Source organism: Podarcis melisellensis (assembly GCF_964234715.1).
Source record: "Podarcis melisellensis genome assembly, chromosome: 2".
NCBI classification, from domain to species: domain Eukaryota; kingdom Metazoa; phylum Chordata; class Lepidosauria; order Squamata; family Lacertidae; genus Podarcis; species Podarcis melisellensis.
In genome coordinates this window covers 46,973,229-47,975,889 of record NC_138529.1, presented here as the reverse complement: position 1 = coordinate 47,975,889, position 1,002,661 = coordinate 46,973,229, and the positions used below count along the sequence as shown (strand labels likewise).

Genomic DNA, 1,002,661 nt, shown 5'->3' with positions numbered 1-1,002,661 from the left:
CCTATACATGTCTACTCAGACATAGGCCCTACCGAGTTCAATGGATCTTGCTGCCAGGTAAGTCTTAAGTGTCAAAAGACTATAAGGCTTGTCTAAAGCAATAAACTGTTTGTCATGTCACTTTGATTGTTTATTTTTTATATATTTTTATATAGTTTATATTCCCTTTGAAATAGTGTTTCCATGTAATGGCTCTTAGAACAAGAAAATATTACAGCATTCTTTTTTAGCCTAAGGATTAGACACGTCTGTTAAAATAATAGGAGAGTGGTACCTTTCAAGAGGTTGTGCCAAGTCTTTGGAAAGGCTTTAACAAATCACAGTATTCTCTATGTTGCCCAGCCACAAACAGTGATAATTAATCCTCAGGTCTGCTTAAGAGTTGAATTGCCAACATTTTTGACTAAGACAATTTTTGATTTTAATTTTGGGTGGGGTACTCTCCTGAGGCGAAATATTTGGGGGTCTCACCTCAAGATTTTTTGTGGAAATCCAAACGTTTTGACAAAAGTAGCAAATTTCTCAGGGGCTCTTGGTAGGTTCCTAGATTGTCCCCAGATTTTACCTGAAATGAAACTGAAGGAAATTTGGATGTAAAACATCTGTGGAAAATTGTTTCCAGTGGCTGGAATACAAATAATTACTAAATAGTTCAACACAAATGAGGCTCAAGACCTGTGATTTTTGAACAGCTGCTCTTAATACCTGATGGCAATGGGGGGGGGGACCAACATGGAGGAGGTTTTGACATAGTACAGGAGTGTGCTGGGCATGTCCAGTCTCTTGGGGTTCTTCCAGATGGGTTTTTGTTGTAGAATAGGTGCTGCTCATGCACACAAGTCTTTCCATGGAAAATCCAGTAAATTTATTTGGAAGAAAAAAAACCAGTTGCCAATTATTCATTTGCGAGATCAAAGTGATCTGCTTGCAGTACTAAGCACCGCTGTCTGTAAGAACCCTTGGTTTTTGGATCCCAACTACAGCCTCTTAAGTTGGGCCCAGGGATTTTCCACTATCTGCATTTTCCGACACCCTTTTGTCCTTCAAACCAGAGAAGACTTGTGCTTATTTACACAAAATACTGATGGCCTCATTTCATCGTTTCGGTATGTGCAACCAGTATAATGTACTACTCCATTTTCCAGTCCTAGCAGGAAATAAATCCACTACTGGTCACAAATACATGACTTGTGGGCTCAGTTCATTCTGAAAGCTTCAGCAAACATGTTGTCTCTAACAACACATCTGAGGTAATGTTTATAAAAGTCCGGACTGTTCTGTTTCCTAGTTATTGGTGATATGAGTGTTATCAAAACACGCCATTACAGCTTTTCGTGCCCTTGACTTTCAGGAGATCAGATGAAGGTGATGTTGGAAAAGAAAAGTTAACTCAGTGTTTGGATACTAAGTCAACACATCTTTCATGAAGCTAAAAAGCTGTTTCTGGCTTTTATGGCCGATTGTATTAAAGTTTTGCACTGAAGAAAAAGGATGCTTTCACTCCCTTTCTGGTTTAGAACATAAAGAAGGAATCAGATACCAAAACCCATTAAAAACAGAGGTGAACTGCAAAAGATGCTGTGAAACCTTTTATCAGAGAAGCATTCCAAAAAGTTTAGTATGCTTCAAGTGAATACTCTGCAGATCTTAAAAATGGTGTAATTTTTAAAACACATTTCCCTACAGAATCCGTATGTTAGTCTCATATCACACTGTGTTCCTATGCTTTTATTAGGGTGCCAATTGTTTGTGTCCAAGACAGAGGTTTTCAACCTTTTTGAGTCCATGGCTTCCTTGACCAACTACGTTTTTTCTGAGGCTCCTCAGTGGGGAAATGCACTCCAAGCCTCAGAAGCCCAATTATGTCCCCACTTGCCTGCAGAGCCGGCAACCCCTCAACCCTCATGGAATGTTTTCTTTCTCCTCTCCTTGGGAGTCCTCTGGACAGCAGCTGCCCCCCCTCCTCCAAGGAAGGTGCCACAGGGGTGGGGAAGAGGATAACACCAGCCTTAGTGGCCCAGCAGAGACTGGCCAAAGGCAGTGGCGTAGCGTGGGTTGTCAGCACCCGGGGCAAGGAAAGTAATTTGCGCCCCCTAACCTGTGGATTTGCGCCCCCTAACCCGTGGATTTGCGCCTCCTAACCCCCAGATGTTGTGCCCGGTGCGGCCGCCCCCCCTGCACCCCCCACGCTACGCCACTGGCCAAGGGCTGGTGGACTGGCTGGTTGGGCTCCCTCACCCGCTTACTTACTCCAAGGCTGCCTCAGCTCCTGGCAACCAGCATCTCCTGGCCAACCCCAGAGGCACCATTCACCTGCCGAGCTTGTAGCCAGAGCTGCTGCAACAAACAGCTGTGCAAACCTTTGGGAAACAGAGACATGAAAGGGCATCAGAGGAGGAAGGGAAGGGAAGAGGGATAGATGCCAGTGTTGTCTGTGGCACCCCTGATCATCATTCAAGACTCTTCAGGGTGCCATGGCACACTGGTTGAAAACCTCTGGTCTAAGGTTTTAAATGCTGTGCTATATTGAGCAATATCTGTCTATTAAAATGTTTTGTTTTTGAATTGCATCCGTCATATTTCCAATTATATAGAAAACATTTTCCAGAATGCTTCTTTTATAAATGTTTCCATAGCACCTTCAGAGATACTTCTAGATTTTCTGGTTTTTATGGGTGCATATTTGTACATAAAGATGAAATAAATTAATAGGGAACAAACTTTTAACAATGAAAAATTCTATTATCTAAGTAGTTTACTGTTAAAATTTAAAAACAATTATTGAAAATGCAATATGAAGAAAAACACACTTCTTTCATGTTTATATATTATATAATCTTTCACCCTAACACATACAATCACATACTTAATCTCTCCCCCCCCCCGCCACACACACACACACAAGCACAGGCCATTTAAGGTGGCGCCTATCTCATTGAATATACACATACAAACCATTTGGCTTGGGGAAATGCTGATCTAGGCTGTCTATCCCAAATGAAAGTCCTCTATGTAAATAATGGATGTAGTCCTGTATAGCTGTTGTTGTTGTTGTTGTTGTTGTTGTTCAGTTGTTTAGTCGTGTCCCACTCTTTGTGACTCCATGGACCAGAGCACGCCAGGCACTCCTGTCTTCCACTGCCTCCCGCAGTTTGGTCAGACTCATGTTGGTAGCTTCAAGAACACTGTCCAACCATCTCATCCTCTGTCGTCCCCTTCTTCTTGTGCCCTCAATCTTTCCCAACATCAGGGTCTTTTCCAGGGAGTCTTCTTTTCTCATGAGGAGAGTTATAGTTATGTATGTTTAAACCCGGTAGCCTCAATAAGCCTAAATTCATCTAACTCAGGAGTAGCTGGGCCAAAATCTGGATTATGCCCTCCAAGTCACTGAAAGTGACCCATCCCCTTCCTGTCGATCACGGCACTGGGTTGAGGGTGGGTAATGTTTCTCTTCTCAGTCCAATACTGCAGTGGGAAGCAAAATCACTGCCTGCTGCTCAGAGAGCACTCTCTGGAGACCAGAAAAGCCATTTCCTTCTCCATCACAGCACTAGACCTGGTGCAGATGTTTAAACTTCTCCACCAGGTACAGTACTACAATGGAGAAATCTCCCCATCACAGCACTGGAATGAGAGGAGAAGTTTTAAACTTCTATAGCAAGCCCAATGCTGCAATATGGTTCAGTATGGTGTTTCTGTGTGTAAGAGAGTAAATATGTTGTATATGCTTGCATGTGTGGGAGGGAGTGCATGGGGAGGGGGAGGTATTGCATTTGTGGAAAGTGCAGTGTGCACATGTGAAAATGAGTGCTGAGTGGCATGTTTGGTCATGACCACCACTGGCACGTGACTCTCTCAAAGTCAATTTATCTAAACTGAAAAGCTCTCCAAGTTATAACCTTTCCTCATAGGGGAGTTGCTCCATCCCCTTCATAATTTTACTGTATCCTTTTGATGTGCAGCATTCAGAACTGGACACAGGATTCCAAGTGTGGTTGCATCCTAGATTTATATTATAGCATTATGATATCAGCCATTTTGTTTTCAGTCCCTTTCAATGATCCCTGGCATAGGCTTCATCTATTTTACACACTGAGGCGTCTAATGTTTGGTTATGCACATAAATCTTTTAAAGGACCCATTTAAAAAAAAAATGAAGGCCAATGAGAAAGACAGCCTGAACAGATTTGGAGATGAAGAAGAAACTTTCATGTGCTGCTGTATGTTGTTCAATAAGGAAAGCAGCCATTGGCACATAGACTACATGCAAATTCAGTGTGCAGGAAAGTACACGTAGGATCCAGTTTTATAAACAACCTTTTGTTTGGGAACAGCCTTGATTTTAAAGTCCACTAATCTTTAAGTTAAGCTCTTCTTCTTTCTCTTCATGGTTGACGTGTCAGTCATGCATTTCCCTAAGATAAATACATTACTTTAATCAGTATAGATTTTTATAGCCAACTTTACAGCCACTTCGGGGCATACCAAAAACACATAATTGTAAACTTTTACTTTTTAAATAACAGTTGACATATTTGTAGCTAGACATTGCATTCATGCAAAAAGGGTTAGAAGTGTGTTTTTTTACAGCCCATATTCACCCAATTAATTTGAGTTTAACAAAAACATATTATGGTTGCAATCCTAAATACACTTATTGAGTAGTAAGTCTTATTGAGGAGCAAGTCTCCAGATAGTGGGACTTGCTTTGAAGTAGAAATTAAGAGGCCTTTTTTGAATCCTGTGAGATTTATAATATAAGGACCTCTCTGAACTCTTCCCTACTCTGTCCTGCAGAGGTCAATCTTGTTCCTCTTTCTGTTTCTTCATGCTCATGATGCCACTGAGAAAATACAGTACTGTAGTTTGAAGAGAACCAAATTGTATCTCTCTTCTTATAAACTCAAGGGTGACATGGAAATTTACATACAGCAGTCTAGCCTCTGATTTAAGTAGTGATGAAGGGAAGGTCCCTTTGCTGCCTTCAGCCCTTAAGGTCATAGCCTTGGAGTGGTGGGTTCCAGCCTTGGAAGGGCTTGTCAGTTCATCTACTTTGCATCGGAGGGTGTTTATAGGGACATACACACACACTGAAGCTGGTGACCACCATTCATGCTTTATCACCTATGAGGCTAGACTAATGGAATGCTTGCTCAGTGAAGCTCCTCTAGAATATTCTTTGAAATCTTCAGCAGGTACCGAACCCAGCAGCTTACTGAGGGTGGCTGCTCATCCTCATTTTGCATTAGTAACATACATCTAAATCCTTATTATTACTTACAAGGTCCAAAATGTCCAACATAATGGACTAGCTTTGGTGGGAGCATAGAATTAAGTTGACGGGGGGGGGGGTGAGAGGGTTGGTTGTTTTTTTTTATAAAAAAAAACCTTTTTATTGTGGTCTGTTTTCGTCTTGTGAGATTTTATCAGAGGTGTGGGGCAAGCTGTAAATCTGATTAAAACAGTAAATATCCCCAACATTACATCACAGGACTTTGTCCTTCTTCAGAGAAACACAGACCCTATTTAGAGAGCATTCATGGGGACAATGTCAAAGCATCGAACCTAATGAGCCTGCCCCACTCTCCCACTCCAGTGAACATGCGGACAAGAGGCAATAGGACAATTCCGCTCCCCCATACATACATTGATACTGCCACACACATTGCCTGAAAGGGGCCATGTGTGGGCTGAATGGGGCTGCAGCATTTTCTACATTTGTTCTTAAGGAGATGTGAACAGTACAGAGTAAAGCAAAAAGCTGGGCCAGAGGCCATTTTAGGGTAGTGCAACTGGTTCACTCGCACTGGGTGCTGTGCTGCAGAGGGTGCCACTATAATGCTGTATAACAGAAATAAAGAGGTGGGAAAGTGTCTTTGCACAGGGCGCTGCTGAAATCTGAGAGCCCAAAGTCCACCAGTGTTTGGGCACAGTCATACTGCAGCACGTAAGATTCAAGTAGCATTTCTTGGTTTGGAATGTGTGCTCCTACCAGAGATGACAATGAGCAGCCCAACAATGGCTTTCAACATTTGTGTTGCTTCCGATTCAAATTCAGTTGCCAACTTCACAATTTCAAAGAAGTATTTTCCTTTTAACCAACTGCAAAGGAGCTGTGAAGCACATGTCATATTTGCTTCGAGTCATGGTTGATGATAGCATTGATAATTTTCAGGGACAAACGCCATATCAAATCAGAGAAATGGATAGAACAAAAACACATCAACAGGGACCTGTTTTGACTCAGATATGCCTGCCTTGCTTCAGAGCTCGGGGGAAAAGATTGTACAGCCCTAATGAGAACCTCTAACTGCACTTTGTGCATGTCACACCTTTGGGGAGCTGGCTTTTGAGTGTCTTTTTCTCAGTGTAGCATTTCAAAAATCAGATACTTTTAAAAAATGCACAACACTATGGACTTTATTTATTTATTTATTTATGAGATTTATGAATCCCCTTTATCCCCAAAGGAGCACAGGGTGATATACAACAAGCATGTAAACATCATAATACAAACCTTATTGTTACTAAATGTAATTCTTCAGTGGTCTCATAAAATATGTGACTATGATCCCTCCAGTGACATTCTCTGTCCTTTCCCAGCAATGCATTTACAGTAGAAGAATCTAACTGAAGGGCTTTGAAACTTTCCCTTGTTTAACATAAGCACCTTAAATAACCTGCCCTTCTTTGCATTTATTGCCTTCCCAGGCTTGCAGTCAAACCTCTATTTCATCCCACTTTGCTCACCATTCAGCCAAAGTAGACATATTTAATCCACATAGCACGTCTCCATAATTCCTCTGAGGCAGAATTCCTGGAATAAATATATACTGCCAGAATGAGCCAATGGGCACCCTCACTCCATATCTTACAATTGGTCATACAGTGGTACCTCAGGTTACATACGATGCAGGTTACATACGCTTCAGGTTAAAGACTCCGCTAACCCAGAAATAGTGCTTCAGGTTAAGAACTTTGCTTCAGGATGAGAACAGAAATCGGGCTCCGGCAGTGCGGCAGCAGCAGGAGGGTCCATTAGCTAAAGTGGTGCTTCAGGTTAAGAACAGTTTCAGGTTAAGTATGGACCTCCGGAACGAATTAAGTACTTAACCTGAGGTACCACTGTATCTTACAATTGGTCATTATGGGGCTGGATACTTATTGTGCTGTCAGGCTCATCACATGTTACAGAATTTGTTCACCAACCTCTAGAGGTCGGTGTAGCATTTTAGGAACAGGATACTTTTAAAAAAAATAAAAAATACAGACATCTGCATGGATCCATTACGGAAAGAAAATTTCAAAAACAGGAACATACTCCTTTGATTAAGAGCAATTAAAAACTATGAAGTAGCAGGCTGGATTTGATGGATGGGACAGGGAAGTGTCTTGTACTTGGGATCAATTAAAGATTCTCAGCAAGATGCAAATTTGAGTTTGCTAACAATGAATCTGGATGTTTGAGCTAGCTGTTCTTCAGATGAAATTTCTTCAGATGAAATTTTAACCAGGAGTGGGGATAGGTATCAACTCTTACCTTGTTACATGAAACGGGAAAGGTCTATATATAAGTTTACAAGCAAAGGCAAAGTTCTCCAACTCTCTCTTCAAGTTCTAGTGTTTCCTCTTCACTATCTTTTTTTTTAAATTCAGAGCAGCTGCTTGCAGCACTCAGGAAGTATTTTATTTCACAATTATATGCATTGAACCTAGTGAACTTACCAAGACCAATGACAATCCTTTCACTGACTTCAGGACTGGGAGCCACTTTACTAAATTACTTGACAGGAATAATTGCAAAAAGGCAAAATTATTTGCATTACACTAAGAGAAAAACTCATATCTGATATTTTCAGTTAATCCTGCCCCCACCCCCCACCCCATGGACAATTGTTGCCAAACCATAGCGCACAGATCGTTTAATTCTGCTGTATGTATACAATTTGAATTGTATAGAATTCTATTAGATTCAAATTTGTTTGTGATGATGTTATACATCTTAATAGTGTGTTCTTCTCACACTTTCCTGCTCATTTCCCCATTGTCTTCCTAACTGCAAAAACTCTGGTGTGTGTGTGTCTTAATTGATTTGTTGCACCAGAATGGCAGAGCATTTTAATCCACTTTAATGGTGCAAATCTAAATTTTCACAATATGCTTGAATCCCTCCTGCAAAAGCTGCCCGTCTGGAGTTAACCACAGTTAATTTTTCATTCTAACCCTGACAAGTGAAACTGAGCTGTCCAGTTGTGTGCTCCAGCCAAGGAAATTACACATTTCCCATCCAGCGCCCTACCTTCAGAAAACTTGCGTGCAAGATTTCATATAATAAACCTCTGAGTTATTCAAAACTGGTCTTAGATAGGTTATTCTGAATAGTTTCAGCTACCCCAAAAGCTCATATACTCCTATACCAACAGTGATAAATTCAATAAGAAAGTTAGTATTCACACTTATTTTCTCCGCTTCTTGCCTGCAGCATATTAGTTTTATCAGTACAGTACCTGTGTTCTATTTTATAGTGCTGTTCAGGTAGCACAGTTGTTTGTGTTCCTGGGAAAGTGATGTGTTCTTTATTGCTCTTGAAAGGCACAAATAATGTGTTTTGTGAAAGTTTGTTTCCGAAACACAAAGCGGTCTCCAGTATGTCTCAGAATCCTCACACTATTCTCCTCGATAAAAACTATTATACACTGTAAAAACAGCAATATCTTGCATCAGTAATTAAGGAGGGACAGTGGGTTGAGGGACCACACTTGGAACATTCACGTCTTAAAAAACTTATAATAAGCAATAGAAGCAGTGCTACAGAACAAGTGAAAACCCTCCCACACACATTGCCAAGGTGCTACCAACAGAAATTATTTCCTGTGCTAAATCTGGCAATAACCTAAGCATTTGGAAGGCAACAGGAATGATCCTGCTCAACCTTAATCTCTAATCCTAATGTCACAGAGTTCACAGTGGAAGAACAATAGACCTGATTCAACCATTTAGAAGAAGAATTATGCTGGTATTTAAATGGCTCCTCCAGGCATCAAATACAAACACACAGTCTTGGGTCTTGTACTTTTTCAGAACAAAGTTTTCCGTTTCTCCACCTGGACTCTTCATACTCAGTTGTTGAAAAACAAATCCATATAAAAATCTATCTCTACTTGCCATTGATGGCAATAGGGAATGTGCTGCTGGTCTTCAGATAACAGTAATACCTCTGTTTATAGAGGGGTTATTTTTTAATAGACCCCTCTGCCACTACTTATTGCCAACCTTTTCACTATTTCACAACTGTATATCAGGTAATAGAGAGCCAGCATGGACCAATGCAATGGTCTTCAACTGGTGGGTCAGAACCCACTAGTGAGTCACAGCCTGGTTCAAGATGGGTCGCAACAGGAGCACTACCACCATGCAATTAAATGTTAGAAGATTAAGAAATGGGTTCGCAAAGGCATGAGCAGGTTAAAACTGAGTGCTGGGTCTGAAAAGGTTGAAGATATCTGGTCCAGTGGATGGATTCAAATTCCTATTCAACTCCATCATGTTGACTGTTCCTTCAGCATTAAGTCATATCCATAAACATCTGCTCAGCATCTGTTCTTCATATGCAGTATGGGAATCATACTGACCTACCTCACTGGGTTGCTGTGGGAAGAAATAAGGGACAAAAATGGGACAGAGGAATTGCATGGAAGCTAAATAAATTCTTTTTATCACTCTTAACTGCAGAAAAGAATTGGAAATACATCTTGGAGGGATACCATGAGTTATCAACTGGCAATAGTTTGAAGAAAGGCAGAATCAGTTATTCTTCTAACAGTGCATCATTAACTAATATAATTCATGACTACATGGTGCAGTAGTGACTCTTTAAAAAGTCTAGACAATATATGAACAATAGATTTATCAATCAAATAGCATTAATAGCTGAAAAGCAAGCTTCCCTGGAGATAGCTATCACAACTGTGCTCTATGTGTGAGTTGCCTAGGAATATGGATCTGGCGGCTACTGTTGAAGATGGAGCCTGTGACTAGTTGGACCTTGTCTAATCAAGCAAAACAATTCTTACATTCATGTTGTGAAGAAGTACTTTGTTTTTTGTTTTTTTAAACAACGTTTAAATGCACTCTTACAAATGTTACATCTTATTGCCCCACTCTTTCATGGTGTTATGGGTCCCCTCCCATAACACTCCCCAGTCACATTTCAAGGAGCACATGGTGGGGCAAAGAGGGGGAGACCCCTTTGTGCAAACAGAAATCCTAGCACAGGACTTTTGCTTATGGAGAACATTAGGTGAATCCTGTCCTTTATTTCCACATATATCATGCTCACAGTGGCTTCCAGACACTCTTCCATCTGAGTACTGTATTTAGCATGAAGAATATATCAAGATGGATTGTACGCCCACAGACACTCTCTTGAGCTAGGCTGTGTTTTGATTGTAATAAGCTTTCTGCTGTTCTACTGATCCACACAAACAAACAATCATTTTTGCAATCACCTTTGGTAACAGTTGTTCTGTTTATTTGTGAAGCAGTCATGTATCCATTCAGCACTGTGCTGTGTTCTGTTTGTGTGTGTCTGTATAAACTGCAGCAAAACTCCAGCAGAACTGAATAGTGTAAGAATAATGATAAGAAAACATATGCTTGCCTCTAAAAACCATGCCTATTTCACATTTCACATTTTGTCAGACTCAGCCAAGAGGTTCAACACAGAAATGGGTTCTGAGTGGTATGAACCCAGCATAACATCCGGTTGGAAATGATAGAACATGGACTTAGAAAGGGGGCAGCAAAGGGGGCAGATGCTCACTGTTTCAACTCACCTGGGAGTTGGACTTCACAGTTCTCGGAGTTGAGAATATTTCAGCAGTGATGGAAGTGATGGAATTGGGAGATTAGCAAAACCAATTGGTACTTTAACTGTAATAAGTTCCAAAAGAAGGGTCACAAAGCATAATGATAGAGAGACTGCAATGAGGTAGAAGTGCCTTTACTCATGGAATGTAAAGATTTCTATCATTTTTCAAGTTAATAATTGAATGAACTCTTGTAAGAGTAAGATAACAAGTACTGTGTGGCTCAGCTGCCCATTTGAGTGTTGATGCCAATATCTCAGAGACAGTGTGTGTCCACTGTCATATATCTCCAGAAGTTGTTGGATGTTTCATAGACTTGTACCTGTTAGTTGGAAGCACTAACTGAACGAAACAAAGGAATTTAGAAGACAATGTCTTCAGCTATCTGAAGGCACAGAATTAGACACTTGTCTAAGGAGCTGCCTAAGCTACGTCACATAACTCAATTTATGAACCAGAACATTCCTGTTTCCAAGAACTGTTGCTTGGGTCTAGGTCTGTAGTATTTTTGTAAACAGGTTATAGGGGTGGAGTGGCAAGAAACAGAGATATTGACCATGTACTGCTGAATGCATTAACAAAATCATTTTCGTGTTTGGAAGTAAAATATATGTGAAGTGTTAAGGCTGGCTATTTTGGATATGAAGGGACGGGGCCAAAGCTCAGTGGTAGAGCACATGCTTTGCATGTAGAAGGCCCTGATTCAACCTCTGCCACCTCCAGGTTGGACTTGGAAAAACTCCTGCCTGAAGCCCTCAGGAGCCATTGCCAATTAGAAAGACAGGCCAGAACAAAGGGCAGGGAGCAGGTGGGCCAAATGACAGTGGGCCTATGATTTTGAGGGGGCCTACTTTGAGTTCCCCTGGGGGGGACCCTTTGGTAAAGATTATTGAAATGAGGCCTACATTTCCCATCAGGCCTGGGCCTATTTCCAGCTTTGCCTGTAGATGAACCAATGGTTTCACTTAAAGGTGACGGCAAAGGGACCCCTGACCGTTAGCTCTAGTTGCGGATGACCCTGGGGTTGCAGCGCTCATCTTGCTTTACTGCCCAAGGGAGTCAGCGTACAGCTTCTGGGTCATGTTGCCAGCATGACTAAGCAACTTCTGGTGAACCAGAACCAGAGCAGGTGAACCAGGGCTGGATTAATCACCAGGCCAAGTAAACTATAGCGTATGGCCACACCCAGTAGTGATGCTTGTGGTGAGGTGGAACTACTGGATGGGACTGGGGCAGTGTGGAGGCAGGAGTGAGGTCAGAGCTGTATGGAAGCAGCCAATCTGCCATTCCTCCAATGTACCCATGCAGCCCCGGACCCGCCATCACCCAGTGTGGCCCACAACCGAATAGTGGCCTTTAAAAGAAGTATTTTTCTGAGACATGTAATTAACTTGCTTAATACTTCTGATTACTTTAAAATTGCTTGCTATTCAAATATCATCACATATCAAGGGTGATGGTGGTAGTAGTCATCGTAATCGCAGATATGACAGATTTTTAAAACTCTGGTTGCTCTAGAAGAATGATTGCTATGTGCCATAAGTTGCTTGGAGGACTTTGGGTAAAAAGCGACTGACAAGTCAAATAAATACTAATACTAACATGCCCAGTATGAGGAGAGGATTGTCTCTGAATCTCTACATACATGTAAATGGAACATAGGAACAGTTGAAGCTGCCTGATACTGATTGAGACCATTGGCCTATTTAGCTTAGTATTGACTACTCTGACTGGCAGCACCTTCCCAGGGTTATCTAAAAGGGCTCTCTGCGAGCCCTAGCTAGAAATGCCAGGGACTTCTGATAACCTCTGCGTTCAAAGTTGATACTCTGCTGGAAGAAAACATAACCTGCTTTTTCAGATGTGTCAAGAATATGATTCAAGAAAACTATGTAAGGTACCATGTAAATTAAATTGACTCTGGTGAAGTAATATTTGATGATCCATGCACTAGTTTATGCCCAAATACTTGTATTCTAATATTAAGCTATGGATCTTGCAATGTACTTGTTCCATCTTTGTTTTTAAAATGAAATAAAATAATGTCTCCCAAATTGCCATGGGGATATGGCATACTATTTCATATCACAGCCCAAAGCTTTCTTCCTGACATAACTTCCTGACAAAATTATTTGATATGTGCAATCACTTTGAGAATGTGCATGGAGTTCAGTCCATTTGAGTGCATGTGAACACATATATAGTTTTTTCGGTCCTAATAGGTGTGTCGCTTTATTTTCACACATTGGAATTATATTACCTGTTGCTTTTTTCTTTTTGGTTTCATATTTCCAAAAGCACATGAAAGGGGGAATATAGATACAGGGATGTGTGTTTGTGTGTGTGTGGTGTGTGTGTGTGTGTGTGTAATATAACTTCATCATACAGAAATCATTAGATATATTTCTAAAGCATTTTGTCAAAATAGGATGTCCTGAATTTCATAGGGAAAGTATTGGTTTAGAATAGTTAAAAATCAAGGCACCCACCTTATAGGGTTTTTTATAGCATGTAAAAAAAAGATGTTGGTAATGGCTCTAATTTGGTTTAAATGAAAGAAGAAAAGAAAAGAAGTGGTACATTTAATCTATACCTTTAAACTGAAGATTTACCTTCAGGTTAGGCTCTTGCAGCTGGAAAGCAGGGAAATGGTCCAACCAATACATTGTTCCAAATATACCTGGCATCTTGTCTACTTTGATGACTTAAATGCTGTTTACCCTATAACCCTCACGCAGGTAGATTGCAGTATAGCTCTCCAGAGAAAGGGAGCTGTGGAATTTTTGCATTCTGCACAATGTTATGGGTTGGCAGCCGCTCCTTTGTGCTACACAGATAGACTCCATCCCTTGTGTTTATCCTATAAACAAGAAAGTGCTCCACACTGTTATCCTGAAAAAAATACTGAAACCTGAAGCAGACCAGTCCTGTTCAAACCATCCCAAGACATGCTGCCTACCACGCGTGTTTGTTTTTCATCGTAATTGTTAGTACAAGCTGGCAGCAGATGCTATATCTTCATGGATATCATTCAGCATGAAAGAAAAAGAAGACATTCCATTAATTCACACCCGAATGTTCTTCTTTTTGCTGTTTCCCCATCATATATAACTCTCAAACCAATGAATTTCAAAAAGTAATGAAATAATGGCAACACTTCTTGCAGCATTAAAAAATGTAAGTGGAGCTCTAGGTGCTTGTGCAATATGGAAATTTGTAATTGAGTTTAAACTATCTCACGAAATCCTTAGGGGCTCCTTATATCCTAAGAAATTTGAGGTATGGAATATTTTGCCATATTGAAGAAGGATTTGTCATTTGTCCTCTATTTAAATAGGAGAATGTCAAGCAATTGGTTGGTTTTTAATTGATTAAATTTAAATATGTTTCCATATCTCCCAAACCTCTTTTTGAGGTCTTGAAGGGAATGTAAGAGAATTTATACAAAACTAATTTAATAAGGAAAAGCTACAATGTGTTGTTAGATTGAAAGACCATAGGGGAAGGGAAGAAATCTATTTCATTTTCTAATAGAGTAAAACAGCAAAACCTGACCTCAGGGAAAACAACCACTACCGAGGGCCTTCTCGGTAGTGGCGCCTGCACTGTGGAACGCCCTCCCATCAGATGTCAAGGAAATAAGCAGCTATCCTACTTTTAAAAGACATCTGAAAGCAGCCCTGTTTAGGGAAGTTTTTAATGTTTAATGCTGTATTGTGTTTTTAATATTTGATTGGGAGCTGCCCAGAGTGGCTGGGGAAACCCAGCCAGATGGGCGGGGTATAAATAAGTTGTTATTTTTATTATTATGATTATTATTCGGTTCCACCAGCAGAAAAGCAGCATTAATAGCAGAGTAAATGTGATCCTCAGCTATGGAATGCAGCTAGGTTTATCTAGATTCAGTAACTTAAAGCCATATTTTGGATCAGGGCAGCCCACCACTGATTCCGAGCTATCAGAAGAGGAAGATGGCCCAAGTACGATGTCCAAGCACACCAGACTTGTGCTAGATGGAGCTGCTAAATGAAAAGACTGAGCAACTAGAGCAGCTGCCCTAAGAACTAGCAACAGAATGCCCCACGGCAATCAAACCATTGCAGAACAAAATCTCCAATGTAACCATGAGCTTGACAGATATCACTGAAACAGCCAACAGAATTCTGGACCTCATTATTAAGCAGAACAAGAAACTGTAAAACATCTATAAAACTTCACTGGAGAAGCAACTTGAACAGAAGTACCTAGAAAACTGATCCAACTTAGCCAATTCTTGAATTCTGGAGTTGGTAAAAAGACACAATATGATCACGTTTTTTGCTCAGTGCTTTGCAAAAAGCTTACCTGATTTATCAGCTACTTAAATTTGACAGTGTGCTCAAGACCCTGTCACCTAAACCTCTCAAGTGCTGCCATACCTCGTATTGAAGGTATGTCTTTCCCAGTCTCCAGCAAAAAAGGCCACCTGGAAAGGACTATGATAGTTTCCCTCAGTTTCATGTGAAGGGGAGTCTGTCATGATTCTTCCAGACCTGCGTCCAGAGATGATGCGATTAAGGTATAACATACAGAGATATTATTATGCTTTCCAGCTAAGGCAGCTGCTCTCCTTGATGCAAAATGAATAACATAAGTTTTCAAAGAGTTTTAACAGAGCCTCTGTATGAGAAAATGCCATTTACCCCAGCTGCACTGAGCTATCTTAAGTTAATATTTCCTTCCTCTGAGTCAGTCCAGAAATGCTGCCTCCAAAACCTTTTGTTTCCATACTTGAAATTATTAGTATAAAGAATTTTAAGTGTGATTGTTGCATGCTTCTCTCTCTCTTTTTCCCCATGAGCTGAAATGTGTTTGAGCAGCTCCCTACTTTAAATCAACCATGATAATTTTTCAAGCTTCTTACTCTAATGGTGTTTCTATTAGATCAGGGCTGGGCTGATATTGGAAAGTGTGAAGGGCCCACATGCTTCTTTGCCTCTCATGCTCCCCTCTCCCTGTTGCATATTGACTTCAATTGCACAAAACAGGTTTTCTCCAGCAAGCAAGGATTTGGCTCTGGCTGGTGTTAACACGACATTGCATGCATTATAATATATTATGTGTGATCGTCAGTTTGTCTTTTTGCTTCCTGTAACTGTGTATGCTTATTGTGTACTGAGTAAAAAAGTTTTTAACAGCTGCACCTGTTAGAACATTGGCATCTTTCCATGCAGTTCGCTCTTTCTCCACGATCGTTTTGTAGGCCCCAAACAAATTATCCATGGTTCACGTTCCAGCAGTGGAGGTGATGAAATATAAGGCTTTCAAAATTAATTTCTTTCATAATCTTTTGGACCTAAGAAAATTGTATTTTGTAAAGCAACCATTTGCCAAGTGTGAAATTATCCTAGCTTCATTTTTCACTTATATCAAATTGTCTTTCGCTTAGTGGCCTGACCCTTGTAAAGACATTTCTTTGTAGCACAAAATGCTGCTCACTGCTATGCTATTTGTTACAAATGAAACAGCTTCAAGTTGAGTACAGTAGTACCTCGGGTTATGTACTTAATTCGTTCCGGAAGTCCGTACTTAACCTGAAACTGTTCTTAACCTGAAGCACCACTTTAGCTAATGGGGCCTCCTGCTGCAGCTGCGCCACCACTGCACAATTTCTGTTCTCATCCTGAAGCAAAGTTCTTAACCTGAAGCAATATTTCTGGGTTAGCGGAGTCTGTAACCTGAAGCATATGTAACCTGAAGCGACTGTAACCCGAGGTACCACTGTATCTACAATATTTTACCACCCTGATACCCCCAGATACATGAAAACACTGAAGTCTAGGATCTTTTTGAAAGTTCGGTGTGGTTGCTTAGAACATTCTTTACATGTGGGGATTAACCTTCTGCCAGTATCTTTTCTTTTCTTGTGCTTTCCAGAAGCACTATCAAGGTGTAGCTACACTGATGAACCTGGTCTGGCTGTCCATGTACACCATTGTCACTCTAAGCATTTCTGTGCTGTTGCAGCAGGCCTTTCCATGACACCATAAATGGACCAAAGCTGTCTGCTTGTATAAGTTCATTGCTGCTATTAAATAATCAAATCAGGCATATAATTTCTCAGATTTGCAGACACTAAAGCAGTGAACACAAACCCTCCTGGAACATTCCTATGTAAGCTCCATTGAGGCAAAAGGCAGGTGCGTGTGTGCACCTTCATCTGTTGCAAAGCTTCTCTCTATGAGGCTTAACACGGGAGAAATTTCCAACAGGCTATGCTCCTTAACTTTGTGCATAATGACAATCTTCCAGACAACACCTGTAGCATAGTGGCCACAAGAAAGAGGTGGCAAACCCATATCTGGGCTACACCACTTCAGAATTCAGTTGCAGGCTTGTTCCGATGATTCAATTTTCCTCTTATAAATATTTCTTTACCATAGAAGACCAGTCCTATCCCTGGCATCCAGTTTATGTGCAGGCTTTTATTGTTCTGGTTATTTTTTGCAAAAGGGAGCAAGTTAGTAATCTCAAGTGGTAGAGCCCAGACACAGGTTTACCATCTCATTGAGAACAGATTGAGAACTGTAATGTATAGGAAGTCCCCAGATCATGCATTTGCCATGAACTAGTAACTTCCTTGATCATAGCTTAGGCAATAACATCCCTATAACATCCCTATCTGCAATATGAGAATTATATGGAACTAGTTATATGGAACAGAATTTCTGTAGAGAGTAACATAAATTAAGTTCTTTGAACACCATAAATCACTATATAAATGCTCACGAATGTTATTTATTAAATATTCAGGTGAGGTGTATGAGTTTTTGTGGTGTTTAAAGCACAATATAGATTAGTTATGCTAGGATGCCATACATTCAATAACAATATTTCCTTATTATATAAAGCTTTATTAAATGAGCGTGAAGGATTATAATGTCTATGAATATGAACCCCAGAATCATTGTGCAATATTTCCTATGAGTTTCTAAGCATTCGTTTAAAAGACAGGCTATTATTTTAAATAAACTGTGTGGCAAGACACAAATCTAGACATGCTTCCCTAACAGAATATCATCTTATTCACTAAACTCTAGTTCTGAGGAACTATTTATGATTCAGTTATCTGAAATGAGGTTGAAATGGAAAGTTGAATTTACATAGGTTTAGGGACAAAGGTAGCTGTCTCATACTTTTCTTTTTTCTTTTTATTGGGTTTTATAAATTAGAATAATGTTGTCACATACTGAGTGAGTCTATGGCTCTATCTAGCTCAGTATTGTCTACAGTCACTCTCTGGGGTTTCAAAAAAGAGAAATCCCCAGCCTTACTGGTCTGTTCAATGTGGAATTCTTTTACCTGTTTTATCCTTGTTAACATGTTTATAATTGTATGTTTTCTTGCTGTAACCCGCCTTAGGACAATGTGGTAAAGGCCATGTAAGATATCTTATAAATAAATAAAAGCATGGAGATATTGATTATTGAACCTGGAGCCTTAAAAATGCAAATCATGTGGTCTATCACTGAGTTATAGCCCCTCTCCACTGAGATGATATATGGTGTCAACTCTGAGAGGCTCACGTACCCTTTTGAGCTCGTGGTAGAAGAGATCTGAAAAATATAGACTAATAGGAAAACCATTGGCAACCTGTAAATGTACGAGAACAGATCCACCTTTTCAATAATCTCTGAAGTGTTCCTGTTTCAGCAAAGAACAGAACCCATTGTACTTAAATGCCAAAACCATACATTATATTGAAAGGCATCTGTCATGGAAGTGCAGCAACAAATGGCTTACTCTTCAACTAATGCAATCTTGAAGAGACAAGCAATGAGGTTTTGGTCTGTCATTTAGTGTTAACTGCAGATAAGAAACAACCTCTATGTTTTAAGAAACCTTTGTGCACTCAATATTTAGAGTTTCACCTGAAATACTTACTTAAGTTTCATAGTCTTATGAAAGTGAATCATTTTTATGGATCACTAACTAGTTAAATAACAGGAAGCAGAAGGAATAAATAAATCAGAAGTTTCAGAAGGGAGGGACATAAGAAATAGGATGCCTACAAGGGTCTACACTGGGACTAGTGCTTCTTAACTTGTTTATAAATTATCTGGAGTTAAGGTTGATCAGTGAAATGATCAAATTTGCTGATGCCACCAAATTATTCAAGTGGTAAAAACAAAAAAGTTCATGAAACGCTCCAAAAGGATCTCTCAGAAAAATGAGTGAATGGGCTATGAAATTGCAAACAGCTCAGTATAGGTAATGTGATATTCTTTGGGACAAAGAGAGAGAGAGAGTTAACTTCACATATACACTGATGGCCTGGTATCTAGGGTCATTCAATGAAAATGTCAAATCAGTGTGGATCAGGTAACCAGTCCATAGGAAATGACTTTGCCTGAAACAGACAAAGCTGTTGCCAGTCAAGAGTATACAATAATGAGCTAGGAGGACTTGTTATTTGTTGCCCCAGAAAGTGGGATGAGATCAGGTGTGGGGAACCTTTGGCTCTCCAGATTTTGCTGAACTACAACTCCCATCAGCCCTGGCAAGCATGGATAATGGCTAGGGATGATGGGATTCAGCAGCATCTGCAGGGTCACACCAGGACTAGATATAATATGCTAAAGTTGCAGGAAGGTAGATTTCAGTGGAGCTTCTTAGTGGTAAGAACAAAATCTGAGCAGCGGAATCAGTTACCCTGGTGTATTTTTCCTCATTTGAGGTCTTCAAGCATAGGCCATCTTCTGGAGCTCCAGATTTCCTGCCTCAAGGAAGGGGTTTGGACTAGATGGTCTACAAGGGCCCCTCCAACTCTTTGATTTTGTGACTTTGTAGATGAACCTTCACCTAAATGTTCCTCTGCTAAGCGCATGCAACTATTGCATATTTGTGTACTTATGGCTTTAAAGTGCTGAGTCAATCAATCTGCCTTTTATAATAAAATGAACAACCTGTAAAACACCTTGACAGTTTTTTACTGTATAGTGACATGGCTAAACAAACAGCAGACAAAGATCTTACAATTTCATTAAAATAATTTACATCTCACTCGACCAGAATGCTAAGGTGTGAATTGTCCTTTGCGGGGTTATTCATTCACAGTCCTGTCATTAATCATAAAGGATGCAGATCTCATGACTACCTCTATTATGTAAGGCTCTATCTCTTATCAATCACCCCCCCCCCCCAATTCCAGTTACTTTGCTCCACCTGTCTTTCCCTTTGTGTCTTTCTGATGCTAAACTTTTTTTGGCAATAGAAACTGAAGCTGTGTTTGAGGAAGGAAGGAGGAGCTGAGGCTACATCTAGTTTAATCCAGTGTTTCCATTTTCTAAAAAAAATAAAATCCCCCATGCTGCACAAGCAGTTGCATTGTTTAAAATGGGGGTGGAGAATCTCTGGCTCCCCAACCCCCATCAGCCCCAATCAGCATAGTCAGTGGCCAGAGATGTCGGCAGCTGTAGTCCAGCAACACCTGGATTTCCATAGGCTCTCCAACCTGGTTTAAAGAATGTTAAGGAATTTATTTTGAAATGTAGAGTCAGATTCTTTTATACTTGTTGAACATAAAAGCATTTTAAGTCACAGCTATGAAACCTGGGCAACCATTTAAAAAATTTGCAGGAAATGATTCTACATCATCGTTATATTTGAACTAGGTTTTCACTATTGTCATCCAAATAATAAGATATCAGCTTACTACATGACCTTCCAAACTCAGCTACTTCTGAGCCAGAATGGAACGGCCTCTTTCATGAAATCTTTGCTTCTATGGAAAAGGGCCCAACATTATTTTGATTAGTCACATGAACAGAGCAAAAATGTTCTTCACAGCGATCAATTGACTGATGCACAGTGTGAGTCCTACTCTCCTCTTCACAAAAGAGGAGGAGGAATTCCATTGGTCGTCATATGGCATATGCACCACTTTTAAAAAATGATGTGATCCATAACAAGCCCTGTGGTGAAATCTCAGTGCAACACAGGGAAGAAAGATCTCAATGCAGACCATGCTGTGGATCTTCTTCAATGTAGCAGTTACATTGAAGGAGGTGATGCTCCTCACACTGCAGAGAAGGGCTGAAATCACACCCTTGATCATGCTCTAGATTGTGCTCTGCACTGCCTCCTTAAATATTGCATGCATCAATCACTTTAAAGGAGATGATCTGCAGGACCGCACATACTGTGGCATTGAAGGTACCTGAAGTATGACAGAGCACATTCCCTCTAAGCTTCCCCTTTAAAGGTAAAGGGACCCCTGACTGTTAGGTCCAGTCGTGACCAACTCTGGGGTTACGGTGCTCATCTCGCTTTATTGGCCAAGGGAGCCAGCGTACAGCATGACTAAGCCGCTTCTGGAGAACCAGAGCAGCGCACGCAAACGCCGTTTACCTTCCCGCTGGAGCGGTACCTATTTATCTACTTGCACTTTGACTTGCTTTCGAACTGCTAGGTTGGCAGGAGCCAAGACCGAACAACGGGAACTCACCCCGTCGCAGGGATTCGAACCGCCAACCTTCTGATTGGCAAGTCCTAGGCTCTGTGGTTTAACCCACAGCGCCACCCGCGTCCTCAAGCTTCCCTTTTAAGAGGCATTTTATAATTTGCATGATACAATGGGCATCATATGAAAAGGGAAACATCATTTAGCCTAGAATTGTGCCCAAAACAAGAGGCAAGTGCCATCAGCTCTGTGCGTTTGCTGAATAACAACATGAAATGGGGTTATTCTGGGGAGTCTTTCATGTTACAGAGCCAGATTGTGCCATTAACCAAGCAACGAAACCACACTAAGGCTGTGAATGGCAGTATGTCTCTGAATACCAGCTCATATCTTATTTGTAGGCTTCCCATCTACCGGTACATCTGGTCAGTTACTGTAGAACAGAATGCTGGATTAATGGAACTTGAGTCTGGGCCTAACAAAATGGCCTTTTTCCTGGGGGCTGGCAGAATGATATGAAAAATATCAGAAATTTTCTCAGAAAAATGTCATCTGAGAAATTTCAGCTCAGTGTTAGTTTAGACCACATACAGTGGCAATTTATTATGGTCAGGAGGTTCTTTAAATGCTTTTCTTTCAGATAGAAAAGAAAAATGCGAGCCGAGGAGCAAAATGAATCAGTCTTGCTGTTCTGCTAATAACCATGTAGGTTAAAGAAATCTTTGACATAAAAAAACTATGCATTAAGTGCTTGTCTTCAAAAACAGAAGTTGTAATGCATGTGATTCCCCCCACCTCAAAACAGGAGGGTGGAAAAAGATTTCTAATATGCCAAAGCCTAGAGCAAACTGAATCATCTCCCCGGTGCTTTATGGCAATTCAATCTTTATGAAACACTCATCATCCAATTTCATGGCTTCTTCATTCCCAACAAAACGTCTCCTCTGAAACCAAAGGCTCAGCAGCCACCAAGTGCCGGGAAATCTGTGATGAGCTCACTAAACTGACTGTAACATTCACTCTATCTAATTAGGTTCTGCTGGCAATGCCCAATGTTCTTTTCTTTAAAAAGAGACATGGAAATAGATGAAGACAAGACTATGAAAAAACCTGCATTTGGTGGAACACCCCAGGACTCCCACAGTGGCAATTATTAATGGAAAAAGATTCGCCTTTGAAGAGAAGATTTGCTGAATGGCTCTGTGAAGAGCACTATCATTAAGGACAGACAAAAGGCCTTTAAATGACAGTCCCTGTCTACCACAATCAACCTTCCCTAATGACAACAGAATGTGAAATGGAGGACCATTCCCAAGTCAGGCTACCCTGTTTCCCCATTTCCTGTCGTTCTATCATTACAGTGCTGCTGTTTTGTTGTTCAGCTTGTGATTAAGTATTGGAGCAGGGAGGCAGGGAGAAAGAACATTTTGCTATGCTACCAAAGCTCAAAAGAAGATTTTAAATAGGTGGCTTAAAAAAACACCCACGCGTTTTAACAGTAGTTCAAATAGAAGCTCTTTGTCTAGAACATCAATGTGCTAGTGTGACTTCAATGGACTGTGCTGCAGAATAGTGTAGTGGAAGGGGAGGGCAATACTGGAATTTCTCAGAGCAGGAGCAAGATCACCTTCAAGAGCAGGAGGGAAAATTGATGGACCTTGCTTCCTCTGCCAAGTGAAGGCGATGATAATGAGACTTTCAGGCTTGTTTGCAACAGATTAGCATGGAGGAAGGGTAGGAAACCTCAGGTCTAGCAGCGGGGGCTGAGGAGTGGTTGAAGCGTAGCCCTCCAGTACTTCTTTCCAGCTACCAGGACTCTCTGTCCAAGCAGCCCCCTCACCAGTCCTGCTCTGCATGTTCCTCACATGTTTACACCTGATGAGTGTCTCCTTCAACTACAATAATGGCTTTTGCTTGCTTTATTGGGAGATAGAGGGATGTGCATGTAGAAACCTATGATTGGATGCAGCCCACTGTACATTTATTGTTGCACCCACTTTTGCCTCTAATCCCACCCATCACTGACATGTGAGTCTCCTCCTTCCAAATAAGGTTTCTCATGGGGGAGTGTGGACCTCAGACCCTGGCACAGAGGAAGATAAACGATGAGGAAAACCAACTGTGTCTGGATGCTTCTTTCACTTTCTGTAATGGGTTCCTACTTTGTGCTAGCGGCTTAAATTATAACAGTTCATTGCAATATTGTTTGCATCCCTGTTTAAAAGTTGAGGTTGCATTTCAGCTGGCTGGAGGTCTTTTGTAAAATCACATCATGCTTTACAAATGGAAACTCTGCAGTCAGAAGAAAGGACCGAGACAGTCAATGGAATTTACTCCCAAGTAATGCTGACCGTAATAAATTAGATGTGCCATACACTGCTGGTCTTTGTGTGCTATGTGTATGTGTATTATTACTATTTATTATTTATTTGATTTATATCCCCCTCCTCCTCCTGAAAATCAATAAAGTGGGAGACAGACACACCTCACTAGGGAGGGCATTCCACAAATGGGCAACTGCCACTGAAAAGGCCCTGCCATGGGTCACTGCCAGCTGGGCAGCCCCCAGTGTCAGCACTGTCAACAAGGCCTCACCTGCCAATCATAGGGCCAAAGATGGTTGATAGGGGAAGGCATTGTTTTAGGTACTTGGGTCCCAAGTCATTTAGGGCTTTATATTCTACTACTAACACCTTGAGCCCAGTAGCTCACCCTTAAGATGTTAAATTAGGCAAGGATAAAAATTACTGTTGTCACCTAGGAATCGACAAAGCTGTCAGTTTTGGTTTCTCTTTTTCCCCCCCAATCTTAAATTCAGTTCGCCACACTTTCACCTGTTTGTGATTATTTTTATGCATATATTTTATGCACACTTTATCTAGAATACCCATTTTGTACACATTTTTGTTTTTGGTTGGAGAACTGTGCCACAAAATCTGGATAGGTGTGGATCTCAACAGATAGGTGGGAAAATAGGTCTTTTCCCACCCAGAAGTGTGAATTAAGTAGGCTCACAATGAAATGTGAACCAAGCCAAATTCCTCCTCAGTCCTATTATTACTCTGTTCTTGGCTTATAAGTGTCTTGGTAGCCTTTCAGATGCCACAGAATTCCTTGCTGCGAACACTGTAGCTTGTCAGTGGGCCCAGTAGCTGCTGGCATCAAGATCAGTCTTTGATATGCAACTCCTAGCCTTCTTCAGACTAACAAGAATTTGCCTTTAGAATCCTCTGAAGATCAAAGCCTATGCACGAGGAGGGGCTTATGCCAGTGTTTTGATAGACTACATTATTATCAGTGCATTTGTTCATTAGCATCCTAATCACTGGGCTGAGCAAGTTTAGCATAGTAATCACTGGAGCATGCATCTTCTCTCTGGTTGTCTGCCCTGCACCAGCTGTTGTTGATTTCAAATCTGCCTTGAAGATTACCTGGGTGCATAGTGAAGTCGCTCAAGCATGCAATCATGCATGATCTCGCCCCTCCCTATGTAAATACCACATTATGCGTAAATCGGATGTCAGCTAATTCCGTTACAAATTCTATCCAAGGGCATAATGGCATCCATTTTGTGAGTAACTTAACTTTAAATCTCCATAATGCCTTAGGCAATATCATTACAATCACCCCCCCACACCCAACCTTTGAAGAAAACATGTTTATACTTGATATTAGAAATTTAAATTAGAGAGCTGTCATGATCATACAATATCGCATCCAGCTAGTCATTAAACATAGATCTTCCTTTTCTTTTTCTTTTTAGCCAAGTACTTGAACTTGCTAAGTTTTATTCATTTCACTAATAGTGAGCCTAAGGGGAATTCTGATGAAATTTCAGAATGACAAAGACATTACGTATAAAGCCTGATATTTGCTGTACATGCAATTAAGAAGAATTCATACACATGGCATGTAATTGTATAAAAGATTTGGGGTTGATTTAGTTGTAATGCAAAACTATGGTTTGGTTTTATGTGAATGAGCTCTCTGCTCAAATGATCCATCTTCCACTCTCCCTCAATCCTGACCTTGCATGTTCCAATTTCCTTCCTCACTTCCAGTTTAGCAGGGAACCCTAATTTAACCACAGTCCAGGACTGCAGACTATGGCTGATTTGCTGCCACTGCACTACTTCCTCTGACTTCTGGGAAGAACTGGAGGTGCATGTAGTGGGAAGAGCCAGAATGTCAGAAAAAGGATTGGGGAAGGAAAGAGTTTAAAGCAAAGAGGAAGATCAGCTCAGGATCTTAGAGGTTAGAGAGGAGAGGAGAGCAGAAAATAGGTATAAAGACGGTATAATAAAGCTACCTTCTCTGTTTCCATTCTGGCCCCAGGGAGCTGGCAGGGCAAGGGAGGTGGTGTTTGCTCTGCCCTAGATTCTCCCCACCCCTTGCCTCTAGTAAGATGGGTCTGTTAACTACAGACTTGAACCAAAACTCCATATAATTCAACCCCAGGAGAATCCCATTTGATCATTCCTCTACTGATAACCAAACACAATACAGACACCAGCATGCTACACACAGAGAACTGTTGCTCTGCGGAAAGGTAGCTGCAGAACTAGATGAGTAACAGAACTAATGATTTAAGCACCAAGCTGTCCCCCCACCCAGATAATGACCTTAAACATGTTCCCACAATAAATGCCAATCTTTTCTTCAGCTAATAAACCCTCTTACATTTTCATGGGTAAAACAGGGGTCATTTCTCCACCTACAGTTAGCTCAAGGGTGTAACTCTCATCGTGCGTGTTTTGAGCTAATTAAATGAAAACTGCTGATTCAGAAGGAGAGGAAGCCCAAGTTCAGGAAATTTGTTTCACATTGTTTTGATCACATTAGAGGGTAAAATTTGTTGTCAGGAAAGAGGTGCAACTATATTGTTGTTGCCATCCATCTGTCTCGAGAGATAATGGAGTTTGCCTCTGGGGATGACGTCAAACCACGGCATTAGCAGCACTCCTGGGCTGCCCAGATGACAAGAACCTCCTGCTTGGCCTCACTGATGTGGTCCAAAGAAAAGCAGAGCAATAGGTTTGGCACCAGTTTGGCTACAGGAGTTGCTGGAAGGAGGTGTACAAGATGCCATCCCACCATTTTAGGGACTCCATTCTGGATTTCTGTAGGGTTTACTCCTTAGCCTTTTCTTCTACCGAAGATATTCCATAAAGCAGTGGAGGTTTAGGATCAGAGTTTTCCTTCTCCTAGATGGGCTAACCTTCCCAGGTTGATAAGTCTCATCTGCCCCTCACTTCCCAGCATGTGCAGAAACTACCTTCTTGACTGTTGGACCCGCTATTGGTCTCATCTGCTCACTGAGGGTTTGAGACCTATCAGTTATCTTCACCTGGTTTAGGTGGCCAGTTGAAGCCATTCCCGATGTGTGGCTGCTGTCACATGCTGACAGCTTCTAGGAGCCACAGGTGAGAGCTGAGTGCAGGGTGGGGAACAAAGGTGGGTAAAATACCCCAGAAGGAACATGGTGTGTCCCCCACCAGAGATACTCCCCTCCCTTAACACCCTATACATTCCATACTATCTATACATTCTTAAATGCAGTAGCTTTTTAAAAAATGGGAATAAATTCCCAACTTATCTCGTAGATGCAATAAAAGATTTAGAATGCTGCCAAGATTTTCATCTGTAATTTTAGCAATAGGGTATTGAATAATGGAAGAGGCAACCAGGCACCAATGCCTAATCTAGGATATTCAGACTTATGGTAGAAGTCTTAAAAGTGTCCATTCAAAAGTGGTCACTGCTCTTTAAGAGAATCATGCTGGAGGAAACCTCCTGCCAGGAACAAATTAACATGGAAAGTTTGTCTCCTAGCCTATATGTCAGGCAAGCTGCTTTGCCTGCCAAAAGATATACACAATGGGATTTATTCGGGAGGGGTGGGATAAGAACTTGAAATCCAGCCCAAGCGTAAGCCCATGAAAAGAATTGTTTGTAGTCATTTATGTTTGACCGTTAAACTGGTTATACCTGTACTGCTGATACCATTCCTAAACTGGCACCAAAGCTTGTGGGTTTGGAAATGCTGCATTTCTAGCTGAAGCTATCTTTTGGTGTGTGTGTGTTTCTTTTCTTTTAATGATGCTGAGTTATTGCCATATTTAATTTATTGTCCTATGTTACGTCTCTTCACAAAGACTTGTAAAAGACTCACGGTAATTCTTAAGAACAGGATGTTGCAATCCATGCCTTACAGGGAACTGCATACCCCTGCAGGAAAATAAGCAGGGTACATTGCCACAATCTTCCAAGGTCCCATTCAGATGAATTTGACATGCACAGCAAGGTCAAATTGTGGCATTCATGATCTAGGGCTCTCAGATCCTAGAAGGAAAATGGATGCAGTATTTTTTAATAGACAATACTACTATTTAAAATACTAGAAGCAAAATATGGGATAAACCTGGTTTTCAAACTAATGACTCTGAAAATATCAGAATTTCAGGGCTCACCTTTTAAAATATTGAGAGCATAAGAGCATATTCTTTTGTCCCGATCACTTATTAGATTTTTACCCCAATCTTCTTCAGAGTCAACATGCTTAGGATGATCGTCACAAAATTCTGTGAGAGACAGCAACTGGATGTCATTCATCTGACAATGTGGGCTCCGGAACATAAAAGCTAATGTCACAAGAAACATTTTAGCCTTCAAGGTGACACCAGACTCTCTGCTATTTTTGTCACAATAGAGTTATATGGATACCACCTGAGTGCTGTGATGCTCCCATCCTGCTTGTGGGTTTCCCATAGGCATCTGGTTGGCAACTGTGGGAGCAGCATGCTGGACTAGGTGGGCCATTGGCCTGTTCCAGCAGGTTCTTATGTTCTTATTCTAGAATATATTTATTAACCATTTCCCTTACTTCATCACCATCAGGCAAGACTGTGGACTATGATCCTGGTCACTTTGTGAGCCACCCTAGCAAGCTATAAAGTAGAAGCCATTAAATAATTTCTACCATTCTTCCTTTGTTTCATGTGCTCCAACTTTTGTTAAGATGTAGCCAAGGACAGTTATGGATGAGCAAGCAATGACCACACTTTACCAACTGTCAATTAAAACCACCAGATATAACCCTCCAACTTTTACCAACTTCCCCCTCATTTGCAGGTTTTTGCATGTGTGTTTTTGGCCATTGTTTTATCAGATTCCTGAGAGTAAAGATTCCTAACCCAGTGGTGTTAATTCATTATGTCATAAACCCAGAAGTGGATAAATGGGAGAGATTAGGAATAGCCTGCCGATTTAACAGTATGAAGGTTGGCTGTGCTGTAAAATGAAAGTTCCCTCAGCTTCCAATGCAAGATGTTATGTTATCACCTCCGTAACACCGTAGGAAAGTTTAGGCACTAATTACCGTACAATGTTACACCTTCTCAACATGCTGAAGTCAGGAGAAGCCAAGAGAGTTTTACTGCCCTAAGTGCTACAGAAAAAGGAGATTGTATGACCACAATACGCGCTAAGGACACCACACCTTCCACTTCCTGATCTCCCAATCCCAGACTGACAGAAAAAGCCAGACACCCATAGTCTTTGCATGAGTTCTGGGTGAAAGTCAGATCCAGTGGAATGAAAATGTATTTTCCTGAATTTGTGTGATTTTACACAGGATTAAAAAAAACCAAAAATATTGTCAAATTTAAATGTACACTTGTAGGCTGTATGGTAGAAGTTCCAGATCCAGTGCTTGCCAGCTTTACAAAAAAAAAAAAATTGCATACATTTGGTGCCTAGTACATTTCTTTTGCAATTATTTTAAAGTTTGAACTTATTCTTATTGGACTATGAGGTCTCCTCTGACTCAAGGAAATGATGGGTCTAAACTAGCTGACTCTATGGGAACTGTTCATCCTCTTTGTGGCACTGGGGGATTAAATAAAAACTGCTTCCTCCCAGGCCTCTGAGCCCCACACTTCAGAGACATACACTCTTTGGCAGATGAATCAAATAACTTACTAGAGGGCACAAAGTGCCACTTCTGTAGCAAAAGGGAAGAAGCTGTGACTGTCTATCATGACTATTTTGCTTGCTGCATGGGAGGGGATGGAAGAACAGTAGATGCAGGAGCCAGGCACACTGCCAGTGTTTGCAGTAAACACTGGACAGAAGGTGGTCCTGCCTCAGGGAGTGGACTACAAGCAGCAACAGCAGCAGGAGAGGCAACAGGTGCTGCTTGCAAACAGAGCAGTAGGCGAGCCAGGGTCAAATGAGGAAGCAGGCAAGATACAGAGTTTCCTAGAGTATACTGCATCCACCTAGCTGCAATGAGTGGTAGCTGGTTGAACATGCACTCAACCCAGCGGTCTCACATTGCAATAACTAGACACCTGATCTTTCAAGAACTAAAGGCTGCAGTCCGAATCTTATACCATACACACTCAGGAGCACAGGGAACTCCCTTGTGCCTTATAGTAATTCAAGACATAATTAAGTGGTAGGTAAATACCTTGGGGAAAAACAATAGAATAAAATATCCAGCACTGACTGTCAGTCACTTTCTGGGGTTTAGGCAGGGGATATTTCCAGTCCTACCTGGGGATCCACGAATTGAAGCTTCACCTTTTCCGAGTGGAAAATTTATTCTCCACCACTGAGCCATAACCCTTCTCTGCTGGGTGAACATAGGATGTGTTTCTTTTTTCAGGTGTGTAAAATAAAATCAGACTGTTGTTCCGCATATGATACCATGTAAATTAATTTCATCCTGTTGAAGGGGTACTTGGTGACCCAGGCGCTGGTTTACATATGCTTAGGAACATAGGTAGCTGCCTCAGGCCTTTGATCCATCTAGTCAAGCACCACCTGCACTGACTGGCAGCAGTGCTCCAGGCTATCAGACATGGAACCTTCCCAGCCAGGTATTGAGATGCTGGGGTTTGAACCTGCTATTTCTAGTACACAAAACAAATAAATGCTCTGTTACTGAGCTACAGTATGTTCCTAACCTATTGAATATAATGACCTACTTCAGTGTAGAAATGTATAGCATTACACAGTAAATACAAGGTGGGGTTTTTTAAGGGCTAGATGGAATAAATAAGAAAGGGTCAGGGATAGAGTTGTGTGTGCAAGAAGAAAAAGTTAAGAGCAACTTAAAGCCATTTTTGTGAGTCCACAGCTATACCTCTCTAGGACCCCAAAACAATCCCTGGCTTCATTTCTGACATCAAGGTAATCCCACTGTGTTATACTTAATTGTTTGATGAACAACAAAAATGTATTCTCATACCTTTATTAGGCTAAGACAACATAGTGAACCTTTATGGTCAGAGGCAATCAATCTACATCTAAATCCAAAATGTTAGGAAAGAGCTTCATGCCCTGCTTGTGAGCTTCCCATCTGGATGGCCCAATCTAGAAACAGCATGGAAGTTACATGGACTCTCATTTGGATGCAAAATGGTTTTTCTTATATTCTTACCATAGAATCATATAAGGGACCCTGGGGACTATCTAGTCCAACCCCCTGCATGTAAGTGCGTTCCTTGTTACATGGTCATGTCAGAGATTCCAAATCCTTCCCTTTAAAAGACCTGGTACAAAATCTCACCTAGGGGTTAAGAAGGAGAAATAAGACTCATATGCTGATCTTGAGAACTTCATGTTCAGCAATCACATTGTGCCTGAATAATGTTGCAGAGATCTAGATATTCAGAGCTCCGTTTAGTTCAGTAACACATTTATGTACTTGTCCTTCTGAACAATGGTGCAATCATCCTTTAACACTGGAGATGGCTAGAAATGATTGCTTGTTTTACGGTCATTTTATTCTGTGGCATTTCCCCTACATTTTCCTTACCGAGTACATTACCAAATCTCTTGGAAGATGTATGCAACTGTGGAATTTGCCCTTTCAGAATCTTAAAAGAGTTAATAAATCAAAGTGAGGCTGAAATAGCTACTTTAATCTACTGCCCTATAGCTTGCACCCCAGGTGACCTCTGAAATTGAGTGGGATTTAAAACACAGTTTGTTATGAAATGCAGGGGGCAACTCTAAAATCATCAGCTGATGTCCCTTCATTGGCATCAATAGGACCAAAACAAGTTCTGTGTGGGGTCATTGTATTCTGATCCACATCAGGGTCCTGTCCCTACCTTCTTAACCTGCTATTGAAAAATGCAGTGATATTTTAAGTAGCATGTGTAGTTTGGCCCAGGGTCTCACCTTCAATTAATCCTATGCAAGTAAGACATGTGACCCCTGATGTTAGACACCCGAAAGCCATAAGCTCTCTAGTAAATGACTTGGTGCTCTGAATTTGAGTATAACAGTCAGAATAGGCTGGTAGCGTACATTTATTTTACTTGCAGAAAATGCTCAGGAATGAGTCAGTTTGTCCAGAGGGAATTTAATTAAAGGTGAACTCTCAAGAAACTGCTGCCTGTCCTTAAGCAATAATTGCTTTGTCAGATGATGACAGGAGTGAGACCTTAAGGTCAGTTTTCACTCTCCCAAAGTAGTCATTACATATGTTAACAGCTGCTGTTATGTTAAAGGCATCGTGGCCACACTGCACAAGGTGGTTATTAATGGTCTAATAAAGGCAGTGCTTAGTTACAGAATGAATCTGTGTTCTAATGCGAGGAAAGCAGGTTTTTCTGATACAGTAGCCATTATATCCGTCTGCCTGTTCTGCAGTGCTTATAGCTCAGACACACTGTGGCATTATTTTAACCTGTGCAAGCAAGGAGCACATTATGCCATCTATTGGAGCTGAAATAACAATTGAAAAAACCATCCAGTGCTATTGGACAAATGCGGTTGTTTACTTATAAACTATCAAGCCCTTTGTCACAGACTCTAGGGAGGTGTTCAAACAACCCACACGTGCACACTTTTATTCAATGTACGAGAGGGGAATGGCATGCCAGTACTTGCGCCAGCCATGCCCTTTACCAGCATGTCTTTGACAGTAGCGTGAAGGGCTCTAAATCTGTACAGATGCACTTTGGCCTCCTCCATCGGCATGGGGGCCCTGATTGTCTCTTCTCATGCAGAGAAGCCCTACATGGACCCACCTGTACATGTGAAAGACACCCCCCCCACACACACACACACACAAACACACTTCTGCTGCATTCCTGGCAGGAGGCATGGCTGGTAGGCATTTGCAGGCATGGTGAATGAGCAAAATCCCAATCTCCCAGTGTGATCCTGGGGAGTATCTTGCAGTTTCTCCTTTGAATACAGTGGTAACTCAGGTTAAGAACTTAATTCATTCTGGAGGTCTGTTCTTAACCTGAAACTGTTCTTAACCTGAAGCACCACTTTAGTTAATGGGGCCTCCTGCTGCCGCTGCATGATTTCTGTACTCACCCTGAAGCAAAGTTCTTAACCCGAGGTAATATTTCTGGGTTAGCGGAGTCTGTAACCTGAAGCGTATGTAACCCGAGGTACCACAGTACTGACATCTCATTGCAGTGATTATGCAGTTGACAAAGGCATGGCTCTAAACCTGAAAATAATTTCAGTATGCAAAGTTTGGCTACCAAAGATTAAATATGCAGTGAATCAATACTTTATCACACTTAACCCCGGGTGTTGAAAATTGTTACATTTGTTCTGAGAGTACAGACATAGGTAATATATGAGGAAAGTATTTGCAGATTAATTCTATCATCAGGTATGGGTTTCAGATGGTGGTGAGATCATACATTAAGTGTGTATGCAGGGTGTGTGTGTGTGTGTGTGTGTGTGTGTGAGAGAGAGAGAGAGAGAGAGAGAGAGAGAGAGAGAGAGAGAGAGAGAGAGATCCACCTCTACAAATACCCCCATAGTCATAACTTGTGAAGGACAGTCTGAAAGGCTGCTTTGAATCTTGCTGTATTAATTTTGAAACTACTAATTGAGTGAATACACCACCATAGTAGAAAATATTTTCTCATCTCAACATTTAAACAAAAGTCATAACTCTTAAGATGGGCAAGAACAGATGAAATGGATTCCTAAGCTCTCATATCCCTTAGAATTGATGACTGAATCTGCTAGACAAACTCAATCTGTATATCTGATTCAAGATATATAAAAAAGTATTTGGCACAGGTACGACACTTACACTCCACAACCTTTAAATTCTCATGCCCGCCTGAAGGGAAATGCCTTGGATGTATGCCCACTTTTAATTGCTAGTGAAAATGAATTGTTAAGCAATCACGAAATGATCAGCAGTTATCCAGCTGCAGTCTAAGGACATGTACACGTGACAACTTCCAGTAGTGGTTCTGAAAGATTTCAGAGAGCTGGTCACAAGGCTTTGGGGAAGTAAATTTATCAGTGTAGAAATCTGGAGTGAACCAGACCCAGCCAGGACAAGCCATATTGTGTGAAATTCCAGCTCTCCACTTTTATAGTAGCTCTAGCTGCCAGATGTTGTTGTTGTTCTTACTGTAGTACTGTAAAGATGACCACTAATATTCCCAGCTAAAAATGGAGGGGGCAGTTTATTTTCTAGCCCCCTCAGTTAGTGGCTGACTGAAAGAGCGACAAGGCCTTAATTTTATTTTATCCTATTTATTGTAGATTATTAGCTCTATAAAATAAGATTATCTTGTCTTTGTGGGCAGACAGGCATCCTATATATTAGTCATTCAATTTTATACTAGACCAAAGTTATTTATAATTCTCATGCCTTACACTAGGCCAGGGGTCAGCAACCTTTTTCAGCAGTGGGCTGGTCCACCGTCCTTCAGACCATGTGGTGGGCTGGACTATATTTTGAAAAATATAATGAATGAATTCCTATGCCCCACAAATAACCCAGAGATGCATTTTAAATAAAAAGACACATTCTGCTCATGTAAAAACATGTTGATTCCCAGACCATCCATGGGCCAGATTGAAAAGGCAATTGGGCCGGATCCGGCCCCAGGGCCTTAGGTTGCCTACCCCTGCACTAGGCAAAAAGATTTCATGGTAACAATTATGGCAGGAGAATGCGTGACTGCTTTGCTTAAAGGAGGATGCAACAATCTAATCTACACATCATTAGAAGTACATTGTGTCACAGGTCTTATATATTATGAATGAGTGATTTGGGGGGAATGATTTTTGGTTTGTTTGGTACAGAAAAACATTATTTCACATAACCCCCCCACCGCTAGTCTGAAGTGGTACAGGAACAGGTTTACCATTTCAGTGACAGCTCAGCAATAGTTTCAGTACAAGTCAGTATGATTTACCTCGTCAGGTCTGACTTGCTAAATGGGCAACCTGTACATTCTCTGTTACAGCAGGATAACCTCACCCCCTTTGGGGGGATTTGTCTTCCACTACAAATGAAATAGATACAGAATGTACAGGGAAGGGAGTGAGTCTTGCTTGACAGAATGATAAATAATGCAATCTCATTGCAAGTCACCACAACCCAGAACTTCCACACCCTCCATGGTTCTTTCTTGTCTTTCTTCAACTCTTAGGAGACTCAGCTAGAAAAGCAATCCTAATCATACTTACTTGGAAGTAAATGCCACTGAAACAAATGAGACTTATATTATGTGAAAATGTTTAAAGTCAGGATGAAAGTCATAAATGCACAGTTACCAATAAAATATACAATGTTCTTATGCTCCATTAAAAGTTGAAAGGACATTGTTAAAAGCCTTCTTGCTAACTGGTATCGCAACACCATGAAGTGTATGCATAGATCTGGAGGGCTGCTTCATTTCATCCTCTGCTCTCAGGATTTACAGTGGTAATATAAATTTAAATATATGTTTCACAATGATTGCTCATACCTGGCAGTAAAGCCATCATTGTCAGATTACCGCCGCAGATTTTTTTTACAAGCATATCTGATCATACCACTATTTTTAAAGGAAAAACTGAATTAAATTGACCCCCCCTCCCTTCTACTACTGGTCATGGAATATAACTAGTTTACATTGGTTATTTTAAAGACTGCACATAGAACAGAACAAATTGTAGAACACCCACAATAACAGACCCCACACTATTTCTAAGGTGACCAGAGATGAATATTCAAAGGACAGATGCTTGTGATAAAGGATAGATTTTTCAAAGGGGGATTTAAGCTAACAGAATTCAATTGTCCTTCTAGAGTATGACAATCAGGCATGTTTCCTAGATGGACTAGAGATACAGCTATACTTCATGTTTTAAATGTGTAATCTGTTTCAGAGTGATGATCTCCTTCAGAGGTCTCTGAAAATTATGGTTTTATTAAGGTGCTGAGAATACCATGTCACTGTCATAGGACAGCATATTTAATGGTTCCTTCTTACTTAAAATTGTTTGAAACTGATTTAAATATACAGTGTAAATTAATGCCCTTGGGGAGGGGAGTGCCTCTTCTGTTCTGTATTTCTTGTTTATAACCATCCTTCTCTCACACCAGTAAGAGCCACATGTAAAAAGCTTTGCTGGAAAGATAAAAGGAAATCATGAGGCAGGTAAAATAAGCAGAAATCTTGAGAGAGCAGCTATTTAAGCTATTGTATATCATAGTGTGTGGAGAAGATTTATGGAAAGGACAATGATGTGATGACTTCACTGCAAATTTGTTAGGTACAAAACAAACTATTCTGCCTGTATGTCAATTTGTGTGCAGAGTTGCAATAAACACTTGTGCTATGCCAGGGTGGGAATCCTCAGGTCCAGGGGACCAAATGTGACCTTCCAAACCACACTGTCCTTCCCTCAAACTCTCTCAAGGATCCATTCCTTCAAGCCACATCCTCTCTGCCCAGCATAGCATCCTCACCAACCCTGCTATGTGACCTCCTCAAGTGCTTTTGACCAGCTAGAATGTGTCCATGATCTGTGAGAATGCCTCTTGCTTGCCTGGGTGGAAGTGTGTGTGTGTGTGTGTGTGTGTGTGTGTGTGTGTGTGTGTGTGTGTAAACATAGCTGGAATGCACCTTACTCTACAAAGGGAAGAGTTGTGTCTATTGCCTTGCCCACTTTTCCAAATCACGAAATTAGTATTTGACCACATGAACTGTCTATGCAATTGCTCATAAAACACAAGTCTATTGGGGTTTTCTTTTACCGTAATTGCTTGTATCGCTATTCTGCTTAGCAAAGCCCTATGGGAACATCATTTGCTATACACACAAAATTAAGGAGGATAATCTCTAGACAACTCAAATCTGATAAAACAGACAAATATGGAGTTATTAATTAACCTCAAATGGCCACTCCAAATAAAGGCCCCAAGGGCTCCTCTTTTCAGAATAGACAAGACTGGGCTAGGTAAACAAATTGTATAAGTTAATATAAGTTAGTTTTCATGTATCATATGTCTCAGTTATGTTTAGATCCCAAGCCCTATTCCCCATTACTTCTCTGAATCCTGTCCAGTTTGTCAACATCTTCATTCAAACTGGTTCGTGCAAGACTGCACAGAGCTCTTTGGCTTGAGAAACTTGGGGGCATACTACATGTTGATAATGAACTCACTCTATATGTTGTTCATGAACTGTGGGCAATAATTCTCTACAAACACGTTTCTCTGACTCTATTCTCCCCTACTTGATTTATCCTATTCTTGTATAAACAAGAGAAACAACAGCTAGGATTACTTCACTTATAGCAATAGCACTTGCTCGGCAACAGCTGTTCAAACATTTGTTAAATCACTTCACAGCAAATAACATCACAGTGCCGCATGGCTGTTTCTCTCTTAATCTTAACCATAACACTATTATCATAACCCAGGGAACACATATGCTGCACACAAGCTGCAGGGAAGAATGTCTCACCTTTCCTGTGACACCACTATGGAGCTCCTCAAGGTGACTGGCATGCCTGAACCTCTTAAGTGAGCCTCATTTTCAGCCTGCTCCAGACCAAGGGGGACTGGGGGATATGAAATTTGGCTGATCTTCAAAACCAAGGAAGCCATATCTATGAAGCAATCCCAAAGCAATTACAAAGCAAACTGTTTTCCTTCACTCATGAGAATCATTGCTACTTCGTTCACTGGAAGGAGATTTGTCCTTGTGAGTGTACATCTGGAGACAATTGGGATGGCTTTACATGGAAAACAGTGATGTGTTAACTGTGATTCCATACTAAAGTAATTTCTGACTTCCATACTGGCATGACAAACCATTGTCTGTTTCTCAGTTAACATAGGTTTTACTTATTTGTGAAATTAACAGAAGGATGTTATCTAAACCACACCATTATAAACCAATTTTCATCAATGAATGATGGCAAGGAATCACATTGTGTGAATGTTATTTCTTTACCATTGTGGCAATAGAACTATAAAATAATGTTGTGAGCATAAATTATCACTTCATGCTAAGGCTCATTTGTTTTCTTGTCTATCCTTTCAAGCTTAGTAACTGAAATAGCCATAGCACCTTTTACAAGGCAGTTATCAGTGAGACTAATGTCTGGTAACTTGCATAGCTATTTATGGAGACTGAGACAAAGAAATGGAGCACTCATTGCAGATGCTTACATCTTTCTAGGTCTGTTTTGGTTGCCTATAAAACAAGGCATCGCTTTTCCCAGCCAGATGGGTGGGATAGAAATAATAAACCTGTTGTTGTTGTTGTTGTTGTTGTTGTTGTTCCATCAGTTCCAGAATTGAAGGCTAGAAGATCCTAACTATTGGATTAATCAACCAAAGTTGGCAAAGACTTGATCTGAATCAGACCTCCTACTGCATGGTAGGAACCTTTGCACCACAGGTAAACCTATTCTACAGATTAAACGTATAGGTAACACCTTTGGCAACAGCAATTAGTTCAGAAGCATGGCTTAGTGTCAAGCATGTGAAACTTCTATAAGTTCCCAAATTCAGTTCTTGGCATAGACTTCTTACCATTTCAGCGGTGGCAGCAGTTGCAGCCTGGCATAGTCATGGGAGAGCCAAGAGAGGAGCCAAAAAGCTTCCAGTGTTACTGGCTGGCATTGTCATTGGCCTCAGCCAGTCAAGGGGAATATCAAGGGGAGCCAGTGTGGTGTAGTGGTTAAGAGCGGTAGTTTTGTAATCTGGTGAACCAGGTTCGCGTCTCCGCTCCTCCACATGCAGCTGCTGGGTGACTTTGGGCTAGTCACACTTCTCTGAAGTCTCTCAGCCTCACTCACCTCACAGAGTGTTAGTTGTGGGGGAGGAAGGGAAAGGATAATGTTAGCTTCTTTGAGACTCCTTAGGGTAGTGATAAAGCGGGATATCAAATCCAAACTCTTCTTCTTCAAGACGTTTTTGTCAATCAAATTTGAACTGGCCAATTGTGGCTAAGCTAAGTGAGGCAGACCTGACTGAAGCCTGGCTTCACTCAGGTCCATCTCCAATGCATTTAAACCAGCTGCAGTTGCTTCCATCAGTGCAGTCAGCACAGACGTCGCAATCCCACACACCTCACATGATTTGGCCCTGCTCAGTGGTAAGTGGGCAGTGCATGTGTATGACCTTGCTGTGGAATTACTTGGTCACCGTATTTTAAGCCAGGGAAGAATTTGCCTGCAAGCAAATTGGGCTGGTTTGGAGGTTTTGCAAAAGTACTCCTTGTGTACCACATTATATGCAGCAGAAGATCCCATGAAAACTGAGATTCTAGAAGTACACCTGCATTCACAGGTCTCCTCTCCAAGCATACTGTCATCCTTATACATCACCAACGTGTATGTTCATGTCAGACAGCAAACCGCAATACTACATCAATGTCTTTAAAATGTAGTATGGCAGGCAACTCCAGGTGACATCTATGTCTGCTCAGGAAAGGTTGCTTTTCCTTTTTCCTTACAGACTAGCAGTGCTGAACAACCTCGGGCACATTCAAACATAGAATACGGTTATTTTGTTATTTATTAGTTTTAGCCTTCATCCAAGCAGACCCCAGGTGGTTTACACAACCCATAAAATACAACTCCTCATAAAGTACAACAATAAATTCTAAAACCAACATCAGAACATTATATACAGCAGGCGGCTTCAGCAACTCCACAGCATTCTAGTGTCCAAACATAGCTCCCATTATCAGCTCTGCCCAAAAGCTTGGGTGAATAAAAATGCTTGAAGCTGGCATCAAGAGATCTTCAATGAAAGGAAGGCTTAAAGGGAGGGAATTCCATAGGGTGCCATTGCAGAGAAGGGCCCCTTCTGTACTACCAAGGAACATACCTCACCTAGATAGAGGCAGCACTGAGTTCCGTTACTGCAGTAGCTGGAGAGGATGCAGCTGCAATCAGCTTTGTACATGCTAAAGGTAAAGGTATAGGGACCCCTGACCATTAGGTCCAGTCGTGACCGACTCTGGGGTTGTGGCGCTCATCTCGCTTTATTGGCCAAGGGAGCCGGCGTACAGCTTCCGGGTCATGTGGCCAGCATGACTAAGCCGCTTCTGGCGAACCAGAGCAGCGCACGGAAACGGTGTTTACCTTCCCGCCGGAGTGGTACCTATTTATCTACTTGCACTTTGACGTGCTTTTGAACTGCTAGGTTGGCAGGAGCAGGGACCGAACAACGGGAGCTCACCCCGTTGCAGGGATTCGATCCGCCGACCTTCTGATCGGCAAGCCCTAGGCTCTGTGGTTTAACCCACAGCGCCACCTGTGTCCAAAAAATGTTCCATATGATAGCTCAATTGGCAGAGCATAAGACTCTTAATCTCAAGGTCATGGGTTTGAGCCCCATTTTGGGCAAAAGATTCCTGCACTGCAGGGCGCTGGCATAGATGATCCTCATTCAAATTTATAAAAACCCTGCTATAAAAATCCTGTTTACCTCACAATTACTTAATATCAGAAATATATAAGAATGTGAGTTTAAAGCATTGAGGGAAACTGTGTAGTTTGAGAACATTACAAATCAAATCAAATCCACTGTTGGAAGAAATAAACCCTAGGAAATAAATACACTTAAGAAACATGCAAATTTCTTTGTCAGCCCAAAGGAGACACAAGACTCTCTGACTGCTGTATTTATTAGTTTTTATCTTGTATTTTAAGATGCCTATCTGAAAAAGGAACATTCTCTTTTGGCTTCTAGTTTGCATGGCTCTGGCAATCGTCATTCAAAACATATGCAAATATGAAGTAGGTTACTGTTAGGGTTTTTGAAGAAACATCATCTGAATACATTTACTCAAATGAATCTGTTAACAGTGAGTTTGAATTATATCTATATTTGAATTAGAAGAGAAAGGACACTCCTTGTTCTTTACCTTCAGGGCTAGGGTTCTTCAAGGATGATTTATGTATAATTGCAGCCTACATTTGAATCATTCTCCCAAGCTTAATTCACAGTCAAAAACAGGATAACGAAGTGCCAACACTTCTCAACCCAGAGTCTCAAAGTTGTTTCAACAAGAATCGCACAAAGAAAAACAATTAAACTTAATGTAAAGCTACCCATCGACCTGATTCCAATCAAAACCATAGTTTAGCTGCATGATGTGCACAAGTCTGGTGTCTCCTTTTTCTCTTGGGTAAGTGTAGGAGAAGCATAATTTCATAAAACTTCAAAAGCATCTCTCTTATATTTTCGAACCCCTCACATCTATGAAAGTCCATCTGTTAATACTGTAATATCAAAGACAGAAGCAGTTCCCGGTTGGTATAGTTTCCCTGCTTAGAGATAACAGGGACATATGGTTAAATGCGACTTCCGATCCACCTGCTCCCACCCCTACCATGGAAGAACAGAAGCAATGGTCTATGAAATACCCTGCAAAGTCTGCCCAGCCACGTACATTGGACAAACAAACAGACGAATAAATGCACGTATCGCAGAACACAAGAATGCCGTCAAAAAAGAAGAAAAAAACTTCCTCTCTTTTCCAACACATGAAAGAAACAGGACACGAAATTAATTTTGCAGATTCCAAATTGCTCTTTAACATGGAACATCACCACAAGAGAATAATCATGGAAGCCATCGAGATAGAGAAACACCCTCACAACATGAACAAGCGTGACGACACATCCCGCTTGCCAGACATCTGGAAATTAGCCCTCCCCACAAAAACTGACACCAGATCCAGAGGCACACAGAACGCCATCACCAATCAACCACACCAGACCCAAACCCAGACCCTCTCCACAGATAAATTACAGACACCATCCAGTAGCCAAACCATGGTGGCACCTCCGGATGCTGCACCCCCCTGCAATCCCTACACAGATCTGGCTGACACAGGCCACAAAACCACAGCTCGCCCCTATACACGAAGCCAAGCCAGAGCACAACTAAGTGCAGTACAGCCATCTTCTCAGAAAAACTCTTCACAAAGTTCAAGAGGTCAAGACACAAAGACTTTAGCAACTAATCCACACCTAATGACCCACCTAAGTGGTACTCAGGATATCACTCAAGAAATCACTCAAGATATCCCTCAAGTAATTAAGGAACAAAAGAAGAAAAGGCACACTAGCCTGGGAACTTCCTCTCTGCCCAGAACATTGGAGGCTATACACCACACCCCCTCAACAGTATTTATAGGAACTCAAACACTGAGATCCTGCTCTGTTCCAGTAACAAGAAGCCGAAAGCACCAGCCTGAAGATGACGAGTGAGACCTCGTCGAAACGTCGCCTAGACACCCCAACTTTTACACGGGAAGACACCCGAGGACACCAAAACCTGCATTCCTGTACCCGTGAAAATCTACGAAAGCAAATATATATATATATATATATATATATATATATATATATATATATATATATATCTGCAAGGCTCATGAATATAGATGTGTTGTTGTTGTTGTTGTTGTTGTTGTTTACTCCACATTTCTGCAAAAATACAAAAGATGTCCACATAAAATTGACACAGCCACAATTGACATGTTGCTTAAGAACTAATGCTAAATTTTACCAAAACAAGATTCACTGTGAATTTGGAGGTGCTTACTCAGCCCAAATATCTGGGGAATATTGAGGCAAACGAAAATAATCTTGAGGACTAGTGGCATTACGTGGGAGAGAGGTGCAGAACTGCAGTGCAGCCTATAACTTCCTTTCCACTGCTTTTCATTGTCGATGCCTCAGTATACTTATGCTGCTGCCTCCAGCTATATATTTTATGGTTATCCTCTGTCTAGCTGCAGGCATTTCCACTTCAGTCCCAAAGCCTCATTTTATAAGGTTAAAATTCCTTCTGCCAGAATCAAGTGCTTACCAGTAACTAAGGGTTTATTCACACTTAACTTTGCTCCGCTCTTTCTAGGCAGAGTCCACGATTTAAAGCTTCAGGTCTAAGTGGTCCCCCCCCCTCTTTTTTTTGCTCTGGAGCTTTCCCCATGGAAATCCTCTCTTTAAAGCTCAATCAGAGCAAATGTCAATCCAAAACCTGTGTCTAGAAAGAGTGGAGCAAAAAGTTGGTGTGGATAAGCCCTCGATCTTATTGCTTTCAATGAGACTTATTCATGGCTATTGGGATTGAGACTTTAAAAAGGACTTTTAAAAGGAGCGTGAAAGTCCAAGTCATTCAGATGGATTACATTGTATCTTAGCCTTTATTAATATCTACCAAATACTATTTTCAATAATATACATGGACATATACTGACTTTTCTCTGTCTCACACCGGGAAGGAAATGAAAAATAGTTCAGATAAAGGTGATTTTCATTTATCTTTAAAGCCCTAGTCTTAAACTGTATATCTTCCATGAGCACAGTGCCCACATGGAAAGGAATCTCCCCAAACTGCGCCTGAGGCAACACCCCCAGCCCTCCCCCGCTATATCTCTACATCCTCATAGGGCCTAACCATATGTGCAATGCATCATGGCAATGCATCTTCCCACATCCCCTACCTGCTTCTTGACCAAGCTGAGTGACATGACTGGAAGGGGATATGAGAACTACACCCGTCATGCAGCATATCCAGTCATGCAGGGAAGGAAGGCTCTGTTATGCCACATGGAGATTGCTCTGTTCATGACCTCTGCTCCCACGGTGGACTGGATTGAGCCTTTTGTAGTTAAAAATAGAGGCAGCTTCGCAAGAGCAATGCTAAATGGATTTGGACTGGAATCTAGGTATTTGCTTCATCTTTTTCTCCCCTCTGTTATTTTTGGAAGCACAAGCACTCTCAGCTGCCCAAACTGGAAGCTTTTATGCAACAGATGGACAGGTTGCCTGGGAAAAAGCCTTCCTTCATGGGTAAACACTCACCCTCCACAAATGTCACAGGGAGACAGCAGCAGCTTCAGGACATTTCATAACAATCATGCCAGTGTTTGTATCTTTGGCTATGGAGCCCTCAGAGACTGATGGAACCGGATGTGTTCCTGAATGCTCTGGGGGATTTTCCAATTGAGAAAGCTGGCGATCCTGTCGAAGCCCCAGACTCGCTATAGAATGGCGAAATGAAATGGGCAGTTGGCACGATAGCTTCCGAGCGCCCTGACTGGCACTTTGGAGCCCAGGTTGCTTTTTGGTTCTCTGAGGAGCTCTGGACTATGAAACAAGCCAGACAAAGACTGCAGCACAAGTGGCACAAGTCTGTCTCGCTCTGAGAACACATAATTGTGCTTACCATGTGGCAGTGGGGGCTGTGAAAAAGGCTCATTTTACAGCTCGCATTGCATCCTCTAGTAGCTGGCCAGCGGAGTTATCTCGGACACTCTGGAGATTACTGACCCCCAGTGTGGGGAAGGGACCTCTGAAGCCTTCAAAGACCTGCTGTGACCATCTGGCTACACACTTTGAGGATAAAGTTGCTCGACTTCACAGTGATCTTAGCTCTTCACTTGTTGCAGCTCCAGTTGAAGTACCAAGCATGCTTTCTGGGATCAATGTCACCTTATGCAATCAGCTGATGTGAACAGGATGCTGGAGGCAATGCATCTTGTGTCCCCTCTATGTGAGGCTTCCCTCGTGCTTTATCCATAAGCTGCAGTTTGTGCAGAATGTTGCGACAGGTTTGCTGACAGGAGTGAGGCCTTGTCAGCATACCACACTTGTGCTCAGAGATATTCACTGGTTGCCAGTTTGCTGCCAGTCCAAGTTCAAGGTGTTACTATTAGCATATAAAGCCCTTAACAACTTGGGACCATTTTACCTACAAGATTGCTTTGCCCCACATATGCCCACTCAGCCGCTTCAATCAGCAGAATTGGCACCACTACAGGTGCCAACATACCCACTCCACATTTTTAAGTAATTGATTGTTTTACATGGCAGCACCTGCACATTGGAACTCCCTGGCTATTGAGATCAAGCAGACTCTTCCACTGTACTCTTTTTTGCTCCTGCTAAAAACATTATTGTTTGGAAAAGCCTAGCCACATGCCTAAAAACCTGAGGCAATTTTGATCTTTTTTTTAAAAAAACAACTTTTGTATGTCTTATGGTTCTGATTTTTTCTCGATTTTAATCTTCCATCTTTTTGTAAACCGCATTGAGGTTTTGTTCTTGCAATCAAGCAGTGTATAAATTTTATGAAATAAATAGATACATTTAGAGGGGGGGCAGTACAGAGCCAGCGTGCTGTAGTGGTTAAGAGCAGTGGATTCGTAATCTGGGGAACCGGGTTCGCTTCTCCGCTCCTCCACATGCAGCTGCTGGGTGACCTTGGGCCAGTCACACTTCTTTGAAGTCTCTCAGCCTCACTCACTTCACAGAGTGTTTGTTGTGGGGGAGGAAGGGAAAGGAGAATGTTAGCCGCTTTGAGACTCCTTCGGGTAGTGATAAAGCGGGATATCAAATCCAAACTACTACCCTTCTTCTTCTTCTTCTTCTTCTTCTTCTTCTTCTTCTTCTTCTTCTTCTTCTCTCCAGCTTTGGCCAAATACACTTTCAAACCCTAATCGTTTTTTTAGTTCTGAACTGTATGTAAATGAATGAGAGTATGGACTCAGTAGAAATCTTGTTTTGCCAAGGTAAATTTTAAAAAGTGGAAGAGAAACCACTGTGGTAACAATGATGGTACCAGGTTGAATCCTTGCTGGCTTCAGGTAAGGCTGGAAAAGACGCCTCTCTGAAACCCTGGAAAGACATTGCCTGTCAATGTCAACAACAGTACTGAGCTAGACAGACCAACAATCTGACTTGGTATCAGGCAGTTCCTATGTTCCTATGTAAGTAATTAATTACACATGCCAACATTTGAAAAGCTGGGGAAGTCTTCACAGCTAAATTCCCAGAATGTTGTCTGGTAGAAAAACGGCACCACCTCCCCTACTTGCCTACTCCAGATCACCACTGAGCTCCTAGGAGGATAAATCCTTCTGACAGTCACAATGATACATTACAAAAATTAGTATTGTGATATATAAAAAAACAAAGGCAGCTATGTTGGTCCATAAGAAAATAAACAAACTCTGAAATCCAGTTGTGCAATAGTTTTATGAGGACTACGGAACATAACGTTCTGGTTTCCAACTTCTCCTGAACACTTTGCCAGCTAAGATTATGCACCAAGTAGGATGTGGGTGGGTGGGGTGATGTGATATTGGTTGGTCCTAATAAAGGTATTAGCAGGGGGCACAGTCTTTCTGGACCTAAATGCCTATATTTGCTTTTTATGTCTCCATTGTTCATTTATACAATGTTGTATACATTTTTATTGTTGTTGATCTTACAATTCTCAATCACTTCAAGGGAGGTGATAAATAAATGGAATTAAATGATACAATAAATAAATATGCCTTGGAGAATACTGCATCAGCCATTCACAGTAGAATCTTCAATCAAAGGGAAATGATTTATATACTGCCTGAAGAGAAAGACCTTGTATTCTGAGGCTTACATGCCCCTTGACCAGTACACAATTTGCCTTCAATTGACTCTTTCACCAAGTGCACCATTGAGAATTTATCCTCAACATTTTTAGTATAAAGGCAGGCATACCTCTCTTTGCAATACTTTTTTTTTTGCCAAGTGATAAAGATTTTGTCATATTAAAGAGTTTAAAATGTTCACAAAGATTATATTCTGATGTCACAAGAGCAGACCATGATGAATATGTTCTTTTTGATCAGGTGATTAAATAGGCAAACTGTATACTGTACTCATTTTTGGTTCCTTATTTAGTTTTTCTCTGTCACCTTTTTTATTACATTTATTATGACTAGGGGACTGAAAAGCTAGAAGTGGGCAGCCTGGGCCTCTCTGGACCCCTGAGTCTTCTTTAATATCCATCTTAAGACTGGGTCTAAATGCAAGCTTTGACACTTCAAGATCCTCCCTGTTTCTGCTTTTTAGTTTGGGTTTTCCCCTCTCCAACTCCTGCTTGGTGTAACATTTCATATGGTGAGAGTTCAGGAGAATTCAAAACTGTGTGCACCATTTTGTGACAGTTTGGTTGGTCCAAATAAAGGTATTGCCCAACCGTGCATTTTGAATATCTAGTTTTAATCTTAAGATTGGTACCATGATAGCTTCCTGTATACTTGCAAAAAGATAGGGAACCTGTGGCCCACCAGGTGCTGTTAGGTTCTAATTCCCAGCCTCTGCATTGCAGGGGGTTGGACAAGATGACCTTTGGGGGTCCCTTACAACAATTCTATGATTGTATGGTCAGCAGTCAGGGGAGATAGAAACTGAAGCCCAGAAACTTCTGGAAAGGCACATCCCTGACCTGAACCTATGCAGAGTTTTAAATGATTTTTTAAAAAATAAGTTGTCTTAGATAATGACACGGTATCGTTGCCAAATGAGCATGTACAGTAAATGCCTTCTCTGTTTCCAAGTGTGCTGTGTGTGAACTACATCTATGTTAGAGAGAGAGAAAGAGAACCACAATGAAATTTCCCAGAGATCACCCACCACTTGTATATTTTATATTAATTTAGGTTGTGCCACATTTGAGGGCAGAGCTCATTGCCATTTCTCATATCCATGAAGAGCCCAAGGGAGATGCAGATGAGGTGAGTTATGTAAGGAGCATATGCAGATGGGATGCCGCAAACAGTATCCTAATGATGATGAAATGGTAGCTCCCTGGAATGACCAAGGACACAAGAATAGGGTGAATAAGATTTATACCTTCTGCTTGGGAAAGGCTTTGTGCAAGATAAATAGAAAGAGCTGAAAGCCAGCAGAAGTTTAATTGTCTTGGCAGCAGGAGAAAGGTGCCAATATATGGCACACATTAGCATGAGAGATAAACCAGACGTGGTAATGCACTGAAAGAGTGTCATTCTGAATGGAGAATGATGGCCCAGTTGAACTCACCAATGGCAGTAGTTATGATGATGAAGAACGCTGATGTTAAAGAGATTGCAGGCATTCAATATTTGCAAACAAACAAACATACACAGAAGACGAAAGTCTGAAATGACTACATTCTAATATAATAAAAGTCCTTGAGGTCATATAAATATATGAAATAGCCTTATACTGAGTGAAATCATTGGCTCATTTAGGCCAGAACTGACTGCTCTGACCAGCAATGACTCCTCAAGGTTTCAAGCAGAGGCCTTTCCCAGTCTTGCTACAGGAGAAGTGTTTAACTGGAGTTTTTGGGACTGAAGCTGAGACCTTCAGTGTGGATGCAGTGCGTCTGTTCTGCTACTGTGTTACACATTTGACACCAGGTATAGAACAGGACTGGGAAACATCAAGCCTGGGAAACATCAAGCTAAATGTGGCAAGACATGAAGCCTGGGGGCTAAATGTGGCGAGAAACAGTGGTAAAGGGCACCTTCCAATCTCCTTGCGCTGTGCCAAAGGAGCAGAAGGGCTGGGGCTTGCAGTGCTCAACTATGATCGAGCATTATTGGCAAGCAGACTATTAAACATGCAATTAAGCCCTGCTTCATTAAGCTCTTTCTTATCAAACAGCAGTTGGCACAGATCAATACTGTGGTGAAGGAAAAGTGGGATTTAATGCACATCTTGCATCATTTTTGCTCTGAAAATTGCCCACAAAGATGCTGTTTCTAGTACCTACCACCTTTGGAAGCACATCCATTTTTGTGTGCGGGGAGGGGTGGTAATTTTTATTGGGAAAATTGTACCTGGAGGAAGGTTAACTCCCTGTCCCCTCTGCTGCTGTCCTGTTCCAGCTCCTACTCCCTGCAGCCTTCTTAAAAATGAGATTATGGCAGATTGTAATCATTTCTTCAAATAGTATGCTTAAAGTAACATGTAGTTTCTCAATAAAATCTTCTACTTAGGTGGTTGTCATGGCATAAATAGCAACCACAAAAGTAATACCTGGACACTGCTAACACACCATTTTACATACATATACATGCACTAGATTTAGCATTGCCGTGCTCAACAGTTAACAGATATTCCTTAAAAGCAACAATGGATTCCACACACACGCACACACCCTAGCATGAATCCATTTTTGTATCAATATTCTTAAGTAGCAGCCTTAGTCTAAGTAACATCAAGAGTTTGTTATGTCTGCATATAGTGGTTACGTGAAATAGTTAGCAGACTGGGAGAATTTCTGTGTTTAATAAACACAGAGCAGCATTGCTGAAGTCGGTAGCTTTCAAAGCATCTCACTCAACCATCTAGGCATAACACACATTTTCTACAAACACAGTTGTTTTACCAGTTGAACTACTTACTTGCAGAGTCTAAACGCTAGCCTGGTCACGTGGGGATGAAAAGGAAGTAATCAAAATTCACTGACAGAAATATAAATAATATGAGCCTCCTAACAATGTAGTAGCCAGAGGGCTCCCTAGGTAAGCCACCCAGGTACTATTAACATGAACTCACAGAGCAATTCTTAGTGGGGTTGAGGAGGAGTGAGTTGGTGGGTCGACCATTGCATTCCAAGCCCCGCTGTGGGGGCAGTACTGTAATTGGGCCATACACAAGAACGGCTAATACTTTGGGGGCAGGGTTTGGTTTTCTCCTTATTTGTTATACAAGCTCCAGTCTGGCATAGCTTAGGGACTCTAAGATGGGGTTTTTGATCTAGTAGATGTCCTTTTGGGGGCCTTCTGCCTCCCTGGGCATACCTGGAACCTCCACTGCAAAGGCCAGCAGAGAAACATCAACACACAATTCTAATCTCCCACCATCAACCTTGCGGGGAGGAATTTTGCTCTCATACCTCTGGTTTTGCCCCATGCAGGACTGTACCAGGACCGTATTCTTCCACTCTTGTGAGAACAGGAAAGCAACAAACCAAATGCAGTTCGCAATCATATGAATGCCTATGTATAGAAAACCTTGACTGAACACATCTTTTATTCTCTACCAGCATGCAGCCATTGAATAACAAAGCCCCATATCATTTGGTATGACAAGATTTTATCATGTGCCAAAACTGCATCACCATTGACACCTGCCTTATTTCTGGTAGGAGGCTAATCATATGAATGCCTATGCATAGAAAACCTTGACCGAACACATGGACGTGATGGAGTCTGCCTCCCCATCCTGACCCTTCCAGGCAGAAGGAAAAGGAAGACAGTATCGATTTACAACAGTGGTTTGCGGGAGATCACAGCTCAGAGGCAGATGAGGGAGAAAGTTGGGAAATAATGGGAGAGGAGGAGCAGACAGAGCCGGAGCAGAAGCTGGCTGACACGTTGTCACTAGAAAGCATTCCAGACCCACCATCTCCCAGACCCTGGCAAGCCTTAAAAGTAGGAGAGCAAAGAGCTCAAAGACAGAGGGCACTTAGTGGCACCTGTAGAGGAGATGATGATGAATAAGGAAGTGGGAGAGAAGGGGGGTGGAGATTCACTCAGGACAACACCATTATCCAAGAGGCTGGGTTCTATAGCTACTCTCTGTAAAGTATGAAATAAAAAAGGACTGTAATAAACTTTTCCTTGTCTTTATACTTTCCTGGGCAACCAGCCGGGAGCCTCTGACAGCAGCTTGACAGGTGGATACCACAGCAGAAAAGCCTTTTTTCCCTGGTCACCGTAAGAAGCAGAACCAGGAAGGCCTCAATAGATGACTTCAATGACTGAGCAGGTCTGAACAGGATAAGGTGTTCCCTCCTATAACCTGGTCTCACATTGTTTAGGACATTGTATGTCAAATCAAATCCTTAAACTTGGCCCTGTAGCAAATTGGCAGTCCGTGCAGTTCTTTTAATAGTGATGTTATATGCTGTGCCAGGAACTCCACTCAGTTGCTACTAACCTAGGACTGCATTCTGCACTTACTGCTTTCTGGACCAACCTTCTGGGCAGCCCCACATAAAGTGCATTATACTAAATGAGTAATGACTGTGGCAAGGTTATCATTGTCCAGGAAGGGACATTGCTAGCATACCAGCTAAGAGGGTAAAATACAGTCTTCCACATTAATAAAAATGACGCTAATCCCAATTAAATGGGAATATTGTAAGACTTAAGACTCAGCTATACAGCTGCAAATAAAATGTTTTAAGTGTGTTTTAAGTGCAATATACAGTGTGACACTAGATGGTGATGGTGAGCCTTATGGAAAATTTTATGTATTTTTAAAAACGCTTTTTTTAAAAAGCATTTTCAGAACCTTTTAAAATATGTGTGTAGATTCTACCTTGGTGTGTTAGCATTTAGTAATCACATTGTTAAGTATTTGTTTAGTATGTTAGCATTTGGTCATCATGTGATGATGAAATAAATAAATTAGATGAAATGGATGTTGTTTAGTCATGTCCGACTCTTCGTGACCCCATGGACCAGAGCACGCCAGGCAAATGAAATGAAATGGATAGACATAGATAAAAGACGATGATCCTGCATTAGAAAAAATAATGTCCTTTACATTGAAAGTTATGAACAAAAATGAATTGAGCATTCATTCAAACAAACTGAGCTAAAAGTAAACACATTTTGTTTAATGAAGAGATACGGTTATTTAAAATGAGTGAACTGTTATTTTAAGAGGCTGGATGAGTGTTGCAAAGGACTCTACCGTAGAGACCCCATTGGGTTGAATGTGTGAAGCTTTCATGCACTCCCATTAGCAATTACAAACATTTTATTTTCTCCAATGTGGGTAAATGTTCTTGTTCAAGATGATATAACTCTATACTTTAGTGGGTTCCCAGATGTTGTTGGACTACAACTCCCATAATCCCTAGCCAGCAGGGAGTTGCATTCCAACAATATCTGGGACGCAAGGTTAGGGAAGGCTGCTCTCAAAATCAGTGGGAGACAATGGTGGTACAGTGGTTAGAGTGTTGTACTATGGCCTGGAAGAACAGGATTCAATTCTCTACTTGGCCATGAAGCTTACTGGATGACCTTGGGCCAGTCACTACCTCTCAGCCTAACCTACTTCACAGGGTTGTTGTGTGGATTAAAGGAGGAGCAGGTGGGATATAAATGCAACATAAATAAATAAAGAATCCATAAAACACAGGGAGGACACCAAAATCAGTTTTTCAAGATTCAAAGGACAGGGCAAAGAGGTGCATTTTAAGCAACCAATGGAAGCTATAAAGAGATGGTGCCAGATATTCTCTGCATGCAGAGAGTTCCACATTCTTGAGGCCATCACTGAGAAGGCCATTTTGCAAGCCACCACTATCCCAGAACCCTTGAGAATGGTGCAGGACCTCCTTTGTTGATCCTAATCCCCAGGCAGGCCTATAGGAAAACAGGTGCTCTTTCAGACAATCAATCGTAACCACAAAATGTTTAGACTTTTCACCTCATGCTATGAAAAATGCTGGTCATGCATATGAATGTAGAATGTTTGCTATTCTCAAAATAATTCCATTATTATTAACGTAGTCCTTGCTTTTAGTTAGTTTGTTTATGTGTGGTTTTGACACCAGTAGGTGCAAGAAGGAAGCAATAATAACCGTTGGGAAAACACTACAAAATGCTGCAGGAAAGTTTTCACCTCACACACATGAGACTGTACGGCAGACCCAAATCAAGTTGACCAAACCCTCTTGCACGTTCTACCCCTCACTGTAGGATGTTCCCTTTTAAGATCGTTATCAGAGCATATTTGTATTTTTTTGTCAGGGAGAGAGGCTCCTCTTTGACCTTTTCAGGTTTTCTTTCATTTGTCTTGCATAACCCTCAAAGGCAACCTTGGGGAGGTTTCCTTTGGACTTGGCTTTTTCTTAAACATGAGTTTCAGTGAAATCCAACCCTCCCTTTTCTACAGCACAATTACTCACATAAAAAGCTATCAAAATGGCAGTGAACCTTTTGACCAGTGCCTAATTGTAACATTGAGAGCTGTACAGGATCTTGAGTGCCAAAAATCCAACCCTCAGACCTGGAAGATGTTAGCTTCTGGCCTCATTCCTCAAAATGTGTGTGGGATAATTTTAGTTATTAAGTAAAAAAATAGCTGCTCTGAACCCAGTTAGTTACTTTCTGCTTCACATGCCCTAGAGTAAGTTATGCTATTGAAAATACATTCTGGCACTGGTTCGTGGCTCAAACAAGCCAGCGACTGGAAAACCTTTTTTCAGCATGAAGACCACAATCTCCTGAAGAAAACTTTCTAGGGCCAAATATGCACTGGGTGTTGCCGCTCTTGATCGGCAGGAGCTATGAATTGAACACAAGACCTTCTGCATGCAATACATATGCTTTACCACTGATCTATGGCCCTTCCCCACTCATGGGGATGTTTCAAAGTGTTTCCAGTTGAACTCACTCCTTTGGTGAAATTTTAACAACACTTTGCAAATGCACATTTCACACTGAGGTTGCCTTTATGGGCAATGTTTGACCTTAGGTGCAAGTTTTGTCCCATCTCTTCTCCCATCTTTTGCATTTCTACAGTTTCATTTAAGGTCCAGGTCAAATCTCTGAAATAAAATGTTTATTCTGTTTGCTTGTTTAAATATTCATAAACTGCACTTTCATAAAACACAACAAAAAAAGATAATATTGCAGTACCATCAATAAATACTGTTGTTGTTGTTGTTGTTGTTGTTGTTGTCATTATTTCAAAAAGTATCATGTTCCAAAGGCCTGTTTTCAAAAGCTGTCTAAAAGAAGGGGTGACTCCTGCTGGACCTCTACTGGGGAACAGTTTCATAGGACAGGGCCTGCCATGCTAATAGCTTCTGGTAAAGGCTGACTGAAGCTCAGGAATGTGGGCTACCACCAGAAGTTCCCTGTCAGAAGATGTAAGCGATTGAGATGAAGCATAAGGAACCAGGCAATCCCTAAGGTACTTTGGGCCCAAGTTGCTTAGGACATTGAGAATTAACACAAGAAACTTGAACCTGGAAAATCAGTAACCAGTTCTGCTCTCTCAGCTGTGGCAGTGCCACATTAAACCCTCTCAAGTCCCCATGGCAGTCAAAATCTTGGGGCCACCCTTGCAAATCATATCCTAAGATGTTTTTGTAATTTTCTTATTAACCCTCATCCAGTGCACCAGGGTATTCAGGCACCAGGCCAGTGTTTGCACTGCCTCTCCTGACTCAGATGTACATACTGCTAAGACTTATGAAAAAGCACATTTTGTGTGTGTGTGTGTGTGTGTGTGTGTGTGTGTGTGAGAGAGAGAGAGAGAGAGAGAGAGAGAGAGAGAGAGAGAGAGAGAGAGAGAGAGAGAGAGAGAGAGAGAGAGAGAGAGAGAGAGAGAGACTGTGTCTGTCCCGTGTTTAGAAATCCAGGCCGTGTTTTCTTGGCAGTTCTAGTATGCTTGAATCTGAAGTAGTTCCAGCCCAGGTTTTATTTAAGATTCAACTTCTCCCAGCCAAACTCTTGCCCCACAAAAGCTAGAAGTGGTGGTAGGCCTTGGTTTGGATACAAGCCCAATACTATTGTAATAAAACCATATTTTGCAGTGCTCTGCATTTTCCTGGGTCCCTAAAGAAGATAATTGTCTTTTCCTGGATTGGAAAAAGGACTACATTTTTCTCTTAAAAGGTAAGGATGCAGCATAAGGACAGAGGACTGTGCTTCTGAAATGGAGAGCAATCAATCCCATATATCCAAGGGAAACACCTGGATTTAACTCTCCTAGTTTCAACCTCAAGATGTGGTGACTCACTCAGCACCATGTTACCACAACACAAACGCAGCTTAGGCAAGCTCATATTTTCTGCTTCCATTGTTCAGCCACCCATGTGTCTGTGCCAAGGCAACACCTTAGTCTCCTCAGTATCCTGCACCTTGGCCAGTTTTGCCTAGGCCTTCCTGAACCTGCAGATGGCCAGGACAAATTACCTTTGCCTGAGGTGACTGGTTTCTTCCTAAAACTAACCGCTTCTCCCTTCCTCCCTCTATGGCAATTGCCTGAAGGCTGGATTAGGCCACTTGTTTATATGTAAACAGATGGCACGCTCCACCTGTATGAGTGTTTGTTTTCAGTTTAGCTCACAGATAACAAGGCTGTAAATTTTATGGCTAAGTATTGCATGCACAGCGGCACACCATGTTTCACCTGATAGCTAGAGCCCAATTCAGACCTAATCTGAAATGCATGTCACTATTCGGGGCTTAAAATGGTGTCACCCACCCTAGCCCCTTGGCATATGGTGGCATAAAGGTCTGCAGACAACGTGTTGGTTGAACACACACCCTCTGGGGAACAGAGTATAGCTCTGGGTTCTGTCACTGAGGCATTCTGCTCTTCGGTGTAGATTTATTGCAGATTTATCTACACCGAAGATCTGCCTATTTCTTCCCTCTTGCCTCTTGGTAGTCTGCACTGTGGTTCACGGGTTATATACAGTCAGACCCACACTATACAAAGGTATGGTTCACACATAACAATAAGCTCTGGTTTAGCACTGTGTGTCTGAGGTAAGGGTCATGTCTCTGCTCTCCCTCACCCTCTCACAAGAATATAAGAGCCCCCTTGGTTCAGACCAAAGGTCTATCTTTATCTAAGTTGGTGGTCATCCCCACATCTTGCTATGGAGGTTTCAAAGGTCAAACTAACTAATGAGAACTTGTTATGAGCCAGGATTCATTGTCTGGTCACAACAACAGGCTGGCATTTGTGAAAGTTAAGCTAATCTGTGACAAAGTCCTCCTCCTGGCTGGGTGGGAGAAGGAGAGAGTGAGTCCACATGCAGGGGTCAGCAAACTTTTTCAGCAGGGGGTCGGTCCACTGTCCCTCAGACCTTGTGGGGGGGTCGGACTATATTTTTTTGTGGGGGGGGGGATGAACGAATTCCTATGCCCCACAAATAACCCAGAGATTCATTTTTAATAAAAGCATACATTCTATTCATGTAAAAACACGCTGATTCTCGAACTGTCCGTGAGCCAGATTTAGAAGGCGGTTGGGCCGGATCCAGCCCCCGGGCTTTAGTTTGCCTATCCATGTACAACAGATTTGCTCGCTTGCTTAAGTTCATGCAAGCAGCACTAAACCATGGGTTAGTGTTTGTACATATATACCCAGAGATAGGTGAAAAAGTGGGAAGGAAGCTCTTCAGTATGCAAAAAGTATTGCATGACATGAATGTTTGTGGTGTGGTGGTGAGAATGTAGAACTAGGACCCAGGTTCAAATCCCCATTTAGGCATAAAGTTTGCTTGCTTTCATAAAGCTTTCAGCCTAAGCTACTTGAGAGAGTTGCTGTGAGAACAAATGGTGGGGGGGACTGTGTATACCTTCCTAAGCACCTTGAAAGAAGAGTGGTATAAAATGAGATAGATTTCCTAAGACGTTTTAAGGAATGGTAATGATGAGTTAAAAACTAATCTCTTCAGGCTGTAAATTCACAATGAATTGGTTACAGTTGTGGCAGGTAGTTTTAAGAGAGGCAAGCCCATTTACCATTGATATATCAACTAGTCAAGTTCAGTTCCAGTAGTTGAAACAGAGCAGAGAAAAACACCTTCATTCCTGTGATACAACACATTCAGGTTACCCATCTCCTTGATCATTCCAACTCCATGCTCTTCCTCATTAGCTTCTCACAGTTCCACAAGCCTCTAAAAAGAATGAATGAAAGAAAGAGGCAGAATTACAACATACGACTGCCATTCTGCCAATGGAAGTTTGAGAAATGGCTCTCCTGCTTCATAGATATTTACAAAGTTTAATTACAATGTATATGACCTTTCAATATAGAGAAACTCAAATATACAAATATGTCATTCATAATGCCAGTTCTACATAAATGGAGTGCTCTGGTTTATAACACCAGACCTTCAGAAAAGTAGTTTTTGTAAACTTACTCGAACAAACCTGAATAAAAAAGACCCTTTATTTCATTGAAGCTCCCGTTCTCCACACAGTAAAGACTGTCAAAATGCTACACTAACACGGTATCAAACTACTGTAAGTGGCTTAAATGCCAAATCCATATTTAATACTCTCTAATAATATAAAGGATATATTATCAATAATTATAATATATAAGGAAATCTTTTATAACCTTTTATGAAGCCAAACTTTTATAAGCTTAGTCATGACAATGCCAAGTAATCCTGCTTTGTCATTTTTTAAAAATGCCACTCTCAAAAGTAAAAGTCATAAGGACTACACACCCTTTAGGTCTGCATGTTTAAAGTATACGTCTAAATTGGTGCTGACAGACAGGAGTGCATGATCCCATTTCCCCTTCTGTGCACATTCATTGTATGCCTAAGTAACATGTATACAGTCCTAATGGTGAATAAGAACATAGGAAGCTTCCTTATACTGAATCAGGCTGCTGGTCCATCTACTTCAGGTTTTTCTAATGTGACTGAGAGAAGCTGTTGAGGATTTCAGACAGGAGGGTCTCCCTGCCCTATCTGGAGATGTCAGGGATTGAATCTAAGAAACTTTGTGTTAAAAGCACTAGCTATAGCATTGAGCTAAAACTGTGTGCTGGTGGATTTTATTAGAATATATTACTGAAGTCCTATCAATGACGGCTGATCATGCACAGGCCTGTTATGCAATCTATCTTGCTTAAGGAGAATAAATTTCACCAGTGGGAAGACAGAGAACAGGGATCTCTCAGCTTTGACTTCTGTCAGGATTTTAATCAAATCTTATTCTCTCCTGCCTCCTCACTTCTCTCCCCACCCCATCCTACTTAATTCATGTGGTATTTGTGGAAAGCACAGTACAAGATAATTATACTGTAATAAACAATTCTAGGTTAAACATAAAGCATCAAAAAAAGTTAAATAAGCTCATTACAAACTCTTGGCAGCAAAAGACTACATAATAATCTAATTAGAGCAGTCACCACTAGCCACACACACAATCCTCTTGCATCCACAAAAAAGTGCTAATGAGCTTGCAAGGTTGCTACTGCACAGCGAGGAAGCAGATCCTAGTTCTAAAACTGATACCGTTTACCCAGTGAACTAGCCCTGAGCCTTTTGAGTAGCTAATTGATTGCTTATGGGTGTTTAAGTAGGGAGAATTCAGCAGAGAAAGAGTGTCATTCTATGGTTTGTGGAAACTACCATACAGAAATCTGTGAGGCTGCATTTCATCCAATATGCAAAATGCTGTTGAAATTATGCATCAGATCATATGACATAGCAATTTCCTATTTATAGGATTTTCTTATGAGCATTGACAAAGACGATAGTCACTTTGGAAGCACAGCAACAACCAAACTTTGTCCATGATAAAACTAGGGAATTGGCCAACTTTTGAGCAGCACAACACTGAGCAGGCCACAACATGATGGAGAACATGTGGTACTCCTTTAACATTCCTAACATTCCTACCATAAGCCTTACAGCATAGATAGAAAACAAGCCAGTGTTTGTTCCCTTTCCTTCCTGTTAGAGGCAAATGGAGTGAATTTGCCCTGAATTTGCATGGCATTTTGCATATTGAGAGCTTGGAATGTGGCAGCAAATGATAAGCTGTTTTAAGTTCAAAGAAAGGCATCAAACACCCTTGTTGGTATGTAAGATACTGTGCATCCAAATTACCCTGCAGTACCTCAGGAGGAGGCTTAATCCCATTGCTGTCTTATTTGTGACTATCCCAATGCATGACATTCTGTTAGGGAGAAGTCTCTCTCAAATGCTTTGAAGAGAAACAGGCAGACACCGTGTTGCTTCCCATTGGGTCTGGGATTCATTGTTAAGTATAGGGCTGCTGCTTCTGCATCAATACAGCAGAAATATTTATCCACTGAAACTAAGAAACAGGCAGTTCCAAAGGATATTTGTCCCTCAAGTACATAAGAAGAGCCCTGCCGGTTCAGACCAAAGGTCCATCTAGGGCAGCATCCTGTTTTCCCACAGAAACTAACCAGGTACCTCAAGAAAGGCTGCAATGAGAACCCAAGGGCACTAGCCTTCTCACTATAGTAACTGTAATTTAGTGCCCTGCTGCATCTGAACCATTTAGCCACCATGCCTAATGTCCAATGATAGATCTATCTTCCATGTATTTGTCTAATCCCCTTGCAGACCATCTAAGCAAGTGGCTTATCACCACATCTTGTAGCAGCGAGTTCCATAGTTTGTGAGGAATGGACTTCCTGAAAAGATGGTACCTGCATGGGGTCCTCAACTACAGAGCATAGTGATTTGATTGGGAATATAAGGGGTGAGGTGATATTTCAGGTATCCTAGTCCCAAGCTGTATAGGGCTTTATATACCAAAACTAGCCCCTTGAGCTAACGGGCAGTCAGTGCCATTCTTTAAACAGTTGGGTAAACAGTTACCCCAGTGAGAAGTCAAGCATCTTGCACCAGTTGCAGCTTCCAGACCAAGATCAAGGTTATTAAATGTTTCATGTTTGCCTCTGTGAACAGGAGAGAGCACTGGAGCCCTTACGGGTCCCAATATTCTCAGCAGATAAATGAGCATGTATTCTAGTAAATCCTTTGGAACAATATAGCAATATACAGCCTTTGCCATAATAATTACTGTATGCTTAAAATGAAAAGGTTCCAGATTTGTTTAGAAGCATATTAGCAGGCTACCAAGAAGGGCAGAGCTGTAAAAGCACACATCTGGGATGGGAAACCTGTGGCCCTCCAGTTGTTGCTGGACTCCATCTCCCATCAGCCGCAGCTAGCATGGCCAATGAGATGATGGGACTTGAGAGTCCAACAGGGAGATCCACAGCCCTGATTTAAGTCTTCAGGTATTGTATATCAACCTGAGCATTTCAAAACAATACACCAAACCTAATGAAAGCTGTCCAAGTCCTAAACTGTTGGCATGGAAATCACTTGTTCTGAATATTCCATGAGAGCTCATTTGAACATGTACCTTCTGTACATTTGCTTGACGTGACAGGTTCTTGCAGGGAGGAGGATAGTGTGCCAATTAGTTTGTGCACAGATTCAAGTGGAAAAGATTTCTTCGCCTGACAACCTTCCTTGACATAATGCTTCCTGGTGATCTTTCCTACTTGCTTAGAGACTTCCTCCTCCTCAGCCTAAAAAGAGAGGTGAAAGGGTACATAGACCTTGACTGCTCAACACCTGCCAATACCCAACACCTGTGTGTGTTGGATTAGTTGAAGCTGGAAGGTCATGACATACAAGTCAAACAAAAACTAGGGATTAGTTTAGAGGGTCAGTAACAAAGTAGTTCTGCATATGCTTTATAACCCTCTAAGAATGTGTTGACTAAGCACTATCTGAGGCTGCATTCACACAGCAGTTTATGTGGGCTGGAGTCCTATATTGCAGGGGGTTGGACTAGATGACCCTCAGGATCCCTCCCAGCTGTACAATTCTAAGACCGAGCAGAACTTGTTTTAAAAATGTAAATTAGAAGTGCTATCTAGAAAGTAAATCTAGAGATTTATACCTTATTCCATTAGCTACAATGCACCTTCACCTTACCCACCTTGGGTTACCCTTTACCATCTGTGAATACATATATCAAAACTCACTCATGCACAATTTGAGCATGTTATTATGATGGTATGTAAAAAAATGTTCGGGAATATTTGACTGAGGCAATATGAACTATTACCTAGATCATCTTTCTCAGAGGTGCTTCTGTGCCCCTGAGGGCAGAAGAACTGATGCCACCATATTCCTCTCCTTTCCAGAATCATAGTATTGTAGAGTTGGAAGGGACCCAGAGGGTCATCTAGTCCAACCCCCTGCAATGCAGGAATCGTAACTAAAGCACCCATGACAGATGGCTATCCAACCTCTGCTTAAAATCCTCCAATGAAGGGGAGCCCACAGCCTCCTGAGGGAGACCATTCCACTGCCGAACAGCTCTTTCTGTCAGAAAGTTCTTCCTGCTGTTTAGAGCAGTTGTTGTTGTTTAGTCGTTTAGTCAATAGTGATGGTTGATTTCATGGACCATTCGGGCACACATTATTTACCGTGCCCCTCATGGTAGGATTCATGGCAATACTTTTCACATTGCCTAGAAGGGCAGCAGGAAAAGGGCACTGCAGGTTGGTGAGCTCTCCAGAGCACTTGTTCATCTTCTAGGTTGTTCTCTTTTTTATGCTCCACTCCAGTACTCACATCCTTGCACAAGCAGATTGGCAGAGAAAACAAACTACTGCAGAAGACCATGGAACTCCATGCAGGCCCATTTCACCGCTCCCTGCCCTGGCTTTGGTAGTTCTGGACCACTGGTGGCTTTCCCACTAGGCTCTGAGCTGAGCATGTGCATGAGCATGATCAAGGCCAGCTCCAGCATATGGCTGGGTCAGTCATCCACCAGACCCCCTCCCCAAAACCAGCAAAGGCTTGCTGCCAATCTTAATTTCCACAAAGCACGCAGGAAAATCTGAGGCCACATGAGAGAGTTCTCAGCTGCCATTTCCTGTACACACCCTACATTAAAAGCACATCCCACTGTCTCCCCAGAGCTACAATTGCCAGCCTCCTTAACAAATTGCAGTTCCCAGGATTCTGTGAGGGGGGGAAATGTGCTTTAAATGTAGGTTGCATATGCAGCCTTAAAAGGGACCATTGGAGCTAACACTCAGCAGGATATCAGTCTACCAGGGACATGGGGGTAAAGTGATGCAGGATAGCCATTCTGTCCCCAGATCACTCCATACCCAAACCCAGGAGTCATGTAAGTGCTTTGATTTGGCAGATGGAAAATCTTAGGTGGAGATTTCAAGTGGGAAAAGCATTTAGTCTTAAGCAGTACGGCAGGGATTTTTTTTACTGCTTCTGTTGCATAAAACATTCACGTTTCCTTTCTGCATGCTTTCATTTTTCAGACATGTGGATTAATGCACGTTCACACTTTACGCTTTATGTAAATAGTTGACTAAAGTTATTGTTCCCCACCCACCCAAGCACTCTCAGGCAGGACTGTAATAAACCCCCAGCTTCTCAGAGTGTTCAAGGCAACTTACAGTAGACCAACTCATTTACATAATGGACAGGGTTTAGACTTTGCTCCCAGTGGCTGAGGGAGTGGAGGCTGTTTTTTGATCATTCCCCTTCCCTCTGTAGCCTCAAGCAACACTCTGCCATTGTTCCAGAGGGCTGGGGAACCTACTGGACCAGGGGTGGGAGCTTGTGCTGGGGGCTGCAGGGGGAAGGAGATTGCCAACAGTCTTGTCAGCCTCTCCTTTCTACTCCAGTGGGATCCCTCTGCTGGATCAAAAAGCTTTCTGTGGCTGGGAGGGAGTCTTTGTCTGCAGCAAGTTAAGTCAGTATTCCACCAGACAGGCAGTACTCAGCTAAATAAGTCAGCAAGCAGAATGGCTTCTGCTTGTGCACAAAGTGGAAGTTCCGCTTGTGCAAAGCGCTCCCAGGTGTCTGGGAGAAGACATCTGAAGGTAGCCCTGTTTAGGGAAGCTTTTAATGTTTGATGGACTACTGTATTTTAATATTTTGTTGGAAGCTGCCCAGAGTGGCTGGGGAAACCCAGCCAGATGGGTGGGGTATAAATAGTAAATTATTATTTATTATTATTATTATTACTACTACTACTATATTGCATAAAACACATATTTACTCATAAACAGACATGACAACATCCTTCGCCCAGAGACAGATTTTGAGCATGGTGCAGTCAAATCTTACTCCAGTGGAAGGCCATGCGGTTGGCTGTGTGCCATTGTAATCAGGACTAATTTAATTTAGCTGGATCATTATTATGTATTTCCCTCTTTCACTAGTTAGGCAATTTGTGTCACTCTTTTGTATGCAACTTAATACTGGCCTTTAAGTTTGGGAAGTGGTATGCGATAACTATAGCTGACCCATTTGACATTTGTGTCCTGCTTTGTAGGTGTTATTTTGTGATCAGGGCATGTAGCTCACTGATATTAAAGAGCCAGCAAGCAAATGTTGCCCTGTTTGGCCCTTTGAATGAGAATTTGTTGTGCTAGTTTCCCACCAGCCTGCAAGTTAAGTACAAGTTAAATCTCCAGATCTTGAGCTGTTGTCAGAAGAACATCACAATAATCCATTGTCATCTTATTTGTTTTGGCACTTACTGTCAACTTCAAGTACAATACGCACACAGTTTTTACAAACAAATATTTTATTAAAAAATACTTCTCTGCAACTGTAACCAAAATATGCAGAATAAAAATATCAAGCGACAGTGTTTTCTTTGTCGTCATAATACATAAAGGTCCCCTTAGCAACCTTGCCAGAGAGCATTTGTTAGGGCTGCAATCCTTTACCCACTTATCTCGGAGTAAAGCCCATTGAACTTAATGTGACTTACGTCTGAGTAGACATGTATAGGATTGCACTGCAAAACTGCCCCAAGTTTATGCTTTACAGTATTGTATAAGAAAGGTGTACATAAATTAACCTTCAGGTTAAAAAAAAGAAATAAAAGAATGCCCCATTTGTGTTAATACCGTGGACAGAGATTGTTTAAGAACTGTAAAATAAAAAGGCTTCTTTCCCCCCCTTGGAAAATGCAGTAGCAACCAACATGAAAGATTCTTAGGTTCTCATAAAATAGCAGTGTTGAAACTTGGCGAGTACATAGAAATTTTACCTTTCCACCCAAACACCATTCTAACAAAATTATCAGTGACAACTTCTATGTCAGGTTGGCTACCTGGACTAGCATGACTTCAAACTGAGTTTTAGATTTATTTATTTTTAAATACCAGTAATAGTAATGGGTTTTGAAACAGACCCAAACTATCAATTCCTGTTCCGAAATCTTTTTACCCTCACACCTGTAAACATAAAAGATTAAAGGCCAGGCTTTTAAATATGGATTTTATTAAGAAGGAACAGAGGTTTCTAGTACTTCCTACCCTTTGTTACACCCCCCCTTAAGTGTTGTTATATCATGTTTCACAGAACCATCAGAATGCATGTGCATATTTTGAAGAAAGTAGCAGATCTCATGGACATGATCTGGTCAATGTTAAGTTCTTTTAAATCCCATTGGTTTTAGCTGAGAAGCATCAACTCTCCAATTGAAAATCAATGAGATTAAAAATTACTTGCCAATGACCAAACCAGGCCTTGTTTTCAGTTAAGCACGAAAGCAGAATCAAGACCATTTCATGAAGCTTTAGTCATCCCCCCCCCCCCTTTGTATGGTGAGCAAAGAAGAGTCGCTTTTCCAAGGCAGTCTTAGGTGTAAAGTGATGATTCCATTCTGTTTTAATGTCAGAAAGTATTGAAGCAGTGATTACTATGGAGTTTAAAATGATATGCTGTCCTGTACAGATCCTAAGACAAGCGGAAGTCTGCTGTTGGTCATGGCTATACAGTGCAGCTTGAAGCCTCTGTGGCCTATGAATACCACTACCTGAAAACATTGGCCATGACAGAGATGCCTTTCTGGTGTATCTTAACATAAATTGAAAAAAGTGAGGGGGCTAACGTGAAGCACCTTTCCCGACAATATTTTCTCTCCCTGTATCCTTACACTTTCCCCTCTTTCCACAAGACCTCCCTCTGTTTACACCTCAGTTCCCTCTCTGGAATATAGAGTATTATTTGCAGCGAGGCTGTTGTAAAAGCTGCTGTTGAACTGGTTGAGAACTGAGCTGCCATAGCCAAGATGACCAGAGGACATGGAATTGGACCATGGCTCTCCGCTGCCATGGCTGGAGATGTTGGCAAGAGGGGTGTATGAGTTGAAGCCTACCATGTTCTGTCCCATTTTGTCACCAGCATCGGTGCCAAGTCCTAGGGCCACTGAGCGGCTGACTGAATTGGACCCATTCACATAAGCTGTCATGCTGGACAGGAAGTTGTTGAGGCAGGGAGTGGTGGAAGACGGTGGTGGAGATCTCTTTTCAGGGGAGCTCTCTGCTCCAGAAGATGAGTTCTCCAGCAGGTCTTGGTGCTCTGCTGCCGCCTTGGGGCTGCCAGTTAAGGCGCTGTCCTCCGATTTGTCAGAAGCAAGAGACGCTGTGCTGGCGCTGCAGTCAGACTTCTTCTTCCTCTTCCGCCGAAAGTTTCCATTGTCAAACATCTTCTCACAGTTCGGATCCAGAGTCCAGTAATTGCCCTTCCCTGTTAGAACAAGAGCAGCAGAATGTAAATATAAATCACAGCCAACAAAGAGATGGTTCTCAGGGCTTATTCTGGCTTGGATTCAGAAAAAGCAACACATTGGGAAACACCCTTTAAGAAAGACAGAGACTCTCTGCTTGTATTCAAATCTGTCCAGATCCTTATAGCCAGCCCCTGTCCAGGCTTTAGGTAAACTGAAGCTGAACTTTTACTTCAGTGCAACTTGGTATTTCAGTCCTAATAGCCCACTCCACTCCCTGCCCCCACCACCAAAAACACTTTACAAACCCTTCATTAACATCAGCAGATTTTACTGAGACAAGGCACTATTTGCCCTCAGGCAAGACAGCAAGCAGGCAGAGTGATTGTGTCCCCCAGTAACACCCAACAAGAAACCAGCCCTGAAAGTGAGTTCCTTAAAAAAACAGCTCAAGTGTTTTTATAATCAAGACAAAGGAACTAATGAATTCTAGGCCACCTATGAACCAGACACCCCCACCCCCCAAAAACAGCCCTGGTTGCTTGTGTGATCTTTAATCAACAAGGAAAGAATTTCACAGCATGGGAAAGATTATCACTTGCCAATGTCTTTGAATCAACCTACTATTAAAGTCATAGGATCAAGGGTTAATGAAGAAGTTGACAAACTTACTAAGGGTATTCAATTGCTGCTATGAATGGCAGTTTGGAAGGGAGGGAGCCTATAGAAAATAGGGATTGTAGAATCTTACAAAAAAAATTATTTTAGACACACCCTGGCACCCCAATAACTTTATTTCCCTGGTGGTAACCAAACAAACAGGTATTAGGGAGCAATTTAGGATTATCAAGTCTGGCGAAGGAGAGGACAAATAGCATAGCTACCATTCAAAGGTTCATAGGACTCTGCCTGTGCTTTGCTGGAAACTGGATCAGAATCACATTTAGCCTACTAGATACTTTGGGGAACTTATGGGTGATTGTCCTCTTAAGGGAGGCTGAGGGGTGAAATTATTATTAAAAAGTCTTCTTACCTGGGTCATCTTCATCCCGGGGCACCTTCTTGAAGCAGTCATTGAGAGACAAGTTGTGCCGTATGGAATTCTGCCAACCGGCTTTGCTTTTGTTGTAGAATGGGAAGTTGTCAGCGACATACTGGTAGATTTGACTGAGGGTCAGTCTCTTGTCCGGGGCTCCGTGGATGGCCATGGCAATGAGCGCAGAATAGGAATAAGGTGGTCTGACCAGCTTCATCAGCTCTTCTTGAGAAGGCATTGGGAGCCAGCCCATTTCATTCCCTGCCAAGCCGTGCATGTTAGGCAAGAGCTGCCTTTGCATCCCATAGGCTGGTGGGATGTATGGGCTGCCGTTGGTTCCCGGTAGGTAAGGTGGACTGTTAATGGAAGGTCCATTTAACCACAAGTAAGGGTTGGGTGTAGCATTGTAGTCCCCTGTTTCGAAGTTTGTAGGCCTCTGTGGACTAGGAATATTCTGTGGATGAAAGAAATTTTCATAGTAGATGTTCATTTCAGGAGGTTCCTGCCCAATGTTAGGAAATTGCGGGCTGCAGCGGTGTGGTGAATGTATCTGTGGATCAAATGAGCTCATAATCTAGCTCTGGCAGTTGACCAAGTTTCAACACACCTGTGTTACTCCTTTTCCTGAGACAGGTGCATCATCTGTGCTGGCTAGCTCTGGTACTTATACACCTGTAATGTTTAGGTTTCCCTTCCAAGGCTCAGCCTAGTGCATCCTGATAGGCTGGAGATCAGGGTGATATCCCTTTTTTGGAATGCTGACAGCCCAAGCCAGTAATAGATGTCGTATTAACCAAATTTGAAAGTTACAACTGTTTATCTTTTTAAATGAATGGAGGAATTTTCCACTAGTATGATTGACATGAAGAAACCTGAAAATCACTTGCATGTAAGTTGATGCAATGAGAGAGATAGTCTTCCTCAAATGCAAGTAGAACACAATAGGGAATGCAGAGACAAGCAAATGTGTATATTCTGTTGTTAATACTCTTAAACTACCAAAGAGATCTGCAATTTAGGAATATTTATGATTTCCCTGTTTAGGAATATCCATATTTTAAACTATGAGGGCTTCTGTCCTGCACACACACTATGGACTACGTAAGCAAATGCTCTTAGAATCACACTGTAAGCCTTTCACATTTCTTATGGAAACAGTGCATTTGGTAAGGAAAATGTATCTTGCTAACAGCACAATCCTGTGTTGCTCAACTAAGAAGCGATTCCCACTGGCTTCAGTGGGGTTTACTCCAAGGTAAGCCAGAGGTTAGAGACAGAAAATATTTTACCAGCGTGCTGCTAATGAGCTGTCTTTAGGCAGAAGGAAATAAAGGATTTTAAAAAATCCATTGCTAAATATCTTGGGAACCTAAGAATAGGCTTGCTACAGTTTTATCTCTCAGACAGGATTATTGTACCTTTAAAAGCTCTGTTAAACAGAAATTCAAGGGGTGAAGTTTTCCCTTTTATTTTGTCTTCTCTTGGGTTAGGCATAAGGGATTTGAGGATAGATTTGTGGGTAGTTTACAGTAGATAAGCTGTGTATCATACTACTTTAATGAATATATTTTTGGATAGCCAGTACTGGATTTTGTGTCTCGAAGGACTGTGGACTCTTTTCATTTCTGGTAGTCAAGACAAACTATTGGGCTTGGAATTCTTGACTCCTAAGAATATGTCTTTTGTACCTCACTCCTGGCAGATCTGAAGGTTATAGTAGAAAACAAAGTGGACTCTAAAAGCCTGAAGTCTGCCTACCCCCTGTTCTTCACATGCTGGGGAAAGCACTACCAGTTGAATTTCTGCTTGACATACAAGAACTACCTCACTCCCAGACAGAAGTAACAACCCTTTCACTTTAAAATTAAAATATGTTTGTAAGGAATTATAGAAGCTAGAGGTAAACAAATGGGGTAGCAGGGAGTTTGGAATGTAACTTGTCTAATTATTGGAAAGAAATTGTACATTGTTCTTTGTTATATTAAAAACCAACCAGAACATTGCGCTCTCTCTCTCTCTCTCTCTCTCTCTCTCTCTCTCTCTCTCTCTCTCTCTCTGTGTGTGTGTGTGTGTGTACTTATTTCTGCCTGTAAAATTTCATGCCTCTTTTTTGTGATTGTGGTAGAAATTGTTGCCTCAATGTTAAAACTGCATCATTATATTGCAAATAATTTACCACAATGCAAATCATTTATTTAGTATAACCAAGTCTCTTCTTTCCTGAATCCTGGGGAATTTACAGTCTTTGGAATATTGGTTTAAAATACTTCAATAAACCTTGATTTTTTAAAACAAATTGCCAAGTCATTAGCTTCTTCCATGTTTCTCTAGAAAAGTTTGTATGCAGGAACTACATGGGTGGGGCTATGATGCAGTTCCTTCCCACTTGAGGGTTGCCAAGCTTTAAGAAGGTGGGCAAAGTTTCCATCCCAATGCAGAAAATATATAAATTGTCCTAGAAATGCAACAATACAAGACAAACCAGAGGTGTGAAATGCCCATGAAAGAAGGAACCAGATAAGAACAAAACTCTTTCCAGCTAGACTTAATTCTTTCATTACCCATACACATATTTTAAAGCCATCTCATAATTTAATCCAGGAAATAATTCAAGTATCTTAAATGTTAAATGCCCTATGAGATCACAAAACAGCACAGGGTCCCCCACAAAGAAAACAGTCATTTCACAGAAAAGCACACCTGATGGACTAGAAAACATAGTTTGTACCAATGAACATTATTCTGAATTCAGTAGGTGCTTCTTGATTATGTATGTGGCTATACCTGCTGAGCTTCTCAGTGCTGTTCAGCTGTTGAAGGTGCAGGAATCTGTTAGGAAGGGAGGTGGCAACCTTGAGTGCAGATATTAATAAACTCGCCAGTGGGTATTTTTCTAATAGTCATTTTGGAAATGCCACATAAATATGAACGATGCTCTTCCCAGCTATCATCCTGAAAAGTCCTTGCTCTGCAACTTTCTTCCATAGCAATATACAGATCCAGAGGAATCACTTAGCACAGCTCTCTTGGCACTGCATATGTTTGGAATGCATGTGGTGAGTGCATGATTGAAATCTTCCCCATGGTCAAAGCCAGCATGAGGGAGAAGGCTGCATGAAAAGGGAGAGCTATTTCTTCATGTACATATTGATACAGGCGGAACATTCAGCCATGCAGCTCCTCACATCTGTTCAAAAGTGGTCCGGTCCAGTACTGTGTGAATCTTCTGATTAGGCAGATCAGCTAGTTGCTGAGGATTCTAGCACCTTTCAAAAGGTACTGAGCAAACCTCCAGTTAATCTGGCCATTTGCTTTATTTGCATTTACTATCGGGAATAATATGAATGCAATCCTTTCTGGGCTCAGTGTTTGCATAAAAACTGTTCAGGAGAATCAGATTCACAAGTTACTAATCTTTTCTGTCTATAACAAGAGAAGCCACTATGGTTGGAAGGAAGGGACTTTGCTGATTTGAAAATGCAGCTAGAAAACACCCGGAGAAGGTTGCTAGTTCACTTGAACTACAGACAGGTGAAAGCCTTTTAAAGGCTCTTTTTCATGTAAGTGAAAGTTCAGCCACAAGTAGGCTTTGATGATTAGCTTCTAAATGGGTTGCTCCCTGGGGCAGCGTGTCCTTATTTATACCTAAAATATACTGACATGGGTGTTTTCCATATGCAGACTTTGTAAAGAATCCACAGCTGGGGCAAAGGAAGAAAAGAATTGAACCCACCTCCAAGGTATTATTAAGCCTACTGTTCTAAAGTTTTAGATATCAAAGCAGAGTCCAAGTGGTTTGTGCTGTTGGCAATTTGTTCAATAATTTAAGGCTACAATGTACAAAGGCAAGTGGCGTGCGCTGCACCAGGGAGAACTTGGGTAGCAATCCTAGATGCATTTATCTGGGAGCAAGTCCCATTGAAGTTAATGGGGCTTACATTCAAGGAGGCGTATATAGGATTGTGATGTTGCAGAAAGATGCTAGGCCTCCTCTACTCCCCAAAATTAGAGGGAAGTCTGCATAGCAGATTTGTATTAAGCAAATAGTAAAGAAGTTGAGCTCATCATGGGCAGCTCAGTATGTGAGCTGTTCATGCTGTTTCAGCCAGACAAGGAGAAAAGAAAGCCTTTCAGAGCAAGCAGAAGCCTGCCTACACAAGCATTTCATTGTGTGTTGTAACTTGCAAATTTCATTGGACCTTATGAGAATTGGATGTATTGGTTTGGCTTCAGCATATTGATAATGCATCTTGATAGAATACCATTTATTTACAAAGCCTTTGCTTTGCTTTAACAAATGAATGGAACACCTGGATGGAAATCACTGCCCTCCTTCCATAGACAGTACCTTAAAATCAGCAGCAGCAGCAACAACAAATACCATCAGTTAATTTTGCTATCACTTTAATTCTCTATCTCTCTCTCTTTTTCCTAGTTTAACGTTTTCAGTCACCAGTAATAGCAATCCATTTATTTGTCTGATTGCATGCTGGCAATTGTAGACATAGTTCTAGGCCAAATGCTGTCTCCGGACGTATCCAAGGCTGCAACCCTATACTCCAGGGGTGGGGGACCCTTTTCAGCCTGATGGCCGCATTCTGCCACAAGCAAGCTTTGCGGGGCCCACATGCTAAAGGTGGGCAAAGCCAGAGGCGAAAAGTGGGTAGAGCAACAGGTGTGATTCTTTCCTTTGTACAGCAGGCTGCATTCCAGCAATGTAACAATTCAAAGATTTCTATACACACACAAACACACACACACACACACACACACACACACACACACCCTCCATTCAAGAAAGCAAGAGGCATTATCACAGTTCAAAGACACATTCCAGCCAGGCAAAAGCACCTGAGGTGGTTGCGGAACAGGGCCAGTGAAGGGCGTGCCCTGAGGAGAAAGAGTGTCAGCTGGGAAGAGTCCTAAGGGCTGAATAGAGAGGCTGCATTTGCCCCCTCTGTGTGGAGGTTCCTCACAGACCTTCTAAGCCTGGAATGAATCCCCATTGAACTTTTGAGTTGTGCAGACAGCTGGGCCCCTTCCAACTGCTGATTCAGTGGGACTTTCTTCTGAATAGATGTTCAGGAATGCTCTATGCTTCAACTTTCCTGCTTCTTAAGAGCTGTGTAGAAATATTTCACCCAAGTCAAATTTGCTAAGCTCTCCTACAGCATAAGGCTTTAACTGCCTACTCAGAATTAGGTCCCTCTGAGTTCAATTGGGCTTACACATAAGTAAGTGGGTGTAGGATAGCAGCCCTCATCTCTTTTGCAGCTTGACATTTAATTAAAACTTAGCTGTTTGCATTTAAGAAACACTAAAATATTCTCCAGAGAAGTAACCATCTGAAATTGTCTTGCAAGAAAGTGTATTTTGACATGTTGAACACTTCACAAATTTATTGTGCCATAAGCTTTTGTGGACTACTTAGTCAGATTCATACAGTACAACCTTTGTTGCAGGTATATGGTCAGTAGAGGGACTGTACACAGAAATGAGAGGGCAATAAAATGCAGAAAGTACAGAGAAAGTGACAATTATGTAGGTAACTGGTAATTCACAAAGGTAAAAGGTAAAGGACCCATGGATGGTTAAGTCCAGTCGAATTCAACTATGGGATGCGGTGCTCATCTCTGCTTTCAGGTCGAGGGAGCCAGTGTTTGTCTACAGTCATGTGGCCAGCATGACTAAACTGCTTCTGGTGCACGGAATATCATGATGAGTGCCAGAGCGCATGGAAATGCCGTTTACCCTCCTGCTGCAGCAATGCCTATTTGTGCTGCTATGCTTTTGTTGAACTGCAATGTTGGCAGGAGCTGGAACAAAACAACAGGAGCTCACTCTGCTGCACGGATTCGAATTACCGACCTTATGATTGGCAAGCCCAAGAGGCTCGGTGGTTTAGACCACAGCACCACCTGACAAAAACAAAATAATGTTGATAACACAGACATCCTGGCATTGATAACCAATTAACACACATAGGCTGCAATCCTAGCCCAACTTACCTGAGAGCATTCAGAGAGAGAGAGTTCTACTTCTGAGTAAACATGGTTTAGAGTGTGGCTGAAGAGTGAGTGATAATAATGATCATCACCCATGCTTTTCTACATTGCTTTTCCTTCTGCTTACCCACACACCAGCAACGTATATATGTTCCTGCATTTCAGGATACTTTATGCATCTGATGAAGTGGACTGCAGCCCACAAAAAGCTTAAGCTATAATAAATTTGTTAGTGTTTAATGTGCTATAAAGCTCTTTGTTGCTTTTACTCAAATATTTACTTCTAATGAAGTTATAAAATGATTTAAAACAAGGGTGAAAAACAAGGTACTGGTTTTATGTTTTGCCATAGTTTTCAAGTATTTATTCAACTGACTCAGTGTGTTTTGACTACTGTAGGTGAATAGCTCCCTCTTGTGAAAGCTGTTAGAAGCACACTGGAAAAAATATGGTTGGTCTATTCAGAGCTGCAAAACCTTGTGCAGGTAAGTACACAAGCCAAACGGCTGCTTCTCCTATTATATGTTTTAGAGTGTGGGAAGGCTCCCACCATGTTTCCACACATTTGCACAAGTACACCAATATCTGTTTCTAAATCAGCACTATATACAGCTTCAAACGCTTTCTTAAGTGATGCTGAAACAAAGCGCATCTCAGTACTGACGTTCAGTGCAAATGGAGTTAAAAGCCATTATGTGCATTCCAGCCAATGCAGGTTTTATTTTTAAATTACAGATATGGGGAATGTGAGAAGCAATTTCAGGATCACTTGTGAAAAGTCTACAGAATTGCTCCTAAAGCATTGCTGTTGATGATGAGTCCATTAGCAAGTAGATACATGTACTATTCATCCAGACAATTCCCTTGCAAGTAAAAAATGAAATATATGTAAGGTTGCTACATAATGTATGAAAATTGTAACAGCTTTTAAGGCTGAACCTGAAATTACATTTTGGAGAAAAGAACATACATACTCCTGTCTAAGGCTGTACGGAAACATAATGTCGGAAAAGTATCCTCTACGAAAGCTCATACCAGTAACTAACTTAGTTGGTCTCTAAGGTACTACTGGAAGGAATTTTTTTATTATTTTATATTTTATTTATGTTATTATATTTCATTTGTTCTTTTTTCAAAGCTCTTTAGCCAGAACAACTCTCAGAGTGGCTTATTTTAAAATATTTTAAAAACAGTCCCTGCCCTTAGGCTTACAACTTTAGGAAAGGAAAATCTGACGTGGAGGGGAAAGGGGAACAAGTGAACATGTTACAGGGTTCTTATTATGATCAGCTTGGGTGGAAATGGGCTGCTCACAGTTCATAAAATAGGCCTTGGCAACCCCTAAGGAATAGCCTAGTAACTCAGACTTCCCTGGAACAAGGACCACTTCAAAACAACAAACAAACAAATTTGTTGGTAAACTGCTTCTTGAGATTCCTGCATTGCAGGGGGTTTAGATGACCTTTGGGAGCCCTTCCAACTCCAGAAGTTCTATGATTCTGTGATTCAGTAGCATCTCATTTACTGAGGAACGCTTGGAAATACAAAAGGTCCCTCCCTTAAAAAAATTGGGGGGTTTTGTGTTACAAAGCAAAAAACTAAACAGGGAATGGTACATCTATTGTCTCCACTTTCAATTCATAGTCTTTTTCACAGTTCAATTATGTTTGGTGAGAGACATTTTTGTCATAGACACCTTGCAGTTTCTTAATGTGGGGGGGGGGGTGTCAGCATCACACGGGCATGTCCTTTGTGTATTTATTTATTTTTATTGATATTACGAGAGGTATGGGGTTCCCGAGCTTGGTTGGTTGTGTTTAGTTGATAGTGGTGTGGCTTATTTGTGTGAGGGAAGCGGGCTAAGTTGTTGGGTCAGGTTAGCCATATTGATTTGTATGCTGTTGGGGCGGATAGGTCATTGTCCTGTTGTGCTGAGTATGTAATAAAGGGGAACCACACTTGGGTGAAGGTGTCCTCCGTAGCTTTTCCCCATGCTAGTTTGAGTTTATTAGTTAGGTTTTCTAGTGTTGTGGTTTCCCATACATTTTGGTACCAGTGGTCTATGTTTACTCCTGATAGGTCCTTCCAGTGTCTAGTTATGATATTTCTAGCCGCATGAGAGTAAGTGACTTATGAATTCCTTGTAGTGTGCGTGTGTGTTGTTGTCCTGGAAGATATTTAATAGGGCGTGTTCTGGAGTTGCTTCTATTACCTGTTTTGTTATTTTGGAAATTTCCTGCAGCACTGATATCCAGAAGGATTGCCACCACATGTGGAGATATGTGCCTATTGTGGTGCAGCCTCTCCAGCATTTAGATGAAGTTCCTGGGTATATCTGCTAGCGTCTGTGGTGTTAGGTACCATTTGTATATATGTTTTAGGGTAACTTCTCGTCTTTTGGCTGAGATAGATTTGAATGGTGGTTTAGACCATAGTCTAGACCATTTGGTATGGTTTAATTCCTGCTCCCATTGGTTTTTAATTGTGTTAAAGGGGTCTGTAGTGTCTTGGAGTAGTATTTTATATATTGTAGAGACCACCCCTTTACTGTGTCCTTCTGTTGTTGGGAGGAGTTTCTCAAAGCTAGTCAGTGGCCTGCTAGCTGCTGTTTTTGTTGCTGGGTTGTTTAGTAAGGCTTGTAGTTGGTGGTGGGTTAGCCACCATTGGAGTGTCCCCTAGTTTATCTCGTGTTTCCTGTATTGTTATGGGCTTGTCATTTCTGCAAAAGTTGGTTGTGTATGCGTGTATCATGTGGGTTGGACCCAGAGTATCCTTTCTGTGCAAGGAAGGGCTCAATAACTGGAGGACACTCACAATATTTGTCTATTTCTCCTTCATCTCCAACACCATTCCAAAGTGTCACCAATCCTCCAGAACAGGTTTTGAAGGAGCTGCAGTGGGGAAGAGGAATTGGCAAAACTTGCTTCACCCTTCTTCTTCCAGCAGAACTCCACTCATGGGAATTCTGAATCCAAGCCTCTGCCTTTAATCTGATTGTTTAAAACCACCACTCCATGGGTTCACTATTCTTCAACATAGTAAATATAGCTCCCCAATCATGCAGGCCATTCTCTGAAAGGGTAAGGAAAATCTATTACTTTGCCTGGGCTAACAGATCTACATTACAGCTGCATTTAGACAGCACTTTATTCCATCTTGCCAACGTTTTCTTACTTGTTGGTATTCACATTTTATGTAATCTTTCAAATAATGTAAAAATCACTTCTGGAAATCAAGAGAGAAGCACTAGTATAAGTAAAACTAACACAATAAATGCAGCTATTGCTTGTTTGGTGTAACACAATAAATGCAGCCTTAGGTGCAATCAGATGACAGTTTTCACAACTTTCCCCTGTAAGTTCCATATTATACCATAACTTATCCAATGTAAAAGCCACTTCTGGAACTATAGTGGATTTTTGTGCAAATATAGTGCTCTTTTCCATTTCATAGAATGGAAAAGGACAGAAAAATCCAGAAAAAAATCTCTTTGCAAGTAATATGGAAAAGTGGCTTTTACGTTGTGTGAAAGCTCAAATATACTGTGGAAATTAACAGATAGGGAAATGGAACAAACTGCAATGTAAATGCAGCCTAGGTGATACAGTGCTTGCAGTGGACATATTTTCCTATCAGTCTTGTGGAGGGCAAAGCCATACCTTTTGGGTCACCTTAGAATTGACTTTAGAAAGTGAGGCCTTTCTTGTAACATCCTAGCCTACAGGCTAGGAAGGCTAGCAGGCCAGTAAGATGAAGAAAGGTTGCAATTCAGCTGCATCATGGAGAGTCTTTGGGTAATATTCAACAGGCTGCAGCTGGAGGTTTTTCCTCCATCTTTGTTCCCCCAGGCCTCAAAGGCATCCCTGTTTCTGTCTTTTCCATTCCCTGGAGAAGAATGCTGTAGGACGTTTATAAGCAAGTTCCTCGCCCTCTGCTGATACACTATTGCTTGTTTGGTGTATCAACTTGTATTCTGCTCCTTCAAAACAAAAACCTACGGTTTCTTGATCTTCAAAAGACACCTTGGAAAACAGGTTAACTTAGCATGCAGGGATGATGGGCAGGGACGAGTACACATGCTCGTCTCCCCTCCCCACTTTTACTGCTCTCCACAAGTCAGGATGATTTAAGGGGTGCTCACATGTTGCATCAGACGAGTGTACATTTTTTGTTCCTGTGTTTACAAGTAGCTGACCTGTGTACATGCAGTTATTCATATGTAGTGTTGAATGAGTGTGTAGTTTGTAACTGTGTAGACAGTACTTGAGCTGTACGAAGAAGTACACTTACACTTGCACAAGCACTTGTATCGTTTTTGCAGAGGCCGCTCGTACCTGTGTTTGGTGGAAGGTGTGAACCACCTTCCGAATCGGAGAGCCTACTCTATGGGCCTGTATATTCCCCAGCTCTTTGCAAAACCTCTGGTACAACCCATGTTACAATTCTTTAGGAAGTTGTCAGCTGGGTCACAGAAATGGAATTTATCAAGTTTTGATTAGAATGGAAGGGCAGTTTGATGCCTTAAGCTTATACAAATATAAAGTTTTATGAGGAGACTGGCGATAAAGCAGAGTTTATTGATATATCAATTTCATTTTTTGGAGTCCTGGATTTGCCTACCACCAGGAGTCTTTTACTTCCCAACTTTAGTGATTCTAACAAATTGGTCAATAATTGCTGGCTTGGTGTTACGTTTCATATTTCATTTGTAATTTTCATATATTGTGGTCACGGGCAAAGTTTACACTCTAATTAAGTCGACATAAAAATGTTTCACCTGAAAAACAGATTACATTTTATCATTTGTAACACAACAGCCCTACAAAAAGTAGTCCCTGTAAACATTTAATTCAGCACTGAGTTCTACTGATTTCAGTCGCATTTAGCTGCATCTAGCTGAAACTTTTGCTAGCTATCTCTTGTGAGTTTGCCCTGGCAGTGCTACTTTACTCTGCCATTTTCACCCATAGGAAGTGTGAGCCCAAGATTAAAAAAAGCAATACATTCACTGAACAAAGTCCAAACATTTGACAAAACTTCAAAGGATTTCTCAGGATGGTCTCTGTAATTGAGCATTTTCCGTGCATTAATCCATTGCTGTTTGGTGATAAAACGTCTATTAAATGTCATGGCTACATAATTTAGGATGGGTTTTTGAAAGAAAAAAATCATCCAGACTGACTGTTGGGCCAAACCTAGCTAGGAAACTGGTGCTCACAGGGCTCAAGGCACCGTGATCAGTAGAAAAGTCTGGAGGAGAGAGATTTGTTCATATTTTCCTCAACACAGGGGCTGGCTGATAGAACAACCACAATTTCCCAGGTTGAAGGAGGGCTGGCACACCACACAGTTACTATCTACACTTGTAGTCAAAATTGTGGAAACCTTTCAGAGAAAATGTATTTGTATGGTGTACAGTGGTACCTCGGGTTAAGTACTTAATTTGTTCCGGAGGTCCGTTCTTAACCTGAAACTGTTCTTAACCTGAAGCACCACTTTAGCTAATCAGGCCTCCTGCTGCTGCCACACCGCCGGAGCACAATTTCTGTTCTCATCCTGAAGCAAAGTTCTTAACCTGAAGAAATATTTCTGGGTTAGTGGAGTCTGTAACCTGAAACGTATGTAACCTGAAGCGTATGTAACCCGAGGTACCACTGTATTTGTAAGTGTAAGTGTATTTGTATAGTGGCATAGAACTTATCTGCTGCTGTTGCTGCCAATCCTGCTAATGGTGGTTCACGGAGGGCAGCAGCTGTAGAAACTCAGGCTCAGTGACCTGGGTCTGCCGTAAGAGACAACCAAGACAGTCTATAACATTATATTATAGCTTGTTCAGACACTTGAAAAGCTTGTATATTAAACAATTAAGCAATGAATAGGGCTTACCAAATTTGATTGATGGAAAAGGATTAACTTATTCATTCTCCACTTCATAGTGTTAGAATGATTCACCCTTGGTGTCAAAACTGTCTCTGTGTTATTTTCTGTAACAGACGGTGAGCATGAGATCATAATTCACATGCAAATGAGAAATGTGATGTTAGCAGCAAAGGCTGTAGAACTGTTTTTCTGTATTGATACTTAGTGGACACAAATACTTTAATATATTCCAGGATCATTGATTCCTAGTAAGTGTACGTACGCTGTATAAAAATAAGCATGATCATTATTATTATTAACAACTCATAGTTGAGTTTTTATATTGTTTTTAAGACCAGCATTAGAAGAGTTGGGTATGTCTGCACAAATAATTTTGATTTGCTTAGTTCCTCTGGCTCATATATAGCAGCACACACATATATTTGAGAATAGTCACCAGCAGATCAGCCAAGGAATTATTGTTTTTTAAATTGTTTTTATTAAAGGTTTTTTTGGTGTGTGTTTTTTTACAAAAGTACATACACCACCTCTGTTTTCAGATCATAAAGTCCTTTCTACAGATCAGTTATATTCAATGTGAGACATTAATGTTGTAGTCGGTATAAGGTTGGGGGAGAAGAGAGGTGGAGAGGGACAGCATGGGGAAGAGGAGGTAGTAAACTTTTGTGGGAATTCCTCTACCTCCTGCAAAAGCCCACATTTTGGGGAGAAGGGGACAGAAGCGTGCAGCCTGTGTGCTTCTCCCAGACCTTCTCCCTGCTTTTGCTGGAAGCCTGCAGAAGCCATGCACTCTTTAAAGGGGCTGAGCGGCTTCTGCTGGCTTTTCTAGGAGGTGGGGAAATTCCCCCACCTCCCACAAAACCGGCAGAAGCCGCGCGCTCTTTAAAAGGGCTGCACGTCTTCTCCTGGCTTTCCTTGGAGGTGGGGGGATGCCCTCACCTCTCGCAAAAGCCCGCAGAAGCTGCACACTCTTTAAAGGGTGCGTGGCTCCTGTGGGCTTTTCTACGAGGTGGGAGAAGGGACTGATGCGGCCAGTCAGTCCCTTCTCCCTCCTGTGGAAAAGCCCACAAGAGCGCACAGAGCTTGTCTGCGGCTCTTGGGGGCTTTTCCCGCCCGTCTCCCCCCTGCATTCGCTCCATAGGACGCACACATTTCCCTTGCTTTTTAGGAGGGAAAAAGTGCATCCTATGGTGCGAAAAATACAGTATTTTTGTAGATGTTTGTTAGGCGGTGTAAGTCTTTGGCTGCGTTTTTATTTAGACGTTTTGGGCTGCGTAATGCCAGGGGGGTTAGTGGGGATAGTTTTCCTACTTTTTCGTTCCATGCTATGAGCATGGACTGTGTGAACCTGTTTAGTGTGGGGATTTTCCTTTGTTTTGAAGGAATGTATGCTGTGACCCAGAGGAAGGGAGATGCAGGTATTTGGGGCTTATTCTTGGCTTTTTGTGTGAGAAAATAAACAAGTTTGGTTTTTTCCTGTCATTTATAGAGTTGGGTTGAGGCAATCCAAATTGGCAGGGCTTGGAATATGTAGGTTAATTTGGCCGGGGTATCATGGCTATTTTGTCTGAGAGGGTGAAGTTGGTGTTGTTCCATTTCCTCAGGTCTTTGTTATTTTCTCGCCACATGATGTTGTAGTTGTGGAGGTATAGTTTGTTAAGGTTTCTGGTTATTTGTACCCCATCGTATCTGAATTTGTTGCTGTAGAGTTTCATTTTTGTGATTCCTGTCTTTTATAGCAAAATATGAAAGGGAAATACCACAGTCAGAAATCTTCCAGCATTTCAGCGAGACAGTACATAATGAGGATGAAACAAGAGCCCAGGGTGGGGAATCTATGACCCTCCAGCTCCCAGTGGTGGCCTGACAGCATTGCAAATGTGTTGAATTCTTTGGTAGGGTGATTGCTGTGTTTGTGGGGCCTGGTGTTGTGATCATCAGGTCATCTGTGATCAGCCAATGAATTATGAGTGACAATGAGTACAGTGGTAGCTCGGGTTACATATGCTTCAGGTTACAGACTCCGCTAACCCAGAAATAGTACCTCGGGTTAAGAACTTTGCTTCAGGAGGAGAACAGAAATTGTGCTCCGGCGGCACGGCAGCAGCGGGAGGCCCCATTAGCTCAAGTGGTGCTTCAAGTTAAGAACAGTTTCAGGTTAAGAATGGCCCTCCAGAACGAATTAAGTTCTTAACCCGAGGTACCACTCCAAATGGCAAGTTGGAGTTCCTTTGCTCCAGTGAATTTACTCAAAGGAAGGCCACCAACCATCTACTTAAAATTAATCCATGGGCAGCATACTGGTTTGCCTTTTCTAGTGGTTGGCTTGTTACTTGCAATGCCAGTCAAAACAATATGAAGATCAATGCACATAATTAGTATTTCATCAATAAAATACAAACTTTCTCAGTTAACTTTTCTGGGGGGAAATGCTCATCAACACAGCCACTTGGGATGAATAGACTGTACCAGCTGTTTGGGATATGTCCCATAATATCTCTTGTGAAATCAATCTTTTTGATAAGATTTCAGAAACTTGGGAACAAATCTGACTTTCCTAGAAATGACCTAATTAGCTGATAGCATTCTGCCAGAGGCATATGGCTCAGTTGTTTTAGAAAGCTCTGTAGTTTCTTCCAAATTTCCTTCCCATTATATAATCATGGCATTATTATAGTTGCTGTAGGCTCTAAGCAGGAGACCTTTATCACTGACTGCTGCTGCTTCTGGTGCTGGTCAAATGCTCCAGGGAACAGTGATCGATCCTGAACTCTACCCCATCTCAGTTCCAATTGCAGCAAAATATAAATTACCAGGAGCAAGTGGGCTTTTAGACATTCATATTTTCCAGAACACACAAATCAAAGTTTACATTTTCCTGTTATAACAAGCAATTTAAAACTACCTTGAAGCCCCAAAACTGGGCACAGTTTATTAAATCAGTGCAGTTTTTACACAGTAGCCAGGATATACATAGGCAAATGAATATGTCGAAATTTCTGAGTAATCCCAAATCAAGATGATACATTTATTGACTTCTTTAAAATAAATGGGTATGTTATGCAATAATTGTACTAAAACCATGTAGCTGTACTTTTGTCTCGGAGCAATGAAACAAGCAAAAAGGTATAGCATAAGCATGTCGGAAAGGTGAGAAAATCAATTATATTGGCACAGTAGCAATACAGGAATTGTAGAGTTCTCTTGTCAGTAAGACGAGATGAATTATACAATATACTGAGGAATTTGGAGAAATTCCATGAAGGATGATTCAGAGCAAATGAGAGAACACATATAACATTTGATTACTAAATTGCAGGAAGTATATAGTCTATAGAAAGGGTGTAAGAGGTTCTTTCATACAGAAACTTTTTCTTGCGTGTTTGTGGAGTGTGTGTGAAATTAAAACACAAAAGAGCTATCATTCTTGGGGGTGCGGTGGTAATATATGGCAAGACAATTTCATGACAACAGTTCAAGGTTGTACTTTAATAAAAACAGAATTTCAGTCAACCTTTAAACTTCATTGGGAATTTTAAATAGGAATTACCAGTTCAATGAGCTAACAAACACCCGATTTACAAGATCAGTCTTTTAGGTATCCTATAAGCGCAGTGGAATACAGAAGCCAGCACATACACTTAATAAAAAGTGCAAATAAAATGCAAAGGACTGCATAAATCAGGTTAAGTGCATATTATCTGTCACATTATGTTCTGTGCACAGTGGCAGGTGGATGCTTGTTCTAGTGAGCCACCATGTTCCTAGAATGCTGAGTCTGGGAACTGGCCTAAAGATTACTAAAAATGCCTTGACTTTATAATCTTGTTAGAAATGGAAAAGCAAATATTTTTATTACTATGGTGCACTGATTAAAGCAGCAGATGTATAGATTGTACAAGTGAGTTATACGAGTTAGTAACGTTCTTTTATGCCAGCCTTCCTCTCCGGTTTGGAATCTTGTTTTCCCCACTTGCTGGGAAATCTGTTCTCTTTCAAACAAGGTATTTATTCACTGCTCTGGGAAGAAATCAGATTGTCGCTCACTGGTATGCCTCCCATCTTCAAGTTGTTTGGTCCTGTACTGGATACATAAAAAAGAAGGTTGCCTGTCAACGTTTTTCTTCTTTTAGTGATCTTGCTGTAAGCCAGGGGTGGCCAACGTGGCACTCTCCATATGGGTTCCAAGTCCCATCAGGCCCAGCTAGCATAGCCAGTGGTCAAGAATGGTGAGTCATAACTGAGCAACTTCTGGATGGCACCACATTGGCTGTAAGCACACCAAATAAGGCACTGTCCAACAGCTAACCCAGCAGTTTCTCTTATCACCTGGGCTCTCCGTCAGAATGGTCCAGTGCTTTCCTCCCACTTAAATCAGCCTGTAGTGCTTATATGAATGCATGCCATGAAGGACTACTAATCCACTCCAACTCCAAGCAGTGATGTTTATTTTTATGTTAAATATTTAACTTGCCTTTCTGTATAAAACCCCAAAGTGGCTTAGGTGGCATGGGATTCCTTAAAGAACTAGCTACTAAGGCTTGCTGGGTCCCACTGCAACACCCTCTTCTCTGCTACAACACTAGAGCAGGATGTGTGGTCACAGCCAAGATGATGGTGCTCCTACATTCTTGGACGTAGGCATATTCAATATGACAGCTGCAAGGCAGGTCTTCATTCGATTTTTTGCTTTTCATTGAGAGATTCCCTTTCAGGCTTGTCTCAAAGGAGATTAAACTCGCAAGATTCCACACTTGCATCTAAGCTCTTAGGAGTATCCTTTCTATATTCTCTGTCCTGTATTACTTGCAAGTGCAAACCTGATACTTAAAACCAGACTTTAAAGTGCAGGGAGATTTCAGAAAACAAACAGTGAATCAAATCTGAAGGTTGTTACTAAGGTTGCTGTCCCTTTGAAGGGGAAAACTTCCTTGTTCTAAGGAACTCTAATGAAGTCAAAATATAGGTTGGCTGACAGATGAATTAAAGCCTAGCTTTTGCTTGGCTCTTATTAGTGAAAGAAGTGGCTTTTAAAAATATGTTCCCTCTTGTCCCGCAAGCTGTTCACTTTTGATGTGATTTGATTTACTACTTCAAGGCTGCAATATTGTGCACACTTAGTTGGAACTATTCCTATTTGCTCAAAAGCAAATCATACTGAGTTTTAAACATGTACATGATCAAAATGCAAGTAAGATACTCCTGAACTCTACACTTGTGAGGTCAACATAAAAGCTAGATTACCTGTAAGAGCTTTTTTGTAAAGCATCTTTTAAAAACAGGAGTTAAGGAAAATCTTAGTGGCAGATACTATGTGTGAGCTGATGCTGGGAACACATGCAAGATAATAAAACCAGTGGCGGCTACTGCTGCTGCATTGGGGAACCTATAGCTCTCCAGGTGCTGTTGCACTACAACTCCCTTCATCCCTCACCATCAGTCATGGGCTGACAATACTGATTTACCTTACAGTATTGTAGCAAGAAGTACTGAAATATTCTATATGGCATCCTTTGAACACTTTAATGTTAGTGATCGTAGTCAGCTAAAACAAAACACAATTATAGTCTTTTATAGCAAATTATGAAAGGGAAATACCAGTCAGAAATCTTCCAGCATTTCAGCGAGACAGTACATTTAAAATGGCAGAATTTGCTGTCCTTTCATGCACCACAAGAAATACTAGCACCCTCTGCATTTCTAGGTTGCATATTTTGTTTTGCTATCGGAGTTTAGAAAATAATAACATCTCCAGTCAGGCTTTTGAAAAAACCCTGAAACTTATCAACTTTAAATAGATATTGGCTGTAAGCCAACACTTGCCTGGACTGTATGTTGCTTTGCAGGCAAGATGTGATTTCATTGAAAGAAAGTTTTGCCTAGAGTACATGAAATGCAGCATTGTTAACACCTTCTATACAAATGTGTATGGAAGCACCACAGTGTAATGGGTGTACCAAGCTGCCTACTATGATCTAAACAGAAATGTGCTCTGTAGTGCTGCTACTGTGTGGTTGAGTTGTTCCCCTCACATGGCTTTGGTTTTTGAAATCTTAACGAAGCATTAAATTTTTGCTGGGTTGGCAAATAAATCAGGCCAGGAGTACAAGTGAAGGTCAAATGAGACTTCTTGTGTTAACCTATTATCAAAATTGCTGTGCTGGAGCATGCTGTGCATACAGAATAGGTAAATATTAAAAATAATGCAATGAGCAGATAGATTTCCTCAGTACAGTGGTGCCCCGCAAGACGAACGCCTCGCAAGATGAAAAACCCGCTAGACGAAAGGGTTTTCCGTTTTGGAGGCGCTTCGCAAAACGAATTTCCCTATGGGCTTGCTTTGCAAGAAGAAAGCCCATAGGGAAATCTCCAGGGACCTCTTTTAAATGCTAGCGGTGGGGAGCAAAGCCTTCCCCCCCCCTCCGGCCTTCAGAAGAGGTCCAGGAAGGCCGGCAGGGGCCGAAAGGCTTTGCTCCCCACCGCCAGCATTTTAAAAGCAGTCCGGGATAGCAGGGAAGCGCTTCCCGCTATCCCGGATGGCTTTTGAAGGCAGGCGGGGGGGAGCAAAGACTTTTGCCCCCCACCCGCCTTCAGAAGAGACCTCTTCTGAAGGCCGGCGGGGGGCAAAAGTCTTTGCTCCCCCCTGCCTGCCTTCCCGGGAGAGCGGAGAAACGCAGCGCGTCTCTCAGCTGTCCCGGACGGCTTTTGAAGGCAGGCGGGGGGGGAGCAAAGACTTTTGCCCCCCGCCCGCCTTCAGAAGAGGTCCTGGACCTCTTCTGAAGGCGGCGGGGGGCAAAAGTCTTTGTCCCCCCTGCCTGCCTTCCCGGGGGCTTTTAAATCGCCCCGGGACAGCCCGCCAGCATTTTAAGATCCTCCGCTGTCCCGGGGGCTTTTAAAATGCTGGGGGACGGCAGCGAAGCCTTCGCTGCCGCCCGCCAGCATTTTAAGATCGCCCCGGGACAGCGGAGAAGTCTCCGCTCTCCCGGGAAGGCAGGCGGGGGGGGAAGCAAAGACTTTCGCCCCCCGCCGGCCTTCAGAAGAGGTCAGGGGACAGACTGTCCCCGGACCTGGTCTGAAGGCGGTTTCCATAGGAACGCATTAATTGATTTTCAATGCATTCCTATGGGAAACCGTGCTTCGCAAGACGAAAAACTCGCAAGATGAAAAGACTTGCGGAACGAATTAATTTCATCTTGCGAGGCACCACTGTAGGTCTTTTCGGGTTATGCGTCTTCAGTTCCTCACATTTTCAATGCAAGTTACAAGATCTGCTTTGAAAACTCAGGGAAAAGGTGGAGCACACCAGCAGCTAGAAGCTGATCAGACGCCACTATTCAGTTGAGCCCCAACTTGAAAATTTTCACTTACTATTGTTTTGAAGAGCTGGTTCACTTTCTTCTTTTTTAGAGTTTTCCTGTCCAGCTCCAAGATGGGAGGAGGGATGCTTGCCTGGCTCATCCTCTGTGGTGCATTTGGTTCCTCAAGTGATGGGCAGCACACGGACATAGTTACCCCTTAAAAACAAGGAAATACTGGTACATAATGAAGTAACAAGAGAGAGCCCAAATTAATTAATTCTCAAAAAATAATAACAAAATTCGGCATGCAGAAAATGTAACACCCTTTCCTCCCATGGTTGGACAATGGCAACAATTAAACAGCTTGACACAAACTATGAAAGCAAAAAGACTTTATGCCTCTTAGGGCTTCCATTCCAAGTGCAAGTACAAGGATCAGTATGACTGATAAATGTTGCTACTCAAGGATGTCTGCAGAAGCACCTATTCCAGAATAAATGACTACTCTTGTAGGATTCTCCCTAGTCCAGATCCAGTGCAATGGAAGACTTTGGCCTTCTCCCCATCTGTCAGGTAGCTCCCAAGATTCCAGCAAGATTAAGAATTTCACTCCTCCTCTAATATGCTTGTTTGGATGCTATGCATCTGGGAGTTTGCTGGGAATTGTCCACAAGAGCTTTAGTTAATCAAGTGAAGAGTAAGAACTGCTAATTGAGAAAAGAGCAAGGTAGAGAAGTGGGATACCGGCCTCCATTATTGCATTTATTAGGCGTGGGTTTTTGTCTTGCTAAATATATGTCCAAACACTCTTCCTTCTTTTCTGTGCTGCACAAAATACCTGTCCCGCCACTTCGCAAGTTCTTAACTGCAACAGCAATGAAATATTTATGTTCCTTTGATTTTGCTGTTACTCTTTATTACTCTGATGCTGGCACAAAAGTGAGTTTCTAAATGGCTCTGATGTCTGTGAGGACTATCTGAGCACATTGCTTGTGTTTGCGTCTGCGCACTCTATACACACAGTGATAGTTAAAGGACTCGAGTGATAGTAATCTTAACTGATTGTAACCGTTATAATGATTAGATAACATTGAATAAAATATTAGTTGATGCTTGGCCTGTATCAAAATGTCTGCTTTAGGCACTAAAACATTAATATAATACTTAATATTCAACACATTTTGAATTTGAAAAGATTGAAGTTCTTTTTTAAAACAACAGTGAACGGAAGTAGCTTATTTTATTTTAATTACTAGCAGCCCCAAAGTACAGAGTTCTCATTCTCTTATCCTAATTGCCTTACCTGGAATGGTTGGCATAGAACGGCTGGCAAAGCTCATTTGCTTGAGAACAGATGTTTTGTGAGGTACACCCAGATGTTCAGAAAGATTCGTGTCACTCATAAATGCATGTTTTCTTGACAGCTGTGCAGTAACACACAAATCATTCAGTACTCAGGAGGGGGAATTAACCAATTTTAACAGTTGCATATAGGGTAAAATTTTTCGTCCGAGTTTTACTTGTGCTGGCAAACATAATTTTTTTTCAATCATTTGAAGAGACTACTGCTTCCTCACAAGTGAAGCTGCCTCTGGCTAAGCCAGAAGAATGCAAAATGCTTCATTTAATAACTAAAGATCAGTAAAGCCAAGCAGTCATTTTATTGACTCAGGTATGATGCCTAAGACCATTAAAATCAATGGGAGTTTTTTCCTCTGTAATTCAGTAGAATATGAACTGTGCTCTAAAAATACAGTCCACTGGGAGGTTTTGTACAAGTTATCTTGAAGCTAATGAGACTTGCCCAAGGGCACAAAGGAGGTTATAGCATCCTTGAAATCTTACTTAGTCAAGCAAGGGGAGCCACTTCCATTTCTTTACTTATAGATACTGAATGCAGAGGAAAGATCACTCAAACACACTTCTATTTTCTTACAATGGCCTCATTTGCATGTCACAGTAAACATGCTTTCTCTATATGAACAAAACATACCCACTTCACTCTTTTCCACTGTTGCAAGGAGTGGGGAGGGAACCTACAACTCTTAATATAGCATTAGGTCTTAACCCGGGACTGTAGTTTGTTTCACTCCCAGCACACAGTTCCGTGCACAGAAGCCAAATAGACTGGATCTTTCTACAACACTGGTGAAGTATTGACCACCACACCTGGAGCAGTAGGCTGGTTTGGGGCGGATGGGGGGAGGAAGAGGTCATTTGGCAACAGAGGAGAATGGTTGGGGTCTAAAGGGGAACAGCCAGCAGCTATTTCGGCTGTCCCTGAGCTTCTGCCTAACTCTAATGGTTTTTACCCTGTCACAAAACTGAAATGAGGCAGAAGCTTTGATCTATAGGATATCACCAACAGAAAGCTAGAAAAATCCCACAGTCATAGTAATTAGACATACATGCTCAAGGACACTTGCTAAATTTCTGAAGGTTAAATAACTGATGTCATTTTCACTTCTCTACCGCATCTTTCTTTATTTGGCGAAGGTGTGACCAACACTCTAAATCTGTTCAACATCTGCTTGGCAGGCACAAATTAAGTTTTAGTCATTTATGCCATGATAGTCTTTAAAAACTGAATTTTACACTGATCTCAGCAAGCATATGAAACATATTTAGAATTATTGAATTTTGAAAGTTATGCATGTTTACATTTTATGTGATCACAAAAGGGAGTCAATTTACTCCTGGGGTGAACAGTAAATGAAGCTGATGACCATTTAATAGGGTCTTAAACAGATTATATTGGGATAGAACTTTATGTCCTTTGTAACAATTCTTCCAAAGGATTTATGATTCAAAGTGATTTTTAGTTAGCTTTGCTTCTGGATAGTAAACTAAATTAGATGAGGCTTCTTTACTGAACTGTTTTTGATTTTTGCTTTAATGACGTTGCTTTTTTAATACTCAAAAACATTTGGTTCTTAGGGGTGATGTTATAAAATTGTGCAATACAAGTCAGGCTGATGATAGATTAGTGTGATCAAAGTGCTCAAATGATAGATCGCACAAAAAGGTGCCAATGGTGTAGTCTGCAGCTTGGCACTGTTTATAGAGCACAGTTTGCAATGCCCTAACAATATTTAATTTCCTTAAGAAGACTCATAATGACCACCTATCCCTCTTGAAAGTATCCAGCAGCAATCAGGACCACAAAAGTGCATCCAACTCCTTTCTTCTGGATCACTGCTACAACCTCCCACCAAACAAGCCATCTGACTGTCACCAACAGTTTAAAAAAAAAGAATAATCTAGTTTAGGTCAGGGTATATTCCCAGCCTCCTTGACTGCTAAGCGTACTGTAACTATACAGGTTCACTTATACCAGATGTGAGGAACCTTTGGCCCTCCAGATGTTGCTGAATTACAACTCCCAACATCCTTGGCCTTGCCTGCTAGGGCTGATGCTAGGAGTTAGCGTTCAGCAACACCTGACATGTTCCATTAAGCAAATGTATCTTCCACCACTTACCAAGATGACTGTCACATATTGCAAGAAAACCACATCTTTTTCTTTCATGGACATTGATACTTTAAGGGACACATACTGTCCAGAAAACATATGTCTAATATGAAATTGACTACTCATCTATAACAACGTACACTTTTCATATCAAGAAGTTCAGGTGATGCTTTTTCATCTGCAAAGACCACACTGCTTCTCTTTGCTCTCTTCCTGCACTTTCTCAGCTTAACTTCAGGCAGGGGGCTTGCCAGGCGTACATTCTCATCTGACACTGACTTGGTAGCCTTGGGAGACAGGACTTCCAGTTCAAAGCTGAGGATAGAAATTGAGGCAAAGCACTTTTAATTATTATGCCCATAGCACTGCTCCTATATTGAAAGATGATTCTGTGCAGCATTGCAGGCCCATTGTGCATGACAGCTCGGGATTTCCTCAAGTGGGTATATGCATGAAGCTGATGGAGGAGAATAGAAGATGAGGGTCAGAGCAGGTTTATTGGGGAAAGTACCTTTATGTAGTCTTTTTTTGTAGTGGCACAAATGCAGCTGAAAGGAAATGGATGGAACAAGAAGTGACAACAAAGCAATAAACAGCAGGTGAGCTCAGAAGATTCTCGCAGAGGTAAGGTACTGGAAGTTGTGGTGAAGAGTTCAGGGCATGGCTAAAATAAGTTTGAATCTCATGCTAGGGCAGGCTTCCCCAAACTCGGTCCTTCAGCTGTTTTGGGACTACAACTCCCATCATCCCTAACTAACAGGACCAGTGGTCAGGGATGATGGGAATTGTAGTGGAGGGCCGAGTTTGGGGATGCCTGTGCTAGGGTGAGAGAGGGGAGCTTGGGACCAGAAACAAAACACTTGAAATGTCCGCTCTAAATACTTCTGGGGGTAAGAAAAACAAACTGCATATAAATAGGTAACAATGGTACAGCAATTTTTTGTTATGATTTGCAATTTATTTATATACTGATTGTATGCCCAAATGGCTTCTAAGCTGTTTACAACTATAAAACCAATCCATGGTTAAAATGCATGCAAAATTAAAATATCCTTAGTTAACATATCCAAGAAAACAATAAGAATAAGAGTTAAAAGAATATTTGAAATACAGTTAAAACAATAAAATCACTAGTATTTTTAAAATAATTCTAGGCTTTATTTCTTCACTGTCTATTGGTGATGTAGCAACTCCAGGCTAGTTCATTAGCTGAATGTATTAATTAACAGAACATCTTTGGCATCATCATAATTAGGGGACCTTCCTATGTTACTTTGGAGGACAATGGTGCCCAATTAGAAGTTACCACATCATCTTAAAATACATGGACAGATAATCCAGGAAGGCAACACTCATGTTTTAAAAACAGTGTGTTTTCAAGCTCTCATGTTTTCTCTGTGAATAAAGCACACATATTTTCATTTGCCTAATGCATATTTTTGTGGCTATGACTCCTGAAATCACTGTAGTAGCAAGTAGTGCTGGAATGAGAATTAGTAAGTCTTCAAAGGTTCACCAGCGATCTATGTAGTCAGATTGCCATTGCAAATTTCAAAAGTAGCTTTTAGTATTGAAATGGGTTTCCCTAAGAAATATAAAAGATTAAAAAACCTTTCTCAGCTGAGTCATCACATGCTGTATTTCCTCAAGATTCTTACTGTCTCGGCTAAGCCATTGCATGCTAGTTCAGAATTCAGTGGACAGAATCTTAACAGGGACCAGGCAGTCTAAACATATAAAAGCAACTCTGGTCTGGCTGCACTTGTTTCCACTGTGTTTCTGGGCCCAGTTCAAAGTACAGGTTTTGATCTATAATAATAATTTTGTTATTTGTACCCTGCCCATTTGACTGGGTTCCCCAAGCCACTCTGGGCATCTTCCAGCATAAAATACAAAAACATAATATGCAGATTTGGAACCGCAGTGCCTTTCAGAGAATTGTTCCATTCTCTCTTTACTCCTAAGCATTTGTTGGTTAATTTTGTCTCCTGCTCCTTGATTTTTGATTGTTTGCTAGCTTGTTGTTTTAGATCATCATCATTATGCTGATGTACTTGGGGAATGGTTGGGAGCTAGTATACGATTACTATTATGCTCTAGTGTAATTTTTAAAAATTCTCTGTAGTATTATTAAGTTGCTTTGATAACTTTGTTGTATAACGTGACATTGTAATAGGAAGATGAAGGAGAAGGAAGGAAGAGGAGAAGGAGAAAACTCCTGCCATATCTGCATGGAGCGGTCAGTATAAAACTCACCTTTCTGCAGTAGTCTTGCTTGGCGTAGCACAGTCTGAATTCATAGAGGACAGGGAAATAATAGACATCTGACGATACGATCGCAGCATAGATGTTGGCCGACCAACTCGCCTATCATCAAAATCCGGCTGAATAGGAAATATAAGGTAGTTAATCTTCCCTGGTGGAAAGGGAGATCGGTATTTACCATGAGGTAGAACAGATAAAACTCAAATACCTCAGCAAGGCATTTAACCCTTGATTTTGTTTTCCTTTGATTTAATCCCATTTGTAAAGTTTGCAAATTAAGTGGAAAATAAACAGTGTGTTGTTGGAAGATAATAGTGGAAAACATGTATTGAAGACATAAAGGTAGCTCAACTTGGAGCTCAGCAAGGTTCAGTGATGGCATATTAACCTAACACACCCTTTCCCTGCATCTTGTTCTTTTTTCTTACCTTGGTGTTTCTACTGTAACTGGTTTAGAGAGTTAATGTTTAGACTTCAGTTGTTCAAGGAGAAACTCTGTATACTGGCACTACACCCTATTTTTGAAAAATGAACCAGACAGCATGCAAGGGTCTCTATTTTTCTTTCTAACCAACCTTGAAAATGTAAAGCAGGCGGCTACAGTAAACTTGCAAGTTGCACTTGTTTCACTTACGCAATCGCAACCTTATACAGGTGGTGATGGAGATAAATTAATAAATGGAGAGCAGAAAAAACCCACCATTCCCTGCTCTCCATATATTTATTTTTCCTCCCAACTGCACACCCAGTGGGGTTTCCTCACTTACCAGGCATTGGGAAGGCAGCACAAGGGCTCTGACAGCATCCTGGAGTATTGCTCCACTTTCCCAAAGCCCAGTAAGCATGACGGTGCCTTCCTTACTGGCCTCCATGAAAGAAGTGCAAGGGCTCTGGGAGCATCCCAGAGGCAGGCAAGGAAGATGCAGTCATGCTCACTGGGGCCTGGGAAGCTGCTGGGTCCCTTCCACGACCTGTCCAGACCCCAATAAGCAGCCTTAAAGGGAGGGGGCAGTTCCAAGGGTTCCTGACTTTGGATGATTTTGCCTTTGTACTTAAAATAATTCCTGCTGGCTGAGGACTTTCTTCATTCGCCCACAGATCAGCCTGAGAAAGGCTGCCTACAGCAGCTCAGTATGTCCAGGAAAGATCAAGTCTCCGGGGTTAGTGCAATCCATGACTAACTGAGCTGTATTTTGAACTTAGATCACCCCCTTTATTTTCAGCTCACATTATCGAAGAAGCAGAAATTTCTTCAGTTACCTAGCATTAAGGCAGAGAAGCTATTCTCAATATGTATATGGTGTAAAAACCTGCCACCTCCCTGAGTTTAATACTTGAAAGTCAGGGCCTTAAAAAAAAAACCAAACAGATTTCAGAGATATTATGAAGCCTCTATGGAAATTGGTATGTAATCTCATACTTCAGGCTCCATTCTGACGCTGTCTCATTTCACTCAGAGAGCCACCTCCGGCAAGAGACTCAGGAAAGCCATTTAGAGCTCCCAAGTTTATTTTCAAATACGTTTTACATTTTATATGCAGTGGGAATTGCTTCTCATCTGGTGAACCCCAGGTTCAGAGAGAAGACACAATCACACAGCTACATTTTACAGGTAAAGAGAACACACCAGCCAGCCAAAGAGATGATAAAACCAGAAGGGGTCTGCTCTTTGAATTCATTGGCTTTTATATATATTGGAATATATATTAAATATTGGCATCCCCCAAGCATATTAATTTATGTGGAACGTATTCAAAAGTGATGAAATACTTCATTTTGCAACGTATACTTGAAGGAAATTACTTTTCATTTTTGCATTGATATGCATGCAAAATTTCAGCTCAAGTTGGAACCCAGAATAGGCTGGGAGATGTTCAAATCTAAAGGGAGTGAAGAAACCACACTAGTAGTTTGCTTTACATTTAAAACACTAGAGCCAGGCTGCTATCTTATCCGTGTGCTTTATGTCAGGTTGTGCATGTCAGACTCTGGGAACTTCCCCATGGTTTGCTAAAGCCCAGGTTAAATTAACTCATCTTGCAATGGGACCCAAATCAGCAATCGGGATCTATTTATACCAAGCTCCCAGTGAGAACAGCTCAGGCGAAATGCAAGCGTAGCCGGGAGAACCTGGATGCATTTTAGCTGACCTGAAAGTGACAAGGACTGTTCAACCAAGCTGACACTGGCTCTAGTCATTCATAATGCAAAAATATGCTTCAGTGCTGCCATGTGGACAATACTGAAAAAGCCTGAGCAATGTGTCAGGTTTGTGCACCCCCCCTCTCCTCCCCATTTATGGTTGGGAAGAAGACTTTAGCAGATTGTAATTTTGCTATTACTGAATCCCATCTTATTCTGGCTTTCAAACAGGCAACTATGGATTCTGAAGCTAGTTTATTAAGTTAATACAAGGGACGTTTACAAATTATGGCTATTGTGCTATATGCACACAAAGTAGACAAATAGCCATAATTTGCATTATTTGGGACTTAGGCCATGTAATTTCCCCCAAGGAATAAGCTTAAAAATTCACCACCTAGAAAGCCTTTCTTCAGTAAAACCAAATCAGACCATTACAACCTGCAAGGGCAGTGTGTTCCAGGCAGGAGCAGAAATTCTCTTCGATATACAACAACCCTCTCATTCCTAATGCTATCAAACATTTCATCTAATTATTCGGCCATTTAGTTGGCTGTGCTCCAAGAGCTGTGAGAAACACATAGTGGCTAATTCTATTGCACAGCCTTTTTATACAACCATTTTAGCCTCAGCTAATGCATTTATGTTTTATTATAGAGCTTGCTTCAGAAGCAGATTCAGCAAACAGCTGGAATCTTCCAAGAACCAGGACCCCTGGATATTCAGTTTGGATCAAAGCTCTAAGCTATTAAAAATTACAGACAGAGGAGAAGAAAGGAAGCAGGGGCTCTAGGTCTTGGCCGGCAAACTTTCATAAGGTTTTTAATTCAGCTCCCTAACTATGTGGAATAGCTTTCACATAAACAGAAGGTTCTTGGCTTTCCGCTAGGGGAAGCCTAGTGCCCCAGAAGTGGATCTGGCTGCTGGATGAAAGCTGTAGTGCCTTCATATCACAGGTTGCACCTTACAGTCCGATGGTCATTGATTCCTTCCCCGTCCCCCTTCAAGCAGCTAAAATAGAAGTAAAAATAGAGAAGTAAAAGCAGGGGATCTTACCAGTTCTCTGACACCATATTGTTTCTCCACTTTGACCTTTAAGTGCCTGAAACACTCCTCCATACGCTCATGGAAAGGACGAAGGCTATCTGAAACCCTCCTCTCATGGATCTTAATTCCAGCTCCAAGAAATGGAATCTGGGAAGGAACAGCAGAAAGAAGTTTAGCCACGTTATCTCCCTGATCTACAGAATGTGTAAAAAAAAAAAATGTCCTGCCACAATATAGCCAAGAATTGTAATATATTTGCCAACGGACTTTTCTTTACCTCCTTGGAAACATTTAACAGCAGTTTGGCATCTTATTGTAAACTGAAGACAATTCTAAATAATAAAAGGTAGGTGGTGCAGCAATACAACGGTGAGCACATTTACAAAGCTAAGTAGGATCCAGTATGGTTTCAAATTGGATGGGAGACCGTGTGTGGAGATTTTTGTATTGGAGTAGGTTGGACTAGATGACCCTTGGGGTCCTTTCCAACTCTGCAGTTCTATGATTCTGTGTGTTTCCTGAGGAAGATCACAGACAAGTAGAGGTTTAGATAGAGGGAGGCTTTATTACATTTCGTCTACTTTTAATACACATAATGAGAGCAAGGACTCAAAAACATAATGTGCCAGGGCACGCTTAATCAGTCCAGATTAGTAACTGGAAAAATACGCTGCAGCAGACCACCATTTCACTTTAACCTGTGCTGCTGCCTTCGTGTACTGGGTTAGTTGAATCCAGCCCTATGCAAACAATATTTAGACATCTAAATGAAGGAAAGACGCAATTCCTTATGCCTGAGATTAAAATTTTTCTTGCATACACTTACAGCACCCACAGAATAAACACTCTGGGTAACTATCACAGCAAACAGCATTGTTCTTGTTGATTTACAAAGGAAGGAAGAAGCTGACAATTATTGGTGCTTACCCGGGAACAGGCTGGCAGCAATAAACATTTAGCTCATGAAAAGGAAAGTTTGCCATCACGCTGCATCCCTCATGTAGTTTTGTTGCAACATTAAATAATTGACAAGAACATAAAAATGAAAGTGATATTTCCAGGAGATCTGATTGGTCTCGGTTTTCCTGTCCCCTCATGCTGTAGCTGCTAATAACAAGGGAACCAATGAGGGCTATTTCTCCCCAACCTCTGAGCAAAAGCTATGCTCTTTCTATGACATTGCCTAGCATCCCTCTCTAAAGTCCTGCAAGGTAGGTTTTAAATTCAATATTTCTCTTTTTCAAAATAACAAAGCATTTTGAGATAAAGGAGAAATATCAGATATTTAACTTTATGCATGGAGGGCCCTTTGATATATGAACACAACAACTGCTTGCATAGTCCTCTTCCTCTATAACCCCATGAAATCAGTGTGGAACCCACACATGCAAAATCATGCATATATGGCTTTCCTCAGAGTCCCATGTGCACTGGAAGTTTCTGAATTAGTTAATCTTTTTTATGACACAAAAACTTCTTTTCTGTGTTTGCCATTAGCAGCTGGCCTCTTCCCTTTATCTTTTATTTCAAGAATATAGGCAAAAGTGTAACATCAGCCATATTAGAATCTACTATGCCACCTTGCTGAATCAGAGCTATGCTATTGAAAAGTGAAGGATCACTTCAGAGGTCATTTTTAAAATCCTGCTAACTGACTCATAGGAGGTTTGGGATGATTTTAGCTTTTTACCTGCTCTTCTCTGCAATCTACTCAATTGTTTTTGACAAGGGTCAGTGTACCATTCCACATCCCATAAACAATTTTTAACTCCTCAAAATAAAAATTAGTCCATTTTGTATGTAGGACACAAAATGGCACTTTGCTTCTACAAAAGGAAAAGTACAAATGTAAAAAACAGACTGTTGTCAATCAGCCCAGGACATATTTCTGTTGGAAATCAGAATACAATGGTTCCTTGGTTTAAGAAGAGCTTAGTTTATGAACAAAACGTTTAAGTTTAAGAACGCTGCAAACCTGGAAGTAGGTGTTTTGGTTTGTGAACTTTGCCCTGGAAGCAGAACATGTTTCACTTCCTGTTGAGTGTGTTCCATTTGTAAATTGAGTCCCCCGCTGCTATGAGAAAGCACGCCTTGGTTTAAGAATGCTTTGGTTTAAGAATGGACTTCTGGAACAGATTAATTTCGTAAACCAAGGTACCACTGTAATTTTTAATGGTTCCCACTGAATACTTGCTATGGAAATAGTACAACTATTTACTGTTGCTGGTTCCTCAGCTATAGTCCATTTTCCTACCCTTGCAGGGTCAGTATGGGATTTACCGTATATTTCCTATCTTCTTGTAGGACGTTAACACTCCACTGAGTTTTCACAAAAGTGTATAATACGTTAAACAGGCAGTAGAATCTTCCATCAGTACCTTAACAAGACTGGCTGCAACAAAGGTTTACAGAATTGCTGCCAAGGCAGGCCATCATACTAGGCAGCTACGTGCACAGGCCATGGAAGCACACAACCACACAACTGGAGGTATTTTGGAAGTTTGAACTGCGCCCGACCGCTTGGCTAAACTGGCATATTGATATTAAATGGAAAGAGCATTTTATTTGTTCCATTATTTGTATGTGGTTATAATAAAAACTTCTGAAAGATCTCAAGCTTGGTGCACTTTGATCTCCTACCCACATCTACACCTAAGATTACAGCCTAGCACTTGATCTGTACACACATATTTTAAAACAATAGGATAGTTTCCTTTCCTGTATGTTATAAGGTAGGAGCAAGTTAATGGAACTTCATGGATCCTAAATCTAGATGTTTAACTCCTAAAATGCTTTGAAATTAGCCAGTAAAACCCAATCAGTCTTCGGATGAAAGTGGTCAGTTTTAACTATTTCCATTTCTCCTTGTTTTGTGAGAAATTTCACAGCAATAACATATACTTCAGACCATAGGGAAAGAAACTAAGTTCTATAGAAATCAATGGAACAAGTTAGCAATGACAAATGTAATTTCCATTGATTTCAATGAAATGTAAACAAGAGTAAGATCCTTTGAATTGGGTCCACTGGTTTTTCCACAATTCTATGACATTAGATCAGGAGTTAGCTTATTTTGGGCCAAGAAAGTTCAGAATATGTCAACTCAACTTCATGATGAGGCTGCTCTTTCATCCCAACCAACACTTTTAAAGAATTTTTTATTATTATATTAAAAGCCTTTATGAAAAGCTCCTTCTCAGTAATATTAGTTACATACTGCAGATCCAGTCACTTTTATTCCCTACTTTGTTACAAATATATATTCAGAGAAAACATGTGCATATTATAAAAGTAAAATCACATTATGCTGCTCCACTAGAAACAAGATCAATAAATGAAGAGGCAGGGAGGAAAGAAGAAAAAGCTTCAGAGAATTGTGCCCAGCATTGTATTACCTGCCAAGCAATCAAATCTTTAAGTCTGTTTAGCTTCTCTTGATCCTCAGGGTGGTCCCTGATGTACTCATCAGTGAAGAAAGCCTGCAAGCAGAAAACAGATCATTTTGTCTTTCTTCCTCACATTAGAACAAGCAATGATATCTCCAAGGTTGTGTTGTTGATATAATAAATCAAAGCATTATTTTAATTTTAAAAGCAACTATTCAAAACCTTACCTTCTCATATTTAGCAAACCCTCCCATGACGGCTGGATCAACAATTCCATTCAGAAGCATGGACAGAGGGTTAATTGGAAGGTTCTCATCACTTTGGTATTGATTAACCATGGCCAGAATCTTCTCATTGGTCATAGACATTGTTTCAATAGCATTTTCCAGGGGGCTAATGGTAGTCTTTGGGGAAATAAATCAAGAATATCATTTGTGTAATCTGAAATTGTACTACCTATCTAGTAAATTGATGTGCTTCAATAAATCTTGAGTGAATTCTGCATTCAAAATGCAGGGTCAACTCTGAAACATGTTTTAAAATACATCAGAATGGCCAATATCAAGAAGGAGGGAGGGAACCCAACCCTTGTTAAGTACTAAGAATGAATTTCCTGGTAACATAGTGTGTTGTTGTTGTTGTTTAGATTTATATAATGCCCTTCATCACAAGATCTCTGAGTGGTTCACAGGATAAAAATACAAGGTAAAAACACAAGGAAATAGTTAAAACAAAAACAACAAAGCAATAACCCCCCTCCCATAAACACATTTAAAAGGCTTTAGAATATTAATCAGCTATATAAAGCAAAAATACAAAATAAAAATTAACATATAACACTTAAGAACAATTTAAAATAACTCTCCCCCCCCCAATAAACAACACCCACCCAAGTTAAAATCCCATCCCCATTAATACCATATTTTTAGCACAAGGGGACTGGCCATGTCCTTTCCCCCCGCCCGAAAGGGACAACACCATTTGGTGTCTCCCCTTCGGCTTTCCATTGAAATAGTGCTGAGTGTATTTAATGTGTATTTTTGCGAGTTAAACTGCATTAACCCTAATCAGAATTCAAATACACACCTGTGACATAGCAATAACTTCAAACCAACGCAGGATTCCAGGGAGCTTGTAAGCAGTAACAAAGGATGTTCTCTCAATCCACATAGACTGTTAAAAGACACACAGAGGGAATAGGGAGTAGTGAAACCATAATGTTAAGACATTAAGGGTACTGGAACAAAAATGTAAATAATAGCAGGAAGCTGCTCCCCTCCTTGGCCCACATCAGCATTGTAACAGCAATAAAAATGCAAACATAAAGGAGGCATCTTTCTAAATCCAATTTTAAACTAGGCCACTGTTATGCAAGCTGTAAACATAAAGGGAGAGTCAAGCACCGAAAAAGAAACAGAGTAATGGAGTAAATAACATACTGGATTCTGAACCAAGATTATCTGGAGCAAAAGATTCATTGTATGTCATGACCAACAAATCATTTATTACTTTATCTGCCCTGGATATTACCAGTATACCCACCAGGAATAGTGGAAATATGTTCTCTTTGGCAGCAGCATTCTATGTAGTCAGGAGGAAATGCCTGTTTGTTTCCTTCTCAGGCCCAATTGTGATTAAATTGATCTCCCCAAATAGCAGGTGAGGCCCAAGGAACCAATCGTTTTAGTAGACCAGATTCACTTGGCTCTAATGGTGCTATTGAGGCACCCTACTCTTGTCCCATTTGTACGCTGATTCCAATATTTCTGCTGGTAACACAGCCCACAGTTCAGCCGGGGCCTTCGCCACACATCGCCTCTGCACAACTAATGCATGCAATCTTGGTCATTCTGAAAACATAACTGGGGAAAAAAAATACTTACAGCAAATTCATTTTCAGGGTCAACAGACCCTTTTCTGACTGGTCTTGAGTAGTGGAATCTTTGCACATGGTTACACTTGTAAAAGCTGAAAGAAAAGAAGTATTACCAAACTTTTCAACTGCATGTTTGCTTTACGTTCCATTGAATGTGCAATTAAAATAATTAAATGAAATTTTAATTTTTTTTTAGTTACAGCACAGTTAACTCACTGCAGGCAGCTCTGGTCCATATTGCAAAGGTAACATTGGAGTGAGAACTCAAAGGATGGCAGTTTTGGGGTGCAGGGAGGAGAGAAGACAGAAAAATGGGGTGGGAAGGGGACTTGCATTAACTAACACAGTGGTTTGGCACAAAGGGGAAAGTGAAATGATGACACATGTTAAAAGTATTATACGGAAACCAAAAAAATGCCAAGATTTTCTAAGGTCAAAAAACAAGTCTATCCAATGATTCTGAATGGCAATTTGCTGAAATCTCACTCTGCAGATGCTGCTGTTTCCTGTTGCCAATCTATCAATCCTCTCTCTGCCACCTTTTTTTATGGACAGACATAAAGCACTATGTTTTATGGTGAGCTGTAAATGACCTGGTGAAGCAGATGATATTTTCCTTGTTGATACATGTGATATTTCAACCACTTTGCAGACATAACAAGATCACCTCTTGTGACAATTCCACTTACAGTGCGGAAATCTAGACACTCAAAAGCATGAAGCCATAAAACAATTCTGGTTTGCAAAGGGTAGGCAAGCCTTGAAGGAAAAAAATCTTACTGAAAGTGATGCCAGAGCACCAGAATCCATGTTATTTAATGATGCTCCCTGCCCTATATAATCACAATTAAATCCAACTGCTTTAAGGATCAACAAGGAACAGTCATAGCTACATGAAAATGAACAAAATTGTTCTTGTTTCTTTAGAATATTGTCTTACCAAAATTAACTTTTTATTTTCTGTTCATTTCTGTTCTAAAAATCTCATATGTAATAATGCTACTCACAATTGGTTTCTGAGAACCTCCTTCTACGTGACAGCAAATGTATTAGCGTAGGGATGTTCCTATTTCCCCCCCAAATCGTTGTACTATCTATTTTTAATATTGTCCAAATGTTTCTCTCTCTCTTTGCGTGTGTGCGTGTGTTGTGCCTATTATGATTTTAGAATACTATAGTGACTGTAATATACATGCAAGTTAATGTAATGGTTGCTGTTTCCTACCATTGGACTTAAAGAACAATACATGCAGCTGTTTTCTATTTCTACTGGATATTTTACAGCTATTCTTTGACTCCTTGTTGTGTACCCACGTTTCCATTCAACCCTGTCATCAGCAAAACAAAGAGCAGGGGAGAAATGTAGGCTATGATATCTTTTCTACTTTGATTTTCCACAAAGGTTTTCAGAATTAAACATGGATAACTATTAATAAGAAGTGTATGCTTCTTATTAATTTGTTGCCATTCAGTCAGTCAGCCACATAGAAGACAAAAGTAGGGAAGGCGGACACAGTTAAGCACACATGAACCAAACTGAGTAGATAATTGATGCCCTCCGGCCCAGTACTATCTACTTTGACTGTCTTCATGGCAAATATATCTCCAGGGCTCTTTCCTAATACCTAAGATCGGGTTGAACTAGAGAATCTAAAATTTGAATCTGAGAACTCATGCTCCTTCACTGAGTGAGGAGCTCTGGACTGTAAGCTGGCAAACTTGTCTGTCCAGAAGATGTTGGATTGCATATATCATTTCATCATCATCATCATCATCATCATCCCTTTATTCCCAATGCGTTTCACTCTCTTAATCATGATGGCTGGAAAACTCACCTTCTTAAGCATGTTTCTGAAGTCAGGATAGTGATATCTGTTTCAGATCCAGCTGTCTTAGTTTAATTATAAAAGTCTATCTCTAGAAAATAAGGCAATCCTATATATGTCTGCTCAGAAGTAAGCCGCACCAAGATCAATGGTAAAAACAACCATCAAGTCATGTGGTGCCTTAAAGACTAACCAATTTATTATGGTATAATCTTTTTGTGGATTGCGGTCCACTTCATCAGCTACATGAAGTGTGTCCTTGAGTTCCAGTGGAAAACTCACAGGCCAGTTTCCCAGAATGGCACTAACAGTGTATAAGAGGAAGGCTTGGGGGAACTCCAGGGCTCACAAAAGTACAAATCTAAGGCAGGAGATAGGCTCAAAACTGCTCAAGGAGGACCAAGCAGGATCAGTGTGCATGGAATGCAGACTGACTTGGGGGAGGGCAGAAATGGAAAATCGGGGGCAAAGGCATGGCTGGCTGGCATCCTAAACAAGAGTACTCTACTGTGCAACATTTCGTTGCAGGTTCTGAACGTATAACTCCAAACAGTATGAGATGCTGAATTGCCAGAAACTTTGGCTAGAAGTGACACAGTGATACAGTCATTGTTTATGAGCTAAGACAGGAAAAGGTAATGGAGCATCAAGAGGAGTGAAAGACATTTAACTGGCAGCAGGAAGTGCACAAAAGCAACATCCATGCAGACCTAGTAGCAGAGGGGCTTGAAGAATGGGTAACCAGATGGACCATGTCTGTTCTAGACATCATCACCATCATCATCATTTATTATTTGTACCCCAACCATCTGGCTGGGTTTCTCCAGCCACTCTGGGCGGCTTCCAACAGAGATTAAATATACATTAAAACACCAGTCCTTAAAAACTTCTCAAAAGTTCAGATGTCTTCTAAACATCAGGTAGTTGTTTATCTCTTTGACATCTGATGGGAGGGCGTTCCACAGGGCGGGCGCCACTACCGAGAAAGCCCTCTGCCTGGTTCCCTGTAACCTCACTTCTCGCAGTGAAGGAACCGGCAGAAGGCCCTCATCGCTGGATCTTGGTGTCCATGTAGAACGATGGGGGTGAAGACGCTCCTTCAGGTATACTGGGCCGAAAATAGGAAGTCAAAGGGACAGACAGTAGATGTTTCTGAGCCCAGAGTGTGCAAAAGAGGAGAAAAAGACAAAGAGGCACCTGTGTAAGTCTAGAAGGTGACTCAAATGGGAGCAGAGAGCTATGATCACCATCAGAACTATTTTCATAGCTATGGAGAAGGAAGATGATGGAAGGGAAAGAAGGCATCATTGTACAGATGTTGTTGCCCATGAGGCGCATGGTCATTTGGGTGACTGCTATGATCTTAAACAGCAAACCGCCTTCTGCTCCCTCCATTCAAACTGTACCCAACAGTTTGACCAGAAATCAGAGGCGTACTTAGGCTCCCTTGTACCCTTGGCATGGAGCTGTATCTGTGTCCCCTTGTGCCTTGTGCCCTTGGCAATGAGATATATTGCCCCCCCTCAATTCCTTGTACCTTTGGCTAGGAGCTGTATTGGCACCTCTGAAGTCAGGAGAGACCCTGGACCAGAAACTCAAAAAGCTTGCTTTCCTCCTCTGCGATGGTCCATGCTAGTAATGGGATTTCTCCCCTGAGGTGCCCAGAATAGTCTGCGTGCCTTGCCAGGCCACCCAGAGCAGTGGAGGAGCTGCCCAGGGAATCTGGACAGGTGGGCGGGCTCCTAGCCACTCTGAGCCAGAGTGTAGTGGAGTGATTTTTGCACCCCTCTGGGCCTGCGCCTTTGGCAGGGGCCAACTCATTATTTTGAATAATGGATACATATCCACTTAAGAACTGGCAGGCCTTTAAAAAGAAGATTTTGTTGGTAATGGACTGAACTGCTTATGACCTGGTCTGGTAAAGATGACACTGTAAAACACACACACTCCTCTAATTACTTTTGTGTGGTTACCAATTTACTGGACCAGAGCTATTTACTGGACCACAGCTTGGCTTCCGAACAAATTGGCTCCCGAATGTCATAAACTCGGAAGTAAGTGTCCCGGTTTGCAAATGTTTTTGGGAAGCCGAACGTCCGTTTTGGCTGTCAGCATTGTCTCCGGGGCCAATCGGAAGCCGCACCTTGGTTTGCAAATGTTTTGGAAGTCTAATGGACTTCCAGAATGGATTGAGTTCAGGAACCAAGGAATTACTGTAATTATTTCTACCCAGCAAACAATAGGAAGGAGATCACAATGGATGAAGTCTTTAAGAAATGAATCTTAGACACTGATGAGGAAACAACAGAAAGATTTGACCATAACCTCAGTTACAAAATATAGTAATGAGGGGGGTCAAAGCCCTAATCAGGTGCTCTTGTTGAATATATGTTGAATAGCCCTGTGATGAGGAACCTTTTCCAGACAGCAGGTCAGATTCTGGCTTGCCCCACTTATGTGCCAGTCACCTAGCCTTTGTACGTGGAAACTTCACATATACAGCTATACATGGTAAAGAACCCCAAACCACTGAGGTTCTGGGTCATGAGGAAGCTGTACAGACAAAGGACCTATTTCTACAGACTGTTCTTTGAGCAAAGAAACTGGCATGCAAAGGCTTGGTGCATCCCTGCTACTCACTCCCATGTTGACCAGTAGGGACAAAGAACATCTGAATAAGGCTAAGCATTCAATATGACATGTCAAGTAAAAAAAGGAGAAAGAAATATTAGTAGGGAGAAGTGTGGCTTGAAAGATTAGGAGTTGCAGCTCCCCCAAAGCAGCCAATAAATTCTCCCAGGGTGCTAGGAGAAGGCATTAGGGTGGGCAGAGATGGGAAAGTGGGCAGGGATCCTACATCTTTAATAAGTGTGTAGAAGAGGACATTTTAGCAGGCACATTTTGCCTTTGCATCTGGCCACTCTTGAGCACATTCACTGATGTTGGCTTTATTGTTAGCTAATTTCCCTCCCAAGTTAGCACCGTGATATACTTGCCATCCTCCCATTACAGCACAAATGATCAGAAGAAACAAAAGCTCAAAAGGTTCCATCTAATAGATTATGGCTATTGCATTACATTTGAATTATCATTCTCTTCAATCAGCTGCTTTTGGCAGCATTAGCTAGATTGGTGGTTCAGTGTCAGGCTTCCCGCTTAATGACTAGGGTGGGGGTGGGGAAATAAACATAGCAGTGGCAACATGACAGATGGAAGGACAGATACAAAGACTTATGCAGTGCATCATTTCAAGGTGTCCCTTATTAGGGTAGCAATTTGTGCGTCTCATGGTAGAAGAGTCTTTAAATTAGCTAACAGATACAACTGGGAAGTGCCTTATGCTGCCAATTTTTAAAGTTACTTATATAAGGAGGATCTCTTTGGAGTTAACATTTGATGAACTAAACATGTTATTTATTGACTGGTATTTAAGTCTGTATGTGAAGCCAAAAAAACTGGTTCTCTATATGTTGTTGGGCTCCATGGCTGTGACAGGGTAGGGTTCAAACATTTGACCCAAGGGGGGAAAACCCGGTCCAGTAGTCCATATTGTAAGCAGAGAGCACTTGCTTACACACATCCTGTTCTGAGTCCACGGTATTTTGCATTTTAATCCTTTTAATCCTTCATGCAAGGGCTATAAAAAAATTAGAACAAAGTGCATTTTGTAGGTCTGTTGATACTCTCTGCTGAAATGGAAAAGAGAGTGCCTCAGACTTCTATATCCTGACCTGGGTCTGACTCTGAATCTGTTATGAGTCAGGGGAAGAGGCTGCTGGTTTTACACAGCTGCGTTACCTAGTGTGGTGGTTGTGGATCTGTACATAAGTATGTTTACTTCAAAGATCAAAAGAACTGTATATAGTAGATAGTAGTGTTTCGATTTGTCATGTGTCTGGAGACAATAAATACTTTGTTACTGTGAACTGTATGGGAGAGGAATCTGGAACAGGCTGTTCCATTGGGAGCAGGAAATCTCTGAAGACTCTGCTAGGGCTCTGCATACTCTGCTGATACATCATCCTGGGTGAGGTGTGGTGGACTACCAAATGACACCCACAAGTCACCAACACAGTTGTGTGCTGATAACAGGTCCTACCACTGGGATCCTGAATGGTATAAAGATTAAAGCTCCTCATGTTATGAAAGGCTACATTCCATCTGAAGTTTGGCTTGCCTTGTAGATTTCTAGCTGGTAGGGAAGCCAGACAGAAGATAACCCACTGACTGTGCCACTCTCAAGCATGTTTATACAATCTGTTTCAACAAATACATAAACTCACGTGATAATCTGATCGGGAACTGGCTTATTTTTGAACTGAGGGTGTTCTTCCAAAACTGGTTGAACTGTGAAGCATTGTACATCTAAGATCACACTGGTTAAGGACAAAAACATTACAGCATATTCTGCTAAGCTTTGTAAGCGGATATGAGTAGCTTGGAAACAAAAAACACGGAGTATTGGGGAGTTGACAGTAGTTGCCAAAGTAGACATTAATTAAAATTTAGGTTCAAAAATATTACATGACTTTCAATGTGTCTAAAATATATTGAGCCAACGTGTCCTTCTTAAAGCGATTTAACCAACACTTTCAACTTAGCTTGGTAGCTAATTGGCAGCCAGTGAGTTTCTTTCAGCAGTAGCATAACGTGGTGGTGGTGAGCAGTTCAGCCTGCCCTAGTGAGTAGTTCAGCCTCTGCATTTTGCACTAAATTCAGCCTGTGGGCCAACCTCAAGAAACAGTGGTCAGGCTATCCTGGGCTGTAGATGCCTTATTAGTTGAATCTGGTAAGGTCACTGGGGCCACTGGTGACAAAGATTGAATCAGAAGTCTTTCAAAGGGCATATGACCCCAACCCAAGCAGGTAATCAATTAATTATCAAGACTAGGTCCTCTGTTTTGCCAGGGTCAGACTCAATTTATTGGTCCTCATTCTAGTCCACCACTAAGTACAGGCACTGGTCCAGCTCTTGCATGGTCTCCCCTGAATCAGATGTTACAGAGAAAAAGAGGTGGCACTGAGCACTGAGGACAAGATGGCACCCTGTGGTATTGCACAGCAAAAGTAACAAGGGCCCCCAAATAATCACCCAGTGCTATTATTTGAAACTGAACTTGGAGATACAATCAAAAGCATTTTAAAACAGTGCTGTCAAAACATCTCTCACTGACTCAGTTCATGAAGATGATGACGACAACGATTTTATTTGTACCCTGTCCATCTGACTGGCTTGCCCCAGCCACTCTGAGCAGCTCAGTAGTATCAAAAACCACAGAGACACCAAATAAAAACATCAAGGTCACACTCTGCTTAACTGTCTCCTTATCCTTTTCTTAAATTTATCCATCAGGGAGACCAGGGTTCATAGGAGGATCTGAACCAGGACTGAAATGAGTCAAGATAATCAGTTTCATCCAAGGCTGCTTGCAAGTGTCCCACCATTCAGTCACTTTATGAATGACTAAAAAGGAAGCTTCCTACATCCCTACATCTTACATCTTTGAGCGGAAAGCGCTGCAGCATAATATAGAAATCAAACAAGGAACATTTGTTTGGTTACTAAAATTGTGTTTCAAAATTGCGCCCTACAGGTAGGAAATGTCTCTTTTTAAAAGGTGATCGTGTATGTGTGACAGCTTCCTTTCCCAGAATAGGAAGCCAGAAGAATGGAAAGGTGAAGGGTGAATGGAAAACAAAAAGAGCTTGGTTCTTAAGTGCTTTTAGCTTGAGTGTTGGGCCTGAGAAATGGAGACACATGATATTTTGACAAGCTGTTATAAAACATTCCTATAAAAGACAGGCTTAAGGCTTTTAAAGCTTTCTAAGCCCTCCTTACAGTATGAACATGGTCTTGACAAATCATGATCCAAAAATACCACCCTATTGAATAAACAGTGTCATGCTTAGAAATAAAATCACCACAACCTTTCACTTCAAAAGAACAAATACAAATAATGCATTCAGTGTTGCAAACGTGCTGAGAAAATAGCTAAAGCGAGTGTATTGTGTTTTAATTTTTGGAAGCCACCCAGAGTGGCTGGCGGAACTCAGTCAGATGGGCGGCATATAAATAAATTTTTATTATTATTATTATTATTATTATTATTATTATTATTATTATTATTATTAGAATTATTAGCATTATTACTAGCATTAAGAAAGCTCTGAATCAGGGTTGGGGAACTTGTGGCCCTCCAGCCTCCAGATGTTGGGCAAAGGTTAGGGATGATGGGATTTATAGTTCAACAACCTGTAGAGCAGGCTTCCTCAACCTCAGCCCTCCAGATGTTTTTGAGACTACAATTCCCATCACCCCTGATCACTGGTCCTGCTAGCTAGGGATCATGGATGTTGTAGGCCAAAAACATCTGGAGGGCCGAGGTTGAGGAAGCCTGCTGTAGAGGGTGCTAGGTTACCCATCCCTGCTCTAAATGACTGTTTTTCCTTCAATGGGAGGGTGATGCTTTGCTCTAACAGATAGGCATTTCTATGAGGCCATTCAGATACTGCCTGATGTGTCCCAGTGACGCTTTTGATTTTCCTCCCTGAGTGATAGTCTCGATGGCAGCTGTTTTATGGCACTTTTTGTTTTAAATGTTTTATATCTTATTTTACCAACCACTGTTGGAGTTAAGAGTGCCATTGTGGCAGAGGTTTAAAAATAAACAAAAAGGAATTACTGTGGTGCTAAAACTTGCATTGTCAGTATACAGCTTTGTACCTGAGGGTGATGGTGGTCCAATGAAGAAACAAACCGCTCTCTGACTTTGTGAATGATCCTTAAACACTCTATGGACTTAGGTGTGCCACTGTGGTCAAATTTTTATTATTTCTGTGACATATTCATAGAGCGGCATATACTGCTAACAAGAACTATGTGCAAAATTATTTTAAGTAGTTTCGTTGATGCATTTTGCAGTAGTGGACACAGTATTGACATGATGTACACCATTCTCTGTGTAAAGCCTGCCTGCACAAAGCACAACTGTGATATGACAGCTGTTCCATGTATGCCTTTAAACCATAACTGTTTATCATCCTGTCAACATCTCTTCCCTCTTAGGCTGGAGATGGACAGTAATTTTTCAGCATATTAAAGTTGTATGTGAAAGACATCATGGTTTGTGGCATCTATGTATGCTCACCTCTGGTAATTATTTTCAAATGAAGGTTCATAGTTCAGTAGCAGAGGTCCCCAGCATCTCCAGTTAAAGCTGGGGTTGAGCTCATTCAATCCTCTTGCTATTGGGCTCCAACTCCCATCAGCCCCAGCCAGCATGGCTAATGATGAGGGATGATAGGAGTTGGAGTCCAACAACTCGAGGGCCAGAAGTTACCCATCCTGGAGTTTAAAGATCAAGAATACCTTTGCCAATCACAGTTGATAGTGTTGAGTTAGATGGACCAACTGTCTAAGTCACCATAAGGCAACTTCGTTTTTCAGGGTTCTATAGTAGGTTTAACCAGGGACGCGGGTGGCGCTGTGGGTTAAACCACAGAGCCTAGGACTTGTTGATCAGAAGGTTGGTGGTTCAAATCCCCGCGATGGGCTGAGCTCCTGTTGCTTGGTCCCTGCTCATGCCAACCTAGCAGTTCGAAAGCATGTCATGTGCAAGTAGATAAATAGGTACCGCTCCAGTGGGAAGGTAAATGGTGTTTCTGTGTGCTGCTCTGGTTCGCCAGAAGCGGCTTAGTCATGCTGGCCACAGCATGTCTGCGGACAAACGCCGGCTCCCTCGGCCTATAGAGCAAGATGAGCGCTGCAACCCCAGAGTCAGTCACGACTGGACCTAATGGGTTCCCTTTACCTTTTTATAGTAGGTTTTAAAAGTGTATGTACACTGAGGAAAATAATAGTGTTATTATAGCACTTTCAACTCTTAAAAGTAATTTTTTGTCTTCAGCATTGAACCATGCAATCCGGTATAATATAAAGAAGTGAGAAATGAATGCATCCCACATTGTGTTTCATTAAGGATTCTGATATGCACTTAGCACTTAGCACAAATGGCAGATTTATCTTTATGGAGAAAGACCCTATTTCAGTTTTAGAATGTGCAATTTGCTTCCTCCTCTCTCCTATCCTCTCATGCAAATATATTTTCTCCTGCCTCCCTTCCCATAGTTTTAGATAAACACAAGTATCTGGAACTGTCTCTCAAGTGATGTTGGTTAACTCAAACATTTTCTAAAAAATAAATACATAATTAAAAAGAAAGGTGAAGATCACTGTGGCCAACTGGAAAAGAGCTGCTGAACCCAACAGATGCGTACTTACAAAAGCAGGGATGTTTTTTTACTGGCAGGTCGTAGCCTACAAGAGAGTACATTAAATACTTCAGAAAACCTAAAATAAATATAGCATTACACATTAAGTAGAGTAGTAAATTGTGCCAGTTACCGAGTGCTCATAGAGCCACAACCAAGCATAGCTTCTTGGAATATGTGAATGTCTATTTGTATACTCCATATATTTCCAATGTATATGTAAAACACTTTAGGAGTTTATCTTCAAAAAATATACCTAAAACACTGAGAATTTCGCTATTGCTTTCTCTAGACTTCCATCTAACACTAGGCACCTCTTTCCCCTTTATTAATAACTATAGATTATTAATAAGGATTATAAGGATACATTGGCCTGTGGAGTTTTTGATGTTCTCTCCAGGGGGTGCAGTAGTAGTCATTTTTTCAGCATTTGGAAAGTGGCTGATCAGCTGCGCTTGAAAATCTTCCCTCCGCTCATATTCTTTGCCACGATAGATGAACACTTTGTTCTGCAAGAAAAGCTTAGATGACTTTTGAGACTACAAACTTGTAGATAATATTGCTATGCATTAGAATATTACTTACTCTTTTCCTCTTAGCAATAGTGAATGCAGGCTGCATATGCAACACTGTCTTCTTAACATCAGCAATATTTCAAGGTCATCATTTGCAACACATTATATGTGAGGGCCAATTTAAAAAGGTGAATAATACTAATAAAATTTTATTTATATCCCGCCCTCCCAGCTGAAGCCGGGCTCAGAGTGGCTAACAACAATAGAACCTTGCCATTCTTTAAAGAAGCAAAAAGTCCATTTATTATGGACCACTGCTCCTTACTCACACAATTCTCCTGTAGGTTGATAGGCTGGGTAGGGACATCTAGTATTCTTCAGTGTATCTCAGGCTATGGCTGCGCTGCTAATCAGTTTTTGAAGGGTGAGGAAGCGGAAATTGACTTTGTGGATTAGCAGCATTTGAAAGTTTAAGCTATTAACAGCAACAGGAATCATAAAAACTGTAGTAAAGGCACTGCTGTTTTATGAGATTTCACCTATACAAATTACTAATATAAATGGAAGTGCACTAGATGTAATCGTCATTAGATTTCCTGTTTCATTCTCTGGGCTATTTGTATTGCTGTTATTATTGTTCATTAGGAAGAGTTCCAGCTATAAACCATTCCTTAATTATGATTGTCTTGTAAAAATCCAGAACATTCCCTTATCACCACTGTAAGCCTCTTCTAACCTTGAAAGCAGCAGAAAAAAGAACAGAATGCAATGAATCACATTTCTTTCTGAAAATGTGACACTCACTATTGTTACAAATGACACTTCAGATGGCTGCAAGAGAAATCCTGTGCATTGCAGAGTCAAATGAAGATAAATCTCTCCTGCAGTAAATAACTCCATTTTCACTGGCAGAATATTGGTGTTCCTTAGGGCTATGTACAAACAGTTATTAAAGATAAAGTACACAAAGCAGATGCATTTACCCTCAGAAAGGTGGGGAACCCTTGGCCGTAATATCCAACAGCAAAGTAGTCTGGTTTAGGCCTCAGAATTTTCATAATATTTTCATAGAACTTTGCTTGCTGCCTCTGAAAGTAAAGACACAGATAGGTTCCTTTAGCATCACAGTAAAAAGAAACTGGTTAACATCACTTTCATTAAGTAGGCAATTATGCTTTACATAGCTTCCTTGAGCATTTGTATACTAGTACATTTGCATATTACTATGAAAAGAAAAACAACTATTCACCCCACACAGCAAATTATTAAAAAAATTCTAGAAGAGATAAAAAATTGATGCCTGAATCTGAAGATTTAGAGGACATTTGACCAGAAAGAATTTCATGTGCCTTCCAGCTTGATGAAGATTTCCTGGCTACATCATAGCTACCCTCCTACAACTTACAGAATGTCATAACAGGCCCACTCCTCTCTCCAATCAACTTAAATAAGAAAAGAAAGCAAAGATCATTTTTATAAGTGTTCTTGATTTACTTTTATTAAGCAGCTTAATACAGATTGACAAACACCACCTAAGTAAGTTTACACATGCACTTTCACCACTCAGCAAATGCAAAACACACTTCAGGATTTGCATATATGGAACAGCAAGGAGGAATCAAATACCACAGACAGCACTTTTAGTTCACTTGACATCACATATTAAACTGCAAGTCTTTGAACATTGAGTAATTCAGCAGTATGTATGAATCAACACGATTAATGCTGGCCATCGGATCTACATAAAGGTTTTAAAAAGAAATACGAAATTACAAGTAACTGGATATTTTTGGAGAGTGGCATTCCTACCAGGTTCTGGCTGAGAAGTTCATAATCAAAAATTTCCATTTCATACTGTTCTGCCAGCTCTTTGCACAAGGATATTGCTTCTTCCCACATCTGCAAACAACAGGACATTCAGAAGCATAATCACAAGATCACAAAAATAAATAATGCTTACAGTCGTCACCAAGTATGGCGATCTTAGTGATGCTTCCAGGGAGTAATACTGGGTGACTGTGCTGTTTGTCCACAATGCTATTTCATATCTATATGAAACTGCTTGGAGTGATCTTTAGGAGATTTGGGCAAGGTGTCACCAGTATGATTCTGCCTAGCTTGATTTCTTTGTGAAATCTGAAATGAGAGTCCATGCATATTCTAAAATGGTGCCAGCATGAAGTCATGGGTTCAATTAGAGCTAATAAGGTTGGATGGTTTTCAGATACGTTGTTGTATATAAGATCATAATAGGGTTGCACTTTTTCTGAAGGAAGAGGTGCATAGTTAGGGGTGCTGCTCTCACAAGAGCCCCAGATGATCTCAGTGGCTTGGAGAACATGTTACCAACTTTAGCTGGTACACCAACTTTGGAATTCTGTGGGCAAGAATAGTCTTGTCATAGTGATTCATACATTGGTAAACTCACCGTTAGGCTACTATAATGCACTCAGTTCAGAAGCTGCAGCTCATGCAAAATACAGCTGTTGTGGTGCTTGGTGGGACATCCATCTTTCCACATATTACACCAGTGTTGAAAGATCTGCATGCTGCTCAGCTTTTTGTGGTACAATCATATTTTGTTTTCTTCTAGTCCTTACAAAATTCTATTGATTATTGAACTGCTTAGAGCTTTTTATTACATTAAGTGGAATATATTTTTATAAACAATATATATCTAAAACACCACTAATTAAGGATATGTGTAAAATGAAGTATTAGAGGCAAATGTATCTGAAACACAAAAGACTAATGTGCAAAAATAAAGGTGTAAAATTATTAAAAGAAAGGTGCATGAAGCATTAAAAGAAGAGCACAAGTAGGGCAGCTTTTATCTCTGAAGACCAGAAGAATGTCACGTCTGCTACCAGAGGCATTTGCTTTGAGCCAATATTTTTAAAGGCTTGTGTGTTACCTTTCCAAAAGTATTATATTTAAGTGCCATAAAGGGCACCTAAATCAATCTAGCCTACTTTATACCCATCTCTCTTTTAAGTTATGCATACCTGCTTGCTAAGATGCACAAAAATATAAAGCTAGAAATTCAGCACATAGCTCATTTATTTCTGATAGAAGATGTATGATTTTTGGGGCACTGTCAAGAGTATCAAACAACTACACACACCTTCTGATAAAAACAGGCTAATGTTAATCTTAACACGTGATATTTCATACATGCAAATCTCAAAATTTATTATTTTATTCTTGTGGGAAGACTTCCCTAGGTTCTTGCTGTATCAGTACAAACTTAATGCAGTAAACCAGGTCTACGCTAAATTAGATCAAGTCCACCTTTGTGCAAACATGCCCTTATATTAAAATCTTCTTTTTAAGACAAGGACACCAGATATTATCCAGATAACATCTACAAATCTCAACTTTTCCTCCACTGTATAATAGTGACCTGTTTATGTACACGCACTGGCCTTCTCCACATCTGTGCCACATTTCATGTTGCCATGACAAAAAGTAAATGTTCCGGAGAAGAAACTTTCACAATGCTATCACCAAATTTCAAGACCTTTTGAACTATTGCCACGGCTAAATGGAAGATGTCAGTTGCACAGGGTAGAATTTACTACAGACTAGTGCCTTCCTAGGAGATAAATACGCCTTCTGAAAGAAAGCCTTTAAGTTCTCCAGTGATTTCAATGCAAACATCTGCTCCTTACAGATAAAAACTGCTTTACTATTGACCTCAAAATATGATAGATCAAAGCCTAGATGGCTTTAGCAGTGTCACGTAGACCTTAACGTGTTGGCTTGATCTCAATATATAATCTATGTGTTGCCTCAATCATAGCAACACCTTGCTAATGGAAAGGTCACCTTGCTAATGGAAACTTGCATACACTTGTAAAAAAATAAATCTATGCACAAACACTATGTTTGTACCACTAGTAAGACTAAAAGCAATATACTTCATGATGTATGCAAAATGGAAAGAATGTTATATTAGCCCATCAGACTATTTAAAAAACAACTGGTGAGCTTTATATTGTGGAACAAACTTAAAACCATTGTCTAAAGCTCCTCAGCAGGAAATAATAATAATAATAATAATAATAATAATAATAATAATAATGGTACCTTTCCCTTGTCAAAGTATTCTATTATCATCTCATACAAGTGTTCTTTCAGGTGCCGATGAGTTTGTGAACTCTGAAATTCTGTTTGCATGACTTGGGGAGTGCACTGTTCATCAGACCACTGAGGAGGAGGAGGAGGAGGAGGAGAAGAGAAAAGAAAAGAAGAAGAAAATACATAATTGCCATCTGTCTATAATTTAGGAGCTGGAGTGATACAAACAAAGCAGTCTTGTTCTGACAAACCAGGTACAATACTGTAGTTGAGTACAAAATACATGCACTGAGCATGGACCCAGTCCTTGTCCAATCACTCACTGTGTGCATTTCAGTGTAAAACAACACCAGTGATATGCATGTTGATTCCGATGGGCAAATTTGCACATGTACATTTATATCTCGGTAGAAAAAGTGTTGTATCTCCTTTGGAGAACTTTTTTTAAAACTAATTTTTATTAAAGATTTTCTTTGGTTACAAAAGTATGTGCATTGTCTACTTTTGGGTCGTAGAGTCTTTTCTACAAATCAGTTATGTTCAATGTGAGACATTAATGCTGTATACCAGGGGTCAGCAGACTTTTCCAGCAGGGGGCTGGTCCACTGTCCCTCAGACCTTGTGGGGGGCCAGACTATATTTTGAAGAAAAAAATGAACAAATTTCTGTGCCCCACAAATAACCCAGAGATGCATTTTAAACAAAAGGACACATTCTATTCATGTTAAAAACACGCTGATTCACAGACTGCCAGATTTAGAAGGCAATTGGGCCAGATCCGACCCCCGGGCCTTAGTTTGCCTACCCATGCTGTATACAGTATAAGGCCGGGGGAAAGTGGAAGAGCGTGGGATTTAAATGGGCTTCAGTGCTCTCCCATTTCAAACTTGGTTAGGGGTGCTAATGGAAAAGGGCCAATGGTTTACAGTTGTCTTGATAGTCCCGTTTGTAGGCCCCATGAAATGTATCAAATGTTAGTCTCAGCCACAGTAGACCAACTGAAATTCATAACATTACTTACTTTCAGAAGCGAAGCATGCAGCAGAAGAGTATAGGCTGCCTCAGTGTAGTTCTCGCAGTCTAAATGAAGATCCCGAAGTTTATACAAGTACCTGTTAGTGGATGAAGCGAGTGAGGGAGACAGAACAAAAGAAAAGTTAATGAAGAGTTGGCAAGATGAGCAGGACTGCCACCATTCAAATCGAGGACGTATAATAATAAATTAATGTATTAAAACTGAGTTCAGACTAATAGAACTTTAAAAATGCTTAATGTCTGGCCGGATCAAATGTTATATTTCTGACTGCCTTCATTATGAAGCAAAGCTTGACAATGTGAAGGCACGAAAGCTAACATACAAATGAGAACATAATGAGAGCTTTGAAGACCACTCCCACTGACTTTTGCTGTATTACAAAAAAGAGAAATGAGGGAGCCTCACATCCTTAATTATTCTCCTTTCACCATTTTGCTTCTATCTATACAGGCTTAAAACCAGAGTTGGTGCTGATGCTTTCTTGTAGTCCATGAAAGGAGCTACATATATCTTCTGTCAGTTGCAGTTGACATTATCCAAATTCACAGAGACACAAAAGGCTTGCTAAATATCCATATCCTTATACTGTATTCATATAAGGGAAGAAGCAACATGCCCTGATAAGAAGATAGGCAAGTTTCATGAAGAAACTGATGTAACATGTTGAATTCAAAATTTTAAGAGGAGTGCATATTCAAAAGAAGGGTTATTTTTTGTGGGGCAGGGAGGAAACAGTTCTTGCATTGTATTTTTATTGTTCCAAGAGAAAGAAAATGAACATCAGAACTGAAAGCACAGGTAAACTGCATGCACTGCATATCTCCAAGTTCACATTGCAGGTACAATCCATCTTGACAAACTGCCTGTCCTAATATACTAGTTTGAAAGATGCTTGTTGGCCTGCTTTATAAAATCCTAAGTTTGCCTATGAGTTGAAAATAGGGAGCGAGGAAGGGAGAAATAACTTGCATGTTTCTAGCAGGGTTTAAAATGCTGACTGTTGCCTATGGATTTACAGATGCAATTTAATGGCTTTACAAATCTAATGTGCCTATTTATCATCATCACACACATACAATATACATCGTATAAAAAAGCTGTTTCTGCAAAGATATCTTTGACTTCCGATCTAATTCCAAATGTAGTGCTCCATGTGCAAGACACTACAGCAGCAGCACACCCCACAGAGCAGGTCTTTATTTACAGATTTTTGTCTAATGCAAAGCAATCAGGATTGATTCCATCTGCCAACTTGGAATGTGTCATCTACTTTGCTTCAAATTTCAGCTCCCGTTACATAACTTTTAGAGAGAGAAAGCCAGGCACCTGATTGGTTCACTCAAATGAAATACCAGGGTAAGGTGGGGAATTAAAGTTATATGTATGGCATGGCTTAGTTGCAGAAGGCTCAAGCAAGATTTATAGAGGACTGGATGAGCCTTAGACATTGCAAAGTCGAGGGGAATGGAGTGCTATCAGTTATGTACCACAATTCCATATAACTTCCTGTAGATTATGTGAGGAAAAGCAATAGTGGTATCTCCAATAACAACAAAACCAGCTCCAATAACAACAAAACGATCACCATACCTTATATACATCTCTTCACGGTTAATCTCCTTGTAGAAATTCTAGGGAAGGAAAATGAATGAAATCTGATCACCTTTGCACACAGAAATCATGGTTAGTTTCATTCAGGGAATCACTTTGCCTTTATGTCATATTTCATCACTAAAAGTTCAAGGCTTTAATTAGCACTAACATGAATATGCATTACTTATGCACTGCCTCTGACTGAAACCAGAATTCATACAATAATTGGTAATGTACTGTCCCAATCTAGGGCCATAACATATTTCCCCACAGCAGTTCTGCTGATTCTCAATGAAATGATATTTTGAAATCATTAGGGTGAAAATTTTGAGTTCATGACAGCACATTGATGAAAAGTTTTTGATTGAGAAAAGTAAGAATCAGGCCTTCTATCTGCCGAGTGATATATCATGAATTCTAATGTATATGTTCATGCTGGGGCTGACAGTTTTTCATAAGTAGCCAATGGGACAGGGTGGATAAGTTAGGCAGCTCAGAATGGCCAATACCCTTGTAGGTAGGGCAAATGTTGCCTTTCTCTGTAAGGTGTGGCTTAGTTACAGTGCTGAGCATTATGATTGCTCAGTTGGTTAGATTGTGGTGCTGAAAATGCCAAGGTTGCAGTTCGATCCCTGTATAGGGCAGCTGCATATTCCTGCATTGCAGGGGGCTGTACTAGATCCTCAGGGTCCCTTCCAACTCTACAATTCTATGATTTCTATGATCTAGAACAGGGGTCAGCAAACTTTTTTAGCAGGGGGCCAGTCCACTGTCCCTCAGACCTTGTGGTGGGCCAGACTATATTTTGGAAAAAAATAATGAACGAATTCCTATGCCCCACAAATAACCTAGAGATGTATTTTAAATAAAAGGACACATTCTACTCATGTAAAAACACACTGATTCCCAGACTGTCCACAGGCCAGATTTAGAAGGCGGTTGGGCCAAATCCAGCCCCCGGGCCTTAGTTTGCCTACCAATGATCTAGAACCATATGTTGTTTTCTATGAAGTATACAGCAGTAAGAGACAGTAGTAGTGTAGATAAGCTGTGAATCAGAAAGTACCTGGTTCATTCAAGTTTTACCTCAGGCATGAGTACACTAGGTATGATTCTACCCTCTAAACCTCAGTGTCCCATCAACAGGATAAGGGGAATTGTATCAACCTACCTTACTGGGCTACTGTAAGAATTACTGATCTAATATAGTACCCCAAAGGTACTATATAAATGTTGTTGTTGAGCATATTGGCTTGCTGCTCTCTTAGCAGCCCGATTTTATTTTTTTGGGAATGCATGGAGTGTTCTCTTAAGACTTTTTGGATAGAAGTTTCTACCTAACATTATACAATTTAGACTTGATAACTTATTTTTTTTCCCTTCCAGGTCTATGATAATATGAGGATACAGTATAGCTTCCATTTCCTTTCTATGTTTACTCCCTTCAGTCATTACTATGAGCCACCTTCAAAACAGATCAAGCATTTGCAGATTTTGTAGATTGCTCACAACTTCAAAACATTTCCCCACCATCCTAGTGTATGGATTTCTTGATTTACTATCTGAAGGACTACACACCAACAAATTCACAGTGCAGCTCATGCGGTTGTTCTTGCTTTCATCATTCATCACAGCACGGTAATCCAACAGCTTTTCCAAAAGGCCTTTGACTAGGCTTACAAACGTTTCAACTATCTTGGCAATCTTGGCATAACTTGAGGAACACTCGGTGAGACTGAAAATAAAGAAGACAGTATGAGAACCAGCTTGTTGGAGAAGACACACTGGTGGGTATTCCTCTTTGCAATAAGAAGGGAGGGGAGATGGGGAGAGAGGGGAGCAATGAATAAAATCATTTGACTGCAAATCTGAGATTATACCTCTATGAAATGATACTCTAGGCACTGTTGCCCAGAACCCCACTATTCTACACACAAGTGTACATTGCTACCAGAATGGGTTTTGCAGGTCTGCCATGTTTTTCCAAAGTAAAGCTTATGGCTGCTAGTTTAAGTTAAAAGCCCAGAAATAAAAGAAATCAAGCAGTTTAGGTTTACTCATCTGGGAAATGTGAGTTCACACCACCTCCGTAGTCCAACCTGATGGCTATTTCCCTACTTCTGGCATTTGGTTATATGCCCCCTTGCTACCCAATAAGCAAACCTTATTGATAATTCATTCTGATTTACTAGCACAAAGCTTAAGCAGAGGTTAGATTACATATGGTCTTTATTGATCATTCATTCTGATTTGTTTGAATGCCCTGCAACCATCTGGATTTTGCTTGCAGGTGTTTATACATCTTCCCATTAGTGATTTGTTCATTCCACACTTTCTCTATGCATTTCCCTGTCACTTTCCAAACTGCAAAAAGACCATTTCTTTTTTTAAGAACCGCTCATAGGTCCTTATAATATTAGTGGAAACAGTTGGTCTTGGCGAGTATTAACCGCTTCCAATTTTAATTTTAATTGTTTGAATTCATTGTGGGATGTATCTTGATTGATTGATCACTTGTATTATGCATATTGTCTTATTTATATGACGTTAGCCACCCTGAGCCCGGCTTTGGCTGGGGAGGGCGGGATACAAATAGAATAATTATTATTATTATTATTATTATTATTATTATTATTATTATTATTATTAGTGGATTTGTTGAACTAGCATGACAGAGCCACTTCAACTGCACAAAACCAACATTCCAGTATGCACTTAAATCCCTCCAGCAAGAGAGTGACACACTGTTTCTCAGGCATGGCAGAGCTGGTCAAGTACTGCCATGTTACCCAACTTGTGCACGTCTGTGATTATGTGCTAGAAATACTGTGTGAACTAGAAGTACATGCATACACTACAGTAAGCCCATGGTGGCAGCAGTCAGTTATGCCATGGTCATACAAATTGTTGTAATCCTCTGCGCATAAGTACTTCCAGTTCACAAAAGTACTTGCTGTCCTTGATCAGGTGTTCAGAAGGTCTACGGCAGTTGCAAATGAATTTAATATGATCATTTGGAGGAAATCTCATGGGGGTGTTTTGCCCATCCTGCCAGTCCTATCCTGCCTTTTCACTACCATTTCAGTGAGAAAATGCACTGGAAAGATAGGATAGCTGCTTCTGTAAAGCAAGGTAATTTTCAGTCTTGAGTCATTGAATGTGTGACACTACAGGGCTGCCTGAATGTATTTTCTTCTTGTCTTCTGGCTTTGCTTTAATGTGAGACAGGGGATTCATGGGCTCTGACAAAGTGAGAGGCTGGTGATGTTTCTTTTTGCACCATTATAGTCACATCCTGTTAAAGCATCCTGTCTTCCTAAATTCTGATCTAGCTTTTAAGTGACTGCAGCAGCAACTAACCGAGTCCATTAAGGATTTTAAATCTGATAAATTATGGAAATTATGAGGGACACTGCACTGGAAAATAATGACAAGAAGTTAGCAAATGCTCAGTTTCATTCTTCACCGTCTTAAAATGCAATTATCCTGCATGTCTTGAATTGTTGCTTTGCTGCAGTATATACAGTTCTTAATTTCCCTGGGCTTCATTAGTAAATTCATTTAAATGCAAAGCTGTGTTGTAATGCACTAGTATATTTTACATATGCAAATATATTTTGTAATTCATTGGCATTCTTTAGAAACTGCAATCTTGCATTTTCATTAGATATCATGGCATTATGTTTTAATAGGTATTTAATGTTACCTCCAAAGAATAATCTAACTTTCAACCTAATATTTGGGCTTTCCATAAGGAATGTGAGGAGTTACTCTGTACACTAAGAATTTATTTATGCTTCCGTTTCTAGTTCACTTGCACCTTGCTCTTCCATCAAAGGCCAAGGTGGGAAACCTGTGGTCTTTCAAATGTTGTTGGACTATAGTTCCCAACATCCTTCACCAGTGGCCATGCTGTCAGAGGCTTTAGAATTCCAAGACCACTCTAATGATACAGCTACAGATTCAAACTCGCTCCATTGTGACAGTGAAAAACAACCATGGTCAAATCCTAATTACCCTTTTGGCTCAATTTAAATTGATTTCTCCCTCGTAAGCATATTGAGCTTTCTTCTCCTCGAGAAAAGTTCCATAGAGGTGTAAACATATTTTTCCTTGCTCTCTGCAATCTAGCACACCAGGGACAGTGGACTATAGCAGCATATTTTCACTAAAACACTGTGTGCAGTGCTTTGCATTCCTATACAAAGGGCATATTTGACATGGAGGAACATTCCTCATACTATCCTCAGTCTGTGTTCTGAAGTGACCCAGTGCCACATTCTTATTTCCTAAGGTTATTTGATTGCAGTATTACTGTGTAGTGCAATCTATTATATTTAAAACAGCATTTGACTTAATTTCTATTGTTTCCATCTTCACTGGTATCTCAGTTGAATAACGTCTGACCTCCAGGACACAATTCATGGTATGGCATATTCTTCCCATATTGGTCTTAAATAGGTTTTGCAGGAGGGAGTTTTTGACATGGAAGTATTTTGAGAAATGCAATTCTCCACATTTTAACTTTGAGAGTTATGAGGAGGAATGTGTTCTGTATACATCAGACCATCTGAAACCATTACTTTAGGACAGAGTAGCTCTATTCTATGTTACCTGTCCTGCCTTCTGGAAAAGGGCAAAATACAAGCATCAGGCAGCAGGCAGCAGAATATGAGCCAAAGCAAATTAAATAAATAGATGTTCCAAATCATTGCTTTTACAAACAAACAAACAAACAAACAAACAAACAAACAACTTATTATCCACAGCATGTGAAGCCTTGACTTCAGGTGGCACAATGTTTCTGGGATACTCCAGAACAAAATAGGGGCCATGTCCCCAATTATTCACTCTGGCTATTCCCAATCTGGCAGAAATAATATAGATGGGAATCTATAACAAGGTGAATTTCATTAGATTCTGTCATCTCATGTAACAATTCAATTGAGCAGCACTGAGAAGTGTCAGGGTGAAATACTGCAATGCTTTCTGTGGCATTCTCCAGGAATCTCTATAATTTTGAAAGTGCAGATCATCATCATTTTATACTTTCCAAGCTGATCTATTTCCACAGACGTATTTAACCTCTTTCCTGAAATTTCTGCCTCCCAAAAGGACCACTGTTGGGGATGTTTGTCTTCTGATTATTGCGGTATTCTGCTTAAACTTATTTTTGACTTAAAAGACTTAATTTACCTGAAAGTTTGTATGTAGTTTGTAATAAATCAAATGTAAGTGCAGGGGAATGGTTCTGCCCTTCAGGAAAGAAGAGATTTGCACATTTCAACATGATTGTCCACACTTCTTCTGTGACTTCTATGCACAGACCTCTAGTTGCATATGTATTAATTCTTTTCTGATTATTAGGCTGCTCTTTCATAAGTTGATTCACAGTTCAACTGTCAAAGAGCATGTTCAGAGTTAAGCATGAAAATTAAGTATTATTTTGTAAAGCAGAAAGTTGTAGGCCACAGCAACAAAGAAGGCAAAGTCAAGAGATGATGCCATTCATCATATGTTGCTTCTGTGCTGAAACTGTGCCTTTGAGATCAACAGCTCCCTTAGATAATAAGAATATATCTTTACCTTGGGAAAAAGAGAAGTAATTATCCATTTCCTAGTATGGCCAGAATTATGGAGGGTGACAAGGTGAGTTAACAAAGCCACTACTATACTTTTGCTCTTATGCTTGTTCAGTTCCATTCTAGAAACAGAACCCATCCACACATGTTAAAAAAAGGAGGGAAGGATTGCATTTATTAAACAGGGTACTGTCCAATGACCAAGCCAATTTAATTTCTGTAATGCCTCCAAAAGTGTAAAAATGTTAGCCAGTGTTCCCCTATGTATCACTATTTACGTAGGGGATCAATCAGCATCTGGATGCAAAGTACCTTTGCAAAAACAAATTGTTTATATATTATGGACACTTCCTTACAACTGATTTGCATGCCAGTATGTCGGGTGGTGCTGTGGGTTAAACCACAGAGCCTAGGGCTTGCTGATCAGAAGGTCGGCGGTTCGAATCCCCGCGACGGGGTGAGCTCCCGTTGTTTGGTCCCAGCTCCTGCCCACCTAGCAGTTCGAAAGCACACCTGTGCAAGTAAATAAATAGGTACCATTCCAGCGGGAAGGTAAACAGTGTTTCCGTGTGCTGCTCTGGTTCGCCAGAAGCGGCTTAGTCATGCTGGCCACATGATCCGGAAGCTGTACACCGGCTCCCTCAGCCAATAAAGGGAGATGAGCACCGCAACCCCAGAGTCGGCCATGACTGGACCTAATGGTTAGGGGTCCCCTTTACCTTTACTTTTACCTTTTTATGTCAGCCACAGAAGTATGTGGGGTAAAGCCATGGATCCATTACTGCTGCTTGCCTGGCTGGTGTGGGGGCAGAGTGGTGGTAAGGTCAGGGCCATGTAGGTGCCCCAGTGAGACCAATCAGGTACTCCCACAGGTGCACCCACATGCCCTGACCTTGCTGTTGCACTGCCCCAGTCTTGTCCAGGTAAGCAGCAATGACACTGGAGTCAGGAAGGCTGCTCCACCCCAACATACATGCTGCCATCTGCAAGGCAAGTGTAGACTGTGCTAACCTCTATGGTGGTTGATGCTAGATTGAACATACTAGCTCTAACAACAACAAACCCAGTAGCTTAGCTCCAATACCACATCCTAACATGTTCCAATGTTATGATGTACTTTCTGTTTTGCTTCTGGGTCAGGTCTACCATCTCTGGAGAAGTTTGTGTTTTGAGGCACACTAAATTTGAATGGAAATGTTTTATGCCTGAAGCATTTTTCACTCCCTGCCTGTATATATATTTGCATGACAGAGCACAGGTGCCCTGGGGGCACAATTGAGTTACAGACCTATGTTTATTTAAGACACACGCACATACACACACACACCCCACATTTAAAAAAAGTCAATTTAAAGAGATTTTCCAAGGAATACCCTGAAGCTAAGCAGAGGTGGATCTCGTGGCCATATTCCAGGAGACCACTGGAAGCCCCATGTAAGAACAGGGGAGAAGTACAATAAATACATTACTATATGGATCATACTTAAAACAAATGTTCAACTTTAAAATATAACAACCTTAAAAATTGTGGGAGGCATTCATCATCGTGCTAAAGTGATTGTTCTGTCAGGGCAAGCATTTCAACTTACTGGATGGGAACAATCTCCATTCTCCTCCCACTGTGTGCTGTTCTGAAGGTTCTCTCACACAACATTCCCCCTGAACCAATTTTGAGATGCGTGTGGAAAGAAGAGTGGAAAGCCCATTTGTACAAATGGAAGTCCTTGTGCAGGGCTTCCACTGAGGGGGCTCATTGACTGAATCCTACCCCAAAACTAAGGATTTGCCCCTTCTTTGTACTTACATTGATTCAAACAAATGCAGATACTGCTCATCTCCACGGCCTCCTTCCACTTCATGGTCCAATTTTAAAATGATTTCGTTTTCAAACTGTTCAGGGAAGGAAAGTAAAACCTTTAACCACTGTACACATAAAGGAAAATATGTCACCCACACCAACCATTTAAATATTTAATAACATTGACGGCTATCAACAGCTTGGTGTTTATAGAAATTAAGACAACATTACAGACTGAAAACATAGTATTTTTTCCCCTATAAAGATGGCTGTCCCTATTAAAGTATTATTGAGAAGTCAGGTTTTGATATTATTGCTGGGAGTAAAGCAACAACACATGCAGTAAGTTTCCTGACCTGGGGAGGGGGGGGAGGCATAGACAGAAAGGCAACCTGTCTGTGCCACTCCCTGATTCCTTCCCTTTCAAGTATCTTTCCTTCCTTCCTGCTTCTTCTCCAAGTTAGTCAGTCCAAGCATGAGCTAGCATGTACTAGTGTTAAGTGCTGACTCCATCTGGGCCACATATAAAACCTAGACTTAGAATGGCTTTGTTTGCCATGAATAAACCTTACGTTTTATTTATCTTTTAAAGGAGCAGCCTTACCAGACTATTTTTTTCTGCACCACTGTGATATATTTGCTAAACTCCAACAATTATAAAACCTACTTGTTTAATGAGGGCGAAAAATACAGTCATTTACTATGAAGAAAAAAGTGGCTAATTCTGAGTTATTCTGAAAATAAAGAACTGAGACAAATTTTGTTTTTTTTTTAATATAATTTTTATTAAGTTTATAGTATACAAAATCCAACTTCCAAACACTTATTTCCATAAATCTAGTGGACTCCCCCATCTTCCGAACACTGCATTCTCTGTAAATTTAAAACCTCAGCAAATTGTTAACTTATTTTAAACATAATAATATATCTTCCATTTTATCGTGATATCTGGTCTCTAAACATTTCAGTCCAAATCCATTGTTTTAGTTTCAACACAATAAAATTATTTCATTACACCACTTCTGTCTTGTTGTTCCTTATTTTCCAATTCAAAAAATTAACCGATGCTGAAGCTGTAATTTCCTAAAAAGGAGCATTTTTTAACATTCATACAACTTATAATGCCTTTTCAAATAGTCCTTAAATTTTTCCCAAACTTCCTCCGTTTCTTCTTCTCCCGAGTCTCGGATTCTGCCAGTCATTTCAGCCAGTTCCATATAGTCCATCAGCTGCGTCTGCCATTCTTCCAATGTGGGTAAATTTTGTGTCTTCCAATGCTTTGCCATCAGGATCCTTGCTGCTGTAGTAGCGTACATAAAGAAAATTCTATCTTTCTTGGCCACCCTCTGGTCTACCATGCCCAGGAGGAAGGCCTCCGGTTTCTTGGGTAAGGTAAATCTAAGTACCTTTTTTAGTTCATTATGTATCATCTCCCAGAAGGCCTTCACCTTCGGGCAGGTCCACCAGATGTGTAAGAATGTCCCTTCCTCCTCTTTACATTTCCAACATTTGTTGTCAGACAGGTGATATATCTTTGCAAGCTTGACTGGGGTCATGTACCACCGGTATGTCATTTTCATAATATTTTCCTTCAGGGCACTACATGCCGTAAATTTCATTCCGGTGTTCCATAACCTTTCCCAGTCTTCAAACATAATGTTGTGCCCCAAATCCTGCGCCCACTTTATCATGGAGGATTTAACAATCTCATCCTGTGTATTCCATTTAAGCAACAAGTTATACATTCTCGAAATTAACTTAGATTTTGGCTCAAGCAGCTCTGTCTCTAATTTCGACTTTTCCTCCTGGAAACCCACTTTTTTGTCCGCTTTAAAAACTTCCTGAATTTGAGCATAATGTAACCAATCTCGCACCTTGTTTTTTAACTTTTCCATACTCTGCAACCTCCAATTATCTCCAATTTTTTCAATTATTTCCCAATATTTAGGCCAGTGGGCCTCCATATTGAGTCTTTTCCGTGCTTTGGCCTCCATCGGTGAGAGCCACCTCGGAGTTTTACTCTCCAATAAGTCTTTATATTTTGACCAGACCATAAAAATTGCCCTTCTGACAATATGGTTTTTGAATGATCTATGAACTTTAACCTTGTCATACCACAAATATGCATGCCACCCAAAAGCATTATCAAATCCTTCCAGGTCGAGGACATCGGTGTTCTCCAATAAAATCCAATCTTTCAACCAGCAGAGGGCTGCAGATTCATAATATAACCTCAAGTCCGGCAGGGCAAACCCCCCTCTTTCTTTCGCATCCGTTAGTATTTTAAACTTAATTCGGGGCTTTTTGCCCTGCCAGACAAATTTAGAAATATCCCTCTGCCATTTTCCAAAACATTCCACCTTGTCCACGATCTGGAGGGCCTGAAACAGAAATAGCATTTTCGGCAATACATTCATCTTTATAGCAGCTATTCTACCCAACAAGGAAAGTTTCAGTCTTGACCATGTTTCCAAGTCTCTTTTGATCTCTGACCAACATTTCTCATAATTGTCCTTAAACAAATTCAAATTTTTGGAGGTCAAGTGCACCCCTAAATACTTTACTTTTTTAACCACATTTAATTCCGTTTCTTTTCTGAACTCCTCTATTTCAATAGTTGTCAAATTTTTTGCTAGAACTTTAGTTTTTTGTTTATTCAGCTTAAATCCCGCCACCCGACCAAAGTCAGAAATTAATTCTAACGCTCTTTTAGTGCTAGAGGCTGGCTCCTGTAGTGTTAATACCAAGTCATCTGCAAATGCTTTCAGTTTATATTGTTTCTCTCCGACCACAATTCCCTGTGCCAACCGGTCATTTCTAATCTTGTTCAATAGCACCTCCAGGACTGAGATAAACAACAGAGGAGACAGAGGGCACCCCTGTCGTGTCCCTTTTTCAATTTTGAACTCCTCTGTCACCACGTTGTTCACTATCAATTTAGCTTTTTGTTCTGAATAAATTGCTTCTATTCCATTTTCAAACCCCCGCCCTACTCCCATCCTTTCCAAATTTTTCTTCATAAACATCCAAGAAATGTTGTCAAAGGCTTTCTCCGCATCAATAAAGATCAACACCGCTCTTGTATTTGAATTTGTCTGTAAAAATTCCAAAATGTCAATGATGTTTCTTGTGTTATCAAATAAATGCCTACCAGGGAGAAAGCCTGCTTGGTCCTTATGAATCACTTCATTTAATACTTTCTTAAACCTACTTGCCAAAATGTCTGCAAAGATTTTGTAATCCACATTTAGGAGTGAGATAGGACGGTAGTTTTTAAGTTGAGTTTTTTCAGTTTCTAATTTTGGTATCAACGTGATGAAAGCTTCTTTCCACGTTTCCGGTGCCTTCCTCCCCTCCATAATCTGGTTGCAAACTTCCAACAGTGGTTGTATCAAAGAGTCCTTCAATACCTTATAGTATTTGGAAGTGAGTCCATCTGGTCCTGGAGACTTGCCTAGTTGAAGATTCTGAATGGCGCATTCAATTTCTTGGAACATAATGTTACAATTCAGGGTTGCTCTCATTTCCTGAGGTATTCTTTGTAATCCATTAGTTATGAGAAATTGATCCGCCTCCGAATCTTTTTGTGGCCTTTGTGAATAAAGTTCTCTGAAATATCTCTGGAAGCACTTTCTAATTTCCTCAGGTTTCTGAACCATTCTCCCTTCAATCTCTAGATTTGTAACTGTATTAAGCTTTTGTCTCTTTTTCAACTGCCAAGCCAGCAGCTTCCCACACTTATTAGCTGATTCAAAGGATCTTTGTTTCATTTGTTTAATTTTCCATTCCACCTCTTGATTTATCAATTTCGAATATTGTGCCTGGAAAAACTTCACTTCTCTCAACACTTCCTTCGATTTAGGCCTGGATCTCAGTTTTTTCTCTCCTTCTCTTATTTTCTCCAAAATCTTCTCCTTCTTTTCATTCCAGAGCCTTTTTTTGATCGTGTTCTGCTGTATTAGAAACCCTCTCATAACTGCTTTACTTGCGTCCCAGATTGTTCTTTTTTCCACGGTTGTCTTTAAATTTATTTCAAAATAATCCTTTAAAACTTTTTGGGCCTTCTTAACAATCTCCTGATCTCTTAACAAAGCGTCATTCATTTTCCATCTGAAAGATCCGGTTGTGTTTAATCTCAGTTCCATTCTCAAAGCATTGTGGTCGGAGCAGGTTTTTGGGCAGATTTCCACTTTTCTAGTCTTAGGTGCCAGTCCTCTAGTTATCCATATTTGGTCGATTCGCGTCCATGTCATGTGGGCCTCAGAAAAGAAAGTTCCTTCTTTCCCTAGAGGGTTCTTGATCCTCCATATATCAGTCAAGTCCAAATTGTCAGTCATTTCGAAAAAAGTTTTTGGTAGTCTGCCGTCTTTCGTTATGTTAGCACTTTGCGACTTATCCATATTCACTGAGACGACTCCGTTCATATCTCCCAACATGATAATGTTGTTGTAATCCAAATAGTCCAGCATAGTCTCATGCAGCCTCTTGAAAAATTCCGATTTCCCTTCATTTGGGGCGTAGATTCCTAAAATTAAAAACTTTTCTCCTTGTGTCTGAATTTCAACCGCCAAAATTCTGCCCTGTTCATCTTTAAATACAAATTTTGGTGACAAGTTCTCCTTTGCATATATCACCACTCCTCTTTTCTTGACTTTGTCCGATGAAATAAATTCTTGGCCTAACCTTTTATTAATTAACACTTTTCTGTGGAGTCTTGTCACATGTGTTTCTTGCAAGCAGATAATGTCCAATTGTTCTTTTTTCAAAATATGAAATACTTTTCTCCTTTTTTCTGGAGAGTTCCCGCCATTTATGTTCCAACTAAGAAGCTGTAGAGACATCCTGGTCTAGTACTTGAGTATCACAGTTGGGTATCTATGTTATCCTCCGTTCCCGAAGGATGTGGTGCCGGTCCGCCTCCAGATGGTACGTGTCCTGGTGGTAATCCCGGTGGTGGAGGCCAGGAATCTGCGGCTCTCTTTTGGAGGTCCTCCTCGTTGTCGTGCAGGAACTTCTGCTGGTCCTCTAGTGTTTTAATTCTTACCTTCTTTCCTTTATAGGTGAATGATAAACCTTGAGGGAATTCCCACCTGTAAGGAATTGCGTTGTACCTTAACAGTTTGGCCAAGTCTGTATATGAGGCTCTAAGGTCCAACAGATATTTGGGAATGTCTCTATAAATTTCTGCTCTTTTGCCTTCAACTTCCAGAGATTTTTTAAAATGTTGGCCTAGTATCTTGTCTCTTTCCTCTCTTGTTCTCAAGCAAACCAAACAGTCTCTGGACTTGTCTTTCTTAGCCGATCTTCCCAATCTGAAGGCCGTCACAATTTTGAAGTCTTTGTCTTCCTCAACCCCCCAAAATTTAGAAAATAACTGCGTCAAAAATTCCTCTAGGTTGCCCTGCTCCAGTTCTGGGACGGCCCTCAGCCTAAGATTGCATTCCTTACTTTTCAGTTCCACCATTGACAGGTAGGCTTGCTGTTCTCCTACCTGTCTTTTCAGAGGTCTTACTTCCCCTTTGATCTCCTCAACCTTTTTGCACGCTTGCTCAGCTTTTTGATTGGCTTCCGCAGCTAATTTATAGTTCTCAGCCGTAGCTCCTTGCAATTTCTCAATAGCCTGGGTATGCTGGGAAACCTGATCTGATAACTTACTGATAGTAGATGTAGCTCTATCAATTTTAGATGACTGATCGTCCACCTTCTTATTCAAAAGTGCCAATTGTTCCAAGATTTGTTTCAAGACTGGATCAGTTCCTCCAGTTGCCATTTCTTCTGTAGCAAGCGTTTCAACTTCTCCCTCCTGTGCCGTCAGCACAGTTGGTACAGAGGATCTACGTTGATGTGTTAACGTTGTTTGAACAAGCTGCCCAGCTCTCTTATCTTTTTCTTTAGCTTCCTTAGCTTTGGCTGCTCTTGTTTTCCCTGGGCCGCTCATTCCCCAGCTGCCTCTGTTCAAGGTCAAATAGTCTTTCAATCCATGAGAAAGGCAAGTCCAGAATGTAAACAATTAAACCACAAAGAATCTCGATATAATACAGTTCCCAGGCCTCTATACCTCTGCAAATCCACCAGGGGGAGGTGTTTCATGAGAAGGAAAGTTTCTTTTCCGCCATCAAAGTTCCTATCAACTTTTATAATCCCCAAGTTCAAAAAGGAGGTTTCCAGATAGTTCTGTTTCAAAATAGTGCCACAAGGTGACAGAAAGGTTCCAGTATCAATATTAAAGCGATAATGTATCCATCCATGCAACAATTTATACTTCAGAAGAAGTTTCAGCAGCCTGACAGTTCTCCTTTGCAACACTGGCAGCCCGACAGCTCGGTTGTCCCCTTTAACTCCACGTCACTCCACAGTAGGGGGAAGGTTCCGTAGCAAAATAAACCAAATGGTTTAATCCTTCATTCCTTTTAATTTCTAAAAACACAGTCTATTGATGCCCCTTCGTACTATTTTCAAAGTCTCTTTTTAAGCGCTTCAGCCCACATCAAATTCTTTGCTTTGCTCTGATTAGCAGGGTCGGGAGACGGACTTCCTGTTACTCGCCTCCCGTTTTCAGCCGAATTAAATAAATTTAAGTCAATCTTTAGTACCCCTTACTCACGGGTAAATTGCAGCCAATTCCGATACTTTTCAAGAAGAAAGGTCGACGCTCATCAGCAGCAGCAGCGCGGCTTCACTTCCGCGAAAAGAGCGATGAACTCACAGCGCCGCTCCCCCTTTCACGTTCCGGAGCCTCTTACGAGGTCCCTTCCTCGCTTCTGGGGGGGCTTCTGGCACCCGCCGAGTCCCACGGCCGCAGGCTCGCTCTGCCTGCGGTTTATCTTAATGGGTCTCCGCTTTGCCGTAGCGGACGACCCTTTTTCGCGGAGCCCCTCTTCACTGGGTAAAGAGGACCGCCATTGCCGTTTTGTGCCGCCTCCGGAAGTCAGAACTGAGACAAATTTTGAAGGCAGTAAGACTGAATGATGTGTGGAGAAAAAGGTTTTGCCTTAGACTGCTGAAGCTCTAAATAGTAATATCCAGGTAAGTCTTATCTGAGAAAATTTGACTTTGGTGATGAGCCATTGCTTTTATAGTTTGGGTTCTTAAGGCCTGTAACTTTATTTTTAGGTCACTGATTCAGTGCTGGGTAATGGCTATTATACATATGCATTGAAGAATCCTATCTGAACAGAAATTGAATTGCTTCTGGGTTTTTTTTTACAGTGATAGTGTGTGCACATGCATGTGTACATGCACGTGTACCCACCCACTTTCTTTATAAGGTGATTTATAACCTCCAGCCTTGATTCCTCAGAGAACTTAGTTTTGACCAGTAGGCTTAAGCTTTCTGGAGGTGACAGAGTTGGAGACCAACAACCATCTGGGGACTCGTGGTTGAAAAACTGATTTACATGTCTAGTCTATCAATGTACAAACAGTTACCTTGCATTCTTGGTTACCTTTGAAACAAATGGTTAAAAAGGAAATGGAATGAACTGTTTACTGCTGGAGATTTGCCCTTTCTTGTCAGTGCCATTTGATGTGACAATGAACCCATACAAGCTGGTTGTGAAGCTATTTTGGTTCAGGCTTTACCCACCCCCCACCCCCGCCGCCGCCCCGGCTGCATGTGAAATCTCACCAGTGCTTGAATGTTCAAAGTTTGAGCATCAAAGATTGGCAAAGAATCATTTTATTTTATGTTTGGAAAATATGCAGATGATAAATACAAGTTGCATGGAATCACATTTCCCTCCCTCCAAGTAAAGTACTAAGGTCCAACTGGAAGGCAGAAACCCCACATGCACAGAGGTCTGTCCCCCACCTGATATCTGCCATGGACCCAGTATTACTTCACACTTAAAAAAAAAACAAAAACCCAAAACACCTAAGGGAACCTCGAGAACTTGGCGTGGTGACTTGTACATACACAAAATAGAAAGTGAGCAATTAAGCAGAATGGATAAATGATAATGTGAAAGATGTAAAACAAACATGGGCACAAGTATTTCTAAACAGTAATGGTTAGTCATGTTGCTTGGCTTTGAACTAATATTTTTGAAAAGGGACTAGCGCTTAAAAGGGGGAGGGGGACTCCAATAGACATCTTGGGCCAGATTCAGCTAGCTGGTCCCAATAGCAGAAGCCTGCACAAGGACTTTAGCTAGTGCAGTGGAGCTTTCCCTATCCCTCTCCTCCCCTCATGCTCCCCTCAAATTGGCTCAGGGTGGTGGAAGAAACCCTAGAACTGTGTGTGGAGAAGAGGGGATATCATTCTGTCAGACAAGCAGAAAAGTTCACAATGATGAAATGTTTGTGGCAGCTTGATGTTGAATTCTTCCAAAATGATAAAAGGGGCTGGAGCAACTCCCCTATGAGGAAAGGTTAAAACACTGGGAACATTTTTGTTCAAGAAAAAAGAGGGATGGGGGGAGGGGCAGGAGAAGATAGAGGTGCAGGAGAAAGTGGATAGAGAGAACACCCGGATGAAAATGAATATTGGGAGGTTCAGGGCAGATATAATGAAATACTTCTTCAAGAAGCAAATAGTTAAACTGTGGGATTCAATGTTGAAGGATGTAGCATGGCCACCAAATTGACTTTCAAGGGAGTTTAGAAAAATTCATTGAGGATAAAGCTACCAATGGCTACGAATCGTGATGGCTGTGTACTACCTAAAGTATCAGAGGTGGTATGTCTCTGAATAAATGTTGCTGGGGAGCACAAGTGTGGAGCATGCTGTTGTACCCAAATTCTGCTTAGAGGTTTTCCATGGGCATCCGGTTCACTATTGTGAGAAGAGGATGCTGGACTGGACCCATCATCTGTTCTTATGGCAGAGGCGGGGCCAGCATAATTAAAGATGATGAAGCTGCAGGCTTTGCACCTGCCATGTGCAGGCCCAGTCAGACCTGTTCTCTCTCTCTCACACACATCCCTGCCAGCTGTCACTGGACAGGTAAGCAGGCTGCTGGCTACTGAGGTCAGTGACTGTGTAGGAACAGCAGGCTGTCCCGTGGTGCTGAGCCTGACTGTAGCACCAGTGAACCCTCCCTGTTCTGATATACCATGTTTTGATGTGGGCCCTGATTCTATTAACACAGTACACATCCAGTACAATTAGTATTTATTGCTGAATGGCATCATTGTTTCCTTGGTAACCTTGGAGAAACACAGTCTAGGGACTGAACAAAACCCATTTAAGTAACAGTCAACAGCAGCATAAATAAAGGCATCCTTCATGCAGATCTCTTCACCAGTACAAATATAGAATATTTGTCTACTTCAGTACTCCAAATAACTAAATACATTGTACATTTTTGGAACAGAAATCACTTGCAAGGTTATTTAACAAGATGGCAATTTTTATAACCGCATACTCAAGAAAAGTCCCTGAGGAACCAGTAGCATAAAGGTTGTAACTCGGAAATATATTTGAAAAAGCCCCCCTAGAAATATTTTCACAAAACTAGAGAGCAATACGTTATAGAATCAAGGCTTTAGTCATGTAATCAGCACAAATGTCTTCTAAAGTTTTATGCTGACCAGCAGGCCCCTTTTTGGCAGGAATCTTCTTTTGCAGCTTGGCTTGAGTTCAAGCCAGGCTGCAAAACAAGAAAAGAAAGAATTGGCTGTGAGCTTCCTGTTCTTTCCTTTGAAGGTGGGTCAGCTGGTGTCATGGGTGATGGCAGGCGACTGACGGGTGGGTGGCACTGCCTGCCTGTCAAAGTGGCCCATGGGGGTGGGAGGAACTGAGGACCCCGCCTACAGACCCTGTTCTCCATCCCTGTTTTATGTTAATTTGGCAGTGTGCTAATTCATAACAAAAATGGTGAAGATGAGAGTTTGGCCTGTGGTATGCAACCTGCTGAAAAAGGCAAAACTCCAGTGGCCGAAGAGTGTAAGGCAAAGCTATGCATGCTTCTTTAGTTGTTAAAGGAAATAAATGCACCACCTATTCCTTGCCACTCATTGTTACTCTTATAGCTGCCTTTGGCACAGCTGGTATAGTATGGTTTGTTACCACACCAATACGTATGTTAGCAAAAGCATTTCCATCTTTTGCTATTTCATGAGTCAATATCTGTCCCAACATTTGGGACCTGAATTATACTTTAACTCATGTTATGTTTGTGCTGTTGTTTTAAACTGTTTTTATATAAATAATAAGGGTGCTTTTTTCTAAATGCTTTTAAATGCTAGCGTTTAAACTCTTTTTCATATTTGCAAGTATTTTATATGCATTTTATTATACTGTGATTTGCTGCCATGTGGGGAGAAATGTATAAAACAACAACAACAATGCTGCAAATAGATATTATGGCAAAGATGTCATCAACCCCAACATCAGTGCACCTCAGTCTCTCTATATTTTTAGTTTGATTGGATTATAATATCTATTATATACTAGCAGACACCCTACCCCACAGAGCTGTGTTTTACCCTTTTCTGCTTTAGAGACTTTGCCCCTGGTTACAACTGAACTGGCTCTTGGTCACTTTCCACTTAGTCTTAATGCTTGCACTAGCAGTATCTTTCCTTCATTTCCCATAATTCTCTTTGTCTTTCATTTTTGTATGCACAATTCTTACATCAGCCTCCTATGTTTCTTGTGACAGCAACTTTGGCCATACAGGACATCAGCAACTCTCATGCCTACTTCAGCCCATTAACACAAAGTTATCGTATTTGGACCACTGTAAACCACAAGTCAAACATTTAATACGTCTGGCTATTGCTTAAAGCTGCTTTACAAGTACATGCAAATTTCTGATATTCCTCTGTCCCTTTGTCCTCTCCCTTCATCTTTGTCCTATGCTACCTAGATTGTGCTGTAACTAGACAGGAAACATGTCACTTCTATGCTCCGCTCTGCTCTTCAGATATGCTCAGTGTGATTAATTATCCCACTGAGTCTTTCGTCAACACTGTCTACACTAGAAGACACATCTTTTTCTTTGACCTTCCTTTCTATGTGAGGCTAGCTGGATTTGATTACTGATGACTGAGCCTTCAAAATGCTGCTGCTTAAATGTCTCTGAAAACTAAAATTCAATTCAGACATATCTTGCACAACAATGGTAGACTGCAATGTCCTAATTTAACCATAGAGAGGGTGCTTGCTTTGCCATTTTCACTTCACAGGACACAAAAACAACCTTTTCCAAATCTGCTGGTCCAACAGTGGCCATATATCTATGCATCTCTTTCTCATCTTATTTGTAATTCTCCCTCTCATCTTTTTTGCTGGCTATAGAAAGACACAGTGCTCAGTGACAGCACCTACATGTCATAGTAAACCATAGTTAATAGTTTACTGAGAATAAGTGGATGCCTCCTGATCCACTTCTCCCCTACTGCAAGTAATAAAACATCATCCCTGGATTAGTATTACATCCAAGCCAAAGGTATTGATTTGTTTTGCTGAACCAAACCACAATTGGTAAACCAAAAACAAACCTGATGCACACTGGATCTAAGTGTGATGGAAGTGTTTAAACATACATTTGGTGTATTCTGAGACATTTGTCATCATGGCAGAGAATGTTTATTTAAACCCCTTAATCTATGTTCCATCACATTTAAAATGCTCATCTCCCTTTATCCATTAGGTCTAGACGACCCATCCCTTTTATCACCCCCTCAAAACACTTAATGTTTATGGTGCTCATAATATTCTAGGTGGCTCCTTATGTAGTTTCTCCCTGGTGCTACAAGCTTCTATTTGATCTATAAAGTCTCACATCCAAATACAAATCTAACCTCTACTTTTGGATTAAAATCCAAAATAGGCCAGGAGGAACTAAAAGTAGAAGGAAGGGGGTGGGGAAGGAAAGAAAATAGATACTAAAAAAAGAGCAAGCCTCCTCATTCATCTCTTATACATAACAGGTAACAGATATCCTTTCTCTCTCATTCACATGGGTATTAAGTCTAACTTTGATCAACACTAACCACCCACTCTCTTTGGCGATAACCATTTCATAGACACAGCTTTCCACCCAGTTGATTTGGTTTGCGTCCTCCTTCCCACATCCCCCATTTCTGCAGTTTCTTCCTTTATTTTATTTATTTATTTATTTAAATTAAATTATATGCCACCCTTCATTTGAAGATCACAGGGCAGTTTACAACATAAAAAGACAAATACATAACATAACAGCAAAAAAACAACAACAACCAGCTATACACCCCATTTCCTCTCTTTCCTTGACTCTGAGGCCCATGTCAGACAGTTCCCATGACATCTAAATAGCATTTTGATAATCTTGGTCTGTTGTTCCTTTGCTGGAGTGGCAGCTAAAGAGGAGGCAGCCAAAGGAAAATGCTTATCTACTGCCAGAGGGTACCAGCACATTGCCAGGCATTCAGGAAATAAAGGCCAAAGAAGATCTGTTCCTATAGACACAGTCCAGCCTGTGTCACCGAATCTTGGCAGCAGTCTGTCTGCCATTTGCAACGCATTCTGCTCATTTCCCCAGGCCCTGCGCTTCTTCTCTTTAGGTGAATATAGAAACAGTGCATGTGGATGATGGCTGTTAACTATGTTGTTCCACTCCTCATTCCCTGCACATTTGGTTTAAGAGGAAGCAGGGAGTCTCCAGTTCATCCAAGAGTGGTTACCAGATCTCTTCCTCACTGGCTTCTCTGTATTTTAGAAACACTATCTCTTCCACGGCTGAAGCTTGCCTTCTCTTATTGTTTGCTCTGATCCATATTTGGAGATTAATGCAGGCACAGAAAGTGGTACATTTAAATTGATGCGCTTTTGTTGCAACAGTGGGAAAACTGCAAGAACTAGGTGCACCACCTTATTGGAAAAATGTGAATTCTTTCTCCCGCAGAGAATGCAAGAAAATGAAATTAAACTGAGCACCCTCACAATACGAGGCTGTGAAGCACTGTACTGCAGAAAGGCATCCAAGACAGCAAGATGAAGATATCTACCTCCTACACACAGGGAGGAAAGTGGAATAGGGAGTTTAAGCCGCTCTCTAGATTATCAGTGAAAGCATACAGTACATCAAATGAACCACAGTAAGAGGTAGAAGTAATGTAGGAACATAGGAAGCTGCCTTGTACATAATCAGATTAAGGTTTTGGTAGTGTTGGTGCTGCCTGGCAGTAGCTGTCCAGGGTTATAGGCAGAGGATATTCCCAGCCCTATCTGGATTGAACCACTGAGCTACCACTGAGCTGTGGCTTGTCCCCTGAGCAACATAGAACTATCTCAACAGTACTGAGTTCTTAAAGGGGAGGGGGGGCATACACTGAAAACATCTGTTAAGAACATAAGAATCCTGTTGGATCGATCAATCAATCAATCAATTAATCAATCAATCTTTGTGGTCAAAGACCAGACAGATCCTGTTGGATCAGGCCAAAGTTCTGTCTAGCCCAGCCTCCTGTTCTCACAGTAGCCAAACAGAGGCATATGGGAAAATCACAAGCAGAACCTGAATGCAGAAGTGCTCTCCGTACCGATACAATAATGTAAGAACATAAGAAGTGGCTGCTAGATGAGGACAAAGGCCCATCTTGCTCAGCATCCTGTTCTCACAGTAGCCACTCAAATGCTCAGGGGAAGCCCCAAAGTACTCTCCCCATTTGTGATTCCAAGCAACTGGTATTCAGCCTCCAACAGTGGAGGGAAAACATATCCATCACAGCTAGGAGCTATTCATAGCTTTATCCTGCAGAAATTTATCTAACCTTGTTTCAAAACCATCTAATAGAGGGCATCACTACATCTTGTGAGAATGAATCCCACAGTTAACTATGTGCAGTGGGAAGAAGTGCTTTGGTGTTTCCTGTACTACCTTTTATATAATATATAAAATAATTCCGGAGTTAAATCACTATTCTCATTACTACTGTTGTTCAGCCTGAGATTAGGCAGCCAAAACGGCATTATCCATGCACAAGAGGGAGGCATTAGCAGGAACACCAAGGTTTGCAAGATGGGGACTGAAAAAGAGGAATGGCCATGGAGCACTGACTCTTTTTGGAGCTGGGGGCAGGAACCAGGTGGAAGGGAAGGCTGAAAGAATAATTGCATTTGGTAACCGAAAGTGTTGCTCATCTGTAATGGACTGTTAAAGTGTTATTAATTGTTCTCTGTCATTCAACATATATGTTGTTATGGTGTTAAGAAGCTGGTTTATTTTAATGTTTGGCAACTGAAAGTGTTGTTTGGCTGCAGTAGGTGTTAAATTGTATTCTCACCTCTATGCTATTATTGTCTTTAGATTGTTTTCTTTCTCTGCTAGTTTTGCATTTATTTTTAGTGAAATGCACAGGGTGTTGTTGTTGGGTTTTTTACCAGACTTTTCATACTGTCTGTTATGCTGGAGGAGGGCGCTGAACATCGATGCTGCAACATTTTATTGCAAGGGCTCACTTGTTGGATACAATTCTGTATCTGTCCTAAGACTGTCCTCATCCTGATAACCCAAGGCACCATGACAGATCAAAGCAGAGGGAACGCACACTGTCAGCAGCAGAATGATCATAATGAGTGGTTTCTTTGCCCACCTGGCAGAGATGCCTGTGTCACAGTGCCATATAATCTTGCCAGTTGGTTAAGATTTGCCTCAGGGATCCTCTGTGAGTGCTCACCATTAAGATCAGTTAGGTTGGCAAGCAGCAGAAACAGGGCCCCCAAAATATGGAACTCCCTAGCTATTGACTTCCATCTTGTCTTGTACAGCTGTTTAGGTGAAAACTGAAGACTTCCCTCTTCAATATTGTGTTCAGCATAATTAGTTTAGGCGTTACCGAGTAGCTTCTTAACGTATATCGTAGTCTTCCTAGTATGGCTATTATATCTTTTTGTTTGTGTGTCACCTTGTGGGAGCACAGCACAGCCCTCAGAAGCAACTAAAAGGAATACTTTAAATAAATCATGTTCTCCTTCCACCTAGCATGATGCCTGGGAACTGAGCCTGATCCATCAGGGTGGTAATGCTGGTAGCAATTCTGACACAGTCCTTGCCTTGCAGGATTAACTTTCCCTCTAACTTCCAAAAGGTTCAGCAGAAACAGGATGAGTTTGTGTGCTTGTACTGCCTCAAGGCTGACAGAAGTGATGGGAGCCAGGGGATTAAAGCTAAAGAGCGTAGGCTACTGGGGGAAGATGTGAACATTTTTCTTTCCTTGAGCCAAAAGTATCTATAAAAGGCTTTGAAAAACACAAGGGTAAGGCAAGTGCCTCTTATAGAACACCTTCTGGTTGCTTACTGTCTAAGAACATGCACCTTCCTTTTCAAGCAGACACCTGTATTATGCTTTCCAACATTATATTACAACCTTGAGAGGTGGATTTTCAAGAGACTACCTGTGTCTTTGAAAAGAACACGGGAATTAGAGCTCACAGGGAATACACAACCTATCAATGAATGCTCAAAGTCAGTACTATTTTTGCTGCCGTCTAATAACTACCAGGCAAGAAAAGTAATTTAAAAACCTGCTCACAGCTGGTTAAAATATGTGATGGAAATGTTGAGTGAAGGATTTAAACAGGGATCTGCAACATGAATACATGTTGCTTACCAGGATCAAAATAGTATTATGCTGAGGAATTAATCTTTGCTAAGCCAAAGACAAATCTTCTTTTTTAACAATAATCTTAACCCGATATTTATTTCAGTGATGTTTTCATTTATGCTGCATATTATCATTTCATCCCTACAAATAGTTTCGAATACAAACCATTTTATTTTGGGGGCAGATGTTTCATCAGCTCAGCACATAAAACCATTGGCTGCTCATTCAGAAAACAATTCTTCAAAATGGAATATTAGGACAAAATTCCATTTAACACTGTGTGTGGACCTTTGAGCTAGTAACTACAACTGTCTACGCCTTTGGATTTAATGGAAGGAATATTAGAACAGTATTTAACTATGCTTTACTCAGAGTAGACCCATTGAAATGAATGAACATGACTGAGTTAGGCATATTAATTTACTCTGGTCTACTGCTCTGAGTAAAACGTAGCTGAATACCACCCAGAATTGCTGGTGTGTGTGTTATTAAGTTCTCTCAGTATCTATTAAAATTGTATGTGAGCAAGAGAGAGAAAAAACACAAAAGGACTATTTTTTTTCATAAGGGATTGAATGGATAGGATTTTTCATTTTCAAAAAACATAATGAGAAGTAAAATATTTAACATCTCTAAAAGCGTGATTTACCTAAAAAATGCCCTCTAAAAGGTTGCTTCCTGGGACTTTATATTAAGGGGCATATTTTGGAAATGGAATAATAAAATTGTACAGTTATAGAGTTTGAAGGTGCTCTGAGGATCATCTAGTCCAGGGGTAGGCAACCTAAGGCCCCGGGGCTGGATCCAGCCCAATTGCCTTATCAATCCAGCCCACGGACGGCCCAGGAATCCGTGTGTTTTTACATGAGTAGAATGTGTCCTTTTATTTAAAATGCATCTCTGGGTTATTTGTGGGGCATGTCTTTGGGTATTGCAGCAGACTGTAGCACTGTCATGCAGTAAAACATTATCCAGCCTGCTGTGTCAAATGGCAGGCTACACAGTGCACCTTAGAAACTGATCTCCTTATGAGAGAGCACACCCAGTTTCTCGTTGCAAACAATGAAAGAAAGTGCTTCCCTGTGTGGGAATCTACCAACAAGGGCACGCTCCAACTTGACATTTCCCCCATTTCCCTTTTCTTTGTTCCTTTCGATTCTTGCACACAGGCTGGCAATGCTCATACTGCAAACAATGAAAGAGCAGCACGGAAAGAACCAGACAAGTGAAAGAAAAGAAATTAAATGGATTAATTATATAAGGCAGCGATGGGAACCTGTGACTCTCCAGATGTTTCTGGCCTACAACTGCCATTGTCCCTGACAGTTGCTTGTGCTGGTTGGGGCTGATGCGAGTCACACAGAATCACAGAATTGTAAACCAGAGGGGACCAGAGGGTCATCTAGTCCAACGCCCTGCAATGCAGGAATCCTGCCCACAGCTATCCCTGGGTGGGCTTGAATCGCCAGCCTTCCAGTTAACAGCCAGACACACTGACCCACTGCGCCACTTGAGAGTCCTGAATCTAACAAACTATAGAGGGCCACAGGTTCCTCTTCCTAGTCGGTCAATTTCATCCAGTACTGTGTGCCCTTGGATGGTTTCAAAAGAGGATTAGACAAATCCGTGGAGGATAAGGCTATCGGGGTTACTAACCCTGATGGCCATGTTCTACTTCCACTGTCAGAGGCAGGACACTTCTGAATACCAGTTGCTGGGAATCACAAGTGGAGAGAGTGCTGATGTGCTCAGGTCCTTGTGGACAGGCTTCCCACAGGCATCTGGTTAGCTGATGTGAGAACAGGATGCTGGAGTAGGTGGTGTGGCGATCACACAGGGTCCCCGGACGTTTCACCATCTATTGATCCCTGTGCCACCACTTTATTTCTCACTGCCACCACCCAGGCCCTACCTGGTAAAATACTGAGTCCAGTCAGGGTTAAATTGGAAGATAAACTTCTGTTTATTTATTGCAGTTTAACAAGTGTGTGGTTTCATAAACGGTCTCAGTCAATTACAATCATGGGGTGCCTATTCAGACCTATAACTTCCACTACCTGCTCTCACTCACTAAACCACCTCTCAGATATTTACTTGTCTTCCTAGCTCCTAACTGTTCCCGACTCAGCTTATTTCGCTACACTAACTCAACCTACCCACAGACTCTATCCCAATTCACTCCCACTCCAACCAACCACCCAACTCCCAACGAACTCCTCCCTTTGCCCCTCCCAGAGCCGGTTTTATAGTCCCTCTGGCTCCACCTCCCTGGGTTCTGATATGGTAACCTGTTTAACATTTCAACTCCAGCACTCTCATATGTTAACGTCACAGGTGGGCCAGTAGGCTGTTATATTCTCCAGGATCAACTCACCTGGAGCTCAGGCAGTTGTTTTTTCCAACCTTGATACACAATTTATTTTTATTTTTAATAAATGGAGACACCAGGGGTTGTCAACCACCCTATAAATGTCCAGTGTTGGTTTATGTGTATTTTAGTCTTAGGTTTATTTGTGTGATGATAATGCGATTTTATTATTGTATTTTACTGATGCTTTTAGTGATTGTTCTCAAAGGTTGTTAATAAACATTTTAAGCAAATAAATAAGTACCACTGGGGCACAGCTTTAACCACCCTTTGGTGCAGCTTTAACAATCGTATGTGTTTTATGTCCTTATTCTGTAACACCAAACTATCCACCTGAACCTTAGAAATCTATTTAGCAACTAAGCTGTGTGTCCACATTGCAACTATAATTTCCTAGACGCTTTAGATGTTATCCTTGTTAAGCTTATATTACCTTTTTTAGTCTGAGATACACATTTCAGGAGCATTATTATTATTATTATTTTGGTCCTACTACCTGCTTGTCTGCATTGATCCCCAAGAGAAACAGTTACAAGCCAAAAATAAGAAGCAGTAATTAAAAACGGAAATAGAGGGCTATTAAGTCAAGGGAAGAGCAGATGCAGAGAAGCAAAATGATTTTCAGTCCTGGACTCAGGCCAAAAGCTTTGTGCTGTGCTACCAACAACAATAATCCCACCTGCCAGATTGTTCCAGGCTCAACTGATATAATCATGATGCCTTAAATGCAGTGCACACATGTGTCCCCATCTACAAACCATGTTGAACTCTTCTTTCTTCTGGGAGAGTAAATACTGAGCACTTAATAACAACCTTTCCAAATGAAATCTAGCAATAGATAGAACCATCATTATTAATTTACCACAGCCTGCATCGCGACTGCTCTTTGAACCCTGAACTGTGATTCACTGCACTAACTGCAAGGCAAAACTGTTGAATGTCTTAAAAGCTAATGCATAAATAACAAATTTGGTTCATTTGTACCCTAAGCTGCCATGATCTTCCTCTAATAGTTCACCAAATACACAGACTTCTATCTTCTATCTATCTAAAGGTCAGGAGGAGAAATTAAAGTGTGGATCAATTAAATGACCCCTCCAGAGATCCAAAGACAGATATTTGGGAGAGAGACAGTGTTAAGGGGCCAGAAGACCATTAAAGAACTGTTGTATCTAAATACAGGTAGCCCAATATGTATGCATTTATTTAACTGTATTACTCTTTGTGAGCAATTTTCCACGCTTCGTTATAACTTTCCCAAGTAAATGTGCTAGAGACTTGTTTTTTAAAACAAAAGCTGAAAACTCACAGAAGGTGCATTCCCACACAACACACACACAACTCATTATTGACCACAGCACTTTCTTCCATGAAGTGTTCTAGTTCTAGATTAATTCATTCAACCACATACTTTGCTTCTCACTTTCATTTAGATATTTCATATCAATGTAATTCATTTCATCCCACATAACAAACTGCTCAGAGTATTTATATATATATATATATATATATATATATATATATACTTGGCATATTTGTGAGTCTGATTCTGTAAGGATGACTTCTTAGGTTACATGTTTCAGATGAATGATATGTTTATGACAGGAAAAGGCCACATTAAATCACTGATAAACTCAGCCTTCCATATCTTTGCCCTACAGTGCTACAGCTCTTTCCCTTCCTTCTATAGCACTCACCTTTCTATAGAAAAGTGTCAAGAATCGCAAGCACCTTTCTGGAGTATTTACATAATATTGCTGTTATTTAAGCATAATGGCAGTACTGACAAACACTATGTAAAGCTAACAATACCTTTCTGAATTCTCCAGTGTTTCTATATTCACACAACATCATATCAAAGAAGATTGGGATGGTGGCTTTCCGTAACTCAGCTTCAGGAATAAGGGTCATCTCTAAGATGGGTCCAACCATTCCAGGAATAAAACGGATTTTATTCTGCCCTGGATCAAAGTGTGAAAGAGAATATTAAAAATGGGGCACAATGCATGCAGACATTCTATTATTATTATTATTTAAAAAATTGTTAACCAGCCTTCATCATACATGAAATCTGTTCAAAAGAGAGATGTACAAAAGTGTGTATAAAAAGTGATTCACACACAATTTGCAATTTAAAACCAGCAAATGACAAAAGGACAAGGGAAACACAAATTAAAACCTCAAAAAACATTATAAATAAAAACAATCTAAAAGTATCATATATCTTAATGCTTCAGTTTTAAATAATTGTTTTGCATACATATATCATACACATTTAAGAAGTTGTTGGTTCAATTCGGAAAAATCCTTCCAATGAACTAAGAAATGTCCCATCATATAAGTTCTACGGGTCTTCTGCTTCTTGCCCCAAATGTAGTGGAATGGACAAGACTATTCCTTCTATGCTAAAAGTCCAGATTCAGTACTTTTACGACTATACAGACTAGTATCTAATGCCCCTCACCCACATCATAGTTTGATGAGTTCTGAATATCTTGTGCCTCAAGCTTTCCATAAGCTTCCCATTTCCTCTTCCAATTATTAAGAACCAATGTTGTGTAGTGGTTAAGAAGAACATGGATTATGACCTGTACTTCAGCTCAGCCATAAATTCATTTGCAAGCCACAACCCACTATGTTTAACCACCCCACTAAAGATGTATAATATTATTAGCCTTCTTTGCACAAATAGGCATTCATGAAATTCTTTGAGCACCCCATTAAAAGAATAACACCAAACTATTACAATGAATAGTATAATGAAGAACATTATAGAAACAATGCTATCATCATTATTGAGAGCAGAATTATTGATCATCATTATTGGTAGTCATGGAATTGGCACTAGTACAGGTGCCATATAATACCTGTTCTGCATTTGTAAGAACTCAACTGTTTAGTGTGGCAACATGTACACCTGGGAATTACCTGCCTACGGAGATCAAGCAGGCACCTTCACTGTACTCTTTTTGGTTCCTGCCCAGATTCACAGAAGACTGAGGTAATTTTAATCTGTTTTAGTATTTTAACTTTTGTATGTTTTAAAGCGTGTTTGTAAATGTTTCTGGCTTTATCTTTTTGCAAAACATTTTGAGGGATTTTTTTTCTTTTTACCGAACCAAGTAGTGTATACATTTTATGAAATAAATAAAATGCATTACTGCGGCAGTCTTACATACGGCTTAACTTTGCAAGACCACAAACTTGCACTGCTGCTATAGCAGATTTGCAATTTGAGATGGAAGCCGACTCTAGAAGCACTTCACAATATCCTAGGTAGTGGCCAAATGAATGTACTTGCACATGGAGTCAGTTTCAAACATCTCATTGCTGAGCGTGCTTGGAAAGGAAAATAATTGGAAACAATAGATTTCTTCACCCCTTCCCATCAAAACCCATCTATCAGACAACATTTTACAGGAGCCATTTGACATGTCCTCTTCTCTCCATCACAATGGACAAAACTTATCTGCCTTCATTCCTGGATGACTAATGTCAGCCATTAGAAAGCTCAGAATAGAAATAGTGTCCTGCTAACTCTATTATAGATTCGCTGTACAATGGCTTAAAAGCCATATGAAATAGAGAGTCATCGGAGTCTGCCTTAGGAGACATTTGCAATTATGACAGACAATAAAAAAATGAAGAAATGAGGTTGCAAATGTCATCTCTAACAGGAAAAAACAGCTTTTTAATATTCTTAAAATATGGCTTTTTGCAGGACAAAATCAAATGGAGAAAGACTCAAACCATTTGTTTGTTAGCTTTAATGCTCTTTTCCTAGAAATCCTTAATGATGCCTAATACTTCAGGGAAGGTAGATAAAAAAAACCCCAAACACGAACAGTTGTGGTCCGATTTAGGATTGATTTGTAGCAGTACCGCCTGACACAAGGCACCTTGAAAAACCACAAAAGAGCAGCAATCCATTCCCACATTGGAGCTCATTCCTCAAGGTCTCATTTCACAACCAGAGCTGCTCACACTTGTATAATAGGGACTAATGCAATTGCTTGGATGTATTAGACCTGCCCCGTATCCATTATTAAATCTTGGGGCATTTCCCCCTTTTTTTCCTTTTTACAACGTTCATACACCCAGTAACAAATGTTCTCCTGGCAGTTTACAGTACTAGTAAGTATTTCTTCTGCAGAACAAATAGCAATATTTAGGGGAGGCAACTTTGGTTGGGACAATGATACAAGGAGATATGGCACATGGTTTTTGTTTTCTAAAATAAAAATAAAAATAAATCCTCCCACAGCATAGAGATCCTGATCCCCCTTCTCTCCTCCAGCTGCTTTTAACCTTAAAACAAACACTGGTGAATACATTTTTTCCTAGAGCTAAGCATGCACATCATGTATTGAATATGAACTTTCCCCTCAATAATAATAAAGCTGTTTTCAAGATGTGCTTTAGTGGCTTTAAAAACATGTGTTGGAACAACAATCCTGATCTTTTTCATTTCCAGTCGATATTAAGCAGCTGTTTTTACAGTTTCCGTTGTTGTTTTTAATCTCAGCAGAAATAGTAATCTGTACCTAAAGCATCTTTTGTTTTAGTACCCTATTAAAAATCAGCTGAAATAAAGGAAGAGACCCATCTGGATGGAAAAATAGTAATAACTATGAGAAACAATAAAAATCCAAAATAATTTTCATTCTCTACATTACATTTTCAAACACACATCTATACCAAAGGAAAAACATTTGAACATTTGATTTCAGTAAGGCTTTTAACAAAGTCCCCCATGATATTATTGAGACAAAGCTAGTAAAATGTGGGTTGAATGAGCTAACTGTTAGGTGGATTTGTAGCTGGTTGACTGACAAAACCCAAAGAGCTCCTCGTCATCCTGGAAAAAAGTTGACAAGTGGGGTGCCGCTGGGTTCTGTCCTGGGCCCCTTGTTGTTCAACGTCTTTATAAATGACTTGCATAAAGGAATTGAGGAGAAGCTCATCAAATTTGCAGATGACACAAACCTGGGAGGGGTAGCCAATGCCGCAGAAGATAGAATCAGAATTAAAAATGGCCTTGACAGATTGGAGAACTGGGCGCAAGCTAACAAAATGAATATAGGATGGGGGACACCTGGCTTACTAGCAGTACATGTGAAAAGGATCTAGGGGTCTCAGTGGACCACAAGCTTAACATGAGTCAACAGTGTGATGAAGCCCCCCAAAAAGCTAATGCTATTCTAGGCTGCATCAACAGAAGCATAGTGTCCAGATCAAGGGAAGCAATAGTACCACTCTATTCTGCCTTAGTCAGACCACACCTGGAATACTGTGTCCAATTCTGGGCACCACAAGCTGGAATATGTGCAGAGGAGGGCAACCAAGATGATCAGTTTTCTTTTTTCTTGATGATAAATGAGAAGCTACAGTGCCAGCCTAGGTATTTGCAATCTGCAGACAAAAGATCGAAACATATGCCACTCTCCTTGGACAGGAGTTCTTTTCTTTAATGACAACCAGACATTGGAGTCCGGAATACAGTGTCCGCTCATGCAACTGACACCCCAAGTGGACGAGTTCAGTTTAATCTGCCTGAATATCAGCTTTCTGAAGCTGTCAAAGATACAAAACCTTCCAGGTTCCCCCAATGTGTTTCACTGCAAATGGAATTTCTTCTGTTACCCATCTTTGCAATACTTTCCCCCTTCTCTTTTCCTCTGCATATTCCAATCCCACGACACTCGGTACCTTCACACATTTAGAAGTTATTTTATGCCATACACACACCAGCAAACAAACAAACAAAACAAACATATAAATTGTAGGATGGAGCCACTTTAAAACACAAAAATAAACCAATGTAACAACTCATCTGATCTTATTAGAAATGTTCACTCAACACCTATTTGAGGAACATCTGTGCTCCTGACTGCACTTACTTACCAAGTTTGTACCACATGTCACGAATAGCAAACCCAATCAAGCGTCTCATGTCTCCATATCTGTAAGAGAAAACAGAATACACTTAGTCATCATCAAAGCTTTGTTGTGAAAATGAGAAGAAAATATAGCTTTCAAGAAGACTTACTTGCTGACAATCTTTATGCACTTTGCATGGGAGAATTGTTCCAGCTGCAAAGAATCCTGGGTGATAAAAGCCACAGCAAGATGGAAATAGTTGTTCCACAGCTGTAAATTAAGCAGAAGACAGACCCCTGAATAGTTGTAATGGGTTTCACCTAAAATGGGAGGTGATATTAAGCTGTGTGAAACCTAAATAATTTATGAAGGCAACCAGCCGAAGCAGTGCGAGGTTGGAATATTATGCAAAGTTGGAAGCTCTTATTACCTTGCAATTAGAATAAAGGCAAGAGTGTGATTTTTATACCCGTTGGCCTGCATTCCCTCAGTAGCATCAGGAGATTCATATGGGGTTCATTAGCTAATAACAATAAACCACAATTTACAGCAGGGCCTGTGAAATGCTGCATATCCCAAGTTAATCACAACCCCCCAGATCCAAACAACCAATGTAATTATAGTGTGTTATGGGGGCATATGTTAACCATAGCTTTGTGAAAACTCCCAGTGTTTCTGATGAACTAAATGTTATCAGAATAAAAGTAAAATACGACCAAGAATAATTTCTATTCACGTCAAACTTCTATTCATTCACATGCAGTGAAATCTTTCAAAAAGCTCAGAATTCTGAGGAATAAAAATGGGAGATGAAGATGAATAGATGGGAACTTTTGCCCACTATCTTTCATAAATAAAAAGCAGAAGGATATGTTTTCAAGGAGGTAATGGAAAAGAATTGACTGCAGAAGGGCCCCTAGTTTATTGTGTCAGTACAGAAATGCCAGTATACGTTGAGTCTTGCAGCAGTGGAAAAGCATTTATTCTTTCCCACAATTGTGGTGATTTTTGCATCCCACTGCAGCCCCCACCCCACCCCAATGCCTCATCTCAGGATGTTCCAAAGGGAGTGACTTGGGGCTGCAGTGAGGAGGAAGAGCCAGGGAAACTGAGCCAACTTCAGGGAAAAGCAGCAAGACAAAAGGTTGAAAACTCTTCATAAACCGTATGACGCATTACGCATAAACCAGAACTCTACTGAATCCATTAATTCATAGCTATGACATTGTCTTTCACTGTGGCATTGAGCAACTACCCTAAGTTCACGTTCAACCTGGTCTGCTAGCAACACCCCTATGCCAGCACACTTTTTTCACACATAATGCTGCAGTAATTACCGGAGGCGAAGGGATCACACTGTTTTTGTACTTTTCCAATCTCTAAAATTAGCATATTTACCTCCCTTGCAATAAATTTCATTTATATTCACATCACAGTTCAATCAGACCCTCAAACAGTATAATCTTTGCAAGTGTCACTCTTCCACCACGATTTATCAAACAAACTTGGAAAAGGAACGAAACATAAACCGAATGGTACTATCAAAAAGTAGGGTCACATAATTTACTACTATAATTTGATAGGAGGCAAACTGATGAAAAACTAATCAGGGTCAGCAACCGAAATATTTATTGAAGAGCGAAGTAGAACTGTTCTTTTTTCACACACTGAAAAATTGTTTCACATACACCTCCCAATCTACCAATTTTATTTTCATTGCTGCAGAGCCCAACTGATGCCTAAATTCATTTTTTTTTTGCTTTTTCAATTCTAGCAACTGCAGCCAGAAGGGGGTCAAAACACTTTTGGGGGAATATTTTGCTGCAACAGACGAACATGACTGCAGCTTCTGATACAGCTAGAGTTAACTGTGAGGCAACAAGGAGTGTCTGAGTGGCATCAGTGTTATCCTAATTGCTCCCTTTGTGTAAGTGTCAGAAACTGAACAGGCACAGAAAAGGAATTAGCTTCTATTTGCTCACAGAAACCCTGCCGCTGAGTCAGCAGATGGGCGCACTGAAGAAACAGTTCCCTGTTCTGCCCCTGCCATGTGACTAAGACAGCAAAATGCCCAGCTTCAGAAGTGTCACTTTGCTTTGACATTTCCACAAGCATTAAATTCACTTGAAAATAAACACTTGCTCACAACAGATACACTTAAAATGTCCACAAACTGAAAAGGAACAAAGAAAATATATTGTCACAGTCTCACTGAAGATAGTGGAATTCTATGTTCCTCTTGTAGACAAGGAAAAGAAGTATGGCTGATGAAATGGAATGGAATGAAAATACAAATAAATTCTGTCATACTTCGAGATTGCATTTCTTCTGTAAGCACTGCTGATGCAGTTTGGGCTATCGCTTTTCAAAAACCAATCCTTAGAGGGGCATGAGCAGTGGAGGCTGGCCCATTAGGGAAAGGGAGGTGATTTCCCACGAACCTACAACCCACTCCCCTTCTCTGTTTCTTACATTTATATTCAGTACATCACTTCACATTTAGAGACACTCAGGACTCATTTCTGCACATTGCCTGTGCTGGTCAACTATCTCTGTTCAGCACAGTCAATCACAATCATTCCTATGGTTCCACCCCAGTGTCTAGAGATTTAGAAAAGGGTTTTAAATAATAAATTCTAAAAGGAAGGGATTAGGGCTTAGAAGGGGCAGAGGACCAATATGAATCTCCATTTTGATTATATTTTCCACTTTTCCCAATGGAGTAAATACTAGCCAATCAGCAGTCCCTTGGTTAAAGTGATTGGGGGGGGGGGGGAGTCCACTCTGTGTGTGTGTATGTAAGCAAAAGGAGAGAGAAAACAATTGGAACTGTTTGTGTACACACAGAGAGAGAGAGAGGAACAGAAAGCAGCCACGTGCTTTTTGCATTCCAACTCCCATCAGCCCTAGCTAGCATAGCCAGTATTCTAGGATAATGGGAGTTGTAGTCCAACAACAACATCTGAAGGACCTCAGTTCCCCTCCACATCTCAGAGGTACCTACAGACAGGGAGAGATTCCTTATTTATATATTGACTTAAATTTATGCCTGTATTTAGCATACATCTCAAGCTGAAAGCATGACTAGTGAGTCTTTGGGGTTGGGGCAAGGAGTTAATCATTAAACGTTTCAGTGAGAATTAGGGAAAGTAGGCAGTTTTATTTATCCCACAATCTGAAGCAAAGTTCCCTTATTTGCACCTACTGGGCCAGAGCTTGGATCAGAACCTAGCTAAAGAGATTAGGCCACATTCCTATGGACCTTTCTAAAACAGCACTTGCTAGAAAAATGTCTATAGAAATGCCCTGAAAACAGTCTTATGTTATGATGGGATGTCTCATTCTTGATTAAGTCTGTAAGGGGAAAAGATGGCTCTCCCTTGTTATCTTAAGTGGCACCCCCTCCCCGATATAATGCTCCTGTGAAACTAACAGGGACATTGCATAAAAGAAAGATGGCTGCCATATGGACAGGTGTTGTGCACCTAGGATTTTGCAAAATGAGTCTGACAATTTTGAGAATATACTCATGTATATTGTCACCCTTATACTATTTTTAATGTAATGTACTACTGTTTTTAATGTAATCAGCTATAACCTGTGTGAATGACAGAAGAATGAGTTAGTATTTGGAAAGGTGGCTCCACAAGGTGTTAAAGAAGGGTGACATATTCCAGTGGTTGATGGCTATCTCAAATAAACAGGACTTTGCTTATAGCAAAACATCAGCTGAAAGGAAAGCAACATTCCTTGGAAGAGGAAATGGCATGTTCCAGGACAGCCGTGCCCTGTTGCCTAGAGGCACCTCAATAAGGCTAGATAGGAAAACTTTTGGGTCACATCACCAGAAATGCAAGAGAATGTTTGCAGTTAAAACTTCAGTCTACTTGTCACGTACCAAGAGACTCAGCCAAGTAACTTTGGTGTGGTGATAGAAACATTTAAACACCATTTTCAGCAATACCCAAAGGAACAATGAAAATCTTCCACCATTGCCCTGCTCCATCTATCCCTCAGTGCTACTAGACTGGTCAGCTTGTTAGACAAGGCAACTACTTTTGGTTATTAAACACCTGTAGAGCATTCGTGGATGTGCTGTACTACTGAAAGCACTTGAATAGATGCAATTAATAAATCATTTTTGAAGAGTAGCGCCGTTACCTTGGTCTCTGTGCTTTACCCCCCCTGATCCAGGTTTAGGGCTGGCCCACCCAGGTGGCAGGATCCACAGGGGCAGCAGATCTGGCCTGCAAGGAGTGCATTGCTCGCTGTTGCCACAGTGGTTGTAGCACACTCCTTGCAGGCCAGATCTGCCACCTCCTTGGCAGCTCACCACCCTGTAAAGCTGTCTCTACAGTGGCCTCTGGCCAAATAGGAAGCACTGATGGTCTCCTTCCACCATGAGGAAGGAAATGGTTAGGGACTGCACCTTAGGGTCTCCTGGGCTCTGCAGCCACCTGGGTCCCTTTCTCCCCTGCAATGACCTTTGTTTCCCTTTTCAGCAATTTGGTAAGGTTAATTAGGTTCTTCCCTTGTTCCCAATGAAGTGCTTCACTCACCCCTTCTTTCCTGGAAGGGGGAGGGGGTGCTATTTTGTGGTTGGCCTCAGGTGTCAAAATGCCTTGGTCCTGCCGTGCCTGAGTTTCATTCATGACACAGACATAGCACATCATAACATATTACTACTTCCAATGCATTTTAGACACATTTCCCAACAAACATGGCAACCACCATGCCCCAAGTAGCTTGGAGCGAAGAAAAAAGAAAGGAAGGAGCACTTGGACCACCTCAAGTATGGGGGCCACATGCCAATGGTGGATGGGGCCAGAAGCCAAAGTGGCAAAGCAACAAATGTGACTGTTTCCTTTGCAAAGCAAACTACATTCCAGCCAAAACTAGCAGGTGTACACACACTCAAAAGCACCTGGAGAGTGTGAAGCAAGGCCTGTGAGGTGTGTGACCTGCATGTGTGTGGTCAGAAGATAATTCCAAGGGTCAAACCGAGGGGCCTGGAGGGCTGCATTTGTCCCCCAAGTCTGAGGTTCCCTATCCTTGCCTTATATGTTTGGAGTGTTCATGATCATAACTTTCAACATATAAGTGTATCAGACTAAGAACATTACAGGAGTCAAAATATCAGTACCTGCTCACAGAGCAATCATTTCCCGCATTGACTTTTATCTTCCAGATATGCTGTGATAGAATATTGATAGAGAATATTTGCTACTGAAATAACTAAGTAATGGAAAAACATACGTTCAGTTCTTGGTTTTGTTAAAGGATAATATAAAATAAATAAGACAGGTACTTACTTGTTCTTCAAAATTCATGTTTTCCAAAAACTTCTGGTTCATAGTCTCAGAAAATTTGTTGATGGCTCTCAGAAACACCCTAAAGAAATAATTTAGTTGAAATTTACAATGGAATTTTATCATCTTAGCTAGTATTAAAGCACAACTAAAGTATGAATGATACACCCATAGAATACAAATTGCTTGCAACAGCATATAATTAATAGTATATTATACAGAGGGAAAGCATTTCTTAGAATTTCTGGTATGCAATATGTTCTAATTAGTACTTGCCACAGAAGAAAAGACCCTGTCTTTTTGGTCTGCTGCACAATTACAGTTTGTTCTTGTGAATACAGTATAATAGATTTTTCACATTCAGGTTGCTTCTTCAGACTTAGCTGTACACAATTAAAAGAGGGGAAGGGTTTCTAACTGATCAGCCAGGCAGAAATATTAACTTCTTTAATTATTTAGATTGACGTTTAGCTTATTAGAAATAGCCTCCTACATAATGCCCACTAATGTGAAATATGAAATTACCCTATTTATTTACCACTTTCTGACCAGCTATACATGATGTCATTTAAATCAACACAACCATTTTTTGGTGCAAAAAATTCATGTAACTACTGCTTTTAGTAATTAAACAGAAAGACAGATTAATATGTCTTTCCTGAAAAAAACACATGATGGCTTATTAATACAAAATATTTCAACACCCATTCCCTCTTATTAATAGAGAGACTATGGCTTCTGACACCTCCCCGTTTCTGAAAACAGACCCCCACTTAACACTGCTTAATATGTTACTCCTGGAACTTGGGTGAGGAGAATTGGGAGGGCTAGAATTTGTAGAAAGAAAACACTCGGAAGGGCTTGTTGCATGTACAAAATTGTTCTTTGGATCTCAGCAACACTTTAAGTAAAGAGAACACGATTTAATTCATTAACATTTGCAGACATTAGTCACTAAATTATCCTCTCTCTGGTGGTTTTTGTAAAATGTATACACATGCACACAGGGATAGCAACTGGTACACTTATTAGCACCCCATGACAAGCATTCCTTGTAATGCATGCTTTTTATTATGATAAAACTGATCAAATAACTGCACAATATTGTTTTGTGTTAATGCATGTGTATTGCCTTGATCGTTCTGCTGTGCTATACAAAGTTGTACCAAACCATTTAACAGTTGATAAGGTGGGCTTTACGTGAATTAATTCTGGGTTTCTAACTGCCATTTAGCAGCACAACAGAAACATCCTATGCTTATGCTTACTCATGGTTAAACAAACCAAAATATTAATTGCGGAAGAAACAACATAATGCCAAAAATGTGGGAAAGTGAGAGATAATCAAATATCTGGCTACAAGTGTGCACCATTTGAGTGTGCCTTGGCAATACTATCTGACTTACATTTAAGGAGATACAATAGAGGGGACAAACTTTTTGTACTTGCAGGAATGCCTACAACCTTTCCAAAGTAAAAAGAGAGTCTTGCAAGTTTCCACACACACTTCTTATGTGAGCTACTTAAGGTATTGTCACTAAGGCTTGTAATATAATGTATGAGCAAGGCCTGTTTTACTTCTGGATCTATCAGTGTTCTCTACTGCTTATAACATTTCCTTGTACAATTGCAGTCATACATATGGCTAGTTAGATGTTGCTGCTTCCCATGTGTAATGTAAACCACATTTCTTAGCCAGCTCAATCTCTTTTATAAGTGGGGAATAATTAAACTTGAAAATGTACATGTATACCTAGACCAGTTTGTTTAATGAACTTGTCTTTTCAGAGGTTTTCTGCTAGTTCAGCATCAGTCCAATCAAAATAGCAATAGGTTGACCCAAATATTCACCCACCAAATGTTCTATTAAAATATCTCTGCACCTCAGTAGAAGGGAAGGTATCTAAGATCTATTGGGGGGGGTGTAAAAATATTTCCCTACCCTAATACTTGTGCTATTTTGAGGGAGACATGGGACACCCCTCAGAGCTTAGATCTGGCCTAACTGAAATCCACCCTAATCATCACATATAGAACCTAAAAAGGCAACAGTTTGGATTCAGAGCATACAAGACCTACTGCTACAGATCATGTAAGTAACCAGTACTGTATGACAGGAAAAGGATTGGTGTGGACATTTTCTTGTTCCTCTGTATGCAAAATACAGTGAAGATGAGAAACCTTGAAAAGCACAGAGATAATTGCAAGAATGAAAAATGTCAAATTTGCTATGTGAACGACAGGCGCAGTTTGACAATAGTGTGACAATCTACCAATTCACAAAGAGAACTTGTTGCAAGATGGAATTGAACACAAGATATGACAACCCATTATGAATGTGAAAATTTTCAGAGGCACAGATGTTTGATGTATGAACTTTGGCAAGACTTGTCATGTAGCCATCAGAGTGATGAAGTGATTTAATTTGAATGGACTGTTTTCTGGTAGGGCAAAATGCTTCCTTGCAAAATTCCTAATGTTGTATCTTCTATGGCAAAGTGAATAGGCTCTCACTTCAATATTTCTTTTGAAAGAACTGCAGCAGGTTTTTTTAAAACTATTCTATTCTAACTGCACTCTAAATCCATTCTGTCCTGCCTCTCCAATAATTTGCTTCTTCCCATCTCATCTTCTAATGTTTTAGGACTGCTGTTGGTCTAATTTTATATTTTCCCTTCTACGAACCAGTAATTGTATTTGAATTTAGAGTATTCCTCGAGTGCCTAGTATTTTTTTAATTCACCTGCAGGAAAACTTAATGCAGATGTAAGTTTAGGCTGCAATCCAAAGAAACATATAGGTATTTCCTTTTCAAGCTTGAGGCATCAATGTTTCCAAACTCCTCTATAATCTATTCCAAGTTTTTCTTTTAAAGCAACGGGATTTGGGCAAAATATATTTTCAAAAAAGTAAAGCTCAAAACTTAATGAAAATCATACTAGATTTTTTGCTAGTATATAAGATTCTCATAGATAGGAAGATTTTGAAACAGGTACTTCAAGACAAATGATCCTCTACCTGAATCCCAAGAAGGAGCAGTCTCTTGAGGATACTGTACAAGATGCTCTCTCACGAATGCTTAAATTTGCATTCAGACTAGAGTTACAGTCTTTAGTCATACAATTAGAACTTTAAACCACCTGTCAAAACTTTGGCTGAGTACAGTAAATTTAATATATTTACTTTTGCAACAAAGAAAATGCTCCAATGAGAGCAGCAAGCGCTAAGATAAGGCAGAAGAGAAAGGAAGAATTAGGCTGATCCCTGCAATTCCTACATCAAGGCTCATTCATACATTTACATGAGGACATGGCATCGTGATGTATCATGATCAGGTTTGTTTTTGATGTATTAGCTAGTTACCTGGTTAATTCAACCCATACTCAGGCTTGAAGGAAACTGATACAGTTCATAATCCTAGCATAAGTTTGTTGCCTAGCAGTCTTGGTATCAGCTGAATTATTCATATGAGCAATACATTTATTTATTTAACCAAAGTTGATTAGGAAGTATACAAAGGTTGAAAAACGAACTGAAAAAATGTTGTGCACTTGTGTTCAGTTACTGATTCTGGATAAAAGCACAAAGTCTGAGAGTGCTATAGGGTCTGCACTAGCTCTCTTCAGCAATGGTCTTGCAAAAGGAGACCCTTTTTAGAGCCCAAAAGCAAGATATAAATATATTCTGCGCAGTAGATTTTTTAACCTCTTTCTTTGAACTGTTCACCCCCATGGCATATCACAAAACTGATTTGAAACTCCCCTCAATATCAAAAGCCATTTACCATGCTACATGGAGGAGCGTGCTGTTTCAAGAAATATAAGCCAAACCTCCCCTGGACTTGCAGAACTTCTTTCATGATTCTTTGGATCCTGGCCCAGATTTTCAGCATGTAACAAATCAAAGAACTCCCTATAGTACTCCTGGGCTTTACATACTACTTTATAAAAGGAGAACATAACTGATTATATATAAAGAGCAGATGACAAATGCTTTCTGTGAATTGTACTATTTGTCCTCCATTCCTCTCCCGAAATATGAAAGTGTATTACATATTTGTTTTCCTTCGGGCAAAGCATCCACTGTGATAAGAGCATAAAGGATTACAAGCCAATACAAATGCGTTTCACTTTCATCTTCCCTGAGCTTTGTTGAGATACAGCAAATGCAAGAGGATGCTGCCTTTACACTTGACTCTACTATTGAAAAAATATTGAAAGAGATAAAGAAAGCGCTGTGCTTGCAGTGCTAACTTTAATTTTTCACCTTGAGGCAGCAAGAGAGAGAGAGAGAGAGAGAGAGAGAGAGAGAGAGAGAGAGAGAGAGAGAGACTGGCCGCATGAGAGTGCATTGTGCATAGGGAGGCAATAAGCTTACTACCTCAAAGCAACTATTAGAATAGTACGAAACGGGTTTATAGTGAATCAGCAAATTCTCCCTCAAAGTCAGATGCATAATAGCTTTAACTATTGTCTTCCTGATGCTGCGTCTTTGAAAATGAAGGTCTCATTCAGAAATAAAATCAGAATATATATATATATAGAGAGAGAGAGAGAGAGAGAGAGAGAACGAACAGTCTTTGGGGTTTACAGATTACTTCTAAATAATCTAAGGACTGGGTGTGCAGCTCATATACATGACTGCATTGTGCAGATGGAAACCAAAACTTCAGTCACACATTGATATATTGCTTGAGTTAAAAGGGTTGCTTCATACTTCTCATTTTATTAGTTAGTGGTCATCTACATGCAGAAAGTATGATGTAAACAGACATGTGTAAAATGCATTGCAAGGCCTCTTTGGAATAACTGTAACTGAATGAGCTAGAAAAGTGTTTATTGAGTAGAAGCTCAAAAGAGGTCAAAGACTGAAGTTCCTCACTAATCTCATACTTGTAGAGCAGTTTATAGATGAAGTGAACATACTCTCTGGTGATAGTCTTGGTGACTCAGCTGGTCAGCTATGGCATTCATATCTCCCCTGAGATGTTCTGCTTGCTGTCTGTGATAATGCATGGCTTTCTATCCAGCTAAGGAGAGGTTCTGATTCTGCAGTGGATTATAAACAAGTCTCTCCTTGGCAAGTGATATAAACTTCCATTGTGATACTATGCACTCTGACAAGCACAATAGTTTTTCTCAGCTTGCGATGCAGAAGAATTTAGTGCCATGTTGCCTGCCCAGAGTCTAAGATACTTGATGCCTTGAATAATTGTCTATTATTATTATTATTATTAGTAGTAGTAGTGGTAATAACAACAACAATAATAGTAATAAATGTGTATACCTGTAAATCTCAGGGTGGTTCACAGCATAGAAGCTATCTGCCAAACCTTACTTCTCCTTGGTATTAAGAACCAGGCAGACACATGTTTATAGTAATTTGTATCCTGATTATTTCATATGAAAGATTAGTCAAGTTGTATAATTGTATCTGTTATGACCCCAAACCCTGGGACTTCATTGTACATGGTAGAATATTCTGATAAATATTAAACTCAGGTCACTTCTGTGAGGGAGTTCTATCTGTATTATATTTGGAGTCTCCCAGCCAGGAAACATAGCCCTGCTACCACCCTTAGATTCAGAGAATGTGTCCCCTATAGTGGCATACTGAACATGCTTGCATGTTATTTACTTGCATGCACAACCTGGCGCTCTATAAATATTGAACAGCAGGTACATCATTTGGGGGGCCATTTTACAGATCACTTAACATTAGCATGATCTAAGTGAGCAACTACAAATAGGTAAAGGTAAAGGGACCCCTGACCATTAGGTCCAGTCGTGGCTGACTCTGGGGTTGTGACGCTCATCTCGCTTTATTGGCCGAGGGAGCTGGCGTACAGCTTCCAGGTCATGTGGTCAGCATGACTAAGCTGCTTCTGGCGAACCAGAGCTGCACATGGAAACGCCGTTTACCTTCCCGTGGTACCTATTTATCTACTTGTACTTTGACGTGCTTTCGAACTGCTAGGTTGGCAGGAGCAGGGACCGAGCAATGGGAGCTCACAGTGATTCGAATATGTAGAGGTATAGTAACTCTTTGCCCCTGAAGGAAGCAGCACATCATATAATAATGATTTTGATACAGTGTCTCTGTTTCTTTGGGTTTTCATGAATTTATACAACACATTTTCATGATGAAATAAATCCAACTAACAATAAGTTTTTTAAGGTATGCATTTTGCTTCACACACACACACACACACACACACACTTAACCATTGTCAACAAAATTAGCCTTCTTGATAAATCAGGTTTATATTATGCTAAACAGCTTCCTTTTTCCAAAACAAATTTACCATCCTCATCATGGAAAGACTGTTCTACTATCAATTTTTATTTAACTTTTATGCCTACTTTTCTGCACAGTTTCAAGTATTTTATGAGTGATAAAACACCAACAAGATCTGCATTCTATGTGCCTGTTTTAAAAAACAGCAACAGAAGTTCTGTGAATGCACAACTAGGTTTAAAACCTTCTCCAGCTAAAAACAGGGTAAAATTAACTGGAGACTAAATGTAGCATGGTAGACAAAAATATAATGTAGTACGAACATTGCTACAACCATCAATTCCACAGAAAAGCATTGCCACTTATTAACTGCAAAAGTACTTTATCACATAACAGCTTTAAAGGTGGGCCCCAAAGATCCAACTAAAAGGAGCAGCCTATATGTAGGAGGTAAAACATTGGACACTTTGGAACAGATATTAATACCCTTGACTCTGCCAACTTCTGATGAGTGTTGTCACTGCCTCCAGGCTTAATTAGACGATAGCAGGAAAGACTTTGTAGATTTTGTTACCTGAGGCTTCATAAACTGTTTGCCCCTATGAAAGAAGTGCACATATGTTCCTGCACATAGATACTCCCCTCCCCCGCTAATCAGTTGTCACAATCATCTCCCATGCTGTGAGTACATGATATTTTCTGATGTTACATTTGGATCTGATCAGGCAAAGCTGTTTTAGCTCATTTGGTTGCATTTAGCTTAGGATTGCTGCCTCTTGGGAATTTCTCCCCCTGCAATATGGGTCTGACTGCTAAATATACAGAAATGGCTGATTAAGGGAGATGACTGATAAGTAAAGTGTTTTCCTCTCCCCTTGGAGCCCTCTTCTGCCATCTCACCCCAGGCTTGTATTTGCCTGGGTAAATAGGGAGCAAATAGGGGGAAAGACTGAGGAAAGTGACAGATTCCCTCTGCTCCAGTTCCCTTCTACTTGCCTCTTGCCCCATTCATGACTTGTGTGTTCACTTTTCTCTTCTTGTAAGAAAATCAGTCAGCCCAATCTTTGGATGAGCTAAGTGACAGCAGAGGAGCAAGAAGTGATGTGGGTAAGAAAACACTGCCCAAACAAATCCATTTCCTTTCCCATCCATGCCTTTCTTTCTCCACTGAGGGTAGACACAGCTTAAGAGAATAAGCTTTGCTGAAAAAAGACCACAGAGTCCAGAATTCTGTTTGTAACAGTGGTCAATCAGATGCTTCTGGGAACCTTACAAACAAGACATGAAGACAACAGCCTTCACTGTTGGTTGTGCCTAATGTCTGGTATATGGAGGTGTACCACCTCTTAACGTGTTTAGCTATCAGTTGATAGCCCTATTGTCTATAAGTTTATCTAACCAACGGGTTGCTGTCATGGTGCCTGTGGATGCCAACATGACCAAAAAGACCTTCTGCTGGTGTCCAAAGGGTCCCATCCTGCCTGCTGAAATTAGGCTTGAAAGCATTAATAAAATGTTTTTTTAAGCTTAACTTCATACCCTCTAACACTTTGAAGCCCCAAACCAGGACACCATCGTCCCATTGTTTTATTATATTTTTTGCAGCAGCCAATTTGATTGCTCTGATCTCATACCATGGTCCCCTTCCCCAAAAGCATTTTTTTTTCCTAACAGGAAATCACCCTGTGAAATCGTGAGATCATGGCAACCAAAATGGCCACCATGTTCTCATGACAAGAAACGGGATGTCCCAGTTTTTCCAGGACAATTGTGGGGTATGTAATCACAGTGGGAGCATTTTCAGTGGGGCTGCTGCATGGGAGGACAGAGTGGTACTGTGAGCAGTTTTCTGGTTTACAAACATGCCCACAGACCTAAAAAGGTTGGCAACCTGTGATTTATCCATTTGGAACATAAGGATAACCTTGCTGGATTGGGTGAATTGCTCATCTAGTCCACCATCCTGTCCTGTGAGAATCATGCAAGGTTATTTTGTAACTATTGTTTCAATGTTTTGTTTCATGTTACTTTATGGCTGAAAAGAGCAAGCTCAAAATATTTAAAATAAATGATTTTTATTTCATTTCATGCTGGTTCAGATTTTCAAGATACCAAACCATGGTTTGATTTTACATCTCAGCTGGGCCAAAGTGTGTTTAAACCTCTCCCTTGCGGGGGGGGGGGGCATGGAGGAAGGTAGTGGTGGATTTTATCAAACACTGACTGCCAACACTGCGCCATCTTGAAACACAAAATGCTGCTCTTAGTTACTGGCACTATCAGGCTGTAAATTCAAACTGTTCCCCATTCCCTACTCAATACACTGCATTTGTTTTTAGATTTGTGTGCGCTGCAGGAAACTCGTAACATAAACTGCTTACTATTGTCCATACAGCACAAAAATAAAAGCACAAAAACCACAGGGGACATATGGTGAAGCCATTATGCTTTTGCAAACAGCCACCGCTACCCACTGCATTAAAGGTTGTTATATACATTGGCATATAGTTTAGAAATGGAGTCTTTCAATTAAAGAAATGAAAAAGGAAACATTCTTGTTAGAACGATGCATCCTACAAAACATCTGCTACTTTTTGGGATACATATGTGCTGAGTTATTCTCCTTACAGGAAATATGTTAGAATGCAGCCTACACATACACATAGGTAACTTTGTTAGTCTGTTAGAAAATAATAATCTAGGACTCAGTCAAAAACATTTTTTAAAAGAATTGCCCAACACATTGTTGAAAATATTCTTTTTTAAAAGCTTCTCCAGGACAGTTGGATTTCTATCCTCCCCTGGAGATTAGTCTCCCCAGCTTTGCCATCCATGAATTCTGGGCACCACTGTGGACCATGTTTTAATACTGTTAGTCATATTGTAATGTTTTTGAAGGAAGCAGTAGACTTGGCCCCTGGTCCTTCCAGCTCTCCTTTCTTAGATCATTGCCCATTTCATCTATTAATATGTAGTAACCTCCTAACCCTCCCCCCCCCCGCTGCACAAAGCCATTAAGGCAAGTACCATATTAGGACCAACAAAACAATCACAAATAGTAAGCAAGTCTACAGAACTCTTCAGGATGGATTTATATATATATTAAAAATTGGGGGGGGGGGAGAGAGAGAGCAGGAAGGAAAAGAATAAACACTGGGCAAGTTGTTGAAGCCTCAAAGACTTGTATCTAATGTAGCTGTTCTGCTAGCACGGATTTCTGCTTATTTATTTAAATTTCTGCTTCTGCAACAGAACTTTCCCCATCTCTTCCATGCACACACGCCCCATATTCTCCATAGGCCTGGAAGACCCTTCAGAGCAGATTTTGAGGCTGTGCAGGAAGACGAAGGAATCCTGAAGGCAGTGTTGGAGACAACCCATAGTGTATAGTTTGCAAAAGTTTGAAGATGTAATGTGAAAAGTATCATAAAGACTAACAGTACAGTCATATACATGTTCACTCAGAATTCCATTTCATTGACTTTCCACTGAGCATAACCCCACACTCAACTACCTTGAACCTGGTGGGACTCATTTTTGAATATACATGTACAATGGTACCTCATGTTACATATGCTTCAGGTTACATACGCTTCAGGTTACAGACTCCGCTAACACAGAAATAGTGCTTCAGGTTAAGAACTTTGCTTCAGGATGAGAACAGAAATCATGCTCTGCAGCGGCAGCAGGAGGCCCCATTAGATAAAGTGGTGCTTCAGGTTAAGAACGGACCTCCGGAACAAATTAAGTACTTAACCCAAGGTACCACTGTATAAGATTACACCGTTAACTAGATTAGACAGATTTGGGGTTCTGCTTAGCACTGCAAGGACAAGAAACAATAACAACTATTCCACCATTTTTGAAAATATAAAACCTAACACTTAATCAGAGTTAATCTTCTTCCTTCCCCAGTAAGTACAAAACAAAATGCCATTTGATGTGGGGTAGTGTCACCTTTTGAGTGTGATAAGCTCAACTTGGGCCTCCATTTAAATGCACAGGGTAGATTACAGCTGCTGTCCTTGGGCTCACAGAGGGCCTTCTGATTCAACAGAAGCATCTGCTATTGTAAGGGGGAGGGGATTTTTTTTTTTTTTTGTCAGTTCACCTTCCCTCTGCAATTCCCAGTCCCCCATCCCCAAATCAGCTCCAAAGAGTCAGAAAGGGATGCTCCACAACAGTGCAGAAGGTAGCTTTGGGGGATTACAGAAAAAAGGGAAAAAATATAAAAATGGCCTCCCCTCCTCTTCTGCTATAGCAGAGATCTCCAGATCCAAAGTCCTTCTACATGCATAACTGTACCAGCTGGATTACACCCATAAGGACAGCAAAGATTCTGGTGTGGGGTTTTTTGTTTGTTTTTTGCTGCAAACCTTTAGCAATAAAGGACCTTAGGCATATTGCAATAGGGTGGCAATGCGGACAGAAAGTGTAATCTCACACATGAATTGCTAATGTCAGGAACTGATGCAATGTAAATATAAGGCAATCCCATAGGGGAATGATGCAAGCTGAAATCAATGTGTTGTCATTGCTCTGTAGAATTAAAAATACTGTTGTACTCATGAATAATGCAGATGCTGACATGTTCTTGCTGTGCAGAACAATTTAGATGTGAGAAGTCTTCAGATACAAAGGATTGTGAAAGTTGTGCTAGTATTAAAAAGCCATTATTTAGATTAACAACCTGTACAGTCAAATACTCCAAATGGTGACAAGCATCAAAGTGCAGGAGAAATTTCTACACAAAACTCCTCTTGTTACAGCCAAAACCTCTTCTTCTTTTTTTGCAGAATGAGACAAGTGGGTAATACTTGCTGCCTACAGAATTTCTCACGCAAAACTAATTGGGGATTGATTTGTAAACAGGAACATAGCCAATATGCATATAGTCCTGCTTGAATCCCTGATGATTAGACCAGCAGCTTTTTTGAACTTCAGAAGAGATGAATCAGGGATGGGGAATGTTTTCGGCCCAACAAGCAAGATACCTAACTGTCCCCACCCCTGCAGGCCAATATTGACAGGTGTGTTTATCTGCTAAAAATGGGCCATAAGTGGATCAGTTTGATAATTTCCTTGGGGGGGGGGGTACATTCCCCTACTAGCTATTGTTTATTGGGGAAATGAAGTTTGTAGTCTATTTATAAAGATCCTGGATTAGCTGTCAGTGTCAAGGTAAGCAGGGCAGAAGAAATAATCAATAGTGCATACAGGGGGAATCATTAATGACATATGAGGAAGCATCCTCCCCCAATCCCTGGGCATGTAAGCTGGCACATTATTACACCACAGCCAAGAACTTGCTAAAGTGAGCCTTGGGTAAATTATACCCTCGCTTATGTACCTGGGCCCTGATGTCCAGAATTTTCCATGATGTGCATGCCATTCTCCAAGGAAACCCCAAGCCTCCAGCTCAGAGATGGCTCGCAGAGGCAGAGACCACCTTGAGCCTCTTTTCCCCTAGGAAGGGTAGAGTAAACCTGCCCCCACCAAAGGCAGGAACAGGGTTTTCTGGTACCTGCTGTTATGTACTGAAGTTCTCACCCTGGGCCAGCAGGGGGATACTGTAGATAGTTATGCAAATAAGAGATCGAAAGTGACGTTTAGTGATTGGATAGTTTTAGAAAATTGTTACAGTTACATTGTACTGGAGCTCTATATAAGCAGGCTGACTGAACCCTTCAGTTCAGTTCTGTCCTGGCCTGTGAATAAACAAGAGCTGTTTGAAGAATTGCTGTGTCGTCTGATATGTTCACCCACAACTTAACACCTGCCCACAGTAAAGCAATGTTTTGCTTTTGGGGGAAATGCTGGATGTCTATTAGGTACATCTCTAACAGGGGGCATATGCATCTTGAATCTCTCTGATGAACAATGCCCGCTACAAGCTACAAACAACCGCAGGTACAAGCGAGCCATACAGCACTACAAGCAACAAATAAATTCTGATGGGGGAGATGCTTACTTGCTTTACTTTCAGAGCAATTTGCTACTGTGCTACCAGTGGGTTGCCTCATTTTCAAGGATCTGCTGACAATTCAGCAAGGAAAGGTGCTATCAAATCACCTGCAATTGTGCCCATTGTGGCAACTTGTGCTTGTGCCAAAACAGCAATCCTTCAGATATGTGTGGGGCCAGAGGCCACCTTGTTATGAGATGGTGACAATAGTTTCCCAGTAAAATAAAAAAGCTTGGTCCTATCTCAAATTAAGCAAGAACCAGTTTGAACTCCACTAGCACTGCCTAAAAAATGCAGAACACTTCCACTGAGAGGATACACACACACACACACACAGAGAGAGAGAGAGAGAGAGAGAGAGAGAGAGAGAGAGAGAGAGAGAGAGATTTAAAATATGAGCCTGTACTCTTGGGAAAATCAGGTTTGAGACTGATGACAGCAGTCACTCAGAATGAACTGCAAATGAAAAAGGGAAATAATTCTAAATTTTGCACTGAGACATGCATCTGGAGGAGATTCAGCCTGCAAGTGGATTTGAAACTCCAGGAAACTTGGGTGAGGACGGATTGACTCAGGGTGAGTCTGCTAGGTCTGATTAGTAGATGCTGGTTGCTAATTTAAAAAAGCACAGCCAATGACCAAACTGTCAAGTTAGTCTCTAATCTGCTATAACAAACTTACATAATTCCAACAGCGTGCTAAACTAATTTCCTCCTATGTGTTATGATTACAAGCACTTTTATATTTACATGCATACAGTTGATGCTTAATTAGTTATCTAAATGGTCAATTGTTTGTTTATTTGAAACTCCCTAACCACTTGACAACGCTGTCATAAAGATGGGTGCACAAACCATCACATCAGTATTTTATACCTAAGTATTAGGTACTGTGTGGATATTTTTGTACAAATGTCTTTCACAAGTACATAGCAGTGGTGTTTCTGTTCCAAATACTGGGGATGATTCAGAGTACTAAAATAAGAATCCATAACATTAACTTCCATCTCCCCACCACACCTGACAATAGCTCCACAACCCAGATCCTTCTGAGCTGAATCAGGTTAGGTGCCCTGATATTTTAGGTGGGTTTGGATCACATTGCTAGCAAAATCTTAGCCTTGTGTTATCTATTCATGCCTTGCTTTGTTTAAGACTTTCAAGATTATGTATGTCCAACATCACCGAGCAGCATGGAAATTCCAGGGCTCGGTTTTCTTTGGAAGGAGGGATCACTTAAAGTGTTTTGTGCTATTTGACTTCATTTGCAAATAGGCAAGATGAACATAAGTGGAGGGACAGCTGGACTCCTACAAACAGCAAATTTCATTGTATCACATCAGATCCCTAGAATAGACACATACCGACACAGATTTACTGTTTTCGGTGTTTGCTAAAAACATTTTTGTTTAGGTAAGCCTACTTAGATATATAAAGTGGACATGTATTTCAATATGTAATTTTATTTTATGACGTATATTTTAAACTGCTGATTTTAGTTATATTTTGAATTTTTTTAAGGTCAACTTATTTTTAACTTCTGAGTTTTTTCAATGATTATAATGTACATTTCATGTTTAAAATAAAGAGAGTTAGTGCTGTGTCAAACCCCACTGCCCACTTTAGCAAAAGTCTTTACATCCTATGAAGGAGGGATCATTTATTCTTTTTCAGATATGAGTAAAACTTCCATGAACATTTGGGACAGAGGTGTGAACAATGTGCCAGCACAGGATGAATTTCGTTTTTTGAAGGTGTTAGTAAAAAGAGAACTCAGTCATCTTCCACTTTTAGTATGGTAAGTGGACACCGCCCCCTCACCCTGCAAGATTTGCTAAAATTATTTCACTCTCACCTCAGCCTCTTTGAAGGCCACTTTAATCTGCTCACCCTCAACCTCCTAAACATGTGACCACCAAACAGAAAACAACCTGTAATGTGGCCTCGTGGATGACTGGCACCCCCACGCCCATTTCTTCCCCAGCCAGAGGTTCATTCAGTTCTGGTGGGCTGCCAGAGATTGCTGGCTGGCTACCTTTGGCCTAGTATACTGCAAGTCTTCCCTATGGCTTTTGATTACCTGTTCTGCACCATGCTCATGGCCATCCAGTCCAAGGGATAGACATTTTTTCCAATGAGATCTTTGAACATTATGAAGGTTTCCATCAAAAAGTCCTAGGAGGAGGAAAATGTCACTGTGGATTATACCGTTTACACTAAAACAATAACAAAGTTCTGAAAAACAGACAGTGATATCTTGCTCCCACATGCTCAAGTTATCATCAGTTGTCCCAAAGGCTCTAAAATGAGATACCTGTCTAGCAATAAAATGCAGCAATGAACAGACGTCTTAAAACAAAATCAGTGCTAGTATTCTGCTCTTAAGAGACAATTTTCATGATGCTAGTATAGAAGTATAAATACAAATGATTAAAACAGAGAATGTCACAGTCGAACATATTCCTCTCAATTTACACCAAGTTCATAAGCAACCAGTTGAAAATATGTAAACCTACGTCACCTCACAGTGGTCCATCCACATTATTTCCTATATTTCACCTAAAACATACAGACTGAGACCCTGAAGACATCGCATTTGTGTAAAGTAATATATACAGTGGTACCTCGGGTTACATACGCTTCAGGTTACATACTCTGCTAACCCAGAAACAGTGCTTCAGGTTAAGAACTTTGCTTCAGGATGCGAACAGAAATCATGCTCCGGTGGCGCGGCAGCAGCCGCCGGAGGCCCCATTAGCTAAAGTGGTGCTTCAGGTTAAGAACAGTTCCAGGTTAAGAACGGACCTCCAGAACGAATTAAGTACGTAACCCGAGGTACCACTGTACTTCATATCCATTACTGTTATAAGTTTTTTTAAAAAAGCCTGGACATCAATACATTTCTGATCTCCCACCCAAAGATTTAAAATACAGCAGAACCCAGCTGATATTTTAATGTTGAATCTAATTGGGATATAGATTCAAAGATATATGTCTAGCAGCAGCCATCTCTGTTTGATACTAGCATTCAGAGGCTATGGTCAAGGGAATGAGCAAGAACATGCAAACCTGAGTCAAGACAAGATGGCAGTAAAACTGGAAAGAAATGGCACTGCCAATGATTGATGAAGTCTTTGTAATCCTTTCTGATTAGAAAGTACTTTGCAACAACAACATGGGACTTTTTAAGATGCAGAATTGTTACAAGTGCTATCTTCAGACTGTGGCTAATATGAATGTCCTTCCCTGTCCTAGACAACCAGACTTCAATATATTTAACCATGATTCTATAACTGGATTACTGGAAAAGTCTCTACATGATGCTGCCCTTGAAGCTAACTTGGAAGCTTTGGCTGATACAGAGAACGCTGCTCTACAATTGCTAACACATACTGGGATGCTATTCTCAGTCAGGTGGTGTGAAGTGGTAATAGTTTCAGACTCTGAATCTATAAGAAGGGCTTGCTGGATCAGGCCAGAGGCTCATCTAGTCCAGGATCCTAACCTCACAGTGGCCAACCAGATGCCCATGGGAAATCTGCAAGCAGGACCTGAGCCCCAGAGCAATCTCCCCTCCTGCCGTTTCCAGCAGCTGGTATTCAGAAGCACTGCTGCATCTGACCACTGATAGCTTTATCCAAGTTGGTAGCCATCACTGCCTCTTGTGTGAGCGAATTCCATTGTATAATTATCCACTGTGTAAAGAAGTACTTCCAAGAAAGACTGGAAAACAGTGCCCATCCCAGTCTGGCTGTCTAGAAGGCTACAATAAGTTGATCATAATATGAGAGGTCCAGCAGGAAATATTTATTGATTAGTTATGTATTCTTACTTTTATAACCCACATTTCCTTTGTCATGGAACCCAAGGCAGTATACATGTGGTTCCTAGCAGTCACTAATCCAGAAGGCCAAGACTTGCTTCAGCAAAGTGTGCCTTCTTTGCCTATTTGTCCCAGCACCGATCATCCACTACGGTGACCAAGTCCCAAACAAAACCTGCAGTTGCATCAATGCTACATGTTCAAGCAGCTTGCCCAATAATAACAAAATGGAGGCTAGCCAGAAACTATCCAGTAAGATTGGGTGTCATGACAGCTTTTCAATAAAGACCTTATAGAACCCTTAATTTATGTTCCAATGCAATATGAACTCCCACTTCCTTTAAAATAAAACAAATTCCCCTTTAATTGCAAGTTGTTGTCTTGATTCTCCCCTTGATCTACTCAGTCATGTGATTTTATACTGCTAAAAAGATTGTTTTGGTTTTCCTTTCATAAGGAAATGAAGACTTTTCTGGCAGTAAGTGTGGTGACAGCTATTACTATTTTTTAATATATTTTTTACAAAAATGTTTCCTTTGATAGGAAACTGGTTGAGGTACAAGGTTAAAAGGTGCGAAGGGGGAAAACTCGCTTGCTGTCCTACCCACGATTACTTACCACTAGCTCTGAGCTTGTTCGAAAAGTTTCAATATATGAGGCATAATGTTGGTCATCCATTTGGTTCAAGATTGCTGTCATGCAAGCCACAAAATGACTCTACAAGGGAAAGAGAAAGAGATTAGCAATACTGATAAGCACATTTAGGTTGAGCCGCATGAAGAAGCAGAAGAATACATTTATATTATGTGGCGCCAAAATGTACTTAAAATGTTTAGGAAGTTAGACATATAAAATCATAGTTGATCATAAATCTGATGGCAGGCAAGGGAAGAAGTGCTTCTGATTATGCTGCATAAGTGGCAATTTACAAAGATCTCTGCCACTTGGAATGAGTTGTCTTCTTGAAAAACTGGCGGTGTTTGACTACAGACACATATCTATCAGCCAAAACCGATAAATTTAACATTGTCTTAAAATCCCTTAAATAGATTAAAATTATTGAGAATTTTGTAGAGCAATAATTATAGGAAGGGAAGACTATTTCCCCAGAGAAAAATCCCTATTTATGTAATTCCTTTAAATGCATTTTCTTTTTGAATTGTCAATTGGGTAACACGAACGCTAAGTTGGCAGGCAAAAAACCCAGGCAACACCAAAAAGAAAAGAAAGTAATTTTAAGTTTTGCTGTGCAGGAAACCTGGTGGAAAACCATTGATAGCCATTTTGGAAAATTAAGTCAGATGTAGTGGGGGCATGGGACTCTGATAGATTCTATGAATTTTCTGTATGTCAACTATTATGGAGGTATTTTCCAAATTCCCAAAGTATATAGCTTGTATTCCTGATACATCCTGTGTGACATGCTTATTACACTAATTATGCCTCATATGTGTGTTTTGGCTTTTTAAAAGAGTCCTTTGAACTACAGTCCTAAGCACATTTAACTTTCAGGTTAGCTGAACTGAAATCAAGACTTCTTACTTTTCTAATTAATGGGTTTAGAACTGTCCAAAGGCATTATTAATATGGTTGTGAGGAAGGTGCAGGGGAGGTTGTATTTCCTGAGAATGCTCAGGGGACTGAATCTATCTCAGCACCTACTTCTGTCCTATTATCACAGTACCATCGAGAGTGTCTTAACCTATAGTATATTATCGTGGTATGGGAGCAGCTCTGAAATGGATAAAAAAGCTTTACAGAGAATAATTAAAATTGCCCAGAATGTTATTGGGCTCCAACTACCAACTCTGGATGAGATCTTCACGTCTCGCAGCTTGAAGAAGTCACACAATATCCTGAGAGATCCCACCCATCCTGCTCACAACTTCTTTGAACTGTTGCCTTCGGGCAGAAGATATAGGACAATGAAAACACGAACCACACGCCTTCTGAATAGTTTCTATCCAAGAGCTCTGATTGCACTAAATAATGATCTCAGGGCCAGTTGCAAGAAATAGCAAGCAGGGAGTAGGAAGGAATGAGATAGGTTTTAGGTTATGTTATGCCTTTAATAGGTTATGTTATATTCTGGATTATGTTATGTTTTATAGATTATGTCTGAATAGGATGAGAGTGTTGGAGATACGTGCAAATGTGTATGTGAACCCGGTCTTTGGGTGTTTGATTTTCGTTGTTGTGTATACTGTGTATATACGGACAATGACAATAAATTTATCTTATCTTATTAGAAACTCCAGGTTTCTTCCAGCTACATGTGGCTATAGAGATGGAGGGGGAAATCAAATCAGTATGCATTTAAGGCCAAATTTATCTAATTTGCTCTTTCTGAAACGATATGTGAACCAAAATACAGCTATCCTTCAAAATTCACAATTATCTGAATTTTTCAATGCAGTTATCCAACCAATATTCAGAAAAGTGCATATATCATTACCATTGTATTAGGCGTAAGAGTGCAAAAGAACAAAGATATTCATGAAAATAGCTTACAAAAATGCACCATATTAGGGTAACTTGCCTGCAAAAGATGCATGTTACTCATAACGACATATAAAAATGTATTTCTGAGGAGAAAATTGCACTAAAATGCTGATGAATTTTAATGAGGATTTAAAATAAATAAATCACAAATTGCTGCAAAATGTTGGGAACTCAAATTAAGACTGGGAAAATGAGAAACTTGGAGAACTGAAGCTGACAGCGCCTTTCAGCCCTATATGGATACAAAATGCCTTGAAAGTTTCTTGCTGCAATAACTTTTTTAAAAGAAAAACAGCAGTTTGTTGATAATTCTGAATTGTTGCTAGGAAGCAATGCTTGCGCATGTGCGCACACACACAACCCAAAGTTGGACATGTCCATCAATCAGATCGGATTCATATCAAACTTATTAGATCAGTTTGTCCGTGCTTCCAATGATTGTTCAAGCTTCTTGGTCAGAAGTTCATTTCACATATACAGCTACCCTGAGAAATCTGATTTCACCCTGTGATTTGTTTATGGTGACAAATTCAGCAAGGTCACACATCACTGTAAACTATCTGCAGTTTGACATACTCAACCATTTTGTCTACCACTTAAAGCAAGGAAAGAAGCCTCTTTAACTTCAGGTTACAGCCACTAGAGGTCTTTTTTACTTTCATATGGTAGCTTCTGTTCAGTTGGTGCTGCTTTTTTTTATTTATTCCTACGTGAGCAGACCCAGTACACTTCTGGCATATAAACAGTGAAAATTACAAGATAAACGATTACTTATTCCTGCTTTTGGAGTAACATTTGTGCTACTCAGAGTTTTGGCTATCTGTAGGAGTCTAAAAGGAGATATTTCCAGCAGGTAATCACAGATCTTTCAGGTAAGGATTCGTGTGGCTTTTGTTACTGATCCTCTTCCTAATAGTAAATGCTTGTGTTTTGTTTTCTGTCTTCATGCTATGGTAGTTTACTTTTACGGGAGCAAATGTTCTGGAGAGCATGTGTATATGAAAAATGTCAGCTGCCTGCCCAGAACATCGTGCTAAAATTATAATTGCATCGAGACAAGCTTTGCTATCCAAATGTCCCGATTTTGATGGTGGAGGGTGGGGGATCAGAGCTAGTAGAAACCAGAAAGTAATCTATATGCAAGGATGCTGTGCAGTTTTGATCTCTTTAATAATATGTGAAATACATTCTGAATGTCTCTCTTCATTCCCAAATGATTTTCAGTAACCTCTTGTGGCGTAAGCAGCATCACTAATAGCCTTTAGGCAGAGGTACCTTGCAACTGAATCAAAATGATTTTAGAAATGTTAATCTAACTTTTAAAAATGCAGCTAGCTGTGGATTGTAGCATTATATGTTCACTGTAGCCCTGCATGTGTGCATAGACTTATCAACTGCAAACGGGAACAGTGTGAACTAACAGATGACATGCTTTGTTTTATGAAAACATTTCTGCTAACAGTGGGCTAAATTTATGGTTCTGCTACTTGAATCAGTCATCAATGGGTACTACAGATGGGACAGATTCTAGTAAGTTTGCTGCTGAAAAGTCTTACTTCATCATGCCATGCCTGTACAGTAACTTTATAATCAACCGACCCTCAATTTGTTTCCCTATTTGAGAGATTCTTAATATTACAATTAACCGTCACCCATTTAGTTCTGAAATCTACCCCTAATCATCTGAACAGTATCCAATCAAGGAACTGCATGAGCCCAGACTTCCAGGTAGAAAGGCTTGTTTCCAAGTTACCCAGAATCTCTGAAATATATTTTTCAGAGCATAAAAACTTGAGCATACTTCAGGACTGCACAATTCAAACAGCGAAACTAGGAAATAGATGTAAGCAAATCTACCCTGTGTAAGAACAACAGACTCAAGATTGGGCTCATTGGATGCTTTTGTACACTATAGTAAACTGCCCCCTCCCTTACCAGAGCACCCTTTTCTTTTTGTCATCAGTGCTTATAACTGAAGATAAAGGCACTTTGTGCAAACACAGCCAATAAGCAATTGTGATGTGCACCATGTTGTGTTTTTAGACAGAGAAATGAGACTGTTGATACCAATAAGCGTAATGAATAAATAACTAGGAGCCAAGGCAATGAAGTTGTTCAAGTGGAATCCTGACATGTCATTTCAGCTACACTCAGCCTTGTTAAAAATGTGTCTAATGATGAATCACTGCGCTGATATGCATGATTGAAACTAGGTCAAACATGTGTAAAAATAAGTGTAATCACAGCAAACACTTGACTGATGAGGGAGCACTTAACAGAATGTTAAGAGGAATAAGTCTGTTTGGAAGACACAATGCTATTTCCAATAGAAGCAATCAATAATGTGCATAAATTTCATGGCTGTGTGCACAGCAATGTCTCACCATCTGACTGTGACCATAAACTCTAAGCAAAACAACGTCCATTAAGGAAATTGGCTGACAATATTTGAAAAAATGAAATACAGACACTTTTTAGGCTGGTGAGGAAATAATGACAAGATGGGTGTTACTGAATTTATATCTATTAGCACAATAAAAAAAGATGAAACTAGATGTCAAAGGAAAATGAGATACTCTTCTAGTAAATGTTCAAAGTCCTCTGACAGCAAAGAAATTATGATAAAATGATTCATTAGACTCTGAAAAAATGTAATAAAGAACTGAGTGGCCTTAATGCATAATACTGTGAAGTGTCGGCTACAGAAATGTAATATTGTACTGTGTAGAATTTAAAATAAAATAAATAGAAGTGACAACTTATCCTTATCAGAAGGAGGAACATACCTTGGTAAACTATACAAATAGATGGCTAAATTAGTATATCATGATCCCTAAGAGTTTGATATGTAATTTTGATAGACTGGCAGGGGGGCAGGGAGGGAAAATACCACAGGGCTCCACAAAAAGAGATGGCAAACTTCAGCACCTAGCAACCAAAATCTCATCACACTTTACAACACCAGATGGTGACAGGTTGCCGTAGTAACTTCAAACAACATAGGAAAGCCACATAAATAAAAGAAAAGCTCTAAAAGAAGCAGGAGGAGTCAGGACACTGTGACTAATAAAGCTATTTGTCAACACTGCTCTAGCATGGCTAACCTTTGGTGCCCTTAGCAGACATTTGTGATCTTAGTAGTGTGTGGATGGCTTCCCAAACACCCTCAACACAAGACACCCTATTAGCAAAAGGGAGGTGTAAGTGTCCTACTTTCCCAACAGTGGAGTAGCTATGGCGGGGGAGGGTCTGAATAAGCAAAGCGGTAGCTGCAGAGATCAGTGAACCGCAAGTAGAACTGCCTGTGCTGACATAGGAAGTTTCATGTCTGGGATCCCCCGACCCTTGGGCATGTGTGTAGGAGATTGACTTGTGCAAAATAAGCAGAAAGTGCACGCTAGAACACATCACATATATAATATGAACCAGTAATCGTAAAAGCTTCTTTGTTGAGACAGCAGGAGGTCCACAGTCAGCAACTTTTGGCTTTTGCCGTTGTGCTTGATGAAAACTTCCATGCAGCCATTAATGTTATTTCTATAGTAAAATCAGCATACACAGTGCTTTATAGAGTAACAATCAAAAGACAGGTCCCTGATTCCATAATTTAGAATTTATCATGTATGCTCACTGCAGAACTATAAAAAGGCCACTAAGAATGTCAGGGGGTGGCACTGTTGGGTTAAACCACAGAGCCTAGCGCTTGCAGATCAGAAGGTTGGCAGTTTGAATCCCCTCAATGGGGTGAGCTCCCGTTGCTCGGTCCCTGCTCCTGCCAACCTAGCGGTTCAAAAGCACCTCGAAGTGCAAGTAGATAAATAGGTACTGCTCCAGCAGGAAGGTAAACCATGCACTGCTCTGGTTCGCCAGAAGCAGCTTAGTCATGCTGGCCACATGACCCGGAAGCTGTATGCCGGCTCCCTCGGCCAATAAAGCCAGATGAGTGCCGCAACCCCAGAGTTGGTCACGACTGGACTTAACTGTCAGGGGTCCCTTTACCTTTTAAGAATGTCAGAGGTTTAGAGTAAAAAATGAATAAGAGGAGGCAAGCACACTTTCCCCAACTGATCATATACTTATGCATAAAAGCTGATCTTTGTGTCTGCAGGAAAAATGTGAAATAAATCAGGAAAAGCAGTTTCGTTAATTAGACAGCATAGTTTTGAAATAAAAAAATAGGCTTTTTCCACAACTGCAGTGTAATCCTAAACACGTATATGAAGAAGTAGCCAGATAAGTGGGTATAGGACTGAAGACTAAGTTAGTTGTACTTAATCAATACAATTAAGTTAATCAGTTATTTTGACAGGAACTAACTACAGCTTATGGAATCTTGCTCCAATGCATTGAAAACAATATGATCTCTTCCTTCATGCCAAAGAAGCCAAGAACATTCGTATAATACAAATGTTGGCAATCCGCTATTGTACACTAATTTTGATTGTGTTCACTAAATGTAACTAGAATGTGGAAACTCAGCCATCTTCTTCATGTTTGTCACAGCTTACTGGCGTACATTCCACAATAATCAACTCCATCACCTTCAAGATCTATTCTTTCATGCGCGTATGCTTCATGTCTTATAGTTCACTAGAGCTGTCTTCTTGTCTTTCATAGGTGACTGGAGTGTAGGCCATGCTGCCCCATCTGCACATCTTACTGACAGCTTCATGTTTTAGATTGAAAAAAATGAGGTCTGCTGCCTTGGCCCACTATTTGCTTTACATTCTAGGGACATTAGGCTTAGCAGAGTTTAAGAGGATAGAAATCTACCTGCTGGACTTATTTATGGGGAAACCTAAGATATATAATTTTGAATGAACATGAGAAGGGAGTTGTAGCAGCTGGTGTTCTGCAGTTTAAAAAGGCTGCTATGGCTTATAAAATTAGGGTGCTTTTCTTCCATGCTGTATCACCCTAGTAACCAAAATATTAATGCAAGCAATTCCCCTAATGTTGTTACACTAATCTGAGCCCAAATCACTGTTAGGGGCATTTCCCTCAGTTTTTAATAATAAACTGTATTCCCCATGATCTTTGCATGTTTACTTCTGTCCCCATGTGCTTTCTCAGATGAAATTTTTTCAGTAAATAAATATGAGTGTAGCTATTCATTCAGCCATGTTCTTAGTTGCACTGTGCTACATGAAGCTGAATAGATAATTCGTCAGTGTAACACACAAATCGGAAGCATAACACTCAAAGTGGAGCACATCCAGCTTCCGAAAAAAGTTCGCAAACCAGAACACTTACTTACGGGTTTGCAGTGTTTGGGTTCCAATTGTTTGAATACCAAGGTGTTTGAGAACCAAGGTACCACTGTAGTGAAGTGTTTTCACATGGAGCCAGTCAGCTAGACTTGGATACGGTGATGTGTTGCTCTTAGAGTTAGCATATGTATCTATGGCATTAGTAGACATGCAAATAAACTTTTTTAAACATTATTATTTGATAGATCTGCAAAGGTACAGCTGCTGTTAAAAATGGGAAGCAGCAATTAGATAAAAAAAGGGGAACAAGTGGCCCTCCAGATTTTATTGGACTCTTAATTCCCTTCAACCCCAGCAGGCATGGCCAATGGTCAGGGATGGTAGAAGCTGTAGTCCAAGAAATCTAGAGTGCCACAGATTCTCCTACCTTGTATTGGATCCTCTAGTTCAGCGGCTCTCAACCTGTGGGTCCCCAGATGTTGTTGGACTACAATTCCAAGCATCCCTGAGCTCTGGCCTTGCTAGCTAGGGGTGATGGAAGTTGTAGTTCAACAACATCTGGGGACCCACAGGTTGATAAAGGCTGCTCTAGTTGGTCCTATCCAACAGAAGGTTGTCACCCGCAATACCAAATTTATTGCTGTGAGCCGCAAGAATCAAGAGGATCAAGGCAGGAAACTACTTTTGATTTGATAACTTGAAGGAGGCTTGGCAATTTCTTGGCTTCAGCATGACCTGCACCCTATTTAAACAATGATTATTTTAACTTGTGACACATTGTTTCAAGATAGCTAAGACTGACATAAATTCAACATGCGCTGAACTCAAGTTGTTACTGTAGGGGTTTTTTGTGGTTGTTGACTGCCATGAGGTGACTGGTGGAGAAATAGTACTGGCACAAGACCCCTTAGAACTCGTTTTCATTGCCAATTTGTGCTGCTGTTGCAAAACCTATGTAGGGGATGTGACAGCAAGGCAGGGCAGCACTTCTCATTTCACCACAAGCAGCAAAATGGGACATGTTGCCCCTGGTCCATCCTGAGTTCAGCAAGGGATGTCTGATAATTTTAATCTTTGTAAATTCCTGTACTAAACCTGACCGGCACTTCTAGGGGCAGGTCAAAAATTAGCTTTACATAACTGAGACACAGTCATGCAGCTAACATGACTGTATCAATGGATCTACCCAAGAATGACTTACTCAGATAGAATGCTTATTTTGAAAGACAATCGTCATCTAAATGCATATTAGAACACATATTTATAAAATTTATCACAAAATCAGTGCAGTATGAATTTAAGGTACAACAGTGCAGTATGAATTTAAGGTACAACAAAACAAGCTGTGTTTTCCACTATGCTATTAAAAATTACTAGTCACATGGAGGGTTTATAGAACTACTGGTACAAAGATGCACTGTTTTCCAGAAGTTAAATTAGTACTATTAAGTCATATGCTGCCCAATTCTATTCAAAAGCAAGTCCAGGGTTCCCCCCCCCCCGCATGAGGTGAGCCCAGGCAGCCGCCTCAGGTGGTAGAAGCTCCTGAGACAGCACCCCTGCCCATCCTGCCCCCTCTGCCCCCAGTAGAAAAGCGGTGCTGGAAGTGGTGGTGGTTTCTGGTGAGATCTCACTGAAATCTCATGCCTTCTGCAAGATCTTGCTGCTGCTGCAGCTTCGCACACACTGCCACGCAACCCAGGTAAGGGAGGGTGGGGGTGACATGGCGGTGGCAGCAACACTTTACAGTTTTGCCTCAGGGAGCGAAATGGGATACACTGCCCCTGAGGAAGTCACATCGATTTCAATGGATTTTACTCCCGACCACTTTTGCACAAAATTAAAGCCTGGCAGCACAATCTTAATCATGTCTACTTAGAAATAAGTCCTATTGAATTGAGTGGGGTTGCTTCTTAAACCTTCTAAAATATATATTTTTCTTGCTAGATGCTTGTTGTGTTTATAGTACAATGTGTAATTAATCCCATCATTCATTTATTTGAAGTTTTGCTTATGAATGGCTCTTTCTCTGCTGCAAATCTTCCTGTTTTTATTATAAACTTTCATGAGGCTCCACAAAGAATCTGCTAGGAGTCATAGGAGAAGTGACTGTTAATAATAGGAAATATAACTTGTGTTTCTAATTCTTGTGCTAAGTGTGAAATAACTTGCTTCTTGGCATACTGCAAAACTCTACCACAAACTAGATAAACGTTGCTAAAATGTAGTAACAAAATGAAACACAACATGAGCCTTTTTCAGGATCAAAAGTCACAAGAAATCCATAAATTTAAACTTCAATTTCCTGCGTTGTATCCACTCAAACTAGAAGTCATAACTTGTGCAAATGTAAAATCCAACTTGCCTTTTTATACACTTATTTTTGTGTTCACTTGCTATACTATCACTGTGAGTGTCAACAGGTGTAGTTCATTTAACAATGAGGCTGAGGGGAAAATTTGGAAGGGGAAATGAAAAAAAAGGTAATGGAAAGCAGAATGGCATACAAAAGCAGCATATATCCAAATGGAATTACTTTCTCCCGTAAGGATTCCTTGTCATTCAGAGAAATGTTCAGCCATGTGGTGTGCTTTTCTGCAACATTGCTAGAACTACTGCAGAGAAAACTGCTTAAGGTTGCAATCCTATAACCACTTACCTGAGAGAAAGCCCTGCTGAATTCAGTGGGACTTACTTCTGAATAGGGATGTACTATAATGCTACAAAACTATTCAAACTTACTTGGGAGTAAACTTTATTTACTTCAGTAGGGTTTACTTTTGAAAAAGCATGCATTTCTTATGATTGCCCACCTTCCACTTCAGATGTCAGCAATAATAATAATAATAATAATAATACCCCGCGCATCTGGCTGGGTTTCCCCAGCCACTCTGGGCGGCTCCCAACCGAATGTTAAAAACACAGCATTAAACATTAAAAACTTTAACTTATACTATAATATTATAGAATAGGCTTATTCAAACCGGCATATTGTGTTTTCACTTTTATGCTACTTTGGGTGTTTTTTAGCCAAATACCTTTTGCTTAATAGTCATGGCTGCACAATGAGTCTATTCTGCTTGTTGTTTATGGCTGAACAAATGCTGAACTGATTGATGCCTGGGAATGGAAACAAAGTGGATGAGGTCCAATAAAATAAATCTCAGTATTGATAAGATGGAGATACTTTTGGCGGTCCTTGAATCAACACTTCCAGAACACTCATACATGAACTTTGTGAATGCTTCTCTGATTCTGTGGAAAAAGCACTACTGAACTGTTCTAGAGACAGCGCTGAAGTGAGGTAAAAAGGTAAAGGGACCCCTGACCATTAGGTCCAGTCGTGACCGACTCTGGGGTTGCACACTCATCTCGCTCTATAGGCCGAGGGAACCGGCGTTTGTCCACAGACAGCTTCTGGGTCATGTGGCCAGCATGACTAAGACGCTTCTGGCAAACCAGAGCAGTGCACGGAAACGCCGTTTACCTTCCCGCCGGAACGGTACCTATTGATCTACTTGCACTTTGACATGCTTTCGAACTGCTAGGTTGGCAGGAGCAGGGACCGAACAACGGGAGCTCACCCCGTTGCGGGGATTTGAACCGCCGACCTTCTGATCGGCAAGTCCTAGGCTCTGTGGCTTAACCCACAGTGCCAAGTGAGGTAGAACCAAGTAAAAGAGGCAACCTACAACACAGCTGTGTGCTCTTTGGACAAAAGAGAGGCTGGTATCAAGGACATGGAGCTTGTTATCACTGCAAAGTGTGTGGTTCTTGTGAACTACAAGTGTGCACCCTCCGAGAAAATACTTGCTGCACTGAGAAAGGCAAGGACCAATGCCCAGAGGATTGCCAGACAATATGCCAATGGCTACTGCCTTAAGCTGTGTCAAAACATTCAACTTGCTGCTGATAGTGGCAATACTCACAAAATGTATGAAGAAAGCCTTCGGACCAACAGTCAGAAAAACTGCACTGCTGAAAAGCTTGTTTGGAGAGACCATCAGTGATTGCAGTAAGTATAAGCAATGGTCAATGCACTACCAAGAACTGTACTCATGGAAAAACATGGTCTTTGACACAGCAATTGACAGTATTCAGACTCTACCTGTCTCAGAAGAACTGGATGTTCCTCCCTCCCTTGACAAGCTAAAGAATGCCAGCAACTTTTAGGCATTTGGTAAACCCAAACATAGGACAAAATGCTAAAAGCCGGCTTCAACTCCTCCCTCATGATGCATCTCCATGGCCTTCTCTTGCAGTGCTGGGAAACAGGATCCGTGCCACAAGACATGTGCAACTCCAGCATTGTGACCCTTTACAAGAAATGCTGAGTACTGAGGAGAAAGCCTTCACCCATGTAGTTCTCAACACACTGTGACTCAGGATAAACCCTGTCAGCAAGTGAGACTTCCTGCTGACAGTGGCAATATTCGCAAAATGTACAAAGGCATGAATAAAGCCTTTGAACCAACGGTCAGAAAAACTGTTCCCCCTTGTCATGGTTTGACCACCACCTGGTAAAATTTGGACTAGCAGTGACTAGCAGTTTGGGTGCAAGGTGCCATTGGTACATTAGTGATAAAGGTAAAGGACCCCTGACAGTTAAGTCCAGTTGCGAACGACTCTGGGGTTGCGGCGCTCATCTCGCTTTACTGGCCGAGGGAGCCGACGTTTGTCCGCAGACAGTTTTTCCGGGTCATGTGGCCAGCATGACTAAGCCACTTCTGAAGAACCAGAGCAGTGCACGGAAACGCCATTTACCTTCCCACCAGAGCGGTACCTATTTATCTACTTGCACTTTGACGTGCTTTCGAACTGCTAGGTGGGCAGAAGCTGGGACCGAGAAATGGGAGCTCACCCTGTCACGGGGATTCGAAGCGCTGACCTTCCAATCGGTAAGCCCTAGGCTCTGTGGTTTAATCCACAGCGCCACCCGCATCCTAAGCTCTATTCCTTCATATCATCTGAATCTGGAGAGACCATGTGAATCCTGAACTGCTGCTTAGGTGCAGTGGTGGAATGCATGAGGGAGCTTGAATCCTGACAGGATGAAGACACTGTGGATGAATGGTTCCAATTTCGTGAATTGCCTGCCTTCGCCTGAAGGTATGCAATTTGGGAATGCTCCTGGATCCAGCTTTGTCGCTGGAGGCCCTGGTAGCCACAGTGACTAGAAGCACTTTTTAATAAGTGCAATCTTAGGAACTGGCACTGTTACAAGTGCCACATAATATTTGTTCCATACTTGGAAGAAATCATTTTTTTGTGTGTGGGTGCACTTACACTTTGGAACTCCCTGCCTATTGTCATCGGGCAGACTGCTTCATTGTACTCTTTTTGGCACCTGCCTATTGGTTTAGACAGCCTATCCAAACACACAGATGTTGATGCATTTTGATCTTTTTTAAGCTACTGTTGATTTTAACAATCTTTTGAATTTTCTCAATTCTCCCTTTACCCTTTTTATTTACATTTTTTAATGTTTTATTTTAAAGCACACAAAGATGGATTTAAATACGTTTCTTAATTAATAAAGAAATATAAATCAGCTTCAATGATAGCAACTAAAGATCCAAAGTAGTGAGTTCCTCTATGGAAGCCAGGAACTGTGCTCATAGGTAATGCCAGTGATGGAAGAATTATGGGAGGGGAATAAAGACAGAAAAGACTAATTTAGCATGCAAGGTTGTAGCTATTTCAAGATGCTTCTGACAAACTAGCATCAACACTTACACAATCATATGAGGGATCTATGACCGAGTTTGACCTTCAATTCTTAAAATAGTTTTTTTGTGTGTGCTGCAGACAGAGATGGAAGGAGCCAGAGGCTGGGAAGCTTTGAATCAAACCAGACAAACAACAGCAGGAGATTCAAGGGTGTACCTGGCTAGAAGGAAAGGGTTTAGCCTCATCATTAATGACTTCTTTTTCCTGACATACAAACAGTCCCTACAGATTTGTGCAATAGCTCCTAGATATCAGGATAAGGCAGAAGTTAGCAAGTGAAGGTATATATCACTTAGGCAATTTGTGCTAAGAAAATGTACATCTCTAGCCAAGGAGAAAAAATACACAATACTCTTAATGCATAGACTGGGTAACTGTGGCACACAAGCTGCAACACAAATGCCATTCCATTGACTTTGAAAATTGTAGTTCCCAATTAGATTTCATTAGTCAGCCAAGCAATTTGTGCAATGTGAGTGCTCATCAGTATATTTCTGTTCGCATCAGGGACAGCTCAAATATTGTATTATGTTTAAAGAATAGTACTTTCCCCTTAAAGTATGAGGCCTCTAATGATGTCAGGCAGCTAATAGTATGATTTTTTGATTTTTTTTTTAAATTTCAGGGATTTTCAAACTGGTACATAATACTCAGTAACACATTTTTTGCTCATGTTCTGTAGAACAACATTTATTGAATTGCTCTTTAGATATTAAGATGTGAACTGGGATGCAAAGTGGTTTTTATATCATTTCACTTCAATAAAGTACACACAACAGTATGGCTTCTAGCTCTGCCAGTTCCGGTTGCCAGAGGGCAATTATGGATTGCCACTGGTGGCCAGGAGATTAGCTAATTACAAGCCTATGATATCTTCCCGCATGCATAAATGTCTAAGTATATGGTAACAACCATATTATTGTTTATAAAACTTTAGCAGTGTTATTATCACTGAGACCAAACAGATTATTGCTTCTAGGGTACTTCAGTTGACATATAGTGAAATAGAAGAATCATATAATTTGACTGAAGAAAATAAATATTAGGCAAGCAAGGAAGAAACAATAATCTTTAAAGACAATAACGTATATTCTGGCATACAGTATGCATTACACAAATGAACTTGGCAGGGCAACCCTCTGCTTTTAATCTTTTGAAAAGAGCCTGGGCTTTGCAATAGCATTATGCAGGGATTTGAATTAAATTTATTGAGCAGAGTTTCTTTACAACTCTACTGTGATTTAGCAGGATGCCCTTCTCAAAAAGATTATCTTGCAGAATGTTTGACAGAAGGTACAATCAGCTTTTATCACTATCAGAAAGGTTTTCATTTCCCATATTACACTGCACAATGGGCACTCATTTTAGGAATTCTTAATATGCAATGTCAATGAACTCTATTGCTTCCATCATTCTTAGAGCCGGCTCGTGACAATTTGTACCCCAGAATCTGTTTCAATGCCATGGAGAATGCTGCAGTCCATCCAGAATTTCTGCTACAGCTGCCAAAGCTAGCATCCGCTGCAATATTGCAGAGGATGCTGGGATGCATTGCTCACATCACACAGCATATTGGGTTTCCTTGGCAACCTAACTCAGCACTATTTGTTTATTTGTTTATTTAGTCACTTTATCTTGCCCAGGGCAACCCAAAGTGACTTACAACCAGACAATAAACCCCACACAGATACATTAAAACCAAGAGGAAAAAGAAATACACTAAAAACATCCTACCAATTTCTTAAAAGGCACAGATAGTTGAAGCCAAAGTCCTGGGTTATAGAGGAAAGTTTTTGCCTGGTGCCTAAAGAAATGTAACAAAGGCACAAGGTGAGTCCTCTTGAGGAGAGCATTCCACAAATGGGGAGCCACTGCAGAAAAGGCCCTTTCTTTTGCTGAGACCCTCCAGACCTCTTGTGAAGAGGCACATGAAGAAGGGCTTCAAATGATGAGTGCAGGCTACAGGTCAGTTCATATGGGGAGAGGCAGTCCTTGAGGTACTGCAGTCCTGAACCATTTAAGGCTTTATAGGTCAAAACTAGCACTCTGAATTGGGCCCAGAAACTAATCGGCAGTCAGTGCAGTCAGGCCAGGATTTGTGTTATATGCTCAAACCGTTTCACCTAGTGAGCAGCCTGGCCACTGAATTCTGCACCAGCTAAAGATTCTGAACCATCTTCAGGGACATCCTCATGTATAACGCGTTGCAGTAATAGAACCAAGAGGTTACCAGAGCGTAGACGACAGAAGTTAGTTTGCTGTGGCTCACTCCAGGATAGCCTGATCTGGGCCAGAATATACTGCTCCTAGAAATACATCTTCCATATACTGTATTCAACAGGAGATTTGTAATCTGCAAGGTTGTATAAATCCATGTAGAAACTCATCTCAAAGAGCTTTGCCTGGGGTGCATTTTGTAGCAATTGAAGACCAATTCAAACAAGATGCAGAGTTACAAATAGTCTGTCATTGCATTTAAAGAATTATTAACAAATGCATATCTTATCTATTAGTGATCCATGGTCCAGAGGGAAACCATAACGGCAAACAAATGCTGTATGCATAGGAGCTACCCCGCATGTTAAGTCCCCTGTAAAGTTACCTGTAGCCTGCACTCCATGTGAAATCTAGCATATGCAACTGGTTTATGCAAATTAAGACAGATCAAATCATCACAGTACAAATACTTAAAACTAACATAAATATTAGTTTGTTCCAACTACATGATCCAGTTTACAGTTGGGTCTTTGGGTTTCAATGCCATGCAGGTTAACTAGCAGGATAAGGCTGCTTCTTCCACTGGATAAATGATACACTATTAATTGTCTATGCAGGGGCCAAGCCCTTGATGTGATCATGGATTTTAATTTCATTTTTAATGAATTTTCACTTGAACGATGTCCTTATCATCCTGGGTACAGCACAAGGTTATAGTATCACCTTTCCCAAGAGGATGACAGAATGCTTATCTTTGCTTTTTGTGATCTCTTTACTAGATTATTTCAACTCCTCTTCTGGATGGTAGCCAGGGGAGGCAACACATAGACTTCCATTTGATTCCTGAGTGCATCCTCTCCAGCCTTTTCACACAAAGTAAACTATAGACTCATAATTCACTAATTTTATATTGGCTTCCATTTAGTTATCTTATTGATTTTATAATCTTGTTGTATATGCTTAAGGTGCTATAAAGGATTTGGGACCCCTTATTTTATTAAAACTCTACCATCATTTGACCTTTGGTTAATCTTGTAATCAGAGGGTTAACTTTTAAAAAAAGGCTATAAGTAGTCACTGATTTTGGAATTCAGGCTCATCACACCACTTTTCATTACATATTAAAAATTAACCTAAGCAGATGCCCAAGATACCTGACCATTAAAATACTGGAACCATCCATTTATTTGCACAAAGATTCCCAGAAGCAGCGTGTCTAGTTATTCTCCGGGCAACTATAAAGACACAATTTTCAAGGCAGGAAGATATAAATTAGATGCTAGATCTGTCCCCCGCCCCCCATTTCCACAACCTTTATCTAACTCACCAGAACAGATAGAGTTCATTTTTTGTTCCTTTAGTGAAAGGGAAATGTAAAGAAACAGTGCACATCATGACCAAATGCTTTTAACATTTGGCAGTACAATACAGGGTGACATTTTATAACCACGGTTTGTTGTTAGCAAGACCAGAGCTACTGAATGGATGCAGCAGACATCCAAAAGCAACTTGGAAAACATAATGGGGCTTGGGTCGGATGGCCCACTGCAGCTTAACCAACTGCTATTTCCTTACAGCCAAAGCCAATAGAATTACAGAACTTTAGAGTTGGGAGGGAGACTCCAAAGGTCATCTAGTCCAACATCCTGCAATGCAGGAATCTCAACTAAAGTATCCATGACAGGTGGCTATCCAGCCTCTGCTTAAAAACATCCAATGAAGGAGAGCCCACAACCTCCCGAGGTAGTCTGTCCGCTGTGAAACAGCTCTTACTTTCAGAAACTTCTTCCTGATATTTAGTTGGAATCTCCTTTCTTGTAACTTGAAGCCATTGGTTTGGGCCCAATCCTTCGGAATATGAGTAAACAAGCTTGTTCAAGCTTCCATGTGACAGCACTTTAGCTATGGCAATCCTATCTCCTCTCAGCTTGTCAATATCCTTCTTAAATTGTGGCACCCAGAACTGGACACAGTACTCCAGTTTGGTCTGACCAAGTCAGACCAGAGCACAACATTAACTCCTTTGATTGGGGGACTGTACTTCTATTGATGCAGCCTAGAATAGCACTAGCTTTTTTTACTGATGCATCACGCTGTTGACTCATGTTAAGCTTGTGGTCCACTAAGACCCCTAGATCCTTTTCACGTGTACTACTGGCAAGGCAGGTGTCTCCCATCTTATATTTGTGCAGCTGCTTATTCCTGCCTAAGTGTAGAACCTGACATTTATCCCTATTGAAATAATGCTAGAACTGGATAGCTTAATATCCATTCTAGGACAGTAGCCACGTTTATGGCATATATCAATTTTAAGAATGGGAGGAAAACTTACATTTAAATGTAAGAATAAGCGAGACCCAAGGCTGCACCGATTCTCAAGCTCTTGCTCTGCAATCAGACCCAAGACCTTCCCCCTCATCTGCTTATCCAAAATCATTTTATACATATTTGCTATACGAAGCAATTAGCTTATTATAATTCCTCCATAACTTATTTTAAGTCATTTTATTGTAATGCAGTGCTCCAGTTACCATAATTCAGTTCCTTAGCAAAAAAAAAAAAACCCTTTCAGAGTCAGGATGGATATGAAAGCTGGGTATAATCACCATAGCAATGGCAAGCCCAGCATTCACGCAAAAGTAATTCCCTAAGGAAGAACAAATCATCAGGCGTTAGGCTGAATGGGCACATAAGACAGAATCTTGGATCTAGGCTCTTAAAACACTGTCTTCAAGGACAGAACGGCTGACAGGGATTTTCTTTCAGGCTTTTTGCTAGCCTAAGCCTCCTCCTTCATCAAATGTAAGCCAAACCTTTGTTATTATAGTCATGAATAGAGATGCTTGGTCAACAAAGTGCACCATATTGTTGTAGCTGATGACATTACTTTGCTGTCGACCAGTCCATCAAAAGCGGGGCAATAAAAGATCATCAGCATGAATTCAAGGTACATAACACCAGACAACATCTTGCCACTATACTCCTGTCCCTTAAACCAAGGCATCAAAATTATTTATTAATGTGTAAACCACTTAATATCAACCTAGGCTTCCAAGAGGTTTGCAAGTAAAAAAACAAATTATCCAAGTTTTAATTTGTTTTTTTTGACACAAAGCAGCACTTAGTCATTAGGACACGGGTGGCGCTGTGGGTTAAACCACAGAGCCTAGGACTTGCCGATCAGAAGGCCAGCGGTTTGAATCCCCGCGACGGGGTGAGCTCCTGTTGCTCGGTCCCTGCTCCTGCCGACCTAGCAGTTCGAAAGCACGTCAAAGGTGCAAGTAGATAAATAGGTACCGCTCCGGCAGGAAGGTAAACGGCGTTTCCGTACACTGCTCTGGTTCACCAGAAGCAGCTTAGTCATGCTGGCCACATGACCTGGAAGCTGTACGCTTGCTCCCTTGGCCAATAAAGCGAGATGAGCACCGCAACCCCAAAGTCGGCACGACTGGACCTAATGGTCAGGGGTCCTTTTACCTTTACATTTACCTTTAGCACTTAGTCATGTTTTCTACCACCAACATTCTGAAGGGATGTTATGGGGTTTTTTTAGCAGACAGTTCACCCTTGAACCCAACAAGATAGCACAGAAACATCCTAAGGGCACATCGAACTGTACAGCAGCAGAACATTAGGTTTTAAAAGTGGTCGACTATGGACACCTTATACAGTTTGCACATCATGGATCACAAATTGTGACGACAAATGGTTTTATCTTGTCTCCAGATGTTATCAGCACAAAGACAGGATGCAAGATAAAAGTAAAACTTTCTCTTTCCAGGGAGCATTCAAACTGCTATAGTGTAGTGCCTACAAAGAACCTTCATCAGCTTGAATGATCCCAGGCCTGTGGTCACACAGTCTTCAGATTTCCATGGAGTTCAGGGTCCAATCCTGATCAGCTTCAGTAAAAGGGAAACAGAGGTGTAGACAGGAACGCCATTTTAAAGGAGTTGTGTGAAAGAGGATGGATAGACAAAAAGGTCAGCCTCTAATATGGGATGATATTTGAGGTTCACTTAGTCTAGCACACAAGCAGGAATTTTGCTTATTTGTTTTGACTTAGAACTTTTGTTCATCATAACAAAGTTACTTGGGCAGGTAAAAAAAAGAGAATAAAAATCCAAGGCAAGATATAAAAACATTTTTAAAAACCATAAAACCTATAAAAATACAGTGAAACAGAATTTGCCACACCCTAAAAACACAGAGACCCCATTAACCTAAGTTATTTTAAAGGATTGGGTTAATAGAAAGGAGCCTCACTAGGAAAGCTATTCCACAACTAGGGTGCCACTACTGAAAAGGCCTTCACCCAAAAAGTATTAAGGAACCAGTACCTAGCATCCAGCTAAGCTAAATACATATCTGGAATAGGTGTAAAGTTGAAAAAGATTTCTTTCTTTCTTTCTTTCTTTCTTTCTTTCTTTCTTTCTTTCTTTCTTTCTTTCATCTATCTATCTATCTATCTATCTATCAGGCATTTCATTGTGCACTGGGCAACAAACCTGGTGCCCTTGTGTTGGCTTGATTTGGAGAATATTGAAGACAGGAACCTTCCTCTCCTTGCTAGATAAAAGGAAACACTCAACAGCAAACAATGGATTTTTAAGGGAAAGAGAGGTTTTGGCTTGTTAAAAACCAAGTGAATGCAATCTGCATAGTTTGAACTAAAGGATGCATCTGCGCAAGCCATACATTTTTCAGTTTTGAAAGCCCCAAGCTAAACAAAGATGCCATCTTCCCTTAAGTATCAAGTTAACCTAATACATTTTGAATTAAGATACAACATGATGCCGTTAATTTTCAGCTATGCTCTTCCCACAAAATAATCACTTCAGAAGATGAGCAAAATACTTCATATTGGTGCAATCTATCATCTATCTATCATCTATCATCTATCTATCTATCTATCTATCTATCTATCTATCATCTATCTATCTATCTATCTATCTATCTATCTATCTATCATCTATCTATCTATCTATCTATCTATCATCTATCTATCTATCTATCTATCTATCTATCTATCTATCTATCATCTATCTATATCATCTATCATCTATCTATCTATCTATCTATCATCTATCATCTATCTATCATCTATCGTCTATCTATCTGTCATCTATCTATCTATCTATCTATCTATCTATCTATCTATCTATCATCTATCTATCATCCATCTATCTATCATCTATCATCTATCTGTCTGTCTGTCTGTCTGTCTATCTATCTATCTATCTATCTATCTATCTATCTATCTATCTATCTATATCTATCTATCTATCTATCTATCTATCTATCTATCTATCATCTATCTATCTATATCTATCATCTATCTATATCTATCTGCATTTCCTTTTTACAAGTTGAGTCAGTACATGTTATGCATGTTTTCATACCGGGAAGTGAAGCATTCATGCAGAGCAACTGCGAAGATGCCAGAAAGTTATCTCTGCTGAGTTTGATGTGCCTTTTCATGCTGCTTTTCTCAGGGCTCCAAATTTCGAAAGCGTTTTGTAGTTGGTATCTTCCTTAGCACATCAAAATGAATATATAATGTTCATTGTTTCAATAGCCTTTGCCATGTGCAAAAATAATAATTACACATAGATTCTTACGAAAAGGAGAATTGAATTATTATAATACCAGCATATAGAGGCAAATATATTTCTGGGGCCAGGTATATTTCAGAGGCTGTGTGAGGGAGCAATTGCTACTGAGTAGGGAAGATTCAGTTCACTGATAATTAACCTTTGCTAACCTGCCTACCCACAAATTTTATTGGATCATATTCGAGCCAAATGTTACCTTGCATCTTTTAAAAAATTGTAAGTTCTGTCTATTTCATGACTACTGTACATCACATACTAACTTTAAAAGCTTTCCAAAGTGAATATGATAATGGCAATGTATGAATGTCCTCACAAGGCATGCTATTCACGGGGCAGGATTATCATCATGTTAAATTAAATCTAGAATGAGGCTTATCAGGGAGTGCGTCATTATGAAGCACATCCTCATCCAAAATGCCTAAGAGCCCTGAGCTGCAGGGCATTTCAAAGGCTATATATGAAAATTTAGAACACCAGCAGCTTGCTTGGCTAGCAAGAGCCACAGAAGCCTTTATGGTGAGGATAGAAAGGGATTAACAGGAGCAATGGATGCTGTGCTCATGCAGGTGAACTAGCTGTTTCTATGTTGTTCATGCATCTGATACAAGATCCACAAATTATAGGTCTGTCTAGTGCCTTGTGTTCTTCAAACCTGGTTTAGACTCTTATCTTCTCAAGGTTTATGTATTCTGAGGTTCTGAATCTTTTACCTTCTTCCAGTAACAAGCAGCATCTATACCCAGAGCTATCTACACCAGACAACTGTCCACAGCACCGTAACCGGCAACTGTTTTGAAGAACACAACTACTGTTCTCTCTTAGCTCTCAAATGGAGGATAAGTTTAGATTTCAAATGGTAGGCTTCATTCTATGATGAATATCCTTTCCTCTCCATCATCTTTCATGTTGCAGCACTGCAAAACAATTAAAAAGTGCCCAAAATACACAGAGACTTGTCATAGCTACTCGTTAAGTGGCATTCAAAGATTCTCCCATCAAATAGCACTGAGAGCTGCAGACCTTTGTGACAGACAACTGAAGATTTGTGAATTTCTCCACAGAATAATTATACTCAGTACAGCCACAATACTGCATCTATCAATATCTGCAATGGAAATGGGGCCAATGCTTATTAAAAACCTTTCTAAAACCCAGTGTCACTTTTCAAAATATTAAACACTGGAGAATAAATTTAGCATTCCTCTAACAAGCAGACAGTTTCCAAGAACAGATGGGAAGGCAGACTTCAGAGTCCAAAGACAGGTGATTCTGCAATTCAGTATTCAGTGAAGATTTTTAACGTTCAGTTAGCACATGAGCAGAAATAAGAACAAAATTATTTTTGGCACCATGTATTAATACATTTTATAAAACAAATGCAGGCATTGAAACAGCTGCATATTTTAAAACCCTCTACCTTGATACTGAAATTAATTAGTCTACATTAATCTTGCAGAGCTTATTAAATACATTAAGATACTTCAAGATACACAGGAAGCTATGCTTTTGGCAACCCCCTGCAACATTCCCTGCTAGATCTGAAGCAGGCAAACAGAAATGCTGAGCTTTTAAAAGTGTGCAAATGCATATCTGCAATTTAAAGTTTTCTCAACTTACCAGTGTTCATCACACTCAGTGCTGCCGTTTATACAAGCTTACGCTTAGCAGTGACCAATAGGGAACACAGTGTCCTAAAATTCTAATATTATGCACCTATCCTATAATCATAAATGACTTTGATTATATCAGAAGTAACAGAATTTTCAGCTCTTGTGAAATTAAAATGTGTGGAAGCTTTTGTGGCAGTAGAATACATGAAGGCTTAGCACCCTGACAAAAAGATTTATTATAGAAGTGACTTTTTTCAACTGTAGGCATTTCCTCAATAAATTTAATTTGGTTGACATCAAAAAAGAAATGTAAGTTCAATAAAATAAGAAAAAAGATTTCTCTCTCAGTTGCTTGCATACATAAAAGGAACTTATGTGAAACAATGGAAACCTATTATTTACATTCAGATCCTGTGTATCAATTAGCTGTTGCTGTAATATAAGATTTGAGAAAACGCCATGATTTGTAGTGGTGCAGAAAAAAAACTTTAGAAAGCCCCTAAGGGACGGGGGAAACTCATAAAACCCATAACAACAACAATAAACAGTCCAGCAAGGTCTGAGCATGCTCATTGGCTATGAAATGCTGACTATCTGATGAGAGGGGGAAATGGAATGTGAGAGTGGGAGTGAATGGAATGGCTGGCAACCTGAACAGGAGGGGAGCGTGCACACACACACACACACACACACACACACGATGGGGCATGACAGTCCAATGGAATAGCACAGAGTTTTCCAAACTGTGTGTTGCAACACATTAGTGTGTTGGCTGCAGTGTATAGGTGTGTCGCGTGAACGCTCCCCAGGCTCCTCCCATATTTTTACAATGGCTAATCATTAACTACAAAGCTAAAACTGGAAACTGATACAATGGAAATCAAAATCTAGCTAAATAAGTAGGACTGGAATCCAGAGCTAGATTTTACTTATGTAATTTGTTGAGTTGACTGATGGCTTTTCATTAAGTGGGGTTTTATTTATTTATGTTTAATTGTGTTTTGTTTCATGCCATATCTGTTTTACAGTATTATGCTCATCATGTCTGCTTTATTTTGTGATGGCCTATGGTAACAAGGACTAAAGTTGAACTGAACTATACTTTCTTATACAGCATGTCATTCTTTCTTATACAGCAACTGTATGAAAAAGCCTTGAGATGTAAACATATATTAGCAGCAAGTAATACAAATGTAATCACATTGTAATTTAATCTGAAAAAGAAGCAAGTGGTATACTACTCATATACAAACAGAAAAGCAGACTCTGGAAATTTATACTGCAATATATTAGAACGTCTCTAAAAATTAAAAACAGCAGTTCAAGATTATATTCAGCTGCTAGGCAACAATGCACTGATCTATAAAAGCAGTCAATCAATTAAAACTATGTCTGTGTATAGTTCAGGCTCAAACTACATGATATGTTTAGTGCTTAGTGTGTAGATATATCTCTCGTTTTTCTTTAAATAATTGCACAGAGCATTGTTACTGGGATCACAGCACGTGGGCAAGAAAGAGATAAATATGGAGTTTGTCCCTTTCTTCCCCTCCTGTGTCCTTCCCCAAGACATCTCCAACTCCGTTGCACCAATGGGAACTTTTCAAAGGAAACTTCCCAGGTGCAAGTTGTGGGGAAAGCTGGCGAAGTTTGTGACTGGCATTCAGCAGTAGTTGTACTCAAAGCAGACCCATCGAAGTTAGTGGGCATGACTAACTTATGTTCATTAAGCATCTACTCTGCATAGGACTTAACTGAATACCATCCCATGGCTGACGGGAAGAGATAAACCTTTCCTCCCTGCAGACAGCAATCCCCATGGCAATCGCCCCCTCTTGCTGTACGTAATGGAAGAAAGACAAGAAATGTAGCTGCATCCCACACATTAAGTGTAACATGTAGTTTGACCCTATAGCTACATCTGATAGAAATATAGATAATACAAGTGGGTATAATTTCAGGAGACATGAAGGATTCTGAAATGGAAGTATCCTTTTCAGTCATCTCCACCTACATCCCCATTACACCTGTAATTGTAGTTACATATTTGGGGACCATATATCTTATTCTAGTCACATAAATCAACTAGCTTAGAGGAAACACAACCATAATTCATTTGGTAGCTAATTCTCTGCAGCCAGAATGAGTGGGTCTTTCTCCCTACCTTATATATTTTTTTATCAAGAACTGCTTCCCTCACAGTATAAGTGCTTTTAAATACTTATCAACTGGGACAATATGCAACTAATACTGAACAATACAAGGAACATTCGAAAGTGGTTCTATGGATGAATGAACTGTCCCTTAAATGCCGCTCCTTTCCTCATATCTAACAAAGGCTCTGCTTCTACTCTTTCTGACAGCCCCAGCCATTGGGATTTTCTTTCATAGTTGGTTTTTCTAATAAAATAAAATAAAATGTCACATCGTAAGGCCCATTCTAAATCCATTAACCATTCAAACATGCCTGATCTAGTAAAGCTTTCAATTTCGCAAGAAGAGAGCAACATTTTCCTTCTATTCTCTGCCAATTGTATGACAAGTAGTTTAAGACATAGTTTTATGGAAATAGTTTGTTTTTTTAAAAAAATCTACTATGTATTGAAATGTCTTAAAGCAAATTCCTGCAGAAAATTGGTGTTATTACAATATGCAGCAAGCCATGCCTGTCTTTTGGCCATTTATTAGTTCTGTTTGGAATAACAGACAGGAACTTATAAAAGAAGACGGCAAACAATCTTCAGCTTTTTAGTTTTGCTGAGCAAATACCATCCCTAATTGCTGTTTATCTGGAGCACTTTTGAATTTTAATAAAAGCTGTGTGGAAATAACTGCCTTTTGATATTTTTAGAAAATTTGCGTGGTTTTTTGCCTTTAAAAAATCAGTACTATTTTCAGCATGATTTGACAGGCTTTCCAACCAAATTCATTAACTAGAAGTGATAGGTAAAATAAACAAGAAATGTAAAAGCATTTTACTTGTAGCTTGAATTCTAGGTACGATTTCTGCTTTGGGAGACTTAGGGTTGTATCCAGTGCTGTGTCAGTGAGGTTCCTTCAGGCACAAGAGGATTCCCATTTCCTTTGCTTGCAACCATTTTATGAATGGCTGCAAAAATTGTTTGAACCAGAAAATGTAATGACTGGAATTCACCTTCTGTTTGGGAGTAGTCAGTAAAATGTCTTGAACTGGAGGTCATTGATATATTGACAAACATAGTTCAGGAAAGGTATTAGAGGAAATATATATTCAAAGAAATGGAACTGTTTTGTGGGCTTTTGAAATAGGTTATATAGAAATGAAAGATTAGTGCACAAAATGTATAAACTAATTATCTCAAGTAGATGATATAACCACTTTTTTTACTGCTTTCCATTCATCCCATTCTTTCTTCTTCTGCCTGTGTAACGTGCAGCTGAAGAATATATTATCAGTGTTCCTTGTGATCCATATCCACATACTGTATCAGGGACTGCACATCAGTGAAACTATCTTTGAAACTGTGGCAATTGTCAAAGCCCAAATAATGCCAAAAAGTAACTGATACCCTATAATTAGCAACCTGATCCTCAAGAGGCAAAGAGACTAAGGAGTAGGATTAAAGATTAGACAGCAGGAAATGTTCATATCCTGGAACATTAAACACTTAGGAAGTTTGTGGCTCCATCCTTTATGCAAAATGCATAATTGCTTCCTGTGTACACTTATGTTTCCTGCCACAAATACGTAAAAGTGTGGATGATGCACGTGCAACTTTAAAACTTTGTATGTATGCATTTGGGGAGCTTGATTGGACCAAGGTTCTGAGATATGTTTAGATGGCTATCTAAAGGCACTCATATGTCATCCAGACGTTGTGCTTTTGCTTCAGAAAACACTGGGTTGCAAGCAGCAATCATCTGTGCTATGTAAAGCATGGAACTGCACTTTGATCTACTAACATAAATAAAACATAGTAAGCACACTTATATGCAGTCTTAGCATAATTTGTGCTTGTGCTTTTTTATGGCTCTTGAATCTCACCTGCAGGCATAGCTGTCAAGTGTCCCTTATTTGAAGGGACAGTCCCTTATTCCAGTGCCATGTCCCACGGCTGTCCCTTATTGATAGATGTCCCTTAAATGTCCCTTAAATGATGTCCCTTAAATTTCAAAGGAAGCAGCTCCTCTCCCTCCCTCCATGCCGGCCAGGGAGGAGGGAGGCTCCAACTGTGTTGCTTGGCTGTGTTGCTCACCGAATAAGAAGTCTAAGAACGACTGGGGGTGGAGCTTGCATGCCTTGTGTGTGGCTAGTTAATGCAAGCTGAGGAGATTTTTGAATGCTGGACGCCATTTTGTTGCACATGCTGCTGCAAACTTTGCAGTGCAAAGCCAGGCTGGGGAGCCATCTTAAGATGAGGCTGCATAGGCCTTGTGGTGCATGTGATTCATATTCTATTCAGTTGAACCTCTGGTTACAAAGTTGGTTGGACAGTGTTCTCGAAGCTACCAGCATGAGTTTGACCAGACTGCAGGAGGACAGGAAGACTGGAGTGCCTGGAACAGGTGAGGTTGCATTTCCCTTATTTTGGCTGCTGGTCCCTTATTTTCAAGGCTGCTGGTCCCTTATTTTCAAATCTGTAAGATGACAGCTATGCCTGCAGGTGAGGTCTATGAACTATGAGGTCCCATTTCTGATGTTGCAGCATCCGGGGAACAGAAAACAAACAATTTCTGTGTAATGTGTGAATTTGCCCTTTGGCAGAGACAAAGTACATTGATTGAATTTCTAGGCAGCCCAACAGTAGAAAGTCTTGGGGAAGCAAATCATCCTCTGTCTTTTATAGCAGCATGTGCATTTAGAGAGGTTCAAATACATCAGAATAGCATTACCATTTGTGTCTTCTCTGTAACCATGGAGATTTATGCTTAATTGAGATGCATGCTGCCCAAAGTTAGCCTTAAAGCGAATATTTATGTAAACTTACAAACAAGATGAAGCTGTACTAAAAAAACCCCACCACATTAGAAAAACTCACTGATGTCATAAACCATTGCAGTGACATCTCTCCCCATGATAGGTAGAATTTCCCAGTTACATTCCCCTAGAACTCAGTCTCAGTTTAGAATAATTTATTCTTCAAAAAAGCAAAGTACGTAGTGAACTGCAGAAGGACAGGTCAAATGTCTCTTTATTTCAGCTTCCCATGGTGGACAACCAGATTCCTATGGGAAGCCTGCAAACAGGACATGAGTGCAATAATGGTTTCCCACTTGTTATCTGTATGTCTCTGATACTGCAAACAGAATCCACGTTGTCATCCGTGTATTTGCCTAATCCCCTTTCAGCTAATTCCATGATTTGACCATGTGCTATGTGAAGAAGTGACATGGGGAAATGTAGTGAGGAGATCCTGGAAAAGAAGTATAGGTTGCTAGCTGGATGTTGAGAGCCTTTCAAGGAACAAGCCAGGTCTGAACAAGAGAAAAGGACTCCCCTTGAACCAGGATGGAGCCAGACCATTGGCACTCAAAACCAAAAAGACTGCAGAGCAGCTTTTAAACTGTTGGGGAGTGGGAGCTGAAGGATTTGAAAAGGGTCTGGGTCATAACAAATCTCCTCAGGATGACGGTGGAAAAATATAATATTTCAAATGGGGTAGAACTAGGTGCCGAATAGCAAATCAAAGAAGAAAAAATCCTGTAAACTAAAATGACAAAAATACGTGGAGAGAGATGTTCTATATATGAATGCTAGAAGCCTCTGAGCCAAAATGGGCAAGCTGGATGTTTGGCCTTAGATGACAGCATAGATATAGTGGGCATAACAGAAATCTGATGAAAGGGAAACATCTCCCCAAGGACGAAGAACAATAAATGTGCATTTTCTTTAGGGATACTTTATGCACATTAAAGTTCTGTATGTGTATACAAAGAAAAAGGATCATTAACCTTTCTGCTTTTGCTTGGCAAGAGAAAGCAAAGCTAGTGCACAAGTAAAAGCATTTCCAGAAGTGACTGTTAATGTTTAGTACAATCTGAATATGTGAATGTTGCTATTGCTTCAATGAACTCTCAAAATGAATGTGCATTTTGATCAGTGTGATTCCCCCCCCCCCAGTTGAACTGCAAATGCAGCAAATAAATGGGGGGAAAAGACATTTGTGATATAAGCAAAGTTACTGAGCTATAATTTACAGGCCAGAGTTCTCTCTGTTTTGGAATACAGGAGCTCTCTTAGAAATTATGCTAAAAATGGCATCTTAATTCCTTCAATGACTTAACTGTGCACCACTGATAAGTTTTTTAAAAATCTTGAAGGCATAATCCTGCAGATTTGCTTAGGACCCAAAAATCAGAGTTATTTGTTCTGGTCATACTTCCTTCATCAGTGATTTTTCTTTTTTTAAATGCAGCTAAAAAGAGAGAGAGGTTTTTTATTCCTGCTGTGCTTTCCCTTATCAGGCTTGGTTCAGTTTAGATAAAAGAGTATCAGGTTGAAAATCTGGCATGCTCCACTAAAGGAAATGAGGTTAAAAAATTTACTGAAGGGGCAGAGCTACTAAATAATGGTGCTTTTGTGACAATTCGCTCATTAAGACAAACACGTTGCTTAATTTCCAGGATCTAATTAAATTGGACAGCAACTAGCACTTTAATTCTTCACTGTATGAAAGTATGCTAATGTATGCTAGTCACAAAGTTATAAATGTGCAAGCTCAGAATGGGAGCTCATTTATGCACAATGGAGATGAATTTCAAAAGCCCCAGTGCAGAAAATTCCCATGGTTTTAATAGCAATTTGAAATTGTATATCACCTAAACTGCTGAATATGTAAAGGTGCTGAGAATATGTACATCAGTGCAGAATAGACCTTTGCATCCACTGCACATAGGAAAATGTTGTATTGTTCCTGGGTAGCTTAAGGTTGCTCAAGGCTGGGTGGCTTAAGGCTAACTACCTTTGAGGATGGCTTAATACTGGGAGGAGGCAAGAACAAGGCACAAGTCCTACTAGAGCAGGAGTCACCAGTGTGGTAGCCATGTGTGCACTAACAGAGGCCTTCCATGGTGCAAACAGGGTCCTTTCCTTCCAGCAACTTTCCTTCCCCACCCCCAGCAGAAATTAAGCTTGAAAGCAACATTACATTATAGCCCACAGAGAAGACTATGGGGTGTGCTTGGTCCACCTAGGTCAGTATTGTCTACATGACTGGCAGTGGCTGTCCTGGATTTCAGACTGGGGTCTCTCCTAGATCTACCTGTGTCCAGTTCTGGGCACCACCATTTAAGAAGGATATTGACAAGCTGGAATGTGTGAGGAGGAAGGTGACTGAGATGTTCAAGGGTCTGGAAACCAAGCCATATGAGGAACAGTTGAGGGAATTGGGTATATTTAGACTGGAAAAGAAAAGACATCCCTTTAAATATCTTCAAATATTTAAAGGGCTGTCACATGGAAGCTGGAACAAGCTTTTTCCCCTCCTGCTTTGGAGGGTAAGATCCAAACCAATGGATTCAAGCTACAAGAAGGAAGATTCTGACTAAATTTCAGGACGAACTTTACGACAGTAAGACCTGTTTGACAGTGGAACAGACTCCTTCGGAAAGTTGTGGACACTCCTTCATGGGAAGTTTTTAAGAAGAGTTTGGATGGCCATCTGTCATAGATGCTTTAGCTGAGATTTTTGTATTGTAAGGGGTTGGACTAGATGACCCTTGGACCCCTTTAAACTCTACAATTCTATGGTTCTACCTGGGGATGCCAGAAATTGAACTAGGAACCTACTACTGAGCTATGTCCCTTTCCATATGACACAGAATCATTTTGTTGTGAGAAATACCATAAAAATCACATGTATATCTTCTCATGCAACAGTCTCACATATGAGTACCTGCAGACAATCTCTGCTTTCCAGCTTATGTGACTGTAATTTGACTCTAGTGGAACCTCCTCATATAAATGTTAAACCCCATCTCATGCACTGTTATATTTCAAAGATACTTTCTTGGGAGTAACCCATTATATCAATTACATATGATGCCCTTCTTGGTGGTAGCATCCCATTCATGGAACTCCCTGTCCAATGAGGTTTGATTTGGCACTTCCTACTAGATTTCAGGGAACAGGGAGCAATCTGTTTTTTCTCAGAGAGCTTTTAAACTAAGCCAGTTTTTTAATTGGAAGGGTGGATTTTTTGTGGCTTTTGTTTGTATTTTAGTCATTGTTGTATTTTATTCCACTTATTATGCTCTCTTGATGTTATTGGTTGCTTCATTTCTTTTTTTCCCTGTTTTATTGTAAGACACCCAGAGAGGCTTTCTCTGAACTGATAAAATAGTACTTCTGAGAGCAGGAATTGTAGTCAGATTGTCACATGCTCTGAGCTGCTTGTGTGATCCATGTAACTAACTGCATGAAGTAAATTCCATGTTGGGATGTTGTCAGCCAATGCAATGGTCTGGTGCACCGCTGTGATTTAAGCGATGGTTTGTGTGTCATTCAAACCTGGGCTCAAAGGTTTGTCTCCCTTTTTAGACAAACCATGAGCTGTAATGTTAACCTAAACAATGGCTTGTCTCACAGCACTACAGCAGCAGAACTGGAAAAGGAGCCAAAAACTAAGAGCCTGCACTTGTGTATGTTTGCAGTAAACCATAATTCACCTTGGGGCTGGCTACCTTTAAACCAGCTTTGCGTTTTGACAAAGTAAATAGAAGGGGGGGGGATTCAAATTGCAGGCTGGTACGAGGAATTTAATATTAAGGAACTCCTTGGCACGGAGGCTTCTATGGAGGGGCATCTCTTTACATGTGCAATATTAACTGCACACAGGAGCCCACGCTACTGAAGCCCCCAAGGATAACTAAATCAGGGCAATATTTATAGTTCCAGTTGTATTTTCACAGAAAAGATAAATCTTGTTTGTAAAATATTGCAACACCAGCAGCACCTGTTCAGCAATCAAAAATGGCACCAGCATCTGTTCTTTCCCTTTTAAAAACATATATTTATGGATTCTTTTAGTACAAGTATCACAGGTATGCAAAAATGTAGTAATAGTCATAACATGCCAGGAGTAAAAAAGAAGAAAAAGAAAAAAGAAGCAGCAGCCCCAAATAAGGAACAACTCTTGCCTTCCCCCACTCCCTCCCCCAGACCACTTGGGGTACCTAGTTTGAGAAAATATAACATGTAACCACAGCTCACACTTTCTTAACTGTGAATGAATTTCTGTAAACTTGGAAGAGGGGTGGAAGAGAGTAATATACATGTTTTTGAGTTAGAAATTATAAATATTCCTCATGAATTATGCCATTTCCCTGACTTTTCAGGAGCTACATAAAATAAAGAATTGCATTGACACACAGTATGTATAAATAGTTCCCCTTTCCATGGGAAAGACAGAGAGATTGGATCAGGATAAAGAATAGCATAGATTGAAGAATCGATGGATACTGAAGACCTCCCTAGCGTTTATAAGAGCCATCGAGCACAGTGCGGAATGATTCATGATAGATTGTGGGAGAGAGAACAGAATAAGCAACTATATATGGGGTTAAATATGCATTTCTATGCATAGACTCTCTAGAAATGCAAGGATGTTGGGAATGGAACTTGAGCAGTGAAAATTAGTTCTCCAGTCAGGCCCCTGTAAACTGGAGACAAAGAAATAAGGAGGATCAGGGTTCTGCTTGCTCAGTAATTTGCACTTGCCAGTGCTTGCAAACTTTTACAGACATATTTCCAAATCTGGCAGTAGTTCTCATGATTGTGATGACTGGAAGAAGTGATGTCAGGTATGAGAAATGTCACAAGTCAAAGAGTTAGGCTCAGTTCAGACATCCTGTCAAACCATGGTTTGGTTAAACATGATCTGGAACGAAAAGCGAGATTTGAGCTTCCAAACTTACAGGCAAAGCATAAAACTGCTTGCCTACACATGACCTCTCGCTTGTAAATAATAATACAGTGGCTTAAATTCTAAGATAAGCTAAATCAAGGAAATACACCGAAGGAGATTTCTCATCCCCTCTTCTCCTCCCTGTTGCTACCTGCACCCCCACAAAGCCCCTATGAATGGTTATGGAGCTCTTCTGAACAATGTGGGATGTGACTTGGGGTTGGTGGGGAATTGGTAAATCCCCCCCAAAGTGGGCTTGGATCCCAAGACAAACCTATATGCAAACTGCGAGATCACAATATAATCTATCACACTGCCTCCATGCTTTGTAAAGTGGGCATAGTCCCTGGGCAGATCTCCCTCTGTCATACAGTTTATTATTAGCAAGGTCCCTGTGCCTTACAACATGGGTTAAACAAAGCCCTGCATAATTACATCTATGTTCTTTAGACCAGTGTTTCCCAACCTTGGGCCTCCAGTTGTTTTTGGACTACAATTCCCATCATCCCTTGCCACTGCTCTTGCTAGCCAGGGATGATGGGAGTTGTAGTTCAAAAACAGCTGGAGGCCCAAGGTTGGGAAACACTGCTTTAGACAATCGGGAGGTACCTCCGACTAAGTAAATATTTGGTTCCAGAATCTGATTGTAATGGGTGTACAAATTTACATTGTTGGCTCCCATACATGCATTAAAATCTCCTGCAATGATAAACACTGCAGTAGAATATGGGGATTCCAGGGATTCTGTATAATTATCTAGTTCTGTCCAGATAGTATTTATAGTAGTGGGGTTTTTTGGGGGGGACAAGGTGATTTGTAGACGTTAATCAGCATTGGACATACTTGCCAAACTATAAGCAAGACAGCCGTTGCAAACGGGTTACATGGAATCATGGCAGTTGTAGTTGTATTCAACTTTGTGGAGATGAAACATGCTAGACCCCCCAGTGGCCCTACTACCTTTCGTTGAGAGAGGAGCTGTCAATGAGTGAAATTTGTATCTGTAAAGCATTGTAGAAGCCATTGTGCCATGTTTCTTGTAGCAGAATAATATCAAAGTACTCAAAATAGTTCATCAGCTGTTTAATATTCTGCTTTGAACACCAACCTGCTATGTTCCATGACATGAGTTTTAGCCCCAATTCCTTTAAGGCTCTGTGCTTGTCACTTCCACTTTGTCCACTTTCTACCCAATTTCTTTTTTAAAAATTTCCATTCCTCTTATCCGTGGGAATTAGTAGGCTGACTTCCAGTAAGGCAGGGGTCCCCTATTTGGAAATACCTGTAGAACAACCTCACATGGTCTCAGTACCAGGTTGATGGAATGAGGATGCCTTCCTATTTCTTTAATTTTTGACAAGTTGTTCATAGGCATGAGTTTGGGCTTACTGTGCTTCTCCCTAGGTATTGTTAAGGAGGGAGAGGTGGAAGTACATTGCAACTTGTAATGTAAATTGTCAAGCTTTTTAGATATGTTTTTCAATTGTTCAAAAATATTTTGAACTGTCTGACCGGTCAGCAGGCAGCACTCCACTAGCAGTTCCACCTTTCTATCAATCAGCCTTTGTGCCACAATTAGGGGAGTATTAGCTTTATCCTTCTCGTTAAATCCAGGAGCGTGTCTCCTCTGCCGTTTCTGTGTGCAAAGAGTTAAAAGGATTTGCTTGGATCCTGAGATATGTTAGCTCAATTAAGTTCATGGAAGGAGCATTTCCTGTCCCCTCCTCTTCCTGACCAGCCTGCCCTATTTCACATTATTCAAAAATGCCCTTCTGACCATCCAGAGAGGCTTTTGGGGGGACACAGAGGGAAGGAGGAAATGGGAATCTTTCATTCTGTGAACTTTTCAAAGTTAACTTCTTAGGACCAAATATTAAATTATTTTCAGGTATTTAAGTAGCTCATAAAAAAGGTAGGAAAACAAACTATAGATGAAAAAAATGATGGGGGGGAATGGTGTAAATTCTTCATTGTCTTGGTCTCTACAAAGGCCAAGCTCAAACATATGGGTATGCATAAGTAGAACTGGTTCAGTGATTTCTTTCACATTTATCTCACCCACTCCCCGTTTTGTCCAATTCTGTCAATTGAAAGACACTTTGGGGGAACCCCCCCTCAAAAGCAGCATATACATTCCTAAATAAATTAAATAATTAGGGGGATCAAGTAAGACACTGCAACAGCCACATAAAAAGAATACTCAAAATGACTTCCTGAATAAGACTACAGTAGATTATTTTGATCAAAACTGCCCTTACCCCCTCCCTTTTTTTTTACCATAGCTTCTGGGGAAAGACTGGCTTCTTAAAATACAGAGAGAATTACTATGGGCAAAAATGCAAAGATTGTCCCAGAGTCTGAGAATAGCCATTCGTATGGGGTTTGCTTCTGGCAGCTTCCACTCTGACTCTCTGAAAATGCCTAGCTGATTAAATCACTGTGTTGTTTCAGTTTAATATTTTACTTTAAGGTGGCCAGAGGGGGCGGGGAGGCAACTCATTTTTCTAGTTCAAACTTTAATGCTAAAATTGTTTAGGTCTATTTTAAAAGAAAGATAAAGTGCTTGAACAAAGCCAATAATTTATAGCGGACACATGCTGGACAAGAATGACACTTTCGGGGATTGCTGCAGTGTTTAATAGTAAAATGTACTGCCTTGCATGTGACATCTGATAAATTCCAAACGAGGCCAGGGCTCGTGAAATTGATTTGAAAAAAAATTGCAAATGTTTTAAAGATAAAAGGAAGCATGCAAACCAAATCTAGAGCTATCATGGCTTGGGAGAGACACACATTATGGAATATTACTAAAATCACAAATAACTAACTGAAAAATGAATATGAACTGTGTTCTGCACAAATGAGAGACCACTGTTATTCAAAGAAATGTGTTGTGCTTGTGCATCAAGATGGAGGTTAGTAAAGCCAAAGAGCAAAAACAAGGCAGAACATCAATTCATAAGGCTGCCAGACAAAATGTCACACACTTCAAGGCAGATTCATTTCCATCCATGGAATCTTAACTCTGCCACTTAAAAGCTGCGTATAATTAAAATGCCAAAATGTAAAACAGTTGATAGTTTATTGTGTCGTGTGGGTGGATTCAGTATTCTGTCAGGGGATGGTTCAGGGTTAAAGCAAAAGATGAATTCATCAGAAATGAAATTGAACTGTATCTCAATATGAGGAAGCACAAGAGGAGAAATGGGTAGCTGTGCTTTAGAAAGACTGCAAAACAACTACTGGATTTCTATTACAGCTTTCAGGGCTCTTAAGGGATCACGGTAATGTAGCACATACATTCCAGGCTCTGTAGTATTTCTGGTGCATAAATTACTTAGTTCACTTTTTAAAACCAAACAATGCAGAGCTTGGAGTAACTTAAAAACAACAACAACAACTAGCTCAACGAGCTGCCAGAGAATGTGACATTTGTTTTTTCCTCTGTATTAGGAAAAGTTCACACAGCCACCAAGATATTTATGAAATAAACTCAGTGTGTGAGGGCTTCAGGGTGGTTATTTTTTGTCAAGGTTGAACTCAGTGAAACAACTTCAGAGAGTAATAACTATTGGGAATCCAAGTTTAGTATGTAAGTAAATAATTTTCTTAGTCATTTTATAACATCCATTCAATAACAATGTTTGATATAAATTCCACTTTAGCTAATAATGTGCTTGTTGGTTACAATTTATTTGTACATCAGATCTATAAGCTAACTCCTCTCCTCCATTTATGCAATAATTTGCATTTATGAATATTTAATTCTCCCAGGTTCCATTGCAAACACATGTAAGAGGAAATGTGGAAAACCAAGAATATTTCAAGCATGCTTTGGTAGTCATGGAACACTGTATGAATTGAAACCAGACACTGATATAGGGGGAATATTTTTTTTAAGTTCTAGTCTGAATATTGAGCTTTGTATGATTTGACCATTAAGCAGAATATTCTTTTGAATAGTTTGCATTTTGAAGAAAATTAAGGTGCATATTAGTGTGTTTGGCCTTCAGTGATTCTGTATTACCTGGACACAGCAGTTTGCTTGAGTAAGAGCAAACGTGTTCTGTTAATAAAAATGTGGATTTTTTTCTTGGAGTTCATCCTATTGCCAAAGCTATCCAGTAAGGAAAGTGGAAAGACTTGAAGCAACTTGTACAGCTGACCTCGTGTGATAATCCTCCATCTGTTTCTGAACATTCTATTAAATATTCACAAGAGCATAACTAATTACTAATTTTAGGTGCTTAAGTTCAGCAGCAGGTTCTCCTAAAGCAAGAGGCTTTTGAATCACTACAAACCAGAAACAAATTTAGCACCTTGGACAGTAGGACCCAACTCTTCACAATTTCCTTAGTCTGGGTCTACATGCCCTGTTCTCTGATCCTTTGTACCACCCTCACGGACTGGACTTGGCTATAATCTTCTACCTGAAGTACAACAGGATTAATGGCAGCCCCACTATCCTTCCACTTGGAACTATACCAACACTAGTGACAGTACCACATTGAATTCAATAGGACTTATTTCTGAATATGCATATTTAGTTTAGGGTAGCACCTGGCTATCCCACTGACACTAAAAGAATAGGGCTGGACAACCTTAGAAGTTTGGTTGTATTTTTGGATGTTTTGAGGGTAATGCAAGCAACTCTTTTACTTGCCTTGCTTATTAGAGCTAAAGCTTAACTTGATTAATCAAATGCTCTTTAAATCCCAGCAAATGAAAACAGCTAGTACAACCAATGATTTGTCTTGTGGTGAGCAATTATGTACAAACTCTTTATCTACTGGAGTTTAAATCTGCAGAAAGAATGCAATCCTAAATTGTTCTGGTTGGGATTATTTTTTTTAATGGAAAAGGAGATTTATTTTATTGAAGCGTAGAGTGAAATGTAGGTGTCAAGCAGAGGTTAAATAAATTTATTTGCATGCAGAGATCTTGTGGTTGGCCAGGGCCCAGAGAAAGATGATGAATAGAGAGGGGGCAAGGTCTTGGGTTCAAATAGGCCACAACTATTTGATTACAGATGCAAATAGGCTTTGGCATAGGTACTGGGTATGTATCATATCAGCCAACCAAAATGCAGGTTAATTAATGGTTGGGTCAGCCCTAGCTTGAGGGTTGTCCTATAATGCTCATCAATTCCAGGAGATCACACCATGACAACCATTTGGAGGGGAGCTATGGCCCATCAGCCCCCATCTGAGCTTCTAGACAGTAGCAAGCCCTCCCAGACCCCCATTTCTTGTTACAAAAGCGGGCAGGCTCCTAACCTCTGCCAAGACTAAGGATCCAACCCAGTGCCTTATCCATCAACAAGTTGTGACCATTGCTATGAGGTAGGTAAAAATTTCAGACGACCCCAACTTGCCTGAAGGAAAATTTCTGCCTGGCCCTGAATACAGCAAGGCCCATAGCAAGGCCTCACACAAGGCTCACCTTTGGACAGTAGCACAGACTACTGCATAGGGTGGGAAATCCAACTCTGACTGAGCTGGCTGGGGGTGGGCGTAGAGACACAGCCTGCCTAAATACCTGACAAGCGGACCTGAATAAAGACCTGAAGCTCAGATCCTCACCAAAGTCCACTGCGTAGGCTACACTTCCCTAGCCCATCTGAGATTGGCTCATTCAAACAGGCAGCCACCCAGCAGTTCGTGCAACTGGTGCAGGAGAAGGGTGTCCTCCAATGGTTGCACAGGGCAGGACCCAGGCTGGTTCACGGCTGAGCTAAGTGGCAGCCGCCTCCTGTCACCATTCAACAGTAAACAGTCCTTTCTTAAGAACTATGCAGAGAAACCAACAGAAAGAGCTTCAGTGGTATGCAAAACCACTTTCTTCTACTTCTAAAAGAAGTAATTCATAATCCATCTGTTTGTAGCAATTGTGACAGTAAGTACAGTTTATACAGCGAGAGGGAGATAGCTAATTCTATGTATCCTTTCAATTTCTGAGTAGTTATCTACAGGCCCAAGACAGCACACCCATTAGAATGCAATTGATCCTAAAGTCCAAACCTATGCTTTATTACAATGAATGTAGGGAACAAGCCAAATTATTCCCTCTAACATCTTTTTCATATTGAAATATGAAGTATGTGGATTTCACATCTGAGCAAGATATTTCTGACATTTCAAAGATGCATAACTTCCACAATTTGCTGGTGGCTTACTCATCCTTTGAAACCACAAGTTCTTAAAATGTATTATTATTAGAAAGAATCATAATGTCAGGTAAAGCACAGTGTAGGAAATAAGCAGGTGGTCCTGCTGAAGTAATTCTTTTTTAAAAAATCAATTCTGTCTTAAGAGTTGATGAGTGTGCACTTAAAAGAAGAACACAAAAGTGCTTCTTGGAACGCTGCTACTTTGTTTTAATTAGGATTCCAAGCAGCGCTATCAAATGTTATGCCTTAGAATTGCTTCCAAAAGGAAGTGCAGTTTAATTCCATCACTCTTTATTGCAGGCCTATATATGCAGGAAGATTAAAAAAAGAACCAGAAAGGAGTCAGTCCACCCTCTCTGGTACACTTTTGCCTTGGTCCTCCCCTTCCCCATATTAACGTAATGTTTCGTTTCCGCCTTCCCCCAGGAAGACAATATCTAGATGTTTTCCTTTTGCTTAAATTTCCTTAAATCAGTTTTTCCCCAACCTGGCATGCTCCAGATGTTCAGGTTCTGCCACTCCCATTGGCCCCGGCATGCCCATTGGCCAGGGCTGATGGGAGTTGTAGTCCAAAACATATGGAGGGTCTCCACTTGGGGAAGGTTGCCTTAGCTGTAAGAATGTTTAATATCTCCTGTTATTTTTTCCCGTGTAATTCCTGAAGATTTGTAATATGCTCACCTTTACAATGATATCTGTTGAGTCATTTTGATAGTTTCTTTCTAAATTATCCTATTTGTGGTTGTTATGCAGTGAGGATAATGCTTACAGTCATTTCCCAAAAGGTTGTTATGACTTTACCCAGGATGACGGCAATCTTTAAAAGGGCAAGGCAGCAAGATAGAGTATGTACCCTTCTTCCCTACCTGGGGTAGCAACAAAGATGCTAGTTTTGCTCTTCAGCAAATGGAAGAGGATGCTGGTCAAGGGCAGTGGTGCAATATAGTGCCCTAGAACAGAGGTGGGGATCCTCTGGCTCCAACTTATGACTCTCATCAGCCCAAAACAGCATGGTCAGGGATGATAGGAACTGCAGTCCAGGAACATCTGGAAGATCACAAAGCTAAAAGCTAATGCTATTCTAGGTTGCATCAACAGAAGTACGGTGTCCAGATCAAGGGAAGTAATAGTACCACTCTATTCTGCCTTGGTCAGACCACATTTGGAGTACTGTGTTTAGTTTGGACAGTAAGAGCTGTCCAACAGTGGAACAGACTCCCTTGGAATGTGGTGGACTCTCCTTCGTTGGTGGTTTTTAAGCAGAGGTTGGATGGTCAACTGTCATGGATGTTTTAGCTGAAAATTCCTACATTGCAGGGGGTTGAACTAGATGACCCTTGTAGTCCCTTCCAACTCTACAATTCTATGATTCTATGCACCATCTCTAAATGTAAATTTGGGTCTTATGTCCCCTGGGCAGCATTATAAAAACAAATTGAAGAAAAATAAATAAAATCTAATGCTTCATTGCCTGATATTGTGTTCAACTGTTTCACCTGAAAGGAGAAATTCAAACTTTAAATGCAACCAATTCACCCTTAAATGCCATGGCATAATGGATAATTATAGTCAGTTACTGTTCCCATTCTCATTCTGAATAACCTAATGATACAAGGAACAGAAGCAGGAGCAGTCATTCTTCCCTACAATGTATGTACTTGGGGAAGGATTTCATGTTAAAATGCTTTCCTGCTTCTTGGTGGTCTCATGGAGTTCACTGATGCTTTAAACAGAGCTGCTCTTTCAATCACTGAGCGTTTTTAAAAGTCAAACATGTCCCACTTGGACCTATCACTCCTATACGTGACCTGCCTGGCTCCACAATTCAAGGCACAATAGTATTGCAGTGAAACCTCATTTCACAGTTAAGTCTGAGATGTAGTTAATCTCTGGCTGTATTGACACAGTGACTTCACTTAAGTGACCCTTACTAAAGAAAATAAACTATAATGGGGAGAATTAGGCTACAATCCATAGAAGCTTACAACTCTAATGGAAGTTTTATCTCCCCCCGACCCCCGACTATAATCAGGCCTTTCACATATAATAAAAACCTGGGTTTTTTTAAAGCTTGGGGAGCTTTAGAATTAAACACAAGGCTAAGGACCTACTTTTACCAAGAAAAATGTTGGCAGTTCCATGGACTTTTCAAACCCTTTCACACAACCTTTCAAATTTTTGATAGATTGCAGTTCAGGTTTGCTGATGGGCTGGTTAGGAAAAATGCCTCATAGCACCCACCAATTCACACACACACACACACACACACACACACACAGCACACAGAGTCAATAATAGCTGCAGGGTAACAATATGCACTCACAGCTGCAGTCTGACTTAATTTAACACTAGCAAGCCACGTGGAATTGCCAAAGCTTTCTCCAAGTCAGCTAGGCTTTGAAAGTTATCACACTATAACATGCTTCTAACCTGAAGCCCTTATTAACATTTAGGGATTGGAAGGATTAATGTTTCTGAAAAAATGTTTCAAAACACAAGAGTGAAAGAACAGTAAATATATCATTTCAGCAGAAACAAGGAAATTGGCATCCCAGAAATGAAAACTTGTTTTGATCGTGGATACAAATCAGCAGATGTCGTGCTGGCATAGCGAATGTATGTTTAGATGCAATTGGAACTAGCACAGTGACTGATAAACTATCAAGCAATTGTTTTGACAATAACACAACAACACTACAGTAGCTCCTTTTTAAATTGTTCCAATGAGTCATGCAAATGCATCTCCAATAATATTAGGCAAGTCAATTCATTTACACCAGTGTCCTTACTAAGTAAGATATTACTATTTCATATTGGATGGCGTAGAACCAAGTATATTCTGATACTTCTGGTTATGGAAGTTCTAGGCATAATTACTGATCCTTTAAGTAAATTCTTTGCCATATAAACCAAGAGCTGACCCCAGCACAGGCCAAATAAGGTGGGCTATTGGGTGTCAATGAACAGTACAAACTTTATTTGTTCGGGCTATATTATTCTGTTCTGCAAAGGAAATACATAGTTTTCTCTTTTTAGTTCCTTGTGTCAGTAGATGGTGAACCATAGGTGTTGCCAGCTTTGGGTGACGTCTTATGGCCCATTGCGGAAGGTACCTGAATTGCATAAACTTGAAAGATGGACACCATATGAATCAGTTTCTGCATATTAAAATTAAGCGGAGAAAAATAAAACACTTGGCACTTTGGAGCTGAATGCCAGAGATTACTAAGTGGGTGCCTGCTGGTTTTTTACATGCAATTATTTAATGATTTATAAACAGCTTTCCAATAAATGCTTCCACAGTTGTGTAACAACAAAAGAACATATATAGTAAAAAAAAATGTGTACATAGTAATCTAAAAGTTTTACAGGTCATTCTAGTGCTGGATTGATGCTGTTTTAGATTTATGACCTGAATGTATGCCTACTTGCTTTCACATGTTCTATATTTGTAAACAGAGAATAGTCTACAGCAGGGGTTGCCAAAAGTTCTACCTGCAGAGCCTACTTGAGATATGTGAAAATAACTAAGGCCCACTAAACGACAGTGCAGGGACAGAGCCAGCCACAAAATGAAGGCAGGTGGAGGCAAAGCTTGGTATAATCAGCTGGGGATCACCAACATCACTTTCTACCAATATCTAGTCCATATTTGGAAATTTCTAAATTCTTTGCCACATTGTTTTCCTTGTAGCAGGGAGTTCCATAGCTTAGTTTTCCATATCTTGAGAACAGACAATTTGCTCCTGAAGTATTGTGACAGCCTCACCATTTTCGGCAGAACTGGCTGATCCAAAGACTCTAAGTGGAAGAGGCTATATCTATATTTCACCTTTCTCATCACTACATGCCTCTCAAAGTATTTTTTACCTGTCTCTTCTCATTGCTTCTTCCATTCTCCTTTCATACTCAACTTGCATCTCATTCCCACCTCCATCCCCCAAACTGCCAGATTCTTTTATTCTTCTTCTCTAGTCTTTTTACACTTACTTCTTCCTCTTATAAGAGCTTTCCTCTCTTATTCTCTTCATTTCTATTCCCAGTCTGTTTATTACAATTATTGTTAATAATAACATTTTATTTCACTTTCTAATTTCCATCAACAACTTCTCTAGATCTTTCCCCTCAGAGAAGGGAGACTTTCCTTCCTTTCCCATCCATGCAATTATCTTTCTCCTGGTCTCCTCTACTCAGTCTGCAAGAGGTGCTGACATTGATCTAATCAAAAGACTATGGCAAGGGTTGGGGGCAGGGCAGGCAAGTGAGTAGGCACTGCACTGTTTGTTGCACTGAGGCCCACCTGAAAATGGTCCAAAGCCCACAGGTGAGTCTTGGCCCACTGGATGAGAAACACTGGCCTATAGCACTTGTGATTAGTGAAGAAACTGGCCTATGGTTTACCTTAGAACGTCCTACATTGTTACTAGATGGATGGATTGAAAGATAGATGCCATATAGATAATGTTTAAGGAATTCTATATTTGAGAACTCTGATACAAACAGATCTGCACCTCCTAAACTAATGTGCAGATAAGAACTTAGTTGCACACCAGTTCTCATACTTCCCAGATTATTGGATGCAGTTCTCAGCTCAAAAAAAGGACACAATATATTAGAAATCCATATTTTCAGAGGAAAATCACAGTATGAGAGAAAAATACATTTAGAGTGTATATTTTAATGTGTGTTAAATGTACATTTTTATGCTGATCTTTTTAAATTGCAGATTAATGCAGAATCAGAACAGAACAGATTTATGAGTGAATACATTTGGAAATGACATGGAAATGAAATAAACTTGTTTCACTTATACCTAATTGATGGATAGACTGGGACAGTGTAGCAAATATTAGTGTGTGTCTGTATAACTTTGTTAAAACTTGCTTCAAGTTCTGTTTGTCATGTGTCAAACAAGGTTAATTTACGTTAAAAACATTACGGTTATTGAAGAGGGGTCTTAGAAAAGAGGTAAGAAGGAGACTGGTTATGTCAAGGGCTATGTGACGGTTGCTATGATACAAAGAGTGTTCTTCTGCCAACACCAGACAAAGCACTAGCAAGCTAGCATGTCACAGCAGAGACTGCCCCAGGCTCCCACATCATAAGGAGACCTCCTTCTCTGAAATACCACATTAAATTCCTTTGCAAGTTGATATTCAAACAAGAGGGAGGGATTGAAATCACTATTCTGATGCAAAAATGGTTTGATATAGGGGAAAGAACTGTGGATGAGAATATGAACAAGATAAGATTTGGGTCATCACCATAAGGGACGTATTTCTCAATTAAAAATTCAGCACATCTCTTCAGATGCCAGTCATCACCTCCTTGTGCAGCACTAGGGACTAGCCTTGACATTTTGAACCACTGGCTCTCTCATGAAGCAACACTTAAAACAAAGCTCAAATACCTTTGCAGCTTCATACCAGTGTAAGCCACACTTTAGTCACTTAAGAGCTAATTAAAGCCAAGAACTGATAGGTTGTATCCAACTGGTGTCCCTCTGCTGATGGAAGGCTCTCTGATCCAGTGGTACCTTCTTCTAGTGGAACATAGATAGAGAGAATATTCTGCAATTCCCCTCCCTCCTGAAGCCCATCATCCCAACCCTGCGTTTGAGGATCACCTTCACCATTGCCAAAGATTGCCTCAGTCTGCTGGAACAAAGAGTTCTTGGCTGGAGAAGCATCAATTGGATACAAGTCTGTAAGTATTCTTCTGATGAGGAGCCAAATGATAACAATATGGATGCTGTGGGCAGATGTTAACAGTTCTGCTTTGGGCAGCTCTTTAAGAACAGATAGCAGCATACAGGAATATTAGAATGAAGTTTAATATTACAAGACTGAACCCAGGACTTCCAGAGACCCACAGATATTGGCCTGGCCTAATGCCATCGAGCTGTTACCTGCTTGCAGTCCTGATCATCATAAGAACAGAGGAACACCCCAGCCAGCAGGTACATGGCTGCTTCATATCAAGGTTTCCACTTCCTTCTCCAATAATGTAGTAAAAATCATACTGTGTCCTGACATCACATTGTGCATTTCCTACCTGCACCATGCAATGTTGCAACACCAGGTGAGGAAGGCAAGGGATATACATATGATGCTATCAGGGCACAAGCTATGGAGAAGGAAGAGGAGAATGTGACATGGGGCTGCTATTTTCTGTGGCGGCCTCCTCTTTTTCATCACACTGTTTTGAGTTTGGTTGCAACTTTCAAGGGCAAGTGGGGCCTAACTGGGTCTTCCTTACCGTTGGATTAAAGCTATTGAGGCATTAGAAAAGTTTGAGATGCACAGTATACACAGCGTTTGTCAAATGAAAAGTGCCAGGTGCCTCACCTCTTCACAGGATCTGGCCTCCTCTACACTACCAATAGGATTCCTCCCATCCCCACAACTGTTCTAGTTTGGAACAGCAGCAAAAAGGTTATTATAGAACTGGAAGTATGTCTAGAGTTTCTCTATATGGTTCCCTGGGGTCAATGTTACTGATTCATCACTTACAAGAAGTTATATAACAAGTTTCAGAAAATATAACTCTTCAGTAAGTGGCAGAGCAAGGACTGTCCCCCACCTCAGTGAACAATATTTAAGCTTGAAAACTTTAACAAGTTATGAGGGGGTGGGCATAAGAAGATAGAATGAAAAATGCTACAGAATATATATCTTATTCCTTTTTAACTTCTAGGAGTTCCTCGGACATAAAGAAATTATAACTCAGCATCAACATTGCCCCTTTAAGGCAAGCAAAACTAAAGGCAGCATTAACATACTATTAAGCTTCAATTCTCAAGGCACAGTTGGCACTGCTAAAGCCCAAGCAAAATCAAAGGCGGCATGAAGGCACAGATCTCTGAGCGCAACACTTGAAACATTTTTAATATAGAAATGGAGAAACTTGGATGTCTCCACTCTGTGGGTCACTGTCAAGTGAGGAAATTGCAAAGTGAAAAGTCACCTTAGATGTCCATGAAACAAAGTATGCTCTAATAACACAATGAATCAATGTCCTTCACCTTTCACTCATGTGCAAACATATACTAGCTCACATAAAAGCTTCAAAAGTCGCAGGGGAAAAAAGATTTAGCCACTGTCTGGTATTTGAAAATATGCCTGAAAATATTTGTTGGGTTTGTTCTATGTAGGGAAGCTCATACTTCTAAAATAGTATTGATGATAGCCAATACTGACAACATCTAGTCCAGCCTTCTCTGTAAAAAAAAAAACTGGCCTTGAACCCAAATGATTTCAAGCAGGGAGTCAGCATGTGTTCCACTAGTCTGTTCTGTCCAAATAAACTAACAATAGGGATACCTACAAGGAATCTTCATAACAACAAGCCAGAAAGGAGCTTACCTAACCTGTTTAAAACTCTGATGCCATACTTGCCACTGATCTAAACAGCAAACAGTCTCTGTTGATGTATTCTTCCAGTAGACCACATTGACCCTGTTTTACTTTCACACATCCCTCATCTTGCCCCGCTTCCAATTTAACTAAAGTTTAGGCTGATACTCCCATGGCCCCAAAAAGCTGACCAACCATTCCCCTTTAGAGCCTAGACAATATCCTAAGTGGTGCCCGCAACCTGATGTTGAAATAACCACAGTTCTGTCAAATTCAACACATATGTTAAGTTGGAAGTTACCAATGAAGTCCATCACAAATCATGTTTGGCTCAAGGAGAAATGGTGTCAAACCTATATCTGTTTACAAGTGCTGTATATACAAAGAAGAAGAAGAAGAAGAGTTTGGATTTGATATCCTGCTTTATCGCTACCCGAAGGAGTCTCAAAGCGGATAACATTCTCCTTTCCCTTCCTCCCCCACAACAAACACTCTGTGAGGTGAGTGAGGCTGAGAGACTTCAGAGAAGTGTGACTAGCCCAAGGTCACCCAGCAGCTGCATGTGGAGGAGTGAAGACGCAAACCCAGTTCACCAGATTACAAGTCTACCACTCTTAACCCCTACACCACACTGGATCTCCAGTGGCTTGACATTACACAGAATCCAGCTACACCTAACTGTTTATCCATTTTAAATTGCTGGAAAGGATAAATATATGTTAAGCAATTTCAAACCTGTAAGAGAGTGGGGGGAAGAATGTGTTTTATTTGTTATATTCATAATAATGCTTTAAAGCTCTTGCAGCAAGCCAAGGAACAGCATGCTCTAAAACAGAGGATCTCATTTAAATATTTGACATAAGCAATTGTCTGGATGGCATACACATTTTTATGAGCAGCACTTTTTATAATGCTAGTGGCTGTAAATAATGGAAAGCCAATTAAAACGAATATCTTATCAAGGACAAATGCCATTAAACTACGAATAAAACGTTTATGCCAAGTCGTGAAAAATCTACCCTATTTAGTTAATGAATTGAACATGGGATAATTTAGATTGCCAAACTACAATTTTAGAAAGCTGATGGGGATGTAAACCTGTGGAGAACTGCACTTCTGTGTTAGTGTATTGATTTGACTAGCACTTATGTTAGCAGCCTCTTGAATTTTATTATGAAGAGGAATGGAAAAGTTCCTCTTTTTCTGCTTGTCTCCTTAAACTGACTTGTTTTATTTAATGTATGCTTCACATCCCATTTAAGATTAGTTTAACAGCACAATCCTATGCATATTTACTGAGAAGTAAGTTCCACTGAGTTGAACTGGACTTACTCCCAGGTAAGCATTTATAGGCTTGCAAACTAAGTCTGCACTCTATGGGCAAAGGGTTGAATAACTTCAGAGAATTCAGTGCCAAAGAATTATGGGCTTCCCCACACTACATATTTATTGAGCATTCGTTTACTTTCCAAACCACACAAGTTACACTCCTTTTTCAAAAAGTGGAATTGTTGCCATTGGAGTAGTATATAACTAATTTTCACAAGTTGGCCACTGTGAGAACAAAATGCTGGACTAGATGGACCATTGGCCTAATCCAGCATGCTCTTTTATGTTATGTTCTTACTCTTACTTTATTTTGATTGGTCAACTCAGAGTAAAATTTAGTTGAGCATCATTCATACTATCTAATTTAATTGCCTAAACCTAAAATTCTGGTTCCAAAATTATTCCCTTCCATGAAAAACCAACAATCTGGAGGCACCCCATGTCCTTCTTCTGCCAGATAAGTGTTTTAAGGAATAAAGTTGAGACAACTGTCCCCTTTTCTTGCAAAACAGATTTTTTTTAAAAAAACAAACCAAAAGTTTAAGCTATAACTAACTCACAAGTTACATTTGGTTTCAAATGTGACCAAACTTTTCCCATCACCTGAAGGAATTCTAACATTATCCAGGTGCAATAAAATGTGCTTTTAATGCCACTAGAGTATTATTACAGACACAGAACTGGCTGAAGAATCAAGAATCGGATGAAGAAACCAGCTTCTGGATTGACAGATTTGTTATTTAACAGGATCCATGATAGGTTACTAGTCTCAATGCAGGCACTCTCATATAATGATGACTGACTCTGGGTGAATTGCTACTGCCTTCAGCCCTGAGTGCCCAGGTGCCCCAACTGTGCATAGACACACTGTTCTTGGTGGAGGAACTGGCGGAGTGACTCTGCTCCTGTTTCACCATACGAATGTACTTGGAAACTTGGTAAGGAAATCTAACACAAAGTGTGCAATGAACAAATGATTAACGTTAAATGAATACGTATAAATGCCCAATGAGCAAATCAGAATGAATACAAAAGAAATGCTCAATGTTGTATAACTGCCCTGCAAACAAGTTGGAACAAATGCTCAATAAAGACTGGACATAATCTAATTTGTGCAAGCAAATCAGGATGAATGTTCAATAAGTAGGTCATGTGAGGGAGTCCATAATTTGGCTTTGAACTCTCTGAAGTTATTTAACTCCTTGACTATAGAGTGAAGATGAAGCCCATAATCCTATAAATGCTTACCAGGAAGGATGTCCCATTCAACTCAGTAAACGTGCATAGGATTGTGTTCTTAATCTAATAATCTTAAATGATATGTGAAGTTTATGTTAAACAGAGCAAATTCCAAGGATACAATGTTATGCAAACAACAAATGGAAACCTTTTTATCCCTCCTCATAAAAAGTAAAGAGGCTAACATAATAACTGCTGCTCAAATCAATACACTAACACAGAAGTGCAGTTCTCCACAGGTTTACATTCCCAACAGCTTTCTCAAAATGTAGCCTGGCTATCTAAATTATCTCATGCTCAATTCATTAACTAAATAGGATGGGTTTTTCAAAATTTGTCTGCTTTATTAGTAATTTTGTGGCATTTGCTCTTGAGACAATCATTTTAATTGACTCTCCATTATTTGCAGACACTGAATGTATTTATCAGATTTGTTTCCCCAATTTCTGATCTTAAGCAGCTCACATTATTCTGTAAATACAGCAAAATTAAATCCAAATAGATCCCTGAAGAGAGGGGAAGCAGGAGAACAGAACCAAAAAGCAGCAGCAGCAACAAAAACAAACACACACAGAGAGACACAAGAATATTTTCCCACACAGATAAAATTCAATTTCTATAACAAAGGCCAAAGGAACAGAAGCAGAAGCAGCTCTGTTCTGACTTGGGGCACACATGTGATGGTGTTTGCCTTCCCTTTCCTTCCTTGCTTGTCCCAAACAGGGCAGCTGTCATAGATGCTGTGTGGAGGGATTCAGGCATGGCCAAACTTGGCCCTCCAGCTGTTTTGGGGCTACAATTCCCATCATCCCTAGCTAACCAGGTCAGTGGGAATTGTAGTCCCAAAACAGCTGGAGGGCCAAGTTTGGCCATGCCTGGATCAGTCCCACCAGTAAATAAAGTCAAGGCATCAGATGGTCTTCACCTGCTTCCCTAATACGGTTTCCTTAACACAGGATAGCTGGTCTTTCAAGACCACTGTGGTTGTAGTGGCGGAACTCCTACTGTGATGCAGCAACTTTGTGCCAGTGGCTTGCACATAATTCATAGTAATTATATGCAACATGAAAATAACTACACATCATTCTAAAAATTATATTCTGCAGCCTATACTAACTATGCATAGACTATACAACCAACTCTAACCAAGCAATCCAGATCCCTAACCCGATGTGGTAGAAAAGGTTTAGATGAAATGGAGGCTTGCTGGTCCCTGCCAACAAAGGAGCCCTGCCTCTTGGGAGCACCCAGTGGGCCTGCCCAAATGGCAAGTGAGCAGAAGCTTCCACCAGTGCTATCTCCACTGGTAGCATCCTGTAGAATAGCTCCTGAAACAGAGCATTCAGATCTGACCTGGTCTGGAGCAGGATCTGCTGGATCCAGAACCAGATCTGTTGCCATCGTGCGACAGAAGCAGGCTGGATCCAGGCCTCTTCACTGCCCAAGCCCAGCAACTAGAGTAGCAAAGAGGCTTTCCCCCCCCCCGGCCCCCACCTTCCACCCTGACCAGTGTGAGTGGCAGAACTGTGGATGCAGCAATGGCGGCACTGCTCCATTAATACCTGCCACTGCCAGCCATGGGGTTTAGATTCTGCTCTAAGTGTATGTACTTGAGTTTTATGATTTCAGCAAAGACAATTACTTGGCCAAGAGAAAAATAGAGCAGAAAATATGTCATAAATGTTTTGTGAGGCAGCACTGTGAACAAGCATGTCTCTGTGCTGCACGATCAATCTGCTGATTCTTTTAAAAAGTTACAAGAGCAGGCCATAAATCAGAGGTACAATTTATTTGCAGCTTTATAGAGACATCCTGAGTCACAGAGTCTTAAATGACTTTGTCTTGACCTTGTGTGCATTTTGGTTTTAAGAAAAGATAAGAGTGTTACATTCCCAATTTTATATTAAACGGTAAAATAGGAATGCTCCTTTTTCTTTCTGTTGTTGTTATTACAGTGGTACATACGCTTCAGGTTACAAATGCTTCAGGTTACAGACTCCACTAACCCAGAAATATTACCTAGGGTTAAGAACTTTGCTTCAGGATGAGAACAGAAATCGTTCTCCGGCGGCGCAGCAGGAGGCCCCATTAGCTAATGTGGTGCTTCAGGTTAAGAACAGTTTCAGGTTCAGGACAGACCTCCAGAATGAATTAAGTTCTTAACCCGAGGTACCACTATACTTGGTTGCTTTCCTGAAAACCCAAGGATGTTTGGGTAATTTTGTTAAATGTCAGAAAAATAAGACAGCCAAATGAAAAATCTATCATCTATCATTATCTATCTATCTATCTATCTATCTATCTATCTATCTATCTATCTATCTATCTATCATCTATCATCTATCTAATATTCCACACACAGAAAGCTTCATGTCTATACATGGGCGTAGCCAGGATTTATTTGGGGGTGAGAGACTTTATGTTGCAGGGGCAGAACCGAGTTATCTGGTTCAGTTTGTTATGTATTTTTATTTATCTATTTGATTGGGGGGAACAGTTGCCCCTCCCTGCACCCACCTGGCTACGTCCATGGTATATGATCTGAACACAAACTTCAGACAAAAAACAAAAATACAGGGCCAAATCCATGCTTATTACTCTACCCCCATCTGTCCCTATTTTTTCTATTTTTCTTACATGGTAGAAGAACAATTGGTGTAAAAGTACAGCTGCTGACAGGGCACGTACCTGATAAATATTGCTTGTCTACCTTCAATGAATCAATAAGGTCAAGATGTGCCCAGCCAAGCAGAGGTTTTGCTGGTGGAATGATTTTGCTTTACTTTAAAAAGAGAGAAAAACCTTACTATAAAAAAACCTTACTATACATGAAATGAGTGATTATGACTTAGTCCTTCCCCATTTTTTTACAGTCATCTATATTCTCTCTCTCTTATTGAACTACAATTTAATATATTATTTGTATTTTGTATTAAAAAATATTCAATACCTTATCATAGTCTTATCCTTGTAGTGTACCTTGTACCTTGGAGGATTTGGTCCAGAAAGGTGGCTTATAAATATTTAAATGAATAATATAATATAATGGTCCTAAGTCCGAAAAGAGGTTTAAATAATCTTCTCCATAGTTCTTGGGTGTTTTGAGTTAATTGTGAGAGAAAAGGTATACTAAAAAAAAAAGAGGGAGGACTTGGAAACAGAACAAAAAGCTCATTTTCCTACTTAGAATGGTTAAATATATTGTACTGCACTTGTGGTTAGGAAGGCTCCTCGTGAATGGTGTGCATGTGTGTCAACCTGGGGTGTGGTGGAGAGGGAGGCAGGCAAAGAAAGTTTTGGTTGCACAAGTGAGAAATACACAGAAATTAGTAGCCAGAGAGATTTGTACCTACATGGTAAATGGGTAGTAGAGACATATGACAGACAAGAGACATGACAGAAGAGAATGAGTTTGGTGCTATTGAGAACATGCATCAGGAGACGTTAGAAGTCTGCATAGTGGTGGGGTGGGTGGAATATAAGTTCAACAATTCACTGATTTAATAGTGGGGGCTGAGAACTATATGTACCAGAATTTACCAGCTAAGGTAATAGCTACAGATCTCTTTTGTTGTTGTTGTTTAGTCATTTAGTCATGTCCGACTCTTCATGACCCCATGGACCCAGAGCACACCAGGCACTCCTGTCTTCCACTGCCTCCCGCAGATCTCTAATATGTATTATATTTCCTGAAGCAATATTGAAGGACTGTTACATAGGACAGGACCTATGGATTCTTAAAAATAGCCAAAAATCATCAAATAACCAACCCACTGAAAACAGGGCTAGATCTAGACACATCAAAGAAGCGTTTCAGGGAAAATGGGTAGAGAAAAACAAGGGTCCACAGCACCATCTAGTGACACAATTTTATTTCGCATATACAACACATATAAATACCAGTAGCTTTTTCTTTACCAATCTAGCTGAGTCCCAGGTGCGCCATAAAAAAAGATTTACTTAAATTAAAGGTGATGCTATTAACATTTGTTCCTGTAGGCCATCAAACTGCAATGAGTCCTTTCTGGCCTTCCTGAACTTACAATTTAGCACAAAAAGGGGCTGTAAACTCTGCTGCGGTTTCTTATGTTATGCAAGTTAATGCTGGCCATTAAAATCTGTCCTAGGATGACTTGCCTTAATAGTTTTGCTGTGGATTTCCTTCAAGAGTACTGTAAGAAAAATGTTTCATACATTGCTCCCTTGTACTTGTCACAAGATATTTAGAAATTTGCTCAGGCATTTTTATGATGCAATATGACCACTAAATTCTTAAGTACCTTTATACTGGGGGCAGGGAGAAGTTAAGCTTTTGCTCAAACAGCAACTTTTTATTATTATTTCACCTCTAAAATGCCTTTTATCTCCTGGGAAAACTTTGACACTCTGTGCTGTGTTAGCATTTTGCTGGCATAAATGTTTCAGTATTTACATCCCATAAACACACACACACACAAAAGAAAAGAAAAGAAAGAAAAAGCACATTGATCAGAGGTGGCCCTTTCTTCTCTCTCTTTTCGTAGTAGGCAGTCTCTAGCAACATTCAAACCAGTTTTTTTATTTAAAAAACCACCTTTATCAATCACCTAAACATTATTAGGAAGGCATGTACTGGGAGAACAAAGCAAATGGGAGAGAAATCGATATAGTTTTAATATTATGCAGAGTTGTCACTTTTTTTGGATGATACATTTAAATGAATTCCATATTTATGACTGCACTTGGGTAGATTTAATAACTTATCTGATATAACGCATCACAAATTGTGCTATAAAATAAAGAGCCAAGTGAGTAAATACTGCTAGGAAGACTCCCAGTGCTATTCTATCAGTGTTTACTCAAAAAAATGTCCCACTGTGTTCAATGAGGGTTCTTTCCAGGTAAGTGTCAGGTTGCAGCCTAAAGCTAATCATGAAGGAATTTCCAGAGGGAGGATGTTTTTCCCCCCTTGTTGTCATAGGATTTTTAAAGTTTGAGGATCCTATGATTTTGTGAACTAACATGCTAAAAATAGCTCTATTTGTTCTTTGCATGACTTTTTATCCAGTTCCGATTTTAAGGATTAAATTCAGAATTGAATTTGTCACCACACATAGATGAAACCAAATCAAAATCGGAAACACAATTAATTTCTCTCTGGGAAAGTTGTCATAAATAAAAAGATACTTCTGATTCATGTGCAAAGCCTTGAGTGGAAATAACATATGCAGGAAGATAATGGTGCGAGTAGGGGTGTGTTTTAAAAATGGAACTTCTACCCTATGCATAAATCAGGTAATAATAAAGTAAAATAGCATGGGCTTATAAATGAAATTCAAGTCTTAGGCACACATTTGATTCAATGCTTCGAAGGTGATCAGAACCAGGCCACTGGTTGCTGATAACAGATGGAAACAGGTGTGCTTTAGATGGTCAGCAGTCCACAGGGCAGCATTGTCATTTGATATCTTTCTCCCGAAGGCCTATCTGCACATGTATCTACCTACCTGTAGCCTGAGATCAACACCAGAAAGCTTGCTCAGATGCCCACCTGTTAAGACTATTAGGTATGTCACCACCTGTACTAGAGCCTTCTAAGTGGTGGCCCTGCAGTTGTGGAACTCTTTCTCTTTGGGAGTGTGACAGGCGTCACCCCTAGCAATGCTTTGAAGACCCATCTCTTATCAGTGGGTTTTGGTGAGTAATATATATTGGAGATTTTATGCTGTGGGCCCTTGAATTTTAATATTACTTTGCTGACTTATTCATTAGATTACTTAATTGATCCTTTTTTCTTATATTATTTTTTATACTGCAATAGCTGCTTTAAAAAATCCAATACACAGGAAGTCACTTTGTGGAGAAGATTTCTCAAAATCGTATTAAATATAAATAAATATTTGTTAAATAAATGTTCATAATTGATTGGGGAATTTTTTTATATTCCGTTTCTGTTGTTTGATCACATCAAAAAATTAGAGGATAAGACAGCAGAATAGTTTAAGAAAGCTACTTTGACTATTAATTGACAACTCTTTTTCTTTTTCCAGAAAAAAAATACTTCTATGTTTTTCTGCAAAGACAGGCATTCGGAGACCAAAAATATTTCTGGATCTCATCTTTATCACTCAGTTTGTCAGGCATCCTTAACCCCACAGTTCTGTGAATAAGATCAAGGAATATACTTAAATAATTTGCTTCCAGTTAATCCTGTTGGATGCGTTACTTTCATTTGGACACAACTCTCTGGCTTCTGTTCAGCTACTTAAGATTAGTTTCAAGAGTAACAGTGAGAAGATGGGACAACAACAAGAAAAACCCCTAAAGGAAAAGTCTCAGTTTATTATTAAAGGATATGTTCTTCCAGCAAAACTATGCATCAGGGAGGCAAATGCCCTAAACTGCTATTATGCTTGTTATTTATATTCTATGCAAAGACAAAATATCTGGGATCAGATATTTAAGTTGTAAGTTTACTATTTAAGTCATAAAATAATATTTTAATAGAAGTAAAAGAGTAATAAAGAAAAACCCTAACACCAGGAACTGCTAACGAAAATATACATGGCAAGTCAACATAAAATGAAGAGTTAGGTTTTCACCTAATAACAATAGAATCTGTGGCCTCAAGCCAAATGTTGCTCAAATGACCAAATGAAATGGGTCGCAAAGAAACACATTATCTGCCTACACTAAATTGCGACTCAATGGCTCAGCAAGGCATCAAAGTGCGCCCTGTGCTGCTGAAGCGGAACAGTCTGGATTCAGTGGATTTTAGGAGGCAGCCCCACCATCGCAGGAGCAAATCTCAACAAGTCCGATTCAAAGACGATGGAACAGACAACCCACCTGTGGCAGAATCGGAACTGGAGACAGGAGCTGCTCAAGACCCATGCGAACTGGGTAAAACACAAACGTCCCTAGTCAGTGGTTCCCCCTTTCTAACTCCCTCTCACAAAGGATTACAAAACATTGCCATACAGACTTCTCCCAGCCTCAGGAAGCACTTTCCGGTATTTAAAAAGAAAAAAATCACAACAAGTAAGTCCTTAACAGAAATGCCGAATGAATCTGAATATTCCATTCAAGTCAATGGCAATCTTTCTGAGCAGGACATAATCTCTTCCAGTCTCTCTTACCTAAGTATCACTCAGCATTTAGATGATGGACCAAGAACGGCCAATCGGCTGTTTCAGAAGGTGCCTAAAGCACAAAGCAATGGGCCTGTCCATTTGGTTTCGGATAAAATTACAATACTGGAAAAGGCAACTGTTTCTACCCAGGCCCCTGAATACACACACCTGGGTTCTGCACAAGACAATTTTTCCATTTATGGCCCGCACACACAAATGGAAATCAGCAGCCCAATTCATTCTTCTACAGCTGTCAGACAATCCAATGAGAACTGTTCAGTGCACATGGGCTCAGAGAAATCTCTCCCCTGCTTAAGTAGTAACTGCAATGAAACCAGTGCGGATCATAGTTCCTACGAAGAAAAAAACTATACTGAGCTACTCGCATTTAAGGATGACACTAGCACTAAGGAAACCATTCTGTCATCGCCTCAGCTACACCACAGTTCATTATGCTGCTCCCTCCAAGAACATCAGCAGCCAATTCAGCAGAAAACAGACTCTGACCATAAGACATTGACTAATGATATACAAACAACATCACTCACTAACAACAATGCATCACCGTCTGTTCCCTCATGTCAAACTGTAACAGAGAACGTTTCTACCAATACCGAAGTGCCACAGTATGACAACTGCTTAGAAGGCTTTCACATAAATGCCTATCTTCCAGGGGCTGAAATAAAACCACACAACAAAGAGATTAAAGAAATTAATCAAATTCACTTGGCGCACAGCGAGCTGTGTGCCCTGCAAGACAGGCTCCAGTCCGTTGAGGAATCTTTGCAGTCGAACCAGGAAAAGATTAAAGTCCTTTTGAATGTAATTCAAGATATGGAAAAGGCCAGAGCCCTCAATGAAGGGTACGGTGTGTTTTGGTATTTAACACTACTTTGTTTGTTAACACTATCATCTATATCTATCATCTATCTATATCTATCTATCTATCTATCTATCTATCTATCATCTATCTATCTATATATCTATCATCTATCTATCTATCATCATCTATCATCTATCTATCTATCTATCTATCATCTATCTATCTATCTATCATCTATCTATCTATCTATCTATCTATCTATCTATCTATCTATCTATCATCTATCTATCTATCTATCTATCTATCTATCTATCTATCTATCATCTATCATCTATCTATCATCTATCTATCATCTACTGTCCTCTGTTTCTCTCTGCTAACAACACTATCCCCTAAACCAAATCTTCCTCTTATTCATTCAGGGTTATATAACCATAAGGAAACTTGGGGAGGCCCAGTCCCCTTTCTGGATTTTCAGCTTGAACTTTAAAACCATTCCTAGTCCAGGCTTCCCAGTCCTTCAGATGTTGTTGGACTTCATCTCCCAACATCTGTAACTGCTGGCCATGCTGGCTGGGGCTGGTGGGAGTTGGAGCCCAAAACATCTGAAGGGCATCAGGTTGGGGAAGGCTGCTCTAACTCTTTTGCTTGTGATACATTTTTTAAAGCTGCTTAACTGTTTAAGCTGAAAGAAGCAAAACTGCATCTGCTTTCCAGTGTTCTAGCAAATTAGCACAAAGGCACTGTGATGACTTACAAGCACAAGTAACTTATTTTCAATTCTTATAAAAATCAAAAATATATTCGTGTGCAATACAAATAAAACAACCTTAAACAGAAGGGTCTGGTAACTTCTCTTTCAGTGTATCTGAAGAAGTGTGCATGCACACGAAAGCTCATACCAAGAACTAACTTAGTTGGTCTTTAAGGTGCTACTGGAAAGAAAAAAATTTTTTTGTTTTAACCTTAAACATATTAAACCACTGGAATATACCTTCTGGCTGTTCTGTATTGATCTCCTTACAGTGTATTTCAGGCATCCTCAGCTCAAAATGCCTGGCTACAGGCCTATTTCTATAATGTGCAGCAGTGAAAAAGCAGTGCCTAAAGCTATTTCTAGTACTGAGCTTGCCGTTTCCCATGTTATCATCCAAGACATACCACAATCCTTTTTTTATGAGTGGGGAACCAGTAGCCCTCCAGCCACTGCTGAACTACAACTCCAGTTGTTCCTACGATCATGATTGTCACTTATGGTGGCTGGAGACATGGTGGTGGGCTATGGGCCCTCAAATTTCAGCAGTGCCCTGTGCTGTGCTAAAATTTGGTGAACCCCCTCCCTCTCATGCTCCATTCTACAGGATAGTTTTCGTGCCCCCTGCAGGGCAGTGTCAAGTGTGGCTGCACCAGTTGCACTACCCTAAAGCCACCTCTGCTGGAGCATCAAACATCTGGAGGGCCACAGGTACCCGATCCATAGCTTAATTCCACAGAAGTGACTGAAATATCAACATAGTTCTCAACTCTATAACAAATCAAACTTTAGGTTTCTAGTGGCTCTTCTGAACTCGTTTTATCACTGTGACATTAAATTTGTAATGTTTGCAATTTTCAAAGAACTTTTATGGTGGCACAACTATCATTCAGTGCTGAAAAGAAGAGTAAAATTAGATCCTAAGAGAGAATTCATGGATTCATCTTGGGCTGAACACGCCCACACCCATAACTTAGTGCAAGCTGTCAGTGAGTAATGGGGCGATTTTGACCCATGGGAATGAAAATCCCACTAAAATGTTACATCCAGGCCATTTCACTGAAAATAGGCTTACGTTATTGCACTTGTCTCTAAATCATTCCTGATAGATGACTGCCGAGCCCAGCCTTGAAGGAAATTTCCAGGAATGGCAGCTTGGATATTTGCTCAAGCAGGTAGCAACTGAAGGAACAAATGCTGCAAATCATGTTATTTAAAATTAAAACATTCTGTAATAACATGGCTTTGTGGAAGACTTTAAAATAATTATTATCTCTGTTAAAAACAAAACAGGAGCAGTAAACCATGTGTGTGAAATAGAAAGATGGATAAATGCGGAAAGAGAAGGGGCCTTTCAGGAACACTAACTTTTAATTAATGCGCCCTGTTTTCTATAACATTTCCCACTCATGTATTTCCATCATTCAGTCTGATTATGGCTGCATGTAACTGCATGCAACAGGCATAGCCTCACTCATATGCTCATGATCACAAGGATAAATTTAAGTGTGAACCAGGCAAAAAACAAGCATCTTATTTGCCACTGATGTATACTCTTCAAGGAACAATAGACAATCCAAGTTGTATGTTGAGTATACCTGTATGAAGCATACCTTAATAGATGGTTACAATTCATACTTTACATTCTTAATTGAAACATCCCCTTTAAAAATGCAGTATATTAAGTGGCCCACAGATACAATGCATAGTAATTTTAACAGCACTTTCCCCCCAACCATTGCAATGCAAAGCCTTACCACCATGGGTTTTGGAATCCTTTTACCACTGGTGCACACCCACATTTCCCCCAATGAGATACATCTGGAATTTTGTGTAGCCTGCTTCCATGTAAGTAAGAGAAAGAGATAAGCTATTTTGAGCTCTTTTAAGGATTTACAGTGCAAGGATTTACAGTACAGTTTACTCAGAAGTAAATTCTACTGTAGTCAATGGGGCCAACTTCCCAATAAACTGGGAGTAAGACACATTAGATTCAATGAGACTCTCTTCTGAGTATAAACCTGTATGGGATTGTGTTGTAAGAAAGTGCTGTAGGATTCCAGTCTAATTCAATCAAGGTAAAATCAAATTCCTAATAATATTCCTTAATATTTAAAGCGTTACACGTGGTAGTGCCTGCAAAATAAGTGTTGTGACTGAGGAGATAAGAGTAGAATTGCTGGTTTTCTAAATAAATCATAGTACCTATTGTTTTTTGCAGGCGGAACTTCTACCGCACTGGCCAAGATCTCAACAACTGCAGCACTTGCCAGAACACGGCATGTATCATTTACAGGTAGGTAAAGGTAAAGGATGCCTGGACAGTTAAATCCAGTCAAAGGTGACGATGGGGTGCAGCGCTCTTCTTGCTTTTCAGGATGAGGGAGCCAGCATTTGTTTGCAGACAGCTTTCTGGGTCATTTGGGAATATGTTTCTAATTCTAAGAGATGCAGAACACATTGTTTAAAAATTAGCATGTTTTTGTAAAGTACAGCTGGTATAGCCAAATATTTATTTCAGCTATACGTCTAGGCAGCGTCTAGGTAGCCGCCGGGTGTCTGATGCGGGGGCGTGCCCATGGGGGCAGGGGGCGGCAGGCCTCTTCAGCGCTTGGAGCCTCTGCACTGCCTCCCCCTCAGCTGTAGGGGGGCTGAGGGAGAGACAGTAGGCAGACTAAGTCCCACGCTGCCGTTTCAGGCAGCGCGGAACCTGCAGGCACCTAAGCCACCACATCACTCCTAAAAAGTTTCATGAGCCCAATTGGTGTTTTTTTTAAAAAAACACCTCATTTGCCATCCTCCCCAGTAATGACACCCAAGATGGACAGCACCCCCCGCACCCCACTTCCTCCACCACTGCATTTAGGTCTGTTCAGAAATTACACCGAACACAGGCACAGTCTGTACAAGCCTGTGTGAAAGAGTGTTCGCTTGTTGATTTTTACAGCTCATTTACTGTGTACACAGTCTGTACAGTTGTTGAATATTATATGTGAATAAATATTTCAGTGTCCAGCCTAACTAATGTACATGTGGGTATAGATTGTACATTTGTTGAACATAACATGTGAACACGTTACAGATACAATTCTTCAGTTTCGCAAGTGTTCCATTGGCCTCTTCTTAAGACTCAGATAATGATTTAATATTCCATTCAGCAGATGAAGACAGGATGCTACTATTTCGTTGTCCTCAGTGTCAGGAAATGCACATGTGAATGCTGAATGCCCAGAAGATTTCCAAAGAGAATTTGCTACTTTTCAAGCCTTCTCTCTAACATGGGTTTTCCATGTGAAGTCAATTAATCTATAAATGTAGGACTTTGCTACCTCAATTAACCATGTCTGAGGCCCACTTGTACATTGTGCCTCATGTCAGTTCTTTGAGAACTCAAATGAGAAATTGCTGAAATATGTAATGTATTGTTAAAACAAGTTTCCATGCCAGAAGACTGGAAGCTGGCCAACATAATGCCAATATTAAGCAAAGCATCCAGGGGAGATCCAGGAAACTGCTTTATAATGCTTGTCTTGGTTAAATTAGTGGAAAGCCTTCCTGAGGCTAGAATAATTCAACATGATGAGGTTTTAAAGCCTAGCGGTGGGAACTGCTGTATTTTTTTATTGTAAAGCTTACCACTATAGAAATAATAAATGGCATGAGGAGATCCACATGGCTTCAGAAAACAGAAGCATTGCTTCCCCTTAATTGCAGTTGTCAACGCAAGCATTTAAACAGATGTTATCTACTAGGTGCTATATATTTGGATTTTATTTTTATTTTTTTAAACCTGCACAAAGAAATTTAGCAACCATGGGATAAAAGGACATCCTCTCCTAGATCATTACAGGTTATAAATTAAAAGAGAGGAAGCAAATATGCAAATACAGTGTCAGTTTTCTGGCTTGACACAGTTGGAAGGAGTGCTGGACTATGCGGAATTTTGGTGTCATCTAGCAAAAGCGCAGCTACACTATTGGTTTAATTTTATGTTTTCTGCTTTGCTTTGGTAATTATCCCCTGCTTCATTTTCAATATCTCCATACTCTAATTTGCATACATCTGTTTTGAATTTTATGAATAAAAAATAAATTAGCAAAGCATGCTTGTAAAGTCCCGTACAACACTGGCACCCAGCAGAGACAGGCAAGTGCACAGACGGCTCACCAAGTAAGATTCCAGTCACCAATATCCTCTTCTTTTAAAAAAATTACAATTTTACTAGAACAATTTTACAACAGCTTATTTCTAAACCAGCTTTCCTGATATACACATTTATGCATGAAAAGCAAGAGCCATCACTTAAACTGCAGAACTGAGTCACTCATTCACCTCAGTGTATCTGACGATGGAACTGCTTTAAGGTTTTTCCTACAATATATATAAATTTTATGAAATTAAAATATAAACTTTCCCTTTAGCAAAACGACTGATGTTACAGCCCCACAAAGCAGTTCTTGTGGCTGGCCTACACTAAGGTGAAATACATCAATGGAGAACAAAAACTGCTGTGATGCCAGCATGGTGGTTGTGCTGCAAAGTGAATCAGAAGCCAAGGTAGAGGCCCCTTGAAATCTAAGTTTCTCCAGAAGCCTCTAACCCCTGCTTATGGAAAAAAGCTACTTTATTGTAGTTTTTGCATAGTTAAATTTATCTCAATCATCTGATACTTAAATTACTTGCAGAAACAAGCTACCTGAACAAATAAATCACTGAAATCCAAAGAAGACCAAACATAAAAGCTTATCAATTTTTGAGAGACCAAACATATAAGCTTATCAATTTTTGAGAGAAAATGTTCTGCATTAGGAAACAGGATAGATCAATAATCTTGCATGTTCACATTCATTCTGAAGCCTCACATTATTTAATGTACACAATAAAGTCAACTGCTTGTCTGCCAGTTTATGGAAGAAGCGTAAGCACCAAAGTACTTTTGTGACATCTACCATGAAAGCTTTAGTTCCTGTCTCTTAATATAATATGAAGACTTAGTTTAACTTAGAACAACTTGTCCGGTTTATTATTCAGTGAATGTCAGGTTCAAAATTATAGGACCAGGTATCCTATAACCAAAGGAACTGTGTTGATTCTCTGAATTTTACCACATACAGGGCATCAAAATCATGGCAGATATATGCACATGTTGAGAGGCAGTATGCTTCTAAACACCGGTACAAACTGCTGGAGAGAACTATTTTCTTCATGTCCTGCTTGTGGGCTTCCCAAAGTTATCTAGGACATAGAACCATAAGGTTCCAACTACAACTACAACTCTCTTGAGTTTTGTTGCTTGCTTCAGATTCTAGGAGTTAAGTCTTAAGGTTCATCTCTTTTGACCAGCTCATGTGACTGCCAACTATCTGCTCCACTGTGCAAATTCTGCCAAAATTCAATAACCTTGATAACCCACACTTTTTCTGTCCTAGCCTTCCGTTCCCTGCTGTGCAGCCACTCCTCATCTGGTTAAATATCCCCTTGCCTGCAATTTCTATGATAGATAATGCCATATTTTTGTTGTTTTTATGTCTAATTTATGTATTTATTTCTAACTTATGCATATGCCACTGTTAAAAATAAATGCCTGCAACATTCATGTAACAACATTCTATACGGAACTCACTATTGCAATGGGAAAGTGATTATTTCACAATAGATGAAATATTGCTGTCTGAGTACTTGGAAAAGGCAGAGAATTGTGTCGCTCATTACTATAAAACGAACTGGTCATATCCCTGCCATACATCATGTGAAGCATCTACTTCTATCTGCAGTACTGGGGAGATGTGTTCCCCTTTGTAACAAGATGGGATATTTGGCTACTAATTGAACTCATGGACCTTTTCAGTCCCACTAACTCTACCTAACAGATCCATTTACTCCTTTCAACTGTGTTAGAATGGTGGGTTGGGAAAGAGGGAGGGATCTGGGTTTTATTTTATTTTAAATTTAAGTTGCATATTGTGCAGTGAGATCTTCAATTATGCTTAATTTTATATTTTTTATTACTGAAAGTTAGCCCAACATTTTCTTGGTTAATTTTATCTTCTAGTACCATACAAAAATATTCTAGGGCATAAACCAACTTTAATCAAAGTAGTTACTTCACATCTGAGACTCCCTGTGATTTTAATTATCTTCCCCACCTACCCATCCTGTTTATACTTAGAATTGCTGCTTCTTCTCATTAGGCTACAGGTCACCAAGACAGCTTGAGACCATTTAGGTCACTTTTAAATTATACATTGCCATTGAGGGAGGTTTACATGCTACCAAATAACTGTTATCACAATTTCATGTAACTAACCTTAACAGATGAAACTGCTAGCCTCAGTCTACAAACAGTAAGCAAAACATGGATCACTGCCTCTTATATGCTTTGGAAGCAAACATTCCAAAATCAGGGTCAAGCTGGGAGGTCCTTAAAGGCAGTGGTCCATAGTGGATGCTGACTAACTGAATGTGTGACTTTACCCTTAATCAATTTGCTTATTAAGTATACAATGAATAAACATATCTAATAGGAAATTTGAATAAGTACCCTGCAAGTTTGATTAGACACCTACAGTTAAGCCAAACTAGCTAAAGGAAATTATATACTGAGATTATTTGTTTATGGAAGGTGATGAACATGCTGTGAGTTTCCTTCTCCAACCTTATACTAAAGGTAAAGGGACCCCTGACCGTTAGGTCCAGTTGCAGACGACTCTGGGGTTGCGGCGCTCATCTCGCTTTATTGGCCAAGGGAGCCGGCGTACAGCTTCCGGGTCATGTGGCCAGCATGACTAAGCCACTTCTGGCGAACCAGAGCAGCACATGGAAACGCCGTTTGCACGTTGAGGTCCCAAAGAAAAACACAATTGACACTTAATTTTTGTTTAAGGTTTTTGGCATAATTTTGGCCATATCTTTAGTCAAATTACAGCAATGTGAGTGGTTGCTTAGGCATTGGTAGCACTAACTGACCCCGCCCGGGGACAGCTCTGACATTCACACCCCCCGCGAAGTCAGCAAGGGTAAGTTACCTGGGGAGAGAGACAGGACTGGGAACCATGCCTCACCTCTCCCCAGAATGCTCCCAGGGGCTTGCGTGGCCTTAGCCCCTTGCCAGGGGGTTTCGGACAAAAGCATGGGGAGCCCCTGGGTTCATTTAACAGAAAACCCTTGAAGCAGCAGCAGCATTTTGGAGGGGTAGGCACAGCCGAATCCATACCCCTCCACCAACCAATTCCAAGACCAATGCCTAACCGCAAACCTTACAAGTTGTGACGATTTGCTACGCAGTAGGCGAAAACCAAGTGGCACATACTAATCAGCCAAATGGACAAAATTCCTACCAGGTTCCCTGCCCCAAAGCAGACGACCCCATGACAGGCATAGCAAGGTCAAGCAAACAGCCTAAAATTAGGGAAGGGAGGGCGGGTGATCCAAAGTAAGCAGCGAAAAGAGGAAGTTCCTCGCTGCGAGCATTGTATTTAACAAATAGGGCTGTCAATCAACAAATGGCAACATCTGGATTCCCCCAGTAACAGCCCGCCCCTGCTTAAAGGATGGCCAAACCATTTGCCTAGTAACAGTGAGGTGTCTTGTCAGCCCTGCCCGCAACCTGTGCTCTCCATAAGGGAGAACACACTTTACCTTCCCGCCGGAGCGGTACCTATTTATCAACTTGCACTTTGATGTGCTTTCGAACTGCTAAGTTGGCAGGAGCAGGGACCGAGCAACGGGAGCTCACCCCATCGCGGGGATTCGAACTGCCGACCTTCTTAGGCACAAAAAAAACCATCCAGTACAAACAACAAAACTAGCTAGAGATGTGATATAGAATCCTTACATTTCGAGAGAAATCAGGGCATTTGTTCAAATCAGTTACTGAACTACATAGAGAAGGCTTCCTGCTTCAGACCTTCACTGTCTGTGACTTGGAGGTTGATAGTGACAGCAATGGAGTGGGGTGTGGGACGCTTAACATGCTCATCCCCTGCTCTTCCCACTCTCATGGATGTTTTACAGGCAAAACACCTGACTGGGGTGTCAGTGATCATTCCAGGTTCAATCCCAGGTAATTCCATTTAAATAAGTTCTCAGGTAGCAAGGCTGGAACAGATGCCCTGTCAGAGATTCTGAAAGGCTACTGCAAGTCTGAGTAGTCAGCACTGAACTAGTGGGCCAATGATCATAGGTCTTCTTAAAGGAATTAAACAATCTTCATTTAAGTCTTAAGAACTCTCAAGAGTTGTGCTTCATCTTCACAACTTTTCTTTATAAAATCAATAAAAAAAATTTTTTAAAGAGCTGTGCTTCAATACATATATTGTAGACTGCAGTGCTATGCACTCTTCACTGAGAGTAAGCAAAACAGAATGAGAATTAGTCTTGAGTAAACATGCACAGGAATGCACTGCAGCTTAAAAAAACAAGAAGCAAAACATTACAAAAATCTTATTACATATCCCTGCATTATTTAACTCCGATTGATACTAACATGCTTCATCCAGCTAAATTCTCTGTGTACCACTTTGAAATTACAAGGGTCAACGTTTCCATAGAAACAAAAAATGGAGTATAGTTTTCTCTTGAATCACATTAATGAGAGAGGAAAGAATATACCCTTAAGACTTGCAATTATGCTTACTATAAACATAAGGGAGAATTTGCCATCTAATTATCTCAGCTTCAGAGGGGTAGCAAGTATGAATTGTTAAGGATACTAAATGTAAGATCTGAAGGAAGCTAAAAAAAGTTGGCTTGGGCATATTTTTAATTAAGAAATTTTAATTTTTGTGTATTTTACAGTCAGCTGGGTTCAAACTACATTAACTGAATAAACATACTGATGGAAGAGGTCACTATTTAAGATGAAAGAAAATGCAAACAGAAAAGCAGATAGTGTGGTTTCTCTCCCCCCCCCCCCCCAGAGATTAAGAGTAAAATTTTAATTACCTCAAGGTGAAAAACTAGGGCAGTGTTTCCCAAATTTCTGAGAGCTAAGCCACATTTTTGTTCTGAAATGAATTGTGAGCTCACTTTTCTGTTGCACCACAAAAGTGAAATAGTGTAAGTAGTGAAATAGTAAAAAATGTTCACCTTCAAGATAATAACATAAAAAGAGTCCTGCTGCATCAGACCAAAGGTCAATTCAGCATCCTATTTCTCACTGTGGCCAATGAAAATGTCTATGAGAAACCCACAAGCAGGGCATGAGGTTCAATAGGCCCCTGCCACTTTTGTTTTCCCAACAACTGACATTCATGGTGCCAGTAGCTTGCCTCAGACAGAATGTCAACTCTTCAATTCAAAGTGAAGGAAAAAGGTCCTGTGAACCAAACATCATTTTATCTTGTACCATCTGAAGTGCCTACATCAGGCAGAATCATCAAGATTGCTTCTTCCACTATAGTTTTAGCAGTTCCAGGTTACAAATTTATTATACATTTGACAATTTGTACTCATTACATCCTTCTATCACATGAAAATGTGCTGTGGTGAGCTGCAGCTGGCCCTGATTTCCTGCAGGATTTATTTTATTTTATTTTTGAGGGGGTGGGATATTTGTGTTAAAATAAATGCATGTGTTTACTTCAGTGAATGCCATGGGTTCCTGTTAAAATAGAGCCAAATCTTAAATGGAAATCCTGTACTATGATGTTACTCTTCACAACTGCACTGCAGTGTTTAGTTTTCTTGCACAGTCCTGCAAAGTGCAACCTAGGCTGCAATCCTAACTCCACTTATCTGGGGGTAAGCCCCACTGAATTCAATAGGACTTACTTTCGAGTTGACATGGTAGATTGTCATGAATCTGTTCATGCCACATAATGAAGTTGCTTCTATTGATAGGTGCTGAGGGAGTAAAAATGATACAGGTGGAACAGGTGAACTGTAACTGTCATGCTGCACTATCACATTATCATATGCTAAATCTGATCAGGAAGGCTGCAATCATGAGTCTGCATAGCTTATCATCTGTGCCTAGTGGCATGGCCCATTTGTATTCTGGTTATAGACTGTTGCTCACATACAACCTGTGGCTAAATAGCAACTTGAAATCAGAGTACTGGTCTAGTGATTTCAACAAAAGATTCCTGCATTGCAGGGGGTTGGACTAGATGACCCTTGTGGTCCCTTCCAACTCTACTATTCTATGATTATAAGCAGTTAAGAAAGCAGAAAATGCAAAACAATACATTTTAACACTGTAAGAAACATTGCTTTGAATCATCTGCTAACTGGTCTGAAAGAGATCTGGGGCACTTAAATAACCTGTCTTATGCTGTGATATAAACCAGTTAGAAATGTTTTCTATGAGAGACAGGTAAGCAACAACACATGCCAGTCAGGAAGCAGGAAAACACTAAGATATTTTGCTTATGTGTATGCATATTTCCCAAAAGATAAGTGGATGGAGCATAATGTGTTTTGAAAATGTTGCCTCTTTAGGAGGGGTGCATTTTGTAAAACTTTTTCCTAAGATGATACTTACAGATGGTGTATGTAGCTTGTTCCCATCTGAAGAGCGAGCAACAGTGGAGACCTCTGTAATCTAAATAATCCTTATAAAAATCCTTTTTATCGTGTTATTACTACATTTAGAATTGAACTACTGGAATCAGAATTAAAAGCTTGTTCCTGAACCAAGTATGCTGGTGATCCCACACAACTTATCTCTTTCTGAAGATTACTCGTACCCTTAGCAAGTGATAAATACTTATTATTGATAGCCATCTGGTCAAACATTGATGATCTACCGGGCAATCTAGCACAAAGTTTCTGAATTTCAAATGCAAAGCAAGTATGGCATTTAATCGCTTTAACTTTTATCTGTGATCTCTTTTGAGCTGTTGCACTGGATGAGGGAACTGTTTGTGACACACTCTCACAGAGAGAAGATAGTAAAAATTCATTATTCCAAAAGGCTCTTGTAAACTATCAACATTTAATATCAATATTACATGGTCAAGAAAGCTACCATTAATGTGTGAACATGTATCATATTTATTATTCCATAGCAAAGTAACCCTTGTCAGCGAAAATGCTCATTAAAAGTCTACCTTTCCCACCATTTACCCCATTCTCTCCAATTCATCAGTAGCACACTTTAGGGGTGTCTAACTCACACCCAGGGTGCACCTATAATTTCCCACTAAAAATAAACTGATGGTGAAGGAGGCCTTTTTTAGATGTACCAAAATACCTCCAGACCCATTCTGCTCTAGATTCTGTTGCCTCATTAATACCCTGATCCACAGCAATCTCCATCATTTGGGTGACATGCAAGCAAGACGGTGAAAGCAGGCACAGGGGACTGCTCAAACGAGCTTCATGACAGAGCAATTTCAGAACCCTAGACAGCACCAAAGGTTCTTTAGACTGTACTCAACACTAATGTCTCATAACCAATGTAACTGATCTGTAGAAAAGACTGTACCAACTTGAAAAAAGATACAAGACATGTACTTTTGAAGTTCAATAAAATCTTTTATAAATAATAACAAACAAAAAACAAAAACAAGAGTTCAAGACCACAAACAGCACCTAAGGGCAGGAAAGAATAGAGTTGCCTCAGCCCTGGCTTGTTGCAGCTGCCAGAGTTCTGTAGTTTGGTCTGGAGAATCCAGACCCTACTAATTAAAGGGCCTTTGGTGCTGCCACTGGCTTCTTCCTAGAGGGTCTTTATCCTCAGAGGAGACAGTGATCGAATCGTCAAAGATCAAATGCTAAGGGATTTTGGGGCTACACACAGAATCTCATGTTAATGTGTTTACTCAGGATGAGATAGTTAATGGGTCCATATCAGCTCAGGAACACTAAGTCTGAGGGCTCCAGGGCCATAGCAGATAGAATATCCCCCCCCCCAAAAAAAACCCTGCTCATTTTTTATGAGGTAAGAATAATTAGAAAGACTTGGACTGTTCTACATCTAGCCAGATAGAAAATAACTGAACCACGACTCTCATCAGAACCTTTTTCTAGGAGGGTTGTCAAACAAATAAGATCAATTTTTTTCAGCTGATTGCATCTAAATATATTTGCATGTAAACAAAGGCTAACCAGAAGTGCCTTTTGAGATACTGAAAGAAATTCAAGATAACTTAATGAACAACTGCTGCCACATTATTAAAAGGAAAGTCATCTTTCTTATTTTCTGTTTCATTGCCTATTACAGCAAGACACCACAGTCAAATAGCCTTTAAAAAAATAAACAAATGGGTCTTTAAATCACAGCTCCACTGATTAAATTTGGCCTGACCAATTACAATTGGCCCTTTTCAATAAATCAGCTAACACTTTAATTGATTAATCTTCCAATTAAAATTTGCACCTCACATTTCTAGGTCTGCAGGTCATTTTAACTTAGTGCCTTGTAAGCAACACAAAGCAGTCACTGGGTGCGGGATAAATGAACAGTGGGAAGAAGAGCTAGAGACAAACCGAGACAAACTAGTGTTAGGATGTACAGGTGCTTTAGTAATAGCAACTCTTTTAAATTAGCAGAAATTGCATAATACCTTTTTATTCATGTGGGTGGCATATTCTAAGCTCTATTCTCATAGGAATATAGCAGCAGCCCTGCTGCATCTGATCAAATGTTCAACTAGTCCAGTTTAATATTCTACACAGGACCAACCAAATGCCTCTGGGAAGCTTCCAAGTAACTGGTACTTTCTGAAACCTCAAAACTGCACGGTCATTGTAGTAGCCATCATAGATTTATCCTCAATGATATTTTAAGTCATATTGTTGTATTGCATATTATGTGAAATCCCTAATCGAGAAATCAGTTGTATTTCTCTTCCTTAATATTACCGAGCAGAACCTCAGCATGATATGGTAAAAACAGAAAAACCCCTATCACTTCACTCAGGGATTTCTGATTTCCACCAATTTCTCCCCTCACCCCATCTGTGAGAGGGTTGTCCAGCCACAAGGGATGACTTCTTGGTAGGTGGGAAAGCCCAATTCCCAATGAAATTCTGACAATGGTTCTCTGGATACACACCATAATGTGATGGAAACACTAAGCATTTTCCCTTTTGTTGCTGAATGTTTCTATAAGCTAAACATTAGGCCTAAATCCAGAGTTCAACCACCTACAAGTTTACAAATTAAAATGGGTAGAAGATAATGGCAACACTCTGGAAAAGGTAATTGGATAACAAGCAGAAAGTCACTCTGTGGCATACTTATCAGCTGTAAGTCAGACCACTCGTCACAGACTGAGCCCTGCATATCTCAGATCTACCCATTAGTTGGGCTTCAGTGAAGCTTTTTTCTAGTTATTTGAGTATAGGACTGATGCCTTAAACAATTAATGAGGCAGCAGGTTTTTATTTTATTTTTAAAACATTTTCAGTATGTTTTCATTTGTTTGGAATACAGTGGTACCTTGGGTTAAGTACTTAATTCGTTCCGGAGGGCCATACTTAACCTGAAACTGTTCTTAACCTGAAGCACCACTTTAGCTAATGGAGCCTCCTGCTGCTGCCGCGCCGCCGGAGCACAATTTCTGCTCTCATCCTGAAGCAAAGTTCTTAACCTTCTCGGTAGTGGCGCCCTCCCTGTGGAACGCCCTCCCACCAGATGTCAAAGAGAACAACTACCAGACTTTTAGAAGGCATCTGAAGGCAGCCCTGTTTAGGGAAGCCTTTAATGTTTGATGGACTACTGTATTTTAATATTCTTTTGGAAGCCGCTCAGAGTGGCTGGGGAAGCCCAGCCAGATGGGCGGGGTATAAATAATAAATTATTATTATTATTATTAACCTGAAGCAATATTTCTGGGTTAGCGGAGTCTGTAACCTGAAGCGTATGTAACCTGAGGTACCACTGTATTGATAAACAACTGAACATTCCAACATACCATAGAAGTATATAACAGCAAAAATGCAACAAGTTGAAATGGATAAAGCAATTCTCAAAAGAGAAATCATATACAGCCCAAAGGTCACTTCATCCTTCTGGGAAAGCCTGTAAAATTTAAAAAAACAAAAACGTTTTAAGCATCCAGTTCACCGTTTACAATGTTGCAGCCTGTGTAACTTCAAAGGGCTGTGTTTTCCACAAAGTGCGTGCTAGGCAGGACCTAGTCTGGGCCACCACGTATGTGACAACACAAGGAAAGGTTCACACAGATTACCAAGGTGCAGGGATATAGGGGGAGGCTTCAGAAAGTTATTTAGGGGTTTACACACTAACAGTAAAAACTTAAAATTTAACCCAGTAACCCTATTGGCTGTTTTAGTACTTGCTACTTATAAAAACCACATACGGCAAGTCCCATCTTCAGAAAATAAATAAATCCCAACCCCTCCACCCTTTTTGTCATATAGAAGGCAAAGTCTTTTCTTAGGGTTAGGCATGCTACAACACAAATACACCCTTGCTAAATTCGCATGATTAATGAATGATCAGAAAGGGGCTGTAGCTTGATGACAAAGAACCTATTCTTAATGTAGAAGGCTCCATGTTCATTCCCTGACATTTCCAGGTAGAATTGGAAGAGACTGTTGTTACTCGGTTTAAGGCAGCTTCCTATGTTCGTATGACTAAATTTTAAATTAAATTGCTTTTATTGATTTGTTTATTATTACTAGTAATCTGAAATCATGCAATTGGAGGGAGGCCTTTTTTTAAAAGAAAGAAAGAAAAGAAAGACCTAATTTTTTTAAAAAACACACACACACACAAAGTGGTTAAATTTTGACATCCTGTTTGATTACAGTCTGAGCTATCTGGAAACATGTAAAGTATTTAAACATGTAAAGCATTTAAATAATGTACTGCTATCTTAAATACATTTAATTGATTTGTATTTTACCACAACACTCTGACCGCTCCCTTTCCAATTCAATAAAAATATTTTTATTAGATATTTTTACACCATTTAATATGAATGAATAAAGTATGTAGAAGAGAAATGGCAAGATATTTATTTTTACATCCTTCTCATAAGTTTTACTGCATAATTATTTGCCTACTTGAAACTGACAGCTTTGGCCATCTGTCAGATTAACTAAAGCAGTTTTAAGCACACACGAAAGCAATCAGAAAAGCAAAATCTTTGCCTCAATGCTATTGGAATGAAATATTTTAAAAGAAAATAACCTCCAACTGCAATAATTTGAACCGGAACTCTTTTTTAAGGTAATCTCTTCACATACAAATCAGATTTTACACAAACATACATAGATCCAGAACCTTCATTACAAATATGGGAAGAAATTTCTATTTCAAATCTACCATGCCAGGTCAATTAGCCCAATAATTCCATTTCTAGACTGACTGACCATATGAATTGCAGCGTTTCAAGCAAAGTGTCAAACGTAATTGTTTCTTGAAATGCATACTTGAAAACCCCCTAACATATTTCTCTCGCTGTTTTCATTATGTAGTGTAGAATATGACTTCAGACAACAGGAAGGCAGGTTTCACCAGGTTCTGAAAACACTGGATGAAGTAGAAGAATGCCCTCCTGTAGTGGCTCTACAAAGGCAACCATCTGATCATCCAGTCACTGAGAAACAGGAAATAAGAAGAAAGTCAAAGAAAAAGAAATGCTTCTGGTGGATTTGAAAGCCTTAAGAACTGGGTATGGGTATTGGCTGGTCCAGCTGTATGGACTTCAAATATGATCAACTCTTCCTTCACATACTCTGATTTGTTCCTTCACTCCCTGGTTTGTGGCAAATGCAGTGTGCCGTGATGCTCATTCAGACAAACCATGGTCTGGATGCAACATCTGAAGTGGGTCTAAATCACTAAGCTCTGAAGGAGGAAGTGGTGCTTGTAAGTCAAGGCTGTGTCTACTTTAATATACATAAAAAGCTCAGTCTCAAAAAAGACTGGAACAAGATAGTTAGAGATCCAGCTAAACTTGGTATTTCATATTAAAATTCTGAAATGAATGGAACATTGGTTTTCTTTCTGAATCTGACACTCTTAGCAATTCCGTCACATGAATATAACTTGGGCATGATGGAATCATTTGGGTCCCCCATTCCCTATTTTGGTTAGCTGGAATCAGAATTTCTGAAGCTGCCAGATTTTGGTTTTCAGTTTTGATAGCTTATTTTCCCTGACCAACTCCTTTATAGCAACTCTGTATTAATTGTACCAAAGTGCACCTAACATCCTTCACATTGTAGAAAGGTGTTCCTTCTAAATAAAGCCTGGCACTCAGCATAAATGCTGATGTAGGGAAATGTTGAGAACCAGATTTTTCCAGATCTTTCATACAATAAAATATTCAACTATAATTCAGGAAAACACCCTGTGACTGTAATATTCCATTTTAATCACAGCACACAAATAAAATATTTTTTTAAAGCTCTGCACTACTCAAAGTAACTTTGAACTAGGGGGAAATTACTTCTTCTGAAACAACAAATGATGGCTTGGATCCTAAAAATAAGTTAAGGAAGTTCAGAGAAAGAAAATTTGCTGTCTCCTCCTCCTCCTCTTCCCTGCACAGTTTCTTTGGATGTCTGGGGAACTCTCCTGAGCAATGGGGGATAGGCACAGGGGGCTGCTCAGAGAAAGGAGAAATGTCCAGAATTGGACATGCTCCCTTCCCCTGGAAAACCCTGAGCCCCCTACATAGTAGATCTGGAACCCCCTCTCTCTGGGAAGGCTTTTCAGGAGGTACAGTCATCTGCAGTAGGGGAGGCGGGAGTGAAGAACTTTTTGTCTATAATCTTCATTACACTGACTGATTGATAAAAGGATCCAGGCCAAAGCACTTCCTGTCCAAGGAACTTGTAGTTTAATCAAATAGATCAGACTTATCTTTGATAAGTCATGACGGCACAAAAGGTTAACTTAGGCAGAAATATTTATAACCTAGCCTATCTTAATGGGTTTAGGCACACATAACATTGCACAGTGTTGGGTTGTAAATCAGTTCCTGAAAACATAGCTGTGTGGAACAGTGATAGAAGAAAAGAAAAACACTAAGGCATGTCCTCCCTTTTCTCCCTGTGTGGTTGCTCCTAGGTGCACATTCCTGGAGGCTGCTGGCACTGGCATGGAGACTCTCCATGTGCTTGGTCCAATCCATGTGGTAAGTGCCAATGTTATAGCTCCTGTCACCAGAGGGAAACATTTTTCAGTGGCCTCTAAAAAGAGCCGGAGTTCCTTGAATGCTGGGAGTCAGGAAAGGAACAGATCACTGGATACCTCTCTGTGAACTGCAGGATAGCTTCACATTGTTGATAACAGATAACGCTGCACATGACCAGCTAAGAGCTGGCAGAGGAGGATTTTTCATTTCTGTGGCTACAGAAGTAAGTTTCTGTGATGCTAAGAGAGACAAATGAGACCCAAATCAAGTTTTCTAAGATGTGTTTCTTAGATCACACCAAGATTTTAAAGCTAAAATGTTACCTTCCACCATTTGGGATAAACAATTCCGGAAGAATATTGCACCATCATTTAGCATGCCTGTCAGATATAAACTGAGAGCTACATTTTAAAATGATAATGGACTTAAATGAATTACAAGCACCAAAATATATCAGTTATCTGCAGCCATGAGATCCATGTTACTGATGTGCCTTTAGTTTACCCACCCTTGTGTTGCAGCATCCTTTAAAGATGGACCACAGATGCCAAGTTCTGATGTTAACCTGAGCACGTTTTTCAACATTTCCACCACATCTCCCTTTATGGAAACACTGGAATGTGTTCTTCCATCCATCTATCCCACAGCATTACAGCAACATTCTGATATATGGACAACTATTTGCAGGAACTTCCAGGATCTGCAGCAACCTATGTTCAAGGTCACAGACTGAGCATCCACAGCTGACCAGTTCACATGTTATTAATGTGTGATACAGGTGTCCTGATCCAGCAGAGATAAGCAACATGCAGAAGAAAATTCCACATCTGCATTCAATCACAGGCCTGGTCTTATCATTTGTCAGACTGAGACAGATGAGTTTGAGTGTCATGAAATAGCAGGAAATGGTTTGCTTATTCACAATTAATTTATTATTAGTATATTTTTACTTCCAAGTACAGTGGCCAGTTCTTGGGGGGGGGGATATGGCTCAGTGCCAAAATAACATGACTGGTTTAGGCACTATGCACCTTGGGGAGAGGAGGCGGTGCCATTTATAGCAGTTCAAACCCAGCACCTACAGTTATCCATGGGGTTGTACATGCTGAATGAAGTCAATGTACACAGCCTGTTGCAAATGTTTGGTGTCATGGGCTCTGAAATTGTCACCTTTTTCTGGAAGGGAGAGGCTCAGAATTCAGGCTTTACCTTTCCCCTGATATATGCTGTGTGAGCAGGTATTTCAACCATCTGTTAACAGTACAGACAGCATCATCACACCTTGCTTATGAGTTTCCAAAGGCACCTTGCTGGTCAAGCTGAAAGCAGGATCATAGAAAAGATCGCTTTGGTCTGATCCACCAAGGCCCTTCTTTGGCTCTTGCTTTGAACATGTGTTATTTGGGCTTTAGGAGGAAATCTGCATCAGGAAAAGGATGGTGCTCACAAACACATACCCCACTTGTTATTTAGATTTTTGATGCAACATTACAAATAAGTAAAAATTATTGACAGTTCACACTATGCTCATATTTCAGCATTGAGAATTAGATTACATATATTTAAAAGTCTTTATTTTATTATTCCAGAAGGGTTTCCTTTGTATGTACCTGCAAACTAGGGATAGCTTTCAGTAACACTAACTGTATACAGAAAATACATGATGTGCTGCCATTTTTTAAAAAAAAAGTGAAATGAGGTACTTAAGTGAGAATGTTTGTAAAATACTGTATAGCACATATTACATATTCTTAAACTACTGTACTTGAAATTACTCTGCTTTACAGAGGAAAGTGAACTTTTGGAAGAAAAATTTAAGAATACCACAGTCAATCTTCTATGAACAGTATCTTAACTAAAGGTTTATGTACTCCTACAGTATAATAAATACCTATTCCTCCTACCCACAGTGACAACTCTTGGAAAATAATCAGGCTCCAATACAGATTACTTTCCTGATAAAATGTATTAATCAAATATACTATTTTGTATATTTCTAGATTCTTTTATTGGCATAATATCTTTTGCAATAAATGGACATATTTTTTCTGTCTCCGGATTCTAACTTGATAGCAGAGTTTATGGTGACTGAAGGTAAGGCACTCACTCAAAACCGGCAAAACTCTTCTTTTCCAAATGGTCTTTCACCCACTTATTTATCAATTTTCCAAGGTCAGTTTTACAAAATCTGGTCAGGATTCAGCTCCATGTTGAACATGACACACCTTTTTTTTTTTAGGTGTGCATCGGATGGGCTTTCATACATTTTCAAATGCAGTAAGCATCACAATATCATTGCCATTTGGCCACCTGCCTACAGATATATCTTATGTGTCATGCTTTTCTTCACAATCAGTTAAATAGCCATCTGGATGGAGCTGTTTTGATGGTGGATTGCTTTAATCATGTTTCCTACAAGTTTCTTGAGTATGTGAAGTAAAGCAAATAGACCTACCAGACTGGCTACTTTCTATGAAAAGAACTCTTTCACAACAAAGAAAAACATGCAAAAGAAAACACCAAGAGATTCAGTTACCACACAATATGCACTGTAATGAATTGAACAGAATGTTTTAAATAGAAATACAAAATATATTCCTAGTCTCACAGCTGATGTTATTAGTCAGCATTAGAAACTGAACTTCACCTCTTCCCCCCCCCATTTTTTTAAAAAAAACAAAGCACTTTACAACCTCCTCCCTCCCCGCCTACTGAACCTGTAAGGTATAACATGCAGGGCCCCAGCATGAGTAATGGTGCTGTAGAGTGCCTAGTCTAGGGATGGGGGCACCTCTGATCCTCCAAATGCTATTGGACTACAATTTCCATGATCCATGGCCTCCAGCTGGAACAGATGGTAGCTGATGTCCCACCACATTTGGAGGGCCACAGGTTTCCCATCAGTGGTTGAGTCACTGCCCAACAGAAAACCTCTTTCCAGCATTCACTCAACAGCTACCTAGTTCATTAACATTGTCCTTGCTGTATAAAATCATGCATTCTCATTTCTTAAAATCAGATTCATCATTTTCTCAAAAACACCAAAGCAACCTACCAAAGTTAATTAAATATATGAGTAAATATAAAGTAAGACAGACAGATAGACAGACAGACAGATACAATATCAAACATGTCAACAGTTCTGCCTTTCAAAGGCTTTCAATCATGCGGTTAAAGGGGCGTGTGAGTCACAAATCTGAGTCATCTTTTTTGCAATAAAATAAAAAGTTAAGCCACAAGAAGCAAGAAAAGAGACAAACTCACAAGAAAGTATACTATAGCTGACTCCTCATTTTAAGATATGCTTAAAGTGTCTGTTCCTGCAATTAATTTGTCTCTTACTCTACCAACTTCAAGTTTCAGAGAGTTATATTAGCAGATTCTTAACTTTGGTTACTTTATAAAATCTGATAAGCAGCAGGGGTATACTTTTCCCCCTAGATACTTTGCAAATTGCTGGGTATCTCATGGCATCTCAATGCATAAAATAAGAAGAATCCTACTGCTCAGCACAGCTTATCTGTCAGCATTTAAAGCACAATTACCATTAGAATAAAGCAACTAAAATTAACACAATAGGGTTCCTTATTAATTTCCTTGCTTATCAAATCCTGTGAGTTTCATTATAATTGTCTCCATATCAAAACAACTTATTTTTGAAAGAGTCGCACCACTTGCAGATTTCTTTTTTGAGGTTTTGCCCTTCCTAGGCAGCCCCACTCACTGCCTAGGGTACCCGATTCTGGATATGCCTGTCATCAGAAGGCTATCCGCTTCCCTTTCTCAGGCAGATGCACATCAGCAGTAACTGTTTAACAGAAAGCATATGCAAGAGAAATTATGGGCAGTTCAAACCAAACCAACCCGCCCGCTCAGACAGGAGTTCAGACAGGCCAGTGCTGCCCCACTCCTACCCCATATGTGTCCACCCTCTGGGCACTTGAGACAGAACACTACACACATTCCAACATAAGCACGTGCAGTGAGGGGGGAAAATATCTGATCCCCTGCTAACTTTGCCCGTTTGCCCTCTGATAAAGAAATGACCAGTACATAATTTTAATGGTAGGTTTATTGTAGCTGTGAGAGACAGAAAACAACAGGAAAACACCCAGAAACCCAGAAGACAAAAGTCAGAGATTGATGTACATTATAATGAGTGAAATAAGTATCTGATCCCCTATCAACCAGTCAGATGTCAGGCTACCTGGTATCTTCACTGTATGGAACGAGCTGAGATTAGAAGCGCCTGCTGTAAGGGAGAGGTCTTACCTGTAATCCCAGCTCATTACAGTACCTGTACAAAAGACACCTGTCAACAGAAGCAATCAATCCAGCAGATTCCAAAGTAGCCACCATGACCAAGACCAAAGACCTGTCCAAGGATGTCAACCAGCACAAGGCTGGACTGGGTACAAGACTATTGCCAAGCAGTTTGGTGAGAAGGTGACAACAGTTGGTGCAATAATTCACAAATGGAAGAAACACAAAATAACTGTCAACCTCCCTTGGCCTGGGGCTCCATGCAAGATCTCATCTCGTGGAGTTGCAATGATCATGAGAACGGTGATGGAGCAGCCCAGAACTACACGGGGGAACTTGTCAATGATCTCAGGGCAGCTGGGACCGTAGTCACCATGAAAACAGTTGGTAACACATTACGCCATGAAGGACTGAGATCTTGCAGAGCCCACAAGGTCCCCTTGCTCAAGACAGCACATGTACAGGCCTGTCTGCAGTTTGCCAATGCACATCTGAATGACCCAGAGGAGAACTGGGTGAAAGTGTTGTGGTCAGAAGAGACCAAAATCGAGCTCTTTGGCATCAACTCAACTCGCTGTGTTTGGAGGAGGAGGAATGCTGCCCACGACCCCAGGAATGCTCCTTGCCTGGGCACCATTTGCTCTAGGATGGGCCCTGCTCCTGGTTTCCTGTATATCATATGGGAATGACTAAACATAATTAAGTTTGCTAGATTATATTTAGGTGGAAAGCTTTCTGTGGCAGTGAATTAATGGATGCAGTTTTAACAATTATAAGGACCGTATTGTTGTTTAGCAGTCACCCAAAAAGTAAAGACAAATGACCATAAAATACTCCCCAAGCCAAATTTTCATTGTTGGTGCACACTGAAAGAGATCAACTGTACATATGTGTACTTGTACAAGGATGATAAGGATAAGAAATCTAGGAGTGTTGCTGAAAAGGTTGCCCAGTGCCACTTTGATTATGTATGACACCCTTCCTGGCACCAAGGAAGTGCCAAGTAACTTAAGAATGCAAATGAGAGGCAACAGGCCTAAGCCAGGAATATCTGACCTAGAAAAGCAGGCTGCCTGTGTGACACAGCCACTGCAGGAAGCAACCACACCACTGAACGCTATATATAAGCACCAGATATGAAGGCTGAAATACTTCTAGCCAGAAGCAGGTGAGTCCTGTAAGTGATCTATAAACAAGCCCCTGTAGTCCTTAGTCAGGGAGATGTAATAGCAGAAGCAATGGCTGCTTTGAATGGACTGCAGCAAACCAACATCACAGTCCTCCTGAGTCTTTCCTCTCCACGCTGGAGGCAATATCATCTACTTGTCTTAATTCCAGCTGTAACTATATCAGTTAAAATATGCTATTGTGGAACTGGAAAAACAGCTCTTTATTATTTATTACAATCATTTTAGTAAGTTGTAGCCCACTTTTTATATAAAACATAACCTCACAGCTGCTTACATCATAAAGATAATAATGCAAATCTATCCAATGTGAAATTATAAAGCCCTTCAGACAGGCATTTCTTTTTCCAACAACAAGAAGAAATGCATCAGTTTGTGAGGGCATAGGCACCAAATAAGTGGGGAAACTCATTTGCAGGCAATTCCAACAACCATGGGATTGTTTAAGTTGATGTAGCATAGCAGCTAAGAGATGGAACTGAGAATTGGCAAGTCCCCAGAGTTTCCTGTTCTCTGCATGAGCTCACTATGTGGTCCTAGGCAAGCCATTCCCTCAGACTCTTAGCATAAAAATACTCACCTGTCTTCCACTGTTGCTTTGGAGTATTTGAAAGTGCTCTAGAAGTATGATTATTAATATATGACAACCTTCCAAAGAAGTCCACAAAAATGACTCTACCACCAAGCATTTTTGCTTGCCAGGTCTGATAAAAGGCCTATGCACTAGAGAAGAAGCCAAACTATATCCCACTTAAACAAAGCTGGACCGCTGCCTATTCACCAGGAGAGTACTATGATTCTCCACAAATGACTAAGCAAATGGCAGCTTACATGCCTACTTTAGGACATGGTAGCCATTTGGTTCATTTCTCAGTGGTGTCTATTGTGTGGTTTGATACTATAAGTACTCCTTCCACATGACAGTCTAGATAAAACATCACTCTTTGACAGTCTGTTTTTTTATACAGTGAGCTTCACTTTTTTTCACTTCACAGCTGAGACAGCTTTCACAGCTAAAATTTATGAGGGCAGCACTGTACATCATTCTCTGAAGCAAGTTATTGTGGTTGGAATTTTTTTATGGGAAGAAGAATGACATGTTAAAGGCACCTTTGGTGTTGTACCACGTTGATTTGACCACTTTATATGCAGAAGCTTAAAAATTGAAAATATGTTTTTTAAAATTAATATACCAATATATGAAAACAAAGCTGAGTTTGGACAATCTCATTTTCACACAAAAAAAACATTCACAGATGATGTTAATAATATATGTTTTCTACTGCTTGAAATCTAACACACAATGAAAGGCAGGCATTAACTCGGTTGGAATCAAGCTGACATCATTATGATGCCACAAGACAAAAGCGATCGTCTGGTAGCCATGGACACAATAGATAACACAAAATAAACACATGGGGTCTGTAAGTGGCATTGTATTATGAACAAATCTGAACACAAGTAGCTTTTAAATGTGAAGAATAATGCACAGGAATCAACACTGTTTGTAGCACAGCTGTTTTGGAGTATTTACATTTGCAAACAAACTGGCAGCCAGATACCGTACTGTCATTTAAATTGCCAGGCCAATCGTTTTTTGACAGCCAACTATATCAAACGATGCTGCACGGGGGGGGGGGGGTCTAGCACAGTTATTTTGATTTTCTTGATACCTTTTTCTTGCAAAGTATCTTAAGCTCTGTTGAAAAGTACCCTGTTTTCAACAGTGTGGTTACTTCCTGTCTTTATAAAATGCTTAGCTATCAACATTTTATTCAAGTACCTTCTGATCTGCCAAATACATAATACTGTCAGGGTTGATTTCTTCTTTGCTACAGCTAAACTGTTAGCTGTAAAGGAACCAATAACAGATGAGGGTCAGGCAAGTCAGCACACCTTCCCAAGAGCCTCCTTATGAGGATAAAGAACACTCAACACTGGTTCTAAACCTCTCAATTATCTCTTACCTTCTGAAGTAGATGAGGTCACCCAAAAATTGGGAAAGCACTTATTGGTGGCAAAATATGCTCCTAGGGATTTTTGTTGTGGTTGTTCATTTGTCCAGGTGCAATTATTTGCCACACAATGTTTAGTATTCTTTTTATCCTGCTTTTCTTTTTCAAAAGAAGCACCTCAGGCAGTTAGCATTAAAAACTCCAACAGCATAAACAACAAATGAACTCAGGAAACCAGAGAAAGGACATCACCATCCCTTTCTCCACTTTTGCCAGCTGCACCAATGCTGGCCTTAGATGGGAGAAGCCAAGTGGCAGGTGGCCTGGGCAGGCCAATGGAAGGGGACTGGCTAGTTCCCTCTGCCTGCAGCAGGATGGTTGTGTACTGATAGGCTTTGCTCTGGGAGCTGCAGCCTTCAAACATGCCAGGGTGGCTGTTGCCTGCTGGTTCTACATCTTCCACTAATGGTGCTTGTGTGCCCAGAGCTCTAGCAGTGAAATGTATTTACAAAACCGATTACTCACAATTAAGGTGTCATCTCTTCCCATTCTAATGACAGCCCTGTTAATGGTGCGCAGCAGCTGGACCATTATTTCTTGTATGTGCTGATGAGTTGACTTCTGTAAAGCAAATGCAATTATTTTCACAATAATGAAGAATAATCTACATAGAAAATGCAAAGGCACACTTCATTCTGAGGCCTATGAGCATAGTACCTGTCAGAGAGCTAATCACCTAATAACTGCCACCTCAATTGGTAATGCAAATTGGCAGTGTAGCTGAACAGAATCCCTCCACCACAGCAAACCTCCAGATTTACCAATGTCGTAAGTATAATGGCTGCTTAGAATTAATTAAGCCATTTGGGGCTGTATACAACTGCTTAATGTATTTATTTGGGACTCTGGTTTCTATTCCATCAGTTCACAATCCCAGGGCTGGTTACAACAATAAAATCCACATAAAAACCATTCGAAACATCAAAAAAAAGTACAATATAAAAACATGGCATTGCAGCAGACAAGGCAACTGACCACTTTTCAGCTGAACACCCCAAGTGCCTTTTAAGTACATACTATAAAAATGCAATTCCTTCTTCTTATGTAGCAGTATTATTTCAGTATTATGTGATAAATCACTGGTTTATCCCCACCATCTGATAGCGATATCTGTAGAATGACTAAGAGTAGACTAACTTTTCCTTTTCCTCGGATATACTGCTGGGCTGAAAGTTTCCCTGTGCATTGCCTCAATTTTTTTCTAATGTCACCTTGGGTTTCAGTTACTGGCTGAACATGTGCCTTGCAGTGAATTGATTTTTTAAAAAAGGTTACAGTTCTGTCTTTCTCTAAGGGCAACAAAGTAGTTCAAAAATCACTGCATTTCTCATCACTGGATTCTTAAAGGTAACTCAAAGAGTGATCTTATGGCCACAAGCCAAGGCTGTACTAGTGTAATGTTGCTGTAATCCTACATACTCCAAGCAGGAAAGTAGATAATAGCATAATTGCAGCAGAAACCAGAAGCAAAATAGTGATACTGATAGATACTCCACATAGACCCCAGCAACTCCAGCGTCACCCACTCATCATCACGAAGCTCACTAAGAAAGCTCCATATCATCCACAGACAGACACAAGTGTTACTTATGTACTCTGCTTGTATTGATTAGCCATTGCTATTTGTTTAAAATTCTTCCTTTGTGTCCTTCCAATATGCCCGTTTGCCAAAATTCCCCTTTTTTGTGTCCATGGTTCTATAACCATTGGGGAGGATTCATTTAGTCTCATGATCCACATTTTGATGTGTTCCCTTTCCTGTGCTTACTCAGGGATCTGTGCTGGTTTCTGGTCAGAATCCTCTCCTCCAGTATATATGGAGGGGGAGCAGTTTGCATGTGGCTCTCCATTAACTCTAAAGGGAATACATTTTTCATATGCCACCTCTTTTGCAAGTATAATGTTGCAATGACATTGGGAGTTAGAGCAACTTGGGCATGAGCATAGGATTCCAATTATGCTGTGCTCCAAATTCCACTAATTTTCCCCATGGTTTTGGCAGTGTCCCCATAGGGTAAGGTTTATGCTGGCACAGTATACAGCCAATGCAATCCCATCACTATGCTGGCGTAGATCCACCATGCTGGCATAACATTTTGTTCTGTTAGTCAATGAGTACATAGTCTATCCTATCTCAGAATATGACAACACTAGTGTTTTATATATTCCCAGTTGTGTAACTATACATGTGTATTTTGTTCAGATTGTGCCTCATGATCAATATTTTGAAAATAATTTTAACATTTGCTTAACAGCTTAGGTACATCACCAGGAAAAAAAGGGGGGGTGATCTGACCTATCAAAGTTTCCATAGGGGAAATCACAGCTTCCTGGGATAACACTTGCTTATATTACTGTGCAAAGGCAAAATAGTTTCTCCCAAATTATTAGCATTTTAAAATTCTGCAAGTTCCCCAGTCCTACACTCCTCAGGTTACAACATGCATGCATGCTTGACAATATGAGGAGTGATCCACATGTTTCCAGATGTGGGACTGGCAGAAATGCCCATTGCTCAAATTTCCAAATATTTTCTTCTGCTATCATGCCCAAATTGGGACTCACAGATCTCAGTGTGAGTAAGATGTTAGTTTTCACATTGGGCATTACATCAGAGTACAAGTAATTTTGGGCTTCAAGAGTTGACTTCAAGTCTAGCGGAAGTGCACCTCTATGTTCAGGGACATTCCATCTATATCAAAGCCAAATAATATTTATAGTTTTTACATTTTTCCAACCTTTACAAAAGTTACAATATGACAAATATAAAACATTCTAGAGTGCAGGAGGAGGAACTAAAGGATGCAGAACTGAGGGGAAATATCAGTGACTGCATCATTGAACGTCTGATTCTCTTGCATTCATTGTATTCCTGTTTCGTCTTCCATCAATTGCTTCCTATTGCTCTGTTACAGATTGAATTCATACAGCCTGTGCTGGCTATATCCAGTTACCTTTCATTCTCATCTGGCTTGGAATTGCTTCAAATGTTCAAAATAAGAAGCTATATGAATTGTGTATTCTCTCTTATTTCACTTTTGAGGCAGCATTTGGAAAGAAATTCATACTCCTTTCTTGCTGCTTACTCGGGCATGTTACACTCGGAGCCAGTTTCAATAGGTGGTACCCTGCTAACTCAATCCATCAGTATAAGAATATCTGCTTGTGCAATGGAACTTTCTCCCCTTTCCTCCCCCATGTCCCTCAAACCTGTTCTAGAAGTTCTCCCAACCCACCAGAGCACATCTGGGGAGACTGCAGAGAGGAAAGGGAGGAGTTCCATTACGCAAGCAGAAATCAATGCATGGATTGAGCAAGTTAGTTGGGTACCACCAAATGGGACAACAAATGAGGGTCTTTTTACATTCAAATAAGTATAGGCTCTCCCCAACTGGATGCATTCGCTTTTTGCTGCAGTACAGCAGGGAGGTATGCTCCCAATATTTGGGGGAAAACATCAAAATTTGGTTTCATTTGACTTATTCTCCAATTTATTTCAAACCTATTTATGTATTTATCCCTGGCAAAGCCAATGAGGTGCCCTCTGGAGGTTAGTCTTACAATTCCAATCAGTCCCAACCAGCAAGGCCAATGGTCAGGGATGCTGGGAATTGTGGCCCAAAAAGCTTCTGAAGGGCACCAGGGCAGGCTACCCATGATTTATACTGCCCTTCTCTGCTTCACTTGTATCTGATGAAACGAATGCCCATGATGGTTTATGACAAGATTGGTTAATTGCTAACTCCTATAACAGCTTCTAACTTAATTTGCAGCAACACACCTACAGACACATCCATTAAACTCTCAGTGTTCATAAATCTTCCGTGCTGTCTTTAAGCACAGCCTTTACCAAAACAAAATATAGACTATTCCTTAAGCGCGACTCAGCAGCTTAAAATATTGAACAAATGCTTTGCCTGGTCTAATTAAGAATAAACATGGGATGCTACTGGCATTCCCACTTTTCTTGAAGTTGTTAAAACTTAGCAGATAACAGCCTTACTCTTGCACCTACTTTTATTTCCCTAGCCAGCCTACTAACCCTCATCCTCTTTCTTTGATCAGCAATTACTGTGCCAGATGCCACAGTGGGGTAGGGTTCTTTCCAAAAGCAGCATCTGGTTGCTTGGCAGATTTCCCAGTTCCTTCTGGCAGGTTTGGCATTTTCAGAGGGCCTGTCATACACTGCTGCTGTGATCTGACAGAGTTTTCCTAAGAGGCTATCTCATTCCTCTCTTCCCCTTCACTCCCTCTGCCTTGATAAATGTTACAAGTAAGTGTAGGTCCAAGTTCTCCTAAGAGTTCTCTAATTAGATACTTTACTCTCCCAAAAGAACACCTCATCGTAGATGTTGAATAATTAGCTTGAAGCGTACATTTTGTTAAAAGGGGCCCAGATTGAAGTTACTTATAGCCCTGCTTTTTAAACAATAATAATTATATAATAATACATAAATCAGGCTCAGCCTTTCAATTCTGGAAAGGAGAAAGAGATAAAATAGTGAAACACTACTCAGTACTTGATAAAACAGAAAATAGTATGGACTGAGCAGGCTCTTCTCCTTTCAGAGAGAAGTATAGAGGCAAACTAATTGAAAAACTACTTGCCATGTATGCAGAGTCTCAGAGACTATACTGTACTGGTATGTGTGTATTTAAAATTGGGGTCGCTAACTTGTGGTCCTCCAAATAATGCAGGTGTATAATCCCCAGGATGCTGGTTAGGACTGATGTAAACTGGAGTCGGGGAACATCTGGAGAGCTAGAGTTTACTCACCCTATTTTAACACATGATTAAATGGTATTCAAGTTCAGGAGAAGATTCACCTACTATCAGTGATATACTGTATCAGCTCTACTACATATTCAGAGCCCCCATGAGTAAGTGGTGTCCCATTAAGAAAGAGAAAAATTCATGGGCAATTTTGATGACATGTGAACAAAACTTCCACTAACATTCAAGTAAATGTTGCAGTCCATAATTAATCAGATCTCTGTTTGCATAGTAAACCCCAATAGAACCTTGTGTTGAGGTAACCGCGTCACTTTGCACTTTAGAAGATCTGTCAAATATTAATTTCCTTGCCTGGGGCCACTTGCCACTTGATTCCCTTTCCCAGAACTCTCTCTGTGTGTGTTCACCCATTTCAACACCCATTGTACCTGGTTTTCTCTGAGGAAGAGTTTAAATATCAAAGCACCTTCTGTTGTAGGGCTGGGGAGCCTTTGGCCCTCCAGATGTTGCTGAACGACAACTCCCATCAGCCCAAGCAAGCATGGCCAATGGCCAAGGATGGCGAGAGCTGTAGGTTCAGCAACATTTGGGGGTTCTGTTGGCTCAGTTCTGAGCAATAAGTGTTTGTCACTAACGATTCCATATGGCTGCTATCAAAGGGAGAAGGAAGACATTGAGGTCCCTTCCACTGTCCTAGCTGGGTGGGACCAATGGCCATTTGGACCCTCCCTCCAACAACTACCACAAGGATGGGGGATCTTGGTCAGCCTGTGCACTTCATGGGAAACTTTCAAGGACCACATGGCTATAGAGGTCAGCACCAGAACCAAATGTTGACACAGTAAAAGTGGGCAGAGTCAGAGTCCACTCTCTCTTTCTACCTCACACACACCTCACTTGTTGGCCCCTTTCCTGTTTTTTAAAAAAGCGTCTATTGGTGCCAACAGATGCTTTTCTGGGATTTTCCCTAATGTCAGTGATTTGGGGAGTGTGGGGGTAGAAGTGTCATACTACATGGGTAGGGAGGTACAGGTAGGAAAGGACGAGTTAAACTTCCTCTCCCCAGCTTTACATCCCTGAAAACCACCACCACAGCAATGAGGCTTTAAGAAATACCTCAGATTGGAATCAATGACATCTTTTAAAAGCTTATTTACTGCATAGGGCCAGGGAAACCATAGGCCACTTCTGGGTCCAAGGGCTATAGGTTCATTACCCCCTGATCTACAGCTATTCTGTCTGATCATTCTATGTAATGGCAGGAACCCATTTTGTATAATACTCATGAATATACAAAATTATTAATAAATTATTATTAATCAATATTATTATTTAAAATGCAAATGCACATTTGGCTTCAGTTTGCACTTCAAGTTATCAGGTTTGAAAAGGGAACTCAAGCATTTAGCAGTAGAAGAAATGCACAAGTTCACTTTTCAGATGTGACAAGCATGGTTCAAAAAGCAGGCACATCTGCTTTATTGTGGTAAAAATTTGCTTTTTGCTGTTTGTGCAATAATACACCCTGCATCTGCAGCCTGCCAGGCATTTACGGTCACTCTTGCACCTGAGATCCTAACATACAGTCAATTTAATTATAAAACAGTGTTTGGGATTTCATACATGCAATCTGTAACAGCAAGTAGCTCATCTTGGAGGAGACATCATCTTTTCAAAACAACTGAGGGCAACAGCTAAATATTACGGAGGGAGAGAAGAATAAGATTTTTTTCCATTTTTCTGCTTTAATATGGCCTTTTCACATTGAAAGCACAACTTTGTCAAACAGCTATACAGTAATAGATAAGGGACAAAACATGAAAGCTCATTATAATATCTATACTATGTTTACTCTATAATTATCTTAAACAACTATACTTTAAATGTCAAGGGGGCATTGCAACCACACACTTCACATACAGAGTTATCGTCTTGTTCCTATTGTAACAGTTTCATTTACAAACCTCAGTAATGAACCCAATCGCAGAAATTGCTGAAGGGTGGAGGGAATGTAACAAGCTCATGTAAAGTTAAATATTTGTATTGTTGTTCCCAAGGTGGGGCATCATTTGGCTTCACTGCAATGCCCTAAAGAGAAAGTTTTAGGCTACAATTCCATGCTCACTTACTTGGGAGTTAATGTCTTGGAACTCAGTGGGACATATGAGTAAACATCCATAGGATGAGGTTATTAACAATTTCTCTCTCTCCTTAGTAGTGGCAGTGAGCATCTACAGAGCGCCTCATCCATCATGTTCCTAAGCTGGATTTTAAACATTTGCCATATGCTTCCAATTTAGTTTAATTGCACTAACCTTCAGGTATGTTAAAACATGGGGAAAGGAAGACACTGCATTATGTTAACATTTAATTTTTGCATTTGAAACTAAATGTTTGGGAAAGTGAATGTTACTTTGCTAAAACTTCTTAGTCCTATAGAAGGTCCCCTTTCCTTCCATTCAGCACATTCTCCTTCTGTACTTCCTAATTATGTCTTCCACTGTCATCAAGTACAGGATCAGAAAGTTCAAGGATATGCCTCCTAAGTCAATTCAATAGGCCCTTAAGATCTTATGTGCTTCACTAAGATATTTATTTGTTTAAACTACTCATAGGCTAAATTTAAGGGTTACGCCCAGCCAAGGGGGCTTCCAGCAAAATATATGAAAGCCAAAATATTAACACTACAATAATCTACAATAATAAAACCACAATTATCAACAACAGAACAAGCCATGAAACTTAAAAACAAAACATCCAGCAAAATACCAAACACCAGTAAATAATTATAGCAAAAAAAAATTAAATTTGATTCTTGATCTCTAACTTAAAGCACTTCAGCAACAGTTAGCACGCGTGCGGATCTTCATGCCTGCCCCCTCCAATTTACTCTAGAGCAGCGGTTCTCAACCTGTGGATCCCCAGATGTTGGACTACAACTCCCATCATCCCTGAGCTCTGGCCTTGCTAGCTAGGGGTGATAGGAGTTGTAGTTCAACAACATCTGGGGACCCACAGGTTGAGAAAGGCTGCTCTAGAGGGTCTCCAGGCCTCTTGAAATTATTTGGCAGAGAGGCAGTGTGGGATGCAGGAGGGAGGACAGCACAGGGGAAATTCCATTGTGCAAGAAGGACCCCATAAGCAGAAGCCTCTTTTAAGCCAGTTGCTCCTGGAAGCCTGTGATGAACACCTTCCTCAGGTATGTATGCTGTCCAAACCTAAAGATTTCCTTCTAGTGACTAGACAGTGCACAGAGAGGAAGTCTCAATGCCCTGCTGAGAGATGCATTAACTTTACAACAATTCATCCAATGATCTTTCCATTTTTTAAAAGAAAGAATTTCGCTGCCAAGGAAAGTGAAAGGTAGACTGTCGAAGTGCATCCTAAGGAACAAATGATACCAATTTTCTAAGCCTGGCCATCTCTACAAACTACTTGTGAAATGGAAAGAATGCTTTAAAATCACAGAACTGAGAAAGAAAAAAGAACCTGCCACTAAGGCTATGACTATCATTCTTGAGCCCTGTATGATCTCAGCCAAACGGGGTCATCTAAGCCAAAGCTTTTTCTCCTTGAAAATTCAGGTCAAACAAAGTACATTCCTGATAGAATAATAACTATTCTATTAAACTTCTTGCATATTAGCATTGTCACAATGAAAACTGAAGAGGCTAGTACTTCTACAGTATCTCAGACTCTCCCTAGCAAGAAATACTGCCTAACTAAAATGGATAAAATAAAGGAAATTCAGCTATGCAGCCACCCTCCACATATTTCAAACAGCACAACTTAAGTGATTATTCAGTGTCACTTCAAGAACCAGTGATACAAATTATACTGAGGCCCCTGAGGTGGCCCAAAATTCATCCAGTTTCCACTTTAAGACATTCTAATTGGGAAGAAAGGGGAAGAAACTGGGATAATCTCAAAAGAAGTGGAAAATATATTTGTACCTAAAAACACAAATTAAGTGTATATTAGAAATGCAGTAGTGGCAGGCAGGGCGGCTTTTCTGATGACTGCCAGTAACAGAGGGGAGAGTGGCAAGGTAGCAGCAGTAGTGTATGGCATTGGGAAACCAAGTCAGCTTGTCAGGAAAACCTGCCATATTCACAAGAGAAATTTCAGAGTTCAGCACCCAGAGTAGTGTAAGAACTTTCATTACTAATATGATTTTTTAAAATGCAGATTAGTGAAGGTGCATTAATTAAATGATAACTAAGACAGACATTGGGAAATAGAATATAACTCAACTCCTTAAGTCAAATGCAGATTTCTGCTTGTGACCCTGCACAAAGATGACACATTTTTAAACATACCTTTTAGAACTCTCCCATTGTAGAAATTTGTTGTATACATGCACATGGATCACATATGCAAAATGTGGAAAGCAAGCTTGCACAGCAGCTAATATTAAATAAGCACATGTGATGATGGCAATATGGTTTATGAAACAAGAACCTGGCCACTGGCTTTCAATGCATACTAATATAACTCACCCTTAAAAAGTAACTGTTCCTTTAGTGTTGCAGAACAGTTTTGAATATTTATTAGAAGCAGAAAAGGCATAAAAATGACTTGTTCATTTATTCACTTGGATTTTTTCATACAGCACTATCAGTGATTCAGTGCAGACATAGCTATGGTATGGATATCAAAAACACCCTGTGGAGTTTCCTACCTCATTAACTTCCATTTAATGATGTTAAATAAATATATCCACACTGGCACTTACTAGGGCACCAAGATTCCTCAAACCCATGACTTAAAGTGGATTTGAAACCACAGTAGGCAACTATGTTCTTTTAGGTACCTGTAAACACTTTTTAAAAATTCCATAAGCCCATTTAGGGGTATTTAGTTATGTATACTTGTTTTTAATTTAGTTTTATAAATAATAAAAATTGGTATTTTTTAAAATGCTGATTTTAATCTTTGTATTACTGACAGTTATTTTAATTTATTTTATGTACAACAAACACACACAAACATGGTTTATGCGTTTTTATAAATAATGAAATAAATGGTTTGGGGCAACTTGGATGGCCTGAAACACAGTACAGTGGTACCTCAGGTTACATACGCTTCAGGTTACAGACTCCGCTAACCCAGAAATAGTACCTCAGGTTAAGAACTTTGTTTCAGGTTGAGAACAGAAATCATGCTCCGGCGGCACAGCAGCAGCAGGAGGCCCCATTAGCTAAAGTGGTGCTTCAGGTTAAAAACAGTTTCAGGTTAGGTACAGACCTCCGGAACGAATTAAGTACTTAACCCAAGGTACCACTGTATCAAGGAAAGAGTGAGCCAGCAACATATTCCCAAACTCCATGGTTCATGTGTCTCGTGTCAATGATACAATGTGTACAAAACGGCATGACTCCTTTGGCTTTAATAAAATAAAGCTGATTCAGGATTGATGATGTGTCAAGGCAAATGATCCTGAAAGCCAAGAGGGAAAAATTATATGTCTGTTTCCAGTGTCGTACTGAAAACTAAGAGAACTCTTTCAATCTGTCAGGGCCCTGTTATATTTAGAATTTAAATGAGAGTCATCAGCATCAATATTTTACAACTTAATCAGCACCATCTTACAACCTCCTGGAATCAGCCACATAATCATCCTAATCATCAATACTCACTGGATCTTGACAGCTGAGAACCTCCAGGATGCTGTTGAGTAATTCAACACAATACTTCTTCTCTTGGTTTTGTGCCTCTTCCCTTGGATCCAGTAATTCCTTCAGTTCTTTGGTAATGACAGGAAGCAGGATATCTCTACATTCTGAAAGTAATAATTTGCTATTTAGGATTATCACAGAAATTTTCATGTTTTTCTTCCCAGAAAGCATACAATGCAGCTCCCCCTCCCACAACTATGCTTAATTCCAGTCACTTCCCATGTAGAGCCTTCGGGCTTCTATCCCCTTTCATCTTACCAATGTAAACATGAAGAAAGCAAATTAGGATCTACAGAATGAATGTCTAAGTAACTAAAGGCAGTTCAGCAAAGAGTAATACCACATTCTACACTTCATGAAGATCTGGCTGGTGAATGAATCAATCAATCAATCATTCTGAATAGAGTACATGTTTATGGGTAATAAATGTCTTCCTGCAATGCCAACTTGCTATTATTATTATTATTATTATTATTAAACTTTTCTTGTTGTATTAATAAAAGAGAGAGAAAGTGAAAAGCTGACCAAGAGCTAGAAAGGCAGCAAAATATACATTGAACATGTGAAGCTTGCATACGTTTGACAGCAAATCAGAGCAAATAAATCCAAATGGCATGGAAAACTACGCAGAAGACCAATTTGGCAAAATATCATTATCTATGAAGCTGAGCTAAGTTCTGCCCACAACATTTACATTCAAGATTGTTCCTAGAACATCCATGGAAAAGCAAGAGTGCCTCTTACTCATGAATTGTGCATATGCACACTACTTCAGATATTTGGGGAAAGGAGAGAAAAATGTAACAGATACTCAGCATCTAAGCCAGAGATACAACTGTTCATGAAACATAAACAGGCATCATCAAAACTCAAGAATGGCGATCTGTAACCCTACTCTTCCTACCAAAATTTCACTTCCAACATCCCCCAAAAATGCCACCTTCAGCACCAGAAAGAAAACACACCTTTTCCCCAGCAGCTTATTTTATGGTAAAGAAGAAATATGACATATGAAGAATATAAAATAGTGTGAAAAGCTGGATGATGGTGGTGGAAGAAAAGAGAAGTATTTCCTCCAAAACCTTTTCACTGCTTAATAAAATTTCCAAAAGTTTTTACTATTCATGCCTTGCTTCTCACAGTAGCAAATCCCCCAATTAAAAATGGTTTTATGTTAGAATATTAACTGGCCAATTCTGACACAATCCCTAGTTATACCTGACATAGTATTGTTTAGTAGGGTTGTGCATCTGAATCCAAGTCCCAAGCTGGTGAGATGCCTCAGAAGTATTGGGCTTGACTGTCACAGGTGAAAGGGGATCTTTATGAGGTATCACAAGTCAAAGGAAGGACTCCTGAAGCATTGACAATAATGCAGACAAGCATTGGCTGAAAGGGGAGAAAATTATTTTACCCACATTTTCCAATCCCAGTGCTTTGGTGAAGGAAACAGCTTTTCAAGAACAAAACTTATGCCTCTGAGATCAAGGAAGGTGCGAAGGTGAGGAGTGGAAACAGGTCAAGATCTCCATTGCAACTGGCAGGTCAAGTTTGTATGAGAGGAAATTATTTTTTCTTGGAAAGTGAATCATTTGGTTCTTTCCACCCCGAAGCCAACTTTAAAGGTACCTGGCACAATCCCACTGAACCTGTTTGTTTGTGATTTAACAGGTTTCTTACCCAGTGGCACCACTTTTATGTTTGCAATTTTCAGAGCAATTGTCCACAAAACACTAAAGGAGATTAAGTGATTCCCACCCAAAACTGCCACAGCTGCTCTTGTATCACAGCAGCTTTGCTTCGGACATTTTGAAGGATTCATGGCCAGGAATAGGGTTACTTTCCCAGCAATTTCATCAAATTCTGCTTCAAAATAAAAATAAGATTTTCTCGGTTTCTAGCACAAAATCCCCTATACCTGTTTGTTTATAAATTTGGAAACCTTTATCCAGCCTAAGATTACATTCACTTCTGCCAGAAGGAATAAAGTGAGAGTCATTTCTTGAAAATTCTCAATAGGGAAGGAAGAGGAATGGAGCAGATCCTAAAACTAATTGCTGCCTTTGCGGGAAAACCTGCAACTACACTTCTGAAATTTGAGAGAACTTATGCACTCAGAAGGAGTAACAATGCCTTCACATTAATCAAATTTTGCCCCAAATTAACAAGTACTTAGTATGGGAGATACCATATTTTAGAGGTATACAGAAGGCTTTACTCATTTTGGAATGATGGTGGTGTCTGCAAATTTCATCCATTTCTATAAAAAGCAGGGGATTATAGCTGTGTCTACAGTGATTGGGGAAGAAGAATTAGACTGCCTATGTCTGACCACATCAGGTTGTTATGAAGCACCAAACTGAAGTCCAAAGTGAATCTTGTGGTTGATGCACACCTATTTACACACAACCATGCTCTTTCCTTATGAAAATATTTATTTACTCTCTTGCTTACTGTTTGAAATTGCTTTGTACTATTAGCTGTAATAACATCCAGTTTTCCCCAGCATACATTACTGAGGGAGGGAGAAGTCAGACTGAATGTCTGCAATCCCCCTGCCCCCGCAGCCCCTCAAAATCTGTTTTTGGGGGTTGAGGGGTACTTCCAAAATGGAATATTGGGGCAGTGGTGCATGGAGGTACAACAGAAGGGGATTTGGCAGAATTTGGGAGGAGGGATCTTGCCATTTATTTGGATCAAATGTGGAAGAGCTGATAAAGTTTGGGTAATGGTAATCCCTGGCCCAGATGGAGTGGTGGCTGTTTTTAAGCTTCTTAAAAGCAATCCTTTCTATTCGTTGTAAATCCCAGCCACTGTCATTAATAATTGAGGTATACTTAGCAAGCACAATTTAGTACATAACCTGAAGCCTTACTTTTTGCGCAAATTTTAATTTTAAATATACTTTAGCTTGACATCCCTGGTGTATAACTTCAGCTTGTTTGGGTGAATTGATATATCTATGGAATATATATATATATATTAAAAATACATCTTTTCAGAATTTATTATGAAGTTACACTCTTGTGGCTGCAAAATATATGAAAATAACATTTACAGTGCTTAGTCAGAACATCTCTGGGGAAGAATATATTTATGGCAGGGGTATGGTGCACTTGTTCTGTGACCCAATAAATAGAAGTTTTTTGGCAGCTGCCCAAGTCCTCAGCTCTTATCTTTTAAAGCTTGTAACTCTTTATTCAAGGGAGGTAAGATAAGATGAATTGGGTGCAATTACACAAACAGGGTATTAAAAGCTTGCATTATTATTGAACTTTAAAAGCTGAGTGAAGGCAAGGACTGAAACAGGAGGTACAAATTAATGCATACAGGGTATTTATAATACCTACACTCCAAGATGATGGGCAGCTGCATAGACAATACAATGAGTCAGGAAGACCTGACAATTAGGTCCTCTTGAGATGCACCCATAGCTGGGAGCTGTTTTTCCATGCATGGATCCCACGTTGCTTCATTCACATGGTCTTAATGAGGCAACCATTTAGGCGGGGCATCAAATAGGTCTTTCCCATGGTATATACTGTCCTGAAACCATGAGCGCATTTTGATACTTCTACAAGTGGTACCTCTGGTTAAAAACTTAATTCATTGCGGAGGTCCGTTCTTAACCTGAAACTGTTCTTAACCTGAGGTACCACTTTAGCTAATGGGGCCTCCCGCTGCCATGGCAGGATTTCTGTTCTCATCCTGAGGTAAAGTTCTTAACCCGAGGTACTACTTCCGGGTTAGTGCAGTCTGTAACCTGAAGCGTTTGTACCCCGAGGTACCACTGTATTACATTTGACTCTAATCAATTCTACCAAGACAGCATTTTTTCCTCACTCTTTCAGAGTGGAAAACAATAGCAGGAACCGTAATAGTTGAACTGATTTTTTCTCTCCTAACACATTCTATACACAAATAGTTTCAAGCATCCATTTTCATACTAGTATTAAAAGTTTCCTTTTAACAGTAAAACAAAGCAGTACCCACACATATAATAGAAAAAAATAATTTGTACTTGTCACTGTTTTTAATATATAATAATAACTTTGACTGTTCTGCCTAAGAGAAAATTGGGCTATGTGGTAAATGTCATAAAGTAGGAGAAAATATGCTAACTATGCAAGATGGGTTGCCTGTTATTTATGCAGCACTGTAGACCTAATTAATACACATTTTCCATTAATAATGTTCATGAATTAACTAATAGCCAACTTACCATGTTAATCTTTATTATTAAAATAATGTAATCATGATCGTTCTAGCCTTTAATTTAGCTATGCAGGCATTTTATTAGAGATAATAGAAATTTATATAGCTATTTATATTCATTCCACTTCAGATTTCTTTAACAATAGCAGACATAATTGAATCTTAATTCATCCCCTCCCCTACACACACACATATAATAACCAGTATTGTTTTCACCTATACTGGTGGTTAACTGTTTTGAATACTGTATATTATTGCTTGCATAATAAGATATGCAAAAATTCTCATCTATGCTATATATTGTACAGCCTCAATATCAGTTATTTAGGATTTAAGTTAGGAAGCATGCTTCTATGAAGAGCAGTCACAGTACACAAAGGACCTCCCAAAGAAAACCAATTTTGCTGTGCCCCTGAAACTGCTGGTGGCAAGGATAAAAATAGGTATACAAGGAGAATTTGCTGGATGCCAAGAGCCAGGTTTGGGGCAGGTACCTTTTGGTGAGAGAACCCCAGCAGAGATTTAAGATAAAAAAATATGCAGCAAAGTGTAAAAAAATAGGCTGTTAGACCTTTAAAATATGCCCTTGTGGGTTCCAAAATAGTCCCTTCCTCCTCTAGCATAGAAAAATACCACATGTTTAGTAAGTAAAAATGGTTTATTATTTACAAGCTCTCCAAAGGCAGATTCATGTGCTTTTCCATACAGCATTTAGAAAAAGATGCACAGACAGTATAACATGGCTAAGTTAGTGATGAAAGTTCCTAAAATTTTGGTATAGGAACTCAAGTGTGGATTGCGACAGCCATGCGGCCTGAGCTTGGAGTAACCAACTGAGACCCCTTTGCATGATGAGTTTCTCAGGTAGACTGGGCGGCAGAGCTGTTGAGGAGGGGGAGGTTTGACAGACCCTCACAAGGTGAGATGAGCCTGGCAGGACAGCTTTATGGTCTTAACCACTTCATGCATTAATTAGAGTTAAGCATGTTGGTTATATAAGGCTGGTTATCTGACAAACTCCTCACCAGTTGAAACAGTAGGGAGCGCATAATATATTTCCCCCAGAATTGAACTGCCAGGGATAGATTGAAAGCAAGCTTTTAAGTTTGCATGATGCCACTGCCATCCCCATCACTACAGCCACCTGAACTACTTTGAAATGAAATTTAAAACTTGGAGAGATCAACTCAAAAATCTCCCTCATAGCATCTGTTTTGACCCTAAGAAAGAAGCAGCGACAACTACTGCTTAGCTGCAGTTTGAGCTGGGAACATTTTTCTAGGCCAAAACAAAATTATGCAGCCCAAGAGGTTTCTCGATGGAGTAAATTTGATAAGCAAACAGCATCTAAGGCTATTGCGGCGTACACATCCCAAGTTGCCATGTGCTGCTAATGATGAATTCATTGTGATTTCCTATTTTTAAAAGTATAAATATTTGTACAATTCTGCAAAATTAATTTTAAGATGAAGAAATTTATAGACTTGCCTTTTATAAGGGGTACCATTTTCACAACAAATCTTTTGTACATTTGTATTCTTGCTGTACCTCGAGTGGCAGATTTTAAAACAGAAAAAGCTTGAAGCTTCCTCCACAGTACAGAAATGTTTACTGACAGAGGTTTTGTTAGTTTTTGTAGTTTATGATTGACTTAATTGTCACATCTGTAAACATTAGTTATGGAAAATACCAATAAGTAACACGTTTTAGCATAATTATTCACTGAGCAATTGAACTCGTTTGAAATTATTATCTTTAAAAACACCAAAAATACTTGCCCTTAACTGCATATTTTACATTCTGATTTAAAAACTGATGTACTTGGATTAAACACACAGGAGCCCTAGGCTAGATGTTATACAACCAAATGATTCAGCTCTTTGCTTACATCATATTTTCCTATAATACAAAAACTGGAGACCAAACTAATCACGAAGGCAGCAAATGCATGAATTGAAATTGGGCTGCCACCCAATCACTGTAAAGCACTATAATATAAAACAAAGAAGGGGTGGGTGGGAAGAGAGGGTTGAATCCTTACTCTTGCTCATGTTTGCCAACGCCCAATGAGAAGTTCCCTTATTGTTTCTTTCTTGTGAGTAACCCTCACCTGGATAACAACAGAAGACCTTCGACTGATGATCTTGAACACTGACCCCAGGCTCCCTTACTTGCTTTGCAGGGAGTTGGATAATTTGAATATCTGAAGCTCTCATTTTCACTTAAATATATTTATATCCAGAACTTTAACCTATAATTGGCTAAGCCAAAGGAGGACTTTGGGTACTGATTTGGTTGACATTCTATTTGAAAGTTGCATATCAGTATCAGTAATGTGATTCCTTTGTTGAGCATTGCTATGCTGCTATTTAGTACAACTCAACATGTTAAGAATATATGTTGAATATATGTTCAACCCCCACACCTATTTTCAAGGTAGAAGAAATCACAGAACAATGTGCTGAGATAAAGTGAGATAACTTCCCATGCATGCTGCGAGTTCCTGGAATGAGGGTCAGGATACAAATGTAATAGACAGGCTACAAGAAAATGTTCCAACATGGGAATTATTTCATATTAGTCCTTGGGCAGAAAATCCACCTAAGAACGTAAGAATCCTGCTGGACCGAGCAAGTCACACATGTAGTCCAGCATCCTGTTCTCACAGTGGGAAGCCTGAATCTGAGTGGGGCAGTACATTCCCCACTTGTGATTCCCAGCATTTCATATTCAGCGACACAGTGCGTACAACAGCAGAGGTAGTTTTACAGCAGAGGTCAAGTTGCTAAAATTTATTGTCTCCAGGAGTCCAGTATCAGCTTGCTATCTTCTGCTTCAGCTTTTCTACTTGAAATATTATCATTAAAAAACTCACCTATTTATAAGAAGTTCGGTAAACATTCAAATTGCAAGAATATTTGCCGCTTTGATATAAGATTTTCATGCCCCTGCTTAGTGCAGAAGATTTCAGCCATAGAAAATGCAATTTCACAAGAGCTTCCCTTTGTATGTGTGAGTAGTGCTGACTAATAAAACTCTCGCAGTTACATTTGCATAGATTTCTAAATGGAAGGTATGATTTCATGACTCTCATTTTGACAATATATGTGACATCATATGTGCATTTTAAAAAATGTTATCTTTAATCACTGGTATATGAGGTAAATTTTTGTTCCAAGTATTTTATTGTTTTTAAAAGGAAGTGTTTTAAAGGTATTAAAAGGAAAATGGAGGGGCTTATCAAAGAACTGTTTCTATAAGAGTTAAACTACACTGTGATGCTAAATGCAACTTTGAATTTAATTCACAGGTTTTATAAAACTGAGGTGGCATCATTGGAGGAGGTGATAATGATCAGGATTGTTGTAAAGCAGAGAAAGTGAAGCTGACTCTTTCATTTGCAGATGTAGTCCTGAGGAAAATCCCTTTCCTGCAACCAGAATTTGCATTGATAGAAAATTCCCCATTTGTGCCAATGGGGGATTTTCTCCCAATGTGATTACCAGCTTCAGAGGAGGGATTTACCTCACCTACTCTCAGCACCTAGCAGCATCATAACTAGATCCTAGAGGGACCTGTCAGGAGTGAACATGGACCTCTGGTACCAAACTGTATGGGAAACAGCCATACTAGAAAAGCTACCCAACAAACTGAAAGTAGAATGGGGGCAAACAAAAGAGGATGCCTTCCCTCTGGTGTAGCTTCCCTTTATTACATATACAGCCCAACAAGGCAAAAACATAATCCCTCCCACACCACCAACAAAAACAAATAAATAAAGAACCTATCCACATGATACTAGCACAAAACTCCACACATACACTATGCAAAAGGAGGAAAGAACACCATCCCCTTCTCCCCCCCCCAATCTCACAACGCCTATGATAGTAGTAAAGGTAAAGGTAAAGGGACCCGTGGTCCAGTCGTGGCCGACTCTGGGGTTGCGGCCTCATCTCGCTTTATTGGCCGAGGGAGCTGGCATACAGCTTCCGGGTCATGTGGCCAGCGTGACTAAGCCGCTTCTGGCAAACCAGAGCAGCACATGGAAACACCATTTACCTTCCCGCCGGAGCGGTACCTATTTATCTACTTGCACTTTGAGGTGCTTTCGAACTGCTAGTTTGGCAGGAGCAGGGACTGAGCAATAGGAGCTCACCCTGTCGCAGGGATTTGAACCGCCAACCTTCTGATCGGCAAGTCCTAGGCTCTGTGGTTTAACCCACAGCGCCACCCGCGTCCCTTATGATAGTAGTATCTCAAGCCAAATGTAACTGATCTGTACAAAAGACTATGAACTGAAAACAGAGACACTATATGTACCTTTGTTATCCATGAAAATCTTTCAATAAAAAACATTTTTTTAAAAAATGCAGAGGTAGAAGGGGTTAATTTCTACCTTCCTGCTTGCTGTGATCCGGATAATTATCAGCCCTCACCCTCAGTCGATGCTATTTATATTTTAAATGCCAAGACAGCAAATCTTGTGTGGCCCTAAGTGAAAGTAGTACAGAAGGCAATCTATATAGTTTTATCAATGGAAGTCATGCTTAGCCTCACCGAAGCTTTAAAATGCGGTGAGATTTAAATGAAGAAAGCAGAATGGAAGGAAAAGGCGAAATGTGAGGAAAAGGCTACACATCCTTCACCCTAAGCTGTTGCTCTTATCAAAACTCACATTTATCCAGACCTGTGTTAGATGCAGGCTTATTATTCTATAGCATGTCAGCGAAGGCCTAGCATTTTATAGAAATAAAACGTAATTGCTGGATGCAGTTGGAATCTTTGGTTTCTTCTTCTTTTGCACCTACCAGGTCACCTTCCTTTTGAGCCATTTTTGAGGCAATGTGTGCTGGTTCTGGTATTGCTTGGTCTCATGACTTGAATTATAAATGTTAAAATTAACAACACTTGCTTATTTTTTAATAGTTCCCCAACCACAATTTTAAGATGCAGAAATGATGAGCTTCATAAAATATTTGGCATATGGGAAAGCCCCGTGGTCTTCTAAAACGAGGTTCACTTGGCAAATCTCTCAAGGAGTTGCACAGTCATTTGGTACAAACTATCCATTAAGATAAAGAAGGCTATCCTGCAGAATTTGGGACCTGGCTTCCAAAAGATCAAAATACATTAATTTTAGTTATTTTATTCTGCAGTTCTTAAGTGTAAAGCATTATTATCCAAATGAAAAAACTTCCAATGCTCTTAGTGACTGAAATTCCTAAAAGACTTCACTGTGGGCACATGTGCTTTGCAATTGTGTTGCTTTTTAGCTATGAAGACCAAATACAGGGGAGAGAAAAAGGCACCTGTCCTCATCTTAATCATATTTAGACAAAATCAAAATTAATCCCAAACTACAATGTTATTCTCGCCTAACATTTCTCTGAAGTAATTAGCTTTCTCTTACGTACAAAGGCAGCAAAATATTGTTTTAACCTATTTATTTTGACTTCTGTGGATGTGTTGTTTGAAGTGGGAAACAGAGTCTGACAATCTGAAAGGAGTTTGTTCATTTATTTACTCTCATTAAATTTTGTAGGAGCTCTTGAGCCCATTGTGAAAGCCTCTAGGCACAATTAAAAATGGATTGCCTTTCTTACCAACAATGAAGAAAGGGACCTGACAGTTTTGCAAATAACTTCTCAACCAGAGTTAGAAACACTCTGAATAACACTTCTCTATTGCTACTAGACAAGGGATTTCCTTTTGGCAAGGACTTCTGCCTTCCGATTATCGAAGAGTCGGGGGAAAGCTACCAATATTTCCTTCCTCTAAAAATTATTTAAAGAGAGAGCTCTCAAGGGAGAGCTAGAAAATTGCAGGTCACTTGGTTTAACAACTGTCCTGTGTCATTTCAAATAATCATATAATTGTTGGAAGGGATGAGGGTCATCTAGTCCAGCCCACCAGAAAAAAAGAAATCTTTTGCCCAGCGTGGGACTTAGACCCCCCAACCCTGCTGACTGAGCTATTCCAGCAGGATGTGGAAAACACATTTAAAGCTAGATTTGTTATGCATGTAGAAGAATAAGCCTTTGTGAGAAAACATAGCTTCTGCAAAGGGAATTCTGCCTCACCCTGAAGAAAAATTACCTTATGTGGATTGGAGTTAGTTTGGTTAACATCATACACTTGGACCTCCAAAAAGCTTTTGCCAAAGTTTCTCACCAACAGTTCCCAAATAAATTTGGGGTAATAGAATGGATCCACATGGATGAGTACTGACCAACTGGCAACCTCATATTAAGCTATTAGAGAAGTTAAGGCTCCAAGGAAAGTAAAAAGAGTTTTCACAGTGTCCATTTGTGAAGATCTAAAGGTCTGTGGAATGTTTATAGAGACTTCTAGGCACTCTGCACATCATGGCTGCTGCCAGCCTGAGCCAGGAAAAGAGGTGCACAGGCACAGCGGCCCCATGCACCAGCACATCTCTTTCTCCAGCTCAGGCTAGCAGTGGCTCAGGCTGTCCTCTTTATCGCTCTTCAAGATAGGGCAATCCAAATTACAATGCGAACAAAAAATCTCATGAAAGGAAAAGCTAGTAAGTTGGTTTCTTTGCTTTTCCAGAAAACAAATAACTTGCACATTTTCAAGGTGCTGCTGCTTTTACCACTAGCATGCTGTGTTTATTGAATGGTCTGCTTCATAGTAAGGAGCTCCCTAGTTAGAGGAGGCATGTAACCATACTATTTTATACTCCCTTTTGAAGTAACATTAGTGATTCCAGTGAATGTAAAGTCTCCTGCAGCATTAGAACAAACAGTCTTGTGGCACCTTAAAGACCCACAAACTGATTGTGGCGTAAGCTTTTGTGGAATGGCACACTGGGCTTTGGTGCACGAAAGCTTAAGTCACAAAAACTTGAAGATGCCATAAAGGACTTGAAACTCATTTAAGCAGATGCACTGTGTATTATCTTTTACTCTGATACAAAGTGTTTCAGAACATAATATAATATTAGAAAATAAGGAAGGTTTCACACAGATTCCTGAAGAGTCACAGCTCCTGGGGGAAAATACCAAGAATGATTTGCCAGCCCTAAAGGATAGTTTAGTGTTGATGCTGGAAGTACAATCTGAAATGATCTGGGAAGAAAAAGTGACTAAGCCTCCTGCAGTAGTATCGGTGCTGGAAGCAACGGAACAATGTTGTGCTGGAGCTATGACGTTGGAGGAGGAGATGGAATTCATGGAAAGAGGACTCTGTGTACAACTTGGAATCATCTCAGAAGAAAAAGTGGCCGTGCCTCCTGCAATACTATTGTTTGGGCTGTGAATTAATGTCTACATAATTTGTTATGGATATTGTCTTATTATATAAACACAGCAAAGAAACTCGTGAGGAATAAAGAATAAGCACTGCATGTCTTTTTAAATCAGGAGGTAAAGTTGTGGTGTTTGATTGGAGGAAGATTAAGGTTGATTCTTACTTATGAACTTCATGGATAGGAAGGAAAAGGAATGAAACTGAGATGCCTGGATTTAACATCAGCTAGCAGAGGGAGGAATAACTGGACATTACTCTGGACTGAACACTGGATTATTATAAGGAACTCTTGCAGGCACAACTGACAGATAGTTGGAAGTCACTTTTACTTATCTCTTTCTCTTTTCTGTTATTATCTTTCTGTGTCTGCTTGGTTTTCTCTTTGTTCTCTTTCTTATTTCTTGTTTTGTTTCTTTTTTATTGTATGTTGAAAAGCTTTATTAAAATTTTATTATAAAAAAATAAAGGAAGGCAGTTTATGGTGAAAATGAATGGACAACAGCTGAATTATACTGGTGGTGGGTATGTTTTGCTGAGGTGTGTTTTGCACCAGCACAAATTATTAGGCATTGTTGCTCCTATATCTTGTAATGCATGCTTTATCCTGCAAATGGGTGCTTAAGACACTGTTACGATAATTAACTTATAAGCATCAGCAGAACTGAGGAAGAAGGAGATGATAAAGTACTTTTAGGCATACTCTGCAACATTTTTTGCAAACACCCGAAAGGCACAGAAACATCTGGAATTCAAAAAATCTCTCAAACACCTAATGCAAACTGTTAGCCACCAAATAATTGATGCCATAGCATATCACTAGCATTTCTCAAATGCTTTCAAGGATACAACAATTAAAGAATCAGTAAGCCCTTTGTTTTTAAATAGCAGAGCATATTGAAATGGCTCAGTGAACAATTCAATCATTAAGTTTGTGATGGATATGCAGCCTGTCTGCAGATGTCATGCAACGTCTGGATATTCCATGGTAGAAGGGAAGAAATCAGTGGTCTTGTTACATCTTGTTACATGTGGTACCACTGATGTGGTGGAATGCAGTCATGCAGTCCTAGAAGCAAAATTAAGGTTACTAGGTAGGAGGCTGAAAACCAAGACCTTCAATGTAGCTTTCTCTGAAATGCTACCTGATGAAAAAGCAGAGCCAGCTAGACAAGCACAGGTGGGGAGTCTTAATGGGCAGATGAGACAGTTGTGTCAGAAGGAGAAGTTTGAATATGTTAGGGCAACGTGATGGAACAAGCCAGGCCTGTATGAAAGGGATGGGCTCCACTTGAACCAGAATGGAACCAGATTGTTGGTGCTTAAACTCAAAATGGCAGAGCAGCTTTTAACCTGATCTTGAGGTAGAGTCTACAGGAGCTCAGAAGCATCTCAGTTCATGGTAAATCATACGTAAGGGATGAGGGTAAAAATGTCCACACGAAAGTGCAGAGGGGCCAAAGCAGTGCAGAAGAAAGAGCATGTGCCTAAGATATTTGGAGAGAGACCTAACCAACATGGGATAGCAGGGTTGTTGTTTTTTTAATCATTATTCCCAAGTCATTCTGAATTTACCTTGTTTTTTAAAGAGATTGCTGCATACTATATTCTTCATGGAGCGCACTTTATGATTCTGTAGAGATTTTGGTGGAATGCAAGTATAAAATTCATATAAGAGCTGGCTGCAAAAGATAGAAAAATGAAATCATTAGATTAGATTAATATGTTATATTTTAAAAAAGAATTTGATGAAACATATGGAGGTCTTCCAAACAGTTAAACTTGCTAGTGTTTGCCATAGATATTTTAACTGTCACAACAGAGCAACTGTTATTTTCCTGCTTATTTTATATCTGGTAATGAGAAGCCTATGTTTTTTAGACACATTGCTTATGTCAACTTAGGCTGTTTCTGAAATCAGATATAACTTCAGTTCCAGAATAAGAGTTTGCAGCAGCAATGCATCAAGTGTGAATTTACTTAACTAACCCAATAGCAGCATAGTCCTGCTAAAGGTATAGTGTCACCTAGATGACACTGAATTCTGAATGTTAGCTCACCTAAGTAACCTGACATCAAACACTGTTTCCACATCTTGGAGAACAGAAGGAATATACTTCAAGGCAGCCACCTGAATGAAAGAAATATAAAATACTTGATCATTTTGTTGCATGTTTCATAAACACCTGTAAACTAAAGGCCATCATACCTGGGAAAACCCACATTTTACCTCTAAATGAGAGCAAATGGCAATCCTTGGAAAACCTAATTGCTGCTTGCTTTGATTCAGCTGTAAAACACTGGTATTCCTGAGAAGAGTGCCAGGACCACCACCCCCTCCAAAAAAACACCACTGCTCAAACATGCAGTTTTAAAGCACAAACCTGTGCCTAGAAGTGCAACACAAAGGAAAGTCTGGATGAGCCTCAAGTATCATCACAACTTAAGGATACATGGGGGTAGCCTAATAAATGGGACCCTGAGGTCCTGGTAAGAAGCATTTAGATCAATGAAGAAAAACAAATGGAAATAAAATAATAAACTTATTTTCTCCTGACTCTCCACTACGAAAGAAGTACACACATTACACAACCAAGAACCAACCTGAAGTAAACCAACTGCATTTGCTTTCGCTCAGTAATACCTAGGCTTATTTTTTAGGATGGAAAAGGCATTATGGTAAGTTAGGTTTCTGGACACATTACCCATGGACATGGATGCTGCATATTTATGAGATGAGATACACACACACTATTCCCACCACAGTATTAATATTTTAGCTGATTCCATCACAACAAATTTGTGAATGTGAAAGATACATGATGATAATTATGGCAGATACATTCCGGTTTGTTAATAAGAAAGCAAGTCCCTGCGCTATCCTTACTCTCAGGGGAGCAGTAGACACATCGAGGCTCAAAAAGATGGCCCCAAAGAAATGGCAATAAAAGCTCAGTTCAATTTTTATTCAAGTCTTTATTACACAAAACTTCAAACAGAGAGGCATGTGCAAAGTGCTGCTTGTTGTTTCCACATGCTACCACACACAAACACACACGCAAATGGTATGTCACATGTCCTAAAGAACACCACACTTCTATGTTTCTCAAGGGCAAACCCATTAAGTATGGCACACTCTGGCAAAGACAATGTTGCTGTTAACAATGCCTGGTACAAAGCTTGCTATTCAGGTTCACCATACTCCAACAAACAGAGATAACAAAAGTGTCACTTCTAATTTATTTCACAGTTAACTCAACTGTCTTTTAAAAGCAACGTGCCAACTCATTCCATTCCTTTTGGGTAACAGTCACCACAAAATGCTACTTGCAACATATAGCTTTGCATGTACTGTACTATTGTGTACCGTTTTTGAGGGGGGAGGGTAAAAGGAAACAGAATTATTCATTTTATTACATTTTTATCTCATCCTTCTTTCAAGTTACTTAGGGCTGTGTGCATGGTGTATCCCAACCACCACTTTGTGACAATTTTAGGTCTGTACAGGCAATAATTCTGGGGGCAGACTGGAGCAAAGCCTGCTCCACTCTTCTCTGCTCCCAAATCCCACCCCCATGGACTGGCCTGATTGGCCAGAACTCAAAATTGAGACTGGTGGGAAACCCTACCCTCTTCCATGGCCAGCATAGGGATTTTCCAACTTCCAGCCACCCTGTCCAGCGTTGTTTTCAGGGGGGTCAGGAACAGTCGCAACAGGCTGCAACTGCAGCGCACCACAGGACTGGGTAAGCAGCCATTCTGGGAATAATCAAAGCATACTGGCAGTGGATAGCCCTGTGCCTGCTAACCAGTGGCGTAGCGTGGGTTGTCAGCACCCGGAGCAAGGCAAGTAATTTGCGCCCCCTAACCCGTGGATTTGTGCCCCCTAACCCGTGGATTTGCGCCCCCTAACCCTAACCCCCAGATGTTGCGCCCGGTGCGGCCGGCCCCCCCTGCTCTGTCCACAGATTCAGTACTGTGAAAAAAATACCGAATGAAGTTCACACAGATTAGACACATTCCCAGGGCTGGATTAACCGTGAGACAAAATAAGCAAGTGCTTAGGACATCAAGGGAACAGGAGCACCACAGAAATTTTTCATTGCCAGATTTTTAACATTAATGGTCACAAATTGCTCCACTGAGTGTTCATTTTCTCACTTGAAGTATGTTAAAAATCCCAACAGAACAATTATGCAACAAGGTGGGCTGGCTACCTTATTTCTACTAAGTATAGAAGTAGATGTGTTGCGTAAGATTAGTTTTGGGGATGTGATCAAAGACTTTGCAATTAGAAAAAGTAGGAGAATTTTTTTTAAAAGTATAAATAAAGTGGAAGTATACAAAAATAAACATTATTTTCCATCTTACTATAGGTTTTGAAAAAATTAAAAATATTTTATGGTTTATTAGTGTGGGGGGGGCACCAAAATCTTTTAAGTGCTTATGACGTCTACAGGTGTTAATGTGGCCCTGCATGTTCCTTTCTCCATGTGGTAATTATCCTCAGATCTCTCTTTCACACTAGGTTCATGTGACATCTCACATTCATGTGAGAAATTCAGCCAAGGATACCCAGGGAATCTTACGAATGAGAAGGAATTTGAATTTGGCTGACTAACCATTACGCTGTACTGGTTCTACTAAAAGGCCAAAACATTTCTATCTATCTATTTATTTATTTATTCTATTCCATAAAATTAATATACTGCTTGATTGTAAAAACAAACAAACCTGAAACTGATTTACCAAAACAATAAAATATATCAGTAAAATAATAAAATTATCAGTAAAAACAGCTATTTAAAATATCTCAAAAACAAATCAGCAATAAACTAAAAACAAATTCAAATCAACATTACACACATCTGAGTAGGCTTGTCTAAACAAACATGTTTTTGGCAGTCACCAAAAAGTACAGTGAAGGAGCCTGCCTGATATCAAGATGCAAGGAGTTCCAAAGTGTAGGTGCTGCCACATTAAAATACAGTGGTACCTCGGGTTACATACGCTTCAGATTACATACGCTTCAGGTTACAGACTCCGCTAACCGAGAAATAGTGCTTCAGGTTAAGAACTTTGCTTCAGGATGAGAACAGAAATCATGCTCCCGCGGCGCGGCAGCAGCAAGAGGCCCCATTAGCTAAAGTGGTGCTTCAGGTTAAGAATAGTTTCAGGTTAAGTACGGACCTCCGGAACGAATTAAGTACATAACCAGAGGTACCACTTTATAGATTTCTTATGAATAGCAAACAGCCGGGGGGGGGGGGAGTGACATATCTGAAGTTAACAGACATGTACATTGTCATCATGTGATCCTAAGCATTAGCTTGCTTAAAAGGAACGAAATGTTCACAGATATTCACTGGAGTTATTTAAACAAAAACATTTTTTTTTTATCATTTGTCTCTAGAAGTGAATAGCCCCTTAAATTGCAAGCAGGGAGACTTAAGAAACTTAAAAAGCAGGCCACCTAAATATGAATGTTCCTTCAGTAAAATCCCTTCCCACTCTCCTCAAACAAAAATTAATTTGAAAGGCATTTCTTGTAGCCTTACTTGATTCTCCAAGATTGATTGTTTTTAAAGTGCCTATTTGTAAGGCAGTTTCTTCAGAGCAAGATAATACAGAGATTTGGAGGTGGGGAAGAATAGTAAGAGGGTTATTTTTTAAAAAATCATTACATTTTCTGGTTTCTATAAGAAAAGTATTCCAAGCAAAGGTGGGGGGGGATACTTAGGAAGTTTGAGGGGGAGACTTCTTCACCCAAATTCTAGTGATGCAACTAAAAATATTCCTGCAGTTTCGCTCTGGATCGTAAGCTTAGTTTTATGATCAAAGTGCTCAGCTGCTCTCATTTATACTCAGTCCATGTACACACTGCCGTGGCATTTCCATTTTAGTGCCTATCTTTTCCAACATACTTGGCACCTTATCTTTCCCTGCTGCTGAAGTCTGACTTAAAACATGGCATTTCCTTTCCTTGTGGTTTCTGCTTCTCCCATGTTGCTACTGAAATATTCATTTGCTGACCATAATTTATGATATTTGGACATGTTTAGGGCGTTTCTGCCTCCTGGACAGCTACGTGTTTAAAATCATCTCTGTGTGAGCAATCAGTTATTTCCCTAGACTACAAAGCCCAAATGAAATCAGGTGCTTGAGGAAAACATATTTGCTTTGCTTAACAATCACACCACAAAGCAAAACCAACCAACCAAACAAACAAACAAACAAAACCCAACTTTTATTCTTCTGAGCAGAGGATTAAGAGGATAATTCTATATATATATATATATATATATATATATGTATGTCACATTTTCATATGGTGACCTTCAATTATTATCAACAACAATAGTCATTAGCTTCCTGGTTCATATTTTTTTAAAACAACAACAACAACTGTAAAATGCCATGCTTAGATTACTTTTAGCAGCCTAAAGTCCACAGAATGTAAGCTTCTTCATCCATATTTGGTCTCACTTTCCCAGTTTATCACCACCTATTCCAACCTGCAGATCTTTAACATTGAAACTAAATAGAGGGATTCAAAGTGCAATTGATTATTTTTTGCTCTAATACTCAGCTGTGCTACTTCACAGGAAGATTGATCTTCCAGACCTTAGTAGTGGGATTACATTAGCTATAAGATTTCACAGTGCTATCACAAATCTAAATAACACCCCAGCCTCAAAATAATAAATAAATTTGAATATATCTCCAAGAAAGGCTTCTGCAAACACCTAAATGGAATTCAGATCTTGTGCTAGCCTACTTGGCACCTTGATATTTATTAGTGCTATGTACAAATGCACAGGATTCAGATCAGTTGGGACACAAGACTCTTAATCTCAGGGTTATGGGTTTGAGCGCCCCACCCCTTTGGGCAAAAGATTCCTGCATTGCAGGGGGTTGGACTTGATGACCTTCGTGGTTCCTTCCAACTCTACGATTCCTTTTTGGTGCCTCAGAAAACAGCCTACCTAAGTCTAAGGCATATCATACGCTGCCTGATTAAGCTCAGGTTTCCTCTGAGTCTTCCTTATCCCTCCCCACCCCATTCGCTACAACACCAAGTTGTCAAAGGAAACTAGACAGCTACATTCACTTTCTAAAAGAATGAGGGGGGCAGAGGTAGTCATGTTGTTCGCGGGGAGGAATAATAAAGAACTTTCTGACAGTAAGAGCTGTCTGACAGTGGAACAGACCCCCATGAGAGGTGATTGACTCTCCTTGGATGGTCGTATGACGTGTGTGATCTAGTTGAGATTCCCGCATTGCAAGGGGTTGGACTAGACGACCCTCAGGATTTCTTCCAACTCTACAATTTTATTATTCAAATACTGACTCAATATTCAATATTTCAGTATTTATTTATTATTTAAAAAATCTATTTCTCAGCATTTTTCGTGTGGGCAAAGCTAGTCACATAGGCACAAATTCTGTCAGAAAGCCCTAAGCATTTGGCATGATTTCATATGGTTGCAGGAGTCCCCATGCAGTGCTACCCACATTGTTACTGTAACAGTGAAAGGGCACTCTGGGCAGACCAATAACAATGTATTCTACTTCTAAGCAGCTGTTTAGAATAGATTATTTGGTCCTAAAGAAATTTCAGTGTTAAAATAAGCATACAAACAACATGCACACACACACACAAGTTTCTGAGAACTCTTGAGAAATCCTATACTTCCATTAAAGGGAGGGAGGGGGAAAGAGAATGAACTCCCCAAAGCTGTCTATCTACATTTGTACTTCCACGTGCTCTAATCCAGGGCAAGACAGGTAAAGCAGGCAAACCTGTGGTATAAGGGCTGTTTTTTCTTGACTTCTCATCAGGTTGTTGATTGATTCAAAAAGCCTCCTCATTGCTTCTTCAAATTCTGTCACTTCTTTGCCTTCATACAGCCTGAGAGAAAACATATTCTCATTAAGAAGTGTAACTGCCTAACAAAACAAAAAATTGAAATCACTGGATTGTTATTATCAGACAGATACATCGGTATGTACCTAAAATGACTAACCTAATGTTATTGTTCCAATTCATGCACACAGCACATAAAAACATACTTATTTATTTCTCTACTCCCACCCCAAGTTAATAGCCTTTACAGAAAAAATACTTGAGGCTGTCTTTGGAAGACAACTCGGACATTGTAGTATGCATTGCAGTAATCCAGTCTGGAAGTTGCTAGAGCATGGAGTAACATGGTTGAGTCTGTTATTCTAAAGCACCAAAGCTGCAGCAAGCAAAGGCAGCACCGTCTGCTGCTTGTGGCTGGAAAGCCAAACAGGATGTTTGTGACTGTTGCCATGGGAACAAAGGGGCAGTCCATTCTGTACTGAGCACCGGATGTTAGCTCAGTGGGTTTGTCATATGACCTGTACAGGATGTACATGGGTGGAGTCGGAGTTTCTCTCTGTATGTTGAAGAGAGCAGACATGTTTACTGTATGACTGCTAAAAGACACAAATAAAGACATGTAGATACGTTTCTGACTGTGTCTGATTCCCCTCCCTGGGGATATGCAGGGAGGAGGAGAGGAGGAGAAGCAGTTGGTGTGTTTTCCTCACAGCCTGAGGAAAATCGCCGGAACGGACCTCGTGTTGTTTATCCTGCCGGGAGACGCCGGAGGGAGGTCTAAGGAATTCAGCCGGTGCCTGATCAGATAGGCACATACCGATGACCGGGTAGCAGAATTCCAACAGTGGTAGCAGAGGATGGTTCCTGTTTTCATCGCCCTCTGCATCAAGAAGTGGCTTCCATGGATGCCTGACCTGAGAAAGCTGATTCTCTGCAGCCAGAAGCTGACCAGAGCAAGCTGGAAGCAAAAGCCACGGAGCCCAGGTATGTGATTTTCGGGTTTAGAAGAGTGGATGCAGATTGAGTTATTTTCTCTGCTTCGAGGGAGCAGCGTATGGGAAACGGCTCCGGTTAAAAGTGAAACCGCATACCAAACATTCCTGTGGTTTCTTCTCCAAGGGATTGGAATGTGCTGTTGCTAAGCGACGCCTTTCAGTGAAGGCTGATCCTCAGAGAGGAGAAGTGAAAGCAACAATAGAATGTTTTGACTACGAAGGCTGAGGAGCTCTTGGAAATTTCCAACGCAGCCAGCGTTGAGAGCTGCCAGGTCGCACAGAGTGTAAACAAGCCAGCTATTGGATTTTAGAGGCTTGTGTTTTAAAGAGTCAATGCAAGGACTCAAAATGGATGCCAAGAAGGGGGGAGCCCTGCCTTCTCCGCCCCTTTTGACCAGTGACAATTATGCATCTTGGTCTATTAAGATGAAGGCCCTGCTGCAGAATCAGAGACTGTTTGACGTGATTGAGAACCCCATTCCTGCAGCGCCAACGCGTGCTTGGGAGTCACAGGATGTGAAGGCCAGAACTGCCATAATTCTGTGCGTGTCAGATTCGCAATTGATCCACATACAGGGCTTAGAGCACGCGAGAGATGTTTGGAACACGCTGAGAAGGACACATCAGAGAGATGCAGGTTCTTCAGCGTTGCTGTATTTTGAGAAGCTGACCAACCTGAGGCTTGCGCCTGATGGAGATGTTCAAGCGCACCTGACGGAAATGAAATTTCTGCGTCAACAGATGGTGGAACGCAATTTCCGTTTGCAGGAGGAAGTGTTTTGCTTCATGGTGATCAACAGCCTGAATCGGACTTACAAAACAGTTGCCAGTCAGCTGGGGTCCCTCCCAGCGAATGAACTGACTTCGGAGAGGGTCTTTGCCGTCGTGTTGAATGAACACGACAGACTTGCCGCCCTGGAAGTCAAGGACAAGGGGAGGGAAGAACGGAGTTCTAACACCCCCACTGCTCAAGCTACTGGAGGAGATGCTGTAGCCATGAACGTTGTCCGATGTTACAATTGTGACCAGACTGGGCATATTCAGCGGAACTGCAAGAAGCCACGTAAGAATAAAGGAGCCAAGGGAAGCTCCACAAAGTCTGACGCGTCAGACAAAGGTCACACCAAGCCAAAGGCAAAGACTGCAAAGGCTTTGATGTCGCTAAAAGCCACACCAGAAGCGGGAAATTTCTTTGTTTTGGATACTGGAGCCACAGTTCACATGACGGGACACAGAGGACTATTTTCTACGTTTAAGAAGCTTCACTGTACAACCAGCCAACGGTCAAGAGCTGGAAGCGACCGGAATTGGGTCTGTGTATCTTAAAAGTCTGAACTTGACTATAAGCAATGTTTATTTGGTTCCAGAATTGAAGTTTAATCTGCTCAGCGCTTCGCAGATTGCCAAGAAGGGACTAAAACTGTCCTATGATGATCAACACTGCGAGATCTACAAAGATGGAGAGCTGTATCTTTCTGCCAAAGAGAAAGATGGACTGTATTTGTTGACTTTTGATCAAAGTGATTACATGAAATGTAATTCTTGTGATTCTAACATGATTTCTTTTGCAGGTGTAGCTGAGAAGAACGCCAAGCAGGTCACCTCGAGGGGCAAAAGAGCATTTCAGCGGGTGTATGCTGATGTGATTGGTCCTTTAGAACCATCTAGAGGCAATGCAAAGTATTACCTAATATGTGTTGATTCTTTTACAGGTTTTGTCTGGATTTATCTTTTGGAGAGACCGAAAGAAGCCTTAGAAAGGTTTAAAGAGTTTTGTGACAAGGTTAAAAATATGCATGATGCTGACATAGATTGTCTTTGCACAGATGAGAAGCCAATTTTTCTTTTACAGGAGTTCCAGAGGTTCCTGAAGAAGAAAGGGATAAGACACAAACTTGCAGCTTCCGAAGAAGCTTGGAACAAATGTGTTTGTGTTAGGGTGAACAAAGAATTGCAAAAGGGAATGCATGCGCAATTACTTAGTTCACATCTGCCACATGAGTACTGGGCTGAATCGCTAATGTCATATTGTTACACGTGGTTGAGAAAGTTTTCAAAAGAGTTGGGATGTTCTCCTTTTGAGAAACTGTTCCACAGAAAACCTTCTGTTGCCCATTTCAAGGTTTTTGGGTCTCATGTGAGAACAGAAACTCCAGGTGGAGCAAAGAATGCCAGAGGCATTTTTGTGGGTTATGAAAAGGGTCTCTACAGAGTAATTTTGTCTGAATCTGGAAAGGTGATTCTCACAAAATTTCTAGAGAGTGCTCCTGAACAGGAGAGAGTGATTGTTCACACATTTCCCACAGGTGAAGATGATTCTGATGATGATGATGATGTTGATTTTATTGAGTTCAGTAGTACTGATGATGACAGCGATAGCTCAGACAGCTCAGTTGTCACGGTCATTGAGAGGAAATCTCACACAATGACTAGACCCTCAGAAGAGGAGGATGAACCACTGATTAAGCTTAGTACTGGTTCTCCAGAGAGTTCAGAGGCTGAACCAGAAATCAAAGAAGAGCAGCACCTCTTACGTAGGTCTGAGAGAGCAACGAAGGGTGTACCACCCAAGAGGTATTCACAAGAGTTTGCTAACTTATGTGTTGCTGTTGTAAACGACCAACGTCAAATTGAAGCTGTGTCTGAGTCAGAGACAAAGGCACAACAGAGAGTTGCAAACCAAGGTAATGCAGAAGCACTCATTCCTTGGAAGTCACACAACCAGAGAGGTACATTGGTAAAACCAGTGGCGGGTAGTTCCAAGGGTGGAACTGAAACAACAGGGGAATGTTATAAGTATAACAACTGTTTGTTTTCTTCTCTGGATGACGCTTTGCTCGCAGCACGCATTGATACTTTAGGGGGAGGATGTTATTCTAAAGCACCAAAGCTGCAGCAAGCAAAGGCAGCACCGTCTGCTGCTTGTGGCTGGAAAGCCAAACAGGATGTTTGTGACTGTTGCCATGGGAACAAAGGGGCAGTCCATTCTGTACTGAGCACCGGATGTTAGCTCAGTGGGTTTGTCATATGACCTGTACAGGATGTACATGGGTGGAGTCGGAGTTTCTCTCTGTATGTTGAAGAGAGCAGACATGTTTACTGTATGACTGCTAAAAGACACAAATAAAGACATGTAGATACGTTTCTGACTGTGTCTGATTCCCCTCCCTGGGGATATGCAGGGAGGAGGAGAGGAGGAGAAGCAGTTGGTGTGTTTTCCTCACAGCCTGAGGAAAATCGCCGGAACGGACCTCGTGTTGTTTATCCTGCCGGGAGACGCCGGAGGGAGGTCTAAGGAATTCAGCCGGTGCCTGATCAGATAGGCACATACCGATGACCGGGTAGCAGAATTCCAACAGAGTCATCTCCATCCAAAATGGCCTGTAGCTAGTGAACCAGCCATAGCTATCTGGGCCTCAAATGACAATGTTGGATCCAGGAGTACCCCCAAGCTATGGAGCTGTTCCTTCCAGGGGAGTGCAACCCAGTTCAGAACAGGCTATCTCCCCATGTCCTGCACCTGAGAACTTGGAAAACATATACAGACATCATCGGGACCCATGCAACTACTAAGAACTAAGACATAATAAAAATCTACTACTAGCACTATTAGCAGGAGCAATCTAGATTAATTCAGGACTATAGTTTTAGGAAATCCCAGACAATGGTAGCCCTATATTTTTAAAACACAAACACATCACTGCTACTTAGATTACTAAACTTCTAACTGTCCCAGCATTTGGATGCCACTTATTCTATTCAGATGAATAATGCTGTAGCCTGTACTATACAAGTCTGTAGCACAAAACCCTCAAATTCCTTCTCATCAGTTTCTTGTAGCACAATTAAAGCACCCAATGCTATTCATAATTGTTTCCTGAGCAACTCCATCACTATCCAATTCTGTGTCAAATCGAGATATTAAGAAAACCAGACAGCAAATGTGAATTAGATTACCAGCCAGCATGAATTAATATCATATCCCAGCAGTATTTATAAAAGGCGAAAGCAGGATTTAGCCATTCATCATCTGGTTGTATTATACCTTTATTAAATCAAATATCAGTTAATACATATTGCCTTTTTCCGAAAAAGGTAAAGCTCAAAGCTTGCTAATTAACAACAAAATTAAGGACTTTTCCCAATTCACATTAGTTAATAATAGTACTGCAGCCTTCATTCTATCAAGTTTATCAGTGGTCGTTAAAGCTGATTTAATCTTCTTTATTAGCAAATTAATCTAACCCGCTACATGAGGTTGAAACAAGAATGAAAATGCATGTTTTATTATGACAAGGGAAGGCTAATACTTGCCTGAAGCTTATATACAAAAGCTAACAGCAATCCAATCTGCAAGTTACAGTTGCTTCCTCTGGCACCATTTACTTCCAACTAAAAGTCAAAGCTTACCCTTGCATGAAGATGCGATGTAGTCAAGCACACTGGACGTGTAAGACTCTCTCATACATTATAGCAGCACAACATGGAAACAGGAATTGTAAACATCACTTTTTACAACTTATTTTCTCAGCTGGGAAAAGCCATTTTATGATTGTTTCTACTCACATTTTTTGCCAATTATTTCAACTATATTCTGATACACCATACAACTTGGTTACGACAGCCAAGCATCTATGTTGGTGAAACATTGCTTATCTTTATTAAACATCACTGCTTTGATGTATATAGCATCGCCTTATCTTAATATACCAGTTTCATAAACCCCTCAAGAGTAGCATATTATTCCTTCATCACACAAAGATCCAATTGCTGTTGATACATTTGTTTAATAATGAGCATAAGTGCTGGATTGCTGTTGGTTTCCCACCCCCAACCCCCATATCTGCTACACAGAGTCTCAGTTTCCTAATTTGACAATGTTTATGTTTAGTTTATATTATAGTACTAGTGATCCAGAGATCCATTGGTACCACCCAAAACAATTAAACAGAACTAATTTCAAGTCAGTGTTGCTCCAGTCTCCCTCTCCCTCTCACATTTTGCGTACATGTGGAAAAAAGCTGAAGTGGGCAACTGAAGCCATTTAACCACCCTGCAACTTTCACAGGCACAAGTTGTGCTGATCGTGCAATAACACATAGCCTCTCCATCAACACCAAGTATGTACATCATGATGAATCTTCAATAAAAATAATGCCTGGAGGGGTCCTGATATAGACCAGCTTTGAATGAAGCTTGCTCAAAGTGCTGGGAAGTGATTTTCCTGTGTTTGCAAGAAGGTAGGAAAATAATATCTAGAATGTGTTGGGGAATGAATATTTCAAAAGACTGAAATACTGAGTGAAGGTCAAAAGTGATTGTCTTTTGACAGATGGCAAACTTGCAGTAATGAAAAAAAGCTTAAAGCTTTTGTCAACAACACTTGAGAAAAAATAAAGCAATAATCTAAAAAGATACTGTTATTATGTCTGACGGTTGCTGCAAGGTTGTAGCTTTTACTTGATCTAATGGATACATGAAAACCTAGAGAAGTAGAGGTAACTTCAGCTAATGGGATGTATCTTTGGTTTTATTTTAGACCAGTAGTTCTACAAATAAATCAGACTATCAACATATGTATAAAGCCATAGGTTTACTCTGATATCCCTCTCCAGGGTTTCATTTGGATGTATACTGACAACAATTGTGTTGTGACAACAATACAGGCCAGAATTGATTACCTGTGCTTAAATTATGTGAAAAGACTTCAATTTCTTTTGGAGGAGAGATTCCCCGCTATGTCACACATAGAACAGAAACAGACCAAATGTTGGAAGGATGGTATCCAACGCCTCTTGTCCCAATACCAATTACAAGGTTTTCAGGTGACTATGAAGATGGACAAGAGGCACTTAAGAGATTGTCTCTTTAGGTCCCATGCAGAAAGGGATATAACCATGATGGCTTCTACCAAGAGTTTGCCATGGTTCCCACTTATTAAAACCGAGCATACCCGGGCCAGTTAGCTGTCAAAGCTCCCACTTGCCGTGCTTAGAATTGCTTTCACAGAATTATGATTCCAATCGATACCCTCAGCGGTGTTGGATGGATGCTACGGCAAAGTACATTATGAAGAAATACTTTGTGTGGGCAACCCTGTGTGGAGGACCTGTGCCACTATTTATTGCAATGCCCGTTATATATAGACCCAAGAGACCGATTCATAAAACCCCTGTTTCCGAATGGAACTCACTTGAATAGTTGGAAAGGGTGAAATGGCTACTGAGCGATACTGATGACTTTGTAACTTATAAAATAACACTCTATGAGCTGGCAGCTAAGAAGATCAGGAGGAAATAACTAGATAAAATAGCGGTCAACTGCAAAGGGGATTCGGATATTTAATTTGGCACATTTTACTAGCAAATCTTCTGCTATTCTGTTTTATGCAACAAACAATCTTAGTAGTTGTGACTGTGGTTTATATTGTATGTGTGGTGCCTGATTATTTTTATGGTTATTGCTGTTTTTCCTTTTGTTATTTTTCTGAATGATGCCATGGCCTATGGCTAGCACAATAAATGTCTATGATGATGATGATGCTGATGGCGACAATGACAGGCAATACAAAGCCTAGTCTAATTATAACAAGCGCACTAGATAAAATTGTTGCAGTGGGGAGAAGAAGGAATTTCAATCTAAGCATTAAATTAAATTGTGGTAAAATGTTGGTCTCCACGCTAAGCTAAAATTGAGGAGTTTGAGCTGAAGTTTTTGAACAGTCCGGGATTTATGTTTCCAATGTGTCCAAAAAATAAAAAAAGAGAGAGAGATACTGGAACTTCAACAGGACAGGGCAAGAATGTGATAGTAAATCTCATTTTTTGAGATTACATTAAAAAAGAGAGGATAGATGTCCCTAAAATTGTTTGTTTTTACTTTTTGCCAAAGTTGAAAGCACAAACATGACCTCTGTACAAAGAAGATTTCCAATTGTTTTGAAATTGTAATCTGATATGATACACAAGGTTTAATAATGTGAACTGCTGCAGAAGTCAAAATAATTCTTGGAGTATACAGTATAAATCAACAGGTGTGGTTTTTTAGCTTTAGGCCTTGAAGTAACCCATCAAAAATGTAGTTGCTACAAACATGTAGTTAGCACCTTCCTTTGGTGTGCTTTGTAATCTGAAGCTAACTTTGTTTTAAAGTTAATTTTATTTTTAACATTTTAAAATGTATGAAGCTCTGATGGACCCCTAACAAAGAAATCCTCCCTTTCCCGTAATCAAAGTCACAGCAAGCCTGGCTATGATTTGCTGCTTTAATAGCTAGGTATTTAGCAAGGAAAGCTAGGGATCCTCCAATATTCCACAGCTTGAGTAGAAGAAACTGCTGGGTATGTAATACAAATGTATTTATTTCTTCTTCTTTTAAACATACAAGATACTTTTGATAAGATGGGGAACTCATTTTTTGAGAGTTTATGCTAAGCATTCCGCAAAGTATTAAATTATAGACCAGGTTTGATGACTCGCTGGGATCATGACTGTTTCTTTCTTCAAGTTCTTAAATGTTATTCTTATTGTGACATTTTGCACTGAAAACAATCCCTCTTGTCCAATTACCAGTTTTGTTTCTGTGCTATTCCTCCTAATGCATGGAAGGTAACAATTTAGTTAAGGAGTTGTTTCTATTTTGTGGTTCTGAATTAAAAACGTAAGGGCAGTTTCCTTGCACAATGTAGCTTTATACTCCTTATTGAGGGGGGGGATATTCCCTCCTGTGCTCTATCATATAAAGAGCAGGGGTAGGGGGGACTGTTTTTGTATATAGTAAAAGTCAACCGAATTATTTACAGAAGAAAGCAAAGTCCTTGCTTAAATGGCAAGCCTGTTCTTCTTTTGGAGCAAATGGAGAACTTTTGCTCTTAAAAATCGTAGATCTTAAGGAAAACACTATTCCAAATTCAAGATTGCTCCTTGAAATTAAATGTACAAGCTTATTACACACTTATTGGTTTCTCAGACTCCCTTCTCCTCTCTGGGCCTATTTGGCAACTGTAATGTGTTGATCCTGAAGAATACAATTAAAGCTACTGGAGAATGCTATGCAAGTTTACATTGTTGTGCTGATTTTGTATCCTGAAACACAAGATGCTATTTTACAAGTGCCATTACTACCTTTAAGGACAGCACAAACAAGGTTGATAACCTCTGCCAATACTGTAAATTGTGCCACTGCATCAGGTGCCATGTATAATATCTGTGTGCAATATCTGCTTTCATTGACCTTGCAAACAAAATTTCATCTGTAATCTTCTCCGGCCCAGAGCATTTCCAGTTCTATTTCTATTATGGCAAAATGTGAGCTCACTGTCACAGTAACTGCAACACCCACACAATTAATCTATTTGAATAATAGGCAGGTGAACACATGTCCGATCTATCAAGAATATACATTTTTTTAAAAAAATAAATAGATTTCCAACATTATTTAATAGAGTAGGTGAAAAATTCCCTGAAACTCCCAAGAGCCTGATGAAATTAAGCAGGGGCTGCATCTGGTGGTCAGGCCAGAAGCCCCTCACCCTTACCCTCAGTGCTATTTCAAAAGTAATCAGACTCTAATACTTACTGTGAAAACAAAGTCCTTGACCGAACTATGAACTTGAACACATATTCCAGAGATTTCAGAGTTCTTAGTATAGGTTCACACTGTTCCCCTCTGCAGGAAATGTCCAAGTAAGTCTTCAAAACTGTCATTAGTTTCCTGAAATTGGAAAAATGTGTTACAAAGGGGGAATAGGGTTAAACTTTATCACATTTCCTTTGTATAGAGTGTAAAGTGGCAAATATCTATATAGTGCATGATGTAACATGGCAGACTTGGTTTTATTACTTTATAATTCAAATAAAAATATTACACAATTCAATGGGGGAAAAGCACAGTAGCATGACCTTTTATTTCCCATTATTATTTCTATCTATCACACAGGATGGCGTTGGACACTGCACTGAATAATATTGCTAGTACAGTGTAAGGCTGGGAATTCTTGGCGCCAAACAATCTGCAGCAAAGCAGTACTTTGGGTTGCAGTATTTAAATGTTTTTGCAGCATGCAAAGTATTTTGGCAAGGACTGGAATGATGATGAAGATGACAAAGGACTGTACCTGAAAGCCACCGACTCATAGCTATGAGGGGAAAATATATTGATGGAAATATATATTGTAAATCATACAATATATTCTGTATGCTCCATAGTCTAATATGCTCTTAGAAGAAAGTGCGTGTGCAATCGCACACACAAAACACCTCCCTTTTCAAAAATGGATTGAATCTAGACTAGGTGAGCTCCCCTTTTGTAAACTATGAGCCTTAAGTCATGACTGGCTTCAATAGCAGACTGATCCTCCCCTCCCCATGTGCTGTCCTGGGGGTTCTTCCGACTTCCCTGCCTGAGACCCAATTTCAGGGAGCACCAGGGTGCACAGCCTCATTGTACAAGTGGAAGCCCTCGTTAGGTGAATCCTGCTCTTAGTATGAAGCAAAACTATTTTACATAATGACTAGAAACAAATCTAAGGACACATTCTGAACCGTATTACATACCATACAAACATGTGGATAGCAAAAATTCTCTATGTATCAGTGATCTTAAGAAGACTGTAGAATGGTACCAGCAATCCTTTGAACATTTGAGTAGGTGACCTCATTCCAACTCACAGCTTATGAAACTTTAGCGCTAACCAGATTCTGACTCTTCCACAGCCTCCCTGGAAGGGCCCATGAAATCACACCCCAAGCACCATGGCAGACTCCTTAGCAGAGCCAGCCCAAGGCATTTTTCTGCCCAAGGCAAAGGACAAGATTCAACCCTCCATGGACAGAAGTTGACTGTGCTGGCCGTTGAACTTAAGTGGAACATTGGCAATAGGGTAACATATTCCACAGCACCTGAGGGCAGCAGGGGGTGCATTGTCTCCATGTGCTACCTAAAGAGATTGATTAACTCATTCTACCTAATGGGAAAGCCTTAGACATTGCCCATTTTTAAAAAGAGATTCAAAGCTCCAGAATCCACTGTGGGCAACCATTAGAGAACAGACAGAAGCTGTGCATAAAAGACTGCACCCAGCTTGATGCCCCAACACATGCAGTTTAGGAGAAGTTCTAACCATAAAATCTAACACATTCACATCTCAAGGGACTAACTTCTCATCTACACATGGAACAACATACTGTATTTTTCGCTCTATAACACGCACCCGACCATAACATGCACGTAGTTTTTAGAGGAGGAAAATCCATAGGCATGCCACCCATAGGCATTCCCTCCATAACACGCACAGACATTTCCCCTTACTTTTTAGGAGGAAAAAAGTGAGTGTTATGGTGCAAAAAATACGGTAACTAATTTTGCAGCTTGTGGATCTGTAGTGTAGTTCACCATATGCCTTGTCCACACAGTGCAGAATCTCCATACCATCATCACCACCAGACAAGATCTTCCATCAGTGGCATGGAGTTCTGCTACACATAATGCAGGAAATCTATTCGGCAAGTTAAACTTTGCACAGACAAGCCTTGTATACAAAGCATGTAGACCAGCACTCAGAGATCAATGAGGAATCATTTTCTTGAAAATACAGTGAACAAAAACCAACATACGGTAGTAATAGATGGAGTTTAGTGCCAACAAACTCATTGGTACTTTTATTCCCTTTTTCCTTCCTGAGCGTATGGTAGATTTGAAGACCCATAGTGTTCTAAAGTCCCCACCAAACTAATAAATAGGGGGCAGGGTTAGGGGTTGCTTTAGTGCACTTGGCTTTGATGTGTAATCAATAAAAAGAATGCCAAATTGCTGTGAGTGAGCCTGATTTTATGTGACCTTTAGTGAGTCTTATGTTGTGGGCAAGTTTTTCCAACAAGGCAAGATGACACAGCTTGTCGTACCATCTGTCTATGGAAAATTTGTGCACCTCTCTTCAGAAATATGACATTTCCCAAGATGAGTATCTGTTGGTGTTTGTATGTTAATTTGATGACAATATTTATTTAATTTTCCATATTGATCTGGAGAAGGGAGCATTATCTTTCCCGAAGACTGACAGAAAAATAAAATAAAATAATAATAATAATAATAATAATAATAATAATAATAATAATAAACCTTTATTGTCCCTACACCACCTATGTGCAGTGAAATTAAACGAGCCCCCCCCTAAAGTCCAGAGAAGATGTCACTTACAGCTCTGCCACCAAGTTTTACATGGAGATACCAGGGATGCTATGGATGGTGTGAATGCAAATTATTTGTTCTATATATCACTTTTCTCTGTAACGATTGAAATATTGTCAGCTTACTTGTAGGCTAAAGTTGCGCTGAAGTGCTGCTGTATATAAGCCTCCAGTACGGTATTGAAATGCTGGAATTTTCTGTCTGCAATGAGTCCTATTATGTAAATCTGTAACAGGTTAATAGGATTAGTGGGTTTTTTGTTTTTATTTTGCACACCAAGTCATTTGAAAAGTTACAGTTTGCAATGAGCTCCTAAAAAATTTCAATTAGGTATTTTGTGTATTAGCTAAAGCCAAAAGTTTATTATCGAGGGACACAACATATCTATGTTGGTGATCCTGAAGCCATTTCAGTTACAAGCAGTGCCTTGCTCCTATAGTAAATTGTTTAAAAAAATGGAGCCCATAGTTTGAACTTGAACAGCAGAGGGCAATCCTTACCAGTGCATCAAAGACGAGAATGTCATATTCATCACTATGAGAATGTTCCATCATGATATTAAACAAGGCATCTAAAGTATCTTGGAGGAACTAGAGAGAGAGAGAGAGAGAGAAGATGAACAAATATTTCACAAGCTTTGATATCATGACAGGATAAAGATTCTTTGAGAAACATTTTCATGTCTTTAAAAGAAAAATTCCACCTAGCCCCAGGGAAAGCATTTCATGCCTCAAAGGATCCATCTTTCCAGCCTTGTCACCTGGAGCATCACCACATCTTTGAAGACTTATTTTCTTATCATAGCACACATTTGACTCAAACAAGCAAAGCAGTCATCCCCCCCCCCCAATGTAATGCTAAGGATGGCCTACAGTTTATACTGTATTCCCCTACTCCTATTCCCTACAAGTGGAAAGTTGATTGCTTTATCTGTAAATGTTCACAGGTGTTCTGCAAGAGGTTTGTAAGTTGCACAGTCCGTTAAAATGTGGAAAGTAATTGTTTTCAGCAGTGTGTCACTGTGAATTTAGCTGCAGCTGGTGTTAAGTAATATCCCTTAGCCTAAAATGGCTTGATAGTATGCCCAGACCATCAGGATACTTAAAGCACAAATGCAGGGGAAGGAGATAAGCTAGTATCTCTCCTCCCATTAGCATGCCTGGTCTCAAGTCTTCGGTATCACCCAAATCATTGCCAAGTGGGAATGAAAACATGGTGCGTGCCAACTGGAAGAGGATTCTTCCTTCCATTCATACCAGCTCAGGTCTCTCCCGCCCTTTGTGCTTTGTCAGAAAGCTCAGATGAGAAGAAGGAAAGGAGGGTGGAGAGGTTTGCAGCAGGCCAGGATCAGCCATTGTGCTGCCAGTTGCCAACCACAATTTCAGCCTCAGAAACTTGGTGCCCATGAACCCCAGCTGGAATATTCTACAGAATACCAATAGAGAGGGTGATGAAAACTTTTATTTGGCTTTTCTACCACATGTTGCTTATGATATAGACATCATAAGAACAACATTAAAGCTCCAATATGCGAAATACATGACAATGATCAGGAGATGAACTGATCTTTTACAAAAAGAAGAAGCTACAAGCTAGCCCAGGGACAACTCTGAACTTGATCCACATTCCTAAAAAAAATCACTTCTTACAGCAGAAAAAGAAACATCAGTTCAATGCAAGGAAATATTAATGAACTACTTATTAACACGGTGCAGAAGGCGGCTTTTCAAGTTTAGAAACACTCTGAATAGATCTTCTAGAATAGCCTGGGTCAACTGAATTCCTTTTCTAAACCCCATTAAAGAACTGTTTGAATGAAGGTTTATAATCTCGCCCTCTTCATCAGTGCTTCTAGTGTGACTGCTGTGTGTAACATCTTGCCTGATGGAAAACATTAAAGTTTGTGACATTTTGGTTGGCCCTAATAATGATGTTACCCAGCTGTGGATTTTGTATGTAGGTAAGTAATCCTTGCTACATATTTCCATACTCATAGTCTGAAGCATAGTTCTTCATAGCAAAAGGAGCTTGCATCACATAGATAAACCATTACATGTTCACATTTCACCAACAAACACAAATATTTTCCAAAAAAGAGCAACACTCACCTTGTGATCAGAGATCAATTTACTTTATATATATATTAATAGGAAAGGAAAAGATAATGGGTAGCTTTTCTTAGTCTCACAACCCTCTAAGCATATATTTCATTTCATTTGTACAGGCAAAGACACAGTGCCTTTTAGATTTGCCTTGATATTGTGCTTACTTTGAGTTAATCGTGCGTAAAGAGTAAAGACTTGAATCAAAGGATCTACGGTTGTTACAAAACTGCCATGCCCAGAATTTTGATAAGTTTGGGGAGTGCTAAAGCAGCAGCTCGCTGATTCTACTTTAATCAGTGTGAGTGTCCCCAAAGAATATTTGTGTGAAGCTTCAAGTCAAGGGAAAATGAATTATACCTGCTGTATGTAGCACACATGCAGCCTTAACTTACTTTCAGTATTGAAGCTAATATGGGAGAAAATTGCTCAGCACAATGCAACAGAAGGCAGGTGTGACCCTCCACCCAGGTGCCCCTTTTGATGTAAAAATCAAACCTCATCCTTTATTTGATAAACGAACAGAGCAGACATGAACAACCAGGACTGCCCCCATCACATACAATCAATCAGGAATTTGCAAATAACCTGCTCCCACCGAATCAGGGGTTACTGGGGCAGAGGGCATATTTTTGGGGGGAAACTCTAATGCCAAGTCTTTGAAAAACATGCTTTCTTTAGTTTGAAAATATTCTGAACACAATTGTTTCATCATTGTCTTTTTTTAAAAAAATCATGTTTGCTGTTAAAAAACAAAAAAGCCAACAAAGGGAAGCATATTCCAGGGCAGCATTTAGCACAGCACGGTTAATAAAATAGGAAAACATTAAAATAAAATAGAAATTCTGCCATGTAAGGTATGCCTGAAATCCAGTTCAATTGTTGCCATCTGTTTTCTGTGCAAACAGGACTGGTATTATCCTGAACTGTTGTCACTTTGGGGCAATTATTTCCAAAAAGAAGTGGCTCTCCAGGGTTTCAGGTAGGGGAAATTCCCAGCCGCATCTGAAAATCCCTTTGCATGCAAATAATATGCTCTACCACTGACCCATGGCCTTTCCCGCAATGAAGCCAACAAGACTGATGCCTTGTAAGAAGAAAACACAACTATATTATTTGAGAACTATGCTCTCAGCCTATGATGGCTGATACTGAGTGAAGACAATTTCCTGAGCCATTCTCAAGGGATTAGTTTGCTTCAATGAGCACAAAAGATGAGTTACCACTTGAGATAGAAAAACATGTTGTTGAAATGGCTAAGATTTCCTACATGGATTTTGGAAATAAGTTGAGGAATAGCACCAGGATTCCTAATTTGTCTCTCTAGGAAATATTTATCCATTGAGGAACCAAGGACTGCACACTACATCATTTCCCGGGAAAGGGGGATGATTACCTCCCCCATAGTATATGGCTTTTCAGAAAGTCCCTGACCTAAAATTACACTGCTGTAAACATTTTAAAAACATACCTTCACAATTTCTTCCCCATCCACAATCTTCAGTTTTTCTAAGTTCTCCTTCAAGAGCTCTGGCTTCATACGCCACTTCAAAAGACCCAGTAAACCAACTGCAGAGAAGAGCAGAAATATATTCACAGAGAAAGGGGGTCTAGCTTTCAAGTGCAACTTAAAAAGCCTTGTCAGAAGCTTATATCCTTACCATTTTGAGTTAGCTTGGTTGAACAAACAAGCGTTGAAATGGTAAATGTGTCTCTTGAGCTTACTGAGAGCCCTCCAACACTGCTTGAACTCCGACTTAAGGTTGAGCCTTTAGAGTCTATGTTATGACGTGAGGAAGGGAGACTCAGGTAAGCACTGGCATCCTCCATTTTCTTGCTATCACCCTTGAAAGCAAGGCATGAAAACAAGGTGAGAGTCAGTGGAATGAGCTAAATTGACATATAACTAGGATAACTTTGCTGCACTTTTCCACACCAGTAGCCTTTTAGAAATAAATCTTTTTTTAAAAAAATATTGGATTGAGAGACTTAACCCAGTGAAGACTGCAAAAGTATATGCAATTTCTCTGCACAAACAAAACTCACAATCTACTTTTGAAACTAAGTGAGGATACATGGGCAAAGAATTTTCTGCTGGTTTATAAAGAGAAGAGGTCACAACATGCACATAAGTCCGTGGACACACAGAAACCGTTAAAAAAATCTTCTCAGTGAACAATGGAAATGGAAACAAATTAATTTTATTTAAATCGTGTTTACCTTGCTCTTCAATCAAAAGGGTCCCCTGAGCATCTTACGAATAGATCAAAACTATGGTCCTTAGACCACCGGTGGGGAATCTGTGACCTTGCAGATTTGGTTGGACTCCATCTCATCAATCCCAGCCAGCATAGCCAAGGGTCAAGGAAGGGGGGAGGGTTGTTCTCTAACAACACCTGCACAGTTTCCCCATCTCTGCCACAGTTCCCCCATTGCAGCAGGTGGGGCAGGAACTAAAAAGCAAACTCAAGCACCAGTTTTTAAAGCAACAGTTCTTAGAGCAACTGGATGGGATTAAATTATGGGATGCATCAAGGTGAAAAGTAAAGCTTCAAAAAGTAGCAGCTTAGGGTTGAATTGTCCTTCAACTGACACCAGGGAGCGCTCTCCATGTGATGTTGGATTCCGTTCCCCATCAGCCCAAGCCAGCATTGCTCTTGCCAGAACTGATGGCAGCTGAAGTCTAGAAACATCAGGATTGTACCACATTGGTTACCCTAGTACAAGCAGACTTAGTTATGCTGCTGTGTGATCATTTTGTGTATTATCCTGTTCCCACACCACTGGCTGGGTATGGAAAGATCACAGTATTAAGTCTGTCTAAATTTTATTATCCTTTTGGCAGGGACCAGCTGTATGTGAGAGTTCCCTGCAGGGAATTAGCATCTACAGGCAAACCAAGGAGAATTGACCCCCACCTCCCACCAGCTGATATCACCTGCCCATCAGAGTGATGTAACTTGATTTACATGCAGGAGTGGTTTCAGAAAAATGGCCTTGTTGGCCAAATTGCAACTAGGTCAAGATAAGCCTACAGGCCATATTCCCCAGCCCTGGACTAAACATGACAAGAACAGCTGGGAATACTTGATCTGGGGCTTCCATTTTCAGCAACAGTCCTACAACTCATTGCCAGTTGTGCCCTAAAACGCCACAAGTGAGAGTCTTTTTCTTTTTTAGCAACACTCAGGGCATTGGCCATGTCCCACAGGGCTTCTAACTCTTAATTACTAAGAGTAGGTTCCTAAATTGTATTGCAGGCTGTTTCTCAAACTTGGGGAGCCACACAACTCTGGTGCTAGGGACACCTGCTTCATACAACTGATTTTCCTTATTTATCTTCAAGGAAACATTGCGGATGTTTACTAATAAACTGCTTTTAAAAATGGAAATCAAAGGGCTAAGTCTAAGTATTTAGGCAGCCATTCCCAGTTTAGCATTTAAAACTGACTAAAGGTTTTATCACCAGACTGCAGCTTTTTGTCTGACAGATCTCCAGCATCCTATAAGGACATATTTGGAAAAGCTCCAAACAACCTGAAATATAGTCAGCTCAGTCTTTTCGTCCCTTTCTTTCTGTTTCCCACTAGGCCATTTGCAAGGATTTTGTGTAAAAGCCAGAAACTTGGGCTAGTTGCCAGATGTGTTGAGTACACCTGATTTATTTTAGGAAAAGCCAGCTACAGCATTTTCACTTGCTGTATGTGCTGACCTCCAAAGTGAAACTCCCACCACCCCTAGCTATTGGGTATGCTGGCTGTGACTGATGGGAACAACTGGAAGGTACCACGTTAGCTATTCCTGGCATAACTCACACTACACAAAGAATCCACTGAGTTCTAGCACTGATGGATGTTCCTATATGAATATGCTATCCTTCAGGACCCCTCTTTCAAAGTTTAGGCATATGGATCTGGGCTGAGGAGGAGGTTTTTCCCCCTCAGTATTTGCGTGCCAGTTATAGAATGCCCTCCCCCTAGTCCTTTCAGGCTAGGAGTTGTTGGCATCTGTCTGTCTCAAGAGACAATGTAGTGTGCCTCTGATGGGAAAGTAAAACCGCACTGTTAGCAGCACCAAAATGAGCCCCCTGGGACTCAATCTGCCCCAGCCTGTCTTCACATGTGGGGGAAGTCCCTAATTCAACAAGGGTTTGAAACCCATTGGCTACCTTCACCTGGTTTAGCCAGCCAGTCAAAGTTGTTCCTGGAGTGTGGCCACTGTCACGTGCAGACAGCTTCTAGGAACCTCAGGTGAGAGCTGAGTGGAGGGTGGGCACCAAACGTGGACATACTACCCCAAAAGGAGCACGGTGTGTTCCCTACCAGAGGTACTACTCCTCCCCTAACACCCCACACACCCCAGGCTTGGAGCATAACGTTTTAAGTAGACCAGCAGGAGATTGTTAGTGGATTGTGCAAAGCTGTGTGGAAGTCTATGCAGCAAAACCGACAATACCTTTAGAACGGCCAGATCATGAAAGCCATCAAGCAGAGTTGTCCCATCCTCCTTCATTAACTTCACATATGCCATTGCAAAGTTCTTTTCTCCTTTGTCTTTAGCTGTGCAAGAAATAATTTGGTATGATTCTTTCCCCCCGCTTATAACATGTCCACTTATCTAATGCTGCATATTGAAAGCAAGTAATCAAGCGGGTTACTTACACTCCTGAGATGACCGATGTCTAAACGTAAAGCGCAAGTGAATTCTTTGCATATCCTCAATGGGCAATGCTACCTATTTAAATACATAAACAGCTATTAAAGTAAAAATGATATGATGAATACATGGAGGGAAGGTCTACCAGCAGTTCTAAATTAGCGCTGCCCAAATATCCATCTATGGCTAAAGTCCTGCTGTAGTCATCAGTGGCAGCTATTTGTGCATAATGACCTAATGTTATGCTCTGCTGCACTTTTTCAGGACTTGTATTTCATTATTTGCCAAATGAAGCTATACCACAAGATTACATGCCTTTGAAATAAACTTTACATTTTAATGCAAATTGATATCATGACTAATGCTACTGTTGAATGAACTTTCTTGCTGAATAAGATAGTATTGCTTAGTCATAGATATATTAAAGGGCTTGCTTTGAAGTCCCTACACTGCAAAAAATAAATTCTAATGTGCCTCCTTTGTTATTTGATCTTTAAATTGTGCGTAGATAAGAGTCACAGTGGTGGAAAGTTGTATAATAAAAGGATCCACCAATGTAGAAATGGGGCCAATTCAGATGTAAATTCCTCCACAAAGAGGAGCCTTGCTATTTTAAGAGATAACACCTGATCTGGTGTTAGTTACAGGTAGGTAGCCCTGTTGGTCTGAAGAGGTGTGCATGCACATGAAAGCTCATCCCAATAACAAACTTAGTTGGTCTCTAAGGTGCTACTGGAAGGAATTTGTTTGTTTGTTTGTTTGTTTGTTTTGACCTGATCTGGTGCAACTGCCACTATTTGGGGAGTATGACATCATGTCTCATGCAAATCCTGGAGTTCCAGTATTTGGGAAAGTAACAAGTCAGATGTTTCATCCTCAGTGAAGCTACACTCTGGAACCTTTGGTCTGAACTCATCTTTATACTACACCAGGTATCTTAAGCTTGTATACAAAGGTCGCCTTTCTAATATCTGCCAATTCCCCTTTCGCACCACAGCTCTCTGTGCTACATCTCATGCTGTTTCAGAGAGCTACCCAGTTTTGAGCGCTTTTTAGGGGACACAAAAGTGGGGAGGAGAGACCATGAACATTCACTCTCTTCTAGATCCAATCCATCATTCTAATTCATTATAGCAGCATCACCACACGTACGTTTGGACACTACTGATCAAAATCAGAATTAACTTGGAATTAGATGACTCCAAAGGCTAGTTTTAAAAAGCTCCAAATATTTTATTATAAGCTTAGCTTGGATTTCCATTAGTGCACAATTTTCAGAAGAGACACTGCTTGACACATAAATATTTGAAAGTACATGGAAATAAATACATTTTGTGCCCAATAATACCTTTTATTATGCCATTTTTTTCTCCCTGCTGCCCTCTGTCTCTTCTTGCCAAAGCACCTTAATAGAATTAAACTCATTATCTACCTAAGAGCCACATTATGACAGCAATTTTCTATAGTGCTCTCCCTTTAAAAGGAGCAGATTTACAATAAGCTTTTCTAGTAGCCTACAGCCATTTTGTAATTATTTCCATCGCAACCTTCCAAGAATTTGCTTATTACAAGTTACATGCAAACCATAGAGATGTCAATTAATTCTTCTCTAACGAGGATATAAATTGTAAAAGGTCTTTTTTCATGAGGTGACAGAAGTTCCCGTATTTTCTAATTTTTCTCAGCTTTTGGACCATACACTCCTACGTTTGCTCTAAGTTTTTTAAAAAATGCATTATTATAATACTAGAAGAAAATGGAATGGACTAAAATTTCTATCAAATTCATCTTGGGGATTATGGGCAACTAAGTTAACTGTATACTTTTACAAATGGAAAAATCACACTTCTTGCTTCTAGACAGCAAAATAATGCAAGCAATTCCTTGGTGGCTTGCATTCTTTCAACTGTATTGTCAGAGCTTCCAGTTTAGCATAAGCAGCAGAGTCCTAGGTTCCTCTTAAGCAAAGATTTTAAATGGGGAGGTGAGGCATCTCCTCCCCTTTCATACCTTTAATGTCTCCGCCCAGCGGGGCTGTTTAACTTGGTAGTAGACCACTGATTTATATTCACTTGTAGGCTTGTCTCCAGCTCCTAAACATATTGCATTCTTACACAAAACAGGGGAGAAGAGGAAAGAGGTGCAGCTTCTTAGTTCTTACGTACATATTTTCAATTCAGAATTATATAAGTACTATAGTTTTAATACTGCCATCCATACAGTCTATGCTAACCTCTAGGACTCTTATGTCTTGACTCTCCAGAGAGGGCAAGTGTACAGTCCCACAGTGGGGCAGAAACCAAAGGAAAACCACGGAAAATATGTTTATGATGGTGCAGCCCTGTAAATTACCTGAACCGGCAGGAAAGGGTGAAGTGCCTCACAGCAAGAACGTAAGTAATTAAGGCCAGCGTCAGCACTTAATATTATGGACCACTGGCAACTCTCACCATGTTACTTTGGCCTAAATTGTATTTGTGAACAGTCTGTGTCCCTCAATACCCCTGATACTGCCATCAAGGCTTTGTGGAAAATGTAAAGCGGTGGCCAGCCTGCAACCACCTGTTGCCACCAGTGCTTTTCACCACCATTGGTGAGCCCCCAGAGAACGCTACAAAGCATTCAGGGCCCACTAGGCCGCACTTTGCTGAGGATTCCAATGGACCCAGATCTGGCACGATATTAACAGACATACTTGCAGAAGCAATGATTGCAGTTAAGCAGAAATTTAGCTTAACAACTCAAATGCTGGTGCACAGAAATTCTCACAGAAGCACTTTTAGGGACCACATTATCTGGGAATGTGGCCATGTCTGTACCTGTCTCTTCTTACTGAACAAGAAATGCTGTACTTCTCCCACTTGTAAAGGATAGTAACATCTGTCCTACCAACTGTAACTCATTAGCAAATTTAACTGCATTTCCACTACCTAGCCCCTAAAATTATTCAGCTACTTCATAAATTTTCCAATATTGGAAATAATGTTCTCAGCATCCAACAAAGCTATATGGTGCATGGGAGAGGAGATTAATCATTGAAGGTTTTCTGGCTACTTCTTCTCTCAGCAGTTTTCCAGAATTTATATTTATGTAACTGTTTTATGCTACTTATTTGCATGTTTAGTCTTTCATGCAAATGCCCTGCCAATTTTTTCTTCCTTTCCAACCAATATCCAACCAATACTCTGATCCCTAAGTAACTCCCAGGAAATTTAACAGTGCAATTATTTTCTCAGCCAAGGATATCTTGCTGTTCCCATAAATTCTTCCTTCTTTTCACTCTGTATCATTTATTTTTAAAGCTAAGATGTCAAATAGGTTGGTCACATCTACTTAAGCACACCTACACAGCAGACAAAAATGTATATAGAGCTTTTATCTGAATTATTAGTCAGAAGGAGCATGAGAAGAGATTATATATATATTATTATTATTATATATTATAAGGCAGTGGAAGACAGGAGTGCCTGGCGTGCTCTGGTCCATGGAGTCATGAAAAGTCGCATACGACTAAATGACTAACAACAACAACATATATTACAGTATAATATACAGTGGCACCTCGGGTTACAAATGCTTCGGGTTACAAATGCTTCAGGTTACAGACTCCGCTAACCCAGAAGTAGTACCTCGGGTTAAGAACTCTGCCCCAGGATGAGAACAGAAATGGCGTGGCAGCGGGAGGCCCCATTAGCTAAAGTGATACCTCAGGTTAAGAACAGTTTCAGGTTAAGAAAGGACCTTCAGAACGAAGTAAGTTCTTAACCAGAGGAACCACTGTATATTATATATATTATAACACAAAATATATATAACACAAAAACAAAAATCATATACACACACACACACACACACACGTGTTTGTGTGTGTGTGTGTGTGTGTGTGTGTGTGTGTGTGTCATTTAAATATCAAGGTGTTTTGGTTTTGGTTTTACAGGCAATTTCAGCCTTAGATCAGACCCGGAGGAAGACTTGAGACTCTCTGTCACAGACTGTCAATAATCTTTCCACAGACCTATCTCAGATTTTTCACATTATTTTGGAACCTCCAGAAAAGCCTCGCAGAGGCAAACACCAAAGGGAAATTCTTTGTTGTTCACTACTGCTTCATTGGCAGCTGGCATTTCAATTTGCATTGTTGTGAGTACACATGGAACTTGCAGGAACAAGCAACCTTGCATGATTTTTGCATGTTGGAGTGTGGAGCTGAAGCTATGGAATATATCAGCGAATGGGCTTGGGCCCAAAATGGATTACTTTAAAGTGGCATCTATGATTCTATTATTTGTGGACTCTAAAAAAATTATGTTTTGCTCTTAAGGAGTGTTATGGAGGTCAACAAACAATAGTTGCTGAAGTAAACCTATTCTTGTTGCCCTTGATTTATTAGCTAGCTGCTTCACCTGTAAAATTCAAGGGCAGAATGTGGGGTGGGGAAAAATATTTTTATACTAAAAATGCACAATTATATATATATATATAAACCAATGTGCCAATGCTATCAGTATATTATATATCAATATATTATACTAGGGTTCTTAGAATTCTTACTAAAATCTTACTAAAACTCCAACAGTTAAAACATATGGCAATCTATTTAGGCCAACTTGCATCTATACGACTTTTTTTACCCCCTCATATATCAAGTGCAAACATATCTCTCAAAATATGTCATGACTGGGATAAGATGGCTTGCCAATATACACCTAGGGCTGAAGAATTCTGTGTGCTGAGTTTCTGAATCAAGCGCTCTTCATCAGCTTATAAATGCTAACAGAGCAAAACCAACAGATCTGAACTGCAGCACAAGCTTTAGGAAATGAGGTTACAGAAAAGTTATGCTTGTTCATCTTCAATATGCACACAAGAGAGCAACACTTACTGGTATCACTTTCCCATCTTCATCACAGACACACATGTTGACTTCTATGTTTCTCTGTGAAGTTTTATTAGACTTATCCAGGTCTCCATTTAGCAAGGTAATGTAGATGTCATTTCTTATATCGCCTATGAAAGAAATGCAAAAGGGGTAGATACCAGGACAGAAAGGACTGAAGCAGCTAAGGTGACAGAATGCATAATATCCATGCCTTGCCCTACTCAGTGATATACTGAAGTGTAAATGTTCAAGGGAGAAAATGAAATTCGGCTTTGATGTCTATTATCAAACTTTTATAGTCTTGTCAGGAAAGAGCTTGACATTGCTTCTACAGCGATATGTAATTCTCATCCTACAATGACACCTCCTGGTGAAGAACAGCAAAGGCACACCAGCTAGAGGGAAGAGTGTCATGCAGATTTGAAAGAACTATGCAATTAGTAACATGTTGCTGTAAATTTAATTTGTGAATCACTTTTTGTGTAACTTTCAAGGTGGTCTATAATCAAACAGTATAAATGACAAAATATAGGTTTAAAAACAACACAACTCTGCAAGGCAGAGACCTAAAAGAAACAGTACAAAGCAAAACTCCCCTTCAAATATTAGGGGAGGGGGCAAAAGTTAGGATGGGGAAAAGTCACTGACTGCAAATGGAACCATTTTACCACCAAACTAATTTTGAAACAGAAGAGAAGCACAAGGCAGCTTTTGATACAGGATGACTGTCTGTTGTATTTTTTTTAAGGAATTAAAAATAGGATTGATTGAAAAGTTGTCAAAACTCTTTTGGCTTGAAATGAAGGAAATACACACAGGCAAAGGGTTTCATGAACCAGCACTCTGACTCACCCTTTTCACCACCACTGCCTGCTTCATGGTCCTGGGGGCAACAGTATTCATACAGTGGCTGCAGTGATTGTGAGGCACCATTTCCCTCTCTCCCCCTTGCCACTACCAGCTGGATCCAGAATGAGGACAGAAAGCTTTGATGTCACTGTGTCATCATGAAGCCAACTGCCTTTTGATCTCACTCAGGAGCCATTTGTGGCAGGGGACTGGAAGCACCAGCCAGTGAGACTCTAAGAAGCATGATGGTGTAAGTCGCAACTTCACAGCACACTTTATCACCTTTGTGGTGCCACCCTCCCACCCCAAATTGCAGAACCACCCCAGGCAACGTCACAGCAGGAAAAATATGGGTGGTGAAGCTGGTCTCAGAGTATTGCAACAGAAGAGGAAGTCGGGGCATGAAGTTCCATAAATCCCATTAAGGCATTACCACTAATTTATAGGAAAATTGAGAAATAAAAGTCCCAGTAAAAACATTACTGTTGCTTTCAGCACCTCAGAACAGACTTTCTTTGGGTGGTTTCATTTGTAAAAAGAAAATAGCCAGCTTCTAAGCAGAAGCAACCAACCTCATACCTGGCATGATTATTTCCGGAAAACCAAGCTTCCTAGCAACAACTGTTGTTCTGTCAACAAGATGAGGGTAGTCCTTCCTAATCTGAGTAGTGTCTCCAACAAGCATTTTCATAGTTACCCATAGCCCTGTAGAAGAAAAGAAGAAAATATTTATAGTCCAATGCAGACTATCATTTTAAGAAAAGCCTGCTGAGGTACTTTGTGCCATGGGCCAGGAGTCAGTTTAACCTGCTAATCAGAAGGCGGAGTGACTCCACTTGCTGCTGATCAGCCTTCAAGGACAAAGAGGAGAAGGCACTGATTAGAATCAGCTGGCTTCAGTCTTCTTAAGCAGAGCTTCCAGCAGCATTCAGATGCTGGTAACAATGCTTGTAGTTTCTGGCCCTACCTTGCTGATTCCTTGACCCTTCACCCCATGATCATCGGATTCCCTGACCCCTGGACCGTGTGACTATGTGGATTGCTGTTCATCCACCCCTAGGACTGGACCTGACTTTGGATGCTGCCTCTGCCTCCAGGCAAGTACATGTCAGAGATTCTTCTACTTGGCTGATCTCCCACTCCAGTGAGCTCTGCACATTGTTTCTCAGCAATGAGACCACGACACCTTAGTTCACAAGCCACAAATCTACGGGCATAGTTACATTAACCACATCTTTCCAGCAAGGAACTCATAGGGCCTGTTAGGCATCTCTATTTGACCAATGAGGGCATTTTGGCTAAGGCATGTCTATCGGCCCCACACAAGATGTTAGGTGTGGAACAGGTAGAGATCTGGCTTGGTGATAGTGGGGTTGCAGGTACCAATCAGCTGATCATCAAAGCTTGCACAGCACTGTGCACAGAAAACTAGACATCAGGGCTTCCCTTACACTGTGCAAAAAAAGGCTGACCTGCTGTCACTGTGCCATCAGGTGACTGACAGATGGGTGACCTTGTCCACCTGTGAAGCTTGGTCCACTGGGAAGGGGAGCCTTCTGGCCATCTAGTTCCCCACTGCTTACATCAGGTGACAGCACATCTGTCTTAGAAGCTTAATCTTGCTGCTATTTGTAAGAACCAGCACTTCTATGTGAGCTGCTGTGGCTAAGCAAATCATAATCTAAGTACATATACCTGCCCACATAAGAGTGCCTATCATAGAATTCTTGCCTGCTAGGGCATTCAACTTGGCACCAGGTGAAGTGCAAACTGGTCCTAAGGTCTGTCAATAATGCCATCCTATTTAGGTTAAAGTGAGTGGGAGTTAAGAGCAGACACCAATATGCTTTACCTTGTCCATCACCTTTGAGTGTTGTGACCTTGCTTAAGAGGTTATGCAAGAACTCATTCTCCGACACTCTAGAGGAAAAAGAAGGAGGAAAATATATCTATAAAAATAAACCATTAATACAAGCATGCAGTAAGCTGAACAGGAAGAACAACTGGAGGATGTTTGCACAAATGCTTGTTCCATTTCGTCCACCCAATGCTTGAATTTGCAACAATGGGAGGAATTCAAAATTGTGCTATGCCAGAAGGAGCGATCCCTGGTCTCCCTCCCTCTGCACTGTTCTGGGAATTCTCTCTCTAGCCAATTTGGGGCTGGGGGCTTAGGGGGCATGCTCAAGAAAGGCTTTGCACAGGGCTTCTGTGGTGGGACTCCAGCCAAATACACCTGTAGAACCTAACCTAACCTCCCTCACAGTGTTGTAGTGCAGATAAAAATGTAGAGGAAGAAGCATGCATGCCACCTTGAGCGCCTTGGAAGAAAGGTGGAATATACATGTAATAAAAAAATTAAATTAATTAATAAAAAATTCTTACGGGTGAAAAGGAATGAAATGCTGCTTCTCTTCATCGCTTTCTGCTTTTCCCTTTACGATGTCTGTAATATCCATAACTGGGGGTGGGGAAGAAAAAATCCGTCCAAATGTGCATGAAAGAAATGGACAAACAATTCCTCTTCTTGTTAGGATCAAATACCTCATCAATTTCATCAAGTTGGACTGTAGACAAGTATTATACTGCAGATTATACTCTCAAGCTTATTATGCAAATTCATTCCAAATAGCTTCAAATGTAATTACTTTTCCACATATTTTTTTTAAATGCAAGTTTCATTTTCTAGTGTAGTCCAAGTCTAATCATTCTAACAATATCAAACTCTGCAGTGTTGTCCAAATCTAACAAAACACATAGTCTTCAGTATGGCCAATTTGCTGCCAAGGAAGTTCCTCCTACTGTGATGCTGATCTATAACCAGGGAAAACATTTTGTGTGTTCTCAATTATTCAGAACTTACAAAAATAATTAAATTATTTGCCTCCAATTCCTGCCTCATCAATTAATTTAATCATGTAGCAATGAAGAACAGCCAATAAATACCAGAGCCCTAGGTAGATGGTAATTAACTTGACTTCAAGGAAGCTGAGACAGCTAATTCGTTGTGCATTCTTAAATAATACATTAGCATTCAGCTTTTGCTTATGCGCATTACATCCCTACAGTTTCTTTTTGTTACCCTATGAAATTCCAATGTGGCATCCTATGCTGAGGTATTCCCCCCAAAAATTGTTTAAAGCATTTCATCCTGTACACCTTTTCCACACCCAGGAGATCTCATGCCACGTACATATCTCCAACAAAAGGCCATGCACAAATTTCCATTTCTCTGCCACAATCCTGCCCCTACTACTGCAGTTTTGTGGACTTTTTTGAAGTGAAGAGCTTCAAAGAACACATTCACCTAACACCACCACCCTGATCAAATTTAGGTAGCCACTTTCTTAGTTTCGCTTATGAGCATTCCACGAGCAGAGCAGTTATAACTCCATGTTTAATGTCCAGTATTGACTTCAGTTATTTCTTCAGTTCTAGACTCTTTCATAGAATCATAGAGTTGGGAGTGACCCAAGGGTCATCTAGTCCAACCCCCTGCAATGCGGGAATCTCAGCTAGAGCATCCATGACAGATGACCATCCAACCGCCGTTTAAAAACCTCCAAGGAAGGAGAGTCTCAGGGAGTCTGTTCCACAGCTGAATAGCTCTTACTGTTAGAAAGTTCCTCCTGATGTTCAGTAGGAATCTCCTTTCTTGCAACTTGAAGCCATTGGTTCTAATCCTGCCCTCCAGAGCAGGAGAAAACAAGCATGCTCCCTTCTCCATGTGACAGCCCTTAAGATATTTGAAGATGGCTATCATATTTCCTCTCATTCTTCTATTTTTCCAGGCTAAACATACACAGTTCCTTCAAGTGCTCCTTATAAGGTTTAGTTTCTAGGCCCCTGATCATCTTGGCTGCCCTCCTCTGCACAAGTTCCAGCTTGTTAAATTGTGATGCCCAGAACTGGACACAGTATTCCAGGTGTGGTATCACCAAGGCAGAACAGAGTGGTATTATTACTTCCCTTGATCTGGAGACTAGACTTCTGTTGATGCAGTTAGAATAGCATTAGGGTTTTTTGCTGCTGCATCACACTGACTCATGTTGACCTACCATCATTAAAGGGGGGGCAGAGTCATGATCCAGAGACACCTTACACCAGTGGTTGTATGCCTATGACAAACTATGACAAACTTAGAGTAGACCCACTGAAACATTTCAATGGGTGTATGCCGAATATGACAGCCAGTTACAGCCCCACGTATCTTCCCACATACAGGGTGGGGAGGAACAATGTTGCCAATTTTCACATCCATTGGCAGCCCTTTATGCATAATACAATGCCCCTTTAGAGGACCCGAAACTTTCAGGGCAGCATTTTAGGGGTCGGGGCTTTAAAAGACAAAAAGTAGTTTAAAAGCCGCAGTGTACCTGAGGAAGACCATGCAACCCTCTTTGGATCCTGTCCAAGTATTTTCTTACCTGCCACTCCAAAAGGTCGTCTTATGCCCTGGGTATATTTTCTTGTATTACTGTCTCTAAGATCCATTCTTCCAACCCGTACAATCTGGCAAATCAAATAAATTTTTTCTCTTCCGAGATCCTTGTTTCCAAGATCCTGATATTTGTGAAATCAAAGACCAATTACAAGAGTCACAATGAAATTTCATACCATGTAGAGATTCATAATGTATAGGTACAAAGAGTGGTGCAAGAATATGTCCATAATGGAAAGGAAATGTTTTCATTTAAAGGAAAACATCAGTTCAGAAAACTGGATTTGACTGACATGAAATCTGGATTCAAAGTATGCATCAACTTCAAAGCAAGAAGCTAAGTGGAGTCAGTGAAGCACCTTGAGAAATAAGTCACTGCATGATCAATCAATCAGCAGACCTTCACCCAATTTGATCCAACACTTTCAAAATACTTTCAAGTTCACTGAAGCAAATGACGAGCTACATCAGAATCAGTTTGACCTTTCTAACAGGGCATGTGGGGTGTGTGAGAGAGAAGGAACCGAATGTATTGATCTCTCGGAGTTCTGAAAATGAAGGTGAATTTTCAGAAGTCTTTATATACAATTCATTCACACACTATTTTGTAAGCATATTAGGGTCGCAACCTAAAAGACTGCAGATGCAATCCTCATACTCAACTTTTCATTTGCTCTGAGCTGGAGGTTTCACATGCCACCCTCAACCCCCGCCCCCTGCAAAAAAAAACAACACCCCGATTTTTAAACTCATCCAAAGTTAAACTGTAGTTGAGGATTTGTTTCAAGAGTTTGATAAGAAAACTAAGGAGATAAATAGAAATGTCCCTTTCAAAAATTCACCAGCCCAATCCCCCAGCTGCTTTTTAAACTGGGGAGGGTGGTGTGGGGAATTCAAGAAGTAGTCTTGAAATCTTGCAGAGTATCTGGTTCTAAGAGAGAAGCTTCCTGGAACAAGAGTATTCACAGGTTTCGCTGACTGGCCTTGGGTTTTCTATGCATTCTGCTTTTTCTAAAATTAAACATGATTAAACTGAACAGCCACAAGTTCATTAAGCTTGTATTGGAGGGGGGGAATATTATTGGTCCCTTGGTGACAAATAAGGGGTTTTTTTTTCTTCCCTGGGTGATATGCATAAGCAATAATTTACTGATGTCCTTGAGTAATCAGAATAGGGATTGTATGTCTCAGTGATTTCAATCACCTCTTCTGTTTAGTGTAACATCTGTCTACAAGATTAATAGAGGTATTTCCCCTGTACTACAGTATTAACTTCTGCCAAATATAGCTACGAACAAGCTAATATCATACGGGTCAATTACTGCTGAGTCCTGACCAGCATCTATTCTACTAGGTCATGTATCTAATGTAAGCAAAATACAATGGCATATTATTCATCCTGAAAGAGATGAAGAGTGCAAATGGAGCTGAAAGCAAAGTTGAATTCAAAGCAGTTTAATAAAGCATAGACCCCCAAGGATTTAGACTTGGAACTAATGTTCCAGATGCGTGGAAATGTTTCCTCTATGTATCCTGGCTAAGAAATGTTGCTGTTTATTATTTTAGCATTAGTTTTCTGATAATACACTGAATAATTTTTCAGAAACATAGTCATGTGTCTATCATTGTGCTGATGAGCATACTGACAGTACGATCCTATACATTTCTCATTTTCTTCCAGGTAAATTTATATAGGGCTGCAGACTAAGACATCTCTCAACCTGGGCCACATACAGTTCTGCATATATTAGGTATATTAAGTCAGACCACCTATCAGGACTAAACTCTATCCTGTCTCCTGAAAATCTAGCAATTTTTAAAATATAGAACAGAACATCCTGGAGATGTGACAAAATTTGAAAAATGCTTGATTCGATAAGCTTTCCAGAAAAATGCCACTGGCAGTTAAGTACTATAGTAAAGATACAAGCTACTCACAGTGAAAACCACCTTCAGATTGTTGAAATTGTCGATTTCTTTCACAAAACCTTTGCTCCCCCATCTCACCAAGTAATTTTCACTGTTTAAAAAGAACACATCATGTTATACTCTGTATGACTGGGTCATCTAATAGCTTCACAAAGCATAATTGGCGAATAGCATTATATAATACACATTGCTCTGCACAAATCTGAACACCTGACAATGCCACTTCTACAAATTGACTCTTATTCAGATATATACCCCATTCTTTGCTTTTGACAAGCACATTCTAAAGACAAAATAATGGCATGCCATGAAGGCTGGTGTCTAGATAATTAAGCAAGAAATAAGGTTGGAAAATATATTGTGTCTGCACTTTAAAAAATGCTATAATGGATAAGCAGCTAAGGCCCCATTAATGGTTTTGAGACATAAAAGTATCTTCCTTCTAGTCTTATCCTACACATGGCTGCTGAGACATAAATACCGTTAACTTCAGTGGAGTTTATTTCTAGCTAAGTATTCACAGGATCTTAGACTAAGAAGGGGTTCAAAGGCCACTTTCCTGGAAATACTTACAAAGTAGTAAGGGTGCAAAAATGAGAACAAATTCAAAGAAGAATGCACAAGGCATGGACTAGAAGAAAAAAAGCACTCAAATGTGTTTAGTTCTACAATAGCATAAAAGCAAATACTTTATATATTTAAGAGTATAGCTTTCTTCAGTATTGTTGTGAAATTTTATAACTGGATCCTGTGGATGGGTTCAGAGGAAACAATCCTGGTCAGTTCCTGGATTCATAGCCTGGTTTCCCCCAAGCACAGCTCCACTCAGGAGATGCTCCAGTCAGCAGGAGCAAAGTCTGGATCTAAGCAATAAAGAATGGTGGTTTCCAAGATATCATGCTGTCTTACTGGCTCTGTATTTTAGGTATACTACTTCTACTAAACCTTCCAAATCTTCTGTCAAAGAATTCACTAGCATGGATAAGTTCAAATGCTGCAAGCCACCAGAGTCATTTGAAGCTTCTCAGTGTACTCAGTGTACATTCACCTAAGCTCCATTGTTCAGTTTATTTTTGCACATTTAAAGATATGTAATAAATAACTATTACCTCGTTCCTTAACATTTTGGAACATGCTTATCATGCAATTGAATTCCATACTAATATAATTTATTTATTGCTTATTTTATATTGTTCTTCCTCCCAGAGCTACTTAGAATGGTTAATTGTAGACATTTTGGGTTTTTTCCTTTTCTGTTCTATCTTTTTCCCTTCTCTTTTATAGTATGAATATTCATTCTGTCTTCGATTCTTTTACTGTTCTCTCCCTTAAGGTTCCAAACACCTAATGAACACTGAAATTACAATTGCAAAAATTCTCATTGATAGTGTGAAAGTCTATTTAAAGTACCTGACAATTTGCAATCTCTTTAAGCCGTGAAATGTGTGTGTGTTTTCATTTTCAAGGGATCATTCTTAGACGTCACACATTTATCCTAAAAACACTTGTCAGCTTGGCAAGGAAGATTGACACCTCACACCAGCAAAACAGCAGCATACCTTATAACTGTCTGCTTCTGGGGATCATAGAGTGACATGAAAAGTTCTGCATCTTCTCCTATTCTGCAGACAAAATTTCTCACGAAAACGTAAAGACTGTGAGTGGGTGATGAAGAGCTTCTGGAGTAGGTCCCATAATCAGATTCATCCTTTGACTGTATATGAACAAATCATAAGAAGATAATGTTATCCAAACTACACCTTGAACCTGCCTCCTCCTCTGTGTTAGGTTTTACAGTAATGCATCATTTTGGCCACAGTACACAACTTGAACCACTATATTTATTAGGTGCAGGTTTAACCTTTGCTTTCAAATTCAAGAATTGATGCCCTGCTTTTGTGAATATTTTGAGAAGCCAATGGGTGGCACCCAATGGGTGTTCCTCCTCCAGTGCAAAACATCCATTAGTGGAACAAGGAGGGCGGCAATTCCCTGCTGCAGAAGGTCTCCTCTATCCTCCATAATAGATTTGGAGGGGTTGCTAGGGGGGGGACGTGATGAAAAACTGGAGATGGTCTCCCTTTCTGTTCCTCTGACAGAGGTCTTCATCAGTGGAAGCAGGTCACCGGGCAACATATCATTTCCAAGTCCAACATACTTTCAAATACGTACAGATAACCAGCAGTGCATTTTCAATAGAACAGATATTTTGCATTGTATGTGCTGGTTATACAATAATTTATGATGCACTATCAGATTATCAACGTGGCATTTATTGTGCACTTGATTTTTAAAATGATGCTTGGTCTTTGTTACTTATTAATGACATTAAATAACTATCTGAGGGTATTAAAAGGTATTTCCACACAAGTTAAGCACTAATTCAAAGGGTGGGCTCAAGCCTTACAGTAGATAGTGACTTCTATCCACCCAGCTACAGGTAAGCTCACCAAGTTTGTCTTCTCAAGGAGGGTGAGATGCACTGGCAACTTAATCCTGGGCTATAAAGAACAGAAGTAGCACAGCATGTCACTGTGGAACTAGGCTGCAAGAATAGACCTGACATTGTTATTGTTTATTTTATTTCTGCTATTTATATACCGCTTACTTATCCAAGTGTCAAAGTTTAGATGGTGCAATTGCTGCTTCTGTAATAATGAGCCTGGAAAGCTATTGCTTCAAGAGGACTGAAGCTTTTTAACACACCAACAGATGATCAAGTAAGTTCCAAATGCAAAATAAGGCTACTTGGCTGGCTAAAAGGAATGATCTTGGAGAGCAGGAAGCGAGAGATAACCACCTAACTTTTTGAACTCTTATTTGTCACCATATCAGACTTTGAATTCTCTTTTGTCTCTATAGCAGTGATCTGTGCTAATTGGGGTATCCTTTGCAGCTGAAAACTTAAATAAAAGATTAACAATACAGTACATAGTAACAACACTTTATACGAAACATTCTCAATGTACACAATCTGGTGATGAAAAAGCTTTCACTGGCTAAAACCAGAAAACGATAAGGTTCTCATGTAATAACCTTCCTACTATGAGAAAGGAAACTTCTACTTGAAAGCACAGAAATGGGTGTGTAAACTTCATACCATCTCCTCTTTAATCCGTTCTGTGATTTTGTTAGTAGCTTCAGCATGAGCATGAAAGAGGCTGATGACACTGGTCTTCTCTGGATCCAAGATATTCCCATCTTCATCTCTAACTATCAGATCTAGCTCTAGTATCCTGTAAGCATAAAGAGGAAATAACATCAGTAACTTTATTTGTTTTTTAGAGCTCATATCAACCATCTTATAGAAGCATACCTTTCCAAGTCACTTAGCATTTAAATAATCTGAAGCTCATGCTAGTCTTTAGATATTTAAATATGTTATCCTTTAATATGCATTTAGGAATCACTTTTAAAATGTCTACATCCCCATGAAACAAGACAGCACATCAGGTGTTCAAATTTATATATACTGGTTGACGGGCCTTGTGAAAAATCTTAAGAATGAAAACACTTTAAAATTAAACACAAACACATCTAAATTAAAAAAAATGCCTGCCTAGAACAATATGACATCACTATGATTTTATGAGTTCATTTTTGAAAGCAATAGTAAACCCAACTCAATCATTGTTAACATTTCTGAAATATCCCAACTTGCAGCACTGACTTGAACTGTGTCAGTAGCCGTAAGCCAGAACTAGAGAACTTACTTGTTGCCATAGTCAATTTTGGAAGTGACTTTTTGCTTCAGTTCTTTGAGCTCATCTTTGGGCAGTGTCCCTGAGAGAAGCTGAGACCTCCACTCCATTAACTCGCACATCATAGATTGTACTTGTCGAAACCGGTCCTTCTTGTTTGCCTGAAACACGTAACACATTTCAGTTGTCAACTTATCTGAAATTTCAAATACTATATTCTTTTATTCCAGGGATTAAACAATTATTGGACTGCAGAAAAATAAGGATCTTTGCTCTGGTATTAAAGCAAAACTATCCTACTTTCGAAAGCTGCAAACCAATCAGTGCATATAAAACCAATGTTATCATTTTTACAAAGGCTTGGTGCATATTATTCATGCTACAGGGTGACAGAGAGATGGGATACAACAGCGAAAATTGGAGGTAACAAGGGCAAGCCTGTTTCCCCAGGATTGTGGGTGTAGCCCACAGGGAAGGGTCACAGCTCACTGGTAGAGCATCTGCTTTGCATACACAGGTCTCCAGCTGAATCCCTGGCTTCCCCAGCTGGGGTTCGGAAGGACTCCATGCCTGAAGCCCTGAATGGTCACTACAAGTCAGTGCTGACAATGATAAGCTAGATGGGCTTTTGGCCTGACTCACTGTAAGGTCACTTCCTATGTTCCTATTCCGCCCTTACACTCAGCACAGCTTAAACCCCATCATGCCAAGCTTGCCAATCAGAAAAAGGTGGGCTAGGTCACACCTCACCACACCAAGGGAAGAAATAGTCTTGCATGGCCTAAGTGGAACATGGGATCCCCTGCAGTACCACACCCACTGCAATGATTCTCCCCCCAAATTTGGCTTTGTGTGTGTGATGGATCTTTTATTTGGTGAAATTCAGCTAGAAGAGGGGGAAAAAGCTTTTAGGTTTCTTATTTGTGCCTTTGACAGTGCTATAGCCACTGAGTCACACTGCTTTCACCAGATGTGCTAATTGTGGCAACTAAAACCCGCAGTATAGAGAGGCTATTTATAATAATGGCACTTCCAGTTAAGGTTTAAATACACTGTGCAGTAGTGCTGTCCTTTGGCACGCAAAAGTCCCTTTCTTTGAATTAGGTAGGCTGTCGGAACACATTAAAAATAGACAAGTTGTTTAGAAATATATAATAGCAGCTTTTCCCTATAAGCAAAAAGTAGTATGTTCTGAATTACAGGTGCCTTCAACCTCCTACTGTGAGCACATTCCTGCATTGCGTATTAAAGGTCAGTCAGAGACTGAAAGAGCATAAAACTCAAAGTGGAATTATACTGGCAGGCTTTTAACAAAAGAGCAAACTCTTCAGTGAAGGGATTGATTCTTTATAGTCTCTTTCAAAGGAGTGTTCTTTTCATGAAATGAAAGACAAAACACTGTCTTAAACACCTGGCATATCCATAATTAAGCCTACACAATATGGCTAACATAGCACCTAACCCTGTTAACGTCTTCTTTGCCTGCAATCAATAATTTTATTCATCTGAGGTACTTTTTGTTTAAAATACTTGAAGTAATAGACCTATGGGAGGGATTGCTTACCACATAGAGCTGTTTCCAGATATTGCCCCATTCCCAAAGTGTGCAGGTAACCTCTTGCACCAAAGGAATCTCAGCAGGTATTACATTTTCTGCATTTCTGAACAAAAGGATAAACAGTGGTTTAATGGCATGATTCCCACCCTGATCAGCAGCCCAGAATCCAGCCCAGAGAAGGAACGGTCAGCCAGATCAGAAGGATCAATGGTAAAATACACAGGGGGTGCTAGATGGACACAGATGGACCCAGGCCTAACACCAAGGCTGAGCCAATCAGCTTGGAGCCTCTTAAACCTCACATTTCCGAACTAGAGGCCCCCGAAAACAGCCACACAGAAACTCTGGCCAGGCTGATTTCCTCTGTGAGAAAGTCCCTCTACACCAAGGACCTCACTCGTGCCAGCACAGCACACCAGAGGGAACTGACTGGAAGGAGGTGGAGTATTAGGCTCCAGACCAAAAGACTACCCCTTTAAGGCTCTCCATTCTTCAGGAAGGAGGCAGAAGCAAAGGGGGTTAGTCTGGCTAAGAGGGACATAAGTCTCGGAGACACTTTATTGTATTTTTATGCTGTGAACCACCCTGAGATCTACAAATGAATGGTGGTATACACATTTAATAAAGAATAATAATTTTGGCACCTGAAATGAACAACAAAATGGCGTCCCCAACCTTTCAAAGAAGAAGGGGGGAATGGGGGGAGGGGGTAAAGTTCCACATTGGGATCAAGGGGGTAGTGTAGTGGCAGCAACAGCAGGCATTTCTTGGCGGTTGGATCTGCTGCCCCTGTGGATCCTGCCACTTGAGGCAGTTACTTCACCTTGCCTCATAGGTGGGCCAGCCCTGGTTGCAGATAACACTGAATCAAGTTGCTAACTTGGAACAGTCCAGGGTCCTACTATGCCAGACTGTTACCTGACTTACAACACCACCCAGAAGCACCCCTCACCCTCCTTGTCATTAGGAAAGGGCACCTTACAAATCTTTTGCCTATCAGCTACTGGGTGTGCACATTCTAGCTTTTCCCATCAGACGATAAGGATCACTCTTAGCAAAGGACCCTTTCAAGCATTAGTTACAGAAATTATTTCGCCAAGCTGTTCAGCATCAATCACATGGGGGATTTTAGCTATAATACTCCCATCCGCTGACATATACCTCAAAAGAATTATCTCAATGAAATACCTTTTTTTCTCAGCAGAAAGTTCTTTGATGTGGATAAAAGATTTTGGAAATATTCCCTAATGGAAGAAGAAGGGGGAAAGCACATTTGTTATATTGTACCGAACATTTCTTCTATGACAAATTAAAAGGACCAAAAGTAGGTTGATATATAGAGGTTCTGGAATAAAATTCTGGTGAGTTTTATTCTCATGTAGCTGCAACTACTATGTACGGAGTTAAATTATTAACCATTTGCCACTTTTCTCAGCCTGGGGCCTTCCAGATGTTTTAAACTACAACTCCCAGCAGCTCCAGCCAGCCAAAACATCTGAAGGGCATCAGATCAAGTTCACACATTACCAGGGTTGCTCATAGAGTCCTGTCCACTGCAAACGAACGTCCACCTATTTTCTTCATCCTCAACTATTTCTTGATGCCTGACTCAAGTGTTGGTTCCATACACCAGCTTTTTCTTTGACTGAGTGGTAGAGCTTTGCAAGCAGAAGGTCCCAGATTCACATAGCTGTCAACGTTTCCCTTTTTTAAAGGGAAATTCCCTTATTCCAAATAGGATTCCTCGCAAGAAAAGGGAAAAGTTGACAGCTATGCAGATTCAGCCAGAGGCATCTCTTGCTAAATGTTTCAAAAAGCCAGTTATTTGAAAGAGCTCTGCCTGAGGCCTCAAAGCCACTGCTAGTTGGAAGAGATAATACTGGAGAAACTGGAGAAGTAGTCTCCATCTAAAGGAACCATTGACTTCACCAAAGTACAAACATTCAAGGTAGCATCTCCATTCATATAATATTTTATAATACCTGCGAGGCTCAAGAGGAGTTTATGTATTAAAGTATCTTTGTCATGGTTCTGTCTACAAGTTGTGGGTCTGGTGGCCTAACAACACATTTAGTTACACAGGAGGATTAGCAGTCACACGCTAGGTTCTTAAAAATTAAATACCAGGCCAGTGCAGGAGACCACAATTCTGATCAGCACCACAGCCTGAGAGGATAGGTAGCTGAAGCCTTGGTGCCACTGAGCATTTTTTCCTAATGCTTATTACCATGTAGTGGGGTGGTTTTGCTGAGATTGCAGCTGGAGAGAGGAGTCTTAAACCTTCTCTCCCAGAGTGTTGCAGTGACCATCATATCCTGCTTCATATTTAAATTTTTATGCTAACCACGTGATTGCTAATCATGTTGATGGAACATGTAGCCTAAGATCCATTTGTGAATCTTCTCTTTAATACAACACATGATACACATATCCTCTTGTGATCGGCAGTCAAGCTGAAAAACTGAAATGTCACTCAGATCCTGGATTATCCTGACATTAAACCTGAGCTCACTGTTTCATCTAAACTGAGGGGAATTCAAGTTTAAACAAACCAGGATGTTCATGCCAATGCTAGTCAGTGAAGGGAGGGGAAAGGGAAATATTTAAACCGGCACATAAGAGAAGAAGGAAAGGGGAAATGAAAAGGGGTGCTCATGTGTTAAATTCAACAAATGTAATGTCTGTGTACACAATAACTGAGCTGTACAAATCAAGTCTACGCTCTTTCACACAATCATTTGTACTTACAGCTACGTTCAATGTCATGTGGGGATAAGCCTAATGGGCAGAGTCAATGGGGGAAAACCAAAGGGAACAAAGCAACTTAAGAAGTGGTTGTTAAATGTAAAAAACAAAGGCACAAAGTCAGATGTCAGCTGGAACTTAGGCACCGCAGGAATAAAGGGATGCCGGTTAGTAATAGGGTAAAGCTGAACTAGAAGATACACAGCTATAGAGCTGCAAAATAGCTCTGAAAGAGGCACTGCTAGATCAGAATCCCTTATGCAAACAGGAAGACCTTCCATTTGCAGAAGGGCATGACTTGATCCAATCAAAGTACTGGTTCTAATGTACTCCATTTTAGGCAGGCATTTTTTTCCTTAGAGGCTGTGGTGTTCTACCTGTGCACAAAGATGTCTTATCATACTGCTGTTGCTGTTATGCCTACGTTTTTATTGTCATGGTTTTATTTTTACTTTTGTGATTTATACTCTGGTGTTGTGAGATGCCTCATGGGTGCTTAAATGAAAGTGTGGTTAAAAAAACCTGGTGCAAATAAATAAATAAATGATTTGGCTCAAAGATTTCAGGTATGTCCCTAGGCTTCAGCCAACCTATTAGGATCTTCAACTTTTATCTTGTGCTATATCATAATTTGCTTTTAACAGCTACATCAGTTTCAATTAGCTAAAGGGCACTGCAATTTGTGATACACATGATCCCTTCAGTGTATACGACTACCAGTAGTTGGACACGGGTCAATCCATTATTTGTTATTTAATCTACCTTTCTCTTAGTACAAAAACATTCATTTCCTTATTGAAATATTGGCCACTGACATAGATTCAGTGACTCTTCTCAGGATTAAACTCCACACACTTAAAAAGAAAGACTAAAATAATAGTCTATTACAAAAAAAAATAATCAAACAGATAATCAACAACAAAAAAGAATAAAGTCAATAAGAATAATCTTACCTCTACCCCTTTATGTCTTACAATGTATCCTTTGTACCAACCTAAAAGTCAAAGCAAAACCATAGTTACTTATTATATTATTTTCAATGTCCAAATTGAGCCAATTCGTTCAATTTCTGCAAAACTAGGGTAGCAATCCTATGCATGATTACATGAGAGTAAATCCCACTGAACACAGTGCAGTTTACTTCCTGGTATGCATAGATTAAATTGTGTTGAAAGAGGATCACTGGTATGTATGTATGTATGTATGTATGTATGTATGTATTTGTGTTTGTTTGTTTGTTTGTTTCTTTGTTCGTAATAAAATATTCATAAATGCCTTTCAGGGCAATTGCCCAAGCAAGGAGGCATACAAAATTTACACAATTAGCATAGCAATATAAAAAGAATAAAGTTAAAATCCACATTACACCCTTTGATGAGCAGTAAATCCTCAGGACACAACTTAATGAAGACACACCAAATAACAAAAAGGAAGTGGGTGCAAATTTTAAAAAATCTAAAGAGTTCTTCTAAAAATCACCAGTGATGGGTTCATGCCATAAATCCCTTTTATGAACCAAATCTGCCTTTTTAAAGGTTTTAGAAGAGCATTGGGGTTTGATCTGGCCCCGGAAGTAATATATAGCCATCCAGACTCAGAGCCATCGATAACCTTATTCTCCATTAATTTGTCTAATCCCCTCAAAAGGCTGAGTTGGTGCCCATGACTACATCTTATGAAAGCAAAAACCACTGTTTAACTATGTGTCCTGTATGAAGTACCGGTACTTCTGCCCTGAATCTCTCAATACTCAGTTTCATTGGGCAACCCCGGGGTTCAGTATGATGACAGGGAGAAAAAATTATCTGTGTCCACTTTCTCCACACACTGTATGCATAATATAATGCAACTCTTTCATGCTCCCCGCTTACCTTTTTTCTTACCTAAAATTCCCCCAAATTTTCTCTCCTTCACATGTAACCACATTGTATATATAGTGAAGGGGAGAGGGCAACATGCCAAAATAATCTGGTTTGAGGGGAGAGCAGCAATGTTACTTCTCTCCTAGCTGATCCCCCCCATGCTCTGATTATAGCTTTCATGTCTTGTTCAGTCCTGCAGTCAGGAGGCACAACAGCATCCTTTTCAGAGGTTGCTTTGCCTTGTAGGCCTGTCGGACTAGACTATAATCTACCAGTGGGAGCCAGAATTGCTTTGACAGTCATTTCCTAGAGGGAAAAGCCACCTGAGCCTAAGCATAGCTTCACCGACAGCATCCAGGACACGGCGGAAGCTCTGCTGTACAGCCATGTTGCAGCATAGCCAGATCTTCTCTGCTATGGGAAAAAGCTCAAGCATTTCCCTTTTTTTTATTTAAATTTTTATTCATATTGCACATATATACAGGAAAAACATAAACAAAAAATCCACCACATACCTTATACAAATTATATCCACTTCACAAATCATAAATAAAATACATAACTGAGTTAGTCTCAACTGAGCCTTGGACTTCCCTCCACTCCTTTGGTAAATATCGAATAAATTATATAGTCGTGTACTTTTTACCTCTTTTACATAGGCCTTTCCCGCTGTTAGAGTTATTTCAACCCCGCCAGTGTCACCTGAGATTTAGATTCCATATACGTTAAATATTTCTTCCAATTATCATGAAATTTATGTTCGTCTTGGTCCCTTAATCTTCCTGATATTCTATCAAGCTCAGCATAATTTATCATTTCCCTTAGCAACCAGTATTAATTATTGTGTCAAGGCACACTTAAAGCCCAAAAAGGCCATGTTTGTCAGCCTTAAAGTCAGACTTTAACACTATAGGGTTAGGCCATTAAAAGTGCTAATCACTTATATTGTCGGGCCTGTGCAGAGTGGGGGCAGCCAGATATACTTGCCCCCAAGCCTCAGAGGGCTATAAGCATGCCGGGGAGGCCTCATCCATGGCCTGCTGGACTTACACTGTCACGCCAAGAACAAGACTCCCACCCCAGGCCTCAGACAAGCTCTGCACAGGCCTGGAGAACAGTTGCTAAAAGGCAAACGTTAGATGTTAACTTTCGGCTGCTAGGAACTCTTACTGTTGTGAGACAGTTCAGCATGATCAGAAGTGCCTCACTTCCCCTGTTTGGCATCCTAGCTTGTCCCTCTTTGAACCTGGAAGCTCGCTGGCAAGTGGTCAAAAAAACAAAATAAGGAACCCAGACACTCATCCATCTTTGGTAACTGTCAGAATTCTGGAGAATGGGGAAGGGCAATACACAAGGGGGAAATATTTGAAGTACACCCTGTGGGATTTCCAGGGCTTCCAAACACACTAGAGCTGCCTTATCAGATTTTGAAGCAAGCAGCATAATACACATTACCATCTAAAAATGGTCCCTCCATAAGAAAATTAAATCTAGAGTCGAAAATTACCTAAGTGCACCACTGAGTACATCCTTCACAGGATGAGGCAGTCAAGGTATGATGTGTGAATCACAGGACCCAAGGCAAAAAGAAAAAAGAAAAGAAAACACCCTGCAGACATAATGCTGCTTATGGGGTGTCAGTTAAACTCTCCCTGAAATACAGTGGTACCTCGGGTTACAGACACTTCAGGTTACAGACTCTGATAACCCAGAAGTAGTACCTCAGGTTAAGAACTTTACCTCAGGATGAGAACAGAAATCGTGCGGCGGCAGTAGGAGGCCCCATTAGCCACAGTGGTACCTCAGGTTAAGAACAGTTTCAGGTTACAAACGTACCTCCGGAACGAATTAAGTTCTTAACCAGAGGCACCACTGTAACTATCTTTTGAAGAAAATGCTTTTTAAGGATCTCATGTCAATGTTTGTAGCTCAAGAGAGACCTCCTCTGGTAAGAAATATGCTAAACACATTAAGTAACTTTTTCATATCTGCGTTAATCTCATCTGTGACATAAACCTACAGAACTTCACTCTGGGGCTGTCCACCTTTGTTCAGATCAACTATGCCATCTCATTATTTTTTTCCAGTACTGGCTTTCAGTCCAGCAGTTTTGTGTTTCATTTCTGAGCACACAACCTTCACATGTTAACAGTGCATTTATGAAATCCAATAGTTGCATTTTCTCAAGCTTTATAAACCCTGAAAGAATGCCATCCTTTGAGAATGAATAAGAAAAAAAAATCTTTCAACTAAAAAGGAACTGTGCAAAATTACATTTTTTTGCTTCAAGATAAGGGAAACCTACTTTTGCTGCTGCATGGAACTACCACCACAGGTGCTACTTGGTTGAAGAGTGAAGGACAAGGAAGGAGGTCATTCTCCTGCTTCTCATCCGCCTTTCAAACAGATGGAGAACATGGCAGTTCCATGGAGATTGTTTGTTTGTTTGTTTCTCACTATTCTACTACTGAACTCAGAGTGGGTTACAACACAAAACTTTTTAATTTAAAAAAAAAAACCAAATGGTTAAAATTACACAACACTACTAAGAAAAGCCCAGAGCAAATTAAATATTGGTTTGGTTCAGACAAATAACTAAGCCTTGGTTTGTTTAGCCTAAATATGATTTGTCCGAACCTAGCCTAGCAGATTAACCATGGTTTCTTTTCTGGCAACAATGATGAGAAGCCATGGTTTCTTGCCGGCATACCAGCCATAGCTTGCTTTACCTATGGTTTTGGTGCCATGCCTGAACCCAACAACCTTGCTTAACCATACATTGTATGGCCACCCTATCCTAGACTCTTGCTAAGCTACAGAGGCATTGGGCAATATCATTTGGAAAGCAAACTAAGCATTGGAAAAACAGGAAATGTGAAAGACTCATTAACTAAACAAACATGTGCAATTGCAGTCAAACTAGAGAATCAATTGGAGTAAGTACTGCAGCTCCTCAGCCTCTCAGTCACACTGAATATTTCAGTGTGCACATGCTGCATGGGCACAAGAGCACCAGAAGGTCTCCCTCTGTTTCATAGTTAATATATCGTATTTTAAAAAATCACGTTTATTTGAGTTCATATGTTGGTATCTCTCTCCACAAGCATAGTTGTTTGTAATACTGTCACATTACAAAAAACTACAAAGCCTGCTTTATGGCTACAACTATGGATAAAACATTTCTGGTTATCATTTAACCAAAACCACTAGCAGAATTAAGGCTGTTTTTATTTATTACGAAGTGCTGTTCTGCTTATGTTAGTTCTGATGGTTTTACCACAAAACCCACACATAAAACCCACAAGCAGGAAAAAAGGAGGCAAGTTAAACAAGTTTCACTCCTAATAACTCATATAATTGTATTCATAATACAGACATCACAGTTTCAGTGTAAGGAGGTAAGTCACATCTGAATAAGAGTAAAATCTCATTAATGTCTCATTAATTCACCAAAAATGCACTCAGGGAACAAATATGCTTCTAAATATGCAGGCATGATGGCTGCATGTTTCAAGACAACAGTAATAAAAGCATTGTCTCAGGATTTTTTTCTTTCCAATGAGCTCGTAACTCAATGTGATGATGCAAGATACAATCCAAAAATTATTTCTCACCTTCACAGTCTTCCAGTATATGGACTACATCACCAATATGCAGAGATAGCTGTGGCACTCTTGCAGCTCTGAAATTGGATATTGCTGTGAAAATACAATCACTCAATCAATCTTTATTACGGTTAAACAGACAACAGAAATAGTATCAACAACATGTACTACATCAGCACTAAGGGGCGGACGCAGTGGACAAAATAAAAAATTCCCTATATACTTATTTACATTAAAAATAACACTCCTTCAGCTAAAGCTGTGAAAATACAGAATAAGCTGTTATGGATTCAATCAAATTAACATTTTAAACACAAGAGCTGTGTTTTAGACAAGATGCTAAACCACAATTTGGTGCTATTGGGGCAAGCCTTGAACTTGCTTGCTTGCTACCCACTCCCTTTTCCTCCTTTGGTGCAGTGACAAGAAATTTGGAAGCTTGCTAGATCCGAACAAAGAACTGTGGTTAGTGTAAAGTACGCTTTAAAAAGACAAACCAGAACCACCAACTCCAGTTTGAAATTGCCTTGCTTTCCTAAACCATAGTTAAGACTAGCTACAGTCTGTCTGACTTTGGACATAATAAAGTAATGACAGTTGAAAGCGAAAGCAAAATCTTCTGATTTCTTCAAAACAGCCATTTCGGAAAGGAAGGCCCAGCCTTTGAGGCTCTTGGATGTAACACCAAACAATAGCTTAGGGTTGTCATATTTCAAAAAGTAAGACCCAAGACAACCCGAAAGTTGATGAGTTTTTAAGTAAAAGCTACAAGAATGTCCTGGAAAATCAGGACATATGGCAGCCCTGCTATATCTTAGCATTGCATATGATCCAACTTAATATGGGATTATAAAGATTATTTTGAGAGTCAACATTATTTTAAACAGAAGTACAGCAATAAATATTAAATAAACTGAATATGAAAGTTCAGTTCTCTGCCTCACTTGCAAAAGACATCTCCATAAAATGTGGAAATTGGAAATTCACACCTGAAATATCAATCATAAGAAATATATGCAGATAGGAAGCTGAAGTGCTTGTCTCCAAAATAAAGCAACTAAAGGGTGTGGCAATCTTTATAGACTGTTTTCTAATCACACACTAAGAAAGACTTGCACCTGAGGATGAGGGATCAGAGAGCTACCTTTTTAATTTGTTTACTGTTTTATTTCTCAAAACTGCTTTTATTTTTCAAAACATTTTGTTTTGAAAACTCCAGAGCAGTAAACAAAGGTTAATGAAATACTTCATAAACAATTATAAAACAATTATAGGAATAAAACCACATAAACTTCAAATAATACAGCATCCATAGTTATTGGCAGCCTGCCTCATTGGCAGCACTTCTGGATATACTGTCAAGTACGCTTGTCTAAGCCAAAGCATAATACCATTTGTAAAGCAATTTTTATTAAATCTGCAATTTTTATTAAATCAACTTGGAAGATAGGAGTGAGAATTAGACTTGTTCCAAAGTGAGAATTGGGTCTTCAATCTTAAATAAATTGGCTTGGGCAGAATAGCCTTAAAGCGGCAATTTACTGAAGTCCTGAACACACACTTAATAGCTTCAAATTGTTCTGAGTTCTCCTCTTGTCCCCCCTAATTCACTGCCATTCAGAAATCAATCTTGGCATTCTTTCCAGTGCTTTTGGCCAAAATACAGAAAAAGCCTCAGAAGGGTGTTTCAAGTTATAGCAGCCACAAAACAAAACAAAAACAGTATATCTCAGCAACAATTAAAAACAAAACTTTAGTGCATTTTGTTCTCACATTTGGCCACCCCTTTTAGAACTCAGATTCAGATATCCAGAGTATTTGATGTAATTTAGTTCTAATACAATTTCTATAGCCATGTTTTATTAAGCTGTTCTTGTGGTACATTGTATTCCATTCTTCTTAAGTTAAAACAGTGACCCTTCCACAAAATGGTCAGTTTCACAAATAACAACCTAAAAGTGTTTAATATTTAAGTACTTTAGCTTTTACATCACATTGTCTTCCATTTTTGTTCTGTTCTTCCTCACCATTCCTTCTCCAACCTGGCAGCTGGCTGTAGCCTTGGCAGCTGAGGAAAGTTTACCTTAAGGTTCTCTTTCTCCCTCTCTCTCAAAAACACTTTTGAACTACTTCTGACTTCAGGATAAGACCTTTTGACCACCTATAAAGGTATACAGGTACTTGCACACTGCTAGTCCATACCCTCCAACATGTTGCCACGGAAACCAGAATGCGCCCCTTCTGGGGCCATGTTTCCACGTGAGAGCACAGCCCCCAAAATACCATTCCCGATTTAATTGGGACAGTTGAGGGGTTTGCTAGAATATGCAGATAATGTATTTCCATGATCCAATATTTGGGTAGCAATCTAAGACAAATGAGAATCAAACAACTACTGACTTGACACAGTGTACTTAAAAAAAAAAAGCTATACCTTTATTGTTAGCTGTCCTGGATTTGAATGACAGGGTATAAGAAACAAAACAACAACAATAATAAATACCAACAACTAAACTATTTCCTATGGATTTTGGCATTTAAAAGAAGCTTTCAAAAACCAGATGAAGGGGAGGGGGAGTGCATTCTGTCCTTTAAGCCATCACTACTCGTCGTGCTCATTTAAAGAAAAAAAAACCTAAAAGTTCAGAGCATGGTTGTGTTAACATAATATTGCATTGCTTCCCAGTGGTACCTTTTTTTTCTTTTTTCTTTTTACAAAGGGTTAGTATGGTGACATCAACCAACTGACAAAGGAAGTGGTTTTGCAAGCTTGATGTTTTCTGAGTAAGTGGAAACTTACAGCTTAAAGTCATTTGAAAGTACAAAGGTCCTGTTTCTTTTCTTTACTTAAAAAAAGGGAAAGGGGGAATAAAGCAGGAACATGTATGTTTTGTTGGAGCCAAGATATACAGAGCACTATAAACAAATTCCTGAATCCCAAAGAGGAGGTAGGACCCATTAAAACTCCTATCGGTTAACAATTCCCAGCTGGATGTCTATTGTAGTAAAAAGCAACAGGTCCTGTGGCACCTGAAGGTCAAAGAAATGCATTGTGGCGTAAGCTGCTGCAGTCCAGTGCCACTTGTCAAATACTTGGAAGTGTCATCCTGAGTTGGCAGAGGTGCGTGTGTGTATGTCTGCCAGCTGAAAACAACACTTTTCCGGGCCATGAAAGCTCATGGCACACTGTATTTACTGATCCTTAAGATGCCACAGCTGATTTTACTATTGGTTAGCACAACATGTTGTGGCTATGTGTGTCCCACTTCCCTGAGCAGTGAGAACTGCCTGGGTTTGATTTCATTTGGAAGGAGGGATCACTGGATACATAAGGTGCTTTACTTACAAATTCGTTGATAGGTACGTTGAGCAGAGGTGGTCATGGACAGCTTAAACAGCAACCCTACATCAGATCTGTAGCAAGGAACACTTGCTCACTTACCCAGTGCTGCTAGCTTACAAAGCCCCCAAAACTGAACTCAGACCACTCTGTTTCTCTCACAGTCTGCCTTAGTCTCCTACTCACAACTGCAATTTCTGTTGTTCTTTACACAGAGAAACCTAGTTTATGGGTGCTGTGGGAGAAGGTATGCCGATGTCCCTTTCTCTGACCATTTTAGAGTAGTCCTCCATCACAAAGCAATCTCCCAACCATTAGCCCCTATTGAGGGCTGTTAAAACTACCTTTGTCGAGTTCAACATTTTGGCACGGTATTGTCACAGTCTTGTTCACAGAAATATGATAGTAAGCCCATCACAATTGTGCTCCGGTGGTGCGGCAGCAGCAGGAGGCCCCATTAGCTAAAGTGGTGCTTCACGTTAAGAACAGTTTCAGGTTAAGTACGGACCTCCAGAACGAATTAAGTACTTAACCCAAGGTACCACTGTATTTGTATTGAAGCTGATACAGATAGCCTATCAAAACTCTCTCCTCTATTTGTAGACAAGATAATGAGGGTGGGGTCCTTCAAATTTATCCAGGGGTGGTGAGATATTATCCAATTTTCTCATGCAGAGTATAGCACCTTTTCTTTTTCTGCCTCTCCAAGTGATAACAACCACAAATGTATTGGCAGCTTGATCCCCATTTTTCATGCTCCACAGTGTCCTGGGCCGAGGATCATTCACCGGGGGAGGAAGGGGGGGGACAGCTTCCACCACAACAAAAACGGTAGAGAATATGTGTAGAAATTTCTTCAAAGTGCTCTTCCATTTTGTATGGGGGGAGGTGGAATTCAGACATTTTCTCGGAAAGAAATGGCTTTTCTTTAATTTGCATGTCTGGGGGGAAGCAAATCCAACCCTCGCCCTCTGCATTATAATCCATTAATACTATCTCCCCACCCCACACACCCCTCAAAAAAAATAGAAGAGGGACAAGAATGGGACCTCTGCAGATGAAACCTGATTCACATTACTTTTTCAGCGCTGTCCTGGATTGAATATATAAACCACAGTTGAAGTCTCACAACTTCCTTTTGTGGCACTTGCTTGTGACCCATGCTTGCTTCATTATCATGTTTTTTAAAGCTCCTGGAGGAGAATCAATGATGCTAACAGGGAAAAGAAAAAGAACTAAACTTTCAGAGTCCTGGCCTGGTTTCAGTGTGAACTTTTGGAATGTTTCCATGGACTTAACAAACAAATCAAGTATATAGTCAGGACAGCCATTTTCTAATTTGGGGGTGACTAACATGTGGCCTTCCAGCTAATTGCCAACTCCCAGTAACAGCTGGAGGACCATAGGTTAGCCACCTATATTCCAGTTCAAACTCTTGAAGTCTCCTTAGTTGCTCAGCCCTAAAAAAAAAAAATAAATCCAACTTTTCCAACACTTGCCTCCACTTAAATGAAAATAATTTTAAAGTGCCATACTTTATTTATCTAACACCACAGCATTTAGCAAAAAGATACCTATACAGTCATACCTTGGATCCCGAACGCATTGCGAGTCTAATGTTTTGGCTCCCGAACTCTGCAAACCCGGAAGTGAGTGTTCCGTTTTGCGAACATTCTTTGGAAGCTGAATGTCCGACGCGGCTTCCATGGCTTCTGAAGCTTCCTGCAGCCAATCAGAAGCCACCCTTGGTTTCCAAACATTTTGGAAGTCAAACAGACTTCCAGAACGGATCCCGTTCGACTTCTGAGGTACCACTGTACTGTGATAAATGTGCTGCTCACTTCCTATTTATTTTTAATCCATTTATAAAAGAATATCTATACCAACATTTTATGAAAGCAGGGTGGTGTACAGTATGAAGCACCATTAAAAACAATATAGATAAAAATTAAAGTGAGTGGCTAGTAAAAATAAAAAAAAGAAACAGCTAGAAAGGTCTTCAGGCGATTCTTGAAAGTCAAAAGTGAGGGTGCCTGTCAAATCTCTTTTGGAAGAATGCTCCATTAACATATGCGGTGATAATGTGAAAAAAGTTAGTTTTTTTAAAAAAAAGATTAAAACTCCCAAATCATTGCCATTATAAGCAGAACCATCAATATTCCTTACAGCTAAATCTGAAGTGTATATTTAAAAATGCAATTCAGCCTGACCATTTAGATCCTCCATGGACTGTAACAGCTGCAAGAATTGTAATTGGTGCTTGTTGACATTTACCCCTATTGACTATCAAAATTGTGTGATTTAGCAAATCTTGGCATCTGGTCTTAATGATGAAACTAGCACAATTTGTGGGTCTACTCTAGGTCTAAAGACCAAGCGGAAAAAACATATGCCACACAAGTAGAGTTCCAGGTCTTCCGGGGGCTCAGTGGGGAGAAGACTGAGGTGAAGTCCCCATTTGTGTAAGTAAGACGCAGACATAACTGGATTTTACCTGACGAAAATAAAATTTCTTGTGACTGTTGGCTCTATTCATTTCTCTTGAGCACCATCAACTAAATTATTTGTATCAACACATTAAAGGCTCCACCTTTGTTTTACTGCAATTGTAAAACCTTAAGATGACTAGGATTCATCTTCCATAGTTAGTGCAGGATTGCTCATAAATTATATGCTCTTTAGAGATATGAACTATGTACAAGTAGAATTATAAAATATATTCAGTACATATACAGACAATGGTAGATGCTATGTATTTTGTATGTGGTAGTATTTTTCAGAGTAATTCAAGCACTGAGCCCAAGAATCTTTTCAGAAGGCAGCAAGAGACTTCTGACCATTCACAAGAGAGGTCAGTATCCTGGTTCTTTAGTTTTGCAAAAGGAGCTATCTACCAAGCTTAGTATGAGTTTTGAATAATTTTGCAATGTTACTATATCATTGCACTGAAACTCAATTGTATTTTGCTTCTGGCATTTCTTCCAGAAATCCAAATAATTTCATACAACATCAAGCAAATCAGAATGTGTAGATTGCCCTGTCATCACCACAGGAACATACACAGCTGACTTAGACAGTCAATCAATCCAGCTAGGTTTGTACAGTATTGTCTACAGATTGGCAATGGCTCAAACGGGAGTCTCCTCCAGCCTACCAGAAGATTGAACTTGGGACCTTTTGCATGCACTGAGCTACGGCCTTTCCTAAGTTTCAAAATGGGGTTGAATGTTTAAGCTTTGGCCATGTTCACTCATTTAATGATTTCTCACATGAAAGTCTCCTAACCCAGCACAGTTCATGGTAATTAGTTGGTAGTTTGCTGTGGGTTATAATTATATTACCACTGGAAAATGAATGAACAATCTCAACAAGATGATTTTAAAAGCAGTGGACTAAACAATCTACAGAACACATAAGTACAAGTTCAGTTATTTAGCACATTTATTTCCTGCCTTTTGTTCCATCATGTCAGCGCTTAAAAATCCCATGTTGAATTACAAGACCTAGCTAGGTGACTGCATGATGCGGCCAAAGATCACACCCAGAACCAGTAAAACAAAAGTCTCAGGAGCACAGTACATATAGTTTGTTTCTGAAAATGTGCTTGCTCCCTTTCCATTTCCTGTTTATAACAGAGCCAATAAGAGGACAACTTGCATAACTGAGTCAATGCCTAAGAAGAACTCGAATGTCTAAGATTCCAGTTTGGTTATCACAAGACAAAGGGTTGTTTTTATAGTTTACAGCTTCAAATTTAGTTAGTTCCACAGGACTTTCCACAAGAATAGTGAAACAGCACTAGGCAAAGATTGATTGGAAGCAAGTATCAATGAAACCTTATGTGCGTGTTCAGCATAGACCCATCAGACAAGGCACAAAACAGCTATTTTGTTGTTTCAACTTTGGGGGTTTTTTGCTGACCAAGTTGATTTATCTTCGTGCATTGCAGCACTTCTCCCCACATCCTGCAGAGGAGGAAAACCCCAGAGAGGAGCTTGCATGATACATACCCACTCCAATCTTCTTATCGGTTTTTTGCCAAGGAGTCATAGCCAACAAGTCCAGCAGGCTAGGGTAGCCTTGATTCAGGAGAACAGCTGTTTGGTACCGGATAAAATCCCAGTAATGTTCAAGGATGGAGTCAAGTGAATTGCAAGGCAAGTTTGTCTACTGCTGCAGTTGCAGCAGGGAGCTTTGCTCTTCTCACAATCCCTCAGCTTCCTTCCTCTTTTTCTGTGCACTGTCCTCAACGAGGCTCTTACGCTAAATGAAAGTGATGCTTCTATGTAGAGGAGGGACAACACCGGGCGCCTTGCTGACAGGGCAATGACAGCAAACACAAGCAAATAGGAACGTAAGGGGACTATGGTTACTACCACCACTACATGCTAAGCAAATCACACAGCTTCTAGCCACCATGTGTTCCTCCCAAGATGGTAAGATCAGTCAATGAGGTGCCGCTTCATCTTCCATCCTTTTTAATGGTGACATGTATTACAGCACCGTTTTAGGAGCAACACCTACCCATCCCTGTCGCCACCAGCTGAAAAACGGGTACATATTTCATTATATTGTTGGCCTGCTTTTAAACAAGATTCTGTTTAGTTGTCCTCCTGTTGTTTTTAAACAGCTTGTGGGCTTTGTTCTAGCCTTATTTTGCATATCACATGGTTAACTCTAAAGTATAAGACTTGAAGATTTTAGGGAAAAGGTTATGTACAAGAGATGCCTTACTTCTCCCATTGTGATGCTTTTCCAAATATTCATTCTTCAGCCATAAAAGACAAAAGTATACTTTTCCCCATGCCTGGCAGGATTTGTATTTTTCCGTTTTATACCGAGAAACATGTATTGTTGGGGAAAGGCCATGCAGCAGTTTCGCTGTTATTCCATTAGCCTAACCAGGACGGAAATGTGGAGGCAGAATAATGGAGGAACATTGAGACACCACTGAGAAAAGGATAAAATGAGGACTGCAGCCATGATAAAACCAGAACCCTATCAAAGAGTGGGAACTACAGGATCTGAACAAGGAGGATCTGAACAATAGAATGCTTTAGCTTTATTCAGTATTAAAGATACAACATCATGAACAAACAGTAGTATCTGTGCTCAAGAGAGCCTGGTGTTGTTACACAGCAGTCTGTTTCACCCATGCTGCAGGATGGACTACTACTCTTCAGTTCCAGCTGTACTGCCAGTCTTCCTTCTCCCCTGCCTGCAATGAGCCATTCTGTGCTCACAGAGCAAATTTTTATCTGATTTGACCGTTTAGGTCACTACCCCTCTCTTATTTTGGAGGTTTTCACGGTGTGGATACACTTGCTGTCTTAAATTATTTAATTTCAACACTGGAGTAGATGGGCAGCTGCCTTCTGTTTGTCAGGACACATTAAAGTAACGTTTTGGTGTGGTCCAGAAAGGGACTTGTTGAAACAATGAGATTGTTTCAACAAGTCCCTTTCTGGTCCACACCAAAACGTTACTTTGGAACGCCCTCCCATCAGATGTCAAAGCAATAAACAACTACCTGACACTCAGAAGACATCTGAAGGCTGAGTTCAGGGAAGTTTTTAATGTGTGACATTTTAGTGTATTTTCGGTCTCTGTGGAAGTCACCCAGAGTGGCTGAGGAAACCCAGCCAGATGGGCAGGGTACAAATAATAAATTATTATTATTATTGTTGTTGTTGCTGTTGTTGTTGTTTCTTCTAGTCATTCTGTCATTCTCCCACACTGTTGCCAAATTTCTTCTTTTTGTCATTCTCTGAACATTCTGGGCAACTAGGTTATTGCATAGCTGTTTTCTTTAGAGTTTTCCCCTAAATATTCTTTGGTGGGTTTTTTTGCTAACTCCCTTCTTCATGCGTGGCCTGGTATGGCTACATAAGGATAGATGCCAGGAGTGAAATTCAATGTAGCCTTATCTCTCTTCTTCCATCAGCACAAGGATTTCTCTTGCACAGTAAAGGTCTCCACCTCCCATCACAACACTGCTAAATCAGTTGTAAAGTGTCCCCCAACCATCTGGAGCAGATTTGAAGATGATGGGCAAATGCAGGGGGAGGAGAGGAGGTAAAGTCCCATTGTACAAGCAGAAATCTTTTTGCTTACAGGATACAATAGTGGTATACTCGAATTAGTATTACGTATTAATTAGGAAGACTGAAATGTGACATTTTAGTGTATTTTTCATCTTTGTTGGAAGCCACCCAGAGTGGCTGGGGAAACCCAGCCAGATGGGCGGGGTACAAATAATAAAATTTATTATTATTATTATTATTATTATTATTATTATTATTATTATTATTATTATGAAACTTGTATCATTGTATATAGCTCACTCTGAAAAATGTATCCACAGTGAGAATATGAATTAAGCATACGGTTCAATCTGAGATATACAATACAGTATTTTAAAAACTGAGCTATGGCTGGAGCTTGGTTTTAGTATGACAGAACAATTTGACAGAACAATTTCACTTTTAAGCTTTCATTTTAAAAAACCCACACACCTAAAGGTATAGAATTTATTAATAAAGAATCAAGATTACAAATTGAATACAGTAACTCAAAAAAATTATTTAAGTCAAACATGGTCAATCTTTCATAACATTAGTACATCCGAAAAGATCAGAAATGTAGTTAAGGAGGCAAGAGAACCACTAATCTACATTTTGCCTCATAAGAATAAACTTGCCAGCCCAGTGTGCAATTAATGTCACATTTTAACAGATACCTGAAACTATTACACATTTCTGCTTTGTTAACCAACCAGTTGATGTGCTTATTTTACTTCTTCTAGAGCAACAGCTTTTGAGGTATATCACACAGCTCCTGTAGTAGAATCTGAAGAATTTAGTTTCTGTTTTGCATATCTACTCAGCTAAGGCAATATGATAAAAGTTGCCTATATGAAGTCTGAGTTTTTAATAAAAGGCACTGAAGAAAATAACCAAATGTTCTAGTAGATTGCTGTACACTTAAATACCTCAGTAACAGAAAATGCTAGTCGATTTATTGTTGAGTACACTGAGTTTCAGGATCTTGTTTGGGAGCCATAAACATTATGGGGTATGTTTTCTTGTGGCTTTTCTTCTCATGTTTTCTTGTCTGTTCAGCTGCAACAGTGTAGTTTTCTTCTGTCTTTATTCCAGGGTCAGATGTTAACCTATAGGTAAAGCAACCACTCTCGTTTCACTCTAAATTTTAATAATGAACACTGAAGTTAACAAACTACTACCCAAAACATGTTAAATACCATAAAATTAAGTTATTGTTTCCTTGTTCACAGGCACTATTAGCTTCTGAACACTTTTACATCAAGCCATGCCAAAAATGTAAAAAGCAGACATACAAGAAGCCATGGAGACAACACAAGTTTACTAAAAAGAACAAAATTACATTATGTGTTAGGTACAATCAGAAGTTTAGTGTTAATCTCCTCACCAGGTTTACCAGCTGCTGGAGTAAGCATATTAAGCAGTACTGTTTATACATTTGGTACACAAGCAAGAAATCTTTTTCTAGCTTGACTAGTGCAAAAATTGGGAATTAAACTGTTTCAAGTCAGAATACCACAGGGACTTCAGGCAGCATAAAGGTTAAAATAGCCATTCATCTTCGACATACAAGAATTGCTTCTAGGTGAATAGACAAGGAAGCTGTCATAAAGTGGAAGGAAAATGGTGGTCTCATTTTAGGCTAAAAAAAACATTCATAATAGACAGAATACAACACTATAGAGTGTTTGCACATCGTGGCAAAATAGAAAACATGTACAATAGCCCCAATTTAGATTGCCAACTGTCAACAGCATGCCCCAAACACCACCTGCAAATGGCACATACCAAGAGGCTTAGTTCTAGCACTTTGGGGCCTTTGTATCCTTCGCTTGTCTGTGACAGGAGAACGAATGAAGAAAGAAAAATTCAGTGGCTTACCCTCCCCCCACATCAGAGTGGTAGGATGAAGTGAGGATCTTGAAATCATCCTGTCAAAAGTAGTGCTTGGCAATACAAGAACACTTGTTCTCAGATCCCCTTGACATCTACAGTCAGCATTGTGGGGACCTCATCCATGTGGTGCGATATGCTGCTCATTTAGGGTATGGCTGATTTGCATACATCTGGGGTCCCCAGGATGGCAGATGTGGGTGCATGGCACCAACAATCTCCCCCCCCCCCAAAAAAAAACACCTGGCATTTGCCAATGTCCATTGTCCCTACAGATTTTATTTTATTCTTTAATTGAAGACTTAGAGATATTCTTTTAGCCTTGGTGGGTACTGGGCTGGCTGGAAAGTGAAGAGTGGGAATCCCACCACCCTGCCCTCTTTCTTACAATAATGTAAATATACTGAACTTTAGTTAAGCCAATCTACTAATTTTTCACTTGGCAAAATTTATCTATTCATGCTACTGAAGGAACTTTGTCTTTAGTGGAAATTGTTAATTTTAAAACTGTTGGTTAACTGTCTTCTTGTTCTTTCCAGTTCTCCAGTAGGATCAACTTTCAAATTCTTAACTATCTGTGTCTTTCGTGCAGATGTCCACCTCCACAATGCACAAACAGGCAAAGAAATGGTGTAGTGTTGAATCCTTAAATTGCCAGTTCAAAAGACAGAGCAGAAGAAAACAAACTTGTACCTGCATACAACTAAATAAAGTTTTTGGCCCCACATTTTCACAAGTTCTACCCCAACTTGACATGCAAGACTTCCATCTCTCAGAAACAACTACATGCCTTTCAACACCTTCTCTTTAAAGTTAAATCCCTCCTTTGTAATCTCACTAATTATTCTCTCCTCTGACCAAATATCCCTTCTATTTAATGTGCCAAACCTTCCACACCCAACTACCTTCTTCACATGACTAATATCCATCAGATTCAACATCTTAAGCATATCATAACATCTTAACCCCAACCCTGTGTCTACATGCTTCATCTTTTTAGCTGATCATTTTGAATATAGAACGCCCTTAAAATTATTATTAAATTAGTATTTTATTTTATTTTTATTTTATTATTATTATTTATTATTATTATACCACCACCCTATACCTGCAGGTCTCAGGATGGTTCATAACTTAGTCCCATGGCTGGCTGTATAAGCAACTCTCACATACACCTGCCATTAGTAGGTTTTCATTTTGAAAATACTCGCACATGTATTTCCAGGGCTTTCCCTAGGTTTTTTGGGGGGGGGAGGGGGGAGGTAGAAATCTGAAAAAAGGCCAACACAACACAACACAAAAAATGCAACAAGGATTATTTTTCTAGTACTACCTGCCCAAGTCAATCAGCTATTTGCACATGTAATTTAAGTCACGGAATTTTTGCTTCTGACTGTATTACAAGTGCAATAATGCCCCATGCAATGGGACCAAATGTGCATTAACCTCAGCACTGCAATTCTTTATTCCACCCCAAGCCTGGCTATATGTCTGACATTTTTTGCCTTATCTGGATTTGTTGGTAATCATTTTCCTTACCCCTGGAAAAGAATTCTAAAGTAGTGTATGTAGTCTCCAGGAGAGCGTAATAATTACAAGTGCACAAGATCAAATAACACATACCATGTCAAATACACAAGACAAAAAGCCTCACCAGTGTTCCTCCCCCTACACCGCCACTTATGTAGTAAATGTAACCACCTACAGAACACCAATGCCCTAATATTCTCCTACTAATCCTATTAGGCAGCCTCAATTTCTAGCTCCCACCTAACCACCTCACTTTCTACAAACACACACACTTTTATCAAGTCACTAATATCAAACTGTTTCTTTCCCTTTTCCTAAATTACTATGCTGGACAATATAAGCATGCAATAACTTGGTTTGCGTTAAGATTTGTGCAATACTATTCACACTTACTTAGGGACACGGGTGGCGCTGTGGGTTAAACCATAGAGCCTAGGACTTGCCTTTCAGAAGGTTGGCGGTTCGAATCCCCGCGATGGGCTGAGCTCCCATTGCTTGGTCCCTGCTCCTGCCAACCTAGCAGTTCGAAAGCACGTCAAAGTGCAAGTAGATAAATAGGTACCGCTCCGGCAGGAAGGTAAATGGCGTTTCCGTGCGCTGCTCTGATTTGCCAGAAGCAGCTTAGTCATGCTGGCCACATGACTCAGAAGCTATACGCCGGCTCCCTCGGCCAATAAAGCGAGATGAACGCCGCAACCCCAGAGTCAGTTACAACTGGACCTAATGGTCAGGGGTCCCTTTACCCTTATTCACACTTACTTGGGAATAAGTCCCACTGAAGTCAGTATGACTTACTTCTGAGTAGAAATGCATAGATCATACTGTTAGTCAATTTAAAAAAACAAAAAAACACTGATTACTACAACCACTGATCACAACTATCCAAGCAAATTTTACCTAGCAATTTAAAAAATCCTGAAACTGTCTATGCCAGGGATGGCAAAGCTATAGCCTGCAGGCCAGTCCTAGACTGTGAAACCATTTTTATTGGCCTGCCACTATTGTCCAAAATCAGGATCCATCTTTTGACCTTTGAAAAATGTCTCTCCTCCTTCTGGCATGGTGCCTGAAGTGATGCGCAAGTAAGGTGGGAAGAGAGCTCCTTCCTGATTTCCTGGGCTCCTAGAACCTTCTTACAATGGCACCAAACCAGAAGGAGAAACGCCGCTTTTCAAAAATTAAAAAAGATGCTCCGTTCTGGGCTTTCACCCCCATTGGAGCACTGGGGTAGAAAGGTGCACTGGGTGTGGTGTGTGCATGCTGTATGCACACAAGTGTAAGTGTACATTGGCCAGACCTATCACTGGCTGACATACAACCCTTGTAGGGTTGGCCAATCCTCAATGCAGCTCTCTGGATATAAAAGGTTTGTCACACCTGGTCTAAGCAATCTTGTACTGTGGTACCTTGGTTGTCGAACTTAATCCGTTCCGGGAGTCTGTTCGACTCCCAGAACCGTTCAAAGACCAAGGTGTGGCTTCCAATTGGCTGCAGCAGCTTTCTGCACTCATTGGGAAGCCGCGGAAGCTGTGTCAGACGTCCAGCTTCCCAAAAAAGTTCACAAACTGGAACACTTCTGGGTTTGCGGCGTTCGGGAGCTGATTTGTTCAGGAGCCAAGCCGTTCAACAACCAAGGTACCACTGAACTTGAATGTCTGAGACAAGTTACGTACTGTATCTGGACAAGTAAGACCTTCACTGCTAATTCTCCCAAGAGCATAAAAACAGAAATATATATCAATTAGAAAATACAACTTGCGTGTGGGGGTGAAGAAACATCAAAGCAAAATATAATCTGTAATTACATTAACACAAAAAATAAAAAAACTCCTGGGAGTTTAATAGCCATATCATGGCCTTCCATATAAGGAAAAGCTCACCTAGTTACCTAGTTTCCCCACCCATTTCAACACTAAATTTCTATATCCACTTATTAAAAACCTTGGGGCTTTAAGTTTAAAATTTATTCTGAAAGCTAACAATGTTTTTTCAGGCATTTTCATCATGAAGTTAATATTGCAAATTTTTGCAGAGATCGTATGCAAATTGAAAAATAAGCTGGAAAATACAATAGTGTGAATTACACAACTGCCAACGCAGAGGGAAAATATAGTGCAAGCACGAGATTATTGCAGTGATTTTTCAAAGTGAAAGAACATTTTAGTTTTAAATCAGTCCATGATTTAAGAGTCCTTTTGATTCTCTGTAATTTTGATCTTTTTAAACAGTTTTGAAAATTTCAAACTAGGTAGCTGGAACTGAGGGACGACACTGCATGCAACACTGAGAAAGTAAATGAAGAAATGGATAGCAAAGTTCATGCAGCGGAAAAAAAGTGATGCAGGTCTGTGCTGATTGCCTTGCTCATACATATTAGAAGACACTGACCTGGTAGAGAGGGAGGGTCCAATTTCATTCTTATCTTTCATATTTATAGCTGTCCTATCCAGTTCTTCCTCCTTGATTTTAACCTTCTTTGTTTCAGGTTGATCACTTCTCTGTTCAATTGCAGAAAGGGGAACTTTGTTCACTGATACGGCCTGAAGTGTGGTTTTCAGAGCATCCTCACTTAGTTTTGTCTCTTCCTTTTTCTGAGATAGCATACAAGAGGTTTCACACTCAGAAGACCCTCTGCTACTTAAGTTGTATGAAATCACATCCCCTGGAGCCTTCTTGAGATTGAACGAATCTCTCATTAACTCTAGGGTAAAAAAAAAAATGAAACAAAATACACAATTGTTTTGGTCAAATAGGTTAGATTGACCTCCACCCTTATCTATATTCATTCCTTTTTCATTAAAAGAAAATGCATTTTGGATCACCATTGCGAAATCTTAAGATTTCACAGTTTAACTACATATTTGTTATGTTTACTCAGAGCAACTGCAAGAAATTTCAACATCCAGATCCAAAAAACATTTTTTGTAACTTTTATATATCTACAATTCCTAAGTCTTCCTAGAAAGTTATGGAGCAAAATGTGCAGGTAGCATTTAAGCAATTTCTGTGAAATGAGAGTGGTGTGGCTACAGTGTATACTTCTCCTGGTGGTGAGGAATGCTTCCTGGTATTAGATAGCAATAGCATTAGTTTGTCTAATGTCCATAATAAGGATCAGCAGCACATAGCTGACATCTCATTGTAAACATAAGGTTATTGGGAGTGGTTGTCTCTCTAATTTTCTATTATGCCAGTCCCAGGAACAGCCATTTTCTATTATGCTGTACCCACTCCACAGCTACCATTTTGTGCTCACTAGCCCCAAAAAGTTGACAACTGCTGACCTCATGTAATAACAAAAAACACCCTGTGATGCATCATGTTACACAAAATAAACTCATTTTCTAAAAAATGTCAAACGCTTCAATCTTTGCAATTAATCAAATTGCAAGTTCTTCTTTTTTACATACATTAGAACAGAATAAAAGTCAGACAGGTAACTAATTGATGCAGGTCCTTGAAAAACTTTTGGGCAAACACATACAACAGACCTCCTCATGAGCAGCGGGCTTTACTGCATTAATAACACTGCTTTATAACCACTACACAGCTGATTCACAGCAAGGAAAGAGGATCAGGATGAAGAGAAACCTTTGAACAGAAGGTAACTGAGCATATGTCAAGGCCAAGAAACGCTACGCTATCTAACCTCTGTTTTCCTACCAGCATTGATCAGCTTTATTGGATGGAGGCAAAAATACGTAACTGACACTGGTCACATTATGCCATAACATCACACCAGGGACGGGGGCAGGGAAGCTACCCAACACACAACAAACTTATTCCAGGATACCTGCAAAGCGCAAATTAAATCATATGGCTCTCCCCATTCACATACTATACATACAAAATAAGGGAACAGAAATTGTTACCTTCAGGTTGATACTTTATTCTCAATTCATCCAGCATCACACGCAAATTTATGCTTTCACTTTGAGAGGCCTCAAGTTGTCTTTCCTTTGCAAAGAGCTTCCTTTCCATCTCCAAGACGCGTTGACTCTCAAACAGAGCCTTCATCCGCTGTAGCGACAATTCACTTTTCAAATTTTCTATCTCTTTTCTGCAAAATAAATTATCTGTATGAATACTGAAATACATAGTTGCATTAACATTAAGTTCCTAGCGTTCTTACCATTCCAGCCTTGAACTCACCACCTTTCAGTACCAGGAAAAAAATCCTCCTATCCCATTTATTCCAATAATGTGTGCATATTATTAAGATAAACTACAGATTGACTAGCAGCAAACGTTTGTAAAATATATTACTAGTGAGCCAGATGTGGGGACATCAATGTGCAACTTAATATGATGGTTGTGACAGAGTTGGAAAGACACTGTGGAACAGGCTGTCAGTGTTACCATGTTTCTACCATTACTCCTATGTTTTTACTACCTGTCTGGAAGAGAGAATGGGGTTCTGACTAGTAAATTTGTCTCAGAATTATGAAACAATACTTAACTTTAACTAAATAGGTTTGGTTTATTTGTATTTATTATGTATCTCATTTATTTCCCATCTTTCCTCAAAGGACCGCAAGGTCTCGTATATGGTTCTCTTCCTCTACAATTTACTCTCACAAAACCCCTGTGAGGGAGGTTAGGCCGACAGACTGACTGACCCAAGATCACCCAGTGAGTTTCATGGCTAAGCAGAGATTTGAACGCTGGGCTCCTAGTTCCTACTCCACACTCAAACCACTAGACCGGACTCAGAATCAGGTTGTCAGTTTCTATAACCAGCTATGAGGTTTTAATACTACATTTCTAATCCACAAGACTTACTCTGAATTCTCAAGTTTCATCTGAAGCAAATCGGTGTAATATCCATCTTCAGACTCTGCATATTCTGAAGTGCTTGAAAGTTTCAGCGCTTTTGAATTTTCAGACTTCTGGGAAGATAATTTTTTTTTTTTAAAAATGAGCTCGTTTCCTTTTGCCATTTCAGTCATCTGGGTTTGAATATTAATGGCAAAGAGGAAACTTTTTCACATAGACAATACTGACAGAAGTGTATATCATTCAAATGTAATAATAAATTATGCTGCATATCAGCAGAGGAAGTTGCTATACCAAATTCTCATCCCAACTTGGTCTACCTCAGAGCCAAGCCAGACTGGCTTTGTATCGCCTGCTGGAAAGCTGAAGCACACCTTTCTGTTCAGTACTTTCTGGAATCACTACTGAAGGTGTTATCTACCAAGGGCAAAACTAAAGTAATAAATGGCAACCATTCAGCAATTCCTCAGCATGTCCCAAAATATGTTTTGGGTGTTAAATAATACCACAGGTGTTAAAATTTACAATGGACAGTTTGATCAATCTCTTCTTGCTTATACAAATAAGGTTGACTTCTGTTCTCCAGTCAGGAATATGTGACACTGAGCATAACCAAGCATACAAGAGTACAGTTTTACTCCAGGCAACTGTACTTCATTTAAACCAGGACTCATTCCTTGTACTTTTTCAGAAAGTGTTCAACCCTGGAGCACAAATAAAAGAGGATGCCAGAGAATATTATATACACCTTTAAACTCTAAATAGAACTTATTGAAATATATCTAAAATGAGAAGGGCTCAGAACTTGGACATGGAAGATGTATCTTGCTAGAAATGTGCACATACAAGTGTGGTCTCTTTTTACCATCACTCGTGACTGCAGGCTCCCGAGTGTGCATGGTAATAGTTTTGAGGCTCCAAATAATGCTCCAAGGAGCTGGATCAACTCAACATCCAGATTATTTCAGTTATATTTAGATACAGTGGTACCTCAGGTTACAAACACCTCGGGTTACAAACACTTTGGGTTACAGACTTCGCTAACCCGGAAGTAGTACCTTGGGTTAAAAACTTTACCTCAGGATGAGAAGAGAAATTGTGCGCCGGCAGCACGGCAGCGGAAGGAGGCCCCATTAGCTAAAGTGGTACCTCAGGTTAAGAATGGACCTCAGGAATGAATTAAGTTCATAACCAGAGGTACCACTGTAATTCTGTAAATGTAGTTTTTCCATTTACTACCTGGCATAAATACTTGTCATACAATTAGTAACATTCTGTTTCAATCAGATGCACAATGCATGCTCATTGTCAAGTCAGCCATCCAGATTACCTGGTTCTGTGCTTACTGTGCAATGTTTTTCAACACAGTTGTATGTGCTTCCTTACCCAATTACTAATACTTTAAAAAAAAACAAAACCAGAATTTTATTCTCCATGCATATACCATGGGCTTTTCCAGTTGCTTCACTTTCATTAGAAGTTCTTCTATTTCACCATTCTTTTGTTGAAGCATGCTTTGCAAACGTTCCAGCTGATCATGCTCCCCTTGCGAACCTTTCATCCGTAGAAGAGCAGCCATCTGTAGCTACAGGATAAACCAAATATTGTGTTGGCACTTTTACAAATATTCTGTTACAGTACACATTAATGCAACTCAAGTCCCAGAACAGAATGACCAAGATTCAGAACACCAAGACACTAGTTATCTGAACTCAAAGAAGTTTTGAACTTGGTTTTCCCTGTGTACTCCATACCACATGTCAAATTGCTTTTGAAACTGATTGTTGGCTGAAAAGCTCTGTGTAATACATCATTGGTCTCAGCTGCTTAAAGTTAATGAAAATTCATTTGTGCATTTTTACCAGCCTCCATCATCTATTCAACAATAGCCATGCTATGAGCTGCTTGCTAGTAGCTGCTAGCTAATTTACCAGAACACAATGTTATCACTTGAAATTTCCTCCACTGCCCCTCCATTCCATAGGCTTATTTCACCAAAGTTTATCCCAGAGAGGCATATCAAACTAATACTGAGCTGACTATGGCATTTGGAAAACCCCTACAAGAAAGAGTCTTCTAGTGTACAAACACTGCGATTTGTTTATAGTAATTTTAAGTAAAATGACATTTGATGCATTGTTGTCAGCCACTCTGAGCAAATTTGTAGAAAAGCAGTATGCGAACAGCAACTCAAAAGAAGCCTTGTTTACGATCTCAAATTACACAACAACTACTAAAGGTCTTTATTGCTCAGCTTCTTAAACAGTGCTCATTTCTCCAAGCTGAGTTTTTAGAACATTCCTCACATCTTAAATCACTTTTTTAAAAACCCAATTCTATCATTTACATGTATGAAAAATAAATGTCTCAGAGAGTACAGAACTCTAGCACACATACTTTTAATTCCTATCTTATAGTCTTTCAATTTCTAACAAAGGAAATGTTGACTTAATCATACCTTCAGTCTTTGCTGCTGTTCTCTAGTGAAAGAATACTGATTTTGTAGCAACTGATATTTTACTTTCATACTGATCAACTGACGCTCCATTTCTGCTCTACGGTCCTCTACCTACAACACATTTAGGGGAAAAAACCCCTGTAAAGTTGGTTCCGGTATCATTTAAAATTTTATACTTTAGAAACTATTAGTAATGAAACCATAGTAATTTGTCTTTCACACTATCTTGTATGTTAGTGTCATTAGATATCTTTACTTTATTAATCACCATGTCAACAGAAACATCTGTACCATTTACATGAAGTACTGGCCAGATTACAGTGGTACCTCGGGTTACAGACACTTCAAGTTACATACGCTTCAGGTTACAGACTCCACTAACCCAGAAATATTACCTCGGGTTAAGAACTTTGCTTCAGGATGAGAATAGAAATTGTGCTCCGGTGGCGTGGCAGCAGCAGGAGGCCCCATTAGATAAAGTGGTGCTTCAGGTTAAGAACAGTTTCAGGTTAAGAACGGACCTCCGGAACGAATTAAGTACTTAACCCGAGGTACCACTGTAGTAGCAAAATAATTCGTTGCCATGAAACCTGGCAGAAACTTTTCTACAAGCATTTGAAGGAATACTTTATATTTAATATATGTGAAGTCATTAAATAATTATATATTACCACGACCACAAAGATTTCATGCACTCAGGCATAAAAGTTCAACCCTTCAATTAAGCACCAATATTTGTTAGGGCAATACACACTGACTCAGCTGCTAATAATAATAATAATAATAATAATAATAATAATAATAAAGCATCCACCCATGATGTTCTAATTCTTTCTTTCAGATAGTGGTTCCTGCAGATCCAGCTCTGGGAGTTGGACAGGACACAACTCAAAGAGTTATTTCCTTACTAGGTGTTCTGAATTACTGCTGTTGTGCTACCTGTATTTATGGCCCTGGACTGTTCAGACTAACAGGAATCAGCATGCCCAATCTTCAGGCACTTGGCACACTAATTCAACATGTGGAAACACTTCAACAGAACTACTTCAACCAATCCAGAGGATTTTTGCAATGACATGGTCGTCTTGAAGTATTTCTACTATGAAAAGGCATTAAGCTCAATAACTGTAAAGTATAGTGAACTAAAATATTTGTTCCAAGTATTATTCTGACTTTAAATTGAACAAAAGATTCAAATACATTGGTCAGTTTTTGAAGTGAGCAAATGCAAGACGCCTGTATAACCAGAAACATACTTTCTAAAAATCTTTGACATATATACTTTCCTGTCTTTTTAAAAAAATAATCTTATTAGGTTTTCAAGAATAAGTAAATATATAATCAGGGAAAGTTATTACTGTATTGAATAAAGTATGCTGATACAGTTGCATTACACTATTATACTTCACTCACCCAGCAAACTAACATACACAGAACCACTATAAGAAATAAACTAACTGAAATAAAACTAAACAGCCTAAATAACCCCCACAGCCAACAGACCCTTTGATTCCAAGTGTCATAAGAATGGCCCACATATACATTTTCTGTTAACAAAAATAAGATGAGTACCTCAGCGAATAAGGAATTGCCTTTACTGGAAGGATCCAGGGCTTCTTGCCGTGCATGGTCAAGCTGAAGCTGAAGGTCTCTATTTACTTCATGAGCTTTCTAAAATTGAGTCAAGGAAAATCGTTAGATCTCCGTTACATTTTCGCAACTAAATTTGTGTTGTAGTGTTAACACATGCTCTTGTTGATTTGTGGAGTTCACTTTCAGGATCACTGTTGTTTTGTTTAATAGTTAATGCAATAAATCTGTCATTACCTCTGCAAAAACACACCCAAAGAGCCTGCTCTTAAGTCACATCTAAGGAAAATGAAAGAAAAACTGATGCGACTTCCCCACCTTCATGAGTGCAAAGCCACAAGAGGCTTCTCACCACTGCAAAGAGCATTTGAATGTTACTTCACCCATACAATGTCAAATATTCAACCTGGTGCCAGGCAGTATTTCAGCTAAAACTATCCAAACAGCCTTGGTTAGAAAATAAGCTTGCTGTTTCAGCATTAAATGTGTAGTGTTATTTTCACCATCACTATCAGTAGGAAGCATGATACGTCACCTCTAACGCGTTACAGTATGAAACAATATCTTTTTCTCTGTCTTCTCTCTCCTCTTCGAGACGTGCCAGTCGATTAGTCAGATTGCTGTTTCCAAGTTCTAGTTGCTCCTTGCTGTACTGAAGATCATGTAACCTGTCCTCAAGGTCTGCCTATCACAAAATTTAGATACCATATGAGTAATTTACTTTCTAATTGTATATTCTGGAATACTATTTTGCCTTTTCAATTATTTGTACAAAGCAAGGACTGCAACCTGAAGCAGAGATGAATATTAGTACTAGTGCTTTTAAGGATATTAGACCATGATCAAATTTCTATAGCAGGAAGGGTGATTTTATCTGTGGTTTATTATTATTATTATTAAATACTTTATTCACACTAATGTGCTGCATACCTTTGCCTGCTCAAGTGCCACCAGCTCAAGTTGAAGATTGAGCACTTCTGAAGACATGGTTTCATGTACACGCTCTGACATCATGTGCAGTTCTTCTGTTTTAGAAGCAAGGACCTCCTTCAGATGCTCCACTTTGTGTTTCGACTGTTTCTCACTAAGAAGCGTTTCCTCTAGTTCAGATTTCAGTTTTTCCATCTTCAAAACAGCACCCAGAGAAAACACCTTTTGAGTTCAGAGACCTTTAAGCATGTCCCTCTACCCACTTGTGAGCTGATTTTTCCAAATAGTTTAAGCAATTGATTATTTATTACATTTATATCCACTCTCTTCCATCATGGAACTGAAGGCAGCATGCATACAGTTCCCAGGAGGTCTCCCCTTCCCATCAATATCCTATCAATATACGATAAGGAAGCCATCGCTTCCTTAGTATTTGCCCAACTCAAGCACATCTGAACTACATAGGATTTTAAGATTATGATATATGCTGTCATTAGAAAAACATTGTTCAGAATCCCAAACAAAAATACCATAATTCTATCATACACTATGTAATCATACACCTATAAGTGGCTAATTACCACTCTTAATAAGTGGCTCTTTATCACTCATCTATTCAAAACAGATTTGTCAGCAACCAAATTATGTTTATAACACTTTCAAGATAGGCATTAATAATTGCTTTAAGGTATCACCTGCTGCAAGTAATATGTATTCTATCACCAACCTTATTCTTAAGTTCATTTGTTTCTTGTCCATGCATTCTTACTAGTTGTTCACGCAGTGTATCTAATTGTATATTTTGGTGTTGCTTAAGTGTTTCACATTCAAGGTTCATACTTTCTAGCATTCTGTTCTTTAGTTCTACTTCTCTCTGGAGAGTATATTTTTCTTGTTCAAAATTCTGAAAAATAAATTTCACATTTACAATGCAGGATAGAAAACTGTTTTTAAAAGGACCTTCCATTAAGTATGTGGTCAAAAGTATAGGCCTTAGCAAGGATGGAAAGGTCCCCGTACACACTTGGGTTTCCCAAGCCTTCTTTTCTATTTCACCCACCAAAAGAGATCACCTGAGGTCCAAGAGTATGCACAAAGCACCACAAACACAGTGCACCCAGATGCAGGCAGAGGTACAGTTTTCATCATGTGGCAGAGATTGCTTTTTTAAAAATCAGCCTTATTTTATGTGAGACAAGGTATTAAGTTATGAAGGAGTTTCATAGGCCCCTGTGATGGCCTATGAGACATGCAAACATGGAAGACTGGTCTTCCTTCTTGTCCACCCACCCATGCACATACAGCTACCCCAACCAAACATCAGGAACTAGGCTTATGGGAAGCTTGTGCTCCTTTCTCCCAACAGCAGAGAGGGACTTCAAAAACTCATCTTTGTTGCTGTACACATCTTATGCTGCCTACCTCTTCACAAGCATGCCTCACCACAGGCAGTATGTGCTGCCTTTAGCTTTAGCAGGCAGAAAATTGTCAGAGCATGTCTCATAGCTACTGTGTCATTAACAGATTTGCTTTATCCTATACATGACATTGAGGTAGTGAGTAAAATCCAGGTGAGGAGAGATATTTCCATTACTTGGCTTCCATCTTTCTCCCCCCACCCCAGCAGCATGTTTCCCATGCATGTTTACCCAGAAGCGAGTCCCATTTACTTCCTCCCAAAGTGCATCGACCTGTAGCCAAACTCTTTTAAGAGCAAGAATCTTTTGTAGCAGTTGATAATTTGTATAGTATCTGATTTCATAAACTCCATGTTATCTGTTAGTATAGATAGTGCTGTATCCTGTGAATCCTCTTAAAACAGATTTAGGCAGAGCCAGATGACCTTGTGAACTACCCTGCACATATCATTGGGGGTCCCAAGCAGCTCTCAATAGTACCAGATTGCTAATGCTTCTCATCCAGTACCATATTTTGTCCACTTCATGCTAAATAGCAGGTTAGGGTACAGCTTGTTTTTCTTTAAAAAAAAAACAACAACCTGAAGTCACGTTTGTTGTTGAGGTACTACTAAAAGGCTTTGGCAAACCTGGAAGTTTTTGCAATAGGCATTCTGTACACATTGATCCAGAAATAGGTCTGAGAAGTCTGGGTTTAACGAGGCTTCCACTCTAGCAACATGTTGGCTGCTCTTTCAATTATCTTATGGGTACAGTAGCACTATGAGAAGATTGTATTTTATGGTTCGCTATCAAGCTCTGGCACAGTTTGCTAGATACTCTTCTTACATGTTAAATATTTTAAATTTAATGACTAACAGCTTTGGCATTCATGCTTCCATCAGTAGGTAGAGTGGAATCAATCTAGGGAGAGCAACATTCTGTTGATTGTTTAAAAGCTCACCTCTGTTATGGTGACTATTTCATTCTGCAATTTATCTAGCTGATTCTGTAACAAGCTCTCGCTCTCCACCAGATCTAAACCATATTGTGCTGCCTTTCTTCTTTCCTCCTCAGCTTCTTTGAGCTGACGTCGGAGACGTGAAATTGTTTCTTGATCCGGCTCCATTTTCCTTAAAACTCACACTGTACTGTATGTAAATGAAAGAAACAATTAACAATATTAAGCCTGTTTTGTTAATTCAACTTTTACTGATAAGAGCTCTGATAAACTTGTGGTTTTAAACAGGAGGGCCATGTCATGGAGGCTACACGTGCCTAGCTCTTTAAAGAATAGACAACAGACTTCATCAGTCATACATGCTCAGCATTAAAGGGAAACGGTCTCTAGATTTAGGGACACATGCACAGGAGTTTTTAATCCAGAGCCAGAAGTCTTTTAATGATTGGGGACAGCGGAGAAAAAGCCATGTGTTTGGCACTCATATCTTGACACCAGATCAGATACTGACTAGCCCTTTAACAAAGTGAGAAAATGGGAAGGACATTTATCTACTGTAGTTAAAACATCAAGGGACATTTAATCCCAAAGAGCAGGGGCAAGGCAGTGGAATGACAGGATGAGCACAAATACATGATTACCAGGTAGGTGGACAACTGCCCCTGAGTATTTTTCCAGCAAAACTGCAGCTAACTGCATATAAAACAAGACAATATAATGGGGGGAAATCTTTGTCCAAGCTAGAAGCACAATGCTGTAGCACTAACTAATTTGCACATTTTAACGCTTTTCATGTGGCACTGTTTGTAACTTTAAAACAGAAGGTTCCTCTCAGGGATGAGTACAACAGAAACTGCAAAGCTAAGTTTTCAGACTCAGGGCCAAACTAGCTGTTACTTTTACTTGTTAGCAACAACAGCTGTCTGTTGCCCCCTCTGCTCACATCTTCCCAATCCCTAGTATTTAGTTTTTAAACTCAACCAGATATAGCTGCTAACCACAAGAGTATCTTTAATAATGGGACACAGAAAGAAGAAAAACAAAAGCTTTTTCCAAACTATACTGTCTAAGTAATGTGGTGGTTGGGGGTGGTTCCTGGGCAGACTGGCCTGATCAGGGGCAGGGGGCGCTGTGCACGACCCTTATACACGGCTCTCATTACTAACAAATGGTGATGTACACGCAAAGTGCATCTAGCCTGCAATTTCAGTTTCCGTGAATTGTAAAAGATGTTTTCTAACGTTAGCTGTTACTTACACAGTCACAGTGACCATAAGCGTCTTTATCCACTTCAACTTGATTAGGCTAGGTAGCTTCCGTCTGCATTGTAATCTCCATGATAATCTCCATTTTGGGTTTTCAGCAACTCCTGTGCATTTTCAAAGTAGAAACTGAGTGATATTTTTGCTTGATAATCATGAAGTGTCACTAAAGAAGAAATATAGTATCAATACAAAACCAAGAGCTTTGTGATGGATTTTTAAAACTCAATTAACAGCTTGAATTGCATTTTGTTGTTGTTGTTTGGAGGCGGGAGGACTGGAGCAGGAACACAAAATCCCACTTTTAGACATCCACTATACATTAACAACAAACTTAAGAATACAGCCCTGAAAACAAGAAAACAAAACAAAAAGAAATGTTTTCAATGTTATTCTATCTTGTAGATAAAAGACTAGTAACTCACCTTTAAGTGTGTTCCATCTTAAGATATTGTAAACTAAAATTCAGTGACTTTTAATTAGCAAATAATCTACTTCTTTCTGCTCCAAAAAATCTTCAGCTTTTTCTATCACACTCACTGTTGCCTCCCAGAATAGGTAAAAATCACATGGTGAGATAATTGAAATGCAAATCCTTTTCAATCTACTTGGAGCAGCTGTTCACTATTTCCATGGCTGCCAAAGCCTACAAGCCTGTCAAAGAACAGTGGCTCTCTGTAACCAAGGCCAACATAGTTCTTGTCTCTCTTTGCGTTCCAATACAAGCCAAGCCACAATAATAATTAAGCAAGCCCCCCCCCCATCATTGTTTACTAAGCTTTAATGAACTTTGGAGCTCAGCATATTAGATTCTTGGAAAGTTTACACCCAATTCCATTATGTAAAATTAACATTAAAAAAATTCTATGCTAACTATGTATAGTATTCAATCGGGGCATTTCAACTGGTATCTTACTGTACACACTCTTCTGCAGCTGATGACGTGGCAGCAAAGTACTCCTGCTATTTTACACTTCGAAGAGGAAACAGGAATAGAGAAAGACATACGAGATAGATGCTTTTGCTTGTTTGCACATAGATGCCTACTCAAAATAAAAGGGTAAAATTAATAGCGATCAAGTTTTGTTGGGCTGTAGGTTATGACTTCCCTTTATTAAGGGAGTGATAAACCGCTCTGGGTAGAAGACTATAAATACTCAACAAATAACATTTACAGAGCAATCCTAATCATATTTACAGAGAAGCCCTGTTATGCTCAATTTGCTTTACCCACTGTTTAGGATTGAGGACTTAGTATAATACAGTCTATCACAGTAAAACATTCAAAACTCACCTGAACCTGTGGCTACTATCATACTATCACAACAAGAATGGAAAGGAACTTGGGAAATCTAGGCTGTGACTCATCTTCATTGTACCACTTCAGATTAATGATTTCAGGGCCAGAAGGGAGATACAGCACAACTGTGCAGGGTTTTTTTTTTCTTTATCTCAGATATGTTTCAAGGAGAAATCTTATATAAAGAGCAAGTAAACTTTTGGCTCTCTCTACAACTATTCATGGTTTATTATTTTAATAACAAAGCAGAGATACAATCTATCCAGTTGCGCCTTAATTTTCACAATGTAATTTGGCCAAGGTGAGCATTAGATTTGAGTAAATATGGTATTACAGCTGATCACTTGCTACTGGGTAGATCCCTTTCCTTCCAACCCAGAACCTCTTATCTGCGATTTATATGGAAGAGAAGTTGATGCCACCCTATAATTATATGTAGTTTTTATAGTTCCTCATATAAAACTAGGTGGCAAAATATAATCTAAGTTGCAATTACTCTACAAGTAATAATTAGGACCACATATAAAAACATGGGATAGCTGTCCAGAAAAGCCAATGATGCAACAATTTGGACTGAATTCTGATTTGAGCCATATACATTATATCCATCCTATTTTCTTGAAGATATCACAAAGGGCCACCTTAGAATCTGCTAGCAAGCCCAAATTGAAGAGCTAAGACATAACACTTAGTAGTTCACAAATTCTGGGCAGCTTCCTAGTCAGCCAAGTATTGGTGGTTGCCAGGAGCCTGCCCCTCATCCAAAGCCTTATTCCTATTCATGTGCTAAACTTCTGAAATACATGATCATCCCCTGCTCTATTGTTTGGGGTGAGGGTTACAGCATTAACAGCAAAATTTAAAATAATGTAATTGCATTACACATATCCACAGCCCTCTTTTTCAGCTAGGAGATTGAGAGGAGGCTGGGAGTCATTCTCAGTTATGACAGATCAGTGTTTGGATGCCCAATGTAATTTGCAGGGATGGCTCCTTCCCATCTCCAGCTAGAGCTAACCATGCTTGCTGGAAGAGGTTGTCGCCTCAGTTGCACTATATTTCAGAAGCTTTCGTTTTCTGACCACTTCCATCAGGAGACCAAGGAGAGCAAATATTCCTTACCAATGCTTGCAAGCCCTTAGGAGCTACTACACAGGCTCTCCAACACACCCTTTGTGACAAAGGCTGGAGGAGAGGGGATGGGAGGAAGAAAGCTAGCCTGACAGCTAAGCAATGGAGCCAAAGGCCTTCATCAGGCTATTTGGGCTTCAGGATTTCAACAAGCTATCTGTACCTACCTTCAGCACAGTAAAAATAAGAGCAGAGCGAGAGAGCAAAAAAAGCCTGCCATGATAAAGTGCAGCCTCATCATTTCCCAACTTCATTGAAAGGCAAGTGGCTCAAGGCGGCACGGACTTTACTAGCCCAATACAGTGGTACCTCTGGATACGAACGGGATCTGTTCCTGTTCACATCCTGAAATGAATGCAACTAGCGTCTGCGCTTCACAATTCGCTGCTTCTGCGCATGATGTTTGACCGCCTGCGCATGCGGCGAAACCCAGAAGTAACGCGTTCCGTTACTTCTGGGTCACCGCGGAGCACAACCCGAAAACGCTCAACCTGAAGCAACTTCAACCCGAGGTATGACTGTACTGGAAAGAAGGTGTCCCATCTAAAGAAGATTGGCAAGTTAAACTAATGGAATATGCTGAAATGGCAAAACTGACGATGAAATTAAGAGGAAGAGATGATAATGAATTTAAGGAAGAATGGAAGATGTTTATTGTATATATACAGAAGCAACGTACACAGGTTAATACATTAGCAGGGTTTTAAGATACTTAGTTATGCTGGCCACATGACCCGGAAGCTGTACGCCGGCTCCCTCAGCCAATAAAGCAAGATGAGCACCGCAACCCCAGAGTCGGCCACGACTGGACCTAATGGTCAGGGGTCCCTTTACCTTTACGTAATGTTATTATGAATGGATAATACATTATTTAAGTATGTTTAAAACTTAACAATGGACATGCAGTATCTTGAGAAACTATTTAACTAAGGATTGGAGGGAAGTCAATTTGTTTTGTTATTATTTTTGGAAAATTAATAAAATGTTACGAAAAAGAAGGCAAGTGGCTCAGGCGCCACTCAAGAAAGCAAGTTGAGGAAAGCCGAGTGGAGGAAAGGATAAGCGAGCAGAGATGTGGAAAAAGACAAGAGGGAAGAGCATCCCTGTGTTTCATTTGCTTTGAAGCAGCCTACGGGAGGAGAAGCGAAGAAAGCCTCTTAGCACTCAATTCAGCAGGTGGATCTCCCCGCTCCCCAGAACAGAAATACAATTGGGTCGGGGTGTTTCACCTCCTTAACTCTCGCAACTGAAAACACAAGAGAAGGAACATTTTAAAAAGCAGTTGGCGACCATCGCAAAAGGCTTTCCTAGAGAAAGACAGAGAGAGGAGGAGGAGCGGGAGTGGTGGGAGAATCCTTCCTCTGATAATCCTTCCACACAGCAGCCCCTGCACTCCCTATAACCCCCACACCCGCCAAGCATTTCTCTCAGCAAACAGAGAAACAGGAAAGTCAAACTGAACGAGAAAATAAACTCCTCTCGCCCCCTCTCAATTGCCGCTCACCTGCGTCTCCTTGCAAACGTCCCCAGTTCCGGCTGCGGGGGAAGCAACAGAAAGATCCGCCAGGTCTCCAGTTTAAATTTCGCCCCCCCCCCGTCCCCGCGCGAGACGGCCCAAATCTCACGATGCTTTATTGCTTTCCCTTTTGTGGGTTGGTCGGGGCAGGGGGTGGGGCAGCCCAGCTCCAGATGCGCGCGCAAGTCCGGAAACTTCTCTGCGTTAAGCATCTAGCGGGAGCTCGTTTGAGGCGCGCGGGCTCCGCAATAGCAAAAGCGACGCGACGAAGGGGCTTCCCTCCCTCTACTCCCCAGCTAAGAGCAGGGAAGTGTCCCGTTGAGCAGGCTCGCCCGTGGCAGCTGCCGGCCCGTAGTTGCAAATGGCTTACCTATACATTACCTAAAAGACATCTCTCCGTAAAAAAGCGGGCAAGCGCAGGAGATCAATAGGCAGGGCGTAAAAGTAGGTGAAATGTCGGGAATGGAATGGGATAGGGTTACAAATGCTAACTTTACGCGCCGTGTATTAAGGAGCCGTTCTCTCCGGCGTCCTTTTCTTGTGGCAGGTTGAATGCTTCTGCCATGATAAATAGGCACCGGCGGCAGCTTCGCGTCAGACGGAGCGCTCTGTACGGAAGAACAGGAGCTTCCAGAGCCCTGCAAATACATAGCTAGCTGGCTGGGCGGAGTCGCCATTTTCAAAGTTCTTCATTTTACGACACCCTTTTCCTGCCTTTCTTACTTCCCGTCATCCCTTTTTCCTTCGTAAATACTGGCGGGAGTAAGCAGCTGGCGATCCAGTGCTGCTGCTTTCTTCTATAGGCTGACGACTCCTGCCCTGTCTTGTTTTGTTACTAAGTACGTCGCAAGTGTAGATAAAGGCTCATCAGATCGGCTCTCCGTTTCCACTATTTTTATTCTTTCAAGCAGCTCAGTCCCCAACACTTCTTTCTTCGCAAAAGACTTCTGTCCGTTTACTTTCTAGCATTCAGCATGCTTCACATCTATGGAGCAAGTAGACCTGAAGTGGAGAAACTCGAGCTAAGAAAACAAAATACACTTGCTAACGTACAAAAAAATGATACAGTGGTACCTCTGGATGCGAACGGGATCCGTTACGGAGCCCTGTTAGCATCCTGAAAGGAACGCAAGCCATGTGTGTGCGAGTCGCAATTTGCAGCTTCTGCGCATGCGTGTGACGTCATTTTGAGCGCATGCCCGAGCGGTGAAAACTGGAAGTAACACACTCTGTTACTTCTGGGTCACCATGGAGCGCAACCCGAAAATACTTAACCTGAAGCTACTTCAACCCAAGGTGTGACTGTACATTAAACATTGTTGCCATCAATTACTTTTTATCTTTGCTCCTAAGGTAGAGATACCTTTTGCAAGCTTCAGCTACTTCACCACCAGCTGTGCCTGTTCCCCAGGAACCACCTGTAATACATTATTTTGTAACTGCGGCATGGACTACTGCAGCGCAGTCCTCCTGGGACTGCCTTGGAAGACTATTCAGACATTTCAGCTGGTGCAGATCCTAAGAGCCAATCCAGATTTTTGAGTATGGGTGTTATGTGTTGTCTATAACACTTCCATCTGCTTCCAAGAGAACAATGCCCCAAATTACCTGTCACTGGAGCCCTATTCCATGTGGTTGACAACTGTAGAGGGAGAGTAGGGAGGGAGAGCAGGGACATGCCCTACTCTCAAGTTGTGATAAATGATATGAGGTAGGCAAAACCCCAGATGAGCCTAATTTGTCTGAAGGTAAATTCCATAGTGACTGAAGGCTTCCATAGCAAGATCTTACGCAGCAGCGCCTGCCTGCCTGCTCACCCTTGGGCAGTCCTACACATAAAGCATGGGATGGGTAGGTGAAGAATCCAGGGCTGACTGGGTGAGGCTGAAGCCTGGGTACAGCTGACTTTTATAGCCAGGGAGCAGGCCAGAGGAAAGAAGCTTTCCTTCTAGACCACTCCCTAAACAGCACCCTAGGATCACCCACGATTGACTGCAACCAGGCAAGCCCCAGCAGCCAGTGCAGCTGGTGAATGAGGAAATGATGTCCTTTCCTGGCTGCATCAAAGATGGAAGATTACCTCAGTGCCGCAACTACACACAACTGTGGACCACAACTGCTGCTCCCCTCCCCCACTCAAACTGGCAATAACCTAACCTGCTTTCTGTTATGTTGAGAATGAACTTAGAGTAGGAAATAATAATACAGTACTGGTATGGAATTCACATGTTTCATTTGGCTACACAATGAAAAAGTAGATATGTCACATTTTATTCAGTGGTTAAGGAAGGCTGGTACACCTAGCATTATCTTTTCTCAAAATAAAATCAGGAGTTGAAAAAGGGCAGCAGCAGAAGGAACCAAGTGCTATTTAGGCAGTGATCCAACTTTCTTAACAAACAGACCATTTTTCTAGCATCGAGTTTGCAGTTTAATAACGTGCAGCTGCATTATGATTTAACTACACAAGCCCTTAAGTACTGCTCTAGTGCCCATCCTTATTGCTTCAATCAGAAACTAAACAAACACTGTACGTGTATTAAGAGCCAACTTCTTCAGTCATTCTGTACTTCAGAATAAAAACAGCCTCTTTATAATGTACCATTGTATGTTTTTTTTAAAAAATTGTACCAAGAGCTCATTCAAAATAATTTGAACTTTGCCAATGGAACTGAAAGTTCATGTTTACTTTCATTTTAATGAATGAACCATTATTAATTACTTTTATTTCTACGAGTTTCCTTAAGTATGTGGTCTAGTTTTACGAACTTCAAAAAGGATTCCGTGTTCAAGTGAAAGTTTCCTGTTCCAGAGCATACACTTTGCTTTCTCTCTTTTTTATATTCTGTCTTTTTAAAAAATAGATATAATAATAATATTCTGCCTTTCTACCATCATAAACTGAGGGCGATGTAAGTACATTTACCATCCCAAACCTGCTCTACTTCAGCAAAGTTGCTTCATTATGTGTTTTTAAGCCATCATCCCTTAAGATGATGCAATCTTATCTTATCTGGCCTCCTGGCCAAAGCAATCTTATCAGGCCTCCTGGCTAGAAGGTGTATCAAAAATACAGTAAAAAGTGTGGTCACATTTTCCCTCCTAAGGAAATGGAAGAATATTTTCAGCTTGTAAAAGAAGTCATATTTTGACTGTGTATATATTACCACTTATATGTTCCAGCATGCTTCCGCTGTTGGTGTTTGACGCTGAATATACATGGCATTAGCTGCAATCCATATCTGTTCTGTAGCTTCTTGAGAAATACTGCTGTTGATGTATTTTCCCCAAAACCAGCTTCCAGCTGATTAGAAAATGGAAACCACAGTTAACCTGAGGTGTGTACGTTAGAGACAGCCGTTGAACATGTGCAGATGACAGCTTCAGTGATAAAGAGTTCAGCACTGGGTGATGTGCATCGACTGAAGAGATCCCCCCTCTGGTCTGTACAGCAACATGATGCTACTTGAAATGATGCGGTGAGGGGAGGGGGAGCGGGAAGACAACATCAAACTGTTTTCAGCCCCTAATGTGTTCATAGCCTTTAAAGCTACAACTTTCCTTGTAGGCCTTGAGGCCTATTATTGTGTCATTTCATGGCAGCATGCTGTGTTTTTCCTTTTACATTTTAGTTTACATTTTGTTTTGTTTTAATTTCTTCCATCACAGATCTCCAATTGCAACTGCACGCTTAGAGGAATTTTTCTCATTTCTATACATGTCAGAATTGTGAGAACAATCAGTACTGGGTAGCCTAGAGGCATGAAAGGGGTGTCTTCTTTGTTGAGATTTCACATGCTTGCAACTACAGTGGAATGCCTTCAGCATATTATCTGGCAGCACTCTTCAAAACAATATATATTTATATTCCTCAGAACCCGCCTTGTTTGCAAGGAGGCCTGGACTGAAATCATGCTCTGGCTTAGGAGACAGAGCCTCAACTTGTCTCATTTTCCAAAGCCTTCATCACTGGCTATGATAGGAATCTTAATGTATGTATATTATTATTATTTGCCAGAATTGCAAAATTTGAAGGCACCCCCTTCTGAAATGAACCATGCTAAAAAGAGGCTAATTGATGCAGACATCTTCTTCTTTTGTACTTGGCAATTTAAAAGTTTGAGACATTTTAAAATGGGGAAATGAAGAAATGCATACAGTATTGTATTTATTTATTTTATCTGCAGACTATTATATGTTTAAATAATTGCATGATATACTTAAGAGCAGCTAGAGATATGACGGGCCAGAGCCCTCCCACCACCACATACTTCCCCCTACTCATCCTATCCCTACACATCTCTAGCAAGTAATAAGAAACAGTTTACCAAAAAAAAGGCAAATAGTGTTTTTTTATTTCAAATGATGTTTCATTATTATTTCAAATTAACCCAACAGCTTTCTGACTCTTTTCTTATATTCATTTTCTGTAAAAACTCACCCTTAAAATAATTTATATTTTTTGTTATTAATTCAAAAAGTAACAACCTCTTATTTATAAGCAGCCAGGGAATCTGGGGGGAGGGGCAGAGAAAAGGAGAAATGGGTTACAGTACACTGACTTGCACATCTACAAAATCCCGTCTGAAAGTCCATGGAGTTCTGCACAAATCTGACTTGAATGCGGCATATCCATTCAATTATTATGCATTAGCTCCCTCTTGTGGCAGTTCTACACATTTCTTCATTATACTGAATTTTGTGCATAAAATACTGGGGAAGCAAGATTTGAGATTTGCTGTTCTGTGAGTTTAGAGTTGCTTTTCCCATTCCTCTTTCATTTGTTTAATCTATTTCTTAATGTATTTATTGTGAAGGAAAGGTAGGGCTACCATATGACCTGAATTTCCTCCAGTCTGTTTTCTGGTACACCTTGGACATAGTCAGTGCTCAAGTGAAAAACAACAGGGCTTCCTATTTTACACAACTGTTAAATGTGCAAGGAGGAGCCAGTGTGGCATAGTGGTTAAGAGCAGTAGACTTGTAATCTGGTGAACTGGGTTCGCATCTCCGCTCCTCTACATGCAGCTGCTGGGTGACCTTGGACTAATCACACTTCTCTGAAGTCTCTCAGCCTCACTCACCTCATAGAGAGTTTGTTGTGGGGGGAGAAGGGAAAGGAGAATGTTAGCCGCTTTGAGACTCCTTCGGGTAGTGATAAAGCAGAATATCAAATCCAAACTCTTCTTTTCACCAGGCCAATCTAGGTGTATTCCAGTGACAGTAAACTCAGCCAAGACAATCTTTGTTCCAGCCTTTGCAGTTCCTGACACAAGCATTTATGCTGGTTAAATATTGAAGTAATAGTAATACCTTTGATTTAAGCGATGGGAATTAATTTTAGAAAACACAGTATACTGATCTCCAGGATGAACACTGCAAGACTAGTGTGACTGGTATGTAGGTCACTTTAAACTGAATATCCAGTCCCAGCTAGCGGACAACCAAGGAATATGATTTGGACCCATGGCGGTTGTGTAGCAAAAAGAAAAAAGTATCTAAGACAATCATTTGCAACTATGAAATATACTGCAAATAAATATACTATTTCCAGTAACATTTTAAGAAACATTTAATATGAAGTCACAAGCTTTACTTCAAACACTTATTAGTAGCTGTATACTACTAAGTAAATCAGCAGTTATAACTAAACTAAAGATTCTGTTAATACTAGGGGTGTGCAGCAGATTTGAATGAATCTTGAAGCAGATGGTTCAGAGGGCTTCTGGGCTTGTTCAAGGCACACAGAAACCAAGTAGGGACCTCCAAAGCACTTAGTGGCTGCACTTTGGGTTGACAGTGGACATCAGACAATATTTATTTTAAATTTGCCTACAGGCATGTGAGACAGTGCTGGAGCTGTGACAAACACAAGGCCCACATTCCTAGAACTAGCCAAGTCTGTAAAAGAATGGAAGCTGGAAAGTCCATCAAGACATGAAAGCAATAGATTACTAAAATGTGAGTAGTAACAATGAGCAACTTTCCTATTATTTACAGTGGAAGTAGATCACAGACCAGACAGTGATGAAATATAAGATTTGTTTATTTTTAATAGATTTTTCCAAGTGTGAAATTTCCTGGTTTTAGATGTATGGTTTGTTTTTTATTCTTAAGTTGTATTTGGAGCCATGATTCATGGAAATGGGACTGTATACGATTTATTTAAGATTTATTGTAATGGCTAGTGACAAATGGCTTGATACGTTTTCTAATGAAAAAAAAATGAAAACAGTGTTTTCAGAAAATTATTAATTCCCGTAAGGAAAAGAGTCGTATGACACTTTAAAGACCAAGTCATTTATTGCAGTATGAGCTTTCATAAAATGAAGATTACTTCCTCAGACAGTGAAGGTGTTGGAAATACATTAAATACGCACAGAGGAAAACTCTTTTGCAAGGTGAGATTAAAAGATAAAGGAAGACATTGTGAAAGCTTATATATGCAATGGAATTCAATGTCACACTTTGATGACCATTCTTTCTGCTCAAGTGTTTCAGCCTGCTAGACTGAGTGGTCACTCCCCCCTGCCCCCCCACCAGCTTGCTATTCAACACACACCCCTGAGCCAATTTTGGGGGTGCACAGGGATGGGGGGAGTCCTGTTATGCATGCATAACTCCTTGTGCAGGACTTCTGATAGGGCTCTTTGGGTGATTCATGCCAATAATATTTGGACTCATGCAGATGGCATTCAGAAGGATGGCAGAGGAACAAAAGCATAGGCACCCACCACCCACTGTCCCACTGGTCTGCACCCACCCTGGACTGGAATACTGGACAGCAGCACTGCACACTGCAATGTGTTGCTGCAGATCCCACTTGTCCTACCTAAAGTTCATTCACCTTCCATTCTGCCTCCAAGGATGATAAGGAATGGAGGATATAACAGCCCCTTTCACTTGTTTTCTTCACATATTCTGCATTGCACGTGGGGCAGGACCATGGCAGCTGGCCACACCCACAACATCTGTGTGCTCAGCTAGCCAAAGGAAAGGGACATGTATTCACAGATGGTTTGTAACAATTGCAACCCTTACTTACTAATTCAGCCAAATTTCATTAGCAGGGATGTCATCAGCAGTCGGAGTGGTTCTGCTGCTGAGTGTCTCAGAGGAAGAGCTAATATATGCTAACACTACATTAGGATTGAGTACCACTCAACGGCTCCAACAGAAAAGACCGCTGCTCTCACTGAAGATTTTAGTGCCAACAGAAGGTAGATAATTACCACCTTGATAGGCAACTTCCATCTTAACAGTGTTTAGTCTAATACATCATTTACTTGTATTACTAAGACAGCAGTAGCTATTGCTAACATATGATAATTTAAGGTTGGAATCACTTAGCTCACAGACTGTGAAAAACAAATTACTCTTTGAAGAAATTGTATTCATACATTCCACCCATGAGAAGCCCCCCTCTCCATATTTGAAAGATTATGCCATCTTTAAGCCATTGTGAGATTATTAGCAATAGCTGAGCTAGCTATATGAAAGCACAGTAGTTTATATAAATAGCTGAGGGTGGCCAATGTAGCTTTATTTTGGTTTTTGCAGGAGTCCACAAGCTCAAACTACCACTCCATGTGGCCTCTACATACAGAGTGCAATTATGGCTGGTTTTATGCTAGCCAACATGACCTGAACATTAGTTAAGTGAGAAATTCAGCAAATACATCCATATATTTATTTCAGATAGGATCATATGGGTCTGTTTCGCCTGTCTTTGCAACCCTTTTGTTTATTCAGTCAGCAATGTTGAAGCTTTCATTTCTGGAAAACATTTAAAAGCAAATAAAGCCCTTCCAATATTTTTCAGGGCAAATGTTTCCTAGGCCTTCTGATTACCAAAGTATTACTCAATGTTGGCAAGCAATTAAAGATACAACCCTCTTGTAGGGGCTACGTTCATTATCCTTATAATTCCTTACCGGATCCATTTAAGAAATGCATAACGCCTAGCAATTACTCCATAAGGGATAGATGCATTTTATGTGGAATCCAACATAGCGCTGAGTCAGGTATGTGTGCAGGGGATGAGGTCTGCTCATGCAGTAGAACTTTCCTTCCTCTCCTCCCCCTATGCACCTCCTAAATGTGGTCTATGGGTCCCCCCCCTACTCTCCAGAGAAGATTTAGAGGGTGCAGAGGAAGACTCATTACATGAGCAGACCTTGTTCCACATACACAACATGTTTGAATCCTGCCCTTTATGCATTTTGCTACCCATTAACTTAGTTTGGAGAGGCCCTTTTGGAGCTCTTTGCAATCCTTTTTGTTTTAATGACCCTCACTGCTCGTCCCTAACTCAATATAGTTTATGAACCAATTAAAAAAACACAGGTACCAATAGCAATCCTTGTGGGAAACTACTTTCTACATGGGAGAACTGTCCTTCCTGCTATGTAGCCAGTTCCTGATCCCTAAGAGGACCTCTCCACTTACCTAGGGAGTATGTCCAACTGAAATGAAAATGGCTTTACGAATTCACTTGTCCTGTTAGAAGAGAAAGGACACAACCATTTTCAAGTGTGTGTCAGCATTTGATAGCCGTAGTCTTGTAGGGTGTTGGATAGATTCATCAATATAGATTCATCAGCTTTTTTCTTGAATTCTTTTCGCACCAAGTTGCACTTCAGTGGTAAGGCTGAACATTATGACCATTAATTATGCTTGATATTTTGTGGCTCATTCGCTTGCGACCAAGCTACTCAGAATCAATGGCTGAACTGAGAATTGTACTCATTCTGTTCGGCATGTGGTGTAGGCCTTCACAATCCTAAGCCACAAGAGAGCATTGCAGCTATTTGCATCTTTCCCAGATCATCTTCCCCTCCCCCTTTTTTAAAACTTGGGTATCTTTTCCGTAAATCACTTTCTGATCAAAAGCACAGGATCTTGGAAGACATCCATGCAAGTTATTGGAACAGGATGCTGCAGCACATTCTTATCACTGTGGGTTGCTTCATTGTGCTTTTGAGCCAAAAGCCTGATCCAATTTTTTCACACTTTTATGCAATGCTATGTGAAGCTCTGCCAGCGCAACTTGTATTCTTCTGCAAGCCAGGATTCCTGAACGCTCTCATCTACTTCCCTGATGCTAAGCAGGCTCATGCATGCACGAGCTAATGGAGCAGACTTCACAGAATTTTAATCTTTAAGCTCATAAGTTCTTTTGACAGCTATATTCACTTTCGCCTAGTAAATATGAAGGTTGCTTCCATTTTCACATAGCACTTCCATCACTGACCAATTGAGAGGATCATAAGTGAGTTCTGTTCGCCGCTTCAAAAATGGATGAACAGAGTATGGCTACAGGGCTCCTTTGGGACAAAGGGTCGGATTAAATTTAATATGTCGATTAAAAAAAATTAGTAATTCTCTTTTCTTCCCAGTTCAGGATTAACAACGAATTTATAAACACTGCAACTTTCGCTTGGCATCCCACTTGCAAACAGACCCATCCAAATCTTGGCATTGTTGATTCTGTATATCTGTATTTAGCATGTGTTTTCCATTAAGACTTATATCAAAGTAGTTTCTAGTGCAAAGAGCATGGTACCTGTTCTATACAAGCTAGGGTGCATTTATAGGCAAAAAGATTTCCCCAGCTCAGTTACCTGTGCAAGGTATTGCAGATCATTTCTACATGCTTAAGGAAACGATGCTGAATATGCCTTTGGGCTTTGCCTTTAGCGTGGAGCATGCTGAACTAAGATTTCGACAAACCTATTAGCAAGCCGAGTTTGCATCCATTAAAACAAATGAATCCACAATGGAATAGCACTAAAAGGGGCCTTTCTTGACTCGCACCTGGCTTCCAGTTCCGCTTGGCCTTAATGGGGGCAGCCCCCATGACAGCAGAAGATAGTTGGTGAAGGAAAAACAATGATGATTGAGGGTAATCATTCTTGCAAATTCCTCCCAAGGGACAAAGGGAATGGGGCTTTACTCACAGTCCATATCGGTACCTGGCGCTCGCTCCAGCATGGAATGCGGGGGCAGGGAGGCTCTGAGTGCAAATGCACTTTGCCTGGTGAAAACCCTCCAACGTCGCCATTAAGAAGCAGAGATTCTACTGTTAATTAGAACTTAATTGGAGTAAAGTACAGGCACATGCTAAAAGAGATGAGATCACAAACTGCGGAACAAACCAACTGCAAGGACTTTAAGGTTTGAACTTGAGATAAGATTTCATTTGGTGCAAAAGACGGTGGGGAGGAGGGGAGCCTACAGTTTCTTTATTTAAAGTTTTCTTCTCTACATTTACGATTCAGCAACCCTCCTCTGAATGTTAGTTCAAATTATATTTGTACAAGTGAGGATGGAAGAAATTGGATTATAAATATGGAATATAACACCAAACGGAACTGTTTGTGTAACAAAAAGGAGAAAGGAAGGGAAGCTGTATTTTGCAAAAGGTGTATGACGGAAACTCAGAGCTGACTCTTCCCCATCCTATATTATTTACAAAGTGAACTTAATAATGCTAAGAGGACTTGGAATTTAATTTAATTGGAAGTATAATTGCTCATATATCTTCAGTTGGAAGGAAGGATGAAAGGAGTCTATGAGCTGCCAAGGAACTGATAAGGTTCTTCACTGAGTCATCTGCAGTTCGACTGAGAACAAAAATGGTTGAGAACAAAAATGGTGACAACAGTTTATTTACTGGGACAGAGCGACTATTGCATCTGTTGTTAAAGTTCTCTGTCCAAAAAACCTGACTATAATAATTGGCCAGAAGGAGCCTGAGTTTCACTTTCTCTTTCTATCTCTTCTTTCTGGTGTGCTGTTCTGTACATAGTACACTTAGTGTTAAGGTTTAGACTTATTATAAGTATTGTAAGTTTAAGTTAAGTCTGCTGCAACTGGATTTCTTATGGACATTGCCAATCCTGGGTGTATTGGATTTGTGATCATTATGCTCATTTGCCTTCAGTGGCAGTAAAGCTCTGCTGGGTTAAATACAATTGCCTGTGGTCTATTTTGGGGGATCCTGCAACGTGTTTAAGTTTTTACTCTGCTAACTAAGAGCATCTCCACCCCCATCGTTAAACTGAGATCTAGTGCCGAGGGCCTTCTGGCGGTTCCCTCATTGCAAGACGTGAGGCTACAGGGAACCAGACAGAGGGCCTTCTCAGTAGCGGCGCCCGCCCTGTGGAACGCCCTCCCATCAGATGTCAAAGAGATAAACAACTACCTGACATTCAGAAGACATCTTAAGGCAGCCCTGTTCAGGGGTCTAAATATTATTATTATTATTATTATTATTATTATTATTATTATTATTATTATTAACTATACATTGGAGTTCTGCTCTGGATCAATATTGAGTAGAATTTCATGACAATACAGGAGGTAGCAAGGGGGAGGAGAGGAGGGGGGGGAGTTTTTTTGCCCGAGCAGAAGCCTGTTTTGCAACAGTGTTGGATACAGCCCAGTGTTAGAATGAACCCAGTGGTAAACAAACAGTGAGATGGATGTCATCTCTACTGTGATCAAAGCTGCCAAGGAAAGTGTAGCTGTCGTCATGGACATCCCTGTCGCTCTCTGCATATATGCTTCAAATCGTGCTACTCTTGCTCCTCAAGACAATGTACTCACATACATGTTTGTGTGGAGGAATTTGGCAAATACAGAAAATGCCAAAGCCGCAGCCAAACAGTACACAAGATCTGCCTGCACCCATCAGCCAGCCAGGCTTTGCAAGTCGCAGTGTGTCGCTGTGTCCACACATTCTCTCCCAGCCCTACCTGGAGATGCTGGTAATAGATCTTGGGACCTTCTGCATGGAAAGCAGATGGTCTCTAGCACCAAGCTACAGCCCTGTCCTCTATAAATGCACATGCAGCCTGCTTTATGTGTTACTGTACCTGGATTTATACTTCAGCAAAAGACTTCAGTATCCCATGGAAAGACATGGTTTCAACAGATGAACATTAGCAACATGCATAATGGAAGCAGAGGGTGCAGAAATAAGTGGATGGGTGCCTGTATGTGGAGAGACGTCACTGGGAATTCACATGTTTCTTTTTTTCTTGCACCACTCAAATTTCTCCTTGATCCATGAATCATTGTAATTTCTAAGTAAAGCATAATTAGAAGGAATGTAGACCTCCATGTCGTATAATTGAAAAATATGTTTATGGAATAAATCAATAGCAGCCTGTTTTGCAAAAGTGGCTTTGAACTGGCTAATTGGATTAGCAGCAGATGGTGGCTTTTCAATTGTCTTGGCTTAGAGCAACTGATTGCTTTTAAAAAATAATAATCACAAAAGACTTTTATTTAAGACAGCTATTCCATAATCTGGGAATATCTATCTCTTCTCATCTGCCTGTGGCCTATTGTGCAATTTGAGTAATTCATAACTTTAGCGCTCATCTTATTTCACTTGTTTAAAAACAGCACTGTGTTGACAGAGACATTTTCCCCTTTAGGACAATGTGTTCCCTTGCAACATTTTTCCTATAAATTAAGCATGTTGCTTTGCTAGGAATTTTAACAGGATCTTCCTATTGTACCAGATTCTTTGGTTTCTGCCTCTGTTTTGCTTCGTTCACATCTATTAATGACAACATTGGGGTGAAGAGCCAAGCTCTAATTTGAGTTTTATAATTTCCTAACTTAAGCAATTTTTTTTCATGCAGTTCACTTGCTGCAATAAACCTCTGATTTGCCTTATTTATTCATTTTTAATAGAATTGTATCAGTGTTTTAATGCACTCTGAAAGCTTGGTTTAGGGCCCAATAAGCATTTTCTATTTCCATTGTTGTCTTTTGAAGTTAAAAGCAGTAAAACTCTATATGGAGTTTCCTTTGATACTTCAGAAGCTCCAGCTGGTGTGTAGCAGACAACCTGTCATGTTGTCCTCTCATTCTCATAGGGTAACATCTCACAGCAAAACTTCTCAGTAACCAGAGATTAGAAGCCAGGATAAAATGATGACCAGCGACAGTTAGAACACAGGGGGCATACACTAACAAGGTCAAAGGAGGGGAAGAAACAAATAGATGCTCTGGTCTAGAATATCATTAAAAAGGTGAGGAGGGCAAGTCAGTCTTGTAGCCTATTAAAAAGAATTGAAGGAAGGGGTCTTGAAATGGCAGGATATTGATCCTCAAGTGGTAGCCTTGCCATTTTCTTTTGAAAGGCTACTATTCTGCATATATGGACAGTGTGTTAATTTTTATCAAACCCTTTATTCACACCCTTTAAAACCCCAGGTGTCATGAAGTATTATAATGCGGAAAAGTACAACAAAGGCCTCCTGCACTGGTAGGGCCAGTTCTTTTGATCACCCTTCGTGATAGAACTGTTGTAAAGCTGCTGTACGGAACAGGCCTTTTAAAATAAGAAGGGCAGGTTTTTTTTAAAAAAAAAAGATGGCCAGGTGGCAAATCTCGATCTGCTCAGTCACCTGCTTTTATCAGCTTTGCATAAGTACCTGGCACCAATTCATGTCCTTTTCTAAACTGGAAAGTTTCCAGTTTCACAGTTTATGTTTCCTGGAGTAACTGCAAGCAGGGACAATTATCTTTTCATTGCATTTTGTTTATGTCATCTGTACTGTGAAGTATCATACTGATCCATGCCTATATACGCTATCTTACTCTTAATCATTTTTTATTTTATCACTATAATTTATATCCTACACAAAAACACACCCACACTATAATAGAACAATAGCAAACTTGTTCTTATGCTATTTGACAGCTGACTGTATTCATTATTTGACAATAATTAGCAAAGGGAATGTTAGAAGTTCCGTATTGTTTTTGTTACCTTAGGCTTCAACGTGTCTGTCTAAATTAAATTCAACGACACCAGATCTTTAGGGTTATCCTTTTAAGGTTATATGCTAAACTTACTTTTTGTTCAAAAAATATATTAGCATTGAGTCTATTGCAACGTTTCAGTTTCTAAGTTTTGCACACAGAGATCCAAAGCTTGATCATTGGCATCTCTAGTTCAAAAGGCCAGGTAGTAAGTCAGGCATAGGCAAACTCGGCCCTCCAGATGTTTTGGGACTACAATTCCCATCATCCCTGACCACTAGTCCTGTTAGCTAGGGATCATGGGAGTTGTAGTCCCAAAACATCTGGAGGGCCGAGTTTGCCTATTTGTGTAATAAGTGTTTTAAAACGCTCAGTCCGCCACAGTGAACAACACTGGGTTAAATGGGGGGGGGGGAATAATCTGATCTTCTATAAGACAACTTCCTAAGTTTGTACCAATTTATCAATTGCTATTTTGTGTGGAGCAGGTAGAATACATCAAGCGGTACTGCTAAGATCCCTAGGGCTGCCATTGCATGCATACTTTTTTCAAATAAGCATGCACGAGACTACGTGTTGCTTAAAAAACAGAACCGTACATTCTGTTCTGTAAAAAAAAGGGGGGGAGATTCTACTACCAATATATTTCTGATACAGCAGAAAAAATTGGATTAATTTTGAAAACCTGCATTACTTTAGTTGGACCACATGCACTATTTTTCATGCACACTCCCAATCTTCTATTTGTTTTTTACTTGCCAAGATTAAAGCATCTTTACAGTCCATCCATCCTGCTTTTCATCACTTTTCTTTCCATACACGAGTTTTGCAATAGGAAAGGGCATTTCTTCAAAGCGGACTGCTCACTCGCATCTGTAACAGTATCAATCTATGTGGGCTTGAACTGGTACAGAAATAGCTATGGGAGCTTATTCTCAGCTTGAGAGCAGGAAATGGTTTACCAATTGCCGAAGCAAAATGTTAAGAAACTTTTCATTTAAAAAACCCCTATTTTACCCTCCAGTAAACAAAGTGGTTTTGTTTATTTCTTTAAAGTAAACTTATCTAGTCCCCTGCATTGCCAAGTACAGCTGTTCATGCCAATGTGAGCTGCTAGTTTTTGCCTGCAGCTTCCATGCAGCTTCCCCAGCACTGGGTTTCTTGAAACCAGATCACAATTAAACCTCTTTCCAAATGTCCAAATTCCATGACACGTAGAAAACCTTTAACATGCTTTGTAAATTATCTATCGCTACAACTCCTGAGAAGGGCCTGTGAAATAGTTGGTTGTTTGATAGAATGTTTATGCAACCATAGAAAGAAACAGGAACAATATTAAAGTCCAGAAGGATGGTCAAACAGGTTTATCAGAAACACACTAAGGCTGAAGTTGTGCATGCACTGTCAAGCACATTAATGGTCTCTCAGGAATCTTCCCTTCAGCTTCTCAAGAACATAAGGATAGCCCTGGTGGATCAGTCCAGGCTCCTGTTCTCACAGTGACCAACCAAATGCTCTTGGGAATCTTGTGACCAGTTTAAAAGCTGCTTTGCCACATTTTTGATTCTAAGTACCAGCAGTTTGTTTCCATTGCGGTTCAAATGGAGGAGCCCATTCCTCTTGTAAAGGCCTGGCTTGTCCCATAATGTTCCCCAGTGCCTAACAAATCCAAAACCCTCTTCCCAATACCATTGTGTCATGCACACACCAGGACTGCAAAATTGTGCCTGTCCAGTTGGCCCTGTATGTGAAACCGGCAGCATTTCGATAAAGCTACCGGTACCTTGTTGGTCCTGTTTTTCAACATACAACTGGTTTTCAACATACAACAGCCTAAAGATCTCCAATAAGATGTGAAAAACTGTTATTACACCGCCCCTCTGCCTGCCTGCCATTTCTCATTGGGATATCCCTGTCTGAGGTAGTTTGTCCACTTATAATTGCAGTGTATTACTTTCAAAAGCCTGCCTATGATGATCATAGTCTTCTATTCAAAACTGTAATTTGCATTTGTTCAGCTGTTATTTCCATCATTGTTCCAGCGTTGAGTAAACAGACAGTGTCAGCTTTTGGAATATTACATATTCACGTTCTTCTATATTCTGCAAGTTATGTGAGATGTTCTCAGTGGTGGTCACGAGGGCCCTATATTTTAGTATATATTGAAACCACATTGTTGCATACCATGAGTCTTATTTCATGTTCCTTGCTTCACTGCAGCCACTCACATTCTGCTAAAACCTACTATGCTATTTGACATCTATCTTTTATAAACAAGTCCCTCTAATGCATTTTCAGAGAGGGTTACTTACCAGATGAAGCTGTTTTAGCCTGAACATTTTAAACTATTAAACCTAGGCTCTCCACATTAGCCAAAGCACATATTTTAACCCCTGTGACTATTTCATGCTTAACTCCATAAAGCTAAGACAGAAAAGACGACTAATGTAAAGAGACATTGCTATTTGCCTTGCTGATGCTGATGCTGTTTATTCTCTTAACAATAAGTTTTGCAGTTCCCAATAAGAAATAAATATTAGTTGATTAGTGAATATTGTTGGTCACTGATGGTCTCTACATGAACATACACCTTTGTTTTTAAATGTGATATATAAGAGATACGTTCCATTTACTTCATTTTTGCCCGTCGTACATATCAGGAAACATTTCTCCTTAAAAGGCCAGAAGGGTCACCACTGCAAGAAAACTCTGGTCAATGGGATGATCATAAAAAGAAGGTTGTATCCAACTAAGTTCTACCCAAAAGAGACCCACTGAAATTAATGGACCTCATTTAGCCATGTCCATTAATTTTAAAGGGTTGACTCTGAATATTACTAGCACTGGATACAACCCATACATTTGTTTTTGTAAATAGCTACCAAACTTTTAAGTTTTTTGTTCTGTTCAGCTAAGAAATTAAGATACTGGTTTAAAAGAACTGAGGATGGCCAGCCCTTGAGCCAGAAGCTGCATCTGTTGCTGTTTGTGACCACAGCATAAGAATGACTGCTGCTGTCATCCATCTTACTTTCCTTCTGCTTCATGTTCTGTGATACAGAACTGGAGTTTCATTTGCTATCAGAAGAAGGAAAGCAGGACAAGAGAATGGACTGTCACACTACTGAGAAGGGTATCACCTTTCTGACCGAAAGTTAATGTGCTGGCGCTGTTAAACAAGAGAAAAGTATCTCCTGATCAGGACCCTAAGTGTGTTGATTGCAGTCATGTCAAGGATTTAGCTGAAAAGCAGTTGTGTGCTACTGACTGTGTTCCAGTTTTGGACTATTTTAGAGAGTTCCAACTGTTTCTGGTTAAACTAAAATGTGTCTGAAACAACAGTTTGGCTTTTTTCTTTTTTTCTTTTTGCACTGGCAGCATGCATAAGCATGCTTCAGCTCAGCCAATTTTCTTTTAGACAGATCTTTCAATGTAAAGCTTTTTTCAATGCTCTTGAGCAGGTTTTTGATAACATTGTCCTGTGAAAGCAATATATCCTTCAACATCTCACAGACATAAATATAGGTACATCTGTTGTACACCTTCTCTGACCCTTTATTGGTCATAGTAAATATAGTTATATGATGCACGTATGTGCACACACACATCTTAGGGCTGTGCCATTTAAAAGTCCAGTGAGGCCTAACATTCTGCTCCTAATAAACCAGAATTGCTTGTGATCTAAGCTCACCCAATACACTTGAAAAGGTCCACACACAGAACAAGGGGTAAAGTATCCTGATGGTATAGACTGGGCTGTTCACATGTGAGGGTTTATTTTCAGGCATCCATGCTCAGTGTGCATCAGGGATGGCGCTAGTCCAGCTGCACATCATTGCAGATGAGGTTTATTCTAGAAGTTTTAGGATGGCCTGAGATAGAAGCCAGAAAAGATAGCTAGCTAGTGAAGTGTAGGTGGGTTCCCACGAAGCAAGACACAGCAAGAACCTTTATTGAACTAACAGAACTGGATAACAGGTGCAAAGCAACTACTTATATACATTTCTGAAGGCCTGAGCCACTTCCACTCCCAACGTGATTGGCTATCTAAACTCCCAAGCTGCAAATCATAACTCAGAGTTTAAGGGCCAATGGTAGTGGCCCAAATCCTGAAATGTTCTGTGATTGGATATCATGTATCAAATCAGAACACGGGCTCAGAATCCTTAGTCCAGACTCAAGCTCAGGCAAACACAGACCACTGAATAACAGATGATAGATGATAGATAAATAGATGATAGATGATAGATAGATAGATGATAGATAGATGATAGATAGATAGATAGATAGATAGATAGAGATAGATGATAGATGATAGATAGATAGATAGATGATAGATAGATATAGATGGTAGATACAGATTTTTTTGTTTTCTAATTTAGAACAAATATGCACTTTACATACATAAATACATTCATAACCCTTTATCTTTTTTTCTTACACAGACTACACATACATGCTTCTCTCTCTCTCATACAGACACACACCCTGACTGTTAATACCCATTGTTCCTTATCCTCACCCACATACTTTAAAAACAAAATAGCCCTTATAGGGGGCTAACCAATTAACTACGGTCGGTTCCACATGGATGGTGGGCAGGAAATGGCTGAGTGAATAGGCTGATTCCTCTGTCCCCATGCTTTTTGGGGAGAGTTACCCCAAAGGGCTAAGCAACTGTTTGTCACCAGCTCCAAGGAACAGACAAGCCAGAAACTCCTGAGGGAATAGAACAATCCATGTCTCTCTTTCTCAAAAAGAATAAGAAAAATGAACAACAATAGGGAATGAAGACAGCTTAAGCAAAGGGTGAAAGTACATTTTTTGGTATCAGGGTGCAAGGGTGGGTCGTCTGTCTGGCAGGTTTCCATACTTGCTGTTCAAGGGGGACTTTCTTTTCTGCTTTATAACCTAATCAGCAGCGTGGGAAGTCATAACCCAGAAGTGTCTATAGTTTCTGTGCCAATTATGCTCTTGCCTTGAGCACAGGAAGCCATCTACCAGGTGAGAGTCATGAGATTACTGGTTTGGATAGCAATACCTTTTGGCTTGAAAAGAGTCTGCAACTTTGACTATGTGGGATGTCTAACTAAGCTGGTTTCATAGTTCAAGGCCTATTACCCTGATGCAAATGAACCAGCCTCTAAAGATGCAAAATACTTTGTTCCTCGTTGTGGCTTGCCCACTGAAAACTTTTAACTTCATTTCTGTGCTTATCCTGAATAAACATCCTCCCACATATCAAAACACCCAGAGGATGCTAGTCCTTTGTACAACAGTTGCAATGAATTACCCAGCCCCTCATTATGGTTGAATGGAATTAGCCTTCTCATGAAGGCTGTGGATGGGAAAAAAATCTCTCATTTCGGCTGGCCACGGCCCGCCACAACTTTGGCTGCTTAGCAGAGCCACCAGTCTGCCTGCCAGTGGCCAAATAACCGCAACAGGAGTCAGCTTTAGTTCTCAGGCTAATTAGTCCCAGGCATTTTGGAATCAAGGGAAAGTTTGAATGGGGGAAACAGGAACGAATGACATTTGCACATTGTTTTGGAATTAGGCTTCTGTTTATTTACTGTTTACAATAGGTATGCTACAACGGCTGCTCCCCTCCACACTGTTAAGAGAAATATGATCCCAAACTCTTGGGATCCTGTGTTCCACTTAATTGAATTGGGCTTATTCTCCTATGAGTGTACACAGGATTGCAACCGAAGTCTTTTGGGATAGCACACCATGGTGGCCAGCTTAAAAACTTCAATCATGTTAATCAACCAATCTATGAATGGTCTTGTTTTATGTTATTATGTGTGGGGAAAGAATATATATATATATATATTCCCTGCTCACAGTGCACATTAGCTCCATCTAAGTAATGGAAGACTCTTGACATATACCAGATCTTAGATAGCGTCCATTTCGAGAGCTTGGCATTTTCCCCAAGTAAACAGCCTTATAAGCACAGAAGGGTTTGCCTTGCGAACACACAAAGCGAGAGCAATCAGCCTAAGAGGGAAGGTCTCTTAGATCGGAGTCCAAGAGAAGATTTGCCAAAACAACTTATAGAGAAGGGACATAAATGCTCGTGCATAAATACTTATTGTTTACCTTCAGCTGGTCAAAACTAGTCAAGATTCAAAAGAGATGAGTCCAATGTTATGCCGTGTGTTTATAGCTTTGTGATGCACTGATCTAAGGCAGATCTCACTTAAATAAAAGCGACCAAAAGCAATCACTGAGCTAGTCAGAGACATTGGAGTATAGCAGATATGCATGAAAGGGAGGCTCTGATGAAGTGCATTCACATTAAGATTGACTGCGCCTGAGTTGGACAAATCTTCATATGCGTAAGAGAGACTGGACAAAAATCTTTCGTTGCTTAAACAGCTCTATTTGCACATCTGGAGAAAGCCCAAGCCATAGGTTATAGGGTGTGTTTCGTTTGTTTAATGCCAGGCACCATATGGAGAGCGGAGATTGAAGTACCAGTTCTCTGCTCACAGCATCACCAGATTTTCTGCCCTGCAAATGGGCCCACAGGGATTTTGAGACAGACAGCAGAAACTGTGGGAAGACACATCTTGAGCCACTCAACCGCACCCTACATCCTTCTTTTCAACCTCCAGGGCTCGGTGCAGTTCATCTACCTGTGCAATTTGCTGCTGAAGGCAGTTAGAGTAGCAATGGAGAACCTCCAGCCCAGGGGCCAAATACTCCAGGACTGGATCTAGACATATCAAAGAAGCGTTTCAGCTAAATGTGCTGTAAACTTTGTATGAGAAATCGGGTTGGCAAAAACAGAACTCCACAGCGCCATCTGGTGTCATGGTGTTATAATGCATATACAATGCATATAAAGTGCTTTTTCTTTGCCAATAGCTGAGTCCCAAGACACTCGTCAAGCTGCACCTCTCCCTAGCCCGGCCCCTCACTGGCCCAACTTCACAGTTTCCTTGCTGGAAAGTGTCCTGGAACTCTAATGCCTCTTGCTTACCTTGAGGATAAAAAGCAAGCATGTGAGTGTGTGTAGATACTGGCCTACTGTACATAAGTAAAACTTGCACTTGTTGCTTTGCCCACTTTTGCCAATGGATCCTCAGCCTGAAAAACGTTCCCTACCCCTGGGTTGGAGTACAGGTAACTCACAACTTACGCAGATTTAACTTGTACTCATTCAGCTTTACATGCTTGGTAAATAAATAAAAAAATACAAAGGGAGCGGTCCTCCAGGAAAAAAAATACTAGGACTGGAGAGACCTGGATTTAAATTCCCGTTCAGTCACAAAGGTCAGTGGGTGATCTTGGACAGGCCAAACTACCTCTTGGCCTAACCTGCCCCACAGGGTTGTTGTGAGGATAAAATAGAGGATGGAAGAGCCATGTACATTGTCTTTCTTTGTTTGTTTAATTTGCATCAAATGGAAACTTCAACTCTTTGGAGGAAAGGAGGCGTATACAACTAGTACGTAAGAAACCCAATAAATAATATTAAAAACAACTTCCAATATATCTTACCCATTTTAAAAGGTGTTTGGGATCCTTTCAAGGAGTAACCTGCTCAGCTTCAAAGCTATGTTTCTTGCTCTAAGCAACCTATTCTCTTTTTTTGCTGTCTTGTGCTAGTATTTAACTACACAGCATCTGAATTCATTGTCAGTGCCATGCTTTATATGTGCTTACCTAGAGAAGGCCATCTAGTGGTTAAATATGGGAAGCAAACATCACTCTTTTGTGCTGTATAAACATGCATATCTTGTAACCTGAACTGCTCGGTATGTTATTTTCTGCAGATAAATAGTTTCCAATTTTATAAGACACATCTTTAGTAAATTACATACTTCCTGTTCTTCCCGATGCACAAAATGTGCAAATTAAAATTGTGAACATTTTGTACACACCAACCAAAGTTAACCAAGATCTGCCTTGTTGCATCAGACCATGGTTTATGTAGTCAAGCATTCTGTTTTCAGCAAGGCATGAAAGTGATCAGTATCCCCTGTTGTTTGACACTGCTCCCTGGTGTTCAGAGCTATGCCTCTGTACATGGGGGTTTCATTCGGCTGCCATGGCCAAAGTGCTCTAGTGTGACTGGAGTCCTGCCCGGGATTCTAGCACCTTGGTTCCATCTCCCCTCCCTGTTTTCTGCTGTCCTCCCCAACAGCCAGACAGTGTACCATGGCAACTGAGCACACTCAGTGCTCCTCAGCTTATTCCTCCCCTCTTTGGGGTTCTTTGCTAAATGTTTTTTTTTGTACTTCCACAAACTTTGGTGCTCTTCCAAGCTTGCGGATACCTTACTCATGTGTGTGGTGCATCGTGCCATTTTGGCTACATTATTACAGGCTCTGACAGCCTGAACATCGGAAATGGAGAGAATTACAGACCTATCTTAGATGACTCTGTTTAATCCTTTTTAAATGCCATCTGCTGGTTGCCACCGCCACATCTTTGCAGCAATATATTCCATGAGTTAAGAATGTGCTGTCTGAGGAAAGTGCTTTCCCCCCTAAATCCAGAATCAGCTGCCAATCAACTTAATTGGACAGCCCCAATTCTAGTATCATGGGAAAGAGATTTCTATCCGTCCACTTTCTATCACATCCCCCAGCATGGAAAAGCCTCAGATGCTTTCCACAGAAGAAGGTCTCCAAGTCCTAATCCCATATCCTATAACAGCTACTTTTATCACTTTATTGAGAGGACATGATGGTTTTGTAAAACCAATCTGTGAAACTGATGAAAGAAATTGATGTGGCACCAAGGCATCTAGCCACTACAAACAAATGTAATGGCAGATCACACATACACAGGGATATGGAGCTCTGTGCTAACTATAGAGGAAAATAACTTAGGTGCATTTAAAATCTTAACTTCTTAATGATCTCATAAAAATGGTGTTTGTTATTTTTAGCCCCCTCTTTCTTTCTTTCTTTCTTTCTTTCTTTCTTTCTTTCTTTCTTTCTTTCTTTCTTTCTTTTAAAAAAAGCTTTTTCATTTTGCCTTTCTTTAAGGAGAAAACAAGGTGCCACCGGGTTCTGTCCTGGGCCTGTTGTTGCTCAACATCTTTATAAATGACTTGGATGAATGAATTGAGGGGATCCTCAACAAATTTGCAGATGACACCAAACCGGGAGGGGTAGCTAATGCCACAGAAAACGGAATCAGAATTCCAAATGACCTGAACAGATTGGAGAACTAGGCGTAAGCTAACAAAATGAATTTCAATAGGGACAAATGTAAGGTTCTGGACTTAGACAGAAAGAACCAGATGCACAAATATAGAATGGGGGACACCTGGCTTACTAGCAGTACATGCGAAAAGTAGACCACAAAATTAACATGAGTCAACAAGTGTGATGCAGCAGCAAAAAAAAAAAAAAAAAAAAAAGCTAATGCTATTGTAGGCTGCATCAATATAAGTATCGTGTCCCAGTCAATGGAAGTCATAGTACCACTCTATTCTGCCTTAGTCTGACCACACTTGGAATACTGTGTCCAATTCAGGGCACCGCAATTTAAGAAGGATGTTGACAAGCTGGAATGTGTGCAGAGGAGGGCAACTAAGATGATCAAGGGTCTAGAAACTAAGCCTTATGAGGAGCACTTGAAGGAGCTGGGTATGTTTAGCCTGGAAGATAGGAGACTGAGAGGAGATATGATAGCCATCTTCAAATATCTTAAGGGCTGTCACATGGAGGAGGGAGCATGCTTGTTTTCTCCTGCTCTGGAGGGTAGGATTAGAACCAATGGCTTCTAGTTGCAGGAAAGGAGATTCTGACTAAACATTCAGAAAAAACTTTCTGACAGTAAGAGCTGTTCAGCTGTGGAACACAGTGGCGTAGCATGGGGGGGTGCAGGGGGGCCGGGCGCACCAGGCGCAACATCTGGGGGTTAGGGGTGCAAATCCACGGGTTAGGGGGCGTAAATCCACGGGTTAGGGGGTGCAAATTACTTGCCTTGCCCCGGGTGCTGACAACCCACGCTACGTCACTGGTGGAACAGACTCCCATGAGAGGTGGTGGACTGTCCTTCCTTGGAGGTTTTTAAACAGAGGTGGGATGGCCATCTGTCATGGATGCTTTAGCTGAGATTCCTGCATTGCAGGGGGTTGGACTAGATGACACATGTTTTCCCTTCCAACTCCAGCATTTGCTGTCCACTGCCATGTCTTCTCATTCAATGTCTTGAGGAAAATTCCAAGAAATGTTACAAAATTGACTGTTCCCAGTGTAGTTCACATGTACCAAAGGCTGCTCTGTATCAAGCCTCATGATGTCATGAGTCCCACAGTTCTGGCAGGATTGGGATTGGATAGGCAGGTTCTGATGCAGGAGGAGGAAAAAGAAGAGGAAGAAATTTAGGGGAAACCATATGGTGGGAACCTCCCCTTTCTACCCAATCTCCCCTTTCTACCCAAACTTCAGAATGGTGAGCAGGGATGCTAGCTCCCCCACCCCCACCTGTTCCTGAGGAGCAGAGAGCATAGAGTGCTGTGAGAAGCAAAGTGGGGTGGCAGAACTGGATGTGGCAGTGACTGAACAGCCTGAACAGGAAGATGAAGCCTTGCCGCTTAGAATGAGGCACTGCCTTCACTGCAAACCCACCCACCCAACCAGAATTTTGCAATCCTCACATTCCTGCAAAGTGAGCAAGTCTCACGAGCTGAGATTTGCTCTCATGAGCATGCCACGCCTTACCTTGAAAAGCTTGGTGGCCAGGGCATGGAAACTTATGGAGGCATCTCCATTGCTTCTTCCCACTTGTGAACTTCTTGCCCTGCATTGGGTCTGCTTTTGAGCCTGTACTGTTATTTGCCTGAATAAATATCTCTTTCTACTTACAAGTAAGAGGCTCTGCTTACATGATTTGAGGTAGCAGAAAGGCCACCTATAGCTTCTTGAATCTGTGTAAAGTCACTGCATGCCTTAAAGCTGTTCTGTAGTATGCCCATATGTGTGATTTTACTTATTGTGTTTATTTTAGAATTTATATTCTACTTTATAATGCTGAAAGATCCTCAGAACAGTGGCAAGTTAAAGACAGTTGACTAAAGTATCCAATCATTAACATGAAAAATAATAAAATGTCCGAGCTTTAACAAAGTCAGATGTTAAAAGCCACAGAAAATCATGCGCTCAGTGCCTAATGTGGCAGGCATCAGTAGTATCATACATAACCACATAATCCAACCTAACCACTTGGGCACAAATTGCAGATGTTAGGAGAAGTTGCTTGGTAGCAAAGAATAGCAATATGTAGGTTATTCCAAGTAAAAGATAAACAGGACCTCAGTTTTGTGCACATTACCACTTGAACGCTGTCCTTTTGCAGGTATTTTCGTAATACAAATCTGTTTATGAAATCTGGTCTCCTACATAATTTCCCCATGACCTATGACTATGTACCAAACAAGCCAAATTTGTAATGGTGAGGTAATAAAATATATTCAGTTAGAACTTACCTGAAGTGTCCACTGCAAAGATAACTATATTCTGTGATGAGGTTTTTGTTTTACTTTTGCTATCCATCCTCCCAGTATAAATCTGAATATTTATATTAAGTTTCTCAAGTTATGACTTGCTGTGCATATGAGTGACTATCACAAAAACAATACCTTCATATCACCATCCACCAGCCCAAACATTACACGTTTCAGTGCTAGCAGTAAGAACTGAAAATCATGATGACATTCCACATTATGAATATGCATATGTGAAATAATCCCTGAAATAATCCCAAAAATGCTTACCAGGAAGCACCATTAAAGTCAGTGGGATCTGCTTTTGGGTTAAAGATGAGATTGCCTTGCAAATGCGACTGTACAATGCCCATTATAAGTATCTGTCTACCAACATTATATAAATAGAGTGACATCAGTGTTGCATGAATGAACTTTCCCTTGTGTACATGCTGCCTAAAACTGATGAACTTCCAACCCTTTTGTTACTGGTAGTGACTTTTTCCCTGGTACATAAAATTTGAAATAAACTTTACTGCACATATAAAGAAAGGAATAATTTAAAAAGGCAGCACTGTCAAACTTTGCAGGAAAGTAAGATATATGCATAAAACATTTAGATGGGAGGGAACCTAGTTATTGGGGATAGGGGCAGAATGGTTGGCCTTCCAGATTGAAAGGCAGATGTCAAATGCTTGAACAAACATTAGAGAATCCTTCAGGAAACCTGCTGCATTAAACAGAACCACTGGAGAAAACCATCAAACTAAATGACATTGATTTCTCTCCCTACCCACTGCCTCTCTCTCTTAGAAAATATACAATGGCCTACAGAAAGACATTTAGAATTTAAAGCAACAAGTCCAACACAGCACATCTGTTTTCACTGCAAATACAATAATACATACAATGTATTTGCACCACTGCAACTAAAAGCAAAAGCAAGCCAGACCCACCACATAGCACTTAATTTTCCGAAAGTCAGAGACACAGGTGTGCATTAGACTGCAACTCCCTGAGAAGGCTGTGTGGTGAGGCTGGCGATGCTCCACGCCTTCTGTGCCTTGCAGATTTCCCTAAGGCCACAACTTCTGTGACACCAAAGAGCCTTGCGCTACCCGTGGCTCGGTCACTGCACTTCTTTGGTAAGAGCCCCAGCTGGAATTGAGACTCTCTTAAATGCAACAAGAAAACTAGATCTGTCTCAATGAATTATGTTCTTTATGAGTAGAAAAGAGCAAGCTCACATCCTAATTCCTTTGTTCTTATTATATTATTGGTGAAATAAAGCAAAAGGTGGCAGGAAACTTTACAAGTATTCACATTTGTGGAACTGTTGCTTATCAACAGCTACTTTGTCAACATAAACAAACAAAATGCCCCCAACTACCTGAAGTTCCTCACAAGAAAACAAGGAAGGGAAGGGAAAGAAAGGCAACTATATTAATGTGAATAACTGCAGTTTTGTCTATTTAGCTGGCAATCATTTATCTACTTACCTGGAAGTACTGTATGCCCCATTGAACACAGTAGGATTTATTTCAGAGCAAACATCTGTACAATTGTACAACAGTACACATAGATTTGGTCTTCATTGTGGGAGATTGTGGAGATGAAAAAAGACCTTCATGGGAAAGTTAGGGTTTAACATAACAAGTGTTCCGTGGTTGTGTAGCTCATAAACCTAAAAACCACAACTGAACTCACCGACATTCTCTGTGCTTGACGTTGGCCAACATATTTTATGCAAGATGGAGACCACCTAAAAGGTTGCAATCTGATCTAATGGAGGATTGAATTTAGGTCTCGCTCATCTCCAAAAGACAAACATTATGACCTGGCTTCATAGTTATCCTCTAGATGTTATTTGAATTTATTCTTGCATGGATAAACTGCTGGCTGGAGCAAGAATAGAAACTCATCTGTTTCTCTTTAGCCATTGTTTTTAAAATGCCCTAAAATACAAAGGAAAGATGCTATTGTGGTTCCTATCCTTATTTGTCCTTCACTGGATGTAATTAATACTGCTGGTGTGTGCGTGTGTGTATCTGTTAATGAAAGTGTGGCTTCTTTTTCACATCTCCACAGAACATTTCGGTCCTAAAAGCAAGCTGTCACTTGACATAGGGTTAACATAAAACTCATGTCAAGCATCTGATGTGGCATCTGGGAAGAAAGCCAGCATTTAAGAATCACTAGTTTGCTTCCACCATGAGTGACTAGAAGAGCTGAACAAATAGGTTTGTAATCCTTATGTACTGAAAGAATATCTTGTGGGTGAAGTAATTCCATTTTGTTAGAAGCTGGGGCTCCTTTCTAATTACATATCTGGTACTGAAATCAGTAGAGTTTAGCTGGCAAATGCAATTCATAATGCAAAGTTCCTGGAAATTTTGAAGACACTGAAAATTGGTTTCTGTGTTTCTCTGGAAATAGCGAATCTTAAAATAAAATAAAAATACATGTGCTAATTGCTGTAGGACTATTTACTGCTGCCAGGATTGGTAAAACAGGGCATTCTACAGCCTTTTCCCATATTACTGGAGTCTTGCACAAAGGGGAAACCTTCCCCAGCCTAAAGCCTTTCAGATGGTTTGGACGACATCTCCCATCAACTTCACCCAGCATAGGCAAATTGGACACCAAGTTGGGCAAAGCTGTTTTGAGCACTCACCCATCAAACAGACAGTTGGTGTCAGACTGGCACCAGGTTAGCCAACATGGTGCTCTCCAAATGTCATTGGCTTATAGTCTCCATCATCCCTGACCAATAGCCATGCTGTCTGGAACTGTTGGAAATTGTAGTACAGCAAAATCTGGGTTATTGTTGGGTTGGAGATATGGAAGGCAGAATGTATTTGGAAAAAGAGGGCAAGCACACAATATTTGATGATTATTACATTAGCCAGATGTCTCACTCTATTCCCATGAGAGTATAGGGGCCAGAGTTAGCATGAGGTGTAACAATAGAAAATAATCTGATAAATTGTGTCCCTACAGTCAGTTTATTGGACTACATCATATCAATGACCATTTTACATCTGTTTCATGGAAGTCTTTCTGGAGAACTTCCAACTTTCTGTTTTGTCTCCACTCCCTCAGTATTGCATCAAAATTCATAGGTCCTTTAATTAGGTTCTGTGCTATGAACCATTTCCTGTGTCAAACAAATTGGCTATTGATGAGTATGTAACCTTATTAGGAGAGTAGCATAAAACAGCATGGAACACAGTTCCACACAGGGAAGTTAGCTATTCATTGCACAGTAACATTAAGAGAGCAAAAATAATTGCAGCTGTATTTAAGGGGGAGAATGCTGTAGAGCATTCTTGCAGTGCTCTTTATGGGGAGAGCCCATAGCTCAGTGACTTGCCTGCAAAGGCTCCTATAGCACCTCCAGGGGCAGGGTGGGAAGACATCCATGAATTTCCCATTTTGTAGGAATTTCCCATTTTCACTTTCCCATTTTGTGCCTTCTCCTCCTCTCGACTCCCACACCAACTGCTCTGCTTCCCCTCTCCTCACCACTGCTTCTTCTCATGCTGCTTTCCTGCGTAAATAGACAATGTTCAACTATATGTTTTATTTTCACTTCTGTAGTGTTTCTTTCTGCAAAATATTTGGCTGCATTCTGTCATTGATTTTTGCCAGTTTGAGGAAAACAATCATACATTTGTGAAAACAGATCTATAGAAAGCAGCAGTGGTGAACATATTTGTGGAAAAGTTGCTATGGAAAAATAAACAAAAATCACAAGGAAGTGGAAATCAACAGATATTAGGAAGGCAAAAGTATGTTGGAAAACTGAACGTATTTTGAAGATCTCTTCCTGTGCATTTGAAGGATAGAATGTGAACTGATAGAAAAGATAAATGTAGTTAAAGAAGAATGAAATGTAGCACTGCAACACAGCCTTTTCCAACCTGGTGTCTTCCAGATTTTTTGACTACAACTCCCATCAGCCCCTGCTGGCATGACTGTAATATATAGGACTGATGGGAATTATGGCCCAAAACATCTAGAGGGCACCAAGTTGGTGAATATTGCTGTAAAACACCACTTTGGCACTTTATCACCATTGAATAAAACTGAATGGAGATGTACCCATTACTCTATCTGGAAACAGACTGGCTTGTAGAGAAGGCTGGAATAGAATATACATTCCAGATCCCACCATTGATAGGGGACAAACCTTACTATGTTAAGACAAACTAAGACCGCATTAATGTGGTCATGTTCAGGTCCAAGATCTTGTGATGCCAGAGTTTGTTGGTTCAATCTAGTTACGGTACATAAGAAATGCTCCCAAGGAGCCAGCGCCATAATATTAACCAGATTATTTAGCAGTCTTGTAGTCTTTAAGTGTGCTTAAAGCAGAATTTCATAACCATCCATTTTTGCATGTCTAAAGCATGACATTAGATGAAAGGAACAAAAAACAAACACCCCCAAAACAGATGGCCATATCACAAAAGAATGATACATTAAGATAGCTATTGAGATCTGGCTAGCATCCTGTGTAAAAACAAGGGCACAATACTTTGGGTAAAATATGCAGAATCTGAACAATGAGAAGAGGTTGTTGCTATAAATTCAGAGAAAGGGTACATTTTTAAGCTTGAAACTCAGAAGATCATATTGAGGACATAATTTCTATGTTTTAATAAGAAAGTGAGGAGTCAGAACGGCAGATGATTGGAAGAGTTGGCCATGAATGTGTGGTAATTACAGTGTGCTACTGCAATCTCAGAACTGATGTAAGTAAGCAATACAGAGTCATTTGAATACAAGTCACGATGCATCCTCAAAGAGCCCAGAGTGACAGTGCTCAAGGTAACTTGAAAGGTATGTTGGTTTGAGTCCCAGGGTTTGGGGGGAGGCTCCTAGATCCATGGCTGTTTACTAGAGAAATCCAGCTGACTCAGAGTGCCCATTGCCAACTTTAGTTGGTGCATCACCTATGGCAGTTCCTGGACAGGAGTTACATTGGTAACTCATGATTAGACTACTGTAATGTGTTGTAAGTGGGGCCTCTCTTGCACCTGATTAAGAAGTGGCAGTTGGTGCAAAATGCAGCTGCCAGGTGGAACACCCAGCTGTATACATTTCACATCAATGTTGGAAGATCTGCACTGGCTGGCTATTAGCTGCTGAGCCACGTTCAAGGTTTCATTGTTGACATTTACTGCCCTAAGCAACTTTGGACCAAGATGCCTAGCAGAGTGTCTGTCCTGGTACAGACCTAGCTGATCTTTGAGATTTTCTAAGGAGAGTTAGTTAGTTTGATTTATTACGGCCATTGGCCCATATCTAAAACAATACATCAAAATTTATCCATAAACAATACAATTTAAACAGTTCCAAATTAAAACACCCATATAAAACCAATTTTACTTCAATTAAGTAAACACTATACACAATAAGCTCCCTCTATGTCAACCGCAATTCAAATCCCTCAGATTTGGGGGGATATGCGTCTTAGTTCTGGCACTTATTGATGGTTCTTAAGTTTGGCTAAGCTGTCAGAGTCATACAGTGATCCATTTCTCCTCTTATGAAATAGGACATTAATCAGGTATCTAGCGACTGCAAGGGATCTACTTGAGTCTTCGTTGTTTAATAAGTATATTATTTGGGCTTCCTGAGGTCTGTCAGCAATTCTCGATAAATATGGGGGAAGAAACTTGGACCATGAAGCCGAATGTAAATGACAACAGAAGATTATATGATATAGTGATTCTATAGATCCACTTTTACAGTCACAGAGGAGTGAGATCTGTCCATTGGAGAGTCTGTTACCCAACACATTTGATGGGAAAACATTGAATCTAGCCTTTATAAAGGCATACCTGTGCATCACCACAGATAAGGTACTTAAATAAGATGAAAGTTTTGTTGGAGGTGTTAAGCCAAGGTTTATCGGCGAACAGGTGCCACCACCTGTCGCAATATTAAATTGTAAATCCATCTCCTCTAATTTGTGAGTTATAATTCTCTTGGCAGAAATTAAATCCAATTTTAGTAGTTCAGATGGAGATAGTCCTAAGGACACAAGTTTCCCATGTATTATTTTTGCCCAAGGGCTAGGGAAGTCATCTCTCCAGAGACACTGTATCAAGTGGAGATTTGTAAGTTTATGCCATAGTGCCAACCAGTAACAGAGGATGCATTTCCATAATGTGGTTTCTAGAGATGTAACATTTAGTTCGAGTCGTATAGCAGTATTGCCTACACACCTGGGTAGTTTTAGCAACCTTCTTAGCAGCTGGTTTTGGATTACCTCCAATTGGGTTAGATTAACAAAGGACCCCCATATTGGGATTGCATATGCTATTGTTGCAATCACCTTTGCCTTGAAAACTTTTAACACTGATGGAATATGGAAATCCCCATCTGAAAAGAAAAAACGCAGTAGCGCAAAGGAAAGGGCTTTAGCTCTATTTAATCCATATGCAAGATGGACCTTCCAGCCCATGTTGTGTTGGAGAAGGACTCCCAAGTATTGAAATTTAAAGACTTGGTCAATGGCTTTTCCGTCTATTCTCCAATTATAGGTTTTTCGACTCTTGGTGAAAATTAGGACTTTGGACTTGGCATGATTAATTGTAAGAAAATTTGATTTGCAGTAAGCATCAAAAAATTTTAGTGCCCTCCTAAGGCCAACTCTTGAGAAAGATAGGATCACTGCGTCGTCTGCGTAGAGTAGAAGGGGGCAACGATATTGGGCAAGGCGGGGGGGCGTGGATCGTTTCTTGAGAATCTATCAGAGGCGCCCTCATATCACTTATAAATAGATTAAAAAGGGTCGGAGCAAGGATACATCCTTGACGGACACCTCTATTGATGGTTACTGAATTTGAGAGGTCGCCGGCCAGAGTGATTCTCACCCTAGCGGCTGATCCGTCATGTAATTTAGTTATTAGCCACAAAAGTCTTTTTTCTATTCCCCATCGTGTTAATTTCCCCCAAAGTAATCCTCTGGGGATGCTGTCAAAAGCGGCCTTTAAATCAATAAAGGCCGCACAAAGTTGGCCTCTATTTGGGGCGGAATATTTCTGGGCAAGGTGGTATAAAACTAAGACATGATCAACCGCTGACTGATTTGGTCTAAAACCAGCCTGTTCAAGTGGTTTGCGGAGACAGTAATGACCTTTAAACACCTTTTTAAAACTTATGTTTACCCACTCTTTCCCAAACACTGAAGCTTTATTTTTATTTTATTTTATTTATTTAAAACTACTCAGTTTTATCTGCAATATACAGTTGTTGTTTTTTAATCTAATTTTTTAAAGGAAGTTGTATTGAGTGTTCGTGGGGATTTTAGTTTACGTAAACCACTCAGAGATTTTTTTTATTATATTACAGGGTATACATTTAAAATAAATATACAGATTGGGCAAAGGGAATATATCCAAAACTGAATTAGATTAAAATATCATTACATAAAGGACCGCCTTCACAGGGAGATAGATTGTGTCTGTGTGTGTAGCTGCATTGATTCTCCTAACCTCTGAGCTGCTTGCTGTAATGCAGACTATGGTACCTTTCTGGTTTGGGTAGCTTATTTGGAGATTGACAGAGATTTTGCTATCCACTCCCAGAAAGGTCTCAGTGGTTATTGCTACACTACTACTACTTATTTGTACCCCACCCATCTGACTGGGTGGCTTCCAGCATATATAAAAACATAGTAAACCTTACAGAGCTTCCCTTTCTGGGCTGCCTTCAGATCGTTTCCTAAATGTTATATAATTACTCATCTCCTTAGCATCTGATGGGAGGGCATTCCACAGCATGGGCACCATTACCAGGAAGGTCCTCTGCCTGGCTTCCTGTGGCTTCACTTCACAGTGTGGGAACCGCCAGAAGACCCTTGGTGTCTGGGCTGAACGATGGGGATGGAGGCCATTTAGGGCAACTGTGGCTCTATCCCATTGGATTTGTCCTGAACAGAGCATGCAACACCTGTGCTGAAAGGTCTACAGTTACATTCTTGGCACAATTTGAAGTGCTTAAGATCAATCTACCTTGAACTAGGCCTCTTCCTGAATGAACTTGCCCATACATTGAGTTCAGCAGTTAGGGCCCCTGTTTGAGTGCCAGTATTGTCTGATTTTGGATGGCTGGAACGAAGGGTAAGAACATAAGAGGAGCCCTTCTTGATCAGGCCAAAGGCCCATCTAGTCCAGCATCCTGTTCTCAAGGTGGCCAATCAGATTCCTAGGGGAAGCCCACAAGTGGGACATGAGCTTATCAGCACTTTCCCCACTCATGTTCCCCTGCAACTGGTATTCACTGTCTCCAATACTGGAGCTGGCACACAGCTATTATGACTAGTAGCCACATTGTTAATGGCAGCATCTGCATTGTAGAATGCCCTCTCAAGAGGCTTGTCAGGCTGCAGTTCTGTGTTTATTAGAAGTCTGGAAGTCATGAATTTTATCTCAGACTTACCTAACCATTTTTTTAACGAATCGCTGCTTATTTACTTGTTATTCAGGTTGCTTATTGTTATGCAATTTTATTGTACCAATCTGTTTCGAACCATTAAAAAAAACTCCCTGAAACAGCATTAAAGAATGTGGCAGGGTATAAAATCAAATCTGATGAAGACAGATGTCTCTGTTGACTATCACCAGTGAGTATCACATCTTGAGGAACTCTGCATGAAGTGCAAGGGTATATAGCCCCATAAATAGAAATTAACAATGGCTATATTCCTCTGTTCGGCTCTGCACACTGCAATTCTATTGATATTAATGGGCATCAAGTATAATTCAGTGCAGGACTGAAAGCCAAAGAAAATATTTTCTCAAACCATGGGACCCCGCACAAACAAAGTTGCAAACATCACTACTTGGGGCTCAGAAGTGATTTAAATGGGATCTCTATTTGTTTTGCAGGCATAAAAGCAAACATATCCCGTGTGCCCGAGAGACAAATGTGGTTCTACTAAAAACCAAGGTAAGTTTCCCTTGCCTCAAGTCAGGTCTGTATTTCATTTGAAGTACTTAATGTTCAGGTCCTTGAAATGCTGGATGGTAGAGCTAAATGAGCTTGCTTTGTTTGAGCTAACTTCTCCTTACATATACATTTCTAAAAATGTATTAAGGTTTTTCCTGCAAATGAAACAAAGCAAACCACTTCTACCAGATGGTAATGACATTGGCTACTTCATAGGGTTACTTCCATTAACAGATGGACTAACTTCCATGCCTTCCAGGTTATACAGCCTAGGTTTCTTTCTCATCTACTTTAAAAGCCCACCATACTACAGGTCTGAGGACTGTGACTCACTCATGCTTCCTGTACTTCTGTATTTGTACATGAAGTTCATGTCAAAAGCCATTATGAAAGGAGAGACCACATTTCAAATGTTAATATAGTCCTTGGAGCTTCACGGATTCTAGCTAATACACAGCAGAGGAGGGTGACGTTTTCCTCTTACATTCATTCTCATCTCTGTCACAATGCAGGTGGGGTGGAATATTTTCCATATTAATCTAGGAAAGCTAATCCCATCTGTGGTAAAAGAGAAAGCGGTGGGGGAAAGAAAGCTATCCCTGAGGGTTAAAACATACACAATCAGACATGACAAGCAGTGCAAGCAACATGAGGTCCAATAGAGGTTATCAGGGGGAAAAGGAAAGGTACTTATTAGAAGTTGAATTGCCATACATAATTGTGTGAAAGGTTCGACTGGTATCTTGACAGCCAATCTTGAAAAAGCAAGAGTCTTTTGAAAAGGAGTATGTCAAGGGAAAAGTATGAGAAGTGTGTGTCCAAAATATATCCAGTCAATCTTCTTGTTAAGACAGTGAACAAAAGGAAAGCAACACACACACACACACAAAAAACCCCAAGGTAATAATGTATGATGTTTCTGCCAGCCCCTAAGACTGGCCTGTCACGCAACAGGGTGAAGTGGGTTTTTTTCCAGGCAGCATCATGCATGTGGATGCAGAGAAAGTAACTGGTGTCTTTAATGGTGCAACAAGGCTTTTCAAGTGTTGGTCCTATCAGGGAGAGGAGGGGATGATCGGAAGTGCCATAGCTCAGAGGTAGAGCATCTGTTTTGCATGCAGAAGATCCTAGGTTCAATCCCTGCTACCACTAGGTGGGACTGGGAATGTCCTCTGTCTGAAAACCTGGATAGTCATTGCCAGTCAGTCATAATGATCTAGATGGAATCAATGGTCTGACTTAGTATAAGGCAGGTTTTGATGTTCCTATTTGGCTTCTACTTCAGACAGCAAAATTTCATGGGCCAGCACTGCCAATGATTAAGATCCCAAACAGGACTCTGTCCTCCCCAGTAGGCCTACACAAACGGTACTCACCCTTGCTTTGGCACCAGAATGGCTCTTATCCCAGGCCCTCTAAACAGGAAGCTGTTCATTTTAGGTCAGCTCCTCACTTTCATTTTTTGGACTCAGTTACAGATGCCCAAGTAGAAACTACAATAGTAGTAGTATTTCAGAAATTCCTTGGTACAGAAATAATATGAGAGAGATAAAGGGAGAAGAGGAGGAATGAATAATAAATTGTCAATTGTCAAACTATGACACAGGAACAGAAAATAATTAAATATGAAAAAGAAGTAAGAAAAAAAAGATGGATCTAGAAGAAAGAAAGAGAAAGTTAGATGAAGAGGATTTCATTCCTAAGGAGTATATTCCTTGGGCCAGTTGGCAATGGAGCATTCCTGTTTTCCTGGCAAGCACCCGAATGCTTTCCTGTTCCAAGTTGACATATGTTCCACCAACACAGAGATGAGGTTTTAAATGCAAATGTGTCATCTGGAATGACCTGAGGGTATTAGTAGTTGTATTTAAGGATGCATGCCCAAATTCAAGGGAGAGATGATTGCATTTTAAAAACTTATTTGTTAAATTTGTTAAATCCTTCCTTTTCACCAAATGTTGTTCGGACATATACACTAGCCCTGCATCTATTTCTGTATATCAAGCAGTGACCTTTAACATCAGCTCAAGAAACCTCATGTTGAATGGTCAGAAATAATTTAGATTCATTGGTCAGTCTGTCTCATTTGGTCATTAGTTATTGTATTCTTTATTTATTGCATTTACATCTAAGTGGTCTTACAGTTCAGTATTTTTCTTTCCTTAATCTTGTTTAAAATCACATGCAGCCACCACCTCTGCAACTCTACATGACACACACAACTGATGCCCATGATTTAATTTGCCCAAGGCAGCTTCTGCCCACCTGGTACACTTCAAATATTTTGGGCTACGACTCCCAACTGCCCCAGGCAGCACAGCTGCAGTGTAAAGGATCACCAGGACTTTATGTCGACACTTGCTTCTCAAACATATGTAGCAATCATGAAGAAGTATGCTGCTTGATGGATAAATAATGTTTTGCTTGTCCACTGAATAATCACAACCAGCCGATGCATTGAGGACCACAGATAAAAGGCGCCAGGCCAGAGGGCATAAGGTGTAGGCAGGTTTTGGCCTTGGCAATTCTTCTTTCAGAAATGAAGCACCACTCGTGTTTATCACATCCTGATGCTGAAACTTCACATTATTAACTTACAGGTACTTCACTGCTTCCAACTATGTAAATATCCAGAGTCTGTAGGAAAAGCAAACCTAACCTGAAGACCAGATGAACCCAGGTACATTATCTTTATCCTTAAGTACACAAGTGGAAGCTGACTTAGCTTACATTTAAACAGGAAGATGTGATTAGTCTTTAATATTTTAAGTGTTTGTTTAACTTTTGTTTCCCAGTTCATTACCTCAGCTTTAGAGCTACTGAAATGCAATTAACTGAACAGGCTAAGAAGGGGTGGGAAGAACTAATTGCTGGCCAAGATATGGGCTTGAAGACAATAAGTGATTGAGCAATTCAACAGAACCTGTTGGGTGTGATTTAATTACATGAGAAATTTTTTTGGGTGTTGCACTTAGAGAAATTAAATAAGAATGACTTTAAGGTGGGTTTAAAAGGCAGCCATATTTAGATGCAAGCAAAAAATACATTTCCTGGCACAGGTCCTTGGCCATCCACAAAACATGTTGTTCAATGCAACTCACGGCCGTCTCACATTAAGTAGATGAGATATGGCTTACTGCCTGTGTGGGACAATAAAATTGCTCTTTTTGAAAGACCATTAGTGGGCAACCACCCTAAACTATTTTTAAAAGCATTTAACTGATTCTCTAATGCTCCTTATTATGGCTGAGGGCATGACCCACTTGGAATAACATCCAAGGCTATTCTCTCTTCAGTTCTAAAGCCAGACTTTCCTGGGAGGGGAAGGGAATAGAGAGGGTCCAAAGGAAGCCCAGTGTTTCAGAGATCATGTATTGTAAGTTAACTGATATGGGCCACTTGCTGGGGGCTCTGCCCTATCCACGCTCCCTTTTGTTTTCAGGTATGTGTCATGTTCACTCAAAAGATTATATGGCCAAAAGAGGACTATAGGTTCCCCATCTCTGGTTTAGATTGGAAGCTCCTTGGGGAAATATTCATTGACAAAGTAGAAGGGGAGGAAATGACTGGATGTTGTGGCACACTGTATGCACAGCACTCCACAAAAATTCAGAAATAAAACAGAGAACGACAGAGAATTCCTAATGCTCTGGTTCTCATTTTGTTTTGCTGGGTGCATGATGTTTTTACCTTGGATGCACCTGGCAGTATCATTTAAAAAACCAAAACCACTTCGCTTTTTACAAGGAACTGTGTCAATCACTCACGTTGTGCTTCCTAATACCCCATTTGGAAGTTTCTCATACCCCTATCAAGCATTTAATAGCTAGATTGCATTTCTTGAAACATCAGTAGTGTATAAATGTGTCTATTCATATAAAGTTATAGCCACATATTTTGGGATTAGAAAATCTCCCTAACTTGATTCACCACCAGGCAAAGAGACAGAAAGAAGTTATAGTCTGGGAGAAGCTGGGAAGCACATTGCTTGCCCTGAGTAGGTTGACTAGCTACTGTATTAGAAAAGTTAAGTCTGGTTATAAAGAGAAAGCATTTCTACCACCAGAGGGTAGTACAAGAGTGAGGAAAAAAGAAGAAAAATGTGATTTCATTGGAAGTTCTGGAACTTGAGAATTTTGAATAAAAGACTAACTTGCTGGGTGGCTTTCCCCTGTGTTGCTGTCTATAAATGTGTGGCTCTGGAAAAAATATGAAAAAATATCCACCAAAGCAGGGGGAACGTGTACTAAAGACTTTTGTGCATCTTCCATAGAAGTCAGGTGGGACATTTAAATCTTATGCATCTATGTCTATTCAGAAGTAAGCCCCATGGAGTTTGATGGAAGTGTGCATAAGACTGCAGCTTTTGCTCCAAGAAGAGTGATTCTGGAGGTTTCAATGGAATGAGAAATGGTAAATCATAGGTCACCATAAGATTCTTGAAGAAGGAATATGTCCACTTGTATTCTGCAAAGCCTCATGCATACTAATGGCCCTGTAATGTAGTAGCTATGTAAAGAAACAATAGAAAGAATGACAAAAGAGCAAGCTAAAATTACTGGGTGATATCCAAGGTTAGTCATAGTAGACCCACTAAAAGGAGTAGACTTAAGTAATGAACTCTACTCAGAGTGTGACTTACGGTAGTTTGTTTTTAACCACTGTCCTAGAACCAAGTAATGCCCAGAGAGATAAGGATGAAAAGATAACTTTTTTAAAGTTATGTAATTCCTTCTGTCCAATGAAACAAACCATGCTAATAAATGTGTTCTCTGTGAAATCTGATACGGTCTCCATAATATGGAAAACACACAAATGTGCAATTGTCACTTTCTAGTGCCTAGAGGAATGCTTCTAATTTCCTTTCTATTTAATTTATTACCTGTGGCCAACCACAGAGCTCGATCCAACTTCCTAGGTTTCTGCTTCCAGTTTCTGTGACCCACTGAGTTTGGATCACCAAGTGGGCAGAGTAAACACAGCAGAGCTTGCCTTTTGAAATCCGACTGCTTTGTCACAGAAATGTATTCTTTACTGCTTTGGTTCTCAGTGAAAAGTGCCTAAGACTATGGTTCCTCCAAACAAAGCTTCAGGACTATAAGACCTTCACAGGTATTTAAAGGAAATGAAGACAACCTAAAACTGTGTGGTTGCAGTGGTGGGGAGAGTGGAGATCTTATTTCTTTAGTAGTAGCCAAAACATTTCAGGTGGCATGTTGTTTCAAGGTAGGGGTGCTCCTTGGATCTCCCAGGACCAGGTCACCCACTTTTCAGAAAACTGGGAACAAGGATGAAGAGAACAGGGAATCAGATTGCTTAGTAATGAACTGTGCTTAATTTATAAGTGTCAGAGGTCAGTCCTGACTGGGGTTGGCTTTTCAGTCCTGCTCCACATGAGGGCTGCCTATGATGACTTAAGCAACAAAGACATTTTGATTTATTCATACTGCACTTTTTAAAAAAGAGCAAACAGTGCACGCCAGTTATCTGCATGCTTACCTTGTAAGGTAGGTCACAATTATTATTTTATAACTTGCAGATGAAGGGCTGTGGCTGAGACATAGTGGTTTGCCCAGCACCATTAAGGGTATTTTCCATTGTTTGGCATACCTAACAACAACCGCCCTGCCCACCCCAATAAGTGTTCCTAAACTCTGAGAAATTAAGAAGAGACCTGATGTATAAGGCCAAAGGCTGTTCTCAGTGTCCAACCAGATATAGATGGGAAGGCAAATGCAGAGCATAGGATCTCTGCACAGTCACAACCCTCGCATTCCTATGTATGCTTACTTGAAATGGAAACACAGCGCACTGAACATAATGGCACATGCTTCCCACTGCATATGCTCAGATGCCTTATTCTCCAGCCCTAGCAGTGTAGTTTCTGCTAGGTAGTAGTGTAGTAGGGTATGGGCATAGCCAGGATTTTTGTTGGGGGGCGGAGAGGACTCTTGGGGGGGGCAGTATCAACGCAATTGGTCAGTTAAGTATTTCTATTGTTTTACTTGATGGGGGGCAACTGCCTCCCTGCGCCCTCTCGGCCATGCCCACGGAACTGGGTAAAAATGTGCAACCCCTCACACAGGAAGTCCCCCCCCATCTTTCTGGTGGTGAAAGTAGTCTGGCCAATTAAACCTGGTTGGCAAAATGAGTTACATGGTTCTCATGGGGATCCAGGCTGTACACGCCTGTGCTTCTGGAAAAAAATAAATCAAAGCCCTAGACAGGATCCAGTAAAAAGCTGGAAGTTTATTCTTTGGTGGAAAGTAAATACCTGTATAAATAAATAAATTCTCTAATAATTATAATTCCTCAGATTTCAGGCCTGACTCCTATCTCAAATAGCTGTGATACCATTTTTGGGAAGGGGAATAATTTACCTCAGCCTTGACGATACAGCGGGTTCGTGCTAGTGTTTAAGAGGAGAAATGAAAGAGCCAGAAAGCCTGGCTGCTGTGTGAGGCGTCACGGCGGAAAAAGAAAGGCGCTTTGCTTATGCTCAGAGGCACTCTTTCCCCCTCGGCCGTGAGTGAGCCTGGTGCATGGAGCCCAAGCTTCGCGAGGTATCCTGCTGCAGCTAGCACGACGTTGAAGAGGACGCCCTGCGCGGAAGGCTCCGCTCTGCCCGCCCCTCCCTCCTTCCAAAACTTTCGCCCGACCTTCCCTGCCAAAGTTCCGAAGTTTGGTGACGTCAGCGGCGCGGCCGCCAATCCGCGCCGAAGGTGTTATTTTGGGGAGGGGAGGGGGCGGCTCCTCCGGCTCCGGCGCCCGCCTGCTTCGCCTTGCCCAGTCCATGGAGAGGCGGCCGGCTGCGAGCGCCCCTGGATCGCTCCCAGCTCCGGAGGCTCTGATCCCGGGACCTGGGCGCTGCTGCTGCTGCTGCTGCCGCGGTCTCCAGGGGACAGGCTGGGCTTCCCGCCAGGCGCTTCCGAGTGCGCTCCTGGGCTGCTGAGCTCCGTCGCTCCTTCTCCAGCAACCGGTTACCTGGACTGCGAGGCAGAGCAGGATCGGGCAGGTTGTGGCTTAAGCAGCGGACCGGCCCCCTCTCTTCCACCCGCCCGCCCGTTTTGATCCTGCGCGCTTTCCGCCTGGGCTTGAAAGGCAACGCGACGATCCGTCCGGGGACTCGGAAAGAGATGCCTCCCGCACCGCCGGGCTTCCCTCGGCTGCTCTGAGATCGCTGCGTGGCGCCCTCGAGGGCTGCTGGTTGGGATCCGAGGCGCTTTTTTGGTGGGGTTCTCTTTTTCTCCCTCCTCGCCCCTTCCCCACTTTTGCCCGGAGGAGAAGGCGAGCATGCTGGGCGCCGGGAGAACGAGCTGGGGGCGCCTTGGGCTGCTCCTCTTGGGGATGTGGAGCATCGCGCTGTGGCAGCGGACCGAAGGATGCCCGAGTAAATGTACCTGCTCCGGATCCAATGTGGATTGCCACGGACTGGGACTCCGAGCGGTGCCCCGAGGCATTCCCAGGAATGCGGAGAGACTGTGAGTACCAGCCGGAGGAGGGGGAGGCTGCTTTGCCCGCCAGGTTGCCGAGAAGGAGACTGCTCCTGCCGGGCGTAGATTAGACACAGCTGTTAAAATAAGATAGCCTAAGATAGAAACGGGGAGAGTGGTGCTTTCGCCGGGTTGGACCGCTGGCCACTGGCAGCTTAAGGGCACTGGAGTTCCTGGGGATTGTGAGCCACGGGGAGGTGCCGGGCTGCTCCTCTTAACTTCCTGGCAAGCAACAGAGCTCAAAGCACTCCAGGAAGAGAGAGCCTTATAAAGAGCCTTTGTGGGTTTCTTTTCTAATTGCATAGCAGCTTAGCCATTGTGTGTAAATGCTCAGGAAGGAAAAGAGGGAGTGTGTGGTGGGAGAACCACATGCAACAAGTATGCTTGGCATTTTTCCACATGATGCTCACTGGAATGTCTCACCAGACTTTGCGCTGGCTTACTGACATTTGCACATCCACACTGCATTCGCTCAAGGTGCATCTGCTTGGTTGCAATTGGAGGGGGCATCTGACTGCCATAGTCAATATGTAGGATCCTTTAAGCCTAGGCTGGTTTGTGGTTGCCTGCAAGACTAACCCAAACAGTCTGTGACTAGTTCAGCCTCTGCTTGTTTCTACAGCTGGTTTTCCACGCGCATTACATAACTGTGTGTGTATATGTGTGTGTGCCTAGTGGATTTGGGGACAGATGGGCCCAAAAGATATTCAAATAAAGAAATCCAAACATAAATGGGATGTGTTAAGTGACTGGAACCTTACCTTTCCCGTGTCTTGATAGATTCACTAGAGCAGTTCAGGAAATAGTAATCTCATCCCTGATCTAATGCGTGATTAATTTTCATTTAGCATTTAGTAGGATTATGAAACCAGCCATATAGCCACAAATGAAAAGGCCCAGATATTCCTCAGAAGTGAAAGAGCCTTATGGCACCTTAAAGACTTAACAGAGTCATTGTGGCACAAACTTTCATGACACTACATTGGATGCCCAACATGTTATATCCTCTGTTGGCTAAGGATGCGTACAAGAACCCATTCCTATTACACATGGGTACAGTTTTTTAAATGGAAACAGTGAGGCTTAAGAATCATAAAATGCAGGGAGTAGGTCTTTAACACTTGTGTTTACAAAATGGATAAACTGTGTGTGTGTGTTCATCATTCATAATCTCTCTATATATAATCTATGTATCTATCTATGCATATGAAATCTGCCAACACAACACTTCATGCATCAAATGAAGTAGGCACTAGTCTATGCCACAGTGTTTCTTGAAGGTGTCGAAAACTGTATTTCTGCTATGGCAGACTAACACAGATTTTTTTATATATTCCTAGTTACTTCTCTATATTACTTTCCAAATACTTAAATGCCTAGTTGCTTTCATTTGTGCACCCCATTGCACTCTTTGTCTCAAGTAATTTAATGTCACTAAAACTTTAATCTAAAGTTCTTGGAATTTTTTAAAGAAACATAGGCCATTGGTTCATTATAGCAAAATTCCATAGGGTCAGTAATAAGCCCTCAAGTATTTAAATACCATCTTTAGGACCAGCTAATGCTCATGCTTGCATGGTGAATATCGGGCCTAATGAAGGCACTGCTTTGCTGACCCTGTGAAATCCTTACAAATAAGTTCCATTGTGAATTAAGTGGATTTAGGTACAAGTACATGTGTTCAGTATTGAGGTGTCAGTTATGCAGCTAGAAGCGTGCAGAGCTGAACACTTCAGATCACCTTTGTACAGTTTCACTATCTGGAGCCAGTAATAAATGAACTGAAGTATGGCTTAAATATGTCTTCTTCACATGGCTAGTGACTGAGATTCTAAAAGCTTAAATTTGATTTATGAACATCTTCAAAGGAAAAAGGCTAGCAGACGGATCTCAACACAACCTTGCATTTGAAGTTCTATAATAATTTCGCTCTACCCTTACGAAAAAAGAAAACATAACATTGAAAATGAGTGTCAAAATTTTTCTTTTGGAGCTGAATCCTTTTGCTTCCAGATGTTGAGCTTCAATCAACAGTGACATTTGATAGGGCCAAAAAACATTTGAAAATATGGTGTACAGTATACTGAAAATTATGACCCCACACTGTTATGATCTTAGTAATGTTGTCATCTTAGTATTCACACCATGTTTACACTTTGAAATATGAGTCTGAATAAAGCTTCAGAACTACAATTTATCCCCCAATGTTGAATGTTTTAGAGAGCTTGCTAGTATGGACCTGTGGCCAGAATTAGGCACCTCTCATGCTTTCTGTGCACATGTGCAAAATTAATGGAGATGTACCTAGTTTTGTGCCAGGACAATACAGCTTTAGCCAAAGTCTTTTTTTCCTCTTGGACGCAGGTGTTCCAAGAGCTCCCTAATCCAATTGCAAACTATTCCCCTTCTTGGTGAGAAAAATCCTGACTACATCTAGGTACATATAAGATTAAATACCTACTTCCCTGGTTCTCCCTGCATCCTGCTTCTTTTCCCATCAGTCGGTTAGGAGAGGCACCACTATCACAAGCTGGTACTTTGGAGAAAGTTCCACATTGGTATGACAGGTATTGCTTGTGTCCCTTGGGGATAACAGGTCTGGAAAAGCAAGAATTTTTAGTCCGTAGCGAAAACTTGATGCATTTGTGGAACAATGTTGTGAATCAAAATGTAGGAATTGATGTAGCAGAGTCGTATTTAGTTCTGGATGCCTTTTAGTTGTGTGCTCTAAACCCTCTACTAGTTTGCCATTTTTAATATGCCAGAAGACATGGAATAGAAGCCTGCACACCAGCTGCTTAAATACTCCAGCTTGATTAAAGTAGTCGCAGTGCATTTCTATACATGTGTACTGAGAAGTAAGTTTTATTGTTTCCGGTGGAGCTTACTTCCAGGAAAGGGTTTATAACATTGCAACCTTAACTTTCTCTATCGGATTTGAGTCCAGGCAATGCAGTTCACGTACAAGGGGGAAAGCCCTGTTGCACTCAGTGGGACTTACTGCGGAGTAAGCATGACTAGGATTGGGCTGTAAATGTCTTAAGAGTAAAATAATACCCTCACATTTTAAATTATCTGTGCGCTCCTCGGTGTGCAAATAGTAAGAGCAATCAAGACTTTGCCAGAGTGAGATATGAGAAAAGCAAAACCTGATAAAGTTTCACGTCAGTGTATCATGTGAAAAGCTCCACATAAGCCAAGAAAGCAAAGAATTCACCAACAAAATGAGAATGACTTTTACTGCGAGGACTTAATATGAGCCAGCTTTTTGCCGTTCCTTTTGCTGTTAATACATATGAGCTTGTGTTTTGGAAATCACATTTAAACCCTCAAGTATCATTATGATTCTGTTTTTCCCAGGCTAAAGCAGAAATTATAAATATATTTCAGATTTAGACTTGTCTGAACTTAGTTAAGTGATATATATATATATGTGTGATTGCATCCAGACCTCTTAAACCTACAATTTAGCTTGCTGCTTATGGTCAAATAAATCCATTCTTTCTTAGAAATAAAACCTAAATTAGGTTCCATTCCTATGCATGCTTTACTTTGGAGTATGTCACATTGAACTCAGGTAGGACTTATTTTCCAAGTGAACATGGGCAGTCTCTTGACCACATGCAGATATGGGATGGAGGTTATTGGTGTAGGAAATTGTAGAGTGTTATTGGAAAGAACCCTGAGATTATGACCACAGTCAATCTAAAACAAATGTCACTGGGAAATAGCATAGTGTAGAGTAGTTAACATGGTGGCCTCCAAAAATTGTTGGATTACAACTCTCATCAGCCCTGATCATTGGTCATGCTGGCTGGACTTGATGGGAGTTGTAGTCTGACAACATTTGTAGTGTGCCATCTTGGCTACCCCTGGAAAAGTGTAAGGCCTTCATGCCTGATCATTTGACTTTGGGGTGAGGGGGCTGAACCTGAGTTGCAGTGTAAGTGTGTTGGGGGTGAATCAGTGAGCAGAACTAACTAATAGAGACAAACTTCATACTCTGGGAATCACTACTTTGTCAGAGCATTTAAAAAAGATGAAACAGACATTTAAGAAATAACTTGCACTGGCTGTCACATATATTGCAATGCAAACAGTTTTTGAGATTTAGCCCTTGGGTTTGTGTGCTTATGAAATCTGTACTTGCAGCAGAAGTCCTTTTCCTGATGTTTGTGCCACAAATGCAGAATTTGGGGAGCTTGAAATCAGATGTCACAGCTGAAACTGGTTTCTTTCAACCTTGTTTGTGATCACTGGTAAGCATTTAAAATGAATTTTGTGCCGAAAGTGTTGCTGACTGGGACAAGTCTTGGGCTGTTTCTCTACTTTGCCTTCCAACCAGGAGCAAGAAAAATGAACTGCTTGTTTTGTCATAATATCTGCAGCAATATATTAAGGAACTGCATTTGTTAGTGGCAATTAGATCCTCAAGAAATCCAGCCAAAGCCTTTTAATTCTCAGTTAGATAGTTCTGTAATGCACTAACTTGAAGTATAGCTCAGGAAGCTATATTACATAGAAATTGTTTATGAGTACTTCAGATTACTTTATTGAGTCTCCAGGTCCAACAGGGATGGGTAACCTGTGTCCCTCCAGATGTTGTAGGAACAAACACCCATCAGCTCCAGCCAGCATGGCCAATGGGTGATGGGACTTGGAGTCCAACAAAATCTGGAGGGCCACAGGTTCCTTATTCCTTGATCTAGTCTAAACTAGAATCACTAGAAACAGTTTTAAGTTCCTTCATAGTTATCCCAGAAAATTGTCCCTTCAGCAGAAGACTACAAAGCGTTACTAAGGTTAAAAGTTCTTTACTAATTTATGTGCAGTGTTACATTTATATTCCACCTTTCCTCCAAGAACCTCAAGGTGGCGCACATGTTTTCTTCCTCCCCATTTTGTCCTCACAACAACCCTGTGAGGGAGGTTAGGCTGAGAGACTGCGACTAGCCTAATGTTATCCAGTAACTTTCATGGCAGAGTAGGGATTTGAACCCTTGGCCCCCAGGGCCTAGTCCAGCATCCTAAACCACTGTGGGTAGGTTGCCACCTTGCAAATGGGACACCAGATGCGTACACATAGCTACCCCAGTGCCGAAGATGGTGGGGCTGCCATGGATCTTCTTTCCCTCCTCAGTTCACAGTCTCCTACCTTCCTCACCACATGTCTGGAGACTGAAGCAGCAGGTGAACAAGGGGCAGGCAACTGTACTGGGGAAATCTCAAGTAGGAAAATCCACAGAATTTGGATTTAAAGGTATGCACCCCATGTCTGGGTTGCAAGACTGACTCAGGGTGGTTTGTGGGAGTGGAACTCTGCTTGCTAAATGGAACATTCCCTTCCTGTCCTCTCTATGTGTCCCCTAACCCTCCACAGCAGATTTAGAGGGTCATGAAGAGAAAGGGGAGGTTCTGCTCCTTGAGAAGAAGCCCATTTTGCTTGTGCATGAACACAATTGGCTATAACCCAGAAGTGGAATAAAACTATTCCTTCTCTGCTCCTGGCTGGCTAGGGCTTGCTCCACCACCCAAACACCATTTTCTGCAGCCTAAATCATGTTGCTTCCCCTGCTACAGGATAGGGCTTTGGTGAGTTGCACGTTGGCAGACCTGCTTGGGAGAAAAGACACTGGGGTGTGTATGAAGCTTCGTGGCCAATCTTTAGCGCAGGTTTGACCTGGTGAAAGCTATTGATTTGCCAGTTGAAATATTTGCCCCCTGCACTGTCTGCCCCACACATGGGACATTCCACTAAGCAAGCTACAGCCTACTAATGCTTTTTCGGCTAGCTGGCACAATTGGATTTTTGAGAAAGTGCCCTGAGAGCTATTCACAAAACGGATGTGTTGGGGTGTGTGCCACATATCTAAGAGAGGACAACAAAATAGTGCTGAGATACCTCCCACCAGTCACCCTATTATGGGTGGGTGCTGCTATGCTATCTCACAGAGAGAAGCTCTTTGCACCTCTTCTCTGTTTAGAACAGATGGCATAGTGGGCTTCCAATACTAGCATACAATCTGTACTTGCGGACAAGTTTAAAGGGATGTGTACACTGCAGGAGAGGCTGAGCCAGATGGTGAGCAGGAAGAGAAAACAGTGAATCATGTATTGTGGATTTTTACTGAGACCTTTTGGGGATGCCATGGAGGGTGCTGGTGGGCACACTGGTGCCTGTGGGGACACCACTTGGCAAAGGTGAGACTGTTGATGTGCCTGTAAGTGGCATGTGGTTCTGTTTGATCAAAAGCTGCTAGCAATTGTTATAAAGCACAGTAACTGGCAGAGAGCAAGGATTTCTGCATTTTGCAATACACGGCCTACTTTAGGCTTGCCTCTCGGTGTCTCTTGCAATTCTCTCAGAGCTATGGTGATGTTAGCAATGTCACACATAAGCCTAAATAAACAATGCAGAAATTCCTTAGTGATACATCCTTCTAGCATCAGGAAGACTAAATACAGAGGACACAAATGGTGGTTAAAACAAAAAAATACTTACGATGATTCACATAGTAAACACACAAGAGTGCCTACCATCTGCATTGCAAGAACCCACAGAAAACTATTTTCTTCTTAAACCTCAAGAAAGGAAAAAGTCAGATGAAAAAGAATTTAGGTTAACTCTGTGTGTTTTTTAGCCGCTTCCTCCCCACCCCCAAGGATGTTCGCAAATACCTTTCACATGAGCAGGTTCTGCTGTTGCATAGTTAGAGCATGTATGGTCTTCATTTTCTTAGTTGGATTAAGATGTGCTGCTAAAAGCCATAATTCATTATGCACTTCCTGTTCACAGAGTGTGGGAACTTTAAAAAGCACCCCTATTAATGGGGACTTGCTTGCCCTAACAGTCCCTTAAAATAAGTTTAAACAGGTAGTACTGTCCATTAAAAATGTTAAGCTTTGTGAGAAGTGCAGCTTCTCTTAAGGAGGCGCGCACACACACACACACACACACACACACACACACACACACACACATAAAGGCTTGGATATATCTAATGCCAGTAGGATGTATCTGACTTTTAATCTTCCTGCGGAAATGTTGATGGGTCACTTTTAAAACAACACAGACGTGCTGCTCATAGCCCAGCTGTGGGTTCTTGGTAAAACTGAAACATGCCATCTTTAAAAAAATATTGTTTACTGTCTGCCCTTTGCTGGTGAAGAACAAATAGTCCTGTATCACAGACAGCTCTGTGAAGGCATTTTGCCAAGTTGCATGTGACCAAGAATTAATAATAACTCTTATGAGCCTTCTTTTGTCTGTCAAATTTAATTTGAGCAGGCAGTCGGCATCAGAGCTGACTTTCGCCACAGACGCATGCGCACGCACAGAGCCTCAAATGACCTGAGGATGCGCTGAGAGTTTAATTTTATATGCATCTCTTTTATCAACTTAAAATATGTGTCTTTGGTGCTCAAGGTGGCTACTCCGGGGTGTTCATTCGGTGCTTACATGCAGAAGTGAGACAAAGCGTGTTCTCCTTCATGGAGAGCACGTGTTGCGGTGGGGGCCGCCAGGACACTCCAAAGTTGGGGGCGGGCTAATTGATCGTTGGCCACTGATGCGATTGGGGCTTTCCTTGTTGTTGGGAAGAAGTTAATTTTGCCATTTATTGACTGACAGCCAGAAATAGTAAAACTCCTTGCACAAGGCTAGGGCTTCCTCTTTTCGCCCGTGCATTGGATTGCCCGTCCCTCCCTCCCTAGAATAGGGTTGTTCGCTTTGACCTTGCTATGCCTGTCATGGGGTCGTCTGCTTTGGAGTGGGAGCCTGGTAGGAATTTTGTCCATCTGGCTGATTGGCTGGGGCCATTTGGTTTTTGCCTACTGCGTAGCAAATCGTCACAACTTGTAAGGTTCACGATTAGGCATTGGTTTATGGTTTGATTGGTTGAGGGGCGTGGATTGGCTGTGCCTGCCCCTCTAATGCTGCTGCTGCAAGGGATTCTGTTAAAGGAATTGGGAGCTAACTATTGCTTGTCCACTCTGTCAAGGGGGCTCAGGCCATAGCAATGAGCTCCTGGTTGCATTTGGGGTGAGGGCAGGTTCCCTGCTCTGCGTAACCCCAAGTGTATTCCCCCATTCTGATTTTCGCATTGTGCCCCCATGGTGGGGGCAGATAGTCGCAACCAATGCCTACGCAACCACTCACAAATTTGTATTTTAATAAAGTTGTGGCCAAAATTATGCCAAAAATCTTAAACAAAAATTTCTGTGTGATGTGTGAGTTATTGGGGACCTCGACACGCAAAGTGGATACCTAAGAAAAAGTACAGTGGGTTCCTGTTTTTTGTGAGGCTCTCATTCTGTATGGGCTTCGTTTGTTCTCCCAGGGGAGCAGCATGGAATGAAATCTGCACTGATGGGACTGAATATGGATTGGTACCACATTTTCCTCCCCATTTCAGAACTAAGGTGTGGAAGGACAGCTTGTTCAAAGGGTTGATTTCAGTAAACATCTCCCTATTCTTTATGGCTTAAAGCGTCCTTTAATTATTCATTTCCTGATTGCAGTCCACAGTTGGTAATGGTCTCTCCCACCTCATGTGTTTTCCAGTGGCTCCTTCTCCTGGTTACCAACTCTTTAATTCATTTCCTGAACTGAGCTAAATAAAGGGCCACTACCTGGGAGAACCAGGAATTGATTCAAAACATCCCAAATGGAGAGATCTTTGTGGCCTGTAATCCTAAACACAATTTCTAAGTAGTAAGTCCTGAATAGAATTTACTTTTGATTAAATAGTATCTTGTCTGTGAGAAGAAGCACTGCAGGTTGTTGTGGGGAACAGAGTGTCATATTGTGGTCTGGGTGCCACGGTTTTAATTCGACTTTCAGCTGATTGCTGAAGACCATCACCTTAGAAACATGCAAGAGCCCTTGGACTGTTACGCAGCTGTGAATAAAATGTTTTAAGTGCAATATATAATGGGACACTTCAATGTATTTTTTTTAAAAAAGTCTTTTAAAAAGCATTTTCAGAGTGGTTTTTATATGTGTGTTGATTTCACCCTTGTGTGGAAAAAGTTCTAAAACAAAAGCTGGAGATGCAGCAGCCATAAGTAACCCCATAGTCCCCCACACCCCGATCAGGGAAACACAGCAAGGCCTGTATCTGTTACCAGTTGGAACAGGGGTAGGCAGCCTAAGGCCCGGGGGCCAGATGCCGGCCAATCGCCTTCTCAATCCGGCCCACGGATGGTCCAGAAATCAGCGTGTTTTTACATGAGTAGAATGTGTCATTTTATTTAAAATGCATCCCAGGGTTATTTGTGGGGCATAAGAATTTGATCATTCCCCCCCCTTCAAAATATAGTCCAGCCCACCACATGGTCTGAGGGAAGGTTGCTGACCCCTGAGTTGGAGGGTTCTTGTGCTCTGTTAGTCAGACAGACAGACAGACAAACAGTCTGACAGTCTCTCTCTCTCTCTCTCTCTCTCTCTCTCTCTCTCTCTCTCTCTCTCTCTCTCACTTTTCTAACATGTAGATGGGAGCTGCTTTCCTGTTCTGTTACCCCACACTGCTGATAATTATAATTTGTGTGTGAATACAAGAACTACAAGGGTGACCGAGTTGCCTGTGCCTTTGCCACTGTGGCTCTTGATTGGGTAGAAAGGGCATATGTTATTGTCCCCACCTATGTACTTCTGGTATTCATGGATCTCCTGCAGTAGTTTTTGTTGGTTTAGCTTAGTTTATTTAATAACTTGCTTTTTAAGTCCCAAGGGACTCTCCCAGTGTGACTTAGAATTGTTAAAACAACAAGAAAACAGTAAATAGTGATAAAACAATCCAGTGGCAAATCTGATTGGGATGGCATTTGATCTACTGGAGTTGCCCACGAAGATGGGGGGGGGGGAATTATCACTTAGTTGCCCTCCTATTGCAGACCTCTGTGGAAAATCCATTGTTCGGCTTGGGGAAACCCTCTAGAATAGTGTGAAAGGTGACGTGGGGGGTAGGGCTGTAGCAGGAAGAGGGGGACATAGAAAATCACCCCCTTCCTCTTTGCTTAGCAGCCAGGAACATAGGAAGCTGCCTTATACTGAGTCAGATCATTGGTCCACCTACCTCAGTATTGTCTACCCTGACTGGCAACAGCACCCCAGGCTTTTAGGGAGGGTTCTCTCCCAGCCCTTCCTGGAGATGCCAGGGATTGGACCTGGGACATTCTGCATGCAAGGCAGATGTTCGGCCACTGAGCTATGGCCCTTCCCTCCATTGGACACCGCCACTGGATCAAAATCTGCATGGAATTATGTAGTGGATTTCAACCAATAAATTAAGCCATTTGAGCAGCCAGAAATCCCAGTATAAAAACCAAATAAAATACCGAGGCTGCAATCCTATAGCAATTATTTGAGCATCATTCTGAAGGACTTACTTCTGACTAGACATGCAGAAGATAGGTTATACAATGTCTAAAAATAAGCTCCTCTCCTAGCACCCAAAAGAAATCAAAGTCAGTACCAGGAGAGATTTGCACTGTTGGTACACCACAATTGAAAAGGCCCTATTTATGGTCACCCCTCTTCTCTAAAAGTAAGGGCACCCAGAAAGTGGCCTCTGATCTTAATACATGTGCGAGAAGCCCATCCCTAAGGTACCCAGATTACACTATGGGAAATTGGCTGTCATTAAAGGGTGGGATTCAGCTAACAAGTTCCACCAGCGGAAGCCTATACAAGGACTTCTGCTAGTGCCATGGGGCTTCCCTCCTCTGCTTCGCTTACTACCCCACTGGGATACCGTACCTCCCAGAACAGTGCACCAGGGAGCAGTGTAGAAGAGTGGGCAGACCACTCCATTAGGCAAGCAGAAATGCTTACACTGATGGAGCAATCCTACGTTGAATTCATCCTGCAGCTTGGTGTGACCAAATGGGCCTCCCTCCCCTCCCCTCCATATTCCTCTCTGTCTTCTGCTTGGAAAGAAACCTGCAGCCGTAGCACCCTGCTGTAGACACTGCTCACACAAAGCAATGTGTTTCTTCAAGCGAAGTGTTTCTGAGATAATAAATTAATAATGATTTCACACTACAGGATTTGTGTGTGCTGCGTGTGCCTCTCCAAACAAGGATAATCTACTTGCTGAACACAGGTTCTGAGCATGTACAGTTTGAATAGTCGGGCTCAGGCATGCTGACCGTGAAGTTTTTATGAGGTTTGGAGTGTTGTGTTACATAAATGCTTAAATGCATTCTTGGATGGAATGAATAAAGTTCTCCTGACGTCGGGAACATTTTGTGTTTATAGCCTGATTTGTGGAGTTTAGTTAGCTCCAGTATCTCCCCCAAAATGGCTGGATCAGACCTTGGTGGTTGGTTGTTTTTTGCTGAAAAGTATTTATTAAGATTAACTCTCTACACTAGTTGGTTTCCAGGAGCACAGTAGAAGCAGTGGAGGAACGGAGCGAAACCAAGCAGCATAGACTCACACACGTTAATGTTCTCATTAAACCATAGTTTGTTTTTAACTGTTGTTTAATGAGGAATGCAAACGAGGCTACCTGGAAGCAAGAGGTGCCAATAATTGTGGGTTAGTCCAGCCCATCTCTCATTCTGAATATTCTCAGTTAGAACATGTTGAAATATGGGGAAATTTGAGCCTTGATTCCAAAAGTAGGCCCAGGATGTTTTGGTACTTGTAAGGCTTATGCTGTTATCTACTGCTCAGATTGCTTGAAATGTTATCAGTCTGAACACTCAAATGTGGAAGCAAGTCGGCAAGCAAATAAGTAAATGGATTCACTTCGCAAACTCTGTTGTAAACTGCAGGCCTTTTATCCTATCTATCCCAAAAGTGAGACAGCGGCATGTTTTACTGCTAGCTTGATTAAAAATTAAGTGTTATCACAGGCTGAGGTGCACGTAAAACACTTGTAGGTCTGCTCAGACCGCTCCTGACAGCCTCTGGTCTCCTAACAGCTTTTCAATTGAGAGTTGGTAAAATACTTGCATTTTGCCTAAGCAGTAGCCTTCAAGGGAAGCTGGGGGGGGCGGGCGGATATCTGCTGTAAATGGCCAATAACAAAACAAACAAACAAACAAAAAACAGTGAAATACTTGGTTTGCATTTCATCAGTATAAGCAAGAATCTAGTTGTCTAGTGGCTTGATAACAATTTTAAAACATGGCAAATATATTAGTTAATCATATGGATGCAATCAGTCCTATAGGTATTGCATCTTAATGCAGCTAATGTTTTCTGCACCAGTGCAACAGATATACAGGTGCTTAAGGTGTTATAAGGGCTCTGTTCACCACAAAAGTTCAATTACTACAGCAGCATGTACATGGTACTATTATTATTATTGTATCCCACCTGTTCTCCCAGGAGCATGGTTCTGCTCCCCACCCCATTTTTATCTCCACAACAACCATGTGAGTAGGTTAGGCTGAAAGCTAGACTTCATTCAGATGCTCGTATCTCAGTTGATTAATCCAAGATATGCACCATATATTTGAATTTCTCCTTCCTTCCTCTCTTCTTTTCATGCTTCAGCTGAAGAATTTCAGGGTTAATTAACCATAGTTTTGTCTGATGTCTAAACTGGGAATACCAGGATTAGAACAAAGGGTGTTTCCAGACGGGTGTTTATTGTGGTGTTGGTTCTCCTCATGCATGTAAGGTTGTGTGTGTGTGTGTGTGTGTGTGTGTGTGTGTGTGTGTGTGAAGTCCACATGATGTCATTGACATCAAAATGCCAGTCCATATTTCCCTCCCATTTAATCTTGATTTACCTTTTCCGGGGGAAATCCAATAAGTAAAAAAAGCTGTTCATAATGACTTGTTTGCAAATTAAGCCCCCATCTGGAAACATCCAAAGTAGCATTGTAAACCACAGCTTGAAGTTAGTTTAAGAACCTGGTTTGCTCTGAGCCTGGCAACAATAATTTCCCAGTATGGATGTAACAAGAAACTATAATTAATTAGCTCAGGGAGACTTCAGTTGTGGCACATAAGAAGGGAAGAGGGAAGTGGTAGCTTGGGGAGAGAATGAGTAGCGAGCAGAAGACTTGTGCACAACTCAGCTTCAGAGAGCAAAATGTCATTGCAATATGAAGAACTAAGAGTAAGGAAATCTTGTTTTCTTTTTCTTTTGCCATACTGATGAATGCAAAAACTTTTAAACTAATTAATGGGAGCTGCAACAAGCTCTTGTAGTGTGGAGTGTTCCTGTTCAGAGTGCAAGCCAGCCAAGCCATGGAGAACTGAGCATGCGCACATACACATGTATGTGGTGAAGGTAACTCATTGTAACAGCACAGCTGAAGCTGCACATGGATAATGCCAACCAAATTGGCTTTAAGTCTTCACACAGAATGGTATCAATTATCTGGGTGTTGTTTCACTTAGAGGAAAAAGAATTTCTTTAGAGAAAAATCTGGCCAGGGCTAGGAATATTGACAAAATTGATGCCAAGGGTTACTTCCTTTGTGGGCCTGGGATGGCCTTCCAAGCGAGAGAGAAACCTAAGGATGGGCAGATAATTGCAGGTTTTCGTTTTCATTTTAGCAACTAAAAACCCTAAAGTCATTCCTCCACACATAATGAGCCACCACAGTCTTCTTCTGCATCATCACAGTGGTTGTAGCGTTTTAACTTTTGCTGTGTTGAGCAGCCAAGCTGGCAGACTGCATCAATGAAGAGATTTTATTTCATCCCTTTTCCTTGCCATGGCTTATGTAATTCCTTTCCATGGCAACTCCTTCCAGAGATGCACCAGCTTTCTGGCTGGTTCCTCCTACTACTGTGGGAATGGTTCGACCTGTTTGCTAGCCATTAGGAATTCAACCTAAGATTGGGGCATACTCAATTTTTGTGTTTTGGCCCCAAAGGGAGCATCACTGGAACACTGGGAGTCTGTCTCTCCACACAACTGGCAGTATTAAAATGTCAGCTGTGTGCTAAGTAGGTAGATTAGGAATGAACACCTGCTACTATAGTCATACGTTGTTGCATTCCAGCTCCCATCAGCCCCAGCCAGTGTGTGTAATGGTCGAGGGTGATGGGAGTTGTCCAGCAACACTTGGAGGGCCTAGGTTAGCCACCCTCGAGTTATAGGATTAAGCTGACACTTGTTAAAAATCATAGTGAGGCAGCATATAGATACTCAAGAAAATGTAGAGCTACGCAATCATCCTCCGCAGATGGAATAACAGTATATTACCAGATTCAACTAAAGAGTCCTGCTAGTTGAAGCCTGTGCAAGAACTTCTGGGAGCGTAATGGGGGCGTTGGGAGAACCCCCATAACAGTGCATCAGGGGGAGAGGAGGGGTCATTCAATCTAGGAAGCTGAAATATTTGCACTGATCCAACGATTGCCATAGCGATATGCTGAATTCCTCACAGAGAGTCACAGCTGAAGGAAGATGGATCGCCCTACAAAAGAGATCCAGTATGACCTTCAGGAGTGTAGGGAAGTTGGGTTGCAACCTGGAGATTCCCTGCTGGCTTTACATTTGCTGCAGAATTTTGAGATGAGGCAGCTTTGCTTATTTCTGCCTCTTTCCTCCTTTTATTTATCACCATCTGAGCAGCAACATCTAGAATCCTGGTTCCTACAAGAAGGAAGGGAGAGGGAAACAAACAGAAGATGTTACTACAGCTCCTGGGCAATGACAGCAAAAATAGTGCTGGCTTTCTTAATTACAGTGGTACCTCGAGTTATGAACTTAATTAGTTCCGGAGGTCTGTTCTTAACCTGAAACTGTTCTTAACCTGAGGCACGCTTTCGCTAATGGGGTCTCCCGCTGCCATTCTCATCCTGGGGCAAAGTTCGCAGCCCAAGGTACTACTTCCGGCTTTGCAGACTTTGTAACCCGAAGCATTTGTAACCCAAGGTACCACTGTAATTTTGTTGGCGCTGGTATTACCGAGATTAGTGAGCAGTGTTGATACCACTGGTTTCACTACACATGCCAAGCATAAATTTCCTTCAAGGAATTAGGTCTTTTGTCAACCCTTTATGACAGAAACTGTGCCCCTTTGGATGTTGTTGGACTACAAGTTTCATCATCCCTGACTGTTTTCCATGCTTGCTGAGGATTATGGGAGTTGTATTCTGTCAACATCTGTGTGGGGAATCGCCAGAATATATTTGCTTCCAGACAGGATTTCCATTTTCTTCAAAAAGCATATGTGTATTTACTGTATTATTACATTTATATCCCACCTGTAAGAAGCTCAAGGTAGCGTACATGGTTCACTCTTTCCTCAGTTTATCCTCTCAACAGCCTTGTGAGGTAGGTTAGGCTGACTGAAGGTAACTGGCCCAGGTCAATAATGTGACTCGACTTTATTTTAGTAATATCTGGTTTCTATGCTCTCTTGTGGCAGGATATAAAACATTCCACAGTTGGTGTGGAGGTGGTGATGTATTTTGAAATATTTTGTTTCCCAAACCACTGATTCACTTGCAAAGAAAATATAGATATGCTTAAATATATTTTTCAATCCCGAGTGATGGAAGATAGGCCCACCATGCAAGTTTCAGGAAATAGCTATTATATGATGGGGAAGGCTGGAACAAAAGATATTCTGACACACAGTGCCAAGCCCTTAAGAATAATGGTTGAAAGCAGAACGCTTAATATGGCTTAATGGCACAAATATGTTGAAACACCAATGTAATAAAAACAGTGCAAGTGGGATTTGAAAAGCAAATGGGAAAATATTAACATGAGAATGCATCTGGAAGGATGGGTGGGAGTTTAAAAGTGTCCTCATGTTCTCCTGGCAAACGCAGTGGTGGTTCTGGTTCTTATTAGAACAATTTAGAAGTCAACAAACTGCTGACCTTAATTAAGAATCTTTTCATAATCTATCATCCTCTTCCTACAGCAGTTCCTTGCTAAATAATCTTAGGAACTTGTTTTGAGCTGGGAAAATGTGTGTCTTGAATGCTCAGCTTGTCTGGAACAAAGTAGGGTGTTTTTTAACCATCTTTAAAACGATAGCTATGAGTAATAGGAACCCTGAAAATTATGGGTTATGACTGAATAATAAAATAAAAGAAATAATAGGCAGTACTTGGGTAACGATATTCTGTAACTATAGAAGCAAAAGTATATTTCTAGAGTAGGTTTGCATTTTTTTATCAGTCCATCTCCATGCAGAAGATTACTTTCTTTAATCCCTGCCTGATACACAGGATAAAAGCAGGGATACCAGCTTTTGAGTTGTAGGAAGGAACCTGATAAACTGAAAGGAGAACTTTGTGGTGTGTGGAAAGGACCCTTTTAGAGGGAGGAGGAGAGAAACCAGCCAACAAGATGCTGTGGAATAATTAAAGCAGAAATATTCCTGAGATGGCCAAAATCATGATCAGATGCAGGAAGGATCAGGTCCGCTGACGTGCTAGGATAAAAACCACAAGTTCATTGCTAGTATATTCATAGCCTTGCAACAGTTTCCCAATCACAATTCTGGCTCAGGATATAGAACAGTGGTTAATACACAGCTCATTTGATTTTTTTATTGTTAATTTTATTTTCTACATTTTACTTTTTGTTTGTAAACATCTCTGGAATCTCATATACCCACTCTGGGGTGTTCATTTTGAACCTTTGATATATTTTATGCCACTCTGTGTGAAAGAAAAGCCTTTGCAGAATTACTGGAATGGTAGCTGGGGAAATAAAACCATCCCACTCGGTTGGGCAGAAGGTTGCTCTACAAGCTTTGCCAGCTGTCTTCTGCTGAAGATGATTGGATTGCGTTCAGTACCATTCAAGGAAGCTGTGTGATATTTTATGCTTCCTTTCTTACGGGAATAAGGGCTACTGGACATGAGTCCACAGTGTTGTGAAGCAACATTTTCAGTAGCTGTGGCAGTTCAGTTGCCTGGGAGACACTTAATTCATGTGAATTTGGGGCGATGGCTCAACCCTGCTCTCTCCAGAGTACAATGAATGAACAATTGACTTGTCTCCTAAATATTTGCCCAGAAAATATTGACCCTTAGTTGGTGTATTGCTGACTCAAATCGGCCCTCCACCTACGTATTATCCAATGGTCTAACAAAAGGAGGGTCTTGATTTATACATAGTAAAGCCCGTGCTTTAAAAGCCATTGATGCATTTTAAATTAGAATTTAAAATAGTAAAATTTTGAACTGTAACAAAACAGTTGGAGAGAAAGAAGTAGTTGTTGTTCCTGTCACCACTGCTGTCCCACAGCAATCCATTGTTATTACCTTTTAAAAACAACAGTGTGTCTTTAACCCCCAACAGCTACTTGCATATGCTGTATGGGAGATCGATACTTCCAGAACAGACAATGAAGTAACACTTTGAAAAGATGTCCAAAGCTGCTGAGGAGCATGGGTTTGTGTAGGACAGAAGCTTCTGCTTCCTTCTCATCCTCCTTCCATTGCTAACCCATGGTATGGTTATTGAACATGAGGCTTCCACTGTGCTGAAGCTAAGCAGGTCTAGGTCTTGCCAGTGCCAGAGACATCCAGGGAACCCTCAGTTTTGTGCCCCCTCAGTGGTTCTATGATGAAAGGACAGTGGGATATAATTGTAAGATCTCCCCCCCCCCCCCCCTGGATCCCAAACCTTCTCTGGCTGCTGTTTGTTCCAACCAGTGGTTTGATGGGTTTTGAGGTTTTCTAACCAATGGAAGGTAGGTAGAGAGATGTGGCAAAGCTTAAATGATTGATCATGAAATTCATGCTGGTTTACACTGCCCTGTGTCAACCATCCCTGAATTCATTTTCAACTGCTGATCCTTTTTTTTACCTGTTTAGAGAATAACGTAGAGGTTTTGCGAGTTGAAGTGAAGCCAACAATGATAATAATGACTTCCCTGACTTTCAACTCTTTTATCATCGGATAATTATTATATTTATTTATTTGTTTGTTTGTTTGATCATTTGATTTATATACCTCCCTGTATATATTTTTATATATTAAAAATAAAACAGTAAAATAATAACTCCCGCTTCCCACAGACACATTAAAAAAGCTGTAGAGTATTAATCAGCCTGGTTGAAGAGGAATGTTGAAAAGGCCCAGTTGAAGAGGAATGTTTTTGCCTGGTGCCCAAAAACATACAATGAAGGTGCCCGGTGAACCGCCCTGGGGAACGATTATATAAATAATAGGAGGAAATTTTATGGGTGTGCTTCATACTCATAAAGGAACATTGTGAGGTGTTCCCCGCCATACACAGCTGGACAGTGCTCCACACTCCAGTATGGAAACCTCCTGTGTTGAATCTAGTGTTGCATATGCAGAGTTCCATTCATGCAATGGGACTTTCCCCTGCCTCTCCTCTCCTTGCGCACCCTCAAAATCTGCTCCAGAGTGGAGATGAATGGAAAGTTCCATTGCACAAATGGACATCTGCTGAGTAGTAGTGTTGGACAGGACCCACTTGTAGAGAAGGGTGGATACATCAGCATAACAAGAGATAAGAACCTTGGAATCTGGAGCTCTTGGCAGCTCTTGGCCACTGGGGAAGGCTGGGCTGATGTCCACTTTTTTCCTGGAGTAACAAGGGAGCTGGCAGTTCATCTGAAAATCAAGTGAAGAGAGAGCTTTTTCTTTTCTTTTTTTAAAAAAAGCATAAATTAATACAATGTTTAAATTCAGATGAAATCTGACATCTTTGATATGTGTATTGTTAACAGCAGGAGATAATGAGTGGGATGAAATTGATTTTCAACTTTTTGAATTGTTCAGTAACATATGACGGGTGAAAAAATGTAATTCATTTGTTTGGGAAGGTTATATCTTCCAAATTATGCCACTTTTAAATTTTTATTAAGACCAGTATTGGATTTGGGAGAGCAACAGTGTTCTAAATGATTGGCAGTCGTTAATATAATTACTCTTGCAGAAGGATGGAGTGGTGAAGCAATTCAAACCTGTTTTTGTATCAGGGTTGGCTCACATGCTTGTAACATTCCTGTTTGTAGAAAGTCATACTAAATTAAAACACACACACAAGCCCACATTTTACTCAAATATGCTTCACATTAAATGGGTAATGCAGCATGTTTATGGGTAAAGCTTCCTCCAAAGGAGCTAAGCTCTGAACTCACATGATTGGTGTTTATGTTAAGTAGGCATTCCATGCCATTGTAGTCTGTGTTTATGTTTCTATCTGAAATCACTGCATTCCACTGTTGTTGCCTCCTCCCAAAAAACTGCCTGTTATACCAATGGCCTTGCTTGGCTGCATGTATTGAATATATCACAAAGAAAAAAGGTTTGCTACCATGCTTGCTTAGGACACAAGTCTCTAAACACATTTGCACGCTACTTCTCCTTGTGTTGGGGAATAAGCCCTTATGCAACACAAAAATGAAGTGGACATTTAGCTCAGATGGTGTGTGAGGGGGAAAGCTCTTCCTAAGGTGACCCTTCTCCCTGCCTGTGGGTAGAAAGGTAAAGGCAAAGGACCCCTGGATGGTTAAGTCCAGTCAAACTTGACTGTGGGGTGCCGCACTCATCTGGGTCATGTGGCCAGCATGACTAAACCGCTTCTGGCGCAATCGGACACCATGGCAAGTGCCAAAGTGCACGGAAACGCTGTTTACTTTGAGTAACCTCAAGGGAGGAGTGTTTCCAGCTACCCCAGCCCTTGTCTTTGGAAGTCTCAGTGGTGCCTGAACTGCTGCTACCAAAGGCGCAGTGATCTTTTGGGGAAACTGAGGGAAGCCTTGACATTTGGTCATACTGATTTGATGCTTGGCTAATTTGCAGTAGACATCCAAGCAGTGGCTAGAATATCTAGGACCGTGGTGAAATGGTTCAGAATCCCTTGTTATTTTTTCCTACTGCAAAGATGTGTAATGCTGCTACATTTATAGTATACAAGTGTTGTTGTTTTTTGTATGCTGTTGCATTTGCCATTATGTTGCTGTTAGGAAATGGTTCTAGCAAATGCTCATTTGTGGCGTATTGCTGTTGTCCTTGTTGCAAGACACTTTGAGCATAAGTGTATGCGTGGAAAAAGAAAACGAAAATTAAGTGGTGGTGAAATGCAGCCTTGGTCCTGTTCCACCCAATAACAGCCCGATGTCAAGCTGGTGGAGCCTTGTCCTACCCACTAATCAAAATACCAAGGAGCTAGGTGTGGATGATCAGATTTTTTTAGTCTCAGTGGAGGAGTGTCCTCAAAGTCAGGGCTTTTCTAGAAAATACCTATTTTGATAGAAAGAAAACTAAAGCAGCAATCAACAGTTCAATTATGAGACTTTCCCAGAAGGGAGAGAGATTGGGGGGCAGAGGGAAGAAGGGGTTGTTGGCAGGAACATCCAGAGCGGCGAGGCGGTGCCACACCATTCCCCTCCTGACAGCAATGGTGCTGCTCTTTTCCAGCATGAGTAGGGAGGCAGGTCAGCTTGGTGGGAAAGTTGGGGTTGTGCAGGCCGGTGGAAGTGCTGGATTGGCTCTGTCACTCTGTGAGCATGTCCTTGACCTCACAGCTGTACAGTCTTGCTCCTGGTTGTGGGGGTGAGTTGGTAACACAACTGTGCTGTCTAAATGCAGCTTGAACAAAAGTGGAGGGAGAAGGAGGATAGTTGCAGTGTCACAGGGAGGACAATGAGGTTAGAGAGGAGAGGCGCCGCTGTTACCTACCCTTCCACTCTGTTTTACAAATACCTGAAAGGAAAGAAGACTCTGGGGGAAAGGGGACTGGAGAGTATAGAAGTGCAACTCAGGAGCACCAAGAGAAGGAAGGGCTGGTGTGTCCAAGCAGTTATAGGCTTGGGCATTGACTACTTTATTAAAGAAGGGGTGGTTCTGGGTGGGTTCCCAAGCAAAGGGAAGTGATCTTTGGCTTGATTTACAAGGGAGGATGGGGGCTGGAGGTAACTGGCTTTTCTACAGTGAGCTTAGCACTTCCTGTGTGGTGCCCTTCCCTCTAGGGCTCCTGGAAGCCAACCAATGAAGTTTCAGTGAGGCTTTGGTTAGACTGCAACAGGGTGGAGGTAGGATGTTCCCTAACTCCTGTCTGGGATCCTATAGTGCTGCCTGGCAAATTGATGAGTTACCAAACTGAAGTGCCTTCTTCCACCAGTTGCATTAGCAGTGCATGGAAAATATGGTACATTGGTCTGGCTTCTTGGGTGCCTGATTTGATACCCTTGTTAATGTTCAATGTGCGGCTGGTGATTGGAAGCCACAGTAATGCAAAGTCTTCCAATAGGCAGGGGTACTTTGTCCTTTTCCTGTTGCTAAGCTACCACTGTTAAAAGCCAGAATACATCCTGCTAGCCACACAGCTGAAGAAAAATTTAACTGCTCAGTCTCTCCCAAAGGGAGAGTGTAATGCCTGCTTCCTCATCCCCATCACAGAGGGCTACATTACTGCATCATTCATGAACCCTGAAGTACATTTCTGTCTCCCCCCCCCCCCCCCGCCAACAGTGCCAACATAAATAAGTCTGGTTTGTTGTTTGGGTTGGAAAAAATCGTACCGAAAGCTGTTACGGCCAGAAGGTCATGTGCCAGTTTTTCATTGCCCATAGCTTAGCAATGACAATGTAGCATTTTGTTTACTTCAAAGTTAAACATTAAACACTCCTTTTTTTTAAAAAAAAAGAAAAGAGTACCATAGATATTTATGGTGACAGGATCATTATTTGGATCAGTAATTTGGCTTGGTTTTGGAGTAGGCCAAATTTCTGTGCTCTCGGTAGTGGTTTTGGGTGTGGCCATCTCTTTCCCTTTATGTTGGGCCAATTTCAGACAGTTGACAGGTGTCTCTGCTGTTCTTCATCTTGTGTCATGTGGCTATTCTCTTAGTTCAGGGGAGGGGAAGGTAAGCTCTCTGTGGTGTCCTAGCAACCAATGACATGCTAAACTATATATAGCTGACAAATGTGCCCTGTGATTACTTGGAAACCACAAAATGCTTGTTCCTCCCTTCTCCACCTTGAAATGGCCAAGATCTAAGTGCCACAATGGTGGTTGTTAGTAGCTGGCGGGAGAAAACCCAGCCTACAGAAATGAACTGGTTTTTGGCTTGTTGAATTGGTGGGCTGGCCCTTGGAGGTTTCTGTCTGGAGACCTCTGGAGAATCACAGCACCTGCTGTGGCCGCAGAGATCAGTAACTTGTAACTGCTGCCTCCTGTGCTGTTTTTGCTGCATTAGCAGCACCAAAGTGACCTCTCAGAGGTGCAAGCCAGCACACTGTGTATGGAGGTCCTGGGGTGCCCAGACGATGCATTGGGCACCAGCTTGGCTGTAGGAGTTGGCTAAAGGAGGCATAAAAGGCTGGACCTTGAGGTTATAAATATTACGCTTTGGCAGGGTATAGCAATAGTTTTTCCAAAGTTCAAAAATTGTTGTTGTTGTTGTTTTACAGTTGAGTTTGAAAAGCTGCATCGAAAGTGGGTTCTTTTTTGGGGGGGTAGTGTGTGTGTATCAGATTTTACTTTGAATATACTCTAGTAATACTCCAGTGTCTTTAAAAGTCACATTTGAAGTGGAATTTGGCTGCTGCATGTACTTAACATTAATAGCTACTCATAATGAAGAAAAGCTGCTCATCATAAAGGCTAGTGGTCAAGAATGTGTATCATCTGCATGTTGCGTTAGACAAAGTGAACTGAATAAACACATCAGTTGTACTCTGGCTGACTGAATCCACTAGTTCTTCTACATTAGCCCCAGGAATCATTTAAAATCCAGCAGCTGAGCTCAGATTGTGCCTATAGGGGTTTTCTCTTTAAACTGATTGGCTGTAAGCAGTCTCTTTTCTGGTCTGCTTTGCATGGTCCACACTCATCCAAATCAGACCCAAGCCTATTGGGCCTCCTGCCAGGGGACTTGGAGGAAATGTAGCCAGACCTGGCTTGGAAGCTGCTTTTGGCTGCACTGCCCCCACAAAGGTTTTTGTTCCTTCCCCATCCCTGTACAAATGCTTCTAATGCCAACTTTTGCTGGTGGGAGGAACACAAAGGGTGTGACTATAGCTGGGCACAATCCACCATTAGCGTGGAACAGTCTACAGTGGTACCTCGGGTTACATATGCTTCAGGTTAGATACACTTCAGGTTACAGACTCCGCTAACCCAGAAATATTACCTCAGGTTAAGAACTTTGCTTCAGGATGAGAACAGAAATCGTGCAGCAGCGGCACAGCAGCAGCAGCAGGAGGCCCCATTATCTAAAGTGGTGCTTCAGGTTAAGAACAGTTTCAGGTTAAGAATGGACCTTTGGAACGAATTAAGTACTTAACCCGAGGTACCACTGTAATCTGGTTTGAGCTTCAGTTTGTTGGCTCTCATCCGTCTATTACTGAGGCAAGACAATGGTCCAGCACCTCCACTGCCACACCTGCCGATGTAAAGGAGAAATAGAGCTGTGTGTCATCAGCATATTGCTGAAAACATACTCCCAATCCCTCTGGATGACCCCACTCAGCGGTTTCATGTAGATGTCAAACAGTATAGGTAATGTGAACGTCAGTTTGCCTACTAGATAATTATTTCAGTATAAACCTACTGAGGTGAGGAAAGAGCTTCTAGTTATTTACAGAACTTCTTTCACTTGGAACTATTCTATTGAAGTCAATTATGAGGATTGGCTGTTGTATTGGGAATGTTCTATTAATAAATAAGCTCTTGATTGTTTTAGTTAAAAATGATCAAGATTAAACCTTAGTTGGAGTTTATGGAATTGAGAACTATAGGGAGGGAGGTTGCTAGCAGTTACAATGGAAGAACACAACCAACAGTATATGTTGTAGGGAGTAACAACTGTTGCCATATTTGCTGAGAGAGAAGCAGGGCCACAGCTCATGCAGGTTATGAATGTATGAGACTCATTTCATAATTGTTTTTTGGAGTGCTAAAACAAATGTTAATGTTTCCTGGCTATTCAAAGCTGCTTTTACTGGAAATAGCTGGCATTCTAAATATACAGAAATAGCACATAAAGTGTTGATAAATTGTTAAACTCATTATTTACAGTTCCATTTAAAAGGGGAAATTTTCTAACCCATGTAATTATTGAGTAATTTGTGCTTCAGCAGTTTGTTGCATACATTTTATCGCAATAATGTGATAAAGTGAGCTTGAAGAACTGAGAATGTCATTGAATTCAGTGATGCTTTTCCACTCAGTCTTTGATATAGCAGAAGATTCTGCTAAGAGAAGAGGAAGGGAGTCAGCTGTTTCCCTCCCCCAATCTGTTCCTTGGGGTAGGGAAGAATCTCCAAAACTGCTCTAGAAGGTGCTGAGAGAAGCTGCAGGGAGAAAGGGGGAACTTGGTGAGAAATCACATTCCCTCTTCTCTTATTAGTGGAGAGCAACACTAGGTCAAATAATATTCCATGAATTGAAGGTCACCACTGGATACAGCCCCAAGTGTCTTTCTTAGTAAGAAAATTTCTTACTTCATCTGTTCAGAAGCTGATGCCACTATCCTCTCATGTTGTCCCCTACAACTGTGATGTAAAATGAGGACTCCAAACTCAGGTAAATGGAAATTATATGGTCTGAAGTCCATTGTTAATGGTGTAACATCCTTTAACTGCAGAATATCCCTTCTCAACATGTTCCCTTCTTGCTTCATAACTGCTTCTTCACCCTCTTTTAAAGATGACAGCTTACTGATGGCCACCTGTGCATATTTTCCTTAGCAAATACCGGTAAAACTTATTACCATGTGTTTGAAGGATACAGCATTTGAGCAGTAATATCTCTTCTTTCATATACTGAATTAAATACATGATAATACTTTGAAAATGATCTTCTGCTCAGCACACATTTTGTTGAACAACTTGACTAACTTGCACTTCCTCACTGCTTTCTAAAATTCTGCACGTATCTCTAACATTGCTCCTTCCACTTACTATTACTATGGGTTGTTTGTAACTTTCATTGTGCTTTTGAAACGCCTTCTCTACTCAATGTGCACCATATATTTATGTTAACATTTTGGTATCATTTTTGGCATCAATAGCTAGCAGTGTTTTTACAGCTGCTTTAGTGATAATTGTGTTTTGGTTTAACTTTCTTCTCATTAACAACAATCTGTTTCCCCACAACTGTAATAGTGAAGGGAAACATCAACAATGTAGGCATATATTGGTATGTACTCTTTTGTTGTAACTTGTTCCTGCATCACTGCTAATGGAGACACTCAACTTTTTGGCAAGTCAAGGTGTTGATAGTGGTGTACAGAGCCCTAAGTGGCTCAGGGCCTGAGTACCTTCCTCAGTACCTCCTGATCCTTGCTCTGAGCACAGTGAGGAAGGCCCTGCTCATGGTCCCATCAGTGGGCATTGTCCAATGTACTGTGACTGTAAACAGAGACTTCTCAGTAGTAGCTGTGTGGTAATGGTGCTCCCTCCCTGAAGATGAGGGTACTTCCTTTACAACAGACATTCAGTATCTTCTAACATCTGTCTTGTTGCTAGTTTTTTCAAAACTCAGTACTGTGATTGTAATAGCATATTTTACATGTTGATAAAAATGCCTTTAATTTTTTTTCATTTTCTTGGCCATTACCAAAAAGTCCACTTTTTCAAAGCTGCAATTATAGTAAAACTGGCTATTTCCACAAACTGTCAGTCCTGTAACATTGAAATTAGGATTTAGCACCCTGGCTTCAATGTATAACATAACGTGGGCCCCACTAATTCACACAAAAGATTACTCTAATCTGTGTTTTCATCTCCCCTTAAATAGCCCAGTAAAAGTTCAGTTAAGTTCCAAGTTGCTGAAAATGTACATTTTGTGTTCTTGAGAGAACTGTAACCAGCAGAGGGCAGTATGAGGCATTCTCTAGTCCAATGGTTGTCTCAATATATATGTCTCGAATGTAAGATTAAGGAGGTCCAGATGGATTGTTGTCAGGTGACATACAGGTCTTCATATTGAGCCCGTTTCTTATGTTAAGATAAAGTCAAGAGGGAAGTGCCAGGTTGACCAGATACCGCCTCTTGACTTGCATTATTTCAGCTGAAACATGTGACTCTAATCTGCTGCTGAAGCTAAGTGGATCTGGCCTGGGCAGAATACCATCTGGGAGCCATATGTGGCTGTTCTTAGCTCTACGAAGGCAAAACTGGTACAAATGTAATAAATAAATAAGGGCATAATTAAAGCAGCTGCGTCCCCATTTGTGGGAATACCCCCCCCCCCCCGCAAAAGCTCTCAGAGGGTCTTCTTCCTCTCTTAGAACCACAGATTTGAAGCAGGAAACCAAGTACATATGGTGATACCAAGCAACAGAGAAGTGTTATTAGAACTGCGGGGGGTGGGGGTGGGATATACTTTTTATTGATCTGAAAAAATGACCAAGATCCCATCTGTACTATACATTGAAAGCAGTATCATACCACTTTAAACAGCAATGGCCTCCCCAAAATAATGATGGGAACTGTGGTTTAAGAGCCCTGAGAGTTGTTAGGAGATCCTTTTTCTCCTCACCGAGCTAAAATTCACAGAGTAGTTTAGCAATCCATCCCTCCTCCCAGGGAACTCTTGGAATCGTAGCTCTATGAGAATAGGATTCTCCTAACAACTCTTGGTATCCTTCCCAGGATTTGGGGGAGTAAGCCATGACTGTTTTAAGTGGGATGTTACTGCTTTAAATGTATAGTGCAGATGGCAGCTGAATATATTTGAAGGCTTAAGGTTCTGGGAAGATCTGGTAGGGGAGGAGGGTGTGATTAGGAGTGAGAGAAGAAGTAAAAGTTAACTGCAGACTGAGGGCAGTAACTAGCTTTTAACTGCAGCAGCAGGCCACAAATAGGAAGTTGTGGCACAGTTAATTGGCAAGTTTGTGGGACCCAGGAAAAGTTCAAACTCTTGGTTGGCCAAGATAATAATTTGTTCAGTGCCAAATTTTTGTATCAAACGTAAGTGTGGGATGATTCTTTCCTTCTTGAGGCTTTTCCTACCTGTGTCCTCTTTTTCCCTGTTCTGTACTGGAAAGTGAGTGGTGTGAAGAAAGAGACTTATAGTCCATTCAATTGTGATGAATGAGGAACAATTTACCTCACACCTTGGACTGTTTACCTAACCTATTGAAAGTGGAGGATTATGATCTCACCAAAGAATTTTCTAGATTAGGCTGCAGCTCCTGGAATTCTGCTATACCATATAAGACACCTGTAGGGCCTGTTGCAATGGCCATGGTCATACTCAATTTATATGTCACATTTTATGTCTGTGCTCAGAGCAGTTCACATAAGAAACAAAAACCATCTAAATTCTGTGGTACAGTAACAATACATAGTATAAAAAGTATACCTGAAAACATTACACTAAAAACCCCAACCATTAACAGTTCATTTGGTATGCATCAAAATGTCACCAATCAGGTTCACCAATATAGTAAGTAAAAAGATATTATAACTTCACACACAAACCCAGTAAAATTAATATATGGTAATCCCCACCCTTTTATGCTTCAACCCAAGACAAGAAAATCCCCTCAGAGCTATCACAAAGGCTCCCAGGGGCTAGAGAGCGGTACAAGGTACACAGAAACAACAATTTCCTGATACGCAGGCAATTGTGAAGGAAACAGTAGGAAGCTTTTACGTATTTGTGGACAGCTGATGGTACAAGTCACATAGCTAAAGGGTGTGGGGTAAAACAAAGGTGTGGGAGGGGACAGAGTTGGGTATTTCAGTGCAGCTAAGTGCTGCAATTAGACTTCAAATTTCAGAGGGTGGTGATATGTGGCAAGTAACAAAGTTGAAAATATGGAGAAGTGTTTAAGGAGGAGAACAGTTGACTACCAGGCTGGAAAGGGAAGAGGCTGCCAAAATACTGTTTTGTTGCTTTCTCTTAAAACTCCATGAAACATGAGTACTTTGTATACGCAAATTGCTACTGAATGTTTAATAATAGGCCTTTCACTGTGTTGGCCTGTAGGGTTGCCAAGTCTCTCTCTCCTCACAGGGCCAGCGGGCCAGGGAGATGAGCCAGTTAGTTCAAGGATGTTGCCTGTTTGAGCAGGAAGTGGATGTTGGTGGTACATTGTGATTTTTAAATTTTTCTTTAAGTTTACTGCAAACAAATCTCAAGTGGAGGACTGATGGACTCATTTGCATGTGTTTCCAAAGCATATGTTTTATGTCTTTGTTAGCATTTGCTTCTTAGGTTCTTGCTTTTACATGACAAAAAAATAAATAAAAATACTTAGATTGAAAGTGTATGCTGGAAAAAGGGGAAAGTTTAAACTCACTCGAGGGTTTAAGTATCCTTGTGGGTGTGGGCAGGAAAGACTGAGGGTGGGCCTTGAAGAAAATAGCTTTCTCTCTTGTTCCAGCTCCTTTACATGAAATTGGTCTTCTAGTGAGTAAGTTAGGCCCTATAACTTAACACCATCCTTATCATTGTCTATGCAGGCTGAACTGAGTTGGAGTCTACAGGTTTCCCACCTGTGTAATAATTTCATGGCACCTGAATACCTGACAATCCAGTTAATGATGGTTTTAAACAAATGAAAATTCACAGGAGAGAAGGGCCCTAGAATGCCATATCTGTTAAGGATAAAATTATACTGGAACAATTGACTCCATGTTTGAAAAAAATATATATATATAGCATGTCATGCCAATCAGGCTCATGGATTTGCTAAAATTATTCTAAAGTTGTACATTAAGGCTACAAGTCTGTGGGTGGTTAACTGGGATTAACCTTGAATAGCATACTGGAACTTCTCAATAAACATGTTTAAGATTAAATTTTATCATTTTTTTATTATGTGCCCTTTTTATGTTTTAGTATTTACAAGCAGCAACGTAATATGTTTATCTACAGGATGGGATATTAATTAAAAATTACACATAGATTAAAAATCAATTACCATGAGCTTCATGAAGTACTGATTCTACAAGTGGAGATATGACAGACAATGTTTAAACTGAAGCAGAAAATGTGAAGAAAACAAATTGTGCATCAATGAAATTTAGATTCTGAATAATACAAATCAGTTTAAAATGTGTACATAAAATCATTTTGTATGCATGTTGTCAAGTAGCATCTTTATTCATGATTAGTGTTTATGATGCAGATTTTATAATAATACAGGGACAGGAAAAATGCATTGTTATGTAATAGACAACAGGACTGTAGTGTATAGTATTAGATAGGGAAAGCTAATATTTGAAACTATCACAGCCTGGATTTTGCTTTTTAAAAGCGTACATGAAAATTTCAGTGTTAACACCAAGAGAGGTTTTTTTTAATGTACTGCCTATACATTAAAATAAATATAAAATGTCAAATTATTCAAAATTCCATGTGTGCCGGTATTTAGAAAAGTATTACTCTTCTCAATAGTATAGGCAACCATGCACTACCAATTTGCTCTGCCCTGGAAACCAGACATGCTTCTCTGCAGAACGGACCAGTACTAGTTCGGTGTGATAGTGACATTTAAATTTGGTTCAGCTCCGGCTCAGTACTGGGAAAAGTATTATTATTATTATTATTTTGGCTTGCAACAGTGCCCTGACTTTCATATAGTTAATTAACTTCAGTTGAGTAGCCATCTGTGGTTGTTCTGGAAAAGACTGATAGAGCCAACACTGGAGTTGTGAAAAGGGAAATACAGTAATAGCTCTAGTAGTAGTATTGCCTGCAGCAAGCTGCTGACATTATTCAAGTACCAATTGGTCTTGTCTGGCACACCAGTCTTTACAAACTTGCTAAATGCCTTGTGGCATGAATAAATTAATCTTGTCTTCCTAGGTGCGCTCTCTCCCTCTCAGACAGATAGTTATTTCTTAAATTGTTGAAATGCCTAGCAGGTGCTTTTGTCAAACATGAATTTACTTTTTCTTTTGCAGTGACTTAGACAGAAACAACATTACAAGGATTACAAAGGTGGACTTTGCTGGGCTTAAGAATCTTCGTGTTCTGTGAGTATGGGGGGAAGTCTCCCTAAAGCAGTTCCTTTTATTTTAGTATTCAGCAGCTATCTACCACAAGCAATAAAATTCCCTCTGTGTTGTCAGTCTTCAAGCTGATGCACAGCTGTGCTGCATACACTGTATTGAATTTATATGCTAAAAGTACACTTTTCAAAGGTACAATGTCAGGCACATTGCACTTTCCACACTTGATTTTGATAAGTCTATTGTATTGTTTCGCTTGCTTGTAAATTGACTTTACTAAATTAGTAAGCAGGATGTTCTGTAGAGTTCTGTAGGATATTGACTTAGACTTAAGCAGTGCAGTCCTAAATAGTAAAAGCCGGCTCAGTTCAGCGAGTTCACACCCAGAAAAAGTGTGAATAGCATTACTGCCTAAGTGACATTTCATAAGTGACACCAACAGAAAAACAACAACAGACAATGGTCTGATTTATTGAAGTTATGCTGTGGTAGAAATATCTGTGTGCAAATGTGTTAGCAAACCATTAAATGCTCACTAATAAAATGTGTGATTTTAACAAGTCCCCCCCCCCCCCCGAATATGGTTAGTCAAATAAGTCATGTTGAACTCAGCTGAATTCTGGTATTTAGAATTGCAGCCTGAGGCCAAGTTTGTACATGGCTGTTAGTCACTCAAAGACCGCAGTAATAACTTGCATGCATGAAAGAGACATTACAGATCTAACACAGACAGATATAAATCAGCTGATAGCTCTTATATAGAGTTTTTCAATTGGTATGGTTTTCTGTTAAGTTGATAACAATACTTCAAGCCTGATTAACACTTGATGCACATGTCATTCAGTAGCTAAGTAGAGCTGATGATTACTACACCCTGTACCACATAATCCTATATATGTTTACTCATAAGCAAGTTCTACTGTGTTCATTGTCGTCTATTTCTAGGTAATGCATAGGATTGCAACCTTTTTAACCTATTACTGTCTTCTACCAAACATATAAGTTGACGCAAGGAATTCTGTCACCGCCCTTCCCCTATGCCACTTCTAATTTCTATGCCCTTATTAGTCAGTGTCATTGTCATATGATAGATAAGAAAAGAAACTAATGGATAAACTCATTTTTAAGCAGGAATTGTTTACATTTGGGGAGGGATGAGTTGGTATCTTCTCTGTTTCCCTAGTTCATTGTTTTTCAACCACTTGTTGCCTGGTGTGCCGTGGGAAAAATTGAAAAATTCGAAAGATTTAAAAATAAAGTATTTTATAATTTTTCATATTTCTGTTTACTTACTATTTCATAATAAAGTAATTATAAAATACTTTCTCTGTGTTTATTTGATTCCTATTCAAGAGAATTACTTTATATATAGTCAATATAGGCACAGAGTTAATTTTTTTAACATTTTCTAATGGTGGTGTGCCTCGTGATTTTTTTCATGAAACAAGTGTGCCTTTGCCCAAAAAAGGTTGAAAAACACTGCCCTAGTTAATATGACTGGTCTTTAGATTGTTTAATAGTTCTATTTTAGTGTGAATGTTTTGCAACATTGTATTTTAGTGGTTTGCTATTCGCTGCCTTGAGATCCCTTTGGGATGAAGGCTAGCTGAATATAATAAACATTTGTTTTGGAGAGAGTGGGAAGCTAACCTTTGTGATGTATTTATTTTTTACATAGGCAATTTGAGTAATTTGAAGATTGCTTATATTTTTAACATCAACAAATATCTTTCCCCCCCTAAAATAGGCATTTGGAAGAGAATCTAATTAGTGTAATAGAACGTGGAGCATTTCAGGATCTAAAGCAACTTGAACGGCTGTAAGTATTCTCTCTTGCTAAACCATCTAAATTGTACAGTTGAGATATTGTAACGCTTTCTTGATGTGATGGAGGGTGGGGTAGGGGTGACATATCACATAGTGATACCTCGGTTTATGAACTTAATCCGTTCCTGAAGTCCGTTCTTAAACCCAAACCGTTCTTAAACTGAGGTGCGCTTTCCCTAATGTGGCCTCCCACTGCTGGTGCTCTTCCACCGTTCGGATTCTCAAACCGGGACACTATTTTCTGTTTTGTGGAGTTCATAAACCGAATCGTTCTTAAACAGGACTGTTCTTAAACCGAGGTACCACTATACATGTTAACATAGCAGCTGTCTCACTCTGGGGGGTGGGGAAATGGTTTGAGCTTGAGGATGGAATATATTAAAGCTGTTAAAACTGAATAAACAAGTTATGATTGCTATTTTGTGATCTATGAAAAGCACTGAATAATAACCATAATAGCACCACCAGTGTGCATGACATTTTACAGAGTACAAAAGAATAGTTTCTTACAAGAATCTTACAATCTAAAATTCAACACAGGGGAATCAACAGAGTTAGATAATACAGATATTTCAGTTGCACATGCTTTAACTGAGTTGCATGCCGAATTCCTGAAGGGCATAGGCATCCTAGAATTGTAGAGCTGGAAAGATCCCAAAGTGTCATCTAGTCCAACCTACTGCAATGTGTGAATCACAGCTAAATAATCCCTGACAGATGACCATCCAACCCCTGCTTAAAAACCTCCAATGAAGGAGAGTCCACCACCTTCTTAGGTAGTTTGTTCCACTGTCAAACAGCTCTTACTTTCATAAAGTCATTCCTAATGCTTAGTTGGAATTGCTTTTTGTGTAATTTGAATCCATTGGCTCAGACCCTGCCCTCTGGAGCAGCAGAAAAGAAGCTTGTGCCATCTTCTGTGTGACAGCCCTTCAGTTATTTGAAGATGGCTATCATACCACCTCTTCTTCAGGCTAAACATAACCAACTCCATCAGCTGTTCCTTAAGAAGTAGGGAGGTTAATACAAAGGTGGGCTTTAAGGAGAGATGTGAAGTTGTTCTGCCAGACAGTTCTAAGTATACATGGCAGAAAGGGAGAATGGATGGAGATCTTTGGGTAATTGAAGAATCTGGAGAAGGAACTCTAACGCACAGTGATATATCAGGCTATAAGACCATCAGGAGAGATGGTCAGGGAAGCTGTGTAGGACTTTGAAAATAAAGGCAAAGCAGGTTGTGCTAGATCCAGGAATCGACAGGAAGCCAGTGCATAGGGATTTAAGGTGATCAGATGGCCAGGGAATGAATGATTTTGGCAGCAGAGTGCTGGATATATGTGACGGTATAAAGTTGAGAAAACAGAACACCAGAGAGAAGATTGCATAAGCTGAGATAATAGATGAGCAGGGCATGAATGAGAGTTTTTGCCAAGGTGACAGAGAGAAAGGGCTGAATTTCTGCAAAATTGTAAATGGAGAAGCAACATGGTTTGGCTGCAACAGAGTAGAGAGAACATTCAGTGGATAAGGAAAGTGTACAGGAAGAAGAGGTTGAGGAGAAAAGTTGAGAAGTATTGCATTCTCTCCCCCCCCCCCAATTCATGCACAATGTATTAAACCTTGCATCTTAATATAGTGAGAAAGCTGTGGGGTGTAGTTGTAGTGGTTCTTTTCATCAGAGAGGACAGATAGGAGCCATGTGCTGATATGGTCAGAGTTCAGACTGGCTTATGGTGTTCAATTGCCGTTACTGAAAATCTACAGTTGACAGCTGAATACCAAAAGGCAGTGTAGGCTCAGCTTAGCATGTGGTGAATAACACCATCTGGCCCAACCTCCAGTAGCATAGCCTGGCAAAGCCCACAGTTGCCAAAGACTCAAATGGTTGTGTAAATGAGCTCTAATAAAAGGTGGCCAATCCCTGCAAGTGTTCACATGTCATGGAAAGTGTGACATAATTTGCCGTAGGCTGAATGGGATTGCCTTTTCACTAATGCAGTTTGCAGAGTTCAGTATTGAACATTAGGCCGCATTTTAAAACGGGATTTTATTCATACAATTTCTTTTTTACTCTTGTTGAAAATATTTAATTACACTTGTAGTTTGATCTGTTATATTAGATGAAAAAATATTATTAGCCCTTTTTAATAAAGTAGCTGTTATGACAGCTAGACTCTCTCTGGCCAAATAGTCATTAATATTGCAATAAAATATCACTGGAAATAATACTTGCTTCATTTGTGGTTATTCAAAAGGCATGAAACTTCAATGCCAAATGAATGTTGTTTTAATAGTATTTCACTTGCTGACACATCAAAGTAGAGCTAAAACTACAAACTAAAAATATAGACATTTTTCTTTGAAATTTATTGCTTGTTATGGTTCCTGCATGTAAATTTTGAATATATGAAAAGGTCTATAGATTGTATTCAGGCCAAAAACACACTTGTTGACAGCTTTCAAGTTATGTTACTTTGAAGATTTACGCTTCCTAAAAACTGTAACTTAGATTAAGCATTTGGATGCATATAAGTTCTCAAACCATAATGCTATGATTTACTTTAATAGACAGCAAAATACTTAGGGTGGTTGAAATTACTAAGTGCAAATAAAATGTGGCCTTGGAAAAGGTTGCGCCATAGGAAAACTGCTGTTCAGTCAGAGGTGGCGGTGGCTGCTCTGAAATCAGTTATGCCCAGTACTGTGTAGGCAAGTATAGTAGAGCTTCACAATTGTAGAGATGTGAATAGCTGAAAACTTGTTATTCTTATTAAAGGAGAAGTGCCAGTTTAAAAGTCTATTATAGGCTGTAAAAAAATCAATATATTATTGGCTCCATGTAGTGTACATAGTGCAGGTTGTTGATTTGGGTGCTTAGTTCATATGTTGGAATGTAGTTTGTACACATGGAAACTAACTTCCAGAAGCTGTACTCCAGTGTAAGCCAATTCTGTATATTGGGGAAGATCTAGTTACAGAATCCCATTTTCATGTTTCAGAAAGTTATTTTGACTGTTTTGAGCTGCTTTCATGGTGGGCTTTTTAAAAAGGCTTTACTCTGAGTGGAAAGGTAGCCATTGGCAAATTCGAGATGACTGCACTGGAAATGGACAGTTCATTTTTTATGTGATATTTATTTTTTTTATATATATTTTTTTTATAAATATTTTATTAGGTTTTTAATAAACAAATTTCCACTTTCAAATACATACTTCCATGAATCCAATGGACTCCCCCCATCTCCCGGGCACTGCATTCCCTGTGTAACCAAAACCTCAGCAATTTGTTAACTTGTTTTATACATAACAATATATCTTCCATTTTATCGTGTTATCTGATGTGAACATTTCAATACAATTGCATTAATTTTTAATTTCCACACAATAAAAATATTTCGTTACCTCACTTCTGTCTTATAGTGTCTTATTTATCAATTCAGAAATTTGCCGATACTGAAGCTATACCTTCCTAGAGAGGAGCATTTTTTAACATTCATACAACTTAAAATGCTTTTTCAAATAGTCCTTAAATTTTTCCCAAACTTCCTCCGTTTCTTCTTCTCCCGAGTCTCGAATTCTGCCAGTCATTTCAGCCAGTTCCATATAGTCCATCAGCTGCGTCTGCCATTCTTCCAATGTGGGTAGATTTTGTGTCTTCCAGTGCTTTGCCAACAGAATCCTCGCTGCTGTAGTAGCGTACATAAAGAAAGTTCTATCTTTCTTGACCATCCTCTGGTCTACCATGCCCAGAAGGAAGGCCTCCGGTTTCTTAGGTAAGGTGAATCTCAGCACCTTTTTTAGTTCATTATGTATCATTTCCCAGAAGGCCTTCACTTTCGGGCAGGTCCACCAGAGGTGTAAAAATGTCCCTTCCTCTTCCTTACATTTCCAACATTTATTATCGGACAGGTGATATATCTTTGCAAGCTTGACTGGGGTCATGTACCACCGGTATATCATTTTCATAATGTTTTCCTTCAAGGCAGTACATGCCGTGAATTTCATTCCGGTGTTCCATAACCTTTCCCAGTCTTCAAACATAATGTTATGCCCCAAATCCTGTGCCCACTTTATCATAGAGGATTTGACAATCTCATCCTGTGTGTTCCATTTAAGCAGCAAGTTATACATTCTCGAAATTAGCTTAGATTTTGGCTCAAGCAACTCTGTTTCTAGTTTCGATTTTTCCTCCTGGAAACCCACTTTTTTGTCTGCTTTAAAAACTTCCTGGATTTGAGCATAATGCAACCAATCTCGCACCTTGTTTTTTAACTTTTCCATACTCTGTAACCTCCATTTATCTCCAATTTTTTCAATTATTTCCCAATATTTAGGCCAGTGGGCCTCCATATTGAGTCTTTTACGTGCTTTGGCCTCCATCGGTGAGAGCCACCTCGGAGTTTTACTCTCCAATAAGTCTTTATATTTTGACCAGACCATGAAAATTGCCCTTCTGACAATATGGTTTTTGAACAATTTATGAACTTTAACCTTGTCATACCACAAATATGCATGCCACCCAAAAGCATTATCAAATCCCTCCAGGTCAAGGACGTCGGTGTTCTCCAATAGAATCCAATCCTTCAACCAGCAGAGGGCTGCAGCTTCATAATATAACCTCAAGTCCGGCAGGGCAAACCCCCCTCTTTCTTTCGCATCTGTTAGTATTTTAAACTTTATTCGGGGCTTTTTGCCCTGCCAGACAAATTTAGATAAATCCCTCTGCCATTTTCCAAAACATTCCACCTTATCCACGACCTGGAGGGACTGAAACAAAAATAGCATTTTCGGCAATACATTCATCTTTATAGCAGCTATTCTGCCCAGCAAGGAAAGTTTTAATCTTGACCATGTTTCCAGATCTCTTTTTATCTCTGACCAACATTTCTCATAGTTATCCTTAAATAAATTCAAATTTTTGGAGGTCAAGTGCACCCCTAGGTACTTTACTTTTTTAACCACATTTAGTTCTGTTTCTTTTCTGAACTCCTCTATTTCAGTAGTTGTCAAGTTTTTTGCTAGAACTTTAGTTTTTTGTTTATTCAGCTTGAATCCCGCCACCCGACCAAAATCAGAAATTAATTCTAACGCTCTTTTAGTGCTAGAGGCTGGCTCCTGTAATGTTAATACCAAGTCGTCTGCAAAAGCTTTCAGTTTATATTGTTTCTCTCCGACCACAATTCCCTGTGTCAACCGGTCATTTCTAATCATGTTCAGTAGCACCTCCAGGACTGAAATAAACAACAGAGGAGATAGAGGGCACCCCTGTCGTGTCCCTTTTTCAATTTTAAACTCCTCTGTCACCACGTTGTTTACTATCAATTTGGCTTTTTGTTCTGAATAAATTGCTTCTATTCCATTTTCAAACCCCCGCCCTACTCCCATCCTTTCCAAATTTTTCTTCATAAACAGCCAAGAAATGTTGTCAAAGGCCTTCTCCGCATCAATAAAAATCAACACCGCTCTTGTGTTTGAATTAATCTGTAAAAACTCCAAAATGTCAATGATGTTTCTTGTGTTGTCAAATAAATGCCTACCAGGGAGAAAGCCTGCTTGGTCCTTATGAATCACTTCATTTAAGACTTTCTTAAACCTACTTGCCAAAATGTCTGCAAAAATTTTGTAATCCACATTTAGGAGTGAGATAGGACGGTAGTTTTTAAGTTGAGTTTTTTCAGATTCTAGTTTTGGAATCAACGTGATGAAAGCTTCTTTCCACGTTTCCGGTGCCTTCCTCCCCTCCATAATCTGGTTACAAACTTCCAGCAATGGTTGTGTCAATGAGTCCTTCAGTACCTTATAATATTTGGAAGTAAGCCCATCAGGTCCCGGAGATTTGCCCAGTTGGAGGTTCTGAATGGCGCATTCAATTTCTTGGGTTGTAATATTACAGTTCAGGGTTGCTCTCATTTCCTGGGGTATTTTTTGTAATCCATTAGTTATAACAAATTGGTCCACCTCTAAGCTTTTTTGTGGCCTTTGAGAGTAGAGTTCTTTGAAATATCTCTGAAAGGACCTTCTAATTTCATCGGGTTTCTGAACCATTCTCCCTTCAATCTCTAGATTTGTAACTGTGTTAAGTTTTTGTCTCTTTTTCAACTGCCAGGCTAACAATTTTCCACATTTGTTTGCAGATTCGAAGGATCTTTGTTTCATTTGTTTAATTTTCCATTCCACCTCTTGATTTATCAGTTTCGAGTATTGTGCCTGGAAAAACTTCACTTCTCTCAATACTTCCTTTGATTTAGGCCTGGATCTCAGTTTTCTCTCTCCTTCTCTTATTTTCTCCAAGATCTTCTCCTTCTTTTCATTCCAGAGTCTTTTTTTAATCGTGTTCTGTTGTATTAGAAACCCTCTTATCACTGCTTTGCTTGCGTCCCAAATTATTCTTTTTTCCACATTTGTCTTTAAGTTTATTTCGAAATAGTCCTTTAAAACTTTTTGGGCCTTCTTAACAATCTCCTGATCCCTTAACAAGGCGTCATTCATTCTCCATCTGAACGATCCGGTTGTATTTAGTCTCAATTCCATTCTCAAGGCGTTGTGGTCGGAGCAGGTTTTTGGGCAGATTTCCACTTTTCTGGTCTTAGGTGCCAGCCCTCTAGTTATCCATATTTGGTCGATTCGCGTCCATGTCATATGGGCCTCAGAAAAGAAAGTTCCTTCTTTCCCTAGAGGGTTCTTGATCCTCCATATGTCGATCAAATCCAGATTGTCAGTCATTTCAAAAAAGGTTTTTGGAAGCCTGCCATCTTTCGTTATATTAGCACTTTGTGACTTATCCATATTCACTGAGGCGACACCGTTCATATCTCCCAACATGATAATGTTGTTATAGTCCAAATAGTCCAGCATAATCTCGTGCAGCTTCTTAAAAAATTCCGATTTTCCATCATTTGGGGCGTAGATTCCTAGAATTAAAAACTTTTCACCTTGTGTCTGGATTTCAATTGCCAAAATTCTGCCCTGTTCGTCTTTAAATACAAATTTTGGGGACAAGTTCTCCTTTGCATAAATCACCACTCCTCTTTTCTTAACTTTATCCGATGAAATAAATTCTTGGCCTAACCTTTTGTTGATTAGCACTTTTCTATGGAGTCTTGTCACATGTGTTTCTTGCAGGCAAATAATGTCCAATTGTTCTTTTTTCAAAATATGAAATACTTTTCTGCGTTTTTCTGGAGAATTCCCGCCATTTATATTCCAACTAAGAAGCTGTAGAGACATCCCGGTTTACTTCTTGGGTATCACAGTTGGGTATCTAGTTTATCGTCCTTTTCCGGAAGCTGTGGTGCCGGGCCGCCTCCAGATGGTATGGATCCTGGTGGTAATCCCGGTGGTGGAGGCCAAGAATCTACGGCTCTCTTTTGGAGGTCCTCCTCGTTGTCGTGTAGGAACTTCTGGTGGTCTTCTGGTGTTTTAATTCTTACCTTCTTTCCTTTATAGGTGAATGACAGACCTTGAGGAAATTCCCACCTATAAGGGATTGCGTTGTATCTTAACAATTTGGCCAAGTCTGTGTATGTGGCTCTAAGGTCCAACAAATATTTAGGAATATCTCTATAAATTTCTGCCCTTTTGCCTTCGACTTCCAGGGATTTTTTAAAGTGTTGGCCTAATATCTTGTCTCTTTCCTCTCTTGTTCTCAAACAAACCAAACAGTCTCTGGACTTATCTTTCTTAACCGATCTTCCCAGTCTGAAGGCCGTCACAATCTTGAAATCTTTATCTTCTTCAACCCCCCAAAATTTAGAAAACAGCTCCGTCAAGAATTTCTCTAGGTTGCCCTGTTCCAACTCTGGGACAGCCCTCAGCCTAAGATTACATTCCTTACTTTTCAGTTCCACCATTGACAGGTAGGCTTGCTGTTCTCCTACCTGTCTTTTCAGAGGTCTTACTTCCCCTTTGATCTCTTCCACCTTCTTGCACGCTTGCTCAGCTTTTTGATTGGCTTCCGCAGCTAATTTGTAGTTCTCCGCCGTAGCTCCTTGCAGTTTCTCAATAGCCTGAGTGTGCTGCGAAACCTGATCTGTTAGCTTGCTGATAGTAGATGTAGCTCTATCAATTTTAGATGACTGATCGTCCACCTTCTTATTCAAAAGTGCCAATTGTTCCAAAATTTGTTTCAAGACTGGATCAGTTCCTCCAGCTGCCATTTCTTCTGTAGCAGGCGTTTCAACTTCCTCCTCCTGCGCCGTCAACACAGTTGGCACCGAGGATCTACGATGATGAATCAAGGTTGTTTGGACAAGCTGCCCAGCTCTCTTGTCTTTTTTCTTTTCTTTAGCTTCCTCAGCTAAAGCTTCCTTAGCTTTAGCTGCTCTTGTTTTCGCTGGGCCACTCATTCCACAGCTGCTGTTCAAGGTCAAATAGTCTTTCAATCCATGAGAAAGGCAAGTCCAGAGTATAAACAATTAAACCACAAAAAATCCCAATAAGATACAGTTCCCAGACCACTATGCCTCCGCAAATCCACTAGGGGGGGTTTTCAAAGGAAAGAAAGTTTCTTTTCCACCATCAAAGCTCCTATTTCAACTGAAATCCCCAAGTTCAGAAAGGAGGATTTCAGAAAGTTCTGTTTCAAATTAGTGCCACAAGGTAACGGAGAGGTTTCGATGACAGTATTAAAGCGATAGTGTATCCATCAATGCAACAGTTTATGTTAAGAGAAAAGTTTCAGCAGCCTGACAGTACTCATTTGCAACACTGGCAGTCCAATAACTCGGTTATCCCCTTCAGTTCCACATCTCTTCACAATAGGAGGAAGATTCTCTAGCACACTGAACCAAAACATTTATTTCTTCACTCTTTTTCAATTTCTAGAAACACACAGTCTATTAATGCCCCTTCTTACTTCTTTCAAAATCTCTTTAACGCTTCAGCCCGCATCGGGTTCTTTGCTTTGCTCCGATTAGCAGGACCGGAAGGCGGACTTCCTGTTACTCGCCTCCCGTTTTCAGCCGAAATAGACAAATTTAAGTTAATCCTTAATCAGTACTTTGGTACCCCTTACTCACGGGTAGATTGCAGCCAATCTCGATGTTTTTCAAGAAGAAAGGTCGGCGCTCATCAGCAACAGCAGCGCGGCTTCACTTCCGCGAAAAGAGCGATGAACTCACAGCGCCGCTCCCCCGTTCACGATCCGGAGCCTCTTACGAGGTCCCTTCCTCGCTTCTGGGGGGGCTTCTGGCACCCGCCGAGTCCCACGGCCACAGGCTCGCTCTGCCTGCGGTTTATCTGGATGGGTCTCCGCTTCGCTGTAGCGGAGGACCCTTTTTCGCGGAGCCCCTCTTCACTGAGTAAAGAGGACCGCCATTGCCGTTTTGCGCCGCCTCCGGAAGCCCCCATTTTTTATGTGATATTTACAGGGAGAGGAGGGTGGGAGATAAATTTGGGCTGCGTCAAAGTATATTTTCCTCATTCAAAAGGAATGTTCTGAAATTCTTTGTGAATAGTTTCCTGATTAGTGGATAAAAAGTTGGTGAATTGGGGTAAATAAATGTTTGTTCAGATGTTTCATATTACTTAGGTCATGTTGGATTTATGCTTTAGGGTAACAATTCTTTTAAGATTCAAATTTTATCCTGTGGCTGATACTGATTAAAACTAAGTGCAGTAGACAAAGATTGCTTGTGTAACATCCAGTTAACTAAAGACTTGTTCTGATTTAGCCTCTTTCTCTTTGAGCTTTTGGAAATATTCTTATGGGAGTATAAATACAAACTGTTAAGGCTTTGGTTGCATTTGGATCCATGAACAGTATATGAGAAGCCTGCTACCTTTTCCTGTCAGATCACTATGGGGAGGAGAGGGCACCAATTCCCAACATAGGAACAGTTGATATAGAATAGTTTGGATACAGTTGGACACCAGTTTGAATCAAGATGGTGGACTGAATCGTTCAAAACTAAACTGATTTTAACTACTGATTTGAAAACTGCACTGTTTTTTTGGTTTCTTGGAATTCCACCAGGTATAAAGCTGCTAGCATCTAATTAATTAATTAATTAATTAATAGCTGGCATATTCTGGTAGGGCTGAAACCCTGGAGATCTGCTGCTGCTCACTTATAGACAATATTGAGCAAGACAGACCAATGGTCTAATTCTGTCTAAGGCAGCTTCCTATTATCCATTACATTGGAACAAATCTAAAATGATATAATTAGATTATCTTCTTAATGTTCCCTTAGAGCAAAAGTAGGAAACATTTTCTATGGGAAAAATCTGTCAGAGACTGCATCTCATGATGGTCACAGCCAGAGCAAAAAGTGGACAGAATTTACAACACTGTATAGTTTCTCTCTCTCCCTTTCTCCGCATCCAAAATTAGGCTGATGGTCCTACCACAGCTTTATAGCCGTGCAGTGTCTAGAAACTTAACTAAGGAGAATTGCCAGACAGGTAAAAAAACCCCCAAACATTTGTCCACTGGTAAATAGTCTAATGGAAAAGACTAATGCACTAATATAATAGTAATGAAGTATTAGTGTTGATAGCCACTTATACACCTGCACTGAGAATGGACAGAGTATTAAGTTTTCAACAAGCATCTTAAGTTTTGTCCACAACAATCTGCATTATACACGCATTTCTGATTATTCAGTAGCCTAGTTGGCATGTGACACCAAGCCGCAGCTTGTATTTCCATGATTTGGATAATAAACCATGATTAAACCTCAAGTTATCATTGACTAGTGATGCTGACTCACAGCTGCAGGTTCCCCCTCAACCTTATTGGCAAGGAGAGATGTCCAGAAGATGGCTATGTTGTAGTTTCTACTTTACTTGCAGCTCTACAGATTTTGGATGAGGCTGGCTTGCAATACAATAATTAATGAGTGTTGAGTTAACGTAAAGCAAGCTTTACAAACTATGAATTACCAGCATGGTTTGTGGCTTATAAACCATGGTTAAGCCACTGGACCATGTTTGGGTGATCAAGGGAACCATAAGTAAGCATTACCTATGAACTAGACCAGGGGTTCATGGCATCGAGAACTGGGTTGGAATGATTCCAAATATATTAATAGGCACTTTAACACACACATTTACTTAAGAAATTCAGTACCATGCTGGACAGTGTAGTTATGACTTCATCAAGTTAGCATGTTTTATACTACATGTGGTTAGTGGTTAGATATAAAAGACGTGTTCCTATTCACAGGAAGAAATGTCACACAATGCATGAAGAAGTAAAGGAGAAAACCAAGGTTTTTATTTAATTATTTTGTGGGCGGGGGGCATTTGTTTCATTTTTAAAAGGCTTGAAGAAGTTGGTAATTAAACCTCCCTGGCAAGTGTCAGCTGCTGCCTTTTAGAAGTGGTTTATTAATATGAACAAGAAAATGTCTTGAATTGAACAACTATACAACTTGGGATAGAAATGCAACGGAACTTCCAGCAGCTATTATATCTTTTTGCACTTTGTTTGTTGGGCTCTGTGATATATGAATTGGAATGAAATCCTTAATCAGTGTTGCCTGTTCAGCATTATTGGTCTGCTAATATGAATGACAGAACAGTAATACTGAGCTCCATTCATGATACAGCATGTCTGTCTTCAGTAAGCAATAACTACACTCTGCAACATGGAACCTTTTTTGATCTCCCTTTACTGATGAGAGTGGACTTTGCTCCTTCCTAAACACTTAAAAATTTGGCGCCTCTTCTACAGAGGAAGCCATTAGCAGCTCTGTCAACAGGCCTTCACAGGAGGAAGCCAAATTCAGGAAAAGGGCAGCTAGAAAGACCACAAGGAACATATTTTGATAAATTATTTTGGTTTGCATGGGTGCATCTGCACAGGCCTGAAAAACACAGAAGCTTATTTTAACTAATAGAATAATAAGCCATCCCGATTTCATCAAAAACATTTGCATAGTAGGTCAGTGACCTATAAGAACTCAAGGAAAAACAAAAAAGGTCATGTTTAAATAGACCAGAGGATTTAAAACCACAATTCCTATGCTTCCAGACCAAGGATTACAGTTGTGAATGAAGAAAGCACAGCATAGAACTAAAGCTTCTGGAACTATTACTTTAGTTGTTTCTGTATATTCTTTGCTTAAACAATTTTGTAGTTCTGTGACATGTATGTTAATGTTTGTACTTCTAAATGCATTAGTGGAATGTGAGGTCCTCTTTATTTGCACCCTCTTCTGTCTTGACTATCACATAAAAGCACAGGATGGTATCCAGCTGGTATCCTGAGGCATACTGCCTCCAACAGCAAAGGTAAAACATAGCCATGATGGCTAGTAGCCACAGATGACCTCATCTGCATTAGGATACTTACAAAGGGCTATTTGAAAGCCTTGTGGTTTGCTTCAAAATTTCAGTAACAGAGAGTTTCAAACGAAAGCATCATCTGGTGTTACTATGATGCCAGGTGATTGACAGGTGGATGGCCCTTCCCACTTGCCAACTCTGGCCTGCTAGAAGTGTGGGACATAAAGATATGACCTCTGGTCAGAAAATGTCCCCCACCCCTGATTTAAAGCCATCCAAATTGGTGGTCATCATTCCCACTTGCGGGAGCTGATTTCATCTTTAAACTCTGCATTGTGTGAAGAAATACTTTATTATTTTATCTTCCCCAAGTCTTCCAGCATTCAGCTTATTTGGATGTTTCTGAGTTCTAGTGCTTTGAAAGAAGAAGAAGAAAAAATTCTCTATCCACTTTCACCGCACCGTACATATGTTTATACAGTGGTACCTCGGGTTAAGTACTTAATTTGTTCCGGAGGTCCATACTTAACTTGAAACTGTTCTTAACCTGAAGCACCACTTTAGCTAATGGGGCCTCCTGCTGCTGCCGCACTGCCAGAGCACAATTTCTGTTCTCATCCCGAAGCAAAGTTCTTAACCTGAAGCACACTTTCTGGGTTAGCGGAGTATGTAACCTAAAGCGTATGTAACCTGAGGTACCACTGTACACCTCTATCACTCATGTTTTCTCAATACTAGAAAGCTCCAAACATTGGAACCTTTCCTCAAAGGGGAGTTGCTCCAGTCCCTTGATCATCTTGGTTGCCCTGTTCAGAGCATTTCCTACATTATTTTTGAAGTGAGGTGACCAAAATTGTACACAGTATTCCAAGTGTGGTCACAGCATAGATTTGTAGAGCCACAGTTCTATTTTCAATTCCTTCCTAATGATCCCTAGGATGGAATTCACTTTTTTCACAGTTGCAATGAATCGGGTATCCACTACAATCCCAAGGCTGTTCCTTATCAGCCACCACCCATTTAGAAACCATAAGCATATATGTGGAATATATTTTTTATGCCCCAGCATGCACCACTTGACACCTGTTTACATTGAAATTGCATTTGCCATTTTACTATCCATTCACCAAGTCCAGAGAGGTAATATTTGGAGATCTTTACCATCCCATTTTGCTTTAACCGCCCTGTACAATTTCATGTTGTCAGCAAACTTGGCTCCCTCTCTGCTCACCCCTAACTCTGCAGCACTCTTAAAGAGAGCTTAATGAGAGTTTAGCTGTGTCACCTTTTCTTAGGTATATTTTCAACCCTGTTGTTAACATAGCAAGGACACACCTTTAGGTGTGATCGTAGCTGCATTGCCTGTCATGGTTGAATGACATTTTTTCTTGTTGGGACAGAAAATATGTCAAGAAAGGTGGATGCCTTTAAAATAGCCTACAGTTTCTCAATAAATCTTCGTAGATGATTTTGTTTCCTGGCTAGATGCAAGAGTAAAGTACGTTTGTTAGTTTATTTATATTTAAGATTCCTTCTCCACCCTTCATTATAAAGAGTATCCTGACAAATGATGGGCAAAGTCCATCAATAATGAGCCTATTCAGCTCTCATTGACCAATGGTATTGTCACTCCTCTCTACTCAGTAGTATTTATGTTCATCTTTGCTTTGTTTACTCTCATTCGCTCTCCAGATATTAACTAAAATCTGCAGCAGCTGCTCCTGTTTCACATGAAAATTTGAGTTGGCTGTTATTATGGCATGAGAATGCTGGAATAGTTTATCCAATTACAGTCTTGGCAACAGTGTGTCGCATTGTCTGCGTCTGTGGGGTTGAATTGAACAGTGTCCCCTACAGTTAGTGGGTTCCGAGCTAGTTCAGATGTACAGTATTGTGCAACCAGGTTTACACTATGTAAACAAATTTTTAAGAGCCATTGGGCTCAATCTCTCTGCTGTGATATGCCATGGCAAACCACAGAAGGAGAAAGGCACAAGAACTTACTGGTTCTTAAAAGTATATTCATTGTTGAGAATGAAGCCCCTTGATAAATACCTGGAGCCTGACCTTTAGCCTTTGACTGGACATCAGAGCAGCACCCTCTGCTTTCTGTACTTCAGATTCCTGCGTCTCCATCTTCAAGTTCTTCTGACTTCTGGGAGACACATCACAGGAACACAGGAAGCTGCCTTATGCAGAGTCAAATCATTGGTCTATCTAGCAGACTGACTGTACTTCTACAGGATTCCAGACAAGGGACCTTTTCAGCCTTTCTTGGAAATGCCAGGGATCGAACCTGGAACCTCCTGTATGCAAAACAGATGCACTACCACTGAGTTTATATATATATATGTGTGTGTGTGTGTGTGTGTGTGTGTGTAAAGAAAATGGAAAGTTTTATAAAATTTAACAACCCAGCTAATAAAACACTTGGAAGATATAAAAGAATCACAGGGTATAATTAACAGGTTGGCCATTTTTATTATTGTTTTAAGTGATCATCTGTCCTACAGTTGAAAGTAAAAACAGATTTGTGAGGTACACCTAAAAATCTATTTTGCTTGAGCGAGAGATCTAAATGAGGGTGAGGATGTTAGGATTCTTGCTCTGTGTTTGCAGTCATGGGATTGTTTTCTATCACATGGTGGTGTATGTTTTCATTCCACATAGTGGGAAGGGATAGAGACAGAATTTTTTTTACTGTGTTCTGTGATGTGGGACTATTGTCCTGTCCCCCCCTTTGCTGTCTGATGAGAAAGAGGAAGGAGCTAATTCAGAATGCTCTTAGTGTATTATATGCAAATAAAGTAGATTAGCCAAAATGCTGAGCTACTGAGTTTGTTACGTGAACCACTAATACTCTGCAGGTTCCATAAGCGTGCTGATGCCTTTTGGTATCAGTCGCTGTGATGTTTGGGCTGGAGAAAGCTTTTGAAGCTCCCGAATGACCGACCAGGAGGAAGAGAACATGCCAGTCGGGCATGTGTCTCTGCCAGGGTCCTACACACGAGTAGGACGATCCTAACAGATGACTTATACAGAACTAAGAAATTGCATAATTCGCTTTCTAAGTGGATTCTCTTTTAGAAGCAAATAAGAGTTGACAATTATAACTGCTAAAATACCTTTACAAATAGAGTTTAATTGGCCAAATGATCAAAGCAATCAAGTTCTGAACAAAACATTAGGTATGTTTTTGTTAATGGATTTCCAACATAAGGGGTTAGCAGTAATATGTCAGTTATTTGAATATATTTGTGTTATTCATATTGTGGTTTTTCTGTTTATATAATGTCTGATATACTTGCCATTTAAAACTTGATTCTTCCTGTAGTTGAAAGGAAGATAAGTCTCAGACTCTTGCTCTACCATAGAACTATTTGGTTCAAACCAGCTATGCAGTAGCTAGTGCTGAACAGATCAAAACTTGCCACTGTGTGTTAACAAGCCGTCAGATTTGCAAGCATATAAAATAAAACTGCATTTTAAAAAATCTAGTATGGGGACAGATTTGGGTAGTCACAAGGACCATGATGAAAATAGTAGGGGAATGCTAAAGATAATTCCAAAGCAAATCGGTAAGGAATATCAGAGTAGAGTTCCTGTGCTTCTGTACTCTGATAGAACTCCACTGAGGTCAAAGAAGAAGTGAAGTTAAATGCATTAATACAATTAATGTGCATGCTTTTTTGTTGTTTAAATAGAAGCTGCTGGGAAGTAACTCTAATTATGTGAGCTTCACTTGAAATGTAAATAGCTTTGGAGAAGCAACTTATTATCGGTCCCCACTCTCCATGGTCCTGAGATAGCACAGGCTTCCCAGCAGCTACTATTTACAGAACAAAAAAAATGTATGTTAATTGCATTCACATAATTAATGTCACGTCTAGCTTGACCTTAATGCCATGTCTGGTTTGGGATTGCATAAGGGAAACAGAAAATGTTGCTAAAATGTTCTAGCTCTCCAGTTTAGTTTAATTTATGTAGTAGAGTGATCTTGGGGCAGACCACCACAACATAACAGTAAAATACAATCAACACCTGTTACTGACAGATCAATTTGTCATGTACACCCAATATATTCAGAAACCCTATTTAAAAGCCTGGGGGAAGAGAACGTGCCTTCTGGTGGTGCCAGGAAATAGATAGAGGAGGAATCATCATGAGGAGGGAGGGTATTCCACAACTGGGGTGCCATTACTGGAATATTCTCTGGCACATCATAGATCTCCTAACCTCAGTTAGTGTTGGGACAGTAAGAAGGAAGTGCTAGCCCAGGCATAGGCAAATTTGGCCCTCCAAATGTTTTGGGAGTACAACTCCTATAATCCCTAGCTAACAGGACCAGTGGTCAGGGATGGTGGGAATTGTAATCTCAAAACATCTGGAGGGCCAAGTTTGCCTATGGCCGTCTTAGCCCACCACCAAAGACCAAACAAGGCTTCATGGGTATCTTGATTATTAGTATAATGATTGATACCTACCTCTGCTTTTGGTAGATTTTGGTTGAGTACATGAGAAACTATGGATATGGGCCTCTGGCTGTCAGGCTCAGTTCAGTGTTGAGGCCTGCATCCAGAACCCTCACAGCTTACACCACTGGTCCTCCTAACCTGGCTGGTCAGACCCTCTCTGTTTCTGAGTCGTGGCAAGTGCTTTTATTTTGGTTCATGAAAGTTATCAAGAATATATCATATTTAAATATATGTAAGCCATATGAAGATACTAGTGACACAATGTTTTGATAATGCTTATTGGATATGACACAAGTTATCAATTGACCTGGACTTTCAGAGTTAAAGGTTTCTTCAGAAGCAGATTAAATGTCAGAAACAGATTCTAGGGAGGAAGAAAATTTAAGTATATATTTTAAGTATTGTTTTCACATTTCACTCAGGCCATGTATAAGACAATATAATCCTTTCTTGTGTATATAGAGAGAAAGATGTCCCAAGGAAAAGGAAGGCAGTATCTTATTACGACCTGTAGTCTACTTTGGGAAGAGGAAGAAAGGGTCAGGTGGATCAGGAATTCACCCATGGTCCCTTAACCATGTAGGACTCTGTCTTGTAGTGGCCAGCCAATGTGATCGGCTCCTTTCTACTTCATCTGAGCCTTGTTTCCATATTCAAACACTTCCTCTCCTATGGTCTCCTATAGAATGGGAGCTGGGTTCACAACCTTTTTTTATTCAGGAAGGTAGCCGTGTTGGTCTGATGCAGTTGAAATTAAAAAAATAAATAAATTGTCCAGTAGCACCTTAGAGACCAACTAAGGTGCTACTGGACAATTTTTTAATTTATTTCAACTGTTTTTTATGTTTTCCTTCAGTGCCTATGTTCAATAAACCATGTGTTAAATTCAGAGTAGCACTAAACAGATTGCATTCATTGCTTTTCCTTTAGAACTTAGTGAAATAAAAATTTTCCTTGTTCAGAAAACTTTATTGAAAATGTTGTCTATAAACATATTTTGCATAAAGAATCCAAATATAAACAGATGTAGTCTTCCAGTATATTTTTATTTTGCTCACATTAATAGTACAGTGGTACCTCTGGATATGAACAGGATCTGTTCCGGAGCCCTGTTCACATCCTGAAGCAAATGCAACCCACGTCCACGGGTTGCGATTGACCACTTCCGCACATGCGTGTGACGTCAATTTGACCGTCTGCGTGAACGGCGAAACCCGGAAGTAACACGTTCCGTTACTTCGGAGTTGCCACGGAGTGCAACCCGAAAGCACTCAACCTGAAGCAACTTCAACCCGAGGTATGACTGTAATCTAGTACTTTTCTAAGCAATAGCTAGCAATTTATACAAAATAATATACAAAATAACTAGCTGATGTACAAAATGGTTGGCGTTGGATGGTTCATTTTACACACTAATTGTTATTAGCTAAATTCACACATTAACTGTAACATATATAGAAAAAAATGCAGCTGACACAAATAAATTTGATTAGCTCATATAACTTGAGCAAAACTAAACAATGACAAAGTTACACCCAAATGTTCCCAATAATAAATCTCAGCTTTATGTCTAAAAGAAAGCATTGCTGGCCCAGCTGCTAAATTCCACATCTCTTTTGAAAAGCTGGTGGATTAGAAGCTAAGGAACACAAAATATTATAACATTTTTTTTGTTACTGTTAAGGATACTAACACAAACATGGGCTGCCCTTCCTCAATCACACTCCCAGCTTGTTAACTGATACTGTATATTAATGTATTTTGTTTTCTTCTGTTAGATCCTATTAAGGTTGTGATGTACTTAGATGAAGTGCCCAGGATAGTGTATAGAAATTATATCTGTGGAATCTTGTTATCAGGGAGAGAACAGTGATGAGGTGATGCTGGTTCCTAGAGCCTCGACTTTCTTAAGGTCCTATGTGTAAAGAGAGAATAACTGTGGCTTTAGTCCTGCTGCATCTGTGGGTTTCAGCAGTTATCTAAGGGCTTAGTATGAGTGATTTTCACAAATCTCAAATCAGTCATAAAGTGTAACTGGTGTGTCTAAAGAAGCTCTTGGAGTTTGTACTATATGGCTCACTTCTTCTGCATAGGGTTTTTAAATGAACCATAACATAGGAAATTAAAGGCTGCAAAAGAAATAGTTTGGTAATATAACAAAGGAGCAAGAATATAAATGGTATGCCTATTTCAGAACCTAGATGCTTAGTGGAAAGAGAACTGTCTTTTTATACACTATGTGCTATTCTGCCTGCAACTGAATAAATCCGGACTTGAGCATCGTAGCATGCTCTGATGTAACTCCTTGGAAATGGAACAAAAAGGAAAGAAGTGTTTGGAGTAATGGAACAAGCACAATGTAATTGTAGATGGTGAAAACTATACTGCAGATGTGAATACAGTGATAGATACGAACAATGCTGGAATTGGATCCTTCAAGATCTCCAATATATCTTAGCACGGTATAAATGAGGGCATCTTTAAAGTTTCAAAAAAGCAGGGTTTCCATACTTAGAAACCAGTTGTAATTAGTAGTGTGTGATCCTGGGTTTGCTTCAAAAGCCATGTGGGTTTTCAAATTTTCCTGTTGAATACTCAAAAAACCTGGAGTTTTCAGTTCAACAGGATCCCTCTCTTTGCCCTCTGTCATATATTCTTGGGATAGGAGTGTGGCAACAGGCAGAGAAAGGCTTCTTAGACACAAAAGTTAAAATTTGAAAAGAAAGCTTGAGTTCAAGGTTTACTGCAACTGTCCCCGTCCCCCCAAAGATCAGACTCTTAAAAAAAACAAACCCTGAAAGATTCTGTGTGTAGACTACCATTTGCAAACCTTTATTGTTCATAACATTTGCTGTCCTGGAAGAGTCTCCAAATAATCTTTGTTAACTTTGGTCTTTCTTTATTTAGGCGGCTGAACAGAAATAAACTTCAAGTTCTTCCAGAGCTGCTTTTTCAGAACACGCTGAAACTGACCAGACTGTAAGTATAGTTTTTATTTTTGGCATAGTATAAGTGCTTTGTTTGGTTCTTTAGTCAGCAATTTTGGCTGTGAGGTTTTGGTATGATGCCTTCTTGAAGTGGATTTTGAGCTGTGTCTTGGTTTATTGTACAAACTCTTTGCTGAAAAACATATTCGAGTAACAAATTTGAGAAACATTTCCTTCTCCTTTTACTGGTGCTGTAGATTTATTTAGAAATTGAAGGTTGCTGATGTTACAACTCCTTTTCAACATATTTTATACAGGAGGAGTCTGAGAAGTTGGTAACCACAAAGAGAGTGGTTTTGGTATATTCACGCTGTGATTACAGCTGTGCTGTAATCACTTACGTTTCTTGATGGAAATATCTCTTATGTCTCTGTGATGATTGTCATTTGTCACGTGTCTTGAAATATTTGCAAGATATGGGTTAACTTGAATTTAAGCAAGAATGGTCAAGCCATTGAATTTTAGCCTCGCCTAACTTAAATTTACAGTACAGTGATTTATAAGAGAAATGGGAAAAGCAGCCCTAGTGAGGGGATGGGAAGGTGTGGCGGATTCTTTACCACATGGAAAGCCCTGCTGGCTGCTGCGGCCAGAGGGAATGGGATGGGGAAGGGACGGAACGGAATGGAACGGGACAGGACGGGATGCACACATTGTTTTCTTCTAGTGAAGCTAAGCCAGCTCCAGACGGGGGGAAGGGCACAACATCCCCCAGGAAATCCACAGAGTTTCCCAAAGCAACCAGGATCCTACCTCTCAGCCTGCCCAGAAACACTCTTTTTCAGGGTATTTTCACAGTCTACGACTGGTGGTAGCTTACTGTCCGCTTGAGTGGAGCAGAAGTCTCTCCTGTGGCAGAACAGTCCCACTCCCCACAGCACCCTGGTCAGCAGTGATATACTCTTCTGACAGGGACTAGTGGAGAGGTGATTGGGCACCATCCTCCCCAGTCATTAGCACTAGGTGTGGGGTGGTTAGGATAGATGTGTTGGAACATTTCCTGCCCCCGACATTCTGAAAGACTTTACTCTGATAGCTCACATACAAAAAGGTTTTTTCTAGGTTTGCAAAAGAATCCCATTCACTATAAAAGCTTAAATTAAAAATGCTGTTGATAATCTGGCAGTCACAGCATATGCATGGCTCTCAGAATATTAATAGACCTAGCAATCAGCCAGCATTCAGCATTCACCTTTTTCCTGTCCTCTATGCCAGTCAATAAGTTGATCTTTTGTTTCTAGCCAAAGTTAACAATAGCAAAGATGATAAAGGTTGTTTGAAAAATGCCAGGTATTTCCTACAAGAAGATAAGTTCATTTTCACAAAAAAATGTGAAGTTAAGCTTTGCAAATATTTTTACTGTACAAGAATGAAGCACTAAAAGGTAACAACTCTCTTGTCTACTGAGACAAAGTTTCCCTGGATTTTAGTGTCAACTCCTTCAAACATGGGCTTTTCATTACTCATACTTCCAGTAGCTATTTAATTAAGAACTTCAAATTTTCAAATGTAGCTGAATGCAAATATGTTGTGCCTTGGTATTTTCTCCAGCAACTTACATAACTATGAGGAAGGTATGCATCCTCTGAAGGTATAAATGAAACAAATAAACCACTTGGACAGCTCTGTAAAAGCCAAAGTTATAAGGAAGCAATCAAATTATAGTATCTTTCAGTACAGAATATGTCTGCAACATCTATAATTATTTCTATGGTCCTTTGTAACATCTGTTTGATATTACTGGTAGGAATATACAGGAGAATCAACCTTAAAATGGAACAAGCATCTTGTTAAAGGAGTTTGATGCATGCCTTATTCTATCCTTTCTTGCCAGGAGGAGGAGTCTGGAGTTCATACATTGCATGTTTGCTTTTTCTTCCAAGGTCATTTTATTAAAGTTTTATGATACTTTACTTATACTTTCCTGCCCCCAATATAAAAGGCAAAGCATTTTTAAAAGGTCAGGAAGAAGAGGGAGAGCAGAGGGAGATAGAAATGTCTGAATTGAGGTACTTGTAACTGAATCACTTCTGTTTCAATCTATACCACTTCTAGAAAATGATTCTTGAAATAGACATTCAGATCGCTGAATCCACATATAAGTAATAAAGAAGTTAGTGGGCTAGACAGTGTTCATTGTTTAGTTATGTGATCAAAACAAAGTTAACATTTATGATTTCCATCTAACAATGGATATCAAGTTTCATTGATATTTGAAAAACCAAAACTTGTACCTTGAACAGTTGAGCCCTGCCAACCATACAACTTGTGGGAAGACTAGTAAGCTTTTCTCCTTGCACATACTTCCTCCTTGGGAAATGTTCAAATTGTTTTTCTGGTTTTTTTGGTGGTGATGGTGAGCCATCAACAAGCATCAGTTTGAACTTAACAGTTCCTTCTGAATGACTGCATCAAGTTTTAATTACTATATCAGGCTAACAGAACATCTGTATATGATGTATTGTTGTTTGTACCAGCACGAGCATAGCAGCAGTGGCAGACTTTGGGCTTTAAAATTCCAGTGGCAACCTGTACAATGCCAAAGTTCAGTACACACAACTCCTCTCACCTTCCATTGGTCATCATTTTTGTGACGCCTCCTGCAGTGCCCTCTCAGCTTTGTGCCCAATGCGGGTGAACTGGTTGTGCTCCCCTAAATCTGCCTCTGGCAGCAACAAGAAGCTCAGAGGACTTTTGTGAAAGGAGGCAGGATCCTCTGAGGCCTTTACTTGGTTTCCTTAAGTTTAGCAGCGTAATACCAGAACTACTGTGTCAACATCCTTCTTCATCTTGGTTTTGGCCAGGTTATGGGAATTTGATGGAACCTAAATAGTAAAGGATGGCATGAAATTTCTTAAAGTAGGTAGCAATTACTTTAAAACAAATAAAAAACTCCAATAAAACTAGCAAGATAAAATTGGAAAATTATGTTAAAACTGAATAAAAATTACCCCATAAACCTTCCTTTTAGAAAGCTAGCTCCAAACAAGCCCAAGACCTTCAAACCCAACAAGAGCTAGAAGAGGAATAAATAGACTATGCAGAAAAACAGGAGGTCCTTCCTTTAAATTAGCGGTGAGCTGAAACAATTGATTTAGTTTTGCTCTTCTTATTTTTTTTAAGAGCATTTCTAATTTCAAACATGCATTTCCAATCAAGTGCCCCCTTGAAATGATGTCTATTAAACATTGTCCTGGTTATTAGAAGGAAATGCACAAAAGCCTGTCAAGACTATTATTTCTAAAGGCCCCAGAAAACTGTAGGAAAGATCTAACTTCTAGCACCTTGGGAACAAGAAGCTTGTCTCTCCCATAACTTGTCTCTGGAAAGCTCCTTGGCTCAAATGACGCACAGAGGCACTTTTACATACCCTGTTATATCTCTCCCCTTTGTATCTACTTTTAACGTTACAATAAAGCAAAAAAGAAATTTATTCTGAAGCCTAGTTGTGTACTTGTTGTGAACGTGGTGGGACAGGGCTGTTCCTAATATCTGTGCCCTAACTGCTTAGGGCTAAATATATAAAAACAGCACCTTGAAGTGTGCCTTGACATTACTTGGGATCTGATGCAGACGAGAGCCTTTTTCGCACTGTGCAGTTATTTAGAGAGAGAAAGCTAACCTTGTGAGGCAAGTGCCTTGTGAGAATGTGCCCTTAAATTAAAGGTCCCCTCTCATGTGAGAGCAGGCGCAAGTGGCTCACCTTGTAAATGAGCTCAAATGATTAAGCACTGCCAGGGCAAAATGAACATGACCATATTAAGCAGAGGTTGCTATGGTTTTGGCTCATTCAGGAATTGCGGCTTTACTGTGTACAGATCCCAGCAGGTCTGCTCAGAAGATGGTAAATAATTACAAGGAACACCAGTTCTCCTGGGGGCACTTCAGGTTTGAAAGGATGTTCACTAGGTCAGAGGTGAGAACTACAGACTGCTGAGAGGCTCTTGTACCATTTATCAAGCTGGAGCTATTTTTATTGCTTGCATTGCGTGCTGACTCTAAATGGCATAATTTGAACAAAATCATGTCTGGAAAAGTGACTCTGGTTGCAAATCCTTATGGCACCTTTCGGTTCAGTCTACTCCAAGTGAGGCAGAGGGCTCTGTTTATTTTCTTGAAGTATGAAAGGAACGTTAACAAATGATCTGAAATGAGTAGGAAACAAATGAGGGGATGTCAGAAAGTGAATAATCGAGGTTCCATCCTGGATTTCCAGTCTCCCCTGTGTGAAGTTAGCTACTCAAAACTAATACATGTGCAGATGTTTCCCTTTTTTTCTAATGTGGCAAAATGGAAAGAGAAGCAACAGTGAATGTAAAGGGATAATCATGAGTTTCAAATAGACTGGTTGATTTTGTTTTGTGTATTTTTTTTTTTTAAAAACCAACAAAACACCACTGATAACTAACAAAGATTTTGTTGTATAGGAAATGTCTTCACAACGTTCAGAAAGAGAACTCTTAATTCTCTTAACAGAACAGAACAAAAAATATTTTTTCTCTTTTTGTCTTCTTCTTCTGCCCAATTAGTGGTTAGAATTTTCTTCTGAAAATCATAGACTTAATGTAGATACCAGATTGTGCAGTAACTGAAAGCAAGTGTAAGCTGTTCATAGACTGTAGCACTGGTACAAGGATACTTGGGCTTAAATCTCCACACAGATGAATTCATAGACTTGTGTAGCATCAAACACAGGTTTTCCAGTGAACATACACATGTCCATGCACACCAGCCAATCCTGTAACAGGTGTTTTCAAACATCTATTTGTATGAATACCATTCATTTTCCCATGTGCATTTAAACCAAAAATTAAGTGTGCACTTGTGCATTTGTAATGTGCTCTTCTGTCCTTGGTAGCTAGTCAAAATATGTGTTTGCTATTGACCTAGCCCTTGCTTCTAGGGGCAAGGTAATTCTTTTTTAAAAAATAAAATAAAATATAAGAAACATGTAATATTCTGAAATATACAACAATGCATGATAATACCAAATCCCAGGTGCAGGTGAGGAGAAGGATTTCCATTTTCCATTTTTTTACATTCCTCTGACATTTAGTTCAGTTTTGGGACTGTCCTTAAAAGTAGCAGGAACTTAATTTTGAGGCCATGCTGATCTTTGAAGGTGTTTGAGCGCCTTCAAGTAAGTTCCTGTACTGCTCTCTAGTTCTGAGCATGCTCCTTTCCCTGGAGGCTGGCATGTGCTTTTTTGTGTGTGTGGGGTGGTTGGTTTTTTTGACCTAGTGCTGACTTCAGAGAGGCTCAGAAAATAGTTTCATTGCTTCCTGAATCTCTCAGAGGCTCACTGTGAAGTCTGGGACAGTTCTTGTCTATTTCCGGGCTCTTCGAGAAGGGCAGAAGCTCTTGCCAGAATGGTGTTGTTTTTTTAATGGCCTTACCAATGGTAAGCTGCCCAGAGCATTTATGCACTCTAGGCTAACTACTTATTACTCTAAGAAATATCACTTATTTGTGCTTAGATAAAATTTGATATTCCTATATAGTTGCCTTGAATTTGTTTGAGGGAGGGAAGAAGACACAAATGTAATAAATAATTTGCTATTTGGTAACCTGAACACTAGTTTTCTGGGGTGTGTGTGGATTTTATCTTTCTTTAATAGATTGGCATTTAAATATTACCAGGCATCATTTTGGAAAGTCCTACACACCACCAATACCTATAACCTGAACAAATATTGATCAGTTTTATACAGTCGTACCTTGGTTCTTGAACGTAATCCGTTCTGGAAGTCCGTTTGACTCCCGAAACATTTGAAAACTAAGGAACGTCTTCTGGTTGGCTGCAGGAGCTTCCTGCACTCAAGCGGAGGCAGCGTTGGACATTTGGCTTCTGAAAAACATTCAAAAACTGGAACACTCACTTCTGGGTTTTCAGCGTTTGGGAACCGAAACGTATGAGTACCAAGGCATTCGAGAACCAAGGTACGACTGTATTTTGAAAGTTTCTACAAATATTGGTCAGTGGAACATGTACTCAAAACAGTATATAGCCCCAGATAAAAAACAAAACACCATTCTAAGCATGCTGTGAATGGAATGGGGGTGTGGAGTGTACTTCACAAGGGACTTTCCAGAAAATGGGGAAACCCGTGTGCCATCTACGTTTCTGTTGCTTCATGTGAATTTTACACTGTAGTTTGTAATACCAGTAATTTGTGTGAGGAAAGGACGTAATCACTTGTGCAAGGGAACTATTCTACACCAGTAATATATATATATATATTGTCTGGTATCATGTTGTTTCCAGGAGGCTCATACAGTAGAATATTTTATTTGAAGTGAATGCAGGGGAAGAAATTTAATATCATTGATACATGAAAAACTCAGACAAATTTCTGCCTGTTTGTTATGATATACATTTGGATGAAAATAGCTGCAAAATACAAATTTAGTACTAAAAATGTAGAAGATAGCCATGCTAGATTGCTTTATAGTATATAGCAAGGAATCTGAAGCTGGCTAAGAAAGCTTCTAGTATATCCAATTTAGTATGTCTGCACTATTTGCAGAGCTTTGCGTGTAAGATGTGAATGAACTTCATAGCCAGATTCAACATAGGCCACAAGAGAGACATCCATCACTGTGACTAGAACCAGCTGAAAGCACAATCTCAGACTGTTGCCTGATAATGGATTTCTTCAAACCAAGGACCTGAAAGCAGTTTAGTTCAGAAAGCATCCAGAAAATAATTTCTGAAGATAGGAAAAAGGCCTATTTGCAGTTGATGGTGAATTTCCATCTTATAATAGCATGTAAAAAAATATGTGGATAAAAGATGTTTGCTAATCATTTCCTAAAATGTGTTCACTCTAAAATGCTTTTGTTTCTGTCAACAAGTGGAGCATATATATTGTTACTAACTTCAGCCAAAAGAAGTTGAATGTTTCACAGTGGTTAGTACTAGCCATGGTCTGTTGTCTTAAGGTGACAGATGTACAATGAAACCATGTTTTACATACTTACTGCACACCTAATTCCACATCCTGATTTGCAAACTAATCCCCTAACCTTCATTTAGGTGATGTAATACTTAGCTATGTGTCAGGGGACTGCCATCGGAACAGGGAAGGGAGGCAGAGGGGTCGTTGGGATACAGGGAACCTCTGAAAATCTTGTGAAGCAGTTCCTCTTCCTGCGGTGGAGAAAGCCACACCTCCTGTGGGGAAGAGGGGAAGGGACCAGAGGATGCTGCTGGGAGCCCCAGCGCCGCACCTTGTCAGTCTGAGGGTGGGGAAAGCCACACCTCCAGGGGAAAGGAGGGGAAAGGGCTAGAGGATGCTGCTAGGAGCCTCAGCACTGCTCCTTGCCAGGCTGGCCAGGAGGGAAACATGCCTCTTCCTTCGCCCACCTTGCGCAGAGGGTTAAAACTCAAAGAAGGAAGGAAATGGCTAGGGGTGACTAAGTTCTTATGTTGGGGGAGAACCTGGAAGGGACCACTCCTGGATTCTGCTAGCGATTGAGGCAGACATGAACTTGTGGTTCTGCACTGTAAATAGTTTTGCACCAAATAAAACCTGTAAAAGACAGGTCAGAGTCCTGCCTGGTTACTCATGAGCAACCACCACTGCCATCTGACACAATGGTTAAAGAAAATAAACCATAGATAACATGTCTGCACAAAACCTTAATTTATTGTATAGCCATTTTATATTGCAAATCAGCTGTTCAGATTCCAGATGATTAGGAAACTGCAAAATCATAAGTCTTCTACTGAAATCTAAAGAATAACATAGGGAAGCTAGCTATGCCATTTTAAACAGTTCAGCTATAGCAAGGATTAAGAAAATTGGGAATTGCAAGTTCTCACATAAGCAGGCCTTAAAGGTAAAGGTACCCCTGCCCGTACGGGCCAGTCTTGACAGACTCTAGGGTTGTGCGCTCATCTCACTCTAGAGCAGTGTTTCCCAACCAGTGTTCCGCGGCACACTAGTGTGCCGCGAGACGTTGCCTGGTGTGCCGTGGGAGGGAGGCGGGCGAGTCGGGCGGCGAGAGGCAGGGCGGCGGTGGCGAGCACACGCGGGGCGGCAAGCGAGCTCCCTCCCACATCCCATCGCTGCTCACTTCGGCCGGCCTACTGGGCTGTCGCAGGCGGAAGGCCTGCGCATGCGCGAGGTTTTCGCGCCTTCGGGATTCCCTTCACGCCTTCCTCCTCCCGGGTCCTTGAGAGCGCGGGAAGCGGCAGCGCGAGACCGGCGTTGAGACAAAAACGCAAAGTTCCATTCAGGGCTCCCCTTTTGCCACATCGTCTCACAGTTTGGAAGATAGCAGCTCTCCAAATTAATAGTCCTCTTTGAATAGGCGGGGCCTGAGCGTTCCACCAATTTAGGCCTCCTGCCGGGATGTGATATGGCTCCACCTTCCTCAAGGTGGTTCTGCTTTTAAATATTTTCCACCCTGTCACCATGAGGACTAGCGACTTCTTTTCGTAAAATATAAAATCGCTGCTCCTTGCTCTCGTGAGACTGTGTGTTTTAATTCGAAAAGGGTGTTCCGTGTACATTTGTACCAAACAGGCCCAGGTTGCGCACTGAATAAAGTATTTAATAATTTTTCATATTTCTGTTTACTTACTATTTCATAATAAAGTAATTATAAAATACTATCTTTGTGTTTATTTGATTCCTATTAAAGAGAGTTACTTTATATATAGTCAATATAGGCACAGAGTTAATTTTTTAAACATTTTCTAATGGTGGTGTGCCTCGAGATTTTTTTCATGAAACAAGTGTGCCTTTGCCCAAAAAAGGTTGGGAAACACTGCTCTAGAGGCCGGGAGCCAGCGCTGTCCGCAGACACTTCCAGGTCACGTGGCCAGCATGACGAAGCTGCTCTGGCGAGCCAGAGCAGCACACAGAAACGCCGTTTACCTTCCCGCTAGTAAACGGTCCCTATTTATCTACTTGCACCCAGGGGTGCTTTCGAACTGCTAGGTTGGCAGGCGCTGGGACCGAGCAACAGGAGTGCACCCCGCCGCGGGGATTCGAACCGCCGACCATGCGATCGGCAAGTCCTAGGCGCTGAGGTTTTACCCACAGCGCCACCCGCGTCCCTTAGGAATCCTGTATTAATGCAGTTGTGAGCTAATAGTTGATTTTCACATGTCCTTCTTATGTATGACTATTTTGGGGATCAAGAAGTAAATGGTCTACCAACTATTATAAGTTTGATGGATGTGTCCATGTGTGCAACTTGTGATTAACAGCATAGCAGGTCAGTTTAGCAGCTGCCTCTTTTCTTATTTATATTAAGCTCCTTATTTGTGGCTTTAAAACACTTCCTAAATCCTCATCCACCCCCATCCTTTTCACAACCCTTGGAGAAAACTGAGTAGATCATTCCTCATAGCTAAATCTAGGAAGCATCAACTCAAGTTGTTCTTGACTTCAGGGAGATTTGTTTTGACAGAATTTGAGAGTACTGTACCTGCATAGTGTTTGCTTGCTCACTGTAGCCCTCTTGAAAATGATTGAGGAGGTAGAACATGGATATTAACATGTAGTATATAATTGTTTCCTGTTCCTGTTTTATCTGTAAGCTGCCTTGAGTCCTGTGTCTGGGAACAAATGCTGAGGAAGAAGTTTGTGTAGCTGAAGATGTTATGTCAGTTCCACACTGGTTTATAGGTCAATAAATATACTTGTTGCTACATAAACTGAGTTTGGAATGTGTCTGTAATTCTAGAAATGACTGTTCCCATAATTTTGTTTAGGGGAAAATATTCCAATAGGGTGGCTGTGGAAGATGTTGGGTTAATAACTGTGTGTGGGTATGTATGTATGTATGTATGTATAGATGATAGATAGATATGCTATCTGTCTGTCTGTCTATCTATCATCTATCTATCTATCTATCTATCATCTATCTATCTATCATCATCATCATCTATCTATATCTATCATCTATCTATCTATCTATCCCCAAAGAAGGTACAAATATACCCTGATGAAACATCAGTGATTGTTTATTTCCTGAGTAAATTCACCTTTCTGTGACAGCACATAAAAGGCTATTTCTAATAGTTCATTCCCTCCTTCTCTTGTCCTTCCATAGAAACTTCTGATGATGGAATTAGTACATGCTGTGGTTTTGTGATTGGCTCTTAGGTAACTGATGGGGGGAAATTGTGTGAAACACAATTCAAAAGACTTTCTGGTAGTTGATTGATTAAAGGACTTTGTAGTTGGTGAACTAAATAGGCAAGTTTTCATATTAAATATATATTTGCACTGCAAAAAAAAAATAAAACAAAAAACTATGGAATGATCCCCACTACAGTACTGATAAACAAGAGATTGCCAATAAAATTACCATTGAAAAGTAAAACTATTTAAATGCTTTAGCTAATGTACCCTACCTCTTGACTTTTTGATTTGGTAGGATCAAGTCTCAGTGTCCTTGCTTTCTCTTTTTGTCCCATAGATGTGTTTTAAGAGATTCATTTGGGAACCTTCTTAACAATGTGTGAATGAATTGTTAGATAAAACTGCATAAAGAAAATAAATTATGTCAGAAAGTTAAGTGCCATTTCTGGCATGTGATCTGAGTGCTACTTAAATGGAACAGACAGCATTTCTTCCAGAGACACTGATCTGCTAATCCTAATTTGACTAATCCAGAGAAATAAAAGGATGGTGTTTTTCTGTTTTTTTAAACTATTGTGAATTGGTTGTCTGCCAGGGCTCAAATTGAACTGTAAAATCATGGATACCTCATTTATATAAGCAATTGAGAGTTTTATAATAAACATGGGGAAGCTTTTATAAGCAATTACATTTTATCTTTGCTTCAAGGGTGAGTTTTTAAGTGGAATGCCTGTATTTTTATGCATGTTGTGCACTGCTTTGGGGGTTCTGGTTGGAAAGCCCAAAAGAGATCTTAATAAATAAATAAATAAATAACATTTGCATCATAAACAGTGGTAGATTTATAGGTATGCACAGTATGTGCAGAATTAGGGTCCCATGTGGCTGATGGGCACCCAAGTTGTTAGTAAACATTGTTAATTGACAGGCTACTTTTGAAACATGATTACAAATAATAACATGCTATTGTTGATTTATAGTATTTTAGTTTGTTGTATTGTTTCCTCTCCTCATTTCCCCTTCTCCCCAGTGAAAGTCAGTGGAGGCTGATCCATCCAGAAAACCAGGACTTAGGTCTACCAAGTGAATTGTGAAGGAATTTTTTAAAAAAGTTTCCCTCAAAATCTGAAAGCCACACTATTTTCCTCCCAACACATCCCGCTACAATTCATTTCAAAGTAGAGAGAGTCCTAGATACTTTTCTGTCAGTCTCCTATTGTCTGACCAGTCAGTTATCTGTACTACTCAGTCTTGGTCCAAATGTAATGCTATGTCTGGGAGTTCCCACCCATCTGTCTTGGGGACGAGTTGGAACAGGACACTGCGATATTAAATCTCTGTGTTAATGGAGCTCCTGGGTCTTATCCCTGCTTGTGCAGTTTTTCCTTCGCCCCTGTTGTCCTGATGGCAACCCAGCCACATTAGCAGATCTATTCTGGTAGATCCAGGAGCCAATACATCTGTTCTGAACATGCTCAGAGCTGTTTCCAAAAACCATATTGTTTGCTTTTATTATTAATACTTTCTCTATTGTGTGAGTGAACTCCATTGGACCCACTGTAAGAATTATATTATGATCTCCTGATTCTTAGACCTAACTTCAGGCAAGACATGGCTCAGGTGAAGCTGAGGCAAGAGGTTGGGGGATAACAGAAGCCCACAACCAAAACTCCCAAAGAGAGATCCAGTTTGGTTTGCTCAGAGCAAGGAGTAACTGAGATGCGGGAGCCATTATAGAATGAGAGATTATTGCCCTTCCCACTCTGGCTGGTTGGTTGTCAGTCTGATTTCCCTGTTGGTTACAGCTGGATGTTCACGCACCATCTGAATCCTTCTCTCACAATATCCTGGTGCTTGGTATCAGGACTCAGGATTAGATACAGGTTCTCTGCCTCTTATGGTTTTGCACTATAACAAATGCATCATGAAGACTATCATATATACTATCAAATGAAACCTAAAGGTGGGTGATTACCTGAGGGAGAGGACCTTGTCAGCTGTGGTATGCTATTTTTGAAAATCTCTCACCCAGGAGGCTCACCTGATGCCTACTTTGCTATCCTTTTGGTGCCTGCAAAGACCTTCTTTAATTCTCTCAGGCCTTTTAAGTGTTAATAATGTGATGGTTTGACTGTTGCAGCTTTGTGCACAGCTTTAACTTTTTAGTCATCATCATTTTACTGCTGTATTTTATTTTTTAATTGTATAATTTCACTCATTGTTTGAAACTGCCCTGCGAGTATATTGAAGGGTGGTGTAGAGATTGACATAACCAAACAAACAAACAAACAAATAAATAAATAGGGGCTTTTCTACATGTTGTTATTGTTGTAGGGGCGTCCCATTGTTAGGTTGGAATTTCCAGCAGTAAATACACCAATGTGAACATCATACCTGTGTATACACACATATCTTCCAGCACTAGGACTTGAGCTTCAGCTTAATTCTCAAATGCTTGCGCTCCTTCCTATTTGTCTGCTTTTGGTGGGATAGTTTCTCTCCTGATCAAAGTCACTTAATGATACTATGCCGCAGTGGACATGAAGAAATAGCTGAGTTGTCCCACAGCATCTCTTAGCAAGGTTGGAGTGTGTAGCATGGGGAGTGTCTAGTGGAAAAGTGCCATGATTGACAATCAAGAATACAGCAAATAGCTTTGGCGTGGCTTGGTAACTGAATCAGACAAGGTAAGCAGCAGGAGAATTTCAGCTATGTCGTGGGAAATGGCCTTGGCTAGTTCTCTGATTAGCAGTGGAGTGCAAATCTCTTGGGTCACTGCCAGGGTTCAGGAGAGCAAAGCACTGCTGGGATGTCAAATTGCTGCCATATTTCATTCACGGGGTGGGGGGGGGGAAGAGTTGACTGTTTGATTACAGCTTATTGATGTTAGGGGCATGCCATCATTACAGCACTCTTAAAGCATTCACAGAAATTACTGGAGAGCTGTGAGCAAATAAGTACATTTCCATTTGACAGAAGAAGAAAAATCAACAACTTTGCCTTATTTTATTCAAATATTGTTTTAATGGGCATTGCTTTAGAATCTTAGAGCAGTGGGAACAATACGAGCATTAGTTTGAAAGACAAAATCTTGGCTAAGAGCTGCGAGGTGCCTTCAGAGGATGCAGAATAGTTCTTAACACCCATCTTTTCATTATCATAAATTATCCGTATTGTGGGCATGATAAGAGAAACTGGCAATTAGACTAATCTATTGTAATATTTATTATTACAATTATGAAACCACATTTCGTAAATGAATTCATTACAGTGGAACCTTGGGTTGCGAACGTGTTCCATGCGGAAAGCACATTCGCAACTCATAGCGCTGTGTCTGTGCACGAGCGGGTCCTGATTCAGTGCTTCTGTGCATGCACAAAGCGCGATTTAGTATTTCTGCGCATGCGCGAGCGCTGAAACCCGGAAGTAACCCGTTCCGGTACTTCCGGGTTCAGCGTGGTGCACAACCCGAAATCGCGTAGCCTGAAGCGTCTCTAACCCAATGTACCACTGTATTTTAAAATAATAAAACAGTTCAAGACAATATAAACTTTTAACAACAACAAAAAACCTGAGTTAGAATAACAGGAACAACAAATGGAAGGCTTTCTTTAAAAAGAAGAGCTTAACCTTTCCTTGAATATTTTCAAAAAAATGAATATAGGCATCACTGGAAAAGGAATTCTGCAAAACCCAGTATGGCAATAGCCAATCCCCCCTCTTTTCCCAGGCCCAATAGAGGATTGAGAACAGAGACTCTTCAAGCAACCTAAGGACATGAGATGGTCACTCTGTAAGAAAAGATGTATAGGCTTGATTCCACACTGTTTAGAGATCTAAAGGTTAAAGACCAGTACGTTGTATTATTCCAGAAGCAAACTGGTGGCACTGCAGAACCAAAAGACTGAAGTTACACAATCACAATATTTAGTACACATCAAACAGGGTTCTGTATCCATCAAAGCTTTCAGAGGTTCTACAAGGGCAGATTAACAAAGAGCAGCTAATAAGGCCACCAAACCCCTCCTTTCCAGATAAGGATTCACCTGATAAATCAGGTAAATTAAGTTTTAGACACTGCTGTTAACTTGCATCTAGAAGTTTTCTAAGTTCTAAGCATGGCTATACCACTGACTAGATATACTAATGGGGGACTCACTTCATCATAAACTATTCCAGCCATTTGTGGATCATAGAAAGTACGTATGATTATGATGCCAGTTCTTTACATAGCCAGTTGAATTTGGCTGCATGACAGCATCACAGAGGGCAAACAAAGCAAATTGAGTGTGAGGGCAATTTTAAAGTTAGTATTTTAGGTTCCGTTCCATTGATCTTAGTTCCAATGTATGATTGAAAATAATGGCCAGATTGCATTTTGCTAAAGCCTGAATTATGGTCATTTTCCTTCTGAAAACCTTGTGCTTTTTCTTCTCTCCATGGTCTTGTAGATCACTGCACTGGTCTTTTCTCATATCCAGCTTGGTGTCATCACTTTAAAGACTGTACCCTTGAGTATTCTTCCTGTACCACCAATTTTTATTTAGAATTCCAACTGCTCTGGGAAAGTGTGAAAATATAGCATCATGCTGCTTTGTCACTCCATCAAGACACTCTTGTGTGAAGAGCTCACACTGAGACGTTGTCAACATACTGTAATGCTGGTAAAATGATGTTTGTTTAGCTTCTGTTGTCCTGATGGCTGTTGTTTGCCTGACAAGGTTTTTTGTAAGTGTGCTGGCAGTAGGCAGACAAAGGAACAAATAGTTTATATAGATCCCTACTTAAATATAGGACACGTTAGGCTACAAATGCAAACCGGCTCTATAAAGAATTTTCATGATAAATGGCTGCCTGACCAATATAAAATTACTACATAGAACTTGTATAATATTGTATCCCAGTCTACTTCTCTCCAGATGTAGCAGGAATGTATAACAGTGTTTTACTTTCCTTTGTGGTCATTGTCTTTGAAGTATAAAACAGACTTTCAAGTAGGAAAAAGCATTTATACCACATGTACATAATCTCATCTGCATTCATCACATGTGACTCTGTATATGTAGTATGTATGCTTTTTCCTTCTCTCTCCAGAGAAAAATAGTCTTGTGTAAAGTGGACCTTAGTTGGCACACCAGACTGTGTGGGTGGGGTGCCAGAACTAGCAAGCTGTTGTCATATTGTGTGTGTGTGTGTGTGTGTGTGTGTGTGTGTGTGTGTGTGTAATCTGTTTCTATTCAAATACTAAACCTTTCTTTCATTTTAGCTACCTTTTCCACAATAGTGGCTACTTTGCACATTGCAATCTGCCTTCTCAACAGGAGAACTACTGTCTGCTGTACACTTCTAAACTTCATCTTTGCACTCTAATGTTGAGCTCATTCTAAATATTGCATGCATTATCTTACAACATAAGGATTTAAATACTGAAGACATACACATGGCCTTCTAATTATGTGAGTTGCTTTTAAAGATCCATTTATATATGCTCAAATTAATAAAAAAATATATTTCAAATGCTAGAATAAAAAACTCAAACAGCAAAACAGTATTTGTTCTTTACATTGTTAGCATTTGGGTGTGTCCTACATAAGCTTAAGAAGAAGAGGGGCAACCAACGCATTCCAAAAATGTCCAGGAACGTTGTTCGAAGATTACTTTGTGGCAGTGTAAATATGGCATGCTAAGCCAACTGGAATGAAGTGTAACATGGCTGTCCATGTATTCAGAGCTTATCTTCATGTTCTTACACCATGATATGATATCTGTATGATATACTGTTTTATCAATGGCCCTAATTTGTAGAATTAAGCTCAATTGGTTTTAAAGTGTCCACATTTGTTTGATTCCAACCCCGTCTCTCTCACACACTAATTCACATCTCTGTTCAGCTGGATTGGGGAAGTTGTGCTGGGTTTATATGTGAACTGTGTGTATTCCTTTTCTTGTCACACAGTTTGCTCACTCTAAATTCCAACCCCAAAGTTGTTCGCTAAGCATGGCGAGTACAGGAAAACATAGTTAACTGTATGTACCTGTATACTTCCTCCCACTGAGCTTCAGCAGATGTGTGTGGATTTAGATAAGGGAAATCAGACAGGAGGAAAGGTTTAAATAGGTCCCCCCCCCCAGAGCTGTTTCTTTTCAAAGAAGCCATGTGAGGCTGCTAGTGAGTATAAGAAAGCAAAACAAAAAGTGATTTTGCATCTCCTGCATCATACAGTGGTACCTCAACCTAAAGTACTTAATTTGTTCCAGAGGTCCGTACATAACCTGAAACTGTTCTTAACCTGAAGCACCACTTTAGCTAATGGGGCCTCCTGTTGCTGCTGCACCGCCGCTGCTGCACAATTTCTGTTCTCATCCTGAAGCAAAGTTCTTAACCTGAAGCACTATTTTTGGGTTAGCAGAGTCTGTAACCTGAAGCGTATGTAACCCGAGGTACCACTGTATCTTGTTTGGTTCTAACTGTTCATATTGATTTTAGTGTTTCCCTTGTTGTGTACGTATGTTTCTGTGAATAAGAAAGATAATACATACATATAGCGTTGCCATATCTTGAAGAGCAAAAAAGAGGATAGCCATGAGCCAGGGAAAGAGGCTCATGGGCACTGTCCCTGTACACCTTTCCCTGGCTTGAGCTGGCAGTGGCCATGGTGTGCGCCCAAGTGCCCAAGCCACTGCCAGCCTGCGCAGAGGCAGGACCCCAACTCCTATCTGATCTTTGCCTCGCGGCGAAGCTGCGGCGCTTCCACTTCTTGGGCACAGCACCCTCCTGAGCATGCGTGTACCCGCCTCCCAAATCCCCCAAGCCCATTGGTTTTTCCATTTCCTTTTTCATAAATCTGAAAAAGCTATAGTAAAAGGTAGAAAATCAAAAGACAAATCAAGGGTTATCTTGCAATTGATTATTACCAGAAGTTATCTTTTTAACAGTGGTATTTTTACTGATAGGATGTTGTTAATGATTCTGATTTATATGATATTGTTTTAATCAGTTTCACATGATTAATTTAAAAAGTTTATTTCGTGGTGAAAGGTCAAATAAGGCTAATCTTTGCTTAAACGAGATTAAGGCTTTATAGAATTAAGAGTCACATTCTGAACAAAACTATGGAGATGAGCTAACCAAGTATGAGCCTTACTTTGAAGAATCAGTCAAAAGACTGGAGCCATGAGCTTATCAGGAGTTTTTCCTCATGGTAAAGAAATAATTGAGGAAATAAAAACTGTTTGAAGTGAAAGAGTTTGCCCTGCAGATCACTACTTTAACATTTTAAATGATACTTTCCCCCCGTCATCAGTATTTGAGTGTTTTGCAATTAAACAGATTTAGAAGTCATATCAAAAGAGATGCTAAATAGGAAAGCCAAGGGCAGGCAAATAAAAAAGTTATTTTCAGGTGAACCCTGGTGTACCTTCAGGGTCAGGGAAGTGTGTATGTGTGTTAAAGCTTCCCAAATCATCGCAGAATACTTTCTCCCAAGCAGCAGGACTCAGATGCCTTTCTCTTTACATAACTATGGTGACTTGTCAAAGGAAGGAATGGCTGACCTGCTTTCTGCTGGACTGTGGTGCCACCACTGCAGATGTGGCAACTGACTCAGCAGGGATCTTTTCTTCTTTCTTGGGCTCATCTTTCTGTGACATTTAAAGGTCTGTAGGCAGAATTGATTTCATGAGCTTTCCCCATAGAATTGGGACTCCCAGACAGCCATTTTTTCTGGGAGTTCACCTTACGAAGATGTTGTAATGGGGTGCAGAATCTGTGGGGAATATTTGTACAAATCACAGCTTTAAATGTCACAGCAGCCGTATGGTTAATTCATGGAAAAGCAGCACACAATCTTGCTCTTGCTCTTCAGGGAAACTGAGACTGTTATCTAGTGTGAAATGTAGTAGCTTTCAAAGAAAAATCTCTGTTGAAAATACCAGAAATATAGCAATGAAGAATTATAGTTCCTTAAGCACTGAGACCGAGGCTGCTGCATGTTGAAGTCTGAACAGCTTGTTGGCTAATTTGGGTAGATATTATCTGGTGTTGATCTAATCCTTCATCTAAATGGCAATTGGGCTGTACAAATTATTTTGACATTTAAATTCTGTAATAAGTTTGCATAGTTTTCCTTCTCTAATGACAGGTTGGAAGGTAGCCTTTTCTGATTATTCAACCGCTTTCTGTTTTGACAACTTGCCCTGCAAATAATACATACTTCTGTGACTGTTTCCTACCCTCATAAATGCCTTATGAGGTGCGTAAAAACAACAACATAAACAATAGATGCGTCCCTTTTTGTGTGTGTTCTTGACGTGCTTCAGTCAATTCTGATCTTTGCATTTGTGCATGTTTGCTTCTCCATAGCAACATGTTTTCTATTGAGACACTAATCCAAGAGCTGTTTTTTGTGGTACAATAAGCCTGCAACATACATGGTGGTTACATTCCAGAGATAGCGCCTAAAGCCAAAATAGTGTATAGTCAAAACCCATTGGGTTCATTGGTAGGTGGGATTGCCAAATATTCTTCCTGGAACTCTACCCCCCTTTCTATACTTTTTTTTTTTTTAAACTGGCCATGCAACGTAAGCTGAATGTGCACAGGTTAAATGTGGGGACTTGCTGTGTATTGAAATGTACAAAGTACAAATGTACAAATGTAAAATCTTTGAAGCACTGTCCGGCTCATAAACATCAAGAATAGGAGAGAGGAACCTTCCCATCCTACCCAGATTAAGGTTGGATTTTTGTGCATAGATATCAGCACCAATGGGTATAGCATTATTCAAATGTTTTAAATACCTGCTTTTAGCAGTTTTTGCTTCTCTCCCCGTCCCCCCGAGCTGCTTTGAGGGTGTGTGGGTTGTTCTTTTTAAAAAAAGAAAAGAAACAAGCAGTATATAAATTTTATGACACCAAATAAATTCTAGGCCTCAGAAAGAAGAAAAGATAGAATACTTGAGGGGCTGGTATGGCCATAAGAAGAGTGGCATTCCTTCCCTTAAAGTATTTAAATAAGCAGGAGAACCAAAAAGTTAGGCAGACTTAACAGAGGGGCCATCAAAATCCTACATAGAGCTGAGATGCATTAATCTGTGCAGTCCACCCAGTGGGAAAAGCCAACAGAACTGTGGATTAGCTAAGCAAGGAGATGGTGCAGGACTTGATTTTACCCTAACTTGTAAAATTTAAGAAATATTAGTCTATTCACTTCTATGATTTGCTCGTATATGTGTGGGAGATCGCATGCCTGTTCCTTGGCTTGGTTAATATGGTATTCATCCTACGCACTGCCCCTGGTGAGTTCTTATGTCAAAATCACATTGAAGATGATGAACATCTTGTGCTTCATATGCTTAACCTTCTGCTATAAATAATTACATATTTCCGAAAGCTATAACTCAGATTTGCTTGTTCATATCATACTAACAAATATTTCCCAAAAAAATATAATTGAGATTTGTTTATTAATATGGTTTGTAGATGCTTCATTTACCCCCAATAAATCCATTTATGTAATAGAAGACCATTGATATAATTGAAAGAAAGAGTGTTGAAATTGTGCTTCAGTTATGTATTCAGCCATGAACTCTGCTGTGGTACTGTTTGCAGAGTTTAGATGAGGGTGTCTTTCTGAGTTATCTTGAAATGGTATTAATAATGGAATCAGCAGTTCTTTAGCATCAGCACTCTAACAGTCTTCTGACAGGCCATAGGCAAAGACATGATAAATGATAGATATCCAGTCTTGAGTAGATTTATATAATTATGATGCCAAGGCATGTTACATTTATAATTTGATGTACCACCACTGTGCATGTGCATTCTCTCGCTGTACTCCTTGTAATTAGAATATATAAGTCAGCAATTCTTAAAGTTTGTATTGTTGCCTGTTGTTCTGATTTGCTTGTTCTTGGCAGGTTACCACATTTTTAAGGTTATAGCTACCATATAGAATGCCCCTTGAAAAAATTCCTAAATTCAAGCTCAGTCAGATTCTTCTTTTCTGTAATGCAGGTGATCTGAATGTGCAAGGCGAAGGGAAAGGCAATGGGAATGCATTGCTACACACCGACAATATTTGCAGATGCTTCTGCTGCTATGATGTATTTGTCAAAAGACTGTTAGCCGGGAACACCCTAGCAGTGTCCGTCTCCAATTTTCTGTTTTACGCCATGTGTTTATTACAGCTGCATGGGCATAAGAAGAAATTGAACTTTAGTTTGCAGGCTTTGATGGTTTGCTTTGGAATAGGCTTTTAGTACCTCTTCGCTGTGGTCTATCTTAGAGTTGACTTGTAGTTTTGATAGACAGATAAAAGTGGGGAGAGAAATGTGAGACAGTTGTGCTTTTTCTGCTTGTTTGAGGCATGCGAATTGGTCCTAAGTGTGCTTCACCCTGTGCAGTTCTGATGAATCTGTTAAAACATTTCAAATAGTCTGTAAGCCTACATCCACTTACCTAGAAATACTTCTGCATGGGCATGTGTAGGTTTGTGCTGTTAGAGAGTACACGAAGCAACTGCCTAACATTATAGCATCTCAGCATTAAGTAACTCACCATTGGCATTCCTGCCTCAAGCACCTGGGTATGGTACAACTTTGGGGTGCATGCGAAACCAACACAAAAACTGATTAGACTTTGGAGTGGATCTCTAAGGGTAAAGTAGAAAAGTCTGTGGGAACATTCTTAGAAAACTGGTGGGCCCAGACAGCCTAAAGAAATCAAGGCACCAGAAACTGGAGCCCTGGGGCAGTGGGTGCGGTGGTGGGGATGGGGGTAGAGTAGAAAAACTCACTGGTCTGAATTGTCTGGCACAACTTCTCAGGATATTTATCTTTACAGATCAACATTTAACTGGAAGTTAGCTGAGGTTGAATGAAGTGACTTTCTTTGCAGGGCAGATGTGGCATAATAACATTTTGGGAACTTTTCTAGCGCTCAGGAAAGGGTTTGTGATGTATTACCAGAGCCAGAATGTATTTCGCATTTGACTTCCAAGTAGAGAGTAAAAATTACATCATGTAACTTTCTAGTCTACGTTTCTGGTTCTTGTTTCTTTTCTTGCATAGTGGTGGTGTTTTGAATGAGCATTTTTAAATTGCCTCAATTATTGAATATATGTTTTCTTTCATAAACTTATTGTTCTGTATATGCAGAAGACTGGGTAAATGTGTGAGAAAGAAGAGCATTCAAAAGGGAATTATTTTTTGTATAATATGTGACATCAAATTACAGCAGTACAGTGCAAAACTGTAGTTTCTTAATATTTCACAAAGAAATTATATCACAGTGAGTTACATGATTATTTATTTAAAATATTTTACACCACTTTAAAGAAAATCTTGAAGCAGTTCACAACATAGAATATATATACCATTTCAAAAAGTAAAAAATGTCAGAAGCTCAAGAAATATAGAACTGCTGAATCCATTGATAATTACCAGGAAACAACATGGTTTGTTTTTATTACATGTCACAAGCTTGCTACTGTTAATGCTTCCCAAATAACAATATAACAATTCTATATTCTTTATAAGGCTAATCTAAACCTATTATTTTCTCATTATAAATAAACAAGGAACCTTATATATAAACAGGGAACAGATACCTTACATATGTAAGTTTCAGCTTACAAGTAAGCCGTTTCAACCATGAAAACGTGGTAAAGGGACTATCAGTGTTATCAACTAAAATGGGTGCATTTTTGTAAATCAGCAAATTATATTACATTATGCCCTCTTTTTAAAAATAAATAAATAAAATGAAGCTAAAGGCCACTGAGTTATAGAACTAAGAATGAACTTGGGAAGTTATCTGCTTTGCCTCTGTTCTGTCTCTAAGAGAGAGTTCCTGCTACTGAAGACTGCAAATAAAAGCTTTCCGTTCTGTAACAAAAGGATTAGTGTGGGCTTACATGACCGTGGTTCTTTGATGCTGTCGTTTGAGATGGTATTACAATTACATTTTCTGAAGCCGCTGTCTTCAGTTCCTGTAGATATTTCATTGTGGGGGAAATTGGTGTAAAACAACCTGAACATGCAGAAACTTGATCCCCATTTCATAGGAGGCAAAGTGGATATTGACGTGTTGCTACCATCAAACTGTCCTCTTTTGTAGAACCTAATATATATGTAAGTAATAAGTAGAAGTAATTTATTTAAAAGGAATGGGTAAAGGGACCCCTGATCACTAGGACGACTTTGGGGTTGCGGCGCTCATCTCGCTTTACTGACCAAGGGAGCCGGCGTACAGCATGTGGCCAGCATGACTAAGCCGCTTCTGGCGAACCAGAGCAGCACACAGAAAAGCCTTTTACCTTCCTGCCAGAGCGGTACCTATTTATCTACTTGCACTTTGATGTGCTTTTGAACTGCTAGGTTGGCAGGAGCAGGGACTGAGCAACGGGAGCTCACCCCGTTGCAGGGATTCAAACCGCGACCTTCTGATCAGCAAGCCCTAGGCTCTGTGGTTAAACCCACAGCGCCACCCTATTCGACGATAAATAATTAACTGCATGTATAACTTGAGTTATGTTTAATAACAAGCCAGACAGCACTAGTTCAGCACTTACCGTATTTTTTGCCCTACAGGACGCACTTTTCCCCCTCCAAAAATGAAGGGGAAATGTGTGTGCGTCCTATGGGGTGAATGCAGGCTCCTTGGCTTCAGCGATAGCAACGCGAAGCCTCCGAAGCCTGCGCTCCCCCCATCGCCAGCCCCAGAGGATCGGGAGGCAGCGGGAAGGCGAGCGACGCCTTCGTGCTGCTCCCCGACCCCATTTTGAGGCTGGTGGTGGGGGAAAGCAGTGCTTCCCCCCATCGCCAGCCCCAGAAGCTGGGTCGAAAAGCCCGCAGGAGCCGCGCAGCCTTTAAAGAGTGCGCCGCTCTTGGGGGCTTTTCCCCAAGGAGGGAGAAGGGACTGACTGGCTGAGTCAGTCCCTTCTCCCTCCCGTGGGCTTTTGCGGGAGATGGGCGAATTCCCATAACTTTCTTATTGAGCTTTCTTATTGAGCTTCAGAAAACAGCATATTATGGAAAGTGGGGGAAAAGAGATCAAGTTTCAAGTTCCAGAAAGCAAGTATTATAGTTCCAAGGTGAGAGCAAGAAAAGAGCCTGCGATTGTTTTGTTCTGAGATGCGTATACTGTGTTATGAAAAAATATCAACTAGTTAGGATTTATTTTATTCATTTAGAATATATGTTGACTGCTCCGTCAGCAAAGAACACCCCCCCCCCCCGCTGCTGCCGCCACCGCTGCTGCCCATGGCTTCATCCATGGGCACAGGTAACACATACACTGCAACTGTTTGTTGTAGAATTCTGCTTTCCCCCTCCGTTTCCAAAACTCAGGCTATGAATGCCATTGCTTATGTAGCCAAAGTGACACCTATGCACAAAAGGAAGTTATCATGCTTAGCAAAAATCCTGAGTTTTGCAAACATATAAAAAAAATATTTAGGAAAATAACCCTAAAATTCTTGATATGAACTCTGATTTATATATGCATTTTCTAGGGTGTTTGAGGCAAGTCATTTTTTCTGCTGCAGTTCCTGATGATGATGATGGTTATGATGATATAATATAACAGTTTGCTGCTGTGAGGAAATTATATTAGTATTATTATTATGCTTGAAAACAAGGCATTGGAACAGTTTATAAATAATACTTTATTATTAACCTACCTCCATAATATTGTTGTGAGTTTTTCCCCAGTCTATTATTTGCTGCAGCAGCAGTGAATAACAACCAGTCCTGTCTTGCATTCGGTGGGTCACATGCCACAATAATTAAAATCTGGGAGGAATTCAGCATAGTGCTAAGCAGATCACTTCATCAATTCAAACATTTCTGCTTGTCTGTTGGAATGATCTGCCTTCTCCTCCCCCTGTGTGCTGTTCTGGAGCTCTCCTCACCCCCACCCCCAAGTCAACTTCAGGAGGCACGAAGCGGGAGAAGCCCTGTTGCACTAGTAGAATTCCTTGTATAGGCTGAGCCCATTAAATAATCCTGCCCTATAAATTTAGCATTTAGAACATGGTGGGTTTTAAAGTCAGAAACTGAAATTGCTATCTGTAGTCGGATACAGCTAAATGCTGTCCATACCATTTTGTTAGCTCTGAACTTCCTTTCCATGAACCTGCATAAAGACATATCTTAATCCTTTCACAAAACACTTTTTATCACAAACTTTGCGAATATCATATCCAGTTAACTGTTCCTGATGAGTTAGTCTTCATTTGCCACTTGTGATTTATACCTACAGATACTGTGCTGAGCTTGGTGTAGATTGTTTCAGGGTTAGAGAAATCTGACTTGATTTGGGTATATGTACAGTTTTTTGGTGAATGGAATTCTTACTCTTTAATGTGTGTATAGAAAAACAACAACCCTGCAAGCCTGAATTTTAAGTGTTGAAATCTGATCAACTGTTGAGGTAAGATTAATGTCCCGTAATGCGGGATAGGGTGTTAATTTAAGTTTTTGTTGTGCATATATTAACATCCCCAAAAAATTGTAATGGGGTATCTTTCTCCTTTTTTTTTTTGCTGGGAAACGGCTTTTTAAAAGCCTTGTGAACATTTATTTCTTGCTGCCATTGATAGATTTTGAGATAATAGAAGCATTGCACTTTAAAAATATTTGGCTAGTTGTTTTCCCTTTAACCTTCCATTAAGGAACAGATAAGCAGACAAATAAGATTGATCCTTACATTTAAGTCATATTAAATTTGAATTCCTGACTTCGCTCAATTGTTCTCTTTCATGATGCTGGACAAGCACCAGTCCAAATTACCCCAATTTTCCAGGCTTCAGTAGGCTTGTGGAATGCACACAAGTCAGATGGTAAATCGCCCTAAAGTGACTTTCCTGTATGCAATTTCAACAGCAGTGTTTAAGGCACCACAAAGCTAAAGACAAGGCCAAGGAGTGGTATATCCCTAATGATTGATTAAAATGAAAATAACAAAAAAAATCAGTAACTTTCTGTAGAACTTATTTCTCTAAAAGAGTGTATCAAACACATTCAGAGCTCACAGGATCCTGGCTCAGACTCAGCCAGTAGTGGAAATGCAGAATAGGTGCACTCAGTGTACTTTAGAAACTGGTTTGCAGCTTTAATTTCTTCACTTGATTGATTGGTATGGAAAGAATGCACCTGGTAAAAATTCCCAGCCAAGAAACCGAGAGGAAGTCACGTTGTCAATTTGCCTTTTGCAAAGAGGAGGCAGGTAACAGACAGCTTAATCGTCACAAGAGTGTTGCTTTTGAATAGTAGCCCTGGCTTTTTACTCTTAGAAGTGGTTACTGCATCATTAAAGCCAGATGTATGTATAATGGGGTGTTTCAAAAAGGTATGCTGGGGATTAGATTGATAACCATCATCTTGCTTGTGTTTTGTACTGAGGAGCCAAGGCACCTTGATCCTTCTCTATCTTGCATGAATAGACATTTGTTTCCATGGTTTCTTTCCTCCTTTTTCTTTTTTTTAAAGCTCACTATGGTGAGTCTAATCAATAAACTATGTTCCATTGTTAGTTAAGATGTAAGTAGAACATGAAAAACCAATCACACAGCTCCGCAGAACTGAGGTGGGGGGGGGGGAGAGAATGAACATCAGATAGGTAATTGCCATTCTAGGTCATTTTGTGGGAGTGCTTTTGAACTTTGATGGGAGAAACATGTTATTTTTGTAACTAGACTTTAAAGTTTACTTATACAATATAGTGTATGCAGATTTCTCTAATTGATAATCAGATGCACTTTTTTATTTTAAAATAAGTATATGTATACACAACTTCTTACAGATGGAAAGCGTAAGACCTCCAAAAATACTCCTTCAGGCTTGTAGTGCCTTGTTTTAATTTCAGTGGTTGAAATAATGATAGCTGAAGGAGCAACAAAATAGGCAGTCTATGTTCAGAATCCAAGATGATGGCTTGAGCCTTCTGTTTTTGTAATTTCAAGCATGTAATACAATCTGAGCACAAAATTATACTACCAACAACATCCATTTTATGTTCTAGTTTTAAAGCAGTCGGTAACATGCTGCTTTTTTGTTGTTTAGCTTTGCTATAAAGAATTACATAAATTACATAAAACTTTGTTTGCAAAACAGGATCTGAAATCAGTAACTCCCTGTTTTAGTAAAGAAATTTGCTGGTCTTTAATGTTTGGTTGTATTACAAATCAAACACTTTCATCAACAGTTCCAGCTCCTTTGAGGTTCTGCACATGCATAGGTTAGTTGTATGAAATGAGCTGCTTTGTAGAACTTTTTTAATGTTAACCCCTTGATTTCTGTTAAATTCTCTCTTGATGTGAAAAATGTGACCAGACAGCTCCAACCAAGCAGACTTTGATTTGGTTTGGTCATTAAAATCTAGTTTGGTCAATTCGTATTTCTTGAAAACTTTTTATGTGTGGTAGTAGTACTGTAGGGTGTGTGCAAGGTAAGTGTAATCAAACTATAATTCCTAGGGGGGATGTGCATGCACAGGATGTCCCTATTTTCCTTGGAGAAATGTTGGAGATTATGTTATCCATGTGTACTAACATTTTAAGCTGGGAGAGAACTTTCAGAAAACATTACCTTTTTCCATTATCAAACCAAGGTGATTTTACCCTAGATCTAGATGGTAGGAAGGAAATGGGGGCCCAAGAAATGATCTTTGGGTGTATACTGCCTTTTAAGTCCAGATTCTGAAAAGGTGGCTGTGAAGGTGAACACAATTACCGCATTCTGGAATTAGCTAGACTATGAAACAAAGACTCACGTATCAGGCCCCCTATGTATGGTCTTGGTTCTTTCAAGGCTTAGTATTAGGTCAAGCTTAGTTAACAAATGGCATGTATTTGAGTTTATTATTTTAAAGTTTATCTTTCACCACGTGCACTCAAGGCAACAGTTGTTTTTAATTATAATCATGTGCTGAATTCCACCTCCATCTTTTTATAAAAACAATAACAGGCATATCTTAATGACATGTGGCAGAAGTCGTGCATAGTAATTGCTGAGAGCTGTTCACCAACGCAGGCAGAGGAAGTGACTTCCTGAGGCTCTTTACTGCAGCCTTTTAATTTCCACTTCTTGGGAAGCACTTGTTTTTTAAGGGAAATGCTATCTGTAATTCTTCGGTAAAGAAATCCTGTTTTTGACAGGACTGGCGCCTGTTAGAACTGCACCTTGAGATTTGTTGTTTGCTTATGGCTTGTTGGTTTTATTACACTCCTATTTTGTCAAGGTGTGTGTGAAAGGATATTGTCTTCATTGCTAACTCTGAAGGTAGCTTCGTCTAGAATGTCAGCCGATAACTTCCTTGTGTAAAAGAGACCCAACAGAGGTTTTGTATTAGCTCAAATACAGTAGTACCTTGGGTTAAGAACTTAATTCGTTCTGGAGGTCTGTTCTTAACCTGAAACTGTTCTTAACTTGAAGCACCACTTTAGCTAATGGGGCCTCCTGCTGCACGATTTCTGTTCTCATCCTGAAGCAAAGTTTTTAACCTGAGGTAATATTTCTGGTTAGCGGAGTCTGTAACCTGAAGTGTATGTAACCTGAAGCGTATGTAACCCGAGGTACCACTGTACAATAGAGGAAACATGTGTGGTCAGCTATGAGTCATCAAGTATATTGAGTAATAATGACATTAGCTCATAGTATATAGTGAATGAAACAAATAACTGTAGGAGCAAAGCAGCTATGTGAGATAATAATGGGGAGCGATCAAAGCTCAGTGGTAGAGCATCTGCTTTCCATACAGAAGGCCTCTATCCCTGGCATCTCCAAGTAGGGCTAAGAGAGAACCGTGATTGAAACCCTAGAGAGCCACTGCCAGTCTGTGTTGATAATACTGTGATAGAAGGACCAGTGGTCTGACTCAGTATAAGACAGCCTCCCAATAAGCAGGAAAATGACAGTAACTACTCCTTGCACAGATATTCACACTTAATAACATGCTGTGCTGGACTAAGGAAGAATAAAGATTTCAGCACCTTGTCTGGATTCACCTTTTCCTACAGTGTAGAATCAATCAGTGCTTTGACTTCATATTAAGTTGCTAAATTGGTTTTTTTATGTGTGTGGTTGTGTTGTGTTATTATTTCTTACAGATAAAGGCAATCATGCTGAACCGTGTTTGGCATAACTGCAATAAAACACTAGCTTATTTTTGAGACACCTTTCACTTTCTTTTTCTAAACTTTAGGATGCTTTCTTTTTGTGTGTGCTTTCATTAAATTGGATAAGCAACATTAATTACACCTTTTGCAAATTTACATATGCATATACACATATTTAATAGAGCTAGACCTTCTGCATAGGTCTAGTTTTAAACTTGTGCCCATGAACTTTCATGAAGTTTATTTTAACTTCTGTTCCAGTAATATAGTCTTTAAGTCACACACTTTCAATTTTATGAGAATCACTTTATCAGCATAATTTTCTAGATAACACACTTTTAACAGAGACATGTTTTATTTAATTCTGTATACTAATTCTGCATAAACTTCAGCTTCTCAAATCATTTTGCTGCCAAATGATACTCCTTGTTCTTTAACACTTCATTATGTTACTAACATTACATGCTCTTACACTTAAATATCCAAAAGTTAGTTCGGAGCTCATTATGTTTTGACCTTCTTGTCTAGGCACATTTGTTGGCCACAGCTGTATGTAGTAAACTGTCTCTAGAAAGATTGATCTAAGTTTACTGTCTTCTCCATAAAAGTGAATCTTGATGGATAAGCACTATGGTGATTATTCATTTTATACAGCTTTTTTTTAAAGTGCAAAGAAGTTTACAATCTTCATCTTGTTTGTCCTTGAAATCACCCCTCAGTTGGTACTTTTTTAAAAAAAATAGGGAGCTGAGGCTGAGAAAATGTGACTTTCCCAAGACCACCTGCCAATTCCATGCTTTAGGTGACATTAGACCACGAGTCACATTGATCTTTATTCAAATGTTCAGCTAAATGCTTGAGGGCATAAACTGTAGAGCAATGCCAGCCATATCCTTCATATCACCATATGCCTCATCTCCTCAACTCCTGACTATCATGTGATCAGCACAAAAGCCTGAAGGGAGATTCCAGGCATGTTCAACTGAACATGCTTAGAAGCCTCCCCTCAACTGTTATCTCTGCATTATCGCAGGGAGACTTCTAGTTCTTGTGCAGGGCTTCCACTGACTGGACTCATTGGCTGAAGTGAAAACAGTGTTGCACACTTCCCCACAATGGTGCAATTAGACTACAGGATTGTTCCACCTGTGACTTAACATTTTTGTGTAGTTTTTTCTCTTTGCATCTGAGGTGGTTAGAAGGACAAACAAATCTTACACTCAGAAACCATGAGAACATTCTCTGCGTTTTAAACCATAATCACTTGTTCCTTGCTTTGTTCAGTCAACAAGTTTAGAAAAGGCAACACCCCCTACTGCCTCTTTCTGGCTTGCTCAGGCTATAATTTCTAGGGTTCAATTGCTGCTCCAAGCTTTTGCTTGCGCTGATGCATAACTAGACATTAAATATAGTATGAGGTTTTAAGTTATGGCACATAATATTGTTCTCATGTCTGCATATCCAACATTGGTATCCTTGTGCTTGGTAACGTTAGTCTTGTATGCCTTTGATTTATGACAAGGTGTATCCTGCTGTATAATGCAATGTGAATTTTGAATTTGAATATTTTTCCTGAATTAATTTTAGCAAGTGAATCTAAAGTAGAAACCAGCATTTTAAAAGTATGTTCCATTATTCTAATTAACCAAGACTGTGAAGTTTTGATCATTTAATATTTTATTGTCATATGCGCATATTTTTTATTCACATATATGCATAGCATTCAGCTTGTTTACATACCTTCACCCCTACAAAAATATCTGAGGCCCTTATTTGTGTGCTTCCTCCATGACAGGTCTGAAGTATGACTGCAGGCCTTTTCTATGGTGGCTTCTCGCTTGTGGAATTTTCCTCCCAGGGAATGGGAGATATGTTGCCTTTGTTACATACTGTATCTTTAGATGCCAAGCAAAAATATTTCTCTTTTCCCTGGCTTTTGGCTAATTAAAGTATCTGTATTTTTGTGTATTTTGTATGCAGTACACAAATGTAAACTACCCTGTGATCCTTGGATGATGGGAGGTATAGAAATTTAATAAATAAACTTAATAACTAAATAATGTTATCTCCCACTCACTGCTTGCTGGAAATATCCAGGATCATCTCTTACTTTTGGGAACTGAAGACTGTTTAGCTGGAATTTCCAGCAAGGGCACAGGAAGAGAGCGTTAATTTCCCTCCATTGAGACCACTGGAGGGCAGGTAGATTGAAGATGGCTGTCCTTTCTCTTTCACTCAACATCACTGGAAACACATCTCTACTCCTTTCACCTCCTAGAGTTCATTGCTTCTGGACATCATTGTTAGTGTCAAAATTAGGGGTCAGTAAACTTTTTCAGCAAGGGGCTGGTCCACTGTCCCTCAGACCTTGTGGAGGGCTAGACTATTTTTTGAAGATAAAAATGAATGAATTCCTATGCCCCACAAATAGCCCAGAGATGCATTTTAAATAAAAGGACACATTCTACTCAAGTAAAAACATGCTGATTCCCAGACCATCCACGGGCTGGATTTAGAAGGCAATTGGGCCGGCTCTGGCTCCTGGGCGTTAGTTTGCCTACCCATGGTCTAAAGCCAAGTTTTCAGTTCCCAACCACCACCATCCATAACATTCCCCCTGCAATCTATATTTCACCAGATCCCCAGGATTGTAGCTTTGTATTAAACTCTGAATTGACTGGCTTCAGTACAGTGTATTTATCATCAGACTGGCTGGCAGGTGACAAATAGGATATAAGAAAGAAATTTGGGCCAATAATGTTTTTCGTGTTGTCTTTGTACTTTATTTGAAATCGCTCCTGAGCATGTTAAATATTGACCAAACAAATTTAACCATCTGCTATTATCAAATTCACCAGTGGGTTGTATTTTTAACCCTCATTTATAAACATTAATAAATGATGAAATAAAAAATGTCATTGTATCTGATTGAATAAGTACTTTGGAGTAGTTGAACCCTTGGTTCTTAAGCTTATATTGAAATATTCCTAAATTACTAGAAGTAGGTAGTGAAGTTACATTTGCAGTTCTCTTGACCTTGCTTTCGATCCCAAGGGTGCAGTCCTATATCCACTTAATCCCCATTGAATTTCTAACTAACCGGTTCTTGGTTTAGCTGCAAACATAATGGCACCAGAAATTATTTGCTGTCTCCCAGTACATTTTTTTCAGCAGTTTGGATACACATGCTCATTCAAATACAGATGGGAATGGAATTTTGCAATATTGCATTTGTGCTTTTTGCTTATGGTGACATTATCATGACTGTGTTGAGCTTGCCATAGTTATTCTTTTTGATGAAACCGTAGGCAGTGTGTGGGAAGGGAACAGGTGCTGTAGTAATGTCAGAGCGGACAATACTGGGGGAAATAATGTTACAGTTTGGTAGTACTTCATGCAGCCCACCACACTCTGCACACTACGGCTGAATTTGAATGTATGGCCTGGGCATTGTCACCAGTTCTGCTCCTGGATCTGATATGTGTGTCTGTGTGTGAGTGTAAGTTCTTCTGGAACAGGCAAGGCAACCAGCTCTTCTAGAAGGTTCTAATATGCATAGACATAACTATATGACTGCATTGTAAGAATTGTAGCTTGAGTTTGCTCTTCCCTCCTCCTTCCCTTGTATGTCATTTCTTGTATGTCATTTCTTTTCTGAATTGTGAGCCTGAGAGCATGGTTGAGTCTTAGTACTGATTTTTTGTAAGCCACCCTGAAAGACATTTTGGTTAGAGAACAGGGTATAAATTCCTTGACTAATTAAATAAACAAATCCAGATGACCCTAACAAAGAGTAGGACTTGAATCCAGTCCTCCTTGGTCCTAATGTAACTTGGCCACTCTTGAGTTCCCAATGCCAATATGTACATGGGCCACATTAGTTAATTTGTGTGTGTGCTTAATTTAGGCTGCAGTCCTGTATTCACTTACCTGGGAGTACGTAATCCCCACTGCACTCAAATAAACTTGCATCTGAGTAGATTGTGCTGTTGTTGTTGTTGTTGTTGTTTATTATTAGTGAAGTAAAGGTACAGTGGTACCTTGGGTTAAGTACTTAATTCGTTCCGAAGGTCTGTTCTTAACCTGAAACTGTTCTTAACCTGAAGCACCACTTTAGCTAACGGGGCCTCCTGCTGCTGCCACTGCACGATTTCTGTTTTCATCCTGAAGCAAAGTTCTTACCCTGAGGTAGTATTTCTGGGTTAGCGGAGTCTGTAACCTGAAGCGTATGTAACCCGAGGTACCACTGTAGTTCTGAGGATAAGTGGATAAAGATACCTAGTGAAACTGAATGGAAAGATGACTCCTAAAAAAGAGAGAGTTATTCTTTTACAGGGGCTTCTTCGCTGAATTCATGGGGGAAATGATAGAGTGACATTATCCAAGGCAGCCATATGTTTTCTGTACAGTGTTGACATAATTGATTATTTGTTAGTAAGGATAATAGTTAACCTCTGTGGAGCTTTTTGTATCCAACCCCTGCTTTGTGGTATTTGCATGCTATTGAAGTCTCCACTTATGGGGCTGCATCTTTCGTTCATAGTATGGTGTATCTGAGCTTAGACAGCAGAGTGCTAAAGTCTAGTTTTCCTAGAAGAACACAAACAAGAATGAATGGTTGGAATGGAAGCTGCAATTCTTACTTATGGGGACTATTTAACTCTGGTTCAAGGAGTTGTTAACTGTCTAGATTATGTACAACTCTCATATAAAGGCTAGATGGGTATTCTGCTGCTGTTTTTAAATGATGCATTGGAGTCTATACAGTGGTACTTCGGGTTACATATGCTTCAGGTTACAGACACTTCAGGTTACAGACTCCTCTAACCCTGAAACACATTACTGTACAGTGGTCCCTCAGGTTACAGACACTTCAGGTTACAGACTCCGCTAATCCAGAAATAGTACTTCGGGTTACGAACTTTGCTTCAGGTTGAGAACAGAAATTGCACAGCGGCAGCACAAGGCCCCATTAGCTAAAGTGGTACCTCAGGTTAAGAACAGTTTCAGGTTAAGAACGGACCTCCAGAATGAATTAAGTTCTTAACCCGAGGTACCACTGTAATTGAATAGCCTTGATGTAATAATACATATTAGAAAAAAACATACATTGTTATGAGTTTGGGGTCTGTATACCAGATGCCATTAATTCCTAGATTAAGCAAGTATTAAAATTTAATCAAGGCTTCTTAATCTTGGAATAGCCAGGCTAGCCTCATGGGTGATGAACCATTAAGAAGAACAAAGGAAAGGAAATCTATGTGAGATGGCAAATGGGTGGGTGTTGATGCTGACCCCTCCATCATAGGCTCTGGTTGTAACTGAACCATATATCAGTTTCTTAAACTTGGGTCCTCAGCTGTTGTTGAACTATAGTTCCCATCATCCCTGACCTCTGGTCCTAGCTAGGGATGATGTGAGATGTAGTTAAACAGACCCAAGTTTGAGAAATGCTACCTTACATAATAAAGACACGAACCCTAGGTAAGCACCTGGAACCCCTGAAATCTCACATCGCTTGGAGATTGGGTGGCATGCAACAATATTATCATGCTGATTATATTTAGATTTAACTAAATTTCTGTGTTTAATTTTTCCTCTGGTACATAATGTTTTCATGAGGGAAATGGAAGAGCTTAGAACAATGCATACTCATTGAACTGTACTTCATTAATCATTTGACTATAAGATGCGCAAAAGGCAAATATGCTGTTGAAATGGTAAAATGCAGGAGGAACAGAATATTTCGTTAAGATTCATGCTCTTGGCAACCCTGCCTACCATATCATTAAATGCGACACTAGGATTAGTTAGTCATTCATCTTTTGAAGGCATGGAAAGAATATTCTTCTGAAGTTCAGATTAGCCAGGATTTCCCAGGCTTTTTCCCTTTTCATTGCTTCTTTCTTTTGTTCATTTATATCACACCCTTCCTCGAAAGGTTCAGGGTGGCATACTCAGTGCTCCTTTCTCCACCACCTTTTTAATCTCACAAAATAACCCTATGAGGTATGTTCAGCTGAGAGTAACTGGCCCAGGGATGAATGATGATTTGAACCTGCCTCTCCCTAGTCTCACATTCTAAACACTTACACTAAGCTCTCTCTGTTTCTCAACTGAAGATGTTTATTGACAGGGCCTAAGATTTAAAAATGCCAACCATTTTTAAGTTTGGCTTTGCAATATTGTAGTTCTGCCTTAAAGGGAGTCAAATCCTGGGCTTCAATGTCTGCCCGTATCTATATGTGCTATGCAGTGGTACCTTGGTTGTCGAATTTAATCCATTCTGGGAGTCCGTTCGACTCCCGGAACCATTTGAAAACCAAGGAACGGCTTCCGATTGGCTGCAGGAGCTTCCTGCACTCAAACAGAAGCCGTGTTGGATGTTCGGCTTCCAAAAAATGTTCACAAACCGGAACACTCACTTTCAGGTTTGCCGCATTCGGGAGCCGGTTTGTTCAGGAGCCAAGCTGTTCGACAACCAAGGTACCACTGTGTATGGGAATTTTTAAGCTGGTTCTTCAAAGGTTTAAGTTTTATTTAAGACTGAAAATGAAATATACTCTAGTAAGAATTTGGTGTGGAAGCCTGATACTAGTTGGAGCAGAGTGATTTTGATACTAGATAAAGGGTGTGTGGTATATGCAGGTAGATTTCAGCCTGCTCCAGAAAAATAGTGTGGTAGGTGGCTAGCATGCCTTGGAAATATCCCCACTATGGATTCCACAGTCCATTGTAGATATTATGGGAAGAGAAATCCAGCTGCTCTAAAATTGATCAAAATTTCTACTGCAGACCTAGTCACTTGCACTTGTTTGTAGCTTAAATGGCTTCACAGCTAAGGGTACCTTGTCTTGGCTAGCGGGTGCCAAGACTCCAGCAAAACATAGAGACAGAGCAGCACAAGAAGCCAAACTCATTTTTAGTAATCATTTACACTTTACATTTACTGTGATTTAACAGAATTTAGAGCTGGCTGCTTATAGGCTTACATACAATCCCAGAGAATACTGATCTAGGAAAGTAGTTGTCTGGGGAAATGAGCCAACCTCTATAAAGCTAATTGTAAATGTCCACAATTTTTAACTTTTTGATTGGGCCATATATTTAAAAACTCTGCTAGATAACATTTTTAACTGATAATTTGCATACCAAATATAAAAAGAATGATTATTATTTAAGTCAATTTGATGTCCAGAACACACATATATCAGGTTATTTCATGAGGTTTCTTGGTTGCAATATAGATCATTGGGAGGGGGAAAGACTTAGTTAGGTCTAGACTTTTCAGAAATGAGACACTTTTGTTTCTAAGACTATACAATAAAAAGGCTTGTGAGTTTCAGGCTACATGTTTAAAATAAAACCTGCCAGCTCTAAGGATGGAACTTGATGTTACCTTGATAAATTCAGCTCCAGTTTGCCAAGATGGTGGAAACCCAGGAGCATAGCTGCAGCAGCAGATAAGTGGGTGGAAAAGGTAATAACCCCTTCAATGTTCTCCTACACATCTTCTTCTTCCTGTCCCTAGAGTGGTTTTGCCCTTGCCGGTTTTCCTTAGTTTTGGAGTACATTTGGGGGCAAAAATTATGTAAACACCCCCCTGCTACCTGCTATCTTCTCCCCATACTGTTTTCCTAATAACAATCAACATAATGTTTTGTTCTAAGCTGAATTTAGAACTGTCCTACGTTTTAGAAATGGATATATTCCCAAATAGTGTTGCATAAAAGTTTGTTACAGAGGTTTGTACGTGTGTGCATGAGAGAGAGATTATGTTTGCATTATATAATTTTTGTCTTTACTAGTTTGCAAAAGGTAACTGGTTGCCAGGAGCAATCCTACTGCCACATTGCCTTCCAGGTGATGGTGGTAAAAAGAGGGATTTTATTCACTCCTTCTGCTCTTCGACACACCCCATGGCCGTTGCTCATGGTTAGCTCTCAAAAGCAGTGTTAATGCAGCATGGCCAATGACTTTCAAAAATGTTAGTGAGTCTTCATGCCTTGGACTTGTCACCAAAGTCATAATTTAATGGTAGCTGATGTATATTATCCAGATTATCTGTCTGAAATATGCATGGAGGCGAAGTGTGGCCATTTATCATACATGAGAGTTAAGTACTAATCCAGATCAGGAACAAATCCAAAAAGTCTATCTGGCTGTCCAGCTTCTCTTCAAGCTGCTGTGGAATGAAGAAAGAATTTGGTAGGGGGAGGAGAGGGTTGCAAACTATTAAATCATTTACTTAGAACTTAAAACTGTGTGCTTTAGCTCACTGTAAAAACATTAGAGGCGCCAAAGGAATTTATGACAGCTGGATTAGATAAGTAGGGCTGACACAAAATAAAATTTATCTATTTCCATAGTGTCTGTGAAACAGTCACAGATTTCTCTTGCTGAAAAAAAGCCATTTCTTTATTATGTTCATATATATCATCATTTGGTTTACTAATCCTTAAGCCTCCTAGGTGGTGAGCAGGTGCAAATTATGCTAGAACATTTTTTACAGGCAATTAGTTTGAAGTAGTCGAACACAAAAGAAAGGTGTCACAAACAAGATGACTTTCCTAATTTGCATACTATTTGCATAACAATTAGGTAAACTATATGAATGCAGCAAACAGGACCTATTGGTTTTCTTCAGCCATCTGACGACAATGTGACCCATGGTTTGCAACTAGTATCAAATACTGAAGGGCTTGGAAATCAATTCGTTTTTCTTACATGAAAGCAATGGCATAAACTCGGCTTGTGTGGTGGTTGGTTGACCACTTGGAAGATTTGCTGTCACTTGTAAATCAAGTCTGAATATAGTGAAGAAAATATGATTTGATGTTCTCTTGTCAGCTGATGCAATTGTCATAACTTCCTTACTGCACAAAATCAAGAATGAAATAAATAATCCCCCACCTTAAGCAGGATTCTTCCTTCCTTTTAAATCAAAATGGGAATCTAACAAGGTTTCTTTGGCCACACAGATATGCCTTGAAGGCTGCATATGGCACATTGGCGGTAGATCATGCATCTTTGTAAAGCCTACAGATTTGATGAACTATTCCCTGGAAGCATAATGTATCAGTTTTCTTTCTTGCTCTCTTGCCATCCAATATACAGAATGTATTTTATATAAACAAAGCTAGGAAAGTACATAACATATCAGCAGATGTTTAAAAGACAGTCAGATTGAATTAATAGGCTATGTCGAGAAAGAAGGTATTTTTCCATTGAGCTTCATTATGGCAAATGGTGTATAGCCACAGGCCTGGTTTGGACATAATGAATCTGATGCTTCAAGCCATAGTTTGGAGGATTGGAACCAGGCTATGGATTTGAGCATTCTGTCCTCCTCACTTGCATGCAATTTATCCACCGCTCCCTGATGACTTCAACCTATAGTTGCCTTCAAAATATTAAAGCCATGGGTTGAAGTTATGATTTGGAGGCCGTCCTAGGTAGCCCTGTCCACATTTTGCCCAATTGAGATGTCACTTGGATTACTGTGTCCAATTCTAATTTATGATGTTGCAGATGAACAAACTGGAATGTGGGTGGCAAGGATAATGTGGGGCCTTGCGACCAAGTTCTCTGAGAAAAAGTTGTAGACCTGAGTACGTTTAGCCTGATGAGGACACCTTTTAACCATATTCAAGACTAGATGGCCTATGAGATCCCTACCAACTCTATGGTCTTATGGTTAAACTAGGAGTGGGAGGAATCAATCAGCACACAAGATTAGAGGGGGAAAGGGGAACAGGTTGTATGCAAGCTTTCATCACAGTTTATGACCCTGTAAACCATGGTTTGGGGGTTTCGAATGTGATAATTAAACAAAGCTACTGACAGATAATGGTATGTATGTATGCATTGTATGCATGTATGTAGCAGGGCTTTGTAGTGCAAACCAACCACTTTGTAGTGGAAATCAGGCAAGCCCAGCAACTGAATTAATTTCTTATTTGTGCAGGGGCCAAATAAATATTGTTCCAGTTTCAGTATATGTGCTGCCAAAGCTAAAACTTGTTTTCTTATTTGTTTTCTTATTTTCTTATTTCTCAGCAATAGGCCACAATGTAATATGTACAATTCATTGTTGTTTTTCAATGATTGGACTGTATGAGCTGTATTATGATTCCCACACCCAGCTTTCCATTATTTAGAACATTAGCCAGTGGTGTCATCTGGCTTGGTGTGTTGAAAATTTATCCTTGAAGGGGTGTGAATTGGAATGTTAGAGGAAAGGAAATAGGGACACAACAAGCTCCACCCATAGCACCAGTTCTGATGGTTGATCCAGTTGGTTGTTAACATCCCTCCCTTTCTGTAATTGGATAACTAAAGCAATCTGCTCCTATTCAAAGCAGTATGGTTAACCTAGACAGATTCCCCAGATGTTTTCAGTGTAGATGATGCAGACCAGGTGTACTTTACATGAGTCATATCCTTACTGACCTTTATATAATAAAGCCAATCTCTAGTGCTATCATGCAGTTATGTAGGCTCCAACTCTCCTCCATTATTTTGGTCACAGTGTTACCATTTTATACTACACCATCAGTGAACATGACATATTAACAGAGTTACATTGGAAAAGTTAGACTGATCTTTGCTACCAAGAAATGTATAGCATCAAATAAACTGCACAATTGACAACAACACGAGGAGGAGGAGGAGGAAGAAGAAGAAGAAGGTTAGGTAGAGAAATATAGTTACAGGACCAGACAAGATGGATTCTTGAGATCTGAGTTCTGTTCTTTCAACAGTTTATTCCAGCCAAATCAGACATACTGAGAACTAAAGATAAATGACTCTGTCAATTTCAGTTTCTCTGTGTTTCTTATATTTAATTTCAGTTCACCACATTTCTGCATCAATTTGTGATTTTAAAAAAAATGTTTACCTGCCTTTTAATGCAAATTTATCCTAATATACAAATTTTATATGTAATTTTGCCCAATTTACACGTGTTTGCAAGCAATTTCTCCTAATAAAATAATTGTATGTTATTTTCATTAACATTTGCATTTTTATTCACATTTTCTGCTAACATATATAGTTTGGTACACATGTTGTGGTTGAGAACTCAATTGGAAAATAACAAGTGCAAATTTCAAAGGATAGCTTTGCTTTAATTCATGCATTGTTTTAGGAAGTGCAAATTAGATAAGGTCCCATCCCTACCAAGGAGTTTGAACCAAGATGCACAGAGTGAGCATCAGAAGCAGAAAGGTGATTTCAGGCAAGTACTTTTTAGCACTTTTTAGCAACAACAAAAAGAGGTGCTGTTACTGTGTACCCTTGAGTACCTCCTGAAAAAAAACACTGGGCAAATCCAAATCAATGAAGTAGTATTTGGTTCTGCAAGCAGGACATGTCTTAACCTAGACAGCAACTAGGCCCAGAACAGAGGCATCTTTAGTAAACCAGATTGCAACAGAAGAATTTTTGACAGGTGAACAGCAAGTTTGACATCTGAACAGCAGCAAGCAGTCTTGCAGGAGAAGATCTTGAAACACATAAAGTCCGTCAGGCAAGATGTTAAGACACTTCATTAACAGTGCAAGGAATTGAGCAGATAACAGGAGATCGTATACAATTTCGCTGCTGATTTGGAGATTTTTATTATATTAAGCAGTATAATTTTTTAACAAATAAACTAGGAGCCTGATCTTGTGATTCCTTGTGTTGGCTACCTACTGCATTCACTTTGCTTCATCTGTGCCACACCTCACTCAGCTCCCAGCATGGAACTGTGTCTGACAGTAGTACAGACAAATTAACTTTCTAAAATTACTGCTTGTCAAAGGGATTCTCCTGCCAAAGGGCAAATTCATGTCTCCTCGTCTTTGGTTGTAGAAAACCGTAATCCAGACGTTAGGATGATCTGTTAAATTGATTTAAGTGCTGAGAATCCTGTTTGGGCGCAAAGATTAGCTTCTTGCAGTGTTACAAACCTATGACTAGTTTCCACTTGTTTAATACAAGTCTTGTTTTCGTTAACCACAAAAGCTGTTGTATGTTGTTGAAAGATTTTATCATAAGTGTAAACACTATTAACTGCAATGTTAAGCAAGACCGACTTTGGTGTTTGAGTCACTGTGGAAACTGATTTGACCTTTTAATCCAAACAAAGCAAATTGAAGGTTTTAGCCAAATACACACAATTAACACATTAGTGTATATAGGAAGGCAGCAAATTACAATGTTTGCTGTTAATTCAGGATAGAGATAAGCTTATATTGCCATTATTTTATTTTATACCCCTTAAAGACTCTGATTTCACGATTTCACTGTGAACATAAACTATGGAAAAACTGTTAAGTGGGCCAGTTACATTTAGATACAAAGGACTGTGTTTTTAAATTACTTTACACTTCATAATTTTTTTGTCCAGAAGCACTCTCCCCATTGCTACAATGCATGGTTTATGGAAGCAGCAGCTCACTGGGTGGGGTGGAGCCACTAAACTAGCTTCCCAACAGGTGGGCCATTGTTGCTTACTGGGGAGGAGATAAGGACCAGTGAGATGGCTCTTCTTTCTGTGCCAATCTGGCACTCATATCTGCATTTAAACTGCCAATCTTACCTCTTTCCCTCCTGGTAAGCAGCAGCAGCCTACTTGCTGCGAAGCTAGCATAGGGGCTCTACCCATCTGCCAAGTCGCTTCTGTTTTATAGCCAATAATTAGTTCCAATCCTTCAACTTCTAATTCTCCTAAGAGAATCTCCCTGTCTTAGATGAACAGATAAGTGCGGTCTAGTGTGAGAGCCAGAGTTCAAGTACTGCTTCTGTATGCCAGCTTGAACAAATGAAGCTGCCTTCTAGTTAGTGAAAAGCAATGATCCATCTAGCTCAGTATTGTCTGAACTGATTATCAGTGACTCAGCAGAGTTTCAGGCAGGATCTTTCCCAGCCCTACTGGGAATCAAAGACCTCTTACTCTTCTCCATGCTAGCAGCAATTGCAGTCCAGTGTGGGTGGGGGCAGGGGGACAAAAACCTCCACCATCCTCATCAACCCCAGCCGGCCACAGGGAGTGATGGGACTTCCCTACCTCTTTGAATTTAAATTGGCCAATCAGAAGCCAGACTGTGGGGCAGGAACTTGGAAATGGACCTAGGTAAGCCTGTTTCCACTCAGTCCATCTCAAATCATAAAAGCCAACTGCACCGCCTTCCAGCAATACAGTTGGCATCGGACACATACCCTCCCACCCTGTAGAAATTTGCCCTCACCTGAAGGTAGGCAGGCAATGTGTGTGGATTCAGGCCCAGGGAGGAATTTTCCAGCAGTCCAATTAGGCCACTTTTGGGGTTTTGTCTACCTTGTAGCAATTGTCACAATTGGTGGGAAAGGGCATTGGGTTGCATCCTTAGTCTAATCGCGGGGTGGGGGGAACCTTACCTTCCCCTCCAGTTCAAAGTATCAGGGTACCCAGGCTAAGGGGTCCAAAGGACAGGATTCTTTCTGTATGCCCTGATGGGGGCTAAGGGGTCATGGAACTCCCCAATTGGAATCCTGGAAGGGGTTGCCCTTATTTGATGTATTGTCATATGGGGATCCTTAAGCCAAGATTGACCTTGACAAAGTTATCAGCCAGCAAGCGGGTTGGCTGTTCCAGGAAACATACCCAGTGCCTAATCAATAAAGTTGTGGCCATTTCAATTCCAAAAGGTTTGATTGCTTCCTATGGTCCTACCCCAGCGACCTCAGGCTTACTGCAACTCGGCCCACAAAGCATGTCCTCTACCACTGAGTCACAGTCTCTCCCAAAAACATCCGTGTGTTTTTCCATTTGTAAAATATGGTCTTGTAATGTGGGAAGGTGGTTACTGGTTTGTTTTCGTTCTTGCTTTCATTATGTATTTTGTGTTCTCATCTTATTTTATTTTAAGTTGTGAACCAATCTGTGATCTTCAGATGAAAGGCAAATCTAATAAATAAATAATAACGAAATAAATAACTGTAATACAGCTTATTCAATGTAGACAATTCTCAGGTCATAGTATCTATAGTTGCACGCTTTGAGATTGCCCTCCAAAGTGTTTTTATTATATCTAAAGATGGTTACTACTGGAATGAATTCTTGTGTCCAGCACCACTTGCCTGTCACAGTACTCCAATAAGCATGCCCTTTGATGCCAGGTAGTAATTTCCTATTAGCTGTGAGTATTGTGTTCAGCGTAAGAAGATCTTACATGTTCTATGAAAGGGCCAAAGTAATTCACACACGTGCTATATTCTCGGAGTAGAAATTCTATAGCATGCCCTTCATGTGCATTGTCTTGGAACAAGAAGTGTGTGCAGGCATGTGTGTGCATAATATTCTAGTTATATCACAAAAGCCATATGAAACAGATGGAGTGAATGGTGAGGAAAGATTGTCTATCTGGATCAGAAAGACTAATTATCTGTGGTATGCTTCAGGAATGCCAGCTCTGCCAATAAAGATTGGAAGCTGTAAGATGAGCTCTGTGTTTTCCAATAGAGTGTGATCTATTAGACCAACTCTGACAGTGTTTGGTCTTCCCTGCTGTGCACAGATTGAGTCCATATAGATGGCTAATTAAACTTTGAATCAGTAAACAGAGATGAGAAGCCACCACTTTGAAGACAAGAAGATCACAAGAGCAATATCCTGTTGGCTGGTTAGCGTCAGTTAAAGCTCAGTATGGCATATCCTCAGCTATGCATTTTATTAATTTAAACCCTCTTCTCACAATCACAGCAAGTTTCTTATGAGCAAATAAGTTCTTGTTTCCTGTTTTATATAAATGTATTTGTTTAATATATTGTGAAATCTACTTAGTAGCATGAAATTTACATTGACACAGTGACTAAAGTCTGTTTTATATATTTGACTGTGAAGCAGCTGAATCCAATTCTTTGCGTCCTGTCAAACTGTCACATTTAAATAATTATTTATGTTAAAAGAAGTTATGATAGCAATCTGCTTTTTTTGTACATTTTTTGCACTTCATATATCCTAAGAAAAATGAAGGAATCTGAAGGTCTGTTTTTATGGTGGCAGATAGTGGATTTTCTCTCAGTGTAATATGTAAATATAATAAATGGCTTACGAGCAGCAATAGGGGTAGATAAGTATGGAATCAGTATTAATAAATGGTGCAGTCCTCAACCCCTGATCTGTGCTGCTATAGGCAGGAACCTACTGATGCCAGTTGTGGAAGCTCCAAAATGGGGTATTTCAGTCCCTTCAGCCTGGAGCTGGCATGGCAAAAAACATGGGATGAATCCTACTGTCTTTCACTTTGGCCAGAGCAGGTGACAGGACCTCAGGGTGATGGCAGATTCACCATTCTGCTCTGCTGTACTGCTGTCTTTCAGGGATTAGGTATGCTCTGTAAGACTTGACTCAAGACAATAGTACAGGTACAAGCCTCAGGTATGCATGCCCCTTACTCTATCTGCATCATGGCAGTAGATTAGAAGCTACTACTTCTAGTAAGTAGCAAATCATAGTTTCCTATTTGTCTGAACATGTGGAACTGTCATTGTTACAGCTGCCACATCATATCCATTCTGCATTTGTAAGAAATAGATTATTTCATCTGGCAGCAGTTATACTTTAGAACTTCTAGCCTATTGACATCACACGGGCGCCTTCACTGGACTCTTTTCAGAGCCTGCTAAAAAAAATTTTCTTTGTTTAGATAAACCTACCCAGATATGTAGGGATGCGGGTGGCTCTGTGGTCTAAATCACTGAGCCTAGGGCTTGCCGATCGGAAGGTTGGCAGTGCGAATCCCTGTGACGGGGTGAGCTCCCGTTGTTCAGTCCCAGCTCCTGCCCACCTAGCAGTTTGAAAGCATGTCAAAATTCAAGTAGATAAATAGGTACCGCTCTGGTGGGAAAGTAAACAGCATTTCTGTGTGCTGCTCTGGTTCGGCAGAAGTGGCTTAGTCATACTGGCCACATGACCCAGAAGCTGTCTGTGGACAAACACTGGCTTCCTCGGCCTATAGAGCGAGATGAGCATGCAACCCCAGAGTCATCCGCGACTGGACCTAACGGTCAGGGGTACCTTTACCTTTACCTTACCCAGATATGTAGTATGTTGATGTGTGTTTTTATTTTAATGAAGGCTTTAATTTTTTCTGGATGTTATACTAGTTTTTATGGTCTTTACTAATAATTTTATAGTTTTATTCTCTTTGTAAACTGTTTTGAGGTTTGTTTGTTTTTACATTCAAGCAGTGTATTATTGTTGTTGTTGTTATTATTATTATTATTATTATTATTATTATTATTATTATTATTATTATTTTAAATTGTATAGCACCCGTCATCCGTAGCTCTTAGGGCAGTTCATAAGATCAAAACACAAAATACATAACAAAAAAAAAACAAGCACAAAACAAAATAACAACCCCCACCCCATAAACATATTTAAAAGGGTAAAAGGTAAAGGGACTCCTGACTATTAGGTCCAGTCATGACCAGCTCTGGGGTTGCGGCGCTCATTTCGCTTTATTGGCCAAGGGAGCTGGCGTACAGCTTCCGGGTACAGCTTCCAGCATGACTAAGCCGCTTCTGGCGAACCAGAGCAGCGCACGGAAACGCCGTTTACCTTCCCACCGGAGTGGTACCTATTAATCTACTTGCACTTTGACGTGCTTTCGAACTGCTAGATTGGCAGGAGCAGGGACCAAGGAACGGGAACTCACCCTGTCGCAGGGATTTGAACCACCGATCTTCTGATTGGCAAGTCCTAGGCTCTGTGGTTTAATCCACAGCGCCACCCGCGTCCCATTTAAAAGGGTATAGGATAGTAATTAGCCAAAGGCCTGATTGAAGAGGAATGTTTTCACCTGGCGTCTAAAGGTGTATAATGAAGGTGCTTTCTGAGCCTCCCTGGGGAGAGCATTCTACAAACAGGGAGCCACTGCAGAAAAGGCATGTTGTTGCGTTGCCATCCTCTGAACTCTCAGATGTAAAATTTATGAAATAAATAAATATGAAATGTCAACTTACTAATTAAAGAAGTTAGTTTACTGTCAAACCACAATTCCAGACCACAGTTGGATATTATTCTTAATTGGGAAGAAACTATGGTTTGCAGAAACTGCATTTTCTTATATTTGGCAAAATATTAGAAACAGATTTGTTGGAAATTACAGCCAGAAGTTCCTTCTTCCTTTGTATGCCTTGTTCTCATAACACAGCTGAACTATGTATTAGGCTCTCTTCAGAAATATGAATGCATGGGAGTGTGTTATGTAGAAATTCAATAGTTTTTATTACTGAGAACTAAGCTACAAGTTATATTAAATGCATTGTATGTGATACACGCATAGTATGTATTTAGTACGTTATCTTGAAGGTTGGTATCCTCAACCAATTTAGAAGTTAACAAAATGCTGCACTGAACTCTAGGCTCTGCTTTTTCACAAATATTTGGAGAAAGGAGAAAAAAGGAATTTTAGAAGGAGTAGAAAATTGCTTTCTTTTCAAGTGTCACTGGCCTGACCTTAACTTATTTGAATCTAGCCTGAACATTCCTTGCAGTTTCATTGTGGCCTGTGGCTGCTTTTGCCTTGCAGCAATTAACAAGTCAACACCAAACTTAAGGTTATTCTTCCAAGCAAGTGAATAAGTGGATAGGTGGTGTGTGTGTTTTCTTCCTTCCTTTTCTTCTATTCAAACAGTATTCCTCATTTTTGCTATTGGTAACCAACTAAAAGCAAACATGGAGTCAGCCAGCATAGGAAGACTAAGACTATCTTGTCAACATCTGTAAAATATAGTGAAAGCTGGATGTCAGCTTGAGTGTTACAAGGTCTAGTTAGTATCTGGATCTGTCAGTTTGCAAGGCTGAAATTAGAAATGGGCAAGTACCGCTGGAATGGTTGCAAGGCTGTCTTTAGGTTTAAAAATTACCTAAAGGGAAATGTTAATTGTCAATTACACATTACATCTCCTGTCAACTGTAATTTGGTTTTAATTAAGAGTGTTGTGGTGGTTTTTTTTACCAGTTGCAGCCTCTTGGATTTATCTTCACTGCATTAACATCAGTTTGGGAAATATGAACACCTTCATTTTTATTGTGTTTCCATATAAGAAAATGGTGTGTGTGTGTGTGTGTGTGTGTGTGTGTACGCGCCTGTCTGTCTCTGTATTCCCTCTTAATCAGCAGAAATTAGATCAACAGAAATTAGTTTTTAATATCTGTGATCTAGGTCCAAGGGCAGGTTACTGCTGTGGAAAATATGTCTGGGCGGATGTTTCATTTTAAGTAGGTAACACAATTAAGAGCACTCTATAAAATAAACTTGATTTCTTCTTTCAAAGTATAGCATGCTGCAATCTTTATTACCGTTTCCTGTTTTCAGAATAAGGTCAAACAATATATTAAGAGTTCTGTGTTCTTTAACTAGTTTTATTCTCAGTTATATCATGGTAATGTATGGAAGTTAAAATTAGGTGACATGAGGCTCGTCCACACGCGGACCTAAAACTACTTGTGCCCACAACCGATCTTAGGTTTCCTGAACTTATAGTGGTAGGGAAACATTCATTGCAGGGAGGGTGCAAAAATCCACTCAGTATCCCCACATTTTATTCCACACTTGGGGAGCAGGTGTGGGGAGATATAGAAATAAATAAGCTGGCGGTGGGTATAATCAGTGTAAGGGCATGAAGTAATAATGTCTTTGCAGCCACTGTTGTATTGTCACCTGGATATCAGTCCTATAAACCAGTAGAGACAATCACTTGTACATTGCTCCATGTGGAACAGCCCTAAGGAGGAACCTCATAACAGATATAGCATCTGGCTTGGTTCATCCAGAAAAATTGCTCCCATTGTGAGGCAGCAGTTCAGGTGAGGTCAGCGGATCACTGGGCTCATTTGAATTGCCTCTAGTCTGCATCTCAACATGTACCAAGTTAGATATTATTTCTCCCACATTGCTGTGTTCCTGGTACCATTCATGCTGTGCATATAGGAAATGTCTGAACTAGCCCCTACGCAAAAGATGGAATGAAGTCAACTCCAGCAAGATCAATGAGTAATTCAGATGTGTCCTTTTGTCTGCTATTTTTTAAACTTTAGGATATATTTTAATGACTTGAACACTTTAAAGGTGTCTAGAGGCAACAATGCTATCTTGTTTCTTTCTGGTTATAAAATATTCTTCAAATAAACTACAGTGGTTTGTGCTGGATGTCCCAGGTCGCTGGATACAATAGGCCCACAGATTTGCAAGCATCAAATGAAAGGACTTCCATTAAAGAAACATAGCATGGGGGAAAGGAACTATACTAGATTTGTTGCACTGAAATAGACTTCTGCGCTCCATGGCTGAATGAATCTACTAGGGCAATAAGGTAGTTACTTAAAACAAATCATGTTGTTTTTGTAGTAAAAGTCAGAATTTTAAGCAGTGATCCTTTTGGAGCTCTTTGTAACCAAATAAGGACATGGTGCATAAGGATAGAGAGAAATTAAGCCTAAAACAAAAGCAATATCGCAACTGTTAAAATGAAATGCCATTTCTGCTTCCATTTGGAAGGGTTCCTCCTTTATAAACCCCTCCTTTGAGCCCCATCTTGGCATGCAGTCCTGGCTAGCTTACAACTATAAAGTGCTGAAGAGAAGTGAGCAGAGGGTGGGAAAGAAGGCGGAAATATGTAGCACTGGAAATTTTCAAAGAACAGCTTTGAAGAAGGATCATAATAATTCTGATGCTGTGTGGGCTTGAGGAATTTCAATAATGGTGCAGAATTTACAGTATACAACCCATGGAAGACTGGCTTTTAAAGCTGATAAATCTTTCTTATGCCTCACAGTTTTTTTGCCTGTATTAGGGTCACTAAAACATAAGCTAAATGTGGCATATGCATAGCTTATTGTGAGAAACAGAGATAAAATTCTCCATTGCTTTCCTTTCAGGGAATGAATGGTGCTTATTTATGAACAGTACAGGAGTGAAATGAATAAAGCATTCCTTGAAAATGACAAGACTACATACCTTTTGAGTCTTGAAATAAAAATATTAATTCCATGGCTTTTCAAGTGACATGCCGTAGAGATGCAGTTAAAGAGGTTAAAGCTATGCATTTCGCCACAACCTGCCATAATAAAAGCAAAAAAAATACTGAATGACTAAAAGTTTTGGAAATGGAGAATGAAAAAACTGAGGTTGACCCATTTAAGTAGTATTTAATGTAGGCTCATGGTGTTTTACAGGGTTTGCAAACAGTTAACTTGGTTCTTTTATTATTCCAAGTGCAATTACTGCGCTCTATTAATGAAACTGTGTGCCTTCTGACCGATTCTGGCAAGTGTCTATGTCCTTCATTGCTCTGTCAGATTCCTTCTGTAATTGACCACTACCTCTTGTGGTTTGGTATGTTCCATATACATGAAATATAATATCCCTTATCCTTGCTCACAAACTGGACCTACTGTTCTCCCTTGTTGGGTAGATGGCATAACAAGAATTAACAGAAGGGAAAGGGATGTTAGGCAGTTGGAGTGCCAGTTTCCCTTTTTGTGCAGGCCAGGGCCAGTCAGCCCAACTGTCGATATCGAAGAGTCCTTGATCCTAGGTATGTATTATCTGTTAGAGCGGGTGTTGTTTGTCTAGCACAATCTGTAATTGCTGTATTTTGTAATGTAACCATGCCAACTAACCGAGCTTTCTTGGAGGTATGTTAAATACCTCCAAGAACTGGACATACAGTGTTCTGGAGCTGTTCACATTAACTTCTCCTTTTTTTGTATGTGTATGGAAATAGTTGCAACAAAACATTTTATATGCACTTTCAGCAAAATGTATCCCAAACCTCCTTCCTTGCTGGGCTGCTTTGCAGCTAGAAATACTGCATTAGCTCCTTTGACAGAGCTGAAAAATATAGCAGTGCATCTCACATCTCTCTCTTGTCAAAAAGCAAAACCATACATGCCTGGTGGAGGGCAAAGGCTGCAGCTAATCATTATGCCAGGAAGGCTACAATAAACCTTGCTTTTGAACAAGGGTTTACTCACACACAACACCTTACCCAGCAGTGTCTACACCTGCACATGGATTGTGGATGGTTGCTATATATCATACTGCCACCCCAAACAGTCACCAAATTCAACAAGTAGATGAAAGTCAGATTTATGAGCCTTTAGCTTTGGATAGTTTTAACCCTTCATAAGAAGAGCAGACTCATCACTTTAATTGCTTTAGCCAACATGACTATAGTTATGCACTATATACTTGCTTTCTGCGCAGCATATAGGTGCGCCTAATCATTGTCTGTCCCTAAGATACTGGAGTGGGTGGGTGGGTTGTGACATTTTCATGTTTGTGCCAGCCATAGGCTCCATTATTAAGACTTTATCTCTCCAGCAGTACAAAAAGAAAACCTAAGCATTTCAAAATCAAGGAAATCTATTCCGATTTGTATCAGGTGTGAGAAATCTGATGATCTCTCTTTCTTAAGTGACATAAAATGGAAAATGTGGCTATGGCTTTGCAGATGCATTTCTACAGGGATTCTGAAGCATATGAGAACTTAAAACAAATGAATTCCTTTTTACTTTTCATGTTTTGGTTAAATAGTAGCTTTAGAGCCAGTGAATTGGTAGTTATAGGTATGTTTGGGTGCTTGTTTTAGAATTAAGCTAAAATCATTTGGATAGTGATAATAATATCCTGATCCAGCTTGCAGGCTGGAAAACTCTTGAGCTTTTCAAAGATTTGAACATGGAAGTGGTGTAGAATAGTGACCTGTTTTTTTTGGGGGGGGGGACACAAAACAAACGGTACTACTAAAAAAATGCTGTAAATATTTGTAACTTGGGTATATTTACAATAGAACCCACAGCAGTTGTTAGGTAGTTTGGCCAGTGTGCTATCACCAAGTGCAGGGAATAATAAGGTCATCACACAGGACAGCAAAGCCATCTCCACCCATTTAGAAAATAGAGATATATTCTAAACCTAGATTACCCGGCATCGTATGTAAAAACTCAGATACCAATACAATATTTAAACTAACAGTCAAAATCAAAACAACATCAAGAGAATGGAGGTAGAGCAGGTATCATGATGTGATCCCTAAAAACCCTGCAATTCAGACTTTTGACTTGAAAAAATAATGGAAATGTGCTGCTATTGTTCTCCTAGTCCTTTCTGCTGACCAGTCTCGCATTGTCCACTTGTCTCTGCTCCGCCTTACTTGTATTTGCTTCACTTTTGCCTCACTGCTTCAAAGACCTTGCCCTCTTTAATCTTTTCTGCAGAGATATAGTCTTTTCACACCCTGTTCTTATAGTCCAAATGATAGTTGTTAGTTCTGTTGATGGTGAAGATGGGATGGAGAATGCCTGAGCAACTCTTAATTATAAAATGTACCGTTTTTAGACAGGATTCTGGATTAGTTAAGAGCTAGGGACATAACAAACATAAATGTCTTTGAAGTATCCAAACAAGATCATTGAGCAAAAAGGGGGGGACGGGACAGATCTAGCATTTCAAATAAAGTCTAGAATGACTTGCAATGAAGTCCTGTTGAAAATACATATAACTTACAGGCCACATCAGCATTCGTTTCTGGCTTATAACCATGAATCATGACTTACTGTGATGCATGAATGAAGCCATAATCATAATACTAAAATAGAGTATCACACTTGTCCTGTGTGATGCAATTCCCTGTGTGATGTAATTAGTTCCAACAATTACAGATTCCCTCAAAATAGTGGTGATGTCCTGGTTAAAATATCCTATGAAGAAATATCTGTTAAAGACCATCAAGTTTAATTCAAACAAGAGAGGAAGACAGCACAAAATCACTGGAGACCCATATTTTTTAACAAGTGAAGAATGTCTGTTTCTTTCCTCTGAAGTATCCAGCATAACTGGTGCATCCTGGGAAGCAATGTTTCAAGGATTCCATGGAAGCAGACTGCACAGCAGAAATGTGGGAGCCTAACAATGATTTAAGACTGCTTAGAAGTTTTTCACATATGTAAGAATGAGGAATAGCAGTGAGAGCCTACATTACTCTTCATCCCAAAGGAGGTCAGGAATGTGAGGCTGAGTCAAGGAACACAGAACTCAATTTGCAATGTGTTTGGAGGATCATATGGTGCTTTGAATAAAATAATGACTTACATATCCATTTTGTGAAGCAAGCATGTCTTGGTAACCTCTTGCCATAAATTTTAGGCTACTTTCTTTCAGTATCTCTTTCTAGTCTAACTGAACGTCTAGGAAAATTGGCCAAGATATTTTAAAAATAAAATACTGTGAAAATCTGCTTAATCAAATACATATATGATGCAAACATTTCTGACTTATCCAGATGCTTTGGTTTTATGTACATAAAAAGTCTTTTTTCCCCTTTTTGTTTATGAGAAGCCAAATTTTTCTTTCTTTTACTTTCTCTTTTTTTGGTGTGCAAAGTGTACAGGCAGACTTTGATTCCGCCCAAAGCAAATTTATCTCCTTTTGCACCTGACTTGCCTCCTTTTGAGGAAGCGGGCTGCAAAGTTTAGTCAAGACTGGGTGAAGGGATTCTCTCTTCTCTCATATAGCCTGGCCTTCATGCCTGACTTGCTTCCCCGGCTCAAAATACGACAGCAAAGAGACAGGCCCACCCATGCTAACTAGGGTAGAGCACCTCCGCTCCCATCATCCTTTGTTGGGCAGTGTGGCTTCCCAGATTCCCAATGGAGCTAGGCCTCTCTGGGCATACCTCCTTCTAGGTGGGTGCCTGGGGTCAGATGAGCATTTTGTTAGTTGTACTATGAAGGCAATCCTCGTTTCGGTGAGGGTTCCATTCTGGACCCCACACACATAAACCCACTCCACTTCCCCTTGCCACGCCCCTTTTCATGACCTCTTTATGATGTTTTGGGCCTGCCCTGTGGAACACCCTCCCATCAGATGTCAAGGAAATAAGCAGCTTTCCCACTTTTAAAAGACATCTGAAGTCAGCCCTGTTTAGGGAAGTTTTTAATGTTTAATGCTGCATTGTGCTTTTAATATTTGATTGGGAGCCGCCCAGACTGGCTGGGGAAACTCAGCCAGATGGGCTGGATATAAATAATAAATTATTATTATTATTATTATTATTATTATTATTATTATTACTTCTGGGTTCTCCACTGTGCGTCCATGCTCAATCGCGTGTCATTCAGATGTGCCTAAATCAGGATTTGCCTGTAGTACTATTCTTTCGCTGTAGCTTCCACATGGAATGTAAATTATTTGCTTATATTTTTGTGGGAAGCATTATTTTTACCATATGTTATTAACCTGAAGTTAGTTTTTAATGCACTGTTTACAAACATACTAATACCTATTGACTGGCAGCATATTTTGATTTGAAGGAATTTCAATATATGTTAGAAAATGTCTGAATAGATAGCAGAAAAGCCTGTTTCATGAAGAACTGGACTTTGAATGCATCTAGCTGTGTAGGCATGAATTTTTTTGGTACTATTTCATAAGATTCAGTACAGAGGCCCTGAGAGAAATGCATGCTTAACACCCTTCAAAAGCTGTTCTGCCTCCCCATCCCCCAGCAAAGCCATTCTGCTGAGATTGTACTTTCAGGAACGGAGTTTTTCACATGCAACTTTTTTAAAAAAAGCATCTTAATTCCATATTGCAGACACAATGACTAAAGGAAAATGTATATCAGGCTAGCACTTTGGGGGGAGTTAAATTTCCACTCAATTGTCTGCTTTCCATTTCCATGCTGTCATGGTTAACATATTAGAGCCCACTTCACAGGATGGTTGAAGGTTTGCAAAAAGCATAGACTAGTAGTTACATAGAAAATCAAGGCTTATGGGTTTTGAATGAAACATTTGGGGCATCTAGAATATGAAGCTTTTGCTTTGTACAAATTGCCCATCCTGGGATAGGGCTGTCAAATCAGGGCACTTAATTTGCCTTCATGTAAGTCTGCCCTTTCAGACCTCCTGGTAAAACTGTATGTGGGGCTCCCCTTAAACAGAAACAAGGATACTTGGTAAGTTTGATCTTTGCAAATTATGATATGAACTATCCAAATCTATACCAGTGTGCAGATTTTGGTTTTCAAACATATCCAGCAGTATCATTTATGGTGAAGCAGATCTGCTCTCCCAGCTGCAGTGTTTGTGGGAATGATTAGGGAGGCCGGAGAGTCTCTATTATTTAATCATATCCTTCCTAACTTGCACTAAGGTAAAGGTAAAGGTGCCCCTGCCCGTACGGGCCAGTCTTGACAGACTCTGGGGTTGTGCGCCCATCTCACTTAAGAGGCCAGGGGCCAGCGCTGTCCGGAGACACTTCCGGGTCACGTGGCCAGCGTGACATCGCTGCTCTGGCGAGCCAGAGCCGCACACGGAAACGCCGTTTACCTTCCCGCTGGTAAGCGGTCCCTATTTATCTACTTGCACCCGGAGGTGCTTTCGAACTGCTAGGTTGGCAGGCGTTGGGACCGAGCAGCGGGAGCGCACCCCGCCGCAGGGATTCGAACCGCCGACCTTTCGATCGGCAAGTCCTAGGCGCTGAGGCTTTAACCCACAGTGCCACTAGCAAGTTCCATATTCTAGCAGAGTTCCAAATATCCCCCTTTTTAAATTACACAGCAATCAGCTTGTTGCTGACTCATCTGAGTCTTACTATTAAATATTCCTTCCTGGTAAAATCCCTTCTAATCCCTCTTAAAAAGAATAAACACAAGAATCTGATTAACGTTAATATAATAGTTTACTCACATATTCATTTAGGTTCATAGACATATCCCTGAAGGCAGGCTTAGGTTACATAACAACTAGAACTATTCCATAAAGAAGTTAATCCCAAGTGACTGCGACTAAGCAGTCACTTCTCCAAACACACAGCAACATACAAAATGGAGAACACACACTTATCAGAACATAGAGGCCGCGTGCTCCTCTATGCTAGTACAACAGACCACACCCTCTTCAAGTCACGTGTAGTGGAAATCTGTCCCAGCTCAGGAGGAAGCAGGAAGCCTTCTCCTGAGTGGTACAAAACATCCTCTAACATGTCCACTGTAGGAATGTTGTACTTGACTGCAGTTTTACATTCCACAATGTTGCACCTGGATAGGGCTAGGCTGGAGCAGGGGCAGGGTGATGGTGTTAAAAGCACAGGTTGGAGCAACAACCAGTGCACTTCCATGGCACCAACCTGCCCTTCCCAGTGTCCCATCAGCATCTAAGTAGGCAGTAGTGAAGTGTGTCCGGAAGTTGGTTCCACCCTGTCACACTTGCCGCTACTGAGCATATCCCTGCAACCTTATCAGAAGCTAAACTAGGCTCTGCACTTCATTTAAATTCAGTCTCAAATTCTGCATTTGTAGAAGTCACGAATGGGCTTGGTTTTAAAAGGTAACATGAGAATACCTACTGTAAGTATATATGCAGGTGACCAAAATGACTATAATCTGAATGCTCTCTCCAAGGAGGTGGCAGGCATAAACATTCATCCATTCATCCAGGTCTTTGCCCGATTAACACCATATGCCCCTTTTAAATATGTTTGTGAGAGGAGGTGGGGGGGTATTGGTTTTTTTGTTCTTGTTTTTATTACATATTTTGTGTTTTATATTGTACTTTTATGTTGTGAACTGCCTTGAGGTCTGTGACTGAAAGGTGGTAAAATAGATGATAGATAGATAGATGATGGATAGATAGAAGATAGATAGGTAGATAGATAGATAGATAGATATAGATAGATAGATGATAGATGATAGATAGATAGATAGATAGATAGATAGATAGATAGATAGATAGATAGATAGATAGATGATAGATAGATAGATGATAGAATTCCTAAAGCTATATAGATAATGTGACAGGCAGGTCAACTGCCTACCAGTGCTGTGGTGAGAAGAAGGAAAAGCAGAGAAGCAAAGAGTCAGTGTTTTGAATTTCAGTACTTTTTCTCTACTGAGTCAATGTGGAAAAGTAGTGGTGTGGGGAAACTTCATGGCTATTTTTGCTGCTGGCAAGAAAGTTGCCAAGGAGAGCTCCCAGCATCCCAGCCCTGGGGTGTGGCAGTAGGCTCTGAAATGCTCTTATCTCATGTCTCACCCTGCCCCAGGCAAGGAAGCAGCAAGGTGGAGAAAAACCACTCCAAAGTGTTATTTCTTTTAAAAAAAACCTAGTTAGAAGGCCTGAGTGTCAATGCAACCTCAAGAGTGGGGAAGTTATTATTATTCTGGTCTCATCACTAGTCATTCATTTTACACAGTTACTTGTATACTATATTAGTATATAAAAAAATTTCAGAAAATGCACATAGACAATTATAGCAGCAGCACAATGTCAGTTTGTGGACTGTATAATTATGGTTAGTCTCCAGGTGGCACCGAACATGGGATCTGAGTGGAGTTGAGTGTTTACTTTGGCTGTCCTGTTCTTGTTTAAGAGAGATAATAAAAGTTACTAGCGTTACAGTGGTGTTGTTCATGATTTTGGAGCCCAATATACCAGTAAAACATTTAGGATAAAGGCATTAGAAAACACGTTTGAGAATTGCTACCAACATATGCACATTTATATTTTTGAGAAGCCTGATTCAAATTCTTCCTGTGCAACTCCTGCCAGTAACAAATTGCATTTGCAGTGTTTATATCACAGTAAGTCATTGTGTTATCTGATAAAAAAATATAATCTGGACAAATTTCTGCTGCATTAATCTGTATTTTTTATTTATTTTTTAGTTTCATGAACAGTAACTGTTCAGCTTAGAATAATTTTAATTCTGCTGTTAGTTAGTATAAAGCTTTCTTAAATCAGAGGTTCTTAAAATCCATACCAGGTGCATTTGGTAAATAGCTTGAAAGCTGAAACACTGTCCTGATGGTGCTCATGCTATGACAAGAAGTCTTTAATTGCTTTCAGCTTAACCTATTAGTTTTAATTTTCAAGGCTCATGGTTAGTCTTTGGAAAATGAACATTTGTTGAAAGGTCTTGTAAAGGTCCAAATACTCATTATTGCCCTACAATTAGTCACTCAGAGTTGGTTAAAATGTGGAATGTGTCAAGAAGCTTGCTATGGAAGATTGATGAGAGAACTTTTTAAACAGTGGAGTTTTCCGGCTGTTTGCTTCTTAATATTAAAGCACAGTCTTTTAAACTTCCAAAAAGATGAGGTTCAAATACTTTATAAATTTGAGGACCTGTTAATGGAATCATGTCTGCTTAATTTGTGGTAACTTTTACTTTAAAATATTACTCTGTTTTGTTATAAGATGTGATATGCCTTTTCTGTTTGAGAATTGAGCAAACCAATTCTATAGATATTTACTTAGAAGTAATCCCCACTGATCTCAGTGGAACTTAATCTGAAGTATATGTGCATAGGATTGTAGCCTCAGTTTTTCTATTAAATTGGCCAAGCAAAGATAGTTTTTTCTTTTAGTAGTAAAGAACAATTTGGCATTACGTTTGCATGAAATGTGATAAGTCTATTAAACGTTGAGGCATTAGGATAAAACATTTATGGTGCAATTCTCTGTTTAAGTTTTGAATGCCAGCTAGTTCCACAAAATTAATTGTATTTGTAGATTTGGTGTTTATTATTTATTTGAATGTGTAAACTGCTCTGGGATTTCTTTAATGGAGTGTTGTTTTTGTTTTTGTTTTTGAAGATGGGAGACAAATTAAATAAATCTGTTTTCAGATAGCAGGGGAAATATAATGAATGACGGGCTTAGCTAGGCATGCACCAGTTGCTGGGGCATCTACATAAAGCCTGCCTGCCTGCCCTGGGGGCATGGCTTCCCTCAGCTGGTCTGCCACTGAAGGGGAGACACCAAAGAGTATTGTCTCTTCGGGGATGGCACTTTGAGGAAGGAACTAGATGGGATCTAGAATGTGAATCCGTTTCTCCCCTGTCTGCTTTGTGTGAGTTCAATGCCTTCCACTGACTCACCTATGAACCCTCTATCTCTACTGGAACCTCTGCAAACCTCCTTACTTAGCTGTTGCAGTAGGAGCCACTGAAGCAGCAAATTTCTCTCCCCCTCCCTCCAGTTACTTAGCTATGGTGGCTGCAGTTACTACACTTCCCAAAGATCTGCCAGGACAAGAGGCAGCTACTGTCACTACAGCTGCTGGAGCCACAGCATGAGATGAAACACCAAGACTGATATTCTATGTGAGGACATGATACCACTTGAAGAATGAGGCATCAAGAAGAAAGTTTGATGTGTACATTCAGGTCAGCATTCTCTGTTCCAAGTACATACCTTGGTTTGAGTCCCATCATCTATTTCCAAAGCAACCAGGAAACAACAGCTAAAGAATACAATTAACACTGGGATTTCAGAAAATAGATATGGAGCTTCAGGATAGAAATTTCTGTTTCAAGTGTGGACCATGACTTAACCCTCACATCTACAGTGGTACCTCTGGTTATGTACTTAATTCGTTCTGGAGGTCCGTTCTTAACCTGAAACTGTTCTTAACCTGAAGCACCACTTTAGCTAATGGGGCTTCCTGCTGCCGCCGTGCTGCCGGAGCACGATTTCTGTTCTCATCCTGAAGCAAAGTTCTTAACCCTAGGTACTATTTCTGGGTTAGCGGAGTCTGTAACCTGAAGCGTATGTAACCCAAGGTTCCACTGTATTTTCAAAGGGGCTGGGAACAAGAGAGGTCTCCCGCCCAAAAAACCCAGGTGTTTAAAAACATGGAAATAAATATCCAAAATAACAGAAGTGGGGAAATGCCACCAGTTGAAATACCATCTGCAATGTGAGTTGTGCTAGTCCCAAAGACTTGGCAATTCCCAACAAGTCCAAAAGCAGAGATAGCTAGCTGGTTCTGTGTCTAGATTTGTTGAAGTGAAAAACTGGTTGAGTGTGTTGGTAACTTGATAATAGTTTCATTTTTCTGTGTAAGCTCTCATTCATGCATACTGAAATTTCTGTGGTTTTGGCTGAGGATCTCCATTGCATGTTCGTGCTTTGGCCCCCTCAACGACTCATGCTATTTCTGGAGTCGAATTCATTTCAACATTAGTCCCCTGTGCCTCTGAACAAGGCGCTTCCAGACGGACCTTGATCCTGAAAGGAAATGTGCCTCTTGGCCCCCGCCCCCCCAAAAAAGAAAAAAGAAAAAAGCAGGGACAGGGAGTACGACCCTGATATTTGGAGTTTCATACTAGGGGGCTAGAAGAGAAAGGTGTTTACCAGGTTTCCAGCACCTTGTAACTTTTAAAGGGGAATGAAAGCTTGCCAATGTTTTATAGCCATGTTCCTTTAGTCATATCACTGCTATATAAGAACATGAGAAAAGCCCTTGCTGAACCAGACAGAAAGGCTATCAAATCAAGTATCCTGTCTCCTTCACCGGCCAGATGCTTCCAGGAAGCCCACGAGTGCAGGAAAAAGGCAACAGCTCTCCCTGTTTGACTCCCATCCCGTGATTGCATTTAGCTATTGTAGATCCTGATACAGCTAGCCTCCTGTGAATTTGTTTAATCCCCTTTGTAAACTATCTAAGCCAGAGGGAGCATAATTGTAAGTTTACTCCGCCCATCGATGGCAGTTCTGTGCTTCTCTATTGCCTATTTGGAGCAGTAACAACAACAGCTTACCAACTGCAGACCCATGGAAATCAATAGTAGTCTGGGTATTTTGTTGCACCCCCACCCCTTTTACTATAATACTATTGTTTTTATCTTAAAATTGGGCATGGGCTTGGAAACAATTTTCATGGAGGTGGAAGAAAAGGATAGGGCAAAGAGGACAAAGTGATTTCTCATTGTATTCTCATATGCATGTATCTTTCTCCCAATGCATCTAAGGGTTCACCCACACTTTCTTTTGTGCCACACTTTCAAGGCCCAGTCTGGGATTTCCAGGTATGTCACTCTCCCTGGGGAAACCTGCATTTTGCTGCTGAATTGGAGCAATCGTCAGTCCATAGAAAACCTGATTCGATTGCTGTTTGCTCAAATTCAGCGGTAAAATGTGGTTTTCTGGGGAAAGTGGTGGGGCAAAAGCAAAACAAAGCAAAACCCTAAACAGTTTGGACATGGACATGAAAATCCTGGACCTGTGCCTAGAAAGATGTCACAAAAGGAAGTGTGGGTGAGCCGTAAGGAAATCCATGTTGGATCAAGAATCACAGGTGTAAAATTGAATATACATTCAGTGCTGTCTATGCACGATCTGCATTTTGATGGAATATGCACCATGATTTGCATCTGTACATGCACTTGGTTCTGTCTCTGAATGTTCACTCCATTAACAACAATGGCATGCAGATGGACAGTGTACGTACTTGGATGTGTACTTGGATGATTCCAGGTTCTGATCCCACAAGCAATGCATGCACAGAATCCAGCTTGCACGTACACACCCACCCACCTACACTGGTCTCCTTATTTAGCCAAACTATTGGCAACGCTTATGTAGGAGCTTGGGAAAATTGCATCCCTGAGGCTCTTGTAGTTTGGCAGAAATAGATTAAGCTATTGGGAGTGTGTGAGAATGGGAAGATAACTCTTAAAGAATGTGTCAAAATGGACTTCACCTGTCTATTCTCAGCTTAAATGCAGGCATGCAGGACATGATCACAGGCTGCCATTTGAAGAGATTGGCTGTAGACTGTGGTTAAGTTGGAAGATACCCTTTGACTCTTCTTAGCCTAAATAGATTTGCTGTTTGGGGTTACAATCATAACGCTCCAAAGCTCTTCCCCAAAGCAAATTTGAGCTGGTATGGTATTGATCAAATATATTATTCTGTGAACCACCCTGAGACTTTAGGGTATAGGGCGGTATATAAACTCAATAAAAACAAACAAACTGTTTGTTTGTTTTTATTGAATTTTTATATATTGGGGAAACAAACTGTTTCCTCAATGTAGTTGTGGGAGTTGGTTGTATATGTTGTAGTTCTTCTAATTTGCCAGGCAATCAATCCTTCCATTAGCTGTCAAAAATAAGTAAAACTAAGCTCAGGAAATAAACAGCCTTCAGAGCCAAGTTACTTGTCCAAATACAAAGTGTTCCAAATTTGAATTTGTCCCTGGAATCTGATTAAGTACTGATGTCAATGCAAGCACCATTTATATTTAAAACCATGCCACTACTTAACAGAAGCCTCTGGGAAATGTCCAGAAATCCACTGTGTGTGGTTGGTGTTTGGATACTCCTTAGTTTGTTAATGGAGGCTTTCAGTCTTATCACAAAATCTATAAAAACAGTTTTTTATAGATTTGTTTCTTCTTCTTCTTTCAGAAGAGGATGTATACATGTATTAAGCCCTGAGTGTTTACGGTATATCTGAATACAATTAGTTACTCAGAAATACACTTGAATCATATTTTAATGCCAACCGTTCTTAAATGTATTTTTATTAAAGATTTTCTTGATTTACTAAGGTATGTGCAATGTCTCTCCCTCGTATTTTTTCCACATAACACTTTAAAAAAACAAAACAAATCGGTTTCATTTGTTGAGGCATTGGGAAGAATATGGGGAAAGAGGTGGAGGGGGAAAAATATGAGTGGGGGTAGGGTCGGGTGGTGGATGCCAACAAAAAATGCAGTTTTGCTGCAATTAAGAAGTCAAATATCATAGAGTGGTGCACTGTTGAGGTGAAAATTTTTTTGCCCCTCAATATTTGCTGCTGTTACATTCTGCGCCAAACAAAATTAGGGCCTTCCACACAGCATGGCATTGCAGAAACAGATGGATCACCCAAATGATATTCATTGGTATTCCAGCATCTATATTAGTACTCTGTATTCAAAACAAAAAAAATTCCTTCCAGTAGCACCTTAAAGACCAACTAAGTCAGTTCTTGGTATGAGCTTTCGTGTGCATGCACACTTCTTCAGATACACTCAGAAACTGTGTATCTGAAGAAGTGTGCATGCACACGAAAGCTCATACCAAGAACTGACTTAGTTGGTCTTTAAGGTGCTACTGGAAGGAATTTTTTTTGTTTTGACTATGGCAGACCAACACGGCTACCTATCTGTAACTAGTACTCTGTATTGTAATTGTTCCAAACTAATTCAGGCTTTTCACCCCTATGTTCTTATTTGGAATGCCTTTCCCCCAGATATGTCACAAAGTCCAAGTCTGAGTATTTTCTGGAAGCGATAAAACGTCCTTTTTCGTTTGGCACATTTGTTTCAAATGAACAAAACTGACCTTGACGTGCTCTTTCAATGTGCTGTGCTTTGGTTCCAAATGCCCTTGATGAGATTTTTGGGAAGATGGTAAACTAAATTAATGTAAAGCAAGCACAGGAGCAGAAGCTACATTTGTCCCATTTAAAAAAGTATAGTTTTTTTCAGCCAGTAGGTTCTGTGTCACCAGAACTGTGAAATACTTCAGATGTACGGTATATAATCATTAATCATTGTGTTGACAGTGATTGCTAACCTGTCTCTTTCGGGAGTCCTTTAGCACTATAAGCTATTCACCTGCTAAAGCTGACATTTGGAGGATTTGTCGTGTGGAAAATGTTTGCCAGAGGCATTTTTTAAACAAGGAGATTGACAGGCTTTCCTTAAACCAAAAGAAATAAAAGAGGAAAGGATGGCCACTTAGACAGGGCACAGCAAAGTTACCTGGTTGCCGTCTTAATAGTGATATGTGAGAAAACACTGCAAGCAGAGTTGATACTGCAGGGGAAATCTTCTCTTGATTCAGCACAATCTCATTTAACATCAGTCCTTCTGTGACATGATCATTATTAAGACTGGTGAAGGAGGCATGAAGAAAACAATGCCTCTTAGGTTGGTCTGCTTAGCAATTCTGTAGTGCCTTGTGATTGTTGACAAAGGCCATCTCGCACTCCCGCCACCCCACCTTGTATATTCTTCTTTCTTCATTTTAAGTGCTATTGCCTTGATATTAGCTCTGCTGCAACTTCATTTTGTGATATTACAGGCAGCTAGAAAATGGGATGCTTTGTTGGTATTGATGAGCTCATAGTATAAGACTTAAAGGGGGAACAATGAGCAGTTTTAATGCTTGTTTAATTGGCCACGATGAATAAAGTGTTGGGGGAGGGGAGTCTGAAAATGTCTGCAACTTTCATATAAATCTGCTGAACACCTCTTGACCCCTGTGTAATAATAAATAAAATGCATTGTGGCTGTCTGAGACAGATCGGCTACAGTGGAAGATATGAAGACATTTCACTAGAACATCTGGCATTCATTGCTTTTCCTCAGGGAGGAAAAGAGGAATCAAAAGTCTTTGGGCCAGAATTTCATTTACTGCTTTTTCATATTGCCATATGGATTTTTATTTATTTATTTATAAAAGCACTGTCCTGAAATAGAATTGTTTGAAGTAGGAGAGCTGCGTTTTCTCCTTTCTTAAACTGAGTATAATCTACATATTTAAAACAGAAAAGAAATTCCTTCCCAGGAAAAAAAGAAGTAGCAGCAAGTAATGTGTTGTTCTTCATATATCATTCAGTCCTTTTCCCTCTTGGCCTGCAGACACATTTGAAACTAAAGTACATAATATATGTTGTAAGAGTGTGTGTGAGTAATCTTCATCAGGGATATGTTTCTTTCCCCCAAATCGTCTTTGAAAAAATAACTGGGAATTTAGAGGTTAAAGTACTACATTCCCCCCCGCCCCGAAAATCCAAATCTCTCAAATTCTTGCAAAATTCAGTACACGTATCTTAAATAAAACATCCACTAAAGGGGATTTACTGATTCATCCAAAGATCACAAGGCAGTTCACAACATAAAAATACAAAATGAAAACACAAAATACATAAGAAAACAAAGCAAAAGCAAAAGAAACCAATAACCTCCCTCCCACCAACAAATTTTAAAGCTATAGGATGTTAATCAGCTAAATGCCTGATTGAAGAGAGATGTTTTCGCCTGGCACCTAAAGATACGTAATGAAGGCTCCAGGCAAGCCGCTTTGGCTTCTTTTGACCCTGTGTAAGGCTGCCTCCAGCTTCAGGTTCTTTCCACCTGCAATTTTCACTTTGCTCTTCACCTCATTTCCCTCAGGCCATATGCTTTCTCCACTGCTCTTCTAGACGCACGTTTTTGTCTGCTCCCCACACCCCTGTTTCTGGTCTATTGCTTTATCTTTCTCTTGTCCTGCAACACAATACGTACAGACCAACCCACTCCTCTTTTAATACACTCCCTTCCAGTCCATCATCTTCTGCATTCCCACTGGTCCCTTCAGATTTCTATGACATCATAGCAATTCAACCAACAGTTAGGCAAAGTAGACAGCTACAGTTGCCTCTAATTCCATCCTTTTGCCTTTTGCATTTTATCCATGTGCAGCACTTAATACATGTAATGTGGGTGAAGTAATGCAGGTAGTACTTTGTATCGAACATTCATATCACAGTAATCATACTACCATGACAAGGTTGAGATATGGCTTAGTTTAGGCATCTGACTCAACCAGGGTTTGCACTAATAATAAATAATGATAATTTAGAACCCAAATCATATGGAATGGGCAAGCACCTGTTTACCAGACCCTCAGTATCAGTTGTACTGCTTGAACAATCCCATTTAGTCTAACCTGGCCAGCTTTCTCTGCTGCCCTTCATTTCCTGCAAGTTCCTCCCTTTGTTTAAAAAAAGTTATTTTGGAAAGGGGAGGATAATAAAGTGACATAGGACAGGAGAGACCTCTCCGCGGCAGCTATTAACACAATCTGTTCATCATTTCCTGCGGGGTCATAGGACTTGTAGTAAAACAAGTTTATCATTTGCTGCTGACAGCGTTACTGAAGTGAATGCCAAAGGGGCTTCTCCTGACCTACCCTCCACCACCCAGCACTCTCTTGCCTTTCCCAAGGTAAGGAGTTCTGCTGGTGGAATTCAGGAAACTGGCAGAGATGGTGGAGGAGCAGGTGCACTGAAGAATGAGACCATTTTCAATGTAACCCAGATTGACTATGAGTGGGAAGGGATATTGTCAACTTAAAAATTTAAACAGGCAGAACATGCTTTAGAAGTGCTTTGCTGTTTTCATTTCAGCATGCTGCTTAACCAGTTTACTCCTGTCTCTGTGGTGGAGTAGCTTCTGGAGGTGGAGTAATGCCCACAGCTATACTATTGTTGATTCAGATATCATGGCAAGCACAGTTTTAACGTCTTTGGTTTGATGTGGCCTGAACTGAACAATTGACCTATTGATTCTGGAAGTCAAATAACAGTTGAAACAATTAATTATACATTATATCTCACTATGATACAGAAACATTCTATTCTATGAAAGATTTAATCCTGTTAGGCACTTTCCTTCTGTCTCCGTATATTACGCATTTTGATATAGTTTCTGCAGTTGGATATGTATCGGGCAAACTGATGGGAAATTATAAACAGGTGGGATTGCTTCAACACTTGAGGTATTAATGGAATGCTAACTGTTTCATGGTGCAGAGCAGTACAGACTCGTCTTGATATTATTATTATTTTTTTAAAAAGGTGGTTTGCAAGATAAAAAGTTCTCAATAAATGTGAAAAGTAAATATTTGAGTGTGCTTGGATTTTGAGAGATAATGAGTGGAAAAGAAGAACTGCTATAAATGAGAGAGATATTCCCTTCGGTCTCTTGCTTTCAGTCCTTTAGGACTTATCCATTTATGTTTTCCTCATTCATAGTGTTTACTCATAAAATATTCAAAAATATTCAGTAGGAACTTGTTAGTAGTACTGGGTAGTTGTTGAAGATTTGCTCTAATATCATATGTACTTTTAATTAGTCCTATCACAGCATAGGCAATGGCAAGTTGCATTCGAATGAAACAGAAGATGTTTGGAATGAAAAGTTTGGCCTGAGTCTGTGAGAGCCATTCTTCAAAATATTCACTATCTCATGAACCCTGCCACCTGCATCCATAAGGTTTATGTCAAGTATAGTTTCCAGGTTGTGACAAAGGCCATGTAATCCCTCAAAACTGTATTCATGAATTTTTAAAACTTATTCAGCAAAGTATCAAAATGGAATAAAGGTTTTTCAGTGTGATTGTTTTTCATCTTAATAAGTGGTTGTTAGTTTTGCACCACCTGTATGACATGATACGTGAGGTACAGTGGTACCTCGGGTTAAGAACTTAATTCGTTCTGGAGGTCCGTTCTTAACCTGAAACTGTTCATAACCTGAGGTACCACTTTAGCTAATGGGGCCTCCCACTGCCGCCACGCGATTTCTGTTCTCATCCTGAGTTAAAGTTCTTAACCCAAGGTATTACTTCCGGGTTAGTGGAGTCTAATACCTGAAGTGTCTGTAACCTGAGGTACCACTGTACTCCTAAAAACATCTTCAGATAGAAATTATGTGATATATGTTGTCTTCCTCAGTACCGTATTTCACCACATACTGGTCGCCACCTTGGATAAACAAATGTATGTTGGAAGGAAGAGGCTGGCATCTGTAAACTGGTGTCAGGCACTGAGGAGGGACCAGGTCAGTGCTGGGACATTGATGGTAGCCTCTGCAGGGCCCCTGGACTCTGGACCAAGGCCTGCCAAGCTTGATGGTCACTGCTGGCCAGAAAACCAAATAGTATGCATAATGGGAATACAGCTTCAATTTAAAAAATCAACCCATTTGCGGTTATAACTTGCTTTACTTTTATGCTGGAAAGCCTAATGTGAAAATAAAGCATGGAAGCTAGGCACTATTTAATGTACCAAATAAGCTTCCCAGTTAAGGGTTTGCCTAGACTAGGAAAAGAGGAAACAACTGATTGTGGTCAGATTTGATAGCTCTTTGGAAATGTTTAAATCTAGCACCTTCATCTAAGGCTCAACATGTCAATAATGGACCCCTGGTGGTATGATGCAGCTGTAATTGAGATGCTGTACCAGCTGCAATCCAGATGAAGAATGCCTTTGAAAATTTAATCACAATCATGCTGTACATTAAATACTTATCTGTCTGGGTTGCTGAAGAGTGGAGGAAATGAAGTTGTCAAAAAAAGTAGGAGTTTACATAGCAGGGGAAACACACCTACAGTCTTAGAATGTGGTTTTTCAGTGAGATCAAGGAGATATGGAGCATCCTGTTTATTTCAACTTGTGTTTCCCATAACACTTCCCAAGTAATCAAACCTGGTTTATCATATTAATGGTTAGGAAAATGTTGAGGACGGCTGGAATTATTTCTTGAGATCTGTAAACAATACAAAACAGTTTTAATTATGCAAAAGCAACTCCATGTCTATGTAGTGTTTTAATTCATGACTCTTACACCTGTGTGTATCAGTGTGTTTCTGCTACTAGAAATTAGTACTGTATATGAATAGTAGGTAATTTCTAAGCAACATAAAACAGCATTTAAGCCATTAAGGAATGGTAAAAAGAATAATAGTCAGATAAAGGACTTCCAGGTTAAGGTTCTTTATTGGAATTAAATAAACGAAGGAAGTAATTATGGAACATTTAGTTACACCATAATATTTACTTTGTACTTAATAGTAAGCAAACAACATTCCAGCCTGTGATTTAACCTTTAGTGTATTTAATCCATGCTTAACATTTTAATTTGAAAAGACCATGGCTTTATTGGGAAATGGAAAGCCTTTGTGTATTCTTCTGTAACATAAGACAAACAACAAATTAAGTAATCTGTGGTATTTTGTCTTGCTGGAATTACATCTGCTTTCACACCTTTTTCTCAGTAATGAAATGTTAGTGGGGACTTTTCTTTCACATTTTAAGCTAGCACTTCTCTTCGATCTCTTGCCAGCTTTTGCCCCCCCCCCCCCCGGCCAGGCTCTAAATCGGTTTTAAACAAGACATGATAGAGATGTTTGAAATCCTGCCTTTGTAAAATTACCACCATACATTCCGAATGGTAACAGATGTTCCAAGGGTGCTCCCCAACGTTTTGTCCTTAGGAAATTTCAATTAGTTCTAATACTGGGCAAACTTGCAGCAGAAAAGGTTGTATGTCTTGTTGTAGTTGTGTGGAGAATTTTGTAGTAAGTTTTAGAGGAGGATTCAATGACAACTGGGCAGCAGTGACTTGCACTCTGACTATGATTTCCTGTATCTGTTGCAAATCCAAGAATATCAGTACAGTCCTAGCTGGGACTCAGGGCATGGAACAGCAGATTCTTCACCACATTCTCAGCCCTGCTGGTTCCTACAAAAAAGCAGGCAGCTTCACAACTATTTTGCAGCACCAATGCCAGACTAGCATAGCTTACCGATCTAAACTGGGCTCTCTGCAATAAAGTGACTAGCTTTATGTCCTCCAGAGGTTTTGGCAACTACCATCATCCCTGACTACTGGCCATGCTAGCTGATGAGAGATGTAGTCCAAAACATTGAGGTCACCAAGACTTGTCAAGTGAAAAATATAGATGAGAAGTATATCTCAAACTATGTATATGATAGGTTGAATACCACTCTTCCTTTCTGGGGTGATTCCAGTTTATTGTCCCTTCATCCATGTACTAATCAGACTTGCTTAAACTGTAAAGGAAAAAGTCCCCAAGCTACATGCAACATCTTAAAATCATGTTAACAGCGCCATCATTGTTACATTAGGGTGAGATACTTCTCCTGTTGTGTATAGAGGAAACTAAGCCAAACTATTCCCGTGCAGCAACTTGTTATGAAAGGGTAATTATTTTGATGGTTGTAAATTGGCCTTTCCTTCCTAAACACATGACTGGCAATGTCTCTGTTTTTCTAATGCTGATGCAAATGTTTTATTGTGAAACCACAACTTTACATTGGACAAATGTATAACACTCTGAGAATATCCAACCTTCTTTGTTGCTAGCTACTGAAGTAATTTAACTGTGTATGTGTGTCTGAGTAAACAGAACCTTAGAATCTGAGAGCAATATTTGAAGGCATTCAAGACATTGAAGACATTTGAAGACAGCCTAATGGTTGTCAGGGCCGACACTGATACACATACATAGTGGCATGGAAGCCCACTTCCTCACACTGCAATTCCAAACCAGTGAACTGAGTGTGTGAATGAGGCAGCCATAGGAGCTGACTGTTCCCCTACCCCTTGGTGTATGGCTCAGAGGAGGGCAACAATAATGTGAAGAAGATTTCTGGGGGCATAGGTTTGGATTGCAGGACAGGAAAATGGCATATGAATAGGACCAAGAGCACATGAATAGGACCAGACTTTTGGGAAGTGGATACTGGGCCTTTTCACACATATTCTTGCAGCAGCAAGTCCTGAAGGCAAATAGGAAGGAGTAAAATGTAGTCTATAAAAATATTCATTGTTGTTGTTCATAAAAACTTAGTTATCCTTACTGACCCTTTCCACTAACAGCACACAGAAGCATGCTGTGGTGAGCTTCTCAGACTCTTACCTCACCCCGCAAAACAACTGGTCACCAGGAGGTGAGAAAAGTGCCTCTTAGTATTCCTTCCCACCATCAGCTACAGTCCAAGACAGCCAGATTCGCAGCTGCTGGAACATTTTACTTCTTTAGTATTCTGTCTCTTCCACTTCCCTAATCTTGGTCTCCTGCTTCTTGCATTCCATTGGTCTTATGTGTTCCTGCTCTTTGCCTTCTACCTTTTCCTTCTGGGCTTCTGTGACATCACAGCAGTTTGAATTGGTTTCCCAGAGTTAAGAGCAAATGAACAACTAGGAAAAGTTGCCTTGGGAAATTTCAAATCTCCTGGAAGTTTTAAAAAGAGAAGTTAGGTAAGATCTGTCAGGAGTTTGTTGAGTATCATAAATATTTTGGCATAAAGCTACAGGTTATGGCCTCAGAGATGCTTGGTCAGCATTATGATTCAGTTTTCAGATACCTTAAACAGGATTTGTATTATGAACTCAAGGCCTATCTTTCAGCTTATATCAGCACATTATTCAAATTAAATTTTAAAGAAGACAGTTTTACTGTGAGCATGGTACTTAAGTCATGCATGTATGATGGCATGTGTCTATAAACATACCAAAATATAAGGCCTATGCTGAAAGAGTAGCTGTGTTTTGTTAACACTGTGTTATTTTTCAGTGTGAAACTATTGGTTTCCATTAACTTGCCTTCCAAAATTGGTTTTGCTAGAACAGGAAAAAGAGCCTTAGAAGCTTACAAAATTATATTATATCAAACCAGTTTAGCAAGAAGTCCTAACATTATTCTCATCTTACTGTCAACTATTTGAAAACTTGTTCCTGTATTTTGATATTGGGGGGGGGGACGCCTATGGTTGCAATCCTATGCAAGCTCAGGTGTAAGTACATCTCAGCTCAGTCGGATTTACTTCTGAATTAATATGCATATGAGTGACCTGCTGGTCTGTTAAGTTTATTGTTATCAGTACCTATTTGCCCATGTTGAAATTTTCTTGTAGGGTTTTTTTTTTAATACAAAGCTGCCTGTAACACTTCAAAGCCAAAGGTGACAGTATTGAACTTTTAGCTGAACAGCATAATGTGCTAGTCAGAGTGGTGCTAAGATGGCTGTTTAGTATGCTTTCTTTGGCATAAAAATCAAAGGCAACATTTGCCTCTTTCTTTTTAATTAAGTATCTTTAGGTTAATAAGTGTCAAGTGTTTTGCCATTGGGGATCTCAAAGGACTGGATCCACTTTCCTAAACAGACTGCCTGACTGCTCAGTTCCACTTCTTGTTTTGTTCTTTGTTTTGGTTTTGTTCTGGGTTGTTGTTTTTTAAATTAAGTGTCATGCTCAGTTGTGCAAGTTGGAGAACACAGAAACCAGCATTAGTTGCAAAGGGGATTGCCTTAGGCTTAAGTGGTTTTTCCCACGCCTTATTCTTAGATTCCCAAATAACTTGGTATCTAGACTTTGAATAAGAACCCCAACATTCGATCCTTGTGCTTGCTTACTTGGGAGGAGGTTCCATTCAACACATATGAACTTGCTTCCTAATAAGCATATGTAGGATTGGACTTTGTAAGGCTTTGGGGTTATAAGATTACATGCACCTGTGGTTCCGTAATCAGCCTTCATCACAGCGTCACATAAAAGTAGCCTTTAAGCAAAACGACTTTGAAGGAACCTATATGGGACACATACTTGTCCAGCAATCGTGCTGGGGCTAATCCTCTTTGAGTGAGAACAACCTGTGCAAAACATATTGTGTGAATGGTTTGACCGAAGGAACTGCTTGTACCTCACAGTCTATAAAGCTGCTATTGCTGGGGACACCTAAAGCCTTATTTTAAAAGGATTAGACAATTCCATAGAGGACAGATTTATCAGTGGTTGTTAGCTATGATTACATGAACTATAATTTGGAGGGAAAGGGTTGTTGGCTTTTTGCCCTGATTGTGGGCAACTCAAGAGTCTGGCTGCTTTTGGAAACAGGATAGGACGGGGATGGGGGAGACGGGATCTCTTTTAGCCCAAGAACCACATTCCCTTCTGGGCAAATTTCCAGGGGCCACATGCCAGTGGTGGGCAGGGCAAGAAATGTACATTTTACCTATGTGCAGTAAGCTAGTTTCTACATATACTCACACACCCGTTTCTGTCTTCTATCCAGGCAAGCAAGAGACGTTATCAGAGTTCAGGTATACATTCCAGCCAGGCAAAAACACTCAAGGAAGATGTGAAATAGAGCTATTGGGTGACATGGCCTGGGAAGTGTGGGAGGTGGCCTTGGGAGAGTTCTGAGGATCCGATAGAGAGACCTGGAGGACTGCATTTGATTCCCAGGCCAGAAGATCCCTCATCTTTGCTATAGGATTATCCATCATGGTGCACTTCATATGCTGCTGGACTCTGGCTTCCATCAGCCCTAACCCTTAGCCATGCTTGCTTATTCTGGTGGGATTTGTAGTCCATTGGTGCCATCTGAAGGGTACCATGCTACCTGTAGACCACCCTTACCTGACCTGCTGCCCTCCAGGTGTTTTGTGCTGCAAATCTAATCAGCACAGCCAGCACAGCCCATTCTCATCAGCACAACCAGCACAGCCCACTGTTGGGAATGGCAGGACTTGTAGTCCAAAACATTTGGAGGGGGTACCAGGTTAATCTTCAAGCTCCCATAGATCCTTGTTGTGATTCAGCAAGGCTATCATAAGCTCCTGTTTAAAAAAATAAAAAAGACTACCTGTGGAAGCTCTTGTAATCAGGCCTGAAATGCCTCTGTAATCACTTGCATAGCTTTCGGGTGATGACAGACAGATAAGTAGTTTGTCTCAGTCTGTATGTGTAAATTGCAGCTATGCCTTGATCACATGGCTCATCTCAACTGAATAGGCTTCTATCCCACGTCATGCTCAAGATGAGGCATATCTTGGGATGGCTGCATATTGAGACATGGACAATGGTATGGGTGGAGGAGCTGTACATGTGTTCAGCAAATAGTAGGAAAGAAGGAGACTGTTTGTTTATCTTTGCTCACTTTTCAGCCAAAATTTTCAGCTTCTGGCTATTCAGAGTTTGAATTGCTGTTGAATTCCTAATGTTTATCTACACACCAGGCATTCAACCACAGTGGCTGCACTGCCAAAAAGACTTCAGCATTTTTGCGAATAGACCACCCTGCCGGTGGGTGAGGTGTGTAATTCAGTCTCAAAGAAAAGATGCTGTGCAGAGGCTGCTTATTATGTTGAAGTGTGTGTGGTTTTCTGGGAGGCATTACTTGGCAGTTCACAAAAAATATTAAACTTCTCTTGACTTGGAAAGGCCAGGATAACTTAAATTCAAAGGTCTGCAGTTCATCTTTGCTGCTAAAGGTTTGTGTTAAACTGATGTGGCAATGGGAGGTCTTGCCTGCCTCTGAAGTTTACCCTGTGGTCCTGGATGCTACCAAGCAATGACTGTTGGGAATGATTGCCACTTATCAGTCTCATAAAAGAATATGGTGGGATTATACTCAGAGTGCATAATACCAACAACATGAGAAGCAGCTTTCAGTGTTTTTTTGTAAACCGCCTCTTGGAATTTTTCATCTTAGAGCCAAACTATATACTAAATGTGTTTTTAGTGACCACATCTGCTGTTCCTTTAAGAAAAAATAAAAAGCACACAGGCCATATCACACTTATATGCTGTAATCCTGATGGAAGGAGGGAAAACCTGTTATTATATGCAACCTTGGGAACAAAGTTTTTATCCAGGGCTAATAGCTGCTGGTTGATCATCAGGGTTTTACCAATGCACACTTGCACACCCTGAATTCCCAATGAAAATTGGGATTCCCTGCACCTGTTGTTTGTTCAGTTTTAAAAAAACCAACAACTGGCAGGATTCCTAATACAGTGGTACCTTGGGTTAAGAACTTAATTCGTTCTGGAGGTCCATTCTTAACCTGAAACTGTTCTTAACCTGAGGCACCACTTTAGCTAATAGGGCCTCCCGCTGCCACCACACTGCTGCTGCGCAATTTCTGTTCTCATCCTGAAGCAAAGTTCTTAACCCGAGGTACTATTTCTGGATTAGCGGAGTCTGTAACCTGAAGCGTCTGTAATCTGAGGTACCACTGTACTGTAATGCGTTTAGCTGCACACTAAACCAATTGCTGGAACAGGGATTCCATCCCAGCAATGGCTCATTAGGTGTTCTGAAGACAGCACTGTGCTCATTGGGATTCGAATGAAGCAGGTTGGAGGACAACAGCTTGCAGGTACATTTGCATCTGCAGGGTCAGTGCTGCCAACCTGGAGCTCCTCCAAGCTTGACACTGCTTTGCCCCATTCTCACCTTGATGAGTGGTGCCCAGCACTGGGAGGACACCACTGCCTGTGCCTCCCTGCGCCCCCTCAAGAACCACCAGTGTTCCACCCAATCCATGCATCCTGTTGGAACTGGAGTGCAGCAAGAAGTGTTGCCCTTCTCCACCTGGACTTTCCTTTCCAATAATGCAAATGAAAGACTTGAATAAATCTATACCAAAAACTTTAATATTGGCCTTTTTTGGAGGATGGGCTGGAAACTGCTCTTGGCACGCAACATTTTGCTTGAAGCTCTTATTTTGTTAAGATAAGAATAGCTTTTAAGAGCATATCTTTAAAGTAACATAAATCAGAAAAAGTCATTTCTAAATCTTGGCCAAGAAATAAGGCAAACTTCAAAAGCTTTTAAAATTTACTTAGAGGAATTAAATTCTTTTACCAGTTTCTTTCAACAAATTACCTAATGTAATTAGCTTGATATTTGGATAGAAGATTGCTGATGGATTTTAGAGGTTTGACTATGCAGTATGAAGGAAAAGAACCCTCAACTATTGGGAATGTGCAGGGGAAAGGGGAAACAGGGAAACAGCTTATGCTTGTATATATATATATAGAGAGAGAGAGAATTCAAAGCCGCATATTAGACAATCAGAGACAGTGATTAACATCTCTCCCATATTAATTTTGTAGTGCCATCTTTCAAAACTGAACAGTCTTACACAATAAACACATAATTAAGAGACTTGATTGATCTGTTTGTATCAACATCGTTGACTTGGCTTTGTGTATGGAAAAAGGGATTTATCTTTAAATTGCTATCGTATTTAAGCCTCAAAATTCTGCTTTGCTTCTTACTGGATAGTGAAGCCCACCCCCCTCCAATTTTCTGTGTGTTGCAGATGTAAGGATTTTTTATGAGCAAGAGAAGGTCAGGTAGTAAGTTCTTTGTTAGATATTGCAGTCTTTCTGCAAAACAAATCTATAAAAAGCAGAATCTCCAGCTATTGCTGCTTTCATTTTACTAACAGTACAATTCTATGCATGTTTACTTGGAAGACAGTCCCACTGTGCTCAGTAGGATTTACTCCCTGGTATGTGTGATCAACTGATGTAAAAACTGCAGTTTCTTTAGTCTTTCGTATAAATTAGCGTGGATGCCTCAGCACTGAGGCCAATGATTTTGCTTCTTTGTGGAGTCATGCTTGGATTCTAGGCATGCTTATGACCTGGTGTCTGCTTATGACGTTAGGCAACCAGTATTTCCAGCTTCTGTTGAGTAAATCTTTAGCTCTTGTCCTTCAAGAGATATGAGTGAAAATGTTCAAGCAATATTTCTCCTAGATGTTGATAAGACAGTGTTGGGGGGGGTGTGCTAGCCAAGTTTTTATTGCCCTGGATGAAGCCACCAGAAGGGCACCATTGAGGCAAATGCACATGGGGGGACGGGGGACTAGGTCTTTGAACCGGGTAAAATAAACCAAAGCACATGGAAACGCCGTTTACCTTCCCACCACATCAGTACCTATTTATCTACTTGCACTGCTGTGCTTTCTAACTGCTAGGTTGGCAGGAGCTGGGACAGAGCAACAGATGCTTACCCCGTTGTGCGGATTTGAACCACCAACCTTCTGATCGGCAAGCCCAAGAGGCTCAGTGGTTTAGACCACAGCGCCACCCGCATCCCCTTATCTAAGAAGGCACTCTGCCAGTGACTGCAGAGGATTGATATGTATGTATAGAAAGAGTCTGCTGTTTGTTATTAGAGTTCCAGGATGTGTAGTGCTTTGCAGGTCAAAACCAGCACTTTGAATTGGGCTTGGAAGCAAACTGAAAGTCAGTGAAGCCGTAAAAAGACAAGCATGATGTACACACACCATCTAGACCCAGTTTAATGCTCTCATCACTACATTCTGCACCAACTAAGGATTCAATCTTCAGAGGAAAGCCATTTATAAATACATTGCAGTAAATCAAATGGGAGGTTATCAAAACATGGATTATTAAAGCCAGTTTATCCTACTAACTTCTAGTTTCTCTCTTCTTTGCCTGCCCTTTTTATCAAGCCTCATTCTCTACATTCCTCCTTGCCAGATCTGCACCCATCTAAATTTTGTCTGCATAGGCAGTCATTCTGCAATCTGAAACCCTGCAAATTTCTGGTGGAAATTTGAAATTGCAGCCCATTTTGATGGGAAGCGCTGTGCAGCATGACTGCACGGGAGAAGCATGATGAAATTCTGCTTCATATGTGTTTAGTTCTTTTGCTCCCGGCCTGTGAGCTCCTTTGCATTCCTCTGTTGCCTCTCAGAGGTGAATGCTTACAGGCTTCCTCTCATGTTTACATTTTCATTTTGATGGAAGATTGCAGAAACCAGCCCCTGTGGTGTCCAAAGCGAACCTTTCCCTCTAGTCTCAGGCGAGCAGCTTCAAGTGTAATGAGACATGAAGCTTTTGCAGTGAGCTTCTCCTGTTCTGACCACACGAAATGGGCTGTACATGGTATCTTGTTTTCTTTTAAGAGAAAGAGAATTCTCTGTTTCCTGCTTGAAATAAGTTTGTTTGTTTGTTTGTTTCCCTGCTATTCATTATTAGCGGAGCACCTGTGATTCTGGAAAATTGTTGCAAGTAGTGAATAGCATTGATCCTATTTCACTACTGTGGATTTTGTGAGATCTTCAGCACTGATAGAAGTTGAAATGTGGAGTCAGAAATGAAAAAAATACTAAAATGAAGCTATGGCCATGGCAAAGCAGTACAGAGTAAATGTATTCATAGGCTGCATCATATTTGAGCAGGGAAGTGTCTGAATGATTAGAAACTGGAGCATTTAAATGATTGCATGTATCCTCACAGAAACGTCTTATGCATGTATGCTTTAGAAATAAGTCTCACTGAGTTCCATGGGACTTAATTCCCAGTAACTATGTTCAGATTTGCTGCCTATGTGAATTAAAGAAAATAAGAATCTGGCCTCATGTTCTATTTCTGCTGTTCAATCTCGGTTACATTTGAGACCCTCTATCTCAACCTTACAATAGGACAAAAGCAATTTAGGTTTTCAGAAGTTCGTCTCACAGATATTTACTTTAGGTCTATTGCTAAGCCTGCAAGCCTATAAATTCGTACTTATTGGGGAGTAAATCTCACTGAACTCAGTGGGACTGAATAAACATGCTTAGGGTTGCTCTGCTTGAAAATGTTTGCACAGCAGGAGTGCAGTGTTTTACACATGACATTATTTCCCTCTATGTGTCTACTGCTATTTTGTGCATAGTTTGGCTTTAATTGTACATAAATCAAGCTTAACCATTATGGGTAATTAACAGTTTTAGTGAGTTTGTGGTAGCAGTAAAACACTGGGACACACCTGGTGATTCAGCATTCACAGTTGTTGACAGTACTGCCACTGTCCTCTTGCCTTTTGAATTATGCCGTGTTGAGCTCTTTGTCATTTCTGGAGCACTGGATAGATGCCTTCTGAGAACATGAGTGTTCTCTGGTTTGCAGCTAGAGCTGTTCAATAGTTACAATGGTGTAGTTTTACTTAACTGTCTTATGTTTAGGGTTACCAGATTGCAACCTGGAGAAAGAGTATTTATGTTAAAGGAAGGTTGGCTTCTCCTGCCCATTCTTCCTCCATTCCTATTATTTCACTCCCTCGTCCACCTGCAGTAAGGCTAACTAATATGTAGTCCCGTTTGATTGCTCGGAGAGGATGGGAGGTAGATAAGAATGTAATTAGAACCCTGCTGGATCATACCAAAGGCCTATCTAATCAAGCATTATGTTCTCATAATGGTGAACCAGATCACTTTGGGAAGCCCGTAAGCAAGACATGATCACAATAGTACTTTTGTATTGATGTTCCTCAGCTACTAATACTCAGATGCATGTTGCCACTGGTACTGAAAGTAATATAGCCATCATGACTATTAGCCACTTATAACCATATATTTCATGAATTTGTCCAATCTGCTTTTAAAGCTGTCTTGAGTAGGTGACTATAATAGCTGTGGTAGTGAATGTGAGTGCAGGAAGCTGTAGCAACTTAGCCTTCCACTTGAGTAACATCTACAGTGGTACCTCTGGTTGCGCACGGGATCCGTTCCGGAGCTCTGGTTAGATCCCGAGGAATTCACAACCGGAGGTGCCGCTTCTGCACATGCACTCATCGTGTAGAGCGCTTTTGCACATGCAGCAAAACCTGGAAAAATACTTCAGGGTTTGCTGCGTTCGCATCCTGAAGGATACGCAACCAGAGATGTGCGTATCCAGAGGTATCACCGTGGTTGCGTTTTTGGAGATTATTGCTTCTTTTTCAGGATTGGGACCTGGTAAATCATTTTTTTGTTTTGATCTTGAGATGGTGAATAAGATCCTGGTTAATCTTTCCATAACCCACCCATTTTTAGCCTTGCACCATACATACAGCTGTTGTTGGGTCGCTGGCAATTGTGCCATCAAAATGAAAAGCTTCATTGTTTATTAATATGAATTGATAAGCACGTTTTCACACTGCAAGGTGGTTAACCATAATGGTATTTAAGTTCTACAGTGGTACCTCTGGTTAAGAACTGAATTTGTTCTGGAGGTCTGTTCTTAACCTGAAATTGTTCTTAACCTGAGATACCACTTTAGCTAATGGGGCTTGCTGCTGCTGCTGCCACGCCACCGCCGCACGATTTCTGTTCTCATCCTGAAGTAAAGTTCTTAACCCGAGGTACTACTTCCAGGTTAGGGAGTCTGTAACCTGAAGCATTTGTAACCTGAAGCATTTGTAACCCGAGGTACCACTGTATATAAACAAACATTAAAGCATACATTAAAAAACAAACACAATTATAATTTAAATTGACATCCCATAGAAGTAAGAGCTCTTGTACTGTTCTGTACTGTACCGTATATGCACAAGGAGACTTTTGTGATTATATGTATAGGCTGCTCTTCTTTTTCTGTGTTCAAGGTGAGACAGGATTGTGCTGTTAATGTGCCTCTTTCTGCTGTTTTCCTCTCTATATTTAAAGACTGGAAACAAAACACCTGAAAGAAGTCTTTTTAGAAATACTGTATTTATTATCCTATGCTGATGATCTAACAATACAGTTTAGAGATGAGAGTTTTTATTGCTGTCTCTATAAAGTGTTCTTTCATGGCATGATAATAATTTACTTATAGTGCCCTCTAATATTCAGGTATTTTCAGAAATTTGTCAGATGCCAGCTGGGTAAGTTCATAAACTGACTAGATTAACCTCAAAATGGGGCAGTCAGTGTCCTTATGCAATTGGCTAAGGCAGGTTCCTTGATGCTTTGCGATGTCTTTCTGATCTCACTGCTGACTTTTGGAGATGTCTGGGAAAAGCACCAAGATTGCTGGAGGCTTCTTCTGTATGTTCTCAGCCAAGACTTGGTGGGTGGAGAGGAATTCCCATCTGGAAGCTAATTAGATGTTGATGCGTTTATTTAGGCTAAGCACCTTTCCAGGATAGATTAATTCCATTGAGGTAAGGTGAGGTTCTAAAAGAATTGAAAGCTAAGTTTGGTTCGTTTGTCATGTTCTCCAAAGCTGAATGAAATACAGCAGTTCTGGTATATCCACTCTTAAAATTCGCTTCAGAAATGCATCTTGTAGATATGTAGACTAGTGGTCCATCATTTTGTCAAAGCATGCCAAGAAATGGGACAGTGAAATAAGTTTTATTTTTTCTTTGTTTTCTGTATTTAGAAGTAGACATGGCAAATATTATTTCTGATTCTAATAGTGTTACAATAAAGTATTCTTTACTAAGTAGGACTGCAGTTTCTTTGTTTTTTGTTTAGCATAGAGGATCTAAACCATATGAGAGAACCATTGCTCAGATGTAATTGTAAATCATTACATTTTGATTCCTTAAAAATTTATTTACTTAAGTTAGTTATTTGAAACTAAGATTTGACTTTATAGTCCCTATAGCTACAGGGAGAAACATTAAAACACAATTCTGACATGACTTAAGGAATCAGAGCCAAAAGACAAAAGACTTTTTTAAAAAAGAAGTTTTCTTGATTATGTTCTGATTCATTCATGATTTCAAAGCCTTGCATTAAATGTTATATACTACTCCTGGAATAAGATGTAAAAAATAAACATTTAACCTTAATGAAATAATAGTAGCAAAAAGCACTAGACAGTAGCATACCTGGAAGACACTCAAGGTCTTGCATTCAACCTTTGAACATGCCCTGTCACATTTTTCCAGGTTTCCCATTGCAGCATTGAGAGGGCTGCTTTTAAAGCACTATTAATCCAGTTCCTCCTGCTGCACCCCTTCTTCTGGCACCTCCACAGGCATCAATTCCTTCTTATGCACACATTTATGGCATCTCCTCCTGCACCATTGGCACACATGGCGTGAAGAGATTTATTTGCAGCAGCTTTTCACCTCCATCCTGCAGTTTGTCCTCCATGGAGGCACTTTTCTCCTCCTTTGCTGGCTTTTCCTCCTCCACTCCCCTTTCCATAACAGGCACCAAGGGAGTGGTGAATTCCATTAGCAGCATCTCCTCAGCTCCAGCAAGCTCATCCTTCTCCAAGGCATTGTCTTCCCCCTTGTCTTCAGCTACCGATTGCATCTCTTCGCAGTCCCAGCCCCTCAGCTGCTCATCCACACTCTGAATCTCTTCAACCACCCCGTCCATCTGAGTACCTTGCAGCTGGGCTCCTGGGTCACTTTCAACTCATTGTAGCATCTCATTTGGCAGGGCCCTTACCTCACAAGGAGTCACACTAGCCTCTCCACAGAAGCTTCTCAACCCCTCTGCCGGCAGCTATGCTGCTTGATTTGTCACCACTTGACTCTTTCAAGCTACTCAAGGAACATCACTATTCTTCCCTCCGTTTTGACTCTCTTATAGGCTCTCTCTTAAAGGAAACATGAATCCCACTTCTGACAGTGGAATTAGTAGTTGGCTTCTCCTGTCATTGACTTTGGTTCCACCTCCTGTTTGTCACCATACCTTCCACCTTACCAATCCCAATGAGCATCAGTTAGCACTGTTTAGAGTTATTCCTGCCATCATGGATCTATACATTAGGTAGGTACTGTGAATATATCAATTTCCTGATTCAATCAGAACTGTTAATCTCTGTAAGCAAAAATAACACTTAGCTTGCATAATTTGGTTTGCTTGGTCAAAGTCTAGGGCTAGTAATGAAATTAGAGCACACTATATTGATATTTTTGTTGGATCGATTAGTCTTTAAAATTCTAGGAACAGGTTTTATATGTTCTTTGCCGGGTTTGGATGTCCAAGTTCAGAAGTGAAAAATAGAAGGTGTTACATGACAAGGCTCTAAAACCTGGACAAATCTACTGTCCAATTCAGTTAGAGGTATCATGTTTAAATTAAACTTGTGAGCTCGTCCAGCTGTGTTAGGAAAGAGCCAAAAATATTAGGCTTATAATGAAGTATGATTGAAAGGGGATGCATGTAGAGTAGATTGGCACTTGTTTTTAATATGCTGACTTTAGTCATCATATAATAGTATGGTGACCTGACAAGACTATTGTGCTTCCATGAATTATTTAGATGATTTGTAAAAAATCTAGTGGCTGGAGCAGGGAGGAGGTGGGATTGTTTTGTTGTTGTTTTAGTTCTGCTTGTGTTTAATCTTTGTTCACTTGTTTTGTTGTATGCTATGCTTTTATAGTAGCAGACATCTAACAAATGTGATGATGGTAATAATAATAATAATAATAATAATAATAATAATAATAATAATAGTGATGCAATAAAGAGTCATAGGTTGGTCTACTCATAATGCAATACTGTCTTTTGAGGAAGTAGGCTCACATGGAAATTCAGAGAATGAATTAGCAATTATTTATCAAAATCCGTTTTAAATTCAACAACGTGATACAGTACCAGTAGCTGATTATTTTGAGAAACTAATCACAAGTTAATAGCATGAAGCACATAAATTCATACTAGTGTTTTGGAAAATAAATATCCACAGTGATTAATATGCTATTCCAGACCTTGTATAAAGTTAGAATTCCAGACATTTTCCCATGTTGGTAACTGGTTCCAACAGAGATTATTCTAATGTAATAGGATAGCTATAGTTGATGGGGGGGCAGGGGAAAAGAAATGAATTTAAAAGTTCGGTCTTGCTAATAGTCAAGAAAGTACACAGTTGATAGACTGCCCTGATTTACAACATTCTGCTAGTGGGTAAATTAGCTTCAGGGTGTCTAAATTGTATGAATAAGTTGTTTCCCAGACATAGATGTGCCACAACACTACAAAACTTGCCCCCCAAGACTGTGTGCTATGTGAGCTGTCAGGCTTTGGGGTGTTGTGTTATCAGTCAAAATGAAAATATTATTTCATTTTTGGAATGTGAGGCAGCTTCAGTATTTATTCTTGTTATATCTGGCAGAAGGAAAGTTCCCTGTTGGTGCGGCCTGATTTTCCATGTCCAAGTTTTCTTTGATTTTTGGGAGAGCAACTTAAGGCCTGAGGCCAGAACAAGCAATTAATTTTCTAAAGATGACAGCATGAGACAAGAAATGTGTACAGTGAGTTGTCATTGTTCCTTTTCCTTATTTGGGGCACTTGGTCTGTCTCTGCTAAACTGATGAATCTCTGTGAGTTAATTAGTACTTTCTTTTTCAGACATTGTTTGATGGGTTTTGATTTGATCGCAACAGAGCTAATAGAACTCTGCTTACTTTCCAAACAATTTCAAAATACACTGCAGCATTGTTAAATAGATGTATAGACACATTTGCCTATGGAATGTATTGATATACCACCTTTTATTATAGCCTATCAGCATCAAGGGACGTGGGTGGCGCTGTGGGTTAAACCACAGAGCCTAGGACTTGCCGATCAGAAGGTCAGCGGTTCGAATCCCCACGACAGGATGAGCTCCCGTTGCTCAGTCCCAGCTCCTGCCAACCTAGCAGTTCGAAAGCACGTCAAAGTGCAAGTAGATAAATAGGTACCGCTCCAGCGGGAAGGTAAACGGCATTTCTGTGCGCTGCTCTGGTTCGCCAGAAGTAGCTTAGTCATGCTGGCCACATAACCTGGAAGCTGTACCAATAAAGCGAGATGAGCGCTGCAACCCCAGAGTCGGTCACGACTGGACCTAATGGTCAGGGGTTCCTTTACCTTTTTTAGCAGCATCAGAGACAAAAGGTGTGGTCAAAATAGGCTAGTGGTTGAGTTCAATGCACTACAGAAAGAATATGTGATCCAAATCAGGCTGTTGGGCAGACAGTAGATGAGGGAAGACAAGACTCTCTGTCTTGGCCTCAGTTCTGAGCAGCAGAGGGAAACAGGTCCATACATCTGTCTTCTTTGCATCCCCAGCTGAGCAGTGAAACACACTTCCTGTTCTTGGGCCTGAGGCTGATAGCCTTGTAGCTGCCTGTGAAACAGGACCCTAGAAAAAACAACTCCTTAGCACAAAATCCATGAGGAATCAAGTCCCAGTATAACAAACACCTGCTCAGCAGCTGTATTAGGAATGGCACAGAAAATGCACCAGGAGGGAAGTACAGGAAAGAAGCCATATGACTAGACTTCAGGTCCAAGGTCTGTCCATGTAAGGATATCCATTCTTCAAGCCTTGGGTGGAGCCTGGGAATGGCAGTCAGGGTTTGGAAGAATATACTTCATCATTTGGAGTGACAACTCTGCTCCTTACACCCCATGATCTGTCCATGGTACTGCAGTGATTTACCTGGCCCTCCTGCCACAGGCACCCTGCACCAAATTCCATGCTGTTCTGGAGGGTCCATCAACCCCCTAGAACAGATTCTAGGGGTCATAGGTAACTGCAGCAAGAAGAGGAATTGTCAAAGATCATCTCTCTTTCTCTAAATGTTCTCTAACTCTGTTGATTCCAAGCCATTATGCAAGTGAAACAGCAGCTCTGGATTTCACACAGCCTGTTTAAATTATTAAATATGTCTAGAAACAGTCGGGAAAAGTTACTAAGCAAACTCTATTGGGAGGCTATAGTTGGGTGCAATTGGGAGGCTATATTTTGGTGCTACAACTGAAAATAGTAGTACATATCCTGAAAGGGGGAGAGAAGCCTTCATCCGCCTTGGGTATCATTAAGGCATTTAAGATCATAATGGCTTAACTGTCCATCTGCATTATTTTCAGCTATCCCTGGTTGCCTGTTTTAAGAGTTTGTGGTAAGTGGATTTGTGCCAATGTGTTAAATAAAACTGAATAAGCACACACATCACTAAGGCTCCATTAAAGTCATCTTCTCTTAACTGTTGCCAAGAGAGCACCCGCTGAAGGCACTTGTTACAGAAGAGGAATGTAGATTTCAGTAGCAGAGTTTTCAGAATTAGTGTCTGCTTGAGCAGAGTAATTGATTAACTACAGACTTTAAAGGAACATTAAAATTCATTGGCTCTTTTTAGCTAATATACGGTAAGGGTGTGTATTTCACAGAACTTAGTGGGAGTCTAACTTGTTCTTTATAGTTTTGTTTAGCCATATATTTATTTCAGATTTGTTTTTCTGTTATGAAATAAATGCTTCTGTAATGAAAAAAATAATAATTTTGCTGAAGGTATTTTGTGGACTGAAAAAAACAAAGAGTCTACTACTCTACTGCTGGAACTATTTGTTGAGTGTAGATGAGGATTCAGCACTAGGGTGGCAAAACTTTAAATGTTTGATATAACTGAAAGAATTTTGAGCATCCCTGATTGATGCAGTCAAATTTGCTATTATGGAAAAACAATTCTGAGTCTGAAAAGGTATAAATTGTGTCAATCTTGAACATCCCTGAAATTGCTGGGGGTGTCACATTCCTAATAAACTCTCTGATTCTTCTTGAGTGTACCATGAACTTGGGGGCACTTTGCTGGGAATTTATATTTCTCTGTCTTACTTGTTTGTTTCCATTAAGCTTGAACCCTAAAAAAAATTGGATCCAAAGTTCCATTGCTCACAGAGAGCTTGTGCTAAAGGAACAGAGTGAGCCCCCCCCATCCCAATTCCATTCCGCTTCCCACAGAGTTCCAGAAGGTACACCAACTCCCTGGAGCAGATTTTCAGATTTTAAAGGAGTGCAGTGGACCCTTCCTCAAGCATGAGATTCCTGCAAGCAGAATTACGTTCCCTGGAACTTTAATTCAAGCCAGTATTCCTTTAAGTGTTGTTTCTTTGTAAGTTAATAAAGTTTTTCTCAAGGCAGCTTTTGACAATGAACATTGACAATATACAAAACGGAGTGTAGCAGCACTAGCAAATTTTTACTTTTTGTGAGAATATATGTGCTTTACACACAGAACATGCTAGAAGAATAAGGGATATTGTTGAGCTACAAAGTTGACAGTTCTACTTTACTCTGTTCATCTATCCATCTTTGTTGTACTGCTTCTTATTAAAAGGATCGCTAACAGATTTGCCGAAGAACTAGTGTCTAAATTGTTGTTAATATGAGTGAGAAAAGGAACACTGAAATTGGGATGTGTAATATGGAGCCACCTGCTGGCTATTTGTAAGCTGTTGCTGTGTTTTCCATTTGCCAAAGAATAAAAGTCCAATATGCTATGAAATCATAGCTGTCAACTTTCCCCTTTTTTAGAGGGAAATTCCCTTATTCCGAATAGGATTCCTCACAAGAAAAGGAAAAATTTGACAGCTATGTATGAAATACTTTTTGCTCAAAGCGAGAAATACGGGAAGACCTTAAAATAAATACTTAATAAAAGAGTGGATTTCTGTTTATAAACCCTGAAAAGGACCAGTAAATAATTCAATTTTACGATGTTGGTTGGAAGATCTTGGGCACAGCATCCAAAATGAGACAAATGAATAAGCTGTATTAACTGGGCTTAGTTATGTGGCAAAATTTTCAATTAAACTTTTTATTGCACTAGCCATAGGAGAACAAAGAACAAGAAGGAGAACAAAAAGAAAAAAACAAGAAAAAAGAACAACAATAACCATAAAAATCATCGGGTACAGGCATACAATAAAACCATGGTCACGGCTACTAAAATTATTTGTTGCAGGCAAATTTTTAATGGAATACTCAAGTAAGACAGCTTATAGCAAAAGTGAGAAGGAATTCCTTGCAACCAGGCACATGGAATTCCGTATAGATGAGTGAGTCAGCTGACAAAGGGAGAGGTAGCACTTGGACCCTCCTCTTCGCTTAGCACACAAAAATGCAGCAAGCAGGTGACAGTAGTCTTTGTGGACTTACTTTCAGAGCTGAAGCAAGTTGCTTGTATTCTGGCAATTTTGCTTCATTAAATGGTAACAAAAGTTTGCTTCTTTTCCTTTATGTATCAGAGGCTCTGTGTTCAGTCCCTACTATCTCCAGTTAAAGAATATTATCCTGCAGGTCTAGGAAAATGTTTGCCTGAGGGCTTGGAGAGCTGGTCATGATAGTATGCGTCTGGATAGACCAAAGGCTGCACACAGCTATAAGGCAGCTTCATATCTCCATATGCTTTATATATGGAATAGAGGGGGGGTAGTAAGTTATAAGTGCTCGAAATATTACCAGGTAGAATACAATATTGCACTTGCAATAGAGCATATTACAAGGAGTTGGGGTTAAAAGATAGAAAGGCCACATTCAGTTGGTGAAGAATGGTGAGCTGCTACTGGGGACTTCTGTACATTCTTCTAACTTTTAGGACTGTCACCCAGCTGTTGTAAGATCTGAGTAAAAACTATTGCTTATCAAGCAAGTAACATATTTGACTTTCTAAATAAAGCACATATGTGTTACAACATACATCATTTTAGAAGAAGCATTATTGCCTTTAAGGCAGTGCTTGCTTGCTTGCTTGCTATGTGCTGCTTTTATTTTAAAAATAATGCTTTTTAAAAAAATTACACCCTTGATGAATTGGGGCACCTTCTTAGTTAATCAAATGTACTTGTAAGTGATTAATCCGATCAGTTGGTTAAGCACAATTCCGAAGTACTTACCACCTGATGTTCTGCATGAATGGTTCTGAATACACCTTGTAGTTTTTCTCACTCACTTTGATTAAATAAACAGCTCTGGTTACATGACCAGTTGCATGCCCAGAGCTATCCATTTAAATGAATAGGGAAGATGTTATAAACAGGATCTGTGTGCTAAATATGTGAATCTGGCAGAGCTCTGGATCCAAGCTGAAAATTGTACGATATTACATGACCAGACAGTATGTGGCCTGTATAAATTATTTGGGCTGTATTTAACTGTAGGACCTTGAGGTTTGGCTAATACCAACATTTTGGTTGTGGTTATTGCATTCTTTATTTGCTACGGGTTACTTTTATTTTAGAAATTTGATTTTAATTGGCAAATTATGTTAGTGATCCGTTTATGTTCCTGAAGACGGGCTATATATATTGCCTTATTAGGCTTTTCCAATAGCCTCATTTTAAACTGTTTGAAATCTCTGCAGAGCATGGGACTGTATAAAATGTACAAAAGAAAACGAAAAACCTAATTAAACTAATCTATAAAGCAGTTCCTTGTTTCCGCTACAAGTTTTTAAATGGAACATTTCCTAATGAGCTCACTGAAGGAAATGCTCTGGAAACAATTTTTATTGGAAGCTGGTCTCATTTTCTCTGAGTTCATATGGTAACAGTACCTATGGAAACTATTTTAAACTTGAAATACATTGACATTTATCTTTTTTTCCAGGTTTTAGGTCACAATGTTATTGGTAACCAGGCTTCTTCTCTTCAGTTTGTTTCAGAACTGAAGCATTATTTGATAAAATGCTTTTTTGTGTCTATGTGTGGTTGCTGGCATGTTGAGGACTCTTTTAAGTCAGATTTGTCAACCAGAAAATTTTGCTGCAACTTTAAAAATCCATAGGGTTTATTTTTGAGAGTTTTAGATGCCAAAACAGAAAAGCTTGAATGATTATGCAAGTGGTTTGTGTTCCACTAATTAAAAAATGGCAATAACTGTCTAAAAACAACACAGCTGGCTTCTCTTTCACTGATTGTCACAAATAAAAGATTTTTTAAAGTTTCACTCTTGATTTTTTAAAAATGTTTTATTATTTTGTACACCACCTTGGTATTTATTTGAAATTAAAAGCAGAATACAAATAATTTTAATAAAAAAGTAAAAGAATTTTGAAGGGGCTGAGGTAGGGTGCTCTGATTAGAGAACAAGAAGTTGGTTTTCTCAAACCTTACCCTCTTTAGAAAAAATGAATTTCTTAAATATTTGCAAATATATATTCAATTAGTAGGGGGGGGGGAATCATATGATTCTAAGTTATACTTATGCTTTTCATTCCAAAAATGTCCAAACCCTTTCCTGTTGTCATCTTAGTAGAGCTGAACAGCTGTGAGTACTCCAGTTGTATTATTACTCAAGTGGTCACTTACCTCAGAAAAAATGATGTTATTTAAATAGACATTCCACATAATTTAAGTTATGTTTTCTATGCGTATAAAGGTCCATTCAACCATTTCTCTTCATAGGCCTCTAAAGGATTATAAGAAGTGCTGTACAAAAAACAGTTCTGCTATGTATTTGCTCACTGTGCTTGCTTTGCCATTTAGTGGTGTAGAAATTGTGAGCAGTATCACTGGCAGCAGCTGTGTGTGCAACTGAATTATTTTCAAAAATACCCCCAGTTCTTCCTGTTCTTTTTTAAAAAAAATTTATTTGTCACTGTAGGGCAACAGAAAAAGCCCCTCCTCCTAAAACAAAGTCATATTGTACCAGCAGATGGAAAGGAAGTATATTTAGGGAAGTATATTTAGAGGAGTATATGGGAGTATATTTAGAATCGATATCACACTTACTTTAAGTTTGTGTTGTAGGGTTTGTGTCGTATATCTGATGTCAGGTGATGGACAGGTGGGTTTGGTTTGGGCAAAACTACACTATGGGGCGAATGAAGATGTATGATGGGCCTAAACAGGCCTACAGAACAAAGATTCTGGTTTAAAATATAGCTAGAGATTAAGCATATTAACAATCCAATAAATGTATTTCCAGTTTAAGCATTCTTTAGGCAACCAAGTATTAATCAGAGCTAATTGTAAGGAGCACTTTTTCGCTGTTTGATTTTGAAAAATGATTAGCTAGTACCATTGGCAACCTAGGCCAAAGACGACATGATTAATTTTCATGCATTTGCTGGCTAGTATGCACCCTAATTTCTGAGCCACAGAAAGAAAACCAATTCTGTCCAAAAATAGCACAACTTGATCTTTCTTAACTTGGCACATAAACAACAATGTCATAAAATATGACAAGGAGCTTCAATTTAACCTCAGCCACAAAGATGAGATTCATGGATAGTTCATGCCTCTTTCTTGCCAAATTTATTGTGGGCATAGTTGGAAACCATGAAGCTGAAAGAGGCTTTCTTAGTTGGTTCTAGCCAAGTTCAGAGAGAGTTTCCAAGGTCACAAGTGCATTTTTAACTGTTGAAATTCTGTTTTATGCAAAACATTAATAGACCAAATTTCAACACAATAAGTCTTTCTTTGTTTTATTTGGGTAACAATGTTCTTTGTAGTCTGTCATGGTACAGACATTAGCCTACATACGTTACAGGAACATTTCAAGTCTTACAACAGTGAATGCTTTAGCTACATTCAGGTTGTTAGGAAGCATTAATTCAGTTCAGATAGTTTAAGAACCATAGATGCGTGTTTTCTTAAAGTCTCCTTATATATATTAGACAACAGAAACATTTATCATTAATTTCAGTTTCTTTACCTAGCTTCTCAAGAACATGCTTTAGCCAAGGCAGAAACCTAATAATAATAATAATAATAATAATAATAATAATAATAATAATAATAATTATACCCCACCCATCTGGCTGGGTTTCCCCAGCCACTCTGGGCGGCTCCCAACAGAACACTAATACAACAGAACTTGGGGTTTTAGTAATGATAAACCCGGTTGTGTGTTTGTTTCTTGGATCTTGCACTTACCTTACCAAAGCATTTTGCCTTACATCTGCCCACACTGAGTAACCCTGAAAAACCACACAAGTGAAGAGAATTGCAACGACAACAATGAACATTTTGTTTTCTAAAAAACATTTTATTAAATTTTACATTCAGTCAATATAATGCAATCACATAATGACAGAAAAGCCTGCTTGTTTTTTTGCAACAATGAACACTTTAAACTAGCAAATTTCTTTTGCGGAGTTGTTCTTCTAGGCACAATCATGGCAAATTGCAATAGTTCAAAAGCCTGAATATGTAGAAAGCAGTTATTGAAGCAGTGTTTTCTTTTAGAGGCAATAGTGTTATCCCCATTTTGCTGTAAGTAGGAGAGCCAGGAGTAATACTCAGGAGACCAAGGATAGAGCATATACATTTGTTTTGAACTACCTCCAGGTCTTTGGGGTCTCTGTGACCCCAGGCTATTGCTCCATATAAAGTTTGTTCATGAAAGCTTTTCTTTTATTTAAGGTATTTATTTTTGGATATAATGTTTTGGACTTACGGAGCTGAATGTACTTTGAGGTGGCTGGGGTGTGTGTGTTTCCACTGACCTTGATAGCTTCTTTGTCAAATAATACATTGAAAGGCAGGCTGACTTCTGTCATCAACATAGTTTTCCCCAAGTATCCTGTCCTACAACTTCATTAGCCCATTTCTCCCTCAAGATACTTTAGAAAGAGAGACTAGAGTATGAGTAGCTCACCGCAAAGGCATTTGAATGTGCCTTAACTGAAATATTCTGTGTCAGATATGGTAGCTAATAAGGCTTCTTTCTTTTACTACCATTTTGCCTACAAAGTGTCATCCAGCAGGGCTGTTTCAGGTGATCAAACATGTTTTATACAATGTTTATGAACCCTTGAGGAGGTATTGGAAAGAGTTTTTAAAGTAGTAGGAAACCTATGATGATATAGTAGGCACAGACATGAACCGCAGTGTCCTTTCTAAGATGCATAATGGCTACTTCTTGTGTCTTCCGTCTTGCCTCTCCCTTTCCTAAGGGGTCTCAAAATGAATTATACATTGGAAATTCTTATGTGAGGTTAGAAATCATAATGTGCTTGTTGAAGCCCAAAGGTCTTTGTTTTCTTTGGTCTCAGGCTTGAAGCATATTTTCATCCTCCTGTTTTGCATTCTTTCCCCAAGAATGATTTTTCACACCCCTTTGTGGAAGGGTGCAAAACAATTTGCAAGGGGGCTGGTGTCATGTTGAAGAGAGAACAAAAACCAATCAGTTACTCCTGATATGATTTGTGCTGAGATGCTTGTCCAAATGCACATCTTATTGAAAATAGTATCATACAGCTAGGTGACATCTGCATTTAGATATACAATGGAATGAGGGTATGCATCTGTGCTACAATGCTTCCCATGGAATTAACATCCAAATTAAACCCCAACAAGTAACATGTAACACTGTTTCAGTAGAGCAGACTTCCAGAAAAGTCAGCACTGCTAATACAGTGTAGGAAGGTAAGGCGCACTTGCCAGTTGTCTTCAACACTGTAAATTTTATAGGTGCATCAACTTCCTCTTGGCTATCTGTTTCTCTTTGCTTCTTGCCAGAAGCAAGTTCTCTTTGGGGATCAGCCTAATTTTTAGTTATATTTACAGCCTTTGTCCAGAGATTACCCAACTCCTTGTTAGCATCTATATCCAGAACTGGATGCTACACCACATACAGCATGAAAACATTTATAACTTGGCTTCATAATCTTTAGTGTTAGTTAATGAGTACATTCATCTAAGAAGAGGCAAAAAATAAAATTAGTGAGGAAGGTTGTAATATTACTTGTCACATCTAATTGCACATGGTTGGTTGGTTTAATCCATTGTCATGAACTGCTGATTTACTGAGTGTTTAGAAAACAGCAACAACTTGTGGTTGCTTACAAATGTGGTTACTAATATTTTCCTTACATTTTATTGTTGTGATTGCTTTAAAATATTTCTAACACTATGTAGTCTCTGGCTTTGCAATTCTTAATAAGTCAGAACAAATATTCTTTTCTGTCTTTGTCTGCTGAATCAGCCAATTTGTTTGCAATGTTATACTCAGCATAACACTACTTTATGCATTAGATGTTGCATAGTTTCAGCTCTTAATATTGTAGGCTTTCCATAAAGTTAATTATATAGCAGAATAATTAGCTATATAATGTTGAACTTTTTATTGTTCTCAGAAGGATCAGCTTTTAGTTTTTTAAAAAGAAGGGCTTTATTTCTAAATCGAATAGAATAAAACAGGATAAAAGGGTAGATCTAATGTTCTGCATCAGGTGGCGCTGTGGGTAAAACCTCAGTGCCTAGGACTTGCCGATCGTATGGTCGGCGGTTCGAATCCCCGCGGCGGGGTGAGCTCCCGTCTTTCGGTCCCAGCTCCTGCCCACCTAGCAGTTCAAAAGCACTCCTAAGTGCAAGTAGATAAATAGGTACCCCTTTATAGCGGGAAGGTAAACTGCGTTTCCGTGTGCTGCGCTGGTGCTGGCTCACCAGAGCAGCTTCATCACGCTAGCCACGTGACCCGGAAGTGTCTCCGGACAGCGCTGGCCCCCGGCTTCTTAAGTGAGATGGGCGCACAGCCCTAGAGTCGGACACGACTGGCCCGCACGGGCAGGGGTACCTTTACCTTTACCTTAATGTTCTGCATCCTGTTCACATATCTGGGATACAATGAGAGTCTCTTGATTAGGGCAAGTAGGAGTATTTCCACAAATTTCAGTTGGACTAAGTTGATCTCCTACTTCATTTTTTCAAAATGTCATGATCTAGAGCTGTATTTTAGTGACAAAGATAATCTTGAATCCGTTTCCTGAAGTGGTATACAAGTTGTTTCTTGCTTTGTGGATTCAGGATGAAGCTTATGACTTGTGTATGATGGACTGGTGAGAGGTTAAAAATTGGGAGTCTAATCAGACATAACTTCTAGGCTACCTCCACTTGCCTTTGAGTAAGCCCTGCTGAGTAGACACTGTTAGGATTGCACTGTTAGTTGGCATGCTGTTCAGCACATTTTTGCAACAAAGTATTGCTTGTATTTTTCTCTAATATATAAGTGCTTCAAAAGAAGGATCAACAAATACAGTGATCCGTTCCAGAGCCCCGTTCGCATCCCAAAGCGAACGTAGCCTTTGTCTGCGCATGCGCGGGTCACGTTTTGGCACTTCTGCGCATGTGTGTGATGTCGTTTTGACGGTCTGCACATGCGCGCGCAGCGAAACCCGGAAGTAACACGCTCTGTTACTTCCAGGACGCCGCAGAGGGCAACCCAAATTTGCCTAGCCCGAAGCGTATTCATCCTGAGGTATGACTGTACATTGAATGTCACATCTTTACTTGAATAAACATTGAACTGAAGTAACAGAAAACAGCCTCCTGTTACTGAATAGGAATATGTTCCACTGGGAAGTTGCAATGGTCAGTTTCTCTGTGTTGTGCAAAGTGTTTTATCATCATGGAGTCTTCACAACCCCCCCCCCCCACTACATTATCCAACAGCTGGTATCCATTTCCCACAACTGATAAGATGGCAAACATACTCCTCATACATTTAGTTTACAAATCAGATTTATTTCGTTCCTTGAGGTTTGCATGTAGCTGATTTGATTTCCTTTTCTAACAAATCCTTAGATAAGTTTGTCAGATACACACATATTAATTCTTTGTGGATTGTGTGTAGTTGTCCAGTTGCCCTTCTCAGGATAGGAACATAACATTGATATATCTGTACAGCATGCTCTGCATAACAGGCTCTTCATAAATAATAGCTTTCTCGTGAAGCTTACATTTTTAGTTGGATTTAAGCCATGTCATCAGAGCAGAGTTATGTTTTGCTAGCCACACCATTTGTTGTCATTAACTTGTTTAGCTTTTTGAGTTTAGAACATCACATAAGAGCCTTGCTAGATTAGACCAATGACACATCCTGTCCAGCAGTCTGGTCTCACAGTGGCCTATGGGAAGTCCACAAGCAGGAACACAAGTGCAACAGCACTCCCTCACTCATGATCCCCAGCAACTGGAATTCAGAGGCTTGCTGCATCTGATGCCGATGTTATTGTTATTGTTACTATAGTTATTATTATTCATTTGATTTCTATACCACATAATTTAAAGAAAAAAATCTCACTATGTTCTTAAAGGTCAAAGATTGACTAGTTATCTTAAATATTAAACTAATTGTTCTTATTCTAGTTATTTGAAAATCTCAGGAATGGGAAATAGGTTGTGACAGTAGGATCTAGGGAGCAGTGGTGAGTCAAAAGGAGATAAGGCAATGATTTAGTAGAAGTAGAAGGAGTAATGCTGGCAGGCAGGACCACAGCTCAAAGTTGGTGCAAAGGAAGTGATTATGGGTTTGTGTCAGTTTAGCAGATGTAGTTTAGGGAGACTGTTGTTGTTTAGTCGTTTAGTTGTGTCCGACTCTTCATGACCCCATGGACCAGAGCACCCAGGCACTCCTGTCTTCCACTGCCTCCCGCAGTTTGGTCAAACTCATGTTTGTAGCTTTGAGAACACTGTCCAACCATCTCATCCTCTGTCGTCCCCTTCTCCTTGTGCCCTCTATCTTTCCCAACGTCAGGGTCTTTTCCAGGGAGTCTTGTCTTCTCATAAGGTGGCCAAAGTATTGGAGCCTCAGCTTCAGGATCTGTCCTTCCAGTGAGCACTCAGGGCTGATTTCCTTCAGAATGGATAGGCTTGATCTTCTTGTAGTCCATGGGACTCTCAAGAGTCTCCTCCAGCACCATAATTCAAAAGCATCAATTCTTCGGCGATCAGCCTTCTTGATGGACCAGCTCTCACTTCCATACATCACTACTGGGGAACCATAGCTTTAACTCTACAGACCTTTGTTGGCAAGGTGATCTCTCTGCTTTTTAAGATGCTGTCTAGGTTTTTCATTGCTTTTCTCCCAAGAAGCAGGCGTCTTTTAATTTAGGGAGACTATTGTCAGTGAAAACTGTGTTTGTGCATGGTCATATAAAGGTCAAATTCACATGCTAAATTTTTAGCAGATTATGCATATATTCCATGTTGTTTGTCTCAAAGCTAGAGATAAATGAAGTGAACATTAGAAGGGCCATAACTCATTGCTAGACCAAATCCATGCAAAACTTCATAGTGGACAATATAGGTCTACATGGGCCAATGGTCTGGTTCAGTGGCATCTTCCTTCACATGTTTGTTCATCACCACCACTGAATTTTGTGAAATTGAAATTTTCATTGACTTTCATAAAATATGTGTGAAAGTCAGATTAAGACTGAATTTTTTCTTGACTTTCATAAAATGTGATATAAGATTAAGTAAGATTAAGCTTTCCTGCCCCCTGTTTAGCTACAGTTTCCAAGCGGCCAAATTTGGAATGTGAATCTGAAGTATGACATCGTCCAATAAAACATGACGGAAAAAATGTGCAGGGATTACGCTGTGAAATTTGTTTTCTATCGCTTACTCTTAGAACTTTGCAATGTGTAGCAAACGAGTATAAGGCATGCTCAACTTAAAAGAGCGGCATTTTAGGAGAGAATTACCTTTTTGTTTTCTCAGTCCAAACAAATCCCTAGTTTGAAAAGTCATTGTTTGTTCTACTTGTAACTTGGGCAATATGGCATAGGCAAACTGGCAAACATACTTTTTTTTTTTAAATACCAAAAAACCTAAGCTCTTCATGAAGAATGGCTGAGAAGAAACACAATCTTGTTCAAGACCACACAGACCTCCCATAAAAAGAAACTGTCCTGCCCAGCCCTTCTGAACCTGTGAGTTATGTCCTATAAAAGGTCCCGTGGAATCTCAATTGTAGGGAAATTGGAGGTTTCTATTTAAACCTTAAGTTACAAACACTTGCATTAAAAGAGTTCCAGCTGAAGAAACAAGAGACATACCCTTGAGTATTGTTACCCTAAATTTAATATTCACAGTGCACTCCCTTGGTGAAAAGCAAGCCAATTGCAATTACAATTTTCAGAGTATCAGATTAAAAAGTACAAAGCAAATTCAACAAGGAAAATCCTAAGAAGGCACTGCAGAGGTTAAGCACAAAATAAAAGGAGGCCAAGGGCAAAACAAAGCTTTAAATGTAACCTAACAAATGATGTGAGCTGGTCTATGAACTGCTACCTCACCCCTTTAAAGAATTGGTTCTGTGGTGTGTGTTTTTTGGGGGTTTTTAAGGACTCAGGTGAAGCACTTCTTCATGCTGTTTTTGTGTTCACGGACTGTTGTAGTCAACAGGAATTTCTCTGAAAGATGTACTAGTAGATTTTCACTCAGTTGGTTATGATTACTGGTTTTATTGAGTTACTGGTTATATTGGGTGGCAGTTGTTTTCAGCTGCTAGGTGCTTATGTACAGAATCAGCTTGATCATACATGGAGCTTACACAGCTATTTGAGATTGTGCAATTCAAAGAGCTCCACTCATACGAAAGCAAGCAACTTCTATGTCACAGGCTCTGTTGCTTATTCCGGTATAAATTGGCTCTGTGTACTGAAAATGTGTCCCAGAATCCTCTGAGAATCCCAGGATGTCTCCAGTCCGGCAGCAATCAGCTTCCATAGTAGCACAGAACATTCAGTCAACCCTGCTGATATCAATGAAAAGGCTTGATAGATCTGGAGACCCGCTGTATTTGTGGGCCCTGCAGCTATGCATGCATGATAATACAGCTTAATGTAAGGTATCACATGACGTCTTCTGATCTTGGGCTGTGACTCTAGGCTCAGAGAAGCATTATTTTAAAGGTAGAATATGGTAAAGCTGTTGACTCTTAGGATTCTGACTAGATCACTTTGAATAATATAGCAGCTCAACATGATTATTTTGGTTATAAAATACAACTCTTCCATGTGCTGGATCAGTGCAAAGTATTTGGAGAACTACTTTCATAATTTAAGGCTACATTTAAAAAAAGTTATTTAGGGATCTATACCATTTGCCTCAACAGGTTCTTAGAATTTAAAATTACAAAGGAAACAATTAAAAAGCAAAACAAAACAAACAAACAAACAACTCATTCAAACAACATTGTATAAAAATGCAGTAGGAAAGCAGTCAGTAAAACTGAAAACAAATGCAAAACAGCATAAAAGCACAGATCAAGGGGGGAAGTCTGGGGAAATGAAAACAAATTATTTCCCAGATGCTAAAATTACATCAGAGTAGGTGCTAAGTGATCCTTCTTGAGGGAAGAGGATTCCACAGTTGGGGTGCCACCACTGGGTGCTGGTCCCTGTAGCACCTCAGATAGTATGGGCATCCAGTGACATTCTGTTTATAGGCAGGTGTGTGTAGAAAGCAGTCTTTCAGGTATCCTGGTCTCAAGCAGTGAAGGGTGTTAATGTCAAAAGCAGATTTTTGATTTGAGCCTAGATATGAACTGGGAGCCAGAGCAGTTGATAATAATAATAATAATAATAATAATAATAATAATAATAATAATAATAATTTATTATTTATACCCCGCCCATCTGGCTGGGCCTCCCCAGCCACTCTGGGCGGCTTCCATAAAAACCAAAAATACAGTAAAATCACACGTTAAAAACTTCCCTGAACAGGGCTGCCTTAAGATGTCTTCTAAATGTCAGGTAGTTGTTTATCGCTTTGACATCTGCTGGAAGGGCGTTCCACAGGGTGGGCGCCACTACCGAGAAGGCCCTCTGCCTGGTTCCCTATAGCTTTGCTTCTCGCAATGAGGGAACCGCCAGAAGGCCCTCAGCGCTGGACCTCAGCGTCCGGGCAGAATGATGGGGGTGGAGACGCTCCTTCAGGTATACTGGACCGAGGCCGTTTAGGGCTTTAAAGGTCAGCACCAACACTTTGAATTGTGCTCGGAAACATACTGGGAGCCAATGTAGGTCTTTCAAGACCGGTGTTATATGGTCTCGGCGGCTGCTCCCAGTCACCAGTCTAGCTGCTGCATTCTGGATTAGTTGTAGTTTCCGAGTCACCTTCAAAGGTAGCCCCACGTAGAGTGCATTGCAGTAGTCCAAGCGGGAGATAACCAGAGCATGCACCACTCTGGCGAGACAGTCCGCAGGCAGATAGGGTCTCAGCCTACGTACCAGATGGAGCTGGTAAACAGCTGCCCTGGACACAGATTTAACCTGTGCCTCCATGGACAGCTGTGAGTCCAAAATGACTCCCAGGCTGCGCACCTGGTCCTTCAGGGGCACAGTTACCCCATTCAGGACCAGGGAATCCTCCACACCTGCCCGCCTCCTGTCCCCCAGAAACAGTACTTCTGTCTTGTCAGGATTCAACCTCAATCTGTTAGCCACCATCCATCCTCCAACCGCCTCCAGACACTCACACAGGACCTTCACTGCCCTCACTGGTTCTGATTTAAAAGAGAGGTAGAGCTGGGTATCATCTGCATACTGATGAACACCCAGCCCAAACCTCCTGATGATCTCTCCCAGCGGCTGCATGTAGGTGTTGAAAAGCATGGGGGAGAGGACAGAACCCTGAGGCACCCTACAAGTGAGAGCCCAGGGGTCTGAACACTCATCCCCCACCACCACTTTCTGAACACGGCCCAGGAGGAAGGAGCGGAACCACTGTAGGACAGTGCCCCCAGCTCCCAGCCCCTCAAGACTGTTCAGAAGGATGTTATGGTCGATGGTATCAAACGCCGCTGAGAGATCCAGCAGAACTAGGAAACAGCTCTCACCTTTGTCCCTAGCCCGCCGGAGATCATCAACCAGTGCGACCAAGGCAGTTTCAGTCCCATGATGAGGCCTGAATCCCGACTGGAAGGGATCCAAATGGTCCGCTTCTTCCAGGCGTGCCTGGAGTTGTTCAGCAACCGCTCGCTCTATCACCTTGCCCAAGAATGGAAGATTTGAGACTGGGCGATAGTTGGCCATTGTGGCCGCATCTAAAGATGGTTTTTTAAGAAGCGGTTTAATAACCGCCTCTTTCAGTGGGTCTGGGAAGGCTCCCTCACGGAGGGAAGCATTCACCACCCCACGAAGCCCATCGCCCAGTCCTTCCCGGCTAGCTTTTATAAGCCAGGATGGGCAAGGATCCAGGAGACAGGTGGTTGGTTTCACTTGTCCAAGCAGCCTGTCCACATCCTCGGAGGTAACAGATTGGAATTGATCCCACTCAACTTGACTAGACAGAGCTCTAGCACTCTCCCGCCCCGGCCCTGCTCCCACGGTGGAGTCTACTTCTTCCCGAATCTTAGCGATTTTATCTGCAAAAAACTTTGCAAAATCATTGCAGGAGAATATGTGGCCCGTACTGGGCCCCGATGTTACAGGTGGTTCCGCTAAATTGTGAACCACCTGAAAAAGTCTCCTCCTGCTGAGAAACCTCAAGTTTTATGTGATCATAATGACCAGTCAACACCATTCCAATTGTATTTTGGACTAATCACAATTTCTGAATCATCTTCAGAAAGAAGCCCTAGATATGATAAAAAACAATCTTTCTTCAAAATAAGCCTCATGTCAGTTTGAGACCTTAAATTGGTCATCATTGAAGTCAAAGCAATGGTAGTTGGTCCCATGGGTGGAGTGTCACCTTGGAGCTAATGTTGACTGTCCTCTGATGTTGTCTACCGCCATGTGATAGTTCATTCTTATCTGAAATTACATTTCCTATGTAAAATGTCACTAAGCATATTTTGCCAATTTAATGGCTCCTTTAATGTTGCTCAATTAATGTTGTTTGTTGATCTAATCCAACACAGCTGTTTTTAAAATGATGGCTAGTAATACTTCTATCATTACACGAGGCTGACTACATCCTTACTCTTTCTGTCTGTCCATTTCCCTTAGGAAATTCTATGCATATTGTCTTCATTAGTGGCTAGATTACAGCTGTGGCCCTTCAACTCCCACTTCTGCCCCCTCTTCTTGATTTCCAGTTAGGTTCATCCTCCATCAGTGCTCTAGTAATGTTTGGCCCAGAAGGCAGTGCTATGTACAGGGTGGATTTAAAGATCATAGAAAAGTCTTGGACAGGACTGCAGGGGAGACAGTTAAAAGATTAGATGGTAAATTTACTTAACAGAAAATAGTCTACTGGGAGCAAACTTCATATCCTGTTTTGGGATAATATATTTCCTTCTGTGCTCTGGAATGAATCTGTCATCTGAAGTCTAATAATGAGAGGCAGAGGATTTAAATCTTTGACCCTCTTCTATATAATTTAATAAAGATAAATTTCTCCTTATCTTGTTTAGGACCTGATATTAGATTGCTTGCTTGTATCTACCCTGAGAAATTCAGAACAGGATTTTGTCATGTAAACACAGTGTGGTAAAAACACGATCATTTTTTAAAAAGTGTTACAAAATAAAACAGAGCACCATGAGTGTAAGGCTCCATCTTCAGATTTTCTTTTATGAAATAAGTTTCTGGCTCTTCAGTAAAGCAGATACTAAAAATGCCTCAAACTTGCAGTCAGGCCATCCTGCATTCTTTGCCTCCATTTGCTTGCAGAGTTCTGCATGGATTACAAGATTTAAGATTTAAAGCTTGATTTACAGAAGCGCATGAGCTTCAACTCAAAGCATAGTGGGCCTGGCTCTTACTGTGTAATCATGCACTGCTACTTCAAAGTGAAATGATTCTATGCTGTTACACACCTAGAACAACCCACTGTTTCTCATGCAGCTGATTTTGAGCTGTACAGTAAATAAGATGGCAACCAGGAAGAGAAGAATGAGGTGGGTCTGTTACTGCATTAGTATATGACAGAATATCAGAAAATATCGCTATAGCTTGAATGGTTACATATGAATTAATACAACAAAACAACAACACCACAAACTGGCTTGTAAGTATAAAACCAAATTTACTAGAATAATAGCTAGAATAGAGACAGGCTTGTAACCATTCAAACAACAAACATACTAAGGTGCCATGTGCAAAACAAAGCCTGGAGATACTGTAATCATGGAGTGGATAAATGTACAACTCTATCTTAACAAGTTACATGTACAGTAAATGTTATACTTTGATTTGCCTTCCCGTGATTGATCCATGTACACGGCTTTGTGTTTCCAACTCAAGACCCATTAGAGAACATGTCATCCAGTTCAAGCTTTGAAAAACACCTATGAAAAACTTTTTCATATTCTCCAGTATGCTACCCTTGCCGCTGTGGCAGCACAGGGTTGGTGTTCCGTGATTGGACTTACACTACTTGTTGAACGGTTCATTTATCCAGTCTATATAAGCCAGTTTGTGGTGGTGTTGTTTTGTTGTATTATTATCACTGTCACCACATTTGATACCTTGTGTATACATATGAATTAAACCTATGTGCCTGGTCCTGTTTTCCATATAACTGTTACAGCATAGGTGGCAGGGCTTTTACTTCTGCCCTACTAGCTATGGTCCTCCAGGTGTTCCTGGACAATTCCCATCATTCTCTGACCATGCTAACTGCAGTGGAGGAGAGCTGGAGTCCAACATCTGCAGGGCCACTGCTTTCCCTCTCAATTTTAAGGCCTTCGTGGTAGCAGTGGATACATGTGGCCGATCTACAGCCTCAAGATCTTGTGACATGGTCTATAGGCTACTAGACCGGGCCAACTTCATAGATATGCATGATCCAGGATCTATTTGGGAGGACATCATTCCTATCCTGTTGCAGCCAATGTAAATTGAACCTGTGAGCTCGCTGGCCACTGGTCATCTAAACAGGACTATCCGATACCTCTGTAGAACAGCAGATGACAGTGTCTGGTAACAGGTGATAATCTGTTGTCTACATCAAAACTGAACAGTTTTGTGTTATGTTATCTACATCAAAACTGAACAGTTTTCATGGAAACATATTATATTAACAAACTATATATATCTTACACCTACCTTATTACCAGACAATGAAAAAATCCAAAATACTTTGCAATAAAAAGTATCACAAACCACTTATCCCAAATTATCAAGTCTACTTTATAAAATCAAATATCTTTAATACGGTCAATGACCAGAAAGAGTCTACTTTATATAAAATGAGCATTTGCTACTCAAATGCTTAAATAGTTGAGGCAATTTTAATACATTTTAGTATTTTAACCTTTGTATGTTTTAAAGTAGGGTTGTTAATTTTTCTCAATTTTATTTTTTTATCTTTTTGTAAACAATTTTGAAGTTTTTTTACCATCAAACGGTGTATATTTTTATGAAATAATAAATCTCCTTTTGATGCGCCTCGGTATCGAATATAGTTAAGATTATCCTCAATTTATGACCTTGCAATTCAGGTTTTGCATGTAGTCATGCTGGACTTCGCTCAAGTTTCGAAGGATCACCTTATGGTCCAACAATATGGGATATGACCAATATGGTGAATATTACTCACCAGTTAAGCCATGCCATGGGAATGTCCAAATGAACTTTTGGAAATTCTTATTGCCTAGACTCTATTTCCGATTTATGGAAAAACAAAATATGAAATAATGATTAAGCCATATAAGTACAGAACAATATGCTATACTGAACATTCAAAGACACTTTGGAACGATGTGACACTTAGAAGGGACACTGGCAATAGAAAACTAAAAGGGCAGCTAAGTTAGTATTTGAAGCAGTGGCTTTATGTTATCTGTTATCAATGTGTTCATATCATATTGATAAAATACAAATGAGCAAACTGTAAAAATAATGTTCATGTCCACCCCATCCCATCACAGGACTAGCACTTATCACTTACTCAGCAAGGTACCTCATATATTCAAGGCCTTCTCTGTGTATTTTTTTAGCCTCCAGCTGTGGCAGATAATATAGTCAGCAGTTGCTGGCTTCCATCATTCACCAGCTTATCCTTAACATTGCTTTGCAGTCCCAGGAAATGGATGCTGCTTGTCAGGAGAGGTCCCTGGTGCTCCTGCTGCACATCCACCATGCACCTTTAGTGGCAACAGCAGTGCAAACAGCAATATTTTGCTTTGACAGTACCTGTTCTCCTGCAGCATTATGTTCAGAGAAAAGCCGCAGATATCAGAAGGAACTGTCAATCCTAAGAGTGCATGTGCTTTGTTGTGTTATCCTAAGAGACCATTAATCTTGCTCTCCTAAGAGATAGGAATATGAAAATTAACTCTAGAAAATGGGCAATTGGTTGCCTGAATGTGACACAGCTCTGTTTAATTTGGAAGCTATCCTGCTAAAGTTTCTTTGGCATAGTCACTTGTGGCCAAATCCAAGCCATAGCTGAACGGAATTCTACTGCAACAATTGTCCATCAGATTTTGGGGAAGCAGACAATGCAGTATATGTATCACTAAATAATAGGATTGTATTTCTATTATATCCTGCGCTCTATGCCGTCATCACCAACTTATTAGAAACTGCCATAATTGGAATAATTATGAAAACATTAGTTAATATTTCACAAGGTCAGGTTTGTTTTTCCAAAGATTTATTAACTTTAATTTGTACTGGGTCCTTAATTTAGCAGTGTGGGTGGTAGAAAATATCGTTTTACACTTGAATGACAGTACACTTGGATGCCTGGACCTTAGTTTCTGCCAGTCTCCATAGATACCAAAGACAATACATTAGAATAGCTGCACTGAAAGAAATATTACAGAAGGAGATCTGGATATATGTGAATTTGACTCAGAAAAGAATGGCCATGAGGGACGCTTTGTAGCAGATGTGCTGAACAATGCAAAACCAGTTCAATATTTTGCATAACATTAGGAGATAAGCTTATGGAAGATCACACTTAAGGTAAGAAATGATGTTGTACGCTAGAAAGATTGTTAGGACATGCTAAAGCCATGGGCCTGTGCTTTGGTGCCTCGGGTTAAGTACTTAATTCGTTCTGGAGGTCCGTACTTAACTTGAAACTGTTCTTAACCGGAAGCATCACTTTAGCTAATGGGGGCCTCCTGCTGCTGCCGTGCCGCCGGAGAACAATTTCTGTTCTCATCCTGAAGCAAAGTTCTTAACCTGAAGCACTATTTCTGGGTTAGCGGAGTCTGTAACCTGAAGCGTATGTAACCTGAAGCGTACGCAACCCGAGGTACCACTGTACAGCACACCCTGAGCTGTTCTTTATGTAGGACTGTGTAACAGACCTGCCGTAGCAATGTCCTAGATGTAATGACATATATTCATTTATATCAGTTCATGTCCACTTGCACCTTTGAGATACCTTGATATTAGTTTATTGTTTGTATGTACATTCAAAAGACTTAAGCACCCCACTCCATGAATGGAACACCCTTTTGCAGGCATACAGGGGGAACCGACTTCTAGCTGCAGCTCTTGGGCTACATAAAGAGCTTTTCCTTCGGGTCCCCCAATCTCTCAGAGTGGGGGGTGAGGAGCTGTAGTTGGGAGGGTGAGTGTACAGAAGCCTCTTGTGCAAGTGGAGCCCTCAACTACTATGGATCTAATCCTAAGTAGTTTTTTTGGAACCAGAGTAGCTCTTCCTTAGAAGCCTGTGGGGCTCAATACTGCCTGAAACCATAGCAGTCGTATCACAGAAGTGACATTGCCTGGAGTAGCTGTTTGGTTTCTGTTCATAGCTGGTTTGGCTTTATTCAATCTTGTCTCAGGTGTGTGTGTAAACTGAGTCTATATATTACAGCATATCAACTAAAATAATTCTCTGATGTGACTTCCCAGCTTCATGCCACTTTTTAAATGCAAAGCTAAGCTTTCCACTTTGCACTGTTTTAGTCCGAACCCTATCCATGCCTTTCTGGTATTTTATCGTGAATTTTCATTTTGCCATTTTCTCCTCTTGCTTGCGAAACCTAAATTCCAACGGCTACATTAATTACAGCTGTCTACATTTGTTCCGTTTTCCTGCAACCTATGAATGTGAACAACCCTACAGAAGGTGGCTAAAAGAAATACTTATTTAATGCAGTAAGTTGCTGAATTTAGTGTGCCAAGAACAAGACTGTCAGAATGCCTTGTGAGCACCAGCAGAGGGCACCATAACCTGTCAGCACATTTTTCTGTGATGTGTTTAAAAATCTAAACATTTTCAAACGATGTTACTTAGGTTCTATGCTAGCTTTGAGTGTTCATCAGTGGCATGGCATTTCACCACCACCTATCATTGTTCTGGCCTTCTTTTGTTTTGTTTCTTGCTTAGAAGGATTTGCAACCCGTGTTGCAGAGGCCTTTATAGCCATCAGGGGGGGAAAAAACACATTTACAAAACTGGAAATAGGTTCACCAAATGGTGATGCAATGCTTTGGAGGGGAGCAGTCTCACTTGACTGTGGTTTGACATTTCTTTGCATATTTTAAAGTAATTGATGTGTATTTACACATTTGAATAGTGATATTGGGAAGTATGCAACCTCTTTTAAAAGTATGAAAAATAGTGCTGAAACTATCATTACCATTTACCACTGAACATTACCACTTCCTCTGTATTTTCTTTGTCCAGGTCCTGGACACCTAACACTTTTCACATGGTTGATTCATGAGGCTGTGTCGTTTGAGCCTGTAGGGCAAAGGTTTTCAACCTTTTTTTGGTCCACAGCTTCTCTGACTAACTACATTCTTTTTGCAGCACTCCTGTGGGGCTCAGGAGCCCAGTTATGTCACCCCTCACCTGCAGAACTGGCAGCCTCTCATCCTCCCTTGTGGAGTGTTCCCTCAGCCTTCTCTCCTTGGGAGTCCGCTGGGCAGTCACTGCTGCTGCCCCTGGTCTCTGAGCTGCCCCCCACCCCGTCCAAAAGAGAGATGCCTCCTCACACTACCCCACAGGGGCCTGAGAAGCTTCTCCTGCCCAGCCCCAGAGGCACCATTTGCCTGGGGAGCTAGTAGCAAGGGCTGCTGCAACATACAGCTGCGCAAGCCTTTGGGAGGCAGAGACACAAGAGGGCATCCAAGGACTAGGGGGAGGACAGAGAGAAAGAGACCAGTGTTGCCTGCAGCACCCCTGACCATCATTCAAGGCACCCCAGGGTCCCACGGCACACTGGTTGAAACCACTGCCCTGGGGAACTTTGCAAGACCAAGTGAGTCCACATTTCCAGAGGTGATGGGGCAGGGTAGCAGCATGGACATAGCATCAGCACTGGGTTGGCCCCAGCTTTACCACCATTCTGGTAAACAGCAACAGTGCAGCATGGCCTGCCCCTCCTCAGCAGAATGCGTTTTTGCAGCAGCAGCTAGGTGGCAACTGAACATTGCTTGAACAATATAAACTTTGTCTGGAAAGGTTAACCTAGAAAGACTGTACCTGGTGTGGACTCCTTAAGTTGTCTGTTAGTTGTTTTACTTTGCCAGTTATTCAGGTGTATTGATGTCCTAATTGATTGCAGTGAAAAAAAGAAATTTCAGCCATGCATGTCGTTTTGTTTTGTTTTAGCAAGTTCCAAAACTTGATGAATGTGATCTAGTTGCCAAAGTAAATAGGGCACTCTGAAGTGTTTTTAAACTCTGGCTTGTGCTGGTAGATTTGTTCCAGGGTGGAGATAAAAAGCAAGAGGGACTGGGGATTGTTCAGTATAAATTCCAAAGCCAGAATTTGCTAGCTGTGTACTTCCAGTGGAATGTGAAAATGTGAAAAGATCAAAGGCGCAATCCACAAGAGTGCTCATTTGTGCTAATAGCCCTAAGCATAGGCAGCAAAGCTCTGGCATACCCTAGGCATGTTGGCATACTTGGGAGTTGGATTCCACATGGCCCACTGGCTGTGCTTTGGAAATAGCCAGGGTGGTCAGAAAAGCCTCCAACTGAGTACAATCAATTTCGTTTCAGTAGAAACATATTTGGCATAAAAATGTCATTTAGCGATTTAAAAAAATTATAGAAAATGTGACTTAGGTTGCTACGTGATGTCTTCAGCTTAAACCCCGGTAAGAATGGGACATTTTGAAATAAAATTACTTTCCACAATTCATTGAAGCAAAACTCTCCCTGGCTGAAACCTGATATGTTCTGCTGCAGGAGAACACAAGTTATAGCTCTCTTGTAACATGGGAAAACTAAATCTAAGGGGTTTTTGAGCTCATATGTTGTAAACGTAAATGTAATTCAAATGATAGTGTTAAGACAGTGAGGATGCTGCCAAAAACTTCTTCAGCTACTTGATGAATGAGACACATTTTAATTGTTGGACTTAAAAAATATGGGGAAAGCAGAAAGGGGAAGCAGTTTCACGTGAGTTTTCTTGTGAGTTCTCAACAGCAAAACTGGCTCTCTTTACCTCATAAAAATTGGCTGATCTGACATGCAGCTTATATTACTGTACCTTACATCAAATCTTACATTAGTTTTATTGGGGGTGGGGTTCCTTGTTTTTAATTTATTTCATTATATGGTCATTATGAGCACACTTTTTGTAAAGGTTATATTCCATAGGAGGGTACTATCAACCACTATTGTGTGGCACCTTAAAAGCTGACAACTACTTCATCAGATGCGCAAAGTTAAATCTTAATTTGCTGGTATACTAAGAATAAAATTATAAGGTGGGAGTTGAATGGCAATGAGATGTAAAAATTACAGTCAATGATAAACAGAGCTTAAATATAGATAGCACAGATATCCCAGCTTTTCTACGCTAATTAACAAAGGTAGTGGGTTTCTTAGATTCAGATTCAATGGGTAGGTGAGGGCACATAAAACTGTTTGTTAGGCTTTAAGGTGCCAAAAGAAGTTCTGAATCCTTCCTTCCTTCCTTCCTTCCTTCCTTCCTTCCTTCCTTCCTTCCTTCCTTCCTTCCTTCCTTCCTTCCTCCCTCCCTCCCTCCCTCCCTCCCTTCCTCCCTTCCTCTTTCTTTCTTTTGCAGACCAATGTGGTTAGAATTATATTTTAAATGTGTTACTAAATACTAAAATCCTAAGTTGTATGCTCAAGAAGAAACATAATATTTTTCTCACTTGGTTCCAGTGCTGCATGTTTAGCAGCCAGCATAACTTGAGTGGCATAGATTGCTAACGGATGGCATCAGATCAGTGCCAGATTTACGTATAAGCGAAACAAGCTATTGCTTAGGGCCCCACTCTCTTGTTCCCCCCCAAATTTCACTATTAATATACTTCTTCTTAATTGTATTTCAGTTGAACAATTACTTTGATAAAATACATGTTTTGTCATGTGCTAATGGCTTTAGATACCATATAGCATATATTCAACACAAAAAACAGCGACAATTTGTTGTTGACAAAGGACAGCTGGACATATAAAGGGCCCCATTACCTTCAGTAGCTTAGGGCCTCATCAAACCTGAATCCAGCCCTGCATCAGATAACACAAAACTGCAGAATGCTTTAGAATATAAGAAGAACCCTGTTGAATTGGACCACAATGGCAATTTTACATTTGAGTTCTTTGAGAATTCTTTGGTAGATTCCATCTGGATCCAGTGATTTGTTAATTTTAATTTGTCAATAAGGCCTAGAGCGTCATCATTTGTCACTAGTATTTGCCTCAGTTCTCCCACGCTTCCTTCCTATAAATGTCAGTCCAGGCACAGAAAGACAGACACAAATAATCACCACTCTCTGTAGGGACTTTCTGTCCATGGCTGTGAAACCAGCATACCACACTGTAATACAGTATGAGAGGACACTTTCTATCGTGGACCGATAGAAGGAAATCATCAGTTGCTGCCTAACATTGTTCTTTCACAAGACCCTAAGGAAATTAAGTCTCTGTTGGGCCTTCCTAACCACCTGGGCTGTATTGACCTTCCAAGTAAGGTCTTCACTAAGATGGACTCCTAGGAATTTAAAGGAAGAGACTCTCTCCACACAGCCCCCCGATATACAACGGGGCTAGCTCCCCCCACTTCCTCTGAAAGTCCAACACCATCTCCTTTGTCTTGCCAATGTTTAGGTGCAGATTGTTCTCTGAGCACCATGTGGATACCTTTTGAACCTCCCCCTGTACGCAGAATCATCTCCAAATGTCTTGAGCAAGACATTCCCTTTCTAGCATTGTAAGTGGCATACAGTGTGGTTGTCTGAGTAATGTTTGGCCTTACCTAGATATCCTCACATTTTCAAATGAAAGCAATGATGTAATAAAGACAAATCCAGAACAGTGCACTGTCATATAATTCAGTGCAAGTAAAATGAGCTCTTACTCTTAAAATGAGTGGTGTTTCTTCTCAAAATACTGTATCCCGTTATTATATATCTACATATATACCAAATTTGATCTCAAATAGCAAGTTTACCAAGCTCAGCATAGGATATATAAAGTATGGAACAGTAAAACAAATATTTATTTATTTATTTATTTATTTATTTATTTGAAAAATGGACTATTTTCAGGGATTGGCACCAGATGCATCATGGCCCTGTCCTCCCTTAGTTCCCACACCATGTTAGATCTTCTGGTAAATTTTATTTTCTATGCTGACCTGATAAAACATTCATCTCTGGCACTAATATTGTATCTATAACAGGTGCAATTTATTATTAATCCCCCCCCCAAAAAACCCCTGTTTTTCAAGATTGTAAATCAATGAGAGTAAATAACTATTTCCATGCATTGTTTGGGAATTGGAATGAAACCTGCACCTGCATTTCCCTATTTTTTGTTTGTTGTGTTAAATTTTAACAAAAAATGTGTGTTCAGAAATTGCCTTGTTTTCATTGGCTAATTTTCTGGTCTGCTTATAAAACTTCGTTAGTTTCACCAAGTAAATAGTGGGAAATATGGGTTTTAATGACAAAACCAGTATGGAAAAGTAGGTTGAAACAGATGGAGAAAATTAGTAGTAGATTCTCTTATGCTCTTGAAGTCATTATATTGTGTTGAAAGTGCAGCTGCTACAGAAGTGTCATTTCATTAAAGCTCTGTATTATTTATTTAGCACATTCTAAGCTGATTATGTATACTAAGGTTTAGGCACTTTCTTAGTCATTTGGGAAAACAAGAAAACTTTGACACTCTGTCCAATACATTTGATGCACCACTTTCCTTGCCTTTGTGCAATAATTCTTGTAGCACAAGCATAAATACTCTACCTTTCATTTTGCAAATGATCTCAGTGAAACAGCAACAGATCATCTAATCCAGGCATCCCCAAACTCGGCCCTCCAGATGTTTTGGGGCTACAACTCCCACCATCCCTAGCTAACAGGACCAGTGGTCAGGGGTGATGGGAATTGTAGTCCCAATACATCAGGAGGGCCAAGTTTGGGAGGTGCCTGATCTAATCAGTGGTATGTGCAATTCAGACCTTTGGGGTGCCCATGGTTCAGTTAAAGCCCAGGGAACATTAAGAGGTAAATTTTCCCATAGGGCCTTTTCAGATTAGAGAGCACAAGGAGCCGAGGAGGCTGCAGAGTGCTGGATAAGTGTTTAATGTAAAGAAAAACACAAATATCACCATTGGGTAGCTTGCAATGATAAGGTAAGCTCAAACCCCCACACCCACCACCAATATGTTAAATAAATTCTTAAGTGGCCTGAAAGTGAACAGAAAAATGGAAGCCTGCTTTGCAGACGAAGAAAGCTTTGGAGAAATCAGAGGGTTGATCTCAGCACAGCACTGGTTTCTAGATAAACAATACTCATTCCTTCATTCATTTTCATTTTTCGATTGCCCATTGACCAAAGCCCTCCCTCCTTCCTCTCTCACACAGAGGGTATTTCTAGACTGTCACTATTTTGGGGTGTGATTCAATCACATACTGGAGAATCAAGTTGCGCTATTAAAATTGGTTTGTCATTCTTGCTCAACAAACTTGCTTCTCTCCAAAATTGGACTTTTTGAAATAAGGAACATGACAGGAAAGTGCAAAGAAAGTGTGTAATAATAATTGTTTGATGCACTGTTGCATAACCTCACTGTGACCAAATGAGAATGAATGTTTAATAAATAGCCAATGCCACCCAACGTTCCACAAACTTTCTGCAAACAAATCAAGATGAATATTCAATAATTAGGTCCTTTGGAAGCTACTATATACCATATTTTTCGCCCTATAGGACGCACCGGCCCATAGGACGCACCTAGTTTTTTGGGGGGGAAATAAAGGAAAAAAAAGTTTATCCCCCCCCAGCCGCGGATATCTGCCCGAAGCGCGGGGCGCTCTGCTTCCCCAGGCATGATGATAGCTTCCGGAAGCCTGGAGAGCGAGAGGGGTCGGTGCGCACAGACCCCTCTCGCTCGCCACGCTTCAGCGAAAGCCTGCATTTGCCCGATAGGATGCACACAGATTTCCCCTTCATTTTTGGAGGGGGAAAAGTGTGTCCTATAGGGCGAAAAATACGGTATATTTATATACAAACTAATAGTCAAAGTAACTCTTCAAATTTTTCTGTACGGAGAAAATAAAACCCAAAGCAGTCTCACAAAGTTTTCATAAAGTTCAAGCATAAAAGACCTTCCCAAGTTTCTTTTTAACAGCTTTTATAGGACAGCCATAGGCATGAAGTCTCATTTTGATCAGTGAAGCTTGCCCTGAACTGTATGTGCATAGGATTTCATTTTTAGACCCTTGAATTTAAGCTGTAAAGCTTGTTTGTTCTTCTGGAATGATTCATGGAGACAAGTAAATATCCTAAACTGTGTTAGGAAAGCAATCTGACCCAAATACCACCTTTGTCACCTTTTATGAAAATCTGATAGAAATTACAGAGATAAAAATCAAGGGCTCACCTGTTGTGGCTTGCAAGCGTTTCATTTTCGGAGCACATGTTCACAGTGCTAATCAGGTACCAATGGGATTAAACACATCCATCTGACTGACAACACCTTGCTTTTATGTTCTCCCCACCACCACCAAGGTAATAAATCCTATCTCATAATCAATATGGCATATATCCAGGCACCTTCTGCATATGATGTTCTGATACATCTCTGATAAGAATACATCCTTTGTTAGACAAGATAAATAGTTTTTATATGTGAAAACGGCAGCAAGAGTATTATTGGCACAGAAATGGAAGCAGGAAGAACTGGATAAGATGACAGGGAGAATTTGAAACTGGCGGGACCAGAAATTCTTGAAAGATCGGAGTATATATGTGAACTATTCGAAAAACAATTGTAATCAATTGACTATGCTTGTAGGATTACAAGAAGTTTTGTAAGGAGAACTATATGAAATATTGCCGGGGAAATTTATGAGAATGGATTTTAAGTTACGGACTATTAAAAGTAATAGTGAAAATAATGAAATGCAAGGCTAAGTGATGAAGGTTGAAAATCATTAGATGTGGCTGATGGAAGTCCTAGGCTTATAGCCAAAATGTTGTATAAGATGAGAGGAGATGTTATGTTTTGTTTGGAAAATATATGTAAAAACTAATAAAAATATATTTTAAAAAAAGAATACATACATTGTTTACCATGTGAAGGTTACTAAATATTTCATAAATGTGCCTGAGTTCTTTTGATGGGGCAAACTCTGTCAAAAAGACTAGGAATAAATACCACTCACACTGAAGCATACAATTAATATATTAATGAACTCAATAGATACAAAATAGGCAAATGCTATCTTTTGTAGACCATCATCTGTTGGTGTAGGAGTAGGCAAGCTTTGCAAACTGATGTAAGGTATACTGGAGGTATACTGACTTCCTGTAGCATCTGAGGCTGTGCACTTCACATTAGAATTTACAATCTGTCCTCCTTTTCGTACCCAGTTACTTGGTACTGCCAGCTCTTGAGCAGAAACCTCTTATCCTTTTGTTTCCCACCATTTACCTTATAATTAATGTCTATAGGGAACAGAGGTTGCTGCAGATTGGTAGGAAAGGAGTCTTCCACAAGAATGGGGCAATTCATAGAGTACTAACCAGATATCTAGTTGGTTATGACTCAGGATGCCATATAGGAAAGGCAGAGCAAACATAGGAAGCTACCTTATCAGACCATCAATCCATCTGATTAACTATGAGTGACACTGGCAGCAGCTCTCCTGGCCAGACAGAAGTCTTTCCCAGCCCAGTCTGGAAATACCAGGGATTGAACCTTGGAACTTCTGCCTATGATGTATGCTGAACCACTGAACTGCAGCCTTTCCTCATCCTTCCTCTCTCTTTCTCTGCCCTCACCCCATCTTTCAGATGACGCGTTATTTCAAATCACTAGGATTGGAAGTAATCTATCTGCTGCACTTTTAATGAGCAAGCAGAAGCTTATCTCTGATCTTAGCCATAGCTTGAATTTTCCCATGCCTGACATCATATGGATAGTTTGGTTTTCTGGCCCCTCTGTCAGTCATGGTGTCACTTTGGACTGCCTTGAATGTATGTGAATTGAGGGCACAATATTAGCGTGACTTTGTTCATTCCTGAAAGATAAGCCCTAGAAGTGGTGTAGGGGCACTGCTTTTCTTTGCTGTGGTTGGTAGTCTATTGGGATTCCACAAGCATCCACCTGTAGATAATATCCAGGCACAAAACATTTTATGCTTTGGGTCTTAGTAAGAAATATCTATTGCAAATGTTGCCCTGCTGCTGGTACTTTTAAATTTGTTCCTTCCATCCATGCCACACTAGGATAAAAAGGAGTGTCTTAGTTTGAATAAAACTAATAGTACGTATAGCCCACTACCGTCAACAATAACAGAGAGCAGTTTTCCAGAGTCTTGGACAGAGGTCTTTTAGAGCCATGCTATTTGAGAACTTTAAACAGGAGATGCCCGGAAATGAACCTGCAAATCATGTGCTCTGCCATAGAGCTTCATTGGTCCTTGAAACATTAGAAGCAAGCCACCCCCCCTTCCTACACTATTCTACCTCATTTCACTTGAAAATGCTTGTGTTTCTTCAAGCTTTCTTGACATCATGACCAAATTATTGGTTTTCAGGAAACACAATGATACTTTTCCTAAACAGATGAGGTAGGCAAACCCATTTTATAGCCTTAAGAGAAGTTTTTGTTTGGGAAAAATATATTAAGTATCAGAGTTGTCTGCTATGCTGGATACCTCGTAGAGGTTGGCTGACTTCTTTACAATACCTTTTAAACCCCTTTCCTGATCTCACAATGTGAATGCTACTATAGAAATAAATTTTGTTTTGGTTGGTTTATCCCCAGATTTGTTCTTTGTATTAAATTACCTGTTTCCTTTATTTTCTGGCACACAACCTTGGAATAGTAGGTACTGCAAAGTCATTTAGCTGCTTCTTGTCACATTTTGCGGTAATATTTTCCTCGGCTCTTTCATAGCCCGTATGGGTGTCTCAAACAACTTTACATCATTACTTGCATTATTACTTAAGATTAAACTTCATGTCTTTTGTATTTTTTTTAATTTGTCGACAAATAATATTTGTTTAAACTATTAATTCAGCATGATAATCATGATTCCATCTTATCATGCCACATGGAGTTTTCCAACAGGATTTGACATGTTCTAGTGCGTTAAAATAATGAAGTTTTAATTGACTTCAGTTGGGGGCAGGAATTGCTATTACAAATATCTCCATTACTTTTTAAAGTCCCATTGTTTCCAATGGGAGGGTAAAACAACATGAAAACATGAAAAAGCAAGAAAGCAAAATTATATCACACATGGATGAAGGAGAGCAAGGGCATTCTTCCACACTTTATATATATATATATATGTTAAGGTAATCACTTTAAGGTTATTGTATATCAAATCTTATTTGAAATGTAAGAACTGGTCACCTAGAGAACTTGAATTTGTGATTTTTGCTTAGAGCCTAGGCAAAAATGTAGTAATGACCACCCAAAGAACTGAACAGGGTGGATTTATTTTTAGTTGCATATCAGTTGATAATGATTACAAAGTATTACTTTGTAACTGTCAGACAAAACACTACATGTGGTTTAACTTAGTATCCTCCTGAAGAAAGATTAGTCCAAAGGGCATATCTCATCATTTATTTCAAGGACCATAAGTCTTCTCTTGTCATGTAAGTCATCACTTTTTGTTCCCAAGGTGAGAAGGGAGTTGTCCAAAGGAATCTTGACTTCTCACACTAACAATGGTCCACTGTGTGCCTTGGGATGATTTGAGATGGGAAGCAGAAGAAAGCATTTGCACTCTGTTTAACACACTTTCCTGAAATGGAGGTTAACTCTTGTCTCACAAATTTAAAACCAATGACACATCTTGTCAATGAATGACAATGTTACCTTTCAGATCAGAAAAAGCAGAAGTGGTGTGGTATTTGGATTACACTGCCAAATAAGATCTGATGAGTGAAAATGGCTTTACCTGGGAGGTTTAAATCACAGTATAACAAAATCTTGATGCAAGAAACACCTGGACTGTTTTTCAGGTGGTGTGTGTGCATGTGTGAATCCATTTATACATGAGTTGGTTTCCCAGAGGAATCTAAATTATAGTAAGTGGTGTCAAAGTTGAAAATGAAATCAGATGAACTGCTCATAGCGCCAAAGTGTTAAGAAAGGGAAGATGAATGGCTTCTCAACATGTACATCATACAGAAGGGCTTGGAAATGCTTACATCTCATATGGAGAAGGCAGCACTCCAATTCACAAAAAAGGTCTTTGCTCAACATGACAGAGTACTAGAAAAAGCTTGAGTAGCTACTTTAGTAGTTGCATCTGTTCACTTAGTTTGTATGCCAATTTTTCGATGTTCGTGCAACATGCAAGTGTTTGCTGAAAGAGGATTGTCATTATAATGACTAATTGTGGGTGCTTTGTCTACATTTCTGCACCGGTAAAGTGCTATCTTCAAAACATTTTAGCTATAAAAACGTTTACTGTATCTTCAGTGCGTTTCTTTAATGATCTTAGGGGAAAATAAGTCCAAAGTTAATGGATACTCATTTTGGGGGCTTTCTTAATCATGGTTTTAAATCTTTCTTTAGTTCCTTTACTGAAATTATCAAGATGCTGCAAAGTTTCATGCACCCTGGGTGAGGAATGTAGAAAACGATTACCATATGTTGAACATTTTAAGATGCTTGTGATATCATCCTGTATGAACATGTTTAAAATGGATTCCAGATACTGTATTATGCTGCACAATCCAACTTTTGCTATGGAACAATATTTGTGTTCATGTGCTGGATACATAGAAGTTATTTAAAATACCCAAACTTAGACAGAAAAGGCATGAACCATCAGGTCAACCGAGTTCTGGGCATCATTTAAGTCAATAAAATTTTGTTGCCATGCTGTATACTTAAGTCACTTACTTAACAAGGAGGTTTGTCATCCATTAAAGTAATCTGCCACAAGGGAAGCCACTAATTCTTAACTTTTTAAATTAAATCTACAAAACGTCCCCCAATTTCCTCTTAAGACTGTACTGTGGGCCTAGATAAGCAAAGGTTAGCATCATACCATCACACAAAATTATCTTCTTCTTTTGCATCTGTGTATGTATGCATGTCTAGTCAAAATATTTGAATATCCACCTTCAGTCAAGGTTTCATTTACCGGTAAGTGAAAAGCTTACATTGTGAGTGTTGGATGGTCCCAGAAGCAGCTTGTGGGGCTATGTTGCCGACCTGGCTTCCCAGCACCATGCTGTCAGTTACCTAGAGAAGGAGGGACAAGGCAGTGGCAGAGCCAATCCAACAGCACTGTACCAGCACTGAGGTCCCTACTGCCTTGCCACTTCCCCTCTCCTTCTCAGTAATCAGCAGCAATGCATGGGTTAGCAGCACAGCCCTGCTATTGTCCTCATGTCCTGCTTATCGGCTTCCCATAGGTAGTTCGTCGGCCTCTGTAGTAAACAGGTTGCTGGACTGGAAAGGCTCTTAGTCTGGTCCAGAAGGACTTTTCTTCCATACCTGAAACACCTTGGGTGGCAACTTGCTCAAGATCACCCAATCAGCTACAAGCACTGAGCTAGGTTAAAATTTAAGTTTCAGAGGTTCAAATATACTCCAGTTATTACATCATTCAGGTTTTTATGTCAGGGTTTAAGCCAGGCTTCCTCAACCTCGGCCCTCCAGATGTTTTGAGACTACAGTTCCCATCATCCCTGCCCACTGGTCCTGCTAGCTAGGGATCATGGGAGTTGTAGGCCAAAAACACCTGGAGGGCTGAGGTTGAGGAAGCCTGGTTTAAGCCATTTACAGTCTTCTCCACACATTGTCATCCCACCACTAATCCCCTGGCTTTGAGCTTTCTTCCCTTGGGGATTCCCCAGCTGAGGCCTCCCATCACTCGTCTGCCAGTCCATAACAGGGAAATACAAAATAAGTAGGACTTATGCTTTATCATTTGGGAAAGAATGTCTCTCTCCACTTCTTTAAATGCTTTGTCATTCTTAATTTACCTGCCATTGCATTGCTGAGAGACAAGTGAGGCACGGAGTGAGGACTGACGGAGGATATAGGCCCAATTGCACCATGCAATTGTAAAAAATCAAAATGTGTTGCTTTTGTCCTTGCACAGATTGTGAGAGCCCTCTGAACAGCTAGAACACAGAGCATTAAAAATTCTCTCTGTTTTCTGCAACTGCTTCTCTACCTCTCAACCCACCTGCCTTGCTGCTCAGAGGTGGCAAGGGGAGGTGCAGTGAGATATCTTTCTAGAAAAAAAGACTTTCCTGGTTTCTAGTGACAATACTACCTCACCTGAAACAAGGAAAATGTTCTATTTTTTTTTAACCTCTTGGTCAATCCCCTCAATGAAGCCTCCTGTTTAGAAATGATTGCATGCTTCAGGGCTAGCTGATTGGTAGCTGATGGTTAGTTGACTCCTAATAAATGAATATAACAGGTCTATCTTGTCATACTGTGCAATAAATGTTGGCCTTAAATTTATCAATCTGCCTAAAACAGGCATAGGCAAACTCGGCCCTCCAGATGTTTTGGGACTATAGTTCCCATCATCCCTGACCACTGGTCATGTTAGCTAGGGATGATGGGAGTTGTAGTCCAAAAACATCTGGATGGCCAGGTTTGCCTATTCCTGGCCTAAAAGAAACTGAGCGATGTTAAAATGATGTAAAAGATGGTAAAATAGAGCAGCAATTTGGCTAATTGTAACATAAACTGGGCCTCTTAATTGGATCTTTATATTAATGTCACTAAACATAATAATGATCATCATTTCAGTAGCATACTGTTAGAGCAATGTTAATTGCGATAAAGGGAAGCTAGGAAAATCTTCATTTCTTAGGAAAGACTGTTGATTGTATAAAGGTACCTATAAACATGCTGATGATCAAGGTTAATGAGACAAATTTGAGGTTTGTAGAAGAACAAAATTTATATTTAAAACTTAGAATGGCAAAAACGCAGACTCAGCATCTTTCAGCACAGGGCAAGGGAGGGAAGAGGAGAAGTGTAACACAAGGGCCTTTTAGCTGTTTAGTGAAAGGTTACAAAAGTGTGAGACACTTAAAGTGGGGGGGCGGGTTAGGGGGAAAGGAAGCTCCCTGGGCTTTTAGAGATCCTTGAACAGCTTACTAGGGGAGTCTGCTGAAAGGAATAATAAGGCAAGTTAAGCAAAATGGTACCAGATGTGGCTGCAATGCCAACAATTAGCTAGAAATGTAAACATTCATAAAGAGTCAGTAATAAAGTTGTTACAGCTGTAATATTTGGAATCATAAGAAAAAAATAGGAGTTTTTTTATTTAGTTAGAGATAAATCAAAGTTGGGCTCATATGGTAGCCTGAGCATCCACTATCCACTCTTTGCATGTAATATTCCACGTAAATTAAATAATTTATCATTGCTAAAAGCATTTTTAAGGCAAGTGAAAGCAATAATTGTCATAGGTTTTCACATGTGATGAATTTGCCTACTTTCAAAGGTGCTGTGTTTCAGGAATGTATGTCAAACATATAAACAAGCATGTCTTCAGTGGCTCGTAAATTCATGATAATTCTGCTATACAATAGTTACCCCGTATAAAGTTTTTATTTTCTGGCTTCCCCTTAATATAGTCCCTAATTTACATTTAATTGGCTATCTATTTTGTGAGCAAGTCTGACTCTAACAAACATTGCATCCTGTTAACCTTCTGCCTGTTGAACGAAATCATAGAATTGTGGGAGTAGAATTGTAGAATTGGAAGGGACCCTGAGGATCATCTAGTCCAACCCCCTGCAATGCAGGAATAAGCTGCTGTCCCACGCGGGGATTGAACCTGCAACCTTGGCATTATTGGTACCATGATCTAACCAACTGAGAGTAATGAATTAAAATGGAAATTCAAGCAGGTTTAAATTGGCTTTTTATTTATATTTCAAAAACATTTTATACAGACCAAAATAAGGCCTCAAAGCAAGCAGATGAATGAAGGAGGAAGAACAATTTGGGGGAGTGGGTGGAGGCCCAAGAATGAGTTCTCTGTGGCAGCTCTCGATTCTGGATTTCCCTTCCCATAGGTATATCTTCTGTGATCTGGTCTCTCTTTTAAATTGTTCTTATGGAGTTCTATTAAGTCCTGATTTTAAAATATGACATGAGAAATGTCTTGCTTCGAGTAATACCTTGGGGGCAGTTCTGGATCCATACTGTCCCTGGAGGCTCATGAGGCCTTGGTGGCATGGAACACCCTCCATCAACTTCATCTGGTGGCCCAACTGTACCCCTATCTGGACAGGGACAGTCTTTACTTCCATTGTCTGTGCTCTAGTAACCTATAGGTAGAACTACTTTCATGTGGTATATGTTGGCCATAAACTGCAGATGTTGCAGAATTTGGCAGCCAGATTGTTGTCCAGAGGATGGTGGTCTGAACATAGAACACAAATTCTGGCATGACTGCACTGGTTACCAACTAGTTGCTAATTAGTTTCATGGCTCAGTTCAAAGTGCAGATTTAGACCTAAAGAGCCTTATATGGTTCAGGACCTCAAGGACTGCTTCTTCCCATGTGGACCAACCCAGACCTTGTGGTCATCATCAAAACAAGGCTACAAGTGAATAGTGTGTTCCTGGAGCTCCAACCTGACGTGCAAAGTCCATCCAAACCCCGCAGATAATCATGGACACAAGAGCAAAGCCTGTTTGGAGACACAGAGACAAGGCTTCTGCAATCAAGGCCACTAGATGCATTCACAATTGAATGCCTTGATGTGGGTTATCTGTGAGAGGTTTAGTGCTGTGGCCCTACCTTATTCATGTACCCCTATGATGTTTTAGTTCATAATTCTGTATTGTGTTTTATTTCCGTGTTTTATTTCTGACTATCGGTCGAATAAAGGAAATTGATTGATTGATTGATTGATTGATGCATTCACTGCTCAGGAGAATTTGAAATGGTGACAGAGAAACCACAGCCTTGACACAAGTGTTGACATCTAGGCGAGGAAAGCATTTGCAAGCTTTTCGTTTTGAAAAAGGAGAACACTCCTCAACTGATCCCACAGATTCTGTCTTCAGCATAATTCTTTAGGTTACCCCTTCATGGCAGGTTCATAATGTGGCCACATGAGATCAGGCCTTTCTGTTGTGGCAGTGAAACACACACACACAAACAAACACCACTTGTGGAATAATCGCCCTAGAAAGGCACATCCAGCACCATCTTTTATCTATCTATAGGCGCCAGGTAAATACTTTTCTCTTTAAGGCTTTGGACCTTAATATGAAGGGTAGCATTGTGTTCTGTTTTAGTGGTGTAGAATTTGCTACTCCTGAATTTTAATGGTATATTTGCGTTTTTAGGATTTTTTTTATTGTTCCCAATTGTTTGTAACGTAAGTCACTTTGGATCACTCTGTGAGAAAAGTAATTAGCAAATATATTTTAAAAATGATAATCATTGTTTTGCTGTACCCAGAACTGTGCTCTAGCTGGGAAATAATGATATATAAAGTGCTCTATCTAGAGGGCACATATAAGCTTACAGTCTATTAGCATACAACTGTCGAAATTGCTCACTTCAAACAAAGGGATAAAAATACCCTGAATCCCCGCTTTCAAGTAAATGGGGAGCGTTGAATGTAGCAGGGGGTAAGGGGAGAGTGTGTTTGGCAAATGAACACGTTGTTAAATCTAGTAGAGACACTTCTTTGGTTTTGCCTGCTGTGTTCTCACAAGAGCTATAACTTCATAAAATAAACATTTCTACCAAGCTTGGTATACAACAGTAGAGCTCTTTATGAGGTGAGTAGAGTTGGAGGTTGTATCCCCACAAGTGCAGCGGAAGCATCGCTTTAAATGGTGGCAGTAAGCCCACAGCAGACTGGATAGGGTGAGGGTTATTAAATAAAGGTTACTTCCTTACCATACCAATTGTGAATGCTGAGCAACCCTTTTTCAGATAACTGGGTAACACCTGCAGGAGTGGTTCCCTCAACCGATGTGCTAAAACTGTTTTTGGATAATTAATGATATATACAGGATTCTTATGAACCTCTGGGTGCAAGCCATAAAAGCTGTGTGCAAGCCTAAGCAATCTCTGGAAGGAGTCTCCCTCTGCCTGATAAAGTAATAGCTTGTTGCTCCATGGGTTTTTATTGTGCATTGTAATAGTTTTCCCTGATATCCCCCTGGGTTATTGGCTTCTGGCATCCTGAGAAACAAAGCCACACAGGCAGAGGGGTTTTATTTAAAACGATGATTAAGAGGAGTCTAAGGGATGTTTGAGGGAGAAGCCCAGAGTTTTATCTCACAGTGCACACAGGACCAAGGGACACAGAGGGCAAGGGAGCTGCTGCAGTGACCTGCAACACCTGTGCCATGTTTGTCTTCCTGTCTGAGAATGTGCAAAACTACATTCTTATGATTCAGAAGAGGGAAAAGATGTGCAAATCTTTTCTGTTTAGTAACATGCACATATACAGATTTTCTGTTTTGGACATATGTAATGGAGAAGTATAGAAAAAGTATTCTAGTGCCCCATCACACACAAGGTAACAGAATTTCATTAAATGCGGTATTAGGATGATTACTATTTTTTTAACAAGGAAACCTCAGTGCTGGCAAAATATGGTCCAAAGGAAAATTAGCTAGTAATCTGTTATACCGGGAAGGGGAGAACTATTTCCTCTCCAGCTGACACTTTGACTATGTACAGAACTTCCTAGTATTGGATTTTAAATAAAGGTTTGCAACCTGGTTTTATTGTCAAGTGTAAAAATGCCTTTTACAGTTATTCTGGGGGCGAGCATACATCTTCCTCTAAACTATACCTTTTAATGTTTATTGTGTACATTTAGTTGCTGTAAAATTGTGTAACTGAAAGCATCGATTTGATCATATAAAACCAAATGTGGGTGTTTGGGGATGAGTTACCTGTCTTCTGTGGCATGAATAAATAGCATGCAGCTTGATTATCTGAGAATTTCTTCCATTCAAGTTTCCAGACCTTAGAACCACAATTCTGAAATCTGTACCTCTTTAGTAACATTAAGAGGATAACTATGTGTGAAATATAATTAGTGGCTCATGCCCTTAGGAGGACCAGAAGGAGGCTAATATGCTGCTATAGAAATGAACAATGCGGTGCCTGATTCTTTGAATCAAAACTTATTTGAATTGAGTCACCACAACAGAGAACCTAGCCCAGCTGAATCCTGTCATGCTACTAGGGCAGGAGAAGGGGGCAAAGTAGCCTTACTGTGATGCAAGCAAAAACCTGCTCAAATGACTTTTATCCTGAGCTACCTAGTGGGGATGGATATATTACACAACCATACAAAATCTTAGCACAGTTGAATAATAAAATATGTTTTAATGAAACAGTTCACCTGTGAGCACACTCTTTTTCCCCTGGATGTCACTGTTGCTCCATGTAAATGAAGGGGAAATAACATTCATCTGGCTAGATTCATTCATGTGAATGCTCCCCTCTCTGTGACTCTTTAAATCATGCCCAACATTTAATTCAACTGTTCTTTGCAGTAATTCTTAAGCAATTTTAAGACTGCACAGGAGCACAAATACCTGACTTGACAGAACATTCAAAGTGTTCGTTCTACAGGAACTGAGAACAAGTGCCATGAAATACATAGCATATATTTTAATATTGTTTTTAATCCTGCAACTTTCATAACCTTTGTATGCAGCCCATAGGGGGAAATAATATGAAAATAAACTTTGGGGATTTCACGATAAGTCTGCTGTAGCTTGCATGGCAGTACTTTTTTACATTGACTTGTATCAGAGGTGGAATTTCAACTGTGAGATCACAGTGACAGTTTTAGGACAATGATTGGGGATGCAAATCAGATGTATACTTTCAACTGTAAACATTATAAACTGCTGCCAACTGGAAGTGAATGTTAGGGTAGAATATGAGGTTCCTTAATACAAGAGTCTGAAATAAGATTGTGATATTCAGAATAGCAGCTGGCGACTACTTGTGTGACTGCGCTTCATTGCAGCTTTTTCGAATACTTCCATACTTCAGTTAACAATCCTAGAAAACCATGTGTTGTGTTGATGTTAGCTGGATTACTGACATGTAAAAGCTGAGTTGCAAGCTTGTTTTACTTTGATGCCAGAGGGTAGGCGAACAGCTCTACAGAGAGCCTACTGATATAATGAAATAATTACAAAATCTAAGGCTATTATCCAATTACTTTGACATTTAGCTGTTCTTCGCAGCTAATGGGATTAAGCTCATTATAAAGAGATTAAATGTAGAATAAAAGCTAGGCATAGCAAAGTAAGAATTAAGCATGCAATCTGGGAAAGCTTATAGGAATTTCACCATTGTGGCACTTGGGAGATAATGTAAAATAGTTGGATTTGGTTCTTTAAATTTTTGGAAAAAATCATGTGCATCATTCATTATTTTAAGAAAGTCAGTGTTTCATTCCTTTGGGTTTAGTTTGTAGCAAAGTGCTTTAGCTACTAAATAAGTGATCAGTAAGATACAGAAACAGCTGTTTATTTAAAATGTAATATTTATTACTCTATTATATTCCATTTTTATATTCCATTTTTAAATTGTCCATCATTTAAGATCACAGGGTGATTAACACTATATATGTTAAAACAATAAAACTGCAGTTACCAAAGAATAAAACCATTAATAGACAATAATTAAACAAGTAATAAACCTTAAACAACATATGGCTACAGCAGCAACTGTCATTATTTCCTTCAAAGGTCTGGCTGAAAAAGTAGGTAACTGGTTTCGATGTTCAGTTTGTTTTCCTTAGTTTGGCGGGTGGGGAAAATTCAACGCCAGGCAACACACAGTAATATTTTAATTGCAAAGCAAACAAAATATATTGTATTGTTCAACTCACACAAATCCTTTTAAAAAATGAATCAGAACAATTTCTCTTTCTCTACCAGAGTAGTTTGCTTAATTCCTTTTATGTAGGAATTCGTGAGGCTTACTTAGATAAGCAATATGCTGCTTACTGTTCACTGTGTTGCTTTATTTCTTTATTTAGCCTTTAGCAGTGTGATGGAAACATTAGACAAACAAGCCTTTCCCAGCATGGAGATGCAGTTGTATTTATGCCTCATTCTGGTTGTTGGAAGCACGGGATCCCTGTCAAACAGCAAGGCTGCAACCTCCATGGTTGGTTTACATGATCAGTTAATTATATCTGTTGCTACATTGTAATTATACATTTTCTTTTTACTGCCTCAAGACTTATGTAATAAGAGATTTGTCTCACAGTGTGGGATGTTTAGCATTTTGTCCATTGGCTCAAATGCTTGGAGCTGTGTTTGAGCTTGGTGCCTTGGAATAGATGAAGCAATTATATAAAGGGCATTTATAGATTGCTTTTCCCTTGTCACTAAGTAACCACAATTAACCCTCGTACAATTTTGAATTAGGGGTATAGAATTCTAGGTCAGAAGACATAGTTTTCAGACGGGCTTAAGCACTTCATTTTGCAAATGAAGCACTGCAGACACAGGGATGAACTTAAACAGCAGATTGCACACTTGCAGGGACCATAAGGTTGATTCAGCGGCCACAAACTCACAGATCTAGGGAGACAGATTTACTTCCTTCTACAGCTGTTTATACAATCCAGAATTGTATCCTTGTATGTTGTACCCAGAAACAGCCAGGAATGCCAATGAGCTGGGGGTCGAAACGGTTGAACCTTACCCTGATCCATTAGCCCTAGTCCATGAGGATGTAATTTAGACAGTTATATAACCACTTGACATCAGACCAAGCATATCAGAGAGTGATAATACTGAAGTTGTAGCAGAGACTTCAGAATCCCCAGTTGTGGAATACCTTCATGTTATTAACAGGCCTGCATTAAAGACCCATATTGAGGAAAAGGTTTCAGTTACAAAGAAGGTACAAATGTTCCTCATGTTTACCATATGTAAAGTAAGGTGGACTTTGTTTCATGAGTCAGTGCTCTGTGAAAATCTGTAATTATTTGAGGTATAATTATTTAAGGTATAGCAGCTACCTTACCACAGTTCTTTGAATACTAGTAGGTATTTACAAAAAAAAATCATTGCTGTGTGCAACCACACCATTTTTCTTCCTGTTGTATTTTTTTTTACATTTTTCTTTATTTGTTTCCTAAGACATGCTTATGTTTTTCAAAATATTTCCCCCTGACCCCAGGTTTCTTCAGTTGAAATTTCTCAGGTTTAGATCACACACCTATTCAGATCTCATCCCTAAATGGAATGTGCTGAAAAGCTTTGTAGTTGCACCAATAATATTTAATGTGAGATGGCTCACTCACATGTGAAAATCACCATTAGATGTTGAGGAAGGACTGCAGCTTAGTGGTAGAGTGCACTCTTTGCATGCAAAAGGTATCAGGTTCAATCCACAGCATCTTCAAGTAGGACTTTAAAAAAAACCCTGCTTGTAATCTTGGAGAGCTACTGTCAGCCAGTATAAGCAGACAATAGTGGGCTAGGTATGGAATTCTAGGTCAGAAAATACAGTTTTCAGACAGGCTTAAGCACTTCATTTTACAAATCTAGCACTGCAGACATGGGATGAACTTGCTTTTGGGGACACTATGTCATGAGAGTATGAGAAACTGAAGCAGTGAAATTTAAACACTGCTCAAACAAGTTCAGAAGCAGAGTTGTACTGGATGTAAGAAAGATTTGCGGGCCTGTGTTTTGTTGTTGCGGTTTTCCTTTGGTAGTCTCTCATTTTCCAGCAGTTTGTAATTGTTTCCAGCTACAAGCTAGATTGCAATGCAATGCTACCTTTCTTTTCACAGTACAGTGGTACCTCTAGTTACGAACTTAATTCATTCCAGAGGTCCGTTCTTAACCTGAAACGGTTCTTAACTAGAGGCGTGCTTTCGCTAATGGGACCTCTTGCTGCCGTTGTGCCGAGATTTCCGTTCTCATCCTGCAGCAAAGTTCTCAACTCGAGGTAACTCTTCCAGGTTAGCGGAGTTTGTAACCTGAAGCGTTTGTAACCTGAGGCGCTTGTAACTTGAGGTACCACTGTACAGTACTTCTGATTACCCCTGTGACATTGGAGGATATTGCCTTGCCATTTATAGTGAATTCTGAATTATAACCACCAGGGACTGACTACTGTACCTCACAACATGTATTATTCCATGTGATCATCATGTAATAAATTAAACCATTACAGGTCATGATAATTAAATGTTAATAACAATTTTTAAAAATTAGAGCAGAATAATTGCATTAACTAATTTAGGAATAGTACGGGTTAAGAACGTGAGAATTCAGGTTTTCATTAAGCTGAAAGCTGCAATTTGAGTTCCTGAATTCCTTAAATGAGAGAAAATATATAAATTTAATTTTATAAATAAAAACATTTCAGATATATGAGAATCAAATCTTATTACTTGTCTCTCCGTGCTTACACTGTCTCTCAAGGGGTACAGGTTTGTTAAAGTACCTTTTTATTTGAATCCCCCCCAACAAACTTTCTAATCACAACATGTTAAGCAGATAAGCATAATGGTTCATGTTACCATGTGATTAATATGGATCTGTATTGCCTCAGTGTAATATTACTTCTGTCAAAGAGTAAGAGTTTTATAGCTTTTTTAAAGAGTTATAATTAATTGCCTACATTTAGCACTTCTGTTGTCCTCACTTTTTAAAGCATTTTACTAGGTAAGGCTCACGTGCAGGAAAGGTAGACGATTTACCTAAGATTATAGTGGAAGCCATTTAGATAACTGGGAATAAAAATCATGTTCTTTTTTTGATATGGTATTCATTTGGCTTCGGCCTTAATTTTCTCACAGTGCACATTTCTTTTGAATATACCCCACTCACATCCCAGATAATATATAGTAGAATGTGGGGAAATGAGTAGTTATATAAAAATTGTGGGTAAACATTGCCTCTTATCAGATCATATATAAAAAAGGACATTAAATTTGGTCCCCTCAGCAGGTTTAAATATTAGAATTAAATATTATATTATTTTTAGAATTAAATATTATATTATTTTTAAAGATTTATAAGTTGCTCACATTATGATATAACAGAATAGTGTATAGTAAATCAAAAATAACTTGCAAAATATACACCAAAAATAACAGAACACCAGAAGACAATCAGCAGGCGGCAATTGGAAATTTCATTCAGAAAAAGGTTGGGTTAAAAAAAAAAAAAAAAGATTATAAACATTTGACTTAACTGTTAGATTGTTAGAACATACCTAATCTCAAGTGGTAATAAATTTCACATTAAAGAGGCCACTATTGCTAATAAGCAAATTGGAATCAATATTTGTAATTTTAATGGATTTTTTAAAAAAACATAGTTAGCTCATAGGTTAACAATATGCTCCTTTCCCAGATGTATGTGCTCCCTCCTGCTTCCCCTAATACCGTTCTTCATGTCCTTCTTCATCCCACCTTATTGCTTTCTTTAAATCAGCTAATTATACGGACAGGTAAGAGAGAGAGAGAGAGAAAGGAAAGAAGGAAGGAAGGAAAGAAGAATCAAAGAAGGGTTCTAGGACTTGGCATGACTTTAGCAACAGCTCATGCACTCCCCATGTACATTTGATGGGTTACCCTCCATGGTTTCGTGTATACATCAGTATGATAAAAGAAACTCTTAAATTGCAGCAAGGTGGAAATTCAAAAACCTCAAGTATTGGAAGTCAGAGGGAAACTTTTAAAACTTTTAGGACATTTGCTTGCTTTTTCATTGCTTTGGGGTGATTGTGTTCGCTATCTGAATAACACATGGTAGATAGATAGGTAGGTGGGTAGATATAGATAAATGATAGATAGATAGATGATAGATGATAGATAGATAGATAGATATAGATAGATAGATAGATAGATAGATAGATAGATAGATAGATAGATAGATAGATGATAGATAGATAGATAGATAGATGGATAGATATACCGTATTTTTCGCCCTATAGGATGCACTTTTTCCCCTCCAAAAATGAAGGGGAAATCTGGGTGCGTCCTATGGGGTGAATGCAGGCTTTCGCTGAAGCTTGGAAAGCGAGAGGGGTCGGTGCGCACCGACCCCGCTCACTCTCCAGGCTTCAGGAAGACATCTGCAGCCTAGGCAGCCCTGCCGGAGTTCCTGCAGGACTGTCAAGGCTGCGGATAGTAGCCTGCTTCCCGGAGCACCGGGCGTGCTGAAAGCAGAGCGCCCGGCGCTTCGGGAACACATCCGCAGCCAAGGAGCCCTGTGGGAGGTCCCGCAGGGATGTCTAGGCTGCGGATAGCAGCCTGCTTCCTGGAGCGTCGGGCGCCCTGAAAGCAGAGCGCCCGGCGCTTTGGGAACACATCCACAGCCTAGGCAGCCCTGCGGGAACTCCCGCAGGGCTCCCCACGCTGCGGATAGCAGCCTGCTACCCGGCGGGCGGGGCACCCTGAAGCAGAGCGCCCCTTGCGCTGGGCAGACATCCTCAGCGTGGGGAGCCCTGCAGTAGTTCCCTGCAGGGCTCCCCACGCTGCGGATAGCAGCCTACCGTACGGCGGGTGGGGTGCCCTGAAGCAGAGCGCCCCGCACCCCGGACAGACATCCGCAACGTGGGGAGCCCTGCAGGAGTTCCCCGCAGGGCTCCCCACGCTGCGGATAGCAGCCTACTGTCTGGCGCGCAGGGCACCCTGAAGCAGAGCGCCACGCGCGCCGGACAGACATCGGCCAGCCCCACAAGCTCGGGGGACAGCAGGGAGGCGCAGCGCTGCCATCCCGCTGTTCCTTGACCTCGTTCGGTTTCTCCGACCTGCTTTTTTTGGGGGGGGAAATAATGTGGGGAAATTTCCTTTATTTCCCCCCAAAAAACTAGGTGCGTCCTATGGGATGGAGCGTCCTATGGGACGAAAAATACGGTAATTCCATTTTAAACTTGAGTTTAAACTGCTGTTGGAAGCAATCTGAATCAATATGTTAAATATTTTCCATCAAGACAGCTCTATAGTCTTACAGAATTCCTCATTAATTCCTTAGAAATAACATTCAAAATGTCAAATTAGAGAAAATTATTTTAAAATGTCATGTGGAATATTTTCCAGACTCCATGTACATTTGTTGTTGAATTCACTGCTAATTTTGTGTGATTGTGCGAAGTGGCTGTGATCTTTCAGTGTAACTGAGGAGATGATTTACTTAAATCAAAGAAAACAGGGCAGAGTTTAGCAATTCATTTGGTTGGATGTGCTGCTAAGGTTCTGGGTTGATGCCCTTTCTGTGTGCTCAGCTAGCCTTATATTTAATTAACCTGGGTGCCTAGATGCATGCTAATGTTTATTTTGTAGTTTATTCTCACCCTACCACTGAAGCATAGAAGGACAAAAATGAAAAGTTTTGTAAATAGCCTTTTAAAAAATGGAGCAAAATAGAACTCCTTAATCCAGCAAAACTTAACCTCTTGTTACAGCTTTTATTCTTTTTTCATAGTGTATTTGTAGCGTACAGAATTGATTTGCAGGATTTAGACAAATTAGATGCTGGCAGGATGCTACTGGAATTAAAGGCACATACTTCCAAGTAAATGTGTTCTGGGTGATATTGATAGTCACACATGAAAAGAACTGTCTTTTTACAATAGCTTTGCTAAAAGAACATTTCTTGTGTGTTCAGAAGCTCGATACAGAAATTTTACTTTTGTTCTTAAATGATTGCACTGTATTAATAACATATTTCTTGTCTTCCAAAGGATAGCCTCTCTTGACAATCATGCCGACAGAAATACTGGTAACTCTTTATATAAAAAGTGCATGGAAAATCCTGCTTAAAATGATGGTCTGTTAGAGCATGAGGGCATATATAAAAAGTTTTCTCATCCAGAATTTTTCAAACTTTCGCCAGTTTTTGCTATTCTCCTTACATTTAGAGCTCAATTTTAGCTAAAATAAACTGCTATATAGAAAATAAATACCTTAGCATAATTACTTTAAAATAATATTTACAAGTAAAGGTTCATATAATTTTTGAAGAAACTTTATGCCTGTTGATCCAAAGAAACAATACACAAGTGTGGGGAGAAACTGTGGATGCATTCACAGTTTGCTTTTTACCTAGTACAGTGGTATCCCTGGTTACGAACTTAATTTGTTCCAGAGGTCTGTTCTTAATCTGAAACCGTTCTTAACCTGAGGTACCACTTTAGCTAATGGGGCTTTCTGCTGCCACCACTGAGCCGCACAGTTTCTGTTCTCATCCTGAGGTAAAGTTCTTAACCCGAGGTACTACTTCCGGGTTAGCTGAGTCTGTAACCCGAAGTGTCTGTAACCCGAGGTGTTTGTAAGCTGAGGTACCACTGTAGAGCTTTTAAACTGAAGCACGTCTCACACTAGCTTGGCAACATATGAGTTGCCATTTTTCGGGTAGAATCAGTGCGTTTTTCCTGGGGGTACGCATGCCCCTAAACATTTTGTGAATCTAAGTTTGGCCTCATTGAGGGGCAGTATTTCAATATGAGTAGGAAAATGAGAGTACCCCTAAACATTTTTTAAGGAAAAAAGAACTGGGTAGAATTATAGAGTATCTCACAGCTGAGGACATTATGTGTAGGGCTGCCATGTGTCTGAGTTTCCCCGGACACATCCGGAAATCAGACTTTCAAAATGGCTTCCAGGTGGACATATGGCAACTAGGGCGATTTTTAAAGAAAAATGCTTTAAAAAGCCCAAAGACTCAACAACTTGCCTGGCTGGCTTAGTCTCCCAACCCTGACAGAGATAATAATAACTATAATTTACTGCTTTAATGGTTACCAACCACACTTTACCATTTTAGTAACAACATCATATTCTACAGTGCTCTGAACATTGTAGTGGCTTCATTCCCCCACCCATTGGTCATGTAATCTTCTTAACAAATTCTAATGCTATTCTCCCCCCACCCCTAGTGTGCATAAAAGAAGACAAAAAAGTATTAGTACAACCACTGAAAAAGCTATAATATACTTTGTGCTACCTTGCATCAGTAGTCACGTGGAACAATAATAATTCAGGGCAATATAGATAGGCTTGATGGTCTTCACCTCAACACTGTGTAAATAGGAAATGAGTGTTCAGGCAAATAAAGTGGTTATAGCAAGCAGATAGATTGGAGAGCTGGGAGAAAGCCGATGTACTAAAGTTCCTGTCAGTGCATGGTCTCTCTCATGGGGAGAAGAAAATGAAAATTCAGATTATATGCCAGTTGCCTTGTGGTGCTAACTGTGAGGTCTACAGCTTTAGCTCTTGATTGCCAAGCCTGTGAACTGAATTAAATCAGAAATACTGAGATAAAACAGAGTATCATTTTGAGCTCAAATGTATAAAGAGTTTTAATGGTGTATATGGAAAGCAGTGATCATGCTAAAAACATTAAGGCTTCATCTTAATGTTTTAATTTTATATTTTAATTTTTTTTTTAGTTGTATTTTAATCAACTTGTTTTTATTATTGGTTGTTAGCCGCCCTGAGCCCGGTCTTGGCTGGGGAGGGCATAGTATAAAGAAAATTTATTATTATTATTATTATTATTATTATTATTATTATTATTATTATTGCTGCTGCTGTTGCTGCTGCTGAATAATATTAATACACCAAGAAATCTATTGTTTCTTATTTTTTTCAGTGCCAGCTAAACTCTTGCAAACTACTGGGTTGTGTTGAATGCAACTGCTATTTTTTCTGAACGTTCCATGTGAGATGCCGTGTGACACCCATTTAACTAGCGATTTGCTTTATCCTTGGGTGTTTTTTTCTGACCTTGCATAAGTGACAGACATTTTTTGATTTAGTAAAAATGCTTGAATGCATCCTTGCCCAGAAAGACCTACCGGTAAATGTTACCTCATTTCTTCAGGAATATTGGTTAGTACTCTGAGGATGGAGAGGCCATTTGCTAATACTTAATGGGCAGAAACTATTCTATAAATTACCTCTTGAGTTGCAACCCACTTGAAAATGGCAGGAACTTTAAACGTTGCTAATCCTCAAATAGATTTGTATAGCTCAAATTGCTTATGTTACTCCTTATTGGACGTGTTCAAATTATACAATGTTCTTTAAGCAGTAAACATATTTTCTTAATAAATAACTTTTTAAAAGAATGCAGTCTCAATAAAAAAACCAAACCCTGAAACTCTGTCTAGAGAAGATAGAAATACTGTTGGTGGGTGGGTGGTTTGTTTGTCTGGGTGGGTGGTGTTTAATCTCTTTTGGGTGGGGTTTCACTTCCTCAATAGCAAGGGTGACTATCCTCTTTTGGCCTGAAACCACATGCACCTTTGGCCAACCCTCTGAAGACTACATTTTAGTGATGGGTGTGGCTCCCCACGGGACACAGGCATACACAGGACACACATACATACACACAGAGGCAGGCAACCCTGCTCCTCAGATGATTTATGAAAGTTACCTGACAAGGGCATGGGTTGTGTTGCACCTGTCCACTCATCAAACAATCAGTCTGATTATTGGAAAGGGGAAGTTTCCCAGCCCTGTGTCTGTTTCCCATCCCCTTTTGCTGCCACAGCCAAATTTGGGATCTTGGCAGCTGCCCCTGCCTTAAAGGATCAAATTGTCCAGTTTGGTGGGTGCCCGTAGATTCAGCTTTTCCATGGGAGCCTCAGTGGCACATAATGCCTTTTCTACCAAGTTAAGGCTGGTGAAGCAGTTGTGACCCCTATTGGACAGAGGTAGTGTAGCCATGCTTTGGTGACATCCAAGTAAGACTATTCTAATGTGTTATTGACTGCAAACATGTTGCTTTGGGGTTCTTGGGAAACCAGTAGACTGCTGAATAGGTTCACTGATGAAAACTTCACTCTTAAATGCTTACACAGTTATATGTGCCCTTAGCTGATTTCTGAGTGACAAGTCAAAAATCTGTTGCTTATCTTTAAAGCCCAAAACAGGATTGCCTGTTCTAATAGGAGTTGGTTATCCTAATTGTTCTGCTATCTGAAGTGAAGTGGGTAGTAACTGGGAAGGTGGCCTTCTCTGGTGTGGCATCCTGCTTATTTTTATTTTATTTATGCATTACAGTTTATATTCAGTTTTATTGTAAGCAAACAACAACAATGGAATAGAATGTTCTCTTCAGGGAGGCTTATCTGGCACCTATTTTATTGACTTTTTCATCTGGGCAAAGACTCTTTTACATTCCCAAGCTTTTAATTTGTGGTTTTGATTACATTGACATCTGTTTTATTCTGTTGTTTGTTTGTTTATTTGTATTGTTTGTTGTATTATTTTGCATCCTACATTGAAAATGAATATTTCACCACCACCACACATCCTTTTAGAATATATGGGCACCTTGAACTTTTATGCATCTTTGATTTTATGGATCATCCTCATTTTGTATACAGTATATTCTCTGTGCTACTATAGTATTTGAACAATAGTAAGTTTTCCTTGTTGTGGAGCTCGGGACAAGTTAGAAGTAGAATCAGCCTGCAGCTTTATTTTAAGTTATGCTTTCAAACTGGAGTGCCATCATTATATGTCTAAAGTTTATTTAACCTATTTATCTTGAACTCTCTCAACAAGGCTTTACATCTGCTGTGTCAAACTGGAAATGAGCTTGTATTGGAGAACCCTGTTGACTTCAATATTATTCAACTCCCATGTTAAAATATAAAAGATGTAGGTTATCTTAGATTATGATATTCTGCCCATACTCTGTAAGGTCATCTAATTACACATAATGGGTTGGATCCAGAGTTGTGCTTTGCAGAGTTTTGCTCATGTTGGAGGAAGGACTGGGGAGGTGATTAGACCTTACCAGCACCTCCAGAAAAGTTGCTATGGAGGGTTGGGACCCTCTGGAACAGCATGAAAAAAAGCAAAGTATGCTTTTTGTGAGATGATGCATTGTCAAGCTTCATAACAGATGATAATATACCAAAACAAAACAAAATCTCCCACCCTAACTTCCTTAGTCAGCACAGGCCTGTTAAATGACACCACAAATATTCTTGTTTTGCTCCCTACAATGAATCAAATAATCAGAATGAATGAATGGAATGTTTGTCCTGTCTGCATTTACGTATTTCTAAATCTGTGTTGATCCGACTCTGAATAAATCACAAGAAAGGGGATGCAAAATCAGCTTCATTTGTTTTAACAACACCACTGGCTACATTTCAGTCAAGCATAAAGCACAACCCAGTAGCCCTTGTACTTCTGACTGGTGACAACTACCAGAATGTCCTTCCCCTTTGCTATGGCAATCCTAGTCCAACTGGCAATTGGAGCAAAAAAAATTTTGCCGGCATTTATATAAGCAAGATTATTCTTTAGCCATTCTTTGTCCCAAAATGGTGCTGTCCTTGTCATAGTTTTCTTCCTGGGAAAGGATGTAAACCTTTTACCAAGCCTTGTACTCCTGACTTTTTAACTGAGTGCCCTTCCCCTTGCTACTGCAGTGAGAGGACAGCTATAAATTACCAGGTCCCCTTCAGTGTGCTACACCCCTTTCCTATATGTTTTATTTCTGATATGGATGACTTTCCTCACTGGGTCTTATAACTGAGGTATCTAAAGTCAACGTAGGCTGCACTCTGCTTAAATATTGTTATATGTAAGTTTATTGTGTGTTAATTAGAGGCTTAGCCTAGGATAGCTTTAATCAGGGATGCTAGGTTGAGAATAAGTGGAATGATTCAGGCGCTTATTTAATCTTACATACCAGAATGGTTCTTACCTACCTTGCTTTTTTTTAAAGGCTAAACTGAGATATAAAGTAGCTTTTGTATTTGTGTGAATAAAGTGAAGCTTTAGTTTCAAACGGTTCTGTGTTACAAGCTTGCCCATAATGTTACCTGCTGATTGCCGACAGTGTGGAAAGCAAAGCTTGTTGCATAGAGGCATAAACAAAAACTTTCAAAATGATTTACATAGCACTTTGCTTTTGCTAGATTATTTAATTTTTCTACTCTTTAATCATTTTTGCTACTAAAAGCATAGTTAGCACAAATAAAATATCAAGTTCCAGAGCAGTACATACAGGACCACTTCAGTAATTATACTTTGTATTTACTTACCTCACTTCCCTTGGGGAATTTTGGATGCCTCTAAGTATGTCAATTTAACCTTACTAATTACTGAGATTATATAGAACAACGTGTCATTTTGAAGCACTTAGGTTGCTACCCAAGTATAGTGCCAGAATAAAAGCTTGGAAATGAAAAATGAAACCAAATAAGAGTGCATATCCCTATTTTCCCTTACCACAGTAATTATGGTGAAACGCTCTGTGTTCTGGGCAATGCAGACCATTATGCTTTTATAATTCAGACAAACCTGTTTTTGTTGGTGACGATAGATAAGGGAGGGTGGGTGAGGGAAGGTCTTGATTAATCCCGAATGCTGTCATTCCAGGCTTCTACCATGCTCAGCAGAAAGCTGGGAAGTGATATTTTCCATGGAATTTCTCAGATTGTATGATCTCACCCAGTTTATTTATGAGAGTTGTGTCTTCCTCACTGAAGGTCAAAACATGGCTTAAAGTTAAGGGAAGCCACCCATGGACTTCACAGCTGAGTGGAAATGAATCATATAATTATAGAATTGTAGAGTTGGAAGGCCTCGAGAGTCATCTAGTCCAACTCCTGCAATGCAGAAAACTCAACATGCGGTCTTTCATCCAATTTGAAACCATACTGGACCTGGCTTAGGTTTTCAAATGTGCTAGCGTTTTATTACTGCACCAGTAGGAGGGGTTTCAATTTCTCATATTCAAGTCCACCACTCTTGCCACAGCACCCCATGGCCTTTCGCATACGACATGTGATATCATGGCAATTGTGTCATGTGTGCTTCTTTTTCTTTAGTCATGGGGAAGGCAAATACTTTTGTTCTTTTTTTGTTCTGGGAGGAAATTTGCCTACAGCAGCGTCCATCCAGAGGCAAACAGCAGCCATGATCTGGACAACAATCGCAACAACAAAAACACACCACAAAACTCTCTGACTCAGCCAAGAAAGTGTCATTTCTCACTTTTACTTCATATATATTTCATCACTCAATGGGCATAATTGAGACAAAGAAATCAATTAAGATTGCAAAAGCAAGAAGAGAATCATTTGCAGACATTCTGAAATGTTTTATTTATTGCTTATATTGTGTTGTAGTTATGCATTTTTTTCATGTCGTAAGATGCCTTGAACATGGTTCAAACTCTGGAAAGGCAGCATCCAAATAAAATTATGTATGGATGCATGAATGTATGTACAGTGGTACCTGAGGTTACAGACGCTTCAGGTTATGCAATTTCGGATTGCGCACCATGCTGAACCCGGAAGTACCGGAACGAGTTACTTCCGGGTTTCGGTACTCGTGCATGCACAGAAGTGCTAAATCGCACTTTGCGCATGTACAGAAATGCCAAATCATGACCTGCGCGTACACAGATGCAGCTCTGCAGGTTGCGAACACTGCGGGTTGCAATCGTGCCTTCCGCACGGATCACATTCACAACCCGAAGTTCCACTGTATGTACAAATCCACTGGGTGAAAGCTTTCAACAACCTGACCTGACACATGCATCAGATGAATTTGGTTGCCTACATGACAATATAAAATAAAGTAGAAAAAAATAAAATACTGCATCTTCCCAGTAAACTGCTTGTAGTTTGTAGCTGCTTAAAATAATGCACATTTTTATCTGCCATAGATATCTGTTGCACTGTGTTTTGCAAAGTGTCCGTACCAGACAGCATGATCTGTAATCCATATGTTTCCATCCATTTACAAATTTTCTGTTTGTATTTTGTTTGGCTGTTAATAATGAACTCTATTAATAATATTTTATGGTTTTTGCTTTTGTTTTTGTTACTGAGCACTTTCCAATGACAATTTTTCCAACTTAGAAGTAAAAAAAAAGATAAAATCTGATGCAGTGATGAATAGTTTCAAAAGGTTCAGTGTTACAACTTTGGAACTGTTACCATTGGCTTTGTTACACCCTGTAGTTTAGCATACATTTTATGTATGTATGTACCGGTATGTGCCATGGCTTGTGAGAGATGTGCTGTAGGAAGAGAGTTGACATCTATTTTGGCTTCGCAGACTTACGCAAAACATTCTCACGATGCCTACCCATTTCTTTTTAAATTTCAAACTGCTTCTTATATGTGATCTAAGTGGAAATTGCTGCCAGTAATTAGTTTCCTGTGGAAGTCTATGATAGGGACAGGACTAATGTGACTGTTGCTGTAAGACTAGAGGATTTCCCCCGTATAGCAATAAAATGAACTAATTTTCTTTGTTCTTCATTCCTCCCTCCCCCTTTCTCGTTTTACCACATTTACCAATGAATTATAGAAGGGTATATCTTTCTCTCTCTTGCCTTCTCTCTCTTGATCATGAGCATGTAGTCAAAGAATTGCTACTGTAGCCTGTGCTTTGCTAACCAAAGATTTTATATTCATACTGCATCCACTATTCCTATTGCAAACTCTGCTGTACCTTAGGCTGGTATATCAAGAAAATGCTTATGTTCTTAAGTTATGATGGAGCAATGTTGTTGTTGTTGTTGTTTTTAAATCACACTTTGTATATGCTTGATACAGATTTAGACTGCAGACCTATGCACCCTTACCTGGAAGCAAGCCCCACAGAATACAGTAGAACTTATGAGTAAATGTTAGGAGGAAGGGAATGTAGCTAGGCAGAGATGGGCTCAGGATGAAGGATTGCTGTGGAACAATCTCCTAGGGCTGGTATAGCTTGGTGTTGTCTATCTGATCCCCTGGGCTTTCCCAGCTGGTCACCTACCTGGGACTTGGGAAGTTAGATATAAGGTGGAAGCTTTAATGCTCACCCCTTCTCATCCTCAACTTTTGGGGTGGGAACTATTACTGATTTAAGCAAGCAGCTTTTGGGTAGTTAATAGGGAGCACGTTGATGTTATTATGCTCATTCAGATTAGTGGCTTATTTGGAGTATGAATAAAGATTGTGGCCTTGGCTCAGTTTAGTTGTCATGGCAAATAAATATTTATGGTGTGCTGCGTATCATGTGAACTCCTTTAGCAATGTACACTTGTTCTGTATCAGGCAAAGCTTGAAGGTTGCCGCTTTGTCAGATCCCCGAAGTACCTTTGTTAAGCAGCAGCTCTCTCAGCGGTAGGCTTGAAAGAAAAGAGAGCTCTGAGCCTTTGACAGTGGAGGTGTGGTTTAATTGTTTGACAGCTTTCTGTGTGTTTGTAAAGTTCCAGCAGGGGTTGCTCAGCTTGTGTCCCCTAGGACTGATCTCTCAGAATTGCAAAAAGCTTCTCTGTAAAAGATGAAACAATAAGCTTGTTTAGAGCAGGGCTGTGCTGCCAAAGGAAGTTGTCAAACATTAGCTCTGCAGCTGCACCTACAGCAGCCAAATTATTGCACTGACATGATGACAGCTCTTCATGGCTGCTTCGTGGAGAGGACACAGAGGGGGATCAGAGGTATGCATATAGCTGGGCAGCATGGATCACAGTCAGCAGTCATAAGTTATTGTTAGCACTGTCTTTCCAGCAGGGCGGTAAACAGGTTTATGAACATCATGCTCTGCTGCATTTAAAGTAGATAAACAAGACCATAGCATTGTATGCCATGCACTATAAAACCAAATTTCAAGAAGAGAGACTGAGAAGATTTGGAAAATCTTAGTAATTACCAGCAGGTGGTCAGACACCAGATCCAGTATGATAATTCAGTGCTTTTTCCCCCCTAAGAAAATGTTTAGGGGTACTCTCATTTTCTTACTTATCGTATATTGAAATACTGCCCCTCAATAAGGCCAAACTAAGATTCACAAAATGTTTAGGGGGTATGCGTATGCCAGTGTCCCCCCAGAAAAAAAGCACTGTGATAACTTATGTGAGAGGGGGGAGAATAAATGTGTCCCTGATACATTTCAGGAGAATGTTGCAGGGTTGTTGGGTTGGGCTTAGTATCTGTCTTGATAACAAAGCAGAAGGAAAATTCTTCAGGGATATGATTCGCTCCCAATCAGTTTTTCTCTCCTTCCTCTTACAAGCAGCTCACCTTTGCTTTGCTCCTTTTTTTCTGTCATGTTTACTTACCTTTCTTCACTATATTTCCTTTTTTTCTTCAGATCTCTTCTTCGCTCCACTGATAGTAGTTTCCCTTAGTCTCCTTTCCTTTCCTTTTTTTTAATAGAAAAAAGACAAAAAAAATTGCCTCAGATTCCCTGTGTTCTTTTCCCCTACCCTTTTGGTTTCTCTGTCTGTCTCTGTCTGTCTCTGTCTGTCTGTCTGTCTGTCTGTCTCTCTCTCTCTCTCTCTCTCTCACACACACACACACACACACACACACACACACGGCTTGGCGGTGGTTGCTTTTTTGCCTGTTCTTTCAGGCAGGAAAGAGAGGAAGAAGCATTTGAAGAGGTAACCTTTAAAGCAGGAGTAGGCAACCTAAGGCCCGTAGGCCACATGCGGCCCAATTGCCTTCTCAATCTGGCCCATGGACCATCTGGGAATCAGCATGTTTTTACATGAGTAGAATGTGTGCTTTTATTTAAAATGCATCTTGGGGTTATTTGTGGGGCATAGGAATTCGTTCCCTTTTTTTCAAAATATAGTCCGGCCCACCACATGGTCTGAGGGACGGTGGACCAGCCGCTGGCAGCCTCTCACCCTTTTTGCAATACCGTCCCTTGTGGAATGTTCCCTCAGCCTCCTCTCCTTTCCTCTTCTCTCCTTGGGAATCCTCCAGGCAGCCGCCGCAGCCACCCCTGGTCTCTGAGCTGCTCCCCACCCCCAATACAAGTCCACCCGTCAGCCAGCCCCTGCTCATACCTTGCATGTTCAATTGAATAAAACAGGCTCTCGTGCACCAACTTAGCTGAAGTCTTGCCCCGTTTTACAAGCTTCTTCACCTGTTCAGCCAAGGCCTGCTGGCAAGAAATTTATGAGCTCACAGACAGCACCTAAAATACACTCCTACCTCAAGGCTCAAGGCAATCTTTATTATGCAAAGTCTTAGCTGCCATGTAACTAAGGTAGAAACCAAACGGGTGGGGCTGCCCCTGCAGAGCTGTTCCCCCGGTGTTGATGAAGTGGTGGCAAGACTAAAGGAATCACAACCTTCCATGTCTAGAGTTCCAGTTCCTTCTCCCTTGAAGGTTACCAAGGCTGAATGGGGTTTACCTTTCCAAACTTCTTGCAAAAGGACTTTCCCCCCTATGTAGCTTCTCTCAGACAAACTGTCATCCTACACCAAAAGCTACTGGGGCCATCCAGTCTTTGTAGCCTATGATGGCTCAGACTTAGCGGTTATGCTACGCTGACCCAATGCTGTTAGCATAAGCTTTACTTAGGGGTTTCCAGTTTGGGCATGGTTTTAATAAAGCCTTTAATAAATCTACCTTTTAATCCATTGTGGGTCGTCCCCATGCTTTATTCTGTCCCCTTGTCAAACCATTACCATTTCCTTTGCTTCTCTGGAGATAAGGGCTGGCGGTATATAGGTGATTGAGTCAGGCTTGAAAGATTCACTTAGGGGGAGCAAATGTTGGCTGTTTTTCACTATGTTTGGTAGGAGTTGCATGTCTAATGCCCTGGAAATTCTCTGCCAAAAATTTATTCATTTTCCTGATATGAAATGTACATTTGAGGTAAATCAATCTCTGTGTTCAGTCCTCAAATGTATGATAATTTTTAAAAGAGCTAAACCCTTTTCTAGTCTCCCTAGAAACTAGTATAAAAAGGCATTGGACAGGGAACTTCTAATATTTTATTTAAAGTGGACATTTATGACTGGCCATTGACCTTGAGATTCCATTAGAGATAATGAAGGGCAGCATTTGAGGTTTCTTTCACAGCATGCAGCAAATGATGCATACCCCCAGATCATAGGACATTTCCTGTTCCATGCTGTGCAAGAATGGTGCATAACAGCATTTGCATTAGTTGCTTGAACAAAATAAGATGAAACAGCAGTTTTAGTGCAAAAGAACATTTTTTTCTTTTTGAGTGTTGGAAACAACAGTTGATATTAGCAGCTGCTAACTAGTCATCAGTACTGCTTAAATATCTCCAGTCTTTTATAATGGTAGATTTTAGTTGCTGCTAACTAGCTGTTAACTATTGAAACCTCTCCATTTTTAAAAATGTTAGATAATGTAAACATAAGAGCAACATTGTGCCTTTAACTCTTGTGAAAAGAATGGAAAGATGTTTACAAATGCACCACAGAGTAAGTCTCTTGACTTCCAATATATTTTGAACTCCAGCACTTATTCATCAGGGAATATTTTCAAAGAATAAGCAGGTAAATCTGTTTTGTTATTTCCATACAAGACTAAGATTGGTGACTCTGAAGCTTATTGTAATTTCAGTGTATTCTTTCCTGATGAATTACCAACATAGTCCAAAACCAGAGAATCTATTCAGAAGCACTATTGTTTAATTTGTGGCCTCGCCCTTGAAGCCTTGCATTTGTCCAAAGTTTTATCAGTTTCTGAACTGGACAGAAATAGGGTCTAAGAACCATCTGCAGCCATTTCTCAGGATGAGAGGCATATGTTGTCAGGCAGCAAACCTGGAACAGTAAGAGCCAAAGTAAATGTGTGCCCAGGTGCTACTACCCCCTCTGCCTCCCAATCTAGGACAAGAACCAGAGGGGACAGAATTGTCAGGAGTCCAGGTTCTCAGCTGTCTGCACACCTTCCCTGGGAGCTGGCTCATTCATGACAAGAATGTATAGGTTTGGGGTCAAATAAGGCCACAGCTTTTATTGATTGCAGATGCAATGGGTTTGGCAAAACCATTAGCAATCCCTTAGAGGGGGTTGCTCCTGAGGCAAGGAGGACCTATGACATATATCAAGTAGGATTACTTCCTGTGGGAGCACCACCCTGAGGAGTGCTGTGGCCCTATTCCCCAACTGGGCATCTGGACAGAAGCACCTCCACCCGGATTCCTTTAACAGGATACCCCTTTTTGTTGCAGAGGCAGGCAGAGGCTTATAACCTCCTCTTCACCGAGTCTAAGGCCAACCCAAAGCCTAAACTGCCAAAGTTGTGACAATTGATTCGAGGTAGGCAAAAACCCCAGACAGAGCCAATTGGTCTGAAGGACAATTTCCTGCCTGGCCCCAAATATGGTGACCAACATTTGTCCAGAGCAAGTTCATTAACATAACAGGAGCAAAAAACATGAAGAAAGTGGGTGGATGACCTGACAGGGAACTGCCCTGGAGGATGATGTCAGGCCTCTTTAAATGCTCGAGGTGCAGACCCTAGTGGAGCCTAAAGGCTCCCCTGAGGAGTGCACGTCCCTGGAGTTGCCTGCCATTGGCAAAATAGCTGGTTAGGAAGCCCAATAGGGATTCCCACTGGCTGAAGGAAGCCGGTGCTATCCTTACCAGGGGAGTGTTCTGGGTAGCCACGACTAGCCTGCAACGCTGCTGTCCCTTGAGATAGGTAAGCAGACTTACAGTAAGCATGATATTTAAGTGCACTACTCTTCTCTCTTTTCTAAATAAAAAACCACAAGTGGGGTTGGATAGAATCCGGATTGCTACCAGGAACACTCCGTTTTCCTACCAAAACTCACCCCCAAAATGGCTTTCTGTCTCTGAAATGTGCACAGGGCTGCTGTAAGTGGTGGATTTGTGTAACATTAAGGGCGCTCACCACTTCCCTTAACAACTAGCTTGGCCCTTACTATACTCATGTGAAGAAGTGTCTGCACTACAGGAATTTAGGTCCTCTATAGATGTGAAGATCCTACCTTTAACCCTACCTTCAGAGAATACAGTAATGGCCTTGTTGATTTCTGTGAGGCAATTCCAGCAAGGTGAGTGTTTGACACAGATGCTTTAAGCATTCTCCCTATTCTTTTCTTATTGAGCAGGTTTAATTTTGCCAAACAGCAGCATTTCTTTATTTTTTTTACTGAAACTCAAATGACAGCTTACTACAGAGCTATTTTTTATTTTGAGTCTGAAAAATCTATACAGTGTGTGTGTGTATATAATTCAATAATCCTGCTCCAATTCAATAGAGAAATGGCATACACAATTTCCCTTTGCCAGAGTGTTATGAGAGAACTCGGTCAAATAAGGAAATGAAAACCAGATTTAACTTTAGGGGGGTGGGGTGGGGGGACCAAGCAGTTGTGTTTGACTTGAAACCCTTCAGAAATATGCTAAAACAAGACATGGAAATGACACGTGCAAATGCTTTTATTCTATAGCTCTATCTTTAGTCATAACCTTGGTTTACCTGTGCTACCTTAGCCTGTGTATTTTATATTAACAACATTTCAATAATGCAGATGAAAAGCTACAGAACATGCTTGGAGAAGCAAGGCTACATTATTTTCTACCATATATAAATGCTTACCTGTCATCCTGTGGAAGGTCATTTTAAAAAAACATTCCTTAGAGCACAGTTGGCATTGGCAGGACACTGAAATACAGTATTTTATGTGTTTGAAGGAATTCAACTAAAAACAATTCAAATCTTCCGGGGGCTTCTTTGGGAGCATGGAATAGTTTTGGTCTAACTCTATAGACATTATTGTAGCATCTTACAGATTTTGCCACCTTTTTCTTATGAAATTCAACTCCTTCTGAGTAGTATTTGGAAGCACACACAGAGCTATATATGCTATATTTCTTTAAAATGTATTGTTGTTAAATTAATAACCTTTCATATAAATGCCAGTGTGATTTACAAGCATCAAATAAAAAAATTAAATTGGTTAACAATAACAAACAAACAAACATAATGCAGAAAACTCCATCCTTTTCCATTCAGATTAAAATGCTTGTCAAAACAGAAACATATTAAATTGTTTTCAGAAACTGCAAGTATTGGGATGCTGTTCCTCAAAACAAGGCAGTCACACTGAAAGCCCTGTACAAGTTGCTGTGGAACAGTCTGCTACTATGTTAAGGACTTAAATAAGAGATTCTGTAGCAGCAATGTAACATACTGCGGCAGTATAAAAATTACAAGCTGGAAATGGGAATCGCCCCCCCCCCGCCCCGGATAAAGCAGTTGCATGCTTAATTTGTGGATTTCTCATTAACTCATTTGTTATACTGGTTATGAGTAATCAGTGTTGTCCTTTTTGGTGACATTAATCATATAAAATCTCTAATTGTGTACTAACACAAAGCTTCTTTTAATGCTGGTTGATACAATTATTTTGAAGATATTGTCAATGCTGGTTCAGCAAGATATCAGATGATCAACTTTGAAAATATTTAACACCTATTAGTACAGACTTCACTAGCAAAGAAACTCAGTTTTCTCAATGGTAGATAGGTAGTTTAATCTGATATGTGGAAAGTGCCCAGTGAGGACTATGGCCAGGATACAAAGAACAATGCAAATAGTTCCATACAACTAAAGAGGGTTTTGGAGTTCTCGCCTTAACTACAGTCCCGCATGCCACAGAGAACCCACTTTTGAAACTGGGTGGACTTTCAAAAATCTGTTTGTGATGTAGCATTGGGACATACAGTTGAACAAAAAAGTAAAATAAAAAAATCCTGATTATGACTAAGTCTCTAAAGCAACTCTTTAGTTCTTGGAAAATTCATAAAACTGAACAAACACTCACTTACCTAATTTCCTTCTCTTACCCACACATTAGTATGGGGTGGGAGGCGCGATGTGCCCTTTCTGAGGTAGCTTGTCCACATTTGGTCTCCATCGTGCATGCAGCTCTCACCCGTGGCTCCTAGAAGATGTAAGCATGTGACAGTGGCTGCACCCCAGGAATGCCTATAACTGACCATCTAAACCAGGTGAGGATAGCTGCTGGGCCTCAAACCCTCGGTTAGGGACTTCTCCTGGATGCAAAGACAGGCTCCAGCAGATAGAGCGGATGAAACCAATAGTAATCCCAATAGGAGTAATCCCTGAGGGAAAAGCCTTGTGGCGTATCTTTGACAGAAGAAAAGGCTAAGAAGAATAAAGTCTCTAAGGCAGTTGGATGGCACCTTGCATGCCTAATTCTGGCAACTCCTGCAGCCAAGCTGGTGTCAAATACATTGCTCTGTTTTCCTTTGTACCGTACCAGTGAGGCCAAGAGGCGAGTCTTGTTGTCTGGGTAGCCCAGGACCTCCATAAATACTGCCCAAGCTTGTGCCCCAGGGAGGTCACTTCAGTGCTGCACTTTGGCTTTACCTCTGGAGACTCACTCCATTGTCTGTCGAGACAGACAGATGCCAACAACAACCAACACATTTGTACTGAGATAAGATAGCTTAAAATGGTGTCAAAATTTGCTCCATTTGTAGCTCAGATCTCTCCTTAAGTGTACTACACTTTAGCTTGTGATAAGATCTAGATGTAAATCCCATCAAACTCAGTGGTATTCACTTCTGAGTAGACATGTAGTTAGTTACATGTTTGGGCAGCATGCACATGGCAGTTTATTCCATTTTCATGATGCTTCCGTGTTAATTTTCACATTATATCTTATCACATGACATAAAGGGCACTTCTAGAACTATAGTACAATTTAGTGTTCTATAGCGCAAGTTTAGGGCTTATTTCCATATTATTAGCAAATGGATAATTTCTGGAAACAAATAACACGAAATTGAGCACTAAACTCACACTATATTCCACTATTGTTCCTAAAGTGGCTTGATTGATTGATTGAATTTATATACTGGCCTATACCTGGAGGTCTCATGACGATTCACAGAATAAAATCAAAATATAAAACCACAAAATACATAATCAGAATAAAAACAACAACCCAATAACACTCCCTCAAAAGAGCCACATTTGAAAAGGGCATATTGTGTGGACGTGCAAATATAATTCAGAACTTCACATTTAGGGGGAAATGTGGGAACTAAATAAACTGCCATGTGAATGCAATCTAAATTAATGATGTTACACGTTAAGTGTTGGTATCAGCTATTGTTCCATAGGATCAGTTGAAATGCTTTTTAAAAAATGAGACTTCTGAGTTGACATGCATCCAATTGTGCTGTTGGTTATTTATAGTAGCAAATTGAGAACCCGAAGAACCCCTAAGAAACTATTTCCTTTTCAGTTACTTGTGTATACAAATTTTATAATTAATACGCTTTTTGGATATTTTTCTTTAGTGTTAATATGGATATTATTGTTAACATAGATACAAGCATACAATGTAAAGTATGACTGAAATTTACAGTGTAATCCTAAACATAATGACTCAGAAGTAGGTCCTATTATAGTATATTGTATTTTAAAATGGGGTTTTAGAGTTTTTAGGGGTTTTTGAATGTTTTATGTAGATTTCAATTTTAATTTTTCTGTATAGGACAATGACAAAGATATTGTATTAATTTTAAAATGTGCATGAAATTGGTAGCATATTTCTTGTAGTATTCATATTCTCTCTGTATTCTGTGAAGTTATGCAACTGTTGCATGTATAATAAAAATTAGATAGGGAATAACTGTTATGTAAAATATGTCATATTGCCATCCTAAATGCAGTAACTTTTCCAGTAAATTTGAAATCCTCTTCCTACAATGTCAGCTTTTCTTAGGTAGTCACTAATGTGTAATTATATAAATTAGAGGACTGCATAGGTGGGGGAAAATGCAACTAAGTAGTATCTGACAGTTATTAGATAGTTTATTTGTTTAATTCCATGAGAACAACACTATTTTTTTATAACCACCCCTTGGTAATATTAAATTTTAAAGTATCAAAATATTAAACTATAATATTTTCTTATCCTAATCTTGGATACTAAACAAAGGTCTTGCACTGAGAATAAAGCATTCCTTTTGTTTTCAACAGCAGAAAATTTAAGGGGTTTATCATGTACATTGAAATGATAGTCTGCCTAATGTCCACCTTACGATACTCCTCAAACATAAAAAAGGTTTCATGGATGAAAAATAGAATAATGAATATTAACTGAATTAGTCCTTATCTTAAAGTTTTGTTTAAGAGTGACATACATAAGAATAAATTTGTTCTTCTTCATATTGGGGTTTTTATTTGTCCTAGAAATGAGCATGCTATTTTTAGAAAACAGCGACTGAGTTTTCTAAAAAATGGTTAGATAGTTCAGATTGCTTGCTCTACTTGAAAATAAATTTATCCTGACCAGTTCTGTGCTGCTATAATATCTCAACTATCATTTCATTAATATACTAATGCAGAAAACTGATTTCATTCATTGCTCACTGTCAGGGGCTAGTGCTGCTGTCAGGTGTTTATTGAAGTAATTAACTTAATGGTCTGACAAAATTAGCAAAAATTAATTTGTGTGATTAGAGCTTTCGTCTGTGATGGACTGCTTTTTCAAGTTGATAATAATAACAGTAGACAGTAGATTAATATTTTACAGTTGCAGTCTAATTTTGACCATTATGGGAAAAACCTAACCCAAGCAGTTGTAAAGGTAGCAATTGAAAGAGCCAACAATAATGCAACATGGTGGGGTTTTTTATTCATGGTTGAAACAACTGCAGTCAAAATAGGTTGTACGCAAATATGGAAGCTGCCTGTTCACTTTCTAGGAAATGTACACATTTCCCCCACAGTGTCTGTGTTCTTAGCATTTTGATTGGACCAGGCTGCCAACTGTGACCCTTCCAAGCAGTACAGCATAGAGGTGTGACTTCTCATATGTTGTGTTGATTGTAAACATGGAGGAAACATTGGCACAGCCCCCTAGATTTTCTTAATTTTGTTGATTGATTCTGTTGGCTCTTTTCCACTTAATATTTTTCTTCCCTCCTGAATATCATCCTGTCCACAAGAATGAATTCATCCAGCAGAGGCCAGTGTGTGTGTGTGTGTGTGTGTACACGTACTTAGGACAAGAACAACCACCTGATTTGAAAATAAACAAGCTTATCATTTTAAAACAAAAAATTGCAAGAGAAAACAATGCAACATTTCTAACACATTATTTTTAAGGAATTAAACACCCAGACAAATTCTGCTGAAAGCCGTCTCACATAAATTTCCCTGCACATACATCCCCACTACTCCAATTGCTTGTTTCAATTAGTTAAAAAATAAAACCGTTATCATATTGTTGACAGATAGTGAAGAGCTGATTGCCATATTTGATAGTGCTCATCAAAAAAGAGAGAAGCACACTCGGAGAAAAATGACTTTTGATCAAAATGTTAGCAAGAAGAAGGCACTAGGATCAGAAAGATGGGTAAGAAAGGGTGGACATGGATGAAATATCACTATGAAATACAGTGGTACCTCGCAAGACGAATGCCTCGCAAGACGAAAAACGCGCAAGACGAAAGAGTTTTCCATTTTTTGAGTCGTTCCGCAAGACGAATTTCCCTATGGGCTTGCTTCACAAGCAAGCCGTTAATAGCCGCTAAGCCACTAATAGCCGTGCTTCGCAAGACGAAAAAACCGCAAGACGAAGAGACTCGCGGAACGGATTAATATCGTCTTGCGAGGCACCACTGTATTGAAACATTAAATATGAAATACATTGAATGAGGGTTCTAAGAACTATATGTGGGATTACTTAGGTAGGTAGGTTAATTGCCTAATTTTTATGGTGAGTGGGCTGAATTACTTGACTTCCTGGTTGCAGTTTATTTGAAGGCAACCAACCATGAGTACTGGTTCATATATAACAGAAAGCCAGGCTCTGGTTTGTTTCCTCCCTGGCAGGAGAGGAGAATCTTAGAAATGCTTAAACCATGGTTTAATGTAATGTGCAAACCACCTCAGTATAAAGATGTGAGAAATATTTTGAGAAGACAGAAAAATAAAACATATACGGTAGTTCAAAAAGTCTTAAGTTTTCCCATACTTTTTATGTAAGTTCTAAATGATGGTGTGGGAGTGGTACAGTTTACTATTCATCAGGAAATAATTCTTCAGAAAGAAAAAGAATCACAATATAAAGGGGGTGAGCCTAATTATATAGGTTAAAGTATACCTTGTAACAGTGATTCTATTTTAGCGGAGAAACTGATGATAAAGATGAACTGGATAAGATAGTGTTGTTTTTTTAAAAAGCAAAGTTATTACAAGGTTCATTAATTCTCCAAAATCACATGAATGAAGAGAAAGAGTTTAGAAGAATTACTGGCTTTAGTTCAGAATGTCAATTTCTACTTTTTAATCCCAGTTCTCACAATTTATTTGACATCCTGAACAGCAGCCAAAAAAGCTATTATAAGTATAAAACACACTCATTGGTATAAATCTCATTAAGTTGAGCAATTTAATTAAGGTATTGACATGCTTAATTGAAACGTGCAAGGAGAGACTATTTTCATATCTAATTTCCATATGCTTTCCACTTTAAAAGAAAAAAAAACCCTGTAAAAATGTTATAGATTCAGCTAAGCCATGCCATCCCAAAGGAGCACTTGCTCCCATTTACCTTGATTTAGAGCCAACCACTCTCCTAAGTGGAGGTCCATTAAATGGATCTGATGTATGCCTGACTCAAACATGCGTCAGCTTCTCTTATGATCAATAGAGGAATATATATATTAATAAAGCACCAACTTAATTAAATCAAATAGTCTTCTGGGTAAACTTAAGATACTCAGAGATGGGCAGAGAATCAATATATTCTGCCATTTGAACATTAACTATGTGCTTGGAAATTTTATTCTCGCATTTTGAAGATGCTTGCAGTTTTTAAGTGTAGACTTGCAGAAGTTCACTGCATAGAAAGCTGTATTATGCATGAGAGTTAGCTTGTTCGGAAATACCCTTGCTCTGTTCTATATCTTTAACACCTTTCTTAACTATTTATTCTAACACTTTAGTATAGATGCCTGGTGTCTAAAAAGGATTAAAATAAATGTTGCACTGGGGAAAACAGTATGCTGGTGGTCTGTCCCCAGTTCTCATAAGCCCTGTAATAAACTTAACAAACATTTACCTGATAATGGTGTGATGTGTTGTTTCTATTTATGTTGTGAAGGCTGTTGAAAAATTAATGTGTACTTAACTATCAAATTTGACACATGTATTAGTTTATAGATATTTCAAAGTTGCTGACATATAGTTACATTTTTTGTTTGCAAATAGTAACTTCTTATAAAATGAAGCCTCTATCTTGTGCATACACATTAAATTTTCATAGCAAACCATCATGTTTTAAAGTACATTTCCCTGCAACAATATTCCTAATAATTTATAGAAGGTATTTGCATTTAATCCTTTCTGGATATGTTACAGGGAGAGAGAGAGAGAGAGAGAGAGAGAGAGAGAGAGAGAGAGAGAGAGAGAGAGAGAGAGAGAGAACATGCGAAAGAGAGCACTACATGTAGCAGGCTAGAACTCTTGGTGCATTGAAACTAACAGAATAAAATTAACCACCCTGTGATCTTCGGATGAAAGGTGGCATAGAAATTTAAATAAAAATAATAATATAATACAGCAAGTATCCTCGTTAAACAGTAATACTTGTTCCTGAAATTGTTGAAGTGTGTACTGAATTGGCAATGTAACTATAGCTTTAAGCACAAATGAAATCTTATCAGATTCTCTTTTCTGCTAGAAAATTAGAATCTCTTTTTTATGTCTGCATTTTTTAAAGGAATATGCAATCAATTATCCTTATGCATACTTAAGGCATTTAAAATTTATGCCTTTTAAGTTCTGTTTGTGTAGTAGGAGATGATAGTTAAGGCAGGGAATTTTAATGTGCACGTTGTCTTTAAGTTTGTGAATTTGACTCCAAGAGCTAACCCATTGCTTAAAGTGTCATTTGCTTTTCCACGACATCCATGCACAGTCCTTCAGTCGTGCTCTGTATATGCTTTATTTTTTTAAAAAATTAAGTGTACATGAAAAAGTAGCCATAACAAATCAAAATAATATTAATATATAACTTGCACAAAAAAGTAATACTGCAAATCATGGCATTGATCTTAAAAAGGCCTGTTCTGTGCAGTCCTCAGACCATGGTTTATTATTTTGATTTTCAGTATGATTCCAAACAATGGTTTTCAATTTAAACATCATATCAAAACATAGGTAAGCTTCTGTAATGATAGTTTGGCAAGATACATGAAGTGTGCCTGCCTCCTTCAAAGGACACCAAAAAATTACTTTGTTTCTTTTAAAAACCTTAATAGATTTTAGTAGATAAGTGCTCTGGGATAATGTATTATTTTATGATCTGAATAAGTTAAATGTATTGCTCTGACATTAGTTGTAGACATTGTAACCTATGACACTGTAGTCCTATGTAGTCTGAAAAAATGAGAACATATAATAGCTCTTGTCTGCTTCAACAGTTTGAGACAAGTTTCTTTCCATTGATGTATTTGTTTTGGTCTGTGTTGATAGTTCTCCCATAATGAAGTGCCTTTGAATGCAGGCAGGGAGAGTGGTAGTGTAAAACCTTGCTTAGAAATGTTTACTAAAGTGAACTACTCACTTTAAGCGGCTGCTGGAAACTATATTCCTTCCACAATTAGATTTTTAAGACTTTCTAATGTTGGCAGCAGACCACTTGGCTTTTCATACATCAAGGATTTCAGGCATGTGCTATCTTTAAACAAACACATTAGCTGGAATAGATATTTTTCCAGACTTTACATGTAGAATAGACTTTAGACAGATACATTATGGTAGAGCTACAGTTCCTTCTCACTCCACCCCCCCCCCTAGATGTGATAATAGTTAATTGTCTTGGGACCACTTTTTCTCCCTTACGTTGTTCCTAACAGTAAGTAAACAAAAACTGGAAGATGTGAACTTTTATATGAGCCTATTAACCATGTGGTCTCCTCCTGCCCACTCCTCCAGCCATCAGCTACTCTTCTATACTTAATTTAATTGTATGAGCTGACATTGTCAATCTGCAATCCAATAACATGTTTGATGGCAACTCAGAAGAGAGTCCAGTTAATTTTGGGGAGTGCTATTATGTAAATAAATATTCTTACAGAGTGCTGAGCCAAGACATTTGCTGATTAATCGGAGTTCTGCCCTTGTCTTCTCCAGGAATAAACCTTGGAATGTCAGAAGACACTTTAATGCTTTTAAATAGCAAGAACACACCCACACTTTTTATTTTTTTGCCTAGTTGTGTGCTATTAAGTGAGAAGCCTGATAATAATCACACTGTACAATCTTTGTGGTATGCTGTAGGGCCAAGGCTTGTTTCACGTATCCATAAGGTATTTCATATATATTTTCTTTAGTATATATTTGTTTTTCACCGCTATTGCATAGACCATAATTGCCTATGTATTTCCAGGTGTTGCTCCCCCTCCCACAAAGTTATATGTCAAGAGAGAAAGGTGTTGACATTGAATGCAGAAGATATAACAATCCTGTGAGAGATTTCATTATATTTTAATCAATGCTCTTTAGGGCGAAAGCAGGACATTGTGACACCAGATGTCATAAATAATTATATTCCTATTTTAGTGGTTGCTTTGCACAGTCACTATTGTTGCAAAGTTGGTGCTACTAGTACTCACAGAGACCAAGGTGGTGGACAAAAAAGCTATAGATGTTGATAACTGTATGGTGAGTTGGGGAAAATCATTTTGTCTTGCTATTAATGTGTTTAAAGGTTGTGTTAATGTTTATTGTTGAAGACTGCAATTAAACAAAGCAAAAGAGCAGTTCTATCTCACGCTTTGGTCATATTTGTGACATCGCGAATGCTTCTGGTATACAAGCTGTTCACGCATTTCTTCCAAGCAAAATAAAATGGGCTTGAAAATAGAGTCATACCTATGGAATGGGGGCATTTCAGTATATTAATTAAGGTTATACACAACCTTCACAGTGGTAAGATAAGTAGTCATGGTTGGTAATTTGTTTTTTGCACTGTGTAAGAGTTGCCTGCCAAGTTAACACTGCAGAGAAGCTGACAAGGTATATCATAGACAGTATTGGGGGAGGGGTAGAAGGATGTTTGCATAATAGAAATAACTTTTAAAAGTTCAAGGACATTTTATTTTATAATGTTTTAAAATTACTTGATCACAGTGTTGCATTATTATTATCAACATTTTCCTTACCTTTATAAGACTTCTTCAGTTCAGATAACCTCCTGAATTATTATTTTTTAAATTTTTAATGTAATTTTTAAAGTGGAGTAGTTCCCAGCAGAGCAGCAAATAAATTACCCAGTTTCTAGTTTCGGTCAATTTACTGTATCTCCTGTTGGTAGATATACATATGACTGTAACAAGGCTGAGGATTTTATTGTTCAGAAGTCGCATATGCCAAGTTATAATCCTGTAAGTAAGTCTTGCATTGGCTGGGATCTGTTTCATTGATGTTCTTTCTATTCAGGCCCCAAGGGAATGTTAGTATTGCTGGATTGTGTCCAATACTAGAATTCCATTCACAGAAGGCTCTTTCATCCAGGCTTCTGTAAGCAGAAGAGAAGGGGGGTATTTTGCAAGTTTGGTCTTTCTGTTTCCCCCCATCCCAGCAATCCCACACAGTTCTAGAGAGTGCCCAAATTATTTGCAGCAAAAGAGAGGCTGCGTACAGGGCTGTGGCAAAAATGGTCTCCCTTCCATTCATAGATGCCTCCAATGAATCAAAGAGCATTCCATGAATGGGAAGGCACTGTTGTATACAACCTGCTGTTAGTGTTGTATGCAAAAGCAGCATCTAATTACCTGTGTGCCTTAATTGCTGTTTCTGGTGGGGGAAATATATATACTTTAAAAAACAAAAATAAACTGAAACTAAACTGAACTGTGATACTTCTATTATGACCAAGTAATATCACAACATATTTTAAACTTTCCAGAATTCCTCCTCAGTCTTGGTGTTCAACAAATGAAAGGATGGTGGAAGGGCTGGAGTGGGTGTGTATGTCAAAGTTGTTGATCATATTGCTCTGCCTGCAATATGTTACATTCTTAATACAAACTTAAATATTTTCTTCATCGGCTAATTATGCTGAAGGATTGTGCCCAGTGTGTACTGGTGCAAAGCAATAATAGTCACTCTTTTTTGAAATTAGAAAAGCAGGCATTTATTTTCATGCTTCTAGCACTGTTTTGTAGCTAATCAGTGTGAAGACTATTCATACCTAATATGATAACCCTGCTGTTTGTTTTACTGATGTCAAATCTCAGTCTTGTGCATGGATGTAAGATAAGTTCTATCTCTCTGTAAGGAAATAAAATAATGAAATAGCTGGACTGAAGCTTTGTCCTTGGCCTTTATATTACCCCGTTAACAGTGTTCTAAGATTTTTTACAGATTAACATTTAACACCTCCACACAAAAATCCCTCAATTTCTTCAAAGGACATTCTCATCCTAATGTGTATTAGGATTATAAATTGAAATAGTAATAGTATCACAAATGTTGAACAGTTGAACAAATAGCTATATATTGTGGTTGGATACTGCTTCCTTAGTGGCCTTAAGAAGAAATATTTAAAAAACTGACAGCATGTTTCAGAAAATGGAAAGCTGTTAATATGGCCAAAGATACTTCTGTGGGTGAATCTGATGGCAGCTGACTTGGTCCTAGAAAGTCTTTAAGAGTGATTTGGAATGCTGGTATCAAACACGAGATCAAAAACTTCAAAACATACACAACAGTGCATACTTGTAAGAGTGAATGGGCAGCTATATAAATGCAGCTTGCAACTGAAACCTCTACATTGCTGCAACAACACCTTGACAATGTCAGGTTGTCAGACTATGAGATTTATTTATGAAATCAGCACACAATCCTGGAGATTTGTAGAGGGTGCCCTGTTAGCCAGAGAATAGTACCTCAATAGAAGATAAAGTGAATGTAAGTTACAAGCAGATTTTTTTTTCTGAGCGAGATTAATTTCCTGCAATCTCTTGTGTTCTTGGATAGCTGTAGAAAAGACAGAGTAGAGGGATAAAAGAGACATCAATAATATAAATTATCTTGCTTTGCTAGAATACTAGAAACATTGCTTTAAATCACAAGTTTGCTACCTTTTCACTCTGCTTGCAGTAATATAAAATGCACATTTTTCAAGGACAAATTTGATTTTCTTGTGTTCTGCTTAGGGTGAATGCTTGCTTCATTTATCTCATTTTGTTATCATTGGTAACTCTCAATTGATGTTTCTATTTTAAACCAGCTACTTTCTCTCTTAAGTAGTATATATCATACCATAGTAGTGTATGTTTGTCTTTAAAAATTGACTTCTTCCACCCCACATTTCCCTTTGTAACACAGAATAAGGATCTGCCACAAAGCATTTAATATTTCAGTATTAAGCACTGAAGAACAGAAGGGAAAGAGTGGAAGAGGAAGATGCCTTACTAGTCACTGTTGCATAATTTTGGAAAGTGAAACATGTCTTTTAGGAAACAATATAGTATTCTGCATGGCCATTTGTGTGTCTGTCTCAGAGAACAGTTTTGCTACCAAGAGGAATTGGTGTAGACTAGATGACTAGCATAAATTGAATTAGTCTGACAAAGACATTTAGGGTGGGGGTCGAATGGACCATCATCCTGATGGAAAACAGAAGAAAGCCCTGGGTGACACAGCTTGACCTAAGATGTCAGTGTGGGTTTTCTGTGCGGTGCTCTCATTCAGAGTCACAATGCTTGTTTTTCAATAAAATCAATTTGATGGAGGTTCACCTTACAATGCAGCATTTACTTTAAAGGTGGGCGGGGGATTGCATGGGGTGCATTATAATGACTACTACCCAGTTGAAAAGTCTGGCTTTAGGATGAACAATTTGTACATCCCTTAAAAAACGGCTTACTAATCTTGGTCGGGTATTAGTGTCCTTAAAGTCCATGCTCTATCCCATTTTTTATTATTAATTTTTCTATACCACCCTTCATCTGAAGATCACAGGCCAGTATAAAAGAACAAAATGCATAACATAATAACAAACAAAACAATAATACTCCAAGTTTAAAAGGCCATAGATTGTTTAATTAGCCAGAGGATGTCCAATCATTTTATTAAAAACAAAGGTTTCCTTTGGATGTTAATAAGAGCAATTTGCTTAATTTTGCAATGCTCTTGGGTAACTGTTTTGTTCTTTTTATGAACTACAGTTTATGTATGTATTAGGCCACAAATATTATGTAGAGGGGAATGCTGAGATTTTATTAAAGACGAGACTGAAAGGAGATATGATAGCCATCGTTAGATATCTAAAGGGCTGTCACATAAGGATTTTCTCCTGCTCTGGAGGCTAGGACCAGAACAAATGGATTCAAGTTACAAGAAAGGAGATTCCAACCAAACATCAGAAATAACTTTCTGACAGTAAGAGCTTTTCATTTGTGGAACATACCCCCATAAGAAGTGGTGGGCTCTCCTTCCTTGGAGGTTTTTAAGCAGAGGTTGGTTGGCCATCTGTCTTGGATGCTTTAGCTGAGATTCCTGCATTTCATGGGGTTGGAATAGATGACCCTCAGGGTCCCTTCCAACTCCACAATTCCATAATATTTACTTTTCTCATACTTAATACTTTTCTCTTTCTTCTTGGAACATACTGAAATTCCTAAGACTCTTAATTTGTATTTATTGAAACAGTTTTAATCACTTTGATCCCACTTTGTTCTGTACTCATTGTATCTCAAAGAGCGGTGAGACAAGGGGTTACTGAGAGATTTGTTCTGTAAGGCTACAGTACGCTCTTTTAGTAAGTCCTATGTACATATACAGGGGAGCAAATCTAATTGAACTCAGTACAGCTTGCTTCAGAGTAAACATCTATAGGATTGCACTACACATTACTTTATCTGTTGTATTTGTTGTCTTTCTATGCTATCTCAGGTGTGTTCCCCCTACAGTTCATGTCCTTGTTAACGTTAATCTGTAATAATAAAAAAGGGTTGTAAAGGCACAGACAAATTTGAAAAAATGCTTTTAACATCTGTGAGGGTAAATTTTGTATAATATTTAATCGAAACACATAGGAATAAGAATCTGCAGTTCCATTAGCTGTGTCATCCCATAATAGCCATATACAGTATCCACAGTTCATGGAAATGTTAAAGCCTTCCCAGCAGTCACTTCAACACTTAACCTGCTGAAATACAGTAAATGTTCAACTATTTCTTTCCATCTCTAAGTTGTCTACAGCTGTGAGCATTTCTCTTTGTCATTGTGTGTTTTTTGTTTATTTGTCCCCAATAAGTGTGTATTTTCTTTTCTTTTCTTTAGGGACTTAAGTGAAAACCAGATTCAAGGCATCCCAAGAAAGGCTTTTCGAGGCATTACCGATGTGAAGAATTTGTAAGTCACATCTACAATAGAACTTGGGCTGAATATGAATTATTATATGCTACTGCTCTTAGGTATTTGAGGACCAGAGGCATACATGGAAATGGTTTCCATGCCTAGAAATCACTGGTCCACTTCCATGCTCTCACATCTGCATTAAACATAAGCACACTCTTCCAAGATTCCATTGTCTTTCACAGGTCAATTGCCTGAGACAGCAGATGTTTCATCAAAGGGAGCAGACTGATAATTTGTTTAGCTTAATATTGTATGTTTATTGTAATTGGAACATATAGTATTTTAATGAAACCTTTAGGATTTTCCACCCGAGGTACTATGATGTCTTGGGCTAGCTCATCCTGTGGCTACAGAAAAACAAAGGGCTGCAGTACTACACTCACTTACCTGGTAGTAAGTCCCATGGAACTCAATAGGACTTTCTTCTGAATAGAAATATATAGGATTGTACTGTTAGTGGAGCATCACATCACTTGATGGTATAAGTGAATAATGTAGTTGACTCATAATTCCATAAGTGCAGAAGTCCTTTGAACTGCAAATTCAACTGTATGCTGCCCTCCTCTGTTCAAGTAGTAATAGCTGTAATAGTATTTTGTATCTTGTTTTCTAAATTCAAAATGATTCAAATACGTTATTTTAGTAGTCTTTACAATAGCCCCATAAAAGTAGGCAAATATTACTTTCCACATTTTTCAAAAGACAATTGTTGCTGAGCTAGAGTGACTTGTCTAACACCTTGCAAACAGCTAAATTGTCAGCTGGAAAGTTCCATTCCAACTCTTAACTGGCTTACTATGACATATACAGGTAATTCTAGTGTTGATTCTTTTTATTATTCCATCTCTTAAATGTTCTGTGTGCCTGATGTTAAATTACATGCTAATCTTCTCTCTGCATTTTTAGCTTTAATATATGCACAAATTTAAACTGGAGGGCATTTTTTTATATCTATAATATGCCTTTCATTTTTAAAAAAATAACTCAGAGCAGGGATTATTTGTTCCAAAATAGTGCATTTTTCTACTGTACTACTTGTTGTTGTTGTTTAGTCATTTAGTCGTGACCGACTCTTTGTCACCCCATGGACCAGAGCACGCCAGGCACTCCTGTCTTCACTATACTACTTAGGTTTTATATATGTGTTGCTAAAAATAAATCTAGTGCTGGATACCAATTTGTGAAAATATTTCTTAACGTACTATAGACTGCAAATATACTTTAATAATTTTTGAAATTCCGCAGAATAAATTAGTGTATTATGATGTTGACATTACTTGAGCATTGTAGTATTCATTATTAATAATGACAGCTTATCTCTGTTAAAGTCAGTTCACAATTTAGAAACAAGACCAATGTAACTACAATTAAAAGAAACAGCAAATTGTTATAATAGCAGTAGTGAAAGCATTGTGAACAAGTTAGTATTTAACTAAAAGCATGATGGAATAAAATTGTCTTCACTATCCACTGAAAGACAGTCAGAGATGGGGTTAGGCATACCCTGCCTCAGGAACCAATTGTACAATCTGGGTGCCACAAATGGGTGCCCTTTCTCTTCTGCCAAGTTACTGCAGCTGGGTCTCTGAAGTGCTGTAGAGTTCTCCCTCAGATATTTATGGGAGGAGATTGTTCACAGATTCCAATATACAATAAAACCGTGCTTTATGGAAACATAGGACGGATTTCTGGAAGCTTTAGAAGAAGTCACATATGTCACCTCATATACGTTGCCTAGTTTTAAGCAATACTGTAGGTTAAAGAAGCCTGTTACTCCTTCTAGTGGTATTAAATCAGTTGTAGATCTTAATGAATTCAGGAAATAACCCTTTGCCTGTCACTTTAACTTTCACAGCAATTCAATAGCTAGGCCTATTACTATACTATTAAAATTATGTCACCAAGTTGAAACTTCCTATAAGAAAAATTACTTCTAGCATAAGTTAATTTAATGAATGGATTAATCTCATCCTTCACCATCTGTTCAACACCTAATTATGAATACTAAAAGCACCTATTTCATAATTACATCATTAAAACTATGATTGATTGAAATACATGTTCCTCATGTTGGTCTGAGGATGACTCCTCCTCTGCATAAAGCAATCTTCTAAATAAGATTTTACTGCAATCTTTTATTTTAATTTCTTCATCCACTTATAATGTAAAGAGGTTTTCAGGCCTCTAATGTTGGTCTCAAAAGCATATTCTGGAACATAAAACAATCAAAGTAACAGTTTTACAAAGTAATAATTGAATATTTGAAGGAGCTGAGTATGTTTAGCCTCGAAAAGAGGAGACATTATAGCCATCTTCAAATATCTTAAGGGCCGTCACATGGAAGATGGAGTAAACTTGTTTTCTCCTGCTCTGAAGGGTAGGACCTGACCCAATGGCTTCAAGTTACAAAAAAGGAGGTTCCAACTAAACACCAGAAAGAACTTTCTGACAGTAAGAGTTGTTCGACAGTGAAATGGAAGTGCGGCTGTTGAATGCATACTTGAAGCAATAACCTTTCCCAGAACAATTCAAACTGTTTCCCATCTGTTCAGTTGCAGCCCTAAGTGGTGGGAATTACTACAAAACTGTATTGGTTCTCTTCATGGTATGTCTGAAACAGGATGGGCATATAGTGTTGAATGTGTAAAGACTTTTGCAGCTCACTTGCCTGACATTAAATTAGCACTGAAAGACCTCCTAGAACTAAATTTGATGGCCAAAACAAGAAATGAAGTCCATGGTGCTTTATTTCATGTGATAACTTTTGTCTGTGTTAACGTTAGCCATGTGGTACAAAATATTAGCTGGCATAGATATTTGCAACAGGGTCATCCAAGCTAGAGATAACACACTGGATGCTGAAGTAGCAATCATAGACAAAACTTCAAAACAACTGGAAATGAATGTGGAATGAAGCCAATTTGGTTGTGTCAAACCAAAATATAGAAATAAAACCCTCCCGTAGATGTGATGGAATTAAGGTAAAGAGGTCATGGCTACGTGACACCTGACAGAGACTAACTTGGAAGAAATGAATGACACAGATGATACTTCATAAGTGTGTTCTTCACATTTTGGTAGACAATGTTATAACAGGATTAACTGTCCACTTCAATGCCGTTAAGCAGTTGGCAGAAATATCTGATTTCTTGTGGAAATATCTTTCCATATCTGAAAGTATTGTGGAGAGAAAAGCTTTATCTTTATCATAGCAATATCCTGCTGACCTTGATGGTGATAATTTTGGAAAAGAAATGCAACATTCACCCTCAGTACATAAGGCTAATTTTGTAAATGTACAGTTAAAGCCATTAGATTGTTGAACTTGTTAACCGAGTACAGACTTGCTTATCCGTTTCCAAATGTTACACAAAAGGTCAGTAAAGCTCTTTTTAGAAAATAAATAGTAAGTTTATCTACCTTTTTATACTAATATTAATGTGATGATCTGATCTGCATTGCAATATAAAAGGATGTTCCAATGTGAATTCTTTCTCCTTCTGTATTGTAGCATAAACAAAGATGTTCAAATCAAATGTTCTTTCTTATCTCTGATCCTCTTTTAATTTATTGATATTTATTTATATTTATCATGGAAGGAGTATGAGAGCATAAGGCCTTAAATGCAGGAAATCAACAGAATGCTCCACTCAACCCCTCTCTTGTCTTCCATATCCCTTTTGATTTTATAGGCTGCACCTCATGGCATAAACCTATAGTGGGTAGAAACGGAATGACTAATTGAGAATGGAAGGGGCACAAAAGAAACTTTGTACCCCTAATAATTCCTCTCAGAGACCCTGTCTATACCTACCAGTGGGAGACACTTCAAGCTGGGACATTCAGTTGTCTCTCACCTGATAATTGACTTTAAAACACTTTTCTTACAAGAATCTTTTGTAAACTGCTTTAAGCTTCTTGGGATAAGAAAAGTTGCTTTCTTGGCCTTCTGCTGTTTGTTTCCAGCATTATGGAGCCCTCTTGCTCGCTCGCTCTCCAAATCTTATCCCGATTTGATTCCTGTTCACAATTTCTGGAATTGTGAAACATCTAGTCAGAAGAAGCACAAAGGATGATGATACTGTGGTTTTAAACAATGCATCTGCAAGGCCAAGATTCATACCTCAGTAAACCCAGAACAGAGATAATCTGTACACTGAGACTACCTTGCCTTGCTGCTGCATCTGAAAATCTCCCGTTCTCAGCATGTGCAGTAGAAATTTTAGGAATTTGATCATAAACTGCTTGGATGCCGTAACACCCCTAACAAGAAAGCTTTTTAAAAAGGGCAGTCTTCGCTCCAGTGGCCAGGAAGCTATACTCTTCCATTGACAGAGTAACCTTGTCAGTGGTTTACAGCAGCAGCCTATGGGGCAGGAAACCTTGGAGAAGCAGCTGGAGATAGCATAAAACTACTCACAGAAAGAGAGGCTACAGAGAATTGAGCAGTTACAGATAGATTATAAAAAGCATGACAGTTGTAACCATGGGCTCAGACTCCACTTCATCAGGCAATGAAGACAGAAAGAGGAAATTGCCCTCTAGGCCAGCCACAGATGTACATACTGAATGAGAGGCACTGGTTCTAGTGGAGCCTGTTGCATCAATGTCTCTCCAGTCCAAGGAAGTTGTATTGTCTTTGGCCTCCAACTCAGAAGCCATGGTGAAAGAACAGCCCTTGTCCACTGATCCATCAGATTCAACAGGCTGGGTCCTTTTAAATTAAGAGGCCTACTGAGAAACAGCTGTAGTTCATATTGAAGGTTCACTCTGAAAATGCTGAAATGGCATTTGAACTCTGATTTTATGGAGTCTCCAGCCTGAACCCTGCCCAGAGCTTCAAGGGTACCATTGGAACTTCACCTTAGAACTGCTGAAGCTGTCACTCTAAACTATGACACCTGGTTCTGGGTATCCAGCAGGAGACATAAAAATGCACCTAACCTTGAGCTGGAATTACAGATAAGTCTACAGCATCTTAGGCACTCCTAGACATACTTGTGGTTGTTGGCTTCTTCTGCCTTGCTCCTTCTGAGAACACTCCTTGACCTCTTTGGGTTGCTTCAACACAATGGATCATTTTATATTACTTTACTTTCTTTATGATATGTCTCCATGATTTTGTCCTCATTTGGCTCTCTCCCTAGTCCCTACCAGTCCAGGCATCCCTATTACTATTATTATTATTATTATTATTATTATTATTATTATTATTATTATTATTTTATTAGGGAGATCTTCCACAGCTTTCCCTCTATCTATTGGGATTTTTCAATAACTTGTTGGCTTTCTGCAGCTCTCTGCAGCTCTTTGTCTACATGTTATCCCTCAGTGACCTCATCAAATCCCATGACTTTCCAGACAATCTATACATAGATGTCATCCAGTTCTACCTCTCTACTGAGTATTTTCTCCCTCTTTTTGTCCAAACTTTCCAAATGACTTGGTTGGATATTTCCTTCACTGTTCACAAAATCAACATGTCTGACCCTAAAATTATTATATTTTCTCCCAACCGCATTTTGCCTCATATCCACTGAAAATGTCACCAACAGAGACTCCATCTCCTCAGAGTATTGCAGAAGAACGATGTCAATCAACATTTGATGATCTCCTTCTACAGGTCAACAATAGAAAGTGTCCTTTCATACTGCAACACGGTGTGGTATGGTGGTTGGACATCATCTGATAGGAAGTGCCTACAGAGGGTGGTGAATACAGCAAAATATATTATAGGCTGTCCTGTGAATCCGCTGGATGAAATAGCGGAAGAACGTTGCCTCAGGAGAATGAGGACAATTCTCAGGGATGATTCACACCCTGGCCGGCACTTTCTTGATCTCCTTCCCCCAGGCAGAAGATATAGAAGCATGATTAGTCGCACCAATAGGGTAAAGAACAGCTTCTATCCGTGGGCTGTTAGGCTGCTGAATGAAAAGATAACAACAGGGCAACTGACTTTGGGGTTTGGTGGCTGTGCGTCAGTAAACGAGGGGAATTAAGACTAAGAGAGCTGAGTGGGGGGTGCTCGTGTAATCTCACTGTATACAAGTTGTACAAGTGACTACAGTTTGGCTCATATTGGCTCCAGAGTTTGTGACCTTTGCCCTTTCTGCATATGAGCTCTTATAGGAAGAAATGCATGGGAAACTAATTGACACATAGATTGCACCCTGCCCATTGTATATGTACTTTATGGTGGCAATCTGAGGAGATAATTCCCCAAGAGAAAACAATTCCTCTTGGCTTAATTGCAGTAACTAGGATAGGGTACAGGTTGGATCACCATGAAGAAGACTATATTCTAATAAATATAGTCCATGAAGAAGAATATATTCTAATTTGCAAACTAAGTAACCGAGAATGTAATTTGATTTCCATCCAGACTTAGATTCCAGTGCCTGGTACAAAAAGTGGCTAGAATTCTGGCCTCTGCAACTGGAACACTTTCCTGCAATTAAAGTTATGCAGCTGGGTGCAGTCAGTGAAATCTATGGAAGTATGTTTAAAAGATTGCTTTGGAATGTTGGGCAGAAGAAACATTTGCATTCCTTTTCTGTTTCTGGGTGTAGGCTTTGCTAGTCAGGGTGGATCTTTCAGCAACAATTCACTTAAAAGCCAGACTTGTCACCCTGCCCCACTCCAGCACTGGCCTTAGTCTTTGCCCAGTCACTCTTATCCCAGCAAAACACCAGGTCAATAAGGGGTTAAATTATAATGTTGAAGATATTAAAATAAAGCTACAAATAATTAGGATTGCCATTTACATATCACCAAAGAAGAACAGATGCATCACCAAAAAAGGGGGGGAATGGCATAGATGATATGCATAAAATTTGTGCATATTAATTTTTATGCATGGATCCAAATTTAGAAATTGTTGTTATAGTTTAAATAGAAACATCTCACCATAGGTGGCCTCTGCTGTCCAGGTGCTAAGTACTGATGACCCTCCCTTCTGGTTCTTTAAAGCAGACTTGGATCAAACGTATTTTCAAAAAGTGAACACAGTCAAATAGAGGACTGCCCTCTATAGAGTAGGACACCCTAACATGTATAGATTAGAGGTGAAATTTTATCAGTAGCAAATCTAAATAATTGGAGCAGTCACAATTTAAAATTTTATTTAGACTGTGTGTTAATCTGTGTGTTATTTACCTGTGTGTTAATCCAATTGAACTCAATGGGCCTTGCTTCACAGAATTGCACTGTATATTTTAATTCTTTTCATGCTATGTTTGACATTGCTTGTGTAATTAAGCAATTTTATCCAGGTATGTCCTATGTTTAAAGAAACTTTCTTATGTATGCCGACAGAATTATCTTCAACAGATTTTGCTGTTACTTATTCTCATTGTGGAAATGTTTACTACAGAGTTATATACACATTTTGGTACATTTCTCTTTTTAGCAGAACTATGATTAGAGCTTTTTGTGCTCAGGACTGATACTCAGCTTTCCTTTGTGTCCTAAGTGCAACTGTATTGACCTCAGTTTTATACTTGGAGAATGGGAAGAGGAGGTTTTGTAAGGTCATTGGCTATTGTTGAGTTGTTGTCATCAGTTATGTTAACCTGCTCAACTATGACCTTGAATGGAACATTCTTTACCTTCCTTGTTTGATGCTGGAGTCAAATGTTTATAATGGAATGGTGCCTGAAAAATGTCACTTTAGCTCAGAGGAATAGTTTCCATAACTAAGTATAATTCATATGACTAAATGTTGCATGACTGTGTTTAATGTTTCATTCAGTTACACCAAAACTGGACAGCAAAAGAAGTCAAAGGTTGAATAGTAAGGATAGATAAATACATGAGGTTAAAGCTGACCTTTTGCAAAATTTATTGCCATTGATATTAAACAAAATCTCCTTGTCAGGCACTTGATTGGAACATTTAACTAAATTAATTTGGTCTGTGCCGTATGTTGTGTAGCTGTGTAGCTTTGCTAAATAGATGGCAGTGTGATTCAAAAATCATGTAAAATCCAACATTCTCAATTTTTTATCCCTTTGACTCAAAAATGTACACTTAGAGGTGATCCTTGACTAATTTATGCTGACTTCATGCCAACTTCGGATATATTTGTTGAAGATTTCCTGTAGCATATATTTGGGGCTGTCAAGGAGGCTTTTATCCTAGGGAAAAATTGTGCTGGTTTTAATTACAATTTTAAATAGCTCTATAACCATTGTGAACTCTGGGTTTACATCATTTTTATGATAGCCTCATAGTTCCTGGTTTATTGATTTTGTCATTTGTTTCATTACATTTAATGCAAACCTTTTGTACTGAGTTACTCTGTTCTCTGGGGATAGTTGGGAGGGGGGAGGGTCAACATGTAGTGTTGGCCAAAACAGCAGAACGCATATAATTTAACCATGGACTGAACCAATCGTGAAGGGCTATTAATACTGTTCAGCAAGATGCTGCAGAATTATGCCAGTGTGACCCCTTCACTTAAACTCAGTGGGAGAGCAAGATTTTGAAGCAGTATTTGTGTCTGCTCAGCACCCCCTTTTTCAACAAAGTGGAAATGATTCTAGGAATATAGCTCTGTGACATAATTGATAAAGGTGGGGCAAAATGGTTGGGGAATTGTTTTCTACATATGCATATAAGCAATGAACTCATGCAGTCAAATGATGTCGGCCATAGAATATTTCTTAGACTTAGAACTGATCTGTATATAGAGTAGAAGTATAAGGGACAGTATGCAGGGAGAAGTCTAGCCTAGAACTGTTTCTCTGACATATTAGCTTTCTAAATGCAGGGCTGGTGGCAATTAGTAAAGCTAGATTACATTTTAGTTAAAAAAACAACAACAGACTCTTGTGGCATCCTCAAAGCTAACAAATTTATTATAGTGTAAAACAGAACAACGGATTAAGTTACAGTCTTCTTTTGGGAAATGTTGGATTTGTACATTTATGTGTTCCTGTTGTACTCATTTTGTATATATGCAGACTATATAAGAAAAAGTAAAGCGGGTGGTCTGTATCTCAAATGTCTGACTATCTGTTAGCGGAAATTAAAACAAAAATGAAAAAAACCCTCAAGCAATAATTTTTAGGAGGGATGGAGGGGATGAAAAAAATAGGAAGCTTAACTGCTCAGGTTTTATGTCTGTGTTTTAAACATTTAAAAACCTATGCTTCCTGCAATGGCAGGGGTGGGGTATAGCGTAGCTCAGTGGTAGCTCATATGCTTTGCATGCAAAAGGTCCGAGATTTAATTCCTGGCATCTCAAAGTAGGGCTGTAAGAAGAGATCTTTGTTTGGAGAGCTGCTGCCAGTCAGTGGAGGCAGTACTGTGTGAGGTGGACCAATGGTTTGATTCAGTACAAGGCATACTGGATATTTGACATCCTGATGAGGCAGGGATGCATAATCAAACTTCCCAGTGTCTTTTTATTTTCCTAAAAGCTGCTGTGGGAGGGAAGTAGTTTGGGTTGTGGTTAGAGCACTATGAAAGGTTGGCTTTATCCCTTTCAATAGCCCTAATTCCTGAATGCAAAATCCTGTCCTCTCTATTGCTGCTGTTAGGTGTAGAATACCACCATGTTCCCCCCTCTGCAGTTAATAGCAGCCACTTCCAGGGAAATGCAGAAACATTAAGTACCGTATTTTTCGCTCTATAACACGCACCCGACCATAACACGCATGTAGTTTTTAGAGGAGGAAAAATCCATAGGCATGCCACCCGTAGGCATTCCCTCCATAACACGCACAGACATTTCCCCTTACAGTACTTTCTGGGAGGAAAAAAGTGAGTGTTATGGTGCAAAAAATACGGTAATCTGAAATTAGGGTTAAAGTCAGTAGTGGGCGGGGTGCTGCTGCTCACCTGTCCCCGTCCCCCCGCCATTCATGCTGCTGCTACTTACCAGGAGGTGAAGAGCAAGATGGCAGTGAATTTAATGTGGTGTGAATGTACCAGTGGAGCCATTTTGGTGCTGTCACTGCTGCTTATCAGGATGGGACAGGGCGATGGCAAGGCCAAGCTGACAAGCAGAATGGTAGGAGCATCTGACTGACTCTGCCAGTGCACATGTGCACCTCCATCCTCACCACTGCTCTGCCCCATTTCCATCCAAAAGAGCTTCAGCGACGACAGTGTCAGGAGGACTGCTCTGCCGCTCTGTCTCACTGCATGTGCTGCTACTTCAGGTATATGTGTACAGTATAGAATTGCAGCCTTAGGAATCCTTTCTTTCCTTCTGCAAAATGTAAATGCCCAGAAAGTGTTTTTTGAATGTGAATTGATAATCATTTGAAACATGTATCAGTTTGGAGCTGAAAACTGAGTAGAGAACCCTTAAGTCCTATATCCACCCCACCCTTCCCGTTACACTCTGCTAGGTACAAGGCTGTTAGGTTTTCTTCCAATAGTTAGAGGAGGTGCAGTTCATTATTATTTATTTGGAAGCTTTGAGAGGTTTCTGAATTGATGGATAATAAACATCAATTCACATCAAAAACTTTGATTTCTAAAGTACATTGAGATTTTTAAAGTGGATGTAAAGTGCTTTTAAGAGTATTCTAAGTAGAATTCCACTGGCTTTGATATAAATTTAGTCATACTTTAAGTAAATCCTTTGAAATTTATGAGATTTCAGTTAGTAATGGCTAATTTAAGTGTCATTGATTTCACTAGGTCTGTTGAAAGTGAAAGTGTTGATCCAGCCCCATCCACATTATGAAAATCCCAATCCGTTTTATTATGAAAGGTTTTGTTACTTAATGTATGGCAGGGATAGGAAAACTGGCATTCTAAATGTTGTTGGACTACAGCGCCCCTTCTCCCTGACCATTAGCCAAGCTGTTTGTGGCTGATGAGCGTTGGAATCCAACCACAGCTGGAGAGCTATAGGTTCCCATCCCTGAATATGAACTAGGAAAATCAAAGTTTACAAACAGTCTTTCTTCAGTGTCACATTATAATCCATATGTAATATCCTCCTTTGGAAAAGGGTGCAAGAGTTTATTTTTGAAATGTAGAAAAGTGTCTTGAATGTGACGGCCAACTTTAATTTGTTTGTCTCAATCTTCAAGGATGTTCTCACACTAAATTGTGCATTTCATGTTTCCTGCATCCCTTGAAAATGAATTGAGGTTCATATTTGAAACGAAGAAAGTTATCCTGAAAGTCTACACCAGCAATCATTTCAGTGTTATCCAGTAGACATACTGCACTATATTCAAGCCAAGAGGGATAATGCAGTAATTTTCTTCAACTTTAAGACAGTGGGATGCAATTTTCAGAATAAAATTCCATGCTTCATGTTTTAACCAATGTTTGACCTACACACACGCACACAGTGCTCCAAGAGTGTTACTGCATTACAAACAAATGGGGAGGAATTCAACATCACACTAAGGCTGTCAGGGCAAGCATTTCAGTTTGCTGAATGGAACAATCCCTCTTCTCCTTACCCTGTGCACTGTTCTGGCCTCCCGAGCCAATTTCAATAGAGTGAGGGAAGCACTGTTATACAAGCAGAAACCAGTGCAGAGGGCTTCTGCTAATGGGAATCATTAGTTGAATTCCACCGTTGGAATTCAAGCAGGCTATAACCCAGGTTAACCCAAAAGACTTGGTCCTCATTTGGTCAATAGGATCATTTTTTAAATATTGTTTTCTTAGTTACTGAAACAAATCAGAAGTTGAGTTCTCAAGAGGAATGCTTCTTTTAGAAGCCAGTGTATAACTGTGGCAGCATTTATCTAGTGGGAGCAAATCCGAATTATTAAATCTGCCTATACAAGCGATAAAATCAGATCAGACTGTCCTGTAGTTTAATTAATGGCTTCAAAAGTCAATTCTCCTCTTCCCAAGCAGCCATCTTCCTCCAATTTAAATTATTATTTTTAGAAGTCAAGATCCAATATCTGATGCAAAGTTGAACATTCACAGTTTTGGTTCTGAAAGGATTATTTAATGATTTTTTAGAGTAGAAAACTCCACACAGCATATGAAAAGGGATTTCAGTTTGAACAATGTTAAATTAACCCCCCTTTTCAAGTGGTTTGGATCTTAACCTAGATATTGTAATATTGTCATCATACACAGCACCATTGAAGTACATGGTGCTTTGCAGTTGCTTAAGCAAAAATCTGTAAGCTCTTGATGCCCTTAGAATTTGAGAGTTGAGAAAACAACAAATGGGAGAAGAGTGATACATAGTATGAGATGTATAAGTTGCAGGATTTGCTATCAAAGGCTGAAACGTGGTTGGGACACTTAACATCTCTTTGAGAAAGGCCCTAATGACTACTTCCCCTCCCTTCTCATATTTACTCTTCCCCACTGGGCAGTGGAGAACAACAGATGGTTATCAGTCAAGAGTAACTAGGGAAACCAATAAAACCTTCACCAATTGCTATGGAGATGGTCTTTTATGTGTTTGGTATGCAGTGTTCATTACATCAGCAATTGAGCAAAATGAAACAAGGATATTGTAAAAATCCTGAAACTGAAAAGTGGGGAAGGGAATGAGGGAGATTTAAGATTTTAATATGATCATTAAATTCGGATCTGTATTTTTCATAATATTTACTTCCAATATAACTCAAGGCCAGTCTCAGTCTAAAAAAATAGCAAGTTTTCAAGCCATACAAATTAAAATAAATGTGAGTGTGCACATACATGCACATATGTGTGCATGCAGGCATTCTTGCAAAGTTGGTAAGAGCCTGTTAGATCTTTGCAGTAGCCTGCAGCTAAGGCATAGTTCTGGTAAATGTAGGTGAGTGTCAAGAAAGGAGGTGGAAACTTTTGTGATACCTACAGTACTCATATTATAGCATTTATTTCATTAATACAATTTATATTTGGCATTTATCAATTTCTTAGAATGCTTAGTGCATTTAACATATATTTTATTGTTGTAAGCATTACAAAAAACCCTCTTTAAGATAGGTTGGTAGTATTATTACCATGTTATAGTTGTGGGAAAGTGTCAGAGAAAGCTTCCTGCCTAAAGCCATCTAGTGACTACATGGCAGAATCAAAATTCAAATTCTTATTTCTTTAGTTCATTGGAATCTGCCTTATACCAAGTCAGATGACTGGTTCATCTAGCTCAGTATTGTTTACACTCACAGTATTGTTTTCACTCAGCAGGGGTCTCCCCCAACCAGGCCACACACTGAAACTGGGATATTTTATTTACAAAGCATGTGCTTTACCTCTAAGCCATAGCTCTCTCCTTGAATTTTGTTTGAATTTTGTTTGTTTGCAGGGAAGTAATTAACTTTCATTTTAATAATGTGTAGAATATGCAGTCTGTAAATATGTAATTGCTGCAATTTAAAATTTCTTCACCTTCAGCAATTCAGATCCTTAGCAAGAAAAGCATTTGAAATAAAGTTCAGCACCTAAGAAAGTCTAATTCCATATGATAACTTCAGAAGAAAGAAATTGTGGGTGTTTTGTTTCCATTAACCAGTTTTTGAAAGCAGGAAGAGTCCCATTTAACTGGGGGCCTTAGTCAGATGTGACCAATCTTTGGCCTTCTTCTCTCAAAAACAAACACAGAATGTTTTGCAATGTACTTCAGAAAATAAAATTGGCATCACATAGTTATATACTTAGATTCGATAATCATATATTTATCATTCTAAAAAGCTGTGAATGTTAAAAACTTTCTTGCATATTAGGAATTCTGACTAAAGTGATAGAGAACAAGTACCGTATTTTTCCGTGTATGGCAATATTTTTTCCTTAGAAATAATAGGCCAAAATTGTGGGTCGTCTTATACATAGATAGCAAAGGGGGGACAGGTGATTGGTGGCAGCAGACAGCAAGAGATTGTCAGTGGGCATTGGGTGTGTGATTGGTTGCTGCAGCAAGGTCTGCTGACAATTGGCAAAAAAATCTCAACAACTTTGGGCAATTCTCCCCCCCCCCCATTTTTTGTTGCAGTCCCAAGAAATTGGGGTCGTCTTATACATGGGAGCATGTTATATACGGAAAAGTACGGCAATTATTTTCAAGCAACAGTATTTTTTTTGTGTGGGGGAAGGGAGAATCTGCCTTTACTACAATGCCCATGACTGAGACAATGGCTAGTATGTAACTAGTTCATGTGGGACCTGCAACACATTTCAGTGTAGAATGGCCCTATTGAGGTTTCCTGCCACCAGACCATGCTCTCTTTAAGATGCTCAGTTTTATTCTCCCTCCTCCAGTGCCACTTTTCTTGCCACTCTCCCCAGTCAGTCAGATTTCTGTGGTGACTGAGCATGCTCAGTTTTCAGTGGCTTGCTTTTAGTTATCCCTCCACCTCTTTTAGCTCCCCTGCAAAAAAATACCCAAAGCAAATTAGTTTACTTTAGAATCAGTTAACTTTAGAATTCCCCAAGTCTGCAGATTCTGTCCTCTTGTGTTGGCATGATGGTATTTTGATAATGTTCAGTATTCGGATAACTTCACAAAATAATATATATTTCACAAAATAGCATGTAGAGTACTGTAGGGTAGGGAAACAACTAAATTGAATGGGTAGAATAGCAGTCAATATGGAAATCTTACCTGTTCTGCTTTCTAGGCTTTTGTTCTTTAAATTCCCCTTGCAGCTCAGAATATGGCAGGCATCCCCTAGAACCATAGCTTTCTCTCCAGCCCTTCTAAATCTGGTTTCAGGATAATATAAGCTTCAAGGTTTCTTGTTTCAAAAGTTACGATATTTAACTTAAAATATATTGTAATGGATTCTTTAAGGTGTATCAATGCGGTTATTGCATCCTTACTTGGAAGAAGGTAAAATCCTACTGCATTCTAATTCACACATTTAATAGTTATGCTGTCATTTATATAAAACTGGGGAAAGTGTGTTTTGAATATTTTGTAAGTTCAGTGAACTTTCCACTGCTGACAAAAATCTGCTACATCATTCTGAATGGATATTGCATTTAGATGATTAAACACAGAAATAGAGAAATGAGAAATATTTGCACTTAACATATTAGTCACATTGGTTATGATAATTTTACTAGCACTAAAAGTGCACCAAAGTATAGAAGAAGTGGGAATAAAGTATATTCCGTTCTAGGATCCATAGAATTTATTGACAGATTACAATTCTAATTACACACAAACATGTTTTATGATTGTGTTTGATATGAGGGTTTCCCCCTTTTCATTTATTTTATATGGATAGAATGATTTGAATTGATTTCCTGCAAAGTTTACAATTTCAGAGATTTGTAAATGTTTTTTCATGCAATTTATGTGGAAAAAAACCTGTTGAAAAGTAACACAAGAAATGTCCTGTGGCAAAAGGAATAATGATCTATTGCTTTAGATATTTAAATGAAGCTTATTCAAGGGCTTTTGTTGGCTGCTAAACATTTATAACTTGCTATACAGGGCTCTAGAACATGGGTGGGCAAACTAAGGCCCGGGGCCCAGATCCGGCTCATTCGCCTTCTAAATCCAGCCCGTGGACAATCCAGGAATCAGCGTGTTTTTACATGAGTATAATGTGTCCTTTTATTTAAAATGCATCTCTGGGTTAGTTGTGGGGCATAGGAATTTGTTCATTCCCCCCACAAAAAATAGTCCGGCCCCCCACGAGGTCTGAGGGACAGTGTACCGGCCCCCTGCTGAAAAAGTTTGCTGACCCCTGCTCTAGAACCTCTGACATCCTGTTGCCTGCCTGAATTTTTATTGGAATTGCTTTGAGATGGTTTTATTGTTTTATCTCTTGCTGTTTTCCTCCCCGGTGCTGTCAGGCAAGGAAGGTCCAGAGGAAGATATTAACTCTTTATCGTCAAAAGTACACTTAGAAGATAGGGGAAGGCATGTCAATCAGTCCTACAAATCTCAGCTACTTCTAGGTCTGCAGCTGATGAGGCAGTTGCAGCAACAGGAAGGCACCACCCCCATTCTCAGCTTATATATCTTCCCCAGCTGAGCTGTGAGCAAGCGGTCTAAGACTCAGCCTGCGTTCAACCGGTGTCTGCTCCTCCCACTTAAATCCTCTTCTGATCCTGGGAGACAATGAAGCAGGAGATATGGAGGCAGGAGGAGGAGGACGTGTAGAAGCCCTAGACTCTACACCAGCCTGACCTCTCCCTCCCTACTCCAACATCTGTCCTTCACTTTCCAATCCTGCAGCTTAGCCTGCCTCTGATTCTTGCCTCCTGGCTGTTACGGGTTCCTTAGATTATGGATCTCTTCTTCCAAGTCAGTCTCCAACCCCACCTTCTCCAGTGCCCTGTCATCTGTATCCAGCCACCACTCCTCAGTGTCCAGACAGTCCCTGACACTGGGGCTCATTTGGGAAGGAAAGAGAAGATATGTTAAATAAATACATGAAAGTATGAGAATTTTTTTTTAAAGGCTACAATTATAACAAAATAAATGTAATCCATATATAACATTATACTTAGAATATCCATCAAAACTGAATCCCTTGTATGACGTTGATAGCAGTAGGGAATATAAGAAGTCTTATTTTTTGTTGAAATGTGTCTATTGAATTCTGTCCCACAGTTGTTTGTATAACCTTATTTTGTAAGTCCCAGATTTCCCTCTTCCATTGGTCTGTTGAAGGTATTGTGTCTGCTGTCCATGCCTTTGCTATGAACCTATGAATAGCCGAAAACTGTGCATTACTGTCTACCTGATGCTTTGCATAACTCAAAAGCATTGTTACTGGGTTCACTTGCAATTGACAACCAGCTTGTTCTTTAATTATTTCTCCCCATAATTATTTTAATTAAGCAACAATCCCACCAAATATGGAAAAATGTACCTTCAACTTTTCTAAGCCTCCAACCGATATCTGATGCTGTTCCTTTAATTAATTTATTTAGAGTATAATACTATTTTGCGTTATTTTATAAAAAATACTGTTTGAGGTTTACTTTAATTAAGTTTATTACCTTCTGTTTGTATGCACAGCCACATTTTTCATCAGAAATCTCAGCAATGAATTCCTTCTCCCAATTTTTTTTAACCGATTAGATATGTCTGTGCATTCCTCTTGTCCTTTAAATTCTGAAACATGGGCTTACATAAATCCTGAACTGTTGCAGATTTAGGCTGTATCTAGAACAGTGTCTGCTTTCTCTAAAGAAACTTCATAAGAGTCTGGGTTCAGGCAGGCACCAACACAAATGATTTTTGGAAACTATTATAAACATATTTATGCTCTCAGGCCTTTGCTGGAGTTTAATTCCAGTAGATTGTTATGTTTTTAACTGAGCCCTGGGATATTAGCTGCAGTGTGTGTGTGTGATTTTAGTGTTGATGAATTATTCTTAAAATCTGATGTACTCTGAAGACTGATGTGAAAGGAAGTATAAAATGTTTGAGAAATACTTTAGTGCGCATTTTATATATGTGTTATATAAAAGCTTTTCTCGTACCATGTTCAGTAGCAAGAGAGACTTTGTATGTACATAGGAGCTGTTCTGAAAGTCTGTTGAAGGTGCAGAAGAGCATAGGAAGATACTTTGTACTGGGTCATTCTACTGATCCATCAAGCTTGGCTTTTTGGCACAAACTAGCAATAGCTCTCCAGGGTTTCAGGCAGGATGTTTCACATCATACCTGGAGATGACAGGGGTTGAACCGCGGACCTTCTGCATGCAAAAGTAGATAACCTTCCACTCTCCATCCCCAAATACCTCAGGTGCAGAGCTTGCCACCTTGGTCGTACTCCTCCCATGCATGTACACAAAGAGATTGTGTAAAAAGTGTTCAAATCTCTCAGCAGTTGCATAATACAGCCTAAGGCTTATAGTTAGTGCTGGCTGCACCTAAGAAAAGCTGGATGGAAAGACTTCAGAATGCGAGTATAGCACTCATATAAAACAAACACAGTTTGTCTAGGTGCATGTTAGGCTAGTACATTAGATTTCTCCTAAAATATTAATAGACTTAAACGGGATCATTTCAAGTGCAGAGCCTGAAATGGCAGTGGAGGGCAAAAGGCGGCGGGGGGGGGACTACCCAAATCAACCTGCTTTCATCGCCCGCTGTTCCTGGCTCTTCCCTGAGGCTACCTGCAAGTTAAGAATATAAAAATATCTCTACTGTATCAGATGAGGGATCTATCTGGTCCAACATTGTTTCTAATAGTGTCCAGCTCTTATTATGTCTAACTGATTTTGTAAAAATAATCACAACTTTAAAAAAGCTGAATGAAACTGAATAGTCAGTCACATACCTCTGGGAAGGCGACATAAAAGAAGACAGCCTTTCCCCCTGTTGTTTGTGCTCTCTGTATGTAAAATAGTGGGAGAGCACATAGAGCTTTCTTTCCTCAGAGAACCTTGCAGATGCTAAGTGACTGCTTTAATATATTTTACTTAAAGTGTGTCAAGGGAAGGACGGATTTAGGTTTAACGCTTCATGCGTATTTTATCCCACTCATCAAAAGGTGCACTAGAAGTTGAGGAACTTAATATCTAAGGCTGTTGAATTCCATCCTGTCATCAGTTACTGCCTAGGGATGGGGCAGAAATTTTATTCCATTCCAATTAAAGGTGAATTTACCTATTTTGTACTTTCTTAAACAATATTCAAACCCATTTTATCTTTCAAAATTTGTGCATTTTTGGATTTTGCAGCACATTTCTACAGCCAAGTAATGCATATACAAGGGTAGGGGGTGTATAAAATACACGTTATGGAAAATAGCATACAACAGCAATTTAATGGAAAGAATGCATATCTCAGGCAAAACTGCTCACAAAGATGTGCATATTAGGAGAAATTCACAATGAAATGCTGCTGAATTTTCATGTAGCCCTTAAATGAAGTGTAAACTGATGTGAAAAACTGAACTTAAGAGCTGAAAAATGAGAAACTTGAGAGAAGCAAAAATTGGCAAATTTGCCAATCCCCAGTTGCAAATGCTTCAGTTATCCTTATTTACTAGAAACAGCTCCTATTTTTTTGAATACATTTTTATTGAAATTCATAGGCGAGGGGAGAATCTGTAGTCTAGTGCCTATTTAAATTATTACTAGCATGCACCCACATGTATTAGAATTCTTCAGATTTACCCAGTGTACCTAAAAAGCTAAATATCTAAAACTGTAAAGCTATACTTGTCTGCTCCAAAGTAAATTCCATTCAGATCAATGAGACTTACTGCTAAGTAAATGTTCATATGACAGTAGCATGAGAGTCAGTGCTTGGAAGAGGCAGATGTGACCCTGTGCAGTTCTGCTTCCTACATACACCTGATTATGTTGCTGAATGTGTTTGAATTGCAACTGTTCGATAAGTTGCATCTAACTCCATTGTGAAATGAAAAAACGCAACATTCCAGTTCACAGTGTGTTTGTTTGTACTTATAGAATAATTTGCTTTTTTTTTAAAAAAAAAAAAGACAAATATGCCAATAAAAGAGTAAACAGTGGTAAATCTAAAAAGGAAAAGGAAAGTGTTATGGGCAGTGTGCTGATGCACACATCACATCTAAATCCAGAGCAGAATAGGCTGTTGTGTGTTGTATGTTTTTATTATTATGTTCCATAAAATATTTTCTTGATGTTGTACACCACCTTGGGATTTTTTGATAAAGGGGGAGCGGTATATAAATAGAATTAACAGCAACAACAATTGCAGAGTACATTAATACAAATATAATCAGCAAGGCAGAGAAGAGCCATCAGAAATGTGTTGTGGGAAGGGGGGAGTGAGAGAGACGGTGGAAGAAGCAGCTCAGTCCTTGACCCTTGAGTCAAAAGTAGAGCTGTGTTATATGTGTGTCTGTATTTTCAATATTTTATAGCAAAGAGAATATATAACAAACACCAACATTATAAAAATGGTGGAAAGGACTTTAATTTATCATTTTAAAAGTTTACAGATAAAGACCAAGGTTTGTATCTGGCTATGTACCTTCACTTATGAAAGGTTCTTTGTAGCGCGGGGGGGGGGGGGGCTTCTGTGAGAAGAAAAGAAAAGGAGGGTTGTTGTTTTTTGCCTGTACTCTCATGTGATGCTCCAGAGTTCCCCAACCCACTAGACAAGGTTTGGGGTGGGGACACAGGAGGCTGAAGAGGGAAGGAGGAGTGAAAAATGCTTTGCCTTCTTTCCCTTCACAGAAGTGCCCTCTAGATCAAGGATCTTTCCATGATTGAAGATGCACAGTGTGCTACAACCCCAACGATCTACAAAAGGATTTTCAGTTAATTGTTTTGTAGCCATGTACACTATGTTAATGTGTAATGCCGTCTCATGCTACAAAAAGCCAATCTGGCAAGGGTGGAGAAATTGCCTTCTTCCAACAGTTAGCTGATTCATTACTAATTCCAAATCCTTTGTACTGACAATATATGTTTAAGAGTTTGTGTGTGTGTGCATTATTATTATTATTATTATTATTATTATTATTATTATTTTCTGAGGTTGCTATGACCATGGTAGTCAAAACAACAATAAATGAAGCATGAGCAATATTGTTTAGGTATCTTAATTAACAATTACAAAAGTTTTGAAGGTGTTTTTATACCTATCCAGTATCCCCTAATACAGTTATTTGACTTACTTTTTTTAAAAAAAGGTCAGCCAAGTATCTGTACATCTCCAACAATCATCAGTATTCAGTCTGTGAATGTGTTTCAGCCTAAAATAGTTTAAGTTTAAGTTTGTCTTTGTTTTCTCCTGTGAAATGTTGAGAGATTTCAGTTATGACTTGAGTGGGATTTAAGTATATTCCATTATTTTGCAAACTATGAAGTCAAAGCCTATTTAGTAACGTGGTCTAGGTTCCTTAGGAATTCCAACGCTGGCATTGTCGGGACTGGGAGCTTGCTGGAGACATTTCGGGAAGCAGCTTGGATCGGAAGGATTTAAAACCCTTCCAGTCACATGGCATGACCCCAAGTGGCAGGAAATTTAGACACACATCTTAGCATGTCTAAATCTTTCCCGCCTCAAAAGCATGAACAACTTATGAAAAACCACACACACAGCAGCAACAAAAATCTGTGAAGGAATGCGAAAACATTCCTTCACACTTGCTTCTGTCCTACCAGCTTCAACCTGGCGGACCATAGAAATGAATAGAACCAGCCTCATATGTCCAGACATACACAAATGGGCACACATTTTAGGATCGCAAGCTTAAAAACAAATTTCATTTTAGAAAAAATATCCTTACCTAATTAGCTATCTTTGTTAACAAAATCTAATTTGTACTTGATTTTTCTTCTTCTTTGTTTTGAAATTCTGACAAAGTATAAAGGTTTGCTGAGACTCGCTGTAAGTAGCAAAATACACCACAGCCGTGCTGTATGGTACTAGAGAAATAATTATGGAAGCGGTGATCTTTATAAAGCCAAAACAACACCACGCATGCATATGAAAGAAGTATCAGCAGGCTTGGAGGAGCAGCAAGATTTGTAGATGTATCCAAAAAAACCTTAGAAAAGTACAAAGCTCAGCATAATAATTGTCTCTGTGTGTGTGTGTGTGTGTGTGTGTGTGTGTGTGTGTGTGTGTGTGTGTGTAGCCTAGTCCAGAAATATGAACAGATGTAGATGTGCCTGGGCCAAGTCTATCCTCAACCCCTGTGTGCAAACATTTTTTGTGTCAGTGAACGACATTCTATATTGAATTGGGCAAAGATCTGTATTGAATTGGTAGTGTGGAAACACCTGCTGAGATTTTATAATCAGCGATATAAACTGAGATCTTGAAATCAGCATTATAAGCCATTTGCTTCTTTGCATCTTTCTGTTATTTGATAACCCCTGCATTTACCCAGCATATTCTAAAGTGCCTAAGGAAAAGAATTCACTCCTGGTGTGTGTATTTTTACATTTAATTCCTTGATTAGATCTGTCTTGCTTGATATACTTGTAGTGATTCTGTGTTTGGTGGTCAGAAATGTTTCAATAGACAGGCCTACCAGATGGGGCCAGTAACAATGCAGAAAAAAACATTGAACCACCACAGACATTTGGTGCTTGGAATAATAAAAAGACTATAAAATTAGATTAGTTGAGTCTAATTTGGAATTGGTATATTCCCCATACACCCTTGAAGCTCTTGGGTAGATAAAGCCTTGAGATTTAGTACTGTCAGGACGGAGGACTACAACTTCCAGTAAAAGGGGGAAAACAGCATTCTGTGAGGTCACTGGGGGCAGCATGGTGACCTCCAATGATTTACAGGCCTTTAGCTTAATGAAATTGTTTCAGTGACATGACGGTAAAAGCTCATAATGGATTGGATGCCCTAATGTAATGAAATTATTCCCTTCTGCCTTAGAGGGGGGGAGCGCAATTAATATTTACTGAGACCTGACAGGCTTCAGTGTGCTGTAGTATGCAGCTCTTTCAGTCAGTGAGAAGAGACAGAGCAGCGTGGCAGACTACAGGCAAGCTTCCTCCTGGTGACAAGCAAAGACTGCAAGGGGGTGGAGGGACACCTTAGTGACAGGGAAGCTTAGAACATGGTGCTCCAAGGCAGCGTGGTTACCAGGCAAGCCTTCATACTTTTCCTTCCTTCCTGCAGGCAACTGGACAACAATCAGATCAGCTGCATTGAAGATGGAGCCTTCCGAGCCCTGCGTGACTTGGAGATTCTGTGAGTTGACTTTCTGATTTATTTGTGTGTGCGTGCGTGCGTGTGTGTGAGAGAGAGAGAGAGAGAGAGAGTGAGAGAGTGTATGCGTGCATGTGTGCGTGCATGCATGCATGCTGCAGTGCCATTATTTCAGTGTTTGCATCTTTTCTTTTTCTGTCGCTCTCTTTTCACTAAAGTGTGTAGCCAGCCAAGAGAAATTTTCTCACTTGCTGACTTGATGTTTGTGTTAATTAAACCATAAAAGAAGGCTTTGGTTCTATGGTCCTTAGAAGCCACACTGGGTTTTGTACCGAGCAGATTGGGTTTAATAGGTTCTAAGGCACATTGTTTTCTGTATACTAACAGCTAGAACCTGAATTTTTATGGTTAGGAGGGTGGCTAACAGGTCTGAGTGGTGTGGTATTTGGAAGCAGTTTACAATTGACCTAGTCAGAGAGAATAATTGTTAAACATACAGGAAGAGCTTTGGCATGAAAACACAATGGCTGAGAGGAAATCCCATTGTGAGGATTGTGACAATCCCATTGTGAGGATTGTGATTTAGTATATGAGCAATGTGAACACCTCTAATTTTAAAGATGCATTTTAAAATATATATGACCTCCTCAAACTATTTGTTCTAAAGCAGATTACTGGTATTTATAATAATTACTAAAATTTACAAATTGGGGCCACCTTACCAAAGTCTTTTGCACACTGTAATTAAGAGTCTCCTTTGTAATGGTTATAATGTGCTCTTACAACATAGTTGTGCTTTGCAAAGAGAGGCTGATCTCAGCCACACATGCAAGCATCATGGAATGTACCCAATATTAATCATATTGAAAGCAGACCCAATAAAATTAATAAACATGCCTAACTTAGGTCCATTAATTTCAGTGGGCATACTCTGAGTAAAATTTTGTTGGATACAATCTTATATCCTTGTGCTTACTCCTTTTTTAAATTACACTAAATGATTTCGATGTTAGTCACTTACATAGAAGTTTTCAGATGACGTGGAGAAAGTTATTGTCTTAAGTTTTTACTTTGTACCTCAAACCAAGGATGTTCTAAAGATATGTCACTTCATTAGTATATCAATGAATGCGCTCAAAACTTGCAGGCTGTGATGGTAAATGGGATTAGGCCTTATTAAGGCTCAAAAAAATAAGTTGTGGTCACCTAGAGGCCACATAGTTTATTTGCAGGGCAGGCGTGTATCTTTACATGCTGCCCTTTTAATTACATTGTGGTCGCATACACTATTAACTAAAGTCTAGATGTGTGGTGAGACAACGCCCTTTTGCACATCCAGCGGCCCTGCCCATTTCTTAGTCCTGTCGTTTGCTGTGAACTAGAATCCATTAATGTCTTTTGGAAATAAGTTTTGGAAACTTGTTTTCTACATGTGGTTCAGGCATTGGAGCGCTGCTATTTAATGAATGAATTTATTCATTCAAGTTCTGATTAGTGATTGGAGGGATGTGTGCCTGCTCAGTGGCAGTCTTCCCTGTGTCATTTTTTAAAAGATATATTTGTATCTAGTATTGTTGTGATTGCCAATGTGGGCGGTAAATAAGGCATTTTGTATTTATTTTATTAACACCCCTCCAAAAAGTAAAAATATATTTTAAAATGTTTCTGTTTTTGCCCAACTGTTTACCAGAAAAGTTAATATGGTTCTGCGGAAATACATTAAATAGTAAGATATATTGCCTTTCCCACAAGATCTTCAGTTCTCTAAATGTCCAGTAAGTTTGATTTTAAACGCTCTTTTTGAATTTTTAGAATAGTTGAAGAATACATGAATTATGGTTTTTACAAGTGACACCAAATGTCAGTCAGAATTAAAATCATCTTAAACTTTCTAGAAAAACATGCGAAATGGTAACATTCAAAATTGTGAATAATTTATGGAGTACTGAACAATTGCCTATATTTATGAGATAATTAAGTCCCAATGACACTCAAAGCATTTTATAAACAGAATTGGTGCTTATCCGCACAGTGTTTTTCTAGGCATGCAGCAACTTCTACTGTGGCGCCTATGACTAGAAAATTGTGCATTCATATTGTGCAAGTAACTTAAGAGTGCTGAACTGTTTGAGTGATTAGCACAACATATCTGCGTTAGAATGGGTTGCATAAAAATGTGTCTTGTGGATATTCTTATGCAATTTGATTTTTTTACAGTGGAATCTTCATTATTATAATTTTACGCTATTTGATTTACAGTATTCAAATTCGCACTAATAAAATCAGGGGAAGAGGTTTCCTTCCAATATTTAGGATTATAGAGCAAACTGATTGGCCAAGAATTTAGATGTAATCCTATAATTGGCATCATTGCTTCATAGTTGGCAAACATCCATTTTTGTCGATGTGATAGAACATATGTAAGACTCTCATATTATTCTCAACAGAAGATATGCTTGGGCCAGGAAAAAAATAACCACAGTAGTGGGCTTTGCAGTAGCTAGCTAAACAGTGGATCAGACTTTGTGTTATTGCTGATCATCATTATGGCAAATAAGTTGAGCCCAGAATTGTTGTGTCAGCATTTTATGATATCTAGTAATGGTTGGTGTGTTGCCATTTACCTTCCTTGCCATAACACACAATATTGAATCATACATAAGACTTTCTTCAGTTGCTGTATACTCTACTGTTACAAGAAGTGAATGAAATTTCCACAAGGAATAAGTTGGCTGCCTAAATTGAGTTACCGTATTTATTCTATTGCAGTATTTTATGCAACATAATAATTGTTCAGAGAGAAATCATAGGAACAATATAGTAATTAAAACTAATTATTGTAGATAGTCATAAAGATGGGGATTTTTTTTTTACCAAAAGACTTTTAGTTTCTAAATTAAAAAGTTTTAGATTGAAAGACACATCTCTACATGGTCAAATCACTTATGTTTCTATACAGAAGGGCAATTTTTACAGAGGGCTTTGACTGGAAGGTGGGATCCCAGTCATAGTTCATCTATAAGAGTGACCACGTACCTGTGTATGTGCATGGATACATTTTACAGCGCTTCTCTTGCATATTCCCATTTAAAACATTTTATATTTCCACTTTGTTGGAATGCCAGATCCTTAATCCTTAATATGGTGAATTAACCACTGGTCAATGATCTGTTGGCTGAAATCTGATGGTATTGCACACATTGTCTTCAGTAGAATCAAGGTAAGCTAATGCAGTTGGAATAAAATAGCGAATTCGTGATTTCAATATATTATGACACTTCAACTACACATAATAGCTCAGTAAGCTTTTCCTCAATCTTTTCCTTATTGAAATAGCATGTTTGTCATATGTTACATGTACCGTTCTTGATTTGCGATAACATTGTGTCAACAATTATCCTAATATTTTCTATTTAATAGAAAATAGTTGTTCATTAGTCGTACCCTATTCCTTAAAGTATGTGTATTTTAGCTGCTCTGTTATTTTGGCACTAAAAGCACTACAATCAGCATATACATTGTAGAAATACGCTGCCTCCATTTTCTTTTCACATCCTCGTTTACATTTGAGGTTTGTATCTCAGATATGCATAGCATATACGAACTAGCGTCTGCTTACAAATGAAATGAAGTGATGAAATGAGTCAGAATTCAACTTGTTGCTCCTTAGAACATGCTACCTGTCTATTTGAGATCTTTGCCAGTGCAGACTAGAAAACAGTACTTTGTAACACACACCAATCTGTAAAGCGAACCTCAGAAATGTGACAAAAAAAAAATATGGTACATGCAGTGGTCAGGTTTTTGTCTTTAAATCTCATTCCTAAAAATACTCTTTAGAGAACATGAATTTAAATTGATTTATTTATCAACTTGCCAGTTTGTTGAGATATATATTTATTTATACCTAATTAGATGCAATGTTTAAAATCATGACATAATTCTAAGTAATTGAGATGTCACTGCTTAATGAAAATCTATAAATGGCAAGAGGATATGATTTGTTGTTCTGTTATGCCACCAAGCATAATCAGTTTAGGCAATTAGGATTAATTTGAATTGTGCAAGTTGCTTTCCTAACTATATAAGCACCATATAAGCAGAATATTTAATGAAGACCCTGATTTTCTAGTTAATGTGAAAATTCAACTTCTTCTGTCATACAATAGGATATATATATATATATATATATATGAATGAATGACTCCTCAGTTTAGATATAGAGTAGAATGTAATAGGTGCCCTTGCATTTACAAAAGGGGAGGGTTGATCCAGTGAATGCTCTGGATCCAGTGAATGCTCTGAATGGAAGAAGCGGATTCAATGTTCACAAATTTTTCCTTGCCCCTGCAGCCTTTCATTCCATCTTCCACCGTTTTGAATAGTCTCCCAACTCTCTGGAGCTGCCTTGGGAGAGGCGATACTCGGGGCTGCAAGGTGGGAAGGAGGAAATTGGTGGGAAATGTCTCACCATATTAGCGGATGAATCCACTGGACAAAAAGCCCTTCCTTTGGTGCAAGGGCACCGTTTAGATCCCACCAATAAAACAATTCCCTGTTTAAATCTGGTATAGTGTGGAAGATCAGAATGAATTTACATTATAATTATGTCACTAGTAGTGGTAATGTACTGTTTTTTTATCCTACAACTGAGAAACCAACAATTTGTTACAGCTATTATTTTTGTAATTTGGTCAGTTAGAGAATTGATATTGTCTCATTTAAAATCCGATGTAATAGGAGAAATATCAGATTGTCCCTTCCTTGCCTCATTTATTTTGATGTTTGGAAGATCAAAATACACACTGATTGACTGATTATTTTGATCCAACATGCAGAAAGATTTCTAGGGAAATGACTAGTTCCTCCTGTCTTCGCCTCACTAGCAATCTGGATGGACTCCAGCAGAAAGGAGTATTGAAACATCCACTAATTTTCCTTATCAGTTGCTGTCCCATTGTAGCAAAGGAGCAACGTGCTAGAAAAATGTAGCACTAGCAGTTTCAATTTCCTTTTTTGGAATCAGATTAGACATATGAGAAGCCATGTTGAAATCATTTAGATCTGTGCTTTTTAGGACATCATTTCAGGAAAAAGCAACCCCTAATGTGCACCTGTTATGGGAGATTGTACACCTCTTCCCACGTATCTGCCTACAAGAAACCAGCAATGTTGTCTTGGAGCTAAAAAGAAATGGATTTTAATTGTGTTTAGTAAGATACAGCTCTCTTACAGAGCATATGGAGATACTTGAGACAATCTCCTGACTGTTACGTATGCTGGAAGTATGAGAGTAAAAACAACAGTGGCCAGATGGCATCAAGGTGACAGGTTTTATATCATCTACCAGCAGTAAGAGAACAAGACAACAGAGACTGTATTTAATAGACTAAATTTATTTCCTTGAAAAGTCCCTGATGGCGGTAAAGGTAGTAGGGAAGGGTTTGGATATCTGTGTAAGTATCTTGATTAGTTCTCTGTTAGTGCTGTAATAATGCAGTCATACACCGAGTGTCATTCCAAATTATACTGATGAACATTTCAATAGAACAACAGTTTCATCCCAAAACACAATCTATGGCGGAAAGAATTTAGGTTCTCTAGCACATATACATTCTATGGTATATGCTATCCTTCCCCTATCTTGTGCCCTCCAGACTACAAATCCCATCCAACCCAGCCAGCCTGGCCAATGTTCAGGGATGATGTGAGTTTCAGTTCAACATATGAAGGGCACTAGGTTGAAGAAGGCTAGTGTATGCTATTACCGGAAATTGTGCTGGCCCTTCCATGTGGAATTCCACTTTTTGTGCTACAGATAATTATATCTGTTGTTTATTCTTTAAATGCAAAGCATACGTACACACACTTTCATTCCTAAATTGCTTTTAATGGCATGTTTCATGCTGTTACTTTTGCTATCCCCTACCACTCTGTATAAGTTTTTAATGTTTAATGTTCTATGAACTTAAGTTTTTAATGTTTAATGTTTTACTATGGTTTTTTGTGTTGTTGGAAGTCTCCCAGGGTGGCTAGGGCAACTATGTTATCTATTTGTAGGGGACACGGGTGGTCTAAACCACTGAGCCTCTTGGGCTTGCCGATCGGAAGGTCAGCAGTTCGAATCTCTGCAATGGAGTAAGCTCCCGTTGCTCTGTCCCAGCTTCTGCCGACCTAGCAGTTTGAAAGCATGCCGTTGCAAGTAGATAAATAGCTACTGCTGTGGCAGGAAGGTAAACGGAGTTTCCGTGCGCTCTGGTTTTCGTCACGGTGTTCCGCTGCACCAGAAGAGGTTTAGTCATGCTGGCCACATGACCCAGAAAGCTGTCTGTGGACAAACACTGGCTCCCTCGGCCTGAAAGTGAGATGAGTGCCGCAACCCCATAGTCGCCTTTGACTGGACTTAACCATCCAGGGGTCCTTTACCTTTACCTATGTTATTTATTTAGTCAGTTAACAAGACTGATATACATATCACTTGACTGGGAACCCCCCTCCCCCCATAAACCCTATAAGTGGTTTACAACAATATAAAAGGAAGGTTTAAAAATTGTTAGGTGTTGGTAAAGCACCCAAACTTATTAGGAAAAACTTCGTTTTGTGAGATACCTGAATTGTTGAGCTGTAAGGACATTCTCCTCTGTTCCTTACATTAGCATCATAAAGTATGCCCATACTATACTGGTGCCCATACTATATTGGGAATCAGTGGTTTTGTGATTTATAGATTGTTATGACAGTGACTTGAAATACTGTGATCTTTATATATAATATTAAGTTCTGACCTGCCAAGGAGCTCTCGTGGTGTCAGTGAAAACTGGAATGAAAAACAATTGACATGCTAGTATATGCAATTTCAGCACTGTTGAGCAAATAAATGCACATGCATTTTGTTCAGGGATGATAGTTTTAGAAATGTTTCTAAAGATCCTTCACAGGCAGAAAGCAAGATATTTTAGTGCTTTAGAAACAAGACATCTACGGTGTTAGAAAATGGAACATGGCAATTTTCTCTCTCTCAGTCTGAAATGTCCTGAAATTAAATAAAAGTGGGAAAGGACATAATTTTGAAATATTTTGGAATGTAGGCATCTTACACAAAAAGGTTCATGATGAAAATATTGCTCTGTATCTTGTTCGTTGTCTGAGAATCTTAAATTAATTAAGTTCATAGAACACTTCTCTTCTGTTATATTGTGCTCATTTGAGAATATTCTGGAGCTGTTTTAAATTGTTGTATGCTCACAACTGATGGAGTTAAAACAATATAGCTGATGAACATTTAGACAATAGTGCAAACAGACACACCCACATATTTGTTCTGCAGGCATGTACTAATTTTTTGTCGTTAGAAGTTGTCTCCTCATACTTTTTCTTCATTAATCTCGCTTGTACACAAACAGAGATCTGGTAGAGTTGTTTAAAGGGAAACTTCACGTGGTATTTGACCATAGCTTTCTCTTTGGAATTATTTTGTGTAAGATTAACTGCCCACAGTTTGAACTATAGAGGTGAGATGATTGAAGAATAGTACAATGAACCATAATCCATTCCGGAGGTCCAGTTGTCAACCAAAACAGGTTGTAACCCAAGGCGCGCTTTCGCCAATGGGGCCTCCCTTCCCAAAATGGGTTGTAATCCCCCCAAAAATGGGTTGTAGTCTAAAAAAAGTGTCACACACTTCTGGGTTTGACGAGTTGTAATCCAAAACGGTTGTAATCCATAGCAGTTGCAAACCAAGGTACCACTGTACTTGAAGTCCTGTGGAGGCAGCTTCTGAAAAGGAATTCAGTAGTGTGGTTTTGGTTCATGCCATACCTGTTTACATCCGAGACAAGACATTTTTTGCTATGGGACAGTGTTTGTGGGTGATAAGAGTTGAAAGAGCTACTTAAAGCTACCTAGTGTTCCTACCTGCAGATTTTTCTGCAAATGGTTGTATAGCCATATATTGTACTTTGATGTACCTGTTGTAAGAAAAGCAATAGTGTAGATTAAAGCAGAAAATTAAAATTCAGTACTTCGAAATAATTCTATTCTTCCCAAATCAAAACTATATCATTTACATCAACCATCAATGAGATTGAACTATGGCTATAGTAGGACCTAATTTCCATTCCACTCACCTGCTCTATTCAGCTACATCTAGATACTGATTATGCTGGAATCTAACAAATTTACTTTTTGGGACAAAGGGAAAAATTCGTATTTTGGTGCACAATTTTATTTGCCATATGTGTGTGAGATAGATTAATGAAGCCTAAATAGTTTGGTCCATTTGCTTTATTTAAAAATGAAAAATTGGGATCAAAATTAAGTTAGTCTGTAACTTAGACTCAATTTAATTAAGACAGAGATGAGGCCATCACTGAAGAGCTGTGCTTTAATGGAGATTATCTCAGTGTGACTTGGAGTTCTTAGTTATGAGTATTTCTGCATTCTAGTTTTATAGGCCCTGCATGGTGTCATCCACCCGACTTCTCATATTTTTTGGGTGAAATACTTGGGCTAATCAGTTTCAGATTTGCATTTGGCCATGCAGTAGTCCACGAACTGCCGCAATGCGGTCCCTATGACACCATCTTTGAAGACCACTCAGATTCTCCCAAAACAAGATGAGGTTGCCTGCCTGCTGGGCGGGGTTAGTAGAAGGGAGCTTATTTTATCTCTTCCCCAACTGCAGAGTCTGCCTATTTGCTTCTGGGTGTAACTCAGGTGGGTTGTGTTATCTTACAGCCATCTCTTACCACTGCTTCTGCAATTGCATTTGAAACACAGGTGAGACGCTTATCTCATCAGTTTTAGACTTGAACTTATGGGACAGACTTCTTTTAATGGACTGGTATTCTATTATCCGTGAATGCTTATATTAAAATAAAATAAATATTTCTTACCAAATTTAAGACAAATAATATTTAGTTAGTGTCTACTTCTTATTAAGAAATAGGGAACAATTTGCTAATTTAATTCTCTTTTGTAACTTTTGTTTGTGGGTGTACACAAGAGAGTTAAGCATCTATAGTCACAGTAAGTATTAAGCATCTATATTTAAGTTTTTCAACATTTTGGTTATATTTAAATATGTAGAACCAGTATTATTGGAGAAAGGCTTAAGGAAGCATCTCTTGCAGGGTAAATGGGTGCTTCTAATTAACTGCATTTTTTAAAAAAAACAACACCAAAACTTTAATATAGATATTTCATCTGTTTGTGAATCTGGCAGTGTTTTGTGCAGATTTTAATGCATATTATTCACAGGAATTATTTATTTATGTATATGTGAATGTGTGAGAAAGACAGAGAACGAGAATAAAGTGATCTGATTTTGATAGGTTGACTCAGTTTGGCTCCGTGTTCAGTTACCTTAACTGTACCTGATTTCTTCATTTTGCAATAAACTTATGTAAGTAATAGTGACCAATAAAATTTTCAACTTTTGAAACTGAACCATTTTAAGGCAGTCATATAATATCAGAGTTTTGTGGATAAAGACAAACTCTGTGATGATACTTTGAGTGTTGTTACTACCATTAGATAGCAGTTAACATGTGTCATATGCGTGCCTGCCAAGACTCAATGCACTTAAAGCCATGCTATTGATCTTAATATTTTCCCCAGAGACTGAATGTGTGAGTCTCCATTGAGACATGCTATCCTTCTCTCCACCAGTGTTATAGTGTATTTTGCAAATGTTGAGATTTGATTTATGTTGGCTTTTTCTTCCTTGTTGGATTAATTATTTAACTACATAAAGTACTGGCATGGACAGAAAACTGCATGTGTAACATACTTGGTTGAGTCAAAATAGCATATTTCCAATTGCTTCTCCTTGACAGAGTTAAATTTGAACAATTCTCTGGGCTGGAGCTAGAATCGTAGTCATTATAAGTAGGAGCAAACTGTTGAAGAGGGTAGATTTGCTCTGCCTTGTCCTCATATTCTGTTAGCAGAGCTTTTAGTGGGGCTTTTAAAACTTCATTGTTTGCCCTTAAACACCCCTAGCGGTCAAATGCAGAGAATAGACACAACATTAGGAGTATGTTGTGTGCCGCAATGCGACATTTGGCTGAAGGGCAGCAGCTGGATCAGTGCCAATTCTGGAAGAAGATGAATACTTTCACTGATATGGTCATAACTGTTCTGAACAAGTCTTAAAACCACTCTTACTGTCTTTCGCTGCACATAAGAAGGCAACCAGTTTCTTTATGCAGCTATCTTCTAGGATTGGCCTGATAATTTTCTAGAGGTAAATTGGATACGCTTAATAGCTATGAATGATTCTTTGCCTGTGTGTTTTGAAATTTTAAAAATATATATTAACTTACTCTGAATATAAACTGCTAAGATATTCTCTACACTCGGTATCCTGGCACAATACGTTTTAAGTATACATTTCAAACATACATCTATCATCATCATCATCATTATCCCTAATTTTCAGGAAAGCAAGAGGTAAGTCTATTTTCTCAGTTTTCTTCTGGGATAGAGTTTGCTTTCTTCTTGAATACTCCAGCATTTATTTTGTTTTAATACCTTGACCTTGGAGTACTAGCCACAGCATTTTTTCCCTACCATACATAAGCGCCATCAGTTTTATATAGTTTTTAAAAGGGATTGAAAATTTTGCAGCAATCAGAACAAAGAGTAAGGATGAAATAAAATGCTGCCACTCTGCACATGGAATGTATTTTGATGCAGCAGAGATGTTCACTAACATAAGAAAAGAAAAAGTGATTTTCACTTATTGTTCCTTCTACTGCAGCTCCCCCTGTGATCTCTGAAAACCTCTTCCAGTGGGTTGAGGGAACCCTCCAGAACAGCATAGAAGGTAGCGCAGAGGTGCAGCTGAGGGGGAAATTGTCAAAAAATACATTTTCTTCTTCTTTTTTTACAGTAGCAGATACTACAATTGGATCAGCATTGGATTTTATCCCATGCCATGCTAATTTGGCTAAAATTTAAGAATTATTCCCATAATCCTTAAATACATTTCAGACAGTGAAATGTAAGCGCTTTATGGAGAAAACATTAATTAATTGAAAAAAGGTATTGTCATGGTGGCTTTCTCACATTTGCTAGAGACAGTGATGTATAGAATATTTGCAGGAGCTAGAAATTTGCACTTCTTGGATGACAAAAGCTTAGTCTAAAAAAAATAACACACAAGCATTTTAGTGTTTCTTGGCGCTTAGAATTTACCTTCAGCCTTTCTTTTTTCATAACAAAGAAGAAATGAAGCACTGGGCAGGCATTTCCAGTACTGTACTTAAATCAGAAATCAGATTTTCCCAAATACAGAAGATGGGATCTAATCATGTTACGCTCACATAGAGTGATCTGTGAAAAATGGTAACTGTAATGTCAGCTTGGGTTTTTGTTGCATAGCGGAGAAGTTGTGGGAATATAACTGTTTCTTTTTCCCCAGGAAGGGGTTCATGTTTCTTTTTCAGAAAACAAAGCAAAACAGAACTATAGACTTAAATTCATGTGAACTGAGATAATGGAGTAATATTAGGACAACTACTAATTAATGTATTATTATTAATAAGGCACAAAATAATTTTTACTAAATTGGAGCAATTTTATTGGAAGCTGCCAAGATTGGTAATTTAAGTACTTTATAAATCTTACACAGTTCCAAAAACCGTTCACTCACTATTTTACAATGTAGGCTTTTTTGTTCTATCTAATAATATGCACCAAAATTGCTGTTCTTGCCGTTTCTGTATCTGTTCAAACCTACTTGTTATTTGACTGCATTTTGTCAATATGATTCCATTTTGATTATAGGTTTCCTCCCACTCTTGGATTAGCCTGGGTGGCCATCTTTTATCCTAATATATGTCTTTAATATATGTATTTGGTTTTTTATTTATCTATATTGTGTTTGCTGTTACAAACTACTGGGCATAACTGATACAAAATGAGTAGCATTGTAATGTTCAAATAAGTAAAACTGATCAATAATCCTGGAGCCTTAAACAACTATACATGCATTATGATACACAGAGTTCTTGGGAAACCATGGGTGAATAGAGATAAATATTTATTAACTGGGTAACTCAAAGTGATGCACAGGTGGTGAGCCATTTTGTGAGCTTGTCATCGCTAAACGTAATGCCACATGGTGAAGAGAATTTTACCATTATCCCTTTTCCTCAGCTTTCTGGTGGAGTACAGAGATATGGTAACATTTCTCCTTTTTATTTGGCAGCACATTACACTGTAATTATTACAGACTACCAGTCTTCCAAGTGATTGTGTAGACCAAAGCTTTCCAAACTGTGTGTTGCAACACATTAGTGTGCCAGCTGCAGTGTGTAGGTGTGTCACATGAATGCTTCCCGCACTCCTCCCGGGGCTGGAAAGGGGTTAGTTAACCTCTGGTTTGATGGTAAAACTGAATTACTGTGTTGCAAAATGATGCATGTATAAAAAATCTGTCACCAACATGAAAAGTTTGGAAAGCTCTGGTGTAGACACAGTGGTAAGGCATCATTTGGTAAGTGGTTGCTGTATTACCTAATGAAACCCAGGCATATATAACATCTTGTTTTGGAATCAACATATAATAGTTTAGGATGAAAATAACAGATTTTTTTTCAGTCATGCATTAGAAAGAATGATTAAAGGAATTTATTAACATAAAACAGCCACTGTAGTGATAAGTGTCCTCCAGTCTTTTGTTCTGGAGATGGGACTGCTCTGTGGTATTGATGTGTACTTACTTTCTCCTGGTCTTGAACTAGAACTGAGGTTTGAAGAATGAGTGTGATTAAATTAATCTCATTCTCTGTTCTGAATGAAGACATTTTCAATGCCGCCTTACTGATAATGATCCATTGAGTATTCCACAGGCCACTTGGCTAAACAGAATTGTACCATTGTGCCCTGCACATAGGTTGTGGACTAATATTGCTAAATTGATTCATGTAAGAGTTTATGTGTTTCTCACACATGCACAAAGCAAACAGCAAACCATCAGAAACTTCAAAAGACTTTTCTTATTTCCAATATGCTCTTCTTTATCTTTAAATCTGCTTGTATGAGTCATTTCATGAAAACAGAGTTGATGAAAAGGCTTCACCCTTCCACCCTACTCTCTTATTTTCCCTGGAAAAATGAAGGCAATGAAATTGGATGGGAACTATATCTGGGATGCTCTTAATGGAGTTTCCATTGCGCTTGAAGGATCAAAGTTCTAAGAGCAACAAGAAGCAATAGCAATTTTGGTGCAGAATAAGAAAATGTCAGCTTTGAAAATGTTAACTAAAAGAATCAAACATGTTTACATTCCTTTTGCTCTTAATGATCTAAAGAACTCACTGGGGAAGAGATTTTTTGTCAAGCCCCTAATCTCATTAGCATAGCGTTCAAGTAGGGCTGAAGTGCAAGTTAAGTTCAATATGTGGTTTGCCGTTTCTTCTTTTAAATAGGAACTTATTTCAAAATAGGAAATGTTTTGGTAGTTTATTTAGCTCAGACCACAGGGGTGTTGGAAAAATATTTAACCGTTCCACCACATGCCATGGTCTAGATAAAAATCCCAATTCAGGAGTTGCTATGTCTATAGGAAGGAGGCTACTGTGTACAGTTAATGTTAGCAATCTAGTTGATCCTTGTAAGCAAGAAAGATGCTCGGAAAGTGTTGATTGTGAAATTTTTGAAATATTGTAATCATTGCTGTGCTTGAATTAAATTTATACAGCGAATGCCCTGTTTGAAATTGTTGGCTGCGACTGATGAGATTCCAGTCTCCTAATAATGTATGAATACTTTATTGCTCTTTTGCCAATACACATGCTTACTAATACACATGTCACAAAGCAAAGGTAAGCAACAAATAATAAGTGCATGCAGAATACTTTAAAAAAAAACCCACAACCTGTAAACATTCCGTCTCAAAAACGAAACAATAGATTTATTGTAAGTAATGTGATCTTCAAATGAAATTGATAGCTTGTCTATAGCCTTTTAAACAAATTTGGTGGTTCTATGTGACTTGTAATAATCTGTATTCACCAATAGAAACAGAGTTTTACTTAAAGGGGAGTCATTACTACAGCCTGCTGTTAGGGGCTGCAAATAATGAATGCTCAGATCTGAATATAGGTGATCCTCTGTTAAGAAGCATACCATGGTCGTCCTTCTTAAGCAGCCAACTAGGCAAAATCTGCCTACCTTGTTCTAAGTCCTATAATGATTGATTGATTGATTGATTGATTGATTATAATTCTCTGCCACTTTCCATTCAAATGAATCCCAAAGTGGCTTACAAACAAGAAATATCAAGGACATAATAGAACACAGGTACAGCATAAATCATATGATATAATTAACAAATAATCAATAAAGAAATTATAATCTCTAAAACACTATTAACAAAGTAGCAACTAATAAATAAAAGTAAGGCGCCTTCATCTCCATCAGCTGCTGAAAAATTAACCTGCATTTTGTCAAAAGCCATCCCAACTCACATAAATGGATGAGAGACAAATAAAGGGGGCACCTTTCCAGAAAGAATTCCTCTACCTCAAAAGTTAAGATTTTCATTTTAGCATCGTTATAACTTAAAAGAGTTCCATTGTACAATATGAACCTACACATCCCCATCTGCGTGTATGACAGTAGAATTGCATCATCTGCATAAAAAGCACTGATACACTCTTGTCTCCTGCAGGGTGGGGTAGAATTTCAGACTAGGTGAAAAGGGAACTACAGTATGTCACAAGAGGACAGAATAAATAACAAATGTGCTAATAAGTACACCTGGCAAATTTCCTTATTTACGTGACTGGGTCTAAAAGGTTACCATCTCAGATAACTCAAAACCCTTGGGTTCTTCTGATTAACCTATGATCTATATTCAGAAGAGCCAGTTTATGTCAAAGGCATATGTAGTCAAAAGTTACTAAAAATCCACAAAAGCAGCCCAAGTGAGTGGTGTATAGGAGATGTACAGTATGCCCCCCCAAAAAAAATTTTTTTGTACTAAAACACATTAATTGTAGAATTGCTACTACACAAGCTTGCTTGCCAAAAGTTCACAGAGAGTACCCAAGTTTCTAACTTACCCAAAAGATGAAAGTTTGTTGCTATGGGTGCTATGTGTTTTATGTATACTTTTTTGGCCTGATTCAAGAGGCTTCGAGTTTCAGTTTAAATATGCATTAGTATACCCGTGCCTGGGGACGCAGGTGGCGCTGTGGGACGCAGGTGGCGCTGTGGGTTAAAGCCTCAGCGCCTAGGACTTGCCGATCGAAAGGTCGGCGGTTCGAATCCCTGCGGCGGGGTGCGCTCCCGCTGCTCGGTCCCAGCGCCTGCCAACCTAGCAGTTCGAAAGCATCTCCGGGTGCAAGTAGATAAATAGGGACCGCTTACCAGCGGGAAGGTAAACGGCGTTTCCGTGTGCGGCTCTGGCTCGCCAGATGCAGCTTTGTCACGCTGGCCACGTGACCCGGAAGTGTCTCCGGACAGCGCTGGCCCCTGGCCTCTTAAGTGAGATGGGCGCACAACCCCAGAGTCTGTCAAGACTGGCCCGTACAGGCAGGGGTACCTTTACCTTTACCTTTATACTCGTGCCTGAGTCCCAGTGCCAGCCCTGTGGCAACATTAGCTGCATTAGGCATGATAAACAGAAAGGTGGGACATTTACTCCCTATTAATGTTTCTGGAGTGCAGACATAAACAAAAAAAATATTTACACAGCCTCATAAAGCAAAGTTGTTTCTTCACACAGTTAATAATTTACTCAATTCCCTACTTCAAGGTGTGATGGTGGTTGCTTGCTTGGATAGATGTTTTAAATGGATTAGACAAATTATGGAAGATAGGTCTATCAAGGGCTATTAGCTGTAATAGCTAAATGTTTAGGGACACCACTGATATACCAGATGCTAGAGACAAACGATAGGGGAATGCCATCACCCTCATGCCTGGCTGGTGAGCTTCCAGGAGCATCTGGCTATTAAAACAGACTGCTATATTAGATGGACCTTGGTCTGACCTAGCAGGCATCTTATATTCTGACAGCCAGATCCTGCATTTTTGACCCATATGTACTGTAAATATTTTTATTTATTTCTTTACACAATAAATTCCCTAGCACGACTTCATTCCTTACTTAGGGCTCGTAAAAGTCAATTTACCATTCAATTAACTGTCCTCAAAATGTTAATTTCCTTTGCAGCCCTCATTTTTCTCAGTCATACTAGCTTAGACCAGAGCTTTTGCATTGAACTGTTAATGAGGGGTGACCTATAAGCCCCAATCACATATGCTGACCAATATCCCAGCCCAGATTATTCCCCTGCCAAAAAACTTCACCACATCTCCTAAGAAGTGCAGTTTTAAAAACGAGCAGCTGGTGCCTAGCAGCCAGTCACATTGATAAACCAACATGCCTATATACTTCATCCATATTGTGCTCCAGCCTTCAGTGTGGGGCTGTTAAGGAGAAGGGGTTGATGGGAGTTGTAGTTCATCACTATCTAGATCCCTACAGCTGTCCTAAGGGAAGAAACCACAGTAAAATCAATGTACATTTATTTTTACTGTGGTGCTTTTGGTCACAAGACATTGGTTCAGTGTGCTGTGTGTACCGAATAAAGAGTCTCTGCTGGCTGTTTGTCAGGTTTGCATATTCCTTTTAGATAAGTCAGCATTGTTATCTGGGGTATCTGTGAACTTATATCAAGTAGAAGTGTTTTACTATCAATACAGCATTGCATTGCATAGAATTCTTGTTCCACTATATTAAACTGAATTAATATTTTGTAGTAAATGACAAGAGGCATGAAAATTAGTTCCTGCGAGTTGTGGAACACTTCTTTTGCACCCAGATACACAGATAATACTGTTGGAGTCAATTACATAGTGTTCTGTGGACTTACACACACCTCTTCCAGAAATGACAGTGAGGTATAGCAGTGATCTAATTGAAGGAGACAGAGGGAAATGTAACACTTGTTAGTACTACCATTGTTGCTGTAACTAATCATTCAGCCTCAAAGGTCTGTGTCATGGTTCCAGAACTACATCCATCCATCTCTCTCTCTCTCTCTCTCTCTCTCTCTCTCTCTCTCTCTCTCTCTCTCTCTCTCTCTCTCTCTCTCACACACACACACACACACACACACACACACACACACACTTACCACATATATATTCTTCATTAATTACAGGTCAAAAAACAGACAAATAGCCAGACTTAAAAAGATAAAGGGTGCTGGCTATTAAAATACTATATATCCCTTGCTGCAAAATAAAATGCTTGTAGAATCATAGAATTGTATAATTGGAAGGGATTCCAAGGGTCATGTAGTCCAACCATATTGGTGTAATTGGTGAGTTTTATTTTTTTATTTTGAAAAAGCTTAAACATAATGCTAAAGATTATTCTCTGTGGAGCTATATGTGCACAAGTGTAAAAGTGTAAGAATGGGAGCATTAGCAAATGAGTGGATCATTGTTGATTTTTTTTAAATAGGAATGTAAGGAAAAATGCCCCCCCCCAAAAAAAACAATCTTGCATCATTCTTCTAAGGATGACAATAATTTTCTTTGGGCACCTTTCTAAATATGACAGGTAATCCTAGAAAACAGCATATACATACAGATACAGAGAGATGAATAGTTAGACAAGAAGTAAAAGTGCACAGTCTGTGTATTATCTCTGCACTGCATAGCCCTTGGGCTTGTGTATTTCTTTACCGATTAGAATTACGCTGAAGGCTGTAGTAAAGCCAAATGCCATACAGAAATAAGCCTGGTGCTTATTATCCAGAGGCTTGAATGGCTAACAGCCCCCTGGTAATTACACTAGATACTCATTAGTGCTGAATAAGCGCTAATCAAAAATTTAATCTACCATATCATTTGTCAATTTGATTAGTTGTTTGTAGTAATTGGCTTTAGAAATCAAATGTAACAGAAAATCAGAGTCTATATTATATTCACAAACTAAAACGCTTTGGTGAGGAAAGGACATTCTCCAAATGTATATCCATTCAAAACCAGTGTAACAAGAAAACATCATGCATTTTTTATTGATGCAAAGCCATTTCCCTTGAGAATAAGACTTGCAGTGAATCTTTCCTTCGTGCTAAGAGGACACAAACCTATTTCTGTCACAGAAGCTGTAGCACGGGACAGATGTTTAGCTATTATTAATAAAGGTTTATATGATAAAATGGTGCCCATAAATTCATTGTAAACTTATTTTACTCAGCACAAAATTACACATCTATTAATATTGTCACCTGTCACCTTGTTTAATATAGACAATAAAAATAATAATGTTACTTTTATACCATAGTTTTTTCTGATGTCATAGCTGTAAAATTTAATTCTAGCCCATTATTCCTGCCTTAGAATAAATCCAATGTCAGGAAGATGTTGTAAAATGTTTATTATTAGAAAGTCATACGGCAGTACTCATGTATGCTTGCAATTTTTTTGTGTTACTTAATCCAACTAGGGGCACGGGGGACATTACTGGCATTTGTTAGAAGGTGTATTTAGGATTACAACTTCAGTCTTTCACAATTAAAATTTTATATTCGTTGCTACAGAGACTCTCTGGAGCCTTGCCCATTCGTTTCACAGAAAAGAGGGGACACTTATGCAGGCAGTCTGGGAAATTGCAGGAGAACTGAATCATATGGTGTCTTGTGTCCTCAGCTAACTTTAACCTTTTTGAGTTTGCAGAATCAATCCTGAGCTCTAAAGGGCTTACTTACTTACTTCGCCAAACCTTTATTTGACATTACAAGTATAGGCCATCATAAAACATCCATATATAAAAATTTAAAACATATATAAATAAACAGCCATGTAAAATATATAATGACAAGGATTTTCATTGGGATTTCTTCCCACTAAATTGTGCCAGCCACCATTCTAAGAGAGCCTATTGACAAAAACTCAGCCATCCTTGTAGTTACTTCTGGGTTAATGTCAGACAGATACTCTGATATTTTCATTGTGCCATGATGTTAGACTACTCAATAAAAGGGGATAGCATGTGTAGCTGGTTGTATAATGGACAGTAGAAAAGGTACGATTCTAAAAAACAATAGAACCATTCCTACAAAGAACGAAACCAATAAAGCCATTTCAACAGATGTACAATTGATATTCCATAAATGACGGGGTCATACCTCAGGGAAAGTCTGCTTAGAAACATCCTCAGTTGTTGCCTAAACTTTATGACACTAGGCATCTATCTAATTTTTATCAGTCATTACTGTTCTTCAGTGTTACTGAGTGATTTACAGCAAGAAGAAAAAATAATTAATGTTTCCAGCTGCTAATATTGGGACTTATTTATGAGTAGATGGTTTACTAAGAGAGGAGAACAGGAATACTATATTACATTTTCATTTTGGCCATAATTTCAGGAATTATGTTTCTTTCTCTTCTCTCTAACTTTATGTTAAAATAGAAATATTCATTGCTGAAGGGACCTTTTCAGTACCTGCCATCTTTCAACATAATATTTGGCATTTGTGGGATTATTATTTTTAAAGTTACTCTGTTATTCCATACATGTTGAAGAACTCTGCCAGATCAGGTTTAATAACCATATACATTTCCCAGGAATTAAGCAGGACCAAAGAGAAATCAGATATTCCGTTCACTGATTCCTCCCCAGAAAAAAGTGCAACTGATTTGGTTCTATAACTTTTTCCACAAACCCATGTGCAGAATCACTTTGCCAAAAGTCATTTTGTCAGTGTAATCCAATTTATGTCTATTCAGAAGTAAGCCCCATTGAGTTCAATTGGACCTCCTCCCAGGTATAGGATTGCAGCCTTTAAGTGCCAAACCCTGTTTCAGTAGCCAAATTATAAGGATTATACTTTCTCTGAATACTAGGCTGTTGACAATATAGTACTGAACCTTGAACTATAGGTTGCATGCGTAACTTCAAGCTTCAGAGCTTCAGCTTTTGCTATGTACAGGTTTCAGGAATGCATATACAGAGTCATAGCAAAATGCAATTTCCAACAACACTCTGGGAGATAAGTTGTCCCGAAGCTGTTCTGAAACTGGTATATTATCTTCCAACATGCATTACACATATCAAAGAAGCTCTGCTTTATGGGTTATAAGAAGTGCATTTTAAACATCTACTAGTACTGCTCTTTCTGCACCTCAGAATAAACATGGCCTCAACTGGTATTTATTATATTTACGCTCAAAAGAGATGATACTTCAGTAATAATAATAATAATAATAATAATTATTATTATTATTATTATTATTGGTTGGATAGTGTTTTCGAGGTTACCAGCATGAGTTTGTCCAAACTGCGGGAGGCAGTGGAGGACAGAGGTGCCTGGCGTTCTCTGGTCCATGGGGTCACGAAGAGTCGGACACGACTAAACGACTAAACAACAACAACAAATAATAATAATAATAATAATTTATTATTTGTACCCCGCCCATCTGGCTGGGTTTCCCCAGCAACTCTGGGCGGCTTCCATAGAAACCAAAAAACACTAAAATATCATACATTAAAAACTTCCCTGAACAGGGCTGCCTTAAGATGTCTTCTGAATGTCAGGTAGTTGTTTATCGCTTTGTCATCTGATGGGAAGGTGTTCCACAGGGTGGGCACCACTACCGAGAAGGCCCTCTGCCTGATTCCCTGTAGCTTCGCTTTTCGCAATGAGGGAACCGCCAGAAGGCCCTTGGTGCTGGACCTCAGCGTCCGGGCAGAACGATGGTGGTGGAGACGCTTCTTCAGTAAAATTATACATTATAATTAAGTGAACAATTTGCAATGATATAGAAAACCAAATAATAGATTTGCATGTACATATGAGCTATAGTGGCTAGGTAGGTAAAACCCATTATGTGGTTATATTTTCACATCAGACACAGCTATACAGGTATACATTTGAATAGTGTGGGGTACCATAAGCCCTACCAAACAATTTCCCCACACCTTCGTTCATGTTCACCATACAAAGCTCTCCTACCTTTTCTGTATAAAAATCTACCCATCACAGAAGTGGAATTTCATGTGGAAAGTAAAATCCCATTAGTCCTAAGCCCATAACAGCTTGACCTAGAAACAATGAGATGACACTCTTCTCCTTGCTATGCCAATACTATTAGCCACCCTTTCTCCACTATGCACCCCTTCTGTGTGATAACAATTCAGGCATGCTTTGGTAGGCTGTGCACACTGTATATAGAGTTGCTCCTTCCGGAAACTATATATTTTTCCCATACAATTATTTGTTAAGAAGCCAAATAAGCATTACATCCAACTCCATACTTTCAAACGGTCACAGTGGAGGATATCAACAGAAGGCTTTAATTTCAATCTAAATTAGCGTTGGCCTTTTTTTTTTTTAACCTTACTAATATGAGTTAGAATTGTGTGTCTGTGCGGATGCACTTATTCATATTTGCAATAGAAACACCTTTTTAACTATGTTGAAATTGTTTCTGTGCTATTTTTTTCAAACCAATTGTAATTAGTTTTGTAAATAGCATTTTCAAACTAATGTAAATGATTGTGCTTCTTTTCTTTTCTCTATAGTACCCTCAACAACAACAACATCACCCGCATTCCTCTCACCAGCTTTAACCATATGCCAAAGATCAGGACCCTGTAAGTATTCCATTCTGAAATGCACGTCACTTGAATTAGCACACACAGCATTTCAGTATTATTTTTTTATTTGTTATTTAGCACATATTAAATAAATTAAATATAATGGCCTAATCTGAAAAAGAGTGCTGTGTTCTTGTTTTTCTTTTATTGAAATATGTGGAAGAAGCCATAACTGGAAGTGGGCTGATGTTGGTGGGGAGACCAGGAGCAGGGCTACCATGATGTTTTCATGGCCAGTCTTTATTTAGCATTTCCAGTTGCAACAGAAGCAGAGATTCCAGGCCAGGAAAGTGCAGGCCATAAGCTTGTACAGCTTGATACATAAGGCACCCATTCCTGAAAGTTAGGGGGTCTGGGTTGAGAGTTATTTCTTGGATGAGATTGCAGCAAGAGAGACTGTGCAGAAACCTTGAGCACTCCTAGGGCAGAGTTGTATAGCATAGTACTAATACTAACAACAAAAGCAGCATTTAAGGTGTAGTCCTATATAGGCATGCCTGTGACTAAATCAGTTGGGCATACTGATTCCACGGGTATAGAATGGCACTGTTCAAAGAGCGCTTATTTCAATAAACTTCATAACAATGCTAGAAGATATTATTTATGTGACATAGATGGAGGACTGAAGCAACAAGAGTGGTTTGCCTAAAGCTACTACCAATACAGCCTTTGAACCTAGGATTTCCTGGCTCTCGGCATGCTATCTTAGCTGCTGTGCTGCTTTAGGAGATTGGTGTAGTGTGGAAAACTGCTCCTGAAATATTCTGAAACCTTGGCAAATTAGGTAAAAGCAAAGTGACAGTGGCTTGCTGACATATGTATATCCTTTCCTTGGCATGCTGCAGTTACAATAGAGACTCTACAACCCAATAGGCTATGATATAGAATTCAAGGCACTCTGGCCTTTTCATTGAAGCAAGAAATGGCCAAGGACACTGCAGCTGTTCACATCAGGAGCAGAAACTAACATTGTACATGAAAACTTGGTTACTCAATTTGTTGTAGTGAGGGCAGAGTCATTGCCCAAGGTATCAGTTTGGTGTCAATCTCTACTAAGCCTGAAATGAGTGTGTGCTACAAGACAATGGAGTAAACTGGCTAATGATGTGTCATGAACACTCCTACTTTTTGGCTACTTCATATGTAGGCTTTGCATCTTATGTTAATTAGAATAAATTCATTTAAAAAAAAAATCTGCAATTACATTGCCTCCCATCTGTGTTGTAAAAGAAAGACTTTTATTGTTTAATTTTAAAAGTGCTAAAGTCTGATTTATGGGTTAGTCAAATATTATCAACAGTCATAGGATTTGCCTATTTCCCTCCCAGTGTGTTTCATTATGAAGCCAGCTAATCTAGGCTTGTGAAAGTTGTGACCTTCCAAGTCAAAAGCAACCTAAGGGCCACATATGCCAATATACCAAGGGATCAATAGATGTCCAGGCTTTATTGTGTATCTCAGACTACAAAAAGAAATCAGAATCCAGAAGTGTTGTTGAGCACCTGGCAAGCTGCAGCTCATTGCTGAGGAACTTTTTTGTTTTGTAGATCACAAGCTGTACAAGTCTGATCCATTTGTAGAAGACCTGGTCTTATAACCAACAGTGCTTTTTTACTATGAAAAAACATGTTTAGGGGTACTCTCAGTTTCGTACTCATATTGAAATACTGTCCCTCAATGAGGCCAAACTTAGATTCACAAAATGTTTAGGGGTATGCGTACCCCCGCGTCCCCCCAGAAAAAAACACTGATAACCAATATACCAGCAAAATGACTGTTATTTGCCCATACTGACAGACGGCCAAATTTAACAGTGGATTTTTAGTTGTATGTATAATATTTCCTTTTTTAAAGACAAATGCTCACATGAACTATTATTTGCATTAATTAATTAAAAAGTATTTTATATTTTTGAGCATTTCCCTTCTAATACCCTTGTGTCATCTCTTAGTTATTTCAAATCGATCAATCTGTGTGATAAGCAGACCACAGTGTCTGCTGCCATTTTCCTTTTAGTTTAATTTCAGAGATGGCTTTGTATGTAGCTCCCTGGAGACTTATATTGACTAATTCCCTTTTGCTGTAATTAAAGGGAAAAGGGGGGAAGGAAGTCATAAATGGAATTTAAAGGAAAGCTTTTATATTGAATTTTGAGATTTAACATTTTATAATGCTAACCCAAAATGATATTCTGGAAATTTAATTTAGGTTGTGACTAAAAGGGCACTTTTTAAAACTAGAATTTGTATTCATTCCCCTTTTGAGTGCTATAAATGTACTTCCATCAATTTTAAGTAGCATGTTTCAGTTCATGTACACTGCCAAATAATTTGCAATAGCCGTCTAGGCAGCCCTGCTCTTTATGAAAAATAGAAGGGCTGGACTATAATAGAAAGGTTAGATCTTTCATTTGATTTGTCATCTGTTTTGTTGCAGACATCAATGCCATCAGATGAATAAATTTAAGCATGCATAGTGGGGACAGATAGTATTTCCAGGTTCCTTGTATTAGAGTGTTATTGAAAGATGATTTCATATTTCTAAAATTGTTAGAAATGTTCTTCAACATGCTAGTTAATATTTCTACCCCTTTTAGCATTCCTTATTAAAAATGTGTTAACCCAAGTGGATATTAATGGTCCTCTTGCAACCAATGTGCTTATACAGAAGAGATTGCCCTTTTAATAGGACTTGTAAAAGTGTACTGCATGAATCTCCCACATTTCCCATGTTATTAAGCTGTGTGTTATCTGATAGAGGCATTCACTTTAAGAAGACTTTCCTTTTTTATTCTGTTTGGTAACACTGGGACAGTAATAAAGAAATGCTCTTTCTGAAGCGGTGAAATTACTTTGCTAGGATGGCCAGGAAGAGCTTTCTGCCACTCTGAGACTTCTAAAATTTCAATTATGAGCTTTCCTTGTCCATGTTTGATACAGCACAGTTGATGAAAAATGAAGGGAAGCATATGGGTATGATTTAGTCCAAATTGGATTGATTATAGGAGTGACCCACTAGTTTCTATCCAGGCCTCTCATTATGGCTGAAGCATTCACTGCCTCGTAGTTCCTCAGAGCCATCTATAAACTACATTTAGGGGTATCCATATCGCAGACATATAATTACACTTAGCACATGTGTTAGGAAATACTATGGGGGGCAAGGCCTATGTAGTAACAGAGCACCTGCTCCTCTCTGCCACATAAATGCATAGAATTTATAGTTGTTTACCATAGCCATTGCATACTTTATTTTTTTTTTGCCCCATCTGTTACATACATTACAGATCAAATTAAGTCATGGGTTTATTCTGCCTTTCGACATTTCAATTTTTAATATTTTAAGATCAGGGTGTAAGAAAGATATTTAATTTGAGTTTGACTTCTAAAGAAGAGAAATTGTGCAATACACATGTAGCACTTAATTATATTTTTGTGGTTGTTAATCTATTACCGTATTTGTCGCTCTATAAGACGCACCAGACCACAAGACGCACCTAGTTTTTAGAGGAGGAAAACAAGAAAAAAAATATTCTGAATTTCAGAAGCCAGAACAGCAAGAGGGATCGCTGCGCAGTGAAAGCAGCAATCCCTCTTGCTGTTCTGGCTTCTGTGATAGCTCCGTAGCCTGCATTCGCTCCATAAGACGCACAAACATTTCCCCTTACTTTTTAGGAGGGAAAAAGTGAGTCTTATAGAGCAAAAAATACGGTAATTCTATGTTATGGGTTGTTGATTTATTCTTTTTCTGTTATCCTGCTTCACTTTATTTTTTAATCCTTGTTCAGATCTGACAAGAATTAATTTGTATTGATCTGTTTCCCTTTTGATGAGACAGCTATATTTATGCAAAATATTGCCCTGCATTCATTTGCCTTGTTTTCTTAATGTTGACTTTCTTGCTGTAACCAATGAATGAATGGTTACACATATGTTTGTCTGTGTTTTCATATAGATTAAAGGCAGACTAAAAAGACTTTGCAACAATTCACAGACACTCCACTTGTAATAGAGGCCTCTTAAATTACCTATTTATTTATCAAAGGCACATGGTTAAGGCTTGATAGATCCTCTCCCACATGGACTGCTCTCCAGAATGCACACTGTACGTTGCACAATTTTAGCACAAATAATAATGTATTTGCAGTTCAAAACTTGAGTCACTTTGGTCACTGAAAGGGGTAAAAGGGGAGAGGAGCACTTTTATACATCTTTAAGTCTGGTCGATCAAAGAGGAGGAAGGTGGTTATTCCTTTATGATGAATCATTTCAGTCCTGTGTACTTCCCAAAACATTGACTCTCTGAAGCAATTTCTTAGAGGATATAATTGTTTAGGGAAGGTATGGCCAAACTTGGCCCTCCAGATGTTGTTGACCTACAACTCCCATCATCCCTAGCTAACAGGACCAGTGGTCAGGGATGATGTGAATTGTAGTCCCAAAACATCTGGAGGGCTGAGTTTGACCATGCCTTTTTTAGGGAATATACTATTACATCAGTAATTTCATATGTCTGAATGACAATAACAGAATATTATCTTATCAAGTCAGCAGACTTGCAGTGCAACACTGCATGTTTGCCCAGAAGTAAGTCCCATCACATTCAATGGGGCTCACTCCCAGGTAAGTGAGAATACAATTGTGTGTTTGTATCAGTGATGTGGTGGAGCAAAGACAGGCACGGGTGAACTGAAGCCACTTATTTCATGAGAGGAACACTAATGTCAGCTCTTGGGGCACTATTAGACCATATTCTGTATGTTAAATAAACAAAGCATTTCTCGGAGATAAGCCCACCAAAGCTAAGTAAAGTAAATTAGGTTATATTAGCATGCATGGCTAAGGGTTGCATTGCTACTTATTTTTTATACATTTCACACACAAAAATTATGACCAACATATTGCAAAATGTCACAAGGTAGTCAGCAAGTTTTGAGCTCATCAGAAAGAACTCTTCGTCAGACTCAATGTTCAGCAAAGCAGGGGTAAGGGGTGAAAAAAAAGCTGACTTAGTATTCAAACTATAATGTCTGCATTGGTGAAAATTCTAGAAACGGCATGGCTATAGGAGTACTTGCACTTCGGAATTTACCACTACACCACTGCTTTGTACAGACGCTGACACAACTTTGCAATAATTAAGCACCACTATTATTTCTGCTGCCTGCGCGTGAAGTAAAATTGATTAAGTATTCTTACATAGGTAAACAGTTGATTAAACTGTAAATGTAGTGGTACATAACTAACCTTCTCTGGATTGGGACTAACATGTCTTTCAAATCAGAGCTTTACCATGATATTGTTGAAACTCTTTACCTTTTGATGTTATTTTCATGTGTGCGTTGATTAAATTGTAAGTTATTTTATATTTAAAAGAGTATAATGCTTTTCCATAGTCTTCAAGAAGGTACCTCTGTTGTAGTTTTAGAAATATGCAAATGTATTGAAATATTATCATTAGTTAAAAACCATATAATTACACTAGTAAACTATTTAACTGGTTAACAGCCATTAAATATTTCTAAAAAGTCATTTCACTATACAAAGACATTGCCTGAATGAAACTAGTCTCTCTCCTTGTGCCACTAAAACAAATAATTATCCAGTCTTTGATGAACAGATATGTGTGCTTTTAATAGTCTGCCCTGCAGGTCAGGCAACTTAAGCTTTACTGGACAGAGTAAGTAAGTGAATTCTGGAAATTTCCCAGCCGAAAAAGGAGAAAAAAGCCTTGTAGGCCACTAGCAGACATACAAATCTAGAGACTGTCGGCTTAGGCGCCACCACAAACCCAATTGCAACTGTCTTAACATAAGGCTGTCTCACATTCTTAATTTATTTGAGAGATGGGCTAGACTGTGTTTTGCAGCACTTTGTCTTTGTCAGTGCAATATGTAATGTTTGTCTGTCAAAAATGAGTGTTCTGTCCAACCCTGTCCTACTGAAATGACAGTATTGTCATGGGGACTTTGCTTTAATGTCTTCCTGTCATGACTCATAGAATAAAGGATGAAGTATTATTTCCACATTCTGGCTACCTCATTTATCAAATATAGAACTTTTTTATAGACAATACAACACAAGGTAGCTTCAGAGGCTAATGAGAAACTACCTAAATTTCAGTGTATCACTCATCACCTCTCTTGCTAAACTTAAGATGTAGGTATATAGCATCTCTTTGCATGTAGGAAATTGAAGTTGAGATGACTTTCCCCAACATATTGAATTCTTCTATCCGCTACAAATTTCACAATCTAGTGTAAAAAAAGGGGGGGTTTGTTACAATATTACTATCTAAAATACATTGTTGGTTGTTTCATTAATCTCTGGTATTTGCTTCACTTTTTAAACCATTTAGTTTGTGTGTGTGTATATATATTTAAGCCCTATGGCTTATTTACTCAGAAGTACCATTGCATTCACTAGGACTTCATCCAATTAAATGTGTATAGGATCACACCCTTAAGTTACCAAATGGCAGCATCATTATATCCCTGAAAACCTGTGAAGTCTCAGTGCATTGAATACACAAACATTATTATATGACAGTGTACCGCAGTTGAGCTTCAAAATCATTGCTTGTGATAAGACTATGCAAGAGACTAGATTGTTTTATTATGCCTCCATTTTTGAAGACTGCAGATCTGATGGGAATCTTTTTCTATGCATTCTAGACGGCTTCATTCCAATTATTTATACTGTGACTGCCACTTGGCTTGGCTTTCTGATTGGCTGCGTCAGAGGCGATCAGTTGGGCAGTTCACGTTCTGCATGGCACCTGTTCATCTGAGAGGATTTAATGTTGCTGATGTTCAGAAAAAAGAATACGTCTGCTCAGGTAGTATAAATTTATCATTTTGCTTTTTTCTGTTGTTTTCTACTGATGTTCATATTAAGCACTCAATAAATGATTGTAATGTTGCTCCTATTTAAATGTCACTCCTTGCTAGTTCCAGTTCAGCCATGCCCCAAGTAAACTGTGTAATATATTTTAAATCACTATGATTTGTTCAGAGTCTTTTCTGAACTGCTGGTCTGTGTTAACAATTCTGTACTTAAATTGTCTTTTTTCAATTGTGGTCTCATTTCATATTAATGCGAAAGAGTAATTAACAAATAATGGGATGCCTTTTCTCAGGGGAATGCCTTCTGAGCTCTATATCTGACTAGCATACAAATGGAATGAATAAGCAAGTGTATATGTAATGCTAGAGTTTAATTTAACAAACAGTAAGCTTGTGTGTACATTCTGACTGATTGACTGTCTGACTGACTCACTGAAGGAAGAAGTCTGCATTTTGTCCCTAGGTATTATAATTATGAAACTTTGGAACATGTAACCTTTCTTGAAGTCTCCCAACTTATGTGTTTTGGTTGCTGGTTAGATATGATACTTAAACATAGGTAGCATCTGGGAGAAGTTGAACAGACATTTAAACTTGAAATATCAGTTTTTATTGATTGATAGAATAGTAGTTTTTAGGCCACTTTTAGTGTTGAACCTCTGTAAGAGAACATTGTCTAAAATGTTTAGTTAATCATAGACGATGTAACTCACTTGGGTACTTTCTTATTTTTAATGTAAAAGGGTAATAGGTGTGGGTTCCCCTGCTAAGGTTCCCTCCACTCCCTAGTTAGGAAGACCTGGCACAGTCTCCTTGCATTTTTGTTTGTTGAGTAGCATAAAGGATTGGTTTTTAAAAGGGGAAACAATATCCCACATTTTCAGAACTACACTGTGGTGAAGAAAGTTTACAACTTTTTTTGGCTGCAAGCACACCATACATGTAAAGCAGATTGCTAGGAACTTTAGTTTACTCCCACAGACTACAGTCCCCAGCACTCTTAACAAAGTTTAATTCTCAGGCTCCTTTAGGAAAGACACAATAAAGTCAATTGAATGAAGATAGGGTAGGTTCTGAAAACACACATCTCAGGTATTAAAGGCCAGGGCAAAGAGGTACATCTTCAAGTATCTCACTGATGATGTTGTTGTTGTTGTCATCATATTAAACAATGTAGCAAGTAAGCTTTGTTTTACACTGATATAAATGGCAGATTATCACAACACCACATTTTAAAATACTGATATTGATTCCTTTTCTTTCCCAGGTTCACATGCTGAACCTCCATCCTGCAATGCCAATTCCATCAGCTGCCCATCTGCTTGCACTTGTAGCAACAATATTGTGGACTGTCGAGGAAAGGGCTTAACAGAAATCCCAGCCAACCTTCCGGAGAGTATTGTAGAAATGTAAGTGCCACTTTGGCTCTCTCTGCTCTATTCCAGCCAAAGATAGAAAACTCACATGGAGCTTGCTTTTGATTTATTTTATTTTTTACCATCAGTTTATGTCAGTAACCATTTACCAATGGATATTCCGAAATTTACAGTGCAATCCTATTCAGAAGTCCATTGTGTTAAATGGATGATTGAGTGGGATTAATATTCCAATCTGAACTTCTATTGTAAAAGTTGCTTTTATGCATAATATGTGGTTTTTCAGTATGCACCAGGATGCGTAAGAATATGAGGCCTTTGGAATTTGCAAATTCCAAATCTTTTCACCCTGTACTAATATTGTGACATTAACTGAGAAACAATGATCATTTACACTAGCAATCTCCAATAAACTTACAAAGAACAGGTTCTATTCAATGAAGTTATCCATCAATGCAGAATGTCTGCCTCTGCAACAGAACTGTCTCTCCCCATCAGCGCCTCATGTGTCCCCCACACTCTTCTCAGATCTGTTCCAGATGATAGAGGGAACCTCAAAACAGATTTGGAGAGGACATAGAGGGCATGCAAGGAGAAGTGAAGAAGAAGATGTCATTGTAACAAGACAATATTATTTGATACAAGCCATTAGTAGTAGTAGTAGTAGTAGTAGTAGTAGTAGTAGTAGTAGTATGCTGCCCTATACCCGTATGTCTCACTGTAAATGAATCCAGCATTGCTCATCCTTTCAAACTCTTCCCCTTGCCCCTCTGTTATGGAATTTACAATGAGTGGATATCGGAAATATTTCTGGTCGTGGTGCCTAGAATTTGGAATAGACTCCCAATCACCAGTCTTATTTTGGGATTCAAGATGACCTTAAGAGATTAGAGAACTGGGCCAAAACTACAAAATGAATTTCAATAGGGACTAATGTAAAGTTTTGTACTTAGGCAGGAAAACCCCGCTGCACAAATATAAGATAGGGGACACCTGACGTGCCAGTAGTCCATGTGAAAATGATCTATTGCAAGTTTAACATGAGTCAACAAGTGTGATGCAGCAGCAAAAAAAGCTAATGCTATTCTAGGCTTCATTGATATAACTATTGTGTCCCAATCAAGGGAAGTCATAGTACTGCTCTGTTCTGTCAGACTATACCTAAACTACTTAAGCTGGATATTGAGAAGTTGTGCAGAGGAGTTTTTAAGCAGATGTTGAATGGCCATCTGTCATGGATGCTTTAGTTGAGATTCCTGCATAGAAGGGGGTTGGACTAAATGACCCTTAGGGTCCCTTCTAACTCTTCAGTTCTATGATTATATGACTCTATAGCATGTAGATAGAAGTTTAGAAATATTCATGAATTTGTGCTGCAAATTGAAGAACTTGGCATTCATGGCAATACCCCAAGGTTCCAAAGTTCAATTATTTTACTTTCACAAAAGAGCAAATTTTAGTTTATCACAATGTATGTGAAACCTCTGTTTTTTAAAAACGTCACTCAAGTACTTTCTGCCTAAGACTTAGATAATAAGGGTCTGGGGTTGGATTTTTAGTAACATGTGCCTTACTGTTTCTCCATATGACTAAATGATGGGAACATCGAAAGATTGTTGAGATCTGCCTTACAGATAGAATGATATGCTGCAGCTGTACTACCAAATGCTGAAATTGAATTTCATCGAAATCAAATATGACTATTGTTGCATTTAATGTGTATGCATCTACATTTCATCTGCTGGGAGTATTTTTTGTTGTTGTCATTGGGAGGGGATCTAATGAATAGCAATAGGGACATTTCATTGTGCAGTAATATGTCCTTTCAAAAAAAATCATTTGAACTCACCTTTAGAAAGTGCAACTTTATTTTAGAGTGCTGCAGTCTCATGCCTTTTGTGGATTGTGTTTTCCTATGTGGACATAATTATGTGATGCCATTATTAACTTACTTGGTTAGTTGGTCTTCTATCCTCCCACATGGCTGGGGAAGGAAATATATTAGTATCTCAATCTGTGCATAGTGATAGTGAGGATCAAATATGCTCAAATATATTTCCACCTGCCTGGTCCCATTTTCACACTTCTGGAAAGACAACTAGTAACTTGGAGCTTGCCAGAGAGCCCTCAAAGTTAGGACAGGAGCGGATTTACTGTGCCTACATCAAGCTACTAATAGGCTGTACAATTTTACAACTGTGTAAGTTGTAATTGTTTTCATGCCTTCAATTTAATAAACATATTGAAATTTAAATATTGAAATATGACAGTATTCGAAGGCATGGTAGGTTGCCATGTAGTCGTTTACTACCTGATAAATACATCAATGCAGAACTGGAAGAAAAGCACACTTGGCATGGTTCCAGCGATATACCTGACATTGTGGCTCACATAAATCACTTTCCTTGGGCAAACTGCTGATTCTCTGGGGCAATGGGATTCTGCAGCAAGCCTGAACACTTTGCTTTATGAAAAGGTACACAATGACAGCTGTTGTCTCCTGCACATTATATATTTCGCTCACATTGCCTTCATTCAACCCACCACATCCTCCACATTTGTCTCAGTAATCATTTATTTTTAAATTTTCTACTTGTTCTTTGAGGTAAGGGGGATTATATGGACATCAGTAACCAATCAATTTTCTTTTCTTCCCAGCAGTGGTAGCCAACCCCTTCTGTACACTTTCCCTCTAACATAATTTATTTATGGTTACCAATAATTTTACTTGCTCACTAGTAGCATGGTTGGCTGGATCAGACTCATTTCCTGGCTCTTAATTCTCTCTCCACCATGTTCTAACTGTTTAATTTTTTTTCTGCCACATTGGGGAAATTACCACCTTTCTCTCTGCTGCTACCAGAAGCAATGCACCAATAGGTGGCAAATATAGTTAATACATACTAAAATGGGAATGTTTGGTGTCAGAAGGTGAGCTAGCAGGGGTAGAACAGATATTAAAGTGATGGTTCCTGCCTTCTCTCTCTGTGCCAGTTCACACTCATGCACATTACTTGATGCCTTATCATATAATGACTTAAAGGCAGATGTGTGGACTCCATTTACCAACATTCTGCTTTAATTGACCACACGTGATTTGTTATCATTTGAGATCGCAAATTCAAACACAGTGCTTTCCAACGGAAAACTTTTGTTCTTTCCACAGTGGTTGATATATGATAGCCCATTCAGTGATGGAAGTCATTAACATATGCTGCAATCCTCAAGTGTTGACAGTGCATGTCTGAATCACTCCTGGCCCCTGCTGCATGCCAGAGAGTGGATGCTACTCTATAGCCACTCTATTCAACTTCAGGCTGAAGAGATAATGAGCCCTAATACATCCTGGCATTGCCCAATGAGCAATTAGGTTTCTGCTCTGGAAATGCTTCAGCAAGGCCAAATACACTGATATGATCACATCAGGCACTGTGGCATGTCCACTTATCCATACATGCACATTTGTGTCTTCTACTAAATACTTGGAGCAGACTATCCCTTTGATCCTGCTTTGCCTTCCTTGTTGCATCAATTACAGTACATAATGTACTGAAAACATGTATTTAATTTCATCCCCTACTTTCTCTAAAATGTACTTTTAGAAGCTATTGTCTTCCAAAAAGAGGCCATCTAGCCATGCTACCCAGAAAGGTGCAACCAGAGAACATGACAAGCTTGCTTACTTATTTTACCAATCTGGCCTACAGGTTATTTACAGTTTCCTACTATGGAAGGGATGAGCTCTGACACTTCCAAAAGAGAGCACAGCACTGCTTGTTAATAGAGCAAGGCTCTCTCATTTGTAGACTCCACTTACTTGACAGCTAAAAATTATCAGTACTGATGCCTCATTCTTTTTTCTGTCTGGTTTAATGATTTGTCTGTGTTACAAACAATTAGGCCACAGTAACATAGCTGTCTTGACAAACGATTAGGCCACAGTAACATAGCTGTTATCTAACATGTTGTTCAAACTGGGAAAATTATAGTAAGCTGCTCACATTACCAAACTTAGTAACATTTCCCCCTTTTCCACCAGCTGGAACCTACATTGATATGAATGTCTTACTTAATCAGCAATCAGTATTACTCTATATGGTTTTGTTGCTCCCAGTAATGTGATCTGGTTTTAGAAAAGCTGTGTTAGGTACTCTTTTTATATATACATACCTGCATTGCGGTCTTACCATGTGTGAAGTGTTCAGGTGCCAGCTAAGGTGATGACAAAAAGTGCTGAACCTTGAGATTGATCCGGACAGAATTCCAGGTGGAGTTTTGACCCTAGAAGATCATTTGTCACCTTAAGTGCATCTTTCTTTTTCCTTGCTGTTTTCAGCCATTTTGTTGAGTGTCTGGTCTAAGCCAGAGCATACACGGACTTGCTCTTAATGTTCAGAGAAATATCTTTGAATCCATCAGGCTGCTCTGCACTCTCTTCAGGCTTTGCTGTTTTATTAGAGAGAGTGAAGGAAATTGCTCTTGTCCTTTGACCTGAACAGTTGTTGAAGCCTTAAAAATAAAGCTCCCAAAGGGCAAAGTAGCTGTTTCTTGGCAGAATAAAACAAATCATTGAATTGTAAGACTGGAAGGTACCTTCAAGGGCATCTCTTCACACAGTTCACTGTACATAAACTATTTGAAGTAGTTTATAAATGGTTGTAGACTACATTATAGACAATTCTTGTTTGTGCTAAAAGCTCAGAGCCATTCTGGACTTTTCCTGGATTTGTTTTTAACATCTGGCCAGACTTCTGTTGGTAATAAGAACAGGGAAAGTAATATTGACAATGAACTCATATTACTATTTATAGAAAGCTTATGGGATAGTCTACTCCTCCCACACCCCCATCTTTAGAACACATGATGATGATATCTGCTTTGCTTTTGCCTAGAATCTTGAGAAGTTTTAATAGCATTTAAATATTTGTTTTGTTTTTTGTGGTTTTAAGTGTCAGGTATATTTAAAAATAAATACTAAAGATTTATCCTGTGGCTTTGCCTTTTTGGTATTAATGTGTTTAATTCTCTTTGTAGCCGCTTGGAGCAGAATTCTATCAAAAACATTCCTCCTGGAGCTTTCTCACAGTACAAGAAATTAAAAAGAATGTAAGTATTTTAAGTAGTTTAATACAGTATATAAAATATTTTCAATGCTTGCAGCTGATAAGCTACTTTCCCGTGAGGCAGGCAAATGGGCAAGCTGCTATTTATGCAACTGGAAGGACCTCCAGAGCAACATGTATCATGGCAATAAATATCACCTGCACATAGGCTGTTCTTGAATACAGTCAATCATACCAGTTCATGTTCTTCTAGCTTTTACTTCAGGACCAGATCTGATCTGAAAGCAACAACAATAACTAAGTTGCTGACATGAAAGAGGATAGGAAAACATCTCATGAACATGTAGAACTGGATCCAGCTAATGCATTTGTGGCACTATCAGTTTGATACCAATGCATATGGTATAAGGCCCATGTGAATGGCACCAATAATATTTTTATTTAGGACAGTGTGGGTAACAATGCATGACAGTTAAGCCATTAATAACAGCTCTATCTGCTTCTATCACATTACTGTCCTTATCATGAAATGCATTTTCTTGGAGGAAACTGGGTTATGTTTTTCTTCCTATTTCTAGTTTTAAGCAACTGGCTTAGAGCTGAAAAGGCAGTTCTTGTAAGAGCAATTTGCAAATACATATAGTAGTATTGTGCTTTTTATGTTTGATAGGAAATAGATTTAATCTCCATGTAAGTATAGTGAGGTTGGGGTTCTTTTTGTAATACATCTATGCCAGTGTTAGCCTGGGAAACACTCAACAACTTCAATACAATTACGTACTTTAAATTGCTGTCAGTAGCAAAAGAAGGCAAAGCATGGCTAAGTTTATGTTCAAATCTACTAGGAAAATGTCAGAGAAAGTCACTAGCAGGCCTGCTGGTGTTTCATTTGGTTTCAAAGCAATAATACATACTTGATGGTGAGTGGAACAGATTCCAGATTATTATTATTTTTTAAATGTTGGAACTTCCTGGGACTTAAGCCCTGTTGTCTATAGTGGGGCTTATTTAGAAAAAGATATGTAGGTGCTGGCTACTTCAAAAGCTTCAGCTTTTCTGAAATTACCAATCTCGGGCTACTTTGCAGCATCATAAAGAAACCCTACTGTTTATGAATAAGGCTGCATAAGGTACCTCATATACTATGACTGATACACACACCCAGCATCTAAGAAATTATGCTACTGCCAAGAGACTCTTCTGTGGAATTGGTTGCATTCTCTTCCAAGTTAACCTTTTTAGAAGGATGACAGAAGTGATAAAACAAGCACAGCAAAACAAACAGAACTATTCCTCATTTCTTGTATTTTCAGCATAGGCAGTTTATTATTAGAAATCAATTCCATATGAATATTACAGAACAGAAATTTCATGAAATATTTCAGGAAAAGGCTAATCTGCATCTTATAATAGATAAAAAAACTTTTTAATGATTTAAAATCTGTAAACCAAAGTATAAAATACTGAGGTAATTGTAGGTGCAGATTTCAGGCTGTCACAGACACTGGGGTCTGTGTTAATAGTATAGCATGCTTTGCTGCTGCACTATTATAATGGTTTAAAAGCTACGAAATTGTGTGGTACCAGGTGTATGTCAAAAAATCAGGCCTGCGCATATGCTACTCAATATATACAGTATAATTACAGGTTGTGGAGATTGCTTATTTTGTAAAGAGATTTCAAAGGTTGTCTGAGAATAAATGCAACCTTTGAAATTATTGCAAATATGTAGGGAGCCTATCTCAAAGCGAATAAAAAGTGTGTGTGTTTTACAGTGGTAAAATTGAAAATCAAAGTTACAAAAGGTGGTATTCTCATCAAATCCACAAACAAGAGTTTTATTTACAAACTTGTATGGGTCTAAATAAATTGCTTCTGTTCTGTAATAATTCTAAGCTGTTAGTGAAAATTTGAATGCCAGTTAAAAACACTCTGTTTAAAAACTTTTAACCACTGAAGTGAATTTAAAGAGTGAGTCTTTTAAACTCACAAGAAGGAGAAAGGGATTGACAATCAATCCTTATTAAGGAACAGCGAATGGGGTGTCAGAAATGCAATTATAATGAGGGATGATCTGTTTATTGCAGGGACTCTACCAGGTTGGCCATGTGTCCTACTTTAAGGACAATCCTCTCTTTTGAAGGGTTGTCAGGGTACAATTCTCTGTTTGAGGGTTGTCTAGTTTAAGTCTGGTTTAAAAATAAATATTCATTAAAAAAGAGAACAGGAGCATTGAAGTTGTCTACTGACAGCAGCAATTGGTCAGTAGACTGAATTACACAAGTCACCTGGTGTCCTCACTATACTGAGATGTATTGTATTTCTGTTTGAAATATAATAATTATTTCTAAATTTGCATCTGTATACCCCATATGTAAATTTTATGCACATTTGTATCCTTTTGTGTTGATGCAGATTTTCTCTTTGTTAGCAATGCATAACTATCCACCCTATAGCTTCCAGCACTCCTGTAAGTTAAAGCCCAACCTCCCAGTACCAGGGAGAGAGAATTGGCTTTTCACAGTGCAACACATACTGCTTTACACAAATACACATACTATTTGTTTCTTTTATCCATGTTTCTTTTGTGAGTTCAAATATGAGATAAAGGAGCTTGGAAACTTAGAGAGTTCCTTCCCTTTTTCTGCCTACCTATAAATGGGTTTTCATGCTATGCAATCCTATACATGTTCACCCAGAGGTAAACCCCACTGAGTTCAATCAGACATACTCCCAGGTAAGTGTGTGTAGGATTGCAGATGTATTCAGTGTTTGCATTTATATATAGGGTTTATAGAAATATAAATGGAATTCCAGTGTAATCATTTAGGCAGGTTTCCTTGTGTTTTATGACCCTCTTAGAAAAAATATGTGTTATGTTTATAAATATGCAACAGAGAATTTACTAGATGGAGAGTTCTCGCTATCCTTTTAACCACTGCTAGATTTTTTAGTTCAGCCATGTATTGCTCATATAGAAAATATAGAACCGTATATGAAGGTCAGTATAGTTGTATGAGCTATAATTAAGATAGTAGTGATGCTACCCTTAAAATGAAGTTCATTGTACCATAGTCACTATGTGTTCAGTGAATTCACATCTCTCTTTCCACAGGATTAAGAACTTTAAGTGGAGCAGAACTGTGTGCTGCTGTTATCTAAAGATAAATCATTTTTAAAAGCTTAGGGCGCATTGGTAAATTGTGTTTTCATGAGTACCTTGTCTTCTTCCCTTGTGTATCCTTACAGTGATATCAGCAAGAATCAAATATCGGATATTGCATCAGATGCTTTTCAGGGCTTGAAATCACTCACCTCGCTGTAAGTAGAGGGTAACCTTGGATAGGAGATTTGGAGAGTCTTAAAAATAAATAGATCAAGTATTGGTTGGCGATGCTTTCCTTTTCCCAGTGCAATTGTCACCTTGTGAGAAGAACCTAATCTTTCTTAAATTGGAAATTGATCAGACAGACTTGAAGGTGCCATTGTTTATGCAACTCGTAGATGCCTTTTATAGATGAATACCCTATGAAGGTTAGAGATTTAGGCCTCTAAAAAACCCAGTGTACTCTTTGTATATTTCTTTTACTTAGTGTCAAAAACAGTGTTGGTAGTAACAACAGTTAATCTCTATTCCTTGAAACTTGTTGCCAGAGGACAGCCTTCTAGAGCAGCTTTTCTGCAACCAGAGTTGCAGACTTGGAAGGGGAAAACTTTGCCGTGTGAGTTGCACAGTAGGATCTTTGGATTCAAGCCAAAATTATTCCATTATTTAGTTACATTTAAACAGTTCCTTGTCCTGTTATTTACTATTGTATGTCTTCTTTTAATTTATGATACATGATGTCCTGATCACTGTAGGTTGTAATCAGACACCCACCCATCACAAAATTGTGAATGATGGTGCAGAACTGTGTCTATTAATCTGATAGGCAAGTTTGAAGCTTGTTCACTACAACTGCTAAATGTGTCTAATGATCCAACACTTAACAGTTCTCTAAAATCTGCTTTGTTCTCATTTTCATGGTTTGAATAGCAGTAATTGATTGTAATATTGAAATTTCCAGGACAGGGTTTTTTTCTGTAATAGCAATGACCATTAAAAATTATTTGCTAATCTATACTGCTTCTTGAACAAGCGCTGTTATAATGAGTTTCTTTATCTTTGAGTTAAGAAATATGTAGGATTAGCTTGCTTTTTTTCAAATGTTGATCAAGAGTAGGGGCTAAAGAGACTTTGTGTTATGTGAATTCTCTCATAGCCCTGAATGTGCTAACAAAACTAAAATAAATTTCATTTAATTCAGTGGGGTATTTAGTGAATTAGTATTGGATTTGAAATGAGCATTAGTTTCTTCTTTCTTTCATTATATTTATAGCTTGGGATATGTTACAGCTGTTTCACTGAAATGATATATCACTGTCCCCAAGGTCTCTCAATCTTTTGCACACTGTGTCTAAGACTTCTGGGTGCCAGTAGGCTTTCTGCACATTTAATTTGGCTGTCCCACAGCAAAGAAGGCCTTTTCCAGACTGTCTGGAGACATTTCACATGATGTGTCAAACCAGTTCTCAGATTTGGGCTGACAAGAGAATTTATTTCAGATATGTATAAGATGTTAAATTGTTTCCCCTTCTGATTCAACTCATTTTTAAAAGATAGATTAGCTTGGATCCAAATACATCATGGTGGTTAGCCTTTGGCATGTCATTCACAACTACATTATCACCTAATGAGTGAAGGTGTGTTATCGTTTTTTGTGGGGATGCCAGAGATGAAGGAAGATGTTGTTGAATGATTCTGATGATAGAGCATTGCAGTAATCATTTTTACCTTGAATTATTTGGCTAGGATTTGTTCAATTATTCTAGAAACATAATGTTTGTTCCTTACGGTATCTAATATCCAGAGCAGTTGTTAGCTAACATTCCTTCAACTTTTTCTTAGCATAAGCCAATGCATGCCTCTTAAGCTTTTACCACTACTCTTAGCATTTCCTTCTGGAACTTGTAACGTATTTCAGATCCTTTTTGAAAGCTAAATAGATGACTTTAGATTATGCTAATCTAACACTTAAATAGAATGTTTAAAACTACTCCTGAATAATGAGCCAAAATGTACTAGAAAATGCTGATAGAGCAAAACATTGGGCATTGATATCCAGCAAAACAAAAAGAAAGAAAAGGGAACATTTGTGAAGCAACCACCATATACTCTTTCTTACCATTTTTCACTGCCCCCAGCGCACAATGAAAAAGGTTATAAGATACGCAAAAATCCATTTTGAAAATCACACTGTGGTGTGAGTGGTCTTTTTGCTTCTGGGTTGTGACACTCAGCTGCATTGATGGGCATGTGCAATGCTAAATATAGTAGAGCAGTGCTGTCTCCTTTAGGAATTGTCATCTCAACAGGACAGGCTCTGAGATCCTAATGCAAACATTTCTTCAGCAGGTCTCCAAATTCTTTTCTTGCTTTCCTTGAATTCAAATCCCAAATCTTTCCCCCAGTAACATTCTTATTTGCTCTTCAATACCGGACGTTTATTTGGGAGTAAGCACCATTTAGCACAATTACAGATAGGTAGCCGTGTTGGTCTGCCATAGTCAAAACAAAAAAATTCCTTCCAGTAGCACCTTAAAGACCAACTAAGTTAGTTCTTGGTATGAGCTTTCGTGTGCATGCACACGAAAGAAGAAGTGTGCATGCACACGAAAGCTCATACCAAGAACTAACTTAGTTGGTCTTTAAGGTGCTACTGGAAGGAATTTTTTTTGTTTTGACATTTAGCACAATGTGATTTATTTATGATAAAACATACATAGGATTGCATTGAATATAAGTGAAGTAAGTTGCCGCTGCCTCATAATGCAAATATGAAAGTTGTCTCCAATTTTGGTTTGTATATGGGAAGTTTGCCTGTGCATTCACTTTAGTCTTGGAGGTAATATCCTCTTTCCTTATCCATCAGTATCCCCGAGCAATTGATGATAACTTTAGATCCCAAAACAGTTTTTTTAGTTTTATTTGTTCAACTTTTCAAAAATTGATGTCACTTTATTTTCTCATATATGTTTATAGGCTAGAGAGGCTAAGATACATAAATGAAATTTTCACTCCCATTTAACCACCCCACTAAGCCTAAATGATAAACCAAAAATTGATGCAGAGCAAACACGATCTTGAAAATGTTTCATGACATAAATAAAGCAGGTAACAATCCTTTATTCAATTTTCAAAAGTTTTTTCCAAACATTTAATTTACCTCTCCAAATGCAAGTCTTATTTTATTAATAGCTAGCAGTTTAAGTGAACTAACTCTTGATAAAGAAGGAGAATGATAGAAAAATTAATGTGGCTAAACATAAGATTTGTTGTAAGTAGTGCACCTTTGCACTATTTAATTTGCCTCTTCGTATTTTTCAGAGTGCTGTATGGAAATAAGATCACAGAGATTCCCAAGGGTCTTTTTGATGGGCTCGTGTCTCTACAGTTGCTGTGAGTATTATCCTTACTTCTTTTGTTGTTATAAAACTTCACAGATATTTATTGCTCTAATTTCAGCTAGCAGAAGCAGGCTGGTTACTTTGTGCACTGAAAATTAATTGAAGACCATTATTCCTATGTGGTAAGACTGGTATGCGAAGCCAGCAGAATTTCAAATGTCGTAATTATATTGGCAAAGTAGTCTTAGTTTATTAGTAATTTATGTCTAGCTTGAAGTCCTATTGAAGTCCTAGCTTGAAATTCTCTTTTGGGACAAAGCATTAACTACTAGTCAAGTGCAATCAGCGAGAGAACAGAAAATTTGTTTAGCAGTTTTCCCAAGAGCTGTGCGTTAACATCACAAGTACATTCTAGTATAACTAATAGAGAGCTATTTCATAGTAGTATAGCAATATAAGCAGTCAGAAAGTAAAGGGAAAATGTTGTTTTTTTCTGCATAGAAAAGTATAAGGGACATTGCTTTACCATTTCAGGTTCATGATCTTCATAGAAACTTCATGCATTAGGTACTTTTGTTTCTTTAAAATGTTGAAAAAGAGATAAGTGAAGATTATTTGAAAGTGTTATTTGAGGCCAGAATTCCATAGTCCAGTGCTTGACAACACTGTTCAATTGATCAGATGCGTCTCAACCTCAGTAACTTAATTTGCTTCCTATAACAATTCCAGGTGGCCCAATATTTCAACCCTAATCCTCTCCAAATGCATAAAAAAGAGATGGATTTTCAGTTTGTGGTGAAAGCTGAACAATGGTGTTGTAAATCAGAGGGAGGAATATTCAATGAGGAAGGTACTACTGTTGAGTAGCTAAGGCACTTCAGATTTCACTCAGAGATGGAATGACATGAAGAGCTTTCCCAGCATATCTGCAAGTCCATGCAGAGCAGTGGACCTCCAGTAACAACTCCAGACCTAGGAGTACCCACAAGCTAGTCAATAACCATTTCAAATGCCCAATAATCCTCTTTTGTCATATTTTTATTTTCATTGCAATCTACAAATGTTAGCACATGGAAGCGGTGGTTCTTACTGAAATGGTGTGCTGTCATTTTGTTTGAAACAGGTGGTAACTGTACAGGTTGCATCTACAACTTCCTTCTTGTTTCCTGTTAGCAAAGTATGGCTAGTAAAGAATGCTATAGAATTGTAGATAGCAGTTTTTGAAGCAGTTGCAAAGTTGGTTGCTATTCTAAATGTGCTAACATCCCATTTGTTACAGAGATTTATTCTAGGCTTATGACTGGTGTAGATGTCTTGCTAGGATTGTTTTTGCTGGCATGTAAACTCCGTATTCTGGTTGTGATAAGTTAATTATATATGAGTCTCTCTTGCTATTTATGCATCCTGCTGGCTTTTGATAAAAAAGAACACTATCTGTGATAGATGACAGACATGAAGTGCATTTAGCATGAAGTGGAAAATCCTGTCCCTTTGGCTGATAGTTTTTCATTTCTATTTTTATGAAATGGCAATTTTATAAATTGTTATAATGAGACTGAGTGGTGCTAGGGGGTAGTGAGATATTGTTATTTTTATATATATATATATATATATATATATGCAGGTTTTGGTGTCCTCGGGTGTCTTCCCGTGTAAAAGTTGGGGTGTCTAGGCGACGTTTCGACGAGGTCTCACTCGTCATCTTCAGGCTGGTGCTTTCGGCTTCTTGTTACTGGAACAGAGCAGGATCTCAGTGTTTGAGTTCCTATAAATACTGTTGAGGGGGTGTGGTGTATAGCCTCCAATGTTCTGGGCAGAGAGGAAGTTCCCAGGCTAGTGTGCCTTTTCTTCTTTTGTTCCTTAATTACTTGAGGGATATCCTGAGTGATTTCTTGAGTGATATCCTGAGTACCACTTAGGTGGGTCATTAGGTGTGGATTAGTTGCTAAAGTCTTTGTGTCTTGACCTCTTGAACTTTGTGAAGAGTTTTTCTGAGAAGATGGCTGTACTGCACTTAGTTGTGCTCTGGCTTGGCTTCGTGTATAGGGGCGAGCTGTGGTTTTGTGGCTTGTGTCAGCCAGATCTGTGTAGGGATTGCAGGGGGGTGCAGCATCCGGAGGTGCCTCCATGGTTTGGCTACTGGATGGTGTCTGTAATTTATCTGTGGAGAGGGTCTGGGTTTGGGTCTGGTGTGGTTGATTGGTGATGGCGTTCTGTGTGCCTCTGGATCTGGTGTCAGTTTTTGTGGGGAGGGCTAATTTCCAGATGTCTGGCAAGCGGGATGTGTCGTCACGCTTGTTCATGTTGTGAGGGTGTTTCTCTATCTCGATGGCTTCCATGATTATTCTCTTGTGGTGATGTTCCATGTTAAAGAGCAATTTGGAATCTGCAAAATTAATTTCGTGTCCTGTTTCTTTCATGTGTTGGAAAAGAGAGGAAGTTTTTTCTTCTTTTTTGACGGCATTCTTGTGTTCTGCGATACGTGCATTTATTCGTCTGTTTGTTTGTCCAATGTACGTGGCTGGGCAGACTTTGCAGGGTATTAGCCCTCCCCACAAAAACTGACACCAGATCCAGAGGCACACAGAACGCCATCACCAATCAACCACACCAGACCCAAACCCAGACCCTCTCCACAGATAAATTACAGACACCATCCAGTAGCCAAACCATGGAGGCACCTCCGGATGCTGCACCCCCCTGCAATCCCTACACAGATCTGGCTGACACAAGCCACAAAACCACAGCTCGCCCCTATACACGAAGCCAAGCCAGAGCACAACTAAGTGCAGTACAGCCATCTTCTCAGAAAAACTCTTCACAAAGTTCAAGAGGTCAAGACACAAAGACTTTAGCAACTAATCCACACCTAATGACCCACCTAAGTGGTACTCAGGATATCACTCAAGAAATCACTCAGGATATCCCTCAAGTAATTAAGGAACAAAAGAAGAAAAGGCACACTAGCCTGGGAACTTCCTCTCTGCCCAGAACATTGGAGGCTATACACCACACCCCCTCAACAGTATTTATAGGAACTCAAACACTGAGATCCTGCTCTGTTCCAGTAACAAGAAGCCGAAAGCACCAGCCTGAAGATGACGAGTGAGACCTCGTCGAAACGTCGCCTAGACACCCCAACTTTTACACGGGAAGACACCCGAGGACACCAAAACCTGCATTCCTGTACCCGTGAAAATCTACGAAAGCATATATATATATATATATATATTTGCTTTCGTAGATTTTCACGGGTACAGGAATATATATATATATCAGAAGTAACATATAAAAATATACAAAAATTGTATCATTAGGTATCCATCCAATTTGATGGATATATATTCAAGTTATTTAAATAATTTGAATTTGACTTTTAAACTGTCTTCAATGTGTTGTCATCATCCCTGGATGTCTGAACCATAAAAAGCTTGTCTTGGTTTGAAACATGCTGTTGAACAGTTGGGAAAGTGCCCTCTCATTAGATCTAATTTAGCGTTTAGAAGGCTGTAGATTAGATTTTTTTTTCTTATTAGCCTGGAGACAAAAGGGTAAGAAAAGTCTAATGAGAGATCCAAGTAGCCAGTATAATTTCTGAGGTTTATCAGAAGCTTTGTAGCATATGAAAGTAGTAACTGTTAAGAAATGGTGAAGCCTATTTCAAGTAAGGTTTGTACCAGGAAAGAAAAGGATGTGCAATTCAGTATTGGAATTCAGTTTTTCTTATATCCTGCTAGGTTTCTATAAAGGACTATGCATCTTATTTTTTATTGAATTTCAAGATTTTTGTATGCTATTATTCATTTCTTGAAAAATTACAGTGAAAAACACTGCTAATACTCTCTCTGGAATTTGTCTTCTAAACTATTAAGTATTCTAAAAAATAAATCCAGTTTTGGACTGTTGCATTTGTATTTGTAGTAAACATGATTCAGGAGCAGCCAGTGTGGTGGGATGGTGCCATGCCTTTGCCCTCTGATCGTGCTGCTGCTGCTTACTGTAGGGCAGACAGGCTGGGTGTAGGAGCATGGTTGTTCCAGTGCACCCATGCAGCTCCAGTCTCTTTGTCACCCTTCTCCTCCCCACACCATCCTTGTATGTGAGAGTGGCACCGCTGCCAGCAGGGTGACAGTGTGACACTGCCTCACTGTGCTGGACTTTCCTAGCATGTTTCAGATAACCCTGTGATGGGTAGGGAACTGTCAGTTTTTAGTATCTATAGCAGGGGTCAGCAACCTTTTTCAGCCGTGAGCCGGTCCACCATCCCTCAGATCATGTGGTGGGCCGGACTATATTTTGGAAAGAAAAAAATGAAACAATTCTTATGCCCCACAAAAAGAGATGTGTTTTAAATAAAAGCACACATTCTACTCATGTAAAAACACCAGGCAGGCCCCACAAATAACCCAGAGATGCATTTTAAATAAAAGCACACATTCTACTCATGTAAAAACACCAGGCAGGCCCCACAAATAATCCAGAGATGCATTTTAAATAAAAGGACACATTCTACTCATGTAAAAACATGCTGATTCCCGGACCATCCGCAGGCCAGATTGAGAAGGCAGTTGGGCCGCATCTGGCCACGGGCCTTAGGTTGCCTACCCCTGATCTATAGTTTGAAAGAATTAATAGGTACCTGTCAGGAATGGGTGTCAGGAATAAATCACACAGAGTAAGTCTGCTGAGCAGTGCCAGATCTAATTAGCACAACAACTCTTCTCAGTAGATCTTGCCCCGATGAGGTAGTTGTGGAGACTGACGGTCCCCTCCTTCCCACAGCTGCCTAAATCTCCATCCTGGGTCCTTCCCAAGCAATCTGTCATGGACTGATTGGATGCAGAGGAGTGGTGAGAGGTGCCAGCTGGGAAACCCCAGCTAAACCCCCATGGGAAGAAGTCTCCGAGTCAGGGGATTGGTGGTGGGATGATGGTGAGTGGTCAGAGAGCGAAGACGGGGAGAGGAGGTGTCGGAAGCTGGAAGAGCAAAAGGGTTTAGTGAGCAGGAAGAGTCTGTGACACAGTGCAGTCCGGACTTTGAGACTGAAGTAGAGGCTGGAAAGGAGGGGAGTCAAGAGGCTGTTGAAGAATCAAGAGAGTCTCTCCCTCCTGCTGCGACCAGCTTCCTTACCCGCTGGTCTCCAAGAACGCACACAAAAATGAAGAAAGCAGAACAGAGATTAGTTGTTCACAGATGCAGTTTGAGACTGCATGGGAATAGCACTGGAAAGGAGGAGCCTTAGACAGGGGTGGGAAAACAGAGACTTCAGTCCTCACAACTGTGTCATCCGGGCAAGAACTATCACGCAGGGTTGCTGAGACCACTAGGCCAGAACTGTACTTTAGTTTACTTGAATAATAGTTCACTGGAATTAGTGACTTATTACTTTTGTGCTGACCTGCATCTAACTCTAGCCCTGACACAATCTGAGACAACAAAGACACACTTGTCTCTGCTCATCCCTTTTTATACCTTATCTGGTCCTGGGGCATCGGGGGGGGGACTTGGCACAGCAGGAGGGGGAGGTGCCCTGGCTTCTTCACCAGCCTGACTCATCTCTGCCTCTTGGGCTCCCTCCTCTCCTGCTTCCGCCTTGGATTCTGGTGTTCTCTCTGCCACAGGCTCTCCCTGCTCACTAGACCCTGTTACCTCTTCTGCTTCCAGCAGCTACTCTTCCCAGGCTTCTCCCTCTGACCACTCATTGTTATCTCGCCAACAATCCCCAGGTTCTGAGCCTTGGGGGTTCACTACCTAGTGCCCACCATTCCTCTGTGTCCAGCCAGTCCGTGACACTACCATCTTAATAACATAGGAAGAGCACCTCTGTACCTGACCAAAAACCCATCTAGTCTAGCATCCTCTTCTCACAGTGCCTACAGGAAGCACACAATCAGTACATGAATGTAGCCACTCACGTTTCCCAAAAACCAGCATTCAGAGGCTTAATGTTTCCGATACTGGAAATACTTATTGCAACATCTTGTGGTAGTTTAACTATGCAGTGTGTGAAGAAGTAATTTCTTTTGACTATTCTTTAAAGGTCTTTCTGCTTTGGCACTGCAATTTATTTACAAAACCCGATTGATGTGTTTCTTTTATTTATTATTTTTTAAAATGCTGTGGGATTAGATACCTTGCCCCCATGAGTGGCATTGCCTGAGTAGACTCTCTCACTGACCCAGGAGGCAGAGGCAACTTTTGATCCCCAGTGTCTCCACTTGTTATGGCAGGTTTGGAGTTCTATGGATCAGTGTGGGAGCTGATGCATCAGAGGAGAACATATGGAGAATTTAGCTTTGCATGACACACAGTCATAAGATTACCATTGATAATAGACCAACAGTAAGAAACATATTCACTGTGAATACTTCCTCGCAATGCCTAGTAATATAACACCAGCAGTCCTTCCAAACTATTATTGGTATATCAGAGTCAAGCAATTTATTTCCATGAACTAACATAGCTCCTTAGGTAGAACTTTTTCTGCCTTCATATTCAAGGTGATTTGTTATATATGTAATTGCTAGTACTTGAATAATATATAAACACTTCCCAGTGCACTACGGAACCTGTAATTACTGCTAGCAACTGCTGTAGCACTTAGTGGTAGGTGGGCTCTCAACTGCTGTTAACACCTGTGATATACAAATAGTATGACAGCCATTGTAAAAAAAAGTCTGATATGCAAGACTCCAGTACTAAGAGTACCTTTGTAAACAAGGCACTAGTATAAGATAGTTAAAGAAATTGATACCACAGAGGGACACAATAGCCATATGAAGAATAGGAATAGTGACTGAGTCAGGTTAGAACCTGGATTTCTTCAGACCCTCAGTACCTATATTCTACCCCATAGTACGTAGTTTGACTTCTGCTACTGCGCTTTTCCCCATTTAGTTTTATCCATTTTTGTTGTTTGTGTTAATTTTATAAGAATTGTTAATGATGCTATGATAAAAAAAGCAGGCAAGAGAAAAGAGGGGTCTTTGTCTAAATTTCTTTTCATAATTCTTTCTGGTTATTAGTGTACTGTACTTAAAATGATTTCTAGCTTATCTGATAATGACAGACACCTGTATTTTCTTGTTGTACTTCTAGTTATTCTCTGATAGTTTGCTTGCTTGTCTTCTCTGATCAGAAAATTAAAATGTTGGTGAGGGCAAATGCTACAGTAATGTCTTTCTTTTCTTTTTCAAACCAATTATTTTCTATCATTCTGTTTTGGAAGCTCAGGTTATTCTTTAAACACTTGAAATTGTATTCATGTTACTACATCAGTTATGAGAATATTAATTGTGCACAAGGGTTGTTGATAATCTAATCTTTTTGCTTGCCACTTCAGTACACATTCTTAAAAAGGGCTTAGTTAAAAAGCGTATCACTTTGGCAAATTATGACTTTTTTCTTTTTCTTTTGAGATGAATTTTAGTATTGTGATATAGTACTGTTGTGCATATTCATTGTGAGATGGATAATATTAATACATAAGCAGGTAGCAGTTGATAGGCGTTCTTTTGGAAACAACTGCTTCATAGCACTTCCCTTTTGAGCTATCACTTTGTGAGTTATTCAGATATGGCAGATAGTGATGGAAGTTCAGGAATAAGCTGTAGCTTAGACAAACACAAGTAGTTTCTCTCTTCTAACCACTTCTAATCTGTTATACTCCCATAAGTTTAAATTCCAGAACACTGGGCATTATATTCCCTCTGTGTAAGCTCATAACTCTGACATTTACTGCTTCAAAGAACACAAGGCTACATAAGGGGTGTGACCAAAGCCACAAAATCTTTCTCAATTTGCTTATTACACACAATTAACATGGGATTCTCACTCTCTAATAACAGGTGCAGACATTCAGCTCCAAATTCACTTTTTTAAATTATACCATCATAAGTGATGTGTGGAAAGGCCCTCAGAGGGATAGTCCCAGTTCTATGAAATAACTAGACAACTCCAGCAGGTTAAATGAAATATTGTGGTATGTGCCTGTCCCATTAAGAAACTTAATGTACCATGTTAAACTTGTTAATACACAACTCCTTGCAAGACAGAATGGTTTGTTGTTTGTTTGTTTTTAAGGGATGCTTTATATTCTACTATTTACATGTATTCTGTTTTGACGGCAGCCGAGGTAACCTGAGAAACCTATATACCACAGTGCATCACTTCTAATACCATTCTTTTCTATTGCTTGCTCAGAAAAGCTTTGTTTAGTCCTCAGTAATATTTGTATTTTAAAACTATTTTTTTTGTTTTGTTTACAGGCTTCTGAATGCCAATAAGATCAACTGCCTGAGAGTAAACACCTTTCAAGATTTGCATAATCTCAATTTGCTGTCTCTCTATGATAATAAGCTGCAGACTATCAGTAAAGGACTTTTTGTCCCTCTCCAAACAATTCAAACTCTGTGAGTATCCAAGAATGTTGTTTTTGATGATGATGATGATTATGATTATGATGATGATGGTGATGAAATTGGTTAGTCACTTTATCTTGCCCAAGGCAACCCAAAGTGATTTACCAACAAACAAACAGCTACACATAGATACATTAAAACTATCCATCCCAAACACTCAATGTTTTCAGATATGGAGGACATGGCATAATCTTGTGATCTTGTACCATTCCTTAGTTCTGAGTAACACTATGCCTGCCAGAGCGCTAAAGGCTCCAACCCACAGGGGTGTGGGCAGTTGAAGTGTTGAGAGGTTGATAAATAAAGAAGCAGACAAAAAGATGGAAGAAAAGTGTTATGGACAGAGCAGATAGAAAAGAGAATGAAAGGTACAGAAAAGGGGAAGAAAATAGATAAAGGCTGGAAGGGGGAAATTGGCAGTATTTTAAAACATTTAATTTTCCAAAATTTTAATTTTTTTAAAGAGGTAAGAATATTATATTTTGCCTTCCTTACTGATTCAAGATAATAAGAAAACATGAGAATAGTTATAGCTGCAAGTGGCAGCAGCAGTGCCTGCAGCTTCATTGGTAGTAGAGACTTGTGTTACCCCATGGTAGTTGAGATTTGTGTTGCTCAGAGGTATTGGTCTGCTGCGAGAATTAGAATTTTGACACAGTCAGAATTAAGTCATACAACTCACTCATTGCAACACAGCATGAGAGAGAATGTTTGCTGTTCACAGTTGCCCTTATATACATTGCTAGTGACAGAGACTTCTCCATAGTATTGACTTTGCTACTGCTGCTGCTGACGACGACATGTCATGGCTGGCTCTCCTGTTGGGCCTTGCCTTTTTCCAGGTTACTACTATACCTGGCAGGTAGATAGCTCAGCTAGCCTGTGTTGCTGCTGTACCTCATCCCACTCCATTCACAATATTATATCTTCGTATATTGTATGCTTATTGTGTTCATTTTACGCAGTTGCTAATATGAACAGACTCCAAACAAACTGGATATAGTAAGTAGATATTTAGGCTAGAAACCAAAGATGGGATAGGTGCATAGAGTGGGAAATCCACCTAACCAGTGTTTTGTGTCCCAATTTCACTACTGCAGTTCCACTGCTAAACATGTTAGTCATTGTCTAATTAAAAGGTGGTTTCAAAATAAGGAACCAAAGTTCAACCTACATACAGTGGTACCTCTGGTTATGAACTTAATTCGTTCTGGAGGTCCATTCTTAACCTGAAACCGTTCTTAACCTGAGGTACCACTTTAGCTAATGGGGCCTGCTGCGCTGCCGCCGCGCAATTTCTGTTCTCATCCTGAGGTATTTGATTTTTTGGCACTTCTCTTGGCCTTGTATTACATTCTGTTGGGAACAATTGTTCAATGGCTTTGCACAACTAAAATAATCAGTATCAGTCCCTACTAAAAATCTTTATATTTAAATTGTATTCCCACTTTTGCCCATTAAACATTACATATTATCCCTTTTTGGTGATTTAGTTGCTGTTAAAATATGGGAGGTTCCCCCCTCCAAAAAAGTATCAATTTGATCAATTTTTGTTTTCTTTCTTATAGTGAATGATGGTATCATGTTGTAAGGCTTAAGCGGAGTCAAAATTGTTTTATTTTTATTAGATGAGTTGTATATACAATTTTTGACAGTTTCTTGGATAGCCATTTATCACATGTGTGAGAGAATTCTTTTATTTTGAATAAGCTAAGCTGCTTGGCACCATCAGAAACTTTTTTGGTTTCCTCACCAATTTAAACTCTTGAAATTAATACAGTGTAAGTCTTCAGTGACCAAAGCTAGCCAGAGGCCTCTTTACAAAAAATTGATCAGGAAACCACTTGAACCTTCCTTAAAATGGAAGAAGAGTTTGGATTTGATATCCTGCTTTATCACTACCCGAAGGAATCTCAAAGCGGCTAACATTCTCCTTTCCCTTCCTCCCCCACAACAAACACTCTGTGAGGTGAGTGGGGCTGAGAGACTTCAAAGAAGTGTGACTAGCCCAAGGTCACCCAGCAGCTGCATGTGGAGGAGCGGGGAAGTGAACCCGGTTCACCAAATTACGAGTCTACCGCTCTTAATCACTACACCACACTGGCTGCTTTGTGCAATGAGTCATTTATGTGTAGCAGCTTGCCACATTGACTCGTGACCTTTTTGCCCTTTGGAATCAGACATACCACACAATACAAGTTAATCCAGGTGAAGATCTGGAGCACATTAATAGGTTGTTTGTTGGATAAATGGCCTGTAAAACAGCACTGGGTTGTTGTTGTTTTTTTAATGCCTCTTTGATTCTTCCCTAAATCTCAATTCATTTATATCTTTTTATTTTACTGGTTTGCATATACAGTGGTACCTTGGGTTACATACACTTCAGGTTGCATACGCTTCAGGTTACAGACTCCACTAACCCAGAAATAGTACCTCGGTTTAAGTACTTTGCTTCAGGATGAGAACAGAAATCGTGCTCCGGCAGCGCGGCGGCAGCAGGAGGCCCCATTAGCTAAAGTGGTGCTTCAGGTTAAGAACAGTTTCAGGTAAAGAACGGACCTCCGGAACGAATTAAGTACTTAACCTGAGGTACCACTGTAATAAAAAGATTCAAAAATATTGAAAAATAGAAAAACAATCTAAAGTAAGGAGGATTAGTTACTGTTGTCATACATAATCAGCTGAGGTGACTTTAACCTGTATCAAAAGTGCCTAACCCAGGCTTCTTTAACCTCGGCCCTCCATATGTTTTTGGCCTACAACTCCCATGATCCCTAGCTAGTAGGACCAGTGGTCAGGGATGATGGGAATTGTAGTCTCAAAAAACATCTGGAGGACCGAATTTGAGGAAGTCTGGCCTAACCCTTTGAGGAAATTTTATGGTGGGGCAGGGCCAGTCCCTTTCTTTTATTTTTATTCTTTGCTATTTGCTTATTAGAAATCGAATCCAAGTGGCATGACATGTTTTCCCACTTACTCAATTCAAGATTCTAATAAATATTGACTTGTTATATTTTACCTACACTTTTGTTGTTATATTACTTGGGTTCTAGTTTCAGGATCAATTTTGTTCAGGATCCCTCAGGAGTAAATCTATTTTACATAAGGATTTAGCAGCTCTGACCAGCACACTTACATTTTAAGTTCATTTGTAGACTGCTTACTGGCCAAAAATACACTAGTTTACAAACATGAATTTGTTGTCTGCAATGCTTTAGTTTTGTGATAAGAATTATTTTAATCCTTGTATTTCTAAAAAGATGCATTCAACTGCAGGGTATTGTGGCATGAAAACAGTGCCTTTTGTAGACAGAAGGTCTGTGCCCTTTAAAAGCAAGCTTTGCTATATTAATTTTTGTTTCCTTCTTGAAAAGGCTTGCTGCAGACTTAATGGGCTAAAAAATAAGATAGTTCACAGAATTTCTTCCATTCAAGTACAGCTCCATGTGGCTTCCGCCAGGCCTGGTGTATTGGAAGCTGATTCAATTACTCTATTCTTCAGTTTTATGTTTGTAAGAAACAATGATGGAGTACAATGTCACAGGTCACTTCTGGTTAAACATCCCATCCCTCTTGCAGGCATTTAGCTCAGAATCCATTTGTGTGCGACTGCCATTTGAAGTGGCTGGCTGATTACCTGCAGGATAATCCAATAGAAACCAGCGGCGCTCGATGCAGCAGCCCACGTCGCCTTGCCAACAAACGAATCAGCCAGATCAAGAGCAAGAAGTTCCGTTGCTCAGGTAATTCATTTATCCAGGCTGTACTGCACTTTCAGTTCAGAAATAAGCAGGTCCAGAGAGCCCACTAATCAAATCTGTAGGACAGTGTTTGCTATAATGGATATTATGTAGCATCTTTCTGAAATTAAATTTGGAGAATTGGATTAGTCCTCCAGAAAACCTATTTACCTTATGCATTAAAAGAGAGGCAACCCTTTAGCTTGCCTTGTGGTTTATATATTTATATAGGTACAAAGATAGGATGTAATTTTAAAAGAATGCAGGACTGTATACTGCCTCTAAAAGAGATAAGGTACAAGTGGCCAAATATGTCATATGACTTCTTCTTTAAGAAATAAAAGAATTCAAATGTTTCATTCATAAGAAAAGATCTTACTAACTGAATAAAGGGTTTGTCATGAGGACTTATTTTGCCAGTCAATGAAAGCATGCTTTGTTTTAACTATTTTGACAAACCCCCTCAGGTGACTTTTCAGTAACAATGGTGCAGTCAGTATCTCTTTAGAGGTAGTAGATGTGGAGATAGTTGCAGAGGCCTCTTTTAAGTAAGTAAATAAATAAATTGGCTAGAAGTGCTCCTGGGCAGGAGTGGGGAGTGCCCAACATCTGAAGAATAAAATCAAAGAGATAATACTGATGAGATGATTGGGAGAGGAGAGTCTTTTTTTAAAAAAAATGTCTGGCAAGTTCTATGCTCTATGGATGAACTATAAAACAGTGGCATAACATGAATGAAAGGAAGGAAGGAAGGAAGGAAGGAAGGAAGGAAGGAAGGAAGGAAGATGGATGCACCACATAGGTCTGTGCAACTTGTGCGACCCACTTGCCAAATTCAACCTACTGGCCATAAATGGCAGTTCACCAGAAGATCAGTAAAGCCTCTTTCTTTTTATCCTGCTTTTAAGACAATTATTGTGTCCCAAAGAGAGTCAAATAAACAAGAGAGTGAGAAGTCCCACCACTAGACTTACAAACTAAAACGATAAGACACACAAGGTAAGGGCAGTAGAGGGAAAAGGTTGGCTAGGGAGATAAGTTCTTCAAGGCCAGAATATAGTACAGTTGCGAACTACAAGAATTTATATCCAATTTGGACCAGGCTGATCTTCCATCTCTGGTGTTCTTGCTTGAATAGAAGTTGGTGGCTCTTGTTCTTTAGGACAGTTTATGGGGACAGATTTGCTTCTGTGATCACTGGACAGCTAGCAGCTGGAACCTAGTGTTTTTTTCCTCCCAGGAAGGGGAAAAACAGGCTCCCTGCAGCTGCTCCTTCTTTAGTGGATATATTTAGCCAGGTTGGTCTTCTTATTACCATGATGATTTGGCCAATGGCAGAGTATGTTGCCCTTCAGCTCCACTGGGCAACTCCTCAGGTTAGCTGTCCAGCTGGTCTTCATGTCAAGCCAGGGATGGTGAGCTTTGTTCAGCTTGGTAGGTCTCAATTTATGCCATTTTAGGTTCACAAAATGTTAAAGGCAATAGCAGCATTCAGAACTGAGAATGGCAAAAAGCATCTCCACTAGTTGCCCATGAGAACTGTGCCACATTGGCATCATAATATAAACAACTAGGCAACCTGAATTAAAAATACGGTGTTTTAATAGTGTTTGATGTTCAATTGATGTCCCTTTGTGTTGCAAAATTGTGGCTGAATGGAAGGATGAAATATTCTGGAAGAAAAGCAACGGTTAACTCTTATGGAAGCCATACAATAAGTGTATGGCTTATATGACAACCGCTTAGAGACTATTCTGATTGAGCAATATACAAATGGTTGTAATAAATAAAATAAATTATTAGTCAAGCTGGCCTTTAAGATTGTAAACATTCAAAAAACAATGTAATTGAAAGAAATATTAAAAATTTATTGTAATGTTTGATCATTTTAACACACCTCATGTCTAGAGCTCTGCAGTTGATTCAGAGTATTACAGATTGGGATTTTTTCAAGTCTCAATCAATGATTACTGTTAGTCTGTGTTTCATCTTTTAGGCATGTGCAGAGGGCCGTTTTGTAATATTCTAGTTGCTCACATTGTAAGGATGGTATACTGCTAAGTTTTCCTCAGAGCAGACCGATTTAAATTAATGAACCCAACTTAGTGTTGTTCATTAATTCAGTGGGTCTACTCTGAGTAAAAGTTAGTTGTCTACTTCCTCATGTTATTTACACATAAATGATTTAAATGTGTAGCAGTGGTATAATATGCCACCTCTTTCAGTGTTGAGAGCTTCAAGTATGGGTAGATTTTTATGCGGCAGAAAATCATTAAGTAGACTGAGAAGAAAAAATGGCTGTCATTGATGGAATATGTTGCAGTACCTTCACATAAAAATGCTACCTTTTCCTCCTGAAAAAAGGATTATGATATATTGCACTTCTGACAACTAAGAGCAGATGGCAGAAGACACTAGTTTCTTTGTGAGGAAAGATGACATCTACCCTTCTTTTCCTCAATAAGCCTTCATTCATAAACTGCCCTTTGTCAATACAGTAAAAGTTATGGCATCTAAATCATATTTATGTAGAGAATATTAATTATATAAATAAGTTAGCGTTCTGCTTGCAAAACATTAAATTTACTTCAAGTTTTATGTATCCAATTAATTTTGCTGTTTTTCACCTTCCTTTTAGAGCTTCCTCTGCTTCCCCCCCCCAAAAAAGTGTTCCATAGGGTTGGGGAAAACAAAAGGAGGATAGTAGAGGGGGTTGGGGGAAGAAGCAGAAATTTGGGCAAATTTCCCCCCTTGCTCTTCCATTCACTGAAGTTTCTATTGAATCAAAGAATATTCCATTAATGGAAAGACTGTGCTTGATACAACCTTGTGGTATTTTGACCAAATGTCTTGTTGTAAAACCATATCTGTTCCACAAAAATTAATCAATGTGTACTCATATTTAAAGAAAATGATTGTTAAAACAATACCAGTAAGAGTCAACATGGTGCAGGGGGTGGGCTTGGATATGGATTCAAATTCACCTCAGCAGTGGATGCTTTGGGAAGTTACAGTTAAGTTCAGTCAAATGAAGCAATAATTTATTAATTTATTTTCCATGTATTGGAATACATCATTCTTTTAATCGAAAGAAAAATGCATTTTGGATAATAACTAGTGAAATTGATTTTCATTGGTGGGAAGGAAAACTGCATACAACTGGAAACAAGTTTTACTCACATTCTATGTCTTTGTGTGCTTAGCTTTTGGTCAATAGTTATGTAGGTGTAAACAATACATAAATTCAAAAACTTAAGTCATGTGATATGGCTTAATTATGGAGGTATGGAGTCAGTTGTGTCTGAAAATCATACTTGGGCCTAATTGCATGGAAGCTCTTGTCCATAGTTATACAGAGAATATTTGATGGGATCTTTAGAGAGGAGACAACGGTGCTTTGCATATCTGTAATAAGTGTTTTACAAGTCCTATTATGATGAAGACAGCAATGTTAAAAATTGTAGCCAAACTATGTCAATCTTGTGCATACTTACCTTAAACTTAATGAAACTCAATTCTGAGTAGACATTCATAGGACTGCACTGTGAATTTTTCCTTTTGATAGAATTCTGCTTGGTATCTTCCATGTGTAGTTCTTGACAACTAAGACTCATTGAATTTGGTGTTTACTCTCTGTAAATTGGATATAGGATTGCAGCCTGCGTTTGCAAGAAATTATAGTAAACAATATATATACAGTACTTCTAAAGTATATATAATCATTGTACATGATGAGAGCTGGCCATTGCATGTATGGTGCATGTGAATGAAAACATATAGTGTTTTTAGCATTGCTTTGAGAGGCAATTAATTTTTGAAGATACTTGTTTCATACAGGATATAGTGGAGAAATGTAGGTGATGGGATCTTTAGATTACTTGTTTTGATGGCTTTTTAATTTAAAGGGGATGTAGTAGTTTTGTCTCTCATCCTGAACTGAAGAAACTCAGATTATATTGTGTGAAGAAAAGTTCTCATTTGCCTGACATATTGCAAAGCAAGGTTGATCTGCCTGCATTTGCAAATATTAGATTTAATTGAATGGCTTTTAAATCCTCTGTGCTTGGACCGTTATAAAAATTCAAAGCAGAATATGGATGGGGACATTTTTTCCTAGCTGCAGCCTTGCTATGTATTAAATATGAATTCTCAGAAAAGAGAGGAATGCTGCCATTTTGGGTAACAGTCATAAAAGCAGTCTTCTCCCTCGGTTGCACCTGCCCAGTGGCAGCCAAGCATCAAGTGAGACATGCCAACTCTATTTCACCAGAGGCTCTCCTTCTCAGCAGGCTTGTTCGCTTGGCATCTTTTGATTAAGATAACTGCTATACAGATTTGTTTTCTAAAGGGAAATCAAAAGGAATCCAGCAGCAGATTGTACTTGCTCAATGGCAGTCCTGCGCCGCTTTAGAATTGGCAGGGCTCCTTGATTAGTGTGCAGCTCTGTGGTGTGCACTGCCAATGGCATGAGAAATATTACTCCGCTCAGAGAAACGTCTCTTTTTGTTTTCTCTTGTAGGTTTCTTTTTGTCCACTCTTTCTGTCGCATTTGACTAGCAGTTGATTGATCTGTCCATGTTCTGCGGTTTCCCTGCTAATGAACGGATATTTAAAGGAAACAGAAAGTCACTAGAGCTTTGCCCTTTCCTGCAATAACAATACGAGTTTTTCCCCCTCATTTGAAGCTCTGATAACCAAATGTGTTTTCCCAGTATCTGCAGCATTTGATTCTTGTTCTATTTAACTGATTTAATTAGCTGCTACAATGCCAGATAGTTGTCATACACACCACTAGCACAACTAACAATGAAGGTAGGACAATGAGCCATCTGCCAACAGAAATCTCTCCCTGTCACATGCTGCCTCTCAGTAATTCAATCCAAATTGATGATAGCAGCATTGGTACAAATGTGGAAGACTGAGGCGGCATAGGCACCCGCATATTTAGTGACACTTTTTGTAACCTCTATCATTACAGCACCATTATTTGTGTCAGAGCATGTTGTCCTCCATTTATCAACATTTGTAGAAGAAAGGTGGTCTTCGTGGCATTTTGGATCACGGCCTGAGTTCTCAACAAGTGTTTTCATAGTGGTGATTTCAAATATCATTGGCCATTGGTCCAAGGCGGCATCAAGTGCATGTGCTGCTTTGTGCACCATGTCACTTCCCTCTCCCTTGGTATGCATTGAATGGTATTAGGCGGGCAAAAAAAATAGAAGCTAACAGCCCAGCTTGCACTAAAATTTCTTCCTAGAGTAGACTATAACATAACACATGTTAAGCCGTGGTGTCTGGATTAACAGCAGTTCTAATAGTAGTGGTTCTGTTTTCCTACAGGTCTGTTCAAATGACAAAATTCTCATGATCGTAAAGGAAATTCAGCTAAACATGAATGTAGCCTATCTTGAGCACAATTAAAGCATAAGTAATAAAATAAAAATATAATGTAATGTAAAATATAAAATAATGATAAAATTAATAATAATAATAATAATAATAATAATAATAATAATAATAATAATAATAATAATGTAATAGAAACTGAAAAGGAAAAAGCAAATATAACATTCCGTGCTAGCTTCAGGTGTTGGTTTCCATTTTAATGTAGCGTTTCCCCATCCATAAGAGTCTTCAAATCTTATATATCTGCATTGCAATTTTTTATCCGTTTTATACCAGTATAATTGTAATGGCTTAACCCCAAAATTCTGGGAGGTCTCTGTTATGGAGTCCTACTTTGCTTAAAGAACTTCAGTTACAGGGTTTCCCAGGAAGATGGAATGACTGGTGTAGGCATGCCCTTGATCATGCGGACCGTCTTCAGATCAGGAAATTTGTTTAATGATGAGGGAAATAGGATGCTGGACTAGATAAGCCTTTGGTTAGATGGGGCTGCTGTTATGGGACTGAGCCCCATTGAACACTGTTGGGTTTACTTCCATGTAGGCATACTTAGAATTGTGCTGTGAGGGTCCTTCTCTTAATTGTGGGCAGTCTCACATACATAATAAACTTCCTGCTTAACTATCTGTGGCATATATGAAAATGCTGTATCCTTGCTTTAACATTAAGGGAATTTTAAAGGAAACAAACACTATCAAAATAATTAGGAATATCAAAATAATTATAAGAAAATAATACATTAGTCTTAAAAGAGGCTGATTGTTTCAGAAATTACTACTGTATTGGCTGGACGCTTTATTAAGAAGAGTAAGAGTATTGCATTACTGTATTAAATCACTAGATACTGTGGTGTATATATGTTGTTCACAATTTGAGCATGCTCACTTTGTATGATCTGTTGAACCTTCATTGAAGGCTGTCAATTGCAGACCTTTAACTGGATTCCTACCACACACCTTCAGAAATTTGTGGTCATTATTCTCATGCACTAACAATCTGTGCTATAGGGCGGGGGGGGGGGTTTGCATTTGTAGCAATAAGTATTGACTTCTTGAACTTCAGCTCCTTTATGCATGGGAGAAATGGACAGCAGCTCTCAATGAAATCTCCAGCTTGTGCTTCTCCATGCTGCTTCCTCTTCAACGCTCCTCTCTCTTTGGCGGCTGCCTAACTCTGACTCTGACTTGATGGGATTTTCCTTTGTGCTTGATCTAACCATGTGGTAGAACAATACAAATTGAACATGGTTCTGTCAAGCACCATGGAAGGCTCCATGCTTTCCTGCAGCATGGCATGCTGGGATACTTCTGCTGTTTTCAGAACCGTCAAAAGGTGAGCTATTTTCTTGTTTTGACAGGAAAAGTGATTTTAAAAAGAATCATTATGGTTAAGAAAATTCCATAAAACTAGAAGGCTTACTGCAGATCTCACAAACAGAAAATCCTCAAATGGATAAAAGCAATCAGAGATCAACTTTGCAAAAATCTTGCATGTGACTTTATTTACTTATGAAAAATTCTAAACTGTGTCTTCAGTCAAAACATGAACTCTAGGTGTTATTCATAAAAATCCCAGATATAAATGCAATATTGAAATAAACAAATATCAAAACATTATGAATGGTATTCAGAGTAGACTCAGTTAAATTTGTGAATGTGACTGTTAGGTCCATTAATTTCAGTAGGTCCAGTCTGAGTACAACTCTGTAAGGTATGAGAAGTTATAACTGCAACAAGTTGCATTAATTCCTCTTAAAATGAACAAATAGAACATTTAGTTCATTTATTACATTTATTGCTTTCAACTTCAGTGATTATTTCTTGGCAGGAGACATTTTGTAAAAGATGTTAGCATTGCATCGTTAGCTGAAGATGGCAAGCAAGGCACAGTATTTGGCTATGATCTGCACTTTTGAGTAACACTGGGGATAGAGGTGTGAGTGTTTGGATATCAAATGTAGCTATTTAAGAAAATGTTGGTGTTGAACTAATCAGCATTCAATCATAGAATTGTAGAATTGCAAGGGATCTCGAGGGTCAACTAGTCCATTCTGCTTGAAAGTGTACATGGTCACACAATTGGTTCAAATCCTTTTCTTGGCCTTATTTAATGTCACAGAACCAACTCTTTCAAATATAGTGAAACTGAGTTTAAAAGTCATTAAGTACTGCCAAGATAGTTGGGAGAGACACTGCTGAAACCCCCAGTTCCAATGCTTAGGTTGCTGAGATGTGTGGACCTTACAGCAATTGATAAGCTTATAAAGAGGATGTTTATAGGACAGTGTGCGTGCAGCAGTTTGAAAATATACCTGGCAAATGAACTTACTACATATTGGATAACAGTTTGTGGTTACATAAGTTTGGAAATAAGTTTATTGCAGCAAACTTGTATGTGTGTATGAATGGATTGTGACACAGGTGGTGCTGTGGTCTAAACCACTGAGCCTAGGGCTTGCCAATCGGAAGGTTAGCAGTTCGAATCCCCGCAACAGGGTGAGCTCCTCTTCCTCAGTCCCAGCTCCTGCCCACCTAGCAGTTCGAAAGCACGTCAAAGTGCAAGCAGATAAATAGGTACTGCTCTGGAGGGAAGGTAAACAGTGTTTCCGTGCACTGCTCTGATTTCGCCAGAAGCGGTTTAGTCATGCTGGCCACATGACCTGGAAAAACTGTCTGCGGACAACATTGGCTCCCTCGGCCAGTAAAGCGAGATGAGCACCACAACCCCAGAGTCATTCGCACCTGGACTTAACTGTCAGGGGTCCTTTACCTTTACATTTTTATGAATGGATTATGTATACGCAGCACATTCTATTTACTTTTTGTGATATGAAAACAACAACAAAAGTGCATATGGCTACAGTGAGTAGGTAGAATACTGGAAATACATAGTTAGAATCCTGACTCTTATATATGGACCTCCCTTCAATATATTTGCACATTCCATGCTGGCAACTTGGGTAATGTACCACTACAATGTGTACAGTATGTAACCACTTGACAAATGTCTGTCTGTGCTGGTGTTTTTTTATTGTTGTTTGTACCCTTAGAACAGCCTTTCCCTATTGTCTGCTGAAGAATCCATCCGCATCTGTAATGGGACTGGTGCCTCTTTCAGAGGATTCTGGGGCAGATCACAGGGCACAGTGGCCTTCCCCATTTGCCTATATAAACTTGGAATGTGCCCTAAATTACACACTCCCCTTGCAACTGCATGTTATGGGAGAGATTTTCAAGGAAAGTCCCGTCCCCCCATTGTTGATCATCTTATTGAGGAATTTCTATTAAGTCTCCAAGGAAACTGAAAACCCCTTGTCTATGTAATCCTGCTAAGTAATGTACATTGTCCATTGCTCTGCTTTCCTTGATTTCTCATAAATTTTGAAAGTATGGTAAAATGTTCCTGACCATTAGGCAGGATGATGCAGACAATCAACGTATTGTAGACTAAGAGATCAATTTGGTCATCTGATTCCCATGTCTAGCTTTCCAAATAATTGCCAGTTGGTAAATGGTCTTCTTACCTCTAGCTGAATCTTGAAGTTAACTTTTCACTCTGCTGTTGCCTTCCACTGAGAGTACTTCAGTAGGTTGCCTTATTTGCTTAACATGCATTTGAAAAGTAAGTGGATCAGACGGTTTTCTTGAGTTTGCTCCCATCCCCTCCCTAGCCACCAAGAAAAATGGAATAGTCTGGCGTATGGGATTAGAAGGAATGGAGCTACATTTTTAGTAGATTTCAAAAATTGGTTTCAGATTTGTCTTTCAAATTAGCTGTTTTGACTAGCATAACAATTGAAACTATTACATGTGTAAATAGAAGTACCGGTAAAGTTTTTAAAAGTGATTTCATGGACCAGGTCATTGAAAGCTTTTATTTGAATACTGAAGTTGCAAAAAAAAAGGGGGGGGGGAATTTTCATGTTACGCTGAAGTTTTGAAGGTAATATTATATTCTGAGCCTCCTCTGCAGGGCTCCCCAACCTTGATTTTTATGATTTGCACATAATGCTTAATGTTGTACCTCTTGAATTGCACCATATCCACTTTAAGCCTCATGGGAACCTGCTGATAAAGTAATGTATGTAGAGATGGACGGACACCTATAACTGGTAATGTAACCAGATGGCTGGCTTTCACATTAGTTTCTATAATGGGAATAACATGATAGAGCAGCCACCTGTCCAAGTGATCTCAAGGCTCAAGTTAAGTAGTAAATTTCCTCTCTTTGGCAGTTGATTGCTGCTGCCTTACAGGTTGATGGGTAGCCTGGAGTACTTGATGGTGGCATGTGGTGTTTATCACTTTACACTGCATGGCCCCTAGATAATCCATATTTAAAATTTTAATATACACATATATTTATACATAAGCAGTAACCTTTCTTTTTCCTTACTGTTGCTACATCACCTTTACTAAACAGGAGTGTGCCCTTGCCCTGTCCATAGTATCCCAAATCCTTGTGCATAGGATCCAAAGAATCAGTGCCAATGGCCAAAGTATTAAGATGGCACACAACGTTTTGGAGTGGGGCACTGGGGGCTTGGAATCTGCTGGATCCTAAGACTTGCAGATCACCTGGGAATGGATGGGCAAAAACCAGTGGAAAAACCCTCCCACCTTCTGCCCCATTGATAGGAGCCAATGGGATTTGGATTGCTATGGAGGGTATGCCACTCCGCGCCTCCCTGGCCCTCCCCCCTCCCTAGGCATCTCACAAAATACCAAAAACATACAAATTACTCATAATGTAATTTCAAACCATAAAACCAAAATCCATAAAACATTTAATATCCAGTCATTCAGTGGATGAAGAAGTATTCAATGCAAAGCCGAGTGGTTTACATGCTTCAGTGTGTGATTGTTTGCATGCCTGTTTTCAGGGAATAAGCTATATATAAGGGGGTGGGGTGCAGGGTCTGTTTCTTAGATGAAAATACAGCTTTCTCCTTCCCCTGCCTAATCTCACTTTGCTCCATTGTTTGAAGCACTTTTGAACCAACTCAGCTCTGAAAGTGAGACAGTTTGGGAGTATTGGGGGGCAGGGGCTGAATGAAGCAGCACAGCAAGGCAGAGGAGGGTTTAGTTTCCCTCACCCATGCTCAGCTTTTCATGTAAAAAAAACAGCAGCCTCCATCTGCTGCTTTCTACATAAATGGGGAAGACACATGAATAAATACATATGACTTCCCCTGTCACATCTAGTTTGGCTCCAAGGCATGCATACTAAAAGTGAGAGAAAAGGAGAGGGAATTGTTTCGTTTCATTTTACATACCCAGCGTTCGTGATGGTGGTGTTATATTACAAGAGCTAATGTGTAGCCCATTTTCCTTTCTGTATCATAGTCTCATATTTGGTGTAATATTTATTAGTTTTCCCTGTAGCAGCACTTATTAGGTGTTACGTGATTTAAAGAAACCAAAGTATTTCTGAAGTAAGTAGGAAGGAAACTATTCCACTCCTATCTATAAAAACTAAAGAAATTGATTTAATTGGCTGAGGCAATTCAGTGCATCCGTGACTTAGCTGTGATTCAAACCCAGTTCTCACCTTCATTTTCAGCAAAAAACATTACACTGATTAACCCAGCACATATGAATGGGTGCCTGAGAAGCCTTGTGCATGTGAAGATGATCCTTTGATCAAATCTTTAAATCCTGTCCTATGTGTTTGATTTTAGCCTGATGGTGCAAAATTTAGGCTATAAACAAAATATTTAGATGTCATCATTTTGCTGGATACAGTAGAGATGAAAGATGTTGAGAAATAATGCAAGTGAGACCTGCAACAAAATGTTGCAGTGTCTCTTGTCCACTAAATACACTGATCCTGTTCAGGGTTCTAGCCAGTCATGCCCTTCTCAAGATTGCCAGAAGGTAGCTATAAGAAGCTCAAGCAGGTAAACCTGTGTGTTTCTCCCTTCCTTCTAGCTTCAAAAAACTTGTTTATGTGGAGCTTTCTGTGTGGCAATTTTTGAAGATGCGTATATTTTCTGTACAGCTCTGTTCTGTTTCCATTGCAGGTGCTAGTGATGTTCTCAAACTGGATCGTTAAAGCTAAAATTAATCCAAATCTCTGTACACAGATGCCAGCTTAGATTCAGGTTTTTACTGAGGACCATTTCAAACTCTTCTCGCAGTTTCGTTGAACAAACCCTTCCACGGACTCTCACTTGGGCCCCAGGTTATGAGTGCCCCATGGCATAATATGACGTTGTGACATCATGGCGTCACATTGCATCGGTGGCGCAGCGGCTCTTCTAAGGCCTTGTAGCATCTCAGAGATTACGTACAAGACATCACAAGACCTCTGAACGCAACTTCCTCTTTCTACCGGAAGTTGTGTTCAGAGGCTTGGCAGGGCCTGGGACGTGAGTTCTCAGGCCTCAAAAGGCCTCGCAAGACATTTGATGTGACTTCCAGTTTCTACCAGAAGTTGCATTGGAGCCCTGTGTTGTGGGTGCCCTGGCACCCAGGGCCCCCTAGATCTGGCGCCCATTATCCCTTCCAATCCTTTCCCTCCCCAAAATTATTCTTATGTAAAGTTATTGTTTTCAGATAAATGAATTTGACACTGGGAAATCAGTGTTCCAATTGCAACTGGCTTTTAGAGTCCTGGGAAAGTTAAGAATAATTAGGTTTGTTAGGATGGTTGGACATCACAAATTATTTCAGAGAAATATTTAGTTGTTTCCATAATTAACTATGAAGTGAGTGGGCAAATATTGCATGATTGGATCTGTGCTGCCAACTCTTTGATTGCATATCCATTAATATTTTGGCTGCCATAAGCACAAGGATCGCATTTAAACCTCCAAGTAATATTTCAAAAAAGAAAATAAAAGCTGAAAAGATTGATTTGCTGAGACTAAATAAAAAGGCATTTCATTAAAACAAGTCAAAGGGGGTCTGAGTTGTAGTACAATATCAGGCTGAAGTAGGCAATTCTTCCTAAATATACACAGTACCAATCATGATTAAAGTAGAAACGTTTGCAAGTCATGTTACTTTCAATGCAGTGTTGTCTGTTAAAATATTTATCCTTGCAAAGCAAACTAGTTAGTTTTAAACATATATGCTGTTTCTAAGTGGATTGAATGCCTTATATTTCCGTCAGTATTTGTTCTAACATGCTATTTGGTATAGAATGGTGGATATTAATGCCACAACAAATACTTTCCAAACGCTGAAAAGATACTGGAATAGTCCTCTGAGAGACAAGGTAGTCCCTGATTTCTGGAACTACATTGGAGTGAATTATGCAAACCATTTCAAGCATAGTCTGGACTGATTCTTATGGACTTCCCTAAGTAAATAGAAATTCTCTCTTCTCCAACTCTTACTTCTGACAGTTATTTCATAACTAGCTGTTTACCAGGAAATACTTCTATTTTACAGGTTCAGAAGACTACAGGAGTAAGTTCAGTGGGGAGTGCTTCATGGACCTTGTCTGTCCTGAAAAGTGCCGCTGCGAGGGAACAATTGTAGACTGTTCTAATCAAAAGCTCACTCGACTTCCTAGTCACCTTCCAGAATATACCACAGACCTGTAAGTCTGGCACTTTTGTAAAAAAATATATATAATGCTCAATTATGAAAATATTTCAGTTGTTCCTTCCTGCTTTGCTAGCTGAGCTTATACATTTTCAGAGTTATCAAACTATAATGTGTGGATCTTGTAATGCAATTGCCATATTGTGGCCTGATATTTAGTGGTACTACTTTTGAGGAAATGAAAATCTGTCTAATACAGCTTTATGTATTAGAACAGCCATAGGCAAACTCGGCCCGCCAGATGTTTTGGGACTACAACTCCCATCATCCCTGACCACTGGTCCTGTTAACTAGGGATGACGGGAATTGTAGTCCCAGAACATCTGATGAGCCGAGTTTTAGAACATTTAATGTGTATCAAATACGGCAGTTTATGTTTTAAGTTAAACGTAAGTTAAATTAAGTTAAAGTGTTCAAATATACACTTTATCATGCTTTTGCATTTTTATTTATTTTTGTTATATTTATTTATACAAACTTAATGGACACCATGGGATATGGGTGGCACTGTGGGTTAAACCACAGTGCCTAGGACTTGCTGATCAGAAGGTCAGAGGTTCGAATCCCCGTGATGGGGTGAGCTCCTGTTGCTCGGTCCCTTCTCCTGCCAACCTAGCAGTTCGAAAGCACGTCAGAGTGCAAGCAGATAAATAGGTATCGCTCCGGCGGGAAGGTAAACGGCGTTTCCATGCAATGCTCTGGTTCGCCAGAAGCGGCTTAGTCATGCTGGCCACATGACCCGGAAGCTGTACGTCTGCTTCCTCAGCCAATAAAGCGAGATGAGCGCTGCAACCTCAGAGTCGTTCGTGACTGAAACTAATGGTCAGGGGTCCCTTTACCTTTACCTTACTGCACACCATAATTTTCAGAGGCTGTTAAAATGCAGTTTACAGTAGCATTTATATTCTGCCTTTCCTTCAAGAAGCTCAAGGCAGTTTATATGTCCCTTCTACACCATTTTATTCTCACAATAACGCTGTGAAGTAACATATACTGAGAGAGAGGACAGAGTTAAGGTTATCCCATGAGCTATGTGGGATTTTGCAGCTGGACCTCCCCAGCACTAATTGAGCATCTTAACCACTACCTCACACTGATGATAGCTCTTTGCAATTAATATATGTGTGACAAATTTACATAACATGTAGGTTCATCTGAGGCCTAATGTGTTTTATATGCTTTTACTGTTGTTTTTCATAAGGCGTTTACATGATAATGACATTTCTGTACTGGAAGCTACTGGAATATTCAAGAAACTCCCAAGCCTAAGGAAGATGTAAGTTAATCACTTTTTTATTTTTAATACCAATGTGTTAATACATACAATGATTTAGGCAGGAAGCCTTAGCACATTTACTAGGGAGTAAGCCCAGTTGAGCCCAGTGTGCTTTGGTAAGCATACAGGACGCAGGTAGCACTGTGGTGTAAACTGCTGAGCTTTGGGCTTGCCAATCGGAAGGTCGGCAGTTCGAATCCCCGTGACGGGGTGAGCTCCCGTTGCTCGGTCCCAGCTCCTGCCAACCTAGCAGTTCGAAAACACATCAAAGTGCAAATAGATAAATAGGTACCGCCCCGACGGGAAGGTAAACGGCGTTTCCGTGCACTGCTCTGGTTTCGCCAGAAGCAGCTTAGTCATGCTAGCCACATGACCTGGAAAAACTATCTGCGGACAAACATTGGCTCCCTCAGCCTGTAAAGCAAGATGAGCGCCGCAACCCCAGAGTCATCTGTGACTGGACTTAGCTGTCAGGGATCCTTTATCTTTACAAAGCCCTGTTGAGCCCAGTGTGCTTTGGTAAGCATTCAAAGGAGGATCTGACATATATTCACATTACCCCTGTGGAGGTAAGTTTTGATCTGTGATGCAGTCATTATTTTGCATCATGGGTTGTGCAGAATATTTGTATCCTTGAGAAAGGTATTACTCAAATCAAACTTGGTATATGTTTTAAAAGTTATGTCAAATTCTGTGGTATAGCAAGTTGGTTCTTGTCTGACCTTGCTGTTGAGCTTTCAAGGCTACAGTCACATCTGAAATGAATTAATAATGTGCTAATACTAAATTGCCTGTACCTGATGCCCAGGGTCAAAGTTAAAGGAAAACATAGAGGTTATATTTATGTATTGATGTCTCTTTTCCCCTTTTCCCATGTCCACAAATAGTGAAACATCTGGTGCTCACTATTCATTCCAGGCTATGCAAAGGTTCCAAGTTCCAAGGGTGGCTTGGATCGCTTTTCTCAGTTCTAGTCCAGCTAGTGTGTGTCAGATTGAGCTTTGTAGATCTTGGTTCACAAAAATAATGGAAGAATTTATATAGCTTTGTAAAACTGCCATAAAATCACTCTAATTTAGAGCTCAGAAACCTAAAGTAGAAAATATATCAGGATAAACTGACAAACTTTTGAATGTTGTGGTTAGTTTAAAAATATACATATACTTTGATTTTCTTTTTTTTCACTTAATTTCATGTGAGATTTTATTAATCTGGAACTGCAACTGTCCTTTCTTTGCATTTTGATTTTTAAGGAGTAGGGACAGTTGGACAGAGCCACATTGCTTTTCAATAAATATGGTGTGGAATAGCCATGTTCCTATTTAGCATTATATGTTTTATGAAGCAATAAATTATCTGTGTCCTACTCTTGGCAGAGGATAAGAATTGAAGAGTACAGGTGCAGTTCAGATGCCTGTATTCTGGCAGCAAGAGGTAATAGTGCCTTGCAGTTCATCATAAAACAGTCTCATTAAGATACACCATAGATGCCTCCAAGCAGAAAGCTCTCAAGTTTTTTTAATTACATTTTTAAGCTCTCCCTTACCTGTATGTTTTTTTGCCCCATGAGAAATAGGTTATATTGTGCTCCATATTGCAGTATTAAAGACAGACTTAAATTAGAAACCATTTCCTTGTGCACATGACTATTTCCTAAAAATCATGAATCAGGGTTGCTCTTGCCAGCTCCTGCTCATTGGAATTCTGAAACTAATTCAATTTTGTGAAATAGTGTGAAGCCCAAAAGCACTTCAACAAAGATTTATAATAATTTCATGTTTATCCAAAATGCCTCTAGTATATCAGACTCCTCTTTCTCCGTGTACTCACCTTTCCAACCAAATTAAATTAAATTAACCAAATTAAATGGTTTATTAGTCAAACAACTTATTTACTTACTTCTCTTCTCTTTCACCATGATGCTCACAGATTATTTCAAAAGCAAACAGAGAAATACCCCATCCATAAAATGGGTAAGAACAATTGTCTTCTCCACATGGGAGTTAGTGAATAATTCACAACAGTAACTTTTGCTAAGAGTTACTTTTAAAAATTATTATATATCTAGACTGGATTATTGTAACTCACTCTACGTGGGGCTGCCCTTGAGACTGACCCAGAAACTCCAGCGGGTGCAGAATGCCGCGGCGAGACTCCTTATGGGGTCTTCGCTACGAGATCATATTCATCCAGTACTATACAAGCTGCACTGGCTCCCGGTGGAGTACAGGATCAGGTTTAAGGTGCTGGTTTTAACCTTTAAAGCCCTATACGGCCTAGGACCCTCGTACCTACGGGACCGCCTCTCCTGGTATGTCCCACAGAGAAATTTACGGTCTGCAAATAAAAACATCCTAAAGATCCCAGGCCACAGAGAGGTTAGGCTGACCTCAACTAGAGCCAGGGCTTTCTCGGCCACGGCTCCAATCTGGTGGAATGCTCTGTCACAAGAGACTAGGGCCCTGCGGGACCTGACATCTTTCCACAGGGCCTGCAAGACAGAGCCGTTCCACCAGGCCTTTGGTCAGGGCGCAGCCTGACCCCCTCCTCTGGCAACCTGCACAGAATTTTGCTTGATGGTTGCCATTAATTTGATTTTAATTAATTTTATAATGAATGTTTTTAGAATGTTGAACTATTTTTGATTGTTGTTAGCTGCCCTGAGCCCAGCTTCGGCTGGGGAGGGCGGGATATAAATAAATTTATTTATTATTATTATTATTATTATTATTATTATTATTATTATTATTATTATTACTATTATTATATAGCCATTATATGCATTGCAGCAGCAGCAGCAGCAGGGCCAGAGGAGAAGCAAAAATGGCAGTAATCTCTGCGGGAGCCTGCACTTTTATGCTATGCCATAATTTGACCACTGTCAGTTAACAGGTTGGAATAGGCAGCCAGGATCCAATCACCTATTCTCATTCTAGAATTATCCTTGTTAATTGTACGTATAGTATTACAGTAGGACTATTACTTGCATGCGAAAGTGACAGTAGTGGTAGGCCCAGAACAGATGATGGACTTCTGTGTCATCTGATACAGTGGTACCTCGGGTTACATACGCTTCAGGTTACAGACTACAGACTCTGCTAACCCAGAAATATTACCTCGGGTTAAAAACTTTGCTTCAGGATGAGAACAGAAATCGTGTTCCGGCGGCAGGAGGCAGCAGGAGGCTCCATTAGCTAAAGTGGTGCTTCAGGTTAAGAACAGTTACAGGTTAAGAATGGACCTCCGGAACGAATTAAGTACTTAACCCGAGGTACCATTGTATTATGGCCGTTGCATCAGCACCAGCACTGCTTGTCAGACAGACAGAACAGTCTTTCCTCTCCTTCCCCCATGTGTTCTGGGGGCTTCCCGAACTCTCCAGGGCAGATTTGGGGGAGGTATTGGGGAGGCAGGTGAATCCTTGTTGTGCTAGCTGAATCCTTGCACTGGCTTCTGCAAGTGTCCTAAGATAGGAACCTAGGAAGCTACCTTATACTGAGTCAGACCATTGGCTCCATCTAGTGCAGCGTTGTCTGTAATGACTAGCTGAAGTTCTCCAGAGCTTCAAGCAAGCTTCTCTCCCAGCTGTGTCTGGAGATGCTGCTGATTGAACCTGGGACCTTCTGAGTACAAAGCAGATGCTCTACCTCTGAACTACAGCCCTTCCCCATAGTGTGGTAGGAGCAAGAAAAGATTGTGGGAGAGCACCTGGAAATAAGGCACTACTGTTAAGGAAATTTTTCAAGTTTCAGTTCACTTAAATTGATTTACCTACACCAGTCTGAAGATGTCAACTTTTATGCTGAAAATGATACGACAGTCTTCTTGATACCTCTGTATCCATTTTTTGGCCCTTACACTGTGCCGGAAGTAAAATCTGTTATACCTTAAAGCTTTAATATGGTGATATCTCTAAACATTAAATCTCTCCAGCTTTCCCCATTTTCTCTCTGTCCACTGTATCAAAGGAGGCAAAGCAATACCTAGATAATAAGACAACTTAAAATGCATTATTGGTATGCCATAACAGTATATATGGGGCAGCATTCACTTGGAGCCTTTGTCTGTTCTGTCAATAAGTCATGTGCTTAAGTGGACCCAAAGGATTCATTGACACAATTGATTTCAGGGTCAACTGTGCCTGCTTTTAAGAAGTCCCTTGGTACAAATTTACATGATAGCTCATCATGAATACTGAAAAGCCATTAGATGCTTGCTTCTAATGAATGTGAACTGCAAGTGCTTAGGAGGAAAAGAATATCTGAATATAATACTAGCATGCTGAGTGCTTGCTTGTGGAAAATATTTCATGAGCTGGGGGGTGGGGGAATCTCTCCTGTGTCACTGTTACATAAAATGTTGGCAGAACTTGGGAGTTTAGTGTCAATTCACAAACTACATTTTGCACATTATTATGTTACCTGCCGTGAAACACGTGCATCTGTGTGAAGCTATTTATTGTAATTTGGATTAGGCATTTCAAACCTGATCCATAATGTTAATCACCTGAACATGTCTTGCATCAAGTAAGGGTATATCATCTCAGCCTTTGGCAACTACAAGAAAGTTTCATTTGTTTCATGTGGAAGCCATCCACTAAATGCTGAATCCAATATTTATCAGCTTTTGGCATTCCAGTTCCAGTTCTTTCTTGTAGAAAGTCTCTTCCCCACATAGCAGGGTGGCTTCCCATCTTGTGGAAGAGCTTTCCATTTTAAAACACCCCTAATCTAGAGAAGCTATATTTGTGAAAGTTCTTGCACAATACTTTACACATTTAAACGTGACTCAGTAGAATTCTGTGTTGCAACCTGTATCTTCCTTACTCACCTAGTCTCCTGTACACAACATCTGTCACATTTACTGCTTTTGCATGTAACACTAAATAATGATTTAGCACTATGTGCATGAGCCTCCCACTAGGCCAGGTGGAGGACTTTTGACAAGTTTAATTTCACTTATGCTATACATCACAGCTTAGTGTTATGTTCAAACAAGGAATCCTGATTCATAATAGTGGGTAATTTAATGAGGCAGTTTCATAAACCGTAGTCTGAAGTTGCCTTAGGAAAGTGACCCAAAAATTTTCAAACCCAAATTTTTAGCTTGAAATTAATGCTAAGCAGTAAAAGTAAAATTAAGCTCCTTCCTCTTGGCTGCACAGTAGAAGAATGAATGACTGAATCTTTATTTGCATCAGCCATTGGCCATAGCAATGAAACAACGATACAATATACAAAGAACAGAAATAAAAAGTCAATTATATAAAATACATTTTAGAATTTTGAATCAGTAGTCAAATAGTGGGTCTTATTCTAATTGCCCCAGCTAAAAACCTTGCAACCTTTGAACAGTAGAAGAAGGGTGGAGGGGCAATGCATGCATCCTGACACCTCATTTGGGATTGTTTTGGCACATCCCTGCAGAACTAAATTATGATTTGGTATTACATGTTAACCAGGCCATTGCAATGCTGTACTGCAGTTGCTTGTGGAGGAGTCCACGGCATACCACTGACATATGTCCTGTACACTTTTCTCTCAAAGTTTTTTGGATCCAGGCCATTATGTGTGTGTTTTTTAACTAGAATAAAAAATGAATATTTAAAAGGATAGATTGAGTTGGAAAAATACTATTTAGAAAGAAAAAACAGGTATCTTAATTAGCCAACTTGAGTCACTGAACCGGAAAGCATGCATAAAGTCAAGGTTGTTCCTCCTCTGAGATTTTACAGGTATGGGCATGTTCTCATTATTCATACTGCTTGTAAAAGCATAGGCAAGTGTGACATGATCATTACTATACACAAATCGGTATCTGAACAAGGTACAGATACTCTGCCAATTTGAGGCTCACTATTGTGCAGCCTCCTCAGAGATACAATTAACCTATGTACTTGGTTTTTTTTTACTGTATATTTGCCCATATAAATAAATTTCACAAGCATGTGCCTGTGTCTGTTAAATGTAATGAGAATAGTGGCTCTAAGTGGCACTGATCATTAGACAAGAATACATGATAGCAGCAAAAAGAGCCCTTGCATTATCTGAAGATTTAAAAGAGATGCTTAACTAAATTTTCATCAGACAACAGCTCAGTACCAGATGAAATGCATCTGTCATAATATTGTTTCTAAGCTGTCTCTGACATTAAGCATAAACTCTAATCTCTATAGTATGGATAGAAGTAAAAAGGCATGAAGCTGCTGTAAGAGACGTGGCGGGGGGAAGCAGCTCATATTATTGTGGTTATTTTTGTGCTTTATTGTTGCCGCTGCTTCCTTCACTTATTGACTCAGACTGCAAGAGGGGTGATGGGTCACAAGCTGTGCAGCCAGGCTGTCTCTGCTGTTCAGTAGACAGAAACCAGGCTACCAGTTACTCGTACAAAGCCTAACCCCAGCCTTCAAAATTACTTTCACCCAATAATAACTATTACAAATTATAGACTTCTCATCACATACAAGCCTGATCTGTGCTGCTGGCATGTTCGCAATGAATTATTTGCAATTGTTGTCTCTTATAAGTAAAACTGAGTTTTATGGCTGGCTGGTGTATGTCCATCTTTAAGCAGCGGCTTAAATACATTTCCTCTCTCACCTATTGTCACATAAGCCCCTCTCCTCCATTTTTGTTTGTTCCTTTTTCCATATTTACTTCTCTACCTCACCTCACATCTTTTAGGACTGTAATTCAGTGAACCAGGTCTGTTCTGCATTTTACCATTTTGTGTACAACACTTAGGTTTGGGAATTTTCTGGTTCTTGTTTCTTAGTGTGGCAATGTAAAATTTTTATTACTTGCTTGCAGCTAGTCTATCAGAAAACACTACAAGGTTCTCCCTTAACCTTGATGGCATTATATTTTCTATACCAGGATTTACTAATCAGGAAATGCATGCTGACTTGGTTCAGGGTGAAAAGACAAGGAACCTGTCAACTGGAAAAACTTGCAGCTGCCATGTAAAATAAAAATAAAATTCTAAGCTTAATTAATGGAAATAGTTGATGAATTTGGGGTTTAATATTGCAGGGTTTCCTGGATTTTCTACCTGCAGTCAAACTTCAGGTGTTCCTGTGCGATAGTATATATATTGAACGTAAAGGCTTATAACCTGCAAAGAAAAACAGATTCTTAGGATGGAAGCAAACTTGGCTGCTATGCCAGCACAATGTCACCAGTTGGTGATGCCCTGTAATTAAAGGCAGATATGCTGGTAAACATATCAAGGAATTGTGTGCTAGTCCCTTGATTTCATGTCATGCATACCTTTGAAATAATGGGAGGTGTGATAAAAGTTGAAAATGAGGCCAGCTTTGACAGCAGGAAATACCTCGACTTCTATCCTTTTAATATATGTTATACCGATTGTTTTCTCCTTTCACTGTCCCGTACAAGCATGTCTGTATTTGTATTATAGAAAGCATGTAGCCTTCTTAAATAATATTGCCTATCTAATTTGTTTCCACTTTCAGAAACCTGAGTAACAACAAGATCAAAGAGATTCGTGAAGGCACTTTTGATGGGGCAGCAGGGGTTCAGGAACTGATGTTGACAGGGAATCAGCTGGAATCTGTGCATGGGCGAATGTTTAGAGGTCTCACAGGGCTCAAGACGCTGTAAGTATAAAACATTTTTTATTTTGGTGGGGAAAGGGGACAGAGGAAAGAAACAACTGTTATCTATTGGCTGATTGATCACTTATACTGTGAATCACTGATGCAGTAAATCAGTGCTCCTGGTTTTGACAGCAGCCATTTTGGGAACATGACTTAATATTTAATACTTTGCATATGCATAGATCTGTGCTAAATCCCTAATCTAATCTGTTAGTAGTTCCTCTGTAATCTTTGGGTGGGTAATTTAAGTCTCTCTGACAGTACTGAATACAGTAGTACCTGGATTCTCGAATATAATCCGTTCCAGAAGTCCGTTCGACTTCCGAAATGTTTGCAAACCTAGGCGTGGCTTCCGATTGGCACAGGTGCCCCGGAAACAATAGCCGACAGCCACATCACACATTTGGCTTTCAAAAAAGTTTGAAAACTGGAACACTTACTTCTGGGTTTTTGGCGTTCAGGAGCCGATTTGTTCATCAAACAACTAAGCCGTTTGAGAACCAGGGTTCCACTGTAGCTGTCTAACAAACCTGTGCTACTTGTCTTAATAATTCCTTGCCCTATAAGAACAAGACATTTCTAATGTTCTAGAGCAAGCATACCATTTCCTAGTGTCGAAGGGCAGTTATCTTGTTTTGAAGACCTATCACAAAGTAAGGGTTGGTGCATATACCACATTTTCCCAGCACTGAAACTGCTCAGAAATCCTTTTCTACTTTGAGCTGCATTTTTCCCCTTCAGCTAGCTGTTGCTGTTTGGTTTGCTGTATGGAATGTGGTTGTAGAAGCATCATAGACCCCTAATGGATAATGATAAACAACACTGTTCTGAACTATCTTATTAGATAATTTTTTTAAAAAAACTACATTAGAGGCAGAATGTATATACTATTGTTGTATGTCCTGTGTACCATTGCAATGAAACATCTCATTCCTCTAGATCAGAAACAAGTTCAGAATTTGTCTGTAAATCTAAATCGCACAGAGGTGAACCACTACCTGGCTATGTAAAACTCCTCTGTAGTTTCAGATATTTCACTGTATTTCACTTGATGAACACACTGGACCTACAGGCATTGCCATTTATTTTATTCACTTATGTTAACTATTTATAGGCTGCCCTATAACAGAAGTCTGAGAACTATTTTTAAACTGTATTAATAATGATTATTTGTTTGAACTGAAGCTATATTTCTGAGTGGGCAGACTTTGGCTCCTTTAAGGCCTTAATGTGTGCTCTCCAGCTTCCCAGTCCCATTGCCTCAGAGACAAGGCCTTCTTTTGCCTCTCTGACACTGGGCTTTAACAGGGGCTACAGTTGACTTTTGTCTTTATAACACCAAATATATAATTTGGCCATGTGTGTACAGAAGCACTCTTCACTAATAGTGGTGGGCAGCTCCCCTTTGAAAATACAACAAAAATTCTGAACTTCATTAGAAAAGCTCATAAAAATCAAACACCAGGGGATCACTCCCATTTCTTTCCTTAATCCCCATAACAACCTTAAGCCCCCTAGAAAATAACTGTCACAACTTCCCTTCCCTACCGAACTTCTTCCCTTCCTGCTGCACTGCTGAAGTGAACTAAGGAGTGGGAGAGTAGGAGAGAAGTCTTCCTTGCCTACTCTAGCGCCCATAGGAGCCAACTCCAGGGGACCGTGGGTGTCAGGGAAGAGTTAGAGTTAGAAGTTTCCAGTTTCTCAGAGGGAGAAAGCTTTCCCCAAGGGGAGGGAGGAGAGCAGTGAATCTAATAGAAGAGAGCAACAGGAACAACAGTGAGAGACAGGCTGTTCACAGGAAAGGCAAGGATTAAGTTCTAGCTCAGATTTGGAGGAGGGGAGATACAAGCCAGCTCTAGTGAGGAGGTTACCGTTCGCCATTTTGAGTGGCTGGTCACGGAGAAGCAGAGCTCAGAAGGTATCTGAAATAAGTGACTCTGAGGAATAATAGTTAAAGATAAGAACCATTTATAAGATGATTTGTTAATACGCAATAAAAAGTTATAAAAGAACAAGAAGCGTTTGTGTGGTGATCTGAAGAGGACAATGACCAGTCCTGACAGTGGGTGCTTGGGCACCCACAATGATATAATTGGATTGTCAGAGAGAGTTAGAAAGAGACAAATTCTTATCTGTTTTAGTTTTGAATCTGAGCCAGAGAAGAAGTAGGGGTTTTAGTGATTATTTTATGTTTGAGATAACTGGCTTATGTACAAATTTCAGTAATTTTTGAAACATTTGAAACATAGGAAAATGCCTAACACCACGTCAGAACATTGGTCCATCTAGCTCAGTACTGTCTACATTGACTGGCAGCAGCTTTCTAGGGTTTAAGACAGTCTGTCTAGCTCTGTTTGGAGATGCCAGGCAAAGCATTGCTTTACTACTGAGCTACTAATATTTATCTAGCACATTATGCCTTTTGATTGCCTCGCCTACTCATATGGTGTCTCCTTCAAGTGCCCTCTTTCAATAAAGGAATTCTAATTCTAGGTTTAAATCATTTCAGGATGCTCAGAAGCAACATAATCAGTTGTGTGAACAATGATACATTCACAGGATTGAGCTCAGTAAGATTACTTTCTCTGTATGACAATCGCATCACTACAATCACTCCTGGAGCTTTCAATACACTTGTTTCTTTATCTACAATGTAAGTATTACTTTTTTGTCACTTTAAGTGTTGGATTTGGCTTATAAAACTAATTTAATCACATGAAAGCAAGAAAGATCAATATATTTTATTTTTAAAATTATCCAACAGCTGTTGAAGTAGATTTATGGTTGTGGTTTATTATTACCATTACTATTACTATTACTACTACTACTACTACTACTATTACTTAGCATTTGTATACTGCATTAGAATGTTTCAGGACTTCAGTTACTTTATCTTTGTGGTCCTTAGAATAACTCTGTAGTTATTAGGAGGTCAGCATAATCGTTCCATGTTGCAGACAGGGGCCTAGGACCAAGAAGCATCAGCTTACTTAAGAGAGACAGGTTTTGAAATTTCTGGTTTACCACTTAGTTTCTTAACCAGTACACATGAGCTACTGGTGCATAATCCTGAAATCCTCTACCTACTTACCAGAAAATAAGCCCCATTGAACTCAATGGGATTTACTTCTGAGGAGATATGTATAGCAATGCATTGTATATCTCAAAAATAAAAGTAAAGGCTCAAGCAATGACTTCATATCTGTTCTGGGACCAATTCTGATACATTCCTGTTGACCCTAAACAGGATATATAAATTGCAAAGGAGATTATTGCTGGCACTGAATGAATTCAGCATATGTTTATATGCTGGGGAGCAAGAATACTGCAGTGACAGATTCTTATACAAGGCTAATCCCTTATAATATGTAGTGCCAAAGATGATGATGATGATGATGATGATGATGATGATGATGAAATTTGTGTACCAACTTTCATCCAAATATCATTGGGTGGTTTGTAACTTGGAACAAAGTGTTTCCTGCCAAACCTACGCATCAGTAACACTTGTATAACAAATGGTTCTCCTACTAGCATCATGTGAATTTAAATTTCATGACTTAGATCCTTCAGGCCTCTCACTAATCTCTCTTCCACAAATCTTACAAGTTTTGTTCTGGTTTGCTTTTTCTGCATCCATTAAGGCCCTTTGAAGTGTTCTATTTGTATGCCTCATCATTCTTTACTTTAATTGCCACTTAAGAATGTTCACATTTCTTTCCAGTTTTTAACTTGGCAGAACATCAGTTTTATTTATTTTTCGCCTCACAGTACTTTTTAAGAATCACAGCACAATCCTAACCATGTCTACTCAGAAGTAGGTCCCTATTGAATTCAAATGGGCTTATTCCCAGGTAAGCAGGGCTAGGATTCCAGCCTTACGCTTCTCATTTTGGCTATCATTTTGGTCATCATTAACAAGGTGAATTAAATGCTTACTTCAGGCATGAGGTTAGAAGAGTTAGATACAGTTGGTTCATTTCTGAGATACTCATGCCATTTTGTTCATGCCAAGCCATCTGCAACCATATTTATGCATAGTTTGTGTGTCATGTGAATTAAAAGGGCACATTACTCACTTTAAAGTGTAGCTTGGACATTGCTCCATATTTGAATCATAAATAGCTTATTTTTCTTAAGTTCATTGGGTGATACACAGCATAGCTGAAGCAAGCATCTGATCGTGGGGCTTCTTCAACCTCTCCTCCCACTGCAGCCTCATGTGCCCCCAAAATCTGCTCCAGAGGGTTGACCTTCAGCAAAGCAGAATTTTGGGGCTCATGGGAACTAGAGCAGGAAGAAAAAACACCGAAAGCCCCATTGAGAAAGCAGGTTTCATTGCACTGTTAGGTTGGCATCACTGAATCTAATTCTGCTCTAACCCACTGAGTTTTGCCTAAAAATATGGCTAAGTGAGTACCACTTTTTTCCAGAATGGTATGCAGCCTGGATTTCAATAGTTAACTTGTGTTTTTCTTATGTAAGCCATAATAAAATGAAATATTAATCAACTTTCCAGAAGCCTCACTGCCCTACCTCTGTGTGAGTGACTCTGTGATTCTCATGAGAGAAAAATATGATTATCCAATTGTGTACCCTTTTAACTGTCACTGTTTGCAAATTGTAAGTCCGTTCTCTCATATCACAGTCAATGCCTTAACAATGCTGCACATTATTGTCCCTTTGATGATTTTCAGTTGTTTTCATTGAAAATAATTTTAAACAGTGAAGCTCTTTTACTGTCCAATACTTTCAGTGACATTGGCCATCATTATCCTGTTATAGACATCCAAATTGTGCTGTGAAAAGGAGTTTAGCTTTGCCAAGATATTAGTAAATCCAGTAATCAATTTATCTAATAAGCTTACATTAATCGTGGAAAGGTACACTGTAACATTAAAGTTGCAAAAGGCATTATCCATGTAACCTTAAATGGATACATTTTCCCAAAGGCTTAATTTGTGCTACTAATTTATACTACCCAAGATTTTGCAGTCAGTCAAGCTGTATTTTATGCAACTCAGTTACTAGTTCTACTTATATCTTTAATTGATTTACGACCTATTGGAGCTAGTGGGACTAAATTCAAATATATCAATTTAATAGTAAAGTTGATAGTAAAGTATCATTTAAAGACTACTTCACAAATTCCAACCTAACTGGCACACCTCTAACTGTAGCAAGCATGTTTTGTAAACCAACTTCGACACTTTTTAATGCAAGTATGATACGGAAATATTTCAAAATAAATGCTTGCTGTATTCATAAATAGCTTGTAACTGGAAAGAACTATTGGCCTACCGTAGTTCACAAAACAAGCTAAGCCAAAATGTAGCTTACTTAGACTGTGTAAATGTGTGGGCTCCTGGAAGGGTCCTGTTTACTCCTTTGTGTGCTGAGCAAAGCCAATATTTACCTTAGCAAGTTGTCCAAACCCAGGCTCTCTCCTTGCTAAGCACAAGCTATGACCAAAGTTTGGCTTAGCCCAATGCAGCACAGAAATAAAAATTAACCAGGGGAGAGAAAAGTGTCTGTGAATGCCTCTCTAGGAGCCTGCATGTTTGCATGTTCCCTGTAAACTACAGTTTGGCTTTCATGTTGTTCAAAGACATCCATTGTAGCCTAGTACAGGCAACCCCTGGCCTAGTAGCATAAGAAAGGGTCTTGAATGTTCAAAACCATTTTTCTCAGCTTAACTTGATGGGATAATAATAATAGTTATTATTTATTGTACCCTGGCTATTTGACTGCATTGCCACAGCCACTCTTGGTGGCTTCCAGCATAATATACAGAAAACAACAACAACACAACAGAACATCACACATTAAAAGTGGCCCAGTATAGGGATTTGAAATCCAGGGACCAGGTTGACATTTATTTTTTAGTTGTGGCTTTTGAGTCTGGCAGTCACATGCTCCCCCCTCCCCCCTTGTGATGTATTTGAGCTTATCTTCACATAACTATTAGAATCCCAGGATCTTAGTATGGCTGTATGCTGATCCCTTCCTTCCCAACCATTGGCAATAAAAATGTCACTGAAGTTTTATGCATTAATGCATTGCATACTGCCGGGCTTGAACTCTAGTAGTGGAATTACACCTGTGAGGTTTTTGTTTTGTTTTTTTTAAAAAATGTCTCTTACTCACTGCTCTTAACCTTACTTGATGGCACATTTCCGTTATGCTTTTGATATATGATGTGTACAACCAATTTTACTAATAAAAAACCCTGTGTTAGCCAAAAAGGATTTGGAAGACTTTTGTACACCATCAGTCAATATATTTCTTAACATGATTTGTTAGCTTGAATTCCTGTTAGCGTATAACAGCTGGATTGAAACTATATTGAAGTATTCTTTAACACACATATTAAAGGTTACCTGTATTTTATCACCATGAGGCAAATAGAAGCTTTGGGGGTGATTTAAAGCGGGAAAATACATAGGAAAGGGTTGAATATCTCCTTTTCCCAGCAGTACAGTACTGATCCAGTACTGTAGCTGTTGTTTTTTTAAATTAATTAAAAACAAATTGATAAGAGATCGTGTTCACAGATCTTCTATGTCATTTTTAGTTTGGCCTTTGGTACAAGCCAGGTAAGTGGCATGTTGAAACATATTACAGATTGACTACTTTCCTGCAGGCTGTGATTTGTCAGTGTCTGATCAGGACAACAGTAGTAGAGCATAGACAAAAGCGCATTGAGTGATGAACAGTTGCTTCCTGCTCAAATGTCTCATTTTTGAAAAGAAAATGCAGCCATTGGACATACAGCTTCCTTTGTAAGATAGTTAACAGACTTCATTTCCCTGACTGCCAATTTGCTTTTGAAAAATCCATCCCTTGATTTCTGCAATGACTGTCACTACATTTTACCTCATTTCCCATCCAGTAATTTGCTGTCTAATCCATTTAACTGCAACTGCCACTTGGCATGGTTGGGGAAATGGTTAAGGAAGAGGAGGATCGTCAGTGGAAATCCACGTTGCCAGAAACCATTTTTCTTGAAGGAAATTCCAATTCAGGATGTGGCTACACAGGACTTTACATGTGACGGTAAGAACAGTTTCTAGAAACAGAATAACGAGGCCCTGGCGCAGTTTGTGGTGAAATCTGGATTATTAACTATATCTTAAGTAGCTTGAAAGACCTGACCTATCGATAGGAGAACATTGCTATCTCAGTGCCTAATGCATCCAGAAATTTGGTTTTGGCAATATAATTCAAAATCCTTCCATCTTAGGCACCTCATTTTTTCACATTAATAGATAAACATGCTCTTACCTCTCCCCTTCAAACGTATTGCTTGGTGGAATTTTTCTTGAATTTACATCCTCATATGGACTAGTTTTCCCCAGTCTATTTGATAGTAAAGGAAATAACTGCTTTTGAACTGGACACCTGTATGAATTTTAAGTACTGTTTCATGGCACTACATATCTGCACTTTAAAACTGAGCATCTAGAAATAATAATAATAATAATAATAATAATAATAATAATAATAATAATACACCCATCTGTCTGGGTTTCCCCAGCCACTCTGGGTGGCTTACAGCATATGTAAAACATAATAAAACATCAGTAATTAAAAACTTCCCAATACAGAAATTACCAAAATACAACTTCTAGGTTGTTCAAGTTCAAGTTGTGGGGTTTTTTTTGGGGGGGGTGTTTTAAAAATGCTTAAAAATAAGCATTGCATAGTTGCATAGGGGAGAGCCTTAGGGCCCTCCCAGTGGGTTATCTGGAACCAACATTTACAACTCCTCATTTGTCTGCATTAATGTTACTTTATCAATGGAAATTATCTGTAAGCTATTTCTTGTACCTGATCCTATGAAGTTTGAAATTCATGTTCAAATAGAAGGTACTTCTGTACTAGTTGTGTTGAGAGGACAGGAAAAATCTGATGAATTTGGTCTCCCATGTGCATGCCTAAAAGCAGTTAAAATCACCAGAGGCTATATTTTTTGTTACAATGTTCAGTACAACCTTGTTTGAATTACAGAACATTCCAATTATTATAGGCCCAATTGAATATATATGCTACAAAATATCTCTAGACATGTGTCTGGATACCACAGTTTGTTTTTTCCCTGATGCTTTGTGAAGCCACATACTAGTTTGGGTAGAAGTCCATGCTTTAAAGTTCTTAATTTCAAAGGCTTAATTTTGTAACACTAGCCTCCTGCTCTCTAGTTGTGAGGTTTAATCTGTTTTATAAACTCTGTTTTATAGAAATCATCACCCATGTTGGAAATACTAGATATTTTTATGATTTTATGATTTATGATTTAGCTCATTTTGTTCCTTTATTTTTCATTGCACTTGTCAAAAACAAAAATCCTTATAATTTTTTAAAAAGGAATGTGATATACTCAGAGTCTTCTCTTTAACAAATAAATATTATCCATACCAAGCTGCACATGATATTGTAAAGCACGTAGTCTTCACCAAAATAATATACAGGAAAGACAGTTATTTCAGATTGGTTCATAGCTGCATATTCATCAATATATTGTATCATCAAATAGTCCACCACAAATAGAATTTTCATGTTATCTTGTCGTCAAGTACCGGAGAAGGAAAAAACTTAAACATGTAGCAGAATTTCTAAAAAAACAGACCAGAGGCAATTGTATTCCATTCAGCAGTGCTTTATTGGTACTGAAGGCAAATGAGCATAAATGGTCACAAATCCAGTACATTCAGGATTGGCACAGTCCATAAAAATCCAGTTCCAGCAAAAAACAATAAAACTTACAGACTTATAAGACTAAACCCTGTCAGTACAGCATACAAATAGAACACTAAAACAGACAGAAAACAGAAAGTAAGTGAGACCCAGACTCCTCCTGGTCTTAGTATTATAGTCAACTTGACCTTGACAGAAAGGATAACAAAACCAGTTTAAACCAGCTGTATGCAGCTTCCCAGAAAATTAACCCAAACATCAGAAACCTTCTTCCTGTTTCTCTCACATAGAAATAAACCTTCTTTCACAAAGAGAAAAAACCTTCTAGAACCCTTTTGAACTAATCGGAATAGGAAAGATCTCTACACATCAGATCAATACTTTCTGTACTAAGAAATGAAAACTGACATATCTCACATCACATTAAATGCTTTTTTCAAAGTCACACATTTAGCTGCCAATCATGAAGAATACAGTAATTAAATAGACAAATAGAGTGAAAAAAGGGGTGTGTGAACCAGGCCTCAGCAATGTAACTAAGGGTGAATCCAACTTGTGCCCTTATAGGCACAGAATGACTTTTGATCCAGCATAGGCATCTGCTTATGGAAGAAGAAAGATAGAAAACTGCACTTGGCATGAAATGTTGCCTGAGCAAGATTGCATTTATTCCCCATATAGTGTTCAGAAGACACTTAAAATTTTACTCAGTTATTTATGATTACTAGCGAGATATCCAGGGACATCTTAGCCATAGTGGTGCAGGGCGCCATGGCACCAAGTTCTGGAGGGCACCATGGAAGAGGCGGAGGCTGGATGTGGTGCCTCCTGGCATCAGCTTGCTGCCCTTGCCCACCTCTGCCATGCCATGCCACACCCGGAGCCTCCTCCCTGCTGGAGAAGCCACCCTCTAGTTGCTGCCCACCCGGAGGAAACGTGGGGGTGGGGGGCTCCAGGGGGATCCTTGCACCACGGTGCCAGATATGCTTAAGACGGCCCTGTAGATATCACAGTTTTATAAGAGGTGAGCTGTTATTTTAGAAGTGAATGATCTCAGGTTCCTGTCATCTCTTTCTGACCTTACCTTTTTGCACTTTTCTCTCTCTCTTCATAGGTAATACTGAAAGCAGCTGTCATTTTTCTCCCCGTTGTCCAGAACAATGCACTTGTGTGGATTCAGTAGTTCGCTGCAGTAACAAAGGGTTACGTTTCCTGCCTAAAGGTGTCCCCAAAGATGTGACAGAACTGTAAGCCATATTTTCAAGAATTTCATGAACAAAAAAGAGTTGGCAATATAAATTAAATTGCTTGGGATGGGTAGCCTTCAGAAGGGCAGTTTTTTAAAAGACTAAAACACTGAGGCCCACCAACCAGCGCCAGATTCAAAATAGTGGCTCAGAGTATGGGTATAAATTTCAATATGAGCTCCTGAAGTTCAAGTATTTGGATAGAAAATTATCAAAGTTTGGGATTGGGACTGTTGTTTTGCCTTTCAGTCTCCCAAGTTCTTTATAGCATAGTTTTGCATTTTATTTTAAGTGTGGTGGTTACAGATTTTTTTTTAATGCCTCATTAGGAATGAAATACATCTAGAATGGTGTAATTTTGACAGCTAGGTCTTTTGCTACCTTCTTGTTCTTTCTGAATATATCAGGTGAAAGTTAAATATTGAATGTTCTGTGCCGCTTTTTCAGCAGGAAGGGAGCATGTTCACAATTGCCCACTTGAATGAGCTATTGAAAATGTATTCCCAACATAATCATTTGTAGGCTAATTATCCCTGCTGGTTGACATTTTTTAAAAAAAGAAGAAGAAGAAGAGAAACATTTGAAAGTAAAATGGGATTATTGACTCTGATGCTAATAAAATGGCTAAAATAACAGGCAATTAGATTAAATTATAAAGTAGATTTGCAAGAGGTGAGGGCAGCTTCTTGTTTGTATCTCATTTTAGAATGTGGTTTTCTGTGGAAAGGCACTAAGAAGGGGAAATTGGCAGCCAAGTGGTAGACAAGTGGTAGACATTTTCCCTGTTAGTTTCTCCATGTGAACATGTTTAGAATTCAAAATTGCTTGAAATATGTGATTTATTGGTTCTGTGGTATGTGAGGTGAGTTAGTGTCTGCAGAATATATCACTGAAATGTGAGGAATACCTTTTCACCATGTGAACTGCATGAAGTGTCATCTTCACTGCATTGGTGGAAGGCAGAAAATATCAGAGGCTCTGTTGTTTTACTCCTAAGGCTGCCAAGACTATCATAGATCACATGGGTGCAACTCAGTTTCAGATTTATGTATAGGTTAAGTAGGCTGAAGCATAGGGCCTCTAAATCTAGAGGGCCTCACCAGCCTGCCCACTCCCCAGTGCCGCAGTTTCCCCTCTCCCAAAATTTCAAACCCAAGACTTCATGCAAGGGCAGGGCAACTCAGGCCCAGCAACTATGAGACTCAGGGCTAGCCAGTGGGGCCCAATTTGAAGAAGTGGGGCCCAACTTTAGTTGTTGTTTTTTGTGTGGAGCCCCAGTTCACAGCCAAAGTCTGCAAAATCTTATAGATATAAATAAAATCCATATAGATTGCCCTGGTGCAGGGGCCCCCTTAGGAGCAGCATGTGGGGCCCAATTTGGCCCAATTGCTCCAATTGCCTTAAGGCCAGCCCTGATGAGACTGTGCAGCCCTGATGAGAAGGTGCAGAGCTTGTCAGTCCAAGCTCTGCACCTTCTAGGTCACTGGTGTCACTATTCAGAGTACAGACTCAAGGACTTGTTATGGAAATGAAGGGAGGCCCACTTATTGGAAATCAGTTTTGTCACCTCTCACCCCCCCCAAACCCCGAGACAATGAGCCCAGCCAACTTTTATTCACAGTGGCATAAGCACTACATTACAGCATGGCCATAAACCTGTATATTCAACCACTGAAATATACACCCAATATTTAGCAATGGAGATTTATGTTACTGCTTTATGAATGAACACTGTGTTTTATGAATGGACTCTGTATTTTGTGAATTACCTAAGAGCCACCAATAGGGAGCTCTAGAATCTGACCGCTAACCAATTGGGTACTACCAAACAGCAACCCCAATTGCTGAAAGCAGGTAACCAGCAGGGAACACTTCAGCTCAGCCTTTGCACTGTTGACTGAACACCCCCTGCTGTGCAGATAATGGAGAAAGCTCATAAATTGCATCCCTTCTGGCATCCTGGCCAACTCTATTATGCTGGTGTAAACCCTGGTGCACCAGAAGCCCAGAAAAGCAGGAAATAAAATCTGCTCATATGTCAGCGACTGATAAGACTTTTCAACCAGTTCTTCCAAAGTCTTCCTAAATTATAAAGCTCCAAAATATAGGCCAAAAGAGAACAGGTCTGGGAAGAGTGAAGTATACAATGGGCACCACCAATGAAAAGGTCCTGCTCTGGGTAGCTCTTGCCCTGTCATTTGATAGGGTACCCACTTGCCCTCCTTCTTGACATGGAATGCTCTCTATTGGAGTCTTCAGGTCTAGTACAAAGACCATAAGAAGGGAGAACAGGGACCTTGAAGTTCCCAACAGCTGTTAAGCAAGCAAGCAAGCAAGCAAGCACACAGGTCACCTTTCTCACAGTCAGGATGCCTATGTCCTGGCCAGGCTTGCACTCAATCTTGTTTTTGTACAATCTTGTTTGTTCTCAGTAACCAAAATTATATTATCAATATATACAAGCAGAAAAATTGTTTTACTTCATTTGCAAGGAATCATACAAAACAAAGTGGCACTAACAAAGAAAAGTTCCAGGGTGACAACAGAAAGCAAACTAAAAATACTTTTGCAGTTTATCAAAACTATCCAGCAATATCAAGTTATGATGTGTGATGCTAATTATTTCCCCCAAGAGTTAAATGATAACTAATCAGAGGCAGCTACAGTTGCAAATGGCAACAAAATATCTGTGAAAGGAAGGGGAGCAAGTTTGCTCAAGTGTGTTGCAGGTAGAAATACTGTTTGTAATGAAGTGAGAGCAGTAGTTTACTTGCTCGATTTAACAAATAAGAAAGTTTTGAGAATTTTAATTCTAAATTCAAATTGATTACTTAATTGAGAAGGGGATTGTAACAATAACACTGGTATCTGGTGGGCAATCTCATCCTTTATTTCCACACTGTGTCTGCAGACCAAATCACCTGTCAGAAGAGTTATGAGATTCAGGTGAGGGTCAGATGCCTTGTCAATCCCAGCAGGTATATAAGAGGACAACCGCCCTGGCCAAGCCTTCGCCCGAATTTTAAATACACGTCATCATCCTTGGCTTCACTCAATTTTGTTTATAACACTCTTCCATTTTCTTCTAGCCACGAGGGTGGGGGATGGGAAAGGGCCTCACAAGTGGAGTAGCCTAGAGCCGCTCTTCATCTAAATCCAGCCCTGGTGCAATTGCTACCAGTGGAATGTCAAAACAACTAATCTTATTCCAGTTAAACCTAAGGAAATTTTTATTGAATTTCCCATATTATATAAATTGGGAAGCTATAGTTTGGGACCCAGTAATCCAACATGTGGCCTTTTTTGGTGGCCCTAGGCAGGGAAGAGGAAGCAGCTCCTGGGGCAGGGACTGAAATGAAACTGTCAATATCACAATGCAGTTATATAAATGAAGCTAAGTGTTTGAAGATTCAAGACAAACTAAAGAAAGTATTCCTTCACATAGCGCATAGTTAAACTATGGAATTCAATCCCACAAGATGTAGAAATGGCCACCAGCTTGGATGGCTTTAAAAGAGGATTAGACAAATTGATGAAGGATAAGGCTATCAGCGGCTGTAGGCCATGATACCTGTGCCCTGCCTCCACCACTGGAACAAGTTTTATTTTGAACACCAGTTGCTAGGAATGGGCCTGGGGGGGTGCTGCTTGCAGGCTTGTCATGAGCACCTGGTTGACCACTGGCAGAGCTCTCCTTATGCTCTTAGAAGTCCTTAAAAGTCATTTGGGTTTTTGAGTCCTAGGGATCAGTACTGTGTGGGGAGGTGCGGCAGTTTGCACACTTTTACTGCCATAGAGACCAGTGAATCTAATTTCATTTTCATGTTTTTATTTTCTACATTAGAAAATTGTGCTCAGGAAGTCACTTTTAAATTTAGTTAGTTTATTCCCACTTCCTGCATAGAGTCATACTTGTGTTTTAAGATGTCAGAAGGTAATACATGTGTTGACCAGTGAAAGATGTGCAAACTCCCAATATGCCTTTGGATGCTTTCCATCTCTGTCCCAAATAATGCACCAACATTCCATTGTCTTTTTTTTTTTTTTGAGAGAGAGAGAGAGAGAGAGAGAGAGAGAGAGAGAGAGAGAGAGAGAGAGGTGTAACTTCCATGATATGTCTCATGAAAGCAATGCTGGAAGTGGTTTTGCTAGCAGCATTTGTCACAAAATAAGAAAGGACTGAGCTTCATGCTTCATTCTGCAAATGGTACTTGTGCATCTGCTTTCTTAAACAGGGTCTGTATCTAATATTCTAGCTCTTTCTCCTCCATCTTAAACTTCTGAGTTGTAACTAATATTGATGTGTGGATAGCATGCTTTTGCCGATATCTGATGCAGTGTTTTAGAGAGTTTCTCTGGCATCCCATCTGTCTTTCTCTCTGACTGGCTTGATCTGGCATTCTGACATAGTTCCAATAATAAAGGGGAGGATTTATTTAGTAGCATATTAATGAATGCTGTGGAGCCTTGCATTTATAAACTTCCATTTGCCAAGAGAAAATCGCATCCGCTGTGTGACAAACATGTTCAGCTGAAATGCTTTTTATTAAAATGTAATCATGCATGTTTATACATTACATTTTAATAAAAAGCCTGCCATACATCTAACAAGACCTAGTAAATTAGAGCTGTATATAAAGTTCCAGAATATCCATACAACAGGAAATCTTTTACTGCAACAGGTCCTAAATAATGTTACACTGAAATGGATACATAGACAGATGGAAAATTTCATTCTGCAGCAGGTAGAGTTTCACCATAGCAAAATGCTAAAGTAATACTTAAAATAGTACTCTTTCTCCAGCATTAGTGAACTGAGGGCAGATCTACACCATACATTTAAAGCACATGCAATGCACATTTAAAGCACATTACTTCCCCCCAAAGTGGGGGGTGTAGTTTCACCCTCTCACAGCAGTTGCAAGATGCAGTTCCCATGATTCTTTGGGAGAAGCCATATGCTTCAAATTTATGCTGAATATGCTTTAAATGAATGTTGTGGATCAGCTGCCACCCCCCCCCAATGAATTTGTGTACCCAGGGCAATATAGAAACACATCACATTTTTCCCTATAGATTCACATGCTGAAATTCTGTATCCTAGAGCATACTTCTAGATCTAGTTGAATTCCCAGAGGAATTTCTTTTGAATCCTTTTTGCATCCATATAGTTAGGTCTGGCACATTCAGAAGAGAAAACTGAGCAGCTTACAGCATTACTAGAAACTGAGTGCTGACTGATGCTGCAGCATTCTGTCATTACTACTGATGAAAGTCATAAGTGTGAAGCTGAATGGATGCTAGAGAAATCACTATGTAGATTTAGAGACCTGTACTGTCTGGATAATAGCTGCTATTTATATACTACCTGTTAATTTGAACTTGAGAGAATTTTCTCTTTAACATCAATGGCAACCAAACAATTCAACAGAAATATTGCATGGCCCTGTATTGGTTTCCATTAAAATAAAACTGCACCTCACATAGCACACTGTGGTTGAAAAACTTTTTCATTATAGTGTTTTCATTATTCTCTCAAATGATTATCTGTTTCAGGGGTGAGCAACCTTTTTCAGCTGTGGGCCGGTCCACCGTCCCTCAGACTTTGTGGGGGGGCTGGACTATATTTTTTGGGGGGGTGAACGAATTCCTATGCCCCACAAATAACCCAGAGATGCATTTTAAATAAAAGGACACATTCTACTCGTGTAAAAACACGCTGATTCCCGGACCATCCGCGGGCCAGATTGAGAAGGCAATTGGGCCACATCCGGCTCCCAGGCCATAGGATGCCTGCCCCTGATCTATTTTAATGGTCACTGCATTAAAATATGTAAGCTGCATTTCAAATCCCGAACAGCAATATCAAATGGTCAGCTCTATCAAGCAATGGATAGTGTAATGAAATTCTCACAGGTTTCAGAAAATTGGCTTCACAATAAGCAACTATGATGAAAATTGGCACTGGAATCCTTGTTTCTCCTGAGGTTGCTGTACACTTGCTGTATGCAATTATTTCAAAAATAACAACTTAATTTAGATTGATGAAATTGCAACTTTTACCCAAATGTGTGTAAATTTCAGTGGCTCAGTTTGCATGTCACAGTAAGGAAGACAAATTGTTATTTAGGCAATATACTGTATAATCTAAAGGTGAGCTGAACTGGGTCAGGGGAGAGTTTCACGAACATTTTTGTTCTTCTCAAAAAAGCACCTCTCTAATTTGCAATTACTTTTTAAGGGCACTCAGTAGGACATTTTCAGCTGGTAAAAAGAGGACAAGTCCCCTTTTCCTTGGCAACTAAACCAGTGCTCCCTGTTTTTCTGTGCTGCACTTTGGCAATGAAACCTTCTCAGTGCCATGTGGCAAATTAGGAACTGTTGGAATGCACACCTGACTGCAGATCTGCATTATACTGCTCTCAATGGGAAGCATGATTTAATGCACTTTCCAGTGTGCATTCTGGCATAACTAAGAGCTATATCATAGCTTCAGAGTAAGGCAGTGCCCTCAGTGATGCCAACGCATAGCCGTATCTGATTGGCTCTGAGACATCGTTACTCATTGAATGGTCCTAATTTGCTGTGGTCATGAAGGGAAAAGAAACCCTATTAAAATTTTAAAGTGCTGCTGAAGGTGCAGTAGATCAGCTATGAACAAGCTTGAAAAGAGCAAAGTGAAAAGGCTTGGGGCATCATTCTTACACCCTTCAAAAACATACAATTCCCTTAAATGTGTTGGAGGGCAAAAATTTGGCACTGCCAGATCATGTCTATAATCACATGAAAAATGTAATTGCCTGTTCCTACTTATGTTTTTGAGGCACCCATTTACAATAATTTATTTTGTAAAATTTAAATACAGATTTAATAATATCTGACTTTGCATTTAAATCTTAAATATTGCTGCCTCAGTTATTATCAGTCATTGTGTATTCATTTTACATTTTTACTAAGCAGTTAAAGTAAATGGTTGTATGGATTAACACAGCTAGACTGAGTCAGCTTCTGATGTGTTATTGAAATATTGCCTGCATGAGCAGTTTGCAGTCAGAGGGCAGAAATAATTCTAATGAGGTCAATTTGCATTTGGAGTTCTTTTTAGTAGCTTTAATTAAGCACAACCTTATAGCAAGGACATAAGTGATCCTCCCCCTTCTTTGTTAATGTGCTCTCTAGAAGAGGTAAATGAGTTTATTTCAGGTTTCTGGAAAAGATTGTTTTTGTAGTCACTAATTTTCTTTAAAAAGCAAACAGTAGTATTTTCCTGTAAGCTCACTGATTTACGATAGAAGAAAAGGGATAGTCAAGCAAGCCACTCCATCAATACATCTAATATTTACTTACTCCAGTATTTACTTACTCCAGTATTACTCCTAGTACCCTTTCGTTTAGAGATACACTCTTTTACTTTACTTTCAAATCCTTTTACAAACTAAACGAGGGCAAAAAAACCTAGCAAACTGCGACTTTTAACACATATAAACTGGTGGGGTTTCTGTTGAACTAACTCCACCACTGCCTATTAGAATAGAGATTCCCAAACTCTGATCCATTGACCACCAGTCATGCACAAGCTTCATTCAGTGTCTGTGGCTTTCCATTGCATGGGGAGTTAGTGCTGATTTTAAAATATGTACGGTATTTATTGCTTCTTTTATTTCTTATATTGCATTTTATTGTATTACGATTTAAATTCTATGGAATCACAATTGCCACACTAGACAGAAAATTTGGTCTTCCAAGAGCCTCAGCAAATTTCACGTGGTCCGTGGTAGCAAAGATTTGAGGCTACTGCATTAGAGGATTGGGTTACAAGGAACTACAGTGGTACCTCTACTTACGTTCACCTCCAGTTATGTACCCTTCGGGATACGTACGCGGCTAACCGGGAAGTATTTTTCCGGGTTTTGCCGTGCTCGCATGTGCAGAAGCACTCTACGCGCCACACGCATGCGCAGAAGCGGCACCTCCGGATAAACACACCTTGGGATCTGACCGGAGCTCCAAAATGGATCTTGTGCACAAACGGAGGTACCACTGTACTTCCATTACTTACTATAATCTCAGCTTTGAACCTAGGCAGTTTAGATTTCTCCTTTTCTCCTGGGCTTCCTGGTAGCCCACTAAGAATTGCCTAATTATTGGGTTGTATCTTTCCCCAAATTGCATGTCACAAGTTTGTTTCCCCTAACAAAACATATACTGGCACTGCTCTCTATGTGTGCTTTTTTGTTCTAAAAATAAAATTAACGTTGTGGAGTCTGGTGCATCCCAATAGCTTTTTTTTTTTTACATTGCTTTAAAAAAAACCCTAATTTTTATGTTAAACTAGACTAATTTTGATGTCACATTATATCTTTATTACCAGCCAGGATTTTGAAGGGGTCCATAGGACACAAACTGCAAATTGATGCTGTCAAAACAAATAATGTGTGTTTGGCAGAGGTAGTACAAAACTGTTTTAACTTGACATGTTCCAGAAAGACGCTGGAAAAAGAAGTTTTAAAAGAACCCAAATGGTCTTATATAGATACAAGCCCCCCACCCCAATCACTGCAATATAACAATAGAATTTTGGCTTTGCTTTAACATACACTGACATAGACATCTAATTCGATGATGGCTATCACTATGCAGAAATAGGCTTTTGGATAAGCAGTGGTTGAAATCATGCAACTGGATGCATATTTGTATCAGTATACACATCCTGACCCTATTGAACTGGCTGGAAACATATTTTGGTGTAGTTGGGAATTCACCACCATCATTTACAATTAAGCCTGCTTAAAGTATTTAACATAAACTCACAATTATGATGGTTTCTGGTTGGACATTCGCAGATGTAGCCTATAACTATTTTCAATATATATTGCTTTCAGATATCTGGAAGGAAACCATTTACCTGCTGTGCCAAAGGAACTCTCCCTGTTCAGACACTTGACACTAATGTAAGTATCTCAGAATTTGGAACCGGCCCTTCCTTTCCAGTGCTTTTTCCCTAGGAAAAAATGGTGCTGGTGCTACCTACCATTGAGTAGTGCCATAAAAAAGCACTGTTCTTTTCTATCATGTTGGGGCATCTTATGTGTTGCTGTACAGCAATATATTACCATAACGACTTATGGTACCAGGAGTTGCCAAACATTATTTATTAAATTTCTATCCCGCCCTTGATCTGAAGATCTCAGGGCGGTTCAAAGCAGAAATAAATGTGAGCAGCATGGCATCCATGATGGCTTTCACTGGTGCCCCTGGGCAGTTGCTCTGGACTTCCATTTAAAAATAAAGTCAGTCTCTAGGTGTTATGTACTGAGTTGAATAGGATCCAAAATGCAGCAGTCTGATTGGTCCTAGAACAATAGCATCCAGAATGCAGCAGATTGGTCCTAGAACAATAGCATCCAGAATGCAGCAGTCTGATTTGTCCACAGGAGCCACCCAATCCAGTTCCAGGTGGAAGTGAATCCGCAACCTGATTGGCCTACAGGAGAATCCCAGAATTAGCCAATCATGTGGGGCCCATTGTGTAAATAATGTAGACATTCTGGGGGAACTTTCATTCCTCCTCACCACTATGAGCTGAATAAAGAGCATGAAATCCACTCTCGACTCCAAGTATATTTCACTAGTCATCTTAGAAACTTATGTGGCCACCTTGTATATTTTTCCTGGTACTAAGGAATGTTCCCTGTTGCTATTAGGCAGCAGAAGTATTGGTAAGTGCATATAAAATCAATATTGTATGATCTCCACACTCGAGACCAGTAGAACTACCCCTGGGTAGGCTGACTTCCCAAGATAAACAAAAATTTATCAGGGGTCTCTAATTTTGTGTTATGCCACACTGTCCATTACAACTTCAATACAACTTGCTGTAAATTCAAAGCATTCTCACTGGTCAAAAAAGGTTGGCAATCTCTGCACCAGGCACATGGAGGAGTTGCCAGCGTAACTTTGTTTGAAATTTCAATAATAAAATTTTCTACTTTTTACAGTATTTGGTTTGGTTTTCTTACAGCATTACATTCTTAGATAATTGGTCCTTGTTGATTTATTTGCTTTGAAACAACTTGAACTTTGACCTAACTTTAAGAAAAGACTTATTTTCATTGCATCAATGACCTTTATTTTGTGTATTTTTCTTCAGTGACTTAAGCAACAACAGCATCAGCATGCTGGCCAATTACACCTTCAGTAATATGACACAGCTATCAACACTGTAAGTACTTAGTAGTTCTGGCATACACTGTAATTGCTGTTCAGTGTGAGATCAGTTGCATTAACTAAGCATTTAATGTTTCTAAGTTAATGAATTCTGATTTCTGTTCTGCTTTTGCTTCAGTGAATCAATGATGAAGTAATGCAACCTGTGTTCTTTTATTATTCCAGGATCCTGAGCTACAACAAGCTGAAGTGTATCCCAGTCCATGCGTTCAATGGGCTTAAGTCTCTCAGGGTGTTGTAAGTATTGCTTGTTCACTGTGGCTGGGTTATAGTTTAAGAGGCTGCAGGTAACAGCAAGATTTTTAACGAGCAGATGGCTTTCAGTTGAGTCACCACATCACGCTCATTTCCAGACAATTAGTTCCAATTTACTTGCACTGAGATGTAAAATAGCCTGTAACCACTGTTCAAGGGGGATGTTGGACTTTTGTGTAGAGAGCGAGATCCTTTTGAGCTTTAAGATGATTATTAATTTTGAAGATACTTGAAATGCAGACTGGCCCAATGCTCAGGGATAATGAGAGCTGAGGTCTGGCAACGTCTGAATGGCCACAGGTCCCCAACCGCTGTATTAAAATATACATGTTCTTATGCAGTATGGCAGAGGCTGATATCTAGCATTGCCAGAAGACCAGTCTAGGATCAGGTGCAAGGATTTTGAACCTATAAGTTTCTCTTTCTCTCCTTGGCTGGCTCCAGTACAGTTCTGTATGTACCTGTTCTAGGAATAGAGAAGGGACTATAGGAAATAGATAATTCATATTTGCAATAGCTGCTCTTATTTTCTGCAAGGAGCTTCATCACTGCCAAGTAATAAATGGAGCATAAACTTCCAGAAGCACATGAGATGCACTTCCTACATGTTTCTAAAAGCTTCCTTTCTCCTTCTTTCTGGCACACCAGGCAATGTGCCACTCTGAGATATTCGTAGGCATTGTTGGGGACATGTGAAAGGAGACAAGGGTGAGTTGCAGGTCAGTTGAAGATTGTGTACAGCAGGATGAAACCAGTAATCTGCCTGCTGATGAGGCAATATGTTGGTCTGTTTTGCTGAGGGCAAACTTCACACACAGTGAATTTCTGTACATTAGCTAGTGACTCTTTTTCTCATCATTTGAGAAATGCAATGAAGTCTTGACTAGTATATTATTTGTATATCAAGGTTCTCAATTCTAGGATATAGTAGCATATGATAACCTTTTTATATGCAATTGTGCAAATGTTAAGTTATGAGCAAATCTAAATTATCTGTATTTTTTCAGGACATGGCAGAAAACTGGTACAAATTCAGGCCCAGTTTTATAAATGCAGATACTGGCTTGCTTAGAAGACTTGCTTCATCATATCTTGGAACAGGCATTTGCTCTAAGAGAAACAGGAGTGGGAAGAGGCTTTTGCTCTAAGAGAAATAGGAGTGAGAAAAAGGGTGGGAGCTCTTCCACATCTGTGCAAAAGTGAAATGACGCATGAATGAGTGTCTCTCTTTCTGAGTTCTGTGCATTTGGAAGCCTCCAGATTGATTTGATTTATTATAGTCTACAAAACTCTGGTGTCAGCAACAACCCTCGCCACATGTCATCTGCATTGTTATTAAAAATCAATTCTCCTGGGGGCGGGGAAGTGCTTCTGAGCGACAGTGTGCAATCTGTTAGTGTCATTTATTTATTATAAGGATTCCCAAGAGAACCTCAGTGAGAAATAATCAGCAAAAGCATTTCCAGGTTTCTTTCTAGAAAGGATACATAGCTCATTGTCTGTCTGGGTTTGATGTGCAGGTAAAGAGTCCCTTTCATGCATGAGCCACTCCTTTCCTAATTGTTTTGTTTGCCAGAAATTTGCTCTATCAATATTAAAAAGGGAAACTATCTTATCAATCAAAATACATGCCTAATTCTAAATTTAGTTATAGGTATTGCAGTGGGAGCCTTGTCCTGTAGCTCGGAGGCTGGGTTCCTCTTAACACATCTTCATATGTTTGTTTTTTAGGAGTATGCTTAAGTTTCTAAAAAAAAAAAAAAACTTAATAGTGTGAGTGTACAAAGAGATGCTAGATAAGACTTGTTATGCAGGTACAATCATAACAATGTATCTCCTTATTGTGTGTACACCTTGGACACATCCACATTTAATGTGGATTTAGCGCTGTGTGATCAAGCTGGAATAGATTCAACTAAGCCCGAGCCATTTAAGCTTTATGGGATCAAAACCAGCTATTTGAATTGGGCCCAGAAACTAATTGGCAGCCAGTGCGATCAGGCCAGGACTGGTTTTATATGCTTAAACCGTCTTACCCAAGAGAGTAACTTGGCTGTTGAATTTTGCACTAGCTGAAGTTTCCAAACCATCTTCAGAGGCAGCCCCACGTATAATGCAATGCAGTGATTGTTGTATTTGTTTGAACTGTTTGGAATACTCTCACAGTACAGTGCCTGTTTCAAACATTGTTGAGCTAGAGTGTACCAATAATTATAATATTGATTGTGTTAAAATGGTATTAATAATGGACTACATTTGCTTCTCCTGACAGAATGGCCCACAGTTAAAAACAGAAACACAGAATCACAGGATAATATATTTATCTCTTGCTCTTCTTGTTAAGAATAAAGTCCAAAGTGTTAAACTAATATTTGCTTAAAACAGTCCGCAAGAGAAAGCAAAAAAAAACAAAACAAATGTTTGTAAATTCTGTGAATCAGCACAGAGATCATGTCACAGGATCACGTGGTTAAAGCTAATGTGTTCACACTTAACCATGTTTCAAGACAGTTTCAGTTAAGTGGTTATCCCAGTTAACTCTAAGTTTGGTAGATGCAAATGCTGGCATAATGATTAATTGCTGTTGCACCTAACAGTTGAAATTTGTGCTGCAGAATGGAAGGTGCAGAGAGACAGTCTGTGATATCCTGTATCTTGGTTTGATATAATATTGACAATTGGTTTTACAATCCAATTGTCCATATTGTATCTGCAACAGATTTGTTGATTAGAAATTAGAAATGGTAAGTTTTCCTGATGATAAAAAGGTCTTGAAATAATTCCCCAGTTGGACAAAATCTCAGATATTTTTATATTATGGAATGGGTGGATGTCACCACAGACCTTAACTTCCTTTCTGAAAGTACGTGTTTATAGTTTGCTCCATAACTCCTCCTTTAGTATTCACTGTTATATGAAATTGTATCCCTTTGCCCTCTTATGCAAGGCTTGATGAAAGAGTCTACAGTCTATGAGTGATTTTTCCCTTGGTTTTAATAAAAAAGCATCTTCCTCAAACCACCTTATCTTTAATTTGTGAAGGCAGCAAAATATGTTATTTCCTAAGTTATGTATTGAATATGCCTCGAAAAGTAGTTAAAACACCTGCACTTCTTAACATAATATTTGGTCGAGCTGCATTCTAACATTGTATTATTCCCTTCTCTCTTAGGACTCTTCATGGCAATGATATTTCCAGCGTTCCTGAAGGGTCTTTTAATGATCTTGTGTCACTTTCCCATCTGTAAGTACTGTTACCCTCAATAGAATAGTGACACTGTACAAATCATTTTGCTAAGTAGGATTTGCACAGCTATGTCACATTGCAGTTGCATTTATTCTTACCAGCACTGAGCAAATTTCGCCTTCAGAGCAAATTTGAAAACTAGCTACATTTGAAACATTAAGCAGTGACTGAGGCTAAACGACATTTTCACCAAGTTTTTAATACTTTAAAATACTGTGCATATTTTTTATGCAAGATTTTAATGCCAAAATGTCAGCAGAATATGAAAGGGATGAATTTGTCTAAACTGATAGCGTAGGCAAATTTACATTGTTCTAAAATTTCTGGCTCAAGTAAATTAGATCATCAGAATCACTACCATGATCATAGGGTTTGGGTCTTTGGAATAGACTTTTTAATGCAGTATTTAGGAGGTTTCTGTAATATCAGCTCTTAATTAGCTCCTTCATCCAACCTCTACTGCAAATAATGAGTGTAAAGCTTGAAAGCCTTATTTTGGAATAATATATTCAAGGTCATTTCATTATTTTAGTTTAGCAGAACCATGTTTTATTAGTAGGAGTATATATTACCACACATAGGCTCCTATCATAAATATGTTTGGGTTTGTTATAATGTATTTTAACTGTAAATATTATGGCCTCATGCTGAATTGTCCAACTTGGAAAACTGCACTTGCCTTTTGAAATGATTAGAAGTATTTGAATCTACCAGATCATAATTGTAGGCAGCCAAATGTAAAGCATGTACATTGCAGATTTTTATTATTGTTTGGTTTGATTTGAAACCCACCTCATCCAAAATGCTTTGGGCAGCTCACAATATATTAAATAATAAAACATTTTATTGTCATTCTAACTACCCTCATCCTACCTATTCCCTGGTCAGTAAAAGCCAACTGAACACAGCAAAACAACATACATTCAAAGCTTTGCTATACAGTGCTGCCTTCAGATGTCTACAGAAACTCATATAATTGACATCTGATGAGAGCTTTCCAAAGGGCGGGCACCACTACCAAGAAGGCCCTCTGCCTGGTTCTCTGTAACTTCACTTGTTACAATGACGGAACTGCCAAAAGGCCTCAGAGCTGAACCTCAGGGTCTGGACTTCAGTCTCTGTGGGAGGAGATGCTCATTTGGCTATACAGAGCCGAAGCCATTTAGGACTTTAAAGGTATTGTTCTGGGGGAGTCATTTAGAAATTTTACCTCTTTTTCTTGACTGGAACACACATTTACAGTACCCCTTACTACAGCTCTTCTTCCTTTAGATGTCTCTTTGATCTCATTCTCCATCTCAAGATCTTCCTGAGCATTTGGGCAATTCATAAGTGTATGTTTGTGGAACTCCAGATACATGCTTGTTCAACAGCTCATATATAGTATGCCAAATTATTTTTCTTATGTGAGAATTTATAAATGGGGTACATTTGTCCCCTTTCAGGAAAGATTGCTGTTCCATTTACTTAATGTTGATGGATGAACCCCTGCCGGTAGTTCAACTCATGAACTCTCAGCATGAATTTGTCTAGGGCAGAATTGTTTAATCAGTCATGTCTCTGGAATTACATTAACAACATTAGTGGAATTTCATCTGTCAGTATTCCATCCGCTTTCCCCCAAAAAACATTTTTTGAGCATGAACTCCATTTTAAGAAATTATTTTTGTTATCTCCAATGGAAAAAGTATCCATGTAGACTTAATTTTTGATCACTTTTGTATGTGTAAATAATTTCTTAACTTTCTCTCTAGGGGATGAACCCATCATAATGTTTTTCCTCTGCAGGAACTATAGCTAAGCACTCCTGTGGAGTAAAAGCTTTGTTAGAAGCAGCATAATGCCACTGGGATCATACCCCTTAACCTTTAGATCGTTCTCCCAAAACATTCCACTTGAACTTCAAGAGTTTATTCAGAGTTTCTGAGTCTGATCAATTCAAAGTTTCAATAAAGTAAAATCTTAAGTGGTCTTACAATGAAGTTTTTGGTAGAAGGCATAGAAGGGTATTGTAAAGTATTGGTTAAGGCCAATATGTCCCCTACAGAGAGATGAAAGCCATTGTGCTTTACAGGATGAGTTGACTGACCAGGTAGTGGGATGGTGAGGAGCAGTGAGAAACAAAATAGAGAGAGCTTGTGAAGAATGAACATGTTTTCTCCCCCTACGGTCGTGTGCTTCTGGGACTTAGTCAGTATCTTTAGATCCTCTTGAGAGATACTCATGATTGGACCATGCAGTGAAAGAGTTAATTGCCACCTCTCTTTCCTGAATAACACCAAGGTCTTACTTTTCCCAAACCATAATGGGTTCCTAATCCAGAGTTAGGGAGGGAGATTTTATGATTCCCCCACTTGCTGTGGATGGACATGGTTCTGCTTCATCTGCATTCAAATTAGCAGTGACTCTGAGTATGGTGGGCTTCTTTCTATCAAACTGAATTTGGTCAAGGCTGCCTTTAAGGCAGGCTAGGTTCTGATCTCCAAGTGTGAGCTGTTAATTCTCAAGGATGATGCCTGCTACGTTTAGGATATTATTAGTTATTCAGTCTCCTCCACAGCAGAAAGATGGGAATTTGTGTTGAAGCTGTGGAGCAGTAGTATATATGAGGAACGGTGGAAGAAAGAGAATTGATGGTTTGATGCTGAAACTGGCCAAATAACATATCAAGAGGCAGCATCAAGGACACAGATTAATAGCAGACCATCAGAAAGTGTTCTTTTAATCACATGTCCATAAAATGTTTTATTGTTTAAATATTTTGATAAAATGAGACAAATAGTTTTGTTGTTGTTGTTTAGTCGTGTCCGACTCTTCGTGACCCCATGAACCAGAGCATGCCAGGTTTAAAATAGTTTAGGGATTCTCTGAACAACTATTGGTTATATATGTGCCTGTATTTTAACCCACCTTAGGGCACTTGGTACCAACCCTTTGCATTGTGACTGCAACCTGCGCTGGCTTTCTGAATGGGTGAAGGCAGGCTACAAAGAGCCAGGAATAGCACGATGCAGCAGTCCAGATGACATGACAGACAGGCTGTTGCTTACAACACCAACCCACCACTTTCAATGCAAAGGTAGGTATAAGTCCTTAGTGTGCAGTGTGCTCTGTTATATACCGGGCTTCTTACTACATCATAGGAAGCTGCTTTACCCGGCTTTGGGAAGGTAGGATGAAGGGTCTAGGATGCTGATGACCCCTCACACCACTTTCTGAAAGTCTGTGTAGTATGGCTGGAAAGAATAAATAAATAGAGAATGGGTTTCATCTGCTCTTCATCTATTTATTTCTTTTCCCCACATCACACAAAGCTGCAGTCACTAAGTTAATTACGAGTTACCTGTATTGTCTTTAGTTTAAATGCCCAAGGAAAAGCAAAAAAACCCCTTCTAGATAAAACTGCTTCACCATGTTTTAACACGAAGAATTTGACTGCAAACATTTGGCTTTGGTTAAACATTTTCATCTCTCATGCGAAGGGTTTCACAAAGTTTTTGCTTTCTAAATTTTACTGATTAAACATTTTAATGCAAAATAAATTATCACTCATTATTGTTTGGCAGTGTATGACAAAGATATTACCGGCATTTTCATTACTCATTAATGTAAAGCTCCTGAACCCCTCAGTCTTTGAAATCCTCTTGTTTCCATATTGGCAAACATGCATAGCTATAGGCTGCCTCCATAGCCATCACTTTTGCAGATAGACACAATAGATTGTAGTGGCATCCAGTGAAGAAGTTTCCTGCCTTTCAAACAGTTTGCTAAGATAAAAGTGTCACATGTATTTTCATAATTGCACAGTTCTCTATGTAATAAACTATGAGGCTTCCTTCTATATGTGGAAAAATGTGTGAGGTCTGTTTGTGTTTGTTTTAATGTATTTTTATGCTTTTAATTACTGTTTACATTTGTAGACTTTTTCAACAACCATGGGGAGTTAAAGAAACAAAAAGGTTTCAAGTTGAAAGGGAACCACTTACCACCTGTAAATAGAAAACATGACATTCAACTATTTTGCTTCAAAATTGAAAAATTGAGAAATAAATGTCAGGCTTAATAACAAGATATGCTATACACCATTGTAGCTTTTCTGCCCATCTTACTTTGCTGCCACTCATGCCATACTATTGCTAAGCTGTAAGAACCATAGAAGGTCTCTTACTCTATTTCTATGCTGCAGAGAAAGGCATACAGTAATCTGTATTCCATTTTGAGAGTGGTGGCTCAGATCTCTAAAAAGCAATATATTTGATTGCAGTTGTGGTAACCCACATTGAGCTAAATGGGCAGAACTCTAAACACCTTAAAGGATCTTAGATTTCAGATCAGGAGATAAGTTTCTGTTACGGCAGCTTCCAAGTCTAATTTCCCTAAACTATAAGCTCTGGGCTGAAGGGAAGCAAGTAGCAAACCAAATACTTCCTATCAGTGTAATAGACATCAGGCCCACTGAAAGCTTGTACCTCTGCATTGCTATCATGCTAGGAGAGTTCCATGGTAGCAGCAAAGAGGACAAAACACATACAAGTTTTGGTCTTTCAATTTTTGGTTTCACCACCACTACCTTTTAATAGTGTTTAAACTAATAATTATCAGCCCACCTAAGGAGTTCCCTCCCTTATCTGGTGGTCCATTTTTCTACCCTACAGACTGGACCACCCACTATTGTTAAAGAGGTTTGTGTTAAAGATCCAGCTGATCTGTAAGAACAGGCCCTTCTCTACTGTCCTTTGCCTTGTCTTCCTTACTGTAAAAAATTATGTCAATAAAAATCAATGTTCCTTACATAAACTGTACACACACATTTTTCAGTTGTGCTTTTGTTTCTTTTTAGGAGTTGCTGATATCAGTATTGTATCCAAGTGTAACCCTTGCCTATCCAATCCATGCAAAAATAATGGGACTTGCAGCAATGACCCACTGGATTTTTATCGATGTACTTGCCCGTTCGGCTACAAGGTATGATAACAGCTGGGCCACACCTCTCAGTGGAAATTTAATTTGCCTTTTGACTACTTAAATAATGCAGTGCAGCAGTGGGAATGGTGTTTATGATGAACAACCTCTGCTAGTGATGCATAGGTGGCAGAAATTAGTATGGGTTATTAATTTGGAGCATCTGATTTTTTGGGATGAGTGTTTTTTTGGGATGAGCCCCAGCTGGGCTCCCTTTTAAATGCTATAGTGCCCAGCTGGGGAAACTGCTGTCCAGATGTCTGGTAATGTTAACACATTTCATAACTTTTCCATTTCATACCGTCTTGAGATTTTGAAGACATTATGTGTGTGTACATACTAATCTAAAAATACTGTTGCATCTGTATGGGCCATATTCAGATAGTATGGAGTAGAAGAGCAACTAGTACCAGAGACATGGGAGAAAGAGAGTAGAAGCCTTCTACAACCCTCAAGAAAACCCCTACATTTTTGCCACATTTTTTTTACAGAAGTGACATTTGACAAATTCAAATGTGAACCATATGAAAAGATAATTCTTTTTGTACCAAGCTGTTCTTCTAGAGTGTCATGCTAATTCAGTAACAATACCTTGCTTCCTTCTCACCAACCAGCACCAAACACGTCTGTCCATCTGGAAGCTATTTCCTTTACCTTGATAAATTGTATTGAGTCTGCCCTTTCAGCATTTGTTATTCCTTGTTTGATGTCGATGTGAAGAAAATCTTGTGTGGAGGAGTGCGTTGCTACATCAGTTAGATGGCAGGACCCCTAATCCAAGAATGGTTGTGCAAGAGAGCTGAAAGAGTTTAATTGATTCTTCAGTCAGGCAACTCAAAAAGTATTTCCTTATCTGGAGCACAGAAGATGTAGCAAGTCTTCAGTCTTGTTGCTTCAGATGAAAGTAGTCACAAATGAAGCTGGAGTGTTGAATTAATTGAGTAGAATTCAGTGGATAAAGTCTTAGACATGGAACTTGGGGACCAATTGTAGCTAAATTAGAGTAGCTTTCCCCAGTGTGGTGCCATCCAGAAGCTTTGAACTTTGATCATCCCTCACCATTGGCCATGCTGGCTGGAGCTGATGGAAGTTGGAGTCCAAAGCATCTGGAAGTCACTGGGTTGGTGGAAGGCCGGCTTAGAGGATATCTACATGGACATTTATATTCCTTGATGAGCACTGTAGTGCCTCACCAGACTTAAAAGAAGCACTCCCAAAAAGTAAATCGATATTAATTGAATGAACTTCTGTAAGCAATGGATCATAAAGTTGGTGTAATACCACTTTTTAAATCTTTATACCGTGTAAATGAGTGGGAAACCAGAGTAAAACTCTGCTTAGACTTGATAGGGGTTGGATGTGTTGAGGACTTGCAAAGATTGTAAACATACGAAGCTGCATTATACTGGAACAGACAATTGGTCCATCTAGCTCAGTATTGTTTACTCTGGCTGGCAAGTGGCTCTCCAAGGCCTTAGGCAGGGGTTTTTCCCAGCCCTGCCACTTGAGATTTAGAGATGGCAGGAAATTGACCCTAGGACATTTCTGTATGCAAGATGTGTGCTTAATCTCTTCTGAAGTTTGATACCCTTCTCCATGTACTCTAAAAAACACTTAGTGCATCTAAAGTGCCACACAGACATGGTCCTCCATTCAAACACATCTCGGGGGGGGGGGGTCCAAAGAGCCCCTTGGACATGTCCATGTTGTTCTGTACACTCACTAAGTTTTTCCCTATTTACTTTTCTTCAATTTCAGCTCCTTGTGTCAGAGGCCACTCTTGAACTTAATCTGGTTTTCAGGAGTGGCTTTTCAGATGGTATAAGAGGGTTGTTTATGAAAGGGGGGTTCAAAAATACCTCTATGAGGCCATTTTCATATTTACCAAAATATTGATATGTTTTGGAAACTAATAAAAGCCATTTATGCTGTAGTATTGAGAGAACTTTAAAGTAAAATGGATATAGTTGTGTTCGAACAGGAAGTCAGATGCATTTGAATTATGTTAGTCATGTCAAGTAGTGGTGTAGAATGCTGATTGTACCACTTCTTCCTTCTAAGGTTCCTTCCCCAGGTATTATTTATTATTACAACTTATACTTCATCTTTGTGAGAGTCAAGATGCCAATCAATGACTTTATGCTTTCTTTATATCTGTAACTGAATTTGTTTGCAAGTAAGAAATTCATAGCTCAAGGGGAACTACTCCCAATTATGGGTGAGACAGAGAAGTCCTGTGAGAGCTCTCGTGTCACCCTTGTGAGATGTACTCTAGCTCCACACCTTTCTTGAAATTGCATACAATGCACATTCCCGAAACATCAGATTCAAAGCACTGCTTCTCTTATAAGCAATGCAGCCATTTAACAATGAACTCAATTTCCCTGATGCACTCTGTCACATTCTTGCATTTGCCCAGCAAAGGTTTCAGAATGTTATCTTTAGCAAGAAAAATCTTATCAAATCCAAGCTGCTTTTTGTCCTCAGTAGACTGGTGATGAAATGTGTGAAAATGTGGCAGCATAAACTGGCTAAAATGCTTGCCCTGATAGAACAATCAACTTAGTAGGATATCAGTTTCCTCCCATCATTTTATGCCAATAAGCATTAGTGAAGCAAAATCTATATATTTATGTACAGTACTGTCAAACCATGTGTATAACAAGGGTGGGGAACATCACACCCAGGGGCTGGGGCTGGATGTGCCTTCCAGGCCTCTCTATATGACTCTTGGGTGTCTTCCCAAGCCACACAACCTCACCAGCCCTTCTTTCTACCCCACCTTAAGTGTTTTGGCCTAGCTGGAATGTGTTCTTTGATAATATTTATCACTTATTTGCAAGGAGGACTGAGAGAAGTGTGTTAGTGCGTGCAAAATCTAGACTACTGTATCTTCACTACTCACTTCATTTTGCCTCTGGCCGTGCCTGTCACTGAGATGTAGCCACCAGAAGGTGGCCCTTGTACTGGGGAAAGTTCCCTGTTCTTGGTGCAAAGTTTAACACTGCTTAATGCTGGAGAAATCAGATAAAATATTTCTAGCTAAGATATAATCAGTCTTTTATCTTCCTTTGAAGTTATGCTTTAAAGATACAACATTGAAAATATCTGAAGAACAAAGAAATTTAAGCTTTATCTGGTGTTGCATGCAAAATGCAGTTTCCTTGACTTGCTTTTAAATTTTATTTATTTATTCATTAATTTAGTGTAGGTTGTTGCAGGTGTCCTTTTGTGTGTATTAGTCGGCATAAATGACACATTTGATTACATAGGCAAACATGCCAATCTGACAGCAGTTTAATAAGCTTTGATTCCACAAGCATACATAGTTAGGTGACCACTAAGCAAAGCAGCTTGACAGAGGTGTTTGTCAACTGAAAGTTTGCTTTTAGGTATAAACAGGGGTCAGCAAACTTTTTCAGCAGGGGGGCAGTCCACTGTCCCTCAGACCTTGTGGGGGGCCGTACTGTATTTTGAAAAAATATATATGAACGAATTCCTATGCCCCACAAATAACCCAGAGAAGCATTTTAAATAAAAGCACACATTCTACTCATGTAAAAACACCAGGCAGGCCCCACAAATAACCCAGAGATGCATTTTAAATAAAAGCACACATTCTGCTCATGTAAAAACACACTGATTCCTGGACCATCCACGGGCCAGATTTAGAAGGTGATTGGGCCGGATCCGGCCCCTGGGCCTTAGTTTGCCTACCCATGGTATAAGCACTAACTTGCTTGGTATTTTTAATGAATTAACTCTGGTACAAAGATAAAAGTCAATATTATATAATGCTGCTTTGCTGAGATGTTGTTTAAGTTACAAACATTATGTATCTTGCCTTACGTCTCATATATATTTCTTATTTCTTATTGCTTATGTTTGATATTTTACAAGTGCATTACTACATAGGAAGCAACTATCTCTAGGTGATAAAATAACTATATTTTCGATTCCCACTTGACTATTTCTTCTTCTCTTCTCAAAACCCTACTTTAAGGAAAATGCTTTCAGTGAATAGGACTGGATGATCTCTTTCTGAAGTTTGCATCCTTTGTGTGTCTCAATGAGAAAATGCAGGCAAGGGAGATGTGAATCAGCATCTGCATCAAAGATAAAATAGGACTAACCATTTTACATGGACTTTTTGTTGTTGTTGTTGTTAGGGTCGAGACTGCAGTACTCCTATTAATGCCTGTATTCAGAATCCCTGCCAGAATGGAGGCACTTGCCATCTTACAGACAATGGATTCAGGTAACTGAAAGCAAATTGTGTTAAAACAAAGATAGTGGATAATGCAACTTAGCTGTCATTATTGTGAAACAGAAAAGGCTATCATACAAAAACGTCCATAAGATAAAATTGTGTTAGGTCATTGTGGCGATCACACAGGGCCCCCGGACGTTTGACGGTCTCTTGACCCTGTGCCACCACTGTGATTGCTTTATTCGCTGCCACCACCCCGTTTCTCACAGGGACACACGGAGTCCAGACAGTTGTTAACATTAACAAATAATCAAGTTTATTTTTAAATGCAGGAACAAGCGTATAGTTTCAGTTAATTTTTCTCTTGTCAGTTTCTTAATCTTAGTTCCTAACAACTCCAAACTGATTATTCCAACTATCTATCTTCTATCTTCAACCTAACAATTCCTCTCACTCTCTCACAATGCAACTCGAACAACCCACTGCCTATTCCTCCCTCTTCCTTCTCCAACTCCCTCAACTAACTTTCAAAACCTCCCGCTCTAACTTTTACTCCCCCTTGCATTCTCACTGGCCAATCACATTACATTCATTTTAACCCTTTCCTTATGACCCATCTAGGAGGCAAACGCCACAGTCATGAACCAAGCACTGTAAACCTAAGCATTTTGTTCCATTGTTTTGAATGGGTGTGTTAAGCACATACTTAACTCTCCCATTCAAAACAGTTGGAATCACAATACTTAACTTTCAGCTGGATCATCACCTCAGTTTGATTTTACTGTGACATATTTTCCTTTAAAATGGGCTGCCTTGTTATGACAGACTATGTTAAGTTCTTGTTATGGAAAGTGTTTGAACTGGAGATGCTGGTGAAACTCATTTGTCAAAGTTTTTGATAAAAGTTATGGGGACTCAGAATGATTTAAAGAAAAGGGAGACATTAGGCACCACAACCTCATCACAGTGTGGATTAAACTCTGATGCAGCTGACACCAGTGGTGCTCTAGAGCGGGGAGTGTTCTCCATTTGGAGCCTAGCACATTGCACTGCACTCCGTTTGGAGCCTAGCACATTGCACTGCACTCCGTTTGGAGCCTAGCACATTGCACTGCAGTGTACAAGACAAAAGGATGCCATTGCCCTTTTGGGCAAGCTGTTTCCCCCCAAGAACTATTTAAAGAGCAAGGGTTTGGAAATTGGGGAACAGGTGGGTGGGAGCTCCGAGGGCCTTCTGGCGGTTCCCTCACTGCGAGAAGTGAAATTACAGGGAACCAGGGAGAGGGCCTTCTCGGTAGTGGCGCCCAGCCTGTGGAACGCCCTCCCATCAGATGTCAAAGGAATAAACAACTATCTGACATTTAGAAGACATCTGAAGGCAGCCCTATATCGGGAAATGTTTAATGTCCGATGTTTTGCAATTTTTTATATGTGCTGTAAGCCACCTAGAGGGGAATTTGACATCACTAAATTCTGAACTTACTGGCACTGATTTTTTTCTGTTTTATTTCAATTCACTGTGTAGATTCTGCTGGCAGAAGCAGAATTGCCTTCCTAAAACCCTTGTGTGTCAAGATGAGAGACTATTATCTCTCCCGTGCAAAAGAGAAGGCCCCCTTGGAACTTTCTGTTGTGTGGCCTGTGAAAGAAATTAAATATTCTATTCACTCCCCCTCTCACCTCCCAGAGAAACATATAAATATATAAGCTCAGCTGCCAAACTTGTCAAATCTTTGCTCTTGTAGAGGGGATTTTAAGCCAAAGTGTTTCTCCATATGAAATGCCAAGTGATTTAACTCCCAAGTTCCTGTAGTCACAGACAAGAAAATTATCTTTTGAGTAATGGGAAGGTGGTGACATAAGCCAGGAAATTCACCCTGTTATGACTGAAACTCCATCCTCACACCCTTCCTTATCCTGCTGTTTGTAGGTAACATAAGGGGCCTAAACAGCAGGTGATCCCACTACTCCTATCTACTGTTATAACATGCTGCCACAAGAGTGTCAGCAAAGGGCATGGGATAAAATGAAACATTGAATCAAAATCAAATTCAGGTTTTTAGCAGTAAACAGTTTATTCTAAAATTGTATTTTTCGTCATGTAAATTCCTGGTTTAAGGAACAGCAAACAAAGCTAGATGTACCCATTTCACAGTTTTTATTTGCTTCCTCTAGGAGCAATGGTCTATATTTCTGATATTGTTCTGATCCCACTGGTACATATTTTAACAGAATTTTTAGAATGTGTTTTTGTGTTCAGGGCTGTAGGGGTTTATCCCAGCATTGCATTCTGAGATACAGGTGACAATAATATCTAAAATTAATTAACATTAATAAATAGATCAGAATAAATACTGATTTCCAGCTAATAACCACTTATACACTTCTGTGTCAAAAGTTCCCCAGTGAGAAATAAGTGGCACAGATATCAGGAAGGTGCTATATTAGTACCATGCTGTTTTTACTAAGAATGAATACAAACCTACCTTCATACCAGCCCTTCATCATTGCTGAAGCCTTAAGAGTATCAGATAAAATCAAACCGCAGAAAAGCATTTTTATGTACTGTTGATATGAATGGGAAAGGTTTAAGCATGTGTTTAACTAATCCATTGAGATATATGTTACTCACAAATATTTAATTTTAGTTGGAACTTGCCTATTGTGATGAAGTCTATATAGCTGCTGTGCTGAGTGTATATGTTATTTCTTCAGCTGAAGTGCACCAATGTGCTTTGCATTATTCCAATAATACAAAGTTCACTTAAGTTTTTTTTTTTAACTTAACTAATAGATTTTGCAGTGTTAATGTTCCACAGTTGATGGATGAGTTCGGTGTTTATGGGCTATTGAGTCTGTCCAGTTGATATGCAGGTGTGTGTAGTTCTTTAGCCAAAGGGCTCTAAAACATTTGCTGTTTTGAACACAACAGCTGATTTGTAAACTGCAGTACATCTGGCCAGCATTCATCTCATTCAAATACTAAATCACTTGATAGAGCATGCTAATATACATCAGTACATTTAATATCAATGTACTGTACATCTCAAGTTCTGTTAAGATAAAAATATTTTAAAATTTATGTTAAAATAAAAATTCTACTAAGATAAAAATCTTTTAAAAGTTTGTCATTAAGTTCTGTGCTGTGTATTCAATGCCCCTAGACTGAGATGCATGTTTTTTAGTGAAAATACAACGTTCTTCTGGCACCTTAAAGGGTTTAGAGTTTGGCCCAATGAATATGTTTGAAAAGTGCATGGCTACTACAACTTAAACAAAGAGATTGTGTGGTTCCCATTCAGTAGGGAAGATGTGTAAAGAATCTTCCAACATGATTCAGCCAATTGCACTCATGTTAACAGAATACCCTTTCTGGGAAGGAATATGCAGCCATAGTAATTGGTCCTTATTGTGGCTTATGTAGTCAGCAGCTTCCTGAAACCTCCCACTCTAAAGTCTTGTACACACAACTCCGTTTTGCCACTATAATTTATGTTATAAATTTCCATAACAAAAAAAACATCTGCATCTTTCAAAAAATTCAAACCCCACCAACACGGTGATGTTGTGTAAGCTCTGACTCTACAGATTGGTAGCCCAATAAATAAAATATAGCACTGCATGATCCAGCTGCTATAACTTTGTAGAACATATAATCACATCCTGGAATTGGGGAGAGAATATCTCTTCCTTAATTTGAGTTGTTAATACAGCGGTACTTCGGGTTAAAGGCGCTTCAGGTTACAGACTCCGCTAACACAGAAATAGTACCAGGTTAAGAACTTTACTTCATGATGAGAACAGAAATAGCACGGCGGCGGGAGGTCCCATTAGCTAAAGTGGTACCTCAGGTTAAAACAGTTTCAGGTTAAGAACGGACCTCCAGAATGAATTAAGTTCTTAACCTGAGGTACTACTGTATGGCATATGTACAGGCCTCCAATCTCTTAATTCAGGTATGGCCAAACTTGGCCCTCCAGCTGTTTTGGGACTATAACTTTCATCATCCCCAGCTAACAGGACCTGTAGTCAGGGATGATGAGAATTATAGTCCCAAAACAGCTGGAGGGCCAAGTTTGGTCATTCCTGTCTTAATTCCTAACCTCTACTCTAATCAAGTTTCCAACCTCTCTGACTACACATTCAGATTTGATTAATCTTTATGTTTTCTCTGGCAGTTATTTTTCCATAGCTTATACTTGCATATGAAATGAAACGTGTCCCTGAATCTTTTCAGTTCACCAGAAGAACTAGTTTAAGGCTAATCATGTTTGCCTTCCCTGAAGTCTTAGTGTGGCACACAGAAGGAAATGAGTGGTTTGTGTTTAATGCAGTGTAGTCCTCTTGCTTGAGATGCCAGTCAGAACAGACATAATTTTCGCAGTAGCTCTCCCAGCAACATCATTTATTTATTTGATTATTGACACAGACATCATGAAGGAGCTAGACACATTTAAGTGGCAAAGGAATTCCACAGGCATGGGGCCACAACTGAAAAGGTGCTTTCCCAAAGCCTTGTGCTGTGTATTTCAGGCTGTATTGGGACCACCAGGAAAGCCTCATCTGTACATCTCAAGGCACAGGCAGGTATATATGGGAGCAGCACTTTTAGCACCAAGCCAACCAGATTAACTTTTAAAATGGGGATTACCAGTAAATGCATTCAATCCACTGCCCCATCATCCCCATGGCCACTACATTTTGCATCAATTGCCATTTCCAAAAGCACATTACAACACTACATACTGGAACAAAAAATTGTATAGATTAATGGCTATCTTTAAGGAATAATTTATACTATACTTAGGTCCTATCCAAAAATTCACTTATCCTCACATTAAGAATTATGCCCAAACCATGCTATATGCTCTGCAGATTCACTTATCCAATCAAATGGCTTCCTTAATTCCTTGTTTTGCTGGCCGTCAGCAGCCATTTCTGGGCAGAAACAATGGAAGGAGGAGGGGAACTAGACTGAATGAATCAAAGAGTAGGAGTGTTGAGACAAATCGGTTTTTTACTTTGTCTTTCTTTTGCTGATTGGCTGCAGCCATTGAAAAAGCAGGGAGAGAGATTCAAAAAATCCTAGATTAGAAATATATCCATAGGAAATAATGGTAACCATGGACTCATTATGTGAACAGTTTCCATGGAACATACTGTGTTCAGAAAGCAGGACCTGCTTGTATTATATTTAAACTGCTTAGTGCTTATTTACAGTGGTACCTCGGGTTACAAACTTAATTCCTTCAGAAGGTCCGTTCTTAACCCGAAACCGTTCTTAACCTGAAGCACACTTTAGCTGCTGCTGCCGGCACACGATTTCCGTTCTCATCCTGGGGCAAAGTTCTCAACCCAAGGTACTACTTCCAGGTTAGCGGAGTTTGTAACCCGAAGCGTTTGTAGCCCAAGGTACCAGTGTATTTATTTAGCAGTTAATCAATCTGGATGAAATAAATAAATAAATAAATAGGCCCTCATTACATATGCCAATAAATAATACTTCTGGTTTCAAAAGTTCTCTCTTCCTTTTCTGTCTTTTTAAAACAAAGATACGGTTCCTGAGTTTATAGCTATAGCTTGAATGTTGTATGTTAGTGATGGAAATGCATATTATTTGAACAGTGTTGTCTTATTGCCAGTCCTTATTAGTAGTATACTGTTTATTGTAAACATCACCTGTTCTAGTCAAAATGTGGCATACAGAAATAGACAATAAAAGAAGCTAGTACAGGCTCCTCATTTTTCTTTTCTTTTCAAATGAAAGAATGAATCTGTGCTCCCAAACTGAGACCTTGTGTGCCAAGTTGCAGCCTAGAGCACATTTTTATGGCTGAGTTATAAAGCCCTGAAAAATGGGGTTTTGTAATGGAAACGGGAGACATGATGAATGGATCACTTTATTTAATTAGAGTTCTTTTATCCTGCTCCCCCCATCCCCTTTCTTGGCTACAAAAGATGCTGTGCCAGCTCTTCCTGTCTTCTCTTATCTGCCTCATGTGATCCTGAGTATCACCAAAGGGTCAGAAAGAGGACGTTTTTTATTGGTACTAATGAGGTAAAAGACAGGCAAAGAAAATATTTCATACTGATTTAGTGTGCTTTAAGTAGAATTGATTCAAGCAGTTTGTTTTCAGTCATCCCTTCTAAAGATATATCCCTGTCCCTTCTAGCTATTATGACCTATGAGTGGTGAGTGTGGGATGAGAAGTGTCAGGAACTCTTCTGCACAATCAGTTCAAATTGCTTTTATGGTTCTTTTATTATTTTGGGGGCATATGGTCTGCAAGTATCCAAGTTTTGTGTTGTCATGCTGTATAGTTGTGTACTACTTTGTCCTTATGCTTTTAAAAGAAAAGTTGCTCTTTTTGCTCAGGAGAGACCACTTGCCCCTTTTTTGTTGTTCATGAATATGAAATAAGCAGATACTTTTGACTCAGCAACGTTGACTTCTACAAAATTGCCTGCCTCTGCTTTTTATTCTTTGTTTGTTCCTTTATCCAGCTACATATTTTATTTAGGGTTTTCCCACCTCAGGCTTTTTGCATAGGAAGCACACAGACTCCAGTGTACACAACACATACTGTAGCTTAAAGATTAGGGATTTTTAAAAAATTGTGGGTTGTATAATTACAAACCAATTTCATGCTTCTTATAGTGAAACTGTGGTATGTGGATATTTTTATATATAAAAAAGTGAACTGCTTAAAATGTTCTAAAATCACATCTTCAAAACATTGCTAAGTCTTTTTTTGTTGTGTTGCCTGTTGCTGGTGAGCTGCTATAGACTTGAGTTAGAAAATAAATAAAACATAATTCAGAATTATTCCTGTTCTCAGTTATTACACAAACATGCATTCACAGTCACATGTAAAAAGATGTAATTAATGTTGGCTACTAATCATACAATTTTTATTATTTTTTTAAAGTATTTTCACCTCACTTTTAACTCACTTTTCAGCCTAAATAGGCTCCCCGACCAAGCAGATTACTAAAACAGCTCTCTAGTATTGTTACACACCACCACAATCTCTGAGCTGTGCAACATTCCACGGGTACCAGGCACATTTACGAGAGTGTGTTTTCTTTTGTACAATAAGGAACAGCAGAGACTTTGGTTTATGATTTATGGTTTATTTACACATATATACAAGCTGAGCCTAGATAGAATGCAGAGCATTACATTCCAAAGGGGTCCTGTTTTTTCCATTGCTGCAGCCTCCGATTCAAAGAGAGCCCAAACACTGCCTCTCTCTGCAGCATAAAACAGCCTGCCTCCTGCTCTTCCCTCTTACAATTCAGCTTGCGAAACAGACACCTTTTTCCCTGCTCACTTACCTCATCACCCACTGCAATTCTGCCCCTCCCTCCTGAATCTCTGGCCTTTTATATCTGCTTTACCCATTTCTGTCCGGTCCAGAGAGTGTCTGTTATTGGCTTTCCGACATACGGCCAGCAAATAATTTTGAAGCCTGGCTTATAGCCAGGTTTTCAAATGTGATTATTAGGAACCTTCAGTGCGGGATATTGCTGGATTCTGTCAATAGTTGATATTGGGGACCTTTCATGGGTGCCAACCCTCTTCGTTCAATACTGATGACCTTTAGTGGTCAACACAGGCAAAACTAGTTTTTGCTACCAACTTATTTCAGTTTGAAACGTAAATTAGTCTTTCTGTCTTGTTTTCTATTAAAAGTTGTTCCTGCCCTATTGGATTTGAGGGTGAAAAATGTGAAAGTAATCCAGATGACTGTGAAGATAATGATTGCGAGAACAACTCAACTTGTATGGATGGAGTAAACAATTATGCCTGCCTCTGCCTCCCTAATTATACAGGTAAGCAAATATATAAGGTATTTGCCCAAGGATCTAAGAATACAAGCCACCAAATCATAACTGCTTATATTCACTGTACAGTGGTAAGAAAATATCTACACTCTTATAAACCATGAAAATGTGAACTGGTCTTGCTACTCTCTGAGCATCAGACACTTAGTGAAAGGCTCCTTGTAAGCTGGAGTGTATTACATATCATGGGATTTAATAAGTATCAGGTTTGAGCGGCTTGGTAAGTAAATCTAAAATTTCCCAAACTCTTAAAATGTTGTTTGGGGCCCTTTTGGGATGCTTTTGTAAATGGTTGGCTGGGAAAAAAACCTTACACTTGAACGAAAACTAATTGTAGCTTTTAACCATCTTTCTGCCAGAAACTTGCTGGAGCTCCAAGAGGAGAAGTTAGTAACTGATGCTTTGAGTCAGTAGTTCTTTTTGTGTTATATCTATTTTTTATCCATTTATTTTTACTTTATAGTTTTGCTTTCTATATATATTTCTGCATCTGCAGAAAACAGCAGCCAACAGGAGACTTTTTCAGGTGGTTCGCAATTTAACGGAACCACCTGTTACATCGGGGCCCAGTACGGGCCACATGATCTCCTGCAATGATTTTGCAAAGTTTTTTGCAGATAAAGTCGCTCAGATTCGGGAAGAGGTAGACTCCACCGTGGGAGCAGGGCCGGGGCGGGAGAGTGCTAGAGTCCTGTCTAGTCAAATTGCGTGAGATCAATTTCAATCTGTTACCTCCAAGGATGTGGACAGGCTGCTTGGATGAGTGAAACCAACCACCTGTCTCCTTGATCCTTGCCCATCCTGGCTTATAAAAGCTAGCTGGGAAGGGCTGGGCGATGGGCTTCGTGGGGTGGTGAATGCTTCCCTCTGTGAGGGGGCCTTCCCAGACCCGCTGAAAGAGGTGGTTATTAAACCGCTTCTTTAAAAACCATCTTTAGATGCGGCCACGATGGCCAATTATCTCAAACCTTCCATTCTTGGGCAAGGTGATTGAGCGAGTGGTTGCTGAACAACTCCAGGCACGCCTTGAAGAAGCGGACCATTTGGATCCCTTCCAGTCGGGATTCAGGCCTCATCATGGGACAGAAACTGCCTTGGTCACACTGGTTGATGATCTCCAGCGGGCTAAGGACAAAGGTGAGAGCTGTTTCCTAATTCTGCTGGATCTCTCAGCGGCGTTTGATACCATCGACCTTAACACCCTTCTGGACTGTCTTGAGGGGCTGGGAGCTGGGGGCACTGTCATACAGTGGTTCCGCTCCTTCCTCCTGGGCCGTGTTCAGAAAGTGGTGGTGGGGGATGAATGTTCAGACCCCTGAGCTCTCACTTGTGGGGTGCCTCAGGGTTCTGTCCTCTCCCCCATGCTTTTCAACATCTACATGCAGCCGCTGGGAGAGATCATCAGGGGGTTTGGGCTGGGTGTCCGTCAATACGCAGATGATACCCAGCCCTACCTCTCTTTTAAATCAGAACCAGTGAAGGCGGTGAAGGTCCTGTATAAGTGTCTGGAGGCGGTTGGAGGATGGATGGCAGCTAACAGATTGAGGTTGAATCCTGACAAGACAGAAGTACTGTTTTGGGGGGACAGGAGGCGGGCAGGTGTGGAGGATTCCCTGGTACTGAATGGGGTAACTGTGCCCCTGAAGGACCAGGGGCGCAGCCTGGGAGTCATTTTGGACTCACAGCTGTCCATGGAGGCACAGGTCAAATCTGTGTCCAGGGCAGCTGTTTACCATCTCCATCTGGTACATAGGCTGAGACCCTATCTGCCTGTGGACTGCCTCGCCAGAGTGGTGCATGCTCTGGTTATCTCCCGCTTGGACTACTGCAATGCGCTCTACGTGGGGCTACCTTTGAAGGTGACCCGGAAACTACAACTAATCCAGAATGTGGCAGCTAGACTGGTGACTGGAGGCAGCCGCCGAGACCATATAACACTGGTCTTGAAAGACCTACATTGGCTCCCAATACGTTTCCGAGCACAATTCAAAGTGTTGGTGCTTACCTTTAAAGCCCTAAATGGCCTCGGTCCAGTATATCTGAAGGAGCGTCTCCACCCTCATCATTCTAGCCGGACACTGAGGTCCAGCACCGAGGGCCTTCTGGCGGTTCCCTCACTGCGAGAAGCCAAGTTACAGGGAACCAGGCAGAGGGCCTTCTCGGTAGTGGCGCCTCCCTTTGGAATGCCCTCCCACCAGATGTCAAAGAGAACAACAACTACCAGACTTTTAGAAGACATCTGAAGGCGGCCCTGTTTAGGGAGGCTTTTAATGTTTGATGTAGTACCGTATTTTAATATTTTTTGGGGGAAGCCGCCCAGAGTGGCTAGGGAAGCCCAGCCAGATGGGCGGGGTATAAATAAATTATTATTATTATTATTATTATTATTATTATTATTATTATTATGACACAAACAAAGCAGCATCTTTCCTCTCAACTTGAAATAAGCAAAACGGTGTTTTCAAGCATTTGATGTGGGGTGGGGATACTGCATCTCAACAGACTCGCTGGAAATAATTTTGAACAGGGGCTTAGGATGGGATTTCAGCGTTGATAGTGGCTTTCATTGAGTTACTTCTGTCTCTGCTCAGAATAGCTCAAATCTAAAGCTCTTGGCACAAAAAGTCAGTCTGTGGGGAAGATTTTCAGTCATCTTCCACTTAAGTCTATAACAAAGCTCACTGGGGTTTGTTTACCTGCTTGCATGTTCGTCTTCATTATTTCAAGTGTGCTGCTCAGAAATGAATGGATATTTAGGTTCAGAGATTATTGCTTTGTATTTCAAGAAAATCTATTTTGATCATACTAGGGAAACAGAATTTTATTACTGCCTTGTGACTTGTGTGCAGCTTAGAGCTATTTCCTGTACTGACTCTCAAAAGAGTTTGGAATTCATTTGTATATTCTTCATATAGTTGTATATTTGATTTTTTTTTCCCCAAAAGAGAGTGATTGTAAAAGTGTCTTTGAATTTAGATGAAGTACACTAAAGGTTGGATAATTTAGCTTGGCAAAGAGAAGTATCAGAGAAAGTAAGGTATAATTCAGTGAAATATGAAACCTACCTTGTCTAAAAGCAGTATGTAGGTTAATTTTGCACATAATCTAGGAAGGCTCCCCCCCATTACAGCTGAGCATGATCCCACAGCTGAATAAAGATAGGGTCAAATACTGTTTTAACCTTATTTAAAAATATTGCAGCTGAACAATTTTACCACCAGTAATATCTGAAGTGGTACCAATTCAGTTCTCAGGTCAAAGGCCTGGAAACGATGCCTTATGAGGAACGGCTAAGGGAACTGGGCATGTTTAGCCTGGAGAAGAGGAGGTTAAGGGGTGATATGATAGCTATGTTCAAATATATAAAAGGATGTCACATAGAGGAGGGAGAAAGGTTGTTTTCTGCTGCTCCAGAGAAGCGGACACGGAGCAATGGATCCAAACTACAAGAAAGAAGATTCCAGCTAAACATTAGGAAGAACTTCCTGACAGTAAGAGCTGTTCGACAGTGGAATTTGCTGCCAAGGAGTGTGGTGGAGTCTCCTTCTTTGGAGGTCTTTAAGCAGAAGCTTGACAACCATATGTCAGGAGTGCTCTGATGGTGTTTCCTGCTTGGCAGGGGGTTGGACTCGATGGCCCTTGTGGTCTCTTCCAACTCTATGATTCTATGATTCTATGAATTATGTCATCCTTACAAGGATCAAGCATGGCTGGTTTCTCATGCCTAAAAGTTAAGAATGGTCTGGCAGTTTGTAGGTTTCTTCTGGAGAATATTGCCATTTGATAGACAGATGCTAAAATTACTGCAAAATTCCACTAGAAAAATCTCTTTTTGGCTTAAACATGGTCAAGATTTTATCCCTAGTGACTAAATATGAAACCAATAAAAATGCCTTTGACATAAAGCACCTCTTCTGTTCCTTAATCTTTTAATCTGTGTTGAGTTGTTCTTGTTTTGTTACTTTTTGTGACCTTGTTTGATTACAGAAATACCTTGGAAAGATTTTGTGCCTAGAAGTGGCACACACTTTACTTTGCAGTGTAACCTCCACATGCAGCTGCTGGGTGACCTTGGGCTAGTCACACTTCTCTGAAGTCTCTCAGCCTCACTCACCTCACAGAGTGTTTGTTGTGGGGGAGGAAGGGAAAGGAGATTGTTAGCAGCTTTGAGACTCTGTAGGGTAGTGATAAAGCGGGATATCAAATTCAAACTCTTCTTCTATATCAAATCCAAATCATAATATAGTAGTAATGTACCCTAAATAATGATTTTTTGGCTTCATAACCCAGTAGTGGGTTTCCCTGAAGCATTTTGCTTGCCTTGGGCTGCAGGACTACATGAACTGTGGGTCTGCTTTAATGCTTTTATATGTCAACATTGCCCACTGCATATACATTGCTAAAGGAAAAAACCTTGCCAAAGATTGTTTCCAGAAGTCCTAGTAAATATATGAACGCGGTGCCCACTGTTTTGCAACTTTATGCTATTTTTTTCTTTAGTTGGTTGCAAATGTTAGCCAATTGTATAATGCACATTTTATTCCTGCCTTTTTGGGGAGGGGAGTTGCCTTTCAATATTTCCCCCCCCCCCCAGCTTTGGGCTCTGCACAAGATGTTTCTGAATAAAGCTGAAAATATTTTCCATGTCCTATTTCTTATTATAATTAATATTAAAAACAAATGTAAGGAGTGTCCTATATTCAGGCAATGGAAATACAGAACACATGGTATTTGGCTTTACCTTAACCAATCAGCTATTAAAATTGGAAGAAAATTTGGATATATTTTTTTAAGTTGTTGGTACACCCAGTAGTTTCCCCTTCCACTGAACAAGTTAACAATATGATTCAGATTATGGGTTTAAAACATTGAATGTGGCATGAAACAAATGGCATGTATTCTGATGTGGTAATTCCATTGTGGTAAATTGGCAAAATAATTAAATGAAGCCAGCTCCATGGAGATTGTTTCTATGTTAGCTTGTTGTTTAGCTGCCTTAGTTCTGGAGTCATAGGAGGTCAGGATGAGTCAGTCTTAACATATTGTTACATTTCACCCCAATCTCTGAACACCACAAGATTCCAGGGGTTGCAGGCTCGTTTTAACCCAGAGTCTATGTTTCCGAACAATGAGGCACAACAGAGCTTCTGGTGTCTTCATGATATATGGCTTATTTACACATATATGCAACTGGAGTCTACTGGGAAAGGTTCTCCAGCTTTACATTCCAAGAGTTTCTGACTTCTCCCATAGCCATAGCACTGGATTCAAAACAGACCTCAGCATCCTGCTTTTTTGACCTTTGCGCTTTCAGTTCCAACATCCACCTTGCACCACCATCCCAGCTTACAGGGATTTGGTGGCAACCAGATTCTGACATACAGGTGGAGAGTCTCCCATTAAAAAAAAAAATAGACAAGGAAAAGTTCCACATGAACTTAGAACATTTCATCTGCTATATCGAGCAACGAAAATCCTGCTAGCATGTGAGATGCTCTGTTTCAGTCTACATATCTCTTATTTACGTTATCAGTGCATTGTTTTGAAGAAATTTGCAGAATTTACAACATGGGTTGCTTCCAGCACACTAGCCATTTCATTTAGAATATCATAATTTGTTCTGTTTTTACTGGAAATGTAACTGACATCACCAGTCTACTATTTGTGTGTGTTGTTCTCATCAGAACAACACAGACCTGATTTGTTTTAGTGTTTTGTCTTGCAAATGTAATTGCAGGATGAGCCAATCCAGCATATTTAATAGTGCCAGAACCAGGCAGTAGCACAGAGTTGAGAACTAGGCTTCTACTGGTGTCTGCCTGAGCCTAACTACCAATTACTGTGCAAATAACAGAAATGAAACTGAAACTAAAGTGCTTTGCCCTTAAGGAACACTGTCAAAATTACTAAATTGTGTAGCTATGGAACAACCCCAATTTATCGAATGCCAGCCAGAAACATATATAACAGTATAACAGTATGGATTTACAAATTGCTGTTGAGGCTTTTCAGGGCTGCTGTTTCTTTCATTAGAAACTTCCTCCTTCCTGCTTTTTAAATTTAAGTAGTTTCTTCCTGTTCATTCCTTATGACTTTGGCAGTTGTGAGTTGTCTCTCGATTAGGCAGTTCCTGTTCTTGTTGCTTTGATTTCCCCTTAGTAACCAATTACTCATTTATTATATTTTATGAGTTAAATTGTACAAATAAAAAAATAAGACAAAGCAGCGCTAAAGGATCCTAGTGCGCAACTAGGAATGTCATTCACACATTAATCCAGTGCATGATAAAGTTTGTTACATATATTATTTTAAATTTAAGCTACTTTAAACTGTTTTAATGTTGTAACCTGCTCTGGAACATTAGGGTGAAGGGTGGTGGGTGGTTGTTGTTGCATTAAAAAATGCAAAATATGAAAATATTAGTACATTAGAGAATGCTAGTACAAGCCAAAATATAATTTGTTATGTCAAGTAAATTACATTTTTGGTTTCTTGTTCAGTTTGGTATGGTACTGAAAAAGATACTTTTTATTTCAAGCAATGCAATTAAAAAAACTTTTATGACACATGGCATCTATACCTAGAGGCAAAGAATTAGCCCAAAGGCAGAGAGTTCTGTTTTTAAAAATGTATTACACAGTATTTTGTAATTTTCAAAGCTTTACAAATAAAATATAATAAAATAGAGGTGATAATAATAGATTAAAAAATCCTAGCTTATATGTTTTAGTTTACATGCAAAAATTGAGATTAAGAAATGTGATGTCATTGAGAAGTGATTCAGGAACAAGAATTAAGCTTCATGCTGTGAATCTGTAGGTTTAATAATCATGTGCCAAAATTACCCCACGGTTCCATGTGGATAAGCACATTGGAGACGATGTGGTGAGCAGCTCAGTTACTGTGGAAATGATAGAAGTAAGGTTAGATTTCTTGCTTATTGCATAATTAAAATGGCAGATTTAGGTCTTGTAGTTCGGCAGAGCAAGGAACTAGATGGTAGCTCATATCTTTTATATATCAGGAAGAAGCTTTCTTGTAGAGGCATAGGGATGACATATGGTCTAAGAAAATACAAAATTCTTAAGATTTTCTTTCAGAAATTACTTTTGGGCTTGACAAATTTGAGGAGTAAGTAGCACTGCTTCAATTTTGCTAAAAGTCATTTTTCTAAAAGTGTATTAGTTGGCTACTAAATATGACATTGAGACAACAATCTTCTACCTACTTGGAAGGAAGCTTCATTGAATCAATGAGTATAAAATTGTGTTCTTAATTACACTTGAATTTATTATAGTGATTTCCAGCCTGGTGTGGTCTCAGGGAATAAATGATATCAGTGGAGAAAAATGATGGCATATAATTTAATTATTTATCTGAACCTGCCTCTTTATTTTTTAAATGAAGATTTCAAATGTAGGAGAGATTGGTCATGACCCAGTAGTTCAGGCAATAGTTCTGTCTGTTAGTGAAGGATGACTTGTTGAATAAAATTAAGCTTCATATGTTTGGCCAACAGACAAAATATAAGATATTTACTACAAATCATTGGTACTAGAAAAAATCAATTTCAGCTTTAGCAAAGTTCTCATTTCCATAATCAGTTGTGAGATCCTTAAAACTATTGGAAGGCCTGGACCATTATTGACAGGTGCCAATTCCTGGTAAGATGGTTCTACCACTTTGTAGCTGTGATGCTCTGAAAATTGCCTGGATTCTCCAGTCTCCAAACATTTGTTTTAGTATTTGAATGCAGTTCCATTATAACAAATCTGCAATGCCAGCATAAATTCATGCTTTGTGGTTTTTTCCCCATGTGCTCAGACAATATAAATTATTATTATTACCGAAGCATCCAACATAACTAGGTGCTGTACACAAGATAATATGCACTATCCTGATTTAGAAAAGAAAACTCTCTGGTTTGGCATTCTCTGCAGAACTGAACAGGTGTCAGCTGGATTTATAACTGTTCCAATACTACCTCAAACTGATTTCCCCTCTTTTGTAAGAAAATCCCAGGTTGATACGCAATAAGCCTAGCACTTTGGAGTGTCTGCTGGGAACCAGCAGCAAGTTATGAAAGTGGTTGAGTTGTGCTGTAATATACTTTTTGAATACTCATTTGGTCATTCCCCTGAATCTGACTTGAGTTAACACTGCTCCCCTCCCTTCAAGCAAGGTGAGTGCCATAAATTATTTATAGTTAGGGGAACCCCATGTGGTTCTGACTTTGTTCAATTCCTTTTGACATCATTTACAACAGACACTTAGCTCAGGTTTGTGAGTGCACAGTGCTTTAGCCATAAGCACTAGTAATATTGTAGGATGTTATTGTTTGGTTTTTCCCTCCAGTAATGAGTTTTGTCATTAAGCTGAATATATAGCAAAATATGGAATTGACTCTGATCTGTTTGCATATTTACAGCTTCATTTTTGCCAGTGGAAGTTTTTTTGTTGTGGCTATTTAGAGACAGTTATGTGTTTGAAATGCATGTTGGGCTATCTACATATATAGGACTTATCTGTGCAATTTTACATTGTGGCTCAAACTGCTCAGTAGACTTTTAGAACAAATATGTTATAAGGGTTTAATAAACCAGATATTACATATACAAAAAGGGTTTTGCGTCCTCCATGGGCAATATCTCAAGTCTAAGTTACAGAAGTGTAACCAAATAAGGCTGGATTTGAACATTGTGGATCTGTTCATTGTGGATCTGTTCATTTTAACATTGTGGATCTGTTCATTATTAGTAGTTAAAAATACAAATCTAGACCTTAGACTGAACAGGTAATAACTAAAACCAGCTGAACTATTCCTTGCCCTTGAGCGCCATATTACTTAGAAGACAGCATATTCTTTGGGTTCAGGAGGTTCTGTGCTCTTTTAGTAGATGTTTATTAATCATATGAAGTCTTCAATCTGTTTAGCATTACAAAATAGACTATTTTTACCATTTTGAATAAACTTACAATATTCTTGCAGGAAAAATAAAACATTGGCTCTCAATGAAAGTTAGTGCTTTGTTCAAAACATTTTTGCAGCAATAATGTTACTCCACATGTTAATAAATGAGTCACTAGTTCTCTTTGCTGCTGGATCCAGGGACCTTGTCATGTGGTCAAGTACCAGTTAAAGCTTAATGTTGTGCCAAAGCAAGGAACAGTGTATGTGATATTACTCTCTATCCTGTTGTAAAACCTGTTCACTGAAATGGATATAATTATTGGTGTAAGGTAGCGAGCTGCTCCAAATCCAGAGGGCAGCTGTGGCAGTGTGTTGCAACAAAAACAACTTACTTTTGTGGCACCTTGGGCAAACAGGTTTATTGTGGCCTGATAACACTTCATCAGATGCCTCTTCATCTTGTCCACAAAGGCTTAGGCCACAATAAAGGCTCATCCATGCTTATCTTTGCTCTGACTTCCATGCATGTCCGGACTTTCCAGGTTCATGTTTGACAGCTTATAGTTTTGCCCCAGCATTTCCCCCACAAAAACCCACTCTTTACTGCTGCATTGAAGCAAAACTCAATCCACCGAAACCCCAAATTGCTGTTTGCTCCAATTCTGCGGTAAAGATTGGGTTTTCACAAGGAAAGCATTGAAGAAGAAGAAAAGATCACTCTGACACGGAGCTTTGGAGAGCGAACTGCGCCTTGAAAGCACAGAGGAACAGTAAGTGTGGATAAGCCCTTAATCTGTGCCACAAGATTCAGCTTGTTCAACAGTTTGTGGGTTCACTTTTCTTTAGTCCGCACACCATCAGACCTTTGCATTAATCTGTTATTCTTCAATGGCCATTTGTCCCTAAACCATTTTTCCACAATAGTTCAAGAAAATCAACCAATGTCTCACATCAGAGTTGTTTTTAAAGCCCTCTTTAATTTGTTTCTACCCCAGGGGAGCTATGTGATGAGGTGATCAACCACTGTGTCCCAGAGCTAAATCCTTGCAGACATGACTCCAAATGTATTTCTTTTGACAAAGAATACAGGTAAGCAAACACATACTGATAGTTTCAGAATGGGCCATTGTAAACTACATGGGGGAGCATGTATCCTAATTAACAAATTTCCTTTGAGTGTTGTTTTTGAGAAATGCCTATAGAATTCCACATGTGAGGATGAAGTGAAAAGAGGAGTCTGCTCTTTCCAATCGGACACTTTAATTTGACACGGAATCCCCTTTACAGTCCTTCTCATCTCACCACTCTTGGTGCTTCCAATGTTGCCTTTTAGCAATGTAGCCACCGAATCTCTCTGTCTCTGGACTTAGTCACCCTTAACTTTTGTCCACATTTTCCATGCCCAGTCAGCACTTTCAAGCTGTGTCAGAGCACCTTTTTTTGTTTTCTCCGGACCGAATGCATCTGAGGAACAGCATTAGGAAATGGAACTGTTCTCACCTGAAAGCTGTTTCTCAGAGGTGTTAAACACATGGTGTGGTGGGTAATGCCACCATCTTGTTTCAGAAGTCAAATAACGCATATGTTTGTCCATTCCTTGTTTCCCTCCTCCTTTTGACCAGTCCATTTTATGACAAGCTATACAAGCCTGAGGAGGAGGAGTAGAAGAATTGGGAGTGCGCACACATTCCTGCTCTGAGTCAAGACAGGAAATTGATCCAGAGGAGGAGGAGGAGAGCAAGTAACAGACAAAGATCTGTGTTTCCTGTCTTTGGGCACTAGAGGGCAACATGCATAACCTACCATGCCATGTACTCACTGCTGTTGGAGAACCATGGTGGCTGGGGAAATAGCAAATTCAGTATTCTTAGTTTTGGAACAAGATGCATTAACAGGCGCATAGCAGGTATAGAATCAACGGCAAGCCGAAGGTAATATAGATTGAAATATAGTTGGAGAGATGGAAATTTCCAAAAATAAAGGCACAAGACTCTAAAGCGAGGTCCACAAAAACTAGCTTTGGAATTCCACAGTAGCACTTAACAGAGAATCTTGAACTATAATCCTCTTCAAAGTGAAGAAAGAATGGTAAGTTAAATGGTACCATTTCAATTATCCCTGCAAAGCATGATGTCACCATTTATGGAGATAAAGGAAATCTGGTAATTTGTTTCTACTGTAATTAGTAGTTACTTGGGGGAGGGGAATACTTACTCAGCAGTAATAAAACAAATGCAGTAACACAAGGTGGGAGAAATCAGCACCTGGGGAAGTGAAAGCAATAAATTGAAGTATTTTGCTGCAGTAACATATTTTGGATCACTTTTAGTATTTTGGCCTCCATGGCTGTGATTATTGAAAGGGGGCATATATATATATATTGGCCCCTCTACATAATTAATTGCAATTTGCTCATTTTTATTTTAAGAATTTCTATGTCATTCTCCGCAAAAATGTCCAGAGCAGTATATACAGTTAACTAACTGAATGCATCTCTCACAGAAATAAACCTGTTGTTCCAATTGCCCAGAATGTACGTATTAGAGTATTGTTATAAATAATCTTTATTATTCTAGAGCTTGGAATTACTACCTGACAGAATAAAGCACTGATTTAATACAGCTCTTCCAAGAAAAGTGGTGGTTCTATCATTACTGTGATAGCCAATACACATCATAAAAGTGATCCATAGCAGCTTTGAATAGGGACCTGCACATCGTTCATTATTACATCACTTTATATTAGGACAAGAGGGATCAATAAAGCAACAGGATTAAATGCTGCTATTTCCTCCCATAGCATCTTATGATGGATACCGTTTGCATGCCAGTGGGCCTGAAGCATTGCTGAGCTGTTTTGCTATATATTTGCTACATTTTTGAGAAAGAATAGTCCCGGATCTCCAACTTGCTTTTTTTCTGTTCCAGAGATGATTAATTACAGAATTATTGTTCTGAACGGCAATAGAATTCTGAAATAGTGCCTTCAGACAATTGTTCCGGATTTCTAATGTTTTGTAGGTGTTTATGTGATGTGAATGAGTGCAGGATCAGGTATATAGGCTGTGGATGGAGATTATAATGGAGAGCTGGTGGTGTACAAACTTGTCAAAAGAGCATGAAATCATTAGATTGTGAGGTAAGCCAAAAGAAAGAGAAAAGAGATACACTATTCATAGGAAAATGGTGAATAATGATAAGTGCTCTCAGACATGCTGAAAAGGCAGGTCCTTAGGGAGGATTTAGCAGAAAGTTTTAGTGTTCCACCAAATAGTTCCATGTAGCACCTTCACAAAGGCTGCTGAGTTCAGAAAATGCAGAGGGAGAATTGCATGCTGTTGAAAACCTATAGGTTACCTGATTTTTAAACACATGTTCCCAAGGTATTCATTTTGTTTTTATTTATTCTTTCATTATTTAAAATTATAAGCCACACATCCAGTTTAAAAATTCCAAGGTGACTTGCAATAACGTTTAAAAAATTGAAATTACAGGAAATAAAACAGCAATAGAGGCGGTAGAAGATATGGTTTGGTTGACCTAAAATTTCTGTAATTTTCTCCTCTAGTCAGATGCCTCAGAAGTGTAGGGAATAAGGAAGATGCCAGCTCTCAAGGTCCAGGATTTGAAAGCTAAAACATTTCATTTATATTAAAAGCCGTTCCCAGTTGCTGTTCTTCTGCAGCTACTTGGTTGTAAAATAGATCCAACTGTGCCAATTTAGAATTTTTGGAATTAAATCAGAGCTTTGGGACCTGTTCTAATGTTACCTGGCTGCTGGCATTCTACCTAAGGGAGCGATTGATTTAGTCTTTGAGTATCATGTTCCTTCTTCTATTCCTCTATGCCTCTCCCTTGCCCCTCTCACCAGAGGTGGTTTTAGGATAGTTAGAAGGTTTGGCCACACCCAACACCGTGCTGCAGTGGGTGCCACAACAGTGCTGTAGAACAGAGTGTAAGAGGCAGGGGCACTGAATGTTGGCATCACACAGGGTGCTACTGAAATTTGAGAGCTCCAAGTCTGCCACTGGTCTCACTCTGAGTAAAGGGTAAAGGGACCCCTGACCATTACGTCCAGTCGTTACCGACTCTGGGGTTGCGGTGCTCATCTCGCTTTATTGGCCGAGGGAGCCGGCGTACAGCTTCCCGATCATGTGGCCAGCATGACTTAGCTGCTTCTGGCGAACCAGAGCAGCGCACGGAAACGCTGTTTACCTTTCCGCCGGAGCGGTACCTAAATATCTACTTGCACTTTAACATGCTTTCGAACAGCTAGGTTGGCAGGAGTAGGGACCGAGCAAAAGGAGCTCACCCCGTTGTGGGGATTCGAACTGCTGACCTTCTGATCGGCAAGCCCAAGAGGCTCTGTGGTTTAACCCATAGCACCACCCCCCGTCCCACAAATAAGCTGTGATTAACTAAATGAGAGATCTTCCAGTAACAACTTACCTGCAATGAGGGGAGTAGAAGATCTAATATCTGAGCCAGCCTTATGCTTCCCTGTTGATCAAATCAAGCAAGTGCTTATGCTCTGTAATAATAGTTAATATTTTGTAATAGCAATTAATAACTTGTAACTGGAGTAGTGTGTTTCCTTGCACATTCAAAAGGGAGAAGACCAAATTCTTTTGTTGCTGGTCACTTTAAACACCATGTCTCTGGTTTAAGTGGTTACTTAAACATAGAAAAGGCATATTCAAAAAGAAGAACAGACCAGGCCATCAATTTGCATAAAATTAGCACATACTGATTTTTATTATTTGTATGTATAGATGCAAATTTAGAAATAATTATGATAATCAGAACTATATTACATCTCACCATAGTAGGGGAAAGTGTGACCTGTGTTATCTGTCAGCCTGCTGCTGTCCAGGTTCTAACTGTTGAGAGGCAACTTCAAGCCCTTGATCTTCCTTCAAGTGGTTCTTTATCTTTAAACCAGACTTTGACCCAATGGTCCTTCAAATAGGGAACAGGACCACCCTACCTTGATTACAACCTATCCTGTGAAAGTGAGCACAATTCATACAGCTTCAAATGCTTACGGTGTCTGCATATAAAACAAGTCTGACTCTGAAATATGTACGGTCTTAACTTGCTTTGGGCTACAGGAATGGAAGTGTATAAAACTACCTTCGTGTATCAATATATAACATACAGATGCAAACTACAAATTTAGAAATTAGTAATCCAGATACATTGAAAGACTAGAAATCTGTTTCCCCTGGGTACTATTTAAACACCCATGAAACATAAGATGAATCAGTTTCCATATCTATAGATTGTCTAGTCTCTGTCTCTTTTATGCCCTTACTTCCTGTGGCCACTAAATACAACCACATAGTAAGGTGACATGAAGTTATCCCACATATTTCCTCTTAATCTTAATACACCTTTCTTTCCAGCTTTCTGCACCAGTCTTTTTTGCAGTGCAGGAAGAAATCTAGAAGTAAAGAGGCTAGCATTAGAATTAAATAAGCTGTTGACATCCAGAGTTCAGAGGTATACGAAAGTACAATCTCCAAAATATGTAACATATGCTAAACTGGGGAAGTAATGGATGTTTCTCTTTTGTTCTGGTTTGAATGATATGCTTATTATTTTCCAGCTGTACAGCAACATCCAGCTGGGAGGTTTGAAATGTGGTTTATAGGCTGAAATACATTCAAGCCAGTCCAAAGCATAGTGTCTAAGATTTTGAGAGACTGCCTAGATTTCCAGAGAGATTTGCTCCCCCTGGCCTGAGACCTTGAATGCCAAGTTTCAGCCTAGAGCACATTTTTTATGGTTGAGTAATAAACCTCGGAAAATAGGGTATATAATGGAAATGCTGACACAACTTTAATACAAGCAACTTAACAACAGTAATAAATATATAATAGCTTATGTTTGCTGTTACTTTGGATCCTCCAGTCCGCTTTCTAGAAATCAGTTGCCATCTAAAGGTGGTGGGATGGCATCAACATCTTCTTTTATCTTCATATTAAGATCTGAGAAACAATATTTATTGCTTCTTTTCATTATAATTACAGGTTCAAATGCAGACTTATTAAGTGATTGTCATTTCCATAACATACAATGCTTCACTATACACTACCTTGAGGGAATTATGAAGATTATCTAAATGTTTTCATGATATGAGAGACCTGCTTTAAATAATCAAGAACTTACTTTAAATGGTTATTACTATAAAACAGTGATGTTAGTATGTATGGTTACTTATTAAAGAATACGGTTTAACTTCAGTTAGTTACAATGGCTTTAACAAAGAATGTTTACACTATATTGTTACTGTCAATTTAAAATAGAAATTGGGGGATCTTTTTGGTTCCACAGGCCAGATCCTTATTAGGAGAGCAAAATTTGATGAGCAGGTGGGAGTGCCCACCTGTCAGTCACCTGGTGTCATAGTGGTGCCTTGTGATTGGGTACTTTGAAGTCAGCTGATGGACAGTACAGCCAGATCTTGCTTTCTGTAGGCATTGGGTGTGTCTGCAAGTTCCCCATGGAAAACTTGCTTGCACACCTGATCTGACAGGTTTCAGATTTACCTTCCATCCGCTGATGAGTCTTAGAGCCAAAGACTTGTTTTCCATTGCCAATGCACATCTCTACCTGCCCCATACCTAACATCACATATGATGTCAGGTGTCGAGCAGTTGGGTGTGGTTTGGTGAAATCAGCCATGCTGCTCAAGTTTGAACATCTAGCGGGCAATGTTTTGCCTGCAGGCCAGAGATTCCCCATCACACTTTAAATTATATATATGCAATGCAACATAGGACTCCTGTCACTTTTATATGAATAGCACCGGCAGAAAGGATGCTGACCTTTCTGCCTCCTTCTCCTCTGCAGCCCCTGAAAAGCCTCCCCTGAGATATGGAGGACCCTCATGGATATAGTGGGCTGTGATGCAATTCCCCGTCAACCTGCAGTGACACAGTCCACCCAGTTTCAGAAGGTTCCTTGACCTTCAGGAGCAGCTTTGGGGAGATTAAGGACTGCCAGGTGTTGTTGTGTCAGTCATCTTTCTGATATCCCCCTTCCATTGGCACTTCTCAGGATTCAAGTCAATATTTGTACTCATCCAGCCTCCTATTATGGGCTGCAAAAACAAATACTATACTAACACTCTTTATTTCTCATCAGATATATTGAGGTATGCTGTGGCCTTTATGCTTTGGTTTCTATAGCACTTTTACCTTCACATGACAAACACTTTTGTTGATATAATTGAACACTGATTTATGCTTATGGATTCACTGATTGATCTTGTTACAGATGTGAATGCTTGCCTGGCTACAGTGGAAAACATTGTGAAATTGATGAAGATGACTGTGCAGGACACAAATGCCGCCATGGTGCATTGTGTGTAGATGCTGTCAATGGGTACACCTGCATTTGTCCTCAAGGATTCAGGTAAGCAAAGTGGCATGGGCTCCCTCCAGATAATACTCTGACATTGGAATGTACAGGCTCATGGAACTATTTTAAATGGTTCAGAAGCTATTTGCACAACATCTAGTAGTCCACTTGTATGACAAAGCCATTTTAGGCATGCACGCTGTTACTTCCAGTCATTGCCCCCTACATACCCAGCTGATCACTGTGTTCTGCAGGATAGAGCTTCCTGCAGATACCATCCTATCAGGAGATTTGTTCGACATGTTGTTGGAATGGGGTCTTTAGTATGTCATCACTTCCATTTGGTACGACCTTCCATTGCATATAAGCATAATAATAATTTATTCCCATTATCTGAGGCCTTGTAGGGCAGACACATTTTTTTATATATAAATACCCTGGTTAGTTTATTAAACTATGAACTTATCTTTGATTTCCTCTTCACTCTGTTGTACTTTTCTTCAAAAGAGTATCAAAGCAACGTAGAATAATAAAATTCATAGACTTGTCGTTAACTGAGTTTTACTCAGAGTAGACCCATTGAAATTAATAGACCTAAGTTAGTCATGACATTAATTTCAAAGGATCTGCTCCAAGTGACTTGGTTGAATACACCCCATGGAAATGCAGCTTTATCAATAATTCACCCTGCATCTTTACTTCAGGGAGGTTCTCTACCCTCCTATCCCAGCATCTTGCATGCCTGTCTGATTTAAACATTTGTTTGGTGCTTTGTTTTTTTGTAAAATCCCCCTCAATGTTAATTTTAAAAACTGTCCAAAGGAGTAGCAGGTTAAGGGCCTGCTAATCGTGCAGTGTACAGCCCAGTTTAGCCGTTCATTTTGAATGTACAAAAAGGCATGTGCAGAAGGCTTGTCCCCAACATTTCTATCCCCATCAAAGACCACTGTGTATTAAGTAGAAAGTTGTGAAGGAAGCACATTCTGTTGCCCCACCATTAAACTACATTCACAAGAAATGTAAGGCAACAACACGCCCAGAGGCTGATTGGGAATGTTCAAGTTACGCTTTATGTTACATAGAATTCCTACCATCATCACACTAAGTGTTCAGGTTCTGATTGTCATAAAAGTGCTTAGCATTTGGTGTACAGGATTTCTGTAGCTCTGTCTTGACAATTTCCAAGTTTAGTTTTGTCAGCTGTCAATAGGCCACTCTTCTGAAAATTTCACTGTATGTCAAAGATAAGGACACTTCACCAAATGAGTTCAGTAATCATTGCCTGGAGGGTTAGATATTGCTTCCTTCCAGTCAAATATTTTCTGTATTTGAGAGCACATTCACAGCAAAAAAAGAGCTATGATAAAATAGAAATGCAGGAGCATTTGTGAACCTTTTTTCTGGTCATTGAACCTATAGCAATTTACTGTTTTCCCGATTTCATTGCTTCTTTCCTTTTGTTCTTACCATGTACTTCTGTTGCATTACTCTGCTTTTAGCATTCTGAAGAGCAGGTATTGATTCTTAAAGTGATGTAAGGCCATGCTTTCAAAAGCTCAGTGCTTACAAAAGATAAGATAAGGAAATGAATTTCTTTGTTCACCCTTCCTGTTCTATTCTCTCCTTAAATCTTTGACTTTATGCTGGTTGTACAGAAAAAGGCTAATGGATAGATTTGTCTAAGTTCCTAAATCGCCTATGTTCCTAAAAGTGTCTGTTTGTTGGTGGCACATTATTTTAAAGTATGTTGCTCGAAACATACCATGCTTAAAAGTAACATGCCACCAAAAAAAGATGGGTTGGGGGACATAGTTTTTAGGAACCAATGTAGTGGGAGCACAGTGCCTGTGAAAGTCTAGAGACTTCACCACAATAAATGTTTTTTATGTTTGTTTTCAGAATTTATATCCTGCCTTTCTGGTAAAGATTCAAAGCCACTTGCAGTCAAAACCAGAATTTTCCAAAAATATAAATAAGTTAGTCAAATAGAAAGGAAGTGTGGCACTCTCTAAAAACATCACGAACAAAAGCAGTAAAAAAAGTCATCATTTGATGTTTTTACAATAAGGATGCATATGGAATTTATATAGAACATAGATACATTATAATAAAACCATACTTTTAATAGCTTGAGTATTTTATGCTGTCCTAGGTGCTCATGCTTTTGCCTTATATAATAAGATTTGCAGTTGTCCATTTTCCATTTTTATCCCTTTCTGTCACTCCTAGATCACCTGTGGTGTTCCTCACCTTGCCAAACAAAAAATACAATGAAATGATCATTGCAAAGATGTATTTACGAAAGGGTAAACCAGGCAACTGCCCAGGGCAGCAAATTGGAGGTGGAGTCCCCTCCCACAAAAGCTCAGCCCAGGCCCTGGAGCCAATGGCCACCATGGTGGACTCATGGGCCAGCAGTGGGAAGGGAGAAGCAAATTCATCACACCAGCCAAGGACAGCGCCCCTGTTGTGAAAGGGGAGGTGACACAACTTCACAACAGTTTCTCCTGAGAGAAAGTGAGATGGGAGGGTAGCACTCGTGTATAGTTTATTGCTGAAAGGGACAGCAGCATGTTCCATTGGCATGACTGTCAGAAGGCATTTGGAAGCTTTCACTTCCTCTTTCATTTTATGAAATTATCTTGTTTCAACAAATCATAAGATTAATCACAGTTTAGGGCACAGATGTAATGCTAAACTGTGGTTAACTGAAATCAGAAGTGAAATCTTTCCATCTCCTCATGGCCATACTGGAGGAGGAAAAAGGAGCAGTGGAGGAGAATGCCAGCCCAAAGGGCTTGTTCTCATAATGACAAACCAATTTATCGTTCTTTGGAGCTGTATCTTACATTTAGAGCAATGGAGACCGAACTCTTCTGTAGTGAACTCTTTACACTTTAGGCATGGGAGTTTAAAATGAAGTTTAAAATTCTGGTAACAAAATACTTCTACTTATTATTCTTTACACGAACTTTGCCTTCTGTATTTTCCTGGCAGGCTGCTCTGCTGGGGATTTGGAATCCCTTTTTATTATTTTAAAGACAGCAATGGCAAACACTGTGAGCGCCACAAAGTTGAGTTCTCTGATGTGCGTGCATGTAAAATCAATTTCAATTCATTTACAAAAGAGAGCATTGGTACATGCCTTGGGCATTAGCTGTGTAGTTATTTGAAAGTCTTAAGTGCCAATGAAAAAGAAGGATTGCTTATGGTGGCCTATGGGAATGGAAATTAGGATGCATGTAATAAACTGCAGCCAATTTAGCTAAAACACTGAATGATCTTGTCATGGGTGTACCAGGCTACTTCCAGCTAGGCATTTTGTGTGAAATCACCATTCATGATTCACACACACTAATGTCCTCATCTATTTGAAACAGACAGTTTCACTTTTTTTTTTAGAAGGATAAGTATCAGTATTAAGAGATTCAATTTTGACATGGGCAGTGGCATATCAGGCAGGGGGATGTATCACAGCGCAACACACATTTGCTATAGCCTTTGTGGTGAGCACCATTTTTTGCCCTGTTAAATTTGTTTAAGCAAGTTTAAACAAACTAAACACTTTCCCATCTAAAGTGGGGTTTTGGGGGTTTTATTTAATGTTTGTGAAATACTAGTTTAATGAAAGTGTAACTACAATGCAGTGGGAAGTGCCACTTATCAGAATAGGGGATGGTAGAGTAGTGGTGAAGTTGGAGCTGTGAGGATACACTGTTGGAATACACTTGGCATATTTGCTGGTGCACCTACATAACCCACACAACCTCAGTTCAACACTTCCAATCTATTTTTTAAGCAAAAAAAAAAAAAGTTTAAATGGAGTATGTTAGCAGTATACCCCTGTGACCCTAATTTAAAAAATAAATAAAGGGGGAACCCTTTCCAACCCTTTCACCATATTTCCCTCCATAAAACTTCCAATATACCGTATACATTCAATCCAATCGTTTTGACATTTCATGGGTAGCAGTGGGCAATCGTACATAAACCCTTATTGATTATATTTTGACTCAATTACTTCTTCAAATAACAGTCTATGTGATTTGCAGCTTTGTAGCACCCACTGGTGTGGACATAACATGGCATGAGGAGCATACAGGCACTCCCAGCCCAGAATGATGATGTTGTTGGCATCCACCTGTCTCGAGAGACAATGGATTGCACCTCCAGGGGTGAAGTCAAACTGATAGGTTAGCAGCACTGAAGTGACCTCCCTGGGGTGCAAGCCTGGGCAAGTTTGACCTAGTTTCATGTGTTGGGGTGTGTTATTTATTTATTTTTGTTATTATCTTGTGTACTCTCTGGTTTTTTGTTTTAAACCACCCTGTGATCTTTGTATGATATATAAACTTAATAAATCATCATCATCATGATACAGAAAGGTGATGTAATGTTTTAAGCCACCTTTTCTGCTTATTTTTTACACGCCACAAAAATTCATCCTGACCTCATTATACATGTTATTTGTAAACCTACATACGAAATATATCTATGAATTTATTAAGTCTGTTCCCCTAGGAAACACTGTTGGATGTCAGTCGGCATGAGTATATTTTTGATTTTGCTAATTTCAACGTGGCCCACTCCCAAGTAAGTGTGCTTAGGACTGTGGCCTAAATTTTGATGGAGTAGCCCAAACAAAGTGCTTTTTTTAAAAAAAAAAATCTAACAGACTGCAGTTTGCTGAAGACTTAGTGGCATCATACCAACATGAAGATGCTGTGAAACTGCAGTCTCACCACCCTTGTAGACGGGCTTTGAGGCTGTTGCAGCTGTTGCCAATGTCACAATTCTTTTTCAGAGCACTTTTGTGAACCTGACATCTGGTTCCAACCTGAATGAAGTGCCTGTGGTTGCAGACTTAGGTTGTACAGTTTGGTATGATCCCTGCTTACTGAAAGGATTTCTGCAGAAACTCCTTGCTGCAAAATGTCACAGCGGGAGAACTTCTGAAATAGCTATGTAACAAAGAAATAAAACAACATGCATTATACAAAGCTCAGCAGTTGTATGTTTCCCCTCTATAGTGACATCTATCAGAAAAATAGGTGGACTACTAAAGGGAAGGTTTAATAAGTCAGACTCTACTTACCAGGGGTTCATGAATTCTAAAGAGAGTTCATACAAAAGTTAAGGGGAAAAATAACACAGAGTCAATATCTGGGAGAAAGTGGCCAGATTATTTACTTCAGAAGCGCTCACACTAATAAGCTATTTCATAGTTTATAGAGCTGCAGTCAAGAAAGATTGGCAAAACCTGTGCTTGCTACTGATTCATATATACTAGAATGTGACTTAAGCAACAAGAAAGCAATATCTTTGCATGTAAGTTTTAAAAGCCCAGCTCCTCCTTCACATCACTTTAAGCCGAGGAGAGTCAACTGTCATTTTTCACAATAAGAAGTTGCTAGATGAGAAGGTACATTAGACACAGTTCCATCTATCTTTCCTTCTCTGACTCAACTTTCAAAAAAACAAGAGACACGGGGCCAGACAAGTTGTGAGATTAAATGCAGTTTTTGGATTTAATGTGCGGTCCTCTGTCCCCCTGAAATGCATAACATTACCTGGAAGATAGATCACCAGGGTTGCCTCATGCACAGAGGGGGAATGTAACCCTTTCCTCTCCTGCTTTGGTGCTGAGGAATATCCTTCCTCTGAAGATGCTATTTGTATTGTGAGGAAATCTTCCATTGAAGCCATTGAGGGATTCCAGCCCTTCAAGCTAATGCTATTTGAAAAAGCCTGCACATTCAGTGCGGAAAATAGTGCACAGTCTCTGTTGCTACCTTTGTCTGGATATTGTCTGAATATTTTAGGATGTATTGTTCCATTCAATGTCTTTTTTTTTAAAAAAAAGAAGAATTCTTAATTATTCATTTATATTAAGCAAAGCTGCAGCCCTATGCATGCTATCTGGGAGTCAGCTCCATTAAATAGTGTGGTCTTAGTTCTGAGAAACATGCATAGATTTGTCGTGGGCTTTTTGTTTTTGTTTTTTGCTCTCCTTTGCTTAGTTCAGAGAAGTTGTGGTATTATCTTCACACACATTTTCAGTCTTAAACTGTGTGGTTTTTATTAATATCATACATTTGCTTGTAGCTTCTTGCTTTTGCTCCAAAGCCATCAAAGGGGCTTTTCTGCAACAATGACAGAATAAACCTCTTAATTGGAAAGCCTATAGAATGTCTTTGGAAAGAGGGCATGCACCATAGTCTGCTTTACATTTTCTGTGTGCTATGGTGTGACTTTCATGTTAATGATACGCTCATTGTGTTATGCAAATAGTTTGGTTGGTTTTGGAAAGTTGTTATAAAAGAAGAACTTTGGGACAACCAGCAGAAAAATAAAGAAATAAATCTTCCTCTCTGTCTCAGCTTAGCCACTTTGCCTAAGGGTTGCTGAAACTGGCCCCCACCAGGAGTGCAGGCCCAGGAGGAGGTCCGGAAATCACCTATCAGGTGTTGGTTTCCTCCTGCAACACCTGGAACACCCCCTGGCTCAGCATTTCAGCTCCTGCTTTGCCTGTAGAAGGAATCTGCTAGGATCTCCACAGGAAAAGCTGCTGCTGCTGCTGCTAATGATGATGATGGTGATGATGATGGCAGAAGGGGGTCCTCAGAGTAGCTTCCCTGTTAAGAGCAGCACATGCAGCCTGTCCAGACTTGAGGAGGCATGATCCTCCTGTCCAGGCAACCTCATTTGCTTCTCAGTTTTTTTTCCAGGAAGATGCTCATACAGTTCATTGTCAGGGGTCAATGATACAGCTCCTTGACACCTTTGTGCCTGCCTAATGTGCCAGTCTGGCAGCATTTGAGAACTATGGATGAGCACAGCTGGCTTCATGGGCATGCAGTATCAGCATTCTGATCAGAGTCAGACAATGAAGTAGTCTGTTGTTGGAAGGTCACAGTAGCTCTTCGCACGTCTTCCCCCTGGTGATTTTTCAGTGAAGTGTCTTGTCATTGGCTCTATCCCACAAGGGAAAGCAAATTGTATTGGGTGGGGGGATTCAAACAAATGAGAATATTTGGAGGCACTACAGGGAAAGACAAAACAATGCAAATATTGCTCAAAAGTAATCTAGAACCACTTCTTCACATTCTGACCCAGTCTTACGTTGTGGCTGACATCTGAAAACTATTTCTCACATAACAGTTTTCTTAGATGTGCCTCACTTTCATTTAGGACCAACCATGAACATCACTACATGTCTGTTTCACTGCTAGTGATAGGAAGCAGCCCCACATAGCTACCTTGTAAGCAGCATGACTGTGGCTCAATAAAACTAGACACTAGCTGTAAGTGTGACCTAAGAGAGAATACAATTTTCATATTAGTAAAACCACTCCTGAAAAGAGGAGCAGATGTCACTGAAAAGACTTGAATTCCAGCCGGTTTCTATTTTAGTCAAAATGTGGACAGAATGGACACACACAGGAATAACAAATTAAAAACAAGTTGAAACTTCATTAGAAACGGAAGGCTGGTAATTGCAAAGAACATGATTACAAATATTTATTTTCAAACCTCTTATAAGAGACTACGGTGTGCCTTGCTTTCAAAACCACCTTGCTGCAGTTTTACAAGTGCCTGATATATTGTTTCATTTAAAAAAACTTAATGAAGTGAATGGTATAGTTTTGAAAGGTTGGTGGTGTTTTCCTTTCCAAATGTCACATGAATATCTTTCTGCATATTTAGCAGTCAAATAATTCAGTCACACATTTTGATTTAAATATGAATTTAAATGAGTGTTTTATAACCTGATTTCCACCCCACCCCCATTGGCCATGTACCACTGGTGATTTTCCACTCAGGGTGTAGGATTGAAGTACCGGTAATTGATATGTAATGTTTCCTGCTCATATGGTTTTATAAAGTGCTCTCGTGAACATATATACTCATATATATAGTCCATTTTGTACTCACAGGATTACCTAAAAAACCAACACAAGAGCTGGAAATGTTTCTTTGGTTTTGGCCCAGTATTTGTCACTTCTGTACACTCTAGAGCAGCAGGAGTTGACAACAGCACATTTAGACTTGAACTTCATATCTTTAAACTTCTGGTGGGTTTAGAATAACATTCTTACTTTCTTATTTTTTAAGTGGGCTTTTCTGTGAAAATCCTCCGCCGATGGTTCTGCTCCAGACAAGCCCTTGTGACTACTATGAATGCCAAAACGGAGCGCAGTGCATTGTCGTGCACCAGGAACCCGTCTGTCGTTGCCTGGCTGGTTTTGCTGGCCAGAAGTGTGAGAAACTAATTACCGTCAATTTTGTTGGAAAGGATTCCTACGTTGAACTTCCACAAGCCAAAATCCGCCCTCAAGCAAACATCTCCCTTCAAGTAAGTCAACCCAGTTCTGTTCCCATATAATGTGGCAAAGAACTTATACAAAGGCCAGCACACACATTACATTCACTACCAGCGAAAACAGTCTTACTGTGATAAGCAATACCCACTTAAACCATCTTTGGAAGGAACACCTGATGACTTTAAAAGCTGATTAAATTAATCTGCCTGCTTTCGCATGCTCCTGATGCAGTTTAAGCATCTTGTACTGGGAGAGAGACGTAATTTCATTCCTCACTCAATATGATGGGGGGGGGGGAATGAAGAAACAATTTTGTTTATTATTTTTTTTGACATTGTTCAACCCCTCTTCATTCTCTCTGGTTTTGCTTGCATAAAAAAGCAAAATGTGCCATGATCTAGGAGCTGAGGCACATTCAGTCATATAGGCCACATCTTGGGCTTCATGTTGAAAACAGGTTTATGGCAAAAGTAGATTTTGAATGATAATATAAAAGCCAAACTTGTTTACTACATGGATCTCTCACAGATGGTGTTCTCAAAGCTTATTTTGCAGTTAAAATATTGCTTCTCCATCTGGTAGCTAATGCCACACAAGTAAAAAATTAGCTTTAATGAAGCATCTCTTAAAACAGGATTAAGGGGTGCTTCCAAATAAAAAGAACTGAAATAAATAAAAAGTCACTTTCAACTTACCAGTCTGAGCAAATACTTTGATTTATTTTTTTTAAGTGAATATTTCAGTTTCAAATATTGCCATTTGTCTTGCAATTTAAAAATCACTCTGGCACATTTACTGCAGAAATAATTGGAAATAATACTTGTTTCTGAGAACCTCAAAGGCCTTTTTTTTAAGCATGTAGCTACATAAGAAGGTTGGGAGAAGACTTGTATAGATAAAACTTTGGGCGCAGTGGCTAAATGCTTGAAAACTTGTGTGGAACTAAACTAATCACAATACAGGGAAAGTTGAAATAATGCAGGGGGGAGGCTGCAGAAGCTAGTCATGCCTACTGCCACTGCTACCTGCAGTGAAAGTGTTTTCAGTAGAAACACCTCTCTGTTATCTGTATGCATGGGCAACATACTAGAAGACTCATAGAGCTTCTCCACATGAGAGGAGATCTTGCCAAATCCCTGCTAAATATGACATTTGGAATTCCTCCCCCACTCACACAAGCATTCAACAAGCATTCATCAGTATGTGCATACAACCGCTTTACACAACTGCTGAATGCATGGACGGTGGTTTAGTCTTAATTCTGAAATGGTCCATTGTATATCAGCTGTTACTACTGAAGGATTCAGACAGGAGACTTGGCGTGGTGTAGCCTACCACTTGACTTGCCTGTCCTGGGAGGGCACTGCACCATTTTCTGAAGTCATTGTAAGTGGTTTACTTATTTTAAAGCCTTCAGTTCATGGCTGCTGTTTTCATAAGCAGTCAGCAGTTGAATAATATTTTTATAAGTTTGTTGTATTACATTCTGTCATTTTATTTCTCAAGCACCTTGAGCTATGTGAGAATTTGGGTAAAAAGTTAATTAAAAAGTAAAAAAAAGAGAGAGAGAGAAGATGTATGCCATTATGAGTACTTCTTAAGCAGAAAGAATTAACTATAAATTATATAAACAAGTAAACTCAGAATTTCCTAACTGGGGGGAGGGGTATTGCTTTTGTTTACTGTATTATGTCTTTGTGATCCTTGGATGGACGGTATAGAAATTTAATAAATTTAGTACTTGGCTGCGATGTACATTTAAAGTTTCATATGTTCACAAGCTTCCCTCTTCAAAACTGACCTGAGGGATGTTTGACATGAGTAATTCTTAGTGTACATTTTACCTGGTTGTATTTCTGGTGGTACAGAAACTGTATGTATCCCGTTTATTAACTTTCAGTGAACATTTCTCCTAGCAAAGCTCCTTTTATAGAATAAGCACAGTAACTGTGATCTGATTCCTAATGCCCACTGCACACAGAGATGCTTACTGAAATATCTAGAGATGCCACACTTAAAATGGTACATGTGAAGGAAAGTGGATTTTCAATCATTTTGAGTTTAGGTTTCGGTTGTAAAACTTGGGTTGTAAAATGGTTTTTTACTTCAAAGGCTCTCCAGCACAGGGGGGCAAAAGTTCACAGTAAAGTTAAAAGCACAAATGGATGTTTTGTTCGAGAAGTTGCTCATAGGGGATGTTTTGATCAGGATATTTTGCATACAAGGGCCTAAGGTTCAGGCTAGGAAGCAGACAATTAAGGGGAAATATAAACTTTACCAGAAAGCTACTCTCCTTCTGATTGGTAAAAGTTTGTAAAGGCAATGGAAATAGGGTAGTTAGAAAGCTGTGGGATCAGAGATTTGAAGAGTTGGAGTTGACAAAGCTGTAAGAGAGGGAGGGAACTGAAACACTGGAAAGTATAAGAGCATAGTTGGGCACTGCAACAGGAGGAATGTGGAAGAGACCACAAAGAGACCCGGAAGTTGAACAGAGGGATGCCAAAATTGCTGAATATTGACTTGGTTAGGGGGAAATCTAGAATAGGTATAGAATGCATTTATCTCTATTTATGGATAACTTTCTTGCCTTACTAAAGGTTCCTAAAACCTTAAGTAAAAGCATATAGTAATTTGTGGGAGGAGGGGGCGGAATTAGTCTGAGGACCTGTTATTTATGCCATGCCTAATTGCTTTATCACTCTCTGCAGAGGAGGGAGTAGGTTAGGCCCGATAAAATCTGAAAGGCTAACAGGCTGTTCAGTGGAAGCAGCCAGAGAAAAATCAAGATATGCACTGGGTGGCAGTAGCAAGAAGATAAAGGATTGTTGTGTTGGCTGGTCTGCTTGCCACCTTTCCTTTTAATGGTGCAGGCTACAACCAGTGCCATCACACTGTAAAAAAAGTAACCATTTTCTTTACCAAAGAGCACAGTGCAATGGCTTTGAGATAAATGTTTTGGTATTTACTAACTATACATGAAGTAATAGTTGTTGTGACAATACATAAATATTATGCCTTTGCTTTTCATATATATATATTGCCGTTAATCACTTTTACTTTGACATTTAAAGGTAGCAACAGATAAAGACAACGGCATCTTATTATACAAAGGAGACAACGATCCCCTGGCTTTAGAGTTGTATCAAGGTCACGTGAGACTTATCTATGACACGCTGAGTGCTCCACCCACAACTATATACAGGTAAGTACACTGGCTACAGAATTAGAAAGTGAAGATTTCCTTTTAAAAGTAAAATTGCATTCTCTCTCTCTGCTTACAATTTCACATTTTCCTTATCAGGCTATAAGAAAAGATGCTGTTGGGAATTAAAAAAAAAAAACCAACAACACCCAAATAAAACCAGTATATTTACAGACCCACACTTCATTACTGTATGGACTTCCTGCTATAAGTTTTTATCTATCCAAGTAATCTATTCTAATCCTCATTCTGACACCACACATATAGAATAGGTCACAACCGGATTGCCTTCAGTTGAATCACAACTGGGCCAGAAGGCATTTTGAAACTGGAAGAAATTATGAAGTTTCAGCCATGAACCACCTAGACCAGTCCCTTCATGTGAGTTAAAGCCAATTACCCAGAGGTAATTGTTAATGAATAAAGCACGCAGCATTGCCACAGTTCAGCTGTTGCTACTGTCACAGAGAACACATACAGTGCATAAAGAAGCTTACAGACAAAACAGCAATAGATGCCTTGCACAAGGAGAGCAAACCATGTATGGATTGAAAGCAGGGGAAATTTAGCCAGTCTGACCTGGGAAGGGCAGAGGGGGGGGAATGCTTTTCTGGCTGCACATATATGGTCATCAAATACCAAGAGCACATCCTTCCATTGCACAGCCATTGTGTTTGTCACAAGTGCAAAAATATTTCACACAATAAGCGTGGAAAGTGTGGGTGATACGCATGTGTAATGTGCATGGTAGAATTAAACCCAGTTAGGGCTCCTGGGTGTGTATGAGTGTTTAATGATTCATGTCTATTCTTCACACATTGTTTGTTCTCAGCACATCACCTCCTTTCTCTAATTCTGAGAGTTTCTAGTGCCCCAGATGCTCCAAATATGGTATCTTTCTGTTTTAAAGAAATCCTATCACCCTGCATAGTAAACATAAAAAAGACCAATTTGATGTACAGAGGAACAGGAAACTGCTTACAGAGGCTTCAGTTCTTTGTGTGAATTTTTTAACACTCCGGAAACAAGACAGGATGGGTAATTAGCTCAGTTTGGTGCCGTCTGCTCTTTTTAGGGGACTGTGTTGTATGCAACAGAGTGGAAGCAAGCTCAGTAGGCTTCCTTCTTTGCTGGCGGTGTATCGACTAATTAGGCAGTGCATTGGCCTCAGCTAGCTCTGTACTGGAACAGAAAGGCTAATCATTAGGTCTGAGCTAGCCTGTCTACCCATCGGAAGGGGTTTTGTTGGTTACTTTCACCAGTGATTATAGTCTGGTGGGATAGCCATGAAAACAGACTCTTTATTCTGTAGCTAATCCTAATTAATTCCATGTTATAGCAAAAGCAGAGTTGTTACAGCAGTTTTATGCCACTAATTAGAACATAGGGGAAGGCTCATTAGTTGCAGACAACACATGAGGTGGCAGATCAGAGCGGGTGCCTGCTCCCTATTGTTGATAGCAGAATGCTGTAGTGACAAGGGGCTGCTTCTGATATCTCAGCATTTCATGGATCCTCTCCTTCCCGGCAAAGTTACCCGTGGCGTGAAGCATCAGTGTCCTCATTATTCCCGTGCCCTTCATATTGATCAAGGAGGAGGTTTCCATTCAGAATGACACCTCATTACCATAAGATTAATGGCCTGCTCGCTGGCTGTGTTTTGCACTGTGTGATCTGTTGAGATGGTGAAAGCTGCTGCTTAATGTGATGCCCTTTCTGAAATGTCACTCTAATCTTTTATTAGTTTAAGGAGTATAGCAGAATGGGGATTAGCATCAAGCTCGATAGGAAAAGATTGGGCCGAGGGAGAAAAAGCTACAGCTGAAGAATGTCAAAAGGCAGGGGAAGGTAGGAGGAGCTTCTAAGTGAATTAGATTCCCACCCCCACCCACAAAGGAGGGGGGTCCAGAAGGGAAAATTTCCAGCTCCTTGTGCTTCCTATTATGCAAATGGTCATGTTTTCTGAGAAGTAGATCTTGGGTTCTATTAAGAAAAATGTGTATTGTTGTGACTCTGCTGATAGGACACACCTCTACAATTCTATTATTCTATGGCTTCAAAAACTGGGGAGATCCTGCCTGTGCCATGCCATCCCACCAGTGACGGGATCTTTGTGTGTCATGAGGCAGAAGGCGCAGGCAATACTCTGTTCATTTAAGGTGTACATTTATTGAATGTGCATGCAGGTCCCCTGCCACCCAGCAGTATCACCCACGGCACAATATCAAGCCAATCCAGACTACAATTGTGCCACAGTAAGAGAGAAGGAAAATCTGCACACAAAGCAGATATCCCAAGAAGTTAAGCCAAGACCCTAAGTGTATATCACTGATGATAAGATATTTTACAATAAAGAAATTAAGTATGCGGAAGATTTTCTAGAAAATTATTTACCCATTTTAAAGTTTAGAGACCAGAGTGGGGGATGAGGAAAATAGCACACATTGGCCATGTTTGGATCCAGTGCTACATCAGGGCTTCCTTCTTTGTGAACAAGCTGCAGCAAGTCTTGCTATCCCTTGCCACCCACCCAAACTCCCACACAGCCAAGAGTAGGACTTTAACAGTGTTTACTTTCAATTTTTTAAAAAAATATTCTTTACTGAAATATAAAAAGTAATGTGTATATAATTTAGGGTCGCCAAAAACTTTATTATTTTGAAGAAAAGAAAAGAAAAGCAGCTCAACAGCTTTCCCAGTTTGTGTCCAGATTTTCACTTTTTGAAATATGACAACCCTAATATAATTGTAAGTTTCTCTGAGTCTCAGCTTGTTATTGCATCTCAACTGGGGATTGTAGTTTACACTAATTATGATTGGTTTAAACAAGCCAGCTTCATAATGCATGGTTTGAAGGTGGCTTGTGAAACTGATCAAAGTTACTGATCCCTGCTTCAGGTGCAAGGACAAGCTGAGATTCAGGGATTCCCAACCATGCAGCAGTAGGTAGGTAGGTTGTGAATGCAAGGCTCACTATGGCTTGTTCACATAGCACTAAATCATGGTTTAGTGCTGTAAAAGAATCAATTTATTTCCTGCTTTGCCAGTTCTGTCCTTTCTTTTTGGTGCCTCTTGCTTAAAGGGAAAGGACTTTTTAAAGATGTGAGCAGAATGGCAACTCCTGTTCAGTCAGTGCCTTGCCTTGAATTTGCTCCATCACCACCTACCCTCCATCTTGGTAAAGCAGAGCCATTTGGAATTAGTTACTGCTCTATGGGGGCAGAGAAGAACCTCCATGCCAGCACATTGGCACCAGCTACAAAGAGAACCTGAATTTAAAAAGAAAAGGGGGGAAGTAAGAAAATGTTTTTATAACCTGCCCAATGTGCACTGATTTAAAATATGTTGTAGGGTTTGTGGAAGGTTACTTTCAAAATTGCTGGTGTTGCAAGAACTTCATAACAAGCCATCACTGCTTAAACTTCTTTTAGCCAATTTCCCCTCTACATGGTTTTCAGAAAGAAACCAACCCCAGAACCTGATTTATGTCATTGTTTACTTTAGAACATGTTGAACAGGGTGCAGCTACAGTTCGTTATTCTAGCACATTTTTTCAGGTATTGCTTCTTTCACTGTAGAATAAAAACTGTCTGGCCTACATGTTAGTCCCCACCAGTGGAACATGCTATATATGGAAACTAGCTTTTATATGACCAGATCACTTTCACAGCTGTAACTAGTGTTTTAACTGAGCTCCTTGGCACTGGGCATTTAAGATCAGTTTCAGAAATCAATATTAGGGCCTTGGAACAAGTGTGCCCTCAACATGCTTCATTAGCTGGGGCTAGGTATTTCTTTCTACTTTCATAAACAGGTTGGCCAAGGAAAAGGATATCTTCAAATATTTGATTTGTGCTTTTCCATAGCCAACATCTAGGGCTAGAGGAGTGTGTCTTGAACCCAGCACCTCTGTATCACAGATACAATTATATGGTTCCTCTTTACTTAATACCAGGAAGAACTATGTTCATTCATATAGCTCTGCTGTATTCACAGCAGTTCAATCTGATAGTTTTCTACTTTAAGCATACAGAGTGATGTCAAATGAGAATGAATTGTGATCGTTCAGTGTGTGCACTATGTGTTCAGCAGCTGCCTTGTATAATGTGCACAATAGAAAGAATCCATCTTTGGATTTTGCTGATTCATGTTTGCTCAGAAGCAATGTGGAATATCTGAGATTCTTTGGGGATTCATTTCAGATTTCCTCAGCCTTATAACTTGGAGTGGAAATGTCAAAGTTTGCATTAATGTTTTCTTGGGCGCTCAACATAATGTCAGGTAGAAGTCAGTAAATATATTTTAGTGGAGATTACATAAAGTATATTGCCATTTATTGTTAACTTTGAAAGAGAAGGAAATTAACTAAAGAAAACATTTCAATCAAACCTGAGCTGTTTTATCAAAATAAAACATCCTAGGGGTATGGGATAGTTGGTAGAAATTTTAAAGCTAGGATTTTTAAAACATGTAAATATTTTATTACAAACATTTTCAAAAGACACTGCCTGTGTTGATATTTTCCCAATTTATATATAAGGCTTTTTTTAAAAAGGGGGCTCTTATTCCTTCTTTTAAAAATAAATAAATTTGCATTTGTAGACCAGATTCTTTTTCCTTAGCACTCTGCTTATTGCATTATGTTTTGTAAGAATTTTAGTTAGGATAACAATTGTGATTCCATCTGACATTTGCAGGACAGAATTTCATATTCATTTATTTTTCTCCACTAGACAGTTTTGTTCTGTACTGTAACTGGAATGCTAAGCATCTTAAAATGGAACTTTAAAGCCTATATCTTTTAGGAAAATATCCATTGTCAATTTAAAGTAATGTAATTCAGCTGAAAAATGACTCCATTTACCATTCCCCATGAGAGTTTGTTTATGGTAAGTATTAAAAAGCTTTAGTGATAGTTTTAAATTTTCAGCCACTGCATTTTCTGCAGTTAAAATTAGAGCAGAATGATGCACTGTTCAACCAAGGTCAGAAGCAGGCTACTAATCTGATCATTTTCACGTAACTGGTTTTCCTACTATATGCCGAGGAGACGGTTGCATGGAACAGGGCTATCATTCTTTCTTTTTTCCTAGCATGGCTCATGTGCCCTACATCATGACCAGAAATTCAGCAGGTTTGACTTTTCCTACTATACAGGTGCAGTCATAAGAAACCATCATATTTCTCTCTGTCATATCACACTTACATTGTTTGTTTGTATGCTCTCCATACTGATTCTTGCCAAATGGCCTCAAGGCAGCACTAAAATACAATAAAAACAAGAAGAAGAAACTGGAAACAAAAGCAGCAGATAAAATAGAGCTGAGCTCCTTTGGGAGGAAGGGCAGGATATAATTTTAATAAATAAATAAGTAGCCCAAATGAAAACGGTATAAAAGAACCTTCAGTGCCATTGAAGTTCATTTAAGGGTTTAAGGAAGAGGATATGTTTTTTACTTGTGCATAAAAGACAGTAAAAAAAGCACCAAGTGAACACGTCTAGGGGAGGAAGTGTTCCGTAATTTGAGCATCATCACTGAAAAAAGTCTTCTTTGGTAGCAACCCAGTTTATCCACAAGAGTAGATAAACCTCAAGAAGAATCTCTGAAACAAATAGATGGGCAGGTCCATGTGGGAAGGCAGTCCTTCAGATAACCCACTATCAATACCTTCGGATAACCCTCTATCAATACCAATCAAGACCAAAACCAGCACTTTGAATTGACCCTGGAAATAGAGAAGCAGTGAAAATGTTTTACACTGGAGTGATTTGCGTGACAAGGTCCCCAAGACACCACCCCAATAAAATACAAGTTAAACATTATTTTTGTTTAAGGTTTTTGGCATAATTTTGGCCACAACTTTATTAAATTACAAGCAATGTAATTTGAAGTAATCTGCCAATAACCCTCTTTCCCTCTCTCTGGTCGTTTACTTTCAGAGCAGGTGAAAAGGGAGAGGTGCTGGATTGCATGCATGCTGGGTGTATGTGTATGTAAGGTGGGGGTATGGTCTGTATGTGTGGTGGATGCAGTGAGCATGTGCAAGAACAACAAATTGTGTTCAGTGGCTACTTTGGCTATGTTCACTGCTGGCATGTGAATATCATAGGACTGTCCAAATTTGAATGTGACTCTCTGGCCAAAAAGTTAGTAGCTTCTTGGTTAAGGCAATTGTTAAATTGCATTTTATGTAGTAAGGTAAAGGTAAAAGGACCCCTGACCATTAGGTCCAGTCGTGGCCGACTCTGGGGTTGCGGCGCTCATCTCACTCTATTGGCTGAGGGAGCCGGCGTACAGCTTCCAGGTCGTGTGGCCAGCAGGACTAAGCTGTTTCTGGCGAACCAGAGCAGCGCACGGAAATGCCGTTTACCTTCCCGCCAGAGCGGTACCTATTTATCTACTTGCACTTTGACATGCTTTCGAACTGCTAGGTTGGCAGGAGCAGGGACCAAGCAATGGGAGCTCACCCCGTTGCGGGGATTCAAACTGGCGACCTTCTGATCGGCAAGTCCTAGGCTCTGTGGTTTCACCCACAGCGCCACCCACGTCCCATTTTATGTAGTAGGCAACAAATAAATGCAATCAATAATAGAATAAAATGCATAAAGACCAGTTGGCAGCCTGTGAAGGTTATTTGCTTGCTGCTACTCCTCTGGAAGCCCAAAATGTTTTATGGGTGTGCAGAATGATAACCCTTTCCTAGATCTCTCATATGGAACACAGAGCGGGTACTGAAAATTCACTGGAACAAATTTGGGGATTCCTCCTTGGATGAAAGACCTGAGGGAAAGTGTTTTCATTTGAGATATGCAAATTAGATGAAACATACGCTCAGGTACAAGAAATAACAAATCAGTTAAACTATCAACAAAGCAAATTGTATGCATTTCAAGCTGCACTCTTCAGGAATACTTAAATAGATGTATAAATAAATGCAGTGCTTGCTCCGCTGATTCTGTTAATGAATGCTACTTTTAATGTCTTGATTTGGGGTTTTATATTATATTTCTCTTTCCTTTCTAAGTAGCTTGATTATTTATTTGAAATGGAGAAAGGGATAGAAGTATTAAAATGATAACTACACATTATATTAAGTACATGATTTAACTGGACATTGTGTTTGTTTAACAAAAGCAGTTGTGATTTGGCTTAGGACTGTAGTACACAGGGAGATGAGATTTAACCCCTTTCATCCTTGCAGCATTATCCTGCAAAAATATAACCACATAAAATAATAATAATAATAATAATAATAATAATAATAATAATAATAATAATAATAATAATTTATTTATACCCCGCCCATCTGGCTGAGTTTCCCCAGCCACTCTGGGCGGCTAACAGATTCTAACAGATTAGAATGGGTATCCCTCCAGATCATATTATTCTGTATAGATATTGTGTAATATATTATTTAAGGTATGCTTAAACAGACATGCATGCTGCTAAAATGTGAGCATTCTTGCATATAATTTTTTGGGATGCATTAGCTTTTTGAGACATACATTGCCCTCTAGATCTCCATGCAAGTAACTGAGAAATCCTTTTTATTTGCTTGATTTCTTTTAGCTGTACTGGAAATGTTGAACCTTGGGCAGCATGTTGCCACCCAACTAATAAAGGGAAAGCAATTTCATTTCCTGGCTAGCTATCTGGTTTCTAAAGAGACAGCAGAGTGATTTTTTCCCCCCAGCTTCCAGTTTCAGCTAAATATCTTCATTTTTCTGCTTTCCATTCAAAGCTGGGAACATTTTTAATTATATCCGGCACTAATCACTGTCAACAGAGTATCTCCAAGTGAATAAAGCAGGTGCATGTCTTTTCAGAAGAAGAAAAAGTTATTATAAACCACTTCTGAATTAAAAACTTCCTTTTGAATACATTTACATTTTTCCCCTTTAGTCTTAATCATTATTTCTGTATTGATCTGTACTATGCAAACAAATTTAAGTCCTAGCCACTTACACCTATTTCAATCCTGAATGTAAAAATGCAGGAAATAGTTTCTTGCAAATATTATATAGGAATGTCATTCTTCCCTTATATTTGGTAACAGAAGCCGCTACCAAATAGCTGTTCCCTATGGGTCAAATTACATGTGACATTTAATCATGTGAAAGCTGTCCCTGAGGCTTATGGTTCTTTGCTGAAGTCTATGTCAGACATTCAAATGGGAAGAAGGAGTGCTTATCTCTCTTGCTTTTTCTTCTCAAAATTCCACCCACTCCTTTTTTTTGCCTGGGGTGGGGAGCAATACCATATGAATAACAGACTAAGCATCATATATAATATGAGGGGTTTTCTTTCTTTTTTTAACCGAGTAACTGACCACTGCATCAATTGAAGAGTATAAATTGGTGACTGGGGGTGGCCGCCGAGACCACATAACACCGGTCTTGAAAGACCTACATTGGCTCCCAGTGAGTTTCCGAGCACAATTCAAAGTGTTGGTGTTGACCTTTAAAGCCCTAAACGGCCTCAGCCCAGTATACCTGAAGGAGCGTATCCACACCCATTGTTCTGCCCAGACGCTGAGGTCCAGCGCCGAGGGCCTTCTGGCGGTTCCCTCATTGCGAGAAGCAAAGCTACAGGGAACCAGGCAGAGGGTCTTATTGGTAGTGGCGCCCGCCCTGTGGAATGCCCTCCCATCAGATGTCAAAGAGATAAACAACTAACTGACATTCAGAAGACATCTGAAGGCAGCCCTGTTCAGGGAGTTTTTAATGTGTGACATCTTAGTGTATTTTTGGTCTTTGTGGAAGCCGCCCACAGTGGCTGGGGAAACCCAGACAGATGGGCAGGGTACAAATAATAAATTATTATTATTATTATTAAGCATTTATAGTTATTTATTGCAAGCTAGCTCAGACTAAGAATCCTAGTAACCTCTAGTCAGGAAAATAATTGCTGGGTATAGGAGACAACCGGGACGCGGGTGGCGCTGTGGGTAAAACCTCAGTGCCTAGGACTTGCCAATCGCATGGTCGGCGGTTCGAATCCCCGCGGCGGGGTGAGCTCCCGTTGTTCGGTCCCAGCTCCTGCCCACCTAGCAGTTCGAAAGCACCCTTAAGTGCAAGTAGATAAATAGGTACCGCTTTGTAGCGGGAAGGTAAACGGCGTTTCCGTGTGCTGCGCTGGTGCTGGCTCGCCAGAGCAGCTTCGTCACGCTGGCCACGTGACCGGGAAGTGTCTTAGGACAGCGCTGGCTCCCGGCCTCTAGAGTGAGATGAGCGCACAACCCTAGAGTCGGACACGACTAGCCCGTACGGGCAGGGGTACCTTTACCTTTACCTTTATAGGAGACAACAGAGGGAAATTAACGTTTATGTTTGTAAGGGAGACAAGTTCATTGCATGTTGACGTCATGTTGTTCAAGACCATGTTTATTGCTTGTCTGGTGCAGTTTATTGAAAGATACTAACAAGGATGGGGAACCTTTTTCAGCCCGAAGGCCATATTGCCTTCTGGATATTGTTCTGGGGGCTACATGAGAATACACCAAGAAACCTGACCTTGAGCATAGATTTATTCCATTCAACTTTCAGTTCTCAACTTGGGTTCCAGGGAGCAGAGTCTCTGCTTCTTTCTGAATACTGTTTCTGTTTTAAGAAATTCATGTTGCGGATATCAGTCCACAACAAAGGAAGGGTGAAATATTTGTGCAAATAAACCAATAACAATAACAAATAATTCCACCCTCATTCTATCATAGTCCTGGTTACCCAGTTCTGTTCTTCCATGAAAATGTCGATGAATCACAAATTTGTTTTGACACATCTGTTTAATACAATACCTCCCTGAAAACTGGAATAGGGTTGCTCGATGTTATAACTGCTGATGTCAGCTACTTTCCATACATTTTGTTTGTGTGTGTGTGTGTTGGAGGAGGGTCATTTTATAAGCAGATAGAACAACATCCTTTAAAAAGGCAAATCTAATGCAACTATTTTGAAGTGTGTTTACATTTCAATGAGGGTTTTTTAAGCATATATTGTGAATTCCAGAAGAATGGTTTCAAACAAGGCAGATTCCACTTATTGTACAGCATTTTAATAGTTTTACTGGAACTTAGCCCAAAGTAAAAACTTGAGGACTGTTTCTAATTGGTTGGCAGAAAGTTGCTAAGACAAGCTTTGGCTTTATGAATCCAAACACAAAGTTGGTGCTGATCCAATTCCTATTTTAAATTCCCCCTCTTTCTCTCTCTCTCACGCACATACACATATTGCTATTTTTTATTTAATTTCTTATCAAAATAATCCTTGAAAAAGTGCTAGATGTGTTTGCAATCCTAGATCATTTACAGATGTTCGGATCTTATTACATTTTCCCTTTGACAATTGTGCAGCTCAGCTTCATTCTTCTCAGTTCCTAGAAAGCTTTAAGTTTCGTGGTACTTTATCCTGCCCAGCTCAATTTTTCTGCCAAGCTGTTTACATTTTGATTTGAGATGATCTGGTAGTTCACTGTGTAAATATGAAAGCAGCACTAGTCACTATCACCCTTTGCCTGAGATTGCCTTTCAGCAATGCTCTACTGCCACCTAGAAGTCAAATGTTAGACTGCACCTTAATTCCATACTATGCAACTTCATTTCCCAAGGCTGTGTACAAAATCACCTATGCCAACAATAGTTTTCACTGACTGTATCTGTCTGAAGACAACGAATACACTAGCATTGACAGTATTCTGATTTATGCTAGATATTGACTTCATCAGTTTGGTAGCTAATTCAACAAATTATTTGCCTTATTCGGGTAGTTGCACAACTGAAGAGGAAGAGCAATGTAGTGCAAATAAATCCTTGACATAATGCACTGTTTTGAGAGAATGTTCTGAAAACCACCTGGTTGACAACTGACCTCGCATTTTAACAAAACCCTATCACCATAGGCAATAGCCCTCTTCTCCCTTCAAGGCACAGTCAGTGTGCACCGTTGGCCCAACTGTGATGCACTGTTCAGTGTCTGTGGCTTTCTTCCCTTCATCTCTCGCCAAGCCACTGTCTCCAACTGTCTCAAACGATTGTTGACTCCCTATAGCAGCAGCAAGCCAGGCTCTCTAGGAAGAAACATTCACATAAGCACTTATCATCTTGAAAGGGAATCCTTTCTTGGAATCCAGAGTTGTCTTTTTGAGGGTACAACAATTGTATTTAACAAAATGCAATTTTTCAAGTGCTCCTTGGAGCATTAGTAGGATGGTATTTAATTATACATTATCAGCTTTAAAACTCTGGGGCACAATCCAACCAGAGTCCCATTTATATCTCGCATTGGTTTATATCACATAGGCTTGACCATGCATTTAGCTTTCCCATTGAATGCAATGGAGATTACATGCTTAACTTGGACTGGATCATGCCCTTATCGTCCACCCTTTTTCAATAAAGTTTAAGTAAATGCTGTTTCACATTGATTGGCAGACCACCACAATGCTTCATCACAAATTGCTTTTGAATCTCACTTTCTCAGTTTAAGAGAAACCGTTTTCCATGTGGCAGGCAGGTGCTACTGCCTGGTAATATTAAAGCTGTGGACAGAGGCCATGATTGCAGCCATGATACATTCACACTAATAATTTCCTGCTTGTTTGTAATGGTCAGTGTCTCTCTGGTGGGTAGGCATCACCCATCACTAATGGTGTTTGAATGTTTTGTTACCTCTACAATATCAAAAATCATTTATAGAATCTCAGTGGCAATAGCAGTAAAAGCTATGCACTTCAGAATAGCTACTGCTAACCCTTGCTGATCATTTCCTTTTTAAATGCAGCATATTACTTTATTTGATGAAGTGTGTACTTTAGAATAGTGGTAAACAGTAAAATGAGGAGCAGTCCATTGTTTAATCCACACTGAAGGATGATGAGAAGTGAAATGCTTTGCTGAGAGTGTTTGTCTTCAAATACATGTTATGCATTATCACATTTTCAGTAACAATAATAATAATAATTCGTACCCCACCCATCTGACTGGGTTACCCCAACAGCTTAATTTGTGTAAATGGTAATGGTAAAGGACCTCTGAACAATTAAGTCCAGTCAACGGCGACTTTGGGATGCGGCCCTGATCTTCTTTCAGGCCGAGGGAGCTGGCGTTTGTCTACAGACAGCTTTCTGGGTCATGTGGCCAGCATGACTAAATCACTTCTGGCACAACGGAGCACTGTGTCAAAAGCCAGAGCGCATGGAAAGGCCGTTTACCTTCCAGGTGCAGTGGTACCTATTTATCTACTCACACTGGTATGCTTTGGAACTGCTAGGTTGGAATGAGGTGGGACAGAGCAACTGGAGCTTAGCCTGTTGTGCAGATTCAAACTGCCAACCTTGCGATCAGGAAGTCCAAGAGGCTCAGTCGTTTAGACCACAGCGCCACCTGTGTCCCCATTTGTGTAGTTTTTATAGTCAGGGCATCCAGGTCAGTTTGGACTTCTAGACCGGGTCCTAGATTTCTGATTGTTAGAAGTTTTGAGTGAAAACATGTTTGTTATTGGTTATGATGTCCTCATCCATTAAATTGCTAGACAGAGAGTACAGAGATTTTTTTTTTAAAAAAAAGACTGGCTATGACGACAGACTTAAAGTGTAATTAAAGACAGGACACACTGGAGGCAAATGAAGCAAGGGAAAGGGACTTTTCATCTTGTCAGAATTCTGTTACTAAAATTTAGAAATATGAACCCAATTAGGGCTAAAAAGATTTTTGAAATGGAAAATGATTTAAAAATTAAAATTTTTAATAATGTTAACAGTTGAAATATTCTTCCATTTTTTTCAAGTAAAATTCAAACTTTCTTATGTGCTCTACCAAGACATATGGGCCTCTATATAATCCTGTTAATCAGAGCATTTAAAACTTAATCTCAAAAGGCCATATGCTGCAGAGGACCCAGTGATTTATGTCTGTGCACTCTGGCCTGAAATAAAAACCAGCAGTGCTAAATACTGTAGTGTTATCTTCTGACAAATGACTGCGGTTTTGACTTCTTCAGATAAGAGGGCTGAGTTGGGAGAAGGGAGACTGTTGCTGTATACATTGATTCTACCTCAAAAGTTCAAAGGTCATTAATTATGCTGCCTCAGCTCAAAGAAGCAGCTCCTCCCATCACAAGAATTTGAGTGGCTGTGTTTATACCACCACATGGAAGTCCCAGTTCACACACCTGACAATACCAGCTGGTTCATATGCTCATGCAATAGTTGTGCGTGTGAAGCCCAACATGTTTTGAGAGTCAACGGGTCTTCTCCTGGCCTGTCCTATGTAATAGCCCCAGGGAGAAGAATCAAATGTTATTTTTCACCCTATCACATCAGAACTATCAGCACATCCCGCTGAGGTTTCAGCTGGAGTCCACTTCTCTCTGGCAAGCTTGACAGTAAGCTTTCATAAGTGCTGCTATTACCATCACCACATGGCGTAGATCAGACATAGGCAAACTCGGCCCTCCAGGTGTTTGGGGACTACAACTCCCACCATCCCTAGCTAACAGGACCAGTGGTGAGGGATGATGGGAGTTGTAGTCCCAAAACATCTGGAGGGCTGAGTTTGCCTATGCCTGGCTTAGACTATTCTCCCAAATCCAGTCAGCTCCACTGCTGCTGACTTTTACTCCAGACCAAGTAGCTAGTTCCTGGCTACTCTACACACGTAATCAGGAATCAGTACCATTAAGATATTTGTGTGTTCGTATGATAATTGTGTTCGTATGTTAGCTTAGGTTTCTAATCCTGGCTACAGAATAGAACATGAAAAACATGGTCACCATGATTCTCAATAACAAAGGGTGCAAGTCGGGTGCAGTTCCTTGATAAGAACTTCTCACAGTTTTTAAACAAAATATTAGCAGTGGGGTAGGGATTGGATTGGCCCATTGTAATGGTTTAGCCCTCCCCATGTCATTTTCCTGATACCGTATTTTTCGCTCTATGAGACGCACTTTTCCCCTCCAAAAAAGTAAGGGGAAATGTGTGTGTGTGTTATAGAGCGAATGCTGGCTCCATGGCTTCAGGGATAGCTGCCCAAAGCCTCCAGAGCACAGCGGGAGATTGTTAGAGGATCACTGTGCCTCAGTTTGCATATTGTTTTGGAAAGTGCAAATTTGATAGTTTCAGCTTTAAATGTGTACTGAATCAAATTTCTTCTCCGACTATAGTAGAAGCCTGAATATTATAGTTAAACACCTTCCTAATTTCCTCTTTTTTTTCTGTTCCCTCCCACCCCTCACTCTTTCAGTGTGGAAACAGTAAATGATGGACAGTTTCACAGTGTGGAGTTGGTAATGTTGAACCAAACACTGAATTTGGTTGTGGATAAAGGAGCTCCCAAGAGTCTTGGCAAAATGCAGAAACAGCCTGTAGTTGATGAAGATACTCCACTCTACATTGGAGGTAAGTTCAGTTTTTGACAGTGTGTTACTGAGAATCAAACCAGATGTAACAATGGAAGAGCCACAATTGCATATATATTTTTCTAAATGATAGATGCAACTGTAGGGAACAATTTGAATCAGGGCTGAAGTGCTGGGGGGAATTATTTTTCCAGTTCAAATTACCTTGCCAGAACAGGTATTTTTCCCATAAGGAAAAGTATAGTTCCAGGGGGACAATTCAGATTTGGAAAATGGCACAGGCAAAAGGGTTAAAACTGCTTCTTTGTGCCACAGTCCCTATCCCAATCAACCTTTTACCCCAACTGGCAGCTTCATTTACCTTTTTTTTAAAAAAAAAGAAATAAATAAATGCAAAAATCTGTTCCTGGGGGTACTTGTCTAATCTCTCTTGGGAGGGAGCTCCACAAGCTTGGGCTGAGCACTATTTTGAACCTGGACCTATTAGTTTAACCATTGTAATTTGTTTTGTTTGTAAATAAGGTATTTATGTATATTTGAGAATCCAATATGACTTATACTTTGGAATAAGATACAAAACAATCATGCTTAAGAAATGATGGAACAGGAGGGGTGTAAACCAGAATATAATGTACATTGAGAACTACTACTATTCACTTACCTAATTCCCCAGTGTGACCATCCCATTTCATTGACACATATTTCTCAGAATACCTTGAAGATGCTGAAGTATTCCCTAAAGTGTTTTGCTATGTTCCTTGCAGGCATCCCTACATCCACGGGGCTGTCTTCGCTGCGGCAGGGCACAGAGAGGACAACCAGCGGTTTCCACGGGTGCATTCATGATGTCCGCATTAATAATGAACTGCAAGATTTCAAAGATCTACCACATCAGTCAGTAGGGGTCCTTCCTGGCTGCAAGTCCTGTAACATTTGCAAACATGGCATCTGTCGCTCTATTGAGAAGACAAGTGTTGTCTGCGAGTGTCATCCAGGCTGGACTGGATCACTCTGTGACCAAGAAGTTAAAGATCCCTGCCACAACAGCAAGTAAGGGTGCTTCCAGACTGTTGCTATTTTCAGGTGGGATTCAATCACATATAAGCAAATCCAGGTTGTGTAATTAAGGTTGATTTAGCACTATTTCGCAACAAACCTCCTAAAATAGGATTTTTTGCAATAGGTAAAGGAGCAGGGAGATGCACTAAGAAAACATTTTCCTCTCATGTAAAAATCAGAATGAATGCTGAATAAATATCTGACATTGTCTGGTCTCTAGACAATGCATCCAAACTAGGGGAAATGATTGATAAATAGGTTGCCTGGAAGTAACCTAAGTTTCCCTCTGTGTTGAATGGAAAACAGGGCAGGGGGAATGGGATATTTATGCACCAGTCAACAAACATGCTGAGAAAATGTGTGGGAGCCTGTGCCTGTCTCCCCCTCCCACCCCACAATAGTATGTTTTATGGAGAGCGAGTTAAATTTCAGATTATTTCTCATCTGTATATTTAGAACTGTGGATTTAAAATATGAGTCACACAAACAACTACTGTTCTTTCTGGTTTCTAAATCTCCATAGAATCTCCTTGTGCTGCTTGCTGTGGACTAAGTGCTACTCATACATGCATGTTTTTCGCAACCAGCTCACAATGCCAGCTCACATTTTTTCCATTTAATCTGGATTAATCCTTTCCATGAAAAATCCAATAAGTTAAAAAAAAGGAAAGAATGCCAACGACTCATTCGTGATATCAAGCCTCATTTGCAAGCCACAGAATCTACACTTTGGGGATGTTGACATTTATTGTACAGCATTTATCTGAGGCTTTTATGCACCACTTTTCACCATCTGATCCCAAAACAGTTTCTAAATAGAAAAGCATCACAGAATAAAACATCATAATTTACAATTAAACCGTTCATAAAAATCAACCTACAATTTCTGTAAGCTCTTTGTTCAGTTTGTGGTAGATTCAAATTAGCTTTCTCTCTTTTTCTTCTTTCCTCCAAGATGCCTCCATGGTAAATGCATAGCCACCACCTCTGGTTACACATGTAAGTGTGTAGAAGGTTACATGGGCATGTATTGCGACAGAAAGAACGATTCCTCCAGCTCCTGCAGAGGTCTGAAATGTAGCCATGGGCAGTGTAAGATCTCAGCACACGGGGAGCCCTCTTGTGAATGTGATCCAAATTACAGTGGAGAGCGTTGTGATAGAGGTTGGTATAATTGAAACTTGTGTGCTATGTGCTTTGCCCTTACCTGTTTTGTTCATTAACACCTGAGTATAAGTGAAAAGAGTTCTGCAGATTTTTCTCTATTCCAGAGTCGATTACCATGTTAATACTGTATTTCACATAGTGAGATGGCAAACTTTTAAAAAAGATGCAACACATCTTGGGTGGTTCGACTGATAGCAACTTGCTTTCTAGGGTCCACTTAGTACCAACAGTAGGATCCGTTTCTTTCATACATTTAAATGTATGAACATATGATCAAATGGCAGGCACATGAAGAATCTGTGGGAGTGTTCTCATCTCTCCCAGCCAACCTATGCCACTCAGTACATGCAGTTATCTCCAAGCTATCACTGTCTTGAAATCTCTGGAGGGCCAGAGGTTATCTGCTCCTGGTCGACACTGACTGCCAGCACCTCTCCATGGTTTCAGATAGGGGCCTTTCCCAGGCCTACCTGGAGTAGGGAATCTGGGAACTTTTGCATGGAAAGTATGTGGACTACCATTGATCTATGACTTATCCCTAAACATGTGTCCAATCACTGATGTGTCCAATTATCAACTCATGACTAGGATGGCAGTCTCCAAAGTTCATCAGCAAACTCTTTTTCTCAGTTTGTTGCAATTTGGTAAAGATTTTAATGAAGAAAATAATTTACTGTAGCCAGGAAATAAACAGGAAGAACCTCCGGCATGCAGCTAGTAGTAGCTTTCTACCTAAAAGAGAGCAACATAGCTCTCCTACATGCCTTCTGTCTCAAAGAACTAGTTGGATAAGTCCCAATGCCAATAAGTACACATGGTTCAGTGCATGATTAATCCAAATAAAATAGTCATCTGGTCTCTTAAAATATAGGAGATAAAGTTATGATAGTCCTGCACAGAAAAAGGGAAGAGGCACTGATACAAAACCCACCCAATGATGGGGTATGAGATGCGGTATGATTCTGGTTCTTCTGTGCTAGCAGATTTATGCTGGGCAGGAAATGGGTGGTATGTTCAGAAGACCTCCCACCCCCCAAGTACCGTTGCTTACCTGTATGAGATACTTGGTTCTTATATCCCGCGTTGCAGCAATGGACCTGAGATTTCTGTTGGGGACTTTTATCTAGATCCACAGTTCCCTGGTGGATAATGTACACATGGACACGAGTATTTAGGTGTATGGGTTCAAATAGGCCATAACTTGATCCGGCGAAGGGCGAGAGAGGAGTTCTCCCTGGCCACACTGCAGTGTAAATTACCTGCGGCCACACCTCCCACCCGTGCTGATTGGTCAGCAGGGCCACCCCTGGGTGGGACCCTAGCCAGCGATGCAGCCCAGATGGCAACAAGTAAGGCATCAATCTCCACCCCCCGTCGGATCACTGCAGGGGCCCCAATGGCTGCAACGCCACCCACCAGAAAAGGCGAATGGACTCGCTGCATGTTGGGCTGTGATTTGATGCAGAATCCCATCTTCTACTGTGACAATGTGTGGAATTCAAAGTAGTGTTGTGGGAACTGCTGTCATAGATATATAGAACCAGCATATCTTCAAAATATTCTGGTATTAAGTGCACTTTGTAGCAATCTGATCTCGGCATAAGCCAAGGATAGGGTTGTGGTTTGGATTCATGTTCTGGATGATCAGACAAATGATAAGATTTCTGAAAGCATGTATTTGTTTGTTCTAGCAGAGAATCAGTGCCAAGGAGAGATTATCCGCGAATTCATTCGGAAGCAACAAGGTTCGATTGCATGCGTCTCCCTGGTCAAAGTGCCTCGTGTGGAATGTCATGGCAGTTGTGGGAATGATCAGTGCTGCATTGCCCTCAGGAGCAAAAGGCGGAAATATGGCTTCCAGTGTGTGGATGGCTCCTCCTTCACAGAAGAGCTAGAGAGGCATGTGGAATGTGGCTGTGCAAAGTGTTTATAAACAGCTGATCCACCTCTTTGCCCCTTTGTATCGACTCAGATGTGCTATCAAAAACAGGACCTATTTACTTTTAAGTGAAGAAGAGAATATTAAGTATATTGTAAAATAAGCAAAAAATAGAAGTTATTTTTATTATGAAAAGTGACTATTTTCATCTTTTATTATATAAAGTATCTGACTGTTTTGGGTATATGTATCATATAGTGAGTTATTTTTACTATGGATTTTTTTTTTACAGTTGTAAAAAAGAAAATTGGGGAAAAATTATTCCGAACCTAAACACAGGGAATAATAACAGAGTATAGTTGATAAGCTTTGCACGATGGCCAGACGTAAAGGTAATAAAGAGATTGCCACAGAAATCACAAAACAAGTCTTTGAAAGGTTCTGGATAGATACACATCTAGGAGCTATAGCTCTCAGGCCCCCTTCCTATCCAGGCATGCTTCGTTAATAGCCCTTTTGGTTGATCATGGAAATGTTGGTTGTGTTTATCACTATTGTGGATCTGCTTGACTCCATTGCCAAAAAAAAAAAGCACACCACAATGTTGCCGTGGCTTGAGCCTTACGCACAGATATTATGCACATATTAATGCAATGGTGATAGTAACATGGTGTTTTGTCTTCTACGTATGATTAATTCCCACACTGTGGTTTTTGTAATTTGTAGCATGGCCACTCTTGCAAAAGCAAAATGAAATGAAGGCTTTTTTTAAAAAAAGTAACAGATGAAAAGTAAGCACTGTGTAACACCTCATCAACAGTAGACGAGATAATCCTGGTACCTGGCACAGCCTTCCCTGGCCATCCAGCACATGGAACAGCAATACCTTGACTCCCATTCTGCATGCGCAGACTATTGCGCATTCTTACGCAAGGGAAGGGCCATAAGGAAATCTCCTGTGGAGGTGACACCCTCTACCTCCAGATGACTTTATGTTTTAGTTTGCAATGCAAAAGATGCACTGAAAGATGCCTTACCAGACTATGACAATCCTTTTTTTTTCATCCCCACATCCTTACTATAGGAGTATTTCACTTACTCCAAGGGTTCTGCCACAGTGCCAATTAAGTAGACACAAATATATTGTTCATGGAAGTTGGTTTCTGCACATGCTGAATATAAAACTACAAAGTAATGCAGATGACAAATCCTTCTTTAGATTTGAGTCTATCCTACGTAGCCTGAAACATCCTCATGGCAGCTGATTCATACAGCAGTGTGTGGAATGTCTCAACATATAGATTGCATCCATACCACTGCTAGACATTTTAATGGGCTAGCAGTGGCCCACATGGTAAGTCACTCTACATGTTACAGCTGCCATGTGGAGCAGCCACTGTAAGGAGGCTCTTTTACACAGTTTTGACAAGGCAGTCATAACACAGAGACCAATCTTTGTAAAGGGAAATGTTAACAGAACAAGACAAAGTCCTATTTGCTGACCACCTTAAATGCCTTTGACATTTTGTATACCCACGTCTGGCTTATTTTCTCAAGTCCTTCCCCCCCCTTCCTTGCTTGGATGTGTATTAAGAACAACCTGTAATTCCAAGGAATTATTGATGAGACAAAGTGGAATATTCAAAAGTGCCTGAGAGAGCTAGTACTCCACGTTCAGGTTTGATCCTGAAATCCTGGCAAGATCCCCTGAACATGGGATCAAGTCTCTTCACAGCAAAGGATAGCCATATTTATCGGGAACAATGTTTGTCTTTAAAAACAACCATGGGAGTGAATCCCACTAATGACCAGTGCAGCCTCTCCAAACAGAACAGATTTGTATCATGCTACAAGCATTTTACTCCTTTTTCAGATTTCAGGAGTCTGAAAATGCTTAGGAGTCTTTATTATAATTACAGTCTTCTGAAAGCCACAATAGTTTGTTCAGATTTCCTTATGGATTCTCAGGATAATTTCAGACAGGAGGGAAATGACTGATACAATAGTTGCCTTTCAGAATAAATAGTAGTGCATGGAGCCTGCAATCAGTGAAACGTAAAACAATCACTAGTTACTTTGCCAAGAACTGATTGAAATAATACAGTTCAGGAGCTGGTGGGGGAGAAAATGCCGCTATGGAGAGTGGGGGTTGTAATTTTGAGCACAATATGTGATGCTAGAAGCAGCTGGAATTTATAATGTAGAAATGTACCACAATCTGCAGAGACCAAAAGTTTGCAAAAGCAAATGCAACAACACTCTCTTGTGTGAACAAGACTTTGGCACAAGTATCCTTTTCTTAATGATTTATTCTTTTTCATGGCATCTGCTATCCAAGAAGCTATTGCCTCTGTTGCTGAGAATGAAAATCCAGCCAGAATAGCCCATTCATAGAGTTGTAATGCTACCAAAGGCTATACACTGCCAAGAAGAAAGTGGGGAAATAATTGTATTAAGATTTAACAAAGTAAAGAAAGGAGGTACAATTTTCATAAGTGTCTTCTTTAAGTACACAAGGTAAAAAAAGCCATCAATGTTTTGTGAAATAATTTCAAGAATGTTTCCAAAATTGACAGGCTGAGGAAGAACTAGCCACAGTAGAGTGAGGCTGGCAGTGTTCCATCAGTACATATTTGGACTATGTGGTGATTTAGAAGAAAGGACACTTTATTTGTTTTCTACCAGTGGGCAGTTTATACTGTGCTGTGTTTCACCTGATATGATATGGAATCTTTTGTTTTGTTTCTAAGTGCCAAAAGGTCTATGAAGTTAGTTTTAAAAGTGTTAATTAGATCTCTTTAAACTGCCTAAATGACGGTACATTTTGGCTATTGTAAATGGAACACAGTAGCTTACTTTAAAAAAAATTAATATAAAGAAAGATGCTAACCCTATAAAAATTGTACATTGGCAATGTGGGTTGCTATGAATTTTGTGTATTTTACTAGATTGTCCTATTGTGATGTATTAAATTTAAGTAAATTGTTGGGTTATGGACAAATGTACCTTGTTCTGTGTTGCTATGCAAGTTATTTTTCTATCCACTAGGTGCACATTTTCACCAGTACTATACTTGCTTTAATTGAGTGAGCGCCTCTGGTAGCTGCCCATCTAGCTACACAGTTCACGGAATTCATTGTAGCACATCCAATAGTGGACAAAGCATATGTGGATGAACATATGGAAGAAGGTGTTGCTTAATATACACAGGTCCCAAGCCATTTAGAGCAGGGGTAGGCAACCTAAGGCCCATGGGCCACAAGTGGCCCACAGGGGTTCTTTAACTGGCCCCCAAACCGAGCCGCTCACTGCGCTAAACCGGCACAGTGTGGGGACTCACTTCTCTGGCGCTGAAAATCATGTCTGCACAGACGCAGACACTGGAATCTTGGGCGCTTGCACAATCTGACCCACAGAGGGATCTCACAGAGGGAGTGAACCAGCCCAGGCGAGGTAAACATTGCTGACCCCTGATTTAGAGCTTTAAGGGTAACACAAGCATCTTGGGTTTACCCCGGAAACAACCTGGCAACCAGTGCAAATTTAACAAGGCAGGCATGATTTGATCACTTAAATCAACATGAAGAAAATAAATAGGTAGAAATAAGACTCCAGCTACAAAACGGAGTGCACAAAGATGACCTGAAGTCCCTCGCATCACGCTTGAAAGAAAGCATATAAAACTGAGTCAGCCTTGGACATCTGCCCCAACCCAAACAAAGCCTCTCCTTGCCAAAGTAATCAAAATGAGTGCTTCAAGTCTGCTTCTGACTTACTAGCTTACTTAAAAACAACAAGAAGCTGAAACTTCCGTACATACAAAGGGTGCCTACCAGTCATGGCTATTGTATTTCCTGTATGCATTCTCCCTCTATCTGTTGTTAAATAAATAGGCAAGAGAGACAGATGCATACTAAATAGTCTCTTTATGCATTGAAACAAAAAGGCTTTCACCTAATGCTTCTCTCTCCAATTCTAAATATCATATTAAAATGTTAGGGGCCAATACTGATTCTATGAAGGTTGTAAACCATTGGTATGGCCTCAAACTGGAGGGAGTGGTGATATATGGTGATGGCTGAAGACCAATAATGTTTTCCTCCAAATTGACCAGAAAAGCAGGCATATGACATTCAGTTACAGAGTCCAGACTCAGAGACCTATGTCACAGTGCATGAGACAGGCTGAGTGACAATGTATCTACTTGTGCTAACCCAGAAGTACAGAAACCAAATTTTTCCTTTCTTTTTTTGGAATGGGAATGACACATTGGGGCTGGTTAATTTTTTAGGTTGGAACTACTTTTATTGAATTACTTTTAGCTCATGCTAGCCTTAGATCTCCTTTTTGACAGCCCAGTGGAGTTTCTGACCTACATACAACGCTATGTCATATGAGACATCCAGTAGTCCAGGGTGACTATAGGTGTTTTTCAGGGTTGAAGTAATAATGTAGCAGGAGCCACATTGATTTGTTAATATCTGCTATGTTCACTACATTTTCATCCCTACACACCACTTTGTAACTCCAATACCAAAAGCGGTGCATTGGAAGGTGAACCCTACTCTGTTCCCCCTCGCCCCCCCCCCCAACATCCCTGTGGTCAAGTGCCCTAGTGTGCGTACACACACACACATTCCCCAAGAACAGCAGAAATTAGCTATGGTGGTAGAAAAGTACCTGGGATAAAGGAATGCCATGAGGGGAAAAGGTTCCGTTTCCCTCAGTGCCTTTATTCGTTAAAGTTTTATTTTGGTCCTTCAAAACACAGTGTCCACTCATGACTCAACCAAGTTCTTTGCACATTATGAATGAAGCATTTTTCTGGAATATCCAGTGATTCAAGACTGGATTGATTAACACCAAAAAGGGTGGGTATGGGAGTGATCAGCACAATTGACAGATCAGGAACAGTAAATTCCTGTTTGCCCATTCGAGAGAAGCAGAACACGTGATCAGACCTAACAACTTTACATTCAGAACAACACAGCACTGCTACAAATCTAACTGGTGGTCCAATGTTTTTAGGATCTTATTACTGCACCTTGGGAATATTTTCCATTCTGACATATGATGACATCCTATTGATGTCAGTTGCTTTTCAGATATTAGGCTGGCTACAAGGCTTTCCATGCAGTGCATTCATATGTGAATATACTCAGAACTAAGTTCCATTGAGGGTTGGACTACAATCTGAGGTGAAACTGCTTGATCATTCATTATATTTTGATTAACAAATGCCTTTTATTTTGGATATGTATCTTGGCTAGGTGTTACTCAGCTTGAATATGAGGATTAGTTTATGGATTTCTAGGAAATAAAACTTAAAAAAATAAAAGTCAAAATATATGCATAATGTTCCATGCAGTCAGCATTTTTTCAAAGAGGTTCATGGTGCTGAAAAAGAATTATAGTAAGGCAATCCAGACACAGATGAAGTCACTGCTGAAACAGTGCTAGTTTTAAATAATACCAGGAGAAATCTGGAAAGCTTTGCAGGGAGCCAATTTTAAAAGACATATATTCAGATTTCTTTGCGTTTACATCATAGGTATCACCATCTTTAACTTTAACATTCATGATGCAATTCAACGGTCCCTCTTTAAGAACTAGAGCCTATAAGCCTTCAACTGAAGTTTAATTCTAATAGTCTTGGCTTGCCAAAGCTTCCCATGGCAGGGAGCTCTGCCACCATCACTCCTCCTATCTGTTTTGATGGCTGTGCAGATGAGGCAGCATTATCCCCACCCTACAAGATTGTTAAATCTATTTATTTATTTATTTTGTGGCTGTTTAAAGCCATTCTTATCTGCAAATGAACTACCTGTATGCTTTCTGTCACTGTTTCAGCATGACGTTAAAAGTAGTCAGTAGGAGGGTGCCAAGGCTTTATTAAGCCAATCAGATTTAGTCATGCTGTGATGTCATGGTGGGGGAATTAAGTCAATTCAGAATGGTGATACAGAGTTCCTGTTTTGTATTGCCTTCATTTTGAATTGCTTTGTTTGATCTGTGTGACATCACATGGTCAAATTTGATTAGTTACGCAGTGCTGTGACTGATTAGGTTAACACTTTTGCCCTCTTGGTCCAAAGTCCTGCAAAATCAGCTTTGTACCAGTTGCAAAAATATGTGAGAAATGCAGCTGCCCACAGACCTTTTCAGATCATCTTCAGCCTAGAGTAGCAACCCAACTCTTACTAGGGACTGTCTGCCATTATCAACCTGACATTGTAGCTATCCAGAGAAGACGAGAAAGGTACTTAGAGAAAGATGATTAGCCAGCACAGAAATACACCTTGTAAGCAAATGCATAACCTGCAATTGAAATACAGTTGAACAGTGGTTTCACAATACAGTTTTAATAACAATTAGGCTGCAGTCCAATTTGCACACTTACTTGGAAATAGGCCCACCAAGTTTAATGGCCCTTGCTTCTGAGTAGATATTAAAGAATTGCATTGTTAAAATTTCATAAAGTCCCCACCAAAGGGATTACTTCATTGTAAGAAATACTGTGCAGCTTAAGTGTACATCATCCTATGAAAGCCAATTTCAGCCTGCATTAGAATCTAAGAATCAATACACCACATAATGTATGGGTTATTTTACAGTGAAACTATTTTTACAGTGAAACTATGGGACCTAAGCCAAAAGGAATTTATATAATAAAAAATAAAAAAAATCATCTTTCACTTCAAAAAAATGAACTGCTTCCTCAGGCAGCTGTTTCCTCTTAAATGCTACTGTAAAGGGTCCTAATTTGCCTTATTATCACAGAGGACTTTTCTGCGTGATCAGTTTAAATGTTCTTCATGGCATTTGGTTTCAAACCACTCTACTGTCTTGTTCTGTTTTAATCCTAAATCTTCAAACAAGTGTTATCACACTCTACTATTTTCTTTGTCCCAGTTCACTTTCATGTTATTCAAAAAGGTGTCTCTGCTCTCCTTCCTCCTGGCAATTAAAACTATACAGACTCGCTGCTTAGTAATGCCAGCTTCTACAAGTAATGCCTGCTTTTATTTTTTCATTTATTTATTTAATATGCAAATTTTCTATGTCTTGGTGACTGTGCGCTCAGGTGTACAAGATCTGTGTACCATAACTAGCATGTTAACAGGGTGAACTCCAAACTGGTGCAAGCCGACTTCTGCTAGTACTTCTTTCCTTCCCCTACATCCTGTGTGTGCCCCGCCCCCTCCAGTCTTCTACAGAAAGTTTCCCAATCCTTCGGAGCACAGTTCTAGGGATGCACAATGTATTGTGTTTTGAGGACGTGGGCGGGTGAACATCCAGCTTCATCTCATGGTCTATTATTTAACGTGTGAGGTCATAAAATAAAAGAACCAATAAGCTGCCCTGAGCTCCTGGGAAGAATGGTGAGACAGAAATGTAATAAAGTAGAAGGACAAAGAGAGGCTGTAATGTATGTGCTATCCATTAAATATCTGTCACGTGGTCCCTTTAAAATAAAAAGCTATATGACCCAGGAGGCCAGCTCTTGGAGAGTTGACTCAAGAGGTGTGGCCTGGCTGGAGAAGATGGTTTTCTTCTCTATGTAGTCAAGTCTTCTGGGCCTCATCAAGAATAAAGCTTAATTTACCATTAGCTCTGCTTGTAATTTGTTCATAGTTAAGCATAAGACAACAAGACAGAAGCGTGACCTTCAGAATGTTGTTGTAATTGATACACAAGCTCAGAACAATAGGTTTGAGCCACAGCATTAATTCCATACAGTGTAGAGATTGCTTTGCTTCATTCATACAGGGCTGGCACCACACTTCTGGGGGCCATTGGCACACTGCTGTTGATACCACCACCCCATGGCCAAAACCACAGAGGATTTTTTTTTCATCTGCTGCCTCTATAGCAGCATGACCACCACTGCCACTCCCTCCCAGCCCTCTGGACAGCATTTGAGCAGTGGCCAGATAATTGCCATATTTTTTTAATAGTCTTAATTTATCCACGCTGCCTATAGATCTATGAAACTTAGCCTTTACATCTACTAAATTTACAGTGTTCATAGATCTATAGGCTGAAGCATTGCATTTTGGGTAAACACGGCCTGCACAGGTGGGAGCAAAGTGTGGCTCCCATTTCAAAAGCAGCATGACTGCCTACCTTCCAATTAAAACAACAACAACAAAACCCATTGAAATAACTAGGAATTAAAGTAATGCTGTTTTAGAGGCTCAGACCCCCGTATGTTCTAAAATGGAGTGGAAGGAGACAGGGAAGAAACATGGGCAGGACGTTTCTTCAGCTGCGATCAGGTAAGTCAGGAGCAGCTAGTGCAAGCCTTTCATTCAGGTACTGGGTTATTTGCATGCTACCATGTCATTTATTACAAGGCAACTTGCATGTAAAATTGTTTCCATCTGTGACAATTTGGATGCCACCATTAAAGCAGGGTCAGTACAGGGGGGATTTCTATCAGCACTTTGTTTACTTTCTTGCCTCAATTCCCTCCTCATTTATCTTTGTGGCCTATACATTTTAGAGTCATGTCCATCTTGGCCAGAGATATCCAGTCAGGAGGGGCTGATTTCTATGCCAGTAATGGTCACATTTCCTTATTAGAAATTGAATTAGAATTGTTCTAATGTTTTCTTAACGGATTTAGGCAGCAATCTTAACCCAATTTACCTGGGAGTAAGCCCCACTGAATTCAGTGGGGTTTACTTCTGAGTAGACATAGTTAGGCTTGTGGTGTGAATTATTGAAAGCATTTATATGTATCTCTCAAAAAAGTTGGAAGTCGTTTATAATACAGTGGTACCTTGGTTAAAGAACAGCTTAGTTTGTGAACAATTTGGATTAAGGACGCTGCAAACCCGGAAGTAGGTGTTTCGGTTTGTGAACTTTGCCTTGGAAGCAGAACATGTTCCGCTTCCTGTTGAGTGTGTTCCATTTGTAAATTGTGTCCCGTGCTGCTATGGAAAAGCATGCCTTGGTTTAAGAAGGCCTTGGTTTAAGAACGGACTTCCAGAACGGATTAAGGTCGTAAACCAAGGTACCACTGTATACAAATTAAAGCAATTGTGTGAAATCATGAGCTAAGCAAGCCAGCAGAGGGTGTACAGAGAAAGACTCCTCCCCCCCCCCAAAAAAAAGATTTCATGCATGCTACTTGGAGTTCCATCACAGAAGGTGGGACAGCAGGATTAAAAAATAAAACTGAGAAAACATGCGGGAAGACATGAACTAAGCAAGCCAGTAGAGGGAGTACAGAGATCACTGTTTTCTGATCCTCCAGCGAAAGCACATGTAATCATTTTTCCTCTTGTAAGTATCCATGTCTTATTCTCACCCATGTAGAAGGGGCATGCAAACAACTACTTAAACAAGTTGTATCAGATGCATCCTGGTTAATGAAATTTGCACTACAGGAGCTGTGTACATGGTTTAAGTTATCTTCCTTTCCTTCGAAAAACAGGGTGCATGAGTACCATAAGAATATTGGATTTATGTCAGTGTACTGTATAAACCTTGACATAAATCTCTGGCTAATGATGTTGTTACTATTATTTGTATGCGTTTTGCCCCTAGGCTTCAAGAGTGGGTTACAACAATAAATACAAAACCATCAAATGTGAAAATAAATTCAGTTATCTACATTCTGTGGTCCTAGCATATTGACTATCAAAGGCCTCTTGAAACAAAGCAGGGTTTCTGCCAGCTGTATACCAAGAGGAGTGGTGTGCCCTAGCTGAGAAGGCCCACTGTCAAGTTACTGCTTCTTGAGCTTTGCTTACAGATGGCACTACTAGCAAGACCTTTCCAGCAGCTCTCAAATCACAGGCTGGCTGATACAGGGAGTTTCTTTCTCTAAAAGTTATCTCCAGTAAATTCACCTGCTTCTTCTGCCTACTGCTTCACATTCTAATTCCTCACTGGAGTTGTTGTTGCCAGCTACTTGGATAGCTGATCATCCACAGAGAGACCAGTTTGGGTCTCAGAGGGTGGGAGCAAAGATTCACAGTAAGAGCCAGAGGCCCACTCTTTTGCATTCTGGGAACAAGCACTAATCACGACTACGTATCTTGCCAATTCAAACAATGCCATACTGCCAAAAGAAGTGTGAAAAATTAGTTAAACAATACAGAATATTTGGAAACTCTTGTTTGGCACATGGGTAGTGTCACATAGTACATTTTTTAGTTTGTTACTGCTTGGACAGTGTACACAATAACAGTTTTAATGTTAGATGATACAGAAATGACTAACTGCATTTAATCTTCAACCTCATTCTTAGCCGTTCAGTAACCAAATCAGATTCCTATCTGCGTTTAACTCCCTTCACCCAAGACTCCTCCTCATTCCTTTCTGGAACAGTTGTAGCAAAGAGGGCCATTGCTTATAAACCCATCTGTTCATCTCCTCTTACTGAATATTTAAAATCTAGAAAGGAATTCCTGGTTAATCCCAATTGCGCAAACACAGAAACTAAGGAACGCTGTTGTTGGAGAAAGGCACTTGGAAGTGCATTTTACTGCTAAATAATCTTGGGGATCTTTTTTGGGACTGTGTTTCTGCAGATTGGTAGGCAAAGGCTGCCCCTGCCCCATGATATCAGCCTGCCTGAACTCTGAAATAACCTGGAGAGATCCTCCCCAATGCCCTGCCTTTATCTGAGGTGCATTGATACAAAAGAGGCTGCTCTTCAGCTCAGCACCTAGGTTGCTGAATTCCATCCCCCAGAATATTTTTATAGCTTTCTAATACCTTTTTGTTTAGGCAGCCATTTCATCTGAGTCGACTGATTACTTTCTGCATTGTTGGGTTGCTTTCTGCCACCTCTAAATTCATTTTATTTTAAATCGGTTGTTTTATGGCCTTGTCTTGGGCAGTATCCAAATAACACTGCCTTGTTAGTGCAAGGATTTAAACTTATGCGACAGAATTTTCTCCATGCACCTCCTAAATCTATTCTAGGGGTTCCCCCAACCCTCCAGAATATCTGAGGAGAATGTGTGGTTCATGAGGGGAGTGTTCAGTTGCACAATTGCAAATCCTTGCATGGATGGGATGCATTCGTTGAATACCACCTTTCTTTAATAGAATCTCTTATTTTATTGTGAGCCACCATAGTGCTGTGTGGGCTAAAAGGTGAGCTAGACACCTCCACACCACACATTTAAAGCACATGTAGACCACTTTAACAGTTAAAGAATCTGGGAGCTGTAGCTTAACCCCAAGAGAACCGCAATTCTTAGCACACATAACTCCAGTTCCCAGCTTCTTCGGTGGAAGCCATGTGCTTTAAATGTATGGTGTGGGTGTATTTATTTATAAATCTTATAAATAAAAATGAATGATACCTCATAAGTAATAGTAGCATAGCTTCTAAGTCTCATCTTAGTTACGGAATTATTATTATATGAAGTGCTCTGTATCAGAAAGCCACAGTAAAACTGTGGAGCTCTCCTGTAATTATTTGGGACCTGCTCTCTTGTTTGCAGAGATGGTCTTTGTACCTCTATTGTTACTTGCATATGAAAGCAATAATTGCAGAACTGAGGCACTTTGGGGGTGTGGGGGTGAGAGAATGAGAAAGGATAGTTGTGGGTTAGAGGTTTAGGGCCTTAGAATAAGGTCCCCTACAGAGGCCACATGTCCTTTGCATTTGGTCCTTGTGGTCTTCCCCAAAACTGCTGCAGATAAGTCATGTTCCCCCTTTTGAAGCTGAGCTAGCAGTAGTGCTGCCAAGAGCTCCAGCTGAAGAGCAAAAGGTCTTGGAACTGTAGCTTGCGGAAAATCTATGTCTTCTCTCCGTTCATTCTGGAATAGTGCCAAGGGTGAACTAAAGCCAAATGTATGAGATGTCTTATTCAAGAAATCAACATTTGTTGTGCAACACACACACACACACACACACACACACACACACACACACACACACACACATACACCCTTATCACAGCACTGATGTAGGAAACTTCCTGTAACCACAGCAACATGTTAGATTTTACTTTCATTTGAAAGTGTTATCTTGTACTTAAAGTGTTGGCTGTGAAAACTGGGGGATCAGTTTGTTCTACAGTCAAAACTTCCTGGATTTGAGAGAGGCTTCCCATGGAAAAGAAAACCCCAGCATTTCTGTTAAATCTCTCCATCAAACTCAGAAAAATCTTACTTGTTTATTTAAAAGATATCATTTCAAATGTAACCGTGTGTGTTTTAATTAATTTTTCTTCCTCCATTTGCCTCTTACTGCCAAATGAATTGTTAAGAGTGCAAGTCTATGTACTCAGAAGTACAGTAAGTCCTGTTGAATTCAGTGGGGCTTACTTTCACATGCCTAGTATTGAACTTGAAGTTGAAATGGATTCCCTGGGTTTCCCCATTACTGAAAACATTTCACGTTTTAATTTCATTGATTAATTTTAGCATGTGTGCAGAGTGCCTAGAGAATGGTCAGAATGTATAGGACACTTCATTAAATTTATATAAAAAAATTCTACTATAATCATAATAATTTTATTGAAGTTTTTCATGGTGTACAGAAGCCAAGAAAGCATCCAGAAAGTTTCTAGGTAATATCAGTCTCAGCATTCCTCCATGTCCCATGACAATAGAATTGATCCAAAGTGACGCAGTTTTCCATCCCACTGGTTTAAATGGGAAAGGATTAAGTATGTTGGAACATAGGAAGCAGAAGCAGACCATTGGCCCATCAAGTTTAGTATTGGCTACACTGACTACCAGCAGCTCTCCAAGGTTTCAGACCAGAGACTTTTCTCAGTCCTACCTGGAGATTGAACCTGAGGTCTTTCTGCATGGAAAGCAGATATTCTATCCCTGACTTGTAGCCCTTCCCCCAATAGAAGGTCCTATTGACTTTTAATTAAGAATACTAATAGGGTTACCTTTACCTGGATCACATCCATAAGCAGCAAAGCAAGTTTGTTATGCAATTATAACAAAAGTCTCCCCTGCAGGGGCCTGGGAGCTTTTCTCCATCAAGCTAATAAGGGTGTTTTTTGTTGAGATCGGGACCAGGAATAATAATAATAATTTATTATTTGTACCCCGCCCATCTGGCTGGGTTTTCCCAGCCACCGTGGGCGGCTTCCACAGAGACCAAAAATACACTAAGATGTCACACATTAAAAACTTCCCTGAACAGATGTCTTCTGAATGTCAGGTGGTTGTTTATCTCTTTGACATCTGATGGGAGGGCGTTCCACAGGGCAGGCACCACTACTGAGAAGGCCCTCTGCCTGGTTCCCTGTAGCTTTGCTTCTCGCAATGAGGGAACCGCCAGAAGGCCCTCGGCGCTGGACCTCAGTGTCTGGGCAGAACGATGGGGGTGGAGACGCTCCTTCAGGTATTCAGGAAAGGAATTGTGAAAGCTCTCCTCCTTGCATGCTGCACTTCCAAAAAAAATTACATGCAGTTAGTGTTTTTAAGCATAGTTTCAAATGATGATGTGCTTAGCATCTCTTCCAGTTTGGTTCTTTAACTGTAACATTTCTCAGGACAGGAACTTGCCCTTTGTGCTTCATAGTGTGTCATGAGCATTGATATTAGTATCAGTGGACTTAAACGTTTGTGGATGCCTTTTTCCTTCTAGCCATGAGCTGATCCATTGTATAGAATACACATTTGGATAGCCCATACTTGATGTACAACTTGGTATTTAGGTTATCTGAAGCAACTAATGCATTTTTTAAAGATGCATTTTTTACACGCACAATCACTTAAGAAGGACAGTTAAGGCTGAAAGCCCGTGCAATCCTGAAATAAGCAGGGCTTACTTCTGAGCAATCATGCATTCAGCTGAGCTCTAAGTGGTATTCTTTGTAATGTTCTGGAGAATATGCTTTCAATCCCCACCTAACAATTACATTAATATCAGGGGTGCAGTGAAAATTAGCATATAAATCGGATTCAGAATTTCATCTGAAACACCTCTCTCTTCACCAATAGGGTTGCTAGCCACTAAAGTTGAGATTGTGCCTGCTACTTTAAAAGCTCATAAAGACCCTAACTGTTATGTTCCTCTTTCACGTGATGTAAAAGCCATTACTGGAACAACAGTGGAATACACTGCAGGTTTAATGCTCATTTCTGTGTTCTTTGCTTCCATTAATAATCTATTTGCAGATAATATGGAAATGAGTGCTAAACTTGTGCTATATTCCCATATAGTTCTGGAAGTGGCTTTTACATTGTGTGAAAGCTCAAATAGAATGTAGAAATTAACAGGGAAATGTGAAAATGGAATAAATTGTCATGTGAATGCAGTGCTTGATTTCATTTTTGTTTATTTATAATTTTCATTTATGTGTATTACAATTATTCAATCAGATTTTTAACATTTCAAACTCCGACTCCCTTCCCCTTCTTTCTGTGATTCTTTACATTTCTTTTCATCTTCCTGCATATTCCAAATTATCTCAACATATTCTTTTATATATTCCTGTATGTATCCATATATATTTTGAAACTGCAGGTTTTTACATTAATTCTGATTCCTGCCAATGTCTTAATCTGTTTACAGTTTGTTTGTAAATAATAAACCATTTCCATGCCTTTCTTTAAAAATTGTTATCTTGATTTCTTATTCTCCCGGTAAGTTTCACCATTTCTGCGTAGTCCATTAACTTCTGTATCCATTCTTTTTTCGTCAGGACCTCTTCTTCCTTCTATTTCTGGGCAAATAACATTCTTGAAGCTGTGGTTTCATATATAAATGCATTTCTATAATGTTTAGGTAGTTCTGATCTCATGATTCCCAAAAGAAAAGTTTCTGGGGTTTTTTAAAATAAATGTTATCTTAAACATCTTTTTCAATTCATTATATATCATTTCTCAGTAAGCTTTAACCTTATTACAAGACCACCACATATGAAAAAAGTACCTTCTTTCTCTTTACATTTCCAGCACATATTCAATTTGGATTTGTATATTTTTGCCAATCTACTAGATGTTAGGTACCATCTATATAACATTTTCATATAGTTTTCTCTTAAACTATAGCATGCTGTAAATTTTATATCCATGTACCATAAACGTTCCTATGCATGCATTTCTATATTATGACCAATATCTATTGCCCAGCGCAGTGCTTGAAGGTGGTGCTTATCTGAGCTCTTTAAAGAGACAGATAGAGCATCTTAGTTACGGTAGTTTCAGGCAGCCTTAACCTCTGGGAGCTCTTTAAGAAACACATTTCTAAATACCCCAGAGACTGCCATTTTAAACACCACCTGTTTAATTAGGTTACACAACTAATCACCCAGATCTCTTGGAATATTGTCTTTGTTTAAATTGGCTTCCAGAGCCATTTTCTCAATTTGCTTTGGGCTTCTTTCCTAAGAAGCTGTGAGATGAAGACCTTCCATACTATTACATCTTAGAAGTAGAAGGTGAGTACTCTCTGTACTGCCTCTTTTTGCTTTCTGCATTCCTAGTTATCATCTCTGTTGCTGGTGGTGGAGGAAAAGTGGAACAGAATTGGACAGAGCAGAATGGATCTCTGCTGTTTCAAAACTGGATTACACCAGTGGAAACAACTGAGATGAAGATTTGTTAATCTGCCAAAGTGAGTCATATTCTAGAGAAAATGCTTTGGGAAAGAAACTAATTAATGTTTTGGTCATTGTGTGATTACAATATCTAGGCTGGGAACGCATGTGCAATACTACCAATAATTAGCTTATTCTTAGGAAATGTATTTAACATTTACCATAACGCTGAGATTTCCACACCTGAATGGCAGCTATGTGGTTTGCTAAATGGAGAGGCATTCTATCACACAGGTGGAGCTTGTTAAAAATCAGCTACTGCAGCTGAAGGAAGAAAACAGAAAAGGGGGGAGGCTCCTTTGCCTGATATTTTGGTGAAGTCATCCAAAAATGTTTAGAAGTTGCTTTGAGTGAATTTTTGAATGGTGCGATTTGAAGAGAGAATAGATGTAAGTCTAAAGGGAGGGAGGGAGGGTTGTTGGTGTGTGGTGTTAATTGTGCTTCTTCAAGCCATGGAATGCTGAATAATTTTAACAAACACAAAAATTCTCAACCATTGATGTCTATGCTATTTGATCTGAGAGTGTCCCACACTGGAAATTCTAACAATCAAGTTAATTAACTTGTAGCACCTCACTGCAATGCTTCTGTTAAGGCTTAATGTTTCTTTAACACCTGGTTTTCCTTTAGCTAATTCTTAGGTAGCTTTCTGCCTGCATTGGCCTCATTATTTCATCGGGTACTTTACAGATATAGTAGGAGAAGAAGGTGAAACTAAAGAATGGGAGAGAAGAGCAGTGAAGAACCCAGGGCTGGGCTAGGAAATGTTCAAAGTTGGTAATTTCTGGCAGTTACATAGTATAAACATATGTAATCAGTATAAAATACTCTCTAAAACACAGTAACCCTGGGTGGTGGGGATTTTTTTTCTCATTCAATAACTCTCAACTCTAAGCATTTCCTGATGATAAAACAACAGGGGCTGATCTTATTCCCAGTGGGTGGGGTGTTCTGATCCTGAGATGTGGGAGGCAGGAAGGAGGGAGTTAAATGAAAACCATATGTTGTTTGACTTTGCCTCTGTTAGATTTCTGAAGTTTTATATTAGAAAGAGACAGATACTAGATTTAGCTATTGGTTAGCATGAACGGCTCCTGGAAATCTGTCTCAAATGCTCAGATAGATAGATGCAAGACCAAATGTGCCTCCTTTAGGTGCAGGAATTTTAGTGGTTTGTCAATGCTGCTAAATCACAATAAGGCTGCATTCAGACGTGGGGCTTACTGCAATAGTTTTCCTGGGTATAGTGCTAGCACTTCTATTCCAATTTCTCACATTCCTTTTCCACCGCAGTACCTTGTTGTGTTGTGTAAATATGGCTTTTGGATCAATATACAGTACAGTGGTACCTGGTGCTACAGACTCTTCGGGTTACAAACTCTGCTAACCAGGAAGTGGTTGCTCCAGGTTAAGAATTTTGCCCCAGGAAAAGAACGGACATCGCGCGCCAACAGCGCAGCGGCAGCAGGAGGCCCCATTAGCGAAAGCACGCCTGAGGTTAAGAACCATTTCAGGTTAAGAATGGAATTAAGTTCTTAACCCGAAGTACCATTGTACTTCCTTGTCCTGTTAAATTTGAAATGGTAGGAAAGAGCTGTCTGAACAAGGATGCCAACAGGATTCCCTAGGCCTGGGACAGTGTATGTGGTTTGGGGCCCCAGCAGTCTATAAGAGCTGTTGCTTATATTCACTTAGGCTATACGAGTTCTTGGTGCTTGAAACCAAAGGAGGGAGGCTGTGGCTATTGTGCCACAGCCATGAGGTTTTGGGTGTTAATTTCCATTTCTTGAGTCAGTTGATAACATGGGTTCGTAGGTTTACAAAAAAGGAATGCCATATTGTATTTTTGAAATAATATGCTTACTTTAAATCCCATTGACTTCAGCTATGTGATTTTGCGCTGGATTACAGCCTTTATTTTTACTTCCTGCTTCAGTAGTAGCCCTCAAAGCGGCATCCATAAAACTGTTCTTGATACTGACCAATGCTTGCTCTTTTTACTGCCTGATGACAGTAAAAAGTGTCAAGTGCCTTGGACTCAGTATAATATTGAGACAGGCCATGGTATCTTGGCACTGTTAAGAATACACATGTACACATGGATTGGTATTTTCTTTAGATATATCAAATTAATCCTACCCCAGTCCTCAGGATCATTGAGTGGAGACAACGTTATTATTGACCCAGAAAGAGTTTGTTTTGTTATCTCTTCTGCGGACTGAGAATTCTTGGCCAGATCTGCGAGACAACAGGAAATGTGCTAAAAATTAAGTGAACAATCAGTTCTTGTTCTCATGCTTGAAATGGCTTGATGCAACTCTATATTAGAAATGCTTGCTTTTAGATTCAGGAAACCAAGATAGCAGAGCAAGGTTACGTTTTCCTCATATTGCAAGCCTAACTGGCAAGTTCAAACTGTACATGCTGCAAAATAGAATAACTTGCAGTGCGATCCTTTCCCCCATGCTCAGTGCTGCTGGATTAGGGTTAGGATTAGGAGATGTGTCCCTCTGTCGGGCTCCTCCAGTAGGAGGCTTTGTCACTGTGGAGGTCCCTGCTGCAGCTGCTGAAAGAACATAAAGTGGAGAAGCTCCCACCAGCAGCAGTGTGCCTGCTGACAGTAGCTTGCTTATATTCTGAAACAGGATGTTACTGGGGTGAGGAAGGAGCAGAGCCAGTCATGGATTCACCAGGTCCACAGCTTCCTTATCCATCTGAGAGGGAGCCAGTTTGGATCCCATTACTGTCCCAGCCTGGAGTGCAACAGCAAAAAAAATTGGGGGTGGAACAAGTGCCCCCCTTCCACTCTGGCCTTCAGAAGCCAACAGAGCTGCAAATTCTATTGTGAATTTGCTAATCTGTGCCTCCTGGCCACTCTTTCTGCCCACATATATATTTTACATACAGTGGTGCCCCGCAAGACGTATGCCTCGCAAAATGAAAAACACGCAAGACGAAAGGGTTTTTCAGTTTTTGCGTCGCTTCGCTAGACAAATTTCCCTATGGGCTTGCTTCGCAAGACGAAACGTCTTGCGAGTTTTTTCCCTTTTTCTTAAAGCCGTTAATAGCCGCTAAGCCGCTAATAGCCGTGCTTCGCAAGACGAAAAAACCGCAAGATGAAGAGACTCGCGGAACAGATTAATTTCGTCTTGCGAGGCACCACTGTACACCCTGTGACGTGTGGAAACTGGTATTTCCCATCTAGTAATCACTGACTGTTTTGAAGCTACTGTATATTCCGAGTGGTTTTGTTTTTTGAAAAGACCTACTTGTAACCCAGGCAGTTTCATGGAAAGAACTTGATGGCATTAGACCTTGATGTTTACCCTTTGATTTGCTCCATAGGAACAAATAGGAACATAGGAAGCTGCTTTACGTCATGCCATACATGATCTAACCCAGCACTCGCTGGCAGTGGCTCTCCAGGGTCTTGGGCAAGATCTTGCTCCTCACCTGCACCTGTTCCTTTTAAATGGAGATGGACTCAAGACCTTCTGCTTGCAAAGCAAATGTTCTGCTACTGAGCTGTGGTCACCCCTGCCCCTTTGTTGTAGACGTTTCTCCCTATCTCTAGCTTTAAGTCTGTTCTGTATTTTGGAATGTGGATATTTTATCTCTAACTGTTGAAACAGTTGCTGTTTTGGCCCCCAGAGACGTTAGCACACCAAATGAGTTAAACCAGCCCTAAGATTTGTAGCATATCTGCTAAGGGCTTGATGGGTTATAAATGCAATCAGTTGCCATGATAGAAACTGCAAAACAAAGAGCTTTCTAGTTACAAGGGAAGGTAGAATTAAAAGAAGGAATCTCCATTTCATAATGAAAATTATTGAATGATCATGCGGCTGAAATCACATGTTCCTTACCTCAGTTTTCCTATTGCAGCACATGAAACGAAGCACGCGCCATCTTTTTTGGCAACCCAGTGGCGCTATTCTTACTAATCATTGCAAGGCAAATGGTCTCTTGTGGCAAGTCAAACACTCCTGCATGTGAAGTCTAGGAAATACTATTTTTCACACGAGGATTTATCCCCTCTGAACCACACAGGGTTATCTAGGAATGGATATCAAGCATATGATGATTAACTAGCAAAATGCACATATCCTAAGTGATTGCATCCTCTTCGGCTTGCTATAGTATCAAGAGGTCCAGCCGATTCAATCAGCAAGTGTGGAGCCTTTGGCCACAGACCTAGTTAGCCCTACCAAGTCATAGGAAGGTTTGAAAGGGAATTCCAGCTGCAGCTACAAAGGAAAATGCTGGCGCATGCTCCTGAGCCTTCCTCTGCAGCCATGGCTTGTATTTTCAATCACCTGGTGTCATGTGATGTTGGATAATTGACAGGAGGGTGACTTCATCTACCTGTCCAAGGGGCCCACAGCCCCCTCAGGCCAGATCAACAACTCTCAGGATCAAATGGTACTGTAAAAAGCAGAATATTTGTTTTTGGATTTGTAGCTTCACTGCTCTGACTAATTGATCTAGCACTATACTGGCGATTAACTAAAGAACTGGGAGGATCTGAACCATGTCCGTAGACAAGGGGGGGCAGGGAGGGGTAACTGCCCCCCTATAATTTTTTTAAATAAAAATACATAGCAAACTGAGGTTCTGCCCCTGCTAACAAAAGGCCTCCTCCCCCCAACATAAACCCTGGCTGCACCCCTGATCTGAACAGAATATGTGTGTGCTTTTGTTCTTTGTGCCCCACAGTAAAACATGTTCCCCGCTGCTGGAGATATCAAGCTAAAACACCTTTCAAACACAGGAATAGCTTGATATTGACTAGGATACCTTGGGGGCCCTTTAACGTAAATCCTTTCGCTCTCCCACATTCACTACGGTTGATGCTATTTTTTCTTTTGAATCTGCTTTCCTTCAGTTCTGTCTGATGATAATTCCATTCCTTCTAAGGAAGGATCTCCCTTAACTTGTATGTGTGTGAGAGAGCGTGAGCGTGAATGCACTACTGCCAAGCTGACACATGGTGGCTACAGTTTGCCCCAGTTCCAGAGTGTCATCCAAATATCTCTGTACTCCCATAAGTTCACCACCACCCCACCACCCCATTTTATTTATTTATTACTGAGGTTTTTAAGGTAGATTTGTACCTTTGTAAAGAGGAGAATAATGGTAAGGCAATATTATATGGTCAGTTAAAGTACAGAATAATACTTATTTTCAAATAGCTTAATTAGATTGATAGACATTGGTTTAATAAAGATAATATATAAAAGTATAAATATTATGCATTTCTAGCTTATTTAAAATGACACAACCAAGTGTTTAAACTGTAATAAAATAGTATTGCTGTAGTGTTTAGTTTTTGATATGAAATACAAATTTGTTTGTTCTTGTACTTTGTTCTTGCACACCCATTCCCTTCAAACACTATCACTCGATCAAGATGAGGACTTAATTTAAGGCTGTGCTGGGTTAGTTCAAGGCTGGCCAAGAACAGTTCCCTAACCCAAGTAACTATACAATGGCAATCCAAGATACACAACCCAGGATCCCTTGAAATGTCGTGGAGGTAATTCTTGGCATTTGCATGGCTGTACACAAGGTGAGGGTTGTGCCCTGGCCTGACTGGCAAGTTGCAACGGATTATTGGGTGCATGTCTCAGATCTCATGCTGCTTCATTGGCATCCATGAAAAACCTGTTGCCTCCAGCAACGATTTGAGTTGCTTGTGCTGCTGACACCAGCTCTCTTCATTCAGCAGAAGGAACTGAGAAGAATGGAAGGAATCTGCCACCTTTCATCCTCTCCCGGCCTCCCTGCAGTGTATACTCAGCAGGATGTAAATTTCTGTTGGCTGGCTAGTCCTCCTAAACTACAAATTGTGGACTGTGTCCTTCTATTCAGTGTCTTGGCCCTTGCTGCATGAGTGCCTCCTTAACTCATCAAGTTGTGCTCCTCCTTGGCTGTGACTGGGTCCAGCTCTCTGCAGGAGTAGCACAATTCATGTGGTAGGCAAGGGAACAGATTTGAGCTGGCCTGAGCACTTTTTGAAAGCTTGCTTCTGTTTTTCCCCCTCCACCCTTGCAGCATGAACAGCCAGGATATTTGGAGAGCTGTGAATAGTTCGGAAGGGCACAAAATCCTTATTGAGGCAACAGGGACTTGAGGCAACGAACCGTGTACTTCAAACTGTGTATGTTGAGAAAAGGTGCAGTGGGAACTTAGAGAAGTAGGTTACCTTCCTTGGTAGCGGGGAATTTGGTCCTGCTTGTATTGCTCTTTTGCAAAACTTGTTGCAGCTTTGCTTGCTGCAGTGCTCCGAGAAGCTGTGTGTGTGTGTGTGTGTGTGTGGCTTTCCAGTCAGCAAAAATTCACTTCAAACTCAAGGATATTTTCCCTCTCGCTCTCTTTCTCCATGCTGCCAAACTGAGCCAGGTCCTCTGAAGAGCAGCTCATTCCTGTACAAGCAGTTGGCCTCCTCGAGGGGCCCTGACCTTATTAGCAGTAAGGGGATGCTTCTCTGCCACTTCCAGGGAGGGAGGGTCATGAGAAGCAGCCATGAACGTGATGAGAATGTAAACAAAGGGCCAGATGCACCTTCCCAGACCTACATGGGGGACAGTTTCCTGAGGTGATACAAAATTCAACTTTACAGAACTGTGTTTCGTGTTGTGTAGGGTCTCCCGTTCCCTTTTGATTTGCTTGCCCAAAAGGTAAGACTAACAGTGTTTGAGTCTTGCTGACATAACTCATTCCCTTTTACTGAATAATTAAACATAACTGTAGCCTGTTTTTTGCTTTGAGTTATCCTGAGAATGCCAATGCCACTTGTGAAGGGGGGCTGTGGGGACCCACCAGAGGGCATTTTGATCGGGGTCCTCTCAGACCTTAACCCCATGCTGCCTGGATGTGATGTTAGAGGGGTGTATAATTCATTATATTTAAGAGCTGCATTGGTCTCTCCAATTTATTCTGTACCAACCTGAAGGCTGCATAACTTGTCAGTTAAGTTGCTTGCCTCCCGTTCTAACACTGATCAGTCTGCTCACTGCTAGAAGAGGTGGGGGGTAATAAATTAGTGTTGTGTCTTTTAGCAATAACTAAAGTGGAGCGCAGGATATTCCTATTAAGCTTTTGGTATCTTTTATTCGCAGGATCAGCTCAGCTCATTAAAGCCAATCTTCTAATATCTTATACAGAGGCCTATTGCCACATGTATTGCTATGAGTTAGAGGGGTAGGCTTTTGCCGGAACCTCTTTCTAATTCCTGGATCCAGACCAGATTCAAGTTCTGGAATAGCCAGGCTACCTTTCTGGTGTGGTAACTGCCCTCCAAGTATAGGCCATTAAAGTAACAAAGGAAGCGACTCTGTGCCAGACAACAAATGGGCGGGTAGATAGAAATACAAAAGGCCTGAGCTGGGAGTTGACTTGTGTGAACTAGAAGCTAGAAGTAAGGCTGAAGGCTAGACAGCTGGGACACAGAACAATGCCTAATATGTGCTAGAATCCAAGGCTGTGGCTACGGGAGAAGCAAGACTATCTTGGAGTGTTAATGCTGTGAGCCCGTCTATCGTAGGCTCAGGTTATATATATATGCGTACGTAAACCAGATATCATAAAGACATCACAGTCTCCGCTGTCTCTCATTTCAAGGAGAAAAACAACCCCTGGGGAAGTGCCTGGAACCCCTGGAATCTCGCACCGCTCAGTGACTGGGGTGACATAAAACAGTATTATAGTTACAAATCGGCCACTTGACAGCAGGTGGAGTCTAGCCCATGTCCTCCCTTTATTCAGGTTTGCTTAGAAAGTAAATGTCAGCCTGATTCTAAGTATGGAGACTAACCTTTTCTCTTCTCATATGTGCATACATGAAATTGAATAAATAAGCAGACTCTCCACTATGTTGAAGGAATTTAGTACAAAGGGGCCCACTTGGGAAAGATGTCTCTTGGCACAATCAGGGGAAGTGGTGATAAAATCCCTTTTTAAAATATACTTGCAAACAAATGCCAGAAAACTGGAGCTACATTAAAAGAGATTTCTGAAGAAATAAAATGGAAAGACTGCTGGGTGGCAGTGGTTTATAAGTCCTGCTTAATCTGCATGCTAAAAGAGCTTAATGAAAAATGCTAATTACTGAAATCATTCATTAGTACTGTAGATGCAGCATGAGACACTTCAAGGAAGAATTTCTAAAGTATTTTTGGTGATCATCTTAACTGAGAAAGCCAGTTAGCTGTTTGACTGCTTCTTCTTTCCCAGGTCTCAACTGTTGTTGTACCACATATGAGAATCAAATCCTGAACTGGTTGCTGTAAAATTCTACAGATCAATGTCCAAGAATTATTACAACAGACTTCAAGAAGCAATGTATTAGGATGGCACTGTGCCATTTACTGAGGGCATTTCCTATGGCCCTCTTAATCAGATGCTCAGTAGAAAGAGAGCCTTTCGGTGTGGGCCCCTAGATAGGGATTTTTTTCCGCAGGGAAGCCTGCCTGCCGCTATGTTGTTACTGATTTGGTACTAGGTCAAGACTTCTCTGTTCCAATACCTGGTTTTAAGGTCTTGTAGTACAGTTGGTGGTTTAAATGGCTGTTTTTGTTCTGTGATGTGTCTGTAGTCTTGAATTCTGATGGCTGGTTGCATCTCAAGTTTATTTTACAGCGTGGTTTTATTGTAATTTTTATTCTCTTTTCTTTAGTACAATGTCTTGATAATTTATGAGGTGTCTCATAAATATAATTGTGATACCTCTTTTTTAGATGTGAGTTGAACTGTGATTCCTTTGCCTTGCAATACTAATTCCTTTGTCCTCTTTCCTCCCTCCCTTACTTCCTCCACAGTCCTTTTTGCAAACTTAGGTGGGTGATGGATCATGACTTATACAGTGGTACCTTGGTACCTGAAAGGCTTGGCTCCCAAACAAATCAGCTCCCAAAGCATCGCAGACCTGGAAGTAAGTGTTCCAGTTTGCAAATGTCTTTCAGAAGCCAAACATCCAAAGTGGCTTCCACTTGAGTGCAGGAAGCTCCTGTAACCAATCGGAAGCAGTGCCTTGGTTTGTGAACAGTTTCAGGAGTCGAATGGACTCCCAGAACGGATTAAGTTCGAGAACCAAGGTACCACTGTATTGAATTTGTTCGTCACCTTTATACAGGGAAAAACAAAACTGTACCAAAGATAGAAGAATAAAAAATAAGCATTCCATTTTAAAAGTTTCATACTGTAAAAATATGAAACCCGGTCTCAATATGGCAATCATGTCATCGTTGTGTACATACTGCATCTTTTAAAACACATTCCCCCCCCCCCAAAAAAATAGTTTGTTAAGGATTGCTGAGAATTGCAATTCGATGAGAGGTAAACTACAGTGGCCAGAATTATTTGAGGAGGAAAATGGGCATCACATGTGCTTTAAGGATAAGAGTGTGTTCACAACCTTTGGTGTTTGACCTTGTGAACTAGCCTTTAGGCCAGCAGGTAGTTAATTGCCTAATACTTGTCTGTGAAGTGAGTGCAAAATCACTGTGTGAACAACATGGATTCTAAGCTGGCATGTGACTGAAAGTTTTATTAGAGAAAACTACAAGTTTATTATACAGTGGTACCTCTGGTTGCGAACGGGTTCCGTTCCAGAGCCTGAAAGGAACGCAACCCGTGTCTGCGCATCTGCGCACACGCGGGTTGTGATTTGCCGCTTCTGCACATGCACGTGATGTCATTTTGCGCGTCTGCGCATGCGTGAGAGGTGAAACCCGGAAGTACCAGAAAGTAACCCTTTCCGGTACTTCCGGGTCGCCATGGGACGCAACCTGAAAAAAGTTATCATGAAGCAAACATAACAAGAGGTATGACTGTATATGCAAGTGGATGGGAATTGGTCAACCTATTTTATTCTGTTACTAAATTACAATGTGCCCAAATTAAGAAACATATTAGAGCCAAATGTGGTAGATTTAACATTTCTTCTTCCCTTGCTGTGTTCACATGCAGTGGTCTCTTCTTGTGGAGCTTAGAGGCCTTTTTTAGCTCACAGAGTCTCCAACAAACTGGGTAAGAATACCCTTGTAAATGGCTTGCCCATTTGCAGCTCTTTCCTAGTAGCTGAACCCTGGGGAAGAAGCCATGTTCGTACAAGTCCTGAAGTCTGGCAATAAGAGAACAAGATAGCTGTTGGAGACTTTTAAAAGCAAAAGTTTTTGTTTTGTAGTTCTTGACTAGAACCACTTCCTCCTTCGTAGGAATAGTGTCTGCTAATGCAGCACAGAGCCACTTCTCACTATTTTTAGTTGAAAAGCTTTGTGGTCTGCCTTGTGACCAGCTTCTGTTTTGACTCTGTTCAGACATCATGTGCTGATCATCCAGACATCCGTGCTCCATTCTTCTCTTTTTCATGTCAATTCCCTCTTCCAAGTTCACTCTAATTACAATTCAAACATCACAGCAAGCTATGGTTAGAGGAAACCTGGCCCTGGAGGACAGGAGAAAGAAACTAGGAAATGCATGAGGCCAGTCTTCTGAACCTGTGTCTGAATCATCCATATCTAGGAACCTTGACTATTTCTTTTTATTTATATTGCACATTAAGCACATCTTAAGAGCTGCCTTACATCCCAAATACTTGTGTATGTAAACCAGTGAAGATGTATCTATAGTCTTTGCATCAGCTATGAAAGTTTTTTCAATATTTTTTGTTCTAAAAAGTAACCTAATGACAAGCCTTGCCAGACAATAACCTAAAACAGTTTACTTTAATAAATGGATATCAATGAAAGATAAAGAGCTTACTTTCCTGAATGTGGTTTCAAGTAAATGGAATGTAGGTAAAATTATAAAATTTGTATTTATATAGAATAGTTCATCTTAGTGACTGTGATGTGGTTATTTTTTTATTAGTGTGAAGGTGAAAATAAATGTGGACTTCTTGTCATGTTGCATAATCTCTCTTATCCTGCAAAATCCCACTGACCTGAGTTCTCTCACATGCGAGAGAAAGTAAAACCCAAAGATGCATGATACCCAAAAAATGAGCATATTTTGGTCAGACGCTCTGAAATAAGGTAGCTGATTTGTGCCAGAGCACCGGACCAAAAATGGGACATCCCAGGGATCCAATCAGAAGCTGGAATACGGTAAAGGTAAAGGTACCCCTGCCCGTACGGGCCAGTCTTGACAGACTCTAGGGTTGTGCTCTCATCTCACTCTATAGGCCAGGAGCCAGCACTGTCTGCAGGCACTTCCGGGTCACGTGGCCAGCGTGACAAGCTGCATCTGGCGAGCCAGCGCAGCACACGGAACGCCGTTTACCTTCCCGCTGGTAAGTGGTCCCTATTTATCTACTTGCACCCGGGGGTGCTTTCGAACTGCTAGGTTGGCAGGCGCTGAGACCGAACGACGGGAGCTCATCCTGCCGCGGGGATTCGAACCACCAACCATGCGATCGGCAAGTCTTAGGCGCTGAGGTTTTACCCACAGCGCCACCCGCATCCCCTGAAGCTGGAATAGGCTTCTGTTATTCCGGGATATCCTGCTGAAATCCCGTTGAGGATTAGGGCTGGGCAATATCAGCTTTTCAACATCACGGTGCATCACCAGCGAAACATTTCAGTTTGGCGATATACAGTGATGTTGAAAAAACGAAATGCATTAGCCTCTGCCTGCGAGGCTTGAGAGCTGAGGTGGTTTCACCCAGGCACTCGCGGGCTGGGACAGTGCAGCTTGTTTGCACAGCTCAATTGGGGATTGGGAAGGTTCCCTTTCTGCACCTGAGGCAGCCCTGATGCTCTCCCTGCTTGTGCACGAGTGGCAGGAGCCTCAGGGCTACTTTGCACCGCTCACCTGGGGAGAGAAAGGCTCCCCCTCCCTAGTTGTGATAGCCCCAATGCTCTGTGCACAAGTGAGCAGAGCATCGGGGCTCCTTTAACTACTTGCAGCAACTGTGCTTACTAGCTGCATTTTGCTCTGGCAGGGACGGAGCCTAGTCAGGTTGAAACAGGACAGAGTTTAATTTCCTTGCCAAATCATGAGGCTCTGCAGACTTCAGAATACAATGGAGACTGGAATTAAACAAATGGAAGATAAATTGCTACTAAAAAGTAAACAGGTAGATCTTGCTTTCCACTGTATTGCTGACTGCATCTTGTTAAAGATCACTTTGCTGAATAGCTTACGCCTTACGGGATTTGGACATAGAGTTTGCAAATTCAAGATATTTGAAATGACAGATATTGGCAATTTGTGTTACTTTTTTGGTGTATAGGAAGCTAAACAAGGTGCAAAGTTGAGAGCACATGTCTATGGTGATGCAGTTCCAGTGAATTTCAGAAGACAAAAACAGAAAAGACTGCAGGAGGGTGCAATGAAAAGATAAAGGTGCAGATTTATATTATACTTATTATAGGTACAGTAGTATCAAGGCTTTGTAGCAAAACCCAATGCTATCCAACCAACTGAGTCAACTTCCATAGTATTATTTTTTAATCAAGCTTGATGGGCTTCATCTCATTTTGATCTGTACAGATCTCACTTCCTTAAAGAACTTCCTGTTTGAAACAGTGACAGATAATTGTGTGCTTTATGTAACTCTCACTAAGATCTGGCTGATGAAGAACTGGTTAGGCTCAGGCAATAAGTCTGCAGTACACTTGTGAGTTTGCCTCTTCCCTTTTTTAGCAGTTAACCCCTACTGCAGATCACTAAAGCTGCCTTCTGTTTTCAAAGCCACTTATTCCAAGTAAAAAAGCCTGAAGTCTGCACTGATACATACATCCAAGAATTGAAATATATAAACAAATTTGTTGCAAATTTGTATGGTGGAAATGTTACTCTCATAAAAAATCTTGGACATTATATGACATAAGCATAGCACTTAGGTTAACAATGGTTTTGGCAAACTACTTCTATTTCTATATTTTTCTACTTGGAAATTGAAAAACTTTATTTCATTCACTTCAGATATACTAAAGATCCCACTGCAGAACTGGTAGCTTTATTTTGCTCCTGGCATGTGTAATTACTATGTGATTTGTCTCAGTAACTCATTGGGCTTATATTGCTATGCAAATTACTTGATAGATTCAAATGACAAACTCTAGCAATCATTTAGTGCAGCCACTCTGCTGAACCCTCTTCCTGCCGCTTCACCATACATGACAACCCATAATATTGCAAAGAGCTGCAAATATGGTTGTAAATATACAGTAAAATTAAAAAGAAACAAAACAATGTGGCTAATACATTGTTTATTGATAAGTGATAACCAATAAACTTGTCAAGAAACTATTTGCATACATGCATTCTTTTGGGATAATTAAAGCACACTAGCATATGTTTAAAATCAAAACTATTTACAGCAGCTTAAAATTTAGGTTAACAGGCATAGCAGGATTTTGCCCAAATCCACAGGCTAGTAGGGTAGAGTTGTCTCTTGCTTGCATAACTTCCTGTAAAAAAGCTCCAAATGTATCTTGGAATATCTTTTTCTTTTTAAAAGATTTACTTGCTATTTGAATTCCTGAAATGAAGGTAGAACAGTTTTTAAATAAGGTTCCTAAATGTAGTTCCTTAGCTTTATAACTTGTACTATGGAAAGGTGAACATAAGGATTAATGTTCAGAGAATGTAATATCAATAGAAATACTACATTGCTACAGGCAAACCTGTAGTAAGTTATTCCTTGTGGAGGAGGGAGGTATGTTTCTATCCAGCTTTTATCACATCTCTTCTCATGTCTCCAGTAGATCCCAAACAGATCCATGCCCTCCAGATGTTTTACACTATAATTCCCAGAACCCTCTCCAGTAGTATTTTATTGCAGGTGTATTCTGCAATATGTTCTTAAGACAAAAACAGAGCTTAGTGCTAGATTTATTGAGCTTTAATTTGTTCTGTGATGCTTCCCCAATGCCACCATATTATATTGCTCTCTGGAGCGGCTCTAATGCAACAAAAATGGGACAAAAATATACCAGAACATATGAAATAGTTAATTTCTGTTAATTTCTGATTGTGAATGAGCATTCCAGCCAATATAGTTTTGCATTCACATTGCAAAGTGGTTTAAAAGAAGAAACACTTTATGGACTTTTTCCACTTGAGGCATAATGTTGTTTAATAAAACAAATACCGTATTTTTTGCTCCATAAGGCGCCCCGGACCATAAGGCGCACCTAATTTTTAGGTGCTGTCTTGGCTTCCTCTTTAGCTGCGCGCAACCTCTCCAGGCGGGAGAGGCCGCGCGCAGCTTTGGCAGCTCTTGGCTTCATTTTTAGCTGCGGGGCCCAAAACAGGTCAGGAGCTTGTGGAGCTGGGGGCAGGGGAAGCCCGAGCTTCCCCCGACCCCAGCCCCCAAAACAGGTCCGGGAGCGGCGGCAAGGTGTGAAGCCTTTGGAGCGCAGCGCAAGTTCCCGCTGCACTCCAAAGGCTTCAGGCGGCTATCCCTGAAGCCTGGAGAGTGAGAGGGGTCGGTGCTCACTGACCCCTCTTGCTCTCTAGGTTTCAGCGAAAGCAACGCGTAGCCTCTGCGCTTTGGAGGCTTCGCAATGCTATCGCTGAAGCCAAGGAGCCTGCATTCGCTCCATAGGACACACACAAATTTCCCCTTAATTTTTGGAGGGGGAAAAGTGCGTCCTATAGAGCGAAAAATACGGTAATAGCAACTGATAGGTACACCTATCCTTTGCAAAACCATCACAGATTATATGATGTTTGTTTCTTGGCATATTGAACAGAGCTTGGCGTTTTGAATATTATGTCCTTTTGTCTAAAGCAGGGATGGGGAACCTGTGGCCCTGTGGATGTTGTTGGACTTCTGTTGCCATTGTCAAGAGCTCCACAGGTTCTTCATCCCAGCTCTAAAGCAAATGGACAAAGAGGGGGAAAGTTGAGGAAGTGAACAGCCAGATTCTGGATAATGCTTGGGGAATATGGATAGTATTCAACAAAGTTTTACTCAGAATAAACCCACTGAAAGAAATGAACATGACTTAGTTAAAACCATCAATTTCAGTGGATCTGCTCTGAGTAAAACCTAGTTGAATACCACCTTGTTTATTTTCTGATATAGCAGCCAACTATTCAAACTGGAGAATCCATTCAGGCTTAAGTGATACACTTGAACATAATCTGCAAATGAAATATATCTGTAAGGTGACACCACATGTGGCACACTCCAGCAATTTGAGGGAAGAGGTCCTGGCACTGCTGTCTTTTCAGTATACTCTCTCATCCTAGGATGGGAATAGTTAAAAACCTACCACTGAAGGAAATGTCAATGTCAAAGCAGTGTTTTCCACAGAACATCTATTTGAATATTAAATACTCTGGAGTAGTTGCACTTTCATTCCAACGGCCATTGTGGATATGACTGCCAAGGTTCCACAACTTTTGTTTGAACTATTCATTTATCATAATGAAATGACAAACACGATTTATCTGGTATTGGGAAATAATGGGCAGGGTGCAGCGCTTCCTGCGCACGCAGTCTGAAATCTGTACTGTATTAACCTTAAAGTCAAGCTATGGAGATGGGAATAGGATGGAAGGGAGAGTGGGCTTTTATCAGTTGAGCACTTAGCATTTGTTAAGCAGTGGGGGGAATATGTGATTTTACCATGACACATAATTACTGTGGAGCATTTCCTGTCACAGGATGAAGTAATGGTCCTTGGCTTAGATGTGGGGTGCAGGGGGGAGATGAGACAGGCAGAAGGTTGTTCAGGATCTATGTATAGAGTTTCTGAGTGATTTGAGTTAGATCAGCAAGGATTTTTGACTCCCAATTTAGCAGAAATAAAATGGCTCCTTCCTGCCCCTTGGCCGTCCTAATTTTGCTGCTGAAATTAAGGCAGCTTGGGATATTTTTTTATGTGCAGGGTTGTGAGCTCCTGTACTCGTAGCCCTGGGCTTAGAATTATTTCATTCTTAAGTGTATAAGAATCTTAAGGATCTAGGAAAAGCAAAGTCGACTCTGCAAGCCTAAATTCTGCCTGCCTTTGGCTTGCTTTTAATGGGAATCTGTCCAATTCAAAGATAGCTCTGTGCAGTGAGTATGACCTGTAATACTTAAATGAAACTTCCAGGTTGAGACGCATTTGCAGCAGGAGGAGGAGGCGGCAGCAAACTGAAGGGAAAATCTGTTGTGTTAATTCCTTGCTTTGGGGTTCCCAGACACATCTGGCTGGCCATGGTGAGAAACAGGATGCTGGACCCTTGGTCTGATCCAGCAGGGCTGCTATTCCCACACATAAGAGAAGAACGGAGCAGTAAGAAAACTGGAAAACAAGGAAGTTTGTTATACACACTGTTGAGCTGGAGGAGCTTGGAAGTAGTACAGAGAACTGCCTGCCTGGCAATGTTATTCTGTGGTTGCCTAACTCTTTTATTTGTACTGCAGAGCAATCAGCATGTTTTTAGTTTTTTATAAAATGTGGCAGCTGAGATGCAGATCTGCTCTGAGTCAGGGGGACTCCGTCAGGCTGCTATTTCCTTTTCAGCCTGACCCCAGATTGTTTGGAAGGAGTTTCTCACTCTTCCTCCACCCAATTCCTCCCCCCCCTTCCATCCTGGCCTCTGAGGGGTGTTAACAAATTACATGCATGCTCTTTATACAGCAACCTTCTCTCCCCACACCCCCCCCCATCTGATCTAAAAGGAGAAAACTGCCTGGGAGAACTGCATTGTCAACTATGGTAAATTTTTGCTCAGCTCATTGGATCTTAATGGGCTAGCTGTGCCTCTGTGGGTTGCACAGCAAAGGATGGCATACCCAGGGAGGTCTCGTTTGAGGAGGTCTTTCAGTGAGCATATCAGGGTCTCCACCAACAAAGCATGGGATGTCTTCTGGAAGAGCGCACGAGAAAAACGCTTGTCAGGTCAGTTGTCTGAGTTCTTTCACTACTAATCTTCACAATTTACTTGCCTTTATTGACTGTGTGCACTTCCCATACCAGAAACGGAGAGGAAGTCTCTTAGGGAGCTATCAATGTTGTATTGGCATAAGTATATATGTTATCCCACCTGAGATCATGGATCGGGGTCATACCTTGGTAGTTCAGAACGGGAAATGCAGGATATTGACTCATTGCTTTCTTAGTTGTTGATGCAAACCAGCCTCAGTACATCACTTTCCCAGTTAAATATGTCAAGTGAATATGTAATAAACTAGACATTGGAATTTGGAATCGTGTGAAATCCTGGATTGTGAAATGTCAGATTAGTCCTGTTCTTTCTTAGTGCATGCAACTCTCAAGTGTGGTGACCACAAACAGCTGTTATGAAAAGCCGTAGAAGAAAACTAAAACACTTGGAACGAAATGGTTATATACGTTCAGTTCGCTGTAGTATGCATTGTTTTGATGTTCTAATGCCAAATGGAGCATATATAACTATTGAACCTTAAATCTATGTGATAGCGTGCAGACTGACATGTTGATACCCTGACACTCAGTGGGGAAATCTGGTAATACCAAGCGAAACATTTTAGAAATGTGTTCTAAATACAGCACTTTTCAAATAGTGCAGCTGTGGTCAGAGGACACCTCTTTTTTGGCAACAAAGTTTTGACTTTTTAGCTTAACCCCAGAGTCATCCACGACTGGACCTAATGGTCAGGGGTACCTTTACCTTTTTAATACTGCTTAGCAATTAACCAGATCTGTTGTTAGGAGAATATTGTTTCCTGTTAGCCCCAAGTTCAACCAGGTGAGTAGGGACTGGGGGTGGGGGAGGCGCTGCACCTGTACCAGGATGGGGCAAGTGTGGTTCTGTGTGGCTGCCTGTCTGTCAGCATGTCTGCTAGCAGTGGGGCGGGAGAGGGGGCAGAGCCTGAAGCTATCAAAGTCTACTCTGCTCTTGGCTGTGGTCCTCTATCTGGTCTTTGCATTCTCACTCACTTGCCCTGGTGTCATATAGGTATTTGTTTATTTCTATATTACATTTATATCCCGTCTTTTTTTCTGAAAGGAGTTCAAGTAGCATGCATGGTATTAATTGCCAGCCTTGTTTAACTAGGTTAGTCATATTAGTAGGGTTTGTACCAAAGGAAAAGCATTGGTTAGCATTTTGAGGTACACCTTTATAGTAAAAGAAGGACACTTAGACTAAAGACTGTAGGACCCTAGAGTGGGGAAAGGGCATCCTTTGAGACTTGCTTTCACCCCACACTCAAAATATTTAAGGTTGGGAGGGCCTGGGGGATGTGAGTCGGCTAGGCCTTGGTCAACCAAGAGATCCCTACTGCTCCTATTTGGGACAGCCTTCTTTGCTTACTATGAATGACATCCACCCAGGTATTCAAGCTTAATTATTACATGTTCAGGTGGACAAGTAGTGCCTTCAAGGAAATGGTTAACTATGTCTGAAAACATGAGTATTAACCAATAATGGAGGTGCTCAGGGCACCACTCTGATTGGTTCTGTTTCGTAAATTTTGAATGCCTAGAGATTTTGGAATTGATTAAAGCAAATGACAGGCCTATGCCCCTCCAAATGTAGTTGAAGTCCAGCTCCCATCAGTCTAATCCAGCATGGCCTTTTGTTAGGCGTGGTGGGTGTTCTGGTCCAAAAACATCTGGAGGACCACAGGTCCCCATACATGCATTAAAGGAACCTTAATTCGAACATTGTGATACTAAAGGTTTACTTATACGGCTCGGTCTGCTTATTGCTGTCTGTCCTGGTAATGTCCAGTAGGCCTGCTGTTTATGTTCTTTGCTGAGTCTGGGCTCATAAAAATGTTAAGAGTCATAGGCAGGCAGAGCAAAGTGTCATAGACATGGACACAGTTGCAAAGATATGCTAGCAGTGGGGAATCTGGAGATCAGTCTTTGCCAGGAACATCTGTATGTGGCTTTGGGTAGGCCAGTCACTCTAAGTTTTGGTTCCCCATATGTGAAGTATGATATATTGCCATATGTCCTCTTTTTCCAGTACACGTCCTCTTTTTCATGGGTAGAGTTGTCATAGCAATCCATAGAAGAAGTCGGCAAATTTGTCCCTTTTTTTGCTCTTCAAAACATGGCAACCCTGAAAAACTGTGGTGTAAAAGACATAGGATAAAAAAAAAATAATAGGGACAAGATTTAGAACATGAGACATTAATTAATTGCTCTTCTAAGTTAAACAGAAAAGTTAGTGCATCTGGGAGATAATGTTAGGAATCTCCTTTGCCTGGCAAAGAATAATCCAGAGTAGTCTAAAAATCTCATGTATTTGAAAAGGTTTCAAGCACTTGTAGATACTGATGCTTGCCAGGGTTAAATCTAGTGAATGGAAAAGCTATTTTCCAGGATCCTCTTCCATAATCCCCTCTCTTCCCTTTGCAATATTGATCATTTATTGGTTGGTTGGTTGGTTGGTTGGTTGGTTGGTTGGTTGGTTGGTTGATCTATTTAGGGTAGGGTGGTAGGCACATATGCTTTGCATGCCCAAGATCCCACGTTCAATCTGTGTCATCCCCAGGTTGAGCTGAGCAAGACACCCACCTGGAGAGCTGCTGTCAGTCTGTCTGCAATGCAATCCTGAGCTAGGTGGACTAGTGGTCTGATTCTGTATAAAGCAGCTTCCTGTTTATTCTGTTATCCCACACCACAGGCTTGCTTTTTACAGAATTAAAGCTGGGAACCTGGGGGTTGTGGATCATCCTGGTGAACATTCATGGACTTACATCTAGGGAATGGTGGCATATCTCCAGCTCCACTTTCCTTAAGGTGAACATACATTATTAATAACTAGCAAGATGTCTCCCCCAATGATAGAAGGATGCAAATATAAATGATGAGAGTGTGCGGCTGTCAGGATGGGCTGCAGCTAGGGCCCATTAGCCTCACTGAGGCAGTTGCCTCAAGCAGCAGACTGATGACGGCTGGGAGGGGCAGCGGGTCAGAAAGAGAGGGACCTCCTCATGTGCTTTTGCCACTCTTCCTTTGGCTGTGGATTCAGCGCTGTGAGGATCTTGCCGCTGTCCACCTGGGCAGGGCTCTGGGCCTGACGACACCCCAGGCTGCCTCCAGTTGCCTCAGGACACAACGCCCCCATGGAGGCCGCCACAGGGCAGAGGAGGCAGTGAGGGGTGTGGACCACAGACACTGCCCCATCTGCCACCCTGGTCCCCAGCATTGCCACCACTGGGAATTTCCTGATGCCAGTGACAGTGCTCTTGCTGCTGCTTGTTGAATCAACCTTAACAAACTATGATTCCTGCAGAGGAGCACCAGTTTATTTCTTGCCTTGGGTGGCAAAATTTCTTGGGCCAGCCCTGGCTGCAAGAAAGTGTGGTATTGAGTACCAGTTCCTACTTCCAGTCTGATTTTTTGAATGTGTTATTTCCATTGTTCCTCACTTTCTGCATTCATTTGGAATCTCATCTGTCCCTTTATTCACCTTCAGTTTTGACACTGCAAGAGTGACAGATAGAAAAGGTCATGTTGCTTGCTCTGTTCCTCCAGCCACTAAACTGGAATTCCTGCTTACTTGATTTGATTAGCAGAGATAAGAAAACTGATAAAAGTATTATACAGAGTGGCTCTCTGGGCATCCTCTATCTCCACACATTTTGAATTTGAGCTAATCATCAAACACATTTAAAAACCTTGCTATCACCTCATTCACTCACCAGAGCAGGGGAGGGAGGAAGGATCTCTTGCCATAATTCCACTGCAAGAAGCCTGCTCTTTTGACTGTGTTCAGGATTCTCCCAATAGCAGATTGATGAGATGGCTGTGGGAGACTGGATGCTAAGAACATAATGCGAATGTTTTTTCTTCATGCACCCATTGGAAAATTTGAACAAAGTATTAAATAAAATAAACTTTAAAAAAAGTTAAGCTGAATTGATGATGAGAGACATCACTTTTTGTCTACCATTCCCCCTCTCACTATAGACACCAATATATAATTAGCCAAAAATGGTTGCATTTGCACCACCTAGTCTGCAATCCTAACCCCACTTACGTGGAAGCAAGACCTATTGAATTCAGTAGGACTGACTTCTAAGTAGACATGGTTAAGATTGCACTGTTAATGGGCCTTTTTCTGCCCCTGCTTGATTCTTGCTTGTTGCTGTCATTGAGGATTCTCTGTTCTTTCTCATCTCCCCTACCAACCAACTCCTCCAGTACACTCTAAAACTTCAAATGCCATAGATTTATATAAAAGCCAGTTTGCAATGTTCTGTTGTAATCTAGGCCTGGCAGATAAGAATGACCTCAAACCTCTTAGTGGCTGAGGTCACCAAGGCCTGGTCTCAGCAGCACTATCCCAGCCATCTTATAAGCAATGTGGTTGGTTTTTTATAAGGAAGTTTTAGAAAAATCTGGGGGAGAGCATGAGATCTGGGGCCTGCCTCAAAAAACCTGTGGTTCAGCCGCAGACACACCCAGTGGCCCCCTAATTATGCCCCTCTCTGTTTTCCCCCAGTAGAATTCAGGCTTGGAATGAAGAAGGCAAACAGAAAGCAAAAAAATGTTCCTCTTCAACCAGGCCTTTGGCCGATTTATATTCTACAGCCTTTTAAATGTGTCTGTGGGAAGGGGGGGGTATTGTTTTGTTGTTTTTGTTTTATTTATTTATTTGTGTTTTTATATTGTATTCTGTGAGCCACCTTAAGTTGTTGTGATGAAGGGTAGTATATAAAATTTAACCACCACCACCATCACCTGCCACTTTTTTACAGCGGTAAGAAAATGTACCCCCCATAATTACAACATAACAATGAATTAACATAATTATATAATAATGAATCAGCATTTAGGTAAAACATTAAATACTTTGGCACAGTAGGTTTATTTCAGTCACTGACCAGAGTGCAACATAAATTATATAAGTTAAAACCTTAATTGCTAATTTAAAACATATTAAGACATTGGCCGTTAGATTCATTCAAAGCTTGTCTCCTTAATTTGTGACCAAAATGGATTTGGAGCTTTGAGTAAGTACAGCAATGTGTTGGCACACTGCTTCAGATTTCAGGAGGTAATCTCTAGCCCCCTAAAGGGGGGGGGGGCAGAAATACCTGACTCTTCCATGTGTGTAGGTAGCCTCTTCCCCAACAGCTACAATTAATCTTTGATGAAATAACCATTTTTCTTCAGCTGTTGGGAGATGTGAGAGTATTTTGGAGCTAAAATAAAGCATTCCACACATAAGATAAATAAAAGCTTTAATGGCAATGACAGTAACAAATGGCCAAGTTACTTGAACTGGCTTTATAAATATTTTTCTTTTAAGGAGCTTTATGGTTTGTTCATTTGAATCATCTAGTCCTCTAGTACAATCATCTTGTGTTAATCTCAGTTAGGAAGGAAAAGAGATTCATACAGCTGTCCTACAGCTGGTATTTATCCTGCTTTGAACATGTAAGAGTTCCTATAAGTGGGATCAGTCTCTTTCCTGAAAAAGTGATATAAAGAAACATAAAAGTTATTTCTTTGTTTCTTTCTTAAAGCAAGGGTGAAGCTGCTGTCAGAGCTACCCTGGATATGCTATTTTGCCTTTTGATTTATTTTTTGTGGTTAACTCATTGGTTCAATCTGGGGGTGGGGAGTAACATATAGATAATTAAAGAAGGACCCCTGGATGGTTAAGTCCAGTCAAAGGCGACTATGGGGTTACAGCGCTCATCTCGCTTTCAAGCCGAGGGAGCCGGCGTTTGTCCACAAACAGTTTTCTGAGTCATGTAGCCAGCATGACTAAACCGCTACTGGTGCGTGGAGGACCGTGACGAGTGCCAGAGCGCACGGAAACGCCGTTTACCTTCCCACTACAGCGGTACCTAGTTATCTACTTGCCCTGGCATGCTTTTGAATTGCTAGGTTGGCAGGAGCTGGGACAGAGCAATGGGAGCTCACCATGTTGTGGGGATTTGAACCGCCAACCTTCTGATCAGCAAGCCCAAGAGGCTCAGTGGTTTAGACCACAGTGCCACCCGCATCCCTTAGATAATTACTGAAAACTGGCTTGTGGTTTTGTTAGTTCCAGCAAAGTTGGATGAGAAATCTGGAGAGTGTTGGCATTCACATGTAACACAGATATATGCTGTGAAATTCTGAACACTTGGAGCTGCATCTGAGTGGCCTGCTTAACAGTTATGGAGCACATGATGCTGCAGAGCTGCTTAAACTAAGCTGGTGCAAATCTGATTAGTAACCTAGCACCAAGGAGTTGCCTTCATCATTAGACGACTGTAAGGGAAATGAAGGCACATCTCTCATGTATTGTTAAAATAAAGGCGAATGTAAGTATCTGCACTATAAGACTGAGGTGTTTTTAGTACAATTCCTTGCCAGAAGCAAAGGGACAAGAAGCTGGGCTGGTAAATGAAAGCCCAGGAGGATGGCAAACAGAACATGCTTATTTGGGCTTCTGATTATTCTTAGAAGGATTTCGTGACTGATATAAAATGGTGTTTACTTTTTTCTAAAGGAACCACTATAAATCCGTTAAATCTCCAGAACATTCTTGGAACTACCTCTTGGAAATCGTGGTCAATGAGAGGACCATTCACCTTCAGGTGGAATCCTTTAGTCTAACATCTGTTAGGGGGTGAAGTTGTGCCTCAACCCCATCTCCAAATAGCTCAATCACAGGGGTACCATGTTAGAGGGGGTCTAGTTGGAAGTATGTGTCCAAAAGCCAAGGCATGCAGCAGATGGGCCATAGAGCTTCCGGCAATGACTTGGGAGGGCCACTTGTGTAGACCTGTGTCTTGCAGTGGACCCATCATGCCTCAGTCCTCCACCAAGAAGCTGAGAGTGGTATACACCCAATGCCTATTCCAAATCCTACCAACATCTGGAATCAATAACATTGTGGCCAAGTTTAAAATCCCAAAACGTTGTCCAGTTTGTTCACTTTCATAGGGTAGGCCTTGCTTCAATAGGAGGGATCTCTATAAGTGAGCCCACAATGACAGCCCTGTGTCATCGGTTGGAGAAAAGCCTTTTTTTTTAGTTGGGGGAGTGAATGAGCAATAGCAAATACTAGGCTTTGAGATGGAATTCCATGGGAATATCAACTAGGTGACAAACAATGTTTCTACAGCAGGGTGACAGTGAATTTTTACATATACAGCTGTGTTTTATTATCCTCTGTAAACATAGAAGCACGGGGAAGTTTTAAAAATTCCTACATATTTTTCCATTCCTAATGTTTTTTACTATTTTGGTTCTTAATACAAATTGCACACACATTTTTTGTCTAGCATTCCCCACGTCCCGCACACACCAAAAGCCTGCTGCAGCAACGATCAGAATGTCCTCTACCAAACATACAATTGTTCTGCAAGAGTAGACATTAAGTAGGCCTTTAATGTGGAACTGTTCAGGGTTCTTTCTTTTCCAATACAGTATGTCAATTATATCTTCCTTGATCTAAGCATCTGTTGCAGCAGGCAAATCTCTATATTTGTGCTGGTTCCCAGTTTTCTATCAGGCTCATTCACTGCATTGTAGAAGTATCTAGGCTTAAGAAAAGAATGTTATATTCAGTGGTGTGTAGGTGTGGGATTCCTGTCTTTAATTCCACTTCCATCTGATTTGTGAAAAACTGAAGCTGTAGAAAGGCTAAGAAACTTTAGGGTGGAGTTGAAATGAGGATTCCATGCAGGAGGGAGGGAGAGAATTGACTGAAACTGTGGAGGAGCAGTAGTGTCTGAAGGTGCACTCTCCAAGGCGACTTTGTACAACCTAGTGGGGAAATTAATTTCTAACTAATTTCACCAGCCGCTGCAGAGAATCCAGCTGTAGCAGTGTTTGGATGAAGACCAATCCTGGAACTATCACTTAGCTTCCCTGCTGTGCAGTAAAAATTGAATTGAGCAATCCTTGTCACTTGCCTTGGCTGCTGGAAGGAGAGGATATGTTGCAAAAGTGAAGAAGGGGCAGGGAGATCTGATGCTCCAGCAGCACTCAGTGTTGTACAGTATTTTTTCAGTTTATTTTCTTTGAATGGTATGCACGTGGAAGCCACAAATGCAATGTTGTCCCTTAAAAGCTGTTTAATACTTCTCTAGTACTAGAGACAACTTTCTGGCAAAGTAGTTCCCCCACAAACCATCAAAGGAGTTTGTTTCATAGAATCATAGCGTTGGAAGGGGTCCTGATGATCATCTAGTCCAGCCCCTGCAAGTTTAATATCACCACTGCTTGTATCTTATATGCTACTATTCATAAAAAAAAGTCAGAGCCATTTACAACAGTCTGTGCAGATGAAGCATTTGAGCAGTGGTGAGTCATTTCTGAAATGCCCCATCTCCCACCCAGAATGGATGTTCATTCTTTGTGCATCTTCAGCAGTTGTTGCCCGTAACTTCCAGCATGGTGCAAAAACTTATGGCAGCCATCACAACTCTCTCACCAGGCCCTAGCCTCAATGCAAGCAGAATGAATTGTGTCCCTCCATAACCATATAGTCACGTGGATGGCACGCAAAGAAGTATGGCAATATAGACAGTTAATGCATGGCTAAACCTAGATCTGAATGAGATTGGTGCAGCCTCTTGCAGTCCCTGGCCTGCTGTCACCTTCTTTCAACCAGTCACAGGAGACAGCTCTATTCCAGAGTGGGATTTTGTTAAAAATATTTTGGGTTTCTTCACATTTTTAGTTTAATTTTAAATTCAAAGTTTATTTAAATTGCAGTCATTTACTGTTAAAATGCACACTTCATGACATTTGTTTATTTAAATAATTGTTTTGTGTATTTATTTAAAAGGAAGACTAAAAATGCCCTTTTTTTAAGTGTCCTTTTGAGTTTGTGTTTCCTCCACCTTGCAAAATTTAAGCATGCCGCAAAAAAAGCATCTCCAATATTTCCCCTTCTATGTGCATAAATGAACAGCATCTTGCCTGCTCCCTCCTTTTAATGAAGTGTCAGTATGACTGTGTGAAGCTATTGTAAAAATAAGTTAAAGCCTAAGGGGAAGATCTGCAGGGCTGTGTACCGTTGGGAGATTGAGAGTCTGTACAGGAGTGGATTAATAGAGCCAGAGGCATAACTGTTATGTACTGAAGTTCTCACCCTGGGCCAGCAGGGGGATACTGTAGATAGTTATGCAAATGAAGGATCGAAAGTGACGTTCAGTGATTGGATAGTTTTTATGCAAATGAAGGATCAAAAGTGACGTTCAGTGATTGGATAGTTTTAGAAAATGTCAACAGTTACATTGTTCTGGAGCTCTATATAAGCAGGTTGACTGAGCTCCTCAGTCAGTTCTGTTCCAGCTTACAAATAAAGAGCTGCTTTGGAAGAATCGCTGTGTTATCTGATATGTTCGCCCACAATTTAACAATAACTTTGGTTAGAGAAAGGAAGGGTGATAATTGTTAAATGATCTTCCTTAAACTTGCTGACCAGTGACATCTAGTTGTTTCTGTGAGTGAAAAGAAACAATGAAAAAATGTAGACTAATGGGGGGAGCTGAGTTTTGTGCTAATGGTATTTTGTTGGGTTGACTGTTTCAAGGGCTGTCTGGTCCAAGTTTAGTTTGGAAATAAAGAACCATAAGAAGGAAGAGCATGGGGCCTTGAAGTTGCCCATCAACAACGAACACCATCAACAACATGATTAATATCAATTTTTAATAGAGTACACGTAAATGTCTGCTGATTTTGTTTTCTTAGTGCTTATATGCTGAGAGACAGCTTTTAGAGTCCCTGGATTTCAAACAGAAAGCATAAGCCTTTGAATGGAATTCTAAGATATGGGACAGCAACAGAACTTGTACCTGTGGTCCTGGAGAAAGTGAGGATGTTCCAGATTTTCTTTTAAATGCTATTTACAACTTGGCCAATGAAGGTGTACTGGCATTGGTTCTTATTGGACCACCGTTTTGGAATTCTGCGCAAAGGTTTGTTTTCTGTTAAAAGGTGACAGTGAGAGGGTTGAAAAGGTGCTGTGCTTACCCCAGAAGGGGGCAGCAAAGTAGCAGCATCTACTGCAATTCACTACTGAAATACAGTACAAGAGTTCTGCAAATAACAATCTTCTTGCCTTCACATAGCAATGTTTTTATTAAAAAAACAAAACTGGAATGCTGAACTAAAAGGAGAATGGACAACGTGGACAACTTTTTAAAAGAAATTCTTTTTTTATAAATATTTTTTATTAGATTTTCAAATACACAAACAGGAATTTAAAGTTCACTTACAAAAGAAAAAATAGACAAATAATTAAAGAATGAAGAAAAAAATTCCACTTTCAAAAATATTTTTACATAACCAATCGGACTTCCTCACATCTCCCGTACCTTGCATTCTTTACTCTTTAGAATGTCAGCAAATTATCACCTTTTTTCTTAGATCTTAATTCATACTTTCCCAATATTTTTAATTTAAAATACTCTTTGTCAAATATTTAAACCTTTTAGCACCTTTAATAATACCTTAAATGTCTTCCTTTTCTTACTTTTAGCTTAATTTCAAATCAAATCGCTGAAGCCAAAGCTTCCAGATCGTACAATTTAGCATTTTAGCATTCATACAACTTATAATGTTTTTGTAAATAGTCCTTAAATTTAGTCCAGTCCTCTTTCGTCGCTTCTTCTCCCAAGTCGTGGATTCTGCCAGTCATTTCAGCCAGTTCCATATAATCCATCAGTTGCATCTGCCACTCTTCCAGCGTGGGTAAATCTTGTGTCTTCCAATATTTAGCAATAAGTATTCTTGCTGCTAGGGACACAGGTGGCGCTGTGGGTTAAAGCCTCAGCGCCTAGGACTTGCTGATCGAAAGGTCGGCGGTTCGAATCCCTGCGGCGGGGTGCGCTCCCGCTGCTCGGTCCCAGCGCCTGCCAACCTAGCAGTTCGAAAGCACCTCCGGGTGCAAGTAGATAAATAGGGACCGCTTACCAGCGGGAAGGTAAACGGCGTTTCCGTGTGCAGCTCTGGCTCACCAGAGCAGCGATGTCACACTGGCCATGTGACCCGGAAGTGTCTCCGGACAGCGCTGGCCCCTGGCCTCTTAAGTGAGATGGGCGCACAACCCCAGAGTCTGTCAAGACTGGCCCGTACGGGCAGGGGTACCTTTACCTTTACCTTTATTCTTGCTGCTGTAGTTGCATACATTAAAAAAGTTCTATTCTTCTTTAATACCTTCTGGCCAACAATGCCCAATAGGAAGGCCTCTGGTTTCTTGGGGAAGGTATACCTAAATACCTTTTTTAACTCATTATATATCATTTCCCAGAAGGTCTTCACTCTTGGGCAAGTCCACCAGAGGTGAAAGAATGTCCCTTCAGCCTCCTTACATTTCCAACATTTATTATCAGACAAATGGTATATCTTAGCAAGTTTGACTGGGGTCATGTACCACCTATATATCATTTTCATAATGTTTTCTTTCAAGGCACTACATGCCGTGAATTTCAATCCGGTGGTCCATAACCTTTCCCAGTCTTCAAACATAATGTTGTAACCAATGTCCTGAGCCCATTTTATCATAGCTGATTTAACTGTCTCATCCTGTGTGTTCCATTTAAGCAACAAGTTGTACATTCTCGAAAGTACCTTAGTCTTAGGTTCTAACAGTTCCGTCTCTAATTTCGATTTTTCTACCTGGAATCCTAACTTTTTGTCCGACTTAAAAACTTCTTGAACTTGAGCATACAGAAACCAGTCCTGCACCCTATTTTTTAATTTTTCAAAGCTCTGCAGCCTCCAATTGTCTCCAACTTTTTCTATGATTTCCCAATATTTCGGCCGGCCGGCCTCCATATTGGGTTTTTTTCGAGCCTTGGCTTCCACTGGTGATAACCACCTCGGTGTTTTACTCTCTAAGAAGTCTTTATATTTAGTCCAGACCATAAAAATTGCTTTCCTGACAATGTGGTTTTTAAACATTTTGTGAACCTTTACCTTGTCATACCACAAATATGCATGCCATCCAAAAACATTGTTAAACCCTTCCAGGTCTAGGACATCGGTGTTCTCCAATAATAACCAATCTTTCATCCAACAGAAAGCAGCAGCTTCATAATATAATCTTAAGTCCGGCAGGGCAAACCCCCCTCTTTCTTTTGCATCAGTTAGTATTTTAAATTTTATTCGGGGTTTTTGCCCTGCCAGACAAATTTAGAGATATCCTTCTGCCACTTTCCAAAGCACTCCACCCTGTCCACGACCTGGAGAGTCCGAAACAAAAATAACATTTTAGGCAATACATTCATTTTTACAGCTGCAATTCGACCCAACAGGGAAAGGAAATTCTTGAAACCACCATTGCTGCATTTTCACTAGCACTGATTCTTGCAGTCCTCCTTTCTTATCAAGCTTTAAATTTCATACTATTAACTCACAGTAATTTATCAAGGTACCCAGTTCTGCTAATAAAATAACTAGTTCTTTAAACCCTCAGATTTAGCAGGTATTCTGCTTACTGCTTACTGTAGTTTTAAAACATGTAATACAAAATTGGTAAGAATAAACCTTTGTGCATTCCATAAAGATCCCCTTAGGTGTTAAGATCGGCCCTTTTGGTAGTTCCACCATTATCTTCAGAAGTTTGAGGGGGTCCAGGAAAGGGCATTATCTGGGCTTTGGTGTAACCTACTTGATTACTTCATTATTTCTAGATAACTGAGGGTGAGTATCTCTAAAAATGGGAATCATTGTTGGTTGTGATAAATGGGTATACATAGGATGCAGCTGAATGGGTGTAAGGAGCTCCAGATGGCTAAGTTTCAGTTTGGGGTTTGTTGACTTTTGAAAGCAGATTGCTGGTATGGAGGGTAGTTTTGCCATAAAACAAGCTGCTAGTAGCTATCCTGTTAAAAAAAAATCCACTCTGAATTAGTGTCATAATGTTTCACACATAGCCATAGGCTCTGTTTGAAATGAAGGCTGCTGTAAGGAGTCTGTCTGCATGTGAATAAGGCTGAGAGGCTGACTGTTCCTCAATGGGAGCTAATGATTAGGATATCTTTCCTTAAAGCCTACTTGTATGGTGGGGTCTGAATTTTGTGACTAGCAAAAATGAAACAACTTTGTGGTTTTGAATGTTGGATGAGAGGAGAGAGGTTCTAACCCATTGACCCCCCCTCCCCCGCATGTCAGTTTTCTGCTTGCTGGATTTAATAATGTGATTCCCCTCCCTGCAAATCAGAACTGACAGTACAGAACAGAAACAGAAGAATAGCTCATTGATTCCTACCTCATTTTGCTTTATGTGGAGAGTACCGTATGTTGCTGACTGGCTAGGAGGAGGAAGGTGTGTTCTCTGGGGGAGAGATGCAGTTACAAGTATGCTTTCTTCCACTTTGTTGGGTTTCTATTTTTGTAATTAATATTGCAAAGTATCTCTCCTCGAAAGGAAAAAGGTAAAGGTAAAGGACCCCTGCGAACGACTCTGGGGTTGTGGCGCTCATCTCGCTTTACTGGCCAAGGGAGCTGATGTTTGTCCGCAGACAGTTTTTCCAGGTCATGTGGCCAGCATGACTAAGCTGCTTCTGGTGAAACTAGAGCAGCACACAGAAACGCCGTTTACCTTCCCGCTGGAGTGGTTCCTGTTTATCTACTTGCATTTTTTTTTGGCGTGCTTTCAAACTGCTAGATTGGCAGGAGCTGGGACCAAGAAATGGGAGCTCACTCCGTCGTGGGGATTTTAACCGCGACCTTCCGATTGGCAAGCCCCTGGGTTCAGTGGTGTAACACAGTGCTAAATGCTGTAGTACTTCACTGCTTGAGATGGGAAGCATATAGTACACCAATGGAGAAGAAGCAAAGGGAGGACTAAGAGGCCACTTGTTATTACTTGGTAGGTGGAAGTGTTGTAATCTGAGCTCTCCCAATTTTTCCCTGTTAACTTCAGAGTGCTCCAAAAGTATGATATAACGGTGAAGAAGTACAACTGGCATAAGAGACTCTGTTGTGGTTTCAGTTCTAATGGAAGAAACAGTTGCTTGAAAATAGAAATAGGAACAGAAACCAGTGTGTTGTTCTAACTCAATTGCAGAGCTTGACGTAAACTACAACAATGATTTAACCAAAGAAACCATCATCCTGCCAGCTGACTGTCCACTCAGCACTATGCTGTAAGCTGTGGGAACAACCAGATGAATGGCTTCTTCACACACACACCCCCCCCAAAAAAATCAGCTGCAGATGGCAGGATAAACTTTTTTTCTGACTTCATGCATACACACAATTTTGTAGCAAGACAGCCCCAGTCCAGCCTGTAGTAAAAATTACACCATTTGAAGTTTGCAATTGTTGGCATCCATCTGTTTCAGCGGGCAGTGGAAGAGTGTGCCTTCAGGGCTGAAGTCAAACCACTGGAGTTACATTACTGCTACAGCACAGACATGTTTTGTGGAAACTTGGGCCGATGAAGGCATCTGATTGTGCTGCTTCAGTCTCTGTTGATTTGTTGCCACAGGGGCTTGTAATTGTGGAGGTATAGTTTGTTGAGGTTTCTGGTTATTTGGACCCCTAGGTACCAGAATTTGGTGTGGCAGAGTTTTACCTTTGTGATGTTGGTGAATTCCTTTTGGGTATGCAGGGTGTGGGGGGGTTGAAGCACATAGCCTCAGATTTTGCAAAGTTTGCTTGTAGGCCCAACATCATTGCGAATGTGTTGAGTTCTTTAGTTAGGGTGGTTGCTGTGTTTATACCAGTGTAAAGTTGCGTGAGGATTTAAGTATGCAGTTGAGATATCTCTTTTGAATGTTAAAAGATGTTTGTAATACATTTTGAGTTCTGTACTGGCAGGTGTCCAGAAGCAACACCTTTATTGGGATTTCTACATTTTTAAAGGTTCAACATGGACTTTCTATACAATGGGGAGCAACAAAACAACACAACTACATAAAAAGCAAACAGTGAAAGATGCTGCCTTCCTTGTTACCACTATAAATACAGGATGGCTTCAAGTGACGGCAGGAACCAAATACCAGCCAGGAGCTGGATTTACTTCCCAGTGTCTTTGAAAGGCTAGATCCTTCCTTCCTTCCATCCATCCATCCATCCATCCATCCATCACTTACTGCTTTAAATTTTTAAGGGAAAAAAATCTCAAAGTGGTTTACTGCATATTGAAGCATCAAATAAAACATTACTGAAGAAAGTCAAATATAAAGAAGATTGTTGTTGTTGTTTAGTCTTGTCCGACTCTTCGTGACCACATGGACCAGAGCATGCCAGGCACTCCTGTCTTCCACTGCCTCCCGCAGTTCGGTCAAACTCAAGTTGGTAGCTTCAAGAACACTGTCCAACCATCTCGTCCTCTGCCATCCCCTTCTCCTTGTGCCCTCAATCTTTCCCGACATCAGGGTCTTTCCCAGGGAGTCATCTCTTCTCATAAGGTGGCCAAAGGTGGAGCCTCAGCTTCAGGATCTGTCCTTCCAGTGAGCACTCAGGGCTGATTTCCTTCAGAATGGATAGGGTTGATCTTCTTGCAGTCCATGGGACTCTCAAGAGTCTCCTCCAGCACCATAATTCAAAAGCATAGTTTTCTAAAAGAAGATAGCTTCTGCAAATGAGGACCTACATAATTTCCAATGTTGGAATAGCAGGAAATCCTAGGTGTTGGTTGCAACTAATTTATCATTGAGAGTGCACATATAAGTGTGACTTGGAATACTCTTGAGGGATAGTTTATCAGCGATGTTGATTGATGTTTAATGGGCCAATGAACATTTCAGCACAAAGTGTAGATAATAAGCGGGGCATACAAAGTACATACTGTGCAAAACCCTGATGGCTTCCAAACACAACACAATCATGCATCTATATTGTAAGAGTGTATAATGCACAAAATATTCATCTTTTGGCATCTCCTGGATTTACTGCTGAAGCTGGCACCTAAATAAGGATCAGCTGCCAGGTGGAGGAGCACAGAATGTTCAGGGAGGACAAGTCAAGTTTTTACTTGTTTTGAAACATCCAAACAATATTGAAAAGTCCATGGAAACGTGATTAAAATAACTCTTTGCACTAGAAAACAGGAAACCTTTGGTCTAAATATTACTTTAAAATATTGGAACGGGGAGCAGGGGGAGAGAGTTATAGAAATATGTGATTCACATATTATACTTTTCTAAATTTGATGTAGTTTTCTAAAATGACCAGTTTTACATGGAAATGTCTCCTCTTCTGTGGTTTTATAATAAGATTTGACCATGACCCCTGGCATCCCTACTTGGATAAAACAAACAATATTCATGTATGTTCCTTCAACATGATCCTTAAGGAAATGAGCTTTTAAAAACCAGATAAGCACTGACAATATTTTGGAACGGTACATCCAGGAGCTTTTCCTTTATAAATATGACAGGTTCAAATGACTTTTGGGGGGGGACAGAGTGAGCTAAATGGAATGTCTTTGTGCCTGTTAATGTTCAACATGAACGAATGTGACCTTTCAGGTTACACAGAACTCTTCAGCAGAAGTTACCTGTTAAATTCAAAATTCCATAAAACTGCCTCACTGTTTCAGACCAGAGGTCAACTTATTTAATATTTGGGTTTTAGCAACAGCTAAACAAAATCTCTGGGAAACTAAAAGAAGGGCATAATATCAATAGCCTTTCCCTATTCTTTGTCCCCAACATTTGGTAATCAGAGGTATAGTGTCTCTGAGCTTAAGGTTCCATTTTGAGCTATTATAATTGATAGTTGTGGGACGCGGGTGGCGCTGTGGGTAAAACCTCAGCGCCTAAGACTTGCCGATCGTATGGTTGGCGGTTCGAATCCCCGCGGCGGGGTGCGCTTCCGTCGTTCGGTCCCAGCACCTGCCAACCTAGCAGTTCGAAAGCACCCCCGGGTGCAAGTAGATAAATAGCGACCGCTTACCAGCGGGAAGGTAAACGGCGTTCCGTGTGCTGCGCTGGCTCGCCAGATGCAGCTTGTCACACTGGCCACGTGACCCGGAAGTGTCTGCGGACAGCGCTGGCTCCTGGCCTATAGAGTGAGATGAGCGCACAAGCCTAGAGTCTGTCAAGACTGGCCCATACAGGTAGGGGTACCTTTACCTTAATTGATAGTTGGGTCTATCATGCATTTCAATTGCCTAATTATTTCTGAAAGCCACCTCATCTAGTAAGAACCATTGCATTGTTCAATTATTGTCTTAAGCATGAACTTCCTAGGTGACCAAACTGCTATTAGTTCAGTCTGAGCCCCATTCATGCAATAATGGGGTGACTGTGGCCAACATAAGGTGACTGCTTATAAGGGTCATTGAGATAATTAGGGTTTTGCATCCATTGTTAATAATTTTTCAACTACCTAAAAGGACAGTTCTGATATAGCACGATTGTTCTGAATATAGCAGTTTTACCAAAGTTGCTTCTAATTTCTAGTTAGAGATGTTCCTGAAGTGTTCACTTGAATTATTTTTAAAGGATTTCATAAAGTTTTTCCAATGTGACTGACTATTGCATTTTATCTGTTACATTGTTGCCTGTTTGCACAGCTTTAAGCTCCTCTTGGGACCTCTTCAATCTCCTTTGGCTTCACTTTCCTGAATGATTTTGCGTCTGCTGTTGTTCGTCTTAATTGTAAAAACTGCATTTATTCCTACGCTCTGTTTCCTGTGCTTTGAGCAGTTATGAATCTATATTAATGAGTCATGTTCTATTGTCTGTTAATTTCTTTGAAGCTTTAGTAAGGAACTTTATGAAAAAAACTGAAGTACAAGTACATTAAGTCTACAGAATCATCCCTACTAATATGTTGATACCCTCAAAGAATTTTAAAGGAAGAAAAAGCCACAGTATCTCTTTGTGGAAGCCATCCTGATTCTATGTGAGCAAGGTGGTTTGTTCAATATGCTTAATAATTCAAGCAAAAATGATGTTTACCACTTTACCTGGTGCAGACATTAGACTGCTAATTTCCTGGGCCTGTCCGTCCATCCGCCCCCGCCCCCACTCTAGAGCCTTTCTGTTATTTTATTTTTTTAAATTGCTTCCTCCAAATGTTCCTCCAGATTGTAAAGCAGCTGGTTTTAGAAATGTGCTGAATAATTTTAACTGTAGAGTTGTTGGTTTTTGAGCTCATGCTATTTGGCATGTGTGACTTGTTTGCAAGTACTATACTGTAGTTCCCTATATTGATAGGCACATGTTGAGTGTAAATCTGAAGGTTTTGTTTGATACTCCCATAGAATACCGGTAATTGAATAGCATTTCTGAACATTATTTTGGCATGCAAAAAGTACAACTCTCTGTAACTGCCTCATGCAGCAATAGATTGTAACATGATTTGTATTTTTAACATTACCACGCACACCCTGCAACTTCAAAAGAAGTAAGTGACTTGAATAATCTGCTTTGTATAATAATTGTTCATTCATCTACCCTTCGCATGGTACCTACAGCCTACTTAACTAAGGTCATAATTATTCATAACTGCTTACCTTCGGTAAAAGCTTGCGGCAACCCCGCATTCCTATCTGACTAAAAGCCTTTAGCATTTCTTCCCAATGTGGTGTTATCTAGATTGGTTCAGTACCACTAAAGCTGCTGCTCTTATGATTCAGTTTGACATTAGCCAATTCTTCAGGTATGAAGAGAACACACCAAAAAGGGGAGCCTTATCATAGTATGAATGATTTATATTCTATTGGCTGGGAAAGGGAGAATGCCAAAAATGTGTTTGGAAGAAGAATGGCTTAGCTTAGACTGGTGGCAGGGTAGAGAATGTAATTTATTTATGGCACCACTTTGAAACTGGCCTATGTGAGAAGTGGCTGGATTTATCTTGTATAATCATTTGTGCCTGTTGATATGGAACAACCATTGTTTCTAGGAAGGCGGGATCAACATCTCTTTCCAAATGACACCAAATACTGGAGCCAAAATGTGGAAATTGGTATTATTGGTATCAAGGGCATGAGATAGAAGTGTGTCTTATTATTAATTTTTTTGGACCAGGCATATTATTTTGCTATCACATAGCTATAAAATTATTCTGTAACGCAGTGATAGATAAGATAGAGTATTTAAAACCACTGTGGAAATCACATTTGAACTGTAATATTGAGCCAACTAAATGGCATAAACTTTGGGAGAAATGGCCATTTAAGCCTGTATCAACAAGATAAAAGAAAATACAGTGGTACCTCGGATTAAGTACTTAATTCGTTCTGGAGGTCTGTTCTTAACCTGAAACTGTTCTTAACCTGAAGCACCACTTTAGCTAATGGGGCCTCCTGCTGCCTTTTCGCCGCCGGAGCACGATTTCTGTTCTTGTCCTGAAGCAAAATTCTTAACCTGAAGCACTATTTCTGGGTTAGCACAGTCTGTAACCTGAAGCGTATGTAACCTGAAGCGTATGTAACCCAAGGTACCACTGTATTAAGATACTGCATTGGTGGCATCTTTCACCTCTCAGAGGCTACAAAATAAACCATCAATTCAACCCATTATATTGGAGGAGTCTTATTAGCACATGTAGTGGAGCTGTGAGAATGTTCAAGGTTTTTGGAGTTTAGTAATAGATAAAGGTATTCATTTTACAGTTCAAATGTAAATCCCTTTTTAATGATGGCAAATTTTAGCTCAAAATTGGAAGGTAGCTGCTGATTTGACCCTTGAGGAATGATAAAATAAGATCTAGAACACTGCACTCATGGAAAAACTATCCAAGCAACTTAAGGCTCTAAAAAAAAATACACCAAACAAAGACTATTTTGAGGAAACATGGTATATTTTTATTCAGCATATCAGAAACAACAGGATGAGGACACTGCCTTCAGCACTTGGCAACTTCTGGCATAATCTGTGGAAACAATTAACATGATATTATATAATACCTACAGTTGATCTTAATATATACACATGATTTGTGAAATAACTTACCTCTGTGTGAATGATATACACACATTGAATGAATGGTAAGGGAGCAAGAATAGGGGTTCCTTTGAGTTAGTTTATCTGTGTTTACTGTTCAAAATGCATAAATAAAGACTACATAAAAAGAGAACTGGAACAGCAAGAATCAATTAACCCTTCTTTAAGACAATTGAAGTAAATATTTAAATGCAGAAGTACAAAGTGCAGAATGGGCATGAATCTTTAGCAAGATAACATCTAACTTGATCAGTGTGAACTTAAAAGGATTTTGCTTTCAAAAAGGTGTATAAGTGGTGTCTTAATTCAAGAAGATTAAGTAGGATATATCCCAGCTCCTCTGCTGTACTTGGCTGGTGCCAATCCCTACAACTTGACTTGAATTACATTTTCTGATCATTCTTTCATATTGGACAACTCTGGGGAGACTTAAAATTCAACAGATGACAGGTTGCTACTTTTTGATCTCAATCTGACTATATTCAGTCACTGGTGTATATTGGAATAAAGTGCACTGATCTTCCAGAAAACAGTGGCATGTGATGAGTGTTGAAAGTCCACTACAGTTTTGCCCCCCAAAAAACCCTATTCAAACAATAAGTGACTATAGCACTAAAACATCTCATTTGGAAGGGCCCTTGGTAGAGTCTGAGAGGTTCTGACTTCTGAGAGGTAACAGTTGCTGGTATTCTTCATGCTGCTTTACCATCTAAAAGGAGGTAGTCAGGAACAACAACAGTCTTTGTTTCTGGGTAGACCTTGCTGTCAGCCTGCTATGTCAGTCCAAAAGTGTTTCGTGTGTATTGCTCTTGCTACCTTGTGAGGGACAAAGCCTGTGCCACTTAAGAATCTAGTTCAAAGGCTGGAAGGATTTATGTATACATTCTATCTACTAGTCTTTGTCTCATGGCTACTTCATTTGCTAATTTTTGCACTCAGGACAATTCAGGAAGACACATCCACAATTTTGGGGGTTTGCTGTAAAGATACATGCAAATAGTGGACCAATGTGAACTGATATTTCCAGGATTGACTGACACTTGAATTTGTGGAGATGATAATAGTGAATGCAACAGCTATGCTGCTTAATAAATGAGTGGCACAATCAACTTTTCATCTGTCATATCTTTAATTTTAAACTTTTCTCCCTGGGGTCAATGCTGAATTCAGGTAAAATCATGAATTTCTGAAGTAAGGTGTTCCTTCAGAGTTCTGTGACCATATTTGTGGTAGTCCAGATATCCTCTGCTTTGGACAAAGGAACCTGTAATCACAGAAGGCAGGCCTCGCTTTCATGGCTGCTGCAGCCCTAGAGTGTAAACAAAGATGGGTTCTTCTATACTTAAGGAAATCTTCCAACAGCTTGCAGGAAGTTACAGGGTTTATGAGTGTTTACACAGTTTCATTAAATAAAAATAAAAGTATATTTGTCTTCCTTGGAATGTGTTAGAGAGAGCAGTTTCTTAGTAGTTAAGAAAAGCAAGATCAGAGCCCATCTGATACAAAGAAAATTTGCCACTTGTAAATTAGCTATAAAGGTGTAAGCTTGATCGTTATGGTAGCTCAGTGTTTCCCAACCGGTGTTCCGCGGCACACTAGTGTGCCGCGAGACGTTGCCTGGTGTGCCGTGGGAGGGAGGCGGGCGAGTCAGGCGGCGAGAGGCGGGGCGGCGGCGGCGAGGATCCGCGTCGAGCCGGGGGCGGCTCCGCGGTGATGGTGCCGAGGTTTCTCTCTCCATTCTCCCCTCACACACACACACACACACAGGAAATAACACAGGATCAGCTGACAGGACCCGGCCAATGGGGCGGCGGCGGGGCAGCGCGCACAAAAGGGAGGAGCGCGAAACGGCGGCGGCGCAGGGCGGGAGGGCGGCGCATTGCGCGTGCTCAAACCCGCCCTCCGAGGCGCAGAGGGGAGCTGGGCAAGCGCCTTCTTCAACCACGCGCTCGTTTAAAAGTTTCTCTTTCAAAAAGGAAACGTGGGTTTCTTCCACCCCATTGGCTGCGACTCGGCCCACTCCGTCCTCCTCCCCCTCGCCCGCCCACGGCGCCTCGCTCCTCAGCCTCCGCCATGTACCGCTCGCTCCGCTCCCTCCAGCGCCTGAGTTGCGCCAGGGGCGCTGCCGTCCATGCGCGCCAGAGGGGCCCGCCGACCTGCAGCCGCCACGCGCAGCCACGGAGGATGGTGAGCGACGCCCCCCCCGCTGCGCGCGCAATGGAGGGAGGGAGGGAGGCGCAAGGGCGTCAGAGGTGACCTTTGCCGGCCTCTTGCGGGAGGGACAGGCGCCTCCTGCGCAGCTGAGGGGCCCCTTCCCGCCTTTGTGGGCCTGACGCGGCCTTAGGGTTCCCTCCCTCTCTCCACATATATAAATTGGCTTTTATTATTAGCGCTTTCGCATTCCTTTTTCTCCCTCCCAGGAGCTCCGGTGGGGGGGGCTCCCCGCCATTTACCCCCCACAACAACCCTGTGAGGGAGGCCGGGCTGAGAGGATTCCAACCCGCGTCCGCCCCCGCTGCTTCCTTCAAGTGGCGTCCTGGGCGAGGACAACATTTGACGGCCCCTCCCTCAAATATCCCTCATTTTCGCAATAATTCATTTTGGTACAGCTGCTTTTTCCAACGGATCTGTTCAGTGTTGTTATTTGCGCCCCTCTGCCGCCAGCAGCGTCCCAAATACAGCGCTGCTCCCCTCCTTAGGATGCCAAGCACTCTGAATTGGGAAGTGGCCCCTTGGGAAGAGGGAGGCTTGCCTCCAAGTAAAGATGAATATGAAAGTACCTTGTTTTTAAGGGCCTGCGGTGGTGGTGGCTGTTTAACATCCAAGGCTCACAACACAAAAACACAAAACTACATTACATGGGACAGTGGTACCTCGGGTAACTGAGGCTTCAGGTTACAGACTCCACTAACCCAGAAATATTACCTTGGGTTAAGAACTTTGCTTCAGGATGAGAACAGAAATCGTGCTCCAGCATTCAATTTTTTTTATAATAATTAAAAAAGTTAACTACAGCTTTGAAACTTCCCAGGAGAGGCCGCCCAGCGTGGGGCTCTCGCCGTCTGCCTGCCTGGCTGCCTGCGAGCTCGGCGGGCAGCGCCTCCGTCCGCAGCGCCCGCCTCGCGGCTCTCATTCCCTGCCCCTGCCAAAGCTCACCCAGCCAAGCCGCGCTCTCCTTCCTGCCTCGCTTTGCTGCCTCCTCCCCCCCACCCCCAAAGCTTGGAGGTTCCCCGGCGCCGGCCCGCAGGTTTGACCCCCTTCTCACACCTGTTCGCGCTCCTTGCGCGGAATGGGGCGGATGGGGAGGAACGGGGCTCGCCGCTGCCTCCGCTCGCCCTCCCCCCCTCCGCCGGCGGTCCCGCGATTCTTGGCTTTTTGGCGGTTGGCACAGAAGGAAGGCAAGGGGGGGAATTGAAACTTACACTTTCGTGCGTCCCTCCCGGCGTGACGCTGCGTGCTGACGTCACGGGGCTGTGGTGTGCCTCGAGATTTTTTTCATGAAACAAGTGTGCCTTTGCCCAAAAAAGGTTGGGAAACACTGTGGTAGCTGTCTGGGCATTCCTTTGTTAGAGAAAGTGCTTGTTATTGTTATAACCTGCCCTGGGATTTTATGGTGAAGGTTGGGTATGAAATCTTACAAATACATTGAACTAATAGCTCTCCTGTTCAAAATGCTCAAGTGAGAACTTTGAAGATGACAAACCTTCTTCCTACTCCAGCTAGGAGGAGCGCAATTATATGAAGTGGGGTGTGGGGGTGTGTGTGGAGTGGGTATGAGGGGGGAAAAAGGAGTTTTGGAAACAGAGAAATGGCCAAGAGTTAGCTGGAGACTGGCAGCATCTTGGGTGTTGAGTGTCTCTTTGGTGTGTAGGAGTGCACATGTTGCTTGCTGGCTTCCACTTACGCTCTTTTTGTCAACAAAAGAAGTATTTTAAAAATGTCCTAAGTCTTGAGTGGAAGACTTCTTCCACCTTCAAAGGAAGCCAACCTAAGCAGTGCTGCCCCAGAAACTTCTCGCCATCAGCAGTGGTGTATGTGTGTGTATGTGCATAATCATGTTTTCTAAGCATCTGTTTTTAATGCAACAGTTTTCTGCTTTCTACTACAGCAGCTGCCACTAAGGCTTAGAAACATAGAATTGTAGAGTTGGAAGGGACCACAAGGATCATCTAGTAGTTCAACCCCCCGCAATGCCACCACAACCTTGAAATTAAGAGTGTTATGCTCTGCCAACTGAGCTATCACTCAATTGTTGCTTTTCCATTTCTATATTAAAGTCACAAATAAAGTTCACTGCTTCAGGAGTAGGAAACTCTTATGTGGTATGTGAAACATGCTTTAAAAGACATGGGAAATGTAAATAACACATCCGGTCAAGTTTGTGCTGCTTTAAAAACTAAGAGGAAAGCAAATGCTTAAATCAACAGAACACGTTAGCATTTATATGTTTACAGAAAGTCTTCAAATAAGTCAGTTGTTGAAATAGCTTTCTAAATCTGAGAACTCATTTGTTGTGCATTCAATTGTCACTTTCTAATAAAATGCTATCAGTTTTTGCATTTTTTTTAGCAAATAGGTTTCTTTTAAAAAGTTATGAAGATATTTCACATAGCTGTGATTGTTAAAGTAATTCACTTTTGCTCTCTTCCTGATGTTAGCCAGACAACCCAAGGGAAGCTGTGCCCTCTTTCACAATCTTAGATGCTGCCTTAAAATATTTTTGTGGCAAAGCAGTAAGAATGCTTTGTACCTCCATAGTAATCATCACCCCATTCAAAAATAACTGTGGGAAAGTTATACAAATTACATAAACACTTTTGATAGATCTCTATTGTTGAGAACTTGAGCCAAGATGGATTATCATAACTTACTGTAAGTGGCCACTCAGAACAGGGGAAGAGTTTAGTTCTTATGAGCTTTAATGGTGGCAAGGTTCTCTGAGAGAGTGACTAGGTGTGCTTTTTGCTTAGTTTGTCAGCCCTAAAGACAAAAAAATGGTTACTATACCAATTTTGTATAATCAGGAAAGTGCGTGTTTCATAGTGTGTTTTTTCTATATGATTACAAATGAGTCTGTCTCTTGAATCATATGTTTATTTAAGAAATAAATGCAGTTATATCAATCCATATCCACTATCTTCAAGTAAGGCACAGATCAGTCTGTTTACTGTGAATTCTGAAATTCAACGGGCTCTGGCACAGCAAAGGTGCTGACTGTATTTCAACAGGGTGTTATCCTGAGAGTGCCATCAGGCTTGAGGCATAAATCTGAAATCTGACTGGAACCTATTGGACTGGAGCTACTACTAATGGATTATCCAGGCAATTGTTTCAAAGAATGACCCTACCACATGTTAGACTTGGGAGGAAAGTTATGCATAGTTTGATTCAGAGGTGTAGCTAGGAAGGGGTGGGGCGCACTGGGAGCCACACCACGGGGCAGCACTTACCACAGGGCCTGCAGCATGCCTGAGCCACGCAGCTCTCCTGGGAGTGATGCGGTGGCTCAGACTGCCTGTAGGCCCCATGTTGCTCGAAAAAGCAGTTTGGGCACTGGGATTCCATGGGCACATTGCCCCATCCCCTATGTGTGGCACACGTTCACAGGGCACGCATACCACCCTGGGCACCCAAGCAGCTAGCTACGCCACTGGTCTGATTAAGATACAATAGTGTGAGCTTCTGTAGTTCACATGCAATGAATGGAAGGGATAATTTTCATGCAGGTAGTGAATGGAAAAGGTAGTTTTTCTGTAGAAGAGGAACTGTGTTGCAGCTGTTTGCTCCCCTTCCTTTAAAGTCTGTTTGCGTTCTAGCAAATAAGGTGATCATTCTTAGCTGTCCTTAGGGACAGACAAGGAGGAGCAGAAATTGATGAGAGAATCCCAAGAAAATGGCTCCATGGAGAAAAGTTGTGCTATCTAAAGGAATGTCTTCTCCAACATAAACCTACCTCCAGGAAATACCTTCTCCAGGTGCTCCAGCCTAGGGGTGTGGTTACTGGATAGGGGGCCTTTTCGTTGGTGGTATTCAGATTATGGAACTCTCCTCCTTTACCTGTTTAACTAGTGAGGCACCACAGGAAAGTCTGTAGAATTCTCTCAGGCCTTTAGTAACTGTCCCCTTTTTATGGCCTGAGCTGCTATCTTCTTTTTCGTGGAGGTTGTCTGTTAGCTGCTTTTTGTGGTATTTTTTGTTGTGTTATTGTAAGCCTGAGGCTTTTGCAATGAGTGAGCGAGAAATGGGGAAACCGCTTCAGACATCCCCTGGAGCTATTCATTTTCAGTTGTTGTGGATGATGGTCACTGCAATAAGGCACAAATATGGGAGCTTTGCAATTTGACACTGTTTAAAACCATATTAACTATCAGGAGCCTATGTATGCAGAGTGGCATTTCTGATAAAACTCCAATCATAAAAGGTTTTATCTAGTGCTGCACCAGCTGCATTCCATTCTGTCAGTGGGATTTGCTCTTTCTCTCTGTGCACCCAGAATGTGCTCTGGATGGTGCCCCAACACTATTTGCATAAACCCTACCCAAATCTGGAGTGGAGAGGCTAAGATGGTTGGATGGTACCTTGTACACCTCTTTCCGGCAACTCGTGCAGCCAAACTGGTGCCAAATGCTGGTGTTTTTCCATTGGATCACATCAGTGAAGCCAAGAGGGGGGCGGGTCTTGTCATCTGGGCTACCCAAGATTTCTATATACACCGCCTAGGCTTTAGCCCCAGAAAGGTCACTTTGGTGCTTCTAATGCAGGGGTTTGCCTTCACCCCTGGAGGCACACTCCATTGTCTCTTGAGGTGGACAGATGTCAACCATAATTGCCTGCATAGAAGATACACTTCTGATGAAAGATGTGTGGTTTCTGTGCAACAACTGAGTAATTTAAAAATGGTATGCATAAAAAAAACAGAGTTCCACCTTCTGGAAAAGCCTAATGCCTGTGTACGGATTGTAAAAATTTATCAACCAAAACATTATGAGGTACGCTAAAGTCCAGCCTCTTTATCTGCATAATCTGTTCAGTGTTGAAGCCATTTTGTTACACCTCCTTCATCAAGATTTTCTGGAGTTGCTGAAAATCATTAAAATACTACAGGCCTCCAATTAAAGCTACCATTAGCCTTTAAATATCTTAGAAATCATCTGTTGCTTTAACAAACATGCTTAGTTTCCTTCCTGCATTGTAACTCTATGACTGAATGAGAAAGCGTATTTCACATTCTTTGTGCAGTGATAAGTACAATCTTCATCATAGCTGTGCTGTGCTGCACCTTCTAGGTGGTGCCAGAACATTTCTGCTGATTTTTCATGGCTATGACACTTGACGAAATATAGTAGAAAGGATGAGTGGAACTGTAGACTGATAATTAGTAGAATTCCACTATTTCAAAATTGGTGAATGAATATGGAGACAGGCAAAGTAGGTAGGAAAGCCTTTAATCATCGCATTAATGTGTTGGTGGAAATGCCAAGAAAGTCAGCATTCACACAGAGCACATTCGCTCACACACAGATACGCAAAAAGGAAAGGCTAGATTAAACTAGGCTGGGTGGTTCCTTTTTAGTGTATCAAAAAAGAGGCAAATAGGGAAATTACTTGGACTTTCAAAAAGCTGTTGACAATTTCTGTCATCAAAGACTCCTGAGTAAGCTTAGCAGTCATGGAATAGGAGGAGGGATGCTCTTGTCGATGAGGAATTGGAAAAGTAGAAGGGGGAGAGAATAGGAATCACTACATAGTTCGCCAAATGAAGGGATGTATTGTTGTTGTTGTTGTTGTTGTTTATTAGACTTCCATACCACCCTTCATTACAAGATCTCAGGTCAGTTCACAGGATACAGTACCAAGGGGTGTTGTTGATTATTTTATTCTTCTTTTATATTCTGCCTTACTTCCATCATGGAACTCAAGTCTGTGTGTACATGGGGTTTCCAGGCAGTTACATGCCCAGGTGCTGAACAGACTCCTAGAACATGTCTGTAGTTCATAGCTTAGTTGATGTAGATAGGAGTACAGTATTATTGTGAAATGAAGTGGCAAGGGAATCACTAATGAAAGTTAAGTGTGTGTGTGCCAAGGAAACAAAAGTATTACTCAAATACATAACTTGCATGCATATTTTACCAACAGCTCATCACCAGTTGTATTTCATAACACAAGATCAGTTGGCTTTTGCATGTGAGGAGAGGGAAAGATAAGGTGCTTGAAAAATGTGTCTGCAAGCCAGGGCAAATTTGAAAATGCAGGCTTCCTGTAGAACAGCATCCATTGAGGCCTTTCTAGCCCCTGGCTGCCCCTTGTCTTTTTTATTTTAAAAAAATATTGAATTTGTTGTCAAATATTTCCCATTTTTGCTACATTTTTATGTGATTTTTCAGCTGGTTCATCATTATTTTCCCCACTGCCCTCTCCCAGCAGCTGTCTGGTCTCACAAGGCTGAAAAGTAAATCCTTCTCCTCATTGTTTTCTATTTTCAGGACAAGTAGGTGATTTTGCTTCCTAACCCAGAAAAGAAAGGCATTTTTTAAAAATCCATTTAAAACACATTTTTGAACTTTGGTGGACCTCCTGATTCAAAGCTAACACTTCTTTTCTAGCCAACAATATGAGCTCATTCCAGATCTGGAAAAACAAAGAAAAATAAATACAGGGCACTTAGCGTTCTTATGTAACATCCGTGGATTTTTGGCACAGACCGTGTGGAAAGCTGCATGGAACTTATTAATACGGCTTGAAAACTGGGTGGACTTCCTTTTCTGTGTTTAACCTTCCCTAGCAGCAGCAGTGAAAGCTATATAACTAAAACAGTTCAGTGTGGTAATAAGGAGTTATCTTGCCAGAGTATTTCCTCCTCTTGTTTGAGCTCTTCAAAAGAGTTTCCTTTGGCTAGGATTCACTGTTTGCTTGGTGGTACAAAACTGGAGGGAACTTTTGCCACTGTTTAGCTATAATGAGGATCTGTGGTGGCTGATCTAGATATGTATGGGTGCCACATATATCCTCACCCTGCCAAGCTACTCATAAGGACATGAGAACAGTACTGCTGGAACAGACTAAAAGCCTATCAGGTCCAGCATCCTGTTTTCCCACAGTGCTTTGCTTGTTCTGTAATCAGAACACTGGTTATCAAGCAGCCTTTTTTGCATAGTTGTTAGGTGCAAAAAGGAACTCTTCCTCCATGCTTAAGCTAATTGTAAATATCAGATACCTGGTCTTTGGTTACTGTCATACTACCAGTGTTTTTCAGGAGAGTTTCAAGCACATACTGGAAATTTCAGTTTGTACAGTTTAAGTGGTTTAAAGTGCCTCTGTCTCTAGCACAACAAATCCACTTTAGAATAATAATAATGAACAAACAGGTGTTTTGTGGTTCAGAAAGCATTGAAGAAATGCATTGAAAAGTGTGGTGTGAACAAATGATTAACAAGACATCTAAAGGCAGCAGAAGAAATCAAGATGAGAGCTCATTGTCGTATAACAAACAAATCAGAAGAAATTCTCAGTGAAGACCACACATAGTCTAACCCAGGCTACCTCAACCTCAGCCCTCCAGATGTTTTGAGACTACAGTTCCCATCATCCCTGACCACTGGTCCTGCTAGCTAGCGATCATGGGAGTTGTAGGCCAAAAACATCTGGAGGGCCAAGGTTGAGGAAGCCTGGTCTAACCTCTGCAAAAGCTTTATGCAAGCAAATGTGGATGAATGCTCCAAAACATTATTTGGAGGAGCCTATCAATTCTCCTCCCTTTCCCCACCATTATAGCAGCTTGAAATCTTTCATTTGTGAATTAACATCAACAGGAGCCAGGCACTGCTGGCCATCTTTTGCCAAAGCTTTCCATTACCTTGTGGGAATGCTGCATTGGCAGAGGGACTTGGCTTGGCTGAGAGACCTTTGACAGACAGTGCAGCTGGGGTCACAATCCAGTTTTAGCCTTTCCCTTTGCTCATGGAGCCCTCTCTTCTCTGTTTACAACAGTAAAAAGGTCCGCTGGCAACTGTGTTAATTGCTCACATGGAAAAATAACAGTGTGTGTATTTTTAGCTGCATTTTTCTCCTATATTTCAACTGAAAACTAGGATAAGGGTTGTGGTTGCTCATCTCTTCACAGAAATCAAGTTGTGAACCTCTCTCTCAGATACTGGAGATCAACTTCAATTGACCCAAGGGTCTTTTCGCAGAAGTCTCTTTTCAGGTCAGAACAGCTTGACCAGCCTATAAGACTGAAAAAGTACAAAACTTAATTTCTTCTGTGAGGTAGCTTACCTCTGTTGTTCTGCAGCTTACAGCTGTGAACCAGATAAAGGTAAGACTACTGATGTTCTCCATTAAAGTTGGTAGGACCATTATTGAGGGGGAAGGGCAGCAACAGTACTAACAAATATTATCTTACAGTTGCGTTCTGTGTGGGTGGCTGTGTGTCAGATACAATATATTAGTAATGTGCTTATATCAATTTTGCTGGTTTGGGGGTCTTTCTAATGCAGTGGTACCTCGGGATGCGAACGGGATCCGTTCCGGAGCCCCGTTCGCATCCTGAATGGAACATAAGATGCGTTTTGTCGCTTTTTGCCGCTTCTGCGCATGCGCATGATGTCATTTTGAGCATCTGCGCATGCGCTCCTCAGCAACCCGGAAGTAATGGAGCGCGTTACTTCCGGGTTGCTGCAGAGCGCAACCCAAAAACTCTCAACCTGAAGCACATTCAACCCGAGGTATGACTGTAATAGTTTACTTGTGAGACCACAGAGTACATGCAAAGAATACTGCTGGATTATTTTGAAATGCTGCGGTTAGGATTGTCTGACTCTTTGCACAGATGTCTTGTTAGAATGACACTTCTTTTGTGCTTGGATGACTTGGCTACATTCAAAGCTGTTGTCATGTGATAGCAGCCAAAAGCAGCTGTCTTTGTATTGATGGCTGAAACCTTAAAGTGAACTTTCTTTAGAAGTGGGCTGTGATTGTGGTGTTAACTCCTTGTATACTTAGGAGTTGTTATGTGTGTGTGGAGAGGGGGGCAGCTTCTAAAAGCTTCCTGAATTGCAACGATGCTTTTACTATAGTATTCCTTTAAGTGTAGAATATCTTTTATATATATATATTACAAATAGCTGGTGCAACCCCCTCCATTACCACCAAGCTGGATTGAGACAGTGAAGTGGGTGGACGGGGGCTTTGCTCCCTGCTGTGGTCCTCACCCCTGCACCTACAATTTTACAGGGGGCACTTCCAGTATCCTTTACAGCAGACAATCTGCTCTTTATCAGGTAGCTCTGGCACCTGTCACCTAACATAGGAATCAGTTAAATTGAGCTAAGTGGGTCTTCCAGGTCTCATCTTTCACATCTGTCAAGCAAAAGCAACAGGACTAAAACCTCTGTCAGAACTGTGTTGTATATATATATATATATATATATATATATATATATATATATATATATGCTTTCGTAGATTTTCACGGGTATATATATATATATATATATACACACACATACATTTTCTGAAAGCTCACATACAAACACAGATGGTGTATCCAAAACAGATGATGAATCACTGTTGCTCATCTTTGCCCCCACCTCCCCAAGGCTTTTTCACTACCCCGTAATTTTAATGTGTGTGCTTATGCTAATATAGCATCCACACCTGTTTGGGGGAACTGTGTGGGAAGCTAAGTTGCTAGATGGGTATTGGTTACTATTTCATTTAGGAATTTGTTACAATCTTACAGCATTTGCCTACACACAACTTAAATTAGCAAGGAGTTAATTACCTGTGATGTGATGGAAACAACTATGAAAACCCTTCTTAAATTAAACTAATTGTAAACAGTTTTTTTTCTAACTTCTGTGTACTCCCAAGTTTTTATTTCAATTTATTGATCATAAGGCCCCCACCTTTTACTCTTGTCAAATTCCAGTAGGAATAGGCTTAAGACAGGTGTGGAGAACCTTTGACACTTCAGATGCTGCTGAACTACAGCTCCCATCAGCTCCAGTAAGCATGGCCAATGGCCAGGGATGATAGGTATTGTAGTTCAGAAACTCCAGGAATGCCAAAGGTTCCCAACACCTGACTTTAGGCTACATTACTTAGCAGAATTATATATGTGTGCTATGGGCAAAGAAGGAAGCACATTTTGTACTTCTCACATCTCAAGGTAACATGCAATCAATGTGTGTTCCTCCTCTTGCTGCTGCTTTTTACTAACGTAAAACAATCCTGTTCCCCCACCCTTTTCCTTTATTCTTCTTCAGTAAGTACATCCTTACATTGTTAGCTACATCACACAGTCCCTGTAGCTGTTACTTGGTTAGACTGGCATGTTTGCACGTATCTGACTCTTGCTTTTGTTTTCTCAGTAGTAGTCCTGTTTGCTGGCACATCCTAGCCATTTTATTCTACGGAATGGAGAAGGCACATACAGACATACTTGTGCTTTGTGATATGGCCCCAGGAGCCAGCTTTTGTATTAACTGCTGAAACAAAAGACCGATTCATATGCAGTGTAAAAGCTGTCAAAACCCTTAAGATTTCACAATGTGAAACAGAGGGTTTACTTTGCTCTGCTTAAAGGGGGTATTTCATCCAAAGCAAATACACCTCTTACTTGGGGGTGCAGGGAATAAGGTTAGTCAGTTGCAAAAGAATCTATCAGAAGATGCATCTGACTCTTGCCCTTTAAGCCCTGACTGGAATGTGCTTTATCAAGTTGAGTGCTGCCCAGCCATATTCTTTCCCAAAGTGCAGTCTGTAGTGCTAATAGTGTGGTACTCAAGTCTGTGTGTTGCTTTTGGAGGGGGTAGAAAGGATAGCATTGCTGCAGGGGAGCAGCTGTGCTGCTTTTCACTCTGAACAACCCTCTTACTTAATTCTTTTTTTAAAAAAAGAAGGGCTGCCATCAGAACATTGGAGGAAGCTGGAGGAGGTTAAATTCAAAAACCAAAGAAGTCACATGTCAGGTGCTTAGGAGATTTTGCAAGAACATCTCAGAACTGGAGCACTGAGTGCCCCTCAAGCAAGGGGGAGAGCTTAAGAGCTCTTTCTGCACCAGGTAACCCAAAGTGGACCCAGCACAAAACGAGCTTTTTAGTTCTCCATTTTGCTTGGATTTAACGGCACAATTTCAACCAGCCTGCCTTCAACTGGGTTTGGTTGAGATTGCACAAGTTAAATGTGCATAAGATGTGATCCCTGCTTATTTAACTTATATGCAGAATTCATCATGCGAAAGGCTGGGCTGGATGAATCCCTAGCCGGAATTAAGATTGCCGGAAGAAATATCAACAACCTCAGATATGCAGATGACACAACCTTGATGGCAGAAAGTGAGGAGGAATTAAAGAACCTTTTAATGAGGGTGAAAGAGGAGAGCGCAAAATATGGTCTGAAGCTCAACATCAAAAAAACGAAGATCATGGCCACTGGTCCCATCACCTCCTGGCAAATAGAAGGGGAAGAAATGGAGGTAGTGAGAGATTTTACTTTCTTGGGCTCAATGATCACTGCAGATGGTGACAGCAGCCACGAAATTAAAAGACGCCTGCTTCTTGGCAGAAGGGCAATGACAGGCCTAGACAGCATCTTGAGAAGTAGAGACATCACCTTGCCAACAAAGGTTCGTATAGTTAAAGCTATGGTTTTCCCAGTAGTGATGTATGGAAGTGAGAGCTGGACCATAAAGAAGGCTGATCGCCGAAGAATTGATGCTTTTGAATTATGGTGCTGGAGGAGACTCTTGAGAGTCCCATGGACTGCAAGAAGATCAAACCTCTCCATACTGAAGGAAATCAACCCTGAGTGCTCACTGGAAGGACAGATTGTGAAGCTGAGGCTCCAGTACTTTGGCCACCTCATGAGAAGAGAAGACTCCCTGGAGAAGACCCTGATGTTGGGAAAGATGGAGGGCACAAGGAGAAGGGGGCGACAAAGGACGAGATGGTTGGATAGTGTTTTCGAGGCTACCAGCATGAGTTTGACCAAACTGCGGGAGGCAGTAGAGGACAGAGGTGCCTGGCGTTCTCTGGTCCATGGGGTCACGAAGAGTCGGACACGACTAAACGACTAAACAACAACAACAACAAGATGTGATCATACTGCATGTCATCCTGTCCTCACAGTGGCCGAACAGATGCCTGTGGGAAGCTTGGGAGCAGTGCAATAGCTCTCTCCTCGCAACTGCCCTTCAGCTGCATACCTCTAACAGTGGATGTAGAATATAGCTGCATAAATGCTTTTGGGGTGCAAATAGGCCTTTATTTTGTCATCTCTACCTAGTATGTTATTTTAGTTATCCATGTATCTATTGCAGCTTCTTTCTTTAGTGTAATTTTCAGTTCTGCCCTTGAAACATACTGTCAAGAATAATTTTCTTGTTTGTTCCCTTATGTAGATTAAATGTCCAAAAACTGTTGAAGACTTTTAAAAGGTGTGGTGGACTTGCATAGCTTCTAAGTGTCTCCTACTGTAATGTAATGGAGAAGTTATCACAGCCTAGATCAGGCTCTCCCTAGGTTGGCATGTTCCAGAGGATGCTGAGAATGCCCCTTAGGCACTGATGTGGGTGGGAGAGAGAGACTATATTGTGTTCTTGCATAATTTCTGTTCTGTTAGGATACATAATGAGGCAAAGACCAAAGTGCTTATGAGTCCTATTTTGTTACTGGATTTCTGTAGTTGCTCATCAACACATGCTCCCTACAAGCTTGGCAAGCAAAACAAAAAACAATATGATACAGATGCCTTGTTGAGAGGTGAACAGCGTGAAGTAGATGCATCTAATGCTAAACTGGGAATTACAGTCAAAACTCTTCCTACGTCCGCCTCCGCTCGTGTCCATTTCACCCAATATCCGCAGCAAACCCGGAAGTAACCGGCAGGTTTGCCACTGTTTGCACATGCGCAAAAGCGGGCAATCGCTGCCTGCGCACAACGGCGCCTCTCCCAGCGACCCATTTTGACTTCTGGACCTCCAGAACAGATTGTGGTCGTAAGTAGAGGTTCCACTGTATATATTTACAATGGAGGTCACTGAATAGATAAGAGCCCAGAACATAAAGCTAGGTGCACTTTTTAAAATGTTGCTACCCAGACTGTACGCCTCCCCCAATCTCTACCAAGCAGTAGCAAGTTTCCAGGGGGTCCAGGTGCTCACCCAGATTTGTGTTTCCATTGGGAAATCAGAGCAAAGTGGAGACTAGTGTCTTTAAGAAATATGGTTTATTGTACACATATTTGCACCTGGTCTACTTTGGAGAGAGTTTGGAGCATTACATGTTAATAGGGTCTTGTTTTCCACAGCAGTGCAATGTTAGAGTCCAAGGCATCCTGCATACCTTCTCTATGCATCTGTCCCAGCCTGCGCAAGATGGTTCTGCCCTTCACAGCAGCTTATGGAGTTCTGCCCACTTCCTTTCTTCTTCCTATGTACTCCTGCTCCAAGCAGCAGCTCCCCATCTGTCTGCTTGCCCACCTTATCCAGACCTCTGATTTTAAAAGGACAGTATTTTTCTAATGTGACATCACATCCTTCCCATCACCTTGGCAACTTCCTGTCCTCACCAGCAGAGCTTCCTACCTGGTTGATCGTTTCCATCAACCAGGTTATTGTGCTTCTGTCCCAGCTGTCCCAGTTTGGTTAATGACTTGTTTCAAGCAACTTTTTTCATTCTTCAGGACTTCTATCTCAGGTGAGGCCCTGGTCTGGCACCTTCCCTTTAGTACTCCAAATATTATCTAAATTCTATCATTTATTCATTTCTACAATTTGCTAACTCTAGCAGTTATAAACTTTGCTTTGTGTCCACAATTATAGCTCAAGGAGTTCCTTTGAATATTCATGGTAAGGGAGAGCAAGCAGGGTTTCTGGTGGTGGCATGATTACATAGGGAATAGTCTAGTGATATCAGAGTTCAAATATGTAGAGGGTGGGAGGGGGTTGGCTCCAAATGACTCCAGTTGTTGGAACAGTGCCGGTTTTGCATTGCTGGTGTAGTTTTCTGGAATGTGTGTACTCTACAAGTTGCTTTCCTCTGAAGTATAGGATATTAGAGTTCAGGGGCAGTTATCTTAAAAAAAAGAGGGGGGATTAAAGGAAGAAAATACCGGTACATGAAAGGAAGAATAATTGATCCCAGGCATATACCTGTGGCATTTTGGAAAAGAAGAGGGACCCAGTTTTCTGAAACATTAGTGATCCAATATTATTTTAAAATGTGTACCCTGACAAACATGGCTCATGGAGTCCTTGATGCAACCAACGCACAATTATTACACCCACCCGACTTCTCTGAATGTTGAAAAGTTTACAGACTGCAACAGAGTTAGTGTCCTTTTGGAAGGAGGTCACTGGAGGCTTATAGCAATTGGCACTATCTGAGTTGATTTACAGGTTGGACTACATATGGGGAATCTGTGGCCCTCCAGCCCCCAGCCAGCATGACCAATGGTCAGGTACAATAGGAGTTGTAGTCCAAGAATATATGGAGGGCTACTGGTTCCCCATTGCCAAAGTCTACTGTCCCACATATTATCCCCATAAAGTGATGGGCCCCCAAATGTTTACAGAACACAAAGCTCAGTTCACATATACTGCCACTTGAAAAGGAGAAAAAGCAGGTTTTAGTTTCAAGAAGAACCCAGCTGCCTACTCTGAACAATTGTGTCTGAAGTGGTTGGGTAGGGATTTCTAGGGCTTACGCATGCCCATCAGTTAACGGCTGCATCAGTATTGGGATTTTTTACAGTCTGCACCTGCACTAAGGGTGTTTTTAAAGATGTTTTTAATTGCCCTTTTATTGTTTTATTGCTTGTTTGCCGCCTTGGGATCCTTTGGGACAGGCATCTCCAAACCTGACCCTCAAGCTATTTTGGAACTACTATTCCCAGCATCCCTTACCACTGGTCTTGTTAGCTAGGGATGGTGGGAGTTGTAGTCCCAAAACATCTGGAGGGCCAAGTTTGGCCCTGCCTGCTTTGGGAGAAGGGTCAGGATAAAAGCATAAAAACATGATAGATAAAAAATAAAATTGCATTTTAATTCTACCTAGCCCTTAGTCTTATCTTCTTTTTAAATTGGACATGAAGCTAGCTAGGCAACCCAGCTTTGTCCCTTGGAGAAGACACAGTAAGCCAAAATCTGGCTTGGGAAAAGGAATGCATATTCTTCTTCAAAAAATAGTCTGGAGGTGGAGTCCAGGCTTGATTGTGTCAGCTGTAACATATCTGGCAGTTAGGATTGTCCCCATCTGCCCTACTTAGGACCTAAGAGATTATTTTATAATCTTTGAATAGTTTGGGAATTTTGTTTAAAGTGAGCTGCTTTGAGATGACTTGCAGGATAATTCATAACCAAATAAGGGTATATTTGTCCCAAGGTTGCTTCCATTTCGTAGATACTCCATGTATTGTGGAGAATCCCTAAACTAGACTGCATTTCGAGATCCCAGGTGTATATGATTACATCTGTATTACTTCAGTTTAGCAAATAACTAGAATTGGCAGTTTAAAAGCTAAGTTGAAATTAGTCCCACCTTTGTCACTAAACCGTACAGAATCTGAAATGCTAAGCAGTTGAGAAAAAGTTTTGGAGACGCCAGTCATTTATACGAAACAATTATACAAACAAAAAGCTACAATGTTAACATATTTTGTCTTCTGTTTCAAGTCAGCTTAGCAAATATCTGAGAAATGAGCAAACTCATAATTATTAAGTTCTCTTAACTAATAACTATAACCTTTCAGTTTTCCCTATGTTCCTCTGCCTTTTCTTAGCAAGATCTAGGGGTGTGTTTTAAATTCTACTCTAGGAAATTACAATTTAGCTAATACCTTATCGCTCTCCTTTTCTGTGACTGGCTAATCACTTGGACATAGCTGGTCCTTTTAGAGACTATTTTGGTGTGCATAACTTCAGGTAGCATTGTGCTATATGAATCATGGGGCTTGGAAAGCAAAGCAAGTAAAGGGAAAACTTGAAGCAAGTCTAATCTGGTTGCTGAATGGATCAGATAAATACGGGGCTGTTGTTTGTTGAGGCTTTGCCATCTGTGCTGTGAGCAAACACTTGAAAAACTTGCACCTTGTAGCATCTGTGTGGGTAGGTGCATTGCCAGTCCTATTTAGGTAGGTAGGAATCTCTCTACGGGACAGTTTATATATTTAACAAACCCCACTTTACATTAAATATAATCTAAAAGAGAATAAACATTTGGTATAAATATAGTGTGTGTGCTTAAATCACACTTGTGCTCTTCCTCAAATCTGAAGGGAGCTAGGCAACATGCTGTTCACCAAATACTATACTATAGACTATAACTCCCATCAGCCCCAGTCAGCATGAGAAGTGGGCTGGGATGATGGGAACTGTAGTTCACAACCTCTAGAGGGCACCATGTTAGCTACCCTTGGGACAACTACCGTCATTTTAAAATAGACTTAAATGCATAGCATTAAAAATGCTTCATAAAAGCGAGTGACATCCAGCACAACAGTTCTGCACCCCTCAGCCCAATTTTATGGGAATTCCGCTGGTAAGAGATCATCTGAATTAGGGCTGCCATACATCTGGATCTTCCCAGAAATTACTGTGATTTCAAAGGTGGAATTGATTTCCGGGGGGAATTTCCGAAAGGTGATGCTTTGTCCTTGGTTTTAGGCAAGTCAAGTCAACAGTTTCAGTGGTTTCTCCCTAAAAAACAACAACAACAACTCAACGACTTTCCGGAACTTTTTTAAATATGAAAACCCTATCTGAATATATGTTTTTGGATTCTAGTTGTGAACATCCCCCACCCACTCACAACTCCTCTTACAGCAATGAATGATAGGAAATCCTTGAAATTCATCCTGACAGTTGAGCAATCCTAAATGCTGATGTTTGCTACTGATGAAACCACAAACTATTTTTGTCTAGACAAAATCCATATAAAAAAAATAAAAAATATATTATTAATCCCAGCTAGCCAGTTAAATTAGGACACCTGATTACAACACAGTGGGAACTTGAATGCTAGTAATCTTTGTGTTTCTTTCCCCACACCTTAACACTGTGCTTAGGCATCTTCCTTTTAAAAGTGAGAGAGCCTTGGACCTGTACAGAGATACTATATATGCTCTTAAGAGATCACACTCTTTGAACTATTGAGTGCCTGTGAACATTTTGTTGATTTATTTATCCCACAATTTATTTATAAGCTTCCTTTGAAACTAGTGCACTCAAAGCAGGTTACAAAGTAAACTAAAATTAAAACAACCTCCACAGTGTGATCTTGCAAATTGCAGTATGATCATACAAATAAAACAAATGGCATAACAGCAGTAATTTAAAATGTAATAATAATAATAATAGGCACTAATTAAGTGCATAAGAAGTGTCTTGTGGGATCAGACCAAAGGCCTACCAGGCTCAGCAACCTTTTTCTCACAGTAGCCAACCAGATGCCTTTAGGAAACCCATCAGGAAGACCTGAGTGCAATCTTTTCCTGGCAACTGGTATTTGGAGGGGTAGAACATAACCAAAATGGCTAGTACCTACCCATAGCCTTATTGTCCATGCATTTGTCTAATTCTTGTTATAAAAGCACCCAAATTTTGTGTTGTTATTTATTCCTGTATCTGCCTATGAAAAGGCTGTCATGTTTGAGCATGTTAAGGCAGCACTGGGAAAACACATTACTTCTCATTCCCAGCCATTTTGTAATTGGGAACCAGCAGAATGTCTGATTCTTCCTGTTCCCACCCTTGACCCCAAGGTGTTGCAATCCCTTCCTGAATGTGCAGTCTTGTTTGCAGAGTGTTTTATGTAAATGCATTTAAATGAAGTGTGAATCGGATATGCATATCTATCACACAGGTACAATTGCTTAGGATCTGGCCTTTCTGACTCTTTGAAGTTCACATTCAGTGGCAAACTTGAGATTATTATAGATAATATGTGAAAGCTATGAGGGTTTTACTTGGTGAGCCAGATAAGAAATTCACACATTTCTCTAAAGACATATTTTTAATAGAAAAGGGGTGACCTGTAGGTGGATTTTTGTGATTAGAGTGAAGCATAGGATATTCATAGGAACAGATAATGGTTTTCACACACACACACACCCTCAATTTTCCACATGTAGCTCCTGGCAAAACATAGGTGCAAAATAACACACTAACCTTACATAATGTAGAATAAGATACTTGATAATATCCCAGAATTGTGTCTGTATTTTTGTAAGTCAGCTCAGTGATACAGGAAGTTGAAGTTTTCCAAACACAGCTGAGATCATATGGAAGCTAATTGTATTATGCAAAACAGCCTTTGACAATTAATTTTCAGTGGGTGTAAATAGAATCATTTGGAGAACTGCCAAACAGCTAGTGCATGCAAGCCCTTAACGGCAGGCTGAAATAAGTGAAATTTAATTTGTAAGTAAAATCCATTACGCTTAAGTGGCTAAACAACTGTCTAAAAAGCTATACACCATTATGCAGTTTGTTTGCATACAAACTGGTATTTACAGGCAATAATGGCAATATCTCACTTAAAAAAGGGTTGTATGACGGAAGATTTGGTATAACTTTGGCTTGTGTTCTCATAGGGACGGCTTGCATGCTGGATGGGTTTATGTTTTGAACATTATGTTGAACTACCCACAGAGTATCTTTTGCAACTTTAGATAAGCAGTGATTCTTTGAAGATGTGGGTGTTGTGGTATAAATACCCACAAGTTTACATGCCCGCCCCCCCACATTTTTTCCCCGTTTTTAATTTTCCTTTCATGTGTCATTTCATGCCCATCTTACTACTTGGGTGGAAGACTAACTAAACAATCCGCTATGTTTGTGCAGAAGTAAGTTGCACTGATTTCAATGAAACTTAGTCCAATGCAAGTGAATATTGTACCGTAGCCTTACTTTTAAATGTGGAATCTTAAAAGTGCTTCCTCTTGACTAGAGTCATCCAGAGCTTTAGCTATGACGTTAAGATACCTCGCCATTTCTGTGGAGTGTGTGTAAACTGCATTTAATTTCCTCTGCCCTCCCTACTTAAGAAGAGTACATCTAGAATGTATGTAAAATAAGCACAGAGATAAGATGCGCAATTTGTCTCTGGTTATATCTAAATGAACAGAATTTAACTACTTGATGAATTCAGCAGTTTTACATTGGAGCCTTCCTTTGAAATTCCTTTGTTCATGCAGCAGAGTGTTAAGACTGAAAACTTCTACTGATTTTTGAATACTCCCATTTCTGATGTCATTTATGGCTATTGATTCTTTTCCATAAGGACTGGCCTTTTTTTACTTATTATGTAGAATGCAGAAGGAGATTTCTAACACATGACATATATCACATTGGAAGATAAGCAGGTGGTTGTGGCTCGCATTATGATGTCCTGTAATAGTGTTGCCTGACTTGACATATGGATTTGTTTCAGGTACTGTTTCCTCTGTATGTGTTTGTTTTGTGGTCTTTTATTGCTAGTAAGTAGCTATTTTGGGTTATTGGGCTGTAAGTGACCTATCACCCACAGCTTGTGAAAAGGAAGTGTCATTGTCCAGGTTAGACTGTAGGTCCTTAATGGTATGTTTGGCTAGTTTTAGCTGGGACCTATAGATGACAGGTGCTCATTTTTTCTTCTCTACTAGACTGTTCCTAAGTACCAATGTTTCTTTGTTAATCTGTTGGTTTAAGCTACATACACACACCATACATTTAAAGGACATGGCTCGCTCCCCCCCCCCCCCGCAAAGCCTGGGAATTGTAGTTTGTTGCATGTGTTAGAACTTGTACATCTGTGAGGGGTAAACTACAGTTCACAGGATTCTTTGGGGAAAGTCATGTGTTTTAAATACATGTTTTATATGCAGCCTTAAGAAATGTACCTTCTGCCTCTGATGAATTGGACTCTGGGCCACAAAATATTAGTCCATAATCAACATGTTAGCCTTTAAGGTGCCATAAGACTCTTGTTGTTCTTGTGAATTCAGTTTCTTAACTGAAGCATAGGATAAATAAATGCTTGACCTGACAAACTGGTTTTAGGAAGCTTATTGAGTGAAAGGCTCTCTTGAGTAATAAAAAGAGCTCTGGAACTGTGGTGACCCAATACTTGATAAATTCCTAATCTAAATTCAATTTGTGTGCCAATAAGGAAACAAGTTTCCAAACTTACATATGTCATTTTATGCAATTTTACTCAAGCTGCTAACTAGGGATATCTCTGCAATAGCTAAAAGACAAGCCATGGAATCTTACTCTTTAGAGGTTTTCAGAAAAGAACAGGGAAAGAACTCCCTCCCAACTGGCTACTGAAGGTCATAGGCAGAAGTCTTTCCAAGGCACAACAGCCCTGTTACCTGGAGGCAACAAGGTGAGAGGATGGGCTATGTGATTAAATCAGTGCTAAGAGTGTCCCTGTCCTCAGGCTCACAATCTAAAAATACACAATACACAGGAAGGAGGTATATGTATTATTATGGGTATGGTTGCAGGGAGCTGACATTGCTAGTGGCTCAGTTCACACCCAGTGGCTACCTTGCTGTTGCAAATTTCTGTGCCAAAAGCTTTGCTTCTGGTTGCACAGCACCTTTTCTCTATTCAAGAATGGCCTTGGTTGCTTTACATAAGCCTGAGTTTCCCTTTGTTGTGGAAAGCTACTCCCATCCTCCCTGAGCTGGCTGAGGTGGTTGAGAGTTCTGTATCCCTGCTGCCCATTCTGTCTGGCTGCCCTGACCTTCCTCCCTGTGTTAGTGGCTGGGTCCCCCACCAAACTCAAAAATAGAACAGGGCAGTCAGCTATTCATTGACAAGGGGAAGAGGTTTCTGGTTGGCCACCCTGAGACTGCTGGACTGGGTGGGTCATGGGCCTCATCCAGCAAGCTGTTGTGGAAGCTTCTTATTGCCCAAAGATGGAACAGAAAGGGGGCATCCTTATGTCTTCTCACACCCACCCACCCTGTATTTTCATGCAGAAAATTAAATCCTGGTGTTCCTCACACACCTCGAGGCACTGATATAGATAAGCTCCTCAGGCCCTCCTGGCACGTCGCTGTCAGTCACGTCCACCACAGCGCCCGTGCCTACTTATTGTCCGCCCAGCCCAGCCCCTCGCTCGAGGAGAGGAAGTCGCCAGGTGCCTGCGAGGCTGAGGCAGCCGCCTCCTTCCCTCAGCGCTTCGCCGGCCGCCCAGAGAAGTCGGCGGGGTGGGTGGAGCCGGGGTGGAGGCAGCAGCGCCTCGCTCCATTCGCCTCAGTAGCGCCGGCGGGCGCATCGTCTCTCTTGCGCAGCGGCGGGGCGGGATCTGTGCCTTCGGCAAGCCCTTCACAGCCTCTGTCACGCTCCCGGCTCCCGCTCTGGTTTCCTTCGGCGGCGATGAAGTGAGCTGGAGACTGAAGCTGCACCGTTTTCGCTCAGCGCTCAGGACCGAGGCGGGATGATCCTCACGCGTAAGTGGCTTCGCCTCGGGGGAAGTTCTGGCGGCGAACGCGGCGCCTTCGAACGGAGAGCGGGAGTTTGGGGCGACCGAGGAGCCGCAAGCGCCACGCAACGGGAGGGGGTTGTTTCTCGGGAAGGGGCTGCGGGTTTTGCATGTATGCCGTTAAAAGTGTTGCGAAATACGAACTCAATCGAGGAAGGGCATGGTGATGCGGCAGAGATTGTGCCTCGCCATAAAACACATCCATCGTCTGCGCCCCGTTTTGTCACGTGTGGAAGCTGGCAGAAGCTAGCTAGCTATCTTTCCTGGAGCGAAGCTTTTGAGTGTGTGAGATCGTTTTCTACTTAAGTGAAAGAATAATAATATTAATCTGACACTGTTGGGCTTCTAAACAGCCCTAACTCAGCTCTGAAGAATGTAGGTCAGCAGTGGTGGAACATTTAAGGTTAGTTCTCTTGTTTGCAATTCAGACAGTTGGGAAAGGATCCATGGAACTGATTTAAAGCTGAATCTTCACTCTCACACAACTATCTCATAAAACCTACGTGACTCAGGCAATAGGTAGTTGCCTGATATATCATGAGGGATGTTCCCACTCCATAGAGACAGAAGTGATGCTAACAAGTTCCCAGTCAGCACCTTTGATATTAGCAGAATGAAGTGCTGCCATCTGCAATTTTGTACATGGAGGGTGAGACTGGAGAGAAGACCTCCTATTCTAGACCATATATTCTGGTACCCTCTATCTCAGTGGTTCCCAGTTAGAGGTCCAAGGACCCCTGGGAGTCTGCAGAATACACCTAGGGGCTCTGTGGCCCCATCCCTTGCCTCCCCCAACTTTTTTTTTGTCATTTTTGCATGGTAATATCACAAGTTTTATGGTATGTTTTAGCACTGTGCGTTTTTAAAATATATTGGCCAAAATTGGTTTCGAAATCGAGGAAAAGAAACTGCACCCCCCGGGTGCAAGTAGATAAATAGGGACCGCTTACCAGCGGGAAGGTAAACGGCGTTTCCGTGTGCAGCTCTGGCTCGCCAGAGCAGCAATGTCACGCTGGCCACGTGACCCGGAAGTGTCTCCGGACAGCGCTGGCCCCTGGCCTCTTGAGTGAGATGGGCGCACAACCCCAGAGTCTGTCAAGACTGGCCCGTACAGGCAGGGGTACCTTTACCTTTACCTTTTAAAATCTTTTGCTTATTAGGGGCAACCCGACGTTTTGTTTAAAAATTTGCTTTGCAGAAGTAGCTACCATAGTTGTCAAAATTTTCAAAAGTAGGGGGTCCGTGGCTTAGCTTTTGAAAAATAAGGGGTCCTCAGTAATTAGCAAATTGGGAACCACTGCTCTATCTGAAAAGATGACTTCTTAGTTATGCAGTACTTGCAAAATACTTTTCGATTTTACCTTACTATTCTGATACAGTAGGTACCTTGTGAATTGGAGCTCACCAACACCACTGATGACAATGGTGGATAGGAAAGTCATGTGTATGCCAGATTTTGAGCCATACCTTTTTCTTGACACTTTTGTAGAACAGCAAAAATGTTCAAGTATGTGGCTATCCAGGAGGAAACTTGCTGCTGCTTCACTCCTCCCCTCCCAGCCACTGCTGTGTATGCAAGGCCAGGGGAGGAGCAGAGTGGCAGCAATTTTCCACACACTTGCCCCTTCTAAGTCCTAGTTTGACTTAGCATTAAATTTGAACCAGACCATTCTATGATAGTCTGAGCATAGATTTAAATGAAGACATACTTCATTAAGGCATGATGTGGCATCCAAAGGATAGTTGGTTTAGGTTCATTCAACTTTATTATGATTTTTATAGAGACATATATGCAATAAAATAAAATAAGCTTATCTGTCTGAGAACAGTATGTGAAAACATTTATTTTTGGGAATAGGTGCTTTATTGGAAGGACTAATAAAATTAATATGCAGCATGTCCTTCCCTTACTGTTAAGTCCCCAGCTGCAGACACAGCCAAGAACAAGAACAATACAACAGAAGGCTGCACAAAGGGTCTTGTCAGAACAGTTGCTGATGGGATAGACTCTGGTTCTATAGGTAATGTGCATTTCAGTGTGTGACATCTGGCTGTTGCAGCTGTCTGGCAGATAGATCCCATGCATATTGACTGGTTCTGGAGCAGATGGAGGACGTTGGAGGAAGAACAATAGAGTTAAGTTTACAAGAACAGGAGGTGTAGGAGGCAAAAATATTAGTTTAGTTCTGGGGCAGTTTGCTTTTTATTCTTCAGAACTAGCAAACACAATATTTTGTTTTGTTTTTAATTGTGTTAGGCTTTTTGTTTTGTTGCACAATGACATTAGTATGCAAAAGTGAAAACCTACAAGTATTGGTATAAGTAGCAATGGGAGCAAAACTATCATAATGTATTTTTTTTCCAAAGCTGGGAGTCTTGTTCCAATGGTAAAACATAGGATTGTAGTGCCAGTTCTATAAAAAATGTTTAGATTGTTGCAATGTGGTGTTGTACATGCAGCTACCTGTAAAACTCTATGGAAACTTCAGTTAGTCTAAAATAGGGCTGCAAGGTTGTTAACTGGGATTGGACTTCTACCTTTGTTTATTGCTTTTAGCCAGGTTACCTCCCATATGTTCCTTCCTGGACCTTGAGGTGATTATTAGTAACCTTCTCCAAGTGTCACTGCCAAGTGAGGTCCCGTAAGTGGCCAGGAGACAGAAGGGCCTTCTATTTGACCACCCTGGTTGTGAAATGCTATCCCCATTGAGGCTTCCCTGATGCCCGCTTTATATTTATTTTGGCACTAGGCAAAAACATTTATTTCCCAAGCTTTAAATAGGTAGTTTAGGACCTTTTTAAGGTTTTGAGGTCATGACTGTCTAATTTGCCATTATCTGTGGTGTGTTTGTATTTTTATTGTAATTGAATTTTAATTTAGCTAGATCTAGACTTTGATTGGAAAGGCTTGTGATCTAATAGAAGAATCCTGCTGATGGAATAGGGAGTGAAACAACATTTTGTTTATTTCCCCCCCACACACCCTTACAGCTCTTATGCCCCACTGAAAATATGATCTGTAGGGGTTGGGGGATTCTATGCAATAGCAGGAGAGGTGGCACTTGGGGGTTATAGGAGGAAGTGGGATTCAATGGAAATACTCCCATCACTGTTTTCTCCTGGCAGGAGCATCCTGAGCAGAACTCCACCAGGTGATGCTGCTGCCAGTGCCAGCAAACTTTGGAGCCAACCCTTTTGCTTACATATTGTGCTAACAGTTTTTATGCACACCAGACACAGAGGGGCATAGAAATGCCACAAGCTAATGATATACTTTTGATTGGAATTAACATTCAATTAATATGCCAGTATCATTTTCATGTGAATGCAATAATCAAGATGTAAAGCAACAAAGAACAGTAGAAGAGAAATATTCTGCTTTTGAGACATGTATGGGCATTTTGAAATCTTAATGTGGAACTAAATGTTTGAGATTTACTCAGCTCTTTCAGGTCTCCACTATCCCACGACATGGGAAGCTGGAAATGGTGGTTATGCATCAGATATGATTGTTGTGAAATTCAAACATAGTTTATGCATATAATTGGTTCTCATTTGCATCTAAGTTTTAAAACTGTGTATAAGATATAAAGCTGAAAGAGGTGGCTAGGTGATAAACTTAAATCAGATGTCAGTAGAATGACATTTCCTCTAACCACCAAAGATAGTTAAAAGTGAATTACTTAGTGTTTGAATATATGTTTACTGTCAGCGAGACATTTTTATATTCTGTAGCTTTAAACAAGGGTCTTTTAGAAGTAAGTACCAGTTTAGATTGTTAAAACAAAGTACTTGGAATATTAGTTTTTATTTTTTTAAAAAAATTCAGTAATAAAGCATTGTAACAAAGCACAAATATCAAAAGTAACCAATGCTCAAATATGTTAGACAATGGTAAAGGGCAGGCATAATTCCTACTTGCATTTCTATAAAATAAAGTTTGATTTTCATTCTTCTGGCTGCTACGTGATTACTTTCTGCTTGTGTGTTTAATGTATTTTCACAGTAATCACAATGGTGCATGCAATTAGAAGTGGATATGCTATTGAAATAACTGGAATGGAAGCATGCTAGATTATGTTAATCAGTTTTACTTTAGTTTGCTTCATACCTAAGGGGAAGTTAGCTTAATTTTCTTCAGTGATAGTTGTAAATGTTGCTTAAGGAAGATTTGGTATCTTTGCCTCAGCACTGAAGAAAATTAATAGCACATTCTTCCTGTTTTCTCAGGCACAGACTGATCTGACCTGGTAGCATCCTTTTTAAAGTATTTGTCCTGTATAGCACTAAGAATGAAAAATTAACCAGAATTCATAACACATGTTTGTATAATTTCTCAAAAGGATCTAGCAGTGATAGTTTTATTAAGGAAGAACAATTCATTTTGAACTTCTGCTTGTTCTTTAATCTTTGAGTAATGAGGCCTGCAGGAAGTGGAAACATTCAACCGTTCAAATGTTTAGAAAGCCAGGAAATGTGTTACATACAAAGAGTAGGGGGTCATGTCAGAGCTGGCTCTGGAATCTTGCGCTATATGCCAGTAGTTCCATAAAATATATTTAAAGCCCTGTCATCCTTTTTTCCTTTAGCAAATGCCACTCAATGGAAACTAGAAAATAAAAAGACTGATACTGGAGCATTCCTTGAAAAGGCAGCCCTGGAATGAGCTACACAAAATAAGTTGCCCAATTTGAATCTGTCTCCTGCTAAACAAGCTTCTTTTAAGTAGCTTTTCACACAAAAAAAAACCTAGGGCTTGCCACATATTTTCTCTCTATTGGTGGCATGTATGGGAAATATGACAGTCAACATGTCTGTTTATCGAAACAGACTTTGCTGACTTGCTGATTTAGGGTGTTCATGCCAAGTGAAATATCCCTTGCTCTTTATAAATTTCAGTATGTGTGGCATAGTGGTGCTCCATGTGGCTGGTCTCAAGCCTTCAGCCCCTTGTTGATGTGCTGGAAGCGCAAAATTTTGAGCAAGGTAGCTTGTTCATTGAATACTTGGTACTTAGCTAGTCCCATGTAAAGCTCCTGCTTCTACATTCCACACATATTTCTTAATAGTTTACCTGCCTTAGACTTAAAATCATTTTTGTAAAGGAAAGGTGTTCTCCATAATATTCTTTTGGAATTGCATATACCAATAAAAGTTGGTTAATCATCAATGTGGAACTAGGACAAAATTATTATTATTATTATTATTATTATTATTATTATTATGAGAGACTGAAAATTTGTTTGATAAGATACAAAGCAAAACTTGTGAGACTCTGGAAATATTTTTTCATACTCTTTTCTCTAAGCTGATAACTTAATGATGACTATTTTGAGGAAAGGTACACTATTAATTGGGACGCGGGTGGCACTGTGGGTTAAACCACAGATCCTAGGACTTGCTGATCAGAAGGTCAGCGGTTCGAATCCCCGCAACAGGGTGAGCTCCCGTTGCTCGGTCCCTGCTCCTGCCAACCTAGCAGTTCGAAAACACGTCAAAATGCAAGTAGATAAATAGGTACCGCTCCGGTGGGAAGGTAAACGGCATTTCCGTGCGCTGCTCTGGTTCGCCAGAAGCGGCTTAGTCATGCTAACCACATGACCTGGAAGCTGTACGCTGGCTCCCTCAGCCAATAAAGTGAGATAAGCGCCGCAACCCCAGAATAGGCCACGACTGGACCTAATGGTCAGGGGTCCCTTTACCTTTACCTTTACACTATAAATTAATAATAATGCATTCCATCAGGAAAGCTTTGCCAGGTGGTGTGTGTGTGTGTGTGTAGGGATCCTTTTCAGTCAGCAGTCAGAAGACCTTGGGTGGCCATATGAGGGCTGCAACATGAACTGGACTAGAGGAGAGAACAGCCTGGGGTCTTCCTTAAGAAGAGACACAGTAACTTGCAATATTGGTTCATTTTGGAGACTGATGGCTTATGCTCTTCCAGAAGTATATTAAATATGTTTACATTTTTAAGGCATCTGGTGAATGTTCTGTAGTTCTGCAAAGTTTTGTTTTTCCTTTTTCCTGTGGGAAAGTTATACTGTTAGCCACAGGATTTTTATTAATTGCCACAAAATAAGTCATTAGTTTTTAGTTCCTGACATCTGTTTTTGTGAACTAGATGCCAGGTGTTATAGATAGTGAGCTGTAAAACAAATAGTAAAATACTTTAGGAAATAGGTGGGCCATATGGAGCATGGTTGTTTCCTCAAAGAACCACAGAACACCTTCCAAGCCACCAGAGCGCCTAGTTGTACACTCTAAAGCAACAAGCATTTCTCGGCACACTGGAGGCATTAGCCTTGTTTTCAAACCATCATCATTTCTCAAATGCAGAAAGTGTGCCTCACAAATAATTTCTCAGTGTTTAGACAAAAGTATTGTTCTGACTATACAAAAGATGCATCTGAGCAGGAAAATCACTAGGGGCACTGCGTAAGTAAAGCTATTATACTCAATGCCACCAGTTTAGACGCAACTGCATGTCAAAAGCATCTGTTGTGTGCTTGGATACTCAGAATGAGGTATGTGTATGAAGAGTACAGGCAACCCCTGGTTTAGGCGAGTCCAAATGTATGCCAAACCCAGAAGTATCCCCAAAATGTCATAAAAACGGCATGAAAAGGGGCAGAGTAGACTCGTGCACTCTGCCGACGCACCTGGGGATCTGGAACACAAAACGAGGATTGTCTGTAATATATTAAAAGGCAGGGAGGAAAGAAAACGGGTTGCTTTAAAGATAGTAGCATAGCTTAACAATGGGTTGGTTTTTTTGCTCAGTATTGGAAAACAAAACTTAATTTGTGTTCTTTTTCTGTTTGTTTTTTAATTGCAGAAATTGAGGCCAAAGAAGCCTGTGATTGGCTGAAAGCTGCTGGCTTCCCCCAATATGCTCAGATGTTTGAAGGTACTACTTCACCCATGGCGTTCTGAGATGCAGAATAATTGAAAAGTCTTGGCAATATGTTCCTTCCCTTTATAAACAGAAAAGCTTGTGGTCCAAAATGCAGTCAGTTATAGAGAAATATCTAACAAATTCATGGATGACAAGGCCATCAGTGGCAACATAGCCATGGTGGCTATGTTCTACCCTCCATTGTCAGAGGCATTATGCCTCTGAATACCAGTTGCTGGGAATTGCAAGTGGGCTAAAGGGCTGCTGTGCTCATGTCCAACTTGCAGGCTTCCCACAATAATAATAATAATTTTTTTATTTATACCCCGCCCTCCCCAGCCAAGGCCGGGCTCAGAGCGGCTTACAAGCAATAATAAAAACAAGATGAATGATTACAACTTAAAAACAAAAATAAAATACAACATTAAAATAATGGAACATTAAAATATTAAAATGTAGCCTCATCACAGGAGGAGAAGGAAAAGAAAAAAAAAAAAAAGAGAGAGGGAGGGAGGGAATCAAATTGGCTCCAAGCCAAAGGCCAGGCAGAACAACTCTGTCTTACAGGCCCTGCAGAAAGAAATCAGATCCTGCAGGGCCCTGGTCTCATGAGGCAGAGCGTTCCACCAGGCCGGAGCCAGAGTTGAAAAGGCCCTGGCTCTGGTTGAAGCCAATCTAACTTCTTTAGGGCCTGGGACCACTAGGGTGTTGTTATTTATGGTGCCTTGAGGCTCTCCGTGGGGCATACCAGGAGAGGCGGTCCCGTAGGTACGAGGGTCCTAGGCCGTGAAGGGCTTTAAAGGTCAAAAGCAGCACCTTAAATCTGACTCTGTACTCCACCGGGAGCCAGTGCAGCTTGAAAAGCACTGGGTGAATATGCTCCCATGGCAGAGACCCCGTGAGGAGCCTCGCTGCAGCATTCTGTACCCGCTGGAGTTTCTGGGACAGCTTCAAGGGCAGCCCCGCATAGAGCGAATTACAGTAGTCAAGCCTGGAGATGACCGTTGCATGGATCACTGTGGCCAGGTCGGGGCGGGAAAGGTAAGGGACCAACTGCTTGATGCGGCGAAGGTGGAAAAATGTCACCTTGGCTGTTGCTGTAACTTGCACCTCCATGGAAAGAGAGGCATCAAGGATTACACCCAAGATGCTGGGCCATTGGCTTGATCCAGCAGGCTTGTCTTATGCTCTTATCAGTGCAAGCTTATTCAAGTTTATTTGTGTGCAGTGGGCAATTGGAACATAAAACATTTTATTATCTGCTAATTATGCTGTTTTAAATGTGAGTTTTATATTTGACTTTCTTCTGTAATGTTTCCTTCTGGACTGTTTTATTAGATTTTTTAATGTAGGTTGTGAAATGCTTTGAGATTTTTTAAAAATCAAAATATAAAATGATCTAGAAATGAACTTAGTGACAGACTCTTGACAATGTTATGAGTCTGTTTTGCATTATCTGTTCCTATCTCTGAGTAGACAATGGAGATAGAGATTGAGCATCTAATAATCAGTGGCTATGTTTGTAGGTAACGCTAAGCATAATCACAGATTAGCACGAATGCTGGGGAGGAGATTGCACCTACTTTGCACCTCTCTGGTCACTTTAGCTAAATGTTGTCTGAATCCAGGCATGTGGTTAAGCTCTCTCCTCCTCAACCACAAGCTGCAGCTGAGGTTGCTTCTTGTCTTTTAACAGCCATGTCTAGCTAAAAGGGCAAGGTAGGCACAAAGTGTGTGCAAGGTCCTCTCTGGGAGCTAGTGCATTTCTGCTGTCTTGGTAAGCCATAGTTTGCTAGGCCAGTGTTTATTTCCTTCATAGAAGATTTTGAACCTTTTTTGATTAAAAATGAATCCTATCAGCTGGCAAGCTGGTGGTGTGTTCATTTATAAATTTATGCTTTCTTCCTTGCAGAGTTTGAGACCATTTTGAGTCTGGCTGATGTCATTATAAAAAACCACTACTTGGGGAGTTTGTTTGTTGTTGTTTTTACTATTTTTATTAAAGATTTTCTTGATTTACAGAAGTGGGGAGTTTGTTTTTGAGCTGATTTAAGAACTTGTGAAATTAATCCCCCTCTCAAAAAAAAAAAATCATTTACCATTTTGAACTCTGTTTTGCAGATATGCAGTTTCCTATTGACATCAAAACTGTCAGAAAAGATCATGAGTTTTTAGACCAAGATGCAATAGAATCCCTATACAGGTAAACTTTGCTCTGAATTAAATAGATGTGTATTTAGATTGACAACTTGAGGCTTTAACTAAGTCAATGGGTGTATCTTACTAGTTTCCTGTTTGGATGTCTGAAGACAGGCACATTACTATATAATTATTAAAATATTTGTAAGTAGTAAGAACTGCTATATGGCTGTACAAGTCTTCAAAGGGCTTTTTCTTTTGAAAGCTAGGACTGTTCCACACATACAGTGTTGCTGTCATGCAGTTGATTGCCTCCATATCAACCTGGGTTTGCTCATGCATTATCCTCTAGACTGCCTAGGAATAGTCTTGTATCTTATTTGAATTATTATTATTATTATTATTATTATTATTATTATTATTATTATATACTACCTTTCATCTGAGGATCACAAGGCAGTTTACAATATAAAAACACAAAAATGCATAACATAGTAACAAATAGAAACAATAGCTCTCCACAGTGTATAAGGCCATAAATGGGTTAATTAGCTTGGGAAAGAAGAATGTTTTTGTTTTGTGACTAAAGATACTTATGTTTTTGGATTGTTGGCTTTCGGAGAAAGTTAGTAGGTTATTTAGAACGCTATTTTGTATGTTATATTGCAGTGGACCAACACTGACTCCGCCTCACATCCCTTATCTACTGACTTCCTTTATTTTACCTACACTAAGCAAGATCCCTCTCCCCCTGAATTCTAACTTTTCAGGGTGCCTAATGTTTAGGAATAATCTGACCCAAACTACAGTGAATAAAAGTAGCAACATTTGCAAAATTGTGAACCCTGGAATTATTCTCAGAAAGAGCTTTGGTAAGATGCTGCAGGCACAAAAGTGATGCTGACATTTTGCCAAAGCAGCTGTAGTAATATAGGTGCACTTTATAATTTCTTTTTCTTTTTTTAAGGTAACAGTAGCTTTGCTAAATATATGACTCTTACCCACTCCAGGGGAGTACCAGAGTAATTGCTTAATTGCAAACAAATTGCACAACAATCTTTTTAAAAGCTGCTTAATTTCTCAACAGATTGCTTAAAGGCTTCATGTAACCCACACTAACACAATTTGGGCCTCCCTTTTAAATAGCTTCTCAAGATAAAAAGAACAAGTCTCTCTTCATAGAGTCAGGTCTGAACTGGAAAATTTTTATTCATTGATCTATTGTTGAGGCTTTTATCAACTTGTGCAAAAGTGGAAAGATTAGAAAGTGCCAGATGTTCGTAATTGGATGGCAAGAATTTGAGATTTATGAGTTACAGAAAAATCAAACTTTCTTGGAAATGACACGAACCCCTGTATTTTTATTTTTTGGGCTTCCGTTTATTCACTGCATAGAACAAAAGCACATCAGGAAATTTATATTATACCAGGCAATATGTATATATTAATAGTTTGCTTATATGTGCTACCTTGAATAAATGATGTTGCCCACATTAACTTTTTTAGCCATTACTTGCTGAAAGAGGGACTTGTTTACCATTCTTTAACGTTTTCTATCTGCATCTCAAGAAGGTTCTCATGCACTTTTATCACTGTTGACATTTTGACCATTTTTGTGTTACCGAGGCATGATTTTGTACCTGTTTCCATTTGTATGTGTTTAAGAACTTTAGTGGATTGGGAGCCATTTAGTACAAGAACCATTTAGTACAAGATTATAAGTAACTTCAGGTTAAATGTCTTAATGTGTCGCCCCCCATCCTCCAGGCGTTTGAATACACTGAACAAGTGCACAGCAATGAAGGTGGAAATAAGTCGGCAAAGAAAGAGGGTACGTTTCCAAATTATGCAATTGTTTTTATAAAAAAAACTCCTCAATATAAATTCAAAGGTGTTGACACAGAAGACTATAAACCACAGAGAGATTTTTATTTTTTTTACAATTTCTGTTTAATAATCAGCAAGCACCAGTTATTTATGACTGGGAACTGTTTGTGAGTTTTGTTGTGCTGAAGTTCTTCCTTAGTTACAAATATGTTTGTACCATTCTCAGGTCTCACCAGGAAGCCATGCCAATGGAATAATGTAAGAACCCAACCCTGAAGCTGAGCTCTGAATTGCCCAATTTGATTTTAGAGTTTTAGTAAGATAACTAGAAGCAGATGCAAAGTAATAAAAAAAAGCAAAACAACTCACCTAAGCTAGCATTAAGCAGAAATAGTTCTCAAGTGGTTTAAGCGATAAATAACTACCTGACATTCAGAAGACATCTTAAGGCAGCCCTGTTCAGGGAAGTTTTTAATCTGTGATATTTTAGTGTATTTTTGGTTTCTATGGAAGCCGCCCAGAGTGGCTGGGCAAACCCAGCCAGATGGGCGGGGTACAAATAATAAATTATTATTATTATTAAAAATCACTTTAGATTGAACCATTGCAGCACTAAAATGTTGAGCATAAGTGCAGCTGATTGACCAAAACATCCTTTTACATTACATGATGTCTTGGCTGCAATCCTTTGCATTTTCAAGGCAAGCTTTAAGCTGAAAATATTAGGTTGAATACTTAAAAGCACTGAATGCTTTGAAAAGCATTCTCACACACATGTAAAATATCGCAGGCCTAAAATCCACCAGTCATAAGTATCTCCTACTGAAATCAAATGGACATCTTGGATTCAAAGATGAGATCCATGAGTCTAGGCATAGTATTCCCATATGTAGGGTAGGTGTCACACTTCTTTTACCCATGGAATATGTGTCTGGAGTCAGAGTTCTCTGCATTTTTGGAGTGGCTTTCTTGGCGTGTGGGAGAGCTGGCAATATAATGCATTGTAGTAAAATGTAAGAATGAATATTAAATCAAAATCTTGATCACATGTCTCATTTTTTAAAACCTCTTTTCTTGTCTTAAGAGTGATGAATCTGAAGAGGATGAACCTTATGCAATAAGCACCAAATGGACTTATGAGAAATGTAGTCGGAGATGGTCTCGGTTAGAATGCTCGGAAGGTTCTGGTACACCAGCCTTTGACGGTCTCAGACTTAAATGCTCTGGCAGTGGGGATATAGCCTTTTCTGATCAAGGGGAGCGAAATGACGAGTCTTCAGTTCACAGTTCTAGTAGCGGGGATAGTGATTTAATCAGCTTTCCAAAGACGTTTGAGGAGGTTGAGATGAGCAGGAGTTCTTCAACATGCTCCTCAAATATATTGGCATCTCCTGACTCTACCTTCAGTTGCTCTTCTTCACCTAGTGAAACCTTGAACATAATTAGTGAGGACAAGCTCTTGGATAAGCCATTGCACAGAAAGGGAAGGAGTTTCTTAAAGAGAATGGAGAAGCTGCGCCTGCGAAGCAGCAGTTTGAAGAGAGAAGCACATTCAAAGGCCAAGCCCATTATTAGTGAGCCTATTCTTATAGAGGGACTAAATGAAGAAAAGCTGAAAAATTTCAATTGCGTAAGTATTTCTGACGTATCTGAGAGTCAGCCGATGCAGCAGTCTTATTCCTCACAGACCTGCAGCAGTAGCAGCCAATCTGAAAACAGCAGCACTGTGAGCACGCCGAGCCCCATTATCAAAATGAGGAGACACAGTAAAAGAGAAGGAATGTATGGAGAAGAATTTGATTCCAGCAAGTTTTCCTTGTGGAATTATCTTTCGGAGCATAACGAGATACATTTGCACAAGAACAAAGTATTTCAAGTACCACAAGGCCATAAACCTGGGACTTTCCCCAAAGCCCTTACATACAGCCTCTTGTCTCCAATGGACAACACATCTGTGAACTGGAGAACTGGGAGTTTTCATGGGTGTAGGAGGAACAGGGTTCAAATGGGTTCTCAGGAGCCTGAAACACCACCTGGCTCCCTTTCATTGATGGATAACAGACTGAGCATATATGACAATGTGCCAGGCAATCATCTAAACAAAATGGATACACCAGAGATTGGTGATGATGATGTTTTTACAGAGCTAGACAGTGTTATGGAGCATGTCAATGGACTCAGGAAGTTGGTCAGTCAGTGGACAGAGAAATTCTCTGATGATGGGGACTCTGACTCTGCCAGTCCTTCCAACCAGTCCATCTCTCCGTGCCCATCATCCCCTAAAGAGATCCGTCTTGAGACTGAAAAGAATTCAGAAGGGAAATTGCCAGAATTGTCAATTACTGACAGTGAAGGGAACTGCAATGAACGTGGTCTCACAGAACTGGCATATGTAACAGAATCGAGGATGAGACGGACATTGGCACATTCTATCAGGTCAGCTATATACTGGTTGAAGTGGCAAAGAATTAAAAATGAAATTTGACTGGGGTTGTCATTGTAAGGGGTTAATCAGTTGAACTTAAAGAAGTGTAGCATAAACTTAAGCTGAAGTAATGATTTAATAGTGAAGATAATCTGGCTGAATAACTTGAGGTTTTGATGCTTGAACGCCGCAGAACTTGGTCTCTAAAGTACAGTGTTCTACCTTTCACAAGTATTTTGAAATTCATAGTGATTTTCTGTGGGTGTGCAGCTTTAGAGAGACAATAGTAATACTGAAGAGCACTGAAACAAATGTGGTTTTTTTCTCTTTAGACATGTGAGGAGACAATGGTCTACTGAGGAAGGCACAAATTTGGAAAGTCTTTCTCAGCAAATTGACTGCCAGTCAGCTGCCCACCTAAATCGATTGCAGAAGCTTGCTTTGTTAAAATTGACTACTTTAATGGACAAATACTCTCCTTCCAGCAAGCAAGGATGGAACTGGTAAGTTAGAATGAAGTGGAAGTGTTTCTGAAGTTGAAAGAAAAACCTTAGTCTTGAATTGGAAATTGAGCCTGTCCCTATATGCTGATTTTCAGAGCAAATCCCTCCAAAGGAAACTTACAAAAGACAATCAGCTCCATATACATAAGCAGGAACATGGTGCTTTCAATTGATTGACAGTACCAGTCCACTTGCAATGCTTCTAATACAGGACCCCAATGATTTCCCTTTTACTCATCCCATCTGTGACCCTTACTGCTGAACCTATCCACCAACCAGAGCTGTTCTCAAGCTGTATACCTCCTCCGCCTGCCCACTTCATTTCATGCTCTAGATGGTTCAGTTCCTCAAGTCTGTGAAACTTCTGCTGTAGTTGCAGAAATATTTTAGACTTTTAGCAGCACTTCCTTTCAGGTAATGATTAGACTTGTCTTGACTTTCTGTCTTGCGTAATGGGCAGTAATTCATCAGGTCATGGAGCTAGTTCTAAACATATATCTTCTCCTTCTGATGGTCTCAGCTGGTCTCAGAACTGTATGCAGGTATGATGGAGGTGTGCCCAAATGCTTCTCTGTCTCCTTCTGATAACCTCTGATTGCATTAGCAATCAAAACTCAGTGGCATAAATTTTACAAAATGCATTCTGGTCCTCAAGGCATCTGTAGGATGTTGCCTGTATGTAATTCTCTCATCATAGTGTTCCTGTTTCTCTGGCTAACCAGGTAGAACTCTCTACTGAATTTTCAGTATGTTTATGCTGATGTTTTTGCTTACAAACAAGTATATTGGGGTTTGCAAAATTTGGGGGAATAAATTAGCTGGGGATTGCGATAGAAGAAGGGCAGCAGGAAATAAAGAGCAGGAAACTGGAGTGCGGATAGCTATGCAGTATGTAACTGTACTTCAACTTAAAGAAACTGGTATTTCATATTTGAACAGTATCTTGTTTGGCATAAAAGGTAAAGGTAAAGGTACCCCTGCCTGTATGGGCCAGTCGTGTCCGACTCTAGGGTTGTGTGCCCATCTCACTTAAGAGGCCAGGGGCCAGCGCTGTCCGCAGACATTTCCAGGTCACGTGGCCAGCGTGACGAAGCTGCTCTGGCGAGCCAGCACCAGCGCAGCACACGGAAATGCCATTTACCTTCCCGCTATAAAGCGGTACCTATTTATCTACTTGCACTCTGACGTGCTTTCGAACTGCTAGGTGGGCAGGAGCTGGGACCGAAAGACGGGAGCTCACCCCGCCGCGGGGATTCGAACTGCCAACCATGCGATCGGCAAGTCCTAGGCACTGAGGTTTTACCCACAGCGCCACCCGCGTCCCCTTGGCATAACATCTTGTTTGGCATAACAGATACTAAATTAAAACTTCTATTGGGATGCTACATGGCTAGTAGCATTGGCAGATGCAGCAGCTCCAATAGTATGTTTCTTTTTCCATTGCTTTCGTAAATACTGCTTTCCTTTCAAACTAATAAGGGTTAGAATTGTTAATTGTGTCCTCCTGATACTTTTTGTATTCTATAAATGAATTCAGTATATCTACCCCAACTGCCTGATATGCATACCCAGCTCAGAGCATAAATCTGCATAAACAAATGAATTCTGTATTTTCAGGACTGTTCCAAAGTTTATCAGAAAAACAAAAGCACCAGACTATAAGGACAAAAATGTATTTGGAGTACCGCTGCTGTTAAATGTGCAGAGAACAAGTCATCCTATTCCAAAGAGCATACTCCAAGCCATGGACTACTTAAGGGACCATTTTCTTGATCAGGTATCAGTACAAAAGCTTATACTGTATTAAATAGGAAAAAGCCTTTCTGTTACTAATATGAGCAAATGTCTTATAATATTTCCCCTCGTGATGGTTCTTCCACCCCTTCAAAACTTAAGCTGTTTTCTTTAAATGGGGTAAAGCTTTATTTTACTCACAAAACACTCATTATCTCCATATACTTGCAACAATTTCTTATGCTGAATTTATGAACCTTTGCTCATAATTTTTCATAGCCCTGGCCAGCTCTCAACCCTCTATTTATTAGAGCCTCTTATTCTGATTTTGTGTACGTACACACATATGCCAATAACATTCGATGTGTTTGGCTTGGTATAGCTGCAAATTCCTTATTTTGGTGGGGTTGGGGGACCCCTGAGTTTCCTGTTCTAATGGTCTGAAATGCTTATGTGCTGGAAACAAAAACAAAAAAAGGGATACAAGGCGAGGGGTTGGGGCAGAGTAACACTGGGACTGCTGAGGCAGACATTTTCATCACTCAGAGCCTGCATTATCAAGCAACAACTTGCTTGTAGGTGACTGCCATCATAGTCCAGACACCATAAACACGACTCTCTTTAGCACTTTACATCACCTCCAACCTGCTGAGTGACAATATAGTGTGTACAATACTGCAGATGAAAGGGTCTATACATGTAACAAGGAGAGATTAAAGATGCATTATCAACATTCTTTTTACATTTTCAAACGAAATAATCTCTCCCCCCCCTGTTTCTTTTATTGCGCATATATCAAAGTGCCTTTGAACATAGTACAATCAAAAGTGCCTAGAAAGCTTGTGGATATGTAACCACATTAAGAGTTCCATGCCACAGCCGGAGTCAAAGGACATTATTCTGCAGATTGAATGTTTACTCTTTTTTTGTTGTTGTTCTTTTTCATAGGTTGGCCTTTTCAGAAAATCTGGTGTGAAATCCAGGATCCTTTCCTTAAGGGAAATGAATGAAAATGACCCAAACAATGTAACTTATGAGGGGCAGTCAGCATTTGATGTGGCAGACATGGTGAAGCAGTATTTCCGAGACCTTCCGGAACCTATATTCACCAGCAAGCTCTGCGAATCCTTCCTCCATATCTACCAATGTACGTACCTGCTGTTGTTTAAATTCTGGTTGGCCATTTTAGACATTGATTTTATAAGTGGAATGTAATTTTGCATTGTTAGTTTAAGTGTGCCTGATGCTACTTAGTTCTGATTATCAATTAATTCAGTTTCTTAAGTCAGAGGTCAAGAGACAAATGATGTAGGAATATATTTTTCTTTCTTAAAACTAGTCTCTAAGATGAGTCTTCTTCTTCTTCTTAAAATTTGTATCCCACCATGTACATGTAGATCTCAGGGCAATTCACAACATAAAATTGCAATATAAAAAACAGAATACATAATAAAAATACAAACTAAGACAACCCAATAATCCCCTCTACTGCAAGACATTTAAAGGACACCAGATGTCAGCTCAAAGCCTGGTTATAGAGGAATGTTTGTGCCTAATGCCTAAAGATGTGTAATGTAGACATCAGCCAAACTTCCCTGGAGAGAGCACTCCACAAACATGGAGCTGTTCAGAAAAAGCCCATTTGGTATGTGTGTTTAAGTTTCTACCCTACTGTATTAAAATGGAAACTACATTGTACTCAAATAATAAATGTTAACTCTTCTTGTAAGAAGATTCCCTAGTTCCTGATCTTGGCTTCCATCTTTTTCCCCTCTCTAGATCTGCCAAAAGATCAGCAGTTTTGTGCTGTCCAAGCTGCTGTTCTTCTGCTTCCAGATGAAAACCGAGAAGCTTTGAAAACACTGCTATTCTTTCTCAGAGATGTAGTGGCTTTTGTGGAGGAAAACCAGATGACTCCAACCAACATTGCTGTTTGTCTAGCACCATCCTTGTTTCACCTTAATACCCTGAGGAGAGAGAGTTCCTCATCGTCTAGGTATTTTTGCGTGAACAATACTTGCTTGCTGATGAGCAGTGAAGGAAAATACATTGTACAAATGTAAAGGTGCTTCAAGTCAAGTCACCATTTTATATGGCATAAGCACAGTATTGCCTTTTTACTTGCTTACGGTGGTCATTTCTTTCAAGTGTAGGTTTCTTTTAGCCAATTTGTGCTGCTTTAGCTGAGTTCAGGTACAAATCATAGGTCTGTGGGGGTTGGAATGCACCTTATTTCAGATGTCAACAACTCTTAATGGCTGTTAATTGAATATGGCTGTCCTTTTTAATCATGGTGCGATTAAAAAAAGAGTTAGCACTGCCAGAATGGACAGTAGATTGAGAAAATACCCCCTGTACTGTTTGGATATTTAGTGAGTAGCTGTCTAAGGATAGCTAAAGGATTTTATATTAGCCTGTTAATATTTAAAAATCATAGTAGTGCTGTTTGTTAGGGAACAAAAATAAGTAGATCAAGAATGGGAAACCTGTGGTCCTCAAGGTGTTGGTGGAATTCAACTCCCATCAGCCCCAGACAGCCTGCTTAATGGCCAGGAATGATGGGAACTTCAGTTGCCTCAACATTTGGAGGACCACAGGTCCCCCCCCCACACACACAGTAGTTTGAAAGCTTTTTCTCTGGGAAAAAAAATCATTTCCTGACAATAGTTAGTGTACGTTGACCTGCTCCATTTAAGCGTTAGTTTCTTGCAGAGGGGTGAGTGGGTGGGGTTTTGCTTATGGCTATTCCAGACATTCTTACTGTGGAGGACCTTTTAGCTTTATTCTACTCATCAAGTTAACCAGCAATAAGCACTATGCTGTCCTTCTCTGAATGTATGTACTTTCCTAAGATGCTGTTATTATATTACCTCATAAGTATAGCAGCGCTTCAGTTTAGCCTCATGCCATACATGGCCTGATAACGCAATAACACAGTGGTCCTGGGCCAATTACTTCCTGGGCCAGTATGCTCCCACCTTTTAAAAGAGGTAGCGCAGGGGTGGGAAGTAGCGACATAACTGGCTGCTCCCACAAGAGATTTGTGGCCAGAGTAGTGGGGGAAGCAACCCCATGGTGAAGTAACAGCACAAAACGGGATATTGGACTGCATCCCTCTGCGCTATACTTCCAACGTAACATTTCTGTAAAGGCAACCAGAAAAAGATGGGAGATATTTTTTTTTTAAAAAATGGGTAGCTTTGGATCAGCCTGAAAAGACCCGGGTGGTTTAGCAGAGACATACATCTCAAAGAGGCTTTCAAGAAGTGAATGAATCTCAGTTTACCTAGCGTGTGACTTTTTCATCTCTGCTACAGTGAGATGTAGACATTATCTCTGCATTTGGGGAGCTTGCCCATCTCCACATGCAGCTATCCCCACAGTCATTTAGAAAGTTGACTGGGAGTCAGGTTTAAAATCGTAGAAAAATAGTACTGTGGGTACAGAAAGTTGCATCAGTGCCATCACTGTACCAGAGGCCTGTTAATGATGAAATGCATATACAGTCATACCTCGGGTTAAAGTCACTTCGGGTTAAATCTTTTCAGGTTGTGTCCCGCGGTGACCCGGAAGTAATGGAACGGGTTACATCTGGGTTTTGCTGCTCGCGCATGCGCAGATGCTCAAAATGATGTCTCGTGCATGCGCAGAAGCAGCAAATCGCGACACGCAGACGCGGGTTGCGTTCTGCTAAGGATGTGAACAGGGCTCCGGAACAGATCCCGTTCGCATCCAGAGGTACCACTGTACTAACTAATAGGAAAAACTGTACTTGAGCAAGAAGCATTCTTTAGATTGTGTGAGTTGAATGTCTGTGGCAGGTTAATGCCATTAAGGTTGCGAATTCTATTTCATGAGTGGGGGTGGGAAGCTTGAAAAAGTATCTGCATGCTTTAGGATGATAGCTCAATCTTTGAGAGAGGTGAAGAGAGGTAAAGCATGTGAAGAATGTGCTTTTAAGAAGAGTACGCATCCCAGATGCGTATCAGGCTATAAAACAAGTCCTGTGATGCTCAGCATTCCCCAGAGAGAGAGAGAGAGGAATCCAGAACTGAGATGATGACAGCATTGTCAGTCATAAGAGAGTGAACACATAATCACAGCCAAGAATGTGTCAGAAGAATTGATTGCAAAATAAAATGCTAAATTCTTAATTCCAGGTGAAGAAACTTATATTTTGGAAGTTTAGAACTTTTAGAGGAGGAGGCCTCTACCATCAGACTTTCCTTTCAGCTCTGTACTACAGCAGGAGCAGCTATCTTAAGAAAAGAGGGAGTGCTTGTCTTTTCTCCCTCTCCCCACCCCACCTCATTGTTTTAACAGCAAGGTTGCTTTGAACGGGAAATTTGGATAATAAATTTGCTAATATTTTACTTTCAGTGTTGGGACTTCAAAAGGACCTAATCTAACAGCTTTGGCTTCAAGGATTAAAGTCAAGCATCTTTATCTAACAACCTCTTTTTAAAAACCATTCACAAAGAATTTTCCAAGATAAAGCTATTAGAGATGAATGCCAGGCTCTTGGCAATCCTAATCTTGGCATGATGCCACAAATAAGCTTAAAATATGAATTAATGCTCTTTGGCAAAGCATTTGGAGCTCTTAAATAATGTGACTGGCTTTCCCTTAGACTTTCTGGGCCAGCCTTTAATTAAACACGTCTAATGATAATAGGCAAATCAATGAGAGCTTTGTGTGCGACTTTGAATGAAATGTACCTGACCAGGATTGGTTAAAGCATACTCACTTAATAGGACTCATTACAATTAAAAAGTCTATTTTTAAAATATATTTTATTAACTTTTCCAACATGAGTAATAAGCACAGAACAGAGAGTAAACTGTAGCTCATGCATTTCAAAAGAAATACAGTGGTATCTCAGGTTACGTACGCTTCAGGTTACAGACTCCGCTAACCCAGAAATAGTGCTTCAGGTTAAGAACTTGCCAAGCCATTGTTTAATAAAACATGTACCATTGTTTTCTTCCTTGGAAGAAATTCAGTGTTGTGCTTTGGCAATAATTTCATCAGCACAAGCTGTTCAGCTTGCTGGATAGGATGATCCTCCCTCTCTTCTTCTCGCATACTCTTCTGGGGGTATTTTAAGGACCCACCCCAAGCCAGTCTTGAGAGGGCCCTGGAGGAGGAGAGGGGGAACCTTTGTGTGGGCTTCTGATAGCAGGACTAGTTAGTTGAACTCTGTCCTCTAAAGTATGTTTTATTTTCCATTGCTCTTGCCTCCATGCATTTGTAGTTTGGTGAGCTTTTGGTGTGAAGTTGTTAAACATACTATGGTTAAGAAAGTATACTGGGTTCATATATGACACCAAGCCATACTTAAAACAAACCAAAGTTTGTAAGCCAACAGCAAACCATGGCTTCAGTTCATGGTTTATTGGACTGCATATAAGTTGCTGGGCAGGGTTAAACATACTAACATTGTTTAATAAACTATGGTTTAGCATTATCTGCAAACTCTTTCGAGATGCAGCCTTCAGGGGGCCTGCCCAACCTATTATCTGTTAAATTTTTAGAATGTTGGTGAAGATTACCTTATACTAGAGGGCTTTCACTGTTTAGATGGACAACAAAGCATGCCACAGAACCAGGAGTAATTATTTTACATTTCTATCCCTCCCTTTCACCTGCAGTCTGAAGTGATAGTGCCCTTACCAGCTACATTGTGTGATTTGAATAAGCAGCCCTTTGTATTCTTCTCCTTAGGTCCAGCCAGAGGAAGCACAGTACAGGAAAACCTGACCAGAGAGACCTGAGTGAGAACCTGGCTGCAACTCAAGGCCTGGCCCATATGATAATGGAGTGCAACAGACTCTTTCAGGTAAGTTGCTTTCTTCAGGAAGAATCACTGCTTAACTTCATTGGCATCCTCCATCCCTCATGCTGCTTAGAAACTTGTGTAGTGGATACTTTGTTGGTTTGAAATCAGAACAGCAGCCCTTTTCCTTGTTGGCAATAATGAAAAGCAGGTGTTGGACCAACTCTTAATTGGTATTCATTAGTATACTTCTCTAAACAAGCAAAATTTACTTTCTCTTAGTTCCTTGATAGCAAGGAAACAGTTTGCATTTTTATTTTGAGCTAGCTCAATATAAAGATTTATAGGACTATGAAGCATATAATTAATGCTATATATATATATCAAATCACTATATTCCAAAAAGCTGAACCCTGAGCTTCATGCATCTCTGCTAGTGGTGATTTGGATATGTGTAAATGCCACCCAGGGTAGAGTTGGGCTTTGGGTTGAGGAACCCATGGCCCTCCAGATGATGCAGGACTCTATGTGCCTTGACCATAAGCCATGTTGGTTTAACCTGAAGAGAGTTAGATTTCAACAACAGTTGGAGATTCCACATCTGTACACTAGTAACTTGTGGTGGCAGGAAAAACGGGGAATGAACATGCACAAAATCCAGTTTTGTTGGCTGTGTAAATAAGCCTTCAAGATAGCAGTCCTCCTATTACTATTTATTCATTCAATTTATATACTGCTCAGTACAGTGGTACCTCGGGTTAAGTACTTAATTCGTTCCAGAGGTCCGTTCTTAACCTGAAACCGTTCTTAACCTGAAGCACCACTTTAGCTAATGGGGCCTCTTGCTGCTGCCGCACCACCAGAGCACGATTTCTGTTCTCATCCTGAAGCAAAGTTCTTAACCCAAGGTAATATTTCTGGGTTAGCGGAGTCTGTAACCTAAAGCGTATGTAACCCGAGGTACCACTGTATTAAAATAAATAAACCTCTAAGCAGTTTACAACTATATTGACAGGATTATTGAGGACATAAGGCAGTGTCACTACAACGATTCAATTCTAGGCCATCACTTGGAGCTGAACAGATAACTGTTCCAGGCTCCAGGAGCACTTGTCTTTTGTACGTTACAGAGTAGGATCAGCTCACCTTCCTGGGGTTTGATGCTTTCCAACATTTCCTCCCAAATCTCATCCAGTGACTCATTGAATTTCTTGATGGCTAGAAACACTGGTACCACACTACTTTCATCTCTAGAATCCTCTTGCTCCTCTTCATCTTCATGTTCAATACTTTCATCCTGTTCTTCATCAGATTCTTAATCTTGTCATTTGTACTGTCACCATCACCTTCCTCCTCCTTTACATGGTCTTTGATTCATTGTATGAGAGTTCAGAGCCAGAATAGGTTAATAGTGGAGATGTTTAATTTAGTACGTCATAAATTTCTAAGCACAGTTGAAAGCAAGTGCCTGGCTATTTTGATTCTTTGATTTGCTACTTTCCGCCACCCTTGGTTTCTTCTTAAAGGTAAAGGTACCCCTGCCCGTACGGGCCAGTCTTGACAGACTCTGGGGTTGTGCACCCATCTCACTTAAGAGGCCAGGGGCCAGCGCTGTCCGGAGACACTTCCGGGTCACGTGGCCAGTGTGACAAAGCTGCATCTGGCGAGCCAGCGCAGCACACGGAATGCTGTTTACCTTCCCGCTGGTAAGCGGTCCCTATTTATCTACTTGCACCCGGAGGTGCTTTCAAACTGCTAGGTTGGCAGGCGCTGGGACCGAGCAGCGGGAGCGCACCCCGCCGCAGGGATTCGAACCGCCGACCTTTCGATCGGCAAGTCCTAGGCACTGAGGCTTTAACCCACAGCGCCACCTGCTAAATATGGGCTCAGAAATGCCTTATGGGGTGGACATGACTCAGCCTGTCCTTTGGGGGGAGCAGCACCCACGTTAAGCATGAAACCAACAGAATACCACTTTCTATGTTGATCTAAAGGATTGTTAATGATGAGGGAGAAGTGTGAGTTTTCCAGTCTCTTGTTTGAGCACAGCATGACCTTGGTTATGCCCATTTAGTCCTGACCTGTAGGTCCACTGGAATCTCTTCTTCCTGCATTACGTTGTTTGCATCTTGTGTGTGGGAGTTTGACCTGCTTAGCGTGAGGCCAGAGCTGGGAAGGGTGAAGAATGTGTGGCATTTGGGCCTTCTGACCACTCCTCTTGGCAGCACTTGAGCAGATATGAACTAGTGCCAAGATGCCCTTCCACTCTGGCATTGAAATTACTTGTTGGAAAGGCCTGGTGAACAGGGCTTTCGTGCATGAGGCGGGAGAGTGGCTTTTAATCAATTGAGATGTTCCAGTCATTCTTGCTTCCTCCCTTGTCTTTGACCTTGTTTTGTGGCATGAAGTGTGTGGGAAAGGGATAAAAAAAAACTGAAAAGCAAGAAGGGGAGGGTGGGGAGGAAACTGCAGAGAAAAGAGGATGGGAGGGAGAGGCCACTGACTATTTGTGCAGCCTGCTGGGCCAAAATTAGACTCAATAGTTCAGGCTAAACACTTGTTAGCACGAACTTTTTCTGCTTTGGCACAGGGAGCTGGCAGTGACTTTGTTAAGAGCTAGGAGCAAAGCCCCAAAGAGTGCAAAGGTTGGTATACTATTTGTTCAGCCTCAGTTTTTTTGGAGAATGGCAGCTTAGGTTCCTTCAAATAAGTGTTTTATATGTATGTGTGGTTCCCACACACCGAGTACTCAAAAATCCTTTCCTAACTGTAGAAGCGCCATACTGTAGCATTCAGCATCAAAAAACCACATTCCCACTCTGCTTGCACCTTGACTGTGACTGTGACTGTGTGACAATTGTGTGTATACTGTTCTTGAACTCCTTTACAGGAAGCCTGGGATAGAAGTGTAATAAATACAGTGGAATATATTGCGATAGCCATTTCTTACGACCTATGCTTCCTAGCAACTAATTTCTAATATTCTTCTGCAGATTCCTGACTACTGTTTGGATCACAGTTATGAAAATTTACATGATCAAACTATCTCCAGTGAAGTAGATCCACACCAAACCTCCTTAGCAAAGCACTGCAACACAGTGCTCTCCCTGGAGCGCTCCATGCAGGACTTGCTCCGAGATGCCAAGGAAAAATTCAAGAACTGGGTTACTTGCTCCACCTTAGAAGGAGTGGATTCTGCATATAAAAAGGTAATTTTGGCATGAGAACGCTAATGAGGCTCAGAGTAAATGAGTTTTAAAATGACATTAATACATGTGTATTCTGTGAAAATAACTAGTTAACAGTATCTTGTCCCATTTGCAAATAACCTCCCTCTGAGAAATAGGTCACACATTAATTAGAAAAGGTATGGCATGGAGCACAAAAGTACTGAAATGCCATCATAGTACTGTTTCCCAAACTGGAAAATTTTATTATTCTTTTGAATATGTGGATAGTCACTTTAGGTGCTGTGATATGACATCCATAGCTAGCAGGACCAGAGGTCAGAGGTGATGGGAGGTGTATTCCCCAAAGGAAGCAGACCCAAATTTGGGAAACCATGACTTAATGGATTGAGGGACCATGTTGACTCCAATTCCAGGGGTTCTACAGCCATTGGATCCTAGGCTGCTTTGGGCAGACTCAAATCATTTCCTAATGGATTAACTGTCTTCTAAGGTGGATGATAACTACTTGGTCCGGGTATGGAAAGCGTCAGCTGAAATTGATGCTGCCCCTAAAGTGGTTCTATATCGGATACTGATGGAACAGCACCTATGGAACCCAAGCCTTCAACAAACAAGAGTCCTAGAAATCTTAGATGATGAAACAGACATTTTCCACTATGCAACGGAGAGCATGTCTCCACTTCCTCCACGAGAATATGTGGTTTTAAGGTAAGGAATCTACAATATTCCTGTCTATGCCAACTGCTGTTAATTATGAGATGAGCTGCAGCAGAGGTAATGACTTGACTTAACCTTAGTTGAATATTATTTTTATACATACAGCTGAGCACCTTGATCATGTGCAGAGCCTGGAAGTTGATGTAAATGAGCTGTTACAGTTGATAGTATGCTTCATAAGCATAATGGCATATTGATAGCCAATCAGATTATTGATTTGACCTTTTGTTTCCAGGACTTGGCGGACTGATCCTCAAAGCAGCACATGCATATTAGCAGCTACCTCAATAGACTGTGAAGGTGTTACCATGACGGGGATTTTGGGTCAGGTCCTACTTTGTCAGTATCTTATAGAAGTAGTCGGCACTCAGAAATCCAAAGTCACACATGTCTGTCGAACAGATACCAGGTATTTATATTTCTTTTATTTTACTTTACAGTGGCTTGACATAATAGATGAGGTTCCAAATGCAATGAAGGTCAAGGGCTTGCTAGAGGAATAAGATTCGAGTATGAAAAACTGGCATTCTGTTTCTGAATTGGCTGGCCGCTTGTTATAAGTCACTGCACAAATTGTTTTGCCCACTGCAACAGCTGTTTGTTCAGATGTACAGAAATGTGGTAGAAGCTTTGATTGCAGTCTTTTTAGTTAATAATGATTAAGTGCTTCTTTCATGGCCACATGTGATTTAGAAAAGTAATTTCAGGCAACCTCCTCATAAATCTGCATAAAGATTGAACCATTTTCAGAAGCAGTGCTTCGTGTGTGTTGTAAACATGCGGTCAATACAGTGGTACCTCTGGATGCAAACGGGATCTGTTCCGGAGCCCCGTTCGCAACCTGAGTAGAGCCCGCGACTGTGCGGGTCGTGATTCGCCGCTTCCACGCATGCATGTGACGTCATTTTGAGCGCATGCGCAAGCGGTGAAACCTGGAAGTAATGCACTCCGTTACTTCCAGGTTGTCACAAAGTGCAACCTGAAAATACTTAACCTGAAGCTACTTCAACCCAAGGTATGACTGTAGTTTTATAGCATTGGTGGTGGTGGAGGAATGCCTAAAATGAAGGGTGGATTTAAGTGTTGCACTATAGCATTTCTGCTTGCCAGATGGAACAATCTGTACTCTCCTCCCCCTGTGCACTGTTCTGTGGGTTCCCCAGAGAGGTTTTGGGGGAGACATGGGGTGGAAAGCACTTTGCTGGAAAGCAGTTAGCTCAACCTGGCCCAATAGTCGGGAAGAGAAATCGTTTAAGACTTTAGTTTTTTTTAACAGGCTGTTTCATTTATTGGCAGGGGCCGCACAACTGAATGGTACAACAGGGCTTTTGGTCACATGTGTGCTGCAGAACTGGTAAGGATTAGAGAGTCCTTTAAAACTTCATCATACTGAGAGCAAGCCAAAGATGACATGGTGCTTTTGGAAGTTAAATCAAATGTGTGGTGCCCAAAGCTGAAGTTTACCAGACTTCATTATCGTATTTGAAGCAATCTAGAACTGTTAAGACATTTTTATGCATTTTATAATTTTACTGCTTTTTTATTAAAAAATTCTACTGAGAAAATTAAATTGTTCAATATCACCTATCAAAATAAGTTATTGAAAAATGAACATCTTGATGTTCTAATAATGTGTAAATGTGAGATTTTATTTCCCCCCAGATGCTTTATAAACTAAATGTGAGAACAAATGTGTAATACTTTAGCAATGCTATCTGAGTAAAGAGAACTCCGCGCCTGTGATGTCTTTTTCTGTTCTTAGCATTCTAAACTATTAGGAATATAATGATCATATAGGAAGCTATGCTGTATTTATTGGTTACAGATATTTGTACTTTTTACAGTGAAGAAACAATAAGAAAAAGGGCTTCTTTTTTCAGTGGAACTGTGAGTTCCAGCACCTCTGAGCTGCACCCCAGAAGTGGGTGGGGGTGAGAAACTTGACCTGCACCTTTTATGGGCTCCAGAAAATTGCAGGAGGCCTTTGCGGAGGGTCTTCAGCCTAACAGCTGGCATGGGGAAGCCACTTGTGTGAGGTGGGGGCCTTGTTAAACTGCTCCACTGAGGTGCAGGCAGCTGCACCCCTCAGCGGAACAGTTTAAAGAAGGCGCTCACCTGCACCTCAGCTGCCTCTTGCTCCTGGGAGGAAGAGGTGGCCTGCCTGTCGCCTGTGTGAAAGCAGTTGAGGCAGCCCCGCCAACAGAGCAGCCTCTGGCTTGTGAAGAGACATATTTTGAACTTCAACTTGCAGTACACCGCTGTTTTGGAAATGGAAAAAAGGGTTGTGGGGGTGGGAGGGAAAAGATAATATATTGATACTACTGGTACTTCCAGAATATATATGATACTTTTAAGTCTGTACATTCATTGCATTTCCTAAAATACTGTAATTTAGTGTCAATTGTGTTTATAAGCTAAGACAATATACCTTTAATAAAAAGGTTAAGCACTCAATGACTGCTTTGTTCACTAAGGGATATTAACCATTGTGACATTTGTGGACTACAGCAGTGGAAGAAATCACATTACATCCTGCTTCTTGTGGCTCTAGACTTTGCAGGCAAGCACAAAATGATCGTTTGTTTTACCAAAAACTGGCATAACACCTGTATACACAGTGAGATCTAAGCAGTTCCAATAAATACTGCCCTACAACATGGAGTAGAGACAATGAAACTTAAACATTTTTATTTTTCAAATAGGCCATAATAGTCAACTAAATAGTTCATTTTTGTGTGTAGAAAAGTTATCTGAAAAGTCAACATAGTTACATTTTCTGCACTGGTTTGATTCCCAAGATGTCAAAACCTTTTGCCATAACAGCAGCTGTTGCTTCGCACAAGAGCATTCGCCACATGTTCACTTTCACTATTTTGCCTACACAAGAGACACAAAAAAACAAGTGAGATATGTTGCTATCCAGATTACTAGTCAGCAGAGCCAGCTGTCTCTCTCTCTGGTCCCTTTCTGTACAATAGTACTCCACAGTACTCTGCTACATCCCAAGGGGGCACGGTGGAAGCCCACTGCTTCGAAACAGTCCAATCACACCCCAGACTTGCAAATTAGCATGGGGGCTGCACTCACACTCCAGAGCCCAGTGGAGAGGGGAAGCAATGCTGCTCTAGGACTGGTATGAAGGCTTCACCCAGCAGCACTTCCCTCAGCCACCATACCACAGAGGGACCAAGTGGGCAGGCAGCTTTTTAAAACTGCTCTGCTGAGGGACACACAGCCACCCGCAGAGCAATTTAACAAAGCCCCCACTCTGGCTCATGCAAGGAGGGCACTTGATCAGCTGAGAAGCAGGCTTTCTTAAACCCACCAACTTCCTAAACAGCAGCAGCCTCCCCTTTTGTGGAGGGGAAACCTGGTTGCGCCCCCCCCAAAAAATGTGCCTGGGATCACCCACCCACCAGCTCTGCCACTGTGCTGCTCAATTAAGAAAATGATACCACTGCCCCATGCCTTGGGAATTTGAATCAATGGACCACTTAGTTCCAAAAGGGGGAAAGAGTAGTTTCCTCTAAAATGTTTTATTCTACTCATAGAAAAACTCCCTGAATAACCTTTACTCTTTCTCAAAATTCAAGTTAAGCTGCCCCTCTGCCACAACACATACATAAAGTAGATGTTTCTACCCTTTAAGTTTACAAAGAACATTGAAGCTATATGACTGGGTACCTCCCCTTACATCCATTATTCTCTCTGGCCCCCTGCACCCCTCTATACTTGTCCATTCTCACCTTTAAAATGAACTTAACTCACCAGTTTGTCTGTCTTTTTCCACACAGTAGCAGTTGTCATAGAATTCAGTAAATGTAGTAGCCAGTTCATAGAGGTAGTCACAAAGGGTGTGCAGTAAAAGATCATCTAAAATCTTTTGCAAAATCTCAGGGAACCTCAAAATGCATTTGCCTAGTTTCCATTCCTTCTCATGGTCCAATATTATCTCCGTTTGTGTAGCTGCCTTCTGCAGTGTCTCGTCTCCAATATTGGCCAGCCTTGCTATAGATCTGCCACAAAAACAAGTCTCATATTAGATCCGATAGGAATGCAGCTGAGTCGATCTTCCAACATTGAAGTTGGAAATGCAGCAGTATCAGCTTGTAATTGTCCAATACATGTATTTAAACCTCACAAAGTCTTAAATTTAGAAGCTAGGAATTTCTTTACCTGATTCGCGTGAAGGCATAAAGCAAATAAGCAGCAGTATTTCCTCTGTCGTCAAGCATTTTGTCAAAAGAGAAGATATAATCATTTATTCTATTATGGGAAAGATCTGCATACTTAATGCATCCAAAGGCAACTGAGGTCTGGGCTGCCTTAAGTTCTTCAGGAGTAAGAACCTGTGAGAGAAATAAAACATATTATGACAAGGCTGCACCACAAAACCAGGGGACAGAACTGGGGAAACCTAAACTGAACAGCAACTGAAGTGAACCCAAGGCAAACATATTCTGAACAGCTGAAATCATTTGGGCAGAAGCTTGATACATTCACATAGTATGAGACCAGCCATGGAAGTGGTAGCAATTACACAGCCCCTGGCAAGGTGACCAGGGCTTTGTAGAGCTTTGGGACAATTTTACTCTGAGCAAATGAAGCTGATGCCCCATGCAGAAGCCACACACAAGCTGATCTACTAACCTGTCATTTTATCCTCTGCTGCCATCTACTGGAATGCAAATAAGATTTACTTTGTAGACCAGACAAAAAGTTCAAGCAACAGAGTTTGGGGGCGGGCAGGGCTTTTATTTTCATGTTTCAAATTCAATATTCTTAAAAAGTGAAGCTTGAAAAAGTCCAAGGCAGATATAGAGAACTTGTGGCCCTTGTGGTTAAGACTGTAGCGCACTCTAATATTTCTAAACATTGGCCACAGCTCCTAAAGCTGATGGGAACTGTAATTCAATCACAAATTGAAGGCCACAGACTGCCCACCCCTGGTCAAGACCTCATGTTATCTACCTAATCCTCTGGAAGATTCCCCTGGGAAACTCTCAAATAAGCATAATGTAATAGCCAACCATGTTTTGTACACTGGTTCTGATGAGCAGAGGTACACATGCCCTCCTACAGGTGGTTCCACTTTTACCTATTATGGTAATTGACCTATTCCCCCCAAATTATATTTGGTGTTTTGCAGCACAATTGTGAATGCTGCAAGTTAGACAAATAACATGGATTCATTACTTTAACCTATTTCCATGAGAAAAATCCAAAGCTAACCTAATTCAAAAAGAAATTATCAAGATCAGACCCCATCTTCCTCCTCTTTGCTTTTAAGTAACAACACTGGCACTGTGAAATAAAATGTCATATCCATGTGAATGGAAAGTTCTGCACAAGCACACTAGTTTTGCTAGTCCGCTGAATTACTTCTCATTTATCCTGTAATCCTAACAGTATCCAGACATCCACAGAAGACAGTGTCTGCAGTCAATACCACTGAAAACAAATCTTTCTGCTCATTTTCCCACAGACTTACTTTTCATATACATTTTCAAATGTGCTTGGGTGCACATGCTTTTGGGGCTCTGCATAGTTAAGTACAGAATATATCACATGATTTTGTAGGAATGAGAATGAACACCAACTGTCTATGCTACCATATTTCACTTTGGAGACATTTGAACAGCTTTCTCCTAACACTAAGCAGTGAGGTCAACTCCCAGACACAGTCAGGGAAAAGTACTATTGGCAACACAGCAAATTCATTGCCATCATATGATGAGGCTAGACAAATATGTGGACAGACTAACAGAACAATCATAGCTTTAGAAAGCTGGCGTAACATGCCTATTCCAAACTTCCCCAGAAGAATTTCACTTACACTATCCTTTTTGCTGACTAAATTGCACTGGATTGCTAAGTCACATGATCCAATTGAGTAATTATCTCCTTGTTCTGCCCTACTGTCTTAAATTCTGCCAGATGAGCTCGGGTGAAGGACTTAAGCTGGCATAACTGGGAAAGGACAAGATCTGCTGAACTCTTAACCCCGGCAGATCTTGGGTTTGGTTTGTGCTACAAGCCAGCAACATGCTCCCTTACAAGAACCATATACAGTGGTACCTCGCAAGACGAAATTAATTCGTTCCGCGAGTTTTTTGTCTTGTGAAGCACGGTTTCCCATAGGAATGCATTGAAAATCAATCAATGCGTTCCTATGGAAACCGCCTTCAGACCAGGCCTCTTCTGAAGGCTGGGGGGGGGAGAAGGGCTTTTCTTCCCACCGCCAGCCTTCAGAAGGCTGTTCTGAAGGCTGGCGGTGGGAAGAAAAGCCCTTCTCCCCACCTCCCGCCCCGCAAGCTCTGGGGACAGGAGGGCTTTGCTGCCGACCGCCAGCATTTTAAAAGCCCCCGGGACAGCGGAGAAAGTCTTTGCTCCCCCCGCCTGCCTTCAAAAGCCTTCAGGATAGCGGAGAAACGCGCTGTGCTTCTCCGCTATCCCGGGAAGGCAGGCGGGGGGGAGCAAAGACTTTTGCCCCCCGCCGGCCTTCAGAAGAGGTCCAGGACCTCTTCTGAAGGCCGGTGGAGGGCGAAAGTCTTTGCTCCCAACCGCCAGCATTTTAAAAGAGGTCCCCAGAGATTTCCCTATGGGCTTTCTTCTTGCGAAGCAAGCCCATAGGGAAATTCGTCTGGTGAAGCACCTCGAAAAACGGAAAACTCTTTCTTCTTGAGAGTTTTCCGTCTTGCGAGGCATTCGTCTTGCGAGGTACCACTGTAGGTAAAAGTAAAGGGACCTCTGACCATTAGGTCCAGTCATGGCTGACTCTGGGGTTGCAGGGCTCATCTCGCTTTCTTGGCCGAGGGAGCCGGCGTACAGCTTCCGGGTCATGTGGCCAGCATGACTAAGCCACTTCTGGCAAACCAGAGCAGCGCACGGAAACACCGTTTACCTTCCCGCCAGAGCGGTTGCTATTTATCTACTTGCACTTTGACGTCCTTTCAAACTGCTAGGTTGGCAGGAGCAGGGACCGAGCAACGGGAGCTCACCCTGTCGCGGGGATTCGAACCGCCGACCTTCTGATGATCAGCAAGTACTAGGCTCTGTGGTTTAACCCACAGCGCCACCCGCGTCCCTACAAGAACCAGATAGTAGAAGAAAAGTCTACTTTCTTGACACTGGAAAAAGGAAGCCCATTGTTACCTTATCTCTTTCCTTTTCCTTCAGTTTGTCCATTGAACGCTTAAGTCCCTCTTGAAGAAGGTCAATCAGCCGTACTGTATCTCCAGAACGGGTTTTAAATTTTTTTCTGGCAACAAAAGATGGAAATTGTGGCTTTTCAAAGTAGACAACTCATTTTCAAGTAGAAAGTTTCACTCCAGATGAAAACAGTCAAACAGTGAAATTATTGCTGGTCTTTTCACCAACATAGATACATTATCCCAGACACACACCTTGTTGCATGAAAGATACAATAAATATTTTGTTTCAGCTCAAGCACTCCATCACTGAACTACATAATTTTAAATTTGTGGCCACACTCATACCACTACAATTCAGCAGAATTATAATCCAACTAATATAGAGATACAGAATGTATTTAGATAAGGAAAAAGAGAGAGGAAAGATCACCACAGCCCCAGGAAGGAATGGGGACAGTCAGTTATAAAAAGGGGAAGGCAGAAGTAGCAAGTGTTCCCAAAGCAAAACAGTGCACTGCTACCTGCTCTCGAGTACTACCTAACTTGTGATTGCTGCCAAAACAGATAATAATACCCATAAAAAGTACATAATGTGTAATGGGCAGATATAGTTGCACAAATTTCCAATTTCCAGCACAGACAGCAGAATCCTGACATGCATATCAAGAAAGAGATTGCACAGCTGTTCTTTCATTATAATCATTACGAACAAGGGAACAGATGTAAACCAATATATGATATTGTAACATAACAGTGAAGCTTCCGAATGTACAACACAGAAGCATGAATATTTGCAATGGGCCACTAGGTTGCCATGAGGATGCAGTGCCATACACTGAACGAGAAAAGTGCAAAATGAAGGTCACACTGGAATAGTAATGGCTATTCTCTAAATGTGAAGTGTGCCGACAAATAAGAAAAACTCGACAAACTAATTTGGTAGATGATTTCAATCTCAAAAGACAGAAAAAGAGTTAGGCCCAGAGAGGCACTCATAATGAAAGGTTTGGGAACCAGTAATGCAACAGATGAGTCCAGTTATTCAATAGCACAAAACATCATCCTGTTAAGTCCTATAGTAAAATTTCTGATTTCAGGAACACATCTGCTATTATCTACAAGTTATCTACATGTTGACTAGAAGTGAACAACCAATACAATGCATTACATTATTCCTACATGATTATGTTAGCATTGAGACCCACATTCACTGAAGGATTTATCTATTCTTAACATTGCATTTTTCAATAACTATAGCAATGCACAACAATCAGAATCTACAAGAGCTACAAGGGTTGCCAAAGTCTGTGTACAGAATCTAAAGAGGCACACTTTCTACCATAACTACCATGTTCCTTGCACACACACCCAGAAGACACTTTAGGTGGGAAATGCTCTGGAATCGTTTCTGAAGCAGCACAAGGAGCTGCAGCTGGAAGGCGGGAAGCCTGGAATTTCTAATGTGCAGCCTATGGGGTGCTCGTACATAAACACAAGGATAGAAGATTTGAAGAACAAAGCCAATGCACATAAGGAGTTCCTTGGTGATCACATGACACATCTTCAACAGAAAGGAATCTTGAGCTTTCCAGTCTGTGAATACCAACACAATTCAGTCTACTGTATACTGAAGAAATTATCTGCAAACTTACTTGTCTTCTCCCAACACCACTCCAAAAGCAGCATGAGTCACTCTGGTCACTTTGGGATCATACCAGCCGATCATCTGACCCGCTGCAAATATGGTTTGTAAGTGCACAGCCTGCAAAGCAACACGTCATTAAAACAACTAATGGTAAAGCACCAGCACTAACATAATAATAGAAATGCCAAACTGGAAGGGACACTCAGGGTCATCGAGCCCAGCCCCCTGTAATGAAGAAACCATAACTAAAGAGTCCCTGGCAGATGACATTCCAATCTCTACATGTGTTAACTTTGCTACATTAAATGTGCACTCTGTAGCCGACCTCCTTTGTAATGTTTTCTTTTGAAATATTTAAGATAGTATTTTAGTTTCCGGTTAATTTTGTGACTCCAGATGCATACTTAGTCTTTGACTTTCTTCAGTAATATTGTATTCTGGATAGTGTCGCTTTTAATGTTTTAATGTGCTGTAAACTACTTTGAGTTTTTTTCTTTAAATAAATATATAAATACAGTGGTAACAACACCTTAAAAACACCTTGCAAGGTAGCCTATTCCACTTTTGAACAGCTGCTACTATCAGAAAGTTCCTCCTAATGTTTTATCAGGTTCTCTTTTCTTGTAATTTGAACCCCACTGGTTCAAGTGCTACCCTCTGGAGCAGCAGAAAACAAGCTGCTCCATCTACCATGTGACAGCTCTTCAGACATCTGAAGATAGCTACAATATAATCTCTTGGTCTTCACTTCTTCAAGCTAAACATACCCAAACTCTTAACCATTCCTCTTAAGGCTCCTGCTTTAAGACAAAGGAGAAGCAACTAGAAAGAGAAGAATACACTAGTGTGTAGTTTTAGTGTCACACCAACACTCAAAAAGCTAAAAACCTTTAAAAAAAGAACTACAAAATAAAGGTCAGTGAAACTCACCTGTCCACTATCTACCACATAAATTATATAATCAGCTTTTTCTTCAAACAGCCTCTGTTTCAATGCTGCCAAGTCTGAGGTGTCATATGTGAACCCCCCATCAGATTTCACAATTGTCAAGGGAACGGAAAACCCTGGAACAAATACAATCTTCCGACCATCATCCACTTGCACAAATCCTAAGAGTAGAAATAAATGAATGAGAAATAAGGTTTGGAAAGCAAGGTAGTTTTTACACAGTAATGTACAAATAAAAACCTTTCAATGAAGAACACTTAACAACCAACCTATTTTACCATGCTACAAAATGCCATGACAGGTATACAGAGTTAGAACCTACACATTATCCTGGGATGTGCTTTTTTCCATACCTACATTTGCCAAGATAACATAAATGTGGGTGCTGAGGGGAACCTGCTAGTGAGAACTGGCAGGAAGGATGAGTGTTTAAAAAGATTTTGCACCTCCCAGTTCTCTCCAGCAGAGCTCAACCACCTCTGGGTCATTTCCTCATAGCTGGTTTCAGAGGCTGGTTAAACAAAAGAAAACAGTAAACACAGCCTGGAGGGTGGTGGTAGTGAGGAGGGCAAGTAGTAGGCTTTAGGATCTCTCCTCCTGCTGAGAGGTTCTTTCCATAAGTGCTCCTGCTGCAGCATTTGCATGTAGTTCAGTGCTCGAACATTATCTTCCCAAATGCACAGTTCCATCTTTTGAATAACCTTTCGTTCCCACTTTGCAGCACTTCCATCTGGTCCCTGGGGCCTTCCACTCCTTAGCTTTCATGCTGGCTACAGAATGAGGGGCTTCCTTCCTTCCTAGCTAGTATGGAAACTGGGGGAGCTGAAGCCAGTGTTCATTCCTGATCTGGAAGCTTTAACCTTTTGCTGCCTCTTGAGGGCCTGCCTAATCTGGATCAGCCACCTCTAATTTGCATTTGGAAGAACTTCAACTTGCTTCAATGGGAGTTTTTTCCTTAAAGCTAACAGCAGCTGCAGGACCATTATCTACTTTTGGACTACAGAAGAAAGCAAAGTGTTAAAGCCTCTCTGCCTCAGGATCCCTAACCAGATCTAGAGCCCTGCCATTGGAGGAAATGAGAAGTTTTCTCCCAAGGCAAATTGTAGGGAAGAGAGTGTCTGTCTGTGTCTGTGTATGTGTGTGTGCGCGCGCATGCACAAGCAAGAATGGATTCATGGGATATGCTTGAATGGATGGGACTGTTTTACTGCCATGCGACCACCCTCCCCCAGCACACTCTCTCTAAAGGACTGTGGTTCTTGGGTGGTAGTGGTAAGGATTCCCCACTTCTTCTATAGTAAAATACAAGCTTATCAAAGAGCTTTAGAAACCCATTGTACTATGGTGAAAAATAGTCTTGAGGAATTTAATTCCCCATTCTGCAAATGGTTGAGTTACCTCCTTCTTCAAACTCCTTCACGATATCACTCATCTTATCTTGATAGTAAGATTCTCCTCTCTCTATTATGGTAACGTCCAAGCAATCGTAGATTTTTTGGAACTCTGACCAAGAAAGAGTGAAAAGAGGAATTTTGAGCCCTTTCATTTACTTCATATAATGCATCATCAACATCATAGTAAAATAAGGAAATTGAGGTACTAGCTTTAGACCAGCCCTGCTAGGTCATGTTTGTTCACTACTACTAAAATGCTGTGGGTTAAACCACAGAGCCTAGTACTTGCTGATCAGAAGGTTGGCAGTTCAAATCCCCGCGACGGGGGTGAGTTCCTGTTGCTCGGTCCCTGCTCCTGCCAACCTAGCAGTTCGAAAGCATGTCAAAGTGCAAGCAGATAAATAGGTACCGCTGTGGCGGGAAGATAAACGGCATTTCCGTGCGCTGCTCTGGTTCGCCAGAAGCGGCTTAGCCATGCTGACCACATGACCTGGAAGCTGTACGCCGGCTCCCTCGGCCAAGAAAGCGAGATGAGCGCCGCAACCCCAGAGTCGGCCACGGCTGGACCTAATGGTCAGGGGTCCCTTTACTAAAATGCTGCTCTAAAGAATCATTCTGAACACATCTAAACTCTAACTTTACTTTTTGCATTGCCATTCAGCTACAACTTTTAAATTTGTTTTCCTTCACACCTATATATGTATGTGTGAACACACACATACACAGAAACACACGTGCACACACACACAGAAAAGCACCTGAGGTTCTCACTCCATGCATCTAGTTTAGAAAAGATTTTGTCAAAATAAAGGTGCCACAAGACTCTTTGTTGTGACTCCTGAAACTATCACCCTCAAATCCCAGTCTTTTTACAGGGCTTCAACAACACCACTAATAATAATCCTCATCATCCTCAACTGCCAAAAGTGGTCCACTTGAAAAAGAGGTGAATCCTTAAAAGATAGAGGTAGCATAATTCCTAGTCACCTTTCCGGGACACATCGCATATAAGTTTCCAAGCTTTAATGAAATCTGGATTTTTGCTCTGTAATAGCACCACACATCGGTATGCGTGCTTCTTAAACTCCTCTTCTGTGTCAAATCTTCTCTTAGATTCCTAGGTTAAGAAGAATACACAGACACCATGAAACAACATCCTCCACAGTATAATAAAACAAATCAAACCAAACAAAAGCACAGGTAATAAATAGTAAAGAGAAATACTTTTAATGGTTGAAACAGATCAAATAGACAATACTGAGTCACCTAATGCTTGCCATTAATATCCCAGGGGAGCATCCACCAACAGCAGCCTGAACTTCTCCATGTATTAGCACATATAAAATGTTGTGCAGTATCTGGAGAGGATTCCCCAAGTTTCCAATGAGAACTAACTGAAGAATTAGTCATCACCGAAGAGCCCTGCATCCCAGCAACTCTCATTTTATAAATTATCAAGATAAATTGATAATCAAGAATTATACTTAATGCTGTCAACAATTTGATCAAGAGCAGAATTTGATCCAATATTGTTGCCCTCTTACCCCCCTCTAGAAATAGGTGAAGAAAAGTATCAAATCCATGTGGATTTGCGCATACAGATCCTGGATTGGGCTTTTTAAGCCATCAGAAATGAGTATACAGAATCTGTTTGCATATTTATTTTACCCTTTTCAAAAAGGTGACTCAGCAATTAGTCCAATCTTTATATAAACTGCCTTTGTTTCAATAAGGAGGGTTATGATGCATGGAAGTTTCAAAAGATTAAAACATTTGCAATATTAGTTGACATCAAACTGTTCACCCAGTGGAACTACTTTCTCCTCTTCTATCTGCTGCAGTCTCCACAATCTGCTCTGGATGGCTGGGGGACCTTTCAGAGCAGACCTGGGAGAGCACAGAAGCTGCAAGGGGTGGGGGGATAGGAGAGGAAGGAGGTAGTGCTGTTACTTCAGCTTGTACAACATTTGATTTCACCCACTGTTTGTTACTAAACTTATTCCCATGATAAAGTCACTCCCTCATCCTAAGTCTCTGCACTGACTCACTTCAATCATTATGAAAGTCTTACAGCAAAATACATTTTTGTAGACGTTTACAAGCATAGATTGCAACCATAGTTCACACAGACTTCCTTCAAATTCCTCCAAGGAAATGGCTGCCGTTTGATTTTTTATTTTGTTAAGTGCTCTAAACCCTCCCTCAACCTTCACCAAGAGTACTTCTTTCTGGTCTGGCCAAGAGCAAAACCCTCAGGCAGGATGTATACATTTTCAAGTGCTATTAGTATCCTCTCATCCAGGGGTGGCTAACTTGTGGTTCTCCAGAGGTCATTGCACTACAGCCCCATCAGCAGCATGGCCAGGGGTAGGGCAACATCTGGAGGGCTACAAGTTACAACCCAGCTCTGAGCAATGTTAAGCAGCAGCAGCAGCAGCAGCAGCAGCAGCAACAACAACAACAACAACAACAACAACAACAACAACAACAACAACAACAACAACGGGAGGGGTAACCATATATCTGAAATAAAACATACCTTATAAAAAGCTTGGAGATCTCCAATGGGAGGAGAAACAGTCAGATAGTCTGGGAATTTATCTTGCAGATGAGCAATAAGCATGCCAAACTGGGTACCCCAATCTCCTAAATGGTTTAATCTAGACAGTAAAGATCACAAAACAAGTGAGACTGTAAGCAGAACTGAAATATCTTCTGAATAGAGCTGTGGATAAGATACAAGGCTTGTTCTGAAGTGCTCCTGTGAAGGAAATGGACTGCTAACAAAATATTTAAAAATCCTATATGTGGTTTGTTTGGGGATTATGGGCATAATTTATTGCGCAACTCATACACTATCCTTTCCAGAAAAACAAGTTGGAAGGTGATTTAATTTTCTAAATTAATTAGGCAAATTTGTTACAGTAAAGTTATATCTACTACAGGATAGAGACAGTTGTTTTCCCTTGAAGCTTTGAGACGTTTGTGGAGTGAAATGCAGAAGAAAGGTGACTCCAGGCTATAATTAGGAAGCAACTTGCATTGGCATTCAAATCAAGTTAGATCTCAATGTTGTGTAGCATGGTGTATGTCAAATGTCAAGGACTGTAGGTAAAGGGCAAGTTGGATGCATTTAAGCCAAAGGTGGGGAATTGGGGGGGGCAGATCTTTATCTGGCCCCACCCCGCAGACCAAATTTGACAGGTGGGTGGGACAACCCCTGTCAAAACCCCTTGTGCAGGGTTCCCAGATGCCTTGCAGCTACACCACAAGGGTTTGGCACGCTGAGAGGCTCTGAGAAAAGGGGGGGGAAGTGTTTCTGAAAGAGTTCTAGAAGGAAAAGTAAGGTTAATTAAAGGTGGATGTGTGCGGGGTTCAAAACATAGGGTTCTGCAGTGATTTTCATAAAGGAATAGCACTTCCATGGAACACAGCAACACTGCTGTATGGGTAATTACTGAGAATCCACATTGACAAAAGAAATGAAAGTGTGTGTCCATATACATTTTGAGCATTTGTGCAATTCTACCATGGCTGGACTTACCTTAGTACATCAAACCCCACAAACTCAAAGAGGCGGCACATGCTCTCCCCAATTATAGTTGATCTCAGGTGACCTACATGCATCTCTTTTGCAATATTAGGGGAGGAGAAGTCAATCACCACCTTTATGTAGGACAAGAAATGAAAAATATGCGCATTATAACAGTGCAAGGTATTTTTTCAAAGAAGCATCATTTATATATATCTGCAATTAGGAAATGCACATGAACACTGGCTGTTGTACACATTCACTGGTTATTGTGGGAAGCATGAAGAGAGAATTGTGCATATTATGCGTTCGTTAAACATAATCTCCTAATGATGTTGAATGACTTCCTGCACTGCGTACTGCATATGCACAGGGCCTAAGTGAGCCAAATATTTTGTTCACGCTGTTCAGTTATGGACACCTTCAGATACTATCCACACTGACAGGACAATGTATAAAATCCTGTTTACGGTGCTCATTTGTGCAAGTTCTACATGGCGGCTGGTGCTTACGCACACTGTGCACCCAACTGACCTGGCTCAAACATAACACTAAACCAAACCATGGCTTAGCATGAGTAGGGAAACATGCAGGCTTCTGGAGGGAAGATTACAACTGCTTCACTCCTCCCTTAATTCTGCTGCTCTCATGCTATCTGGGCCCTATCCAAACCCAGGCTTATGACTTGTCATGCTCCAGACAAACCATGAGCTGTAACCAAAGTTTGTTCTTGGTTTACAACTCATGATTTTTGAAGCAAAAACCCCAAATTTTGGCTTGGATGTAATGATATGTCAAACCATAGCTTAGTGCTGTGTAGCACAGCAACACCATCAGGAGAGGAGCATAGTTGCTGCAATTCTTTCTCCAGGAGCCTGCATGTGCATGCTTAGCATTATCTACAAACTGGGCCACTGACCCTTTCACAAGGTGTCAAAGGTGCTGAACAAACAAAAAACTAAAAGTTGATTCACAGAGCTTGTCCAAGAAATATTTTTTTTAAAAAAGTGAAAGGCGATTCAACTAAATATTACGACTAAGCAATGGGACTTTCTGCCTCTCCTGTAGCTGGTGTGCAGGGGAGAACATTCAATGAGAATCCTTGGCACTCTACAGAGCACAACTCAAAATGTCCCCTTTCACATTCGTCAAACATTAGAACACCAAAGACGTCCATTCACATAAAACACTTTAACGCTAACAAGACCGGGGGGGGGGGGGCGGGGGAGGTAAGGAATGGCTGCAAACAGCCACCTCAGACCTTAGGAGGAACTTCTCTGAGGGCTGCCAGAAGAAGGGCACAGAACATGCCATGTGGGGCTCTGGAACCCTGCTCTTGCGTGTTTGCAGACTGAGTGCACATTAAACAATTGAAATAGTTTATCTGAAAATGCACACTTTGCCTTGAACATTAAGCAGAATTACCTAAGACAAGACCTAGTTAACCATTTACTGTCATACCTTCTTCCTTTCACCAAGAGCAGGCAGCTGAACTCCATTCACCAGCATACTGCTTAGTTGTTTAGATACAAAATCCTTTTTCAAGTGCACATTAATGAAACCTTGAGAAAAACATAAAAAGTGAAAATGATTCCTGAGACTATATACATATTAAGGCCTTGATTTCCTTTGCACAGAGCACATATTTTGCTAAAAACACAGTATTGCAGGATTACCCATAACAGGGCAACTCATTTGCAGTGACAGGGAAAAAATCAATTTGATAATAATACAAGGACAAAGTGCCATTGGTTTTGATCAATAAATAACAGAAGCCAATTGTCCAGACAACACATGCTGTCCTGTAAGCAGCCTTGGTCAGCAATTAGTTTGCTAGGAGGACCACTTTCACTGAGGGGCGCTGGGTTTCAATACAAGTTTCTTCTTTATTTTGCAAGCACTCAGGTAATGTATGTCATTAAGTAGAATGATAATATTTATACAAGGAAGATTATTTTAATTTCTTTCCAAAACTTCTTCATTTAAATTGCTGCTAACCTCTCTGAAAGAACCACATTCATTTTTAACTGCAGAGCTAAATAAAATGCTTCCCAACTGCCACAAATACCAAGCTGAAACTCACAGAGAATTATCACATGGTGCAACCTTCCTAAGAAATTCCCAACTGAGTACAGTCGTACCTCGGCTCCCAAACGCCTTGGGAACTGAACATTCCGGCTCCCAAATGATCAAAATCTGGAAATGAGTGTTCCGGTTTTCGAAGGTTCTTTTGAAAGCCGGACGCTTGATGGGGCTTCCACAGCTTCCGATTGGCCGCAGGAGCTTCCTGCAGCCAATCAGAGGCTGCACTTTGGTTTTCAAACATTTCGGAAGTTGAATGGACTTCTGGAACGGATTCTGTTTGACTTCCAAGGTATGACTGTACTCCTCTGCCTTAAAAGCTGTCTGCCTATGGAAGCCAGAATGTCACAGAGGTACACGTCAGAATTCCTGGTAGGGTGAATAGGCATCAAGCTTAGGGAGATGATTCCCCTTGTCCTTCTAAAGTTCATCTCTAAAGGACTCAGAATTCTACTGAGTCATTTCATCATAATACTTCATAACATTAGATTTAGATGTCCCAGAAAAGTAAAAACAGAGTAACTGTACCAGGACCGGCGATTTCAATCTTTGCTATGCATTCATTGTCAGGAATGTTTCTGGCAATCTTATCAGCTATTTCTCTCGGGCTCACTTTTTGCTCCTTGGTCTTGAGCAGTATCTGAAAGACACAGCAAGAGGTCTCAGCGCAATCCCTGACTGAGGAGAACACAGAGAACCTGAGGCAAAGCTCTACAAGCTCATATCATTTGAGCAGCTGTGATAAAAATGGAATTCCCTTTTCACAGGAATCTGTCAAGAAACCAGCCTGCCTGGAAAATCCCACCGGGTAAATATAGCAGAGGCAATCACAAACTGAATAAATACCCTAGGACCCTACTGTTATTCAAGCATATGTGTGGTCCTTTGTTGCCATTTCCTGTCAAAGGAAATGAGAGCAGCAGACAGTTGCCAATTCCACATCTGCCACATGTAAGCCAGAGCAATTCAAATGATTCTTCTGAGTATGCATCTTTTGAGATGCATAACTCATTACAGATGACTTTTACACTGGCCTTTCCCAACCTGGAGTCCTACAGATTTTGGCTGGGCTGGTGGGAGTTGCATTCCAAAACATCCTAGAGGGCACCAGACTGCAAAAGCTGTTCTACACATTCAAAAGGGAGGAACCCACTGATCTTTATGAAAGGAATTGGTATTGGAGAAGGACAACAACCAGATGGTCTCCCACGGCAAAATATGGGTGATTCTAGGTTTCCTTTCTAATAAGTAGTCTTTCTATGGCAAGTACTCTCTCTCCGATGTATTGCTCGGCTTCAGAAAGCAATCCTCAAAAAACGACAAGAGCGTACGTGCCAGGCGACAGTCTCTCCATGTGCCCTGCCAATGTGGAAAGCTGTCACAAATGTGTTTTGTCTTTGTACATGCTCATTAGCATATTGTGCTTGCACTCTCAGCTGGAGGGGCTAGGCGGCTATTAGTTTTAGAGATATATTGCTTGCTTTCTCCTTTGCTTTCCCTCCCTCCCTCCCTCCTGCCTGCATACATACACAGCTCTCTCCCTTCACCTTTTAGAATTCTGCTTCCACATGTTTGCTGTTTTGTCAAGTGAGTGTTCTGAAAAATGTTGCACGATACATCAAGAAACTGCTCTTTCACGTGGAGCAGGAGCTAAAGATAAAAGCAGGAGTTTCCAAATGGCTGGTGTCCAGAATGATTGATACAGAACAAAAATTTCATTGCTTCACTTGGGATGAGAAATATTTTTTGATGGCTGGAAAGTGTGTGGAGGTGGGTGCATGGGTGTGTGGGAGATTCTTTTTTTTAAAAGGAACAAATACTATTTCAAAACAAATTTAGTGTCTGGGAAATGGCCGGGGGGGTTTGTTTACGGAAATCAGTTTCAATGAAAGTAACGATCAGCCAAGCAAACATCTAGCACTTGCAAAACTGCACAAAGTAAGCAGCGACATGTATTGGGTGTCAACACTGGCTGAGAGAGAGCTCAAAAAGTGCATCAGGGTGGAGACATTCCATAAAGCAACTTGTGTCCATGCCGATCTCTGGAGGGGCTGTTAAAAGTTGTGGGGAGGGAGGGGAGGCCTTATGATATCAAGGAATACAAACAATACAGACATTGAGAAACCTGCACCAGACAAGACTCCTAACAGTGACTTAATTGGGGTAAAGCAGCGGTCAAAAATATTTTAAAAAGGCACTGCAAGCTTCTGTTGGGCTGGCTGACACCCAAGGGCATATGCTAATGAGCTCTATGAAGAAGAGAACACACATTTGTGGAGCTGTTTCTCCAAAAGAAGTTCATGCCGAGAGGCTGCTGGCTGGCACGTAACAGTATTGTTTGGAAAGAGATCTCTGCCAGGCCAATTTGCTTAGTAACTTTACCATCCTCCAAGGGATGTGACAAGAAGTCCAACTTCCACTGCAAACTTACATTGATTTTTAAATCAAAGGGGGAAACTATACTGGTAAGGATTTTAGAGGTGGTTTTTTTTTTTAAAAAAGGTAGCTGTTCTGTACTTCAGGATTTAGCTTACTGTTATTTTATTTGTTTATATGGAAATACAGGTCTTGACATTCTAGCATGTACATTATTCAGGACAGTTTACAAAAATGAAAATCACTGCTTCATATTAATACAAATGAGTAAGATTCTAGAAAGTGTTAAGCCAAAATTAAACCATTTTTTTAAAAAACAAAACATGTATTTTTTCCCTAAGCCAAAATGGGGAGGGGAATAAGTTAGTATGACCAGCAGCAATGATGCAAGCTGTAGTCCAGGAGGGCCCCACATTCGCCACCCCTGCTCCAGAGGCAGAATTATATTGGCTTTTCCATAATTGATATGTAATCCTCCCAAGGTTGAGCCAACGCTGCAGCTCTGCTTGAATAATGGATCTTCCTGTCACGTTCCCTCCAGCCTGTTCTCAAGATCAGCTCCCAAAGATGGGGGGACCCTCTGGAGCAGATTTTTTGGGGTACACGGATGAATGGAAATCCTGTTGCACCAGCAGAACCCCATTGGTGCAACACTGAAAACCCACAGTTTTTATGATGTTTCATGTTTGCATGTGACTAGATTCTCTTCATTTTAAATGCTTTAAGACTTGTCTGCTGTGTACTGTGTTCATTCAAATGTGGCAATGTAAACAATAGAAGAGTGCAGGAAAAGATTCCTCAATTGTAGACTAGATTTCTGTGAGAAATAGAGAAGCTGATATAGAGTGGTTGGTTTTCGCTGTTCCACTCAAACTACAACATTAACACAAAGCTGAGCAATGTATATTTTCAGCAGGGTGGGTTTGTGCTGTTTGGATACAGCACTGGAGAACAACAACAAATTCTCACATTATGAATTACCTGGGTTATGCTCATAGCACTGTTGCACTGATAGTCGCCAAACTTGGACTGCTGACTTGGTGTAACCAACAGTGGAGGATTTTCTAGATCTGGATACGCAGCTTTAATAGCCACCCCAAAAATGTCTTGAAGGCGACTATTGATGTTAATCATGCTTTTTGATGGCTTGCTTCTACTCCTTTCTTCCTGAAGGCTCTAAATGAAAACACAAATCTAATTATCCATCCATCAGATTGAGGAGCCCATTGGAACAGTGCATCTCAATTCAAGGACCCTAAACATAGCACATGATTAAAATGAATTGTGTGTGTAAACACAAACACACATAAATCCTAATCTGCTTTCTACAGAAACACAAGTTCTTCCAGCTGACAGGCAAAGGAAAGCTTTGCACTGCTTACAAAACGTATCAGACTTCAGGTGAACCAAGATTAACAAACCCTGATGGCTGTGTCAGGTTCCATCTATTTTTACCTAGAATAAAGGGAGGCACGCTCTCTTTATGTGCTCAGAGTACAACGATAAAATAGCTGCACACACAGAAATGATTTGTAAATAAAATACCCTGCTAAAGAGAATGAAGATTGTCACAGCTTCAAAAGCCTGCTGTGTGAGAAAGCAGCAAGCATAAGGTTTTCATGTTCAAGAAATATTCTTGCAAATAGTCATTTGTTTACAAGTAGACTTGCTGGTGGTTTAAAGAAAACCTGCTACTTTAAAAAGCAGGTTGCAACTCTCTTTTTCACTGAGCAGAATTGATAGATTTGGGGAGGGGAGAATGTTCCTTGACTACTCCCAGATAGATGTACGCAAAAGTATTTGGGAGGATTGCCTTGTTAAACGAAGCAGCAATTTTCTTGCATCCTCTCAAAGCACCAAAAGTACAGCCCTAATTGACAGCACCAGAGACTCTACCAGGATGAAGTGCAGCCTCTCACTCTTAGAATCAAAAAATTGTAGAGCTGGAAGGGATCCTGAGGATCATGTAGTCCAACCATAGCTGTCAACTTTTCCCTTTTCTTGTGAGCAATCCTATTCGGAATAAGGGAATTTCCCTTAAAAAAGGGAAAATGTTGGCAGCTATGAGTCCAACTCCCTGCAATGCAGAAATATGCAGCTGTCCCATATGGAGACCGAAGCTGCAACCTTGGTATTATCAGCATCATGCTCTAGCCAACTGTCCTATCCAGGCATTCTTGTTCCTTGGATGTACGCAGGGGGAAACAGCTGGTGTAGTTGCACCCCAGGTCAAAGAACAAGAATACTGACAATTAGGGCTGGGCGATATATTGTTCGAAACAGGTCTGAAGTCCATATTGTGGTATCAGTTTCATAATTTTTGACGTGGCAGTGTGTGTGTGTTATGGGAAAATCACAATGTGAGGAAAACCGTGAAGCCAGCTAATGCCTCTGCATAGCTTCATCCTTATTTCAGACATTGTGATATATTGATATATCACAATGTTTAGCTAGTAATATATTGCAATGTTTAAAACCAGGTTATCACCCAGCCCTAGACAACATAATCAAACATAGAAGTGCATTTCTGTGTAATTAACTATTTTTGGTTCTTCATAACATTTTAAAAAGAACGTCTTAAGGGTCAACGTATCAGTAAAACAGAACAATACTGCACAAATTTCAAAAGCAGAATAATTTCAACAGTAAGGGGGGGAATCTCTCCTGCGTTAATCACATTTTCTCATTCTCTTCACAATGACAAATGATAATTTTGAGAATCACGACAGTCATAACCATTCGTTTACTTTTTGCACACTTCACACTATTCAGAAAGGGAACATACCTTTTGTAGAACATTTAAGCGATATTTAAGTTTTGCGTTCTCTTCCCGCAACCCTTCCAAATTTGGGGAAACTCCCAAACATCCATAGTTTTTCAAACGATCAACTTCTGCAGTCAGAAACTTGATTTCCTTTTCCTAGGATGCAAAATAGAACCAGTAGTATATAACCTGCTCTGTCTTACCCTATGGTAATATACGATAGGGATTGCATCAAAATTTAATCTTTAGTGTTTATTATCCATAATTAAACTAACTACACTGTTAAAAATTAGTAGAAACAAATTCACCAACCAATCCCTAAGAAAAGACTGGTGGAGCATAATGACATTAGCTTTTCATTAAAAATTTGATATTATAGGACTTTATCTAGCAACACGTACAGTAGACAAACATTGCTGATTGTGATATTCATATAATAACCATATCATCTAAGATTTCCATTAAATGTAGGCTTGTTCTGTGCAGTGCAAGCAGAACTGATTGAATGGAGCAAAGATAATCCATTATGAGTTTCACCACCACCTGAGTGAGTGATGAGAATTTATTGTTACCTATCAGTATGATTTTATTCAAAAGGTCCTACCATGCTTCCTCTTTTATGTGGAAAACTAAGAAACCAGAACTGAATGCAAAGTACCCCAACATCAGAGACAGTTTGCCTGCTTTGGCTGATTACTGAATATGTTTACCTTCACCCTTATCAAATCTGGATACAAATCAAAGGCAGCATCAAAAATATTTTGTCTATCACCCTAGGAATACAACTGCCTGAGAAATGAAAGTGCCACACAAAACTATGCCGTGGAAGAAACAGAAGCCATCAGTCCCTTTCTCTCAACAAACCTGCTCTGTTGTTTCCTTTTGCAGCCTAGACCTTCTAGGACCTCCCAATATATTGTATGTGTATACCGTAAATACTTTATCATATAAAGTTTATCCTGAGGGCTGAAGTAATGAAAATCAGAAAGAACAGTTTCCACTACTAAAATTATTATGAAGTGTAGCCCTCAAAATGCTGCAGGTTATCTACTCTTTCAGTTTGCCTCTCTCAAACACCTGGCAGAAATTATTTTAGAAGCACAAACAAAACAACATGCCCTACATTTCAAAAAAAGAACAAGTCTCCACATGGCTTACCCATCATGTTCCCCAGCTCAAAAACTAGTTCATGAACTATTTCATTAAATTGCTAACCACACCTAAACTTGTGACTGAAGTGTGTCTCATGTGGCAAAATTATAGTTATTAGAAATTTATTATGAAATAAAATTACTATTAGCAGATTCAGATTTATTTATTTAGCTAACTAAAAGTTAGGCTAGTAATGAGCAGCACCCTACTATAAATGAAATTTTCTCTAAGAAATGCCCACATATGCTAGAAATTAAATGTAACTATGTGCCTCTTTAGCTTTGGAATATGGTATAAAAAAGCACCGAAGGGTTTTTAAAAAAATCCATTCACCTTCTGCCAAGAGTTATTGCATGTATCCGGTTTACAAAGAGAATCGTTACATGACTTAGAATGATTACTTTCCAGATATTTTATTTTCTACAAGTACATTTACAAATTTACAGCGTCTCCATCCAACCGTGCCCAAGGCAATGGATATATTCCGGTTTTTTGAGATTCATTTTGGTTTAACAAGAACGTAGCAGTTACCTTCAATTATACTGCACTGTTGTGCGAAAATACAAATAACTGATCAATGGGCGAGGGCAGGGGAATTTTCTTGTTAATAATAAAAAAAAGGACGGGGCAGGGGCCCTTAGGAAACCTAGCTTTGCCAATTCCAACACAGGGGGGCTTCCCAACGTATGGCCCATGAGAGCTAATATGCACTTGCGACCTCTCTCTCTCTCGTTCTCTGCAGGGGCCCTGCCCAATTCAGACGTTGACCCGAGAGAAGCGTGCAGAGGGCGGGGAGGGGCAACTGAGCTGGCGAAAAGGGCAGGCGGGCAGCCCTGGTTAGAATCATTTCTGCTGGCGTCAAGGTTTCATCCAACGACCCTGCCCCCTAAGGAGCCAGGAAGAAGCGAGAACGCCTCACACGCCTTGCAGAGAGACCCGCTCACACCGAGGAGGGAAGAAGCGGGGTCTGCGCTGACGTAAGAGCCTCGAAAGGGAAAGAAGCGCCGCGCTGGCGGCAGAATAAGCAACGCCTCCCTCCGCCGCCGCCGCCCGGCCTCCTCCGAGCAGCCACGCGCTGCCGCCGCCGCCGCCGCCCCCTTTTGCCGCCGCCGCCCCGAGCCCCCCGCTCCTCTTCGCCTTCCAGCCGCGCCCCATAAAAGAGAAGGACGCACGCGCCTCTGACCTGCCGCTGAAGCCGCTCCGCGCATTGAGCCACCTGCACCTCCATCCTCGCGGGTCAGACAATAGGGAAACCAGGACCGGAAGCGGAACTCCTGTTCTCTATGGTGAGTTCCTGGCAAGAGCGGCAGCGGGAGAAAAAGCCCTCTTGCCTCCGTGCTGGTGCTCCGTGCTCTTGCGCCCCCTCTACCGGTCCCTTTGCGCGCTCCGCTCTTCCAAGGCAAAGGTGTCTTTTTTGTCCAGCCCCCCTGAGCGAAATCCGCGCAAAAGCCAAGCAGAGCGAGGAGAAAACGGCAAACTTCCCGCCCACAACGGACCAAATTTCCAAATGATTATTGTTTTTAGTTCAAGGGATCGTTCCTCCTCGCTAGCAAAAATCATAATAAAAAAGAGGTGTATAGCAGCGAGCCTCATCAATGCCAGCGGACCGGGAGAAGACGCCGGATAAACACACCGGCACTTGCTGGGGAACTGATTCGCACTATAAATGATTCCCACTATAAACAGATAGCATGGCAAGCGTGCTATATATATTGCTGGCTCAGATTAGTGTCTAAAGAAGCAGTGTAGTGTAGTGGTTATAGTGTGTTGGGACCTGGAATACCAGGCTTCAAACCCACAGCCCCCGTTTTTGTTAATGGTCACTAGTTCCTTTTCAAATTCGAGGACATAACTTCACTTCCAGGTCTATATTTTAAAGTGCCCCTTTATATGCAAAATATGCTGTGGTATAGCTTCATACAAACAAGCATTTTCCAATTAGCGACTCCATGAACTGCAAGGATCTCGTCGTCACTACTAGAATCTATAGAGTTGAACACATTAAAATGTTTTCTTCATCGAGTCAAAGCCACATCCAGTACTATCCCCTCTGGTAAGATGTACCCATAAGCCCATTTGCCTTTCTATTATTATCCAGCTGTGAAGCTCTCTACTGAGATGATGGTCCAGTTCCCTTTTCAGAGTGAATACTTGACCCAATGAGGTAACAGCATGCAATGTTATTATCATATAGTGTTGCCCTCTTTCTTTACAGTGATGGAATTCTAAATTGACTCTTCATGGCCTTTTAAGCTCAATAAAACGTCAAAAACAAATCAGGATGCAATTTGGAAAATATTTTGGCATGCTCTGGGAACTATTATAGCAATGGAAAAAAAATCTCCAGGTTGACGTGCTTAAGGGAAATAAGTAGTGTCATAACTCAGGTTGAATGTGCTTCGGGTTGAGCGCGTTCGAGTTGTGCTCCGCGGCAACCTGGAAGTAACGGAGCACATTACTTCGGGTTTTGCCGCTTGCGCAGACACTCAAAATGACGTCATGCGCATGCATGGAAGCGGCAAAGCGCGATCCGCGCAAGTGCAGACACGCCGTCGCTTGTTACGTTCGCTTCAGGATGTGAACGGGGCTCTGGAACGGATCCCGTTCACATCACAAGGTACCACTGTATATCCATTTCTAGCAAGCATCCAATGAAAACAAAATTGATAAAGAAAAATAATCCACAAATTGTATTTTAAATTTTTATACACAACAAAGGCCTACACAGCTTCTTGGTCCCTGAGAAACATCTTTCTTCCCCAACTCAAAGTGTGGCTTGAAACATGTCTTAAAGATCTATACCTTCGGCAGCAGGCACTGATACAATTCAGAAACATCATTTACACAGTCAGAAAAAGAGACAGAGATTAGGTATATAAATTTCTATAGCAATTTTAATCTGTTAATCCTGACAAAAATTTAAAATAGATATAAAGTCAATCATTTAGTGCTTGCCTATTAAAGTGTTTTTATACATGAAAAAGAACTATGTACATCTCAAAAGACTTCCAGTTTTAAACCACTCATCAACTTTACTCATGAAGGCGCATCTTGGCTTGTGGACCTTTAAGGCCTTTGTATTTCTATCCCCATTGTTCTCATTCTTGTGTTGGCAACAGGTAGAGAAATGGGAGGGGGAGTGGTCCTGGTGGAGGATGGAGAAAGTGTGTGAATCTGTTCAGGTATCACATTCCAAATAATTCAACATGGTTTGAGTTTAAAGCTCTCTCACACACCTCCTTCTCGTTTATTCACACATGGTATCCTGAAATAATTTATGTCTGTGATTTTTGAAAGTTGAGTGTTCATCAATATACTAATATTCAAAAACAGTATACGTACCACAATTTGTTCCCACATCTCACAGTGACAGGGAGCAGAATAAGGCCTGGATATAGGACTCACACTAGGCTGAAAGCTTTCTCCAGAATATACTGCCTGAATAGTCTGTGCATACGTGCATATATGCCCCCCCCGGTGTGTGTGTGTGTGTGTGTGTGTGTGTACACACAGGCAAAGGTGAGAGTGTAAGCAAGAGAATGCTTGTGTGTGCACGCAAGTCAAGATAAACACATTACCAACCAAGGTGAACAAGCTGGGAAAAATGTATACACAAATACTAACAACAATATGGTAAACTATGGCTTTTAGACATGGTTACAGTATTTCTAGACAAGGCTTCATTGTATTTTGTTTAGTAGCTGTTCTCAAAAGTAGCAAGAGGCAACCCACTCCAAATCAGTTATTCCAATCAATAAAATAAAGGAGATTAGATTAAAAAAACCACAAAAGACTGCTTAGAATTTAATAGAAAATTTTGGTCAAAATACTTGTTTGTAAAAGCTCTTTATCAGGTGTTAGGATTTCATGAGCATTTCTTTGCTTGCTTAAACCAACTTGAAATATAAAATAAAATAAAAAACCAAGTGTCATTTTCCTTAAAAGATGGAATTATTTTTGACTGCTAGTTGGTCATGATTCTATTTTCTTTGTTCAGTAAAACACTGAGCCATCAGAAAGTCTCACAGGGGCATATGTTCCACATAGCTCTCTCCCTATAAAGAAATGGGTTCACTGAGCTTTGGAACTTTTTATAGGTCAAGTACATAATGAGCTGAAGTAACAATCTCCAAATTAAAGTGCAGTAGATATCTTGAACTCCACACCCATTTTTATGACTTGGAAAGAAATTGAAGTGTTTCATAGCTCACAGAGCACTCATTTACAGCTCTTTAAAAAAAAACTTATTTCCTCTTCTGTTGGGTACAAAAATATTTAAATTAGCAAAAGCTAGCTGTATAAGAACTGGGGTATATTTAAGAATCAAAGAATTCTTGCTGTCTCAGATTCAAATTTATTGCGGTAAAACCTCTTTTAAAAAAAGTAGAGCTGTACAAAACATCTAAATGGAATTTATTAAAACAAAAATGTTGAGTTGAATTTGTTCGTATTTAAAAAATCTTTCCCAAAAATACATTGCTAAATATACAAACTATATAATCAAGTCATTTTAACGGTGGGGTTTGCAATGACAAGGAGAAAGCTAAAAATCTGCACATGGAGCTGCAACATACAAATGACTTGGTACCTTTGTAATACCACATAAATAAACTTCAGTGGAACAAAAATTATACTTTTCTGAAGTGGTTTGAAAAGAAATACTTAAATAGACATTAAACATCATCCACAGAGAGAGCAGGAATGTTTATCCTCGGCCGTGTGAAAAATGCCATTTTCTCTCTACAAAACACAAACATCAATTGTTAATGAAAGTAAAAAATAAGACTTCACTATTCAACAGTCAGAAAATAAAAAATCTATGTATGCCTTGTCATGTACAACTTCACAGAAGCCCTACAGTAAGACTTCCAAAACACTTTTGAAATAGTCATTCAGTGTGAACAAAGCCAAAAGATTTCAATACAATAAATCTTACTGAACTATAGCTACCACAAAAGGCATTTTATCAAATCCCACACTGTTTTCTATTTGATAAGCATGCTGCAGAATGTTATAGGTAGGTCATTCATTTAAAAACAAAGGGATCTGACAAGTAAGACAGTACTGTGTCACTGCCAGATAAGGACATCATAATAGGAGTCTGTTTTCAGAAAACACCATACAAGCTTGTGACTCATTATCAGAAGAGGACCATGATATGAGCATGACTACTTTGTTTCTACAGCCAAAGGTTTTTACGGTGCTGGTTAGTGAAGCTACATGAAAGGGGTAATCCATGCACTTGAGCAAAATCTACAACGCATTTTCCTACCTGAATGACTGCACCTCCAGAGGCTCCTTTCGACTCTGGCCTCGTAGCCTATGCACATCTTTAGCAGCTGCTCTCATCATTTTATTAGCTTTGAGCTCGCACTTACATTCGACTTTTTCCACCTAAGTGATTGAGGAATGAAGCCATTAATTTAAATAAAGGCACAATAGGTTCTTTACTAATCTGGCATCCTCTGTGTAAAACAAAACACTTCATTTCCATGTCCAACATAGGGCATTCAGGTGGGACTGATTTATTTTGAGCCATAAACCACCAAAGCTGTAAAAGAATCAAGAATGGGAGAGTGATTTCATGGGCACTATTGTTCCTACCAATGTGCCTAGAAAAAGCCTCCTTACCTCCGGCCACTTGCACCTGCTGCACACGGTCCTGTGAGCTTAACATCAATCCTACAATTTCATTCATAGGAACAAATACAGAGGTAGATGAGAGGGAAAGTATGTGTCTCCTCATATGCTTTTTGATCTGGTTTTCCAAACAGATATTTTTAAAAGATGTTTTAGCTGGAATCTAAAAGCTTTTTGATGTTTTGAGTCACTGACTTGCCAATTATGCTTGTAATGAACCTACTGTCCCAAGTTACTGAAGCCTGACTAGCATCCTCCAGAAGTTAGGCATTTAGTGTTGCAAGTCCCATGCTGTCAACAATCTCTGAGCAGAGATTTGGCAGGCATCCTCACTTTTGACTTTCAGGTGCCTCTTAAAAACCCTTTTATGACAACAGGGGTTGTTGTTTTTTTAAAAAAAGAGTAGCCAGTCACTTTAATGATAGTTCTATTTTTAAAAATGTCTTTGTATTGCTATAAACCTCCCAGATATTTTGTGATAGGGCAGTACAGAAATTCTTTAATAAATGCATGCAGGTCCCACTATGCAAATGGAATCCATTCCAGATAAATGGTTCATAAAGCGAGCCAATGATTTCCATTGTTTCCAGTGGGGGAAATCCCACTGTGTATCCAACCAAGAAAAAAATGAGAGAGAGAAATCCATGGCTCCACCCCTTGCTTCCACCCTACCAGTTGTAAGCCCAGCAGGGTGCTGGATGAGCTCACTTGACCATATTCAGGTCTTCCTCCCTATTACCTTTGAATTACAACCTTATGCCTTCAGACAGAGAACCTCATCAGAGGCTGCGTACATCTTTGGTTCCAGGGGTTCCCTGGTGCCCTTGGCAAGGAGCTGTATCAGCACATCCCCCGTTCCCTGCACCCTTGGCAAGGATGGCCTCCACTCCAAGTCAGAGTGGAGAGGCGTGATTCTTGCCCCGCCCCCTGGGCCTACACCCTTGGTGGGGGCCAACGTACCCAACCCCTCAGTATATCTCTGTTTGGTTCATATACACTCCCAGAGACAGATTTTGGACAATCAGGTGCAGATGATATGATGGTATTTCACCATGCCATACATTTCTTTGAGATGGGGCTGAAGAGGGCAAGACAAGACAATTCTGACTAGACCCACTGAGACAGAACCTGTTTTAAATCCCACTAAAATGACAGGTGCTGAAAAAGTACCTCAAAGATTCCAGCAGGTTTCACTACCAGAAGGAGAGCTTTTTTAAACACATCAAGGGTGGTATTCAGCTACAGTTTAGTCAGAGTGGGCCCACTGTAATCAACGGACCTAACTTTGTCATGTTCATTAATCACAATGGGCCTACACTGAGTAAAACATAATTGAAGCCTATTCCTTTGTTGAAAATTTAATTGATAATGAAAAAGCATTCTGTAGTCGAAGAATGACTTGCCTGTTTCTCTACTAGTCTCATCAACATCTGAAATTGTTCATCTTTGTCTATGCACCGGGGTAGTTCCTTTTCCCCCTGAATTTGAGCTTGCTCCAGCTGTTCCTTCAGCTGCTTGAGGACAGAGATCTCTTGAACCAGCTGGTTGTGCCAGGTCTTTGAAGCCTGCAAGTCCAATTCCAGATCCAGCGAGGTACGGATTAGACGCTCACCTCCAGTGGATCTAACAGAAGACTGAACAACAACGACAAAATATTTATATAATGCTGAATTGTGATATCCTTTGATACACTTTGTCATGCTTAGAGACCTGAAATACTAATGGTTGCTGACACCAAACTGAAAATAATGGTTTGCAGCCAGTGCAACAGGAATTCCATCTGCTCCTTCCCCATGCACCTCCAAAATATGCTCCAGAAGGTCTCCCAGTTCTCCGGAGCTGATTCTGAGAGTGCGAAGAGGGCTGGAGGGGGGAAGTGAGGAAGTGGAAGTTCTGTTGCCTGCACAGAAATCTCCTGCACCAGGGCAGTTGCAGCATTGGATGCATCCCAATATCTGTATGAGAAATGCTTCAGACATTCAGAAACTATGACAGCTTCAAAAATTATTCAGAACTACATGCCAAATGCTCCGCAATATAATTTCTATTTGACACACTAATGGAAACCGCAAAACACAAACCTTCAGTAACATCAAGAGCCGTTGATGTTAATATGCAAAACTGGAACAGGGCACACAAAGAACAGTTTTACTAATCGTTATTTTAAAAGAAACTAGGCTAGCTTGTGAAAAATGTATACAGCTCAACAACTCAATAAAAGAAAACAGCATGTAAGATTTATTTATTTTTACCCTTTTCATCCTGACACTTCGCCTCTCCACAGCATTTCGAACAAAGGGTGGTTTCTTGGATAGTGTTGAACTATCACTATCACTACGATTAAGCTGAAAAAGAGAAATGAACAAAGGCAATACTGACTTAGATGGACCAATGGCCAGACAATATAAATAAGTTTTTATGTTGTCAAGATACAGTTGTGTTGAGATGGGATTAGAATCTTAAAACAGCGCAGCCTCTAAGACTTGCATTGGGAAATAATTTGTTAAGGAGGGTTTATACCAACTGCTACTCTTCTTGAATGCAATAGAAGATGAAAAGTGAGTTCTGCAATGGGTTCTGCAGCCAAACATGTCGACACAAGATATTTAGGATCAGGGTAAAGGTAAAGGTAAAGGTACCCCTGCCCGTACGGGCCAGTCTTGACAGACTCTGGGGTTGTGCGCCCATCTCACTTAAGAGGCCAGGGGCCAGCGCTGTCCGGAGACACTTCCGGGTCACATGGCCAGTGTGACATTGCTGCTCTGGCGAGCCAGAGCTGCACACGGAAACGCCGTTTACCTTCCCGCTGGTAAGCGGTCCCTATTTATCTACTTGCACCTGGAGGTGCTTTCAAACTGCTAGGTTGGCAGGCGCTGGGACCGAGCAGTGGGAGCGCACCCCGCTGCAGGGATTTGAACCGCCGACCTTTCGATCGGCAAGTCCTAGGCGCTGAGGCTTTAACCCACAGCGCCACCTGCGTCCCATCCAGGATCAGGGTAATAGAATATAATCCTGTCACACTTCTGCTGCTCTAAACAAACTGCGGACATTCAAATATTATTTTTTGTTGTGAGGCAGATTTTATTTCAGTAATACGGATAAGTAGGTCTTTTGCATTCTATTACCCTGATCCTAGAGTTGAAGTTCTTTGCCTTTGTGTTGTTTCAGGATGCAAGGGAAAGCCTTTATCTGTGTGACTTTTTATCCTGAACCCAGACAATGTTCCTTTGCTCTTGGGATACGCCTTCCAATTGCATATTCAAGGCACTCACTACATGCAGTGATCTGGCAACAAAGGAAGCAGCTTTATACTCCTTCTCCCTCCTTGAGGCATCAACTATCACACAAACAGTACTTTAATTTTTTTTTTTTTAAAGTGTTGTTATATTTTTGGAAGCCCCAATACATTCCATTCAGGGTAAGTAAATGGAGCAAAATCTGGAAAACCCTTTAGTGCATCTCCTGTTCACTGCACTGAGCCATCCATCTATCTTGCCATGCCTGAATGCCCCCTGTCATGTGCTATTTGTTCCATGGCCTGTTGCCCAAAGGCCTGTCTTAAAAACAAGATGATGCAATTTAGAGGTTTAGCCTAGTGCCGAGAGTTCAACTTGCAGCTAAATCAAAAGGAAAATTGATAGCTGGTGAGCCTAACAGTGTCTGAATTGGGAAGCAATAAGTGTATCAGACCCTGTTGTGCTTCATCACAGCAATAGGCAGCCTTGATGTGCAGAAGGAACACCTCGTTCCTCAGCAGAGCGAGCCCATGAGTCAATGAAAGGACCTTCCTGACAGTGTTTTCCTTGTTTGCTTCACAGGCTGAAGTTAAAGAGAGAGGTTATTTATAGTCCCGCCTGATCCTGTCTTCTGGAACTAATTAATTATGAATAAACATTTAATCAAAGAGGTGAACTTGGAGCATACGTAACAGATGGACTGGACATATTCAGCCATATCGTACCTAGTTGAAGGCACAATAGTTTTCATTTTCAAATTTACATTCTCTCTCTCACCTCCACCCTTCTCTACGCAAAGGTCACACTGTTTTGAAAACACTTTATTCGTTATTATGCCAGGATAAAATTGGCAGAGGTCTCACCCATGAGGTCTGTTATTAAGCATATTGGCCAGTAAGTCTATATGCTAAGTTTCTAAGAAAACAATACATCAACACAGTAATAAAGAATCTAATTCAGGGTCAAGTGATTTTTAAAAACAACACCTAAGGATATTTGTCACAGTTGTCCCCTAGTTTCTTTTCCAGTTCTAGAGAGACAGGGAAGAATATAGGAAGCAAGCTCTGGGGGTGAGATTAGAGTTCAGCCTATGTGTCGTAACACAGGTAACCCTTGAGAAATTCTATGGTAAGTATAATTGAGTTAACTGCTATCTTTCGATGGACAGCCATCACATGCAATGAGCTATTTATATAATTAAGTAAATTTATATCCCACCCATGCTCTCAAAGGAGCCCTACACCTACTGAGATAAAAACTACAGAAAATGGACATGGTTCAAAATTCTGGGGAGACTCCCGTGAAAGAAGACAAAATCCCATGGGACTCAGAACTGGAAAATGACCTGAAATTGTGATCTCTTTGCTGATGTAAACATTTTCCAGTTCATGGAAGAGAACAAAACAACCCTTGCATATTTGGACCTCTATGAGTGCACACATTGCTACTGCTGGATGTACACAAAAGACCCTTCTGTTAATGTTTAGATGAAAACTGCTCTGCTGTCAAAAAGTGACAAACCATATAGGTATGACTACAAAATTGAACTGATCTAACTTCTGCTGAAAGAAGAGCCAATAGTATACATGCAAGTTTCCCTTAGTTTAGCAGGGATCAGGCATAAGATATACACATAACTTATTTACTATAATCCATATAGTCACTTTAGGCAAATACTGACCTGACAGAAATATATATTACCAGTTTTATTGCTTAGTAGCATATGTAGTTCTATATTTTTTCAGATCTTATTAAATGTTTTATCATGTTGTGAATCACTTCACTATTTGTTGTAATTAAAGGGCACCATATAAATACGTCAAATAAATAAATAAATACAAGTAGGAGACAGTTTTATAATGTATTTCTTTAAATTTGAGTGAGCTAAATGAACAAACTACTGTTAAATGATGTGCTTATGAATCTGTTTCCTTGACTGCCTATATTGGTAATTCTTTAATGAAAACATGTATTTTAAAATGCATTAATATAGGATGCAATCCAGATAGATGAAACAACCACTAAGTGTTAAGGGATTTCTGAAGCTCCCTAAAAGAACACACCACTGTTGTTTAAATTCTCCCACATTCAAAAAGTGGGGGATCTGAAAAAGAAAGCAGAAGAGGCACGTGTTCACCAATTTTTCCTACAGATTTCACCTTTAAACAGTGGTTATGCCAAATCCTCACACTTTTTTTTTGCATTTGAGGGAATTGAAAGCACAACTGGAGTTTCTATGGATGTGCCTTCCAACAATTCCATATGTACGTGTGGGTAGGGCGACTGGGTGTCCTATGAATCATGGCTTGCAGTTTGCAACTTTTGTTTTAATTACTTCTAGGCCATGGCATTTAATATTGGATTTCAGATGTCAATTTATCTGAGCGTCTTAGTGACATTTTCATCTACCTTTTACAGAAAGTGGGTATACGCTACCTATGAGTATTCTGTTCACAGACAGAGAAAAGTGCTGTTTTCCTTACCCGACACACATACTGGCTCTGTGGTCCTGGAGAAAAAGTTTTGGAACGGATAATAGTGCTGCCTCTAACAAAAGGAGTTCGTAGAGGGTTAGAAGTTCTTTTATCTTTTGGACGAACTACTGCAGAAGATTGTGCAAGGCTCTCTGTGTTGGTCTCTTTATCCACCTACAATGCAGATAGATATTCGTAAACTTATTTTTCTCCACCAAAGTGCCATCAATCTGTCTTACAGCTCTAAGGTTTGATTGACCGGGTGAATTCTGCACCTTTTTCTTCACTATATATAGGGCAGAATAATATTATAGACATGAATCACTACCATCAAGTTTTAATTTAGAATCAGCACTTCTAAAAACACCACAGTACAGACACATACCATAATAAGAGAGAGAAAACATGAAAGTTAAAATCCAGCATAGAGTTAAACATATTTAAGGCTAAACTCATTCATTTCAGTGTCTCAAGTGCCCTGGGTTCTGTGTTGGAATTATGGACTATAAAATTTGTAAATACAATTTTATGTAAGAAATTAGTACTGGCTGGACGTTGAGGGGGCAGGGTGCCAGAAGGAAATGACAGGAGAAACAAAATCCAGGAGCTCTCCTTGTAAAACTGCTAACATAGAAATATAAGCCTGTTCAACAACTTCCCAGATTTGCTTGAGAAAACAGATAACTGTGCATGGAAGCATGAACGTAACCTGGTTTGCCTATGCAAATATTTGTTTGTGCTGCCAAGGTCATACAGGTATACTGCATTCTTTGACAGCAATATATTTGGGCAGAGTTTGCTGGCCTGATTCACCATATCTCATTACTGGAGACTTACATGATTTTCTTCTAACAACAAATCAGGGACTTTCAACTAGTTTGGAATGTGAAGTTTCACCCTACAGTAAGAGTGCTACAGAAGCTACTTAACTCACTTAGCAATAATGTTTGCAGGCTACAGTGGAAAAAAACACAAAACAAACATCAGACCCAATACTGAATGTCTCTCGCTTCCTCCCTTCTTACCTTCTGTATGCCAAATGCTTGTATTCTACTATTTCCCTGATGCGTTCACAACTAAGCATGTGCTGTGCCTAGCAAACAATTCACAAGCAAATGGAAAACAAAAAAGCTCAATTCCATCATGTTAGAGGTGAAACAAGGGCACTGCAGCAACAACATAGTGCTTAAGTCAGCTTGTCCTTCTAATCACCTGCTTACATAGGACTTTGCGTTCCTTGTGCTTTCTTTACCTTGATGGCTGCTGACTCAGCCGGTGACAAGGATGTGGTCTCTTCTGTTTCCCATATTGCCCTTCCACTATAAAACCCTCCTCCTCCTCCTTCGTCTTCTTCATTTTCACTGTTGCCATCTTGCTCAGCGTCTTCTTCATCTTGCCTGTTATATAACAAAACTTCACTGTGAATAGGCAAAGCACCCTTGGAACACCAACCCTAAGAGCTTTGGCAAAGCTAACAGTATTCTCAGACAAAGTGAGCATAATTTCTACAGCACTATGAGATGCACCGCAAGGCTATATAATACAGTGGCGTGAGCACGCTACTAGTTAAAGGGAGAATAAATTTGGGCTTATCAGTGTGATACACCACATTCCACGGCATACCTTATTCATCCTTTGTGAGGTCCTAAAAACAACAACTCAGAACTACTACCCAGGAAGAGAAACCCCAAACAATCCTTCCACATGGTGTCACTGCATGCAGCAAGCTGTACTGTTTGTACTAGGACTTATCACATTAGTCATCTTGGTTGCATGGAATATAGTCATCAGGGATATGAGTCACTAATTGTGAACACACTTCACTATACTGGGTTGATTCATGCAGTTTAATGCAAATGTTGTGCGCTTCCATGTCAATATGCAACAAAGGTCTGTATAAGATGAACTGAGCTTAGCCCAAGCCCAAGAGGTTATAAACAGAACATTTAGAATGAGTATTTCACTTGCCTTATACGTATGAATAAAGTGATCATCAGACACAATCTGGCTCAAAAGGGCAATCACACAGATTCTTTTTTGAACTTAATAAAAGCACAGCTCCAGCATTTCTGGGAACACCTTAGCAGTTTTTTTAGCTAACTAATTTAAACAAATTAAACTGATTAGGCTATACTCTGTTGCAACACACTAATAATGGAATAAACTAGAACCTATGCATTCAATTTAGGTAAAAAAATAAAATACAGTTTCTTCAAAAATTAGAAGTGTAAAGGTTGACTTCTAAAAGTTAATAATTTAACTTTTAACCTTGTTATCTCCTTCATTTCTGAAAAATGAAAAATGGTTAGAGAGAAATATTCTTCTACAGTATGGGGAATTCAGGGAAGGGTATGTGCAAAATTGTTACACAATAGCGACAAAACCTTTTGACTACATGTTTTTACCTTAAATTTAACTCTTTCCTTTTTAATATTATCATAAAAGCCCATAGAAACTACAGCACTGCAGTGTTGTAATATAACAGCTTCATATCACTTACCAGTTCTCACTAGTAAGTAAAGTGCTCCTGCTTTCTTCTAGCTTTTTCTCTACAGCTTCGAGTTCAACAGCAGTCTGTTCCAGCAGTGCAGATACAGAGTCCTGTGGGGAATGAGTTAATGACATTGTTATTTCTTAATGTCCATTTAGTTTCAACAGAAGCTATCATTACTGAAACCCAGAGAACCCAGAGAATAGTATTCTGCCAGCTAAGTACACAGTTTAGTGAGAAACAAAAGCTTCACATTTTCTGAGAGGAGTTACCATATTTTTCTGTGTGTAAGACACCCCAGTGTATAAGATGACCCCTATTTTTTGAACCCAAAATTAATAAAACAAAACCCTAAAAGAGAAGTGAAAATCCGGACGATTGGCAGCGGTGGCAGAAAGTTGTTGATATGTTTTTTGGCCAATTGCCCTCAAAATTTCCAGCGTGAGGTACATGCAGTGGTGCAGAAGTAGAGGCAGCGGCTCCCCCTCAGGGCTGCAGGGAAGTGATGAGCAGGAAGCTCCCAAGCAGGATGCCAAGGCCCTCTCTGTGCCAGGCCATGCAGTCAAGTAAACAAAGCTGAGGAAGGCGGGGAGCGAGGCAGGATAGGCGTTTGAGGGAGAAAGAAAAAAGGAAAGAAGGGTGAGCAGAGGTAGCCGAGGCAGTGGCTGCTCTCCCCCTGGTGGTCGAGCTAAGAGTGGCTGCAGAAGGTGAGCTGGCTGCCAGCCCACAGCCAGCAGGGAAAGGAGAAGGAGGGGATGGTGGCAGGAGGGACCGCCTCAGCCTGCCCAAGCCAAAATCCCAGACATTTGCTTAAATATTTTAAATGCCCATGTTCTGTGTATAAGATAACCCCCAATTTTTAAAATGGTTTTTTAAAAAACAAAAACCCTTGCGTTATACACGGGAAAATGTGGTATATTTCAGACCCACAAATCTGAGGTTTTGTCTTCTATCCTAGTGTGGGCTGTGCAAAACATCTTCATTCACAAGTTATTACCATTTTTTCAGTGCAGGGTAGTTTGGAACAGATATCATCTTGCTTATTTTTACTTTGCGCCTGCAGGTATTTATAGCTAAGGAGGTTATACCAACGCGTTGACCTCTCTCCAGATTTGCAAGTCTCAGCGAGGCTAATTTGTGCACCTCCCTGCAGAAACAAAAAGAAAACAGCAATGGACATCTTCATAACATTCAAATAGGAATGAAAACATATGTTGAGAGAAATGCATGACCTTGAGGTACGAATATAATTTTCCTTCCCTTGCAATTTCTGCATTACACAGATAACAATTTCCATAATTGCAGCAGCACCTTTTTCAGCTGCCAGCCCCACAGTGGGGAAGTCACACCGGCAGTGTCTACAAGCATGCCTGGCAAGACCAGTTTGCAGAAATAGCACTTTAGCGTGAGTGCAAGCCCTGCTTCAAGCGCCATGGGTGCTCCCAGGATATTTGTGTTGGGATCCACTTTTGAATATCAACTGACCCATGCAGACACACAAATAAGTCGCTTCAGTAAGCACTGCCTGCTGCATCTGCCGGCAGTCCCATATGCTCCCAAGGTGCTTGTGAGGGTACCATCATTAAGAGAGAACAAAATGAAAGTGTGCAACCTTATGGCAAGAACTTGAAGTCATGCATTCATAAATTCATTGTGACAGAAGAAGACCAGTGCTAAAAATAACAATAGATAGTTGATATATCAAAGACATCACATATATCTGTAATTTTTGTTCTGCTTAGCTTTTATTAACAGTTTTATGCTGGCTTCATATTTATAGTCACTACTATTACAACAATCTACAAAAATGCAACTGCAACACCCTGGCTAATAACTGTTAGTGAATATATAATCGGTTATAATGTCATTCAAAATATACGAACATGCCACTTCAATATGATGTATATATCATACAACACATCTCACAAAATATACAAGTAACTACAAGTTGTTATATGTATCAGAGTCAAACAAAGAATCAAACAAATCAATGAACAGCGAGGAACGCCAAGCCGTCTCTCAAAGGAAGACGTTTCTCTTATGACAGACGTCTCTATTATAACGGGCTGCAATCTTAAGCCCATATACCTGGGAACAAGCCCCATGGGACTAAATGGGACTTGCTTTTGAGTAGACATGGTTAGGATTACAGCTCTAGTTGTTTATATATGAGCTTGTTTTCATTGCTTTGCGGTTTGTATTATCCTTGTATCAATAAACACTGATACAAATACCTTAAAAGGAGAGATATAACTGCATTAAATAAATAAATAAATAAAATTATTACTTTCCAGAAAATAGTAACAAAGTTCTGTCTGGTAATGTAATAGTTATACAGGGAACCCTAACTATCAGTCAAATGATAGTTTAAACACTAAAAGCATTAAGCCAACAGCATAAACAAACACTAACCAAGCATTCTTCAAGGTGGTACTTATTCAAAGCGCAGACATCAATCCTTAATGTCTTCTGTCGTAATACAGAATAAGGGATTGCAACGCAAAATAATTCATTGTAAATTAGATTGTCTGATGCTTCCATTAGGCTTGTGCGGAACAAACAGCTTGTGCTTTCAGAAGAAGGAAGAATAGCCACACGAACACTCCTGTTGAAAAATAGCTATAATCAGCATTATTTATTTTACAAGCATATGTGGAGGATATTACAGTTCAGCACAGTATCCCCACACAAGAACTTAGCATAAGCAACAGGATCAATCCCAAATATAATAGTGAGCACTATGCTGCTGTATACTTGCCCTGAAACAGTAGCCATATAGTAGGCGCTGCTATTTTACAACGTCTAATTTTTTCAGCAGGGTTTCTGTTGGATATCTATCATACAGAGCTGGCAAGATGAAATATATTAAAGTTCATTTATTAGCATAATTTAGTCAGAAATTAAAGATAGGAAGATTGTGTACGAGCTACAGGCATGTGAAAATATCTGGGAAAGACTGTCTAAAAACTTCTGCTTCTGTCTTGGATTATTTTCTCCCATCTTTTGTACACAAACAGAAGAGAGACAGAAAACTGTGATGAGCCACATAATCTACATAAAGCAAACAACAGCTTGCTGAAATTCCCTTATGGGAAGACATTAGGACAGATAATTTTCCAGTTTCCCAGAACTATTCATTACTATTCTTTTACAGAGAAAAACATTTACAAATAGACTATAGTCAGATAATGCATGCATTAATCCATTAAACCATTTATTAACTCCAGTTTATGCTTAATCTTGACTCGAAACTACTATAGTTAATTTCCTCTGCTTCCGAGAAAATATTTTCAAGACGAGTACTCTTGAAAAGCAAACCAAGCTGGGTCAGTTAATACTTTTAACATTTGCGGCTTTGCTTGTATGTGCTCCATGAAAGTTTCCGTCTAACTTTTGTATTTCACAGAGGCTTCTTCTGTACCAGATGAGCTATTCAATGAGGACAGATAGAAGGACAATCTGTGGTTGTTACAGCTACCAAACCCCATGCTCTGCTAAGTCCTGTACCAGGGGGAGTGGCTGGAGGAAAAGAGGTTTCCCAGCATTACAGCGGTGTACTCCCCTCTTCCACCCCACTCCTTAAACTGGGTGTGTGTCAGGTGAATGGGAACACTTTGGATCCATCACTACTGGAATTATGATTCAGCAGACCATCCAATTTTACCAATATATACCACTGCATTGTGAAATATACCATCCTATTTACTGTGTATGGGTTGTATCCAATGCTAGTGAAAGCACAACTTTGAAGAAGAAAAGCACACCAAGAACTCAGGCCAATGTAAGTTTCAATGGTGGGAGTGGTCCCTACTCACAAATCAATAGTAACAAAAACTAATCCATTCAGAAGTATGTATTCTGACAAGGATTACAAACTCAAATAGAGATGGAAACTTACATTGGCCTGAGTTCTTGGTGTGCTTTTTTCTTGGTATATTTAATAACAAGAACGCCAACTTATTTTAAGTGAAAGAACTTCTGCATCTGCAATAGGACTTCCTCTTCCCCATCCTGCACACTCACCCCACTTTGCTTTGGGTTTCCCACTATCCCTCCAGAGTGATTTGGGGGGGGGCGTTAGGGGTGTGCGGGAAGTGGGGTGGAAGTCCCATTGCACAAGCAGAAGTCATTTATGCTAGATAGAGTAGTTTGCTGTTTGGTTCCTCACACAACAGGATAATGAGTAGCCATAATGTTCAATTATGGAGATTATACCCCAAAAAGAGTGATGTAGCAGTCAAAGTGTGGAAACTCTATTTCGTACATTTGGAAGCACTGTTCTTTTCATTTCAAGTTAAATTGTGAGTGCATTCTGGGAGTGGGGACTTTAATTTAATATAGTTTTTGTACCTATAAAGCACTATAGCTGACTTAACAAGCACAATCCTATACAGTGGAACCTTAGTTCTTGAATGCTTTGGTACTCGAACATTTCGGCTCCCGAATGCTGAAAACCTTGAAGTAAGTGTTCCGGTTTTCAAACGTTTTTCGGAAGCCAAACATCTGACGCAACTGTCAGTTACTGTTTCTGAGGCGTCTTGCTTTTCAAACGTTTCGGACGCTGAACAGACTTCTGGAATGGATTACATTTGAGAACCAAGATACCACTGTATATGTCTGTTCAGAACCCAGTCCCTCCCATGTTCTGTGGTGCTTACTCCCATGTAAATGTGTATAGGATTGCAGCTCAACAAGACTCCTTAACTAAAGTTTAGGGTAACAACAACATAAACAACAACAAACAGTTTTACTTCACAACTGAAGTAAGCATATTTGGGATATCACACTTGCAAGCAATAAAATGGATCCTTTATGAGCTGGTCAATTGCCTTCGTAACAAATTAGCCCAAAGACAATGAATCTGCAAAAGCACACAGGAATGAAACAAATTTTAGAAAATAATTCCAATTTCCCATGCCATATGCTAAAGTTGGCACTTATCTATCTTTTGATTGTCAGCTTATTCAATACTGATTTCTCTGTCTCCCTCTCCCCCTCTCTTTCCCACAATCATATACAGGCATGTCCAGCATGTCATTCCACTTACTTACACTTTCTGGTCTTGCTGTGGCAAGAGAACAGGCACATTATTCATCTGGGCAACTAATATTGCAAACTGCTTATTTTTCTCATCATACCTAAATTGGAAAATAAAGAGAAAATATAACTGTAGGCAGTGTTAGAAATGACCCTAATCACAAAAGAGGTTGTTGATATTCTAAGACACTTTCTGATTTTCAGACCTGTGTACTCTTAGACTAGCCAAAAACAGTAGAACTCACTTCTGAGAGCACACACACAGGATTGGACTACAAGTCTACAACCACAAGAATATTTACCACCAAACACAGTGGGATTTAATTTAAGTAATTAAGTTTAGGATTAGGGAGAGACAAAATTGCTAGATGGAGTAACAATACTTTTTGGCAAATCAGAATTGATTTACTCAGGGGTCCATTAAAATGCAAAATAGGACTGGGAAATTCACTTTCTGCCTATAAAAGTGAATACAAACGTTTAACATTGTTAACAATATGGTGGAGGGAAATGTATTCAAAGCAGGCAGCCCATCATGCAGTTAGATTTTCCCCACAACTTACACTATGCTGAAATAAGCAAGGGATACTGTATTAAGAAGTACCAGAGGCCTGTACTCTAAGGCCCTGTCATCAAGTCAGCAATATTCCCCCATCAACACCAAAGATACGCAAATCCAAAAAATATTTTTATGCCATTTATTTCACTAAATATTACATGAAATGTTGAACACTGAAAGTTATTTGCACAATATAAAAGACTCCAGAGTGGGAGAAGTATTGGAAATGAATTAAGATATTAGTTCAAAACACTGGAGAAATAACTCGGCTTACTTCATTGAAATTTGAACTTTAGCAGTCTTAGTTGCATCTTCATTGTCAAACACAACAGCTTCTGGCACACAAGGCCTGGAAAAAAGAGAACATTTAGATGGCTTAATGTCTGCAATACTGGGGTTGAGTTGGGCAAATCATTCCACAAAAACAATTACTGTATTTTTCCATGTATTAGACGAGGGTTTTTGACTCAAAAACCATGTCAAAAAACTGAAGTCGTCCTATACATGGATAGTGGAATGAGTGGGGGGAGAAGCGGTGCGCCTGCCAGCCAGTTGGCGGGAGCGCAACTTCCCCTGATGCCACTATGCGCGGGAAACCATCTAGGGAGTGTTTCCTGCCTGCAGTTGCGTGGGGGAGAGAAGCTCAACAACTCTGGGTCATCTCCCCTCATTTTCTTAAAATTGAGTTTGCAAAAATAGGGGGAGGTCTTATACATGGGGGTGTCTTATAGATGGAAAAATACGGTAAATCCTGGAAGCTCCCTTGTTGCACTGTCTGATTTGGTTAGGATGTATACCATGTAATACATAAGAGTACCTTTGCACAGATGCTTCGTACACTCCACTGTCTCCAGCCACAGACTCATCTGACACTGCAGCTGATACACAGGCTGTCTTCAGCGCAGCTCCTTCAACCATACTTACACCTACAAAAACAGAGGGAGGAAAGGAAAAGCAGTTTTGATCATTTTTATCATGAGTTGGATGCATCAGCAAGTGAAAGACTAATCCTTAATTTGTATGTTGTTATCCCCTCAAAAAGAACCCTTTATTTAGACAACAGACAGAACTTTAAAAATGTTAGCAACCAAGTCTGTTATATTGGGAATTAAAAAACAAAAAACTTTGCCTAAGGCAGGGGTAGCCAATGTGGAGCCCACCAGATGTTGGATTAAAATTCCAATCTTCCCTGGCCACTGGCCAGAGTAGCAGGTATGAGTCTACCGACATCTGAAGGGCAGCGTGTTGACTACTCTGACATAAAGTCTTGGAGAAGTGCTGCAGATAGACGGTACTGAGTTAGAGGAACCAATGGGCTGACTCAGTATACACCACTTTCATATGCTAAGATCAAGAATGTTTTTTTAAAATAGATGTCAGTTGTGCAGATGTCCTGCAGAACAGACAAAGAGATGATCAGGTAAATAAGACAAGGCCAACACAGCATAAGACCCAGCAAGTCAAATGCAGCCTGCCAATTACAGAAGTTCTGTACATTGATTGTCAAGACAGTATGTGAGCCCACCGCAAATTAATTATTGGCCTCAATTGTTCTACTATCTTAAGACAGTGGCATGTTCTACAACTCACCTTCATGCCTCTTACCCTAAGCTGCTCACTACTGGTAATACTTCTCTACATGGGACCTACAGATTTGCAGTCTTTTAAGAATGCAACCTTTGTGGCTTCTCAAGAAAATCCAGTAAGTGTGACAGAAATTATTCTAATTAAATATTTTCCCGATACAGGTTCATTCTATCTCCTGCCCCCCCCAAAGCCCTACTTCATTATTATTTTTAAAAATCTGGATGATAGTTTTTAACTGCACAAATTCCATTGTTCAAGTTAATTAAACTAGATAAAAGATACTGAAATTGGGGAGCAGAAAAAGCTTTGGAAAAAAGCACTAAAGAAGGGGTGTTGGAGATTTGGGGAATATGCTATTTAGTTCTACTTACAAGAACATGTGAGGACACATGATCCCAGGAGGCCAGGCGGTAACTCAATCATGCAGCTTTTGCGCTACTCTAAGCTGTGTGAGCAGAACCCAGGGAGTGGATGCTTTCCTCATTACTGCCCTGAAATAAACTACCTGTGGTGATTATTATGTCTGCTGACTGAATAACAACCCCAAATCACTTAATCTGCTTAGCGCCTTATAGCTTTCACTTTAACAGCCGCAGCCATTCTCAAGGAACCAAGAAAGGTTAAGACTAATTACTAGCAAGATCTAATGGGAATAATAACCATTTCATACTACAAACGTGGCCATTGCTCAAAAGAGAAGGCAAAAGCTCAGGGCACCGTGTTAAAGGCAAACACCATTCCAGTATCTTTCCTTGATCAGGGTTATGTGACCCATTAATATGTTGCTTACTTAACACAACAAAACCTTAGAGATACTAACTGAAATTCTACTTGGTGCTCTTTCACAGATTAGCAAGTAAGTCTATAGGGTAGGTGGACTGTGCAATACCTAAAGAGATCCAACATGCCAGTCCTTCAGCAAGCTCTCAAAATAAAAGCTCTGTGGCCATCTTGTTGTGGACTCTTTGACAGCATTTTGTGAGTCATTTTGGACTCAAAGCTGTCCATGGAGGCTCAGGTCAATTCTTATGTCCAGGGCAGCTGTCTATCAACTCTACCTGGTATGCCGGCTAAGACCCCACCTTCCAGCAGACTGACTCGCCAGAGTGGTGCATGCTCTGGTTATCTCCTGCTTGGACTACATGGGGCTACCTTTGAAGGTGACCCAGAAACTACAACTAATCCAGAATGTGGCAGCTAGACTGGTGACTAGGAGTAGCCACCGGGACCATATAACATTGGTCCTAAAGGATCTTTATTGGCTCCCAGTGCATTTCTGAGCACAATTCAATGTGTTGGTGCTGACCTTTAAAGCCCTAAACGGCCTTGGCCCAGTATACCTGAAGGAGCGTCTTCACCCTCATCATTCAGCCCAGACACTGGACTTCTGCTGGTTCCTTCACTGCGAGAAGCAAGGTACAGGGAACCAGGCAGAGGGCCTTCTTGGTTGTGGCACCCTCCCTGTGAAACACCCTCCCTTCAGATGTCAAGGAAATAAACAACTATCTGACTTTTATAAGACATCTGAAGTTTTTAATGTTTGATATTTTAGTATGTTCTGATATGTGCTGTGAGCCACCCAGAGTGGCTGGAGAAACCCAGCCAGATGGGTGGGGTATAATAATAATAATAATAATAGTTGTTGTTGTTGTTATACAAGCAGCAATCCTAATGCCACACTACTTTAAAAAGAGTCACTGACAACAGGATGGTTGTCTGAATCCGCCTAGAGTGTGGAGTCTACATACAGATTTGATGCTGCTGCTTGATTAAGATTTTAGAATCCTTTGCACTCATTAACTGTTTACCGTTTTGTTGTGCTAAATGGAAAGCAGTATATAAAACATTTCCATAAAAGAAAGAAATAACTAAGTTGCAGTGTTATTTCTCTTTCAATTAGAAACAGTTGTGCCAGAAGCAGCCTGTTTGCATCTAGGTTGTTGCTTTTATGTTTGACCAACTCCTCTCCCACTTTCAAGAACATATTGTAGTTTCAGTCACAGAGCTATTTGTGTATGAGCGGGGGATGGGGGAGGGATGGAGAGAGATCTGCTGAATGAACAGACACTTGCTTATGGATACCAAATACATTAAATGTATCTTCTTTCTGGACACACATTAATAACAAAATCTCAGCTCCACTAATGTCTCCACCTATGATGGTTAGTATATCTAAAAAAAATTTTATTTTTACATTTGTTCCTTGCTTTACAGGTTGTTTTATTTTTAAAAGTATTGTTAAATGAAATCAGTTTTTAAAGGGGAAAAATAATTTGGCTGAATGTGAGGAGGTGGCCAATAGTCACTCTACCTTGGTCTAGATGTTTGACACCAGTCTTAGATTCTTCCACTCTGTACTTCCTGCCACTTGCAGTGTTTAGACTAAGTTCAGAAAGACCACTGTTTATTTCAGTATCTTCAAAATCCATTTGACCCGTGAAGGTATCGCCTGTGAAGAATGGGTCCATCACTAGTGGTGAACAAGGTGGAGAGGGAGAAGAGAGAGATGACCTTGGAGACAAAGAAGTCAATGATTTTGGTGTCCCAGATAAGGATCTCAGGGCCTGAAAACGGTTAGCAACGTCAGTTTTCTGAGTTTTCACCACCTCATTCTCATGGATAGTAGTGATGCAGCCTGAAGGCCGAAAACCAGTGGCTTTCTCCAGAAGCAACATGTCCATTTTGCTCTGGTAGTCAGAGTCCAGCTGCTCAAACTGTTCATTGTACAGATCAGTAAAGCTGGCTGAGGTTGAAGAATCCTGGCTTGAGGTGACCAGAGATCCCCTGCTGGATGCAAGAGAGCCAGGACTGCTGCCAGAAGACAGGGAAAGCATGCTAGATGACAGGCTGCAAAAAAAGAGAGAACAATATATCTGAGATGAAAGGTGCAACTAAGAGTGTGGCATAGCAGCTGCAGTGTCCTAACTAGTACCAGGGAGACCTAGGTTCAAATTCCCACCCAGCCACAGTTTGTAAGTCTAAGCCACTAATGGGGTTGTTGTGCAGGATAAGGAGAGACATTACCTTGAGCAGGACATAAATTGAGCGAAGCGACAACAAACGCTTAAGTCTTAATTAAACAGACTCTGGAACTTTGTGTGCTGGGAAATCCATCAGATTCCCACTTCTTGATGACCTTCCATTGTCATGCAAAAACCCATCTTGTTCCAATGAATATATATGATCTCTCTCTCTCTCTCTCTGTGTGTGTGTGTGTGTGTGTGTGTGTGTGTGTGTGTGTTGATGCTTCATTTTGTTTGAATAATATTTAAAATGAGAAAACAATTATTTAAAAGCAATTATCAACTGCTTCCTATTTAAAAAAAAACAGCCTAAATGCAATCAAAAAGCAAGACAGAAATATTTGAAGTAAATGAAATAAATACAGATGCATTTTGTATAACAGTACCTGCTAGGTGCATGCAATAAGATCCTAGCCCCATATTGTGTTGGTATCTAAATTGTACAGGAGGAGGCATGTTGCTGTATTGTGCCCCATAGCCACACATCAGCACCTTGCATCTCCAGTTGCACCTCCTTATAATAGTCACTGGGTTGTCATGGGGTTGAGACATATATTGCAAACCAAATGCAGCTTTTCTGCACCAAAGCAAAAAGCATATGCTCATGCTAATGTTCAGGGCTTTATAATTTGGGGTGGGTTCAAGACAATAGGGAAACCGGATGAAATTTTTTCTCCTTTTCCTAATACTGCAGTGCAAGGTCACTTAAGGAAGATCAAACAGATAAAGGATTTTTCAACACAATACACTAATAATCTATGGAACTGACAGTTCAGGGTATAGTGATCACTACTTTCAATAGCTTTAAAAGGGGGTCAGACAGATTAACAGAACTATCAATGGCTATTAGTAAAGATGGGTAAATGGAACGAGTCTATTTAAAAAAATAAGACGTGTGTTTCATTCATGCCCTGCTTGTGAGATTTGCAAGCCCAGCAGTGGGCCATTGATGGGAAAAGGACACTGAGCTAGGTGAATCACAGTAACCAATTCATCAGGACTCTTCTTTATGTTATTACTTGTATTTCAAGTAAAGAACAATGTTTGAAAACACCATTTTGCAACACTATTTCAATCCCAAAGTTAACACAGCAGCAGATGGTACAAAGAAGTGGTGCTGTTTTATGATTGGCAGCAAGTCCGTTTTCAAACCAGTTTTGGAAACATGTTTCCCATAAGACAGAATTGTAGGAGTATACAGCCGATATTCATGTGAAGTATGTCTAAAAAGCCTGTGCAAAACTTACTTTTTCAGCTGGATGTGCAACATTGCCATTAATCGCGTTGTTTCCTCTAGTTCTCGGACCAACTGGTTTCTTTTACTATTTAATTTCAATCTGCAAACAGGAAAAAAAACCAGCTTAAAATGCAACTCAAAGCATTATCCTATTAAGGAGCCATAGTAAGCCCTTCCAATGAAATGCCCTGAAGATGGGCAGGGTGTCATCTCCAAAGCCCTGTCTATAGAGAGCCAGTGTGGTGTAGTGGTTAAGAGTGGTAGTCTCGTAATCTGGGGAACCGGGTTCGAGTCTCAGCTCCTCCACATGCAACTGCTGGGTGACCTTGGGCCAGTCACACTTTTCTGAAGTCTCTCAGCCCCACTCACCTCACAGAGTGTTTGTTGTGGGGGAGGAAGGGAAAGGAGAATGTTAGCCGCTTTGAGACTCCTTAAAGGGAGTGAAAGGCGGGATATCAAATCCAAACTCTTCTTCTTCTTCTATAGCAGCATTTTGTTAAAGCAGCATTTTGTTCTTAATATCCACATTCAACTTCACATCAAAAGCTTCTTGCTACATAACATTTTAAAAGCAAGTATAGTGTAACTCAATAAATGTTACGTCAAATACATCAGAATAGGAATAATGGGTGTCACCTGAAGAAACTTCCTATCTATATAACTATTCCTTTATTACTATTTTTAATTTCTGAAATTCACAATTCTTCGGCATCTTGCACTTCAGACGCATCTTGCACTTCTGGCTTCACACTTCCAGGTGCAGTTTAAGATTTGTTGGTTGTAGAGAACTTTAAGGCAGTTTGGAAAAATAAAAAGTATCATCAGCCATGTTAGTTTTGCGTACAGAAGACACCTGACCTTCTCTACATTATTCGTCTTTGCAAAGGGTATGCAAACTATTCAGGAAGGAAAAAAAGATCTGTTACATAAGCAAGATTAGTGTTTCCTGGCAGGGACCCAAAAATATGTAAGGTGTTTCAGGAGGATTGTCTCTCACTTCCTTATGTGAACAGGCTGAATACAAGAGTTGTTTTAAAGAGAACACTTAATAATATTTCTTGGAGATGAGAGAATAGGTGAGACAATTTCAAAAATCTAAGAAAAAATAAGTTTTTTCAATTGTGAACGAACGTTAAAACCTGTCACATCTAAGGTACATTAAAGCCATGTTGTATTTATCTCTATTATACGACAGAAAGGAGAACAAGGGTCACCTTGAGATTTGAGCTTGCCAGAAGCAGGGGTGGGGAGCAGAGAATGCTCCAGCATTAAGTGAGTGTAAAAATGTAGAACCTTGCTGTTGTACACTCAGTTCTTACAAGGACCTGTTCATGCTAAAAACATTAAAAGAACCCAGACTTGAGGTCTTGTTTCACAATGGCAGCCACCCCACAATGACAAGCACTTGTTTCACAGTGACAAGACTGTTCCTTGGAACTCCCCACGACTTTTAGAGGATTCAAGGGGCATACATTTACCGGTAGTTTCCATGGGAAAACAGCCAAACTACTAGCAGTGCAGGACCACAAGTGCATCTGAAACTCTTTATAATATACCCCACCACTATTTATCTAGAACATATCCCTTTTTTGGCTGTTAGTCGCTGCCATAATGGTGTGGGTTGAGGAGATTAAGTCAGAGGTGGAACAAATTCTTACAAGAGTGGAAAGACTGAAGAGAGAACAAAGAAGTAAGAGACTCAGGAGATTATCGAGATGAAGGGAGAAGCAACCTGGAACACTGGAAGCTGCTTTATATTGAGTCAGACCATTGGTCCAGCTAGCTCAGTATAGTACTGGTTGTCAGGAGCTCGTCCTACTCTCTAGTAGGACAATGGCAGAGACACATGCCCGACTGGCATGTTCCCTCCCTCCTGGTTCAGGAGCTTCAAAAGCTTTCAACTGCCTGAACATCACAGCGACTGATGCCAACAGACATCGGCACACTTAGGGATCCGCGGAGTCTTCGCAGTTTGTGTAACAGACCTCAGCAACTTAGCATTTTGGCTAATCTACTTTATTTACATATAAACACACACAGAGCACTGCAACATGACTCCCTCTCTCTCTAGCATCAGACAGCAAAGAGAAAAAACAAAGGACAATAGTCCCACTTCACGGAACACAGCAACATCCTGTCTCCATCACTTCCCAATCTGTGGAGTCAAAACATACACCGTCATGTGATAGACAAAAATCCCATGACTGCAATCACGGAGCAGGAATTCTAACACTGTCTGCACTGACTGGCAGCAGCCATCCAAGGTTTCAGTGAGGGGACATTCACTGCCCTACTTGCAGATGGCTCAGGATTAACCCTGGACCTCTTGCATGCAAAGCATAGGTGTACATCAATGAGCCATGACCTTTCCCCACTGAGAGAAGACCGAGAACAGAAAGCAGGAGCTTAGCATGTTTCTTACACACTGACTAAAATTGTACCCCTATCTGAGTTCCTTCCCTTTCCCATCCACCTATTTAAACACATTCTACTTTATATTCTACTGTATCCAGTTGCCCATTAGTTGGTTCTTTCCCCTACCTCTTTTCAAGAAACATGGGGACTGTAAGGCTGGAGGCACCATATGGTTTTTTAGGACTCTAGCCTTCTTCACTCTCACAGTTCCCTCCACAACAAGGGGCTACTGCAAGGCACTGTTGGGATAGGAATACATCCCACTAAAGAGTTGCAGCAGAGACTGGTCGTACAGTGTAGCTCTATAGTATCTAGAAGAAACTACCCTATTGCTTCTATGACAGTTTCTATTGTTGATGCAGAACCAGAGGAAAGCCTATCACCACACAAATGCCTTGGAAGAGCCTTCCCCTCCCGTGAAAGGAAGCATAAAGCTTGCTAGAAAACCTTAATTTCTGGATACAGCTTAATTGTAAATAAAACCATTAAGCAGGGTGAACCTGCTATAGGAGTTTGTTGGTCCCTAGAAGATAATTCAGAATCCACTCAAAGCCTTTAGTGGTCTCTTCAATTTTGGGAGGTAACTGTGATGCTGTACCACCCACACAACATTCTACTAATGTAAGAACAGTTGTTGGATTTTTTTTTTTTTTGTTTGACTTTTAAAAAGGCCCTGAGATCTGTAGAACTATACAGGATAGATTCAATCAGAGATTGCTCATGTTCTTTTTGAATGCTATCTATTAAAGCAGCCTGAGTGGGAACAAAGTTCCCCAACCTTCAGCTATCAATCAATTCAGCAGTTGCCCTATAAGAATAGGTACATTGGAAGGAAGAATAATAAGAAAAATATTAATGATTTTTTAAAAATTAAGGGGAGTAAAACATGGCGCACAGTACACACCTCACCCAAATGTATTAAATAGTCCCAATGGAAGATGTGTGTAGCAGAATGTTTGAGAAAATGGCCGTCTGTAACTAAGCAGCACCACCTCAATAAGCATCAAGTGGTATTTTTAGAAAAAGAGTTGCGTGTGTCCCTCTTTCTCATCTAGACAGCATTCGAATAGCTGGAGGGCAGCAGGAGATGAATAAATATCACATGCACTTAGGATTCTGGAATTTTTCAGATGTCAGGAGGTTTTAAACCCCACAAACACATTTTTGGTTCATTTGTGTGGGATGGCTGTTAGTTATGCACAAAAAGAAGCCTATAAAATCATGCACAAAAAATAAAATAAGATAAAGGACAGCATGTTCAAGTCATTTTTAGCGAGAAAAGCCTGACTGTCAGAAACATCATTGCAGACTCAAAGTACTATCCACCCACACACCAAGAATGGCAATTACAGAGAGGCTTTTCACCCTGTTACTACTGCACCTTCCCAATGGGGCTTAATCTACAGCTGAAATGGTGATGTAGTCTCATAAGATCCAGTCACCAAATATAATTCTTTTACTAACCAAATGAATTACGGGAGACAGAGTGTGAAAAGTGGCAGCTTTTATGTACTTGATAGTCTTGTTGTCAAACCGCATCCCTCCCAAAACTTTAGTTCCTATGGGGATAACATTTAAAAGAAACATTTGAGTTTAAATATAGCTACAATTCTAATGTTTCTTTGGAGATGTGAGCCTTGCTTCTGCCTGAATCCAAGTAAGATAGCACAAGAAAACCCCATTTCCATATCAATTTCCGTGTTTATTGGGGATACTGATGTTGAATGCAGCAGCTGAACACATCAACTTTATAGAGATTCACACCATGAGATGACACTTTTTGCCATCTCATGCCTGTTCATTCCAAGGTTGAAACAAATGTCAGGAAGAATGTCACTTATGTCAACTGATATCTTAAGTGACTAGAGACCAGAACCAAGATTTTGGCTGGTAAACCCCAGGTTTTTGTATTCTCACTCTCTTGTAATATTAGAACTTGGGATCATACGAAGAAGTCAAATACAAAAAAACCTGGAACAGACAAATAGAACTTATTCACACCACACATAATTAAACTGTGGAATTTGCTGTCAAATGATACTGTATTGGCCACCAACTTAGGCAACTTTAAAAAGGAGGTTAAGACAAACGCATGGAAGAGAAGGCTATCACTGGATACTAGCCATTATGGAAGTACTTCCACTGCCAGAGGCCTTTGAATACCAGTTGTTGGGAACCAGCACTCAGGTCCTGCACTCAGGTCCTGCCTGAAGGTTCGCATAGGCCAGGGGTGGGGAACCTCTAGCTCACAACCAAGTGAGATGAATAGTCAACCCAACAAGAAAAACGCCACAGAAAGGAGACCAAAAGTGGCAGTTAATTGATGCAGGTGAGTCACAGAGGAAGCCTCCATTCTCGTTAGACCTTCTCTTGTGAGGAGTCGCAAGGCGGCAGCGAAGAGACTAGGCAAGTTGTGGAGGAAGAGTCATGAGAGGCCAGGACACCTTCTCAGCAACAGTCCCACTCATGGAAGAAGGCTTAAAGGGTGTCTTCAGCAAGGTGGCCAGTGGCAACAGCAGCAGCAGAGCAGGACGACTGTTGAGGAGTTGCCCCAGCCTTTCATGACTCATCCTCTGCAGCTTGCCTGCATCATCCGCTACTGCCCTCTGAAGCTGCTTCAATGGTCCAGCAGCTCACCCAGGGCTGTTAACACACTGTAGTTTGCAACATCACCTGCCTGTGGCTAAGTGAATTGCAGTGCGATGACATTCTTACATTTTTATTATAGGTATAGATAAATTAAACAAAACAAAAGACTGTAACAAATGCAATTAAATTACACTCAGATGCAAGTGTCTGTAATGAGTTTTCTAGTCCACAAGAACAGAAGAAAATAATCAATTTTTACTATTTAAACAAAGTAAATATGTTAAATGTACCTTTCTGTTAAAGCTTTGCTTTGCGTATCTCTTGCAGTCTGAAGATCTTCTTCTAGGCGTTTTCTTTCCATCTCCAGTCTTTCCACTTCACCCTGAGTCCACTTCCTAGGGCTAATGAACCTCATTTCCTTTAGAAGTTCCTCCTTCTCATTGATTAACATTAATCGGTCTCGTTCAGAATCCAGCACACCAGGCCAGGCCTCACTATCCAATTTAGCCAACTGTATTTTCAAATTTGCTATTCTATAGGACGAAGGAAAACAATTAAGTTTGCATATGGCACATATGTTCCAGCAATTTCAAAACACCTTCCTGTTGGGCTCTCTTGCATATTCAACTAGAGCAGTACTGAACACCACAATTTATCAGATCTCACCAATCGTATATAAATTGTGTCCTAATCTAGTGACATAAGATGGCGTGTCAAAGCACAGAACCCATTATTTCAGGACACTTATTTTTTTAAAGAAGAAGTGATTGAGCTTGTTCCCATAGCAGGGAAGTTGCTGCTTAATTAATTTAAATTCTATAATTAATAGAAATCCATTCAAGCTGCACTGAAGCCTTCTTTGCAGCCATTTTAATGTTCAGCTGCCTGGTTAAGCCCAACATTGTGCTCCACTGATGAATTAGCATTGGCATTAGTTCCTAATCTGTGAATTCCACTGTGAATTTATAAAGAGTGTGTTCTAAGAGGATTGCTCAACTGTAATTTGATAACTTCTGTCAACTATCAGCATGGATATGGTAAGAGGTCAGATTTGTTCTTAAGGTGGAATGCTTTCTACCTACAAAAATAAAACAGCATTCTATGCATCCTACATAGTAGTGCTTATGAAAGTAAACAAGCCATCTTATAAATCTGGCATCATTCTCTCTCTCTAATTTTCACTTTGCAATTTTCACTTGAAAGAAAGCCATGATTCCACCTGTTCAGCATTCACCGATAGGGAATTTTAGCTTAATCATTAATACCTTGTAACACTCATATCAGCATTACCAGGAAATTTTGTCAATGGGGATTGTAGGATGTCAGGCAGCAAATCAATTTTTGTTCCTATGGCTCATAACAAATGGAGGAAAAGACAGTTCAGTCTTTTACTTAAATTTGCTTAAATAAAAATCGCATTGCACACTTTCATATGCAAGGCTCTTTATCATTTGCATTATGCCAATCCTTGCTATTTTCATTCTTATTCTTATTACATTGTTACTACAATTTAAAGGATTGGGAATTGAAGCTCAGAGAGAGCGATAGGCAGAGTCTGATTTCCTAGATTTAGACCAATGACTTGAAGCTGAACAATATTGGTTCTCAACCATTTTTACTCTAATTAATGAAATATGGGAATCTGACATCATCAGAAAAGGAAAGCAAACAGTGCTTTAGCTTAACCAAACATTTCAGTGGGACCAAGCCTTATCTGAATCCACTACAGATGTAACATGACATTCCATAAATAAATAAATAAATTTAAAAATGGATGCACATCTCAGGAGTCTTAACCTGAATTCATACTCTAGTAATGAATAAGAAATTTATTTTAAAAGTAACTGGGATTTAATTGAAGAGGAACATGGTATCTGAAGCAGGAGTACGTTTTTTGTGGAAACAAAACTGAGAAAATGCCCTCACAAAGTCCCTTGTTTTAGAATAGTGTTAAGCATGTCCTGTTGGCTTGGTTTTTTTTAATGCTCTGTGGTTCTATACCTTTGTTTAATTTTAATTATGCAAGCCAACTTTGAGACCCTTGAGGACAACTTTGGGGATCAAAAAGTGGTATATAAATATTTCTCTAAAGAATAAATGAAAGTTTTAAATGCCATTTTTATACGTATGGTCATTATGACAGGCACAGCAACCTCACTGTGTTATTATTTATTTATTTATTTTCATATATAGATACATGCCCTGCCTTTCTTCTATCATTGAACCCAAGGCGACGTGTGTGGTTTCTGAGTGATGACTTACCCAAGTACTGACCGAACCCAGACATGCTTAGCTTCAGCAAGTGGGGGCCTCATGTGCCTTCAGGACATACCCATGGGCATACCTTTGGTACTGTACCAAAACAGTTGTCTATTCTGGCAACACAGACTACCTAATAATAGGAATCCAATACCTTATTATTCATGTTTTGCTATCCCCTGAATAGGACTAAAGTCACCAAAGAATTTAAAGGAACAACTTGGGCACATTAATTCAGACTAACCCCCATTTGCATTATCTTTCTTCCAAAGAGACACAATCCTTCAACAAGCTCTGAGTCTTTCTCTAGACGAGGGGTAGTCAACCTTTTTATACCTACTGCCCACTAATGCATCTTTCTTGATGGTAAAAATTCCTTACCCCCCACCAGTGCTTCATGGAAGGAGGATTCAGCTTGTGCCGTAGAACCCCCTACTGCCCACCTAGAATCCTGAAACACCCACTAGTGGGTGGTAGGGACCAGGTTGACAACCCCTGCTCTAGACAAAGGAAAGAGGGAAGAAAAGGGCTCTTTTTTTCAGATGCTATGCATAGCAACCGAGGAGGAGAAAACGAACCAGGAAGTGATTGCACACTGGTGTAAGTCTGAGGCAGCTTCAGAAAAATTGACCATGGGTTGCTTGCAACACCTACTGACTTATTTATAATCTTTAGCTTATTACTTATGAACTATAGGTCTTGTTTGCTCGATTCTCATAGTGGGAACAGAATGAGCATTTCATGAAATCTAGAACTGTTTTTAGGTTCTTGCAATATCTCAAATTTGGCTGCAAGATGTTCCCTAACTCTAGAATAAAACCAACAGTGGCAATGGTTTGTACCTTCACAGTAAGCTGCCAAAATGAGAGTTAAAACTAGTCATCAGTCTTTGGCAACCAAACACTATATAAAAAGTTTTAAACAACTGTAATAAAAGTTTATAGGATCATCACTTATTCTGATCCAAAAGCACATTAGTTCCACATGAAAAGGAAAAGTCCTCCGAGAAATATTTGACAGAAGTCTGTCTGTAAAGAAACAAATTCATCCTCATGTTACGTTCTAAATGTGTACTGTTTAAACATACTTGTCCTCTTAAAAAACGTCTGTTTGTCTGCACTATGGATTTAAGTGCTTATTGTCAATAGCAGTAGGGGAAGGTCCACTTACTTTCGCTTAGCATCTTCATATTGGAGGCGCAGTCTCACCTTCTCAGCCAATTGATTACTCGTGTTCACAATAAACTAAAGAAGCAAATAGTAAAGTTAAAGGGTGTTGACACATTTTCCCCTTTGTAGATTAAGCATGTTGACATGAGTCAGAGCCAAAGCTCAACATATGCATCCAAAGATTATGAAGTAACACATATGCTATAAATCTTTTCCATAAAATTTTACAAAGCAGTGGTTCAAACACTAGGTCCCCACAAAACATTATTTAATAGCTAAGATGGGATACAAGACTAAAAGAAGCTCACACAGTATTTTAGATTTTACATACATTTCCAGAAACATCAGTTTGGGAACCAGCATCGAGATACTGCTTAGACAATGGGAAACTGGAGTCTTCCAAGGATATATTGCTGGCCCACAAGTCTGAATGTGATCCTCTGTCTGTTACAAAATTAGCTGTCAATCTGGCAAGGTTCTGGAACAAGAAAAAATCAAAGTCATCTTATTATTGCCTCAGTGCTGCCCTGGTGCTTTGAAGGATAAATTTAAGACTGAATTGACATTGTGAGGGGGTATCAGTCCCTTATCAACTGATGGTCTGGTTCACCAATAACACTCTCTAAACCATGGTTAACATTCACTATTAATGAACTGAAGTGTCTGGCAGAAAACTACCTGGTTTATTATGTCACAGAATAGCTAAAAGCACCAGCAAAAGTTGCTGAGCCTTGACAACAGTTTGAAATTTTTGGCGCTCTTCACTCATGGTTCTTTAGCTTTTGGGTGATGATGGCTCCTTAACCATGGTTAAGGAGGAGGTTTGGATTCACACACAACACAAAGCAATAGTTAAGGTTCTCTAAGGTTTATAGACTAACTACAAATCTTGTTGAATGAGCAACATTTTGAATATAGTTAATAAAACACAAATAAGCTATTGAACTGGGTTCACATGTAATGCTAACTCAATGTTTAATAAATCATATATTAATAAACAATGATTAGGATTATGTATAAATCAGGATAATGTGAAAAGGCATAGGCCCAGTTACACATCACATTCAATCAGGGGTCAGCAAACTTTTTCAGCAGGAGGCCAGTCGACTGTCCCTCAGACCTTGTGGGGGGCTGGACTCTATTTTCAAAAAATAATAATAATGAACGAATTCCTATGCCTCACAAATAACCCAGAGATGCATTTTAAATAAAAGCACACATTCTATTCATGTAAAAATACGCTGATTCCTGGACCGTCCGCAGGCCAGATTTAGAAGGCGATTGGGCCAGATCTGGCCCCCGGGCCTTAGTTTGCCTACCCATGCATTAAAACATAGTTACAGAGGTGGGGGTAGGAGAGACAGAAAGTCTAGTGTAAAGAGATTGCCTTGATTTTTAAACAATGATCTTGTACTGATAATTTAAGTTGATGTGTCAGTAGCATACAAGCATTCCTGTTTTTGTAGTTATGGAAACAGAGTCGCTGTAATGGTAGTTTGAGATCTGCCTAGCAGAGGAGTTCACCCAGTCAATTTCATACCATAATGAGATCTTGTTTTTCTTTCTCTCCTGAAGTGATGGCCTTCTTAATAGCTTTCATTTCACTTAAGATAGCTTGTGCCTCATCAAGTTTATATCCACCTTGGGTATCAGCCATTTTCATATCAATTCTTCAAGATGATGTAAAAAATAGAAGAGAAAAACAAGACTAATTAGCTCTAAAGAAGAAGAAGAAAAAGAAGAGGAGGAGGAGGAGGAGTTTGGATTTGATATCCCGCCTTTCACTCCCCTTCAGGAGTCTCAAAGTGGCTAACATTCTCCTTTCCCTTCCTCCCCCACAATAAACACTCTGTAAGGTGAGTGGGGCTGAGAGACTTCAAAGAAGTGTGGCTGGCCCAAGGTCACCCAGCAGCTGCATGTGGAGGAGCGGAGACGTGAACCCGGTTCCCCAGATTATGAGACTACCGCTCTTAACCACTACACCACACTGGCTCCCAAAGACAAGGGACTTTGCTTTATGAATCTTGTTTCAGGGGGTGGGGGTTAAAAAGTGATTTTTTAGCTACTGGTGCTGTACCCTGCTCAAAATCCCCACCAATGGGATTTATTATCTGTCTCCAACTTAATGAAAAATTTGAATTTAAGATTACAAAAAGGGCAGCGGCTGTGTTATTACTGATATTTGTCAAACGCTCTGGAAGCCTTTTGGCTGAAGAATAAGTTAATGTTTATTATTTATTTATTCAACTTTCAACTTATACACAGCCCTATACCCCGAGGTCTCAGGGTGGTTCACAACAAGACCACAACATGTAAAATCAATCCAAAAGCAATAACACATTAACGCCCCCCCCATAAAAGCCACATTCTAAAAAGGGTGTTGGATGTCAATAAGATCAACCAAAGGCCTGGTTAAAAAGGAACATTTTTGCCTGGAGCCTAAAGGTGTGTAATGAAGGCTCCAGGGGAACTTCCCTGAGGAAGTTAACTTACGTCTGTTTTCATAAAGGAAGAAAAGGGGAAGTATCAAATTAAACCATGAACGGCAAACTATAGGATAAATCTTGGTTACAAGCTTGTGGGGAGTCTGGAGAGAGCAAAAATCAGAAGCCCAGGTTCAGACTAAGTAAAATCATTACACTACCCAACTAGATATAAATTAAAAATGGTAGCAGGTGAAGATAATTAACTTACTTCTTCAACGTTTGGAAACCAATTTCCTTATATTGTAGTTCCTGTCTCATGTGGGCAACTTCTCTCTTCAGTTTATTAACCTGTTGAAATGTGAACAGAGCAAAGTATTTTGTTACTTTAACAAATATTTTCCACTACTTTATTCAGAACTTTACTTTAAAACCCCTAAAACATTTCTCGACTTTCACAGAAAATGAGTTTAATTTAATACCAAGTGAGTGCTGCAAACCTTTGGAAAACGTTAAATGAATAGATGGCGTATATGGAACAATCTCTCTACTATCAATTGTTATGGTTTTACCATCTTTTAAGATTGGAAGAAAACAGTTATTAATGTTTTTGTAAATGCAATTATAAATTGAGGAAAACTAAATTGTAGGATTATGGCCATGAAGCAAAGGTCTTTGTTTTGCACTTTGCCTTCCTTTCATTCACTTCTTGTTTTGATTTGGTTCAAATTTGTTTCTATTTTGCTGACTCTTCTCTTGGACACATGTATGTGATATATGTAATCAATAAAAATAAAAATGTTGTTGTTATTTTGTAATGGACACTTTGCATTGGCCTGGTTCATACATCACCAAACCATGGCTTAGCCCTGCACAGTAAGTAGCACAACCACCAGCACATTCTCACTAAGCCATGCTTTGGAGCAGGGGTCCTCAAACTACAGCCCATGGGCTGCATCCGGCCCGCCAGGGTCCTGAATCCGGCCCACCCGGGGTTGTGAGAGGAAGATGCGCAGAATTGCTGGAGGACGGACACCTGGAGGGAAGCCCACTGGCCTCAGCCACAGGTTTGGTTCGCCTTCCGTCGTGCATCCCCCTCCCCTTCCTTCCAAAGGAAGAGCTGCCCCTTCCTGTCTCTCCAGGTCCCTCCCTCTCTCCCTCTCACCCAGCTGGTCTGAAACTTGCTCCGAGGGGCATGTGGCTTGCCCGAGGAAGGCGAGCAGGAGCCACACGGGAGACTCAGGACCTTGTGGTGAGCGGGCTTGGCGGATAGAGACCCAGGACCTTGCTGGTGAGTGGGCTTGGCGGACACAGCTATGGAAGGGGCCACGCAGTTGGCGAAGTGTGCGCAGGATCGCTCGCCAGCCGCATCCTTCTGGGCAACTTTGCTCTCCCAATCGCCACCCCTCCGGTGCATGCTCCTCGTCTCCCACTGCCCTTCAGGTCGGTGCAGGTCAGGGGCCATGGTCGTCCCAAGAAAGTGCACAAGGAGAGGCTACTTTTGTAAAAGGCTGCAGTGAGTCATGGGGATGGGCAACACGCAGGCAGGCTGTGGGGATTGGGAGTAGGGAGAAGCAGGCAGGCTGGCGCATGGGGATTTGGGGCTGGAGAACAGGCGTACAAGCTGGGGTGTGTGGATGGGGGTTAGGGAGACACGCAGCAAGTTGGGTCGTGAGGATGAGGCTAAAGGAGACACAGGTGCAGGCTGGGTCATTGGGTTCTGGGTTAGGGAAGCACATGCATAGGCTGGGTCGTAGGGAAGTGGGTTAGGGAGACGTGTATAGGCTGGGTTGTAGGGATGGGGGCATGGAAGGCCTGCATGTAGACTGAACCATGGGAGTGAGGGAGATCCATGTGTAGGCTGGGTTGTAGGGAAGGGCATTAGTGATATTGACCATATCATTAGCCAAAAGCAGGCCTGTACTTCCCATTGAAATACTTATAAGTTTGTGTTGATTAAAATCGTTCTTAATTTTAAATATTGTATTGTTTTTTCCTGTATTTTGTGCACCACAAATAAAATATGTGCACCACAAATAAAATAAAATATGAAGAAAAATTTGTTCATATTTTTAAAAAACTATAGTCGGGCCCCCAACAGTGTCTGAGGGACAGGGAACTGGTCCCCTGTTTAAAAAGTTTGAGGACCCCTGCTTTGGAGCATAGGAAATTTCAGGTTGTTATATTACAAGGAATTAAAAGCACAATTTTCCCCTCTTACCCTAGATTTTGTGGTAGCAATTTCCGCTTTAAGAATTTCTGGATCATATTTTGAGCTAGATGAGGAACTGGAAACTACTACAATAAAAGGAAACAAACAAACAAAACAAATATTAAAAGCACACCAAAGAAGGAACAGAAAAGTATACGAACAAATCACAATATTTCCCTTGTAAGCATTTGAGTTAATAAAAATAAAAATAAAAATGGCTGTAAACACAAAATTTTGGGTTGGCTATCTAGCAGTTTCCAGAAACAGAAGGGTTAGAGGGACAAAAAGTATTAGAAAATGGAAACAAGGGAATCTGCAGTGATTTCAATTGAAAGCTTGTCTCAAAATGTAACATCAAGATTCGAGAAGTAACAGCTTGCTCTTCCAATCCTAACTTTCCATTTTAAAGGTGTTTTCTGTTTTTAGAATTTCAGCATTTAAAGTAAAACCTTTCCTACTGACAAAAGTCACTGTGACAGATTCTACTAATCAAACTGATTTGTATACATTAATGTCATATAGTATTTATCTGGAACAGCAGTGACACAAGTAGCATTTTTACATATACATGCATGTAGACACTATGTGTGGTAGTTTATGCATATTACCTAATGTTATTTGCGCTTGAATAAGGGAAATAATGCACAACTGATTCTTCTTTTGAAATTTGTCTGCACTATCCAGCACTTTCAAAAGTCACTTTTAAGAACAGAACAGCAGCTCAATTCTTGGCAGTGGGAGCTGCTGCAAGGAAAACCTCCAGGTATTTATGAAGTTCTTTTTTTTTCATGGATAGTTATTGTGGATTGTAGCCCATATCTCCAGACAGTTCCAAATCTTAACCTTCAAAAGGCAAGACGGAAAATTCCAAAATATAGCTCAGCTATGCAAAAAATTTAAAAGGCTACAGGCACCAATGATCGTGAAATGTTTTTAGTGTATAGCTTAAAGTAGATAGGTTTGTTTTCAACAGACTGATCCTATGGTGTAAGGGACAGGAGGTTGTAAGACAGGATTACAGTGGTACCTTGGGTTACGAACTTAATTCATTCCGGAGGTCCGTTCTTAACCTGAGGTACCACTTTAGCTAATGGGGTCTCCCGCTGCCGCCACGCAATTTCTGTTCTCATCCTGGGGCAAAGTTCTTAACCTGAGGTACTACTTCTGGATTAGCGGAGTCTGTAACCCGAAGTGTTTGTAACCCAAGATGTTTGTAACTCGAGGTACCACTGTAGATGCCAAGCTCCATGACATACTAGCAGAACTAGGATAAAGAACAAAAATCTAACCAAGAACTCACAACTAGTCTGAGACCCCAGCTTGTGCTCCCAGACATCATGAAGTTGTTGGTATTCTTGCTGTGCTAGTTCAAGCCTTTGTTGCTTGACCTGGTAGATCTCCTTCTGAGCAGTCAGTGCTTCTTGTGCCAGTACAAGGTAGTCCTTCAGCATGTGCTCCTGCTCCCGCCGCCATTGCACTCGAGGATCCTCTATCTGGGTAGTTTCTTTGAAACAAGTGAACATCTTTATTAAAAAGGGCAGAGATAACTTAAAACAAATAAACACAGGCAAATCTAACCTAGAATGTAAGTTTCCACTATTTCTCATTTCTGACACTGCCAACTTGCCCACTAAAGGCATGTGATTGTTTATATACCACACACCTTCCTTAAAAACAGAGATCTGTAGAAGCTTTTTTATCCCTGTCAGGCGACCAGGACAGTTTCGCATAAATGAAGCACCTCCTTTCAGATTTGTTTCTGTTAACACAGTATTGTTACTCCCATGGAAACTGGTAACAATCTTGAACATACCAGTGGGGAAACTAAACAGCCAAGACAGATATTGTGCACTGTACATAACACATCTTGCATTTGACCAGTTAAGTTTACTGTTTGCTTCTTTCTCTGATCACTCCCTATGCAATTTGTTCTCAAGATTTTTCAAATTACTGATACTAAGCTTTTCAGGGACCTTCTCTCCCATCACTCATATATGAAGTATGTTAGTGATTCCCAAATCTCAATTTAGGATTTACTAAAATGACACAAAGGAAATTTGGATTTCCCTGTTCCTTCAGTACAGATACACAGTGGCGTAGCGTGGGGGGTGCAGGGGGGGCCAGCCGCACCGGGCACAACATCTGGGGGTTAGGGTTAGGGGGCGCAAATCCACGGGTTAGGGGGCACAAATTACTTGCCTTGCCCCGGGTGCTGACAACCCACGCTACGCCACTGCAGATACATAAGGTGGTATTCAACCAAATTTCACTCAGAATAGACCCATTGAAAGTCATGTTCCTAGGTTTTGATGTATCTACCCTTTCAGACCCTGCAAGTGTCCCTATTTTCCAGGTACAGTCCTGAATTTACAGAAGCTTTTTCGGTTTCTAATTTGATCCTGGAATGTTCCGCTTTTTCTTAGGAAATCCCTATTTTCATCAGAGAAATGTTCGAGGATATGGAGTTATGAGACCCCCCAAGCCAAGGAGGTAAGTAAATTACAACCTTTAGAAGACATCTGAAGGCAGTTCTGTACAGGGAAGTTTGCTAATGTTTAATGTTTAATTGTGTTTTTATATATGTTGGAAGTCGCCAAGAGTGGCTGGTGCGACCTAGTCAGCTGGGCAGGGTATAAATAATAAATTTGTTGCTGTTGTTGAACAGGACATCCCTATTTTCATTGGAGAAATGTTGGTGGGTATGCCCTGTGTAAAATTTAGCTGAATACCACCCAGCATATGCCAACTCTTTTTAGGCCTACTCATGCTTTTACTTGGCAGGAAACAGACAAAGGCAGGGAAACAAGAACAACCTTTACATAATGCAGCCAAGACCGTGGTAAGTAATTGAATTGGCTTGTAATGTTAGTTATCCCCCATGTAAGATTCACAGAAGCTCCTGGGTGTCATGTAAGCAAAGTGCCCCATGCCACCAATATATGAGAGACTGCAAATAATTTGAATTTGTGTTACTGATCAAGTGTTGAGAAAAATAAAAGTCTTGTGTTTCGCTCAGTTCTGCTGCAGGTTTTTGTTTGGAAACCAGGAACAGGCGTTTCAGTTCTTCAGCCAGCGTTAAACGCTTCAGGCTGTCTGAACTAATCATTCTTGAGTGAGGATGCCTAGTTACCACATAATGAATAATTAATATGGAGGGGCTGCAGGATACCAAAGGAATCTAATCTGCATAATTTAGGCGTTCCTTTAAATATTTAGTAAAAACTGTTATGGCAACGCAGCCATTAAAGGGATCCAAGCAAACCAGAAGGTTTTCTTTAGTGCTTAATGATCTATGATAAAGAAAGTCACCTGCCACTGACACAAGCCAAAACATTTAATTTTATCAGCATCTGGAGGCTGCTGGTATGATGGCTATAAGCAGGCACAACTCATTTTGATTGGAATACACTGTGTACATGCCAGCAGGTTAATGCTATTAAACACAGAGATGCAAAGGTGTGAACAACACTTCAACAAATGGGCCCAATCCCCATTTTCCCGCTTTACACACTTAAACTTGAGTTTGTAACTTCTAATCTAGTCCTTTTCAAGGACCTCTTACTTGACTTCTTCCAGAGCTTCTCAACCTTATTTGGTAAATAATCAAGTATAAATTTGTGGCAGTCTGTACCCCAGGATTGTCTCACATTTCTAACATTAATGGTTTTGCTATGGACAAGTTTGGGGAAGGGGATGGGGACGAGGAAAGAGAACACTGAAGAGAAAGACAGAAGCAAAGAATCCCTGGCTGACTTGTCTCAATTTCTGAATGAGGAACCAAGTACCATATTTTTTGCTCCGTAAGGCGCACCTGACCATAAGGCGCACCTACTTTTTTTGGGGAGGATTCACTGACGGGCTGTCCTTCTCCCTCCTCGGGGAAAAGCCCCCAAGAGCCACACACACACTCTGCACGGCTCTTGGGGGTTTTGTGGGAGGTGGGGGAAGTGAGAGAGTCTCGCTCTGTCCCTTCCCCCACCTCCAGCAAAAGCCAGGAATAGCCGCGCGAAGCCTCTATAGGGCAGCGGGATGAAGGCTCCCTGTTGCCCTGTGGAGGCTTTGCGCCGCTAAGGCAGAGGCTAAAACATCTAGAGGGAGTGCTGTGCATCGCTCTCTCTAGCGGTTCTGGCTTCTGGGGTAGCCCGTGAAGCCTCTGCAGGGCAGCAGGGAGCCTTCATCCTGCTGCCCTGCGGAGGCTTCGCGGGCTACCCCAGAGCTGCTCAGGAGCTTGTCGGGGCTGGGGGGGAGCCCGGGTCCCCCCCTCCCAGCCCCAAAGAGCAGCTCAGGAAGCAGGGGACAGGCTGTGCGCAGCCTTCTCACTGCTCCCGGAGCTTGTGGGGCTGGCGGGGGAAGCCCTGGTCCCCCCCCCAGCCCCAGGGACCACACATTCGCCCCATAAGACGCACAGACATTTCCCCTTAGATTTTAAGAGGAAAAAAGTGTGTCTTATGGAGGGAAAAATACGGTAGTTCTTACTGACAAGCTCAGCATCCAATCTCAACCTATGTCAGAACAAGAAAAAGCAGTGGTGAATGTTACGACTTCTCAAAACAGGAAGCATTTGGCAGACAAATGAACAGATAACATTAATGACAAAACCATAAACAGAATGCAAATACTACAAACTTTTCCTTCCTTATAATATTTACCAACTTATTAATTAAATCTAAGACTCTAATATATCAGTGTTAGTGTTGTTTTTGGTGTGTATGTGCCGTGAGGCTCCCATAACAAAATGGTTGCCACAGTGAGGCATGTACTTATGGAATCACAGAACTTAGAGTTGGAAGGAACCGTGAGGGTCATCAGAACTCTTTTGTCCAATGTGGGACTCAAACTCATGACCCTGAGATTAAGAGTCTCATGGTCTACTGGCTGGTCCTAAATGATGGAAAACATACTATGGATTTTTCTCCACAAACATTGATGCTGTCGTTGTCCAAGGAGCATTTGCAAGGTGGCTGCTCCACTTCCTCTCCCACACAAGCGCTTACCATCCATAAATACATCTCTCTCACACACATGCACCCAAAGCAAAGGAATGCCTTTCTCAGCAGAAATCTATTTTTCCGTGGCACATTTGCGAGTGCAAACACGTGGCGTAATAAGTGGAACACACATATGGAAAAAGCCCCGTCCTGGGACAAAGCAAGTGCTCACAAACAGCGAATGGACCTATTCTGCTGCCCCTCATTTCCTGCAGACCCAGAAAGACAGAAATATTTCTTTATTGGGTTGCGGGGAAGGAACTAACAAAGGGATTTCTCTAACAGGGTGATTGTGGTGCCTCTTCCTTTCTCCCACCTCAGACAACCAGGAAAGCTTCCTTGATAGGGGAAGGAAGGAGTAATGGGATTGGGATAATCTATTGTTCCTATCTTTTCCCTATCCCCGTTTCCTTGATGGGGTGGGTGAGGAAGGAGCAACTGGATAGCTCCAATGGGAAAATTTTGTTCCTTGTTTTCCTGCACCTCTGACAAGCTTTCTTTATTTTTTTGGGGGGGGGGGAGTTGCGGAGGAAAAAGCCGTAAGATTCCACCATTCACTGTCAACTTTTCTAAGTGTACTAAGAAAAGACTGAGGCAAAGAGAAAACTGGGCAACAAAATATAGGATAAAAACTAATTTAAAAATAAGCAAGTGTAAAAAAAATAACTGCAAACTCAGCAAGTGTAAACTCAAAATGAACTCAAATACTCAGGCTGATAACTACCTGCTAAAATAACAAATGAAAATGTCACAGTGTAATTATTGTAGTTTGGTGAGGGGAAGAGTAAAAAAAAAAAAAAAGCCTCTTCCCAGAGACCACTGATTTTATATTGCCTGAAAGAAAAATAAAATGCTCCTAACTGAAGAGACAATCCCTGTAACGGAAACAGTCACGGTAAAGACCGCAGAAGCAGCCAAAAAACCAAATAGGAGTAGGTGGGGTGGGTGTGGGTGTGGCAGCTCTCAGCCTGAAACCACTAAATGTTAACCCCAAAACTTCAAAGAAGTGGATGGAGGATACAGCTAGCCCATACCACACCAGGCAATAAGCAGAAAAGACATGTCAGGCAGCCCAATGTTTACTCGTTGCTGTGGGTGCTGCAGAGGATAAAGGAGGAAGGAGGAGTTTCCTTTCATGGGAGACAGTCATTCTCCAAAGCTCTCTCTTAGCCAGAGGAAGCCACTGAGCCTTCCTTTCTTTTGAAAGAGGGGGTGGGGGAGCCACCCCTCATAAAGAGCAGTGGAGGAGGAGGAGGAGCAGCAGCAAAAAAGAAGAGCTGTCAGTTCCATCCGAAAAAAACAACGGCTTATAGTATTCCTTAAACTTCAAAAAACAAATAAATTATCATCTTCGGCAAGTACTCAGGCACTGGCTTTTATTCAGTCCAGCAGCTATAGAAGGATGGCCCACTGGGGCACTCACAAGCCTTTTAAACCAAAATGCCAAATATGTGAGGTATTTAAGAAAGCTCAGATTATTTTGAGTCTGAAGAACAACCCAGTTGCTTGTGTCAGAGACAAATGCCAAGAGATAGTAATTTTTGCTTCTTCCCATATCCTCAAAATGAAGCCCTGGGAAAAATACTTCGTGAGAATGTTCATTAATAATGTAGTCAGGAGGTGAATATTCTAGGTTCTTAGTTCCATTTTATTATCTTTGCTTTAGATAGCACCATATAAACCACAATTTTCTGCCAGTGAAAGGTCTGTCTAACAGAATGAAAGGAATCTGTGCCAGAAAAACATTTTTAAAACCAGGCTTCTTATTTATAATATGCATGTATTATGTTCACTTAACTAAATTTAAAACTTAAAAAAATTTCAATGTATCACTAATAAAATTTCAATTTATCACTTCCATAACATGACATAAAGTAGATCTTAGCAGCAAAACGGATTACAGATACATTTTGGGGTGGGGCAACACTAACTTTTTTTTCTTTCAATTGAAATCTGATTCTGGTTTTCCAACTGTTTAATTTTTCTGTCTAAGCCTTACAGATTTATATTTAACTAGCAGCAGCTAGCATTTTCACAGTGGTTTTGACTGTAATCGTATGGCCATTTAACTGAGACTTAACTTCTACTGAACTCAGTGGGACTTGTTTTGAGTAGACAGCTAAAGAACTGAGCTTTCTACCAGCCTAAAGTGCTTCAAACACCATATACTACAGATACAGAACTGAGGTTAAACAAAAAGTAACTTTTCTAAGGCCACCTTTTCACAGCTGAAACAAGACTTGAACCAGGGATTTATGGTTCATAGTTAAGAATCTAAGCCACACTACTGCAGCAGGTATCTAACTGCACAATGACAAGGCACCTGTTGAGATGTACTCCAGAATGAAACAGAGCATTTTTTCAACCCCTAGACAGGTGCAATATGAGTTTTCATGTTGGCCCATTTATGTAAAGGATGGCAGTCCAATCAGCTGAAACAGTCAAAAGCTGTTATATGGAGACCATCAAAGGAAACTGAAAGTAGTGGGATAGTTAATCAATAAAGCATCTGATGCTGCAGAAGCCACTCAGGAGGGTGTGCACCAACTTTTCACAAGGACCAGTGGGGAGAACTGGGATGTTACAAATAATAAACCAAAACATGGATCTTTATTCATCAGACAAGGATAGTGTCTATTGAAGCCTTCATTTAGACCCTCTGATTCTATAATTTATTTCTGTTTTATTTATATTATTGGTTTATCTTTGCATTTATCGTTGCATCCTGGGACAAGATATAAATAAAATAATGATACTAGTAAGTACATGCATGCATGTTATTGGTAGTAACAAACATAGCGGCATAGCATGTTTTCATCGCACTCAGGGTGTACGCACGTACACCAGGAGGGACAGGTAATGGAGGGCAAATGGAGCCCACTGTATACCAGTCCAGCCCTCACTGCCAACAGAGTGACTCCAGCTCCAAACTGCTTTGATCAGATCCCAAACTTGCAAAGCAGTGCACGGCAGGCTTGGGGAGGGCGGTGTGCCCCCCAGAAAAATGCACCGGGGGCAATCTCCCTGGCAGCACTTCCCCGCCCTACTTTATGCCCCTGGTAACAAGGTTTTGTTATATGCATTTGGATCCAGTGCTGCTCGGGAATCCTAACAAGCAAAAAAAAGTCATTGCAGTTTATAAATCTATGGTTAAAATCAATGCACTTTTAAAAGGTTCAGTCCACCATCTTGATTCAAAATGGCACCCAACTGTATCGAAGCATAGACAAAACCCTAATCTCTGATCTCAGGAACCATCATGCAAAATTTGATTATGATATCTTAAGAGGCGCCCACATACACAGCAAACAACTTTACAAAGTAGATACTTCTAATCAGTATTAGAACTAATAGGGCTTTCCATCTAGTTCAGCTCCCAGGTAACATTCACTGACCCTACCGTGCACTATGTATGATGAGTTTACATTTCATTAACAGACAGTCTTAAATCATTTACACCTTGCTCAACACTACTGCACTAAGCACTAACACCCAAGAAGTTTGCAACAAGAAAAGTTTCTCTATAGCAATTATGTTATGAGGTAATCATACAAATGTCATAAATAAATAAGAAATTGTATGAATAAAGAGAATGTCTTCAATCCAAAGATCCTGTGAGCAGAGTTCCACTCTTGGGATGCTCTGGCTTGATCCCTTGCCACCCCCTTTAGTTAGCCCCTCCCCAATGTGCTCTGGAGGGTTTGGGTGACCATCCAAACTAGTGTGGGCGGTGGCGTGGAAGGATGTAGGAGGAGCGGCAAAAATCACCTCCTGCCCCCACCAGCACCAGGTGCCACAGGATCAAATACCTCTCTATGAACAGAAGGAACAACTCTATATGCAAGCCAATAACAACTTAACCTATGTGTATTCTGACACACACAATATGTTTAACTACCGTATTTTTTGCTCTATAAGACTCACTTTTTCCCTCCTAAAAAGTAAGGGGGGATGTGTGTGCGTCTTATGGAGGGAATGCAGGCTGCACAGCTATCCCAGAAGCCAGAACAGCAAGAGGGATTGCTGCTTTCACTGCACAGCGATCCCTCTTGCTGTTCTGGCTTCTGAGATTCAGAATATTTTTTTTTCTTGTTTTCCTCCTCCAAAAACTAGGTGCGTCTTGTGGTCTGGTGCGTCTTATAGAGCGAAAAATACGGTAGTTATTCTTTGGAAATATTAACTGAAATTTCCTAAGTTGAAGGCTGCTCCCCTCTCTGCCAGGTTTAAGCTGATACAAAAAAGGAGCCTTGATCTGCCCACAGATTACAGGGCACCTTCCTGCTTTCCTCCCATGTGGTGCTCTCCCAGCAATGTGGGCCACAATCAAGGCATCCGACTACACCCTCTCTTTTTACTCCAATCTAACAGTCCTCCCTGAAGGCTGCTATCTACTATCTATTCTCAGCCACTCCACACACACTCCCAAGGTGGTTGTGGGGGAAAGGGAGTAACTTACATGTCCTCCCTCTCTAATCTATAAGACGCACCAGACCACAAGACGCACCTAGTTTTTGGAGGAGGAAAACAAGAAAAAAAAATATTCTGAATCTCAGAAGCCAGAACAGCAAGAGGGATCGCTGTGCAGTGAAAGCAGCAATCCCGCTAGAATAAAGCCTGTGCCTGCCTCAAAAGGCCTGCTGTGCCAAAGCAAGGTTTTTGTGGCCTGCAAGAAGTGACAGTGGATTGGGCAGGAGAGGCACAGTGGAAGTGCTGGCAGGTTTTGGTGGCCTGATCAGTGGCAACAGAGCGATTGAAAAAGCCTGTGGGTGTATGTGAAAAACCCCGCAGAATTAGCTGCAAAATGATCAGTAATAGCTGGGGATGGTAAACCATGAGGTCATAATCCTGTCACCCAATCAGAAGGCGTTCCCAAACTTTCTCCTGGAATGTAGTTTTCAGCTAACTTTAAAGTGCTTCTTAATGAAAACAACAACAGCTAGTACAATGATTCTTTCTTCTACAGGAATTGATTGAATACCTGGATTCCAAAACTTAGGAGAAATCCACTCGCTTGTGCCTGTAGCCCTGTGTTAGGCAGGGCTGCAAGTCGGAAAAGCAAAGTTTTTATAAATAGCTGTCTATAAATATTTTTTTAATACCATATTTTTTGCTCTATAAGACTCACTTTTTCCCTCCTAAAAAGTAAGGGGAAATGTGTGTGCGCCTTATGGAGTGAACGCAGGCTGCACAGCTATCACAGAAGCCAGAACAGCTTTCACTGCGCAGCGATCCCTCTTGCTGTTCTGGCTTCTGGGATTCAGAATATTTTTTTTCTTGTTTTCCTCCTCCAAAAACTAGGTTCGTCTTATGGTCTGGTGCGTCTTATAGAGCGAAAAATACGGTATATCAGCAAACTCTGAGAAAAAAAATGAATGATTTTTTTGGGGGGGGGGTGTCACTAAAATTATGCCTATATTCAAGTATCCTCAGAATTCCAAATCAAAAGGAAAAATGAAACAATGAAAGAAATGGATCAGGTAGGATGTTTATAATATGTAATACTTGAAAGTAGTTTTTTCTCTAATTCTCATTAGTAATAATGAAAAACCCTCTGCCATATACCTGCAAGAGAGGATTCATGTTCCTTGTATCAATCACAAAGTGCATCAGGAATGTACGACAGAATATGAACAAGCACAGCAATTCTGTTTTATATATATATATATATATATATATATATATATATATATATATATATATATGCAGGTTTTTGTGTCCTCGGGTGTCTTCCCGTGTAAAAGTTGGGGTGTCTAGGCGACGTTTCGACGAGGTCTCACTCGTCATCTTCAGGCTGGTGCTTTCGGCTTCTTGTTACTGGAACAGAGCAGGATCTCAGTGTTTGAGTTCCTATAAATACTGTTGAGGGGGTGTGGTGTATAGCCTCCAATGTTCTGGGCAGAGAGGAAGTTCCCAGGCTAGTGTGCCTTTTCTTCTTTTGTTCCTTAATTACTTGAGGGATATCTTGAGTGATTTCTTGAGTGATATCCTGAGTACCACTTAGGTGGGTCATTAGGTGTGGATTAGTTGCTAAAGTCTTTGTGTCTTGACCTCTTGAACTTTGTGAAGAGTTTTTCTGAGAAGATGGCTGTACTGCACTTAGTTGTGCTCTGGCTTGGCTTCGTGTATAGGGGCGAGCTGTGGTTTTGTGGCCTGTGTCAGCCAGATCTGTGTAGGGATTGCAGGGGGGTGCAGCATCCGGAGGTGCCACCATGGTTTGGCTACTGGATGGTGTCTGTAATTTATCTGTGGAGAGGGTCTGGGTTTGGGTCTGGTGTGGTTGATTGGTGATGGCGTTCTGTGTGCCTCTGGATCTGGTGTCAGTTTTTGTGGGGAGGGCTAATTTCCAGATGTCTGGCAAGCGGGATGTGTCGTCACGCTTGTTCATGTTGTGAGGGTGTTTCTCTATCTCGATGGCTTCCATGATTATTCTCTTGTGGTGATGTTCCATGTTAAAGAGCAATTTGGAATCTGCAAAATTAATTTCGTGTCCTGTTTCTTTCATGTGTTGGAAAAGAGAGGAAGTTTTTTCTTCTTTTTTGACGGCATTCTTGTGTTCTGCGATACGTGCATTTATTCGTCTGTTTGTTTGTCCAATGTACGTGGCTGGGCAGACTTTGCCAATGGATACCAGCAAAACAGGGTTACGAAGCTAATCCAAAAAGAAACACCCCCCAAAAACCAAGACACAGAAGAAAACAATGGCATGGCCCTCCTTCCTTATATCAAGGGCACTACAGATAAAATTAGCAAAATCCTCCATAAACACAATATCAAAACAGCCTTTTGCACCAACCAAAAAATAGCCAATATCCTCAGAAACCCCAAGGATAAAATCCAGTTGGAAAACCAAGGGGTCTATGAAATACCCTGCAAAGTCTGCCCAGCCACGTACATTGGACAAACAAACAGACGAATAAATGCACGTATCGCAGAACACAAGAATGCCGTCAAAAAAGAAGAAAAAACTTCCTCTCTTTTCCAACACATGAAAGAAACAGGACACGAAATTAATTTTGCAGATTCCAAATTGCTCTTTAACATGGAACATCACCACAAGAGAATAATCATGGAAGCCATCGAGATAGAGAAACACCCTCACAACATGAACAAGCGTGACGACACATCCCGCTTGCCAGACATCTGGAAATTAGCCCTCCCCACAAAAACTGACACCAGATCCAGAGGCACACAGAACGCCATCACCAATCAACCACACCAGACCCAAACCCAGACCCTCTCCACAGATAAATTACAGACACCATCCAGTAGCCAAACCATGGTGGCACCTCCGGATGCTGCACCCCCCTGCAATCCCTACACAGATCTGGCTGACACAGGCCACAAAACCACAGCTCGCCCCTATACACGAAGCCAAGCCAGAGCACAACTAAGTGCAGTACAGCCATCTTCTCAGAAAAACTCTTCACAAAGTTCAAGAGGTCAAGACACAAAGACTTTAGCAACTAATCCACACCTAATGACCCACCTAAGTGGTACTCAGGATATCACTCAAGAAATCACTCAAGATATCCCTCAAGTAATTAAGGAACAAAAGAAGAAAAGGCACACTAGCCTGGGAACTTCCTCTCTGCCCAGAACATTGGAGGCTATACACCACACCCCCTCAACAGTATTTATAGGAACTCAAACACTGAGATCCTGCTCTGTTCCAGTAACAAGAAGCCGAAAGCACCAGCCTGAAGATGACGAGTGAGACCTCGTCGAAACGTCGCCTAGACACCCCAACTTTTACACGGGAAGACACCCGAGGACACCAAAACCTGCATTCCTGTACCCGTGAAAATCTACGAAAGCATATATATATATATATATATATATATATGATTTGATTCATCAACAAAAAGTTACGTGCTTTAGACCAGCCAGACATTTTGAAGCAGGAGATCAGTGTATGGTTGAGTTAGGGATATCAAGCAAATTCAAGGCGCAGATGTATCTCAACATGAGCCGCCCAGATGGATTTTATTAGATGGATATAATATGTGTGAATTATTATTACATACAGAATCATTTAACACTTACGGGTGTTGTGGTCGATATAATAGACTCCAACCTGGGGGTCATATGCTTCTTCCCATCCCAATGGTAATTCATCACTTATGCAGTCAGCAAAGGTTAGTGGTTTAGTATACCTGAAATGGAAATCATGTCAGTATTTAGATCACACCAAATTGTCCCAAAAGTAGGGCAGACTTTCATTAAAATGTATTAAGGGAAGAGTGGTAGGTTTCTGCACATCAAAGGTTTAATTTTTAGCAACACACCTACAAATTCATTCACTTCCCCACTTACTCAAGACAGAAAGTTGATTTCAATATTCTTCCTAGAAAAAAGTTCCTAGACCTAGCTCTGGCTCAGGAAGTACTCGTTCAGAAAGAGAACGTGGAGAACTCCTATAAACAAATTCTGCCCCCACAACTGAACAAGCTTGCCTGTGGGGGAGTCTTATTTCAAAAATATGTAGGCATGTAGGAGCAAGTTATGTTTGATTTATGGTGTGTGAATTATTAACACTGTGCAATGCAGGACAAGGAGATGAGGAATATTAACTGTGTCATGTGACTTTTTTCATTCCTGTGTATGCTATTACTGTACACCCAGAATTGTAATTGATAAACTAAATTATGTTCTTAAAGTTTTAGACCACTGCAAAGTACAAACCTAAACATTGGGTATCTCAATCAAATCACCTTTCTTCAATTATTCACGTACATGTGAGATTTTTCAATCTGTAAAGACTCAGACTAATTCACTTTTCTGAAAACTAAACTAATTGTATAATTGTCAAGCCTCCACTTTTTAGCTTAGTTCTGCAATTAAACTAGGAGCACCCAACAACATTTATGACCAAGAACATTTATGAAAAAATCCAGCCAAGTTACTTTTAAATCCTATAGATTTAAAAAGTTCAAGGACTGCTAAAATTCTACTAGATAACACAATTACAAACCGCTTTAATAGCTCCACAGTGGCACCTTATATTCCTGTCACAAATCCTGCTGATTCATAATGAGGACCTAAGATTACACTAAAATGCCTTTGAGTTATCTCAGAGAGTTTATGACCAAGTATCAAAGTTTTAGAGCCACATGGGACATTTAAAGCACATCCAACACACATTTAAAGCCCATGACTTCTACCCAAGAATCTCTAGAGGGTAGGACCAAAACCAATGGCTTCAAGTTACAGGAAAGGAGATTCCATCTAAATGTCAGGAAGAACTTGTCGATCCTTCTTAAACTGTGGTGCCAAGAACTAGACACAGCATTCATTCTTATTGAAGATTGTCCTCCAAGATTGTCCCAGCTTCCAGAAATGCCTGTTTAAATAGCACTAATCTCAGAGCCTAGAGGTAGAGCAGGGCTCTGCCACTCTGGGCCAACTTGTGCAATTTGATTTATGGCAAGCATGCATGTGAATTAACCCTAGGCAGTGGAGAGAAGCCTACTTGTTCTCTTGTTTAAGCCTGAAGGAAATGAATAATTAAGCTAGTAGTTTTTTAATATTTTAAAACGCCACTTTAAAATGAACCCTTTTGCCCTCTTTCTTTTGTCATACAGTATTCTATTGGAGAAATAACTAAAGAGAAACACAGGTAGAAGGAAAACAGGCATGCTGTCTGTGCTAACAAGTGCTTTAGTACAGTGTTTCCCAACCTTTTTTGGGCAAAGACACACTTGTTTCATGAAAAAAATCTTGAGGCACACCACCATTAGAAAATGTTTAAAAAATTAACTGTGTGCCTATATTGACTATATATAAAGAAACTCTCTTTAATAGGCATCAAATAAACACAAAGAAAGTATTTTATAATTACTTTATTATGAAATAGGACGCACCTACTTTTTTGGGGGGGGGGAAATAAAGGAAAAAATTTTTTCCTTTATTTCCCCGCCCCCAAACCAGGTCGGGGAACAGTGGGATGGCGGTGCTGCGCCTCCCCGCTGTCCCCCGAGCTTGTGGGGCTGGCCCATGTCTGCCTGGCGCGAGGGGCGCTCTGCTTCAGGGCGCCCCGCGCGTCGGGCGGCAGGCTACAGTCCACAGCATGGGGAACCCTCTGTTTCAGGGTGCCCCACACCGCCCCCCAGGTGCGCAAGGCTTGCCAACACGAGTGCGGAGCACGGGGCGTCCTCCGAAGGGCGCCCCGTGCTCCGCGCTGCCAGCTGCCGCCCGCAAGCCTTGCGCTCTCGGGGGGAGATCCCCCGGGTGCGCAAGGCTGGCCAACAGCAGCGCGGAGCACGGGGCGTCCTCCAAAGGGCGCCCCGTGCTCCCAGCTTCCGCCCGCAAGCCTTGCGCTCTCGGGGGGAGATCCCCCGGGTGCGCAAGGCTTGCCGACACCAGCGCGGAGCACGGGGCGTCCTCCGAAGGGCACCCCGTGCTCCGCGCTGCCAGCTGCTGCCAGCAAGCCTTGCACTCTCGGGGGGAGATCCCCCGGATGCGCAAGGCTTGCCGACACCAGCGCGAAGCACGGGGCGTCCTCCGAAGGGCGCCCCGTGCTCCGCGCTGCCGGCTGCCGCCCACAAGCCTTGCGCTCTCGGGGGGAGATCCCCCGGGTGCGCAAGGCTGGCCAACACCAGCGCGGAGCACGGGGCGTCCTCCGAAGGGCGCCCCGTGCTCCGCGCTGCCAGCTGCCGCCCGCAAGCCTTGCGCTCTCGGGGGGAGATCCCCGGGTGCGCAAGGCTTGCCGGCACCAGCGCGGAGCACGGGGCGTCCTCCGAAGGGCGCCCCGTGCTCCACGCTGCCAGCTGCCGCCCGCAAGCCTTGCGCTCTCGGGGGGAGATCCCCCGGGTGCGCAAGGCTTGCCGACACCAGCGCGGAGCACGGGGCGTCCTCCGAAGCGCGCGCCGTGCTCCGCGCTGCCGGCTGCCGGCTGCCGTCCGCAAGCCTTGCTCCCGCCGCCCGACTCGCCCGCCTCCCTCCCACGGCACACCAGGCAATGTCTCGCGGCACACTAGTGTGCCGCGGAACACCGGTTGGGAAACACTGCTTTAGTAGATGTTGGAAAACCCAAGAAGCAAATCAGTTACTGCGGGGTAGAAGGAAGCATGTCAAGTTTAAGTCTGTGGCTGGTGGATGGCTGAAGAAACAGCAAGGAAAACAGATTATTATATGGCTTCTCTTACTATCAAGGGAAGTAACAGTTTGAATTGGGTATGGAGGGAGCTAGATTATCTTATGGAAGACAATAAAATATGATTATATGAAAATAATGGTTTCCCCCACAACTCTTTGAAATCTAGCAAAGGAATACAATTAAAACAGGGTCTATTTTGGAGTTGAGAGAAGTGGGAACCGTGGTCCAATTCCATGGGGAACAGAGTGGATGGGAGGAAGCCTTGTTGCACAAGTGAAAGTCCTTGCCTCATTGATGGGGCTCTTCTAAAGCCTCTTCCCTCCCCTCCCAGTACCTCCACCCAGGCAAGCAGGATGCATTATCCCAGTTCAATGACATATTCCAGCCAGGTAAAAACACTTGAGGAGAATGAGAACAGGTCTGTTGGGGCGTATTTCCTGGGGAGAGTCTGAAGCACTGGATAAAGAGGTCTGGAGGGCTGCATTAGGCCCTGTGCCTGAGGTGCATTACTCCAGGCTACTTGATTAAGATGTGCATAACAACGAGCCATGCTAACACATTCAGCATGCCTTTAGGAGAATGTACACCTCATTCGTCTATGAAGATGGAATTGTACACGTCTCCGGCAGGCCTTGGGGCATTTGCATATACGTGCATAGCTTAGTTGGCAGAACATGGGACTCTTAATCTCAGGGTCATGGGTTTGAGCCCCATGTTGGGCAAAAAGATTCCTGTATTGCAGAGGGTGGAAGACAGGAGTGCCTGGCGTGCTCTGGTCCATTGGGTCACGAAGAGTCGGACACGACTAAACAACAACAACATTGCAGAGGGTTGGACTAGATGACTCTCATAGTCCCTTGTAACTCTAGAATTCCATGAGTCTATGGCTGAATTTTGTACATTCTCTGAGCACATTGCACAAACCATCGGTAGAAGCCAAACTTCTTCATCCACAAAGAGAAGGGCTCCTTCCATCTGCAGAAGGGCTTTTGATTCCCCTCTGTTGGCTCAAGGGGAGAGCTTACTTTTGCCGATTCCTCTTCCCATCTGCAGCCTCTGTGCCACTTTTCACATTGCTCAGTTTGTTGGGAGGACCTCCCACTTGCCTTCAGGTCCAAATGCAAGGACTACCTTACCAGCTTCCCTAGGGAGCTATGTCAGTGTCACGGAATTGTAGAGTTGGAAGGGCCCTGAAGAGTCATCTAATACAATCCCCTGCAATGCAGGAATCTCAACTAGATCACCCATGATTAACAGGTGGTGGGGTGTCATAAGGGGGTGCAAACAAACCTGCCCCTACCAGAGCAAAAGCTACAGCTAACAATTTCTGTCAATACAGGAGAAACAGTAAGCTTGTCATTGCTGATGGTGAAATGAATGAATGCAAGCAAAATGCATTTGATCTTCAAAGGGATGGACATGTTGCTGATTTATTGGTACCCTTTGCCTACTACACCAATACAGAGCTGCTGGTTTACAAAATGAAAACCTTTCTGTACTTTTTTTTTTTAATGCATTTGGTGATCATGTGTATCAAAAGAGGTTTTATTTAAAAGTTATCAATATGTAATTAAATGAGATTTGTCAAGAACGATTTCCCATCACCAAACCTATCCTAATTCTAATTTTTATTGAATTAAGAAACATGATTTTGAAAAAGAATTTTTAAGGTGTGGCTCTTTCCACACCATCAGTCATGATTACTTTAATCACAGTATGTGTTCATTTGTAAGCACAAAACAAAGAAAAACTACATAATTCTTTGAGCTTTATTTGCATACCGCATGTAAATTCATATCCTTAGAAATCCCCTAAATTCTCCAACACGTTCACATTTATCTGTAAGCTCTCTTGTAACAGGGAACAAAACATCTCTGAAATGCTTCCTTCCCTTTTTCTACATCTGTACACATGTTAAAAAATCTTTTGTTTTGTATGCTTTATTCAAGTTTGACTAACAATGGCTTTCCTGTGAACATTTTACCAGATTTACCAGATTTACCTTGCATATCTCCATGCTTATCTCTATAAATATTTTAAGATTCAAAAGTTTGGTACACCCACACATGCACGTGAGCGGCCTACTAAATCCGTCCATTCCTTTTTTTGTTGGACACAGGTCATATACACAGATATACACACTAACACCTTGCATCACATCTAGAATTCTTGTATTCAACTGTGAGAAGAAGCAACTTTCAACAAAGATGGGTAAGTAGTTTATTTTAATTTTCTGTTAACTACCACACCTGAAGAATAGCTTATTGAATACAAAAAGTTGCACCAAAGAAAAAAAAACTGGTCAAACAAAAAACATAACTTTACTATTTGACAGAACTTTAAAATTGCTGAGGATTGTGTCTATCAATCAACTACCATGAAATGGAATTTAAATTTATTCAACCTTTAATGTCTGACATTTTAATGTATTTTTAATTTTTTGTTGGAAGCTGCCCAGATGGGCGGGGTATAAATAAATTATCATCATCATCATTATCATTATCATCATCATCATCATCACATTTTAAAAAATAAATCTGCACAACCAAAACCTCTATAGAGTCTTTTGTTATATACTGAAGGAAGTATGCTTTCGTTTACGCAACTCACAGCATCTTTAATCTGCCACTTCAGTAGTAATCACAACAAAAATAGAACCAAAAACAAACAGCATGCTTTCCAATTAAGTAGCTGAAAACCAATTAATCAAGTAAATCTTTAATAGATTGCCGTCTAAAGTGATTAAAGCTTGCAGTGCCATTAATAATACAGAAAAGGATAGCCATTGTACTTTTCAGTTTAAATAAAAACCGTTATTATTTCTTTGCAAAAAGTTTATCTTAACCAGTTTCATCATAGATCACTGGTGTCTTCTATAATCATAGGTTGCACTGACAATTATTAGCAATAATGTAGCAAAACAAGTTATTTTCTCTTTTTAGCTGACACACAAATATTTCTGAATTACCGTTAGAGAGGTGAGAAGGATTTAGGCTTTTCTATGTCCAGTTCTGATCCATATTTGTTCCACAAACTTTGACCAAATTATTAAAGCAATAAAGTGGAACATCATTTACATAACTAGCAAGAGACTAGCAGACTCCCAATGACTGGTTAATAATAATAATAATAATAATAATAATAATAATAATACCCAGCCGATCTGGCTGGGTTTCCCCAGCCACTCCAGGCGGCTTACAAAATATCTAACAACATAAAACACCAAGCATTAAAAACCTCCCAATAAAAGGGCTGCCTATTCCAGGGCAGTCCAACTTTTAATGCTAAGTGGGCTGCAAGAGTACTTTCAGGCAGGAGACTTTTCCAGCCCTATCTGGAGATACTGAGGATTAAACCTGGGACTAATTGGAGAGCCAATGCTCCATCACTGAGTCGTGGACCTTGCCCAAATACTGTAACGAGAGAACACCCCATATAAGGCTTCAACTGAGTTGCACTGATCCTGAAGAACACAATTCAGTGGGGGACGGGGGGGTAGTAAAGGTACTTTTCTAATAAACTTAAGGTTTTCATTTTCTGGCTGGTAGGTTGTGGCAAATGAAGTCAGTAAGGGCTGCCTCACACATGTTTTATACATAATTTTATTTCTAATGACCTAGAAGGGATATGTGAACTACTGAAAAGCTCTGTTTTAGGCAAAACAAAAACTGCATCTGTGGTGCCTGATCAGCAATAAAGGATGCATACACTGAAATAATGATTTAATGCTACAGTCACTGAATGATTAACACGCATATGTGAACCAGCTAGTAGTGAACAGTAGATGATTCTCTACATACTTTCAAGTTTACTCACAGTTCTAACATAGTAAACAACAGAGAAAAGGGCCCCCAAATTCTTCTCCAATGCAACAAAATGTTTCTTTTGTTTACATATTTCTAGGCTCCAGAGAGAGTTTCCGAACAAGGAGCATGCTTTCTGACTTTAGAGAAGACATTGGAGTGCTTCCAGCTGGAACCTATCTCCTCCTCTGGAGAAACAAAAAATTGGGTCAGTACACATTTTTAAAGGCCCAACAGAGATAGCTTCTGATGAAGAAAAATGTTTCTCTTGAACACTCTGACAAAATCAGGATACAGTAATGGAAAACTTGAAAAATATGGAATATGGAAAACTAGAATGCAAAGCTAAGGTAACAGCCCAGCTATACACATGTTCTCTTAGAAACAAGACCTGCCCCCAATCTAGTGGCATATACATCCTAGTATGTGTGTGCAGGCTAGACATCTACTAAAAAAAAATCCACCAAAGAAAGAAATACTTTCTATCCCTACAACAGTTCTGTTAGACTAAAGACAAAAATGTCCACATTAAGAAGTAATGCTAAACCATGATTTAGCCTCCTGTTAATTTACATAAAAAATGTGTATAAATAATTGATGTGCACAGAATTACAGCCCTGTAGATTCCTGTTTTGTCAAAAACATCTATCTCAGAGTATTGGCTTGCAAATCCACAAGTTACAATGTAAAGCAATGACAGGAACTTGTTTAGTTTTTTTTTACATTTAATTTGTATGCTGCTTAGAGCAATGTTAGTTATAAACAAAAACCAACAACAGATTATAATCATTTAGAATACCGCTGAATTTTCATTCGCAAGAGGATTGTTTTTTTGCAAATAGTACAGGTCTTCTTTGTTACAGATATAGCTAAATAGTGGATCTTCTGAATAGACATACTTAGCGCCATTAAATACACAACTGTTATTTGACTGGTCAAGTAACAAATGTATTTCCTGATGTGAAGTAGTCTACATTAATTGATAATTATGACAATATGAAATTATGAAGTCCTTCTTAAAACTCTTCCAGGGTGAAGGAGTAAGTACCAATAGTACAAATTATTGACAAATAATGAGCAGTACAATTGAGGCCATTTCTGCAGTTATATCTGCCAGCAACTGACCCATGGTCTGGAAGATCTTACAGAGAGAATGAGATGCGTACTGAGATGTGTACTGTAGTCCAGCACATTAAGTTTGCATCTTAGAAGAATTGTGTTCAAATTCTTGCTCAGCAATGAGCTACTCCTGGGTCTGCCACAATGGGCAAGCCTACTCTCATTCATCCACTCACTAAGAGGTAAACCGTATTAAAATAACATCTTTAATAGGCAGTTCAAATGCGATTCATGTTTTGTTTTCTGTTAACATACAAAACTATAAAAACATGAAGGAGGAAAGAGGTGTGGGGTGGCCATTTCTGTTTGTACCGTAGGGGAACAGAATGAACACATGAACATGAACACACACACACAGAGAGAGAGAGAGAGAGAGAGAGAGAGAGAGAGAGAGAGAGAGAGAGAGAGAATGCAGTGAATATGGATGTGACATTAGGATTGCTATGGAGCAGAACAACATTATCCTCAAAGTGTCTTGGCAAACAAGCCACAACGGACTTCTGAAGAGTCTAACATGTTTTTGTCTGGAGTAGATGTTAGCAGACCCTGGACAATACAGAAAAGCTCTGCTGGATGCAGTGGAGACAGAGAAGTGGGCCTTCTTTCCAACTTCATTGCCATGCAGAATGCATGATTATGCACTGTCACTGACAAGGTATACAGTGGTACCTCGGGTTACATACACTTCAGGTTACATACGCTTCAGGTTACAGGCTCCGCTAACCCAGAAATAGTACTTCGGGTTAAGAACTTTGCTTCAGGATGAGAACAGAAATCGTGCTCCGGCAGTGCAGCGGCAGCAGGAGGCCCCATTAGCTAAAGTGGTGCTTCAGGTTAAGAACAGTTTCAGGTTAAGAACGGCCCTCCAGAACGAATTAAGTTCTTAACCCAAGGTACCACTGTATAGGCATTGCTGTTTCCAGTATGCTGGTGTATGTGAAATCTGAGAAGCCTTCTGTCCAGCTATGGATCAATGAGACAGGTTTTTAAGGTTTATTGTTGGTGGACTAACTTCTCTGGCATCAAAGGAGCCAAATATACATGTTCTCTGTCCACCCAGTAAGTTTCATATTGTTAGTACACAATTAAGCAGTCTGTGGACTACAGTAAATTTAAGGGAGACTGAAAAAATGAAACTGATGCAAATACAAACTTGCTCCACAAAAGGAGGCTACACCTGACAACAACAAAAATTAGTTCAGTGGGTCTGCAAGCCATTATTTCAGTCTTAGTGTTCACCTTCATAGTTATCTACCATATCGAACAATGGCAGATCATTCCATAGCCAAACCAAAAATGTTCTGCTGCCTCTATGGGGCCTAATTCAAAGACAGCTAAAGGGAAGCTTGACACAGGTATGAAGCCTTTCTCAATATATCTAAAATACTGCTTGCGTGTTCACATCTCCTTCACCCACAGGGTATCTACAGCTAAATGTGCATAATTTCATTATTATAGTGGGATGGATGGGAAATGATGAGTAAGACTTGCACAGGCATGCTCTTAATACAATGGATTGTGAAATATCCTTGGTTTTAACACAGAATCATTATGGCAGCATATAACACTATGGCAACAGCTTATAGAACTATATACAGCTGAATATATCTGCATAGATTCAATCATAATGTCTTATTGTAACACGTAATCACATAATGCTAGGACACAAATAAGAATTCATACTCTCCAATCCCTACTCTTTTATTTATAATAGTAGGCACTTAAAGTAGGGACGAGATGGTTGGACAGTATTCTCGAAGCTACCAGCATGAGTTTGACCAAACTGCGGAGGCAGTGGAAGACAGGAGTGCCTGGCATGCTCTGGTCCATGTGGTCACAAAGAGTTGGACACGACTAAACGACTAAACAACAGGCACTTAAAAGATTATTATTTTTTTACTCGTTTCCTTGTTACAAACACAGTGAGAAATAATTAAAATATAGCTGCTGAACCTAGAAAGTTTATACGGTATACCGATATGCCGTATATCCTGGGACAACAGGCCAGGTCCTTAATGCATGCAAGTAGCATTACACTCCACTCTAGTGAAGTACACTCCACTCTAGTGAAAAATCCAGATTAAAAGCCAATATTATTAAATAGCTGCCATCTGCACAAATATGTGCTCACACAAGAGATTTACTCAGTGTAACATTGAGGAAGCTTACTCACCGGAGTCAGTGGCAGCTCCCATGCCTAGGGATACTTGCATCCCAAGCTCAACCTACTTACAATAAAATGTCTGGGGTCAGACATAACACTAAATCATAGCGTTGCTCTCAGGGTGGATTTGACTTAAATCAAATTGCTTTAAATCACGATTTAAATCACTAGTCAGTAAGACTTGATTTAAATCACTAGTCAGTAAGACTTGATTTAAATCATTTTTTTACAGAAAGACAATTAAAAAATGATTATGCTTCTGGTATAATCTTAATATTTACAACCAGATGAAGGTTTCATTTTTGGGATAATAAATTTTCAGAGTAGTTTTTACAGTTATATCAAAAATTACTGATTTGGTTATACTATTAGAAATACAAAGACAGGTAATTATTGTTTATATTTATACTTTTCTGCTGTACTTTATTGGAAGGGGGAAAATAATCATTTCCTTAGTAAGAATTTAAACAATTTATTTAACTAAAACAATATACATTATAGCATATGTATCCATGTTTGTTAACTGATGTGGTAAATGATTTTTTTTAAAAAAAACCAACAACACCAGACTTAGTTTTAGCACACATGAAAGGCTTAAAACAAATCCTTATTTCCTGATGAATAGCCTTTGGACTATAATGTAACTTAAATAGAACACTATCTTTTCCTCCAAAAGCATTTTATTTTAAAAATCCAATTTAATTTTTTTTATAAAATCTGATTATTATTTTTTAAAAATCATTTATTTTTATCCACCTTGGCTGCTCTACAGAAGTGAGCCTGGGTGAGTGTTGGGTTCACAAACACCTCCCTCCCATGCTATGGATGCAAGGAAGAGATCAGCAGCTTTCACTTCTGTTCTCAACTAACTACAGTGACTCATTTTGTCCAAAGAAAGAACTGTGATTAGCATTAACTATAGTTTAGGAAAACAACCCAGGGTTGTAAACCCAGTTTGAAGTGGACTTGTTGCACTAAATTGTACTTAAAGGCTAACCACAGTTTGTCCAGGTTCAGCTGTAAACATGGTGTGTTGCTAACAAAATTGAAAGCTTCTAGTCTCCTCACTGAGGCCATACAAGAGGTTTTTTGCTCAAAGAAGGGGAAGAACTTGTATCTCCCATATCAAAGGCCTTATCAAAGCACCCAGTTTTCCTTGCTGCAAAGGAAGCACTAGTACTATGTTTGTGTGCTATAAAATCATTTCAGTCACATTGAATGCATTTTGTGACTTCGGCCTGCTTGCAAGCTGGAATGTTCATCCAATTCTGTAACATACCTTTGTGTACCCATTTTCCCTGTAAGGAGTTAAGCACCTTTAATAAAGTGCCAAGTGGAGTATGCTTAAAAGCTGTTTTTCCAGATCAGTGCATCTATGGCACCACAAATGCCTGCCAAGTTTAGTGCAAAAAACAACTTAGATGAGCAAATTAATCTTTAATACATAAAAATAAGCTTGGATCATGAACAAAAATGCAGATATTTTACACCAAACTGATGGCTACCATGTTCCTATATCACTTCCATAAGCAGCAAATACTTCAAAGTTACCCAACAAAATGATATTGGGACGTTAGCTTAGCTACAACAATCTGACAGATTAAATGGTGTTCCATGGCGGCGAGAGGCGATTGTCAGAGTGAGCTGCAGCTGGTGCCACCAGGGAAACCGGTGGAGCCCCGAAGCTCCGTGCTTGTATGCATGGTACTATATGGCGCCCTGGCTGATGCACTCACCAGGTCTTGTCGGGAAGCGGCAGAAGCCGTGCATGGTGGCGCTGATCATCTGTGTAGCCAGCTACCAAGGACAGGGGGAAACTGCTGTCTTCCTCCATTCTGAGATCATAATATATCAGGATATTGCAAGGTTTGGCTGGTGATATATTACAATGTTGAAAAGCAGATATCACCCAGCCCTCCTGATTAATAACAACGCCATGCTCCTGGCTGCTTTCAATGTCATCTTCAGTTAACTTACTGCTCCCCTCACTCCCAGCTGTACCCTGTTTCCCAATGGTAAACAACAATTTATAAGCTAAAAGAGGTTCTGTGTCTGTCAGTGAAAATTCAAATTTGGTGAATCTGCTACTTTCTGGATTTAAGAAGGGAAAAAAGCTTCACCCCAAATTTTGGATCCCCTCTGAACTGATACTAAAGTTCTGTGCTTGTTTTGTACCGCAAACCCAGTGTTTTGTGCCGCCCCCAAACTGAGTAATTTATACTCAAACCACAGTTACAAGTTAACACCCAAAAATCCAACATTGTGCAAACCCGCACTCAGTAAGGGGGAGGCAATTTTTGCTGATTTCTGCTTTCATCCCTTCTGAGCAGGAAGTCCCTTCCGCTTCTGCTCACAGAGAGTTCTCTGAGCAGAGGGAGGTACACAACTGGATACAATCCATACATACCAAGCTTCACTGTAATCTCTCAATCATCAATGGGGACATCAAACAGGTGAGCTAAGCCGAGAACTCATATTATCTGGCCAACAATGGAATTTTGTACGTATACAATATTAATTCTTCTGAAATTCCAAACATATGTCACATTTCTCCATTTATAATTATCCATTTCAAATTCAAACCAAAGGTCAAGTTACAAAACAAATTTATAATGTGCTATCTCAAACACTGCCTAACTATCCAGCAAGCATACCAGAGGTTTTCCTATGACACTTTTAACCCCAAAGGGCTTTCTTTTCTAAAGCAAAGGTAGCTTTAGAGGGGTGTATAGGGTAGTATTTCTGGTGGGGGACACCTTCTGGGGTAGTTTGTCCACCTTTGGTCCCCATCCTGCACCCAGCTCTTGCCTGTGGCTCCTAGAAGCTGTCAGCATGCGACAGCAGCCACACCCTGGGAACCGGCTGGCTAAACCAGGTGAGGGTAGTCAATGGGTCTCAGTGAGGTGGATTTGAGCAGACAAGAGCAATAGTGGGTTCAACAGTCAAGAAAGCAGTTCCTGCACATGCTGTAGAGAGAAGGGCCAGATGAGTATCATCAGCCTGGGAAGGTAGCCCATCTAGAAGGAAAATTCTGGTCCTAAACCTGTGCTGCCTTGCAGAAGATCTTCAGAGAAGAAAAGGTGAAGAAGATAACCCTACACAAATCTGGAGTGGAATCTCTAACACAGTTGGATGATACCTTATACATCATCTTCTGGCAACTTCGGCAGTCAAGCTGGAGCCAAACGTATTGCTCTGCTTTGCTTTGGACTACATCAGTGAGACCAAGAAAGGGGCCTTGTTGTCTAGGCAGCCCAGTACCTCCATACAGTGCCCCCAGGGGCACACTCCATTATCTTTCAAGACAGATGGATGCCAACAACAAGAGATATCAGAAGACAGATTACACTGCATTAGGGGCCTACTGGTCAATTTCTGGTAGTTACTAGCCTTCTTGCAAATAATGCTGATGAAATGCTCTGTCCCAAAAGGGTACTTCTTACATTCTTAACACATGAATTACTTATGCCTTGCCTATTAAGGGGTCTTGCTGTTAACTAAGTGCATATTTTCTAAATCAACACTCTCCTGGATCTACAATATCGAAGGCTGCTGAACTCTTTAAAAAGACACTAAAAGAACATTTTATATTTTGCTTGATAACTATTTAGAGCAGAAATAGTTTGTTATGTGCTACTCCTATGAGACTGCCTTTCAAAAAGCCTTGCGGTTTCTGTGGGCGGCAGCAGTTGCAGCTTGGCACAACCATGGGTGATCTGGGGGTGCCCCAAACCTCCCAGAGGGCTGGATGACGGCATCATCAGTTGTAGCTGGCCATGGGAAGTGATGTGATTCTTTGCTAATTTTTATTCAAACTGGCCAGACTTCAGGGCGGAGCTTTGAAGACAGCAGCGCAGTCAGCATAAGACATCCCACCCTCCAACGCTGTATAAATTTGGCCCTACTTGAAGGTAAGCAGGCAGTGCATATGGATGGCCTTGCTGTAGAGTAACTCAGTTGCCATATTTGAGGCCAAGGAGGAATTTTCCTGCAGGCCAATTAGGCCAGTTTGGGGGGTTTGCCTATGTTGCAGCAACTGCCACAACTTGTTGGCAGAAAAAAGCATTGGGTTGGATCCTCGGACTAATCAGCGGTGGGTAGGAAGGAGCCTTACCCTCTCTCTTCCAGTTCAAAGTATCAGGGGACCCTGATAAAGCAAGAAAAGAGGAAGTCCATATACTCAGACAGGGCCATAGAACTCCCCAACTGGCATCCTGGAGGGGATGTCCTTATTTGATGTGTGTCATATGGAGATCTTAACCCCAGGATTAATTAACCCTGTGGAAGTAATTAGCCAGCAACCAAGTTAGCTGACCTGGGATACATACCCAATGCCTAAGTCTAAGCCTTCTTACATCTGTAATCAATAAAATTATGGCCATTTCAATCCCCAAATGTCGTCATGCCATTATTGCTTCCTATGCCCCTGTCCCAGCAACCCCAAGGCTTTCTGTGACTAGGCTAGCAAAGAATCACCATGCCTTGAAAAACAGCACAAATTAATTCTAGCAGTTCATTTTTCTCCCAGTGAGTTTTCTCAATTAGTTTGTACTAAATACTTCCAGAGGGGTAGCCATTTTAATCTATTGCGCTGAAACACAACACACTCTCTTAGCACTTAAAGATGAACAAATCTGTTAACAGCATCATAAGCTTTCAGTGAGAGCTAATTGGCAAAATTGTTTTATAACGGATTTGTTTGTTTTTAGGTGCTACAACTTTCATTAGTCTTAAATGAAAACTTGGTTAATAGCTGGTGTGGAAGGGAAAATGTGTATTAAAAACATTTTTCTCTCTCGAGGCTGGGTGCAAAATGTTCCCTGTAACTGTTCTTGGGTGTCAAATTCAATGAAATGAGTCTTAGGGGCCAGTCTCCCCTCCACTGATGTTAATTGTTTTCCTTCTCTCATGCTGCACTACACTACAGGAGGGCAACCAAAATGGTCAAAGGCCTGGAAACAATGGCTTATGAGAACGGCTAAGGGAGCTGGGCATGTTTAGCCTGGAGAAGAGGCGGCTAAGGGGTAATATGATAGCCATGTTCAAATATATAAAAGGATGTCACATAGAGGAGGGAGAAAGGTTGTTTTCTGCTGCTCCAGAGAAGCGGACACGGAGCAATGGATCCAAACTACAAGAACGAAGATTCCACCTAAAAGAACTTCCTGACAGTAAGAGCTGTTCAACAGTGGAATTTGCTGCCAAGGAGTGTGGTGGAGTCTCCTTTGGAGGTCTTTAAGGAGAGGCTTGACAACCATATGTCAGGAGTGCTCTGATGGTGTTTCCTGCTTGGCAGGGGGTTGGACTCGATGGCCTTTGTGGTCTCTTCCAACTCTATGATTCTATGATTCTATCTTATCAATCACGCCTAGTGGTGAAAGTATGTATCATATTTACAAATCAAGTCATAAATATGAAAGTATAATCCTTATTAATGTAACACTAGAAAAATATTTTTGCATGTCTGTTGAATACCCAACATGTGATCCCACAGAGATGGCATTTAGGAGATGGTTGATACTCTTAAATACTTCACTGTTGGTTTTGAAATGGTACAGTAAAATTTAGCACTATGAAGCTTGGTCTATTTATACCAGAACACTGTGAATAGCAGATATTACCCACTGCATTAAAAAAATACAACACAAACCAGCAGACGCCAATTTACTGAACTGAGATTAGTGAGCCAAATGTTTTTCTTGATTACAGAAAGATGTATGCCTGCATGCACACATGCAAGCCAAAAACAGATTTTATGGCACAAGTTCTGTTTCCCAGTCATTTACATACATTGTTAATAGTTTCTGCAATATATTCAATACGTCTGTGGCTTAAAACCTTCTGTGGTTTACAGGGTTAATCTGATTTGGGCTCATCTCCAGAAGTTATTGGATATGCTAACATAGCAATATTTTTTCTTACTGTGGGGAAGGAACAGCAACAACCTTACACAATTGGCATCAGGAAGGGCAGGGATGGTAAGCCACTGAGCACAAATAACTATGATTTTTAGAAATTAAGCACAGAAAACAAATCACCATAATTCCAGTGCTACCCATAGGTGGACAGAAACCTATAGGCAATGGGGTTGTACCCAATCTTAGTCCTACATAGAGTAGACACACTAAAATTAATGGACTAACTTCAGCTCATTAATTTTAATGGGTATATTCTTAGTACTACTTAGCTGGATATAAACCAGAGGCTTGGAGCCAGAGTTCGAGTGAGCAGCACTCTAGACTCACTGGATATTCTCACTGGAGATGGGGGAGGTAATTTTCATGGGTGGTATTCAATGCAAGTCCTGCTCAGAGTAGACCCATTGAAGCTAGTGAGCATGACTAACTTAGGTGCATTAATTTCAATGGGTCTACTCTGAGTAGGACTTAGCTGAATACAACTCACCAATCCCTCCTTTCCTCCGCAGTCCCCTGTACCCCATGAAAGCCTTCCATGATCTTTTGCAACAGTGTGGAAAGTGGTGGAGAGGAAAAAGAATAAGCAAAAATCATCTTCCACAAGCACCCTCCCTCCCTCCAGAAGCTGCCTCTGCTGGATCACAGTCTCCTCTTCAACTACAAGGTCAATGTTGGATCCAACCCAATGCCTTGCCCGAGGCCACCTTCTGAGCACATATGGCTCAGATGCAATTTGAAGCCACGTTGACACAATAGACACACACTCACCTACTTCAATCCACAGTGTGTGTTCAGAACTCATTGTGCAATAGTATAATGCACCAATTGTTTGACTCTTCTGAGGTGGAGATACCTGCTTTTCTAGCATTCTGATCTTGCTGTGAAACATACCACCTTCTTCCACATTTTGCCATGTTATCAGATTACTGCACTTCAACACTTCAACTGAAGAGACCCTTATTAAAATCACTTCCCCTGAGAAATCCCATTTTCAAAGAGGACATTTCACAGCAGCGACCACAGTGAGTTTTATTTTATCTTATCCGAGTTACCTACTTAAGTGCTGCTATCAAACACAAGCTGCTCTAAAGCAAAACTTATTAAGTAACTGCTTCCTCACAAATTCAAAGTTGGATGGGGGAGGGCTTTTTCCCATGGAAATGCAGTGCCTCTTGGCAGTAGCAATTCACCTGTGTCACAGTAACGAACGTGACACTGAGGTTTTGCCCCCAGCATAACTCCAGGTTGTTGTTTTTTTAAAATGTATGTGTTCAGTATTAACACCTTTTATCTTGATCCGAACTCTCAAGTACTTGAGATCATGTTCATTTCCCTCCTTCTCTCAACTGAAGTGAAATCCCAGGAATGTGGCCATGGGCTCTTGTTTACATTCCCACCCTCCATGTAACCTGGATACCGGATCAAGCTGTCACATTCCACTGAGCCAATACTATATAAACCAAGAGTCCTTCTGGTGCATGTACATAGCTACCTGATTATCAAGCCCCCACCGCCGCCGCCGCCCTAAGGAATCCAAATTACACTGCTTCTGAAACTTATGAAAAAGCGAATTGCCTGTAGGAACAGGAAACATAGGGGGGAGAAATCTTTAAACATTCTACAAAGAGTTCTGGGTAATTTTAAATACTAGCATTTTAATTGAGACATGGACCGCAATCCACTTCATCGGAGTCCTAGACCACAAACAAACCTGTTAAGATTTCAGGTTCTGTAAGATTCTCTGTTGTAGTAATATAGGGCTGCTAAGACCAAGCACTATACTACAGAGAACTAAGGGGACAGTCTGCACACAACTTGTTCATGTAAGCACTCCATTGCTGGGCTGTATCACTATACACTGCAAGACGGGATGGGGGATTTGTGATTTTACAAAATACAGGGAAACAGTTTATCTAGGCATAAAGAAAATTACATTTCAAGGACCTTTAAGCCAATATTTCCCCCCAACATGCTATTTTTTTATGTCCAATGATTTGTTATTATTATTTAAACAAGGAGGAACATTCAAATTGTTTGTGTTTGAAGTATACCTTCCAGGAACAGTTTTGGTATGTGATGTATGTACGGTAAACCAAGGCCTGCTCTCTATCTCACCACATACAGAGAGGAAAGTAATGTCCTCCAAACAAGGCCACTGGTTCCCAAAAGTGTCAAAGGAGAGGAAATTTCACCTGTCCTTTGGTGAGGTGAGAGATCAGTCCATTGCAGTTCATTCACAGCTAGTGGTTAGGTCAGGACAGGCCCCTCCAGATGCTGTAAGACTCCAACTCCCATCAGCCCCAACTAGTGTGACCAACAATTGGAATTTATAGATCCCAACAATATCTGGAGGGCCACAGGTTTCCCACTCCTGCTATAGGTGAACATACATTGAAAATCTGACAAGCATTATAGGAAGTAAAAGAAAGTAAAATGCTTGTGCAGACGTCATTTTTAAAGTACCGTATTTTTTGCCCCATAGGGTGCACCAGCCCATAGGGCGCACCTAGTTTTTTTTGGGGGGGGGAATAAAGGGGGGAAATTATTTTTTTCCTGGGTGCAGGGCTGGGGTGGATGAAGCCCGAGTTTCCCCTGACCCAGCCCCCAGAACAGGCTGCTATCCGCAAGCCTAGGGAGCCCGGTGGGAAGTCGTGCCGGTCACCCCAGGCTTGCAGATATCTGCCTGAAGCCCGGGGCGCACTGAGCTCAGCGCGCCCCAGGCTTCAGGATGCAGGCAGCTCTCCGCAAGCCGTGGCAGAGCTGTGCGACTTTGCGCCGGGCTCCCACGACTTGCGGAGAGCTTCCTGAAGCCTGGAGAGCGAGAGGGGTTGGTGCGTACAGACCCCTCTCACTCTCCAGGCTTCAGCAAAAGCCTGCATTCGCCCCATAGGACGCACACACATTTCCCCTTCATTTTTGGAGGGGGAAAAGTGTGTCCTATAGGGCGAAAAATACGGTATATTTGCAGAAAGCTGTATGCTGAATTTTCAAGGAGCTATGTTGCAGCAAACGCAGCAGAGGCTTGTGGAAATTTCAGCATAAGCTTGTATGCACTACAGTCTACTTCATCAGATGCATTTAGCCTTATCCTGACTTGCTAGTATAAATACACATGAGTACCTGGGAGGTTGTAAACAGTGTAGGTCAGAGCGAAATAAGATGTATGAAGTTCATACAGAGACTGTGACAATTACACCATTAAGCAGTAGTCAACAGGTCCATGCGGTCTGCTCAGGTCGTATGGTGCATGCCTTGTTATAAAGAGTTGAGGAAATGCATATCTGATTGAAAATTAAGTCAAACTGATCATAAGGAATCACATATTTAATATAAGGCGTCAAAAACATACAGGGGGGAAAACAAAGTTAAAATAGAAGTAACTTAACTCGTGTGGTTGGCTATTTTTCTCCCACAATCACATATACAGAGCTTAACTAAATATCCCTCAAAACATTCTTCTCACAATGTCCAGGAGTGGAGAGAGAGGGGGAAACAAGCAGCAGACATGTTGAGGCTATAGTGGAAAAAAGGCACCATTTTAAAAGCACCACAACATACATTCCAGACAGCGGTGGTACAGTTTGCAGCAATATAAAAACAAAACCCACTTGCCACCAAATTTATAGTTGTTTCTGGATCTCAGACTAAATTGTGACCATCTTGAATGAAACCAAGATTACAGCAGCAGGGACTCCCATCCAGTCTTGCTCCCATTCAGGCAATTTATCACAAAGCACATAATCCAATCTAAAGTCCCTGGAGATTCTGCACTTGCTCAGAGGGAAGCCTCTTGTCACTATGGCAGCAGCAGTAACCAGCAGGCAGCTCAGAAGAGCATCCCCATCTGGCACTCTCTTGGCGTATTTACCAGACCATCTAATAATGCTTTAGAAAGTCAACCTTCAGAAACACTGTTTTCATTTTGGATTCTCCACCCCCACTGGCTTCACACTTTAGTTGTCCTCGTTTTAAATGTCTGATTCCTACACCTCTGAAGAGCAACAGGAGTGCAGCAGAGCCCTTTGTGGAGTCTGCACGTTGTTCTTCAGCACAATGAAATCAATGTGCTGTGGTATCCTTTGGCATCTAACAATGCATTGGATGCTACTTTACATATCCTCCCACATATCACTCAAATGTCAAGGTAATCACAGAAGCCAGGGAGTTCAGAAATACAACAGAGTCCATCTGCACCTAAGGGACGCGGGTAGCGCTGTGAGTTAAACCACAGAGCCTGAGGCTTGCCAATCAGAAGGTAGGAGGTTCAAATCCCCGCGACGGGGTGAACTCCCGTTGCTCGGTCCCTGCTCCTGCCAACCTAGCAGTTCGAGAGCACGAAGTGCAAGTAGATAAATAGGTATCACTCCAGCGGGAAGGTAAACAGCGTTTCCATGCGCTGCTCTGGTTTGCCAGAAGCAGCTTAGTCATGCTGGCCACATGACCCGGAAGCTGTACGCCGGCTCCCTCGGCCAGTAAAGCGAGATGAGCGCCGTAACCCCAGAGTCGTCCGCAACTGGACCTAACGATCAGGGGTCCCTTTACCTTTACCATCTGCACCTAGTGATGTTTTCGAACTGAGTAGAAAATGCTGCTTTCAACAGATCAAATGCAGGTCATTTAAAAAAAATAATATTGGAAACATTTTTTTCTCAGCAGTGACTTTAACATGTTTTTAAACATAGCAACATTCTTTTTTTCTTTTTAGAAAAGTGGGGTTCTTGTTAGAAAATATGCTTTGAAGTTAAAGATTTAAAGCATCATATCTGTTTTATAAACACTTATTGAAGAGGCAATCACTGGACACCTTTTTTGAAATGCATCCCTTGCCACTTCAAATGATAGAAATGCACCAGAAAGGGGTAGCATTGGATAACTATCTAGTTTTGCACTTGAAGTAAAAAAAGACATATGAAGAACTTATGAATGGACCCAAGACACTAAATAATTTCTGTAAGTTTTATTTATAGCAGCAGTGTTGTGATTTACATGTACCATAAGCAAGAATTGCTATTTCTGGCATGGTAAATGACTTATTAATACATACAAGGCTGTGACCAACCATGAAATAACTCCGCAGGGTTCAGTCTGAATTAGGACAATGTGAACCAGAAAACCACTTAATTGATTTCTAAGCCTTTGGTGCAGCTTGATCACAAGTAGATTAAGTGATGTCATATTTAAGGGGCTTAACTACCAGCATAGGAAGTATAGAAGTCACATATGGACAACCCAGGTCACATCCCAAGGCCACATGCAAAACTCCTGGTTTCTTCTATGCAGCCTCCAAGTCCATTTTCACTCCCCTGCCAATTAGCACAGGAAGCAGCTGAGGAACATAAAATCAGAGTGCCAATCAGATGGAGAGCCGGGAGAGGTGCATGATGGTAGAATCCTCCACATTCCACAACATTAAGCTTCAATTTAGATCAAGGGGAAAGGGAGAGATAATCCAGTTGGTGTATTTTATGCATACAGCATATCTAATGGAAAATGTTATCATATTAATTTTTTACTGATATTTTAAAATTGCATTTTGCTACCTTTCTATTGAGTTGCTTTTGAGTATATTTTATAGAAAACAGGTTTAATGTAGCCAGGATCCCAAGAGCTGCCTAGAGTCAGACATAGATCATCTACGTGTGTGTGTGTGTGTGTTAAAAAGTAGGTGTCATGTGAAATGGAAGGTGGGACCACTTCTTAAGAAGCAAAAGGTCCTCTTAGCTCAGAAATTTCCACCAACAGCAACAAGCCATGACTGTTGCTGTGTGAATGGTTGATTACAACGTTCCAACTCAATTTAGGTCACAGTCAGTCATCAGGCTAGTATCTTCTAAATGTAAGATGCTATGTACACAGATTTGGAAGACAGAATTACCATTCTGGAGTAAAAATGGCAAGGCCGCTAGTTCATCAATACTGAACGCAATGTAATGTCTCCAGTAGTTAAGGGTCAAAGAACAATAGCATACCACTTGCCAAACAGCAACACATACATTTTTTGCATTCCTTAGTTACTTGTAGTCATAAATAACTAATATTTAACCATGTAGAATGTCACTTTGACCTCACACATAATGGCTTCATAGATTCTTTTAGGCAGAGTCCAGGGTCATTCATGCATGTTCATTTTCTCTAGTATTCTTTCACACTCTTGTCTTAACTTTAAGTTCCATCTCACTAACCACTATCAGAGCACACCTTGTGCAAGAATAAGTAGAACTGTTTCCTTATACATCTTCCATATTTATTCTGACAAGTCTCACCTCCCTACTCTCTAAAAGCAAGGATGTTCTTCACTTTCCATTCTCTATACCAATTTAGGCAAAATATCAGTTCCAAATGTAATATCCTGTTTTCAGCCAGTCCCAGATGGGACTGGAGCTCTTGTGCTTGACGTACCCCACTTCTGGACCACTGCAAGTCCTGTTTATCCCTCACTCTGCATTTTCACCAGGTACTGACCACACATGACAACTAATTCTGTATCCTAAAGCTAGGAATCCACTTTTTAACAACAATGAAAGTAAAGATAAAGGGACCCCTGACCTTAGGTCCAGTCGCGAACGACTCTGGGGTTGCGGCGCTCATCTCGCTTTACTGGCCAAGGGAGCCGGCATACAGCTTCCGGGTCATGTGGCCAGCATGAGTAAGCCACTTCTGGCAAACGAGAGCAGCGCACAGAAACGCCGTTTACCTTCCCACTGGAGCGGTACCTATTTATCTACTTGCACTTTGACGTGCTTTCAAACTGCTAGGTTGGGCAGGAGCAGGGACCGAGCAACGGGAGCTCACCCCATCGCGGGGATTCAAACTGCCAACCTTCTGATCGGCAAGCCCTAGGCTCTGTGGTTTAGACCACAGCGCCACCCGCATCCCTTTGACAATGAAAGTATAGGTTCTCATATTACCAGGTCTTTCATCAAACATACCATTTAAGCACTCAGCCCTGACACAGAATATGTTCAGCTTTTGCTTGAACCTAGTCCAGCGAAGAAACCTTTCATTAACCCCATGCCTGGAAAATCTGCCATTTCTTCCCTGTTGGCATCTATACTGGTAACTTTTGAAGCTGCTTGGGTACACTCGTTGCAGGCCTGATATCATCCGTCAACGGTTTCTGTCATTGTTAGTGACTGTTAGCGTCAGAGTTTTGGCCTTGACTGAAGCAGCCTTGCAGTTTCTCCACTTCCTGCTGGTAAGGTCACTGCCCAGGCAGAGTCAGGTCACGGGCTGCGCTTGATGCAAGCAGCCCTATCCATCTGCACAGCCCAACCCACCTGCTCCCTCTTTCCTTACAAATCTTCTGGAAGACGTTCCCTGCCACCAATCACTATGGTGTTCACACAATACACACAGAGATGTGGCAGTACTTGGACAGTAGTTTATGTATGCAAATAAAAATTCCATGAAGCCTGTTTCAGAGGTTGAAAACTTTGCAGATTTTCTGACTCACTATTATTTTCTAAATACATATAACTGAAAAGACAGTATGTGTGGAACCCAAGTGTCAGAAGCTGAAATGCTTGTAGACAACACAGCTCACAAAGGCAGTGGGTTAAAAAGCAAAGCCTTATTGGGCCATCTGGCTAACCCTCAGACATAAAAGAATTAAGATTCTACAACAAGGAACAGTTAGCAAAACAAAATCAAACAAATCAAGATAGAAATGTTCAAAGGATTTAGACAATTTGTAAATACAATTAAATTTTGGCATTTCATCATTGCAGTATTTTACCTGACTAAGCAGCCCGGGCATATAATAATTTACTGAACAAATGATAAGCAATCCTGTTTTGCTCCGTTAGTTGACTTCCTTCTAATTAGTGTACACACAGATGAGCTAAAACCTGTGGAAAATCCAAGTGTCAGCTTAATAAACAGTATTCTGAATGCTTTTGAGGCTGGGGTGCGCTCCCGCTGCTCGGTCCCAGCGCCTGCCAACCTAGCGGGTGCAAGTAGATAAATAGGGACTGCTTACCAGCGGGAAGGTAAACGGCGTTTCCGTGTGCGGCTCTGGCTCGCCAGATGCAGCTTTGTCACGCTGGCCACGTGACCCGGAAGTGTCTCCGGACAGCGCTGGCCCCTGGCCTCTTAAGTGAGATGGGCGCACAACCCCAGAGTCTGTCAAGACTGGCCCTTACGGGCAGGGGTACCTTTACCTTTACCTTTATACAGTTAGACAACAACAAAATAAAGTATTCTGTCTCGCGTTATGAGGAAGACCTATTTACTTATATATAAATTTTTTTTACAGAAATCCCAATAAAGCGTACAAGATTTATAAATCAATGAGGGTGATTGCACCCAAGTAGATGCAACATGAGAATGTAGAACTAGAATCACCATAGGCTACAGGAACACATGCAATCGGAAAGAGGAGTATTAGCATAGGATTGTTCTTTAGGAGTTCCGTAAATATGGCTGATCTCATAAATCAGTGACACTGATTATTACTCATACAAAACAAACAACCATTGTGGAACTAATATGATGCAAGTAGAAGAGCACATGCTTTGTGTGCAAAAGATGCGATGCCTGGCATCTCCCTGCCTCAAACCCTGGAGAGCCACTACAAGTCAGTGTGAACAGTATGAAGCTAGATGGACCAATGGTTTGAATAACACAACTTCCTATGTTCACAAGCTTTGCAACCTAAATGAGCTAGTTTTAGAAACTGTCTATGGGAAATCTTGATACCTCTTAAACATGAAGGTTTTAACAACAATATCCAAATTCAGAAGGTGCACCCAACCTTCTGTATATACATTCCAGAATACAGCACTGGAAAATGCCATTGCAGTTTTATGTCAGTTTCCTTAAGGATATTCTTTAAAGGTATATAATATTTATAAAGGCATTTAATATTGTTTTTTATTTATAAAAATCTGTATATACCAATTTGTCATAAATAGATATCAAAACCATAGAATAGAACCATAAAAAGTTTAAAACAGACATCACTTAACCTTTGTGGAAGGATGTTTTCTTAGCTGCCTGTATAGCCTGGTGGAATAGAAAAGTTTTCAGCAGGCATTTAAAAGTTGGCAAAGAAGTCACCTGCTGAATCTCTGTTGGCAGAGTATTCTACAGAACTGGGCCGATGACCCTACATACACAGTTTCTTGTTGTCAAATGAGCCTCAGCAAATTGAGGAATGGCCCATAAGGCTCCCACAGATTATTTCAATGATCAAGCTGGGATATAAGGGTTCAGGTACCCTGGACCTGAGGTACCCTGGACCAGAGTTGTTTGGGGCTTTGTAAATTAAAACAAGAATCCTGAACTTGGTAGTAGATGGGCAGCCAGTGCAGGTGTTTTAACAATGGTGTCACATGAGCCAGCTTAGCCCAGCGGTTTGATTGATTGACCAATGCATTGCTTGGATCCTGCAATCGCCCACAGCGGTTTGAAACCCGAGGGTAATACATGGCTTAAAAAACAACAACAGTGGTCTCACATGTTCTTGACCAGATGCTGCCATCAGCAGTCCGGCGGCTGCATTGTGCAGCAGCTGGAGCTTCCGAACCAGACCCAAGGGCAGCCCCACATTTGGACTACAAGTCACACTGAGGTATTGTTGTAGATTTAATTTAATTAGAAGGGCGGTCTAATGCTAAGACAGTACTACTGATAGGTCAGCTCTTTTGCTATATTAAAGACATCAACTTACCAGACATGAGGATAGGTCAATAATCTGTATGGAAGTGTATCACTCATGTCACTCATGTCACATTAGAGCAGGAATGGAGAATGTCAGGCCCAGAGGCCAATTGTGGCCCTCGAGGAATCTCCATCTGGCCCTTACTCTCGTCACTGGACTGTGATAATGGCTCTTGCCATTATATCTGACTTTATTAAGGCTATTAAACAAAAGACTTCGTTGCGCTACCCACTTTTGTCTCTGGCATGCAGCCCTGCAAGGCTGTCCACAAGAGAATGTGGTCCTCAGGCTGAAAGAGGTCTCTGCATCCCTACTTCAAAGGGCCTGATAAGATCCCTGGGGCATCAGCTTAGCAATCCTGCTCTATGAAGAAGAACCAATTCCAATAAGACAACTGCAGTTAAGTGGTACGTGCATTGTTTAAAGAAATAGATAAACAATGTAATACTATCCTATTCTAGTCATTAACATTCAGCGCGTGCAACCCTACAAGCCAATACAAGCCAATACAATACTGTACAATAGTCTCTGATTCAAGCAGCCTGGACTTCCTCCTTCACACTGCCTATGTACACTCTCCCACCTACTCTGCCCCCCGGGTTCAATCCCACTGCTGATTTGGAAAGCCATGTATACACGTTAGCCACCATCCACATCTATCCTGGGTTTTCTGTATGGGTTTTTCCCGAGCCAGCTTCAAACCAGCAGCAAGAAAGAACTACCTCACTGTATTTTAAGCTAGTAACCATGTGCACAGCCACTGACTACCACAGGCTACCCCTAATTAAGCCATCACTCTTGCTTGCTGTAGAGCCATGTAAGATGAAGAAATGAGACATGTGCCAAATTACCAAACACAGCATTTTCCGCAAGACTTCAAATGTTAAATTCCCAGAGCAGAAACAACATCTCTATTACTAAATCCTGACTTTTCTCGAAACTCTTGAAAAACCCACATTAAAATGACCCAAACCACATTTATAGCCTCACTGGGGGGGGGGGAGGGGAATATAGCCCACATACACAAAAGTCTCAGTTTGATATTCTTCTTTGTTATCTGTCTTTTAGTACCAAAAAAATGTACTTTGTACTAAACACAGTCATTGTAAAATGTGTTTTGAAAGGAAAACACACAGTATTCAAATATTTTATTCCAATTGCTACAGCAAGGATGTTATTTATAAGTGCTTAACAGCTAGGATAAGATTTTAAACATGGGCCTACAGAGAGATATACAATCAGTTATGATTATTGCAAAGTACCTTCATGAGTTTATAGGTGTAAAGTATGGTACTTTGATCTTCACTTGTATTGTCTGTTACATAAATGCTAAACAGTTATATATAGGTAAATCATTTATTTTTTTAAGGTAGAAAATCTCAGTTATAAACATAGTTCAGAAATTCACTTTAGGTTTGAAATTAGTAGTTAAAAGGTGCCTCAGTGAAATGCAATTAAATTTAGTTAAACAAAATAAGAGTTCTCAAAGAAAGTGATTTGAGAAGAAGAAGAAAGTGCAGTGAGAAGCACAAACAACAAATACCACAGGGCCAATTTGCAAATGAAAACCCAGTGTGTAAAGAAAAAAATCTCAGAGATGTGGGGCATCTCTCAGCTGCTTTTGTTCCTTTTCTTGACTGCTCTCATTATTCTTTTTGGCAGAACTGCAGCTTATGCAGCTGCAGACTTTCCCAATCCAATGCCTGCTGTTGCCCTTTCTTGACTGGGTAGCAAAGCAAAATCAACCAAAAACTGCACTCATGACGGACCCTAGCCAAAGCTGGCTACTTATCCAGCCTTCTCTGGAGAATGAATTCAGCTACAGTACCAACAGAACACATTTCACATCAGCCGATCAACAGAAACAGAACAGAACATCACTAAACTGAAATACTGCAAGGTAGTTCCAATCTGAAAGTCTATTGGGGGAAGGGGAGGGGAATTGAAAAGGACAATGAAGAGAAAGAGTGCTTTGATTCTCCACCCCCACCAGAGTATTGTAACTTTTCCAGAAGACTGAGAAGTATATTTGACAGTTAGAGAGAGAGAGAGAGAGAGAGAGAGAGAGAGAGAGAGAGAGAGAGAGAGCGCACCTCAAACCTAAGAACTATTAAAACTGTATTAAGAAAGCATGTTTCCAAGACGAGCAACTTAAGTGCACCTTAAATCCTTCTGGTGGGGTTCAAGTGAACATACTTAGCACAATATAAACCAAATACAACAATTTTCAAAAAGCGAGTTTTTTAAACAGCACTTATAAAGCAGTATAACATCAGAGGAAGCATTCACATTGAAGCCTTGCTGAGAAATGTGTTTATTTTGTCACAGCCATTGCCCCACATTACTCCAGCGGTCTTTCTAACTTGGAAGCCAGGCTGGGATAAGCTCATCTTCAGAATGCCAATGTTAACACACTTTAAGCACTCAACAGCTTTTTTCTTTTTTTTTTAAATTGACGCTGGCTTAACTGGCATTGGGAACAAGTATCAGCAATATTTGCCTTCACATATTCAAATTTCTCTCCAGAACCTTAGGACAGAAAGCTTTAAAGCTTGGGTTTCATGTTTTTTTGGAAGCCAAATCAAAATTAGATGCATTATTTGTCTCCACCCCTTGCAGTTCCTCACAAGTAATATTTATCAGCTATGGTAATCAAAACTTGTAAAACAAAAATTGAATACCTGCTAGAAAAACAATATACTGGAGCCAGGACTCAGCTGGTGATCAAAGATTGCCTGCAATACAAACTTTGGCGTAATCCTACAGAGCTGCATGGCTGAGTGCTGTGTGTGTGCGCAAGAGAGAGACAGAAACAGAGAACTCCTTGTAAGCTGCATCCCCTTTGTGGGAGACCGTGCAGGGGCCACATGCCTGCAGCAAGGCAGTGCCAGAAACAAAGTGAGTGCATCTAGAAACAAAAGTAGGCGGAGCAGTGGATGTGACTCCTACCTTTGTGGAGGCTACAATCCAGCCACGCAAGTCAGAGGTATATAGATACACACACACACACACACACACACACACACACACACACACAATACCTCTCTACATTCAGGCAAGCAAGAGACATTATCGCAATTCAAGGACACTGTTCAGCCAGGTGAAAGCATTCAGGAGGGGAAGGGGAAAGACCTGTGAAGGATGTGCTCTGAAGAAAGAGGGTGTGGCCTTTGGAGAGTTGGGAGGGCCCAACAGAGAGGATTATGGGTCAGCATTTGGCCCTAGGGGCTGAGGCTCCCCCATTCCTGGTTTATGCTCTTAGGGAGCGTATAGTTAGGCAGTGTTGCCACAGAAGAATTACACAGTCACTAGTTGGCAAGACTCTGACTGCCTTAAATTAAAGCTGGATGGTTTATTGCTAATAGTTAAATTAAAACCTCTGCTTCACCACAGATGCTGCCTCGATAGCAAGGTCAGAAAAAGATGAGGAGCAATTTCCATATAGATTGAACAACACTGCAAGATCAGATAGAATGTAGATGAGTCAATTCAAAAATGCAGAGGGAAATAAACAGTGTTTAAGAAACAAAGGAATTGTTGGAGAACATTAGTTTTGTGAAAGGTAATATGTGGTGACATGGATTCATTCCATTATTTGGGTTCAAAGGAGTAAAGAGGAAGTGGCAATCGCCTCCCAGCCTCTTTCTGCCAACCTTCCACTTGCAGGAAGTTGGGATCTATGCCCACATACAAATGCACGCTCTGGTTTAATGACTATCACTAGGACTATACTGAAGAGTGCTTTGACTTTAGCATTTACTAGTATACCGTAATTTACTGCACCAGCGCTAAGTAAGCATAATGCTTCATGAACCTTGTAAATAATGTTTTAAAGGGTATATAAACGCTTGAAAATGTCCATGTATGAATGTTTCAAGATCAGCAGTGATCTAGCATTTTAATTGTTCAAGATTAAAATTCTCAGCCCTCATTTCCCTTTGTTTCTGCTCATGGCAACGTTTTGTGTGCACAGGCGTTTGTTTTTTTAATAAACCTTTCATACAATCACGCATATGGAACCCTAATTTCTACTCCTTAAACTAATCTTGGTAACAGAAGAAAAGCACAGAAAAGATACTGTATATTAACTTGCAAATATTTAAGTTACCTAGGCAACTGCAATAAAGTACAGTGGTACCTCGGGTTACAAACACCTCGGGTTACAAACACTTCGGGTTATAGACTCCGATAACCCGGAAGTAGTACCTCAGGTTAAGAACTTTACCTCAGGATGAGAACAGAAATCACACGGCGGCAGCACAGTGGCAGCGGAAAGCCCCATTAGCTAAAGTGGTACCTCAGGTTAAGAACTGTTTCAGGTTAAGAACGGACCCCTGGACCTACCACTGTACTTGACAATGAAAGGAGGGGGGACACAGAAAGCAATATAGAAATTACATCAAGGAGGCAGATCCCCCTACCAATCTAGGTATTTAATTTAGGGATATGTATTCCCCCACACACTCCTTTCCCTTTAGTGAGTTCAGAATGATGTACATGAGATCATTCCCATTTTATCCTCACAACCACTCTATATTAGACAGCTTGAGGCAAGAGCTCAAGGTTACCAGATGAGCTTCTTATGGTCAGAGCAGGGCTTTGAACCTAGGTCTTCAAAGCCCACACCCAGCTTTCACTAAAAGCTACACCTAGGTTACTCTCCCCCACCCCAGTTAGAGTCCTTTATTGCTCACAATATATTTCTGTGCATTTTCTCTACAAGCATACTTCAAAACCATGCTCTCTTATGTTCTCACGAACATAACATAGGAAATGTGAAGTGGCATCCTAGATGTGCACATAAAACGAGGACTACTACATTCTTGCAATTATGGATTTATGAGATATATTTTATATATATTATTAGGATTCCAGGATGCAATATAGTTTACATAACTAAGTGTTGCTAGATTGACCCAACCACGTTGAGAACAAAGAAAGCAATCACTTTAACTATTGTTATACCATCCCATTTGTGCATATGACATATTTTTTGTGGAAAGCAACATGGTCCTTAAAAGCCTAGATGGACCAAAACCATTCACCCTCAAGACTGAAGCTATACAAGTTCTTAGGTCACCTTAAAACTACAAGAACAGAGAAACTGGTGCACTGCCACCCTGTGAAATCAAATACACAGCAGTGTTCCTTCAAGGTATTTGTTATAGAACAAAATATTGACAACAGGATTTCTGAAGCCACACCTCATATGCACAAGTCTTTCGGTTGTTTACATTATTTCAGTACCTTTTGAAAACTAATTGTTCATTAAGCTTAAGCTGCACAAGATTAAAAATTCAAGATGACAAGGCACAAAGTCTGAAATTTCTTGCCCATGCACGATTAGTATTTTTAATGGAAATACAAAGCTATATTTGGATCAACCTTTCTTTTTGAGGCATATTTTTAAAATAAATAAATAAATAAATATGCCTGGTTACAATATTTGCCTAACTTTGCTGGAAGGAGGATAGAAGCAATCTTTTGCAAAAGGAGTTAAATGTTATCTAAAATTTCATATACACTACACTGTATCATATGAACTGTATACCTTTCACAGAAGTACCATGAACTTTTAAACTTACAGAGAAGAGGTCAAAAGAGAGAGAATTGGAAAGAGGAAAAAAAATAAAGCAATAAGTGACTCAGCAATAAATAGATAAAAATTATTTAGATCACTCTTCCCCAACATGGAGCCCTCCAGATGTTCTGGACTGTTCATCCTGCACAGCTGCTCCAAATCCAGCACCCACATTAATGTTCTAATTGCTTAACTTTAGAAGCAAACACTATGATATTTTGTACATCTCAACAAAATCAACGTTTGTCTGCATATATAGAATCAAAATGCAGTTGATTGCTAAGATAGCAAAACTGGTGTAATAGGGTTTTTGAAGGTTTTCTGAACTAAACTGGTATTGAAGAAAGAGTAGCAAGGCACAACAAAATACACATTTTTAGTTCTGCACTTGAATATTTTATAGTGCTATTAAAATCTTAATTTCCAACACTTTTAATTAAAACACAAAGCGAACCTTTGCCAAATTTCAGGTTTTCCGCCTTCAAAGACGTTATGCTGTTGCAACTAAAAACAATGAGGCAACCAAATTACCTGCATTCTGTTCTTACAATCTGGGAGTGGCAACTTGTGATATTTGGGCTTTGCCCAAATGTGTACAGCAGCATTACATTTCCAAGAATACATACTTGTTTTAACTCACACCCAAACAGCTCCACGGAAAGGAAAATAAATAAATAAATCTCCAAATACTAAACACTTAAAAGTTTGTCAGCCATGAATGTGACCAAAGAACAGTGTGAATACTGTATTCATGACAGAAATTCTACAAAGCTTCTCCACTCTCAAACTCTCTGCCCAGACTATCATCTGCAAAAGTAAAAGCCCAATATAGTGAGGTCCAACACAAAATAGAATAGGATCTTATACTGGTCACAAAAACAGTCCATTTACAGAGTTTTTGCTCTACACTTCCTACCATTCATCTTGCTCTGGAACAATTTCCAGTATTCCAGCCATATTCTAAACGTTAAAGTATTTTCTTTTCGTCTCAAACAGAACCTTAATACATACTTAAGACCAGTACTTTTTTCTGGGGGGAGTCAGGGGTACGCATACCCCTAAACATTTTGTGAATCTAAGTTTGGCTTCATTGAGGGGCAGTATTTCAATATGAGTAGGAAAATGAGAGTTCCCCTAAAATTTTTTTAGAAAAAAAGGACTGCTTAAGACTATCATACATAGGTATTTTATACTGATTTGACAGTTGGTGCCTTCAGAATAGAGATAAGCAGGGATGTCCTAAAGTGTTTTCATCTGAATAAAGTGTTTCAGAAGTGGGGCAAGTGAGGAACCAACATGTACACCTCACAAAACTTCTACATAATGCAATCTGCAAGATAACTAAGTAATTTTAGGTAGTTGCACAGAGATTATCATTGCTTTTGGCAACAGTCTCCTATAAGCAATAGATCATTGTGTTCCTGGTGGCAAATTTTGATGTAGCTGTTCCTTAAAAAAATAAACTAAATTGGCTTAGCATGTAGCAACCAAGGAGTCTGACAGGTTCTATGCACCTGTTTGATTTCTCCAGTTTCCTGAGACACACCTTCAGTTGAGCAGGTGCAATTGTGTTCTGACAAGTCTTAAAAAATGGAGGAAGGAGATAGTCCTGACTAGCATCATTCCAGGTAACATTCAATTTACATAAATATCTGGGAACCCATTCAAATGTCAGGATTCACTGTACAAATTGCAAAAAGGTAAGGGTACCTATTAGCAAGCAGTCGCTACAACCACCAGCAGGACAGCAAAATGGAGCCCTTGGGATAGGGACTGGTATGCTGAATTTCAAAGTTTCATGCCGAAGCTGAGCTTTAGAACTTGTGCTGTAATAATATAGAATGAAGCGTCCCTGATGTGATTTGGGAGTGGATTTCCCAAGCAGATTTCCCTGGGCACCAGGTAACCACAGCTCTGGCTACGCCATATTTCTGGAATTAGAGGACAAGACTCTTCTTGATTCTCATAACTTCCCCACCCCTTGCCTTTTTACAACTTAAAGCTAAAATAGAAAGGTGTCAGGCTCTTGTTGTGAAATGGGAAAGGCAAAGAAAACTGTGACAAGTCTGTAGCAGCCTTTCCACTTGTGCAGTTCAGTTTAGGACTGAGACAAACTTGATATAGGCCACAAGTAAAGTGCTTACCCATGTAAACATTTCACACATGCCTATCTCATATACATGCATCTACCAAATGGAGAAGCACCTAGAATGACAGGTTCTGGGACACCTTTGTTCACTACAAAGCTCAGGAATGAAACTCACCAGGTGGTTTGGGAGCGCACACTGTAAACCTAATCTACCTCACAGGGTGGTTGGGGAATAAAATGTGGGTGGGATAAAGAAAATAATGCACACCACCAGAAAAGTGTGTGCAGAGGTCTAAAAAAAAAATGTAGTAAATACTTACAATTAGCTTGAGGTTACCAGCAGTGTACCCTCCCAGGCCTCTGAAAGCTTATGAGTACTAAACGCTACATGTGAGTGGTTTGTCCCATATGGCAAGTTGATATGAACAAGGCAGGCAGCTTCTAGAGTAGGTCTCCTTCCCATGGTGTCTTCCAGCCATTTACAACTACACAGGTGCCAGGGGCTAAGGCTTCCCACTGTCTGTGTTCTCGCGCCTCAAATCTAGAGTAATTTAAGGGCCGAGGGAAAGGCGCTTTGCACATGCTCAGAAACCCCTTTCTGAACTGTACTACAACTTCGCATCTTCCAGAGCGGAGACCAAGCATTGAAAACAGTCGAGCCCACCTCCCCCCCCCCCGCCAGCCCAAATCCTCGCGTCCCTCTTGCTCTCAAGTCACCCCTCCCGCTGACTAGCTTCGCGCGGTGCTGGAGGAGGGGCGAGATGGAGGCGTGTGGAAGCGCACGCTTCGCCCCCAAGTCGCTCCCCTCCTGGCCCGGGAGAGCTCAGGCACCTGCTGCCCTCGCCTGGCAAGCCAAGCTCCTCCCAGCCGGCTCTCTCTCTCTCTCTCGTCCTGCCTCACCTGTCCCGCGGGTCCACCCAGCTGGTGGTCTTGGTGGCGTGGTCGATGTAGTAGACTTTGCCGTCGTAGTCGCGAGCTTCCTCCCAGCCCTCGGGCAAAGGCAGCTCCTGCCTGGGCATCTCCTCCTCCTCCTTCTCCGCCGCCGCCGCCGGCAGCAGCAGCAGACAGACAGAGCGAGCGAGCCCGGCAGCGGCCCCATGCAAAGAGCTCAGCAACCCCCCGCCCAGCCCAGCAGCTGGCACGGCGGGCCGGGGCGAGGGGCCGCGGCGGGCCGCGGGGCGAGAGCGAGGCAGCCGGCGGGGCGGGAGCCTCGCATCCTCAGCCGGGCGGCCCTAGGGACGGGGGGGGGCCGGGGGCGAGTTGGAGTCCTCCAGGTGTTGCAAGCGAGCCGGAGAGCCCCGTCGAGCCTGGCTCTGCCCGTCCCCACCAGGAGCAGACCCGGCTCCCCTCTTTCCCCTTCGCCGGCAAGTTCCCTGGAGCCCGTGAGCTGCAAGGCCGGCGCTAGTCCTTCGACGGGGCCAAGCCCACCACGCTCTCCGCCAGGCTTTCTCTTGTGCCGCCAGCCGAGCTCCCTCTCCGTCGAATGGCTCCGGCGAGAGACGCGCACAATGCTGAGCCTGCCTCCCAGGTTCCTTCTGTCCCCTCCTCCTCCGCCCCTTCTCACGCCGGTGCTACTGTAATGCAGGTAGTAGAGCCGCCTCAACCTTACATGGCGCGCGCGCACACTCGCACGCAGAGGGGAATGTGTCGGAGGCGGCTATTAGCGCAAAGACGGCCAGCCCTCTGGAGACAAGCGCCGCCGCCGCCTCCTACTGCTCCTGCCTGGAGCGGGGAGCTGATAATCCACGGGGAGCCTTAGATACTCCCCAGCCTCTGGCCAGGTTGGGAGAACCTTCCCGAACCTGGAAGGAACGGGATGCGCGGGGGGGGGGGGGATCGCACGCAGCCCTCCCTCTCTGCGGCTAATGGGAAAGTTGCCCGCAGGCAACTGGAGAGGACGCGCTTCCCCACTGCCGGTATCTGCGGAGAGCGGGCGGGGAGTTCCCAGGCTGCTTGGGGGTCACTGAGGAGGGGGGAGGCGGTTCCCCCCCCCGCCGAGCATCTCCCTCTATGCGAAGTCTCTGAACTGAGAAGGAGACCTGAGGAGCCCTTAACGGGGCTGCCTCGTTGGCTCCGAGACAGGTTGTCGTCGAGGAAGCAGGCGGCACCAAGGAAACGGGGAAAAGGGAAGACACACTCGAGAGACGTCGGGACGGACGGCCCCTGTTGTCGGCCGAAGAGGGGGAAGGAGGTGCTGCCCCGACTTTATCCCGGGGAAAACATCGAAGAGCCGTGTGGCAACTCAACTTATTATTATTATTATTATTATTATTATTATTATTATTATTATTACCTTGAGCTTTGGGGTGCGACTCTCCACTTCAGCAAAGGACTGCAGCTTACCCCTACGCCTTAAAAAGTTGGTAACTTTCTTTCAAGGTGCCACAGGACTTTGTTTTCGCTGCAGCTATCCTCCGGGGAATTTTCCATATACCTTTCAGCAGACATACCTGGGAAATAAACTTATTTCATCAAAAATATCCATGTGATCAAAACTGTTAGTCTTGAAGACACTACATGGAAATTTTCCCAGCGAGCACCCCCACATTTCCAGATGTACAGCTGAACACACCCACCCACACACAGGAGCGCCAGCCTTGTGTATCACCACAAGCATGTGCCAAAGGATGGGGGGGGGGGTTCTGTATATCCTGAAAAATGACACTGATTTATAACTTAACACTGTTTATAAGTCCTTTCAATTTCACAGATCTTCAGGCTGAACAAACATTTTTTAAGCTGCCCATTTCATGGGAAGCTGCAAATGAAGTGGAAAAACTGAACACACTCAAGAATAGCATTTGCATTACCTATGCTCAGCTGACGGTGTCACACAAATGCAGCAAACTTTAAGATAAAACATAGGTAGGTAGTGTAAGCCATTATGCCGACCACAGATGCCATGGCAAGTGCATGACTCCACCAATCACAAGGATGCATCAGAAGAAAGCGCCTCTGCATATGGAGGAAGAGCACCAATAATGACCACGTATTTTGTTAGGATGTAGAATAGTTGCCCTTCACCTTGTCACTGCAGTTCTTGTCTCATAATAAAGCTGAACAATCTGATTTAGAACAGCTGTTAAGGTCCCTGTTGCCATTTGCCAACACCATTATTTTTTATAATAAATGTATTTTTCAACTCTGATAATAAAAGTTGATTCCTCCACTCTGACCTTGTAGTTCTTTTGGGTTTTTTTAATATTAAAGACAACGTTTTAATTTATTGCTTTCCCCACCCCCATGTTTTAAAATTCTGATAAGGCCCATCCATTTAAGTCAGTGGTTTCCAACCAGTGTGCCGTGGTACCAAGGTGCCTTGAATGATGGTCAGGGGTGCTGTGGGCAACAGTGGCCTCCACCTCTTGTGTCTCTGCCTCTCAAAGGCTTTTGCGGCTGTTCTTTGCAGCAGCCCTGGCTACAAGCTCCAGAGGCGAATGGTGCCGGCCAGGGGGTACTGGCTGCCAGATGCTGAGGCCGCCTTGGAGTAAGCAAGCAAGCGGCAAGGAAGCCCAGCCAGCCAGCCCTTGCTGTTGGGATTGGACAGACAAGTCCCAGCATAGCTGTCAACTTTTCCCTTTTTTTAAGGGAGAACCTATTCGGAATAAGGAAATTTCCCTTTTAAAAAAGGAGAATGTTGACAGCTATGAGTCCCAGGCACCTGGGGTAGTGTGAAGAGGCACCTCTCTACAGGGCAGCTCAGAAACCAGGGGCGTCGGCAGCTACCCAGAGGACTCCCAAGGCTGAGGGAACACTCCACAAGGAAGGGTGTTCAAAAAAGAGTGAGAGCCTGCCAGCTCTGCAGGCAAGGGGTGACATAACAGGGCTCCTGAGCCCCACAGGGGTGCCGTAGAAAGAATGTAGTTGCTCATGGGAGTTGTGGACTCAAAAAGGTTGAAAACCTCCGATTTAAGTGTATCTGATAGAATTAGTTGTGTTTTACAGGGATAGAATCCTATGAATGTTTACCCAGATGTAAGACCTGTCATGTCACTACACAGGAGCACAGTCTTAATTGTTCATCTTATCACTGACAGTCACAACAAAAGAATTCGACATTTTCAAAATATGTTTGATTTATGAAGTAATGGGTGACTATTGGCTCATGTACAAATAAAGCAGAGGGTGGATGATTCAGTGGTATAATAGTTTTTACCTATGTAAAAGGGAGTGTTGTTTACTATACAGAACAGGGAACTTGCTGTGAATTCCTAGCAACCTGCCACTGTGTGTAATGCTAAGTAGTTTAGCGTGCTATGAATGCAAATATCAACCTAGGTATACAACGGACAACCTAGACTCAATTAACTGTAGTTGTCATTTCTTGATTTCTATGTTTTCCTACAATAACTTAATTGTAATTGTCATTTCTGTATTTTCCACCAATTGATAAAGATATTATTGCTGCTCTTCCCTAGGCCAGTATGTTTTGCTTCTTCCCAAATTCTTTGTCTTTAAAACACTCCCAGGGAAACACACACCTCACCCCATTGAGGTGCTGTGGCAGAATGGAACAAAAGGATCTTCCTTCAGCAGTGGACAGGAAAAGGCACGCTCTGCTTACGTCAAGCCATAATGTTATGTGATTTGAAAACAAAACATCTATTTATTTAATACTGAATCTTCAAGGGCCAACATAGCATAATCTAAACAATCTCAGTAAGTTTTAATCCAGAGTTGTGGTTGTTTTTAACACAGGGGCACCTCCC

The 1,002,661-nt window shown here is 40.3% G+C and overlaps 8 protein-coding genes and 6 long non-coding RNA genes across 41 annotated transcripts; 5 read left to right on the top strand and 9 right to left on the bottom strand.

The window, feature by feature from the left end:
- The first annotated feature begins 53,728 nt into the window (after nucleotides 1-53,728).
- On the top strand, nucleotides 53,729-93,847 carry LOC309363129. 12 transcript variants are annotated; one of them, XR_014165242.1, is made up of 8 exons: nucleotides 53,729-54,026; nucleotides 69,166-69,224; nucleotides 71,889-71,974; nucleotides 81,503-81,598; nucleotides 88,674-88,738; nucleotides 90,316-90,378; nucleotides 91,946-92,016; nucleotides 93,204-93,596. It is a non-coding gene; the product is annotated as an uncharacterized lncRNA (long non-coding RNA). The 12 variants fall into 12 exon arrangements; XR_014165241.1 differs by lacking the exon at nucleotides 69,166-69,224; XR_014165244.1 differs by lacking the exon at nucleotides 81,503-81,598 and having other exon boundaries at nucleotides 53,731-54,026.
- FOXI1 (forkhead box I1) lies at nucleotides 62,539-66,104 on the bottom strand. The gene is made up of 2 exons (XM_081899977.1): nucleotides 65,482-66,104; nucleotides 62,539-64,468 (listed from the first exon to the last, which is right to left on the bottom strand). Exons 1-2 carry the CDS (start codon nucleotides 66,053-66,055, stop codon nucleotides 63,909-63,911), a joined length of 1,134 nt encoding a protein of 377 aa, XP_081756103.1. The 5' UTR covers nucleotides 66,056-66,104; the 3' UTR covers nucleotides 62,539-63,908.
- On the bottom strand, nucleotides 80,264-332,830 carry DOCK2 (dedicator of cytokinesis 2). Of its 5 annotated transcripts, XM_081899107.1 has the most exons (52): nucleotides 332,362-332,830; nucleotides 325,021-325,104; nucleotides 320,498-320,538; nucleotides 317,988-318,043; nucleotides 316,806-316,902; nucleotides 315,254-315,402; nucleotides 314,641-314,776; nucleotides 313,100-313,254; nucleotides 311,550-311,631; nucleotides 309,598-309,733; nucleotides 307,556-307,631; nucleotides 307,023-307,090; nucleotides 305,750-305,875; nucleotides 304,325-304,449; nucleotides 301,453-301,551; nucleotides 299,448-299,520; nucleotides 299,242-299,345; nucleotides 296,448-296,631; nucleotides 296,258-296,355; nucleotides 293,185-293,274; nucleotides 292,810-292,910; nucleotides 290,075-290,209; nucleotides 280,439-280,547; nucleotides 274,696-274,766; nucleotides 274,211-274,317; nucleotides 261,116-261,258; nucleotides 251,207-251,302; nucleotides 169,287-169,385; nucleotides 166,926-167,020; nucleotides 152,648-152,726; nucleotides 147,505-147,605; nucleotides 147,360-147,418; nucleotides 143,268-143,416; nucleotides 123,563-123,648; nucleotides 117,755-117,911; nucleotides 116,174-116,214; nucleotides 114,569-114,659; nucleotides 113,557-113,676; nucleotides 111,277-111,366; nucleotides 110,451-110,555; nucleotides 109,320-109,461; nucleotides 104,965-105,046; nucleotides 98,863-98,947; nucleotides 98,066-98,152; nucleotides 97,207-97,383; nucleotides 96,989-97,072; nucleotides 93,603-93,740; nucleotides 90,396-90,523; nucleotides 88,280-88,454; nucleotides 85,971-86,091; nucleotides 84,738-84,883; nucleotides 80,264-81,453 (listed from the first exon to the last, which is right to left on the bottom strand). In XM_081899107.1, exons 1-52 carry the CDS (start codon nucleotides 332,399-332,401, stop codon nucleotides 81,382-81,384), a joined length of 5,490 nt encoding a protein of 1,829 aa, XP_081755233.1. In that variant the 5' UTR covers nucleotides 332,402-332,830; the 3' UTR covers nucleotides 80,264-81,381. The 5 variants fall into 5 exon arrangements, with proteins under 5 accessions (XP_081755233.1, XP_081755237.1, XP_081755236.1 ...); XM_081899111.1 differs by lacking the exons at nucleotides 325,021-325,104; nucleotides 332,362-332,830 and adding an exon at nucleotides 322,862-323,004; XM_081899110.1 differs by lacking the exons at nucleotides 325,021-325,104; nucleotides 332,362-332,830 and adding an exon at nucleotides 321,730-321,775.
- On the bottom strand, nucleotides 83,412-84,716 carry LOC309363147. Its single transcript, XR_014165275.1, has 2 exons — nucleotides 84,574-84,716; nucleotides 83,412-83,594 (listed from the first exon to the last, which is right to left on the bottom strand). It is a non-coding gene; the product is annotated as an uncharacterized lncRNA (long non-coding RNA).
- INSYN2B (inhibitory synaptic factor family member 2B) lies at nucleotides 171,814-244,854 on the top strand. Of its 3 annotated transcripts, XR_014165232.1 has the most exons (6): nucleotides 171,814-172,042; nucleotides 223,558-225,503; nucleotides 228,439-228,513; nucleotides 241,610-241,806; nucleotides 243,210-243,276; nucleotides 243,798-244,854. XR_014165232.1 is itself a non-coding variant. In XM_081899154.1 (5 exons), the coding sequence occupies exons 2-5, from the start codon at nucleotides 224,167-224,169 to the stop codon at nucleotides 243,400-243,402; spliced, it is 1,776 nt and encodes a 591-aa protein (XP_081755280.1). In that variant the 5' UTR covers nucleotides 171,814-172,042; nucleotides 223,558-224,166; the 3' UTR covers nucleotides 243,403-244,854. The 3 variants fall into 3 exon arrangements, 1 of the variants encoding a protein (XP_081755280.1); XR_014165233.1 differs by having other exon boundaries at nucleotides 241,610-243,276; XM_081899154.1 differs by having other exon boundaries at nucleotides 241,610-241,780; nucleotides 243,210-244,854.
- Nucleotides 332,831-334,867: 2,037 nt separating the features above from the next.
- On the bottom strand, nucleotides 334,868-355,275 carry SPDL1 (spindle apparatus coiled-coil protein 1). Of its 7 annotated transcripts, none has more exons than XM_081899153.1 (13): nucleotides 355,146-355,274; nucleotides 351,206-351,317; nucleotides 349,952-350,138; nucleotides 348,318-348,494; nucleotides 347,591-347,785; nucleotides 347,196-347,345; nucleotides 346,643-346,741; nucleotides 345,071-345,181; nucleotides 344,057-344,197; nucleotides 342,619-342,722; nucleotides 341,709-341,896; nucleotides 340,225-340,537; nucleotides 334,868-335,522 (listed from the first exon to the last, which is right to left on the bottom strand). In XM_081899153.1, exons 3-13 carry the CDS (start codon nucleotides 350,114-350,116, stop codon nucleotides 335,369-335,371), a joined length of 1,797 nt encoding a protein of 598 aa, XP_081755279.1. In that variant the 5' UTR covers nucleotides 350,117-350,138; nucleotides 351,206-351,317; nucleotides 355,146-355,274; the 3' UTR covers nucleotides 334,868-335,368. The 7 variants fall into 7 exon arrangements, with proteins under 7 accessions (XP_081755279.1, XP_081755278.1, XP_081755273.1 ...); XM_081899152.1 differs by having other exon boundaries at nucleotides 342,619-342,725; nucleotides 355,146-355,273; XM_081899147.1 differs by lacking the exon at nucleotides 334,868-335,522 and having other exon boundaries at nucleotides 338,676-340,537; nucleotides 342,619-342,725; nucleotides 355,146-355,275.
- Nucleotides 355,276-355,429: 154 nt separating this feature from the next.
- LOC309363139 lies at nucleotides 355,430-392,414 on the top strand. Of its 2 annotated transcripts, XR_014165265.1 has the most exons (5): nucleotides 355,430-355,601; nucleotides 358,455-358,599; nucleotides 360,996-361,118; nucleotides 389,301-389,361; nucleotides 391,962-392,414. It is a non-coding gene; the product is annotated as an uncharacterized lncRNA (long non-coding RNA). The 2 variants fall into 2 exon arrangements; XR_014165266.1 differs by lacking the exons at nucleotides 389,301-389,361; nucleotides 391,962-392,414 and adding an exon at nucleotides 365,706-366,321.
- LOC309363150 lies at nucleotides 365,379-779,373 on the bottom strand. Its single transcript, XR_014165278.1, has 2 exons — nucleotides 779,237-779,373; nucleotides 365,379-366,226 (listed from the first exon to the last, which is right to left on the bottom strand). It is a non-coding gene; the product is annotated as an uncharacterized lncRNA (long non-coding RNA).
- SLIT3 (slit guidance ligand 3) lies at nucleotides 396,161-792,160 on the top strand. 2 transcript variants are annotated; one of them, XM_081899114.1, is made up of 36 exons: nucleotides 396,161-396,842; nucleotides 426,643-426,714; nucleotides 428,438-428,509; nucleotides 448,129-448,200; nucleotides 604,240-604,311; nucleotides 626,807-626,878; nucleotides 648,393-648,464; nucleotides 655,141-655,304; nucleotides 656,579-656,720; nucleotides 661,722-661,793; nucleotides 665,000-665,071; nucleotides 668,178-668,249; nucleotides 676,465-676,608; nucleotides 680,197-680,360; nucleotides 693,161-693,311; nucleotides 694,518-694,592; nucleotides 702,067-702,210; nucleotides 704,720-704,863; nucleotides 709,103-709,266; nucleotides 712,022-712,154; nucleotides 721,037-721,105; nucleotides 722,305-722,376; nucleotides 722,547-722,618; nucleotides 725,809-725,880; nucleotides 728,799-728,962; nucleotides 730,724-730,848; nucleotides 735,015-735,103; nucleotides 742,752-742,891; nucleotides 752,810-752,903; nucleotides 759,095-759,232; nucleotides 767,294-767,534; nucleotides 770,574-770,704; nucleotides 784,940-785,094; nucleotides 785,819-786,104; nucleotides 787,069-787,277; nucleotides 788,975-792,160. In XM_081899114.1, exons 1-36 carry the CDS (start codon nucleotides 396,655-396,657, stop codon nucleotides 789,211-789,213), a joined length of 4,557 nt encoding a protein of 1,518 aa, XP_081755240.1. In that variant the 5' UTR covers nucleotides 396,161-396,654; the 3' UTR covers nucleotides 789,214-792,160. The 2 variants fall into 2 exon arrangements, with proteins under 2 accessions (XP_081755240.1, XP_081755239.1); XM_081899113.1 differs by having other exon boundaries at nucleotides 396,162-396,842; nucleotides 788,972-792,160.
- LOC309363142 lies at nucleotides 585,298-586,542 on the bottom strand. The gene is made up of 2 exons (XR_014165270.1): nucleotides 586,205-586,542; nucleotides 585,298-585,417 (listed from the first exon to the last, which is right to left on the bottom strand). It is a non-coding gene; the product is annotated as an uncharacterized lncRNA (long non-coding RNA).
- Nucleotides 792,161-797,219: 5,059 nt separating the features above from the next.
- Nucleotides 797,220-892,590, top strand: LOC309363089 (rho GTPase-activating protein 7-like). 3 transcript variants are annotated; one of them, XM_081899121.1, is made up of 14 exons: nucleotides 797,220-797,438; nucleotides 871,765-871,836; nucleotides 873,946-874,027; nucleotides 875,731-875,794; nucleotides 876,875-878,226; nucleotides 878,548-878,718; nucleotides 880,336-880,495; nucleotides 881,401-881,599; nucleotides 882,232-882,448; nucleotides 886,177-886,291; nucleotides 889,222-889,437; nucleotides 889,910-890,127; nucleotides 890,372-890,545; nucleotides 891,433-892,590. In XM_081899121.1, the coding sequence occupies exons 1-14, from the start codon at nucleotides 797,408-797,410 to the stop codon at nucleotides 891,527-891,529; spliced, it is 3,168 nt and encodes a 1,055-aa protein (XP_081755247.1). In that variant the 5' UTR covers nucleotides 797,220-797,407; the 3' UTR covers nucleotides 891,530-892,590. The 3 variants fall into 3 exon arrangements, with proteins under 3 accessions (XP_081755247.1, XP_081755246.1, XP_081755248.1); XM_081899120.1 differs by lacking the exon at nucleotides 797,220-797,438 and adding an exon at nucleotides 821,161-821,545; XM_081899122.1 differs by lacking the exon at nucleotides 797,220-797,438 and adding an exon at nucleotides 864,675-864,897.
- On the bottom strand, nucleotides 886,298-888,987 carry LOC309363132. The gene is made up of 3 exons (XR_014165256.1): nucleotides 888,092-888,987; nucleotides 887,193-887,747; nucleotides 886,298-886,964 (listed from the first exon to the last, which is right to left on the bottom strand). It is a non-coding gene; the product is annotated as an uncharacterized lncRNA (long non-coding RNA).
- A 208-nt stretch (nucleotides 892,591-892,798) lies between the features above and the next one.
- Nucleotides 892,799-914,659, bottom strand: RARS1 (arginyl-tRNA synthetase 1). Its single transcript, XM_081899146.1, has 15 exons — nucleotides 914,367-914,659; nucleotides 912,053-912,187; nucleotides 910,249-910,443; nucleotides 907,420-907,531; nucleotides 906,271-906,371; nucleotides 904,822-904,943; nucleotides 903,817-903,937; nucleotides 902,265-902,394; nucleotides 901,282-901,386; nucleotides 899,866-900,044; nucleotides 898,943-899,052; nucleotides 897,292-897,397; nucleotides 894,313-894,485; nucleotides 893,905-894,152; nucleotides 892,799-893,013 (listed from the first exon to the last, which is right to left on the bottom strand). The coding sequence occupies exons 1-15, from the start codon at nucleotides 914,409-914,411 to the stop codon at nucleotides 892,904-892,906; spliced, it is 1,992 nt and encodes a 663-aa protein (XP_081755272.1). The 5' UTR covers nucleotides 914,412-914,659; the 3' UTR covers nucleotides 892,799-892,903.
- A 1,400-nt stretch (nucleotides 914,660-916,059) lies between these two features.
- On the bottom strand, nucleotides 916,060-999,102 carry WWC1 (WW and C2 domain containing 1). Its single transcript, XM_081899119.1, has 23 exons — nucleotides 998,853-999,102; nucleotides 964,566-964,675; nucleotides 952,835-953,038; nucleotides 951,544-951,620; nucleotides 949,594-949,673; nucleotides 948,440-948,569; nucleotides 947,231-947,377; nucleotides 946,901-946,974; nucleotides 943,762-944,004; nucleotides 938,478-938,567; nucleotides 936,519-937,054; nucleotides 933,438-933,546; nucleotides 932,895-932,969; nucleotides 932,076-932,162; nucleotides 929,437-929,629; nucleotides 928,022-928,171; nucleotides 927,034-927,134; nucleotides 925,786-925,930; nucleotides 924,543-924,707; nucleotides 921,076-921,168; nucleotides 920,227-920,457; nucleotides 918,456-918,577; nucleotides 916,060-917,923 (listed from the first exon to the last, which is right to left on the bottom strand). The coding sequence occupies exons 1-23, from the start codon at nucleotides 998,969-998,971 to the stop codon at nucleotides 917,857-917,859; spliced, it is 3,348 nt and encodes a 1,115-aa protein (XP_081755245.1). The 5' UTR covers nucleotides 998,972-999,102; the 3' UTR covers nucleotides 916,060-917,856.
- Nucleotides 999,103-1,002,661: the final 3,559 nt, after the last annotated feature.

Bases quoted from the DNA above. Each gene is read 5' to 3' on its own strand.
- LOC309363089 (XM_081899120.1), top strand. From the start codon at position 821,431: ATGGCATACCCAGGGAGGTCTCGTTTGAGGAGGTCTTTCAGTGAGCAT. The intron at 821,546-871,764 runs GTCAGTTGTCTG...TTTTAATTGCAG, and splicing joins ACGAGAAAAACGCTTGTCAG to AAATTGAGGCCAAAGAAGCC. The intron at 882,449-886,176 runs GTATTTTTGCGT...TCTTCTCCTTAG, and splicing joins GAGAGTTCCTCATCGTCTAG to GTCCAGCCAGAGGAAGCACA.
- SPDL1 (XM_081899147.1), bottom strand. From the start codon at position 350,116: ATGGAGCCGGATCAAGAAACAATTTCACGTCTCCGACGTCAGCTCAAA. The intron at 345,182-346,642 runs GTACTCATCTTA...AATGTGTTGTAG, and splicing joins GCAATTCCTTATTCGCTGAG to GTAGAGGACCGTAGAGCAGA. The intron at 344,198-345,070 runs GTATGATTAAGT...TTTATCCTGTAG, and splicing joins AACAGCAGCAAAGACTGAAG to CTACAGATGGCTGCTCTTCT.
- RARS1 (XM_081899146.1), bottom strand. From the start codon at position 914,411: ATGGAGGTGCAGGTGGCTCAATGCGCGGAGCGGCTTCAGCGGCAG. The intron at 901,387-902,264 runs GTGACTAGGAAT...TTTCTTGGTCAG, and splicing joins ATGCGATGTGTCCCGGAAAG to AGTTCCAAAAAATCTACGAT. The intron at 897,398-898,942 runs GTAAGTTTGCAG...TTTTGTTGCCAG, and splicing joins GTGGTGTTGGGAGAAGACAA to AAAAAAATTTAAAACCCGTT.
- WWC1 (XM_081899119.1), bottom strand. From the start codon at position 998,971: ATGCCCAGGCAGGAGCTGCCTTTGCCCGAGGGCTGGGAGGAAGCTCGC. The intron at 925,931-927,033 runs GTAAGTGATATG...GTTATATAACAG, and splicing joins TTACTTACTAGTGAGAACTG to GCAAGATGAAGAAGACGCTG. The intron at 924,708-925,785 runs GTAAAGAAAGCA...TCTGCATTGTAG, and splicing joins CTGAGTCAGCAGCCATCAAG to GTGGATAAAGAGACCAACAC.
- INSYN2B (XM_081899154.1), top strand. From the start codon at position 224,167: ATGGGTCGCAAAGAAACACATTATCTGCCTACACTAAATTGCGACTCA. The intron at 225,504-228,438 runs GTACGGTGTGTT...TGTTTTTTGCAG, and splicing joins GCCAGAGCCCTCAATGAAGG to GCGGAACTTCTACCGCACTG. The intron at 241,781-243,209 runs GTGGATTTGAAA...GGTTGCTCCTAG, and splicing joins AAGAAAAAGAAATGCTTCTG to GTGCACATTCCTGGAGGCTG.
- SLIT3 (XM_081899113.1), top strand. From the start codon at position 396,655: ATGCTGGGCGCCGGGAGAACGAGCTGGGGGCGCCTTGGGCTGCTCCTC. The intron at 604,312-626,806 runs GTAAGTCACATC...TCCTTCCTGCAG, and splicing joins ATTACCGATGTGAAGAATTT to GCAACTGGACAACAATCAGA. The intron at 742,892-752,809 runs GTAAGCAAATAT...TTTCTACCCCAG, and splicing joins CTGCCTCCCTAATTATACAG to GGGAGCTATGTGATGAGGTG.
- DOCK2 (XM_081899107.1), bottom strand. From the start codon at position 332,401: ATGACTCCTTGGCAAAAAACCGATAAGAAGATTGGAGTGG. The intron at 320,539-325,020 runs GTGAGAAATAAT...TTTGACTTTTAG, and splicing joins TATACTGGAAGACTGTGAAG to GTTGGTACAAAGGATACATT. The intron at 290,210-292,809 runs GTAAGCTGACAA...TTCCAATTTCAG, and splicing joins AGCGCAACTTTAGCCTACAA to GAAACTAATGACAGTTTTGA.
- FOXI1 (XM_081899977.1), bottom strand. From the start codon at position 66,055: ATGAGCTCATTTGATCCACAGATACATTCACCACACCGCTGCAGCCCG. The intron at 64,469-65,481 runs GTAAGAAGACTT...TTGTTCTAACAG, and splicing joins CCGGGATGAAGATGACCCAG to GGAAGGGCAATTACTGGACT.